At 43.7% G+C, this 1,153,433-nt stretch overlaps 13 protein-coding genes, 2 long non-coding RNA genes and 1 pseudogene across 42 annotated transcripts; 8 read left to right on the top strand and 8 right to left on the bottom strand.

Moving 5' to 3' along the window:
• The first annotated feature begins 17,956 nt into the window (after nt 1–17,956).
• Nucleotides 17,957–212,617, top strand: LOC127468440 (NADH-ubiquinone oxidoreductase chain 2-like; annotated as a pseudogene).
• On the bottom strand, nt 100,583–101,572 carry LOC127468452 (uncharacterized). Its single transcript, XR_007903572.1, has 2 exons — nt 100,906–101,572; nt 100,583–100,847 (listed from the first exon to the last, which is right to left on the bottom strand). It is a non-coding gene; the product is annotated as an uncharacterized LOC127468452 (long non-coding RNA).
• On the bottom strand, nt 113,839–119,504 carry GPR35 (G protein-coupled receptor 35). Its single transcript, XM_051781596.1, has 2 exons — nt 118,646–119,504; nt 113,839–117,060 (listed from the first exon to the last, which is right to left on the bottom strand). Exon 2 carries the CDS (start codon nt 117,046–117,048, stop codon nt 116,110–116,112), a length of 939 nt encoding a protein of 312 aa, XP_051637556.1. The 5' UTR covers nt 117,049–117,060; nt 118,646–119,504; the 3' UTR covers nt 113,839–116,109.
• ST6GAL1 (ST6 beta-galactoside alpha-2,6-sialyltransferase 1) lies at nt 163,782–204,564 on the bottom strand. Of its 11 annotated transcripts, none has more exons than XM_051781583.1 (8): nt 204,416–204,564; nt 193,769–193,927; nt 179,361–179,488; nt 177,589–178,258; nt 174,175–174,272; nt 168,838–168,939; nt 167,441–167,615; nt 163,782–165,252 (listed from the first exon to the last, which is right to left on the bottom strand). In XM_051781583.1, the coding sequence occupies exons 3-8, from the start codon at nt 179,373–179,375 to the stop codon at nt 165,011–165,013; spliced, it is 1,302 nt and encodes a 433-aa protein (XP_051637543.1). In that variant the 5' UTR covers nt 179,376–179,488; nt 193,769–193,927; nt 204,416–204,564; the 3' UTR covers nt 163,782–165,010. The 11 variants fall into 11 exon arrangements, with proteins under 11 accessions (XP_051637543.1, XP_051637541.1, XP_051637546.1 ...); XM_051781581.1 differs by having other exon boundaries at nt 204,373–204,488; XM_051781586.1 differs by lacking the exon at nt 204,416–204,564 and adding an exon at nt 204,346–204,364.
• A 16,547-nt stretch (nt 212,618–229,164) lies between the features above and the next one.
• Nucleotides 229,165–235,394, top strand: ADIPOQ (adiponectin, C1Q and collagen domain containing). The gene is made up of 3 exons (XM_051781597.1): nt 229,165–229,533; nt 232,946–233,165; nt 233,595–235,394. The coding sequence occupies exons 2-3, from the start codon at nt 232,955–232,957 to the stop codon at nt 234,119–234,121; spliced, it is 738 nt and encodes a 245-aa protein (XP_051637557.1). The 5' UTR covers nt 229,165–229,533; nt 232,946–232,954; the 3' UTR covers nt 234,122–235,394.
• Nucleotides 235,395–241,751: 6,357 nt separating this feature from the next.
• COPS9 (COP9 signalosome subunit 9) lies at nt 241,752–244,305 on the bottom strand. Its single transcript, XM_051781602.1, has 3 exons — nt 244,162–244,305; nt 244,018–244,090; nt 241,752–242,063 (listed from the first exon to the last, which is right to left on the bottom strand). The coding sequence occupies exons 1-3, from the start codon at nt 244,222–244,224 to the stop codon at nt 242,026–242,028; spliced, it is 174 nt and encodes a 57-aa protein (XP_051637562.1). The 5' UTR covers nt 244,225–244,305; the 3' UTR covers nt 241,752–242,025.
• On the top strand, nt 244,297–268,038 carry LOC127468447 (uncharacterized). Of its 2 annotated transcripts, none has more exons than XR_007903567.1 (3): nt 244,297–244,381; nt 246,215–250,523; nt 267,757–268,038. It is a non-coding gene; the product is annotated as an uncharacterized LOC127468447 (long non-coding RNA). The 2 variants fall into 2 exon arrangements; XR_007903566.1 differs by lacking the exon at nt 267,757–268,038 and adding an exon at nt 256,625–257,120 and having other exon boundaries at nt 246,215–246,368.
• On the bottom strand, nt 244,977–296,050 carry OTOS (otospiralin). Of its 3 annotated transcripts, none has more exons than XM_051781598.1 (4): nt 295,956–296,050; nt 247,613–247,703; nt 247,249–247,275; nt 244,977–245,161 (listed from the first exon to the last, which is right to left on the bottom strand). In XM_051781598.1, the coding sequence occupies exons 1-4, from the start codon at nt 295,989–295,991 to the stop codon at nt 244,977–244,979; spliced, it is 339 nt and encodes a 112-aa protein (XP_051637558.1). In that variant the 5' UTR covers nt 295,992–296,050. The 3 variants fall into 3 exon arrangements, with proteins under 3 accessions (XP_051637558.1, XP_051637559.1, XP_051637561.1); XM_051781599.1 differs by lacking the exon at nt 295,956–296,050 and adding an exon at nt 263,813–263,897; XM_051781601.1 differs by lacking the exon at nt 295,956–296,050 and adding an exon at nt 248,002–248,034.
• On the top strand, nt 289,469–696,638 carry LOC127468434 (glypican-5-like). Of its 5 annotated transcripts, none has more exons than XM_051781578.1 (9): nt 289,469–289,739; nt 358,476–358,637; nt 412,109–412,803; nt 450,136–450,266; nt 454,864–454,923; nt 456,199–456,324; nt 540,208–540,328; nt 596,347–596,497; nt 688,305–696,638. In XM_051781578.1, the coding sequence occupies exons 2-9, from the start codon at nt 358,529–358,531 to the stop codon at nt 688,502–688,504; spliced, it is 1,593 nt and encodes a 530-aa protein (XP_051637538.1). In that variant the 5' UTR covers nt 289,469–289,739; nt 358,476–358,528; the 3' UTR covers nt 688,505–696,638. The 5 variants fall into 5 exon arrangements, with proteins under 5 accessions (XP_051637538.1, XP_051637536.1, XP_051637534.1 ...); XM_051781576.1 differs by lacking the exon at nt 289,469–289,739 and adding an exon at nt 289,787–289,875; XM_051781574.1 differs by lacking the exon at nt 289,469–289,739 and adding an exon at nt 334,502–334,698.
• A 104,749-nt stretch (nt 696,639–801,387) lies between these two features.
• On the top strand, nt 801,388–1,004,436 carry GPC1 (glypican 1). 2 transcript variants are annotated; one of them, XM_051781579.1, is made up of 10 exons: nt 801,388–801,925; nt 901,485–901,643; nt 905,451–905,495; nt 975,576–975,967; nt 991,587–991,752; nt 993,812–993,942; nt 996,917–997,036; nt 997,768–997,901; nt 998,981–999,156; nt 999,642–1,004,436. In XM_051781579.1, the coding sequence occupies exons 1-10, from the start codon at nt 801,769–801,771 to the stop codon at nt 999,860–999,862; spliced, it is 1,701 nt and encodes a 566-aa protein (XP_051637539.1). In that variant the 5' UTR covers nt 801,388–801,768; the 3' UTR covers nt 999,863–1,004,436. The 2 variants fall into 2 exon arrangements, with proteins under 2 accessions (XP_051637539.1, XP_051637540.1); XM_051781580.1 differs by lacking the exon at nt 905,451–905,495 and having other exon boundaries at nt 801,390–801,925.
• Nucleotides 1,004,437–1,005,949: 1,513 nt separating this feature from the next.
• Nucleotides 1,005,950–1,007,611, top strand: DUSP28 (dual specificity phosphatase 28). The gene is made up of 2 exons (XM_051781567.1): nt 1,005,950–1,006,480; nt 1,007,367–1,007,611. Exons 1-2 carry the CDS (start codon nt 1,006,133–1,006,135, stop codon nt 1,007,499–1,007,501), a joined length of 483 nt encoding a protein of 160 aa, XP_051637527.1. The 5' UTR covers nt 1,005,950–1,006,132; the 3' UTR covers nt 1,007,502–1,007,611.
• A 1,648-nt stretch (nt 1,007,612–1,009,259) lies between these two features.
• LOC127468425 (claudin-15-like) lies at nt 1,009,260–1,023,486 on the bottom strand. Of its 2 annotated transcripts, XM_051781559.1 has the most exons (6): nt 1,023,208–1,023,486; nt 1,022,559–1,022,834; nt 1,014,008–1,014,172; nt 1,013,777–1,013,858; nt 1,011,012–1,011,122; nt 1,009,260–1,009,684 (listed from the first exon to the last, which is right to left on the bottom strand). In XM_051781559.1, the coding sequence occupies exons 2-6, from the start codon at nt 1,022,776–1,022,778 to the stop codon at nt 1,009,585–1,009,587; spliced, it is 678 nt and encodes a 225-aa protein (XP_051637519.1). In that variant the 5' UTR covers nt 1,022,779–1,022,834; nt 1,023,208–1,023,486; the 3' UTR covers nt 1,009,260–1,009,584. The 2 variants fall into 2 exon arrangements, with proteins under 2 accessions (XP_051637519.1, XP_051637521.1); XM_051781561.1 differs by lacking the exons at nt 1,022,559–1,022,834; nt 1,023,208–1,023,486 and adding an exon at nt 1,018,076–1,018,392.
• A 3,951-nt stretch (nt 1,023,487–1,027,437) lies between these two features.
• Nucleotides 1,027,438–1,040,507, top strand: PARL (presenilin associated rhomboid like). Its single transcript, XM_051781556.1, has 10 exons — nt 1,027,438–1,027,497; nt 1,027,636–1,027,834; nt 1,028,523–1,028,663; nt 1,031,156–1,031,204; nt 1,033,167–1,033,262; nt 1,034,599–1,034,748; nt 1,035,072–1,035,142; nt 1,036,457–1,036,558; nt 1,038,310–1,038,407; nt 1,040,121–1,040,507. Exons 1-10 carry the CDS (start codon nt 1,027,451–1,027,453, stop codon nt 1,040,236–1,040,238), a joined length of 1,071 nt encoding a protein of 356 aa, XP_051637516.1. The 5' UTR covers nt 1,027,438–1,027,450; the 3' UTR covers nt 1,040,239–1,040,507.
• Nucleotides 1,040,508–1,044,532: 4,025 nt separating this feature from the next.
• On the top strand, nt 1,044,533–1,061,474 carry MAP6D1 (MAP6 domain containing 1). The gene is made up of 3 exons (XM_051781558.1): nt 1,044,533–1,045,934; nt 1,056,577–1,056,694; nt 1,059,359–1,061,474. The coding sequence occupies exons 1-3, from the start codon at nt 1,045,426–1,045,428 to the stop codon at nt 1,059,434–1,059,436; spliced, it is 705 nt and encodes a 234-aa protein (XP_051637518.1). The 5' UTR covers nt 1,044,533–1,045,425; the 3' UTR covers nt 1,059,437–1,061,474.
• A 3,053-nt stretch (nt 1,061,475–1,064,527) lies between these two features.
• Nucleotides 1,064,528–1,113,017, bottom strand: YEATS2 (YEATS domain containing 2). 3 transcript variants are annotated; one of them, XR_007903562.1, is made up of 32 exons: nt 1,112,961–1,113,017; nt 1,112,072–1,112,184; nt 1,108,968–1,109,065; nt 1,108,771–1,108,863; nt 1,105,531–1,105,773; nt 1,103,242–1,103,357; nt 1,101,856–1,102,017; nt 1,100,084–1,100,195; nt 1,098,643–1,098,687; nt 1,097,442–1,097,628; nt 1,095,552–1,095,791; nt 1,093,544–1,093,702; nt 1,091,137–1,091,240; nt 1,088,534–1,088,641; nt 1,087,167–1,087,337; nt 1,085,724–1,085,982; nt 1,084,790–1,084,951; nt 1,083,460–1,083,575; nt 1,082,983–1,083,138; nt 1,082,088–1,082,261; nt 1,081,112–1,081,310; nt 1,078,396–1,078,527; nt 1,078,053–1,078,151; nt 1,076,923–1,077,034; nt 1,075,634–1,075,707; nt 1,074,529–1,074,608; nt 1,073,420–1,073,621; nt 1,071,941–1,072,167; nt 1,070,738–1,070,812; nt 1,069,258–1,069,331; nt 1,067,885–1,068,191; nt 1,064,528–1,067,003 (listed from the first exon to the last, which is right to left on the bottom strand). XR_007903562.1 is itself a non-coding variant. In XM_051781540.1 (32 exons), exons 2-31 carry the CDS (start codon nt 1,112,169–1,112,171, stop codon nt 1,068,083–1,068,085), a joined length of 4,188 nt encoding a protein of 1,395 aa, XP_051637500.1. In that variant the 5' UTR covers nt 1,112,172–1,112,184; nt 1,112,961–1,113,017; the 3' UTR covers nt 1,064,528–1,067,003; nt 1,068,054–1,068,082. The 3 variants fall into 3 exon arrangements, 2 of the variants coding, with proteins under 2 accessions (XP_051637500.1, XP_051637499.1); XM_051781540.1 differs by having other exon boundaries at nt 1,068,054–1,068,191; XM_051781539.1 differs by having other exon boundaries at nt 1,064,528–1,068,191.
• A 2,197-nt stretch (nt 1,113,018–1,115,214) lies between these two features.
• On the bottom strand, nt 1,115,215–1,149,083 carry KLHL24 (kelch like family member 24). Of its 7 annotated transcripts, none has more exons than XM_051781548.1 (9): nt 1,148,987–1,149,083; nt 1,148,785–1,148,886; nt 1,145,365–1,145,458; nt 1,130,457–1,131,444; nt 1,125,404–1,125,588; nt 1,124,309–1,124,427; nt 1,123,061–1,123,249; nt 1,122,441–1,122,629; nt 1,115,215–1,121,294 (listed from the first exon to the last, which is right to left on the bottom strand). In XM_051781548.1, the coding sequence occupies exons 4-9, from the start codon at nt 1,131,374–1,131,376 to the stop codon at nt 1,121,094–1,121,096; spliced, it is 1,803 nt and encodes a 600-aa protein (XP_051637508.1). In that variant the 5' UTR covers nt 1,131,377–1,131,444; nt 1,145,365–1,145,458; nt 1,148,785–1,148,886; nt 1,148,987–1,149,083; the 3' UTR covers nt 1,115,215–1,121,093. The 7 variants fall into 7 exon arrangements, with proteins under 7 accessions (XP_051637508.1, XP_051637510.1, XP_051637514.1 ...); XM_051781550.1 differs by having other exon boundaries at nt 1,148,785–1,148,883; XM_051781554.1 differs by lacking the exon at nt 1,145,365–1,145,458.
• Between the last annotated feature and the right edge of the window lie 4,350 nt (nt 1,149,084–1,153,433).

Genomic DNA, 1,153,433 nt, shown 5'->3' with positions numbered 1-1,153,433 from the left:
GTGCTGTTGCAAAGCAGTGTTGAGCTTCACATTGGGTGACTTGGCAGCTTCCTCTGCATCACCCATGCACCCTGGGTTTCTTTGAAAAGTACTTTTCACTCCAAATATGACACCACATTAGCCTGTAGGACATCCTGTCCCCAAATGGATAACTGTAAATATGAATAATAAAAAAGTGACCCCCTCCATTATTCAAGAAAAGCTTGTATCTCTGTACTAAAAGCATCCAAGGGTCACGTCCCCCAGTTTTCTATCTGACAAGGGTTTGGAGGGGCTGCTTTGTGCAGGGAACCCTTTGGGGGCCCCTTGCACATGGGTAGGGCTGCACTCTGGGGGTGTGGGGCTTTGGTTCTTTGGTTGCCAGGGGCCACTGTGAGTCACTGAGCCGGGGTGGGGACAATGGGCAGGGCTGGCTGGGACAGGCTGTGGCACCTGTGACATAAAAGGGAAGTGTCCCTGTGGGACAGCTCTGCAGGGCCCATCAGGGGATGCTGCCCAGTGCAGCCTGTGCTGTGGGGAGCACGCACACAGGGAGAGGCTGGGTCGGACGAGGGCCCAACCCCTGGCAGGAGCGCCTTGGGCAGGCCCCGGTGCTGCTGCTGGGGCAGGGGGTGAGGCCTTGCCACCTGCCAGCTGCCTGGGCCCCTGTCCTTGCTGTGCCACATCCCCGAGGCTCCATCCCCGCTCCCCCAGCGCCAGCTCCCTCCTTCCCAGCCCCAACCAAGCCCTTCTCTGTGTCCTCCTGCAGGCCATGGCTTTCACAACATTCCTTTTGGTGCTTGTGCAAAGCATCATCCAGTTCCTGCAGGCGGTCAGGGAGGGGCTGCACAAGACTCAGTGAGCTTGGAGGTCTTTTCCAAGCTGAAGGACTCTTGGATTCTGTGATTGTGTGCTGGATTCAGCTGGGTCCATGTTAGCAGCATTAGTTTGCTCCCAAAGTTTCCTTGCTGTCAGCTCTCGTGGCCTAAGGCTTGAGCTCCTTTAACTCCTTGTGCTGAGCTACTGATGGGAAACGAGAGGCCTCTGCGAGCAGATTCCTGGTGTTCCCTGTAGAACAGTGAGGGAGAAGGTGTAGTCAAGTGGGAAGAGGAGTACTGTTTGTGTGTGGCCTCCTATGTAGCCTTGGCGCCTTTGAGGGGCTTGAAGGAGAAAAGAGCTTTGTTAAAGTGAGAAGTGAAATAGTGTGTTGGCTGTGGGAATGGGAAGAGAAGAGGAACGGAGAATGGGAAGGGAAAGAGGAATGGAAAGACATCTGCTGATGCTGTCGTTTGTTATGTTTGCATGTAGCAGGGTGTGGTGGAAGAAAAAACCAATTGGGAAAGATATGTGGCATGGAGAAGCATCTATGGGAACTAGATGGACTTTTATACACTGGACCATTCATCCACCGGACTGACAGTTGTTCCCCAGTTTTACCCCAGTTTATTGCTGTATTGTCATGGAGTTTTATGTACCCCAGTTTACTGTTGAATTTTTATGAAGTTTGTTATACCTCCATATTGTTCCCCTTTCTCCCTCAGATTTTCCCGCCCAAAGTTGTTTGTCACCCTGTCCTCCCCTGCTTTCCCACTCCTCTGCCACTGATTGGCTACAGTTTGCTGCAGTGCAAAGAGAGCTCCCATTGGCCCTTTCTCCTGGGGACTCCGAAGTTCCACCCGCCTTTTCCCTGTCTCCCTATCACACTTTTCCCTGAGTTGTCAGTTCCATGCTCCTCCCCAGTTCAGAATCCTCCCCTCAGACTTACCTTATTTAAAACCCTTTTGTCCCTGAATAAAGTGGCATTGCTGCACGAACCCTCGACTGTGCCAAGAACCGTTATTGCAGTGCTCGGTCCCATTTCCCATCCCCCCGGACCATGGCAAGTGGCGCCCAACGTGGGGCACAGTTGAGGACTCTCATATTGAGAGAACTCCTGTGTCCTCACCTGGGTTCAGGTGACGCCAGGAGAGGCGATCGTCCCCGCCGGTCCTCCTCAGCAGAGCAGACGACTGTGGGCTCAGCGGTAGCTGCACGGGTCGACGCACCAGACAGTGAACTGCTGAGGACATTCCTCACCCTACCCTAACACCCACAGCCCGGCAGAACACCAAAGGGAGGACTTTCCATCAAGAGACTGTTGTTGAGACCCGACTAACATCAACATGGGACTCACACTCTCAACCTCCCAAAAATTTGTATACAGGTGCCTAAAAGACTTTGTAATAGAACACAGTCAACCCTTAGATAAAAAATTGGCAAAATCACTTGCCAGATGGCTCGACCGCAAGGGTCACCAGCTTGCCGAGGACACCAGCGTAGAGCAGTGGCAAGCCATAGGCTACAGCCTCTGGTGGGACAGCGATAGGGGGGACCGTATAGCTAAAGAGGCGCTCATCGCATGGAGGTTAGTTCTGATGGTGCTACAGCACCAGATGATGAACAAGAATATCAGCCTCCCCAAGACAGACACTGAGCGGACAGAGACGGACACTGAGCAGACAGACACACAAGATGGCGGGAGGGGGAAGAAACCATCGCGCCGAATTCAAAATGGCGTCGAGGAGGAGGGACCCAGGGACCACGTGGAGAAAAGGTGGGAAGGGACACCGCGGGAAAAATCAGTGCAGGAAAGGAGGATGCGAGCTCCCTTAGCACCACCCTCCAGGCCGCCTCCGCCTCCACCTGATTGCATCAGAGATCCCTCCCCCGGCATGCCCACGAGCACACCCACTTCCTCCAGCCCCGCCTCTTCCCCGGATACATCACCTTCAAGGGGTGGAAGGGTGGCAAAGGACAGGGTCAAGGCGAAGGTCAGGGCCTCCTTCCGGCAAGATGGCTGCGCCCATAGGCCTCACACCACCGAGGCCTACCCCGCCTACCGCCACCCTGAACCGGACATAGACTTAATGCAGCACTCCCCTGAATGGCAGCTTAAGCTACCAGATATCTGGAGAGCCTTCAGGGAGGAGGCTGCTAGCGCTAAAGACACTGAATTCCTAAAAGCATTTCCCATCTATGTAGAGGAAGGAAGGGCCCCAGAGTGGCTGTAGGGAATTGGCTATAGAACACGGCTTGCCTAGGTCATGGGAACATCTTAGATAGGGAGGTTACAGTGCCCTTGTACACTGTTAGCTGGCTGGTAAACAGGACATTGTGATTAGCAAAACAAAAAGCAACTGAGTACCACCTGTGTCAACAAAGAAATGAGTAAGAGGTGAGATCAACATTTAAGCAGAACCAATAATGAGCTTAGCTTTTGCAATATGTATGAACTAATTATAAAGCGTATATTAAGCTGTTAGCAATGATCAATAAACGAAGCTTGCTGATTCTCATATTGAGCGTCTCATTCTTCCCTCGTCACGACAAATGGCGCCCGAACAGGGACTAAGTTGAATCTGCGGTCCTCGACGCTTGAACAGGGGGTAAGTTAAATCTGCATCCCCCAGGGGCTAAGTTAAATCTGTATGCCCCAAGGGATTAAGTTGAATCTGTGGTCACCGAAACCTGAACAGGGGGTAAGTTAAATCTGCATCCCCCAGGGGCTAAGTTAAATCTGTATGCTCCAAGGGACTAAGTTGAATCTGCGGTCCCCGAAACCTGAACAGGGGGTAAGTTAAATCTGCATCCCCCGAAGCCACAGTCTGACGCAGTAGCCGGTCGGTCCTGAAGCAGCACAAGAGGCGAAAGAGCTGGACTCCACGCCCCAGGAGACCTTACAGAAGGGTCCTGGCCGACAACACCGCCGACGTCTTGTAAAAGGCTGCAACAGCGCGCTGAAGATTTATAGGTATGGAAAGACAAGTGGTGCTTTTATTACCCCAGTGCTTTTTAGAAAAGCGGGGACTTAAGGTTATAGCTTTGAAAAAAGAATTACCAAGATTGCTTACGACGAGGGTTGCTAAAAGTTGTTTTGTGGACCCTAATACAGTTTTTGATGAAAGAGAATGGAGACGTTATGAGGTTAAGTTGTGGGAGGTTGACGCGGAGACAGAGCTCAATGTAACATGACAGAAGTGGAGAAACTGCCAGGCCAACCAGACAAGATGCCTGGACAGGTGAGCCACCGAGAACAAAAGGGATCTAATGTTGCATCTATATGGAAGTCTATCCTGCTTAAAAAAGGAAGAAAAATTAGACGAACTGGCTTTGCGGCAGATGCTGCTTTCATGTAAGGGCCAGGGATATGAAGCAAACACTGTAACTGCCTTTACTATCTCTACTTGGAAAGAACTTAGTGATAAGCTCTTTACTGCTGCCTCTAAGGGAGAAAAAGTTGCTGCTTCCCTCCTTACAACTTGGCGATTGTTATCTGGAATAGTAAAAGGCATTAGAGCACAGTATGAGGACATTAGAATGCTACTAGATACCATCATACAGAGAAATCGTGTAAAAAGGGAGTCGAGCGGAGTTGAAGGGAGACGGAGCGGGACAAGAAATCACGGATCGGAGCCGGGGACAACCGAGCGGCCCCGTCAACATGAACGCGGTGCTAGCATCTCGGCAGTGCATATCCAGGACGATCGGAGATGACAGCTGCAGTGTGAAAGTACTGCTGATGGACCAGAGATGAACTTTATGAGCACTACGACTGAGTTCCACCTTAAGACATTTCCAGCTTTTCATCTGAACTGTACTGCGGGACTGCGCTGCGCGTTTGTGGCTGTGTTCACGGCGCTGTGTGCTTATGCCGCCGTGCTGAGTGAACCCGTGCTGGCGCTGGGTCTGTCCGCCTGTGGCGGGTGTCTACGGGGCGGCGCTGGGCAGCGGAGCAGTGGCGGTGGTCGCGGCGCCTGTGCGGAGTGGTGCGCCCACGCGCGTGCACACCGGCGGCTCCGGGTGCGGCGAGCAGCGGGGGGACTCTGTGTCCCCCGCACTGCTGACAGCCATGGTCCTGGGGGGTGTGCGTTCCCCTTCCCTTCTTTGCAGCGAGTGTTTTTTCCCTGGTGCCGCTCCTCTTCCTAGAGTTAATGATGGTAGCAAAAGCCTTGAGGGGTGCAGCTGGAGGAGGGGGAAAGCTGTTTCTCCTTTTCCCCATTAGACCAATCACCCCCTCTCTGAAACTGTTTGCAGCTGTTCTCTCCCTCTCCTATGTTTTTGTCTTTCCTTAAGCAGACTCTGTGATTAAGTTCCTTCTGCTGATTTTCTTTGGGTGAGCCCGGTCCCTCCTTCCCCTCCTTCGTCCTTCGGCAATGAGGGGCGGGGGGGAGGCAAAGACGGTAAAACACAGAAAAAAGGGAAAAGAGAAAAAACAACTTAAAATTAACAATATCCCAACTTATAAATCAGATAAGATTGCATTGTTTTTACAGCAATAGGTGTTACGCATGCAGCGTGCTCATGGCATTCTCAAATGTTTTCTTCAAAAACAGAAAGGGAGACTGACGAAAAATCCTTTGAAGCAAGATTAGAAATAATGCAACATCCGTGCTTAGCCTTTTGCATATTACAGAAGGTTATTAAGAATTTCCTATAGCTTGCTATTTCGCATCTCTTACATGAAATTTGGCTGTTTCCCCCAGGGGCAGGGTGCAGGTAGAAGATTTGGAGACGGAACGATGAGACAGAAGGGGACATAGTCTTGCCCCCTGCAAAAGTAGTTTTATTGCCTTTATGACAGAATATCATTGCTCTATGAGAAGGGTTGAAGATTTCCAAGATAATATTCTGTTCTTTCTTGCTGTATCTGTCTTTTACATAGAGAGTTATGCAGGATTTGCAGATTGCTGATGACGGCTATGCCATAAATTTCCTTTGAATTATGAAACTGATAAGAAGCGCACAGCCAATGACTACTTGAAAATGGGTGTGATTGAGGAGCATGTTTGAGGTGGCCACCTGAATGTGGTGTGAAAGAGAAAAGCTACATGAATGTGTGACTGTGTAAACTTAAAAATACCTTCTGCCGGTGTTAAGATTTTAGAGATGTGTAACATGATTCTGTTGAACCATAGTGAATCCTTATTCTGAATGGTATATGAATTCTTCAAATTCCCACCGTGAGTGATGAGGTTTTAGTTATTTCTAGACTAGCCCTGTCCGGCTAGCTGTATGATCTGAACTGAAGTTAAATAAGAAGTTCTTACAAAAATTTAATATTCTATTACAACCTTGTATGAAATTTATGCAAGTTAAGTCTCAGGTGGAGTTTTTCCACTGCTGTTGTTCCTTAGCTGTGTAAGCTGCGCAGGAGACCACTAGTTTTAGAGCAAGTAAAAATCATAAGCCAGCAAACATTAGTGCAGACTGCAAGGTTGGCAGAGCCCGAAACAAAATACACCACTATGCATCCAGGTGCCCGGGAACCATTCTTACAATTCGTGGAAAAGCTGCAAGATCTGTAGAGAAACAAGTTTTGTGACAGATACAGAAGTTGCTAGTTACATAACTAGCTAGAGATAATGCAGGTTTGTGCGAGGGTGAGGTCCTCAGACCATCAAATAATTGCATTTGCATCTGCTATGGCAGTAGTGAGAGTCGTTTTGAGCTTTTCTGTGTTTTCCAGGATTTAAATCAGGAGTTGTCGATGTTGCTGCCTTGTTTGCTCAGCTCGTTGCAGGGGCAGACTGTCAAGGCCATCCTGCGTGCCTTCTCAAAAACATCTGTAGTGTTGTGGATAGTGTGTCTTCAGGCCTCCTGGCTGGAGGCCAGAGCAGACCAATTATGTTGATCAGTGTGACCAGAGCTGAAATGTTGTTTTAAAGAATCCTTATATATTGTCTTCAAAACCCCTCCCGTGCAACAGCTGGTAGCAATATTAATTGTAAAACGGCTAGTCTCTCCTCCTTAAAACATGCCCTACCCATTGTAGCTGTGTTCTCAGCAAAATAGCCTCACTAATTGTGATTAATCCTTGTTTTATACCAGATGTATTGCTTGCATAATTTGACTAGTGAATGTTTAGGGTTGTACGAAGGCAACCTGTATTCTTTGTGATGCTCAAAGCTTGCTGTTAATTGTCCAAACAAACAAACAAACAAACTTCTATAGTCATTCCAAGAGTTAAGGTTGTGATATTAGGAGGTACTGCTTGGTTAGAACATACAGATCCTGTGTGACTTAAACAATGGCTCCTACCTACAGAACAGCTGTTGGCCCTGCAACAGCTTGTCAGAAGGCAGTTTGATTCTGATTACATTGAACCATCTCGGAATCCTTTAATTACCCCTGTGTTTGTGATAAAGAAAAAATCTATGAAATGAAAACCTTTGCATGATCTCAGACAGGTTGGTGCAATCATGGTTAGTAAGCATTGGCTTACTGACCCCTTCTGTGCTTTCTGCTGAATAACCCATTGTTATTATTGATTTGACAGGTTATCTTCTCACAATCCAGTTAGATCCCAGTGATAGAGAAAAAATGTGCATTTTTAGTTTCATCTATTATTCGTGCAGAACCTTATGAGTGTTATCCATAGAAAACCCTCTCCCATAGAATGAAAGGCTTTTCTATAATTTGTCAGTGGTTTATGTTTCCAATGCAATTTTCTGACTGTCTTTGTTGTCATTATATAGATGATATTTCTGCTAGCTGTAACCACTGAGGATTAGCTGGGTGTGTTGGACGCTGAAAGCAGAAAGAGTCTACAATTCTTTGGCCTAGTAGTTGCTCCTGACACGGTGCAGTGAAAAGTACCCTGGAAATATTTAGGGTTCATGTACACAAAAAGCAGTCATTTCTCAACCAGTTATGCCAAGTCTTAATTTTCAAGTGTTGTTTGTACTCTAAAGAACTCCTTTGCAGAGGATTGTTCCAGCAAGTTTCCTATGCTTCGATCCAGTGCAGTTTCATAGTTTTTTACCTCTTTTACAGTTTTGAGAAAAACACGCTGTGCTTGGCCAAAAGCCTCCTTTAAGCTGATGGTCTTGTGGTCCCTGTGGGAGCTGGGGGCGGAGCGCAGCGTGCAGGTGTGGACCTTGTCCTTCTCACAGTAGCATTCCAGCAGTTTACTGTACTGGGGGATTTTCTCTCAGCCAAAACCTGGGCACCACAGAGCCCCACCAGGACTTAGTTTTTTCTGAGTGTTCTTTGTGCTATGCTTACTCAGGTGGGTTTGGCACAGGGAGACCTTGCAGGTCAGGCAAGTCTTCATGGCTGAACGGAGGCCTGTGGGGTAAAGGCAGAGTGGGCATTGGGAAGGGCCCTGCTGGCATATTTCTGTTCCTTCTGTATGCATGCACTCCTTGCAGAAGCTGTGACTGCACCCCAGAGACAGAGGGTTCCTGTAAATGTCCAGGCAGATGGGGCATGTCAGTTCGTCCTTCAGCCTGGCCTCAGCACCCACCTGTTGCCTGAGCTTCGTGACAGGGCTGAGAGCAAGGAGGAGGGCACTGGTGAGAAACTGAGAGCACAGCATACAGAAGCCTTCAGATGTCGATTTAGCTTAATTCATTCTATTGCTCTCTCAGTTGTTGTCTCTTGTCTGGATTGTCGTCGTGCTTGTACTGTCTATTTTAGTACTAACCCTCGAGGTCTTACTCTGGTAAAAGATCCCCAAGAGTTAGATTTAATGGGATCACTGTATATACATAACACAAGTGGTAATGGGACTCAAACCTGTTTTATGTTGAGATTATTTCAATCTAGATTAAGTGTTTATCAAAACCACGACTTGTCCAGCTGGCACAAACTGCCTAGCCTGTACACAAAAGAACTGTAGAGCCTGAGTGAAACAGTAGAACACACAAAGAAAGTAACAGTAACAACTAGTCCTATAGACTTGTGGCTTCAATCTATTTTTGGTTCTATGTCTGAATGGGTTTTAAGTTTTGTTAAAGAAAAACCTACGATGGTTGTTGACAATTGTTGTAATTTTAGTAATAGTTCATATTGCTTTTTCTTGTATTGTTAAATGTGTAAGTGCTATAACAGAGAAAACATTATTAGCCCAGAATAAAAAAACGGGGGTATTTGTAGGGAATTGGCTATAGAACACGGTTTGCCTAGGCTGTGGGAACATCTTAGTGAGGTTACAGTGCCCTTGTACCCTGTTAACTGGCTGGTAAACAGGACATTGTGATTAGCAAAACAAAAAGCAACTGAGTACCACCTGTGTCAACAAAGAAATGAGGAAGAGGTGAGATCAACATTTAAGCAGAACCAATAATGAGCTTAGCTTTTGCAATATGTATGAACTAATTATAAAGCATATATTAAGCTGTTAGCAATGATCAATAAACGAAGCTTGCTGATTCTCATATTGAGCGTCTCATTCTTCCCTCGTCACGACAAGTGGCGACCAATATTGTACCCCATGCTAAAAGATATGAAAAAGGCCATTGTCGAGTATGGGTTGGGGGCACCCTTCACCATCGAATTGCTAGAATCCTTCTTCCTGGCCTATAAGCTGATACGTTACAACATAAGAGCAGTGATAGGAGGACTCTTTACAACTGTACAGTCCTCAGTATTTGAGGCAGAATGGAAAAAATTAATCACTGCATATGTCAATGACAAAATGGAAAGAAGGGGAATCCCAATTCAGCAGGCAATAGACATGCTCTATGGGGAGGGGAACTATTCGAGTAGGGGGGATCAAGCTCGAATTGACCCCAAATTTTTAGAAGCGACTAAAGAATTGGCATTAGAGGCTGTGAAAAGGGTGACAGATGCCTATGTGCAGACGCCTTCTTTCACACTTATTAACCAAGGCCCAAAAGAACCTTTTGTAGAATTCATAACCAGGCTAAAAGAGGCAATCAGCAGGCAGGTCCACCAAAAAGAGAGCCCGGAAATTTTATTCAATAAATTGGTTATCAAAAAGGCGAATGAGGACTGTCAGAAAGCTTTGAAGATCCCTCCCTACTCGAAATGATAGACGCATGTAAAAATATAGGTTCCAATTCCCATAAAGCGCGTCTATTGGCTGCCACTTTCATGGGTCCCCAATCATGTTTCAATTGTGGTGAAAAGGGACACTTCAAAAAACATTGTCCTAAGTTAGTCCCCGAACCAAATTTGCCTAAGACCCTATGTTGGAGGTGTGGGAAGGGCCACCATTGGTCTTCTAGTTGTAGGTCAATGACCAATATCAATGGTGAGCCCCTTCCCCCCAGGAGGTCCCCAGAGCTGAGGAAAAGGGTAACCTTCCAATCTTTGCCCGATCTTTGCCCTTGCTCCTGTGAACATCAGGGAAACGGGGAGCAGAGCGCCCAGGGGGGCGCGACGACACAAATAACCCCTGCTCTCCGCTCCATCCTGCGCCCAACACCGCGCCCAGCTACCCCATTACCCAAGAGCCTCCGACAGACCTCATTCCCGTTCAGTGTGATCCTTTAAATTCAGCAGACCCTATCTCAGTTAAAAACCAGTGTGTTCCCCTAAATTGGATAATCCTTTCCGTTACTCACCCATCTACTCACCTAAGCTCCTATGAGCAGGCCAGGGTTAGACCATCTGCCCCGGTCGATCCAGATAAGACTTACCTGATGATATCGCACTTTTCAGCAGTGGCTAAGGGAATAATTGTAGTGCCTACTCTCCTGACGAGACTGACGAACACAAATATAGCTATATGCCTAACTGTGCATCTCCCTCCCATGCAGCTGGAGGACCGCTTCCCCGTGGCGAAGATGGTCTCCACCGACGAGCTGCTCTGTGTGGTGTCCCCAGATGAGGAGCGGAGGGAGGGATCACTGAGGGAGGTCCACTGGACAACCTTGGTGAAGACCTCTCACCCTCTTCTAACATGTCTCATCTACTTTTCTCAACCTAGGCACCCTCAGAAAGTCAAGGTGGAAGGGTTACTCGACATGGGGGCGGATGTCACCATAATTGCCTCCAAGGACTGGCCGTACGGCTGACCAGCCCAGACCACTAACATCAGAGTCAGCGGTGTAGGGGGATCGCAGTACCCCATCAGGAGTAAAGAGGTAAAGAAGAACTCCGAAGTTCCACCCACCTTTTCCCTGTCTCCCTATCACACTTTTCCCTGAGTTGTCAGTCCCATGCTCCTCCCCAGTTCAGAATCCTCCCCTCAGACTTTAAACCCCTTATTTAAACCCCTGTTGTCCCTGAATAAAGTGGCATTGCTGCACGAACCCTCAACTGTGCCAAGAACCGTTATTGCAGCGCTCGGTCCTATTTCCCATCCCCCTGGACCGTGGCAGCAGGGAGATTGCCAAAACTGAAACCAGTACACAGTTGAAAGCTGAACAAAACAACATTTATTCCAAAGAAAGTAGCAAACAAAATGAGAAACCGAGAGACAGAAAAGAGAAGGGAAACAAGCCCCCAAGACAACCCCCCATTCACTCAAGTGTTACTTACCAGGTTGTCTTACCGACCCCAGAATGCTTAGAATTCCCCATAGCAGAAGCTGCATCCTCATTATCCTCAATGAGTCAATTTTCATTAATGTGAGGAAAGCTGAGAGACTGTAGAAACATCAGTTGAACTTCAAAGTCTCCTGGTTTCTGTCTCTCCTCAGACTTAGAATCAGGGTTAGGGTAAGGGTTAGGGTTAGGTTTAGGGTTGGGGTTAGGGTTTAGGGTTAGGGTTAGGGTTAGGGTTAGGGTTTTTTTAGGGTTAGGGAACCGGGTTTGCGCATAGCTTGCAGTCTCTTTTTTAGGGTTAGTGTTGCTATGCGCAAACCCGATTCCCTGACCCTAATCCTAAAAAAGTGAATGCAAACTATGTGCAAACCCTGTTCCCTAACCTTAACCTTAAAAAAGAGACTGCAAGCTATGCACAAAACCAGTTCCCTAACCCTAACTTTAAAAAAGAGACTGCAAGCTACTAGGGTTAGGGTTAGGGTTAGGGTAAGGGTTAGGGTTGGGGTTAGGGTTTAGGGTTAGGGTTAGGGTTAGGGTTAGGGTTAAGGTTAGGGTTAGGGTAAGGGTTAGGGGTTAGGGTTGGGGTTAGGGTTAGGGTTAGGGTTAGGGTTAGGGTTAGGGTTAGGGTTAGGGTTAGGGTTAGGGTTAAGGTTAGGGTTAGGGTAAGGGTTAGGGGTTAGGGTTGGGGTTAGGGTTAGGGTTAGTCAGAATCTGTCTCAATGCGCGATCTAACTATCGTGGGTTTACCCCATTCCAGGAACGCAAACCGTAAACCCTAAAACCTAAACCCTAACCCTTGCTAACCTTAACCCTAACCCTAACCCTAACATCTCATAGCAGAGGGAGGGAGGGACCTGATTCCTCATCAGATATATCAACAGTCAAAAGTCTGTAAGCTCAACTCTTGCCTTTTCAGGGTTTCACACCGTCAGCACTGGAGGGAGGGAGGGGCCCGACTGCTCATCAGAGGTATCATGCAAGTCAAAAGCCTGAAAAGTCTCCTAGAATGCATAAATCATTAACCATTTCAGTCTCTGACAATTGGTCCACACAGTGACTGCAAGGTATGCCCAAAGCCTGTTCCCTAACCTTAGAAGAGAGACTGCAACCCTCAAGATGTTGGAGGCTCGAGGCATGGTCTGTGACACTAATCATGGCTATAACTCATAACTTCTTGGAGTATGGGGACTTCCCTCCTTCACCCCCGGCAGATCAAAGTCACCACTTCAACTGACAGACATGGAAGCATCGCTGGACCCCACGGGCAGTGACTATATACATCTGTCCACTCTCAGCTTTTCTTTCTCTTACTCTCCCTTGCTCTTATCCTGCCTTTCTTTCCCCTATGCATTTTCTTTCCCCCCCCCAAAGGTTATCTCTGTGTGTAGCAGTACGTTCGGATACATGTCCGGAATAAAGACAAGTGCCAAAAATACTCAAGCACACAAAATATCTTTTATTACAGTGAGAATAATAATAATAGTAATAAACTTAGCAAGAGGAATAAAAAACTAAAAAAGGATACAAAGCAACTATCTTATTGGGTGGCATTAAAACAAATACTACGAACAGCATTTAATACAGTATTAACTCGTGAAAAGGGATACCAAAAACAAAAAAGGATCTTAGTAAAAGGGGAAACTAAAGGAAAAATAGTATAAACATAAAAGGAGAATTAAAGGAACACTAAAAGGATATTAAAAAAGTTTGTTCTCTCAGTTGCTTCCTATCAAAAAACTGTGCTTACCCACACAGACAGGCCAGGGCTGTCAGGATCTGCAGCAGCTGGTCGGTACCCATGCTTAGCGGGCGTCCCCGCGGAGCAACACAGTCTCGGTGGTAGGATGAGTATCGCTCAACTCAGCAGCTCCGACACCCCATTTTTATCAGCTCCACATTACACTACGTAGGGCCAGTACGCAGTATAAGGTGATGCCTGAATGGCAGCCAAAAACCACCTGATCATTACCTCATGGCAGCAGTCTGCGCATGCCCTACTTGTAGGGCAAGGGGCGAGCGACCCCTGCCCACATAATCTTCCTCCCATCATCATCTTTCTCACCCCTATGGATGACCTCTACCATTGTGTTTCAAGGGTAGATGTATCTATCTTGCAATATGTAGAAAAACCAAGGAAAAACTCAGCTCTGATAATAGGGGATATCAGACTGACTTGCTAAAAGCACAATGGACCTTACAATTAGCTTGTGCCATGAAGTTACATTGTACCATACTCTAGCTGGTTTCACATCCTAATATGATTCCGTTCTCACACCTCTATGCTCCATTGATCATCTAATTCAAAAGTACCCCCCTTACATACCACCGCGTGATCAATGGTAGCATGAGGGTGATAACGAACTACTCGAAATTGTAATGCATTTAGCTTGGTGTTTATCATTTGACGTACGCATGTTAGTATACAGGGAATCATACACAATATGCATGTTATTATACATCCAACTATTGACAAACCTATTAACGCTTTTCGTAACCAGGGCCATCCCCATTTCCAATCACCAAAGAGGTTCCATTCATCATGAACATGTAATTGTTGAGTAAGGGTTTTTAATTTCTGGATGCTAGCATGAACAGATTCAGAATGATCACTTAAATTCATGCAGCACATGCCCTCAAAATCTTGACAGCCATGTCCCTGGGCTAACAACAAAAAAAAAAATCAATAGCAGCTCTATTTTGTAAACTTGCATGTCTAACAGAGTCTACATCTGTGAGCAATGCACTCAAAGCAGCAGAAGTAGCATTAGCTTCTTTAGCCAACCAGCATCCTAGTTTATTTAGAGAAACCAAAGCATGAGCAGTCCCTATCTGAGATATTACACTAGCAGTTATTCTTTCAGCCTTATTCCAAAACTCTACATCAGAGTTACAGTCTGGAATAAATCGCCGCGTGCTACGTCTGCGTCTTCTTAGTTTAGGCAAGGTTACACTGCGAGGATGAAAAAAGGTTAATCGTCCAAAGGTACAAGGGCCTCCTACAGCCTTTCCCGGAATACCTTTCCATGCTCTTTGTCCACAAATGAGAAACAGATCATTTGGGAGACCTATCACATCGGATCCAGGAATAAATCGTTTTTGCAGAGTCTCATTTCACCAAGCTGATGCGTTCTGGTATATATCTCTAAGAAGAAATGTCAACTCCTGGATATGTGCAGTTTGCTAACATGGTCTCATTATATAGAGTTCCCCACCAGTAGTTATCAATGGGTACTCCAACCAGACAGGTGCGAAAAGGACTCGTGGGAGTTACCATGGACACACATATCATGTCCATCTTCGTCACGTTGGCCAGGGTGGTCCACACATTGACATCTAAAACAGAAGTCAGCAAAGAAACAAAGTATAACTGATATCTTTCTGGAAGGTACAGTTGGGTCTGGAAAAGGCCCTGCTGCTCTGCACCCTCAGGGGAGAAACCAGCTCCTGGGGGCTGTTGGATTCCATCCCACCGCGTGGTCCGTGGTTGGACCATGACACTGGTGAATGACTCGAACAGTGTATTGATGAAGTGTCATTTCTAAAAATGTAAACAACATAACAACTGAGTAACAGTGAAAATACAGACAATAATATAATCATGTCCATCCCCAGTGAGGAGATCTAAGTGGATTACAGTGATCATTTACTTGGAGTCAACAGTACTTGAGATAATCTTTTCCCGGTTGGCAGACCTAGTCTCCAAGTTTGGACAGGTGAACAGGTGTGTCCAATCGTATGGACTCGGACAACGCAATGAATCTCAGGAATTTCTGCAAAATATAAAGTCTAGTACAACAGAACTTCTCATTTCAGAATTTTATAGTCTGGATTCATCTTTTATAGTATGAAGTGGTTGACTGCCAGTCACACGTTTATAGGTCTGTTAGGAGCTATCACAGGCTACATTTTCTAGCATAGAATACCTCACGACCAGGAGTGTGAAATCACTCCTAAAAGGCGGATTTAGCAGTAAAACAGGATAATAATGCCTCCTTTAAGCTGGCTCTGAAGCACGTACATACCGCCCGTCACCCTCCTCACAAGCTAGGATTAATTTTATTTATAATAAACCCCTAAGCTAGAGATGAGGCAAGTCGTAACAAGGTAAGTGTACTGGAAGGTGCACTTAGTCTACCAAGACGTAGCTATAACTAAAGCATTCAGCTTACACCTGAAAGATATCTGTTCCATATCAGATCGCCTTGAAGCCTAACTCTAGCTCTTCTACCAGATTACATAGAAACTAAGTTAATACTACCCATTAAATCAAAACATTCTCTCACTCAACCTAGTATAGGCAATAGAAAGGTAAACTCAAGACGCAATAGAGATCATTTACCGTAAGGGAAGAATGAAATAGTAATGACAAACCAAGCAATAAATAGCAAAGACCAACCCTTGTACCTTTTGCATCATGATTTAGCGAGAACTACCCAAGCAAAACGCCAATTTAAGCTTGCTTCCCCGAAACCCAAGCCAGCTACTTACGAGCAGCTATCTACTGAGCAAACCCGTCTCTGTTGCAAAAGAGTGGGAAGACTCGTTAGTAGTGGTGAAAAGCCAATCGAGCTGGGTGATAGCTGGTTCCCTATGAAATGAATCTTAGTTCCCTCTTAATTCACCTCCCAGGACTACACTCAACCCACATGAAGCGAATTAAGGGCTATTTAAAGGAGGTACAGCTTCTTTAAAAAAGAATACACTCTCCCCTAGCGGATAAATTTAATTACAACTTAATTGTGGGCCTTCAAGCAGCCACCATTAAAGAATGCGTCAAAGCTCCTCACCTAAAAAAATCTAAACTTCCTCATGACTCCCTCTTCCCCAAGAGGCCAACTTATATTAAATAAGAGAATTTATGCTAAAATAAGTAACTAGGGATCCCCTCTATGGCGCAAGCTTACATTACAACATTATTAACAATCCACAGGATATTTTTTAACCTTAACAAGACCTTATACCCAAAACTCTGTTAACCCACCTATGGAGCGCCCCCAAAGACGATTAAAATCTGTAAAAGGAACTAGGCAAATCCAAGGCCCGACTGTTTACCAGCAACATAGCCTTTAGCAAACCAAGTATTAAAGGTGAAGCCTGCCCAGTGACAATTCATTCAACGGTCGCGGTATCCTAACCGTGCAAAGGTAGCGCAATCAATTGTCCCATAAATCGGGACTTGTACGAATGGCTTAACGAGGTCTTAGCTGTCTCCTACAGATAATCAGTGAAATTGATCTTCCCGTGCAAAAGCAGGAATAACCCCATAAGACAAGAAGACCCTGTGGAACTTTAAAATCTGCTACCACTCCCATAAACAATACTCACCCACAGGGCCTACTCCCCCGGGATTTTGCTGGTGTGCATTTTTGGGTTGGGGCGACCTTGGAGACAAACTTAACCTCCAAATATCAGACAATCCATCTTAACCAAGAACTACCCATCAACGTGCTAATAGTAACCAGACCCAATATAATTGACTAATGAACCTAGCTACCCCAGGGATAACAGCGCAATCTCCTTCAAGAGCCCACATCGACAAGGAGGTTTACGACCTCGATGTTGGATCAGGACATCCTAGTGGTGCAACTGCTACCAAGGGTTCGTTTGTTCAACGATTAACAGTCCTACGTGATCTGAGTTCAGACCGGAGTAATCCAGGTCGGTTTCTATCTATGTTACAACTCCTTCTAGTACGAAAGGATTGAAGAAGCAAGGCCTATGCCACAAGCACACCTTCGCACCCAGTAATGAACCCAACTAAATTACTAAGAGCTCCACCATAACCCCCTCCTAGAAAAGGACCGCTAGCGTGGCAGAGCTTGGCAAATGCAGAAGGCTTAAGCCCTTTACCCAGAGGTTCAAATCCTCTCCCTAGCTCCAACACAAACCACATGACAATTCACTTAACCCTCACTTACTTTATTATATCAATATCCTATGCTCTCTCCATCCTCATCGCCGTAGCATTTCTTACCCTAGTTGAACATAAGATTCTAAGTTATATGCAAGCCCGAAAAGGGCCTAATATTGTAGGACCATTTGGCCTCTTACAACCTATAGCAGATGGAGTAAAGCTATTCATTAAAGAACCAATTCGTCCATCAACTTCATCCCCTTACTTATTTATATCTACTCCTATCTTAGCCCTTCTCCTAGCAATTACAATCTGAACACCACTTCCCCTACCCTTTCCCCTTACTGACCTAAACCTTGGCATACTCTTCCTTCTAGCTCTATCTAGCTTGGCAGTCTACTCAATTCTATGATCAGGGTGAGCCTCTAACTCAAAATATGCCTTCATCGGCGCCCTCCGAGCAGTCGCACAAACTATCTCTTACGAAGTTACCCTAGCCATTATTCTCCTATCCGTAATTATCCTTAGTGGTAACTACACCCTCAATACCCTAGCTACAACTCAAGAACCTCTCTACCTCATTTTCTCCTCCTGGCCCTTAGCAATAATATGATATATCTCCACTCTTACCGAAACAAACCGCGCTCCATTTGACCTGACAGAAGGAGAATCTGAACTAGTCTCAGGGTTCAACGTAGAATATGCTGCAGGGCCATTCGCCTTGTTTTGTCTTGCCGAATATGCTAATATTATACTAATAAATGCACTCACAACCATTCTATTCCTAAACCCCAGCTCACTTAATCTCCCTCAAGAACTCATTCCCCCTACTTTAGCTACAAAAACCTTCCTCCTTTCCGCAGGATTCTTATGAATCCGCGCCTCTTACCCTCGATTCTGATATGATCAACTCATACATTTGCTTTGAAAAAACTTCTTACCCCTAACATAAGCCTTATGCCTATGGCATACCAGCCTTCCTATCTCCTATGCAGGCCTACCCCCCTACCTAAGACACTCAAGGAAATGTGCCTGAATCCAAAAGGGTTACTATGATAAAGTAAACATAGAGGTATACCAATCCTCTCATTTCCTAATTTTAGAAAAGTAGGAATCGAACCTACACTAAAGGAACCAAAATCCTCTATACTCCCTCTATATTATTTTCTAGTAAGGTCAGCTAATTAAGCTATCGGACCCATACCCCAAAAATGAAGGTTTAACTCCTTCCCTTACTAATGAATCCCCAAGCTAAACTAATCTCCACAATAAGCTTACTCCTAGGAACCTCAATCACAATTTCGAGTAACCACTGAATAATAGCATGAGTCGGCTTAGAAATTAACACTTTAGCTATTCTTCCATTAATCTCTAAAAGCCACCATCCACGAGCCATTGAAGCCTCTACTAAATACTTTCTAACTCAAGCAGCCGCATCTACGCTACTTTTATTCTCCAGCATGACCAATGCATGATTCTCTGGCCAATGGGACATCACCCAACTAACCCACCCCATATCATGTATACTACTAACTGTTGCAATTTCAATTAAACTAGGCTTAGTCCCATTTCATTTCTGATTTCCAGAAGTTCTTCAAGGCTCAACTATAACAACATGCCTCCTACTAGCCACAGTCATATAATTTCCACCAACCACACTATTCTACCTAACATCCCCCTCACTCAACCCAGCTCTCCTATCTTCGATAGCTATTGCTTCCGCAGCCCTAGGTGGCTGAATAGGACTTAACCAAACCCAAACTCGCAAAATTTTAGCTTTCTCATCTATCGCACACCTAGGATGAATAACTATTATTCTCAACTATAACCCCAATCTGACTTTAATTACGTTCTATCTATATACTGTAACAACTTCCGCCATCTTCTTCATCCTTAACACAACCAATACCCTAAAACTATCCACTGTTATATCCACATGAACCAAAATTCCATCACTGACCACAATCCTTATGCTCACTCTCCTCTCCCTTGCAGGTCTTCCTCCCCTAACGGGATTCCTACCCAAATGGTTAATTATTCAAGAGTTCACAAAACAAGAACTAACAGTAGTAGCCAAAGCTATTACCCTACTCTCTTTACTTGGACTTTTCTTCTACCTACAACTGGCCTACTGTGCAACCATCACACTACCCCCAAACTTCACTAACTACATAAAACAATGACAAACTAACAAACCAACTAACACCCTAACCACAACCTTTACCTCCTTATCAATTATACTCCTACCACTATCTCCCATAGTACTCGCAATCCCTTAGAAACTTAGGTTATTTAAACCAAAGGCCTTCAAAGCCTTAAACAAGGGCTAATCCCTCTTAGTTTCTGTTAAGGTACACAGGATACTAACCTGCATCTCCTGAATGCAACTCAGATGCTTTAATTAAGCTAGAACCTCCCCCTAGACAGATGGGCTTTGATCCCATAAAATTTTAGTTAACAGCTAAATGCCCCAACCAACAGGCTTCTGTCTACTAGATCCTGGCGCATGTTTAATGCACATCAATGAGCTTGCAACTCAACATGAACTTCACTACAGAATCGATAAGAAGAGGAATCAAACCTCTGTAAAAAGGACTACAGCCTAACGCTTCTACACTCAGCCATCTTACCTATGACTTTCATCAACCGTTGACTATTTTCCACTAACCACAAAGATATCGGCACACTTTACCTTATTTTTGGCGCATGAGTTGGTATAATCGGCACAGCCCTTAGTCTCCTCATTCGAGCAGAACTAGGACAGCCAGGCCCCCTTTTAGGCGATGACCAAATTTACAATGTAATCGTCACCGCACATACCTTTGTTATAATTTTCTTTATAGTAATGCCTATTATAATCGGAGGGTTTGGTAACTGATTAGTACCATTAATAATTGGTGCCCCCGACATAGCATTTCCACGAATAAATAACATGAGCTTCTGACTACTTCCTCCATCCTTCCTACTTCTTCTAGCATCTTCTACAGTAGAAGCCGGGACCGGAACAGGATGAACAGTATACCCACCCCTAGCCGGAAATCTAGCCCACGCCGGTGCATCAGTAGACCTTGCCATCATCTCCCTTCACCTGGCAGGTGTCTCATCCATCCTTGGGGCAATCAACTTTATCACCACAGCAGTCAATATAAAACCACCTGCTCTCTCACAATACCAAACCCCTCTATTCGTTTGATCCGTCCTAATTACTGCAGTTCTACTTCTCCTCTCCCTATCAGTCCTCGCTGCTGGCATTACAATGCTTCTAACAGATCGAAACCTAAACACTACATTCTTTGACCCCGCAGGAGGCGGAGACCCAATTTTATATCAACACTTATTCTGATTTTTTGGCCATCCAGAAGTCTACATCCTTATCCTACCAGGATTCGGAATTATTTCCCATGTTGTAGCCTACTACGTCGGTAAAAAAGAACCCTTTGGCTACATAGGCATAGTCTGAGCCATATTATCCATTGGTTTCTTGGGCTTTATCGTATGAGCTCACCACATATTTACAGTTGGAATGGACGTAGATACCCGAGCTTACTTCACATCCGCCACCATAATTATTGCAATCCCCACTGGCATTAAAGTCTTCAGCTGACTAGCAACCCTACACGGTGGAACAATCAAATGAGACCCGCCCATACTATGAGCCCTAGGCTTTATTTTCCTCTTCACCATTGGTGGACTAACAGGCATCGTTCTTGCCAACTCCTCCCTAGACATCGCCCTGCACGACACCTACTACGTAGTTGCACATTTCCACTATGTATTATCTATGGGGGCAGTATTCGCCATTTTAGCTGGCTTCACACATTGATTCCCACTGTTCACTGGCTACACCCTTCACTCTACATGAGCTAAAGCCCACTTTGGAGTAATATTCTTTGGGCTCAACCTAACATTCTTCCCACAACATTTCCTAGGCCTAGCTGCTATACCACGACGATACTCAGACTACCCAGATGCTTATACCCTATGAAACACCCTATCCTCCATCGGCTCCCTCATCTCCATAGTAGCTGGAATTATACTAATGTTCATTATCTGAGAAGCCTTCGCATCCAAACGGAAAGTAGTGCAACCAGAACTTACCTCCACAAACATTGAATGAATTCACGGCTGCCCTCCTCCCTACCATACCTTTGAAGAACCAGCTTTTGTCCAAGTACAAGAAAGGAAGGAATCGAACCCTCATAAGCTGGTTTCAAGCCAACCGCATCAAACCACTCATGCTTCTTTCTTATGGGTTGTTAGTAAAATCATTACATAGTCTTGTCAAGACTAAATCACAGGTGAAAACCCAGTACATCCTATCCCAACTCCATGGCCAACCACTCTCAATTTGGTTTTCAAGACGCTTCATCCCCTATTATAGAAGAACTTATTGAATTTCACGACCACGCCCTAATAGTCACACTAGCCATTTGTAGCCTAGTCCTGTATTTACTAGCTCTTATACTTATAGAAAAACTATCCTCCAACACCGTCGACGCACAAGAAGTAGAACTTGTCTGAACAATCTTACCTGCCATTGTCCTAATTATACTAGCCCTCCCATCCCTTCAAATCCACTACATGATAGACGAAATCGATGAACCTGACCTCACCCTCAAAGCTATTGGCCATCAATGATACTGATCCTACGAATATACAGACTTTAAAGATTTATCTTTTGACTCTTACATACTACCAACTATGGATCTACCACTCGGTCATTTCCGCCTCCTAGAAGTTGATAACCGCATCGTCATTCCAATAGAATCCCCGATTCGAATTATTGTCACAGCTGATGACGTTCTCCACTCCTGAGCTGTTCCTAGCCTTGGTGTAAAAACCGATGCAATTCCAGGACGACTGAACCAAACTTCCTTTATCACAACCCGTCCTGGAATCTTCTACGGTCAGTGCTCAGAAATCTGTGGAGCCAACCACAGCTTCATACTTATCGTAGTAGAATCAGCCCCTCTAACACACTTTGAAAACTGATCTTCACTTCTAACATCCTAATCATTCAGAAACTATGAAGCAGCACTAGCCTTTTAAGCTAGAGAAAGAGGATTATTCACCCTCCTTAATGACATGCCCCAACTAAACCCCGCACCTTGACTTTTTATCATACTAACTTCATGATTCACTTTTTCTCTTATCCTTCAACCTAAACTCTTACTATTTACCCCAACTAACTCACCCTCCAACAAAACACTACCCACTATAAAAACCCATTCCTGAAACTGACCATGAACCTAAGCTTCTTTGATCAATTCATAAGACCAACCCTCCTTGGAATCCCCCTTATCCTCATCTCGCTGTTATTCCCAACCCTATTACTTCCTTCTCCTGGCAATCGATGAGTTACAAATCGTCTTTCAACTCTTCAACTCTGATTTCTCCATTTAATCACAAAACAACTAATAACCCCATTAAACAAAAAAGGCCATAAATGAGCCCTAATCCTATCATCACTCATAATTATACTTCTAACAATTAACCTATTAGGCCTCCTACCTTACACATTCACACCTACTACCCAACTATCAATAAACCTAGCCCTCGCCTTCCCTCTATGACTTGCCACCCTGCTAACAGGCCTACGAAACCAACCTTCAGCTTCCCTTGGACACCTCCTACCAGAAGGCACCCCAACACCTCTAATTCCTGCCCTCATCATAATTGAAACAACAAGCCTTCTCATTCGCCCTTTAGCCTTAGGAGTTCGCCTCACAGCCGACCTCACAGCAGGACACCTGCTCATCCAACTCATTTCAACAGCCACTACCGTCCTCCTTCCCATTATACCTACCGTGTCCCTTCTAACTAGAACAATTCTACTCCTCTTAACAATTCTAGAAGTGGCCGTGGCAATAATCCAAGCGTATGTCTTTGTACTTCTTCTAAGCCTTTACTTACAAGAAAACATTTAACCCTTAATGACACACCAAGCCCACTCATTTCACATAGTAGACCCAAGCCCTTGACCCATTTTTGGAGCAGCAGCCGCCCTCCTCACTACCTCTGGGTTAGCCATATGATTTCACCACAACTCTATCCAACTCTTACTCCTAGGCCTACTCTCTATAATCCTAGTGATACTCCAATGATGACGTGACATCGTACGAGAAAGCACATTCCAAGACCACCATACCCCTACAGTCCAAAAGGGCTTACGTTACGGAATAATTTTATTTTTTACATCCAAAGCATTCTTCTTCCTAGGATTCTTCTGAGCATTCTTCCACTCCAGCTTAGTCCCCACTCCAGAACTCGGAGGACAATGACCTCCTATAGGAATCAAACCTCTCAATCCAATAGAAGTCCCCCTACTAAACACTGCTATCCTCCTAGCCTCAGCAGTCACTGTCACAGGAGCACATCACAGCATTACAGAGGGCAATCGGAACCAAGCTACCCAAGCCCTACTTATAACCGTCCTATTAGGATTCTACTTTACAGGACTTCAAGTAATAGAATATTATGAAGCTCCATTCTCAATTGTCGACGGAGTCTATGGATCAACCTTTTTCGTCGCCACAGGATTTCATGGTCTCCACGTAATCATTGGATCCTCCTTCCTCTTGATTTGCCTCCTCCGCCTCGTAAAATTCCACTTCACATCCAACCACCACTTTGGCTTTGAAGCAGTGGCCTGATACTGACCTTTTGTTGACATTATCTGACTGTTCCTCTACATAACAATCTATTGATGAGGATCTTGCCCTTCTAGTATATTAATTACAATTGACTTCCAATCTCTAAAATCTGGATCAAAACCAGAGAAAGGCAATTAACATCATCCTCTTTATATTCACTAAACCTTTGATTAGCTCAAATAAATCCAGATTCAGAAAAATTATCCCCATACAAATGTGGCTTTGACCCACTGGGCTCTGCCCGCCTCCCATTTTCAATCCGATTCTTCCTTGTCGCAATCTTATTCCTCTTGTTCGACCTAGAAATTGCCCTCCTGCTGCCCCTCCCATGGGCTACTCAACTCCTCTCCCCCCTCACTACCTTAACATGAACCTCCACAGTCATTCTCCTCCTCGCACTAGGGCTAATTTATGAATGAATTCAAGGGGGCTTAGAATGAGCAGAATAACTTCAGAAAGTTAGTCTAGCAAAGACAGTTGATTTCGGCTCAACAAACCACAGTCCTACCCTGTGACTTTCTCAATGACCTTTCTGCATTTAAGCTTCTACTCTGCCTTCACCCTAAGTAGTCTAGGACTAGCCTTTCACCAAATACACCTAATTTCTGCCCTGCTATGCTTAGAAAGTATAATACTATCAATATACATTGCCCTCTCCATATGACCTATTCAAACCCAAACAACATCCCCCACCTTAATGCCCATTCTTATGTTAGCATTCTCAGCCTGTGAAGCAGGCGTCGGTCTAGCAGTCCTAGTAGCTTCCACCCGAACTCACGGATCAGATCATTTACACAATCTAAACCTTCTACAATGTTAAAAATTATTCTCCCCACAGTCATATTACTCCCCATGACCCTCTTATCTCCTCCAAAATTCCTATGACTCAATGTCACCTCGCACAGCCTCTTAATTGCAACCGCTAGCTTACAATGACTTCCTTCAACCTATTACCCTAGCAAAAACCTATCACCATAACTTGGAACTGATCAAATTTCATCCCCCTTATTAGTTCTATCTTGTTGACTTCTACCTCTTATAATCCTGGCAAGCCAAAATCACCTTCAACAAGTACCTCCCACACGAAAATATATTTTTACCATAACCATAATCCTCACCCAACCATTCATTATCTTGGCCTTCTCAGCCTTAGAACTGATATTATTTTATATCGCATTCGAAGCTACCCTAATCCCTACCCTAATTCTAATCACACGATGGGGTAGCCAACCAGAACGTTTAAGTGCTGGAATCTACCTCTTATTTTAGACACTAATTAGTTCTCTTCCCCTATTAGTAGTGATCCTCTATCTTCACACCCAAACAGGAACTATACACATCACTATAATAAAACTTTCACACTCATCTCTTACAAACTCCTGAACAGGCCTCATATCAAGTCTAGCCCTATTGCTCGCTTTCATAGTGAAAGCTCCCCTTTACGGACTACACCTGTGACTCCCAAAAGCCCACATAGAGGCACCAATCGCAGGATCCATACTCCTAGCTGCGCTCCTCCTCAAACTTGGGGGATACAGCATTATGCGTACCTCAATAATTACAAACTCCCTATTAGACTACCTCTACTACCCATTTTTAACCCTAGCCTTATGAGGGGCACTAATGACAAGCTCCATCTGCCTACGCCAAATCGACCTTAAGTCATTAATCGCCTACTCCTCAGTAAGCCACATAGGTCTAGTCATTGCCGCAACAATAATCCAAACCCACTGATCCTTTTCAGGGGCCATAATCCTAATGATTTCACATGGACTCACCTCTTCCATACTATTTTGCCTAGCTAATACAAACTATGAACGCATACATAGTCGTACTCTCCTTCTAACACGAGGCCTACAACCCCTTTTACCTCTAACAGGAATCTGATGGCTCCTAGCCAACCTAACAAACATAGCCCTTCCTCCTACCACTAACCTGATAGCTGAATTAACTATCATAATTGCACTCTTCAACTGATCCACCTTCACCATTATCCTAACCGGAGCCGCAACTCTACTAACTGCAGCCTATACCCTCTACATACTCCTTATAACCCAACGAGGTCCAACTCCAACCTATATTACAACCACCCAAAATTCAAATACACGAGAACATCTCCTTATAACACTTCATATCCTACCCTCCCTCCTCCTCATCCTAAAACCAGAGCTAATCTCAGGAATTCCCACATGCAAGCATAGTTTTAAACCAAACATTAGACTGTGATCCTAAAAATAGAAGTTAAACTCTTCTTGCCTGCCGAGGGGAGGTTTAACCAACAAGAACTGCTAACTCTTGCATCTGAGCCTAAGACCTCAGCCCCCTTACTTTTAAAGGATAATAGCAATCCACTGGTCTTAGGAGCCATTCATCTTGGTGCAAGTCCAAGTAAAAGCAATGGACTTCCCATTAATCCTCAACACCTCTATAATCTTGACCCTGGCTACCCTCTCTATACCCATCCTACTCCCCCTCCTATCCAAAAACTACCTCAACTCTCCAACAACCATCATACACACTGTTAAAACTTCCTTCATAGTTAGTTTAATTCCCATAATCTTCTCCATCTACTTAAATATGGAAAATACCACTTTCTATTGAGAATGAAAATTTATTGCGAACTTCAAAATCCCTTTTAGCCTTAAAATAGACCAATACTCCTTAACGTTTTTTCCTATTGCACTATTTGTAACATGATCTATTCTTCAATTTACAACATGATATATAGCCTCAGAACCCCACACCACAAAATTCTCTCTTTACCTTCTAATCTTTCTCATTGCAATACTCATCTTAATCATCGCTAATAACATATTCCTCTTATTTATCGGCTGAGAGGGAGTCGGAATTATATCCTTCCTCCTGATTGGATGGTGACACGGTCGAGTAGAACCCAACACCGCTGCACTTCAAGCCGTACTTTACAACCGTATTGAGGATATTGGACTAATCCTCTGCATAGCATGACTAGCATCCTCAATAAACACTGGAGAAATTCAACAGCAATCCTCCCCAAACCAAATATCCCTTCTCCCTCTCTTAAGGCTCATCCTAGCCGCCACAGGTAAATCCGCCCAATTTGGCCTGCATCCATGACTCCCAGCAGCTATAGAAGGACCAACCCCTGTATCTGCCCTACTCCATTCCAGCACAATAGTAGTTGCCGGAATCTTTCTACTTATTCGCACTCACCACATATTATGTAACAACCAAATTGCCCTAACTATGTGCCTTTGTATAGGTGCCCTATCCACCCTATTTGCCGCTACATGCGCTCTTACCCAAAACGACATCAAAAAAATTATTGCTTTCTCTGCATCCAGCCAACTAGGACTAATAATAGTCACTATTGGCCTAAATCTACCTCAGCTAGCCTTCCTACACATCTCTACGCATGCATTCTTTAAAACCATACTCTTCCTTTGCTCTGGGTCTATCATTCACAGCCTTAACGGTGAACAAGACATGCGAAAAATAGGAGGATTACAGAAACTACTCCCTACAACTACCTCATGCCTGACAATCGGAAATTTAGCTCTCATAGGAACACCATTTTTAGCAGGGTTTTACTCAAAAGATCTCATTATCGAAAGTCTTAACACCTCCTATCTAAACACCTGAGCACTCCTCCTAACCCTCGTAGCTACAGCTTTTACTGCAACTTACAGCCTACGTATAGCCCTACTAGTACAAACTGACTACACCCGGATTCCCTCCATTACTCCCATCAATGAAAACAACCCAGCAGTCACAAACCAAATTACTCGCCTTGCTCTCGGAAGTATTATAGCTGGTCTATTAATTACCTCTTATATCTCCCCTACAAAAACCCCTCCTATAACCATACCACTGGTCACAAAAACCACTGCTATCATTATTACAACATTAGGCATCATTCTGGCATTAGAACTATCAAAACTCACATATACCTTCTCTGTCCCCAAACAAAATATCACTATAAACTTCTCCAGCACTCTAGGATATTTTAACCCCCTTATACACCACCTCAGCTCTACTAAACTCCTAAACAACGGCCAGAACATTGCATCCCATTTAATCGACCTATCCTGATATAAAAAATTAGGCCCAGAAGGACTAGCGACCCTTCAACTCAAAGTATCCAAAATCTCAACTACTCTACACTCCGGACTAATCAAAACCTATCTAGGATCCTTCGCTCTATCTATCTTAATTATAATCTTATTTACACAGAACTAAGAATTAATGGCCCCTAACTTACGAAAACATCACCCCCTTCTAAAAATAATCAACAATTCTTTAATTGACCTCCCAACACCACCAAACATTTCCGCCTGATGAAACTTTGGATCTCTTCTTGGCATCTTCCTAACAATCCAAATCACCACTGGCCTCCTACTAGCAATACATTATACAGCGGATATCACCCTGGCATTCACGTCCGACGCCCATACATGCCAAAATGTTCAATTCGGCTGACTAATCCGAAACCTCCATGCAAACGGCGCCTCCTTCTTCTTCATATGCATTTACCTACACATTGGACGAGGATTCTACTATGGTTCCTACCTATATAAAGAAACCTGAAACACAAGAGTTATTCTCCTCTTAACTCTAATAGCAACTGCCTTCGTAGGATATGTCCTCCCATGAGGCCAAATATCATTCTGAGGCGCTACAGTAATTACTAACCTATTCTCAGCAATTCCTTACATTGGCCAAACACTTGTAGAATGAGCTTGAGGAGGATTCTCAGTTGACAACCCTACACTTATCCGGTTCTTTGCCCTCCACTTCCTCCTCCCATTCTTAATTGCAGGTCTCACCCTCATCCACTTAACTTTCTTACACGAAACAGGCTCAAACAACCCCCTAGGTATTTATTCAGACTGCGACAAAATCCCATTCCACCCCTATTTCTCAATAAAAGATATTCTAGGCCTTTTGTTCCTCCTCGTTCCTCTAATAACACTTGCCATATTCTCACCCAACCTCTTAGGAGATCCAGAAAATTTTACACCTGCAAACCCATTAGTAACACCTCCCCACATTAAACCTGAGTGGTACTTCCTATTTGCATATGCCATCCTACGATCAATCCCCAACAAATTAGGAGGAGTCCTAGCCCTAGCCGCCTCCGTCTTAATTCTATTTCTAGCCCCATTCCTCCACATATCAAAGCAACGAACTATAACCTTCCGACCTCTCTCCCAACTTCTATTCTGAATCCTAGTAACAAATCTTTTAATCCTTACATGAATCGGTAGCCAACCAGTCGAACAACTCGCCTCAACTACCTACTTCACAATCATTCTCATCTTATTCCCCATTACTAGTCTCCTAGAAAATAAGATACTCAACCTCTAACCACTCTAATAGTTTATAAAAAACGTTGGTCTTGTAAACCAAAGACTGAAGGCCGCCCCTTCTTAGAGTTTTCCAAAAAATATCCAAGCACCCCCCAACTTTCCAATCAACACGTACATCAAGGGGAGGGGTCCCCCCCTCCCCCCATACCCTACGGTATGTATTACTTTGCATAGCATCCTCCACCACATTAGACATAACATGCATGTAGGAAAATCTGACATACTATTATTGCAAAAACCATCCAAATTTCCATACTATCTCCCATACAATCCAAAACTTGTCATTCACAGATCTAGGTACATTCCCACACAAGGACATAACATGTCATGTTCTAGGAATAATCCCGCCAAACAAACTAAAACCTAAAACTGCTAATTTTCGCATAAAATCCTTCTCAATACGAGGAACGTCACAGAACCTAAAATCCATGGTCCATGGACCACTCACCACTTAACCTTGCTCTATGTACCAACCAAGAAGTGCTGGGTTATTTATTAGTCGTACTCCTCATGAGAAACCAGCAACCCGGCGTTAGTAATGTTTATCATGTCCAGCTTCAGGTGTATTCTTTCCCTTTCCACCAATAACCCACTCTCATAACTTGTTCTTTGTCTCCTCTGGTTCCTCGGTCAGGGCCATAACTTGCTTAATTTTCCTAAACTTGCGCTCCGTTACTAATGGTTGCGGATGCTCGACCAACCTGGACCTCGTGATCGCGGCATTTTCTCTCTTCTAAACTTTTGGGGTTTTTTTTTGGGGTAGATCTCAATAAGCCCTTCAGAGTGCTCCGCCAGGGGGTTCCCATATATGGTTGACATGTACCCCTTATGGTCGGCGAGCGGTTTCAAGTGTTATTCGGTCTCATACTGTTGCACTGATGCACTGTCACGTGCTGTTGGCTTGGTTTTTCCATTACGTCTCTCATCAAGTTGCAATTTAATTAATGCACCCTAGACATATTTTTTGTCGTCAATTTCACAAAAAATTACAAAAATTTTGTCATTTTTTGCAATGATCTAGGGAAATTCCCTCTATTCATCATTAATTTTTGTTTTTAAATTTTTTAACAAAAATTTCAAATTTTACAAACTTTCCATTCCCCTAATTTTCCAATTAAGAGATTTGCATCATCAGTTTGTTAAATTTTTTTAACACACTTTAATCTACCCCATCATTTCCTTTCATCATTCATTTGTTCATTTGTTTGTTTACACTTTAATCTACCCCATCATTTCCTTTCATCATTCATTTGTTCATTTGTTTGTTTACACTTTAATCTACCCCAGCATTTCCTTTCATCATTCATTTGTTCATTTGTTTGTTTACACTTTAATCTACCCCAGCATTTCCTTTCATCATTCATTTGTTCATTTGTTTGTTTACACTTTAATCTACCCCATCATTTCCTTTCACCCTCTTACCTCCCCAATTAATCGCCCCCACTACTCTAACTAATATTCCACCCACATACACCTTTAACAGTTGGTCCCAAACTTTTTTCCAACCCTTCAGAAAAAAAGGAATCAAACCTTTATCACCAACTCCCAAAGCTGGCATTTTCATTAAACTATTCTCTGAACCACACCTCCTTAAACCGCCCGAATTGCCCCACGAGACAACCCTCGTACACGTTCTAGCACAACAAACAACATCAGCAACAGACCCCAGCCCGCAATTAAAAATTGTCCCACCCCCCAAGAATAAAACATAGCCGCTCCCTCAAAATCCAACCAAATAGATAAAACACCCCCACTATCCACCGTGTTTATCCCCAACCACTCTAACTCAGCCCTATAATAAACACCCCACCCCCCAACACTAAAACTAACCCAGCACCATACCCAACAACCTGCCAGTCCCCTCAAGTCTCAGGAAATGGATCTGCTGCCAATGAAACCGAATACACAAAAACCACTAACATCCCACCTAAATATACCAGAAATAACACTAGTGATACAAAAGACACCCCCAAACTCATTAACCATCCACACCCTACAATAGACGCCAACACTAACCCCACTACTGCATAGTATGGAGAAGGATTGGAAGCAACTGCTAGTCCTCCCAAAATAAAACTAACACTTAAAAATAGTATAAAGTACGTCATAACAATTCCTGCTTGGCCTCTATCCAAGACCTTTGGCCTGAAAAACCATCGTTGTAATTTCAACTACAAGAACATAAAACCTTAACAAACCCACCCACAACACTACAATCCTGCCCCTTTCTACTCTTCTAACTTCTCAACAACACATTTTTGTTATCCACTAGAACTACTTCTCCAACCACTAAACAAATCCTAAATCAATGTTAACTATTACTACAACTAAAACAAGCCCCAATAATAATCACTATGCCTAAAACAGCCTTAGTCCTTGTAGCTTACAATAAAGCATAACACTGAAGATGTTAAGACGGCTATTACACATACCCAAGGACAAAAAAGACTTAGTCCTAACCTTACAGTTAGTTCTTGCCAAATATATACATGCAAGTATCCGCATCCCAGTGAAAATGCCCTCAGCACCTTAAAAAGACAGCAGGAGCAGGCATCAGGCACACCACTCCAATTGTAGCCCAAAACGCCTTGCCTAGCCACACCCCCACGGGTTTTCAGCAGTAATTAATATTAAGCAATAAGTGTAAACTTGACTTAGTTAAAGCATCTTACCAGGGGTGGTAAATCTTGTGCCAGCCACCGCGGTCACACAAGAAACCCAAATTAACTTTATACAGCGTAAAGAGTGGTCTTTCATTATCACTTCAACTAAGACTGAAATGTAACCAAGCTGTTATAAGCACAAGATGCATCCAATACTCCCATAGAAATGATCTTAGCTTCATGATCAACAAAACTCCACGAAAGCCAGGACACAAACTGGGATTAGATACCCCACTATGCCTGGCCCTAAATCCCGATGCTTTCACCACTTAAGCATCCGCCTGAGAACTACGAGCACAAACGCTGAAAACTCTAAGGACTTGGCGGTGCTCCAAACCCACCTAGAGGAGCCTGTTCTATAACCGATAACCCACGATACACCCAACCATCCCTTGCCAAATCAGCCTATATACCGCCGTCGTCAGCCCACCCCTAAACTGAGGGTTTAACAGTGGGCACAACAGCAACATCCCACTAATAAGACAGGTCAAGGTATAGCTCATGAGATGGTAGAAATGGGCTACATTTTCTAGCATAGAATATCTCACGACCAGGAGTGTGAAATCACTCCTAAAAGGCGGATTTAGCAGTAAAGCAGGATAATAATGCCTCCTTTAAGCTGGCTCTGAAGCACGTACATACCGCCCATCACCCTCCTCCCAAGCTAGGATTAATTTTATTTATAATAAACCCCTAAGCTAGAGATGAGGCAAGTCATAACAAGGTAAGTGTACTGGAAGGTGCACTTAGTCTACCAAGACGTAGCTATAACTAAAGCATTCAGCTTACACCTGAAAGATATCTGTTCCATATCAGATCGCCTTGAAGCCTAACTCTAGCTCTTCTACCAGATTACATAGAAACTAAGTTAATACTACCCATTAAATCAAAACATTCTCTCACTCAACCTAGTATAGGCGATAGAAAGGTAAACTCAAGACGCAATAGAGATCATGTACCGTAAGGGAAGAATGAAATAGTAATGACAAACCAAGCAATAAATAGCAAAGACCAACCCTTGTACCTTTTGCATCATGATTTAGCGAGAACTACCCAAGCAAAACGCCAATTTAAGCTTGTTTCCCCGAAACCCAAGCCAGCTACTTACGAGCAGCTATCTACTGAGCAAACCCGTCTCTGTTGCAAAAGAGTGGGAAGACTCGTTAGTAGTGGTGAAAAGCCAATCGAGCTGGGTGATAGCTGGTTGCCTATGAAATGAATCTTAGTTCCCTCTTAATTCACCTCCCAGGACTACACTCAACCCACATGAAGCGAATTAAGGGCTATTTAAAGGAGGTACAGCTCCTTTAAAAAAGAATACACTCTCCCCTAGCGGATAAATTTAATTACAGCTTAATTGTGGGCCTTCAAGCAGCCACCATTAAAGAATGCCTCAAAGCTCCTCACCTAAAAAAATCTAAACTTCCTCATGACTCCCTCTTCCCCAAGAGGCCAACTTATATTAAATAAGAGAATTTATGCTAAAATAAGTAACTAGGGATCCCCTCTATGGCGCAAGCTTACATTACAACATTATTAACAATCCACAGGATATTTTTTAACCTTAACAAGACCTTATACCCAAAACTCTGTTAACCCACCTATGGAGCGCCCCCAAAGACGATTAAAATCTGTAAAAGGAACTAGGCAAATCCAAGGCCCGACTGTTTACCAGCAACATAGCCTTTAGCAAACCAAGTATTAAAGGTGAAGCCTGCCCAGTGACAATTCATTCAACGGTCGCGGTATCCTAACCGTGCAAAGGTAGCGCAATCAATTGTCCCATAAATCGGGACTTGTATGAATGGCTTAACGAGGTCTTAGCTGTCTCCTACAGATAATCAGTGAAATTGATCTTCCCGTGCAAAAGCAGGAATAACCCCATAAGACAAGAAGACCCTGTGGAACTTTAAAATCTGCTACCACTCCCATAAACAATACTCACCCACAGGGCCTACTCCCCCGGGATTTTGCTGGTGTGCATTTTTGGGTTGGGGTGACCTTGGAGACAAACTTAACCTCCAAATATCAGACAATCCATCTTAACCAAGAACTATCCATCAACGTGCTAATAGTAACCAGACCCAATATAATTGATTAATGAACCTAGCTACCCCAGGGATAACAGCGCAATCTCCTTCAAGAGCCCACATCGACAAGGAGGTTTACGACCTCGATGTTGGATCAGGACATCCTAGTGGTGCAACCGCTACCAAGGGTTCGTTTGTTCAACGATTAACAGTCCTACGTGATCTGAGTTCAGACCGGAGTAATCCAGGTCGGTTTCTATCTATGTTACAACTCCTTCTAGTACGAAAGGATCGAAGAAGTAAGGCCTATGCCACAAGCACGCCTTCGCACCCAGTAATGAACCCAACTAAATTACTAAGAGCTCCACCATAACCCCCTCCTAGAAAAGGACCGCTAGCGTGGCAGAGCTTGGCAAATGCAGAAGGCTTAAGCCCTTTACCCAGAGGTTCAAATCCTCTCCCTAGCTCCAACACAAACCACATGACAATTCACTTAACCCTCACTTACTTTATTATATCAATATCCTATGCTCTCTCCATCCTCATCGCCGTAGCATTTCTTACCCTAGTTGAACGTAAGATTCTAAGTTATATGCAAGCCCGAAAAGGGCCTAATATTGTAGGACCATTTGGCCTCTTACAACCTATAGCAGATGGAGTAAAGCTATTCATTAAAGAACCAATTCGTCCATCAACTTCATCCCCTTACTTATTTATATCTACTCCTATCTTAGCCCTTCTCCTAGCAATTACAATCTGAACACCACTTCCCCTACCCTTTCCCCTTACTGACCTAAACCTTGGCATACTCTTCCTTCTAGCTCTATCTAGCTTGGCAGTCTACTCAATTCTATGATCAGGGTGAGCCTCTAACTCAAAATATGCCTTCATCGGCGCCCTCCGAGCAGTCGCACAAACTATCTCTTACGAAGTTACCCTAGCCATTATTCTCCTATCCGTAATTATCCTTAGTGGTAACTACACCCTCAATACCCTAGCTACAACTCAAGAACCTCTCTACCTCATTTTCTCCTCCTGGCCCTTAGCAATAATATGATATATCTCCACTCTTGCCGAAACAAACCGTGCTCCATTTGACCTGACAGAAGGAGAATCTGAACTAGTCTCAGGGTTCAACGTAGAATATGCTGCAGGGCCATTCGCCTTGTTTTGTCTTGCCGAATATGCTAATATTATACTAATAAATGCACTCACAACCATTCTATTCCTAAACCCCAGCTCACTTAATCTCCCTCAAGAACTCATTCCCCCTACTTTAGCTACAAAAACCTTCCTCCTTTCCGCAGGATTCTTATGAATCCGCGCCTCTTACCCTCGATTCTGATATGATCAACTCATACATTTGCTTTGAAAAAACTTCTTACCCCTAACATTAGCCTTATGCCTATGGCATACCAGCCTTCCTATCTCCTATGCAGGCCTACCCCCCTACCTAAGACACTCAAGGAAATGTGCCTGAATCCAAAAGGGTTACTATGATAAAGTAAACATAGAGGTATACCAATCCTCTCATTTCCTAATTTTAGAAAAGTAGGAATCGCACCTACACTAAAGGAATCAAAATCCTCTATATTCCCTCTATATTATTTTCTAGTAAGGTCAGCTAATTAAGCTATCGGGCCTATACCCCGAAAATGATGGTTTACCTATACCTTAAACCCCAAACCGTAAACCCTAAAACCTAAACCCTAACCCTTGCTAACCTTAACCCTAACCCTAACATCTCATAGCAGAGGGAGGGAGGGGCCTGATTCCTCATCAGATATATCAACAGTCAAAAGCCTGTAAGCTCAACTCTTGCCTTTTCAGGGCTTCACACCGTCAGTACTGGAGGGAGGGAGGGGCCCGACTGCTCATCAGAGGTATCATGCAAGTCAAAAACCTGAAAAGTCTCCTAGAATGCATAAATCATTAACCATTTCAGTCTCCGACAACTGGTCCACACAGTAACTGCAAGCTATGCCCAAAGCTCCTAACCTTAGAAGAGAGACTGCAACCCTCGAGATGTTGGAGGCTCGAGGCATGGTCCGTGACACTAATCATGGCTATAACTCATAACTTCTTGGAGTATGGGGACTTCCCTCCTTCACCCCCGGCAGATCAAGGCCACCACTTCAACTGACAGACATGGAAGCATCGCTGGACCCCGTGGGCGGTGACTATATACATCTGTCCACCCTCAGCTTTTCTTTCTCTTACTCTCCCTTGCTCTTATCCTGCCTTTCTCTCCCCTATGCATTTTCTTTCCCCCCCCCAAAGGTTATCTCTGTGTCACATTGTGGTATGACAGCACCCAAACTGCTAGCATGCCTGTTGATACAGAATTGTTAAAATAAACCTTGCCAGTATATGTTTTCAGACACCGATTATTTAGTGTCGTTTCACTTTAATCCACCCCAAGGGAATAATTAATAAAAACCTGAGTTACCCCCTCTCCCCTTTTCCTGGGGCGGGTTGTAACACCAATCCGTCAATCCGCCCAGTAGGCGGAGTCAGTGACGCAGAACAATCAACACGGACTCTACCTCTTGACTCCACCCAGTGGGCGGGGCCAGTGCTCTATAGAAGCAGAGTACCTACCGGACGGCGGTGGGTATTCTGCCAGACACGCAACAGAACAGCAAGAGCAAAAGCAGAGACCCAAGAGAAAAAGCAAAAGATTCTGACAGCGGTGGGCACTGAATCGGGCTTATAGCCCGAGAGGGGTTTACCGGGCACCACTGCGCTTCTGGAATGGGGTAAACCCGCGATAGTTAGATCGCGCATTGGACAGATTCTGACTAACCCTAACCATAACCCCAACCCTAACCCCTAACCCTTATCCTAACCCTAACCTTAACCCTAACCCGAACCCTAACCCGAACCCTAACCCTAACACTAAACCCTAACCCCAACCCTAACCCTTACCCTAACCCTAACCCTAACCCTAGTAGCTTGCAGTCTCTTTTTTAAAGTTAGGGTTAGGGAACTGGTTTTGTGCATAGCTTGCAGTCTCTTTTTTAAGGTTAAGGTTAGGGAACAGGGTTTGCACATAGCCTGCATTCGCTTTTTTAGGATTAGGGTCAGGGAATCGGGTTTGTGCATAGCTTGCCGTCTCTTTTTTAAGGTTAGGTTCAGAGAAAAGGGTTTGCGTATAGCTTGCAGTCTCTTTTTTAAGGTTAGGGTTAGGTAACAGGGTTTGCGCATAACTTGCAGTCTCGTTTTTAGGGTTTGGGTTAGGGAAAAGGGTTTGCGCATAGCTTGCGTTCTCACTTTTAAGGTTAGGGTTAGGGAAAAAGGTTTGCGCATAGCTTGCAGTCTCTTGGTTAGGGTTAGGGTTAGGGAACAGGGTTTGCGCATAGCTTCCAGTCTCTCTTTTAATGTTGGGGTTAGGGGACAGTGCTCTATAGAAGCAGAGTACATACTGGACGGCAGTGGGTATTCTGCCAGACACGCAACAGAACAACAACAGCAAAAGCAGAGACCCAAGAGAAAAAGCAAAAGATTCTGACAGCGGTGGGCAATGAATCGGGCTTATAGCCTGAGAGGGGCTTATTGGGCACCGCTGCGTGTCCAGAATGGGCTAAACCCGCAATTGTTAGATCACGCACTGAGACAAATTCTTCCTAACCCTAACCCTTACCCATACCCCTAACCCTAACCCTAACCCTAACCCTAACAGTAACCCTGTCTTTTGCTAACCCTAAACCTAACCCTAACCCTAACTTTTGCTAACTCTAACCCTAACCCTAAATTTCCTAACCCTAACCCTAACCCTTTCTAACCCTAACCCTAACTCAAAACCTAACCCTAACCCTAACCCTAACCCCTGACCCTAACCCTAACCCTAACCCTAACACTAAACCCTAAACCAAAAGGAAACTTCCTTTGCTATGCCTAATGGGCGGAGTCAGTGTTGATTGGTGTTACAACCCGCCCCAGGAAAAGGGGAGAGGGGGTAACTCAGGTTTTTATTAATAATTCCCTTGGGGTGGATTAAAGTGAAACGACACTAAATAATCGGTGTCTGAAAACATATACTGGCAAGGTTTATTTTAACAATTCTGTATCAACAGGCATGCTAGCAGTTTGGGAGTTGGGCTATCAGTTGGGAGGCATGGCTGAAAACAGGAAACAACAGCCCTAATTCCCAGGAAAGAAAGCCCGGAAGCTTTGGCTTTGTGGTGCAGTTGGTGGGCCACACTGGGCACTCCATGGGCAGGCAGCAAGAGTTTTCTGGATCTGGGAGTCAATCTGGGGGCCTCGGAGTGTTTGAGGGGAAGTTGGGAGTGTCCTGTGGGACCAGGATGGGATTTGAGGGCTCCTGGAGGGGCTGGGACGGGTGTATACTGCAGGCATTGTCTAGTATTGATGGGGGTAATCAGTGAGCTGACTGTTTCATAATCATCCAAATTTTAACATACAATATGATTATTAGAATAAAAAGCAAAAAGGTAATATCAACAAAACAGTAACAGGGTGAAGCTCTTGGTTGAAGACTGGTTTCTTCTTTTTCTCCAGTGATTTTAATTCTTTTTCATCTGGGTTTTAATCCCATCTTTGGCATTTTGCTGCGAACATTTTGTCCCCATATCCATTGGAAATTGTATTAACTGTTGATGAGAACAAAGTGGAATCCCAAGGTATGTGATATATTGATAGGATTTCACTGGTTGGCTTTTAATTTGTCCAGGTTTATCGCCATAATGCTTCTGCTCTTTAACCACTTGAATGAATTGAGTTGTTTTCTGGGTCGGGTTCTCTTTTTGAGTCCAAGGTTTTTTAGTGGATTCAGTATCAGGCACAAAGGAAATTGAGGGAGGTAAAGAATAATCTTCCCTTTGTTCATTATCACAGGGATCACTCAGTCTATTTTCATTAATGTGAGGAAAGCTGGGAGACTCTAGAAACATCAGTTGAACTTCAAATTCTCCTTGTTTCTTTCTCTCCTGAGACTTAGAATCAGGGTTCTCTGTGGTTTCCCAAGTCTCAATGCCAGGGTAAGACACTGGTTTATGAAGTTGCCTGACCAAACCAGGAGCCTGTTTTTTTAGCAACAGTTTTCTCTCTGCACTCTGGCGCAACAAGACTTTGAAGGTGGTCAACCTCAGTTTGAAGCAGCTCATTTTTAGCAACAAGTTTATCCGATTATTCTCCTGTTTCCCTCTCAAAGGCTAACGATGACTTCAGCACCACATTTTCTGATTTCAAAACAGTAGATTCAACATCAGAAATCCATTCATGACTTCCCTGTCAGCACTCCATCCAAATGTCTGTGCTCTCACTTTGACCTGAGAGAAACCTCAGGCAGGTGGAAAAGGGCAGATAAAGAAAAAACAGATGGGTCCCGCAGAAGTGATGCTGCTTCTGTCAAAAGCAGAGCAGAGACCGAAAGCACTTTAGGAAGTTGCTTACAGAAGCACTTGTGCATTCCAAGTTACAACTCAGGAGTCTCAGTGACTTGTCCAACATGAGAGTTTCTTTTCCATTTCTCAACCCCCAGATTCCTCAGGAGTAGGAAACTGGAAACACTGACTGAGAAAAGCTCCATTCCTTCCTAATAATTGTGCTTTGCCCTTCCCATTTGACAGTGCTCTTGGAAATGTGCTGCTGTGATCTGGATCTGGGAGCAGCCCTGACCTCCCAGAGCACTCATCCAATGGCAGGAAGACCCCACCTGGCTCCTGCTGGGGTTCTTGCCACCACGACCCAGTATGGGTCAATGGAATGGGGAGCAGGGCGGTGGGACCAGTAAGGACCAGTTAAGGGGGTTGGGGGCACTTCAGCATCTCCATCAAGGTCAGACCAGTACAGAGCAGCATAGACCAGTATAGATCGGTATAGACCAGTATAAACCAGTATGGACCAGTATAGACCAATATGGGTCACTGGAATGGGGAATGGGGCAGTGGGACCGATAAGGACCAGTTAAGGGGCTTGGGGGCACTTCAGCATCTCCATCAAGGTCAGACCATTATAGACCAGTATAGACCAGTGTAGACCAGTATAGACCAGTATAGACCAGTATAGACCAATAAAAAACCAGTACGGACCAGTATGGACCAGTACAGGTCACTAGAACAGCGAGCAGGGTGGTAGGACCAGTAAGGACCAGTTAAGGGGGTTGGGGGCACTTCAGCATCTCCATCAAGGTCAGACCAGTACAGACCGGTACAAACCAGTATGGACCAGTATAGACCAGTATAAACCAGGGTAGAGCAGTATAAACCGACATAAACCAGTACGGGTCACTGAAACAGGGAATGGGGTGGTGGGATCAGTAAGGACCAGTTAAGGGGGTTGGGGGCGCTTCAGCATCTCCATCAAGGTCAGACCAGTACAGACCAGTATAAACCAGTATAGACCAGTATGGACTGGTATAGAACGGTATAGACCAGTATAAACCAGTACAGACCGGTACAGGTCATTGGAATGGGGAATGGGGCAGTGGGACCAGTAAGGACCAGTTAAGGGGGTTGGGGGCACTTCAGCATCTCCATCAAGGTCAGACCAGTACAGACCAGTATAAACCAGGGTAGAGCAGTATAAACCAGTATAAACCAGTACGGGTCCCTGGAACGGGGAATGGGGTGGTGGGACCAGTAAGAACCAGTTAAGGGGGTTGGGGGCACTTCAGCATCTCCATCAAGGTCAGGTCAGTATAAACCAGTATAGACCAGTATGGACCAGTATAAACCGGTATAAACCAGTATGGACCAGTACAGGTGACTGGAACGGGGAATGGGGCGGTGGGACCAGTAAGGACCAGTTAAGGGGGTTGGGGGCACTTCAGCATCTCCGTCAACGTCAGACCAGTACAGACCAGTATAGACCAGTATAGACCAGTATAGATTAGTATAAACCAGTATGGACCAGTATAGACCAATATAAACCAGTACGGGTCACTGGAACACGGAATGGGGTGGTGGGACCAGTAAGGACCAGTTAAGGGGGTTGGGAGCACTTCAGCATCTCCATCAAGGTCAGACCAGTACAGACCAGTATAAACCAGGATAGACCAGTATAAACCAGTATGGACCAGTACGGCTCACTGGAACGCGGAATGGGGTGGTGGGACCAGTAAGGACCAGTTAAGGCAGAACTCAGCTGGGACTTAGTGGTTTGGGGGTGGGCGTGTCCCTTCTTTAGGTGGGCGTGGTCTCTTCCTGGTGGGCGTGTCCCATCCCAAGGTGGTCATAGCCTCTGCAAGTGGGCGTGTCTTTTGCATCCTCTCCCCCTCCCTGAACTGGGAGCTCAACTGGGACTTACTGGGTTTTGGGTGGGCGTGTCCCCTCCCAATGATGGACCCACTTTCAGCCCTTCCCCCCACCTTTAAGGGTCCCCCCAAAGCCCCTTCCCCCCCTTCCTGCACCTCCCCAACCCTCAGGGTCCCTCCTGTCCCTCCCCCACCCTCAGGGTCCCTTCCTTCCCCTCCCCCCAGTGAACCTGCTACCCCTCCCCCACTCTCAGGAGCCCTCCCTGCCCCTCCCCCACCTTCAGGGGCCCTCAGGAACCCTCCCCCTCCCCCCAGTGAACCTGCTACCCCTCCCCCACTCTCAGGAGCCCTCCCTGCCCCTCTCCCACCTTCAGGGGCCCTCTGGAACCCTCCCCCTCCCCCCAGTGAACCTGCTACCCCTCCCCCACTCTCAGGAGCCCTCCCTGCCCCTCCCCCACCTTCAGGGGCCCTCAGGACCCTTCCCCCAACCTCAGAGACTCTCCTGCCCCTCCCCCACCCTCGGGGAACTTCCTACCCTTCCCCCACCCTCAGGGACCCTCAGGGCCCCTCCTTCACTTTCGGGGTCCCTACCTGCCCCTCCCCAACCCTCAGGACCCTCCTGCCCCTCCCCCCACCTCGGGGTCGCTCCTGCCCCTCCCCCACCCTCAGGGACCCGCCTACCCCTCCCCCACCCTCAGGGACGGTCCTGCCCTTCCCCCACCCTCAGGGTACCTCCTGCCCTTCCCCCATGCTCAAGGACCATCCTGCTCCATCCCCACCCTCAGTGTTCCCTCCTTCCCCTCCCCCCCCCACTGGGGCCGTTACTGATCCCTTACTGGTCTGTACTGGGAAGGGAGAGGGGAGGGGCCTCCCCCTCAAGGCCCCTCCCCCCAGTGACGTCACCGGGTCCCAAAAATAGCCCCGGGGGCCCAAACTGGAGGGGGGACCTGGAGCCGCTCCCAGTGTGACCAGTTCAGGTACTGGGAGGGACTGGGAGGGAACTGGGAGGGACTGGGAGGGGGCAGGGCTTGCCCCCCTCTCCCCCCTCCGTGTCCTTGGGGTGACCTTGGGGAGGGAGGGGGATGGGCCGCTCCCAGTGGCTCCCAGTAGCTCCCAGTAACCCCAGTAATGCCTCCGGTATCTCCAGCGACCCCCCCAGTAACCCCAGTGACCCCCCCAGTAGCTCCTAGTAGCTCCCAGTAACCCCAGTGTCTATCCCAGTAGCTCCCAGTAACTCCCAGTAACCCTAGTGTCCATCCCAGTAACTCCCAGTAACCCCAGTGTCCACCCCAGTAGCTCCCAGTAACTCCCAGTAAGCCCCCCAGTAGCTCCCAGTAACTCCCAGTAACCCCAGTGACCCCCCCAGTAGCTCCCAGTAACTCCAGTGTCCATCCCAGTAACCCCAGTGACCCCCCCAGTAGCTTCCAGTAGCTCCCAGTAACTCCCAGTGTCCCCCCCAGTGCCTCCCAGTATGTCCCAGTTTAACCCAGTTCCCCCCCCCGTGGGCCCTGGGCCGGGTGGGGGAGGGGCGGGCTCACATTTCCATGGCAACATCCCTTTCCCTCTGGCCCAGTTTCTCCCAGTTCCTCCCAGTTTAACCCAGTTTTTCCCCATTTTTCCCCATTTTTCCACATTTCCCCCCATTTTCCCCATTTTTCCCAGATTTTCCCCCATTTTTCCACATTTTCCTGAATTTTTCCCCATTTCCCCCCCATTTTCCAGATTTTTCCCAATTTTCGTACATTTTCCCAGATTTTTTCCCATTTTTCCCCCCATTTTCCCAGATTTTTCCCCATTTTTTCCACATTTTTCCCACATTTTCACACATTTTCCCAGATTTTGCTCCAGATTTTCCCAGACTTTTTTTCCCATTTTTTCCACATTTTCCCCGATTTTTTCTCACATTTTTCCCAGATTTCCCCAGATTTTTTCCCCCATTTTCCTGGATTTTTCCCAGAATTTCCCATATTTTCCCCATTTTTCCAAAATTTTTTTTATCTTTCCCCATTTTTCCCCATTTCCTGGATTTTCTCCCATTTTTTCCACATTTTCCCAGATTTTTCCTCATTTTCCCAGATTTTTCCTCATTTTTCCCAGATTTTCCCAGATTTTTCCCCATTTTTCCCAGATTTTCCCAAGATTTTTTCCCATTTTTTTAAATCTTTCCCCATTTTTCCCCATTTTCTGGGATTTTTTCCCATTTTTCTCCATTCCCCCCATTTTCCCCAGAATTTCCAGCATTTCCCCCCCAGTTTGTCCCCATTTTCCTAGATTTCTCCCAGATTTTCCCAGATTTTTCCCTATTTTTTCCCCATTTTCCCAGACTTTTCCCAGATTTTTCCTCCACTTTTCCCAGAATTTCCCACATTTTCCCAGATTTTTCCCACATTTTCTCAGATTTTTCTCCAGATTTTCTTCCAGATTTTCCCAGATTTTCCCACATTTTCCCAGATTTCCCCCCATTTTTTTGATTTTTACCGATTTTTCCCCATTTTTCCGGATTTTTTTTCCCATTTTTTCCCATTTTCACACATTTTTCCTCATTTCCCCCCATTTTCACGGATTTCTCCTCATTTCCCCCATTTTCCCACAGTTTTTCCCAATTTTTTCACATTTTCCCAGATTTTTCCCCATTTTCCCCATTTTCCCCAGATTTTTCCCCGTTTCGCCCCCATTTTCTCGGATTTTTCCACATTTTCCCACATTTTCCCAAATTTTTTCCCACATTTTCCCAGATTTTCTCCCTATTTCCCCAGATTTTTCCTCATTTTTCCCATTTTTTCCCAGATTTTTTCCCAATTATTTTCCCCATTTTCCCGGATTTCCCCCCTTTTTTTCCCACATTTCCCCAGATTTTTTCCCAATTTCCCCCCATTTTCCATGATTTTTCCCACATTTTTTCCACATTTTCCCAGATTTTTCCTCATTTTCCCCCATTTTCCCCAGACTTCTCCCCATTTTTCTCAGATTTTTTTCCCCATATTTCCAGATTTTCCCAGAATATTCCCCATTTTCCCCCCATTTTTTCCCTATTTTCCCAGATTTTCTCCCATTTTCCCCAGAATTTCCCAGGTTTTTTCCAAAATTTCCCCCATTTTCCCAGTTTTTTCCCAATTTTTCCCCATTTTCCCGGATTTTTTCTCGATTTCCCCCCATTTTCCCAGATTTTCCCCCCATTTTTCCCACATTTTCCCAGATTTTCACACATTTTTCCCCATTTTCCCCCTTTTTTTCCTCATTTTTCCATATTTTCCCATATTTTTCCCCATTTTCCCCAGAATTTCCCACATTTTCCCCCATTTTTCCCCATTTCCCCGGATTTTTCTCACATTTTTCCCAGAATTTTCCGCAATTTCCCCATTTTTCCCACATTTTCACAGATTTTTCTCCAGATTTTCCCCACATTTTTCCCCCATTTCCCCACATTTTCTTGGATTTTTGGGTCCCCAGTTTTCCAAATTTTCCAAATTTCCCAAATTTCCCCAGTGGGAAAAAATGGGGGGAAAAAACAGGAATTTTGGGGAAAATGGGGAAAAATTGGGGAAAAAAGTGGGAAATTTGGTGAACACGAATGAAAAATTGGGAAAAATGGGGGGAAATTTGAGAAAAAAGTGGGAAATTTGGGGGAAATTGATAAAAATGGGGAAAAATGGGGGGAAATTTAGGAAAACTGGGGGAAAATCCAGGAAAATGTGGAAAAACAGGGGAAATTTTGGGGGAAAAGTCAGAAATTTGGGGAAATGAGGGATTTTGAGGGGAAATGGAGGGAAAACAGGGAAAAAAGTAAGAAATTTGGAGAAAAGGGGTGAAAAATCAGGAAAAATGGGGGATAATTGGGAAAAATTAGGGGAAATTTAGGGAAAAATTGGGAAAAAATGGCGGAATTTGGGGAAAATGGGGAAATTTGGGAAAAATGGAGTGAATTGAGAAAAAAATGGGGGAATTTGGGTAAAATTGGATAAAAAATTGGGGAAAGTTGGGAAAAATGGGGGGAAATTTGGGGAAAATGGGAAAAAATGGGGGAAATTTGGGAACAATGGAAGGAATTTGGAAAAAAAATGGGGAAAAATTGAGAAAAATGGGGAAATTTGGGAAAAATGAGGGAAATGGGGGGAAAATTGGGGAAAGAGTGAGAAATTTGGGAGAAATGGATGAAAAATTGGGAAAAATGAGGGGAAATTTGGGAAAAACTTGGGTGTCCCCACCAGGTTCGGCCCCGCCATGGCCCCGATAGCCCCGGGATCAGGTGAGACCCCCTACCCCATGCCCTGACCCCTCCCCCTCCACGAGGTCACTGCCCTGACCCCCCGAGTCCAGGCTGTGACCCCTCCCCCACCCCGTGGCCCCTCCAACACTTTATGGCCCCTTCCCCATTCTGTGGCCCCTACCCCATTCTGTAGCCCCTACCCCACTCTGTGACCCCTCTCCCACTTCATGGCCCCTCCCCCACTCTCTGACCCCTCCCCCACTCTATGGCCCCTCATCCACTTTATGGCCCCTCCCCCACTCTCAGACCCTTCCCCCACTTTATGGCCCCTCCCCCACTCTGTGGCTCCTCCCCCACTCTGTGACCCCTCCCCCATTCTGTGACCCCTCTCCCACTCTGTGGCCCCTCCCCCACTTTACGGCCTCTCCCCCACTCGGTGACCCCTCCCCCACCGACAGCTTCTCCCTGCAGAGAGAACAGCCAACACACTATTTCACTTCTCACTTTAACAAAGCTCTTTTCTCCTTCAAGCCCCTCAAAGGCACCAAGGCCACATAGGAGGCCACACACAAACAGTACTCCTCTTCCCACTTGACTACACCTTCTCCCTCACTGTTCTACAGGGAACACCAGGAATCTGCTCGCAGAGGCCTCTCGTTTCCCAGCAGTAGCTCAGCACAAGGAGTTAAAGGAGCTCAAGCCTTAGGCCACAAGAGCTGACAGCAAGGAAACTTTGGGAGCAAACTAATGCTGCTAACACGGACCCAGCTGAATCCAGCACACAATCACAGAATCCAAGAGTCCTTCAGCTTGGAAAAGACCTCCAAGCTCACTGAGTCTTGTGCAGCCCCTCCCCGACCGCCTGCAGGGAGGGGATGATGCTTTGCACAAGCACCAAAAGGAATGTTGTGAAAGCCATGGCCTGCAGGAGGACACAGAGAAGGGCTTGGTTGGGGCTGGGAAGGAGGGAGCTGGCGCTGGGGGAGCGGGGATGGAGCCTCGGGGATGTGGCACAGCAAGGACAGGGGCCCAGGCAGCTGGCAGGCGGCAAGGCCTCACCCCCTGCCCCAGCAGCAGCACCGGGGCCTGCCCAAGGCACTCCTGCCAGGGGCTGGGCCCTGCAGGCAGGGGCAGAACCCTGGGGCGACCTTGCTGCCCTGGCCCTAGTCCGGCCCAGCCTCTCCCTGTGTGCGTGCTCCCCACAGCACAGGCTGCACTGGGCAGCATCCCCTGATGGGCCCTGCAGAGCTGCCCCACGCGGACACTTCCCTTTTATGTCACAGGTGCCACAGCCTGTCCCAGCCAGCCCTGCCCATTGTCCCCACCCCGGCTCAGTGACTCATAGTGGCCCCTGGCAACCAAAGAACCAAAGCCCCACACCCCCAGAGTGCAGCCCTACCCATGTGCAAGGGGCCCCCAAAGGGTTCCCTGCACAAAGCAGCCCCTCCAAACCCTTGTCAGATAGAAAACTGGGGGACGTGACCCTTGGATGCTTTTAGTACAGAGATACAAGCTTTTCTTGAATAATGGAGGGGGTCACTTTTTTATTATTCATATTTACAGTTATCCATTTGGGGACAGGATGTCCTACAGGCTAATGTGGTGTCACATTTGGAGTGAAAAGGACTTTTCAAAGAAACCCAGGGTGCATGGGTGATGCAGAGGAAGCTGCCAAGTCACCCAATGTGAAGCTCAACACTGCTTTGCAACAGCACTGCCCTTTCACACACATCTTTGGCAAAGACAAAGATGTCAGGCTTTAGTTTCTAAATCAGTAACACTTGACAAGACCTCTTTATGAACTGACAGCAAGAGAACTTAGGAGCAGCTTAGGGTTGGCAAGTGTAGGAGCCAAGAAGAGAAGGGCTGATGGGTATGTCGTGATTACTGACAGCTGGATGGTCATGGAGCCGACCAAGGACTACCAGACACAAAAGACATCACCTGCTGGACTTGGCCCAAACACCAGCCCCCTCCTCTCCCTTCTCAACCACTCAACCACAGCCTGCACACACCCACACCTGCCAGGGCCAACTGGCTGTTTCTCTTCTCTTTTCTGCCTGGGGGCGAAGGAAGAAGGACAGGAAGGGCATTTGCTTTCGGGCCAGAGGGAAGGGGAAGGAGATCCCCCCAAATCCATCCCTGGCAGGATAGGGGCTGGAGGAGACATTGGGGGACCCCCAAGAATATTTTCGAGGGGAAGAAAGGATGGGGGCACCCACAGGGGGTTGGGGGGGGGGAGGGACCCAGGAATCTCGTGGTGGGACACTGGGGAGTTCCCAGTAGTTTCTTGGGGGGGTGGACCCCCAGCAGTCCGGGGTGGAAAAATGGACTGAGGAATCCGCCGTAAAGGGTCGGTGACACCCAAACGACTCTAGGAGGGGGTCGGGAGGGACCCCGGAGTCCTGAAGAGTGTTTGGGGGTCCACAGGAGGGAGTCTGGGGGTCTGAGGTGGTCCCAGGAGATTTTCAAGGGTTAAGGGGATGCACAGGAGATTTGGGGGAGGAGGGGGAAAGGCGGAGGGTCCTCAGGAGTCTTGGGGGGGATCTGGGCAGTTCCCGAGAGTCTTGGGGGAGATTCAGAGAGGTCACCAGGAGCCCCCGGACCCCCTGAACTCACCCCACACCACCATGGCCTCGTTGGGGCCGCACGTGAAAAACAGGGTGGCGGGGGGAGACCCTGGGGCCGGGATCGATCGGGACCAATCGGGTTCAATCCCGATCCTCCCCTCCCCCGCCATCACCACCCCGCTCCCGGCAGCCCCCGCGGAAGTTTCGACGTTCTATCGGATGACTCACCGGCACAAGGACAGGGGCCCAGCAGAATTTGGCAATGACGTCATTCCAGCAGAGCCGTTCTATTGGCTGCGACCCACGAGGGAGCCCCAAAACCTCTTCATGGCTTGGGGGGGAAGGACAGCCGGCACGACCGGGAACAGGGGTGCAGAGGGTGTTCAAGTGCCCAGGAAAGGGGCAAAAAACTTTCCCCTCTCCCTCCCAGTGCCCCCTCAGCCCATCCTAGTGTCTCCCCTCTCCCCCCAGCCCATCCCGGTCTCTCCCCTGCTCTCCCAGTGCCCCTGTCCATCGAGGTCCCAGCCCGGCCCTGCCCCCTGCTCTGCTCCGGCCTGGATTTCTCCCCTGCAGGGGCAGCTGAGGTGGCTCCAGGGCGGGCGGGAGCTTCCGGGGCAGGGGGTGGCTCCTGACATGCTGCTGGAACCGCCCCTGCCTGGGCGGGCCCGTCAGCCTGGGGCACCTCCTCACCCGAGCCTGGGGGACGGGCCGGCAACTGGGAGGGGCTTTGGGAAGGAATGGGGAGGCTGAGAAGGGGTTGGAGGTCGAGGGGGTAAGTGGGAAGGTTTTTGGGGGAGTTTGGGGGTTTGGGAGGGAGGTTGGGGAGATTGGGGCAGCTGTGAGGGGTTTTGGGGAATCGTCAGGGATGTGGGAAGGAACTGGGAGAGAGTTTGGGGGCATACTCAAGGGGAAGGGGGCAACTAGGAGAGGGTTTGAAAGGTCCTGGGAGGGCTGGAGGTAACTGGGAGGGGTTTGGGGGCATCTTGTGGGTTTTTGTGGGTCTGGGAGGCAGTCTGGGGACCTCGGAGGGTTTAAGGGGAAGTTGGGAGTGTCCGGTGGGACCGGGATGGGATTTGAGGGTTCCTGGAGGGGCTGGGAGGGCTTTATGCCTTTATACTGCGGGCATTGTCTAGTATTGATGGGGGTAATCCGTGAACTGACTGTTTCATAATCATCCAAATTTTAACAAGACTTTGAAGGTGGTCAACCTCAGTTTGAAGCAGCTCATTTTTAGCAACAAATTTATCCGATTTTTCTCCTGTTTCCCTCTCAAAGGCTAACGATGACTTCAACACCACATTTTCTGATTTCAAAACAGTAGACTCAACATCAGAAATCCATTCATGACTTCCCTGTCACCACTCCATCCGAATGTCTGTGCACTCACTGTGGCCTGAGAGAAACCTGCCTGTTTGCAGCGCACTGACTGGGCAACTTTTCTTTTTGCAGGTGGAAAAGGGCAGATAAGAAAAAACAGATGGGTCCAGCAGAAGTGATGCTGCTTCTGTCAAAAGCAGAGCAGAGGCCGAAAGCACTTAAGGAAGTTGCTTACAGAAGCACTTGTGCATTCCAAGTTCCAGCTCAGGAGTCTCAGTGACTTGTCCAACATGGGAGCTCCTTTTCCATTTCTCAACCCCCAGATTCCTCAGGAGTAGGAAACTGAAAACACTGACTCAGAAAAGCTCCATTCCTTCCTAATAATTGTGCTTTGTCCTTCCCATTTGACAGTGCTCTTGGAAATGTGCTGGTGTGATCTGGATCTGGGAACAGCCCTGACCTCCCAGAGCCCTGACCTCCCACACCTCATCCAACGGCAGGAAGAACCTGCCTGGCTCCTGCTGGGGTTCTCACCACCCACCGACAGCTTCTCCCTGCAGAGGGGTGGGCAACTACCCAGGCAGGATGAGACCTGACCCCAGCAGGCAGCAAAGTCCCTGCCCTGGCACAAAGAACCCCGGAGCACAGGGACCCTGCTCTGCAGGACAGCCCCGGGCATCCCTGGCTGCACCCCCACCTTCCCACCCCGCAGCCATCCCTGGGAGAAGGAGCCCACCTGTGCTGTCCCTCTGACGGTGCTGCAGGGAAGGCCTGCCCTGGAGAACATCCTCCTCCGGCGCAACAGAGAAACTGGGAGAGTCCTGACAGATGTGCAAGGCTGTGGGATGTGGTAGCTTTAGGAGATTCCTCCAGGAACACAAGCGACATTGCCCTGCACCTGTAGACTCTCTCTGCAGAGGAGTGTGAAGTTGTGTCCCCAAGTTGTGTCTCAGTTGAACACCTCCCATCTTTCTGCTGCCTTTAACCTCCCTTTGCCTTTCTTCTCTTCTCTCGTGCCTACAGGCAGTGCCCTCAGCCCTGCTGGGCTGTGCAGAGGAGCTGCTCCTGGGTAGAGCTGTCTCTCTGCAGTGCTGCCCACTTGCCAGGATTTCCCTGTGTGCCAGGAGCCCGGCCCAGCTGAGCAGCACAGCAAGAGCCAACGGCAGCCCTTTCTCTGCCCCTCTGAGTTCCCCGAATGTGTCCCCTGGGGCTCCAGGGGAACCTGCTGTGGAACAGACTGAAGGAAACAATGATGTTCCCTCTTCTCACCTCTTCAGTAACACTTCTTTCCAGCAGTGACACTTCTTTCCAGCAGTGACATTTCTCCTCTTAGAAAATTACCAGGGTATGATGATCACCTTTTCTAGTTTCATCATTACACAGGACACCAGGAGGGTGACAGCAAAGGATCTGGTAACTCCCTGGTACAGTGGGGGTTTTCCTGGAGTCACACAGAGAAATGTGTCAGGGCTCTGAGAGGTGTCCAACCCTGAGCTGGACTGATGCACACACGGGGGTGTTCAGAGACACGAGTCCTTCCCTGGCACACACACAGGCAGTTCATTGCAGCAGGGGTAGTGTCTCCCTGGGCTCCTGCTACCACTCCCAGAGCCTGGAGCCACCTCAGCCCTGTAATGCTCCCACCCTGCCCACTCCTACACTTCAGATGAACATTGGGGTTTTCTAGTCACTGGAACTGCCCAGACCAACCCCTCCCTGGTCCCCCCATCTCCCTGCCCCGCCCCAGCCCAGTAGAACAGCACAGTCGTTTCTGGTCCTGCAGCAAGAAAGGGAGGCAATAGAGGACAGGGACAGTGACTGCATGTCTGGACTGCTCAGGAGATCATCAGCTCAGGCGGCAGCTCCTGCAGCCCCAGGGCCAGACCCGCTTCCCAGTGGCCCAGGCAGCTGCTGCCACGTGGGCACAAGCTCTGCTGCCCAGGAGGGTCCTGTAGTGAAGGGCTTTGCAGATGGCCACGTAGTGGTCATAGGACATGATGGTGAGGGCAAGCTCCACTGTGATCAAGAAGAAAAGCAAAAAACACCTGTGCAGCTCATCCTGAGTAGGACATGCCCCTGGTGTTCCAGAGGGAATTGGCCATGACTTTGGGGAGAGTGGTGCAGATGCAGCCCGGGTGTGTGAGGGAGAGGTGGAGCAGGAAGAAGTCCCTGGGGGGTGTGCAGGTGGTGGTGGCAGGCTACGGCACTGAGGATGAGGTCATTGCCCAGGAGGGCAGCCAGGGAGATGCCCAGGAAGAAGCAGAAGTGCAAGAGCTGCAGCCAGGAGGAGGAAGTGGGGGATGGAGCTGCTGTTGGACATGAGCTTCCTCCGGGCATCAGGAAATGTCCAAGGAGGAAAAGGCAGTGAAAACTTTGGGACAGGTTTCCTAGATCAAACCCATGAATTCCTCTGAGCATCTACCCTCATCCCAAGTATCTGCAGTCACACATATATAGATTCTGGACTGTAGAAGACAGGCTTAGCATGACTTTAAGATGATTTCTTCTCAATTTTTTGATTTATTTTTCTACTGCCAGGTCTGAGAGGGGCATCGTGGAACCAAAGGAACCCTGAGACATTTCAGAATCCCACATGCGTTGGGTCTGTCTGAGCTGGAGTTCATTTTCTCACTGCAGGCGTCACAGTGCTGTGCTTTGCATTGGGAGCTACAAAGGGGTTAATCACACCAGTGCTTTGGTAACTGCTGAACAGGGCTGGTGCAGCATCTTCGTTCCCTGAATCGGGGGCAAGATCATGGGAGGCGATACAGACAGGTCAGTTGAGCCAAATGGACCAAAGGGACATTGCAGAATATATGGCGTCAGCTCAGCTACAAGAGCTCAGGAAAGGAACAGGAAAGGGGGAAAATCCATTTTTTTACAATACATGCCTTCTGAGCGGCTTCTCTGTGTGGTGAAGCACTGCTTCCCATGAAGTGGCCAGGTATGGCTGCTGACAGGAAGTAGAGAGAAAATCTTTTTATTTTCCTCTTCACTTATGCATGCGCAAACTTTGGCTTTTGCTTTAGTAAAGTGCCTGATCTCAAGGTAGAAATAATTTTCCATCTTATTCTGTCTCTTCTGTCTGGCTGGGAAGGGCAGCAATAGAGCAGCTTGGTGGGCACCTAGCATCCAGGTAAGGTCAACCCACTGCAACATTGCAGGGTCTCATGGAACCAAAGGACTGCTGGGAGACTGGGGGAACTCACGGAATCAAGTGGCCGTCGTGGCACTGCCCTGCATCATAGAAGCAAATGTTCCCTGGGAAACTACAGAAACCAGGGACTTAAGGGACATCATTGGGATGTGCGGGATCTCATGGAATTAAACAAACCGTGGGATATCTTTGGAACTTCATGGAATCAAAGGGATAAAACAAAAGAATTAAACCCCATGACCAGAAACCATTGGATCGAACATTTCTTTAATATGCCAGCTGGGGATTCATGGGGGTACTCTGCCATGCATGAATCAAAGAATCAGTATAAATTTCGGAGTATAAATACAGTGATACTTGAAAGACCCTCCCCCCACAAGCAGTCCAAAATTCTCTTATGATTTTAGGGTCAAATCGCCTCTTGGATTTTATTCGTGGAGCAAGACTGCCATCTAGCGTCCATTTCTTCTGGGAGGGGCAGTCCTTTTCACAGAGTGGTCTTCTCCCTTAGCAGGCCTCGTAGCGTCTCTGATTGATCTATCCGACCCCTAACCCCTAAACTAAGTGCTTTAGGACCAGCTAAGACTTGTCTTAGAACTTCCCATTTGCTTAAACAATGTATAATTGACTTTCTTCTTAACAGAACAATCTCTTATTAAACAAGTTTTCTGAGGCCTGTAAGCTAATTTCTTGAAGATGGGCATATGATACACTCTCTATTAGTTTCCATGTATCATCTACATTCTCTCTCCTACAACTAATTGTAGTCTTAAAAGAAAAGAAAAGACTGCTACCATGCCAAGAAAGTAAACCCCTTTGTTGATTAGGATTTTTATCTAAGAAAAACTTCTGATTTACGAAGCCATTAAGGATGGAGATCCTCTCTCATTTCAGTATCATTGTGACAATATGGGGCCTCACATAACATATGGAACACAGAACATTGCACATTCCCAAGCAATCAAGGGGCCATTGTAACACTCCAGGGCCTCCTGGAAGACGGAGGCCCCGCAGAGAGACCTCAAATCAGAGGTTTGGGCAGTCCTCAACCAGAGGAAGTTCAACAAGGGGAAGTGCCAGATTCTGTCCCTGTGATGGGGCAACCCCTAATGTCCGGACAGACTGGGAATGATATTCTGCTTAGCAGCGCTGGAAAATGGCCTCTGGGGTCCTGGTGGATGGCCAGTTGGCCAAGAGTCAGTGGTGCTCTGGCGGGGGCTCACTGCTCGGTCACAGAAGGGTTTTCAGACACACGAGTCCTTCGCTTGCACACAGACACAGACAGTTCATGGTAGCAGGGGCAGTATCTCCTGGGGTTCCTGCCGCCACACCAGGAACCTGGATGCACATAAGCCCTTGTGGGATGCCACTTGCTCTGCCACTATCTGAGATGCCCCACCGCCTGAGAGATGAAAACGCGGAGCTCTGTCCAAGCGAAGCACATCCCAGAGCTGCACGCATGGGCTTTACCAGGATTTAGAACCGTAAATGCAATGTGACACCGAGACACTCTTTGTCCCACATAACTTCAAGGTCTCCCCAGGAGGTTGATGGCAATTGTTCTTGCTCAGGGTCATCTCCCCACACCAACAGCAGGTGTGTGCTCAAGACTTGTCTGTGCAATGCAAACAGATACACGCTGTCTAGTTCTTCCGGTCTCTCCAAGGAAGGCAAAAGAATCTCTGTGTGCCAGGTGAGAAGCCAGTGCTGGAAGTTGTGGTTCGATTGTGAGTGCCAAGAGCGGATGGCAGGTCTGTGATGAATGCCCTGAGGAGATGACCTGGGTTTTCCAGTGCACATGGCAATAGATCATACCCTGCTTGGTGGTCATTTATGTCCTACGGAGGTGAGAGAGATGGGAAAGAGAATGAAATTTTTGAATGTGCCTCTGAGTGCCCCTCAACCTGCTGCAAATGTGCAGATTCCAGTACATCCAGTTCAGGTGTGAGAGGCTGTTCCCTGGTCCTCTGAGCAAGAAGAGCTGGACGAGGGACACAGCAGAACTCGCTTTTTGAGACTGCATCTCCATGAATCCCAAAGCAAGTGCGAGGGGTTATGCCACGTCCGAGTTTTCTCAGGGGAAGGTGTTTCTCCCATGCACTCCCTCCCCGTGGCACTGGTACCACAGCCCCCGACAAAACCACAAGTGGTCTTTGTCCCTAGCAAAAGTGCTCCTGCTGCTAGCAGGGATGTTCCACGGGAAAGGCCAGGAGAGGTTGAGCCCGGAGGGCACTGAGCCCGGAGGGATGTTCTGCCACTCGTACCCCTCGACCATTCTCGCAAGCGCTTGCCCTGGAGGACAATTCAGGAGTCTCCACGTGCCAAAAGAGAGATGCGAGGGAAGAGACGATGGCGGTGTAAGAAGCACATGGCCTGTCAATCTGAAGATCCTCGATACCAAACACCACCCCTGCCACCCAGCCCGGCCCCGCCGGTTACACGGTGCAGAGCACGGACCGCCGCCGCACTGCCGCCGCTGTCACCTGGCCTCCGCCTCCAGCCAGCACCCGAGGAGAACCCGAGAGGCGACAGCACCTGTCCCAGCCCCGGGGCGTATTTGTCGGAGGAGGACAGGGGAGGAGGGAGAGGAAGGCAGAGGAGGCGGAGAGGAGGAGACCCGCCAGGAGCAGAGAGTCGGGGCTAGCGGGAGCAGTGGGGCGCCGGGAACCGATCGGCGGCTGCGGCGCTGTCGGGGAGCGGGGCTGGTGGCGCTGACCGCGGTTTTGATCTGTGCGCAGGGTTGCTGGCCAGAGACTGTAGAGGCCGGGGTAGCCCCCTGGGGTGGACGTGCATATTCCTCGATGTTGCCCTCCTGTCTGGTAGGTTCTTCACAAAGCTCTTCTCCCGAACTATCTTCCCAGCCCTCCCTCCCTCTGGTCCATAAAGTATTCCCTGGGAACACTCATCGCTTTTTTCTTTGTCGGGTCGTTATTCTTTCCTTGCTTTACTCTCTGTCCTTCAGTGAATTCGTGCAGTCTGTCCTTCCCCTTTCCTACTTTTCAGCCTCTCTTCGCTTGGCTTAATCCCGCAGCTTTCCATTCTTCAGTGACTTCACCAATCCACTTCTCTTTTCCGCTCACCTCTCTCCAGCAAATATTAATGGACATTTCAACTACAACACACCTTTATATCCTCTTAAAATTCTTCTCCGTATCGGTTTGACTGCTGCTGTGCCCTTTGTTTTGGGAAAAAACATCCAGTGCAAAAACACTTCGGACAGCTTTTTTCATCTCTCTGCCAGTGTCTACAGGTAGAGACACTGCCAGGTGCAGCAGGTAGAGACCACGGAGAACAGTGAAATCACCATGTCCTCACACGCCAACATACGAAACGGTGATTTTATCCATTCCTACCGGCAGCTCCCGGGTCACAGCCCCGAGTTCCTCGTACGCGCTGCTAAATGGTCCAGAGAGCTGCGGGTGCCCACGGGGTGGCTGTGGGTGACGGGTGATGGTCTTTCCACCGTCCTCTGGTTCTCCGGGCACCGTCATGGAGACGAGTTGCGTATTAGCGCTTCTATTGAAACAGTGTTTTCAACCAGAGAGAACAGGCTTGAGTACCTGGGTACCAAGTGACGTAAAAAGCACAGCGCAGCGCAAGAGGTACCAGTGCTAGAACACTGAATTTACCCCTGGCCTATCAAATCGTCATCTCACTAAACTTAATAATGCGTCAGATTCTGCTTCCAGGCTGCCTCTCGCACGACCTCCAGTTTTCTCCAGTCTGCCCAAATAGTTAGAGCTCTCTGTTTTCAGGACAACCATATATATTTCAGGTGTTCCCTAGTCTTCTTAGCAGGAGAAGAGACACAACTGGGATCTCATGACGGAGACTGTATCTCCATTGGTCCAAAGCGGGAGGGAGATGCCATGCCGTGATTTCTCATGGGCAGGTGCTTCACCCATGCACTATTTCGGCGTAGAACTGGTGCCACAGCCCAAGTCTAAAACTAAGGTGCTATTTGTCTCCAGCAGAAATGCTCCTGCTGACAACTCCGCTCCCCACAGACGTCGATCTTTCTCCCGGTGTATCACAACCCCCGTAAGCCATGGCCCACTGCAAACAGAGACATTTGAATATGTTGCCAGCCGGGGAAAACTGGAAGTCGTACCAGAGGCAGCCTGCAGGTTGAAAGGGATGCATTAATAAAGATAGTGAGATGAGAGTTTGATAGACCTGGGGAAGCTTTGGAATGATCTCCTGATTTTCTTTAGAAAAGGAGAAATGTGTGACTGCAGAGAGAGCCGTGATGTCTTTTGGTGGCAGCGTGTGGAGGAGAGGACAGACGGAGAGGGATAGCGAAGCTGAAGTGGCGAGCAGAGAGAGAGAAGGAGGTCTGAGCTTTCTCTTCTTTCCCTCTTTATTTCTTTAGAGATGTAAGATCGCCTGGAGTGAACACATGAAAGACAGTAAGTACATGATCTGCAGCGATGTTTCTCTATTCAGTTGTATTCCCCCACGGGACATGAAAATGCAGTTGAATATTTCCTGGGAGGAAAAAAATGCATTTATGAAAAGCTGGGATATAGAGAGGAGGTGTACCAGGCAGAAAGTGACGACGAGGTAGCCAAAATTCATGCTGAGACAAACCTGCCTGTTTACCGAGAGTGTCAGAAATCTCCACCCTGTGCCGAGAGAAGAGAGCTGCCAGAAACGAATCTCTTAGAGGGGGAGCAAAGGAAGCAGGAGGGTCGAGAAATGGACTGTACTTTCAGTACCTCAATTGCTCTCTTTGGGTTTCTCCCTCCCCAAGCAGCAGCCCGGATTGTTCCCCCAGCCGATGGCATTCTGAGCATTGCCTGGCTCTTGGGTCTCACTCATGGGCAGAGATTGTTCCCGGTCAGCTCGCAGTGCAGTCCTCCCCTCCCCAGTTGCAATCGCCTGCTCTGCTGCACACCCACTGATGTGCTTTTGGGAGCTCCGGGCTTCTTCCCTTCTGCACCTTTCACATCTTCCCGTGCTGTCCTCAGCTCTCTGGGCTGCTTGCAGCTTCCTCGGGGAACACGTGTCTCTTCCGTTTCTGTGGCTTTTCCCCTGTCCTTCTTCATCTGCCTGGGAAGAATGCCTCTCTCCCAGCTCCCTGGGAAAGGGAGATGAGCCCTGCTGGGCAGTAGCCCAGTGTCTCTAGATTTGCCTTTCTCTTCTGCGAAAACGCAAAGTCTGAGAGGAACGTGACTCCAGCAGGGCTGCTGGATATCCCAGCTCCAGCGATGGCAGGAAAGCATATGCCCTAGGGAATATACTGAGGGATGAGCAGGGAAGAGGATGAAGACCCTGACGCACATGCAGGGAGCACATGGGGCAACTGGCAGAGTGCTGCTTGCGAGTGGTGGGGCTAGGATAGCCCTGGCCCACCCAGGGCAGTTGAAGGTCTGGGGGCTTGGCAGATGGAGACTCTTAAACCCAGCCCCTTCCCTAAACCAAGTCCAGAGGGATACCAGGCACCCATCACACCACAGGTAACAGAAGTTTTTACATGTTTCCCAGGTGGAAGAGCATTATCGAGTTCACTCTCCTTATGGTTGTGTGCTCCTGAAAATTTTTTACCATCTTAAGTATCAGAGAAGAGATAACATATTTAGAGGAAGCTGAGAATTCTGCATTTTTACTGAGAGGCTAATGAAGGAGGGTCCTGGAACCATCCTTCCTGAGGCCACGGCCACACGGCTGGAGGTCTCTCTTTTCTTACTGCTTTGCTTTCTTCTCTCACCACCTCTAACGCTTGCTTTGGCTTGGTTGCACCTCGCTCCTTCGCACTGTCTGCCTTCACAGCTTCTTCAGAACACTTCCGAGATGTAGTGTTCAGATCCTTGACGAGTGACACTCCAAATCTTGCGGACTCTTACTCTCTGTCTTTTCCACACTCCACGCAATGCAAGAACCCCGCCTCCTATCCAAAGAGAAAGATCTTCATGAACCAGAGAATCGCGGCTCCTGCCTGGAGTGGATCAGAGTAACCAGGAGAGGATGCCTCAAGAGAAGCTGACTGCAGGATGCCCAGATTTGGGCTCTCCGGTGCTGTATAAATCACTTTGCACTCAGGTATTCTGTCGCAAGGCTGTGCTCTGTGTAGGAATGAAGAAGCGGAGGAGACACGTGTTCCCCGAGGAAGCTGCAAGCAGACCAGAGAGCTGAGGACAGCATGGGAAGATGTGAAAGGTGCAGAAGGGTAGAAGCCCGGAGCTCCCAAAAGTACATCTGTGGGTGTGTAGCAGAGCAGGTGATTGCAACTGGGGAGGGGAGGACTGCTCTGCGAGCTGACCGGGAACAATCTCTGCCCATGAGTGAGACCCCAGAGCCAGGTAATGCTCAGAATGCCATCGGCTGGGGGAACAATCCGGGCTGCTGCTTGGGGAGGGAGAAACCCAAAGAGAGCAATTGAGGTACTGAAAGTACAGTTCATTTCTCGACCCTCCTGCTTCCTTTGCTCCCCCTCTAAGAGATTCGTTTCTGGCAGCTCTCTTCTCTCGGCACAGGGTGGAGATTTTTGAACTCTCAACAAACAGGCATGTTCGTCTCAGCATGAATTTTGGCTACCTCGTCGTCACTTTCTGCCTGGTACACCTCCTCTCTATATCCCAGCTTTTCATAAATGCATTTTTTTCCTCCCAGGAAATATTCAACTGCATTTTCATGTCCCGTGGGGGAATACAACTGAATAGAGAAACATCGCTGCAGATCATGTACTTACTGTCTTTCATGTGTTCACTCCAGGCGATCTTACATCTCTAAAGAAATAAAGAGGGAAAGAAGAGAAAGCTCAGACCTCCTTCTCTCTCTCTGCTCGCCACTTCAGCTTCGCTATCCCTCTCCGTCTGTCCTCTCCTCCACACGCTGCCACCAAAAGACATCACGGCTCTCTCTGCAGTCACACATTTCTCCTTTTCTAAAGAAAATCAGGAGATCATTCCAAAGTTGCTCCAGGTCTACAAAACTCTCATCTCACTAACTTTATTAATGCATCCCTTTCAACCTGCAGGCTGCCTCTGGTACGACTTCCAGTTTTCCCCGGCTGGCAACATATTCAAATGTCTCTGTTTGCAGTGGGCCATGGCTTACGGGGGTTGTGATACACCGGGAGAAAGATCGACGTCTGTGGGGAGCGGAGTTTTCAGCAGGAGCATTTCTGCTGGAGACAAATAGCACCTTAGTTTTAGACTTGGGCTGTGGCACCAGTTCTACGCCGAAGCAGTGCAAGGGTGAAGCACCTGCCCATGAGAAATCACGGCATGGCATCTCCCTCCCGCTTTGGACCAATGGAGATACAGTCTCCGTCATGAGATCCCAGTTGTGTCACTTCTCCTGCTAAGAAGACTAGGGAACACCTGAAATATGTATGCTGGTCCTGAAAACAGAGAGCTCTAACTATTTGGGCAGCCTGGAGAAAACTGGAGGTCGTGCGAGAGGCAGCCTGGAAGCAGAATCTGACGCATTATTAAGTTTAGTGAGATGAGGACTTGATAGGCCAGGGGTAAATTCAGTGTTCTAGCACTGGTACCTCTTGCGCTGCGCTGTGCTTTTTACGTCACTTGGTACCCAGGTACTCAAGCCTGTTCTCTCTGGTTGAAAACCCTGTTTCAATAGAAGCGCTAATACGCAACTCGTCTCCATGACGGTGCCCGGAGAACCAGAGGACGGTGGAAAGACCATCACCCGTCACCCACAGCCACCCCGTGGGCACCCGCAGCTCTCTGGACCATTTAGCAGCGCGTACGAGGAGCTCGGGGCTGTGACCCGGGAGCTGCCGGTAGGAATGGATAAAATCACCGTTTCGTATGTTGGCGTGTGAGGACATGGTGATTTCTCTGTTCTCCGTGGTCTCTACCTGCTGCACCTGGCAGTGTCTCTACCTGCAGACACTGGCAGAGAGATGAAAAAAGCTGTCCGAAGTGTTTTTGCACTGGATGTTTTTTCCCAAAACAAAGGGCACAGCAGCAGTCAAACCGATACGGAGAAGAATTTTAAGAGGATATAAAGGTGTGTTGTAGTTGAAATGTCCATTAATATTTGCTGGAGAGAGGTGAGCGGAAAAGAGAAGTGGATTGGTGAAGTCACTGAAGAATGGAAAGCTGCGGGATTAAGCCAAGCGAAGAGAGGCTGAAAAGTAGGAAAGGGGAAGGACAGACTGCACGAATTCACTGAAGGACAGAGAGTAAAGCAAGGAAAGAATAACGACCCGACAAAGAAAAAAGCGATGAGTGTTCCCAGGGAATACTTTATGGACCAGAGGGAGGGAGGGCTGGGAAGATAGTTCGGGAGAAGAGCTTTGTGACGAACCGACCAGACAGGAGGGCAACATCGAGGAATATGCACGTCCACCCCAGGGGGCTACCCCGGCCTCTACAGTCTCCGGCAAGCAACCCTGCGCACAGATCAAAACCGCGGTCAGCGCCACCAGCCCCGCTCCCCGACAGCGCCGCAGCAGCCGATCGGTTCCCGGCGCCCCGCTGCCCCCACCAGCCCCGACTCTCTGCTCCTGGCGGTCCACCTCCTCTCCACCTCCGCTGCCTTCCTCTCCCTCCTCCCCTGTCCTCCTCCGACAAATCCGCCCCGGGGCTGGGACAGGTGCCGTCGCCTCTCAGGCTCTCCTCGGGTGCCGGCTGGAGGCGGAGGCCAGGCGACAGCGGCGGCAGTGCTCTGCACCGTGTAACCGGCGGGGCCGGGCTGGGTGGCAGGGGTGGTGTTTGGTATCGAGGATCTTCAGATTGACAGGCCATGTGCTTCTTACACCGCCATCGTCTCTTCCCTCGCATCTCTCTTTTGGCACGTGGAGACTCCTGAATTGTCCTCCAGGGCAAGCGCTTGCGAGAATGGTCGAGGGGTACGAGTGGCAGAACATCCCTCCGGGCTCAGTGCCCTCCGGGCTCAACCTCTCCTGGCCTTTCCCGTGGAACATCCCTGCTAGCAGCAGGAGCACTTTTGCTAGGGACAAAGACCACTTGTGGTTTTGTCGGGGGCTGTGGTACCAGTGCCACGGGGAGGGAGTGCATGGGAGAAACACCTTCCCCTGAGAAAACTCGGATGTGGCATAACCTCTCTCACTTGCTTTGGGATTCGTGGAGATGCAGTCTCAAAAAGCGAGTTCTGCTGTGTCCCTCGTCCAGCTCTTCTTGCTCAGAGGACCAGGGATCAGTCTCTCACACCTGAACTGGATGTACTGGAATCTGCACATTTGCAGCAGGTTGAGGGGCACTCAGAGGCACATTCAAAAATTTCATTCTCTTTCCCATCTCTCTCACCTCCGTAGGACATAAATGACCACCAAAGCAGGGTGTGATCTATTGCCATGTGCACTGGAAAACCCAGGCCATCTCCTCAGGGCATTCATCACAGACCTACCATCCCCTCTTGGCACTCACAATAGAACCACAACTTCCAGCACTGGCTTCTCACCCGGCACACAGAGATTCTTTTGCCTTCCTTGGAGAGACCGGAAGAACTAGACAGCGCGTATCTGTTTGCATTGCACAGACAAGTCTTGAGTACACACCTGCTGTTGGTGTGGGGAGATGACCCTGAGCAAGAACAATTGCCATCAACCTCCTGGGGAGACCTTGAAGTTATGTGGGACAAAGAGTGTCTCGGTGTCACATTGCATTTACGGTTCTAAATCCTGGCAAAACCCATGCGTGCAGCTCTGGGATGTGCTTCGCTTGGACAGAGCTCCGCGTTTCCATCTCTCAGGCGGTGGGGTATCTCAGATAGTGGCAGAGCAGGTGGCACCCCACAAGGGCTTAGGTGCATCCAGGCTCCTGGCGTGGCAGCAGGAACCTCAGGAGATACTGCCCCTGCTGCCATGAACTGTCTGTGTCTGTGTGCAAGCAAAGGACTCGTGTGTCTGAAAACCCTCCTGTGACCGAGTAGTGAGCCCCCGCCAGGGCACCACTGACTCTTGGCCAACTGGCCATCCACCAGGACCCCAGAGGCCATTTTCCAGCGCTGCTATGCAGAATATCATTCCCAGTCTGTCCGGACATTCGGGGTTGCCCCATCACAGGGACAGAATCTGGCACTTCTCCTTGTTGAACTTCCTCTGGTTGAGGACTGCCCAAACCTCTGATTTGAGGTCTCTCTGCGGGGCCTCCGTCTTCCAGGAGGCCCTGGAGTGTTACAATGGCCCCTTGATTGCTTGGGAATGTGCAGTGTTCTGTGTTCCATGTGTTCCATGAGGCCCCATATTGTCACAATGGCACTAAAATGAGAGAGGATCTCCATCCTTAATGGCTTCGTAAATCAGAAGTTTTTCTTAGATAAAAATCCTAATCAACAAAGGGGTTTGCTTTCTTGGCATGGTAGCAGTCTTTTCTTTTAAGACTACAATTAGTTGTAGGAGACAGAATGTAGATGACACATGGAAACTAATAGAGAGTGTATCATATGCCCATCTTCAAGAAATTAGCTTACAGGCCTCAGAAAACTTGTTTAATAAGAGATTGTTCTGTTAAGAAGAAAGTCAATTATACATTGTTTAAGCAAATGGGAAGTTCTAAGACACGTCTTAGCTGGTCCTAAAGCATTTAGTATAGGGGTTAGGGGTCGGATAGATCAATCAGAGACGCTACGAGGCCTGCTAAGGGAGAAGACCACTCTGTGAAAAGGACTGCCCCTCCCAGAAGAAATGGACGCTAGATGGCAGTCTTGCTCCACGAATAAAATCCAAGAGGCTATTTGACCCTAAAATCATAAGAGAATTTTGGACTGCTTGTGAAGGGGAGGGTCTTTCAAGTATCACTGTATTTATACTCCGAAATTTATACTGATTCTTTGATTCATGCATGGCAGAGTACCCCCATGAATCCCCAGCTGGCATATTAAAGAAATGTTCGATCCAATGGTTTCTGGTCATGGGGTTTAATTCTTTTGTTTTATCCCTTTGATTCCAATCCCTTTGATTCCATGAAGTTCCAAAGATATCCCACGGTTTGTTTAATTCCATGAGGTCCCGCACATCCCAATGATGTCCCTTAAGCCCCTGGTTTCTGTAGTTTCCCAGGGAACATTTGTTTCTATGATGCAGGGCAGTGCCACGACGGCCACTTGATTCCGTGAGTTCCCCCAGTCTCCCAGCAGTCCTTTGGTTCCATGAGACCCTGCAATGTTGCAGTGGGTTGACCTTACCTGGATGCCAGGTGCCCACCAAGCTGCTCTATTGCTGCCCTTCCCAGCCAGACAGAAGAGACAGAATAAGATGGAAAATTATTTCTACCTTGAGATCAGGCACTTTACTAAAGCAAAAGCCAAAGTTTGCGCATGCATAAGTGAAGAGGAAAATAAAAAGATTTTCTCTCTACTTCCTGTCAGCAACCATACCTGGCCACTTCATGGGAAGCAGGGCTTCACCACACAGAGAAGCCGCTCAGAAGGCATGTATTGTAAAAAAATGGATTTTCCCCCTTTCCTGTTCCTTTCCTGAGCTCTTGTAGCTGAGCTGACGCCATATATTCTGCAATGTCCCTTTGGTCCATTTGGCTCAACTGACCTGTCTGTATCGCCTCCCATGATCTTGCCCCCGATTCAGGGGACAAAGATGCTGCACCAACCCTGCTCAGCAGTTGCCAAAGCACTGGTGTGATTAACCCCTTTGTAGCTCCCAATGCAAAGCACAACACTGTGACGCCTGCAGTGAGAAAATGAACTCCAGCTCAGACAGACCCAAGACACGTGGGATTCTGAAATGTCTCAGGGTTCGTTTGGTTCCACGATGCCCCTCTCAGACCTGGTAGTAGAAAAATAAATCAAAAAATTGGGAAGAAATCATCTTAAAGTCATGCTAAGCCTGTCTTCTACAGTCCAGAATCTATATATGTGTGACTGCAGATACTTGGGATGAGGGTAGATGCTCAGAGGAATTCATGGGTTTGATCTAGGAAACCTGTCCCAAAGTTTTCACTGCCTTTTCCTCCTTGGACATTTCCTGATGCCCGGAGGAAGCTCATGTCCAACAGCAGCTCCATCCCCCACTTCCTCCTCCTGGCTGCAGCTCTTGCACTTCTGCTTCTTCCTGGGCATCTCCCTGGCTGCCCTCCTGGGCAATGACCTCATCCTCAGTGCCGTAGCCTGCACACCCCCCAGGGACTTCTTCCTGCTCCACCTCTCCCTCACACACCCGGGCTGCATCTGCACCACTCTCCCCAAAGACATGACCAATTCCCTCTGGAACACCAGGGGCATGTCCTACTCAGGATGAGCTGCACAGGTGTTTTTTGCTTTTCTTCTTGATCACAGAGGAGCTTGCCCTTCTCACCATCATGTCCTATGACCACTACGTGGCCATCTGCAAAGCCCTTCACTACAGGACCCTCCTGGGCAGCAGAGCTTGTGCCCACGTGGCAGCAGCTGCCTGGGCCACTGGGAAGTGGGTCTGGCCCTGGGGCTGCAGGAGCTGCCGCCTGAGCTGATGATCTCCTGAGCAGTCCAGACATGCAGTCACTGTCCCTGTCCTCTATTGCCTCCCTTTCTTGCTGCAGGACCAGAAACGACTGTGCTGCTCTGCTGGGCTGGGGCGGGGCAGGGAGATGGGGGGACCAGGGAGGGGCTGGTCTGGGCAGTTCCAGTGACTAGAAAACCCCAATGTTCATCAGAAGTGTAGGAGTGGGCAGGGTGGGAGCATTACAGGGCTGAGGTGGCTCCAGGCTCTGGGAGTGGTAGCAGGAGCCCAGGGAGACACTGCCCCTGCTGCAATGAACTGCCTGTGTGTGTGCCAGGGAAGGACTCGTGTCTCTGAACACCCCCGGGTGTGCATCAGTCCAGCTCAGGGTTGGACACCTCTCAGAGCCCTGACACATTTCTCTGTGTGACTCCAGGAAAACCCCCGCTGTGCCAGGGAGTTACCAGATCCTTTGCTGTCACCCTCCTGGTGTCCTGTGTAATGATGAAACTAGAAAAGGTGATCATCATACCCTGGTAATTTTCTAAGAGGAGAAATGTCACTGCTGGAAAGAAGTGTCACTGCTGGAAAGAAGTGTCACTGAAGAGGTGAGAAGAGGGAACATCATTGTTTCCTTCAGTCTGTTCCACAGCAGGTTCCCCTGGAGCCCCAGGGACACCTGCGGGGAACCCAGAGGGGCAGAGAAAGGGCTGCCTTTGGCTCTTGCTGTGCTGCTCAGCTGGGCCGGGCTCCTGGCACACAGGGAAATCCTGGCAAGTGGGCAACACTGCAGAGAGACAGCTCTACCCAGGAGCAGCTCCTCTGCACAGCCCAGCAGGGCCGAGGGCACTGCCTGAAGGTACGAGAGAAGAGAAGAAAGGCAAAGGGAGGTTAAAGGTAGCGGAAAGATGGGAGGTGTTCAGCTGAGACACAACTTGGGGACACAACTTCACACTCCTCTGCAGAGTGAGTCTACAGGTGCAGGGCAATGTCGCTTGTGTTCCTGGAGGAATCTCCTAAAGCTACCACGTCCCACAGCCTTGCACATCTGTTAGGACTCTCCCAGTTTCTCTGTTGCACAGGAGGAGGATGTTCTCCAGGGCAGACCTTCCCTGCAGCACCGTCAGAGGGACAGCACAGGTGGGCTCCTTCTCCCAGGGATGGCTGCGGGGTGGGAAGGTGGGGGTGCAGCCAGGGATGCCCGGGGCTGCCCTGCAGAGCAGGGTCCCTGTGCTCCGGGGTTCTTTGTGCCAGGGCAGGGACTTTGCTGCCTGCTGGGGTCAGGTCTCATCCTGCCTGGGTAGTTGCCCACCCCTCTGCAGGGAGAAGCTGTCGGTGGGTGGTGAGAACCCCAGCAGGAGCCAGGCAGGTTCTTCCTGCCGTTGGATGAGGTGTGTGTGGTCAGGGCTGTGGGAGGTCAGGGCTGCTCCCAGATCCAGATCACACCAGCACATTTCCAAGAGCACTGTCAAATGGGAAGGACAAAGCACAATTATTAGGAAGGAATGGAGCTTTTCTGAGTCAGTGTTTTCAGTTTCCTACTCCTGAGGAATCTGGGGGTTGAGAAATGGAAAAGGAGCTCCCATGTTGGACAAGTCACTGAGACTCCTGAGCTGGAACTTGGAATGCACAAGTGCTTCTGTAAGCAACTTCCTAAAGTGCTTTCGGTCTCTGCTCTGCTTTTGACAGAAGCAGCATCACTTCTGCTGGACCCCTCTGTTTTTTCTTATCTGCCCTTTTCCACCTGCAAAAGGAAAAGTTGCCCAGTCAGTGCGCTGCAAACAGGCAGGTTTCTCTCAGGCCACAGTGAGTGCACAGACATTCGGATGGAGTGGTGACAGGGAAGTCATGAATGGATTTCTGATGTTGAGTCTACTGTTTTGAAATCAGAAAATGTGGTGTTGAAGTCATCGTTAGCCTTTGAGAGGGAAACAGGAGAAAAATCGGATAAATTTGTTGCTAAAAATGAGCTGCTTCAAACCGAGGTTGACCAACTTCAAAGTCTTGTTAAAATTTGGATGATTATGAAACAGTCAACTCACGGATTACCTCCATCAATACTAGACAATGCCTGCAGTATAAAGGCATAAAGCCCTCCCAGCCCCTCCAGGAACCCTCAAATCCCATCCCGGTCCCACAGGACACTCCCAACTTCCCCTTAAACCCTCTGAGGCCCCCAAACTGCCTCCTAGACCCACAAAAGCCCACAAGATGCCCCCAAACCCCTCCCAATTACCTCCAGCCCTCCCAGGACCTTTCAAACCCTCTCCTAGTTGCCCCCTTCCCCTTGAGTATGCCCCCAAACTCTCTCCCAGTTCCTTCCCACATCCCCGACGATTCCCCAAAACCCCTCACAGCTGCCCCAATCTCCCCAACCTCCCTCCCAAACCCCCAAACTCCCCCAAACACCTTCCCAGTTACCCCCTCGACCTCCAACCCCTTCTCAGCCTCCCCATTCCTTCCCAAAGCCCCTCCCAGTTGCCGGCCCGTCCCCCAGGCTCGGGTGAGGAGGTGCCCCAGGCTGACGGGCCCGCCCAGACAGGGGCGGTTCCAGCAGCATGTCAGGAGCCACCCCCTGCCCCGAAAGCTCCCGCCCGCCCTGGAGCCACCTCAGCTGCCCCTGCAGGGGAGAAATCCAGGCCGGAGTAGAGCAGGGGGCAGGGCCGGGCTGGGACCTCGATGGACGGGGGCACTGGGAGAGCAGGGGAGAGACCGGGATGGGCTGAGAGGGCACTGGGAGAGAGAGGGGAGACACTGGGATGGGCTGAGGGGGCACTGGGAGGGAGAGGGGAAAGTTTTTTGCCCCTTTCCTGGGCACTTGAACACCCTCTGCACCCCCGTTCCCGGCCGTGCCGGCTGTCCTTCCCCCCCAAGCCATGAACAGGTTTTGGGGCTCCCTCGTGGGTCGCAGCCAATAGAACGGCTCTGCTGGAATGACGTCATTGCCAAATTCTGCTGGGCCCCTGTCCTTGTGCCGGTGAGTCACCAAATAGAACGTCGAAACTTCCGCGGGGGCTGCCGGGAGCGGGGCGGTGATGGCGGGGGAGGGGAGGATCGGGATTGAACCCGATTGGTCCCGATCGATCCCGGCCCCAGGGTCTCCCCCCGCCGCGCTGTTTTTCACGTGCGGCCCCAATGAGGCCATGGTGGTGTGGGGTGAGTTCAGGGGGTCCGGGGGCTCCTGGTGACCCCTCTGAATCTCCCCCAAGACTCTCGGGAACCGCCCAGATCCCCCCCAAGACTCCTGGGGACCCTCCTCCCCCAAATCTCCTGTGCATCCCCTTAACCCTTGAAAATCTCCTGGGACCACCTCAGACCCCCAGACTCCCTCCTGGGGACCCCCAAACACTCTTCAGGACTCCAGGGCCCCTCCCGACCCCCTCCTAGAGTCTTTTGGGTGTCACCAACCCTTTATGGCGGATTCCTCGGTCTATTTTTCCACCCCGGACTGCTGGGGTTCCACCCCGCCAAGAAACTACTGGGAACTCCCCAGTGTCCCACCACGAGATTCCTGGGTCCCTCCCCCCCCAACCCCCTGTGGGTGCCCCCATCCTTTCTTCCCCTCGAAAATATTCTTAGGGGTCCCCCAATGTCTCCTCCAGCCCCCATCCTGCCAGGGATGGATTTGGGGGATCTCCTTCCCCTTCCCTCTGGCCCGAAGGCAAATGCCCTCCCTGTCCTTCTTCCTTCACCCCCAGGCAGAAAAGAAACAACCAGTTGGCCCTGGCAGGTGTGGGTGTGTGCAGGCTGTGGTTGAGTGATTGAGAAGGAAGAGGAGGGGGCTGGTGTTTGGGCCAAGTCCAGCAGGTGATGTCTTTTGTGTCTGGCAGTCCTTGGTCGGCTCCACGACCATCCAGCTGTCAGTGTTCATGACATACCCATCAGCCCTTCTCTTCTTGGCTCCTACACTTGCCAACCCTAAGCTGCTCCTAAGTTCTCTTGCTGTCAGTTCATAAAGAGGTCTTGTCAAGTGTTACTGATTTAGAAACTAAAGCCTGACATCTTTGCCTTTGCCAAAGATGTGTGTAAAAGGGCAGTGCTGTTGCAAAGCAGTGTTGAGCTTCACATTGGGTGACTTGGCAGCTTCCTCTGCATCACCCATGCACCCTGGGTTTCTTTGAAAAGTACTTTTCACTCCAAATGTGACACCACATTAGCCTGTAGGACATCCTGTCCCCAAATGGATAACTGTAAATATGAATAATAAAAAAGTGACCCCCTCCATTATTCAAGAAAAGCTTGTATCTCTGTACTAAAAGCATCCAAGGGTCACGTCCCCCAGTTTTCTATCTGACAAGGGTTTGGAGGGGCTGCTTTGTGCAGGGAACCCTTTGGGGGCCCCTTGCACATGGGTAGGGCTGCACTCTGGGGGTGTGGGGCTTTGGTTCTTTGGTTGCCAGGGACCACTGTGAGTCACTGAGCCGGGGTGGGGACAATGGGCAGGGCTGGCTGGGACAGGTTGTGGCACCTGTGACATAAAAGGGAAGTGTCCGCGTGGGGCAGCTCTGCAGGGCCCATCAGGGGATGCTGCCCAGTGCAGCCTGTGCTGTGGGGAGCACGCACACAGGGAGAGGCTGGGCCGGACGAGGGTCAGGGCAGCAAGGTCGCCCCAGGGAGTGGGTTCTGCCCCTGCCTGCAGGGCCCAACCCCTGGCAGGAGCGCCTTGGGCAGGGCCCGGTGCTGCTGCTGGGGCAGGGGGTGAGGCCTTGCCACCTGCCAGCTGCCTGGGCCCCTGTCCTTGCTGTGCCACATCCCCGAGGCTCCATCCCCGCTCCCCTAGCGCCAGCTCCCTCCTTCCCAGCCCCAACCAAGCCCTTCTCTGTGTCCTCCTGCAGGCCATGGCTTTCACAACATTCCTTTTGGTGCTTGTGCAAAGCATCATCCAGTCCCTGCAGGCGGTCGGGGAGGGGCTGCACAAGACTCAGTGAGCTTGGAGGTCTTTTCCAAGCTGAAGGACTCTTGGATTCTGTGATTGTGTGCTGGATTCAGCTGGGTCCATGTTAGCAGCATTAGTTTGCTCCCAAAGTTTCCTTGCTGTCAGCTCTTGTGGCCTAAGGCTTGAGCTCCTTTAACTCCTTGTGCTGAGCTACTGATGGGAAACGAGAGGCAGATTCCTGGTGTTCCCTTTAGAACAGTGAGGGAGAAGGTGTAGTCAAGTGGGAAGAGGAGTACTGTTTGTGTGTGGCCTCCTATGTGGCCTTGGTGCCTTTGAGGGGCTTGAAGGAGAAAAGAGCTTTGTTAAAGTGAGAAGTGAAATAGTGTGTTGGCTGTGGGAATGAGAAGGGAAGAGGAACGGAGAATGGGAAGGGAAAGAGGAATGGAAAGACATCTGCTGATGCTGTCGTTTGTTATGTTTGCATGTAACAGGGTGTGGTGGAAGAAAAAACCAATTGGGAAAGATATGTTGCATGGAGAAGCATCCATGGGAACTAGATGGACTTTTATACACTGGACTATTCATCCACCGGACTGACAGTTGTTCCCCAGTTTTACCCCAGTTTATTGCTGTATTGTCATGAAGTTTTATGTACCCCAGTTTACTGTTGAATTTTTATGAAGTTTGTTATACCTCCATATTGTTCCCCTTTCTCCCTCAGATTTTCCTGCCCAAAGTTGTTTGTCACCCTGTCCTCCCCTGCTTTCCCGCTCCTCTGCCACTGATTGGCTACAGTTTGCTGCAGTGCAAAGAGAGTTCCCATTGGCCCTTTCTCCTGGAGACTCCGAAGTTCCACCCGCCTTTTCCCTGTCTCCCTATCACACTTTTCCCTGAGTTGTCAGTTCAATGCTCCTCCCCAGTTCAGAATCCTCCCCTCAGACTTACCTTATTTAAACCCCAGTTGTCCCTGAATAAAGTGGCATTGCTGCACGAACCCTCGACTGTGCCAAGAACCGTTATTGCAGTGCTCGGTCCCATTTCTCATCCCCCTGGACCATGGTAAGTGGCGCCCAACGTGGGGCACAGTTGAGGACTCTCATATTGAGAGAACTCCTGTGTCCTCACCTGGGTTCAGGCGATGCCAGGAGAGGCGATCGTCCCTGCCGGTCCTCCTCAGCAGAGCGGACGGCTGTGGGCTCAGCGGTAGCTGCACGGGTCGACGCACCAGACAGGTGAACTGCTGAGGACATTCCTCACCCTACCCTAACACCCACAGCCTGGCAGAACACCAAAGGGAGGACTTTCCATCAAGAGACTGTTGTTGAGACCCGACTAACATCAACATGGGACTCACACTCTCAACCTCCCAAAAATTTGTATACAGGCGCCTAAAAGACTTTGTAATAGAACACGGTCACCCCTTAGATAAAAAATTGGCAAAATCACTCGCCAGATGGCTCGACCACAAGGGTCACCAGCTTGCCAAGGACACCAGCGTAGAGCAGTGGCAAGCCATAGGCTACAGTCTCTGGCGGGACAGCGATAAGGGGGACCGTATAGCTAAAGAGGCGCTCATCGCATGGAGGTTAGTTCTGATGGTGCTACAGCACCAAATGATGAACAAGAATATCAGCCTCCCCAAGACAGACACTGAGCGGACAGAGAGGGACACTGAGCAGACAGAGACAGTCACTGAGCAGACAGACACACAAGATGGCGGGAGGGGGAAGAAACCATCATGCCAAATTCAAAATGGCATCGAGGAGGAGGGACCCAGGGACCACGCGGAGAAAAGGCGGGAAGGGACACCGCGGGAAAAATCAGCACAGGAAAGGAGGAGGCGGGCTCCCTTAGCTCCACCCTCCAGGCCGCCTCTGCCTCCACCTGATTGCATCAGAGATCCCTCCCCCGGCATGCCCACGAGCACACCCACTTCCTCCAGCCCTGCCTCTTCCCCGGATACATCACCTTCAAGGGGCGGAAGGGTGGCAAAGGACAGGGTCAAGGCGAAGGTCAGGGCCTCCTTCCGGCAAGATGGCTGCGCCCATAGGCCTCACACCACCGAGGCCTACCCTGCCTGCCGCCACCCTGAACCGGACATAGACTTAATGCAGCACTCCCCTGAATGGCAGCTTAAGCTACCAGATGTCTGGAGAGCCTTCAGGGAGGAGGCTGCTAGCGCTAAAGACACTGAATTCCCAAAAGCATTTCCCATCTATGTAGAGGAAGGAAGGGCCCCAGAGTGGCTGTAGGGAATTGGCTATAGAACACGGCTTGCCTAGGCCGTGGGAACATCTTAGATAGCGAGGTTACAGTGCCCTTGTACCCTGTTAGCTGGCTGGTAAACAGGACATTGTGATTAGCAAAACAAAAAGCAACTGAGTACCACCTGTGTCAACAAAGAAATGAGTAAGAGGTGAGATCAACATTTAAGCAGAACCAATAATGAGTTTAGCTTTTGCAATATGTATGAACTAATTATAAAGCATATATTAAGCTGTTAGCAATGATCAATAAACGAAGCTTGCTGATTCTCATATTGAGCGTCTCATTCTTCCCTCGTCACGACAAGTGGCGACCAATATCGTACCCCATGCTAAAAGATATGAAAAAGGTCATCGTCGAGTATGGGTTGGGGGCACCCTTCACCATCGAGTTGCTAGAATCCTTCTTCCTGGCCTATAAGCTGATACGTTACAACATAAGAGCAGTGATAGGAGGACTCTTTACAACAGTACAGTCCTCAGTATTTGAGGCAGAATGGAAAAAATTAATCACTGCATATGTCAATGACAAAATGGAAAGAAGGGGAATCCCAATTCAGCAGGCAATAGACATGCTCTATGGGGAGGGGAACTATTCGAGTAGGGGGGATCAAGCTCGAATTGACCCCAAATTTTTAGAAGCGACTAAAGAATTGGCATTAGAGGTCGTGAAAAGGGTGACAGATGCCTATGTGCAGACGCCTTCTTTCACACTTATTAACCAAGGCCCAAAAGAACCTTTTGTAGAATTCATAACCAGGCTAAAAGAGGCAATCAACAGGCAGGTCCATCAAAAAGAGAGCCAGGAAATTTTATTCAATAAATTGGTTATCAAAAAGGCGAATGAGGACTGTCAGAAAGCTTTGAAGACGTTAAAGGATCCCTCCCTACTCGAAATGATAGACGCTTGTAAAAATATAGGTTCCAATTCCCATAAAGCACGTCAATTGGCTGCCACTTTCATGGGTCCCCAATCATGTTTCAATTGTGGTGAAAAGGGACACTTCAAAAAACATTGTCCTAAGTTAGTCCCCGAACCAAATTTGCCTATGTCGGAGGTGTGGGAAGGGCCGCCATTGGTCTTCTAGTTGTAGGTCAATGACCAATATCAATGGTGAGCCCCTTCCCCCCAGGAGGTCCCCAGAGCTGAGGAAAAGGGTAACCTTCCAATCTTTGCCCGATCTTCGCCCTTGCTCCTGTGAACATCAGGGAAACGGGGAGCAGAGCGCCCAGGGGGGCGCGACGACACAAATAACCCCTGCTCTCCGCTCCATCCTGCGCCCAACACTGCGCACAGCTACCCCATTACCCAAGAGCCTCCGACAGACCTCATTCCCGTTCAGTGTGATCCTTTAAATTCAGCAGACCCTATCTCAGTTAAAAACCAGTGTGTTCCCCTAAATTGGATAATCCTTTCTGTTACTCACCAGTCTACTCACCTAAGCTCCTATGAGCAGACCAGGGTTAGACCATCTGCCCCGGTCGATCCAGATAAGACTTACCTGATGATATCGCACTTTTCAGCAGTGGCTAAGGGAATAATTGTAGTGCCTACTCTCCTGACGGGACTGACGAACACAAATATAGCTATATGCCTAACTGTGCATCTCCCTCCCGTGCAGTTGGAGGACCGCTTCCCTGTGGCGAAGATGGTCTCCACCGACGAGCTGCTCTGTGTGGTGTCCCCAGATGAGGAGCGGAGGGAGGGATCACTGAGGGAAGTCCACTGGACAAGAAAGTAGCAAACAAAATGAGAAACCGAGAGACAGAAAAGAGAAGGGAAACAAGCCCCCAAGACAACCTCCCATTCACTCAAGTGTTACTTACCAGGTTGTCTTACCGACCCCAGAATGTTTAGAATTCCCCATAGCAGAAGCTGCATCCTCATTATCCTCAATAAGCCAATTTTCATTAATGTGAGGAAAGCTGAGAGACTGTAGAAACATCAGTTGAACTTCAAAGTCTCCTGGTTTCTGTCTCTCCTCAGACTCAGAATCAGGGTTAGGGTTAGGGTTAGGGTTTGGGTTAGGTTTAGGGTAGCGGTTAGGGTTTAGGGTTAGGGTTAGGGTCAGGGTTAGGGGTTTTTTTAGGGTTAGGGAACCGGGTATGCGCATAGCTTGCAGTCTCTTTTTTAGGGTTAGTGTTGCTATGCGCAAACACGATTCCCTGACCCTAATCCTAAAAAAGTGAATGCAAGTTATGTGCAAACCCTGTTCCCTAACCTTAACCTTAAAAAAGAGACTGCAAGCTATGCACAAAACCAGTTCCCTAACCCTAACTTTAAAAAAGAGACTGCAAACTACTAGGGTTAGGGTTAGGGTTAGGGTAAGGGTTAGGGTTGGGGTTAGGGTTTAGGGTTAGGGTTAGGGTTAGGGTTAGGGATAGGGTTAGGGTTAAGGTTTGGGTTAGGGTAAGGGTTAGGGGTTAGGGTTGGGGTTAGGGTTAGTCAGAATCTGTCTCAATGCGCGATCAAACTATCGTGGGTTTACCCCATTCCAGGAACGCAAACCGTAAACCCTAAAACCTAAACCCTAACCCTTGCTAACCTTAACCCTAACCCTAACCCTAACATCTCATAGCAGAGGGAGGGAGGGGCCTGATTCCTCATCAGATATATCAACAGTCAAAAGCCTGTAAGCTCAGCTCTTGCCTTTTCAGGGCTTCACACCGTCAACACTGGAGGGAGGGAGGGGCCCGACTGCTCATCAGAGGTATCATGCAAGTCAAAAGCCTGAAAAGTCTCCTAGAATGCATAAATCATTAACCATTTCAGTCTCTGACAATTGGTCCACACAGTAACTGCAAGCTATGCCGAAAGCCTGTTCCCTAACCTTAGAAGAGAGACTGCAACCCTCGAGATGTTGGAGGCTCAAGGCATGGTCCGTGACACTAATCATGGCTATAACTCATAACTTCTTGGAGTATGGGGACTTCCCTCCTTCACCCCCGGCAGATCAAGGCCACCACTTCAACTGACAGACATGGAAGCATCGCTGGACCCCGTGGGTGGTGACTATATACATCTGTTCACTCTCAGCTTTTCTTTCTCTTACTCTCCCTTGCTCTTATCCTGCCTTTCTCTCCCCTATGCCTTTTCTTTCCCCCCCCCAAAGGTTATCTCTGTGTCACATTGTGGTATGACAGCACCCAAACTGCTAGCATGCCTGTTGATACAGAATTGTTAAAATAAACCTTGCCAGTATATGTTTTCAGACACCGATTATTTAGTGTCGTTTCACTTTAATCCACCCCAAGGGAATTATTAATAAAAACCGGAGTTACCCCCTCTCCCCTTTTCCTGGGGCGGGTTGTAACACCAATCAGCACTGACTCCGCCCAGTAGGCGGAGCCAGTGACGCAGAACAATCAACACGGACTCCACCTCTTGACTCCACCCAGTGGGCGGGGCCAGTGCTCTATAGAAGCAGAGCACATACTGGACGGCGGTGGGTATTCTGCTAGACAGGCAACAGAACAGCAACAGCAAAAGCAGAGACCGAAGTGAAAAAGTAAAAGATTCTGACAGCGGTGGGCACTGAATCGGGCTTATAGCCCGAGAGGGGTTTACTGGGCACCACTGCATTCCTGGAATGGGGTAAACCCGCGATAGTTAGATCGCACATTGAGACGGATTCTGACTAACCCTAACCCTAACCCCAACCCTAACCCCTAACCCTTACCCTAACCCTAACCTTTACCCTAAACCGAACCCTAACCCTAACCCTATCCCTAACCCTAACCCTAACCCTAACCCTAACCCTAAAACCTAACCCTAACCCTAACCCTAACCCTAACCCTAACCCTAACCCTAGTAGCTTGCAGTCTCTTTTTTAAAGTTAGGGTTAGGGAACTGGTTTTGTGCATAGCTTGCAGTCTCTTTTTTAAGGTTAAGGTTAGGGAACAGGGTTTGCATATAGCCTGCATTCGCTTTTTTAGGATTAGGGTCAGGGAATCGGGTTTGCGCATAGCTTGCAGTCTCTTTTTTAAGGTTAGGTTCAGAGAAAAGGCTTTGCGTATAACTTGCAGTCTCTTTTTTAAGGTTATGGTTAGGGAAGAGGGTTTGCGGATAGTTTGCAGTCTCTTTTTTAAGGTTAGGGTTAGGGAAGAGGGTTTGTGCATAACTTGCAGTCTCATTTTTAGGGTTAGGGTTAGGGAAAAGGGTTTGCGCATAGCTTGCATTCTCATTTTTAAGGTTAGGGTTAGGGAAAAAGGTTTGCGCATAGCTTGCAGTCTCTTGGTTAGGGTTAGGGTTAGGGAAAAAGGTTTGCGCATAGCTTGCAGTCTCTTGGTTAGGGTTAGGGTTAGGGAACAGGGTTTGCGCATAGCTTCCAGTCTCTCTTTTAATGTTGGGGTTAGGGGACAGTGCTCTATAGAAGAAGAGTACATACTGGACGGTGGTGGGTATTCTGCCAGACACGCAACAGAACAGCAACAGCAAAAGCAGAGACCCAAGAGAAAAAGCAAAAGATTCTGACAGCGGTGGGCACTGAATGGGGCTTATAGCCTGAGAGGGGCTTATTGGGCACCGCTGCGTGTCCGGAATGGGCTAAAACCGCGATTGTTAGATTGCGCACTGAGACAAATTCTTCCTAAACCTAACCCTTACCCATAACCCTAACCCTAACCCTAACCCTAACCCTGTCTTTTGCTAACCCTAAACCTAACCCTAACCCTAAAACTAACCCTAAACCCTAAACCCTAACCCTAACCCTAACCCTGACCCTAACCCTAACCCTAACTCTAAAACCTAACCCCAACCCTAACCCTAACCCTAACCCTAACCCTAACCCTAGTAGCTTGCAGTCTCTTTTTTAAAGTTAGGGTTAGGGAACTGGTTTTGTGCATAGCTTGCAGTCTCTTTTTTAAGGTTAATGTTAGGCAACAGGCTTTGCGCATAGCCTACATTCTCTTTTTTAGGATTAGGGTCAGGGAATCGGGTTTGCGCATAGCTTGCAGTCTCTTTGTTAAGGTTAGGTTCAGAGAAAAGGGTTTGTGTATAGCTTGCAGTCTCTTTTTTAAGGTTATGGTTAGGGAAGAGGGTTTGCGCATAACTTGCAGTCTCCTTTTTAAGGTTTGGGTTAGGGAAGAGGGTTTGCACATAACTTGCAGTCTCGTTTTTAGGGTTAGGGTTAGGGAAAAGGGTTTGCGCATAGCTTGCATTCTCACTTTTAAGGTTAGGGTTAGGGAAAAAGGTTTGCGCATAGCTTGCAGTCTCTTGGTTAGGGTTAGGGTTAGGGAACAAGGTTTGCGCATAGCTTCCAGTCTCTCTTTTAATGTTGGGGTTAGGGGACAGTGCTCTATAGAAGCAGAGTACATACTGGACGGCGGTGGGTATTCTGCCAGACACGCAACAGAACAGCAACAGCAAAAGCAGAGACCCAAGAGAAAAAGCAAAAGATTCTGACAGCGGTGGGCAGTGAATCGGGCTTATAGCCTGAGAGGGGCTTATTGGGCACCGCTGCGTGTCCGGAATGGGCTAAAACCGCGATTGTTAGATTGCGTACTGAGACAAATTCTTCCTAACCCTAACCCTTACCCATAACCCTAACCCTAACCCTAACCCTAACCCTGTCTTTTGCTAACCCTAAACCTAACCCTAACCCTAACCCGAACTTTTGCTAACCCTAACCCTAAATTTCCTAACCCTAACCCTAACCCTAAATCAAAGCCTAACCCTAACCCTAACCCCAACCCTAACCCTAACCCTAACCCTAACCCTAACCCTAACCCTAACCCCAACCCTAACCCTAACCCTAACCCTAAACCCTAACCCTAACCCTAAACCATAAACCCTAACCCTAACCCTAACCCTAACCCAAACCCTAACCCTAACCCTAAACCCTAACCCCAACCCTAACCCTTACCCTAACCCTAACCCTAACCCTAGTAGCTTGCAGTCTCTTTTTTAAAGTTAGGGTTAGGGAACTGGTTTTGTGCATAGCTTGCAGTCTCTTTTTTAAGGTTAAGGTTAGGGAACAGGGTTTGCATATAGCCTGCATTCTCTTTTTTAGGATTAGGGTCAGGGAATCGGGTTTGCGCATAGCTTGCAGTCTCTTTTTTAAGGTTAGGTTCAGAGAAAAGGCTTTGTGTATAGCTTGCAGTCTCTTTTTTAAGGTTATGGTTAGGGAACAGGGTTTGCACATAGCTTCCAGTCTCTCTTTTAATGTTGGGGTTAGGGGACAGTGCTCTATAGAAGCAGAGTACATACCTGACGGCGGTGGGTATTCTGCCAGACACGCAACAGAACAGCAACAACAATGGCAGACACCCAAGAGAAAAAGCAAAAGATTCTGACAGCGGTGGGCAGTGAATCAGGCGTATAGCCTGAGAGGGGCTTATTGGGCACCGCTGCGTGACCGGAATGGGCTAAAACAGCGATTGTTAGATCGCGCACTGAGACAAATTCTTCCTAACCCTAACCCTTACCCATAACCCTAACCCTAACCATAACCCTAACCCTAACCCTAACCCTAACCCTGTCTTTTGCTAACCCTAAACTTAACCCTAACCCTAACCCTAACTTTTGCTAACCCTAACCCTAAATTTCCTTACCCTAACCCTAACACTTTCTAACCCTAACCCTAACTCAAAACCTAACCCTAACCCTAACCCTTACCCTAACCCTAACCCTAAACCCTAACCCGAACCCTAACCCCTAACCCAAACCCTAACCCTAACCTGAACCCTAACCCTAACCTGAACCCGAACCCAAACCCGAACCCGAACCCGAACCCGAACCCTAACCCCTAACCCAAACCCTAACCCTAACCGGAACCCGAACCCGAACCTGAACCCTAACCCGAACCCGAACCCGAACCGGAACCCAAACCCGAACCCTAACCCGAACCCTAACCCGAACCCGAACCCGAACCTGAACCCTAACCCTAACCCTAACCCTAACCCTAACCCAAACCCTAACCCTAACCCTAACCCTAACCCGAAGTCTGGGCAGTGTTGAGATGTCCACGCGGACATCAGTCGCCCTTCCTGCTGACATATGTGGTTCCTTGGCCCCTTTTTGCCATACCACGGCCACCATGAGGAAATGCCACTGCTGCCACCGACCCCTGCACACCATCCGGCCCAGCCCCTTAAAGTCTCATGTCCCCTGTGTCCCTGCACCCCCCTCAAGAGCAGGATTTTGGTGCCAACACCCTCAAAAGGCAGTTCCCTTCCATGGGAGTAGGAATGTGACAAGACTTTGGATTCTTTGGGTCAATCAAGGTCAGTGGTGTGGGCTGGCACAGCCTACAGCACCCAAGCAGGCACAGGAGCTTGTAGGACCACAATTTCAGGTGAGCAAACTGGCAGGCAGAGGGCCAGAGGAACAGAGGAAGAGGGAAACAGCAGCTCCCCCAGCAGCAGCAGCAGCAAGATGCCACACTGGGCACCCCATAAATATCCTGGTAGCTGGTATGAAATGTGTAACAGGGTTTAATTAAAGCCTAGGTGAGGTCTGAAAACCCATCGGCTGGTTTGCCAGTCTTTACCTTCTTCTTCGGGAGGATAAGGCCTTGCTGTGTGGCAGTGCTTTTCTATAAAAGGGACATGTTTAATTAAGGTCATTTTTCTATAACACTTTTTATATTGAAGGACCCTCTTTCTTGCTAAAAATAGATCATCGTGTTTTAAAAAACATGGTTAGTTTTGATTAAAGCAACCTCCCTCCAGTAGGTTTTCACTTAAAGCAGCTTGACTCCTGTAGTGTGCTTCTTGCACTTTTTCAACCAAGTAGATCGTGTTTTGCAGCCTTTAGTTCAGCTTTTGCAGCATTTTAATTAAGCCAGATCACCTAAGGCACCTCAACCTTTGTTCTGTATCTTTTTGGGCAGGGGCAGCTCAAAACCGTGCCGGTGGTTTTGAGAGGGAGCTGGAGCTGTGTACGCATTTTTAGGGGTCTCCTGTCCCACGCCACCCCCACACCCTCCTGCTGCCTGAACGCTGCCCTCAGGCAGCTGCTGGAAGCGGGGCTGCCCTGCTCCTCCCTCTTCTGTGGTGTCACCTGAGTCACCCTCACAAAGGGACTCTCACACCCACCACGATGCAAAGGGGCTCAGAGAGGGTTCCTTCCTGCTGCCCCCGAGCAGGGAACACTCTGGTGTCCCAGCAGCAGCTCCTGCCCCCCTGCAAGCCCTGGGTCTCTGTAGCGGCAGTGCCCAGTGCTCGTGAGCCCAACCCTCCTCCCTCCCCCGTATTAGGAACAGTCGGTGTTCCTGCAGAGTTTGTAGTGCAGTCACAGTTCACAGGAAGAAGTGACAAGTTCCCGGTTGCTCAGTTGTCAGTCACAGAGACACAGTTTGCCCTGAGACAGGGGCACCAACCAGCAGCACAGAAGGATCCTGTGACCATGTCCTGCAGTCCGAAGTGCTGTGGCCTCTGTCTTGAACCATGTCAGTGACCTTCAGGACCACCTAATAAGCCCATAACGGGGGACATACAGGAGGTGTGTCGGGAAGCCTGTAACCCCCAAGCATCCCAGCCCATGGAGAAACGGGGAGGGACCAGTGCTCGGGGCAAAGGGGATAAAAGAGGTTGATGCCTCCACTGAGTTGATGGATCTCACTGAGATTTTTTCAGTGACCGCTCCCTTTTATTCAAATAAAAGTTTATTTTTTTAGTTAGCTTCTCTGTCTCCTGGCTATTTATGTGTTTCCCAATACCTGGAATTTTTGAAAGAAAGTAAAGGGAAAGCGAAAGGGAAAGGGAAAGGGAAAGGGAAAGGGAAAGGGAAAGGGAAAGGGAAAGGGAAAGGGAAAGGGAAAGGGAAAGGGAAAGGGGGAACAGAAATTCAGGGTTCTGGAGGTGCTGCTCTGACTTGGTAGCTGTTCTTTCATAACTTTCTAGAAGTGGGTCAAAGGCTGGACAGCTTCCTCTGTATCATGCATGCAGCCTGGATTTCTTTGCAAAATACTTCCTCCAAATAGAACACAACAGTACTTTTAGGACATCCATTCCCCAAATGGATAACTCAGAACATTAAGAATAAAAAATTACACCCCCCCAGTAGTCAAGATAAGCTTGTACTTATTTCCTAAAAGTATCCCTGTGTGGTGCCCCCCCATTTTCTATCTGGTAAGAGTTTGGAGGGGGTGCTTTGTCAAGGGAAACCCTGGAGGCCCATTGCACACGGGTGGCGCTGCAGTGTGGGGGGGTGGGGCTTTGATTCTTTGGTTGCCAGGGACCACTCCTGGGCAGAGAGGATCGTTCAGGAGCTCACAAAGGAGGTGTTCCCATGGGGAGCTCTGCAGGGTCCCAGCAGCAAATGCCCCAGTGAGGCCTGTGCTGTGGGGGAGTGTGCAGGGGGAGGACACTGGGCCAGTCCAGGTGAAACAGGAGGCTAAGCCCAAAAGAGTTAACTAAGAAATTTGGGCCTGCAAACAATTTACCAACATCCAAAATGATCTGTGCTCGTTCTGTTCTACTTACTGGACCAAAGCTTCAGAGAATAGTACAAGAACACGTAATAGGCCTAGAAGCAACACATTAGAAATATAACAGGATCAGGTAGACATTTGAATAGGAGAAATAGGCTTGGAGCCAGGGCTTTTTCCAAGCTTCAGTGAGCGAGTCAAGAACAATGGAAAAGAAGAAGGGTCAAGCTGAGGAAGATGAGTTGAAGCCCCTTGCCCCATGGAGGAAGATAGGAACTACCCTCCGAAATGGGGAACCAAGAGAAGCACAACCCCAAGCCCTGCCTGAGCTCCACCTATACTCTGCCTATTATTAATATGCATTGATACATGTCGTAATCACTTGAATATGCATTTAATCACATCTGAAAATTGTATAAAAGTGTTGATTTTCTGAGGAGCCGGTGAGCAAGTTTGTCCAGTGGGAGCTGGTTTGCTCCCAACGTTGAATAAACAAATACCTTGCTGCTTAAAGATAAAAAAGTCTCTGAGCAGTTTCTTGGACCGATTTTTCGGATTCACAGGGTCGGGGTAGAAAGGTTGCCCCAGGGAGGGAGTTCTGACCCTGCAGGGCCAGTCCCAGCTGCCTGGGCCCCTGCCTTTGCAGGACCACATCCCTGAGGCTCCCGTCCCCACTGCCCCAAAGCAGTGTCAGCTCCCTGTGTGCCAGCCCCCGGCAAGGCCCTGTATGCATGTGCCCTGCAGGCCTTGGCTTTGGCAGGAGTCTTTCTGGGAGTTGTGCAAAAGGTGGTGAGTGCAGGGGGAGTGAGTGGGCTCCTGGTGGTTTGAAGGGGAGGGGAGCTTTGACCACATGGTTTTTCTCCCTACAGTGCCAAACAGCATCTCTGAATTCTTCCTATGTCACCTGACCTTGCTTCCACTGGGCACACACCTTCCTTTTTTGCCTTATCTCCAAGACAAGATCCCTGCTCAACCAAGCCGCCTTCTGTCTCACCTGCTTGACTTCCAACATTTGGGAATTGCTGCTCCTGTGCCCTTAGGAGGTGATGTTTGAGAAGTGACCAGCAGTGATGGCCCCCAGCACCTGCAAAAGCATTTTCCCAGAGGACCTTCCTTCCTAATTCCCCGAGCAGCCTGAAGTCTGCTCTCCTCATGGCCAGAGCTGAGGTTTTGCTGGCACTTTTTCTCCTGTTAACAGAGATTTTTAACTTGATCACTTTGAGGTCACTGTGGCCAAGATGGTCCCAATCTCCACTTTGCTCACAAGATCCTCTCTGTGGACAAGCAGTAGATCAAGGAGGGCATCTTTCCAAGTCAGTTCCTCTAGGACCTGTTCCATAAAGTTGTCATCCAGGTTTTTTAAGGAATCTTCTGGCCTGGGTTGTATCATTTGTGTGATGCTCCCAATTAATTTCTGGCAAGTTGAAGTCCCCCATGAGGACAAGGGCAGTTGACTTGGAAGTGTCCTTTAGCTCCTCAAAGAATAATCCATCGGTATCATTGTCCTGGCTAGGAGGTCTAGAGGAGACTCCCATGGTGATATTGGCATTATTTGTTTGCCCCAAGGCCCCCTCACTACCCCCAAAAAATGGGACTGGGAAGAACTTGGAAGCTTTACTGGGGTCACTGGGAGCAGCTGGGCAGGGGCAAAGAGACAACGGGGAGGGGGGGACACATGATGCCCCCCAAAATCATCAGGGGGACAGGGGCTGTCCAGTCTGGGCCTGAGGCCATGGGGAGGGACTGTGGCCACCACTGGCTCAGGATCTCTGGGCAGAGAGAAAAGGGGGTGACACCAGGGTTGGGGAGTCCCCCAGGGGGCACACACACTCCAGGGAGAGGAGGACATGACCCCTGGGGACCCTCCTCACATTCTGGTGCAGGTAGAAGCTGAGTCCCAGTGCCAGGAAGACGAAGTCCAACACAAAGCCCCCGACCCCCGTCAGCATCTTGCCGTGGGTGGTGTCCAGAAGCATGTCTGGGGCCCGGGGGGGTCAGGAGCCCCCAAAACATCTCACAGAGGCCCCCAAGACCTCCTAAATTTCATCCTAGTCACCCCCAGCCCACCCAGGACTCCTGAAACCTCTTTCAAGTCCCTACCCACTTCCCCTAGGAATCTCCAAACCCCCTCCTAGCCCCTCCAGGACCATCCAACCACACTCCCTGTTGTCCCCGGTCCCCTGAGGAGTCCCCAAACCCTCCCCCAGTCCCCTCTCGGACTGCCCAGGAGCCCCCAAATCCCTTTCTCATCCTCCCCATTTGCTCAAATCACACCCCTAGTCCCCCTCCTGGCTCCCCTCAGCTCCCTCCCAGGTACCCCCAAGACCCACAAACTCCCTTTCAGTTGCCTCCAGGATCCCCAAAGTCTGTACCAGTTGCCCCAAACCTCCCCCAAGCCCCTTCTCAGTTACCCCCAGGACCCCCATCTGCGGCTCAGCTTTGGGGTCCTGCAAGATCCAAACATCCCCAACCGCCCCCCAGGAAAAAACCAAACAGACACCCCCAAGATATTTGCGGCGAACTCCCCCTCCCCGGTCACCTACGTGATGCGGGGCGGGGGGGGGGTGGGTGATGCTCTTCCTCTTCCTCTTCCTCTTCCTCTTCCTCTTCCTCTTCCTCTTCCTCTTCCTCTTCCTCTTCCTCTTCCTCTTCCTCTTCCTCTTCCTCTTCCTCTTCCTCTTCCTCTTCTTCTTCCTCTTCTTCCTCTTCCTCTTCCTCTTCCTCTTCCTCCAGCTCCTCCTCCTGTTCGTTCCGCCCGGGCGAGGCGGTCTCGGGTGAGCAGTGGGGGGGACACGATGGGAAAGAGGGGAGAGGGGGAAAAGAGCGGGTGAGACCCCCAAACTGAGCAAGAAAGGGGGTGGGTTGTCCCCAGAGGGAGCTGGGGGGCAGTCGGGGTTTGGGGGAACGATGGGAAGGGGGTGGGAGAGGGGGAATAAGGGGAGGTGGGACGGCGGGAAAGGGGTTCCACTGGGGCCCCTCCGTGTCTCCATCCCCTGGGCCCTGGAGAGGGGGGAGCCTGGAGAGAGGAGACCCCCGAGCCCCCTGTCTCGAGCCAGGGGTCGGGGCCGTGCTGTTCATTCTGAATTCCCGTCAGGCTGAACAAAGACCCGCTCCCGTGTCAGGAGCTCTTGTGTTTTCTTGTCCCCAACACTTCCAGGAGCTCCCCCCGCATTCCCAAAGTCCTGCCGGGTGCTGGCTCACAAGGCCCAGCACAGCCCCCCAATCCCCGCCGTGCCCCACAAAGTTCGGTGCGGGGGTGGGATAGAACAGGAGAGCCGGGCTGGGCCTGGGTAGAGGCCGGGAAGGGAACAAAGAATGGCCCCGGGGCTTGGATCCCGCTTTGGTGCTGCCGCAGGACTGGGCCAGAGCTGGGAAACAGGACCGGGAAAGAGAGAAGAGAAAGAGGGAAGAGGCAGAGGAAAGAGAGAGAACAACGAAAGCGAGGGGACCCGATCCACTCCCTTTTCTCGTTAAACAGACTTCTGGGGCGTTTTGTTCCCTTGGGCACATCCGGCCCTTCCCCAGGGAGTGAGTCGGGTGGGCTGAGCCTGTCTCAAGGTGGAGCAGGGAGTTCATAGAACCAGAGAATGGGCTGAGTTGGGAGGGTCAGGATCATTGAGTGCAACTCCTGGCCCTGCACAGGACACACAAAGAATCCCACCCTGTGCCCGAGAGCATTGTCCAAATGCTTCTTGAGCTCAGACAGGCCTGGTGCTGTGACCACTTCCCCGGGAAACCTAGTCCAGTGCTCAGTCACCCTCTGGGGGAAAAAACCTTTTCCTAACATCCCACCTAAACCTCCCTGACTCAGTTCCAGCTGTAGAGTCCTGCCACTAGTCACAAGAGTGAAGAGATCAGTACCTGCCACTCCACTGCCCCTCAGGAGGATGTTGAAGACCCCACTGAGGTCTGACCTCAGTCTCCTTTTCTCCAGGCTGAACAAACCAAGTGCCCTCAGCCGCTCCTCATAAGGCCTTCCCTCCAGATCCTTCCCCATCCTCATGGCCTCCTTTGGACGCTCTGTTATGGCTTCATGTCTTTTTTATATTGTGGTGCCCCAAAGTGCCTCAGAACTTGAGGTGAGGCCGCCCCAGTGCAGAGCAGGACAATCCCCTCCTTGGCCTTGTTGGCAACGCTGGGCCTGTTGCCCCTCAGGACAGGGTTGGCCCTCCTGACTGCCAGGGCACTGCTGACTCATGGCCAACTGGTCACCAACCAGGACCCCCAGGGCCCTTTCCTGCAACTGTTCTCCAGCCTCTTGTTCCCAGTCTAGACACACAGCCAGAGTTGCCTGGAGGAGGAGGAGGAGGAGGAGCAAGTGGAGAAAGAATGCAGCAGGAGGAGAAGTAGTGGGAGGAAGAGCAGGGATAGCAGAGGAAAAGGAGCAGGAAGAGCAGGAAGGTTGCTGTTCTGCTGCTGACTGTATCCGCAGCGCCCCCATCCCTGGGAGCATCGCCCTTCCCTCCTGCATCCCAAAAGTGACTGGGGAGGGGGAGCTCACCCCAAATGTCTTGGGGGATTTCTGGGGGTTTTTTGAGGGAGACGTTTGGACCTTTGAAGACTCCAAAATGAGCCGCAAATGCCCCTTGGGGGGGATATTGAGGTTCCCAATAGGTGTTTTTTGAGGGTCCCCAAAAACCTGCCGGCAGAGTCCCGGCAGTGGGCAGGAGGATGCATGTTCCCCCCCACAGTGGGTGTTGGTGTTCCTGGGTCAGGAACACCATTGGAGGATCCATGTTGGATGATCCATGGTGACTCACATTGGGCAGAGACCTGGTGGGTAAAGACCTGTTGACCAACGTTTCTGGTGACCCATGTTCCTTGTAACCCACTGTGGTAGTGCTTTACCCCCTCCCCCAGGCCTCGCTATGATCTGAGACATGCTCGTTAGGCCTCGGCCTTGATGAACAGCCCCTGGGCTGAGCTGCTTTTGAGCTGCTCAGAAACACTGTCTGCTCATAGGAACTGATGCTGTCTAATGAGCTCCTGCTTTTCTTAACCAACGGCCTTGGAAACTTGTTTTTCTTGCCCAAAGAACAACCCAAGTAGAATCGTATTTTTGTTCTCCAACTTTCAGAGAAAGTCTCTAACCTGAACTGGGACCAGGATGGACAGTTCTTGTGCCTTAAAGCCCCCTCTGCGCGGGTCCCATAACCAGCGGTGCTGATTGAGACCCTTTGAGCTCTCTGAGGCCACAGCAGCTGCGACAGCAACCTCCCTTTGCTTGGGCCTCTCAGAGCCCCCAGCTCTCCCATTTGCTGCACTCAGAGGATCCTGACCGACAGCAGATCCGGGGCTGATCCCTCTCACTCCTCGAAGCTCAGCCGTTCTTCTGAGAATGTGCAATGGCATCCCAAGGGAGGATTTTCCTGAATCCCAAGGGAATTGTTCCCAGGTACCTTGTCCAGACTCTTTCTGTCTGTGTGAGTGTGAATCTGCCATAACAAATGTCCCGGGAACACTGCTCTCCTGGATTCTTCAGCACTTTGGATTTGTAAGTCGGTCAGGCCTGTGAGTTACTGTTATGGTGTCGTAAATTCTATATGAATGCTTTGCTAAATTATTTGACTTCAGTTATCAGTTAAGTGCTGTTAAGTTAAGTGCTGTTGGGCCTCTAGGCATAAACTGTTGATCAAGTTCAGGCTCAGTTTAGCATGGTGGCAGCTGCGACAGGGGCCTGACCCTGCCCGGGACGGTGATGCCACCTGCCTGCTCCAAACTGGGCTGGACTGGTGCTCCCAGTGCTGTGTGGGCCAGGGTCGCTTTTGGGGACCCCCCCGGCACTGCCCAACTGCTTTTGGGGTGTCAGTACCTGCCCAGCGCTGGGGATGGGCTGTGTGGGAGGAGTTGGGGCCGGACTGGTGGTGCTGGGAACCCCCCCGGCTGCAGGCAAGGGGAACTCGGGGGAGCAGGAAGGGGAGAGACAGTGGGAAAGCAGGAGGAAAGAGCGAGTGGGACACCCAAACCAAGTGGGACAGGGGTGCGACAACCCAAACCAAGATCAGTGATGGCTGGGGATTGTGGACAATTGGAAAGGGGGATAAGAGAGAGGAAAAGATGGGGCTTTGGACAATCAAAATGAGCTGAGAGGGGCTAGGTCACCAAATCCAAGCAAGGTGAGGGGGGATACCAAGCTACTGGGGGAGCTGGGGATTGTGAGGATGATGAGGAAGGGGTGAGACAGTGAGGAAAAGTTGGAAGAGCAGGCACAGGTGTCCCATGGGGGTCCTGTAGCAGGATGCTCTGCCTGGAATGGGGTAAAACAACTCCAGCAAGGCCCTGTTTGAAAAGCCCTCAGTGGGAAATTAAGAAGGCTGGGGAGGAGGTTGTCATGTTGTTTTGGGGACTGAACAAAGCTGAAACCAGCCTGACTCATCAATCCCTAGGTTAAACATCCTGAGAGTGAGAGAATATTTGGCAGACCTTGTAAAATATCTGGATATAAAGGAATAAACAAGTGACACCACTGAGAACTTCTCCACAGCTACTGAGCTGGCATAGCCTGGACACACCTGACTGACAGTCCAGCACTTTATACTAGAAAAGTTCAGTCCCAAATTTTAAAGGTAGGGTCTTCTGACATATCCCTTCTTGGGATTGTGTGTGGAGATTCCTGCCTGGAGTGGGGACACCCCTCAAAGTCACTCCTCAAGGCTAAGCCAAAGAGATTTGCCTAAGGTCTTTGGTCTGGCTGAGTGACATCAATCTCTACTTAATAATTGGTTTTGGTTAAATGCAATTGCTTTAGTACAGTTGCTTCAATATTGCTTCCTAGTGCACTATATTACAACAATTGTTATAGCTGCTATACTGGGTAGTAAATAATTCTGATTAAGATATTTTTACTTAATCATTATAATAATAAATCCTATATATATTTATATAAATATACCTGGTTTGTAGTCCAGATCCCTGGGACATCACCGTGGAAACCCTGTCACTGCATGGGACATCACAGCTCTTTAGCAGCATAGACACCTCTGTTGTCACTGTGAAGCCTCTGTGAGTGCTGTGGTAAATTGGCTCCATCACAATTTCCTGTTGCTCCTGATGACAACCATCACTAGGACATGTTGCTCATGCATGGCCCGTGGCAGCTCCATGGAGATGCAACCACCCTGGGGTGGTTGCCATGGGAACAAACTGAGTCCTGTAGCCAGAGTCTGTTGCTATGGCAGCGATTTACGATCCTATACCGCTTGTCAGTTACCACAACACCCATCAGTGGACCCCTTCCTAAGTGTGGTGCCATGGCAACCAAGATTTGGACCAGTTGTGATAGTTGTTTGCTGTGGAAACCTGCATTAGGGCACATTGCTATGGGCTTGTGCCATGGAATTCTGGGTCTGTGACGTTTCTGTGGCAGCTTGCGTCAGCTGTCCCAGCAATCATCATAGAAACCCATTGCCAGAGACTGTTGTCATGGCCACTTGCACTGAGACCTGTTGCTAAGTCTGGTTGCCATGGCAACCATCAAAAAGACCCATTGCTATGTCGGTTGCTATGACAACCTGCGGGGAGACCGTTGCTGCAGTTTCCATGGCAACCATTAATAAATCTATTGCCAGGGACCTCACTCCTGGGCACTTCCATGAGTTGTTTGCCATGGAAACCATCCCACAATCTTATTGAAAGGTTGGTTGCCATGGCAAGCAATATAAGAATCCATTGCTAAGGTTGGTTGTCATGGTAACCATCCCAATGCCCTGTTGCTGGGGCAGGGGCACAGCACTGACCCTGTGAGACCTTGTGCTGGGGAATGGGCATTGGGAGATGGTTTGGGCTTGGAGGGAGTAAGTTTCCTTCCAGGGGGCTTCTCTGGGACTGGACTGGGAACAGGGGGGAAAATTCTGGGAGGTTTTTGTTTCTGCCCAGAGCCAAGGCCTTTCCTGCTCCTCATCCTGTCCTGCCAGCAAAGGGAGCTGGAGGTGCACCAGGAGTTGGGAGGGGGTACAGCCAGGACAGGTGACCCCAACTGACCCCAGCAATGTCCCAGACCATGTGGCATCACTGTCAGGTGTGGGAAAGGAGGGCAGACTGGGGAAGGAGGGAACACTGGGAGCGATGGTGTTTGTGTCCCAAAGTCACCATTCCCTGAGGTGGAGCCCTGCTCCCGTGGGGAAGCTGAACACTCTCCTGCCTGTGGGAAGCAGGGAGGGAGTTCCTGATTTTTGCTGCTCCCATGGAACTGTCTGTGCCTCAGCCCAGGAGTTTAGTCCCTTTTGCTCTCTGGGTTGTACCCTGTCCAGCAGGTGCTCAGATGTCACCACAATTAGCGATGGAACCCGGTGTGAGGGGCAGTGCTGGAGAAACAGACTCAGAGAGACATCGGTAGGGATTGTTGCCATAGCAACCAGCACTTGGACTATCAGTCCATTGCCAGGGACTCTTGCCATGGCAACCAGAACCATTCCTCGTGACCTAGGGCTGTTGCCATGGCAACCATCCCTCAGTCCATTGCCAGGGACTGTTTCCATGAACACCTGCACTGAGACCAATGGCCGGGCCAGTTGCCATGACAACCACCATACAGGTCCATTACTATGGTTGGTTTCTATGGAAACCATCTGATGACCCATAGCTATGGCAGTTGCTGTGGCAACATTCCCATGAGTTGGTTGCTGTGGTCAGAAACAATCACAGTCCAGTTACTGGAGTTGGGTTACCGTGGGAACATTCACTGAGATTGGTGGCTATAGCTGGCATAGTTAAACGTGGCAACTATGCCATGGCATAGTTAAAACCCATTACTGGGGACTGCTTCCATGGAGATGTGAACTGAAACCCTTTGATATGATCAGTTGGCACGGTAACCATTAGAAGACTTTTTGCTGGAAACTGGTTCCATGAACAATTAAACAGAGACCCATTGCTATGGCAGTGGTCTCCATGGCAACCAGCAAATGACCCATCACGATGGTGGTTTGCCATGGTAACTTCCTCCAGTTCTAGTTGCTGAGGACTTTTGTTATGGAGACTTCCGCTGGGTCCAATTACAAGGGGTGGTTGCCATGGCAACCTGCACAAAGACCCAGGGCTTGTGTTGGGTGGCAAGGCAACCTGCACTGACTTTCTTGATGCAAACTGGTTACCATGGCAACTGTCATAAAGCCCCATTACAAAATCTTGATGCTATCACAGCTTCCTCGTCCATGTGTTGCTATGGTTGGTTGCCATGGCAACCATCATCAAACCCTTTGCTACAGCCCATTGCCATGGACAATGCCACTGAGATTCATTGCGAAGGTCAGTTACCATGGCAACCATCCTAAATTCTCATTGTTAAGGTCAATTACCATGGCAACCATCCTAAATTCCCATTGCTAAGGTCAGTTACTGCAGCGTCCTGCTTACAGAGAAGGGGGTGGAGTTTAGTGCAGTGTGGGGATGACCAGGTATTTATTCCACATCCATGTCATCGCTGGGAATGTGGTTTGGGCAGGAAAAGCCAGGGCTCTGGACACAAAGTGCCCCATCCTGCTTTGCTCTCTCTGGTGGAGGGACTGTCAGCACCAGACCTGTGCTTCCTGTCCTCTGCCCCACTGGTTCCCCCTCCCACTTTCTCCAGAGCATGACAACGGACCTCTGATGCTGAAAGGGACAGAGAGGATAAACATAATCGACAACAGTGCTGAACCAACAGCTCCTGTGGGGAAGCTGCCAGCAGGGATGGAGTGGTGACAAGGTGATCCCCCCTCAGACTGAGCTTCTCAAGCGAGAGAAAAGGAGGCCTGCACAGGACTGCGCCTCAAATAGCGGCTGTGTGGCACTACCAGGATGGCCCAGCTCCTTGGTTTGTCCTTGTTTTCGTTGTTTTCAGGCTGAGGGGATGGGAAATGTTAGCCTTGGCACATTGCTGTGTTAGCTCCCTGAGCACATTGCCTTAATTTCCCAAATACCACTTGGCACAGCATGCGGGAGCTCCCCCACCACATTGCCTTTGTCTGGGGACACTACGCAGACACATCCCACGAGGAGCACCTGCCATCTTGTTTGTGTGCCCAGTGGTGAATACCTTTTGGGGGTGAAACACTTTTTTTTTTATATACTTTTGCTCTTAATATTGCTGTTCTTACTGTGCGTGTCTTATGCCATTGCTGTGTGCTTTCAGAAAATTGTTATCTGAACCCAGAGTCTCTCCTTTTTTGTCCATCCCTTACCAAAAGGAGTGGGAGAAGGGGAGTGGATTTTAATTTCCTGCTGATGTTAAAACCAGCACACCTGTCATGCACCAGCCTCAGGAAAGATGGAATAATGCAGTGGACTGGTAAAGAGGAGACTGAGAGTAGTGGGTGGTGGGACTTAAAAACATTGGGATCCACATTTAGCAAAGGCCACCTGATCACTCAACTCTGGGGGATCTGCCTATTGAGCTGGCTCTGCCAGCCAAAACTTTTATGTACCATACAAAGGGATAAAGTTCCTGCAGTGCACATTAAAAACATGTTGGGGAAAACAGTCTGGGTTATTCCTGCCTCAGGCAAAGGCAAACCCACCCATGGGATTGATATTGTTCAAGGACATGGGTCCACATGGTGGATATTTCAGGAGGATAGGAAATGCGGTGTTTGCCTCAAGAGGATTTGATTTTGGGTGAGAATAGCCAATGCATAAAATTATATAATGTTAATAAGACTATGCATTCTCACTTCCAGTGAGCCAGTCCCAGCCAAGCCCTTCTCTGTGTCCTCCTGCAGGCCATGGCTTTCACAATATTCCTTTTGGTGCTTGTGCAAAGCATCATCCAGTCCCTGCAGGCAGTCAGGGAGGGGCTGCATAAGATTCAATGAGCTTGGAGGTCTTTTCCAAGCTGAAGGACTCTTGGATTCTGTGATTGTGTGCTGGATTCAGCTGGGTCCGTGTTAGCAGCATTAGTTTGCTCCCAAAGTTTCCTCGCTGTCAGGTCTTGTGGCCTAAGGCTTGAGCTTCTTTTAGCTCCTTGTACTGAGCTGCTGATGGGAAACGAGAGGCCTCTGCGAGCAGATTCCTGGTGTTCCCTGTAGAACAGTGAGGGAGAAGGTGTAGTCAAGTGGGAAGAGGAGTACTGTTTGTGTGTGGCCTCCTATGTGGCCTTGGTGCCTTTGAGGGGCTTGAAGGAGAAAAGAGCTTTGTTAAAGTGAGAAGTGAAATAGTGTGTTGGCTGTGGGAATGGGAAGAGAAGAGGAACGGGGAATGGGAAGGGAAAGAGGAATGGAAAGGCATCTGCTGATGCTGTCATTTGTTAGTTATGTCTGCGTGTAGCAGGGAGACTGCCAAAACTGAAACCAGTACACAGTTGAAAGCTGAACAAAACAACATTTATTCCAAAGAAAGTAGCAAACAAAATGAGAAACCGAGAGACAGAAAAAAGAAGGGAAACAAGCCCCCAAGACAACCCCCCATTCACTCAAGTGTTACTTACCAGGTTGTCTTACCGACCCCAGAATGCTTAGAATTCCCCATAGCAGAAGCTGCATCCTCATTATCCTCAATAAGCCAATTTTCATTAATGTGAGGAAAGCTGGGAGACTGTAGAAACATCAGTTGAACTTCAAAGTCTCCTGTTCTTTCTCTCCTCAGACTTAGAACCAGGGTTCTCCCCTGTTTCAGCCCTGCCTCCCAACTGCCAGCCTGACTCCCAAAATTGCATAAAAACAAAGATTCCTCCCACACCAAAGGTGCCAGCACAGAAAGCTCTTGCTGCCCATGGAGTCTCCCGGCTGAAAAACCAACTGAACCACCAAGGCAAAGCTTCCAGTCTTTCTGTCCTGGGGGTAACGGCTGTTGTTTCCTGTTTTCAGACCTGCCTCTTAGCTGCCAGCCCTATTCCCAAAATTGCAAATGGATGAAGATTCCTCCCAGAACAAAGGAGCCAGCACAGAAAACTGTTGCTGCTCATGGAGTGCCAAGCCTGGCCAACCAACTGCAGCACAAAGCCAAAGCTTCCAGTCTTTCTTCCCTGGGGATAAGGGCTGTTGTTTCCTGTTTTCAGCCCTGCCTCCCACCTCCCAGACAGACTCCCAAAGTTACATACAAAGATTCGTCCCAGAGCAAAGAGGCCACGACAGAAAGCTCTTTCTGCCAACGGAGTCTCCAGGCTGACAAAGCAACTGAACCACCAAACCTTCCAGGCTTTCTGTCTTGGGGATAAGGGCTGTTGTTTCTTGTTTTCAGACGTCCCTCACAGCTGCCAGCCCTATACCCAAAATTGCATACGGATGAAGATTCCTCCTAGAACCAAGGTGCCAACACAGAAAACTCCTGCTGTTCATGGAGTGCAAAGCCTGGCCCACCAAGTGCACCACAACGTGAAAGCTTCCAGACTTTCTTTCCTGGGAATGAGGGCTGTTGTTTCCTTGTTTCAGCCCTGCCTCCCAACTGCCAGGCCGACTCCCAAAATTGCATACAAACAAATATTCCTCCCACATCAAAGATGACAGCACAGAAAGATCTTGCTGCCCATGGAGTGCCTAGGCTGACAACACCAAGTGCACCACAAAGCCAAAGCTTCCAGGCTTTCTTTCCTGGGGATAAGGGCTGTTGTTTCCTGTTTTCAGACCTGCCTCCCAACTGCCAACCCAACTCCCAAAATTGCATACAAACAAATATTCCTCCCACACCAAAGGTGCCAGCACAGAAAGTTCCTGCTGTTCATGGAGTGCCGAGCCTGGTGCACCAACTGCACCACAAAGCCAAAGTTTCCAGTCTTTCTGTCTTGGGGATAAGGGCTGTTGTTTCCTGTTTTCAGCCCTGACTTCCAACTGACAACCTGACTCCCAAAATTGCATACGGATGAAAATTCCTCCCAGAACAAAGGCGCCAGCACAGAAAGCTCTTGCTGCCCATAGAGTGCCCAGCCTGACCCACCAACTGCACCACAAAGCCAAAGTTTCCATTCTTTCTTTCCTGGGGTAAGGGCTGTTGTTTCCTGTTTTTTACCATGCTTTCAAAATGACAGCCCTACTCCAAGAATTGCATACAAACAATGATACCTCAGAGACCAAACTTTCCAGTACAGACTGCTCTTGCTGCTAATGGAGTGCCAAGCCTAACCCACCAACTGCACCACAAAACCAAAGCTTCCAGTCTTTATTTCCTGGCGATAAGGGCTGTTGTTGCCTGTTTTCAGACATACCTCCCAAATGCCAGCCCGACTCCCAAAATTGCATACAAAGATTCCTCCCACAGCAAAGATGCCAACACAGAAAGCTCTTGGTGCCCATGGAATCTCCAGACTTACAAACCAACTGAAACACAGAGCCAAAGCTTCCAGGCTTTCTTTCCTGGGGATAAGGGCTGTTATTTCCTGTTTTCAGCCCTGCCTCCCAACCGTCAGCCCTATTCCCAAAATTGCATACAAACACAGATTCTTCCCACACCAAAGGTATCAGCACAGAAAGCTCTTGCTGCTCACGGAGTTCCCAGGCTGGTCCACCAACTGCACCACAAAGTCAAAGCTTCCAGTCTTTCCTTTCTGGTATAATGGGTATTGTTTCATTTTTCAGATCTGCCTCCCATCTGACAGCCTGACTTCCAAAATTATATACGGACGAAGATTCCTCTCACACCAAAGATGCCAGCACAGAAAGCTCTGGCTGATCATGGAGTGCCTACCCTGGCACACCAACTGCACCACAAACCCAAGGCTTCCAGTTTTTTTTCCTGGGTAAAATGCTATTGATTTCTGTTTTCTGACCTACCTCCTAACTGCCAGCCCGATTCCCGAGTAGTGCAGCACTCTTGGCACTATGTGCACAGCAAGAGCTTTCTGGGCGGGCCCCTTTGGTCTGGGAGGAATCTTGGTCCGTATTCACTTTTTGCCTCCCATGGCCGATTTAGGAACGGGGTTCCTGCCCACGAATGACTGCCCTTCCAGCCAGGAAAAAAGCCCTGACCCTCTTTCTCTCACCTTCTGTTGGTGCAGCACTCTCGGCACTACGTGCGCAGCAAGATCTTTCTCGGCGGACACCTTTGAGGATAAATCAGATTTTGTCTGCAGCTCATAAAGGCAGTGTTTACAAAGAGGCTGGCATAAAAGACACTCAGATTTCTACAATCTCTTACAGATACATTGGCTGATAAGTCAGCGGCTTCTAAACATTAACACGAAAACTGAAGTGAAACTGTCTGATTGCATGAAGTAAGTGAACCATTTTTGGTGTCCAAGACTGGGAGACAGATGTGGCAACCACAGAGGAAAACACAGCACCTGCCCCAGTGGCAGAACTGACATGGCATTGCTGAACCACTGGGATACAGTCATTTTTAGATGGAATTTATGGAGCAACTAACATACAGCCCTTGTCCTAGCGCTCTTGGGCTTTCAGGCACACAGGTTCTTGGCTGCACTGTGGTTACAGTGGCTGCCCTGTAGCTGTTCCCTGTCAGCCTGTTGTCACCTCGCACTGAAAAAGCCAGTCTCTGCATGCATACCACTCCCCTGAGGAGCAGCTGAGCCCACTGGGCTGCACATACCAACTACATCCTATCCCCCATATAATACCATGGAAATACCCATGGTATTTCCCAAGGTGGTGTGCCAGGGGTCCCCACACTCATGGAAGAGGCATGATAAGAGGCACTGGTGTGAAACTGCAGCAAGGGATGAAGAACCCCCTGAATGGAACATGTAGCTGCAAAACAGTGATGCGTAACAACCTCCTGTGAAAGCAGGAGGAAGTCAGGCCTCCTGTGCTCAGCTGAGGACTGACCCTGTGTTTGCAAGCTGGAGCCATGGCTAGAGGTGAGACAGCACACCCTAGAGCACTGAGCAGAGCACACTGCCACACTGGTGTGGGGAGAATTTCAAAGCCATTACCTGCTTCCTGTGAGGCCGTTAGCTGGGTTTGTTTAGACCAGAGAAATCTTGCAGGGTAAATGCAGAGAAGGGGATCTGTGGGTGCCACAGGTGTTGGTGCAGGACACAGTTGTCCCGGAGCCCGCTGTGACAGTTCAGCAGCGTTGAAATTCATCAATGAACTCTAGTGCACTAAAAGTTCTTCCTTGTTAACTTTCAGGCTGACGGAGTCTGGTGATCTCTGCTGTTCCACTTCTCAGAAGGTCAATGCTTCAGCGTCAGTTTTTCCACACAAAGTGCCCTCCCCTTCATCCCCTCACAAAAACCAGCAATATGACCCCGATCATATTTTATAGAAATTTGATTGAATTTTGGTGTCTCACCATGACTGGGAAAAGGCAATGCCTTGCAGAGCTCGGATTACTATGTCAGCAAATAGCCAGGAAAAGTTACCTGCTAGTTTGGTGTAGGCAATTGCCAGGATTACAAAGCCTGGAAAGAACAGCTTTAGAAATGGGTCCATTACAGCGACGGCTTCCTGGGATCGAGCGAGGAAGTAAAACAACAACTACTTGCGTTTTCTATTGCATGAGTTCTCCCTGAGTTGTGTAATTTCTCCAACCCACAAAGCCCCATTAGGAACCATATTGTCTCCCCTTCCCGATCATGGACTCCGCCCCTGCATAAGCAGGATAGGCTGTCTCACCCGCCTCTGTCCAGTCCCTGGTTCTGTTACTGGAACACGGTCCTGCTGTATCTCCCATTGGTCAGTAGAGCCCTCAAGCCACTCCCTTCCCCCTGGACCTTGACCCAATCACGTCCCTTCTTCTTGCCCTCCCCCTGAGCCAATATAAACTGCAGGAGTGTCAAAATAAAGGTCTTTTTGCCTTGGGACACAGAGAGGAAATTTAGTCACTCTCTCCTCCTGCCGAAGGGGGACCACGCGACTGAGTTGTTCTCCGAGGAACCTCCAGCGGAGAGTCCACAATCAAGATCTGTTAATTGGTACCCAACAGCAAGAACCACACGAAATTTTCTACCATGTAGAGGATTTTCAGGGATCTCTGGGCTCACATGACAAAGCAACCGTGGCTTCTCGCTCAAACAGAATCCCGCAAATCAGCATGGGATTACGACCTATTGATTAGGTAGGCCTGCAGATGCATAGTTTCTGGAACTCTATTTTTTCACATTCATGGAGGTTCTATCTTCAGAGCGGGAGCGTGACACTTACAAATGCTTGAAAGGTCTTATTTATTTGTATGAACACCTCTTAGATAAGGACTCTTTAAAAACACTGATTAAGTGGATTTCAAAACACAACTGCGCACTACCCAGCCCCATATCATACCAGGAATGGGACATATTAGGGTGTGAATTATGGAGCGCTATACAGACAAATGACTCTTTAGCATCCCAGGCAGCAATCACCTGGTGGTTAATATTAAGCATGTTAAAAAAAAATGAGATTGTACAATCTGTGATTTGGGAGGAGGGAGCGGTGCGGCATCCAGATCGCGGCACAACTGTGGCCATGGGAACGGATTCCAGATGGGAAAATGTTTCCTCTGTATCTCCATCTTGCACACATCACGAGATGCCTGGCTCACCCTCCTGGACTCGAAAGAGTGACGACCGCATGGCTGTGTTGCGGCCTGCAGCCACCTCTCCACCGCCTCCCTGTCCCAGGATGGCCTTATGGCCACACCTCCCCCCATGATCCCCTTCCACCGCCCCCCCCCCACCAAAATGGTGGCAACCACATGGTTGTACCCCCACCCCCACCCCCCACCACCCCCCCCGACCAATTTTAGCCATGATCTAGTGGACGCTTCATTTCCCCCTCTCCCCCTGCCCTCCAACCCCCTTCCCCCCTCTCCCCCTCTTCCACCCCCACTCACCTCTATCCCCCTGCCCCCAACGCACACATGTACCACCTACCAAAACCCCACTTCCCACAACAACTCCGCTTATCCCACCACGCCAGTAACTGGCGCTGTAACCCCTTCAGTACCACCACTCTGTGGATGTACTTGTTCCTCCATAGCAATAGATGGCGCTTGTCCCCCACAAGGCCCACCACTGCCCCATAACCCAATTATTTCCACCTCCCTGTCCCTGCATACATGCCAATATGTCTGTAGTTATAGTCCTGGTTTCTCCGGAGCCAGTGCCCAGAGAAGCAGATGGTCTTACATAAAGGAACAAGCATCGACAGCTGATGATTTGAATTTAGTTAAAGCATTTCCTGTATTTTACCATCCCAAAAATTGTCCTGTCTGGGAACCTATCCCCTCCCAGTTCTTAAGGATACGAAAAAAGCTATTACTGAATACAGGCTAAACTCATCTTATGTAATAAGGGTACTAAATTCACTTTTTGCTGCGTACACGTTTACTCCAAATGACATAAAAGAATTAGTAAGCACTTTTTTCACTAACATGCAGGCAACACTTTTCCTAGACGAATGGCAAGCTTGCATTCGGCAACATGCCCAGCGAGCCTTTGCAACCACAGGGACCCCAGTTCTGGAGTCCTTTAATAGTCTCATGGAATGGGACACTATATTTCCAATGAGGCCCAAACCAAGGTTCCTATGAATGAATTAGACACTTCAAAAAATCTAGCCTTCCAAACTATTCAAGCCATCACTTAGGCAGCCAAACCTACACCTTCATATACACAAGTACAACAAAAACCAACAGAACCATTCATAGACTTTGCAGAGAGGCTAAAGACAGCTATTGCAAAACAAGTCAAACACCCAGAAGCTCAAGATGCACTATTTTTAAGACTGGCTGTAGAGCAATCTAATGATGATTGCCAACAAGTACTAAGAACTCTTAAAGATCCCACTCCAATGGACATGGTTAAAGCATGTCGTAATGTGGGATCTGGAAACTATAACAAATCTCTCCTGGCTGAGGTCTTGGTGGTGCAGAAAGAGGATATGTGCCACCATTCCAAACAACCTGGACATTTTAAAAAAGATTGCCCTCAGCTAAAAACAAGACCGCCAGCTTGTGTCCCTGCACTGGGTGAGTGAGTGTAGGTCGCTCTTCAACAGAGACGGCAGCCCACTCTCACCTAGGGATGCATCAAAGCTGGCTTCGATGCCAGGAAATGGACGGTCGAGCGCCAGGGCCAGTGCTATGACACAAAATGCCCCACAAGCCAACCACACTCAGCTGCTCCCCTCGATCCCGGACGGACAACCAGAGCAGGTATCCCTAGGGTGGAGCTGGCATCTCCCCACCAACTCACCATAAACAATGACAGCTACCAGATAGTCCTCTTGAGGCCAACAATGGAATTACCATTACCTGCTGGACAGTATATTCTAGCAGGAACTGCTTCATCCAGTGCTACTGCCACGACAGCACAATCAGGAGAAAAGGCTCGACACATCAAAAAACACTTCATGTCTGCCATATCAATCCTTGGCATCCCGAAAACTGTGAAAACAGACAATGGCCCAGCCTACACGTCTCAATCATTAAAAGAATTTTTTAATATGTGGGGAATTACACATGTCACAGGGATCCTCCCCTCCCCAACTGCTCAAGCTATAGTAGAACATGCCCACCAAACACCAAAAAACATGTTAACCAAACAACAAAACACAACTATTGGACTCACACCCCAAGAGAAATTAAACAAGGCCTTGTACGTCATCAACTTCCTAAATATGTTAGAACAAGACACCTCACCCATAGAAAGACACTTCAATTCACACTGGAATCAAGTCCATACTGATGCCAGGGTTATTTATAAAGATGTGATAACAGGTGAATGAGTTGGCCCTGTTCCCCTTACCACCTGGGGAAGGCGGCATGCTTGTGTTTCCACAGGTTCCGGTCCCAAGTGGGTTCCATCTCGTCTGGTGAAATTACACAACAGCGACAAAGCACCATCATGATCTCCATCATCCTCGCCATCCTAAGCCATCCTGTCATCTCATCGAATCAGCCTTCTCCTACAAATCCTCCCCTTCCAGATTGGGTAGCTACAAACCCTGGAAACATGTGGACTTATTAGCTAAGTCTTTAAATGTTAATTCCTTGTGCCTTTCCGTCTCAGACGCCTCAAACCCATTAAAAACGTTTGGTCACAGTTCCCTGGTCCCCTCAAAAATGGACAGGATTTCAAAATCAATATTTCCCTCAGTACAATGATCCAGAAAAAAATATAAACCAAATTGTGTCCTGCTTCCCACAACCCCCAAGGACCGAGACAAATACACAATATTTAGATGATTACAAATTTTAGATACTCTCCCCTCAGCCCACTGTTTCTATTTCAATATAAAAACAGAGGGAAAAGGTGAAAATCAGTTTAATGTAACATCCAATGGAGCCTATTCTAACTTTGAATTCTGGGGCAAAAAAAAATTGAACCTCCCCCATTACCCTCTGCCCTCCCCAAGGGGATGTTCTTTTCTGTGGACTTTGGGTATGGAAATCAATTCCTAAAGGAGCGGTTGGGGGACCTTGCACGTTAGGTCAATTATCACTCTATAATCCCGCAAAGATAATCCATTCCTTAGTGTCTCAGTCTGAAGAGACTAGACTGTTTGCTAAAGAGGATGAGTTGTGAGGTAGACCCAACTCCTCTCTCTCTGCAATTGTAATGTCAAATTAAGGGGCTTTACTCGAGGAAAATGTGGAAAAAACCAGAAGAAATAACAACCCTTTATTAAGAAATATATGAATGTTGGCAAAAAAAGAAAAAAAACCAGTAACACAAAACAAAACAACACCAGCAACAACAACCACAACAACAAGTCTAAAAGAATACTGCTCTGTCCTTTAGCACAGTCCTAATTGCGGTCGGCAGGGGGCGCTGTAGGACCCCTGGAGCTGCAGGACCTGCAGTACCTGGTCACGGTCGGCAGGGGGCGCTGTTGGGCCGCTGAGGCTGTAGGACCTGCAGTACCCGGTCACGGTCGGCAGGGGACGCTGTAGGACCGCTGGAGCTGCAGGACCTGCAGTACCTGGTCATGGTCGGCAGGGGGCGCTGTTGGGCCGCTGGAGTTGTAGGGCCTGCAGTACCTGGTCATGGTCGGCAGGGGGCGCTGTTGGGCCGCTGGAGTTGTAGGGCCTGCAGTACCTGGTCATGGTCGGCAGGGGGCGCTGTTGGGCCGCTGGAGCTGCAGGACCTGCAGTACCCGGTCACGGTCGGCAGGGGGCACTGTGGGCTCCGTCAGTCCCCCGCGGGAAGAGGGGGCCGGAGAGAGCGGTCCCGGACCGCGTGGGGAAACCGAGGAGATGGAGGGTCCTCGCCTCCGTGAGGACAAAAAGGAAGGCAGGCAGCACACTCCTACGGGAACTCACCACTGTCTCGAGTGGCGAGGACTCACTGCAGTCTCAGGCGGTGGTGTCTCAAAAACTCCTCCTCCTCTCCCGCGGACAAGCAAAACTCTCCGATGAAACACAGCAGCTCCGGCGGGCGGGACAGTCAGGCAGGTCGAAGCCAGCAGGACAAGAGGTTGAACTCCCCAGAATTAACAGCCAAAAAACAAGCTAGACCTCCGGTCCCCCTCCCCAACAAAATGCCTGTCTGCACCCCGGGAGCCAGCCACAGCACTCTGCCTCTCACCTTTCCCACCAGCGCCCAGACCCCCCCCCTCCCCCACCACCTCTCCTCTTTCTCCAAATAGCCCATTACCCTAGGTTGGCTACATCTTTTGTAATGCTAATGACCTCCCTTCCCCCTGCTCACTCCGTTTCTTTCCCTTGGAGTGAGGGCAGGGGAAGAAAAATTGCCCTGATTTCCTAATCTATAACACTTAGCCATTAGCCCCCCTAAAACAATCACAAAACCTGACATCACCATCTACTCTGAGAAACTGGACTCACCTGCAGTCCAGCAATTTAAAAGAAGCAGAAAACCATTCACAAACACAGGCCCTCAACAAGCCCCTCACCCCCTGGCTCAGCAACATCCCCTTTTTAAATCTCAAGATTTGCAACAATTCACTGAAAGTTGCGACTCCGTGTCCAAGGCACGAGGGACATGCCAGGGCAGAGAAGCCCAAAGGAGCACTGCAAATTCTAAGTGGCTGTTTCTACCCCACATACCACCTAAAACTGTGTAGACTGCTAATGAGATGTTTGCAAAGCTTGTCATTAAAGGCAGAGGATGACTGCAGGAACTGGACGGAAGGGATCCTACCATCATCTACATTCCAGCCACGAAGGACAATTTGGATTGGATGCTGGCTGAGGACGCAGGATTCCAAGCTGCCTTGGCAAGTTTTGACGGTGACATTTCAATCCATCTCCCTAAACACAGATAGTGGGCAGAAATCAGTAATTTACCTTTAAAAGCCACTACCAGATGCAAAAATGAACCAGTAAAAGGCCTCACGGTCTTCATAGATGCATCTGGAAAAAACATGAAAGACTGCAATGACTTGAGTAAATCCTGCCACAGAACAGTGGGAACGAGAAGTACAGACCATGAAACAAACTTCTGTACAGGTTCTGGAACTGACTGCCATTCATATTGCCTTGGGGAAATTTTCTGAACAACTTTTTAATGTTGTAACTAATTCCTGTTATACTGTAAGGTTAATCCCCCATTTTGAGAGTTAGTTTCTTCGAGATATTGTTAACCCTCACCTGTTGTTTGAAATGCGTTCTGCTTGGTTTCTTGTGATTCATAGAAGGTTTGATTTCTATATAATACACACAAAATCACATGCTAACATGCCAGGGCCAATGACTGACAGAAACTGAGATACACATCCACAAAACATAACTGCCACAGCATCCACTGAATAAAACACCAAAAGTGTAAAACACACTGGTTTAGTTGCTTAGCAACCTCTGGTATCCCAAAGCAGATTAACACTAATAATAAATCAACTCCACTTCCTATCAAATAGGAAAATTCTCACGTCACAGGCATTTCCACACTAACCCATAAGACAGGCAATTATTGAAAGAGCACATCACACACTGAAACACATGTTCAATGAACAACAAAAAAGGGGGAGAATCTGTATAGCCTGCAAGAACATCTGTAAAAAGCTATGTATGTTATCAATTTTTTAAATTGTGACAGCACTGAAAAGAGTAAGTATGAAAGGCAACATAGACCTCAGGCGTCCAACTCTCCCAAACCACCAGTCATGGTAAAAGATTTGATTTCAGGACAGTGGACATGATCCCTAGATTTTGTGACTTGGGGGGGAGGCTATGCCTGTGTGGCTGCAGGAAAAGAACTTAAGTAGATTCCTTCCAGGTGTGTCAAACCCTATTTAGGTACACAATCCAGCAGCAAGAACCAGAGTAACGCAGAAGTTTTAAAAGAGTTATGTTTATGTTTCAGGTTTTAGGTTTACATTAAGGGACAACCAATGTGGTAAAAAGTAGTCTGTAAAAAATCTGTGAATGTGTGTGAGATGAATGAATGGTGGCCGCCGATGAATGAGAAGAGTGAATGAATAAAGAGAGTTGTTTGACTGGACAAATATTAAAACACAAAACACCTGACAAAATAACATTATCCCTGCCACAAGGTCATTTTAAGAAAATTTAGTTTTGCTAAGCTTATCCTACTTCTTAAATACAGTTGAACTTCCCAGTTATTTAAAAACCCTCAGATTAATAAAGGTTATAAGTTTATATATGGTTGGGCTAAGGCCTTTAGGTTAATAAAGTTATTTCTCCAAGTTGCACTACCCTTTAGGAATATAAGAAGGTTTTATAAAGTTTACCATAGAGGTATAGGAGACCAAGCAAGCGATGTGCTGGGTCATTGCAAGCTTTGGTAGTTTACAATGTACTCTTCTGATTGTTTGCACTATTGTTATTACACTGTTTTCCTGACCTTCTTAAATAATTGAGGGGGGGGTGATGTAGGAGGTGTGTCCAAGGCATGAGGGATGTGCTGGGGCAGAGAAGCCCAAAGGAGCATGCATCTAAATGGATAACCCTACTGGTTAAGAAAGTCACATGATATCAGGGTATAAAGGGAAGCGCCGAATTTGAAATAAAGCTCTTTGTTTCACCACCTCACGAGGAGCGTGTATTTTCCTTATTATATAAGGACCCGTGCCCCTACATCCGACCTCCACTTTTGGTCCCATAGCAAGAATCTCTGGGGAGGCATAATAATTCCAGCCATTGGCACAACACATGCCTTAGATCTGCTCACGAAAATGGGATGTTGGTTAGCCAAGGAGGGTAATGCAACTAGTGCAGCACTAGAAGACCTGTTACTAGATTCCCAACAGTGATGGTTTCACTCTAGGCCTAGTTCCTTCCTGGTTACAAGCTGGTCTTCAGGAAGGCCTAGAGTGAAACCATCACACCAACAGATTAAGAAAGTCACTTTAGAGAATAGAGCAGACATTCATTTTTCTACTGCTAGTTAATGGACATGGCTGCAATGAATTTGAGGGGTTGTGCTGTCTAAATTTCTCCGACCACTCTCAATCCATCCACTCCCACATAAACGAACTCCATTCCCTCATTCAATAAATCCTAAAGTCTGATGAAGTTATTTGGGACAATATGTTTGATTGGCTTTCTTTGAAGGGACTCTCACAGCCCCTGAAAAAATTTCTATTATTTTTACTTTTAGGCCTGTTTGTGCTAGCAATCCTTCTTTGCCTTCTTCCGTGTATAGCCAAATGTTTCCAGGGTCTTGTAATGCACAATGCTGTGCAAGTTTACATTTCATTAGTAAATAAAAATGGAGTAATTTTAGGCGAACACCAGGATTACGAATCCTGGAAAGAACAGCTTTAGAAATGGGTCCATTACAGCAACGGCTTCCTGGGATCAAGTAAAGCAGAAAAACAACAACTACTTGTGTTTTCTATTGTACAGATTCTCCCTGAGTTGTGTAATTTTCTTGACCCACGCAGCCCCATTAGGAACCATATTGTCTCCTCTTCCCGATCGTGGACTCCGCCCCTCAAGATCCCCATATGGGCCATCCACTTAAGAGCTGGACTCGATGATCCCGTGTGGGACCTTTCCAACCCAGAATATTCTGCGGTTCTGTGAAGTGCTGTTTCACACACTTCTATTGTGTTTGTCAAGGCGATCACTAGCAGTATAGACCATGAGCAGTCATAATCAAGCCTAGAGAAGCTGTCCAGTGTGATGCTTCCCATCCACACCTTGGTGCTGTGGTCACCAGATGAGGGTCTCCCTTCAGCCCAGTGAGGTTGCAAGAGACAGGCAAGCCATGCACCAATCACAAAACAGCTACCTGTGATCAGGAGGTTCACCAGGATATGTCAAAGCAAATTCAACACCAGCTACCAGAAGCCAAAACTAGGAAAAAGTGTTACCTATGGAGAACTTACATATCTCGTGGTGAGGCTCTTGAGTCTCTGATTGCTGGACACCACTACATCAGGTTCCCCATGCTTCTCTTCTCTCCACCTCATCTCCCCATCAGCCACATTCTTAGGCTGCCTCCTTCCATCCAGTCACAGGTTTTATCAACCCTGCCCTGGACCAGTGATGATCCTTGGTATTTTGTTCTCTCTCTGCAGTTCTTAAGCTGTCTCAGCCCTGCAAGTGCTGTCACCGTGTGGCACAGCGCAAGTGACACTTGTGCTGTGCTCTCCCTTCCTTGCTAGCAGGGTCTACAGCACCACCAAGTGCCTGTACAGAGAGCACTGCTGTTCACAGTGTGCCCTAAAGGGCCTTTTAATGACTCTGCCTACTACATTGTGCCTGGAAAAAATTATTTTCTTCATGAAAGTACCCAGTGGGGCAAAATATCCCCATAAGGGAATATTTCCCCACTTTTGTTTTGCTTTTCTATTTGTTCCCTAACATCCAGTATTTTAGATGTGTTGTGAAACTGCACTTTTTTTGCACCTGAGCATAGTAGCTCTGTCACTGGCAAGAGCCTTCCCTTTCGCCCCCAGGCCTGGGAAAACGACTGTGTTTGGTGGTTTCTACCCCAGTTCTATTCTGACTGACTTTGTCTGGTTGCTGCTGTGAGATTTCATTCCTTTAAATTTTTGGACTTCTCTGGTTCCTCATCCATAATGGAAGTTGTGATAATCAGGTGGTTTTCAGGGCACATCTGAACAATTGTTTTGTTTTTATCAGCAGCAGTACTGGGTGATCTCACTTCTTTGCTTTCAAGTTCTAGGTAGCTTTTCAAATCTAAAGGAATAATTTGCTATGATCTGTTTGATCTTTACACTTTTTGTTCTACATGATTGATCATTTTTCCTTCCCTTCTGTGCAAGTTTCGAGCTGGCTTCCCGCCAAGTCCCCGAAACTCGACAACAAGGACCCGCCTCCCAGAGAGGGAAAAGAAAAAAAACCAAGCAGCCAAAGTTATAGCAAATATATATATATATATATATATATATATATAACATATGAGACAGATACACAAAAGGAGAATACCACACACCAGGAGGAGTGGGGGGGGAAGGGGAAGGGAGAAGGACAAAAAGGGGCAAGGACCGAACAAGCCAAACCAACCAACCGAAGGCAAACTAGCAAAAATCTCACCACTTCCCTTCGAACAGGCAGGATGGCTAGACACGGCCCAAGGCTCTCCCCTCACACGTGGCAGATAACGGTAGTCACTGTAGGCCTCGGCTCCAGATAAACCAGACCAGAACAGGGACCCGCCGTTCTCGAACCTCGCCGGAAAGGAAGAGAGCGAGATGCCTCCCGCTGGTTTTATTTATACCTCAAGTTACGTAAAGGAATAGCATGGAATACTTCTGTGATCACTTTTCTAGTTCCTTCCTGGTTACAAGTTGGTCTCCAGGAAGGCCTAGAGTGAAACCACCACATTCTCCACCCCTTATTCCATACTATTTCTTTACGTAACACCTATGTCTCACGTTCGCCTACATCCCGCATATATATATACACATATGCATATATATATATATATATAGTTCTTGTTGGTCTCTTGGTACAGTTGTCTCGTCGTTGGAAAATCAATACCAATGTCAGTTCAGTCCAGATCTTTGGTCTCCTCAGTCACAATTACAGTTCTGATTTATGGCTGTTTCATCACTGGACTGTCTCATCACCGGATACCAGCATCAGCTTAGTTCAGGTCTCTCTCTCATCTGGTGACTGGCTTCCTGTAAAAACACAACTCAGGACATACAATTAGTTTTTCCCCAAGGCTAAATTTCCTTGAGGCACACACTGGATGACTCCATCCTTCCTCATTACCCACCACGTATGTCCTGGCCCTTGAGCAAAGACAATCCCACGAATGGGTTTGTCTTGGCCTGAGGCAGGGGTAACCCAAACAGCTTTCCCTAGCATTCCCCTCAAATGGATTGCTGGAACTTTATCTCCATCAACAATGTGAAGGAATTCTGCCTGTGCAGGGCCAGCTCGATTGACTGAACCCCTGGTGTTAACTAGCCAGGTAACCTTGGCTAAGTTTTTGTCCCAGTTTTTATAAGTTCCTTCACCTAATGACTTTAGAGTGGTCTTCAATAGTCCGTTATATCTCTCAACCTTCCCAGCAGCTGGTGCATGATAAGGAATGTGGTACACCCATTCGATATCATGTTCCCTCGCCCAAGTGGTGACTAATTCATTTTTGAAATGAGTCCCGTTGTCTGACTCAATACGTTCTGGGGTCCCGTGTCTCCACAGGACTTGCTTTTCAAGGCCCAGAATGGTATTCCGGGCCGTTGCGTGGGGCACTGAAAAAGTCTCTAACCATCCCGTTGTTGCTTCCACCATGGTAAGTACATAGCACTTACCTTGGCGGGTCTGTGGCAGTTTGATATAATCAACCTGCCATGCCTCTCCATACTTATACTTATCCCATCGTCCACCATACCACAGGGGCTTCAGTCTTTTCGCCTGCTTAATAGCGGCACAAGTCTCACAATCATGGATAACTTCAGAAATGATATCCATGGTTAAATCCACCCCTCGGTCTCGTGCCCATCTGTGGGTGGCATCTCGGCCTTGATGACCGGAAGCATCATGGGCCCATCGAGCCAGAAACAGCTCTCCCTTCTGCTGCCAGTCTAGGTCTACTTGTGACACCCCTATCTGTGCAGCTCAGTCCGCTTCTCTGTTGTTATTATGTTCTTCATTAGCTCGCTTCTTGGACACATGGGCATCTACATGGTGAACTCTCACATTCAGACTCTTCGCTCTGGCAGTGATGTCCTGCCACAAGTCAGCAGCCCAGATGGGTTTTCCTCCACACTTCCAGTTCATCTTCTTCCATCGGTCTAACCATCCCCATAGAGCATTGGCTATCATCCACGAGTCTGTGTAGAGGTAGAGTCTCGGCCAACCTTCTCGTTCAGCAATGTCCAGGGCCAATTGGATGGCTTTGAGTTCCACAAATTGACTCGACTCGCCTTGACCCTCAGCGGCTTCTGCCACTTGTCGGGTGGGATTCCAAACGGCTGCTTTCCACTTCCGGTTCCTTCCTACAATTCGGCAAGAACCATCAGTGAAAAGGGCATAACGCCTTTCTTCATCTGGCAGCTGATCAAATGGCGGAGCTTCTTCGGCTCGGCTCACTGGTTCTTCTTCTTCTGCCAGACTGAAGTTCCCACCTTCAGGCCAATTGGTTATGATTTCCAGAATGCCAGGGCGATTCAAGTTCCCAATTCGGACACGTTGCGTAATCAAAGCCATCCACTTGCTCCACGTGGCATCGGTGGCATGATGCGTAGGGGGCACCTTCCCTTTGAACATCCAGCTCAAGACTGGTAATCGGGGTGCCAGGAAGAGCTGTGCTTCAATACCAATTACCTCTGAAGCTGCTCGTATACCTTCATACGCCGCTAAGATTTCCTTTTCCACAGGGGTGTAATTGGCCTCAGAACCTCTGTAGCTTCGGCTCCAGAAACCCAGTGGTCGCCCTCGCGTCTCGCCAGGCACCTTTTGCCAGAGGCTCCAGGAGGGACCTTTATCTCCAGCTGCAGAGTGGAGCACATTCTTTACATCTGGTCCCGTTCTAACTGGTCCAAGAGCCACGGCATGTGCAATTTCTTGCTTGATCTGCCTGAAAGCTTGTTGTTGCTCAGGACCCCACTGGAAATTGTTCTTTTTAAGGGTCACAAAGTAAAGAGGGCTCACAATCTGACTGTATTCTGGGATATGCATCCTCCAGAAACCTATTGTTCCCAGAAAAGCTTGGGTTTCTTTCTTGTTTGTGGGGGGAGTCACTGCTACAATCTTGTTGATTATGTCTGTTGGTATCTGGCGTCGTCCATCTTGCCATTTCACCCCTAGGAATTGGATCTCTCGGGCAGGTCCCTTGACTTTGCTCTTCTTGATAGCGAAACCGGCCTCGAGGAGAATCTGGATGATCGTCTGTCCTTTTTTGAAAACTTCTTCTGCTGTATCCCCCCATACAATGATGTCATCGATGTACTGGATGTGTTCGGGAGCCTTACCCTTCTCTAGTGTGACCTGGATCAGTCCATGACAGATGGTTGGACTGTGTTTCCACCCCTGGGGCAGTCGATTCCAGGTGTATTGAACGCCCCTCCAGGTGAAAGCAAACTGTGGCCTGCACTCTGCCGCTAAAGGAATGGAGAAAAACGCGTTGGCTATGTCGATGGTGGCGTACCACTTTACTGTCTTGGACTCCAACTCATATTGGAGCTCCAACATGTCTGGTACGGCAGCACTCAACGGTGGCGTAACTTCATTTAAGCCACGATAGTCCACAGTCAGTCTCCATTCGCCATCGGATTTATGCACAGGCCAGATGGGGCTGTTGAAGGGTGAATGGGTTCTGCTGACCACCCCTTGGCTCTCCAACTTTCGGATCATTTTGTGGATAGGGATCACAGCATCTCGGTTTGTCCGATACTGTTGTCTGTGTACAGTTGTTGTGGCTATTGGCACTTCTTGATCTTTAACTCGCAGTAATCCTACAATGGAAGGGTCTTCTGAAAGGCCAGGAAGGGCAGACAATTGCTTGGACTCCTCTTCAATCACCGTGGCTATACCAAAAGCCCACCGGTACCCTTTCGGGTCCTTGAAGTATCCTCTTCTTAGGTAGTCCATACCAAGGATGCAAGGGGCTTCTGGCCCCGTCACAATGGGACGCTTTTCCCATTGGTCTCCCGTCAAGCTCATGTCCGCCTCTACTACTGACAATTCTTGAGACCCTCCTGTCACTCCAGAAATAGTAACAGTCTCGGTACTCTTATACTCCGAAGGCATTACAGTACACTGGGCTCCAGTATCTATCAAGGCCTGGTATCTCTGAGGATCCGATGTGCCAGGCCATTGGACCCACACAGCCCAGTAAACCGGGTTATCTTCTTGGTCCCTCTCCTTCTCCTGGCAGAAGGCAGGGCCCCTCTACTGGTCTTGATCAGAGCATTCGTCGTCAGACTTTGACTTTGACTTCTTAGACTTTTTGCCGTTGTCGAAGTGGACCTCCATCTTCTCGTGTTTCGGCGATCGCAGTTTCTCTTCTAAGAAATCTCCATCTACTACATAGACAACTTTCTTGTCAGTCTTCTTTCGCTTCAGTTCCCTCACTCTAGCTTCAAGCTTAGAAGTGGGTTCACCATCCCACTTCTTCATGTTTTCTCCTTTACTACGAAGGTATGCCCATAGTTGGTTACGTGACCCACGCTTAGAGGTCTCTTTCCTTCGACGTGTGAATGACAGGGATCGTGAGCAAGATCGAGACCAGGATCGAGGTCTAGGCCGAGGTCGTCTTTGTCGGTCCCACCGTGATCTTCCCATTGGCCTTTCTTGGTAATCTCTATACCTTCTGTCCTCTCTGTCTCTAAGGTCTTCCTCATATCTGAAATATTCATAATCTCTCTCCGTTCTTTCCCTATCGTAGGTGCGTCGGTACAGGGGATTGAAGGAGTCTTCCATATTTTCCTCTATGGTTCTTATCCAAGCACACATAGTGTCCACGCTTGGTTCCTCCATCTTTGGATTATATATGGGTATCAAGCAGGAAATATATGGTTTAGGGGCACCTTGAATTACCTTTTTCCACATTGGTTGCGTGCAGGGAACATTCTCAGGAACTTGAATGTCATAATAATCTGGATCAGAATAGATGATCTCCAGCATGGCCAATTCCCGTAGGTATTGGATGCCTTCTTCCGCAGTCCTCCACCTTCTTGAAGAACTCTTCAGGGAGTCCTTAAATGGGTATTTCACTCTCACCGCGTGGAGGATTCGGAGCCAAAGACTGGACGCCATTTTCTCCCTCCCCATTTCTTGCTCTATCACAGGGTCTTGAGTAATGGATCCCAACTGTCGTGCTTCATCACCTTCAATTACATGACTATCAGCTCCCTTGTCCCAGCATCGCACCATCCAGGTGAGGACTTCTTCACCAGGCAAGCGCATATAATCTCTCCGTAAATCTCGAAGCTCTCTTGTGGTCAGTGATTGTGTAATTTCGCTTTCTAGCATTATTTCTTGTCCATCTCTCCCACGTAGAATCTTTTCCACCTCTCTCTTTACTCTTCCACTCCTACGTGGGACTGCTCCCACTTCCTCCCTATATCTCTCATGTGGAGGTGGAGACTGGGCATGCCGTGGGGATAAGTTTCTATATTGTTCACGCCGTGGAGATGGTTTCCTATGCCGTTCATACCGTGGGGATGGACTCCTACGCCGTTCACGCCGCGGAGATGGACTTCTATGTCGTTCATACCGTGGAGATGGACTTCTATGCCATTCACGCCATGGGGATGGACTCCTGCGCCGTTCGCGATACCCCGCGGGTGGAGGTAGTGAGTAATCTTTCGCGTGCTGAGATAAGGGCCTCCTCCTCCAATCATTCACACCTCCAAGAGAAGGTTGGGTCTGGACGGGTAGGGATAATTCCCCCTCCAATTGAGGGGGATGCTTTGGCTCCTTCTTTGCATCTTTTGTAACACTGAATGTGTAGTCAGGATATAAATCATCAAGCGACAATATACCACCGGCCGTTTGTACTGTTGCTTTCTTTTCTCTTGATGTTGTTCTGTATTCCTTTGGGTGTGCCCCTAGTTCTTTTGGACGTGCTCCTTCCCGTGTAGCCGTTTCTTCCTCTCTGGTAGCTGCTTCTTCTCTTCCAATTGCTCCTTCCTCAGTCACAACCACTACTTCCTCTCTCGCAGTCGCGCCTTCATCACTTGCTGTTGCTCCTTCTCCCATTGCTGCCGCTCCTTCGTCCACTACGTCTTGAGTGAATTGGATAGGTTCTTCTGTTCCTTCTTCTTCTTCTTCTTCTTCTTCTTCTTCTCTTTCTTCTGTGCGTTCTGGTTGGGGAGATGGGTCTGTAAGTTCCTTGATCTCTCTTACCCACGTCTTCTTCTTCTTCATAGGGGCAATGATGACCTTCCGGTTCTTAGCTTGAGTCCCGGTTCTAGTGGGCTTAGTAGAAATGGCATTGACTTCAAGTTGTGTTTGGACCCCAGCTTCTGTGGACCTAATAGGGACATCACTGGTTTCAAGTGGCGTGGTTTGGGTTTCTGTGTCGACCTTAACCCTTTGAAGGTGGTCTATGGCAGCTCAATAAGCATTAACCAGGCCCTAGCACAAAGCGGAGAATTGCATATTCGGATCTTTGTAGGAAAAACACCCTTCTGCCAAACAGTGGGCCATCTCACCAGAATCAAACATTTGTTCTGGTGTGAACTCCCAATTAATGGGGGATGACACATGTCCTACTAATCTACCGAAATCTCCCCAAGCTCCATGCCACCCGGGGACTGGCCTGTCTGCAGCCCTTTCCAAAGTTCCAGCGAGTCCCTTTGAGGTGTGATCTTTCCTACAAGAGGGAAGGCAACGGAACTCCATTCTTCCAAGTTTAAGGGGCACTTCCAGTACCTTTATCAATGACAGTACTGTTGCAATAAGATTTATATAGTAATTAGAGCCGATTTTAACCATGGGGATCTCCTTTACCAAACCTTCGATGTCAAAATTGAAGGATGGAAGCAATTCGTTCCATCCATCCTCAAGGTCTGGACGTCTCCCTAGAGGGTAGCCTAACACAGGTGTAAAGATGGCTAGAATTATAAGACAAATTAATGAAATAGCCATTGTTTTTTGTTATTATTTCTTCTTGATCCCAAAACAAACCTTTGTTTATATAAACAAAGTTTCCTTGGCTGCTTTCCCAGACTCTGGCAGTGTTCCCAGACCTGTTCCCAAAACAATAGATTGGTTTGCAAAACAACACCGAGCTTGACTGTCTTCCTGGAAAAATGTTTATCAAAACAAGCCAAACTTAACCAAAATATCCCACTTCTGACACCAAAAATGTTGTGCAAGTTTCGAGCTGGCTTCCCGCCAAGTCCCCGAAACTCGACAACAAGGACCCGCCTCCCAGAGAGGGAAAAGAAAAAAAAAAAAACCAAGCAGCCAAAGCTATAGCAAATATATATATATATATATATATTACATATGAGACAGATACACAAAAGGAGAATACCACACACCAGGAGGAGTGGGGGGGGAAGGGGAAGGGAGAAGGACAAAAAGGGGCAAGGACCGAACAAGTCAAACCAGCCAACCGAAGGCAAACTAGCAAAAATCTCACCACTTCCCTTCGAACAGGCAGGATGGCTAGACACAGCCCAAGGCTCTCCCCTCACGCATGGCAGATAACGGTAGTCACTGTAGGCCTCGGCTCCAGATAAACCAGACCAAAACAGGGACCCGCCGTTCTCGAACCTCGCCGGAAAGGAAGAGAGCGAGATCCCTCCCGCTGGCTTTATTTATACCTCAAGTTACGTAAAGGAATAGCATGGAATACTTCTGTGATCACTTTTCTAGTTCCTTCCTGGTTACAAGTTGGTCTCCAGGAAGACCTAGAGTGAAACCACCACACCTTCTAAACTCTACCTGATGTCCTGCTTGAGACTGTTTACCAGCCAAAGAAAGGCCTTCTGATGAGGTTTTTCTGTACCCTGGTACAGATTGCTGACAGACAGCTTTGATGGGCTCCTGCCTCCTTTGCAGGGAAGATCTCCGTCTCCCCTGCCTCCCAGAGACTGTGTCATGCTGGTTCCAGTTGAAGTGCACCGTTCTTCTGGCAAAGTGCGAGATGTACTAGTACCATTTTCACACATGGGAGGGGGGCCATTTGACAATGTTACCCTGCAGCATTAGGGTTCTACAGAACCTCTGCCCCACGTGGGTTTTTTTCTTGGCTTTCTCTTTCAAGATGTGACGCTGCAACATCAGATCTTCACCAAAACAGAACTACAGGGTAGGCAGTAGAATATGTCATTCATATTTTTAGCATGGACAGCCTGTGAAATGGCAGTGTTAGGGTAACTGCATCAATCTCACACAATTATAAGTCCTGCTTCTTGGGACTGTTTCCCCTTTCCTTCTCAGACCTGTATGGAGCTGAGCCAGAGCAGATAACGTGCCGGCAGGGCTCTCTATGCTATAGCCCTCTCCACACTCCTGCAGCACCAACACTGAAGGGACTGGCTCTGTGGCTCTATGAAAGACACAAGGGAGGGCATGGCAAAGTTTCCCAGCTGCCTGTCACTGCTTCAGTGCTTGTGGAATCCCCTGGACACTACCAGGCAGTGCTGGCAATCGGAACAGCTCTGCTGCACCAAGGAAACAAAATCACAGAGACACACCTCCAAAACCTGAAAGCAGCATCCAACTAACTCACTAAACTCCCCAGTATGTGTCCTTCAGCCCCATGGAGCTCTGGGGACAACCGACGTTTCAGGCCAGACCAAATGCCAACAAACAGCAAAATCCTCTCTTATGCCAGTCTCTGCCTTCCCTGCGCAGGAAGGTCAAAAATTCTAGTTCTGATGGTTACTCATTCACATAAAAGCAAGATCCTGAATTGCTTTGTAGGCTTTTCCTTGTGGGTTTGAGTTTTTTTTCTCAAGCCTAAATTTTGACTGCAATTTCAATTTGGTCATTTGAACTTGAAGCAACAGTTACCATCTTTTTCTTTTAAGGGGCAGGACAGTTATATCTTGCTGAAATGTTAGCAAAATGCAGTGGTTCAGCCCTGTTGCTTGGAGCTGCTGAAGGACTATGGCTGCTACATCATCATTTGCCAGACTCTTGTGCTAGAAAACAGAAAATATTTGTGGATAACCATGTCATTTTCCTCACAGATTGCTATTCCAGTGCTGTGTGGTTGCAGGCAGTTTGTTGTGGCCCAGGAATTGATAACTCATCTGTTACATTTATGGGAGCACTCAGGGAGCTGAAGTTTTGTTCGGACTGAAGGAGGATCTAAGAAACCCATCATGAACTTGACATATAAGCAAGATAAAAATTTTTATCCAAGGTAGAACATACCTCTTCAGGGAATCAGAAAGTTCCTTGCTCATTTTTGGGCTGCACTGTTAAAGAACCTTTTGTGAGGCAGCTCTTATACTGCAGTAACTAAGTCTTCTCTCACAATCTCCAGTATAATTTGGCACTAATAATATTCCTGTGCATAATGGTAATAAATGAATAGTGACTTTAAAAGGCAGAATGATGGCCAAACAATGTGCAACGATTAAATTTGTCACATACACACAAAGCCCTTTATCTCTGCTTGCAGGGAAACACCAGTAATGCCAGAGCATTAATACACCAAAGATGAAAATTGTAACATAAATTATCAGCTGAATGACCTGAGTAGGTTCATTCATTTTTATGCCACAGTTGCTCACTGCAGCTTCCATCTTGTTGGGCCACCTGCCAAAGTATTGCCACAAAGCAGATAGATCTAACTTTGGGTGGGGGATAATTTCTGTGATGGGACTAGTAATTTCCTATGTTTTTTGGACAATGTCTGGACAAAGGTTTCAGACTGTTGTTTTTAGGAAGAGAAAGACGACAGTCTTCTGTAGGGGAAATAATTGTTAATTTTCACTTAGAAAGTTAATGGTCTCTAGGTTTAAATGAGCAGTACATGGGTTTGCAGTCCATGGAGGAAATTTTTGAGAGGTTTATTATTCAGAAGATATTGAAAGTGAGGGACCATGAAGCCAATCAAAATCACTAGGGGGTGCCTGAAGCTGCCATACAATGAGAGAAGACTATAATCAGAGCTGAAGTCAAGTCACTGAGGACAGAAGGGCAAAATTCAAGTTAATATCAGACCCTTTGGTGGGAGCTGCTCTGTTTTGCAGGTATGCCTATACCTACAATAATTGCACATACTGTAGGTGGTTCAATACCCTCTGCCTCAAAACTTCAGCAGCAGAGTGACACTTAACATCTCGTGCACTGCACCTTGTTCATGCAATGACTTGACCTCTGGGTGGCTGTGACTCTTGCCTTTCTTTTGTCTTGGACCTCATACAGGTGGGGAACATAGAAGAAAATTCTGGAAATTCCTTGGCTGCAAAATAATAGCAAAATGCATCCAAACAGCAGTTAGAATTTGCTAAGCATGCAGAGATCTTAATAGAGGTGTTAACTGCTGACACCAGAGAAGAAGCTCCAGTAACATCCACTACGAACCGCACGAGCAGTGTAATGTAGAAAGGGGAGAAACATACAGTGAACACACACAAATTCACAGAAACAATGTGCACTGCCTTCTGGATTAATTTTGTCTCATGGGGGCTTGTGGCCATGTTCTTTTTGAGACATCTGATGATTTGTACTGAGCAAAAAATCACAATACCTAAGGGAATAAAATATCCAAAGATATTAGCGAATAAAGAAAAATAGCTAGGGTCAAGAGATCGACTCTGAAAGCAGAATCTTTCCCACCTACTCTGAAATTTTGGATGGACCTTGGAATAAATTATGAGCATTATCCAAAGAAAGCCACAGATAGAAGCTGATTTCAGTGGGGATCGAAAAGCCTTTGCTTTTAGAGGGAACTTGATTGCAATGTATCGATCAATTGCAATCAAGGTGATAATAAAGATGCTCATAGGCATATTTGTAAAATAGATGTTGTCTATGGCAACACACAGCTGGTCTATGGGATGGTTGTACTTGTTAAAATATATCACAAAAGGCAGGGAACAGAGCAGGAAACTATCCGCTACGATGAGGTTGATCATGTACACCTTGGTCTCAGTCCACCCCTTGAGTTTGCAGCAGAAGACCCAGAAGGCAATTGCGTTCAGTGGGATCCCCAAAGCGAGCACTGGGACGTAGACAATCATCTTAAGTAGCGCGATGCCACCCTGCAGCGCGTTATTTTCAGTGCTGTTGTTCATGCTGAGCCGTCTCTGCAAGGGAAGAGTGCAGGCATGAGGCTGAGCTCTGGACGGGTTCAGTGGCTCATCAGCACCGTCAGACCCTCAGCCATCAAAGTTACACTGTCACTCGCTGCCAGATAACAAAAACACATAGACAACCCTCTTGCAGCTATTGAGTGGTTAAGCCTGCCTCTCCTTCCCTCCAGGCCTCACTAACAGCCAAGAGTCTGCAAAGCAGAAGGATAATTTTTGTTGTCCCTTACCTTTGTTGCTGCTGTAGTTATCAGAGAACCACTGCCTTTAGGGCAGCCCACAGCAGAGCTGGGCAACATTCCCCTTTTGCCCTCCGAGACCCTTGCTTTGATACTGGAGCCAACCCATAGGTTTGCTCTGGGTCGTGCCAGGCCTGAGAACCTCCTCAGGATTTGAACCCTTCCAGCCATGGGGTAGCTCAGGTGGCTTTACTCCCAGGGGCAGTGGGAACACAGCTGAAGGCTGGGCAGTGAGTGCCTGCTGTGAGCAGGTTGCCCCCAGGCTTGAATCCACTCCTTTCTCTGCAGGGTGCAGGGGAGGAACAGCTCAGCGAGGGCACCCCCAGCCCAAGCAGATAACAGGTCTCAAAAGAAAGAAGGGGAAGTGAGAACATGTGTCTTATCTCCACCTTCAAAGGTAGGAAGCCAAATTCTGCTAGAGCAGAAAACACAAATCTGCAAACTTAGACTATCTTCTAGTACTCCTTTAAATATTTCAGGGCATCCACTACCAGCAAGGAGGATAAATCAGATTTTGTCTGCAGCTCATAAAGGCAGTATTTACAAAGAGGCTGGCATAAAAGACACTCAGATTTCTACAATCTCTTACAGATACATTGGCTGATAAGTCAGCGGCTTCTAAACATTAACACGAAAACTGAAGTGAAACTGTCTGATTGCATGAAGTAAGTGAACCATTTTTGGTGTCCAAGACTGGGAGACAGATGTGGCAACCACAGAGGAAAACACAGCACCTGCCCCAGTGGCAGAACTGACATGGCATTGCTGAACCACTGGGATACAGTCATTTTTAGATGGAATTTATGGAGCAACTAACATACAGCCCTTGTCCTAGCGCTCTTGGGCTTTCAGGCACACAGGTTCTTGGCTGCACTGTGGTTACAGTGGCTGCCCTGTAGCTGTTCCCTGTCAGCCTGTTGTCACCTCGCACTGAAAAAGCCACTCTCTGCATGCATACCACTCCCCTGAGGAGCAGCTGAGCCCACTGGGCTGCACATACCAACTACATCCTATCCCCCATATAATACCATGGAAATACCCATGGTATTTCCCAAGGTGGTGTGCCAGGGGTCCCCACACTCATGGAAGAGGCATGATAAGAGGCACTGGTGTGAAACTGCAGCAAGGGATGAAGAACCCCCTGAATGGAACATGTAGCTGCAAAACAGTGATGCGTAACAACCTCCTGTGAAAGCAGGAGGAAGTCAGGCCTCCTGTGCTCAGCTGAGGACTGACCCTGTGTTTGCAAGCTGGAGCCATGGCTAGAGGTGAGACAGCACACCCTAGAGCACTGAGCAGAGCACACTGCCACACTGGTGTGGGGAGAATTTCAAAGCCATTACCTGCTTCCTGTGAGGCCGTTAGCTGGGTTTGTTTAGTCCAGAGAAATCTTGCAGGGTAAATGCAGAGAAGGGGATCTGTGGGTGCCACAGGTGTTGGTGCAGGACACAGTTGTCCCGGAGCCCGCTGTGACAGTTCAGCAGCGTTGAAATTCATCAATGAACTCTAGTGCACTAAAAGTTCTTCCTTGTTAACTTTCAGGCTGACGGAGTCTGGTGATCTCTGCTGTTCCACTTCTCAGAAGGTCAATGCTTCAGCGTCAGTTTTTCCACACAAAGTGCCCTCCCCTTCATCCCCTCACAAAAACAGCATTAAAATTTAATATTTTCAGTTATGGGAAAACAATTTCTGAAGTAAAATCCATAATGGTTGGAAATTGCCCTTCTGGCAGCAGAAGGTTCCCCAAGGAGCCCAGCAGCCTGTGCAGGGTCTGCTGCGGTGGCAGAGCGTGCCCCAGGCAGGCAGCACTGCGTGGTCAATGACTTTCCTGAGGGCTCCCAGCACTGCTTGTGCACCCTGTGACATCGAGCCCAGGGCACAGGGACCCAGCCTGCTGCTACTTGGTGACTTTACAAGAAAGATGATGGATGCTATGGGCTTGCTTGACTTCTCTACCTCAGGCAGGGGGATAACACTCTCTCAGCATCACTGGGAGCCTATACAAAGACGGTTGAGATCTTGCCACAGTCATATTTTATAGAAATTTGAATGGATTTTTCTGTCCACTGGCTACAGCAGTTGCAGTCCCACCTGTGTGAGCCAGCTGACAGGCTCTGTCTACTTCACGATCTGGAGATCACGGTCTCAAAGGTGACAGCAGCAGATGGACCATCAGCTCTGGGCTCAGATGTGTAAGGCAGATGTAGGTCACAAAGGAAGATGCATAAATGGGCAGGAAACACTCCTCCATGCTGTCTCCTGGAATGCTCTGAGAAGTGCTGGTGCAGAGCTCAGGGGCATTTTGGGTATTTTTCAGTATTTAGAAAGAAAAAAAGCCCAATTCTTGGAGCCTTTGTATAACATATAGAGAGATAATGCACTCCCTATCTCCCCTGACTCTCCCAGGCTGCTGATTCACAGAAAAATGCATTTCTTGGATGGAAATGTCAGGCGTGTCCATGTGGGCAGCCTGTGGAAACCCAGACCCAGATGAGTTCAAGTGGGGGGATGATCCTCTGACCTTAAGGTACAGGTGGGAGGGGGAACCATCCTGGTGTCTAAACATAAAACCAGAGAATAGCAATGCATGGGTGGCAAATATCTAGGCAGCGATAAAAGGGCTTCCCCATGGGTGGGAGCAACAGCCCCTCAGGGATTGCTGCTCTAAAGAAGTGTCTCTGTGCCAAGGCTCAGTGGTGCAGCGAGAGGGGAGCCAGCAGGAAGACTCAGCTCTAAAATCTGGACTTTGTGCCTTTATGCACCAGACAATACTTGCTTTCCCCCTGTCTTCCTTCACCCTTGTTTGACCTGTGCAGTTGAAGAGGAAGGATTGTCTGATGGCGTGGTGTTACGTGCAACAATGCAGTGGAAACAATTAAAGCACAGTGCTTTTCCTCCAGGTGAGGAACACATCCTACATCTTACGTCTTTTCATCTTTTGCCTTGTAATCCCTTTTGTTATCTTGGTTTATTCATATGGGAAGCTGCCCTTTTCTGTAAGGGAGGAAAATCGATTCCTCATCTGCATTTTTACTTTGACCCCAAACCAAGTAGAAAGCAGTAATTACCATTTTCCCCATTTAAACTCCTCTGACTGTCAGATATGCTGCCGTCCTTGGAAACTGGATCTCCTGTGACTGTCTTGTTGACATGCTCCAGTCTACCAGGACTTTAAAAGTCACATTCAAGTATAAACAGATGGAGTAACCTAGCTTCTTTTGGTCCTGGTTGGTCTCCTTCACGTCCTGTTCTGCCCACTGTCCCGACTTGCCTCGCATTTCTTCGGAGTAACCGGTACCACCTGCAGAGAAACTTTGGAGGGGTAAAACTGCTCTTCCCCCTCCTCCTCTTCCTCCTCCTTCTCCCTGCCTGTGGCATTATACAACCATTGAGGGGGAAGGTGAGTTCCAGCCAGAGCCAGTCTTTGACGGCATGAGTCCACAGGAGGAATCACCCTTTCCCCTTCTACCTTCCCCTCGGGTGTTCAGCTGCCTCCCGCAGCAGAGGTGAGCAACTGCAGCCTCCACAATCCGGAGCCCAACAGCACCCGCTGGTGACCGTGAGTCAGGCACTGCAGCCCCTGCCTCCCGGCCCCAACTGCGTTGAGTTATCACTGCGCTGAAAGGCAAAAAATACTTAATTGTTTTTGGTGGAAGTTGTGTTACAGGATTATTGTTTGTTATTGTTGTGTTACTTATATATATACATATATTCTTTGGTAAAGAGCTAGTCTTTTATTTTCTACACCTTTTCAACTGGAGCCTCTTAATTTTGAAGTTATAATTACTTCTGAGGAGCATGTTTTTTCTCATATCCTGCCCTCCCTAACAAACATTTCTGTCTTGGTGAACTGAGACACGCATAAAAAGTTGATTTAGGGCTCAGGAGAGCTCCTTTCTCAGAAAGGAAGCAGCATTTTTCTGCATTTTGTGCAAAGTCTGTGCATGTGATGTGTTATATTGGATGTGTGACCCTGCAGGACAGGCCTCCTGAGCCTCAGCACGTGGGGGAAGAGCCCATTTTGAGGTTTAGTCCACACCACTGCCATCATACCTTGCTTGCCAATACCTGTGTCTGGATCCAAGTTATCTTTCCATGAAGGGGGATTTTCCATGAAGAGGGAAAGTCAAAACTGGACGATACTGTGGAGGCACCTGGGCTCGTTTGGGAAACCAGAAGTGAGGTGCAGGGGCAGGAACCTCTATCTAGCATTCTGCCCTGGCCCAGGCAGCCCCCCCATTGCTATTCCCGTTGCTTACCCAGGCTGGTTTTCCTGTTGTCCAGGTTCCCCCATGGCAGCAAGGTACAGAAGCCGCAAAACCCCCAGTGTGTGTAAGAGGGAGGGGAAAAAATGAACAAAATATGCTTCGCATGCCAGCTAAATATTTAAGGATTGGACAACAGATATTTGTATTTCTAGTGAATACCAAATTATAGGCACCGCTCGGTAAGCCTTTAATCGTACTTTCAGTCCCTGTGATGAATAGATCCCTGTAGCTGAGATTATCTGCACCACTTACAGGAGTAAATTTGTACTGGGAGATCAGGATGTTTGCTTTCACCAAGGCATGAAAAGTTATATCCTTTCCCTTGGCATTTGTATTTTCATGCTCCGATTTCTGACCCGATTGCCACCACAGGAGATATGCAGGGATGCTTAAACTCTAGGAAATCAGTCTAGGCTCTCTCATTCTCCTGTGCTGCTTACAAGCAGCTGACAGATTCCACTCTCTTGCTTCGAGATCACAGTTTCCTTAAACCTAAAGAAAAATGTGAACACTAAGAGAGGATCCATTTTTTCCCCCTGTGGTGGGGGGAAACAGTTTTCCCCCTGCAGTTATAAAATGGTAAAACCCCAGGGTGGGGTGACCCTGGAAGTTTTGAAGTTTTACCCAATGAGCGCTTCTGCAAAATATAAACGTATCACACTCAGAACGGAAGAGAAGGTAGTTGTAGTTTGGTGGTAGAAGGGGTAGCCATGTTCTGAGGCCACGAGGAAGGGGTTCGGAGCCCCTTGGGGCCTCTGGGGGCCCCCCAGCCCCAGTTGGGGGGGGCTGCAGGGACTTGAACAGCATAAGGCTGGACTAAGTACCTGTAGCTGAAAGCTAAAGAAGTTTTCTCCACTGTGAGTGAGCAGAGACAGAGCAACAGCAGCGTCCAGAGATTGTGGCTGAGAGCCAGCAGAAGATAAGCAGCAGAAACAGCATGCAGCTGAGCAAGGAAGACACTGAGTTGTCTGAGAGAGCCAAGAGAGAGAGAGAGCAGCAGAGAGAAAGGAAGTTGGGGTAAGAACTGAAATAAAAACCCCAAACTCCTTTTGTGACCTTTCCTAGGTGGAAAGGATGGACTCCTACTGAATGGAAGTCCTAAAACTGCATCAGCACCACAGAGAGGAGCTAAAAAACTCAGAGGAAGAATGCAGAGGGGGTGACCTTGGCCCCCCCTGCTGCTTGAGACAGAGCACAGAGCTCTGTAGGGAACTTGAATGCCCTGAAGATAAGGACTGTCTCAAAGACCCCTGCGCTTCGTGATATGACGTGGTGATAGCGCCCTTTGTCCTGGGAAACACAGCCCACGGAAGAAGACCCTCGTTTGAAGATGAGTGGCCGAGGGGCTTGGATACCCCTCGTGTGTACTGGCAGAGATCCAGCTGCTACATGAGAAGAAGAGCGAAACAGATAGACCTGCTGCCTATGAGACATTGCTACTCTGAGAGTGAAAAGGGTCTTTCCTTCTTCCCTCCTGGACTTTTATTTGGAGGGGAGAAGAGATTTGATCCATTGTAAATACTTACATCATGGTAGAGATAGCTAAGATTGTATATAATGTATTGTAGTATTTATTTGTACAGTCATTGTAATATATATTCCCTTTCCCCCATTTTGAGTCTCGTGTGGTTGTCTGGAAAACCCATCTCACATTGGCTTGAGATGTGGGAGGAGGCTTGGACTAGGGAACTGGGTTTTGGGGCTCTCAAACCATGACACCCCCACATCTCATTTCAGGCTGGCAGGAAATGGCCAGAGGGAAGGGTTGCTCCAAGCCATTTCAAATGAATACCAGAGGACCTGGAACATATTACAGTGTTGACACCAAATCTGAATTCTGAAATCTGAAAACAACCTTTAGGAAATGTAGGTATTAAGGTTTCCAAACACATTGATCTTTTCTCATTTCTGAGAAGTCTTTCTACTTTGATACTGGTTTCATAACTACCCTATAATGGGATGCGCAGTGCCAACACAAAAGCAAAGGCTGCTGCTCTCCTGGGGGGAGGTAAAAGCTCGATGCATTTGTGTGCTGGAAAACATCTGGGTTAAAGGGTTCTTTTGTCGCAGGTTCCTGCATGGGAGCTTCACCACAGTGCCCCAGTGGAATGCCCCAGTGGGCTTTGCCTCCCATGTCCAGTCCCATTCCTGAAAGGGAGCTGGAAGCTGAAACCTGCTGAGTGGGGTTTGGTACAGAGAGCCTGGATGCTTTATAATGGCCTTGGTTTCATTAGTAGAGCCTCGAGAGCATGGTACTTCCCCTTCAGTTGAGTGTGTTGCTCCAGAGGAGTGCACAGGACGTCACTCATGCTACATGCCATACCAGGGAAGCTGTAATCCCTCAGCTCAGATCACTGTAGAAGAATGACAGTAGAGGTTATGAAGGTTTAGAAATGACAGAAATTAAATAAAGTCTGAGAGACCATTGGCAACCAGGCTGAGCTAGCTGTGAGAAGCAGATAAGCAAATCCAGGCAACACCTCTTATTCTGCAGAGCCCAGCGGCCTCTGAGGCAGGGTTAGAGGCTGTCAGGTTCAGGGTGAAGCATACAGGCAGCTGCTTGCAGCAGGGCAAAACCTCTGGGACACCAAGCTGGGTGGTGCAGGAAGGCTGGCTGCATCCTCCATCCAAAGGCCTGTGGCTAGTTTGAAAACTCAGTCGTGTCCATGATATTACTTCTGCAAAACTATTTTAGTCAGAAACAGCGCACATGGACAAGACTCTAAAAGACAACTTCAGTGATGCAAACAATTAATGGGCTACAAAAAACCCAAGAATTTGTGACTTATTCTAGTTCAAGTGCTTGATAGCCAGTGTCAAGCTCACCCTGAGTTCATGGATCTCTTGAAGAATCAAGAGCTCTTCATGACCATTCCTATGTTTCAGCAGTGTGCACAGCTCAAGGTGTGGGGCATAAAAATGCCCAGTACATACCTGCTTGGGTAAATCATCTGGTCAAACATGGTCTTCATCCCAAATCTCTGCAGGAAATAGCCATCTCACTGACAGTAACACAAGCAGTGATTCCCCATTACATCCATGAAACCTGCAGGACACAACCATTCTGTTGCCAAGTTTTGGAATAGCACGTGAAAACTTGAAAATGCTCACCAGATACAGATAAATCATTTTGTGAGCACAGGGGTTAGAAAGTCATTAGTTAGAGTTCTTGACAAGCTTGGCTGAGTACTCTCACATGACTTGTCAGAATGCAAATATAATGCATTCCAACTTTTGTGTCACTATATAACAGTTTTGTTGGGATTTTTTTTCCTTAATTCATGGTCAGGTTACTCTTCTATCATCTCCTTTTCAAATGAATCTGAAGTCCTGCCTTCAAATTGTTGACCAGTGTTCACCCCTAGTCGATTAGTGCAAAAGCTCAATTGTTTGCTTTCAGACTCCTGCCCTCTGTTGAGTTACATCAGTGTAAATCTACAATAAGCAGTAATTACAGACAAGGCAGGAAAAGTCAACACCTCAGCAAGGTTTCCATCAGCACTCTGCCCCCTTGGTCCCTCAAGCGTTATGGAAAGGGAAAAAAGTGCAGGGAGGCATTTACTGTGTTACATATTAATTTCATCATGTCACTTAGCAAGTCTCGCAGTTTTTAACATTGGGAAATAGCTTCATACAGCTTGGGCTGAGGAAACTAGGGGAAAACAGCACTGTTTTCCAGCAATACCCTTCCACAAGCAGGAAGAGGAAAGGGTAATTACAGTGGTCTTTCAGCATTCATCCTGAATGCTGCTAGAGTGCTTAGCCAAAGTAAGCTGAGACTGAACTAGGCATTTGAGACAAACACATTCACAAAGACAGGGAGCATGACAGTTTAAGCACTGAAACACCTCATGTGCCAGATGAGAGAAACTGGTCTTGAGACCACTGAGCCCAGAGGAGAACACAGAAACCCTGCAGGCCAAGGTATCGAAGAGGGCAGTCACCTTTAGAAACGGGATCAGTCCCACCCACGCACAGGATTAACCAAAGAATTGGCTTTCTTTTCCTCCTTTGAACTCAATCCCAGTGAAAATGTATTTCCCCACTCGAACTGTAGTAGGAGTTTCGCCCATTTGACATGCTCGACTTGGTTCATCATTCGAGCTTCTCGTATTTAGTTCATCTCAGATACAGGTTCCCCAGCAGAAACTGCTGCTTCTTGGAGCAGAGGGAAAAGTCTTCCCTCAGCAGCAATAGCTGTGGGGAGTGGAAGATCTGAAATCTAAGCGACCACAAAGCACATGCAAGGAGGGCCACAGCCCATGTGCTGGCCCTGAAGCAACAGGCAACACTTCCCCCCACTCAGGGTTACTGCTAATCCCTGGAGCATTTACTTTGCTGAAGGGCACAGTGACTGTCCTCAGCTTCTCCAAAGAGCTGGAGAGGAGATACTTTGCTGTTGGACAAATCCCGTGGTACATGTATGCGACAGTGGAGCAAAATTTGACCTGGTAAATATATTAAGGATTTTTCTAGTTGAAAACAAAGCAGTTGTGATATTTTTTTCTCGAAGCTCAACTATTTTCCCACAGGTGTTTCCCAAATGAAGTGGAGTGTTCAGGCATATGCAGTAAGGGAAGAAGTGTCTCTCAGAGCACCCTCCTGCCAGAAAACAGCAGAGAGCAGCCGTGCTTCATGGGCTGAACTCCACTGCCCTTCTGCCCAGGGACCATATTCTCCTCCTCCACTGGCTCTTCTTGGTACTCTGCTGCCTACTACAGATAACATTAGAGAAGATTTCCCCTTCCACTCTCAGTGAGAAGAACATACCATCACCAGAGTCATTACCAATTAAAGCATCAATGAAAGATGCAGAAGGAGGGGAACCAAACCAGTGTGAATGTCAGCAGTGCTGAAGTGCTTTAATAGTCATTCTCACTGACAGATGAGTTATGCAGATTAAGAACTCCAAAGGACTTCCTCTCACTGTAACATTTCCTGCTTTACACGGTAAGCCCCCCAAGCCTGGAACCACACCAGCACTGTGAACAGAGAACTCAGCTGGAGAAGGATGAGGCAATGCTTACAACCCAGCCAGCTCCCAGCAGCACTGCATCGTGCCTGCGCTCTCTAACAGCTTTTGCAAACAACAACCAGGATGAATTAGTTAAATATTCTGATATTTGAAATTAAAAATTAACCCATTTTAGTGATTATAGCACTCTATGTTTATAACAACAAGTGAGAAAATAATTTAGATTGAAATCTTAAATCTTAATCTTGAATCACATGGTCCACCCTTGTGAGGACAGAGTTGGGTATGAGAGGATACTGTGAGCACTTCAAAGGCATATCTGAGCTACAGAGTTCTCTCTCTTGCACAGAACAACTATTATTCATTTTTCATCTTCCAAGCCCTCTCAGAAATGAAAAGTTGGAAATTGATTTCTTCTTCTCTGTCCTCTCACCTCCTTATAAGCTTTGGCAAAAGTTTGTGTTAACACTGGAAACTGCAGCTTCCAGAAAGTCCCCAGTAATTGCAGAGCCAGGTCCTCCACCTGCACAGGTCCCAACGTGGGCTCTGAGGTCTGATCTCCTGCCAGTGGGACATGGCCCCAGACACCTTCCCTTGGTTACACCCAGCTGCAAGTGCTTCTCGCAAAATTTCCATAGTATCATTCTTGTTAATACACTTAGCATGGGAGGTTTTCCACAGCCTTCATTTATGGGGAAAAAAAAGAGATGATTTGCAGAGGCAAATCTTCCCCAGACTCCTGGACAGCACCAGGAGCACAGCCCAAGGGTCAGAAGTTTTGTTTGGACCCACCAAAAGCGAGCTGCTGGTGTCACAGCAAGAAGGGACAGGCAAACTTGAGATATTTTGGTGTAAACCTGACTAATTAAGTTATATGAACTTAAGTTTGAGATTGAAGTTTATGCATAAGCATCAGATTTGGAGCACAAGACTTTTTGCACATCAGGAATGGTTACAATTGTCATCTGGATACCTTTGCCTGTAGTACAGTCAACTGAGGTGGAAACCTCCACAGCACTTCAAAAGCAATGAGATGCTCAGAGCAGCCCAAACTGTGCCTGAGTAACAGAGGGAGAAAAAGGTAAAATAGCATAGGAAAAAGGTAGAGAAAAAGGAAATATTTGGCTGGGAAAACAGATAATTTATGTGGACTGTTATCAAGCTCCTATAATAAAAATTTATTCATCTGACTGAAGATTTCTTTGTATTTTCACGTGCCTTCAGAAGAGAGGGGGGCCTTTCACAGCTGCTTAATTTACAGACATTCGCTCTTGATTCTCTACTTGGGCAAGAAGTGGGAACAGGGCAGTGTAGGTGAGCCCAGAAACCCTGAGCAGAGAAAGCAGAACAGCTCCTAAGTGAAGTCAAACTCGAGGCTCCACTCCCTCAGGCTTACATCTCTGCTGCAAAAGAAGCATGGAATTCTGGTACAAATTACTGAGCAGTTTGAGGCAAAAGCAATTTCTTACAGATGTTTTGTTCCTCCTTGTGCATAAGGTGCTCCATTGTCAACAAAAATACACTTAGTTCCAGGCAAGACACCAAGCACCAGCAACGCCGTGGTCATGGAAGCAATATGCAACTGCTACTGCGAGGGTCTCCACAGCCTTCCGCCAGCAGACAAGCTTGCTTCCATCCTGGAAATCCTGAGGAAGGATTCCCAGCCCTGAGAATAATTGTGGGGGTTTGGCCCTTGAAACTAAGTTTCCATCTCTGCTCCCCACCAGTAGATCGGTTTTCTGGGTGTGCAGCCGGAGCTCACCTACCATTGCAGAAAAATTTGCTGTATTTTCTGTGAATTCAGAGGAGTGATAACCCTTTTCATTTCACATCTTCTACAAGAAATCATCAAGTCCCCTCTCCCTATCTCCCAGAACTACCATGAAAAAATACATGCATAGGAAAATCAGGGGGTGGCTTTATAATTGTCCTCTTGCATATAGGAAAGATCTGGACCCAACCAGCCAGGACCGTGCTTAGTTGGTGTTGCACAAGAGACACTGGAAAGGGTTTGTCTTAGATTTAGGTTGTTCTTATCAGTGACAGTGCTAAGCCTCTTGACATGTTAACTTACCAGATCTAGTGCAGGTAAGCAGCACACAGCAAAATCTGGGAGGCAGGAGTTTCCAAGTGACAATCCAGCAATGTTGCTGCTTTCTGCCTCAAGTCATTTTAAGTCCCGTCTCCAGGTCTGCTCTTCCCCGTCTCTCCCTGTGCTGTACTGCAGACTGATTGTCTGGGTTCAAGGCTGTTACATCAGTGTAAAATCTGTTCTGTGGAGTAAAAGCCCAAGGTCTGCCAGGAGTAGAGCACTCCTCACATGGACAAGCATTAAAATGGACATATAATACAGAGCTGGCAACTTGCTGTTGCCACTCACTGTTTTTTTCATGGCAAGGCACAGAATGGATGAGATTTTTAAGAAAGCCTATGCATTGTTGTCAATGCAGGTACCATGTTTCTAGCTTTCAGAATTGCAGTGAGAAGCTTTTAAGTATAATTCAGAGGCCCAAATATTAGGAGGGCAAGAAAAACTTCCTTAAAAATAAAATCTAACTTGTTCTTGCAACATTTCTGCATGGAATCATCAGCCTTTAATTTCCTTGATAAACATCTGTATTTCCTCTCCAAGCAAAACCTTTTCTTTTTATTATTAGGAGAGACCATGAAATAATGTTAAGCCAGGACTGTATGACTGCCCACTGTCTCTAAGCTTCAAGGAAATTCTCAGTGATCATAGCATCATCGAATGGGTTGGAAGGCATGTTAAAGATAATCAAGTTTGAACCCCAGAGGGTCGAAGGTTTCCCCTGAAGCATCCAACATACTCACTGCAAACCCTCTATCTATGTTTATCAATTCCTAGAAGTAGGGCACACACTAATGTGCAGGGACCAGGAGGAATTTTCACATCCGCTTTAGAAGAAATTGGATTGAACTTTAATGTACAGGCAATGGAATTTAATGGCAAGTTCATTAGGTTATACTCTGGTTCTCCTGCATATATTCAAGTAACAGCAGTCATGAATTTGCCAGGGCAGAGTGTAACTGGGTATACCTGGCAGCTTTTGGGTTCTTTTGTGATGAACAAGCTGAAGGTGTTCAGCTGCTGCTACAGCTCAGGGGAGTCTGTGCTGCCCAGTTTGTCCCTGCTTTGTTCACACCAGCCAAGGGCTCAGCTGGTGGGCTCAGGCTGGTACATACCCAATTTGGTTGAGTATTTTTTTCCCTCTCTCTGCCTAATTCATGTATTTCTCAAGGATCATCTTCCTAGGCCCATGAAAGTTCTCCAGTGTCAGTTTTCCAAGCTCTAAATTCTAGGGTGGTTTCACAAAAAAAAAGAAGGAAAACATCATCAGTCACTCAGCTGAGATTCTCAGATAATCCTGGAGATTCAGGAATTCATGGCTAAACCTCCCAGGTGGCCATGGGAATATTCATCTGTGCTCTCTAGTCCTGGATACTACAGAGTAATTTCCACATCCATTGCTTAAAACATATATTTTACCTTCCTAGCAATGTGACCACTCTGTTATTTCTGCACAGTGTTAACAATATCAACCAGGAATTTGTTGTGTCCACAGTGACCTCTCTTTAAACCTGTCTTTACTGCTTGTTGCGTTAGCTGCTCGTCCGTGTTCTTCTCATGTCCATGACATCCAAAGCCATGCCACACAAACACTATTTGTGATCATCTGTGCTACTACACTAGGAGGATGCTAAGTTCCCAATTATGGTCAATGAAATAAAAAAAGAAGGCAAATTAATCACTTCTGCAGGATGAATCACCATATAGAGGTGCTTTTCTGCAGTAGAAACCATAAAGTAACTTAGCTAGTACATAATACATCTCAGCACAGGGTCTGTCCTTCACCTGTGTTCATGGCCATCTGCACCATGGATCCCGTCTAATAGCAGAAGATAATACACAGCACAGACACATGATGGTTTAGAATGTCCCAGGAAGAGGCAAACAGACAGCATCCAGGAAGCCCCTGAAATCATGGGTTGAATTGAGAGAGTGCATATTCCACAGAAATGCCTTTATAATGAATGGGATTAAATACAGCACTGTCCACCATGTTTGGCATCTTTATGTTTGCGTTTCAGCTGAGTTTGATCTGGAAAGGGCAAAGCAGTGTTACAGTAAGCTCCCGGATGAAAAGGACAGCTCATGTGCAGAGTGAGTGCACACTAACATTTCCAGTACATTAATCCTCTTCCTGCTTGCATCAGTTGTCGTGAAATGTGACTCCAGCACACTGGGAAACCATCTTTTCACTACCCACAACTGTTCCTAGCACCAGCCTTTACTGCCTGCCCACGGCAGGGATGGGACGCTGAACAGAGCCAGGAGTCGAGACCTTAACTGGATGTGGGGGATGGTTGCAGATATTTTTTGTGGGTGTTTTCTATATCAAAACGTACAGAAATAGTGAGATTTGTTAAAAAAATAGCTTGCACAGCAGATTGATGTTTAGATTTTTGACCAAACCAGAAGCAAAGGGTGCTGTACATCAGGTCAGTGCACTAGCAGGGTAAGTAACTCTGCTAAATTCCTGTGTCAGTGTTGCTGCTTTTAGCCCTAAGCCAGGAACACCCTGGGCTGACTTTCCAGCCTCCATGGGTCAGCAACTACAGACGAACCACATGTGCTAGACTTGGCTTAATTACTATCCTCTGGAAGTTATTAAGCAAAATTAAAATAAAAGCTCGCAGCACCACTTATCAGCATGACACAACTCTTTGCTTTGCCCTCCTACAGAAGCTGATCCAATGGCAAGTCTGGATGCAGTTGTGTGGCATATCTGAGTCACCATCTGCTGCTTCTATGCAGCAATGTTTCAAGGTTGCTGAATTTGGTTTTGGAAAAGTTTTCTGCATGTGCCTCAAATATGAATATCTTGAGTTTCCTTTACTGAGCAGGGGAGCTTTGTAATTGAAAGCAAAAATGCTTCAAGGAGAATTGCAAAAGTGGGAGGATATTCAAGCTTTCTGGCCTCGTAGGATGAAAATAATAATTTCCTGCTGCTGGCAAGGATATTCAAACCTTTCCTTGCTTACCCGTGAAGCCATTCCCTAGCAGCAGCAGTCTGAAAACTGCAAGCTTTTCTCTTTTTTTAGGAAAGGATAAAATAATTCAGAAGTATGGAGACCTGGTACAGGTTTGCCTGAGGAAGGAGCATTGCACAGGTAGAACACACACCATCAGAAGTACCCCACTGACTTTATGTAAGTGTTCAACCCACTGACCAAAAGCAGCTGTTTCTCCCCATTTAAGCTCTGTGCCAGGCTGCAACAGGATATAAAGAAAGACCTGTGCAGACTGCACCAGCTCCCTGTGACCTGTGCCCAGCTCAAGGCTATTAAATGGAAATCCCTCCACAATCCTCCTCCCATGCCCAGCCTCAGATCAGGCTGATTTGGATGTGGGAAGCATTTGGTAAACATTTGTCTTTTCTGACCTTATCTGAAGGAAGAGGTTGTTGGTTTGACTCTTCTAAAATTGATAAAAATCCATAGAAAAAAAAAGGAGCTTTGGCTTTTCTCCTCAGGGACTTGAGGAACATGTGCAAGTCATCACCCACCCCCCAACCTAGGTGCCTCCTGACGTGGGGAGGCAGACAAGAGAGTCTCAGAATGGCACAAAGAAACTGGGATTTGTGTGGAGATAAAGGACTCTGGTAGCCAGCTGCTGATGCCTTTCAGTGCCGCTTCTTGGGAGCTTAAAAACTAAGTGCATGTGATGCAAAATGCAGCCTGTATTTCATCTCCATTCCTGTACACATCTGCCCCCATCCAGCTGCTTCAGTTTCATCACACATCCTGAGCATCTGGTAAAGTTTTATACCAAGATGTGGCAGACTTTCAATGAATCCACACACAGGGGAGGTGCCATACAGAATTCTTATAGACTCCATGAAATACAATATAACCAGATGAATTTGAGCTATCTGTCTAAGATGTCTGTGAATAAATCTGAGCTACTTATGCCAGTGCTGGCTCTGAGTGAAATACTCACTTCTCACTAATGGAAATATTTTGATTATTTTCCTAGTGGCAAATACCACTTTCTTTTTTTTTTAAATCACAGACAAGTATCATAAAAGATTTCACTTGCACATTAACAGGATATTTATAAAGTACTTGGTATTTGAGTTCCTTCAGCAGGCAATTACAGATATATTCTATTTTTTGAACAGTTTTGGTTACGTTTTTAAATTAGTCTCAAGGTGACTTCCAACACACTAATACATCCCGACGGATTTCCCATAAAACTGCTTGTAATAATTAGTTCCTCACACTTACTGCAGCACTTTGCAGTGCAGGCATTACACAGCAGTCAGTGAAAGGTCTGATTTTCAAAACACACTTAAAACTAGAAAAAAAGGGTGAGGCATAGGTCAGCAGCATTTATATACAATATGATTTACTGACAAGCACGCGTGAGCCCCAAGTCCAGGGAAGGAGCCTGTTGTAAATCAGTTTAACTCAACTGCTCACTTGACCAGTGGATTCAGAGGAAGAAGTTCTCTCAAAGCCTTCTTTTTCATGTTCTCACCTGTCTCCTGCCCTGCCCCAGTGCCCTCTGGGTACAGGGCATTTCATTCTTGGCTAGGGGCATTAGTCCTGGCAGGACTCAGACCAGCAGTCCTTTCGGGAACACTGGGATCACCTGTCCCCCAGGGCCAGTTAAACCAGGGCAGACTCCTTCTACTTCCCTCCTGCTCAAGATACTCCCATTAAATGCTGTGATTTAGAAAAGCTGGAAAAGTCTATTCTAGATGAAGACCACTATTCCTAGTCCTATTCCAACTGTTAGGTACACACTCTGGTTATATCACATACCGTGCTGGGCGGCTCCTCTCCAGCCAGAACTTTCAGATGACACTCTCAACCCTGTCCTTAGTGTGGCCACTCCAGGAGCCCCCATACACCGCCAGTACACCTCCATGTTCCTAGTACAAGCTGTGCTAATGGCATAACCGTGCCTCTCTCCCACCCAGGTGAGCGGCATCAACAGAGGTTGTGATGCTGGTTTGCTTTCTCCTCTGCTGGTTGCTCTATGCAGCTGTGGCACTTACAGCTACGTCTGGGAAACCTGGGCTCATCACCCCCGCAGCTAGCATCATCCCATCCATCCCGGCCAAGAGCACCACAGTCTACAGCCCCATCCATCATCTACATACCTCTGAACAAACAGGTGAGTAAAATGTTACCCTTCTGTTTACTCAGATTCAATGTGGGCAAGGAGCAAAGAAACAGCGAGGGGAAATAACGAGTGTACCTGTGACATAGCTGAAATCCATGAGAGGGAAGCACTGAGAAAGGGCTCCAACAAGTCTGCCCTTTTGGAAGTTGAATGATCAACTACCCACATGTCCAAATAGAAAGTGATAGGTCTGCCCTTTAAATTTCCTAATTCGACAAACAGCAAGTTAAATGTGGAGGTCAAGAAATCTGTCTTCTGGTACCACAAACAGTGAAGGCACCAGAAACGGTCTGAAGTTTACTCAGATATGTGAAGTCTTTTAAGGACGTAAGCCCTTGCTGCCATAAGCTGTGCCCCAGCACAACCCATTGCCCATAGTAACTCCTTTGCAGCAGCTTTCTCTTCCCTGATTTACTCTTTTAACCCCACTCAAATACTTCAGTCACTCTTCTGTCCTGCTCTGCCCCTCCTAAGAGCTGGTGGGAGCCACAGGCAGCAAGGATCTGTCTGAAAGCGCTGCCAAAGGAGCTGACCCTACAACAGGGGACAGCACACAACAGACAGGAGCTGAGATAGCCCTTTGCACAAGGACAGAGAATAAAAGTGAGGATGAAGATAGATCTACAGAGCACAAGCAGAGAATATCAGAGCCTCAGAACACCAGAGTTCAGTCCCTCAGTCACCCATTCCCTCAGCCCACTTGCTCAGGCATTTCTCATTGACCTTTGCAATTTTGCTGTTATACCAGATAGCTAATTTTTTTCTCTGAGTCCACTTGAAATGATTTTCGGAAGCTGTAAGGAAGCACAGATAGTAAATTTCTCACTCCCTCTTGAAAAAAACTGATGATGGTAAAGATTGATTTTAGTCTGGCAGTAACTATGGGTGTTTTTACTGGGACATGGGAAATTCCCAGGGAGTAAAAGTTTCCATGACACCATGAATCAGCTCCACACCATCCATCAGATCCACTCACTGTCTCTAACAGTACATTGCCTTCTCTACTCGTGCTCAGGATCCCGCACGTCTTCCCTGCAATATGAGTACTTCTTTTCCTTCTCCTTTATTATTTAGCTTTGAAATAAATTCTCTTGTGAAACTGCCTGGAACGTTAAAGAGCTACTGACACCCTATACCAAAGGAAAAGCCTCCAAACACACCAACAACACACAAAGGATAACTCAGCCTGACTTCAAGTATGTTCAACCCTGGTTAAATCAAGGGAGGCAGTTTAAAAGTTACAGGCTAATCTTAACGTGTGCACGGGCTAGAAAGATCACTCCAAAAGGACACAGACTGTGTGGAGGAATTTTCTACAGATAATTATTAAGTAATCTTTTTACTAAATATACTGAGAGGCAGCAGGGAGACACAAAGTAAACTGAGTTTATCCATGTCAAACTCCTTAAGTTTACCATAAACTTCTACTATTAGTGTTACATACACACTTCAGTTTCTTTGTGGGTTTTTTTGTGATTTTTTTTTTTTTAATTACACTTGGTTTCCAATGCTCAGTATTTTAGCAGCAATCAGTGCTCAGGTTCCTATATTCTAAAACAATTCTGTGTCCAGGCTCCCCCCGCCCGCCCCACTTTGATAAATGTTCAGAAATCTCTAATCAGGATGGATTAAATCCAAGAACAGACCAGATGAAATAACATTCACATGGAGCAAATGCCTCCAGGCAAGGACTAGGTGAAGGTTAAACAGATTAAAGAGACTCTCAAGCTGTAACAGAAATTTACTGGGGATTAAGCAACTACAAAAAGGTGGCTGGGAACAGCCTTACCCACCCACATGAACTTGACCACAAGGGCAGGAGAGGAAGTAAAAACCAGAAAATAGACAGTACTCCTCACAAGTTTTCAAGCTGCTTAATAATTCAATGCTCAGTGGTTTGAGGCTGATGAAAAAGTTATGATTATTTTTAATACAAATGAAGTTTTAATCCTGACAAAATTTTGGTTCCCATTTAAAAAAAAAGATGAAGCCTGTCTTATAAAAACTGAAACGAATAAAATTCCTGCTAACTTTTTGTTCTCTCTGTGCACGTGACAGTTTTACAGGTGCTTTTTAGTGCTTCTGAGATGCAACAAATCCACCTGGAATTCCTCCAAGTCCTTGCCCAGGTCCTGCCATGCCTTGCAGCAGGCACAGGGTGACACTGGCTGCATAACAACCGCCCTGGCTGGGCAACCCGTGGCTGAAAGTCTGGACCATGCTGGGAACCCATGCCCACATCTGGGAGACACCTTGGCAGCTGGAGTCAGAGTTTTGCCAAATAACCTCAGTTTGTAGCTTTGCTGCTAATGAAGAACTGCCTCTCTGCTTCTTCAGAGGCTGGTTTTACCAATAAGCCACTGCCCAGTTTATCAAATACTCTCTTCCTTAATCAAATACCAGGAGTTTCGGAAGAAAAAAATCTACAGATGACTCTAGAAAAAGGTTAAAAAAGGAAACAACAAAACCCACATTCTAAAGACTTTCTGCCAAAATGCAACCAAACAAAAACAAAAACAAAAACAAAACAAAACCACTCACAAAAAAACCCCTGAGATCCAGAGCACTGTAGAACAGCTCCAAGAAACAACCTGCATGAGAAGAAGGGTGGCAAACAGGTTCTCCCGTAGGGAATGATCCAACTTGCAGATGGTCTCTCTCTGGTTTGGATTGTGCTGTTCCTTAAAAGTCTCATGTCACTTTTCAATACAAACCTGAATAGATTATGAAGAACTGCAGTTACAAATCAAAGTTCTACTTAAGTTTAAAGTCCTTTGAAACATACAAAGGAGAGAAACTGCAGCTGAAGCTTAAGAAAACAAATATTTTAGGGACCTTTTTTTTTTTTAATTATTAGCTTAAAAAGTTATTGCACCAAAGAATTCTTCACACACCCAGTGAAGAATCAACTCTCTGAATACACAGAACTCAGCTGTGTAAAGGCCTTGTCTCTGGAAATCTGCCAGTTTGTAAGCATTAGGAAAAAGCAAGAGTCATTCCAGCCCTTCCTAGAAGTGTGGTTATAGGGGTATTTGTCAAGACAAAAGGAGCAGGCCAGTCACCACAGGCTGCTGCACTGAGCAGTAGCAAGAAGTGTGGTTTTACCCAGAACAGTCACAGCTGACACCATCAGGAAAGCTGGTTGGAGACCTTCTACAGGATTTTCCTCCTGGACCATCTTTGGGAAGGAAAGTGGCAGATGGTGTCTCTACAAACAGAGCAGCGTTGAGAGTCTCAGAAGTACAGCTGGAGGAAAAATGAAAACCAAGCAAACGTGGAACGACCTTGTCCCTCATTAACTCTGAGCACAATTCCAATATTTTGACAATGTTTTCATCCAAAATTGGAAGGAAAACACGAAATAGCATCATTCTGTGGAGAATTACTTTTCAAATTCCAAACTACCTGGAAATGCCATTTTTTATAGGAGTTTCACACTGAAGCATATCCACACTCCTGCCAGCCATGCCAACACAGCTGTCAAAAACTGGTATCACAGTGCTCTAATTACCCTGTATAAGCCAACATGGGTCTGGGTGAGTGAGCAGTGCGGGAGAAAAATTGGATTTTTGATCACTGCATGGGTTGGATCCATTTCAAGTCACCCATGTTAGATCTTCCCTATACCTATGCACATAAGTTTGATTCTATGAGTCACATTTGCTGAGGACTTCAGCACTGCAACTGCCCAGGAGTGAGGATGCAGAAATCTGCTGCAATTCTGGAAGCAGAAACATCTAACCCCAGATCAGACCACTGACATCCTTAAAACCGAGTATGGCATTTAAGAGAGAGCAGTACTGAGAAATGAGTCCCCATTATCAGCAGGTTCCCTGAGCAGCCCATGCTGGATGTCTCCAAAAAGCCCCTGAGGATGATGCATCCCCACTTCCTTCAATGAGCAACCCCAGTGCACTCCAATCAATCAAAAGTCATTCATGTTCAAAGATCTACACCTTTGGTTTTTCCACCAAACACTGAAGCCCTTTGGGTGCCCTTGCACGGGAAGGAGATATTCACCAGCAGCAGGGCTGGCACAACGTGGCACAGTTATGTCCTTTAGCCTGTTTTCCACCTCCATCTCCTCACCACCAGGGAGCACTCTGTGCACAACACCGCCAGAGTCCCCGTTCCAAATGGATATTTTTGATTTTTGTGTGATCACAATCTGTCTTTTCATTCCGGGGATGTAGGTTTATTTTTATTTTGCAATTTTTTAACAAAAGCCTCCTCGTACTCACACATTACTGTCGGGTCGCTGTCTTTATATGATAAAGAATGCTATACGCTCTTTGTGAGATGGAAATCAAAGAGGTTTTATTTGAATCTCGCACTCCCTTTTATCCCCTAAACACATGTGACCTTAGAACCAATGGGGTTGTCTGTCCCTGTGCATGTCCCTTGGTTCCCCTGTCCCTGGGACACGCCTCCTACACATTACTGCACAACTTCTTTCTATTTTTTTTAAACCCTAAGCCACAGTTGTAGTAATTATCTAAATAACAGCAGATGTTTTAAAATATAGAAGCTGAACCCATGAATTGAGGCTTTTACTGAGGTTCTAGTAATGAATGAAATCAAAGCAATGGATGCATTTACAGCTAAGGAGTACAAATATTATTCCCAACACACATTTTTAAGGGGTCGTTTGTTATTTTCAGATTAGGAAGCACAGAAGGAATTTTTCAGTTTGTCTTTTCCCTTGATACTATCTCTACATTAACAATAACTTTGCAACTCTGTGACTGGTGATTTTCATATATGCAAGAATCTGTTCTGTCTTAGAGCATACAAATCTGATTTTGGCACGTGTCTTTGAGGTGATAAATAGTTTGTGGCTTGTGATACATATTTATGTTTTCAACACAAATTTCTAGTTTCTGTTCCAATAACCCTGTGACCTGTGGCAAACATTACCTGCAAATCTGCTCCAGAAAGCAGCTTGTAAGTGCTCTAATGCTATTTGGAACCATGCAGAATGTTATAGCTATAAATAACAAATATTTTCATTCAGTACCTTGCCAGCCTTATTTCCTATGTGCAAGCCAACCAGTTTGGCCTCTCCAGGCTTTCACAGCTTTTTGGCACAGGACTTGAGGCTGGATTTCACAGTAGCAATAGTAGCAGGAATCGTAACTTGTGAAACCAGATTGCCACCACTCAGCGTACTCCAGAAGGATAACTTGTAAAATATTATAGGCCAAATGGGTTTCTAACCCTTCCTAAACATTTGAGGGGCTTTAGTTTGTTTTCCCAGACAGAGACTTCGGCAAAGCTTAGGCAAAAAAAATTCCCATTGCTTGGTGCAGAAACAACAGCAACAAAAATCCACTTTCAGAAAGGATTCAGCTTTCTCTGTCTTACTCATTCTCAGAGGGAACTTGCCGTGCACCACTTTTTGCCTGTTGCCTCCTGTCCCATTGCTGGGCACCCCCGAGAAGAGCCTGGTCCATCCCCTGACCCCTTCCTGCAAACACTGACAAACATGGATGTTGTCCCCTCTCAGTGTCTCTTCTCAAGCCTGAACAGGCCCAGCTGCCTCAGCCTTTCCCCAGGGGGTGGAAACCCCTGGAAGTTTTGAAGTTCTGCCCAATGGGTGCTCCTGCAAAAATGTAAACATATCACAAGCTCACCGGAAGAGATGAGCTGTAGTTTTGGTTGTTGGGAGAGGTGGCCATGTTGTAGAGCCACGAGGAAGGGGCTCTGAGCCCCTTGGGCCCTCTGGGGCCTCCCAGCCCCTGGCTGGGGGGAAGCTGCAGGGACCTGGAACAGCATAAAGCTGGGCTAGGTGCCTGTAGTTATGCCAGGAGATGTTTTCTCCATGGGCGCAGAGCAGCAGCCGGCACTGACCAGAGAAACGGTGGCTGAGAGCCAGGAGAGATAACACCTGAACTGAAGGAGCAGCAGAAGCAACATGCAGCACCAGAGAAAGGACTCCTGGAAGGAGAGCCGGGAAAAAAGAGAGCCAGCAGCTGAGAGACAGAGTTCTGGGGGTAAGACTGTACCAGCCCCCCAAAACTCCTTTGAGACCCTCTTGGAGAAGAGGGAGATGGACTCCTATTAAGGAGAAGAGTTTTAGACATGCAGCACTGGAGTGAGAGAGGAGCTGAGAAGCTCAGAGTGTCCCATAGCTGGACCTGGACGGCCAGGTGGAATGCGGGGGGAGTTGACCTTGGCTCCCCCCTCGCACTGCTGCCACGGTGGCAGCCTGAGAGACAGGGCACAGAGGCCCTGCAAGGAACTGAGTCTCCTGGAGATACCAGACCGTCACGAAGACCCCCCTGTGTCTTCGTGATATGACGTGGTGATACGACCTTGTCTGGGGTTACGAAGCCCACGGAAGACCCCTCGGTTGTGAGGCGATGGGGCCAAGAGAGGCTTGAATACCTCCCTCGTGAGTGCTGGCAGAAAGTCAGCTATCAGCTGCTGCATGTGGAGAAGACAGACAGACTGCTGCCTCAGAAGATGCTGCTGCTTAAGGACTGGAAGGGATCTGTCCTTCTTTCCCTCCTGGACTTTTATTTGGAGGGGAGAAGAGATCTGATCCATTGTAAATACTATATGTCATGGTAGAGATAGTTTGTGATCATGTGTATAATGTGATATGGTATTTATTTGTACAGTCATTGTAATGTATTCCCTTTCCCCCACTTTGAGTCTGGTGTGTTTTGTCTGGAAAAACCCATCTCACATTAGGTTGAGATGTGGGAGGGGGGAATGGAGCTAGGGGATTGGATTTTGGGGCTATCTCAAACCATGACATAAATGGTAGCAGAGGATGTTTGCAAACCATCGGGGGAAAGAGATAAGAGCCATGAGGCTTGTGGTAACTGAAAGAGTTTTCCAGACAAAACACAGACTGTACCATTGTAGTGAAGGTAAGGCTAGAGTAATGTAAGTTAAGTATTAAGAGTAGAGTTAAGTTTGTGATGATGCTTCATTGATGTGTACTAGAGAGATTTTGGTTATATTTTAGTCTATTGAAGATTGCATGTTGATTAGAGTTTTTTTCAGTTGTTGTGATATGTTGACATTTTCGCAGGAGCGAGGGGTGGAGTGTTGTCGTGGTTTGAATTTTGTGTTCCCCCAGGGGCTAAGAAAAGTGGTAGACCCCAATGGGTGGAAACCCATGGAAATTTTGGAGTTCTGTCCAATGGGCGCTTCTGCAAAAATGTCAACATTCCACAAGCTCACCGGAAGAGATGAGTTGTAGTTTTGGTTGTTGGGAGAGGTGGCCATGTTGTAGAGCCACGAGGAAGGGGCTCTGAGCCCCTTGGGCCCTCTGGGGCCTCCCAGCCCCTGGCTGGGGGCTGCAGGGACCTGGAACAGCATAAAGCTGGGCTAGGTGCCTGTAGTTATGCCGGGAGATGTTTTCTCCATGGGTGCAGAGCAGCAGCCGGCACTGACCAGAGAAACGGTGGCAGAGAGCCAGGAGAGATAACACCTGAACTGAAGGAGCAGCAGAAGCAACATGCAGCACCAGAGAAAGGACTCCTGGAAGGAGAGCCGGGAAAAAAGAGAGCCAGCAGCTGAGAGACAGAGTTCTGGGGGTAAGACTGTACCAGCCCCCCAAAACTCCTTTGAGACCCTCTTGGAGAAGAGGGAGATGGACTCCTATTAAGGAGAAGAGTTTTAGACATGCAGCACTGGAGTGAGAGAGGAGTTGAGAAGCTCAGAATGTCCCATAGCTGGACCTGGACGGCCAGATGGAATGCGGGGAGAGTTGACCTTGGCTCCCCCCTTGCACTGCTGCCATGGTGGCAGCCTGAGAGACAGGGCACAGAGGCCCTGCAAGGAACTGAGTCTCCTGGAGATACCAGACCGTCACGAAGACCCCCCTGTGTCTTCGTGATATGACGTGGTGATACGACCTTGTCTGGGGTTACGAAGCCCACGGAAGACCCCTCGGTTGGAGGCGATGGGGCCGAGAGAGGTTTGAATACCTCCCTCGTGAGTGCTGGCAGAAAGCCAGCTATCAGCTGCTGCATGTGGAGAAGACAGACAGACTGCTGCCTCAGAAGATGCTGCTGCTTAAGGACTGGAAGGGATCTGTCCTTCTTTCCCTCCTGGACTTTTATTTGGAGGGGAGAAGAGATCTGACCCATTGTAAATACTATATGTCATGGTAGAGATAGTTGTGATCGTGTGTATAATGTGATATGGTATTTATTTGTACAGTCATTGTAATATATTCCCTTTCCCCCACTTTGAGTCTGGTGTGTTTTGTCTGGAAAAACCCATCTCACATTAGGTTGAGATGTGGGAGGGGGGAATGGAGCTAGGGGATTGGATTTTGGGGCTATCTCAAACCATGACACCTTGTCACAGAGATGCTCCAGTACCTTCATCATCTTTGTCACCCTCCTCTAGATCTGCTCCAGGAGCTCCATATCTCTTGTCCTGAGGAACCCAGAACAGGGCACAGCACTCCAGATGTGCCTCACAGGGCTGGGCAGAGGGGCAGGATCACCTCCCTGACCTGCTGGCAATGCTCTTCCAAATGCACCCCAGGACCCCTTTGTCCTTCTTGTCCCCCTGGGCACTGCTGGCTCATGGACAGCTTGTTGTCCACCAGGACCCCCAGCTCCTCACACAGCTGCTCTCCAGTGGGTCACCCCCAGCCTGTGCTGGTGCCAGGTGTTATTCTCCGCCAGGGGCAGGACTGCGCACTTGCCTTTGTTGAATTTCACACAGTTGTTCTCTGCCCCTCTCTCCAGCCTGTCAAGGTCCCCCTGAAGGGCTGCCCAGCACTCTGGGTTATGTCAAAGTGTTCACACACAGCTAAATCACAGCCCTCACATGATGTCCGATACATGGCACCAGAGAGACAGTGACTGTGCTTCACTTACACTGCCAATAGTTGCATTTGGGATCCTTGGACAATTTACTGGAAAATATGACCGAGGTGATATCAATTTTATAAAAAACACCAAAAAAAATCCAATAAAAACTACAACCAACCCTACCTCCCCCTAAAAACCACAAGCAAACGGACACAAAATCAACCAATGAACCAAAACCAGATTCCAATTAACACCTCCAAAGTGAGGGGGAATATTCTTTCCCTTGAAAAGGAGGTTGTGATGCACTGAAATGTCAGTAATATCTTAAACATTGTCAAAATCATAGAAAGACTTTTTGTCAAAGTGCAAGAAACAACAGCCTGTGGTCACTGAGGCACCCCCGTCTCCCAGTGCCTCCCAACTGGAGTTTGGACTGTGGCTGGGGGCTTGAGACAAGACTATCGTCTAATCATCTCAAGTCTGAGGAGAAGTAAACAAGGTCAAGGAAAGAAGAATGTATCTGTGTTAAGAACCAGCCCTAGGTGGGCTCAGGGGGTGGTGGGGGAGAAGGGTTTCGGGCGTGTGATGGTGAAATCTCTCCACACCAAACTAAATAAATAACCCCCTGCCCCTCCTCCCCACCCCTGAGAAGACCAGGTAAACACAGGACATTCATGTGAGAGGCAGCTGAGAAGGGCTCATAAACCACGAAAGACCCCCAGAGAGCCCCCCCTAATCCATTCCTGAGGCCTCCCATCACCAGAAGGCTGAAGGTGATCCAAGTGAGGCAACAAATCTGTTGCAAGAGACTGCCAAGTTTCCCACCCAAAAGGGAGGTACCGGGCATCTCCTGAACATGTATTAATCCATTGGACTCTATGTTTTTTGGGAAACCCTCACCACCAAGAAGACCAGAAGAGCCAGACCAATGGGATGCCACCCGGGTTACACGGAGTGGTGATACTTTTTTCTATTTTAATCTCTCTCTGTTACTTTCTTTCTTCTACCCCCACTTGCTCCTTTCCCTTATTTCCTTCTATCTCTCTGTCTCACATTTACCATTAAATAAAACCCATGCTATTGACTTTGGGATTTGGTCTCTTTGTACCTTAATTTGGGGAGACGCATTTCTAATGATTTTAATAACTGGTTACAGAGGTACAGCTCCCATTTTTTTCAATGAGTGTACAGCCCTATGCTTTCTGATATTTATAAGCAGTTCATAATTTCATTTCATTTCAGTAAGTAGATCTGCTGTCTGTAATGTTTTCCATTAAACAAGACGATCATTTCATAACTATTTACCTGGATTTTTTTCTAAACAAAGAACTGTAGCAGTGTAACCAGCAGTATCGTGGGGTGTTATGCAAGCAGTCAAGCCTTCCCTTACCTGCTCTTCAACATCTTCAACATCTGAAAAAAGTGGTTACGCCGTTTTTCAAACTTTATTTTTTTTGTGATAAGGAAAAGCTATCTAGCTTTGAATGTAGGCATTTCATTGCATGCAGAACCAATCCCTAGTAAACCCCTGAGATATCCCAAGAGAGACTTTGCCTAGTTTTCAGATGCAAATCCAAGAATTGGGTTGAGTCAAGCAAAACTGATTCAAGAAAGGAAATTAATATTAAACACTTCCAAGTAGCTCCATTTCCTTTAGGGATCTCCCTTCTTAGCATCAAGCAGGAGCAATAACGGATAATTACAGCAGGGTTTACAGCACCATGTTCACAGAGGCCCATGAGGGAGCCTTGCACTGACCCTTGGGACACATCAGATGGCACCCCCTAAGGCACAGACCACCTTGTACTTATTAGAGAAAGAGCTTTAATACTCTCTTCTTTCATATCTGGATTGTGTTGGCCCCATTTCAGGAAGAAATACGGTGCCTGAGCAAAAGTCTCTTCAGTCAATGGGAGTTTCCTCACCACTGTGAGAGGGCTTGCTTCAGGCACCATGGCCTGAAACTTAATTTTAAGCAAATCGGTTCTGTCACCCTCTCCCTCACTTTGAATTAAACATAAATACCAGCTTAGCTTTAGAAGACCTAAGTCCCAGATTAGAAGCAGAACAAGCACAAGTCCTGTAGGAGAAGGAGGATGACCTGCAGGAGATGCAGAGAGGTAACTCTCAAGGAAATTTGGTTATAGTGGCCACATGAGAGAGGGGACAGCCAGCACTCATTCTTGAGTTATCCTGCAGAGTTTTGGGCAATAAGCAGCAAGCCAGGCTTGTAGACATGGCAGCACCCAGAAAGGTAGGAAGCTGACATACACATTATTTTTATATAGCAAGTGCCAGGGGAGAACTAAATTTATGATGATTAACATTCACTGCAGTTGCTATAGTGACGGATTTTGTCTTCTGCGTGGGCTAGATGGCTATTTTCTCCTCCAGACCTTAGAGAATATTGTCCCCAAAAAGCATCACTCTTAGGTCACACAGCTGACAGCTGAAATAACACCCAGTCCCTTGAAAATTTTTTAAAATTTATTGGGTTTTCCTATCAAACTATAAGTTTGATAGCAGATGGACAAATTACAGCAGGATGACACCAGCCCTTTAACCAGCCCATAAAGTGTTCTGCAGCATTTTCTGTTTTGGCAACCAGAGCATAGAGAATATATGAGGCAGCCCCAAGACATCTGAACACCAGCAAGTCCTGCTTTTAGGGCCAGCTGGACTTGCAGTCCAAGGTCAACTTTTACACAGCACCTTTTTTTTTTTTTTCCCCCACAACTTTCCTTGCAGAAAGCATTTTATTAGGTCTTCTTAGCAGCAGAGAGGAGGCAGCATCAAATGCTCTTTCTCTATCCACAGTACTTGCACGTGATATGCCTTTAAAATACATTACTAGTTTTAAGCACTTTACCAGAAAGCTGGGAGGACATGCTCAGACGTGCGAACCCCACTTCTTGTGTAAAGTATAAGTTATCAGTTGTGATTTAAACATAAAAGAAACATTTTAGCAGCAGTGTTGGGACTGCTGGTGAAATTTGTCACTGAGAGCCTTTCCAATTACAAGTGAAGCAGAGGGTGTCTTGTAGGCAGTTTGTAATTACAGTGATGGCGTTAATTGTAACATACAATGTATATTCCTCAGAAGGGAGGAAGGCTGTTTCCAGCAGGAGAAAAAGTAATATCAATGCAGTTTTAGGTTATGAAAGTCCTTTACTTAAAAGCTGCTTGGGAGAGAAGTGCCATGTTAGAGGGCATCGGGGCCTTAGGACCTGCCCACACAGGGACACAGGGAAATCGACTGGAGTTAGCTAAGGGATGTGGATTTAAAGTGAATGGGTTGATCTGCATTAAGTTGCTTTGATTCTGAGTTAGGGTCTTTATTTCACTTTCAGATGTAATTAAGTCAAAATAAATTACAGTCAAGCAAGGCTATTTGAAATCCAAGTCCACAGGAGAGTGTTCAACCAATTTAAGCAATCTGCTTTAGAAAAGTTAATTCAGATCAACTTTCCATATCCTCACACAGCCAAAAGTCCTCCAAAGGGCAAACACTGGGCTGTCAGCAGAGTCAGTCCCTGCCCTGCTAATGCCAGGATCTGGCCCTGAACATCTACTTTTTAATCTGCAAGATGCAGCACATGTCAAAGGGCACATATCCATCATGGATGTCTGCTCTTGCCAGCCCTTTCCCATGCTTCCCATTGTATTTATTTGGTTTTGTTACTCAACAGAGGCAGGGCTGTGCCAACAAGGTGCCTGGAAGCAGGACTGCTGTGAGTAGAGAGGGCTGGGCTGAGTAGGGCAAGCTTTTGCCCCCACACCTCTGCCCTGGCTTGAGTACCACATACCCCCACCCCACAGCTGCATCAGACATCCTGACACTGCCACAGGGTGGGAGGAGCCTCCCAGCCCCTGGAGATACCCCAGAGTGTTTATGAGGCACCACCACAGATTTGTTAATGGCCTCTGTACAAGACAGCATGGTCCAGCTGCAGGCCCGCAGCGCTCCAAGCCACAGCTGTAGCCAAGGATGAAAACAAAGCCAAAGATCTTAACGAGCTCACAGGATGCGCAGAGCTACATCCTAATAGCAGCACTTTTGCCATGTCACATTTGATGCTGCTAAAAGGCAAGATTCCTCATTGCTCTCAGTCCCACAGCAGCCAGCATCACACATCATAGACATGTTTTCATCAAATAAATCAAAGCCTTGCAAAATACCTCCCACGGATGAGATTTAAAAGCCTGGAGTGCTTTTGAAGGCAAAGATGTTGAAAAAAATTCCACTGATGAGGGTTCATGCAAGTGTCACCCTTATCAACTAAATCTAGTAAAAATGCAGTAAGTGCCAGCTACAAATACTTCTAGCAGTAGCTGCTGTGATCCAAGAAGAAAAACATCCTTTCAAAGGAGACACAGGAGGAATGAATACAGAGGATCTTATTCCACTTGCTCTAAATTATCAGCTGACACTCTTTACACAGCTCAAAGTGGGTGAACAATGGAGCAAGAATTTCAGTATCTATTAAAAGAAAGATGGAAAATAAGAGGATTAAAGTCAAAGTGCACACAACCCTATTTCATCACAAGAACTGTAAATAGATTTATACAAGCATTATATGACCAATTACCTGCCTTTGCTTTCATGATCTGCCTGGGCTTGGTAATTCATTCACATCAAATTGGAATTTGAGGAAACAAGAAGGGAGAAGATCTTATCCTGCACATCTACGTAACCCAAATACAGTTGGTAATTTGAGGCATTCCTGCACAAGGCCTTCTATGGAGAAGACTATTTGTTTCTTTGTCCTTATTTCTGCCCGCCCCTGGAACTGTGCGGGGTGTTGGGCAGGCCATGGTGGTCCTCGGACTGGCGGGAGGGCAGGCAGGACAGCCCTGCATGAAGTGTCGCAGGTAAGCGGTGCGTGGGAAGATATGAGGTAACACGGTGGGGGGAGGATAAGGTCAGGGTGGATAACGGGTTCTTCTGGGGGGTTGGGGGTCTCGGCCAGGCTATGGCCATGAGAGGTACTCAAGCCCCAGGTGGGTACTGGGGCAGGAACGGTTTGGTTTCGGCTCACCTGTGGTTACTGTCCAGGTTCGGTATGTTCTGGATACATTTGTTGCGTCCTGAAAGGGTAGTCAGGATAAAGGGATGTTCCTGAGTATTTCCCTGGGATTGAATATAGATGAGTGGCAGAAAAGTAAGGAGTGAAAGGCTTGCCCTAACCGTTTTAATGGGAAAGAAGCCTGTGTACCCCTATGCGGTTGCGAGCTATGCTGGCGATGGTAGGGTTGCCCATGCCAGACAGGTCAAAACTGCAGGGTCAGATACAATATATCCTTGGGCAGGATGAGCTCGTTAGCCTTCTGGCAGTCATCCTAGGAAATGGACAACTCTAATCCCAAACCCCGGCAGATGGAGCTTGCTTAGCCCTGTAAGGCCATCCATCTAAGAGAAGGTCACTCTAATTAAACCTACATCCTGAGGACCTTGCTGTCACCATCCAAGTTTGCTTGGCCCTGGCAGATGAACCTTAGGATTAAAGGGTGGGTTCAGTTCTGCGCATACTGCCTCTCACCTAAAAAATCCACTGCGCAGGCTCGAAGGCCTTACCCACATTCACAAAGCCCTGTAACGATGGGCAAGGGTCGAAATGGCAGGTGAAAGATGCACTGGGAGCCGCAGACCCAACCCTGCATGCAGGCGGTTCAGGGTATTGGTCATTAGAGACTGACTGGAGATGACAGTCTCTTTGGGCAGCACCCTGAACAACCAAGCAGCCTTTTCAAGGGCAGCACTGCTTGCTCCACTCAGAGAGGGGCCTAGAAAAGATGACCTAACCACAGCTCGTCTCTTCCTTCACCTGGTTGGTTAACCGCGGCCAACGGGCATCTTCTTCCAATGCGGTCGCACAAAGATCAACAGACAAAGGCATTCACCTGCCTCCAAAGGTGTACCCAAATTAACTCTAGCATGCTGGAACAACAGAACCATGTTTGATTCTGCAGATAGTGGACATTCTGAGCATTGCTCTGCCCCAATTGCCCACGAACTATCATGTCTCAACATTGACATAGCTGCTCTCAGTGAAGTTCACCTCAATGAGGAAGGCAGCCTTAGAGAACATGGTGCCGGTTATACACTCTTTTGGTCAGGTAAGTCCAGAACCAAAAGGCATCTCTCAAGAGCTGGCTTCATGATTAAAAACTCTATCGTTCCTAAACTCAAAAATCTGCCAACAGGTCATTCTGACCGCATTATCTCCCTACACCTTTCACTACACAACAAGCAATACGTTGTCCTCTTTAGTATGTATGCCCCAACTCTCCAAGCTGACCCTGCTGAAAAAGAAAAATTCTACACCAACCTGCGCCGCCTTACCCAAAAGGTGCCTGCAGATGATAAGATCATTATTCTTGGTGATTTCAATGCCAGAGTAGGAAAGAATTTTGAAGCCTGGAAAGGAATATTAGGCAAGCATGGTGTTGGAAACTGCAACGATAATTGTCGACTTCTGCTAGAATTCTGTGCAGAGCAATGGCTCCCCATCACTAATACTATCTTTCAGCAGAAAAATAGTCTGAAGACAACCTGGATGCATCCCAGATCTAAGCATTGGCACCTCATTGATTATGTCTTGGTGCAACGGAGAGATGTCCACAATGTCCACCATACCCGCGTGATGCCCAGTGCAGAATGCCAAACAGACCATCGGCTTGTGCGCTGTAAACTCAACTTCAATCTCAAATTCAAACCTAAAAGGGGCAGTATCCCAAGGAGAAGACTCCAAATTAACAATCTCCAATCAGCCACAGTGAGAGACAGATTCCAGGCAAATATTCAAACTAGGCTCGAAAACCATTCCATAGATTCTACAGATGCCTCTCCTGAAACACTTTGGCACCATATTAAAAACAGCATCCTGCAATCCTCTGAAGAATCCTTAGGGTTCTCCTTCAAGAAGAACAAGGACTGGTTTGATGAAAACAATCAAGAGATCCAGGAATTGTTGAGGAAGAAGAGAACCGCCCACAAGCACACCTTGCACTGCCATCCTGTCACACAAGAAAAACAGCCTTTTGTCTTGCATGCAGCAAGCTCCAGCAGAAACTCCGTGACATCCAGAACAAGTGGTGGATCAATCTAGCTGAGAAAACTCAATTATGCACAGATACGGGTGATCACAGAGGATTCTATGAGGCCCTGAAAACAGCATATGGGCCTACATACCAGGTCCAAAGCCCTCTACTCAGTGCAGATGGTCAAATGCTTCTGACAGATAAAACCTCTATTCTGAATCGATGGTCTCTTTTCAGTACCAGCCGCGTAGTCCAAGACTCAGCTATTCAGTCCATCACACAACAACTGGTGAAGTATGAATTGGATACTGCCCCCGCTTTAGGAGAAACTCTTAAGGCCATACAGAAGGTGAAAACTGTCAAGGCAGCTGGGGTTGATGGAATTCCTCCTGAAGTCTGGAAACATGGGGGCCTTGCACTCCATGCTAAATATCACGAGCTTGTGGTGCGCTGTTGGGAACTAGGTGAACTACCATTGGACCTTCATGACGCAGTCATCATCACTTTGTATAAGAAGAAAGGAATTAAATCAGACTGCTTAAATTACTGTTGTATTACTCTGCTCTCCATTGCTGGCAAAATCCTGGCCAGAATACTCTTGAACAAACTAATACCCGCTTTAGCAGAAGGAATTCTACATGAAAGCCAATGTGGTTTCAGAGCCAACAGGAGTACCACAGACATGGTATTTGTTCTCAGACAACTGCAAGAGAAGTGTAGGGACCAGAACAAAGGTCTCTATGTAACCTTTGTTGACCTCACCAAGGCTTTCGATACTGTGAGCAGAAAAGGTCTGTGGCAGATTTTGGAACGTTTAGGTTGTCCCCCCAAGTTCCTTAAAATGATCATCTCACTCCATGAGGATCAGCATGGCCAGGTCAGATATGGCAATGCACTTTGTGAGCCCTTTCTAATAACCAGTGGTGTGAAACAAGGCTGCGTTCTTGCACCAACCCTATTCACAGTCTTTTTCAGCAGGATGCTCCAAAGGGCCATGGCAGACCTCGAGGATCAGGACGGTATCTACATTCGATACTGTACTGATGGAAGCCTATTTAACTTAAGGCGACTGAAGGCCCACACCAAGACCTTAAATCATCTTGTCCAGGAGCTGCTTTATGCTGATGATGCCACCCTTGTGGCCCCACACAGAAGCAGCTCTGCAGCGTTTAACATCCTGCTTCGCAGACGCTGCTGAGCTCTTTGGGAAGTCAGCTTAAAGAAGACTGAAGTTCTCTATCAACCTGCACCTCAGGAAGTCTTCCATCATCGCCATATCACAAACTGGCGAATCAGAGCTTAAATCAGTCCCGCAGTTTAATTACCTGGGTGGCCTCATCTCCTCAGATGGTAAGATTGATGGAGAGAGAGACAACAGGTTAGCAAAGGCATACAGTGCCTACAGAAAGCTTCATAAAAGAGTTTAGCAAAACAAATACCTGAAGAAAAGTACAAAGATCAGTGTTTACAAAGCCACAGTGCTGTCTACTCTTTCATATGGATCTGAATCATGGGTCATCTACGGCCACCACCTGCGTCTCCTGGAACGCTTCCATCAGCACTGCCTTCATACAATCCTAAACATCCACTGGTCAGATTATGTGACCAATACATCTGTTCTAGAACAAGCAGCAATCACAAGCATTGAGGCCATGTTGCTGAGAACACAGCTGCACTGGGCAGGGCACGTCTCAAGGGTGAAGGACCACCACCTCCCTAAGATCCTGCTTTATGGTGAACTTGCCACCAGCTGCCGCATGAGAGGAGCCCCGAAGAAAAGATACAAGGACTGCCTGAAACAACATCTCAGCCTCAGCCATATTGATCTTCATCACTGGTCTACTCTGGCCTCCAGTCGGAGGTCTGGAGACACACCATCTATAACGCTGCTGATGCCTTTGAGAACGCACGCAGGATCACTCTTGAGGAGAAAAGACAACGCAGAAAGAATCGTACCTTGCAGAATTTACCACCTAAGGAGTCTTTCTGCTGTACCTTTTGCAACCAGACATGCCTGTCTCGTATTGGCCTTTTTAGCCACCAGTGCGCTTGTGACAAACGTGGGTAGAGACCTTTCCCTAATCTTCGTTCACGAAGCCCAGCCATGATGATGATGATGACGATGATGATTTCTGCTCATTGCTGCTTATTCTCACAACTGCAGAGGTGTTTGCTCCCAGTATGAAACCTCTTCTTGTGCACTACCAAGCAGAAGAGCTCCAAAAACCATGAATCCAGTCAGGCTGCAAGTTTTTTAGCATAGCAGGAACCAGGGAGGAAACGACTGTGTATAGAGTCAGTCAGGTGTGAAAACTGACTTCCCCAAAATAAGTTGTCCTTGGTCTGTGAGGATGTATGTGGCCTCCTCCTAACTTTTTAGGAGCATGCCAGCTGCAGAAGAGGAAATAACCCCGTAGCCTTGTTTTCAAAAGGTACAGATTTTGGGGTACTGGAGACTCTCTGTATCTTTGACCCCAGCCCCACACACATACATGCAGGTACAAGCCTTCACTTGAAAGCTTTTTAGTAGTTCCCTCAACATCAGTGTGGTCAGTCTGCGTTCAGAGGCTGCATTAAGTCTGCAGGATTCACCCTGTTTAGCGAGCTGTACATCTGAATATAAAAAATGAAGACTTGAGTTCCTGGTCAGTCTGCCTGAGTGAAGTTCTCAGGCTTGCTCTACAGAAAAAGTCCCTCTGGGCCTTTGTAGAGGCAACCAGCCTATAAACAGCCCAATGAGAACTTCCTAAAGTTTAAAATTAGCATGAACGACACTGACATCTCAAATATCTTGGCAGAAAGTTTCACAAGCTTTTTCTGTGGAAGACCAACAGTAACCTCTCCACATTCACTCCCCACAGAGCCCTTCCATCCCCTGGGGGTCTGCATTTCCAGCAGACCCTGCCGTAGCACCAACACCACCAGCACTGTACTTGGACTCAAACAAGATGCCCAACTCATTTGTAAACATGAGGTACCAAGGTCCAAGTGACCCCTTGGATACAGGGAACAGAAGGTACTCTCTAGTCACATCAGAGTGATGGGGGCAAAACCCCCAACATCAGTCAGGGTTCTCATCTCAAAAGGGCTATCTTACAAGTGAAATACAAATCAGGGAGAAGAAGACAGAAAAGAAAAAGCCAAGATAACTGACTTATAAATAAATAAAAAAAAGGCTCCCTTCAATCCAAAATGATGATGATAATAGAACAAAAATATGTTTATGGAACAAAGGAAGATTGATTAGCAACAGTAAGAGCTTCACTCAATCTTATTTCTACGTTTTTAATATCATTTGCCTAAAAACCCCCACCACTTTCCATTAAAAAACAAAAAATGACTCACTAGTAAATCAAGGAGAATAACATTAATAAGACAGGTTTTCAGTGCCAAAGTATCTACAGCTGAGTCTGTAACTACTAATGAAACCAGAAGCCCTGGCTTCTGATTTGGTGTCAGGACCCAGCTGAGAGACATCAGTGACTCCCTGCTCCCCAAGAGGGGCACTTGCCCCTCACTCCGTCACTGGCTGAGACCCCATACCACAGCACTGTGCTGCACACAACTGCCTGATGCAGATAGGAGCATCAGGGCTGCTCGTCACTGCACAAATTTCTGAGCCCCTCCCAGCAGGAAATGCCTCCATCTCCTAAACTTTCCATCTGACACAAAAGTAGAGGAGAGATTTACCCCCACGCTACATCAGAAAGTTGCTCATTAACCTGGAAGTTCATAGACTTTTCTAGCTGCATTTCCAAGAAAAGAGAAGGGATGTTTATTTTAGCTGTACTTCTCTGAAATCACTTTCAGATAAGAATAAAGTAATTAAGAGAAGGGGAACAGAGGAAATCTGCACATCAGATATCAACTTACCAACTCATGAGAGTTCTCTGCCTTGGCAGACAATCCCAAAGCAAATGCCATTTCCCATGCTTCAGGCATATGATTTTCCCACAGGCTTCTTCAGGACAACTGGCTCTGTTACTCCAACAGGGATTCATAGCAGTCAGCTCAAGGTCTGAGATACAGACACTGCAGATTTCATTGTGGTCAAAACAGATAAAAGCGTTTTAGCCATTTTTCCCACCTATATCTTTGAGGAATACTTTCAACAGCTTTCTCTATTTTGAATAACATAAACAGCCAAGTATATGCATTTTTTTTTTCCAAAACCAGGGAAGAGTGATTGCAAGCCACCCAGATAACCAGGCACTTCTTTTGCAAGTTTGTGGTTGTTCTGCAAACTGGAGCACTAGATGCCTTTGGCAATGCACATCCTCTCCTGAACAGGTTAGCAGGGAGAAAGCTGAGGCCAATTTAAAAGCTGGTGCCCTAGGAGCCGGGAGGGGAGGTGAGGGGGAGAACACATGTGGGCACCACAGCCCTGGGGAGCTCCCCTGCACCTGGGTGTTTGTCCCATTTGCACACTGTAAAGCTCCTTGGAATAAATCAGTCATCAAACTTCCCTGGATTGTCTCCCCAAACATTCAGAGTGTTTCAATACATCTCTCAGGAAGCTGAACCCCAAATATACACCAAAGACATGTTCCTTCTTTCCTTCAGCAAGTTTCAGTCTGAGACTGGTGCATTTCCCATAGCTGCTCTGGATAAATTAATAAGTTGGGTAAATTAATGTGTAATTGGAAGAGTGACTCAGAGCTGAACAGAAACTTTCGGCCCTGAGAGGATAAATGTTAATAACTTTGGCTTCAAGAAAATTATAATTAGAAAAAAAAACTTGCAAGAAGGGAAAAGTGACGTGCACATATTGAAATAGTCGACATAAAATGGCATTTTTCTTCCTAATTTATTAAAAATAAACAGGAACATGAGACTCCCGACCCTGTACAACAGAGTATCTCCCATATGCTCAAAGCAAGGAAAAGGGAACTCCCCTGCCCTGAGAACCTGCTGGCATCTGGAACCACTGCCCTATCTCTCTGCCTCGAGGGGAGAAGGGGATGGGGGGGCCCAGGGACAGCACCTTCCCAGCTGCACTCCCTTCTCCTGTGGAAGCCCCCAGGAAAACATGGAGGAACCCATGGTCCAGCTCATCCACAGTGCATTCCCACTCCTCAGTTGACTCCACATACATCAAGGTATTCAGGGGCACAAGTATCTCAGTGTTTTAACTGAAACCTGTGAACTGGGGACAGGACACTCCCCAAACACATACAGCTGCTGTTCTGAGGAGATGCTAAATTACTTCACAAGAGCAAACCACCAGGCTCCAGGATTTTTCTCGAACAGCTCAAGTGACTCTCATTTTTAAATGCTCAATCCCTTAGCTTTGTAATAAGAAAGTTGAAACTGTGCAAGTTTTTACAACACATCCTAAAGGCTGTTTTAATTTAAATATGTATTTTTAAATACTATTTTTGTTTGTCTGTGGGAAGTATCTATTTGCACTTCGGGAAAAGGCTCTGGTTTTATCGCATTTAGGCATTTTTTTTTTGGAGTTCTTTTCTTCCACCCAGAAACCTGAAAGTATCAGATAACAAATCTTGAGAGAGAAACTGAGCAGCAGCTGTGGTAACAGGCATTAGAAAGCTGGTTTTAGACTACACTAGTGGCTTTAATTACTTCAAATACTACAAAACTCAGCAGCCAAAGAGTGGCAGGGAAGGCACTGGCCAATCTACAATAATCTGAATGCATCAGAAGCACTGACCTTGGGAACTCAATCAAGGGAGGCAATATTCATTAAATAGCAGTTGAATGAAAGAAACTAATTTTCATTTACAGATGGCCTTTAGCTTGTGTGAAGATCCCCACTGATTACACCTGCTCACATTCTGAAGCATGTGCAAATATTTCCACTACTCAAATTCCAGCCTGAGCTTCGTCCTCATAATGGATTTTGCTGCACTGTTAGAAGTACTGAATACTGTAGAAAAGTACTTGAAGAATTCCATCCTCTCCCAAAACAGGAGAAAAAGAAGCTAGACACAGCAAAAGTGGAATGTGTTGTGCATTGACAAAAGACTGCCATAAAATACAGAGAATCTCAGCCCATGGCAGCCCTCCAGCTCGTGGGCCTGCATGTGGCACATTGGCAGTGATCTGTTACCAAGGCAGATCAATGACCTTTCCCAGGCTTCAAAATTAGGCTATCAGCAAGCATCAGAGCAGCAAGTGTCACAAGTGTAATACAGAAGTGCAATCTGGCCACATATTGCACTACTATGGGAAAACCTGCACTGCAGGAAGCACATACAACAGCAAAACCCTTCAGACCCCAAAAGGTATCACAGAATTGTAGAATGGTTTGGGTTGGAAGGGACAATAAAGATTATCTACTTTCAACCCCCTTGCCACTGGCAGGGACACATTCCATTTTTCCCACTTCCAATTTTCCCAAGCCAGGGATGCCCCTCGCTGCTATTCTTGCTTAAAATACCACTGCTTTGCTCTGTAGCTTTTTGTTTCTTCCCCTTATGCCTGTACATATACACACACACACACACATACCTTTCTCATATGGCAGTAAAAGCCAGGAATTCCCAAGAGCACAAAACCAACTTCTTAAAATCCCACTGAGCAGCATAATTCATTAATTCTCACTGAAGTGAGAAGCAACACTGCATATCAGCACAAAATCCCTTCCTGCAGCCTCCTCACATCAATCACACAAGGGGAGATTGATTCTCCAGTTTCTGCTCCAGGCAAGGACCTGTTCAGGTTTACAAATGGAAAGTTTCCATAGCACTACAGGATTTCTTATGAGTGCCTGTGTATTTGCTTGAGTAAAGGACCTTAAAATATTAATACTGCAGCAAAATCACCTTGACTCAGGACGTTCCTGCCTGCCAAGTGGGACTCAGTGCCAAGCTATGAAGGTGCATGTCAAGTACTTTGCCTATTAGATATACAGCTGATAAGACGGGTTTGGGGCTTTTGTTTTGCTTGTTATAAAAAATTTCCTGAAACTGATTTCACAGCTCTTCCCACTCTCACCGAACATGCCATTTTCTGGTTACTTTTCCAGATGATCATTAAGCTTTTGTTACTGTTTGACCAATGAACAAATGCCAAGTGTTGCTCATGGTGGAATAATCACCTTCTGACTTTATAGGAAGAGCTGTTTTTAAGAGCTTTGGAAAAACCATCCTCAGTTCTGCCAGATCACTATCTTCATGAATCAAAGCAATAGGTACATTAGCAAATAAATATATAATACATTTTTAACTGGAAGGCAGTTAAGCAAGTGATGAGGGGGACTCTCCAAAGGGCATTTTGAGCATGCAAATTCCTAACAGCTCCTGAGAGTCCTGGGCACCAGTCAGAGTGATATCACCCACTCTTCCTGCTTTCCCAAGCACTGCAATTCTCAGCCTTGTACTGAGCAGTCACTGCAGGCTCAGCCCTCCTTGGAAGAAAAATATAAAGTGTTTCTGGCATTTGCTGATCCATAGAAGAGCTTTGAAGTGCAACTTCATCACAACCTCAAGCTAGACACTCACCTGTACCCAAGGGCTTTGGGGAGTTTGGAGGGATTAAGCTCATGGAGAGGGATGGCTTTGCAGTACAGGGTTTTTGTAACAAAATACTGACAGCTGTATCCACCCCTGTATGGTTTGTAACAGAGATAAAAAAATCTGCCCTTCTAGTTTCCTTATGCTGAAAGCGGTGTGGTGCACAGCTCCCACATATACGCACTTTTCATCACTGGTTCCTCTTCCTTAATACTTGAAAATCGATTTACAGCTGCACCCATCACCTCACCCTTTAATGACCTTCTAGCTGCATTACGACCTCAGCTTCATCTGCTTCAGCAAACCACAAGGCTGAACTTTTTTGTATTCATTTATTTATTTTTCTTCGAGTAATTCCCCTGTGAATTCCCCTCACAGTTATAGCTGGGCACAGGGGGGAATTTAAGGCCTCAGCTTGCAGAGGGGTGTGCTGGCAAATTACGCTTTGGAAAAACAGAGACTTCAGGTAACGGGATTGGCTCAGCTGCTATTAATCTGTGTATCAGCTTTTCCAAAGATGCTTACATTGGAAGATTAGTGAATAAAGCATCCATGTAACGCTGAAGCTACAGAACACAGCTTTACAGAAACCATCTGCTCCCAGGATTGGATGGATTGGTGATGAGACTAGAGCACTGCATAAACACAGGTTTCATAAAGAAAGACACAACCTTCACTGCCCCTTTCCAACTCTCCAGAGACCTTCGAGGGTGGGGGAAGGTGTAGTGGGTTGAAACACAGCTCCTCCATGGTGCAGGCATCCCCAGGTTCCTGTGTGGCCATTGACACACTCGAAGTGACAGGGGTCAGACAGGAAGGGGACTACCAGGGGGAAACACAAGCTTTGTTTTAATATTAATAGCTATTTAAGAGAACTGAAAATTAATTGAGCTTAAAGTTATTTCCTGTACTGTCCATTTTATGGCAGTGACAAAACCAGTTGATTTCTTGACATACCACTTCCTTGTTTGCTCATGCCACCAGGGATACTCATTTGCTATTTTTTTCATTCTCTGCCACATATGACAATGCTGCATTATAGCACCATCATTATATTTAATTATTAACTAAAAGTGTGAAATTAAAACAGAGTAAACCAGAATTCCTTCAGGTTTGGTTGTCTACAGGAAGGAGGGCATCAGGAGGCCAGGGACTGGCATGCAGAGCTGGATGAAACTTTCAGTATGAAACCTGGAGCAGCACAGCTTCACCAAAGCCCAGCTTCCAGCTGCAGGTGTCCCACCCACACTCACTTATTCTGCCCTCATTTTCTTTATACCTATCGAGAACTGAGATCTGGAGAGACCTCCTTGCTTCCTTGTAGGACACAGCCAGGGAGGAGATGGTTTTATTGCTCTGTCACCAAGGGAATGTTTTTGAGTCCCATATTCATGAGAAGAGAAACCCCGAGGTTAGCAGTGCTGTAACACAGGTTGTTTGGAGCATCCATAGAGTCACCTCCACCCCAGTGTCCCAGCAGGACGTGGGTAGGATCAATGAGAAGCCAATCCAACAATGACTGTGTGGGCTCGGTTTATGAACACATGCCCATTTTACGGCTCTTTGCTGGCACCCCTCACCAGAATCTGCAGTCAGATCATGGCAAGCAAAGCAGCCACTCCCAGATGAAGCTGGGAGTGTCACCTCCACTCGGTGGCAGGACCAGAAGAGTCCAGACCAGGAGGTACTGTGTCTATCCCCAGGGCACAGGGACACTTCAGACCTCCATATGAGCTCAGCAGGGAAGCTCAGAGGCAACAGCTCACCTAAGAGGTGAGCTCTAAGTCAGCTCAAGCTCTCTCAGAGCTCAACCTTGAAAGCTTATTGAGCAAGACGACAATAGTCTGAAAATCATGGGGCAGAAACAGCACTCCACAATCCTGGCACCTCCAGAGTGTTCAAAGACCTGCACAGCTGGAGACAAGCTGGACACAGAGAGCTCAGACCTGCTGCCAGGATACACAATTTACCCACACAATTACCCCAGGCCATTCAAAGGCAAGAATGCCAAATCGTTATCATGTTGTCCCAGTCACTCACTGATCTTCCTACACAAACAGTGCCTAAAACTAGAAGTGGGGGAAAAAACTAAAAAGAGACCGGAAGTCATATTTATGCAAATTAGAACTTTTACTCATTAAAAATAAGAAAAGAGTTTCTCTAAACTATTGGTCACAATTAGCCTTGTCAGGCTCAAATTATCTGCCACGACAGTCCTACTTCAACAAGATTGAGTTGCTTCTCATCCAAACTGCTTTGAGCATCTCAGTCCTAACAAATAAACAAGATTTCTTTGTAATTTCCTTTAAATTCTTCAGCTTCAGTCCCAGTTCCCACAACCCATACAAATAACCTTGAACCAGCAGCTGGTACAAGACATCATCTTCTAAATTCTCTAGAAAACTCCGTTCCCCCAGCAACAAACTGCTTTGCACTCTGTCCCAGGCACAGGAGGTCCAGCCTTAACTGTTTGCTCAGCCTCCTTCCTAAATTCAAGTGCAAATGCCCCCTCACACATATTTTCTTAAGAAATGTGGGTCTTTAATATATCTTTGGTAAACCAAGAGAGAATCAAATAAGATAATGTCTGTGAAGATACCTGAGAAAACTATAGGCAACTGAGAGGGGAAACAGATTCTCAGTTCATGAAAATGATTTACAGCTTCCTTGAAGGTACGATATTTCATTGATTTATCTCAGTTAAAGATCAGGTTCTGTTTTTTAGAAGTGTTTTAAGTGGTAATGCAGTTATTCAGCATTTCTGAATGGGTGTGAATCACTCAGCCAAGCAGGAGAAAGCCAAGGAAGTTCCCCCTCCATATACTTGTTAAGATTAGTGTTTATGTAACACTTCAGGCACGATAAATTACAGTTATTTTGTAATATATAAAGCACATACTGAGCATGTAACTCAATTTTCCTATTTTTATGCTGCTGGGTGTATCCAAAACTGGCTTTTAATGAAATACAGCCTACTTTCACACATATTTTATTTTATTCCGGGAAAGGAAACGAGTGCTACAAATGCTGGTACCGCTTTCACCATCCAGGGCCCTGCATTTCATTTTAGTCTTTAACTCAGTTTTTCCACATTTTGACAGGTTGGGTTTATAGACCTGAAATGGCCCAAGGCATTTCAGCATCACTGGAGTAGTACAAGGTAAGCACCCGTGGAGGGCTCTGTGTGAATTACTGAGGCTTGGAACAGGTGATAACACATAGCAGAGCCATTCTGGAGCAGGATTAGCAAAAGCTTGGCTGATTTAATCACCTTCTTAGAAGAACCCTCCTTCTGAGGGTCTCCTGTACAGAGGTTTTAGAATTCCTTGAAACTGTAAACTACTCATCCCCATGCTAAAATTTTAACTTTTTCTGACGTGTAGAATGGCCATCAGTGCCTGCTGAAGACGGGTTTGTCACAGGTTTGAATTGGCGTTGGCTCATGGAAGCACCTCGCCATTGCTTTTGTAAAGGATACCAGGGCCAGAGAGGAAGAACACTGCAAGATACTGCATGAATGGAAATAAAGACATTCCAAGTTGGTTTTGTTCCAATAAGGACAGCTTTCCATGTACACTGACCTCCAAAACCAGCAGCACATCCAGAGCTGGCACAGAGACAGCAAGCCAAGCTCCCTGGGAAGTGTCTGTTCTGCTCAAAGAGGTCTCCCTCCTGCCAGAAGTTACTCCAAACCAAACTGCTTTCAGTTCACTCCCTCCACTCCTGCCCTTCTCTGGCTTTCAGAGGATTATTTAGAATAAAGTGCACTAGACATACACTTTTTCAAACCATCTCCAAGGTCAGATTTTCCTTGTTCATCTTCCATTCTGCTTTGCAAACATCCCTGTATCTTCCCAAAACATAGGAATTTTTTTTTTTCAAATGCTCATTGCTGAAATCCCCAAATCAGTTTTCTTCATTGTACACTGTACACTGAAATTAATGGTAGAGTGCTAAGCTTCAAGTTTGACTCGCCTGTCAAAAGAATGCAATTAAGATTAAATTCTCCCTGGATCACACATGAAGTTGCAAGCTGAGTTTAGGCCAGCGAGCACATACAAACTCATGCAAAACTTGGAGACACAAACATCCTCGGGTTGTGTCCTGGAGGATAAGTAGCAGCAGGAGCCACTTACCTACAGAGGGAAGTATTTCACAGGACTTCGATGGACGATGAGGGGTTCCAAAGCTGGCTCCCACAAGGGCTACTTCCTTTCTCAGTGGAGATGCTGTGAGGGTGCTGTCTGGCACAATCCCCTGAAAGAAGCCCTCCATACCCACCTCCAGAACTGCAGACAAGTTGTGCATGGCATGAGCTGTGTGCTACCAATTCCAAGAGACATCAGATCTCCCTCCATTGCGTTACCAGGATGACCAGTCATGGTTCTGTGTGTTGAAGCCATTTTCCATACCTTTCACAAGACAAGACTGCTGAACAGCTCACTGAGTTTAGGTCAAAAAGAGAAGCAGCTATTTGCAGACAGAGACATTTACAACTTTACCTTCATCTGCACTTTAAAGACAAGCTAGAAGCAAGAACGTCCTCTTCCTTGAAAGTTCTGTCTTCGAAAGGGAGTACTGATCTGTAGCTCCTTCTTGAAACCTGGAGTGAGGCACAAAGCCAGCTGGGTCCCAGCTTGCTCCCAGCATTCTCCAGGGAGCTCATGAGCTCCAGGTGATCCCTTGCTGAGTACAGTCACTGCAGGCAGCCCCCTTCCCAGGACGCCAGGTAACATATCCACACCTCCACAAGATCTTCCTCACTTTCATCTCTTCTATAAATGCACAGGGATATGAACTAAGATGTATATGGCCATGCACACAAATTATCTGCTCCAGCATGAAGCCTGATGCTTCCACACTGTGCTTTGTATCATCACCTGAAGCAAGTAATGCAGTTTCCCTGCCAGGCTGGTACGATTCACAAGTGAAAACAAGCACCTACAGTGCTGGGCAAGAGTGTCAGACTTCACAGTATAGAGCAGAGAATGAGCCATCTTACTGTTCCTACACCTTCAGTTGGGTGCATGCACAAAACCAAAGGAATGTGTGGCTGGGGCAGCTTGTGTTTCTCTCCAGGAAGTGCCAGCATGTATTTTTTTAACTATCACTTGATACACTGGTTGTCAGATCTAGTTCTCACTCACCCACTCCATTCTTCTTAGGGAGGTGAGGACAGGCGTGTTGACTCAGGTGGGAACAGCTTGAATTTCTGGGACTTTTCTCCCCTTGTCTTTAGTGAAAGCAAACCATAAAAACCCACAGGCCCCTTTGTTAGCCCAGACAATGAAAAATCTCCTTTAAAGACAATGAAGTCCAGTGTTCCTCTGTCGGTAACATATTTTCATTGCTTTAAATCACCCAATTATTTCCTCATCCAACCACGACCCCCTGGCAGCAGCACTTGCCTCGTCTGGTCTCTGCTCACCAGAAAACCTCTCCCCACCCATGTTCCTGGCTCTCTAAAAAGGCAAAGTGGAAAAAACAGTTTCCAGCTGGAAATGTTTTCCACCCTTCTCATATAATTACGGAGAATTTTTCCTAGTTCTTAGCCCTTCAGCAGGTAACTGGAAAGGGCAGTGTTGCCCTCTTCCTGTTTTCTACATGGAGAGAGTTGTTCACTCTGCAAGTGGTTAGGCTGCAGGAGGGATGAGGCTTTTGTTACAGTCTAGCTGTTACTGCCCACTAACTTACACCTGGCTCTTCTAAATACCAGACTTGCCATCACTTGCAATTTATATTAGATTGGGATCTAGGCAGCCAAAAAGAGGGGAAAAAAAGATGGTTAAAACTGGCTTATTTTAAGCTCTGTCATAATTCCTTAAAAGTGTGTTTAGACTGTAAGTGAATCACACACTGGATGTAGCTAAAACTGTTACCACCACATTTGAAATTCCATGCCCAGTGCAAGACTATTGCCATAAATAACAGAGGGTTCTGAGAGACCCTGGAGAGCCTGTCTGACATTTTGTCTTCTTGCAGGAGCCCTGTAGAGGAGCAGGTGGTTTGGGGATCCCCAGGTGACCAGCGGGCAGATTGTTCTGGCTTCCCAGAAGCTACGTGCTATCCATCAGTTCCACAGCCCGAGCCGAAGAGGGTGGCTGGGCTGATCTCCCCAGGGTGGATGCTCAGGGAAAATAACATGGTGGGAAATGTCAAATGAGACAATGTAGGAAGAGAGTCTAAAGGTATTCAAGTCTCAACTAAACACATACTAAGAAGGCAAATTGCTGTGGCAGACACTCCCTTGATCCAAAGGCCAGAGTTAGGACTGTTAGAAACTAACAGTGGTGATGGGGAGAGGTTGCTGCAGCTCTCCCAAAAAAACCCTTATGGCTTTTCCCCCATAAGCTCTCTCCTCTCACAGGGAAAAGGAATGTTTAACAAGACACAACTGCCTTCACAGCATTCCTGCCCTAGCACTCCTGAGTAGTAGTGCCAGGACCTGAACTTTTTTCCCTACATATATGCCATACAATTTGTTAAGCACTGACAGACCCAATGCATCCCAAGAGATGGGGGTGCAGAGAGCCAGGCTCTGAGCTGAAGGAACAGCTCTGCAGTGGCCCTCTCACCAGCAGGGCAAGAGCCATGGGCTCATTGGAATGAGTAGGGGAGCAGCTCCCTCCCAGTTCTGCCTGCACTGGTGCAAGGCTAGTGCAAATCCCCAGGGTCATGGAGCAAAGATATTTACACCGGTTTCACCAAGGCAAAAACAGGCCAATGACTTCACAGGATTTATTCAAAACAGGAGAAGAAAAAGCTTTCTTTACAGACCTGATGAAACACACCAGTACAGGAGACAGGGAAGGTGTTCTCACCAACATACAAGAGATTGCACAGCTACTACTTCCATCATGCTGCCACAGGAGTCCCCTGGAGCAGGAAAAAGCTGCCCTTCTCAGTTCTGCCTGTTTCAGCATGAGAAGCAGAGCACACTCTCCCTCCTCACACCTCATGAAGCATGGAAGTAGTAAATCTGCTCCCCACCTACTCAGAAAAGCACACAGCAGCTGAGAGATTCCTTCTGGTAGCTTGCAGAAGACTGGAACTCATCTAGAAGCAGCTCTGTGGTATTTGTTACTGGGGACAGGAAGTAATTTGCCAACAATTGCAAAGGTACAGCAGCAGACAGCTGGAAAGAGGTACTGACTTCCAGTGAGCTCTCCCATGTGTGCCTTGGAGCATCTTCCCCAAAACATTTCTAAAATAAGGGTTCTTCTGTACCAAGCCCAACACTGTACTGGAGAAGTAATTGTTCACTAAAATTTATTTTAAATTATTTTTTAAAAAGTAACAAGATTTAAAAGTCTTGTAAGAATCACTGAATTGTGAATTGCCTCCCTCTTCCTTGGCCAAAAATGTCACCTGAGTGGTTTTAGAAGTCTTACAATTCAGAAGGAAGTTGTCAAGGTAATTTTACAAACTATTTATAAAATGAAATATTTTGGACAAGGAATTTAGCTTATCAGTACACAGCTTGACAGCACTTCCATAGATCAGTCCTGCTCTGAAGAGCTCCTAGGACTATGGGAACAAATTTTAAATTATTTCTCTTGTTTCCCAATGGACCAGGGTTTTGGCTGTCATAACCCTTTTTAAGCAAACCAAACTGTAGTCACCATTTGATCCCAACTTGTGCAATCTCTGCTCAGAAAGCCTCTCCTGCACCTCCCCCACACCATCATGGGCTGAGAGGCAGACAGAGGTATCCACCCACTGCATGAGCCTGGCTCCACTGGGAGTGAATTTATTGCAGTGACTCATGCAGATATAGTGTGGATGTACCACAGTGAGTTAACACCACCTCACAGAGCTGGTCAACAAAGTCCTAAGAGCAAGCGCTGCTACATGGAAGAGCTGTCAAAACACACCAGTGCTTAGACCTAACAAATCTGACAACCCTGATTTAAAAAGTGCTTTGACAGTCAAGGAAAACTAAACACCAATCCATTAGCAACGCACTTTTCGGAAGCCGGGTAGGGTGGCTTTCCCATGAGTATAGATGTCCTCATCTGTGCCCTGGTTCATGTGCTTCACCAGGTTCTTCTCGAAGAGCAGAGGGTGGTAAGCTCCCATGGTGCAGGCGTGGTCGTGAAACTTCTGGTAGTAGTGGCAAATGTCCGTCTGCCGCTTGGAAGGGAGGAATTCGTACACGTCCACCTCATCACAGAGCGTCATCATGATCACAATGCCTGGGGAAGGATGGAAGGCAGACAGCCCACATCAGCCCAGAGAACCAATTAAACACTCGAGCAAGACAGGCAGGCAGCAAGGAGCATCCAGCTCCAAGGGGAAGGGTTTCCTTTTGGGACATTCAGAGTAGAGGGGGAGCAAACAAATCTGGTCAGATCAGGGATGTCTTCTGAAGCTCTCCCTTGCGAAGTGTGCGATCGATGTGATCACAGCGGATTGTTTACAGTGACAGACCTGCTAAAAGGCCAATTTTTAAGAGTGCTACCATTCTCAATGACCTTCATGGAAACTTGGGTGTCTGCCAAGCATGCACTACACTTAGCTGCTTGAATAAGCAGGGATGAGATTTTCATCTTTTCCCCACCTGCCTCCAGGGAATGCAGGGAATATGAATGGTGGTGGGATATGCTCAGGGAGACCTCAGCAGCCTCTGCTCCTCAGGGTCCCCGCAGCAGAGCGGTGCTGCCCTCCTGTGTCTTCTGACAGGCACAGGAACTACTCGAGGACATCACACTGGGCACAGCCTGAAGACTTTTCGGCCAGATCAGACGTAAGCCATAGCTGCTGGCTACTTTTCTTCGAAGTGCAAGAATATACCAGGGAATCACAACCAGTGTACAACATCACAGAAATTCACGCAGTATCTGAGATATCAAGGACTCTGCACGATCAGAGGAACACGGATTGCAAGACATTAAAAGAACCCATATGTGAAACCACTCATTTACCTAAGGCACATTTTAAACACATTTTCAACCACTTTTTCAAATTACAACTTTCAATCACACTTAGACCTTTCAGAGAAGCTAGAGTTGGAAACTAGAACTCATCTATGCCCCCGAATTTGGCGAGGTGATTTGCTTTACAAAGCAGGTAACTTGGCCCCAAGTTAAGCCACAGAGAAATTGCCTGGTGTGGCCTGGTGCCTGCTAACAATTTTGTTGCTGAAGTCATCAATTATGCTGTTACACAGTTATTCTGCACATATCCCAGCAATCATTTAATAGCTGCTGGACCTGGCAAAAATATGAAGTGACTCTGTTTACACAGAGACAGAAAGGTGCCTCTGCCCCAGCAGTGATGGGAGCAGAGACAGGAGCAGACAAAGGGTGGAAGCACAGCAGTTGGACATTCCATGGCAAACAAGACTATAGGTCTTGTGTGATTTCAAATACACGTGAGCTTTCCCAGAGGTTCACTCCTTTTTATTCATCTGGTCATGAGATCTGCTTTCCACTAAGTAGGAAAACCTTTGCAACAGCAGAATGTAAAATGAGCTCCTTCGCTGAGAGACAGAATTTAGTGTAGAGAAGCAAGATTCAAGATGGGAACAGTTCCAGGCATGGAGAAAAGCATACAGCAATTGGCAGGACTTTCATATGGACTTTACTGTTATTATGTGGTTTCACTGTATTCATGCTACACAGTGCACAACTGCACATGCCCAGGCTTCCTCCTCCCCGTTTTGCCTGTGCCCTGTTCTGATTTGCTCCCCCATTTGTCTGTCTGATAGCCCACCCGATGTTCTGCCTCCTTTCCCTGGCGGGACGGTTAAGAATGGGGCACACGCCTGAATAAACAAGTCTGCTTGCACCCTTCCTCGTGTGCTGTCCCCTCTTCCCTTCGGACCCGCAACAATTTAGCATGCTGACAAGCAAGAAGTTAGCATGCTGCATAAGGGGGAACATCACTGAACTTTTCAGGGCAACTGTTTAGTCTGACCATCCCCAGCCCCTCAAGAAATCATTTATATATATATATATATTATATATATAAAGGATGAACAGGCTAGCACTCAGAATTCATCTGCAGTAACCAGAGTTATTTGCCTGACAAGATCTGAGCCTGCAGGAACCATATCCTTCCTCTCACACCCCGTGGGAACTGCTCTGGCACTAGAAGCTAGAAATCCTAGAGATCATCCCAATGTTGCAATCTGCCCTCCTGTTTCCATGTGGAACTGGGCTATGTTTGTAACTGCTGTTTCAGAGGAGTGCTGCAAACCACTTACTGTAGTGCAACTGCGCTGCTACTTTAAAGACAGGAAGCTTAAATTTTGGCATAAGACAAACACTGTAAAAACAACTCTGATAAGCACCATAGATTTGTAGTTGTCTTTGTAAAAAGGTATCCTGGAGAGTTCCTGCCTGCAAACTGAATCAGAAGTTTAGAGGGTGATTATCTTACCAAGCATTCCTGATGACGGTGGATTAGGCTGAATATGCTCCAGGGAATTCTCCTGCAGAATGTCCCAGAGTTGCCACTGCATTTTTGGATTCAGGATATAGAAGGGCTGCTCTGGATGTGTTCTACGATACGCCTTATAGCTTTCAAAAAAGTTGTAGTCTGGTTTTCTGTACCACTGCAAAACAGAAACAAGAAGTCAGACTATTTCTGGCCCGTTTTCCTGTAACCAACAGGAAACAAGGATGAGTGAACCTGCTGATGCTGGGTAAAAGGTCCTGCTACACCTGCACACCCTGAGCTGCAACCCTTGGGTCACTGCGGTGACTTGACTCAGTGAACAGAGCAGGGAAAAAGCAAATCTCAGTGAAGGACCATTAAATGAGATCAGCATCTTGTATAATTTCCTTCTGTACCTCCCAATAGCAGATGATATTGAGAACTCTGCCTTAAATGTTACAGACCCCAATCCTTCTCAGTGTTGCAGTACAAAGCATCCTATTCTGCAGGCAAGTGTTCTCAGCACAGCCTCCCAAACCAGGCAGAGCTGATTTGCATCCTAAATCTTCTCCTTTCAGTAAAAACACTTAGGAATGGTTTATGGGGTTTTTCTAAATCATTTTGAGATTTTTTTTTCCCACGCTACAAATATCCCATCCTGGTTTTACTGACTCTTAAACATGCTGTACATACCCCCTTATGCCACCTGGAGCCGTGAGACTAGACACAGGAATAAACATCAGTGACAAAACAGGAAATGCAGTCCAGAGAAAGGAAGGCAAAGACCTTTCAGTTACAGATAGAGCTCTAAATAAGAGTAAAGAATGGACTGTTCACTTCTACCTGCTTTGACCACGAGTCTCCAAAGCTCATCACTTATCAAATAATGCTCTTTTGTACTCAAAATCAAAAGTGAGTGCTAGAGGGATTGCAACACCCACTCATGACAGCCTTGCTGACACAGAGAGGAGACATTTGCTAAGATCTTCAGAGGGTTTCCTAATCCATTCATAATGCATCAAGCATATCTCATGTCTCACTGGTGCTCGAAATATCCAAGCATCAACCAGCAGCAAATCTTAGAGTAACTGTCAGAAAGAACAGATCATCCTCTAACTGCTGCAGCCACCAGTGATCTCTTCCCTGTGGCATTAGTCCATGGGAAAGTAGAGGTTACACTTGGCCTGATGCCCTTCACAGGGATCAGGAACAGGCAAGTGTTTTCATAGGAGCACTCATGCATGGGGTGTTCTCAGAAGTACACACAGATACATCCACAATAAAGAGGTAAAAAACAACGGCCTTCAAAGGAGTGACTGCCCATGTTAGCAGGAAGTGGGTTAACCGAGGCACTTCAAAGTATATGAATCTGATTTTATTTACAGAAAACTCAGCCTTACCTCATGAATTTCTGCATGATAAGGTGCTGGATCCCAGACAATTAAAATTCCAGTGTTATATAGCGCTTCCCTCAGGAACTGCTTCTCTTCAACAGTGACAAGCTTGAATAACAACAACAAAAGCAATGATATACAGTATGTTGTCAGAATGAGTGGGCAGCCAAGCAGTAAAAGACACCTGAAAACAGTCACAGCCACGCCACTGTTGGTTACTGAGCATTCCCCACTGTGTGCAAAAAAAAAAAAAAAAAAAAAAAAAAAGGCCTGCAGGTGGGTGGTTTCTTCTGAGCAGCAGGAACTCCAACAGCCAGGGCTCAGCTGTGAGACCACCAGTGGAGGAGATGAGAGACCATGGCACCCCTGTCCAACCCAGCCTCACACCAAGCTCTCTATGCTTCTCCAGAGCAGGGGAGTCCAACTTAGGCAAAGGAGGTTTGAATCTTCTGAGAGCAACAATGAGAAGGCAATCTTCAAACAGAGAAGTTCTCTCTATACCCTGGACACAACAACTGTTTGGTACACCTGAGGGTAACCCAGGTCTGCAGCACAAAGCAAACAATCAGAATTAAACAATTCATCTCCTGTCCTTCCCACCCAAAGCCATCATCTGTACAGGCACAGCTTGTAAACAATGTAATCATAAATCATAATCACAGAAATCAGCTTCCATTTGTCCTGATTTTCTCCACAGACCTAATTATGAGCCAGCCAATTAGTCCTTGAGCATCCTGGCTGCCCCAGCAGCCTGCCTAGCTGTCCCCGTAACCAGAGCAAAAGGACACGCCAGCTAGCCCAGATATGATTTATTTCAAAAGCAAAAAGGGTTTCCTCGCATCTGTTCATAACTCTGCAGGATTAAAGCTTGGCCTTGACCACGTGTGCTGCCCGGCTTCCTTTCCTTACAGCAGCTAAAATATCTAGGCCGCTTGTGAGCTGGAGCGTGCAATGCTGCAGGTGTGAACATCTGCCTGCAGCCTGTGGACACCAGAGGCAAGGAGGGGCACAGAGGTTGGTACCAGCCATCCCCTCAGCTGGGTACGAGCGGGATGGAGCACTGCAACCGGACAGTGATAGGGCAAGGAACACGGACACTTCATTTTCATTCCATTGTTTCTATTTAAAGGTTAGAAATTTTTCAGGAACTTCTCTGATGCAGCACCCACAAAAGGAGGGTTTGAGAGACTGAGTATCAGAGAAAGCAAGGGTCAGCCAAGCAAAGCCATGTGAGTTGGCAGAGACACAGAACGAGCTGCAATAGGCACAAAAGCAAAGGGATAAGAAACCAGGTGGGGAGCACCTCCACAGCCACAAGCTGTTTGCTGTGTCCTTCCTCACACCCCATGGCTGGGTCTTGGCACTACTTGTTAACTCTTGGTCACTTAACCCGTTTGCTGGGGAAATCTGGTTCCCCAGATACTTTAGTGCCTATTTGTTGTGTTTAATACTGATAGTGACTGATTCTTTCTAAGTAGTTAAATTCATTTAAATTGCTACATTATTTACTTGTCTTGCCCATATTTTTGATCCTAATTAGTTAACTGATCTACTGATTTCCTAGTTAATTTGTTCTTCAGCCAGTTCACAGTTTAAGCAGTATCTTGCTAATACAGCCCCTACTCTCTTGGTACATTTATTGACGATATCACAATGATTTCCTTCTTTCCGGCTTCCACAGTCAATGTCCTGTAATCTAAACACGATCCCCTTTCCCATCGCAATCTTCCCCCATTCCACCGATGTGTTCTATGCTTTCTCTTCCTCCCTGCAGACTCATTAGTGCCAGTAACAGCACAGGCAGCCAAAGAAGAGTGCTCTCTATGACAGCGAGAAGTCAGTCCAGGAGAACTGTAAACAAGAACTGGGAGGAACGAGGAACTCTGGTCCTTGGTCAGCTCTGCAGGAAAGAGCTGTGTCCTCCACAGTGACATTGGCACTCCCCTCGCACACACTTCAGCCCTTGTTTTTGCAAGATGTGCTGCTTTCCCAGGGCAAATCGATGCCTTGTGTAAGACTGCAGGAAAACAAGCCATGAAAGGCAGCACCGCTGATGAACCAGTCAAGGTCTAAGAAAAAAAGCAAGGCAATGTTGAATAAATTCTTTATTTAAAACAACTCCAAACTTGTGGACCTACAAGCTTATCCTCAGATCTGGGGATCGCAACTGTCTCCCCCTCCTGCCAGTATCAAATCTATTAACCTTTCCCTATCTGCACAGATGTAGAAGATACCCCACTCTACTGTTATAACCATCCACCCTCAGATATGTAATGCAAATTACAGAAAAATACCCTAAAATAATTACTAAGCAACTTAGGGCCCCTGGCCATGCGTGCCAAAGGGATGCTACTCAATACAGGCTAGTTCTGACAGATTAGATTCAGGAAATCCCATTTCCTTCCTTTTGGGAAAGGATTGATCGATCGATAGTAAGAGCCAAAATAAAAGCAGCCAAGCCACAATCTCATCCCTTTTCCCAGAAAGGCCAAGAAATAACATAAGAAAAGCCAATCCCAGAACAAGAACAAACTACAGCTTCTCCAGCCACTATGTGATGCCTGCAGGAGCTCTGGGCAAGGCCCAGTAAGCTGAAAACAGAATGTGATCAGGCAACCCCACTCACAAGAAAGTTTAAATGATGTCACCAAGACTAGAACAGCACTGAACAGCACTAAAAGTGCGAATAAACACATCAGAAAATCAGGCTTTCAATCCGGTGATCCCTGAAGATAACAGGGACTGCAATTAGAGATGCTCAGTTCATAAAGCCCAGATGAGAGGCTCCTGCACTACTCATATCTTTTGCCCTGGTCAGCAGCCAGATCTACGCTGCATTTTGAGTTAACTTTCACCTCTAAAAACTGCAACAATATTGTTCTCCCTGTAACTGAATTTTTCTAAGCTAGTGCCTCCACTCAGAGGGAATGTCACCCATGACTGCAGGCTGATCCACATGGAGAACAGAAATACTATAATGCCATGGCTATAACTACACTTGGTCCAAAGTAAGAGACTGCACATGAAGAGTCATATTAAGCTGTACAACTACACAGATCCCCTCCTCCCTGTGCTGATAATTCTGATATCCCACAGCTCATGTACATGTTTTCTCTTCTTATCACTGTCAGCTTGGCAATGACCACAACCTCTAGGGAAAGTTTGCTTAAGTGATAACACCTATCTGACATTCGTATAAAAATACACACAGAAAGGAAAGATAAAAAAAAAAAAAGAGATGTCAAACAGGGCATAAGGAGGATGTGAGCAGCCAGATATGTCTTCTAAACCCGACTGGTTCAGGAAGGACAAACTGTCCCACATCTAACTGGGGATGTTAACACAAGGGCATCAAGATGCAGCAAGCAGCAGCACAGAGCACACCAGGAAGTGGAGAAGCAAGATCCAAGAGCAGAAAGAGGTGGCAACAGCATTCACAAGAGAAGCAAGAACAAAAAAGACATACAAAATGAACTAAGCAAACACACCAGCTGCATGTCTTGCCTTTGGAACAGATGGCCAAGTTCCTGCTGCTGTTTTGAGAAACTTCAAACCTCATTACACAGCAGCTCCCATGGACTCCTCACACAGGAGCAGATGAGAAACCTTCCAGCCTAAAAATCTTACCTTTGGGGTAAGGAAAAAAAAACCTGCCTTTTTGGTTCTGGATTACAAAGTCCCTCATCTCTCCCTCTCCCAGCCCCTCAGTCTTCATGTGCCTAGAACCTCCTCCTCCTCTTGCAGGGTGAGGAGGTGCTGCAGTGCCACAGCAGGTCTTTTACCAATGAGTACTGGCCTGTTCGGCATTTTACTGCCTCATTCCATTACCTCACCAACACACACTACTGTGACTTTGTTTTCCCTCTGCATGTCTACACCTGAAAATTTCTCCCCCCAAAAGGGGCAAACATGAAGGGTAACAGCTGTATGGAAGAAGGGTGCAAACACACTGAGATGTACCTACAGCAGCAAGGGTCTCCCTCTGCTCGTGCATGGGCCAATACACTGCTAGACACGCTCCTAACCCTGGAGAGTCTGCTTCACAGACTACTGACAGCCAAAGGCAACCAGGAGAGGGACAGCCTCATACCTAGAAAGAGCTCTCACAGAGTCAGGGAAAATGTCATCATCATGGCCAGTCTTCGCGAACGAAGATTTGGGAAAGGTCTCTACCCACATTTGTTACAAGCGCGCTGGAGATACAGGGCTTTGCAAATGTGGGTAAGGCCTTCGAGTCTGCGCAATGGATTTTTTAGGTGAGACACAGTGTGTGCTGAACTGAGCCCACCCTTTAATCCTAAGGTGGCAGCGAGGTCCTCAGGACGTAGGTTTGTTTAGGGTGACCTTCTCTTAGATGGATGGCCTTACAGGGCTGATGAGCTCCATCTGCCCAGGTTTAGAGTTGTCCTTCTCTTCTCTTCTCTTCTCTGTGTTCCAGGGCTCCCCTCTCATCTCCCACGATGGCACTGTCCGCACAGGCGAAGCTCCCATTCTCTCGCTCCTTTCCGCGCCCAGGGCCGGGCCCCAGCGCCTGGGGCCGGGCCGTGCCGCCGCGCATGCGCCCGGGGCCAGCCGGGCCCGCACCGCAGGGAAAATGTAACTCCATAAGCAATGCCTTGCAATTAAAGCATTTTCTGCCATGCTCTGCAGTGAAATCCCGGACCCTCCGACTCACCCACCAGAGCCCATCCCTCTCTTGGCTGTGCACAGACTACAGCTTTAAAGGTGTGTCCTCTGCCAAATGTCTTCAGCCATTTAGCAGCACTGGTTAATGTGTTATCTACAGAATCTGTGGCATTGCTAGGCAGTAAAGAAACACTTATTTTATTAAAAGCCAAATAAACTCCCTTCATTCTTCATACCCATCTCTGGGGCAAGCACAACTCCTCTCTCGGCAGACCTCTCTCTGCTGAGCTGCATTAGGTGAGCTGTGGTGCTGCTCCTGCCCCTTGCTTTGAAGGCAGAGCAGCAGCTTGTAGCTGGCCTTCCTGTGCTAACACAGAGGCTTCAAGCCAAGACAAAACCCAAATTACCTTGTGCCTGCTGAAAATTGCAAGCAGGATACTACAGGTTCCCTAGCATGAGCTAGGGTCACTCCAGTCACCTCAGATTTACCAACTGTCCCCCATTTCCAAGGGGAAACATTCCCATCTTAAAGCTTTCTGCTAGGGCCACGAGGAATCAGAGGGATGGCCCTGTTCCCCCAACTTCTTTTTAAAGACCTCCCAGCAGCAGATGAGCCCAGAAGTCCCCTGGATGCTGCTAGTTCAGCCTGCTGCTCAGCTCCCAGACAATGCAGCTCTGTCGTGCTTGGCCCATTGGGCACATGTTGTTCAGACTCACCTGGGAATTGACAAGACGGATTGTTGTCTTCTGCCCCACGTCATCTTGAAAGCCCTTGATGGGAGCCCCATTGAACCGCAAGACAGCATCGTGGCTGTCTGAAAGCGAAACACAGTGAAAACCTGTGAGCTAGCAACTGGTTTTTGAGTGACAGAGACACATAACATGTTATGCACCTGTACTTCTAATACAATCTGCCTAGTCCCTGGTTTTCCATGTAACAACTGGAAGTAGCGAGCCAGATTCTTTGGAGGAAGCTGTGGCTCAAACTTCATGATCAATATACTTTAAAAACCCCCACTTTTTAAAAGTACAACCCACTGGCAGGCTGAGAGCACAATTCCAGCATTTGCTCTGCATGGAGGAGTACAGTATCTCCCTCCCTCTGCTTCCTTCCACTTTACCAGGAGACAGACTATTAATTTATCACGTGGCTGGCTGCATACTAAGGAAATGGAAAGTAATGGCAAGCCAGCAACCTCTCTTGCAGACTGGAGGTTGACCGGCCCGAGAAATCTGTATAACAGCCACAGTGGAAAGTGAAGCTGACCTTAGCCTGCCAGCACACCTCCCACATTACAGAAATAAATCCACTGCTGTGCATTTAAACAGGCGTAGCTTGTTACACGCCTTGGGATTCACTGCATTTTCCTCTGCTGGCATCATCTCTTAAGATAGCACAGCATTCCTTCAGCACCCTCCTCTGCCTTGGCACAGCTCCTGTAACACCACGGAGCAAGGCTGCTGTGGCATGGAGGGTGCTCCTGCCCATCACCCTGACTTCTCCATGCCTCGTGGTTGGATTTGGATAGGAAATCTTTCACATTAGAGAAGCAGGACCAACTCCCCTGCCTTCACACTGAGGTCACATGACCACAGCTCACAGCACCTGCAGTCAGAGTCCCTGGGGAATTGCCAAGTTCCCAGGCAGGGCAGAAGGGCTCACCTGGTCCAGAACCAGGTCTTTTTGAGATCATTTTCTTGAAAATAGGGGGGTTTTCATAAGCAATGCTGGAGGATCAGCAATTACTGTCAGCAAAGACTAGTTTCTCAGCTTCTTTATTCTCAAGAAGTGGATCTTTAAGAGCCCTTCCAAAGCAACACCCAAAACTGTGAAAGGTGATGTTCCAGGAAAAAAACATATCCATGCTGAGAAGTGCCTCTGTAGTTACCACGACAGACCCATAACTCCATGTCCTACCTTGCATCAATGCAATACAGGTTGTAATTTCCCCCTATAACTTCAGCCAGACACTAAGCATTATTCTGCCCTGAGTTCACATTTTAAAAGTGTGTTTGGTGACAGCTCAGGCAGAGTAGCTGGCTGTCTCCAGGTGGTTGTGCTACACGTGGTATCTCTCATATCAGATTTTTCAGTGGCATCTTATAACCTCCAGTAACACCAAGAGCCCAGTAAGACACAAGCCAGTTGTTTACAAGCTTCTCCCTGTTCTACTCTGCCAGCCTTCCTTACAGTGACTAATTGCTCATTTGATATCTTAATGTGCTTACACAGAACACATAGTTCCTGGAATAATAACTCAGCAATCCATTGTGCTCATCTACGCAAATGCTTAATTTTAAGCCTGTAAGATTTAGTACCTTTTTGACAACTTCCTCCAATAAACCCATGACTTTTCCTACATGGAAATAAATCCAGCCAAAACTGTGAAAAAACCTTACATAAATACTCTGAATGCTCCTGAATCCTTAACATTCACCCTGCCCAGCTCAAGGCTGCAAGTGCCCCAAACTCTGCAGAAGCCCTTGCAGAGACGACCAAGCACAAAGGTGACCCAGGCGTGAGGAACACAAGGCAGGAACACCAGCAGGGGTTAATGGATTTGCCTCAAGCAGTACTCAGTGACCTCCCCAGCATCCATTCCTTGTGATCTGGAACAAGCCAGTGCTTCAGCTCTGAGACAGGCTCAGGGACAGGCTGTAGGAACAATGAAATGGCTTTGCACATCTGACGTCCGCTCAGCTGTGCCACAGCCAGAGCACTTGGCTGCTCTGGCACTGAATCCAGCACTGTATTGACTGCACCTCAACACTCCATAAACATCACACTCACATCCTCAGAGGGTCTCCCCACAGGGGAGTAAGCAGTTCTATCAGTATCCTGGAGCCTAATAGAGACACCTTTGGACTCTGTGTCCCAGCTGTGCTGGGGAGGGTGTTCACTGCATTAATAGCATTTTAACACACTTCCAGTTGTCCAGCCTTCCTCTAGCTCCTTTCCACCTGTTCTTTGAAGCACAGACAAGTTTGAGGGAGAACTTCTGAGCAAGTACCAGAACAAAACACTGTCTCTCGCATGAGCATCCAGAGACTATGATTGCCAAGTTGTCCGTGAAAAATGCATTAAAATCTACCCACCTACTTGTTTCAGAAGTGCAGCTTAGTGCAGGCCAAAGGAATCTGATTCAACAGAAAACTTACGAATACACCAAAGCCTGCAAACAATTTCCACTTGAGAGAAAACTCCCAGGCTTTAAAACTTCTCCTTCAGCGAAGCAACAGTTCTGCAAAGTGAGAATCTTAACTGAGCTTCAAACAAAAAATAACAAAGCAAGCTTAGGGAACTGCAGGCACAATACCCCAAGGTGAAGGCTGAAGACCTGGTTTCCCCTTCATGCTGCTTTTGTAAAGACCAAAAATGCTTTGGTATCAAAACATGCTTCTTTATAATCCACAGTACAAGACCAATGATTCAGCATTTATTAATGCATTAACTTCAGATAAATACGATCAGATAAGACTGCAAAGCGTCACCAAACTTTGCCTAAAGAGATAAAACAAAGCCCTGTAAAGTCTTCTTGGCCATTCAAATTCAGCCACTGTCTTATGGCTCAGAATACAGTAGTGCCACCTTTGTAAAGCCTTGAGCAGAATTATAGCATCCTTGAGGCTGGAAGTGACCTCTGAAGACTGTCTGTACCCAGCCCCTCAGCTCAACACACACTGCTCAGGGCTGTGTCCAGTGGTTTTTTTTCCCCTTTGGTGTTTTCTTTTATTTCTTCTCTGACAAAATTTTTCTCGATGAAAGTTTTTCTGACCATTGACTGTTCAATGAGCATTACTCAACCCACTCCAAATCCTCTCAAAAAACTAACACTTGTGGAACCAAGACCTCTCTCTGGTATCCAGTACTAGTGCTATCCTCTAGTCATGCCAACACAATCATGGAAATTGAAAGGACTAGCTAGAATAGAACTACCTATTATTCCCATCTCCTAGGCTGAAATGTTAACTGACTTTAGAAGAAGTTGAAGGACAATATTTCAACTTATTCTAAACATCTTTTGACCACAACAGAGATTTATTGGTAAGAGCATGACAGTAGCTTACTTCTATTCAGCATAATTTATAAAACAACGATATTTGGCTTTATGCTAACAGAAAGATACCAACCTATCTCTTGTCCCAGATGAGATGATTTCAGAGACCCAGCTGAGGACACGACAGCACAGCGACCCAGGTGGCCCACTGTTTCACTGAGGCTCTTCCCTGGTAGGTATTGCTGCCATTCAGAGGTACCAAAAGGACCATCTGACCCCTGTATCATGGTCACATTGACCCTGTCCCGCAGCTGGCACAGCAGCTTCTCCGGGCTGAGCTTAGCAGTGTTCCTCTTCCCACTGTAAGTCACATTGTACTTGTTCATGGCCAGGTAGTTTTTTCTGACCTTCTGCAGCCTGGGGATGAGATTTTTGGATGAACTGTCCTTATCCCATACCTTCACAGAGGTTGCTGCTTTCTTGGACTTTTCCGCTGTTTCAGAGATGCTGCCTTTTGGTTTGTTTTGGGTACCAAGCCATGTTTTGGATACCTGACCCAACTCGCTGGCTGCTTCACGGAAGAGGCCTTGTGATTTAACAGTGTTCCATTTTTCTGAACTCCTGTGACCCTGCAAATCATCGTTCTCAATCTTGAAAGGATTGTAGTAGCTTCTTCTTGTCTCTCTCCACAGGCAAACTGTCAGTGCTACCAGTATCACCACAAGAACACACATTAATTTTTTCAACACATTGATGTGAACCATAGTGTACGGTGCATCCAAATGGTCCACTGGAAGCTGGTCCTGCAAAAAGGAACGCAGCTCAGTCAGGGCTGCATATATATAAAGTCATAAATATCAGTGTGCAAGCAACAGGAGGGGAGAGGGACAACAAAGTAATTCTAAAATTTCAAGCTGTTTAAAGATCTCATTTCAAAGTCCACCACCTCAAACACCAAAAAGAAAGACCTGAGCTGGCTATCAGCCATCACATGCTATGTAATGGTGATCTGAGGCCACTGCCCCTCAAACCTTTTTTCTATTCCCTACCACAAGTGACAGCCAACGTTAACACCACCAGTATTATACTAGCAATGGGGTAAGTCTCCACTTTGCCTTCCTTCATCTTTCGTCCCTGCCAATCAATAGCCAAATTACACCAAATGAATTTCCAGAAATGAGTTTTTTACTCGACCATAAGCTTGAACGCTAATAAACACATAATAAAGCATATAACTGGGAAAAAAAAAAGTCTGTGAGTTCATGAGCCCCAGGAGCTTCACCAGCCTGGTACTCACACATTTGGTAACTTCACAGGGAACTGCTGCAAGCCTCTGGTGGGCTGAGTGCACTTCCCAACATCAAACCTTACTAAACAGCTGATGGGAGCCAATGAAGCCCCAGTAAGGTTTGAGGCATGTTTGGGCTCATAAACACGCTTCGATAAACATTACTCCAGCAAAGTTACTTCTGGAGGAAGCAGAACCAGACTTTGTTGTACAGCACTGCCTTTCCTCTTCTGTGTTGCCTCGCTCTAGCAGACACCTCCAGCTCCCACCATAAAAGGGGGAATCCAACAGGAGGACTGCCCAAAAGGTAGCTCAACCCAGGCAGTACAAGGGGTGGGTGTACAAAACATGCTGAGGCATAAACACCTCATGAGCAGCACACAGGACCAGAGAAGGCAGGAGAGCAGGTGCTCATTTCCCTACGTGGCTGCCTCCAGCATGCATCCAAAAACATGGGAGCAGCACAGAGGCACAAGGTCCTCAGGAGACAAACACATGCAAGTCACCACTGCCATCCCAGAGAGGCAAGGGCGGCAACTTCCTCACTGAGCAACCTGCTGAAAGCAAACAGTGCTACACCGTCCTGTTGAGATGCTACTGAGCTACCACCACAGTACCCGTGGAAAAAGCATCAGCTTTCCAACTCAAGTCATTTTTGGCTCTTGGCAGATTTTCTTCTGAAGGCTTAAGCAGAATATCCCAAAACACGACAGTTCTGTGGTGCACTGAAGAGTTCAAGAAACACCTGCAGAAAAAGAGGAAAAAAAGAAAACCTGTTAAGGAAGAGCCTCAAATTTCTAGGGGTGAGCAAGTGTTTCCTCAGATAAGCCCTGTGGTCCCAAAAAAAGCTCTTACCAAGGCCTGGAAGGGCCAGCAGCAAACACATTAACACCACATAAGCCTTTTGTCCACTCAAAATGGACATCCTGCTCTCAGCTAAAGTAGGAACCAGTTCACAGACTGCCTGCTCTATGGTCCCAACCAGACCAACAGCCTTCTCCCGTGGAAAAGACTCTGAGCAGGGGATACACCCATAATACATTGAAGGAAATAACTTGATTAATGTAGTGAACAGGGGAAAAGAAAGATGAAGCTAACTCTTCCCAGAGGAACATTCTACTGCCTATTTTTGAGCAATTCATGCACTCTTGCAGAGAAGACCCTGCTTTTCTGGAGCAAGACGTATGAAAGTTGCTTTATAACATGTATCTTAATCCACACGTCTTCACAAAATAGATAAATCTATTTTAGACTACCAAGGAAATGCAGCAAGAGAAAGGAAGATTTCACAGTATTACAGAAAACAAGAAGTAGCTTGCTTTTGCAGGAACTCTGAGTCAGTACAATGCCACATAAGCTAAATTACAAACACTATCCTTCACAGACTAAATACTAAATTATTAAAGCATCCTAATGTTGACTATTTATATTTTAACTTTATTAAGGAACTCAAATTTTTTTTTTATAGAGCACTCCACAGTGAAAAAGCAAACATTGTTCTACCTCCAGTTCTTAAACAACAACAACAAAAAGATCCAAGAAACATAAGTAATTCTAGCTTTTGTTGAAGTTATTTCCGCTGCCCTGACACGCTGTATAACTCCTCATTTGTCTGAGTACAAATGTGCTAGAAAGGCACGCTGAAGCCTTTTTGGCCAGTATGTTTCAGATGCAGAGGTCCAGCAGTCTGAGGAAGGGGGAAATCAGGAGGGGATGCAGGACATCCTTGTGCTCTCTTCTGCAAGGACTTAGCATGAGGTTCTCCACACTGTTTGTGGTTCCTCTCCTGCCATGGGCTCTGCAAGACACTCTCAGCCCTGCCTCCCGCCGCCATGCCCTCCACAGCTGGGGACCCTGGAGGGCCAGCTCACTCGGGGTCTGCCCGGTGCCATCCAGAACAGAAGGCACACAAAGGCAGGGACTGCAAAAGCCACTGGCTAATAGGGAAAGCACCACTGAGTCACCCTCATGCTCTCAGAGGTTCTGCAGGCGAACTACATGCACACAGCAACATTTCCCAATGAGACATACACGGAAATAGAGCTGTCCAGTGTCAGCTTAGTACAAGACCCTGAGATGCCTCCCTCATGCAGCCCCCAGCCTCTATCTGGTGAGGCTTCCAGGAAACTCAACCCAGAGCTTCTGTGCAGGTAGGACAGAGCATCAACACTGTAGAAGGTGCTCAGGTGCCTACCACCCTGCAGAGTGGAGCTCTCTCTGCTCCACGCCCTGGAGGGCTCTGCCCTGCTTTGGACTTCACAAACCTCTCTCGACGGATTTCCAGGTGGAGGTGACAGCAGGCACAACTCAGCAACCGTCAGCTTTGGCTTCCTACATTAGAATCATCTAGAAAGGTGACGGGTTCATCGCAGTGAAACAACCTCACAGCTCACTGCAAGTTCCTGCTGGGACACTCCTCCCGCGGTTGCACAGGACAGGATGCCCAAGTCCCAATATCTCCTCTCCTTCCTGGGCCACACAGAGGAACCTGGAAAGCTCACCTTTGAGTCACTCTGTACAGGATGATCCCTGCCTCTGATGACTGTGTGCTGCTGCAATGTGAACTTTGACGTATTGTTTGCTTTGATTTGCAAGCTGGCAAAGGAGGGTCTGCAAGCAAGTACACAGCAGAGCCACAACATTTCCTTCTGTTCCCCATGGATTCAGTTTAATTATTACTACTACTTCACATGATATGGTTTTATTTTATTGGCACAAGCAGTGCTCTAACATCAGGTCCCTTTCAAGCATTCCGCCACTAAAGGTCTTCTGTGGAGAGGGAAGGCACCTGCTCTTCCAGACAAAGCAGGATAGCCCACAAGTGGTGCTCTCTTTCCACACCTTTAGATAAGCCACTTGTGTGCAGTTGTGTATGGCAGCAGTCAGTACAAAGGTGCTTTTGTGGAGGTGATGGAAGCTTATCACCTACACAAAGCACAAAGTGTCAGCTATGAGTACAAGGAAAGAAAGGACAAAAAAAATTCCCCAGACCTATAAAAAAACCTTAAACAAATTGCTGCCTTTTTGAAACCCAGAGCCTGATGCAGCAATGTCACAGCAGAGAACACTCCGCAATCCCCATTTCACAGCAGATTTACCCTAAAAATGCTAACAGAACTGTCTTTATCTCATAAACAAAAGGTTTATCAAGCCTTACCTATCTCCTATTGTGTCCAACAGCAGACACACAGAGAAACCACGACTATGGAACAAAGGTATGAATATATTTCTCTTCCAGTATATGCGCACAGCTTCCCAAAAGTTGTGTCATCAGCTGTACCGATGCCCATCCTCTGCACATTTGTTTAATTAGTTCTTGAAAGCACTCATATTTCCCAAACAGCCCGAGGCAATGACCTCTGCAATGGTACAAAGTGCAGACACAACCCCTCCTCTCTCCACCTCACACCAGAAAACCCAATCCCACTGACGGGAAACTCCTGCCTTCATTTTCCACACATCCTTCATGGTTGCACCACCTCTGCTAACACCCTCCATTGCCCACTCGTGGCTTTTTCAGACTGAATCCCACTTGTTCCAATCCCTCCTTGAGCAGCAGTTTTTCCATACCTTGGACTCTCTCGGTCAACTTCCCCAGAAGAACTAGCAGGACATGACCATCCCTCAAGGCAGGGACACCAGGACACCCCCGCTGGACATGCTCTCTGGACCACATGGTCCAGCCACAACACAACAACAGGGCTGCTTTGTTCTCCCTTGGAAACTTCCTCCCCTTCCATTTCCCTTCCTGACCACTCCTGAGCCCTCGTCTCTATGCTGTCGCTGTCGGCAATGACTTCAGGATATTTTGCAAGCAGCAGTGACTCACAGAGTTGTCCCTGGTGCAGGATAGAGGGGAGGAGTAAACACAACTAAAGAGCATTATCTTATCCCTGCTGGCACAGGCTTCCTTTGCTGCTGTGCTGCCCAGCCACCCAGGATCAAGACCCCTCTGCAGCTGCTCCGTGTTTTGCCCGGTCCCAGCAGCCTCAAGGAGACAAAGTCAGCCAAACCTGTATCCCTACCCTTCCCTCCTCTCCTCTGCAGATCCATTACCACTGCTCAACAGTGGGGATCTCAGAGAAAATCTCTTGGGGACTTCTGTGATGTTGTGAAAATTGACCACTTGCTTTCCAACCTTCTAAGGCAGTCACTAATCAAGGACAGGGACTTTCTCATCCCACAACAGCTTATAGTGTTTTTTTTACTGAGGCTCTTGGTGAGCAATCACACCAAAACCTTGAATTTTCAAGACTTCCCTCTCTCCATGCTCACCAACTTCTGAAAATGAGAGAAGAGGAAACAGGCAGATAGATTTGAAATGCAACTTCTGCAAACAGATGACACCTCTTCATTAATTCTTAAAATATTTTACAGGTGTTAGTTATTATGATTACTGGTCTGAAGTAATGAATCCCACCAGAGTCTTTCTGAAATGCAATCACGTCCAATAAAACCTTTAATTTAAGCAATGATTTGAGATACCCCTGGGGATGGGCATATGCAGCAATCACATCTACCTGGTCTACTGCACCTCTCCTTGGTCCTGTCATTCGTACATCAGCATCATTTACATGCAGTTTCCATGTGTCTGATCTATGCACAAAAGCTTTTTACTTTAGCAAGTTGTTCCTCAACCTTTTTTTAGATAACGTGATAATGATTTCATATTTAAACTTAGAGCACTTGCGTTTCTTTCCAGATTTCCTTCATTTATGCATTTCCATCTGTACCCACAACTGTGCCATGCCTGAACAAGAAGAAAGTTTTGCCCCTAGCTTTTACTGGTGTATTTTTGAATGTTTTTATGCTCTCCTATATGAACATTTTATACTTCAACTACACCTTTACATTGTTTTTGTACATTCTCAGTGCTAACCCTTTCCTTCATCCAGCACCCTCTGTACAGCACCTCTGAAAAGAGCAGTGGCTGGTAGCAGAGGCTGAATTAGTTTCCATAAAAGTGTGTGGAAAAGAGGGAAGACATGGAGGTGTAGGGCAGGAATTGCTCTGTTCAAAATAAAATAACATACTCAAAGAAACTGAAGAAGGGAAAAAAATCTGAATTCAAAAAGTAACCTCAGAACCACATCTGCTCTTGAAATTCCCTATTCCTGTCCTGGGGAAAAATATATATATCAAGCTCTTTTACAGTATTAAACAAATTACAATCATGCCATTTTGCAGATGAAGAACCTATGAGAGGTGAGGATGCATTTGTCCAAGCTAAAGGTCTGTCCCTCTGCAGCAGAGTTTCAGATCTGTCCCTCTACAGCAGAGTTTCAGATCTCTCTGATACCTTATTTAGCCCAGACAGTTAATTCAACTGTGTGTATCACGATTTTGTAAATATATAAGCAGGGAAGGCTTGCTTTTTGGTGTTTTGTTTTTTTTTTTTCCAAAACATCACTGTGCTGTGAAAATAAAACATCTGTTGAGCCATACATTTAAGTATTTCCAACGCCAACAAATAGAACAAAAAAAAAAAAGTGAAAAATGAGAAAATTTTACATAGAGAAGGGAAAAGGGAAGGGAACAAAATCATTTTAAGTGAGAAACATGGTTAAATTTCAGACGATGCGTTAAGGAGCTATACAAGTCACTCATAATCAAATAAATCATTCCATTAGTCCTGCCTGCATTAAAAATTTCTGCATGTGCCAGAGAAAATATGCTGCTGTCACAGCTGAAAAAAATCCTCCAGGAGAAGAGAAGAGCCAGATTCTGGGGAGAGGCACGGGGGAAAGTTTAAGCGTGTGCTTCATTTTGGTTTTACATGTCAACAAACACTGGTATTTAATATAAGGCAGAAGCCTTAAATTCTAGCTGTGTCAGCCCTTTATTCCCCCTGTTTTTTAGGTCCTGTGTTGGTTTTTGCTGCCCTAATTACGAGGCAGCAGCTTTGCTTTCACTCCCTGCAAAGGTTCCACCAGGCACCTGCAGAACCACAGTCACCATGAGCCATCAAGAACCAAGGCAAGAGGTGACCCACACTACTGTGGCTTCCCACCTCCAGCTCCCACCATCCCAGATGGCTGCACAGCTCTGGCCCGGGACCAGCACACACCAGGGCACAGCCTGAAATCAGCTTTAATAAACCACCTGACATAAACCAGTATGAAAAATTCAGGGCACCTGAACTAGGCAACCTGTGCCCTGAGGATGTGCCAACAGTTATGGCTGCAGTGAGAAGCATCACAGGTGCCAGCAGCACCCACAGGGCTGAGACACAGCTTTCCCAGGAAGGGAGCCTCTGTTTGCTCTTGTGCTCAGGCCCAGACCAGAAGCAGACACAAACACACACATGCAAGGAGAGCTTCAACACTGACATACCAAGAGAGGAAGAGAGATCCACTGAAGAGTGTTTACAGCACAGCCATGCTGCTCTGATAGGTGATGACTGTCAAAGGGACAGTCCTCCTTAGCCTACTTGTTCAGAGACTGGCAGCCACAGAGGGACAACCTCCAGTTTTGACACATGTATCACGGTATCACCCCTCACTCCAACATTGTCAAGAGAGCAGTGAACACCAAAAAGTGTGTCTTCTCCCTCTGCAAAGCCACAGGCTCTAACCATCGACCTGGGTCAGCAGTACCAGTCCGTGACCCTGCTGGCTAAGGGAGAAACGGGCTACTGCAGGGTCCTTTGCAGGTGCACCAAGATGGAAGGACAGTTTAAACTCTTAGGACAGGATAAAATAATTATCAAGGCATGCCATGGTGGAGAACACCACATACTGTTCCTTGCTTGGTGGCTTACTTGCTCAGAGGGACAGCACGTTTATGAACTCTGTAACAGGACCAAGCTCTCAGCTGGTGGGAACAGCACTTCTCCTTTACAAAACCCCACAGCCTGCTGAATTTTCCATGTTACCAATAATGGACACAAAGGAGACCTCATCTGCATGGGGTGTCTGCATGCCCCAGGCCAGCCTTGGGCTCTTGTAGCACGATCTCACCTGGATGCAGCTAGCTGGCCACCAGGGGAGCTCTCAGAGTGCAGCTCAACACAGAAGCTGCTTCCAGATGGGCACATGCCCACATAAGCCTTGCTCAGCAAGGCACTTTGAGACTACTGCTGGCAACAAACCTTTTCCATTTCTAAAGTCGCCAGTTCCACGTTCCATCGAAGAAACAGAAAGAAAGCACATCTTAGCATGCATGAACAGCACCAATTCCCAAATGCACTGCTTTTCCTCCCATACCCAGACCCCTGTGTGTCAGGACTTTACAAGTGAGTTTTTTGTTATCAGTCAACTTTACCACAACCATTCCCATGCTGAAGCTAACAGTAAAAATCCCCCTACCCTACTCCACCCCAACTTTAAAGACCAGGATGTGTTCACTCATCTATGACTATTTACTTTACATGGAACATTACACCTTCAAATCAAACAAATCGCTTTTTTCTCCCCTCCAAGCCTGTGTTTCTCTACAAGGTTTATCTTTCAAAATGAAAGGGGAGCGCTTCGTTATCTGAAATTAACAGCATGTGGCAGGTCAACATTTAATGCCTCTGCAAATATCCTTGCATGCCAAGACATGTAATCGGTATTCCATGGCCCCAGGACAATAAATACACTGTGTGCCAGCTGCAGCCACACCACCCCTCAGGATAATATTTCTCTGACACCAGCCCTTTGCAGGTGGGCACGATGTCTTTCTGTTTCAAGGACAACGCAGTAACTTTACAACTTGAAGAGGATTCTAATTCAATTTAACTTAAGACCTATAGCCTTTCACTAAGTGAAATAAACTTGCAGAAGTGTCCATCTATCATTCCTGGTTTTCAGTCCAACAGCACTACCAAGATTTGCTTTTCTCTATGTACCCAGAGCTCATGAGCTCAACAGCAGCCCTCCACCACATCAACTTCACTGGAGGAAACAATTAAGGTGGGAATTCTGGCTGTTGACTTCAGAAAGCACTATTCGAACTATTTACCCTATGTTAACCAAAACACTTCCCGCATTACATTTAAAAGAAATCAGTTTTCACTAAGAAATCTGTATTTTATAATGTAAGAGACACACAGATGTCAAGACTGTTCATCAAAAAAATATCAGATGCTGGAAAAAAAAAAGGCAAGTCCTGATGGCAATAAAGAGAGTACTAGAAAGGACACCCACTAGAGCCCATCAAACCAAATGACTACCAGAGAAATTGTAAGAACAATCATGTAACAAGCACTTCAATAACTTATTTGGCAAAAATCAAAGTAGTTCCCTTCTATGAAAGGAACTTGAGGCACGGAAGACAAATGGAAACATCAAAATGAGGGTTAACTATTTTGTCTCTGATAGAAAAGGAGGCAGAAAAAAAATGTGCTACAATAGTCAGACGTTTTTCCGTAAATAAAAACCACTTGCTTGCAGTCTCCCTAGCCACGGTGTTAGGAAAGCTAAATTGATATCACTTTTACCACACATCATCAGTTCCACTGGTTAAACCAAGACTGAAACGACCAGAGGAAAGCCAGGTGTAACCCAGCACAAGTTGTCAAGAAAGCCCTCAGTGTCAGGCTGCAGCAGAGCAGCTGAGGTAGCAGATATGCAGAATCAATATCCCCCAAAGTCCTGGATATTGTTAATTGTTGAAGCAGCAGGCAGGTTCCCAAAGTCAGAATATTTGCAGTAGCAGATGTCAAATATGTGCTTTGCCAAGGCACGTCAGCGAGTCACATCCTCGTGCAGGGAGCTCTCAGCATGGCTTGAGTTCAGAGAGGAATAACAGCAAGTGCTGCTCTGTTTTTCAAACACAGGTCTGACTGATTCATCCGGTAACACTATCTCCTTGTAGCAGCATTTCAAATACATCTGCTGTCAATAAGCCCACATGTATGTTGGTAGAGAAGTGACGTTGCCTAAATACAATTCAATTTTATGAATCACAGACGATATGTATAGCATAATTTCATAAATTGTAGACAAAATGCATAGCATAGCCATTTCTGGACACCTAGATATATTCAAAGACATTTAAAGAGATTAAGACACTCCTCTCCCCCCAAAGTTTTACATATGTATTTATAAAAACAGAAAACATTAATGAAACTTTCCTGATAAAGCCTTCATTTGAAACCTCCTTCCCATTTTCTTCCCTCAGCATCTACCCAAATGCTTAGGAAAGGGAAAGTAGGTTCAGTAGTACCTCCTACCCAAACCCAAGACTATGTCCTCTGCTTAAGGATCCAGCATGGAGAACACTTGGCAGGAGCAAAGGGGTGCCTCTCAAACTAGTTGCAATGACCAACTCTTTGGTGGGATGCAGGACTGGCACAGCCTAGCAACCACCTCCAGCTGTAAGCTCCCAAACACAGCATGCCATGCATTTTGCAGCTCCACAGTGCCAGGTACAACCTAACCAAAGAATTCCCTTTTTCTTCCCCCCTTACACACGCTGGCAGCATCCCAGTGATGGATCAGTGTGGCTATGGGCATGGCATTAATTGATCAGAAGTGAAACAAATCTACACAATTGCTGGAGGGAAGTAAACACCAAGCTTGAAACACAGTCAGGTTCAGAGACACCAATAAAGGCCATTTTAGTGTCTGCCTATGTGATATCTCCAGCTCCCAGTGGTTTTAGTCTCCTTTCTTCTCCATCAGAAAACCAGACATAAAGCCTGGAAAGCACTACCTATCTCCTGTCCCCAAACACGTCACTCACTTCCTACGGTCGGCACTTCAGAAACAAGTCTGGCAGCAGAGCTTGCAGATGACAACTGGATGGATCCCTTGTGGATCTGAGCCACACCTCCACCCACCCCTTGAAGCAGGCAGCTTTCTGTCCTCTGGTATTTAAGCACACAGAAACTCCACGCACATGGGAATTTGTGTTTCCTCTATGAAGGATGCCATTTTGCCATCCCTATGGCACTGCCTTACAGGAGGAACTTAGTCCCTACTCACAGCAGCAATGGCTCCTGAAATCCGCAGGACTTTGCTTTCCCAGGGTGTCACTAATGGTGGCCCGTCTTCCCTGGGTCTGTGTAGTGCCAGGGGAGAAGCACAGCCACAGTCCCCTTGCGTTTGCCTGTGCCTGACACACCTGTGGGAGGGCTCCAGAGGTGCAGCCAGCACAGGCTGAGCACATGAGCCTGGCACCATCACAAGGGCCAAGCAGTTGAGTGTGCAGAGAGCTCCACATGGTGCCCAGCCAGGGACATGAAACGCAGGACAGGGTGGCTGAGAAAGCAGGGAAAAAGGGAGACTACCAGTGAATCTCAGCACAAATGTGTTTTTCATCAAAGCCAGGTAACAACTTGCAGCATGGAGAGAGAGATTTAGACAGATAATTCTAACAAAAACATAAGGTACTCCCTAAAGCAGCAAAGGAGGCCCCAGACGTTTTTGCATCTCCTCCACTCAACATCGGCTCTCATACTGCTTCTAGCACAAAATGTTTCTGCAGTCTTTCTCTGAGCCTCCCAGAGCAAGGCAAGATTCTTGTCTTCCCCCACAACCAGACAGCACTTGGCTGGATGAAGGGATGAGATATGGGAGGAGGAATGAGATATGAGGGATGGGAGGAAGATGTTATTGCCCAGAGCTGGACTCTTGCACACGAGCACATAAAGTTCTTCCTGGGCACTCACTGCCACCTGGCCACAAAGACACCACACTTCCTCTTTCATTAAGAGAACTGCCCCCAAACACAGAAGTCAGGCATCTGTCATGCCTAGGATGGATGGCTTGGAAAGGGAAGGGAAGCTCAAAAAAGCACATGTAAAAAAATCAAGGGGGTGGGAGGGAGCGTTCCTTGTGAATTCCGTTGGAGTTGTGCTGCTGAGAAATGCAGTAACCCAAGTAGCTGGTTAGACCATTCTTGGAAAGTTTCTTTTTGTTGATTTTCACCTGACTCCAACCCCCTTTGATCAGACATTGCTTCCGAGCAGGGATGGAAACATGGTATGCATGTAGGTGACCAGCAGGTCAACTTTGAAGGTGCAAACCTGACCTAAACTACATCACTTAATCAGATTTATGCTGCACTGCTCTTCCTCGGGATCATTCTGAAGTCCAGCCAATTCTTTTATCTAACATCTCAACAACCCAGACACAGGTCAAAGAGTTCCAGTGGGGCTTCTCCCACCCCCAAAGAAGGAAACTGCACCACAGCATCAAACACTTGACATTAAGTTGAAAAATATTTACCAGGAGAAGTTACAGAATACTGCAAAACTTGTCTGTAAGCTGAGGCCGTGCAGCAAACACTACCTACAGTCATCTCTTACAACAACACACCTCAATGTACCACACAAGTACAAGTGCCAAAACCATCCACATCCCAGCAGCAGCATCCTGTGCAGACAAAGAACCCGTAGAAATCCAGCTGAGATGTTCCACATGCACAGTGGTGGCTGCCAGCTGCTGGGGGTGACTCACAGAACACCTTGGGAGGACACCATGCCCTACTGCATGAAAGCAAGAGCAAGAGACTCCCTACAGCAGTGGTCTCACATGCCACAAATCTCACACAGTGCTCAAGGCTGCGAGGGTGATCTCATGCCACCTCTTCTTGCTGCTCAACATCCCATTCAAGCTCAAAGCGGAAACGCACGGGGCTTGAAATTCACTGAACTTTAAATAAGGCTGACTTTTGATCTGGCTCAGACAAGCTTTAGATGAAAAGTTATTCATTCATTTTATTTAAACAAATCTGCCTACCTTTACTCCAGCACACTTCAAAGGGACAAGTTTTTAAGTAGTTCATTTGGAAATGCCATCAAAGTCTCATGGGAGCTGATCCTAGATGATCCTTCATCTCCTTTTTCCTTCCTCTTCCTGCCAAAAGGATCCCTTTGAATCCTTTGGTACAGCAACGTAGCTCTCTCCTCTCCACAAGCTCCCCTCCAGGTTCTCAGGATGGGAGCTTGGCTGCTACTACACCGTGTTTTAACCTCGCACAGGCATCTGAAGGTACAAAGTCCTGGATATCTTTTGACAGGAGGAACACAATTTTTTTTCCTTCCTCATGCCATCATACCAGTATCCCCTGAGGCTAAACTAGCAGAGAACCTCCAAGCCCAGGGTGTGGCGGTTAGAATATCTCCTCTCACATAGGAGGAACCACAACATTCCAGTATGAAAGCAAAGAAAAACAGCAGGGAAGCCTAGCAGAGTTGTCTGAAACTATTTTGTTTGTGGTTTTTTGTTTTGTTTTGGGGGAGGGGGCGCGTGTGTGTGTTTTGTTTGTTTGGGTTTTGTTTGGGATGCACAGTGCCATGTGGAGCAGGGGAGGAGGGTTGGAGGTGGATATACACGCTACCTGTTAGAAACCAGGTGCATTCCTGGTGTGTCTGCATCTCTAGGACTCTCCTCTTCCTCCTAGGAAATCCCCCCTAAGGCCCTTCACATCCTTTCCAGCACCTGCATTGCACAAGGCGGGTACCCTAGTTTCTGTGGCCTTTCCCCAACAGGAAAGTATGCAGGAAGCTGCTTTCCTGCCATAGTGAGATTCCACCTCCAGCCCTCCTCCCACGCTCCACAAGCCTTTCTTCTTTGGAAGTCCTTTCCTTATGAGCATTTTTGGATCCGAGTTGGGGGGAAAAGCTGACCACTGTATGCAGTGCCTGTCCTGAGCTCATGTCCTCTACTCACCATGGTGTTTCAGAGCTAATGCAGGAGTCCCACAAAATGCTTCAAGTGCAAAGCAATGTCTGAGAACAGTGCCTTCTGCCACAGCAAGGACTTCATGCATGTAAAAGAGTAGAAGTCATGAGTATATAGGAACAGGCTGCCAGAGTGACCACAGAGCCATACGCACCAACAGCCAGCTCCTGATAGAGAAGCTGCCCCAAACTGCTGGCAGTAGTGGGGCCATCTCTAAAGTACACACAAAACTGCAGCAAAAACAAGCAGATGGGTTAGCACTGCACTTCAGCACAAGCACACAGAATTAACTGCTCTTACACAGTACGATTACGTCTGCGTCATCCTGTTATTGTGAAAGAAAACTGTATTTTAGTACGTGGTCGAAGGTTTTGCTGATCACACTCCACTGGTCTGGACACCCACCTTGGGAAGCCACTGCTAAACTTGGACTCGACACACTGAAGCTCATCTCCTCCACCTTCAACCACCCAGACCCAACACATAACATCCTCTTTTCCAACAGGTAGGCTCTGCCCCCTTCTAAAGGGGGAGAGGGTCAGAGGCTCCCACACAGCCACAGGGAGCACTGGGACATGAAGGGGGGTGCGTACCAATTTTTGGTTTTACTTCCCTATTTCAGATGTACCCAAAGGAGGAAAGAGAAAAGTCCCTCTTCTGTTTAAATTATTAACATATAACAGCATAACTGCGGACAAGAGGGTTAGGCAGACAGAGAGGTACAGATATTACAGATCAAATGTATCACTTTGCTGGTTTTCAAATATCCAACTCCCACAGCAGCCTTGGCATATTGCAAGCCACACCTAACCAGGCTGCCTAGTCTGAAACTGTACTTAGTAACAGGGAGCTGGGTTTGTTGTTCAGGAGGAAGACTTCCGAGTGTTTCGAAAGGGGCTAGAGATTTCATTCTGGCACAAATAGAAGGTGACTCTTCAGTGTTACCAATGCACATTAAGAGAAGGATATCTCTGCACTAAAAGTGAATCTGAGTTTGAAAGGTTTGGTCTTGGATTTCAGAGGAACAAGGAAGAAAAACAGAACTAAAAAAAAAACCCCCTTGTTTCCCAAGAACAACAACAAATGAGAAGTTTTGCAGGGGCTGAGCTCCATGGCTGACCTGCTTCTTTAACCTCTATTCTACACCCAAATCCTACCTAACTAGAAGTCAAGTTGTCTCCAGCTTTCATGTCTTCCCCATGAAAAGAACAACTGCCAGAGATGCCCAAGGCAACGTGCCACATTTTTTCTTTTCCACTCACCCACCTCCCACGGTGTGTTCCCACTCCTGCCAGTGCTCCCCAGGCTCCATACAGCTCTGTCTTGATCTCTGTGCAAATTTTTGCTGCTCTCTGCCCTCTTTAGGGATGGAAATCCAGCAGCCTCCAAGCAAGCAGGCTGCTGGAGCTCCACCACCCCTGCCCAAGCGTTTCAGTTTGCAATGCTAAAGGTAACACAACACTGGGAGGGACAAGTGTTCCTCAGCCAGAAAGGAAGAAAGGGTGGTACATGTTCCATATTAAAGATTCAGGTTTTAAGCAGAGGAGAGGAGATTAGCATGTTTCCAGCAGAAGAGAAAGTGGGGAGCAACAGCTGGCACTCCTCATGCCAGCAATTTAAGGATCTAGAGAAGCAGCTATACAACAAGGTCCTCCCAAGCCTTCTTCACACATGAAAACAGGTATAAACCCAACACTTACATTTGCAGTTGCCTCTAAAAATGCTCCCTACCAAGTGAGCTTTCCCGTGCGTGAGAGAAAAGCGGGGTCCCAGCATCAGCACCTTCCTCAGTCACTGCAATGGCTCACATGACCCAACCTTTTGAACTAGCTCATCATTTCTGAGGGCAGCTCCAAAGCCTTGCAGTGCTGGGATAAGGGGCAGGATGCCAGCGGGGAAGGGTGACAGACAGGGATAGAGGCATCACCACCAAAAGCACTTCAGACATGAGGTCAGCCCTGAAAGTAGGCAGCTAATTACTCTAACCCAGAACCACAGGCAATATCCCCAGAGGGTTTCTATGGAAAGCCCTTACCAAAAGGAGCCCCAATACACATCTTATATTCATTTTACGCAAGGCAGAATAAATACTGGATCTCAGACACTTATCTCTGGCACACTACCAATATGTCTCAGCTTCTACAAGGGCTCCCACAAGTAGCAGAACAAATCTTTTATTTTGCTTTAAAAGAGAAATATAGGATAGTTGCAAAGGGAATAGCAGAGAACTCTTCTCATTTTCTTTACCACCCTCCCAACTCTGCAAGCAATATGAGACAGCCCTACTGCCAACAGCAGTGCCTCTGAACGTACATGGCCTTGTCACGCCAACAGCAGTCCTGCTCCTGCTGCACGCATGTGGAAGTGAAAAAAGGGACATTGAAAAGAAAAAGAAGAGCCGTGGTCATCACCTTCATCTCCAGGTTCCCTTGCTGCCCACAGCAGTTCCTTGTCATTCCCTTCCAGGCAGCAGTAGGTTGCCAGGTAAGATCTGTAGGAGGTGCCACCACAGGAAGCACATCCGTGCAATTCTTCATGCTCTCATGTCCCTCTTAATCGAATTCTCTAGCCTAGGAAAGAAATCAAGATGTTAGACAGCTACATCAGACTGATCAGAAATCACCGGACAGGAGACTACAACCACCAGCCAGGATCACACAGCAAATAGGCAGCAACACAGAAATACTAGAGCAAATACTGCTGTGCCCACACCACAGGCAACGGTATCCTGGGTAAGATCAACAATCTCTTTAGAGCTGCCAACGCCTCTAAACATAACTTGGGCTTGAGTAAAACAGCACACAGAGCCTTGTTTTGAAGGCGAAATCTGCTGGTGAACACCTGCTGTCTGCAGAACTTCCCACAGTCTAAAGCCAGGAGCCAGGGTCAGGGAGAGCTGGTAATATTGAGATCAGGGCAGAACAACTCACCCTTAGTGCTGGGGCTATGAGTCCCTAAGGAGTTCTGAGCAATGCAACCTGTACAAACACATGTGCAAAGACCCTCTTGAGGATCCCTCTCCCACTGAACCATCCCTAGCAAAAACCACTGCCTACCCTGACACAATAGAGCAGTGATGCACTGCATTTAACTGATGACCCTTGCTGGAAACACAAAAGAGCCTTTACAGAGTTTATATTTCTAACCTCTCCCCTAATTCTAAAAGAAATGCAGTGTAACTGCAGCATGTGTCCTAAAACCCTCTTAAGTAAGACATTAATCACAAGACTGTTTAGCAAGTGAGAGCACACAGTCCGCTCAGAAAAAGCTGCCTCCCATAATTATCCTGCCTTGGGCAAGTTTCCAGTGTATGTGCCTGGCCCGGCATATGTTTCACCTGAGTCCAGCAGCTCAGGTTTCTGCTCTCAGCAGGGAACCCAAACACACACAGCTTAGGAAGAGGTCCCAGTATGTCCGTAACTCAAATTAATGCCAGCGTGAACCATCCAAGGACCCTAATGCATTGCAGTACACCATGGCAGGGGAGGGAAAGCAGTAGCATGAAGGAAGACGATCTGTGCAAATTATGGCTAATCCAGTCTCTCACTCAGCAGCAGTCTCACCCAGGCATCATCCCAGCAGGATCTTTTTCCACAACTACCAAATTAGCAGAAGTTTCTCACTGCTTTCCTTGGAAAAGATATTACAAAGACCAGTATTTTCACTTCAAATACATCTCGCTCGAGACAAATTCAACTTCCTTGATCCTCCTCCCCAAACCAGAGTTGAAGAATTGCTCATTTTTCCAGTGAGTAACACCAAAGTAGCTTCTACACAGGCTTTTTTTAAGGGGGTAGTTTTTGCAGCTTATCTGCTCTGAACCATTACACCTACTTTTTGACACAAACACACAGCTAATAATCTCCTGGTAACCAGCTATAAAACAAATTGCATTAGAACTACTGATAACACCAACAGCTAAATTCAGTTTTCAGAAAGATAACAAGCGCAACTACAGAGAAGAGGCAGAATGTATCTGGATATTTGGAGAGGGGTTTGGGTTTTTTGGTTGTTTTGTGGCTGGTTTTTTTTTCCTCCTGGAGTTTGCCTTCATGAAACATAAAAGAAAGCAAGCCAAGGATGTGGGAGGGCTAAGAAATGCTCAAGGACCAGAAAGACTGAAAGCTCTCTAGGAGATGGCAGCTTAGGAATCTGGCAAGAACTGAAATGGGCTAGAAGGAGCAATACTGGAAGAAAGAGCAGGTTTCTTGGAGCTTATGGCTAGACAGGAATTTAACTGAAGAAAATGTTTTAAAACAACTTCAAGACTGTGACACCATTAAAACATGCAACAGCCTGTGGGGCAATCTCAGGTGGGGAAAAGCAGGACATGATAACCTTCACTCCCAGCCTGAGTGTTTTCACTTCAGAAAAACAGGCAGTGATGGACAAATCCAGCCACAGAACCCTGCCCACCAGCACAGCCTGTGCTTACCAAAACCCTGGCAGGTGGCCTCCTCAGGGCAACCGTGGTGGCTCATGCTCTCCAAAAGTCATTACCACCACCATCCCAAAGTCCCCAGCACCAGCTGGCCCAGAACAGCACATGCTAGGGCTGCATGACTAGGGGACACGGGGGCTGGCAACATGCTCACAGCTGCTCCCTCCACTTATGGAAACCCTGTGCAGTGTTCAATCGCACCTCAGGTTTGTTTTCTTTCAGATTAGGGAGTTGTGGCAACCAGGGGAGATCCGCATGGGTAGGAGCTAGGAAGAAAGACCTGAGATCTCCTGGCAGCAGTGACCGGTTTCACCAGCTCCGCCGCCGATCAGACACAGACGAGGCGCTGAGCAGGCCACGCGCTGCCCGATGAGGGTCCTGACAGATGGGGAGGGCTGAGGCTCAGCCTAAACCCTGCAGAAGCAGAGCTAAGCCATGAGCAGAAGGGGTTGGGACAGAGCCCTTTCCTGCCCCGCAGGCTCCAAGGCAGCCACCCCACTGCTCAGCCTGTGGTGCATGCATGGCAGGCCATGACGGTCATGCCTGAGGGCACTTCACAGACGTGAAATGCAGGCAACAATTAGGTGAAAAATTAAGCATTTCAAACATCACCTGCAGGGCTTGACATGCCGTCCTCACCCAGTGTAAAATCTCAGCTCAGATGCTGCAAAGGAATAGTTGGGAGAAGAAGTAATTTCTGCAATACCTCAAAAATGTGAAACTTCCAGAGTGTTGTCTGCATGGACAGATGGGAAGAATCAAGCCAAATTAACGTCAGGAATTAATTTTAAAAGTATGAGTTAACACGCATGAATGACCTTGGTACACCCCCACATCTGTAGCCATGGTAAGCTTAAATTTCCTTCATTCCTATTCACTTCCAGCATGAACTAAACTGATTTTGATTAGGAGTGTCCACACTGAAACTTCACATCACTTCTGACATCAAATTTTACAACTAATCTTTAATGAACCTTTCTGAATTTTTCTCCTTAGATTGCAAACATACGATCCTCTATTTACCTAATTAAACAATCCATCCATGAATATCTAATAAAATAGTTACTCAGTTGCACTCCCTTAATAACTAGGAACACTTCTCAACCTTAGAGCACATAGTTCAACTGAAAGATATGGGTGTTTTGCGAAGTGATTTACAAAGTGAGAAGTTTCCAAAACTGAGAGTGGGAAAGCAGAGGTGAGCTACACCACACTGGAAAATTTCCAGGTGCAGATTTGAAGGAGTTTCCCTTTGTTTTTAAAATCATACTTCTAACCACACTTGAAATTGCTGAACCACATCCACAGGGCTTAAAATAATTCCCAGTCCACACCCACGCTATTATATATAAAAGAATAAAATAGAAGACAGAATTAGTGACTGCTCTGAAAGCCAGCAGATAGATCCAAAGAAAATTAGATTCTTTCCATGCAGCTTTCCCTCCTTTCTGCACTTTTCAGACCCCTCTGTTAAAGCAGGCCATGGTTCATGCACACATCACACGGAGCCACTGCTCAGTGCCAAATATACAGCACCTTTTCAGACTCCTCCATCTATAGGTGAGCTGCTCAGCCTGCAAGATTCAAGACGGCTGTCCTTTAAGCACAGGTTAAATTAAATTCGAAGAGCCTGAAAATGCCAATGATCCCTCACTTTGTAGGATGAGCAGAAAGCCTGACTAACCCATCACACAAGGCATTCCTGAATTAAAGTGGCCTTCCAGCGCTGCTCTTCTTTCCTCTCCAGCTGGGCACTCCCACGTCTCTCAAAATACCCTTTCATGTCACAGGCACAAGCAACACCTATTTCTATCAATCCCATTTTTGCCTTTGGGAATCCCCCTGCCTCCAATACTAAAACACATCCAGGGGACTATTTCATCTCTGCTCCCGACTCCTTCAACCTGAATCCCATCTCTGTTCCACTAAAATCTGCCCCTGCAGCATTTGTTGGAGATCCCTTCCATGATGCCTTTTGTTCAGAAAGGTGAAAGGCAGCTCCTTAGGCAGAGTTACAAACTCCACAAAATACCAAGCTCTGGAAGGACTTTGTTAAGATACAACCCGTCGCTCTTTTATGATCTTCCCAGGAAAGCTCTATTCTTTCATGAACATACCCATTTGTGAAAAGTGAATTTCAAGACTGCAGGAACAGCTGTTAATAGGAAACAGGCTTCATATTCACAGACACCGTTATCTGGATGAGAGCAAAATCCATCCAGCACCTTCTCGACTCTCATAAAACATACATATTTCATGTCAGGCTCACCTGTGCAACACCAGCCCAGAGAAACCAGAACATAACATTTCCATTTCTGCAACATTTCTGCTAATGTACCTCACAAAGTGCCTAACGCCCTGATAATTATTTACACAGAATCTCTGCTGGACAAATAAGAGCTGGGTGAAGAACTAATACAAATTTATATAAAAAAATATAAACAACATAAAAAATATATAGCTCCAGAGAATCATTCTAGAATGGTTTAGGTTGGAAGGGATCTCAAAGATCATCTTCTTCCAACCCCCTGCCATGGGCAGGGACACCTTCCACTAGACCAGGCTGCTCCAAGTCCCATCTGAGCTGGCCTTAAACACTTCCAGGGATGGGGCAGCAACAGCTTCTCTGGGCAACCTGTGGCAGGGCCTCACCATCCTCATAGGAAAGAATGTTTCCCTAATATCCCATCTAAATCTACTCTCAGTTTGAAGCCATTCCCCCTTGTCCTGTCACTCCAGGCCCTTGTTAAAGAAAAAAAAAGGCCCTCTCCACCTTTCTTGCAGGCTCCCTTCAGGTACTGGAAGGCTGCAATTAGGTCACCCCAAATCTTTTTCTTCTCCAAGTGAACAATCCCAATCCTCTCAGTCTTTCCTCATAGCAGAGCTGCTCCATCCCTCTAATCATTTTGGTGGCCTCCTCTGGACGTGCTCCAACAGGTCCATGTCCTTCCTGTGCTAGGGACCCCAGAGCTGGAAGCAGCACTGCATGTGGGGTCTCACACAAGCAATGGTGAGATTACCTTTATCCCAGCTATTACAATCTTGTATGTCTAAATTTCTAATTTCTTTAAGACCCCTTGCAAGCACAAAGGATGGCAGGATTACAGGCAGGTCATCAGGATAATCAAGAATTTACACAGTTATTCTCCACCTCTGTACCAAAGTAATGTTATGTATGTATGGATGTAGTTAAGTTATGCAGAACTAAACCTTTGGGGAAAGAGAAGAAAACCCTAAACTCAAACAAATAAATAAACATTAAACAACCCAACTTATATAACAAAGGATCACGCTCAAATTTTCAGTCTTGCTAGGCAATGCAACTCAGCATGAAGGTTGAGCAATAAAGAGATTTTTTTATTTATTTATTTATTTTAAATGCAAACTAATTGCTTTTGAGGTGCTCTGTGCCTCAGCTGCTGTGTTCAGAAGGCACAGAGCTTGCACACTTTCCTGAGGATTCTGCATTACAAACAAACGTAGGGGTGGGAAAAAAAAAGTCATTACTCTGGTACTGCCCATTAAATGTTATTCCAAGGTAAAAAGCAGGTCCTTGAGATGAGCATGAGGAAACCAGGACTACAGATTTCTTTTAGTTCCCAGGAGATCCATTTTAGAAAGCAGCTATCATTGCTGCATAACTGCCATGGAAATTTTTATTGTCATCCCATCCCAGTGAGCATCACCACACTCTCCCCACAGACTCGGGACTCCGTTGGCACACACAGGTTATCTGCAGAAAATCCAGTGAACGAAGTCAGGTTGATTGGAACACCTTTGATTTCCTAATCAGCCAAGTGCTGCACCACAAAGACAAAGGCAAGCTGTAATGCATATTAATAAATTAATCCCTGCTGTCAGCAACTGCTATTTTTCTGCAAAATTTTACAGTTGAAAATCCAAACTGCTGCAGCCATCCTAAGAGGATGGATGCAACACTGATGAGGGGAGCATTAGCTTGTTTCCCTCACCCCCAGGAATCCCAAGCACAAGCCAGGACTTCGTGACGAACACTTCTGCCAGTGCCACGGGACCTGCTGAACAGCTCAGTATGCACAACACAGCCAGCCAGACTGGCATCCTGTGCTGAATGCTTCGGGTTCTCCACTTCCTCCAGCAGCACCGAGGTTTGCACCAGCACCAGCTTCCCTCACTTCATTTGCAGTAGCTGCCAGTTCCCGGGGGGAACACAGATCAGGAGCACAGAAGAATGTCAGCACAGTCTGGCACACAGCTCTCTTCTGCGTGTACCAATGCACCATTCCCAGGCAAAGGAGTCTGGGGCACAGGAGACAATACACAAAAGCAAAGGCCTCCCTGCACTTCAGCATCCTGCTGGTAAACGGGGGGATATTCTGTGCAGTGTTTCCATTTTAAATAAAGGTCTCGCAAACAGACCTTTTTTTAGCTATTACAGAAAAAGAAACAGCCAGATGCTATGTTGCAGCTTTCTGCACAACCTCTGCCTGAGAACGGACATTGTGGTAACTTGTGAGCAACAGACCACAAGGAAATATTTAAGAACATCTGATGACTTGCTGGGAGAGCTGAAAGTTCAGAGACACTCCAAGCCAAGTATCTCAGGCAGCTTCCAAATGCTGCAGAGGGACCAGCAAACCCAAGCTAAGCAGAGGCACCACTTGGAACCTGCTGAGACAAAACCAGAGGACAGACTTCCTCTGCTCTGGTTTCACAAATCCCCATTCTGGTTTCACAGACAAGCTCCTGGACCATGTGCAGTCTACTGGTACGTGCTGGGAAGCACAAGTACACCAGAACAGGCACTTCTTGTTGCTTCCCAGCATTCTTCAAACCAAGGGATCTATCCTGCAGAGCTGAAATCATGACAGGTAGGAATGGGTTTAAGTGCTGCCTTAAAACAACCGAGTCACTCTTTTGCAGACCTAGTTCTGGATTCTCCTTTTTATCATCGTTCAGCTCCTCACTCTGGAATCAGTAGGAAAACTCATCTGTAAGTGGAACAAGCAGATGTGCATTAACATCAATATCATCAGTGACTCGCAGGGAGCGGTTTTACGGAAGAAGCTTTGGGTTTACATCTCATTTAAGGCTGAGCTTGCAGCACATACTTCAGAAAGGTAATAAAACTTCTTTTTTACCTATAAGCAAGTGGCTCAAATATGTAAGTTTTTCCAAGGTTTTTAATCACACAAGTGATAACAATGATCTCTGTTGGCTAGACATCTAAGAGCACCTTATACTGAAAGCATCTTATTTCATCTTCTAGCTTTTTCATCAGCACAATTATAATAAAAAGAACATTCAAAGGGACCACTTATATTTCACACTTCATTGACAAGTTACCAGTCAAGCAGCGCAGACTTCAAGCACATCTGAAGTCACCAGAAATTTTAGTAAATCTCTACATAATCTCAATGAAAATGTTCTTCAAACACAAAGATCTCCAGAAGCTGGGCCACCTTACACTCAGAAACAAAGCCCATTCTTGCTGAAGCAGTTATAGTGAAAGCTGGAATATGTAGGTCAGCAATCTAAGAAGGGCTATGGTTAAGACAAAGTATCAGATTGATTCATAATGCTCTTTGATTGCTAATCCTGTGCATAATTGTGATTTACATCACGCTACCAAAATCTGAGAGCTATGGAAAAGATTTGTGCACTTTTTAGAAGATCATCAAGACAATTCTGTCTGATCTTTCACTGTGAAATTTATGAGTGTTGAGTAGAGAACAGGAAAACGACATTTTCACCAAGAGCTGTGTGCACCGCTGAGCACAAAGGGAGGAGGACCATTACTCAGTGGCATCATTCCTGCCCTTCCCAAAGCTGCCAATGCAACAGATCAAGGGTGTCAGGAGAAGCACTGGACATCAAAGAACTTGAGTTCGAATACCTCCTCCACGTCAGTCAGCCAGCAAGCAAAGGACAGGACAACCTGACATGGATTTGGGCCAGCACCCATTACCATCCTCCAGTTCTTACAGCCTGGAGCAAGACAGGAGCTAGGTGAGATATGTGCTGCTAAGTGCCTGTGGTTAAAGGCGCCAGTACGGGCAGTGCCATGGACACACTCCCTCCAGCACAGGGTTGCCCTTCAGTGTCCCTCCGTCCTCCAACAGAGGCCAGCAGGGACATAAACCTCTGAATATACAGTAATCTGCTTCTGCAGCAGTTTCTCTTGCACCACTGTCTCAAGGACAGAGTTAAGATACGGAACATTACAAGGTGCATTTGCTTTGCCCTTCATTAGACCACCCCTGTCCACCTCATACTGGCACCTCTAATTCCTCCCACGCATTTCCCATTTCTGCAGGAGATGACACTGCCAGCAGTCACTGCAAACCAAGGTTTAAGTACTTGCCTATTTTGTCCCTAGAAAACTAGGTCTCTGAGAACGACGATACACCTTCATTTCCACTGTTTGGTTTTAACAAAATTAGAGTATTTGCAAACAAACAGTAGCCACCAGAGCAAGCAACTTGCTCATCAGAGATTCATCAACACCTTTGTGTCAAGGAATTAGGTAGAGATGATCACATATTTCTCCTGTTTTCTGAAACCTCACATTTGCTGCCAGCAGAAGACACATACACGCCCAGCTGAGCACTGCAGCTCCAGTGGTTACACGGCAGCTCACTGCACTGGGGGTCCATCTCCATTTTCAGGCAAGTCACCTCTTTTGTCAGAGGCACACATTTTGGCACTAAATGAAGGAAAGAAAGCCAGCAAATAGATTTATGTGGAACCAAGCTGCACTCCTGCATAGCTGTCCTGTCCCCAACACTGACAGCAGCTGTGCCAGAGGTCCCCCAGCACAACACCTCAGCACTGCGAAGCTGCTTGTCTCTGCAGCACCATCACCAAACCAACTCATTTGCTAAACCATAAGGAAATAGATGATTTACCTGGACTCAGCACCTCCATCACCTCCAGAGCAGCAGCTTGTGCCACAGCAAGGAGAGCAGTTGCCCAGAGCAAAGGAGCCCGGGAGACAGGCTGTCTGTTCTCAGAGGTCCCCAGGTCTGCTGACTTCAACCCCTCAAGCCCTCACCCTCCAACATTAAGAACTGCAGCTCATAAGGAAAGTTTGCCTCATTAGACACTGTTGGCCTCTGTCCCAGGGGCCTTCTGGGGAAGATTTTTCCTGGTAATATTCTTCCTCCTAAGGAACAGTTAGCATCATTCCTATCTATATGAACTCCTCACTTATTTAAAGCTTCACCTAAACCTTCCCTGACACAGTGATGAAGCACAAGGGATGTGTGTTTGTTACCTTGTCCTGGACCCCAGCAGATGAGGGCAACTCTCCAAGATGCACAGCAAAGCTCAATAAAATAAATGGTTTAGCAGCAAAACCCAAGGACAGAAAGCTGTCCCTTTTCCCCTCAGGAACACACCTGCCCCATTCTGCTGGGGTCTCCTTCCACAGACTCCTCTCTGAAAGCAGGAGGATGATGTAGGCTTAAATCACTGTCCTCCATACATTTAAGGTTATCCCAGCTCAGAAAAATGATTCCACAATCCTTTGTGTGAGGAGCATTATAAAATCCCGCTAGGTTAGCTACCAGTCTTTAGGCAAGTGCAGTATTGTAAGCATGCCACTAAAGGAGGAGCTGCACGTAGCAAGTTAGATTCATTCCTCACATATTAACAGGCAGCTCTGGTTTCTCACTCCCTCACAGCCAAGAAAATGTCCTGCTAGATCCAGCTGCCCCACGATGGCACCTTTCCGCTCTCAGATATTTGTTTTGACACTGTCCATCGTTAGATCCAGTTGCAGCAAGCGGATATGGAAACAGCAAAGAGCAGCAGCAGTTCCCACTCCTTCAGCCCCTGCTCCCCTTCTACCGCCCTGATTTACCGGGGGCTCATAAACACAGCAACAGAGATTTGCCCTGAAACAAAAGCCTAGAGCACGGCAGAAGACACGCGTTATTCACTCTCTCTGCAGCCTGACCTGCTGTGCGCTATTAAAAACGAATGCAGCTACTTCTAAAATTACTCAGAGCGTGTATCCCTTGCTACAACTCGCAGGTCCGTGCGGGCTGACCCAGGCCAGCAAGGATCTGTCAAAATTTAGGCGATGGTAAGCACAAGCCGGAGGGAAGGCAGGGGCCGCGATCTGCCTTATCCCCCGCCCATCCTCTCTCCCTCAGTGGCGGAACCGCGCGGGCTCCGCGCTCACCACCGACTTTTGTGCTGGCAAAGCCCCGCCGAGCGGGGAGAGAAGCTGGGGCAGGGGGGACGGGGAGCCAGGGCAGCCACGGCAGCACACGTCTGTCGCTTCGAAGTTTATATTGATGGGGTTATAGGGATAAATAATAATAAGAATTAATAAAGTTACGAGTTGGCGCTCGTCCGCCGGGCGCCGCTCCCCGGAGCCCACCCACCCGCGCGGGTCCGCCTCACGCCGAAGCCGAAACCCCTGAGGGCGGCGGGGCCGGGCTGGGCGCGGCCCTTCCCGCCCTCCCACGGCACCTGCGACCACGCCGGCCCCTCAGGCAATGCCTCTGTCACCGCCGACCCGCCGCCGCTCACCGCCAGCCCGGCCCCGCCGCCGCTCACCGCCAGCCCGGCCCCGCCGCCGCTCACCGCCAGCCCGGCCCCGCCGCCCCTCAGCCGGTCCCTCACTCACCGCCGCCGCCCGCCTTTGTTGCCGCCGCGGCCAAGGCATTTAAGGCGCTGAGGTGGGGGGGCGGGGGCCGCCGCTCGGGGGAGGTGCCGCCGCCAGCCCGGCTAGCTAGGCGGGTACGGGGCATCCTCCGCACCCGCGCCGTCCTCCCACCACGGCAGAGCTGCGGAGAGGAGGAGCGGTGCCTCTGACCGGCCGCCCCCAGTACAGCCCAGCCCAGCCCAGCACAGCCCAGCCCAGCACAGCCCGGGCACCCCTTTAGCCCGGGCAGCGGTGACACCAGGCTGGGGAGGGTCTCGCTCGGTGCCGCACGTGTCCCCACGCTCCGCAGCACCCTCGGGTGGGAGCCCCACCGCTGGCCCTGCCCACCGGCCTCGGGGATCTCGCTCTGGAAAGGCGCAAAAAGCGATCGTCCCCTGTTACTGGCACGGGCAGAGCTGCCATCCAGCTCCATCACTACGGACTCATTTTGAATAGACACTGCAGATACGTCAATACTTCATTAGCGAGTCGCAGGCAGCCTCCCCCAGCACCTATTTTAGGGCCGCCCCGGGAGAGCCCTCTGGCCTACGGCTCTCTTGGGTCCGCCGAGGGATGGCCGTGGCATGGAAAACGGGGCACACGGGTACTGGCTGGTTTAAAATTGCCTCAGCCTTTAACTACTTTCAGCCTCTTCCCTGTCAAACGTACAAGCGTGAGCAGGGATCTGTGCGTGCAATACATTTTGCCAAACTGTGTATTTGTCAGCGTCCCGGAAAAGTAACCTGATTATTGTGATCATAAAAGCTTGAACTCTGGGTCCTGGCCATGCAAGCCAAAAACAAAGGTCCTGCTTAAATCAGCACCAGTCCCCATTGTGGGCAATCAGGGCTGCAGGAGATGGTACATTGTACCTATCCTGGCTGCTGCACTTCCACTGCTCAACTGGAAAGAGCAAGCAAACTGTTTCTGAGGTGTATCCATGTTTTTCACCTTGAAAGGTGTCAGCATCTGGTCTGGGGTTATATCCTTCAAGTTTGTGTCCAAAATCAGCATCTCACTGTGCATTATTCCCACCTTGCCTGGAGACGATGTTCTGCTGCACAACGTACCTCTGCTCCCACTGGACAAAGCAAAATCTTCCCAAGGGCTTTCCAACAGCAGAGAAGATGAAATATCTGCAAGGACAGGTAAAGTTTTTCTAGATAAACCCTCAGGAAAGAAATAGCCCACAGTGCTGTTGCAGAATGCAGGTTCACACTGTAACTCCATCCTTTCCCCAGGTACTCCCGTTAAGGCTGGTACCAGTCTGAACCAGGCTCTGGGGGGGTAAAATCGAAGGGGGAGACACGGCTTTCATGTGTGATGCAGCCAATTCCTGGTTGGAGAGGGCTGCATCCAGGAGAGAAGCTGGATAAGGAGCTCTCTGCAAGCAGTTTGATGCACTGCCTGGGAGAATCAGGGGAGCAGATTCTTGATGCTTGCCTGGACCAGGCTGGAGCACAGGGCTTGGTCCTGGACAAGTTTACATACAGCACCCTGTGCACTTCCGGCCCCTTGGCTGAGAGCACTGTTGTTGGAGCATGAGCACCGGAGCTGAGGTTTCACAGCAGGCAGACACTTTCCTGCACAGGCAAAGTCATTTAGGGTACTTCCTGGCCTTTCTAAGCTGGTTAAACTTTACATATATGCTGAACCCAAAGGCAGATGAGTGTCTGCAGCTTCTTTGAGTAGGGATCTAAGTGAGACAGGCAGCTGGCCAGCCCACATTTACCACTAAGTGGGGTATGTTTATGTGGATGTTTGCTCGGAAAGGTTTTAGCCTGGGCCAAGATCCTTCACTGAGCATCTTCCCAGTCCTTTTGCACTTAGATTGTGTGGAGGTAGGTACATGCTGTCCGTGCAAGGAGATGCACAAAAGCTTCCTGCCCTTCCCTTCGGGGGCTTCAGGTTGGGAACACTGGAGTGTTCCCCTTTCTGCCTCCCCCTCCACCCACTCCTCTTTCGCAGAAGTCCCCTTCTTGCTGGTCCTTGGCTCCATCTCAGGTTCCTTCTGGGCTGCACTGCTTGCAGGATGGATCATAACAAGTTCACCTGCCTGGATAGTACAGAAATCTCCAAACTACTGTAAGCAGTTCCCCTCCCCTCCTGACACTGTTCATCCCTCCCTTCTTTCTGTACCAAGGTTTCAGACCATGACGGTGCCAGAGGAAGGACCACACATGGCAGAAGGAAACCTTCCCCTACCTTTGGAAATGCTCATAAAATCTACAGATAACTGAAAACAGTCTGCTGGAGTCCAGGAGCCTCTGGGGGGTGGGGGGGGAACCTCACCCACTCACCTTGCCATGCCCCCGGGGAAGCAGCAGAGGAGACCACAGGGGAAGCAAGGGAGAGCATCCAAATTCCGGAGAGATATGCTGAGCTGTGCTGGCTTTTTCAGGCTGATGACTCCTACCTTCCAGCAGAGCTTCTTTATGGAGAACAAAGCTGGCATCAGCATCTTCATCCAAGCCATTTTTTCCTATGCTGCAGAAGAACTAGCAGTTCAGGGAAAAGTGCTGGGAGTCATCGTCATTGTTCTCTATTCGTCACTCTGAAGAGATGAGCAGACTCAGAAGAGAAACAGGATAAAAAGGTGGCTGTTGTCCTAGTGTGCTCTTGTCCTGTATAAACCACATCTCAATCCAGTTCAGGGATTCTTGTACCCCCTCAGCGTTGGCAGCTGCTGCTGGATGTCCCAGTGTTACTGATTCTCCAGATTCTCCAGTGTCCAGTGCCCTCAGTGGGTTTGGTGGAAAGCAGCAGGCACATCTGGGTGCTGGCTGAGAGCTTTGCCCCCAGGGCCATATGCATGTGACTTCTAGTCATGACTGAATCAGTGGGAAGGGGGCACAATTACCTGTGCATTGCTAGAAACCTCCCAGATGAGCACTCAGCTGCTCAATGAAGTAATTAATATTTATGCTTCATGCCTGCTAATATTAGAAGTTCGGGAACGGTAGATAATGCTTTTATGGGGCTGTTAAAAAGAATCTTCCTCAAAGACTCCTTTACTGAGAGGCCTATAAAGGTGGGTTTGAGTGTCTTTTACATGAAAAAATATTTTGTCACATCTTCAATCCCTTAATTCCTTGCTTAAAGCTCTAATAGCTTTATGATAAAAAGTTGCCACCTTCTCAACTGCTTGACCTGATTGTCCTTGAACTGCAGGAAAACCACACATGCTTGGGCAGAGCAGTTGCAGGGAAGTCCCACCATGCTTGGGATGTGCAGTGGCAGAAATTTTCTCCTGAAGCTTCTGGCTTCAGCACAGTGAAACCAGCTAACAAAAAATATTGAAACTAATCTCAAAAAGCCACATTGTCCGTCCTTGCTGCCAAAACCTGCATTCTTGACAGAGGTTTGTCTAACGTGGTCCTAAAAACATCTATTGGTGGAGACATGCCAACCTGTGTCTTTTCCAGTGCTTATTTATCTTGCAGTTGGAAAGCTTTTCTCAATGTCTTTTCAAAAATATTATTGCAATTTTCCCCTATTCCCAGTGGGAGATCAATTTACTGCCTTACTCTGTGGTAGTCTTTTATACTCTTAAAGGCTTAACTCATCTCCCTAGTCCTCCTTCCACTGGATTAACCAATGCTAGTTCACTCCGCCTGTCCTCACAGGTCACATTTTCAAGTTCTCCAGTCTTCCTTGCTGCCCATCTCCAGTTCCTCTCCAGTCAGGCTTTATCTTTTGACACCTGTCCTGAAGCCTGCCCTGGCTTGAGCAGAGGGAAAGGGTTGGATGGGATGTAAAAGTGCCCTTCTGTCTGCATTCTCCATTTCACTTCCTTTGCTCACAGGGGTGTTGTTGGCAGCTTGTGTTTAGCCTGCTATGGTCTGAACTGACCAAGGATTTTTTGGGATGACCAGTGCCCAGCCAGCCCCTGGCCAGGATTCCGAGGCAGCAGCAGCAGCCAGACCCCTGCTCAGAGAGGGATGCTGAGCAGAGAGGAGCATGATGCCACTCAGCCTCCTTGCCCTCCTGCACACGTTTCTTCTCCTGGCCCATTTAGGAGCGTTGGATTCTTGCACAGGCAGGATAAGTCTTGTTTTCCTAATTCCCATGGCTGCACTTTCCAGACAAAAGTGAAGAAAAACAGGAGTTAGACCACGGTGTTTCTTCCCTTGGCCAGCTGCAGTCTCCTGGGGCTGAGCGAGGCCACCAGAGCCTGTGATTCATTATGCCTATGCTGCATTTCTCTCTTTTGTTGGGACACTGCTATTCAATAAAAATGTGATGCATTTGACTATGGCAGAAACGGCAGACTCCAGGCAGCAAAAGCAACCAGAAAGGAGGATGTGTAATCCCTGCTGGCACACACGCAGTGTATACACACAGCAACAATTAGGCAGGTTCAGTTGTCTCAGATCACAGTCTCAGATGTTATAAATGCAAGTCCACACACAGCCCAAGCTAAAACAGGCAGATCCCATTTTTTTTTCCTGGAAAATTCTGTGTCACTGAGTTGTCTCCTATAGAAGAAAGCAAAATCTCACTCTGATCCGGGAATTATCTGTCTGCGAATGGGTAGCACAAATCCCAGCAGCCTGTGGGCCAGGCTTTCTTCTGCAATTCTACTGCACAAGCACAGAGTTTAGGGTGGCACAGCAGCCTCTGAACTTGCATCCTCCCTTCATCTGTCAGAGGAGGGAGAGGGGGCCAGAGGCTGAGCTGGGACGTGGTTCACCAGGGATGCACCTTTTTGTCTGCTCAGCTCCCTGTCAGAGCAGCCCAGGTTCCCCTTTGTGCTCAACAGCAGGAGCCAAAGCTTGAGGGGAAAGTTAAATACATGTCAGTTTAAATACACGGCATGTATTAAATGCAGCAGTCACTCCTCCCTCTGCCCAGACACCTCATGTACCAGGGCTTGGCAGGGTGCTGGATTCACTGCACGATCCAGCCCCTAACCAGCAGTCTGAGCAGAGCCCATCACAGCAAGTCACATAAGTGGGGTTTTCTCCCATGTAGTTTTGGTCACAGTGACTGACCACACTTGTCCTCTGCCTCCAGGGGCCTGTGCCATGGCCTGGGTGCAGCACAACCCCACATACACTGTCTTATAACCTCACTGGGCTGTGGTTATAATTTCCCAGCAATCTTGTAGGCACAGCAGTGGGGCAGAACGGCATAGGCAAAGACACAGGTAACCCAGCCCTGTTCATCTCCCACCTCCTCCCAGGCTGGCACAGGAGGAGGTTGCTCCAAAGCCAGACCGTGATGCACAGCAACATGCCAATGAGAAAAATCACACCACTCCCTTTGGTGTTATGTTCCAGCCAAGCTAAAAATAAACTGCAGGTAGCATTTTCTTTGTTTTCTTCACACAGTGGAGAAGATTCAAGTCTGAACAATTAAGACCTAAAATGATTCCTGCAATCAGCATCCTAACATGATTATGTACACTGCTGGTGTCTTCAGCTTTTTCGTTCATGAGTATAAAGTGAGGAAGAAAATAGCATTGAGCGCTATTTAGGTAAGAGAAAAATTCACATACTTTTAAGCTTAGCAGAATCAGATTACAAGTGACATTTTTCCCCTCACCTCTGCACGTTATCATGATCATGGTTAAAAAACTGTTAAGTTAGCCTTTCTATGAAAGAAGAGAACTTCAGCGGGAGAACTTGAGGCCCTTGCCGTTGCTACAGAACCCGCTGTCCCCCAAAAACAATTTTTAGACTAGTTAAGTTCAAGTGTAATCAAAACATCTTTAAATTACTTCTTGCACAAAGCAATAAAGCAATATCATAAGTGTGGAATAAAGTCCAGTGCTACTGACCCTGTGAGCCATAAACCTACAAAGGCAGCGGCAGGAGGCAATCAGGATTTACCGTGTGAAGCTGTTTGAGTAGAAAGGGACTGGGAGTAGTGGTAATTTCTCCCAAACTCATTTTCTGGAGGTGAGGTGTACTGCAGCCCCATCAGTGCTCTGGAGGAGGGGGATGTCTTCTTTGGAGCACAATCAACAGTTTGGGAGGTCAAGAGATGAGCAAGAGAAATTTCCTTGGACAAGAGTAGAGTTCCCCGGCCCAGACTCATGGGCAAGAGGAGACTCCTTGCAGAATCTGTGTTATTTCTCACAGATGCTTGTTTTTTCAGGCTGGCAGGAAGAGTGCAATTGCCTGCAGCCACTACACGGTGAGTGTTCATTCCTGTGGGTCAGCAGAGGTCAGTGGCCATCCTTTAAAGATTTCCTGCCTGCAGAAGAGCTGCCCTTCCCTCTGCACACATGGGAGTGTAGCCATCAGACCCAAGACATGGCTGTCAGCAGTCCCCAGTCAGACTTTGGTTGAAGATAGCCCCAAAACTTTGTTTTTGTCGTGGTAATCCAGACTCTGGATATCTTTGGATTACCTCTCTGGCTCAGCTCCAAGAGCAGCAGTTTGCTTCTGTGCAAAATCAGCCCAAATCTGCCTGACTTTGCACTGAAGCAAGTGAAGAGCTTTCACAGGCTCTGCTCTACCACAGTGTGGGGTCTCTTAAGTGTTTGTGTTTTGGCTTTTTTTTTTTTTTTTTTTTGGAGAGGGGAGGAGGCAGCAGCCTTCTCTGTGGAGGTAAATTGCACAGCCCTGAAGCAGTAACACACCAAACCCTGTGCTTCTCCTCTCTGTACTATAAAACCACCACAGGTCAAACATAAAAGCACATCTGACATGGTCACAGTGCCCTGAAGTTTTGCAGCGTCTCTATTTTCTTGCCCAGAGAAATATTCTGAGCCAAAAGTTGCTTATACAGGAGTGTTATAATTTTGTCCTCTTGTCCTCCATGAAATGCAAACAAACCACATGGCTCAAAAATCAAATGAGCTTGATCTGGGGCTGGCTGGCTTTCTATAGCAATTAGACTGTGGGCAATAAACCATTTCATTACAAGGCACTCCAAGGTCAGACCCCGAAGAAAAGATCTGACACTTTGGTCAGCACCTGCCCTTAGTGGTAACATAATGTTTTAATGAAAACCAAGAACTCCAACATGAAAACCACTCATTTTGAAGTTTTTCTATTGATGAATTTTAATGAAAATATTTGTCTTAAAGTTGTTAGGGAAAAAAATACAAAACACACATCAAAAAACTTAGTTAATGGAAAAATAAAGTCAAGGAAACATTTTAAAGTAGTTCTCATCGGGACAAACTCCTCAGAGTCCTGAACAAAGAAATGCAACATCTCCTACTGAAGGAACAGTGTGTCCAGACTCTCTTCTTCTTACTCTATCTGGTGTATGTATGTGCAGAGTTGAAGAATGTGCAGAGTTGAACTCAACCCAGTAAGTCTAAGAAATCTTTAAAGATACATCAAAACTCAGAACAGGCTGAACAGAAAAAAGTGGCCTTGGCAGAAACCATTTTTAGTTTCATCTGGAACACAGAGTGTTTTTTGTACTCATCATGCGATCCCAGTGTATGCAAGGAGTGCTTTGGGTTGGACTAGGGATTTTTGGTTCTGCTTATGAGAGGGCATCACCTCTCCACGTTTCTTGTCCATGGCAAAGAGACACAGGGATGATGGGCCTTGCGCAGGCTCCACACTTCTGCAGGGTGTTCTCATCTAATCGATAGAGTTGTCTGACTGAAATTAAAGCAGAGCTGAAATTAAAGGATGTATTAGACAAGGTTTAAGAAAAGAAATTATTGCTTACCTTCCTTTTTAGTGAACTCATGATAAGCCAGCTGATGTCCAACTATATGCTGTTCCTGCCTGCTTCTACAAACTCTGTGTTACCCTTCGACCCCTTCTTTCCTTTAAATCCAGAATGGTGCTTTGAATTGATGAAACTGTAAAATTCCTTCCTGAAGTAATTAGCTACTTGATGTTGGGCAATGCTGTGCTGGAAAGGGCATGGCTTTCCACTGTCCCTAGCAGGGAAGCAGCAGAATATTTTTGCCACGTGTCATTGACATTACAAGTTTGCAATTTCCCCTTGGTCCTCCTGGGTATAGTTTTATTATCGTATCTGTACCTACATCCTTACCATGCTTTACACCTTGAGATCCTGAACTGATCTGCCAACTAAGTACCTGCATTTTAAGTCACAAATGTGGAAGTTCAGGGACAGATTTTACAGCCCTTACACTGTTGATCCTGTGTCCGAGACACTCCACCACAGTCCCACCATGATGTTGCTCAACACAGCAACATGTCACAGATTCTACATTTTTAAGATTTCCAGAGAACTGGTTGGGGTAGTGAGCAGTATTTGGTCACTCCTTTTATGATGGTTCATTGGAAAGTCAAGGTTTTTTTCTTTCTCATTCTTGAGCCTGCTATTAAGAGGATTTTAAGATCAACAAATAAAATTCTTTCATGTTCAGTCTTGATGTTGGTTTCCTGAAGAAGTGCAAGAAGAGGTTGTTGTATAAGGGTGCTGGAAATGCTGATGACAGCATGTCCTGAGCCCATGCTACACATGAGACAACAACAACTGTGGATCCTTGTTTGAGAAAATCCAGTAGGGGAGGCAAGGTATTCAATAAGATGCAGCTGTCTGGCATGCTGGATTTTTAATCTGTGTCCAAATTAGGACTAAGAAGAGCTCACTCAGCATCTACTTCAGCAGCACCTGGAAAGCCACTTTCCAGGAACACTGATGCTTGTGATACTTGGCTGCAGTTGTAGCATCACAGCAAATTTACTCCAAATGAGCCCTGGTGTGACAAACTGGGGACTGGGACTGAGCCAATGCTCACCCTGAGCCCTGCAGCCTCGTGTTCTAATAAAATATCTGGAATTTCTTCTACTACAAGCATAGCATAGAGGTTGTCAGGACAGCTTGTCAATCCATTACTGTGCTTTAACATCAAGATGCACTTTCTTGGGGTTGATTTCTGAAACACTCAAAGAGGAAAAGTCTGTTGTCGCTTCGGTGACTGGCAACCGCATGACTCCCACATCTTTGACCACTCCCTGTGTCTGCAGTCATGCTGCTGCCCCAGGCTCGTAAGAAGAAGGACACCCAAGCCCACCAACACCCACCTCTCCTGCTGCCTGCGTGGAGCCAATTAGGAGTGCAAGACAAACAGCAGTGGATTTACACAAGGCAGCAGCACCCCCAAGCCGATGGCTGTTCCTTTTCAGCCTCTTCCCAGGAGCAGATGGAATGCAGCATTTGCCTCAGTACCATTTCAGCACCACAGCATCACCAGCCGGTTTGGTACTGCACTGCTTGGGTCGGTGCCCTAGGAGCAGCCAGGCCCTGCTGTTCTCTTACACCAGCAAGAACAGGCTCCTCTCTGCTGCCCCTCCTGCCCACTGCTCCCGGAAGACTCCCCAGCATTGCCACTTGTGAAAAGGATAATTTAAGTTTTCTCTCTTTAAAATTCACAGCATTGCATGCTTTTTAGAGCAATAGTTGTCCTTCACTATGCATCCCATGGACTCGCTCAGTAGCACTAGTTACTGTATGACTGCTGGTTTCTCAGAAAAAAAATTGGGAAAGAGAAGGTGACAAAAGCAGAAATAAAAGAGAAAAGCAGCCTATCCAGACAGAATTTTAACCCCCCTATCAGAGGTGTGGCTCCACTAATGCTGTGCATTTGGTGCAGCACAGGCTCAGGAGATACCCAGGACTTCCTTTTGAAACATCAGCAGATTAACTAATCAAAGTTATCAAAATAAAATATTTGAACTCTAAGTTATACTGGTTACATCTCTGGGTCAGGATCCGAAAAAACTTTTTCTTTTCCCACTGTCTTGCAAAGTGCAGGCTCTGATGGCTGGGCTGTCTGTGCCTCAGCCCTTCCACATCCTTCGTGCTTCCCTTCTTCCCGAGGAGGGTGAGGAGATGCTGCAGAGGAGGATGGGAAGGGGATTGGCTGCAGCCACAGTTGTTCTGGCACCAGGAAGGACGCTTGTACAGGAGGATTCAAGGGGTCAGAGAAGAGGTCTGGCACTGGCTGCAGGAGAGAGCTGTGGAATGCTGCTGATGGCAAACCCTGCTCTGCAGGATGCACACTAGCACCAGAGCACTTATGGTAAAGCACAGTATCCCTAAAAGCACCAGAATTACTCTGGAGACCCACAGTCCACTGGAAACCATGCATCTGAGGCCAGAGATAAGTAATGTTTATATTTCTGAAGGAAAACATACACAGGATTCTTCTCTGACCTTGAGATTCCAGATGAATACGGAGTCAGGGCAAATAAAGATGTCACTGGTTCATAACCTATGTACAGGAATTTCCAGAGAATTATTTACACTGACTCTGGTATATCTACCTGTGGGAAAATACAGTTACAAGCAAAGCATTTGGGATGAAGTCCTGCAGTCCTCCTTCCTCCTAAACACACCCTGCCTGTGCTATTTGCTTTAGAAGTGTTTAAATGAAGGTGGGTGGAGGCCTCCCAAGCATCCACACAGCATTGTCTTAGCTGGTGGCCCTTAACACTTCTCTGTTTTTGTACACAATGCCCAAAAAACTCAAGTACAACTTTCCATTTAGTACTGATGTGCTGGAGAAACAAAATCCTGGATATTCTCCTAGTGTGGTAGCAAAGGCAGGAGGGCAGAGCGCTGGTGTGACCAGTTCAGGTGCAAAGCTGCCTGTGCTTACAGGGAGGCTTTTCTGAGCTGCCTTATTCATGGCTGGTGTGGGGACGTGTTCAAATTGCCTGATACAAAGAGATCTCCAGCCCACAGCCTTGACTGTCCCTTGGCATGGAGAGTTGTTTTCAAAGCACAGCCTGGATGCCACCCACCTGCCCTCCTACAGGGCACAACTACCTGTCTGCAGATGGCCATGCCTGCAAAGCAGCTGCACACCTTGGTTTGAAGCACCAACCCTTGGCTCTTCATCCCTCACTTGCAGCTGCCAGCTCAGCTCTGCTGGACCTGTTGCAGGGCAGGGGGAGGAAGGCAGTTCCTCACGTAGTGGATGCACCTCCTCAGACAGAGGAGGGACCACCTGATTAAGAAGGTTTAAACATAATGTGGAAAATCAAACAAAAATACCGTCTCCTCTTGGCACTGACTTAAAACTATTGTGTCCTCAGCTCACTGAGCACCACAGGAGCATCCCACCCTGCACACTTCCTGGTGATTGCTGCTGCTGCTTTCACTGTAATTCTTCCTTGAAAATTAAAGAGAGATTCTTCTAACGTTGAGGAAAATGGCAAACATTTTCCATTCCCTGCTCATTTCCTACTTCACTTCCCTTTCCAGTCACTGAAGCATGAATGGTGTATCAGAGGAACTTCAGCCTGTTCTTAAAACAGTCTCCATCTCATCCACTGCTTTCTGCAACACTGACCCCAGTTACTGTCACCTTAATATTTCATAGTACTAACAATAACCCTACTGCTCTACCATCCTTTGGATGTGTAGGATCATATTTCTTCACCGTTGCTCTACCTATTTTCTTTCACAAGTTTTTGGTGCTGCCTGCGTGGCTCACGCTTTCTTGATATATTTTATTTTTAATGCCATGTCGATTTTCTCTTTCATGCATTTAACAACCTTGTCCCTATAGGTATTACAGCAGCCTTCTCTACTTTCTTTTACCATATTTCCCACTTCTTCTAACAAGGAACCTTTCAGGCTCCTTGCACTGTCTTGCAAGGTGCCTCTCTCATATCTCCAACACTTGAGCTCTTCTTTTATTTGCTCACTGTTAGATTCTCAGTTGCTTGTGGCTCGATCCTATCTCCATGCCATATAGCCTTTCCACATGTTGTTTTCATGCCTGCCTCCTGACCACCCCCATCAGCTGTGAATGTAGCTTTCTGAAGCATTTCTGGACCTTCAGGCTCCTTGGCTCTGCCCTATTCACCACGCAGCCTCTTGCCCACACTCTCCCTGCCAGCCTGGCTTCACTCCTTGCTCTTGGCCCATCTCAACCTCAGAACATCCTGTTTCCATTTAGTCATGGGCAGACACAAAATTTCTGTCAATGACAGAGGCCAAATCCCTCTCTGGTGGGAAGCAGTGACTCTCCAGGCTCAGGCACAGGTGTGAGCACCGTCATGGCCAGCTCAGAAGCTCGGCATCCTCCAAGCCCATCCTCCCCACAGTTGTACAGCTGATGCAGAGGTGCACATGATTCAGGCCAAGTCCTCTCCTCCTGCTTGTGAGGGCAGGATGGCAGCAAAGGCAGCACATCCTTTCCAAGGGACTTGCATGGAGACAGCCCCAAGGCAGGGGAAGATAGAGATGGCATAGATCCCATGTCAGCCCTCACCCCCGTGGCTGTGGTCCCTTTAAGAGCTGTGCAGCAGTTCTTCCAGAGCTGGGGACTGCCATTCCAAGGATGATCTCCTGCTAGCGAGATGGCTTGTGGCTCCAAAAGGAGGAGGGAGGAGAGCAGTGGTATGGATCCACATGCTGCAAGATATGTCAGACCATGCAGTGCTCAGCAAACAGATGCTCCCCATCAACTCTCCCAGGATGTCTGCACAAGCATAGGGTCCCCAGGGACAAGGTTTCCCCTCTACAGGTAGTGCTGTGATTAACTTTCTAATTAAAGGAGAGGGGCAGAAGATGTGCCCTTGCAGCCTGCCCAGCTAAGAACACAGAACACAGACCTCCCCTGTCTTGCACTGTTCATCACCTTTTGCTTAGAATTCTAAGTGTCATCAACTCTATTTGCTTAGAATTTCCCCATGCCAGAGAAGAAATGTTGCTTCTCAACACTTAATGAGATGAAAGCTCAGACCATGCCTTGCTACTTCAGTCTCCAAGGGTATCCTTAAGGGTGGCCTTCCACCTGCAAGGCCAGCAATCCCTCTGCAGGAGTGGTTTCACCTTCTGGGTGCACAACATCCACTCCCTTGATGCTGGCATACTGATGTGTGCTGGCCCCAGCCCAGGCTCTGCCCCTCAACATTTTTGTCAATGCACATGAAACTTTGTTCACAGTAACTGTCCTCTCCACCTGTTCTGGAGCTTTATCCTTCCATCTGTTTCTGTACAGACAAGACACCAACTGCAAATCCACAAACCCCACAGCTCTAAACGGGAGCTACCCCTGGTGTCCCTCAGCCCACATCTCTTCTTTTCCAAGACACAACTTCAGAATCAGATGGGACTGGGAGTCTCTTATGTAAGGGTGTGTGAAGGGGAAGCTGTGTATTGAGAAAAGATCTCACAGAAATGAGGTTCACAAGGGAAGACGATTTCTGCATTACCTACAATAAACAGGAAGCAAAGACTCACTGTTAGGTAAGAACAGCAAATAACTCTTACCTTTTCTCAATAGCCAACTGAGCTCTAAAAAAGGGTTTGGCCTCTTACCATTTCCTGTTTCCATGGTGGCAGGGTGCATCCCCCGCTGACTTCTCACAGCAGATTCAGCCCCTGGTTTACTGCAGGGAGTGGTGGAGCCAAATGTACCCAAGTGGAAGATGTGTGCTCACCAGTCTGTGCCATGCAGCAGAGGGATGAGCACCAGAGCCCCCTCCACGTGTCTGGCTGGAAAGAGCGAGCTGGCCTGGACAGAACCTTCCTTGAAAGAGAAATCAAGCTTTTCCAAGTCTTCTTTGAATGTGTTGGCAAAGGGCCACCTGCAGCCACTGGTCCCATTCCCTCATGTATGAGTGTTTTTACTCACAGGAGCCCAGAGGCAGGGCCAGGGTTAGCAGAGATCCGTACATACGTAGGAGGAGGCTGTGGTTTTCAGTCCCATCTGCAAGGGGTTTGTATTGCAAATTCCAGAAGGCTCCAACTGAAAGGTGGTTTGGGTTTAGAGCAGCTGTTGTTATTTCAGCGGCAGCAACCTGAGAGAAACATGCAAATCTTTCCCTACATTTTATTAGTGACTCATCCTAATCACGCTGCAAAGTCCTTCCCAGTGACCATGATGCTGCAGGGGACAAAAGGAGCGGCTGTAAACATAGGAGATGGAAACAGGTGGAGAAAGCAGGTATGGAATGTGGTAGAGAGTAGCTGTAAAATCTACTCTCTACCTCAGCTTCCCCAAAATACTTGTGACAGTTGAAAAAGATTCAAGCAAAAATTTCAGTTTTTCAAGGAGGCAAATGGCACCTGAAAGAGAAGAGGAATAAAAGCCACATTTTTTTATTTAATATATCTACATCAGAGGCAGGAGGTCTGTGCAAAAGGTAAGTGGAGAACAGTAAGCAGGTTATTGTAGTGTGCTACATAGATTTTGAAGATATTGAATTCATAGATTAAACTTTGAAAAATGTTGGATTTAAGAGAAACAAAAGGAGCAGGAATCTTGCGAAGAAGCTTTTATACACAGCACAAATACAGCCAGATTATGTGTTCTCTTCTGGAGGTCAGGGTATAATGGGCTCAGAAATTTAAAATGGAGGAAGAGATTGCCAGAATATTCCTCCTCAAATATAGAAACCCAGAGCTGGAATGGGGCAACATCCACAGGTTGTGAAGGAGTGGGGCTGCAAGGCTGAGTGGGAAAGCAGAGCAATATCGGAGCAGACCAGCACGGAAACCACAGGAACATGCCAGAGAGGGCAGAAATAGGAGCTCTGGGGAAATGCTTCTTGCAAAATCCACACTGAGCAAAAAGGCAGGAGATGGTCATAAGGAGCACAGAGATGGTGGGAGTAAAGAGAGGCCAGGACAGAGCTGCCATGAGTGCAAAGTGCCCAGACATAACCTGAGGGAATAGTTAAAGGAGTCATCTCAAAGAAAAGTGAGAGACACAATAGAATAGGTTCCTTTTCTATGGAAAATCAAAGGATGACATCCCTTGCCTGTGTTCAGAGCTAAATAAGTATTCAGAACAGACATTTCCCCATGCTTAGAATAAGAGGTTATATTTGGTGGTGGGGCTTTTCCACACTGGGGGCTTCAGCTGACTTCCTCCAGGGGCAAGAACAACCAGTCTCACCCCAGCTCATCACTCCACACTCTTAGGAAAGCATTGCCTTAGGAAACAGCCATTTGGACTGCAACCTGTGCCTCAGTCCATGCACACAGGGTGACAAGGGACACCATGAGCCTTGGGGCTCGTACGAGTAATATACTGAAGTGCCGATAAGCAATAAAAGAAACACAAGCAACACAAAAAAACTTCATGAGGCTTCTGAAAGACTGCTTCTGGTGAAATACTGCTTCTAGTTTTAAACCCAACAGCAGCATCTTAACAACCTTCTTAGAGAAAAGAGAAACTGGGCAGGGACTACAGGTGAATTCCCATCCATTGCAAGGGGTCAGCAATAGGCCTCCACCTTCAAAACCAGACTCACTGGGAACAGAAAGTTTCGCCATGAAATGCAGCATCCCCAGTCTCTGTGCTGCAACTGTTCACTCTCTGGCTTCCCTGGGTAAAATAAAACGGGGGGAGGTACAAGGGACAACCTTGGGAAAGCCCATCCCCAGTTAAGGAGCAAGAGAGGCTGTGGAGGAGCTGGTAGCCCAGAGAGGATGGAGTTGAGCAATAATGAAACCAAACCACAGCAAAGGCTTCTGTGCTCTGCAGGTGACTCACCAACTGACTGGGGCAGCTGCTGAACCGCTGGGTTTCACAGCCCACTCTGTAAAGGAAACAGCAGGAGGGTTTCTGTACCTGAGTCTGGGTCACCACACAGCAGCCTTGGGATGCACTGATGGAGAGAGGAGCTGCAGCTGAATCAGGTTCCCACTGACACTCCTTTACCACCTCTTGTCACCAGCACTTCTTTACCCACCTATAGTAAATCTCATCATGCATAAGTCTGTCATTAGCCATAAGGGTTAATTTGTGCTGCCCTCTGACTCTAGCAGTGGAAAATACAATTCCAGTGCTGCCAGGCTCATGTCCTGCTCAGGACTGACTGCAAATAACAACCTGAATGTGCAGAAGGTGGGGAAAACCCAAATGCCGGCTGAGCAGTGTCAGAAATAGAGGAGTAACAAATTGTTGAGAGAAGCTGGGTAAAGTAATGAGGAAAGGGAAAGAAGAATATTTCTTCTTTCATGGCAACATGGCCAATGCTCCTCTTTGATAAGCATGTAGGAAACCTCCCTGCAGGTGATAGAGCTGCTCTGGGAAGCAGGAGAGCCAAGGTTTGGACCCATACAGCCAAGGAGACCCCTGTGTCCCAGGTGAGGTGGCAGGGGTCTGTTGCAAGAAGAGAGCCACTGTGGTTAATTTAATTGTACTTATTCTACATCAAAAAGCAGGTAATCTTAGTCTCGGAGAAATGCTTCAGCAGCATCCCTGGGGCTACATTTTATCTCCATCTCAGAGTGTCAGAAACATTCTGCATTTTGGAGTCATTGCAGTGCAGCCAGAGCATGCTGTCCCAGAGGGAAAGGCTGGTATAATGCCTTGCACTCACAAACTGGAAAATGCTATCAAGGTAGCAAATGCTTTGTCAGGATGGTGGCAGGGTCTGCTGGGGAAATGTCATAACATTTTTAATTAAAACACGAAGACGCTCCGTGAACAGCGGTCACCAGGGGATGCACGCAGAGATGCTGCTTTCCTGCTTCTCAGAAACAAATACAAAAAATGACCAGACATGAAGTCAATTATTTTCAGAGGTATCAGAAAAGGCACTACGCACCAAGGGGACAGTGGGAGATGCACAGAGCCCAGAAACAAAAGCGATACAGTGAAAGATGATAGAGCCATTGAGCACAAAAGCACCCAGATTATCTCCAGCACACATGCTGGCACTTGCAGGCTCATCATAAACCTCAACAGTAGAGCTGTGAGCAATTATTTCTGGTTCAGCTGGATACAAATATTTGCAAAGAGCAAGCCAAGAGACAACAAACAGACAAGCCATGGGGCTCAGGGGCCAGATTCTTCCCCATGTCTCTCCGTGCCCCCAGAAACCCAGCAGGGACAGCGATGGCACTGGCATAGTCTGCCCATGCTGGTGGCCACTTGGGTGAGTGAGACCTTTGTTTTTGGAAGGCAGGTCAGTACTGCACAGCCATGTAGTGCAGGTGACGTCTGTGACCACGTGCCACCAGCGGTCCCCTCCAAAGACACCAATGGGAAGTTTGCTTAAGGGTTTTCCAGCCAAGAGCAAGTGGGATGAAAAGGGCCTGGGGTCAGCAGGCACCAGTGCTCTGCCCTGCCTTGGGAGAATGAGGCAATGCCACAGGTACTCATTCCTGCCTCCAGTCTGCAGCCTTGATCCAGCACAGGAGTGGCTTGTGCCACAATAGGAATTAAATTACACTTTTTAGCTGAATCACTTGCCCACTTGCAGTCCCAGATGGCAGGTCCTGGGGTGTTTCCCAGGAAGAATACCTATATCATACCTCATTTTGATTCTCTGAATTTCCTTAATCTTTCCTCTTTGCCTGCGGGGAAGAAAAAGTCCCTTTCTCATTCCTCTCCTGTCAAAGAGACTCTCTCTGATGTCCCTTTCTCCATCTGTGAGCCAAGCAGAGCCTCATGGATGCAGGCACATAAAAGGTAAAAAACTAAAGTACTGGGGAGAATTTTCTGCTAGGTGAATATGCGTAGCTGCCTGGAAAAAGAAAGAAACAGCTTAGATCCTTTTTGTTTTCTCTCCTTGATATTCAGAGAACCTCTGTGTCATCTGAGCAGAAACACAGCAGGGAACTGTTTCTTGCTTTGCCAAAGCAATGAGAAGGAATAGTCTCTGTTAAAGACACCACACTCATAGGGATTATAAATACAAAAGGAGACAAAATTATCCAGTTGAACTCAATCCACAGAAAACACTGCAGCGAGGAGCAGGAGGAAGGGGAGTGCCTGGCTGTGGGCAACAGGCCAGGCATGGACATATGAATCACATTAAAATCCTATAAAGGAGCACCAGAAAATGTGTTTTATATAGAAGTGCTTTCACTCTCACCTGCCTATCTCTACAGCTGTTGCTGGAGGAGCCTCCAATGGTGCCAAGGTGGCAGGATCTGAGACCAGCACACCAGGGCACCCTGAGGCTCACAGTCAGGGTACCCATCCTGCCAGGGGAGGCAGCCATGGGGGCATGGCAGGAGCAGGAGACTGTGTGCAATTGCAAGAGAGTTCAGGACACCTGGTTTGCGTGTGGGTTTGGTATCCGGGGCCCAGTCCCACAGGATTTCTATGTGGGCATGGAAGCTGTCGCAAGCCCAGATGAGTAGCATTAAGGGTCTCATGGCTGCTGCGTGCCCAGAGTGAAGAGTCCCTGGCATCCAGCCATGACTGAGCACCAACTCAAGGGCAACAACACAAACCAACGTGTAACAACACAAAACATGTTTTCCACGTGTATTTGTAAAGGTTTTTTAAAACATCAGGTCATAGCAGAAAGGAATGTTTCCTCTGCCCAGGCCAAGCTGCAAGTATGGAGGAGCAAGTTCTCACTGGGGCTGCTGACACAGCCCACTACAGTGAGCACAACGCTTGGAACACATCACATCCACTCCTCCGAAGTTCCTCAGCACGTCTGCTGTGACAGAGTGTTGAGGCCCCCAGTCTGCTCCCAGGCTGCCAGATCTGCCTCTCCACTGTCACGTTCACCTCCTGGCAGCCTCAAGGAAAGGTGCTGCAGCCACTTGGGCTGGGAATAAGAGCTGCTGGGTCAGCCAGCTGCTGCCTGCACTGCCAGACATGCTTTCCAAAAAAAAGGTGCTTTCCAAAGCCAGAAACATATTCAATGTTATGATGGCTTAGTGAACTGGCATTGTTTTTCGTATGAAGAGAGGCAAAGTCTGCAGTGGAAGCAAAGTCATTTGATTCCAGAAAAAAACCATCCCAATTTACTGCTAAAACCAGTCACAGTTTGGCTGCTCCAGTCAGGAGAACAAGCACTTATAAATGAATAATTGAAGACATCATAAGCCTTTATTAGCCCTACAGCAAACATAAATGCCTTCTGCACAGCACTAAGAAATGCCCTATCAAAAGTGTCACAGATGTGTGGTTTCCCAAAGAGCACTTTGGGATAATTTATACAGTGAAACTCCCAAAAAACCCACAGAGTAATAATTTTTTATCAGATTTATAGTTTCTTGGTGTAATATGCATCACTCAGATTGCGCAATGATATTTCATTTTATAGACAATATAAGATTCCTTATGCCTTTAACCAATCACAGCCTTGCTTCTAAGTGATTAGATTTTGAAAACGATGGGAAGAAACAAGCAAAAACTGTTGCCCCTTAGCACCTCCCTGGTGTTGTCAAACAAAGATCATTGAATTTGAACACAGACCCTCTGGAAGGCAGGCAGGGACTGGTTGCCTGAGCTGAGAACACAGTGACTCAGTCTCATTGGCAGCTGAATGACAGTCTGAGAGAGTCCTGCACTGGGAAAAGAGCTCCAAACTCCAGCGGGCCAGTGCCAAACCCACCCCTTGCCCTAATGTTGCATCCATCATGCTGCGAAAAGCAGGGAGTCAGCTAATGCACGGCAGAGGTTACCAGGGCCAGTGGCTCTGGATCAATACCTTAGTGGATGGAAAAACCATTACGGCCAAAAATTATTCTTGTGAATTTGCATAATGTAAAGAACAGTGTGATAGGAGGGCGTTATCTCCCCCAGGGGCTCCTGTCACCCCAGTGGTGGTGTGGCCATGAATAGGCTGTCACCAGGCAGTGCTTCCAAACACAGCAGATGAGGGCTGTGGTTTATGGAGCCACGAGGAGACCTGCCTGTGCCATGCCTGCCTGGGGCTCCATTCGGGAGGAGACCAAGTGTGCACCAGCATCCCACACACCTGCCTGTGGTGAGAGCAACTGTCCTGTATTTTCAATGGGGGATAAAAGGGATGGAGGGAGAGAGAGGGAAAGAAAATCCCTTTGTGAGGAGTCCTAAATCCCAACTGGCTTCTGTGGGGAGAGCTGGGGGTACCCTGAAACCCCAGCAACAGGAGCCCCAGCATCCCATGGCCCCTTACTGCCTGCACGGGGCCCCAGCATGGGGCCACCAACCCAGCCCCAGGCACTGCTAAACCACTCAGGGTTTTGGGGCTCCACATGCCCCCCTTTTCCATCAGACCCATCAAACACTCCTGGTTTGTGCAGCTCCCTCAGACACTCCAGCAACACCGCTACCCCAAATCAAGAGTAGTGGGTAGAGAGACTGAAAGAAAAAACATGTCCAGTGATGGGGAGTGGTGACCAGGGAAAATGGTGCCATTTCTGTTCCTCAGCAACCAAAAGTGATGAAAAATAGGGGACTGGGGGGGACAGGCTGAGGTAGACTGGGAAGACCATGGTAGTTGCACTGGGATTACCTCCATCACGTTGCACAAATGTCGTAAAGCCCCAGACAAACCCCACAATTCTCCTCTTCCGTTTTGTTTCCAGCTGGCTGGGGTCATGGTTCCCACCTTACTGCCCACCCAGCGGTAGGGAAAAGGGCGTGGCTGCCCCCAGAGGATCCTACTGCTCTCCCCGAGGGCGGGGGCTCTTCGGGGGTGTCCCCGGATCGGCAGCGCTTGGCCGGCCGTGCGGAGCCAGGGTGGTGAGCACCATCTATTGTCCAAGCGGTGGAGGGGCTGGCTGGGATACATCCTCTGAGCGAAGGAAACCGTGCTTTTCCTTGCCTGAATGACTCAGAAATGCTCTCCTAATAAATAATTTCTCTACTTCGTAAAACTGTGTTCTCGATGAACGCAAGTACGCTTCGGGGGGCTGCGCGGTTATCAGCTGCTAGCTCTCCTTCCTTGCCTGTGCTGAGCTGCTCATTTTAATGGGCGTGTGGAAATCTCATTAAATACCTCATTAACAGCTCAGCCGGTGGAGCTGAGCTGAAGGGGAGAGCAAGGCAGAGGTGCACTCTCAAGTGCCTCGTCGGAAAGATGCGATCACTGTTGGGGAGTGAAATCTGGGGAGGCCATTTCGGCAGGGGATGTTACAAGGGAGTGCTGTGCATACCAGATCAATGAGGTTGTTATTCTGCTCCCTGCCCTGTTTCTTCCCAGCCCAGAATGAGCCCCAAAACAAGGCCAAATTGTGCTGAAAGCAGACAGTACCTGGCTCAGCTGCAGGCTGGCATGGAAGCAGAGGGGAGGTGGATGCAGTCGTGCATAACCCCCTCCCCAGGGCTTTGGCTGCCTTTCCCTGGCCTGCCTGGGGAGGCAAAAGCAGCATCCTGAACTTGCAGTGCAGAAACAAGTGCCCTGGGAACAGCTATAACATTAATAAAAGGAGCTTTGAGCAGTATTTACAGGGCTCGGTTTCCTGGACAAATGTATCTCAATGTCCCTTTCGGCATGAGAAACCCTGCTGCGCCAAGATCCCTCGCCAGGAACCAAGCGCGGATCCCCTGAGGCCAGGGAAGTTTATTTGCAGTTACCAAGAAGAGAAATACGCTGTTGCTCAAGCCTGGCAAGGAGCTGTTCTGTCCAAGCTGCCCATCACAGGGAAGAAAAGAGCCCATTTGTCTGTGTGAAATGGGCCGAGAAATCGGTAACCCCAGTGCCGAGCAGCCAGCTGGATCCGTGGAGCACAGCCAGAGTATGGCGGTGGGTCCCATGGTCCTGCAACCAGGGCCAGGGTTCCCCAAGACCACCAAGTGGGGTGTGTCCCCTTGTCCCTGCTGGCTTCTGGTGGACACAAAATGCTGGCTCAGCATCCCCACCATGTCATGCACCCAGAGGCCTCCTGTCTGCCACCACCTGACCCACATTACCGTCACCTTGGGTGAGCAGCCCCCTGTGTACAGCCCAGCTGGGCTTCTACATGGCCCCAAAAAGCCACTGTCCCCTCCTGTAGGCTGATTCTGCCTGCACTGCACCCACACAGCTGGCCTTGGCCATTGCTGCCAGGTCTGCCTGTCCCTGCACCTAAGCTGCCTCACTGCACTCCTGTAGGAGAATCTAATGGGAACATCACAATCCACAAGTTTGTAGCAGGAAAGGCTGCTCTGCTTTGCTGTGCTGATGACCCCTGTGCCTCCCTTCCATCACCATGGGGACATGAATGGCCACAGCAGCCCAAAGCCATGCTGCACAAGGTGCATCCACCAGCACAGCGGATCCCACAGGAGCCAGGCTGATGGAGAAGGGGCTGAGCAGCCCCCAAGGGCACAATGGACCAGGCTGACATACTCCAGCCTGCTGCAGGAGCTGGAGTTAATGGAGCTCCTCTACTCCATTAATAATTAGCCACTAGAGGGAAGTACAAGGCTGTACAGGGAATGGTTTGGGCACACGGCAGTGCATTGCGTGGGATCACGGGCAATTGCAGTTTGTGATATGAGGCCTTACGGGCAGCAGCACCTGTTCTAAAGGCCATTTTACTGCTTTTTGTTTGGAGTTGGCCCCTCAGCACTCACCACTGTCTTGCACCCAGTGCAGGTGCCCATGTGGCAATGGCAGGGATGGGCACAGGGTCTGTCTGGGTATACGAGTGGACTTGGTTGGAGCTGACTGCAGTGCCCTGGGATGGAGCCAGCAGCGCCCTTGGCATGGAGGCTGCGGACCCTGGCATGGAGGCTGCAGTCCCTCTAGGGCGCACAGGCTCAGACAGCACCAGAATAGCCCAGAGCAGCAGGCCAGCCACACTGCTGGACAGCATACACAGCTCTTGCTGTTTTTAGCAAAGTGGGGAATGTGTGTTGTTTCTGGGACATGCGGTATCCAGGGCCAGAGGAAAGACAAGGGAGTGGCCTGGTGTCCCGGGGGGACAGTGAATCAGAGCACAGCAACGGACAGATCCCAGAGGAGGAGCCCCAGCTCTGGGGCTGGAGAGGGGAACAGCCATTTTGGGAAGGGACAACCAGTGGGACAAAGGTTCCCACGGACTCTGCTCCACAGTGGTGCTGGCTTGACCCTGCTGGGGGAGGACAGTGGTGGGCAGCTGAGGGCTCCTGCCCCAGCCCCATGGCATGGATCCTGTGAACAGGGCCAGGTTGGCCTGGGCAGCCACCAACCTTCTGCCAAGGCAGCCATCTCAACCTCCCTGCGACCAAAGCAGCTTTCTACCCCTCAAACAACACCAGCAGGGATTGGGACTGCACTGATGGAGCACAGCTGATAATGAGCCTCCTGCTCTACTTTATTCCTGTTTATAGAGGGCTAAATATAACTTCGTGCTTATTTTTAATTCTTAGTGAAAGCTGTGAGCCACAATCCATCAAGTCAGTTTTGTGTTTTTCATATGGACTGGCTTGCATCAGATCCAAGTGAGAAAACACATCTAGGCCCAGCACAAGGTCTGTAGCCAAGTGAGGTTCGGGCAGTCCCACACCAGAGAGCTGGTGACCACAGGGCAAAGCAGAGAAGGTATTGCAGGACTTGTGGGCAGCAGCTTTCTCTGTGCCAAAACACTCCCCGGTCCCCACCAGAGCTGCTGCCCCTGGGCAATGCCCACAGCTGTGGGCACTGCTGGGCCAGCCCACATTTGGTGGCAGGTATTGCTTGTCACCAGGCGGAGCCAAAGGCATTTTAAATGTTTTCCTATCACACAGCCAGAAAGCAGGTCCCTGGATTTTACAGTATTTCCCTCTGCAGCAGGAACAGGAGCCAGCATCAATCTGCAAACCAAGTGAGTAACACAAAAAACCGCAAGCAAGTGTGCCAGAGCTTGTATCAACTGGTTGTACCCCCTGAGATAAACTTCCACTCCTCTTCTGGGAGCCAGGGATAACATTTGGAAAGCTGTTTGATGGACCACTGAAAGGTTTATCACTGTGGTATTTCCCCGGCAACTGAATTGAAAGACCATTTGGTAATTTTAGCACTACCTGTTAAACACATCAGGTCCAATTCTCAAATCCTAGCAGCCTAACAAATACCCCAATCATACATTTTGGAGTTCAAGCTGAGAGCTGGCAGGGAAACCAGCCTTGTCTTGCTCACGCCCAGGGCAGGGGCAGCTGAAAACCTCTTGCTCTACTGCAAAAACAGTTCCAGTTTCAGTTCCGTGATCCTGCTCCTCCATTCATTGCTCAAGAGACTTCAACAGAAACATTGGCATCACACACACGCCAATGCACACATAGGTCTAGAAAATCACATTTATAACAAAACAGATCCAACTAGATCACTGTCATATTTTACTGGGGTTGCATGACAGATTGTTTTAAGTCTCAACATTGCATGGAAGAACCATCATCCGACAAAAAATAAAAATATTCTTCAAATGCTGGACTAAGGGCTTGACCAAAACAAGGCAGGCAATATGCAGTTATCCTGTGGCTCCTCCCTTTGGCACCTTCTTCTCAGGCTTAAAAATTTACCCTTGCTGACTCCTAGCTCTATATATGAGAAATTATTTATATGCTCATGTATACATCTTTTTAGTCCCTCCAAATAGCCAGGTCTCTAAAATAACTCAGCAATTCAGAATACTGCCCTGCTGACATTCACTTGGATGACTTTCCCCTCTCAACAAGGACACCAGCTCCCAATGCCCAGTTGCAACAACACACATCACACTAATTTTTCCTGGTCTGGTTTTGGGAGCCCAGGTTTGCTAAGGTCCCACCGAGCTAACCTTGAAGTGCCTTGGAGCAGCTGCAGAGGAAAGCCTCTGCTCACCGAGGTTCAACCTCCATTTTGGAAGGAGACAGGCACAGGGAAAAAGGGACCTTGTTTTCACCTAAAGCCAAAAAGCAAGATAGGCGGAAAGCCATCCATGGGGCTGAAATTACTCCAGTTATTTACAATAGCTCTGGCACATATCTGGCTGCCTTAAGAAGAAACCCTCCCCCAGTGCTGCCTTTCCCCTCAGGCAGCTTTGCCCTTCTTTGGTGTGGCAGCAGCCTCCAGGCAGGAATAGTTCTTGCAGTTAAAAAGGGAAGCCAGAGCTTGTCAAACAATAATACACTTATGAACACATTGAAAAATCCCATGTGAGTGCATTACTGCAAGGCTGGAGACACACTTTCTCCATCAGCTGCTAACAACATTTCCAATCTGCAGAGAGCAACAGGCTGAGCTGGACAAGCCCAGTCCTGGTCAAGCAGGCGTTCCCTGTCACACAGGCTTTCCAGCAAACCACTGCTCTTTCAGTTCCTATCCAGTTCCCAAACCTATCTTTTCCCTCTAAGGCTATCTTCACAAGCTATCCCAGTGGATTATACAAGTGGTCCAAAACTTAAGTGATGTCCAGGAAAAATTAATGGGAAAACCCAAGTTTTAGGTCAGCATGCGCAATGACAAATGGAAAATGCGGTGTCTGAGCTGACATCTTCCTGTGCCCTTAGGGATAGCGATGCGATAGCCAGACCTCATTCTCCAAAGAGACTGCAGCAAGCCAACTAGGACTCAAGGCAGCTGGTAAGAATGATTATTTTTTTCCTCTTACTAGATTCAGGATTTTCTCTTCTTTTGGGCTAAATAAAACAGACAGACTTTCTGTTCGCAAGAAGTTTCCTTTCTTAGGGTTATTCTCAGAATAGCTGGGGGAATATTTTAAACCAAGAATAGCTGATCTCCATTAGATTCATACTCCCCTTTTTGGAAACACTATTTAGAGAACAAAACTCCTAAATCAAAAAGTAGTCAGGAACAACAGTGAAAAACCAGATGGCTATAACAGCAAGTACTGCATGGGCACCTTTCAATTCACCTCTTTCCTCAAAGACTCCAGTAAAGATTGGGTTTGCCTCAAATATCCCCAAGTTGTATCAATTCCTCACCAGAAACTTGCACTACCCAGATTTAAAGTCTGAACCGCCTGGAGCAAATCACCACTGGAACATCAGCAAAATCTATGCTATGAGTAATTACAAAAAGAAAAAAGCTTGACAGTCAAAGCCCTGGTTAATACCCTTTGAGGAAAATGCTGTAGTGGGAAAACAGATGGATTTTTGGTTCTATTTTGCACAGAAAGGTGTGGATTTTTTGAGTATACAATATTTATATAGTGTTATCTGAAATTTAAATTCTGAATCATGATCTGAATCATATAGCACTTAGGAATGGCATTGTTCTTATGGATGATACTCTGGTTTCTGCTGATAAATGAATAAGCTTCATATAATGTATATGAGCTTTTGATATAGCAGCTGCCAAGGGAATTACTGAAAGCCACCAAGAGTACTGAGTTCATCTATTCCTAGTCCAAAAGGTACCAGTGACATTCAAATACAGCAGATTATTTCATGTTACACTGATGAGCATCAGATGGAAAACCAAAAAGAAATGGGTAAGACAGAGCAAAAGGATGTCACACCTAAACCAGAGTCCGAACTAAGAGCTCACAGACACAGCTTAAGACTTTCCCTTTTTAAGATATGCCAGAGAATTACTCGGCTTCTCAAACAAGCAAACCACCTGTGCTTGAGTCAAACTGTAGCAAAAGTAGTAGTTCTATCTTTCTATCTGGAGCAAGCTGGCTGGGCAGCTGCCAGAAAAGCTCCCTGTAGCCCTGCTTTGGGCTCCTCAAACCTGCACTGCTTGCGACTTTATATGAGAGGTTTATTTGGCACCAACAGAAGACCTGGCACACCGCTAAAATCGTAATGATATTTGGGTTCTAGGAAGCTTACAAGAAAGCAGAACTAACCCCATCGCCCAAAAAACACAATTTTGAGGCAGATTTTTCTGGATCGCTACCATGTTTTAATGCAGTTAGATGTCCCCAGACAGCCTGTGCTGATTTTGGAAGGGTACATGAGCCAGCGAGGACCTGGAAAGGGGGGACAAGGGTCCCTCTGCTTAGTGCCAACCACTGGGGCATGGCAAAGGGGCTGTGTCACAGTGTGCCCAATATACACACCCTTGCTTGCCAACCCAAGCCACTTTCAGGATTTATAGACATCTGTTTCCCTGGTCCCCCCTGGTTCATGGACAATCAGTACATCCTTTGCTGTGAAGGGGCATTTCGGTTCCCAAAGTACAGGGACACAGAAACACTGCCTAAGGCTCAGGCTGTGGTTGCTGGACCCCACAGCACCCTCAGCCCCAAAACTGCCCTTGAGCCAGGGCACCAGCCCCATCACAGGGTGTTGTGTGGCTGCTGGATTGCTGGAGCCTGGCCGGGAGGGCAGGGGTTTGGGGGTACCCTGATTTTAGGCACTGCCCACCAAAGTAATTAAACACAGCTTTGAAGTGTTCTTCAAAGCCCCCTAAAAATCCTGCAAAAAACTGAAATCACAGCAACCTCTTTGTTACTGTAGTATTTTAACCCCAGCTGGCAACTGAACTCCACACAGCTGTTCACACCCCATCCACAGCAGGATGGGGGAAAGAGAATTGCAATGGTAAAAGTCAGAACACTCATGGGTTGAGATAAGAACAGTGTAATAACTGAAATAAAATAGTAACAATAACAATAGTAAGTTGCAATGAAAGAGAAAATAGTAGAGAGAGAGAAATAAAACCCAAGAAAGACAAGCGTTGCAAATGAAAACAGTTGCTCACCACCGACCAACTGATGCCTGGACAGTCCCTGAGCAGCAGCCCCAGGCCAACCTCATCCATGGTTTACAGCTGAGCATATGAAGATGCCATAAGGTATGGTATGGTATGGAATATCCCTCAGGTCAGTTGGGGTCAGCTGTCCCAGCTGTGTCCCCTGCCAACTCTTTGTGCACCCCCAGACTTCTTGCTGGTGGGGTGGGGTGAGGAGCAGAAAAAGCCTTGACACTGTGCAAGTGCTGCTCAGCAATAACAAAAACATCCCTGTTATCAACCCTGTGTTCAGCACAAATCCAAAACACAGCCCGTACTAGCTACTACAAAGAAAACTAATTCTACCCCAGCTAAACTCAGCCCATTTCTTAAGTTTTCTTTGAAGCAATTACACGAGAACTAATAAGACATTATTTAAAATATGACATTTAAATAGCTTGCCTAGGAAAAATCAACCCTGCAAAGGAATTGCTCCAAGATATTATTTTTCTTGGAAATTACAGAGCTAAGGAACTCTAATGGCCATGGTATTCTTCACTTTTCATTGCCTGTTATGCCACTTACAATGCTCCTAACAGGATACCTTTATTGTTCCAAAAGGAACTGGGGATCAGTTTCACACAACAGTGATCATTTTAAAATATCTGTGTCCTAACTGAACTGGCCTGACTCAAAGCCCACCAAGGTCCCGCTGATTTCTGGGAGCCGGACTGGCTGTAGGATGTCACCATCGACCTGGTTTTGGGCAGCCACACTAATTGCTCAGACCAGCAAAGCAACTAGATTAAAGAGAAATACAACACTACACTGTCTAAATACTACACACATTGTCTTGCACTAATCAAAATATGTAATTCGGGTGGAAAACAAACCAGAATCACAATTTCATATGGTGGCTCAGAGGAGCTAGAAAGCCTGGCTATGGTTTCTGTTCACATTAGGTAGAGCCAGGTCAGCAGTTTATAGCAGGAGTCAGGGTGTATCGTGGCTAATTGAGCAGAGATCAGCCATAGATAACTCTGGCATCTGCTGTGCTCGGTCCTGAAACATCTGTCCTGTGCAAAGAGCCTGTGAGTGCTGGAGGAGTAACTGCTGTTTGCTCCTCTCCACACTCCTCTCCACAGTGTGGCCCATCCCAGCTTGGCTTATGGAGCTCACACCAGCACCACGCTGGATGCAGAGGGGCCCTTCGGGCGAACAGAACTGCTTTTCTTCAGATGTGCTGACTCAAACTTTAGTCTTCTGTGCCTCTGCATTATTCAGGAGGGAGGTTTTGTTCACTTTTTTCCCCCCTATTAATCTTTAAAGTTAACAAAGTGACTCTCTGCATCAGGAACCAACAATGAGGGGCCCAGCAGGCATCTTGCTGTGCTCATTGCTGCTGATGGCCCCCTATTGCACAGAGGTGGCTGCCCAGGACGACCAGCCTGACCCCAAAATGCCATGTGCCAAGTGGATGGGAGGAGCACCTGGCTACCCTGGCCACAACGGGCTCCCTGGTCGGGATGGGAAAGATGGAAAAGACGGACTAAAGGGAGAAAAAGGAGATGCAGGTTGGTGAGAAACAGGTAGTACATTGGTGCTGGAGTCCATGGGCAGCCCCAGTCCCAACAGGTTTTATGTCTGGGGGGTCAATGCCTGACTGTTGTCCAGATGACTTTTGAGTATCTCCTGGGATGGAGATTCCATAACCCAAGTCAAAGAGTTTGGTGTGGTGGCTGTTTCCCCAATTAGTGATGTTTTTTTCAGATGCTTGCTCTCAGCAGCTCTGCATATAGCCGGGGGAGAGGAGGGGGAGGGGTAGTGAGCAGGCTTTTCACTCACTGACTCCGCTCCTGGGGGCTGTTGAGGTCATTGAGCCTTTCCTCAGCTCTGTGCTGCAGAGCAGATCCTCATGCCACAGCCCCCTCTGCATTTTGGGACGGTGGGTAGCAGCCACCAACACTGCAAACACAACTCCCAATCCCCACTCTGTCCCCCAGGTGCAGCAGGTCCTATAGGTGCGCCAGGCGCGACAGGACCCCCAGGGATGATGGGACCTCCTGGAGCTCCTGGATTCACGGGACTGAAGGGGGAGAAGGGTGAAGGTGCTTTTGTCCACCGCTCTGCCTTCAGCGTAGGGCTGACAGAGCGACCCCCTGCCCCCAACATCCCCATCCGCTTCAGCAAGATCTTCTACAACGAGCAGGGCCACTACGACGTCAGCACTGGCAAGTTCCTCTGCAATGTCCCCGGCACCTACTACTTCGCGTACCACCTCACGGTCTACCTGGCAGATGTCAAGGTCAGTCTCTACAAGAAGGGCAAGGCCGTGATCTTCACCTACGACCAGTTCCAGAACAACAATGTTGACCAAGCAAGTGGCTCTGTCTTGCTGCACCTCAGCTCCGGGGATGAGGTCTGGCTTCAGGTGTATGGGAACGGGAACAACAACGGCGTCTACGCTGACAATGTCAACGATTCTACTTTCATGGGCTTCCTCCTGTACCCCGACATGGATGACTATTAATGTAGGGGGTGCTGCACAAAAAAGGGTGAAGCGGCTTAGTCCCGGACGGAGTCCTGGGGCACTGGCACTATAGCTATAATGTATCTACCATAAAATTGTCTTTTGCAGGAGCAACGATTGCCAAGGGTGGACCCTATCTCCTATGAGTACTTCCATGGGACCAAGGGCTCACTCCTACCTCTGCTCTTGTTCTCCTTGTGGAAAGCTCAGCCCAAAGTCAGACGCCTCTCCTGCCATATAATGAAAAAGTAACTCTCAATATGCCTTAATCTTTTTCTAAATTTAAAGTGAAAAGAGAAAAATTGATTAAATATGACATTTTAAATTTCCCTTTTTTTAACCACTTAAATCCATCTAAAGCAATGGGGAATATTTTAGCCAGCATTTTAAAATTTGAGTAGAAGAGGGAGAAAACTATTCACAAAATCAGAGTGCTCTTGTTTTCATCTGGAACATATGGCTCCATTTTTTCCATTGTAACTCCCTGTATTATTAGGCCCTTTGACTTCCACCCATGGTTTGTTGTCTCCCTTCTTTAGCCTAGATCTTTGAATGTATACAGATTATTAACTTCCATTGATTTTAATCCTTTGATTTTCCTTTTATGTTTACCCCTGTCATTATCTCTAATACAGATAGCAGGCTGGTTTAGGGTAGGAATCTTGTGATTTATCTGAAAAGCCTTATGAACACGGTGAGGCCACACAGAAGCGGCCCATTGACCACATAGCTTTGGGGTCCCAAGGCAATCACAGATATGTTGGCCACACAGATCCTGTCCCACCTACCTTCTGAATAGCTCCCGAGTGCACTCAGAAGTTGAGATCGATAACTGTGTTTCTACTTTTCCATGCTCTAAGTGTGCCATAACCAATGGTTTGCTCTGCACAGAGCTTCAGGTGGTGATGAAGCCTCCCATGTGGAGTGGGCTCCTGGGATGAAACCCCAGGACCTGCCCCAGCTCTGGGCAAGCTTACTTTAACAGCAGAGGACTATTAACGCTGGAATTAGTAGCAATCCCATCAAACTGCTCTCCTAGGAGCTTGCCTGACTTTTAGCTAAAAGAGGATTTGATGGTTTCTCAGATACATTCAAAGCAGACTCCTACTACTAAGCTTCAGAACAAGCTAACACCAGTCAGAGGTAATGCATTTATACAAGCACATAACAGCATTAAGAGCTTCAACTGAAATTATTTCCCATAGCAGCATTTTCCACACTCCAGTGAATTACCACACTGCAAATAAAAAATAAAAAATTTTCTAAATGACAATGTTCCCACGTTTTTGTGTGTGTCATTGGGAAGGACTTGAAGAAAGGGATACACTCCTGGCCTCACCAGGCAGCCCAGGAAAATATTTTTTTTTTTCCAGCAAGGTGAGGGCACCCTGGGCTGGTACACACAGGGACACCCCCCTTTTTCTTTCCCAAGAAACGCTCCACACTCTAAATTTCATCAAGGCTTCAGCATCTCACCACCTTACACTGTATTGTCTCCTTTTTGGATAAGATGAGCTCTGGTTTACAGACTGTTTCCCCAAACCCAATGTGCCTGAATCCACCTTGAGTGGCCATCCAAAGCAAGGGCCTCAGCTGGCCCCAGAAGCTTCAAGTACATTAGATTTAGCAAGGGTGAAACTGTTGCTCAGTGTGGTCATGCTGAATTCAGAGAGCTGGGAAAAACCCTGCTCCTATTGTGGGAATTAATGGGAAGGGAACAAGGCAAAGGGAAAAAACAAAACAAAAATACTAATCCATAAACAAAAGGAGATTTAAAAATGTGGCATTTGCTGGATTAAATGGCATAAGAGGCCATTGAAAGGAGCATGTCAGAGCTTTTACACTATTTTCAAACATTTTCAGATGGATCTTCAGAAAGCAGGGAAAATTGCAACAGCCAGAGTGCTAAGAGACATTTGGGATAAACACTAGGAGGCAATCCTAGTTTAAAGACTACTTCCCGAGGAGGAGCCAAAACAAATTACTCTTTTCTTTGCCGCCATGCAGTGGGAGCAAACATGCTTACAGCTTTATCCTGTATGCCAGAACTCAGAGGCTGAGACCTTGGGAGAAGTTTTAAAGCCATTAAGGCATCACTGTTCCATGTACTGACTGCCCCCCTTCTCACAAACGCACATGCTGAACTGCAGCTTCACCAGGACACTCACTCCAGGGTGTGAGTGCCAAAGCCACCTTCCTCCCAGCTCCAACAGGGATGCTCCTTCGTTGCTCATGCATATCCCACCCAGGCACCTCAAAACACAGCTGGAGCAGCCCAGGCAGCAGGCTGTGAATGAGACAGGCCCCAGCTACATGGAAACAAGGGGTCAAAGCCCTCCCTTTTGGGTTTGGAACTGGTTTATGAAGTCTTTTACCTCAAATCTCTGTAAGATTCTTGCTCAGATGAGACACATGCCTTCCTAGCAAGCACCAAATCTCAGTTTAAGTCTCCACCCACCCAGAAAACTACTTTGCATCCCAGGAGCAGCAATCAGCTCCCTCCCAGCTCTCCTCTAAGGGAAATGCTCCCAGCAGAGGTTCAGCCCATCAGCCAAGCAAGCACAGTCATGGGGCAGGGCATGGAGAGAAGGACCTCCTTCTCAGCAAACATATCTCTGCCCCTCTGCAGCCAGGGTCAAGGCCTGAAGCTGCCCTTAGCACCACTGTTCCTGCCTCTTGAGGCTGTTCAACCCCTGCAGGGCTCTGCATGGGGGTCTCAACCAGTCAAAACATGCTGACAAGCTTCAGGAGCAGCACCTGAACGTGGCCAGCAATTACCCCACCAGGCTGCAGGACCCTGGGCAGCCCTTTAAGGCCAGGAGCTGCCACATTCCTGCATGTGGGATGGCTATCAAACCTCCACTTCCCCAGCTCTGCTATGTCAGGGGCACACAGCCAGGCTGACTGTGGGCAGGGAGCTGCAGGCCACCACACTAGCTTTGTGCTGCTTTTAGGGGAGAGCTGCAAATAGGGTTTGGGAGGGTAATGAGGTCCTGGGGGATGAGCTCAGAGGAGTTCCTAATGAATCCAGCCTTTTTCCATTACAGAGTTGGAGTGGTTTTCCTCTCCCTCCATGTTTCATAAACCCGTGGGAGGGGAAAACCTGGCCAACACAGGCACATCTCCAAGGCCTGGGCTTGGCTCCCAAGGATCACACAATTGTTTAAACACACAATTATCTTGTAACAAAAGAGCCAAGAATGACACTGACATGCTGAGAGGGCACAGAATCACCTGCTCTCCAACAAATTTAAATGTTTTAGTTTGTGTTTTCTTAATCAATCCTGCCAGTGGATGCCTAGTACAAAGTTATGTCTTACTATTTACTGCCTCTCTAACTGTGGCAGGTTTAAATGCTTCTAAAGGTTTTTCCCTTTAGAAGCTAATGTACTCTTAGAGGCAGAAAGCAAGAACACTCCCCAATGAAAGATTTAAGTCACTGCACTAACACTTAGGGAGAAATAACATGGAAAGCTGAAGGCAGCTGGAGAGACTGGCCAATCTCATCTAGCAGGGAAACCATCTGTAAAAGCATCCATAGCCCTTTCAAACACAATTATAGGCTGGTCCTAATTGCGCCTCAACTCTATGTAATCACTTGTGCCAGTAATTAATTGGAATACAAATAGCAGCTGCACTAAACCATGAAGAGCTACAAGAAAAAGATAAATTGCTTGCAAGACTTGTATTTGTGAAGCATAAACTCACTAGAACCTTTTTGTCATGGAAGCAGGCAGAGGGATTAGGATCAAGTCCTACATTTAGCTAATCAGCCATTATATTTCCATGCAGGAAATGCCATCAGATTTAAAGCCTACCCTTTGAAATACTCTGGAGGGAAGCAATCATGAGCATCCCCAGGCTGCCACGTTTCTCTGATATTTGTACTAGGTGTAAGTACCTGATAATTTACAGTCCCATGTCACTGAGTTTCTTCATCAAACGCACCCTCAACTCATCGTTAGACGCATCCCAGGAGACCAGCCCAGCATAACACCACTGCTCTTTGAGAACAGTGGCCTTTCATGCAGGTGCAGTTCGTTACTCTCCAGTCCAAGGGGAAGGAAAGGTTTATTCCCAATGAAATGGAAGCATTAAATATCAACATCCATTTCTTCCTGTGTGGATTCCCACCCTCAAGGCAATCTGTGGGACCTCTCCCATAAAGCAGGACAGGTTTATGGAGCGGCATCAGGGAAGGAGGCAGGGAGGAGATCCCCCTTGAATCCCCTCTCTAAATCCCCTCCAGAGTTAGGCAGGGAAGGTCAGGGGGTATGAACGAAGATTATGCAAGACTTTTTTCATAAGTAAGAAAGCAGCATTCACCAAAAATGTCCTGTTTGTGAATTTTAAAACCTTTAAGAGACATGGCTCCTCTCTCCCTCTGGTCTGAACTCCCTGTAGTAGCTCAAGAAAAAGGTTATTATTTGGGTCATGATTGTCATCCTGCTCTTGGCAAAGAACAACTGGAGCAAATATAAAAGGTAAACTAAAAAAAAAATAAACCTGAAAGTAAGAGCATAGAAGCCAATGCTTGTGCTCAAAGTACCCCCTGCTGCCAAGGACTGAGTTGCATTGTGCTAGTGCTTTTCGAAAATATCTCTGATGTGACACTGGCATTCCAGCCCCATCACTAACAGGGACTTCAGAGAACAGGGCTGCACTGTCATCTGCCCAGCATGTTCTCATGTGCTGAACAACTGCACATTGAGAGCAGGAAGATGCCTGCCAGCTTCCCAACACCCTGGGGAAGCAGGAAGGACTCCATTTATTCATCTAAATCAATTCCTTCTTTATCAAGAAAAATACCTTCCACTCCAATTATTGAAATAAAATATTAAAAGCAAAACTTTTAATTCCCTGGAAGTAAATGAAGCAGAAAACCACCAAGGAAAACCCACTACTGCCATATTAGGTTTGAGCTTGCCTGTTCCTGCTCACATTAGGAGCAGTAGCAGTTGGCTCTATAACCTGAACGCCAAATCAGAAGAGGCACTGCAGAAATATTACGCACAGATGACAACCGGTTTCCTTTAGCATGGCAACTTCCTCTCCCTCACAATGACTGGATTATTTTCAGCTCAAATCAGATCACGCGTTCTTATTTCCAAGGACTATACTGGGACAGTTTGCAGTTCCCTGCAAACAGAGCCTTAACCTGGTGAGAGCATTGAAGGGAACAGGCTGACATTTAAGTGTTTTGAAGCTATTCCTTTCCATCTGTGCTGCATCACTGGTTACACCCCTTCTAAGGCCTTTCAGCACTTGGGCCTGCCAAGTCTCAGGCGGAAGCTCAGCTTTACAGATTGCCAGCTGTCCCACTGGTCACTGGGACAGTTCATAAATCTATTCAGATTGGAACCTTTATCTGGATATTGAAATACCAAGCTAGACCCAGCAGCTTATAAAGTAACACACATCAGTCCAAATGGGTGCAGATGATTGCTGCTGGAAGAGGCTTGTTTCCTCAGAAACACCTATTACAAGAGGTGTCAATCTCCACAGAAGATGCAGGAATCAAAGCTCGATAAATTAATTGGCCAAGGTAGTCAAATGCCCTTTACATAAATTTTTATTAGAGATTTTGACATCTTGTGATTATTTCCTGACAACAGGCTGATTGCCCACAGACTAATTAGACCAAAAGTCTTGACAAAAGATAACACAGAAACAATGTGAAGCTGAAGGGCATTTTGTTCTCATATAATACCATCCCAGAATGGACCCAAACAAATGACAGTTCCTGATGAAAGTTTCACACACTGACAGTTCTCTTTAGAGAGATGAAGCTAAACACACCCCCTCACTTAGTCTCACTGTGGATGAGAACTTCATACTCCAGACAGCTACAACATACATACCTTCAATACCATCCCATCCCAACCCTGAAGAATGTTCCTTTCATAGTACTGCCAGCATACTATTTATGCTGCTTTTTAACATGGAACAGAGTTTCTGGAAGGCTTCACAAAAAGGTGTGTTAGCTATACCTACCTTAAATGGAGAGCTGTATCCTACCAGGATGGAAACTCTGGCTGGTCCCATGAGCATTATTTGCCCTCTATCCAGTTCTGTAAAGGTTCCATGTTTTGATCAAGTGAGATGACATATCAAAACTAGAACTACTCACCATGAGCACCTTCAAACCCATGTTCACTGAGGTTTTGGACATGTCTAAAAAGAGAACACCACCCATACTGAAGAGCAACTGTTCAACATGAGTTCGTATGACAGAATATACTCCTCTTGCTGGGACCAAACACAGGGTTCAAGTTTCTTACAACTTAAGGAAAGCAAATGAAAAACCAAAAAGTATGTACAAAACACGGACAAGGAAATATTCCAAAAACAAGATGACCATCTTAAGGAATCAGGAAAAGTAGCTAAAGAGCAGAGTTGCTTCTTAGATCTTATGTCATAATTTGCTCCTGCCTAGAACGCAGCCTCTATTTACAGGCACCAACTTTGAAAACCTGGCTTGGAGAAAGCACAGCACCAAAGCTAGAGACGACAGCCCAAACACACTTGCCACCTCTCAAACTGTTTTACCTTGGTTTCAATGAGAAAAGCTGGAAATGCCAAGCTCTAAGCAAAGCAAGCACTAAAAGGGAAAGGAAACTGCCTGAATGAGGCTGTTCCTTCAGGGACACATGGCAGCATCAGACACGAAGCAGAGTGTCAGAAATGCTGATTTAATGTTCACTGCATGATGAAACACAGGCTGCTCAGAAATCAACAGGAGCACAATAAAAAGACATCTAAATCCTACTAGGTTTATCGTGCTTACGTTTTTAAGCTTAGCGGTCAGCATAGACACTGTAAAATTTAAGATTTCATTTTTTAAGCAAAGCAAAGAAAAAAATGTGAAAGAAGTAGGAGAGGAGAGAGCTTCAGTTCACGTGAATTTAATCAGGTGTTCACAGAAAGATCAGTCACAGTATCAGTTTTGTGATCAATTTATGGAATACACATTGTATTTGAGATTAGACAGGATACACTCTTGCTCGGAAATAATTTGCTAAAAACTCACCTGTTCCTTTCATTCTGAGATTCCCTTTGGTCACTGAAGGGTGAAAATGAAACATTTCTAAAAACATTCTGAAAACTTGTGTCAAAATCTGAACTAATATGTCAACAGCTTAATTCATATACACTTACCTCTGAGTACAAACGACTGCACTACCTGCTGCAGGAGAAAAGAATCCTAAATTATTTTCTTTCTATAAGGTACAATTTCAGGAATTAAATTATATTTTTAAATCCAAGCATTCCCATGGTCCAGGGTCAGAACACTTCTCTGCTTAAAATATCAAGGTGAAATTACTTTTGGTTTCTGTGCTTCCTAAATTAAAAGTGAAGTACTGATGTCTTGAAACAGAAGACCACTTACACTGCTCTTAGTGTGACCAACAAATGAACTGGACTATTCAGAACAAGCAACCATCTTATCCCAAGATAATCCTTTATTGTAGGACAAACAAAACTTTACTAGGCAGCAATGTGCCCTGCCACGTATCTTTTATATAATATCCAAAAGTAACAGTGAATTATTTAAAAAATAGAATTAAAAAATCATTCTCTAAGGGAGCTCAGAACACAGCAATATCTACTTTCAAAGTATAACCCAGAGTGAAGGAGAGGTTTTTTTAGCATTTTATTCAATAAGGACATCGGCAAATAAAATTTCCACAGAAATCTACGCACAGCTTCCTAGAAATAACATTCCACAATTCCCTCCTTAGTTATCTTTAACCATCTGGTTTTCATATTCCCCGAGCAGCTTATTCAGGTTTCTCCCCCGGCTTGTGATTTTCCCATTTTGATTACTTTAATAAATAATGGACACCACAGGTGATCCTAGAGAAAAATCCACATCTCAGCACTGCATAGCTGGACAACCAAGTTCACTGGATGTCATCATCATCGAAGAGATCTTCAAAATCTAGTAAGAAAAATAAGACAAGGTAAAATTACCCTTAAAAGTTTCAACTGTTAGAAATGCACATACTCAAGTAGAGTACTTCATTATTAAAAACAGAAATAAAGATGAATTAAGTGAATGAGAGTTACTGCACCATCTATTACTGGAAATGTAATCAGGGTGGAAAGAGACAGCAAAGGCAGGCAAACCCATGGACATGTTCTCTGTCACGCACAGTTAAACTGCCCCACTTGTACAATACAAGCTGTGCAATCAAACTCATGAAAGCTAAGTTTAAAAGAAGGGGCTTTTATAACGGCATTAAGTAGCCATCACAGAGAGGATCAAGCAAGATTCCCTGAGCCCAGAACAAAGCACGTGCTAGCTTTATGCATGCAGCAAGTCTCAGATGTAAACAGTCCTGCAGAATCCTGGCTTTAGGTCACAGCATCCAGGCAAATCTCTAAATGCTGCAGACTGACATTCTCAAGTGGGATTTGCTGTTAAAAGTCCCTTCCTTAAAAACATTTCATTGCTTTGAAGGTGCTAATAACATTTCTCTCTCTGAACTCATTTCAGACTAGTGAAATGTGGCTGGCTACATTTCATCTTTGGAAAGTGCTCTTAACTACTCAGCTTTGTATCTTCTTTGTATATTGAGCATAAACTAACAACAGAACTGAATACAAGCCCTTATTCTTACAGAAGGCAGTCTACGTGCCATACAATAAACTGAGGATTAATCCTCATTTAGAAGAGTCCTAAAATACCAATGGAATATAATACCATGATGGTAGAACTTTACGGAAATACCTGCTCCTGAATATGCTGGCTCCAACACAGAGCTAGCTCCTTCACCACTCCTGAGAGTATAACTGAAAATTCCTTTTTCTCCTGCATTCTAAATGTTGAGAACCACGAGAAACCTACTTTATTTTGGAATTAATACCAGTTTGTGATATTAACACCACTACAGCAACCAGATTTAATAATGTATCTGAAACTCCCTGTTGGAATGTCTAAACATACTTCTTGAGAAGAAGCATAGAAAAAGCCTTTGTAATCAAGTGCAGTGTTCTATATTCTACCACTAAGTGGCCTGATATGTAGCTCTTTCCTCTCAAAGCAGCTGTCTATACTTATATCTAGGCTGAGAGAATTGGAATTGTTCAGCCTGGAGAAGAGAAGGCTTTGGGGTGACCTAATTGGACCTTTCCAGTACCTGAGGGGAGCTTATGGCAAAGAAGCAGAGAGACTATTTACAAGGGCTTGGAATGACAGGACAAGGGGGAATGGCTTCAAACTGACAGAGAGTAGGTTCAGATTGGATATTAGGGGAAAATTCTCCACTGTGAGGGTGGTGAGGCCCTGGCACAGGTTGCCCAGAGAAGCTGTGGCTGCCCCATCCCTGGAGGCGTTCAAGGCAAGGTTGGACGGGGCTCTGAGCAACCTGGGATAGCAGAAGGGGGGATGGAACTTGATGATCTTTAAGATTCTTTCCAACCCAAACCATCTTATGATTCTATACGCATACAGCTCACTTTCAAATGCAGAAACTGCATTAAAAACAGTGGTTTATTTTCCATGGGACACATATGCACACGTACTTTAAGAGATTAATGAACTACCTATGTAATGCCCAGACACAATTTTTTGAAGTCCATTCCACGTTTTTGTATCTATTTGCACATAAGTTACTATTTGCATATAAGTTACTTGTTATGCAAACAGATAAAGGTATTTTTCCTTGTGGTGATCAATACCAAAACTTCCACGAGAGGAAAACCACGCATTTTACCGCTCCCGCCTGCATTATTTAACACTGAAGCGCTCTTACACCGCTCACCAGAGATGTAGTTAGTGAGTTTAGCGGCCACCAGGCACCGAAGATATGAGATCAGCGACAAGCGAGGTTTGCTGCGACACTCCTCAACCCCCCCGCCCAGCCGGCGGCGGTCCTTGAAGAAGTCCTTACCATTGAAGAAGTCGGCGTGCACAGCTTTCTCGTTGGCGGCCAGGTCCATCAGCAGCCCCGTGCTTCCCCCTGCCTGGGAAAGCAGCCGCTGAGCGCCCCCGCACCACGGCGGCACGGCGACGGCTCCCCCTGCTCACCCCTCACCTCGTCCAGATCCACGTACGGCCCGGCTCCCTCGGGAAACATCTCGTCCACCGCCGGCTTCATGGCGGCCCCTCTGCGCCGTCACTTCCGCGGGCAAGGAGGAACCGCCTCTCATGGCCGCCCTGTGGGCGGGGGCGCCGCCGTTGCCATGGCGAGGAGGGAAATGACGGCCACCATTCTGCTCACCCCGCCCTCCCCCTGTGGCGGGCCAAGGCTTGAGGTGAGGCACTGCCCTGCAGAGGGTGCGGCTGTGGTTTAAACTGGTGGTCCTTGCAGCCCCAGAATGGGCGGACTGGCCAGATAATTCCTGTACATACACGACTCCTGTACTCTCAGAGAGTGGTTTCCTGAGTCAACGCTGTGAGCATCATGGGTAAAGAAAGCTCCCAAAACTGTGCAGCAGAATGGAGGAGTTTATTGTTTTCACGCGAAAGGATAAATTGTAAAAAATTCAAAGCATGAAACGCTGCGTGCGACTTCAGTGAGTATCACTAAGTGGCTGAGGCCAGCCCAGCTGCATTTATTATCACCTCTAAGTTGTAGAAAAGAGACTAATTTAAAGCATGAAATTCTGTGCATGGCTGTGGTATCACAAAGTGGCTGAGGGCAGCCCAGGTGCGTTCACTGGCAGGTATTCGCTCTAACACCTTGGCACCCATAAATTGTAAAAAGGAAACTAATTTGAAGCATGAAACGCCGTGTGTGACTGCAGTGAGCATCACGAGGCGGCTGAGGGCAGCCTAGGTATGTTTACTGTCAGACAGGTATTCACCCAAACACCTCAGCACTGGCTCTAGCAAAGCCGAGTGAGGCACTTAGCGCTCGTGGTCAGGCACGTGGTAGCCAAGGTGGCTCCCAAAAGGGAACTGGGCAAAAAAAGCTCTGGCCATTTCATTGATCCTGTTGTAGGCTCCCAAGGTCCGGAAATATTCCACGTAGGACCAGAAATCGTTGGATGAGAAAGGCCAGTATGGCAAGGCTACAGCTTCCTGGTACAGATCTTAAAAAAAAAAAACCAAAATAAAATGTTGCAGATTACTGTAATACAAAGCATTTTTGTTGAAAGCTTGGTCCTGGGAGCCAATATGGTTTGGGGTTGTGGGTTTCCTAATGGGGCTTATGGGCTCCTCTGGCAGGAGAGAGGCAGGGAGAGCCTTCGACCCCTCTCCATCCCTCACTCTGTAGAAGATGAAGCCAGTATTCCCTGCTCCTGATGCACTAGTGTGACAGAGCGGGACAAGATGGAGAGGAGCAATGAAGGCACACCATCCACATCTAGGGCAATTCAAGAATTCATCAGGCTGATTTAATTGCTAGAAGGCTGCTGATTATTTAAAGGCAAAGAGTGGTTGCAATTGAAAGCCATTTTTTCTCACTCCACACAATTTGCTTTGCCCAATATAAAAATATAAGGAATAAGGCACCATCACCTATACTCTGACCCTGCAGCTGCCCACTCTGCCCACAGAGCTCCCCAGGACTGAGGCCATACTTCCCTGACATTGCCTGGGACTGCAGTTGTCCTCTTCTCAGAGGGCTGTAGGAAACAGGCTAAGGGAAGGGAAAGGAAAGGTTTTGCCGCCTGGAAGACAGCTGTTGTATTTGTGCCTGCTCTAGGAATATCAGAAAAAGTGGTATACTCATTGAAACGGTTTCAAATTCAGCAGGAAAACAAAGTCAGTTCTGAAAATACAGAAGCTGACCACCCTTGGGCCCAAATCTGGGCAAACACAGAAGCATATATAACATATAAACACTAGCTGAGACCACATAGTTACAAATGTCTTTCTGTGCAGCAAAGCTAAATCTAGTATTTTGTTTTGATTTAAAACCTATTTATATGAATGGGAGCCATTCCACTCAGCTTGGGACCAGGGTCTTTAGTAGGAATTAAGAGCCTTCAACAATCCTGTTGTCAGAGCTTAATTTTATGGAGTAAAGTTTGCAGTGTGCAGGCCCAGATGGCACATAACCAAACAAATGAACCAGTGAAATGCTGTCTGCAGAGGAGAACTCACTGTTAATACCAGCTGACCTTAGATTCACTTTGCAGGCTGCTGCTTGGCCTAGTGTGAAAGAAAACCATAATTGCTGGTAATGAGAGCAACAGAACACTGCCTGAAGAGGGTTGTATTTTCACATTGACACACGCTCCTCTGACCGTCTCAGAAGGTTGCTGCAGAAGTATTTGCTGTGCACAAACGCAGGTGATACATTCAAAATATTTTAGAGCTATGAAGAAATAGATTGGGGCATAGGGGGACAGGTTTGAATTATAACTTAATATTAGACCTTATTCTGTATTTCTGCAGTTCATATCTGTTATAATACTCTGCGTATTTGTATCTGTGCACTGGACATGCTGCTGGCTGTCCTGCTGATTAACTTAGATGTACACCAGCAATAGCAGTACCTGATTACTGTAGATACTTCTTTGCAATTTTGTTTCCAGACAGAATTCTGTCTGAAAAGCCAAAGAGAGGTTAACTGATAGAATCATCAGCAAGCCAGTGTAAACATCATTAGGGTGTTGAGGGTTTTTTATTTAATCAAAGGCAAACACTAATCCAATGGACTAATCACATGAAGCAACATGAACCACAGGGTAGCTTTGCTAAGGGATTTAGTCCAACATTTCTGTAATTGGATTTGTGGCAATTTGTAAATTTTAAGCTTTATGTTGTGGAGGCCAGTATCTCTTGCCAGTAACCAGATGCACATATAGTATTACTGTTCAGGACAGACAAAATCCTCAGATGTCTGATACACTTACAAGTCTGGTGCTTTCCAGTTATGATTTTGTACAACAGAATTAGTGACTTGACCATAGTCCCTTTTCATTTTAAGACTTTTAGTATATTAGCTCTATTATTAGACACTAATATTTCAGCTTTTAATAAATTTTAAAGACATTTCTAAAAGTTCACTTTTTTTTCTCCACCAGAACTAGATGAAAGCACTTCCACAGCCCATTGAGGTTAGTGAGCGTTCCTGCCAAAGTCACTGCTAGGCATCAGGTCTGGGAGTTACAAATTACTCTCCTAATTATTAGTGATACAAAGCAAATAAAAATACATTAGGAATTACCATCTCCATCCTGGATGGATCGGGCATCTGTGAATAAAGAGGAAAACGCATTAGTACCAGCTTGTGCACAGAAAGACTTTCTGTTAATAAAAGGTTTCCTGTGTAGCCAGAAGATAACAGGGGTCAGGGTTAATGCCCATATAGGACCCTCTACTTAGCCAAAGGATTTTTGTTTCTTGAACAGTAGAATAAGAAATTCCCCATTTGCAGTCACTCAGTGCTACAAACCAAATACTTATAAGTAACAGCCAGAACAGTTATGATTAATACACAAGTGATACTAAATAGAGGATATTGTATTCATAACAAAATATTTCTGGCTACTTGAAAACATAAACAAGGATAAATTCAGCAGTAATCTTACCTGTTAGCATGTTCATCAGCATGCAGAAGAAAAATAAGCCAGTAAATGTCATCGTTTCTGCAAGATAATGCTCGTGTTTCTGAAAAGTAATCTGTACAATTGAGGATTATTACAATACATTAATAATCATGCAAAGTCAATTATTCCTTCTTTAATAGAAGAATGCATTCCAAAATAAAGTCTAATTATCAATTCAGGCATAACAAGATCCAATTACATTTCCTTACAGCTTCTGAACTGCAACACAGAGACCGGCAATCCTGAAGCATGTATTAATATTTTGCCTTAAGATGGCATAAATCCAAAAGGCTCCTCTGAACTGACATGAAATTAAGTGTCTTTAGAAATGTTTTATTTTGTGGTTAATTTACTTTCACTTTAGAAATTACCTTTCTCTTCTTTTCTTCTTCTTGCAGTAGTAAAGATATGGAGCTCTGTGTCAGCTAGGAAACACCAAAAGGATTTCTACTGCTGTAAAATAGCAGTGCTCAGTAAGGAAGGGTAGGGGGAAAACGTCACTGATTTTCTGCACCAATCTGGTTTTGTTGCCTTCAGGTATTTTAACTGCTCCAATTTGCATTATATTTCAGCACTGTCCATGGAAGAGACAGTGGACAGTTTCTGCAAGGAAATCAGAATCAACTTTGGCGATAACACTTTTGCTTTTTGAAGGCAGACGGAGAAAATCCAGAGGCAAATTCACTGATTGCTACCATTGCTGCCCTCTGGATTTTCTTTCTCTATAAAAATAGATTTTCAAAAACCTTATTTGAGCAAATTACTAAAAGGATATGGAATTCCCTCTCCAGCTGAGTCACAAACCCCACAAGTGCTTGACACTGCTTTATGTTCTTACTTGGAATCCTTAAAACCTGGACCTTAAAGTGTACACAGGCACCAAGTGCCCACTAAAATCCATTGGGTTATGCTAAGTAAAGCAGGAGGTCCCCAGTGACCTCAGTCATGCTGGTGGTGCAGGTGCTTTCAGAGGGTCATTAAGGTGCATTGAAATGCATTTTCACATTAAACTGAATTCCTGGAAAGATTCCTCTGCCAACACCAGCTTTGGGCTCCAGCATATGCAGGTTGCTGAATGGATCCAGTGCTTTCAGAAGCCTGGAGGGGAGAGAGAGTTTGGAGAACACTCAGCTGACATGGACATCTTGATTGATTTTCTTTTATCATAAAACTCCTGATGGCAGTGGGTGGGGTCAAGGGCCTAAGGTGTAGCAGAATGTGTCCTGTGAGTCATGGGAAATGTGGGGATTTCTGTGCTCCTCGAAGACGTGGCTGTTGAGGTCATCTTGCCAAACCAGGCAGCTATTTCCAGAGGGCTCCTCTGCTGAGTGGAGCTACTGAAACACCAGTGCAGAGCTCACTGTGCACGTTCCTGCTGCAAGGTCTGATCTTACAGTTGCTGGTCTGAGCTGTGCCCTCTCACTAGGCATTTTCAGTTGCCTTTATGATCTACAAAATCATTCTGTCTCAGTTCTAGACACCTGCATTTCCTAACTCTGTGTGTGTGTTGATGTTGGTGCTCTTGCTGTATCACATCCACCCATCTGCCACAGGAGTACAGAGAAAGTCTCCATACTCACAAAGTCCTGGAGGGGAGAGATCCAGGTGAATGGCCTTGCAGGAGGCCCCAGCTTTGCTGGAGTTTGTTCCTGTCTATGCGCAGAGTTAGGTAGTTCTGCCAAGAATTATTTCAGGATGTTCTGAGCAAGGGAAAAAAGGGTGCTTTGTAGCACACTAGGCTGTGCCAACTCTTGTGGAGGCTGAAAAGAAAAATATTATGAAGGCAGAATCTATTCCATCTTTGAAAGGCTTTAATCCTCTTGGTGAATATTTCCTAAGCCTGTAGGAAGGGTCCCTACATCAGCCAAGTTCTGCTGGCACCTTTGCCCCACTCCCCTGGATTGTGGCACTTCCCTTGCTTAGTGGAGTCCTGTGGTGCAGATGTACCCAAGTTCACCCACCAGCACTGCCTGCAGAGCCAAACTTTCCCTTTCGCTGCCTAGTCCGTATATCCTCTTCCAATAAACAATCAGAAGAACTGAGGTGTACTAATATACACAGAAAACAGTCATCAGCTGTAACTGAATAATTACCATGAAGCTCCTTCTGTACATATCTATCAGTAGCTTTTGGTTTTGGCAGTTGATAAGCAGGAGGAGTTCCAAGTGGGAGGTGAGATAACATATTCTGGATGATGACAAAGGAGAATAATGACGTTTCTGCTGCAGCCACATCCTGCAGCTCTACCCTCACGATATTAATAGTGCTGTAGGGGAATGACAAAGTCCCAGAAGTTATCGGACTCAGGGTCACTCTCGTCAAAACATGATTTGCTACAGCACTGGATTATCATGGGAGGATTCACGTAGCTATTGAGGTTCATGCTGACATACACCTTTACACCTATCTCCTTTACACCTTCCTGTTCTGTCCTTTGAAGCTTGGAGTTGCCCATTCCAGAACTAGGAGGCTCACCCATCTGACATTGTGTGACAGTCTTTTAACAATTACACACGTACAATTGAATTAAAATCCAAGTTTTCCAGTTGCTAGTGCACATATTGGAGATGAAAATAAATTCCCAGTGTTTCCATGTGTAGTGGTTTGGATCTTGTTTTCCCCCAGAGGCTAAGGAAAGTGGTAGACCCCAAGGGGTGGAAACCCCTGGAAGTTTTGAAGTTCTGCCCAATGGGCGCTCCTGCAAAAATGTCAACATCCCACAAGCTCACCAGAAGAGATGAGCTGTAGTTTTGGTGGTTGAGGAGAGGTGGCCATGTTGTAGAGCCACGAGGAAGGGGCTCTGAGCCCCTTGGGCCCTCTGGGGCCCCCCAGCCCCTGGCTGGGGGGGACTGCAGAGACTTGGAACAGTGTTAGACTGGACTAAGTGTCTGTAGTAAGCCGGGAGATGTTTTCTCCATGGGCACAGAGCAGCAGCCAGCACTGACCAGAGAAACGGTGGCAGAGAGCCAGGACAGATAAGGACCTGAACCGGAGGAGTAGCAGGAACAACATGCAGCACCGCAGAGAAGACTCCTGGAAGAAGAGCCGAGGAAAAGAGAGAGAGCCAGCAGCTGAGAGACAGAGTTCTGGGGGTAAGACCGATACCAGATCCCCCAAAACTCCCTTGAGGCCCCTCTTGGAGAAGAGGGACATGGACTCCTATTTTGGAGAAGAGTTTTAGACATGCAGCACCGGAGAGAGAGAGAGAGAGGAGCTAAGAAGCTCAAAAGACATCCCGGAGCTGGACCAGGACAGCCAGATGGAATGCAGGGGGAGTTGACCTTGGCTCCCCCCCCCCCTCGCACTGCTGCCACAGTGGCAGCCTGAGAGACAGGGCACAGAGGCCCTGCAAGGAACTGAGTCTCCTGGAGATACCAGACCGTCACAAAGACCCCCCTGTGTCTTCGTAATATGACCGTGGTGAAACGACCTTGTCTGGGGTTACGAAGCCCACGGAAGACCCCTCGGTTGGAGGCGATGGGGCCGAGGGAGCCTGGATACCTCCCTCGGGAGTGCTGGCAGAAAGCCAGCCACAGCTGCTGCATGCATGAGAAGAAGAAACCTGCTGCCTTAGAAGATGCTGCTGCTTAAGGACTGGAAGGGATCTGTCCTTCTTTCCCTCCTGGACTTTTATTTGGAGGGGAGAAGAGATCTGACCCATTGTAAATACTATATGTCATGGTAGAGATAGTTGTGATCGTGTGTGTAATGTGTTATAGTATTTATTTGTATAGTCATTGTAATATATTCCCTTTCCCCCACTTTGAGTCTGGCGTGTTTTGTCTGAAAAAAACCCATCTCACATTAGGTTGAGATGTGGGAGGGGGAATGGAGCTAGGGAATTAGATTTTGGGGCTATCTCAAACCATGACACCATGCTAAAGTAGGTCTAGGAAATTATAAAAAGAGGGATGAGAATTAGCAATGAGAACAGTTGCATCAGGGGATACAATCTCTTCTATCTGCAGTAGATACTACAGCATGTAAGAGTGCTGAGAGAGTCCAGTGTTTTAATTTCTATTCATTTTGGAAACAAGTTCACCGTTCTACTTTTTTTTCAAAGCACTTATTTTTGCTGGCAGCAAGTTCTTCAGGTGCCAGACTCTAATGTTTGCATGGAGTTTTTTAGATAAGGGTTTTGATTCATAAAAGCTTTGCTACATGAGAGAAGGGGCTGATGGTTTATCCTACCCACCTATCCCAGGAGGATCCATGATCAATCTGTACTTTTTGTAGATGGCTCTCAAAGTCAAAAAATACTACACAGAGTTGTGTCAGGGACATAAATCAATCAGAGCACAGAGGACATTCCCTTGGAAATAAGGGAATGCAGTTTGGGCAGCACAGTTGTTTGTGTGACTTGGTGGGTATTGGCGTCACAGACAGGATCTCCCTTGAAGCAAAACTGTTTATTCCAAAACATGATAATTGCTAATTTTTATGATCAATCATTCTGTGATAAGACAATTAGAGTAAGGTACCTTCCTTCCTTTCTTTTTTTTGACTTTATGACTGTGTGACTTAAGGACTTTTGACTTTACAAGTTATTTTTCAGGGTTTTTTCGTTTTGTTTTGTTTTTGAAGTTAATGCGCACATTGTAACTTAGTGCTTTCTGGGGAGAAAGGGGTGAAATTTTGGAAATTAACTTTTACAAGGGGCCCCCCAGATAAGCTCACTCTGGTTTTGCTGTAACGTAACTTTTAAGAGGGGCTCTCTGGAGAAGATCGATCCAAACTTGTATGGTAACTTTTTAAGAGGTAACTCTCCAGAGGAAGGAGCGAGACTTTGGGAAATTTGCTGTAACTTTTAAGAGGGGCTCTCTGGAGAAGATCACTCCGAATTTGTGGTAACATGGAACATAATGTGCAAGCGCTTACTAATCTATTAGATGAATTTGGTGCCAGGCCATCTCTTCCGGGAATGGAATGGGAACAAGATAATTGGTGTAATATTCAAGCAATTGTTGATTGAATCTCTACCCTGCGGGCAGGGGCGAGAAAAGGTAAAGGAAAACCTATCATTTGTTCAATATTAGATGCAGCTGTAATAACTGCAATTAACAACAAAGAACAGCAGCAAAAAGCTGTTAACTTAAAGTGGTTAACTCACTGCAAAAATTGGTTAAGTCTTTGCAGATGCCGTTGGAGGAACAAGCGGCTACTGCCACTGTCCTCCAGGAAGAGATAAGGAATGAAAGGGCTACAGCCCATGTGCTTTGAGAGGAGCTGTATGCAAGATTAATGAGAGAAGGAAAAAGGGAGTCAGAACTGGAGTCATCTAAAGAAATATACCCTCTCTCTGACTTAAAACCTTTGCGTGATCAAGTGGAAAAGCTGTCGGTGTCTCTCCATCCTCTAATTAAAACAGAATACACATATGAGGGCTCGGATGATGATACACCTCAAATAACTACAAAAGAAGTCCCTTATACAGCAACTGAATTAGCTAAATTAAAAAAGGAATACAGCAGAACTCCTAAAGAGTCTGAGAATGAGTATGTTTGGAGAGTCTCTCTTACTGGGGGTGACCAAATTTTGTTATCAGAAAAAGAGGCTGAAGGATTTTGGGGAGCCGGAGTTTTCCTGACCACAGGAGATAACCCTGCACCTTGGTTCCTTACCCAAAGAGCAGCCTATTGGGCTGGAGGACTCAACCCTTTAGAAAGGGGAGATCCTCTGGCTATAGTGGGAAATGTTAATCAGATTGTAGAAAGTGTTCAAAAGGCTGCTTGTTTACAAATGATGTATGATAGGGAATTAACACCAAGACGTGAATCCCCTATGATGCTTCCTGTAGACCCTGAAAGAACGATTCCCCTTATCAGGGGACTCCCTGAGGCTATGAAGCCCTTTGGCACTCAGCTAAAAGGACAAGTAGAAAGCCTCACCAAAGGGGAAAGAACTGCAGCCACTTTAAAAGCAGCTTTAACCCCAGTTGTCACCGTGGAGAAAATAAGATGTGGACCTGGGGATAAGTGGCACAGGAATTAATGAATTATGGAAGAAAATATGGTCCAGTACCCTCAGTTACTACTGATACTAAATCAGTACTTTTGCACAGAATGCAAAAGTACTCCAGCAAGACTCAGAAAGGTAACGTTATCCTCTGGACAAGAAGGACCCACTAACACTGGGGGATACAGGGAAAAAAGGAATGCCCTGTGGATTGTGGGCTTGCAAAAAGGAATCCCAAAGTCCCTAATGGATGGCCAACCCACAGATAAATTAGAGATATTAATTCAAGAATGGCCAGTAAAGGAGGAATCCCTGAAAGCTGTCCCTGCTACAACCCCTGCCCTGGAGGGGTCACAGCAAGGGGAGGTGACAGGAAACTCCTCTCTTCATCCTTAGTAGGTAAGCTGGGGGATGAAGGCTGGTTTTACATTAGACAGCTTACCAAAAATTCCAAAGGAGATTTGTTGACAACCTTTCCTGTCGGTCCCCGCAGAACTCCTGTAACTTTTTTGATAGACACTGGCGCTCAGGTATCTGCCCTGAAAATTGAAGATGCATCTGCATGTGGAATCACTCCCTCACGTAAAGGCATATTTGTTGCGGATGCTTTCGGGAACATACAACCCCAGATAACAGCAAAGGTAAGATGCTGGTTACCAAGGGGGGAGAAAGCAGTTGAAACCCTAATGATTTTGGGTAAACTTCCTACCAATTTACTGGGACTAGACCTCCTGAAGGGAAGGTCTTGGACTGATGAGGAAGGAAACATATGGGCTTTTGGAAAAGAAATCCCACATCTGTGTTTACGAAGTCCTGCCCCTGCTCTTCCTCCCTCCCTAGTAACCAATGTCAAACCTTACCCCTTACCCTTGGGAGCAAAGGAAGGAATCACTCCAGTTATTGGAGATTTAAAAGAAAAAGGAATAGTGATTGCAACACATTCTCCTTATAATTCCCCTCTGTGGCTTGTCCGTAAGCCAAATGGTAATTGGAGGCTAACGGTAGACTACTGCTGTCTCAATGCAAATACGGGACCCCTTACTGCAGCAGTCCCAAATATAGCTGAGTTAATAGCAACCATCCAAGAACAAGCCCATCAAATCATGGCCACTATTGACATCAAAAATATGTTTTTTATGGTTCCCCTGCAGGAACAAGATCAAGAACGCTTTGCTTTCACATGGGAGAGCCAGCAATACACTTTTACCCATCTCCCACAAGGATTTAAACATTCACCCACTCTAGCACATCATGCACTGGCACAGGAACTGTCACTCATTCCTCCTGCACCAGGAGTAAAAGTGTACCAATATATTGATGACATTTTAGTAGCAGGAAATGAGATTGCGCCTGTGCAAACAACCCAAACAGACATTATCAGGCATCTGGAGTCCCTGGACTTACATATCCCTCCTGAAAAGGTACAACCTCCTTCACAAGAAGTAAAATTCCTGGGAATTTGGTGGAAGGGAGGAATGGTTTGTATTCCCCCAGACACACTTACCTGCCTAGACCAACTTAAAACACAAGAGAATAAAAAAGATTTGCAGCATGCTTTAGGCCTGCTGATTTTTTGGAGAAAACACATCCCTGATTTTTCAATAATTGCACGGCCCTTACATGATTTATTGTGGAAAAAAGCAAGGTGGGATTGGACCCCCCTTCACGATGAAGCCCTACAACTCCTGATTTTTGAGGCCAACACATACCACTCATTAGGCCCCATACATCCTACCAATCCAGTACAAATTGAGTGGGGATTTGCAACCTCCAGACTGTCCATACACTTATGGCAGAAAGGACCTGATGGTCCCACCAGGCCTATAGGGTTTTATTCATGCAGTTTCAAAGATGCTGAAAAACGATATTCTATCTGGAAAAAAAGGCTTATTTGTGGTGAGTATTGCTTTTCCTGAAACAGAAAAAATTGTCCATCAGCAACCTCTAATTTTAAGGGGACCCTTCAAGGTCATCAAGCCTTTTTTGACAGGAACCCCATCCCCTGACGGGGTGGCCCAGCGAGCTACTGTTCGGAAATGGTATGCTCAAATTGAAGATTATTGCACCATTTTTCAGGTAACAGAGGGAGCTCGCAAAAATCTTCCCTGACAAGATGAGGTAACTTTAAATAGCATAGTTGATTCTCCACCTTCTGTGATTGAAGCAGCACCCCCATACTCAGAACAATTGCAGAATGTGTGGTTTACTGATGCCTCAGCTAAACGGGAAGGTAAAGTTTGGAAATATCATGCTGTAGCTTTACAGGTACATAAGGAGACAAAATAATAACTGAAGGAGAAGACAGTGCACAGGTAGGAGAATTAGTAGCAGTTTGGAGTGTATTTAATCATGAAGCCAAAACCTCTGACTCTGTATATGTCTACACTGATTCTTTTGCTGTGTTCAAAGGGTGTACTGAGTGGCTCCCCTTCTGGGACAAAAATGACTGGGAAGTGAATAGAGTCCCTGTTTGGCAAAAAGAGAAATGGCAAGAAATTCTTGCTATAGCAAAGAAAGGGAATTTTTTAGTCAGGTGGGTAGCCTCTCATCAAGAAAATGAAACTCCCGCTAGCCGCTGGAACAACAAAGTAGATGAACTGGCCAGATTAGCCCCTCTAAGTGTAAAAACTCCCGCAGAGAACTGGGACAGATTGTTAGAGTGGTTACATTTAAAGAGACAGCACACAGGAGCACAAGACCTATACAGAGAAGCAGGAAGCAGGGGGTGGCCAGTAACTCGAGAGATGTGCCGCACCTGTATATCCTCATGTGAACAGTGCAGAACCCAACTTGAGCGTCATCCTTTAGAACAACCCCCGTTACATATCAGAGACAGAAAAGGGCTGTGGGACACATGGCAGATAGACTATACTGGACCCTTTTGAAAGTCTGAAGGAAAACAGTATGTGTTAGTGGGAGTGGAAGTCAGGTCAGGATTAGTGCAAGCAGAAGCTTTCCCTCAAGCAACCAGTACAAACACTCTAGAAGCTCTTAAAATGTGGTTCAGTTTTTTCCCAAAACCTGTATCTATCCAATCAGATAACGGGTCACACTTCACAGCTGCCATCGTCCAGGAGTGGGCCAAGGAAGAAGGAATCCAGTGGATATTTCACACACCATATTATCCACAAGAAAATGGCATAGTGGAAAGAACAAATGGCCTGCTTAAACGATTTCTAAAACCTCAGAAATCCAACTGGACTGAGCAACTATGGGATGCTGTAAAAATGGTGAATGATAGATGGGGAGTAAATGGTTGTCCCAGACTCACAGCTTTTTATCCACAGCCTCCCTCTCTGATACCAGAAACATCAAAACATGAGAGTAATCAGAAACCCTCTCACCTTCCTGGACAACCTGTATTAGTGGAACTACCTTCTGTAGGAGCTGTACCAATGGTACTCACCACTCCCTTGAACATATACACCTGGAAAGCAAAAGATGGTTATGGCAAAGAACACAAAATAAGCTCTCAGTGGATTGTTCCTACATTTTAAGATTGGGCCCTAAAAGGGGCCAGACAGATCTTTTTCTTTCTTTTACAGGTAACTGCCCAACGGAGAACTGTGAATGAATAATCTCAGATTTGGACTATGGTTCAGTTTACTGGTAACTGTAGTTATAATTTGTAAGTTATGTTTGTATGGTTACTTACCTTGTACATGTGCTCAGCAGAACAGACTTTTAAAAGTGAAAATCAAAGGAACCTTGCCTGGGAACTAGTCAAAGGGTTTGCAAAAATATGGAATCATACTGATCAGGGTCTATGTGTAACTTTACCAGAGTCTGCTGAACAAGGATTGCAATTTTTTATGATACCTTTGAATTTATCCTTTGTTTTTAACATGGCTAGTGTGACAGCCCCATTGCCCCACCCAAAAAGTGGACCAACAAGACCAACGGAACCCAAATACTCTGGAAAGATATTCCTATAGTACATGGCCTTTACCAAACTTACACCCCATCTCCTAATATGACTCAAGACTGGATGTCACGCACCAAATATTGTAAAACAGTACAATATAACCAAAGGTAAATATAACCATCTTATCTCCAACTGAATCCCCTCACCCATCTATTACATCAAGTAAAGGTGAATTTAAACCTGGAATGATAACCTTTGAGAAATATAATGCTAGACAACCCTGCCTTATTTACACATGGGATCCACTCTTTGACCCATTATACTCACCAGATGTATACGAAAGTAAAACATGCCACAGTTTTTAGTCCTTCCTGGTGTATACAACTTCCTAACGTAACAAATATAACTCCAGTTAACCAGAAAAACTTAATGTGGGCATGGTCTGTACAAGCATTTTTTGAATCCAAATTTACAGAACCCAAATTTACCGTGCCTCAGGTAGAAGACAGTCTCTTATTCAATTGCTCAAAGGTTATAACATGCAAAGAAGGACCAGGAGATCCTCCAGAAACATGGTTTTCACTCAGAACTAGAACTTTGATAAGAGATATGTGTACTTGTTGGAGATACCCTTCTAAAGGCTGGAGAAATCAGGATGAATCCTGTAACTCGACCTACAAATATCTTCTTAATCCCTGTGGAGTTCCCTATACCCATTACCCAATCCACGGTACTCCAATAAATACTAAACCAAAAATCACCATCCTTGATCATGCAGACAATACTGACTGTAAAACTGCAAAATATATAGCCCCTCTGGGAATGGCTTGGGGATGCTCTGATGGAAAGTTTTATTCACATCTGTCATTAGAGCGGCATGCTAGACTTAGGTGTAGTCCTGGAATTCCCTCTCTCTGCCCCAGACGTGTCTTTACTTTTACTAAAGGGTCTAAAGAACGTCATCATCACAGTGTTATTCCCTCTCCAAAATCAACACAAAGGCCAGAATGGGCAATTAAAGGAGTTGATTTTCCAGATTATTACACCACCTGGCAAAAAGCATCCCTTTTTCTTGAGAATTTCTTTACCCCCTATGTCACCTTAAAAAGACACCAATTTGTATTAGAAGATATTACCTGGCAATTAAGTGTTTTAAGCAATTGGACACAACATGCATTTGGGGAATTAAACACTCAAGTCCCAGCAAACTACTAAAATGACATTGCAAAACAGATTAGCATTAGATATGTTACTGTTAAAAGAACAAGGTGTTTGTGGAATGTTAAATTTATCAGAAACTGAATGCTGTGTAACAATTTATAATGCTTCAACCTCCATTGAGGAGGCACGAACAACAATGAAAGAAATAAGTAACCACACTAGAAATTTGTTTTATGCAATGCAACCGCAAGAAGTGTTAGATGGAACATGGGTTACCAACATCCTAGAGTCTTTTGGACTCACTGGATGGGGAAAATGGATAGCACAAATTGGAATAGCAATTGTCATTGGAATTTTGTTCCTAATTACTGGCATTGGCTTAGTTAAATGCATGATAGACCGCTTGCTTGTTTCTTTCTCCCCCTCTGTTCGCTATATTCGTATTACCACTACTGAAGAAAACTACCTTGATGTGCCAAGAAACAATGTCGAACCACGGGGTGGTGTGTAACAGACAGATAACATACAAATGCCAAAAATTATGTTTCGCCATTGTTTCTGCCTGTCAAAAACTTCCTACCAAAAATTCTCTGTCAGTTTCCCACCAGAAGTCCTCACCAGAATTTTCCCACTGGAGTTTTCCTGCCAAAAGATCCTGGTATTGTTCATGATTATCATATCTCTGCGAACATCTGAACAGGGCTATGTGCCAAGAAACCACACACAACCTCCTCGGAACACTATAAAAGATGAGGAAAAGTTTGGGAAAAGCGGGGAAAGAGGAGTGGGAGAGAGAATTAGCTATAGCAGCTAAGGATCTCTCCTCCACCTCACCCTCATCTTTTCTTCTGCCACCGTAAGCTGCCTGCCATCACCAGAGACTGGACCTCTGCCATCTTGAAGTGGACTGAGACCCACCGTACCACCCACGTGAGTTTCTCCACCCTGACCATATTTCTGAGGGCCAAGAGGTGCAGGTCGAGACCTCCACACAGCCTGGGACACAGCCCGGTGTGAGCGGCGGCAAGGCCCACAGCCTGGCTGCATTCCAGAGAACTAAGACGCCCTGCAGCTAAAGAGATAACATCGAAAGCGGCAGAGACCAGAGGAAAAAAAAAAGGCAAAAAACTGCTTCTCTCTCTCTCTCCCCCCCACCCTACAGACCAGCTCGGATGAAAAGGTAGTTTTGGTGGTATCTTTTCTCTGCTTCTAAAAGTAATCTTAGCATTTTCCAACCTTTTCTTATTTTTTCCTCTTTCTCTTTGCATCTCTTAGCTATTAATTAAAAACCAGTTTTGGTATCAACAGATAACTTGTATGAGTTTTAATTTTGCTCAAGGGAATATTCGAATCTAAAAACTCTTTCTGCAGTATTTAAGCAGATCATAACAATGGGGAAAACTCCTGGAGCTGCCAGCCCTGCTAGTCTGCCTTCAGGTGGGACCTTGCTAATGGGCTGTTTTACCCAAAGCCAACCCCTGTGGAGCAATTCAGCCTTCCTTATTGATTAACTAGAAGCAAAGATAAAGGAATACATAAAAGCAAGTTTATGGATGCCTTTGTTTTCCCAATAGCTATATTAGACTGCTATTGCACACACACACAGAGAAAAATCTGTAATCCTCCAGCCACTGAAAAAAACCCACGTAAGTGGTTTTAAAAAACCAGAATCTTTCCCATTTAATCAATAGGCAAAAGCACATCCATGCAGAGCACTGTAAGAACATATTTAAAAACTAAATAGCACTTACAGCTGCACCTGAAGTGCTTTGCCCTTGGGCTGAGCGGACAAAATGTTCTCTGCAGGGCTGCAACACTTTTGTACATCAGAAACAACCAATGACACTGATATATAGATCATCACTAGAAATACAAATGTTTGATTACTTCTTCCAGCAATGTGGTCCAAATAATACAGGTCAAAAAGAGATTCCCAGGACTATATGGTTTGCTCAGACAGGTGTGAATTGCCCTAGATATTCCAGGTATTCACAGCTTCATTTTCTTTCCTGTGAGCTTTGCTTCACTTTTCATGAATACAGAAGCTCCAAAAATGTTTGATGATGCTGCATTAGCCAGGGTAGTAAAGCCCAGGGCAGACAAGGAGAATTCAGGTAAGGATCTCACAGTACCAAGCAGCTGAATAACAAAACGGCCAATAAAGTACCTGGGTGAATACCTCCAACTTTAGAGGCATGTGGTATCCGACCCTTCTGACTCAGAAAATAGATTTGGAGCTATGAAAGATAGTTCTGACCAAGCAGTGCTGCACTTTTGCTCTGTATCTTACTCTCCCCTCAGATATCCTCTGCTGCTGGGCCAGGTGAGCTCCCAGGCTGGCCCTGTCGTTGTTCTTACAGTCAGTTTTACTGAAAATATTATATATTTCCAGTTCCTGTGAACAGATAGCTTTCCTGCCAGCAACTGGCTTGATCATCTTGATAATAATAGCCCCTGGAAGCAATTGAAAGGAGACACAGCAAATAGATTTGGATAGTTACAAAATAATTAACAACACAACTGTAATGTAATTAGACATAGCACAGTTCAAATGAACCACTTTCAGATGTATTAGAGGCAACTGTGAAGGTAAGATCTACAAACCTGAGTTAAGGAGTAGCTCTGCACTTAAGTAAATCACACTTAAGAGCCAATAAGAAAGTGCATCTGTTCATACTTATTTCAACTTATCATTTTAACCTCTATGTGAAGAAGGGTTATGTTTGTAGATGCAGATGAGCTTCCAGGGGTTCGCAGTGCTATATTGCAGCAGCAGGTAGTGAAAGCAAAGGAAGGGAGCAGTTCCACTAGTCCTGCTGGACTAGTGCAGCTTGGCTCCCAATGAGACATTCCTGCCAAGTATCCCAGTAATACCCTGGTGTCCTCACCTCCTGCAAGGGGCTCTCAGCTGTTCTCCACTGTCCCTTTCCCTCCCAGGGCAGTGCTGCCAGCTCCAAGCACCATGTTTGGCTTTCCCAAGGGTCTGTGCAAGGCTGCTGGAACACAGGAGGCTGGTAACCCTGCTTACTAGTCAAGCAGCGGCTGCTGAGCAAGCAAAGAACAGCTGCAGGTTGATTTCTCCCCTCTTATCACCCCTGATACCAACAGATTTTCTCCACTGTCCATCTGCAAATTGTCATATGAATGACAGGAAACTCACATCCACGCTACCACCAAAGTAGGTGATTTACTAACATTTCAAACTGGTTTTGCTATAGACAAAATGGAGTATTAGATCCAAGAAGTCCACTTGGTTTCCTACATCTTGTTTCCTCAGGAGACAGAGCTGGCAATTCCTGTTAGCACCACAGAAGGTGCATGGCAATGGGGAGCATTTGCTTCCAAGCAATTTGGCTGCAGGGAGAATGGGAGGCAGCAGCACCTGTTTTCTAGTAGCAGAGCATCCAGGACTTGTCCTCTCCCTTCCTGCACCCACATTAGACCTAAGCTTGTCCAAGGCATCTTTTTAAATAAATTGGTCAGTTCTTTGTTTTAGCCTTACTTAGCTATTCAGCACAGTCATAGATGACTGAACTCCACGGGGAATCTAACAAATTGATCCCTGATTCACAGCTCTTAAGAGAGGATATATTTTTCCCACTGCCATTATGATTAGATGTATCATAGCAATAACTTCCACCATTTTGAAATATACTCACAATAAGTTGCTTTTCAGATTGATTGAATGCTCAAGCTACACTTAAGCTATTAAGCCATCAGCATCTGTTTATTGTTTTCATTTCACAGAGAGGTTTCTTTAAATAAAAGTGCATTAAATATTTGTTACCAAAGTTAAAACTTTATCAGGATGAATAGAAGCTTCTTTACAGCCAGAGTCTCTTATTCCCTTTGATTCATATGCCAAGGCTACTTAAATATTACCAGTTATACCTGTCCACGAGCAGCTCTGCCCTAGGGACAATAAGACTGATTAAGCAAGATTAATGAGGAGATAGGCTCGAGTACAAAAAAATCCGTCATGGAAATGTGAGTTGCTAGTGTATTTGATAGCAGCAATAAATGAGACCTGTTGGGGCAGTATTATTGTAGCAGTTGCCAGATCAAAAGCCACATATGAAGGGAGCGAAGGCTGCACAGTGCTCTGCCATGCTGGAAGTGACCTGGCTACCCAGAAGCACGGCATTAGCCCATCCAGCTGTCAAGAGATTGCTTCAGCTGCAGATGGGGAAGTCTACACTTAAAAAGAGACTTCTGCCAAGGAAGTAGCTTCCGTCAGGTTCAGTATATTGATCTGGGTGGTGTGACTGAAGAGGGCACTCACCCTGTATGCTCAATGCTGGAGGTACTGCTCAGCACTACCAGCAGCACCTGTATCTCACCGCCCCTCAGCCTTCTAGCATTTGGCAGAACAAGCTCAACGTGTAAGAGTTTAACAAGTGCATTGATTCACTAGGAGGAACAGCTGAGGAGCAGGAAGGATTTGGGAACTCTCATCTTCTGTGTCTCCTGTGTTCCCTCAAGGTTAGCAAACCCAAGAAGGGTCACACATCTGTCAGGAAAAAAATCATTCTGTTTCTCAGTCTTACAAAGTTTGCTGTTTTAAAGAGTGACAGGGTGAGGACTATCAATCACATCATGCCAAAATGAAGCAGCAGTTACCTTCTATTCCAGCTTTTCTGGGTAACAGCAATCACTGCTAATAGTGCAGTTGGAGGTGGAGAACAAACCCTGCACAGCTCTTGAAGCTTAGAAGTTATAGTTACTCAGGTTACACAATGTCTTATACATTGGAGGCAGAGCTTAGCCTTACAGTTTGCCTATTTAAAAGCATTATTTATTCTGATCAGGCATTTAGCCTTCTAAGCTAGTAGCCTTTCCAAGTTGTACAAGCTACTTTGCAGAGAGGGTATTTAAGGCTCTAATTTGGACTGATGTACTAAACTCCAATTGAAAGAGATGGAACCTAGTACAAAAGGTGACCAAGTAGGATAAATTAATCTTTAAAACAGCTTTGTTGACACTCAACTTCCTTGAGACATACAGTTAAACACAGGGTAAGCAGCTCTTGGCTGCATTTATTGCTATGCAGCTTATAATTTGATGATCATACCCCAAAGCCCCTGTTCGACACGACTTCGCACCTGAACTTGACTGACAGCTCAGACTTAATATTCAGTTTAATGCCACTTTTGTCAGCATTGACTGAAGTTAAATCGTACGCATGGCCAAGGCAGCCTTACCGGGGTCCTGGCACAGACCTTCATTTCATCCCTGCGGAGTCACACAGCCCGCACGAAGTCGGGAGAGCTGTAGCCGGGGGCGATGGAGACTGGCGGGTGGGACCAAGCCCGGCCCAGGGCTCTGCGCGGGGCTCCGGCTCCCTCTCCCGTCCTCGGCCCGGGATCTCTGCTCTGCAGACACAGAGTCTGCTCACACGGGCACGCGTTCAGACTTTTCTCTGATTTAGCATTTTGCTGGCCACCACGCTTGCAGTTTGAATAAAATCAGGGTAAAACTTTAGCTGCATCAGATCAGCAGAAACCAGGGCCAAAATCACAAAGGTGATAACCCCATCTCAGCAGAATGCGTTTGTGATTGAAGGATATATCACAACTTCTTCCTATACAAAAGGAAATCAGGAAAATTTTACATCTCTTTTGCAAATAGCATTCACCTTTATGGCAACAAGAGGAGGAAAACCCAGTGCCACATTCCCAAGCCCTCTGCTCCCTCCGGTTAGGCTCCTTCTGCCGTTATAGGGAGGCAGCACTAAGCACTAAGTGACTCACCTCGGGCTGCTACAGATTAAGGTCTCAAGTATACAAGCAGGAACTACAGAGCAGGAACAGACATACCTCCAGGAGAGCTAAAGATTAGCAATCCCACAACAGAGACTAGGATTTATAGCCCTGGACTGAGTTTAAATGGTTCCTAGGACCATGGGTAGGGATGTGGGTGAAGGCTCCAGGTGAAGCTGCTCCAGCACCTTTAGAGTATATCAGTGCCCCCAGGCCCCGAGTAATGTGTTTGTCTGTTAAAGAGAAAAGAAACAAACTACTGACATTTTGCTAAAGGAGGTAATAGGTGAGTTAGGAGAAGAAGGATAAGGACAATCCCCCTGGCAAAACCCCAAAGCATCCCTTAGCAAACACAGATTCAGCTCCTTGTATTGGTAATATGTTTCCATGTGATCTTGGAAAATGATGAAGGTACTTACATGTTTTTTGGTACATTTAATCTAAAATCGCACTCCTATCTATCTTTAAACTCTTTAAAACATGCTAAACTTTAAATTTGCCTTGACTTGTGGCTTATACTGTTGGTGGGAGTTTAGGACAAGAATAAAGACTAAAAATGCTGCCTGGGGACCGAATCAAGGTGATTTCTCTGTGTGGCCCAACCTTTGCTGTCTCTGATACCTGCTGTGAGTTTTCCAAGGCAAATGTCTGTGAACTGCACTAGAAGACAAAGGTTACAAAGTACTGCAGCTGCCAGGCGTGTGGGGGCTTGTTTTACCCAGCTGGGCAGCACTTGGGACAGTTTCTAGAAAGTGGGCAGGCACTGTCAGGTGGTGCTGGGAGAAAAAGGCAGGCGTTTTTCCTTTAATGCTTGATTCTTGCCAGTGCTCTGATTTTCCTAGTCTGAGCAACATATGGGATGGCAGTGCATGCCAAACCTCCCTTCTCATGGGCACTGTCTTACCCATTTTTGTGCAAAGCAGCTGTTGCCCAAAGCTCTGCTCTCCTTTTCCTTCAGCAAGGGACGGTCCCTGATAAAGGTGACTCCTGTACGAGCACATGTGAAGCACAGCTGTCATGCATGAGTGTTTTAGGTTGCTCAAAGAGTCACTAGCAAAGGTATCAGCAAAAGCAGGTTTAATATTAAAGTGAAGGCACAAGAGACTTTGTTGGTAAGGTTCACTCTACTGCTTACTAGATGGTTAAAGCATACAGAGAAAAATTGGACTAAAACCTAAACTCAATCAATCTGAAACCAAAATCAACAAAAAATTATCTGCCTGGAGGCTGGGAATGGGAAAAGGGTAAGGATACAAAGGAATAAGCAAGACCCTCCCATTGAGTAAGAAGGTTCAGAGTGGACCCCCTTGCCAAACTTAGCTCCAGACTTGACCAACAATTTAGGCCTAAAGGTTTTAACAGTACTTAACAAGACCTTATTTAAACAATTTAACAAAAGATTCATGCAGGATTTACTGGAGCACAACAGTCACTCATTCCTAGGCCTAATTTACTTACCAATCTCATGGCTGGGCTTCGCGAACGAAGATTTGGGAAGGCTCTATCCACAATTGTTACAAGCACGCTGGTGACTTATGAGGCCAATACGAGACAGACATATTCGATTGCAAAAGGCACAGCAGAAAGACTCCTTAGATGGTGTATTCTGCAAGACACGGTTCTTTCTGCGTTGCCTTTTCTCCTCGATAGTGATCCTGTGTGTGTTCTCAAAGGAGACAGCTGCGTTATAGATGGGGTGTCTCCAGGTCTTTCGATTGGAGGCCAGAGTAGACCAGTTATGTTGATCAATATGGCCAAGGCTGAGATGATGTTTCAGGCAGTCCTTGTATCTCCTCTTCGGGGCTCCTCTCATGTGGCAGCCGGTGGCAAGTTCACCATAAAGCAAGATCTTAGGGAGGCGGTGGTTGGTCCTTCATCCTGGAGACATGCCCTGCCCAGTGCAGCTGTGTTCTCAGCAACATGGCCTCAATGCTTGTGACTGCTGCTTGTTCTAGAACAGATGGATTGGTCACATAATCTGACCAGTGGATGTTTAGGATTGTATGAAGGCAGTGTTGATGGAGACGCAGGTGGTGGCTGTAGATGACCCATGATTCGGAACCATATAAGAGAGTAGACAGCACAATGGCTCTGTAAACACTGATCTTTGTACTTTTCTTCAAGTGTTTATTACGCCAAACTCTTTTATGAAGCTTTCCAAAAGCACTATATGCCTTTGCTAACCTGTTGTCTATCTCTCCGTCAATCTTACCATCTGAGGAGATGAGGCTCCCTAGGTAATTAAACTGCTTGACTGATTTGAGTTCTGATTGGCCAATGGTGATGTGGGGATGATGGAAGACTTCCTGAGGTGCAGGTTGATGGAGAACCTCTGTCTTCTTTAAGCTGACTTCCAGCCCAAAGAGCTCAGCAGCCTCAGCAAAGCAGGATGTTAAACGCTGCAGAGCTGCTTCTGTGTGAGCAACAAGGGCGGCGTCATCAGCATAAAGCAGCTCCCGGACAAGGTGGTTTAAGGTCTTAGTGTGGGCCTTCAGTCACCTTAGGTTGAAAGGGCTTCCATCAGTACGATATCGAGTCCTGATCCTCGAGATCTGCCGTGGCCCTTTGGAGCATCATGCTAAAGAAGACTGTGAATAGGGTAGGAGCGAGAACGCAGCCTTGTTTTACACCATTCTTAATTAAAAAGGACTCAGAAAGTGCATTGCCATATCTGACTTGACCGTGTTGATCCTCGTGGAGTGAGATGATCATTTTAAGGAACTTGGGGGGACATCCTAAACGTTCCAAAATCTGCCACAGACCTTTTCTGCTCACAGTATCGAAAGCCTTGGTGAGGTCGACAAAGGTTACATAAAGACCTTTGTTCTGTTCCCTACACTTCTCTTGCAGTTGTCTGAGAATGAACACCATGTCTGTGGTGCTCCTGTTGGCTCTGAAACCACACTGACTTTCAGGAAGGATTCCTTCTGCTATAGCGGGTATTAGTGTGTTCAAGAGTATTCTGGCCAGGATTTTGCCAGCAATGGAGAGCAGAGTAATACCACGGTAGTTTGAGCAGTCAGATTTAATACCTTTCTTATTATTACCAATCTAAAGTACTTAAGAATCCAGCAGAGCAACATTCATCATTGTCGTGGTTTGAATCTTGTTTTCCCCCAGAGGCTAAGAAAAGTGGTAGACCCCAAGGGGTGGAAACCCCTGGAAGTTTTGAAGCTCTGTCCAATGGGCGCTCCTGCAAAAATGTCAACATCCCACAAGCTCACCGGAAGAGATGAGTTGTAGTTTGGTTGTTGGGAGAGGTGGCCATGTTGTAGAGCCACGAGGAAGGGGCTCTGAGCCCCTTGGGCCCTCTGGGGCCCTCCCAGCCCCTGGCTGGGGGGCTGTGGGGACCTGGAACAGCATAAAGCTGGGCTAGGTGCCTGTAGTTATGCCAGGAGATGTTTTCTCCATGGGCGCAGAGCAGCAGCTGGCACTGACCAGAGAAACGGTGGCAGAGAGCCAGGAGAGATAACACCTGAACTGAAGGAGCAGCAGAAGCAACATGCAGCACCAGAGAAAGGACTCCTGAAAGGAGAGCTGGGAGAAAGAGAGCCAGCAGCCTGAGAGACAGAGTTCTGGGGGTAAGACTGTACCAGCCCCCAAACTCCTTTGAGATCCCTCTGAGAAAAGGAGGGACATGGACTCCTATTAAGGAGAAGAGTTTTAGACATGCAGCACTGGTGAGAGAGAGGAGCTGAGAAGCTCAGAGCGTCCCGGAGCTGGACCGGGACGGCCAGAGGAATGCGGGGGGAGTTGACCTTGGCTCCCCCCTTGCACTGCTGCCACGGTGGCAGCCTGAGGCAGGGCACAGAGGCCCTGCAAGAGATACCAGACCGTCACGAAGACCCCCCTGTCTTCGTGATATGACGTGGTGATACGACCTTGTCTGGGGTTACGAAGCCCACGGAAGACCCCTCGGTTGTGAGGCGATGGGGCCGAGAGAGAGGCTTGAATACCTCCCTCGTGAGTGCTGGCAGAAAGCCAGCTATCAGCTGCTGCATGTGGAGAAGACAGACAGACTGCTGCCTCAGAAGATGCTGCTGCTTAAGGACTGGAAGGGATCTGTCCTTCTTTCCCTCCTGGACTTTTTATTTGGAGGGGAGAAGAGATCTGATCATTGTAAATACATATGTCATGGTAGAGATAGTTTGTGATCATGTGTATAATGTGATATGGTATTTATTTGTACAGTCATTGTAATATATTCCCTTTCCCCCACTTTGAGTCTGGTGTGTTTTGTCTGGAAAAACCCATCTCACATTAGGTTGAGATGTGGGAGGGGGGAATGGAGCTAGGGGATTGGATTTTGGGACTATCTCAAACCATGACAATCATACATTTGCTAGAGCATATTCACCCTCACACACATACACACCTGAGCCAGCCTTGGCCTCACATGGGGCATTCACTGACACTCCTGTGCTCCCCTCAGTAGCACCCCAAAATGCGGACTGCTAACAAGTGGTGATTACTGCTTTTGCAGGCTGGCCATGCCCAAGATCCAGAAGAAAGAGGGCCATCAGGGCAAAACAAAAAAGGGATAGGGGGAACCCATTTCTCACCCTGCTTAACAAATGGGGCCATCTGTCAAGTGATGTATCTGTTAGGTTTGTTTCCTGATTTCCAGCCCAAGGCCTGGGCTCCTCTGTAAACTGTGTGCTTCCCACTGTTTCTACATCCCTGCCAGTGTCTCTGCTCCTTTCACCACTTCCAGCCTGGGGCAAGGCTGTCCACCAGCAGGTATTGCAAAGATTACCCTAACCCACAAACTTATCTTTTTCAGCATAACCAACCTGCTACATTAGTTTCTGACTCCTGCTGAACAACCTGCTGGAATACTCCATCCTTTGTATGAAATGTCCCAGCTCACTGCTCAGCCTTCCTTTTGCTTAGCCCAAGGGCAAAGATCTTTTGTTTTCCTCTCCAGTCCCCAGTGTCCTTCCTCCCCTCATTATCGAAAACACATGTATGAGAGATAAGTCTCATCACCTCCTCACTGCCTGAGCCAGCACAATTCCTAATCCCTCTCAAACTGCCGGGGGAGCCAGAGCCTGACACACATAATCCACTCCTGAACTCTCCAGAACACTTCAGACATGATTAACTATCCCCACCTCCCTCCCTCAGCACACCTCCCTCCCTCAGCCCTCCACTCAGTCGGAACAGCCAAAGCTGCTCCACAGACCACTCCAACTGCTGTCCCTTTGACATCATCTCATACATGTGAGCCCACCCTCGTGTCAGTGCTTTTTGCCTTTGCTTTGAGTCAGGCCCACCTCTCTCCCTTTTTCTTGTTCTCACGTGCTTCTTAATGCTTTTATCATCAGGCTCATGCCCATTTTCATCTGCGTGAAACAGGAGGACCCAGCCATGCAGACTGTAAATCCTTCAACATTAAGCATTTTTCACTCTGTGTGTTAGCTCATTTGCATGTTTTTTTTCTTCCCATCTGGAAGAGGCACAGCTGTTATTTTTATATCAACTCTGAGGCAGCTAATATTTTAAATATTGCTTATTAAAAAAGAAAAGGCGAGCGAGGGTACATCAAACCTACAGAGGCTCATGGGGTTACATTTTAAAGTTTACATACATCTCCATATGTAAACATTGGCCTCTTTGATACAGCTCTGCCTTTTTTCTGAAGGCTGCAAGATGTTCTAGAGATATAAAGGGCTCAGCCTCCATGGGGCTGCCTCTGACATTGCTCAGCACAGCATTTGGCGAGTTGGCTCACAGAACCTGGCCAGAATCATATTCTCCCAGTGCTTGGCTGGACTGGGACCAGAGAGCCCAGTGGGTGTGAGGGTGGAGCTGTAATTAATTCAGGCTCACACTGCCCCTTGGAGGAAGAGATGGCTATGAGAGCTGTTCAAAATGGGGAAATACCACTCTCTGGAAATTGTGTTATTGGAATGTTATTATTTTTTTTGCTAAGGGCAAAGCAAATGCATGAATGTAGGCTTTACATAAAAGAAAAGCCTTGTTTAAAGCTTTAAAGTAGAAATTATTTAAATGTGTTCCCCCTCCTTCCCATTCCTTGCCTTCTTCTCTTCATTCTTATCAAAAGATTAAAAAGAAACAATGGAGGTTGTTACAATGGAAATGAACAAGATTCAGTGTAAAACCCTTAACCATTCTTATCTGTTCTGAAGCTGTAAAAGTAAGCTAAGATTTTGTCAACTTATGATCCTTTTCAGGACCTTTATGGAAAATGAAGAGGAAGGACAGAGAGCAGGTGAGACCTTTCTGAGAGCACACAAGTGCATAAGACTGGTGGCAGCAAGGGGGAAATGCCCAGGCTCACAGACACAGGGGTGAGATGGGCACAGAATTGGGAGACAATGCAACTGCCACAGTGGGGACTCAGATTCTTCCCACTGCAGTGCGGCCAAAAATCCTCATTTCTTCTGGAAACAGGACCACAGTGATCTAAAGCCAGGCAGAAAAGGTGTGGAGTACTTAGCTCTGGGTTACAGGACAGGCAACAGCTATTTCTGACAACCCTGCAAAGCAGGTAAGCTAAACACACATTTGCATGCCTGACTGCCCAGGGATGGGACAGTTGAATGTTTTAGTTTAGGATATGCTTTAATGAATCATGGCTTCTGCCAGGATTTAAGCCAGAACTTTATATCTCCACTGTCTTCACCCTGCATGACATCAGGTAACTTGTCTGGATGATTGGTTTTAAGCCTTCCAACAACTCCATTCATTTCAGCTGGATTCCTCCTGCGTGCCAGCCCTTTGCAGTCAGCTGTGCCAAGCTCCAGCTAGGAAGGTTGGTAAAGATGGCACTAAGAAGGAAAAAACAAAATTCAAATGAGACCCAGGAGAGCCAGGCTCTATTTTGAGTTCTATGACAGCTTTGCTGGGTAACCACAGGCATTTCATGCTATTGCTCCTGGCATTCGGTCTGCATCAGTGCATGTGCTGCAACATCATGAGCACAGCAGAAGAGCCAGGAATTATTATTAATAATGCAAGGCAAGGACAGAGCCAGCAGGAACCCAGGATGGGTGGGATGACTCTAGTCCTCACTCTGGTGTGGAGAGATGGTAGATTTGACATTCTGTGCCAACCTGCAGCAACTACATAAGATTATTTTTAAGGTACTTTCATGTTGCTTTAGGGTCAAGGGTTGATGGTGTGCGGAGAGGATCTTCTCTAAAGTTCTGCAAGGGCAAGGGAAAGCAACCATGAACGTGATAAAAGACCAGAGAAGGATTAAGCCCCTTGCTGGCTTCAAACATAAATGCATCCTTATAAAAATAAGGCCATTTCCTTGTAACTGGAGTGTGCAGGAAGTTTGTTTTTATAAGTAGAAAACAGAACCTATTCTTAATGAGTAACACTTGTCCATGGCCAAACATCTTGTCAACAATGGTAATTCTTTCGAGCTCCTTGGTGCTTGTGACATCCCGAAAGAATTATCTTCTAAGAAATATGATCAAAAAGCCCATAAACCCCAAACAAGGAATTTACTGGACAAGATTTTAAGAGGAGGAAATAAGAAAAAAATGAAAGCACAGTTAAAAAAGAAACCTACCATAAATGCTGCTGAGCCATAGCAGCAAAAAGTGCTGTACTGATGCTGACATCACTTAGGGAAGGCTGGGAAAACTTTCCCGACAGGAGTGCATATGCCTTTCATTATCTGTTTCAGTCATTGAAGAAGACTAAACACCCCAGTGATGGCTTCCGTTCTCCTGATGCTGACAGGACCAAATTTGGAAAATGTGGAAAAACCAGTCTGAATGTGTGTCTTGTGCCAAAGCCAGAAAGGAACAGTCAGAGCTTCTGGGCACCTTTAGGAGCTGTAGCTTTTCATCCTGAAAAGTTGCATGCTCTAAATTCCAAGTACAAGCAGGACCTTAAGGCAAAGAAGGGGTGCAGGGCAGAAGCCCTGGTCTGTGCTGTCATCCCTGCACTCTTCATTCCCTTGGGGAATTACTCAGCCCTTTTGCTGTGCCACCTGAGTAATGCACATGTGCAGGGCAGAGAACATTCATAGCTCTTTGTCTGCATGAGTGATGTAAATCACAGGGCATTTTCTGAGGCCTGTGATTTCATGGGTGCTGGCTATAGACCAAAAATAAGAATGTTGTCATCACAAACATGGGTGAAATTGGTGATGGGCAGAGTTCTTTCAGAAATCATTTATATGATTGATTCTCAAGATTCAACCTTTTGCTCTGCTATTCTCATAGAAACTCATTTTCAGACCTTAACTCTGCATAAAATCTGCAGAAAAAAAGGTAATCTTTGATGCCAAACAAGTGGTTGTGTAGAAGTCTCAAGTTTGCTGCCAACGTATAACCAGTTACATTCAGGGACTGTGGACTCAGGACTTAGCACCTTCTTATTTCTATTACTCCCTCCTGTCTCATTCCCTGGAAAGACAGACAGAAAACCTGATCATACTGCAGCCCAAAGATTGGCCATTAACTTTGCCAAGGCCAGGATTTCATCTACTGTACGGGTCCAGTGCTTAATTCCATATGTGTGCAACCTGGCCAGTGCTCCAAGGTACACTTTTATCCACAGAAGTATCACCAGTGCCATGCTTGTTTGCTGAAGGAATTTAAATTAACTCCATAATGCAATTCAGGGAGGGAAAGGTAATACAGGTTGAAGGTTGCGGCAACTTGATTCAGTTCAGCTGCAAAAATGACAGATGACCCCATCTGACTTGGAACTCTATGAAAAGTACAGTTCCTGGTGTATCACACTGAAACAGCCTCATTATTATTGCATGAGCTAGCTGGCCACAGTGTCACCGTGGATAAACAAACATGGGAAAATCATTGTGACCGCTTCTCAGAATCTTACGCTGCAAAGCATTTGTGAATGTAAATAGTGAGGGTGGGAAAACCTCAAAGACTCTGACCCTTATTTCCAAGATCTGGTATCTTGTGAGACTTGCTTACATAGTGAGAAATTTGAAACCTTGACAACTTGGCTTCAAAAGTACTTTTTTAATATACATCATTTTCCTGTTCCTGAGTAGGAGAGAGACAAGCCTCTTCTCCAACACACAGTTCAGGATAAAAAAGCACCTCTGTAACCACGGGAAAATGTAGACCAAAATGCTGCTTTGATTTAAATAGTAATAACTGTAATATTAAAATATAGAATAGGCATTTCTGTCTTTAGTCATCTCCCTGGACCTAGGTTGGGGCTTATTCTTCTCAGTGTATTTATGCAAAACTTATACTGATTTCCCTGGTTTCACCTAAATTGTTTCATTTAGCTTCTCTTTCTTTATATCTTTATGCTACGTGTTCTTATTCAACTGCTTTGGTGTGTAAAAAAATATATATCCTTGAGTACAAATCAAATCTTTCACAGCTTTGGTTCTTAAAAAAAACTGAGAGCAACAGAAAGTTATACACTTCATCAGCAGCTGGCTATTTGCCCCAGACCTCACCGAATTTGGAGCATGTGTCTGTCAGAGACAATGACAAGTCTGTCAGAAGGCAGCAAGAAGATGGAAGACAGGAAGTACAAAAATGGACTTCCTGGACTTTCTGCAAATCATCATGACTTGACAAAAGCTGTGTCAGCATGAGTTTACTATTTTGCACCCAATCCTGATGTATTTATACATGAAGACACCAATAGTAGACTGACATGTGTATGGCCTGATATATGTGTACATGAAAGTACTAATAGTAGGTTGATGTGTATGGCCTGATGTATGTTTACATGAAAGGCACCAATAGTAAGTTGACATGTGTGTTGTGTGAAAAGTATAAATGTCTGCAACCTGTTGCAATAAAGATCTCTTCCAGCCTTCTTGCTATCCTGTCCCTGCTTTGGAAGGAGATTTGTAGTGGTTTGAACCAGGTTTTCCCCCTGAAGCTAAGAAAATGGTAAAACCCCAGGGGGTGGTGACCCCTGGAAGTTTTGAAGTTTTGTCCAATGGGCGCTTCTGCGAAATGTAAACATACCACAAGCAAACGGAAGAGAAAGTTAGTTGTAGTTTGGTTGTAGAAGTGGTAGCCATGTTCTGAGGCCACGAGGAGCAGAGGGCAGGAGCCCCCTGGGGGCTTTGGCCCCCCAGCCCCCAGCGGGGGCCTGCGGGGACCTGGAACAGCATAAAGCTGGGCTAGGTGCCTGCAGTTGAGAGCTAAGGAAGTTTTCTCCACCGTGAGGGAGCAGAGACAGCAGCGGCAGAAGCAGCGTCCAGAAGCGATGGCAGAGAGCCAAAAAGATAAGAAGCGGCAGAGGCATTACAGCCAAGCAGAAGAGACACAGTGTTGTCCGAAAAAGAAGCTAGCAGCAGCCGAAAGAGAGAACTGAGTTCTACAGAGAGGAAGTTTGGGGGTAAGAACTGCAAAACTCCCCTAAACTTTCTTTGAGATCCCTCCAAAGGGGAGGGTGTGGACTCTTACTGATTAGAAGTCCTAAATGGAGTAAAGGAGCTAAGAAGCTCGGTTGTCCTCAAAGCTTAGCCAGGACGGTGTGTAGGAGGTTGACCTTGGAGCCCTCCCTTGCTGCAAGCTACAAAGAAGCTCGCAGCCATCTTGAGGCAGGGCACAGAAGCTCTGCAAGGGGCTTGAGTCTCCTGGAGATACCAGACCGTCACGAAGACCCCCTGTGCTCGTGATATGACCGTGTTGGAACGACCTTTGTCTGGGGTGAACGTAGCCCACGGAAGACCCCTTTGCCTGTGTCAAGGGGCCAAGAGAGGCTTGGAGGCCTCCCTAGTGAGTGCTGGCAGAAATCCAGCCATCAGCTGCTGCATGAGAAAAGGACAGATGACTGCTGCCTTAGAGACATTCTGCTCTGAAGAAGGGATCTGTCCTTCTTCCCTCCTGGACTTTTATTTGGAGGGAAGAAGAGATCTGATCCATTGTAAATACTTATGTCATGGTAGAGATAGTTGAGATCGTGTGTATAATGTATTATAATATTTATTTGTATAGTCATTGTAATATATTCCCTTTCCCCCACTTTGAGTCTGGTGTTTTGTCTGGAAAAAAATCATCCCACATTAGGTTGAGATGTGAGAGGGGGCTTAGACTAAGGAATTAGATTTTTGGAGATCTCAAACCATGACAAGATTCTATGTCGCTTGGGCTGTCTCAATTTAACAGCGACATGTGTCCACGTGGTAGGACCCTCCTGGAAAGGATACTTGACTGGGATGTAGCAGGGACATGCTCTGTGTGTCTCTCTTCTTAGGAAAGGCACTTCTTTTACTGTGGTCTGTCATCATAGCAAGTAACATGTGCCACAGTCACAGATCCCAATCTTGAGACACATTTTGCAAGTTGCCAAAATGTGCTGCATTTCATTGATTTCCACTGACAGTCCTAGTTGTGCCCTACCTATGTGGGAAACTTGAAGGTCTTATCTGTAGGAAAGCATTTCTTCTCAGGTGTGATCTAATTCTTGAGAAAGGAGGAAAAGAAAGAAAGAAAGCTAATAAGATTTTTAGACACATCAAAAATTAAATCAATAGAAATATTCACAATTATTTAGTCTTTGCAGAATTGAGGCCATTTAGGGAGATGCACTTCTGGTCATTTCTTCTGATCTGCTGTGGATTTTGCTGTGATATGGAGAAGTAATTTAGAGACTCTTCCAGATGGCTGAAGGCTGTTCATTAAAGAAGACAGCTAGCATGTAAATATATAGCTACAGTCCTCTCCAGCTTCCAGACCTACGGCACTCCTATGGGATGAGCCGGGGAGGGAAATGGGAGCTCTACAGCACCATAATGCTGAACAGCTGTGACCAGAGCCTGTAACTATCAAACCGCGTTGAGAAAGTGGTCAGGTATGGTCTATCACCCAAGCTGTTCCCCTGCTCAGGAATGTTTTGTTGATGACAATATTCAGGGATAAATTGAGCCCATACGGGAGAATAGCTGCGCACATACCTTTATTGTTCACCCTGTATGTGCTTTGGGTATGAATGAGCATCCAACAGCTCAGGAAAGATCAGGTAGAGCAGGTGCTGTTTCATGTTGCTCCAGCATTATATGATGTGTTACCTTAATTATATCATACACAGCAATCCATGTCGGCAACGTGTTTTAAATACAAGCAGGAGGCACGAAGCTTGAGTTTCCTCTCATACACACTGGCTCCACACTAGTATTGCTTCATTGTTCCCAGTGTAAATCCACACAGCAGGAATGAGACTGGAGAACAATTATATTCACCAGATGCATACTTCTTTTGTACCCTTTCTCCTTGATGCATGTCAGGCAACCAGCTTTTGCCCAGAGCCTCAGGAAATGCCCCTTTTCCAAAGCGGACCATGGTGGCAAAGGTAAGCACGCAGCAGGGTGCCAGAGAAGACACTTGGAGTTTCTGTTCTGCTTCAGGGAGGCAAATGTGGGGACAGATGGCATTAAACTTGCTGCTTTGATGATGGCAAAGAGGAGTCGGGAACAGCAAAGCCCCTTGTGAACCTCTGCCTGCAGCTGTCAGCCCCAGGAGGGAGTATTTCCACCTTCTGCAAGATTTAACCTTGTGTTGCTGCAGGGTTATTCATATCCCTGTGGCTGCCAGGTATCCTCTGCCCTGAGGACACTTTTTAAAGGGTCACAGCCTTGCCTTTCTGTTCACCCACCTTTCCAGAATGTGGTGGGTGTCCGGAACTTCCTCACTGGGCTCACCATGCCCAACATTTGCTCTCGCTGAACTCAAGCTAGTGGTGAAATATTTTCCTCTTCCACTGTGACCAACAGTGGACAACAACTGTGACCCAGTTCCCATAAATGCAGTTAAAGAATTAATCTATGATTTTGGCTCCACTGACACAGCAAGAATATCAAGATGCCAAATAGATTGTCTGAAACCTGTTAATTTTGCATAATCTCAAAGTGACACATTTTTCTGTACGGGTATCTCGGGAATACATGTTTCTGCAAGAAAGTGGCTAAGCATTTCTGTCCTCTGCTATGTTAATCACAACCAACTGGTATCCGAATAACACAGCAAATCCACACAGGATAAAGCTGGTGTACAAGAATTTGAATTTGGCTGACCTGGAAATATCTCAGTCATGGATTTCACAAGCTGCATTGTCAAAATAGGGCACAGATAATTGTGGCTCAGACTAAAGGGCAAGGGGGACAGGAAACCATGAGATGGTGAACATGAAAGTAAGTAGCCTTCTGTCATGAGAACAGCCCCAGGGCTGCTCTCTGGTAACCTCCTGCTCCCTGGCCCCCAGCCTACCCTAACTGGGGCTTAAGAAGTCCTGAGGGCAGCCCTTTCCTGCCCTGAGCAGAGCAAACCCTGTGGCACACCCCTCTAGCCTCTGGCACTGGAGGTGAGTCCTGCAGGACGCATGGTTGGGCACCCTCAGAGTGAGTGGGAAGCATGAAGCTGTGTGAGCTGTGGGGGTCTGTGCAGCCCCACTGCTCACAGGGGACCAGGACACTGATACCCCCCTCCCTCCTCCACAGCACAGCACAACTGACAACACTGAGCTTATTTTGGTGATCTGTCTTGCCTCCTTCCCCCACAGCAGGCTGAGAACTGAGGCATGTGGGGCCATTTCTGTCAGGTCCTGGATCACACTAAACCATGGGTCTGCTCAAGGCAGTGAACCCCTCTCCCTGGTCCTGTTTTGGGACGGTTAATACCTTTGTTTTTCCTTTACTAAGGCCTCACTGAGAACCTGGCTAAGGGGCAGGTGTTACTTCAGGTTCAGCTGCCTCAGGTGTCTCTCATTTACTAACTCTAATGGCTTCCTCAGGGTTGCTGGGAACACAAGCCCTTAAAAGCAAGAGCAGGACAAAAAGGTCTGTCTCTGCTTCTGGAGTCTTTGCTATGCTGTGCGAGTACTGTGGAGAGGGTTTCCTGAAAGAGAAAGCTTTTGATCCCTGAAGGGCCAGAAGCTTTAACTCTTCCTGTCTTATGGCTTTGATCCTTAGGTATCTGGGATACAGACAGGTATCTGGTTTTAGTAGAACGAGCAGAAGGAAAGAAGAGATTTATTTGTTATTTGGGAGTGGTTTAAGGAGGAATGTTTCTGGGAGTTTCAGAGCTTTCTGCTGGTTTTGTTTTGTTTGTTTGTTTGTTTTAAAACAAAAAAGAAGAGAGATGAATATTGCTCCTGTTTGTGGTAACTTCTGCCTCTGCTTTGCAGGAGAGTTATACTGCTAAACCCATGAGATTACTCATTAATAACCATATGACTAACCTGAAGAGGTGATTCCCTTCAATACTTTCAGAGCAGCTGACTCCAGTTCCTGATGGAGAAAGCTGCCTGAGAGGAGCTGGAGCCAGGGAGGTTGGAAGGAGAGACCGAAATGGACAGTTAGCATAGGTGTACATGTAAGTTTGCAGTCCTGGGAAAGCCCAGTGTTTTAGCCAGATACTCATAACACACTGTTCCACAGAGTTAACTGATGGACACTTTCAATTTAAAATTCTATGGTTAGATTAATGAAGCTTGTGACTGTGAAAATTTATTTCTTCTAAGAGGTTGACAAAGTAGTCTTTTTAAGGTCATTTGCCTTCAACCAGGGGTGAAATAAAAGTGTAATCGATAGATTGAGGCTATAATTTTGGTTGCAAGGTAAAACAAAGGTTTATTAATGCTAACAAGCAAAAGCGGCCAGCCGGGTGACCGGGGAGACCCTTGCTCCACCACAGTCTGCAAAATGGGGAACCGAAACGGCAACAATTATACCCTTTGTTGACACCACCCCCCAAAGTCATGTTCATAGTCCATTGGTGGGAGGTTCGCGGGCTGCTCCCTGCTTGGTTCCTCTTTCGCGGCAGATCTGTGGTTGGCTCCTCCGTTCGCGGGCATCTGCCTTTGCTGAGGGGCTTCCACCAATGATTTTAAAGTCATTAGTCCCTATGAGGCCGTGGTCCTGGAATTTTCCATCGGAAGATGTCATCTAATCATAGGACTCCTCGTGGCTTGCCCCTCTATATTAGTCCATATCAATATGCCTGTAATCAAACAACTCCAAAAATACTGAGTCACTCTGCGTTGTGTTCTACAGCATACAAACTTGTGGTTAGACATTTCATAATCAGTCAACTCATGACCCTTAACAATGTGGTTAGTAAAATACAGCAACTTTATTAACCCCTTTGAGCAGCAAATTTCCTGGGTTTACTTATAACAAAAAGTATAAAGGAAAACTTGTGGATGAAGAAGGGAAGATGAGAGTAGAGAAACTTCAACCAGGCACTAGACCTTTTTGGAGACAAACACTTTTGTGAAGAAATTATGTTTGTTGTGAATTGTGTACTAAAATGATTGCAGGTATTTTGTAGGTCTAAGGGTGGAAAGTATATGCATGTTTAATATTCCTTGCAGAACTGAGTGCTGTTGGTCCAATGGACACTCGACTGTAGTCAGGCATCTGTGTAGCTGTTGGCAGCACCATGTGAACAGTCAGGGTCGCTTTTTGTGAGGGTCATTAACTCTGGATTTTCTCTAAAAGACTACATCTGGGTCTATGGAAATGCACTATTGCTTTAAGCATCTCTAATGAAAGATAAGGGGTGTGTTTACAATTAAATTATACTTGTGAGAGTTTTTGCAGTTGATGACTTTCAATGCTTGACACCTTTTTGTTTAGATATATGACAGTTAATAAAAACCTCATGTACCACCTACTTGCATTCCAGCCTGGCTTCATTTCTAGGGTGTGAAAGGGCTCCTTTAGAAGTTGTTAAATTGAGGGACCTAAGTATACAAACAAATATTTTTTTGTAGGGACTAATTGAGTGACTCTTACTGCAGAAGTCTGCAATAAAAACATGGGAGGTCTGGCACTTTGTGTTCCTAGATTTTGGCAGGAATTATCATTCCAATATTTTAACCCTTCATCAAGCTGTGGCCTCTGCAGCTTCCCTGTGTTTAATAGATATTATTTAATAAGTGTCTCCTGCTGTGCTCATCCGGGTGGGTGGCCCTAAAGCACATGGGGATGGCTGGTATCTGAGAAAGAGTCAGCCTCCTCTGTTGGGGTCTCTGGGATGGCAGTCCCCCTGACAGAGAGTGCCACAGCACAGCCACTCAGTGTGCTGGGGCTGGTCGTGGCCACACTTCTCATCCCTCAGCAAGAATGTTCTATTTGCCCTTTCATCACAAGGTGTGGCTTAATTTATATCTTCCATTTTTTTCCTTAAGTTCCCTTGGTGAGTGATCTGGTGCACTGAGGGGAGGGAGAGCCTCAGGCTTGGAGAAAGCTTCCCAGGCAGAACTCTGTATTTGAATGCACCGAGGCTTTCTCAATTTTTTTGTTGTTATTATGCATATTCTGACCTAGAGGGATGGGATTTAGATGTTTCTTTAAACCCTTTATTTCAGATCTCTGCTTGGGGATCTGCCAGCCAAGCAGGGAAGCGAAGTCTCTGCTCCCCCACACCCCAGGGTAGCTCAGCTGTGCAGAATGAGTCCTGCCATGCTGCTGCTTTGTAGCCCACTGTATTCCCCAAACAGGCATTTCTCAGGGAAACTGTGGGATGTAAGGAAAGCCAGCTGTTCAGGCCAAAGGAAAGGTGCACAAGTGGAGAGTGTGACTGGGGGAGCAAGGGCTGGCGACTTGCTGTGTTTGCCCCTGTTTCATTCCAGCCTGTTTAGCTGGAGAACTGATAAAAGTTCTGTGTAAGCCCTCTCAGCAATAACAACATCTCTATATTATCAATCTTGTGTTCAGTGCAAATCCAAAACATAGGCTCACACCAGCCACTGTGAAGAAAATTACCCCAGCTGAAACCAGCACAAGTGCATTGGTCTTAGGAAGAGAAAAAAATGACCTGACAAGGGACTAGTTAATTCACCAAGCACAAAGGACTGAGTCCGGATTATAAAACACAAATTAGAAATGGAGAACTCCCCAAAAGCTTGTCCTGTGTACAATTCCCTGTTGCATCACTCCTTCTCTTGTCTCTGGCAGGCTCCTCGGGAACAGGTGTATTTTCCCTGAGGCATCCTGGCAGGGCAGTGTAGTCTTGGGGGCCCAAATTGTAATGTCTGGGGCTGAGAAGAAGGTAGGTCTGGAAAGAGAAATGCTGCTAAAGCAATTGAGTGAGGTGGCTGTAATGTTTTAAGCTCCCATGTTCGCTGTCTGCTGTCTTCTGTTTGCACAGCACTTGCCTGGAGGGATCCCAGGCTGAGTCCCTGGAGATGATGGTGATGCCTGGAGTCAGAATTCAGCCTGAGGAAAAGAAGCAGCAGCTCTGTGCATGGAGGATCCTGGTCTGTGTCCTCTGTACTAAGAGAGAGCTTTGGAGGAGGAGGAGGTACAGATAAATACTGGGCATAAAGCATGCATTGGAGTATTTTTCTATAAATTTAATGTCTGGTAGCTGATTTAGGTGTGGAATAAGCTCTTTGCAGCTTTCAGGTAGCTCTGTGTAACTGGGGTTGAAGTGGTTTACATGGCTATTATTTTTATATTATTATCAGTGCCTCCACCCAGCAAGGTCAGTCAGTTAACTGTGGGTTTCTTGCTAACTTTGAAATCACTGTGTTTATCCTTATGACTTTTTATTCTTGAAACATTTGAAGAAAATTTTATGCTAGGGATCTAGATTAATAATCCTCTTTCCCAAAGTATGCAAGAGCTCTCTTAAACTTTTGACTTGCAGTGAAGTTTTGCCTATGACTGCTCGTGTTAGTTTGGAATATAAGCTAGAAAATCCAGCTGGGGAGCTAATGTGTAGTTAATGTCTATATAATAAATACTGAAGGGACTAGTAAGTAGGCCAATTCTAAAATTCTGCTAGTTAAAAAATAAAGAGTGTGTTAAATTGACTTCTCTTTATAGACAGGAGGCAAAGCACTTTGATGTAAACACTAACACCATGTATCTGTGAGCTGTTCCTGTGTCTTCTTGCCTAGGATTTTGCAGGATATGGATCAAGTGCTCATGCACAAATATCAGTGAAACTGTAATGCTCTATATATTAATCTTCTATACAGGCTTCCAAACAGAGAATGATTGTCTGGGGTAACATGTACATTTTCTATGTTTTTAGCATTTAATTGGGATAAATTGTCCAACAGTTTTTTAAAGTAACTTCAGAGAAAATTTTCTATGTGTTGGGGACCTTAGTTGCATTACTTGTTGGTTGAGAAGGAGTTCTAGAGTAATTGAAAGGCTTGTTTCTAATCAGAAGTGTTTCACAAGAGTATTTCGATTTCCTTTTAATGAGACTAGGAAGCTTGTAACTAAAGTTAAACTGTGTTCCTCTGGGAAGCAGGAAGCTTTTGTTTCCCCCAAAATGTTAATTTAAGGAAATCTATACCAAGAAAAGAGTAAAAAAATAGTTATTCTGTCAGTACCTTATTCTTATCTGATATAAAATCATATTTTCTAATGTATGGTTTAACTGGCTGCCACACAGTCCTGAAAATACACTGAAATATCCTGACTGTCACGATCTAGCCAGGATTTATCAGGTCGTGTGGCTGTTGGTGCCAGGAGAGGGCACCAGACATCAGTGACAGCGCCCGTGCTCGGTGCCCTGCTCTGTCACTGCAGGGGAGCCACTGGTCCTGGGTGCTTGCACAGGTAAGGGATAACCTGCCCTGCTGCAACAGCTTTTTGTGGGGAGGGACTCAGTGTGTCCAGGAAGTGCTTGTGCTTATGCATTATGTTAAAGTTACAATACCTGAGATTTGGCGAATGTTATTTATGTGAATTTTGGGAACCAGTATTTGTATGTGAAAGGATGATATGAGTCTGAGGCTTTCAAAGGAATGTAAAGAAATTAGAAGAGCTTTGGCTGTCGAGGGGGAGCTGTGTTCCGTAATCCCTTGTTGAAATCCAGGCCAGTGAATGAGCGTGGTGATGTGCATGTGAAACTTCATCCATGCTTAGAACCAGCACCTGGGAAAGTGGAGGAATCCCTAGAGGATGGATAAAGGTGACCCTGGATATATCCCTGTAGAGCCTGGCCTGGGAAGATCCCTACCAGGAGCAGGGTGTCCACTGCCACTGCAGTGCATTCCTGCCTTCCTTTCCCTCCTCTGTCCTGGGGCTGCCCTTTGTCTCTTGCTTTGCCTTATTAAAGGTATATGGGAGCTTGGTGGACTTTTCCTGTAATCCAGTCAATGATGTTTTGAATAAAATGGAGTATGCCTTTAGAATTCTGTGGGTAATTAAACTATAATTTTGATCCTCTAGTAATGGAAAATAAATACCTACAGAGACATGTCAGAGTGGAGGCTTAATTATTCTATCTAGAGAATACTTACAGCTGACTTTTCCCCCCACCCTCTTTAGAAACATATTAAAAATATTTAGGCTGAAATGCAGAATTTTACTGCCTCTAGTTTCCTCTAATTCTTTGGAATGAACTATTAGCTCCTATTATTGCCTACTCCTGTATTCCTCAGAAGCATTAACTAACTGAATGTATCAGGATTTCATAACATGGTAATCATCCATTTTCTAATGTACTCTGATCCTGTGCCTTTATGGATTCTTTGACTCTCCTGACTTTCCTGGAAATTGAGGATAACCAGCTCTTCTAAGAGCTGGCCTCACACATAATTTGCATGCTGAAATTGGTATTTGTATTAAATTACAAAAAAGGCAGTCTTGGTGAGACCTCTAAAAGTTCCTGTACCATGAGCAGAGCTCTGAGTCAGCTGCAGGACCGAGATTTGACTTTAAGAGCTGATGTAAAAATATGTAAAAATGTATTTATGTAGACCCTCTTATTCAGAGTGTTATAACTGTAAAACTGATTGTCAACTGCCAAAATTTCTTTTTGGACAAGTTTTTCTATTTTTAAATATTTAGCTTCTAGTTTCTCCCAGCACCTGAATCTGGGCTGAGCAGAGTGGCTACAGAGCTTCATTCTCCTGTCCTCAGTAACACTATCATTTGTCTCCTTGAAGTAGTGGCACAACATCTGTTAATGCATTTTTGTAATGGTTTTGGTACCAGCAGGATTAATCTGATAGTCTTTACTTTGCTTTTGTCCAAATTAGGCAAAGGAGTTTCATGCTGTTGGATAATTATTCCCAAAACAAGGGGTAAATATCAGGCTTAGTTCTTATTCTTGAAAGAACTGAGGCAACCGAAAGGAAATTCCACCCCACAATCTCTGATTTTCCAATCTTTGGAGCCAAAAGCAATGGCATCATTGCCCCAGCCCTTGCTGTGAGAATCTCTCTGTCTGAAGTAAAGGTCTATGCACTTGCCTTTCATCTTGATATATTTGAGCTGTCCCTGTTTTCTGTCTTTAAACTAACAGGTACCCCCCTACCAGAGTCCCTGTCTTGTCCCCTCCCCGCCTCTTCCATGACCTGGAATTTGTGCAGCAGCTTCAGCTACCCGAGGCTGAGCAACAGCACTTGGCATGAGTCTTCTTGCATGGAACTAATAAAATTGTCCTGGCCACAAGTTGTGTGAAATACTGCAGAGCACCTGCAGAATGGAATTAAGATACCCCTCCTGAATTGTGGTTCTCCAATTAATCTTTACACTGGGCACGTACATCAATGGCACATAGTTCATACATGGTGACAGCAGTGCTAAGAAATGATAAGAAAATTAGGACTGAAGCTGGACTGAATTTTTAAAAAGGCATAAAGCCAGGCATGAATATTTACTTGTTTTCTTTTGTATTGTACCTGACCTTCACCCAGGTTTTGGATGCCTCCATGAGACTTGAAATCATCTTGTCAAACCCAAACCTCAGTTTTTTACTGAGTGTTTGAGAAGGATTTTTGTTCCCTGTCACTTGTTTCAATTTTCTGAAACAGTTCCTCGTTTCTTTCATACCATTTCCCTGGCCTTTATTAGCCACAAGATCCTAAAGGCATCAAATGCTAATCCTGACTCTGGCCTCAGAGTAGTAGGCTCAGATGGTAGCAGGGCTAAAGCACTGCAGGAGATGGAAATATTTGGTACTGCTGGCTCTGGGAGTCTTGACTGCAGTGTAAAACCAGCAGTGAGGGGAGAACTGTGGCGTTTACTGGATATTAATATTGATGGATACGTGACTGCAAAGGCATGCTGTCAGTGCTCAGCAAAGGCTTGGCACTCCCTGCTCAGAGTGCCAAAATTAAGAATCATTGACCTGTCTGTTTTCCTTACTGCAGATATCAGGCAAGGTATCCAGTATGGGTAAGGATGACAACTGGGCACGCTGCTGCAAAGGAGACGTTCCTCCCTGGAGTGACACCCCTATTCAGTGTCTCACTGAGGCAGATATCCTAGAACGAGCAACCCCACTCGTAAGTGTAAGGTAGATTTTGCTGCCCAGCCCATGTGCTGCTGAAGGACTGGTGCACAGCTTTAGCTGATCTGCTGTGCAGAGCAAGTTTTTTCCTTACTTTTGGGTAGGTTTTAACCTGAAATATTTGAAGTGATTACCTTATACAGAGTGATACTTCAGGATTGCCTCTTCAGTTCTCCCTCTGGAGAGAAGGAGTGCCTTCCCTGTTTGTGTTTCCAGATTATCTGAGCTCACCTGACATACCCAGTTCTATTGCTGTTTTAGAGGGTACAGGTTGAGAATGAGTTCATTATCCCACTCCTTAACCTTCTTGCAGCAGCAAACCATGGCATTGTCAGTAGAGAGCATGGCAGGTTCTTGTAGGTTAACAGCCTGAGCACACAGGGAAAATGTGACACTTGTGCTCATGGATACCAGATCAAAATAGTACCACTGAACTAAAAAGGTTGAGGGTCTAGTCCCAGTGCAGCTGACTGCAGGTTTAGCATGAAATGATGTTGTGCCTTCTGCATGTTAGTTTTTGAAGAACATGCTTAACTCATTGGGGTTTGTCTATCCTTTTAAGTAAACTTTGTACTCTCAAGCTTTGTGGCAGAATTCATTCTTCAGTGATTTCACAAAAGCTTCATTGTTAATATGGCCATATGTTGTCTGATTATCCAGCTGCCTATGTAACTCCCACATGTTTTCTCCCAGCCTGGTTGCTTATTTACTGTTCCCTCTGCTAGGCTAATGATGCCACCTTAATGGCCCTATTCATCTTTTTTTCCCTCCACAAGCGTCACTGTTCCTGTTCTCACTTTTTATGTGACATGCCCCATTAAGTTGTTGCCTTTGCCATCAAAATCCTTTCTCAAACATTTGGGTTCTTCCAATACTACTGAGTCCATTTTCCCTATTTGTGCACTTGTACATGATCATCTCACTCCATGAGGATCAACATGGCCAAGTCAGTTATGGCATTGTACTTTCTGAACCCTTTCTAATAACTAATGGTGTGAAACAAGGCTGTGTTCTCGCACCAACCCTATTCACAATCTTTTTCAGCAGGATGCTCCAAAGGGCCACGGCAGACCTTGATGATCAGGAGGGTATCTACATTCGATATCGTACTGATGGAAGCCCTTTCAACCTAAGGCGACTGAAGGCCCATACTAAGACCCTGAACCACCTTGTCCAGGAGCTGCTTTATGCTGATGATGCCGCCCTTGTTGCTCACACAGAAGCAGCTCTGCAGCGTTTAACATCCTGCTTCGCAGATGCTGCTGAACTCTTTGGGCTGGAAGTCAGTTTAAAGAAAACAGAAGTTTTCTATCAACCAGCACCTCAGGAAGTCTTCCATCATCCCCACATCACCATTGGCTAATCAGTGCTCAAATCAGTCCAGCAGTTTAATTACCTAGGCAGCCTCATCTCCTTGGATGGTAAGATTGACGGGGAGATAGACAACAGGTTAGCAAAGGCATACAGTGCCTTTGGAAAACTCCATAAAAGAGTATGGTGTAATAAACACTTGAAGAAAAGTACAAAGATCAGTGTTTACAGAGCCATAGTGCTGACTACTCTCTTATATGGATCTCAATCATGGGTCATCTACTACCACCACCTGCAACTCCTAGAACACTTCCATCAACGCTGCCTTCATACAATCCTAAACATCCACTGGTCAGATTATGTGACCAATCCATCTGTTCTAGAACAAGCAGCAGTCACAAGCATTGAGGCCATGTTGCTGAGAACACAGCTGCACTGGGCAGGGCATGTCTCCAGGATGAAGGACCACCATCTCCCTAAGATCTTGCTTTATGGTGAACTTGCCACCGGCTGCCGCAAGAGAGGAGCCCCGAAGAAAAGATACAAGGACTGCCTGAAACATCATCTCAGCCTTGGCCATATTGATCAACATAACTGGTCTACTCTGGCCTCCAGCTGGGAGGTCTGGAGACACACCATCTATAACACTGCTGTTTCCTTTGAGAACACAGCAGGATCACCCTTGAGGAGAAAAGACAACGCAGAAAGAATCGTACCTTGCAGAATTTACCACCTAAGGAGTCTTTCTGCTGTGCCTTTTGCAACCGGACATGCCTGTCTCGTATTGGCCTTTTTAGCCACCAGTGCGCTTGTGACAAACGTGGGTAGAGACCTTTCCCTAATCTTCGTTCACAAAGCCCAGCCATGATGATGACAGATGAGATGGCATATGTTGAATCATGACAAGGTGTCATTTAGAGGCACAAGAAGTGACTCCTGCTTTTGGCTGTCCACAGCAGCGCTGTTCCTAGGCTTGCATTCTTACTAAGGGCTTCCTCTCAGTTTGCCTGTTTCATGTACTGCAAAGACTGTGTTTGACCTTGTCTGATGTACTGTGGCACTGCTCCTGTGCTCCCTAGCACAGAAACAGCCCTGGGAAGAACCAGGGTCACTGATTTCAATGGCTTGTGTCCCTAGAGTGCAAGTGGTGTAAAGTAACTGCAGAGCACTAGCACTTCTGTTGCACAGTTTGGTGTCAGTCTCCTGTTTTGACAACAGGAAGTTGAAACTGGAGGTTTTGATAGAGTGAGGAAAAGGTGGGGAATGGCTGGTAAAAAGAGAACCTTGCAGTGCTGGTGGTTGATATATCTCATGATGCTTCACAGGTACTTGGGAATTTTACCTTTATTGCAAACTCCCCAGGGGAAGCTGTGGCTGAGTTAAATTAACATCCTCGAGCACTGTCTTGGTTAACCAGTGCCCATGTTTTGCCTTGTCTGTATGTGATTGTCATTGACCCACTGCTTCTGAGTGCCAGGAGGGCTCTTCCTCCTCTGTTAGTGCAGGGTGAGTTATTGGGCAGCTGCCACCCAGGAGTAGCTGTCTGAGGGCAGAGTCATGGTGAGTGGCAACTGAGGCTGTTTTCAGATAAATATTGTCTGCACTCTCACTTTTGTCCTTGAGAAACTGACTGGGAAGCCACTTTTTTCTGCAGTTGGTTGAAAATCACATCAAACAAATAAATGTGCTTAGTGCTATCCTGGGGAGAGGAAAGTCAATTAGGCAGCACTAAAATAAATGTGGAATACTTTGACCAATCTGGCATGAAACAAGAACTACCTAAGGTATGTCTGAGTGTGTCTTGTGAGTAGTGTTACAGCAACACACAGCGCTAGAGACATTGGCATTCGAGGTGGAGATGGACAGGCTAATGCTGGAGTCTGTGCTCATCCAAAGGCAGATTCCAGGTCCAACACAGTGGAGGCTGCTTTGCCAGTCCAGTTCAGACAGCAGTCCTACAGTGTGCATGCAGGCTGTCTGCAGGCTTGGTGTAAGAGCATTTTAAGTATGTTGCCCTTGGTTTTAGTTTCATGGATAATTTTAGAAAGCATATGCCTGGGTCTCTAATTTCCAAATTACTGCTGCTGTTTCCATGTCAGATGGTATCTGTTCTTTCCTGACAAAACTTTCTCATCATCACCACTGACACTCAACTTTTGCTCCAATGTTGCTTCTTTTAGTTCCTGGGAAAAGTTGCAGAGCTTGCTCTGCTGGCTGATGTGCCAGTGGGCAGGGAGGTGGCAGTGGGAGCAGAGGCACTTCTGTGCGTTTGTTGCTTTTTTTGCCTATTGTTATGGAATGGCAATATCCATGCTTCAGCACAGGATACTAAGGGGTTGTTGGGAATGTCAAAAGTGCCGAGTTCAAATGCAGAAATTTACGAGTGCGGTTTTAGATGTGTAGTAGGCAAACACAAGCTGAGATAATGGTTCTTGACTTCAGTTGCTCGCAGTCCATGTGCAGATGTTAATTTGAGTTCACCCTTTCAGCCCCACTTCTATCTTAGTGCTACCATCACCTTTGTTTCCATAGCAACTGGAACGGGGTGGGGGGTGGGGTGTGTGCATACAGCCAAACGGCCCCCAGGTGACAGTTTGGGGCCCTGGGGTGCCCCGTCAGCCAGCAGTGGGCCCGCCTGGGAAGTGCTGTTTTTTCATGCTGCAGGGGTTTAAAGAAGCTACTTTAAACCTGATTTTCTGCATAGTCAGAGATGGAGCTGGAATCACAGAATATTCTGAGTTGAAAGAGACCCACGGGGATCATCAGGTGCAACTCTGAAGTGAATGACCCATGTAGGGATCAAACCCACATCCTTGGTGGTATTAGCACCATGCTCTAACCCACTGAGCTAATCTCTGGACCTTCAGGTAAAGTGGTCTAGTGCCCCTTCTAAATGTCATCAGAATGCAAGTACCATGGACTAAAATTTTCCAGTTGGCATATCTGCATTAAGCTGGATGTTTTTGGGAAGCTTCAGCAAGAATGGTGCATGTATTTATACAGGTACTGTTTTATTAACTTTTCTTTATAAAGGTGTAAGACTACTGAGCTGTGGACTAAAACAGGATGTTTTGGTTTAATGGGGTGGCCTCTGCTCCTGTAGGGAAGCACCATCCGAACCTGACCAAGTGAGAGGTCTTTACATGCTCTCCAGTCTTGCAGACAGAATTGACTTGGTTTGGTAGCTGCCTCCCAGTTCATCCTGGCAATGCGCGGGCTTAGTTCCAAGGGTACATAACCATTTCCCCAGAAATGTGTTTTCCCACATCCTTTTCAGTGGCCAAATGACATCCAGGAGCTCTAGAGGATGAGTGTGGCTGATCTGCAGAAAGGATAAAAGCTAAATGGAGAGATGGGAAAAGAAAACTAGGAGTGAAGAGTCTCATGACTTGGATATTTGTATATCCATTATCTTTCAGTCGGTTCACAGAGTCCTAAACATCATCTTAAGCCAGGTTTGATGATGTGTTGTTCTATGTCAAGAACCAAATATCACATCAAGAGGTTTGAAAGCTGGTGTTAGCTGGCTGAGATGAAGCTCTGGAGTGCATTATCTTAGGTGCAGAATCTGTTTTCTATACACAGAGTAAAAGCACCTCATATCCCTGTTTTATTGTAAAAATAATTTGTTTGAAGTGCTTGGATGCAAGAGCTGAGCACTGCAAGAGGCTGTAAAGAAATAATTTTCTTTAGTGCATGCTTTGAGCAGTGTGCAGTAAAGAGGAGCACGGGGTAAGTACAGGTCACAACAGATGTAATGTAATATTGTCATTTATTCTGTGTCTTAAATGAGACAGGGAACTTCTGGGGAAAAGTAAGATGTGATCATGTAATTAGACTGTATCATCAAACAGGCTTTTCAGGAAGCAATACAAAAGCTCAATGGATCTCTGAACTATTGGACACGTGGCTTTGAAACCTTGCTAAAGTGTTTTTAATATAGATAGGTGTGGTGTAATACCTCGGACTGAAATAGCCCTGGGTGCTAGGATTGACCTTTTCATTGCTTGTTCATCATCTCTGCGCCAATTAAATGTGTTATTTCTATAGGAAGATTAAAATAGAGTGAAGAAGCAATTTCCAGAAGGATTTTGAGCACTCTTTGATGGGGACTTCAGTGCTTCTGAAAAATATCTTAATGTAAATAGTTTTCTCCTCTTTGCAAATACCATGATGTTTTGGCATTGTGGGGCAGTAACCTATACTGCACTAATTTAAGAACCAGATGTAAGCCCAGACTCATACAAAAGTTTGCTGGAAACCTCTTTTGTGTAGTGTGTTGTGGTCAGATGTGTGAAGAAAAGCTGTGGAATGTGGGATATGCCATCATGGGCTGTGCTGTTCAGCTCTGCTGATTAAAAGAGGGTTTATGGATATTTTGTGGCTGAGCACTCTGCCTGTGCACCGATTATGGATGTTGTAGGAATGTTTTGAGATGGAGCAGAAGGAAGGGGTGGGCTGAGTTGAGAAAATGGGGTCACAGGAATGTCTAGTGTACAATACATAGCAATGGGTCCCTCCTTGGGGAAGAAAGGATTGTCAGTTGAGGACTGCATCTTTAGCAACAGCTCCAAGGGAAGGAGCTGTTTTCAGTGTGTCTTTCCTTAAATAGTCACTATGGTTTGAGGTTGAAAGAAGATTGTTGCAAGATGAAGTTTCCCCCTTGATTTTTTTTTTTAACTTTAAAAGTATATTGAAAATAGGCTTTAAAAATACCTAGTGTCTACATGTGTGTGCACACCCCCTCCTCCTCCACTTGATTGTTACAGGGAAAAGCTCCAGGTTTTGCAAAGAAATAACACCAGAGCTGACAATGCTTTCATTGCAAGATGCTCATTATTTTCAGTGTTTTCACCTGGTCCCTTTGAAATTGTATGTCACGGTCTAATGCAGGTCTCATTCTCATAGTGTGTCCACCACTTCCAGATAGTCCCCACTCTTTCCATACCTTTATCTCCCTGCTGTTCTTGAGCCATAATTAGCATCCTGTAATGCACAGTAATGGGATGAGTCATATCACCTGCTCTTCAGTGCTCAATGACACCATCCCTCAGGGCTATGTTTCCAGTTTGCTTTTCTCCAAGTTCTCCAAACTGCTGCTGTGTTACCTTGAAATAATTGTCTGATTGTAAATGAGGCTACAGTGGTGTAGGTGAAGGTTAATTTAATTTTGTGAAAGACTGGAAAGCAAAATTATGACAAGCAAACAGACCTGGTGGTTCTTGTATAGCTTTACAGTGCCTTACACCTGCAAGGGAGGTAAGGGGCAGGGGTGCTGCCAGCCCAGCTCTTCTCCCTCATCCAGTCCTGTTGAGGGCAAGGGAGACTCCAGCCTCTTACAGGCTGCCCAGGGAAGTGCTGGAATCACCATCTCTGGAAGTATTTAAAAGGCATGTAGATGTGGTGCTTAGGGAACAGGGTTTAGTCCATGGTTTAGGATTGGTAGTACTGGGTTGGACTTGATGACCTTAAAGGTCTTTTCTAGCCTACATGGTTATATGATTCTACCTGAGTGAGGACAACAGGACTCAACTGATGAGCTTTTCTGTTATACAGGCTTGCACTTCTCTAGATCCTAGATTTGTGATAACAGATTTGCTACACAAAGAAGTGGATCTGTTTGCAATTCAATTTGGGTTTACTAAGACAGTCTTGTATAAGCTCATTCTGGCTTTATGTGGCTATAAATGATGCTTGGCGTTGTAGCTGGCACAGGAAGGACATTGCAGCAGAAAAGATGTAACGTTTTTTCTGCCAAGACATGATTTTTGGGAAAAACAGCAGGAACAGAACATTCGGCAGCCCTTAATTGTGACTTTAAAAAGTGCAGATGTTGGGAAGTGCTTTTGGAGCAATGTTTTTGTAATAGTTCTGCACAGTATGAGCTGCATCTGAACTACTGAAGGCTTTGTGAGTTTGTTTTGTAATCTAGATTCAGTTCTGCATCTTTTACTGCCACCAACTAGATTTTTATGTCGGTTTGACACATTTGAAAGTCTTTCAGGCCTCCGTGTCGTCTGACCTCCAAAACTGAGTGTTGTGTGCATAGACCTGACCGAAACATCTCACAAGGCTGGGTTGTCCTCTTCTGTGAAAGTTATCTTGGATTCTCCCCAGCTGTGAAACCTGGGGAATGAGAGAAGAATAGAGGAACCCTTACCCCCCGGTTCCTTTTTCCTGGGTGAAAAGGCTGGAAAGGGCTTCCTGGAGCTTTGCAGTTGGTTCAAAGGTTTTTCCCAGCTGAGGCTCTGCACAGGCACCTGGGTTTTCAGTGGAAGTAGAGGTGTTGTCAGACCTGCTGATCGTGTCCTTCATGAAGTGCATAAGGGAAGCTGCTGTGGCCATCAGGGTTACCTCGGCCACCCATGAAGTTTTGTGGCTGGAAGGGTCTGCAGGTGCTAAACCAGCACAAGCCCCCAAGAGTTCAGTGTCCTCTCCTAAGGTCCCAGTGCAGTAAGTCTCCAGCAAGACTGAACTAGAAGATGGAATTGCAGGAATATGTGATATAAGAGACTAGAGCTGGAGCCTACAGGCTTTAGCATTTACTGGCTAAGAATGTTGCTGGCTGTTTGAGGGAAGGCCACTGACAACACCATTTTTTGTGCTCATTTTCTATGCTGCTACTAATATTTGAAGTTCTGGAATTCAAAACTCAATTTTCCCTTGGTATGAAATTGTCTAGGTGGTGTGAAGCTGACCACAGAAATCCAGTGCATCAACAGAAAGAGAGGTTTCTTTTTTTTTTCAACGTAATGCATATTTACCAGTCAGCATGTCTGGCAGGCTTTTAGCAGTAAATATCACTTGAAACCAACTGCTAGAATCCCTGGCTGTACTAACAGAAAGGAATGAATGGAAAAGGGAACTCACATTCGAAATCCTTCCAGAGTAAGTTATTAAAAATAACAAAGTTGGAGTAGGACTGGGAACAGGCTTATCAGCACCTGGAGAATGATGAATTTCATGATTGCTAAAAGCTGTTTGTTCTGTTGTAATTAATGTTAGTATCTGGCACATGCTGACCTTGGAAGCGGTCAGTGGTCCCAATAAATGCTTATTGGGAGGAAGCTGACTCAGTTCTTTGGATGTATAAACCTGGGAATCTCAGCCCTGAATAGTTTTGACAGCTATCATATGCTACCTTCTCTGACTTTACTCCCCATTGTCTTGTTTTTCTTCCTTCTGTCAACCTCAGATATGGAAATTTTTGTGCAGAAATGGTAACAGATAATTTCTACAGTTTTTCTATGGAAAAATCACAGATCCTATTGGAGAGAAGAAAAGTCTTACTGAAGGACTGGCTGGGAGACAGGTCTTGAGTTCAGCCCTGGGCTCAGCTAAGGGCTTTGTGAGTAATCTAGAGGCAAATTGGTTAATCTGTCTGTTCCCCACCTACAAGCTCAGGCTAATAATGCCTCCTCTAGACGCACAGCATCAGGGATCTGGAGGCCTTGATTTTAACTTGGAAAGCCACTGTATTTCTACAGGAAAAGCAGCAAGACAAGACTAACAGATGGAGCACATTGTTTCTCAGAGTTTGACAGGGCAAAGCTTTAGTCCATTTGGAGGACAGGAGGAATGAAGGCAAGAGCAAATGCACTCACATAATCTCCTTTTTTAGCTCTGCTCAATTGGGGCATCAACTGTATCTGCTTAACCTCTGCAGCTGAGGGCTCCTGCTTGAGATCAGGCAAGTCCTGCTGTTTTATCACAGAGGAGTTCTTTAAAGTTGCTCTTGTGTCTGTGTGTCAAGGCGATTACACTGCAGTGCATCCAGCTGAGATAGACTTCAGGGGCCAAAAAAGTATGGCAATAACTACTTTAATAATGCCTGTATCTGGTCTTGACTAGTATGTGCTCCAGTTACTGCTCAGTGTCCTGCAGCTTCAGCATCTCAGTAAGCTGGAGCCAACCTGGCCCCTGCCTCAAAAAGTCAGATGTAAACTTTTTAGGTACATAATTCCCAAGCTTAAAAGCTTAGTTTTAGGCTGTGACTTATTGCACTGCCTCGCTGTGCAACAGAATGGAAGGAGTCCTGCCCCAGGACTCTTGGGTGCTTGTGGTAGTTTGGCTTAGGCCTTCCTTGGTGACCAGTTTGTAACCAAGGAAGGGTCCAGATGTACCCAGTATTCCCTACAATTTTTACGTAAACCAGACTATAAGAAGAAAGGAGGAGAGGCTTTCGCTCTCTTCTTTCCTTCCGGCGGCTTGGAGGTGCAGGTTCCCTGCTGTCGGGTCTGCCGTGTTGGGAGCGAGGCCTGGTTAGGCCTTGCTGACCTTGGGAGACAGAGGTTGCCGGCGATCGTTCCAGAGCGACTCTTGGTTGTCCCAAGGAGAGTAGTGAGATATTTCTTCGCTAATTCTTTTAGTTGTTTAGATATTGGGCCACTAATAGGGATATATATATTTTATTTTGGTTTTGTTCCTTTTCCCTTCCCCCTTCCCTTTCCCTTGTGAAATTGTATATATTTCAATATTATAACTGTAAAAAGTGTAAATATATTTATATATATTTATATATATATATCACTTTAGCTGTCTCTCTGTCGTTTCGGGTTTTCTTAGTTGTTTTTCTCCCTCTTCTCCCTGAGATTTGGGGGGGGGACGACACATGACTTCTTGCGGTAAGGTTTGGAGACTTGGCAGGGAGCCAGCTTCAAACCATATCAGTGCTATACCATCTGTGCTTCCCGTAGGTTAGTGATGCAGCATATGATTATACATTTATATTTTGATAGTGTTAAAGACCCACATGTTTAGTGTTCTTTAGTGCTTGGTGCTGTATAAATGTATTGAAAGTGATGATCTCTGCATAAAAAGCTCTTAGTCTCAAGACAAGTCAAAATGAGAATAAAACAGGCAAAAAAACCAAATTAGATGACTGGGAGAAAAAATTATGGAAACTTTGTTACTTAGTTGAGATTAATAACTGCCATATATTTGGAAATGACACAGGTTTCCAACCTCCCCCCTCCCTTAAAAATAGTCTTCCCATAGCAAAACAATAACAAGTATTTGATCTAATCTGCTGCTGCTGTGGATTAGACATGTCTGCAGTGCAAGACTAAACAATCTATACTTACCAAAGGAAGCTTTAAATGAGCTCCTTTGGAGGTCATTCACAAGCAGGTGAGGACATACTGTGGGCTGCAGATGGCTCTCAGCTTCTAGAGTGATATGTGGGGTTTCTGGGGTGAGCCTTGTGCTGCTGTGAGGTGCAGCACAGGCAAAGCAGGCACTGCTTTCTCTCCTCCTCCTGCACTGGGAGCAGAACCTGGCCCAAAACAGTGATAAAACATCCATCCCAGCACAGATGGGCTGTTGCGCAGCAGCCTTGGGGCAAAGGGATTTTGGAGTGGAGGGGCTAAAGAGGTGCTTCTGAGATAGCAGAGAGGGTGTTTCTACTGCAAAGACGATTGGAGAGGAAATTTGGGACATGCAAATATTGAGGGGGGAACTGGAAAAGCACTGAGATGAGTTGAGGATGGAGGCTTGAGCTTTCCTTGATACTGTATGTAGGGGGTGTCACTGTCAGTATTTGGAAAGGGACACAGCAGCCCTGTGGCTTTCCTAAGGAGAACCAGATCCTCCTAATGCTTCCTTGCGCTGGAATATGTGGGAGGTTGGGCACTGCTACTGAGTTTTTCAGGGTTGTGCTTGCTTGTGAAATTTAATAGCAAGACTCCTCCTAGTTAAGATAAAAGTGTGTGTCGGTGAGAACCACTTTAATCCTTGTGTCTCTTAGTTCTCAGATTGTCTGTGCTTCCTTTGTAGCAATTGACACTCATTATGTCACAAGTGCAAATTGCCACAACATGTTTTCTGAAGTTTGATGTAATGAGAAAAGAATTCAGATAACATCAATACCTCATCATTTTGCACCGATTGTTAGTGGGAACCAACAAAATCAGATACAGCTTTTCTGTATTAAGTGTACAAACAATCCATGGGATCAAAACCACTGACTTCAGTCGTGTCAGATTTCATGATTAAGTCCATGTTTCTGGGACAGAAAGTGAACACAGCTGAGAATTTTTGGAAAGCTCTCTCTTCTAAAGGGGCAGTGCTGCAGTGTGGGGTGTCTAAATGGCCCTGAACAAGGTGGGGTATTTTTCTGGTTTGGGAAGGGTTGTAGTGTGGTGGGCACTGCCTTGGTGAACCCCTTCTGTTAGACCGCTGCTTCTCTGCATTTGAGTTTGAGTGTTTCCCCACCCTGTTTCATAGGGAGTTGTGTACTAGGAATTTTTTGAGACCTGATCTTGTCTGCGGGGGGTCAGTACATTCCCTGGAAGATATTTACCCACAGTGGCTGGGGAGCACATTCTCCAAACACAGACACGGAAAAGCATGTGGAGGGCAGCTCTGGCTGGGAGCAACGGGCCCAAGGTCTGCAGGGATTCTTTTGGGAATTGTGGGAATCACTTCTGCAGGGATCTCCTGCTAACAGCCCTAACACACTGTGTATGGAAAACGTGTTGGTAAGGGAAACCTCTTCCAGTACAAGATATTGCTCAGTTTGAAAGAACTAAAATAAAACCAATGCATTTTATTTTAGTAATAGTCCTATGTAATACTAACAGGAGTCACGAGATGGGGCTATTTTAGCTAAATCTCCCCAGTCCTGTGTCCTTGGCTGTTTGGGCAGTTAGATGGGAAATCCCCGTGTCCGTGAGGATGAGCTTGGCTGGAAGGTGAGCCCAGCACCTGTGGGGTGTGTGTACCGGTATCTGGGCAATCCATTGTTCATTTGTGCAGATGCAGCTCTGACAGAGGCTTTCCTCCATGCAAAAGCCCAAAACGGTGAGTCTAAGCTCGAGACAGGGGTTTTCCTTCTCTCTTGCTGCCCCTTTGCACAATGAGCCTCAGGACAGAATTTCATCCTTATTCTTGTGTGTAGGGCAGGTGAGTTTTCCTAGTGGAAGTCTTCTGATTCATTTGGCAGAGATTCCTCTCCACACAGCCAGGAAAGGGGTTAAAAGCACATTCAGTTTGGTGTTCAACATCATTTAACAGTCACATCTTCTCTTTAAAATGTAGCTTTAAATAAATCCTCATTCTTCTACACTGCATGTTGCTAGATGCAAACAAGCAGAACTTTCTCCCCAGGTACTGTGTGCCTCTAAAAAAAGGCTGAAATGAGAGATTTCTGTGACCTGAAACACCTAATTTAGGCTCTGAGGGACTCTGCCATCCAATAATCTCTTTGCTCCAGAGCTCAGAAATAATTTTTTTTTAAATTGCATTAAAATAGCAGATGTTAAAAACATGCAGTTTAAGGCTCCCCTCCCCATTCCCAAAGGCACAGAATAATAGATAACATTAATATGACATCTGAGTCTGTGCCTTTGTGCAACTGAACATCTCATGGTATCTGGAATAAGTGATGATAAAGAAACCAAATTGAATGTGGCTAGGAAGATTTTGGCTGCATCTGCAATTCATCTCCCGATTTCTTTTTCATTATGAGGGAAGAAACACAGTGAGTGCTGTAACAAGCACCAAGCACTACAGGTTGGATTTAGCCCTAGTGTAAACTCGAATGGATCCTCTGTGGGCAGAGGAGTTGCACGCTGAGAATGTCCCAGGTCCCTGTTATATGTAGATTAACAGCCAATTATGCTAATTGCATTCCTAGTTGAAGCACAGAGTCGGCCAGTGCTGTTTGTCACTGAGTATCAGTTCATTGAAACAAAAGAAATGTGTGATGTCTGTGGGGTGTGTGCAGAGATTTTTAGAGGATACTCATAAATTGCAAACACTCCCATGATGTTCTTTGCCTTGCACAGGGAATGAGCTAACACAGAGCCTGCTGCAGGATTGATGGCCAGGAATAGTAGATGTCAAGATATTAGCAGAGCTGCTGTGGCTTTTTACATATGTGCGTGTAAATAAGTCCTTTACAACACAGTGCTTCCAAAACAAGTTGGAGTGACCTTGTAGCTTTGGGTTGTCTTGAAGAATGGTCAATCCATGTGAGTTGGGCAGCCACAATTTGTCCTCTGTGTATAAAAAGCAGAAGAGGAGGACAAGGCTGTCTCTAAAATTCCCTGAATGTAAAATGCTATGTAGAAGGGAGGTTTGGGTGAGAAGAAATGCTGAACTGAAAACAGGAGGAGACTGGAAACTAGATAGCTTGCTCTCTTGGCTTATAGCTTGGGACACGGGAATTCCAGGCTTCTGTCGTGGGCATGAGTCATACTTAAGTATGTGTGGTTACAGCAAAAAAAAAAATGCAGACGGCTGCAGAAAATAATGTTTATACAACGCTCACTTAGAAATGTGTTCTTTGCAGTTGTTACATTACTTGAAGCATGAAGGCCTGAGAAACCTGTACGTTCTTCAGGGTTTGTTCCCAAATATGTGTTGATGGGTCCAGGTAAATCCAGGGTCTGGGGGGTTTTTGCAGTTGTCTGCACTTACAGGAAGCTTGATTGCTGCACTTTTGAGGGAAAGATCACAGGGAAAACCAGATTCCTCCTGTTATGCTAATCCAATCCCACTGAAGCCAGTACAATCATGCCAATGTAAATAAAGGAAGAATTCAACATGTGGTTCTTTACAGTGCATCTCAGGACCCAGTATGTGGTGAAATATGGGTGTGTTGTATGGATGCAGGTATGCCAGTTGTATACCAGCATCCAGTGTACTGCTGCTTTTGTGTTGTAGCACCCACGAGCTTCCTGAAACACGTTACTTAGTGTGTTTGGAATAGCGGTTAGGGTTACCCCAGTAACTCAGAAGTACAGGATTTTCACTCTACTAATCTACTTTTCCTCTTAGAATATTAATAAATAAAATGTTGTGTTACTATAACATTGAAGCACTAAATGTTTTCTGAAGTTTTTCTCTGACTTAATTGCACTGTCAAGGGTAAAATTTCTATCTATCATAGAAATTCTCCTAAGAAACCTATTTTAATCATTCTTTGCCAAATACAAGCACATTTATCCACAGCTGCTATGATAACTCCTAAATGAAAGTAGAGCTGACACATTTGTCCTGGGAATCTGGGCTGTTCTTTTTGGATGCATGCTAAGGATCAGATGTGTAACATCTGTTTGCTTTATGGTTTTTTTTTTAAAGGGGCTTTTCAGTGAAGTAATGCACAGTTAATCTTTTAGAGTAACTCTGTCATTATGAAGTTGAATGTCCTACATTGCAGGGAGAGGTTTCATCTCTCAGCTGAGGGAAGGGCAAGGAAGGAATGAAGGCAGCATTGGTGACTCAAAAGAGAACTGGCTGATGACATGTGCTCAGTGGCTGCCTGCTGTGATTCACAGCATGGAGACCATGTAGACACTGTCATCTGAGTTTAGGTTTTATAGCCATACAATTCTACAGTGCTTGCACTGGCTTGGTTAAGAAGATTGAGTTTTATGAGGCACATTATAAGGCCAAATGCTTGATGTTTTGGGTGTGTCATGCCTTTAGAAGTGAAGGTGCAGCTTTCAGGTGCAGCTGCAGCAAAAGGATGTGTTTTTTCAGTGGGGAAGCAAAGGCACAGCCATGCTTTGGAGGGTGAGAGCCTTGGGATGGAAATGCTGCTGCTGTAATGTGGTAGTGTACAATAAAGAAATCAACCAAGTGCAGGTTTTCCCTAGAAGTTATATTCAGGTTGAGTGATTAATTTTGAAATTTGATTCCTTTTCTCTCTATAAACAATAGTGTATTCTTTGTGGGGTTTGGCTGTAGTCACTGAAGTGTCCAAAACCTGAACAGCACAAACTCCTTGTCTCTTAAGGTGCTTATCCTTCAGAAATTGTTTGGGTAGATGTTTTGGTGCAATGCGTGTGGAAAATATAAAGATGAGGTGCTCTATAGATTGCTCCTTTGTAGTAGGGCACAGTCCTGATGGACTGGCACTGGTATAATCAAAGGGCAGCTAATTCTGCAGCTTAACCCACCCTATGCTTTAGTATGAAATGAAGAGTAGTAGTGGCCTTAAATTCACTTTTGGGATACCGATGTAGATCTGCTCTGATCTCTGCATCATATAAACCTGAGGAAGCTAAATACTGTGTTGCATTACCCTTTAAAATTAGGGTGAAGATAATTCATGTTGAAGTGCTCAAAAAATGGTTGTCAAATGATACTCACTAAAATATGAACTATCTTACCAGTTGCTGCTTTTTAATATAGTAACCATGAGAATTATTCATGGCCACCTAGGTTAACCTGGCACAAAATACTGCATGTCCGCACAGAGAAAAATTCCACTACTTGTTCCTCTACAGTGTAAAAGATTTTAAATTACATGTCCTCAGTGTTATATATATAGACTGTAGCTAAGAAGTTATTTCAGTCCTTTAGTAGTCTAGTTGTACAGAAAGCTATAGCTATACAGTGAATTAAATGCAAAAAAAGATCTTTGTGAATGTGACAGTAAAATAACAGTTATTGAGTACGTGGGTCAAGAAATGAAAATATTCAGGTTTTTGTAGTGGCAGTTCTCTGCATGGTAGTTTATATATCAAGGCTGCCCCTGAGATGGGTCTGCTGTGCTGTAATTAGGACTGTAACAGAAGGGCTGCTCAATAAAGAAGGTAATTTAGGTAGCTCATACAAAAGGTGGGAGGAAGGAAGCAAAATAACCTTGTTTTGCAAATAAGCTCCCTGAATTGAGCAAGGATATCATAGCATAAAAACAAGGGTCTGAGCTGTTCCCTGTTCCTTCCTTACTGAGGCAGCAATGCTGGAGCCAGATTCCAAGCGCTCATCTCCCAGGGACATTTTCAGATGAAGCTCTGAGGGAAGTTCTCTCTGTGGCTTTAGCTAGAAATAGGAATAAATGTAGTGAATGATATGGTGCTGACTTTATTTTTTTATCTGCAATAGCAACTTGGTTTCGGCTCCTGTAACCTCTTCCCTGATACACTGTAGGGAATGATTCAGAAACTTGACCACTACTTCTGTAGCAATTGCAATAAATCTCATATGTAGCTTCAAAGGGTGCCCTTCAAGGGCAACAAACCAACCCTGATGCTAAAGCCACATCGCCCCACGTAACCAGGAGAGGTTGCAGGCCAGGAATTAATTGTTTTAAATCACTCACAATTTCTCCAAACTGGACAGAGGCTGAAGTGCTTTTATGAAGCTTCCTGCTGAGCAATGGGGGGACATACAGCACATGTTCCTCCACCTCTTTAGGGGCCTTTGAAATTGGCAGAGGGGTATGAACATGCATGTCAGGCTGGATAGCTCTGACACTTAGTATATCTGAAAGTTTCTCTCTTTTTTTCCTAACCCCAGAGCATGTCTCACTGATGGTCAGTGCCTTGATCTGTACAGCCTTGGTTGTCTGAGGCTCCATGTGTGAAACACATAATACAGCACTAGGCAAGCCCTGAGGATACTCCCAACAGCAGTTTTTAAAGCCACGTGTAAAGAAACTATTGACAAGAGTTAACTATGAAAAAGAATCTAAACAAATAAGGAAGTTTCAGTCTTACAGTTACCTACAAATATTTCATTCTGCTTTATCCTATACTCACTATCAGCCAATGGACTGAGAAGGGGAGAATATCAGACATTAGCTATATAAGGTTTCCAGAAATAATAAGATGACTAAAGTAAGCATTTTTTCACTCAAATCTTATTGAAATATGTCCTAATTGGCCCTGTGTGCAGGCTAAATTTTCTGATGGTTTTATTGCCAATTATTTATGCAGTGAGTAGGGCAAAATGTTCTTAGGAAACTATAATGTTCTCTAGCCTTTTTGTAGGCTTGCATTCTTGCCTCTTTGGGATTTTTCTCCTTGCTCCTAGAAACTGGACGCATTTTCTGAGGCATCCAGCACAGGTCTGAAAAACTGAAGCCAGACTCCCCTAAGGAAAATTCCCACCCAGAGTTAGTCCAGCTGCACTTGCTCTAGAAACCCATCAGGATACTGTTCTTCTTAGGAAGGCAGGACAACATTGCTAAGGATATTTTCAATCCTTAAAAAAAGATTTACTGTGGCTTCAGTAAGCAAGCACATGGTTACAGCATGGTTACATTTGTCTTAAGGCAAACTGAAGTAGAGGGGATTCTGCAAGTATAAAACCAAGAAATATAAAACCTATTTCTTCTATGAGAGGTAAAAAGAGAGTGAGTAACTTATAAATTACCAGACAAAGAATAGCTTACAAATTCCAGGGGATCTGGAATGAAGTGAAAGCTAAATAACTATAAATGCAGAAGCCATTGAGTTGTACATCCAGTGAGGAACTTGTCTTTGTATCAAATTATTGTGTGCTTCATATGACAGCTACCCAATGGCATTAACCTTTAGTATGTTAATAATCTCCTTTGATCTATGGGAGTTTTAAACTATCAGGAATGTGTTCCATAACAGGTAGATTGGCATCCCCACAGGAATGACAAAATATCATTTTAGAAGCAGTTCAATATTTTTTTTTGTTTCTTTATCAGTGTTGCCAGGGCACCAGGAGAACTTGCAGAAGAACCAACCTTCGAAAGACCATTAATATTTGAGTTCAGAGAACCTTTTCTTGTTTCCTGCCTGCATGTAGGTGTCTGTTCTGCTCTAGCACCTAAGAACCTGCTGCTGCTGAGTGGTTAACAAATGCACTCACCCAAAAAATACACTTAGTGAAGGTGGGTTTTGTATTCATATGTCCACTCAACTTCAGTCTTCAAATGTTAGATGTCAAATCTTACGTGGTACCTATAGCAGTCTGAACTTCCACAGTTGTGTTCTGGAGAGCTGCTGGAGCCCCGAGCTTGAAGGCAAGGTTGTGCTGTGACTCCTGGACTCCTTTTGGCTGTAAATCCTCAAAAGCCAGGGGAGTTACCCCTTCAGAGACATCTGCAACTAGGTTGCAAATACACTGAAGAAAGTGGATTTGCATAGAGTAAGTGAATAGACTTGTCCTTTGTGTGATTTGATGAACTCAACATCAGTTTCTGAATTATGCTGGAGTCTTTAACAAACAGGAGCAATCTGGAATGGTTGTGAACCTTTCTGTGAGATGATGTTGCTAAGCTGTAAGCACAGCACACAAACACCAAGCTGCTCTGCAAGCCCAGTGCTTTACAGATAATAAGTTTACCAAGAAAGGCTGATGCACTGCAGCTGCCTCCACTTTTGACTCTTAGCTCTTCACTATTGTTTTGGTCTCTATTCTGATGGAGGCGCTTCCCTAATTTTATGCCCTTCTTGCTACACACTTACCAGCAGTTATCCAACCCTTATTTTACCATCTACTCCTCTAGTACTGGAGGATGCTGTTTAAACTCATGTTAGAGGTCGGATGTACCACCAGGAGAATCCAAGGATTTTGATATGTCAGAGGGAAGTATCTTCTGTCCTGAAATGATAAATAGGTGTGTTGTAGTTTCTTAGCTTAAAGATCTGACTCAGGCTTGGCTGTCTCACAGGATAACAGCCTCCTAAACCAGGATCCCCCTGACTCAGGTGCTCTCTGTAAGCTGGATCTGTTTCAGCTCTTCTGATTCCTTTGGTACAGCAACAGGCTCTCAATATTTGAGATAAGTTTTCAAAATGCAACTCAGACATGGTCCTTTGAGGTTTTTAATAGCGTGGCTTTTACTGGCCAGTCTTCTGAGATGAAAATACTGCAGGAGTTTCCCTTCAATTCTGTGGAGGATGTGTGCCAAAGTTAGTGAGCAATTTTCTCTTGATACTCTTTTAAAACCAATATTATTTATCAGTAATGGTGTTAAACATTCACCTGATGGTGACAGTATCTACTGTGTGGAAAGCGTCTTAGACCTGTTATGAGACTGTGCATTCATTTTGAAGTAAATTATCACCATTAAAACACTTGGAAAGGCAGGAGAGTGTGTGGTGGAACCCTGTTCTTCATAAACATTGTATAAGTTCAATGACACTTCAAAATGAAATGAAAATTACTATGAGGAGTTTCTTAAAGGAAACCTGAAGGATTTTGAGGGTTCCACAGAGAACACTATTTACTTCCAGTTGGATAGCTTTGCTTTAAACCTACCTGGATGATACCAGAAAAAGGGAGTTGTAGATACACCTCAACAGCTGGGCCTGGGAATGAGATGGCTTGTGCACACTTTGAGAAGTGAGACCATAAAACTGAACCCTTGGAGGCCTCTCAGCTCTAGCAATGGCTTGTTGGAGGTCCCAAGTTCTGCTCTCAGCAGCTGTATTGTAGTTCCTTGGCATATCTAGTGCCCTGGTGCCAAGTTTGTCCTTTGGCCTCATGGTGATATGAGAGTCATGGCTCTGGCCATGCCCCTTGGAATGACAAGCCCTGGTGTTACTCTGGGCTTGCACCAGGCAATCCCAATGTTGATCTACTGCACAATTAGGAAAACGCTTTCCCAGTAGTTGCTCCGGTGAAACTTGAAAGGAGAGTTGTGACTAGAAATATGCTTTTAAAGAGATGAGGAAATTCTAATTCAATTGGATGGTTCCCAATATTGAAAAACAAGGTACAGACCCCCATAGGACTGGATTTTTATTCAGAATTGGTTTTTAAGTATTTGGAGCAAGCTGCCTAATGTAAATATCAATTTCTGTGGAGTGAATAAATTGTATCAGTATGAGGGAGAATCTGAGACAATATTCTGCTGCATGCTGAGCTACTGCTTAATGCATCTGTTCTGTTTTCAGGTTATTGCTAGGTTTTCTCTACGTGCTCTAAAAAGCAAGAAATTCTGCTGACAAAAGACTGTTGTTCCCTATGTAACATCACAGGAAAAGCTGGCAAATAAACCTTGTGCCAGTCCATTCAATGCAATGAGTTGGGCAGCTCTGTTTATTGAGCAAAAGTTATAAGCAAAATTGACTTCTCCATAATTTTTTCCTTCTGTTTAATTTCTAAGTTCAACAGATGCATTTCCTTTAAATATGAAAGTTACCAGATGATAAAATCCTAGTTAAACTCTGAGGAGGTTTTTTATTTTTAGTGTTTGCTTCCTCTAGATCAGTGAAAACAGCACAAACGAGATTATGTATAACATCCTCCAATATGTTCATCATCCTTATTCCCCCTCAATGGGAGTTGCTTCCTGTCATTTAGTTCAAAGACATATATAACAGCTCCTCACAGCATTCCTTTTAATAATGAGTTGCCAAATTGTTGCAGGCAGTAGGCGTGTTGAAGTTTCACTCATTGTGAATATTCTCCACCATTACTTTTTGACCTTATTTATGTTTTCATTAATCAGCTAAATCAAATGCTAGACTTGCTCAATAAAATAACTGCAGCAAGGCTCCTGCCCTGCTTTTTGTTGATCTTTACTTCAGCCTGAGCTGGTCCAGGCTCCATGACAATAGACACAAGACTTTGTGCTCTGAAGAGCAAGTTACCTGTCTTGCATCTGATTTCCTGCTTTGTTGTTGTTCCATCTTGTTTGATGAGTACTAAAGGTTAATTTAAACTGCTAAATTTAGGAATTTTTTTTCCCAGTAACTTTATTACTAATTTACATCTCATCACGTTAACCTGAATGTGTTGGTGTGGTATCTCCATAAGATTGTAGCTGGTCCTGCTTCACCTCTGAGCTGGAGGGGTCAGCTCTGGTGTCAGCTCCTGACCTGATTATGGAGACTGCAAATAAAATGCCTGCGAGCATCGATGTGAGGGTGGTGGTGGCACAGACACCTTCTCATCAGGAGCTGAACTGAGATCACTGCCTCATTTCCCAGAGGTGGCCAAAGAGCCATCACAAGACAGTTCAAATTTAATTCGGAAAGAGAATTAGAACCCTATTGGGTGTTCTGTGAACTTCCCAGTGTATCCCAGTTAATAACTGTTGTTCCAATGAGACCCAGATCAGGGGGAACAACTGTCAGTGTCCTCTTTCCTAGCTGAGAGTAACTAAATATTTTTCTTTCAGTTTGTTGTTGACAGTGGACAAGAGGGGCAGTGTCTGAGCTTCAGTAAAGATCTAGAGAGTTGAGTACATGATTGCCCACCTACAGAGTTGCATATTTTGGTTCCTATGTAAGCATCTGATGAAATGCCTATAACAAGCACAAAGCTAGGTTTCTGCTGATATATTGTAGTAATCTTCCATATGGGTTTTAACTGTTACTTCATCTGCAAAGATATTTATTTAATGTTTTTCCTTTAAGATTTCTTTCTTTTAGTAATTAAGCATATGCAAAGTAGAAAAGCCAAAAAAAACACCCAACAACCAAACAAAACACACAAATACTCAGAATCTCTAAGCATGATTCTCTTCGGGTTATCTCTAACCTGTCCTTGACAGGCCTCTGTCTTATTTGGTCATTAAAACTGAGATCTGAAAGTTCAATTTTTAAGGTAGAGCTTGATTCTGATTTCTTACTTGCTTGCCTTAGGATGAATCTGGATTCTTAACAAAGGAACTAGGTGTCTGCAGATGGCAATCCCAGTGAGATCAGTCAAGTGTGTCATCTTGCTGATGCTTCAACCTAAAAACTGAGCGGATGATGAAAACTGGAAGCTGTTTTTGGAGCAGATGAGCAGCATAGAAGCATGAGTCATCTTTGCCACGGCAGGGTGTTATAGGGAAATTGCATTAAAACAGGTTTTGGGAGAAAATGGTTATTTTAGAAAATGCATGGGAACCAGTGATCAGTTTAGTATCAATATTACAAAGGATTGAGCAGGCAGGGCGTGTATAGGCAGTTTATCATTCCAAGGTATGAATGTGTGAAGAAGCCACATGTCACAATGTTAGCACTGCCGATTTTATTTCTTGCCTTTTTCTGGGATGGAAGTGGTTACCTGCTCCATCCTTGTGCTGACAATGTTTCTAACCATTTGTTCATTATGTGCCTATTTAGTCTCCACTAATGGTTTGGTTTGTCTTCAAATAATCCTTCTGTATCCATTAGCAAGTTATTCTCCCTATTTATATTTTGAGTAGTATGTTACTCTGTTTTGTCCCATTAGTTAGCTGATGACTTTGAGCCAACACATGTAAGGGGGAAGACAAATAAACAGATTGGTAAAGTCACTGGAGCAGCTAAATGTGGGTAAATTCCTACCAGGGATTTGCACATCTTAACAAAGGAGGCTGTTTTTCATTGAGGTAAATGTTAACTCATTCATGTGGCTTTTGTAAAATCCATTTAGTGTTTACCTGTGTATTTAAGTCCTTTAAATACCCTTGCTTGATCTTTGTAGTTCCTAAATGTATACATTTTACTTCCACGTCAAGAAGCAATCTGTTAAGCCTTTCGGTATAATGTATATATATATGTATGTATATATGTATATATATATGTGTATATATATATATATATATACACACATATATACACACAAACATATACACGTGTATATATATTGAGCCCAGACCTCAGTTATTGCTACTCATACACTGAGTTCATGGCTGTCAGCTGTTTATCCTTCATGTGTCCATGCATGCAGATTCCAGATCTCAGTTTTTATATACAAAAAACCCTTTGTGTATATAAGCAGACATAGAGAAAGCCTTACCTTTGGATTACATCTGTGTCAAGCTGAGTTTGACCATGACTTGGGGCAAGAAAGATTCTGGGAGTTTTATTGATAGCATGTAAACATTACTGTTTCCTTGATCTATGTGGAATATAGATGTTGACAAATATAAGTTAGATTGTGGCATTTGAACTGGATTAAGTGTTTTTGTTCTTTGTCAAATGTGTAGTTTCATTTTTGACTCATAAGAAACAGGCAGTTCATCTCTCTGTAGCCCATGTAGCCTTAGTCTTGTTTGAGATAAAAGAAATTGCCATTTTTTTCCATCTTCTGTCTCATTGATTGTAATGGAATTTCACCCCAAATTAATGTCTAAAATTTTGGAATAGTTTTGTTTTCTTAAATTGGTCCACTGAATTTCTGGAAAATTTAAACCACTTCTACTGTGGGAGCCAGCAAAACTATGAATCCATGTGGTAACATTCAGATGGAGATCACTGACATGATCTCATCCTGCATGTAACTTTTGATGTTTGGATGTCAGCAAGGATGAGCAGAAGAACTCATTCAGTATCAGAAAAGTTACCCTTCTTCTTGCTGCGGGTTTTTGTAGTGTGAAGAATCCTTCAGCTCCTTCTTTTCCCAGTAAAAATCATGTGTCTCAAAAGCTAAAAGTGAATAATGCCAAGCCTGTTCAGAAGCCATCAGCTCATCCTGATATCAGTTGGCACAGCCTGTGCCTGATAATATGCCTAGGACTCATCAGCTGTGACATCTCGCTCCAGGAGTATTTTGTCTGATTAGTCACATGAAAGGGAATTTATGAATACAGGACAAGGCTGGTGAAGGGACTGGAGCATAAGTCCTATGGGGAGAGGCTGAGGGAGCTGGGGTTGTTTAGCCTGGAGAAGAGGAGGCTCAGAGGTGACCTCATCACCGTCTATAACTACCTGAAGGGAAGTTCTAGCCAGGTGGGGGTTGGTCTCTTCTCTCAGGCACTCAGCAATAGGACAATGGGGCACGGGCTTAAGCTCCGCCAGGGGAAATTTAAGTTGGATATCAGGAGAAAATTCTTTACAGAGAGAGTAATCAGGCATTGGAATGGGCTGCCCAGAGAGGTGGTGGATTCACCATCCCTGGAGATTTTTAAACGCAGATTGGACGTGGCACTGAGTGCCATGATCTAGTAAATGGACTGGATTTGGACCAAGGGTTGGACTCGATGATCTCGGAGGTCTTTTCCAACCCAATCGATTTTATGATTCTATGACAAATAGTGCATTGTTTTTCTGTTCATACTCAGTCTTACAGGACTGATTATTGCTACTTTTAAAAGGCCTACTTGAAGGACTCTACTTGGTAGTGTGCTGTGCATCCAGAGATGAGCTTTGTTGGAAGTCAAATCAGCCAGGATTGGCAGACAAGTACAACAAAATTCTTCTTGCTAATTGAATGGCACTTTACTGCTTCCCTTATCCTCCTCCCCTGATCTGAGACCTCTATTGGTGGTTCTTAGTCTCTTCGCTCATTCTTCAGCTGTTTTTGAGGTCATGGTAGTCCCAAGTGATTTATCCTGTTAGTCATTTCATGGATTTGCCATGATTCCTTGTGTGCTCAGTGCATGTGTAGGTACACACAGTCTGATTTCTGTATTAGCTGTTCACTGCTGTGGTTGCAGTCTGAGCAGTTATCTGTGTTGCTTGTTGTTTTTTAATTCTAGTTTTTGTTTTGTGAACTTCAGAAATAAAAGGATTAGGTGGTATGTGTATCTGACTCTCCAGGCTGACTTGCTACAGGGGGGTGCAGGACACATTCCCGGAAGTTGGCACTCGAGGCTGTGCATGTATCACAGAACTGCTATCTGGATGTTAAAGGCCTGTTTAACATCCTTAAGGCACTGTCTTCTCATTCTGAGTGTGTGGTGTCCATCACTTCTGGAAGAGATGGAATAAGAGGCCCTTTTCTCACAGGTGATCCTGCCAGAGCTGCACTGGTTTTCAGCTGGGTCATGTCCGTGCTGTGTGCTTGGAGACCTTCCCCTGGCACCTGGTACAGCTCCACTCTGCTCAGGCTGAGGACCTAACCCCTGCTTTTATCAACTGCCAAACTGCTAGAGCATATCTGGTAGCTGTTACGGATGAATCCCTCTCACTTCTTCCTTTGGTTGTTAAACTTTATTTACATTAGTACTACAGGGAGAGTGATGAGACAAAGGTCATGGTATACCTTTGTATCTTGTCCCCTGAAGATCAGATTAATTTGTTGTGTCCCCCACCCTCCACAAACTGTACAATTTAAAGCTGGTTTGTGCTGTCAGCAGCTAATTAATGTTATCTTCCACTGAGACTAGCAGCAACCCATCTGGGTTGCAGACCATGTAACTCTGTAGCTGAAGTATTGGAAAACTTTACAGGTAGCTTTACAAAGCTGCTTTCTATCTGTCTGGTAAAGAAATTGAGAGTACTAGTGTTGCCAGAGAGAGGTTCCATTGCAATGTCTTTAAACTTCAACAGGTAGCAAAATGAAGTGTGTTGAGTGATCAGTAACAGTCCTTATCTATTCATATGGCTACAGAGTTAGTGAGCAGCTTTTGAAGTTTAGGCTCTTCACACCAAGCTCCTGAAGTCAGCACAAAGTGGCTCTGACTCCCTATTCCCCCCTTACATGCTTGCATAAACCAGGAGACTGAAACTCTTGGATACTGAGCCATCCCCTGCTGCTTTTTGAGATGGGAAGTTGTCAGTGTCATGGAGTACAACCCTCCTGCTGTTGTGGCTACATCTCAGGTATGTGCTCCCAGCCTAGTTCTAAACCCAGCTTGTTCAGACCAACTGTGATGCTAAGAGCTCAGAGGAAGCTCCCCATGCAGGCTTTTACCAGGTTCTGGCATGAGCACCAGAGTGTTTGGACCAGGTGCTGTATTTCTACTGCCAGCCATGTCCAGTCAAGTTACTTAAAGCTCACCCTGCCTTTGCAGCTTTGAGTTCTTGCTCAGCACCAGACATATGGGACACAGTCAGACCCTAAAGCACAGAGCCATCCCATTTCCCTGTGTTCGGTGGTGTGCTATAACCGAGTGAGCCCTTAGCCATGCATCAGATGCCATAACATTCACCAGTGCTCAGAATATGAGTGCAGCAAGGTATCACAATGTGATTTAAAAAAAAAAAAGGACAAAACAAGCTTTAAACAATCCTTGCTTCATTTGAAATATTAAAGTATTCCTTTATCTACTGATTGTGTATTCTTTATCTGAAAGCAGCCTATGCAAGGTATGATCTGGAACTGCTCTTGAGAGAGGAAACATATCTGGGTTTTGGGGCAGTGAGAGTTGAGCCCATTTAACAATCCTGTCACCTTTTGCAACCAAATCTAAGATAATTCCGTTTTAAGTATAGGTTATGCTGATAGAAAAACCAAGTTGGCTAGCATCTGGCTCTAATCTGGACCTTAAATATTTCCCCTCTTTGGTTTACTTCCACTTTACCAGTTCAGCAGACTGAACCAAAAGCAGTGCAATTTTAGGCAGCTGCAGCATGTTTCTTAGGAGGTGTGGAGTGACACTGGTGAGGACTGGAATACTGGCAGATCAAAATTAAGAAATAGCAGCCAGGCAAAATGCTGTGTGGGGCGTGGTGGTGAAAATTTTAGTTTACACCTTTTACTTCTTCTCTGCAAGTGAATAGTTAAAGCCTGCAGAATTGAGACCAAGCCTTGAGACCCATTGCATTACTGTTCTCCAGAAGAGCATAGTGGCAGTGTTTTAACATTGTGTGTGCTGATTTCTGCCACACTTGCAAGCAAATCACTTAGTGCATAGGAGCATACAGCAAAGTGACCACCTAAAGTCTGCAGGTCAGAGCACAGTTCTCTGGCAGCTCACTTAGGAAGCCTATTTCACATTAAATGCAGATGGCCTTAGGTGATGTTAAATGTCAGCATGGTCCTTGCTGGGAGTGGTCACTGTTACATGAAGGCAACTCCCAGTTCTGCTGGATTATTCTGAAGCTCAACAGACTTTCTTACAGTGTTCCTGGGTGTATGGACATCACGGTTTTGAGCAACTGCTTTTGAATGAATTGTTTCACCCGTTAAACCCAACTTCACAAGCCTTTCTCACTTTGAGATTAGCCTGGAAAAGGCTTGACCTCCATCACAGGATACAAGGACAGAGGACTCTCTGGGATTTTTATTACTGTGTTTGTGCCCTGTCCTAAAAGCTGCACACCCACAGGGAGATGAAAACCACCAGCACTGCTGCTCTGGGCATCCCAAGGGGCTTTTTTGGAAACATCTCTAAGTGGAATTGAGACCTATGGAAAGTCCACTCTCTTAATCAAGGGGACATGAAACAAGTACTGTACTATACAGAGAAACAATTCAAGTTGTTTTTTCAGACAATCTCATAGAATGCCCCCTTGCTATATAAATGGACCCTCTTCTTCCCTTTTCATCTGTTTTGCTGTATTCTAATATAAAGCATTAATTTGAAAAGAAATGGATGGTATTTCACTCCTTCATTTGCATTGGAGTACCAGGGCTGAACATCTTTCTCGCAATGGATAATATACAGTAACTCAAACCGTAACACAGAATGTGGGGTCTAAAAATAGGTGGGTGGAGGTATTTTATTCCTATTTTATAAATGACCATAGAGGCCCAGAGAAATCTTCATGTCAGTGTGATGGTCTGTAGCATAACTGAAAGGCAAAAGGAACTTTAACCTCTCCCTGCTCCTAAAGGTTTCAAGTACTTTATACTTAATATTAGATACACACAGGAGATGTTTAGATATGAGTGACTGTCTTTGCAGATGCTGTCACTGTGAAACATGCTGTGAGCTCTGTCTGGTGCATTTCTCCAGGTACAGGTCAATTGGGATAATGTGGGAGCAGTTCAGCCCTAGAATCAAGTTTGTACTCAGGCTGCTGATACCATATTTTTTCCTTACAATAGGAAAGGAGGATGGAGTTCCCTAGGGCATGGTGTCCAACACTTCCTGTATGAACCAATTTTAGATCATAAAACATTTTTTTTGTTTAAATTAATCGTTAGGACTAATAGTCCCATTAGAGTGACTAACCAATTCTCTGCATTTTGGCAGAAGGGGGGGTTGTTTTTAGCCTTTCTTGTACAGCTGCAGACTTTCTAGAAGCTGCTTGTGTGGGGTATCTTGTTGCTGCTTATCTTGTGGATGCTGATGATGATCTCAGATCAGTTCAGAGCCCCTTTGTGTTAGACACCGTATCCTGAGGAACAGAGCTTGTGCTGCAAAGCCTGGTGAGAAAGGAGCAGGGTGATAAGAACTGTTATCTGTCAATCCCATTTCACAAACAGACAAGAATTCCACCAAGACTAAAGGTAGTGATGCCTTATGATGACACAAGCAGAAAAAGAGCTGGCTTTCTATAATAACTAAAACTCCTATTAAGGTCTGTATAGATTTGATGTAAAAGATTTAAACTTAAAACTTTTAATTTGTTATGTCATAGGGGAAGGTAGTCTTCTGCCCTTATCTGCTTATTTATTATCTCTATAAAATAGGCCCTCGAGTCTGCTGCTGTGCCACAAACTGAGTGCAGATCTCATGTATTCCAGGCTTGGGTGTTAGTTTTGGTACTTCAGTTTGAGTCTGGGCAGGTGAGACTGTACTGTTCTTCAGCTGAAATAGTTAACAGTGACTGCTAATGGTGATTAAGTGATGAATTAGAGAACTTCCTACCAAATAACTAAAAAAAAAAAAGAGCAGGCTTTTCTTAGATTTTATTGTAAGGCTCTTGTTGAGGCCATATTGTACAAGTTGTTCATTTAGGATCTTCCCAGGATGAATTTTTGGATCAGTTTTACCTCTTCTGAGCCACAGTTGGACTATGTTGACACTGCCTCTCCAGAGACTCCTCAATTAACCAAATGTATTTCTTTATTTTGGTTTTAAGCTACTGATTTTTTGGTGCTGAAATGACTTGCAGCTGCTTTGCCTCCTTTCAGAAAACTATTGTGTACTGCCTTCCCTTGTGCCATCATTCTAGTGGAGGAAATATTTAAACCGATGAGATGCGTTTCATTATGCACCTGTAGTATTTTTACACTTACCACTTTTTGTTGTGGCCCAACACAGGGGAAGGCTTGGAGTCTTAAATTCTTATTTGATGGGACAAGCTGTATCCCTTCCTTTTGGCTTCAGGCCCTTATTCTGCACTGTGGTTTTCGAGCACATCAACTAAGTAGCCATTTTAAGAACCCTCCAGTTACCACAGACTTAAGCCATCTGTCTTTGCTAGCCCTACTCCTTCATCCTCTACTTCTACCTATGTTCATCCTAATTTTTCTAGTGGAAGGCAGAAGGTAACACAAGTGTGCTGAAAGCTGTACCTGCCTTTCTGACAATTCTCCTTTGCTCTGCCCACTCCTTTGTCCTTTTGCTTAAAAGATCAGACTCCAATAGTAAATAAAGACCAAGGTATCTTGCTAATTCTTTGCTATCTGCATGTATTGGGGAGATTTTTCCAAGGGTTGTTACTTGGCTTCCTATGTGATTTTTTCCCCCCCGCCCCCACGGTGAGCCTTAGATCAGCTGTTCATGGGTGACTTTCAGCCCACAAAAACAGTGTGGTGAGCACAATGTACCCTGCCTGACTTTCAGCTCATATTTTTGCCCTCCCCACTGTGACACACGCATCTCATTCTTGTTCAAAGAACATTTTGCACTTAAGATGAAAATAAGTGAAATGGCAATGGCAGAGTGCCCAAACTTGCTGTTTGTGTTTTTTGTGCAATAACAGCACACAGTTGCATTCTGGAGTCTGATGGGAACAACAGCAAGGCTCTGTACAGGAGAAATGCATGTTGTTAAGTGATCAAAGAGGAAAGAAACTGATTATGTAAACCTGGAACAAAAATAAAGAGGATGCTTTTTATTGCAAGGTCAAAGTAATTAAATGCTCAGTTAGAACAGTCTTTGTCATTCACTTAAGTAATAGCTGTTCACTCACTCATCTTCAGTGTCCTCTCTGTCTGCTGCTTTAAGGTGATTTATGAGCCATGAGGCATCTCTTGATCTAAAACATTTCTAAAGAAAGTGATTGTTGCCAAGTCTTTCACCCACAGGTACTTCCAGCTGCCCTGAGAACACCTTGATTGCTTCACTCCTGGAACGTCAAAAGCTGTGGGGTTAGAAGCCCTGATGTGGGCCCCATTCACAAATGGTGACATGCAGGAGTCCCCTGCACGTTCAGGAGTTCGTCTCGGGAGCCATGCCTTGAAAAAACAGGGAAGCAAAATCTAAATGACAAAATGCTGTTGCTGAGCTGAGAGTGCTGTGCAGAGCTGTCCCAGGGACATGGTGAGGTTGTGTTCCATCCCCTTGGCGTGTCAGGCGCGGTGCTGAGGGCAGTGGCAAGCCTGCTGCCATTCCTCTAGACAACAGCTGCCTTCCTCATGGGATGTGGGCTTTCCTCTCTGACTGAGGCCTACAGTGGGCAAAGGCCTATCCCGAAGCAGGGACTGAATTCAACTGAGGAGAATATTACTAGAAATGGGTGGGGCACCTGCATTTCTAACGTGTGTACAGAAACACGGGCAGCCTTCACCTACCATTGCAGTGTAAGGAACTGAACTTGTCAGGGGACAATGGACAATTATCCATCCCTCTGTCCAAAAGTCTTTTCAACTGCTACTTCCCTTTGACAGGAACAGATTATTTCCTTCTTGTTTCTGGAAGACTGGCATGAGCCTGTGGAGAAATTCAATGAAACGGTTTTGAGTTTGTAAGGGACTGGCCTTTACCAATAAGCTTAGAGACTGACCTATACAGAGATGGGTGCTATCTTCAGAGCTCTCTAAATAAATGAGAACTGACTTCACAGAGTAATTTAGATGGAGGAGCCTGGGGAGACAGACTGGTCCAAATCCAGGTGCAGAGTATTCTGAACATGCTAGCTCAGGTTTCTTCAGGGGCACCCATTCTGCAGTCTTTCTAGGATGTGGGGTGATTGCATCTTTGACTCAGTTTATTTCTACCAGTGTTTCTGGTGATTCAAAAATTAAGTACCAAGAACTTCAAACGCAGTCTCACTTTCAAAGTTCAAAATTTAAAAAAAACCAACCAAACAAAAAACTTCTGTTAAATACTTACATCTTTGTATTATTTCCTAAAGTCTTAATCAGAAAATAAGTGGGTTTGAACTGAAGAAACTTCAGATTCTGGTTTCTTCTGCAACCAAAACAATTTGCTAAGATTAGCAAAATGCTTTCACCAAACCACGTTAGCATTTTTTAGGAAAAGTTTAATCATTCAGAAGTAAAAACCCTCTTACCCCACTATAATCCTCTTCAGCGTTTATCTTGAACTTCATGAGAATCTTGCTACATGAAGTAGCAGTAAATCTGAGTTGCTTTTATCTTACATGACAAAACCAAACCACTGTCTTAAAACTCCAATGCAATGATCTTCTACCAATCTACCTTTCAACATCTTTCTATTCAAAAGGATATGCTCTGAAAAACTCTTCTTTGGGGCCTTTAGCAATTCCATGTGTTAATTTACTTGAGTTTGACTTCTAGCTTATTTTTCCTTTGAAGTTATACCTTTGATTTTTATTTTTTTTCTCCTCCTCTTTAAGTGTGATCACATTCCTGTCACTTCAGACACTTTCATGAAATTTCTGCTCTTGATGGCAAAGAGGAAGCTGTCAAAACTCCAGAAATATGACTCTGGGAAATTTGTGTTTAATGGAGTTCTTTAGTTTGTCTGATATCCTACTGCTCTTTGACAGGATACCTCTGGCTTTGCACATTAAGAAGCTTTGGTGGTAATAGTGATAAAGAATGGTTTTATCCCTTTTGTAGAGATGAACTGGCCTGAGTTTTCCTGGCACGCTCTAATTCTCCCGAGGGCATTACAGTAATCCTCACATTTGTCACTTGTCTGTACTATAGTAGCCTCCTTGCAGGGACTCTGATTCCATTGTGCAGAGTGGTTTTCATGCAGAGGTAATGAATACACAGCTATTCAGCTGGAGATCAGCATAAGCAGGAGACATAACAGGTGGCCCAGAGTTTGATATGAGTATGATGCTGATGAGCTGCATTTCCATCCCACTGTAACTAGTGGAAACTACCTTGATATCATGCAAAGAAAGTGGCCTTGAAAGTTGTTTTCTGACTTAAGTCTTGCTCAAGGAAGAATTTCTCTGATTAAGTTGGGTTGCAGGTGGTGAAAGGAGGGACAGGGACCATGTTCATCGCTGCCCTGAGTTCTGTGCTTTCCTTTAGTTAGATTAGAGCAGAGAATGTAATGGGTATTAGTTTCCTGTACTTCCTTGCTTGCTGCTAATCCTGTAGTCTCTGTCTCTGATTGAACACAGGCTGTATCTCTGCTGCACAGAGCCCTCTGATTATCTCAACTTGGAGCAATGTGTGGTCCCAGGTTTGTGAGCAAAGCTGGCAGGGATGACCCGGTGCGGGAGGTGCTTTGTCTGCTCCTGTCCTTATTCCTTTAACATGGAGCTGTTGCAGGCAGCAGCACCGTGACAGAATGGTCTTCCTAGTGAAGACCAGCTTAATCTGGCCCTTGGATCTTTAAGGGCTGTAAGGACTTGACAAAAAAAAAAAAGTGTAAATAAGTATATGGGTGACTGCAGTTCACTTTGCCCTGGAAGCAAACTTTGCACACAAATCACAGTGACATGGATTCCTGGAACTCGCTGCCTTGTGCTTGGTGGTTTCATTGTTGGCTCCCTAAAGAACTCCTGGACCTTGGAAGGGTTTGCCCAGGGCAGGAGTGTACAGGAGATCCCTGTCCTTCCCTACACTGACCTCTGGGCTGGATCCTCTTTGAGGCCAAGGACGTTTTACTCTCATCAAAGGCTGCTTAGCCTCTGGCAGTGGGGCAGGCAGGCAGGGGCTCTCCTGCATAGGGAATGCACAGGGCAGCAGGTGGCTTCAGCAGGACGAGGGCTCCACAGCTTAGGTGGATGAAGGCCAGGTTGTGCAGAGACACTCAGGGGATATTTCCACAGCCTCACTTTGTTTGTAGTGAGGAGGGGGCGTTCACAGAAGCATTCCAGCTCCGTGCTGGTTTATAACAACTCTGGTGCTAAAAATTAATTGCTTGAGCCTGTATGCTAAATCTTAGCCTGAAGCTCATTTTTGCAGCCAAGTTATAAATCTTGAAAGTAAGGATTTGTAATAAAAACACTGGTACAATCTTGAAGCCCAACAGTGCTAGTGGCAGTTGCTGCTGTGGTGTAGTTTGAAAAAAAAATAGTGTGTGGAATAGCTTGTGTTAATTACTCTTAAACCTGTTAGTGTGTTATGCCTGGCAAACCCTGAGAAGCTCAGCTTTCTGTGACAGGAATGGTGTTTAGTTTGGGTTTACTTTTTTTATAAAATCCAAACAAAGAAAAGATTAGACACTTTAATGATTTCATGGTTTAAAATCTCTGTGCTAGAAACAACCTAATTAAATTCCTGACATCATCAGGTTTGTTAGTAAATAGTAACCATGGATACGGTGGAGACTTGCATCTCATTACATTCAGCATAGGGTTTCAATACAAGAGCCATTGGATGTGGTGTGGAAATGGAAAAACAAAGGGGAAAGTATGGGACACATTTTTTATTTTTCTCCTGTTGATCCCGAACACAGTGGAAAAAGATCTGTAATTAATTAGCAGGGCTTTAATGTAGGGTAGTAGGCCACAGGTTTTCTCTAGTGAATGTAGTAAGTGGCAGCATATTGTACAAGACAGAGGAGACAAATATATAAAACCTACTCAAACTGCAGGAAATCAGTCATTGTACAGTGTAGTTAAAGCAAGCACATATTTGACACTGACTTATGATGGTGTTTGTGTATGTCTCTATCCCAGGAAAAATGCAATCCAGGTGAATAATCATTTACTACACCTGCCTTAATGTGATTTAATAAAAAAAAAATCCAGATTCAGTTAGGTAAGTGGTGACAACGCTGCCTGTTGAAGCAAGGGTGAATTAGCATGCAGACAGCAAACATGGGCAGAAGGGAAACAGACTTTCTTATAAAGGAACTGATTAGAATTACTCAATGCCACTCTTTCTTTAACAGGAGATGTACTAGTTAGCACTTCATTTCAATACAAACAACAAACAAATAATGTTCAGTTACCAGGGTTTGGCATAAAACTGGTGTCTTCAAAGAAAGTGAGGCTGAATCAATGCAATTAGAACAGATTTTGCTTTGGACTTGTGAATAAATTGGTGCAATGTGTCTGAAAGCCACTGTGCAGCATATTTGTCCACTCTGCAGTCCCCAGTTCTGCAGCTGAGGGGATTTATGCTCAGCCTTGCAAGTAACAGTAGCAGTGTCAATGCCAGTAACAGAGTCCTCAATGAGCACATATGCAGGTGTCTGTCAGATTTTAATTTTTATGTTAATAAATGAGCTCGTGTTATCATCAAAGGTGCACTACAGATTGATTTTTAGCAAAGCTTCAAATATACGTGACAATCAGACGGAAAAATAACAGTACAGACTCATTCAGATAATGCTGACTCACTGTCCATCAGTAGCAAAAGGGAGATTTTCTTTAAAAACAGCAGCACGGAGCTGATTATCTCTTCCTTGCCAGTTTTCCTCATGGATTTGTCGGTAAGGTTCAGCTGGAGTTGCAGAGGGACGTACCCTCCTTCCTTAGGACAAGATGAACACTGCGCAGCTTTCTGTTAAATGGCAGTGCCTCTTTCCAGGAAAATGGGATGATCTGTAGATTGTGTGACTTGGTAAAGAAATTCCCATGACTTTTAATGGGAAGGGTCAGAGGCTGCACAGTGATTCCTTGCACACAACCCAGGCTTCAAAAGACTGTTTAAGTTTCTCCCGTAGTGTGGGATTCCTGTACTAGAGAATGGAGTCCAAGTGCACTCCATGAGCAAGGATGTTTTAGGAATCTTTGGAAGTATAACATTTTTAATATTAAAAAGGGTTTTCAGAAACCTTACTTAGAAGTGTTTTAACTGTCAGTGAATGGAAGAAAAAGGCAAAAAGGAAAAAAAATTAGTTTGTAGCTTTGACAGGGAAGTAAGTTAGGGGATAAAGGGGCCTGCAGTGGAAGCTGCTATCAATCAGAGTGTGCCTAGTATGTAATTCTACTCTGGAGACCTCTTAGATGTGGAACTTTGTGCAATAAATCCATTCCTAGAACATGTTTATTCCTTTGTTACATTTGTGGGAAGCAGAGATTTCACTACATTTTCTGTACAGTGATGCATAAAATCCATATTTATAATCTTGCTGTATGTATTTTACATGTTTCAGCATCAGTATATTAGTTTGTTATATGGATTTGTTCTTTGCAGCCAGGCCCTCTTTTAATGAGAAATTTCAGAATCCTTGGCAAAATTATGAGAAGTATTCAGTAATTCTTTTTTCTGATTTATTTGTATATGATGTGTTTTATGTCATCTTGGTGCACACAAAAGGACTTACTAAATCTAATGGGGAAATGACATAATTATACTGCTATCCTAAAGCATTATTAAGCAAATTTCATTTGAAATTAATAGTCAATACTTGAGAACTGTCTTTTTATTAGCAGAGATTCTGTCCTATTTCTAACACAAGTTGACTATATCAGAATGCCTTTCATCAACCAATTGGAATAACTCTTCTGAACAGAGGTGGCTTTCCTTACGTATCATTTTCAGTTCATTGGCTACAGTTTTTTGTCATTTGGAGAGAGCGTTTGGCTTTAAAAAGGAAAATTTATTTTGTTTTACCTACAAAAAAGGTAAAAAAACCCAAATAGAAGCCAGTGATGTTCTCTAAATGGGAGATGCTCAAGAATTCAAGCATAGCATCCAGCTAGAGATACTGATACTTAGGCTTTTTAAAATGGGGAAAAATCTGCTTTCTTGTTAAATTACTAAATAGCAGTAAAATACCACATTTAAACTGTGAGGTTTGTGGTACTAACAGCTTTTGCTCTGGTCCAGTTCTGCTTTTGTTGGGATAGACTCTCTTATTCAGCTGGCAGTGCACTGGATTGATGGCTGAGGCCAGACCTGTTGCTGCAGGGAGAAATTACCCTCCTAAAATAACCTGATCCCAGTGATGAGGTGAATCAGGAAGGGTTGAGGGGTAAATGCATCCTCCAGTTGCTGCCATAACTGAATGAGGATTGTGGTCCTTAGAAGATCCAAGGTTTTACAGCTTGATTTTTTTTTCCTCCCTATGAAATACTTTGAACTGGCTTTACCTTTAATAGTAAGTTTTATGTTTCTATTTGAAGTTTTACCTCCCTGTGGAGCTTTGTCTCAACTTGCTGAAATCTTACAATTCATGTGACATTCTTACCCTTTTTCAGGTGGAATTCTAAATTAGCGACAGTGCCTTTTTCTGCAGGGTGCTTCCTAACAGAGCAAGGCTCCATCTGAAGAGGGCAATTCCCTGAAAGCCAGGAGCAGCCCTTGTGTGCCCCTTTTCTGTCAGCTAATTGCAATTCCACAGATGCCTGGCTGCTGCAGAGACCTCCAAACCCTCTGTGCTCTACCAAAGCAGGGTTGTTTGTTTTTTTTTCTCACAGTTGGACAGTAATAAGGACGAGAGCTTGTTCCGTTGGCTCTGGCAGTTCCAGTGAACTCTGCTGTCCTTGTGCCAGGGGAAATGGGAATGCAGATTTATGATGGTATAGCAAGGGGCAGGCACAGAAGGGAGTCATTTGTATGATTTCTCTGCTGCAGTGAACAGCTGTGGAAGTCCTGATTGCAAATTTCTGTGCATGTTCATCTTTCTCTTGTTATGAAACAAGTACTGGGAGGAGAGTCTTTCTAGCAAAGAAATAAAATGAGGAAAAATGATTTAGTGCAGGCAGCTTGGCATAAAAAATACTTTTGTCCAGGAAAAAGTGCTGCTTTCATGCCTATTTTCTCATGGATGAGCTGAGGTATCAACAGAACTGAATTTTCCTATTAAAAGATGTGCTTCTGTTAAAAGAACTTGGAGTGGGCATGATGGCAACTCACTAGATTTTTAGCCTGGGGATTAAAAAGTACATTTAGATTTTTCACAAGTTCCTAGGAAGGGACTCGGGAGCCTGAACTGATCAGACAGGAGGACCTTAAATGCCTAGAAAGAGCATGTCTGCCATGAATTAGAGTTAGCAGGGTGGATTATCTCCCATTCCTGTTTCCAGCAAGGTGTTTCCCTTGAGAATGTTTTCTGAATAGTTTTTCTGGGCTGCTCTGATTCTTCATCTCTCCTATTTCCTATCACTGTTCTCCTTTCCTCAGAACCACTGGTGCTGAGGGAAAAAAAAAGAGCAAGTGCCCCACTGATGAGGAACTGAAGGGGTAAACCCTTCTGGCCACAAGCTTGACATGATATTGAAAATAGTGGGAAAAATTAGACAGAAAAAGAATTTGTCGAGTTCTTGTAGCCAGTTGTGAGAAAGGTTTTCTGTAGAAGATTGTTGCATTAGGAGGAGAGTCTCTTTAAGTGCAATAGCAATCCCTGATATATTTTATTGCTACCAGATGCTCCTGGATCCTGCCAAGTTGGGCAGGTTTCCCTCCTCTGTCACCTCTGTGTAAGCATCTGCTCTCGGCTCTTCTGAATAAATTTAGCGAATGAAGAAAGAAGCCCATAGGAGAATTCCTGGTGGTGGAGTGTGGCATAAATGGAAAGAACACTGACCCTAGTAACAACAGGTCAACAAAAAGAGGAAAAAACCCTTGGGTTCCATTCTCCTGGAGTTCAGAGTTCATTCCTGTAAGGTAGGTTGGATACCTTGGAGGTGAGGCTGTCTCAACTTGTGTGCTGAGCTATGAGAGATCACAACAGACTTGCAAAAAAGATGTTTTGTTGTCACAGCTCACCTGTGGATCCCTGTGTGCACAGTGGTAGGAATTTGGATCAGTTAATTAGATAATTAATTACTGCCTGGCTAAGGCAGGCCAGACCCACTGCAGAGCCACCTCACTTTTGAGGAATTGCATCAGCTTTTTACCTTTGTTCCTTTGGGAAGAGGGGGTGGGAACTGACCCAAGGAGAAATCCCAACTGGCTTAGGGATATAAGTGTCAAAGGTAGATTATCCAAAATGTTGGCCCTAAGACAAAGATGACAGCAGTTGTCTTTATTCAGGAGGAAATGGAATGGAACAGCCTGCATGAGTCATACATTTTTAGCACATCAGCTATCAATCTATTGCTAGAAAATGTACAAACTACATAAGATTTTGTTTAAGTAAAGGCATATTTGAAAGCTCTGGCAATGAAAGAGCCAACACACTGGACTGTACTTGATGTTACTGCTCTCCAAGCACCTCACAGTTCTTATTTAGTTCTTCCTTGTGTTTGTTTTCTGAATTTTTTCTCTTTTAGATGTTAGTAAGAAACATTATCTGAACATCAGAAAAGAGATGCTCAGTGCTGCCTGATAGGATCAAAGAGAGCCAGCTGGTAATTTCAATGGCTTAGATCTGTTTTCCCTATCTCACCACCTCTAAAAGGGTCCCCTTTCTGTGCTTATCTTGATTGGAACCCTGCTGTGTACAAAGTGTCCAGATACTTGCAACTCATTAGAGCCTCTTCCCCTCCTTTGGTGACAAACCACTTTCTGTGTAGCTTCTGTATCATGTGTCCCTCTGTCCTGTCAGTCACAGGTAGCTAAAATCTCATTCTGTGATCACCATTTCCGGGTAAAACTTCTTGAGTACTGATGTGAGTTGGTGAGTATGGCATGGATAACGGAGAAAGGAGGGAACTGATTGTATCAAACAGCCTGGAAAATTCATGTAACAAAACAAATCCAAAAGGAAAGATTCATTTTGGGTAGCAAAACGTTCCTAGTTAAAACTTGGATCAAACTTTTGCCTTTAACTAGTATCCTTTGTTGAGTCATTATTTTTGTGTCATTTTAAATCCAAATTGCCTGCCCACATTAGATGATACAAAGGAAGTTAGAAAAGATTGATTTCACACTGTAAACTTAACCTTTTTTTAAACACAAACCATGCAGAGTCATAGCTGGATGATCAGAATCAAAGAATCAAAGATTCAAAGAATCTGTTTCAAAGAATATTGCAAAACCAAAGGATCATGCTGAATCATTGTAAATAATTCTAATATTAAAAGTTCTGCACACAGAAAATGACACGCAACATAAAAAAAACTAATCATATACCAGCAGGAGTATTGTGGAAGATTTTCAAAGGTCCATTAGTCAACTAAGGCAACTCTCCTGTTTATTCCCACTTTGATAATATCCCCAAACTGCAAGATGTGTTAGGTCAATTATTGTCTTGCAAGAGGCAAGTTAAGGTGGACATTGCTGCAGACCAGCTGGCTGGGAACTCTTCAGTGTGAGGCACTTTTGCTAGAATAGTTAAATTGTTCTCCATGATCACATACTTATCAAAAAACAATATATGAAGAATAAGTTCAGAATATTCATTGTTGGCAAAAACCGTATGTAAAGGCTGATTAATAGTGGTTCTATACAACCTTATGCTTCTTGCATCCGGTGCAGATATCAGTGTGTAAAATCTGTCAGAGAGGGAATGGGATGGATTTGTAATGGTCTCTGAAAGGTCTTCAACTCCATGAGCCAGTTAATGGATTGCACACAGCCATATGCAGCATTTCCATTTCTTACGGCTATAATGGAATAATGGTTTTCATTTAATAATCAGCCCAAGTATAATTCAATACAAAGACATATTATATTCCATTATATTTGTGGCAGCAAATGAAGCATGCCACACCTTAAGTGGAGCTAAAAAAATACCCCATTAGTACTGTTTTCCCTCATGAAAAGGCTTGCTACATCTTTAAGTGCAAATTCTAGTTGTGAGTACACACTAAGTCCTAGTATCTAGTTTATTGATGACTTTTAAGGCTTTGTTTTGAACATATCTATTCCTATAATTCATAATTTAAAGGGCTAAATTCTTGCATGCTGACTTCAGTCAGTGAGGAGAGCTGTGGCTAAGACGTTGCTTGGTGGAAGGTATATAAACTCTATTAAAAAAAATATTGTCACTCTCAGTTTCAGGCTGAGATCCTCCTGGGTTTGCAGCTGGAACTGCTGCCTCGGAGGGCAAAGATTCTGTAGATCTTTCCCCACGGATCAGTCTGAAAACAGAGCAGAAAGTGGGTGTCATCCTTTTGAGTTAGAGCATGGCATGAACCCTTGTCTCTGGATGGTCAGAGATGACTCATGTACAGGAGCACCAGGCCACAGCAGACCTGTTCCAAAGCTCACTGGGGTCACAGGAGCTTTGCACTGGCTTTGAAGAATTTTAGATTGCATGCATACAGTTGCCACTCAGTAGAAAATCGTGATTCATTCAACTCCCAACTGTGTGAAGAACTTGAGGACAACAGGTGTCATGTGTCAGGGCCCACATTTGTTCCTGATTTACTTTGCAGGGCAGAAACTCACTTATGACCAGCCCTGGACTTGGTTTTGAAGGAAGAAAATGAGCTGTGTAGAATAGGTAGTGCTATCACCACTGAGTAATCTGTACTTCAAAGTCAAACAAAGCTTTCCTGTTACCTTGTGAATCATGGGTGGGATTTATCCTGAGTTTTGTCTCTAAAAATTGCCTGTAAGAAATCTCAGCAGTCAGTGAGAATAGATGGCTCAGAACTCGGCTATGGCTCTAGGGACCATCACAAATCTCAGGATGTCTCCTAAGCATAATCTCAGATGATGCTCTGATTTAGCAGAAAGTCGCATATAAACGTGTGTCGCCAGCAGCCTCTATTGGCGTCAGATGCAGAGAGAGTACATTATTCCAGCAAATGTCAGCATTAATTTATACTTGCTCAGGCCTCATCTGCTTTTTCCTGCACTCTCTTGGAGAGGAGAGATTAGAGTCATGTGCATGAAAAATTTGGTGTCTAGCAGATGAAGCCAGGAATCGCCCGGAATCCTGGAGAAGGGTGTGTGCTGAGGGAGGGATGGCAGCAGGCTGACCCCCAAGCAGAGGGTTTGTGTCATTGCTCGTTACACCCTCTGTTAATGAAAGCACCATGAAAGTCATGTCATTAAGCTGCAGTGATGCCTCCCCAGAGGAGCTGCAATTTAAACTGCTGATCTGCTGGCAAGAACCACTAATACAGACCTGTTGCAACAGGGAAAAAATTTTACTTTGCCAAGAGTAGTTCCCATAGCTGGAGTTAAAGGGGTCAAATATCCCTGTTTCGCTTATGTGAAGGATTGCAGCAATTGCTGTACTACTCATGAGCAAAACCAACTGGGAAAAGTTTGCACTTACATACGAGGTTTAGCTGAGCTGTTGCGTTCACATTCTCTCACTTTGAAAAGCACTTTTCAGCTCCAGGATTACTCATTGTATTAGATCTATAAGTCACTTTATGGTGTAAGACAAAACAGCAAAAGATGACTTTCAATATTCAAACAAAAGAAACCAGTTGTTAAATATAGTTCTTAAAAAATGCAGTGGTATGTGTAGAATGTATCAGACATTCAAATACAGCCCAGTGTGCTTACTTTTTGTTTTTCTGATTCTATGTCACACTTGCTCGGTTTGCAAAGGGGTTGAGTATTTGCCGTGATGACGATCATGCAGGAGAAGTTAGGCAAGTGACTTGCCCAATTCCACCATTTCCAGCTCCTGTTCTGAGAGACACCTCTCCAAGTCCACTTGCAGTGAATGTACTGGGCAGCTGTTGAACCAGAGAGAAACCGTGAAACTTGCTTCCAGCACTGTGGAACATGGAAGCTTTTCGTAGTTTTCTTGAAGTGTAGATTTCTACTTTGGAATTCTCCTATTGGAGTGCTCCTCAGCACTGAAATCTTTAGCAAAAGTGTTTGTATAGAACTGACAACAGTGAATGCCAATTAGAAAAAGTTGTTTTCAACATGTATTTTTTATGAATAGCATATTTTAACCACATGTGTTTCGGACTACACAGGCAAACTTCCCAGGCATATTTCAGCAGTGACTTGAGCCTGTTCTGCTAATGCTTATCCAGTCTCCAGGCTATCAAGCTGCTGTTGCCCTTCATAATGGAGTGGACTAGGAGTATAGTGTGAATCAAACATCTGGAAGTTGAGCTTGGTGACACGTGGTGCTTTTTTCATGTCTGTCAGTGTGTACATCTCTCCACTGCAGATTTTACTAATAAATGATGGTCTGTCTCCATGCTAGCAATTTTAACACAGTCTTCCCCTGCAGCCCCTCATATACCCAGTGGGTCTCTAGGCAGGTTGTGGATGACTTGTGCTGAGTGGCTTTGCAGAGGTTCCTGCCCAAGAGCGCAGGGCAAGCTGATGACAAGTTGGCTGTCTCATCTGACCACCACCTGCCCTGTGGAGCTGGGCTTGAATAGGATTCTTGGCACTTGGGATGGGATGGGCAGGATTTGACTTCAGGGAGCAAGGCAAGTTTGCAGGTGTTAAATAACTTTTAAGGCATGTTCTTAGGCTGGAAAACATAAATATACAGGAGCTGGTCCTCTATAATATGTTTTCTACAGCAACAAAAGTTTCCTTCAGGGCTCATTCCAGCTCCCTACTGGTTGTTGGTGCTTATGATGCTGTGTGCTGACTGGAAGACGCTTTGGTCAAGGGCAGGTACTTCACACAGGTGTATTGTTGGGTTTCTTGATATAACTCCTACTACCAAACTGTAAGGAAAAGAGTGATACCATGGCAAAGGCTTCCTGTGGAAGCCTCCATTACCACCACCATCAGGCTCTGCAGGTGTGATGCCACAAGGCTGACAGCAGTCCTAGAAATTCTGTCCTAGCACCATTTGCAGATGTCAGATGGGGAAAGTTCAATGAGTTGAAGTGAGCAGGTGATGTGAACCTGCCATGCTGTACGTGAGCTTGGTGGCAAGCAGCCTGCTTTTGTCATAGTTGCAGAAAGGGCTGTGCTTTTTCACTAGACTCGACCTGTGGCATGCTGAAAATCCAGAGCCCTCTCTTCCTCCTCAGTTTCTTGTGCTCCTTCCAGAAATAATCCCGGCCTGCTACTGCAGTCCCACAGTCCCTCATGCTGGGAGGCAGCTGCAGAAACTTGTGCCTGGCTACCTTTGCTCTTATTTAACCCTAGGTTCACACCCTTCATACCCTCCCCCTGAAGGGAGGGGGTGCTACCATGTTATGTGATCCAACATGTGGAGACTTACACTCTGGACACACAGAAAGTTGAAAAGGTCTGCACATATGCTAGTGGTGTGAGGGAGTAGCAGCACTGTTTTCTGGCTGTATGTGTTCTCATTAAAGAGATTTACTTTGCACCCATACGGTAAAGATATCAAATACTGTTGTACCAGAGCAATGGTGCTGAGCTATAAAGTTTTGCTACAAAACTGAGCACATAAACAAGTAATCTGAGGACAGAAAGTGGTGGCTGGTGGGAACAGTAATATGAGATGCCAGAGGAGTTCATTCATTTTGATAAACTAGTTGATATTCTAGGATGCTTTCTGCCACATTGATAAAGTGTCAATCTTATGATGAACTTTGCTACTGATGACCTTTCATGTAAAGTTGCAGGGCAGAAAGAAAAGATAAACAACTTGAACAACACAATTAAGGCAAACAGAATTCAGTCAGTGAGAGACATCAGTGTTAAGTAAATCATCCCATGGAAACAGAGCTATTTGGAAATGCAGTGGCATCGCTTACAGTACAGTGGGCAATTAGTTTTAATTAACTTCAAATTCTGACACATAGTTAAAAATCATCTTTTGAGTGCCTAACTAGACAAATGACAGTTGGGGCATTATGTTCTGCAAGAAAAAGCTATTACAAGTATTATAATGATGTTATTAACACTTCTATTATAAATATTATGTGATCTTTTTAATTTTTTATGAACTGTACTTTTGGAAGATGATCTTGTTCCATACCATAAGCCTTTGAATAAGGGCACTGTTTTCAAAGAAAAGATTGAATTTCTAGAAGCTGTTTTGAATTCATTAACAATGTCCACTGAACATCTTGTGACTTTTACCAGCCAGGGAGGAAACAGCCAGGAGTTCTTGTCAGATTATCAGAAATTAAAGGCAGGTTTTGATGTGTATTTTAAGGTTAAATCTGGCACTTTAAATGTGACATATGTTTGTCACTGTGGAAGCCCCAGGTACACACATTTTGTGGGAGGTAAGGGGGTGGGTGCTCTGCATTACAGCTGCTCAGTGGGGCATGTGTGCCCCAGCCTGAGTCCACGCATCCCTCTGCCCTGTGTGTCCATCCAGCTGGACCATTCTGGAGAGCAAAAAATTACTTCCTATATATGTTCTTTTAGCAGTGTATTATAATCCTTAGCACTGTGAGTTTGATGCTGGTGTTTGTGGGACCAGCTTGGTGTTTGCTGTGGTATGGCTCTCCTGTTGTTGGGGGGAGCAGCTTCTGAAAGATGCTCAGTAAGTTACTGGCTTCTTTTATATGAAACTTATTTCCATTATTGGTGTTTTGAAGTATGTGAAACTAGAGCTAGATTCTTCTGCTTACATTATGCAACCTTTGCTCCTTGAGTAATCTCCTTGATTTCCCTTGTGCTGTGTGTGGCAGCTTTTCACATGAGTAAGTTCAGAGCCTACTTGCTTGTCCCAGTTTAAATTAATTTGTATGCTGAGCCATGCAGGTAAGGGCAAAGAGTATATTCATCTTCTCAGCTGCTTGGTGACCAGGACGCTTGAGGAAGAATTCAAACAGAAAGAGCTGGTGCTACTGAGATGGGAAAACTGTTATCATGCAGTCACCTCCACAGCGTGTTCGTCTTGGATCATGGCAGTTACCAGCCCTGGGAGGTGCTGTTTTATTGAGTCATTAAAATCTGTGCCTTTTCCTCTGTTACATCTTCACCAAGATACTAATTTCTCAGGGCTATATTTTTTATGACCAAGAAAAAAGCTGCTCCTCTGGGAATTAGACTGATGTTCTCAGCTCTGTCAGAGAACATGCACAGCAGTCTCTGGGTAGCAGGGTGGGACTTGGAGCTGAGATCTGGAGAGGGAGAACGCTGATATGCTGCACACGGTGCAATTTCTAAATAAGCATGGTGGATCTGATGTCTGCCATGGGAGACAAGTCATTGGGCTGAAGGATTTTTGGCCTGAACCAAAATAATTGCTCTCACACTTAAAACGAAACACTAGAAAATTATGAAAAAGTAGAATTCTGTTCAGCATTGTCTGTAGAATGTTTTCTCTTAACTAGTGGCTGTCCTGACTTGCTGTATTGTCATATCAATTGTATTTCTTTCACAGATTTTCGGCTGGTTGGTGGCCTAATGATGTTTTTAAAAATGAGTTTTATGGTAGAGTTAACAGCTGTGCTTTTCAGGCATGATTTTTTTTTTTCTTTCAGAAAAAATATGACAGGCACTTGTAAACTGTACATTTGGTAAAGTGAAAAATATCCATGAAACAATGAGCCAGCAGAGGAATACTGCATTCTGATCACCAAAAAGGTCTGCACATATTTTTTCCATGTGGAGTACATGCAATGCAGGAAACAGTTCATGATATGGCAGAATGCTCGTTCTCCTTCTGCTCAGTACTTGGAGTGTATGAGAAGAGAACAAAAAGGAATCTCTAAACAAAAAAGAGAATGATAGGTTTCTACTAGTAATTTTTATTTTAGTTTCCTAGTGCTCATCACTTAACATGATGAGGAAATTGAGTAAAATTACCAGAAATTATTTTCAAGCAGTGCTTTTTAGTCTCGGCATATTTATGAATATTTCATGCATGATTTTTTTTACTATTTAAGATCTATATTTAAAATTTCATACTCAGCTTTAAAGTTTGCTCTGACTTGAAATATAGTAGTCTTTAGAAAATAGGTTTAACTTTCTTAAAAGAAGAAAAAACCGAAAATTATAAAAACCTGAAAAAAGAAACTTGTCTTAATTACAGAGAGAGGATTTTGCATTTCTTTTGAAGCTGATTAAGTTGTTTTTTAAATGAAAACCAGCATGTGTTTTGGGCTCATTCCAGTGACTTAGTGGACAGAAGTAAAATTAAGGAACCTGTTTGAGTTCCTCAGGTGCTTCAGTAAAACGTGAACCTTAGAAAATCAGACCTCTAAAGATAAAATAAGGTTTTAAAGACTAGATTACTGGCTTTCCTGGCCTGGCTGAGACATACACAGCCCATTACGTCTCACTGGTGGAAAATCCAGCGTTGGAGATGAGCTTATCTTAAACATAAGGGAATTAGTCCAGCTTCCATTTAAATCACTGGCAAAGCTCTGGCTATATTCAACAAGGGAATGGCTGAGGTATCAGGAACACAAAACCCTGTTTCTAGGCCTGATCCTAGTTTTTCTTATATGCCCAAAGCTCATGCTGAGTATTGTGGTCACTTTAGCAGGATTAAGACCGAGCAGATTGTTTGAGCAGATTTATATTGCTATACATTGTAAGAAGTACTGATACAGTTCTCAGTGATGTACAATTAATAAATACGCATGTTATAATACAAGACACCTGTTGACAAAGTGAGATTGTTCCAATCAAATTGCTCAAGTGTGATAGAATGTCACGTACAATAATTAGCTGAATAGCTCTTCTGTTATCTGCAGCCCTCTTCCAGCAGAGCACTTGGGCATGTGTTTGCCATGAAGCACCTGACTACCTCCATAAAGTCAGTCTGACTGCCCTGCTGTATGTGGAGCATGTGTTTTGGAGAAATAAGGCCTAAATTAATTGGAGTCCACTCTATTATGCCTGTGGTGTGTGTTCTCAGTCCTTTGGGAAGTCAGTCACGTCCAAATGTGACACTTTGGTTTCATCATCACTTCATAGGGAGAAACACCTGCAGTGCCTGTCACTTTACACTGGGTGGGTTTCAGTAGCAATCTTGCACACTCATGGGTGCCAGAAGGTTATATTTGTCACCAAAGCAGTGCCAGGAGAGAGGTGTGATGGTTCAGTGTCAGCCCAGAGATGCAGGGAGGCCAGTGGTTACCTGTGGGTTGTGAGTGTGCATGTGAACACCTGGGGCTGCTGATGGTGGTAATGACTATCTCCTTGCTATGGATGTAATCAGTGACAAAAACATACACCTGAACAGTGTGTGGAAGGTCAACATTTTTTTGCAGAAGGGAAAAAAATTAAACTCCAGCCCAAAAAAATGTAACGTGTCACCTTTATTTAATGCTTCTATAGTTATCACAAAACAACAAGAAATATAAATATTATGTATTGAAGTAACCAGTATTAAATGTATGGGTGTTACAATTCACCGACATGGTTTTTACTGAATTTAGGCATGTGGATAACTCAGGTTCCTTGGCTGGATTTTGAGGAGAGGAGGGGAGCTGAAGATGGTAACATAATGGACTGTCCTCTACTAATGATCTGAGGACCAATTAAAAAGTAAAATAATTGTCACATGACTTAAAAAGCCAGGTGAGGAAAAGAACACCCATCATGTAAAGATGAGGCATTAAAATAAACCATGCTAGAAAATAATTAGCCATTTGAGATTTGAACTTGCCACCCACTGAAAACAATGGCAAGAATCCCACTGAATTAAATGCCTCGAGCCCTTGCACGGGACTCATTTGATGATATTAATAGAATAACCTATACGCCAAATAATGCTGTTATTTTTCAAGTAAATTATTCATCAGATCAATCACCCTGCCATTTCTTTTTTGGCAGAGCTCCCACTGAAGTCAATCGGAGGATTGTCTGAATTAAAGTCTTTTAGGACTGGGCCCAAGGTTATGCAAAATGCTACTGGGGGCAACTTATTTATCTTCCTTGTGTACATAAACCCACATGCTGGACAATAGTTTGTCAGCCAGGGTACTGTGCCTTATGATGCTAATTGTTCTTTCACCGATGCTGATTATTCACACATCTCTCTTTAATCTACCTGTTGCCCCCTCGATTTGATCCTGTATACGTGTGTATGTAACTTAAAGCTTGGTGGCTGTATAACCCATATTAAGCTGACAGCAAAGTTAACCTGTATTGATGTCCATGGCCATCAGCCCTTTGGGTGCGCTGTCTTGTCCTGTGGTGTCCTGGGCTGGTTTGTTCTTCCAGTTTGGGTTTTTTTAGTCTACAAGTTAAATGTTCTGAATCAAATTGCTTCTTCTTCAAAAAACTGAGAGTTATCTCTTATTGTCTTGATAAAATACAAACAAATCGTTTAAAGGATTTGCACTTCCAGCTATTAAAATACAACTTGGGCAACTTCAGCACTGAGCTCAGCCTCTCATTACTACCTATGGGAATGTATAATGGTTAAATTAGCTGCAGGTGGGCTCCCCCGTTGTTCCAGAAGCACATTAGAAGCATCTTGAAGGTTGCAAGTAACCTTAAAGAAATCGCACATAATGGCTTCAAACAATAGTCATTCTTGTAGCTCCTAACGTGCTCCATATGCCTGAAAGGTACTGTGCAAATGAGGCTCTTTGTGGGAGACCGCTTGGGTTTGGCTTCTCTGGAAATGGAGTGTTTGTGTGAAATGGAAGATATTCATGGGCGTTGAGGGTAGTTCTGTTCTCAAACATGTGGTAGAGCAGCTGATACCGAAGCTTGCTTAGGGCGGTGAAAAGATCGCAGACCAGCTCTCTGATGGTGACAGTGGCTGCTCTCAAGGTGGTGTCATCCCCAGGAGGGGGCTATGTCCCCCAGACCATATAGGATAGATCTGCCGCTGGCTTTTGTCCAAATGAACAATTTATATCCGCAGATGGTATAGAGAGATATGCATCCTGGTGTAAAGTCTTTGCTGGGACTGCTGGCTGGAGTTAACACTTGTCTAGAGAAGACCCTTCCATGTCATCTGCTAGGAATTTCGGAATGGAAGCAAACCGTGCACCCTGCAGCGCTCAGGAGGTTTATACCTACTGCTCTGTCTGCTTCTGTACCTGTTGTTACCAACGACCACGGGCTGCGAGCGCGCCTCTCCCTTGGTGCTGATCTTCCTTCTTTGGGGACTCTTTCCACTGACCTCGGTTCGCTCCCTTGGTCTGCGTGGCCCGCAGGGACCGCACCGCTGCTCTTGGAGAACTTCCGTGTCGGTGTCCCGCGGGGCCGGGCAGCAGCTTCCCCCGAGGCGTGTCACGGGAGCTGTGCCAGGGCTCTCTCCCCTCTCTCCCTCCTCTCCAGCCGCGATCGGGGGGCGGTGGCGCCCCTCGGACCCTGCGGGGAGGGGAGGGGAGGGGAGGGGAGGGGAGGGGCGGGCGGCGGCGGCCGCTCCCGCCGAGGAGGAGCGCGGGCGGCGGGCAGGGCAGCGCTGCCGCCGCCGGGACCGGCACCGGGACCCGGCCCGCGGCCGTGTGCCGGGCTGCGAGATGGCCGCCGGCGCCGTCCTAGGGCTGTGGCTGCTGGCGGCGGCGGGGCTGTGCGGCGGGGCGGCGGCGGGCAGGTCCCCCAGCTGCCACGAAGTGCGGACGGCGTTCCAGCTGCGGCAGATCGGGCCCCTCAAGCTGGTCCCCGACGTGCCCACGGCCGGTCAGTACCGACACACCTGCGGGGGGCTGCTCCGCGAGCGGAGGGGATGCGGGGGGCTCGGGGCTCTGCCGCTGCCAGCGGCCGGTGCGCCCCCGGTGCCTCCATCCAGCCCGGCTTTGCTGCCGGCGCGGGGAGCGGAGCGCGTTTGGAACGTTGCTTGCTAAAACAACTAAAAGATTTTGTAGGAAGAGCAGACCGGGATGACTCCTGCCGTTTTACACTGTGGAGGTGCTGCTTGTCGGTCTCCACCGTAAGCGCGGTCTGTCTTACCCGCGTGTTTCAGACCTGTGCGGTCCCTTTGCTGAGTACCTGCCGCAGAGGATTCTTCGCGGGAAGGATCTCTGTCGTGGAACGCAAATCGGTAGCCGAGTCTTTAGGGAAGGCTTGTTTTACTGCTCAGATGTGGGGTCCTCGAGCGGGTGGTGAATACTCTCTAAATTCTAATTTGGAAGAGTTATCCTGCAGATGAATTCGGGAGCGCTGTCATAAAGAGAGGCAGGAGTGACACCTTGGAAGGACACAGCCAAAAGAACTTTGGTTTTGCTTAGTTAAGCCGCAAGTCTGCAGCACTTTGGAAAGTTGATGAGCGGAGCGGTGTTCCCTTTTGCCTTTTCACAGCTCCTGAACAAAGCCTGGCAGCACTGAAAGGGGAAAGTAACACACAGATAATAAGAACAGAGTATTTTTTTTTGCATACTCTACAACTACTCTGTAAAATTCATGGCAAGGGGATAAATTGCTTTATAGTATAAAAACGTGATTAAATTCGTGAATGACAATATCTGTCTAGATAATGGAGTTGCATCGCTCACTTTTACGTGTTTTCCAACCTAAACGATTCAGTGAGTCTGTTTGAAGAAAATGTTTACAGGAATCGGAATAAGAAAGCAGAAACTATCAATCTCATGGCACAGTCTCTAGCTGCCTTATGCCAACAGATGTGTGACAGTATAAGTTTCAGTTTGGGTTGTTGCCTTTTTTTTTTTTTTTTCTTTTTGGTGTGTGTGTGTTTGTTTGTTTGAGCAGTTCAATTCAAAGCCTGCAGAGTTTGTTGAAAAGACTTCTTATCTTAGATGAGTTTTGGATATGTTTTCTGGCATGGGTTTCTGTCCTGGAGATTAAATTTGATAGGCCATTGGGCTGATCTCTTAGGGCTGTGAATGACTGTATAGTGCTGGTGATCTTCACTTTGCATGAAGTAGCTGAGATGACACATAGGTGTAGAGTTATCCTTGGGTAAGGAATCATTTGTCATTTTGTGGCAAGAAGAGATCTGCAGGAATGGCATTTTGAAACTCGGTGCTACTGTTCTGTGCTGATAGAGGCATGAGGTCACGTTTGTCTTGGAGAGCTAAAAAAGAGGAAAAATGAGGCTTTTCATCCATTTCGATGAAAGCTTAACCCTCTCTCCTGAGCTCTTTCTGGAAAAAGTTCCTCAAACTTTAAATTGATTCTTTTACATTTTCTGTGAAACTCTGCTGCTATAGATGAAACTTTGAGAAAATTCTGCATTTGCAGAAGGTCAAGGTGTAGATGCAGTGATACTTCAGAGAATCCTGGAATGATTTGAGATGGAAGGGACCTCGGAGATCACCTAGTTCTAACTCCCTTGCTGTGGAGGGTTCTTTCATTGTTTTCTTGTGTCGTATTGAACTTTCCTGTTGAATAACAAGCTCTTTGAAAATAATCTGCATGAGAGAGGGTAATGTGCTTTTAAATTTTAGCTCATAAAGGTTTCTTTTGAAGAGGAGTGGAGCAGAGCTGCAGAAAAGTGGTGCATATTGATCTTCCCTGTTTCTTGAGTATTACTCAGCTCCACCAAAGCTTTTGTGCTTTAATGATGATAGCTTGCCAGGCAGTTATGTGTCCTGTGCTCTCTTTTAACGAGATACTGAAGTGTTTTCCAGTGTTTTCATCTGGCAGCTATTACTAGTGAATATATCTTAATACAACCTACCCTTCACACGTTTCTCTCTCACACTGAGGCTCGTTTTATTATGAATTTTAGCAATACACAAATGTTGAAGTGTGTCCACTGAAGACCTCAAATGTCAGTTAAAGCAGAAGAGGGAAAGAGTGATGGGCAGGTGGGGGTGACACTGGAGAGCAGCATGTTCCCACTCAGGCCAGACCTTCACTGCACTGGGGTGCTCCTCAGTCCTCAGTACCTGCATGTTGGTTTTGAATTATTTTCTCTAAAGAGTGAAACTTTTGCAGTCCTGATTTTTTATGAGATATTTTCAATCACAGGAGCGTTGAAAACCCTTGACTAATCTCAAGGTACTATTTGCAGGCTAATACAACAAATCTGACAGAGGTTTAAGTCTTAATGATTACTGAGTTCTTATAACCTTTGGGAGAACTGGCGGCTCAGTTGAGGAGAGAGGCCCAACTCAGTGCTGGGAGAGGGATCAGCATACAGACTGTCAGGTGTATGTTTTCTCTCGTCTCTTATGGGTGGTGCCCATTTCATCTGTAATAAAATTAACTCTAGATACTTGGGAGAGTTTGTAGCCTATACCCTCTTGTGGTGTATTAGTTGTGGTCGCGGTGCTGAAGATGCATGCTGATGGATCTAGGATATGATAATGGATCCTGGATACAAGCCTTATGGGGACTGGTGGACTGGAAGCTGCTTCCCTGTGTTCGCCTGGTCTGCAGCAGGTCTCTGGGATTGCTGAGTGGATGGGAGAGGGGTGTCAGCAGTATGTACAGTGAGATGTGGCTTTGGGCAGGAGCTCCCAGCCTCTTGTATAAAATGTAGTGGCAAGGGAAGGAAGAAGACTCCTGAGGAAAAAGCGCTTTTCTTTTTGAGGTGCAATGTGACTCTTGCAGCAACCTTTCTGGAAATTGTCACCACCTTAGAGGTGTCCAGGAGTCTTTTTTTAAATTTCTCTTCCACAGTTTCCCCCCAAAGACATGAGATTTTTGTGCTTTGGATTCTAGTCTGTTATTGAGGGCAGGGTTAAGGAAGAAGTGTTTGGACATGGGATGGATAAGAGGCCCAAACAGGTATTTTTGAGCAGCAGATCTTCTTGGTCTGTCTCTAACACTTCCTCCTGTACTAGAGGAGTCAGTGCTCTTGTCTGGTACCCCACTTTTCTGGAACAACAGGAATGCTTCAAGGGTAATTTGCTGCAAGTAATAACAGACAGGTTGGTCAGGTAAGGCTACTACTGCCTTGGCTGTGATCCACAGGAAAGGATTTTTTTGTGTCTTCCCCCAGACTGGAAAATGAGGTAATGTGTTTCTGGACTTGTACTTTGATTATCACAGACTGAGCCGGGATGTTTTTGTAGGAGCTCCTTGGTTAGCAGTTTGATGAGAGAGAATTCTATGCTGTCTCCAAGGGTGAACGGCTGTGTTAATCCTGCCAAGGGCCTAAGCCTTTGGTTCCAGGGAGTCTGGATACCTCAGACTTGATGTGTGCTGCTACGTGTGGTATCGCTCCCAGACACGGGGCCGCCTCAGCGATGCCCTGTGAGCCCTGGGTTGTGTTACAGCATTCCCTGCACGCTGGCATGGGCTCCCTGTGAAGTTCCGGTTATTCAGAGGCTGCTCTGTGGCATGGAGCACGGTGGTGCCTGCCTGGCACTGCTTTCCAAGTTCTCAGGAGGAAAACTGAATGAACCCAACTGGAGTCTGTGACTTGTCTGCATTCAGGCAGTGAATTGGAGCAGAACCAGAATAAAAGTCCTCTTGTGATTCCTTTGGTAACCGTGTGACCACGAGAACATCCTACCCATTTATATATGCTCAGTTCTCTCTCTGACTGATTGACTAGTGTATGAGCATGCAAAAAAACCCAAGTCTGTAAATGTATGATAAGAGAGAAGAATTGGGCTGATTTCTGGGAAGCAGAGAAAATATTTGTCACTTGTGAAAGAATTCTAGGAACTCTTTACCTTCTAAATAATCATCTTGTGGAGAACTACCAAAGGGATGATTAGCTTTATCTTGCTGCTCTGCTGCTTTACAAAGAGCACAGATTCCCAGGTTGTGTGCAGGGATGCACTTCTGAAGGGGAGATTTTGTCCTGTTAAAAGCTGCTTTATTATCCTCTGTCATCCTGCACCTTAAATCAGCAGGAGTGTTCATTACCACATGTGTGTGCTGAACATCCCGTGGCAGAGCTGGACATGCATTAACAATTTATACATTAAAACTGTTTTACTTTCTGCGTAGTGACAGGAAAGTCCAAGATTCCTACCAGAAGCTCCTTGATGCATGTGGTACATGTGTTAGACTGGATCTCATTTCATCTCAGCCTGTGGCAAAGCTCCCCATCTATGTTGAGAAAGGAGCATGCCACACGTTATTTTGTTGTTTTTCTCTTAACACTCAGCTTTTTATTTCTATCTTGTTGATGAGAACTCTGTAGGTCCCCTGCTAAAGGTGCGGTAATGAAACGCATTTTGCTCCCAGCAGCATTCTGTCAAAAGCCACTGCTGAGTCTGGTGTGCGCCAGATGTGACATGTACTGGCTTTATTGGCTCTGGGAGGTCTTTGCCCCATCAGAGTGAGATGCTAAAATCCTGTTGTGTGAACTGCAGTTCATACTTGTGTGTCCTGTTCACCTACCGTACGTGGCTGTGTGGGACTACCTTCAGTAGGGTGGATGAAAGGTGCATCTGGGAGCAAAGATTGCTGGGTGAGCACAGGTGTGTTAATGCTTAGAAACTGCGTAGGGTGCTTAAGATTTTTAAAAAAGGCACAAAAAATAATCTTGTTTCTATGAGGTTTCTGTTTCTTTTAGGCAATCTTGAGTGTAATACAAGTTTGAAATGTCCTTGGCGTTACTTAGTATTTATTTATTTATGAACACACAGGCTTCTTGTTGGTTTACAGCACAGACTACCTGTTGGAGGGATGGACTGGTCCAGTGTAAGATGGATTCTATTCCCATCTTTGTCACTCTCTGCATAGCCAAGGCCAGTTGTGCCTCAGTTTCCCTGTCTACAGGCTGTATCATGGTGTGTTAGTGTGAGCTCTTTCATTGCTGAAAAGCTGCTATTAAAGGGTCGTAGACTGCAGCCAGAAAAAACATCAGTGAGTCCCATCTTGTTTCTTCAGGCTGACTTTCACTTAATTCTTTATGTGAGGAAAAAGGCTAGAAGTCACCTTGGTTTCTGAACCTGAAAGCTGTCCTTCCTTCACTTCTCTCATCCAACCTCTGAGCAGTCAGGGGGTGTGTATTCTGTACTTGCTGTGATAGGTGTTCTGAGTAGAAGAAAAGCTATGCTTTTGCAGCCTGCAACCTCTGGAGAAAGGTTCCTTGCTTCATTAATCTTTTCAGGATTTTTTAGCGCTCTTCAGGCTCAGACAGAAGTGTTAACCTAAGGCTGGTGATGGCTGTGGATGCAGGCAAGACTTCTGCCAGCAGTGATATCTTTTTTTTCCCTTCTTTTGCTGTGTCTTAAATTTCTGTTTGACGCAGGACCAGCTGCCCACTCGGTAATGCCTCCTGGGAGTCATCTATAGGCAAAAAAATCTGTTTAAACTTATTTAGTGCCTCATAAAGATGGAATTGCTGTTCCACTTCCAGGTGGAAACCTGCAGTTTTCATATCTATGAGCCCCAAAAAGCATTGTCCTCGGTGACTTACATGAACATTTGGTCCAGGTGAGAAGATGACTGGCTTAGTTACTCAGATCAACCTTTCCTGTAAGTGTCTTGGGAAGGAATCCAAGAGTCAGCAGAGAACCTGCTCTCCCCCAGCGCACAGTCTTGTTGTCAAACTGAGTCACGGGAAAGAGCCAAGTATTCCTACAACTCGTATGGTCAACTTATTCTTTCAAAAATCTCTGCTGAAAAGACTGTATGGTGATTTTTTTTTTTTAATAGTTAGCTTGAGGCCTGGTGATTCTGGTGTTGAACTGGATCTCAGGATGGAGAACAAGCTTAGTCAGAAATGACCCATCCTTAAAATACTGGTGGCTCTCAAGAGCTGCCTCTATAGCATGTTATGTGCCACGGAAGTTTTGCTGTCGAATTGTTAATCAGAAATTAATATAAAAATAATGCCCCCCACCCCAGTATGTTGCAGGCATGATAATGGCTGTATAAATCAATAAAGTAAATACGTCAAAATAAGTAAAAGCTTTTGTAAGGATTAATCATGAAAATTGGCATAACCTGAGGATCTGTAAAAAGCAAAAATATGTGCAAAATGCACCCTGGGCAGTGAAAGGGTTTTGCTTTTAAATGATATAAAACTAGAGCTAGAGTTCCAAGTATTGTAAAGTCTTTGTAATTGAATCTCTCTTCTATGAAAGCATAAAATGACATGATAAAAAGCCATATGTTTAATAATACTTCAAATACATACTCATCACTTAGGAGTTTAGAGCACAGCTACTGCTTTTAGGGGAAAATAAGAATTTTGATGGATCAGAATCAATTTGCAAACAGCAGCCAGGCCTGCAACAACATTTATACTTAGTGTATCAATTGGTTGATTTGAATTAGGTATCAGTATTTGATATGATAAACTCATGCTGATATCTCTAAAGATATATTTAAAGGTATTTGTTTTGTCCACATTAAAGTAACTACTGAGTAACATCAGTGGATGAAATAAGGCACCTCACTAATATTTAATGATTTATATTAAAGATAAAATTGTATGGGGAGGCAAGCCTTTTTCTGCATTCTACAGAGAAGATGTAATATTTTAAGGCAGTATATTATTTGATGGAAAAACATAAAATACTTGTATCTTCTTCAGATTGGATCCACAGAATTAACCTGAGCCTCAAGCTAAGAACTGGGTCCACAGGATTACGTAGCACAGACTTAGGAGAAGAAGGTTTTTCCCTCTTTCTGTGTCCTTCATGACCCAGGGTGGTCTGTAGATCCAAAGTGTGCTGGTCTGGAAAGGGAACTGACCTGTGTTGTGTGTGGAGCAAAGGTAGTAGGACTGTGTGCCGAGCTGTTCCGTCCATTAGAAAGGTAACAGGTGTCCAGAATACTTTTTTATGGCTGTGTTTTGTCCCTTACAAGAGCTAAATATTTTTTGTAGCAATGCTGACACGTGCACTGAGCCCTTTGTGTCTGAACTGCTTTATCAAGGCTGGTCCTTAGGACCACCCTCTATAGAAGAATGTAATGACAATATTTATCTCCCTATTTTAGGATGTCAGATGAAAGTCAAGCAAGTGAGAAGACTTTGCCAATTCCATAGTGAGTCCTGTAGTTTAGTGGCATCTGATGGCGGGTAAAGCAGTGCAGCTCAGCAGGGTGACACCCAAAGGACCCCCGTGGATTGAAGGTGGTCTCACCTCTACAAGGTGCTGCAGCCATGCCAAAGGCTTGTCCTGGCAGCCTTGCCAGATGAATTGTATCGTGCTTGATACAAGCCTTGGGGCTCTGTGCCTCGTACAGCTATGAGGAGCTCAGCACTACTACACAAATGATTTATGATGGAGCAACCACCACCTTGCCTCGTATTATGGATACGCACTGTGCGTGTACTTCCATGAGAATAAATCTGTCCATTTTACTCTTTTCAGTCCATTTTACTCTTTTCAGTACATCAGTTTTAAAGGATGGTTATTAATTACCTTCCTAATGTATTCATACATGCATGATTAATGTCTGAAGTTTTTACTTATGAAATTTCAAGGCACTAGCTGGAAGAATACAGAAGGAATTTAAGACAATGGAAGAATTTTAAATATAACAGGCAATACTGTTAGATTTATTTTGTGGACTGAAAAATCTCAGGGAAGTATCATTGATATGTATCCTCAGGTTCTCTTTTGCATTTTGATAGCTAAAATATAGGAATAAAGAACAACTGTAGCCAGGCAATTGCACAGGAATTTCAGAGTTGTAGAGGATATAAAATTATTCCCCTAGAAGTTGTCTTTCTACTCTTTTCTTTTGGAATTTATTTTTTAGCCTACTTTATATGATTCTGTGCCATATTCTGCCTTTCTCTGTTCTTACTGAGTTTCTGTTAATACTGATGGCCAGCATATATATGCATTTGAAATATGTATATATAGATTTTTTGGTCTTCTGACAATTCTGCTTGCTTCCTGGGGTCATGGTCTTTCCCTTTGCAGAGTTCTTCCATCACATGGTTGTTGTGACAGCTATTCTGGAGGGATATCCTTCTCCAAGGAGCTTGTTTTCACAAAGAGCCCCTACTCTGCTATGCACTCCACTGTCACTGCCATGTCCTTTAAAAACAAATGGGAAACAAATTTCAGAGAGCTATGTTGGAACCTGAGGATATCAGATAGGTCAGGGTAGCTTTGTTTGGCAGCTGGTTAAATTGGGTAGTTGGGCACATCCCTAGATGTTAGTGGTTAAATGTATTCATTGTTCCAACAAGGCCCCTATTCATAAGGGGACTATTCTGTGCTCGTTATGCATGCATAATTCCCATTAATGCTACTGGGGGTTAAGGGTGGATAGTGAGGGGGGAAAACCAAGCTGATGTTTATACATCCATGTTTGCACTCAGAGAAGAGGTTTTGTAACACACCAGGAATTGATGGTGTTTTCACAGGTCCCTTAACTTTAAATCTCCACTTTAAGGAGAGAATGGGCATGAAAGGTGACATTTGCATAACTGCCTTGCACACCATACTTTGTCAATGATTAGAAATATTACTCCAGTGCTATTATTGGAGAAGCTTTTGAAAGTAATTAAGTGCTTGGAAATTCCAGGTTCTTATTTGAATATCAAAATAATGACTCCGAATCTTTAACTTATGGCAAAAAGTTTTTGCAAACCTTTGACTCACATTAATCGAGGTGACAAGATTTTGTGATTTATTGTACAATATGGGTGTTTTCCATAGAAAACCTTCAGATTAAGGTTTCTCACTCTTAGGTGCACATCAAAGTCATGTAAAAACCATAAGGAAGCTAAGCATTTCCTAAGAAAGCCTTTCAAGTTCCAGAAAGTGCTTGAACTACTGAGGGTTTTGAAGTCTTCTAATCTCTGACATGGGTGACGTACTAGGCTAGCACTTTTTTGTTTTGTCACAAATCATCCATGCACATAGTGCAAAGGGACCCTGACAAAGTCATTTTACTTTTGAAAAGGACTGCTTTTTTCCCCTACTATTATGTCTCCCATTCACATCTACATGTTTGCTTCCACTTTGTTCAGGTCTAAGTAGTAGGGCATTTGCATAGTCTTCCCTTTGTTCTTGGTAAATATGGAGTAAAATGAGCAAGATCCGTGCTTTGAAATTAAGGCTGTACTCTTGAGAGATCTTAAGGGCCAAATCCTCACAAAAGGTACAGCAACTTAGTGCCAAAGGAGCTGCTGTCCAGGAACAGCTTGCCTTGGGTGTTTGTACTAGGAAATGTGAATAAAGGGAGAGTAATCTGTTGAAAACTGGATGTAATTAGGAAAAGTACACTGCTGAGAGCTGCTGAAAGATTAGAATAATAGAAAATAGTGCTGACATAGACCTGAAGTGATCATTTGGTCCAGTCTTGCTACTTGCAGACCAGAATAAACTGTGTTTAAATCAGGGATAGAAGATCACAGCCTTTTTAGGCTATTTGTTCCAGTGCTTAATTACCTTACTGCTTGGGTTTTTTCCTAATACAAAATTTAATTATTCCCTGCCAAAGTACAGGCCTTTTGCTTCTTATCCTGTTCTCAGGACATTCCTCTTTGCGGGAACACTGGTATGTGACAACTGCTCTGGTTTGTTCTGCTCTGAAACAGCGCTCTGTGCATTTGCACTAGGGACAGACAGAGCAATAAGCTTTTTGCGTGTGAGTCTAGCCTTGATTTGGGACATGCGCACCTGGAATGAACAATGTGAATTCCAGATGTGGCGACTCATTAAGCATCATGATTTGATTTGGTGTTTGAGCCCCAAGAATGTTTCATCCTCCTTTATAAGTTTCAGTATTGTGAAGAAGGAGCAAACTGTGTGGGGATATCAAATTCTTTGGACAGTAAAGCAAAATAACTAAGTTGCAGATTTGCCATGTAACGGTGGAGGGGAGTGTGCAGAAAAAGCAGTTTTCAAGTGACCAAACTTTCAACAGCAGTTGAGTTGCAAGGCTGCCAATGGGAAAACTGCAGTGTTGCAGCAAGGCAACGTGGAGATACGTGGAGACATGAGGTTTAGGTGGGGCATATGCTCCTAACTTAAGTATCCACCTTAGATTTTGCTGGCAGTAGTTCCCTGTCTTGCCGGTGTATAGGCCAGAAGATGGAAATTAGGCTACTGTAAACAGAGGAAGATGACTAAAGTTTTAAGTCTTGCAAACAGAAATGGGATGATTTTGAAAGCAAGCCTGAGGATCTCCAGTTATCCAGGTTAAGACTAGATCTGACCCTTAACCCTCTATTTTTCAGTGCTTCACTGTTTTGGGGTGTTCATTCTTGAGCGATGTTGCATTGTTACTGATATAGGAAATTGCTTTGTGGCTGAAGAAACAAGGCTCCAAGAGATCAGGGTTGTGTAAGGTTGTGTCTCCATGTGGATTTGGTCTTGCCTCCAGCATGCTGCAGATAGCTGTAATCCTGTGCTATGCTGCCAGCAGTGCAGCCATACCTAGTGTGATGCTGTGCCTCAATTCAGATAATTCTCTCCTGCTTCCAGGTCAGCACGTGCATCTTGCCACTCCAAAGCACTGTGTCTGTCTGCAGAATGCTGGGTGATTGTGCTCTACATGGCTTGTCCTGGGAGCCTCTCAGAGGATGAAATCATAGAATGGTTCTGGTTGGAAGGGACCTTGAAAGATCATCTGGTTCCAACCCCCTTCCATGGATAGGGATGCCACCCACTAGACCAGGTTGCTCCAAGCGCTGCCTAGCCTGGCCTTGAACACTTTCAGGGATGGGGCATTCACAGCTTCTCTGGGCAACCTGTGCCAGGGCCTCACCACCCTCACAGTAAAGAATTTATTCGTAGTGTCCAATCTTAACCTACTCTCTGTCAGTTTGAGGGCATTCCCCCTTGTCCTGTCATTCCAGGCCCTTGTAAATAGTTTGTCACCGTCTTTCTTGCAGGCTCCCTTCAGGTACTGGAAGTCATCCAAAATCCTTATCTTCTCCAGGCTGAACAATCCCAATTCTCTCAGCCATTCCTCATAGCAAGAAGTGCTCCATCCCTGTTAATCAGATATCAAACCCTTATGTCCTGTGTTCCCACCTCGTTGTTCTTCCATAAGGAAACACAAAAAAATGGGAACTGGAAAGCTGGAGTGATGATTTTAGAAGGAACAGGGGCTTACTAAGTAATACTTGGGGAACAGCACACAGGGTCTTATATGGTTGCCCTTTGACGGAGGTCAAAATATTCCCTCCTTGCAAATCACAAGAAGATGCGCTTTTTCAGAAGTGCAGGACAGTTATCTTCTCTTTTTACATGGGCAGTTAAAAGGAGAGGTGTAATGAGTCCGAGGGCAAGAAAACAAAGAATATGTAGAAAAGCCACTGCCTTCCCAAAACAGAGTAGGGCTTTTAACAAAAGAAATTGGAACCATTGCTCTCGGAGAAAGGCTTTCAAATTTCTGCTCAGAGAAGGCTTGGCTTTAGTCTCTTAATTTTAGTTAACTTTGGGAAAAATATATCTGTTACTATTCACAACAGCCCAAAGTTGTATTTGGCTAAAGCACTGCATTTTCAGTTTCAAGCTGCAGTAATCAAATTTACTCTTCCTAACCTGGTTTGCTCTGGGTATGTCAGGAAATACAAACATTCACCCTCCTCTAAAAGCAGATGTGGTTTGGCTGTACCTGGTTCTGATCTAAAGCTCACTGGGAGCTTCCCCGTTGCTGGTGACAGACTTGCTGTGCTCTGTGGCCTTCTCTGATAACAATAAACCCCAGCTGGGATGAAAAGTGGCTATGTCATTTGCTGGCAGGGCTGTTGGCTTAGGTTTGGAAAGTCTATTCTAGAGCTACTATCACAGGTGCCAAAACATTAGCTGAGCAGCAAGGACTGAATAGGGCTGGCTTGTGTCAGTTTGGCTGCTGCTGTGTCTCTGGTGGCTGCCACCCCCAGCCCAACTTCCTTTCTCACTGCCTGCCTCTGGCTTTTCCAAGCGTGGATTGAGTGTAGCCAGTGCTGCCTGACAGTGTGTAGAGCTAGCCTCAGACAGCTCCGTGGCACGGTGGGCTGCTCTGGACAGCTTGAATGGGGAGCTCTAAACCTTCAGTAATGCTGGTGATTTTGAATGGAATAGCACAAGCAAGAAGGGAAGGATAATCTGTTCAGTGTGCTGTGAAGGAAGCCTTGTTTGAGTGATGTAAGGGAAGAAACATGATTTCTTAATTTATATAACAGGTGCATAGGATCAAAAGCAGGCCCTGGGAGAACATTGAACATGCACATAGCAAAGGGCAGGCTCCACTAGAAATTGCTTACAGGCTAAGCAAACTAATGAAAGGTGTCGTCTTCTTTTCCATGGGGGAAACAAAGTGTGGAGCCCAAGGGACCTGCCTTAGGTCAAACATACATTGTAGTATTGCCAAGTGGTAGGAACCTATCAAAGGTTTCCACACTGGTTTTCAAAAGTTGTTTGTCTGTGGTCCCAACCTAAAGGCTTTTAAGACATCTTCCTGCCTCTCCTCAGTCTTTGGGAAGCTGCATCTGTTTCAGAATCCATTATCCTGGCTCAAGATGTCCCAGAAAGATACAGGCTTTCCTGCTAAACACACTACTGGGGTCCAGGAGGAAGTGGTGGAATGCCATATGTGGTGAGCTCGGCTGCTTTCCAGCTTGGGGGTATGGCTGGTACCCAGAAGTCGGGTGAGATTTCATTGTGGACTGTCATTAATCCTGCAGTTCTTCATTCCTCATTGCTACCTTCATCTGCTCCTGATACCGCCAGGACGTTCTGCATGGTCTAGGCAGACAGAACAGAGCAAAGCCAAAACAAATGAGGAAGGGCAGAAGGCCAGGCCCATCCTGGCTTCAGAAGAACCATGTGCTTAAGTGGAAATATTGTCGTGGCCCTCAATTTCATGGGGGCTATATTAGCTTGCTAATAGACCCTTGCTGCTTTTTGGACCACTGATTGTTGTCACGAACTCTGTGATATGTGTGGAGTTTGAACTGTTTGAGCTTCCATTGATTTTCATTGAATGTCTGCAGCTAAAAATCCCAAGTACTTGTCTGAAATCAAATGCAAGTTACTCTAAGCTCATTGAAGTGCTTCTTTATAATTCTTTGTAGGTGCATTTTTCTGTTAATTTTGACTTTTTCAGGAGGGGCAAGTTTTCTGGGGTTTCCTGGCTGTGAATCCTGTTCCATGATTCACTTGAGAGTTTGACCCAAAGCCCTTTGAGTTCAGAGCTGTGTTAATCTCAAACTATTAAATCCACTGTAGTGGGTCGACCCTGGCCAGGTACCAGGTACCCACTAAAGCCGCTCTCTCACTCTCCCTCTGCAGCTGGACAGAGGAGAGAGAAAAAAACGAGCTAAGAATTCATGCATAGAGGTAAGAGCTGGGAGAGGTAAGTGACTGATTACCTTCATGGGCAAAATAAGACTCAAAGTGGGGATAGTACTTATTAGTGGCAGGATAAGAGCCAAAGAGTGAGAAATAAAACAGTCTTAAAAAATACCTTCCCCCCACCCCTCCTTCCTTCCATGTTTTCCCTCCTCCCCCCCAGCAGTGCAGGAGGATGGGGAATGGGGGTTACAGTCAGTTTTTGTTTCTGCTGCTGCTGCTCAGAGAGAGGAGTCCTTCCCTTGCTCCTATGGGGTCCCTCCCACGGGAGACAGTCCTTGATGGACCTCTCCAGTGTGAGTCCATCCCTCGGGCAGCAGCTCTTCCCAAACTGCTGTCCCATGGGTCACTCCTCCATGAGGTGCAGTCCTTCATGAATGAGCTATACCAGCGTGGGCACCCCACAGGGGCCACGAGTCCTACCTGGGAAAAACCTGCTCCAGCCTGGGCTTCCCTCTCCACAGGCGGCAGGTCTCCAGCAGGACCCTGCTCCATCTTGAGCCTCCCCCAGGGTCACAGCCTCCTTCAGATATCCATATGCTCCAGCATGGGAGCCTCCATGGGCTGCAGGTGGGTCTTTGCACCCCGATGCTCCCCTATGGGCTGCAGGGGCACAGCTGCCCCGCCCTGCTCTGCACCACGGGCCACAGGGGCCTCAGCTCTGGTGCCTGGAGCACGTCCTGCCCCTCTTTCTGCAGTGACCTTGGTGTCTACGTTGTTCTCACTCTCCTTTTCCCTGGCTGGAATTTTCTTCTGCGCAACAATCTTCTGTTCTTAAATATGTTATCACAGAGACGTTACTATTGCCCCTGATGGGCTCAGCCTTGGCCAGCAGCCAGAAGTTGTCCTAGAGCCGGCTGGCTCCATGGGACAGGGGAAGCTTCTAGCAGCTTCTAACAGAAGCCATCCCCGTAACCCCCCCCCGCTACCAAAACACAGCCACAGAAACCCACTACCTCCCCACAGAAGCCCAAAGCACAGCAGAGTGTTGTGTCTTTAACTGTACTTGTATTTTGTGTGACTTGATGCTACTGGGTGTCTCCCTTGACATCAGGAGTTGCTGAACCAAGCCCTCTGATACTACTTCCCTCGCCTCTTTCCTGCCCTGTGGAGCATTATTTTGCACATAGTGGTCCGGTATGGAAGAACTGATCTGAACTTAAAATCTAGATTTTTCTCAGACCATCAAAAACAGCCTACTGGTGCCTTGTAAGCAACCTGTGGGGCTGTCAGCTGGTTCTTCTGCATGGTCACAGTGAACGAGTGTTCCTCTCCAGTTGCTATCATCTGTGTTTGGCTCTTTCCTCTCTTGCCTGCTGTGTGTTGCCTTCCAATGCCTGTGGCTCCAATTCGTGGCAACAAACTCCAGTTTTGCATGAGTGTCCCTGCTCCTGACAGTGCCATTGTCTGCATAAGGAACCAAAGAAAGGGAGCACGATGCAGAGACCTTGTGATACTGTAGTCTTGCTGCAGCCTGTTTTAATTAATTACTGTGTCATGGATGATGAAGTTCAAGAATTGGCCCTAGTGAGGGGTGTCTTGTCTAGTCATCAGTTGCTTAGTTTTGGTTCTGCTCTGTAAATGATTGGTCTTCCTTTTGTGTAAATGGCAGCAAGAGCACATTGTGCTTTTCTTAAAATTCTTGCTTATATCATCCAGGTTTTTATAGTTTTCCTCTTTCTTCTCCCTAAAAATAAAAAAAATTATGGAAGTGGGAATGAATCCTAAAGAAATTCGTTCAAATACTAGTGAAAACTCTGGAGAAAGTAGCTGTTTCTCATTCTCAAGTCATGCACAAGAGTGAAGTTATACGCAGGCTTACTGGACAAACTGATTGAAAGCGTTTGGGATTTGGGCTGTAAAATTAATACTTAAGCAAGACTTATATGTATTTTTAAAAGCAAAAGCGTGTTGTCTGAGCACTTGGTTTCACGTATTGCTTTCAAGTGAAATGGCAAAAATGGAAGCATTCAAATCTTGGGGGGGGAAGGGAGTGTTGGGGAATTATTATTCTTCACTTCTCCAGTACTCTTCTTTCAATTTCACTTTCTGAGGCTGTGACCCAAATATCTAATGGTCCCTTGGTTCCTTTAGATTTATCTTTGCTTTTGTTTCTTCTTCCCGTCTAACCTTCTTAGAGATTTTTATGTTGACAGAAAAAATAAAATAGAAGAAATACAATTGATCACGAACCTATCAATATATTTGAAATCTTCTGTGCTCTGCCACCTTATATAGATATTACCACAGCAGCTAAAGCATATTAGGAACTAGTTCATATTAGAAAGTAATCTGTCAATGGTAAAAAACAGTTGTGAACATCTGAATTATCTTTCAGCTTTGCAGTTGAGATGAATGAGGTGATTCGCACCTTTTATAAAGCTATTTTATGTCATCTCCCTGTAGGGCTAGATGGACAGCCTAGTATTGATTTGCATTCAGGTGGTGTGTTTTTTCTAACTGTACGGGGCTACAAACCTACTTCTTTCATTTAAAAGCAACTTCAGTTTTGTTGCAAAGTGCTCCATACCTGTCTTCCTGTTTAGGCTTTCCACCTCCTGTGGTTTCTGTGTTCTTTAGTCAGATCACCCTACAAGGCAGAGTTCTGTGGCAGTGAAATGCTGTCCCCACTGGAGAGCAGAAATGCAGCTGTTAGTTTATCGGATGATATGGAGCAGGAAGATTCACTAGACTCATCTAGTATGTATGATTTTTTTTTGTTGGCGGGGGTGAAAAAATGGATAGGATTTACTGCTGGCAATGCGATGAGACATAATGAAAGATGAATCATAGACTCTAAATTAATGAAAGTTCTAGTAATTTTTCTCTCACCTCTGTATTGCAATTATACATGTTGTCCCAGGAAAACGGAGGAAGGACTTGGCATTACAGTAAATGTAGAAACCCCTTTGATGTAGACCCACTGACCTATATCAGTCTAGATTGTTTTAAAATGTACTTTATGTGCATCGTGTTTTTATATCAACTTCAGGCAAAAAAAAAAGTATGGATCCTCAAGAGTGTGAATCTCTTGAATCTGCATGTCCTGTGCAGTTAGGAAGCTCTGTAGCAGTCAGTCTTGCTGTCTCCCACATTCAAAGGATCTCACTTAGCAATGGGCTCATGTGAAGTAATTTAATTTAATCAGCATTAAAGAATTTCTCACCCCTCTGTAGAAGTGCAAGCCCTGGAGGAAGTGACCACTGTGCAGTCCTCTGGCCGTGGCAGGTAGTGCTTGCCCTGCACAGCAGCTGGCACTTACCAAGCTGTCTCTCTCCTCAGCTACTCAGCCTCTTAAATTAATGGTTTGGGCTGAAATTCTGTAAGGTGGGTTTCATGCCTTCTGCTACCAAAATTCCTCTCTTTCTGAGATCGGGGCTGACTGGGGGGAAGACCCGAGGGGGAGGTAGTGAACTGTGGGAGATGAATCACCCTTTCTTTGTTCCTTCCAGAGAGTATTTAGGAGCAGTGGTACTGTGGCCATTCGGCATTGACACCAAAGGTGCATCTCCCAGCAAACTCCTGAAAAAGCATTGGAAAGTCTTGAATTGTGAACCTTGTCTGAGGAGGGTGAGAAGTGTGGAGAGGGACTCAGAGGAGGAAAGAGAGGACCTGGTTACAGTTTTTGAGGTTTCAGCAAGTTAAAGGGACGTCTGTTTTAGGGCAGTCTGTTTTAATGTCACTTGGGCCCAGGCATGAGGCAGGTTCAGTGGGGCACAAGCCAAGGTAAAAAAAGCTAATAGGCATGCAGTACCCTATGGGGTAGGGCAGAAGGTGGCTTGGAAACCAGGCCAAAAAACAGAATACAAGAGCGATGAGAACCAGGCAAGCAGCAGAGGGAAATGGGAAAAACTCAGACAAAATGAACTTAGCAACAGGCCTAACAATACTGAATTGTGCAGATGCTGCTCTTAAGAGCTGTATATTTTGGAGAGTTCCTGCTCTGGAAGCTGATCAGGGCCAGTGCCTGATAGTCTCCAGTTGCCCTGCAAGCTGTGGCACTTGCTGATGCTGCCAACTCTCTGGAGTCATGACATCTAGTGCTTCTTACTGTCCCCTTTCCTGTCCCATTCAGGATTTCCACCCACCTTAAATTGGCTGGTGTAATTGCAGTGCAATCAAATGGTCCTCCCATTTTGTGGGGTTTTATTATTTTTTTTTTTTTTTTTTTTAGGTCTACTCAGGCACTCTTAGGCTAATGCAAGCTATTTGATTTAACAGAGTTGAAAGTAGCTACACACGCTAGTAGTTACATTAGCATGTTATCTAAGTGGTGCTTGATAACACTGGAGGTGTTTGTCTTTTATCCTTGATTGTTTCAACTGGAATAGCACATCTGGTCATGGCCTTAGTTATGCTTTGGTGTATTTCAGAAGAACAGTGAGAATGTAAAGTCCAGTGGTCAAGTTAAAAAGTGTCTCTGTTGATGTACATTATGCAACAAGGGATCAGGGAAAGGAAATTTTCATGGCTTGTGTTTTCCAAACTGCACTTGTAATTTGCTGTGCTGGATATAGGCACGTTGACAAGCTGCATATAGACAGATGGGACACATTCAGGCTCTGCTTTGGTATTTTGTCAGCTTTTTGCTTCAAAGGGTCTTTTTAACATGCTGTTTGTCTATGTAATCTTTATATTAAAGCTGACAGTAGGATTATTTTAACAAAATAGAGGAAAGAGTTGGAAACAGATTGGAAGGTTCTTTCTGAATAGTCAGAAAATGTGAGTTGGGTGGGCCTGGCCACAGATTACCTGAGGCAGGAGGAACAGACATCTTCATTTGACTTGGAAAGGGTCTCTACTTCCTGGAGCTTACCTGGATGTTACTGCTTGCCCAAGGAGCAGAAGGTTTTTTGGGTTAGTTGCTATTTTATGTCCTAGAGCCATTTGCAGCTGTGCAGTGGTCACTGTTGCATTGGCTTGTTGGTTTTTCAGGTAGTTCCTGGCACACACTACTTCAAGCATAATAACTACCATACTTAAAACATTGACAAATCAAATAGTAGCTGTTTGACTATGCACACTTTGAGCTTGATGGGTTTAATGTGCTCTTTGTGTCGTTCTAGTTGGAAACATTTTATTAGTTGCAGGAGGACTGGGCTGTGGTGTAAGGCTGTGCTCCCTTCTGGGTGAGGATGGCTTGTGTTTGTGGATGAGTTTTGTGATCTCGATCTTGCAGGTGAAGGTGATGATGGTTTTAGCACTGCTGGAGCATGAGAACTGTGTAGGAAAAGAACCTCACAAACTTGTGGCAGTGTACAGTGGTTGGATTCCCTTTCCCTGATGTGGCTCTGTGGGCTCTGCTCATGCATCAAGTAGTTGCAGGGCTGAAAACTGCTTCCTTTTTCATTTGGTTTGGCCTTCTCCCCTGAATTAGTCTGCATTTAATTGCTGAATTTTCCTCTAGCTGAGGCAGCAGCTACACCAGACAGATGAGTCTCAAGAAGGATGAAGCGTTGGCTCCTGTTCAGCTGGGCCAGATACAATATAAGGGACCTTTGGCACCCTCCTCTCTGTTACTAAGGCATAATCCATCTTGGAGTCTTTGAGGACATTTGTACAATGTTAAAATCTTTGGCTTTGGACTAAAGCTTTGTTTAGAAGTAGCATTGAAATGTTTGCCCAAATACAAAGGAATAAAAACTGTCAGAAGATAGATTACACTGAGCTCACCTTCTGATCGTGCCCAGGACTGTTCTGTGCAGTGCAAGTTAAAGGCTCAGCTTGTTTGGAAAAAAAGAAAAAATCGAAATCATCCTGTCTTTGAAAAAGTTAATGCAGGTAGATCAATTACTGTGTGATTACTTGTTGTTCTGGTTTCAGAGTGTGGCTTTTGCAGTGTGTACAGTAGTTTAAAGACAGAACTGTTAAACTGCACGGTCAGCCAACAAAATAAATATATATTCAGCTTTTGGAAGAACTTAATTTTGCTTGCTAAACAGGCCTCTCTGCTTTTAGGAAATTATACTGATTGAGTTAGCTTTAATGGCTGAAGTCTTAGATTTTATCGGTACCAGAGTTCCGACTGAAGCCCAGAACATTTTGATTTAAAATAAAAAAGTCTCCAAGCAACACACAACAAAATAAACCACAGCTGATTTCAGTAGACCTGGCCAGCTGGAGATCAAGTAAAGATGTGTACTTTTTTGTGCATTTGGCACCTTAAGTGATTTATAATTTTGACAGGGAGGTGTCTGAAGGTGATACCTTTGGCATGTATTAAATGCTTTGGTGTTGCAGAGGAGTTTTCAACAGGGATCATTGTTTCTTTCCAAAATACTCATTCTTTAGACTCAAGTAGTACATTTTTTTTTCTGCTGTTCTGAATGTGACTTTGTTTTTCAAAGTGGAGCAAGATATTTTATCCTGGTTTTTATAATAACAGTAAGGATTTAAAGTCTGTAGTTTTTCTCACTTTAAAAAATAAGGTGAGCCACAGTTTTAACCACCACTCAAGGGAAAAAGACTTGAATGGAAAAATAATGTACATAATAAGCAGAGTAATCCTTCCATCTGATCTGAAGCAGAAAACTAATTTGTTTTAGGAAAGCTATAAACCTTTTGGAATTGAAGCCCAGGCATGTACAGGTGAAAGTGTTCTGCTCTGTCAGTAAGTTAATGCATAAGAAAATAGAATACAGAGAGGGGTGTCTTGGGATGCAGGTGCTTCACATCTGTGGCATAAAGTTAAGAGTCCTAGCAGAGGGCTCCCATGATGGTCAGGGCTGGAACATGAGGGAATAGAGAGCTAGGTTTGTTCAGTTGAAGGGAAGATTAAGGGAGGTCATACTGCTGTCTTCAGCTGCCTTTTGGCAGAAAATAGAGAAAGTGGAGTCAGATTCTTGCAGGCACACGGTGATACACTGAGAAGCAACAGACACGAGTTGGAACATGGGAAGTTATCTTTAGATAGGATTTTTTAATTCACTTATTTTACCATGAGAGTAGTAGTAACTTTTTTTTTTCTCTGGGGGTACTTGAAACTTGGCTGGATGAATCCCTTGTGTAGGGCTTCATCCTACATAAAAAACCCCTGCTTTAAAGGGTTGAACTAGAGGTTCCTCCAAACTAAATCATGAGTTAGGAAACGAGAGGCAGCTTGGGAAAAGCAGGTAAGAAAGTCCTAGAGGGAAATTAGCAGAATCTATCACTGAAATGATGCTCTTGGTAACTTTTCTTCCCTCTTTCACAAATGGTGCTTTTTCTCTGGTGTAAAGAATGACTTTGTTCCTAAACTTGAAGAGGAGTTTGCCCTTAGGGTTGTCTCCCTTTTGCTGATATGCAGAGCACATATGAGCAGGGGTGTTGCCACAGCACTGTGGGGTGCTCAGTCCCTCGGTCACTGCTGGGTCACTGTGTCCCTCCCCTCTTTTTCTCCTCTTGGAGAGGGTATTCTTTATTAAGATGAAAGAGATGAGATAAACTAAAATTAGTATCAGAGCTATTAAAGACATTAAGACATTACTAATGAGTTCTAATTTAATCTCAGCACCCAGGCATGTATAGTACTGAAAACTTTTATTAGGTTTCTATAATTGTGTTAAAAGTGATACCCTCAGGCTAGTTCTGAAGCCAGTGAAAGTGTCAAGCTGTGCATGACAGCACTGACCCGACAGTACTGTGAGGGGAGGGGAGTTTGCTTTCAGTGCTCTGTGTTTTACATCAGGCTCCTTAACTGTCAGGGGCTTAGTGCTGTTTCTATTTAGGAGTGGCTTCTGTATCATTTTGGCTCTGGACCAAGGAAACCTAATCTTCAGGCTCATCGGAGGAGATAGCTGGGCGGGGAATCCCAGGAGTGCAGTTCCAGCCGAGATATCTGTATTCTTAAAGCTTTCTGGAGGAGACGCGGGTTCCTGAGGTTCAAATGGGAGCACCAGGCACAGCACTGATAGCCAGGGAGAGCTTCCTGGCCAGGGCCAGCACACAGTCAGCATGGAGCACTAGATATTTCAGACCTTTTTGATACAAGTCTGAGCTTTGCAAAAGCCTTCCAAACAAAAAATTCAGAGGGCTGCTGAGTAAGGAGAAGTGCTCTGAGTATCAGCAGCCTGGCACTGCGGATGCCAAATAACATTTACAACCCCTCTGCTTGGACACCTGATTGTGCACTGAGTTGCTCAGCAGCCTGTACTATAATTTCACACATGCTTTGTGGTGCCAACTCAGAGAAGTGGTCCTTCCCCAGCCCCCAGTTCCTTGTGACAGAACAAACGTGTTAGGGGGTGAACTGGATCAGGGAACCCGCCCAAGTTAAAATTAGCCTGGCCAAGAAGCTAATTTCAACCTCGGGCAGCTTCTCTGGCAGGCAGGAACAGAGGAGTGTGCCCAGCTGGTGACAAGTGCAGCCTTCCTGCTGCTGCTTTTGGCAGCCTGCTGGTTCCTACCAGGGCACAATGGTCTTAACTTGGGCTTTCAGCGGGGTCTGGGACTGCAGATCTGACTGGGGAGACATGTTGTTTCCCATTTTTGAGATTAGACTGAAGCGTAAAACAAATCCACCTCCAAAATGGTATCCTGGGTTAGCTCAGTCTGTGACAACTTTGATGTTTGTTTGTAAACTGGTACAAAAATGTGGTTAATTCAGATATTTCCCTTTGCTTTTGACCTTTTTGACACAAATTAGCCTCACTTTTAAATGAGAGTTGCTATAAACTGGAAACAACATTTTCAAGTTGAATGAGATGTTTCAGCCAGCTTGGTGTTTTTATTTTTTTTCCTGACAAGGGAGATTTACTGAACTTCTCCCTGTGGGTTTGGTCTCAGTTAGCTGCTGATAACCTGGAGCTGGCTCTGAGCAGTGCCTGGTCGTTTGGGTGATTCTACAGATTTTTCAGTCTGCATCCTCTTGTTTTCAATCCTTGTCAGTTCTGTGTGGAGCATTGCCATGTGTTAACCTGCAAGGCTAGGTGTGAGGGTTAGTGCAGTGTGATTGTTCATTTATGTTTCTATCTCGGGGCTTGGCCTGAGTGCTCTGCAGTGGCCTGAGTGAGAAATGCTGAGGAGGAATTATGGCCTTTTTGAGAACTGGGGCTGTTTCCATCTGGGAAGGGGACTGCTAGTGGTGTTAACAGTGGTTTAGAAGCAGAGAGGGTGCAGAGAGGTGGCAGTGTGGGCACAGGCCAGCTCCAGACCAGGCGCAGGGAGGGTGCTGGTGTCTCAGCACTGCTTTGGGTCCAACCCAGCTGGGCTGTGCCACCCTGTGCTGTTGGGCATTAAAATGGCCCCTAAAGCCATTGGTGGGGTGGGAGGGGGAGCTTGGCCCTCTGTGTGGCACTGGCTTTCCTTGGAAAGGCTTCTCCTTAAAGCCTGAGAGATGGGTTGGAGGTGGACACCTGCAACCCCGTTCCCTCAGGACCACCATTTCTGCCTCAAAGTGGAGGGAAGGAAGTGCCTGACACTGTCGTGAGACTTCCTGCTGGGATGTTCCTGCTCCACTGAGAAATTGCAGTGGAAATATCTGCTTTTTAATATCGTGTGACTGTTTTGGCTCTGGTATTTTCTGTGTGCCTCTAGTTTATTTAATAGTCTCTTGCTTTCTTTCATCCCCTTCTTAAAACATGTGTTTGTGAAGCACCAGAATATACTCATCTGCAGTCTGTACCGGATCCTTTCTGGCACCTATAAATCCTATGGTGTAGAACAGATAGACCCTAAATGTCCATTCACAACTCTGTGTGATGTGGGTTTCCTAATTAAGGGTACTAAACTTAATGAAACATGTACAAAGATGGAATTATTTTTAAAAAAATAAAAACATCCTATAAAAATCAAGTTTTTTAATTGACTTTCAACTTCCTCTGTAGTTGCAAGGTGGGAGTGATTTCAATGCCTTTACAATTTTTTTGGGGTTTTTTTGGTGAGCTGCTTAGGAGTTCAAAGATTTGTTTTTTTTTTCAGCTGGTTCCCCTAGTGTAAGAGGTGAGTAGGTGATTCCTCACGGCACTGTGGGGGTGAGTATTGGATCCTAATTTGAGGCACGGTTATCACCCACATGTTCAAGTTTTGATACCTTTAGCACAAGGTGTACAGTGGAAATGTATCGTCAATAATTCTGTTGTCCTTGACTTTGACTGTGCTCAGATGCTTTTTCTGCCCAGTGCTCTTAACAGTGTAAAATAACTTACTAACTGATAATGTGATGTTACCCAAATTTAGATGAAATGGTCATAAATTTATGTTCTCGTGACAGCAACTGAGTTTCACAACGTCATTCCTTGCGGGTTTGGTTTTGTTTCAGAATCTAAAACATGGTAGTTCTGACATTAAGAAGCATTGTTTTTATGGCGTAGGTTTAAAAGGTTTTCTAACTGCTGTGTTTTTCTTGTTTGCTTTAAGAGTCAGATTTACAGATCTGTCAGCACAGGGCGCCAACGTGTTGCACCAAAAAAATGGAAGAAAGCTACCAGGCCGCTGTTCGGAGAGAGAGGACTCAAAGTATTCAGGCACTGAACTTCGAACTTAAGTACATGATTGTTGGTCATATCACAGCTTTTCAAGGTAGGAACTTTTGAGTAGTTTGTAGCAGTATTCTCTGCAATACAAAGGAAAAACTCTTACCTTTTATTTTTCATTCCTCTGGTATCGCATGCTGTAGACAATGTTATATGGTTGACTTGCTTGTTCTTTGTGCTTTTGGAGAAAGGTAATGGCACTTAGTCTAGACTGATATTTCAAGCATCTGCCTAAATCTAATCAGGAATAGATTTAAACTTAGACCTTGTTCCTAGGCTTGGCATGGATTTTTTTTTAATGGCATTTTCAAGTGTCATTTTGGTGCCTGATGGCTGTACTTTTTTTTATCTTCCCTTGTGTTTTGCCAAATCATTTACAGGTGTAGAACATTAAATGAAGATGCATTTGCTTGTTGATGCTGAAGAGTAAGTGCTCGAACTGATGTGTCAAATGAGAGCACAGCTCTTGCTTCATGTCAAAATGCTTTACTACTACCTTGCTCTAACACGGTCACGTCAGACTATGGAGTTTCTTCCTACAGGTGGTTATTGTATTGTTACAAGGAGGAAGACGCTTGGGTAGGACTGTGCACTGTAGTGTTGAGCTCTGGAGACTTTTCTCCAGAAGGGCATTTAGATATAGGTTGTGACATATGTAAACATATGAGAGCTGAGTGATTAAATCAGTCATTGACTGGTGAATCCAGTTTACTGACTTCTGTGGGCCTAAGAATGTGCTAAATTTTGACTTGCTGCTTTGCTGTGTTTAGTGCTGAGTGCCCTGATGGAATAGGCTTTGAAAACAAACCAGTAGTTATTAAAATACAAAGTGTTGAGGCCTGTATGATTAAGCCTGTTGTTACAACGCAGGTTTTATTAAGTAGCAGCTCTTTTTGTCTAGTTTCTTCCATTTGAGTGAAAATACTAGAAGTAAAAGGTGTGATTGACAGTTAAGAAGAGATAGCATATTGTCTAAAATTGACAATAAATGATGATGAAAATCTGAAAGAGACATGCAGGGGCAAGATAAAATTTTTCTTCTGCTTTTGGTTTTTTTTACCTCTTTTTTATTTTCTGTTTTGGACAAATGAGTGAGAAATGGCATTTTGGTTTATTTTACAATTAATTTTTGAAAATGTTTAATATTCCCCGTGATTAAAAAATTGGTTTGGAGGGCACTTCAGAGGAGCACGGTAGTGAAAGAGTGGCAGTAGGCATTGTTAAATGCTGGTTATTCATTCAAGCAATCTTTCAGTATTATGATTGAATAAAGATAAGGTCAGAATAGATTAACCTACCAGCCCCTTTAGGTCAAGCCAGTGGCTTTATTGTCCATTGCTGATGAAGCCTTTTGATGGAATGAAAGACGTAGTTAGACATTTCACACAGTTTAAATTTACAAGCATTCTCTGGAAGTGGGTGAATAGGTTGTTTGTTGTAACTTGCTATGGCTGGCCTTCTGTCTACATTAGGTGGGAACACTTGAAAAATTTAACTTTGCTCTCTTGCATCGGGAGCTGCTTTTGTTCTTTGGTTTTGTCTCAGGTGTCAGTGAAAAGCCTCTCTCTTTATCTTGTGCTGGATAAACATTCTGTTGCTAAGAGTGGTGCTGTGCGAGACATTTACTGAGAAGGAAGATCTTTGCATGGAATTAACTCTGTCCTTTTGGAGTGTTTTCGTTTGTTGCTATTTTGAATGATAAAGCGAGTGTGCCAACAGCACACTTTACAGTCCGAGAAAAGAACATCCTGATTTTAGAAGCTTTCAGACACCTTTCAGATTTCATGTTCCTTGCAGCAGAGAGAACTGACTCAGACATGCTAAAAAATAGTGTTTACTTGTACAGTTTTCATGCACAATTTATTTTTATATACAGAATTTTTAGTACTCTTAGTGTAGTCTAAGCAAAGCAGTAGAGTTAGCCTTGCTGCCGACCGCTGAGGAAAAGAAGTGTTAACTAATTTTTATGCACTTAAAGCAGACAATACCATTAATATTATACTTCTACTGATGAAATAATTCTTAAGAGTACTGTGGTATAATAAATGGATTTTCAGCTGTCCAGCTCTGAGAACATAGTGGTGGGAATTAAATTTCAGGGGGAAGAGATCAACTTTTTTGGAAGGGGGGACACCCAGAGAGAATGTTTTTTGTTTTCTTTTTGAGTTCTTATTTCCTTCTGTGCTTTGAGAAAAGTAAAAAGGCACTTCTGAGGACCTACAAATGCCAAAAGTATCAATAATAAAAACCTTTCTCGTGTGAGTAGGAGTTTTGATATGAGTTGGGTTAAATATTGCCTCTGCACTGCCTCAGTGCTGTAGTTGGCTGTGGATATTTTGGTCTTCAAGAAATGTTGTTTTGGTTTTTCTTCTTGCAATTGAAAATGTTGTTTAAGTAGCTTTGCCACAGCTGAAATAAGACAATTTTCACAGATTTAGATGTGCAAAATAATTAGTCTAAGACTTGATTAAGTGTGCCACAGCTGTGGGCAGGCTTGTTGTATTTGGGCTAGTGCCCAATCCATACATATGGACAGCTTTAGCACTATGGTTCAACCTCACTGTTTCTCCCCATTTAAACTTTTCAATATTAGCAAGCCAGTCTTTGCCTGAACACTTAATAAATCAAGCTTCTGCTGGGTGTGTTTTGCTGGAATGCCTGTCTCCAGTGCTGTTGCTGATACATCTCATTTGAGTAGGAGGAGGCACATTGGCATGGGCTGCCAAATGCCCTCCCCATTTGTCACAGGACAGGAAGAAGGGAGAGAGACAGGAATGAAATGGCCAGCTGGCTGCTTAGGAATTCATCGCAATCAGCTCTGGTGAAATCATACAGCGTCACAAAATCTTTGGTGCTTGGCATGTTGAATGTAACCAGGCCCCTGGGGGAGGGTTTCATGGAAAGCTACTGGATTTACTTTCTCTTCATGTTTTGGTCCATGGTGTAGCCTAAAAGCCATAGCCATGGTAAGTCACTCAACAGATGTGTGATTCTCTGCTCCAAATGGAGTCACAGGCAAGGTGGAGTAAGTGCAGGAGGTGTGCAAGTGCTCCAGACTGTAACAGGAGCAGTGTGCCTGTTGTAAGGATCCCGGCATGTCACCCTCTGGCTCTACACAGGGGCCTTTGTTTGGATGCATTTTGGACCCAGTCAGTCTGTCCCATCCAAAGATGTGCCTGCCTTTCTGTCTTTCTCCTGTGGCTGCAGCCTGAAAGGCCCAGGAGGCCTGTTTAAATGGATGACAAATGGGATGCTTTCATTTTTTAAGTGGTTTCCCCTTCAATAACCCGAAGATTCTCCTTTAAACTTACTACTTTTTGCCCCAATATTTTTTGAAGCTTGCACATAATCAAATGCATTGTTTTAGATTTATGTCTTTGTGGTGATGCGACATATTACTTGGCACAGCCATCCTTCTGCTAACCCTGCCCCCCCCAATTCCCTTATGCAGTCCCTGCACTCCTTGGGGCACTTCCAAGTAAGGCAACTAATTCATTGTTAGTGGATTAGAAGTGCTGTGGGTGTGCAGGCTGAAAGTTGCTGTCAGAAGAGGTATTAATGGTCTGACATGAAGGCTTTGTAGGGAGCAGACAACAGAGAGAACCTGGCCTCCCTTTTCTGTGTCCTTTATGTGGTGCTAACAGGTGCCCCTAAGGGACCCACAGATAGCTTGTCTCTGCTCCTGTCATCTTATGCTGAAGCTAATTTGAGGTAATGAGAATCCAGATACTGGTAATTTATTTGTTCTGCTGATGGTCTCTGCAGAGGGACAGAACAAGGTACTTTTAAATGTACATCACTTTTCAGTCACCAAATTAGCAGCTGTCAGAGATAGTGGTGAAAAACTTTGAGCTCAGGAGTTCAAAAAAATTACTGTTCTTTGCACTTGTTTTTTACTGCAAGGAACAGGAATTGTTCACTCAGCCTCTTAAGAGAAAGCTTTCATGAATGAAAATAGGTTGGTCATAAAACACATAAAACAAGACCATAGGTCATAAAACAAGACCATAGGTTGGTCTTGTTTCTCTGAAATAACATTCACTTGACCTTAATGAAGGTGGTGGGACCAGGTGTTCTCATGTCCTCACAGCTATAGGAGGGAAGCTTTGTAGCACTGTTCCTCTCGCTCCAAACCCAAGGGATTTGACAAAGCTGTGCTTACCTTCTGCTTTCTATGGAATGGGGAATGATAGTTGGGAAAGCACCTTGTTGCAGTTTCTAATAGCTGGAGTTGCCCTGACAATGTGGTGCTTGCACATTGTTTTGGCCTGATCCAATAAGGCAACTGGGAAGGACACGAATGATATGGAGAGGGCAGTTAGTTGTAGCAGGGATGGAACCCAGGACTGCTGGTTGTCAGTAAATGCCTGGAAGTTAATGCCCAGTTGATCCATAAAGTCCTTAAGCGCAAAGTTTTTCGTATAACATCCTGCATGGGGAGTGGGAATGACTGTCTGGTTTCTGTGGGTCTTGGGATGGATAACATTAGTGAGCCCAGTAATGAACTGCCCTGAACTTTCCGAGAAATAAGTAATATAGTACACTGGCACTCAGAGCTATGCAGAGTCAAATACAGTCTCCATTTTCATTTGACTCAGTTGCAGTGTTGCTCATACTTACTTTTACTGAATTTAGGAATATCAGCTTAGAATAGGGGTGGCTGGTTAATGGTGTTGAAGTGCTATGACATTTACAAAACAAAGACTTGGCTGAAGAAGCACACTCTGGTTTGAAGTAAATTACTATATGAAGTGTAGTCACAATGCTGGAGATGGATGCAGTCCAAAATCCACTAGCTATTTAAAAAGCAAAGCCAACCATTGCCATCAGAAACCTGCCAACCCTCACCACCAGTGCTTCTGGTTTCTGTTATTTACTGCTGGATTATAGAAATGCAGAAGTGTTGTTTTTTAAATAGTTTTTTGTAATCCCCTACTACTTGGTCATTTATTCAGCCAAATTGTTACCCACCCCTTTCCACTTGTCTAACCCTGCTGAGCAGAGTTTTGTACTCTGCTGACCTTAGCTCTGAAAGTTGGCTGGGATGTAGAATTTGGTTTGGGCTCAGTGCAAAAATGATTTCCTGCAGAGAGAGAGGCTCCATTAGAGTATTTCTGTTCCCCTCCTGTATGCTGTTCACTCCTATTCCAGTGCACCAGTGAATCAGCACTTTACAGGATACTTTTTGTCTTTAGACCGTGAGCACTTGGGAGAGGACTTGAGTGAGGCTGTATTGGTGCTGGGCATAGGGGAAGTGAGCCACGGGAGGGAAATGTCTTCGCTAAAGTGGCACATCGTAGCATGGCAAGAGCCAAGAATGCAACTTAGATTATCTTTGTGACCTCTTCTGTTCCCTCACAAAAGTATTTGTGATTTCTAGAGACCTTTGAGGGGAAGGGCATTTTGTCTGGTTGTAGTCTCCTGAGGTGTTTGCTGCAAGAGTGAGAGATACTTGTTTTGTCCTTGATCTTGGCACGGTTGGGCTACTTTGCCCTGACTGTGGACCAGGTGAGTGTTTCAGAGCAGTGCAGTGTGAGGAAGGAGTGTTCTGCACCAACTCTTAGGGGATAAGATTCCTTCTTTGTATTCTGGTGCTACCAGAAAGTTCATAAATGCAGAGTGCTCAGTATGCCACTTTGGAGGAAGGAATTCCCCTGATTTGCTATCCACTGTAAAACAGTTTGTGGTGGGTAGAGGTAATGAAGGATGAACTGTGGGGTAAGGGAGGCAGAGTCCTTTAGGAATAAGTGTCCTGTGTAACCAAGACACTGCAGTGCTGTAGTGATGAAGCATTACCCTTCAGATAGTGGTCTGGTTCTGCCATCCAGGTTTTATCCTCTGTTGGTGCTGTTGTGTCAGGAACTGCCCTGTATTCCCTGTGCTGCAAACAGGGCCACCTGATCCAGTCGTAGCCAGTAAATGATCAAGGAAATCCATCAGAAATATGAACATGCTTCCCTCTTGCCCTGCTGTTCCCCAGAGACTGATAATTCCACAGTTTCCCGAGTTAGGTTGAGTTGCACCCATTATCCAGTCTGTTGTTGGCCCCACTATCCATTAATTCCTCTTCCCACAGGTTATCTTTTGGCTACCACAAAAAAATTGGCAATGCTGACCACATGTTGACAATTAGGCGGCTTCCTTTAAACATACTGCCTTCTAATTCTACTGTCTGACTTGATTCTGAAGTTTTTTCATTTAAAAGTGTAGTTATTGTCTCTTTTATATGCCAGTTATGGTTTCAGAGCCCAGGGCTTCAGTCTTTGTCTGCATGTGGGGTGAGGGAAGAGAATGTTAAATGCTTCCCTCTCATTGTCCTTTTCTCAGCAAAATAAAAAGTTTACAATGTGCTATTCCCTAATGCTCACACCTTTTATCTTCTGAATGTGCAAAATTACAAGAAAATCTTGCTGGTGTGCTGGGGACTGTGAGTAAATATTAACATTACATTGTGAATGGTGATTATTGAACTCTGTCTCTAAACATTTCAAATGGTGTGAAGTTCTGGTTTGTTTTTTTTTTTTTGTTTTTGTTTTTTTTTTTTTGCTGAAAGGCTACCTGTGATGCTTTGGAATCATACCTTTTCAGAAGTTGTGTGTATGCTTTTGTCAAGATTCTAGATTCAGATTGATGTTTTCAAGCTGTACATTACAAAAGAATTAATGTGTTTCTTACGTGGTGACTTATTCCATTTTTCTCAGAAATTGGAATCAGAGTGGTTGATCTGTTATCCATTAATAATTTGAGAAATTTGCTTCATTTCTGTGTACATACAAGCTGAAAATTAAACGTGGAAAAAAACCAAATAAAGCTTCAACTTTAAAATTTTTCTGTAGTGCATATTAAACATAGAATGAGCTTGTGCAGACGTTTTATTCCAGCCTCTCATGTCCCCTAAGACTGCGTGCCTCTAGATTTTTCCCATACTGTTTCATCTCCCATAGTATGCTGTGAAAAGCAAATATCCAGTGTTCCTTTTTCACTGTTTTCTCTGTTTTTTTCAAGGTTACCTGAATCTTGCTGAAAAGATAATTTCCCTAATCAAACTACTGATAACATTCTTTGTTTCCTTGATGGTGCTACCCTCCTGCATCTGAAGCATGCCTTTCATCTTGTATTTTCCAGTGTAGCCCATGCTGCTGGTCACCTGTGATTCATGATTTATTTAAATGTCAGGTACCATCACAGGCCAGCACTGCAGTCTTTTCACTTACTATTAAAATTCAGATGGGTATGTTTTTGATTTTTTTCCCATGCTGTCTTTCATGTTAGAGACTGGTGAGTTGAGAATATGCTCCGTGCCTTCATTGTCTTCCTTTAAATGCCATTCTTAAAGCTGTCTTTAAGGTCATGATAAGCAAAATGCTTATGAAAAGTCAACCCAGAATATACTGAATCTCCTGCCTCTTGCACTGACTGGGTTTCTCATGCTCGTGCCCCTTTCTGTCCTTCCTCCCTGTGTGTGTGAATCCATCAGCTGTTGTCTGCCTTCCCTTTTATTGGCAGCCTTGAGACAGGCACCAGGATTTATTTGGGATCTCTGCAGCACCTGTGATCCCAGAGTTCATTAGCATCCCTAAGTGCTATAGTAATGTTGAACTTGATAACTTGTGTTTCTAATTGCATTAATGTATCCCCCGACTGTGCCTTGTCCTTTGGGCAGCTTGTTAGGAAGAAAGAATTATTAGTCTTTAAAAGAACATAGGAAAAATCAGAGGGATCAATACTGGAGGAAATTAGAAAATTCTGATGCCTTTATGCTTTCAAAATAGCAAATTCAAGTGGAAAAATTAATGAAAACTTAGGTAGAACTTGTAGTTGTAACTATGGAATGAAAATCATTGTCTTGCGAACTGTTTCTAGTAACAAAGATCATGTCCACAGAACTCTTTGAAGGATAACTAAAGCTAGTGACTGTATTGTTAAACATAGGATATATCAAGTCTTATTTATTGCACTGGAATGACCTTATATCCAGTGGCAACCAGCAGTTGTACTTGGGAGTAGTTCACTGTGAGGAGTTCCAGCATGTTATGGGCAGGTTTGATTTATGGAATAGTGTGCAGTTGTTTCTCAGGAATGCATATGCAGAACAGTGCTTGTGGATAACTGTATCATATTGCCAGAAACGTATACTGGAAATGTTTATATACTTAGGAGTATCGAAGTTTTTGGCTGGTTACTAGAATTGCAGTGCGTTGACTGCTAAGCAAAAGTGTTACATTGTTTAGGTATCTTTGTAACATTAAATTTTACTAAATACAGATTTTACAGAACTGTTTGGCCCAAGGCTTTGGAAGAACACTATAATGGGAAGTGGTGAGAGAAATATACCTTAAATGCATTTAAAAGGAAACAGCAAATCATCTTCGATAAGATATCATCCAAATATCAAGATTTATAATCATCCTATAGACTTGGTTCCTGAACTTGTCTGGCTGTGGCTGCCATTTGATGCCTAGAATGTCAGCAATTTGGGGAAGGGACAGTCCCTTCATTATCTCTTTATAGCTATTGTTCAGGCGATGTGGGTTGGGTATATTGGTGCTAGAATAAGAAATCTAATGTATATACACACACATCATGTGACTATGAGTTTGATTATTTGCTGTCCCTCTGTCCATATTTCACCTGTTGGTGGTTGTAATTGCCTTTTCTTCTTCTTTGTTCCTCCCAATACCTTGTCAGGCTGTTGACTGTATCTCCATAATATAAAAGCACAGTGGAAAAAAAAAATAAGAACCTGCAAAAGCAAAGTGAGCAAATGAGTCCAGGGGCTTGTCTACCTTGGGAGACTGAAGCACAATTCCTGTTGTGACAGCAACTTCTTAGAGACAGTGTTTCTGGTATCTCTTTTAGTGTCCTTTTTTCTGGAGTTACACACTTTATTCACAACCATGTTGTGAAATTTCTGTGGCCTCCTTCCTGCAGGCGAGAAGGTGGGTGGTTTTCTCCCTCTATTTCACTTTTATTATGGCACTTCTGCCGTTTGTGTGACATTTCCATGCAGATATCGTTGCCGCTCAGTCTCTAATTACAGCAAGTCCCTCAAACCAGTGATTCTGCTGCTGGCTGTGTGAGTACTTCAGTAAGAATAAAGTTGTTCTCAGTGCAGCCAAGTCCAAGTTCCCACTTGCTTAAGTCAGTCTGACATTTTGGAAAAAAAAAAGTGGGTGAAATCCTGAGAAACAATGTGTTCTGACAGATGTTTGAATGGGAGTGTAAGTGTATGAAGATCCTGCACAAAACTTTTTTGAAATAAAAAGACCACCGACTGTCAGTTTGGGGGTATTTCAGTGATAATTCAGCTTTTAATTACATATCCTTTTCTCCCAAAGATGATCAGCTGTTTAAAATTACTTTTGTTTTTTTATTAGTCCTTTTCTTGTGAGTTTGGAAACAGGAAAGGCATCCTTGTAGGCCATTTCTAGATGCAAAGTTTTAGATGTTCTTTGAACAAACTTCTCTTGGTAATATTGAAGCTGTTGGGCAATTCAGTAAAAATATGGAAAAAACATTGTAGAGAACTGAGTGCAAAAGGACTGATTTGCAGGAAATTCTTCATTCTCAATTTTGCATTTTCAGGCTTCAAAAAGAAAATGACTGTGTGAGACTGCAAGGTTAAGAAAGCAGAATCTCAAAGCAAGTATGTTCAGGGGAAAGCAGTAGATGCCAGCCTTAGATGCATGCCCCAGTGAGGGTAGTGTGGCATTTCAGTTTGCAGTGTGCTCTCTTCTGCCAGCTGTAGACTTTCAATGGATGAAAATTGTACTCAGAAAATTAAAACTTTCTTTCTCAGGTTTACAGGTATACACTTTCATTTTTATTTTCCCTTAATTTAGGAGGCAAGTATAGAATAGCTTAGATTAATTCGTTTTTTTTCTAGAAAAATAATTTATCTGTTATACAGATATATTTTTTTTTTACTCTTAGAGCAGTTTGTATATGTGCTTTTTAGTAATTCTGTGTAACATAATGCATTATTGATCTAAACTGTTACGTGTGTATAGTTGTAGAAAAAGAGGATGAAGTTTTCTTTTCTCCCAGTTTTTAACAAAAAATGACTTACTGCTGTTGTGTGGTATTTTATTTATGGGCTGGGACTTCCCTGTGCTGTCTATAAAACTCTGAGACACAGTGCCAGTCCCAGGAAGATTAGGGCTACTGTAACAGGAGAGACAGGAATGCAGACGGAGGGTGTATAAAAGCAGTAGGATCATGGTTTTCTCTGTAAGAGATGGCAGTCTGAGTGTTTACAAGCACACTTGTCACATTGGGATTTTTAGATCAGATTTCAGAATTTGGATTTGATCTCAGTTCCTAATTTGCTTGGTGCTCTAGAGTGTCATGGCTTTCCTGGTCATCCATCAGTTGAGGGCGTTGTGGCTGGTAGGCGTTGAGGCTACTTTAGTTTAAAAAGAGGTGTACTTGATTTTAAGTGAGTTTATTCTTATGAGCATTCACCCTCAGGCAGAATGTTTTCAAAACTTTAGAGTTGTACCAAAGTTGGAGGTAGGGAAATTAAAACTGGTGGTGTGTTTGAGCCCCTCACAGCACAAATAGGTGAACACATAGATCAGTCCTTTTTCACTTCTTTGTTACTTCAGTTTTTCCCCTGTTGTCCTTGATGCTTTTCCCTTAGGTATGTCTCTCGGGGAGGAGAGGAGGAAGTGTATGTGCACAGCAGGGAGTGGTGCCTCATGGAGCGTTGGCCCTGTATTTACTGATTACTTTAGTTTAGGATCATTGATTTGGAGTTGGACAGTTGTACATCAGAACAGCTGAACCACTCCTTGTGCCTCTCCATGGCATGACTGTCAGAGCTGCTGTGAAGCAGAACTGGGACCAGTCCTGTGTGCAGCAGGGTGGTGAGGGAGACTGGAGTTTGTAAGGATGCAGGAACGTGCAAGTAGACTGCTGCGCTATAACCATGGAGAGGTATTTGCTCAAATCCATGGCATGTGAACATGATTCTCAGTAAAATTTACTCTTCCACGTGACTTAAGTTGAAATGGCTTTTCATCTGTCCTCAAAAGTATCTATGAAATACGTGCAATATATAAGATTCGAAGCTGATGTGGATTCCTCGTCCTGTGCCTTCTTCATGGATGTCTGTTAGGACTGCATTTCTCCACTGGGCCATGTAGGGGGAGTGTAAGTATTTTAAAGTGTAGCTATTGGATCATACCTTTTGTTTGCTGTTTTTTTGGAGAGTTGGGGCTTACTTAATGAAGTACTGAATCTGTAATTGTCACCATCCTTGCAGAAAGCTTAAGACATTTTCTCTAAACTCAGGTAGTTTAGTTTTAGGAATTAGGAAGGTTTGTATGGGTATAGATAAAATCTGCTGCATTAATTTCTTATCCATGTTAGTGGGGAAATGATTAGTGCTGTTACTCATCAGCTTCATATTGACTCTCTAACTGTTCTTCAAACATTATGTGAAGGAACTCTTTCCTTTGGTATGAATCTGAATGAAAGCAATGTAAGAACAGGACTTGAAAGTAAGGAATTTATGGGTCATGTCTTCCGTACATACTCTCAAGTCTTTTCCTCAGTCTTGCAGGCCTGTTCACAGCAACCAAAGGGTGATTTTTGTCAGATAGTGGAGGATCCAACAGCTTTGTCCAGCTGAGGATAACTACATCTGCTCCAAATCTTTTGTCAGGAAGGGAGAGGTTTGAGATTGGCTCTCTTTTTCATGTATTAAGACTTTTGCCTTTGATGTGCCATGCTAAAATTAGGATCTCTGCAGATGTTTACGTTTGGAATGTAAGTATTGATGCAAACCTTAGTGGATTCTTATTAAAAAGGAGAGTTTTAACAGTTTTTTTCACTTTTTGCTGTGACTGTTTTGCAAATGTGTGATTTTTTTTTCTGGTTTGTGCTGTCCAATGCTTGGGAGAGCTTCCTTTAGTTTTTCTTAGATTGCCATGGGAAAGAGTATGTTTGTAGGTGATGTAATAATTTCTTTACCCTTTGTTACTGCTTTTGTTAGGTTTCATAATATTTACTGTAAATAGAAGGCTGTGAACATGAATAGAGGCTTTTCATAGCAATAAATGGTATGTATCTGCTACCAGGATTTTAGAGGTGCATATGTAGAAACACGGAGCTTTTAGATCTCTTTTATTTTTTCCCCCTTTAGTTGTGTTCTGAGAAGGCCCCTTTCAAGTATCTGCATTTTCCATATGTGACCAGTGGTTCCTGGAATGCCTGAAGCCCTGTGCCCCACTGCACCTCGTGTAGAAGTTGCTGCTCCAGAAACCACTCCTCGTTCCTTCTCTCTATGACCAGGCTTAGTTTGCCCCAGCCCAGCTGCAGAGTCCTGTGTGACTGGATCCATGGAGCAGTGCTCATACCGCTGGATAAGCAGTAATTTTGGGTGGATAAAGAGCATTCTGAGAAATACAACTGACCAGACTGAAACCAGTTATCTGAGCTAGAACGTTTCTGCATGCATTTAATCACTTCCTCATGTGTTATTTCCTGCTCTTTTCTCTTAGCAGTTTTGGCCCGGGTGGTTGTGTGAAAGTCACAACAGAAAATGTGGTCTAACATCTCTGGAAAACTTTTCTTCTGTTTCTACCCATTCACATTCCTCTAAGGAAACATTTTGGCATGTGGCAAAGAGCTGCTTTTTTGTTTTGTTCTGTGGACTAGAAGTTAAAAATCTGGGCTGTTTTTTGTCTGACTCAACAGGGAATGATCCCAATGCCAGTCATGTAGGTATGCAATTAACATTAAATGTGAAATGTTTTATCTTAAAAGCAAAGAGGCGTAGGTCTCTGAAATACACTTAACAAACTTCTAAATCTGAGGCACACCTTGTTGCATGGCACATGGGGTGAAAAGAGGCTGTTGGGATTTGGCAGGCTCACCTCCTGCATCCTTTCTTCTTCCCTAACATGGTGGAAAAGGAGCATTATGGAAGTTGTAAACATGCAGTGTAAAACACACTGGGGACAAAAGAATGGCCCACAAAATTGGGGATAGTTTTAAATGTACACATATAACAAACACATTTATGAAATATATTTCATTTTTTTACTGTGTTAAACTTTATGCTCTGGAAATATTAATTTCCTCGAATGTAGTCATCTGTAAAACAATGCTCAGAAAATGTAGAAACCCACCAAATTTATTGCCAAAAGAAAAAAAAGTTCTAGGGTTACTAGCAAAAGAATGTGAAATTAAAGAAACAGTGGACCCACCTGCAGGAGGGTGAATCCTTTTAGGCCAGACTACTTTGCTGTTGATTTTTTTGATTAGTTATGAATGTATCAGTCTTCATGTGTGTAACTAATTTCAGTGCTGTTGGGAATAATGAATGAGTGTGTCTGTGCATTGGAAGTAAAGTGAATTTTAGTGACTCAGAAGTGCTTGCTCGAGAAGTTCCTCCTGAAGCTGTTGCTGTCCTGGAGTGACTGTAAGGATTTATATCCTGTTAAGATGACAGTTTTCAGGCATCCAGGCTGTCTCTGGGTATCCAGTTACTGGTCAGTGATGGCAGGTGCTGATAGGTGGATATACTGCCAGTAACTCCTACCAAGGTGAATATTGTTTTTTTACCTGAAAACATAGGAATGAGAAAGTCTTCTGTGATTTAAGTTTATTTATGTGGTCTTTGCGAAACAATGAAGAATTCATCTTGGCTTTGGTCCAAAAGGAGTTAAAAACCCTGATAATCTTTTCACTGATTTAACCGAGCTTGGACGCTGGCTCCATAGGTAGAATGAAACTAAAGCTTTTAAATTATAATGCTAAAGAAAAAGGGAGGCTTCTGTTTCCCGAGTGAAGATTACTTTGTGGGATGTGCCATGGAATATCTTATTAAGTGGCAAACGAGGGAACCGCAGTGGGTTTAATAATGCAATTTACAGAGTCCAGCAGAGGAACTAAATGTATAAAGAACCAAAATCCACTGTAGTAAATTTTTGTTGAAAACAAAATTATTCTTATGATGTTTTAGCTGAATATAGCAGCAAAAATACTCTTTCACCACTACCCCTGTCCAAATTCTAAGACTGGTTATCACAGGCACCTATCTTACTCTTGCTGCTTCTGTATGTGGTAGTAAAATTTGTAAAAGCCGGAGGAAGAGGAGCAATACTTTGATATTCAAATGTGCAGAGTAAATTCTGCAAAGCATATGAGAAGGTGATATGCCATTATAGTTCAGAAGAAAAGTGGGCTATGTTTTGGTCAGAGCCCTTCAGAGTTCTGTGGCTGAAGAACTTGTGTGTCCAAAAGACTTTTTTTTTCTCCTTTAACTGTATTAATTCATCTAATAACAGATGCCATCCTTCCCTATAAATCTTTCATTTTTCAATATCCTCAGTCTACCATCCTTACAGCAAAGCTATTACTGTTCAACACCAAATCTATTTTGAGACATTTATGGCTGTTGCGCAGTAACACACCTGACATCCAGCTAATCCAGCTGAGCACAACAGCTCAGGAACCCTCTTGGAGTTCTGGGACTGCATCAAGTGAGTCTGAGAGCTGTGGGCACTGCTTTAAGGTGGAAGAAGAGGCAGTTTATTTGCAGCCTGTCCTGCTGGTTGGGAGCTCTGGCATGTGGATGCTGAGGTTCAGTCCTTCACTTTTCTGCAGACTTTCCCTGGTGCCATGTGCAAGGGGCATTTGAGAGCTCAAAACTGCCTTTTCTTCTGGGTGTACCATTAACTTCAGAGTGGAGTAGGTTTTTTTGATTAGTCAAGTGCACTTGAGTTGGAGAATAGGAGATGTCATTGCAGTGGTTTAAATCAGAATTTGTTTTAATTTTTTGCTGTGTGATCCATATACTTTCTAATGGAATGCGAGGTTTGTCATCTCTCTTTTTTTTAAAGTATTTAAAAATCCCTCCCTTTTTTTTCCTTAAGTATGTTTGTTATGTTTGAGCAACAAGTTTAACCTCAACGATGATATTGCTATTGCAAAAATACCTAAGAATTCAAAGACAAATAAGACATGTAGAAAAAACTATATGAACTGTGTCCCTGCACACCTACCCACTGTATGCTTAGAAATAATGTGCTGACGAACAGGAATGGCACAGCTTCAAGGAAAATGCAAAGAACTGATGAAGGTTTCTAAGATTTCTTAGTTATCTCTCTCTGCCTGAAAACTGATTGTTCTCTTGGCTACTTGAAGGTGGAGTAACTTGAGTGAAGGCTTTGGAGTTACACCAGGTATGACTGGTATAAATTACAGCAGCATGAGACCCACAGTGATTTATCTTATGATGGCAGAGACAAATCTTATCTGAAGATTCCTGATTCTGTAGAGGATGAAATGTTCATTTTCCTGTCATCACTCAAGGCAATAGATAGTTTTATCTGATTTTATAATCTGTCTGAACAGAGCAGTTTTGATGGTATAAACATTATTTAAGGGTGTGCTTTCTTGTATTTCTGAAGCCATTATCAAGGTCTATTCCTCAAGCAGGCATCTTTTCTGTAGGCCTGCTTTTGATCTTATTTTATGACTGATGGGTTTTATAGCAAGTTTTAGTGAGTTTTTATTTCAAGATCAATAAAACTGAAATACTAAAAGCAAAAAACAGGCTTCCAGCCCACCCACTCTGCCCACCACACACTCAGTGACACACCTTTCAGGACTGCTGTCACATCAAGTGCCACCAGAACACGTGCTTGGTTTTGTGGTGCAGCGCGAGGTCCTGGTTAAGCAGGGATCAGAATGGAGCTGTCCTGGCCTTGGCATGTTGCTTAAAATGTGTGTTGTAAGATTACAGGCCTGGCAGGATGGAAGCATGGTAAAACACTGATGTGCATTTCTTTAAAAAAGTAACAAAAAGTCATGCTATCCAGCACATCAAAATTCTGAAGACTTTGGATACCCTTGAAGTGGATAAGGCTGCTAGATAAGGAGAGGATTAGGGATGCAGTTCCCTCTGTTAGTGTAGTATCCAAGACTTTCCCTGTGTGAAGTGTTGGGAAGCCCAGGGCTATGGACAGGCCACAAAAGAGGCTGGAATAACTTTTTAATGTCCCTTTAAAGAAAAGAATGGATGTGATATTGCTGCATCACCATGATTTCCTTCCTGTCCAGACTGAAGATCACTACATGATATAAAAGCAGGATGAGTTTCTGAAGATAACACCCCTCCTCCTGGTGGAGATGCTTTCTGCATTGGCACTGTCCTGGATAGTGTCTCTCAGAGGACTTGAAGCTCTTCCAGAGCATTAAAACAACGTTCCTTCCTGGGGGGCAGCTGCACAGTTGCGTCTACTGTATGTTGGCTCTAGTTGTAAGCCCTCCTTTTCTTTAGTGAATATCCCCATGTTTTTATTTTATGCAGCAGGGAAACCACCTTAAAGCCAGCACTGACCTTAGCACAGTAAATTGTCCTGTTTTATTTTCATCCTCCATTCAGTGCTGTCCAGGCATGTGCTGGAACGGTGAGTGGCAAGGGTGCTTGGCTGATTGTTCCCTCTCTGTGGTGCCTTGTGTCTCATCTTCACAATATGCTGTGGTCTCACAGCCCCATTTTGCTCTTGGTGTTCTGAGAGCATTCCCAGTTATCCAGTTTTCTGTGTAACCCTTTGGGAATGTAATCACAGCTGGGGTGGTCCTGGGCTGGACTCAGCCCTTGCAGGGGTGCAGGATACTCCACTCAGTGTCTGCAGCAGGCAGGTCAGCTTGGGGTCTTCTAGCTAAGGAGAAAGTGCGTGCACAGCAGAGTGTGTCTGAGGAACAATCTAAACACTGAATATATTGTTGTTCTGTCGAGTAAATTTCTTGATGCCTTGGAGCAACTCTTCTCCCTCATCTTCCTTCCGTTCCAGGTGGCTCACTGACTCTACGGTCAGGTTCAGCCCTGGGTTCATGTGTTTTAAAGTCAGACACATGCTGAGGTTCTTTACTGGCTTGGGACCAAAGAACTCAATGTTCCATAGATAAACCATTTGGATGATATGAGTTTCAACAGCCTGAGGGCTCTTGGGTGAAGTAACTCAAAATCTATTTATACACTAACCTTTGAATTTCTCAGATTCACATGCATGATAATTTGTTTGAATAAAAAATTGGATATAAAAATGAAATTAAACCTTTATGATGACCTTTAGAGTAATTTGGACACATTCTCATCTTGGCTTGCAATTTAAAACTGATGCAGTTACTGATCCATGGTGTGGGTAATGAAACTTTATCTGAAACTGTTTTAATATTTGTGTTGAGCTGTAAATGAGAAAATGCTTTTTCTTGTTAGTATTTGGATGCTATTTCTGGGGTGGTTTTTTGGTATGTTTTCAGTGTAGCTTACAAGCATAAAGAGCTGTGGATGTGTTCATTCTTCTAGTTTCAATTTTGGATTCCATTTAGATTTCATCTTTGGATTTATCTCGGGCTGTGCTGCCTCCAAGGAGGAGGAGGATCTTGACATTTTAGTTATTAAAGTGTTTTACTCTTCAGTTTTTAAAAATAATTATGCATATATAATTAAATATTATGCATATATGATTAAATATGCATATTGTGTGAAACAAAGTTCCAAATGTTTTTCATCCCACTTTGTTTTGAAAACCATTTGATGTTGTTCGGTTAAACTGTATTAAAGCATGGATCTACATCTGGTGTATTAGAGGTGGCAATTGTAGAGAAGTAACGTGAACATCCTTTACAGTGGAAAGCCATGTGAGAGCTTCAGCTGTGTGGTTTTTAACCAAGTTTGATTCAGGTTGGCCTGTCTTAATTATGCCTTTTTTTTTTTTAACCTTGTAACACAGAACAAGTCTCGGAATTTATATCAGAAATATTCTGAGTTAGGACAGTGTGCAGTCAACACAAAATTATAGATCAAATTCAAATATACGGCAGGGTCACTACCAAACCATTCCTGGAAAAATTAACAAAAAAAAAAGTGGGAGAATCACTTGTTCTGCTTAAAATCTGTTTTAAAAATATAAATAATAATTCTCACGTACACCAACAAATCTGAACCCGTGTAGTCTGTTGACGAAAAAGAGTGTACCTTGGGATTTCTTTTTGTTTACACAAGATCTCCACATGCAACATCTGGGCTCTTAAAGCCCAAACAATGACCTTGTGCTGGAAAAATACACTGTGATGAGGCACATTGTGTGATGTGGACACCACTGCTTATAAGTTGAGGACCAGAATTTATCAAAACTCTGTGTCTATGTCTTTGGCTGGTGCCAGGGAGGATTAAAGAAAAAGAAAAAGCACTCATCCTATTTTTTCATGGAAAATGAAATAGTTTTCGATCAGCATTCCTGAAGTGTGGCATTTCTTTCCAAAAGAGCCCATTCAGTATATCCGAGGGCCTCTGAGAGTTCCCTGTTGACTCTGTGTGGGATTAGAGTGTTTCTATTTGCAAGTCATCAACTTGATTCAAATCAGAACCAGACTGAATCTTAACTCAGGGAATGTTCCTGAACATCTCTGAATAAATGGATCTGTTTTACCCCAGAACAGAACCAGCGTGCTTTGCAGTTACATCTCCAGTCCGAGGACTCCTATTGATAATGTCAGAATTATTAAAGTCAGCTTAATAAAGCTCAAAATCCCACCTAGGTCAGCACTAACAGCACTTGGAGGTTCACTGCATGTTTGAATCGAAATGCTGCCGTTGGGGTATCAAAAGACATGTGCTCAGTGCCTTGTTACTAAGAAAACCCAGCCCAAAACATCTATATTGATGCACATGTGAGAGTTTAAATGCATATGTCAACATCTCAAACTGACCTTGGATAGTTTCTCATTTTTAGGCAGCAGAATTTCCTGATGAAAAATAATACTTATTGCATATTTTCCCACCCATGTTATTTATTAAATCCATATTGAACGTGTTTGCCTGCAGAATAAAATGATCTTGGCTATTCAGCATAACAATGAGCTATTATACAGAAATTTTAAAGAAAAAGGAAAAAAAAAGAAGCTACTTCTAATAAAAAAAGCCAGATGCTGACTTCATGTATTCTGGGGAAAGAAACCCCATGTAAATTCAATGCTCCTCGTTGATTCCCCCTAGTGAAATTATATCTAGTGTTTTGATCCAATGCAATTTTTAATACACTAACATCTCTTGGCTCGAGAGGCTCCTTACTCTTTCCAGACCAGTAAATCTCTGACTCTGCAGCACTAGGTTGGTTTTAGTGCTTTTGGCAGTGTGATAACTCATGTTGCCTATTGATGATTTCTTTGGATTTTTTAGTACATTCTGACATATTCTGTTCATTCAGTACATCTTCTCATAAAAGAAAGCCATGTTTTCTTTTGTTGTCATAAATTTTGAAGTATATTTTTAAATAAAACTATTTTAACTGTTTAGGTGCTGGTGAAAAAGAGAAAGTAAGTCAAGCAATAAGATAACTATTATAGTACTATTAATTTCCAGGGCTCTAAATACAGATATGACAAGTGTGTGTTATAGCCTTGATTTAAATCTGTCAGCAGAGACCTTGTATAGTAGTTGTAGGCTTTGATTCTCCAAACACACAGTTCTCTGGAAGGCAAAGTGAAGAGCACACAGGTAAGACCTCAAGAACAAGATTTAGCAACGTGTCTGTTCCTGTTGTTGTCTACTCAAGCCCCAGTTTTCAGTTAAAACTTTTTCTTCTCTAGCCTGGATGAAGTGACTGGTTGGCAGTGGGTAGTGTCAGATTTCACACTTCTTTTCTATAGGGTGTCTTGAAATAAAGGTGACAAGGTCGCTAAAGGAATGCTCAGAAAGAAATACACTCAGAAATGCTCAGTGGAATGTTTTTAGAGCTTTACCTCTCCCAGATTTTCCACGTGCCATGTCAGTAGTGTGCATCTTTAGCGTAGGTCTTCCAGGTCAAATTCCATGGTAGGGAAAAGTTGAGCTTTAGAGTAGCAGAGAAGTTTTTGGCTGCCTGTTTTCAGTTATGTGTGCAGAGGCTGGGGAGTGCCCCAAGTGCAGTTGGAATCACGTAGAGCACCCCACATTTATTGCATTTGCGAGTGGCTGTTCACAGCAACATTGTGGGACAGTGACTTTTGGGAGAGAGGAAGGATTGCTTGACACTTTGAGTCTGCAGGGGGGAGGAAAAAGAGAAAATCCCAAATCTCCCTAGTGAAACTTTAGATAAAAAAGATGAAATTGTGTTTCTGATGGTGAAGTTAGTGGTAGGTGAGATCTTTTAAAAGAAGAAAAAGTTGCTCAGCAAAGAGGGGCTTGGACTCTGGGAATTTGAGGGCATTTTAGTATGTAGAAGATGGGAAGGATTTTTCTACTGCAAATGTAGAGGATTGTGAAGCAAAAAAAAAAGAAAAGCTGGAAAGATTCAATATGTGTGTTAATGATGTCCCTGAAGAGGAAGTCGGCAGTAATCCCATTCTCCTCATTCAGAAACTTCTTATTTGAGAGTTGGAGCTTCCTGTCAAGGAGTTTTTGGAGGGAAGGTGCTGACTTCTGAAGTAGGGGTTTTTGATAAGAGTCTAAAGGATTTAGGCTCTTCACATTTGATAGAAGCAGCTTAATTAGTGCTCTCATAGTCTGATGAATACTCCACCTTGATTTCAAGTGAGATAATTCAAGTTCATCCTTAAAAGATCAGTTCTGTGCATATGGAGGAGAGAGAATATTGTCAGGAGCTGATGTTTGTGGCTGGCATTGCAGTGCAACCCAGAGGTAACACACAAGCCCAAGATGTCCTGAACAGTCAGCCCTGGTTCCTTGAACCAGGATTTTCTAGTGAATCTTTGTCACTACAAAATCTTTACTTGACTTTGATTTGCCTACTGGTATTATCATACAGTCAGGACTGCAGTACTGTTTTTGTCGATCTTGCTTTTTTTGCTTTCCTTTTAGGAGGGCTTAGTGCTTCCTACACGGAAAAAGGAAATCAAGTGCTCCTGCTGACCTCATGACTCTAAAAAGGGGTAATTCATATTGGAAAATGGGGATTTTTTTAAAATTCTTGTGTATAACAGTTATGTTGTGGCAGTAAATGCCACAAGCTGCCAGTAAGGCCAAATGTGTGTCATGATTCAAGGATTATGTGTATTCTGTGTATCTTGCAGAGCATGATTTATAAAGGACAGTACTTCTCTTAAAGAGAGTTCATTTTTCAACAGAATTCTTCTTGTTTCTCTAAAACTCAGACGTGTACAGTGCTGGTAAATGGACCAGCACTCCCCTGCACTGTGACCATTTTCCCTGTTCCCAGCCTTCCATATTTCTGTTTTAATAGCCTATAGAAACTGAACTGTTCTTCACTTTACCCATCACTTACTTTATGCAGTGAATCACTCAAAGCAGCAAAACTGAAAAGTAATGAGCCATTCAGATGATTTTTGCTGAAATTAAGACTTCACTACTGTGCTATTAATTTCTTGTGATAGTAAGTTGAATGATAAGAACAATGAACTTAAGAACAGAGTGTCCAGAGAAGGGCAGCAGAGCTGGTGAAGGGTCTGGAGCACCAGTCTGATGAGGAGCGGCTCAGGGAACTGGGGGGCCTCAGCCTGGAGAAAGGAGAGTGAGGGAGGGGGGATCTTATCACACTGTTCAACCGCCTGGAAAGGAGGATGTAGCCAGGTGGAGGTTGCTCTGTTCTCCCAAGTAACAAGTGATAGGACAAGAGCAAACAGCCTTAAATTATGCCTGGGGAGGTTTAGATTGAACGTGAGGAAAAATTTCTCCACTGAAAGGATGGTCAGGCTTTGGAACAGGCTGCCCAGGGAAGTGCTGCAGTCACCATCCCTGGAGGGATTGAAAAGGTGAGTAGATAAGGCACTTGGAGGACCATGGCTTAGTGGTGGACTTGGCAGCGCTGGGAAACAGTTGGACTCAGTGGTCTTGGAGGTCATTTCCAACCTCAACAGTTCTGTGATTCTAGGATGTTAAAGAAAAAGCTAAAAGCTTCAGGTGCACATGTAGAAGCTAAAGCAATGTATTACCCTTCACAGCAGGAAAATGTAGCTGGCTTCCTGCAGGACAAAGGGAGCAGCCTTTTTTTTGATAAGCTTTGAACATTTTGGAAGAGCAAGCTGGACTTTTGGCCTTACATAATTGTGTATAGCAAATATATTTGAGGAAATTCATGAAGACACTGATGAAAATAACTGTCTCTTCATATGAAAGCAGGATTTGTATAGTGAGCAAAAGCATCTGATACTAGAGGTGGCTGGCTGTTACATATTGCATATTTGGGAAGCTGTTGTTAAAAATCACGTCTTGTGACCAAATCCCATATAGTGCTGATCAGGTGCAGAGATTTGACAGGGAAGATCTGTCCTGTGTGGTAATTCTGGTAGCCTTAAAGGATAAATAGGTTTTTTATATAAATAAATATACATCTAAAGGAAAATATAAAACGGGCTGTAGGTGAATACAGAGGCTGACCCCATTACTAATGAAGTTCATGTATTTTCTGCCTGGTTCACTCATACAGAGCCTGCTCTTCCTACCTTGGGAAGTGTGCTTTCATATTAATCAGAAATTTCAAACCCAGGGAATAAAGCCTAAGAGAGAAGATTGACTTAGTAATTATGCAGTTGGAACTCTTTATTGCTCCACAGAGCTGGATTTTGAGAGAGCGTTCCTGCAGATGCCAGGGCTGCAACTACACTGAAGGAAAAGATGAAAGTTCACATTTTCACTTGTCAGTAGGGTCGACTTTAAAGTAATTTGTCCTTCCCAAGACGTGTCCTGGCTCAGAGAATTGGCAGTATTCTACAATGCCAGACAAGGAAGGGAGTTTTGGTATGAGAGCAGTTCTGAGTGTACAGAGTGTCAGACACAGAGTCCTGCCTTATTTTCATAATAGTGTAAGGGAGTTATAAGTACTATGAATAAGCAGTGTTTGCTTTCAGCTTTTTGTAAAACGTGGTGACTTTTTGAATACTCAGTGTTCTATGTGTGCAGTTAATGAAAGGAAAACAATCTTCTTTTCCTTTACGGAAGAGATTATTTGACTGCTTTGGATGCTAGGGATGTGTCTTAGTGACCAGAAGTCTGTTCCTTTGTGCGTTCTGACCCTGGATGGCTGAAACTTGGAGTTCTTTCTGCAGAAGTTATAATAACACTCCTGTAGTTGAATTAAAGGCAAAACCTTCATGAAGTGGTGTAAGTCCTGGAAAGAGAAGAGCTTTTTCCTCCAGCACTGTAGGCTTTATTGGTTATTTGTCCCCCTGGTAGGCTTTCCAAACCCCTATTTTGTATTTGTGGAATTGTGAAAAGCATTCTTTGTTCTTAATTTAGTCTTGCTCTGACATCAACTACAGTCCAGTCATAGGAGGATATGTAATACCATTCCCTGAAGACCGAAAAAGTGTACAGTGAAAACAGATCATCTCTTTCATTGTGAAAATGAGGAAATCCCTTGACATAGAAACATGGGGAATGAGTCTTTTTCTAGTTATTAGGAGCCAAGAGGATGGGTAATCAAATTGCATTTAGTTCTTAAACATGGTACTCTGAAATAAGTGAAATATTAACTATGCTCTAGTGTTCAAACAACAGGGAGCAAGTTGAGCATTGCTAAGCTCAGTGAATTCAGTGGCATGAACTAAATATTTGAGCGTTTGTGGCATTTTGGCCTTTGGATAGCCATCAGAATCTTTAACATCACTAGGGAAGTCTGACCTTGTCATTTCTCTTCAGAAAGCTTGAAAGTGGAATATCTGATATAATATGTTCCCATACGTAACATTTACTATTAAAATGTTTGTTTAATGTAGTTGATACTTGTGACCAAAGAGCAAACTTTTTTGTTTGAACAGAATATATTTGGCAGAAAGGTAGCTTTTGTGGTAAGTAGGGGTTTGTTCCACAGGTGAGCAATATATGAAATATGCACAGGTTTTGATAAATGTGTCCAAGTAATCCAGTTTCTTTGAGATGCTAAGAGAAACAAAGGTGTAAAAGCAAACTCTTAAATGTTTATTACAAAATATTTCCAGTTTCAGTAAAGTAGCTTTAATTTATTGGATAGAATGCATGTCTCTGAGAATTTTCAGTGGAATTGACACATTGATTTAGTGTTTGAAAAGAGAACACAAGGTGGCTACTTAGCATTGCCTTTTTAGGAAACAGGAGCACCGCCCTGGTGCCATCCTGGAAGCAATAGCATGGAGCAGGTATAGTGAGTATCTATGTGTGCTTTAATGAAATCATTCCAGGAGTGGTTTTGTGATTGCTGCAGGTGTGTAATTAATGAAGAGTTCCAATCTATTTTTACAGGATTTATTTAATCTTTCATATGCAGGAAGTAGAGATGGTGAAGTGCTGTGTTTTCTCCTGTTACAGTAACTTAGGCCCTGCTGTTGCCCACTCTTGCTGGGTGTGATTATGTATGCACGGTGTGTAGATCTTTTGATCTCTACTGAGCTCCTTGTAAAGAATGGGAACAAATTTTTTTTCAGAATCAGGTCTGTATTTGCATAGGTAATGCAAAGACTGAAATAGCACGAGGGTTAAAGGAGTTACATTGAAATATGGATGCAATGGCCAGCAGCCGGTCCTTTTATAATCTGAGTCATACCAACTTCTTTGAAATAGTCTGCAGTTGGCTGATAGTTTTTCTCCTCTTCTTTTGCGAGATAAATTACTTCCTTGTTGGAAGCACAGGTGTCTCGATACTAGTTATTAGAGGAACCATTGATACAGCATCACACTGCATGGTACTTACACAAATTCACATTTATTCTAGCTTTGTGATATTAATACTCTGTGTTGTAAATTTAAGAGCTACTGCTCTGTTTTGTTTTGCAGAACAAGCTGCAAAAAACCTTGGGCTAGTTTAGTTTAAGGTAAGGTTGAGGGTGAGTGATTTGGTCTCAGTATTTATTGAAAATGAGACTGAAATGCATTTTTAAATGAACACATACATGTGTTTGATATTGTTGAGGTGATACAAGTGCAGACCTAAACCACAGAAAACCAAACTTATTCTGTACCCATGTCGAGATGATACAGTCCTTGATTTATTAGTGGTAAAATATTGATGTTGAAATTTTTTTTATGCACGTCAGCTGAGCAGGCAGGAATTTACTGTGCTTAGCAGGGTGAGATGTCTCACCTGGTACCTTTTAAAGTGTGAGGCTGAGATCTTTCGTTTCTCCTGTACAAATACAGACCAGATAAACAGCACTTGAAGGGTTTTACCATTTTAGGATGACTTGGCAGGCTTTGTGAAATGGCAAAGTGCCATTCCCTGCTTCTGTAGCTGCAACAGAAGGCAACGGAATTGATGATGTTTGTGCAGGTGAGCAAGGTCAGGCCCATAGGAGAGGGGACACAGTCCAGGTGTAATCACCTGGGATGCTAGCAGGGCCTGCATTGGTGCTCCTCCTCCAAATTCTGAATTATAACCAAAGCCAGAGCTGCAAAAGTGGGATATGGCTGATGGCAACAAGACAGGGGTTAGCACTTTATGGGGAGGGGGGGAGGACATGTTCTCCTTAATTAATGCAAGAAATCATTGCATTAATACGAATTAATACCTGTGTGGTTTGAACCACATGTTCTTGGTCTTTTTTTCTTCTTTATGGACTGCTCCCTATTAATCTGTTCAGAAACAGCCCGTGAAGGAATCCTGAAACAGGTATCACAGGCCTGCACACAGCAGGTGTGTCATAAATTAAATAAGCCACAGTTATATTTTCCAAGGTAAGCTTAAATCCTAAAATGAATACTGGTACTGGGAAAGAACCTAGGCTTTTGGGGCTGTAATGTTAACTCTTCCCTTGCCATGTGCCTCTCAAAGGATTGCATTGTTGCGGGAAATGTTGCAAGAATTCCCAACTAGAAATCATACCATATTGTAAATGGATTTATTAGCCCAGGATGCATTTCCATTATGGAAGTGGGGTGTAAATACAGGTATGAAACCGAGGTCAGAAAAGGAGAAAAAAATAAAAATAAAAAAGGAGACAGGCGTACATCTGCATCAGTGTAGAGAGAGGAACTGATTTACAGGAATCTTAAACTGGAGGCTGTCTGCAGTCAGCAGTTTGTCCTTTGTTCCTCATCCTTGCTGGTCATTGTCACACAGTCTTCTCTCATGTGTAGTGGTAGCAGGAGGACCCAACCTCCATCATGGCTGGGAGGAGGACCCAACCTCCACACCCCCTTAAAATAACCGACTTAAAATTTTAAAGGAATCATTTCATGGGAAGTCATTGAGGAACTAGGAGAGCATTTAGACATGGTCAATGAGACTAAAGAATTGCTTCAGGCAGGAAGTCGTGGTGGGTACTTTCAAGAAAAAGCTGTAGGAAAAAGAAATCAAGATGTCTTAGTCAAAATCACCTTTGCTAAATACTGCAGGACTTGGTGACAAGTATGAATTAAGATTAAAGTAGATAGTATTGAAATGAATTCCAACTTTTGTAATAGAAAGATAGCTTTAGAGGAAAGATATCTGCAGAAAGGCTTGGATTTAATCTCTAGTATATTCTTTGAATAATTGTGGTTTACGTAGGGTAATGCACTCAGGTAAAATATCTGAACAATCCAATGTGGTGTAAATTTTTACTTGAATTTTGTGCAGAAGTTTTGTATAAAAACAAATGTATTCGCCAAATGTTAACATCTATGCAGATATGGCATGGGCTAAAAGCAATGACAGAAGATTTCCAGGTCCTGAAAGACCAAATAATTCATCACGTGCTTAATCTAAAGAGTATTTCCACTGGTTTCCAGGAGATCATCTGCATTCTCAAAACTAAGAACAAGTTTAAAGAATTTGGCCCAAGCTAAAGCAAAAATTATGAGAAACAATTTGTTACTCTTCAGACTTGGTTTCTTTTTCCTTTAAATTATGCACTGCAAGTTGTACATGCAGCTTGTTTAAGGGAGACTTAAGTACTTACAGTAGCTCAACAGGGAATGGTTGTATACATATGGGTTTGATAAATGGGCATGAACTAATAAACATACTTTCCTAAGTATCTGTTCTTCATAATATTTTTCTGTGAGAATTAGACCATATTATGACTGAAGTTCAAACACTCAAGGGATTCCCAGAAAAACAAACATTACTTCCTCTTCCAAATCTTCTCATCACAGTATTGTTTTCCAACATTACGTTGTGTTCCAGCACAGCAGATGTTTAACAAAAGCACTGAAAGTGTTATTCTTCACTAGTGATACTTTGCAAACAACAAAGTCCATTTACAAGGTGTTGTCTTAAACTGTTTAATCGAGTACAAATCAACAAACAGGAGAATGTGTCTAGTATCCAGGACTTTTTGGGTAAAATTCAGCCTTTCAGAAAGACTTCTGTAGAAGTATTACATACTTTTAATAGTATGTAAAAGAACTTCAGATGAGAGGAGGCCTGAAAGCAGTGCACACTGAATTTCAGGCTGTGGTTCCTTTCTGGTTGAGCCCGTAGCACCCTCAAAGGGAGCATTGTTTGCCTCATAATCCCCTGTCTGTTGGTTCTTGTCACTGTGGTGCCGCCTCCATCATCTTGCACAGATGTTTATGCCCATGTGTTGTGAACCTCTTACTGAACTGGCAGAACAAGTGATTCTCCTTGAGCTGCACCAGGACCTTGATAGTTTTGCTGTGCACTTTGGCTGTGGCCTTGGACTCCTCAAAGGGAAGCAGAGCAGTATCATGAAGGCCTGGTGTAGATGTGCAGGGCGCTAGAGTCAGGAGTTTACTCAGGTCCAAGCACGTGGAATTATCATCAACCCAACGAGTGTCCCCTCAGAAGGCTGAGATACCGTGGCTGGTGTCTCTGTACACACACTGTACTGTGCTGTGTGCTGAATTCTGTGCCCAAAGCCTTCATCTGCTGAGGTGGAACAGTTTCAACCAATTTCTCTAATTACTTCTCTAACATTTAGTTGAGTTCCAGATTTGACCTACATGAGGTTTCTTTCTAAGAAGGTTTGTGCTCATAAAATCTTCATGTGTCTAATAAAAGGCAAACCAGGAGCCTCAGGAATGTTATTGCTGTGACCACAAGGCAGATTCTCGTGCAAAGCTCCCATCCAACAGCCCTCACTTAGTTTGGAGCCAGCATTCTTTTCTGAAATACTCAACGTGATCACAAAAGGCAGGATACACCAAGAAGGCTAGTAGGATTTGCAGCCTGTGGTGTTTAGGAGTTTCCTAAATCAATACAATGGTTATTAAAATTTAACTTAGATGTCAAAACGTATCTTCAAAATGCGTTTTCATTTCAAATTTACAAATATGTCCAATGACATTTTCCTCAGTGTTTAGAAAATACAATTTTTTTCTCCAGATAATACTGAAGTAATTATTTTTAAAAGCACAAGACTGAATGCCACTTTAATGCTGATAACTTTACCCCAGTTACTGTGTATTCACATGAAACATACACACTTTTAGGTGTAGAGGTGAGCAAAATACGTGCTTTTTAACACTTTTAGGATCAGGGCCTCAATTCTGAATATTGTCATCTTTGATTATTCCAGGTGGTAAAAAGGTAAGTTTATAACCCACATAGGACAGCTTATTCAAAACACTTGTACTTTAGGTTGGGAGAACATCCACTGAGGATATAATGGAGAGAAGAAAGGTCAGTGACACTGTTGCCTGCAGTTCAGAGATCTCTCAGCTTGTGCTGACCTGATAAAGTAAGTCTGGCAGCACAGTGACAAAATAAATGCAGCTGTATTGCTTCCAGACATGAACTGTCTCGTGCAGAGTTAACTTGGGTGTCATTCTACTCTTCGCACAAGGAAACTGCAACCCTGAAAAGCCACCAAAGGATGATTGAATACGGATTTTTTTTTTCCCCCCTCTGTAGAAGCTTAAAAGCTTTATAGAGGTACCTCATCAGCAGCAACAGGATGAAATATGTTAGTTTTTTTGTAACAGTTGACCTTGATTTGCCAGCCCATCAGTTTTCTAATTAGTTTTTTGCAAAACTTCAAAATAATTTAAAGCAATAATTTAAAATTATAGAAGTATCAATTGATTGAATTCAGCAGTTTAAGTTACTTGATGTTAAGTATTCTGTTCAGATGAGGGTGTGCAGCCACTTGAACTACAGCATTTGTTTGCAGAGTGCCTTGATTCCCATGGAGTGCATTACATTTTCCTTTCAACCAGCCTGCAGAGCCTGGGATGGTGCACAGGGGCAGGATGGAATGGGAACCTGCACTCCCACGGTGGGGGAAGTGTGGAACTGCAGCTTCCAACGTGTACCATCAGCTGCAATCATCAGTACACACTGTTATGCAGGACCATCATTGTTTCTTTCATCAAGAATATTTTTAAGTCATGACTTATCCATACCTTTTGTGGGACAAATAAATGCCTGAATTCTTTCAGTTTAATATCTACACTGACAAGAATTTAGTTCATTTTAGGTCTTTGCTTTTTGTAGTAGATGTCTGACAAGGTTATGTCATGTATTTATGGATTAAATTTGGTGCTGTCTTCCTTATTTTACCCCCAGTAAGAAAATGTGCTCTGGTTTTGGCAGTGCTTTCTGTCCTGTGTTTTCATCCTCTTCTCTTCTCTGTGAATCTCCTTTGTTGTTTTCCCTCTTATTTCTGTCCTTGTGACAACTCCAACTCGGCCTATACATCATGAGCCTCCAGTCCTGTGTGTTACAGACAGATGGTTCTGTTAATGGTTCTGATGCTCCAGCACTGTCACAGGCTTCAGCACTGCTGCTGCAGACCATGGGAAGGAGCATAAAATCTGTCGTGTCTTCAAACCTTTGTGTCAACCTGTTGTGTAGATGTGGTAGTCGAGTGTTCTTCACAGCATTTGCAAGGTTGTTCTTTATCGCCATGAAGGAGTGATGTATAAATGGTTAGATATTGGAAAATTAAGATTACGGCACACCAGCCATTTTCACAGGAAGCATATTCTTCTGCAAGAAGCACAGATTTCAATGAACTGTCTGAGATCATTGTGGAATTAGGGTCTTTAATCAATGCATATCTTATTTCTATTTAAGATATTATTTGGTGTGAAGTCCTTGCCCACAACCTGCTTGACATACCCTGTGAACTTGGTATGTGCTTTGATCCTCCTTTCGAACCCCTGTCTGCAGAGATGCGTGTCCTGGTAACGTTCTTGCCTACAAAATGAATTCCATTATGCTGGTTTTCAGTTCAGATAAATACTCGATATTAGCAGTGCCACTGACTGGTCCTGCAGTGTCCCGTGCCTCATGTCACGTTGTCAGATGTGATAATGTGAGTGTTCAGTGAGGAGCCTGGGATGAGCAGTGTCACAGTGGGAAAAGATCATGTAATTGCTCATAGGGATGAGATCACTGCATGACATGGGTTTATAGCCCACAAAGACATTCTTTCAAACAGACCATCTGCTGTGTTTCCTAAATTGTGGGTTTTGGCAGCTTCCTGACATTTAGGGGGGTGCAGGACACAGGGATGTGACAACAGCAACAATAAAACCAAGACATAGTGTGTGCATAGTGAGGGAAACAATGTTGAATTCAGTAATTGTTTTTCCTGATTCAGCACTGAGGTGTGCAGATGAGCAGTGTGAGTCATGGCCAGCGTTGCCTGAGTTGGAGGAGGTGGTAGGCAAGAGGACTGGTAAATGGTGCCCAGAAAATATCCAGTTGTTCCATACCAGCCCAGTGGACCACCCCCTCATCAGTGCTGCCAGGCAGATCTACTACCACTGAGACACCTTTCTATGAATTATAATCTCATCATTTTTGTCCCCAATGCGGCTGAATTAATTGTGCGTTATTGATTGATGTAATTAGCTTAATGAGGCATCTGGTTTTGTTTGTATTGTAGTTCAGACACAGTATACATGAAAAATATTTTTCAACTGGGCATGCGTCCAGTACATGTTATTTAACTTTCTCATCTTTCAAAATCTCCCCTTTGTCCATCTAAGAACTACTATTTTTCTGTCTTCAAAACTTTTATTTACAACCTGCCTCAAGTGTTTGCTAAATTGGGGTCTTTATTACTACTAATGCTGATCTTCTGTTGCAAGCCCCAAGTCGCATTTTTAACCCTTTTTCAATCTATCAACATGCAGCTCTCTGGACATTTGTGAATGAAACATTTTTATTAAGTAGCTTATAAGAAGAGTTGTAGAACCCTTTAGGTAACTTGTTAAAGATTTGCTGTGCTTGTCAGTGTGATGGGAGAGAGTGATATGATGCTGAGAAATGCTTGAGGAGGAAATTAAAGGTTTATTGTTACGTGGATCTGTTAGAAATGGGTCATGCAGAGGTCTAAGATCTATTTGGAATGACTTTTTGAAGCACTCTGACTAAGGTGGTTGTGATTTTTTTTAATAATGAATACTTCTTTCAGTTTTTCACCCCATTAAGGAGTATATGATCTATGCTAGAAACAGATAAACTGTATTAACACAGTACTGAGATTGCCCAGATAAATTCTGGCAAACTCAAGAAATAGAAACAGTAATGAGTTCCAGAACATGAATTTGTCAGTATTTCATGTCATCTGGACTGTGTTTCATCAGCTTTACAACAGGAATGTATCGTGCTGTACCTCAGATCTTTACATTCCTGTTGCTTACCTGGAGCTGGATGGATCTACATAGCCCTAATCTCATTGCTATTTAAATATGCTTCTCTGGCATAATCCAACTGTTTAGATGTTTATTTTTCATATTGGGGTGGGATTGATCCTGCGGGACTCAGTTTTGGGAAGGCTGCCAGATGCACTGTCACAAAACAGGTTATTAATCTGAGAAGGGAATTAGCAAAAGAAGTGAATTCTACAGTAGAGTTTTTGTTAAGGTGGAACTGACCCTAAAAAGGTCCCAGTCCCAAAGTGTGCATGTTTGTAGTGCAGTCCCAAGGAGCCGGGAAGGGGGTTTCACACCAGCTCTGATGGCTGTAGGGCAGATGTCACTGCAGTGGGCTGTGAACTGGATAAAAGACTTGCCTCACACAGGGCTGGGCAGTTTGGGACGGAGCCACGTGCTGAAGAGGCTGGAATCCTGGAGTTCGGGTGCACAGTTCCAGCTGGATTCTGAATTACAGCTTTGGAAGTTTAGGATAATGATGCTACCAGGCAGCCAAGCAGTTGTCCTAATTGAGTCTGGCTCCCATTAATTTACTGAGGACAAGACTTTGTGAAAAGTCAAGTCTATATGGGAAGTTTTTGAAGTCTAAATGTGAAGTTTTTGAAAAAGGGCCTAAGAGAATTAAGTGCCTGGTTCCATTAGTTAACTTTTAAATAATCCCAACAGAAATGCCTGGACAGCTCTCTTTTCTTAAATTCTCCTGAAGACTTTGAATTCAGCTGCATCTGTTCAAAGGGTTTGCAGCTCCTTTCTCTTGGCACTTACTTTACACACAACGAAGTCTTCAAGTTTGTTGTAGTCAAAACATCTGCTTTGATATCAGGAAATAAAACGCTTTTGCTATTTTATGCATTTGTACGACTGAAAGCAAGTCAAAATGCCAGTGAATGAATAAATGGTGACAAGCCTCTTCCCAACAGGGAGAGCAGAGTGATAGGGTCAGGGTGAAATGTGGAGGGAATCTCATTGCCACACTGATAATGCAAGGTAAGAAAAGGAAAAAATCTAATTCCTAGACTGAAAACAGTGAAGTTAGAGAAGGATTGTATTTGATGTGCTTCATTAAGTGAGAGGAAGAAAGCAAGACACAAGTGTAAATACGGAATTAAAATGAAAATTTATCCAGTGTGTTAATAAGTTCTTGCATCCCCCCATCCAGTGTTGCCAGCTAACTTTTGTTTCCAGTTTATAGAATCCTTTTCAGTTACCACACGGTTTGTGTCAGCTGAGTGAACTTCGGTCACTAATGCTCCCTGTGTTCCTGCTTGTTGCTCCATAGTGGACACCGAGGGAGCAGACAGGCCAGTGCAGGGACCATGTCATTCCCTTTTCCAGCTCAGTCAGCCTCACCTGTGCAAACTGTTGCCATGTCCACTTCCAGCTTAATTGTCTAATGAGATGAATTCCGTTTGCTTCTCACCAGACTTGTCACGTATAACTTTGTGACACAACTTCAGACAAAACAGTGTGGACCTGGTTGAGGGAATTCACTTCAGGAGTCACCTGCAGTGTATGTGGATTGTTTTATTGATGGGTTGTTCCTCCCAGTACTCATAAGCAGGTCAGCTACAGACGGGAGGAAGGTCCTTTTCTTCTTCATGGGTTTTTTGGGGTTAAAGACCTCCTGGAATTGGAGAAACCATGTGGCCTGAGGTACTGCCCAGCAAATACCAGTAGGTAATGTGAGGATGTCCACTGTACAGTTTTAAAAATCTATAGCTGGGAGAGATGATTAATTGTAGTTGGTCTTCCTTTCTCAGAGATGTTTTGATGCAAAATTAAAGTCAGCATACATTGTCAAGGCTCTTCCACCAGAACCATTATTGTTTTCCATAGTGACATTCTAGCACTCTTCCATGGAGGACCAAAGAGGAAATGAGTGTTTTGTGCCAAAGAATTATCTCCTGTAAAATGCTGTGTTTACTCACCAGATTGCTTTTTTGGTTTCATAATAAAATTCTAAAACCATTCAAAGCCTTAAAGTAAAACAGATTGTAAAGGGGAAAAGAAAGGGTGGAACACTTGAAATAAATATGGTGGTATAAGAACACTATATACATCCAATTGGATTAGTCCAACTAATTCAGTAGTGATTAGAAAAGATTATACATTTGTTTGGACCCATTCATGGATTAACCTGGTCAGTTGAGGCTGATCAAATTAGACATCATTCTTCTAGTCGGGCCTTTGGTTACATAACAGATGGCCAATATTCACCTTAATTAGAACATAGCCTTTTAGTAACCATTTTAAAGTATGGCATCTGGGCTTCCTCTAACAGAAAACCATGAAAATGATAGATGACGTACGTTTTTTAGATATTAGTGAAATCTGTATGTACTTCCATGAGAACTGAAGTTCTTTTGTGGGAGGTGCTTTAGTGTTATTTTCCTTCTTTCTTTTTTTTTTCGAGGGTGCTGAGAAGGCATTCTCACTCCCTGGTTTTCTCTAGTTCTCTAGTGTGAAAAACACACCAGTTAATGAAATATTAATACTTCAGTTTAAAGTGCTTGGAAATCTTAGTACTTCAGGACACGTTTTTTAGTCTTTTGGGTTATAAGACTGCAGGTTTTTTGACTGGTTAACCCGTCAAAATATTTAGTTTCCCTCAAACCCAAGGTACCTTTAAAATATATATGTTTCTATATGATTTAAACAAATGAAGCAAGCTAAAAAGTATGTTTTATCTTTGACAAATGAATATGGTGATGTTGCTGCCTTCTTGTAGTTTTGCAAAGATAATTTCTCTAATGGGGCCAGCAGTTGGACTCGATCTTGATGGTTCTCTTCTGACTCAGCATATTTTATGATTCTATGATTTTCATCATAGCTTAAAAACACGTTAAAAAGAAAGTATTAAAGAAGTCCTGCATTTGTGTGCCTATTCAACAGCAAGTAACTCCTAGTAGTACCAATAAGCATTGTGTGCATCCAGGGCCCAGTTTTTATTTTCATGACAGTGAATTGACATCCTGGGGCCAATTCTTTAAGTCATAACTTTTTTAGGCAATTGTTATTCACACGAGCTTGACTAATTTCAGTTGGGAATGAATGACTGGCTGTGCATTAAGTAAAAACTGGCTGAGCACCACTGGGATTAAACTCCTGGGATTAGTAGAAGCTTGTAAATGGCAGTTGTGTCTCATTAACTTGGTAATTTTTAAGCTTTTCTCACTCCTGACAATTCTCTAGTGCAGGTGTAGATTTCTGAATAGTGAACTTGAAGGCATCTGATAATAGACTTTTTCTTATTTAGGCTTTTTGGACTCCTGAAGCTGGTTCATCGATTCTCCTCTCTTGCCCTCAGTCAAGTTTTCTGTGGCTCTGAAGAAACTGCTGCTGTAGCCAGATGTGTCTGGGGAATTTTGGATTGTGCTGTTTTAAGAGGTAGAAATCCCACCACGTTCTTGGAACGTGTTTTTTGTGCAGGAGAGGTTTACTTTCCTCTTGTGTCTCAGATTTTCTGCAAGAGAGCAGGGGACAGGCTGGGGGACAGCAGTTTAATACAGTGTCTGTTGCTGGTGTAATCTGACAACTGCATCATTAGGGCCATCCAGAAATCTTGGCCCATTTCTAGTCAAAATTTATTAGTCTGGGGGCTTTGCTGGCTGTCTCCTGCATTGTGTGGAGTTTGCATGTGCCTTACCCCTTCTCCAGGGGAACTTTGCCATGAATGTAGTCCCTGTGTCAGTGCCTCTTCTATACAAAATAAACCAATTGGGTTTAGGGTGATGTAAGCCAGGCTGATTTCACTCAAGTAGGTGTATGTTTCTGAGATTCACGAGAGGGAGTGTGGAACTACAACTTTAGAGTCCTTAATTTGTGGTTTGAATAGTCAATGCTTTAAACCTGCCAGGTGGCACACAGAAAGCCAACTATTTTCACCAAGGAATTTCAACTTACATATATATAAATATATATACTTTTCTGGCATCTTTCAGACTGGCTCAGTGACTTTGAACCCATCATTTAATTTGTACAGAGAGATGCTTATTGAGAACGTCTTAGGTTAGAGGTAGGTGAAGTAAAAGCAAACATCCCATAACCAGTGTGCACTATCCTGCCTGGGGCCTTGTCGTTGGTCTGTAGGAAAGGAGAGGCTTGGAGCTTTGAGCAGGTGATGTGCAAGTTCCCTGGTGACACAGGACCGGATACAGGACTGGATCCATTTACTGAACACAGGTACCATGGGACAGCAGGCAGTGCCACCCCTGTGTTTGGAATTTTTGCTATTTGGGTGGCAGGCTTTGTGTAGAAGAAAGTAGTTTCCAGAAATGGAAAAGTGTATGGAAGGAGATTAATTGTGTTAAGGTTTTTTGTCAAAATATCATTTCAATGAACAGCAGCGTTTGAATCAACATGTGAAAGTGTTGTTTTCTGCTGGAGATGTTTATAAATGTGTTTGCAAAGCCCAAATAACTTCTGTTGAAAGCTTATGAACTGCTTTGAGCTTTAATTATCATTGAGGAGGCAGAGCATGTTAGGGAGAAATTAAAATAAGTGAACAAAAGCCAACACCAACGCTCAGGTTTCTGAGGGGAAAAAATTAACAGGGTTTTTAAAACAGGCCCAGTTTCACTTGGGAGAGGGGGCAGAGGAGCTGAATCTTTTGTTGCTCCTACTTCATCAGCTAAGGTGAAGTACCACATCTGTGTAGTGACTTCTGATTTCCATTTTTCATTTTCTGCTTTCCTTCCTACTTGCATCTCAAGTGCTGAAGAGGAAATTAAATCCTGAGATTGAAGTAATAACTGAACAACACTGCTTTTGTACAGGAGAGACTATATGACCATAGGGAAAAGAACCTTAATTGAAGCGATGCTGTTTCTAGATTTCTCTGTGATACCTCTGATGAATCTTTCATCTTTCACATTTTGTTTTACTCTTTGTTATGCTTTTGTGGCAGCAGGTTAATTGATAGCCTGTCAGTAGAAAAATATCTCACCTGTCAGGAAGCTGGTGGTAGGGGACTAAGGCTGCATTAAAAATAAAGGAAAGCTCAGAGTACTGCCCACTGAAAGAAATGGGATGTTTTTTGTAGTGAGGAAATTGGTCTGTAATTTTAACTTCGGTTTTTCAGGTTAGTTGAAATGGGAAGCAAGTCCCAGGTGCTTCTAGTACTCTGGGCTGGGATGTATGCCAGCCTCTCAGGACGTGGGAAGTTTTTTTAAAGTTATATTTGTCATTTACATGCAAACTTTTAAGATCTCAGTGGCAAATCTTACCCAGAAATGTTAATAAGTAGTATTTCCAGAGATACTGCAGTTTTCTGAACCTAGAACTCTTAGAGAGTTTTGCTATTTGAACTTTTGCACAAATAAATATAGCTAAAACAACCCACTGTTTATCCCTGTGATAGGGACAGACTTGATAGATGCCACTGCTATATTTGATTGAGGTCCCAATATTACTTGCTACCGTAATTGCTTCAGTTAGCTAAGACTGGATCTGGTTTATGTAGGTTTCAATTTCAATGTGCAAGTTGTCTCATACTCACAGTACAGATTTACAGTTTAAGTTCAACATGGCTTTTATAGAGGTGGGAGAACATAATGACCAACATTCTTGGGATCCCCTCTTGATTACTAGAACAACGTAAACATTGTTTAAATGTATGGCTGTGATTAAGTATAGAAATTAAAATCTTAGTTTAGGCATAGTAGCTACTTAAGCACACCACAGCCTGTCACTGCAAATGGGAATAGCAAAATTTGAGAAAAGGAGCTGAAAGGCAAATGAATCCATATGCTTAAACACAAAGTTCAGGAGGTTATTTGAGCAAAAGAAATAGCTGTCAGAAACTGGAAATCCAACACTAGGCAATGCTAGAGACGGGGGCACAGCCTAGAGTGGGCATTGTGAAAAGGGAACTGAAGGCCCAGAAATGGAATTTGAAGAGCAAAGAATCAAAGACATAAAAACAAACAATAAGAAATTCTTGTGGTGTATTAAAGCCAGGAAAGACTGTGAGAGATTGGGCAGGTCTCCTGGGCATGTTATTCCATACCCTGGGGCTGTCAACTGCAGGTCTTCATACAGCTGATGGTAACTATTCCTTGCTATCAGACCTGGGATTAGATCCATCTCTGTTTCTTCCTGTGTGGCGGTTCCTTCATGTCCCAAAAGTCCATGCCATCCCATCCCAGTTAACCACAAGATCCATAAATAATTTCTGAGTGTTCCCTGGATATTTCTGTGATATTTAAGCAGCTTTCAGCAAACTCAAATGTCAGATTTTGAGGACCAGTGGGTATACATTTTTGCATTCCTCCAGGGCCCACTGTAATATCAGGCCTAGGAAGATGTAGATGGATGTTTGTCTTGGCCAGCATAACAGACTGCTTGGCTTTTGTATGGTATCTGTGAGGTGTGATCACGACTGGGAAATGAATTCTCAGAAACTGAGCATTATATTTAGAATGTTTCTGAACGTGCTTTAAGAACCAGCATTGCCTAAAGTATATTAAACAAATTAAAATTTTGTAATGCTTGTAAATACTGATTTAATCTGCTCAGAATCAGTTCCAGGGCTTCCTTTGCCATGCTGAGCCCTCTGCTTCCTTCAATATGTTGAAATTCCCCAAGCTGCAGATCTCCTGTACCTTTTCTTTGAAGAATAGATTGAAAACCAGTCCTCAAGTTTTATGTCTTCTAAACTTGGAAACCCCTTCAACCTGATGCCCCTTTTATTTTAATGGTTTGTGTCTCTTGCACTGTGTGTGTTTGGTGGGTTGTCTCTGGCTGTGCCTCCCTAAATTACAGTGCAGGGTTTTCAGCATCACTGAGTTTCCATTTCAGGGATGCTTTGAATTGGGAAACTCTTGGTTCTTACAGAGCTTCCCTACATTAGGATGAGGGGGGAAAAATGCATCATGATACTTCTACAAGATGGGACGATTTTTGGTCAAGGCACAATATTGGCTCAAAGCTGCGCCAGGTAAGGTTTAGACTGGGCATTAGGAACCATTTCTTTACCAAGAGGGTGGTCAGACCCTGGAACAGGCTTCCTCCAGGGGGTGATTGATGCCCCAAGGCTGTCATTGATTGAGGCATGTGGACAATGCCCTAACCAAGATGCTTTAATCTGATCAGCCCTGAATGGATCAGGCAGTCAGACTAGATGTGGTTATTGCAGCTCCCTTCCCACTGAAACAGTCCCTTCTGTTCACAGGGAGCTGGTCCATAACATTTCCCAGGATAGATTAATCAAGTCAACATTTTTTTTCCCAGTCTTATGAGGAGTTTCATTATACAAGATTGATCTGGAAGACAAGAGAAAACTCTTCCACAATTTGACCTTTGTGGAACAAGAAGGCAGGAGATTTGTCAAAAGGAACTGAAATGGCCTTACAGAATTCAAATGATTTTGTGAAGTTTAAGGCCCTGTTCCACAAATCCGCTTTCTTGGCAGAAAACTTAAGTGAGCACTGAAGTTCTGTGGGGATTTTGTGGATGAAGAACAGTATTGCAGAACTAAGATAAACCTCCTATATGCCCAAGTGCTTTTTTGAACTGGGTTTGAAATGCAGAAATGTGTTTTTTCCTTCAGGGCTCAGAATTTCTTCTGTGTTATCTGTTCCCCTCTCATTTGCAGTCTACCAGTCATTTTCCTACTTTGGTTGGGTGGTGGTTCTCTTCCTCTCTCGGTTTCTTTCAGTGCTTCTGAAGGGCTTGATCCCATTACAGGGTTATACAGATAAAGTTTCACGTCAAAGGGTCTTTCTTAAAATAAGCAGTCAGTTCTAGGGCTTCAGAGAGTAGAACTTACCCAGTGGGAGGTGTCTATTATAATAAATTTAAAGAGACAGAAAAAAGGTGGAGAATTTACTTGCTTATGAAAGTGGCTGAATCTTGAACTTTCTCCTGAAACAAAACCAACAAAATTGCTGTCAGAATATTTCATGGTGATTCTCCCCTCACCCTCCCCTTTTTAAAACTTCATCTTTACTTTTTTATTCTGACTGGGCTAGAAATGTAATACCTAAATGGGTAGGGTACAAAAATTGATTTATTTTTATTGATTTCATGTGACCTTGAAATGAAGATAAGCATTTTAAGAGAGAAATTCTTCACAAACTTTGCCTTTTAGTTAAGAGTCTGTTTACTCCCTCTATTATGTTAAGTGTTCTTAATATAATACGAATGATACAAATTTAGGACAGCACTCAGTGATTAAAGTCGGCTGAGTTTGTAGGATAGATGAACAAATGACCATGGTGTGGAGCTCTCTGTTGAGAATTAAACTTTCTGTCTTCTGAGAGAATAAAAGCAGCTGACTGGCTTTGGTGTGTTAAAAAAATGTGCTGTTAAAAAGCCAGGACTGTCATGAGACTCCCTCTTGCCTAAGAAAGACTCCTGTCTTGGCTGGAGCTTGTTAGAGCTCATGATACCATTTGTGTAGATCATAGTTTTGGTGCTTTAGTTCTGAATACTTGTTTGATGAACTTCCTGTAAAGCTCCCTGGAAAGGGGAGCCCTGAATTGGAATTCAGGAGAGCACTGCATTATATTGCTACAGTCAATCTCAGTGTGCCTCATTTGTGTTGGAATTCTGCTGGAGCAGAATGGCTAATTTACTTTCATTAGAGTTTGATTTATCTGCAAGTTTTATTTTTCATTAAGTTGCGGAGTAAAAGATTGCACAACTTTTACCAGAACTGTAAAAGCTGCTTGTATATAAGGGGTTTTAACAATTGCTTATTAAAACTTCAGTGTGACAGATGTGATGGATGCTTTGACCCTCAATTCCAAGTATAATATTTCTGCAATTGAGTTCTAATGACCCACGTAATTTAACAAAAAAAAGTAAGTATATGTTGTAATTCGTGAAATACCCTTAACCAGTAGAGAAAACAATACAGTCATAACATGACATGAGAAGGTAGGAGAAGAAAGCTAATGCATTCCCACAAAAATCTACTCCTAACTCTGTCACAGTGCATCCAGGGGTCCTGAGGGAACTGGCACATGTAGTGGCTAAGCCAGTGTCCATCATATTGGAGAAGTCATGGCAGTCTGGTTGAAGTTCCTGCTGACTGGAAAAGGAGAAACACAACCCTCATTTTCAAAATGGAAAAAAAGGAAGACCCAAGGAACTACAGGCCAGTCAGTCTCACCTCAAAGTCAGGGGATGAATAAGCAAGGACGGGATTGCAACCATACAACTTTATGAATTTAAGCAAATTCTGGGATCTTGTGAACCCTGCTCATCTCAGAAGGTGTCTGGATATGTGTGGGAATGTTGAACTACAGTGTCAGGGTGACTTTATTTTGATCAAGGACTGTGCAACTTTCTGCACATAAGAAATTTCATTGCTTTGGCCTTTGATCTTCATTGGTGCAACAGAGGCTCGTCCTGCAAAATCTCTGTAATCAATGTGATTGGAAAAAACTTACCTTTGGATATTTTCTAAGGCAGGAATTTCAGGAGAAAAATCGGTGTTTTGATTTATTAGTGCTAATGGGTTTCGTGTGCTTTCCCTTAGGAATACCTAGAGCTATTTCTCCACAAACATCTGGTTAGCTATCAAATCACCAACATATGTTCTTCTGCCAGTGCTGACCCATGTGTTGAACACATGCCAGTCACTTTATTTGAAGGAATTTGGGGGATAAATTGAGGAGAAACTCTTCACCATAAAAACATATGTGTTCTATTTTTATAGGATTATTTAAATATTGATTGCCCTTTAATTTTTTCCATTCAGTGAGGCTTTGTAAGCATGTGAAATTTTTTAAAACAACACCTAGAATATTTTCCTAAATTTCCAGTGATTTCAATTCTGTCTCGGTGGAAGTCAGTCATGAAAGTCTTTTCCACTATTTTTCTTCAGTAAGCTTGGTGGAATTCTTTGTTCTGACTGGAACGAAAGTCCGTGAACAAGGTCAGATTCTTCAAGCAAACATGTCCTTTCAATTACCTTATGCCATTAGGATATCAATTATGTTTGCAAAATAATCTACAAGAGGACACAGCCAAAAATAGATGCTGCAGGAAAGGGTTTTGTTTTTTAAGCATTGCTTGCCTGTGTCTTTTCTCCGAGGCCAGTTCCTCTGCCTTTAATTTTAGGTGACTGTGTGCTTCTCAGTGCGCTGCTGAAGAGCGCAGTGGCCCTCACCCTGTTAGCCACACATGGCCCAGTGGCCTGCAGCTGGTCTAGGGAGCAGTGCTGAGGAGTGTTTTCAGCTCAGATTTGGGTGAGGATACTGCATCTGTTGCTAGTTTTTGGGGATGGGAGTTGCCCAAGGGTCTGAAACACGAAAGCCAGCGAGTTAAATTATTTGCAGAAGATGACTTGTATGACAGTCTCTGCACTGATCTTAGCTATGGAACTTCCACGTGTTCTTTTGTTTTGTTAAGGCTTCCCTATGTGTAGGGAGAAGGCTGGGTAAAGTCAGTACTGGGAAGGAAGTTGATGCTGCTCAATCCGAAATCAGAAGAAACGGCCGGTAGGTTTTGTGGCCTGTGCTTTTGAACAAATGGGAAGTCCACAGTGGTTGTGTGTGGGCTGCCACGTGGTGTCTGACTGCCCTGGTGAGTCCTGGTCCTTTTCCCTCCTGCAGCTGAGGGCTGGAGGTTCTGCCCACACACAGGAGCACAGTACTCGAGCCACCTGACACTTCTGGGTTAGAGAGTCTTTCTTCACTGTGGAACACACAGGACTGCATTACTGCTGGTCTCTACAAAAGACAATTTTCTTTGTTTTGCAGTTGTCGATATATAGAGATTTAATCTAGATTTTTAAAACTCTTTCTTTTTTAGTCTTATTTGTGACCTGAGCTCTTTAATGGAACTTGGACATAATTTCTTGTATTTCTGTTAGTACCTCAACAAAAGAAGAAAAAAACTACCTTGAAAAACAAATCATCTCCCTCATGTATTTCATCTTTATTAAACTAATCCTTTCTCTTGTAGCTGTTTTTCTCTTAGATTTTTAGAAACAGGTCGTAATAGACCACCTAACTATTTCAGCTGGAAATCATGAAATAGTTCATGACCTTATGAAACAAACATATTAGTTTTCCTACTACCAGTTGAACTCCTTAATCAGAGGGTTGAGAAAATTCTCTCTAGAGACTCCTCTCTGGTTGCTTTTCTGTTAATGAAAAGATTCCCAAAAGAATGAAAAGACTTTTACGTCTTCCTGCTTTCTCCTGATTAACTCAGAAGAGAAATTTTTGGTTCTTATTTCTTAACTAGTGCAAGTTTTGTACTTTCCTTTCTCGATAACACTTAATACATCAGAGATACAAATAAACACCTCAATTTCTTCTATGGCTCTCAAAGTTACTGGCGACTTTGAAGTGTGTTTCTGCCAGGAAACACAAACATGCAGTGCAGTGACGTACCAGAGACAGATTTGGGAGTGTATTTGGTACTCTGGTCACATCTGGATTCTAAAGAAAGGTTTTGTATTTGATACTTCTCTGTAGGTAACATTCCAGTGCTCAGTGCCTCCGGGATCATCGGTGCCACTGTGCAAGTCAGGCAACAGAGAGGAGTCTGTAGTGCTTTTGGAGGGCCTGGCTGCCTGCTCTCCAAGCCCAATTGTGTCAGTGTGCAGCACGTTTGAGTTCCAAGAGACCACCAGTGTTAAATGCCCTCTCTTTCTCTAGCGATGGCACCTGTTCCTCTCTGCTATTAGTACCTGGCACTGTGTGTAGCTGGCACAGCTTTTACTTTCTCTGTGGCTTTCATTCGCAGTGACGCTGCAGAAGCAATTTTTGACCTTTCTTTACCTGTTTATTTTTTGAATAGTGCCTTTCTTCAAGCAATGTAAACCAGCAATCTCTCTACATAGCCACATTTCACTTGTACATTAGCTGTGTCCTCACCCATAATCCCATTTTGGATTTTCTGGCAGTAGTCCGCCTGCTTGCTCTTGAATATTTGTATGTGTATGTCCTATACATGTTGTCATTTGAATGTTGTCCTCACCTTTACCTAGGCATAGGATCCAGTTAAGAGGATTTTCTGCTCCATGTAGACCCAGAGCATTTGGAGTGCCTTGATAAATGATATGTTGCCTCAGGTGCTCAAGCCAGCCCATAGGGCAGTCGTGGGTGGGCCGGGATTCTTCCATAAATCTGGTTTAGTTCTGGAAACTACACTATGTACACTAAATAGCTCATTCCGAAAGTCCTTGTGATTAAAGTAGTTTGGCAAATCCAAAGAGGAATGATACCCAGTCTGTGGGAAGAGATTACCTGAAAGCCTTAATCCTAGAGATTTCAATAAGGGCATTATTGTCACTTATCCAAGAGCCCCATGCTGGCATTTGTAGTGCAATGATTCATAGCACTGAGAAATGGCTTGCACACGTGGAAAAATAATTGCCATGGAACCCCAGAAAGAAGGAGGTAATTGTTTTGCACTGTTTCCCAGTGACAGTAGCATTTTTGGGTACCCGGGCTTGATATATATTGCCATCAGGAGCAGTTTTCCCCTCCAGCTCACCCCAGAAGCAGCTGTGCCCTAATGGTACCTGGAACTCCATCTTTCACTGGGTACTCTGATAACAACCGTGTTGTGGCAGTTTGAGCCACATTAGAAATCCAAAATCTAATTTCCAGGCTTTCCCCCCACCCCTTCCCACAATTTATCTCAACATCAGAGAGAAACTTTCAGGCCAGAGGCTTCTATAGGGGAAGGGGAAATATATACATTTATTTACACAAATAAATATACTGTACAAACTAAAAGCAACTATATATATATATTTACATTTCTGTCAGTTCTTTTAAGTCCCTCCCTTTAACTTTAGACCAGGAAGAGCTTTTCAAGGCTGTTGGGTAACCAGTCTCTCTCTCGTGGGAGTGTTCTGGGTCCGAACGGTCCCCCCTCACCAAGCTCCAGCTGTTTGTTGCAGTCTTTCTGCTCACGAAGTCCAAGAATGTAGCTTTGAGTCCTTGCTCCTCGGTCTACTGTGTGATCTCTCCCTCTCGATCTCATACCTCAGTTCGTAGGCTGCTGCAGTGTAGTTCAGCTTATCAAGCATCCTCCGAGTCAGTTTTCGGTTGCCCCCGGTCAGCTTCGGCAGGCAACTCCCAGGAGCTCTTGGCTGTCTCCGAATTCGCCTGGGATTCTTCTCCCGAGCGCTGAGCCTCCTCCTCCGGCCCGTCTCTTGGCTCAGCCCCAATGCTGAGCTTCTCCTCCACTTCACAGCGGAGGGAAGTAAAAAGCCCCCCTCCACAGCTTTAACTGCAGAAAGGAGGGGGGAGAGGGCTTGGCTGCAAAGCCTACCTCTCTTCTCTTACCTCAGGTGCTGCGAATTTCTTCCTTCACAGCACACACTCCAAATGCTGTCTCTTAACTCTGGTCTAGGCAGAGCTGGGGGGCCACAGGGCTCCCCTTCCGCACCCGAAGGGGGAAAGAAGGAGCCCAGCCACCCCCTGGCCTTCTCCACCTACCCGCAGCAGACACCAACAGCAAAACACCAAGACTGCCAACAGCTTCCGGTGCTGTGATATGTGATTTTGAGCAGAAGCGAACAACACGGACGGTGACTGGCTCTCCAGGGAACACTGCCCTGGCACCCAATCACCTCTGAGCCCCCCAGCCTCTCGGGAGGGGGACCAATTTCAAACTATGACAACTTTGTGAGTTTTGAGAAATTACAGTTCCTGTTCAATAACCAAATTGTTGTGTTTTGAGAATTGGAACAAAAAGTTTGCAAGATTTTGGCACTGGAGGTTCTGCTCAAAGGAACTGCAGCCAGAGGTACCAAGTATCTATTCTGAAGAGACTAAACTGAGGGCAGGCCATGTTTTAGAACCAGAATACATCCTTAGGTTTTTAGGCCATGGGTCTCACTGTGTCTTTGTAACAGTATTCAAATATGTCAAAAAAACCCCACACCCTGCCCCCAGCAAGACCCTTACTTGAAAAGAAACTGGGGGTTTACCTCATCCCCCAGCGTTGATTTTTAAGACAATATTGTTCAAGCTGTTGTTTATTTTTACTGGAAAGCTTTTTTATTTTCTAAGGAAAAATGGTGTCTTTCATTTCACTTGAACATCTTTGCAACAGCACATAGGGTTTTAGCCTGAAAAATAAAACCAGATGCTTTTTTTAATATGGCAAAAACTTTGTTCATTAGAATAGTTAGATCGGACCTAATTTAAGCAACGTGGACTGTCCCTGGGGGTCTGTCTGGAATAGAATGTTGACGGTTACAGAGTTGTCATTCAAAGCTGTTTTGCAAGTGCTTTGTACTGTAATCCATCCTGGGAATTGCGTGCTGCTTGCTGTAGCTTCCAGTCATCACTATCCATGTTAGTGACTGATCAAATAACTGTGATAACATTGTTTCTGCTCCTACTCTAATGACTATTAAACCTCTGAAGAACTTCAGTGATGAGCCCGATTACCTACAGATACACAACTGCTGTGGCTTTTTCTTTTGTATTTCTGTAGATTGTGAGAACTGTTATTATAAATAATTTGTCCTTGGAAAACAAATGAAGGGTATAACAATGTCATTGAAGCACAGCTGTAGTTCTTCCTTAAGTTATCTTGGCCCAATTCCTGTTAAAACTGTGAATTGATATTATTAAGTAATGGCTGACAGTTTTGAACTTGGCAGATATTAATTATACGAATCATCTTTTGGAGTTCTGATGGAAGGGGAACGAGACTGATAGCCACAGCTTTTATAACACATCCAGCCACAGTCCTCAGGACTTTTACTGCTCTTCTGGATCATCTTACTCCAGTGATGGGAGGTGTCCATACTTCTACTGCACAAATATTCCAAAGAACTACTTGCTTTGTTTATCTGTCAGTGGAAGCCTGGTGGTGTCATGAAAGGTAAATACCACATCTGGTCTCCAGCTTTCTGCTGGCCAACTGATTTAGTTTTACTTGAGACTGCTCACTTTAGAAAAGAGTAAGTAATTGTACCCTGTAATTATAGTGTGTAAAATAATGTGCAACTGTACTGAAATGGAGCATACAGAAATAATAAATAACTAAATTTAATTACCAGCTCATTCATTGTATTCACAAAAGAGCCTGAAGATGAAATATGTAGTGAACAGGTCAAAGTCAAGCCAGCAAACTGTAACTGATTCTGTGAAGCATAACAATTGTTTTCTATGAACTCTTCTATGTAGTGTTTTCTTTAAAAAGGGCTGTTATGGTTTGGGACAGCAGAGTGCAGAGCTGTGTGTTTTTAATCAATAGTTTCGCAGCTTGTTGCAACTTTGTTAAGTGTTGCTGGTTTGTAAATGATAAAGCCAAGGCTGCTAAGTCTGAAAAATGTGTGCAGTGTGGTTACTACTTCCAGCAGTTTGGATATATTCCCCAACACAGTCTACAGAAACCATTATTTGAGACTTCATGGCAAACTGACCAGAGCAGAGCAAAAGATTATTTCTTGCTGGCCCATTCTGTTGTTATTAAGGTATTTCCTAGGCTTGTGCATCTACTGCCTTTTCCCCTTTGCCTCACTAGCCTCTGAAGCAGGTGAAGATAAGCAGCCTGTTTAGACTTGATCTTATTTCTATTACTGATGCTTCCAGAATCAAACATCAAAATAACCCAAAGTTAATGGTTTCAGTGTTCATTACTCTCACCAAAACGAGCTGCATTTTTCTTCCCCTTCTCCCTGTATGAGATTGTATACTAAAGAAGCTGTTTAAGCCTAAAAAAAGAAATAATAATAATAATAATAATAATAATAATAATAATAATAATAATAATAATAAAGTGTCCTGTGTGACTGTGTGATTGAGCAAAGGGTGTGGGTTTGCTGGCTGGGGCTGCAGTCTGAGGAGATGGTTGTTTCCTGTAGAATTGCACAGCTATGCCAAGGCTCACAGAGTAGGTTTGTCATATCAAACAACAAGCAAGACATAAATTTCATACCAAGATAGCAGTTTTCAGATGGTACTTAATGGTGTTGGTTCCTCTTGCTACTGTTGGAAGTCAGTCTTCTTTGGAAACGGGTCTGCTGCTCTGCCCCTCACATTGCACAGGCTTTCTCCTGTCCAGTGTTACCCGTGGCAAACCACTGTCTCAGCTCCCAGCACAGGAGGAGAGGCCAGGTGTTCTTATTCTCTGAGGTCTCACTTCTAGAATTTTTTTAAACCCTTACAACTTGTCAGAAGTTTCCTAAAGTTTAGAAATAGGCTTGAATTACACTTGGAATTGAGCAAAGGGTTAAAGGATGAAGGTATTAGCCCGTAAATAATCCTACTTATGGATTTCTGGATCATCAGTTATGTCCATAGCTGGTGGGTATAGACAGAGGAGGCACAGACTTCCTTTCAACTTGAGCAGAAGTTTCTATCAACATTTGGTACATACAGTATCCAAGGTACATGCTGAGATATTTATCAGATGTTGTCAATGTAAACAAACTCATGAGGAGATGAAGTATAGACCTTACCCCAATGCACAGTAATGGAAAGATGCCTTTTTTTCCTGTGTGATTCAGAAGAACTGATGAGCTGTAAAGCCATTGTACCCTCTCCTTGCTGTCAGGGTGAGCAAATTCAAACTGCCTTTCCCCCCCCCTTTCCAAAACTGACTTTACTTTCTTGCTTCTTGATCTGTTTTGCACCCTGCCTTGATAAGAGCAGCTACAGGAAGTGAGTAGAAAGCAAGAGATGCTTCTGCTTGGCCAGATTCTGAGCACTGTCAGGTTTTTCTCTGGCCCAAAATAGTTTTGAGGCAAGCTTGCAACGTTTCCTGAAAGTGGTGGTGGTGTGTCAGCTGTGATGTGTGGTTATCATACTCCCATCAGACTGCTGATAGTTTTATTAACATGTTATTTCTCATCAGTTTCATCAAGAGTGGCTGTGTTTATGTATAGGAAGACTGTCATGCTAAAAACAGTAAGGGCCAGGGAAAAGTAGGGTGTTAATGAAGAGCTTGGCCCCACTTTGAGCAGAAGGATAAAGAGGATAAGAAGGAAATTTCCAAGCATTGGAAGTTTTGCTACTAGTGAAATGCCACAAAGGAAGCTATTCTTCAACAAACTGTATCTTTCATTCATCCGGTAACTCTCTAATAAATGCAAGATGTTGAAGGGAAAGGAGCCAAATATTAGTGTGGTCCTAAGAGAGCAAGCAAATAATGGAGCTACTTAAATTTCTCATTCTTCTTTTGTGATTACACTCAATGTACACAGATGTTATTTCTGTATAGATTCTGTATAGATAGTTTTGTGAGTATTGTTAAAACTTTTCAGTACGGTTTATAATATAATGATTTTTTTTTTTTTAAGGAATTTGTGGATTTTTTTAAATTTAAGCCCAGCAGGCTGTCAATTATTGCAGAGTGTAAGGAAACATTAATGCAGTGGAGGGCTGCTGCATTATCAGGGTGGTCTTACCAGGTCAGCTCTGTGGGCAAGGTGGCAGCTTTGAGCTGCACCCAGAAGCAAGATGACAGTGACAGTAACTTCCCTGTCACCCAGGCCTGGTGTGGTTTGCACTGAGTTTTAGGACTTTGGTAATTGAAGATGTGGGGTTCCAAACATGAGATCTGCTCTCTCTCAGCCTCAGCTGATGTGGGGCAGAAATGGTTCTCTGTGCACAGAGGTCTCTGGTGTTTAGGTTGACTTGGTTTTGGGAAAATGGTTTCCATGCTAAATATTCCTGTGTTGGACCTGTGGAAAGAAAAGAATGTGGGTTTGAACAGATTCATAATCCAGCGAGTTGAAAGTTGCTTAACCTTGCCTAATGCTCTCCATCTGAACCCTACAGCTGCTTGCAGAACATGGATCTCAATGGCTTGTGAAGGGCTTGTATGAGGGAGGGAAGCAAATGAACTTTCTCCATGCATGGCTATATTATATCAATCCAGATTTTCTTGGAAAACTTCTATCCAAGTGTGTTCCCTGAGACCACATCTGCTACCTGCCATGCACTGTGAGAAAACCAGGTTTTATGAGATGAAGGCAGTCCTGAATGCAGGCTCTGGTGCTGCCACGTGTGTCAACTCGCTGTTCAGCAGATCTTCTCTTCAAGTCTCTTCTTGAGGTTATGTTGCTGTTTGTCCAGGAGCCTAGCAAAATAAACAGCTCCTTGGAATACACTCTGAGAGATTTTTGTGGCTGAAAGAGTGGCAAATTGATGCATGGCATCTTTGATTCTCGTTCTGAGGATAAGGCTGCAGGAGAAGAAGTGGTGGCCTGGACACAAACTCAGAGAGCCCTTGCATCAGACTGGACTCACATGGAGGTGACAGCAATTTAAAAGCACAGGCAGCTATTCCTGCTGAAGGAAGGTAAAGTAAGTCAGTGGATGTAGTGTTTATGTGATGTGAGGAATGAGTCACAGCTATAGTGCCTGTACTGCTACTTAAAATCTACTTGTTCTTCCACAAATAGACCTCCGGGTGGTGAAAAAATAGAGGAGATATTTGGAAAATGCTGGTACACCAGCACTGGGCAGAGTGATACCTAACCTCCTCCATCTGTTTCTCCCTGTAGCACTATTCTTTAGCAGAAACACTAAAATTCTGCAGCTTTTTGTGACATGCAATGCGTTTAAATCAGGATTAAATCCCACTGAAGTCAGCGGTGTTACACTGATGCAAAAGCTGGTGTGAGGTAAGTCAGGAATCCTTTGTGATTTTTATTGCATCAGGCATATGAAGTGTAGCTGGTGGCTGGCTGAAGAGAAGGACAACATCTTGTGTGTCAGGATGGCTGTATTTTTGTCAGAAGGGAGCTAGTGCTCCCAACCAAGCTGTGCTATGCTCAGGGTGAATAAACAGGAATGCTGTACATGCAAAGCAGCATTTTCCAATCTGTGTGTGCTAGACTGAGCATAATGCAATTTTTAGTGTACGTGAGAGGTAGGACCCAGGCTGGAGGTCCAACATGAGAACTGGTTGGCTGCTTGGCCTGGCAGGCCCTGTGCTGCTGCTGGAGCAACAAACCCAGCGCGGCATCTCCTCAGAACAGGGCTCCTCTCCAGAAACTCATTCCGTAACCCCAGCGGTGCAATGGGAAGTTTCCAGAGGTGAGCTGTGTTTGGTCAGCTGTGTTTTGAGTTGTCCAGGCACATCAGTGGTGGCATCTAGTGTTTGGTGAGCGCATGATAAATGGTTTCAACAAAATTCTCCCCGTGGAAGGTGATGTTGCCTGACTTTCATTAAAGAGTTACCAGTGTGTGAGTTCAAAATCTGAATCTGGCTGTTGTTTCACTTTCCCTGTAGTCTTAAATCAAAAAGGAGTTTCTGAGGAACGTGAGAACAAACCTTATTCTCCATATTCCTATTTATTTTAATACTAGTGGAAGGCAGAAATATACGTAACGTCTTCATCAAGCGTTGGGTTATTTTGATTAAGGCTTATTTCTGCTCAGAATCAATATATTTGCAATTTATTCAGTGCTACTGGGGAGCTTGTGTCAGGGGCAGTGAAAGATGATCAAATTATTCTCTCAGTGTATCTTTAGGCTTAGAAATCAGCTTTTTGTGAGTTCCTAACTGTTTACTGTATTTGACTGCACAGATGAGCAGCTGATCTTGTAGACAGTGGTAAATCTTCCTTGAGATTTAGAAACTTTACACAAAGTGCCATACAAGGTGCACTAAAAGCACGTAATTAATCACTATAGCAGCTGCCTGCTCTGTACAGCCAGAATGCAAACTGTCCATTGTTGCCAAGCCATTTGACCGTGTGATGCCCCATTATTTCTAATTTAAAGGTCTAAGAACAGTAATTTGATGGTCTCAGACATCTCTTAATGCCTTAACAATGAAAAAAGACCTGTATATTTCCTTCTGGAACATCACTGACTGCAGTCGTGAGTCATTTTTGTGTCTCAGCAATGGTGATAAGGAGGCAAACGATACCTTACGGGTGTTTGCAGCATATCTACAATCACCAGCAATATTTTTGGGCTGTATTTTTAGCATTAGGGCTCTTTTTGCAGGAGGAATGAAGCTACATACCATTACAGTTTCCCCTTATACAATGAAAAATTACATTCCTACTTGTCTCAGAATAACACAGAATTTCATTTAATTGAATATAGGATTTTCATGGTCAAGAGGCTTGAAAATAAAATGCAGCATGATTTCTAGTCTACAACCAGTATCCCAGGAATCTGCTGAGGTCTGTTTTCTTGGGATGTATGTTGTCATTGGTTGTTTTATTCTCATCTTTTGCTGGGGCTGTCATTTCTCAGGAAAATAAGGGTACTTGCATATTCATAAATGAATTTTATTTAGTTTTCAGGAAAGGAGAGTGATGTCTGCAGTTCTGCCTTTGTGGATGTGGAAGGTAAAGGAACAGCACAGGACTGTTGGCATTGTAGATGACAGTCCCTACTCCCATAATTTAATGATAAGCTGTAAGGGATTGTGTGTAGGGAGGAAACTTAAACCACTGTTTTCATGTTTTAAATATTTCTTTTGAGTTTTTTGTATGATAAAAATTACGTTTAGTTTTCCTCTAGAAATAAAAATACACACAGAGGTGATGTGACAAAGAGAAAAACTTCTAATAGTGTGCGGTAGCACAGAACAACCTGCTCTACAGTTTGTGTCAGGATTTCCATCATAAATCTAATTTTCAGAATTGTTACCAGCTATAAAAGTGCTTCAGACTGAAACTTGGCAAGGTGTTTCTCTGCCCAAGAATAAACTGTCATCTTTTTCAACTGAAGTGTATGTGGATTCTTAATTTCTAGGATTTTATAAGCACTTCCAGAGTATTAGTTGCTGTAATACTAGTGGGAATATTGAAGTGATTTTTCTGGCAGAAGAATGCAGTGCGCGTGTGCAAAATACTGATGATTTAATATACAATGAGATATGCTGTAATATCTGTTAAGTTAAACCACACTTTGTGGTAAAAGGGACTGTAATGCTTATCATACCAAGCGAGTAAGTTGTTCAGGGAGATGTCATAGGGGAAGGCACCGAGCAGGCTTTGCTGCAGAACTTTGCCAGCATGTGCTAATCTTGACTTACATTATTGTATCTGCTCCTCTGTTGGGCTGATCTGTGAGTGACTTGGGTTTGTGCTGCAGTGCAGTGAATCACATGGTGATGTTCGTATGAATGTAGAGTAGGATTAGACCAAAAACCCCATTATCTGGCCAGTCCTCAGGAGGTATAATGTGACAGGTCTCCTGCCTTGACTGGAACTACTTGCCACCCAGAGGAGTGCAAGAATGATTTATGCCAGAGGCTTTTTGTTGGAGAGCTTCCAAAGAAAGCAGTGGGAATGGTGTGGATTGCTATCTTCTGTGTCATTAAAAATAATCTGGGGAACTGATCGCTTCCTTACCCTGTCCATGGATTGTAGTGCCCCAGTCAGTGGTTTGAGTGTATAATATTTGCCATGTGCATTTTGAAATGTGTTAACTGTGGAACTTCTTAAACATTATTTTTTTCTTCACTTTTGAAAATGGTATGGTTAAAGGAGGTAGGATTTTTCTGACGTTATTATTTCTTTTTTGGTTTTGGGTCACAGCAGACTTGATGTCAAGTCCTGCCCAACCACTGGCTGGTCTCCAGACCTGGCCAGTGTTAAGGGGGAGAGAATTTATTTACACAGCGTTTTTCCTTCATCCTGGAGTTGTACTTTGCAAGAAGTGCCTCTCAAGCCACATACTCACAGAACTGTGAAACAAAAGCTTCAGCTTCTTTTTGTATTCATTTATGTCACAATCTCTCATTGAGCTAAAGGGATATTTTGGAAATATACCCAGTTGAATGCCCAAATGCAATGTCAGTTCCAAAAGCTTGTGCTCACAGGAGTCTGTGTGAGTCCTTCCTTGACTATCAAGTTTGGGTCAGGGTCTAGCTAGGGAGAAGAGAGTCATCTTTTTTAAAGAAAATAATTGTGTGTTACGTGTTACCTTTATTTATTATGCACAGGTATTATTTAGGTGTCTTTCTAATCACGTTACTGGTGAAAACTGTATTACTGTAATCATATTGCAGATTCCATGTAACTGTTGGTGTTCCTGTTCAGGACAGTGTTAGTCCTGTGACTGAGATTGTGCCTGCTGTTAACCTCTAATTCTTTCTCTCCTCTGCCCCTGTTTTAGAGGCCTTTGAGTCTTTGCTTCGCTTTGCTGAAAACCGCACAAGCTCCCTGTTTGAGACAGCTTACAGACCCATGGCAAGAGAAGCAGCAGAGCCTGTTAAGGAGCTTTTTACAGACATCTCTCTCTACATTCTGGGCGCAGAGACTACAGTGGAAAGTGCAGTATTGCGGTTCTTTGACAGTCTCTTTCCTCTGGTGTATAGTCGGCTAATAAACCCAGGAATTACAGATCTATCAGAGGACTATACAGAGTGTCTGCGTCTCACAAGGCAAGACATAAATCCTTTTGGACACTATTCTAAAAACATGGTTACAGAGCTGTCAAAATCTCTTTGGGCCAGTCGGATGCTCAGCCAGGCCCTGAGCCTGGGCATTGAAGTGATAAATACTACTGAACACGCGGCTCTGATGAAGGAGTGCAGCAGAGCCCTGGTGAAGATGCAGTACTGCCCACACTGCCAGGGCCTGACGCTCATCAGACCCTGCGTCGGCTACTGTCTGAATGTAATGAGGGGCTGCCTGGCCAGCGTGTCAGAGCTGGATGCACAATGGAGGGAGTACATCTCCACGCTGGAATATCTCACTAATGAAATGGCTACCTCGCATGATCTGGAAATTGCACTGTCGGGAATGTGGAACTCCATCAATGAAGCCATCCTTCACGCACAGCTCAATGGGCCACAGCTCTCCGCCACAGTAAGTACTCTCTGATTATTTGCTACTCCCATTTATCAGTTTCCTTATTTGGTGGATAAACATTTAAAGGAGTTGGTGTTGTCTTTGCATCAATTTTTAGTCTTCAACTAGATCTTTGTTTGGTAGTACATGAGAACATTACAGGCAATTATCATGGGGTTCAGTAGGGTCTGCTCTGAAATGAGAGGGTTGGGGGGGAGTTTGTTTCTTGAGAAGCAACACTGTAAAGCATGGAGCTCTGCCTTGGCTGCACAGTTTTCTAAGCAAAAATTTGGGGTCTGTTATACTTGATAACGAGTAAGTGTTTCCCTGGCATGTGGGGACATTCTTCAGGAATTGCTCTAAGGGTCTAGAAAAGCAAGTTTCTAAATAAAAGCAAAGAAATTAACTTTCACAGATTTACAGTCCCTTTACTTTTGTGTTGACTGAGACATCAGGAAGGTAGTACAGGTCTATAATAAGTACACCCATCCTACAGAAGCTGGGAAAAGAGCATGAAAAAATTCAAACTTAGTTGACAGCCTTTATGTAAGTAAAGGATAAAAATGCACTTAAAGCAGATCCACATAAATAATTGCAGCATATGACGGGCAGGTGTTCTCTCAAGGTGTTGAAGATTAGACCAGAAATGACTGAAATAACTAATGATGCAGCTGACTACATCTGGTATGAAGTTCAACACAACTGTCAATGGAAAAAAAAAAATGTAGCAGTGTGGCCTTAAGCAGGGTAAAGACTAATCTTAGAAATGCAGATGGGTTTGCCTGTCTTGGAAATAAAGGAATTCTTGCAGAAAACAAATAAGAAGAAAATGCACAAATCAAAAAATTTAATTACTGTGCAGAACTCTGGTCATCATATTCACATAAGAGAAAAAACAGTCTAGAAGGTCTACAGAAAGAGGCTGTGGCAGAGGGTATTCTAAACTAGGGAAGTGTTTTTATAGGGGAAGAATGCTTGTGTGCTTGCAACCTTCCAAGATCCCTAATATTGCAGCTGTCTACTGTAGAACACTTGACTGAGCCCAGAGATTTATGATCAGTACGATATGTAGATTATAAAAAACCCCAAGCACTTCCAGTAATCTGATAAAATTTCACTGGATATTGCTCTGTTTATGTTGCTTCAGTTGTCCTTTCCTTTTCATGAATGACACTCGTGTCCGCTGGTTTATCTGACATCCAGGGATAAATACAAAAAATTTCTAAGAAAAGATTTTTCCAGGTTCTTGAATAGTGCACAGCAGGCATTGGAGCCTGCTTGCATTGCAGGTCTTCATGGTGATAATGTCTAGTAGTGTCACCATGTATCTGTTAGGGCAGTGTAAAACTTGGAACATGTAATGAACAGTGTTCAGGCATCTGCCCTTATTTTCACTTGTAAGTTGTTTTTATATGAGTCTAGAGAGGAACTAAAAATCAGAGTACATTATTACTGTATATTGACTTTTTATGACTATAGATGGATATCTCATATCATTCCACAGCTTCATTGCTGATTACACAGGAGTAATTAGGAATCAAGTTCAGCTTTCTGACTACTAGCAGCAAAAGTGGTCTGACATATTTGTTGTGATATCTGATGCTAAAGCATAACTCTGCATTGCATTTGTCAGCCTCATAGTTCACATGCACTTGTTTAGCTTACTGAGGGGTAAAATTCGTAATCCAGGTGAATATTGGATAATGGTGGATGAACTCAACGAGTGTATTGCTTTCAGGTGACTTGGAAGTAGAATTCTCTCTGAAGCATCTTTCAGGCTCAGGATTCTCTTTAATGATGATTCAATTAATTTTATTTGGGACTTTTTCCATTCCCTAGCAGTATGTTTAAACATTTTCCTTCTTTCATTCAGAATGAATTCAGAATGCGCTGTTGTGTTTGAAACTTCATTAATTCTTTTTTCCCCAAAATTATCTTTTATCTTGTCTCACTGGTGAGATCTCCATGAGCAAAATACGTGTTGTTTTAGGGACTGCTCAGTAGGATGGCAAAGATGTTTTCTGTTTTACGATAAAAACTGTGCCAGTGTGCGTTACCCTCAGCCCTTTCAATTGTCAGCAGGGTAAGATTGTATTTGGAACATAGAGCATGTTTCACTATTTGAACAAGCATTAATCTGATACTGATTTAAAGTTTTCCTGATTAGTTACAGAGGATAAACATTATTTAGAAAATTGAGCCTAATTAAGCTGTATTTCCCTCTCTGAAGAAACGGAAAAGAGTCCTCAGCTTCAGGATTTCCAGCTGGAGATGGCTTCTCAGAATCCAGGCTTGGACTCTCAGTGACACTGGGGCCATTTGATTTGTATTTCCTGCTTGTTTCACTTATAGGATTATTTTTTTTCCCCTAGAAAAGATAATTTCTCTTTTCCCTTCAAAAATATGTGGAGATCTTTCTCGATCCATGCAGTGTGCTCTTCAGCTTCTGCAAAAGTGGAGATGTTTAACTTACATACAATTTCCATTACAAATACTGTAATTGATTTCATTCAATTATAAATAATCTATGGAAAACTCATCCAGGAAAGCAGAGCACTCTTAGTAATTTTCATTTATCCTGAGGCAGCCTAATTAATGTACCTGCCCTTTTAGGAAACATTTTACATTTTTAATAGACAGTATGGCTAAAAATTAGGGTTCTTTTTTTGTCTTGCTTCCTGCCTGGATGATAATGAAAGTTAGATTATGTTTTCTTTAAAATGGAGAAGGGGTGAAACAAACCAATAAAGCACTTAGGGTACTTTGCTCAAATGAGGTGCAGTCAATTGATATTAAATTTAAAAATAAAAATCCTATTTGTATGAAGAGTGCATAACTTCAGGAGACTGGCCTCTGCTGATCTCGTCCATTACAGCCAGGAGAATTGCCTGATTTGCTGGGATAGCATCTGTGAAAGGTCACCTTTAAGATATTGGTAATCTCTCCTCAGATTTCTGTGGAATGTGCTGTGCCATTTGTTCAATGATGCTGGCTGGTCTCCAGCTTACTTAACCTAATGTGGGCCAGTCCCGCTCTGCAGCATCAGCAATCACTGTCATCACTGCTTTCTGCTTGGGCTGCTCAATCGTATTGTCTTATTGGTAGAAGCCCTTCCTTATCATTTTGAGACTTTTTCTCTTGCTTTTTCTTTTTGTGCCTTTGTGTGGTCTCATTTTTCATGTGCTCAGTCTACCCTCTTGCTGTACAAACTCCATACATCCTTCTGGATTCTATTTTTAAATTTTACTTTCTATTCAAAGTGAAAGTAAAATACCCTCAACTAAAAATGTGAGGAAGAGGAGAGGCAGTTCTGCCGTGGATGTGGCCACTGGCACTTCAGGCAGGTAGATCACCAGGCAGAGTAACAAATGCTGTCTGTGCCCACACTCCCAGGTCCCAGTGAGGTGTTCTAGTTGCTTGTGTAGGGCTAGTGAGGGCTTGGCTTTCAGCCCATCTCGAGAGGGACAGGGGTCATGTATGGGGACAGATACGGGAAATGGAGGTAGGGAAGATTTCTGTTGGATCAGAAATGGTTGGAATCTGACCAGTCTCACTAACTGTAGGTCTGCACCTCCAGTAATACATGGCACATATCCCAGTGCTTTCAGTTTTGGGCTTCAGTGAGGCTTGGTCATCTTTCTCCCACAGTGGCGCTGCTTCCTACTCTGGATCCAGCAGGCACCAATGATCTATGGGATGGGTTTCCTGCTGGACAGGTGGGCACTCACGAGTCAGTGCCCTGCTCAGATTTCCTTTAGCTTTGACAGTTCGTGGTTACACAGAGATTCACCTCTCCTATCTGTGGAACAGAATATACATCAGAGGAGTGTTCTGAGGTTTGATAGCAAAAGGATGATTCTTTCACTTCCTAGATTATCTAAGCATCTGAGATGCATTTGCTCACACAGGTGAGCAAATGACCCTGCGTCCTCTCTGGCACTGGGGACTTGTTCCTTGTCCCACAGTGTGCTCTGTGCTGTGCAGGTGGCTGACAGGGATTGTGTGTATTGCTGTGCTTGGGTGGTGCTTCAGCAGCCAGCTGTGGGAGCTGCCAGCCCTGGGATTGGGTGCTGTTATCCATGTCTTAATCCCAAGGGCAGTGAGGCCATTGGCAAATACCTCTGTGCGTTGGGGTTCCATTTGTCAAGGGTAAAGCAGAGACAAGATTTTCAAAGAAACAACATTTTATGGTCTGAATTTCCCATCAGCTGTATAGAACTTGAACACTTAATTACTCTTTCTTTTAAACACACTTCCCAGGTATTGCCACAACTTCTGCTCCTCATGTGGCTTCTTGTGGAACTTGCCTGCCCTCCCACATGGTGGAAAATGCAAAGGGATGTGTATTAGCAGAAATATTTAGGATGTGGGAAGGTGTGTGTTTCTCTCTGTTCTTGCTGCAAGAAGTTCATAAGCATAAAGTACTTATCTTGTTACTAATGTTATAGTGGCTGAAAAAGCATTAAATGAAGAGAATGTAAAAAGCCACAGACCTGATATTTTTAGAATGACCAACTGTTATACAAGAGCAAAGTCCAACATATTGTGTTTCATGATTATAGGAGTAATAAAAGCAAAAGCTAATAAAAGACTTAATAGGGATTATAAAACCAAGATATGATCAGAGATTAAGCATTAGGAGGAAGCAGAAAGATCTGCCTTGAGGCAGTTAATTTCTTGGAGACAACCTTACAAGTTAATGTGATAAGAGTGATGTAAAAAAGTGATAGAAGAATAAACTTTGGGAAGAGGAGCAGATAGAGGCAGGAGAAATACAAGAAGGGAGGGGTGTTTAAGATGCAAGATGCTTGGATTTGTAGGAGTGTCAGGAAATAGTGATTGTGAGAGAAAAAATCTGATGAAAATCAGTGACAGTCTTTCCATCGATTGTGAAGACATGGAGGAGAAGGATGGATAATACTGAGATCCACTAAATACCATTTGTATTTTAAAGGGAACTGGTTTAAGGTTGTAATGAAAGAGACTCTCTGATGCCTGTTTTTGGCAGATCATCTGAGTATTGTTTCTTAAAAATCTGTGTGGTTCAGAAGAAATGCAAGAAAGGGTTGGGAAGGTGAAAGCTTGTTGCAGGGACTGTTGACCTTGCTGACAAAGAAAACACAGACAAAGGAGTGGGGCTTTCCATGTCTGTCCAACCATTTCTGCCATGATTCTTTGCAATGAGGGATGTCATCCATCAGTCTCCTCCCATCAGTGGTTTTAGAAATTTGGTTCCTGTTGCAAAGCAGGTAGTCAGAAAATGCCCAACAATCCCACTGTCTTAAAAATTTTCCTCCCTGAAGGCATTTTAAAATGCATTTCTCTCATTGTTTGATACATCACTGGTAATGTTTTGATTCAGAAATTGCTCTTGCTGACCCTTGTAAGGTGCTTTGCACTGGCTAAAGTGGTTCTTTTTCAGATGAATTCAGGGAAGGCCTATAGGCACAGAGATACCTGAGCCACTTAACCTGAAGGTGGAGAATGCTGGGAGAGCTGGAGAGCTGAGAAGCAATGAGAAGTGCAAGACAGGAACAGAAGCACTGAGAGAATGTCTAATATTTGATTCTTGCAGTAATTTTATTAAATAGTTGTATTCTGGTGTCATATCTTGAAAAACAAATGGAGGAGGTTCTGTGATTTGTTCAGTAATGTTCAACAAAAAGTCAGGGATATAGGTGTAGAAAGAAATGAGGATTATTTTTAATTTTTGGCCATTCTTAGTACAGTACTCAAACAGCACCTCATTTTTAGAGGTAGATTTTAGTGTTCTTTGCAGGCACATATGATGCAGCCTCTGCACATACCTTCAGCCAACTGGATGTTGCAAGGATTTGTTTAATGTTGCATTTAACCAGAACAGATGATCCCTGCTAGAAATCAGCATATAATACCTTTGGATTGAACAAGCAAACTGCATAGATATTTTCTAGGTTCAGTTTAAAGATGGAAGGGGGCATCTGCCTGTGAAAGAACATACTTGGTGTGTCCTGGAATGCCTGTGTTACTGTGGTGGGCTCGAGCCAGAATTTATAGGGGACGGGCCTTTTGGGGAAAACAAATATGAAATTCTTACTGTAAGTTTTCTGATAAAAATTCAGCAGTGGATGGAAGGCTTACAGAAAATAATTTAGGTGGTCTTAAATTATTAGTAATGGAGAAGGAAAAAAAAAATCCTGAAAAATAAAAAACTGAGGATCTGTTAAAATGGTCACCTTTAGGTAAATAACAGCTTAGAGAAAAGAATGCCAAATTTGCAGCAGCAGGAGATTGATGTGCAATAACCCTACAAATTTGAAGAGGAAATGGCAGTAGTGTGAACAAAATAACTTTGTGCTGAGTGACTTCACAGCAACAAAGAGTTTCTGCCAGTCAGTAATGAACTGCTTGATTAATGACATTGAATGGTATCATAAAACACTCCTGGAGACTTTGGAGAACACTCAGAACTGAACTCAGGTCCTTCTGTCCTGCAAGTTTTCCAATTCAAATTATTGATAGCAGCTGTCAATAAGTATAAAAACTGTAGTTAGTAGAGATTAAAGCAATATATTCAATTCCTTGCGGTTAGATTGCTGAAAATAACTGTAAAAACGGACAGGGAAAGTTACGCTTGTGAAATATTTACACTGGAAATGCTATTTTAAATGACATTTTGCTTTTTCTAAGTGCTTAGCAGCAAACCTCCTCTGAAAACAGAAAGTGGAGAAAACTTCAGCTCCGATGAGGTTTCTGTCTAAGATGTCAGAGCAGCCCTGTTGAAGCTGGTCTGATGTAGCAGCAGAGGTGATGCTGAGTGACACAATCACTCACGTTGAAGGCATGTCCTTGTACATTTTGTTCTTGGGAACCGAAGTTACATGAATGTACATAAGGTTCAAATCCCTTGGGAATCCAGGGACAGAAGGAGACCTTTTAGGAACGGGGAGAATTGCACTGAAGGCACACCTTCTAACGTAATGACTCATTTCTGTGTGAAAGGTAAAAGAATGGCTTTCACAGGGGTGTAAAACATGTAAAAATAGGTCTACATTAAAATTTTAATTTATTTCTCTTGGGCTTTATACTCATTAAGATGCTGCTCTCATGGTCAGTCAGGAGTGAATTTTTAAAAAGGAGAAGTGGAGCTATGTATCTGAAATCAACTGAATTTCATGGAGTATGAGCATCTAATTCTTGTAGTCAGCTTTATAAGTCTTACCACGTGCTATTTGCTTGACTTAAAAGCATTTTGACACTTGAGTACTGTAGAAGTATTTCTGGAAATAATCATCTAAATTGTTTAATGTATTTGCCTCATTTCCATCTGTTACAAAAGTCCTCTGGAGAATTAGAGCTCATGTAGTCTTGAACAGCTCTTCAAGGGGATCCAAGGAGCTTTCTGGCCCTTGTTGGTTGATGACAGTTCTCCTCCATGCAGGTGTTTGATACCTCAGAGTAGCCTGATTTCCTGACGTTAAGGATCATCTCATCTGCAGCGATGGAACTGCTTGAAATTTAGTATTTATGTCAATATGAAGTAAGTTAAATTGAAATACATATTTCCAAAAACCTAAATTATTATCAGTTGGAGCAGGAATAAAAACCATCACATCATTACAATTGAGTTGGCCTAAGATATTTACTGGGTATTATCCAGCTGTCATGTTGTTTGACTAAACATGTGTGTAAGAAGTTGATTTTACAGAAATTGTATGGCCTTAAGTTTGCTTTTGCAGAAGCGATGATTTATTTGGATGTCTCTTCATACCCAAAGGCCATCACAAGTCCCATCTTGCCTGCTGACTTGCTGATACTGCTTAACCACACTGTTAACAAGTCATAAATCTGTAGTGAGATAAAAAGCTCTTTTCTGCCTGACGGAGCAGTATTCAAGTTCTACTTCCCATTCCCTGGATCTTGTATTTTGTGTAAACATGTAACCTAAAGGGTTTATGTTAAACATGGATATCAATGGAATTGATGGATATACCTTTTTACCTGCTTTTGATCCAAGACCAGTTTGGATTGTGATTAACCATTTGTGGTTAATTACTGTGATTAAGGTTTTGGGAATGACAGTGACTTGGGGCTGCTGCCTTTTGACAAAGGCTTCTATCTTTGAGATACAATCAAGCTATAGTTGTTTGGCCTAATCTTACTGCTAAACCATTTGTGGAAAATGTGTCAGGTATTTGTATATGTTCGTGTGGTCCTAGAAATGCTGTCAAGTGTTTTCAGGAGATGTGCATGCAGATTGGTTCAAAACAGATGATATTCCACATGATTAAGGTGTTTCTGCTGTGTTGCCCAGGCCTATCCTAATGTATGGTATAGGGCCAGCAAGTTACCCAAATGTGGAGAGTAAGGATAGCAGGTTAAATATAAACCCAAGAAACAGTAACCTGCTTTCAGAGAAAGAGGCCTAAACAGTGTTGTAAAAAATGAATTTTAAAAAAAATCATTCCCTTTGCATTATGGCTACCATCTGCATTTAGGGAAAATAACTCAGGTGTGATAGATTTCTGAAAGGTAGATGTTATTACTTCATTGTTGTTTTCTTTAATGTTAAAAACAGTGATACCCCATTGATGTTAATTCTAAAAACATGCCTAGAAGGGCATGGTTGATGAAGCAGGTGTTTTTGGCCAGGGCAGGGGTGTTAAGCCTGTCCCCTCTGATGTTCAGTGCTATGAAGACTAACACGAGTGTTCACAAGCACATAAGCACATGTGCACATGTTGACATAGGCAGCCCAGTGCTTTTCTTCATGCCTTCAAATGAAACTACATCTGTTTTAGGGTGTGGATAACCAGCTTAGTTCTAAAAGTTTAGTTCATGTAGCAGGTATTTTTATTTAGTAAGAATGAGCTTATTATTTCTGCTGTTGATTTGAGTTTAGTTTTTCTCAGAAGGCTGTTATTGGCAGGATATAGGCCACTTTTTCTCAAAACAGCTGCTTTGCTTCATTTTGTTTGTCAAACTGAGGCTCTGGAATTTTTCAGCACCTTAGAATTCCTGGAGGATTACGTCCTGGGAGCTCTAACACCAAGTGTAATTAAAATAATAATGAAAAGTAAACCGCAAAGTTGTAACCTGTGTAAAATACGGTGAGAATGATGCTCATTTTCACCCCGAAGTTGAAAATGCTGAAGTATATCCTCAGTTGCAATGTCTGTGTCCTGTTTGACTTTGGCTCAACGCTGTGTAAGTAGGAGGATGTGCCCATGGCAGGATATGAGCTACAGAGTACAAGGCCTGTCAAAGCCATAATCATAAAGCTGCCAAGAGACACAGCCGTAATTTCCCAAACCCAGGGCTGTCACTGAGCACTCTCTATCTTTCTTGGAATACGATTCTGGTGTCAGCGCTTCACCATTATTAGAGTTGAAAGATGAAGGACATCAATATGGTAAAAGTCCAGGATTTTGCTTGAAGCAAAGCAATGAATGGTTGGGATAATATTTATGGAAATGATGATGCTCAAGATCACAGATGATGTGTGCTTAGTGTTTCAGCAAGTTGTGTACACTTTATTAATCGTTTCCACTTCTTTCTTTTTTATTCTGTGCACTTATTGTAAGTCTCCCCAGATTGCGGAAGTTGTCTGCTGAAATCGAGTGTTTTCTATTGCAAAATCCATTTAAACTACAAAAGAGAAATTAGATGTGCAGGTTTTTTTCATGAACCTGACTTTCTGTATTGTGGTTTGTTAAATATGATAGATTTTGTAGCTGCAGTGCTTTAGAATTTTGGCACTTGTGTTTGTTGTGGTTAATTTTTGGTCTTATAAATTAACAAGGCATCAAACAATGAAGTTGGAGTGTTGCTGGGTTAGGTCTAGTCCCTGGTAAAAAATGCAGCTCCAGCATATTGGCAGCTCTGCTGCTTGTTATTCATTGTAAGGCATCTGGCTATGGGAGTGTTAGATGTTTGACAGCATTGAATAGATTCCAGTCAGCCATACAAACTACCTCCAGTGAAGTGGAAAGGACCATAAAATTGTTTTAGCAACAGCTAATTCTCCTGAGTCTTTTAAGGCTTTTTTCCCCTTATTTTTTCTTTAACCATTTCCTTGCCAGTAGAGGATTTGCCAATTTAAGCAGTAAATGTTCTCAGAGTGATTTTATTTTTTAAGATTAGTTAGGAGAGCTCTTCACTGATTTTGCACTTAGCATAGTTTAGATTTTGAGGAAAAAATAACATCCAAAATATATATTGTACCTTTCTTTGAATATAAAAACTGAACTATAAAGAGACTTACAGCACTGTTTTATTTTCTATAAATAAATTCCAGTTTTGTTTTTATCAGCAAGGCATTTGGATGCTAATCTCTTGATTTGTAGGTATTTTGTTTGATGTCCCTGTTCACCTTTTATATGCTGCAGTGCCACGCAAGCTTAGTGCTGCAGGGTGCTTTTACAAACAGCTCGAGGACTTGTCTTTCAATGTCCAGCTGAAGATGTGTGTTAAATGCTATCTTTCCTTTGAATTCCTTTGAATTTTTTTTTTCTCCTAAGTAGCTTAGTCGGTGGATTCAGTGTATGAAAGAACATAAAAATGTGTCCATTACCTGTCAAATATTTTATAAGAGCTAGTTGCTTCATAATGTGCTGTGGTTCAGTCATGAACTGTAGTCATGTCCGAGAGACACAGTAACAGTAGCTTTGGAGTAAGCTTTTGATATACCAGAGGAAGATGGAGAATGAGGAGCTCCTCATTCTCCTCATTACAGCTTCATTGAAGGGACTTACAGGCACTTGGGTGAAATGTTAAGTTTGTCCTTTTGTCTTAGTGCAAGTCTTCAACCTGCTGACAGTAGATGGGCAGTGAGATTAGAGTGAAAAGCTGGTGGCCTCTCTTGTCACCTGCTGCCCCAAAAGAGGCTGCATCTTGCCAAGACCTCTGTCTTGTACACAGGGAAAAATTACATATTTCGTCCAACTGAGTACCGACTTCTCTTTTCCTCTCCTGTTTCCCAGTAATTATTCAGTTAGGTTAATGTTACCTGGAAAAATTGAGAAAAAATTGTCATTACCAGCATTTGTAGCCGGGAGATTTGAACTACAGGGAGGACTGTTCCCTGCTCAGACCAGCTGAGACCAGCTGCCCTGTGAGGCCTAATCGGCTGATCAGGGGGTCCAGCCAAGGTCATTGCCAGGAGATTTAAACTGCTCCAGGGAGCACAAGCAACCAACAGTGGGCAAACAGGGATGTGGCATGGCAGCTCACACAGGAAGGGCACAGCCACCCACGCTCCCAGCTCTCTCTGGTGGGTTATGAGGTACGTGTGTGGCTGTGGGTATTTTTAGTTTTTATTTTTTTGCCCCCTGTAACTCCACTAGACCCAGCCAGTGGTTTCCAAACGAGTGAAAGCCGTTGCTGCTGCTGTCAGGGGGAGTGTGCTAACCCAGGCAGAACCCCCAGGAAGGACACAGCTGTCCAGATCACTGGCTGCTCAGAGTGTCTGAGCCTGGAGTCAGTACCAGAGGAGTGCGAGAGACGCCCGCATATGATGCGAGCAGGTTGGATGATTTGCTGTGCTTAGTGGCAGAGCTCAAGGAAGAAGCGGAGAGGCTAAAGAAGAATTAGGGAGAGTGAAAGGGAAATACACTGGTGTGTATTTTTGACCCCAAAAGAAGTCCAGCAGGAGATGGTGAAGCCCTGCCCCTCCTGCCATCAGGCAAATAGAGCAAACCAAGTAGATGGGAGGGAATGGAAACAGATCCCTGACTGAAGAGGTAAAAGAATCCCCTCCCGACCCCCATCACCTCCTGTGGTTCCCTTAAAGAACAGATATGAGGCCCTGGACCCAGAGAGTCAGGCAGAGGGTAGTCAAGAAGAGGATCTGTCTGGAGGGTCTCCTGGTTCCACCCCATCTACTAGACGGATTGAAACCACAGCTATAAAGAAAAAAAGAGGGGTAGTTGTAGTAGGGGACTCCCTTCTGAGGGGAGCTAAAGGCCCTATATGCCGACCGGACCCATCCCACAGGGAGGTCTTCTGCCTTCCCAGGGCCTGGGTGAGGGATATTAGTAGGAGGCTCCCTGAGCTAATCCAGCCCTCTGGTTATTATCCACTGCTGGTGGTCCAGGCTGGCAGTGATGACATTAATGAAAGAGGTACCAGGCTAATTAAAAAGGACTTCAAGGCACTGGGTCGATCAGTTAATGGCTCAGGAGCACAGGTGGTGTTCGCCTCAGTTCTTGCAGTAGCAGGGATTAATGAGGAGAGGAGTAGGAAAACCTGTCTTATTAATAGGTGGCTAAAGAATTGGTGCCACTGGTGGAATTTTGGTGTTTTTGACCATGGGGCAAATTCTATGGTACCCAGCCTGCTGGAGTCAGATGGGCTTCATTTATCTAGCAAGGGCAGAAGGACTCTAGCCCAAAAGTTGTCAGGGCTGATCAGAAGGGCTTTAAACTAGGTTTGAACGGAGAAGGGGTTGAAATCAGGGTTTAAACCAGGCTCTCTAGAGATGAGCTTAAGGGTGGAAAGCCTGAGTTAGAAGTGAATTGAGCAGCCCAGCTGAAGTGCATGTACACCAATGCACGTAGTCTGGGTAACAAACAAGGAGCTGGAAGTCATCGTGCAGCAGGAAAGCTATGACATGGTCGCCATCATGGAAATGTGGTGGGATGACTTGCATGACTGGAGTGCTACCATGGGTGCCTACAAGCTCTTCAGAAGGGACAGGCAAGGTAGGAGAGGTGGAGAGGTAGCTCTATATGTTAGAGAGTCTCTTGACTCTGTAGAACTCCAAGTCAGTAACGATAAGGTTGAGTGCCTGTGGATCAGAATCAGGGAGAAGGCCAACAAGGCTGACATCCTGGTGGGAGTCTGTTACAGACCACCCAACCAGGGTGATGAGGGTGATGACTTTTTCTACAAGCATCTGGCAGATGTCTCAAAATTGCCAGCCCTTGTTCCTGTGGGCAACTTTAACCTGCCGGATATCTGTTGGGAACTCAACACAGCAGAGAAGAGGCAGTCTAGGACATTCCTAGAGTGTAGAGAGGATAATTTCCTGCTCCAGCTGGTAAATGAGCCTACCAGGGAGGGAGCCCCGCTAGACCTTCTGTTCACAAACAGAGAGGGGCTGGTGGGAGATGTGGTGGTCAGAGGCCATCTGGGGCACAGTGACTATGAGTTTTCAATACTCAGGGATGCAGAGAGGGCCATCAATAAAACTTCTACCCTGGACTTCCACAGGGCAGATTTCGGCCTATTCAGAAGCTCTGCTAGGGGAGGTTCAGGTTGGATACTAGGAAGAAAGTTTTTATAGAGAGAGTAATCAGACATTGGAATGGGCTGCTCAGGGAGGTGGTGGATTCACCGTCCCTGGAGGTTTTTGAGACTGGATGTGGCACTTAGTGCCATGGTCTAGTAACCACGGCGGTGTAGGATCAAGGGTTGGACTTGATGATCTCGGAGGTCTTTTACAACCTGGTTGATTCTATGATTTGATCTTACAGTAAAAATACCAGCTATGCTAGGAAGGCATTGGGCAGGAGCATCAGCACATGGCGCTCGACTGGATCAGGGCTGGAATGATCAGGTTGCGTGGAGAGATGTAGAGCACAGCTTGGAAACAGGAGCTTGGTGACTCATGGTGTGTGTGCCCTTCTTCTGTGGTAGATGAGGTGAAAGGCCCTGGTGATTTTGTTGTTATTCTTTAGGCTTTTGTTAATTGTAATGAAGCTTTACTTATTTATTTTCTTCTATTCCATCTACGCAAAATCTTCACTGATTTTTTTTCTCTAGTCTTCCTATGTCTGTATGAACCAGAGAATTCAATGCAGTCTGTAAGGAGAAATGGAACTATAAATCCTAGTTACTGAATTTTTTGTGCCTGTGTTTATAGGATATGACCTGCCTTTTCCTTTAAAGACTTGAGGCCTAGAGAGAGAGCTGTGGGCCTTTTAAGGCCCTTGTGTGCAGAGCCAAAGGCTTCCTGCAGCCACAGGACCAAGCAGAGCAAACAGGCATCTGCCCTGACTAGCAGATCTCCTTTCTTTTAAGGGGATTCTGCTCAGAGTAAAATTTGGCATTTATATAGAAGGAAAAACACACAAATTTGTTGTCTGTGATCTCAAGCAATGTCTGGGCTACCTCAAGTGTTGGCTTATGTCACTAACTGGAGATGCCATAAAATACCTGATTTGTCAAGTTGAGACAGGGCCTGGGCATTTTGACAGTTGTGTTACATCTGAGCAGTCACTGGGACAACTTCCAAAGCTTATTTTTTACAATGCGAAGAACCTCTGTCCTCCTTATCTGAAGTGTGTATTGGTGCCTCTAGTATCTGTTTCTTTGCAAACGTGCTCTATTCTACACTATCTCCTGTGGTCGTTTTCTGGGAGATCAAACAGTTTTAATCCTCTCTAATAAAACTGTGTTGCTTTTATTACAAACCCATAGCTCATGTGCTTGTGAGCCATGGCAACGTGAATCCTCATTTTCCCAGAGATGGGCCTTGTTGTTGCAGAGTTCCCTAGAAGGCATTTACTACTGGAAATATTAATAAGGAGTGGAGGATACAGGAAAAAGAAGAAAATATAGTAATTTCTAAGCTGTGTGTATCAAGTCTCTGCTTTGTTCTGTATGCTCAGAGTGGAATCAGGAGTGCAGTCTGAAAGATGAGCACAGGGCCCTTGTGTATTGGACACACAGAAGGCAATAGGAAATTTGATGTAAGGGAATAGGATTGAGGAGCAGACGTCTGTCTGGATACTAAAAGGAGATTGAGGTATTTCTGTCCATTGCTCTGTGCCCTTACAGAAGGATAACTGTTTGCTCACATGGTGCCACAGTAGAAGTATTCAAAGATGTGCTCATACTTGTTTAAAAGGTCCATTGGCTCTTTTCAAGGAGACACCTATACTTTGTCCCTTGTTTTCTTTCTTTGTCAATACTTCTTGTTAAAAATTTCACTTAGTGAGATGGTTTGTTTTGACTCACTGCTATACTTGATATATGGAGTTTACCCTTAGTTGCCATTCCCAATATGCTCATTATATTGTTTTACGTGCTTTTCCACCCTTTTCCCCCTAATCTAGTGTGACACTGCTGCCTTCTGTGGAGGCAAAAGGAAATAATCCTCTTGTACTCTGTGTGAGCCCTGGCTGTCACACCTATATGTGGCACTAGAGCAGGGACTTGCAGAGCTCGATGGATTTTTACCTTTTCAATTTTACCTACCAAAAGTTGGAACTCTTCTGCCAACAGCAGAATGGACAACACAAACATTTCTGATCAAGCCACAAAGAACAGGCCTTGGGGATGGCCGGAACTGTCTGGAACCGGCTGTGTTTGTCACAGGGCAGCCCCTGCTCTCAGAGAGACCCCTGTCACACCCCAACTCCCCTCACAGAGACACCCCCCCGGCTCCCCCCTCCTCTCACAGAGACCCTCCTCACACCCTCCACTCTCCTAGAGACCCCCTCCTCACACCCTCCCCTCACAGAGACACTCCCACCACCCTCCTCCCCTCACAGAGATCCCTCATGGCCCCTCATCCCCTCACCCCCTCACAGAGACCCTACATGACCCCTTCTCCCCTCACGGAGACCCCCCCATGGCCCCTCGTCCCCTCACAGAGATACCTCCACCACCCTTCTCCCCTCACAGAGACCCCCCCATGGCCCCTTCTCCCCTCACAGAGACACCCCCCGCCCACTGCCAGCTCTGGGCACAGACAGCTGGCGTGGGCAGGAACGTGGAGGAAAAGAGCTCAGACTGAAGAAGTTAAATGAGGTAAATTCTCAGGAATAGCATACTGTGTCTGGGCAAAGCCCTGATTTCTGGCAGAAATTCATCATTTACATTTCTGAATTGATGGGCGTTGGCAGAAGGGGAAAGGGGCACGTCCAGAGAACTGAAACAGTGATTTTGAGGTAATGGAGAAAAATACGACACTATTCACGGTTAAGGTGGGACAAGTGGTGGCTTGGAGAGAGTCTGATTTGTATGGGAAGAAATAAAAAAGAGGGAAAAAAAAGGGCTAACCCAATAGAAGGAGTTGTAGAAGAATATGAAGGCAAAGCAATGGAAAAGGTATCTAAGAAATTGAGACAAAAGATATGGAAAAGAGCTAGGAAAACAATAACCGGGGGGGGGGGGGGGGAACGTATTTGAAGATTCAAAGAACTAGAATGTGTTTAAGAGGGAATAAATGATAACAATTTTTACTGAGTGTAGGCAGGTATTAACATATGGCCTGGACTGGCTGGTCTTACAAGCCACAGAGCAATGCAAGCTGGTTTCATGTGGGTTATTCTGAGAAAACAGATTTAATACAACAGGGGTGTCACGAGCCGGGTCCAGCAGCAGCATGGCTATGTTTACAGTTCTCCTCAACCAGGCTTAGCAACTTAAATGATGTCATACAAACACAGTTGTGCAAATTTATCAAAGCAGAGCAATACTCTGTTTTCTGTTGGTGTGGTTGCCAGTGGTTTCCCTTCGTGCTGCAGTGCTGGGTTTTCACAGTAAGGCTGCAGACGTTCCACTTGATGGGTTTGCCGTGAACCCTGTGGGAGGTAGGTGTCACATCAGCTACCTCTCAGGGCATATGGACTCAGCTGGAGAAGTCTCTCTTTTCAGTGGTTGTATTCTGGTTATTGGCCTCCTTCTTTGGTCAGCTTGGGGTGTTGGTAGGGTTTTATCAACATCAGTATTGTTTCTCCTCCCCTTAGACAGCCCTCTTTGGTTAATCCTGTTATTTCAAACTAGTTTTAGCAATATTTTGCCTATGTTAGAGGAGGCTTGGATGGATTACTCTGGCTGTGAGTTCTCCAGAGCAGTTAGCCTAACCCTCTCATATGTGCACTTCCCTGTTGCTGATAGCTAAGGGAGGGACCAGAGCATATGAATGACAGCACACATCCTGTCACACCCACACAGCACCAAATCTGCAGGGCTTTTGTTCAGTTCTCTTGCCCCACTTGGTTATGCCCTGCTTCTTCTCCCTTTGTGTGTTTTCCAAAAAAGCACTTTGTGTTTTTTGTGAGGTATGTGATGTATTACTCTGTGAACTTTAATCATTAAGTATATATAATCTATACTTTTCCTGTTCTCTAAGTTTACCTGGGATATGCCCTCAGTTCTGAGGTTTCATCCTTGATGGAATTAAGAAGTCAGCTTCTTGCAGGAACAGGACAGGAATCTTCTCCATTGATAGGCTGAATTTTAGTATGAACTCAATTCTTCATGACAGTTATTTTAATTGACATTTATCACTGAATGAAATCTTTTTTAAAGAATGGATTGTTCATCATAGTTAACTATGAAAATGTATAATCAGTCCATGATTTTATTTTGAGACTACATTTAGTGACCCAGGATTTCAAAGCCTACGTCTCTGTTAATCTCCAAAACTTTAATCTGATAGTACAGAAATTTGTGACAGTGCTGTGAAGAGCTCCATGTGTCCCTGTTGTGGGCCAGATCCCAGTGAGTAAAGTCCTCCAAGCTTCTGCACTGCTATGCCGGTTTGTGTCAGCTGAGGGCTTGATTTTTGCAGTGCATCTTCACGTGCTTTCAGCTCCTTGAACTATTATATCCAAATTGCAAGTGCCTGGATTAAGCGTGAAAAAACACACATAGCAAGGTTTGCCTGGGAAAGAATCTGCTGGTTTCCCAGCCCTGCTGACCTACTGCAGAAATTACTGGTACATCACAATCAGACTGTCAGGATTGGCTAAATATTTGGATGTATATACCAAACCTGTATATGTTCAGTGATATTCAGAAATAAACGTGTCCTCATCTGAATTTTGTCCCTTGCAGCTTTTTGCAGAAACAAAAACCAAACTGCTTTCTGCTCACAGTTGTCTTGGTAAGTTTGTATTGTCACAGGTTTTGGTATGTAAAAAACTGGCAACAAACTTAAGGGAGGTTGTTGCTTTCGAGCTTTTAATTCAAGATTCATCTTGTATATAAAATATGCTTCAGGTCAGTGTCTGCAGTGGGGTCTGTGCTGGGAGTAAAAATGCCAGACCTATTTTATCAGTTTGCTGTTGCTGAAGCAGGAGAGACTCCCTATGTGCCCATCTCTGATCATTTACTGTTTCTGATACCTACTAGAACTCTTGGATAACTTAACTTTTTTGTTGCCTGTGTATACTTTCTGGTAGATTCAGTCACAGATATCTGGCATTTGGCATCGGGTGTACAGAGTTTAACAAAGTTACACAGAATTTTCAGCATAGATACCATTGTAGCTTCCTTTATATTTGGTTGGGGAGCTCACCTGGCAATCTTGAGACTCAGATTCTGTTCCCCTGGAATTCATTATCAGCAAGGGCAGTACGTTGGATCATTGTTCCCCTTCCCCATTTGGGTGTTAGATAACACTGGTGTGGTTGTGTGTACTGGAGCCAGAGACTGAGCAAGCTCGTGTTGTCAAGAGGTAAAAGCCCTTCACCTGCTTTTCCACTATGGATTGCTGTGCAGAAGAACTATCTTACAAGGAACCACGAACAGTCCCTTGTAAGATCTGTACTCCATGACATCTTCATCTGAGTCTCATAAGCCCCAGGCTCTCAGTAACACGCTAATAATATGTCCAGAATTTTGCTTCAGGAGGAGACCAAGGTCACACTTCCCTCCTGCCAGGAGACAGTGGATACATTTCCCTTTAGATCAATTCCAGGATACTCAAACTTTGGCATTATTATAGATCTAGTCTGGGACATTTTGGATTCCCCAACATGGAAAACATCTATGTCCACATGCAGATGTAAAAACTGCAACTGAATGTTTTGCCTACATAGCTTTACCTGACAGTCGGGGTGACACCAAAAGCCTCCAACAGACAGGTGAATAATGGAAATACCAAATACTCTGCAAATCAGGCACAAAATATATCAGAAACCCTGATGGTGTAGAAGTCCTAAGGACCTAGGGGCAGCTGTATTTGTCTACCAGAGTCACAAGACTATCCACTTGGTTTCTCATTTTTTTTTCTCTCATTCATTATGAATAGTCAAATTTCAGTAGAGAGAATTAAGGCTAGGCAGGGTAGTAAAACAAGTTTTACAGTGACAGCAGATACAGAATTGTGTAGAAAGATAGCCTTGAGAGGATAAATGTCTAGCGAGACATGAGGCAATACTAGTGTCAAAATCACATTCGCTCCTCCCATGAGATGCCTAGGAGGGTATGATAAAAAATTGCGATCCAAGTAAAAAACCAGCCAACTAACAACAACAACAATTTTACTTTTGTGTTTTTTTGTAGCGTCTGGTTTACTTTCTGCACTAATATTAGTGCACTTTAAATATTAGCTTGTCGCTGCAAGGTCTAGGTGGATCCCATTTCCCTTGGGCATATTGTCTGCTTGTAAAATGTTTTATGAAAGGTTAGGGAAAGAACAAGAAAGTTTTTGCCTCACTGATTTTCTGCCAGACCTCATGACCGCTTTTGCTTCATAGCATCTTCTGAATGTTCCTGAGTCAAGCCGTAAGACAATAAATTCTTCTCCATAATTCCCCCCCCCATTCCTTAAATTATGAGGAAAATTGCTCCGCGAAAGTACACTTGGTATAACAGCAAAAGGGAAACACAAAGTTTTTAAAATTTGCTGGGATTTTACAGTGTTCAAAAACTGTGCAGCCTTGAAGGGTGTGAGATAGAGCCAGTTTCTCTCTTCCACACCTGCCCTCCTGGGTTTCCTGTCTCCAGCTGTGTTGTCCCCACCCATTGCTACCAGTTGGGGAAGGTGGGACAGTGTTGTAGAGAAGGCTTTCCAAAAAAGTTCCTGCACCTAAACTTTCTTGCTTTGTTTTTTGAAGCTTAAAAGTGTAGGGTTATTTTAGGATCATTCCTCAGCAACACATTGGTTGTGATTAGAAAAATAATCTCTCTTTTTGAGTGATTTGAAAGTGCTTTTGCATAAGCATTTGCTTCTGAAGTGTTTTTCCAAGTACTCCCTTGTTTCCCTTTTTCTTTCATCTTAGAGTTTTGGATTTTTAAAATATAAAGAGTAAAAATATACTGAAAGCATAAACTATCCAATGCTGTGTTACTTGTACTTGGCAGGATTTTCATTTGTTTTTTTCATCTACATATTGTCTGTTTTTTTCACACATTGAATGGGAGAGCCCTTCCTTCACTTATCCCTGTGGTGCTTTGCTTGTCCCTTGGAGAGTTAGGGACTAGTAAAGTGAGCATACTTTATAGCTGCTTTTTCAATATAAAGTGCCTTCAATGTGTATGGTAATCAGACCACTGTACTTTAGGTTAACCCTTCACCCCTCGCTGAGCTCAATCCTGAAAAATAAACAAAACTCAGGGAAAAGAGGTTTACTTGGCAGAAAGATTGAGCTAAAATTATGGATATAAAAACATAGGGCTTAGTTCTGCAAGAAGCTGAGCATGCTGGCCCCAGTCCCATAAAGCACTTGAGCACAAGCTTCATTTTCAAGCGAGTAGCAGACTGACTGACAGCTGGAAAGGCTGAACTCTTAATCCTTGACCCTGCATGTGGAGCTGGACTCGAGTTGCTCACGCAGTTGTGCCACAGCCAGGGTTGCTCCTCCAGTGCCCAGGTGGGATGGCAGGTCCCAGGTGATGGCTCTGGGGTTTCTGGGAATGGCAGACCCCTCTGGGCACCTGGGGAGGTGACAGGTTGTGCTGCCACACAGGCCTGGAGAGCTCCAAAATCTCCCTTGCCAGGTGGAGGAAGGAAATTGTGTGGAAATGGTCCCTTACACCAGACAAGAAGTCTCCTCCACCCAGGAAATTCCCAGCTGTCCTGTGAGGCTTTTGTGCTCAGTCTGGCCTCTTTGCTGAGCTCAGCCCTTGTGTGGAATCACTCACACACGAGGGGTGCTATCCAGGAGGAACAGACATGTCCTATCACAGGGGCTCCTTTTCCAGGGGACAGGGAGTAAGTAGAGGGCTGGTCTGTCAGTCAGCTGTCAGGCATTGTGGCATTTTCATGATGAATTAGGCTCTGTAGATGCTTTGTGGCTTGGCTAACAAAGAGATTCTTCTTTTCTTTACCAGATTCTCTAATGCTGCATTCCCTACAGAACATGATTTTACCAAGATAATTTTTTGATACTTGGAAAATGTGATACACAGCACTGAAAGAAAAAGAGAAACCATGTACATGTTTAATATTATCATGTACCTTTTTTTTTTTTTTGGTTTAAGATTATGGTGAGGATGATACATCACCAGTGTCTGCTTAATAACGTTTTCTAATTCTGTATGCTTACTGGTTTATGTGCTTTTCCTTCAGAGACTATGGGTTATGTTTGTGCGTTGCGGGTACTTGTATGTATGTTTTACGGTTTTATATGCATTTATGATGTTTAGTGAACAAACCAAAATTTTTTTCTCTGTAGTATGAGTTACAGATACTTATTCCTTAAGAAATATTTCTTTTCCATAAAGGGAAATGGGTACTGTAGTCATCAATCTTTCTTTGATTTCCTTAGTGTGTTTATAAGTATCTCTAGTGCTGATTGTTATTATGATTTTTTTTTCTTTCTGTAACTGATTTACTGTCTGAATCTTGCTATTCTGTTGGTATTGGCAAGTAATGGAAATCAGTCTTCTGGTCTGTAATTTTGGGTCCCTGGTATAAGTTAGTGTTGCAGAGATGACATTCCTTTTATTTTTGCACTGACCAGCATTCGCAAAGTGGAGGTGACAAAGTTAAGGCCACACATTTCTGTCCTCTACAAAAAGCACTGGTTGGCTTTCCATAAAAAGATGAAACTTTCTTATTTAGAACCGTCTTGGAAGTGAACTATCTAAAAGACACCAAGGCGTGAAAAGTATATTTTTTTTTGAGGTGGCTACTGATGGCAGAATGTTGCAAAGAAAATAAGTGGAACAAAAGGTTAGTTCTGATTCGATAGACACGGCTGGCATTGCAAGCAGATTTACCTCCCACACCGCATAGCAATGAGGAGGGAGCTTGGTGAGAAAGTTCAAACTGCAGAAGATTATCCTTTCACAAATAAATTCTTTTAACAGGCCCCTGTTGAAAATGGTAAGATTATAGCTCTGAAGAAGTGCTTATGCCACTTACAGTTTTTGAAAACTCATAAAATCTTTTTGAGTAAAAGTAACAAACTTTTCATCCTTTAAATAAGATATACATTTTCTGTCAGAAACAGGCCTGCTACTTGTGAATTACTTAGGCACCTAATACTCTTTAGAGGAAAAAAAATACTGAGATTCACATAGTACAATATTCCCTTTTGTTACTGTGCTTTTTGGGTAACTGAAAGTTTCTTCAGCTTCCAAGTCAGAGTATCTAGCACATTTTTATGTTTCATCTCATTTGCTTGTTTTGAGTGTGCAGTTTGCGTTCTTTTGACACAAAGCATTTAGTTACAGTGCTATCCACATTCAAAATTATGGACTGGGAATATCCAAATACAGCTTGTCACAGGAACTTGTTTGATAGTCTAAATACAGCAGCTCTCTAAATACACTGACCATAGGCAAGATGATATTCACAGAGTTTACTACAAAATTGACATGTAAAATACTTGATTGATTGAAGTTATTTTTTAATTCTATAGTTATCATCTGTTTCAAACATCTTCTAAGCAAAACAGTAGGTCTTTAGTGTGACAGTGATGCCCAAAGTGTCTGTATTGAATTTAAGTACTAAAATTGGAAATTGATGCAGTGTTATTTACAACTATTAAACTTAAATTAGGTCCCAGTTCTTCTCCAAATAATGAATCAAGAGTGAAGTCTGGTGAACTCCAATTGTATGAACTGTGGTGAACATGTTTCCTGGGATATTTTGATGATGTGACATCAAACATATGTGTAACTGATTAGTTTGATGTTTATGTGACTTTTATAAATTTGCTTTTTGCAAACTAGATGTTCTGTCCATTTGTTTGAAGTGATTGAACTTTTTTTGAATGATAAGATATTTTAAAAGAAAACAAACCCGTCTTATATTTAAAACTCAAAACTAAAAATTTTCGTGTTCTGCAAGTTTTTATCCTTTTTTTGTTAAGAAAAACAGAAAAATATTGCTAAGAAAACATGCTGGAATGGCTGCTATTGTGCTCTTCCACATTTTCTTACTGGAAATTGGCTTGCCCACTGCTTTAATCCAATTTGCAATCTCTCAGCTCCAAAGTCAGATTCTTGACAACCTTGGCATTACTTAGAGTTTATTTAGTAAGTATATTCTGATACTGAAATGTAAAATGTCCATTATAAACTATTGAAAAACATAAAAAAATTATGGAAAAGGTAGGATTTGCAGTGGCATTTCAGCTGAGCTGGAAAATCTCCATGTGAAAGCAAAGGGTGGAGGGGGAGCTTGGTAAAATGTGTCTACCTTCACTGGGAGTGAGCTCTGATATTTGCTCCATGAAGGTTATGGTGTCTGTGGTAAAAGCATATGCTGTCCTGCACTTCTGAAAAACTGAATCTTCTTGGGAGTTGCAAGAAGGGAATATTTTGACCTCCGTCAAAGGGCAACCATATAAGACCCTGCGTCCTGTTCCTCAAATATTACTTAGCAAACCCCTGTTCCTTCTAAAATCATCACTCCAGTCTTCCAGTTCCTACTTTTCTGTGTTTCCTTATGGAAGAACAACGAGGCAGGAACACAAGACATAAGGGTTTGAGGTATGATCAAAGTCATGGAGCACCTCTCCTGTGAGGAAACACTGAGAGAACTGGGATTGTTCAGCTGGAGAATAGAAGGCTTCGGGGTGACTTGGCTGCAGCCTTCTAGTACCTGAAGGAAGCCTGCACAAAAGATGGAGAGGAACTATTACAAGGGCTTGGAGTGACAGGACAAGGAGGAATGGCTTCAAACTGACAGAGGGGCAGGTTTAGATTGGATATTAGGGAAAAATTCTTTCCTGTGGGGATGATGAGGCCCTGGCACAGGTTGCCCATAGAAGCTGTGAATGCCCCATCCCTGGAGGTGTTCAAGGCCAAGCTGGATGGGGCTCTGAGCAACCTGGTCTAGTGGAAGGTGTCTCTGTACATGGTGGGGGGTTAAAACAAGATGGTCTTTAAGGTCCCTTCCAACCCAAACCATCCTGTGATTCCATGGCACTTGCAGAGTCAGACCTTGTGCAGTCGGGCAGTTTGAGGCCAGTGGAGTCCCTTCAATAAGTTAAGGTGTCTGAAGGGAAGAACAGGGAGTGAAATGAATGCTTAATGGGTCAGAAAAGAGTCAATCTGGAATTCTGGAGTTGTATCAATCCCAACTCATCCTCTTGTGGCCAAGTTAGGTGAAGACGCTGGCATTTTGAGGAAGCAGACAGCTGTCAGAGCCTGATGCTTATGAGCAAATAAAGCTCCATTTTTTCTCTCATTCCCTATGTGCCATGGCTGTCATGGCATGCATAAGTTGGTTACATGTAACCCTTGAGAATTATGCCTTGCAGAAAATAATGAAAGCTTATCTTTGTGCTGGGAGGCATAATAGTAGTGTAGCGTGTGAATTGTGTTGGGGTTTGTTTTTTCTTTTTCCTCTGGCATGCATAAAACTATTCCATTAAAATCTTTTTTTGCTTTGTCCATTTAACTGCATTTCAGATTTATGGGTAGATTAAAAAAATTATCTTTCTGGTGTTTAGGTATGGTAATATTGCCTTATTTTGGCAACAGTTATAGGCCTTGAGATTTTAGACTAAAGAAAACATCTGTCTTTTCACTCTTCGGAGTTTTCTGAGTCATGCAGATGCTACAAGGAGGTTAAAAAAAGTGAGAAACATTCTCATAGGAATGACTTTTTTTAGGACCTAGGTTATTTTTTAAGATCTCCAGGTTTTAAAGCTAAGTGAATATGTGACAGACACACTGAAATTATTTGCTTAGGTTTTTGCTGTCATCCTACCCAGTACAAAAGGAAGTATGCATATACATGGTTTACAGGCTTTGATATCTACAAAAACATGGCAAGTATGAAAGGTTTTCCAATTCACAGTGCTGCAGAACGTGCTACATTTTGTATCCCTCTTGTATTTCCACAGATTCTTGCAGAATTGGGAATAGGAGGTCAGATTTCCAAATAAATGGTATTTTGAAGTTTATTTGATTAGGACATTTCCACTGTGACATGGATACCTTTTGTTTGGTAATTCAGTCACAAGTGGAAGCGAATTCTATACCTCTTAAGTTTGCCCTCTGGCTTACTGTGCTGGAATAGTCTTTTTCATATGTATCAGTAACCCAAGTAATTCCTGCTCCTGTGTCGTTCTCCTGTATTGTTCCCCTGTTTCTCAAGCAGTCTAAATATTTTTTTAATTGGATAATTATTTCTTCATATATGAAATTCTACTTAGAAATCCGTCTTGTTTTGTTCTTTAGATTAACTCTTAGGAAAATTAATTAGCAGTCTGCCATTTTTCCATGTGAATGGGCTTTGAGAGTTGCCAGCACAGCAGTGGGATGAACTTCATGAACCTCAGTGATGCCTGTGTATCTCTTAGCTCTGTTGCACGTAGAATTGCAGCTACCACAGTGAATAAATTTATTTGGTGGTATAATCCCTCTCTGATGGAAATAGCAGTGGTTCTGAGTTGTTAGATAAACATCTATAAAATTAGATTGGCTTAACTGAATGCCAGCAGTAGCTACTGTACTTTGCTTCGTACTGGAGTTGAATTTACAGAATGCCGGTGAAGTTTTAAAATCTAAATAATATAGCCAAAAGTGGCACATGTTCAAATGAAGAATTTGGTCATGCATGTTTTCCAGCAGCTGTTTTTATTTTAGGTTTAATTTAAAATACATTCAGCTTAATTCCATGTTCAGAATCATCAAAGCCTACCAAAAATCCTCAGATTTTGTTTCACAGAGATCTGAGCAATTGTATGTTTATTACTTTCATATTTTACATTTCTGGGGTTTCTTATTCTACCCAAGGGCATGGTCTAACTCAAAGATTAATAGGAATCAGCATGCTTTTTCATTTACCCTTTTTCATTATTACAGACATTCTATATCAAGACCTGTTTTAGAAACAAGCCAGTTTTACTTTTTTAACCTCCCATTTGTTTTATTAGCTTGCTGAGGTTTTAATTTTTTTATTTTTAAATGGTTATAAAAAGAAAGGGACTTTGGTCCTGATTCCCATTCATGCTGTTGCCTTTCTAAAAAGTTTTGTCATACTAAAGTTGTTTGTATGAATCTTTTCAGCAGCTGATAAGAGCAGCAGAAAGGCCGCAGTACAAATGAGAGGAGCCCTTTGTGTCTGTTTTTTCTTAGGAGATTGTTGTACCCTTGGGACCGCTGTCCTTGGCACGTACTTTACCCACCCCAGCAGGCACTGAAGTCTCACTGTATTTCCCATTAAGTGTTCTGTGCCGTAAGGTAGTTCACAGTAGAAGTGGCCACACAGACAACTTTATGTAAAGGCAGTAAAAAATGTAGGCTACATAGCACCGCCCTCCCATCCCAAATGATATTTTTTACATTAAAGAATCTCAACCCAAGACGTCTGGGACTTAGATTTCAGGAGTCACTTAAACATCTAGAATTCAGGAAAGGGTTTTCTCTCCATCATTGTTCAGTCCTCTTTCTCTGTCTCATTATAGTAATGAGTTTTGTCACATCAGTCCCTCCCTATCAGAAAAAAGTGGGACTAACAATTTTTAATAATAATATTTGCTTAGGTAAACAAATAGCAGTCTCCTGCTGTTTGCTGATGGTTGATAAACCGTGGCTGAAGGACCAGTCAGCTGTTCCCATAGTCTAGTTTTTATTACATTTATTCTGTGTACATAGTAAATAATGAAAATAACCACGTTTATGGGACACTCAAGATGCTTTCAGCATCATAACCAGTTCCAATTAGCTCAGAACCAGGGCAAACTGGGCCTCAAGTATACAAGATTTTACAACTAAGATATTTTCCTATATCTCATCATGTTACCTTGTAAGAGTCTAAAATTGAAAACAAAATTGTAACTTTGTGTGGTAATGAATTGATCCCAGGTACAGATATATATTCCCTAGCTTTAATTTCTTTTCTGCAACCAGAATACTTTTATTCTCACTGGCCTACCATGCTCTTGCTTCAAGAACTTGCTCTGAAACAAGACCTTCAGTTCTATCCCAGTAGTTGCTGAAAATTGAGCATTTGGCAGATTTATTGACTAAATCTGGGAGTATGTGCCCCAGAATCTACAAAATCAAAACCTTGCTGGATTCTTTTAAGTAAATATTATAGTGTGCCTACTTAAAGAGGTCAAAGGAAGAAAGCTGAGTGAGCTCTGGGCATCAAGATATAAGAATGAAAATAGCTGCTCTCTCTCCTGTTTCGCATTAAACATCTGCAGATGACTGTTTAGAGGGATGAAGATGCTGTGAAGAAAAAGGCAAGGCTGGGCCTTCCCAAAACTGTCTGTTCACAGGAAAGTTCCCTAAGAAATGGAAATTGCTGTTAGAACTGTGTGAGCTGAGTGCTGCTGGGGGAGGCTGTGATGAGGTTCCACTGGGGAATGAACATAGAACCTCCTGGCAAGGGCAGGTGGAGGAAGGGGCTGGTGCATCTGCCTGGGAGTGCCGACTCACCAGCTCCGACTGCAGAGCAGGGAACAGGGGTGGGGGTTCAGGCCAAGCAACCTAAACACTAAATTATTTTTTCCTTTTCCTTTGTTTACATTGTTGTGGGCTGGCTTTTTGAGGGCAGTGTCTCCTGGCACATGCATTGAAAAGACCAGTGGCTGAATTTACCTTCGGTTTGAGCCAGTAGTGCTGCTTTCTTGTGGCTGGAGAAAAAGGGAACATAAATTCTTCTCTAGTGCACTGTAGGAAGTAAAGAAATAGGTTTTATTAATGAAAAACTCGGCTACGTGTTTTGAAAAGCAGATGAGCACAGACCGTATAGTTCAAATCAGCTGCTTCCAGTTCCTATTTTGGGCAGGTAAAACAGTTAGTGAATGAAACAACTTTGCATATTCAGTGCAGTTTAATTACAGGCTTAAACAATAAGTTGGGTTGCATTGATGAATGCCAACTCCTGTTGCTGTGCTGGGCTGCTGGGTGGTCTTGGACATCACTGGATGCAACATGCCTGAATTGTTTGCACATTCGGGTCTGCAGAAGCAGCCTTGGATCCACTCGGATGTTGTGAGACCATGCTCTGGAGACTTGAAGCACAGTTCTTCAAATCCACAAGTTATAGGTAGGCAAGTAAGTGCACTTAAACATGAGGCACTTTGCCAAAGCTTTTGAACCCAGAATGTGATTTAATTGTCAAAGAAGTAGATTGGTTGTCAGGAGTTGGTCAGTTCTAAACCTGGCCTATGTGTTTTTTCCTCAGATTTGTTAATCTCTTTGCCTTCGCCTCCTTGTTGGAGAAATGGGGATAAAAATACAGAGTTACTGCCAGCTGTGAGGTGAGGGCTGTAGATGGGAAAGGTGCAGTGTTGATAAATGCCTTTCAGGACTGTAGCTGGAAGTGAGCAGAGTACTTCCCAGAACCATAGTGGTCTCATCAAACATGTGATTGTCCTATGAATCCTGTGCTATACTGTCTGTTTGCTGGTAAGTAGGCAAGTTTTGACAGGGAACCTATACTGTGCTTTTTGATAGTTGTTTTTTTTTTCATTATTATTCCTGAGCTATCTGAATTTGTGTTAATTTCCCTCCTAAAATTCAAATTTCTTTTTCTTTCCTTTTGAAGTGCTTAGAATGTGTGTTGAAATATAGCAGTTTGACTACACCGAATTCCCATTGGTCTTGGGAGTTCTCTTGCCTCTGATTTTTATCTGGTATTTTAGCATAAGGGCTTAAGCCCTCAGTGTGCCATAAGGAAGGGAAGCCCTGAGTGCCTTCTAGAGGTGGGAGACAAAAATATTGAATCTTAATTTTCTATTGTTGACTTCAACAGGTGTGAGATGAGTCTTTGGTAAAGTACTTAAACACCGAAGAAAGCACAGAGGTTTATAGACACCTGTGTATCTGTTGTTTTCTCCTGCTTTGGGTGCTTGCTTGGTTTGAATCCCTCTCTGGGATGTCTTCTGCTGTGATTCAGGATCCACATGTCCAGCAGGAACATCCAGACTTTAAATTCCCTACTCTTAAATCTTTTGGGCAGGAGGATGGTGTTGTTTACCCTTTGGTGACTTACTGGAAGCCACCAAGGAAACAAAACCAGTGAATTCCTAGAATTATGGATTGGATGAGGTTGGGAGAGACTTTAGAGCATCATCTAGTCAATCCCTCTGCTCAAACAGGGTCACCTAATGCACAGAACTTGGCACAGTATTCTTGGTATGATCTTGCCAATGCTGATTAGAAGGGAAGATCATAACTTGTCCTAATATAGTCCAGGATATCATTAGCTTTCACCTGTTGGCATGATGCTGGCTCAATTAAAATTTTCTGATACCCAACGCTGTGCCCTTTTGGGATGTGTTTTCCGTGCAAATTCAAGTTCTGTGCTGAGAATCCTGTTTTTCTGTCAGCTTTCTGTGTGCACTCAGTGGGCTGTAAAGTTCCACATGTGTTCACTGTGCTGCTTTTTATGTGATATGATGCCTGATGTGCTGCTTTACTGCATGGTTACTAAAGCATGATTGATTCTTGCCAGCACTACTGGCATGAATTCAGCCTATTGTCAGAACTGGTAACCCAGATTGGGTCAGTAACTGGCACAAGGTGAATAGTTTGGTGAAATGAGCACAGTCATGGTTGTTGAGGTGACTGTGGACCTCACTGTTGTCTATACCTCATGTCTCTTGCCTGAGTTTGTTGGTCTCCAAGTCAAGTAAAACTTCACATTGTAAAAGGAGACTTATTTTGAATTATGATGTATTTTTTTAAAGTTAGAATGTTAAGTTTTCACTCCCCTCCAGCTCAAAAACATCTTGTCCCATTTCCTTCATATTTTTGGGATTATTTCTTTGAGATTGTACACGAAGTTGGAGAAATCTTAAGTTGAAGGAAGGGCTATTTTTTGTTTGCTCTTGTTGCAGAACTTCATCAGGAATGGGTCAGAGAAGTACATGAATGGATCTCAGAAATTTCAGTGTGACATCAGTGAGGAAATAATTTCTAGGCTTGCAAATAATGGCAAGGTTCCTTGGCTAGACATGGAATGGCTTCAAGGGAATCCTTCTGTTGGTTTTGTTTTTAAAAAGCATGGATCAGAAATAAAGTTTGGAATTAAAAAGACCTGACAACCATAAACGAGGAGTTATGTTTTGGATGCTGTTATAAGCATCTTTATTCCTTGTTTGCAGCTCTGTTTTCATGCTGTTCCTCCTCCTTAACACCAGTCTGCCATAATGGTACCACCTCTGCACTTGAGCACAGCTACGATGAATCCTGCAGAGCAGGCAGTCTAATAAGACAGCTTTTTTGGGACTGTGTTTCCTTTATTTATCAATTGGCCCTTGACTCTTAAGTTGACAACAGGGCACACATACTAGGAAATAAATTGTGCTTAATGTCTTGCTAGAAAGGTCTCTGTCCTGGTGGAATTTGAAGGTACAGTCCTAAAGGTCTGATCTGCAATTTGGACTTAAGCTTGCAGATGTACTGTCTTCTCTACTTTCAACTGCAGAAATGCTTAACCTCTAAAATTGCATGACTGATTTAATGGTCTTGAGTAGATCCACATGAATCAAACACTGCAGTAAGTGCTCAAAGCACCCTTGCTTTCACCCCATATAGATGGTCAGAGTCTGCCTGTGACACGTTTGCAAACCAAAAGCCTGGTGGTGCAAGTGAGGCCCAGTTGAAGTGATGATTCAGGTCCCAGGAGAGGCTGTGGGTTTTCACTCCATGCAGGGTCCCAGCCTCCTTTGGGTGGTGAACCTACCTACCTGAGGCCCTGAGGTAAAGGGGCAGGAAAAAGTGGCTGGTTTGGTACCCACTATAAGCAAAACACCTCTACTGCATTACAAGTGATTTCCTTAGTAGACAGGAAAGAAGTCAGAGAATTTGCTTATAAATGTAATGTACTTGTCCCAATGGGGAAAATGTCTTCTAGATACTTTAAACAAGGTGGCTGCTGCTAATTGTACTACATAATATTGCTACAGATCTTGGATAGTTACTCAGGTCTTCAGCGCAAAATGAGCCTGAGTAGCCTGGCTGGCTCCTCATAGTGACACTTGGCCTGCAAGGGCCAAGGAGTGTCCCTGTGGGTCCTGCCAGTGGAGGGGGCGATGCCAGCCCTTGGTGCTGGGAGGGACAGCTGGTGATGGTGGCGGTGCCACCACTGCAGTGAGAACCAGGCTGTGCCAGGGAGTTCTGCCATCAGGGATCGCTGCAGCAGGGTGGTCCACTCTGTGCAGCACTGGCAGACTAGGGGAGCCCTGAAAGGAGAGGAGTGTTTTCCTTTTAATAAATATATGTGTGTGAATATATATATGTGTTTGTCAGATGTGTGATCTTTGCTACTTTTTGTACTTGGTTATTGAACCTTGGTAGAACAAACTGTGAAGGGTTTTTCTTAGTTGCATTTTAAGCTTGCAGTGATAAAAGAAATTCCAGTAATATTTTGATAATTGCTTTCTCTTAAGAATGTGTATGAATAATAAACACATCACAGGCAATACCATTTCGATATACTGTAATTAATTTGAGAAGTGATCAAAAGGAGATTTAAATAAAATCTTTTAATTGATATTTCTTCTTATGTTATCTTTAAAGTTACCTAATTTTTCTGAGAGCTCTTAAAGTAGCTCACTTGGATTGATTCCCAATGGAATTTTCTTTTCATTCTTGATTATTGTAATTAATTATAAAATTGAGCTTAACCTTTCTAGGTTGTCAATATCTAGGGACAAATGTAACAAAGGCCAGGAAAGATTATTCCTGAATCTTGGGGAGTTTGTGGAGGAGGGGAGCTGTCATTTGACCTGTCAGGTGCTGTTGATATTTTGTTTTGGGTTTATAAATAATTTCCATTTCTCTTTTCAGCTGGGTAAATATATATACAATTTGAACATAAATATCTTGAAAAATCCTAACAAAATAGACAAAGATATTGACTTATATATGCTTAAAATACTTTAGATGTGGAGATTAGCTGCAAATAGTTTGATATCCTGACCAGTGTATGCAATTTTAAAAGCTAGTGAGAGCTGAAAATATCATTGTAATTTGTGGTGAAAATTTGTTAGATATAAGCTGTGTAAAATTATTGAAATGCCTGAGATCATGTAAGGTATTTCTTTATTTTAGGTTTCTCCAGAAATCCTCAACTACTCTCCCTGTGACAAAACCCTGTGTGTGTGCATTCAGAGGCAGATTTGTGGCATGCCCAGGACAGGTTATCTAACCCTTCTTTCTTAATGGCTCTTTCATAAGGCCCCAAATTCTCATTTCTCATTATTTGCATTTATAATATGGGAGAAGGCCTTATAGAATTTGTAGCTCTGCACAATTTGACCACTCCGCGTGCCCAGTGCTGGTGCCTGAAAGGATGGAAAAGATGTCTCTTCTGCCACAGACAGAAGACAAAAAGATAAAAAACAATGTGGATTTCCTCATGCCCAAAACTTCCTAACAAAGCACTTACTTTCCCCTTTCAAAAACTAATTTCAGGGCTGTTTGCAGAATCCTACTGCTGCTCCACTTTTGGAACACTCATCTTTCTCAGTATATCTAGTAGCCTGGAAACCTGACCTAATTAGTTAAAAAGGAGGAAAGACGAATTGTGGAATAGATGAACAGAATTTTTAAGTAACACTTTTCATAAGGGCATGCAGGAGTACTTCTTGGCTTTGTAATTCATCAGCTTCGGGCCTTAGAAATATGTAAGAGGAAGTTGATTGCAGCTGTGTAAGTTATTCTATAACTTCTGTAACTCCTGTGCTTGCAACCTGTCCCTTTTTGACTCGAAGCTTGTGTGAGCTGGCATCACTAAAGAGTAACAGGAGCCCAGTTGCTTCATAAAAATGTCATAAAAATAGGTATCTTAATCTCTTTGTATGTGTGCATTATTTTTCAGCGTATGCCTGTAGTTTCTTGTTGTTTGCTCAGAATGCGAGCTCTTGCTTTTACAGGACTGTTTGATTTCTGGCACATTTGTATCTTGATTCCAAAACTCTACTTCAAAATATTACTGTAATTCAAATCACTTCATTACCACCTAGGTATTTCCAAAAGTGGCAGACAGCACTCAGAGCCTTATTTTTTATGGATTTAAATTCTGTGGCTGAATTCTTTGATGTCTAAGTGTCAAGTTCGACAGGAGTTTTTTCTGACCCTGAGGAATTCATAATACTGCTCTCCTTGGAGGAATCTCTAATATCTAGTAAGGGTCAACTTCTCTAACTGCCAGTTTTCAAAAGATTTATAGGAAATTAATTTACATTAAACTATTCAGTAAGTCCAAGATGAGAGAGAGGAGAATGCTCCCCTCCCAAGTAAAAGCCAACATATTCCTGTAGGAAAGTGAACTAGTAATCCCAGAGTTTGTTTATGTATTGCTGAACTCTGTTACCAGCAAAATGCTGGTAATAGGAAACATATTCCATAAGAGAGAGAATATTTAAACTAGGGCAAAATTGGAGGTTATTTGCTCTCTTCTAGTGATCTTACTCTGTCTTTATTGCCTCTTCATTGAGGGCAAGATTTTGTTCAATAAAATATAGAGTGGCAATGAGAAATGAGGCCTAGTTTGTATTTATCTAATGTGCTCTTACTAATCTCTTGAGCGTTGGAAATGAGCATTTTGCAGCAATATTCTCAACTTTTGTTGATGGCTTTGTGAACATAAAATGTTCGGTTTCTTGTGCCATCAGTAATCAAGTGATGAGGGTATGTCCGACGCAGAGGATGTGAGATCTCCTGGTGAACATGCAAGTCTGAAAACTCCCACCTGATTTCCCTATAACTCAGTGATTTTGCTTCCCTCACTTCAAGCTCGGCAGTTGGAACCAGCAAAATGCAGTTCTGGTTGAAAATGCCTGTGTAGCAGGTGTGGTGTGGGTACAGCTGAGCTGGAGTTGGGGCTGAAGGGGATCGTTTGTCAAAGCTGTTCACCCCACACCGGGTTAAAGATCAGGGGAGCAGAAGTCTGCAGGAAAACTTGTCAGCATTTTGATAACTCAAAGCCCAGTCACTAGAAAAATCTTATATTTTAAAATACTAACCTTCCCATTACGAAATCAATGAAAATTACTGTTTTAAACTAGTGAAAAGGTCTCCTGCTTTGGAGAGCTAAGATTCGCTTGGTATCCAGAAGGGCATGACATTTTTCCTGTGTTTGATTGTATTTGGTATATTAAATATGACCTCAGTGTTTAAGGTTAGTTGAGCTGTAATAGTTCAGAAAGATTTGGAGTGAGAATTTTTCAATTTGTTTTGTTAAGCCTCTGTAATAATTGTAAATAGTCATTCTTTCAAATAACAAATAGTAAGAGGTCAGATAATCCATATATATATATGACTCCATATTTCATTACCAATGAAAGTTCACGGCAGAAAAAATGTAGCTATGGTTAGGTGGATATTTCAGAGAAATCATTGGTGTATAAGTAAAAAAAGCTTTAATGGGAAGAAAAATGTATGGAATTATGAAACATGATTGATAATTCAGAAGACAACAAGGTATGAGCAGTTTTTAGCTGTAGATGTTCCCTGTTAGAAGACAGACTTGCTTAAATATCGTGGAGGAAACAAGAGGGATGATCTTAGTTGTGTTTTTTATTGATGAGGGATGGTTTTCTGGCAGTTTGTAGATTGGCAGACTTATTTTTAAGTTTAAAAATCACAGAAATGGACTCAGTCATTGTTTACATTAATTCCTGATTATTCTGAGTACTAGAACTTGAATTCAGCAATGGAGCTTAAAAATTTCAGTTACCATTTTTAGCAGCACTATTTTTCCTCTGGGTGGTGAGACTTGATTGATGAACTCCGAGTTAAACTGATAGTGCAGTTTTCTGGTGCCCTTAGGATGGGAGGGAAAAACTCTCTGTGTTCCCTACTGTTGTTAAAACACAGGTAATTTGTGGCAGTAGATTCCAGATGTTGCAGTTCCAGAAAGTACCTTTTTTTTTTTATGGCATGCCTTATGCTTTTCAATTTACACAACATTAACTCATTTTTCATAAATGTCCTAGCTGGAAGTTTAAGATGGTTTTCTGTACCTAAGTGTTCTCATTCGTACCATCGACTTTGTGACTGCCAAAATGAGCTAATAAAATTCAGCCTTTTCTGTTGTTTTATTTTGCAGAAAAATACTCAGTTTGGTGAGTTGTGAAAATTAATCTACATGAAAAAAAATATTTAAACAGTCAGATTTCTGTTTAATTAATTCAAAATCTGCAGCCTGGGGCTGTGGGAACTGCCCAGCCCCTGCGGCCCTGGAGGGACCAGCCTGGGGAGCTGAACTGAGAAGAGGGGCACTGCAAGGCCTGTGTGACAAAAAAGCATGAATGCTATTTGTCTTTTCATTTATCAAATTATTTTTAATAAGGAGTAGGACTAGTTAAATTTTTCCATGGAGAAATTTTTTTCTTTAAAATGCTGTGGTTTTGTTTGATATGCAGGAAACTGTTATTACTGCTTAAAAGGAAAACCATAGGTTTGGCATGTAAAATACTGAGACCTGTGCAATTTAAAAAGTAATTTTATTTATGTAGTATCAAAATACAAATCAAAACAAAATTAGTGTTTTCATTTGGATGTTTTAACTTCACAACAGAAATGATGACTTGAATATCTTTGAAACTTCTCTCAGGAAAAACAAAAAACCTGGGAGTTCTTTATCACTTACGTGTATGAGAACCGCATTGCTTTCCCAAACCACTCTGGTGTTGGTTGGTTAAAACTGTCATAAGTCCACAGTGACAAGGTTTGAAGTGTATGTAGTTTGAAGACATGAACTTCAGTGACATAATGTAATCTACAGTGGGAATTTGGGTCTGTGTGCTGTAGGAGACCTGGGAAGCCTGAGGCATAGGGGAGAAAGCCTCCTGTGCAGGAATGTGGTCCAGCTGTGTTATACCCTCTGTCCAGCTCTAAAGGGTTCAAAAGGCTTTTTTGTTTAATATTTTCATTTGCATAGAGTGTGGGTTTTTTTCTTCTCAGAAGTTCAGAAGGGACTGAAGTAGACTATTTTATTTCACAGAGTTGTATTTTAAACCAGTGCTGTGCTAGTCCCTGGTGAGACCAGAACAATATACACAATGCGTGGTGTTGAGTGAGGCATCTGGCTGCTGGAGATATGTCAGGATTAATCCAGTATGTTCCCATTCAGTTGCTACAGTTTTAGGTTCTTCTCAGCATATTATACTGGACCAGGCTATAACTCATACAGCATTGACTGTCATGCCCATACCGCTTCCAACTTTTCACATTCCATTGGCCTGTTTTTTTGGAGGAAGATGCCTTAGCTTTACATAGCAGTAGTTTTCCTGGAGGAAACTAGCTAAGGCAGAGAAAATTGTCCTGTACTTGTGCTGACATATGTATCATAGTGGTGCAGAGGGACTGAGAAAATTATTTGAAGTCGTCTGTGGTCTGAAATGTTCAGCAGATGGGCAGCTGTGACTCAGTAAGGGTTTTAGAGATGCAGGAGAGTGCACAGATCAGCAAGAATCCATTTTGCCCTGGTTATAATGGAAAACTGAAGAACGGATACCAAATACAGGGTTATGTGGGATGATGGATTCTGTGTGATTCAGGTCTCTGGTAGTACCATGCCCACAGAAGGATTTCCATTGTTGTCTTTTCATGTTTGCTTGAGGATTTAAGTGTAGGTGAAAACATTACAGACCACTCATGTGTGGCTTAGAAAGGGAAGACAGTCATCCCGCTACTGTCACTTAAAGCTGTTACAGCAAATAAATATGTCTGGATGCATGAGCAAGTGTCAGATCCACCGTATCCTTTATCCAGTGCATAAAGGATAGACATAGGTTTGCTTTCTGCTGGACTAGTATTAAATCCCTAATGAGGGGCTTCAGGAAGGGCAATGAGGGCAAATGGCAGAGTGATGTTACAATATCTGGTTAAAGGCTGGAAGAATTGCTTGTCTTCTGATTACAGGCCACTTCAAATATAAGATAGACTCTCTATATATGGGGCAGATGTCCCACCAAAATCCTTGTAGCTTCAAACTCCAGGTGTGTTTCTAAATAAATAAATAGAAGTTTGGTTTGCCAACACTTCCATCAGTCACTACTCCAGCCTGTTTCCAAGTGTCCTATATCCAGTAGCCACTACAAATCCATGACTGATGACTGTCTGGTGTCTTGTTATTTGGTGGTTCTTGTGCAGGGAACTAGTTTCCAGGTCTCCTGGAAAGAAAAATCCTTTCTATCCTTTCTTTCTCTCACCCAGACAACTTCTCTTGCAATAACATAGACCATAAGAAACAAGGAGACTTTTGGGCAATTGTAAATCAGCCTCTCCATTCACACCCCATTTTCCCTTCCTTTCATACAGGTTGATAAAGTGTGTGGGCAGCCCAGACAACAAGAAGGGAACTTGTCCTCAGCCAATATAGTGCCAGTGAAGGAAGTGACTGAAGCCCAGACGTTCGTGATGGCTCATGCCAGCCTGAACAATAAAAGAAGGTAACCCTGAGCTACAGTTGCTTTGAAACAAACTCTCTGCCTCCCAATTTGTGCTATTGGTTCCTTGCACTGTAATTTTCAAACCAGAGCCATGGCTCTGTCACCTTGTCTGTGTGTGCTCTCCAGCCATTGCCATCATGGATATTCATAGGGATGATTTTGTGGTGTTATATTGTGGGTCTCTCCAAGAAAAGCTTTTTACAGGCCAGACTTGATATCGTCGCTTAACACCAAGGTGTTCATTATTTCGAGAAACTTTCAGTGAAAGTTTCTCTTCACCAAAGTCCGAGGAAACCAATTTCTGCCGTTGAGTCTAAAGTACTTAAAATACAACTGCCCAGATCTTTAGGGACTTGAGCTTATCCAGGGACAGAAGTGTGAGGGAAGAAGGAGTGAAAGGAAAGATTCACTGCCCTGACATCAAATCAGTCCAGTCGGTCCCTGATTTCACTGTACTGGGGAGGAGTAGTAAGATCCCTTGGAATGTCCTTGATTTGGTACATAGCAGAGAAAGAACTGGAGCATTTGTTTGGACTTGTTGTGTCCGTCTTGGTTTCTGTTGAGACAGTAGACAGCTGAACTACAGACACTGGCCCAGGCAAGAGTATCCCTGCTCTCAGATCTCCTAAGTTTTTCTTTCACTTTACCTCATGTAGCTCCTGAATTGGTTTTCTGTAAATTGTAAGTGGAAAGGGAGGGATGACTTTGCAATCTCACTCATGATACATGAGTGGATAGCAGAGCTAACTGTCATAAAATCAAAGTGACCTCTTTCTGGCTAACATATTGTCCTCTGTAACAGCAGTATTGAGCTGGAACAGCTTCAGCCAAGTGAGTGGAATCCTGCTGGGCTTACACCTCTATCCAGGAACAGTGTCTAATCTACCCAGGGAGTCCATGTGTATCTCTGTATGTTGGATAAATGGATGACAGACAGCAATATTAAAATTTCCATTGCCTGGATTCTCGACTTTGAGTTGTGAAGATGAGATTTTTATCCATTTCTACTTTAATTCTCATCTTAGCTCGCATGAATGGAACAAACACTGCTTTAAAAGATAAAAGTAATAGAAGCAGGGCAAGTTTTTTGTGTGATAGTGGTAATTTTATCCCTCTGTAATTTAAAACCAAAACCTAACAGTTTATGCTACTGGTTGGAGCTAATCAATTTTTACCAAGCAAATCAGAGAAAAGAGCATTAAAGAAATGATATCAATCAATTCAGCAGTAACAATCCGAGGAACAGTTGTAGTACAATTTATAAGGCAGACTTTTAAAAACACAGAGCCCTAGACCATCTTCTGTGTAGCTCATGGACTTCACTGGGACTTGAACACTAGCAACCAAAAAGGCAGAATTGCCAACCTATCAACAGGTGACCTTTATGTCTTTCATGGCATGACAGCCATTCTTTCTCACCTGAGGATCTGCTCCCTCCCCTTCCCAACCATATAGAATTATTTGGATAGTGACCTTTTAAACTGTAAGACTTGTAAATGGAAAAGAAAATAAACTAATGCGCTGTAAATTAGACAATTTTCCAAAATTGGTCTGCACACTGAAAATTAATTTATCAAAAAAAATCTAAACTAAGGCCATGCTTACATAATTAGCATGAAAAATTGCTGAAATACAGTGTTGATAGGTATTGTGGGGAGCCTGTGCACTGAAAATGAATGATGGAACCATGCCATAAATAGTGAGAAGTGGAAAAATTGAAAATATTCTCCACAACATCCTATAAAACACATGGCCTGAAGCTTGTACTTTGCTTCTTGGAAACAATTGTGAAACCATAAATAGAGTGAAAGATGCAGTGATTGGCAGCATCACTGTGTTGTTCATTCTCTATCATTTAATCACATATGATATCAATAAAAAGCAATTTAAGGTAATAAAATATTATAATACATGGGTGAAGTCATTCCTGCAGTGGGTTATGTAGAATGCACTTAGAGTGACAGAGAACTGATATGGGGGACCAGATTATGAGAGTAATTACGTGAATCTTTTTAGATGCTATTGTTTGTGCTGATTTTAAGAAATGAAGAGCAATAATGTCAGCTGTCTTTCAGTTGAGGTACAAGGTCACACAGGGAACTGGTTCTGCTGAATCTGTCTGTCAGTCTATATAATAGACATCCCTCCAAATGATCCTTAATTCAAGGGGAATATGGAACATGACTCCAGCCTTTTAAAAAAAGGAAAGAAAAAAAGAAGGAATGAGCCAGCACTCTCCAAATAGACACAAAAGCCGTGGCTCGTGCCCTTAATGTGTCAAAATGTTCCTGAACTCAAAAGAGAACTCAACTGGTTGGCATGTCTGTGGGAGAAACCAGAGTCATGTAGCTTCTCATCTCCCCTACAGAACCCAGTGCCAGACAGCTTATACCTATAGATGGATATTTGCTCCAAAGCTAATGAGTCTTTGCCAGGCCAGTTACGAAATCCAACTCCTTTTCCAAAGAATTTGAGAAGCCTGGTTTCAGCAGCTCAGCAGAGCCAGGGCTGCTCATGCAGCTGAGAAGTGAGATTGTTCAATGGCATCTCTTGGCCTGATGTCATTCCTGGGGGAAGGTGTTTGGGGTCTGGCTGCAGCCAGCCCTCCTCACCCTCTGCTGTCTGCACACGGAGGTCCTGCATAGTCCCTGAGGGCACAGACCAACTGGATCCTCTTTTGCAGTAGTTGAACCCTTTTCTTCTCCTCTTACTCTTGTGGGTTCCTGGAACATTTCCCATCTCTCTTTATTTTATTCTGCATTCCATTCCTACATATTTTTTTGTTACGCATCACTAAGTGTCAGGGACAATAGTGAAAGAAGGTGAAACTTGAATAAATGTTGCATGGTCTTGTTGGAAACCTTTTCCTCTGATTAACCTGGAAAGCATCAAATTGATTGTAATTATTTTTTTTGCATTACACAATGGTATTCAGGGATTAAGTGAAACTGGCAGTGTTACTGCTGCAGTCATTTTTTAATGTGGAGGTTACTATAACATGTAATAGAGATGACAAGAAAATTGAAACCATATGATGGTACAGGGAATGTAAATGGCATGTACAGAATCTCAGTGAGTAAATTGGAATGTTATTGCTGAGTTCAGCACAAAGAACTGTTCTGGTCAGGGTCCAGTCTCCTAGCAAAGTTGAATACCTGCCTTTTAGCGTCTCTGCTCCATGAAGCATTTCAAACCACTAAACACAGACTGGTTACAAAGCTGTATATATAATAGGTTACATTTAATGAAGAACTGTAATTCATTAGGTCCCTAGTTGGAGGAAGCAAGCTTTGTAATTGTGTTTTGCTGTGAATTTACAGATCTTTTATACGTCTTAAAATAAACAACTTAGGAGTTTCTTTGGGAATATTTGAAGTCGATGGTATCTATTTTATTTAAAATTAAGTATCTATTGGGTCAGACATCACATGATTTTATTAAAGTTTGAGTAATAAAGTGCTAGTACAAAACAGATTAATAATGTCAGATGCACATTAATGTCTGGCCCAGGCAGAGGTTTCAGCTGGCCCAGATTTTCCCTGTTACCAAATCTCATTTTGTTTTATGAGTGCCTGTGTTGGAATCGCTACCTCAGTGATGGAATGTGCCACTCACCTGATGATCAGGGCAGGTCCCTCCTCTCCTGTGGCCACCCCTGCTATGAGCTCTCAGAAAGCGTGAGGGCAAAGCTGCATCCTCTGGGTGTCCTGAGGCTGCTGAAAGTGGTCACTCTGTTCAGTAAGAGTGAAGTGGGTTCGGTGTGGAACTAGTTTGGAGGCACTCGTTGCTCCAGCTCTGGCCATTGCGTTACACAGGAGAGCACAGGTGTGAGAGCAGGCTGAGCTATCAAACCATCTCAGTGGAAAATTACATCATGATGTAAATGCTGGATGCAATGTCTAATGTTAATTAAGGGACCTCAGTTTATTGGTGCCACAAAATACTTTTACACGAAATAATTGCCTGGGTTATTTCCACAGTTCTTCCTCCAGTATAACCCTGAAGCCTGTATCTCCTGTTTTGCAAAGCTGGGTGTTTGTAAATGGCAGATCTGACCAGAAGAGAACAGCAAAAAAATATCTGTACTTACACATTTATTAACAGGCAGTAAATTGCTTGTCGTATCAGAACGTGAATGCTACTCTTTTATGTCTCTCTTCCCTTGGTTTTCATTCTAAACTGCCATTATTTTCTTGTACAACTCCATGTATTTGCAGTTCTTCCGTTTGGTATCAGTTATGGTTAATTTAAGTACTGCTGAATTTATTTTCAGCATTCTGCTGTGTGCTCTGCATTTGTAATTGTGCTTGTATTTGAAAATGATGGGGACAAAAAATCTTGGTTGCAATTTCCCCCCCCTCCCCAATATTGCATTGACATTTTTGATGGTATCTATATTTTGGAAAATCTCATGACAGTTTTTCTCCTTATTTATTTTCTTTTATTATCCTGTGCATGTGCTTGATGACTTTTCTTTCAAATAATTTTTACTTTTCTCTTTTGTTTCTCATATCTTTTCCTCATTTGCCTGAATTCCTGCTTCTCCCCTACTCCCCAACTCTCCTGATTGATGCTAATTCTCCCCGGCCTATTCCAGTTCTCTGCCTCTGAAAGCTTCAAAGAATGACAAATCAAGAAGTTTGAAAAAAATCTCTCGGTAAGAATGAAAACAAGGTGACATCCTTTGTTGTCTCTCCAGTTAGCTCATCTCCAGCTGTAACCTAGACGTTGGCACACTTTTGATTGCTGCTTTTATACTGTGGGGTGCTGGGAAACTGTACATTTTCTACCCTACTGAGTTTAGTTTTACACTCAGGAAAAGTAAATATTTTTGCTCAGAAAGATTGAGAGTTGGACACAGAATTCTCTGTTTGCTAAGATGCTACTTTGAAATGTCAGAGCCTCACTCTGCTGAGAATGCAAAGGAGTTAAAACTTCTTGGGGTGAGCTGGGTAAGACAAGCTTTAGACTGTCAAAAGGTGCTGTTTTTCTCCTTCAAAGAAAACGCCAGTTTAGCACCCATAAAATCTTTAGCATCTGTGTTGCCTTTCAGAACTGATTCTCTCAGGCTGTTCTGTCAAGTAAGCAGCCTTCGGGCTGGGCCTGGCTTTCCTGCGTTAATACTTAGAGCTTGTATTTGTAAGTTGGTAGTCAAGAGGTTGAAATGCTGATTCCCTCATCATAAGCCCAAAAATTCCTGCTTTTTTCTTTGCTTAAAATAACAGCTTTCCTGCTCTGTTATTTTCTTTGGAACGTGTAACAGTTAATTTATCTAGACCAGGATTTCATCCCACAAGATAAATGGGATGGTTGAACACTTGAAAAAGTATAAAGATAGCTTTGGGGAGAGAAGACCACTGCCTAAACCGCGTAGGGATAGATATTTAGCAGTGGACTTCGACGTTGTTTAAAACACTTGTTGCTCCTAAAGGAATGATAAATCCTGACTGGTTTTGTGCCAAGCTTCATCCAGCCATCACCCCAGGCACGTCTTCAGTGCAGTGTCCCCTTATGGCCTGCCAGGCTGAAACATTGGGAACCAAAATGAGTCCTTTGGCCTTCCCAGTGGGAAGCAGATAGCTCTGTGATAGCTCAGTTTGTGTCCTGCATCTTGTTCTCCCTATCTTTAAGGTCTCATACCAAACAGGAGCTTCTAAAGCGATGGAGGAGGGTAATTTCTCATTCTGAAATACTCTCAATTGAGATGGGTTAACAGAATGTGTTAAAACCACCCTTTGTGTGCGTAATTATGCCTGTTAACACTGGACTAAATCAGATTGGATGATAAATAGGGGTAGAAATACACTAGAAATAGAAATCCATTCAGGTTACTTAAATTCTAAAGTCTTAACCTTGTGGAGGGTTTAGATGACAGGGGCTTAAATGCTGAGTTTCCTGTTGTGTTGTTAAATATGTTCCTCCTGCGTTACAGAGAGTTCATCAGTTACATGAAGCGATCCCGCACCTTTTATGCCTCTATAGCAGAACGTCTGTGTGATGGAGACCTGGTCATGAGAGACAGCTCAACCTGCTGGAATGGAGAGGATGTTGTGGAAAGGTAAAGTTACAAGTTAAAGTTTGCTGTAATTATGGAAAAAGAGACTTCGTATCCTTCTGATGGTTCAGCAGCAACATTCTACTTTGGCAGCTAATTTTTTTCCCCCCTCTGTTTTTTATCAGGGTCTTTGCCATCACCCTTTGGACTCTAAACTGGAATATACACTTTCTTTCCATGAGCTAAACTTCTTGCTGTCTTGCTTTTACTCTGTATAACATGAGGCAACATCACCCTGAGGAGAGAACAAGATGTTTTAAGCACAACTATATCTTTATTATCATTGTCAAAGTATATATCAGTTTTTGCAGTGAGCGCTTGTTGAAAGTGTACCAGTGAATGTTCTCCAAAAACTTCTTTTTGTCAAAAAAGGAGATGTTCCATGGGATTGTTGTTGGTTTTCATGTTTCTTTTTGAAATGTGTTTTGTGGTCGGTAGCAGTTATAAAAGGTGCAGTTCTAGCATTCTGTGTTCTTACTTAAAAACAATTGCCATGCTCGTAAATTGTTTTGTAGGAAATTACAGAATAATTCCAGTATGGAACAGAGAGAGATGTGACAATTATGTCTGTCCTATTAAAGGGAGTTCTGACTCCCACACAGCTCTGCTTAGTTTTCTCATGTGTAAATAACTTCAGCTTAATTACATCTGAGGTATTTGAAGATAAATGCATGTCTAACACATCCAAAGATAACTTTTAAGTTTAATGTTTCACTGTATATTGTCATTATAAATTATTTGTAAAGCATATGTTTGAAGATTTTGGCAACAATGTAGTATTCTAAATATTTACATGATTGTAATACTGATGGAAGTTTTTACTGTAAAAGTAGTGGAGAGGAAACAGGAGGAATATCAGTATTTCCACTTCAGAATGCCTTTTGGTGACGTTGGTGATGTGTTGCTGGATCCAGAGTTAACTTTTAGAACAAACAGATTTCTGGCCAAAAGAAAAACAAGAAAAGCCAAGCAAGCAAAAATAAACATTTTCTGTGTCAACTCTCTGAACGAAAAAGTTAATAAAATGTTACATTTAATTTTTATCCTACTTTGTTAAAAAAACCAAACAAGCCACTTAAATTCCTGATATACATGTTTTAGAAAGGCATTAAGGGGAAAGCTGTTGTTATTGTCCTTTGCCCATCTGTAACTTTTCCCAGAGTTGGAAACATGTGGAAAAGATTCAGGTTTGAAAGCGACAGGAAGGCTAGGAAAAGTAGCAGGGAAAAGGCTAACAAGATTCATCATATTTTGAATTAAAAAGCAAAAACAAAGGAAAGAAAAACACCAACAAACAATCTACCCCCAAAGATGACAGCAGCAAAAAATCCAACCCCACCACCAAACTCTAAATGTCTGTCATTAACACATTAAATAGGCTAAATGGAAAATAAAAGGTTAGATTCATGTTTTAAATCAGAAATATATAAAATACCATATAATAATATATAAATATTATACACTTATATACTCTCTTACAGTATTGACTGCCTTAAAAGGAGGAGACTTTCTGGGCAGCCTGCACTGCCAGCAGTGCTACACAGGGCTCCTGCTTGCTGGCACAGACAGGGCTCCTGCTTGCTGGCAGACTTTGCTCCTTTCATCATCTGTTTTATAGGCTGGACCTGTCACAGTTCTCCCCGCATGGGACATAAACCTGTCCTGGTGATGCCTGAAGATGCATTTCTCTTTGCTCTTTCTCCTTTCCCAGGACACCAGAGCATTAAATATCAGCAGTAGTAAACAACTGAGCTCAAAATAGAGCCTTATTATTAACTGTGTAGCAGAAAATAGATCACCCCAGTTAATTTGGTGGATCTCCTGTGAACCTGAGTTTAAGGTTGCTCAGGCTGTGGAGCTGGTAAAAGCTGCAGTTCCTGTTTCCTTGATACTTCTTGCATTTCAAAATGCTGTTTGAAAGCTGAGCATTATATATGCTGTGTGCTGATTGGCACACAAGCTCTTTAGGAAAAACAAACTTGACCTTCAAAACCAAATTGACACACAAATGCAGCCTGAAGCAAAATGAAATGAGGATCCTGCATTCAATTAGTAGAGAGGGCACCTGAGTCTGTGAGAGGGTCTGATAAACAGAATTGGGCCTTTTTATTTTATTATAGTTCTTTGGATTGGGTTTTATTGTGTTTAAATCATTGCACAAAAATTTTGAGCTGCCAGTTAAATACATCATAAAAAGAGTCAGGTTTCCACTGGCTTGAGAATATGCTTCTGGCCTGCTCTTCAGATGAACAGGAAAACATGCCTTTGCTAGGAATCCTCTAGTGTCAGTTCAGGACAACATTAGAATTACTTGCACCAGGAGTACTGCCTTTCTCTTCATTGCTCTTTTGAGCAAGTTTGTTCTTGGAGCAAGACTTGATGTAAGAAAGAGTCTGTCAGGAGAATGAATAGTCTTGGTATACAAAAATGCTCAGAGAAAATGAGGATGGAGCAGTAGAACTGGAAAACTACTTTGAAAAGTGAAGCAAGCTTGGAGAAATTTCTGTGCTGGAACCTTTTTTTCCTGCCAGTGATGATTGTCTCAATACCATATCAGGAGAGGAGACTGCAGGGGAAGTTGATGGCGTTAACCATTATGTGCTGCCAGCACTAGACACCATTCATCTGAGAAATCTAGAAGGCCTAAAGGGTTAAATTTTTCATCGTGATACCGTATTTTCTTTAGGACTGCTCTAACATTAGAGGCTGGGAAGATGGGAAACTTGAAGACATCATTGTCTTTTTAGCAAAATAAGGGTTTTGTAAAGGTGTGGATGGTAAACTTGGTATATGACAGTAAAATCTATAGAAACTATAAGCAGATGAACACGGTAGGGAAATGAATCTAAATGTCGAGAGCCTTTAGAAGGTGATAATGAGCATGTAGACAGGTAGATTGTGGTGTTCTGCTTGAATTTCTGATAGATATTTCATATCCTTCACAAGAGACTGGTAGAATAGATGGTCATGGCGTGGTGTTCATGATACAGGCATGTGGTGTCTGCAGTTCTGCTGTGCCCTAGGCTTGGAAAGATAGAGCACAACCACAAATGTACAGAAGGAGAAACGAGGAGGAGGATCAGGGGCATGAACTGCATCCTGTATGTGTAATGGCAAGCACTCCAGCCTGGTACAGAAAAGATAGAAGAGGAATATGTGGCCCATAAAAATCATGTGTGCTGTGGAGATGCCCAGTAGGGATCTCCTGTTTGTTCTCTCTTTCATTACAAGAACATGGGACATTGTTAATTAGTGACAGCTTGAAAGCAGAAGTAGATATTCCTTTGCTAAACTTCTGGTTAAGCTGTGAAACTTCTTGCCTCAGGATGTTTGGATGTTCAAAAAAAATGGATGAATTAACGAGCAAATTCAGCCCATAGAATAACAAGTTGTATAACTAACTGTCTGGACAGATATGAGGCAGCAAGGTGCCACATCCGTATCTCTCTCTCTAAGGCAAAAAGGCAAAAGATTTCCTCTAGTCACTCTTAGCCACTTGCTCCCATGACCTTCTCTTCTGTAGAGACTGAACTGCAGGAGCCTTCTTCTCCTCAGTAATATCTCTTCACCTAAATGAAATGCTGGCGTTGAATGAGTTTCTCCATTCTGCCTGGCCACAGTAGCCAAACAGGATTTGCTGTCTCAGCCTTATAAATGGCAGATTAGTACAATACAGCATCCAAGGACTTTCCCCAAAGCTCATATGGAGATTTTCTGTTGTACACAAAACGTGAATTTCCCTTTAGAACTCCTTTTTAATGAAATTTGGATTTTTGTGAAGTCCTAGTTGGACTAGAGCATCCTTCTCAGAGTCTGCTCTTTCTCCTGCTGGAAAAGGCAGAAGGAGATTTGGACTCACTGGCAAGCTTTTTGGGTGTGTCTCTCTACAACAAATGGGCAATCCTGATTTGGAAATAGCACTTTCAGGGATCAGGGGGTTGTGAGTACTAATTAAAGTTAGATAATCATTCAGTCTTTCCATCTCTGCCTGCCTACTTGTCTCTTGTAGTTTCTCTTTCCAGAGGGATGAAACAAATAATAAACAGACGGTGATCTGCACGTGGAAGAGTTACGATATGATAAGTGTAGCCATGGTAGCCAACTCTGGGCACTGCTCACTCTCTCCCACTCTTTGGCCAGGGCTGTGCCATTAGTTCTCATGAAGAGGCTGATTGCAATCTGAAGACTATCAACTGCAGTGCCACTGCTTGGGCTTTGGGGCTGGAGCGTGGAAGTTGCTCGGGAATGTTTGGTAACCTCAGCACTTGAGGTGTTAGTGGCAGCCTCCTCCTTGGTGTATCTGGACCTTACCCTGAAGCAGCAGTGATGGTGCAGCACTGCTCTGCATTTCCTGAGCTCTGCTAAAGGTGCATTCTCAGGGCAGCTGCAGAAGATTTGTTCTCCAGTTATTGTCACGTAAATGGTCATATGCCTTCAGCAAGACTGTTCAGGACTCCTGTCACAAGCAATGTGTCAGGATCTCAGGATTTTTGAAAGTTGAGGAGTCTGCCTGTTGGAGTGCAGCTGGCTGGGTGTGGGGACTGTTCCACAGAGGAACACACACTAAAATCTCCTCTGTCACCCCTACAGGAAGTGTTGTCATTTTATAAATTGAAATTTAGAGGCTGACAGATGCTACTGAGAATTCTGAGAGTGCTGCTGCCATTTCAAATATCCTTTTAAGCAATGAGTACTCGCAGTTACTTTGATCTACTCTAAAATGCACACCATTGCTACTGTGGTGTTGCAGGAAGCAAAAACCAGCTTGAGTATTGGAGTAGCTAAATGTAAGCTGGTAATGAAGAAGAAAGTGAAGTGGTAGGTGCTTGGGATCACTGCAATAAAACCCTATTTGTTCAGGTGCTGTAACGTGCTTTTAGGCTGCGTCTCCAGTGCACAATAGGCACTGATCTTCAGAGAAAGGGATTCCGTGCTGATATCCCAATGCCGCACTTATCTGTGCTTGTTACCTGGGAGAAAGGCCTGCCCCCCACCTTACCACAAACTCCTTTCAGGTGGTTGTAGAGAGTGATAAGGTCTCCCTGGAACCTCCTTTTCTCCAGGCTAAACAACCCCAGCTCCCTCAGCTGCTCCTCATCCGACTCCTGCTCTGGGGATTTTCCTGGGGACTGCACACCTCTGTCATCCTTGACGTGCATCCTTAGTTTCATTAAGAAAGAATCTGGTTCTGGGATGGCTCTGCAATATAAACTGGAATGTGAGAAATGGTGACACTCACTTTTAATTGAAAAGTATAAACCTGATGCTAACATGCTAATGTCGACACACTCTGTGGTCACCTGAATACTTTCATTTGAAGTTTGGGATCTGAAACTTCAACTGCTTCAAGTAGTAAGCACTTAAAGGCTGTAATTCATGTGTATATAAAGAAGGTTGTTAAAAAATTTTACCAGTGACAATTTTGGTAGCACACTGCCCTTTAACAGTGAGGTGCTGTAGTGCTTCAGAGCTCTCAGACTGGGCTGGCTCACAGGTTTGCTGAGGAATTCTGAGCCAGCTGCTCGTGCTGGATGTTTTGACACCCAGTGAGATCCCAGCAGGTGTGGCTGCAGATCCTAACCCAAATCCAGGCTCTTGCTGCTTCTGCTGCTGTCTTTGCTGTTTACAAAAAGCCCCAACTCTCTTTAGAACAGGGTCAACCTTCAAGTTGACTATGAAAAGGAAAGCTTTCAAAAGTTTGGCAAATTCTTCCTCGGAAGAAGCAAATCTGAATCATGGCCACGCTGTGCAGCAACTTTAGACAACTTTTCTGAGGGAAGGATCACGACATTTTAGATCAGTGAGACATTTCACAAGTTACAGTTGCACTGCAGATACGTGGTTTGTTTCAGGAGTTATTGCTGCTCCTGTGGAATGGGTTCAGAGTTTCTGTAGGATTAGGAGGTTAAAAAAAAGTATGTTTTTCTTTATGTTTATATTTTTCAGAGTGATAGGATTGCCATCTGCTTCAGAGATTTTTCTTTCTCCAGGCTTCTCTTCATATCACTTGATTATTTTTTGCACCTTAAGCCAGAGTAAGATCAATTTACAGGACTTTGGGCAAGCCAGTAGTGGCAGAGTACTTTTGTAAACTTGTGAGTTGTACGTGTGAAATGAAGAGCAGATTTACTAGGTTGCACATGTTGATGTTGAAATGCGCCAACAAATCTAAAACAATTCTGCATCTTGTTGTATTTTTAGCAGTCTGAATTCAAACACCAGCTTGAGGATCCACCACAGGTTTTGATGGAATGAATCTTTGGCAAAACAGAGCCCCTGCAGTGTTGGTTGTGGGCTGCTGATCTGTACTGTGGCTGTGTGAAATGGCTAAGTGAGGGCATGAAGAAATTGTGTCAAGAAGAAATGAATGTCGCTGGGATTTTTTTTGTTTGTTTTTTGTTTGCCATAGTCATCAAAATATTCTGAAAGTAAGTGAAATGCTGCCTTAAATCCTGGTGGTTATTCAGTGTTTCATCATGTTCTGACTAGACGTAATTCAGAAATATTTCAGTAATATTTCTCAGACCACTCTTTCCTCCTTGAAAATAAAAGGGTGTGTTCCTGAAAAAAACAGAATTAGGAAGTCCATGTGTAAAAGAGCAATGACTTACTTCAGACCAAAATAACTATTTTGTTAATTGGGGTTGGATTAGATGATCTCTGGATGTCCCTTCCAACCCTAACAATTCTGTACTTGTATTAAAATGGGTTATCTGTTAAGTCTGTGCTATTCCACGAAAGTTTAAAGCTGTTTCTAAAGTTTTCCATCCACCACAGAAAGTAGCAGTTTTAGATTATAAATTAGAGGACAAATAAACCTGAAAAGCTTATTCCCCTTCCGGTTTTTGCATGTACAACTCCATTTTGAACACTGAGCCACCTGTTTCTGCGGTCAGGTCCTTATTGTTTGATTTCTCAGAATACTTTTGAGAAAAGCAATCTTCTGTACTTGATTTTTTTTTTTCAGGTAAGACAAGTGCTGAAATATAGTTACAAATGTGACTGAGTTGTGTCCTCATGACTTTGAAGCCTTGGCTGTTCTGCAACCCAGTTTCACCATCTTGAGTATTCAATTTTTAAAACTGAAAAACACAATGAAATTTTCTTCCTGTTGCTGAAAATCCACAGCGTCAGGAGAACTATGAACTTATGACCGTATGCAAAATGTTTTCAAATATGAAAAACTGGAAAAGGAGAGAAAGAGAGGAGGAATTATTCTCCCTGTTGTTAGGGTGGTTCTTTCCTCAGCTAAAGCAAATAAAGAATTTTTGGACACTTCCCTGATTGGTCCCATCAAATTTCTGTGAACTAACATAATTATTTTTAGTCTTAACTAAATATTTGTTCATATATGTAATATCTATAAACAGGAATTAGAATTAGCATTACAAATAACAGCTTTAAGTGTGCTTTAAACCACTGTATTATTTGTTTTTTGTTGTTTTTCTGTCTGCCCTGTTTCTCATCTGTCCCACTTAATGATTGTTGAGCTATAGCCATACCTAACTTTGATCCTACATAGGAATGTTGGATCAGAAGATCAAACTTAGCTTTATTTGGATTGAGGAAAGAAAAACCTTTGTGAAAATCAGTTTAGGGAGTTTTGTCTTTGCTGCCTCTCAATTTCAAGAGGATTCCGAAATCCTGAGTTTCCAAATGAAATGGTCTTTCTGTTAATGCCAGTGAGCTTGATCTGAAATATTCTTCATGGTGGTAGAAGGAGAAAAATTCTACTGGTCAGAAACAGCATTCCATTGCACAGGTACAGATCCCGTCATCATTTCAGGTGGATCTTTTCAGATGTGTGTGGGTGGATTTTATGTGGAATGGTCACAGACTTTGCAGTTGGTATGGCATAAACATTTGAGATGTGGTAAAACCTTTATTCTGATTTCTCCAAATCTGCCATGGTTTTGTAGTGCTGCGAGGAGTTAAGAGGGAGTAAATCCATGGTCCTGTCACTGAATTGTACAGGTTTCACATGGAATACCCTGATTTGGTGGGGGGTAGAGGAGGAGATTATTTTACAGCAGCTGCTTTTCCAGTTGGAGGCACTTTCTCAGGAAGCTTCAAGTGTAACATTTTAGGGTTAAAAGCCTGCATGGAAAAGTGGTTTTTAAACCAGGTTACTAGGAACAGAAGAGAAGGATGTTTTGTAACACCCAGTAGGAGCTCACACTTTTTTTCCTTCCTTCTCTCCTTAACTTGTTTTTCTTGGAACTTTGCATGAAGTGGAGGGATTAGGGGACACCTGTCCACAGGCTTGAACAGATCATGTCACTGTTGTTAGACTCTAAGGGCCTGTGCAAGCTGGCTTAGGAAGGAAGTGCCAAATCACGGTGACTTCCTTTTTGCAAAATGTTTTCTCTTAGAGGCTTTCAGTTTTTATGAATTTAGCACTTTCATTGTCCTCTTTCTCATGTCCTTAGGCTTTAGCAAGCAGCCCTTTGGATATGGAAAACAGAGATAATCATTCAGCCTTAGCATGCTTAAAAAGTGTTTAACTTCTGTTGTTCTTGTGCCATCAGTCTAAGCAATTTCTAGAGGTACACTCATTACTGTAAGTTGCAAATTACTATCCATATTTTTTTCCTGGATTTTGCAGTTTTTAGGGTGTTTTCTAGGACTTACGTTTTTTTGTTGGAGTTAGTTGGGTTTGGGGTTTTTTTTGTCCGTTTTCTTTGGTTGTTTTTTAAATTTTAAATCCCGTGGGATAAACCAAATACACGCTGTCAGAAGTGACCATTTAAGACATAAATTTGCCTGAGTTTACCCTTCTGAATGATGCAGAGCTCTGACAGGCTTTGAATGTCAGATTTTGTCCTTCTCTCAGGATGCTTGAGGGTGAGGGCTAAAGTTCATTGCCATGAAAGCATGTAAATGTTAATAAAGCTGCTAATTACCTCCTGCAATGGTCTCTTCCCTGCTTTTGAAGGCAAATCAATTAACAGCAGCAAAGGGTAGCACTGGGTCCTTCTCTCCAGTTCACTTTTCTCAAATGGGATAATAAATCCTGTGGGTTTTGTCATTGAAAATTAGACATTTTGCAGAAGTGAAGACAGAGGGGTTTCATAGAAACTCTTAACCTTTCTGTTACAAAGATACACACTCGATCTGTTCTGCAAAATATGTTCATGAATTTGGTCAGATTCAGATGGGACAGTGCGAGGCCACGGTGCATGAAGGGAAGAGGGGGAACCGTGGGGGAATCAGTCAGGAAGTGTAGGTAGGGGGTATGTGGAGGTCAGCTGTGTGTGAGAAGAGGGGAGGAAATGGGAGTAGTCCAGAGAGGCTGGAAAGAACAGCTGAGGCTGCTGAGCTGACTGGAGAAATCTTTGCTGAGATACCCTGGTCTAGAGCTCCTGGCATCGGTCAGTAAAGCCTGAGCCCTGCCACAAAGATCAGCAGCACAGAGGCTTTATTCACTTCTATGGAATACTCTGGATTTCTGCTTGATTGATGTGAAGGAAGTTTCTGGAATTAGAGCTTTGGGATTGGTCATAAAGAAGGATGGGAAAGCCAATATGTTTTATGTGTCGATTCTATTCTCCCCTGCTTTATTTGGGCACATTTTCAAATTGCAGTGTAATACCTGAAACTCTTGAAGGCCACATTTACAGCAAACTAACAAGCACCAGTGCTTGGCAGATTCTTGTAATAGTTGTGAGGTGCATTGAGACACACAGCAACCTGCATTATTTTGCTTTTACAAGCTGAGAGACTTCACCGATGATGAAAAGAAGCAATGATATTTTGAACACAGAGTGTGATGCACATAATGAGATTAGAACTGTTCTTATCCCCAATTAGTAACCTGTAGTACTTAGTTAAAAATATGTATGCTGTAAGTAGTTCCACCACAAAGGGCTGTAGTAGGTTTTAAAAGATGCTCACAGAGGAAAATCTATTTAACTAGGAAAACATAGCAATATAAAGAAATGAATGCCTCAGTAGGGATATAATATCTGTCCTTCTTATTTCTAATAGGAATAAATGGAATTTTAGTTCAATTTTAGAGAGGATTTCTTAAAAGAAATGTCAGGCAACTTTCAGTTAGGAAAAGAAAATTTGGTCTAAGTGAATTGGTAATATATGCTGAAAGTGCAGCTTTTTGATAGCATTTCACCAGTACTGTCAAACAGAAAAAGAATTGGTTAGTATTGGATGTTCTGTGTGTACATGACCCATGTGAAGTGATTTGTTATGAAAAGGAAGCACACAAATTCAACCAAGAAGCTCTGAGTTATTAAATGCCAGATAATAATGCCTAGATGGCTTTTCTCCTCCAGGTTCAGAGAGGGCAGCACAGTAACCTGATACTAATTGAAGGAATTACTATGTAGTGCCAGAAAGGATGTCATGGATATACCTCCCAGGGGGTTATGGGAATATACAGATGTACAAAGGAATGTCTTCTGTGGTGATTTGAAATCAGTGCCACGTAGGATCCTGTGGCTACATTACTCTTCTGCTTCTAGTTCTGCCTCTATGAAAAAAAACATGAGCTGTTTAATCTACAGTGACGTGGGAGAGTGGAGAAGACTCATGTTACAGTGCCATTAAAGAATTAGCAGAGAGCCCCTTGTCCCTATTTGTTTGATGACAGTCTTACTCTAACTAAAACAGAGTGGGGAAAAATGGCATTGGAAAATCTGCTCCCTTGTTGTAAAACTGTTCCTAACGAGGCTCAGTGCTCTAAACATTTTTGAACACGCGGACAGCAGGAAGTGGCGACTGTCTTGAAAGCTGTTACCCATCACTACACTTCTCAACTGTTTAAAGTGTTACAGTTTACTGTTGGTTACCACAGTAGTTATTTTTCTCCAGGGACTGGAAAGATATATTTACTTTTTCAGGCAAAGACCATTTCTAATATTGCATGGGACAAAGCTGTCAGGCACAAGCTTTCAGCCTCAATTTTCTGTTCAGTCAAAAGGGTCCCTATTACACCTTGGGCCCATTTGCAAGGCTATGTTAAAGAACCAGGATACAGAGCTGAAAAGTAAGTGGTCATGAAATACCTTATGTGTCCCATAACTACCTGTGAGCTTTCCTCTGCTCGGGGAAACCTGTCAAGATCAAAGAGAATACGTCCCACAGCTGCTGGGCTGTGTAGCGAGACCTGATACCTTTGGAATTCCAGACAGAAGTTTTTTAAATAAAATTCATTGTCCATAAAGAACCTTCCCAGCTCGGATGCTGCAGCCAGTTGGGGCAGGTTTGAGTTCATTTTGTGACTGCAGTGGGTGGGAGCAGCAAACTCTAAAGTGCAGGCTGGATCAAAGCCATGTTCTTGAGAACAGATATCATTTTATGCACCACATATACAACCTTTCTCCTTGTGCTACAGAAGGAACTTTTACAAGTGTACATCATGAATCTGAGTGGCCAGCATATGTGCCCATGTACATCTGCTGCATTGTATTAAAGCTTCTTCTTGTGGCACTTCAGTGCATTTGTGTAAGGATTTTCTGTTAAGTAATAGAATCTAACTAAATGAGGAAAGAGTTATTTGCTCCCGAATTGCATGACTTCTGAAAATTATTGTTCGGGTTTGCAAATATGAATTGAGTTTCCATTGCTCAGGAAAGATTTATTAGTTTGGTCAGAAACATAAGAAATTTTGTACAGTTTTGAGCAGAAATCATGTTTTCTGGTGAGGCTTTCTGTCAAGAATAAGACTCTTTAAATGTCTTTCCTCCCCACTACAAATTTTAAAAAGGTCAAGACATGTCTTCAGTATGACCCACATTGGAAAAAGGGTATGAAGGAAAGTGGCAGAAGTCTGTGATGTTTGTACATGATACCTAACTCATGGATACCTGTGTCAGACCACCTGGCTGGATGTTATCTGCACTGATCTTTGTAATTTAAACTGATCAGTCTGTCTGCTCAAGAGCTTTACTTTTGTTGTTGTTGAGGTTTTTTGTTTTGTGGGGGATGATCAAGGAAAGACAATTTTAAGGATTTCAGTCCTGGAAACTACTAATAGATTGATCTCAGTGTAGTACATTTCATTAAATATAATTATGTGCCAGCTATTGGGAGACAATTTAACACCAAAAAGGAGCAAGGTGTTGAATTATCCAGCATCAGCTAAAGATGAGAAGCTAATGTGGATCAGGAGGCAAGTTTTCTGTGAAGGCACAGGAAGAGAAAGGCAGTAACAAGTGTCGACATTTTTCTCGCTTCTCTTGGGCTGGACTACTGAGGAGTTTGGTGCTTGTTGTACATGAACTCCTGGTGGCAGCAGGATATCCTGATGCTCAGACTGCATTTGGGGTCACTTGAGGGACTCTGACAGCTCCACTAAATCCTTTACAGTTCACCCTTGAAGAAGACCAGAGAAGCTACTTCCAATATTTTGGTGGTTCTCTTCAGAGATTTTCTTTCTGCCTTTTTTTTTTTTTTAAATTGCATTTTGGCTTATGTTTCTGTGTAAAGTATAGTTAAAAATCATACTGATGTGGTGAACACAGTTCTCTGGATTGACTTATGTTGACCCCATGCCCACTGCCGATAAAGTGTGACTTGCTTGTTGGAAACAGTCCTTCTTTTGTGAAATCATACCCTCATCTTACTTGCAGTGGTAGACTTTCTTCTTAGTTATTTGTTACTGTAATATGTCCAGGCAATTTAAATTGATGGCTTAGGCCAGTATTTGAAAAATATTTTTGTAAATACAAATGGAGATTTGACCTGTGAAGATCTCTTTTTTAAGATTGCCACATTAAACGTTTCCTCTCAGGTTGAGGGAACTGAATACAAATAATTAATACTCAATTTCAGAGTTTCTTGCAGGACACATGTGGATTTGTTGTCTACTCCATGATTTTACTCCTTTTGATTTAAATACTCCATGGTGCAGGACTTTGAGCAGAGTACCTGGAAGAATAAATCATGTCATACAGTCAGAAGCTTGCTCCAGTGGGACAGTGTTTTGCAGATACTATGTAATGGGGACTAACTTGTTACTAGCAGAGTATCTCTTCTATTGTGGCAAGTTTGGAATATTCTTTTTTGAAGAGTAATAAGGAGTGATAGGCAGGTACTCTTTCTTTTGTATGCTTTTTTTTTCCTATTTATTTTCTTTAGAAGAAGGAAAGAACAGCCCTTATTTAGTCAGAAAGCTGAAACTTTCCAATTAAAATACTGCTGTAATAGTATGGTAGTGTTCCAATCATTGAAACTCTTCTAACATAAACAATCCAGACATGGTTAAATTCTATGGAAAACATCCAAGGTAAAGTTTATTTTCTTGTACACACTTCAACATAGTGACTTTATACCCATTCCTATTAGGGAAGGTCATGGTCCAAGTCCTATTGAAGAGGTAGAAAGTCTTATCTGATCCTTCGGTCTCTCTTAACCAGTGATTCTTTCAGTAGGGAAGTAAAATTCATTTTCTTTCATTTGCAATTGGTATGCAATACAGTAATATCAACAAGAAAGAGAAAATCCCATCTTAGCCCAGAGATATTGGACTGAAAAAGTATTCTTCAGAATATCAGTTAAATGAGACATCAGTAAGAATGTTTTTGATATTGGTATGCCTAATCCTTTCCTCCTGAAACTATAGGTAGACGTGTGGTCCTTTTGTCTGTGGGATGAAAAGGAATACCGTAGGATGTTAGAATTTTGGCATTTTTCAGAACATTGAATGCCCGTGCTGCCCCAGAGCACATTGCTGTGCTGCACCATTTAATAGAGGCGTCTAAATTTCCACCAATCCCTACAAAGTCTTACTATCACTTTGTATTACCAGGATGGGTGTATTTGAAAGAATTTGCTCTACAGATTGTTTTGTGTAACTGTTAAAATGTGAAGTCTTGATGAGTGTGAGAAAAACACCAGCAGGTGTACATAAAAATCTTTTGGACATTATTTCAAGGAGAAATTGAACACTTAAAAGTAATGGTGTATTAAAAAAAAAATCAGTTGGAAGTGAATTTTCTGATTTTCCTTTACTAGTCCTGTGTCCCAGCAGTGATGAAAACAGCATCTATAGATCGTCTGCGAATAAGCAGGTCAATGTTAAAAAAAACCCCATGCATTAAATTCTCTGGACTTTGAAGCAGGCCTTTAGGAACCCATCATTGTTTCAACAGAGCCGATCAAGTTAAATAATAAACTTTACATTTTTCAAACAGAAGTGAATACTTTAAGGAAGGTGTTGCTGTGATAAAACCTGTAGTTGCTTAAATGAAAATCTTTCGGTGGAAATGTAAAAAAATCTCTACTTAACAGCTAAGCAGTCAGCCTGCTTGGTTTGTTCCCTCTGAAGATGTAATTCCCCAGCCCTCCTCTCGTCTTGGTGCCTTGTTCAGACGTTCAATTATCTGTCAGTCACAACAGACAATACTGTTTCTCTCCCAGTTTACTGTGCTGATATCCCAGAGTCTTTCTGTGTGTACTTGTGGTACTGATGCTGCATCCAGGGTGATTCCAGACCTCAAGTCATCTCGTGGAGGGCAGCAGAATTGCTCTGTGTGGGCAATGTGCTTCCTGTCAAGCTAAATTAGATGTATGCTGAACTAAATATACTTGACAGTTTGATCCAGGTTTTGCTGTGCTAGAACAATCTTGCTGGAACTTATCATTAGGTAAATGAGGCTTCCTGTTGGTTTTATTTGTATTACAGGTACTTCGTATCTGAGGGGTGGGTGAGCAGTCTGTTCTTGCTGCTCTCCAAACCTGAATGTCACAGGACACAAAGTAATCTCCCTTTCTCTGGTTTGCATTCCTTGTTTAGACTTAGGGTAGATGCTGCCAGAATATCTTTGGTCTAGGGTAATGTGTGTGTGATTTAACATGTCCAATAGCAGCCAACTTCTTAGAGAAATAGCAAGGTGAGGTAGAATCCAAAATTTGAGCTGGAGTCAGGGACAGGCATTTTCTTTTATTGAGCTGGTTTTCTCTGGAAAGATGTTGATTCATCAAAATCAGAGGAAAAAAAAAGTAATCTGGATTCTAACTTGGAAGGCTGAAGAGTCTCCCAGATTGCCAAGAAGCCTGTTCTGCTGGAGGTTGATTGTCACTCTTCTGCTGAACTTGCTCTGTGGATGAGGAATAGAACATTTACCATGTTAGTGAAAGGAGCAGAGCTGGTGTGGAGCTCTGTAGTTGGGCATCAACCACAGTGGGATTAGCTCGGGCATAAATCTCAGCTTTAATAAGTGAGGATGTAGAGTGGACTGACATTATTGTCCTCTGTGAAAGGTTTTGTGTTTTCTCCGCAAAGAACTAGTAAACTTCTGAAATGCTGATATTCCTTGCAAAATAAACCCCACATTGCTGCCTAATTCTAGCTCTGCAATGAAACAAATAGCACAGTTATCTGAGCATGTTTGTTGACTCCAGTAGTGTTCAGAGCCATGTCTTGTGGTTAGAGGCAGATTTGCCTAGATCAGATGAGTAGACACAAAGGCAGCTTGACAAATGTTAAATATCATTTAGTAGTAGTTTAATTTATACATTCTTTATCCCACAAGCTCTTCATATTATTGATATAAACCCATCTTTCTGGCACTGTTCCTGCCTGGTGTGTACTTTCACTGACCTCCCTTGTGATGCTGCTTAGAACAGATGATCTCTTCTGTGCTGAGAGTTGGCAGTTTACACAGCCACAGAAAGAACCTGGTGGATTTATGGGAATAAAGAAAATATGAGCTCTGATGATAGTTTTGCCTGGCTCAGCTGATGTGTTGAACCTGCGTCTCCCCTGTTCTGTCCAGCCAGTATGTTGCCAGCTAAGCTGAGTGGAGAACCGTGATTACATTTTCAGACAAAGTATTTTCTCACCCAAGGTGCTACAAGAGACCTTGACCAAATAAGATCTATTAATGATGCAGTAATTTTTTTGCATTGACCATCTCATAAACAGAAATGTAACCCAACTTCTCAGTGATTGCTGCAAATATTTCTGGCTCATGTCTGCATTACTCAGAAAATAATAATACAAATAATATTTGTGTTATTAATATATATTTATAAAATAAATACTGATATTTTATTAATCTATTGAATATTACTAAATAAATTTATAATATATATGAATGTTTTTTAAATTATACCCAGCATTTAAAAGCATTCTCAACAGCATTTGTGCTATATACTCTATTCAAATTATTTTTTGCAAATGTGACATCTTTCTCAGTTCTCTACTGCACTTAATTTCTCCTTGACCTGGATTTGTGTTTCTTTATGTCTTTGCTTTTGCTTAGTTAAGAAATCATTCTGTTTTCAGAAGTGTTCCTGGCAGCCCTACTCACTCGAGCTTTGATTTGATCAGAGAAAGGGGAACGTGGGGTCTGCAAATATCTTGGTGTCTTTATTGGCAGTGCTTATTGTAGAAGCATTTGAAATGCTCCTGAAAGCTGTGCTGGTGCTGGAAAAGCAAATCTGAGCAGGATGAAAAAAGCTGGCTTTGAAAACCAACAACCCCCCAACTGTCTTATTTTCTAGACCATAAGGCACAACATGAGCTTTACTGAGTATGCAACAATTCTTGAGACTGTTCATAAATTTACTTCATTCTTTGAACAGAATGTTGTCGAATAATTATCTGTAGAAGAGTTTATTGCTTTGTAAACTCACCTGACATGAATGTTGTCCTTTAATTAAAATACAGAAAATGTAAACATTGAAGTGCATGCTTGATAAATGCAAAAAATCAGAAGTATTTTTTTAGCATTATGAAAATGAGTCCAATATTGAGGATAGTTTAGGAGGCTCTGATGAACTTCACTAACTGAAGAGACAAAAATGTTGATGAAGGCCCATCTCTGACTCACCTGTGATTTCTTACTTATTGCAATAATGTAATTTCAAAGCTTACTTTTAAATAAAAAATGAGTATTTGAGAGTGAGTTGTTAAAACTGGGGACTGAACAGAGGAGTTAGTTTTGCCTTTCAACTCATGATATCCTTGGATGAATTAGCTTTACAGTGAGTAATATAATCTGGCTGTGGCCTGGAACATGACCTCATGATTTTCCCATGGTCATTGTCCAGATAATAATTAAGTTGTTTATACACACATTTATTTACATGTAATGTTTATCTATAAATATTCAGTAATTATTTCTGTTCATACCCAGGACTTGGCAGTTTACTTCCACTGAAGAATTTGGGGTATGATTTGAACAATATGTTTGTGGGAACTTGATGTAAAAAAGGCATATAATCACTTATGTTTTTAATAAATATACTATTTCCACATATAGAAAATTTAAAACAAGTTATGTATTTCTTGCCCAGCTGTGGGAGTTCTTTCAAATAACTTGTATTAAACTTCTTGGGACAAACAAAGTGTTTGTAAGTTAACTTAAAAAATACAAATCTGCATTCAGTGTTAACTTCTAACCTTTGCAGGCTCTTTGTCTAAAATCAGAATTTCACCTGGTGAACTTCAGGAACATATAGGCAAACTTGAGTTTTGAGAATCAGGATAAGCAGGCTTATTCTAAGGAAATGCATTTAAAATGTTATCCCAGAATAGTAAAGAAATTCGGTGTATGTGTTGGTATGTTGAGCACATATCAGGAAATTCAATTTCACTATGGAAAACCAGTAGACCTTGTAATGTCTTAAAAGTCTGTGATTCAGTCGTGATAGTGGACTCTTCATTACCTAATTGGAAAATGCCTTGGTTAAAGCAAGATAATAAATGATACACTGCTGCAAAAACACCTGGGGCCAAACCAGAAATTCCTGCTGTTTTATTTTCCATTTTTGCAGAGGTAGGGCGGTCGAGCACAACTAGTGGGATGTAGCACACTGCCATGGTTACTCCAGCATTTTTTCATATCCCCTCAACCTCTTACCAGTGTGAGGGAGAGGGAATGCCACCAAAACCTCCAACAGATTCAGAAGTAAAAGAAAGGAGCAACTGGAGCTACTCCAGTCACATATTCTATTTTGCTGTGTTTGCAATGCCTGGAATACAAAACTGTGAGGCATACTTGAAGCTCTTTTAATTTTAATAGAACTGTGCCATTTTAAACCAGAGACAGAATTGATCCATAATATTTGATTGCTTCTTATAGCCGCGTCCCTGGGATAAGACTGCTGCGTGGGAAGGCTTGGGTGGCTGCACAACCTCGGAACGTGCTCAAAACAAAGAGAGGAATGGACACTTATGTGTACTGTTACCCATGGCAGAGATAATTTTATTAAATATAAGCAGATATTCAAGCACATCCGTTTCCCTGGCATGGCTGGTTCCCCCTGGGTATGCTCAGACACCTTGTCTGGGGTTTTATTTAAAGTAGACTCAGGTGATTGTCTGGGTGAGTTTATTTGCAGCTGGACTGGAAGGAGAAGCAGATTGAGGTCTTTTCTGTGTGGTGGCAGACAGCTCACTCGAAACGTTTGAGTGGGTGTTACAAACCTTGCTATTGTAGAAAGAGCTTAACTACAGGGAAAAGAGGATAAAGGGAAAGTTGTGATTCAGGTGATCCTGTGGCAAATTGAGACAGTGAAGATCATAGACAACAGCAAATCCTTTGCTGTCCTATAGTGTGACTCTGCCCAGCAGCCTGTCGGAACATCTCCGTGGTTTGGGTGTGAGGACTCAGTTCCAGAAATCCCTCTGAGGGTTTGCTAGGCCATGTTGTCCACTTTATGGTGTCCTTGGAAGCATGGTTCAAATGTGCAAAAAAAGATCTGAATCTGACCCTACATCTGTGGAAAACAGAGGGCATGTGTCAGAGCGTGATCTTGCCCCAAAAACCCTGAGTTCAGAATGGCAGCCAGGAAGTCAAGTGGTAGGGAACCTGAAGGAGGTTTTGATACCTTCTGAAGTCATGTTTTGCCACTGATGTTTTGGGATTAAGAAACTGAGTCCTGTTCTTACTGCCAAGTGTATGAGATCTGCTGGGACTCTACAAAGACATGAACTATGTTAGTGAACCATGTTGTTGCTGTCGTTGGTGTCAAACAGGCAGATTTGGAGCAAAACAGACCTTTCAGAGGACAAAGAATACCCTTATGATTAGGAATGTTTGCTTCCTAGTGCAGTAGTTCCAAAAGCACAGCCCTCCTGAAACACTGAGTTGCAACAATCCATGCTACAGGTACAGCAAAGTGCTCTCTTACCTGCAGGAATGAATTGTTCTGGTAATGAAAGTCTTTGCACAGACTAATCTTTCTAAGCTTCCTGCATCAGCTCAGTTTCAGTTTTGTGTGACTCCCGATGATCTCTGATGGCTTTGGGGAAGGGAACTGCTTCCCATCCTGCCCTAGGAGGTGCCTGTCAGGAATAGGGTAAGGGTGCATTTCAAGTGAAAATGCAGATGGCTCTGCATTCCTTTGGGAAACCACCGTGTTGCTGTTGGTCCCCACCCCAGCTCCTCCTGAACCCCTTCCAGCTGAGGATTGAGCTACGAGCATTCCTGAGAGAAGGATTATGGGAAAAGTGTTTATGCCTGGTGTGCTCAAAGTGTATCCCCTGTACTGGTGACATGCTGGGTGTCACTGCCTGGCCCCCTCCGGCCGGTGCTGCCTTGGCATTGCTAGTGCTGGAGTTGGGGAGTTAAAAACAGAGACTTCTCTAATGGAAGTCAGTTTTAAAACTTCTGCTGTACTAATTTAAAGTGTGTGGAACTAGTGTAGTTTTTACTGATCAAAACCATGGGAAAATGCTTTCTGGCTTATTCTGTGGGGCTAGTCTGTCTCATATTTTTCTTCCTGAAGATAAAGGACTACTCAAGTTTGGGTTTTTTTTTTTTTGTTTGTTTGTTTTTTTACGTTCAGTAAGTAGGCTCTTGCAATGGAGAATTCAGATTTAATTACAAACTGCACTGGGCTATTAGCTGTGTTTTAATCCCTTCCATTTTAATTCTTGGAAATTAATTTAATAATGTATTCTCTTGAGTTTCTCTGTTATTCTTTGGTCATCAATGAGTCCTATCTAGAAAGCCTTTCCAATAGATTTCAAAATATAATAGTGTGCTTTAAAATGCCAGGTGAAGGGCTATGTACTAAATGTCTTCTACAAAACCCTCCTGATTTAAATAGCTGGCATGATTCTGTTAAAGACTTAGTTCACAGCAGGAAACCTTAGGAAAAATAATTCCTCTGTAGTTGAAATGTAAACTTTTTAAGCTCAAATATTGGGCTATTAAGGTGGTAGGATAGATGTTCAAGTGTTGTGCAGATTAGCACGTATCATAGAATCGTTGAATGCTTTGGATTGGAAGGGATCTTAAAGATAACTTGTTCCAACCCCCCTGCCATGGGCAGGGACACCTTCCACTATCCCAGGCTGCTCCAAGCCCCGTCCAACCTGGCCTTGGACACTTCCAGGGATGGGGCAGCCACAGCTTCTCTGGGCAACCTGTGACAGGGCCTCACTACCCTCATGGGGAAGAATTTCCTCCTATTATCTAATCAATATCAATAAACATATTCTAGAATAGAGATTGCTTTGTATTGTATCTGTATTTTCACTATTGCTTTTGGACCTGGTAAGATTGGGAACACCAGCTGTGGGGGATTTAAAGTCAACTTGTTCTCTGGGTTTGGTGCTGTGCTCTTGCTGTAATGGCTGCCACTGGCCAAAGTGAGATTAGCTGCCCTGATGGCTGAGCGTGTGTGGAAAAGTTGCCCCCCCAAAACATTTATATTTTACATGGAGAAACCAAGATAAAGTGATTTCCCAGAGACAAATAACCAGCACAGTGTTTTAACCAAAGTCATGCTGAATGTCTGCAGCAAAACTGGCTAAAGAACATCTCTCTGCTTATTCCTTCTCTGTTGCCTTGGCTTAGTTTTTTGTTATTCGCTGGGCAATGTAGCAAAAAGTTGAGTATCATCTAACATTCAGTACTTATAATTTTAATTTTAAAGTATATTTGGGTAACTGCCCGTGAAAGTTTTCATCAGAATGTGTGTGTGGTGAGATGGAATGGGCTGGAGACAGAGTGACTGGAGAAACTACTGTGTGTTTTTTGATGGCTCTGACCCAAAGTCTAGAGAAAGTGATGCTAAGCTTCTCTCAGCCCCCACTGGATCATGTTGCTTGGTGTGGAAGCCATGTCACAAGTCACGTCCATCAACTTACTGCCCAAGGGCCCAAAATGTGTCACCTATCACATGATGATTTGCATAGGTTATGAGAAGAAATTTGAAACAAAGACATAAAAACGTGAAGAATTTAGCAATGTTATTGAAAAAAGGTAGAAAAGAAAGTTATGAAAGGATCTGTTTGTATTTTCTTGCTTAACACAGAGGCAGTTCCTCCAAAAGATGATAACCTTTAGCCTGTGTAAGTGGAAAGGTGCTGCATCTTTCTCTGCCACCGGAGGGCTTGGGTTATGAAATTATTGTTCCTAGTTCTTTGCTGATCCTCAAAACAGTTGGAAAACTCCCAGACTCTCCCTAAGTGGCCTTGCTCACAACATTCCGTTACCATACGGTTTCTTTCTCTCAGGTGGTTGTTGACTGTGGTGTCACTTATATGTCCCACCAGGACTGCCAGAAAGAAAACTGCAGCTGCTCCAGTGCCGAAAAACACTCGGAGCAGCTGTTTGAGCTGACCCTGGTTCAGCCTTGGGCAACGCTGCTTTCACAAGCCCTGGAGTGCACAAGCAGGCAGGTATGCTTGGTAACATTTGGATTTCTTGGCCGCCATTCCACTTGTTTCTTTTAAAGGTTCTGGGGAGCACAAGCAGCAGCGACAGCTTGGGTGAACAGCCTGCAGCATGAGTTGTCCAGTGTAATACTAATGCTCAAATACCTCATGAAATTCCCACAGCCTTGAAAGTTATCCACAGAAATTAAGATCACATAGAAAACTTACAGAAAGTATTCTGCAATTGTAAGATAATGGTGGTAAATAATAGTAGGTGAACACTTACAAAGTCTCTTTGCAACCATTGGAATTCACGTGCTGTTGGGTGTTATTTGAGTTGAAGCAGGGAGTTAAATGCTTTATAGCCTTTCATAACTTGTGGTGGAATTAGCACTGAGTCCAGCTGACATACCAAGAAGTTAAATGTGAATTGAATTAAGTTGAATAGATATAAAGACTAAGAAAAAAAATAGAAACTGGTGAAATGCATTTTTTTTTACATATATATTGAATACATGTATCAGAATTAGGAGAGTTCTTTGGAAAATGAACTATCTTGAGAATTCCAAGTGCATTGATTTAGTCAGTTTTATGGAATGGCCACACATAGAGGTTTGGCAAAGGACCTAAACCATCCTATTGCCTACAAAGAACTGCTGATTGCAAGCAGACTTGAAGCATAATGAAGTTCCTTTCTAATGGGAAGATGTTTCTGAGTTGCATCCTCACAGACTGATGTGAATTATTTACAGAGTTAATAGAAGGTCTCTATATAAGGGTGTCTGTTAGGTAATAGGATTTGGTCCAGCTTAAAAATAAAACTGTATTCAGTTTTTAAAATGACAGCTTGTGCGTGTGTGGTTTCTAGGTATTTACAGAAAACTCTATGTGTAAATCAATGCTTTTTAGTTAATCAAATTGCTCACATTGTATTCATAACATTTTTTCAGCTTTTCTGTGTGGCAGAATTAATAGCTATTAAGTAGAAGTTGTTCCTCCAAGTAACAGTATGTGTGTCAATAATGAAAGATGATGCCAGCAGTACATTCATACAGGATAAAGCATTTCAAGTAGTTCAGGTAACTGATTATAAGATGGAGTGGGAGTGTGCAATTTCTTTGTTAGCTTTTAATAATGGAAGCAGAACTTTTATTTTGGGATGCTGATATACCCTGCTATTGAACTTGAAGGGCCTGGCTCTCTGCAAGTTTTCTCTTTATGACAGACACAAGGCAAGGCTGTTCAAAGCACTGCGCCCATGACTTGAGCATTGACTTGAGCTTAAACCTGTGCTAAGGCTGGCTCCAAACTAAACCAGCGTGATAATCTAAATCTATCCACTGGTCTGAGGGTGCAGCCTGACAGCTTTGCTGATATAATGGTTACCTGCCACCAAAACAAAGGAAATATCACGCCCCTCCTGCACCTGCCTGTAGCTTCCTGCCCTCTTCCACCTTTGTTTCTGATTTATTAGTTCTGTGGTTGCACAATGAGTTGGTTCAGATCAAGTGGGAAATGAGGGGAGCAAGGGAGGCAGTGGGAGGGCCTGCAGGAGGGAGGACCATATTTTCTGGCTGCAGGTAGGTGTTGGATCAGGTAGGTTATGTCACAGCACGCAACATGGCCCTGCAAGCAGTTGTGTTGATACAACTGGGGGAAAGCACAGGCAAGAACAAATAGTTTCCAAAAGGAATAGGATGGACAGTGGCTCCTTAAACTGACATTGTTGCCGGAAAATGTGGTTGTGGAAGTACAGTCTGTAAAGACCTTATGAGGAGCTTTTAGAAGCTAATGGATCATTCTGGCAGTTAGAGATTGACTTGTTTTAAATTTCCCTCTTTAAGATTGCCTGAGGGATGTGTAGTATCTCAGGACATAACAGTTTAGGCAATGTCACCTGTAAAGGAAGATCCCAAGGGTGCCATGCTTGGTTTTATTGTTTATAACAGTGTGCAAGCAGAAACACTCGGAGTGTTGCTCTGTTCTGAGACATAATCATCTTGTGCCAGGCCCAGTGTGCCCCTCTGCTTGGAGGGGCCTGTGCTGTGTGTTTAATCTGCAGGTGTGTATGGGAGGTCATTTGTGTGTCCACGGGACATTCTTGTGTCTCGAAAACGTTCATCAGTGAATTGGGTGTAAATACATGTACACTCAGGATGTCAGGTGAGTGGAGAAAAAGAGAAGATGGCCAAGAAGGCCTGAAGAGTCGGGTAATTTCATGTAAGCGTCAAACCTTACTGTGTCTCATATTACAAATCTTCAGTTTGTAAAAAAAATTCATTAGAATTTAGTTTCATTACCTTATTTACAGTAAGATGTATTCAGTAGCAGTGAGGTTTCAACACAAGCTTGATGTGATGTAAACATGCAGATTTTGGGGAAGGGTGTCTTAAGGATAATGTTCCTGTCATACAGTTTTTTGGGACCCACCGTCCATCGGAGTCTCTGTCACTTTAGCTGCTGCAGCATCTGCATCAGTGGAGCTGCACCATCTCGTACCAGCAACAAATGGGAGTGGTTTTAGTATGTGACTGCTGTTATGTAGTAGCTGTTTGTTTCAACAGATGTTGTTTTAGTTCCTTGCCTACCAAGTATTCAAAAATTTGTACTTCACTACAAACTAATGCCATAGATTGCTACATTTCAATAACTAGGCATGAAATGGTTCAGAAATCAAACTCAAGGCTCCAGATTTTTATTTTAGCTTATTTTCCTTTCTCTGTTGAAAAAATGATATAATGAAAGCTTTTTCTTTGCAATTCATTCTTCATAAACCTTTGAGTCAGGGTTCTAAATCTGTGTCTTCCCTTTCTCAGCCCTCCCACCATGCACACAGGACTGAACAAAGGTGCTAGAAGAGTTTTTACTCTGCTATAATTAACTGAACAATTCAGCAGTGTACTTGTGAATGCCTGTTGGCTGGCAGTGCTTGTCTGGGCTCCTGTTTACTCCAGTAGTGAGCTTTGGGGAAGCTTAAATTTGTTCTAAACAGCAGCAACTTTATGTTTCCTGCAGCTTATGGGAATGGTGTTGAATTGCTCAAGTTTTGTCAGGTGTGGAGCCCAGATTGTGCAGGTTGGTCCTGAGCTCCAGATGAAAGTCCTTTCTGCAGTGGAACCATTAGGGCTTTAAACAACAGGTGAAGGCAGTAGTCAGGTTCTTGGCTGGGCTGAAATAGTTATCTTCTGGGTGAAAGGATATGTCTGACAGAGTACTAGTGTTTACTGGTTTGATTTCTGAAGGTCTGATCTTAAAAGGCTTTATCCTCAACAGTTTTTCACTGTTGTTTTCTTAACCAGCGTTGGATTCTGCAGCCACCTCAGTCTGCTTTTTCATTATCCCCTTTTTTCATCCTGCCATATTTATTTTGTGAAATATGATGAAAATGCTGTGTGATCTCTCTCCAGAGATAAGTTGGTGCAGAAAACCAAAAGGAAAATAAACAAACAGCCCTGAAGGTCTCTTGATAGATTGATAACATGTCATTACTGCTGTTTTCCTCTATTTAAAGATGAGTCTGTTTTATCCGATGGAACAAACTGCAAGTGTCAGGGCCGGCACATTAGGTAAAAACTTGGCTCAAAAATAGAATTCAAACACACCATTCAAGATCTGTAGTAAAAAATTGTCTGTGTCTAATTTGTTAGTGGTTGTCAACACATATGCCTAAGCATATGCGCATGTGAATACACATAACTGATCTTAAGGCTGCTGAATGCAGTAGTTACAGATGTGCTGTAATTAATAGGAGGACAGTGCTGGACACAGCTGGGGACACGGGGCTGTGGTCAGTGGAAAGCAAACGAACTGTTCACACGCAGTGCGTGGGAACAAAGCAGGGAGGGTTGTGAATCACTGGTGTTACGTGGAGGTGGTTATAGAGCAGAACCATGGCAGAGCAGCCAACGCTGTTCAGGGAAGTTGAAATTGTAAAGCTGTTAGGAAGGCATTGTACATTGGAGCTCCAGTCACCTGGAATGAAGCTTGGGGATGTGTAGATAAAGTTGGTGATGCTTCTCTGTGCAGGGTATGCAAGAGAAGATAGTACAGGGAAGCATTTATGGACACAGGGCAAACGTGTGACTGAGAAAACCAGCAGTTCAGGGAGGAAAGAGCGGGGAGAGCCTGTGTCATGAAAGGCAGCAGAAAGAGTGTGGCTTAGTTAACAGAATGAAGGCACTGAGGGGCTATGATTGCTCTCTTTAAGTACCTTGACATAGAGGGATAAGTTATTTAAGTGGAAAAGATTGTTGGCAAAGGCATGTTCATTCATGGCTGGGCTTCACGAACGAAGATTCAGGAAAGGTCTCTACCCACGTTTGTCACAAGCGCACTGGTGGCTAAAAAGGCATGTCTGATTGCAAAAGGTACAGCAGAAAGACTCCTTAGGTGGTAAATAATGCAAGGTACGATTCTTTCTGCGTTGCCTTTTCTCCTCAAGGGTGATCCTGCTGCGTTCTCAAAGGAAACAGCAGTGTTATAGATGGTGTGTCGCCAGACCTTCCGATTGGAGGCCAGAGTAGACCAGTTATGGTGATCAATATGGCCAAGGCTGAGATGTTGTTTCAGGCAGTCCTTGTATCTCCTCTTCGGGGCTCCTCTCTTGCGGCAGCTGGTGGCAAGTTCACCATAAAGCAAGATCTTAGGGAGATGGTGGTCCTTCACCCTTGAGACGTGCCCTGCCCAGCGCAGCTGTGTTCTCAGCAACATGGCCTCAATGCTTGTGATTACTGCTTGTTCTAGAACAGATGTATTGGTCACATAATCTGACCAGTGGATGTTTAGGATTGTATGAAGGCAGCGTTGATGGAAGCGTTCCAGGAGACGCAGGTGGTGGCGGTAGATGACCCATGATTCAGATCCATATGAGAGAGTAGACAGCACTATGGCTCTGTAAACACTGATCTTGAAGGCATGTAAGTGGGTGTAAACTGCATAGTGGTAAATTTAGTCTGGGAATTAGATGTCAGTCCATTGGAGAACCAAGCTGCTGGAACAGTTTATCAGGAGGAGTAGTGATGGACAACTAACCCATACTGTTTTAACATGAACTGCTTTAAGCACAAATAAAGCTTTGACCTGATGGCTCAGGAGTTCAGCTTCAGTCCTGTGTCCTAGAAGGAGTATGGAGGAGAGAAAGAGGCCAGCTGCATTTCAAGGCTGGATATAGGAGAGCAGAGATTTCTGAGTTCCTGTGGTGGAATGAAAGTCCTGATCTCATCCACTCCACTGGTTTCATGTACAGGGAAGGTTTAGATCCTGGATAGGGAGGAAGGATGTAAAGCAAAACCTACTGGAATCTCATTGGCATTACCATAGAGTCTTATAGGAATCTAATAACCAAGAAATTTTCACAGGAGGATTTTTAGCCCCAACTCTACTGTGCTTGGGTTAATTCTCTGTTTATTACTGCTTCAGCAACTCCGTGTGGTTAATTGGACCTCATGGTCTTTCATTTTTTCCCTTGCTCAAAGGACCATAAAGCTTAAAATTTCTGTAGATTCTTGTGCTGCAGGAAATCTATAGTTGCTCCTATTTAGTGTTTCCCGTCCCAGCAAGGGCCCCTAAATCTCACCTTTTGCTCCCAGCTCTTACCCTGTGCTGCTGGAAGCCATTGAAAAAGATACACCTTCTTTCCCTTAGCACAGATTTACTTCCTGTGGGAACTGCTGCCTGTAGATCACAAATAGCTTGTTAAAATGATCAATGGTTTTCCTCATTGAAATGAAAATCTGGTTATAGGATGAAGTGTGACTTTGTCAGATTTACTATGGTGATAACCCACAGAAGATGGTTAAGAGATGGTTGCACCAATTCGTTTTCCTTTATAGCACAACCTTGTGGAAGTTAACAGTTACCATGGTTTCACATTGCTTAACATTAGTTCCCCTGGGCAAAAAGAAAAACCACAACAACTTGTCTTGGGTTTTTTCATAGTGAATGAGGTATTGTTGTGTAAACTGAAATCCAAACAGATAAAGAAATTTGAATTTAAAAGGAATTTCAATAAAGTATTGAAGAAAGGGAAGGAAGAAACATGTCAGCTTACTGAAACAACCTAACTTGGAGGTCACTGAGGAATCTGAACTTCAGTAAATTCCTTAGAGCAGAACAGGTGCATTTGCAATGACAGGGCTCTACCACCTGGAAGCTCTCAGGTGGACCTCACTGCTTGAGATGGCTCCTGACCGAGTTATGATAGAAGAGGGGAAATCAGTGTCGAGGTAAATTACTCAATTGGAACAACAGTTTGATGTCTTCATTGGGTATTTTTCCTACAAGGAAATAGCTGTTCTATCTCCTGCAGAAAAAATTATTATTTACACAGCTTAAATGAAAAGGGCAAAAACAAACTAGAAGAATGATTTATCTGGGAAGGAAACACTTGTTTATTCTGTTGTAATTGCACTGCATGGTTTGAAAACATTCTGTACCTCCCATTTGTTGTGCTGGCTGGTAACGAGCCCCTTCGCTTTCGTAGAGACCTGGGGGTGTTCTCAGTTTCTCAAGCCCATCCCTCCCCTTCCACCTGCTCCTGAGTGTGCTGCTGCCTAGACTGTTTGACAGTCCCCAGGGCCTTTGCTTAAGGTGGGGGAGGGGGAATGGAGGCATTAACAGTCTCTCTCTCCATATAATTTATCAGATCTGACAAAATGCATTTCCACCGATCCTCTCCCTGGGGGCTCTCGGTGTGTGTGTCTGCAGAGATCTGATGAGATCAGTCACTCACCATTAAGCCAAGGGACAGTAAAACCCCCACCCTTCTGTACTGCCTTTTTCCATGCCTGCCTTTTTCCCATAAGACATTTCTGACAGTGTAGATCTTGGGGCTGGGCATCAAGGAGCCCTAAGCTAATAAATGTTTGCAACCACTTGGAATTAATGCCTTCTAATTGATCTGCTGTTATCAAAAGATGAATTGCACTACTGAGTCGGGTTTGAAATAGTGATGTAAACCTTTAGACTGTTTTTAGGTAGATTAGATTTGTATAATCATTAGGGTGAAAGGTGCAATTTTAAAAAAGAAAAATCCTTTTTATATGGAAAACTTGGTGTAGGCACTGTGTGCTATATATTTGAGATATAACAGAATCTGCAAAAATTAGTTCAGTGTTTCAGTAACACCAGGTGGACTAATTATGAGAGGATACTTACTGAAAGTCAACCTTGTAATCTATTTATAGATTTATTCTCTTGGGTTTTTGGTACATCATCTTAATATGCTAATTACTAATTCAAATTAAAGAGTTGCCTAAAGCACACTAGAAATCGTATCACTCTGTTTGCTTGTCCTTTTTTTCCCCCCCTCTAGTTTTTATAAGAAGATAGGCTACAGGGAGTTATGGTGGTAGATGAAACAAGTATATACACAGCAGCTGGCTACAGGTCTGTTAAATACCGATTGGTTCATGATTATAGTTGTAGGTAGTAGAAATCAGCATTATTATTAGTAGACATGCACACAAACACTTGTGTGTTGTAATACCTGGCTCTGTGTGTTGGAAATGGTGTATATGTGATAGCAGTGCACAGGAGAGGCTGGAGCTTTGTGTCTTTTGCAGAGAACCCTGAACTGGGAGAGAATGGGATATTTGACTTCTTTGCTCCCCTCTGCGTCCTAGGGCTTTCTCATCAGGTAGTAGTTTTTGAGCCTGAAGTTAGACTTTTAGGAGAAAAGTAGAAATATCACTGAAAAAAAAATCCAGTTTTTATTTTGTTTTAACCACTGGAATTGCTGTTGAGGGTTAAAAGCGCTGTAAAAAAGCAAAACACAATACAGGTATGCATATACAGGGATAGCTGGCTTGTAAAATAACCCTGTGCGCTGCCATTGAGAGAGACTGGTGTTAGCAGAGGAGGTAAAGTGAGCAAGTCTAACTGCTGTTGTTCAGCTGAGGTGTGTTCAGTACACTTTCCCCTTTCATGGTTGCAGAGCCTGCAGTTCTCTGCAACAACCTAAACCCTGTCAGCCTGGGCACGGCTGGGACACAAGTGGTATCTGCTTACGCACTGCAAATACAATGGTATTTCTGGGTGTGACTAGTTTGAGAGGATTATTTCCAGGTATATGATCCCAGCTTGCAGCAGTCTGTGGCTGAGGTAAGTTCTGAGTCTTTGGGTTTTAGCTCATAGTGGCCTTTGGTACATTTGATGTGTTAGGAATTCCTTACCTCTTTAGTCTCTGTGTGGTCATAGTGGTACCAATATATGCGATATAACCAAGTATATTCCTGTTTTAACCCTGATATCTAATTTAATTTAATGTCCTGTTCCTCCGCAATCACCCTGAGACTTGTGTAAAAAACAAATTTTGTCCTTTTGCAGACCATTCATGATTTTATTGACTTTAATCATACCACCCACTGCTGTCTAGTTCCCACATTAAAGAGCCTTAATGTATTTAGACTGTCCTAGTATTCCAGCTAGCCCACATCTTCATAGTATTTATTGCCATTTTTGTACCTCTCTGTACTCCAGCTGTATCCTTTTTGAGGTGGGATAACCGGAACTCCATGGAGCCTCCAAGACACGGGCTTAAGATGGCTTTATAGTGGTAAAAAAATGATTGTTATATGGGGGGCAAAAAAAAAGGGGGGGGAGAAGAAATCTAACATCATATCTGCCCTTTCTGGCAGTGGCTGAAGAGGGAGCTGATGTTCCCAAACTGACCATAACAACTCTCTGCTCTGTCTCCTGAGTGGCAGTGGCCTATTGTTTGCCCACCAGTGTGTAGGTATTTAGAACAGCTTTATTCTGGCTACGTTTGCTGATGTTGAACTTAATCCTTCAGTTCTGTTGTCCAGTCACTCAGTGTCATGAAATCCTCCCACATACTCTTCGAGGACAGATGTGATTTTCCCCACACTGAACAATTTTGTATCATTAGTAAATTCTGTTACATCACTGGAGCTTAAATCTAAACATGTTCTTGAGCTGCTTCTGAAGAGGAAGTCAGAGTCACACTTTGGGTGTCATATTTCTCCCATATTCTTTTGCAAGAATAATTTACTCTGAAATTGGTAAATTTGAGAATGGGGAAGTTTTGCTGGTTTTTATGGTTACAAAATGGTGTCAGAGCCAGTGTCCCCAATCTGAACTGAAGACTGAGAGGGCAGTCATCAGTGGAGAGAGATGACTCAAGAACTTGTTGCCTGACTCAGAAAAACTTTCATGCATATTTTTTCATAACTGACTTAACAAAAAGCCAGAAGAGCAGCCAACAAATTGCTTTTAATGCTTTCAGTCTTCTGAGAAGTTCTGATTCCTTCCATTCCTCAAGGAATTCTGTGTTGACAGCTTGGTTGACTTCCTTTTCTTAGTTTACTTGACTTTGTTTAGATTCATATTTCCACTCTGTCTTGGTGGACAGGCACACAAACACATGTACATGCACAAATACCTCTCCTGTTCCAGCAGATCGGTTGTCTTTGGGAAAATCATAAAGTTCTCTCCTTATTACTGGCTCTTACTACAGCTTGTAAAAGGCCCAGCCATGCTGCTTATAAGACAGACTCAATCCATTTAGTCCCCTGTGCAGTTACAGACGTCTCAAGCTTACTGGACTTCCATCTCTGGCAGAGGTTTTGTACTCTGTACAGGGCAGCTTCAGTACAGAATCTACCATCATCCTTTTGAGCTTTTAGGTGGGGTTGTAACCTGAAAAATTGTCTGTCTTAGCCGGAAAAGGGAGAAGTATTTCCTATCTACATCTCTTAAAGATTGACTTAATCTTTCTCGTATTGCAATAATTGTAAGAGTATCATAACAGCACTGATCATTTGGAATCTATGACAGACCTCAGCATATTTACCCACAGGCATTGGAGGGGACACAAACAACTGCCTTGAAAAGAACTGAATTTAAAGCAATGCTTTGTTAAATCTGTACTTCAAAAGTAGGTATACATCCTCCCACCTCACTTTTTTTTCCCTCCTTCGGAGAACTGTAAAATACAGCACTCAGTGTTTCCAAAGCTGAATTCTCTTAAAATTTAATTGAGGAAACTGTGATCCTATAAAAAAAAAAACAAACCACCTTACTTGGTCATTAAAACCAAATTTTATACATCTGCAAAGCGCTGTTCATTTCTTGTGCTACACAAAATTAGCACATCGGCTGAATGGATAAGATAATAAGAGATGACACAATCTGCCAGTTATATTTATACTGTACTGCTTGTATCAAATATAAAGAAAAGAAAAACCAACACAAAACATGTAGAAACATGACAAATGCAAAAGTAATAGACCATTAAATTTACCCGAACTGCATTTGTTACTGGAATCTGTTCTGGTACAGATCAGATTTCCCAGCAAATAGAGTCCCAGGGATAGTCTTTCTGCATCCCACTCCCTGGAAGTTACGGCTTTTTGGACATAAATCTCTTCACGTGACCCACCCAACAGGTGGATGATGAATACGAGGCACTCAAAATAAATACATTATCATGAGATGTAGATAGTTTATTTATGTTTTGTGCCACCTTTTTGCTTGTAGGATTTGTTAATAATTTTGAAAGCAGTTCAGCTGAATGGAGTGAACGTGTCAAAGTGTCTGCATGATGGTTATCTGGCATTGCTCTAAAGAGGGAGGTGTGTTCTCTTTTACTAACAGAGACTGTAGTGAAAATAGCAATAAACTTTCTAAAAGAAAAGCCATGTGTCACTGGAAGGATAGATCGTGAGAGAAAAAAGCAGATAAGACTCTCAGTTTCGTGCCTCTGCTGGGGCTGGATGGATCACAGCCCATCAGCTTTTGGCACCATTCACAGTATAATAGCAGTGATAGATATTTCATGCACAAGTTTAATGCCATTATAGATAAGCTCCCAGTATTCATCAGCTACTCAGGCACAGAGCTTCCTGTGCTTGTACCTGCCAAAGTCTCCTGACCCAAACTAGACACAGACAAGCATCCCAGAGAATAGCAGTGAAGTATTATCATTGCAGAGAAAATGTAAAGTTAATGCTGTTTCTCCACAGAAAATGAGCAAACAACAAAAGGAGAATGATGGCATGACTGGTTCTGATGTCTGTAGTTCCAAGTTTAGAGGTACTTGAAGCAATAAGGGAGTCAGATTCAATGAAAGTATGATTCATAGCATGTTTTTGAATGAAAATGGTCTTTATGCTTCTGTCCTGTCACTGGTAGGCCATTTGGGACTGAAAAGATCTCTTATTTTCCTGGTTTTGCCACTGACCTAACTATCACCTTAGTCAGATCGCTTAATTCCCATATCTGTCTCTCATCTTCAAAGCTTGACCTGCAGGAAATTTTTTCCCCACTACATGTTTATACTGTGCTTTATAAGGTACTGCCGTGATTCTTGATAACATCTGCTCATTGCACAAGTGATGCATTGCTGCTGTTAGGTCTGGCAATAACACTTATGGGGGAGCATTATCTAAAAATCCCCACTTCCAAACTGAAACAGTGTCATCGAGCTGCTTTAGAACACTGTTATTTGCTCTGAGTGCTGTTTGTAGTTTCAAAGTCAATGATTCATAAGACTTCAGTATAAATCTCCTGAGATGCCTTTGCTGTTATATTATTGCATCCTTGTGAGGTTCAGAAATTTTATGTGTATTAAAACCTTTTCTGTTAGGGGTGTAGAATTCAAGTAAATGGAATAGTAGTTTTAGGAACTGGTGACAGAATTTAGATTTCCCTACACCTCCATGTAGGATCAGGGACTTATGTCTGATCTTAAGACTGAAATTTAACAAAACATCATTACCATCAGTTTCCCTTGCTCCAGCCTGTGATTCTTCTGGAGAAATTTATGCCTTCACACTATGTCTGCAAATACCTTTTGTGTCAACACACAAGAAAAAAGGTCATTATATTGTCAGAATTGTTGTGCATCAAAACAGGCTTCATAGAAGATAGGATGCTCAGGTTTCAGCTGGGATTCAGCTGAGTGATTTTCAAGAGCCCTGCTGCTCCTTTGCTGCTCTCCAAACACTGACGGGGGACGAGGAGCCAGCATGGAGTAATTAAACTTCTGAGAGTGCTTTAGGAAAAGCTCTGAATGCTGGGCATGCTGGAACACGGGAACAGCTCAGAAAGGTGTGTGCCGTTCTCTTCTGCAGGAGTTCTTTTCCTTTCATTTCAATAGGATCCTGTACAGGGTAAGTGAGGCAAAAAGTATTGCATCTGCAGTTTTCTGAAAGGTTGATTAAGTTGGGCTTGTGGCTACCAAGATTTCCAGAGAGTAATGGAAGTGGACGGTCTCACAGCAACCCCCTAGAATGAGTCTGTCCGTGTGGGAATCTTTCAGCAATAGAAAAGTTGTTCCTTTTCTTCTTGCTGTGGTAGTTGGACACACATTTATGGGTGAAACATGGGTTTAGTTTAAAAGAGTAGACAGAATACTGCAAATGGCATCAAGTGTCACAAGAAGTTTAATCTGACAGCATTGTCCAGGAGCTGGTGTATGAGAGGTGAAATGGCATTCTACTGAAAGCAGATTTTGAAAAAAGTTTGCATGTATCTGTGAAAAGTTATGGAAAATGAAATAGTTTCTAAAATAATCGGAACTTCTCCTTCCATAAAATATTTTTCCAGTATCGTATGCTTCTAAATGCAAAAGCTCTTACTGCGCTGGCAGCATCCCTACCCACAAAGGCTGGTGTTTCACATGCTCTGGCTTCTCACCCTGCAGCTGGCGGTGCAGAGAGAGCACTGCTCCCCCTGAAAGGCTTGCTCTTACTTAGCAATGTACTAATGTTATTTATAGACCTCAGGAGTCCTTGGAGATAAGTGATTATATTTCATCCCTTTTTTATGAAGAATGAACCTCGAACTTTCAAAGAAATCCAATGCTAAGCATTTTCTCTGGCAGGAATGGCTGATGCTAACCCTACTCTTGGCAGTAAGGGGTGTGCAGCCTTGGGCAAATCCCTTAACTTCTGGGAATATCAGTTTCTCACTAAAATGGGAGGTTATGTTTGTCTTAGAGATGCACTTTGAAGCATAACCAAATAGTCTTGATTCAATTCTAATTAAATGCAACACATGATTAAGACCAGTGAAGTGACTGGCCTAAGATAGAACATATAGAAGTTTCTGGTCCACCATATGCTTTTAATCCATACTAGCACTTTTTCTTGGATTGAGGCAGTACTGCACTGAAAGAAGACTGCTGTCATTGAACAAACAACATCAGATTTTTAATAAAATCTGTCTTGGAGGGGAAAAAAAAATCAAAAGAAATGGCAATTTCTGTGGCCTAAGAAATTCCTGATAGGAATTGTCAAAATGAGCTACAGACTGTTTTGTAAGATTGTTTTCATTAGATTCGGGCCGATGGCAGCATCTTATTGGATACCCTGTCTGGAAAGGGATCAAATGAACTCCAACTCCCATCTTCCCAACAGACAAAAAATCCAGATTTCCTAGAGCAGACAGGTGTTTTAACTGACCCTCAGAAGAAGCAGGTCTTGGCATTTCTTTAACCTGAGTATGAGTTTACAAATAGAAACTTTGTTCATTTTTCCAGTTAGTAAGTTTAGCTCAGGGAAGATGTATATGCTAATACAAAATGTTTCCTGTCATTATGAGAAGGCAGTGGGACAACATATCTCACTTTTGACCAACTTTAGTTGTTTAAAAAGCAAAACAAACAAAAAACCTCCCCAACAAACCAAACCAAAGAACAACAACAAAAGAAGTGTGTGGGAGTTCTACAGATATTGAAAAAACTTGGATATTTTATTTTTAATTATAACCTGGTGTTTTATTATTGCTTGTGACTATAGTAGGGTTAAGCTTTTTAATAAAAGTATGCTTCAGGCCAAATTGTATTTTATCAAAAATCTTTTATGCATTATATTAGGCACTAATGATATGCCAGATCCAAAAGGGAAATAACTCTTCTTGTACTTCAGGAGTGAAGTGAGATCTGATGGGAAAGGCTGACAGATTTCTTTTCTCCTGGTGAGAATTTCTGTGGGCTGCACCAACGAAAAGGGAAACTGGAGATTCAAAATGGTATTTCAGGTATTTTTCATGTGCCGTACAGTTAGACTAGGCCTTAATATAATTTACAAATCTGCTGTGTATTTAAGAAAAAAAAGTACCTTTTTTTAAGGTTTCTTGTTTCATAAAACGTTTACCCACGCTACTTTTGTATTGTCTTTGTTTCCTTTTTCTTTTTCCTCTTTTCCAAATTTCCCTTCTTTCGTCAGAATCCACTATGCTCTTTGCTTCCAGTCTGTGTAAAAGTTGTCATCTGGTGGAGAACATATCCTTTCAACATGTATTGTCAATATTGGTTAATATTGTTATTGTTTTCAGGAACATCTTAGGGCCACTTGCACCAGAATCAAGTATCCTTTCAGTAAACTTTTGCATCAATTTACATTTTCCGTCTTGCTTATGCTAAAAAATGCCAGATAAGGAAAGAGAAATTAGAAGAAATACTGCTAGAAATGTTTGACCTCTGCAATTACTTTACAGTTTTTCTTTTTACATTATTTGTCTTTTTTTCCTCAAAGTCTTGTGTGTTTATAAACCACAGATTTAGAGTCTTTATTTCAGACCATCCACTCAGGGAATGAAGGCATTGCCTCATGTTAGCAGTCTCATTCAAGAGTGACCTGCAGGCCTTGAAGAGAAAGACTTACTGAAAATTACCATTTATGTTTAATCTGTGAAGTTTTGCAAATCTTGTGGAATAATGCTTTCAAAGATGAGTAAAATTTAGAGGATGATGATGTTTTTGTAGATATTCCCTAAGCAGTGGAATCAGTTGAATTAAGTTATAAGAAATTAGTTACTTGATCAGCTTTAATGAGAACAGTTTTTCATTACAGCCTGTTTTACCTCAAGGCTCTTATATACAGAGTTCTGCAATCTTGAGTTGCAAACTGCATTCTAATACTAAATTCCAAAGCAAAAACCGTCTTCAGTCGCTTTTTAATTAAAATTTCTGGCATTTTCTGTTGATAACGTTACAAGTTCCAGAGGCAAACAGAAACATACTTTACACTTGAAGACTTGTGTAACAGATTAATAAAAGGACTACTGAAAACTCCCGGGAAAGAGTTGGAAGCTGAATCTGCTTCTCTTCACTTGCGTGGAATCAACTCTGCTCCACAAAATGCCAACCACACCTGTGGGTCAATTCCCTGGATTCCTAAGCATACGGTGTTCTAAAAAATCACCTGACAGGGCTTGACACTAAACCCTTTGTTCAGAATTTTCCTACAAGCCCATGCAGTTCTGTACCAATGCTTAATCTGGTCAGAAGCAGTTCCTGAACTTGCTCTGCACTGCTGAACGCAAATACTCGTTGTATCTTTTGGGTACAGGGAGTTGTTTTTATTGCTTCCACAAAGGTGTGGAGTTGGGCGTTGCACTTCTTGTGATGTTTGTGTGTGAGAAGAGGGGCTGAGGGCAGTGGGAAATAACCATATCCCCAGTCCCCCCTAACAGAAGTACTCATGGTAAAGCTCTGTGTTACGGCAGTCAGTCAGTAGGTTAGTGTTCTTCTCAGTCTCAGAAATAGGTCACAAACTCAGGAAGACTGAAGGAAAGCATAGCCTTCTCTCACTGCAACTGAAATGTTGGATAAATCTTTGTAACATAGTGTTGTATTTGCTTTCTAGATTTCACCAGTAAGAATTACTGAGCCCTCACAGCCTAAAGTTTATTTTCCATGGCCCAAAACAAGAACTGGTGTAAATCAAGGTTGCACTGCTCACTTCGGAACAGCGATGTAGATATATTTGTTTGGAAAGATGACCTCATTAGCCCAGCTGAGCAGAGGTCAGGTGCCACAAAGATTGAAATCAAGACCAGGATTTTTCAGTGGGAACTTCTAAGTTAGCTTTTCTTTAAGAACGTTGGAACTTTAAAGCCTGACTGTACGGACCTTTCTGGGGTAGGCAATGTGTTCTGGGTCATGTTTGGGAAGTCAGAAAAATCTGTCCCGTCGTATCCAACTCATATTTTTAATACCATTCAGGGATATTGGACTTTAGGGTGTGAAGGGTTTAGGAGGGGAAGCTTCGTTTGTTTTTTTCCAGAGAATTTATCAAGGAGACTTTACTAATGCTTGCCCACTTTTTGGCCATGGTCAAGAGTGACCTAGAGCAAAAACAATATCTGTCTTTTTGTTGGGGATAGACCACAATTTATTTGAAAAGTTGTTTACTTTTCTTAAAAATTCAGCAGTTAAAGGCTTGTAATGACTGAGGGGTCAGAACTAGATTTTTAAGGTCCCTTCCAGCCCCAAACCATGCTGTGATTCTATTTTAGAATTCTATTTTAGAGGTGAGTTGGTGAGGACCTAGTGCTTTTGTAGTTTGTTCTATTTATCATCATCTCCTACAGTGTCTATATAAACAACATGTCTACTGTAGCAGTGGTACTCAGCTGGCAGTGTGGATTCCAGCTCTGTGGAGGAGCAGACCCTGGGCCATGCTCTGTTCCACTGATCCCTGCCTTTCTGTGGCACAGGCACAGCAGGAGCAGATGATCTCTGTTCCCTGGGCTACCAGGATGTCACCTGTCTGGGCAGCCCCCTGTCCATGCTTTGGGACAACCCAGTGTGACAGCACCAGGTAGGGCAGAGGAGGAGAGGCCCATGGGCAACATGGAGGCACCCATTATCTCCTCACTGTCTCTGCACCGAGTCACCAACTTTTCCAGTTCAACCTTTTCCACGCTGATTTCTTGGCAAACAGTCTCTGTGCCATGTTGACTCAAATCAGATTCTTTTTATTTTGTTGCTCCCCCTTGGTGTATGAAAAGTACTGTCAGCAGTGGTGTTTAGGGACATGGTTTAGTCCCTAGTGGAGTTTGTGTTGGGTTAACGGTTCGACTTGATGATCTTTGGGGTCTTTTCCAACCTAAATATTTCTCTGATTCTCTGGGTTTGGTTTTTAGGTGGAATAACTGATGCACAGCTATGGAGAATGAGTTACTGGCGGGACATCAGAGAAGCCAGAACAGGCATCAGGCACAGTGCAGAAAGGACTGACCTCACCCTTTGCATTTCCTTGAATTCCTCATGAGCTCAGGAAATGTGGTAAATGGGAATTTCAGTAAGGTAGCCAAGTAGTACAAAAGAAAACAAACTGCACCACCAGCGCCTTTGCCCACCTGACCACAAAGTCCATAGGGGTTAAAGCCCTTCTCCCTCAGAGCTCCCAAACAGCACGCAACCTTGGATGGAAACAGCACAAGTTTGAGACATTCTTTGTGTTCATTACTTGCAGAGTCAGCCACCCTTGTGGAAGCCCTTTAGCAAGATTTAAGCATCGCTGTGACCCTTCCACAAGGCTCTCTGGAGGAAATCTACCCTCCCTGTTACCTAACCGTTCATAAGTAATTGTTGGTTAACCAGGAATTTTACCCCACACTTCACGTTTGGGAACAGATTGGAAACTGCTATGTCCATAATAGGAGGGAGAGGCTCAGAGCTTTATGGAATGCATGGTAATAAAAAGCAAAGCAATTGTCACATGCATTTTGGCTTGAGTCATGACAAGAAGCAGATGTGTGGCATGCCTTTTTCTTCCCTTGCGTGTGTGCCAAATGGCGCAAAATTCTGAAATGTTTTCTGCTTTTTGTCGCAATTTAATCTTCTCCTGAATAAACTGAACACGGCAGTGAGTCTATCCAGAGCATCTGCACGGTTTGACATTTCGGTGACTTTTCAGAAAGTGCATGATTTACATTTATTTTGGAGGAAAGTAGGGGAAGGATTATATTCCTCTTGTGTTGAAAAGATAAGTATGTTTTCAGGATAGAAAAGCATAAAAAGCATAGTCGCTGTTTACAAGTAAGGACTCTGCATTTTAACAGCTCAGAGACCAGCGAACTCTCTTGTTCAAGTCAGAACTTTTTATTTTTGTGTGTTTAGATGTGCATATGTCTGCTCAAAAATACAGGCATTCTTAAATACAGTTTAATCTAGTGACTCCAGTATCACTTGCAGACATATGTGCATATACATGTGGATGGTAACAGGGCTGTCTGTAGGATGTTCTTCCTGATAAGTGTATTGCCAGGTTGTGTTGTTTTGCAGATACGTTACTGGGAGTGCAGATTTCCCCTGCTGTATAAATGTGTTACCCTGGTCTGAGCCTTCCTGAACTCTTGTATTCTGTGGTAGCGAGTTCTACAAGCTGTTGGTGTATGGTGAAGAAGTGCATTTCCTTTCCAGTCTAATCCTGTCACAGAGAAACAGATTATGGGGCTTGTTCTCCTGCCAAATCCTGGACAGCCCTTTTGCAGAGTCAAATGATCACGAGGTCAGCTCTCAGTTCTTAGAAAACTTAGCAGATAGTCCACAATCTAGACAACTGAGTCCATTAAATGAGAGAACTTCCTTTTAACCGTATAAAACTGGGTAATAAACTCTCTTGTAATAATTTTCAAGATGCCTCTTTTGAGATAGTTGTATATTTTAAATATCCAAAACAGACTTGTAAAATGGCTGTAAAGCTGCAAAACGTTTCTGAGCTTGAACCACATTTCAAAAGAGAACAGCCTTTCTACAAACTCAGTGTGTGTAATTGCCACTGTTTTCAATGTGTCTCTTAGTTTGCTAGGCAGTAAAAGTAAACTGTAGTTCTCACTCTCCTCTGGCTTCAGTGATTGCTTGAGATTCCAAAAGCAGTGCAGAGATCAACATAGCTTTTTCTATGCACGGGTGTGAGCAAATGCAGTTAAAAAGGGAAGATCTCAAAAGCAGGAGGAAAATAAATGTCCCTAGGTATTGTAATGCTGGGCTGGGAGTGGCCCGGCTGAAAGATGCTCGTAAAGAAAGGTTACCAGAATTCTTCATCCTTTTAACCTTTCTCTCCATGAGCCTTTATTGATAACAGCAATAATATAACCAGATGGATTTCAGTCATGTGAGAAGGGCTCCTTAACACTGGGTAAAGCCACAGAAGGGGGTGAATGATAGCACAAACAGCAGATGAATCTTTTTAAGAACTATTCTAAATGCTGTTCGTCCCAGCACACCTGGAAGTGTTAGATTTGTCTTTAACCATTGCTGGGATGTGTCTCAACCGCTCACGTAACTCTGAGAGATGTTGAAGAATCCTTAACATATGTTAATGTTCTTAATGCTCGTTTTTAGTAAGATTAGTGATTTGAAGCTTTTCTACTGAAAACCATAAAATAGAATTTCAAGTAGATGTCTTGTTTTAATCAAATTACCAAGCTAAACAAAAGTTTCAGCGACTCCAGTAGCATTAAATTCTGTTTTGCTGGGAGATGGAGGCATTTTGTGACAGTTCCATGTGGACACTAGAGTTGGTTTCCTCTTTTGAGTTCATTAATACGTGTTTTAACTGTAGTTCTTTTTCTGGTCTAAGTGACTGAATTCTTCAGACAATTCACGAGAAGAAATGGAAAAAACCCCAAACCACACCACCACTTCAAGCCATTTTATATTGTGAAATACTGTCTTCTTGCTGTCGTATCCTATCTTCCACAAATAATTTCACATTCCAAGAAAATGAGGATCACGAGCAGGATTTGCTGCAAACGGAATAATCAGTTATATTATCAGTTACATACATCAATATATCCTATTTCTGAGGAGAGCAGAGATGCAAGTTTAGGAGTAGCTGAATGGTTCCATTTGAGCAGAGTAAAGGTGAGCCAGGTGACATTGTATGGCAGTGGGGACCTAGCTGCATCTTTTAATTGCTCGTAGCCAGGCTTTTTTCTGTTGACATTTTATATTTTTTTTTAAAAAAAGGATGAATTTTTGCAGGTATAACCAAATACCACTGAAATTCTTAATATAGTGCACTCAAACATGATCTCCTGGTCAGATGAGAAATCCTTTAGGAATAACAAAATAAACTAAGCAGTTATTTAAAGGAAGCACAAGCTTTGTTAATTGAATTCCCTACAGAAACGGTAATAGGAATTTCTTACTCCTTGTTCACAGCAATAGTGAAATTATAGCTTGTTTGGTGAGAACCTGTAAGAATAATTGTCTGAAAAAATCCCATTGGAAAGGAGAAGATTATACATTAGTCCTGTGCTTCTGAGCTCTGCAGCAGCTCAGCAATCCCACCAGAGTCACCAGGGCTGAGAGAGATGTGGGGATTTGGCAGGCAGCAATATTTCTCACCGATTCAGGATGTGTGTTTACTGTTAAGTATTCAAACCTGAATTGTGTGAATGTGCTGCCCTAAAACAAGAAACCATTTGCTGATAGAAGATGTTTGGGAGGGTAGTTACAAAGTTTAGATTGCTTTTCTCCACCTTATTACCACCACACATCTTGCTGTTTAATGTTGTTAAACATGAGTTTGGTTGTTGTTTTTTTTCCCCCTGCAGGATGTGCACAATTGCAGTGTTTTTTCCCAGGGGACTGAAAATGCCACTTCTGAAAAAAAATCAAAGCCCTAAACCTAAGAACAGTTTAAAACTTGATGAATAAGAGCAATCTTATTCAGAGGTTTTTGCAGAAGGGGCAAGTGCTGACCTGAATTCCAGACCTGAATGCTGACCATGCCTTCCCTCTCTTCCCTCCAGTGAGATGGATGTACCCGCTGAACTCCTGTGACAGTCTAGGGAATGTTCTGTGTGGAACTAGTCACCCTCCAGTCTGTCTGACAAGGAGGGAGAAGACAGTGCAAAGTACCTCTCAAAAATCCTTCCACTTTTATCCCAAATACCTTTAATTCTTCACCTGAAAAGCTTCTTTAAAAAATAAGTTACCTACATACTGAACAACATTTCCTTCTTAACTAGATACCAGTTTTACATAAAAATAAAGGGCTGCTGTCAGCAAGCAGTCAGCTAGGTAAATACACAGTATGAGGTGGTAGCCACTAAATACATTTCTTGCAAAAGTTCTTCCTGCAGCTAGTAGGAATAGGCATGTTATCATTATTTCCTAAGTTTGTTCTCATTTGCCTTGTTCTCAGTGTGAACTGTTTCAGAATTTCTGTCTCAAGTCTCCATCATTTAACAGCTTTGGATGTTTAAGAATAATCCCTAATTAAATCAACACAATTGCCCATCTTTCCCATGGAAAAAGTCATGTGCTGCATTTTTCCTGTGCCCTTGGAGTTAGTGCTTTTTGTTTCCCTGCTTACACATAAAGTCTTCTCCCTCACCTCCCTGACACTCACATGAAACAGAGAGTGCTGTCAAAGATGGCCAGCACTTACTGAGTCACGTTTGTTAAGTATTCCAGGAGAGCAGCTCACTTCAAATGGAGCCTTCGAAGCTTGGTCCCCCAGTTGGTTGGATTAATGCTGAATCAGAAATCCCACGGTGCTGTGGAAAATACAGGCGATCCCCTTAACAAAGCTCCTATCTGACACATTGGCAAGCAAGCTCTTATTTCTGCTTCTTGATACACATTCCACTTCTCTCTCACAGGAATAGGAGGCTAATATCTTGTCAGGGTTTTGATTTATGATTAATTGCTGAAGGACCAAATTTTCTGCAGTACCATAAGATTTGGGAGTGGAAGTATAAATTACTGCATTGTTTTCTTTGACACAAATAGCTGCTTTGGCTTCAGGGAGTTTTATCTTGCCGTGTTTAAGTCTCTTAATGATACTAGCAGGTACTTTTTCTTTCAGAAGATTTATTATTTTCCAGTGAAGAAAGGGATGACAAAAGTATTAAAAAACTCCCAAGACAAACACAAACCTCTCTGCTCTGTTTGCTCTGGGGCTTCCTACTTTTTTTTTCCCTCATAAGTCTGGAGATCCATGTGGAACTGTTGCTGAAGCAGCTGTACTGTTGCAGTTTTGCACACAAGTTACCTTTAAAATTATCTGCAGTATTTCGTTTTGTTTGTCTCTTTATTTGATGATTCTGTTTGTTTTTTTAAGACAAGCATCCTTTAATGGCCAGAACATTATTTTTCTCTCTGTCATACATCAGAAGAAGAAATAACAGTGAGACTGTGCCTTAGGAGGAGAAGTGTCCTAAAACTTCTGGGCATAAATTTCACATTCCTGTTTCCCTCGTGTCTGTTAAGTAACATTTTCCTCTGTCTTGACAGTTTGAACTGTGTTTGTCAGGGTTTTACAGCCTTAGAAACACTAACAGGCAGTCCACAAAGGCACGAACAGGTAGATAACTGGTGGTGACACTGACAGAGGTGACAAGTGAGCATCTGTGTCACTTTGCCTATTGACACTGGGCTACAAGGAGTTGTGGCAATTAAAAAGTAAGAACAACATTGAAGAATTAAAACTCTTTTGACAGCTCTCTGAGGGTACACGTGTGCATGGCACGATGTGCTGGAAAAAAGGTACTGAGGGGCTTTTACCAAATGGGAAGATTAATCCAATTCATTCTACCTGATGGAACAGCATCATTTTGATAAACTAATTAGCAGCGACAGACTCAGTCCTTGGGGAGATGCTTAACCAAGTCCTGGCTCATTTCTTTGAGTCAGCCCCAGAAAGTGTTTGGCTGTCAGCTCCATCCTGACTGCTGCCAGTCAGCAGATTTCCTTCCAATAAATTAATTCCAGGCACACCGTGTTGGCTTGGCTGTTCTCTTTCAGGCTCAGTGTTGCATCAGACTTTGAATAAAAAATACTTACAGCTTTACACAGACATCTTTGCTACCTCTCAGGTCCACTGCACTGTTGTTTCAGCTGGCATGCAGTGCATCCCTTACAAGACTTTTCCCACATACTTGCAAACTCTTGACCATTTTGGCATTCCTGCAGGATTCTTCATTAACTGGTCTTTTATGAGGAGGGAGGAATTTAATGTATAAGATTTTTCTTGTTTAAAAAAAAAAGAAAATAACTGTAAGGAAACTAAAAATTCCTTAAAATGTTGACGTGACAGAAGTTAGATATCACTTTTATTGATCATATGTTTACTTTCCTGTGTAACTCTCCATTTGACATGTGGCTTGAAATGTGAATTTACACAGAATTCCGTATTTGGAAAGGCTAAGGTTAATTTTGCTTACGGAAAGGGTGTTTGATTTTTTGGCTTTCCTCATAGTTCTGAAAGAAGAACCTTAAATAGCTTCGAGTTATAGGGAGGCAGGGACAGGGGTATTCTTTGCACCAACAATACAGAAGCAGTTCTTCCTCACTGTATTTCAGCCTTCGGAGAACTCCTGGCAAGACAAAGTGCCAGACAATGACTTTTCTCCCATTCTCACCTTCTCTCTTGTTGTCCTTTCTCTGACACTGCCAGGTACCAGTGGTGACTTGGAGCAGCTCCTGGTTCCCTGCAAGCGCTCTTGGCCAAAGCCAGTCCTGGGGGTGACAATTTGTCACTAAGACCAGGGAAGAAATGACAGCAAGGCTGAAGTAGGCAGTAGAGGTGTCAGTCTGTCTCCTCCCCTGAAAATATGCCTGAGATAAAGGAGAGGAAAGGCAAACATTTCGGGGTTCTTTTCCATAGAATTGCCTGTAACTGGGAATCTTTCCAGGATGAAAGAGCTTTTTTTTAAAAAAAAAAAAGACCCTAAACCAGTTTGTACCCCAAACATGAGACTTCTGAGGGGCAAATGGGAAGACGTCCACAGTTGTCACTCTGTCTGTGTCTCCTAGTGTGCAATGAAGGACTTCCATCGTTGAAGGAGTGCTGTTGGGAGCACTCTGACCCACTGGCACAACTTGCTCTAGAGTAATAGCCCACACTAAGTGCTCTGTGGTTGTAAGGAAGAAAATGTGTGTGGGTTTTTAAGGAGTTTGTAGAAAGAAGTAATGAAAGATTGCTGTCCCTTAAGGCCAGTAACACTCCTGTGCAGCCCACAGGGGAATTTCACCCACAGAAAATGGTTTTCATATGATGTAGAGAAAAGATGACAGAAAAATTTCCCAGTCTTGCAGAATTGGCTGAAGTGCCCGAGTTATATTGTCCCATCTTCCCAGGCTGTTTGATGATTCTTTTTCATTAAATAATAGCAGATAGTGCCCTTCAGGCAAATCTAGTAAGTGAAAGCAATAACGGGTTAGCAGCCACCAATATCAGCAAAATAAGGTTGCACACCAGCGTTCCTCAGCCCAGTATATATATATATATATATGCACACATCCCTTGGCTCAAACCCTTAGTTTGAAATAACTGCTTCCCTGCCCCACCATGCAATGCAAGCTCTCCACACCACAGCCCCTTGAAAACGGATATGAGAACATTTCCCAAAGCACCACTTAATGAGCTGTAAAAATGGTTTTTATTTACCAAATCCCAGCAACCCAACCACAGCCTGAGCAATATAACCAACTCCCTGCTCCCTAGAGCTTTGAAGTTTATACTGTGCATAGGAGATAGGTTTTTGAGAGCGAATTCCTCACTCTGCTCTCTCGGGACTGCATTTCCCCCCTTTTCCACACACATGCCCAAGTAGCTGTGCTGTCTCTGGTGGGCCCTGGCACACTGGAGAGAGCAGGCTTTTCCTCCCTAAGTGTGGCTCTGCTGTGTGATTGCTGCTGTGATCCCTACTCTTCAGTAGCCCTGATTCCTGAAGGACATTAATGAGAAAGGTTTCTATTACGTGCATGCTTTGTCTGTACCAGATACAGCAGTGCTGAGAGAGGAATGCCAGGCATTTTTAGGTCAGTGTGAGTTTTGGTTCTCAAAGAGCTCAGTTCTTGTCCCAGTTGCACCAGTGGTGATTAAAAATACCTGCTCTGAAGTTCACGAGACACTTTTTCAACTGCTATAAAGTGATGTCTCCACTGGCAGGCACCAATTCATGCTGGTTTATACCCCCTAACAAGTTGGTAGAAAGACTGAGTCTCTTCAGATGAAAACTGAGTCAGGTCCTGAAGTTTTAAAATGGATCATCTCATTCCAAGTATGCAGGCTTCTAGTCAGCAGTGAATCCAGTGAAGGCTCTGCATTGTGCTTCCATGAAGAAAATTATCGGGGAAGCAATGAGAGTCTCATAGCACTGTCTTGGATACTCCTTCCTCTGGGAGTAGTGTTGCTGCCTGTAACCATGGGAAAAGTGTAGATCCTGAAAATAAGTGAGGATGCCATATTGTGAGAATAATATATTTTCTGCTTGTAATTTAGGTTGGAAAAGCCGCTGCTAATCCTTCTGAAAGTTGCTTACCATGGGTAGAATTGAAGAAAATAGGTTGGCAGAGGACCCAAAGAAATCAGTTCACTGTTTCTAGAAGCATTTAAGGCTACTCAGTACAGTATTTTTGCTATACTGTACTCAATACAATAATTTTGCTAAAATTACTTACTGTCAAGAACTTTTCTGATCTTTACCTCCAACTTCTATAAACATCTATTGGAAAGAGTCTGAGACTTTTTTTGGATACTTTGAGTGTTTTATAGTGCATATCCCTTTTCTATCTGTGTTGTATTCCACCAGGAACATCAAGGTAGGAGAAATAATATATGTCGTATCATTTAATTATGTAAGTCCTGATGGAGGTATCATCTGTATTTCATGTATCTGACCTTTGGGTCAAATCACATTGCATTGTACCGGTAGTGGTGCTGGGCTGTCTATCCCTCACAGTTGTCATCAGCTGCAGTCACATTGTTAAATGACAAAATAGTGCAGAAGCCAGATTGATAACATATTCTTTAGCTCTTTACTTCTTTCTCTCCCTTAGTATACGTATTTATGCCTTAGTTGTTTTTGTAAAATATTTTGGAATGCTGGTCCTCTTGGATAAAAAATATTCAAATTTGTCATCCTATGTTGAAGTTGTGCCACTGATGCAGTATGTATGCCAAATTCAAATATATGTTTTTCCATGAAATCTTAATTAACCTAGCTCATACTAAAATTCAAGATACTTTTTTGCCCAGCCACTTCTCTTGTAGTGAACAGGCCAAGCTGATTTAATACAATCAGTATATGACATTGCTTGAAAAGAAATTATTTTACAGTGAAGCAATAATGCTGAGAAAGCTTGCAGCACTTTTGGCCAAGATCCTCCTAGAAGGGAAAGAAAAGAACCCAGATCATTGTTAGGTTGGAAAGAGTTCATTTTATAGTGACATATAAAAGGATTAAGACAGAAATGACTTTCTAATATAGTATTCCTTGGGATGTGTGCAGTTGCTTGTTCACTTCTTGTATTTGCTTTTACAGTTTGCAGCTCCCTCTGAACTGCTAAACTTGTAATTGTCCACATCTCCTTTCTCTGGATTGCAGCATGTTGTTCACCTAGGGCCCGATGGTGACACCCAGCAGGGTGTGTGAGCATGGAGCTGGGTGGGGCTGGGGATGGAAATGCTGTGTCTGTGGAGAGAAAATAAAAAGGAGAGGGTGGGGAAGAGGTGGTGTAGGGTAATAACTGCCCTGAGTCAAAGGAGTTCAGAAATTTTGATCCAACTTGAGTTTCTTCCTTATGTGAATAAGAAGAAGGGTTTGGTAAGAGTGATGTTTAAATTATAGTGTCGATCTGAGGAGATGAGCTACAATTCCTACTCACAAATATGACTTAGCCTCCCTTTGCCTCAATTTTTTATCAGTTGAACATGAATAACAGTGCCTTTTTTCTCACCTTTGATCTCTGTTACCATCTAAACCATTTCAGGACAAATGGTCAAAATGAAGTTGAAAAAATTTCAATGGGAACCAGCTCTGGGGGCGGCACCCACAATTTCTGCTCTGCTATCCTGGTAAGTGGTCCCTTCTGGCAGGAGAGGTGCAGGCTGGTCAGCAGGGAACACATGCTCGTCTCTACCCTTGCTGGTTTATTTTGTAGAGATGCTTCCAGTTCCTCCAGAGTTAAACAACTTTTCTATTGTCAGGACTGGGTAGTAGAGGATTTTCTTCTCAGAATTGTCTTTGAGGTATTTACTTCTCCATGTCCCCTGAGACAGCCCACAGCCCATAAACTTGCTCCAGTAATTCATGCTCCTTTTCAGGAATGCTAAATGTAAGTTGTTAACCCTGTTCAGGGGACTTTTCTCAGAACAAAGCCCTGTCTCCTTCCTAAAGACTGAATTAGCAGCTCTGGCCCTATCTGGAGGTGCTTATTTTACCCCCTTTCTCTCCCTCTGCCTTGCCACTTGTTAATTTTCGTCCTGTGCATTTTACTGGTTTAGATGGCTTGTGATGGTTTGAACTCTGCCAACGCCGTCAGCGTCTGTTTTCAAACACTGACTCCAACACCCTTGCTTTGGGAAGGGGCAGTACTGAATCCACCCAGGAGGATTATACTGAATCCACTGAGGAGACACCCGAGGACTGTATTGAATCCACTCAGGAGACACTGTGGTGTTTGGCATCTCCTGTCAAGCTCATCCTCTGCCCTTCATTTGTGCTCCAGCAAAATCCTGCGAACACTTTGCATTTGCATCACCACTGGTGTCCATCTCTGTGCTGTAGGTTAATATCTCATGTCAGGGAGGAAAGGAATGTTAAAATTCCTTCCGGTCTGTTTCTAAAGTCTTGCAATGACTTTCCATATGGAACTTCAGTACAAATTTCAAACAATATTATTAATTCTTGGGGCAAAGGAAGGAAGAAGTTAACTCCCAGTTACCTGCAGTAGCAAAAAATCTGCACAAGGTGCAACCACAATTTTTTAATTACACGTTTGCCTCCCTGTGGAGAAGCATAAATGATTACACATAGTACAGGGTGATGGAATGGGACCTTGGATGTGGCTGGAATAACTGAGATATAACTTAGCTACATGACTTCATCTGTTACTTAAAGCCCAGAATTCACTGGTGCCAGTTCAGAAGTTCATAACTTGGGTGGCTGGGAAAGATGGGGTATTTGGATATTGTGGTGAAGGCAGATTGAGTCCACTTGACCAGGATCACTCCCCAAAAGCTGTAGCCCTTTCAGAGGGCCCCCACTCCTCTTGCTTTCCCACAAAAATAGTGCTGTTCCTCAGCTGGTTCAAAGCTGATAAACTCTTACAGTCTGTGATACTGTGATCATTTATTCCAGTTCAGCAGCTCGCCCACCATTTTCCCTCCCAAACCCATAAATGTTTTCTCACCATCATCCTGATTTTCTCCTTTTCTTTAATATATTATCCTCTTGTCCAAGAGCAACCCTGGTTTTCTCATTCTTCAGTGGACAGGGAAAAAACCTTTGGCAGAACTTGCCGTTAGCTTTTTCCTCTGCCTCTTACTTCCATTTTGTTTGAGAGCCTGGTTGTTCTGTCATGTCCTATACTTGAGATGGTGATTTGCTAAATAATATAGCAGTTTCTTGGCATTAGCATTCCATACACCCTCATGTTGGGAATTCCATCTTCTTACTGGTTTTCTCTTATGAAATCCCTTTTCATTGATAAGTACAAGCAAATACGCTCATTTAACATCATTTGTCAAGCCTGAGAAAAGCTAAAAATGTCCTTGTGTTGATACAGCTTTGACCACAAAGGTGTTGTGCTGTCCTTGCTGTTTAAGAGTAAATCAGATATTCAAGTTTCACATACTGTTTCTTGACCTGGCTTGAAGGGACTATAATATTTAATCAAAAATTTCAGAGGGAGAAATCTTAACACAGTCTCACAATTATTAAATATTTGGGACAAATATGCTTTTAAAAGTATGAACAGAACTAGCCAGGCATGTAGAAGGATCCCAGACTGAGTTGGGTTTTTTCCTGCAGCTAAGCATTGTTATAAAAATAAGCTTTTTTATCTTCTTTTTATTGGCACTTTTTCCTGCAGAAATGAGGTGTCTGCAGTCACACAGTATTCTCCTGTCTGTCTGCTCTTAACTTCTCATTTCTTGAATAACTTCAGTGAAATTAGAACTAGTCTTAACCCATTTGATGAAAAGGAAGAAGTCTCAACAATATTAGCTCTACAACTCCTGCAAGAATAGGAGGCAGAGAGAAACCACTTTTCCATTCAGTGAAAAACTGTGAGATGAGTTCAGCTTTATTAAACATGAAAAAATCGCCAAGGGAAAGGCTTCATTAATTCTGTTGCTCCCAGCACAACCTGTGTATGTAGCAAGAACACCTTCTGAGATATTTAGTCATAATGTTCATAACTGGAGTGTGAGGCAACAAGTGGCAAGGCTGTTACAGTCAATCTGTCTGGATTGCAGTGTCTGGAGTCCAGAAGTTCCTGACGTGCACTGAGAATGTGGCCTTTGATTTCCAGCTGGGACGAGGCACAAGGGCAGTGATCAGCCAGCCCTTGAGCAGCTCTCTAGCTCCTCCTGCTTGCTCTGCGCTCCAGGCTGGAAGGTCAGTGGCAGTGAGGGGAGATCATGTGCTGGACCTTGTCTAGGGGTAGTACAGGTGGTCTTCTCTTCCCCCGAACAGCAGAGGAACCGATTTGGATCCTGACTCATAAACCCCTGGGTGGAAGGGGAGATTTCTTACTGCTGGTTACGTGTCTGTGTCCATGCACTGTTGGAGGTGTCAGGATTGTTAGCAGAGGTAGGAGCAGGAGGCTTCATTGCTTGTTCACTTTTGTGGGAATGCTGCCTTCCTGTGTCTTTTACACTCACCTGAGTCAGCATATTAACAGCCTGGGGCACTTGACTTTCTTAGTCAGAAAAATTAGTTACGGGAACTGAACTCTCTTCAGTCTTTCACATTTATGCTCCCTTAAAAGGTCTGTATAGGGGATTGGCAGACACACTCAGCATGGGAAAAGAGCTTCATCTTAGTTTTCTAGTTACTTATTGTTTCCCTCTGCTTATGTACATAAAACAAAACCATTCTTAACTGCTAACGGTACAGAGAAGAGGTGCTTGGATGAAGCAGTAAATTTGAGGCCAACTTACAGTGTTTTCTGATTAGTTTTTTCAAGGCATGTAGCTTTTAAGGTTGAGATACAGACGTTTAAATAGTGTCAGCTTTAAGTATTACTGATGGTTTTGGAAATTCTACCCTAAATTGTTGAAAGGGAGGAAACAGACAATAGAAAAGTGATTCCTATGAAGAATTCATGTATAAACCTATTTCCTTGATTTTGGTTAAATACCCTAAACAACATTTTGCCTAATGCATGAGAGATCACTTGCTTGCATGAGAGATCACTTTCAGTTGACAGCCCTTTGCAATTCATTATCTAAAAAGTATCTTTTTATAGGACCTTTCTATGGAAAAATAAGCTCCTAATGGTAAGGGACTCTCAGTTTCTCACCAGTCATGTGAGTTCAGGGAAATCAGCATTTGCAGTGGCTTTATTGCCTGACAGTTCCAAGTCCAGTCCAGAACATGTTGTCAGTTTATATTCTCTGTGAGGAAGTAGGAGAGGTGGCATTTGGGCTCTGACTCCAGCCACTAGCAAAGCTGTGAGAGTTTTGTTCCTTTTTACAGTTTTCTCCTTTGGGTGTAGCATCCTTCATGGTGCAAGAAAAGGAGGGTAAAATCTTGCTGTCTTGAACATCATAGAACTGAGTTCATTTTATTATGTACATTTAAAAGGCAAGGAAGGGTTTAGCTCAGCATTAGAAATTCTGTTTCGATAGAAAGGTGATATTTGCACACTCAAATAAATAAATTACTACCTAATGTTCCATTGTGCTTAATATTTTTCTCTTAAGGACTCCATTGGGTGACAGTGCTGGATTGAATTATGTAGCAGACTGTCTAAGCTGTCCTGCCTCCTACTATTTTTATGTTGTTTTGTCTTTTTGCTTTTAATTCCTAGGAATTGCAGGGTATTCTTTTCATGCCTAAAGGGACAAACTTTTACACTGTGTACAACCAACTTTCTTCTTGAGTCATTACATACTGTTCCTAAAGTTCACCCCATCACATAATTGTAGGCAAAGCCAAGACCCAGGGGAGCTGTTTCCTCCTTTCTGGAATGAGACTGCTTTTGATTCACCAGGGATCTCCCACGTAGCCTTTTCTTTTTCAGCCTCATTCCTTCTGACTGGGTTTTGACCGGAGCTAACAGTTTTGAAGCACACCATTCTCTAAGTGTAATCAAGATTCATGTAATTGGTGGTTTGATTTTCCTGTGTATCACGCCCTAAAGAATTATATTCCCTTTTAGTAGCACTTGGGTTTTCCAGATTACTTTTTGAGCTGCACGGATAACATCAGAATGAAGGCAGCACTATTGTTCTGGTTCCTGGGGTGCCATTGTAAAAACTTTTTTTCCTAAAACCTCCTTCTGCCAAAATATATTATAGATGTAGGGATGAAATCAAACTGCAAGAATCATGAGTGTTTTATTGACCATAAATATGTGCAACTCTGGGGTGTGACTGGTTTTCCATTTATTTTACCAGTAAGTAGGTACATCGAGGTATTTTAAAATGAGTGTCATTAGGTCTTCAAGAAAGATTAACTATGCAAAAACTAACTTATATGTCTTAGCATGTAGCAAATAACTAGTAAACTGAGAGCTTCTAGGTGTGTGCCTAATTAGTTTTGAGGGTTAGACCTGGACAGTGCCACTGGGCTTTTCTCAGATTCATGACGAAGGAACTTGCTCCCCACAAACCTACACAGGAATGAGATTTTTAGTGGAGATATTTCCTGGGTCTCTGGAAAAACCTTCAAGGCTCCAGGGTCTGTGCATGCTGTTCTCCACTCCCTAGGAGGAGGAGGTGGCCGGTGACTTCAGGCCATGCTGCCTCCTGCAGCCCTTGCTGGAGCTCTCCTTGTGACAAAGAGCTGGGGCCATCATGGAGAGAAGCTTTCCATGGACGGGACTGGGAGGGGACACAGCTCTTGTCCTCATTTGTCTCCTTCATCTCATCCATCTCAACCAACAGGAGTACCTTAAGGAAGTTTGGTGCTCTATTCCATTTTGAGTTGTCTGGCAGCAGTTCTGTGGTGATGTGTTCAGTGAGCTGGCACAGTTGTGCGGGTTCATTTGGGCAGAACTACTGGAATCTTGTCACGCTTTCAAAAAGACCATTTTCATGTGCTACCTGTCCTCAGCTCATCCTGAGAGCACTGATGGGGACCTGCAGAGCTGGTCAGAAGGTATCTGCTAGGAGTGCCCTTTCTGCCTACGGTGTCCTTCAAAAATCCATTGGATTTAATTTCCTTGGTTAGGACGCCTGGGGTTTGTCCGCTATAACCAATTTCTTTGACTAACCACATCTGGTCAAAGCAGCATGCACAATGTTTATGTGGCTATGGCAAGTTCACCCTGGTTCTAAGATTTTCAGAAATTTTTTCATTTATGAGCAAAAAGAATACTCAAAATTCTTTTGCTAGCACTTCTGTGGAATGGCTTTTGTTTAGGTTACCTTAATAGACACTCAGACACTGTATGCCAAGAATCAGCTTTTAACACGAGCCAGACTTGTTCTTTGGCAGCCTTATTTATTTACAGATCCATCCTAAAACTTGTTATGTCGTCCTTGGAGAATTCATTTCTGAAGGTAGCAGAAAAAGGTCTGTAAGATTTAATGACTTTGTGAGGAAGTGTTCATTTCCACGGCGAGACTTGGCCTCAAGTGATCCTACAGAGGCTCTGTTCGCAGGCTGAGAATGCTTGACTCGATTTCTTTTGCAGATTCCAGAAGTTATCACTGATGTTTGATACTGTGTCAGACTACCCCAATGACAAGAAGGTATTAATACATTTTCTCCCTGAAACAGTCTGGAATGACAAGAATCTGCAGTGTGTTTTCTGGTCCCTCTGATACCCAGGTCTAGATTAAGACCTATCACAGAGGCTGAGCTGTAACTCTTCTGAGTACAATAAATACAGCACTGGCAGACAGCCAACATTCATAAACCATGGAGTGTGTTTCCTCATAAATAACATTAATATTTTGAAATACTACCACCTTCTGGCAGTGAGAGGAGAGGATATTCAAACCATTTCTGGATGAAAACCATTACAGAGCCTCATGTTATGAGAAGATGCACTTTCTGGTGTTAACTTCGAATTTTACATTCCATTTAGAATCATAGACTAATTTGAGTTGGAAGGGGGGACCCACTAGGATCATCAAAGTCCAACTCCTGGCCCTCCATGGGACACCCCCAAGAGTCACCCAATGTGCCTGAAAGTGTTGTCCAAACGCTCCTTGAACTTTGTCAGGCTTGGTGCTGTGACCACTGCCCTGGGGAGCCTGTTCCAGTGCCCAGCCACCCTCTGGGGGAAGAACCTTTCCCTGACATCTAACCTAAAACTCTCCTGAGATTATTTTCTGCAGGAGCTTTGTTCCAAGGACTTTTTAACATGGATTTCCAATGTGTTCCTGTCAGGGAAAGTGTGTGCTTGTTCTGCTTCATTTTCCATCTTAGTCATTTCTTTTAACAGGTGCCCTCAGTCCTCGCTAGCGTCATTGGGAAGAGGTATTCCTTCCATGCCCCCCTTTTTCCATTGCCCTCTCGAATGTTTGTATAGAATTGTTGTACATACAAGGTGAATCAAGCGTTAACAGGATATCATCCTACTAATTATATTCACAGTTGAAGCCAACATTGATGGTTTAAATGCTGATAAGCTTCCCTGAGATGCATCCTGTGTGTGTCTGACCTCAGAGTCTCAATCAAGGATATTGCATTTGCTTACAGTGAAGAAGTTAATGGGGTGATGTTCCCCTTGTGCAAAGACTCCATCCCATCCACTGGATTCCTTTCTGGGCCTGTGCAGGGGCTTTGAGACAGACATAAGGCTCTTCTTCCTCCCACAAGGGCCTGTAGGGATCAGCTGTGCCCTCTGAGCCCTGACAGAGCTGGACCTCTCTGCTCTCGGAGACAGTGGAAGAAATTCTTTCTCCTTGGTTGTTTATTTCAGTCCGAAATACAAAAGTGTTAGATTATCAACTCTCAGCAAAGAGGAGAATTTCTGTCTCAGCTTTCTGATTCCATCACCAAAGAGAAGTCCACTTACTGGATTCACATAAAAATTCACAGCTGGCAGTTCTTGTTTCATGGGGGAAAATTGATATGCGTTATATATTTGTTTGGACTTGAGGGTTTCTTTTGTGGTGTATAACAATAAAAGAAGTTGTATTCATATATTGCTGCTTTGGACAGCCTTACAGAAATATATGTTCATTCTTTGACCAGGCATCTCTGTAAATAATCAATTTGCAAATAAATTTTAATTTTTTTACGCTGAACAAGAAGGCAGACACTGGCAAGCTCTGTACTTCATAGGTACAAGTTGCAGGGCTCTGCTCAGAAGACTGCAAGTTGGATGTCATCTGAATCTGTACAAAGGGGCTTGAAATACAGAGGCAACCTTATAGAATGGCCATGGTAAAGCTGAAAGGAGAATTCAAGTGTCCTGACAGTGGTCTGCCTGCAGTGGCTCATTCTCATTGTAATATAATCTGATAGCACAGTAATTTAGCTGCTTTGAACATTGTGATAACTTGTTTATTTCGTTTTACCTAACAGTGAATATCACCGTTGTCTTCCTCAGCTTAAAAAAACTTAGATATTTGCATCACTTTTCCATGCCACTGAGGTATAAAGATGGTTAATATTTTCTCAGAAAGAGATTGAATAATGACATTTCAATGTTGTGATTATGCTGACTCTGTGAAAGGTGCAGATTCCTATGTAGGTAATTACCAAAAAAAAAGTGTACTCTAGGAAACTAATTATCTTTATTCCTATCTGACAGTGATTAATTTATAGCTGAACAGATGCTACGCAGTGTTAAACTGCAGTAAATTCTATCTTGAGCTGATAGGCCCAGCAAAGGAGACAAACAGAAAGTAAGTGTAGTAAAAGAGAAATTCAATCCCACTTGAAGTCTAATGGATGTGAATTGGAGAGTCACATGGGAAGTAAGCTGGGAGTTGGGCTGAGAAGGCAGCCCAGAAATTGGGATCCTTGAGCAAACCTGGCTGCCTGAATGGCACAAAGACTGATCGCTCTCCTGGGCACTGAGGCTTTGTCAGCTCTCTGGATTTCTTGTTCTGAATTTTGAATGCCATGGTGTGCAAGTACTGCAGTCATATCAATAGGGCCAAGAAAAGAGTTATTCCCTTAAGCTCTCCATGTCTTAGAACATATCTCTTTTAACTTTCCAAGTCCAGAAGGAGAGGAGGAGTGGAATATAACATTTCCCCACTTCACAGTTTTTCCTTTTTCTTCCTTTCCTAGTGGAAGATACAATGGAGTAGAAACCTCCCCACTCTTTTAGCGACTCTTTGACTGGACTTGTATTCTCAACTTCCTTACACAGACGTGGCTCAAATTCACAAGATTATTTAAATTTTAGCTTGTAATTGCGAATTTCGGGAAGGAATATTATCGATGTCCCACCAAGTCTTTCCATTTATAAGAGCATACCTTTAGAAGGGGCACCTGTAGATCTGTTGTCCTCAACTGGTGATTTCAGTAGAATTTCACATGGCAGAGGGAGAAGTCAAAGCAATGTAGATTCTTAGGCTGTGACCCCTTGCAGTCACCTGACTGTATCAGTAATCTGTGTTATTCAGTTGGATTATGCCCAGGTGGTGAGACTGTGTGTTGAGATGTGTGGCTGAGCGGGACCTGTAAGGACAGTGGTTAATCATGTAAATTAAAAAAGGCAATCTGGGATTGTAATTAATGAAGATGTTATGAACAATCAGAGGAAGTTTTTTTGAGCAGTTATTGTTCTTTGCTAGTGATTATTTATACAGTCTGGGAGGGCAGATGCTGCAGGTGTTCCTGGTGCAAAACTGTCCTGATCTGCCAGTCTGCACAAGGGCAGTGTGGACCAGAAAGGAAATGGAGAAGTGATTTTTCAGGAAAATAAGGTAGGATGAGAGGGCAACTGGTTCATTCCAGGGGGTAACCCTGGAAGAAGCCAAAGCTGTTCTGGGTCATAGAGAGCAAGTGCAATCAAATTTAAAATGGCACCAAAATGCTCCTTGCTGACTTCAGTAGGAACATGTCTCAAACTGAGCTCCCTCGTGGTCATTCTCATTTGCTTTTGTTGCATCGGGCTTTGAGACCCAGTGGAGACAAGGCTGTGTTTTATCTGCTTGGAGCCCAGAGCTCGTTAGAAAGGGGACTGCACACGTCAGGAACCGAGGAGAAGGAGACAAAGGAACGCGCTGTGAGATGGCTCCATTTACTGTGCTGGGATAAAGGCATTATTATATGGACTAATTTGATGGGCAGAGCCTGCTACTCCTGGGGACCTGTCTGCAATAGAGCAAAGGTCCAAAATGTATACACAATCGCTCTGTTATGTAAATCAGCTAAACTGCTGGGAGAAAGGTTGTAGCTCTGAGACGGGGGCAGGTGAAGGAGGGGGTTGTTGCCCATGGGGACTTACCCTGGCAGAGAGAGAGAGAGAGAGAGAAAAGAGATGACAGGTCGTTTGTTGTCTGCAGCTCATGAAGGGACTGGCTGTGAGATGGGGAAATATAATATGCCCTTTAGAACCACTATATATAAATTGAGTCTGATTTATTGTTTTTTTTTTTAATGTCCAGCAGAGTTATGAATTTTAGTTTGAAGGCTTGTATTTTAGAACTGTTTTTGAAGATCCCTCATAAGGGATGAGAGGTCAGAGATGCACTGGTTGGTTGTGAATTATATTTTCCCATGGGTATCTGGGGTTTGCTGTCTGTTATTAAGAATCTGAGTGAGCTCATTTTGGTGAGGAGTGTTTGTTTAGTTGCTAAGAGAGCATTTAATAGACTAAATATAATATACTACATGCAGAATACATGTCCAAGATCCAGAGAATTTAATGATGTTACTGTGGGGCATTTAGTATGGTGGTTTCCTGCTAAACTTGATGAGTTAAGCAAAATTGGGGGGTATGCTTGAGAGTTCAATGGAAATTTCTTCAGTGGAAAAGCTCCTTTTAGAATAGCCTGAAATTGTTTAATGATTGTTGCATAGGTTACAACCTAAGGGTCATTCTTTATTTGATCTGCCTTTTGTGTTAAAACTGGCCTGTTTGCATTTTTTTGTTTTACACAGCCAGGAAATGTGGGAGCAAGTGGCAATTCAGTGTTGAGAGGAAAACTGAAATATAATTGTAAAAATTCTCCACATTCACCCATAACGCTCTCCTCCTTTTTTAATAAAACCTTGTCTCTGCCCCTGGGACAAAGGAGAGGCTTATTCTTCTTTTGATAGATTGCTTTTTAGGGTTTGTCCATATGTGAGATTGCATTATTGCGCCAGCAGACCAGTTACTAGCAGTACTCCACTTAATCACTGCCTGCAATTATCAGCAGATACCACAAAAAGTAACAGTCCAGAGGAGCTCATAAAAGGGTCAAGAACAATAGGAGAGAAGGCTGAAGAAAATGAATAAGTGAAAGCAAAAAATTCCATTTAGTATCAATTTCCTAGTGAACTCCGTCCTTTTGTCCACTGTTTCTGTAACTTTTGGGGCAGTTGGTGTTATATCTGGTTTTCGCATTGCCTACTGGAGGGCAGCAGGACACAAAGCACAGAGTGACACACCCTGAGGCACCCCACCCTGCCCTCCCTCAGCAGCGTGTGTGCGGGCACCCAGGACTGTTTGCTGGGTGATCTCTGTGCTCATGTCGCTGAGCTGTGCAGGGTCACTAAAGTCTGCCAGCCCTGTCTGACAGTGTGCAGTGGGATCTTTGCTGGTAATAACAGAACAGAGTTTTGTGGGGAGAGGTGTCTGAGTGGGAGCATCCCCTGCACTGGACAGGTGCAGGCAGGGTGCCCACCTGCACTGTTCATCCATGCAGTTTGGGTAGGGTTCATTGTTTTGGGACAGCTGTACCACAGTTGCTGTTGAAACTCATATTATGATACAGAAAGGTGGCACAGTCACTGTTGATACATTCCACAGCCAGTGATTTGATGCAGGGTTGGTGCCATTTTCCTTTTCAGTCTTGAAGGAATACAGTGCAATGAAAGGTAGAAATGTGTAGATGCATTAAAAATGTCTAAAAGCACCTGCTCTGTAACTAAAAATATGAAATGAGGGATAGTATGCAAATGTGAAGGTAAGCTATTAGACTTAGTGTGGAGAGGTACGATGTCTGCCCAGTTTGAGGTTTAATGATAATTTTCATTACTTTCCCCAAATGCACCATGAAAGCCTTTTGCATTGTGCTGAGAATATATTTCTTACACAATACTTCTGGTAGTTATTCCTGCCAGCCAAGGATTTATAATCAGGCTTTGAAAACTGTATTCTCTAAAGAAAGAATAATAAAAAAGATTTTTCTATCTACTCTATTGCTAGTGCATGGTAGTGAAGCTGTGTAGTCTAATCCAAAGAGCTGACAGAATAAAAGAGAGACAACAGTAGATTAACTTTGATATTTTATAACTCTTTACATGTTTATCTCCCAGAAACACACACTCTCAAGCTGAAGTTTCACAAGTTTAATTTCAGTCTGCGTGCCCAGGTCATCTAATGGTCAGCCTTTTGCTGTGCTCTGCTTAGAAAGTGGGGGGCACTTGATAATGTTTTTCTTTTTTTTTTAATTAAAAACCTCTAAATGTTTGAAAACTAACAGACATTTTCAACAGAAGAGATAAACATGCTCCCAAAATGGTAGCTCTTTTTAATTCACAGATGTGCAAGCTCAATCAACAACAACAATAAAACCAAAAAAAATTCCCAGTCTGGAGATTTTCATGAGGAGGTTTTTGGGGTTTGTTTTTCATTTGCCATTGAATGAAAGAGAAGATAGAAAATTTTAAAAAATTATTTTATGTAATTTTATTTTTCTCTGACTTTGCAAGCACTTTTATTTCTATTTTCTTTTTCTTCTCTACTTTGCTATGGAAAATGAAGAAGGAAAAGAATTCTTTTAAAAATACGTAAAAAGTCTTAATTTTCAAGATATATCCTCCTGATCTTTTATGACTATAAATAGTGATTGATACACTCCTGTTGTGAATAGTAGCTGTGGGAAGAGCGGTGGCAGATGTAGAGGGGAGCTCATACATTCTTCCTTAGGAAGGAAGGTTAAAGGAGCAAGAGGAGGGAGGAGTATGCTGGTTATGCTTAAATATTTAAATCTGCACACTTATCAGATTTCTTGAATCTTGCAGCTGTGGGGACATCACCTGACTACTTCTGCATTGTCTTACTTCCAGGGCTGACCATGTCACCCAAGCCACGGTGGTGCTCAGGAATTAGAGGTTAAGTTGTCCTGATCCTTACTGGAAATGGTGTGTGGGAACAAAGAAACATTCACATTTCAGGTGGTAGTTTCTCACACTGAGGACCAGAGTGCATTCATCCCAGAGAAAGAAGTAGGGAGAATGGTAACATCAGTCTGGTTTAGCCAAGTGTCCTTCTAATATCAATGCAAGTCTTGCCCTTGGGGTTTTTACAATAGCAGAGTTAGGCTAAAATTAAATTATTTGGGAAAAAAAGCAGCAAATTCATTTTACAAGACAAAGGGAAACAGCAGTTTCATTTGCAGTAGATGTGGTCCTAACAGAAGTTGCTTAGATTTGCTGAGGGTGTGAAGGGTGAATGGAAGGGTACCCGACTCCTGTGAATACAAGGCAACCTTTGGTTGCCAAGGATAGTGCTTGGTTTTGCCCTGTTGCTTTGTTTCTCTCCATGAAATGTGTCACCACAGGCACAGTCTGTGCGCAGCTTAGGCTTGAAGAAAAAATACACCTGTAATTGTTGGAGGTTAAAGCCACAGTCTGACCAGGTGCTGATGCCTCTCCATGGCCCCCTGTGGCAGCAGTTGCACAGCCCATGTGGACAAATGTCTGTAAAGACACAAAAATGGATTTACTGCTCAAGGACTGCTCGGAAAACCTGGGAGTAAAAGCTCATGATGTATCACTGTTCCAGAATCAGTGAATGGGATTGCTCAGGTGAGTGATGAGCAGTTAGTTTGATAATTGCAGTTCTGAAGGGTCATGTGGGACCTAAATAATAAAGAACCTAAAGGTGGTAACATAGTTCCAGGGAATATTGGTTTATGAGCAGAGGATCTTATCAGACAATCTCAATGCTGGATTTTTCTTGACATTCACAAAAGTTTGATACAGTTAACTCTGGTAACAAACCTAGATTTCTCTAAGGCATTTGACATAGGGCCAGGTAACATTCTGAGTAAAACCATGTGTGATTATTAAATCAGCATTGCCCATATCCACGGGATTAAGACTGCCTGAAAGATCACAAAAACATGTGCTCGTTGCATGGGGATCTGCATCCAGCCCCGTGCAAATCAGTACCTGTGTCTGGGAAAAAAATACAAAATCATTATCATAAAAAATTATGGAGAAATTAGAGACAGTATTAAAACAAAACAAACAAAACCAAAACCCAAACAAACAAAAAACCCCACCCCACTCAAAAACCTACGAGGATATTTGAAGGCTATTCATATTTTGTGAATTGTCTACCTGTTTAGCATGCAGTAGAGAATTCTGGAAGAGGTGTGTGACTGATAAAAATTGCAGACTTTTTTATAAATACAAGCACTGCCCTAAAGGAGCTGATTTTCCTAATATTGTTTTATCTACTGAGAAAGAAAATGGGCTGTGTTTCCATTGCACCTGTCTCAGGTCTATCCAGGAGTCAGGTTTTACCAGCAATGGGTGCACAGCTTTTATTTTACACATATCTATCTACTGGAAGACCAGAATTTGTCACTTAAAGTGTGTTTCTAATCTCAGAAATTCCCATATAGCAGACTCCTCTGACTGAGGGGTTATGCTGTGCAGGGTACCACGAGATCTGTTTTCTCTGTGGACATCAGTGGTGTGTTCACATCAGCCTCACAGGCACAGCTCCCAGCTGGGACTTGTTTCTGAGATTCCCAGGCAGTAACACCAGTGTGGATGCAGGGAAGGCAATCTGAGCCTTCCTGGACTTGCAGAACCTGGGGGGGTGTGAAGGATTAAAAAACACAGCCTGCTCTTACAGTCCACACGTTTACAAACCTCATGTGTCAACTTGTTGCCTTTATACTGGGATCCCTTGCTCCAGAAACCAGAGCAGGAGAGTGGACATCAGCCATCAATCCCAGGAAGAGCAGGTTTACAGCAGCCCTGTGCAGAGCTGTGCTTGAAGGCCCAGAAAAACAACAGTCAGGACACAGACTTCTAATGAACACATATTCTTTCGTATTTCAATATAAATGCAATTTCTAAATATTTCAAAATATCTCATTTTTTAAAGTTTACAAAGCATGGCAAAGTACCCGTCAGGCAGTGTCTTCTAACCCACACCCTCAAACACAAATGTAAATGACAGCTATTAAAATACTCCAAAGAATCTTCAGCCCCCTGGTCCTGTCCTGCTCTCATCAAATCTAATTCCTATTTGGTTTTAAGGAGAGCAGCGTTTCAGCTTGATATAATCTCTGGTGCAAGGAAAGTTTAATATACATTTTAAGATGTATTTTATATGTGCATTAGTTTGGTTTTTAAGCAGTGTCACTTTTAGGAGAGTTCTATTTGTATGTGGTTTATAAGCCAAACTCAGTTAACAGCTACAGATTTTCCTTATGAGAATGATATTTCTATTTCAAACAGGGAACTTCGCTTGAAGAAACACTTCCCTATTGTTGAAATTGATGATTGCCATTCTCGGAGTGCTCAGGTGTCAGCATTAGTTACCCACAGTGTAGTGGAACTAATGTAACCAAACTGTATTTTCCTTACCAATTCATAGATGAGCTATTACTTTGGAATAAAAGAATAAATCTGGAGCGAGGGGTTAGAATGGCTGGCCTCAAACACTGTCCTTGAGGCAGTCTCATTTGTTGTCTACATAGCTATTGCCTGTGGTGTTCTTTGTCTTCAAAACATTAGGCTGAGGCTAGAGGTGACACTTGCTTTTTCAGAGACCATTTTTCCAGTGCACTACATGCTTCAGGTTATGTGGATTCAGGGAAAAAGCAATATTGATGAAAAATGTCACAAACTGTGTTTTGGTCAAAATGAAGGAATCTGTGAAGACAATTAATCTGGATCCTACACTTTGCATGTAACATGTTGTCATGGTTTGAGAACCCCAAAAATCCAATTCCCTAGTCCAAGCCCCCTCCCACATCTCAACCCAATGTGAGATGGTTTTTTCCAGACAACCACACGAGACTCAAAATGGGGGAAAGGGAATATATATTACAATAACTGTACAAATAAATACTACAATACATTATATACAATCTTAGCTATCTCTACCATGATGTAAGTATTTACAATGGATCAAATCTCTTCTCCCCTCCAAATAAAAGTCCAGGAGGGAAGAAGGAAAGATCCTTTTCACTCTTAGAGCAGCAATATCTCTAAGGCAGCAGGCATCTATCCTCTTCTCATGTAGCAGCTGGATCTCTGCCAGTACACACGAGGGGTATCCAAGCCCCTCGGCCACTCATCTTCAAACGAGGGTCTTCTTCCGTGGGCTGTGTTTCCCAGGACAAAGGGCGCTATCACCACGTCATATCACGAAGCGCAGGGGTCTTTGAGACAGTCCTTATCTTCAGGGCATTCAAGTTCCCTACAGAGCCCTGTGCTCTGTCTCAAGCAGCAGGGAGAGGCCAAGGTCACCCTCTGCATTCTTCCTCTGAGCTTTTTAGCTCCTCTCTGCGGTGCTGCTGCAGTTTTAGGACTTCCATTCAGTAGGAGTCCATCCTTTCCACCTAGGAAAGGTCACAAAAGGAGTTTGGGGTTTTTATTTCAGTTCTTACCCCAACTTCCTCTCTCTCTGCTGCTCTCTCTCTCTCTTGGCTCTCTCAGACAACTCAGTGTCTTCCTTGCTCAGCTGCATGCTGTTTCTGCTGCTTATCTTCTGCTGGCTCTCAGCCACAATCTCTGGACGCTGCTGTTGCTCTGTCTCTGCTCACTCACGGTGGAGAAAACTTCTTTAGCTTTCAGCTACAGGTACTTAGTCCAGCCTTATGCTGTTCAAGTCCCTGCAGCCCCCCCAAGCGGGGCTGGGGGGCCCCCAGAGGCCCCAAGGGGCTCCGAACCCCTTCCTCGTGGCCTCAGAACATGGCTACCCCTTCTACCACCAAACTACAACTACCTTCTCTTCCGTTCTGAGTGTGATACGTTTATATTTTGCAGAAGCGCTCATTGGGTAAAACTTCAAAACTTCCAGGGTCACCCCACCCTGGGGTTTTACCATTTTATAACTGCAGGGGGAAAACTGTTTCCCCCCACCACACATGTATCACATTCATTAAGCTGCAGCTGCATTTTGACGTGTCAGCAACATTAAGAAATATTAATACTTTTGTGAGCTGAGCACGAGTACAAACCTCTTGTTCTTACATACCTTTAGTCTTTTTTCCAGTCAGGTGCTGCACTACATTGATATAGAGGTATTAACCACTCGTGAGGGGTTAACACATTCTTGGATCCACTCATGCAAAATTCCGTGCCACCCGAGCCGGTAAAGGAAAACCCCATTGCTCAGTTCGTAATTTAGTTGTGCGGCACAAGGGGGAGCTCAAGGTTCAAATTGCTGCTGAATATTCATAGACTGTACGGAACATCCCTAGCCAGGTTCTGTTTTAAATTGTTCAGTGCTTTAGACTTAACTATAAAATTATGATTTCAGGAACGTAATAGTTTAATTGCTGGTTTAATGGAACCAAAGCTCCTTGCTTTTTTTCAGTAGAATCCATGCAAACTGGGGTTTTCCTTTCTGCTGAGTTAATACACAGTAATTCACAAAGAGTTGCTTTTTTTTTAAACCTGCTCAGCTCTAACAATGTCATGCAGAGAGTCACTCTCCCGGCTGAAGGCAGTTTTAGAACTTTGGAAATTGTGTAGGAGCAATGACTCCACAAGCTGTAGATGAACTTCAGCAGTAATATTGTTCCTCTTAGCTTGTGATAGAAGTGTTGGTACTAATCACTCTTCAGCAATACATGTGCTGTTGTTACTTGAAATTACATTGAAGTGGAAGTGCAGTTGCTGCCGGTTACCTGTTACGATTGGCACGTCAAATGAGCACAGGGAAGTGACAGAAAATTACTGCATTGGCTTTTAAACTGGAACTGGGAAGTGTTGAGCTTCTTTCCTACCAAAAATCAGAATTTAGTAGGTATGTAATTATCAGTATGAGTCTGCTTCACTCACTCACAGTATGTTGAAGTGACAGCAGCATGTTTGCAGTGCTGTCTGTGTGATGACTGTAGGAATGTCACAGGCATCTAGGGGGACAGACCAGCTCCCATCCCTGGCCCTCTCAGGGTACCTTGGGCACTTTGGGAATGGTATTGGTGCTCTGTCGTAAAACCTAGCACTGGCTTTTGCTTGGATGTTGCCAAGCTTAAAGATTTATTTGGAATCGTAAATTTCTGCTTGCTTGCTTTGTAGGGAAATGCACTAATACACTCCTTTTATATAAAAATATAAAATATAAAATCCTGCCATGGACAGGAGTTTGATAGTTAATTACAGCCATAGGTGTAACTTCAGTTACCAAGTGCTCTGGATCTCCCTTTGGTGGCTGAGTATGACTCCTAGAAGACACGTCAGCCCTCTCAATCCTTGGGTCAGCCTCATGACATCTCTTGTTGGGTAAGAAGTTCCCTCTGTGTCTTGTTTTTGGGAAGGCCAGTGAAAAGTACACCAGCTTAACTATAGTGTAAATGACAATATATCTCTGGGAGGAAAGGTGGAGACAAGATGTAAACTTCAGTAACCCAATTTAATGCTTGAGGCTACAAGCTGGCATCCTGGCTCAGAAAAATTCCTTTTGTTAGCTCTACAGTGAAAACTTTTCTTTTTTCCCTCGTGGAAGTGTTAGAAGTTAGGTAATTGTCAGAAACAGGAATTCAGGGCTAAATGTGCTGGTGAGCTGATCTCTGGCAATTCCAACATGCCTCCTGCAGTTGGGAGAGATTACAAATGAGATAGATTAGAGCTGCTGGAGACTAACCAAGTAAAGTTGCAGGAATAATTTAGGCAACAACTCTCCTTTCCCCCTGCCCCTGAAAATCACAGAGTGAGTAAGGGTTTGCTTAATTCTATATTGGATTTAACTGTGCCATTGCATTTCCAGTTTCTTTTATATTCAAGGGCTAACTGAAGAAATTCTGAGATATCTGTAGAAGGAGCAATGAATATATGATTTACCTTCTCTTTGTAAAAATAAAACCTGAGGACAGTTTATGGCATGCTGGGCTCTAATTTTCATTAAATAATGAGGATGCTAGTTTTTCATTTCCACTCCCACCAGCATACAGCTGTGTGAGTAATCATTGCCTCTTACTGAAGGTACAGCATCTTACTGAAGGTACTGCATTTGTACTTTCTTGTGAGCCCAGGTGCCTTCTCGGGGGGCCATGCTGCCACAGGATCCTTGCATGGCCAGGACTTTGCCTGGAGCTGTATTTACATGTCAGCCTGTTGTGCTGGCTGCCTCTGGTCACTACTGTGACTGGTTTGAAGAAAGCAGAGAGTAGGTTTTCAGCAAGACAAGCGGAGACAGGTTTTATTAATAAAATATTTGCTCTGCTTTAAAAAAAAAAAAAGGCACTTGCATGGAGCAGGTGCAGAAATGTAGAGATGGTGTGGTCTCCAGGAGCTGCTTTGGGGCAGGTCTCAAATCCTGTCAGCTTCTTGCTGTGTCTTACAGCCACCAAACACTCTGAGATACTGTCCCTGCTGTGCCATCCATGTGTGTGACAGGCATTGCTGTTTTCCTGCCGGGAAAACTACTTTTACTACCACCACTAGGAGCTGCTTCTTCCATTTCCATTGCTTTCAAAGTTTTTTTTCAGTAGTGACAAGCAGTGGCCTAACAGCCCCACAAACCTGGGGGCCTGTGAAACAGAGGCAAGTGGAGCTGACACTGCACTGTGCTGGAGGGATTCTGTCACTGTGACCAGTATTAGCTGTGTCATTGCAGGGTTGTCGGAGGTTCCAGCCATCCCGCTGTGCCCAGGTTTGCAATCAGATAGGAATGATATAGGAGTTATGCTGCTTTGTGTGGGACAGGTAAAGTAGGAGGGAGTTATGCAATGGCTTTCAGTTGTTTTCTTAAACTAGTTATTTTCTTGTCAGTCTCTTTTCTCCTGTGATTGATTCACAGAATTTTTAGACAAGGTGTAAGAGGTGAACAAGACATGGGATTCTCATTCCCTCCCCATGTGCTGAGTGAAGTAACGAACCAGTGTGGAAAATGTGCAGACATGCACACTGCCTCCTCAGCAAGGCAGTCCTGCAACAGCTTCTGCAACTGCTTCTCCAGTTGCCTCTTGTGCCTGTGCTGAACTGGCTGTTGGAGGGATGGCTTGTGGTACCTGGCAGGGCTTTGACTGGAGCATTCAGCAGAGATTATGGACTGCTCCTAAAAGCAGCCTGTTCTCCCTGGCTTTGTTGTGTTAGAGGTGAGAATGATACCTCCCAGAAACACAGTGCAGACCCCTCTGCCTGGTTCCTCATTAAACTGTACTATGAGCCATGGGCACCATAACATCATCTTACAGCTTCTGTGCGTGGCATCTCCATCAATAGCATTTACTTGTTGATTGTAAGAATGGATTTTATATCTCTCTTTACCTGCTTACTGACAAAGGCCCTACAGTGTGTGTGGTTCAGCTTTAAATCCAGGAGTATTCCCTATGGATTTGTGCATATGCAAGACCAAATGTTTTCGTGACTAAACTTTCAAGCCTGCAGTCCAGTCCACTAGTGTGGGAACCCACTCCTGCAAAACTAGGAGGGTTTGTGAAGGAGAAAGTGTGTCAGCTGGGAAAGCAGTCCCTGGCACTGAGGGGGCTGAAAACATGGTTGCACATGGGCAAGAAATGCAGTTCATAGTCTGCTCGGAGTTCAGAGTTCCTGTTGATGAATCCTGTGTGATAGCTTGGGCAGCTGCATCCTCAGGGTGTGACCACCCTGTTGTGCTCTCACAAGTGGCTCTTACTTCCGTTTCGCCAAGTTGCAGACTTATCCCTTGTAGAGCAGTGGCATTAAACCATTTGATCCCGTGACAGATTTGGCCTGGGCTGAGCTAATCATCCAGTAATTTGTAATAGTTTTATGTCTTACCTTTTCATGGGGATCATATATTGCTCTCTTCAAGATGAAAACTAGTAAAACACTGATTAAATGTTTTTTTCCCCAAGCAATTTGCTGTGTTTCCACCATTTGCCAGGGGGAGAGCTGTCGTTAGAGTTTCTGAGATGCTTTTTCAAAATAGATGAGAGATCATTATTGCTGAGCAGAACTGTCTACGTGGAGGCAAGTTGTTTCTGATAGTATTTACTCTCATGCCAAGGCGAGATCCAAACAGAAGCTTGTAAGTATATGTAAAACTAGACAGATACTTTGAAACAGTTTGTACACCTCAGGGATTAATAGACTCTTAGTTTATACACTAAAATAGAAAACTAGGAGAAATAATTTACATTTGGCCAAATTGATCTCGAATTTTTTTGGTTAATTTTTTTGCATTCATAGAAGGAGGTGCCTCATCTGAAATGGAAGCAATGAAGTACTCCCTCACTCCCCACATCTTTTTTGATTCATTTTAATCTCATTTGAAAACCTGTTCTCATTAATTGTTTGTTAAATGTAATCTCAGAGAGTAGAGAATTGACATGTTTAATAAAAGTCTGCAGAAAATACTTAGCCATTCCTGATAGGAAATACTTAATTGCAATTGTGTAAAATGAGAACTTGGTTTTTAGCTTTTCTACCCAGTTACTTTGGTGAAAGATTTTCTGTGCACTGGTAGGACATTACAGTCAATGCTTCATCCTTCTCTTGCTCCTCTCGTCTTTTCCAGTATTTAAAGCCAGTGGAGTTGTGCATAAAGTAATTTCTCCTCTCCAAATCACTGTGAAAAGGATTCAGAAATCTTTTTTTCTTCAGATTTTAAGTCAGTCTTTAACTGGTGAAAACCTTTCAATTAATGATGTAAGATTCTTTAGCCACTCTCTAAGTGGAGTATTTTTGTGTTTGCTATCACATCACAGGGACACACAGGGATACACACATGGACACATCCTCCCCTGTGCTGGCTACCATTCAGGTCCTCATGTTATGCTTGGCCTGGAAGGCTGAAGAGGTCCTGAGAAAGAGCTCAAGGAAGGATATGTATCCTTGGCTTGTGCTGCACTGCTGTGAATGGTACTGGAGTGACCAGGTTGGTTCTGACTTGTTACGGGAAAGAGGATGGGGTCTGTGCCTGTTCAGGGAGCAGTGTGGGACTCTGTCCCTTGTGCTGGAGCCAGAGCAGGAGTCAGGCTGCAGAAGCCCCTGGGTTCCTGTGTGTCCCTTCCCTTCACGGTATTCATCGTGCAGAGTCACAATACAAGTCTGTCTGTGCCAGCTGATCAGCAGAGGAGGTGTCAGAGATGACTGTCTCTGCTCCATCTCCCTCTGCAGGAACCAGGGTCTGGGCTAGTACCACCAGAGGTGGTGTTCAAAAGGGACACCTTCCTAGGGGTCAGCCCCACTGGTGCCATGGCAACCCAACACCATCTCCATCACCTCCTTCTGCTCAGCCCTGTCTCTGTAAGCTGATGCCATAGTTAAGGGAACTCAATAACGTGAAGGTGACCAGCAGCTCTTTTATCTGGTCAAAGGTGCCATCCTCACCAGCAGTCAGCCTGTCTGGAACTTCCTAAATAAGGGGGAAGACACTTGGTGAAGAATTTGAGTCCATCACCTCAGAATGAGCAATTGCCCATCACCATGTGATGTGCATCGTCCTTGTGCTGTGCTTAGCATTTTACTCAAAAGAGGAATTAAGTATCCAACAGCATTAGCTGTGTAGACTTGCAAAGTTTTTCCACGTGCTGAAAACCATCTGTAATACTTGTGAGCTGTTTCTAGTGACTAATGCCTGTTTCATTTGCCATCAGTCATAGTAGCACCATCCCAACCCGCCCCTTGCTGAAGTTCCTCAGGATACCTCAAAGATGAATGATGCTATAGACAACTGAAGCCTATTCAGATCCTATTGTAAATGTTGAAATGTCACAAGCTTTCTTTTTCTTTCTTTACATCCTTACATCATTTATTCTTCATCTGTTATTTGTTTTTTCCTTGGTCCTTGCGGTTAATCATCACGGTATTTTTAGCACACAGATAACAAGTGGTGCTTTGTAGCTGATAGTTGTGCCACAACAAACTGCCTGGTATTCTCTCATTCTTTTTGTCTTGTGTTCAAAATGACTTTCTTTCTCTGTGTTCTTAAATACTGTACATATCTTAAAAAGAAAAAGAAAAAAAAGAGACTTCCTGTCTATTTTTTCCCCTTTTTTTTTTTTAGCAGAAAAACAAAACCAGTCCTCTTGTCTTTTTTTTTTTTTTTCCTAATATTTGTAGGCCTTTTCTTATGCCTGAACAGGTACATATTTCCCATGCTGAGGGATGTCAGCTTCACTGTGTGTGGTGAGCAGAAGCTCTTTGCATCTCAGGAAGGACTTGAAAAAGCAAACAGGTCAGGGCAGCTATTGAGCTTGAGGAAAGAGCTCTCTATCTGCTTGGCCCATGGCAACCACTTGAAACTATCAGCTCCATTTTTAACCGGGGATGGTCACACTCAAACTCTCAAGTACTTTGTGTTGCACCTTATGTCCACAGAAAGGATAATGAGCTGCTGGATAGGTCCTGACCTCCGTCCCTTACTGTGGGAAGCGCTTGTGCTGTGCAGTGAAGTGCCCATGGTGTTCTCTGGGAGCAACCATGAAAAGGCAGCTTGTTCACTCCCCCAGCGGGTGAGTGAGGATTCCTCAGGCCTTACCCGTGCCAACCCATCCATGGGTATGTGCTGACCATGAGCTGGTGTCTCCTTGTGCCTGGAGTGCAGTAATGGAGACTGCATCTTGATCCTTACAGCATGCCAAGAGGGCTGAGAAGAGATTCCAAGTGCAGCTTTGCACCTGAAGGCAAGGATTCCAGCCGTGTAATGGGTGACAGACCAGTTGGATCAGTATGCCTTTATCTGGGAGGGTGGAAGAGGCACCTGTTTATTCTTGTTGCTCTAAACCAGAGGACCCAGCAGGATGTAGTGGGTGGGTGGTCCTGGGAGAGCAACATTTGGTTCCTTCCAAGTATGAGCTTAAGTTTTTTTGGTTCAGATGATAAATAGGAATTGGATGGGACAGGGTTCTTTTAGGATCCCTGCTTGACGCACCATAACTTCATCCCCTAAATATAAACTGAGAATAGTAGAATGTTATTACTAAACAGATTATTTGTGATTATACTTATATGCAAAAAAAGTCATGTCAGCATGGGCTTTCTGTAGACAAGGGCTGCAGGAGAGTCCCCGCCATCACTGTAGCATCAGTCCCTCTGTTGTGTTTAGCACAGTGTCCTGTTAGGCTTGGGTTTTTTTCCATGTTACATTATTCAACAGGTTTATTTTTCTGGTTTCAGGTGTCTATAACTTCTAGGTAAAAAGTAAAAAATAAAAGTTTGTGGGTGTACTACATTATATGTGTGATGGGAATATCGTTTGAGTTTACCTGTCTTTAGTGAGTCTCATGATCTGCTTCATGTTTGCTTACTTGGGGATTTTATGGGGAGTGTTTTTATTTTGTCTGTATCTATCACAGAGGTGTTAAATCTCTTGCAGGGGTGTAAGGGAAGGGAATCTGCGCAACAGAAATCCAAACTGTAGAGGAAACGTGCCACTAACTTGCAAATATGTCAGAAGTGGCTGTTCTTCCCATTTGCTATCATCCAGCTTAGAAATAGCTATCAAAAATAAGATTATGCTTCCCATGATTGAAGTAGGTTTCTACAGGGCAGAAGTCTCTGTGACACTTAGATTTTTAAGAGGAGAACATTTGCAGCAGGGGAAAAGGGATTCCCTGTCTTTATTTTTCTTCTTCGATTTTCTTCTGCACAATATGTGTGGCATGTGCATTTGTGTCTAATATGTGTTTCCCTCTAACAATTTTGTCCTTGATGTTTTTAATAGTGCAGAGAACTTGTGTGAATTTGTGTTGTTATTTGTCTCTGGGGCAGCAAAGTATGAAATGATGAACTCGGGATTGTGACCTTACTGCAAAATCAAGCAGGAGAGAAACTAAATTGTGGAAAGAAACAATTTTAACCAGATGTAAATCTCCAGCAGTATTAGCAGAAAAATTGAACAGTATTGGGCAAGTAAATTGATTTTTGTATAAATAGCTCCATTTTGAATTTGTGATGATGGGAAAATCTTTCTACATTTGACCTCTCCTCTAGTGCAGTTATTTTTGTGAGAAGTACCAAACACTCGAGCAAGGGAAACAATGCTTTGTATTTAAAGACAAAAACATGAACAGAGGCTGTGCAGTTTCCCACCTTACTCTTGAGCTCTTCAACCTTGACCTGGGTAAAGTGCAGAGACTTGGGCAAGTGCAGAGACATTTTTACCTCCATAACTAGACCATACTGCCCTTTACTATTACTAACATTTTCTGCAGTGTTTTCAGGAGCAATAATAGCAATTATTTTTGCTAGATACTGAACTACTGCATCAAATATTTAGTTAGATAAAAGCTAGAACAAATGAAAAGTGTCACATGCCTAAACTGCTTCCAAACCATGAAGCTGGCACTGAAGATGTCTGTGTTCAGCACATACCCATGTGGTGCTGGTTGGCAGAGGCTGTGGTGTGTCCGTGAGGAATTCCAGCAGTGAGAGTGCCTCCAGGATAATGGTGACTCAGCTAAGCCAGATCCAGTGCCTGCAGCCATCAAGCAGTGACACGGGATATGCTGAGTGCATTTTGGCTGTTGGTGTTTTCCATTTGGGGAACAATAAACATTCATTGTCCTGATCTGTGCCAGTTCGCGAGTTGCAAAAGGGAGGAGTTGGATGAAATGCATGTGTCTGCTGGTGAGCTGGAGAGGTAGCTCATAGCTTCTGTAATAAAATACTGCTTCCTCTATAAGGAATAAAACTTGTGTGCTTTGGAATGATGAATTCGGCTGTCTTGATGGTGGAAAAGATTAAGCAAAAAACTCTGAGTCAGGAGATTTGGAAGTTTTAGTGTCTGATCTCTTTGTATACAGCAGTAAGGCCTATTTACTTTTTACTTATATAAAATTTAGAGTCATTTTCTTACTGATGAAGTTTTTAACCTGGAAATAAGAATAAATTAGAACTTTGTACCTTGCACTCCTGCAGCCAAGAAAGGGTCAATAACTCTTTCATGTGTGGCTAAAGGACTAAACACCTGCTGTAAGATATTAAGACCTGGGCAGAAGTGGAGGCACTGAAACAGATACGAATTGCAGTGAATAGCCCTGCACAAAGATATTGGGAAAACTGTATAAGGGACTGAAATCCAATGTATGTGCATTAGTGCACGTTTAGAATCCATAATAGTCTGAGGCATCCCTAAGGAGCCAGAGTAGCCAGGGGAAGTGAGAGTGGTTCAGAAAGTGCAAATCTCAGCTGCTTTATGCTTGAACCTGGAAGAGGGAATGAGCCTGGTCTATCCAAATGCCTCCTTGGCATAAAATAGGAAGGAAGGCTGGGATCACGTTGGCATAATCAGCAGGGTAGATGAAAGGCTGTGGAAACAAGCCTGGGGATCACAGCTGTGGAAAGTACCAAAAATGGAGACAAGAAACTTGGAATGGCAGCAGGAGCAGTGCCGCTGCACAGTGGTCCTGCTGTGCTGTGAGACTCCAGCAGCGTGCCAGTGCACACCCGAGGCTGTGGGGTGGGAGCTGCAGGATGAGTGGGAACGGCTCGCTGCTCAAACCAGGGGGATTAGGCAAAGGCTGTTTGAGGGCGCAGTTCAGTCCCCGAGTTGAGTTCATACAGAGCTGCAGTGCATGTGTTCATTATTGACAGCTGTTCTTTAATCTTCCATGTGTACCTAAGTGCATTTGGAGAAACTGGCTTCTGAGGAGAGATGGGGTTTTGACCTCTTAGTATTAATGTATTTTTGTTTTGTTTTGCTTTGCTTTTAATGAGCCACGGGCAGGGTCTTCTCCCTGTGGCATATGCTGAATAGTGTGCAAATTAAGATATTCCCTGTTTTGCTTCATAAAAATTTCTATGCTAGGATCACAGAATATCCTTTTGCATATCTATGGTCATCTGTCAAGACTAACTGTTAAGTATCTGCAATCAGGGCTTCCAGAAAGACAACTGGATTCTTACTACCTTGGCCTGCCAGAAGTCCTATGAACCACATGCTGTGAGCCCTTGCTTGATGCTCGTTCTCTCTCCACTGATGAGAGGTTTATTGCCAGTCTCCTTTTATTTTTTTTCTAAGAGTTCAAGTCCTCTCCTCTCCTGGGACTGTGTTTTCTTTTCTGCTGAGTCAGTCCTGTTTTCCACTAGTGTCTTCCATCTGGCAGTCATCTGTTGCCCTTTGTTTTCCACAGCCCTCAGAACAGTGCGAGCTGCCAGTCTCCGAGAGATGCAGAATCAGATTCTCCATCAGGATTTAGCTTGGCTATGTTCTGTTTGTGCTTGAAGAAGGCTCTCCCCTGACCTGAGAGTTACTGAGGAAAAGGCGTTTCCTATTAGCTTTTCTTTTCCCTTAGGAATGGCCACAGATGCTACTTTGATAAGAATACACTGTTTATTGTTCTATTTTCTGTTTCTGGAATCCTTTTAATGGGGAATAGTCTTTATGCTGCCAGTTCCCAGTTAGGTTATCAGCTTTTGGGTTTGTACCATTTTCATTGCTCATTATATTCAGTTTGATGGGTTTAGAGGTACCATTTGTGTGTTCTTCAGAGTTTTTTTCACTTGAAATTAAAGAGCTTTCCTATCTGATGGTATTCTAGGCAAGTACTTTCTTTCCCTTGACATAATAAAGATTGTCCAATTAACGTCTACAAATTTCTTTGGTGCTTTCAGTGTGCCTTGAAGGTAGTATTAATTTTTCATGTACCCGGGAGAAGAATGAAAGCTGTTTCACCAGCAGCCTGTAATAACTTCTTTTACAACACTTTTCAAGCATTTTGCAGTATCCCGTGAAGCTCTGGTCAGTACATTTTCAGCATGATTTTGGACAAACTGATGAACTCATCTTTTTTGATGCTGATATCTCTTACGTGCTCATTCCTTCACCGAGTTGCTTTTCACTTTGATTTTCAGGATGCTCATGGGGTGTCATCATCCAGTCACTTGAAACCTTCTGGTAACTTGGTTTTATACCTGCAGTCTTAAAATTGTCTTTATAATTTAGATTGCAGGGGGTCTTTTTTAGCCCTGTAGAAGTGGAGAAAGACCATTATAAATGCTGTCTGGCTTTATGATTTTCCTTTTCTAAGTATCACATTAGCACACTGTATTTGCCTCATCGTTTTCCATAATTGCTAATAAACAAGATTATTTGTGAAACTTCCACGGAAGCCCATTAGAATAGTTCTGACTGAGACAGAATTCACATAGTGTCAGTTCTGCTTCACAAAATCTTCAGAGCATCTAAACTCTTTACGTGCCAGACTTGAGCTTTCTTGTAGTCCGTTGGCACTTATTTAATCATTTCAAAAGGGACTCTTTACATAGGTGGTTTAAAAAAGATAAATCTTTCTCTTGGAGAATATTGCAGCAGTTGTGCTCAGCTGATAATTTAGAATTCATGGAATTGTTTTTCTTTGTGCGTAAAGAAGTATCCAGATTTTACCCTGGTGTGACTCCACCTACTCCAGTAGAATTGGTCCTGCTGTAAACTGGCATATAAGACATGATTCTTTCCTTAAAAATACAAAATGCTGCACTGTTTTTCAGGTTTCCCAAGAAGTTATGTGACTCTCACCAGTCACACCAAAGGCTGCAGCCCTGCATGCAAGGGCTTGGAAACATCTGCAGCCTTCAGGATTTCCTGACACGTGCCCTTGCCCAGTGTCTGTTGAGGGTATTACTTGTTAGTTCACCTGTCTCAGATGTTCTTACTGCAGTTCTGCCATGAGTAGAGGCCTGACTGAAACCTTTCCTATAAACAAGGAATAGACCCATTCGAGTGAGTGGAGCAAATAGCAAAGTGACCTAATGGATCAGGCTACTAAATAAATGCTACAGTCATGAAATCCTCCATGATTTCATTCTATGAAGCACTCACACACTGATTCTTTAAGTTGGGTAGATGAAAAGAAGCTGAATTATAAGACAAAAGCAAAATCTGCAAACCGCGGCAGTTTTTTCTTTCATGGCTGTTGATTATCTGACAGTAAATTTATCAAGGTGCAGTTCCTTTATTCTTTTCTTTTTTTTTAAATAAAGTGTTTATTGTGACATTTTAGTGAAGGTGCATTTAGTTCCTAGAGAGTGGTACTGGTCATGGATTGATCGTTCCTTTCTTGGCGACCTCTCAGCCTTGTGATGCTCAATGACTGTAACACAGGTTTGCCAGGCTGGTACAGAAATGACAAAACGTGTGATGCAAGACATTTTTTGGATTGACAGGAAGCTGAACATGAGCCAGAGTGTGCCCAGGTGGCCAAGAAGGCCAATGGCGTCCTGGCCTGTATCAAGAACAGTGTGGCAGCAGGACCAGGGAAGTGATTCTTCCCCTGCACTCGGTGCTGGTGAGGCCACCCCTGGAGTGCTGTGTCCAGTTCTGGGCCCCTCAGTTCAGGAAGGACATGGAGGGGCTGGAGCAGGTCCAGAGAAGAGCAACGAGGCTGGGGAAGGGACTGGAGCACAAGTGCTGTGAGGAGAGGCTGAGGGAGCTGGGGGGGCTCAGCCTGGAAAAGAGGAGGCTCAGGGGAGACCTCCTCACTCTCTACAACTCCCTGACAGGAGGTTGTAGCCATGTGGGAGTTGGTCTCTTTTCCCAGGCAACTCTCAGCAAGACAAGAGGGCTGGGTCTTAAGCTGTGCCAGGGGAGGTGTAGGTTAGATATTAAGAAGAAATTCTTTCCAGAGAGGGTAATCAGCCATTGGAATGGGCTGCCCAGGGAAGTGGTGGATTCTCTGTCCTTGAAGGTTTTTAAGATAAGACTGGATGTGGCATCAGTGCCATGGGCTGGGAACCACAGCGGGGTTGTATCAAGGTTGGACTTGATGATCTCGGAGGTCCCTTCCAACCCAGCTGATTCTGTGATTCTATGATTTCTGTGAGCAGGGCTGTTGTGGGAGTCGCTCAGAGATGAAGCACAACCTGTCTGTTGGTCAGTTCTAATGACAGGGGTCGGGAGGAGGTGGAGGGAGTCCCCCACCGCCACTGTCATCATGTGGAGCAGCTCAGGGACAGCTGAGTCTAAAGGCAATCCTGTGCTGGCTGGCTCTTCTTCATGGAGAGTCATGTTTAAGCATCAACAACACTTCAGGAAAATGGCATTTTCTTCCTTGAAGTTAGTGACAAGCAACTGTGATGACCAGGGAAGGGATATGCAGCTGCCATGTGTTCTGCTTGTTCTTTCTGTTCTGTGAAGAAGTGGGCAGAGGGGTTAATCAGATCAAAGCCAGTAATCCTAATGAATTATGTCAAAATCTGTCACTTCTCTTAATAGTTGGTGCACACTTCTGTTTTCCTTGAAAATCCTGACCCTGTAGGTCAGAGGGTCACATGCTCCAAAGGACTGCATCTAAAAACCACAAGGGAAGTGTCCAAAAATTATTAATTTGGAGACACCACAGGCTGCTGTAGATTAGCAGTGGATTCACATAATTGAATTTCAGGCAAACTATTCCAGCCTAAGGGTCAAATTATGAATAAATATAAGACAAAACACACTATCTGGTGAACCATGCCTAACTTAACTGAATTAGTTGTTCAGTGGATCTCAAGACCAGTTAAGTAGCTTATTCATATTTCTCATTGCTTCTTCCTAAATGGCACATTCAAAGCTCTTCCCTCTCCCCTCTCACCTTTTAACATCTGAGTCATTAAGTGGTGGTGGGTGGTGTCTGCCCTGACAGGGTGCTGAGGATATTGCTGAAATAACCAGGTTATTGCAGAATTCCCTTAGCAAATGGGAGCCTATGGCCAGTGCCTTACTGTCAAACATAGGGGACTGAAAAGTCCTCATTGTAGTTCTCTGCAGTTATTATTTGCACAGTGCCATCTCATTCCAGGTGGGTTTACAGGCAACGTGTATCTCTGGGGTAGTTTCCTGTTTAAGTTATGCACTAAGATGAAAGAAGCAGAGCTGGATGTCAGTTGATTGCTGTAAAGTCGTTTCGTTGCAACACTTTCATGATTTTGCTATAAAAACAGTGGCTTACTCTAGACTTCTCTGGCTTTAGCAGGCTGGGGGACAACTGCTGATTTTTGGAAGGGTGAGAAAGTGTATATTTTCTTTTAGGTGGTCCAGTCTGCAATTTTTTCGTGTGTTCTTCTGTTGGGGGGAGATGGGTTGTTTTTCTTACGGAACAGTTTATGCATTTGTACAGAAAATACAAGACAGTCATGTTTTTATAACACCAAAGAGATAAATGGTGATTTGTGACTTTTAGAGTCTCAGTCATAAAGACTTTTCAACTTGCCAGTATGTTTCAGAAAGGTGTTGCTGTTTTAACCCCTGTTGATCACAGTGGAATTATTCAATCAATACCATCAAAAAAGATGAAAAAGTGCATAACAGAAATTATTTCTGCTTCAAAATTGTTGCCTTGATGATGTGTAGAGTGTAATTATATTTTCCTAAAAGTGTGGTGTCCTAGTTAGGACAGCTGAGATCAGTTCATCATGGTGGGTGTAACCCAAAACTGTATTCTATAGCCTTCCATGTCATTTCCCAGAAACTAGACTATTGTTGTCAATAGACTATTCGCACCCTCTGCCCATAGAGCCTGACTCCTCAGGCTATAAACTAGGTGTTAAGAGGCCTGTGAGATAGAAGGATGTTTCTGTCCTCACACCCTTTGTGGAACTCCCCACCCTGAGGGGAGCACTGAACATTCCTGCCTGAACTGGAGGATATATAATCTTGGAGTTTTGGAACATTTTTCAACCCACTCGTGGGATCCAGAGGACGGCTGCAGCTCATCGCTCTCAACCAGACTTAGACCACCACTGGACTGCGATCACCAGTTCTGGCCAGACTGCAGCAGCTCTCCCACCAGCAGGTTCTTCCCCTCTCCCTTTACTTTGGACTCAAACAGGGCCCAAGGAACACCACTTTGTTCAGGCCCCAGGGCACTGGGTTATACATTTGGGTTTTTGTGGGTTGAGACCAATTGTTTGTTTGTATTATTGTACTTACTGTATTATTTTAATAAATTGTTATTCTGATTTATAATCTCTCCTTTGAGTTGAGTTCATCCCCCTGCTGGTTAACTTTTAAACCAGTACATGTGGTCAACAAATTAGAAACGTTTCAGCAAATATATATTTAGTTTTGTAACCAGTGCATTTTATTCTTATTCTCCATGTGTGGCAACTCTCAAGGTTGTATGACAGAATATTTCATCAAAAGCAGTTTCTGTCCCATGGAGATGTTTACGGCAGTTCCTGGATTCTGCTGAAGTAAATATGAGGCTCAGATTTTCTGACTTGCCATGTGATGTTTGTCCTGTTTATTCCAGTTAAATAAGAATTTTGATGCCTCTTGTGCAATTGTGTTGGGCCAAATATTCAAGTGGAGAAAAGAAAACTAAAATTTAGAGAACTGCAATTCAGATGGAGTTTGGGTTCCGGGAATCCTGAATTTCCAATGCAGTTAATTCTGAAATGCTCAGTGCACGTGGCCAAGCATTTGGAATGTGGTGAGGTCCATAATCCCCCTGGTGAGTGGGTGTGCTGGAGCTGACTTATTCAGGAAAGGGGCAGGCCATTAGACACAGGGACACAGCTCAGGGTAACAGCGCTCTGAGGAATATGGAACAGTGGAAATAGTCTCCCAGCTGGAAGTTGATGGATAATACTTGGAAAAGCTGCCTGCAGTATCCTGACTGATACGATCTCCTGCAGGGAAGAGGGAACAGAGAAGGAAGTGGTGTGAAAACAGCACCCTGTCCCTTGGGCTTTTGTGACTAGGTATCGCCGCTGGTTACATCTATGCCTAATGCAGCTCCTGCAGTGGTTTGCCTGGAATTCCAAGTTATTTCTATTTTGTATATTGTTTGTTTTTAAATTATTGAACTATCTAGAAAGCCCTATTTGTCTTTGAGGGAAACCTGTACCTTGATATGTTTTCATATTAGGAATTAAAAGGAACACATTTCAGAACACAAAAGAAGATCATCAGGCTTTATTTCAAAATGGGTGTTTAGATTCAAATAATATATCTTTATTTATATAGAATATGAAAATGTGTGCCTTCAGTTGAAATGCAATGCTATGTGAAAACAGCATTTCACTTTTTACCTTTAAAACCTCTGAGAAGCTCTGCTAGCTGAGATCTAGAATAATTGATACTGTTCTTCTGAAATACTGAAAAATTGGGTTTGGGAGGTTGGTTTGTTTTTTTATAATTTACTTTTTGCTTTTTAAGATATCGTAGCTTAGCCCAATCAGTCAGTGGAATAACATTGGCCTGAGGCTTGAGGTCTGGATGAAAATTCTGTCTGCACATGCTGTTCTTTGGGAACCAGTGTAACAGTTACTTTCAGGATTGCTCCAGTGACAATATTTTAATACAACTTTCCAGGCCATTCCTGCTGACATTTCTGGGTTTAGTTTGAATAAAGTACTAGAGCTTTAACCAGAGTTAACAATTCTATACTACAATATTTCAGTTAAATTGCAGGTTATTAAATAAAGCAAGCCAATTTCTGATCTTACCTAATGTACATTTCCAGTAATTCAGGATCTGATGTCAACAAGAAAAATGGTTTAGATAGTGCAAAGAAGTAAAGTAATCAGATTATCTTTCAGGAAATGTATAGTGTTTATTTCAAAGCATTTTAGCGTGATACAGAGCTACTAGAAGGATTTTCAATTTACAGGGTGGGATTTGGGTCAGAGGGACATAATGTTTGTTTGTGGTGCAGTCTTTGGTTCTTGACTGGGATGGACTGGGGGAATTGCTCCCTTCTCTCTGGCAGTGCAGTTGTCCTGCAGTTATCTGTTCTGTCTCCTCCTCGAGAGGTGTAACCCATCTTCAGTGAACTCCCCATCTGAGTCTTTCCAGGCTCGAGTTTGGTCTAGCACTGATCTCTCGGTGAGAACACACAGGACAAGCACAGCTTGTTACAGGTGGTCACGGGAAAACCCAAGAGCTGGTTTTGTTGGTTTCTGCATATAAGTCTTTTGCCTCTCTTTCCATCAGCTGTTTACCCTACTCATTGGGCAGCTCACATCTATTTCCCCACAGCTCTCCAGTTGGCTTTGTGAGAATTTCCAGCTGTGCAGGTCATGTTCTAGACTAGAGCTGGGCCAGTTCTGGCTTGCTGGAACCTGACCTTAGCAGTTAGTTGTAGTCATTGGTGACTGCCACAGTGCAGCCATACTAGACCAAGGAGATAAAGGAACTGATGCAGAATTCACACAGCTCATGCATGCGGACTCTGACTTATGAAATATAAGTAATCCATGTTATGAATCAAACTGCAAGCAGTCCAGGCAACAGAAATATCTGTGCATAATGTATGCATATCTCTAGAGCTTCAAGGAGTGAGTCCTTAAACACGTGAAACTTCAGGGATTCTAGTGTCCCCTGTGCCTCCATGGACTGTAAACTCATTCATACCAAATGGTCCTATTTTCCTGATAATGATGTGTGTAAAAGTGTGTATTTAGCAACAGCAATATATATGAGTTGGTTGAGATGGACTTTCCCCATTTTGGGTCCCTGTGAATAAAGCTAAAGCTAAATATAACAACAGCAGTGTTGTTATATCGTCCAAATGAATTGAGGTGGATTGATGTGATCCATACCACTCTTGACTTGAAAATAATACTTTAGCTGGGTTCTTCCTGGGGACATCAGTCCAGCTCTCTGAGTCTGCTTTTAAGATCTGAACTCAGCCATTATTTTGGACATGCCATTGCATCATGAAAGTTTATACTTCCAGATCAGTTACACAGCAAGAAAAATTAGAACATTGCCTTAAAAGACTCAATGGACAAAAAAATACAAACTCACTGAAAAAAGTTTTCCTGAATGTTTGTCCTTTAAAAACTATCTGGCTATTAGGGCAAAACATGATTTTTTTGTCAATTCTTTGTTCTAAACAATTTTTTCTTTTTTTTTTTTTTTTTCCCCTGAGAAGTGACATTTGTTGAAGAAAGTGGACCATTCTTAGTCCTTTCTCTTCCTAAGTCACACCTTTAACAGCAGGGTACTACAGTGTGCTTTCCCAGCAGTTTGCATAGATTTGTTGTTCATCTTAAATGAAATTAAGATAGGACAAATATATCCAGAGAGCTAGGTCCCCCCCAACTCTTTCTATTGTCTTTCTCTAGTAGAATTTGGGCATTTTTTTCCATTTTGAAGTGCTGTCCTCAGCTTCAGCACCTATTGGTTTACAGTGAAGGTTTCACTGATAGGAGAATATCTGGGATATCGAAGTGTGTAGGTCTGATCAAAGAGAAATATGTAGCATGATGTTTCTCTCGATGTTTCAGTCCAAAGGAGCAGAGCCAATTACTACCTCACTTATAGAGATGCCAACTTGGGATCCTCCCATGCGAGTGTGTGAGTCTGGGAGAGTTTGGTTTGGGAACAGTCACTTTCTGATCCTTAACTGGTCATGCAGACATCCCTGATCCACTTTGTGACAAATAGGTGCCGAACTCAGTGGTTCATACAACCCTTCAAAGCATGACTTGCCGGAAGAAGGTTGCGCTGTAGCTCTCTGGGACTTGCAGTCTTGTGAGGGGGGGTCAAACCCAAGTCATACACAAACAGATAAACGCTGAAGCTGGCATGCAGGAATTTGGATACTTCCAGGAAGCACTGGATTCAGCAAACATGTGCTGATGAATTTACCTCCTCAACTGAAATCTGATTTATAAAGTCTCAAAGACTGTTTACAGGCATGTAGAGAAGTAGAGACCAAATGTGCACAGCCCTGGAATTTTCCCCATGAGAGTACATGGGTGGAGCCCTATCTCAGTTAGGTTTGAGAATACCCTGTGGTGTGTTCCAGAAAAGACTGTCAGAAACTGTTCAGTCAACAGTTGTGGGTGACAGGAGTGGGTTAGACAACAGCTGCTATTCCTCAGGTAAAGCAGGACTTGGTTAAAGACAATTCCTGTGTGTGGGGGCTATTGAGTTCTGATGCAGACAAGGCACAGGGAGAAGCTCTGGTAGAGCAGCAGGTGCTGCTTTGCAGTATCTCCAGACAGTTTGGTGATAAACGACTGGCCCAGCAAGAGGAGTCGAATCTCACACTTTGAGTATGAATGTTTTTGAAGTGAGACTGCTGTTTCGCTAGGTTTTTCCTTCTTCTCAAGATGTTGAATTTCTGACCAAAATTCTCCAAGTTTCTGCAATAATGAAAGAATTTTTGGAAAATATCAGTTGCATGGAAGAACTTGAGAATGTTGGTTATGAATGAAATGAAATGAACCTCTGTGTGGCTTATGAAATTTCTGTTGGTTCATGACTTGAATTGTTTGAAGTGATGAATGATACTGCAAGAAACTATGACTTATTCTGGCTGGAATATTTAAAAATATAAATATTTTATTACAAATTTTTATTCCCATTTACAAGATATTTGTTTTTTGCAAACCCTGTTTAATAAGATTTTTGATTCCAATGGACATGGTTCCAGTTACCGATGTTTTATTTTTTTTCTGTTTTACAGTTATACCAGTAGAGTTGTTTCCAATGGACTGAAGGCACAAATTAATAATCCAGAACTGAAAGTCAGAGGATTGGACCCACTCATCAGTAATTTAATTGACAAACTTCAGCACTTTAATCAAGTAAGTAATTTTCCAAGATAAAAGCATTTTATCACACAACTGCAGGTAAAATTACTACATGGTACAGCTCATCATTTACGTTTCCCAGGATCCGAGATCTGAAGTACCCATGGAGTGGGCTTGTACTAAAGGCAGCAGAATATTCTGTTGTGCCACCTGGGTTATGAACTCTGATGAGGCAGAATTATTTCTCTGGGAGTTGCTCTGTAGGTATTGATTACCTGGAATTAATCCTGGAGTCCACAGTGGCAGGGGCACAGAGGAACTCCCGTGCCCCATGGTTCACATGAATTGTGACTACGGACAGGTCATGTGGGTGCCTTTAGGAGTCGTGTGATATTCCTGAGTTGGAGGACCATCTCCTTGTTTGTGCAGCTTCCTGCTTTCCAGTGGTGTAGATGAAAAGAGAACAAAACCAAAATGAATCTATAAGGGTGTGACAGCCGACTGTACAGAATGCTGAAGTCAGGACAGAAGGTGCTCCAGCATGAATTAACCTTGTGCCTTTGAAAGCATTTCTTTGACAGGCCTTTCCCTCAGCCCAAAGGAAAGATAACCTACCAGCGGGTTTGTCAGAAACGTGATTAACCCACGTCTGCCTCTGTCATCTCTTTGAATCTCTCAGATGCACTTGCATTCCTGGTGCATCCGCCGTCTTTCAAAGCTGAATGTGTGATACTCCCGCCTCAGCACACCTCTTTGTGAGCTCTTACAGCAGTGCCAGCCCAAATGAGCTGGAGCTAACAGATTTAACAGAGATTGATTTTCATTTAGAGCGGGCATGTTTTCTTGTCAACTTGGAATAATGCTTACAGCAGTGCATTCTCAGGCAGAGGTGTTTGCACATTAGTCTGCTCGTAATCTTTCACCATTAAAGAGTGATGGAGCATGGGGATATAAATAGTAGGAAACCACTGCAAAATCAAAGTCCACCTTTGTGAGTGGGGTGTGCAGGAAGAAAAATAATCTGTGCAGGTGAAACAGGAGAAGAAGTTGCTTAGTCAGGATGTGGGAGGTTATGAAGACTGTGGCTGTGACTGCGAGTCATGGTTTCATCTCTTACTTGCTCCTGCAAAAGTACAACTCTCCTTTACTTCTCATCAGTAAATCATCAGTAAATCCATAATCTAACCAGTAATTAATGGGTTTTTTATATCTTACTTGGCTCTCATGTTCTTTTCCTGTTCTGTAGGCTGCAGTTTAGGAATTCTTTGTATTAAACTGATTTAACTCACCATGGGGGATTACAACTACCAGTCTGGTGTGGTACTTAATATTACAGTGAAATAGGCATTATGTGGTCAGATTGATGAAAAGGATAATTCATTATTTATCTACTTTTGCATGTTATAAAGTAGAGTGTTAATTTACTTTATAAATATTAGATATATCCATCTGTGTAATAGTCTTCTATAAACACTGACAGTAGGAAATAGTTAGAAATAGATTAAATTAAAAGTAGCCATGTATTGGAAATTCTGTTTCTTTGCTGTAGAAAAATAAAACTCTGCATAGTCTCATAATGATCTGCATACCAATTTTCCTAAGTTATGTACATTTAAAAAACGGCTTCAAAGAGCACTTTTTAACCAGAAGAATAAAATCCATTTCTTGGCTCTTTTTGTAAGTTGGAAGTGTTGCTTCCTGGTACTTCTAACTCTGTTTCAGGAGAATATCATCCTTAAGTAAATATAACTCCCATCAGATTGAGGTGCTTAGCAATAATGGATTCCAAGGGTGATGGATTAAACAGAATACTGATTAGTGCCCTAAGATGCTTCATTCTTAAGTACTTGCAATAATATAAATTCCTTTGATCGTAATTTTAGTAAGATTTCTTTAGAGATCAAAGCATCAAAGAAGTGGCTAAATATCTAAGACTTTCACATGTGACATCAAACATGTGTAGCTGTTTTCTGCTTCTTGAATTTTCATTTCAGTTGTGATATTATTATACAAATAAAAACTGACACTGAAAAGCTGATTAAATCAGGAGTTTAAAGTGTCATCGATAGTGTGTGTAGTCTGTAGAGTTATACAGAATCCCATTACTTATTTTATGGGCAAATTGATTTTTTTCATCAAAGTATTTTTTTTGAGGCAATGTGCAAGGTGGAATTTGAGCAATGATAAAATGTTATCTTTGTATCTTCTCAAGTGCTTCACAATTGCGACACCATTTTAAGCAGTACTTGCACGCTGTGTACACAGAACCAATCCCAGAGAGGTGGGAAGCCTGGAGAACAAGAAACAAAGCAATGCACATCATAGGTGATTTGGTGTGTCTAGGCCCCAGTAGTCTTCTATCTCTTAAGTATTATTTCTAAACTCCCCAGAAGAAAGCATGTTCTTGGATAAGAGAAAGGTGTGCTGAGATTTTTAAAGGATTAACATTTCTGTCTCAACAAAATGAGCTCCCGTCGTGCTGCATCTATCCCTCAGGGAGCCTGGACCTGTTGGCTTTCAATCTCTCTCTCTCTCTCTTTCTCTCTCTCTCTCTCTCTCTCTCTCTCTCGATATGTGTTTTGCAAAGGTACATGTTTTTGAAAATGGGAACAACCTGCTGCTAGATCAGATTGTTGAGGCTGTGGAATGCTGTCAACGTTCAAACCCGCAGGATTCATTTTTTTTAAAGATGATAGCGCAGCCATTCTTAACAATTTCTGGAGCAAATCTAATTGTTGCTGTCTTTGATAGATCCTCTTCCACCTTCTTCTTCCACTGCTGTATCCCAGCTCTTCCCTATCCCTCACAGCCAGAGATGCAGCCTCCTTCCCCCGTGCCGGCAGTGCAGATTGTGGACACAGTGGCGCAGAGCAGCAGGGCCGGAGGGGCTGGAGATAACAGGGGACTCTGGCCACTGTGAGCAGGGCTGGCTTGTCACTGGCCATGCAGAAGGAGCAAAGTATTCACTCATTGAAATCCAAACCTGACAGTCTTTGGTGTACAGCAACCCTTTCTTTGTTAGTTCTGTATTATGACTTGCCCACCAATGTAAAAGGCCGATAACTTCAATCACCCTAAATCCCATGGACATGGACAACACTCTTGTGTTACTGTTCTAGTTGGTGCATCCCCGCTCCAACACATTACAGTTAATCTGTATGCAAGGCCTCTTCCATTTCTGCGTGTCACTTAGGCTGACGTGCCAGTTTATTGGAGATTATAGCAGCTCCTCTTTTTTTCATCTGGGGCTTAAATCCTCACCACATAGTTGTTGTCTTTTTTAAAAAAATGATTATTCAAATAGCAGGCTATTTTATAACCACTTGGCAAAGTCAAAAGTAAAGTGAAATTTAGGAAATATTGTTCAACAATTACTGTGATTTGCATCCCTGGCAGATAAGGTAGTTGAAGGGTTTATTAAAGCTGCTGATCCACATATCACTAGAATTACCAAGCTGCAATTTACAGTAACTTTCAGTAATGCAAAAACAGATCAAGTGAAGTCTCAGGTTGATTTTGGAAAAGTAGCAGTTAGAAATAACATCTTCTGCTCTCTCTTTTCTGTGAATAGGGCAGATGTGAACTGCAGCTGATAATAAACACATAATCCCCCGTTGCACCTTTTTTGAGTACTGCTTCTTGTCACATAATCGCATTTAAATATGTTTTTATGGTTTTCTTCAGCATAATGCTCTCCAGAGTTCAAACACAAGTGGTTCTGAGGCCAGGCTTAAAAATCCTAAAGGATCAATTACACTGAAAAGAAATGAGAATGCTGGGAAAAGTGGAAAAGCGGTGACTGTAACTTTATTAGCAGGGATGCATCAATCTGCTCAAAGGATTATAATATAATAAGTATTATACAAGTTCAACGTATTTGTCTTTTGTCAACCTAAATCTAATCTAGACAGATTTTGTGAATCAGTGTGTTTTGCTGTTGTCAGAGATGAATGCTTAGGGGCATGGCTGTAGTTCAAGAAAACAGTGCAGTTAGCCTAGTCCATAAAATGAGAGTAATATCAAAGCAAATCTTGCTGAATCTGGATTCACATATTTTATTTTTTTTCCCCACCAAAGTCTCATGGATCTGCCAACTAAACTGAGAAATGCATGTAACTTAATTCCTTGCAGATTTGTACACAGAGGATGTGTACCACAGGTTCAAAGCAACAGCACTGAGATGTTTCATACCAGTAATATGAGCCAGCTATAATTTAATCTCAAATGTGAATTTAGTTGAATTAGACAATAGAGAATAATAAAATAAATAATTTAAGTACTACTTAATTTAAAAGTGTGGGTTTTTTACACATCTAAAAAATTTATTAGATTATAGAGTTTTTATTTGGGATTTAAGTGGAGACAAGTTGGTTTGATTTTCATCCAAAGTCACAGCTGACTTGGACAAACATTCAAAATTTTCTGTTCTTCATTTCATCCAATGAAAACATGGAAGGAAAGGCAGTCATTTGAGACTGTTGCTACATTACTTCTAGTCCCTGGGATTTAAGCAGCCCCAAAAGGGTTAGAAGTAACATTGCTTACCCCCACTTGTCACTCTTACAAAACAGAGCACCTTTCCTGGCACAGCCATATGTCTGGATTTCAAAAACAGGTCCCTTTTTTCTATCCAAAGCACGTAGAGACTGGACATTTCTTCGGGATTTAAGGTGTTCCATATTGCTTCTGGAAATGTGAAGCAAGAATCAGAAAGTCCTAAAGATACTCATTCTCTCTTCAGTGGCTAACCACACAGCCTGTGTGTAATTTAAGGCATTAGTGTAATGTTGATGCACAGGTTAATAGAAGATGGCTCAGGGAAGGGATCAAAGCCCAGTCCTGACTGTGCAGTGTGTGCCGTGTGCTGACAGTCTGTGCACAGGTAGGACACTTCCAGGGCTCTCTGGATTCACTGCAGGCAAACTGTGTACAGGCCTCCAGAAGGGGAAGGGCTGTGTCCCCTGCATAGCCCAGGGCACACCATCACACCCTGCTGAAGGTGCCCAGGGGAAGGGGCTGTGTCCCCTGCACAGCCCAGGGCACACCAACATACCCTGCTGAAGGTGCTGTCCTGCTGACCCCGACACTGGTTTTACCTTTCACAAGGGATGTAGGACCCACATCACTGCTCAGCTGGTGAAGGTGAGCCCTAACACCACAGAGACTGTTAGTTCTTCAGTGCAGGTTTTGAATAGTCTGGATCAGAGAAGCCTTAAAGATTAATCTTGCCTCAGCTTGTCTGCAGCTCAAGTGCAAGGCAGATTTTCATTGAAGCAAACACTTCTGCAACTGTGATGGTCCTTTTTGAATTCGCATCATTATGAAGGCAGTAACAGCCCTCACCACCTTCAACTCCCAATGCAAACAGCAGTAATAATTGAATTAACACCATGGTTGTAGGCTGATTAATGAATAGCAGTAAGAAACGCATATACATCAGGAAAATAAAGATAGAATTAATGAAACCTGAAACAATTACATTTAAATTCTTATAATGCCAGGAAAGAACAAATGAACTTTTTGTTGTTGTTTGGTTTTTTTTTTTTATTTCCTGCTCTGCTGTATAAAGAGTGTTCACCCCTATAGTCACATAAACTGTCATTTCAGATTACTTCATCAGTTACAGAGTTTGTTTCTCATCCTGTTTTATTTTCCAAAATGTTTGTCCTTATTAGACTCATGGGCTGTTTTTCTTCTCCCCTGCTAAGTCAGACATGTCTTTGCTTCCATATACAGGTACTCAGCTCCGATATAAGTTATGATCTTTTTCATAATCCATATGCAATGAAACAATTTATCCCATTACTTGAAACAATCCAATTTACTCAAAAGACTAAGCATAATCTTACTCTGTGTGGCCTCCTGTACGGTTTTCTATTGCTTAGGAAATATATATATATAAACACACACATACATGTAATGCACGTTGTATAAAAGTTTTGGAGACATCAGATTTCCTCATATCTGTGATCAAAGCAAGAAAAGATAAATAAATGCTGCCAGCCTGGGAAGAAGAACCAAAGATCTAGTGGCAGTGTAGCTCTCTTGTCATCTTTGGGTCCATTGCATTTGCTTTTGTAGCATATTTTCATATTGACTTGTCAATTAAAGTTGACAAAATGCATCTGCTCTGTATTAGGAGATTCTTTTGTTACTGAGAAAAAATCTAAATCACTGGGAAATGCTTCTCTCAATACAGGCTGTAGCTCTCAGGCAGTTAAACAGGCTGTAGCTGCTGATTGCTTAGGAGCATTTATCTGTCACAGCTTCCATTAGGAGGAGAATTCACAAGAAATAAATCAAATAGCAGGTTGGGGTATCTGAAGTTGGTCAAAATCCTATTCTGGTCTTAGGTTTCAGCAAACTGCTATTGGTTTGGGACCAGTAGTTTGTGCCCCTTCCCTGCTTCTGATTTAGCAATCCCAGGTGGGGCTGCTGGAGTAAGGAGCTTGCAGGGGAAGGAGCAGGGACAGGCTTAGGGCTGTGGACAGCTCAGCTGGGCTCCTGTTGGGAAATACATGGGAGTGGCCATAAAGGAAGAACTCCCTCAGGTTCCCTCTGTCTGAACACCTTGAGTGGAGGATGGAAAAGCAGAGCAGTAATTCGGTCGCTGGGCTGTTCATCTGGACATGTGGATCTCCTCGCTCAGGGCTGGGCAGCTCCACTCACTGGGCTGTGTGCAGTGGATTTCTTCTATCAAATGCCCTTATGTTTAAAAAAGGAGTTTGGAAGCTCTAGCCTTGGTTCAGCTGTGGCATTAAAACCCCTGTCAAACATGGAAGTTGGTCTATGAATCAGAATAGGAAAGCTCTTTCTAGTCCAGCCCCACTGAAACATCATCTCTGGAACATTGTTTTATGGAGAGCATATGTTAATGTTGTAATGTACTGCTAATTAAGGTATATATCATCCCTGCCTGAAATCACTGTACTTGGCTGGCCTGAGGTCTGCGGGTTGTTTGTTTGGTTTTGTTAAATATGGTGAGTTTAGATAGAATTAAATAATTTTAATTAGAATTGATAAATTACCTTTTAGCACTAAAACCAGCATCACAATTTCAATAGAACCAGTAATCATGTGAAATACTGGCTCCACTAAAGTAAAATTTAGCATTTTAAAATAAGACAAATCTAAATCTCAGTGTAAATCCAGCATATCTTATTATATGCTAGCAAATATATAATGCTAAAATCATCTTTTATTATTCATATGTTGTGGCTCAGAGTATGCTGTGCTATTTGTCTTGCAAGCCTTCTCAAAAATTATTTGCCCAGATGGGACATCTTATGTGTTTTGTTTTGCTCAAAAAGTAGTCTTAATAAATGGAAATCACATATTGAGTCACAATAGTGACTTATGCCAAGTCGGGCGGGTCAGGGGGGAGCTACTGTTTCAATCCAGAACTGAGCCAAAGGATTTCACACACAGGAAAACATAGTTTGAAAAGAAGAGCCTTACTTTAAAAAAAAAAAAAAAAAAATCAGCGTGGCGTCTGGCCTTTGGCTTGAGTGCCCAGTTCTGGTTGCAGCTGATGAGTAAAACCTGAGCTGACACTCACAGCTGAGCTGAAAAGTGTTTTGGATCCTCTGGTGTAATAAATGGCTGCAGGTGAGGGGAGAGTCAGGCTGTGGAGGGATCTGCTTTGATCTGACCAGTGGAAGGTGGGAGGGGAATACAAGGGTTGGTGTGAGCACCTGAGGCCGGGAGCATGAGGTACTTGGGGATATCTGTGGAGAGCTGGTCAGGCCTGGGAGTGTGGGATTGCTACCCAGGGCATGGAGGCAGCAAAAGGGAAACTTTGCTACCACTAATGGAAATACTGTGGTTTCTCTCCACCTCAGGAGCAATGCATCACTGATAACTGCTCTCATTGTGGTGTAGAGTGCTAACCAAAATGTGTGCTGTCTTATTTTCCAGCAACTTTTAGAAATTGTTACTGTTCTTGATGAGCAATGGCCCTTCATTAGCCTATCTGTTTGGATGGTAGTTGAGTTTTTTACAGATAGAAAGCAGTCATCTTTAAATTAAGGTTGTCAAACTGAAATTATAAATTCTCTTTTATGTAAATATATCTTTTCTTCTTTTAACCCGTGAACTTTTTGTGATCACTCTAGTAATTGCAAGTCATGTATGTTGCTTAAGTAATTATCATTAGAAGTGTGATTATAGTATTTACTTTTGATCTAATTCCTGAGGTACAATAATGTGGTTATTTTTGGAGGTGGTAAATTTAGCAAAATAGGAAAGGAAAGCAGAGGTTTATGGGGCTGATCATTGTTTTCTTTAGGGTAGAGTAAAGGTCTTCACACGATTGATCATTGGCCAAAGGCAAGAAAAGGGTCATTTTCCTCTCTTTCTATTCCACTACTGAAGGGAGGAGACAGAAAAAACAATGTAAGTGAATAAAACTAAAGGCTACCTAAATCTCAGACTTCGTCTTTAAAGCTCAAGTGGAGCTGTACTGCTGGTGACGAGTGGATTAATGCTGCTGAGGTATTCAGCCACTTCCCAGCTAAAGCAAACAACTTGGTTCCAGCAGTAATTTGGGTCGTGTTGTAGCACAAGTTGATGAAACGGTCCTGGACTGCAGAAGCTCCACATCAGGTGTCCCTCTTAGAGGTTTCCCTTACCTAGAGGCCTGATGTACCTGCCCAGTTCCAGCACCAGTTCCTGTTCATGCTCACTGCACAGCCCAGCAGAGCAGCCAGGTCATCGACAGCACCTGCAGCCCTCAGGGTTGGGCTGCTTTACCAGTTCCTTTGTGACAGCTTAGTGTGAGATGGTTCCTATGGTTCATACTGGTCTGCCAAGGCAAGCTGCCTTTGAGTGTATCTCCTCAGTGTAACTGCAGTGTGCAGAGAAGCTAAAACCTCTGAGTGAGTTTGGTGCCATGTATTTGTGTGGTCAGTCTTGTACTTTTGGGAGAGCAAAATAAAGAGCTAATGGTAGATGTAAGGTTGTCTGAACTTCCTGGTTTCACTGTATAGTCTCTAAAGGGGAAAACAGCCCCATGAGCAAGCAGCAGAGAAATACTTCATCTATACTGCTCTTCTATCAGTGTCCATTCGCTTACACTGTGAAGTTTAGAAAGCAAGTCTGAATACTGGAGACAGGCCATGTCAGGAATAGCTTTTCTCTTCTACTTAGGGAAACACTGACAAGTAATTAGTGAATAGGAAAGAGTAAGGAAACAATCCTCTTCTTTCAGGCAGAACCACTACTGTGAAATAGCATTATTTGTCCATTTAAAGAAATTTGGTCTTCCAATAGACCTGTTTTGCTTGTGACACTGTCTTAAGACTGTTTTGGTGTTGTACATACTACCTGTAAAAGTTCAAGTGTATTACATCTCACACATCCTTGAGCCATGCTGAGAGTAGTTCACCAAACCGCAAAGAGATCCTAGGATATCAGACTCTTATTTTCCTTATCTCCTTGTGAGTTCTTCTGCCGAGTTGGAATCAAATAAGCAAGATTTGTGTAGGTGTAGGTGTGTCAACCTAATTGGTAAAATCACACAAATGCCACTTTAACGCGATCATTGATTGTCGCTACCGCTCTTCTGTCAAAAGCTTGCTATGGTTCTGGAATGGCCACAGACCTCCTTGGCCTTGCTTTCAGCATGTTTCCCAAAGAATGGGGCATCTCAGTGTTCTGGGGGCTGAGCAGGGTGGCTTGCCAGGCTCTCTCAGTGTAGGAAGGTGCCCTCCTGCCCTCTGCCCCACAAGCAGGCCTGGGAGGCTTCTGCCATCCTGACACCAAGACATCTCTCCCTTCTTTAAAGCGCAGCTATTCCCGCTTCTCCAGGAAACGCTTCTCCGTTAGTAGCATTAATTCTATGTGACTGATGGCCTGTTTTCTCCATTACAAAAGCTCAATCCTGTACATTCATGTCTCTTATCAGAATTCCCATGATGAACTTCCCATCAGATACTGAAAACTGAGTCTTACCTGCCTGCTTGCTGACACAAACTGCAAGAGAACCATCTAGTAGGGAGAATCACTTTTATTTGTAACTGTTTCTTAATTTTTATCTTCTTACTTTTGTATCAAGACTTGGCGATTTGCAAAGAACATGAGTTCAGCTAACATGAAAAGTTTATTAGGAATTTTACAAACCCTACAGCACTCTAATTTTCACTGTCTGTTACTTTTATGAGTATATAGCTAGTCTTTAATTTCCTTACCTTTATACTAGCCTTTCTTACCCATATTGAAATGTTTTGTTTCTGAAAATCAGCCTCGTTTAAGTCGATTTTACAATAATTAAGTTAGTTGTATTATTTAAAGGCACCATGAACTGAGTGTAATAGCTGATTTCATTGTATTGCAGACAGTCTGTGCAGTTGGCTCCTAACTCAATTCAGTCTGGTGCAGGTATGGGGGCAGTATGTGGGCTTAAGAGGAAAACATAACAAGGAATGGAAAGGAATTTTTTTGGTGATAGGAATGGCATAGGGCATAGTTTCCCATAAACATTGTTCTATCTGGATTGTTAGGGATGGTAACAATCAAGTAAAATTGTATCAGTAATAGGTTGAATGCACCAGCATGCAGTAAGGAACCAAACTCCACATCAAAGCCAAAGAAGATGAACTGAGTGTCAGGGAAACACACAGGGCCTTCATCTTTAAGGAACGTTAAAATTCACTTTCAAATGGTGATGTCCTGCAAGCCTGTCATTCTGACACTTGATCTACATGGACTGTCCCCAACAGGAGCGGGAGTTGCTTATGGATATGCAGCACCTGAAAGCAAATAGCCATGGCCCAGACCTGAGCATTGGGCAGTGCTTGGAGCAGGCAGCGCAGCGTCTGGCAGATGAGCCCTTGGTGTTTGTGGAAATGCTCGTTCAATGGCTGTTCTCACAGCTACAGGACAGTGGGATCAGCAAGACTTGAGCTTCCCAAGAAACTGGTGTGTCCTGCCATCCACAAAGGAAAAGTGGGGGCTTCCTGAAGTAACAGGTTTTCCTGGCCCTGCCAGAACTCCAAGGGCATGGAAGCTCTGTCTGCCCAAGTGGTGTGTGCTCTTACACAGTGACTAGTCACAGAATCACAGAATATTCTGAGTTGGAAGAGACCTACAACAACCATTGAAGTCCAACTGCACAGGACAGCTCCAAGAATAACGCCATGATAAGCAGCCCCAGCTGTGACATGGCAAGTGATGTGGTGTCAGCTCAGCACAGACTGACAACCATTTCTGAAGTACAGTATGAACCAGACTCTCCCCACTGTGCCCTTTGAGGATGATACTTGAGAGGTGATACCCAATGGCGTCCCTCAGGCAGGAGGTAAAACACTGAGAGAGATAATGATAGGGAAACACTGTGCATTTGTGTCTGAGATGCAAACTCAGACACAGTTGAGTTCTGACCTTCCTCAGCCTTCTCTAGAAGTCCAGGTCGAAACCAGCATTGTATGTGCTGGTTTACGTAGTGCTTAAATGACAAAATGCAGAGAACCCCACAGAGCACTAATGATAATGGCTGTCATAAGTAATAGTCAATTGAGATTAAAGATTTTTTCAAAATACATTAGAAATAAGACTATTTTTAGAGGCATATGTTCTAATTCTGATTCTTCTATCATCTTCTACCAACATTTAGTAGAGTAAAAAAATTACCAGAGAGTAATAAATAATTTGAGGTTATAAGGGACAATCTGGAGACAATTCGGCTCAACCTTCTGTTTAAAGCAGGGCCTTAGATTAGGTTATCCAGGGCCCTGTAAAACCAGGTCCTGCATAATTCCAGTGAGGGAGATTCCATCTCTTCTCTGGTGCCCCTCTGCTTTGTGTTTGTTTGCTTGCTTATCTTTATGAAAATAAGTATACTAGTCTTAAATGCCTTACTTCTTCCTGTTTATTGTGTTCTCAAGGTTCAGCGTGAATTCAAGGACAATAGATCTTGGATGCAGAATAGGCACTTTATACCTTTATACACTGAAATATGTTTAGTGTATAAAGCAGGAGCAGTTATATAATATCTTGACAGTGGGATACCTGAAAGTTCCTTCTTTCTATAGGAAAACATTCAAAGGAAATGACAACCAAAGCAAACAGTATGTCTCCATATCTTGCACAAAGCAGATTCCTGTTGTGACTCCAGCCTGCCGGGATTACCACCAGTGAGGTGAACATAAATAAATGGAGAACACTGGTTAAGCATCAGCCACCTCCTTTACAGAGCACAGAATTTGCATACACTGACTGGCTGGGAGAAAATTTACTGTGCACATGATGCTGGGGAGAGCCCTAGGGTATTACAGTGAGGAATCATTTGCTCATTACTGTGCTTTTGAAGAGCAGTGAGGTGCCTGTAAGAGTCCGTGAGCCTCGGCTCTGCTGCGTTTGCAAACGAATCCGACTCCTGGGCACAGATGGGACTTACACCTTTAATTGTGATTTCATGACAGAAAATGCCACTTATAAATTTGAGCTCTGTAGTCCTGAAAACATTCACGCCCTCAGTTTCTAGGCCCTAACCACCTCAGGCTTTGGCTAGCTGCAGTGTCTTGCATTGCAAATATGATTTATTAACTATGCACTGTTTAGTGACACCTACAATCTATCCTGCTTCCTGGGACTGTATGCATTTTAAATGAGATAATACATTCATTTCACTTGCCTTTTTCATGCATCTGAAATGAGCCTGTGCCTCAGTGGGAGTGGGTCTATTTGGGGCTGAGTATTCCCAGTCCCAGATGTCATGGGATGAACTTGTCATTATGCAGAACAGTCACCCAGGAGAGCACCGATTCCTTTCAGAAAGGGGTAGCCTTGGTGTTGCCTGAACACTGATAGCAGAGTGAGAAGTGAGAGGCAGTGAATAAGGCAGTGCCACTTCACATGTAAAAATTGCACACGTTCCTCACTGTTTCCTCAGGCTGGCTTTTGAGCTGTGCAGAACAGCAAGTTCACTGTGGAGGGAAGTCATCCTTTGGAGAATCTGTTGTCACATAGATCTCATGTAAGTGCTTCCCCCCACCCCAAAGATTTGAGAGTTGCCAGTAGTCAGCAGGCATGAGGCTCTCACAAACAAGTGCAGAGCATACCTGCTGTGTTGCAAGGCCAAAACTGGGTTCTCTGCCTCTTACAGCAACTGAGAGCTCACAAGAAGTTAAAGTAGAAACATTGGTGAGTGTTTACAAAGGGTAATACTGGTCCAGGAAAGCAAACAAGATATATCCATGTATAACCATGCTCAAGCCCAGAATCAGTCTTTACTTGTGTCTCTAACATAAATAATTCCACTGGGTATTCACACTGTGTGTAATTACAATTATATGGATACATGAGTGAAGGCCATGCTCAAAAGTAAGAGAGATGCAGTGCCTGGTGTAACCTCCTGAGGTTAAGCTCTGTGTAATCGTTGGAGAAGCAGACTCTCTCTGAGAGAGTAAGTCAGAATCTCGACAGGGAGGCTTTTACTCCAGCACCCTTCTCCATTAACAATAAAAGGAATCTATGAAGGGTCTTCTAGCAAGGCTCACAGTAACCTTTGCCAGTCCATTCTCAGTTAGCCCCCTCAGTTTTCTCCTCACCAGAAGCTCTGGTTCAGCAGGGCACTTGAACACACAGGCCGCTCTGCCGTTCTGTGTCGCTGCATGTGAAGAAGTCTTGGCTTTAGTGATGTCTTAGTGGCGGGTGTGTCCCTGCACAGGTGTCTGTGTAGTGGTGTGCACACTACAGCACACCCAGGCACCCCCAAAGAGACAGGGGTAACAGGCTTGAATTGTTTTAAAGCAACCACATGTCCTCAGTCTTACACAGTTCAGTCACATCTGAACATAAATTTATGTTGGCCTCTACATGCTTTTAATGCGTGTAACTGCAAAAAAAAGTAACCAGTGTTCACCTTCTGTTGTTTCCAACATTCAGAAAAGAGGGTGTCTAGTTCTAATTTATTAATAATTCTGATATAGAAGATATTTTTTCTATGCAGTGAGGATTTTTGCACAGTTATGAAAGTACATCTAATAACTAATTCAAGTGATAATCAAATCTGAATACAGCTTTTAATAGCTAGAAGCAAATAACTAGAATGTAGCCTGCTGATAGGAAGCATGTAGTGTTTTGAAAGCTGCCATATGTCCAGATACATATAATTAGCCTTGCAAAAGAATCAGAAAGTGCTCAGCCTCATCTCAGGGCTTAGTCTTGTTTGCTTTCACTACCTATAAGAGGAGCCTCTCACAGCAGAGTTTTTCAAAATGACATGTTCATGGGAGTGAACTGACAGACAAACAATGCCATTATTGGATAATATAATGAAATATGACTTGTGCTTCACTGCAGTAAAGTGACGCTGAGCCATATTTGATGTGGCATTTGAAATAAGAGAATCTAATAATATTAAATGGATTTCCGAAGGACAAATGGAAAGCTTGAGATTTGTCTCCCTTGGGCCTTGTAATTGGGGCTGGATGAAGTCATAAAGAGAGGGGAGGGGGCCAGGGGCCGCACCAGCTGCAGGCACTTTGAACCCCTGGATGAAGCTGACCATTTGTGCCAGCCACTGGAATAAAAGTTTAATATTAAAGAGCTGTGTTGCGTGAAGTTCTAGTCTCAAGGGTAATTCTGAGTCATGCAGCACGATACAGAGGCTCTAACTGAGGTGTGTAAAATTAATCACTTTGAGTATTAAAGTTCAATTTTGGACTTCATTTAGAGTGTTTATGAACCATATGAAGCGATATTATACTTTCTCATTATAAAGATTATTTCAGTTATTGGTTAAAATACTTCTTGAGATTTTTTTTTCATCTAACTTTGCTAATCACTTCCAAGCACTTGTTAAACTACAAATTGCACACCAGTCACCAGACATGTAGAATACTTTTTGTGTTGGTAATATGATATATTAACTAATAATCCAAACAAAATATAATAAATTGCTACTTAATTCTGAGACAGTCAAGCAAAACTAAATTTATTGCATTATTTTGAAAGCGTGAATAATTTCTTTTTGAAATAATTAGTTTCTGGTTAGCTCCTAAGTGTAATGGTAAAAGCCAGAAAGTCATGAGTGCCAATTCAGGAAATGTGATTAGCTGGTCATAAAGTGTCTCAGTTCACTGGCAAAGGAAAAATGCTTTACAATTTCAAAGGTAGCAAAAGTAAGAAAAGAAAAATACTAAAGAGAATGAAGGAGAAATGATGACATTTAAAACTAAAGAAGAGAAGCTGGAGGTGTAATGTAAAACCTGTGACAGGCAGGGCCAGAGACAGTAAGAAAGTGCCTTATTTTGCATGTTAAGGTGCACTATTAGATAGCAGGTAGTTAATAAGGAGGCAAAAAGTAGCTCTGTGCAACATTCTAGTAAATGTTGTGAAATCTTTGTTCTTTGAGGGAGACAAAGCTTTCCTGCCTGTCTGCTTATCAACCTGTTCCTCCAGCAGCGTTTGAAAGGGATCAAGTTCGACCACATTTCCACAACCAGTTTTGTCCGTGCAGGAAGTTTCTCCCCTTGCCCATTCCTCCTATTTCAAGATGTTTTGGACTACACTGACATGTTAGCATATGGCAGCTTGATTCCTGGGAAAAGATTCTTGGAAGAAATGCCTGAGCACATAAACAGGGGCAAAGGATGCCGGGCATCGTGTTCTGCCTGGGTGTTGCCCCCACGCAGAGTTTCAGCTGTGGCCTTGTGCAGTTTTGATTAAGCCAGCTCAGTTTTGTTTGTGGATGCCTTCTTTTTTTTTTTTTTAATCAGTTCAGGCAGGGAAAAACTTGAATGGCTGTAATCTGGGTTGAGCTAAAACAGCTTGATATGAACTGTCAAGTTGGAGTTGAACTGGTGAGCAGGAGTTAACATGTGCAATCGCTGTGCAGCTGCTGTTAGACTGGTGGCAGTTGCAGAGAGATCATGTGATCAAATGCATTAGTTTCCTCTGGCTGGTACACAGAGAGAGAACAAGATCACTTGCTGGAGCCTCAAGTCCAAGGAAATTTTGGTCTGTGGAGAATGCCTGAGGAGATTGGTTACATCCTAGGGAAGATTTTAGCCACCTTTTTTATGGCGGATTGGGAAGCAGTCTAAAAAGAGCAAGTCTGGTCTGGTGTCTATTAACATTATGGTCTGGGTCCCAGAGAATGTCCCCAGCACAATCTAGCTGTGGAGTAAAAATGGCTGTGGACAGACTGTAGAGGATGGGATAAAGCACCAGCTCTCTCCTACTCTCATTTTTTCCCCTGTCGCTTCCTTCTCAATCCCTGCTGTAAATGAAACATTTAATTTTGACTGTGGTAAGTGGGTGACAGGAGCGGGGTGGAGCAGAAGCCCCACCCTGAAGCATGTGTGAAGCAGGCCATATGCCTGTGGGGGTGTGGGCGAGTGTGTGGACATGCTTCTCCAGGGAAGATTCAAGTGGGATGAAAGTGCAGTTTGTGGAGGATGCAGTTTTCGGATGTGGTAATTCACCGCAAACCCCAGAAATGAGGTCAATCTCAGCATCATTCCATAAGCTGTTTCTCAGAACCCCTCTGTTCTGGTTGTATCGGCCATTCAAAGTGGTCAATAATAAAAGTTTAGGCAAGCTGAAACCTTGGGGTCTGTCAGAGGGAAGAGCAGCAAATGGGAGGTTTAGCAAATTCATGGTTAGTCCCTGGCCTCTGCCTTGGATTCAGATTAAACCCTTGACAGTCACAGCTACAAGTATGTGACAGTTATATTGCTTCAGTTAAATCAGTCCAATTTCTTCTACCATTTTGTAAGCCCCATAAGGGAGGTGGGAGAAAGCCAGGTAATCTGGCTCCTGAAGAGAAAGATGGCATTGATTTCTTAAAGAACACAAAATCCTGAGAATTCAAAGACACTATTTTCACTTTCTAGTCCAGGACTAAACAGAAAATAGCAACATGAGGCCTGGAAACATGATACTGAGAAATAATTTTGTCTTTTTCCTACCAGTCCCTCCCTCACCCCAAAATACTCTTTAGTATCTGTAAATCCACAGGGCTTGGTGGCAGTTCAGTCTGTGATTTTAGGGTTCTGTTCCTTACTTTGGCCTTATACGAAGTTTTAGATGTGACAGAAATCAGATGAAGTTTCTACAAAAGCTTGAACAGGCTTCCATCATATGTGGACTTCGGTAACTTTTGGAAAGCTGTCAACTGCAATTTACTTTGTTGGCATCTGTGTATGTGTGTATGTGAATACATATAATTTTGAGCATTACAAGTTGGAAACAGCAGAATCCCAAGCTGATTGATCAGTCGGATGCTCACGTGCCACTGAAAACTTTGTCAGTAGATGTAGTTACGTGTGGCTGTCACATTGGCGTGGTTTTGTCTTCCTTTGTCTCTGAAAGAAGACAAGTTGATGACTCTCCACAAAGTACCTCTTTCTGGCATCTGCTATGCTTAGTTCCCACCCAGAGGGTTCACTCTTGGGCAGCAGTGTCTCCCATCATGACTCCTCCAGGCCTGCTGCATTTCCACGTTTGGTACTGGCTCCTTTGAAGGCATGTTGTCCCTTCCACCGTCGCTCTGCTCGTCTTCACATGTAGTTTGTAATAATTTTTATTTCAAATTCTAGGCAAGACAACATCCTCTCTTGGGGATTTCTAAGTTCCCCGAGTGTCACTTTTTGGAGACAAAAGTCTTCACTGCATCCAGTGGACTTGCTCAGGGTTGTCAGGATATTATTGTAGCTCCAGACTAAGGCAGTGGTCAAAACTGTCTGTTTTGGGTTTTAGATTAAAACACGACTTCCCAATCTTAGTTTGCCAAGGTTGTCTGAACCTACATCTGTAGGAGACGTTGTACATGGCTGTGGCAGACAGGAGGTCTTGGCTCAAAGCTACCCTTTGCACAGAGCAACTCCCCCACATCTCCTCCAAAGCAGCCGCTGACGACTGGGTGTGTCTTTGTGTATACTGTTTCATTAAATAGACCCACTGCAAGTGCTCTGCACATCCCTCTGTAAAGACCCAGCTTAACTGGCCTTATGACATTTTGATACAGGGTAGTGGTATTTCAATCTAAAAGCCAGAATTTATTTTGTTGGGTGTTTTGCAATGCCAAGTTTCTAAATGCTTTTGTGAGTTAAAATTTACCCTTGCAAAGTATGACCTTTACAAGGGTGCAGATCTGAAAAGGATTTTCTGTCCTTGAGATCTATCTCTTTCAGGACTCTTGGGACTTTTTTAGACACTTATTGTTCTGGATTCTTTTAATTAAAAAAGTGTGGAGGCTACCCATTAATTCCCTGCTATTCTCTGTTGGCCTGCCCTATTCAATATCCATTGTGCAGTAAGATTGTACTATTTAAATTCGTGTCTATGCAGCATCCCTTGAACTGGTTCCTCTCCAAAAATGAGAATTATTTGGCTAATTTTCTGTGGTGTCTTTAAATAGAGGCATCTTGCAGGTCATTATTTTCTCTGAATGGGAAGGTTCCCTTCTGTCTCTCCTCTGTAATGGTATATCTTTAGGCAAATGAGTGGCTTTCAGGCTAAAGGGTTGGGTGATTGGGTTGGTTTGGTTTTTTTTTCCTCTCAACATTGCCAAAAATGTGGAATTGCCGTTGCTTTTAGAAAACAGATGATCTTTTATAGTTGCAAGTTCTTTGTATTCTTTTAATAACAATTGAAAAACCTAGAAAGGGGGGAAATGATTGCAACAGAAATAAAAGGGAAAGTTCACTGGTCAAAACGCTGCTCCCACGGCATTTCCATGTACCAGAAGCTTGAGAGTTTTTAGAAGCCAGGGTGTAGGCCACAGAAATCTTTGCAGCAGATGCCCAGACTGAAGCAGAGTGTTGGGGAACTTCCTTTCACTCTTTGACGTGCTTTGTAAGGCTTGGGTGAAGCCTGAGAGCAGCACAGACTGCAGTTTGTGCGCTCCATGGCCCTGGCTTTCAGGGACGGGGTAGGTCGGCACACTCAGCTGTCAGGGAGGGAACAGGTCGGGACATAGCTCAGCTTGTCCTCCCAGAAACTTCTGAACCTGCCAGTCATTTCAACCACTGTTTAAGCTTTAAAAAAAAAAGTAATTGAGACCATACAAGTTCCAGGAGGTGCATGTTTGGAGAGCGAGACCCTGCTCAGTGCCCTGCTGACAGAAAGACTGCAGGGTGGGACTGTGTTTTAAATCCCAGAGTCCACAGTAAGGGGAAGGAATGAGAAGGAGGACTTCTCATGGCTCAGCTGTGAGAATAGCTTCAGTCGGGTCTCATGCTTCATTGCAGGTGAGATTAGCCAGCCACAAACCCAAAGCCAGACGTAATCAGGCAAAATTCTTCTTCCCACAGAACGTCTCATTCCATTTATGCCTGTGTATTCAGTTTTGCTTTCCCTGTCACACTCAGCAGTTTGGTGAATAAAACTGTAGATAAACTTTCCTATTTTCCAGGCTAGAGAGTGAGAACAGTTAAACTTATTGTCAAATAAGTAAATTCTATGTTCCTGTGCTTATCCTTTCTAACCACTGCTTTCTGCTGTCTCTTCTAGTGGACTGTAAATTGATCTGCAACCCAAAACATAGGAGATTTATGTGTTGGTTTTGTATTTGCATAGCTAACATAATAATGAATAAGAATTGTTAAGAGCTTCATTGAAAGAAAAAAGTTATTTCTGTATTTTTCAGAGCAGAATTTGAGTTCCTTGCGTAGTCATCATCATGGCTGGGCTTTGCGAATGAAGATTTGGGAAGGGCTCTACCCACGTTTGTTGCAAGTGCGTTGGTGGCTGAAAAGGCCAAGATAGGCATGTCCGGTTGCAAAAGGCACAGCAGAAAGACTCCTTAGGTGGTAAATTCTGCAAGGTACGATTCTTTCTGCGTTGCCTTTTCTCCTCAAGGGTGATCCTGCGTGCTTTCTCAAAAGCATCAGCAGCGTTATAGATGGGGTGTCTCCAGGTCTTTCGATTGGAGGCCAGAGTAGACCAGTGATGAAGATCAATATGGCTGAGGCTGAGATGTTGTTTCAGGCAGTCCTTGTATCTTCTCTTCGGGGCTCCTCTCTTGCGGCAGCTGGTGGCAAGTTCACCATAAAGCAAGATCTTAGGGAGGGGGTGGTTGGTCCTTCATCCTGGAGACGTGCCCTGCCCAGTGCAGCTGTGTTCTCAGCAACATGACCTCAATGCTTGTGACTGCTGCTTGTTCTAGAACAGATGTATTGGTCACATAATCTGACCAGTGGATGTTTAGGATTGTATGAAGGCAGTGCTGATGGAAGCGTTCCAGGAGACGCAGGTGGTGGCAGTAGATGACCCATGATTCAGATCCATATGAAAGAGTAGACAGCACTGTGGCTCTGTAAACACTGATCTTTGTACTTTTCTTCAGGTGTTTGTTTTGCCAAAGTCTTTTATGAAGCTTTCTGAAGGCACTGTATGCCTTTGCTAACCTGTTGTCTATCTCCCCGTCAATCTTACCATCCGAGGAGATGAGGCTACCAAGGTAATTAAACTGCTGGACTGATTTGAGTTCTGATTGGCCAATGGTGATGTGGGGATGATGGAAGACTTCCTGAGGTGCAGGTTGATGGAGAACTTCTGTGTTCTTTAGACTGACTTCCAGCCCAAAGAACTCAGCAGCCTCAGCAAAGCAGGATGTTAAACGCTGCAGAGCTGCTTCTGTGTGAGCAACAAGGGCGGCATCATCAGCATAAAGCAGCTCCCGGACAAGGTGGTTTAAGGTCTTAGTGTGGGCCTTCAGTCACCTTAGGTTGAAAAGGCTTCCATCAGTACGATATCAAATGTAGATACCATCCTGATCCTCGAGGTCTGCCGTGGCCCTTTGGAGCATCCTGCTGAAAAAGACTGTGAATAGGGTTGGAGTGAGAACGCTGCCTTGTTTCACTCCATTCTTTATTAGAAAGGGCTCAGAAAGTGCATTGCCATATCTGACCTGGCCGTGCTGATCCTCATGGGGTGAGATGATCATTTTGAGGAACTTGGGGGGACAACCTAAACGTTCCAAAATCTGCCACAGACCTTTTCTGCTCACAGTATCGAAAGCCTTGGTGAGGTCAACAAAGGTTACATAGAGACCTTTGTTCTGTTCCCTACACTTCTCTTGCAGTTGTCTGAGAACAAATACCATGTTTCTGGTACTCCTGTTGGGTCTGAAAGCACACTGACCTTCAGGTAGAATTTCTTTAGCTATAGCAGGTATTAGTCTGTTCAAGAGTATTCTTGCCAGGATTTTGCCTGCAATGGAGAGTAGAATAATACCACGGTAATTTGAGCAGTCTGATTTAATACCTTTCTTCTTATACAATGTGATGATGACTGCATCACGAAGGTCTGAGGGTAGTTCACCTAGTTCCCAACAGCGCACCACAAACTCGTGAAATTTGGTATGGAGTGTGAGGCCCCCATGTTTCTCTGATCTTGGACCTTTGTGTGGTAATGGCTGCATGCTGAAAGTTAATGTAGTTTCAGAAAGGCCTTGCTGTGCTGAGAAATGCACATTCCCAGTGCTTCCAAAAAATCTGAATTAACAACTCAGGAGGAACTCTCACCTGTATGTCATCTTTAAGTTTCCATGCTTTACTGTGGATTGTTCATTTTATTGAACACATCACTAGACCATCAATTATAATATTGTGTAATTGAGGGGTGATATCATACATTTGACAGCTGTCAGTCACGTTTTGTGTTTTTTGGACTGAATGACTCTAAATTATTAATGTTTCAGATGCAACAGAGCCTCTAATGCTTCATATGCAAGAGAGCTTTGTTAGAAAACTCTCAAAAACATAACTTCCATATAGACCAACAGCGTGGCCATAATTAGCAGTGCCAAATTATTACTGTACACACTGCAAATGTGCTTCATAAAGCCAATCCCATGTAAGTGCAGTTCCCAAAAGCTGAGGTGTTCAGACAGGGGAAAAAAACCCCACCAAATAGCCCAACAGAAATCCCCTGAGTTACATTTGGGATAGTACAGCTGTGAGCTTCTGCTCAAGAAGCAGTTATTGTAGCCTTTAAATCTTGGGGCGATTTATGCTGCCCTGAGTTGCAACAGTTTTGAAGAAGGCCAAGATAAGGAGAAGGGAAAGGTGTCTGAAGCAGCCTTCAAAGTCTAACCAGACATTCCTGAGCGTTTTGCCAGTCAGAAGATGATTCAGTAAGTTCACGTATCTGTTATTTGGATAACCATCCTCCTAAACACTGATTTGAAAATAGAAACCTATTCTCTCCATGGGGGTTTTGTTTGTCACTGCACAGAGCCAGAGAGAGCCTGTGGTGAGTAAAGCCAGTGCTGAAGTTGTCCAAAGACACAGCTCTTTCCATTTGATTCACTGACCCTCCAGTCCTCATTGCAGGCTGGCTCCAAATTAGAGGGGACTGTAGAGAAGCTGTGCTTGGGGTTTGGTGATGGGGCATATCCACATCCAGAGCTGAGAAGCTGTGCTGGGCTCTGAGGAGACTCTGTCACCATTTGAAGTGAGTCACTGCTTGCTTTCTGAGGTGTCCTTAACATAGGAGTCTGGCAGATATCCATGAAGTCAGTAAAATAACTAACAGAACTGTGCTCAGGGCTAAATTAGGAATAAGATCAGGGCATGAGAACAATTCTGGTTCTAAAAAACAGCTCAAAAAGTGCCTCCTTCTTACATAACTAATAAGAGACATCAAGATATCCATTGTAATCACAATTTCATTGGGAGCTGTATGTATATGATATATATGACATATTCCTTCTTAACATGATGTATTGAAAAATTCAGAGTTCACGAAAAGCACGCTCTGATTTTCTTGTACAGTTTTTTTTCAACATCCTCTGGGTGCTAAAATAGAGACTTAGGACATGTGGATGCTAAAGCTCCAAACCAAATGCTGGTAGTTTGAACTCCTTTGGGTTTAGAATTACATTTCTTTAGCAAAGAGTTGTTTTCAGTCATGCTGAAAGTCAGAGCCACATATTTGAGCAGAAGAAAGAAGAAAATTCAAGCCTGTTGTAATTACATTTTGGGTGTTGCTGACATTTGACAAGTTTGCCTATTGCAGATTAATGGCAAAGGTAAAGAGTCAGAGAAGAGCAGATGAAACAGGGATAGAAAACTGCCTCACAAAAGAAGGCAAAAGGTTACTGATAAAAAAAAAAAAGAAGAAAATAAAGAACCAAAAAACCTATTCAAGTGGGGGAAAAGCTCTAACTTTTGATGAATGAACTGCCAAAGTTTCAGGAGTTCATGTTGCTGAACATGCCCGGGTTGGGAATGCACGTAGGAGCTCTCCATTGTGTTTGCACCTACAGCCCTCTTAGAAATCTAGTGAAAACAAGTTTCCTCATCATATTTCGATACCTAGCAGTAATCCAGCAGCAGGAATCACTAAGGGAGCAATGGGAACATTATGTTACCTGGGTGCATGTGTCTGGTCCTTCCAAGATTTTCAGCTTGTGTCACATTTTTGGGGATCATTTGGCACTTACCAGTGAAACAGGTCTTTTCAGGATGCATTGGTATTGAAGCTTTATAATTAAACCTGCTTCACAGAATATATTAATTGTTTGTTCTAGGAAAAGGAAATGCTTGAGAGAAATATATAGTTCTGTTACAAATGGGGGTTCCTTCCTTTTTTTTGATAGCTATTGTTTTATTTATCACACAGTGCCCAGGCTTTGCACAGATTATTGACTGCCAGCTCCCATTCCCATGTGGAAGTGGAAGGGCCTGTGTGTGTAAAGGTCCTGAAGTCTCTGTCCATGTCCCACAGAGAGGAGAAAAGTCACAGAAATAGTGTTTTCCTCCAGCACTGTGTTCTGTGGGAGAAGGGTGAGGGTGGCCTGACTCAAGAACTCCCTCTTCCTACTGTTTATTTCTCAAGACAGACACATGTCCTACATTGAAGTATATAAAGTACTTTCAAATCTATTGTATGGAAGGTGTATAAACTGGTAGGAAAAGAGAGGAAAAGGAAATACAAAGCCTCAGTTGAAGCAGTTTCACACTTCAAAGTTTGTGCTGTCAAGTGGTAAGTACTGTTAAATGTAAGCAAAGCAGACTCTGTAATTATAATTTTGCTAATCTAGACAGAAATAGTTGATCCCAGTCCCTGAGAAAGGCTAAATAGATTATTAGTCAGATTTCTCATCACCACAACTTATTATTATTATTATTATTATTATTATTATTATTATTATTATTATTGTTATTATTGTTATTATTATTAAAAATATTCCATAGCAGCTGGCTGAGGCAGAGCTTATAAGAGACCAGTCACTAGCAGGGGGATCAAATAAATCTGGGGATTCAGTATCTTGACTTCTTTCTTAAAAAGGTCCATTTATTTTATCACAAGCACATCTCAGCGTTCCGCTTGAGGAAGGCAGCCTTGCAGGAATTGGGAAAGTCAAGTGGAAGCAAAGGAGGATTATGTGGCAGAGTTTTCAGAGTGGACATAGAAGACAAATGAGAACTGTGTTTTAATTTCCATCTTGGAGACAAACCCGTGGTGTTCCCAAGGACGTGTCTCTTCTTCACGGGATTTCCTATTCGGTAACAAACAGTCCCTTCCTGGGGTGTTATTGGGGTGAGTGGTCATGGAAGACCCACTGTTGCCCAGAGGGAGAGCTGGAGATGCCCAGATTGTCCTGCTGGTGTGGTTGGTCAGAGCACCAGCTGTCAGACATGAGCAGCAGCTGGGGATTGACTGCAGGACTCCTTCATGCCACAACTCAGGATCTCCCACCATGTTTGCATTAGGCTGAACGTGGAGTGAGTATAAACCAGTGGCATCCTCAGCTCTCCTGGGAGCAAGGAACACCACATGGAGGCAATGGAAGTATAACTTCCTTTCTTCCTCTGGGATGCTGGGGACAAGACTTCTAGTGTTCATGGGCAGAATATTATAGCAACAAAGCAGCAGAGGTTTGTAAGGCTGCATCCTGAGACATACTGAAAGTGAAACCAGATTTCATGAGAGTTTGAGTGTCTCTGTTCAGGCTAAATGGGATTTTTTCTAAAATTTATCAAGAGCTCATCAAATACATATCCCTTCAGCATAACTGGAGGCTTTTGAAAGTTGGACAAAAAAACATAAGCAAAAAAGTCCAGAGTAAATAGAGAATTAAGGATCATCATTTTTCACAGGGGTATCATTAGATCCGTTGTTGGAAATGCAACTGAAGTAGAGGGATAATAGGTTCATTGGAAAGGCAGCTGCCTTTATTTCTGGGTTAGAAAGCAATAGTGGACATTGTGATGGATGAGGAACAGTGGACTGGGAAATGAGAGGACATACGTTTCACAGAAATCACCTTTTCTTTGCCAAAATTTCTGACCTTGTAAAATTCTAAGCTACTTTCCTTGCAAACTGGGGATTAGACTAATTACAACTTTCTAATTCACAGTACACTGTGATATCCCCTGGACTATTTGGGGGAGGGGAATTGTTTAGTGTCTTTTAGTATTTCATATTCCTGTTGTTTTAAAATGTTTCTTTTTAAGAAAATTTACTTTGAAATACAGATTATTGAGAGAATAATGTCCTCTGAGCATTAGGCAAATTTATCTCCAGTTCAAGATATTTCCCCATCTCAGTTTTCTCTTAATAAGTTAATCAGCATTTAAAGGGTTTTTTTTAAATGGTACAAATAGAGCGCTGTACAATGGCTATTCTGTGTACACAACATATATTTAGCAATAGAATATATATTTAAAAGGACACACTGAGGTTCTTCTGCACTGTCTATACCTGAACAAACTGAAACCGAAGGGTATCTGTCAGCGTGGATAATGTACTGGGAAGATGGTGGTAATTAATGGTTGTGGCAAGAAACATCCTAAGCTGAAGAATTTAAGTAAAAACATTATGATCTCCCTTTTTTTGTTCTAGGCAGATAGGAAGTAGAAATAAACAAATGATATATTTGAAATGCTGTTCAAAGCTATTTCTTTTGTACAATGTCTGTCTATCAGGCAAAATCATCTCATAATGCTTTGGACTATGGGAGTATATGTTAGCAAATAAATTTTGTTAGCATCAGGAAGATATTATCTAGACAAATTCATTATCTAGACAAATATAAATGATGCTTGATGTTAACTAAATTCATTATTATACAGAATCTGTTCTTTAAAATTGATTTACTTTTATAAACTAGTTTTTTCTTAACTAGCTTCAGGAGAGGCAGTAAGGGATTTATAGAATGTTTTTGTATGTTCTGAGCACTTTACCTTGGTGTATAGAACAATACCTACCCCAGGTGAGTGAGCTCAGCCTTCAGTGAGGTGTCCAGCCTTCCTTGGTGCTACGTCAGCTGCCCCTCTGGGTTTGGTTTGGTTTGCAGAGGAGGAGCAGGAGCTCCCTGGATCCCTGTCAGGGATCTGAGTGACCTGATGGCTGACCTGCAGTGCATCACAATTCTGTGTAAGGCCTGTGATGTATCTTTGCATGGGGACCTTGGGCCAATTGACAGCTCTCCCAGGGTCGGAGGTTAATTCCAGCTGAAAGTCCTTTGCTTTTCCAGAGGTTATAGTGTAGCAAAGAAATTGGTGCTTTCCCTTTCTTACTACCTTAAAGCAAGGCCGCTTCCATCCTGATGGATCCTGTGTGGGGAAGCTCAGCTTTGTGCAGCTGTACCTGGACAGACAGATCCTGCTTCACACAGGAGGCACTGCTGAAGCTGTTCCTGGTTGCAGTGGAGGAAACACAGAGCCTGGAATTTCATACCACTTTAAAACAAACACACTGCAATTGATAAGGCAACATTTAGGATATTTTAGCTGACTGATTAAATTGCAATGTAAAGCAAAGTGGGCAGTACTTAGACTGATTTACCCTTCACCAGCAGAGCCCATTAATTTGTGTTGGATCCAAGGTGTAATGGCTGTGGTGAACCTACTGAAGGAGATTTTATCATCTTGTGCTGTTTAGTGTTGTCACTCTCCTTGTTTACAGCAAAACCTGAGTTACTTAAGATTTGAATTAAATGTAACAGCAGTTGAAGCATGAACTTAGCAGCTGTATTTACAAGTATTGCACCTTCACAGGCTTCAATTGTGATTGTGTTTTTTTAGGTACCCTAATAAAACAAGAGCCAAGGCAAATCTCGCTGGAAGGAAATGCAAAGCAAAGCTGATCTATATGTTCTTGCTTAGGCGGTTTCTAATGACTATGTCAGATACCTCTATCTAAAGTAATTGCATATCCCATCTAAAATAGCTATACAAAGAGGCACTGCTCACTGGTTCTGTTGTTTTCTAGGCCTGGTTAGGAGGAGGGTGCTTCATGCCATTCTTTTCAGCAAAGGACTTAAAATAGTCTTAATTTTCATCAGTGGCTAGTGGTGGGATGTAGCATCTGCTTAGCAGATGCTGAAGTGCTTCAGTGCTAATTCATTGCCTCATCCAAATACCCCTAGAAACCTATTTGGATTTTCAAGGACATTTGATCCTAGGTGTATTATCTAAAAACAAAATGTAAGCCAGATATAATAGGGTTAAAAGAGGTTGGTGATGGAAAAGAATACCATGTGGAGGGGTTTTTAAGTTAAAATCATGACCAATAAAATTAAGCATACTCACAGAAGTTAGCAGAGTTTCCCTCCATTGCTTAAAATTGTGTTGCTAAACCCTTCCTAATCTTGTAAAATTCCTAACAAGGCACAAATGTTTAATAGGAGCAAGCAGGTTTTTCTACAAGCATTTAATCTGGTTATAGTTTTTTACTAGTGCTTTGTAATGTTTTCAGCACTTTCAGCCTTTCAGCTTGTCTGCAGAGGACCCACAACAAAGTTCATCTTCTGCTGAACTCACTGAGTGACTTACTGGCTGCTTCTTAAAAAACTGTAATCAGCAGCTTTTTTTCTAAGAAACGTTTCATGTTTCAAATAAATCAGTGCCTGAAACAAGCTCTGCTAACTCTCAGGCATGCTTTCTTCATGTCAGCAAGGATTGGCTGTGGTTTGCATTGCTTTGAACTTTGATAAAATTGTGTGTGGCATTTATCATTCTTCCATCAGAGTCAAGTTACTTTTTAATCTAGATTTTTAATATTACTTAAATGTTAAGATCCATCTAAATAATGTCAATTATTTCATCTGTAAAACAGTAAAGAAAATTTTCTTGTGTCTATCTCATATTAATGTTATGAAGTTCGTTTTAGTAATATTTGTAATAAATTTTTAACTTGGAGTCACTTTAGATGTTTTCATCTAATCTTTTTGATGAGGAGATACAGGAATACTGTTAAAGGCTGATTTTAGTCCTTTTTAGTGTCCATGGGATCCTTCTATGGTTAGGGTAGAGGAAGAGATAATCTAGGAGAGATTCAGAACCCTTTGAGTTAGGTTCCTTCTTTGGTATCTCCCTGTGAGGAAGGAGCTGCTCTGTTCCTTGGCTGCACCAGCATCTTCATCTTCCTGAGCATCTCCTGTCTTACGTGCTTGTAGAGCACCCAAACAAAGACTCTAATCCTCACTGAGGCATTTAGAATCATTAAGTATTAAACCATCTTAAAAATGTAAAAGCCATACCAGTTGTGATATATTAAGACAAAGGGGGAAACATCTTTTTCCATGTGCCAAAAAAGGCATGTAGAGTGCCTGTATGAGATAGGGGAGCAACATACTGGACCACAAGGTGTATCGGAGCAAACAACATTCCCACCCATTTCTGTGCACTGCTTTGATTCTGATGGGAGCAATTGGTTTGATTGGTTCTTAGGACCTAAAATTGTGCTTCATGTGAGCAGATTCTGGTTTCAGTTGTTCAGAATGGGGCACTTCTTCAAAACAGCCAGATTAAAAAAATAATATAGTGTGGTAATGCTACCATGTTACAGTTAAATAAATCAGCCTGAATGCTTCTCCTATAGAAGTCTGTTGTGATGTAAGAGTGGAATATTATTTATAAAGAACAGTCCTAATATGCCATAGCATGCCTTATATAGTAGTTTTAATAGGTACTGTTATTGAGATACTGTGTTGTTTTGTGACAGTAAACCTCTCTGAAACTATCCAGAGTCAATTTTACATTTTGAGAATAAACCCATTCCTGTTATTGCAGCTGAGAGTGCTCTGTTTTAAACCCCGCTTAAACAGAACTCCTGTGACCCACCTGCAACAAATAGTGTCTGCTTCCATACATGAGTATGGATTTGGGCAGCTGAAGCAGGATGTAGGTGCTTTATTTAGGTCACCAGTCAAAGTCTCATGGAATATATTTAATATTTTGTACTGTGCACTGTTAGAGCCTATGCAGTTCGCAGTGGACAGGGTTTCAAACAGAATATAGATTGTTATAATTTTGTTATAATTTTGCAAATGCTGGATTGAAGTGTTGGTAAACTGTAACCCAGTGGGTTCATTGTAGCCCCAGCTGGACATCTGTTCCCATGGTGGAGCTGCCATCCAGGCTGCCCCTGCAGCTAGTGTTAGGGAAGGGGAATGGGTGCAGAGGGGCACTGGCAGTGCCTGGAGAAAGCTTCGACAGTACCTACCCAGTGCTGTGGTCTGACCCAGCTATTGATAGGTGTTCTTGAGATTCAGGAGCTCAAAGAGGTGAAAACTTAAAAAATTAATAATTTGGTTTGTGAGAACAGACTTCCATAACTGTCTCATGATTCAGATTGGAATTAGGAAGTCATCACTTTGGAGGCTGGATTAGTGTGGTGTATCAGAAATGCCCCCTCAGTTTTCCTTTCTCTGTCACAATTCCAGTGCTGAATTGTCAAGTAGCTTTTTTTTCTTCCCTCCCAGGGCTGCATGCATTTAAAAAAATACTGAACACCAATTAATTTGTCTAATTTACATGAAAAAGTGCAGAAGATGTGTTTTTTTCATAATTAACTATATTTTGCAATTCATTAAAATTCTGCAGCCCTTCACATAATGGAACCCTATTCATTACATGGGAGATAAGTGCTTAATTCCAAAAGGGGCAGACGGAGAAGGAAGAAAGGAAGTGGAGGAGGGCAAGATTAGCATTTTCTATATTAGCTGTGCATATTCATGAGGGAAAATGAAGTCCTGCCAATTCATGTTGTCTTTAAGTTTATTTTGTGGGAGTATTCACAACACTTACCTCAACAAATGGTTCATGTGACTTTTTCCTGGTTCTAACTGAGCAGGAACATGGTGACAGGCTTTTCAGTGAACCCAAAGTACACGTCACATATGAAGAGCAGACAGAGGTTGTGTGTCAGGGCATGGCCTGCTCCCCGGGGCTCTTTTTCCATGTGGTACCACCATTCAGAGGAAACAAGAACAGCTTGGGAGCCTGGAACCTCCCAATGAACTCCAGACCCCTCAAGGTACTGCGGAATTATTAGCTATTTTGGAAACTTCCTTTTCTTTATAGTGCAACAAGCTACAAGAAAGCCATCTATGCAATTTTTTCACTGTAGTTATTTGTTAATAATTTATTCTTTCCTCTGCAAGGCCAGACCAATCGTAGGCAACACTGTATGTTATGCGCAAAGAAAAGGCCCTCTTGGGCACATGCATGGGGTGGGGGGTCCCCAGTAGGGAGGAGAGCCTGGCACCTTACGGTGGTCTACCTCTGTGTCGTGGGGAATCTCACCCAGCACTGCTAAACCGCTGTGTTTCAGTCCAAACACATTGGACTCCTGTTTTCCTTAGGTCTTTGCAGACAGTAGGGCCATCTCTGCTGGAAATCTTTGGGGTTTTTCCCTCTCCTGGTGCAGGCTGTCCCTCAGCCCCTCTGCAGCAAGGTGTCCTTCCCAGGACACTGCAAGTGCACTCCCCTGGATTTAAAGTTTCCTTCCAGGGGTAAGCAGGAACTGGGGCAGACAAACACAAGAGTTGAACCACTGTCCCTAACAACCTGTATCTCTACTTTACTTCTGCTTGCATAACAAATTAGTAAATTTAGATGCAATAATAAGTGCTTACTCCTTTTTTTTTCACTGCCCTTACCATGGTCTTTGGGATTAGATCAGCTCACCATGCAGCTTGGGGCTTTTTCATTTTACAGCACCGTCATCTACTTTCTCTCACAGCCAGCAGCTGGGTGAGCCCTGACAGCTGGCCAGGAGAAAAGTTTGCCCAGAATTTTGCTCTTCCTGTATATCCTGGCTCTACCTCTGTCTCAGATTTCCCATTAAAGAATTTTTTGAATTTTTCTTTTATAAATTAGCTCTGTTGTCAGATAAGCCTCCAGCGTGCGCATCAGTTTGTTGTATTCCCCTTTGGACTGGGATGTTGCTTCTTACCACCGAGTTGGCAGGATGGTTTTCCTCACCCTTGCAGGCCTATCTCAGGTGATGTTGAGCATCTACTCTGCTGTCCCAGTGTCTTCAGAAAAGTTTATAAGCAGAACATGATTAAATGATAAACTGAGATATGGATAATATTTAATAAAAACAATGTAGCAGTTTACATACTTTGCACAATTTCTATCTGTTCTTTGAAAGAAAGTATCAGTTCAAAAGTCCAAGCGATAGGAAAGACAGAAAACAGTTGTTTTAATGACAGGGCTGATGACATTAATCGGCATTAACTTAAAGCCACACTGCACAAAATGCTAACTAATATCTAATGCTGGAGTTCCAATACTGGACTGAGTCTCCAAAAATTGTCTTAATGACTCACTTCTGAAATTTTTTGCAGCATATTTAGCTAACATTTTACATTTCAGGATATGTTAATCTGCAAATCAGGGGTCTTTTTCATTCATTATTTCGTTGTGCGTTTATATCTGTGTATTTACCTATGTGTGTATATATATAGCTGTGGAGACGATGGCTGGAATAATGGGGAGATGAAAGGAAGAGGGAAAACTGGAGAGGGGAAATGAAACCCAGAAAGCTTCAACCAGGTGTAAATGGCAAAGTATTTATATCCCTTCAGCTGGCTTTGGTGCAGGGGGAGTCTTGAAATCTGGCGGGGGAGAGGGAGTTCCTTTTGACCAAGTCACACCGTTTACTTTGGCTGCTCCATTCATTTCCCCTCACATCTGTTTTATTTCATCTGGAGATCAGGAGGAGAGCCAGTGCTATAGACACAACTTTGGGAGCCACTGATTTGATTGAGTTCTCCTTTTGTTTTGTTACCCTGCATCTAAGGTTTCTGAATGCCAAAACTTGAAGGAGTAACATAAAAAAAGAAATAAAATTTTAAACAATTCTGCTTTTCCTAGAAGCTTACAAGTTCAGACTATCACCCCAAAATAAATCATAAAGCTGCTTATTACCACCTACCCCACAACTTGTGCAGGCACAATCACACCCAGTTAAGAGGAGCACAGGCCTTTGCCACTAATACAAAGTGCTGCAATTCAAAACATCCCTGGGGGCTTCTGGGTTCAGAAGGATCAATACATAACTAGGAAGGAGCCTGATCTACAAAGTTATGATCTGAAATTAGAAGTTTCCTAAGGAGCAGTAGTGCATGGCAAGCACAGTAATGAGAAGCAGGAGGCTGTAGCCTGCTCTCAGTCCCAGCAGCAGCTGGGGCTGCCGGGCTTTCTCTGGGAAACACACCAAGCCAACGGACCTGCTGGCATCGCCCTGTGTCCCACTGCATCACTGCCCAGCCCTGGGCAGTCTCTGCCAGGAGGGAGTGTGAGAAATGTGTCACTGTGCTCTGACTCCCTGAGCTGTCAGCAGTGCTCACAGAGCTCTGAAGCCTCCCTGACTCACGCTGGTGATACCAGCTGGGTCCAGTACAGCATGTCCTGAACGGCTTGTGTAGGTTGCTCCCACCTTGTGCAGATTGCTCAGAGCAGGCTGGCTGGCTCACTTGATACATGTGTTGGTGCTGCTTTTCCTGCAAGTAGTGTATATTGCTGGGTTGATTTTGTCCTTTTTTTTTCCTAATAATTTGGGGGGGGGGGTTTTGGTTGGTGGTTTTGGTTTTGGTTTCCGTTGTTTTTGTTTTATGATGCACAAACCTTTGGGATGTAATTCCTAAACTGAAAATTTAGAGAGAATGTGAACAGTGGTGGTGTGGTCCTGGATGTCAGCATTCTTCTTTAACTTGTGCTCGCTCAGCTGGCTAATGAGTGGAGTTCCCTATAAGCATTCTGAAAATCAAATTAGCCGGTCAGTTTTGGTTGGAAGCACTGTAATGAGAATGACAGAATTTTGCATTTCAGAAAATTAGGTTCAGTCTTACCACCACTGCTGTGCTGGGACAAGTTACCTGCTTTCTGGCTCTCAGGTCCCTTATCTAACGGGTGCATTATCAGGAAAAACCTCACAGGAATCAGTGAGAGGTGAAGCCACTGCAGTGGTGGAGCTGTGCCATCACCTGAGACAGGCTGTAATACCAGTCATGTTTTGAACACCTAAACTACAGGACACACTAACAGAGAAACAGCATTCCCTTTGCTTTGAGGCAGTTATTTCCTCTCATTTTAGAGCAAATTTATTCTCTCACTGAATATACCCAGTTATTCTTCTCAGGAATAAGGGACGGTATGGGGGACAGACAAAGCCCAGACACTTCCTCCTGCTGCTCCAGTGCCTTCCTTTGCTAGTTGACTGGCAGTAGAGAATACCAAAAAGGTGATTCCCCCATCTCTGCAGGACAACTAGGCAAAACAGAGTGACAAAGAAAAGGCCTTTACTTTCTTTTACTCCTTAAACAACCCAAGAAAAGTCATGACCCCTGAACCCTGTGGAGCTGGAAGCCACAGCTAAGTATTAGGTGAAGATGAACTTAAGAGAAGTAATCCATCTTCAAATAACACCATGGCTTCCAGCAGCGGGAGCAGCTCTGCCATCAGGATCGTAGGTCTAAACTTCCAGAGACTGCACTTTGTTCTGCTAAACCAAAGGCTGAATGTTTGGAGCACTCAGAACAGAGAGAACACATAGGCAGGAAGAGCCAAGCGTATGAAGAAGATGAAGATATGTCTTCTGCTTCCTACTGGGGAGAGGCCAGAGTGACCTGCAGAGAGGAGGGGTGGCTGCCAGTAAAAGCAATGAGGTAGCAGGGGTGAATCTTCCCAAGAACGGGCTAGGGGAGCATCCTCAGATCCAGGCTGTGTTGCAGGTCCTGTTCATTTCCCAGAGCGCAGGGAGGGAGATCTGTTTGGTGCTCCCTGGTTAGCTTGATCATGAAATTTTAAATGTATATTGACTTGGATTAAGGAGTGCATCAAGATTTATTGAGCTAAGAGTTAAATACTGACTGAGGCAAAACCAAGCTAATACTTGCTCCAGGGGACCATTTGACCACTGTAACATTTGGTACATGTATTGCTGTGTCTGTTTTGTGTATCTTCAGTTAAGTGTCCGAAGAACATTTTAAAGGCAGAAGTTACATATATATTTTATATGTAAAAAGGAAGGACTTGTAAAGGAAAAAAGGAGTCAGGGGGTAGGACAAACATCGCAGTTAGAAGAAATACAGCAGTCAGTAGTGTGGAAAAAAGTCACAAATGTGAAAATAGTGAGCACAGAAAGAGACCCTTATAACCATCTCTTCTAAGCTGGAGAATCTCCAAGAAACTTTTAGCTTCTGTGTGGGACAGAACAGTGCTCACACCAGATTTCAAGATCTCAGATGATACATCCTTTGGGGATACACCTGCTGTCCCACTGGAGATCACTGCAATGGCCACAGAGTGTGGTGTGTGGAGGAAACCAGGGAGCACAAGGGAGAAGCCAGGATTTCATTGATGCCTTGTCAAGCACTGCTAGTTATGCTAGATTGAGAAGATTGTGGCAGAACTTCCATAGCAGCAAAGAGCTAGACTGATCTTCCCTACATGGTATGGATGTTGAGCTTATCCTTCTAGTAAATTAGAACATTATTAGGAGAATGATGACATGTGTTTCTATTTAGTTTTCATTCCGTTCCCAGCTAGGGTAATTGCATGTCCCTGGAAACATTTTAAAACGCTGTTTGAAAAGAAACAAGTATTTTTTATTTCAATTGGTTTTTCCAGGGATTTAATATTGCTAATGAGCGTGAGATCCTCCAAAGTTCCACATAAGAAGCTCACATGCAGCTCATATATGGATACTTATGAATATTTATTTTTAGAGAGAGTGCGTCCTTCATTAGGTCCTATATGGTATTACATAGCTCACCTTGTCTTAGATGCTGAATTCAAGGGTCCCTGTTCTGTCAGATTTGTTTAATATCTTGATGATTTATAATACAGATACTCTTATAGCAGAATGGTTTGGGTTGAAAGGGACCTTAAAGATCATCTCATTCTTCATTTGGGGTTTTATTGTTTGCTAGAGATTTTTGTTGTTCTGTTTGTTGCAGCTTCACTGAAGTATTCTGTTCAGGTCGGTGTCCAGGTGACATCTTTATCTGCCACAATTAACATGTATTATTTTTAGAAAAAAAGTTAAATTTATGGTGTTCTAATGTAGATATCACGGAATTTTACCTAAAAAAAATGCAGTTGTGACCATGGATCTGCGTTTCTAGTCCTGACTGCTTAGTATGCATTAAGGTCACACGCCAATATTTTGTTAAATTTAAACACTCTTATTGCCTGTCCAAAAATGTAAGATAACTTTTGTGCTGATAAATGTGGTTTATATTAGTGACAACAAATGACTCCCATTTAGCTCACATCGCAAATGTGAAACTGCTGTACCTTTTACAGCAGTATCTCTGTAGGAAGAGGGTGTCAGCATTTCCATTCCAGCCTCCCTCAGAATTCAACTGTAAAATCTCATTCAAAGCAGGAGCTAAATGGACCAGGTGTTAACACAATTTGAGGGGGTTACTCCTCATCAGCTGTTCCATTTTAGCAGAGCAGCTTTTTGCATGAAAAAATGCAAAAAAAATTCATTTCTGCAGACAGTGATAAAAACAACAGCTGCTTCTTGTAAGCTTTCCAAAGCCACTGCACAGGCCTCCTGAAGTCACCAAGCACTAATGTCCATCTGTAGCCTGATTTCACCCATCTGACCCTTTGGGTGGGTTTCTTTTCAATGTCTGGCTTGTTTTGGAGGAACTTTTTGTGGTGATGTGGGGGTTACTCAATTCTGACTCCGAGGGATGAAGAGAGCAGAAGGCCTTTGCTTCACGTGCTTTCTCCTACTACCTGATCTCATCTTCTCCCGTGACTCCCACATGCTCTGCTCTCGTATCTTTGAGACTGGCCACCTGCATAGGCGGGGCGAGGGGTTGTGCCTCCCAAAATGTGTGCTGGGCAGAAGAGTTAAGGAGTGTTAGCTGGGTGGGAAGAGGCAGGTTCGCGAAGGATTGCTGCTCCTAGCCCTGCTGTAGGGTGCTGTAGGTGCCTTGGATTTATCCCAAAGAGAGGTAGCTTATACATACCGAGGGCTTAGGACCCCAAGTTCAGAGGCATCTGCTTGTCTTCAAAGATCTTAGAAAAATTTTGCTCTGGCGATTTTGAATCCTTGCTCATTCTGCATGCATGGTTCAGGTTGTATGTGTTCCCAAGTGCTTTGCTGCTGCAACAAGTTTGTCTGTAGCATAATTTTGTACACTCTCTAGGGCAGGAAACCTCATTTCCTTTGCTTCTTGCAGCTTTGTGCATATTTATGGATAAACAGTTAATGATTCATGAAGATGAGCCACTTTGCTTCTTTTGAAAATATTATTACCTGTTTTGATAATGAAGATAACCCAATAAACTATATTTCATGTTGAAAGAAAGAGAATTCCTTCTGCTGCCATCCCTTTTTCTCAGGTGTGTTCAGTAATTGCAATTGGGAAGAATTTGCCTGGGGAAGATTTCCCATAAATCTAATTAAAATAGGCTTGTATCTTTTTTTGAAGCAGTAATTCAACAGTGCACGTAGCATAAGCACCATACGTCAGATAGCATGAAGTTTAAGATGGAAAAGAAAGCCGAGCAGCAGAAATGAAACCCCTTAATGTCTCTTGGAAAAGGCATCATCTTACAGGACAGTGAAGTAAGTGGACAGTTTGCAGGATAATTGCAAATTGGTGCAGTAAGCTCTGAGATGTAGAAATGCTCCTCTCAGCACCCATTGATCCAACCTAAAAGTGCTCGTTCTCAGCGCAATTAAGTCATAAACTTGACTGTACTCTGCATGTTTGAACCTGCCTTCCACTTGTCCCTGGCTGACAGCACACAGGTGCAGAGCAGCTGAGTATTGAAAAATTCGTAACCACTTATCCCATTACCTCTGCTGTTCCATGGAGTCCTTAGCAAGGAGGTATTTTCTACAAGGAGAAGGAAGAAAGCTTTCAGTCTTGCTTTAATACCATATTTTGCACTTAGTATTGAAGTCTGACAGATGAGTGCTGATTTAGAATTCCTTTCCACTTCCTGCCACAGCTTGCTCCATAAATCAGATGGATAGGACCTCAAATGGGATAAAGAGAAACATGAGTCAGAAGTCACATAATGATAGGCAATGGGGGAATAAGCATCACCAAATCTAGTGCTCATTTTTAATGTTTAGTTACATTATAATGGAGTCTTGTGGAAATAAAAAATCATATTAATATTCAGTTAGCGGCTATGAAAGATGTCTCTTTAACTGTGTCGTAGTTAAAATTTTACTGGCAAGATACAATCAGTGTAAAACTTAGTGAGTGGCTGAACTTTCCCAGCAGTTTAAGTAACGACAAACCATAACCAAGAGGATGCTGAACAGTCTTAAATGAAGAGTGTGCTGGTTCTACTTAAGAAATAATTTAGTAGCTCAGAGGCTTAGAGTTAGCTTCAAAAAATAGTCAATGCTTTCAGGCCCAAATTTCACACTCCCTGATAGAGCAGTCCTCTGGAAAATACAGAATTAAAAGAAATGGTTGTTGCTGTATATAGAGATTATCCTGAACAAAACATGCAATTCAGCAAAACATTGAATGGATATCTTTGCTCTGGAATAGGTTGGCTTTAAGAACTCTGAAAGAATTATCATTCTTTATTAAATGATTCCTTCAGATTTTTTTTTTTTGCAAGAATCACTCTAAAAATACTTTTTTATCATATGGGGCACCATCAGGTTTGTAGATGTGTAGAGATAGATCCTCTCAGTGAAACAGTGTAGCTGAATTCATATCAGAAAAGGAGGAGTTGCACTAAGTCTTGCTTCCATCTTAATCTATCACTTCAGAAAGAATGAAGCCCCACATTTTTATGTCAGAGTGAGTCAAATGGAGAATCGACTAAATTGATGGAATGTTTTGTGCTTTACTTGCCTTGCTGAGAGACATCACAATCACCTTTCCCAGGGTGGGGTTGGCACTGGTGACACTGCTGAAATAACACCACCTCACTACTAAAATTCCTGTTTATTAGTTGAGATGCAAGGAAGGAAATCAGCCATGTGTATATGCAGGGGGTTAAAATTGTAAAAATATGCACAAAAGAGGCAGGGGTGAGTAATTCAACATCTTTGCATAACAGCCTTGCATGAAGTGAATATCCCTCCAGCTCTGGAATCCAGTGCTTTGGTTTTCTTGGATCAGGGCATTGGTTTCTTGATGCTACGCAACTACAGCGTAACTACTGCTCTGTGTAGCCAAAAATATCAAGATCAGTGCCTAAAAATAAAATTTCTTGTGATTGAATAGATTAATTAATAATAAGGAAAGAGGAAAGCAACAAGAAGGTAACGCATATCAAAAATATTAAATCTTCTCAATTGGTTGAGGAGTGTTGCATGGTAATTGGCATAACTATACACAATGTGATAATTATGTGCTTTCTCTTCCACTCTCTCTCTCTTTCATTCATCACATTTTTGCCTGTTCAGGCTTCAAATAAATAAGTGTAATAAAAAAGCTAAGGCAGATCCCTAAAAACTGAATAAGCCTTTCAGATTCACAAAAGCTTGAAGTGGTGGAATTTTTTCCCATGAAAGAGCTAAACATTAAGATCATGAACAAATCATTTTGTCTAACTAGTGTGAGCTTCAAGCACACAGCTGCATGCATCCAGGGAAGTGACATATCTTCAAAGACTATAGCCAGCCTGAGTGATGAAAATCAGCCTGCCAGCCTGCACACATTTACATGAGTGCTTACACTATCAGTCAGGCATTTCCTCTTTGCCCGTGGTTTTATTTAATGGGAACTATCAAGGATTACAAATGGACAGTTTTCTTTGCATTTCCTCCCAGCTCCCAACTGTGTTCTCTGTGAGCAGGACTTGGGCACATCCAAGGCACTCTCTTGGTCCCAGTGTGTGCTGACACCTCCTTAGTGGGGGCTCTTGGCAAGGTCAGCAGGATCAAATATGAAGCCATGAGGCTTAAAGCCTGTAAAGAACCCTGTAGGAGGAACATGGTGTGTTCGGGACGCGGATATCCACATGCTGGTGGCAGTGGGTGCTGCTCCCGCAGACTGTCCCTGGTGTGGGTACATCCAGCTGGCCTTGCATCCCAGCCCACCTGGAGCTTTGTGCTGGGCCACACCTGCCCACTTGGAGTAGTGTCCCCGTGGAGGTGAAGGGATGCAGCAGTACAGTGTGACAGACACAGGTGCACATATTCACCTGTAGGATTCAGAGAGCCGTATTATTCAGAAAACTTATCAGAGATGTCAGACTCCAACCTGCAGTGCCCTTGTGCTCTTCAGCTCTGCCCAGTGTGTCAAGTCCATCCTGGTCTTAAGAGTCCCACAGTGGAAAGGGCAGACCTGATTGCTGGGAGAGCAGTAGGTTAATGAGGGGGAAGAGACACCCCAGCCACAGGCTCCTAAAATCCTGCTGTCATCCATCTCTCTGGAGACCTGCTGAGCTCCCTAGCCCCCAGCCAGAGCCCCCTGAAGCTCTGTTACACCTCCTGGTCTATCTCGTGTCCCACAACACTCACCACCGTGCTACAATTTAGCTCCTGCTGCTGGACACAAGGTTTGAGTGAAGTGCTTTGCCCTTTGTCACTGGGAGTTCACTTTGCCTGAAGGAACAAGGAGCAGTGTCAGGTTTGTGGCACTGCGAGGTGCAGGATACTGGGCTGGATGAACTTCTGTCTCAAGTTGTATGGCCATTTTTATGGCATGCTGATCATTTTGATTCTGAGCCAGGTATCCAGCAGTTCACTCTGGCTCTGAGGACTTGTAGCACATTATCATACACTTTGAAATTCGTGCAGGGAATACATATTGCAAGTATAAATCAAGAGGTGACAATTCTCTTTTGAAAGGTCATGTTGTGTGGGGCTGTGCTTTGTGTTCAATAAGCCTCTAGCTCGAAAATTTGGGATGTTTATTATTTTATGAAGAGCAGATGTTGTTTATTTCCTTTTTGTGCTCGACACCTCCAAGATTCAAAATATTTTTTTTGTTCTCTACTTGGAACCAAAACCTAGTCCTGCCAAGGTGCCTTGCACTGCCAGATAGTGTGGGGGCTTGTCGAGGTATTTTGCAGGTGTGCCTGTGTAATTCCATGTTTCCTTGATTCAGCCTTTCCTTCTGCAGTAGCACAGGGGGCAAAGAGTGCCTTGTAAACCTTGATGTGAATGGGTACAGCATACAAGGGCCTGGACTGCGGTGCTAGAGGTGGACTGGGCCATCACCAAGGTTAGCTGGCATGGTCCTGGGCTGGTGGGAAGGAAGGGGAGAAGAGAGGAAATTTTGGGACATGGGCAAGAGGTCCAGTGAATTTCTCTGAATTGCAGGACATGGTACCTGTAAGAGAAAAGGAAACAAATCCTCTTCTCTATGCCAGAGACATGCTGGACCTGCACAAAGTGCAGGAATTCTGCTGCTGTCGCATGCCTGGGGGTCAGAAGCCACTGATGTCCTGCAGCACTCAAAGGATTAATGCTGCCAACTCCTGTTCCACAGGAGCAAAGATTAATGCTGCAATAAGAAAGCAAATGCTTGTGTAGGTAATTCAGTGAGCCATAACGTGTCTTTTGCCTTGTGTTATTTTCCCCTGAGAGCATTTCCTCCTTAACGTTGGCTTTTTTGTTTCCTGATTAACTCTCTTACCTGTCCGTTCTATACGACTGCAGCATGTTTTTAGACAAGTATGCACAGTGCGTTTCAGAATTGCTTAAGAGCTTGACTAAATCCTCCAAGAGCTGTGCACAGCCAGTGAAATAATCTGCTTAATTGCCCAAATAAATAAAGCAGAAGTTTGGTTTTAAGATTAAGAACGTAAATGATAGGAAATAGTAGATGTCTGTCTCTTTTTAGTGGATTCTTGCTTCTCCCCCAGCTGTCTGTGCACGATATTCGCTATAGCGCAGCTCAGATTCCAAGTTCATGTCATCCAGTTTAATCATTAGGCCTTACCTAGAGGGCAGCAGTGTCGCTGCCTAGTGAGATGGCTTTAAAGCTTGCTAGTGAGGAATGACAGTGGGATTTGTTACCACATTTTATTGGTTGGGTCTTCATTTCTCAGTTGCTTCCAAGACTGTAGTGTCCACAATTGTAACCATGAGAACATCATCTGAGAATACTACTGTCTTCACCCATCTAAACTTGCCCGGCATATCATTAAGGATCTTGGCCTTTGGTTTCCTGCTTGAGGGTAGGAGTCTCTCTTGAGGGTGAAAGCTTCAATTTTGTCAAAACTACTGACAGTGGAGAACTGTGGACGGCAGAGACAAATGTGTAATGCTTTGTCCACCTAATGATATTCAAGCTTTGTGGAACTGTTTGCTGAAAATGAGGTGGAACATTAACTGACATATTGCTGTGGTGTTAACCAGCCTGACATTCCTGGTTGATTAAAGGGTTAGAAAAACCATATTAGTTGTGAGCCAGAATGGAAATGTGTTTCCCAAATGTTAACAAGAATCCCAGAAGGAAGTTACGAGGATTCCAGCATATGTAGACAGTAAGTTGTGCTCCTTTACGTTTTTATAGATACGTCATTTTGCATACAGAATAATCTTTTTCACATGCAGGCCTCTGTCTGTGGTATTAATTTATTCTGGAGAAATAGGAGCTAAGAAGGAAACCATGCTGGAATGTGTTGCTAGAAAACATCGGTTGCCTTTGATGGAAAGAACAGAGTTAAACATAATGTGCTAAACTGTGAGAAACAAATCTGACGTCTCAATAGAGGAGTGAATGGTTTCCATTAAGCTTGCTAAATCTGTCTTTCTCAGAATACCCAATATAACCTCATACACTCTTGATTTTAACAGACTTTATTATACTCCACCTCAACTACATAAATATAAAGCTGAAATATCTAAAATATTTAACAGATGTGGAACAGTAGAGAGGGACCTCTACAACATACAGCATGGGATTGGTCCAAATTAAATAGTGATCATGGACTATTAAATATTAAATGCCATTCTGGAGGTAGATCATTATTCCTCACCTTACATTGGCAGTTCTGGCACTTAAACAAGAAACTAAAAATTTCTTGACTAATATGATCTGAGAAAATGTGTAGCCTGAGAGTGTTTTGCTTCTGATCTTGCAAGCTGCACTAACTTCCAAAGAGTTAAACGAGATTAATTCATGCTCCCAGTATCAGGAACACCACAGTTTAGAAGACAATATACAAGGGAGTTATACTACAAAAAAAGTTAACAAAGGCAGCAACTGCAGATCAGCACCCCAAGTACTTCCACTCTTTCATAGCTGAATAAAAGGACTTGCAGTAGATGTGAGAAGCAGAGTGGAGTGTTGAAGGCTTTGCAGGCAGGGAGAGGAGGTAGAATAAAGTGTCTGTGTGAGATCAGGTAAAGGGGAAGAAATAACCCCAGAGTGGTGTGAGGGGGGAATAGAGACACGAGCCTGGGAAAGCTCAGCAGAGATAGGGTGCGTGTCTGAGGAGAAGCCCTAAGGTGTATATCAATGATGTATATTACTCATGGAAGGGTGTGGGAGAAGTATAATAGGGAGAAGGGAGATTTCCTGAAAATTATAACAAAATATGGTTGCTTCAGTCAGTTACCCCTTCCTTACAAACAGTAAGGCCAAGTGACCTGGTCTGCTCTGCACGGGCCATTTATTTTAAGTGTTAGATTACTGCAGAGATAACACAGGTATGATTTATTATTAATAAAAAATAAATATCTATGAAAGTTTTCTGCTCCAAAGGTAGTTCCATCTGTGTTGTGAGATAAATTCTCATTTTAGATAGAATACTAACAAGAATCAGAGGGAGTAATCAATTATTGCTGCATATTCCACTGTATCAAGATCATGTAGAGGCATCTTAAAGATGGGAACTTTTGAAAGAGGCCACTAATGTAAAACATCCACTGTAGATCCAAAGAAAGAATATATAAAACATATGGACATAGCCCATAGGAACACAGGTTTTCTGGAGGTAATAAACTGCCTTTTTCTAGAAACTATTAGACTAGAAAATCTGTTGAAAGAAAACTCCCGGGCTCCTGGCGCAGGCACAGAAGAGAGATAAACAAAACATAATAATAAAATAGCAAAACACCACCTTATGATGTTTTAACAACTGTTGTCATAGCTTTTTTCATTCTTTTGTTAGTATTCTTTCATTTCTCATTCTTAAAAATTTAAATATCAGTGGCTCTAATGCCTGGCGGAAGACAAAACATTTCTTCGTTATAAGATAAAGAATGGCTCATCAGCAAAACACACACCATGCTGAACATCTTCACAAAGAGATCTGAGAGGCACAACAGATTGTGACAATTAAAAAGTCTCTCAAGCCCTTCAAAACACAGATACCTCAGCTGTTGTGCTTCATATTAATCCAAGCCTCCTTGAAGACAAAATTTGACAAGAAGGTCCTTTATTATGGTTCCACATTGCCATCTCTTTTAACAAAACCAGCTGAAGAGAACAAGAATTAGGATACCATCTATTTAAATAGTCACAGTAAGATTTGCAATATGTGTTGTTGTGATATAACTTACCTGGAGAATAATGAGTCAGGGGGGTGAGAGGAAACACGATGTATAAAAATGGGCACAATTAAACACCATTCCCTGTATTAAAATTGCACTTATTGTCTGATGTATACACACACTGCACTGGGGACAAGGTGAGATCAGACTCAAAAGAAAAACCCAGCATAGAAAAGAAAACAGTAAAAAAACACCTACCATTTGTACAGCAATAAAAGAACCAAAAGCAGGGAGATATCCTTTTAATTATTATGATGAATCATGTTTATTAAGGGGCCAACTAAGAACAGCCCTCTGTGCGGGTAGTAAATCCAAAAGAGTAGGCAGTCCCTTCAGAACTTGCAGTCATACAGGAGCCCACGGAAAGCTGTGGGGAAGGTGACATAGAGCTCAGCAGAGCTGATGGAGGTAGATCTAAATGTGATTTTCACAGTGGCTTTTTGCCCACTTTCCTACATAAACAGCCTTGTAGCACCGCTGTCTCTGCGTACCTGTGTGTGCTGGTGACCATGTTCATCCCTGTGACAGCACGGGGAGGACTTGAGGCTGAAGAGGGGAATTTTTTTGAGATGACCTTTACTGAAATCGGTGAACAGACTTTAATTTCGCAGTCATTCAGGACGTCACAGTAATGGGTATGAATAGCTCTACCCTGCCCCACAGCTTACGCACCAGCCAGAGAGGGAGCATTAGTGCTGCTGAGCCTTTCCAGCTGCCTTAGATTTCCCACCGGGTGTGTGCCCCCGCAGTTGTAATCACAGCCTATCACTGCAAGTCCTACCTGCCTGACAGTAAGAAGCATGGCCTTGGCTTTGAAGTTAAACTAAAGATAGATTCCTTCTTTTTCATGCCTAATTAGGATCAGATGACCAAATACACAGTGGAGTTCTTGCTGTACTTCATGTTATGTTTCAGCAGCTAAATATAGTAGAAATACTTAAAAGACCCAGACCAAACAACTCCCCTAGATATAGCAGTCATGATGTGGGTTCTTTAGGGACTCCTGTTCCTTTCCAGCTCACTTACAGCCAGCATTGGTGTGTGTGGCTGCTGCCGGAGCAGCCAGCACTCAGGGCTCAGCACAGCCATGTCTAAGCCCTAGGGAGGGAGAGGAAGCCACAATGCCAGAAGGGTAAGTGCTTCATAGTCTCTTCATGCCATCTCTGCCTTGTATTTCGTGATTCGTGGTTAGGAGAACGCCCAAGGCAAAATCAAGGCTATGTAATGTGATTGCTCAGGCGTTGGATGAGAAGACAAGGGCACAGGAGTCTGCCTTTTTTTGCTTGGCTCATCCTTTGTCATCCCAAATAATCATACCTCCCAGAGCTGCGTGTGAGAACCCGTATGGGGTTGGATACACAGGGAGAGAGGCTGTTCTGAGCTGCTGTGGAAGTGAGACATGCCACAACTTGTTCTTCGCTGCCGTGGTAGTGCCTCATCAAGAAAGAATGCTGATGGGTGCAGTGTGTGCTGTCAGTTCTAAAATCCTTCCCTCTCACCCTTAGCTTATTGTTTTAAAGCAACAGCTTATCCATGTGTGTGTTTACTGGTACTTGCTGCTGTCTCAGGCCACGATTAAGTGAGAACAAAGCATGACATGGGTACAAAATGCCAGCACTTAGTACTAATCGTAGCTCACTCACAGGAGACCAGAGCCAGCAGTGAGCCAGGGCAGGCAGCCCACATGGGATGCTTTACAAGCAGAATATGCGCTTTCCTGGATACGTCTTAGTGGTCCCTGAGTAACATGCCTGTCCATGAAAATGCCTGAGCTTTTCCAGTCCACATTGCTCCTCTAGAGCGCTGTATTGCTGACAAGCTCATCTAGGAGTTCCTGGATGGTGGGGAAACTTACTGATGGTCAGTGGGGTTGATTCCTTCTTGTTTCCCCTGAATCCCTGCATAAAGGAAGATTTACAGTGGTACAAAAGCTGTGAGAGAGCAGAATGAAAGAGCAGGCAAGCCTCATTCTTCAGAAGTCTAAGGCAGGGAAGAGAAACAGGGGAGGTGATTGAATGGTCCTTGCAGGTCTTCAGTGTAAATCTGTTGGGCAGAGCTGCTGGAGTCCAGGAGGGACTGGCCTCCAGTGGAAGAACAGCTTCCACATGTAAAATTTAATAATATATTCAAGCTGAAGTGACCAAGAATCCTCATGCTCAGCTGAATGGATGATCATATTTAGGCAGGAAAGAGGATGCTGTTCCATGAGAAGGCAAAAACAAGAGGCATGGGTCACAAGCAAGCAATGAAGAGGAACTGGCAAGAAGGATTAAATACAAATGAAATGGGGAACTTCTTGCTGAGAAGGGGGAAAACAGTAACAGTAGAATGTTTTGTTTTACACTGATTCTCTTATAGTGGTAGCACTCAGATTATTTTGCTGGGTGTTCACGTATTCCAGACTAGGTCTTTACAATAACAGAAGCCAGCTCCAGTCCAGAGCCCTCTCCTGTCTTTATTAGAGCTGACATCTTTTCTTTGCTCTTTTTGAACACTACTTGAAATTTAGGTAAGGTCTACAGAGCTGTACAAGAGTAGAATCTAGTTTAAACCCACCATTGGAGAAAATAGGATGATTGTTTTAATTAAATAAAAAATTAAATTCTTGGTGATGTGAAGAATGGAATGGAGAAACTTCAGAAATCTCAGAAGATATTTCAGTGAAAATTATTCTAATAGATTAAGAGGGAACTTTGTCACTTATAGAGAATACATTCGGAAATAAGTGTAAAATGTAAAACATCAGGATAAATGACTGTTGCATGTATGTGCTGAAATGGCTTAAATGAACTCTGCAGTAAAGTGCTGGTAGCACAAGTGTAGAGCCCTGTTCTGAACATTCCTGTCCTCTCCCTGGAAATATCAGTGTGAATTTATATAGTGTGAATGAGAAAGAAAGACATTTCAAAGCCATTTTACATCTCTGGTAAATGTGGGCCAGTTCCCAGCTCTGAATTATAGGGATATACAGCACAGGAGAATGTGGTTATCAATTTCCCTTGTGCACCACAAGAGAGCTTTTGATCTTTGTGATCGTATTATCTTGTTAGTGGCTCTCAAGAAGGCAGTAAGAGCAGATGATAGTCCAGGAAAACCTATGCAATGACCTTTTTCCACTTACTGTGCCTGTTCCGAGCCTGAACAGAATTTAAACCTTTGAAGGGGAAGAGCAAACCTGCTGTCAGACAAAGAACTCCTGCTCTCCAGAAATTTTACTGGTGATCTGCCAAGGACAGTTGATTGTTTGCCGTTATGTTGCATTTTAACCTGGTTTCGTAAACAAACACAGCTTATCTAATGTGCTCTGCTGTGTCCCTGTCTCTCAGCCTTGCCACTCCCTCTGCACCTTTTTTACCCTTTAGCCATTTTTAATCAAATTTAACAGATCCCAAGTTCAGTGAGGAGCGAGACTCAGTGATAAAAATACATTATTGTGAACTCAATCTTTGTGACGGCAGAGAACCCTCCATGGAAGCCACCAATGAAAAGAAAAGCCATAGGAAAAGCCACAGGAAAAAAGCTTCAGTGGCAGCTGCTGCTTGCAGAAGTATCTTTTCTTCTTTCTTCTTCCCTTTCTAAATAAAAGTGACTTAGCAAAAGCATTCAGTCATGTCCTCAGATGTTACTGTGAAACCATTGGAGTGCAACATCTGGAAAGAGTGTCTTTTATTCTGTCAGACTCATGCAACATGAAGTGCATTTGTCTGTTCTGTTACACCACCACACTTTCCCAAATGAGAAAAGTCTTGGCTGGCCCTTCATGTGGAATAAACTGGAGCAGCTCCGCAGAGTTCAGTTTGCTGATTCATAGCAGCATAGGCTCCAATCCTTTTTTCCCTCTCTTTCTTTTCCTGTGTATGTGGCACCTTCTAAATGATGCAACATATTTAGAAATGTGATATTCAAGATTTCAGAGAAGTCTGGTAGCTTCTGAGACAGTAGGATTATTTTTATATGTGGGTTTGGGTTGCAGTGTTATTAAAGCTAGTTAGCTTGTGTAGGGAATAATTGGTGATTTAGCTCCCAACACTGGTACATGTTAAATGGATGACAAACACCATTATCCATCTTCTTACCATATTTTCTGTAACTTTATTTCATATTGTGTTTTAGTGCAGAGGAGACTAAGCAGATCACTGCTTCTGTCATGTTTTAACATGAAACATCAAATCCAAAGCCTGGGTCTGTTAAGCACTACCAAGTAATGAGAGACTTTGATTGTTCTCAAGTCTTTCCAATGAAATGTCAAACTTTTCATTCTATGAAAATGATGTTCACCAACATAGAGCTTGGAAACAGATAATTATCCAAGAACATGAAACAGAATTAACATGCACTGGAGCATGTCATGAACATTTCCCTCAGCAAATAACAAAGGTAATTGCTGTCTGAGTACAGAGCAAGGAGAAAGGTTGGCTCTGTTCCTTAGATAATTCAGATTGGCCACTGTTTACTCACTTAACCCATAAAAACATGCAGCCTATCAGAAGGGTGCCATTCCAGGGCTGATGGAGTGTGACCAGCCTCCTGATCGCCGGCACTTCTCATTTCACACTTCCCAAGTCTGATCAGGCAGAAGTCCTTGGCTATTATTAGACATCTACACCCTGATGAGTCAGAGCTCTGAGTTAAAGAGCACATTTGTAAACCACATTAAGCCCCAGTAATAATTAATACATTTTTTGAGCCACATTTTGACTTCAGGCACAATTAAGAGGCTTCATTCTTAGCCTAGAAGAAAGAATGGAAATAATTTACTATGTGGACACAATTTTCCCATATAGAAATCAAAGAAGCAAGGGAAAAAACCCCCACTCCTAATGGCTAATGGAGGTGGTTCTGGTTTGTGATTTTGATTTTACGAATCAATTTTCTAATATTAGAAACTAGTGGAGTGTAGAGATACAGGATGGTAGTCTGGAAGAGACCTCTTGAATACCACATATAGCTCATTGACATCACAGGCAACTCTACTCCCGGATTGATTCAGGCAGGTCCTGCAGATGCAGCCATCCACCAGTCAGACATGCACACTCTCAGCAACCCTGACCCACAAATGAACTATTTTGACGGGTCAAAGGTCTTTTGTAAGCAACTCTTGCCTATTCTTCACCAATAATTATGTTTATGTTACAGTTTTATTACAATTTATTACAATTGTTTATCTTTTTTTTTTTTTTTTACTTTAAGAAGATACAAAAAGTCTTCATGTAACACAACAGGTTTTTTAGCCATATGCTCTATTTTCAAACTACATATCCTGCAATTTTATTTTTGGAAAGACTGCACTATGCTGTCTAAAGGTGAAGTTCCTGCCTGTGGCAGGGACTAACCCAGGGTCTGTGTCTAAGTTAGACCCACTAGATGCCAGACCAGATGCTCAATAGTGCATCACATAATACCAAAAAGTTACAGCCCAACACCAAGACAAGACATCAAGGAGAGGTGTCTGTTTGCTTCCTTGCCCCAGCTGGCTTACTGAATCTAAATCAGATTTTCTTAATTGTCTTTAAACATCTGTTGTGCTTGGTTAAAGCACATTATTAACTAGAATAAGTCTTTTTTTTTTTTTTTTTAATTTGTGCTCACTTTACATCATTCACAGTTAATACTTTTTGGGTGACAGTTTACCCAAGCTGTTACTGTGAAGTGATAAGATTCTGGGGGTGCACATTCTTGTTGCTTCTTCACAGAATAATCAGTAAATATGAGAATGTATGTAGCTTGTGTAATTTAATTCAGTGAACATTAAGCTGCTCCTGGTGCTGGCACTCTTCTAATAAGCAGCTGAAAAACAGAAACCATAAACATCAAAAGCAGATGCATTAATGCCACAGTATAATAAGGTGAATCTCTAAAAACCATCTTAGATCCCTGCTGAAATAATTCTGTTACATTTGTAATCAGCCAAGAGAGAAATAAATGCTTTTAGCTTCTCTGCTGTGCAGTGTGGATCTGCATTGGATGATCCAGGAAATCAGAGGAAACAGCCAAATTAGGGGAAGGACATAGAGGAGAAATCAAAAGTATTCAAAGATAAGTGAAAGTGTGGATTCTTTAGGTATCCGTTGTGTGATCTGGCAATAAAATTATACGGAGGAGGGTAATGAGTCAATCTGCATAAACCAGGAGAACAAAAACTAATCACAGGTAGAGACAGACATATGCAAATACAAAGCCTCAGGGACAGAGGATTGGAAAGTGTGTGTGGAGAAGTTAGGGCTATAAAATTAGGAGGGGCACATGTATAGAAAAGAAAGAAATTGTTGCAAGAAACTTCCACTGAAATCGTAAGAAGCTAAATCCATTGTAGGAATACAGATGCTGTTTCTGAAAGCAGTAATTTAGTGATTTAATGGGAATAAAAGCAAGTAAAAACAAATAAAAACACCAACTCCCTCAGCTCTTTGACTTGAAAAAGATGGATAAAGTCAGAAAGCAAGTTCTAACCTTCTCAAAAGATGTACAGCTCGTACTGAAGATGCTCAGAAACACAGTGGGAGGGTTGGTCAAATTTAAGATACTTTGAACAAAAGACTTCTAGAATAAAGCAGAAGATTAAAAACAACATGTACCTTTGCAACATAACCTCAACCAGAAATTGTTCTGCATCACCTTTGGAACTTACCTTCGACTAGAAACTGGTGCAGTTGATCCAAAAGATGTCTCCACGGGCAGCTGCAATGTCACAAACAAATACAGAGCACAGTTAACAGAGCTGGGAGGGTTGTTGTAGGGTTATTCTAGGCGTGGGCCATTTCATGTATGAGAGTGCTTCAGGCAACCTGAGCAACCTGATGGGAGAACAAACAAAAAAACCTGACACCCCCCCCCCCCAGAAAAATGGAAAAAGAACTTTGAAATTGCTGTGTGAAAATTGCTCAAGTGAAAATACACTGGGGCAGAGGATGAAAGGGGGGTGTCAGTCCCTACTTCTTGGGCTCACATAGTCCAAGACTTGTGTTTCCATGTACTTGAGGAGAGCCTTCCCCCTTCGGTTTATATATATATACAAACACACATATTTATATTTATTTTTAAAGAGAGAGAGAGAGAGAGAGAGAGAGAGAGAGAGAGAGAGAGAGAGAGAGAGAGAGACCAGGAGCATTGGCATAGGCAATAAATACAAATATCAGTATGAGTAAATGTGAGGTGCTTAGGCCAGAGCCAAAAACACAGAACAAAGGAATCTACCAGTGTTGATCGAGTTCCCAAGTTGAAAAAGTCTAGTCAGGAGGGACATGAATAAAATTCTGACCCCACTGTCAATCTGTAACCATGTCACATAAATTATGTATAGCTGTTCAGTTAAATTATTGTAATATGTACAGGTGACTTGTAAAGCAGGATGTGTCATGCAAAGGTTATTGTAAGGATCTGAATAAACACAGCAGAAGGAAGGCTGGGGATGTTGGTTGCTGCAGAAGATTGGATATCTGTTTCCTTCAGCTAAATAAAAGGATTTAGGAACTGGGTGCTGCTACCTCCTGGAGTTGCACTACTTCCTGAAGAAACTAGAAGGGAATAATATGTCAGGCTTTTTTTTATGATTTCTGTGAAATAGAGACCAAGGAAAAAACAAACCAAAGGGAATGTCTGACAAAATTGAAGCTAAATAAGTTTATTTTCCTTATTTATGCTGTAATATATGAACACCAGATAACCATGAGAAGAAGAAGCAAAAGCAACTGCCAGATGCTTTTAAAAAGGAGGTAAGAGCATATGTGGAGGAAAATTAACCATAAACATTATCTCAAAGGAGAGATCCCACTTGGAATAAGCATATATATATGGCAGTTATGTCTAAAATTTGTTATGTTGCTATTGTTTTGTGAAATGACAGAACATCTGCTCAGTCACAAGGCACCAGTAAAAGGCAGCTTTATGCCTAAGGCAGTATGTCAGTTCCTAACAAAAAATGTATATAAGAGGCCAGAAACAAAGGCACATTGTCTTTTCCAGTTGTAGTCATTTCTGACCTAATAATGGTTTAGAAAGGATTTTTTATTTTTATTTTTGAAAAAATGAATGGAAGGATTGAGTCATTTATGACTCTTTTCAAGATTAGTCTTTGTGCATTATTTGTTCATAAGCTGGCAAAACACTTTGTCTCTGCAGATCATATTTATGTCACTAAAGCCCTTTTAAAAAGGCAGCTACTTGTAAGTACCTTGAGAAAAGATCATTCTGAGCTTAGATTTTCTAAATGCAGCCTATAAACGGCCATTTCTTAATCAAAGTGGAAACACCAGCAAGTGATACATGTGCTCACGTGATGAGTGGACACAAGGCAAATTTCACCTCATAGCTGCCTTTTCAGAGAGGAAAAGCATTCATAATCAATCATGTTGAAAACTTAATTAACAAATCCCTTGGGAGCAATGATTATATGGAATTTGTCTCTGAATATTCCAAGCACACAACTTTTAAGTGGCTTCATTTAAAAAGAGTATTCTCTTAGATTTTCATTGTTATGTTTACTAGCCTGAGAAATCTGAAACTGTGGTGCAAAATATAATTTTAAAACCTATTTTCTGATGAAATGAGGTTATTATCCGCAGTTTGAAGTCATCCTCTCAGATACACACGACCCTTCAGAAAATAGACTGATCAATGAAATGGGTAAAAATTGGCACTTTTAAAGAATGGTTTTCATGGAGGGAAACAGATATTATATTGTTAACGTGTGGCAGTGTTCAACTGGAACGTGCCTTCATGAGAATGAATATATATTCTAACACATGCGAGGTCAGAGTGAGAATTAGGGTTAAATTTACTGTCGAAAGCTCAGGGGTTGTGTGTCACAGACTCTTTGAAGCCTCTGAAGTCTGAAGGACTCTGTCATGTGACTGGGAATGCGTGTGCTACATCATCAACTATTAATAGGAGAGATAGACAGGAGCCACTCTCATATGAATTCTCTCTTTTCCAGAAGACCTTATGTCAGCAGAACTTTTTTTTCTTTTTAATGTCACTTAAGGTTGGGACCTTTGCTGGAATAAATAAAATGCATGTGGAGAGTTTTCTGTATCTGACTCAGAGCTAAATAGTGATATGTGATTTTTACCTTTCAGCTGAGCCAGATATTAAAGATTTCTCACAGAAACACTGTATATAGTTTCTCAGAAACGCTTTAGAGGTTTATGAACCTGATACAAAGCCTCTTGCAGCTGGGAAAATTCATGATTTGAGTTGTTTTTCAGTTGGGCTGTACAAATCTTATTGATCTATTTATACAACTTTTTCAAGAGGAAAAAAATTACCTTTTACTTGTGGCAAAAACTTGAGACTTAATTTTTAAGCTGTTAAGATTCCAGTATACCCTGGAGTCTTAGGCAGCAGATACCTTCTGCTTTGTGAAGGTAAAGACACAAGCTCCAGTGCTCAGACTGAAATTCATTGCAATTATTTAACCAAGGCATCAATTCTCATCATCAAAACACAGTGCTCCCAGGCTGGAGCTGTTGTGCAGTGTTGCCAGAGATGGGTAGATGGCATTATGCATCAGCAGGGGGGTATAAGTCAGCAAAATAAGGTTTTTTAAGGGTGGCTTTTAAGCAATGATAGAAATGCCACGACTGACTCCAGTCTCTGCTCTCCAGTGTTAAATATGAGCAAGGGACTGTCGTTCTCTCTGTAGCCATCTGTGGGCAAGCAGAAAGCTTTAGTGATTGGTGACAGCAGCCTGGAGAATTGTTCAGGGTTTTTAATTTGGCTGTCTCTGAAGATGACTTGAACCTTCAGATGATCTCCAGTTCCCTACCCACAGCCATCTTGGGGACCTGTAGAGTAAAAAATGAAGGTTAATGGCTTCTGTAACGATATCCTAGTCCATCCTGATGCAATCTGTGGTATTTTGGTGCAGTCTCAGACTTTTTGAGAAAGGTTTCTGTTATTCTGTGAAAAAAGGAGATGGAGACATGCTGTTGTAAGCTTTGCTATCACAATAAAACAATGGTCTTACTAAAATACTGTGGTGGTAGCCAAAGGACAAGTGTTCCTTCAGAATGTGGAAAAGAGAAAGATGCTGGATCACAAGTCACTATGAAATGGTGACATTCCGTTCTTAGCAGAGCTGCATGGTGTGTCTGGAGCTCCTCACTAAAGTGGCTGCACTGTATCAGTGCAGAAGGTTGGGCTCTGGTCCATCATTCCAGGTAAATGGCAGCCACAGGACAGAAAAGTTGTTGGTAGAGGTTGGGAAAGGGTATAGAAGGTGAAAAGGGTTGGTAGCCTGTACCTGAGTTGATGTTCAGTGATGATATGGTGATACTGAACTTGTACATAAGGGCTCTGTGTAATTTGGTGGAAGTCTCTGCTAATAGGCCAAAAAAGAGGTGGGTGCACCTTCAGTAATCCAGGGAAGATGCAGATCTGAGCTACAACTCATCTCTTGCTGCAGTGGAGGCACTAAGAACCCAGAAGCATATGAACTGCTGCAGTGCACCATGTGGGAAAGCTCAGCTTCCTTTTTGGAGGTGGTGCCCATTTGGTTCAAGTATTACTTGTTTGGAGCAGGAGTCAGGATTTGAGCCACGGGCAATGAATGAAATCAAATTTTTGAAAAGAAAGAGTATCTTAACAGGGAGTAAACACTCCTGCTCTGACTTACAAGCAGTCATTAAAAACCTTTATTAAATTTTGTGTCCATTCTGTTTGCCACTTAACCATTTCTTTTCATTCTGAAGACTTATAACTAAGAATGAATGAGTCTTTTCTAATACAGTCAAGACGTAATAAATCTGTGAAAGAACTGAGCTATCTTTCTCCCTCATAGGGAAATTTTTCCAATTGTTTAACAAAATGTTGGTTTGTATTGCCATGGCATCAGTCGTTAGGCTGTGAATAACAAGGCTCGGCATTAGGCAACTTGTTTATGAAAAACAGCCATGCAGTAAAATTAGAGAGTCTCCACTAGAGTCCCCACCCTCTCCTCCCACTGCACTATGGGAAGCTATTTGTGTCTTCAGAATGAGCAAACAGATCTCTTCAGTGAAAGGGTGAAAAATTTCTTGAGTTCTGGCATATAGAAGTTGGTATCTGTTGTTCCACAGAACAGGATCTTTGTTGCACTGATCCAAGCATTTGTCAGCCCAGAGTGGAGGATGGCAGCTCACAGCATCTGAAGAAGGAAACTATCACACAAAACTTCCCACTGCAGAGAAACTGCTGCATCTATCATCATCCTTTCAGCCCGGTTAATAAAGTTGTATTAGCCCTGTGCTCCAGTTCCTCCCACAGCTCTCAGCCTTTTCCATGTGAAATGTGTTTGAATCTTCAAAGTAGCTACATTTCCAAATATGTTTTGCTCAGTACCAAGAACAATCAGTCCTCCAAGATGAAGCAGATCACAAAGCCTGCAATGTATCTGCAATACTTTGGGAGGAAGATCCTTATGATGAAGGTTATTGGATAGATCCAGAATCTGACAGCAGTACAGAGTCTTTGAGAATCAGTACAAAGTCTTTGCATTTGGTCGGTGCTCCTCAGCTGTGGGGGAAAGGTTCAGGTTTCTCTTGAATCCTCCTTGCCTGATAAATATTTGCCTTATAACAGAATTTATTAGTCTAAGGCAGTTACTTTTTTTCTTCTCAAATACTGCTGCTCTTGATGTGCTCTCCACAGGCTAGATTTAGATTCACTGCCAGTGTAACGGGATTTTTCATCTTTTGGAACTACCAGTGAACTGAAAAAATCATTTATTCCCACAGTGCTAATAATTCATGGTGACAGCAGGAGAAAGAGTTATCTAAAGATCAAAAAGCTGAGTTTGGGGAGTAAGGGTGTTGTTAGAGCAAGTGTGACCTAGTATGATCCATTTAGATTTATTCTAGAAAAGGTTTTCTTATTCTGTGCTCAGTCCTAGAAATATATTTCAAGTGGCATTTAAAGAACAACTTGCAGTTGGTACAGGCATCTTAAATGGCACCATCTTAAAAGTCATATCCAGGAGCCAAGGTGTCCAAGTGACCAAGTCCATCATGAAAAGTAGCAAATGCTTTCAACTCTTCAAAGGTTGTAAAGTATATTGTGGTGTTCAACTGTAAAAAAACCCTCAAAATATGTCCTAGGACAGCTGGCACATTGTACCATCATTAACCAATGATCTCCCAACTATGGTTTCCAAGAGGAAAAGCTGTAGGAACAGCACTCCCTGTGATGATAGTGGTAGATGTGATGTTTTCAGTTAAAAGCTTGATGATAAGTGCCCCTGGTCATCTGTGGTGAAGAATATTTGATGGTATAGTCTGCTGTTCCAAAATATTTGGATGTCATTGCTGAGAAGAACCTCCAACTGGAGGACCTGTTCTTGAAAGCGAGTGAGAAAGTGAGAAGTGCTTGTTGCTTTATGAACCAGATGGTGACCAGAGGTGGGAGCTGTGTAAATACTCTGACCATTGTTGGTTTGTTTCTTCTTCTGTTTTCAGCTGGATGCTGAGAAGGCCAAATTGAAACTGGAAAGATGGGCTTCCCGAGACGCTGGCAGTGGGGGAGGAAAAAGTGGAGAGGTGGAGTCGAGCGGAGATTGTGATGATGAGGATGGTTGTCAAGGATCCGGGGACAGGATTCCCACAGCAGGTAAACACCGTTTCTGTTAGTGCTTGCAGAGCTTGGGAATTCAGAAATGTCTCAATTAGACGGACAGAGCTCAGACTTATCCTGCTTGAATTACTGTCAAAATCCTACTAAATTCAAAGGATTTAAATCTTAATCTGTGAAGAGCTGCAGTAAAAATAGAATGATACAGACAGTAACCCAATATAATTTAACACTTTGCATGCAGATAAAAGACTTAAATTTAGAATGAATAATATCTGCAATGAAACCTAGATCACAGAAATACTGAAGAGCCTTCCTAGATATTGTGGGCTCTTCAAATAAATAGAAAATTGACGTCCTTATGGAGTGCACTAAGTGTTAACATAAATATTTATTTATTGCATAATGATGCTGAAGGATGATCCGAACAGAGTTGACTGAAAGTCTACGTTCTTGAAAAAACACATGAAATACTGTGGGATTTTCTTTCTAGTGGTTAAGTGACATTTCTTGGTAGTCTCAGATATGCATTCTGCAATATTTATTCATTGAATTACTTGGATAATATGTCATCAAGTGTAGAATCAGCATCAGAATCTAACTCAACTTCCACCAACATACTGCCAATATAATATGCAGTTAAATCCTTTTAGTAACTCAGTAAAGTGTTTCCGAATAATATTATTGGTTTCTCCTATCTGTAAATTCTGATTCATTTTAGCTCATCAAAATGTAACTGCTTTAATTGCCATAGTGTCTGTCAATATAATGTGGATTGGATGTGCAAGTAGATGAAATACAGGTGTAAGAGTGTTGAAAAGCAATGGTTATTGAGATAGCTGAAACTCAGGTAAGTTTTAAACTGCTGCTGAGATAAACAAAGGCCTTTTCCTTGTCCCTCTACCACAGAGTGGAGGGGAGGAAAGATATCCCATACTCAGGTAAGATTTGCAGACATGCAGTGATTAGCCTGTAGTCAAGACTTCAGTTGTTCCTCCTGTGAGTATTTGCTCAGGGAAACAAAGCTTAAATGTGTACTTTGAAACATGTGCAAACTGTTACAGCTAATTTGCAGCACCAGCTTATAACTACTTGAATTTTAATTTGTGTGGATGGCATTATGATCAGAGTACATGAGGTACCATTATGTGGGGACAGTGTTTTTAAAAATGGTTAAGTAATTGCAACTAACAGATCAAGTAGAGGTTTTCATCATCTGCTCACCAATATTTTTGAGCAGAAGAACTGTGACACAATGTTATTTTAAAACTATTTACTCAACTTTTTTATTTGTAGTGTATTACATCCATAAGCAATGAAAAGATTGCTAGATGTTTTAGGCCTTGGGGATTTGGAGGGATAAATACTTTAATATGCTTTCCTCTCTATATGGAGTAATACAAACCAAAGCCAGGTGCTACCTACTCTTCACTGAACAATCAGTCTGTTAATACAGTGTTCTGGGAGGATGTGTGTGCATGCTTACAGGGACTATGGCAGAGTTCAGGCATTCAAAAATAAAAACTTGAACACTTTGAAGACTTGACTTTCAGCTGGCTTTAATAATGGAAAGCTACTTAATGTCTCTTTTGCCCCTTTATTGCAATCTATTTAATTAAAATACTTTATGCTGATATCATCCTGGATTTAAAAGAATTATATCTCCAAAACTAGCTGTTTCAGAATTTAGCAGGGTGTATATCCAATTAAAAAGGTAATTACAATAAATTTTAGAAAATGGTATTGATTCATAACAGAAGAATAAGTATTTCATTGTGTGACAATAGTAATGCTGTATCATAATTAGCTTTAAAATATTGTACTGTACACAAGCCATTAGCAGTAAATCTCTTTTGAATATCTGGATACAATTAAAAGATAAAATGCAGTAATCTCATTATAGAGCTGCTTTGCTTTAATAGAATGTTAAAGAATAACAAACATCAGATTAGTTGAATTTCCTCCTGCTGCATGTCTGTTAGATGGTGTTTGCAATTGTTCAGCCTGTGAACTTCTATTTCCTAAACCTAAAACCCGTCAAGTACGTCTAACCATTATTTTGTGGAAGTGGAACATGACAACATTGCCTATTCCCTGCTTGCCTGAAACACAGAGTGAATTGAGATACGAATGAAGCTAAAGTTAAATCCCAAATCAATCCCAAATCCCCTGATTTGAAGCTTGGTGATGTCAGTGGGAATATCCTTACTGACTACAGCAGGTATGAGTGAGACACAAACAAGGGCTCTAAAATGCCACCGAGCTCATCAGGACATGTTTAGCATGCAGTCATGCAGCAGAACAAAAGGAATAAAAGCAGAGCAGTCGTGCTTTTAACAACAGGTCCATGAAAAACAGAAGACAGAGGAAAGGATTTCAATGTCAACGGGTAAAATGCTGAATTTAAAATGTAATAAAAATTCACTACATCTGTCACTAATTTGAAACCTACATGAAAATTATATTTACCACTTAAGAGCATTGCAAAAGACTCAGATTGCTTTTAGTTTTTGAAAACCTACTGAATACTCATTTCTTTCCAACTCCCAGAATAAAAATTACCTTTTCTTTACCAATAAATTGCCAGGAGTTTTGTCAATATCTGGGTTTCCATTGTCTAAGTGTTTCTGCTTGTAACTATTAGTAAAGCTCTCCCCAGACAGGATATGTTGCTGTCCCCCACTGGGCTTTTCCAAGCTGGTAACAGAGGGCCAGGCTTCTTGGTTTTAGATTCCAGTATGTCCTGGGTAGGTAAACACGTAAGTGATTCTGTGCATGCCGATTCCAGCCAGGTCACTGTTCATATCCTTTTCCCTGGTTTTTGGGTTTGGTGGTTGTTTGGTTGGGGATTGCCATCTCTATATGTCAGCTTATCCTGCATTGGATAGTACGATCCTGTCCTTTTGTTTGTCACCTCCTAGTCCTTGAGAATCATGCCTGCATAGCAGTTAATAATTTTATTTTAAATCTTTAATTAAGATACAGTATTTAGTGCTGTTTTTTTTATTTATCTCTTTGTTACAAATAAGTGTTTGCTTGATTGTTATCTAAAAAGATCACTTCTTCAATCAGAATGGGCTTAATTATCATGTGGGTTTATCCAAATGATTTTACGAGATAAATTCTCAGGAAACCGGCATTCTTTTCGAAAGCTGTGTATGGTTTAAGATACTTTAAAATGTCATATTCTCACAGGCCCTACCGGTTACCACAAGTATCTCTTCTTGGGGAAAGCTGTGGGAACAGCAGTTTCTCAAGCAGGCCCATATTTATTTTTTGGCAAGGACCAACTTTTTAATGACAACATCTGTGAATCATCTTTGAACAAAGCTTTGTTAGGAGAGATTTAAGAAGAGGAAAGTAAGCCATATAAATCTTGCGTGTGGATGGGGAAATTGCTCTGTGGTTTGCACTCTGCAGTGCTGCAGGTTTCTAGGCAGAAGGGCAAAGCAGCATCCTGTGCTGAGCCTTGCTGAACACAGAGTGCTCCCAGAACCACAGACTGACATGGAGCTGGTCACAGGATGAGCCCAGTGATGGAACTGCTCCTTCATAAGCCCTGAAAATGAAGGTGGTGGCAATGTGGCAAAGAGCAGGGATTGTTATTGCCCTGCAGGATTGAGCCATGGAAATGTTTGCTTAGGAGAGGTATGAGTGCCCTGCTGTTCATGAAAAGAGAACAGCAGCAGATTCACACTGTGTCCTGTCCATGCTGTTCAGGGAAAAGGAAAATGTTTTTGACTGTTCTGTGAAAAGGCGGAAGGAAGTTATTGCAGGGGATTTCCAATTCCCAGCTGTGCTGCACAGCTGTGAGTTGTCATGTGGCCCCACCCAAGAAGTGACAACCAACATTAGAGCTCTGTTCAGGGAAATCATCAGGTGATTAGCCACTCAACAAAGATGGAGGAAATGTTCAGACCACAGGTAGGAACCTGCATTTCGTGCCAGCGCAAGTGCCCTTTGTAGAGCTCTGGGCTGAGTGGTAGTTGTGGAGCACTGTGGTTAGGAAAGCTTGTGCTGATACCCCCTCTAGCCATGGGTCTGTATGCACACCTGTCTGTGCATGGAGGACACAGGCATTCCTGGGCCTCCTCACCGGCATGGATACTGCACTGTACATGCAGCCATGTGTTTCACTAGCCAGTGTGGGACAGAAATTAATCCAAGCTTCTGTCTAGAGGAGACTGATACAACATCCTGCAAAGTACTAGGAATGTAGCTAGTGCTGGACTAAAGATGTTCTCTTGCTGGCAGGGCAAGCAAACAGCACAGATTAAGGAAAACGTGGTTTAACCTACCCTTGGGTCCTCCGGCACTGAACAGAACAGACAAACCCAAATGTCAGGTGTACATGGACTGCAGTCTTTGCACCAGATTCACCCACCTGAGGTTAGAGTCTCTATATGGGTCAAAAAGCTCAGCGTGTCCTCACGTAGGACATGTGTTAACCCCAAACCTGACGTGCCTTGCAACTTTAGGTCATTGGAAAATGGAGACATTGGTCTTACCTTCCCCCAGCTCGCTGCCTGCTCCATGCAGAGATGGGCTTTTGCTTTGTCCCCATCCCAAAAGCAGTGGGTTTCCATGGAATAACAAGAAGTGCCCTTAAGCACAGCAGATTTTATACAATACTTTAAAATCGTGTCTCTTGGTGCAGGATTCAGTAAGCAAACACATCCTGTGGCATCTCAGCCAGGCTTTGAACTTCCTGATTCTGGCTGTCTCAGTTGAACATCCTGCTTATTGTCACAGTTCAGTGCCTGAGTGGGAATCTATAACAAATCCACTTAGCATATTCAGATGTCAAGAACCCCCGGCTTTCTTCTTAGCTGGGTAGGCACTCCCCAGCTTCAGTCCATCTTTCTGCTCTAGACAGAGTGTCTGAAGAGATTGCCCTGGTTATAGATTCTTTTTTTCAGGGCTTATGAGAAGGATGGGTTTTTTGCCCCAAAATACCTTTACAAGTGCAGAAAAGTAGATTTTCTTTTTTCTTATTGTCTTATGTCTGACTTGTATCTGCTCTCAACAGCTATGGAAAGTTAATGTATTTTTCTGACTTATGAATGTTTCTGGCTTATGAATGTTTTCATTATCAGTTTTTTCCTTTTGAGTATCAAGATTCTTTTACGCTTTATTATGTTATCATTCTCCCAGCTTGTCTTTCTTCTCTTGGCATCAATATTACTGTATGACCTGTCATTTTAATCATACTTATTTCCATTCAACATGTCACAGGATGCACTTACACTTGTATTTATCCAAATATGCAATTGTACTGCTGCTGATTTTGTAATTATTAGTACAAAACATCAATATTCTGAGATCATAATATCTGCTGGCAGTCAGCCATGCTCATCAACTTCTCATCACCGCACATCCTCATAGATGATCCTGGCTCACAGAAATACTGCATTTTCAGTGTCTTCTATCTTTCTGCCTAGAGTAACCTCTCCATCATGCCTCCTCCTGATCCCATTGCCTCACAAAGCCATCTTTCTACAACCTTTGTTGCTCAAGACATTTTATCTGACACTGTTTTCAGAGAGCCTACAAATTCCTAGATTGCCCTTAGTGTAAATGCCTCCTTCTATCCACAAAACAGTAACAGGTTAAACTCTTATGTAAGTCTGATTTTAAAGAAAACTCAGGGGTGGTAGGTAAAGACGAGCCTCTGTCAAGAGGACCATAAGCAAACCCTGCCAGGGCCTTCAGCACATGGTGGGGGAAGCAGGTGGTAATTCCACAACTGCAGATTTCTGGCTTCGGCTTCTCTTGTAGGATAGAGTTTGGGAAGAAACATGGGAGCAGAGAAAACCAAAGAAACCTGAATAACCAGGAGGAAAAGTACAGATTTTGATTATTTATTTGAACTTGGTGAGATCTGATCCTGAGATGAGTTACTTTGATCTGGTAGTGGTGTCCCACTGTTCCCTCCTGGGTACACTTTGCTAAGAGTTTCTGTAGGTGACAGTGACATTTCCTGCAGGCTCCGCTCTGTGCAAATGGGATCAGAGGGCAGCTGAGAGGGGCCTCTGAGAAGAGGGTGGGAAGAGAAAGTGTTGCAAGGGGAGGGAAGAAAAGAGAGAGAGAAAGAAAGAGGTTTCCCACCCTCCCTATCCCTGAGTAAATATTTTTATAATCTGCCAACACAGGGATAAGGTATTCCGTGTCATTTAGTGTTCTTCATTACACAGTATAATTCCAACGAAAATGCATAGGAGAAGAATCATGGAACCATTCCTCATCCTTCCTCAACCTCAGTGTTTACATGACAGTTTGAGGTGTAAAGGAATGGGATTTCAGTTCCTTCAGATTCTCACTCCTAGACCTGAGGTGAGAGAGTTCCCAGTACCACCAGTGCTCCCGCTCAGATTCATTCAAGACAGAAGTTGTACAAATGACAGATAAACACATCCCCTGTCGGATTGTCTCTTAATGCTGGTCAGAACAGTAGCTGGAGGAATAACAGTCCTTGTACCAGCTCTGTGACTCTCTAAACAGCTTTGGTACTATCTTTGGTGCCTTCAAAGAGGTAAGATGGTAACTGAGGAGTTGCAATTTTACCATTTCACCAGAGAAATGTAAATTGCAAGACATTTTTGACCATTTTAGCACCTTTTAGACAAAATTAAAAGGTAAAGTGTTTTAGTTGCTTAGGGTATAAAGTCTTCCAATGCGTGTTCTGTAGGAGGAAATTAAACATTGGAGAGATCGAGATAAAGACATTTGGGGCTTAAGTGTTTGCAGTAGTTCTGTATGAGGAGTCATCAGAGACTGCATTGGAGATCACTGAAGGGTAATACGCTTTTACCAACATTCTATTAAAAAATATTACGAATAATCTCTGTCCCTTGAACACACTTATTACAGCAGAGCAATTTTCACTGCCTTTGTCAGCAATATTTTATCTAGTTACTTTTCACAGGAGCAACTACATGTGTACATATATTTCTGAGATGTGTTTTGAAAACAGCCCTAAACTGAAAAGCCACCCATCTCCTCATTTTCCAATGAATTCCCACTCACCAGCATTTCTCACAGGTTTTAATAAAATGAACTTTTTATAAACAAAACTTTCCCAAAGCTGAATGGTCCCAAAGAGGAACAACGTAGTCAAACCACCAAGAGCATGAAGCAACTTGTATTTGATGGCTAAAATATGAGAAAGACAAGCTTCCAAGAAAAATTGCCTTACTAAATACATGAAGCAGAACATACTTCTTGATTCAGGCTATAAGGGCAGGCTGCAGGTTGATAGTTTGACCCCACACTTGTAGTACTTTCTTCTGTGAATGCTATTGTCAAGGATCATGTTGGCACCCAGAGTTCAGAGGCCAAGGTAAATGGGGAGTAAAACTGATCCTTCACAAGTAACTCTCATGAGCTGTGTGATTTAGATCCTTCTGACAAGAAATTCACTTAAGAGGTGTAATATCTCTGTCATGCCAAGCAGTGATAGGATAAATGAGAAAGTTAAGGCAATTTGCCCCCAAAACACCATAAAGGCAAAATTAATTAAGAGGAGTTAAAAATGAAAAGTCCTTCAAATTGCTCCAAAATAGATAATTCATAGAACTTAATGGAAGCTCCCTTTAAAATAGGAATGCCATTAGACTGTAAGTTATTTAAACAATCCTGCAAGTCTAAGGAAAACACTCACCTTTGAGTTACTCTTTGTGCCACACAAGGTAACACTGGCCTGGCCAGAGCTGAGTGACAGTGATGTTGGTCCCTGATCCATGTGCTGCACCAGGTGGCACCTCTGCCACTCTGCCTCCTCCATGGAGCCCTCAGCTGCTCTCCAGTGAGAGCAGGAGAGTGAGAAGCAGAGCACAGTGAATCACTGTGCCATTTACACCCCACGCTGCTTGGAAGCATTAGCCGTGCTCCACTGTTTTAGGATTTTAGTCCTATCCGGGGAAGCACTGTGAGAAGCAACATGTTTGCACATGGGGATGTCTAGAGGAAAAAGCCCCACACATTTCTCCAAGGAAGTAAGATAGTAAAAGCAAACCCTGGACCTCGTTTCTTCCAAAGGTAAATTATTCCAGGTTAATTCAGACAAGGTTATGAATTACTGAAACCTTAAAGGCTTTAAGAAACCCTCTGTCATCTCTCATTGCACACAAGTGAAAGGCAGGTGGTGCAGCTGTTTGACAGTGGAAATACAGCTGAAAGGCACTGACAAAGGAAAAGGCAGTTTCTGTTTCTCCCTGCTGCCACCTTCCTTTGTTTTATGGTTCATAAGGAAAGCTTGAGCAGTCGCTGTTGTTTTAGAGGAGGAAAAGAACTGCTCTGGTTTGTTTTCCCTCCCTCTCTCTCTTGAACCAATGTTTCCTGGGGACATTTTGTCTTTACTTTTGGAAAGAAACTGCCTTCAGTACACCAGGTACACATTTTGAGGTTTTTTATTCCTTGAGTGTCCATTTTAAGGTAAAATAATACCTCTTAAAAGAGTGCTGTTGTGCCTGAAGCCAACAGGTATGCCATCACAATGTCTCAGCTGAGAAATTTAGGATCAAAACAGTACCCTAAAAGAAAGCACAGTTTAGTTTTACAGTAACAGAGAGCACAGCACAACTGCTCTGTACTCTGTACACGATTTACTACAGAAAGAACAGAACTTCAGGCTGAAATATGTGACATATCAACAGGATCAAGAATTTATAGGACTGGATCTGGCTTCCTTGAGAACAAGGTACTTACAATAACTTAAACCAGCACGTCCTTAAATACCTTCCCTGAAAAGAGTTCAAAGATTAGGCACATTATTCCTCTGCAGGTGATTTTGCATCTGCTTTGTCCCACAGGGTCTCCTGTCCATGGGTTTTTAAGCGTGTTTATTTCTGTCCTTCAATCCTGAAAGCAGTTGAGTAATATTTCCCTGAAATTACTGTCCAGGATGGACAGGAGAGCTGACACGTTTCAGAGGCATTTTAGGGTGTGTCAGGCTGTAATGCCATCTGCTAGGTACGAAGTCAGGAACTGGATATACCTTGCAAGAGAGCCAAGTTAGAAACCTTTTTGGTTTTATATGATGTACCGGAGTGTGGTGCCTGAATCTGTACAAACAGGATGAAGTCTCTAAATTATGGATTACTAAGGGTCATCATCATAGTTCTCAGTGATGGAAAAGTCAGCTGGACATAGGATCCTACAACACCTCTTCTAACACTGTTGTTAAACTGGTTTCCTCCATTTGCCTCCATTAATTGCCCCTCATGTTTAATTGTATCAGAAGCTTTTATTTTTCTGACTTACATTGTATACCTAGTTCAGGCTCCTGAATATCACAATCAGAAAACGTTTTCCTTCCTTGTCTTCCTGTCTTTTAGGATTTAGACAGATTTTCTAACATTCTTTAGGCTGTCTTCTTTAATCAGTTTCTCAAACCCTGTACTGTGCTTGTTCTTCTCTGAATGTCTAATAGTTTGTCAAGCCAAATTTGAATTACTTATGAGATAAAATACCATAAGGAACCAACCAAAGTTTGAATATGACAAAATGGTATTTTGAAATTTAGAAAATGTTTTGTTGTTTGGTTTTTTTTTTCTCTCTTGAGGTATCTGGTGTCACATTAGAGTTTGTTCAACTTCTAAATAAACACTTCTGTCAAGTTTGCAGATTAGTCTTCATTTCAGCAAGATTTAAGTCCATTTCCTACTTTAGAGCTTTCTGGAATGATGCACATTCTTGGTGTAGGTATGATTTGCACAAGCAAACTCACCTTGCACCAGTGACCCGCGTGGGTAGCTGCATTCCCCAAAAGGGGTGAGACACATTTGGCTGGTGCCATTTAGAAGAAATGTAATCAGCATTTTGGAAGAGGTGAAAGTAGTAACTGCATATTCTGATGAGCAAACATCTACTTTTGAATAAGCAGACAGTACAATTTCTGGCACTGTGGGAATCATAAACTCTCATCTGAGGTCCAGATGAAGCAGGAATGTTAAACAGTGATAACCCAGGTAGCACATGAGGGTAAAAGCTACTGTTTCAAACTTTATTCAGTTTAGTTGTAAAAATCATTGAACATTCTCAAAGTCACAATTTTAGCCCATTTACCATAGAGTAGCCTTCCAAAGTTGGTAGTTAATTCACAAAGATAAGCAGGACTAGATCAGTATGGGCATGAAAAACCCAAACTGAAAAACCCTTGGACTCCCTAGAAAGTGGGTATGCTGAAACCAACTGATGAAACTGTTATTTGCCCAGAGGACCTCAGAAATTCTCAGCTTTCAAAACTATTTGCTATTCATCTCAAATTAAAGAGATTAAAGAGAATTTGCTATTGCAGTATTGCAACTGCCTAGTAATAAATCATCATCTGATATTTATAGCCCAAATTAAGACTGGTGACTCAGACACACTGCTGACCATTTAGTAGTGAACTCCTAATAATCCAGTCTGGAAACAGCATGGAAAGGGATAGCTGTCTAATGTGAAGTCAGACAAGTAATTTCCTATTTAAAATTTGATTAGATAAAATCTTTTGAACATGTGCTTGTAAAGCAACAGCCTGTTTAAATATGTATAGTGCTGCAACACACACAGAACGCGTTACGACAGCCAGCACAAAGAACATTTGCAGTAACCTGAACGTGCAGGGGGAAGCACAGCACCCTGGGCTAAACTGGATCAGAATAAATCTCTTACACGATGGAAAAACATTAGAGCTGATGGGGGAAAAGCAGTTTTCGTCCTGTTAAAAAGCCACAAGCGTGTTTTTATTTTGAAAAAGTATCCTTTTCCAAAGCGGAAACATTTGGTAATGTGCAATTGGAAGAACATTAATTTGAGGGGGTGTTTTTGTAGGTTTTGAATACAAAAGGAAAAATACAGATTCAGGCTGGAATATTTTGCCCCCTGTAAATAATATATAGTTTTTAAAGCCATCTAGTAAGCTTGATATATTCAGCCAGAAAGTTCTTCTGGATTTAAAGGCATTATATTCTAAAATTCATGAGAAAGAATAAAGGCCAGTAAAACCAAGATGGGGGAGTTTGGCTTAATCCTGACCCAGTAATCATCACTGGGGATTTTGCCTTTGACTTAATGAGACAACAGTTTGAGCCAACACACCGTTTGATTGTGCTGCCCTCCTCCCTCCTGTACAGGCTGGTATCCCTAAGGCTGCCTGCAAAATACTGCCCAGGATGCCCTGCAGCGATGAGCCTGGCCCCTGCCAAAGCACAGAAATTACATAGGTTCAGGTTAAGGAACAGTGACACTGGCTTTTTCTCATACCCCAATTCATATAACTTACAGAGGCCATGGCAGCATTTCTAATCAGCTATTGATGATTAAGCATTCTCTCAAAACTGAGATACAGTCCCAGAAATGGGATGCAGTCCCACTGTAAGTTCAAGCAGAGAATCCAATTACAACAGTTTAGTACAGTTGCAGCCAAGCTGGAACATTTTATCACCCATTATAGAAAGTACTTGCAGAATTGTCCTGAGAATTGAAATATTCATGTTATATTCACACATTATAAAAAATTACTGTTTTTGAAAGTGACCAACTATTCGTGTTCACTGGAAGTTAATTTCTCTCTTCATGCAGCTCTTCAGTTTTTATTAAAGCCATAGGGACTTTTTTCCTTTTTTTTTTTGAGTCTGTGGCGTGAGAAACATCCAAGTGTTCCAGGTGGTCTGGTAAATACCTGCTGCACTTGTGTTCATTCCATGGACCTTAGGTGGGGGATTTCTCTTGGAAGTTCCTTGCCTTATCCTTGCCTGCCAGGCTCTCCTTCAGCACTGTCTGTGTGGGATCACCACTGTCCTTGTGGAATTAATTACAGCCCTCCAAGTGATGAACTGGACCATGAAACCAGCAAGGCACTGCCCGGGTTTTGGTTTTCCAAAGCTGAAGAAAAGCCTCAACAGAGGCTCCAAGTCATGAGTCTTACAATCACATTCAGCTCGTATTTGGAGGCTTTTCTTGTAGTTGCAGCAATTCTTTGATTGGCAATATCATATTTTTATGTGTAGAATGTGAGGTTTTCATAGAGTTTCCTGGTCAGGTCCCTTGGTGCTTAGAGGGGATTCCTACACTGGTAAGCAGCATCCAAGTGTGACTCTCTCTCCTGTTCCCAAGGAATCTGTTGGATATGCAGTCCTACCCAGTTGGGTAGGAAGATACTGGCTGTCTCCAGGCTGTTTCAAGGCTTTGACTCCTGTGACATAAACTCCACATGGATATCATGAGCTGAAAAGAACTTAAATCAAAAAAAACCCCTACTATAATCATATTCTAGAGTCTTGTGTCATGTTAACAAGTCCCTGAGAGCTTGTCAGTAACTGAAAAATATGCATGACACTAATGGGGACAGAGCAGTGGTTTAGCATCTTACCCAAAAGCATCACTGGGAAATGCCCAGTGGGAGTTTCCCCATTAATCCAAAAAACCCCAAGTTATCACTGTCCATCCATGAGATGATAAACCCACAACCCTTTTGATTTCACACAGAAGCCTGGGTACTGTCAGCTGAACTTCCTGCTTTGAAATCCGTTCGCATACTCTTTGTCAAGTACATTTGAATAATCTGTGTCACAACAAAAATTGGAAGTGTGTTGTATCAAAGAAGATTTGAAATTAATTTTTTAAACTGCAGATAAATCATAAATCTGTTTTTGCAAACTATGAGAATACATTGCAAACTTTAAAGAAGTCTGCTCAAAGAAGCAAATACACAACCACAGAAAATATTTTTCTATCTGTATAAATACATTGAAACCCTGTCAACCTGCAGAATACATCAAAAGAAGGTTTTGTAAGAAATAAGCAAATTATAAATTCCTACAGTGCCAGTTTTCTTGCACAGATTATGCAAATGTGTGCTTCAAGTAAAGTTGCATTTTATTAAAAATGTAACTCATGATAAGATAGATGTAACATTTGAATAGCAATTTAGAATTTATATTATTCTTGCCTTATAAAATAATATTGAAAAAGTGAATTGAGCTAACACGAGTGTGTTCAATATGCATGAAATCTCTCTTTAGTCCTTAAAGTGCAGAGCAGATAGAGAGTGGCCATTTCCCAGTGCTGTAATTACTGTGTCACCGTCTGTGAAGCATTTATGTGAAGTACAGTACTTCTGACTAACCATGAACAAACTCTGCATCTTGTTAAAAGTCAAATCATTATTTTCAAATTCTTTACGTTCTGCTGATACTGGAATGCGATGTAATCCATCACTACTTATATTTTATATAATCAAACACAATCCCTTTCTTCTCTATGCATTCCTTTTAGACACACCTATGGATTATACATACTGTCTTAATAATGTAATTTTTTAAAAGCAGCAGACTGTTATAAAACAGAAGCTCTTCTTTATTTGTTCCCTCATGCTACAAAGAAGGCTTGAACACTGGCACAAGTGTGTCTTTACTTAAGGGTTCTTTCTCTTTTTTTGCAGATATGTGCATTGATTTTGGTTGGAGATAACTTTTCTGTTTGCTGTGTTCCCCCAAAAGAGCCTTAAGGCTAAGTCCTTGCAATGATACTGGTCACAGCTGCTAGGTAAATGCTAGCAAATTTAGAAGGTAAATAGTCAAAACTCCCTCCTTAGCGAGCATTCAGGTTCTCTGCTCTTTTCATTTCACCCACGCATCGCGCATCTCGTTGATTTTTGAGATTCGGGATGTGGTCATAAATTGCCTTCTGAGACAGAAGGCTTTCCCATGGCAGCCTCCCCTTTGGGAATGGGCTCCTGCAGGGCCAGGCCATGGATCCATGCCCTGTTCTGAGATCAAGGCACATCTGGGTGTGGATGTTGTAGGCAGCGACTGGGCAGCTGCGCCAGCAATGCATGTGCCAGTAAGTGCTGGGACAGGCGGCTTGCAAGGTCAGAGATCCAGGGCATGCAGGAGCTCCCTCTCCCTGTGCCCTGTTTCAGTACAGTCACGTTGGTGTGGCAATGGGGATCCCCAGCTGGTTGTTCTTGGCTCTCAGCAAGGTTTCAGAACCGCCTGAGCCGCGCTGAGCCCCAGCAGTGTCTGTGTGAGGGGAGCATGGCAGAGCAGCCTCACAGCCACCTGCCCTGGCATGGCAACCTGGTGCTCCCAAAACAAGCAGCTCTGGAATCTCTTCTCTCCTGTGCTCTCAAGAAGTCGTGGTTATCATAAATGTGTTGTGCCCAGACTGTATTAACACCGCTGCCTCAGAACGTAAGGCTTTTGTTCTTGGAAAGTGTTGAGATATTATGAGCTTAAGGAGATTTGTCCAGAAAAGAATTTAGAGAAAATTGCCTAGCATTAATGCCTTAAAATGCCCATCATGAAATGCATGACTGCAAAATTCTCAGGCAAGATGCGGTAATGTAATAATTGATGCATCTGTGGGAAAATCACACCTTTTACTTGAAAGTACTATATTAATACTGCTTTAAAATTCTCCATTAAGCTTAGGTAGTGCACAGTGCTAAGGAAAACTAGTTGTTACAGGCTGTAGATAAATTTATTTTGATTATTGCCTTATCTTAAGTGAATACTTCTTAGGAAAAATACACAAACATGATGAAATTAAATGACTCCAGATTATTAATACAGTGCCCCAAGACTACTATTTTGTTTGGCTTATTTTTAACATATTTGTTAGAGCTGGAGACTTGAATACTATAATTCATCAAAACAAAGTATCATTTCAGAATGGACAACAGGAATAATTTCCCGGAAATCCAAATTGTGCCTGTAAACTAATAAAGCCTCTATATGAGAATTGGTCAGATACTTTTAATATTAGTTAGCTGCTAAAGCAGCTGTCTGTACAGTAAATCAGCTACATGGTTGCAGTCATCTTTTTTCCAGTTCAGTCTAATAGCTTGTACAATAATGTTGGGAGTAAATCTCAAGAAGTGGTGAGATGCATGTGGTTAGGGCTTCCTTGGGGGCTTCACTTGTGACAGTTCCTTGAGGAAGAAAACTAATTTGATCTATTGGCTAGAACCAGATGTGTGAGCATGTGTGTATTAGTGGCATTGAGAACTGTTACAGTTTGAATACTGGCTGAGATGATCAAGGTTTAAGATTAGGAAGTGTGTATATTTCTGTTTAATTAAATAAATCACCTTTGAGCTGACTATAAGAGTTTCAGATTAGCTCTATAGAGTAGCTGGAGGTACTGAACACCTATGACATTTTTTAGATCACAGGGTAGTTCTAATGCCATCCCCAAGGAATGGCACAAAAGGGTTCTGTTCTCTCCAGCACCAGATAAATGTGGAGCCCCTAACCCTGTGATCCTTCCAAAATAACATTCTCATTCTGCTGTCAAGTAATAAGAAACCTGTGGAGAACTCCCACAGACATTGTTTCTCATAACGTCTCGTGGAAATTGCTGAGAAATACCAATAATGAGAAAAAATTATGCTAAGTTCTCTTCTCTTTCGAAGAATCTTCCCTGAATCTTCCCTTTACTACAATCAGCCAAAAAATTCCAGACTATTAGTATGCCAGTATGTTAATAGAGCTCCCCAGGATCTGTCATCTTAGTTAACATCAGCTAAGTACCTGCCTTTAGTGTTTTCATCTTTTGAATATGTATGAAAAATTTCAGACAAGTTTTCAATATACTGGTATATTAGACAAAAAAAATTAATTTCTGTATGTAATGAAGAATGTACATTGGTACTATGTACTCTATTAAAATAAAATTATCTTCAACTTTAAATAATATTTATTTTTAAATTTAAAACAGGTCACCTTTGAAGATGAACAGGCATGGCCCCTTGCCAAAAGAGCAATCAGATTTTCTGCTGCAGAATATATAGAAAATCATAACAAACTTAATTACCTGTACCACTGCTGAAGGCCCTTCATATCTTAGCACTCTTGAGATTCAGCAGATTGTATCACATCTTCCTGATTAGCAATTCTGACTGAGAAATGAAACATTCTGATTTACTGAAATTTAAAAAAAGGAAGATTCAATTTTTAAAGAAGACAATCTGTGAACAGCCTCAATTTTAATGTATAATGGCTTACGAGAAATGTTTAAATCTCAGTGTATTTTTTTGAACTACATTAATTGTTTGTGCCATGTGAATAGTTTTCATTTTCTCAAATCTCATATCTTCAACCTTTCTTAGAGGTCAGTACCTCAGCCTGAGGGGTTTCTTTAATTATTGTTATTTCTTTTCAGATTTTTCTCACAAAAAACTTAGTACAATGATCCATGTTCACAATTTCTAGATACCAAGAATCCATGCGGTATTCAAAATCTCTTATGTTTGTCTGAAATTATTGAGCACTTCTGTCATATAAGTATGTCTTAAGATCTCAGAAGTATCAAATGTGATTTTTTCTCTGAGGGACTTTAGAGGAAACTCAGATGCTGGAGCAGGTTACCTTGGTAGGAAGATCCTCCTGGTCGGAGCAAGGGAAGGAGTCAGGACAGCATTTGTTACAGAGTGCATGAGCATGGGGAATAGCTGAGCATTTCAGAGGGAAAGGCTCTTTTTGTGGCTGTGAAATCTAAATCCATATTTTGCTTTTTGTTCTTTATTAACATTCCCTTGGTATTGCTTATGGGTAAAAAGTTAAATACTAATTTTCTGGCACTATCTCAGAAGCTGTCAGTGCCTTAGGATTCAATTATTGGCATTTTTTTTATAGGCAGAAAAGAATGTATTCAGCAGGGGCTCAGGGTGGGGATAAAATCACCCGTGTCCCCTCACCGCTCACACAGCTCTGGTAGTTCTCAGAATCACGTGTCCCTGCTCAGTGTTTTCTCAGCCCCCTTCGTGATCCTTCTCTGAGCTCCTGGTTTCTCTGAGCTCCTGGTTTCGTCATGCTGCAGCTCTACTTATAGCACGTGTTGCCTTTTCTCTGGCCATGCCCAGGCTTGTGCTCCATGTCTTGGCTGGCACCTGCTTTCCTTAAAACTTTCTTTCCTGGAAGTGCTGCGCCCTGATCACACGTAGCACCACAGCTGAGCACAGTAACTCCATTTGAGCCTAATTCTCTACTGATTCTTTGCAACCCTTCAGTGCCAATCAGAAATATCTTTACAACATCCCCCAGACACCATCCTCTCTCTTAGGTTCAAAGATTCCAGTTTCTACAGCCTGGCAGCATGTAATCACCCTCCCCTGCAGTTTCAGCTCTGCCAGTTCAGCCCCGTCAGACTCCAGCTGCAGCCAAACTTGTCAAGGCCAAACGTGATCAGGGCAGGAGCACTGAACTCCTCTGGACTTTGGCTTGCTAATAGGAATGGTACTGAGGGGTATTTTCTTTATGTGATAGTGATTTTGGATGAGATGAGAAGAGAAACGACATCTCAGTGTGGAGAGAGCACATGGTATTGAGCTTACCACGGTGCAGTGCCTGTGCGTAGCTTGTAGAGAAGCAAGGGCAGTGCTTGGGGGTTTGCCTTCCTGAGGCTTTTACACAGGGAAAAGCTACAGCAAGTACTTGGGTCTCTCTCATTTACAGTTAGGGCTATTTGTATGCTTAATTATAGCTTTTCTGTGGGATCTAGAGCAGATAAGAACAAGCTGTGTTCCTTCTGAGCTTTCTTTTGCATCACACCAGATTTTCACAGTGTTTCTGTCCCTTGCAGTGAAAGCATCACAGGTAATTTTCCCTTCTGTCTGTGCCTGTGTAGCTCCCTGCTCTGGTGAGCTATTGTATGCCTGAGGCTGGTTCTCCTGCCACTTATTCTGATGGGAGAGGTGATGAATGGGGAGAGAGGGGGGTTTTGTTGGTTCTAAGGAAGCAGTCAGACTCTGGCACTCTGAGGCAAGTCCTACACTTGGCCTGCTACCCAAGGTGATGTGGTATCTGGTGATGTCACACCAGAAATCAGACTATCCTTCCAAATCACCTGCTTTTCTAATCAGATGGAATTCTAAGGAGAGCATTTTACAACCTCTCATTAAGCTGCAGTTCTGGCCCCAGCTCTGACTGTGGCAGCCCTTCTGTTGGGTGCACTTGTGCTCACACATATGTTCATGGACACACACGCCAACCATTCTGAATGTTTGCATCACATGGGATCCCATTTAATATCCTCCTTTTACTTGTCTTCACTGCGTGCTTACCATCTGAACTAATGTCTGTTTGCTTTCCCAGCTGCATGTTACAGACTCAGATTACTCTAATTTTAAAAAATCAACACTTCTTTAATTAAAAGTAATTTCCAAACTGTCACTGGAGTGCCAGATGCAACAACTGGAATCATCCTGTCCCTCATTTCTTTTCTTCTCTCCTCTCTAAAAACACCGAACACCAACCAAGAAGAAAATTAGCAATAATAAGCCTATGAAGAAAAGAAAGAGCCAAAGAAAAGCAGCATTTACTGGTATGTCAGCCCTACAGAATGAGCTGCAGTATATCAACCCACCTTAAAAAACTGAACCCAGAACTCCTCCCTGCTTCATTTGCCATTGTATTCATAAGTAACATATTTATTGCTTTTTATTATTTGAAGTTGTATTTTTAATGTTGAGAAAACTATCATAAAACATATGGCAATACTTAAACATTGCTATGGAAGTGAAAAATTGACTTTTCCATAAAAATATATTCTCTTGTGGAATTATGGCCCTAGTGTGCTCTAAGGTGTGCTTCTTGGATAGTGTGCTAATGTTATACCTGGATGTATTGTCTGCAGGCACTGGACACAATTCTCTGGGTGTGCAGAAATTAGATAAGGAATAATTCTTTTGTATAATAGCATCCTTTGTGCAATGCAATAAAATTAATTGAGCTTCTCTCCAAAGAGCTTGTCTTCTGCCCTAGCATTAGACTGTACTTCTCCTGCATTTTACTTGGGCAACAAATATTTTCTTACTTCCCTCTGTTAGAAAGTCCAGCATGGGTAATTTACAGAGCAGCTCTGATTCTGGAGTCAGCCCATAACTCCGTGTATATTTTTGCAACATGTGGCACTTGGGTTAAGTTGAAGAGGAAGAAATAAATGTGCCCCAAAGCAGGCTAATCTGTGCCTCGTGTGGTGAGAGAGTGGTTATCCTGCCTGTGTCAGGGTACATCGTGGAGCACTGCTCAGAAGGTAGAACCCTCGTCCTCAGGAGAGCTCCTGTACAAAACTTGGGTTATTTACAGTGTTGCTGACCTGTAATTCAAATACCTCATTATTCATGAGACTGGGTCTGCATCTTTCTAAATATAAATTACCATTTAGCCTTTTCTTTTGGGGGGATTCATGACTGCAGGTGAGGCCTGATTGAAAAGAGAAGAATCTTTGCTACTTACTGCAACCTGAAAAGCTCATTTTCCAGTCCCGGAAATTGGATTCACCTTTCCCCTGTTTGCAGAAAATATCTTTAAACCCTTGCTGGCATGGCTTTTGCTAGAGGAGTGTTTAGCCATACGGTCTGTCTCTAGTGCTCTAGCCATCAAAACTTTTTAAAACAAATCTGTCTCATGGTTTTCCATCAGAGACATTACCGTGGATAACTCTTCATGGTGAATCACTGTCTTCTAATGCTTCTCACAGGCGGAACATGTGACATTGGACCATTCCTACATATATTTCCTACTAAGACATTTCAGTCTCAGTTTCCAGTTGCATGTATTTACTGGCATAATCACAAAACAGAGGGAGTGAGCGGCCACATACTGAATAGTGTAGCAGCTCCTCTTCTGCTTTACTGTTCACTTTTAATATACACAGCTGCAGAACGGTTTTGCCCTGGGCTTTCACATTGTTTTCCAAGTCTCAGGTTGACTTTTGGTATCTCACACTCTGCCCTTATACTCCTTGGTCACTAGAATCTACTTAACCATCCCCTTTTCCATTCTTTGCAAATGTTCCACTTATTTTAGATGTTCAGCTGGGGTGATCTTTTTTATCTTTTTTGTCTTGGTGCTGCTAGAGGCTCTCAAGTGACACCAGTCTGTGCAAGAGCCATGAACATTTCAGGTGAATTCTGTGCTGTTAAACCCACCCTGGAAGGTACTTGCAGCTCACGCTTCTGGGTGTTTAAAACACAGAACCTCATTTTTGTTTTTTAAGCTTCTTAGTTCCAGGTGGCACCAACAACCCTTACTTAACTGAAGCAGCCTCACCTGGGAACCCACTCCCTCATCCTCCCCTGTGGGACCAGGAGCCCCATTTAAGCTCCAGCCTGGGGGCTTAGTAGTGGTTTGAGCTGTGCTATAGGTGGATCTGTTTCTGGGGTGTTAGCTGAATGCTTTGGCTTTCCTGGTTTTCAATTGGAGCCTTTGGGGCTTTGGATATGACCTGCTGCTGTCACCACCCTGCTCTGCTTCCCTGGCTCTGTTGCTGCGGGACCATACTGTGAGGTGAGTCCCTGCTTCTCTGAGACTGCCAAGAGGGGAGGAAGCGTAAGAGGTTTGCACTTATTCTGAAAACATTCCTGCTTCTCAGAAGTGTGCAATAATGAGGAAATACAACATAATATTTAGAGTTTTGCGGAGGAGAGAACCTTGAGGTCCCTTTAATAGAAACAGGTAAGAACACTGTAAAGGGGGGGCCTGGGGAAAGGGCCTGTTTTGCTCACACAGAACACTTATTTTGGTAATGTCTGAATGTGCTGGTACAGCTTTGACTCTTCTGATGTTTTATAACTATAGTTATCCTGAGCTTTGAGATGAAAGGTCACTTTGAACAAAGTGGGTTTGAGCATTGTGTTTGTGGTTTTTTAAGGCAAAAAAACCCCTTATCAAAGTGCTTGTGGCCAGTGCTACCTTCAATCAGTTGAGTTTCACTTTGCCTCTCAGCTGGCTGAGACTGAGCCTCAGCTATTCTGCTTTCAGCCTTTGTGAGCTCTCTATGCCTGTGGCATGTTCTTTCATCACAATGGATTTCTGTGGAGATGTACCTTGCTCACGCAGGGCTTCCCATCAATCCAACCATTCTCCTGGCGTAAGCTTAAGAGGAGCTGAGCGCTTCATGGGCCATGTACATGTAGTGTAGCTGACAGTAAACAATGACAACCTCTCAGCACCTCAAACCAGCAGATATTGTCAGTCTTTTCTCCATTATGTCTGAAAAGTTCTTGGATTCATGTTCCACATAGTGTAAAACACCGTGCCTGGTGCAGCTCAGGAGCCTGTCACAGTCTTTTTTCTTTTTGAATGCCCAAAGTTCAAAAAGGAGCGTTTTGGCAGCCTGGCTCTCGCAGGATTTATTGAGTGGGTGATCATGTCATTGCAGCTGTGGGTGAGCAGTGTAGGTGTTCTACAAAAGGTTTAGTGTACCAAGGAAGAACTGTGTAGCTCTAAGTGTGGTTCAGAAGGTGGGAAGTTGCTGGGGTGTTTCAAAGGTGAGGGCAAACTGAAGTGTACTTGACTTCCCTAAATCTGCACTTGTGTACTGGATGGCCACAAGTCCTTTCTAATATTTTTGGTATTTCCTTCCAAACAAACACAATTTTGTAGTACTTGGATAGGGATCTCTAGCCCACCTACTTGCACAGTATCAATCACAGCTGTATTGGAGCTCTTAAACCTTTCATCTTTTTTTTTTTTTTTCCCTCACTATGCCCCCTTGTTTTCTTAATTTTACAGCTGGAGAACTGGCATAGGCCACCAATGGGAAATAGCCCAGCCCATTCCACATGAGTTATGTTTTGCATTGGTTTTAAGTGAGACTCTTTAAAATATAATTTAAAGCTTTATTGTTCCTTGATTAATATGCTGCTCTGTTTCTAGTATAATGCTCCATTATCCATACTGTTCCTCAGCTATTTTACAAATATTTCTATGCTGTATTTATTTTGGCAACTGCTGCTAGATGTTGACTATATGAATTCTTTCCAACTTTTTAAAAGCCATGTTGCTGTTCTGTCCAGAAAATGCATCTGTGCCAGGATATCGTGACATGGGGAGCTGCACTGTCACCTGGGAGCACAGGCCTCTGCCTCCCCCAGCATGCCAGGCTGAGGTGATGGGGAGCAGAAGGGGGGGGTCACAGCAGGATTTATATTTGCTCTGCCATCTCCCAGCACCAGGATTGGCAACAGAGCCAGGGTCTCCTGATCCCTGGCTGCCACCTCACTGTGCTGCTGGTCACTGAAAGTTTCTTATGAGGGGAGAGCAGCACAGGAGGAAAGCTCATAAAGGGAGCAGAATGACCTGCTGTACCCACTTCAGAGTCTGATAGATGATGAAGGCTGAAACAAGCAGAAAAGATGACCCAGGGATGGAAGTGTGTGTCTGTGCTGTGAAGCTCCAGGTGGAGAGGAACCTCTGTGGAAGAAGTATGAGGTGTGACCCATCCTGCCATGCCCACCTCTGCACAGCATTCATGGGGTTAAAGGATTCAGAAATCCAAAGAAGCAGCAGGAGAGTGTTGCATTTGCAGTGTTGTGTGAATACATGTGCATTAGTTTGAATTCTGCAAAATAAACTTCCATGGAAATATGTGGTTTGGACCAAGTTTTTGAGTGATGTTCACTGGCAATGCTCACAACAACCGGATACAAATCTGGTCCAGACCTTTTAGTTCAAGGTATATATTAGATGTATGACTCCATGCTTCTGAAGCTTTTGGGGAAACAACTGGTTTGTGTTGTATTCTGTGGCTTGCATAATCTTGTCTGGTGTTCTGTGTGCCGGCTGTGTGTCAGGAGTTTGAGCCTCATTTGTGCTCTGTGAAGGATAGTTTCCCTCTGGAAAAGGGAAGGGGAAAACAAACAAGCAGCGACTTAACTTCTGTAGATTTTGGGGTTTTTTCTTCTTCTGTAGACCTTTTCCTCTGAGCTTCAAGACAAAGCATCTATCATGACTGCTTTCTTTCAGATCTAGGCATAGAAAAAATGTCTGGAAAATCTGAAATATGGAGCTACTGCAAGTATTGATGCCCTTCACAAGCTCCAACACCTTTTAAATAACCTGTCTAGAGCCAATGGGAAATTTGAGGCTGCCAGACAAAACAAATGGGACAAAAACAATGGTGTCCCTTCCAGGCATCTTCCACTTTTGGTGGTTCAAAAGCATAAGCTGGCCATGAAGAACTGTTAGCTTGTCCCACTGATCCCACGGCTCTCTGACTCATTAAGGGCTTCATTCCTTGCCATGTTTCTCCCTTCCAGCTGCTTTAGGTAGCAGTCAGAACTTAGAGTAAAGGAAGAAGTTGTCTGCTGCAGTGAGTTCATTTGGAACAGGCTTTTCCACTGGGGGTAATATTAGAAATTATGGTTTGGTTATTGCCAATTAACAAACTAGTCATGCTTCTGGTAGTGGGGATTAGAAGTCTTTATTCTGCATCATCATTTGAGACCTTTATATTGCTGACAGGCTGTGGCATAGAGGGCCAGACAGCCTATTTGAGTGCTGCAAAGCACTTCCACATTAAGAGATCGTTGTGCTGTTGAAGTCAGGTGTGTAAAATAAATTATCTAAGGTTTTGCAAGTCATAATTCAGTGAGCAAATACCATAACTCTCATTTTATTAGAGCAAGGGACTGATTAATAGATAGTGTACAACATGTCTGAAGGAACTGGAAGCATCTCAACAGAAATGTAGATTCCACATACAAATGCACAGACCACAGTAGCTCAGGGTTAAGGGTGTGGCCCCTGTAGGTAACTGCAGATGCTGAAATCCACCATGATTTTAGGATTTAAGCCTGTCCGTGTCCCCTTTGAGTTTTATATTGTAACTAATTTTGGGGTTTGTCTAAGTTAAGCTAATGTTAATAAACACCAATTTGTTCCTTTCCTGCAGTGGTTTAAAAAACAAAAACCACAATACAAAATCAACCTGAAGTAATCTTATCTTTGGCTTGGTGTGTTGTAAGCAATGTTACTTTACTTAAGGGTCCTTTAAAGAACAGCTTAAACAAGTCACCATTTCCTTTATATATGCTTTCCAATTATATTATACAGATTTTTCTTTTTTTTACCCATCACTGTTTTGTTGTTGTTTAGGAGGAAATCTTTAAAAAAACATGTTTAAACAGGTTGTGGTCGAAGTTCTGGCATTGACATGAGCCCCACATGAGACATGGCATGTACTTACAGAGCTCTTGGAGCTGTGCGGGGGGCTGAGCTCTGCCCTGGTCAGACACCCAAGACCGTGCCTTCCCTTGGGCTGCACGGGGGGAAATCATTCACTGCTTTTGTTGGGAGGGAAGTGGATGTCCCAGAATAGTAGAGGAGTTGCCTTCAAGTAATTTGTGATACACTGTGCCTTTCTCCCATCCTCTCTGGCCCCCCTGAATTAGCCTATGGCACGGGGTCTTACTTGTAGAGGGTACTTCATCCAGAGCAGAAGCATTTATGTGCAGGCCTGTGTAAATTAATTATTTACTTTGGGGGGTTGGAACTAGATGACCTTTAAAGGTTCCGTCCAAGCCAAACTGGTCTATGATTCCATGACCTTGAGAGGGGGTGAGCAGAGGAAGCTGGAGTGATTCCTAACACCTGGATGGCAAGGATTTGTGCTTTTCCCTTCCTTCAACTTAGTAGCTGTCAGAGCTCCTGAGATCTGAGCAAAGAAAAAGGATGCCCAGCCATTTTTTCAGTGTACTTCTATTTGCATACACTGCACATTTTCAAAATTAAGTGCATTCATTTGCAATGTTTCTGTTCCTTAATTAGGTTTACCGATTGCTAAGGTGAAGAAATGTGGTCTTTGGTTTTGAGGATAGTTTATGAAAACAGCCTGTGCAATACATCTTTTAGCCTAGAGGCTGGTCCATGGCATTTCTTGCAGGACTCAGCTGCTCCAAAGGACCAGGGGTAAACTGTAATATCTGTTATTTCCTCCAGATATTGGACAACTTCTGGCATATGAAGGAAGGTTCTTATTTTCTTACTGTGATAATTAGCTGATATCAGAGAGCTCTGGAGATAATGTGAGAGTGTTGTATATGCCTGTCTATTGTTGTTGTCTTTTTTCACTCAAACCAACTCTATGATGCCAGTTCTTAAACATACATCTGTTTTAAGCATCAGTAAAAACTCAGTGTGGAGACTCAGTTTAAGAACTAATAATTTTATCAGATATGAATAAATGTTATTGTTTTGGGAAGGTACTATATTAGCAAAGCTAGTAGCCTCTGAAGCTACTTGTGCTGGTTACTATTTTGGGACTTTGATCAGTTTATTTTAAGCATCTGTGGATATGTTACGAGTTCTTCAGCTTCCTTCTAAAGTACATTTGTCCTCTTGGCTTATGGTGTGGATTCTTTTTCTGGGGATTCTATCAGCTTGGGAATGTAAGTGACTTTATGATGGATGCTGTGGCCAGGGTTTGAACACACAACTCATCAGGGCCTGTTTCCTTATCACTGGCAGTAAATGAGGCTGCTCTTCCCCTCCTCTCTGGGTGCTCACTGGCAGTCCTGGGTGCTGAGAGCAGGCAGGGATTGCTGATGTGTCCCAGCCTTGGTCTGCAGCCCGTTTTCCAACCCAGACTAGACAGACAGCTCTGCTGATTCAGAAGAAACATTTAACGTCAGAAAACCTGAGGGGAAAAAAACTGGTCTCAAAGCACAAATCGAATGGACTTCGGTGCAAGTTCAGAAATGGAAGCTTGGTCTTGCTCTTTTGAATTCCTAAATGTAGAACCTTCAGGACACCTTTAGGATAGGATGGTTAGTACCAGCCTTGTTAGAAACTGATATTTCCCATTACCATCAGGATGTAATGATGCCACAATAACAGTGTAGATGGAATGCCACAGTGAGATGCTTGTGTACTCTGAGCCACAGTGTCCAAAATGTGGTGGCCTGGTCCTCAGACCCTTTGCCAACAGCCCAGGGAGAGCTGGCTTCAGGTTGGGGGCTGAATTTGCCCTCCCAGAAGTGTGAGTGAAACAAGTGACTTCTCTGTTTGATACTCTGCAGTTGCTAGGAGGCTTGTGGTTTCCATTGTGAAGGAGAAGGTCTAGGAACCTGCAAATGGTGTATCTTCAGCCAGGTTCTCTGTTAAATTGGTGCTACCCTTTTGGAGTAAACTATTCCAGTACATCTAAAAAAAAAAACACCAAACACCCAACCAAACAACAACAACAACAAAAAAAAACCACCAAAACCAAAGAAACCACTTTGTAATTGTCAAGAAATTAAAAAGTATTGTCTCAGAGCAAGCTGCTGAGTAGCCATCTGGGTTGACCTTTCAGTGCCAGAGCCATTTTCATCCTATGAATGAGTTCTTGTTTTTTATGATGCATCTTCTGTTCATTAGGGACAGTATGTGTTTCTGACTGTGACTTTTGTGCCACTGGCAATTAAACTACCAAAGATACTTTCAGTTGGGTTGGAAATCCTTGTCTGTAGTGCTGGAAGAAAGGGTGTAGAAGCCCTGGCAGTGCTGTGGGGTCAGTTACTGAGGCTGTGCCCAGGGTTTAGGTGGAAAGGGAAGCAGGAGGTGTTGTTTGACCTCACTGAACGTGAACTGCCAGAACACCTTGCTTCTACTTGGAGATAGACATCTGTGGTCCCCTTGAGGGGGATAATCTGCAGGGGCAATTTACTCCTTTATAGAAGAAATTACCCCAAGGCAGTGTCTCCTGCCCCACTCAGAGCAATGCAGGGCAGCCCTGCTGAGGGCTGCTTTGCTCCCTGATGATAAGGGAAGCAATGCCTCTCTCCAACTGGGAAATAGAGAACCTATTGACTTTATTTGCTCATTGCTGGGAGAGGATTGAAATCTATCCTGCAGGGTAACTTGGCTATGTTCTGAACAAAGCCAGATAAACAAATAGTACTTCTGTTTTTACGAGACATGCCCAAAGGAGAGAGGAAAACTATGCTGTGTAGGAATGATTTTGAGGCTGATACAGGTTACTGTTGGAAGGAGATTATTCCAGTGTATTGACCAGAGGTGAAACCACATCTCATTCTACCAGTGCTTAAATTTTGAGGGCTGGAAAGGGGTTTGACAGAAACAGGTTATATCTCCATGGTGACCATGATACTTTCCTTGTTTAGTTCTTTGTACCAAAGAAATTCAGTTATCACCTAAGAAAGCATTTGGTCTTATTAGCTTAGTTCTATTAGCTGAAATTACATATTATGATGCATCTTGGTCCGAGTCCTGTTTGCAAGGCATTAAGTTGCTTCCTATAATTCAACTCAGCAGCTGTTACCAGGCAAAAGGCACTCAGTATCAAGGCTGTTATTGCCAAGGATACTTGATGTGTATTTTTAAGCTAGTAGGAAAGAACAATTGCTGTGATGCTCCGTAGTGAGTCAGATTTTCTTTGTGGTGAGTTTTCGGTCTGCAAACCATGTCAGGAAGAATCAAATGTGACTGCGCCCTCAGTTCCCAGTGTAAAGTGCTGGAGTCAGCACCTCAGTCCTGGGGCTGCTTCTAGGCCTCATGAGTGATAATATGACCTTGAAAATAGGCAACAAGTACAGATTGATGCAGTGCTGCCTGCCTGAGCCAGTGGGCACACAGGGGCAGTCCTAGCAGTCGGAGCCCTTCCATCTATCTTGGAGGCTGCCTGGGGTACAGACACACAGACACCTGTTAGTGTTCCCCTTCTCTCATGCAAAGTAGCTCTATCATTGCTGAGGAAGGAGTCTGTGCATCCTCAGATCTGACTGTAAGGCCAAGGCAGTAAGCTGTGCTGGCACAGCCCTTTGAATCAGGCAAGGGCCTGTGTATGCAGGCTGATTTAATGCAGATTGACACCCTTACTCAGCGAAGTGTTATGGCACAAAGGTGGATATAGGGCAGATTTCAGAAATAGCATCTCCTTTTTGCAGTCTGTTTTGTGAATTGTGGAAAAAGCCTCTCAGTTTTGTCACAATTGGTGTCTTTTCTAATAATTTAAAAGGTTGAATTACTTACATGTGGGGCTAAAATAGCTCCAAGTGCATTTTTATTGCCTGGCTCTGGAGCTGCCATTTACAGGTTTAACAGCCCTGATGCTTTTAAATACTAGGAGATGAAGTGTATGTAGTAGTGTTTGAAAATGATATATGCCTTGTTGTTTGGACACAAGTACAGTCCTGTTCTGTTTTCTACGGAATATTTTTCTTTTGCAGACCCTAATTTGTTTTAAATATCCTCCAATATCACAGTAAATATTGAGAGGCTTTGAATGTGTAAAAAATGCTGTTCTATAAATCTTACTATTAAGAAAATTAAACTACTCATGTACAACCATCTACTCCAGATATACCAGATTTGTGGTCTATTTTAACATCAACTTAGTTTTCCACTTTTTGTAAAGTTTAACAGTATTTTTACTTTTCTTTCCCCTTCTGCCTGCTTTTTTTAAAGTATTTAGGGAAATAGTGCACTGGAGGAGCAGAAATCTCCAGGATATTCTTCATGTAGGAAAACAGAAGAGATGCTAAAAGTACCACCATATGATATTTTCTTTAATTATTAAAAAAAAGGAAAGATTGACATTCACAGACTACTTAACTACTTTATATTCATAAATGCCAGAGTACTTCAGTGGAGATAAGGGTGATAATCTCCCTTCTGTAGATAAGGAGAGTGAGGCACAGTGGCTTTCAGTTCACCCAACCTAATTGTACAGGCAAGAGATGTCCCAGATCCCTCCATCTGCATCCCCCCTTGCTGGGCTACATCCTGCTTTTCTTGCAGGCTTGCGGTTCCCACCCAACAGCACAAGGGCTGTGGACAAGAGGGTTTGGCCTTTCTGACTCCAGCATGAAGTGGCTGCTGCAGACTGTACTCACAAAAACACACAGCCTGGACTTTAAGCAAGTGCTAGCGATTTATTTTTTTTTTTTTAAATATATTTAAAGCCATTTACTGGTCTCCTGCATGTAGCTCCTTTAAATTCCATACTCTTCCTTTTAGAGACAGAGCTTGTTTAAATGTTTTTAGGCTTTAACTGACCCCCATAAAACTAGTGAATAAGCAAAACCCTGAAAGTCAAAATCAAAACCTTCCTGTATCAAATGTTCTCTGATGCCTCAGGAGTGGTGTCCTGTGTACTTACCTTCTGTTGAGTGGCACCTGGACCAGGTTCTCCCATATTCAGGGTGCCATTTCTTACAGTGTTTAAAAAAAAAAACAAAACAAAAAAACCAACAAAACAAAACAAACAAACAAACCCCACACTTTGCATAAAACACTGAATTTATTCAAAATTATTATTTTTGGAAGATGTGAACGGCATCCTGCATCTATAGTGCCGGGCTTTCAAGAAGCATTGTCCATTTGCCTCTTCATCCAAGTGTGCTATGTTTAGTTCCTGAAAATATTTTTATAGGTCCCTGATTCAGTGTTGACTTGAGGGTTTTTCATGAAAAAGTGTCATAAAACTGTGAAATTAGCACTGCACATATCCTAACTAAAGCTGAGCCTGACACTACACTATTCTGTATAAGGAAGGAGGATTATATCAGAAGCAAGATTTTTTTTTTCTTGTATTGCAAATAGTCGTCTGTACTGAGCTGATGTGCTAATCTTTCTTCTCTATAGTGTAACTCCCAGAGTATTCTAGTCTTTCCCATTTCCAGCAAAACCTTAATCATGATGTATTTTGCTTTTCTGTTAGCCATTAGGTGCATAATTGTTCTTCCTTAAGTCATATTGAATTATCCTGCTGATTACCTGCTGCAGCAGATTGTCTGGATCATCTTGCACTTTACCCACCATGAGTAGTCTGCACCAAGTGTCCCTTCTCTGCAACCCTGAAAGGGGAGGTGTATGTGGATTCTTCCAGACTGGTACATTGAAACTTTTTTAGATTGCCAGTCACTTATTCAAACTCAATTTTTTTAATGGCTCCACTTTAGTTTTTTTATTCTCACTCTTGAAGTCGTGTATTCTTAATGATTGCACAGCTAAACCCCTAGAATTTACTTCTGCACTGCACAGCTGACAGAGGATGCTCTGCCAGGGAGGTGTTTGGGTGCACAGGGAACAAGCTCTTTGAGACTGCCGTGCAATTGTTACTATCTTGTGGCCTTTTTTTAGTGCCTTGTCTGCTCTCTTGCCTGACCCACTGGTTGAGAAACAGTATCCTGGACAGTTCAGACAATGAGGAAACAGAATTTCTTAAGTTTATTGAGCCTCAGGGCATGTCCCATTTGACACTTTTTTTTCCGTGAGCTTTTGCTGCTTGTTATGAAGAGAGCCTTTGATCATGAATGCATCAAATAATCCTCGTAAAGAAGTCAGAGGACCCTGAAAAACCTTCAGTGGATCTGGTGTAGCCCCCTTGCCAGTTATTTTCCCTTTACTCCTTTACATTTGGCCAAGGACTGGCTTGCTCTCTGTTTGCATTTGGTCACTGCCATATCAGATAAGCATTTGAAAGGTGGTTCAGTTGTTAAAGCATCGCCTATCGCCTTCCACCATTAGTCTTTGTTCATACATTGATTTTCCCTGTGCTTCATCCGTGTTCATACATTCTTTTTCCCTGTGGTTCATCCCTGATGTTTAGCTACTCTTGGGGGGTTAGCGAGGCTTTAGGTACAAATGTGTTGTTTTGAAACCAAAGCATGGTAGGATCAGCACACAGTTCCTCAGGTAGGTGAGCCGTGGTGCCACAGTACCTGCTTGCATCTTCTACTCCTGTGCAGGCTGTAGGTCATGGGCTGAATTAAGAGATCACATTCATGCCTTAAGTGAGGAAAGATAAAACAATTCACAAGGGGCAGAGCCCACGTGGTGAATGCTTTACTTATATGCTACCAGTGGCGAGCCGAGCAGAACGGATTGGGATTCCTTTCTGCCTTACAGTTCAAAATCTTACTGTGGCTGTTACTGAGCAGTGAGGCAGCTCAGAGATTACAAGCTGAGGCAACTTCATGCCTGGTGTAAGGTTGAGATGTGGGAGGGGGGCTTAGACTAGGGAATTAGATTTTTTGAAGCTCTCAAACCATGACATGCTGCCTCTGCTGATTGCAGTCAAGTTGCACCAGCTTGTGCTATCATGGAGTTCATTTTTCTTCACTAATTTTCACCATTTTTTGAAACAACATTTATGAGGATCTTTCCCAACACCTGTTACCCTTTCACTGCCCCCTCCTTCCTTGCACTAACCACTATTTTTAAAACCCTTTCTTCCTCTTCAAGACTTGGTCTGTAAGTAAGCCCCCCAAAAGCCAAGCTGTCTCACAGTTAGCTCAGCCTGTCTTGTGCAGAGTGTGTGGAATTACACCATGACTGAGCCACTGCTGGATTTGACCACAAATGTTTTGGGGTTTGGTAGAGTTGATGGGGGCTTCAGGATTTATTCTTGTCAGCTTTCCCATAAACAACCAGACATCAGAGGTCCCAGAACCATTTGGTCTCCCAGCTCTTGACAGAGAAGGATGCCTGGGATCCCTCTGCCTGGGATCCAGAATGCTGCTCCTTTTCCCCACACCTTGCAGGCCTCTCACTGCCTCAGGTTCCCACTTGGCTGTCTCTGAAACCTTCCTCTCCCTAGAAAAGATCGCAGCTCCACAGCCGTGATTGACGTGTGTGTCACGTTCTTGCCTTGGGACTTTCAGGTGATACAAACTGCCTGAGCAAGCACTTCTTTTTGTATCACATGGGACTTGTTCATTGTCTTTTTATAAACTTTTTCTAGCATTACATGGATGGAAAAACATACAGTTTGAATTCCTTATTCTGATAAAACGGTCTGTGGGTTTGTGTGTGTTGCTGCAGTTCAGAGAGTAAACCTGAGGAACCAGGCAGACAGGAAGATGCTCGTGCTGAGATCCTACATTAGGCACCCAGGTTAGCTACAGGGGCTGCATTCTGTTCTAATCTCAGAATTTCAGTCTGTGCAAGTGACAGCTGTGGTTGTAACACCCTGGAAAAGCAGGATGTAACCTGGAAGTGAAGCACCACTCTTCTCTCACTTAGGTGATGTAGGCTGACTGTGACTGAAGAACAGCAGACTTTGTTTTCTGTTCTGGAGGAAGTGTAAAAGCTGACTTGCTTTCCTTACCTGGTTCCTGCTTCAGTTAATTCTGTGTTCTGTAGTAGTATATTTAGAGTCAGGGATGCCTTAGAAAATGCTTGTTCATCAGTGTGAGGTGCTTTGAAAGTTTAATAGAGAACAGAGATTGGGAGACAATCTATGGTGCTATAAAAATACAATCACAAAAGTTGTTACAAGGATGTAATGAACACAGATATTTCTTTCTTTCAGTTATTAGTAGAAAGGTTTAGACTTATACTTTTGTGCTTTTGCAAGCCACAGGCACTGTGTTCTCAGCCTAAAGAATGTTTTCATACTTCTACCACCTCTAATTCGTCCATGGCTGAAAAACACCTAATGAAGGAAAAATGATGAGGGGGGAGGAAATGTGACTGAGATGAGCTCAGTGCTCGTGTTAAGTCATTGTGGGCTAAAGCAGCTGCTCTCACTGCTTCCTTTCCTGCAGTCAAACAAGGCTTTGCAAAGGGGGCAGCAAGATATTTTCTGAGTAGCAGCTGCTGAGACCTGTTATGGAGTCCCTGTTGGGATCATAAGTCCCTGCCAGTCCTGATCCTGAGGTGGCTGATCTTAATTCCATAGTTTAATTTCAAAAGTTTTAACCACGAGGAAAATCAAGTGCTCTTCACTTGAGTTTCACCCAAATCCTCCTCCTTGTAGGAGCTGCTCTTAGGTAGCAGTTAGAAAGGCTCCAAGCCTGACTCTCACTCAGCTCCTCTCCTAGGTGCAATGTGGGCACTGAAAACCATTTTTCAAAGTCCAGGAGTGCTAGTCCTGCACAGGGATACTTGTGGTCCAGGACTGCTAATTCCTTTGGTTTGTCTGTGCTGTGTATGTTTTCTGGGGAGGGACTCCTCAACTCCTGTGGTTCTTAGGCTGTGCTGGGCAGGGAAGGGTTTGGCACTTGCTGTGAGGAGCCAGGGTTTGGGAGCATCCTCAGAGCTCCATGGCTGAGCTGGTTCTGCGTGCTCAGAGATGATATGCTCCAGAAACTGTTATGAATCCTTCGTGAACCATGGAATGCTTTCCATACTCAGTAAAATAATTTTGGTTTATATGATTTGTTTTAGAAAATGTCAATGGCTTCCCATGGAAACCCATGCAGCCTGTCTGTCTGTAACCCCACCAGGCAGTTCATGCCATGGTCAGGCTGCCAGAGGAATAGCAGGACACTGGGATCACAGACAGGACTGTGCAGGGAGCTTCTTTTAGCTGTCAGCAACATCACCATGATCAGGGGTTTCTGTATGTTGAGAACAGTGAAATCCATTAATGCACTATGTGAAGGTTATTTATGGATTCACTGTTTATGGTGGATGTGCTTTGAGAACAGGGAAAGGTTGTGTTTAGTGTTGAGAACATTCTATTTATAATTTAAATTTCTTGCTAAAGGTTTGTGCCCAACTCTATGAGAATCATGAACATCAATTCCTTTACATGAGAAGCAGTTTTCCATCTCTTTGCCTCATGTATTAATAAAGTCAAATTTTTGCCTATTTCTCTAGTATTAAATTCCTTTCTTTGCAACAGGAAATTCATCCATATTCTAAAATATTCTAAAAATACTTAAGTAGTTTTATTCTGTTATTTTAGTAGATAAGATTGCTTCCTAACAGCAAGAATTCAAGCAGTAGCCCAGCTTAGAGTAGGTTGCCCTCATAAATTATATCCTCCTAGGAGGAGAGAAAATCAGAATAGCTTTAGCTAGGGAAAAGGCTAATAATGTCGCTAACCTCATGATTTCAAGTATGGAAATTGTCTTGCAATGTGAAATTCATTATGTTAAACATTCATGATACTGTTGAACTGTTTAATGAAAAACAGCATAATTGATTTTCCATAATGAGCCATCTACCAAAAATATTTAGGGGCCATCTAAAGAATTTTTTGAAGCACAATACCGCATGCTATTGAAATAAGGAACTTAACCTTAGAAAGACTTTTTTAAAAAAAACATTTAGGAAAATTTGCTGATATTGCAAGTAAATGTGTCACTGTGGAAAGTAAAACTGGATGAGTTAAATAGGCAGCTCTCTGAATTTCAAACTTTATATCAGAAGCTGGAATACTCCCCCCCAGTCAAAATAAGTGTTATTTGAATTAAAATCACATTTTAGTGTTTATTGATGATTTCATTTACAGCATGTACTGGTGCAGTCCCTGGTGTGTTTATGGATGAGATGTCCATGAAGTGGATCAGTGTCCATGTGATGGATCACCGTACAAGGGGCTCAGCCTTGTGTCACTCGTACCAATTAGGGTGTATGCTGGCAAAAGGAGCCATTAGTGTGTGTGCTGTGATCCACATGGGGCTGGAGATACCCAAAATTCTCACCTGTGTGCTGGGAACAGGGATGTACTGTGGTGAACCTGAGGAAAGGAGACCTTCAAGAAAAAGCTTTTTTAGTGATGCTCTATCCTGTTTGTCAGTCTGGAAGAAGATAAGATAAACAGTGGGGGGGAAAAAAGCACTTGGATGCCCCATACCAGTTTCTGCTTTAAACTGTGTTTTAGAGCTGCTATTAATAACACTGCTGCACACCCAGGGGTTCCCTGTGTCCAGATTGAACTATCTCCCTCCTGTCTCCATGAAACTACACCTAAATTTGGGTCCTTATTCCCAAACCAGTTCTTAATTACAAAACTTACTGGAAAGGTTTAGCACCCAAACCATATGAAGGGCAGGAACTTGGAGACCTCTTGGAATGAGAGTCATCGTTACCTTGACCCAACACGCTGTGCACAGAAGCAGGAAGCTTTTCCTGCCCTGCAGAGCACGTAAAGTGCATCCCCAGAATGCAGAGGGACTGTAATAAGGCTAGCAGACTTCTGAAGAGCTTTTTAGTGTACATTAAGACGCTTTATAGGCATTTAGGTCTGCCATTTGATATGGATGAATAATCCTGTAGTAGTCATTAGTACAGGAAGGGCTCAGGCCAGAGATGATGGCCCTCTGACACCTCAGTCCTGTGGTGGGCAAGATCTGCCTCCAGTGGGGTGGAATCTCACTACCTGAGGCTACTTTAAAAATTTGTACATTAATACTCCTGTTCATTGATTCATTTTGGAAGTGTTATACTAAATACCTCTATAATGCAGTGGATAATGTTATAGATTAGGAAATCAGGGAAATTTTTCTTCCCCTGCCCCACTCCAAGAGAAAAAAACGGAGGGGGGGGGGGTTGGGGGGGAGGGAGGTAGGTCATTAGCATTACAAAGGACGTAGCCTGCCTAGGTTAATGGGCCATTTGGGGAGACAAGAGAGGGAGGCAGGGGCTGGTTCTGTTCGGAGGGGTGAAGGGCAGACTGTGTTGTTGGCTCCCTGGGTGCAGACAGGCATTTTGGGGAGGGGGACCGGAGGTATAGTTTTCTTTTGGCTGTTCATCCTGGTCAGCTCGACTTCTCATCCTGCTGGCTTCGACCTGCCTGACTGTCCCGCCCGCCGGAGCTGCTGTGTTTCATCGGAGAGTTTTGCTTGCCCGCAGGAGAGGAGGGGGAGTTTTTGAGACACCACCACCTGAGACTGCAGTGAGTCCTCGCCACTCGAGACAGCAGTGAGTTCCCGTGGGAGTGTGCTGCCTGCCTTCCTTTTGTCCCCACGGAGGGAAGGACCCCCCTCATCTCCTTCTCGGCTTCCCGCGCGGTCCGGGCCGAGGCTCTGCAGGCCCTGCAGCCTCAGCGGCCCTACAGCGCCCCTACAGCGCCCCCTGCAGGCCACAGTTAGGACTCTGCCAAAGGACAGAGAAGTATTCATTTAGACTTTTTTGTTGTTGTTTTTTGTTACTGTTTTTGCCAACATACATATATCTTTTAATAAAGGGTTGTTATTTCTTCTGGTTTTCCACATTTTCCTCGAGTAAAACCCCTTAATTTGACATTACAATTGCAGAGAGAGAAAGGAGTTTGGTCTACCTCATAACTCATCCTCTTTAGCAAACAGTCCAGTCTCATCAGACTGCGACAGTTTGTTTCCTTGTGTTTCATTCATCTACCAAATTCTATGTTTTATTGCTGCTGAAGTTAGCTGAAAGTCAATCTTTATGTGTATCTTTGGACCAAGTTCCTTGAACTCTGTCACTGGCCAGCTAATGTCTGGAAAAAGTTACAGAAAGGCTACTTGAAGCCCCTTCAAATAACTTCAGGTGTTGTTCCAGTAATCTCCAAAGTTGTGTTGCCCATTCAGGCTGGCTTCCCTCACTGGCATGCTGCAACCCTGTCATTCTACTCTATAGGAGGATAAAAGAGGATTTCAGGAAAATCATGTTTCTGAAGGAAATTCTCGGCATACCAGCTACTGGTACTCTCCAATGCTGAGTTTTATGCAACCTTATTCAACAGTGGCCTTGTGATTATACTAAAATAAAATGTTCTGTTTAAATTGTTTCGTCTATGAAATAGTTCACAACTGAAAGTCCTTGGGGGGAAAATGAGCGTGTAATTTTCTCGCTATTTTAAACCATGTAAGCACCAAGAAAAATAGTATGATTCATTTATTTTGGAGTATGTTGATTAACTAGCAATTAAAGCTTTATAGTATTTTCTTTCTAGAGCAACAAAGGCCAGTTTAATGCTTTTACTTTGGTTTCGGCTCATTGGACTGGCTTCATACCTGGTACAGACAGATTAGTGCTCTGAAAGCATATGAAGTACTTGCATGCAGCTGAACATGGCCCACTTAGCTCAGAAATATGATGGATCTTCACAGAAGGAACTTTCATTCATTCACAGCATCTGGTTCCATTACATTCAGCCCAATCAAGCCATGAAATTGAAATTAAATGGGTTTTGATGGTGGTGGTAATAGAAGGATGAAAGTGAGGTGGGGAGAAGGGAAATATGTGCATGGCAGAAGAGACTCTAAGCGAGGACAAGCTGTGTAAAGTGCCTTTAAATTTTCACATAAATGATTGCATACGTGGGAAGATGAACTTTTGGAACTATTTGATTTATTCAAAGTGCATTTCACCTGCTCTTTAGAATCTAGTTTGTGTCTGTGTAACACAGCAGTGTAGCATAACCCCTTCCTGCAGGGGCTCTGATGCTTTCCTCCCTCTGGTGGGTTACACAGGAACACCCCTCACCCTGCAGCAGCCCCTCCACAACCCCTCTGTACTGCAAATCCTTTTGCTGCCCAGCGTTCTTCCGGTTTGTGGATGCAAGTACTGCTGCTGTTGCCTTCCTCAGCAGTCCAGGGGTAGCAGTGTGGGAGGAAGGGCTAGAGGGGGAGCAGGCAGCAGGAGATGAGTGGGCTGGGCTGGGCAGGAGGATGGAGGGATGGCAAAATGGAGAGAGCAGGAGGAAGAGATGAATAAAGAATATGGGCATTATGCAGAACCAGAATAGAGTCAGCACTGGGAAACAGGCTGTGGTTTCTGGCCTAAGGGCTCTGTCAACTCCTGTGTTGTGTGAGCAGGGGGAAGATGGGTGTTGCGTGTGGTGGCTGAGAAGCATCAGGTGATAATGGGGCTTTCTTCTTTAAGGTCTGTGGTGATCTCTGCACTCAGTGAAAAACTTGGTGCAGCTTCTAAGACTCTATATTTCTGCCACCATTACAGTAATCTCCATTCACTGTGCAGCCATGACTTCCCAATGAATTGTCTGCAGCAGGGCACGTACCTGTGCAAAGTACCATAAGCACTGTATAGCATAATACACATAATATGTCAAGCATTATGTAATGTATTTGTTTTGTAGTGTATACATACTACACAGTTACATACACAACATCCATTTTTAAGTGTCGGGGTTTGAAAGGCAGAAAGTATACCCAGCTTCCTGGGCAGTTGGCACTGAGCACCTCAGGGCAATGGCATGTTCTCAGTGATGCTGCAGACCAGCCTAGGGCAGCTTTGAGTCATGTGGAAAGAGAAGCTCTGCTCAGATGCACCTGTGCCAACCTCTTATACCAGATAAGTGCTGGGCAGTGTAGTCAGATTGTTTCCCAGGCTGAGCCGCTGAGTGTGCAGGAGGATTGGACTCTGCTTAGGAGAACAGGGGTAGGCTGAAGGCCATGGAAACACCACTCAGCTTACAGGTGTGGTTGCAGTTTGTGCTCTGCACAAGCTGTCATAGCCCTGCTTGCCATCTCGGTGCCACAGTTTTCCATCAGTAAAATGGTGATGTCCTGTGTCTGAGGGCTCATTTTCAAGATCACAGTCCTGACAGCACAGGACCAGGCTCAGTGCTGGTGTCAGTCAGGCAGCTGAAGGCTGGGGTTGTACAGCCTGCCCAGGGTATCTGGGAGAGATGGGGCTGAGAGAAAGAAGCAAGTCTGGAGGCTTCTCCCTCTTCTGAGGCTGAGACTGCAAAGAACAAGTGCTTCATTTGGTTTCTCTAAATACCTCATTGCCTCTAATGAGAAACTGCATTTTCCCAGCAGTTTCCCTGGTTCTGAACCGAACCATGTGCAGCTGTTGAGTATCCTGTTTATGCTCAGTCACCAAATCAGTCACCTCTACAGATTTATCTTTTTTCTGTACAGTTTCACTGTAGCGTTTTTAACTGGATTCTGAATGTTCTTGTGTAGGGGAAGGCTTTATTAAACATTAATCCATCTGGGCTTACAAGTACCCACCTCTGGGGCTGGCTGGTGGGCTCATGCCGTGCAGCTCTCAAGGAAGCTGGCTCCCACTTGTTCTCCTCTGCACCAGGGGCTGGGGTGCTCCCTTAAAACCTGGATACTCCTTTTATTCCCTTCTTCAAGCACTGTGGAAGCAAAATATAGGAAGTGTTGGATATTCTACCCCATGTGTGCTACTTTCTTGGTGAGTCGGGACTTTATTGAATATTTCAATAAGTATAATAAATGATGAAGAGGTGTCAAGGCAGGACTGGATGCCACTGTTTCTGCAGCGTGTTGAGTTTCTCTCTATGACAACAGTATGTTGTTGTTTCAGGGGATTGTTGTTTTTGGTTTTGTTACCTTTTTCTTGATGATATTAGAGAACATCACTTATTTTTCTAGATTAGTGGGTAAGATCTCATGCAAATTGTTCCTGAAAACAGCTTGCTTTCCTTGTCCAGGAGCAGCGTGCCTTTTCACACCTATACATAGCCTTCTCATAAACATGGACAGTTCCTAAAACCAGTGTCTTCTGTTTACACAGCCAAGTCTGCCAGAAACCAGTCCTGAGAAAGCAATTTCATTCACCACCACATTTCTCCAGCCTTACTATTTTTGGAGGTGTTTTCAAAGGCAAATGCAGAGAAAGCAGCAGCTGTTTCAGTCACACACATTAAAATCAACTTAGCCAGGGAATGAATTTTACGACACATCACTTTTACTGTCATACCTGAAATGAGTGATTTAGATTACTGTAATTTAAATCAAAATATTGCAGATTTCGTTCAGGAAAAGAAAAGTAGGTGAGACTTAAATGAGAAATAAATTGGGATTGAAACTTGAGACTTTGTTTACTGATGCTAATTTTCAAAATAACATAGTTCATCTTGTTGTACATGTTACACAGCCTAATCCTCTGAGGCACAGTTTGCTGTACCAGTGTCGTGTCACTAGGCTGGTCCTGACAGGGACCTTGGCACCTTCCTGAGCTGATGGTTGATGTGCCAGGGTGGATCCTGTGTGACTGCAGCCTGCCCTGATGTGTGTGTAACGAAACAGGCCTTTTCTCATGTGAGAAAATACCCACGGAATTGCTAAAAGAGAATAGCACAGAGAACAGGTCAACTAATAAGACTGAGGATGAGTGGGGAGGCAGGAGCATTCTGTGTATGAATGACATCTCGTCATAAAACCAGTGGGGGCAAGGTGTGCTGCTTTGCAGGCATTCTTGTCCAGAAGGCTCCCTGGGAGGGGGCACCTCCTTGCTCTTGATGGAAGGAAAATGTCCCCTTCTCCTGTCCATGCTGAGCCAGCAGCAGACTCTTCCCAGCACCACCTTCACTTGGCAGACATGGTGCTGGCAGATCTGCTGTGAGGGCTGTGTGGGTTCACAGCAGCTGAGGGGCTCTGCATGGCTGCCCACTGCCTCACCAGCAGCTGGGTTTAAGCTTCTCGTTGTTTCAAAGCATGTTGCTGTGAGTGGCAAACTGCCCAGTCATTCCCTAGACCTCCCACCTGCAAGATACACAGGAGCACAGGGAACAGCCTGAGCCCCATTCAGATGTGAAACCCCAAATCCTAAGAACTAACCTGACACCATATCTCCCAGTGAGTTACGTGCAACAGTGTTGTGCTAACTTGTGTTTTTATTTATGGGTTTTAACAAATAATGTTCCAGCAAAGTTGCGTAAGTTGTCCAGCATACTGTATTTATCCCCAATCAGAGGATATTTTGAAAGAAAGTCATATCAAGTAAAGCTTGTGACAGGCTGCATGGATCTGAGGGGAGCTGAAAGGGCCCAGGGCAGGTGAGTGCTGTAGCTGCCAGACTGTGTTGTGAGAGTGGGAACCAGGTGTGTGGGAAAGTCAAGAATCAGATCCGCTTCTTGTTTTTTCTCCACTGCTCTATTCCTTCTGTGTTCGCTCGTGTTGTATCAAGAAGCCACCTTGGAGTTTTTTTGGGCATCAGAATTATGGGATGAGGTTTTTTTCTCTTCATGTGTACGTTTGATGATGGCTAGAGTGAAGGTTTTTTTATGAGATGGGACACTGTCAGTCTCTCTTTCTAGGTCTGCTCACACTGACAAATGAGGCTGAAGTTCCCTGAATGATTCCAGAGGGAAGAACCTGAGTGTCCTAAAGTTTAGGGTAACTTAGGGCTTTTCTGTGTACAGAAATGAACCAGGTACCTGCAGATAAGTTATGTGGATACTCTATTCCTGATCAGAAGGGAACTTCTAAATAACCGTCTTTGTCAAGAAGGCAGCCTTTGGGAAAGATTTTCTGGCACAGCTGTCTGAGGATTCTTTAGCCATCAGGTTGGTGTTCATAACTGAGCTCTTCACTACAGTGGGTCTTGAGTCACCTCTGAGCTGGAGCAGGTCCAGTTCTGTGAAGCAGTAGGGAATTTTAAAGAACCCACAGGCAATCTCTTGCTTTTGGACACTTAAAGCTGTCTTGATAGCTTGAGCAGTTACAGATTATTATACATAAAACACACTAGCCTGTCCACCTGTTAAGTATCTTCCCTGATTCACCAAAATGTTGGAATATTTTTCTCAGTCATATACAAGTCATGTACTTATGCTGGAAGGCAACAGGTGATATAAATCATTGCAGTGCTTGGTTCTTTGTTTAGAAGAAAAGAATGAGTATCTCTTAAGTACCTTCTCATTTTAATGTGATGTAGCTTGAATTGTGAACACATTTTTAGAAAGAAAAAACAGGACTTGATTTGGGGTCTCCAGGCTGGAAAATGTAAATCTCTTGCATTGTCTGAAGAAGAATCAAAAGCCAAGGTTTTGTAGAAACAGGTACACAGTTGTCCTGGGTGGTTGTTGCAGGTCAGTTGGTTTGGTATCTGAATGCCAGATCTTTCCTTGTGCCTAAGCCATGTGCATTTGCAGCTTCCTTTCAGAAGATGCCATCATAGGTGCATGTGCTGTTCACTGACTCTTGATGTGCACAAGTAATGGATGAGAAAAAATATTTCAGTAATCATTTGGGAGTGGTAGGAAGGGAACAGAAAAGTGCGAAGACTCATCTTTTCCCAGCTGTGAAGTTTAATTGTAGTCCTTTTTCCCTTCTGGCTCCATCCCGGATGCTACACTAACGTAAAAAGGAGGAAGAGGAGGAGGAGCTGGTTGATATGTCTTCCCTGTGAAGAGGGGCAGAGTGGGCTCATGTTGAACCCTGTGTTGTAGGTCTTAAAGACACCTTAATCCCTACTTGGTATATGTGGAGGAAAAGACTTATCTGTTAGGATATAAAAGGGATAAAGACTTTTGCAAAGTAATTAAGCTGGGCATGAGGCTACCTGGGTGGAAAGGAAATAAAGCAGCTGCCACACTTACCTGGGACAAGCCCCAGGTACAATGTGTGAGGCATGATCCAGCATCTGTGTCAGTGGTGCTGCTCCTGCCAACACTGACACAGCTCTGCCTGTTTCTGTGGAAAGACAGGAATCTTTGCTTCCAAACTGAACATCTCTGTGTTTCATTGAAGAAGATACATCACATCAAAATAAGCTGAAGATTATCTTAAACCAGTAGATAGGGATTTCGAAACAAAACCCCTCAGAAGTGGGATGGAACCTCTGAGTGTCTGTGCAACTTTAAATGCACCGCAGTCAAAAGTGCCTCTGGGTGCCCTGAGCTCTGAAGAATATCATTAGAAGGAAAGTAAAAGGGATCATTGCTTGAAAAGGAAATTCGACGGTGGCACAAACCCTTCATAATTTCAAATATGAAGTCTCTTCTGGGAGAACAGTAACTCAGGGATCCTGAAAGATCAACGAGGCTTTTGTGGACTTGGGGGGTTTCTATGTGGTTTTCTGTTGGTTTTGTTGGGGGTTTTTTTAGGAGAAAAAAAAAAAAAGCTCTATGCTTCATCCTTTTCTGTAACCCAGAGGTGATTAGAGAGCTCCTCTGAAGTATCAAACTGCTATCCTGAGATGGTAGAAAAGATGTGAATAACCATATTTTAGAAAAAAATCTTTGAGCTTTGCCAAAAAAAAAAAAAAAAAAGGAGGAATAGTAAGGACAAATCGGCCAGAGAACAAATGTGTGCAAGAAAGTTTTATCACCTGTGATAAAAGCTGGATCCTCTGGTCTCTGAAAATAAATAAATAAAAAAAAGTACATTTAATCATTCCCTGGAAGTGAGATCCCTGCTGTAACAATTAATTCATAAAGCTGCCAGAGACTCCCAGGCCTGTGGGAGCCTGGCTGGCATCCGTGATTAATGCTGACTGCAGGTGTGGGCGAGGATTCCACAGAACCAGCCGTAGGGGAAGCAGCACAAATTACTTAACTCAGCCCAAGTGGGCTTAGTCAGAGCACCCTACGAACAGGTAACAAGAGGGAAACTGTAATTTAACAGCAATTCAACAGCAACTATCAAAAGCCTATCGGGGTGGGCTTTGCAACAGCAGAGGAAAGGCATTAAGTAGGAGGAAGGGCCTTCCCCATGTTATAGGGCTAAAGTGACTGGGAGAAGTCATGCGTTGATGCAGAGGGAATGAGCCAGACCTGCTATGCTGTCCTGTCCTGGGCGGCTGCAACTGGGGGGAACAGAAGAGCTGCTCCTCTGCTCTCGTTTTCTCTTTACAAGTCTCCCCTCGAAGAGCCAGTAGTATCAGGAAGCTCAGGAGGTAACTCAGTGGCTCTGTGGCTGCACTCAGTAACCCCAGCTTGGAGAGACCTGGCTGGAGTCTGGCCGGGTGGGATCAGTGCCGTGTGTGCAGCACGTGGCTCTAGGAGTAGCTTTCCCACCAGGAGAAGGGAGGGTGGGCAGGGGAGTCTGGTCAAGATCACCATCTCCTTAGAAGGGAACCAGAAGTACTGTTTACTGAGGAAAACAGACATTTTCTGATGTAATTGTGGTATAACTAGACTAGGGGGAGGTTTTTTCTTTGGTGACTTTTATAAACATATGTACCTGTGCTGTCTGTCTTGGACAGTTTGGTTTTCTTTTACCTTAATGTGGATTATTGTTACTTAAGATTAGATGGATGAAACAAACTAGTTTTTATTTGATGTGGCAAGTCTATAAACTACGATTTTTTTCAATTTAAGAAGTTTAGCAAGTGCTTCAACTCCCCAGCACATCCAAGGGGATACATCCCATGCTATCCAAAGGATAACACCAGCAGGGATTCCCATGTAAGCTGTGCAGATCAGGTGGGATGCCAGTACCACTGGGGTAGGGGGAGGAGAAATACCATTTAGTGACTGCTTGTGGCACTGAAGTCTCCCTGACTTACAGGAAGGTGCTGGGCTCCATGTGCCAGCCCCCAGACTCCCAGGGGCGTGTTCCACAGTTAGGTACACAATTCCTCCCTAAAATGTTACTGCACTCAGTTACATTGCTGGGTGACAGCATCATCCTGGACAGTGCCACCCTCAGTGCTACGAGGCACTCTTCAGTAACAGGACATAAACCAACAAAAGCCAGATTTGCTGGTGTGCAAAGCAGAGCTAGAGAAACTTTTTAGTGCTCCCAGCTGGAAGGGCCCTGATAAGGGAGCACAAGTCCTGGCTTGGGGGCTCTGCTGAGTGTTTCTGTTCTTTCAGGTCAATGGTGTGTGGTTTGCATTACGCTGTGTGTGGGGAAGACCACCATGGCTCAGGAAGGTGTCTGGCAGCTCTGCAGGCACAGCCCCTCCTGGCCCTTCGTGTTGGCCAGAAGACACAGGGCCCTGGCTTTCTTGTGGTGAGGCTGTGTGGAGCTCAGGAGGAGTATTTGCCTGGCTGGGGAGCCTGGCACAGGAGGAGGTCCTATGTGGAGTAGAGGGAGGCCACTGAATTGTAACATTGAGCTGCTGAGAGAAGCATGGTCAGAACCTGGAAAGAGAAGCACAGTCAGTCACTAAATTGTCTGAAAATGTCACAAGGAGTTAGAAAGTGCCAGTTCCTGAGGGGTGCAGAATGAGTTGCTAGGAATTTTAGGTTCAAGTTAGGTTTGTGGCGTGGCTGCTAGAATTCCCACACTGATGTGTACCTCCCTTTCCCTTGTTACTCAAAGGTTTTAATTTCACTATATTGACTGCTAGAAGATGTCTTCTTTCAAAATTGCTACCCCAGGTCAGCACAGACTCAGGCTGTGCAGCTCCCCAGGGAGTGAAGTCTTATTTTTGAAGACTTGAAGTGTTTCTGGATTCCCTGTGCAGGGCTCAGCAGCACAGGGCAGGTGTTTGAGGGTGAAAGGCAAGGTCCCCAGCACTCCATGACCTATGTGAGGAGGTCTGGTAGGGTTTGGTATGTATTGTTTGCATGTAGTTTTCTTTAATTCAAACACTAAGTAATTTGAGACCATCTAGCATTCCAAACTGATACAGATCTGGTTTTGTGTTGGCATAAAACAAAATTAGGTGTAGTTTTGTGTTTAATACATATTTTAAATGTACTGTGATAATGGACCACTATACTTTTCAGCCAGTCTAACCTGAAGAGAATTAGAGAGTTTATACTGAAATGAGAGGAGCGCTCAGTTTTGGTAAATTTTTCTTAAAGCATCAGCAAAATAAAGGGGCTGATTTCTAATGAAGCTCTTTGTGTGCCTCTGAATTCATGACAGCTAAAACAATTCTGTTAGCTTGCAGATTAGATAAGAATTGTAAAAATGAAATAAAATGTCATCTAGGTAAATGATCGACTACCACAGATGCTGAAAAACAATCACGAGTAGAAATGGCCTAGACACCAGGTAATTAAATTATGATGACAGATGATAGTTTAATAAGGTGATTGTATGAAGACTTGGTAGGCCTGCAGTCCTGAGTGCTTCTAGCAGCACTGGCTGGCACATTTGGAGCATGGCAGCACAGAGGATTTGGAATGAGATGTCCATCTGATGACCGTCAGTTTTGCAGGGAGAACTGTGTCATTTGCTTCCCATAATACTGTCTGTACCTGTTAGGTGGCTTCTTCATTTTATATAGGTTTGGTTGTTTTACAACCCTTGGAAATATATATTTGAACCCAACAGTTTTATCTCTCCTTTTAATAGATTAAAATGCCAGTGCATAACAATTAAGAACAAGTCCTGTAAGTACTGAGCATGTTCAGATCTGATTCTCAGCATTTGTGACAGTTGGCAGAGTAACACAGGCTGATCAAAAGAAATCCCATGAAATTGGAGGAAGTGATGGATTTGCTGTGTCCTAAGCAGCACTGAGTTCTCACACTGTGTCACCTTTCCTCTGAGTTAGGTGAGCTTGCACTCAAGAAGAGGAAGAAGCAGTTGCTGGCCTCCAGGCAGACAGAAGTGTTTTCTCTCCCGACAGAGGTATTTGGGTTTAGAGGACCAGATCATCTGTTAGAGGTTCTGTAGAACCACTGACAGCAGTGCATGAGATACTTGACAACCTAGACCAGTGGGTGCGATCAGATTAGAGGTAGAAGGTGCCCTGATGTCATTGTGCTGTTAAGTGTTTCCTGATGTTCTGAGGATGGGTCTCAGAGAACAGGTGACAGGGCAAAAGGGAGAAACTTGGTCTTACAATGCAACCCTGAACCCATAATGATCAGGGTTTTTTTCTTGGAGAAAAGCCAAGCTTTTAAAAAACAAACAAAATCCCCTTTATTTAGGAGTCTTATATTTTTTTTCTTTGTGTTTATGAAACAGCACATGTTCTGAGAGGCAGTCTGGGTGGTTGGAGGCAGCTCTAGGAAATCACTCTGCACTAGGCCTAGCACAGGAGTTGCACTTGCAGCATCTCAGGACATAAATCACTCTCTAAGGAACCAGTTCAGTTTTAAAAGACCTTCGTTTCCCATTGGATTGCACACCAAGACAGGACAGGTTGTAGCAGAGGCTGCTCTACTGCTATAAATCAAGCATCAGAGTGGTTTGGGGTTCACAGTTGCTCTCCTGTCCACTTAGTGAAAGATTAGGATGAGTTAGAGACATCTTAGAAATTGTAAGTCATGGTACAACACAGCTTCACTGCTGAACTCTGCTTTCCCAGGAGAACTTATTCGGATTGTGCTGTTGCCTCTCTTGATCAGAATTTAGTAGATGTAACTATACAATCTTGAACATGAATGTAATTGTTGAAACCAGTGGAAAACCTCTCTATTAAATGGCAGAATAATTGTTACTGATTTTCATGAACTATATTGATTTGAGTGTAGGACATATTAGTTGGTCTCTCTAACACTTTGTAGTGTTAAAATTCATCAATACCCATAAATGCCAATATGTAACAGCAGGTGCTCCTGTGATTTAGTAAATCATTATAATCTCTATTTAGTAAATCAGTTGCTATCACTGTTAATGTTTAATTTGTAAGTTAGTGCATCACCCAGCAGTACAGGAGAGATGAGGCTGCAAACACATTTTCTGTAAATATGATATAAATACCGCGACTCCTGCTATTCAGTGCAGCCCATATGTTAGCTGTTGATAACTATGATTTTTCTATAAATACAGCATTGTACCCTGACCTTTAAAAGGATGAGATGTAAAATTGAGAAATTTTTACAGAAATTGATAAATATCTTTTGAAAGAAAGTGAAAAGAATCTGAATTTAGGCTAGAGCAAGGCAAATGGTTATTAAAGATAAGTATGTGCTTCTCTTAAAGAGTTCTTAGGAATCAACCTGGGTTAAATAGGAAAATCTGGTCTTGAGCACATCTTTGTTCAGGAGCAATATTTCTCCTGACATGAGCAAAAATGCTAAGTCTTGATTTGGGTGGGTTTGGATGGTATTCTAAGATCTCCCAAGTATATGATAGTGTTGCCATCCCAAGGTAAGATCATAAACCCTGTGAAGATACCTGTCTTCACCAGAAGTGTCTCCCAGAGTGATAACAGAATCATAGAATCAACCAGGTTGGAAAAGACCTCTGAGATCGAGTCCAACCCATGACCCAAACCACCCTGTCAACTAGAGCATGGCACTAAGTGCCACATCCACTCTCTTCTTAAATACCTCCAGGGATGGCAACTCCACCAGCTCCCTGGGCAGTCCATTCCAATATCTGATCAACTCTGCAGCCCATCCTTCTTCACAGGCACCTCTGCCTGCTGGGCCCTGCACTGCCAGGGGGAACTTCGGGGTGAAGTTCACCCACCTGGTAAACTGTTTGCAACCCAGGAGCCCTGACTTTGGGTGACTCAGTTGGGTGCTTGGTCTGGTGATGTTTTTTGGGGGGGTTAGGGTGTGTTTACCCAAGGCTAGGGTAGAAATAAGTGTTGTTTTAACAATGTTCTGCGAAACATATTTTGTGAATCATAAGGGGAGTAAAATCATTTGACAGACATTGAATCACTGAAGAAGCAACCAAAATTCAGTTTTAAGAGAGAAGTCAAGGGCTGCCAGAACTTCTGTTCAGGTCCAAACCGACTGCCTCATCATTGCTATCCACATTTCTATAAATATTTAGGGTGTCTGAGGTGTAAATAAGCTTTTTTACTAGCCACTGCCCAACCTTGGGGCTTTCCACAGAGGGAAGTTCATATCCATTAGTCTTCAGTACAATTTCATTGCAATTTCTGTCATCATAAACCTCCTCCTCCCCTACCCATGAAGAATCTGCCCAGTATTTGTTCTGTGCAATAGATGGCATGGAAAATAGGCTGGAGTATCTAAATATTTTATTATTAGTTATTTGCGAGTACTGTCAACTTAATCCAGAGGAGCTTGTTTAAGGTCTTTTCGTTGCTTTTTTTGTTTGGTTGGTTTTTTTATGCTGGGGTGTAAAAGAAATCATGTATTTGCCAGAATGTGTCTCCTGAGCACATATCCTCTTTGCAGTTTTCTCTCTGGTTACATCCAGAGGTGAGAGGTGCTTCAGCCTTGCTGTTCTCACTGTTGGACTACACAAGACACTGGCAGCTTCTCTTGGACTGAAGGTTCCCCAAGCTCTCTTCTGCTGAGCCTTTGATTTGTTGTGACAACATCATCTTGTCTGCGTGATTTGTCCTTTTCTCCCAATTGTAAACCCTTGCAAAGGAAGGATTTATGCAAAGGAAGCTACTTCAGCAATGAACCCTCCACCAGGCTGGGAGGTGCTCTCCCATTTGGATTGAGAACTCCCACCTAAAATTGCTTTTCCTCCCTTTCAAGAGGGTGTCTCCATGTATGTCTGGCAATAGGAGGAATGCCAGCCTGGCATCCTGTCTCTACTGAGTGGGAGTGACTTGGGTTCATCCCAAAGAAATTCCCTTACCTTTCTCTCCATTCTCTGTCCCTCACAGCTGCTTCTCCCAGAGAACTATTATAATAAATATTAATAAAATATTCCTGTCATTTTGCCAGTTAGCTACTTGGGTTGCCCGATATTGAAGCATTTTACTAAGATTAAACAATACTCAACTGGAATTAAAAATACCTTCCTCAGGTTAAGGTCTTATCATTGTAGAATCAAAAGGAAGGCTGAATTGTCTTATTCTGATTGATTCAGTTAAAAACACCTCTTTTCAGTATGCCTCCTGCTAAGTAAGCCTGCTGATATAACTACATGAAACTCTACTGAGGTGGGAGAGTGGAAATCTCCTGTTTCATTTGCTGCTTTTTCTGCCCTTAAGGCAGAATTCACAACATACAATATGGATATGCTGGTTCCAGTGACATGTTTTATACCACTATCCAATCTGGCTACAATTTTAATATAAGCATCACATTAGCAAGTGTTTCATCTCCCTAAAATATCTCCTCAGTTTTTTTAAATATAGTTTCTTAAAGCTTTCATGACAGTTCACTTATGTATTATTTCTTCTTTCCCCATTCTTTCCACCTTCTGCCATCTTCACCAGCTTGGCAACATTTCCTCAGCCCTTTGGTGACCGAGTTTTCTCTCACTGGTACGAAATTATAGCTCAGTCTGTTTTCTTCCAATCCACAGGAGGCAGGAAGGAACCTCACATATCATGATTAAGTGACATTTAGCACATCGGGTATAATAGGTTTCAGCCCTTTTTGAGCAGGCACTGGTAGATTTAAGAAGTCAACACAGTAGGAAGTGTCTTACCCACAGTAGTCTGCCTACTCAGAAGCAGCAAGTTGGACTTTATTTAATCTATATTTCCTTTAAAGTGACAGGGTTGGTAAATGGGATGCTCGTTTGCATCTCTATTTCTGGATATCCTCTTGCTGTATCTGCTCTGTGGCACACTGCTGATCTGGGTAACTGGGATTGCAGGGATAATGTTATTACTGGCAACTTGCAAGTCTCTAAGGAACTGCTGTGGGTTGTGCTTTCAGGAGACCCTTAACAATTCCTCCTGCACCCTGGAGGCACCAATCAATACCTGACTTGCTCTTGCTGGTATCATCTGCACAGGATATTGGCAGCATCTCATGCAGCAGGTGCTCATTAAGAACACACAAGCTTTCCCTGCTCAGACCTCCATTCTCACAGCATTTTGTGCTCTGCATAATTCCTGGTGCTTAATGTTTTCCAGGAGAGCAAATGGGATCGTAGAACCAGGGCAATGTGCTTGTGTAAACTCACCCTGGGGACCTGGCTATCAGCTAACTCCACCTCATGTAATGGAGCTGTGTGTGTGACTTATTGTTCATGTGCTTATGTGTATGTAGCCCTTTTTAGAGATAAAATGTGCAACAGTGAAGCTGTTCCAAGGGTGCAACATCAGGGAATACAAGATAATGGATGAAGGAGGATGGACTGGGAGAGATTTGAGATGTGGGTTAGGGGAGGAAAGGAAGGGAACGGGATCAAAATCTTACTGTGTTTAACAATTTTCATAGCAGTCATATCCCCAAACAAGTCAGGCCACATGCTGCTCTTAATTATACTGGTTTCAGGCAACAGAGAACAACTGATGAACTCTTGCAGTGACAACTCGTGTAGTTAAAGGATTAGAACAATTGAAGGAGTGTGAAAGAGACATCTCCAAGTTGCACATTGAATGGCAGAGGGGCACGTGGATACCTTCCCATGGGGCAGCACATGCGGGTGACAAAGGGTCACTGCTGGCAGCAGCATGAGAGCAGGAGGCACGTGAGAAGGCAGAAACAATTGATGAGAGGCAGAAGGATTTCCTTTGACAGGCATCACTGCAGCCCATTTACATTGTGAGTGTAACAGTACAAAATGTTCAGAAATGTTTTTCATGACTTGCACTGCTTTTGGTGACAATCCCTTTGGTATTGGGAATTGCATATCCCAGTGGGTCCGTGTGCTTCATGTTGGAATAAAAAACTATAAGCTTTATGAGTCAGGCATAAACTTGGCTTTATTAGGCCTTTCCTTCCAGTATCTGCCATGTTTGAAGTTGTTTGAAGGCCAGAGGAAGTACTGAACTGTAGGAAGTTTAAAATGCTACTCAGGATGATTAACATGTTCAAACATGTCTACCAGGTCACATTTGATTCTGATAAAGTATATTTTCTTTAGTTAAGGTGAGTGATATGGATTCCTTAGTATATACACCATTTTTTCTTTATTTACCTATACTCCTCCCAAATTTTAGTAGCAGTAATAATTTATTTGCATATGGACCATGGATGAAAGTGTTGGAAAATATTTGGAAACTAGTAACAATTCATTAGCAAGCCCCATTAGAAATCTGTTTTAATGATGGCAAGCCAACACTTAATTTTTTTCAGTTGACTTGTTATAATGTGTTCTTAACCAGAGTATTATGCTGCACTAAATCATACCCCATATAAAAACTTACTACAATGATGATTATCAATCAAACATGGACTTGTTATGGAGTAAAAACAGGGGATTTCCTTTCTTTTTGTTTTGTTATTGGCAAGACTATTTTCCATAAGAATATTAACTGACATTAGTTGTGTTTACCTACTTCAAAGCTTCATCCCATGCCTTACTTGCAGTCTTTCAGGTTGTTTGCAGCATAAAAGTAACACTTGTCCTCATGATCAAACTTGTGTCCAAGAGCTGATGCCATGCTGTGCTGCAAGAAGGATGGGGTGCATAGGTTATTAATGTCAAAGCAAGTCTTTATTTGCTGTGGAAAATACAAGTGTTTCATCCTCTCTGCCATTATCACAAGAAGTAAGAGATCCCTCAACTGAAGCTCACTGCCTTCCATGTTTCTCTCACAATCTCTGCTGTCTCCTTTGGTTGCTGTATCGACAGCATCTTCTGCTCTGTGTTGTCTTTCTTCCAAAGTGGGAAACAAAATACAAGAACAGTGAAAAAACAATCTGTGACTTGTACCTTAAGCAATTAAATACTGTCAAATATGTTTTACATGTTGTATTGCCCCTGACACTGATTCAGGATCAGCAGCTCCTCTGGGTCTTTCAGGCTCCCCGTGTGCTGCCTCTGCCTGGGCTGAGTGTGGTGCATCATCCTGCCATTCTCAGACCCTGCCTTTGGTGACAGTTTCCTTAGTTAGATCTCCAGGGTGGCAGAGCTGAGACAAAGTTTTGGGAGTCCCTGCTCCAACAAAGCATGTAGTGACCTGGGCATGTTTCCATGTTTGTTTTCCTAACAGGAGCAAGACATGAAGAGTAAAAAGATTTTGAAGAGGTAGTCTGTGTTAGTGCCTCCCCGTTTACTCCTGTCCCATTCCTCCCTTTCCATTATTTCCACAAAACTCTGCATGTGCACGTGTGATCAAGTCTGAGGAACCGATCTGCAGTGAAAACTTGTCAGTTCTCCAATCCTGCTTATCATAATGGCACACAGGCAGGCACACTGGGATGAGTGGGAATTGTCCGTGGGGATGCAGGGCACAGAGAACACTCAGACTGGCTTTGTCCTCAGGGACAACTCTTCCAAATCTGTCAACTTTACCCATGAGGCTGTGGCCTTTTGGGAGGCCACCACTTTGGCTGTGTGGCGGTGCCTTTAGTTGTGGCAGGTTTGGGGGTGGGTTTCAAGGCTGTACATTGGGTAGCAGTATAAAATAAGGATGTGAATACTAGTTTTGACGTATCTTAAAGACTTTGTGAAAACAAGCTCTCATGCGTGTGCTGGTTTAAAGGTAAACCAGCAGGGGAAATGAACTCAACTCAAAAGAGAGATTATAAGTCAGAATAACAATTTAATAAAATAATACAATAAGTACGATTATACAGACAAACAATTGGTTTTAACCCACAAAACCCAAATATATAACCCAGCACCCTGGGGCATGAACAGAGTGGTGTTCTTTGGCCCCCTGAGTCCAAAGGAAAAAGAGAGGGGAAAACCTGTTGGTGAGAGTGCTGTTGCAGCCTGGTCAAGAGTGGTGATTGCAGTCTGGTTGAAAAATGGTGTTTGCAGTTTGGTTGAGAGTGGTGATCTGCAGTCTTCCTCTGGATCCCACGAGTGGTTAAAAAGGTCCCAAGACTCCAAGATTATATGTCTTCCAGTTCAGGCAGGAATGCTCAGTACCTCCCTCAGGGCAGGGGGTTCCCTAATGGGTGTGAGGACAAGAGCAACTCTTATCTCACAGGCCTCTTAGCACCTAGTTTATAGCCTGAGGAGTCAGGCTCTATGTGCAAATGGTGTAAATGGTCTATTGATAACAGTTTGTGGGCAATGGCATGGAAGGCTATAGAATACACAGTTTTGGGTTACACCCATCCAGTGATGAACTGGTCTGAGCTGTCCTAACTAGGACAATGCGTTTTTCCTTTGTTTACTAATCAATAGATGCTTCTTTGGCTTACAGTTATTTCCAGTCCTAGCCTTAAGTGGTCACAGGTCACTAACCTTTGGTCATGCTGTGGAGCTCAGCTGTGTGCCCAAGTGTCTACAAATGCTAGGACCCGATCTATGTGGGTTCGGTAGCACTGACAATAGGAGTTATCCGTATTTGATTGATTTTTGGGTGGGTTTTTCCTAAAATGTTGACTATTGCTAGTTTTGATTTTCCTTGAGAGCTGTTTCAGGTAATCTTTCCAGGATTAGCGTGTCTAAAACTACTCATGACTTCTGTTAGTGCTGGGGCACTGGTAGTAATGTTGATGGGCAGGTGATATTGCTAATAGTGCTCACACCCTTCAGCTCCATCCCAGTTACTAGCATCACATCTTACGCTTTTGGCTAATGCCTTATGAAAGTCATCTGCCTCAGGGAAAAGGTATTCATGCTTTTTTTTCTGTCACAGATCCGGAGTCAAGCAAAGTTGCACTTGTGTTTCAGGAACTTAATGTACAGCATCAGGGCTCAAGAAGTCTAAAAAAAAAAGTGTCTCTGTCTTCAGACCTTGATCCAGCTGCTTTTTCATGAGAAGGGTGTTTAGTCAGTGGAATTTTTACATGAAAGGTCCCCAAAGCATTGCCTGTGAAATCCCTTATGTTTCATATGTACACATTAAAGACTTATTCTCACTGCCCATTTTCAAAGTGACAGAGTAGGTTTAGATTAGGTATTAGGAAAAAAATATTCCCTGTGAGGGTGGTGAGGCCCTGGCACAGGTTACCTGGAAGTGCTGTGGATGCCCCATCCCTGGAAGTGTTCAAGGCCAGGTTTGGATGGAGGTCTGAACAACCACGGCAGGGGGGCTGGAACAAGATGGTCTTTAGGGTCTCTTCCATCCCAGGACATTCTGTGATTTCAGGAAAGCAGCTCTCCCTAGACATTCCAGGTAGGCAGTGAATGGTGGGACAATCACCATTCCTAAAAGCAATTCAGAGCTCCTGAGTTAGGCCCTGGCCTCAAATTACCATGTGGAGGCACCTCTAGAGCTATACAAGGCACTTAATTAAACTGACCTCTTGATGCATCTCTGACCCCTAATGCTGTAAATATTTCATGATGCAGGTATCCCTTCTCTGGAGGTTTAGTTACACTGAAATCATCAAAACTGATACTTGTAAGTGGTGACTTACTTGTAAGTGGATATTACAGAATGGGATCCCAGATTTGAGTGAGGAACTGTAGAGCCAGTTCGGTGCAGGTAGGAGCGGGCTAATTTACGTTAGGAAAGCAGGGAGTTTTCCATCTTCTATTTCTAATACTAAATGAAGACAGGATAGAATATGCAAAGCAGAAAACACATCCTTGGTAAAAAACTATTAAGTGTAAATCGCAATATTCTATGCCTCTAGATATTAGTGGGACTAATTTGAAAGGGAGAAGGGGAAACTGCTAATTTAAATAAAATTTTGAAAAGAGCAATCAGTGTTTGATCTTCTATTAAATATTTTGCCACTTGTGCTGGAGAAACAGTTGGTAGTTTTTCAAGTAGAAAGTTGCTACTTTGCAGAGGGAAACACATTTGACTGTGAAATGTACAGAAATTGTGACAGGAGCAGTCCTGGTGGGAGCTGGGGTGAAACCTGAGCTTCAGTCTAGCATGATTAACAAAGTAGTTTATTTTTCCTATGTGTATATACAGTTATTTTTTTGTCGTTCTGTTTCAAAGCTTTGTTTGTGTTTCCAAATGGGGTAGAGTGTAACTAGTGCAGAAGGATGGAAATGACCTCTGATTGCACCTTATCCTGTTGGTTTATATTCCGGAGCAGCAGTGAGTAACCTGTTAATACAGTGTATTTCACACCTCATTGCTGGCCACATTAAAAGTTTTTATCCTAATTCCTCAGTAAATATTAATGTACAGTATTCACTAGTATCTGTCTATTTCATTTACTTTCCCTATTCTTCTTTGTAATTCCTTTTATTCCCTCTATCCTCTGATGATTGTAACCAAAGCTAAATCCAGTTGTTTTAATGATCAGTTTTTATTAGTGCTCCAGGCAAACGGCACTGCAGAGATATGGCATTGGGGCCCCATATTACTGTGCCTCTACAGAAATGATTAATTTAACATTTTTACATATTGCAAGAATTAAAAACATAATAGATCAGCAGAAGTTTGTTATACTAAGTGTATGTATGTAACCTATTAGCCATTCTGTTTGTTTTAGCTGTGCGGTATTTGTCAATGAAAATCATCATTCGTGGTCATTATCCAAAGGCTGCTAGGGCTGATGTGCAAGTTGCTCTGTTAGTTTTGTAAGCTGACTGATCTCCGGTGCTCCCACATGAGACTGACAACAAAGAAATAAACCCAGAATTCACAGAGACTTCAGCTGAGCTAAGATTGCAGTGTTTGGATTTTCTTAATAATGACAGTTAATTTTTTTCAGTGTGTATAAAAGCCCCAATATGCACATGAAATGGTGTGTATGTGGCTACTTGTTTCCCAGATCTCTGCTGCCAAGTGTATTGTGGACAAAACCATTTGGACAAGTGGCTTCGAATGTCATTACTGTCACTGCAGAATGCAGGAGCTGTTGTCCTGGATCACAGCATTAGACAAACACTGAGTAAAAAACTGATCCCTGACCCAACAAAAAACCCCCCAAAAACACCAACCCAAAAGTTTTTGCTCTAGTTCAGCTACTCCTGTTTCATCAAACAGTGCTGGCAGCAGGAGAGGCAGAGGATGAGAGCTTGTCCGTGGCACCAGCACTCTTGGCAGCAACCTGAACCCTCCTGGGGCTCAGCTGTGCCCTGGGCAAGACGTGGCATCATGGGCCACTGATTTTGTTCTGAGGGAATTATTTTGGCAGAGACTGGTCATTCAGTTAAAATAATCAGTGGTGGATTGAATAAATATGTTGTATCTGACATGAATAAACACAGAGCCATTCCCTGAGTCCCAGAAACAGTTAACTGAGCCAAGGCAGGACTTGGTCACTGTCCCACCAGCCTGCCTCGAACAGGAGTGTGGCTGGGAGGGGGGATTCCCAGCAGGCAGAGCAGCAGGAGTGATACTGATGTTCTTGATACTCTTATCATCCCAAGGAGGGCAAACAAAACACTTGAATTGGTTTGCAGTTCCAAAATATTTCACAAACACCAGACGGCGGGAATGTTTCAGTGCTTCTGAAAGGTCCCAAATCCCATTGCCAAGAGGGAGGCTGGGCGGCTGGTGCAGCCTGAGCAGTGGGACAGCTTGGCTGCTGCCTCACTGGCACTGGCACAGGCCCAGGCTGGCAGCAGGGCAGCCGTTCGCCTGCCTCGCCAAGGGCTGGCTTTGAGGGTTTCACTGGTATCTGCACATTCTCTTGACTTGGCTGTTCCTTACAAACCCCTTTTGTTTGGCAGTGTTTGACAGGCCCTTCTCTCATGCGCTCACTGCTCTTGGCTGCTGCAAATAGTAGCTTGTCACAGGCAGAGGGGCTTTTCCAAGGGGCAGGGATTTGGGCCCTGCCTGATCGTGTTTTTTGAGTGGCTCATGTTGAAGGTTTGTTCTTTGAAGGTTCAGTCTTGACCAGCAGAAGTAGTGAGGAAACAGAGTGCTCCCCTGGGTCAGCAGGTGCTGTGGGATGGAGCAGTGGGAAGGAAGGAGGAAAGGAGACGGAGGAGCCCGGGGCAATCAGGGGGAGAGGACCTGGGCTCTGCCAGCCACAGTCTGAGTTGAGCCATGTGAAAAAGCCACTGGCTTTTGGCAAGTGGAAGGGGAAAAAATGACTGGGTCAGGGTGTTAGATCTTTATAGAAGCCCCTGGGGGGCCCCTGCAGCCACCCCTGGGGTCAGTGCAGTTCGTAAAACCTGGAGGGAAGCTGAGGGTAAGTGCAGGGTTACTGTTCTCCAGCACAGTGAGAGAGAAGCCGGGGTACCTCTGCTCATTGGAAAGGGCTGGAAATGATCAGAAATGAGAGACCTTCTTGGGAAATTGGAAATGCTGATGAAGGACAGCAAGGCATTGAAAGGCACATGCTGTGAAAGGGGTCTGACTGGCAGCCCCTCTGCTGTGAACGACTCTGCCCTATCATGTCCTCATAGCATTTTGGGGACCAGTGGAGGCCTGTGGGTGTGCCCAGAACGGGGAAGGAGGAATGGGGCAGCCAGAGGAGACCAGCTCCCAGGACATCTACTGCTTTTCCTCCCTTTCTCTTCCCCTCTCCTTTTTTTGCCTGTAACACTGAGCTAATCCAGGTGAAAGCTGCCAGGAACTTTCTTCCATAAGTCTGAAAGACCAACCAGGGAACCTGAAATTCTGCTCTCCAGGTCTGAGGGGGGCAGCTCAAAAGAGAACAGCTGAAAGGGGCGGATGAGGAAACACAGTCAAGCTGAGATTGGAGCAACCTGTGCTGTGACCCTGGGACCAAGTAGGGCTTGGGCAAGCTGAACTCCAGAGCTGCTGTTCAACAGGACAAATAAAGGAAACACAAAATGGGAGCAGGTGTTGATAGAGCTGTGAGCATGTATACTGTAATTACATATAGGTTTGTACTATTAAGGGCACTAATATAAATTCTTGCAAATAAAGCTGAAGAAACAAATGAAATGAAAAAGGTTGTTTCTGGCATAAAAAGACTTCAGTTTTACTCAAAGAAGGAAGCAAATGAAGCTTTTCAGTACTGTTTTGTACTCAAAAGGAATAGGTTTTGGAGAAGCAAGTGAGCTAGAAGCAACATGTATGACATGGAGGCTTTTCTTATTGAATCAAACAAGATTGGTTGATTGTTGCAAAGAGAGGATATGAAAAATCAAAAAACTAATAAAAATTACCTTTTATTCTAGGTTCTTTTCAGCTTGGGAGTTGGCCCAGATTTCACTTTGTGGTATAGCATATCTTTTAAAGAAGCATCCATTTATAATTTTAAAATATTGGGAATTCCTTCAGTGGTTCATTCATCTATTATTAAAAGTGTGTGACTTCTGCCAGCCTAAATTTGTCTGGTTTCACGTTCTGCCTCTGATACTGTTGCACCTTTGTTAGGATGAAAAGCCTTCTCTTATCAGTTTCCCTTTCCCCAAGTAAGTATTTACATAGTGATCAGACATGCCTTAACCTTCTCTTTGATAAACTAAATAAATTGAACTCCTTGAGACTGTCCCTGTAAGATATTTTCCCATTCCTTTATGAGTCTTTCAACTTACAGCCATACTGAATTTATCAAGTTAACTCCTCACATGTGAACGCCAATGCTGAAGGTGGGGTTTTGCTGGCAGTAGTAGCAACAGCTGTAGTGGTACTACAACTTATTTGGTTTTCCCCTGCTCTATGCCCAAACCACTGTGGTACTTTCAGCCATAAAGCTGCTTTACGAGCTAGTACTTGCCAGGATGCTTTAGCCAGGCTGGAGGCTTTCTCCCTGCCTGGGTGTGACTGGCTCTGTTTACCTGCTGCAAGGCTCCTCAGGTGATCCAGCACACAGGGTGTGGCACGGTGTTTCCCCAATGTTTACTCCATGCTATTTATCACATAAATGTTGGTGCAGACAGTTCTCACTGTGCTGGTCACCGGCTGGACCATTAACCAAAAGAGTAGGGGTTTACCAGTGTTGCTGTGCAAGTAGCTCTCCTATTATATCAAAAGATTCTGTTCTAGCATAAATAGGCTTCAGTTTTACTCGAAGAAGGGTTTGCTCTGTCAGCAGTTTCTAAAGACTTTATTCTTCGTGATACTTTGTAGCTGTCCAGAAAGGCTTTGCACGGGAACAGGCAGAGCTGCTTGAATAATCCGTATGCACTGACCATGCCATGCATGTTGTGGGAATTCCTAGCCACCTGCATTATAAAAATCCTTTCTGCAGTCAAAGACCAGAAGAGATTACATTTGTTTGTTTGGGGGCTTTTTTTGCTGCTGATTTGTCTTTCCTTTGTGGGATCAGAGTCTGGGAAGGCGGGAGGGGTCTGGGGTTGGAGGGTCTGCGTTAAAAGGTAATTATTTTTGTAACAGAATTAAGACCTGAAATACACTGAACCGATTTCTAATACAAACAGGATCAGCATTAGCTCTTAAAGGATTGCTATTATCGTTTCAGGACTGCAATATGATTTAAACTGTAATAGATATTGATTTCTATATTAGTGTTCTTGCTCCTTGTATTGCATTTCTGCTGCCATCTGCTAAAATAGGAATGGCATTTTTCACTTTATTGACTGGACAATGAGTTGGAATACTGTATTCCTGTATGCTCTGGATCACCAAGATGACTACATGCTTACAGGGAAAAGGAAGGTTGGCACAAGTCTGCTGCTGGGACATTTGTATTTTAGAGTTACAGGTACCAATTAGTATGTGTATATAAAAAAAAACCAAACAAACAAAAAACAAACCAGTTAAAAGGCTTCTAAGTCGCTCATGGAAAGGCAGAAGTTTACTCTAAAGAGCACCACAGCCGCTCCACGGGGCACTTTTTTTAAAAGAGAAGTCATTCCTGCAGTGTGCTGTGCTGGTGGTCTAAAGCAGCATGGGCAGGATTTCCCAGGCCATTGGGTTCGTCCGAGTTGAGCTCCCACAAAAGCAGCGGAAGCTGTGCCCGGGTAACAAGTGCCATTTGTGCTTATTCTGGCACAGACAAGTTCTTTGTTGCCGGTGTCCCATGGCCCTTAAAGAAGGGCTGCCCCAGTCCCTCTTCCCTCTAACTCTCTGGAGCGCAGTGCAGGCAGGGTGGCCACTGCCCCTTGCTGCACACACAGGGGTGTCCACTGCTGCTGCACAGAGTATTGGTGAAAGTGTTGGTAGTGAGGTGCTCCAAGGGTGAACTTCATTATAGAATTCTGTTCAAAATTGGAATATTCTGAAATTAAGTTGCCTCTTGATTATGACTTTTCCCAGAAAACTGATATTGCCTAATGATAGAGAACGGTATTAAGCGGTACTTAATTAGCATAAATTAGGTTTAATGGGAACAAATTCTGCTAGTGCCAAGTAGTTAAGAGGTGTTTTATAGAACTGAAATTCTGAGAGTTTGTCTTATGCTATCTGAAGGTGCCAACTAAATGTAAAGGTCTGTGTTCTCCAGGGCATTCAAGGGGCCTCTGTCAAGTGTGCAGCTGAAGTTCAATCTTAATTCTGAGAGAACTGGCCAAATTGTTCAAGTTCATGAAGCAAACTTGTGTTAGGAGTCTTTTTATTAACTATATATATATTTTTAAAGTAAACTTAGAAATTTATGTCAAACTTTAGAATTGGAATATCAGGGTAGTTTAATTTTGTCAGAGATCTGACAAAAAAATCTTGCAGATGTATAACTGACAATTCCCTTGGTGTATTCTTGGTGAAACCCAGTTTCTAGCCATCTCTATTCTAAGGACTTTCTAGGACTCCTGTATTGTGAGAGATTTTATTTCAGATTTTTTCCCCTTAGCCACTCTTAAACAGAAATCAGAGCATGTGTCACAAGCCTGAATTGAAGACAATAAGTTTTCCAGCTTCTGTCTGCATTTTCTGATCTCTGAAGGCTCAGTTTCTCAATCTTCAGTTACATTATTGCATGTAGTTAATTTTAAGTGTGAAACATCAGTTTTGCCTAGTTAGTGAGACACACTGTGTTCCTCCTCACCAAACACAGTAGGCAGTGCTTCCTAAGTGCCTGGTGACAGGAACTTGAAGTTTTGAGAAAGGTACCCACTGTACTGGTGTGCCCAACCACCATGGACATGTCAGGCTGGTGTTACTGACCCCACACAGGAATGAGGAACAGAGGTGGAGGAATGAATTGCAGAAAAAAAGGGAGCATTCCAAAAATATCAGTCATGGAAAGTGTAGAATAAAGCAAATTAATTTAAATAATACATATTTTGCATATAAGAAACAAGAAGTGGTCTGGGTTTTAGTTGCGTTGGCTTTTGTGGTTTTGTTTGGACTTTTTCAGGGTTTTTTTTCATCTAAGAAAGAAAAAAATCTTTGTCTTAAAGCTCTTACAGTTTCTAGACTGTTAAGAAAGGGTAGGGAGAGGCCAGCCTACCAGCACCACACCTTGCCCTTTGTGTTAGGAGTTATGCTGGAAGGAAGGAAGGGTGTCTCTGCATCTGTAGGTGGGAACTTGAGTGTGAGCATGAGTTCAGTGCCAGGAGAGCACAGCCCCAGGCAGACCCAGGGTATCATCTAATAAACAACATAAACCCACAGGATTACAAAGAGGGAATGTGGTTTTACTTAATTTGTCACTGTGTTTTTGGGCAGACTGGGTCTAAACTTGACCTCCTTAAAGCACCCTGATCTATTCCCTGGTCAGCTCTAACCAAGGAGGTTTGAGTTCATTTTGCCACTTCTGCCTTTTTTTTCTTGTCCTTTCTCTGTCTTGACTTAGACTGAAAGCTTTAGTGTACCAACCCTGAACTTTCCTCCCCTTCCATGAGGCTGGATGCAGCAGTCTGCTGGCATTACCACAGTCCCTCTGGCATTCTCAGAATAAATCCCCTATTTGTTCTTCAGAATAGGAGCAGGTTTTTTCAGTCTGGTTTGTAAAGCACATAAGCTTAATGCTGTTTTAGCCCAGGACTCAGCCTTCTAGCTACTATTAAAGGTCTGCTTTGAGCTCTGTGTAAGTAACTAACTTGCCCATGTTTACTGCGAAAGCTTCTAATTTATAGGCAAATAGGTTAATAAATTCATACTTGGATTTTTAAGCAATTAATTCAAGTCAAGCACAAAGGGAGTGCATGGCAGACAGCTGAACTCTACGTGTATTTTTGCACCTCGTGCTGAACGTTCTCCAAATGAGGGTTGTCTGCAGCTGCTGCTTGGGAACAGAGGAGTTTATTACTCAAACAGAGTGGGCTCTGGCCCTGTGCTTCGTGTTTGGGTGTGTGAACAGTGAGCCACAGGGCCTGGGGCAAAGGGGTGGATTTTAATCCTCTATGTTTTGGACCATGTCATAGTCTAACTAAGTGCAGCTCCCCAGTTTCCCGAGGGTCCACAGCGAACAGCTCCACTTCTCCGAACCATGGCAATATCTCTTTAGACCCCTTATGGGGGACTAATGAGAATTCTTAGAAAACAGATATTACCATTGCATTTTGGCATAAATCCTTACAGTCCGAAGACATTTGCCTTTCTCTAATAAAAGAGGACCTCACAGTCCTCCTCTGCATTTATTCTCCCAGAGTACCTGTGCCTCCCATATACAGTCTAGGAATGGAGAGACAGAGAAAATGTGTCATTTTTTCCAAGGCTACAGGGAAACCTTTCAGGGACAGGGGATGGAATCCACCTCCTGGGAATTCTTGGAGTCTCTGCCCTGCATTATGGCTGGTCACTGTTGCTGTGTCACTGGCAGAGTAGCATGGGGGAAGGAGAGCTGCTGCTCAAGGGTAGCTCCTGTTCAGTAGCTGCTGCTGAAACAGAGCCTGTGGTTGGGAATGTTTATCATCCTGCTCATAATGAAACCATTACACTGCAGTCACAACTCTGAATTGCAGCTAATAGATTTTCATTTTGTTTTCTCAGTTAAGTCATATTTGATAAATGCAGAAATGTGTAGGGAGCAGCTTATCTCAAGTAGACAGTTTCTCTTTAAATGGGTGGCTTGAATGTGCTTTGCATGAGGATTTTTGGAAAGGAAAAAAAGGATTCTGCAGTAAATCTTTACAAATATTGAGTAGCAAACCCAAGAGAATCCACTTCCTGAGTACAAGTCTTCTACCTTTTAGGGATCTGTTGACTTGCTGCTGTTGAAGATAAAGATTATTTTCTTTGTGTGTATGTGTACTTGTATATTTGTGTGTGCACACAAAAATTTTATAGTATTGGATATGTAATTCTGTGCAATGTGTTCTGTGTGGTCTAACAGATTGGCTTTAATGAATCTTACTTGAATTCTGTTATAGGAAAAACCCAAAATTCCATTATCTGCTTCAAATCAGACAAATGCATAAGGATGTAGTTTTTGCTTAGTTTATTATCTTTTCCTCTTATTTTGAATTTAAATTGAACAGACTAGTTTGCACAAAACCTAACAGTACTCTGGGAAATGACAGCACCAGCATGTGATGTATCCTTGCACTGGGCTGTCCTGTTCAGACTTACCCTGGAAAAGTTCTCAGCACAAAGTTCCTTGACATATATTATACAGGGATTTTTAAATCCTAACTCGAAAGGTTCTTAGTGGAATTAAGGCAGCATTCTCTGAAATATGGAAGCAAAGCTGGTCTCCCAGTGCTATCCTGAGGAACTCTGTCAGCATTTTCAAACTTCTAGGCCAAAATGCAAGCATGCAAATCTGTGTTTGAGCCAAATTTTCAAAGGCGTTTTCTAGCTGCAGATGGGATTTTTGAGAGTACCCAAGCAAATCCGCAGCAGACTTTTTGCAGCAATGATAAAAATCACAAAGAAAAATCCTTCCCCTGGACCTTTCAGATACCATTCATTTCTGAGATGCTGAGCATCAGGTCTTGGGAGTGAGCTTGGCACTATGGTGGGATGCAGCCCAGCCACAAGCCCCCTTCCTGCAGCATCGTTCCCAGGGTGGGCAAGTGGCAGGTTCCAAATCAGGCCTGTTTGTCTGCCCTGGCCCCATGCCCAGCTCTGGCTGCATAAGGCAAGTCTCTGAATGCTGTTCACTGGATCAAAAGGCTGAAGTATTTCTGTCACAGCCACCCCTCCTTGGCAACAGTTGCCCGATTGTTGGCAATGCTCTCATCCCCCCTTATCTGTTTGCCCCCCTCCACTTTTGTCCCCTCTGTTTGCCTTCTAGGTCTTTTCCTCTCACCCCAGTGCTGCCCCATGTGCTTTCCTAGGATTTTCTTTCTCAGCTCATTCTTCTGCTCCTGGTTCCTTTGCTGGAGTTCTGTCAACCGTGGTTCCTGCTGCTGGAGATGAGTTTGGAAAGCACATCTCTCCTTTATCTGGACTTTGGGCTTCCTGTGCCTTCACCCATGTGCCACATCTGTGTTCTGTTCAGCTTCTCCTTTGCCCTGTTCCCACAGCACAGGCTATATATGCAGGTCTGCTGCTTTTGGTCTGGCCCTCCCCACTTACTGACTGCCACAGGACCTGCATCCCTAGCCCCAGGCTGTCTTCTCCAGCTGACCTTCACCCCAGCCCAGCTTAGACATATAAAACAAAATTAGCCAGTATCACATATTTCGATAAATAAGGCAACCAGCAGATCACATAAACTGCGAGCTGTGCACCTACAGTAATATGACCTCAGACCCATTAAAGTCACATACTTTGGTCTGGTTTAGGATTTGTATATAAATGTTGTACACAGAGACTTTATTACACCTTAGCAAAGCAAAATGTGGTCTTGGATTTCCATGGTTCAGGAGTTATTGGTCTGAATGCAGTAGGTGGATTAAGAAGAAGGAATTAGAAGTTTGAAACCATGTTTGTTGAAACTCCTGATGAATTACACAAAGTCAGTCTGTTTATCAGAGCACTGTCATCTTTGTAAGACTAAATGATAGGAGAAATACACTCAATGAAGAATCCCAACATCAAGAAAAAATTGATTCATTTACTAAACTGTTCTTCCAAGTGTTTTACTGGAGCAAGACACACAAAGTCGACCTTTGGAGGACATGGCTGTGAACTTGAGAGAACTTGTACTTCCCTGAGAGCTTCCAGAATGACAGGCTATTACTTCACACTACAGTACTGTTAAGGGGAAAAGAGCACGTTTTAAGTTCAAGTAAATAGTATGAACGTTGTGGTGAATGTTTTCGGCAGATTCTTCAACTAAAGTTACATTTCTCTCTGTGATGATAAAAGTAAACAACAGTCACACTGTCTGAGCCGTATGGTTTCTTCACCTCAAACTGCCAGCATGGGCTTGCAAAAGGGCCCTGTTTCCCCAGGCAGCTTGTTGAGTCAGCTGCTGAGTCTGTGCCAGATTTGTGTCTGAACTCTGAACCACTGCTTTAGTTCATAGAATAGAATCATAGAATCAGCACTAGGGCACCAGAGACCAGCAATGAGGAGTGAGGTGTTAGAGATGTTCTGTTGGCATGCCAAAAATCTATGGGCCCGATCCTGACAGGTACCAAGACACTGCTTGCCTTACTGGTCATGGAGGCAGATGCCTTTAGGGACTATTTGCTCCCCACATATCCTGGAATACACGTGGAAGCATCAGGAACATCAGGGTATGCTGTTTAGCCACTTTGAGAAATGTGCTGTGCTGGTCTAAGGTTTTGTTACTCCCACAGTCACGTCCAACCCATCACGTGTGTGTGCACAGTGGTGTCCAAGGTCAGAGTGACAGAGAACAACCATCTCGTAGGTCAAAAGGGAGAGAAAGGTTGGCTGTGTGAAAAGAAAGCATGCTGAAATCCTAGGAAGTATATATTCACATCCCAGAAAATCCTAAAGTCTTTGGCTCAAAGCTAAGTGGCAAGAGTCCTTCCACTAAAGCCACTAAAACTGGCTTGAAACATATAAAAGGTAATTCAGCTTAAAACTGTCCAATTTTTCTTTTCCTTTCCTCATATAACATAGACACTAACATTTGTAAGGAGTGTAATTAAATGCTCTTTATTTCTGTGTAGCAGTTCTTCTTGTGCACACAGGTAGTTGTGACTGAAATATTGTTTTGCCCTTTCAGTGAAATTTAAGCTTTCTTCATACGTCTCCATTTTTTTTTTTAATTCTTTTGTTTCATTAGGAAGCACTTAACAAGAATTCCAGACCTATCCACTTCCTGAGGATGACATAAGTGCTTGTGTCTTTCAGTGTTCTCTGTCATCAGCAAAACAAAATTAAACGTGTCTGAGACAGTTATTTATTTCCTTGGATTTAAGTAAAATACCCCTGTCCAGTGAAACCTTCCTTTTTTACTTATACAAGTACCTCTAGCACTCAAAGGTGGGTATCTGAGCCCAGAACAACCTGTTCAGTGCTCTGGTTTTCCATGAGGATCACCTTTCTGCTGTTGTTACTTCCACCAGCTATGTAAGGAAATCTAGGCACTAAGGGTCAGTTACTCTGTGGCTTCCTTCTTAGACTGGATCTCTTGGATCTTTTCCTCAGCTTCCATACAGAGGCATCTTCCAAGTTCCATCTGCACCAGGAAATTTAAAACACCTATTTTCACTCCCAACCTCATAACTCTAGACTGAAACAGCCTCTCATGTGCTTAGCCCCTTTCTCCTCACACGAGCCTTTCAAGCAGTGTTGGTGGCCATCCATGTCACTGTGCAAGAGAGCCAGAGGTGCAGCCACCTCCCCAGGGGAACTGTGGAGCTGCAACCCAGCTGTGAAGGCCAGGACTGCAAGGTGGTCCTGGCCCCGAGAGGAGGGCAGCCCTCACTGGAGCGTGGACTGTGTCACTCCTGTCACCGTGGGCTGGCTCCACACTTGAAAGCCACAGAGAGGCTGCTTGCCCACTTACTTCCTTACCAGTCAGGCAGTCACAGTAAGATGTTGTGTGGGAGACTGGTTGTATGATGGTTACTTGTTTAGATGTCTGCAGTGAGAGAAAGACAAAGGTGGGACAAAGCTCTGTGTTGCTCACAGTGTGACTGTGTGTGGGGACATCCCCAACGCCACCACTGCAGGTGGGTGTCCTAGTTAGAACAGCTGGGACCAGTTCATCACTGGATGGGTGTAACCCAAAACTGTGTATTCTATAGCTTTCCATGCCATTTCCCACAAACTGTTATCAATAGAACATTTACACCATCTGCACATAGAGCCTGACTCCTCAGGCTATAAACTGGGTGTTAAGAGGCCTGTGAGATAAGAGGATGCTCCTCACACCCATTGTGGAACTCCCCGCCCTGAGGGAGGTACTGGGCATTCCTGCCTGAACTGGAGGATAGATAATCTTGGAGTCTTGGGACTTTTTTAACCGCTCGTGGGATCCAGAGGAAGACTGCAGATCACCACTCAACCAGACTGAGACCACCACTCTCGACCGGACTGCAATCACCACTCTTGACCAGACTGCAATCACCACTCTTGACCAGGCTGCAACAGCACTCTCACCAACAGGTTTTCCCTTCTCCTTTTACTTTGGACTCAGGGGGCCCAACAAACACCACTCTGTTCATGCCCCAGGGTGCTGGGTTATATATTTGGGTTTTGTGGGTTAAAACCAATTGTTTGTCTGTATAATCGTACTTATTGTATTATTTTATTAAATTGTTATTCTGATTTATAATCTCTCTTTTGAGTTGGGTTCATTTCCCCTGCCAGTTTACCTTTAAACCAGCACAGTGGGTAACCTGCTTGTGTATCTGAATGGCTCTCCAATACTGGGACAAGCTGTCAGGAAATTACAGTTGACTTGGTAGAAGCTGATTCATGGCAAGTATGTCCTAAAATGACCAGACTGTCCCTATTCAGCAACGTGTTGAAGTGTATCTCTTTGATGTTAATAGAAGTATTGACTTGAGGTGTTTAATGCAGTAAGAATTTTAATTAAAATATCTTTCTTTCAGTAATGTGGCCTAGATAAAATCAAACTCTAGGACAACTTCAGTAAAGAAATGTTTCCCACAACATTTGTAAATACGTACTGGAATTATTTTTTTAGTGCAGATGAGACCCTTAATTTATTTTCTTGTTTTCACTACAGTAGCGAATCTCTGTAAAATGAATTTTGGAAGAGTTTCCTATTGCCTTAGTTCATTTATTCAAGTTTATCATCACTTTGATGTCTTTTTCAACAAAGGATCAAATTCATGAGATTTCTTGGTATATTGATGAATGTTTGCTTTCAGTTAGAAAGTAATTATTCCAGAGATAAGGCTTCTCAGCTAACAGGTCTATTTGCATATAGTAAATATGCTGCAACAATGTTTTCCTGTTGATACTAACTATATTTTAAAAAAACAAAAGTTGTTCCCAAATGTCCTTGAGGTTTATGATATTGCTAGAAAATGAGATTTTTCTCACAAGTTTGACACAAGCATTAAAGAATCACATCTCCCTACATATGGAATTACCTTGAACAAAAAAGATACAGAATTTATCCCCTATTATTAGAGAAAACTTTGATCAAGTGCTAACATGAAAAATTTGAAGGGAGGTGTAGTAAGACGCTGATCAGTTATCACCACATACCAAGAATCTCTCCTGTGCTTTTTCTGTGTTTTAAGGAGGAAAAGGAATGCAACTTAAATTTGTTCATAGAAACCTTTCAGTGTCAGTTCCTCAGGATTAATCAGATTTTCTAGATGGTGTCTGTAACTCTGGAGCTACCCCTGGCTGAACCAGCGTCTCTGCCATACTTGTCTTGCTCCCCACAATCCACAACACTTGGATGTGGGCTGCTGCCAGATGCTAGTGAGACCCAGCATGTCTCCCGTAGTCTCGTTTGAAATGTCCACCACATCAGTTGGAGCAGTTTGGACTTGGTTTCACTGATGCTGTGTAGTCACTTTGTAAAGCAGAGCAATGGTTACTGGATCACTGCAGTGGGATCCATCCAGGCCACCAAACTCCGTCTCCACACAGTCCTGCTGAGAGGGCCTGGAGAGGAGTGTTCCCTCAGATGTGCCTTCAGGTGTTTGACGTTCAGTTTGAAATAGCTCTGGTGATATGCAAGGCTGATTTCCTTAGTAGTTGGCAGGAGATGCTTGTTAAGGATATAATTTCCTTTGGGGATATGCTTTGCTTTGAAGTCTGATTTTCTAGGGAAGTGTTTGGGGGACAATAGCTGTTTCTAGGGACAGTAGGTTTGCGGTCCTTTTGCATGCGTTATGTGGCCTTGGTGACAAGTCCATGCTGGGTGACAGCTTCCTTCTATCAGAGGTGTCATTTTTGTAAGGAAGCCTACCATGCAACACCCATTAGGACATCCTTCACAGCCTGGCTTTTCTGTGCTTCCCAGACAACACTGGGAAGCATCACCCAGAGATGCTGCTGTCCCAGTTTACAGGATTTCTTTTCCTACCACCTCTGGGCCCAAAGACTAGGAAGAGTAAGGCCAGAGTGCTCCCCTTCAAGGGTAATTACAGTTAAATCACAGCACTAATAGTAAAAAGGAAGGGAGGGAGTGGTGAGACTTGGCAGCTGCACCAGCAGTCCCCTTACCTGGTTCATGCTCAGCTTGCAGTGCTCCTGTGGTGTGTGGAATTGTCCAGGGTGCCAGTTCCCTCTTGGGGGTCAAACAAGCAGCGTTCCCCTCACCAGCAGTGAGTGTTCTGCTGCAGCAGTTACAGATCACATCCCATTAGTCCCTGAGCTCTGGGGACCTTGCTATTTCAATGCCAAAGTGAGTTATTGTGTCCTATCAAATGGAAAGGGATGTATGAACTACCAGGAAGGAAACCATTTGATGTCAAGTCAAACTACTGATCAGTTCACTTCTAATGAATGCACGTCATCCAGCCAAGGTTGCTCTAGAGGGAGATGACAGATTCAGGACAAAGTATAATCCCTGCTATCAAATGGTAATTATGAGAGCAAATACCTGTCTGTATTCATTTTAAGTTAGATGCTGAGCAGGTAATGCCACTGTGCAAATGTTGCCCAGGGAATGCAGAGAACTGCAGGATCTTGTCTTTCCTTAGAGGCAATAGAACCAAGAGGTGCTCTGTCTGCTTTTACAAGTGTGTTCATTCCTGAGCTGGACCAAGATGCAAATTTTATAGAGATAAATAAGCAGTAGAGGTTTGAAATGTGGTTGGTTTGAGGATTTTATGCCTGGTGGCACATCCCCACAGGAAGCTGAAACCCACCCATGTTTGTCTGTGGGACAAACCATCATGCTGGGGCATAGCCCAGGGTTCTTGTCGGGAGTATTTTGGTATCTGCAGTTCTCCACCCCATTGTCCCTGTTCTTTTCCTGCTTGGCACCCCAGGGTGTATTTCAAGAAGGATTAACTGTGTTGGAGCTTTGTACTGGCGGATTCTGAAGGTTTATTTCCCCACAGGGACTCTTTTGGGCTGATGTAGTGACTACTTCGGGGGGGAGGGTAGGGAGGAGAAACTCCTTTCAAATCTCTTTTATTTTTGAGATTCTGTTAAAGGACCAGGCTCCTTCCTCTGTGCTCTCCTTTGTGCTCAAGCATAACACAATGTGATACCTATCAGACTGCATAGAGAAGTTGCTGTGTATGAGCAAAATGTGCCCTCAGCTTTCCTCTCAACAATGTTTTTAACTTGGAGCGCGTCACAGGCCCTTACTTCTTCCCAGATTATTCCAGGCAGCTCTCCAGTATAAATAAGTAATTCATATTTTGAGATGCCAGAAGTATCTAGGTAAAGATTTTTCCATCAAGCTTCTCCTTTGATTTAGGCATTATTACACATTCTTTTCTCCTCTCTTTTGTTTGCTTCAGCAAATGAAGTCACCTAGGAGGAAATAAGCAGAAGATTATCAAGGGATGGGATTGGGTACCATGTGAAGTTCTGTAATTCCTTTGCTTTTGGAGTGAAAAGAAGCATTTTACCATTCTATACAGGGTGCAGCCATCAAAATCCTTCTCCCTGTTGTGATGGAGCCCAAACAGTGCTTGCTGTGAGGTGTATTTGCTATTTGTCTGCCAGATGAGAGTCTCAAGGGCACTTTATCAGATGTGGCCTGGGGGGATTGAGTGCACTGTGGGCAAGACCATGGCTTGGCAGGAGGGGAGGGAGGCCAGGCAGCAAAGCCTTGCCTCCCACCAGCACCCTCCTCACAGGTTCATATCTGAGTATACAACCAACCACAAACTGCTTCCTTTTTTGCCTCCTGCACGGAGAGGGGTGAGCAACCACTTGTTCTAAGTATTCAACCTTGGTGTGGCACCCACTCTTTTTAATGCTAGTTGTGAGGTGAGTGATTACCTTGGCTAACAAACCCAGCTGCCAAATAAACTAGAGCAAAGCAGACAGCAGTAATACACTGATTTGTTAATTTGATTTACATTAGAACAGGTTTATAATGACCATAAATGATTATTTTTACAAGAGGTACATAAACAAGTAAAATTGAAATTACTGCTCTGCATGCTACTGCACATTCCTAATGCTGCATTTCTATGTGTACAAATGAATTCCTTCACTTCCACTGGCTGATTACTGCCAGAAAGAACCTGTGGCTGCACAGAATGGCAGTCCCTCTTGTAGTGTGTGTATTTGGGGAAGCCCATTCCATTCACTTCCACAGAATGGGGATATGGATGAGAGATTTGGATTTATACAGCTTCCCTCTAAATCTTAACCACCCTTTGTCTTTTAAAACACATGGTAGTTAACATTTTTGTGCATTAATCAGAGTCAGACCATATGTTCTCTCCTGTTTTGGATGCAAGGCATGTGCAGAGGTTTTACATGCCAGTAGTCCATGAATGTCCCTTGTTGCCAGGACCTTGCACTCCACTAGAGCTCCCTACACAGGTATACAATGCCTGATAAAGGCTGAGCTCAGTTACTACATAGGTGTTATTGTGACTTACTGCCAGGCTGTACCCCCTCTGTCGGAGAACTTGCGCTGTTCCCTTTAGCACCCAAAAATGTTTGGAGAAAACAGGAAAAATACCACTTTGATTAGGGGAAGCAGTCAAGATGTGCAGAAAGCCAGAAATGTCAGAGAAAAGGCAAATTGCTTAAAGATACCTGAGGAAAGAATCTTCATTTTCCTTCCAGAAACTTGCAGTGAGTGTTTTATGCCCTCAGCATCTCTCTTGGAAAGTATCCATGATTTCATGCAGGCAAAAGATGAAACAACTGAGATATGAAGAGACTGGGAGAGCAGCAAAGCCAGAGGCTGACAGCTAGACTGGGTCTGTACCACACATGACAACGGGAGAGGCCCTTTCTGCCTGTTCTGGCTTAAAAATGTCAACACTGTCACTATACCAGTGTTGCTGCAGTGGAAGCAACCCTTCAGCTCTGAGCACGAGCACATCTTCTGTCATCTTTAGTTCTTCCTTTATCCAGCACAATTCTAACCCAAGTGTCATAGTTGAAGGTTCAGTTGTGCTTCTGGTTGCTTTAGGTGTGTGAGAGCAGATGAGAACATTCCAACTGTGAAGAGCACAAAGCCCTTTGGAGAGTGTTAGGTCCAAATCTCTCCATTCTCTTGTCTCTCCCAGAATCCACTCCAGAATTATTAACATGTGATAATCAGTTATGGATGTTGTTTCCATTTCATAGTGATATTTACAGCCAAGTGTAGCCCACCCTTCATGTCATATCCAGTGTGCCTACTCCCTGTGACTGAGCTGGCTGTTGATTCATGATGGCTGGGAAGGGGGGATTTGATAGCTCAGCATAGGCCAAGGCAAAACCAGGTAAATGAGTATTGGTCAGTAAGGAAACAGGAACAAAGATAAAGACAGCAGTAAGATTAGACATGTACCAAATGGCTTCAAAATGTTATTTGAATTGTATACTTGGTCAAGCGTGATGTTATCTCTACATAGCAGTTCAGTGTATTTCAAGGATAATAATCCAGCAATGTAGAAAGTGGGCCAAAAAGCCTGTCTCAGCCTTTGCAGGCAAGGTTTGGTGTGTGTGCTGCATGGTGATCTCCAGGTGCTGAGGCATTTGTTGTCATTGGGTAACTTTATTCTTTTAGAGGCAGGTTGAATGGCTTTGTAACTTCTCATAGGGGCTGAGAATGTCTGAATTAAATAGATGTTTGTAGCAAGTCTATCAAATTGTGCTTCAGAAACCTGGTACTGTTTGTTTCCACTGTAGGAAAATACAAACACACACATCCACACTCCCCTTTATCAGGCCTTCACTGTAACCTGTATCACATCCCGTGTGAAACTTCTAGGAGACTGCATAATTTGGGGAAGGCTATTTCATCTTTCACTGTTCCGTGTGTGTTTGCTGACAGCCTTCTCCACTGTAACACTGCCTTTGATACTTCCAGCTTGTACTTTACTGCACCTCGCAAGCAGAAGCTGTTGTGTACTTCTATCATTGCATCTGATTATTACTGTTTATTTTTTCCTGTTCCAAATATTCCTGATTTTCACTATTCCAGGAGCCCCAGTGTTAGATCAGGACAATCAGATATCGTGGGCTAAGAATCACGAGCTACATGCTTGAAAGCCAGCTTATTATTACCTGCAGTTTTGTTTTGGTTTTTGTTTTTTGGTTTTTTTTTTTTTATTTGGAGATACAGTAAATTACCTTTTAGTAAATGTCCAGACTGGGAATGAAATGACATCTGGCTGAATTAGTTTCTGAACTGAAGGATGGAAGTGTAGTGCTGACTCTGAGGGCCATTGCAGGTTTCTCCTGTGGCCACCACCTGGATCACTTTGGTCCCTTCATGTCTTCATCTCATCTGAAAAATGAGAATCATACTTCCTAGGAGTGCTGCCACATTTATTGTTTATAGTATCTGTTAAGACCATGGAACAAAAGACTTTTTAGGAATGTAAAAAGTTACTCCTTCTATTGATTTTTCTGGAATTAGTGTTAAGACAATAATGCTTTGATTTAAGAACTGCCAGAGTCCCTTGTTACCTGCTTTATGGGGTCAGAACACTTGGCAGCTACAGAAATGGTTTTCCATTTGCCCAGGTCTCTTTAACACGTGTTTTGTAGGGGCAAGTAACTGTATTCATTTCAGCTTATGTTGTCTTGGGTCTTTCTTCAGGCCAAACTGAAACACTCCTGTTCACAATGAGTAGTACCACACTCCATAGAAAGTCTCATTGATTTCAAAAAGGCTTCCACTGATATGTTGTACTATTCATTGTTAAGTAAAGGAATAAATATCACAGTCTGTCTCTGTACAGTGAGAGGAACAGAAACTGGAGGATGGGTAGTGGGAATTACAGAGACAAGGAAACCCTTCATTTAAAAAAGATGCAAAGAAAATGTGATTCATCTGAATGTCTTAACTCTAAAGAAAAGCTTTCACTGGCAAACGATAGATATAGTATAGAGACTGGCTGTAGTAAAACAATTTATAAAACTCATTCCAAATACGAATATAAATTATTTGGCTGCTGTATCATAAATTTTACCTAAACAGTGGAAATTCAACTGAAGTATGACTTTAACCACTAAAGAATTCCAGGATGTAAAGGATACGGTGTTTCTTGGAGTGAGGCTGAGGTTTGTTTGGGTTTTGGTGCATTCATTTTTCTGTCACATTTTACATGCAGCTCTTCAAGAAGTTATGTAGTACACTACCAGCCCAGCTTCCGAGCTATTGAAAATACGGGTTTAATTCTGTGGGGTTAAAGGCTGCATAAGGGCACAAAACCACCTGAGTCAGAAGTGTTTTCTACCTGTAAATGTTTGTGTATCTGCTGGCATTCTGTCTCCCTGCCCCTGTGGGGGTCTGTTGTTGTGCTGGCACTGCAGAGCATCAGAGTGCTGAGCTGGGGGCATTACACAGTACTCAAAGGGTGTTTTCCCCTCTGTACCTTGCTGTCCAAACCAAAGAGAAGCTTTTAATGGTTGGAAGTGGGAGCAAGCTTACACAGAGCTGCTTCACCAGTGCCTTGACCTTAAAGTAGCCATTCAGAGCTGTGCAAGACTAGACCCAATTCTCCTGTACACACAGTGGTGAGCAGGGCTTCGCATCAGGTTGGCAGATATAACTGCAGTAGGATGCAAAGAAGCGGGAGAGGGCCCCCAAGCTGCATATGCAGTGTGCTTTCTATGTCAAGAACCAGGCAGTTTATAAAAGAAAAATAAACTCGTGCCATGCTGGTTTAGACCAAAATACAGGTCGTACTGGGAAGGTGCAGAAAGCAGCTGTACCTTTTCTCCCGTCCTGGTGCCATCCCCACACTCTGTTTCACAATCTCCCTTTTACTCCACACACAAGCAAAGCTGCTGCCACCCCCAGCTGTGGTTGAGTGCTGACACTGCTGTGTGTGCAGCTACAGCGTGTGTGTGAGGATGTGTACTGGGGGCAGGATGGTTTCTCCAAGGAAAACTGTCCCGGATTCTGACCTTCCCAGAAAAAATGGTGTTTGTTCACCGCTGGATCAGCTGCTGTGGAGTGCCCTGTTAGGAGACACGGTGGGAGACTACTTAGGCATGGTGTAGCTGCTCCATTGCTTGGGTGAGGAATGGTAGCAAAAACTTATAACCTGTGGTCCCTGGTCCTGTTACTGCACTGCAGTTGGATTTTCTTGGAGATGCATTTCAAGGTCTTGATTTCAGTGGGAACTACAGATACTTGGTTTGTCTGAAAACAAGACAAATTACTTAGACACACCCTTGGAAAAGCATTTGGCTGATGTTTGCAATTATCTATTTCCTTATATTTTTACTCTAGAGCTGTGAAGTAAGTTGATGAAAGTTCAGCAACCAAAATCTCATGCATGCTTTATTATTTTCATTACTGCAGCACCCAGATTCCTCAATTAAAGCAGTCATGTTTGTAATTTGAAGGGAGTCTTTCCTTTTCAATAGGTAAGCGAAAGGCCGCTAAAGAATTTTTAAGCAGACTACCTCTTCCTACTCAGCTTTCATTTAAAGCAGACTGTCTCATAAAAAAGAAGAATTAAAGCACTGGTAATTTTCAAATGGGCATGTAAATCAGACTTTTAGTCATGTTTCTGATTCTGCTGTCTTGGAGTTTTCCTGGATAGGAGGTAAAGCAGAGAATAGCCTTCCAATAAAAACACCAAGCTTAATCAGTCCCTTTGAGCCAAGCTCAACTCTGTTATATCAAATTCAGTCCAGTTACAATTCATTTTTCCCTGGCACAACGCTTTATTAACAGTATTGGAAACAAACCTCAAATGATCCATATTTTCATAGAATCATAGAATAGCTAGTGTTGGAAGGGACCTCTGTAAAGGTCATCTAGTCCAAGCTCCTGTCCCAGAGCTTAGGGACACAATTTCGTGGTGGACTTTGAAGTACTGGGTTAGCAGTTGGACTTCATGATGTTAAAGGTCTTTTCCATCCTAAACAATTCTGTGACTCTTGTCCAGAAAATAATTTATTTTTTCTCTTCTTAGCGGGTTAGAGAGCAAGGTTTCATTGCATTTAATTAAAAAGAAATCAGAAAAAGAAATGTCTTGAGGAAACCTAAGAAGTGAAAAATAAGTAAAAATCAGGCTCCTGGCTTTAAGAAAAATCAGTAGCTCTTGGGCTTCTGAGGTCTTATGGCTATCACCTCCCTCTCAGGTTACAAATGTACAGGGTAAGGTGTTCAGCAAGTAAAACCCCAGCAGCAGAGCCTCTAAATGTCACACACTCAAGGTGCCAGTGACGCACAGTACATCCAGCCACACGCCCGGTTTATTCCTCACTGAGGAATTCGGGAGCTGGGCCTTTCAAGTCTCCCTTTTTGGCATTTATCCAAGAGTACTGAGGCTTTGAAAAGCAGGATTGTTCTGAAAGGGGGATGGCAGTTCCAAGCAGCCATTTGCCATGGCATTGCGCATCCATCATCTCCCTGTAATACTTGAGTACGTGTATGCTCACATGACAGACAGTGCTCTTTTCACGAGCTGAGCGGCTGGAATGGGTGCCAGAGAATTAGGAGGAACTGGCCAGCCTTCAAGATTTCTTCACAAGGACTTCTTAATCAGCTCCCATGCCTCTGTACTCTCATGTCTGTGTGTCTGGTAATTTGCTGTACTTTACGTACACTCTGTTCATCATACAGATTGGCTTTTTACTTTCTGCAGCAATTCCTCTCACTTTGCCAACACCTTGCCATTTACAGCTTTAATGCCTATCGATAGCACTTCATCAGCAATAGCTGCCAGTGTATATTCCTTTTACAAGATGTTCACCCTCGGTTTTTATAGATAGTTACAAATTTAGTCACAGACTGATTGAATACTTTGTTTTTGTTTGCTTTTCACATGGAGTAGAGTCATCAAAATGAGTAGATCATCAGAAGACTGAAAACAGTGATGAAGAAGCTTCTCTAGTGTGGATTAGTGTACCAAGCCTGAGTCAGCTCTGCCAAAACCGTTCCAGTGGGCATAGTCTGGTTTTTAATACCTTCACTGAGAGACTTTTACAGCTTCCCATAGACAACTGCCTGTGTAGCCCTAATAGTGGCCCTCATTCCAATGCCAACACGCAGTCCCTAATTTGGTTTTCCTCTTCCCCTGGTAATCTTCACTCCCCAGACTCAGCCACAGGAACCTGAGCAATTGTCTTGTTAGCAAAGCCAAGGCAGAGAAAGTATTTCATACCTCAGGCTTTGTAGTGTCCTCTGCCACCCTGAATCATTTATCACTGGGTACCTGTTTTTCACTTCCACTGATGATGAACTGTTATTGTGGCCCTTCACGTCCCTGCCCCTTTCAGTGCAAATGGAGGTTTTGTTCTCTTGATTGTCACCCTGTGCTCCATCCCACCATCCTGTGCCTCTCCTTTTCCTGTCTGGCTAAACAGAGGACACCTGACTGAGCTGTGTGTGGCCACCTCTTCTCCTGCCTGTCCATGCTCTGCCACACTAGTTGGAGGCAGTTTGGTAAAATTTTTTCTTTCTGACAGATGTCAATTTTAAGCAAAAACTATCCCCAAAAAGTATCGCTGTGTAAGTGGTTAGTGTTAGTAAAGTCCAGATCAAACCTCAGTTTGGTTTCAAACTCACCTTGGTGTAAGTCATAAGTCAAGCAGTTTGATTCTGATTTTTTTAACAGAAACTGGTGGAAATGTGGGGTGGGAGAAGAAATGTACACAAACAAGGATTGGTATTCTACAGGAGAACTATGATTTTAGACTTTCATTAGAGTTGCATAGACTTGCGTGACCGCTGTCACTCCACAGTGATTTTTTTTTTCATTTACTATCAATGGCAGAACTAAACTGCCTTTTGATATTCAGTGAGGTGCAACAATTTGTTGCAGAAAAACAGATATGAGATTGTATCTTCTCCTGCCTTTTCTTCTCCCAAGCCATAGCTAGAAAATAAATGCTCTGCGTGTTGCTAGGTCTCATCTCACAATATCTCTGCCGTGTCAGAACTTAGGGGTTCTTGTGGCTGGGTTACATATCACAGGAGTAGCTCTGTTTCCTGTTACAACAGCCTGTCTTGTCTTGCTTTGAAGATGTCAGTAGCCTGTATTGCTTGAGTGTTCCAGGTCAGTGAGAGTGGGATGTAGTTTAGTGCATATCTCAGCACATATCGGTTGGAGAAGATTCAGTGAAATGATTAGTTCTATCTCTTCTAATTACTTTGAATTTGTAACTAAAGGGCTATAAATCTGTGGGGTTTCTAGTTTAAGATTCGATTGCAACCTTATAAGTGGCTGGTAGCTTGGTAACTGTTCTAGATACCAGTAAATGTTGGGGTTTAATTGAATAAAAAATGTCCACTGTTGTTCTTTGCTGTCCTTTAATTATCAAAGTTTATATCTTCACATTATTGATTTGACAGTAGTGCATGAATGCCCCAGTCAAGATCATGACTTTGGCTACTGTAGGTTCACTGAAGTTGCTGTCCATGTCCTGAAAAGCCTACACGGGCCAGTAAAGAAAACTGAATGGATGCAAATTGTCTTCTGAGCTCCCTGGTCTTTTATGGTTCATGGCTCAGAGAATGCTACTCACCAGCAGTGATTAGAAAGACTCTTCCATTCACCTTGCACAGTCTGTGCCAGTCTGGGAAGCTGTTACCTCTGCTTTGTAACACACCAGTCTTTGTGAACTTTGCTTCAGATCTCTAATCTATCCTTAAATTAGGTGTTTTTCCCTGGCTAGCACAGTATGCAGTGCTTTCTCCATCAGCTGGCTTCAATTATGTGATCCTTACATGCTATCTCTCAATAAATGTTCTTTGAAGTTATAAAGTAGAAAGGTGCCCTTCGTAAGCTGCTTTGATTCAGCTACTTCAAGCAGGAGGAACGCTGTTGAGGTATAAAGGTTAATTTTACCCATCTCAAGTTCAACAAGAATTTAATGAAGTCCAACAGATGTTGAGTTTACTACTCCTGAAAACCTAGTTTCTCCAAGTTGTTTACCCAGGTAGATAGTCTATGATGTTTTCTTTTCCAGCAGATGATATATTACTTGGCCTAGATTCTTTTGAGACCAATCCAAAATGCTTAGTATGCTCTAAAAAAAAAAAAAAATGAAAAAGTAATCTAACTGCTTGTCCTGTTTTCAGTTGGAATAGAGTTAATTTTCTTCCTAGTAGCTGGTACAGTGCTGTGGTTTAAATTTAGTATGAGAATAACGTTGATAACACACTAGTGTTTTAGTTGCTGTTAAACAGAGCTTACACTGAGTCAAGGACTTCTGTTTCCCATGCTCTGCCGGTGACAAAGTGCACAAGGAGCTGGGGGGGAGCATGGATGGGACACCTGAACTGTCCAGAGGGATATTCCATCCCATAGAACCCAAGCCCAGTATATAAACTCAGTGAGTTACCACAAGGTGCCAGTCACTGCTCGGGGACGGGCTGGGCACTCACCAGCAGGTGGGGAACAACTATGTTATGCATCACTTGTTTCTCTCCTTTTCATTACAATTATTATTCTTAGTATTAGCATATTTTATTTTGTTTCAATCATTGAACTGTTCTTCTTTCCACCTGTGAGATTTACTTCTTTTTTCCCTGATTCTCCTCCCACAGAGGTAGGGAGAGGGGGAGTGCACCAGTAGCTGTGTAGTACTTAGTTGCCAACTGGGATTAAACCACGACACTCTTTGATCTAATTCCTGAGTGGAAGTCCCGAGGAATCAGCCTATACCTACTGTGTCAAGCTTGTGGTCAAGCCCAACGTCCTGTTTGTCTATGCTGGTTATGTTTTGGCTTTGACCCAGCTTTCACCCAGGGCCAGGAACAGGATTGCAGGGATGGAGAACCAGGACTCAAACCCTTCCCCCCACAGAAGGATGAGCCACATGGCTTCATGCAGACATGTGGATGTTTGGCAGGTGTTAATTAATATACAAAGTCTTAATTAAAAAGAAAAACCCATTATAATCCCAAATGAACAAAGTGCACATCTGAATTCCAAATGGGATCTTTTGAAGCACTGCTGTAATAGTAAATTGAAGGATCTCTTATAACCTGTGGTGTCAGTGGTATGTGGCTTAAGTAGATTATAACACAGTTGACTTTTACTGCAAAAGTCTGTCATGCCAAGGTAGAATCTGCATGCAGTGTAAGGTTTGCTAGGCCTAAACATCCACAGGCAGTCCCTGAGCACAGGTTCACATCCGAGATCTTAATTGTCTCCAAACATCAGGCAACTAATCTGCATTTTGAAGAATCTCTAAATGGATATTTACATAATTTATGTTTTACAAAGACCACTGATGTATATTTGCATAATAGACTGCAGCAGTGTCAACAGATCCATTGCAGCCCATGGTGTCAGCTCTCGTGAACTTCCAGTGGGCTTTTTTCCTATTGGAGCCCTTGTGACAGAAAGAAACAGCAATAACTGATGAATCGCAGAGTGGACAGAGTGCCTGTCAAAGCTTCTTTGGCTGGCTGTAAACACATGGAAATCAAGCTGCATGCTCAGTCACCTCAGAAGTGTTCTGTATATGTTCATTCCAATTCTGTGAAGAAACAGCAGAGATGGTCCTTCCTGGTCATTCAAGTCCATTCAGTTCTCTGGTCTGGAGTCCCCCATTGTTCTCCACTCGCTTTCAGCACTGCTGCTTTCACGCTCTCCAGCTTTCTCCTCCTCAAAAACAAATACATTTTCTTACCACCACTCAGCCCCTCAGTGTGATCTGGTGGATCTGTGCTGCAGGTGCCTGTAGAAGGGCCTTGAGCTTTGTCACTAGTGTCACCTGGGCAGTCAAGCTTAGCACATCAGTGCTTTAGAGAGAAGCCGGTTAAAAGCTGCAGACCTTTGAGTTCTAGTGCAGGGTTCATCACTCTCGAATGGTGTTTTTAACATTCTCATGATGAAGTTAATACCTCAAGGGGTTTTTATCTCATGTGTGGCTAATGGCAGAAGTTTTTTTTTCCTCATGGCTAAGTAGGAGAACCCTGGCCAATGTCAAGTTGAGTTACCCTGCGAAAGGGGGAACATTTGTAGCCCTCAGTCTGTAATGTTAGTAGACTAGCTAAATTCACTCTGGTGCTTTTGATGTAGGTGACTCCGTGAAAACTGAAGGGAGCAGTTCATACCCTCCCAAAACAGAACTGGGGAATGGAATCATTGCCAGCTCCAAACAGGAATTTCCTTCCTTTAATTTTCTCCTGAACGCTGATGGGATGTAGCCTTATGCATAAGCTAATAATGGCTGGTGCTTCGTTTTGTAAGACATTTTATTAGGAAAGTTTATTTTTTTCCCCTCTGGTTGTATGTCTCCTTTCCATTTGTGTTGATTTGGTATTTGTTATCCTGCTGAACATGATAAGGGTTCATCAGTTTCTCTGCATGCTACTAATAAGATAATGCTTTTAAGCCGTTCAGTGTTTTCACATGAGACATGTTCCTCTTGCTGCAGATACTCGGCAGAGTGATGGCTCTAATCATCCTCTCTGTCAATAGCTGTCAGCTGTGATAGAGCTGGGTTCTGGCTGGCTGGATAAACCAGCAGTGGGAAATAGCGGATGTGCTGAAGAGTTGCCAAAGTAGAGCAGCAGAAAAGACTAATTTAAACTTCCCATGCCAGAGCTGAAGCAACCTAATGCTGTGATGTTTTTCTCTAACTACTCTTGATATTCAGTCTAAAATGATTAATCCAGGATAATATCTTGCCACAGATTCTTTTCATTTCAATTCTGACTAAAATGAAATACTGGAAAGATTCAACAAACAAATGTTTCCTACTGATTGATCTAAGGACCAGAACTATCCTTTGGCATTATAACTAAACCTTTTTTGTTATTAGATTAAAAGAAATTAGGTGATGTCTATATTTAAGTTATTTCAATGTTTAATCTGTAGTTAAACATCAGTTATTATTATATTCTATTAGAATCTTGTCATGGTTTGAGAACCCTAAAATCCAATTCTCTAGTCCAAGCCCCCTCCCACATCTCAACCCAGTGAGATGGGTTTTCCAGACACCACACAAGACTCAAATGGGGGAAAGGGAATATATATCACAGTGACTGTACAAATAAATACTACAATACATTATATACAATCTTACCTATCTCTACCATGACATAAGTATTTACAATGGATCAAATCTCTTCTCCCCTCCAAATAAAAGTCCAGGAGGGAAGAAGGAAAAGATCCCTTTCCACTCTCAGAGCAGCAGTGTCTCTAAGGCAGCAGGTTCTCTTCTTCTATGCAACAGCTGTAACTGGATTGTTGTAGCTGGATCTCTTTTCAGTACACACAAGGGGGTCTCCTTTCACCCCTCTCGGCCCTTCGACTCCAAGCGAAGGTCTCACCCGTGGACTGCCAGCAGGGACAAAACTCGCTTCACCACGGGCATATCACGAAGTGCAGGGGCATCTTCGTGAAAGTCCCTTCCTCAGGGGATTTAACTCTGAATCAGAATGTCTCGGGTAGCTTTCAGTTGATAGTCTTTGCCTCAAGAGTTCTACCAGAGCTCCTGTGCTCTGTCTCAAAACTGCCAGCCTGGCAGCAGCGGAGGGGGGGGCAAGGTCACCCCCTTCGCATTCCGTCTGACCATCCTGTCTGGCTCCAGGACGTCTTTGAGCTTTTCAGCTCCTCTCTCTCCGGTGCTGCATGTTGCATTTTAGGACTTCCATCCAGTAGGAGTCCACCACCCCAAATTAAGAGGGGTCTCAAAAGGGTTTTGGGGGGTCTGGTTCAGTTCTTACCCCCAAAACTCTGTTTAGAGCTTAGTCCTGCTCTCTCTTCATTAGACATCTATGTGTCTTCTTGACTGCATGTTTGTTGCTGCTTCTTCAGTTATCTCTTGGCTCTTAGCCACAATCTCTGGACGCTGCTTCTGCTGCTGCTCTGTCTCTGCTCACTCAAAGTGGAGAAAACTCCTTCAGCTTTCTAGCTACAGGCACTTAGCTCAGTCTAACACTGTTCCAAGTCCCTGCAGCCCCCCCGCTGGGGGCTGGGGGAGCCCAGCCTCCAGTGGGGCTGCTGCTGTTTCTCCTCGTGGCTCCTACACTTGGCTGCTTCTTCTAACAACCACTACAACTAACCTTCTCTTCCGTTCTGCTTGTGATATGTTTATATTTTGCAGAAGCGCTCATTGGCTAAAACCTCAAAACTTCAAGGGTCACCACCCCCTGGGGTTTTACCATTTTATAACTTCAGAGGGAAAAACTGTTTCCCCCCACCACAATCTCTTTCTGAAATTTTTAGTATAACGTTCTGTCTCTGCTCAAGATATAACAGAAATACAAGGAACATTTTAAATCCTCACTGTTGCCGTTGGGTTCTGGTGACTTCAGAATCTTGCAGCAGGAGTCTTGTCTGCACAAGTTCCTTAGGGAGCAATGGGAATAACTGGAAGAATTTGACCAGCTTTTAAAGAATAAGGAAGGATGAGAGCAGCATTTTTGCAGGGTGAAAAGAACATTTCAGACGTCTCTTAGAGATGCTTGTGATTATTTTTCTGTACCTACCATGCTGGAGGTTGATGCCATGTTTGTGGTTATTCCACTCGGGGATTTGCTGGAGCTGCCCACAGTGCATGTGTTGAATGCCCCCTGCCTTGCTTCAAAGGCAGCTGAGCTACAAGGGCTCTGCCCTGAGTCACAGCTCTTAGGTGGAAGGGCAGCTGTGCTGTGGTTTATTTTCTCCTTCTCACTCCCTATGGATATGACATCTGTTTATGCTAAAATGTGAGAGGGTGGCTTCCTAAGCAGTGAGCAGTCCATCTTCCTGCCCCTTGGGGAGGTATGAAGAGACCTCATGCAGTGGGACAGAGCAGTTTCTGTTGTCTCTTCTCTTTTACCTGGCACCCTGTTACTTAATTTGAGTCATTCTTTCCAGTGTGTTTTGGGCCAGTTTGCTGCCAGGGTAAACCCAGGTAGTTAGAGCAGAGCCTGCTTCAGTCTGAGAAACACCTGTCCCTGTGTACCTTCTCTGATGGACAGGGCATGAGAGACCTGGGTTCAAGCACCCTCTCAAAATCACCTGCAGGAAGGATCTGAGCCTAGACCATCAACTCTCATGGGTGCACAGTTTAACTGCTGCCCCAGCTGGCAGATACCTCTCTGCTCCCTTACCATTTGGTGTGATCCCACAAGCCTGATCTGGCCAAGAAAGAGCAGACCTGCAGGCTATCCTCCGCCTCCACCACACACCCCAGGGCTTGTGTGTGCAGTGAGCTGCAGAAACAATCACATTGGAGGGCTTTTGGAGATGGAGACCAAAAGATCTAGGGAATCATTACGCCCCTAGGGCTGGGCAGCAGCTGAATGGGAACTCTGAGAATCTCAGTGGTGCATAAACACCCAGTTTGGGCAGCTAGCCTGGCACATGGAAGCCTAAACTTCCCTGGGGATTGGTGCTGCCAGTGCACAGGTTGTAACCTACTCAGGCCTGACCTTACTCTTAAGCTTTATGATGTCTTCCTGTGGCATGAAGAAACTGTACAAGCTTCTTGGATATGACCTGGGAAGTTTTCAGTACTGCTTTTCAGTTCTAGGCCTGAGGGCTGAGAGACATGTGCCCAATTTGAAGGAGATGGGTAGTAGTATTTATTTTTGGCAGATGAAGTGCAAATCCTTGCTGTAAGTTGAACTGACACTACTGCTGCTATAACATCATTTTCAGGCCTTTCACAAAATGGAGCTTTGTCTGTTTAGAGCTGCAGAGCTAAATTAAAATCCTCATTACAAATGTCAATTGCAAATACAATTAGCAGTTAATGAAAATGCTGGATATTTGAAACACAGAAATTTTTAAGCAAGAGAAGGTGCAGTTTCCCCTTAGGGAAAAGAGTGCCAACAGCACATGCTCCTTTTCTTCTCGAGAAATTAAGGAGTGTCTGGGGAAGAGGAGTTGGGATGGCTTCAAATGTTTTCATACTCCCTTCCAAAATAAGTTTATAGTTTCCCCATATACAATTTAATTAAGTCTTCGATTTGACCTTTGTATTGAGCAATGAAATTTAACTGGGAAAGATGTGGGTTGGAGAGCACAAACAAAGCACGCCCCACGTCAGCCAGTATAAGAACTGTTTCTGTAACCAAAACTAATGAGATCACCAGGACAAAAGCAACAACCAAAGCATTTTCAATTATTACTAATATTTTTCTTCCTTGAGCCAGTTTATATTTTTCTTAATTACAACTTTGAGCCGTGGCGTGATATTTAGCAGATGCCTTCAGCACTTGGCGTGCTGATCATTTACACACTGCAAACTGGCAGGGGCACCTAATCTTTGAAGTCTAGAGCACACATTCATCTTTAACCATAAAGGTCAGCCCTGCATTCCTCACATCCCCCCAAACTCCCATTAAGTTTAATAGGAGTTTTGAGCATGTCAGGCATGTGATATCAGGATCGCTCTCAGTCTTCATGATATTACTAGTGAGGCATGTACAGAATTTCTAAACTTAAATAATTAATTGCAGCACACGGTGGTGGCAGAACGCAGTCACAGAGCTTTTTAGTTGTTTCTTTTATTACAAGAAAGTTACAATGAATGTTGAACAGATTTACTGGGAACATCATGTTTTACAGATACTTCCATGCTGTGTTTCAGGATATCATATCAGCTGTGCTGCACTATGTACGAGGTATCTGGCAAACTAAACAAGCTTAAACATTGCAACCACAAACATGTGCCTAGGACTAGACTAAAAACAGATGTTTCCAGGAAATGTAAAAGATGTTTGGCATGTTTTAAGCTTATACTTTCAGCTTGTCTGCATTTGAATAAGTCCTGTATTAGTGTAAACAAAATGACAAAATCTTTTCTTGCAAATGACTGATTCATTAATGGAAGTACTGCTGAATCACACAAGGTTTGTTAGGTTATTTCTTCCCAAGGAAAAGATGAATTGTTTTATGTTGACATTTACCGTGGCAGGAGCTGAGGCAGTTATATGTGCAGGTTTACTTTTTAGCCCTCAGAACTAATGCAGTTTTATTGTGGCTCCTGAAAATCATGCAGCGTTTGCTATGGCAGCTCTGTATCGAAAGACAAACACATACAGTGACAGGTTTCCTTAGAGTATGTCCTGTTCTCTGTATAAATGTATATATTGCATTCAAGTGCATATAGAGCAAAAGATTGTTTGATAATGGGGGAAGGAGCTGCTTTTTCGTGTAAGTTTGGCTTCTAGGTACCTGAAATCTCAAATTGTCTCACAGTTGTTCCTGCTTTTATTATTGCTTTTTTTTTCCTTTGTTGCATATGACTTTAGTTCTGAAAGTTCCAACCAATGTTATTTCTTGAAGAGAGTGGGTGTGGTTCTTCTCAGGATGAAGAATTTGCATCCAAAATGCACAAAAAATGCAGGAAATAAAGTAGTTCTCACACTGGTCGACAGGAGAGGTAATCTGCCAGAGATCACACAGAGTTTAATGCAGAATTAAAATCTGGACCTAGATAATCCTAGTCCCAATTTATGACTCTCCCCTCAAGGCCAACTTCACTCACTCGCTCCTTAAAAAGAGAAACAGAAAGATCTTCAGAACACATCAGTTGACCCCAATAATCTTGTCCCCCAGCTCTTCTGGAGAGGCTGACCTGAACCTAATGCCACTCAGGAGTTAAGTGGGGAGGGTGACCTATGCAGTTGGTATTTCTTCCATTTTCTGATTAAATGGTTTTTTTCCTCCTAACACCAAGTTTCCGTAAGAAGGTGTGTGGGGAAAAGGCTTCTATGGACACCATATTCTCAGGCTGAAATAGAAAATGGTAGAACAGTACATACATGGGAGACTGCAGAGCTGTTCATTATTTCCTTCTGCTAACTCCAAAAGGGATATATTACACCCACTTTTTACTGACTGGTATTATATAGTGGACAATAACAGACTCCAGAATTTGGAGAATTGTATCACAAGTTATCACACCTCAGGAGTTCTCACATTCCCGTTTCCATTTCTCTGCTGCAGCTGTAACTGGAAATAATTGGTGCTGGTCTTAATGTCAGGATAATGGATTATCTGGAAATTGTTGGTACGTTTTATGGCGACAGCATTGTTTTGTTTCAGAGCTTCTTCCTTTGAATATGTAAAAGTAATTTCAGCTTTTGCTACCAGGGGTGATAAAAAGCTAATAATAACACTGCAGCATCTACTGTAATTGAAGAGCCTGTTCCACCAAGTTGCACCTAGCTTTAATTCTCTTATGAAGCTGTCAGCCAAACCCAAGCCTGTGATCGAAGGGAAATTTATCAAGCAACTGAGTTCCAGTGTGGAGAGAACTGCAGGTGCTGACCAGTTCACTTTAGACCTGCATTATGAGTATCATTACAACCATGATTAGGCATTCAAGACCAAGGCATTAATTTGCTATCGTAGATGCTGACATTCTGTCTTTTCAAAGCATGGTGTTTGCATGAAAGTCTAGGAAGAAATAGACAGGCCTGACTTGATGTAATTAATGTGGGAAAGCAGAAATAAACAGTCTCCCCTTCTTTCGTCTCCCCAAATAGCTGGGTTGGAAGTTCTCCCTAGCAGCTCGTGGTGTAAAACTGATGGAAACGTGTTCAGAATCCCCACTTTGATATGGGCATGGTGGATTGATGAGCATGGATTTGCTGCTGTCAGTGCACCACTCCATTAGAAACCAGGCTGCTGTAATTAACATTTACAAGACTAGTCTGGCAGACCTCTCTGGTTTGTTTTTATTCAGCATCCCCTGGCAGGGGCTGTACACTTTTCTGGTAAGAAGGTCTGTAGCCTTAGATGGATGCAGGCAGCACAGCTGTTGGTCAGTGACAATGGCAGTGGTGGAGGAGCAAGTACTGGGGCCCCAGCAGGTTCTTCTCCAGGCACTGGTGCCTTGGCACTGCTCTACAAAGCAGGGTCTGCCAGAGACCCTCTGCTCGGTGTGACGGGGAGGGCAACAAGGGCTGGATCTTAAGGGTGCTGGGACAGCTCAAATACAGGTTTCTCCAAAACTGATCCCGCTTCCTCGGTGGGAGATCAGCCAATTCACCTGCCCTTCCCTTCCTGCTCTTTTCCTTTGCTCCACAAGTACTTTCTCTGTCTGCAGCAGGGAGTCCTTGCATTTATGCTTCATCACAATGGAGACAGTGCTGGGCATGTCTCAGGAGATGAGGAGGGTCCAGTGGCACTGGCAGATCTTTGCAGGGAAAGGCTCCCTCACACTGATTGTTTACAGTCCCAGAGAAAGGGCTGAACTCAAGTCAGGTCAAGAGAAGGACAACAATGGAAAGAGGTTTCTGTTAAGTAGCTGAATTTGGTCATCCCTTGGCAGGACCATCAGAAACATAAATAGTTTAAAGCAGACCTTGCTGATACTGTTCTTTAGAGAGCAACAGTATGCAAGTACACCAAGAAATAATTACATATTTGATAATTCCTAGCAGTAGCAAACTGCAAATCATTTGGCCTAGGAGGGGGGAGCTAACAGCTGAGGTGTCAATATGACTTGAACTTGTGTCAGATAACCTGGTAATAATCTAAAAAATAATCATGTTGTTTCACCCCTGTAGCATTACTGGCTAAGATTAAGGTGTGCTTTAATGTAGGACTCAACAAATGCATTTGAAAGGCATGCTCAGCCCTCACTATAGGGGAGGTTTCCTGTTCCTAAATTAGATGACAGTGACAGTTTTGATCTCCCTTTCATCCTAAGCTGGCCTCTCTGAGGAATGGTATTGATCCATGTAAGTATTTATGAGTAGTTTAGTGCTGTCAGAACAGCACATGCATTACTGGGTAGCAATCTGTGGTTAGATCTTTGAGGTGAAGATAATCCTGAATGCTCTAAACAGTGGGGTCAAGTAATTTTTATTATGTGCTTTGTTTATACTGTCAAGATATTAGTTTAACAGCAGTTAACACAGATGAAAGTTCAGCTGAGGAAGTGGACTCAATCCCCTGGACTAGCTGAGCTGTTGTTCCCTGTGCTCAGAGTAATCACGGGGCCTGGAGGAACTCTGACTCAACAGACTTTGTCCTCAGCAAGAGCCCCAAAAGGCTGCTTTGGCAGTCAGCTGCCTTCACTAAGTATCCTTTTTGGCAGGATTTGAATATTCGCACTGGGAGCCTGGATGAGGAACAGCACAGTAGCTACTGCAGTGGCTGTGTCACCATCACATTGCAGTGATAAATAAACAGCATAGAATAATATTCATCTGCCAGCATCCAAAAGGCCATCACATGTGTCAGCCTGAGGTTAGCTGGCGCCTTCAGAGATTTTAACCACTCCATTTCTGGGAAGGAGAGAGGGACTGATGGTGAAAGGAAGTTTCTAGCTATGGAGAAAGCTTCTAATTGGGAACCATAAAGCCTTTAAAATGCAGAAAGTAAATACTAGAACAAACCAAAGCTGTGGGATTTGGCTGGTTGTTTTTATGAAGTCATACTCTCTGGGCTGCATTCATGAGTGCTGAACATCTGGGGTTCGCTTTGTTGAGACTGGAGTTTCATTTCTGTGCTAGTCGTCACACTGACACTTTATTTTTTCCCAGCATGATCACTATTTTTTGCCTTCTGAATGTCAGCAGTAGACTGAACTTTACCTATATCTGACTCAGAAAAAGATTTAAGGGGAAAAACTCATTTAACTCAGAGTTTCTCAGCCAAAATCCTGGAGTGAGTAAGCAACAGGAACTCTGAGGAAACTGGAATTCTTTACACTGCTAAAATTTGGGCCTTAAAAAATAAATATAGGATTGAAAAAGATTTTGACTAGAAGTTGGGCTATTTTTATTTAGTTTTAAGAAAGGAGAAAACAGAACATTTTAAATAAAATTCCAGGTTTGCACAATTAGATGCCAGATTAGAATTGGCCATGAATAGCATCGGAAGATACTCTGCTGTGAAGACAGAGAGAGAATTCAGAATGTGGTCCTTTCCCTGGAAAAGATAAAGGCAGAGTTTTCTAATGTATTATTTAACACTTGTTATGCAGTGCATTAAGCAGTCACTGAGAGGAAAGCTTTTAAAAACCAACAACCTCTCTGATAGCATTAAATCTTACCTTAGATTTTTTGTTAAGTCAATAGTAAGAAAATAAACAAATTAATACATTTCAGTCTGCCCGATTTATAGATGCCAATCAAGTTACAATGCTGGACATGGCCAGCCCAAAGAGGGGAATAGATTTACCTGAGTGAGGTCTTAATTTAATCAGCTGGCCCCAGAGAGCTGAAGTCAGCAGGCTAGGATGATATAAGAGGCAGCAGAGAAATAACACCTTTACTGCAGTTGCAAAGGAGAATGACAGTGATGGAAAGGACTCTAGGCAGTGTCAGAACACACCTATTTCCATGATTTATTCTTAATTTACTTTAATGACAGTCTGAAGGTTGTCCATTTTTCTTTAAATGTCCTCAGAATACTGATATTTTCTAAACATTTGGAGCATGGTTTTTCCTCCCCCTCCTTTCTGTTAGCTCCATTGCAGGTTGGAATCAAAGAGGAGCTAGGGACACGTTTTGCCATAAGGAATTTGGAGTGCACTGTTAGACTACCCTTTTTTCACTGTATCCCTTGCCAACCAGTGTCCCTTCCCTGCAGTCCCTCTTGAGTGAGGTCTAGGAGTCACACATTCCTCTGGGATTAATGTTGATATTATGATAAAATGGAGGAATCCATTGCATTTCTTTTGCAATTTATTCTGGCAGAAGGACAATGTGTGCTTTCCCAATACAATAGCTCATTTTTATTATCAAGTGAATTTATTGATGGTTGTTCAGAACTAGTGACATGCAGACAATGATCTCAGATTGCATTTGCATTTCTGGAGTACTTTCCATCTTTCCAATTTCTGCCAGGAGCTTGCTTCTGTGATTCAGGGTTTTTATTTTAAGATTGGACTGTTTTTTCATCTGCATTACAAATCTGTGCCTTTTGCTTTCTTGTGTATGTGCACTGCTTTCATTAGTATCAGAAATCCTTTAAGCTTGGACTTGAACATTTATTGTTAATTATAAATTCTTCCAGGTAGGCATTTGTTTTTTACCAAAAACTCAGGTGTGTTTTTACAAACTGACTGTAAAATCATCATCCCTTCAGCAGATGATATAGTGGGTTTTTTTCATTCTCCACAATGCCAGTGAGAGGGTTCAAGGGCAATATGATCTCGGTAATACTTGCAAATAGCTTGGGAATGTTTAGATAACTGGAGACTAATCCTTTTGTCATTAAAAAAAAAAAATCCATGTTTTTACAATAAAGAACTACTCCTACTTTCTTCTGAATCCAGTCTTTTATATAAAAATGGGTGGAATTGCCCCAAAATGCATCTGGAAGGGGACTTACAAAAAGGAGGGGGAGCAACTTTTTACACGGGCAGATAGGGCAAGGCGTAATGATTTGAAACAAAAAGAGGAAATATTAGTTTAGATCCTAGGAAGAAGTTCTTTACTCAGAGGGTGCTGAGGCACCCTAATAGGTTGCCCAGAGAAGCTGTGGCTGCCTCATCCCTGTAAGTGTTCCAAGGCAACGTTGGATGGGGCTCAGAGCAACCTGGGATAGCAGTTGGCACCTCTGCCCGTGGCAGGGTGTTGGAACTAGATCTTTAAGGTCCCGTCCAACCCAAACCATTCTATGATTCTGTTAAGTCCATATGCTTTCCAGTCTCCTCCGGCACCATCTCACCAGCTTGGCGGTTGCTTCACTGGGATCTGTTACTAAACCACTCAGTTGTAACATGGTGTTTTAAAGCATGAGACAGTTCCCATCCCAGGTGAAACCGAAGGTACTTTTTGTGAGAGAAGGTCAGGCTCTGAGAGCAGCCACTGCAATGCAGAATACCTGTTATTCTGCTCAGTGTCTGTGAGTAGCCAAGTAGAGCCGGGCGGTCAGAAAAGACTTGTTGAGCAGAGCGGTGGGTGCTGAGGACAGAGGAGCCACACTGGGTCCAAATGCAACATTAGTGCAAGTGCCCCATCACTCTCTATACACATTTCAGTTGTTCAGAGTGAGTATACAACACGTTCCAGCAACAGAACTTAAAACCCCTGTTTAAAAGATTTGTGATTAATCTTACATTTACTTTTGTGTTTTCAGATATACTCAAGGACAAGAAAACCCATCCAGAGAACAGAAACGAACCAAAACCAACTGTGAAAAAGATTGACACCACAACCACCAGAAGCACTGTCAAGTCATCCTCCAAACACAGTGTAAATGGAAGTGGGAGCAGCCCAGCCCTGAGCCCCTCCCTTGTTTTAGCAGCACTGGCAGTTCTGTGGCGTTGTCTGCTGTAGCTGTGTTGCCTTGCAGCCATTGTGCTACTGCTTCTGTTCACTGTCATTTATACCTGCAGCCTTACCCAACAGAAAACAAAACTAAATGGTTCTCTAGTTTATGTGGTATGTTAGAATAAATATGAAATGCTGTGCTGGAGTTGGCAGATACCAAATGTCATCACTTACAATATCTGGAGATAGCCTTTGGCAAAGCCCACCCACGATACAGAGGGGATGGTGACAAGGATCTGAGTAGCTTAAGTTATGGAGTAGAAGTAATGGAAAACACAGAAACTATGTATGGGTGTGTTACTGCTTTTATCGATTTCATTTGCTAGAATTTGACTGGCTGGTTTTGTTTGTTTAATTTTTCTGATAAGTTATATGAATGGTCAGTCTTCAAATTCAAGCCAATCCATACTTTATGTTTTCAGTGAACAGCTAACAAGCTGTGTCTACAGTTCATAGAATGTTAAGGGGTTGGAATGGACCTTAAAGATCATCTAGTCCCAATACCCCTGCTATGAGCAGCAACATCTCCCACTAGAGCAGGTGAAGTACTCTCTACCGGCTTGATGAAATTCCTGAGTGATCAAGAAGTTCAAAGCATGTTTGAAACTTCTTTTCACTCTTACTATTTAGATTGTAGGAAGCAACATAAAAGTGTATGGTGTGTCTAATATATCAGTATAGTTGCCTTAATTATGGAAACAAATAGAACCACTTTGTTTACTGAGGGATATAGATAGGGAGTTTCCCTGCCCCACAGAATGTCATTAACAAATGCTTAAGCGTATGTTCAAGGCTTATTGGATGAATGTCCAGCAAAGGGAAACATAAATAAACATAATAATGTTTTATCCACTTGAATGCAGCTCTGTACAGAGGGAAAAAAAAGGTAATTCAGTTCAAACTTACTTTGCCTATATGATGTTACATACCAACTCAAGTTTTCCATAAAGATCCCAGCGATATAAATTATTGGGAACTCCCATTAGACTCTAACTAGATTTTGTGCAGTATGGGTCCCTGAAGTCAACTGTTTCATAAACTGTGTATTATTTAATTACATTTAATGTTTAAAATTTTGTATCACGTTAGGTGTAAATGTAAAACACACTGAAATCTAGAACATTCTCTGTTTTGCCTCATCTTGATTGCTACCTTAGAAAATGTCAAATGTGCATTATTATATTACAAGGCTTTGTTTTTTAATCAATGATACATTGATGTGTTTTAAGTTTTCGGATGAAAAAGTACTGTAATAACTTCTAATGAGTTAAGAGTTAATGTGTGTTTTCCAACAACTGTTTACAGTGCCATTGAATATATGTATACAAACACAACTGTTGAATACAGTGATTAATATGATAAATATATGAAACATTCGAATTGTTACTACATTTCATATCTATTACAACAGTTTAATGGCCATTTTCATGTTGCAGACTATTATTATGTACAGTTTTGTAAGATTTGATGTAAAACACTTGCCTTCATTTTTTTGTAAAACATCTCTTCGATACTTGGAGTTACACAGTCACTGACGTTACTCAAAAGAAGAACCCTGTATCTTACTAACCAGCTTCAGGCTTTTTATTGACAACTTTGATTATAAAAGCCTGACTTAAAGAAGGTGCCGTGTGCCAGTGCTGCTGCTGGATGTTATTACAAAGTGGCAATAATTCACAATAAGCATACAATAAATGAACAAAGGCTCGCTACACTTTGTTTTCAGACAGTATTAGTGAACTTGTCTAGTTACATTTGCAAAGGTGGGGCTTGAGTCCGATTTCTAATTTGGGCTCTTAGATCATATTTGCCAATGTAAAGGTATGATCAGAACCGTGGACACACCCAGCTGAGAAAGCAGTGTCTCTAAAGCGGCAGCAGCTAAGTTTTCTAAAAGATAATTGCATTTTAATGTTGAAACAAGTAGATAAAATGGAAAAGGTACTTACATTAACATGAAGTATTTTGTATTTTAATTCTAATTTTTCAAAATGATAAGGATATTACTATCTCTAATCAGGGCTTCCCAGTCAGATCAGTGAAAGTTAGTTTTCCCAAAAGTACTGAAATGGCTGTCCTGTGTTTTCCAGGGTTTGTGAGCTGCACCAGTCCATGGAACCATAATTAAAAATGCTGCTTCTTGTATTCATTTTCAGTACCCTTTGGAAAAGTGCTGTGGTACCTGAGGAGGTGTGCAAGTTGTGTCATTTGTACAGTGACAGAACTCTGTAATGCCTTGCAGTCCTAAAGGGTGTGTTGTGATGGCTGTTGTTGGAGAGGCTGCCCTGTGTGTACACACAGAGATGTACTTCTCAGGTGCTGACACCACCTGCTCCTGGGGTAACACCAACCACTGTGGTTTCACTGGAGCAATTCATGTCTGATGCTTGTGAACCTGACTCCTAATTTAGTGTTCTCACACTTGAGATGCTCAGTCACCATTCAAACAGGTGCACCCACATTTGCACACTGTCAGGATTCCTATGGACAGAGGTTTCGGGGCTGGGCTCTGATCCTGCCAGATTTCAGCTGTGAAGCTTAGAGTTTTCAGTTTTTCTCACCTTCAGAGAGGGAACTTGAATACCCAGAGTTAAGTGTCTTTCTGAGGTGTGTTCTGTGAAAGATTTTCAGTGGTGATCCCACTCGTGTTCAGCTGCAGCAGAGGCAGCTGCAGAAACCCTGCAGGAGTCATGGATGGAATAACTCACCCAAGGGATTATTTGTTGCTGCTAAAGGTCATAATCTTGCCAAACAGAAACCTCTGAAAAATCAAGTGTTTGAATTTGGAAGTTGGCTGGCAAGTATTTGTATGATGTAGCACTCACCTCTCAAGCTAAACAAGAGAACCCTTTTAAAGTTTCTGTAACAAAACAGAACAGGTTCAGACCTTGGGATGAGAGAGAATCAACTCATTTCTTTGGATTCAACCAATGTTTTAATAGACACAAATTGTTGCAGAATGAGGAAAGAGGACTCCACATCAATTAATACATTTCACACTAATACATTTTACACTGTAAGAAGAGTACTGGTCAAACCAGCATGAAATATGTGTATCAAAAGTGGCGCAGTTTTTAAGGGCAATGCAGTGTATTTCTACTAATGGTTTATAATTTTTTTCCCCAGGATCAGTTGCATTTACATATTTAAAATGAATGTTTTCCATCAAACAAGACATCTATATCAGGAAAAGCAAAACCAACTGTCTGTGTCAGATAAAGGACATCCTTTTCAGATGAATAAGATACCTGGTTTACAAAACCTTATTTTGTTATCCAGAACACTGTAATTATGATGCAATTACAAAGGTCTAAATTCAAAGTACTTTTCAACTTGTCTATGTAATCTCAGTGTCAAAGAAGGTACCAGTCTAAGAGCATTGCTGTAGCCTTGCCTAACAGTTATGAGTTGTATTTTTGATTGTTTATTGTTTTGCTGTGACTTCCTTTTAATATTTTGCTGTGCCCGCATTTGTGAATGCCAGCGTTGGACGGTAACTGCTGTCATACACTTGTGAGTAAAATCAATCTGCAATTTTCTGTTGATAGCGATGGAGGCTTCTTACCAGATCAGACGAAACTACTGTAGTGTCAGTTCTTAGTGTTTCACTGCTCCTGGGGCTCTGTGTTACACCAGGTTCCTGTAAGAGGTTCAGGAGGTCTGTGTGTCACTAGTCCCCTTCCTGGCTGTGGAAGTGTGAGGGAAGAGTGAATCTGGGTGCTCAGAGATGTGGGTGGCTGCAGGGGCCAGTGCATGGCCACGTCCAGCTGCCCTCTCGGAGGCCCTGAGACAGGTGTTCTCAGCTGATTTCAGGTGGCTCTTACACCTCTCCAAATCAGCTCATGGAGACTGGCCAGGCAAAGAGCAACACAGAATCTAGAGCTTGCACTTTCAGGCAACTCCACAGACATCTGCTAGGAACTGGACTGGATTTTGCAATTTAGATGCTTTACACAGTCTGGCCTCTCATTTTCAACCTTGCATTTTTTTCTGCCTTGCACATTGCCAGTGTTATGCTCTGTTTTCTGGCGCACCAGGTACTTTGTCATTGCATGAGGAACTGTGATTCTGATCTTGCAGTAATGAGCCTTTTGAGGTGCAAATGTCTGTCAGAGCTTGATAAGAGCAACACAAGTAATACTGTCCAGCTGCATTGGCTTCAGAGGCTCTGTGTATGGGAATCTGCCTGTGAGATTCACATCTCTCTGATCTCTTAAATCAGATCTGTATTTAATGTATCCCTATTTCCTTTTGATACCAAGACTGCGATGTGTATCATAATTTTAAATTTGACTCTCTAATCCTGAGTCTTCTCAATATTGTCCTAATGATTGTTGTGCACAGACTTGATTTTAATGGTAATTGAGCCTTTTTGCCCAGATTCGCTGAGCTATTCTTATTCAGTATTGCACACTATTAGTGTCAAGCAAGATGTGTTCAAGTGAAAGGGGATGAAACACATCCTACTGAGTAGGACAAAAATCCAGAAAGTTCCTATGTTCCTGAATTGGACTCTTCACATTAAACAAAATTTGAGGTTTAAGCTGAAATTACAGTTGAAATTTCCTAACTTGCATGGTGTCAGTGGGATTTCAACCTTTTATTGAAAATCAATAAGTAGTCTACCCATTTTTTTTTAAGTGGGAATTAATTGATAGAGATGTTTTCCCCATGTCTCTGGACATGGGTAGACTCAACTCTGTAGAAGTAGGACACATTCTCTGTCCTGCACATTGACCATCACAGTACCATAAGTGCTTAGTGTTACGACTGGCCAAACATCTGAGGCAGTTGTTTTCATTTTATAGCATTTCACTGCTCTAGTGCTTCTTGCAATGGCATATGGCCTGTGTGTTAATGAAAACTGAAACGTCTTAGAGTCAATGTCATTATTGCTCAGACGTGCTAGTCAAAAAGAACACAAGAAGGTCTTCTTCCCATTTCCTCAGAAGTCTAGAATTATTCCCAATACTGAATTCTCTTCTTGTTTCCACTGTCACTCTCTAGATAACTACAATTGAATTGTATTAAATATTAAGCCACCAAAAATAAATGCTAGCCAAGAGATTGTAATAAATAGACAATAAACTCAGAAAAGGATCCTACATTTAAAAATTGGTAATTCTCATTATCAACACTAGATTGATTTCCCCCCATGGAAATCATGTCATACCCCTTTGAGAGAAGGGCACATCAAAGAGAGGCCACTCATGCTTTCATGATGTGCATGAAGTACTTCATTAAATACCCTCTAACAACGACGTTGGTCTTTTTTTTTCCATGCACAAAATATTAATACTACCTTGCAAAATTATGCTGTTTGCACTTAATCATTTCAATTAATCTTTAGTAAATTACCCAGTACTTTGTAATTATATTTGCAGCTAATTTAGTGCCATCTTAAAATAATTCGTTGCATAATATAAGCAATTAACATTTATTCAGGGTTTTTTTCTGTTGCAGGGGGACATATAAATTATTCTCATTGGCCTTTCTGTACACCTAATTAGCACCTGTTTGAATTATTCTACAGGCTATGGACACTTCATCTGAAAAATGAATGCATTGCTAGTTTTGTGAACTCCTTGTAAATACACAGTTGTAAAAATTCCTTTTCAGGGGAAGTGTGTTTTCATACATCTTCTGGGTTTATGAGCTAAGCTAGGCTTTTAGGCTATTGCACCTAGAGTAGTTACTGACATTTTTAATACAGTTAAAATAAAAGTAGTCTGATACCTCTTTCCCATAATTAAGTACAATATCCCAGATTTGTAGCCTGTTTTATTCAGTGATGAGAAAGGAAAGCAATGAGACTTCAAGAATATAGATCTTAGTGTAACTTTCACATTTCTATAAATGCATATACAGTTCTACTAATCAGGTTATCAGAAGCATTGCTGTGCTGGAATGTTGAGGGTGCTGTATTAAACTTGTGGAAATTAAACTAGATTGCTTCAATCTGTAAGTTTCTGTAAGTGAATCTGTAAGCAAGCTCCTCAGTAAGTGGTAATTTTCTATTTAAGTGCACAGAATATCGAGGAAGATGATTTGATCTTTCTAAAAAGGAGAACTGAAAATAACTCTCAAACAATAATGCCAATATAAAATATTTACAACCTCCACACATATTAGATTGGGAAATCAAAATAAGAGACTTTTCTTAGGGTATAAAATGTTGCAGCAGATCCTCAGCTCCTGCGAATCAGTGTTAGCTCCTTTGTTTTCAGCTCAATGAGGAACATTTACCACAGCATATTATCTAGCCCAAGAATGCAAATTTCTGCCCATCTTTTTCCAGATGCAGAAAAATCAGGTGTACCTGCAGTGATTACAAAATTTTCATTGCAGTTTTACATTGCCCCAGCCACTGATCAGGTGGTATTGTTACACCTGAAAAGCAAACCTGTGACACATGGGATGCCTTAAGTCTTCTGGCATTTTCCCTTTCCAGGGGCACAGCAGGGCCCTTCTCCAGAAGCAGCTGGTTCCACACCTTGTAACAGGGACTACAAGGAGATGTTCATTCTGCGAGTATCTCCTAGGGTAGAAATTCTTTCGTAGAGGAGGTTTGCTGATACAGATCAGGCCTTGAGGCAGATCAAGTCTGATTTTTCTGCTTCATGATAAGATATAGAATCCAGGTCTTAAACTGGCCTCAGAAACTAAGAGAGACTCAGTTGAAAGAACTGATTGTGGCTTTGATGTTTTTAGAGGAGCTTACAGAGCAAGCAGCTGTGTTCTGCCTCGGAGCCTGTGTATCTTTGGGTTCAGTTCCACGTCAAATTACCTGTGAGTTTCCAGATTAGCAAAAGGACAATTTGTGAGTTACTGTAGCCTGATATTCTATAGAGAAGAAATAAAATTTCCTCCTGAGCAGAAACAAACAGTATTTTATATTATGCTAAATATCCAACTTGGAAGGAAACCAAAGGGGGATGTTGGGCCTCACAAAGACACAGAATCCCCTTAGCGGGGTTGGTTTTGGTGCCTGTGTAAGAGTTTGCCTGCTTGTCATGAAAGAGCATGTCTACTCCTTAGCTCTTTTTGGGGACTTGAGAAAAGCTACAGTTTGTAGTTCACAGATGACAAATCATTTACAGGCAAAAGTTGTGGACAAGTGCCCAAAGCAGTGAAGAAAGCAGTAAGACATTCGGTGGGGGTCTCATTGAAAAATGAGAAAGTGCATTTAATTCACATATTTGAGCTTTTGCATTAGGTATGAACAATAGAGTTGAAACCTACTCCCAAAACAGTGCAGTTGCATATGGGATCAGCCTAATAGAGCAACAATACTACAGAAAATGTTTATTGGATCCCTCTAATATGGAGCCATATTAGAATAAAAATGGAAGGTAGTATACTTAACCTTGCATAAAACAACCTCTTACTGTACTTTGGTATCAGAACAAATACAGTATGAATGTTTACAGTGCACTGGGATAGAAATTCTAGTAAAATATCTGCTTTGCCATTTAGCTTTTTAAATAACTAGTTTATGGCCTCCTAGTCTGTTTTAGTTCATTTTATTTTACAGGAAATACTAGGCTGCTCCATTTGTATCTTACATTAGTTGCATCTTGGGTATTTTAAGTTGCAAAATAGATTGGTTTTGCCCTAAGCTGTACACAAGCTCTAACACATATTTCTATTTCCCAAGCACATGCTTTATTTGCAGTATATCTGCTTATATTTTTATTGAATAAATTTGTCAATTTTCTTCAGTTTGTTTTCAGCATTGGATACAATAAAGGCAATTTTAAAAAACCAGTCTGAAAACAGTGTCTTAGAAGAAGAACAAGGCTACACTGAAAAGCTAAACAGCCTGTTTTGTAAAAGACTGTGATTGGGAATAAAAACAAGTAATCCACAGCAGGAAATTAATTATTGTCATCTGTTAAAATTTTTCTTTTTTTTCTGAATGTTTTCCATCATCTGTGATGTAAGTTACAAAGCCTGTGAAATCTTAATCTGGTCAGATGATGCTTTGAATAAAGAGTGCAGACTTTGAGAACTGCTGAGGAACTTGTAATATTTTGGTCATAGTCTGGCAAAAAAAAAAAAGGTCTGTTTCTGCAGCTTGTAACTACTGTCTTGCTCTCCTTTTCTTTCTTGCAATTAACACAGTGAGATGTAAAATGCCTATCTGCTCTCCTGGGAGCTCTTAATATCACTGAAGAGATGCAATGCTTGTAGCAGTCTCCTGGGTAAAGGCCAGCACACCACCCTCAACAGGTGGGACTTTTTCACTGAACTTCCATTCCTACATAGACAATCAGATTCAAGTTCTCCATTGACTAAGGTCTTGCAATAACTGTGCCATATTAAAAGCCTCTCCCCTGATTTTGATTGGGAGCACAGTACTTCTCTGTCTTCTTATAGGCCAGTGTACTAGCAAAAGGAAACTCCCTGCTGTTAGCTTAGTATGCTCATCACTTGTTAGTTAGAACTTTGTGGTTTTTCTTCTTTTGGTGTTTTTTTGTCAAATGCTGATTATTTTGGTTGTGCTTCTATCTAAAGTAACTCAGGAGAGACCTTTGCTCTTATAAGCATTTCCTGAAGCTGATTTTCATGAGCTTCTCTTCACTGCTCTGTCAAAACAGCTGTTTTTTTCCTGCTTAGAAGTTGGTGGGAAAGACATTTACTGGTTTTTCTTTTTTTATTTCTTGTTTTGGTGGTACTTAGGAGCAACTCTTACAGTATTCTCAAATGGTTTGAATGAAAATTATAGGACAGACCACTGAACCACAATAGTAAAATGAACAAATTGTTCTTTTATTATGTTTACGTGATTCTGTACCTGCTATCTACCTACCTACTTTTTTCTTACTCATTTTTTTTTTCTATTGGCATGATGGTTTGAGCGTTGCCTCCTAAAGCATCCGTGATTCCAGCTTTCTTTGATTTTTTTTCAAAATGCTTCCTCTTTGAGATCTGGGAATTGCATACAGCTCATTTCACCATCTATGGAGAGTACTTTTTGCTCATATATTCGTTTTTGACCCACCTCCAAAGATAATAGCCAACAGCTCTTCTGTGTCGATGCTAAAGGAATGCTTGTTCTCTGAAGTGCTGCCTCATAAAAGCCTTTTAAGTTTAAGGATTTCACATTCATCCTCTAATTAAGCAGGTGCGTAAATCTGCAAAGCTGCTTCATTCTGAAATCCAACCTGCCTCCACTTCAAAGGATGTTGTTTCTTTTCTCAAAGATGTTTTAAAAGTGCTTCTTCGATGCCTCAGATTTGTAGGGTTATTTAAAGGCTTTGCCTCTCACCTGATCCAGTACGTATTTTCCAAAAATACAAAGAATACATCAGATCTGATGAGATGCCCCAAGGACGTCCATTATTAGCTGGAGTTCATATCTCTGACTGAAGATCAATTGCATTGAGCAACCAGGCCTTCTGCAGCCAAGTGACACTAGTGTTTGCAACTGTATAGGATCCATTCGATGGTACTCCCATCAGAAATCTAAATCTTTCCTCATTTGGTTTTTGTTGGTGGTGTTGGTTAGTTGGTTTTGGTTACAAGCAGTATGTCAGTTTGGCTCTGAAACGCATCTAGAATTTGTTGTACCCAAACCCAGAGTAAAAATTAGTGGATTTAGCCTAGCTTGTCCCAGGGATTCCAATATGGTGCAGCTCCAAGTACAACTGACTTACCAGAGTGATGTCTTGCCTTATGATACTGAGAGAGGCACTGTGACTTTAGTGTGGGAAATCTTCCTACACTTCAGCTTTACATCTGAAAATAAAATGTCTTTTTTTGGTAAGTCATTATTGACTCCAGGACCCAACATAAACTATAACCATCCTAAAAGAGCAAACTGAAAATACTCCTGCTTGTGTAAGAAAAACAGGGTTTATTTGCATTTATTATGGCCAAGGAGGCTCAGAGTTAACTTTAGAAGAAACAAGGAATTCTAAAAGCAACAGAAACCCATGTCCTACAGCTACAGGTTTATGTCCTACAACCACAGATTACTACTTTCCCATCTTGCATGTTTTCAAGAAAATGACATATGAATGGAATTTGACAGAGCAAGCAGGAGGAGATTACACCAGATGTGTGAGCCCTATTCACTCACAGTGGTTACTCAGCATTTACTCAAGGATTTTGGCTCTGCAGTCATTGATCCAAAAAAAAAAAAAAAAAAAAAAAAACAAAGAGAAGACAGAGAACCTGAAAATACCCAGAGAACCTGGAAACCTCCAGAGAAGAAGGCAAACTCAATCCTTAGGGTTGGCTCCTGTAGTTCCACAGGCATTGTTCTCTCTCATCCCTGTCAACCACAGGGCCCCATGTTTTTCCCCAGGGTCCATAGTGGGTCCTAAATCACGCAGCCATTCCCCTTTTTAAGGTACGTGCAGACAATGTTATGGATTCTCCACAGGTAGACCATGGGTCATGAAGGCAGGGGGAAGAGTTTACGTTGACCTTCCTCTACCCAGGAGCAAGAAGGGATGAATTAAGCCTCAAGCCCTTCTGTTTCAGAGCTATCCTTTCAAAAAAGGCTTTTTTTTTCATATGACCCATTATTTGTTATCCAGGCAAGTGCTGGGGCAGGAGGCTGCTCCCTTATCCTATTGCACAAACTGTTATTGTGATGGCCCTCTGTTTTCTCAGCCACAAGTGAGCAGACTTTTCTGGCTGCAAAATCAGTATCTTTCATTACTGACTAACTTGGTCTGCAGAACTAGAAAGTATTCTAGTCCTACTGGGTCTAAAATGTGGGTATTCTCAAATCCTTCAGGAATTAGAAACTGCTGAGAGTGGAAGTGGTTTTGCTTTGCCCTGAAAAGCATCCATGGTACACACACACCTGGTATGCACTGCTCTGTTTCTCTGATGAGGTCACCACTTAGCACTTGTCTTTCCTTTCTCAGTTCCACCTTAAATTTCATGTAAAGTTCTTGAGACACATGTAGTGCATCAATTTCCTCAGGGCATTTCTTTAATTTAAGGAAAGGTGCAGAGACTCCAATTAACCTCAGATGAAGGGACCCATAGTTCATTGTCTGTCTGGGAAAATGAACCTCAGGGAACAGTACTCTTAACATTGCAGGCACATGTCAGAACCACGATCAGAAGTCATGTTTTTGGCTCCTACTCTGGCATGTGATCTATTAGAACAGTGTGAACAAATAAGTTCATTAACCTCCCAGAGCCTTAATTTTTTTTTTCTTGCAAAGAAGAAATTATGTTTCCTATGGGTGAAATCTAAAAAAAAATCAACACAAGAATGTCAGCATGTGCTAACTCACTACGCAGTGGTAACTACCCTGATCTTTTCTTACAGGGAGAACAGGAATACTTAGAGGTAAATACACTGGTAAATAGTGACTTTCTGATGTTACTCACAAGATGATGCTACTCACAGGGTTATGTTCTTACCCACAGATATGCAAGTAACTAAGAGCAGCAGCTTGTTTTGTCTGAACAGTCGAAAGCACAAGACTGATATTTGCACATGAGCTAACAGGAATATGATTCCTCCTGTTTGATGCTCCTTGCTGCCTCCTGATTACTCATCCTTGGGCAAAACAGAACCTAGGAATGTGCTTCATCCTTGCCAAAAGACATGGCAGCACATGGAACAGTATCAAGATTCAAACTTATGAAAAATCCAGCTATCAGTGCCACCTGCTTTGTCCCAGTAAGCAGCTATGTCCAAAACTGAGATCCCCCAAACTATTTTACTAATACTGGAGTAAAAGGTAGCCCCAGAATGATGTAGGACACACTTATAGGGCCATTCTCCCTTTACCTTTTTTCCATGCCGTCAGCAGGGAGCTCTCTCCAGCCCTCCTATTACTCAGCAGTCAGCTCTGCCTCAGAAATTAAGTTTGTCTTCCGGATGGACAGAGCAGCAGGCGTCTTTTAGTGTAATCTCTTTCCATATATAGACAACTAACTGTGCAGAAACACCTGTGTGCACCTGCAAGTTTCTTCAGGTCCTTAAAGGTTTTATGAGAAAACCTGGTTCATCTAAGAGACTCCAGAGAGTTGGCTCACTCACAAGGAAAATGTATTTCCTTGCCACTAAAAAAAACCAGGAATCTCTGTCCCAGTGAAAGAGCTAATTAGACACACCTGAGCCTTCCATGGCTTAGGCATTCCCTGGGTGTTCATTTCTGGGCATGGCTCTTGCTCCTTGGACAACAGAGGGCTGTGGGTTCTCACAGAGGGTAAGACGAGACAGTAATGCTCACTGTTGGCCAGAATTTACACAGCCAAAATAGGAATCCACTGTGGAACATTTCATACTGGCCAGCTACAGTGGACACTCACCTGCGGATACCTAAGCTTGTAGTCCCCAACATATCTGGGACTTGCAGTAGGGAAAAATAAAGACAGAATATTTTTGTTAGCATTTCCAGGGAGCCAGACTGGGACATGAGGCCACAGAAAAGGGGCTGAGTTACAGACTCTGGGTTAGATATAAGAGGGTTTAATTCATCATTTACCGAGAACAAAGCAAGGCAGTGATTTAATAATTGATTTAAGGTACTTCACTTTAATGATAGTATAAGACTACTTTGTGTTGTCATATGAGCAAAGGTCAGTGAACTGTCAGTCCTCATTATTTGGGCAGATGTTCTTTTGTGAACTCCCAAACGACTTCATGTTACATGGAAATGAGTACATGTCTTAGGTGGTTATCTTCAAAAATCAATGAGCATAAAGTTTCCAAAGAAGGCAAATCAGTAAATGGAAGGAATCGTAATTAAAGAGATGAAAAAAAAATTAAGAGCAAAAAAAAAGAAAAAAGCATTACTCAAGCATTCCCATGAGAGAAGAGTTAAAGAGTTAAGCATTACAATTCCTGCATGGATTGGTGGCTCATCTCAGTCTAAAATAACTTATCCCAGAAAAGAAAATAGAAAAGACCAAGGGTATGTGGAAAGTATAAAAAACATACAAACCCATAAAGGAGACTAATGGAGTCAGTCATGCATGAGATATATTTCATCTACCTTCGGGATTTAACTTTATGCTCTGAATTTGCTGTGACAATGGATTCAGGGTCCCCAAATAAGTATACATCCTTGTTCCACCCTGTGCAGTGCACATTCAGATCTCACAACTTTTTCCTGAACCCTTGCCAAACCCCAGCCTGGTTTTGATACCCTTTTTTGCTCTGTACACATTTCCATTTCCATTTATCATCTTGAACTGCCCACCGTCATGCTCCTAGATCCAAGCTGTCTTCCAGAAAGTAATTTTTTTTATTCTTATATTCCTAGTTAGAAAAACAGCAGATATTCATTAACCTTTTGCATACTGTTTACTAATCATCGTATCTTTATAATAGCCTCTCATTAAAATAATCACTCTAGATCTCTTTTTCAGTTCTCTTCCAAGAAGAGTTTCCCTTCTGTCTCTTATCAGTATTTAGCACCTGTCTTTGAACTCTGCTATCTGTTCTACCTTTTCTTTTCCTTTCCTTAAAGGAGGTCTAGAAATAAATCCAATCAGTCAGGAGGGAGAGCACCACCAACTTTTGATAACAGTCTTCATCCAGGCTTTTAAACAGGGTCCTAGATTATGCACAGCAAGTGTAAGGCAAGTGACATGAGGTCACAGTTACAGAGCAAAAAAATTCTCAGATTCTACTTCTGTTATTGTTACCTTATGTTATTACATATGAAGGAAAATTTACGACCTGTCAGGAAAATTCACGATACGTGGAAAAATCTGAATTAAATTCTTTGTCTGTTACTGAAGGGTAAATATTTTCTCTTAAGACTACTGGGCGTTGGGTTTGCTCCTGTTTTAGGCTTCACCTTTTCTGTCCTACTTTCCTGGCAGTACAAATTATACAGGAGAATAAATTTATTGTTCCACTCAAAAGGCAGTTGTGAATACAATTAACTCATGAGCTGAGGTCGAGGCTTAGGTTTTTCTTTAACCGATGTTTAATTGTATAAAGAACATTTGAAAATTACCTGTGCTTTCAGCAGACACTGTCCATGGGAAAGTGAAACATGGTACCTGTTGAAGCGTATGGGCTTTGTCCATGATGACTAATTGATCAATGAAAAAAACAGATTGTGCAATCCTCCAGTTAACGAGTAAGTACTTTTTTCCCTGTCTGGGACCTAATGAGAGACGGATCCCCAAGAGTCATCCACTAAGGAAGAAACTAGCAGTGTATATATAGTACAATGATGTGAATTCAATACCCACCCAATTTATTTTAAAATACTTCTGTGCACATCCTTTGAAGATACGCTCTGGAAGAAATTCTTTTGTAATCTGCCATATTCCACTGGGGTTGGCAAACATATGTGTGTGCAGCGGGGGAGAAGAGGAGGGGGATTTATTTTATCAGATTTTCTCTAGTGAGGTTTAACCTCCCTTAGAATCTTTCAGCTTGTCATCTTCTCCTAATGGCTTCCCTCAGACATTTGGCTTAGATATTTAATTCAAGCAATTTATACTGAGGTTATTCTAATGCCAGATAGCTGGACCAAACCTACTTCTGTAGAAGGTAGATATATGTATCCAAACCCCTTTATTCTTCCTTCTCCTCTTCCTCCAGATGCACTAATCAACAGTCAGCAGCAATGTGAAAAGTAAATTGTTTTATGTTTTACTCCTTCAGTAAACCCTCTGCTTTCCTACCAAAGGCAGAGATAATCCCTGTAAAGAGGTAAAAAAACCCAGAAACTGTTGCATCGATTTATTCCCACATAGGAATAAAATAGTTTATTTGGAAATAAGTTATTGGACAGTTGTATCATGTGGCATTTTCTTTCTTCTAAAAGAAGACAGGACATGATGAGAGAGAGGACATAGAGGGACAAGATACCTAAGACAGTGAGCAATGGCAAAAGGATTTGAGAAAGGAAAAAACATACAGGAGCTGAGGAAACATATAAGGTGAGCTGAGGAAACAGAAGAAGAAAATGATAGTGGAAAAATACCTAGTAAACTGTCTGATTTCCAGGACTAGGCTTGCTGAACTCTTTTCACACAAAATCTCACAAAAACATCAATAAAGTCTGGAATACTTAAAAGGTACTTAAATAGAGCAGATGTACAGACCCTCTGGGAGCTTCACAGCAGTATGGTCTAAGTCTGCTATATATAAAGACATATTTAGAGAGTTTGGCCTGTCTGAGTGACTGTCAAGTGGAGAAGAAAGAGGTTGGTTTTAATTATAGTTTGGGGCTTAAATATAGATTAGAAAATGGACTGGCTTTGCCCCAGCCTTCAAAAACATTGCCTGTTCCTAACACATAGGTACCCAGATAGGACCTTCCATGTGTTTTCACCTGCTTCTCATGGGTTCAGGAAAGGAAGGCTTTCCCTCCTGGAGCCAGGCCACACGTGGAGGCCATTGCAAGTGTTGTCACTGCATGGTGGCCAACCCCAGGGGACAGGGGCTGGACAGTGCCCAGGTATGTGGCATCGTACATAAAAGAGTTGTAGAGCACTGTTGGGCATGCACTGTTCCAGCTTCAAACCTAACATGAGGAAAGTTCTTGTGTTCTTGTCAATCTATAGAGGAAATGCTAAATCTCTGTTATACTGCATCTTCTCTAATTTCTGAGACCTTTGTCATCCTTTGCTGTCAGTACTTTCTCCTTTGAAATAAGAGATCCACAGTGGTATGTGCTGTGCCTATTCACAGACAGTCCCTTCCTAAAGATGATAAATTCCAAGTAAAAGATGTTTCTGGTTGTGTGTATCTGAGCATTTTTAAACTAATGATCAGAAAGTTGAAGAGAATTTAGAGAGCAATAACCAAAAGCGACACAAGCATGAAATATGTAAGGAAACTTTCAGTCAAGACAGACTTTTAAAAGACCTTAATAAAAGCTAGAGCTGTGTTGTCATAGTTCAGACAATAAATGAGAAGGAATGACTAAATAAGAGTCTACAAATCCCAAGGACAATGCCTGTTTATGGCAATTCACAGAATATATGTTTGGATCTGTATTCATCCCTACTCGTTGGTTATTGATTTGAACTTGAGCAAGACAGAAGAATTAGAATAATTTCATTTCAGACATCCCACAAAACTGTGGAATGCCAACATTCTTCAGTTTGTACCTTGTTTGCAGGTCTCCCTGTTTCCATCTCCTGTTTCTCCTCTCCCTTGCAGACATACAGTAAAGAAAATTAATTAGAGACTTTTCTGCAAAGTTATCTTGAATTTTTGAGAGTTAAAGGCAAATTTACTCCTCTATATACATCTAAATAATGTTCGCTCTCTAGTCCTCTCTCTCATCATTAAAACTTACTTTGTCAGTTCTTTTTAAAATTAGTCTTAGCAACTCACCAATGCATTTTTCAACCGTGGTATAAATACAATTGACTTCTAGTAGGAATGGCATCTGGTGAAAGGCTACAGAGGCAAACCTAGATCCAAAACCAGAATAAAATCCTAACTAGTTGGCTGCTCTGTTAATGCATAACCAGATTCCCTAGCTCCAGTGACTTTGCCAGTACACCATGCTCACTATATAATGTTTTAAATCCATCCCCAAATGCTTCATTCACACTATTTGACATTCCAAGTACCACTCCTCCCACCCATCTGTCTGACACCTGAATTGCCAAATGCCTTTCTTTAGCTGGGTCTTTGAGAAGTTGATGCAAAAAGAGATGCAAGGTGGCTCTCACCGAAGTCCCACACAGAGCCCAGAGGCACTGTGCTGGAGGAGTAAAACCCCCAGAACTCTCCAGCCAACAACACTAAGTTTGATTCAGTGGAACCAGTGCTGCTATCTCTAGCAGGTCTGGAGACCTCCAAGCTACATGAAATTCTTTCACCACAGCTAAGTGTCCCTTTCTAACTTTGAAACAGGCTTTAATATATGCACTTTTTTAAATTATATATTGCCCATGATTTTCCCCATACTTTCAGCTTCCTTGGAAAATAAAAACTCTTTGTAGTAATTTGAAATTAAATTAAAAATAAAATGGCTTTATTCACCCAGCAGGTGGTCAGTGGGCCACCAATACCAATAGTTGTTTTCCCAGCCCTTGTGCAAGTAATGAGTGGTCCAGTTACTCCAGTTCTCAGGTCTAGTGGCTCATCAGCAATTAGTTCAAGAGTATCAGAAATGGTACATTGAGCCAGTCCTTAAATCATCCATTGCTTTGTTGCTAGCTTCATATGGATTCCAAAATAAGACAAAACTGACCTTGTGTTGATGCTTAAGTTTTGCCACTGAGCTTAGAGAGAAACTGATAGATCAGTTTTTCAAGATGTTGTGTGACTAACTTGGAAATACAGGCATGGTCTGGTAGGGGGGAGGTTCTACATTCTTAACTTTTTATTGATTCTGTTTGTCAGTGCAAGCACTATTTAAGCAAGAAACTATTCCTCTAGGGCCCTCAACTTAATACACTTATTGTAGCCTCCTTATCCTGTTAAAATGAAGAGAATCGGATTGCTCTGGGTTGAACAGCTGCTTGAAGTCAATCTTTGTCCACTGTTAAGGGAAACAATGTTAGTGAAGAGAAGCAGAAGGCAGCATATCAAAATGATATCCCCAAAGCATTTCCTACAGATGTCTTGAGAGTTCATGGGATATTATGAAGCGCACAAGACATCTGGTCACATTTTTATAATCTCATCAGTGTATATAGAAAAATCTTCTCTCTGTTTACCTCTACTTGTCAAGAGCCACGGAAAGGCTTATATTTTCTTTTATGTGCTTATTATCTTATTGCGATGTGAACATTACTGATTCTTAACTATCCAAATCAGCTTAATGTGTCATTAAGTCACCAACTTCTTTCACTCTAACATCTGACTCTCCTGTTTATTTATAGCTCTTCATTGAATCACTTTGTAAAACAGGAGGTTTGGGGCTATTTTTATACTATGTTATGGGGCATGTTGTCTTTCATCTGCAAGTGCTGTGAAATCACTCTTTCCTGCTCAAGAGTACTATTGTACTTTTGTTCAGTGTTAATGACACTTCAGTGTGGTTTGTGGAAACACTTCTCCCCTGGAAGGAGAATGCTAAAGGACTGGTTCTGCAGGCACCACTGCAGCTTCTAAAATCTCAGAGTGATGAACTGCTCCTGGTGCCCTCCTCCTACAGGTTAGCATGGGCTGCCCAACCACGTTCACCCAATACTGTGGAATCCCAATTAGACCAAGAACATGTTGCAGAGCCTAATTTTGATGAACCAACAGGCTTTATTTACTGCGATTTGTCATCTTGACCTAGTTTGATGTGGCCATTTCTTTCCTAAGCATTAATTAAAGTGGAAAAAATAGAAAAATATTCTGGGTTTTGTTTTGCCCATAGGACAGCATATTCTACACCGTTGCAACATTTAACTACGTTTTTTGATCCAAGACTTTTTGTTTGAATTGTCAATATATTGGACAATTTATTTCATTTTCACATGACAGTATTTTTCAAGACCGCATAAGCCGTGTTCTTATCCATGAGGAGTGTTTTTGTTGCCTGCCTTTCACTACCTGTTTTGACAGAGATCTGTACAAAGTGTTTTAATTTCTCTGCATAACTAGTTGAATCTATTTTTTTTTCTTCGATCTTCCACTTATAGACCTAGCCTAGACCCATATGCAATATCCAGTCTCCATCCTCTTCCATCTCTGTCAAGAAAACAAGTTGTTTCTTTGAAGATTGTCTTTGGAAAATGACATGGTATTGCAAGTCCATTCTTACTAACACTATTTGCTGTAGTCTGAGGGGGTTTGTCTAAGAAAGGACTAATTTTCTTCTACCTAAACCCTGCATAAGTAAACAAAAGTAAAACAAAAAAATCTACTGAATGAAAGTAGATAAGTACTAGCTGTACCATTAGATTAAAATGTCAGACCTGCCTCGTGCTTTTCCACTTGCTAGGTCATACGCACAAAATAAAATAACCTACATCTTTACAGAGCAAAATTACTCTCCCTTCCCACCCCAGATTTTGAACAGACAGAACTTCCAGTGTGTTGTATACTTCCTAAGGGAACAGAGGAATTGGATCTACTTGTACTGGAGGTCACTCCTTTGGAGATAAGGACACAGCGCCTCTCTCAAACTCTGCTAGTGGAGCTGAAGTGGCAGTGCACTGATTTCAGGGATTGGTCCCAACCTGGCCTATTGGGTGCTGCCAGGTGGTCTGTCACACTTTTCCTGTAGGAGAGAGCAAGCTCTGCTTGAGTATTCACTGCAGCAGGAGCTGCGAGGAACCTGCCCCAGTTCAGTAAAGGGCATCAAACTGATGATACCTCAATAAAGGCATGAGAGTGGATTCAGTACTCAGGATCTGCAAGATCCTGCCAGATGCATCTCTGCCTTTCAGCAGCATCCAGAACCTCTGGATCAGGCAGTCGCAACCTACTTGGCCCAGGACTCTGCACCACTTTTTTTGGCAGCAGCCTGTAGAGGATCTTAGCTGATGGTGGCTGTTTGGAGAACAGGGTTCTTCTGCAAGAGGCTTGTTTGGAGTATGAGAATAGACACTAATGGGAGTTGAAGTGTTGCTTGCAGAAGGAGGAGTGTTTGGCCACAGCTCGTGAGAAGTGTGAGAAACCACTGAAGTGAACTGGAGGGGAGAAAAGAAATCAAGCGTAAATAGTGTTCACCCCAGTGTTGTACTGGAGTTTAATCTCACAAGAACTTGCAATTTAGTTCTAGGCAGTTCTGTGAAAAAGCTTGGTTTAGCATCCTGAAAATTCAGATACTTTGGTCTGTCTTTGTAGACTTAATGCACCTATTGTGCCTTGAATATTGCAGGAATAATGGAGTTCTTTAGCCTGGAGAAAAAGAGGCTCAGGTGGGACCTTATTCCTCTCTATAACCACCTGAAAGGAGGTTGTGGTGCAGTGGGGATGGGGTGTGTTGCTTTCTTCTCCCAAGTGTCAAGACAAGAGGAAAATGGCCTCGGGTTGCTCCAAGAGAGTTTTAGATTGGATATTAGGAAAAATGTCTTCACACAAAGGGTGGTCAAGCATTGGAACAGGCTGCCCAGGGCAGTGGTAGAGTCACCATCCCTGGAGGGATTTAAAAGACATGTAGTTGTGTCACTTAGGGACATGGTTTAGGGTTGAACACAGTGGTGCTGATTTAATGGTTGGACTGGATTATTTTAGAGGTCTTTTCCAACTTCAGAGATTATGACTCTGTGAAGATCTAAAGTCAAGCTGAGTTTAGAGCATATTTTTTTTCCATCCTATCACACAAAGTTAAAACAGCCAAATGACGCAGCTTTTCTCCCAATAGTGAGCAAGGCATTTGTTGCTAAGATATCTACAGCTGTGCTACCCTAGAAATGTCTCTCCTCCGCAGTGCATTGGCTCTGTTGCCAGCCCTGCAGCTGGCACCCTAGACACATAATTGCAATGGTGTTAGAGATGAGGCTGGAGTAGGTGCTGTGTTCCGGTTAAAGTGAAATTCCTAAATGTCCGGTGGTGATTGGTTCGTGCTATCCAGGGTGAGGACACTTTGCTCCATTTCTCCACAGCTGATGATGGCACCATCTGCAAAGCATTTTGTTACTAAATGAAAAATAATGGCCTGTTCTGTCACAGTGGGACTTCATTATTGCATTTTCTCTTGTCTGTATGTATGCCTTTATGTTCTTTGCAAAGGTATAGTGACCTAGTTTTGAGCCCAGTGTGGTGCCTTGTGGGGATCAGTGTCTGTTCCTGGAAGGAGGTACACTGGAGCCAGCCCAAGTGGAGCTATTGATATTAGGCTTATGCTGTGTGTGTGTTTTGCCTCCTGGGTTTTCATGTCAGTACTTGAAAACTGTGTTGTGCTGGAGGGATGCCATCTGCAACTCCTGAAAGAGCAACTAATGAATGTGCCAGTTCCTTCCTGAAGTGGTGCAAGAGCACTGGTCCCACCTGCATAAACAGAGCCTGGGCTCATGTGCAGCTCCTACTGTGGAAAATGGGTCTCTCCACCTGCTGGGGCCTGGCCTGGATGACTTCTGGGAAACATGTCAGTTTTCAGGTTCTGGATGCTTTATTTTTCCAAGGCTAACACACCCTCACAACTCACAAGTTACATATTTGTCAGTGTGAGAAGGCAATAAATTTCTCTAACTTACCTGCAGCAAGAATAGTAATGCATTGACATGAGGTGTGAAATCATAGTGGAGTGCTTTTATTGACACTCACCCTAGAGCTAAATTACATTTTTCCTGGATTTCAAATGGAGCAATTTTAATCTTGTTCTGATTTGATAGAACAGTCTGTTTTCAGTTCCTTGAAATGGGTTTTTCCAGCCCTCTTCTTTTTTTTTTCAACCTGCTCTCTGCTTAGCTAATAGATTGAACTTAGCACTAGTAGGGAGCTTGGCCTGAAAAAGCAGGAGAGAGAAGGGAATCCAGTGCTTCACTGAAAAATTAATGGATAGCAGCTCTGTCACATTTTAAGAGATCAGATAATTGTATCCTTGCAAGAGGTGACCTGCAGGTGAATTTGCTTAGTTCTGTTTCCTTGTGGGCAAGGAACCACAGGGGAGAGCTCCATTATAGGCAGAGGATGTTTACTCAAGAACTAATTAAATGGCTTTTTGGACACCCCATTTTTCTATTAAAAGGTTCAAGCTTTCCTTAAAAACAAAGGGGAAAATCCAAGTAGCCTTTAAATGCCAGTTTTTGGTTGCTAAAGCATTCTTTTTTTTTTTTCCTCCAATGCATCATATACATATTCTTAAACAAGAAGCCTTAAAATAGTTCAGCATTACCTTGTTATGTCGTTGTGGGCAGTATTTTTTTTTAATGTTAGTATGTTCTAAATATTACCTCTCGTGTCAACCCCATTAAAAAAAATTTCTTTTCAGATGTACCCTTTCTCACATCTCCTGCAGACCAAAGTCACCTGTTGCTTCTGACCCACACTTGCTGGATCATGGCTTGGTGCTGGATGCTTTTGGTTCCTTAGTGGGGTGCTTCCCATGGAGCTGAATGATGAATTTCCTGCCCAGCAGAAGCACTAGAGATTCCCATACCCCTTCTATCTAAAAAGTTTCACAGACGTCAGGCTGGGAATAGAGCTGTGCTTTGTTCCCCCTGTGCTGTTCAGTCATCCAGTGTGTTTTTCTGGTTGAAGTGTTTTTAAGGCCCATTGAGGGCTTCTGTGGCCATGTTATGTAAAAGAGCTTTAAAGAGCAATCTGCTTCTCTCACTGGAAATTCTCCCCAACCCCCACACACACAGGCGCCGATTTTGTGGCCATAGTGATCCCACCTTCAGAAAGGGGAATACAGAAAAGTGCTAAAGTTAAAAACATGGGCAATACGTTTTAAAGCTCTCTGGGAGAATAACCTTGTCAATCCCCTCTTCTCATTATCTCCTAGATGTTGCTTTTGTTTCTTCTGCTAAGGTGTATTTGGGGGACCAAGTGTGAAGTGGAGTTTCTGGGCACTCCAGTGCTGATCTGATGGTGCCCTTAGCAGGAGTGTATGAGGTGACTCCATGCCCTGACCCTATTTTTGCTGTGCTTGGTGTGTTGTTATGAGTGGTGCCGCTGCAGCTTCAGCAGTATCTCGTGGTGGTTTTTTCCCAACCCTTTGTGCTGTGCAGAGTTGCCATATACTGTGAAGAAGGTGCTGTCTTCCCACGTGAGATACCTGCATTTCAGTGGCTCCCCTCTGGAAAGAGGTTGGAGTGATCCTGTGATGAATTGGATGATTAAACACAAAGATGGCATAAATTGGCAGCCACAGCTTGGGAGCTTTTGTGATTTTCGTATGTGTGTGTGGGAAGAATGGGATGACATATCTAAGTCATCGCTTTCAGGAAAATTTGGCTGCAGGATGACTTCATTTGGTTGGAGGTGTAGGCAGGGAGGCAGCATATGTGAAAATCTTACTTTTTTTTTCCCCCTCTCTTCTTATTTCTGGCATACAAACAGGGGAAGTCAGTATAAGAATGACTGAGTGCCTCTAATTTCTGCTATCTGATTTGATATCTTCTTTACTGATAGTGGAGAAATATATTATTTTCTGCTCTATAAAATACCATCTAATGTGTATATTTAAAGCAGTGACTAGGTAGTTCTCTGCAGTCTCTCATTTTGATGTGCCCCATCAATTTACTGGTCTGTTGTCTCTGGTGTAGCCTAACACAAACTATCTGGTTCATGGGTAGTTTTAAGTAGTAAAGTTTGGTAAAATCCTTATTTTGACTATTTTGTTTGCTTCTGTGCCTAACTTCTGACAAGGGACTTTGGGACCTTGTCCCTTCATGGTGTCTGACCCTGGAATAGAAAGGACTTCTAATACAGATTTGCAAACCTAAAGTTCGTGTTCTGAAGGACTCCTCTCTGAACCAAAGGGGATTTTTTGTATCCTATGGGAGAGCAAACACTTTGTTTCTTGCTGCCTTGCTAGTGCTGGGGGACTCAAGGACTCAGATCAAGTGCAGGTGCTGTGTAGGGGCTGTTGAGAGATTTGGGACATTCAGTCATTCACTGGAGAAGGCTCTGAACAATGAGGTGGTTTGACTAGAGAGCTGGAGAAGATGATCTGTTCTGAGAGATCCAGTCTGGATCTAGAGTTGGATCCTGCTGAGTGAGGGAAGTTGTGCCTGTATGAGGTGCTGTGGTAGACAGGGAGGTCTGCAAGACTGGTCTGCTCCTGAAGGGTCCAGTCTAGCAGGGAGGGCTATCCATTGCAAAGAGCGTAATTCTGATTCTGCAGCTCCTGTGATGAGAGCTATGGATGTTGTAACTGCTACTGGTGACTTCATTTTAATCCATTGCCACTATCTCCTCTGTTCAAATGCTGGCAAACTCAACTATACTGCTGACCTGTGGCAATTGCTGTTTCATGATCTTTTTTTCAGTGGATATAATTGCTAGTTCCATCCTACACTTTCAGAAATCATTTTAGTGTAACTAAGGCAGTGATTCTGCCTCTTAAAAATGACAGAGGGTTGTCCCAGCCATCATTAGGCTTAAAAACACAGTGCTGCTAAACGATCAGTTGTGATTGTGCAAGGAGATTTCACCTTCCCTGGGTGTAGTGATGTATAAAATGGGAAGAGAGCAAAGTTTATCATCATTTTATTAATTCTGTTAGTGAATTTCATCTGCCTGCAAAGGTGTCTTCTGCTGTTAATCACTAGGTCATTAACCTTAACAGTATGTCTTAGTATGCAGTCTGCTTGAGCAAAATATGTCAGTACATCTCTAAACTCAGCAGAACTCCACAACCTGCTGACATTTAGTGAGGAGACATCGTATTTTGAAGAGCAGGTAGAAAGTGTGTAAAAGTGATTGTGGATGTAGGAGTACTGGGTCTCTTGTGGTGAGCACAATTAATTTAATCTGAAACATCTTGAGGAAAATGAATGCAGGCAAGTTCAGATCCATTATCAGACCAAAAAAAAAAAATCAGAAAAATCTTGCATCTCTCTGAGCAATCTGTGTGCACTGTAATGTCAAGCTGTGCATGAGAATGTTACCACAAAGGAAGGTACTATGCTCTAATTAGCGGTCACAAAAGTGAAATACCAAGGTGTTATTTTGGTGACTAAGAGCCAGACATATACAGATTGTGATACAGGAATGTTATGTAGATGTGCTGTACTCTGAGAGGTGCTTTTTCCCAGGAGGATATTGGTTACTATTAAGCACTCACCACATGGAATTGTACTCCTTATTTTTGTAGGGTTCATACAAATTAAGCTTGAAATGGCTTTAAATGCAGTGCTATTTCTGTAGGTGTATATCACAAGTACAGTTGGATGGGAACTTTCCAAGAATGTGGGGTTCGGGTTTTTTTTTCCCCTTTAGGAGAGGGAATTTGCTGGAAAATGTCAGTTATGTCAAATCCAAAATGAGGAAACCTGGCTGTTTGACAACATACTGGTGACACATTTGTGAGTTTCTAATAGAGAGCTCTGTGGCTTCTTGCTACCTTGTTGATGCTGTGGAGCTGAAGGACTCCGTTCAAGTGCAGGTTCCAGGTGTGGTCTGTTGAAAGGTTTGGGACCTCAGGCCTTCTGGGCTCTCAGATATGGGGTCTAGAAATTAGAATCTTTGGGCCCCTTGGCTTCAGCGTGAGATGACTTCCTGTAATCTCCTTGGCAGAGAGCTGCCAGGTTTTGTCCTTCTACTCTATCTATGTAGGGTCCCACTGATGACTTTCAAGGACTTTTTCTGAAGTCCCTCAGAGTAAGAAAAAAGGCAGAAAATTCTCCAGAGCTGAGAGCAATCTATTTCATTCAGAAAAAAACTCCCAGTGTTTTGGCTTCTCTAATTTATTTTTTTTTCTTCTTCCCCAATGTCCTTAGTTCTGGATACTTATAATTCTTTTCTTGTTCTAATTCAGAACAAAGCTTTCACCAAACACCAGAATTTCCCATAGGAAAGAAATCTTGTTTTTCAAGCCTATGTACAATGTCTTTGGATTTGATCTCTATGGGGATGGTGCTTGCAAAGGACATAGTAAGGCTTCAGTGGGCCACTAACTGGGCCTTTGCTTTTTAAGAACCATTTCTGGATCCACTGTTGAGATAAATTGGAAACAGTGTTCCTGCTTTGGCTTAACTCCCTCAGAGCACACTAGAGCAATCATTATAGCTGCATCCTGTTACCCTTTCAGATGTATTTCCTAATGCATGTGTTAGCCTCATTAGACTTCGTTATTCCATCATGGGGATGTCTCATATTTTACTTGATTATTTTTCTATTAATCTATTTCTAGAATTAGACTTCCTACAGAAAAAAATGAAACACAGAACACAGAGTAAATCCTTTCATCACATTATAGCCTGTCTAGCTGATTTCCCATTGCCTGCCAGGGCTAGTATTTAATGATTTTATATGTTGTCCTGGGCTGAGCTGACAGCAAACCTTTCGCTAAGGCTTTACATAAAAGGCGCTGGGGCAGTATTTCTTCTGCAGTGAAATGGAGCAGTTGTCTCTTCTCTCTCTGCCAGATACTTGTTCTGTTTTGCCTGGTCTGCGCAGATCTGGACTGTATTATTTATGCTGGATTCACAGTATTCTTGTCACAGGACTGGGTGCTAAACAGACCTGACATTTGGGAAGGAGGAGCAAAGAGGAAACTGCCCTATCCACTTTATTACTTATTTCCTCACTAAATTTTAAAATTGGAAAACTAAATAGATTTTGCAACACTTGTTATCAAGATCAACAATATCAGTTTTTCAAACTACATATACTTTGTGCAACAGAATATGCTAATGTTTTCAAATATTAATGTCCTGCTTTTACTTGGCCAGTAATCTAAGAGGTCTGTTCTAGAACAAGCAGCAGTCACAAGCATTGAGGTCATGTTGCTGAGAACACAGCTGTGCTGGGCAGGGCACGTCTCCAGGATGAAGGACCAACCACCGCCTCCCGAAGGTCCTGCTTTATGGTGAACTTGCCACCGGCTGCCGCAAGAGAGGAGCCCCGAAGAGGAGATACAAGGACTGCCTGAAACAACATCTCAGCCTTGGCCATATCGATCACTATAACTGGTCTACTCTGGCCTCCAGTCGGAGGTCTGGAGACACACCATCTATAACGGAGCTGTCTCCTTTGAGAACACACGCAGGATCACTCTCGAGGAGAAAAGGCAACGCAGAAAGAACCGTGTTCTGCAGAATACACCATCTAAGGAGTCTTTCTGCTGTGCCTTTTGCAATCGGATATGTCTGTCTCGTATTGGCCTCATAAGTCACCAGCGTGCCTGTAACAATTGTGGATAGAGCCTTCCCAAATCTTCGTTCGCGAAGCCCAGCCATGAATCTAAGAGGTAAACAGATAAAACATCAGTCATATTCACTAAGGAGGACTGTTTAGGGCAATTGATGCTTTAGTGTATATGAGGGGTCTGAAATTACCAGTGATTACAATGTGTTTCAAGGGCTCCTAATCCATGTAATCCAGAGGAAAAGGCAGAACTACAGAACCAAAATTCACTCACTGAACATTTGTTTAACTTCTAGTTCATAGTGCTGAAAAATAAGGTCTTCCTTTTGGAAAGGTTTTTGAGTTGAAGACTCTGGAAGCATTGTCTGATTTAGACTTGTGCAAAAATGAATGAAACTGTTCAACCAAACTCATTGAGCTCCAACCCCTGATTAGGGACCACAGCAAAACATGGGTCTGTGCAGGGGCAATACTAGTGCGGCATCTTAGCAGCAGTGCTGGTTGACACTGGGAATTTCCCTCAGGTGGACAAATTCTTGATACGAGCAAGATAAAAAAACTATCCTGATATCTGCTGAGTGCAATTGACAGCATAACTAGAAATAGGCTTGGTTGTTTTGATCTAATACCTGAGGCAGGAGGAGATGGCACTAAGGAATGTCATCTTTCAGATCAGCTAGGGCCATCTCGCACATCAGAGCCAGCTAATGCATTTGTTGACCTTTTGAGGGGTTTGGAGTAGGTGCATGTGTGAAAACTGGTGTAGTTTGATCCATGCTCAGCAAAGGAAAAAACACTGAAATAGATGCTGATAAGCTCTACTAACAGCTCTAAAGCATCAGTGTCAGACATACTCAGCTGAGTGTAACAGGCTTCAAGACACGAACCCCCTGGAAAGCCAGGTACTGAGCACAGTTCAGTGCTGACAGGCTTGCAAAATCCTTCTGCCTTGGGAAAAATGAGAAGGCTGCCAGCACAGTAGTTTCCTGGGAGACTTCTGTTGCTGACATCCACTTCTTCAGAGGCTAAACCTTCATGTAAATGGAAGAACTAACTTTTCAGTCTGTGCAAAGAAACCCTTCTGAGCATGAATGTTGGCAACTGCTTGACAGGATACAAACAGTTTCTAAATCTGCCTCAGTTCAGCAGCAAAATGAGTGGAGAGGTTTCAGTAGCCACTTGTGCAGGTTTATTTTGAAGCACTCTACAGAGGCAGGCATAGCATGGGCTGCTCAAGTTCCTTTTCTTCCCTGGAAACACACATGGGGTTTGTACTGCACTCTTTGCAGCAGCAGGACCTAGAAGGCTTGGTGTTGGTAGCCCTGGATCTTTTCAGGCTTCTCCCAAGGACTCGAGAGGGAAATACCTCTCCAGGATCAGGCCACATGATCCAGTGGTTTTGCTGTGCTAAGTGAGCAGGCTTAAGGAGTGTGGAATATCTGCTTATTGAGGGCAGGCTCCAGAACAGATCTAGAAAAAAAGTTTGGGAGCACAGCGCTCTTCAGATCAAGAATGGTTAGAGGCTGTGCAGGTGATGCATGACCCCTACTTCTCCCAGAGAAAATTGGGGAATCATGTCTAATTCCTTTGAATAAATCTTCACTCCAAATGTTATAATGATTCACTGAGCACATGGAGCTGAGAGAATACTCTGGCACTAGTGAAATGTCATACGTTGATAATGCATGTCTATTGTGTGTCAGGAGCAGAAAAAAGTAAAATAAGAAAAGTACTGAAATTATTAAAAATAAATTGTGTGATCATGTGATGCAATGTCTGTTCGGAACTGTAACTTACTGTCTGCTTTTCTCCCTTTATGCTTTCCTCCTATTGCTTTGCAAATTTTGCTGATGAAGGGAACCATGCGTTGCTCTCTCCAAGTCCTTAAAAACACAGACGTTTCTTCCAGGTGGCATGTGGATTTTTACTTTCTTCACGGCATGACTATCAATCATGACACATTTTCCTCCACAACTGTGTGTCCACAGCCCTCCATCCCTCTTCAGTTCAGAGTCACTTGCTGTGCTAAAGTACCAGCCTTTCATTTATACTCTTGCTAACCATTCTGCCCAGCAGTAGGAGGATTATAATAATTTATCATTTTTAAACTCAGTAGGGGTGTATTTGACTTTTAGTCATTCACAACATGCATCAGAGGGGGATGAAATGAAACATTAGCAGTGCAGGTTTTCTCTACTCTCTGAACCCTCTGAACCACTGGGAACAATGGGAATGAGCTCTTGCTGGGTGTGGATTGTTTAGCTAGCACAAGAGCATTATTTCATAGAACACAAGACCTTAATGTACAAGGTAGCTCATTTCTTCCATCTCAAAAGCAGCAGGTGGGTGTTTGCCCTGTGGTTATTTCCCTTTGTCTTTTGCGGTGTTTTGAGGGGGCTTAGCAGATGATTCAGCACTGTGTGAGAGTGAGGGGTTTTAACAAACACACCTCCTAAGGCCTTGTCCTTTGTTGGTGTCTCAGGATTCATCATGACAGAGGTGTGTGTTCCCTGTGTGCTGTCTGTGTGGCTGGTACCACTCTCCTGTGCTCAGCAGTGGTGCTGAGAGGGAGCTGTCCTCCCACAGGCCTGGCCTTGTGAGCTTTTGAGCCACTGTCCTGAGCGACTCTACTTGTTGAGTGTTCCCTCATCCAGCAAAGTGATTTGGTCACAAAACAATCACATTGGTCACAAAAACAGTCTAGGAAGAGCTCATAACCCTTTGCATATCTTGCTCCTGAGGTGCAGCATCAGGAAATGTTCATGAGGCAGTTTAATGGTATTGCTTATTAAAGCAACTGCAGCATATGCTGTAAAACCTGACAAAAGCACAACAGTGAAATAACAGCGGTTATTAACAGATTGGTTCATGCTTTTTGAAAGGTTTATTAGAGTGCTGTTTAAAAAAAGAAGTCATAACTTACAGAAACCTGAAAAATGTTTTTCTGGGTTCAGGTGTTTAGCACTCTCTTATGAACTACACAAGTAGCACAGGTTGTCAGTCTGCTGCTGCTGTGGTAAGCTTGCTGAATCATGATTTTCTGTTACTACTGATATAATACAATCTGTAACTGGAGTTTCACAAAGAAGTATAAGGAACTTACTAGCAAGGATAGGCTTTCCTTTCTCCTTCCCTTGCCAGCAGGTCACTCTGGATGGGCTCTGTGTTGGAAATGGACAGCTATGGCAACACCAACACAACACTTCCTGTTCTTCCTGTTCAGCCTCTGCTACCAATCTCTGGCTCTTTTAGAGACAGTAATTGGCACACAAAATTTCTTACGCAACAAAGAGAAAACAGCCCAGTGTTGAAAGGAAGACACAAGGAAGAACTTCCTCACAAGAAATCCTCTGTGCTGTTAATATGTTGATATGTTATATTTCATTTCTAGACAGTTTACTGGATATTGTGTCTCTCACCATCTGATGTGGTGAGAAAACAGGCACAAGCCCCCTTCCCTTCATTGGTATTAGTTATTGCATTGGTATTCAGAGACAGGTATGGCCAATGAACCCCAAAGGTGTGTATTTCTTTAACTCCGGAAGTAGATGCTTCACTTTCCTTCCTAATGTGTGTTTATGTTGCTTTCCAGGTTGTTGTAGTAACATTGTTGCAGTCATTTATGAGCAGTGGTGGTGTAACTGAGGCAGGTCTATATGGAGAGGAAATGCTTAGAAATCTATAGCTGTGAACGTTGAACAAAGATGATAATAGGCCCTACTGCCATTTTACAGGGCTGGACATAGATGGAAAGGGAGTCAAATTGGCACTGGAAGACATGTGTCGTCATTCCCATTTATGTGCTTGGTGATTTCTCTTCAGTCTTCATCTCTAGACGTGTGAGCAAAAGGCACTGACATAAGTTTGGTTAATGCTGAAGCTCGCAAGCTGATCTAAAATTGACTTTATCATATACTTAATTTCCAGAAATTAATGGTCTGGTATTTGCATCTTCACATATTAATCCTTAAAGCACCCAAAAGTAATAATGACTGATAAGACACATAAAAGGAGCCTTTCCTTCATTCTGTTGTCTTTGACAGTCATTTTTCATTCTTTGGTTACACATGTGTATTTTGAGCTTCAGGAAGTGTGCAATCCATGTGGCTTTGCCAGATGGGAACTTCATAGTCAAGATGGTGAAGATATGGACAAGTGCAAGAATTAAGTGGGCTGAATGTGAGGCAACAGTAGGTTATGCTGAAGGGGGGGAGGAGTAAATGTTAGAGAAGTTTTACAAATGGACTGGTCTTGTTTAATGTATTTGTAAATGGCATGGGTAGGTGAGAGTACACATATAAAATTCTTCAAAAATTTAGAAGATTGAAATATACAGGAAAAGCAGGAGAATTCTCAGGACTGAACTAAAAAAGTGAGCAGTAATTCCACAGAGCATGGCACAAGTCTGTGCTGCTAGAGACCAGAAATAAGTTTCTTATATGCTGTTGGAGCTCTACATTTGAAAAAGAAGAAAAAGGAGAAGCAAGGTATAAATATATTCATTGATCAGAAGATGACTGTCACTATAAGGGAGATGAATGTGGACCTAAAATATCAGGCAATATTTTCCTACTGGAGATAAGGCTGTGTGCAAGGTCCTCTGTTAACTTCATCTTAAACAGTGTGAGTATTTTACTCACACTTGTGTTCAGAAAGGACTTATTCACACTGAAAAGGTACAGGAAAAGGCTACAACAATATTAGAGGTGTGAAAAAACCTGTCTTATAAGTGGAGACTAAGCAGACTTAGCTGGTTTACTTTGGCAAGATAATTATTCTCCAAGTATATGCTGTGGGGTAACATCAGAGGCTGGGTGCAGAACCAGTTCCATAAAACCCAAAAAGCAGGATCTGATGACTGATGTCTAGAACTTGGAGGAAAAACCTAGAAGTAGTAGTTGTGTAGGCAGGGTAATAGCAAAAAGTGTAAATGAGGGAGCCTGATCAGTTTGTGAGAAGATTTAGTGATGGGGTCAGATGCTGCAGCCCAATACTTCCAATCTTGATACTGTTAGAGGCCAGGGGAAGCTCATGGATTTATTTTTAAGTGACTTGAAACTACTGAGTTGTCAGCTAGTCCTGTAGGCCCTTGAGTTCCTGAGAAGTGTGTGAAATAAAGTTCCATGCTTCGTAGTAAAGTCAGAATGGCTTTTAATCAGATTGCTTTTGGCTGTTACCAAAGACCCACATGCTCAGATTTAATGTAAAATTCTCTTGCACTGTGGTTAATAGTTGGATCATCTTCTAAAGTCAGTTAGTATAATTACTCTGATTTCAGTGGAGTTCCGCTGATTTTGAACAGCCCAGTAGTTTGGAATTACTGAATTTTATATTAAGTCAAAGAAAATAATGTAGCTGGGGTTCCCTGTGCTATCTGGAGGATTATAGTAAAGAGTGTTTAAAAAAAGTTCCTATCAACCTGTCATCATGGAACTTTGTGATATATAGAGATCACTTGAAAACCTTTAGAACTCTGGGATTTTAAATTGTCTTACTTGTACTAGGAGCCTGTTGGCAAGAATCACAGCATCACAAAAGTCTAGAAAGCAGTAAACTAGATGGGGAAGGGACAGATTGCGTAGATCACATCTAACTTCTTACTTGCCACTGTGTACTCTGTGTTCAAGGAAAAAAATTGTTTTGGAAAAAGGTAGTCTTCAGTTTGATAGTCCATAATGCACCTTTCAAATCTAGGGTCTTCAGATTTGAAGATCATGAAAGATTTGAAAAGATCTTTCAGATCTTCAGACAGTCTTCTAGGAAAATAAATCCAGGAGAATCTAATCTGAACTAAAGTGTTCAGGTTTAACACCGAACCAGGATCACACAGAATCACAGAAACATGGGATTTGGAAGGGACCTCTATAAAGTAGGTTGTTCAGGACAACATCTCGTTGGGTCTTCAGTATTTTAGAGGATAGAGACTCCATAAACAACTTGCTTCAGGATTTGACCATTCTCACAGTAGAAGTAGCGCTGGGGTTTTTTTCTCATGTTTAATAGAGTTTTGTCTATTCAGTTTGTGCCCACTACTATTTCTGCTTTCACTGGGCACCCCTGAGAAACATCTGGTTCATATTCTTTATTTTCTTCCATCAGATGTTTATACAAAGAGGAAAAATCCCCTGAGCCTTCCCTATTCTGGGGTCAACAGTCCCAACTCCTTCAAGCTTTTCCTTACCTGACATGCTTCAGTCCCTCAGTCATCTTTTTGACCCTTCCCTGGGCTTGCTATTTCCCAGGGATCGAGGTGAGGCTGACTGGCCTGTAGATCCCTGGATTCTCTTCCTTACCATTTTTGAAGATAAAAGGAAAATTTACTCAGAAAAATCCCCTGGTCACTATGACCTTTCAGGGGTAATTGAGAGTGGCTTTGCACTGTCATTGGCCAGCTCCCTCTGTGCTTGAGTGCATTCCATCAGGCCCTATGGACTTGGATGTGTACTGTTTGTTTAAATGCTTCCTAGGATGCCATCTTGTCATGTAAGAAAAGCTGCCTTTCATCTTGCATGCAGCAAGCTCCAACAGAAACTCCGTGACATCCAGAACAAGTGGTGGATCAATCTAGCTGAGAAAACTCAATTATGTGCAGATAAGGGTGATCACAGAGGATTCTATGAGGCCCTGAAAACAGCATATGGGCCTACATACCAGGTCCAAAGCCCTCTACTCAGTGCAGATGGTCAAATGCTTCTGACAGATAAAACCTCCATTCTGAATCGATGGTCTGAACACTTTCAGACTCTTTTCAGTACCAGCCGCGTAGTCCAAGACTCAGCTATTCAGTCCATCACACAACAACTGGTGAAGAATGGATTGGATACTGCCCCCACTTTAGGAGAAACTCTTAAGGCCATACAGCAGGTGAAAATTGGTAAGGCAGCTGGGGTTGATGAAATTCCACCCAAAGTCTGGAAACATGGGGGCCTTACTCTCCATGCTAAATTTCACGAGTTTGTGGTGTGCTGTTGGGAACTAGGCAAACTACCCTCAGACCTTTGTGATTCAGTCATTTTCACCTTGTATGAGAAGAAAGAAGTTAAATCAGACTGCTCAAATTACCATGGTATTATTCTGCTCTCCATTGCTGGCAAAATCCTGGCAAGAATACTCTTGAACAGACTAATACCTGCTATAGCAGAAGGAATTCTACCTGAAAGCCAAGTGGTTTCAGAGCCAACAGGAGTACCAGAAACATGGTATTTATTCTCAGACAACTGCAAGAGAAGTGTAGGGAACAGAACAAAGGTCTCTATGTAACCTCTGTCGACCTCACCAAGGCTTTCGATACTGTGAGCAGAAAAGGTCTGTGGCAGATTTTGGAACGTTTAGGTTGTCCCCCCAAATTCCTTAAAATGATCATCTCACTCCATGAGGATCAGCACGGCCGGGTCAGATATGGTAACACACTTTCTGAGCCCTTTTTAATTAAGAATGGTGTGAAACAAGGCTGCGTTCTCGCTCCTACCCTATTCACAGTCTTTTTCAGCAGGATGCTCCAAAGGGCCACGGCAGATCTCGAGGATCAGGGCGGGATCTACATTCGATACCGTACTGATGGAAGCTTTTTCAACCTAAGGCGACTGAAGGCCCACACCAAGACCTTAAACCATCTTGTCCAGGAGCTGCTTTGTGCTGATGATGCCACCCCTGTTGCCCATACAGAAGCAGCTCTGCAGCGTTTGACATCCTGCTTTGCTGAGGCTGCTGAGCTCTTTGGGCTGGAAGTCAGCTTAAAGAAGACAGAGGTTCTCCATCAACCTGCACCTCAGGAAGTCTTCCATCATCCCCATATCACCATTGGCCAATCAGAGCTCAAATCAGTCAAGCAGTTTAATTACCTGTGTGGCCTCATCTCCTCAGATGGTAAGATTGACGGAGAGATAGACAACAGGTTAGCAAAGGCATACAGTGCTTCATAAAAGAGTTTGGCAAAATAAACACTTGAAGAAAAGTACCAAGATCAGTGTTTACAGAGCCATTGTGCTGTCTACTCTCTTATATGGTTCCGAATCATGGGTCATCTACTGCCACCACCTGCAACTCCTAGAACACTTCCATCAACGCTGCCTTCATACAATCCTAAACATCCACTGGTCAGATTATGTGACCAATACATCTGTTCTAGAACAAGCAGCAATCACAAGCATTGAGGTCATGTTGCTGAGAACACAGCTGCACTGGGCAGGGCATGTCTCCAGGATGAAGGACCACCACCTCCCTAAGATCTTGCTTTATGGTGAACTTGCCACCGGCTGCCGCATGAGAGGAGCCCCGAAGAAAAGATACAAGGACTGCCTGAAACAACATCTCAGCCTTGGCCATATTGATCACCATAACTGGTCTACTCTGGCCTCCAGCTGGGAGGTCTGGAGACACACCATCTATAACGCTGCTGATGCCTTTGAGAACGCACACAGGATCACTCTTGAGGAGAAAAGACAACGCAGAAAGAATCGTACCTTGCAGAATTTACCACCTAAGGAGTCTTTCCTGCTGTGTCTTTTGCAACCAGACATGTCTCTCTTATTGGCCTTTTTAGCCACCAGTGCGCTTGTAACAAATGTGGGTAGAGCCCTCCCCAGATCTTCGTTCACGAAGCCCAGCCGTGATGATCCTAGGCAGCTTCCACGCTACAGAGCATAAATCTCCTTTTCAGCAGTAACAAAATCGAGGAAAGCATCAAGTAAGCTGCTGTCTTTGCAGTGAGTTGACCTCACAGCAGGCTTTCTCCAGACCTGTGCTGAGTGCTTGTAGGGTGTGTTGTTCAGCAGTAGGCAGAAAGCCTTAGCACCTTTGCACAAGGAAATTTCCAACACAAACCAGTCATAAGTTGCTTAGTGCCCATACACTGAACAGTTTTGCAGCTATGTTTGAGAAATTATAAAAGGAACTTATCAGTTGAGCTAGAAACATGATGAATAAAGGAATAGAACAACATGAAAGCAAACCACTAAATGGATTATTTTCTCATGTACGCTTATATCAGTTTAAATATATATTATCAACATGCTGTCTGACATAGACACCAACTGAATTTTCCTTCATCAAACATGTTTCCTTCAGGAGTCTTTCAATGCCACTTTATATTTTCTAATATCTTTCATTGTTTTAATCCCTGCTGTATCTTGAGATGAAATCCAGTACTTTTACAGACTTTGTTTAAGGCAACCCTTTGAGAATGCCAGCTGCAGCCTCACAGCTTGGCAGACTTTGACCTCACATGACTCTTTTTCCTCTGCAACTTCTTCTCCTTTCTATATCACATTTTGATGCTGAGATCTCTGCATGTCTGCTCTGTTTTTCTATTGCTTGATTCAGCATGTATATTTTTTTGGATCAATATTTGAAACCACCCTGTCAGACAGCTGACTTGCATGCCTTGTAACAGCACTGAATGATCAGAAAGAGTCTCTGAAAAGGCAAATAAATAAATTAACTTTTATAGGTTTGGGAGAGTGGTTCTTGGTATGACTCACTGCTTGTTCTAACCACGAATTCTGACTCACTGTGTAGAGTAGCATGGAAAAGTTATGATAGAAATAGCAGAAAATCTCTAGCAGTCATACCTAAGGCCCTATATGGTGATTCCTGGCATCTGGAGTTCACTCATCCCACAGTGAGTACAACAGATTGTTATTTTTGGAAGCCCTAGTCTCCAGTAAGTCAGTATCTGATATATTTTCTCCCCTGGCCTTTGTGTACAGGGGTTTCAGTAGGGTCAGGCTGTGAACCTGAGGTGGTCAGGATCTCTCTTGTGATGCCTTTTGAGTGGATGTGGGGGCTACAGCAGGTGAGGAGGTGATTTTGGGACTGCTATTTAACACCCAGGATTCTTGAAGCATGAGGTTCTCCTTTAGCTTCTGCCACACACCTTTGTCCTCTCAGACCACCAGTCAGGCCTTGTCCCATTGGCAAACCAAAACAAACAGTGCAAGCCAGTTCACTAATACTAACAATAAGGATAAAAGAAGGAAGAAAACATTCTACCTCCATTTTAAGTGTTAGTACCCTTCTGTAAGCTTAGGAATGCCTATGTGTACTTTTGTGCTTCTTTCTCTTGCACCTTGTGGTTTGTAGCTCGCTGCTCCACCAATATAAGCCAGCAGGATAACTTTAGGCTTTTACTACTCTGGTGGAAATAAATGTGTACAAATGAATTTTCACTGATACTTTGCCCCAGTCTGAGCTCTCTAGTTTTGCTCTAGAGGGTGCACTGATTACCTTGACTTCTCTTTCATACATTATTGCACTGGGCTTAGTCTGCATCCTTATGCTAACTAAACAATCCCCGTTTTTGAGGAGATGCTCCCAATACTTTAATAACCAGTTTGTCAGCTGTGTTCATTGTAATGTGACACTGCAAGCAAACACTAAGCAGCTTGGGGGGTTGACCACAGGAGCAATTAGCTCTGAAGTGACTCTCTGCTATAGGCAAGCACTTCATTAAGTATTTATGAAACTGAAATGTTTCTGTTAATAAAATGAAACTGTAGTTCTCAGGGAAAGATTGATATGTAAGTGCTTTCCCTCCTTTATCATTTAATGCATTCACTGACTGGTTATGTCTCTGGGATAAAAAATAAAAGAAGATAAAAATAAGAAATAGAAGCAGCTGCTTTGAACTCAGCGATACCTCATAGGAGAAGAACAAGCAGGAATTGCCACTCCAGTGTCTCAACCTCTGTCCAGTGAGATGTGATCCCATGAGTATACCAGTTCTGTGAACTCAGCTGCAGCGTGGGCTTGTGCTCTTGTGCGAGGAAGGCTGTGCAGCAGCTGCCAGTCAGCATCCTATACTGATAAAACCGTGCATCTCACAGCACAGCTGGTCCTGGAAGCTGCAGCCACCACTTAATAGGCAAGGCACAGAATTTCCATTAAAAGTCAAATAGTTATATGCTGCTGACAGAGGGAGGAGAAAGCATGTAACAAATCAAATTGCCTCTGGATTAATACTGAGATATTGGGGTCACTTCGTGACTATACTTAGTGTAGAACAAGTGCTTTTTCATATGAACATAAGCAATAGAAGGCATCTAAAGGCTGGGGCTATGAGCAGACCCTATGTTATGATGAAGTATGGCAGTCAAGGTGGTGAGAGCAGCCAAGGGGCATAAGGCACAGCTCAGGAGTTTAAATACAGACCAGCAGAGAAGGAGATACGAACTCAGGGAGTGAGTGGTTCACCAAGACCTGGGGGACTGGGACCTTCCCTAGTGGAACAAGTTACCTGTTTCCTGCACTAATTAAAAGCACTGCTGCCTCACCTGGAGGAAGAGAGAATGTCCTTTTCTCTCTTCAAAGGCTGAATTTCTCTATGTCAATTCTCCTAATGGAGCCTGGCTGGGAGCCTGCCATGGCTGTGGCAGTAAGTGCTCAGCCTGTCAGGAAGCAAGACTGGTTTGTACAAAACCATAATGGCATGAGCTAATTTTAAGCTAAATGATCTCAAACAAAGCAGTGGTACACTCCAACAGCCTCCACCTTCCTCCTGCTTCTGTAGAATTAGAACCAGATGAATCTGTGGCTCTATGATCAGCCAGCCTTGATCAGGGGCTGGACTTCTTGTACTCAACAGGCCTTTTGACTTCAATGTGACTATTGCACAGCTCCACTCTTAGGTGGGGAGCTGGGTGACTTTAACTTCATTTTTACTGTAATCTGTAGGAGTGTTTGTCCTTCACCTGAATGGAAGAAGGGCCTAGTATCACTTTAGTCTTCTTAATTAATGGCAGGGTAGCCACACATCCAGGGAAAAAAATTACAGTCCAAGTGGTTACACCAGTAAAATACCATATGGGTACGTTTATCCTTTTATGAAGTTTATCAATCCAAACATGAGCTAGAAAGAAGTATTTCACATAGAAGAATGTCACCAGTTAGTCCAGGATCGTTTCAGTTATCTGATATACCTACAAATATTTCCTTAAGGAAAAGAGTAGTGCCCAAGGAAGAAAACTGGATTCAATATTAGTACGTTTTTTATTTAAATTATATAGTTTGATAAATATTTCCAACATTCCCTAAAACAACAAAACTATAAAAAGTACTGATTGTAAAGCAGAGGTCTTAAAAGTCAATGAAAATTATTTCTTCTAACAATAAGCAAGTAAATGAAATGAGAATTCAGCCTGCATTGTGTTTTCTCCTTTTAGCTTTAGCTAAATACAGACAGAAGTTCAGTTCCCTATTTATTTGCAAACACTGCATAATAAACATAAATGTACTGCTGTTAAGAATAATAATTTAATGGTAATGATTCTGAAAAGTAAGCAGGGGAATAAAAGAAGCATCTGAAGGAAAGGGATAGGTAATTACACAAAGCAAGGAGATGAGATGGTAGATAAGTACCTAAGAAAACTATTCAGTAAAGGTGATTAAAAATAAAGGAATATAAACTGTACATTATATGCTAGAACAGAAAATAGAGGAAGTACTGATAATAATGAGCCATGAAAGATGAATCTGAACTTCAAGGGTTAAGGATTGAAATGTAGCTGTCTCACAGTCCACTCTTCTCAAAAGAACATTACAGCTGAGAACACTGACCACAAATAAAAGCAGAGCAAGCACAGAGGTTTTGCTCTCCATATCTGGTGCAGGGCACTTGGCTCTGCTGACAAGCTCCAGCTCTCCCAGCTACTCCCTCCCACCTACCTTTTGTGTTACGGCCTCACAGGAGCTCCACTGTCTGCTGTTCACTGATGCTTAGCCATGGTTTTTCACTCATGACCCATTTCCTGCTATGCAGTTGGCCAAGAAGATTTTCATCTCCTCTTGGATGGGCTCCCAGTAAATGGAAATTTAAGAGATGCCACCTGGATCAACACATCTAGGCTAAAAATACAAGGCTTTTGCATATCCGTGAAAGAGGATGGTTCTCAAGCTGACAATTGCAAGACATTAAAAGTCTCAATGGATCAGCACGAGGGAAGGAAGGTTCCTAACAGGCGGTGACCAGTAGATTACATGAATTATCATGATTTTGAGTAAATTTTTGCTCCTACTCCGCTCTGTACCACTTTTTCCATTGCTTTTGATGGAATGACCTTATTTCTGTTTTCCAGGCCTATAACTGGACAAATACAAATAAATACATAGAGGTATTCACAGGAAAAAAAGTGCACAGAGCGTTCAAATCTTAGATAAAAAATCTTAATTAATTTTATTAGTAACCATAAAGTAAAATATTCTGAAAGTTTAATTTTTATGCCTTTTTGTGGTCAGCAATAAAAACTGGATTACTTTCCATTTGGAAGTAGTGAGATTGGGGCACTACAGTTTGTAATATTATTCCTGCTGAGAACCAGTTCCCTTATAATCAATTGCTACAGAGATGATGCTGAGGAACAACAGGTTTAGTATTGCCAGTGAATGCCTCTGATTGAAGGAAGTTTTAATCAGAAATTACATCTTGGAAAGGAACAGTAAAATTGCAGAAGTTCAGCTTTTCCCTGGAAGAAGCTCCGACAGGAAGCCAACTCCTTGGGTGTATTGCTGTTGTGAGCCGTTACAGCAATTGCCAGATTTTTTCTCCTCAGGAAGGAATGTCTGTGCAAACTGAGCAGCATCCAGATGTTGTCAGATACACAGAGGTGCAGAGAGCAAACAAATGGAAAGTAGAGCCATACAGTGGCATTGTTTCACGAGGGAAAAAAAAGTCTATTTTTTGCTACTGCTAATGACAGTAACTCATTTTTTCTCAGACTTGATTCCTCTGGGCCTTCTTCCCTGGCTATCTCTCTGCTGTACGTGCCTTTCTTTTCAATTTTTTTGGCAGTCAAAAGATTCTGACCAACCATCTTTTTATTTAATAATCACCTTTGAGTATCCCAAGCACCCCAATAGGGAACAACTGAAAAGTCATAAGCACTCAGATGAAGGGTTCCCTGTGAAGTATCAAGTAAAAGGTCAAAAGATTAGGCCTCTTGAAAGCCACTAGTTGCTTTGGAAGGCTCACGCTGCAGGGCATTGGTTTCCACCTGTGGAGTGGTTAAGAGCACTGTGATATTTATTTAATATTTGTAGAGGGTAAAGTAGTATGTTTAAACTATACTTTTCACAACTGAATGAATACTTTCCCCTACGACAGTGCAAACTTGACTTTTGTTTAAGATTAATGGCAAGGATGCCTTGAGTGGTTTAATACCACTTCAATTTAGCTCCACCAACCAACCTTTATTGTTATTACTTTAACATTTCTAACTGGTCGTCACCTGTACTCCTTAAGCATGTCATGGTAATGAAAATTTAGTTGATTTAGCGAATAACTGAGTTGATTTAATTATCTTAGGTAAATAATATTATATGCTAATGTAAGTTAACTTATTTCTTTTTAATCTCTTAGAACCCTATATGCTGCAATCAGATTCTTTAAATATTTACTGAAGTGCTTAGATGTAATAAATCTGATAGAATTATTCTGGAGTGACATAAAGCTAGTGCCAGCATAAGTTCCTTCTCTGAGCATTCATGGAAAAGATGGGTAAAACGTTCCTGCTATGCTAGAGATGGAGGTAAAGTGATTTTTGAGGCATTCCCAGGCTCTCATTCATACTCATGGTAATTCATGGGCTGAAGCTGCCTTTGTATTTGCCTGGCCAGGGAAATGGTTCCTGCTGCAGTTGGCCTCCCTTCTTCCCACCAATATTCCCACAGCTCCCCTTGGGCAGAAAGGAAAGTGGGAGCAAGGGAAACTGGCTGAGGAGAGGGAAAAGTGGTTGGTGATGCAACGGTGGTAGCAGGAGGAGGTCACAGAATGCAGTGGGACAGCGTGTGTGGTGAGGATTTCCTTTGGGAACACGATGCTTGGAGTCGAAGCAGAAGCTCAGCATCACTTCTGGCTCTGCTGCTCCAGCGACTGTCCTGACTTCCACAAACATGACACAACAGTGTGTGTCTCCAACCACGTGCTCTATATGTGAGTCTTGTTGCATCTTGCTCCATTTCATTCCTGTTAACATTTATAAAGAAAATTAAATATTTACTGCTTTAATACATGCAGGCCTTGGGAGTCTCATAAAAATTCTCTATTGATTCAGTTCTATCCTAACCTGTTCTATAAAACTGCTCTAAAGATCCATAAAGTTGCTAATTCCAGGGAAGCTCGTATAAGTCTGTGTCTGCCTTTTATAGCATTTTGAATATAGTCATTGAAGCTGCCCGGGTGTTTTGTTAGGCAGAGCTGTGTGTTCCTGGATGTGTCCTGATGCAGACTGTGCATTGTGTCTTAAAAGTCAATAAAAATTACTCAGATACAGCTTGAGCCTCCATTTAGAGCAAAACTGAGGGACACTGGACAAGATTTGAACATGCAGAGTAAGGTGCTGAAGGAGGAGTTGTTCTGAAATTCAGGCCATTTCAAGTCGGTATTTAGGTGAGCATCAAGCCTGTTTAAAATGCCCATCCAGTTCTGTGGGATGAATATTTGAAAATTTGACTCAACATCCACAGATAGCTCGTAGAACAGTTTCAAAGTTACTAGATTATGTTCATAGGTTGTAGTGAGAGTATTCTTAGAACTAGCAAATCTTGTATGAATGTATTTAATGGCTCAGGTCAGTAGCAGATTTTCAAATATGACATTTGAAGCGTCCCTTTTCTCAAAAATGGGTAAAAACATTTAGATGCCTTGTAGTCTCCATAACAATGCTACCCTTTTTCTTTCTTTCTTTTAATGCTGAGATGTCTGTACTCTTTACACTAGTAAAAGGATAAATCTGATCTACTGTCTACCCTAAGTGTTGAGTAATTGGTTAACCTCACTGAACAGAGAATATTAATAGCAGTCTGAGTACATGCCTGTCTAAATATATCACCGAATACTTATTTCATCAACTTAATAGAACTTATAAATGCTAAAAATAATTACAATTCCTATAATAAATAAAACTACTGGAAAGTAGGACTGGAGATGAGAAACCATTAAAATCAAGACATAACATTCTTGCACAATATTTAGAAGAAGTCCCAAAGGCAATACTTACATCACTAAATTTTTTGCGTACTTTCGTAGTTTGCTAAATGCAGGAAAAACCCCACACTGGAGAACATCTGCAGGATGTGAGCCATCCCTAACTGCTGAGAAAGGACTGATATGAACAGTACTTGTGGAGTGGTTAGCTTGTTCAGTATTTGTGTCCACAGAAATCCTATCACACTTGGATGTCAGAGTTGGTTGAATATCCTACAGATAACTCATTTTCAGGCCTGAGTTCTGAAAAATGTGCAGCACGTGATAAAAGAAGTTAGAAAAATACTCTGTAATCTCCTGCTTCTGAGGCAAAAGGGAATTCTTTACCATACATTAAGTGGCCATTCCCAGGCACTAAGCAGTTACAGAGATAAGCCCATGTGCATTGCTTACAGCTTAGCACTGTAATGATTGCTTATTGATATTTATATCACACTTTAAAGCATCAAGGTTCTTCACATTATTTACAATACATATACCTCCACAGCTACATCCTCCAATCATTTTCAGAGATAAGTAGATGCACTGTGGAAACCAAACCTGCTTTCACGTTCGTGTGCAGGGAAATCAGATTTGTAATTCCCTACTTTGGAGGCCTCACAGCCAATTCACACCAGCAGTTCTTTATAGCTGCCATATATCCTATTCTTGGAGGTGGCTTATTTTTAATTTCTTCAGAGCTGAGCTAGGCAGATTTTGGGCAAGTGTAGCCTGTGTTCAGATTTTGAAAACGTTTGCCAGAAGCATAAGACAGAACAACCTCCTGCATGGAGAGTCCTGGGAAGACATGAGCTTGGCTGGCCGGGGTGGGAAGTTAGAACATGGCAGTGAATGCTGGAAGGATATCAGAGCTTGGATGAAGGACAGCAGAGGCCACAAAATCAATAGTCAAGTCAGCATAAGCAGAACATCTGGGTCCCCAGCAGGCCTTCTGGCCCTGAGGTAGGGAGTGAGGAGTCTGGCTGGGTATAGATGGAGTCAAAAAGAGTGAAGAAATTAAAGTAGAGGGGCATTGTGATGGTGACAGAGCCAGATGGGAAGGTGTTTGGGAGAGAGGGGAGCGGGAGATGTGGGACAGAAGAGGAGCTCAGGTGTGTGGGATGTGAGAAGCCTTGGGGTAGACACCTGAAAGTCTTCATAAATTTTGACAAAAAGAATGGAGGGGGACTTGGGCTGGGGTAGATTTGGGACAAGAGCTCAGGGAACAGTTCTGTAGTGGGAGAGCAGAGGAGCTGCAGGGCTTGGAGACAAGCTCCTGGTGTGAGAGGTCTGGGTGCTGTGAAGCGCTGTGGGGCATGAGGGTCGTAGGTAACACAAAACTGCTCCATCTGGCTTGGGAGCAGTCACGGTTCTCCCACCCATTCCCCATGCTGCCTTCCCTGCCTGACCATGGGCAGAGCGTGTTAATTCCAGGCCTAGAGTCTGCCTTTGGGTTAAATTGTGCTATTTCAACATTCAGGCTTTTGTTTGAATTTAGGGGCTATTCATATACATAGGCCTGTCAGCTTAATATGTAGCCCTTTACATCCACATTTCATTTTCTCTGAACAATAGAGAATGCTGAGTTAATTCACCTTAGCCCTTGGTTGCCTAAAGCTTTCAGGTACAGTATAAAAACAACAGCATAAATAGAGCTTTACTTCTACTAGGGAATTGCAGGCTGAATTTATAAAATGGTGATGAGAACTGGAAATCTTTCTCTTTTATATCAGTGAGAAGATGTGCCTTTTCAATCCAGGAAGCATATATTTTGAGTTGAGGGAGACAAAAACAAATATTAAAAAAACCCACCTTCTTAGACATAAAGAAAACACAAAGCAATTCTCTTTGTAACCTCCTACATATAAAACACCTGACATGAAACATTGAATGGCAGCTAGAAGACAAGGTATGCAGAAAAATGAATTAATTTTCTCTTCTTCTACCTGTCACTTCAGACTGTTGATTCAAAATCTGGCCCCAGATCAGAGGTTGGGTCAGAGAGGGGCTTTGGTGCCACTGAGCTGATGCACTCCAAGATGAAGAGTCCTCTGCCTGGGTGCTGAAGCTGTCTCTCAGCACTTGCAGACATGCATTGTTTTGACAGGTTTGGGGGTAGGTAGGCACTTATCTCACATTTAATCCTTGCCAGGCTTCACAAACTAAGAGTCTGTCTTCCTTTTCTCAAAGGATCTCGAGCCTCAGAGCAAATCTAGTGATTTGGTCTCAGCACCAAATACAGCTGACAAAAAGGTTATACTTTCTTCCCTGCTATCCAGCAATTAAGCAGTCAAGGCATTTGCTTAGGATGCAGAAGGCCTGGACTCGGTTATTGCTTTTGTTGTGCCACGTGCATTTGTAAGTTTGGGCTATCCTGGCCTGTGTGAGGACTCTCATGTCCTCCTACTCAAGCTGTTCCACTTTGCCTGACATAATTAAATATTAATTGGGCCAGACCAAGAGAGTAAATGATTTTTTACAGTCTGGCAACTAGGCCACTCACCCAGGAGAAGAAAATCTCAAGTCTTAGTGCTCATATTTTACAACTAGAAGCATAAAGCTATATTTAAGAATGTGAATGTTAGGTTTATTTTTTTAAAACATATAGATGTTGCTTCTTTGAACTCCACTATACTAAGCCTTTTTGAGGACCAATCCACCTTACTTGGATTCCTAATGTAAGGATGTATGCGTTGAAGCTTATGGCCACATTAAAAAACAAAAACAAAAACAAAACCCAACCAACCAAAACCAACAAAAAACCTCCAACAAAATAAGCAAATGAAAAACACCTTACACCTTTCAGCTGACTTTGAAGAATCTGAGAACAGAGGTCAGCTCAGTCTGATGCTGCAGGAGATGATTCACTTTGGAATTTTTTCAAGAAAATATAGTGAGTTGCTATAAATCATTGCCTTAATTGCCCAGTTTGAAACAAGAGGGCTGCTATTTCTGGAAGCCTCATTGAGAGCACTTATGTTTCCAGACAAACCTTTTCTTTCATAAATTCCAACAAATAAAAAAAAAAATTACAGGTTTTTATAATATTCAAACCTCCATTTCCAGTATAAGTAACTGTCTGATGGATTAAGGTGTGTGTTTGTGCCAGGCGTGGGTAGAGCTTAACCCACAGGCTGCAGAACACACAAACGCCTTGTCCTGGTGAGACACCACAGCTGACACTGGAGCTGTGCTTGAGAGAGGTTTGTAACACCTGTGAATTCCTTCTGCCTTGTCTCCCATGCGTGTGTGATGGAGCAGTGTGTGCCAGCACAGGTAGCTGTGGTGTCCAGGTTTATTACGGTTCAGCCACACTTTTGATTCTGGCAAGTTGCAAGCAAAAACTTTAGCTTTGCAGAGTCTGGGAACCACAGGCAGACACAGTGAGCACTGACACAACTGGGAGAAGCAGAGAGGCCCTGCAGAGAGACCTCAACAGATCAGAGTGCTGGGCAATCCCCAAACATAGGACGTTCAATACAGGGAAGTGCCAGATTCTGCACCTGGGGTGGGGCAACCCCGGATGTATGGACTGGGGAATGAGGTGCAGGAAAACAGCGCCAGGAAAGGGCCCTGGGGGTCCTAGTCGATGGCAAGTTGAATATGAGTCAACAGTGCCCTGGCAGCCAGGAGGGCCAACCCTGTCCTGGGAGGCAACAGGCACAGCATCACTGGCCGGGCCAGGGAGGGGATTGTCCCGCTCTGCTCTGCCCTGGGTTGGCCTCAACTACCACTGCCTCAATTTTTGGGTACCACAGTATAAGAAAGATATTAAGCTGTTAGAGAGTGTCCAAAGGAGGGCAACGAAGATGGTGAACGGCCTTGATTTGAAGCCGTGTAAGGAGCAGCTGAAGACACTTGGTGTGTTCAGCTGGAGAAGAGGAGACCGAGGGGAAACCTCGTTGCAGTTACAACTTCTTTGTGAGGGAAAGAGGAGGAGCAGGTCCTGATCTCTGCTCTGTGGTGACCAGTGACAGGACCCAAGGGAATGGTCTGACATTGTGTCAGGGGAGGTTGAGGTTGGATATTATAGAGGTTCTTCACCCAGAGGATGGTTGGGCACTGAACAAGTTCCCCAGCAAAGTGATCGTTGCACCAAGGCTGAAAGAGCTCAAGGAGCATTTGGACAATACTCTCAGGGACATGGTGTGACTCTTGGGAGTGGTCCTGTGCAGGGCCAGGAGCTGGACTCGATAGTCCTTGTGGGTCCCTTCCAACTCAGCATATTCTATGATTCTGTGAACACTTCACATCCTTATTATATCAGTGTCATACAGCATGAGGCAACACCATCACCTCTTTCAGTGACTCAGGAGTGTGAAGCTGTTAGAGGACACTGGCCCAGATGGAGAACAGGCAGAGGAAGAGAGGCTGCCTCGCATGCAGGGACCTCCACCTTCCTGGTGGGGGAGGAGGTGCTCTGGGCACCTGGAAATCTACATGTAATTTAAATTCAGGGAACAAAAGAGTAACTGGCCCTGTATGGGGCTCCCAAACATCCTGTTCTGGGACTGACCAGCCAATGGGGACTTTTCATAGTTTAAATAATTGAACCAGCAATGCTGAATAATAAATGATATTAAACATTTCATAAAATTTAATTATTAAACATTTTTTTTTTCAAACTTTCAATATCTTTTATCTGCAAAGCATTTATATTCACTGGTTTCCTCTAAAAACACAATATCACTGAAAAACACTTTTAACTCAAATGAAATACATAAGAACATAGCTCCTCTAGTTATTCTAGATGCTTACAGTATGTGAAAGTGGATAATATTTTTATGAAATTAGGTGCTACAATGTCTGTCTCATTGAAATAAAAAACTGGGATCCTTGAAAGGGAGGGCATCTTGTTCTTCCTTCTCAGAAATTAACTGGTGTCATACACAGTTTCTAGGCTTCCTCAAGCATGCTGTGAATGTAGCATGTGCTTCATATTTTGCTTGATACAAATCTGATAGTAAAAGTAATGCTTAGCCCAAGTTATTCTTAGCATTTCAGAAATGTATAGACCAGAATCAAATGAGATGTTAATTTTATGATTTCTCTCTTTAATAAACTGTCCTGTATTTAGTAGAATTAGGGAAGGCCTTTGCAGATGGACACAATTCCATGTCCAGTTTTTTTTCTTTTGCTACAGAGGTTCTTCATTAAAGATTCACAAGATACACCTGAATAATTTACATTGCCTTAATTCACTGGGCACAATAGTTAAGGTAAAAAAGACCACAGTCATTCAGTCAACAGAAAGAATATGTTCCAGAAAAAGACCTTTATTAGAGCCACTCTCTTTGAATAGCAGACTCTGTGTGTGTGTATCTACATTTTAATGTTGGCTCTTACTTGTCTGTGCTCTGTAGGTGGTTTCCCATTTTAAGATGCTAGATTGATAGTGGAATTATTTACTGTTTAATAAACTCTGGGCCATTTCCACTCAAGTCAGTGGAAAAAGAGTCTTTGGTATTTTACATCCTTGCTTCCTGTTAAAGCAAAGGGCCACAGAGGAATGTACTCCTGACCCTGAAGAAGAGAAGCTTTACATTTTCTCAGCGATTCTCATGGTGATTCACAGCAATGCAGAGTACTTAATACAATATGGCTTTCAGACAGTCATATAATAAAATATATAGTGCATACACTTTAGCTCTATAAACATAGGTCGCTGCCTCGTGGGAACTTCCATGATTTAAGTCTGTGAAAATACTGATGTGTATTGTAGATCCGACATAGCCCTTACTAAGACATTCTACAGAGAACAGTCCCCATCTACAGAGGTGAAAAACCTAAATAGTGAGATTATCCATAAAGTTGCATCCAAATGGGGGAAGACAGTTTTCAAATCCCATAAGAAACCTCACTGGATGGTTTACTAATGTCACAGTAATAGTGTCCGTACATGCATGCTCAGCCAGTGACTTCTCTGCAAATCTGATCATCAAAATGCTGCCTGTTGCAAAAAAAAAAAAAAAAGGAAGGAAAAAACCCGGCAGAGAGCAATGCTGAAACCTGAAACTTTGCTTTTGAGACCTTAAAATTTAAACTTTATGATGCCTAATTGTTTTCCAAGGTTACCAGTATGGAAATAAGACTGGGAACTTCTGTTAATGGTAAAGTATTGTGATTTTCCTACAAAGTACATACTGTAATGTGGTAGTCCAGGTGCTTCCAGGTGCAATCATGACTACAAAGTATATTTGTCAAAGTTAATATTTGATACTCAGTGCAAAAACAGTGGCTTCCACAATCTATTTAAAACCAGAAAAATTATTCAATAAATGCTTTGACAGACAGCAGTATCTGTGCAGATGGGCCTTGTAATCTTCATTGAAGTACAGGGGAGTATGTTGACATTTTCCAAAAAAGAGTGATAATATATTTTGCCTAAGATATGACCTTCTAAATGACAGTATAGCAAGCTTGTTATTGGTGCAAGAGTTTTCTTGTCCACATCTTACTGCTGATATGTGAATATATCCAGATGCAAAATCAACGCAGGAACAGGTTTCCTTCTAGCAAAATTCCAATGTTATTGTGAATAGATCTACAGAAAATATTAAACATTGAATGAAGGCTAAATCCTGTTTATATTATGTTCAAGTGTTATCTCTCAGATAAGCAAACCTTTTTAAAAATATCCTTTGTTGATTCCATCAGAATAATTATAGAAGAAAGCAATAACAATTACATTGTAATTTCTCTGAAAAGTAATAACCCAGAACTTTGTCCAACATCTAAATTAGATTATTCAAGAAATTGCAAATGAATTAAAGTTAGCCTTTCAGACTTCCTACTGTGAAAGTCTGAAACCAAAAATTTCTCTTTTGTAAGTCACTCATGCTTTAAAGGCGTTTCTGCTTTTCCAGAAAATGAACCTCAAATTCTTCATCACATCAGATGTGGAACTGAATCAGCTAAAATAGCTGTGTTTGAGGTTCTTTTTTTTGGTGGGAGGGGAGGGGGTTCTCCTAGTATGTAATTTCAATGTCAACATCTTTTTCAAGGAAACACACAGTGGCTGAAATTGTTATTTTCTGTTGACTCATGTAAAATATTCATCTGTAAAAGGGAAGGTCCAGGCTGATGCCTTCACACCTCAATAACTATAATTGTGATGCTTAGGGCTGAATCCACACAGGGCTTAAACCCCTTCAGCCTATGGGCAGCAGCAGCAGCAAACGATGTGCCTCTGCTCCTCGAGAGACGCTGGCAGGAGGATTTGGATGCAAAGGACTGCCTTGTACCAAATAAAGTGATAGAGTTGGCCAGTGGGTGAGTCATGCAGCCTGGTCTTCCACAGGATATCACAGCTGGATTTAGAGGAGTCTACTGTGAATGTAGCCATGGGAAATGCCAAATCCAGGAGCATTTGCTGGACAGGGGCTGCCCCTTGAATGGCTGCAGGTGAGCGTTTTGCCACCTCCCCACTATTGCTCCTGCTGAGCCACCACGTCCCTGCTGGCACTGCTCGTCTGTTCCCAAATGAGGCATCCTGCTCTTCAAAACTGCTGAGGATCCATAAATAATTACTCATCACAGTGGGAGTTGTGGGATAAGTGGTCTGGAAAATGAAGTGGTGTGTCTCTCCACTTGAAGTAGTATCTCAGGAACTAGTTTTGAAATGCTTGTCTGAAATCCTTTTCTTTCTCCTTGAATGTGTCTGAACCGCTCATCAATTTAGGAACTTCTGATTCAGATGATCAGTGTCCTGACAACAATCCTACTCAGAGTACAGTGTAAATCCTCCACTGGACTGCTCCTCGGGCAGGAAGTAGAGGAATGCGATGGAATAAAGGCAGTCCATAGGAACACCGTGGGTGCTTTATTCGCAATTCTCCAAAGGGAACAGTCCCTTGTCAATCCGCTTGCCTTCCCAGCAGTCTGCTGCTGGATCGACAGCCTGTCAGAGGACATCTCAAAGCAGACAGACACACTTACAGCAGTGACCACAGGCCTCAGTGAGTCTGGCTGGTGTTCCTAGGGTTTTCCCACTCCTGACTGTAAGACTGGGATTTTGAAAACTGGCACCAAGGCATGACTTTGGAAAACCCTTCTGAGTGTGCTGATCAGTGATGTGTTTGGAGTTTCTTCAATTCAAATCTCTTTCTGTTGTAAAATTTAGCATTTATTTAAATAGGAGAATTACCTTTTTTCCAATGACATTTTGTCTGTGTGTTTTAATGCAGTGGGAATTCTGAGCTCCTGTGAGCTGTAGGCCTGTGTCTTGTGCTTTCTGCAGCAATTTATGTTTGCTGTTGCTGGAATTTCTTGTTTCTACAGGCGAAGAGTTGATCTTCCTTCCATTCACCCACCAACCAAGCAAAGTCTCATCCATCCATTAGCAGCAAAGAATACAATTTCTCCCACTTCCTGGCTTTTCTGGCAGCTGCAGAGAAATGACTGTCCCACTAACAGTCCCTCTGTTCCAGAGATTAGTGCTTTAAGCATGTGAAAACAGTATTTCTCAATTTATTTTGACAGTTTTATTTGTCAAGTTTACAGAAAGCTTAACCAAGTCATGCTGTGACACCCCTTCCAAAATCATCTTTAACCAGTTCTAGTGAAGAAGCTGGGATTTGCTCACCACCTATAGTGTTCTTTCTCCCCACACATCCTTGCTGGTATTTTGCCCTTCCACTCACCTAACACCAAGCACACTGTAGATTAAATATATTTTTTTTTATTTCTTTCTTCTGTGATACAACTATCTTATTGCATTAGAAAAAAGATTAACTACTACTATATCTGACTGCAGCACAATTATATAGCACCAGAGGTGACTTAGGTAGGCAAGGAAATGTTAGAAAGTTCTCCTTCATAACATTTAAACCTAATTTTTTCATGCTTAAGGGACAGAGACAAATGGACCTTAACCAAAAATAAATTCTGGAGCATGGAAGAAAGTTTTTACCAAAGGATTGTGAGCTTTGGGGCAGCTCCCAGCAGGACTAATGAGGGGATCTAATTGTCAAGTGGAAAGACATCACTTCATGAAGCTCACTGTATCACGTGGCTGTCTGCAGGAGTGGGGTAGACATGGTGATGCTCAGGGATGATGGCAGTTGTGTCTCTGTCATTGGACAGGTACTGTGACAACAACCTCTAAAAGCCACATTGCTTGATGGTTTCCTTGCTTAATGCTGAGGAAAGTTTGTGGGGAGGTGAAAAGGTGACTGATTGCAGCTTCCCCTGTGGATTCCTGTGTGTGTTCGGGCTTGTCTGGGAAGACAACAGGTGTGCCTTGAAAGTTACACTTGCCAGTAGTGCTTTTAGAAAGCAAAATCCAAACCCTTTGGAAATCGGTTGTATCCTTTATGTAAACACCCAGGAGCTCTGTTCAAACCTGTCAGAAAGCTAGAAACATCCTGAGGGGAAAGGGTAGCAGAAGGGAAGCACTGAGGACTACAGCTAAGAGCACAGCAAGTGATGCCCCATGCTCCTGTGCATCAGCTCCCCGGAGTACATGATGCCGATCCCCCACAGTGTTGAGGGATGAGCAGTGACAGTCTGAGGAATGAGATGTCTTCCTGAGGCAGCAGAAAAATCAGGCCCTGTGCATAAATACTAATGCACAGGGCCTCCCCAAAACAGGGCAGGCAAAGCAGCAAGGGGTTTCCTACAGGGAGTAATGCTGTGCGGAGATGAGATGGAGCGGGTCATTAGCAGTGTCTCTGTCATATATAATAACAAAAAGCATTCACAAACATTCCATTAAAATGAATTTAATGGCTGGATTTAAGCCGTTATTCCAGAAGTTAAATGCCAGTTACCAATGTGTTAAAATGCACAATCAGCACTGCATAAATAAATACATCTGTTGGTTCAATCTGTAACTATAGAAATGCTGTGCACTCAGTAGAATTGTGCTGGGGGGCCCTGGCTTTCAACTACTATTGCAAGAGTTGTCATCTATCACATTTTCTTGTCATGTTCATACTTTTGCTATTGTTCACTGGTTAAGAAGGAAGGCCTTTTTTGTTTTCTGAGCAACTCTGGGAATTAGGGAAATGGAGAAAGTAGGAGCCAAAATTGTAGTGTTGTAGGTGTTAAACATTGTAAGGCTAAGACAACAAATCTCTGGGTTTTTCAGTTTGAGAAGTTAATTTAGACTCTATAATTTTGATTTTAAAAGGAAAGCAAGACCATTTGGAGTCATTGTGGAGCCCACTGCAGGCTACAAGGCTTTGCAGGAATTCCTTCATGTTTGCTGATACTGCAGAAACGACCTCAGTAGACCAGCTGTCACATCTGTCCAGTCTGGCATCTTGTCTGCAAGAGGGGCTGACACTGTGTGTGTCAGAAGATACATGTGCTATACTTCTTTGTTAAAAATGTTTAATTTTCGAAATATAGAAACATGAAGCTACAATGATGTTCTGAGGGTGTTGTCAAACAGAAGTGAATTTTTAAAGAGAAAACATCAAAATTTTTATGGAATATTTTATGACAAAAAGCCAATTTAAGAAAGCACTTCAATGAATAAGTACTTCTTAATAATGACCTGAACTCCATAAACAATGTTAAAGCTGCCAATATTCTTGGGACAGTGCTGAGAAGTCCACCCTGCTTGTTTGTCTCTTACATTAGCCACACATTTTTCCAAGATTTCGTTCCTCCTTTAGGATGTAAAATTTATTATGGAGTGAAATCACTGTGAAACAGTACATTATAAAAACTCTAATTAATTACTTCCTGTTACTTGTTGACCTTGCAGGTTTCTCATTGACTCTGAACTAACCAGTAGGCACAAAACTCTTCTGTTGATTCAAGATGCTGTAACATCTTGACATGGATGAAACTTAACCTGGTGAGCTCCTCTTGGGTCAGGAAATGGTCCAGCTTTTAATAAATTGTGGGAAAAAAACAACCAGGAAATGAGTGACTTGAAGTGTATCATATAAAATATTAAAGAAATGCAAGGCCAACTTAGCAAATGTTTTCCCCTCAATGGCTGAGTGCTGTGTCTCTAGCTGAGACACTTTCCTCGAGGAGCCTCCTGAGACCATCCATGGTGCCACTGCTAAGGCTGGGGTCCCACTTCAGTGATGGGAATCATCCCCTCTCTCCCCTTCCCACCACCACTGCCAATGGGCTGCTGACCATACTGGGGAATTAGGCTCTGAGTAACACCCAAGAAACCTGAGCTGACTATTGTCAGTACCTGTGCCATGTGGGAGTTCCATCTCCCACGTTCGCTGTGTCCAGGGAAGGAATGTTGTTTGTCTGGGGGCCCTACACCCCAAAGACAAAGCTGTCCCAGAAAGCAGTTGGAAATGTTCAGAAATAGGCCCAGCTGGGGGGGGGAACTACAAGAAGAAAGGGCTTGAGTGATGTCTACCTATTGCAAAGTAGATAATTAAGTTTTTAAAGCATATTAGTGCAAGAACTCTACCAGAAATAGGTACAAGAAGAGTGAGTTATCACATTTTATGGGTCCAGGAAAAAATGAGGTCACTCAACCCTTTTGGCTCTGTGAGCCCCTTCATCTCATCTTTCAGCTGTACTGGTTGTGGTCTGTTTGTTACCATGCTTATTTAACTATTTGCATATGATTGAAATGAATTTGAAATGGGCTGCAGACATAAGGTATTGTTACACATTAGCCTTTGACGCCAACAGACAGCGTATTTGACATGCAGATACACTTCATGGGCTCTAATCTGACTCATTTTCTGTATTTTAATTCTTAGATGGCAGAAGATCTTATGGAGGTCACTTCAGCCTCTGAGCATTGCCTATTAGATGGGGACAGGAGGGAGGATAACATAAACAGTGTTCAACTGTATGTGAAAAGGTCATTTAGAGAAACAGAGTCAAAGGCTTCATCTGAAGTGAAGAATTGTTCTATCACAGAGTTTTTAACAGAAAGAGCATAAATGGGCATCCCAGTCAACCAAGCTGGAGAACCCAGGTGGTCACCTTACCTGCACTCGTTCCCCTGGGAGAAGTGTGGCCCTGAGCTGCAGCCACTGACACCACCCTCCATCACAGGGCTGGTGCTTCCCACTCCACAGCCAGCTTTCCAGCCCTGGACCCCTGGGGTGCTGTGAGCAGGTAACATGGGAGAGGGGAATGTGTCTGTGTGTTATGCCCAGCCACTCCTGAGGTGTGTGCCTGAGAGCAGCCTGTCGGGGAGCTGGGAATGAAGATTTTGATCATGTGTAGTTCCAAAGGGCCTTGTAATTGATTGTGAGCCAGGCTGCGAGAGCATCCCAAATCCAATTCCAGTTACTGCACTGTGCCCACCTAAATCCCCCTCGACATGTTATTTGGATATTGTGCCACCTTATAGATTGTCCATAAACTGCCAGGCAGGGCTCCTTTGTGCTGCTAAATTATTGCTGTGCTGTTACACAGAAACTGCCCAGGCACTGCCTGTGCACAGCAATATAGAATTTTATACAGAGTTTGTTTTTTAACAAGAGAGGTTGTCTATGCTTTTATGATCGTGTATGGGTGCCAGGTCTGGGCACCTTCATTAATTTTACTCTGTCTTCTACTGAAGGTACCATATATTGTGTTTATTGGTTGTCCATCGTGATTGATTGTGACTGTTACTTGAAGAGATGTAGATTTTATTTTTTTTTTTTTAATTCTGTGCAAGTCTTCATCCAAGAGCAGATTAGTTCTGAAGAACAGGTGTGCTGGAAGTGAATCACTTGAATTTTAGGCGATTGGGAAATGGTACTTTATTGTGAGAGCTCTTCCCTGTCTCTTCTCATCACCACCTTGGCAACGTGCTTCTATTTGAGGGCTTGTCAGCATCACAACAAATTTATATCCTCATGTCTTTCTCCAGACCAGTTTCTTTCCAGTTACTGATATTGATCTGATAAGTGCTGAGAAGAAATTGAGTGCTATTACAGTAGATAGTGACGGGTTGCTTTTAAATCTTTTGTCCTGTCACAGATGAGGAAGATTTCACCAAAGTAAATACCATGTCATCAGATTTATAGATAGAGATGATATATTATATATTATGTTATTATAATTGGTTGTGGCTAATCAACAAAAGCTGCCATATAGACTTTAATCTAGGCCACAAAAGAAAAGACCTTATCTGGCAAGAAGAAAACAAGCACATTCCTCAGAATTTCCTTGAGAAAGCAAGAGACCAAATGAACAGCTTTAATAAAATTCAATATTATTCCTTTGGTTTATTCAAGACTTTGCAAATTACTACCCAGGCTTAATGGCATTCACTGACATTATGACAACAGGGGATGCTCCACAGACAGAAATGGGAATTAGAAGTATGCAAGGTTAACTGAAATGATGCTGCTAGTAATAAGCCACTGGAACTAGCCTGTCACTCACCCTCTCCTTCTGCTTCTGGATCCCGATTAACCTGTCAGTTGTTCATATGCTTCTTCCATCAGCTTCAGTAAGAGGAAGGTGTGAAAGAAGATGAACAAGATGGTCATATATTTAAATCAAATATACTAAATACTGTAAATATAGGGTGTGACATGTCCTAGATTATGTCTATGTCATGATATATCATTTTACTGCCAAAGGATATGAGATGATATAGGCTAATGCAATGTGAAGTGACACAGCCTAACTACAAGTGCCTTTTGATGCAGAAAAATACATTTAAAGAGCAATGTGATGAATCCATGGTGTGCAATGACTTTTCAACAGGATATCCAGCCTGTTTGTGCTCAGAGTTGTGAAGTTGTTGGACTCTCTCCTACTTTGGATTTCCTGAGGCTTTCTGTTCCATGACCACTAGTCTGTCTTATGGCTGGAAGCTGGTGCTTCATCTCACTGGTGTTTGACAGGGGGACATGTTTCAACTGAGTGCCAGAAGCCACTTGTGATCTATTGCCATAATTAAGGTTGGATATACAGACTTTTTCCTGTGCAATTTTTTTCTTTCCTTGTTTTCTCAAGCACTTGAAAAAATGACAGTAGCTAATGTTTGCTGGGGGGGTCATTCCCACTCTTTCCTCCCAGAAATGTGATTATCTGTCTTCCTTCTGTGCACCCCTTACATGTTTTCTTTCCATCCCATAACTGCAAGCAGCTGCATTTTCCAAAATGCAGCAGTGGAAACAGAGCAGAAGGGAGCTGAAACAGTTTTGCATGTGGATGTAGAGGCCTTCTCACAAAGCACTTTTAGAAATACGTAGGACCACACACACAAAAAAAGAGTAGAAGAGTCCACAGGAAAATCTGAATGGTTTAACAGCAGCAAAAACCACCCAAATTGTCATGTGCCAGGCTATTTTCTTGGTCTCGTACTTGGGGAGGAGATCTGCACATTCTGCAGATGTCCTGTCATGTCATGTCTCTCTTGGGCAGCCATAGTAACTTAAAGGAAAAAGACCATAGTGACATGTCCCAAAACAAACTTAAGCAAGTTCTCTACAGCCAAGTGAAAGTGGAGTTCCAACTGGGTTTTCCTTCTGTGTATTTCAGGCTAAGAGCTAGAACAAGGCTCCCCATCACATACAAAATGGTGAAGTGTTTGGGCAACTTGGCAAAAACTCAAGAGAGCAGATGAATTAATTGTATTTTTTTTTGTGAAGTTTTGAGATCATTGTACAAAGTTCTGGATTTGAGGCAAGTCAGTGTGGCTAATAAGGAAGTCTTAAGAGAGTCTTGAGCTCTGGCATTTTTCTAGGTGCTACCATTCAGATAGCTTGGAAGAGGAATATCAGTGGTACATGCTAACTGTGAGATGTAAAAGAGTCCTATAGCTCCGCTGCAACTGTATTCTCTCAAAACATGTAAGTTTACATCCAGGAAATTTAAAATTGTCAGCACATGTTTTCAAAATGAATAGGAGCAAGCACAGACTGACTACCTAAATATACATTGTTTTCTGGTAGTTCTCAATCAGCTGCTGTGAAGTTTTCATGCAGTTTCTGTTAGTCATGCGAGTGCTGGTACATACTGACTGTGACCTAGGCCAGAACAATAATGTGTAAGGAATCATATGGTGAAAGTCAACAGTAATTGTGTTGTGAAATTGTGTCACAGGGCTGGAGATGCTGGACACTGCTCTGTACACCTCATCCTACCTCTGCCTCCTGTGCTTAGGCCTGACACAGTGCAGAATCCCAGACAAAGCCCTGCTTTTCCAGAACCTCTCAGAAAGGATTATGCAGAGCTAAATAAACATCAGTGCTGGTTTGGTGTAAACTGACTGTAGGTGGAAGAAAGGAACTGTCAGGAATCAGTCTAGGGGTGCCAGGGAACATGCTGTAGCTGGAACACATCTGGGTGTCTCAAGTTGAAGCCTGACTATGTTCAGGCTTGAAGCAGAGCCAGTGGGAGCTGCAAGACTGAGCTGACTCTGAGAGTGCTCCTGAGGTGTCCTTGCATCACTGTGGTGAGCAGAGAGCTGCCAACAGCACTGATCTGAGCCTGGAAACTGAAGATATGTAGCTGTGTGTACCAGTTTATCAAGGGAAAAGTGGAGACTGCCATTACAGGCAGGGCTTTGCCTTTCCTCCTTCAAATGTCTTTGGGTTTATCTATCACTGACCTGTAGGAAATGGGAGGTAATGAAGTCTTGGGGATATTTTCATCACAGGCCAGGTTTGTCAGGATTTTCAGGATTTTCATTTCCAGTGGTGTCCAGGAGAGTACTCCTGCCTGCTGTAGTGTGGGAGCATCCTGCAGCTCCCCACTGAACGGGCGGCGGGGATGTGGTGCAGGTCTTTGGCCAACAGTGGAGGGAGCTGAGTGGCCACAGGGGCTGGTCCTGCAGACTCCCTTAGTTTGGGTACCAAGAAGCTGTAGTTTGAGCTGATTTGTGTAATGGGCTTTTTGCCTGTGATTGCTGCTTCTAAGATGTTAAATTAAGTCTTTTTTCATACCACCGATGTGACAGTGATACTGCCCTTCCATTTTTCTCTCTGTCCAATACTTCCCAAATTACTACTGGGGTTTGCCTAAATCTGTGGCTTATGTAGGAAAGGAGGTGTTTGAGTATGTCTTTTGGTGGATTTACTGTCATTTACTTACACAGTTCCTTGTTGCTGTAGACATCAACAGCACTGATCTGTACATGCACTGTTGAGTAAGAAAGGTATGGCTGTTTCCAAGTCTCCACAAATGCTGCATTAGCCAATTCCTACTGGAGGGTAGTTTTGGTTGGAGTCAGGGAGCAGGTAAGTCTCTTTGAACTCATTCGTTAAGCAGGAACTCCAACTGAAGTTTGAGGAAAGGGTATAGTGTCCCTAAATTATTAATTCTGCTCGAGTAGGGAAAATTTATGTGCTGCTCGTGACTTTAAAAAAAGAAGTGTCTCCTTGGCTAACGGTGCACTTTAACAAGGTGGAGCCTCGCCACTGTTGGCCTGAAAATGGGAGCAAGTTTCCTTCACACCTGACTCTTCCTTTAAATTTTGTTCTTAAACTCTCACTTCATTAACATGCAGTTAATCATTTGGCAATTAATTTAGCAGACATCTGTTGTTTTGCATATTTTGTAATGTAATAACAGTTGCAGCCATTGGAAGATAGCATTTGCCAATGAGTCTGAGATAATATGATGGAGTCAGTTCATTCCAGGCACAAAACAAACAGAGACTGCACTTTCATCCTTGAGAGGAACCTTTCAAGTGCATCCAAGAATTCCACAGGGCAAATGCCAAGTCTATGCATCTGTGTCTCCAAGCTGTATTCTGACTTTCTTCCATTTCTTTTTGCCTCTAGGGATCCACTAGCCACAGTATGTCTGAACTGATCACTTACCCCCAGAATCATCTGTGTTTTGGATATCTTTGATATCTTCGGCTCATCCCTCACAGCAACATCTGAGGCAAGACTCTAATTAAGGACTGTTGTCTCTTCTCTTGGAGGTTAGTATTCTTGTACTTCCATGGCCTCTGCTTTGAGACTCCCTGACTAATGTCAAGGACTGAGCAAATTACTCAGAGCTTCTTGTCAGCGATGTTCCTTTTCAAAAGTTTAATTAGCAGAGAATAACGCAGTTTGAAATAAATGTAGCCAACCCAAAAGCCAGCTCCTGTGAAGGGCTTTGCTTGTTAGCACTAAGGCTCTTATGACTATATCTCTTTTTGAATGGTGCAAGCTTAAGACAAGTTGGAGAACTCCACAATCAATGAGTCCCAAAACTACTTTTACACACACCTGCAGACAAGCTAAAAATATAGAACATCTGTTATGTGTATATGTATATATAAAATGAGTTTTTTTTATTTTTCCTTGAGTGCTGCTATGTGGGCTAAAGCAACAAACTGTTGCTAGTGTACTTTAGAACTAAATCAGTCCAAAATCTAATTAATTCTTTGATTGTGGAGACTTACATGCCATTCTGCAGGAGTCTGGAACAGGGACTTCATTATTATCTTGTGATGCTGCAGAAATTATTGTTTGAATCACTTCAAGTGTTCACAAACCTTAGTGAAGCTGGTAGGAAAAATTTTTAAAATAGATAAAAGAAAGTGCTTCTTTATGCAGTGGATGATGAACTTCTGGATCTTGTGGCCATAGATGTTCATATGAGCAGATGCAAAAAGAGAGTAGACATTCATGGACCAAAAGCCTATAAATGGATACCAGGAGGACTGAGCGATACACCCTATAACATCCTTGATACAACAGCTTTGGGGGAATGAAAAGTAAATGGAGAGCAGAGAGTGACTAGGTTGAAAGGCTCTCTCTAAATAGTTTATCCTGTTGCTACTGAGTCAGGATCTTGAGTCCGATGAAGCATCAGTCTGAGCCAGGAAACAGTTCCTAAACCCTCATGTCGTTCATGTGACTTGTACTTGAGCAGTGCAGGTAGTCAGGTTCAGCCTTGGCTCTAGAGGTCCAGTCCTTATCAAATCTACAATCAGAAGTAGCCCCTCCCTGGAGCCCTCTTGCTGACACCAGGAGCACAGGCTGTTTCAGAACACAGCTGAGATGGATTGGCCAGTCTGTAGGGAAAATGGTTACCCTGACTTTTCCAAAGAAGCTATACTTTATCATGCAAATCACAAGGATCATTTCTCACCAAGCCTCTTACTTTCAGAGGTAATTTATCTCTAGCCATTTCCATTAGTTCATTGTCCTTCCCCAGCACTGTCCTTTGGCTCAGTTGCTTGGCTTCAGTGTGAGGTGAGATGGATCTGAGTGGCATTTGGCTAACATGCTCTGAAATACTCAGCTCATCTGAAAGTCTCTGCAAAGTACTAGCTATTTCTACAACCACCTTTTTTTGGAATTAACAGGACAAATCAAGGGCAGTAAAAGCCTAAGGAAAGGGCTCTATTTCCCTTCTGTAGAGACAACACATGGAATTTACAAGACCCACATACTGGATTTCATTTCCCCTCTTGAATCCCTGCAGTGCTGCAAAATACTGCTTGCTTTGAATGGAAATTTTCTTTTTGCATTCCGATCGCTTCATACTGCACATTCTGTGATATCCATCTCTGCTGTCTGTTTTCACAGAGCTTATGCAGTCAGAAATCTCTGTTTGGGGTCAGATCATCAGCTGACAGACACGTGCTGCTCAGGCTCCAGTGAAGCTATATTGACATTCTTTGGCTGAAAAGAGCTGGGACAGTATCTCTGAGAACACAATGTAAAGTGCTCCATATTTCTTTTGCTGGTTCAATGCTTGGAAGAAATCCAGCAAAAAAACAATGTGAATTAAAAATGGAAGCTACTTCCCCAGCCCTCTCTGCATGCTAGCTTAGTGATCACATGAATTAACTGGGCATGCCTTTCGCTTAGTACAATGCAAACATCTCCCCATGTGCAACTTGGTGTTAAAATGTGAAAAACCAGTGTTGGTCTAGCCTTCTTATGTCACCCTGTCACCATAGCTGAATGTACCTTATCAGAGAGAGCACCTTTTATGAGAATGTGCCCCAATAAAACTCTCACAGGTTTCAGTTTCTCCCATTAGCTTGCACTGCTCACTGATTGCATTGATTTCATCATTTGTCAGGTGCAGATCGAAGGCATCTCAGCACATCTAATACACAATGCAGACCCTTAAGAAGTGCGAAAGAAAAACCAGCCAGTTCATACACAAACTCAGTGTAATAAACCTAAGAATCTAGCACAAAAGCAAAGCCAGTAACTGTCAGAGAAACCACTTGGGTAGTAAAAGGTATTTTAGAAAGTACTGCTCCTAAAGCCTATTTAGGCACAAAGCATTCTTGTCACACTTTGCAACAGCTGTTATTAAAAACTACTTGAGGGTAAATGTGTTTTCTGGTATTTATCAGTGGGTCATTAACCTTAACAATATCAACATTTCAATTGTCAGCAAGATTAAAAAAGCCCATTATAGCAAAATGAGTACATTCTATGTAGAGATATTGGAGTGCTGATGAATTACTAGTTCTATTCAGATACAGCCTTCAATAAGGTACAGCCTTCAGTGTAGTGAGAAACAGAGGATGAATTACTTGTTGTGTGAAATAAAATGCTGAAGAGTTAGAAGCAAACCAAATGAGAAGGTCTAGCACGTGGAAGGACTTAAAGGTTTTCTCCACAAGACAAAGAATATGCATAAGCTTTTAGTTTTTGTAGGTGATGGCAGTAATGATGATGCAAAACTGAGTAATGAAGTCTGTGGATTCAGGCCCTTATTTATACACAGAGGGGAGAAGGAGTCCAGGCGGGAAACATGCTGATTCCACTCACAGGACCACACAGAGGGCAGCAGAAATGAAAGAGAAGACCTGCCAAGCAACACTGCACTCTATCTACCTGGTCCCTTGTTCATGTGATTCCAGAGGAAGATAACCCAAGGACCAGCTAGGCCTCTAAATTTTGGTGTTGGAGCATGCAGAATCTAGGGCCCATGTGGCAGGAATTGCTAATTGTTACCTGGTAATGCAGTGGAGATCTAACGTGCTGAAACCTGATGTATAGAGAGCCACGGTCACAAAACTCATCTCAGAGGAACAGTCACATCCAGTGCCGGGTGAATGCAATGGAACAGAAAGCTCGGGGGGGAGCAGGCTCTGAGGGAAAAGAGGCAGTTGGGATAAGAAAGGTAAAGGCTCACTGAATATTTTCATGTTATACTGAGATAGAAGGGGGACTTGACCCTTGCAGTAACAGGATCTTTGCCATCCTCTCAGTGGCAGAGTTTAGTTAGAAGGGAAGCCTTAGGAATGAGCTCTTTCCGGCATCACAGGCCACATCTCCACTTGCCACTTGCTTTTGCCAAGAGGCCTCCCGTGTGAGGGACTCTGCAGGATGCAGAGGCACCAAATGCTTGTGCACTGCAAGGTAAGAAGGACCAGGAAACAAAGGTCATGCTGGCACCCCGGGCCCCCTGACTGCCTTGTTCACTACTGCAGTTTTTAAGTTATAACAGTAAAGCTATAACAGGAGCCTTTGAGAAAGATTTTTTGTTGCTCCCTTTTCCCTCTGCTGGTTATTTTTCTAAGTGTGTGTGCACATGAGAATATTCTTAGGGGTTCATTTATTCCTGTCAGATAACTTTCATTACTGTAATAAAACTCGACTGTGTGACGACTTTTATTTCTGGATTCTGACTTGTCATGCTTTTCCGAGGTTTTCCTCTGACCTCTAGAATGTAAAAGGTTGGGGAGTGACATATTTGTGAATGTTTTAGAAATACTGGAATTCAAAAAGCCTGGCAGTTCCTGTCTGGTAGATCTAATTTCAAGCTCTAGTAAGACCATGGAATGAAACTGCAGGTTAGCCCAGAAGGCAGCACTAGGAGAAGGTTGATGCTCTTTAAAGCAAAACATCAATGCAGAGATGACCAGGAAGGTCAGCCACACCTGACAACTACAGATCCTCCAAAACAGATGAAGATTTGACACCCAGCAGCCTCCTCTTCCTTTTTATATTTTCCTTCAGTCTTCTGGCAATGTAGGCACCCAGTTCCTTCTGCAACAGCAGAGACAGACTTGCTCTGTTAAGGAAACTCTGGGGACAGAGACAGGCTGGTACCAAGTTCTGTTCTTGTAAAGCAAGGGCTGAAATACTTATTTTTGTGTTTCCCAAATGAAAACAAAAGCATATGCCAACCCTCTGCAAGGTGTCCTGCAGAAGTGTAGTAAGTCTGATGCTTTTTGAACAGTTACTGTGCAGGATTTGCTCTACCGTAATCTGGGTACGCATTCTGTTCTGTTAATCTGTTCAACACATTCCTGGTGGTTCTGTGAGTCCCAGGAAAGGAGTGTGCATACATGCACATGGCTCTTGTGTGGGCTCTCTATGTGCCATCCAGCCAGCTGGAGTTATATCTCTGACCAAGCTTCTGCTCCCACTCCAGCCATGCCTGCAAACCTCAAACAAGTAGCCAGTGCTCAGAGGGAATGCACAAAAGTGTCCCTACATACAGTGATGCCCGCTTCTCCTTTCCTGTTCTACTCCTGCCACAGGACCTTGTTGGAAAGTGGAACTGATCTCTCCTTTTCAAATAGAAGAGGTTTCCATATGAAACTGCTCAGGTATCCTGAACAGCACCCACTGCAGAATCATAAACACTTGCTTTATACTGGGCTGTAAGAATGAAACCTGACCTGAAAACTGGGTTGTTGTGAATTAAGAAGACTTGGATTGATATTAATGTGGTTTCTGTTGAAGTCTTAGAGATAAAATTTAATTTTGAAATGTTTTGGAATTTATAAGTGTCTTTTGGTTGCTAACTAGCAGAAGGGTAAGAAGCAATTAGAAATAAAAGCAGGAGGTTGATGCAGATGATATCCTGTGGAAATTATCATGTTCATATGAGATCCATTCTTGCCTAATATTTTCCGTAAATCTGAAAGAGCACTTGATGGCATGTGAAAGCAGATGTGATGGCAGAGTGGACTTGATATGGATGCTGCTCAGGATGAAGGAAAGGTAGAGCAGAAAGGATAGGTACTAGAAATATGACCTAGATGATGCTGAATAAGAATCTGCTTGGAAAAAAAAAACATGGAGGGCATCTAGTAGGAAATATAACTCCAGACCCAGAGATTTAGTGGCACGGAGGAAAATAGATGTGCAGTCCAAAAATTATACTGGACAGTAAGTGAATTTGTAGTGCAATGCAGAGTGGCAGGTAGAAAGGTCAGGGAATTGTCAGCTCTGGAAGCACGGATGACATGTCATCAGAGCACGGAGGCAATAGCCTTTCTCCATGTGTGCCCAGGAGGAAGAATGGTAGCTGTAGGAATGTTACTAGGAGAAAGTGTAGGCAACTGAGAGTAATGCCAAAGATAGGAACAATTAATGGGATAGAAATATATTTTCATAGGTAAAGAATAAAGATAGAAAAATGGTATGTGGCTTTCGCACTAATTTTCAAACAGTAAAGAGAACTGTTTATTAAACTGTCCTGCCCTACACCTTTGTAATTACAAGATAATGTCTGGAGCTTCTACATATCCGTAGTCTCCAAAAAGTCGTGGCATCAATGCCAGCACCTGCTGTAAATGAAGCTGGAGGAGACAACACTTTAGGTTAAGGGATGGTCGGCCAAATTTCGCTCTCTTCACATCTCTGCACTTCAACTAAGGTAAATAAATTTGCCCAAGGAGGTATTAAATGAACCATTCTGATTTATGACAGACCAAACCCTTGATGAAGGCACCATTCACAACAATTAAAAAGACTGAGCAATTAACAGTATGTATAATTGAGAGTGTAGTGTCTGATTGATTTATATATAAATGCATCATTATCTGTCAAAACATTTATTGTTAGCAATACAATATTCACAGCATAGCATTGATAGTGTTCTGCAAAGGACCTGCTATTCAAGCGGTGGCCGTTTGTCACCTGGCAAGATCCACTGAATCATATCCCATTGAATACTTTGAAAGTATTGTTCAACATCCTCCACAATGTCTGAATATTCATTGTCAAATACTCCACTAGCTTTCTCTTTGCACATCTTGAGTTACTGAAATTAGACTACTTAACTTAATGACTGCGGATCTACCAAATGGCAATGACTGAGAGGAGCAGATACATGCAAATGTGAGCACTCTGAACAGTTTCTGGAAACAAAACCTATTTTAAGGAATACATTTAACAAGTGTCTTGGGAAAAGTCATCTTCTCGGATTTCTCTTGCTATTTTTGGTTGACTTGAAGCAGAGAGGAAGAAATACAAGAACGAAAGACAATCGTGAGGTGTGAAACCAAGTTTCTCCGTATGTTTTATAAATATTTGATATTACCCTCTGCCTGAACGGAGCTTTGTTTGGGGGAATCAGGCAGCAGATGTTTGGCTTTACCTGATAGCTACTTTGGCAGCACATTTTACTTCCCTGTTTTGTGTGACATGGTGCTGAAGCCATATTTTGTATTTATAGGCCAGACCCAAAAGCTGCAGAAGTGACAGGAAGACTCGCGTTGACACAGTTGGCTCTGGACCAGGTTCAGCCTCACTGTTTCTCCAAGCAAGGAAGAGACAAATGCTGTTTTTTGCCATGTGACTATTAGATGAAAAATGCTGCTTCTCATCTTAATCATCTTTCAAATAGCAGAGAGCCATCCCTCTCCTAGTATCATATTTCTATATTAAGACTAAAAACTTAGGAAAGGTTTGAACCTACATCTGTATGTTTTCAAAGTAAACATGGATATCTGATCATTTGAACTAGAATGTAGTTTCTGCAGCAGGTACTAAAATATTTGTATTACTTTTGCATTCTGCTTTTGGACTAATATTGTTTTAAGTACTCTGTGTTCATAACGGAGATGGTCGTTCTTGCAAACAGCCATGTAGTGCCAAAGAACATTTCTTAGTGCTATTTGTTAGTGTCTGCTGGCTAGTTAAGCACCACTGCAGATGTAAGATAGCCTGAATTTGCTAGAACTTAGCCTCCAGAAATAAATCCCTGCTGTAAACAAAACTGGGCAAAAATACTGTTGCTCGCATTGAGCTATAAGCTATAAGCGGCAGAGAGAGGAGAGATTTCAATAGCACAGGTGCAGAGTGGAAGCACTGTTTCATCAATGTTAAATACCTTGGAACAGGAATTGTCATTTGACAGCAATGACCTTACCTGTCCTGCAAACACACCTGTGTGCCATACTGTACCCTGGCAAAAGACAAAAATTCCTGAGCACTTCTGTAGCCATTCCTCCTGGAGTCTTAGCCTGCTTATGGTCTTGTGTGGGTTGTAACTTTAAAAGGAAGAGCTGGCAGCAAATGAGCCAGAGTCACTTGCAGGTTTTTTTCCTCAGAAAGCCTTCTGACCTTGAAAAGCCTTAAAGCTGCATTCCCTATGAAAAATAACTTCTACTTAGTGCTGAGCACGTGTATTGTTGCACAGACAAATAGACAAATAACAATGTGAGTACATGCCTTGATCATTTATCCTCCTCGGAGGGCCATAAACCATGAGTAAATGCAACAAAAGCAGAAGATTAATAGTGGCTGCATAATGCTTTGCATTTTTCATAACGATTCTCTACAGATAGAATCAGTAAGTGTCACTAATTGGTAGGCACTTGTTCTGCAAGGGGGCCCGATCCTCCCTCTGGTAGCGTTGGAGGCCAGTCCCTGGCTCTGGTGTGGGGAGAGCAGGAGCAGGCTCCTGAGGAACTGCAAGGTCTGCACTTTTACAGATGCTGTTAAGTCAGGCAAAGGCTGTGTGCAATGCAGAGAAAACCCCGGGAGCCTGCACAGCCTGTCTGGGCAGGGGCAGTTGTTGCAAACCCACTGGTGGCTACTCAGGCTGGAGGAGAAATAGAAGCTTGGCCACAAGCCAGCTGCTGAATTTAACATGTATTCAGCTGAGTGACTGACTGGCATAATAATATCATCCTGCAGCATCCCGCTGATTTCCTTCAGATCTTGTTGGCTTGTTGTCTGCCCCTGATCCTTGTCCCCTGTGGATGCAGGACTGCTGCGTGGGAAACTGCTGGAAAGACTACCTACCCAGTGTTGTCCAAACATTGTCCAAAGTAGCAAGTTCATGCAGCAATACTGAGTGTTGTGGAGGCCTGTACAGGTCCAGGAAAAACGCCTTCATCAAACTTTTATCAAATTTGCTCTGTTGCTTAAATTGATTTTTTTTTTTAAGTCTTACATAAAGAATGAGAGCATATTGTGTCTATTCTAATGCTCTAACTCTGAAATTACAGATCTGCATACATCCAGTATTATGCCAAGTAGAGGTACCCAAGCTTCCTCCCTGGAACAGTGCTGTTTGGGCAGGAAGCTCTGCCAATGCAGCTGTGCTGCTCCCAGTGCCCAGGCAGATTTGACTCTTTATGTGCAGTCTGGGTGTAGTGTATGGGCTCAGAGAGTGACCATAAAACTAGTGCTCCGAGAGGGGAGCTGGTACCACACCCAGCGCTGCAGAGTCCTCTGTCAGACCTCCCACACTGAGATGATGATGGGCCCGAAAGCCATGAACTCTGGTTTGGGCTGGCCACTTGACTTTTGAAATTGCCACACATACGTTGCACGGCTGCTCCTGTTGCCAGCTCTCTGAAATGTAAAAGCCAATTATTTGGGCTCTGCAGCCAGAATTTCCCCAAGTGAACTCAGAGAAAGTTATCTCACACAGATTTATCTAAAAAGCTGCCTAGTGGTGGGGACCTTTTCCATTTCCCCAAATCCAGAATACCCACATCCCTGCTCACATTCTCCATAACATTTAGTATCTCCTTGTGCAATTTCAGGGATCTGCCCTGCTCCAGTCTGAGAATGCCACTGGAATGGTGTGTCCTCTGCAAAAGGGAGGATGTGGAACAGATGGAGACACAGAGGGAGGGCATATGCAGCTTCCCAACCTCTTTCTGTCAGCACCTCTCTTAAGGAAATGGACTTTATCCCTTTGTCTTCTCCCCACTCCTAGTTAAAAGCAGCTCTGTGTCCTATAGAGACCTCGATTGTCCTTCCCGAGGAGGCAGGAAAATAGGAAGAGCAGCTTGTTAAGCAAGGTAAGGCTCAGAGGAATGTCACTCCACAAATGGCTCTGGCAGAGGACAAGCCCATTAGGGAAAAGCTGTCAGTGCTTAAAGTGCCTCTGCTGACCAGTCATGTGCTCTTTTAGTTGTTTTTTTACCTATTGCTAATCCTCTTCATCTCTCCCTTTTCCTGGCTATTTACTGGCTATCTGTGCAGTGTCTTGAACACAATATGGCTTCAGTCTGGCTTCTTGGCACTGCTGTAACAGAGGTATTTCTGTTACTAAAAGCAGTCAAATAAAATCCAGCAGGATTGGGATGTGAACATTTGTGGTCAGTCTCAAAACCCAAACCAAAGTAGCAGCTTTGTTCTTTTCAGGCAGATCATCAATTAGGGCCAAAATTGGTAACATGTCAGTATGACTTACAGATTCCAGGCTGCTTTTTAAAAAGCATCCAAGATACATAGACCATTACTTGACATGATATAGATATGCGTACAACATTTACCCTGCAATTATTGAGATGCTTCTGAACCCTCCGGGATGTTTAACTTCAGAGCTCCTTCATTTTACTATTTATTCAGTGGTGGCCACAAACAAACCCCTATTCCTTATGTGAGGCAAAGATTTCTAAGGAAAGAATGTAGAATATCACGAAGTCCTATCCACTTAAGTTAAGGAAAGCCATTGCCTGAATGGGAATGACCTGAGCATTCATTCCTAAACTGTGCCATCAGGTACTTTCGGGGTAATCGGAGGTTATCGCCTCCAGAAAAAGTGCATCTGAAAAGAGAGACTGGCTGCCAGACAGGCATCTCTAAAGGGAAAGGAGCTTCTCTGCTGCAAACCAAGGAACATATGCTCTTCCCTCCATGCATCAGTGTACGGTAATGAAAAGGAGCAGGGCTTTTAGCAGAGCTATCCTGGCACACCAAACATACATTTGATGTTCAGTGGCCTAACATGAGTTAAAGGGAAGTGCATGGATGGGAAACATCTAAAAAGGTGTCAAATGAGGCCACCAATGCACTATGGATCAGAGCTTGAGTATACTGCCTGAAAAAATAAATTCCCTGCAGAAACCCTGTTCCCTTTTTATTCAATGTCTCGTATTCTGTTATTTACTGGTGCTCTCTATAATTTGCACCACTGCATGTTAGGACTTGCTGGAAACAAAAGGAGAGCTTGAGAGAGCAGATTTCAACTAGAATGTCATATCCAGGCAAGTTTCCTTGATATGAACTTTTCAAAATTTCTGGGCTTGGATGTTCCACTGATTTACCTTGGGAATGGTTTACTAGTACCGATGTACCCACTGCAGATCCAGGGAGATCTTTCCTCCTCTTGTTGCTTTTTAAAACTGTACCTCTGTGAGCTGACAGCTGCATCTCTACAGTTAAAATAATCTTTTGCCAATGGATTTTCTGTACACTTTCTGAAAATCCCTGCCTAGAAACGTGGATCTGTAAGAAGGGAATATCTGAATCTTCCTCTAGGCATAAGCACAGTAGGCTCTTTTCTAGGTAACATGTAGTCGGGGTCAGGGAAACAGCTAATATCCCATGGTTTTAATTTGCTATATGTCAAAGCTCTGGAGAGTCAAGGTGGCTGCTGCTGTCATTGATGGAAAAGAATTTCAGACATTGCAGGGTGAAAAATCAGAAATGATAGCTGATAGGTAAACAAGTCCTCAAAACTATGTGAACCAGAACATGGATGTGGTAACTCACTGGAAATCAGTAATCGACCTGAAAGAGTCGGTTGGGCTTGCTAATGCAATTGGAATCAAGTTGGTAGGACTGGCAGGAGGATTTGCCTTCTGAGGGTTTGTTTTCATTGCTGCATGATAAACTGCACCTGGAGCAGGAAAGGGTTTTGTCTGGCAATGAGGAGAATGGGTCACACCTGAGAACTCTGGCTTAAATTTATGGCTGGGATGGCAGTGCTTTGTAACAGACCAACATGAAGGGGTGGTGTGGGGCTGTGGTTCTAGGTCCCCAGGAATTCAGGGTGAATCTTTACTGCAATCTGTCTTTATTTGCCTCAGAGAAATGTGATTTTTACTAGCAGTATCATAGGGATTTTTGTGGCAAAGTGTGCACTGTACTATGAAGGTGTTGTCAGCCTTCAAAAAGCCCTTGTCTGAAGAGGGCTTTTTGAAAGTGGTTGTTTGGGGTTTTTTTTACATCTCTAATTAAAACATGGCTAAAAGTAAATTTCTAGAAGTAAAAGTAGGATTAAAACTTAGTTAGATTTTATGAAGTAATTAGAATGGCATTCATAAAGCCTGTGGCCAGATCAAAAATGCAGTTTTATCCAAAGCACATCTGCTGTATCTTTTCTTATTAAAGCACTTTGACCTTCTACTGTGAACAACAGAAGGTTTGGCAGGTGATATTATGTGCTCTAACCACAAAAAAGTAGGAGAGAGTTGTAATAACCCTGGAGTTCATGGAATTTTGCTTCCAGAGAGTTTGTTATGATTTTCACTTGTCTCTATGAAAACTTTGCACTAAGGGCAGATTTTATGTGAGCTCAGAGAGAAAACAACCTGAATGGTCATGTATGCATATCCCTTCCTTCCATGGCTAAGCTGGGCTCAGGCTTGTCCTAAACTTACCTGTTTTTATGTGTTTACCTCTTTTATCTAGTCAGACATAAAAAAATCTTATGTGCTTGAAGACTTGTTTTATTTTTTCCTATCAAAGAGACTACATTTTTCCACTAACTTTGCCTTGTTAAGATCCTCCCTAAAATAACACAGTGGCTGTGAGCACAGTTATTTCATGCTATCTGCAAGTTGGCCAAAGCCAGCTTTATGTTGTTCCTGAATGATGCCATAGGTTGTGCCTGTGGCTCCTGTCTTTGCAATACCATCCCAGAATACAATTCCCTGGAGAAGGTGGAAGTTGATCACCTTGCTCTGTGAGAGCAGGAGCTGGAAGAGCACCAGCTGTATTAGATGGTAGAAAAGCTCCTGTGAATTTTCTTTGAAGCCTGTGAAGAAGGTGGGTGGTGGGGTTGCTTCCAGCTGTCTCTAACAGAGAGATGTTTGTGCTGACTTTCCTCTCTGCCACTTTCTGACACGTAGACTAACCATGGACAAAACTAGAAATCCTCACGTTAGAAAATTAAATACCTCCAGTAAAGCATAGAAAAATTTTGTGGAGACAGGTCTTCAGGAGACTGAAGAACAAGCTCAGGAGAGATTCTTGAGCAGGAGAATAGTCAGAGGTGAGGTAGACTGTACCCTGGCACAGGGGGTGGGACTCTTTCCTCCTCTGTTCTCTCTGTGTGTTGTCAGCACAGTCACAATTATGCAGGTACGGCTTCTAATCTTTCCCTTATAGTTCAAACCTTTACTAATAAGAACTCTCCACTCTGTGGACATCTCTGAAAACTCCATTTGCAACATCTTACAGAGACTATCTAAAAAGAATAAAAAGCAATCATGGAAAATCAGATCTTTGATAGAATATTTCCAGTTGGAAACCCAGGACTGTAAGCCACATCTGAAGAAAATACGGATGGCTTCCAAAAGAAAACATGTATTTTATTTTCTTTCTTCAAAGATAAGATATTGAACTAAATATGATGCTATATAGTGTGGTATTAAGTCATTGCAATCAGGAAAACCTACTGATTTTCTTTCTCTTGTATTTTCTATGCAAAGGTTCTTCTAAGAGAGCTTTGCTTGGCAGCTTTGCTTTTCATGGAAATGGGGTGTGGTGACACTACAGAATTTCCTTGTCTTTTCCAAGTATTTATCTGACCCAGGGAGTCAAGTGCAGGTCTTAGACAAAAACACATACCCACCCTTGTCAAGCCATGAAGGGATGGAGCCCAGCTGTGTATGGGGGGTTGCTTCTGCTGCAGAGTCCTTCACTGAAGGAAAGGGAGAGAGATTGCTAATGCTCAAGGGCTTCAAAGATAACAAAAAAACTGGTTTTCTTTAAAACAGTTGAGTCTGATTTGGTTCCCATTATATTTTCATTCACACCCTATGCTGCAGGAGATGGCATGTCTTGCACTCACACTTAAGCAAAGACCTTGCTGCTCTGTATAGAAATGCCTTGAGAGGGGTCTCACACAAAGCTGTACTCACCTGAAACATGAAGATGTTCTCAGTGTCCTGCAGGTAGAGATGGCCAAAGCATGCCTTTCCAGGCCTTTGCCTGAACTAAGGAAACAGGTTCAACCTGCAGTGAAATCTGTTGTTAGTTGTGCTGTGGGACTGCTGGGGGATGATGACTTTTACTCCTGTTACAACAGTGGGCAATCAGAGGGACTAAGGATGTTTCAGCATGGGGGTGGTGTTTTGTTTTCTTTTTTTTATTTTTCCGTCATTTGCTTGATTCTTCTTGTAGTCCAATCTCCTGTTGCCTTTCCTTGAGAAACGTCTGAAGCAGTTCTGGTGGGGGTTTTTTGTAGTTACAGAATCAAGCAGAGTGGGACCTCCTCCATTGCTGGTGTTTGTAGGAGCCAGGGTCACACAGATATCTGTGCTGCACAGAGATGTCTCTGCTGTGCAGGCTGGTGCTGTGTCAGCTCCTGAAAGCAGCCACCATGCCAGTACAGCCTTGTGCTCAGGTCAGCTGCTCAGTGTATTTTCAGGTGCTGTCAGGTTGTGTATGAGCAGGAACACCACTGGGCAGTGCCCTGGTGTGTGGTGGTGCCAATTCCCCAAAGCTCTGCTCATGTATAGTGGTTACCTCTTAAAGGATACCAGTTAAGCAGAAGCATCAGTGCTCGGCAACTTTGCTGCTCTGAGGAATCTCATCTGACGATGGGATGAGCAAACACATTTTCAAAAGTTCTTGTAAATGAAACAGCCTGCTGGAGAACTTAAAATTCAGGTCCTTGTATTTAAAAGAAAACTTTTTCATTATATTCTCCTACAGTCAAGAGAGTTAAATTAGTCTCCACCATTCTCTCTGCCTTCCAAGCTCTTTGGGATTGGAGAGGGAAGGACAGAAACTACTTGAAACAGACACTAATGGCACCAAAACGTGATAGAGCTGACTCTGTTTGAATCCTTTTTGAAGTCCTTCAGGTCATTGGGATGGCTTTCCACCATCTTCAGTCAGATCTAGCTGTAAGCACTGTTTGGAAAACACCCCGATCTATAATTTAGGCACCACCACAAAGGATGTATCAAAGCAAAATAGGAGGAGGGCCGTCCTTTTTCCAGAAGTGATTTCATATGTGTTTCATTACCATAAACCATCAGGGAAAGAGGAAAATATGACTCCAATACGAAGTGCATTCAAAACACATCATGAGTCTTTGTTAACGGGTGACCACAGGGGTATTGATTAGTGTCTGATTTGTTTTGCTGTTGTAGCAATGCTTTTCTGTGCTGCCCTGAACACAAGTTTTTTCTATTTTACTTTTTTTTTTTTAATTATAGAATCATTCCAGGCAAAGAGTCCTGAGTTATTAACATCTAAGATAGGGAATTCACCATGATTGTTCTTATTTCTTTGCTAAAGCATTATCTTATGAGTTCCTTTATTTCTATCAATACATATGTCTGTCTTTGGAAGAGGATACAGTACCTCATTTTTTTAATAACATAATAATGATAATTTTTGTTTGCAAATGGAGTATACAAAGGTATAAACTGACTTGGCATCTTTCCCTGGCTTCCTCAAAGAAATTACAGCTATAACATTTATATAGCAAAATGACAAGGACTAGACATCACTCTTTTGAGATTACCATATTCTTCCAACAGCAAGAATTTCCCTGAATTTATTTTCATTGTATGTGTTGTGGCAGGTGCATAGGTGTGAAACAAATAAATAATATGAAAGAAACCTTCCGCAGAGAGAGAGAGAATATGTTCTGAGATGGTTATCTCGGAAAAAGTGAAAACTCCTGCACGGTCTCTTCAACTGCTGAATAAACCCAGCTTCAGAACATCATGGAACCTGTTAATCTCTCATTTTGTTTATGCTTTAATCAAAAACTTTCATTGCATGTTCAGAGGTAATATCTTATGTAGCAGTGATGCTGAATCTACAGCACTACATGTTAAATCATTCATACAGGTTTAGAGATAGTTACCTCTAAATGACAGTCTGGGTTTATTAAGGCTTTGTTTAGTGTCTGGAAGCAGCCCAGGGTGAAGGTAGTTTGTTTTGCCAGCAGCAGTGTCATTAGCGTACAATCTGTTGGAAAATGCTTTGCTCTTCAAAAATAAACTCCAGCATACAGTTGTGGTGAAGTGGACCCGCATGATTTGTATGCATTCAAAGCTGTTCTCTTGATTATTGATTAAGGCACTGTTCTGTGAAAGTCAAGTATTCAAGAAAGCACAGTTGTGGTTGCAGGGTTTCTTTCATTGGAGAAATACTATGGATTTTTTTCCTCAAATTTACAAAGATGAAAGTGAGGCAGAACTTGCTGACAGGGTTTTCATGGGGATCTACAGAATTGGATGAGATACGTGGTTGTGTAAAAGCCAGAGAGAAACAGAAGGCCTTTTTAAAGGTGTTAAAAACTCAGCCCTTGCTGAGTGCTTGCAGTTTTAGCAAACATGTCTGAGCTGGCCTGCAGAAAATGCATTTCCACCTCAGAGTGAAAATACCACCAAGAACCCAGGCACAGGCTGAGGTTCTCATCCCAGCCAGGGCCTGAATAGGAAATGAGAAAGCATAAAGTGCTGATGACACTGCTGAGGAGCATAGTCCAGGCATGTTTTCCGCTGTAAATGACTTTTCTGGATGCCCTTGCTGTGGGCAGAGATGCAGGCCTGCTGCTGACCCCAGTCTCTTCCTGCAGCACTCTGTGTTTCAGACCCACTGCACACAGAGGCTCCTGCGGCTGTTGTCATGGGCTGCTGCAAACACTCACCCTTCTGAAAATGAGCAGCTCAGTTTTACTACTGGTCTGTATGCCAAGTGATCCGAAGTCTTGGAAAAAATGAAGTGGATTTCATTTTTTTCATTCACTCTCTTTGTTTCTCTGTGCAACTGGAAAGGAAGGGAACCTTATGAAAGCCAATGTTTCTCATTTTTGGGATGTCAAAGATTACTTCTAAAAGTAATTGCAAAGGGTATTTCACGTCTTTGCCTAAAAATTTATTATTCTATCTCTTCTTGCTTTTTTAAACTGTCAAATACACGTCATGGCATGGACCAAGATAAAATATATTAGTTCTTTTTTTGCCAAAGCTTCTTATTTTTTTAAATAAGTGCAAGTTTTGTTTCTACTTAATTGGTAAATAACCAGTCTACTGAGGCTTCAAATAATCAGCCAGAAGCACCCTAAAACTCCTTACCTCGTCTTTCAGCAAGGTCTAATCTACTCATATGAACAAGCTATCTGGAGTTACGTGGTTTTCAGCCAGTAGGAAGGTCTCTCCTCATCTCCAGTGGATACAGAAGCAGTGACTGGAGAGGACTGAGGGGACTCGACAGGGTCTACTGTGTCTCAGAAACATTGTGTTCCTCAGAGGGAAGTGTTTCTGTTGTTTGTCTTGCCAGGGAAGTGTATTTATTTAGTGAACCATGCCAAACCCTCAATGTCTTGCATGAATAGCAAACAAACAGACTAACATCAGCAGACACTGGGAAATGGGAGATGACAACCAGCCAGGCTCTTTAGTGGTACACAACGAAGATGGGGCGCTTGTGTAACCTTAGCACGTGAGCCCAGCATTATTCCACTGCGCAGTGGACTTCCTGGTCACTGCACAGAGCTCCCCACACGTTGTTTATCCTTTCCCTTGCCCATGAATAGGATTGTCTTGTAATCAGTGACAGACTCAGGGATGGTTTTCTGTCTCTTGATCTCAGGGGGGAACCATGATGGAAGGAGAGGAGTGCACATCATTTCTAGCTTTAGGCAGATGATGATTAAGCTGGATGGCTAAAATAAGATCCAACCCAGGCATACTGTTGACAGCACTCAGGGAAAATTCCCAGGGATAGATTCCAGCTAACCCTGGTGCAGCCTGCCCACCATAACTGCAAGTCTCACTGTTGGCAGCTCAAGATGTGTGCACTGAGCTCTCCTGTCTCCTTCGTTTTTCCCCAGATGTTTATTTTAAATAGCCCTTTCCTCTTATACACATCTGGTTCCACATGTTCCCGTGTTAAAGTCAACATAAGGTTCCAAATAAATCCCTGATGCAACTGTGACAGCTTCATTGAACTTAGTGGCAACTGCTCTGAGCTACAGAGGGTGGTGACTTCATTGGAAACTACAGCAGGAGGAGGAAACTGGGATGGAAAAAGGAGGTCTGGTTTTGAATTCCTCTCGTTGCAGGCTTAGGGCATAAGTATCCAGAGATCCCAAGGACAGTTAATCCAGATTAATTTCTGATGCGTATTACTTCAAATGCAGGAACCTAAACTTTGGAAATTAAGCTCCCTAATGCATTGTGACAGTTCAGTTTTGTTTTTTTAAGAAGTGTTTAGGCGATGTGTTTAATGTACTTTAACTGCTCAATGGAGCCCCCATATCCTTGTCTACTATGGGCTCTCAAGTTGGTATAAAACCTTAGAAACAATGTAGTATTTACATACACCTTATACATGATGTTACTGTCACCGTGGGCTAAGCATAGAAAAATGTGCTTGTTTTGTTTAGGCATGATTTTTATTCATAGGATATGTGGATTTTTTTTCCAGGTGCTGCTCTTCCCTGAGCTTACAGTTGTTGAATTTCAAATATTGGCAATTGATGACAGAGCCTTTAATTTTTCTTCAAGGTCAATCTGTGCTCTTTCACTTGGGAAATCCCTGAAAAGAGTTTTAGGGCTATAATCTCCAAAGATGAAAATCCATGGGTTTTAATGGAGTTGTGTCAGCAGGGAACTTGCTTGTTAGATTTGGCAGAGCAATGGAGACAGCCTGATGGCAGTAGCTTCTGTTGTTGTCCCTGCAGAGAGGAATGAGGACATGGATAATCCTCTTCAAAAAGGATTGGACTCTCTCTGGATTCCCCACACAGAATTTCAGAATGAGTTTCATGCTGCATCTGTATTTCTCTGCAGGAAAAAAAAAAAGTAGCTTAAGTCTAGATAACCGAAGTCAGTTAAAAATATATATTCACACACACAATCACAGTTTGGGATGCAGGAACAGAACCCATGAGTAGGAAATCAGGTATCAGCAGTAATGTGCTATTACATGGAACATGCGGGGCAGAACACTATCTTGGCTTTCCCATGAGGAGGAGAAACGTGGAGTGTTGGGCTTCTGTTTTAGGAGCCCAACAGGCAACACTCTCCTGTGTCTTGTGTGCTTTGGTGTTGGAACATAGTTCATCTGTAGGCTGTGACTTACAGAGTGGCCTGTTGTCCAGTGCAGGACACCAGTCATGGCCCGTTAGAGCAGCACCCTTGGTAATGAGGGCTCCATGCTGCCCCTCATGACAGTGGGCTTTCTGCTGCTGCATCCAGGCTGCCTCTGGTTCCCACTTGGGTCATTTAAAATGGCATGGGCATATTTACACTGTCCTGCAGCACTGATACATCCTCACGCTCCTGGTCCTTATAAATGTGGGGTTTGCACACTGGGATTGATCAAAACCTTGGGATCCTGTGTCAAAGAATTGTTCTGTGTCCTCGCTGCAGAAACTGTAGATCAGAAATAGCACTACAAATATCTGTTGTTCTGCTTTAACACTGGCAGGTTTTTACAACCTTCTGAATACCTATGTCCTCCTCTTGTGGGGAATACAGTGGACTTTGTATCTCTTTATTAAGTACTTTAGTCAGTAGTTTTATTTCATACAGTCCAGTTTAATGTATCTCCATACATATATGTCAGTTCCTACCTGTAGGAACCCAAATATGTGTTTTGCATGTTGTTTACATATAGACATATGTACATAAAATCATGCATGCATCTTGCATGGAGAGTTTGTGCATATCTGTACTGTGGGTGTATTTGCCTGTATAAAAATATTGAAAAAGTAAATTAGAATATATTTTTGTATAGTTTTTTTTCTGTAATACTGATAGGTTCTAAGAAGGATACACCCTGCCAAAATTACCTCACAAGATGTCTAGAAAAGATGGTCTTTTAAACATCTTAAAAGTTCCATGATATTTGCAGAAAAACCAAATGAAGTGGTGACCTCACAGCAACACCAATGATCCAGAAAGCAGGAGGTATAAGGTATAATTTCCAATGCTGTAAGTTAATATGTGTACAATCCCACATGCTTTCCATGTACGTATGTGCCTACACTCCTCCAAACTTCATCCTGAAAACTCAGCCATGGCTGCGTGGAGCTTCTCCATCTTCAGCTTTCTTCTGAATACTGAGAGGATCTAAATGACTTTGTCTATGTTAATTGAAATAAATTACATTTTTCCTCAGGCCTTAGATGGCTTTAGTGAACTGACATCGCTTCCTCTATGAGGGACAGGGCAAAAGAGCAAACAATGTTTGCATCATGTTCATGTGAACTAACTTCAGCTGCTGTACAATGCCATGAAACCTCTCAAACCCAGTAACCCCAACCTCTATTAACCTTTCATGCAACCAGAAACAGAAAGGTGCAGCAAAACAGCAACTGCAACCCGAGGGCATGACAAGTGGCTTTATGTGACAGAAAGGAGCTAGGTTCAGTAATGCTTCTGCTGCTGTATCCTCGAAATTACTTGTGCCAAATATATTTTCATTAATGTTTATTTAAAAAAAAAATCCAGAAATAAAAAAAAAAAAAAAAAATTTTGGCTTTTCAAAAAGCTACCTTTGCTTCTCCTTTCTATCCCAACTGAAAAATATTGACTTGCTTCAGTCAGAGGCTGGAAGTTGTGCATGTTTATTGCTTCATTTTCTGATAAGCTAAATCTGCTAATGGTCAGTAACACTGGGAGAAAATTAAACACTACTTCTGTGAAAAATATAAACTCTAGCCACTGACTGTATTAGCAAACACTGAATGACAATAGGCTCCTGTATTAAAGCATCAATTAAGCTTGCTGTAATGAGTGCTTGTTGCAAATCAGGACCACAGTCTTGTAATAGAAAAGTACATGAGGATATTTTTAATGCACTAATAAAGTTATGTCTTAAATTAAAAGACATATTTGCAGAAATTTGCTTTTACAGGAATAACTAAGTGCGAAGTAAGTTCAAATGAGTGTGTTCAAGAGGAAAGGAGGCTTTTGTATGAACTGTCCAACAAAATTCATCTAAAAATTTTGTATTTGTTGAGTTCCTGAATGACTGTCAGAGAGTAGAGTGTGGAGAGCACTGAAATGAAACCTTCCCATAAGGAGGAAGGAGGGGAAAACAGATGCCCATTTGACTAGAAGCGTGAAAAGTGTGTACAGGGGGTCAAAGACTGTCAGGACAGAGAAGAAGATGAGATGCCTGGTCTGCCAAGACACACCACCTGTCTGAAGTGGCAGAACAGATTGTAAAGCACTGGTGGAGGGGGGAAAAGACATGCTAATACTTATTACATTAAACAAAGAGTGTGGTGGAAGGAGCCACTAACAGGGAAGTCAAATGACTGGGGGAGGGCAGGTGGAGTGTTTGACAGCAATTTTTTTTGTTCAGCTTAACAGAGACAGAGAGCTTTGCACAGAGGCAGTGCTGCTGCGCTCAGAGGGCTGAGTCACAGCTCAGCAGTGGCCCAAACTGCACAGGTCCACCAGCAACCGTGTGAACGTGATCATTCAAAGACCCTGGTTCAGCATCCTGCAAAATGTGTTTTGTGTTCTCTGTCTTCAGACTTTGGTTCAAGCATTCAAGCTCTAGGTGTTTGGAAGGCCCCAGTTTCTCTTGATGGGTATGGTGAGTCTCTCGAGCTGGTCTGTGTTTACATTACATTCAGGAGTACGGATCCAAAGCAGATTTACTTTTTAGTCCATGTGCTAAAAAGTGCAGAGCATCTGGTTGGTAGCTGAGCAGCCTTGCTGGGCTGGTGTAGAGACCTGCCTCCAACGTGAGCTCTGCTAGGCAGGAGGAAGGGCAAGTTCCAGCCAGGTCTCCACTGCCGAGGAACCATCAACCATCTGCTACACAAACCACACTGGCAACACTTCTTGGGGACAGGGACAGAAGTTTAGGGATATTGCTTCTCCTTTTCTTGTTTAAATGTATCAGTGAGTCTGGTAATTTATGTTGTACAGTGAAGATCTTGGATTGTACGTTCTCGAAAGGTTCTTTATCTGAAATCCCTAGTACTCAGTCTTTACTCTGACTCCACTTTAACTACCTTGGCTGACTGACTGAGGAACTAGCTAACAGCCAGGATGAACTTCATGTCTGTTTAAATGCTTGTGGCTTTGGTGTATAATGTAATATGATGCTGTCCCCTGGGACATCGTGGGAAAATGTAAAAACCAATTCCATACGCATGTTTGCAATATTAGAAAGGCAGCTTGATCAGGTTGGGCAGGCTTGGATTCTTTTTATGGTAGGACAAGTAAAACAAGATTATGTTTCTCAGACTCTCTGGATTAAGAATTTCTTTCACATGAGTAAATATTTATAGAAGTTATATTTAATGGTTTCTTCACTGTAGAAGGATAGTTTATTTTATTTTTTAATGAGGATTCTACAAACTGAGACAGCTTGGTAGACCCAACTTTTTCCTCATTTAACCATGTATACCAGGGTAAACAAAAAAAAAAAATAATCCAAAATCAACTTCAGTTCTGGCATTCTCAATTGCCTAATTAAAGGTTTATAGGGATCTTTAGGTAGATGTGTTTAATTACACACCTGACTTTTGCTATATACAGTAAACCGACATGTTCCTTGTATGCAACAGAAAATACTTTCCCAGAAGTTACCCAGAAAAGGCCAACTTCTATTTTGCTGTTCTTACAAAAAGGATGATATTCCAGTGCTTCTTTCACCAGGTTGTTAGTGATAGTGGAAAATGTGACTGCAGGCACCTGAACTGTAGAGTGACTAAAGGTGGTGCCAGAGAGGCATGTCGCAGCCTGTGTCCCTGCAAAGACACCAACTGTGGCTCTGGTCCCAAAGCCCTTATGGTGCCTCTCAGAGTCCCCTCCACAGGAGGATCTCAGTCAGAGCCTCACATTCTTCCTATGTGTCAGGAATCAGTTTGCAGAACAGTGTGATCTTGAACCTGCAAGATATTCTGGAACTGCAAGAGGTGAACAAGCACATGGACCCTGTCTCAGGGAAAGCATGAAGAAAAGTAGCATGTGGAGGAAATACAGCTGAGTTTGAGCTGCGCTCTTTCAGAGTGATCAAGAATAAGTCACAAGATCCTCAGACATTAATTTCACTATTTATGACTAGAGAAGTAAAACATTTCTCTGGAGACAAGGAAGTAAAAGCAATTCTCAGTGCCCTGGGCATGGGACCATTTTGGGCCCGAAAAGCTTTAAGAGGTTCCTCTTCATTCAGTCCCAGTTACTTCTGCCTATCTGAACACAAACTTCTGCAGCCTCTTCCCAGGCTTCTTGTTCCTGAAACAAAGTCATTTCCATTTAGAGCCCTCCAAGCCCCATCCACTATAAGCTTTTCTTTGACCTGCTGAGTGTGGACAGTTTCCCCAGAGCACACTGTCCTGCCCACCCTCCCTTTACCAGACATGGCCAACAATTAAGCCAATTAAGCTATATGCAGAATTAAGTCTATAGGGCCAGATTCACAAAGGGACTCTGGTGTTTGAAATGGGAATTAAGCTGATTATCAGCATATCGCTCTCATTATACGGTCTTTGAAACTTTCATAGCCTTGTGCTTGTGCACATTTCCTCTCGGAAAGTTCCTGTGTGCTCAGAGAGGGAACAGAATTCCCTTTATGCTGCCCCCTCAGTGAGAACTGCCCCAGGGCGAGTTGTGGGCTGGGGGTAGCCAGCCCCCACCTCTCCCATGGTGTCCTCAGGATCCATGAAAAGCACTCTTCCCCACATCCTTGCAATAGGCTCTCCTTGCTCCGTGTCTTAGGAGAGCCTGTTTGAACCATCTTGTTTCACACCTTTATGTACATAGTCATCGGGGGACAAAGGACATTTCTATTGGGAGAGCCTCACAGAGCTTTTCTTTCATGTGTGACAGATGCTTTCAGAATACATTTGAGGGAATCTGCATAATTGATACACAACACCAGTGCCCCAACCTGAATGACTTAAAGTCTATTTTCATCTCGTGTAGTTCAGAAGCAGCCAGTTCAGAAGCAGTAGAATTTGTAAGGCTCCATTAAGATGTGAAGGTCTTCAGGCTCTCTAGCAATGGGGACCGTGTAAATACCTGAGGACAAATACCCCGGGTTTCATTAGCAAGATAAAATCCTCAGGGTGAAACATGGGAAATCAAATGCAATAAGGAAGTGATTGTGAACAGGTTATGCATAATGTCAGCCACAGCAGGCTGAGGAGTAATGAAAGCAGGGGAAAATGATGAGCTCTAAACTGCAACGATTGCCCTGTGAGCCTTGACTGCTGCAAGACATTTCCTTCCCCTGTCAGTCCTAGAAAGGCTTAGCAAGCTTTTTAATAAAAAGCCAACATGGAAATTTTTTTGACAAGGTACACAGTTCAAAGTGTTGTTTCTGTCAGCAGCATGTTGTACTACCCCTCCCTCTTCAGATTTTCATTTTCATCCAGGCATAAAGGCTCATCCCAAAATGAGAACTCAGGTGGATTAGTTTCCTCTCATTGAACAGAAGGTATTTGAATTGCCCAGGCTGTGAGCTTGATGATTCTGGTCAAGCCTTTTGGAGAAGCTATAAGTTTCCCAAGGATGAGAGTTAGATAAACATTTGTTTCATTTTAAAGACATTTTGCAGACCATTACTTTGCTTATTAATGGTTCTTCCTTTCTTTCTCTGATTTTTCTCATTCCCTAAACTCTGTGATTTACTAGAGTGCCCATGCCTTGGTTCCCAGGGTATGTGGGACTGCAGCCCTTATGGGCTAGTGGAGTTCTGCTTGGGGTCCCCTGCAGGGCCTGGCCTTCCTGAGGGTCCCTGTAATAAAGACTTCAGCAACGTTCAGTAGAGTTTGAGTGTTCTGAAAGTAATACATCTGGAGCTATACAATACTCGCTTCAAATAAAGTGGGTTTATCCCATGTTCAGCTCCCTGAGTCACCATAAATCATTGGATGAGTTGCTCTCTTGTCACCATGCTCCATTTAAATTAAGGATAAAGTGTAGTATTTCTTCACCTGCCAGGAACACTGGCTTTGCACTTAGTTTCTCCAACCTTCCTGTTCACTTTCTGGTGTCTCTGCATGAATGGCTTTTGCTGAGAACCCTTGAGAGATGGGCTGCAAGACCACCTGGGTTGGATCCAGTGTGGCAGGTCCCAAGTTCTTGGATGCTTCATGGCAGTGCAGCTATTGTACCTGTAAAGTATCAGTGTGGTGAGCAGGGCCAGTCTCAAAGACAGCATTTGTTCCCTTTCCTTCTCTAGTTTCAATAATGTTTCTGAAGTCATGGTTACTCTTCTGTTCCAGTTCTCTGTGTGATGACAGAGCAAAGACATCTCACAGAGACAGCGCAGAAAAGCTTGGCAGAGTATGGAAATCACATAAAAAATGATCATTATCAGTAAACATGAATAAGCTATTGGCACCATTCAGCCTAACATTATAATTGCTACAAATCATTTTGAGACACATTTATGTTTAGTGGCCAGTAAGAGTGAGAAACTTGTAATTTAGTTCTGACAGACACACTAGGAAGTGCCTCTTTACAAAGTGCCTCAGTACACAGAACTCTGCATTACTTGCAGACACTATTGACTGAGAAAGCAGTGTCATAGACTTTGTATGGCTACTTCAAGAAGCCAGGTAGGTTTTGTACAAGTGAACCCAATGTGAACCAATTGCAACCAGAATGCAGCCAACAAAGGAAATGGGAAGCCTGAGCTCTGAGTTTCAGGTCTTCATCTTATTCTTCCCATTGGTGAAGAGACTCAAGCCCCTCTTCCTCTTCCAACCCAACCCATTCTGTGATTCCCCACAAATGGGCAGGGTGTGCTAAACTCCTACAAGCAAACTTGTGCAGCTCCAGGACAGGCTTCTCCAGTTGTTCTGAAACTTCCCAGCCCCCTATCTAGTGGGGTGGCACACTCCAGGAGTTTGGCAGTGCCCCCTTGAGTGACAAATTTGCATTTCCCTGAAGGAGCACAGTGGTGCTATTCTATCTGTAGGTTACTAGAGAATCAGCTTTATTGCTTGCTACAGGAACATACATTTGGAATAAAGAGACTAAGTTACAAAGGAAAGAAACTACACAGCATGTTATCAAAGTTAATACTGAATAAGAGAGGTTCTCTTTAACTTCTGCAGACTTTCACTTGCTTATGAGCAAGCTGTTTAGCTCTTTGAACCTAGTCCAGGCTTAATGTGTCCTGGAGAATTCTTGAAGGAATGTCTTTTCTACTCTTGTTTGAAGTCGGGTCTGTGCTACCCAGGCCACAAGATTATTTGCTCTTGTCATTAAACCAAATGGAAAAATCCAGCTTTATTTTCTTTCCCATTCATAATTCTTGTGTTTGGAAAGTTAAGACATCATATGACCATGAAGATGTTTGGGTCCTTTTGTCTCCTTCCCTGACATTTTGATGACTGTGCCTATTTCTGTTCTTTCTCTAGATTAAACATTGCCTTCATCATTGTGCTCTTTCTTGTTCATTATGGAGCCTTAAGACATAGTAGCAATATTTTATACATCTTGTATCACAACACTTTATAATTCTACCTGCATTTTAACAAGAGAGGTAAAATTTACTACTGGCAATCTGTAGAGTTCAAAAACACTATTTGGACATGAAGGAATTAAAAAATGGAGATGCAACACCTCTTATAATTTTGAAAAGATTGCATTTAGAGTCACTGTGGCGTGTAGTATATAGGAAAATGTGTTACTTTGGCTAGGAAACACTGCACCTGCATAATTCTTTGTTCAAATCTCCTGCAATATTAGTCTAGGTCCTTGTATTACAAAAAAATTTCACTGTGATTAAATGGAATTAGTGGATGATACATCACTTAATGCAGAAGTAATAATATGACTTCCCTCATTAGTGCAGGACTGCTATAGTTTCTTAATTGATTTTAATCGGCATTTAATTAGAAAATGTGATTCCCCTGTGGCTAGTTCATATTTTACACTATTCTAAGGTAGACTAATTTCTTTTCTACAAGTGGCATCCCAATTTCAGGTTAGGAAAAATATGAAATCTTTTATTTGGCTTGTGACCTTTGCGGCTCTCTCTGTACATCACAGACTTGGGCTGCTTATCAACCCTAAGCCTCTAAAGGTCACCATCACCGGTCTCAGGAAAGAATCCCTTTTTCTATCTCTGGAGTAGAGTTTCCTAGTGTTGAAGTACCTCACAGGCTGTTGTACTTGTACAGCAGGTATTCAAGTATTTCTTGGGGAAATAATGCAAGGACTCCGTGTTCAGAACTTGTGGGAAGATACGGACAAAAGTTTTATCATCTCTGTAAGGCTGAAAATACCCGTGAGTCCATATATTGAAAGGGTGGCGAAAGGTGCTCAATGTAATACTCTATTGTTTCAGCTCCAGAAGGAATGTCTTGAAATAGAGAGGGAGAATATCCTGCTCTTTGAATGAATAGCATAAAGAAATCCCTGTGCTAGCATGATATGAAAGTTTTATCACATTCTGGATTTTCAATTGTGCTGTATTAAACCATATTAATATTTGGTTTTTCTAGGGCAGTCGAAAATCATTGGTAATGATGAATTTTTCATTTACACTAGTGCCAAATGATCAGCCTTAGTGCTCCTAGGTCAGTCAATCATTCCACTCTAGTGGAACATTTCTGCCTTTAAGGCAAATGAAACTTTTTTCTCTCTGTCTCAAGTGTAGATAACTTATGGGACAAACTCACTAATAGCTTATCGTGTGTGCAATGGCTGCTGCCCTATGATCCATCAACATACCCAAAATGAAAAGTGATTTCCCCAGAGACTCAGGGTAGAGCTGCTCATAGGTTTTTTTTGTGTACCTGAATGTAGATTCTCTATTAAGCAGCCAGATGAAGCGGAGTCTCTCTAACCAGCCATGTTGTGACTTGCTAAGAAGGAAAAAAACCCCTAGAGTCTGATCCAAACATGGGTATAATATACGGATATCTTGATTCCAAGGACATTCAGAACAGTAATCCTTCCCACAATTGGAACAACATGAGCTCATGCTGAAGCAAAATTGTATTTAAACAAAATGATCTCCAAAAACATTAACCCTAATAGTCCATTTTGTAATAGAAACCTACAGGGTTATTGCCCAAATTGTGTTTTTGCTGTGAGTTATGTATGGTGTAGATTTCTTAACAGTCATTTGCCTCAGTACAGCAAAGAAGGCAGGTGTGGCTACCCTTAAACCCTGCTTACAACATCACTTCCAAACAAAAGCATCTGACCCTTTGGTTTCTGGCTTTGTTTGGCACAGAATTGTAACTGCAGGGATTTCTCAGTGACGTTCACTCATTTTGTCTTTCTTTTAATACTGCTGCTCTGAGATTGGTGGTATATTGAAACTTGAGTAATTACATCTGCCTGCATGGTGTATTTAGCCTTACAACACAATATTCCTTTCTTTGCTTTATGTCTTTTATTATTGCCTGTTTTCTGAAGCCTTTGAATTTAGCTCAGACTGTAAGGTTGAAAGCTGTTGATTTCTGAAAGGTAAAAATGAACAAACAACAACTCCTCCAAAGCTCACTAAATCAACATATTTGTTTGCAAACCAGCACTAACAAAAAGGTTGCTGAGGAGACCTCTGCTTCTTTCTGCTTCATATCCTTGCTTTGTGCTGCTTGCCTATCCTGCTTTCCCTCTTTTAATTTCTTTTTTAATAATGTGTCTTTGTTTCTTCTCTCCCACCTGCATTTTTCATCTGCCTTCTGTATTTGTCTCCTGTACCTCCTTCAAGTTTTCTTCCCGAGGAACCTTCCATCCTGAAGAGAGCATTGTTTGAGAGAATGTCTCCCAGTAAAATACCAACAGACCAGGTTCTTAGGTGCCCTGTAATGGTGGAAATCAGACACAGTGAGCAGGATTCACCAGAAACTGTATTATTTTTCTACTGGCATTTTACTTTTGTTCTAACCCACTTAGGCTGGCAGGAATAATTCCAGTGCAAGGCATGATGTGAACAGTAGTCGGATCTCAATCTGGTTTACTGAGGAAATACTGTAAATCCACTCCAACAGGTTGGTTGTTTTGGACTTTAGCACAGACTTTTCACACCATTTTTTATGATGGTTCAATGAGTGAGGTGCCCAAATCTGAGGTCATGTAATCTCCAGTTGTTCTTATTGGTGTCTGGACAAGTAGTTTTCACTTTGCATCTGTGTTATTGGTTATGTCTGGACATCTTTAGGCATTTGAAAGCACTTTAGCACTGGTCTAATTAAGCTCGTACTAGGGGCAATGGTAGAACTGCTGTTGACCTCACAGGAAAGAAGTTTGACAAATGCCAAGTGGTTTTGAAAAGCCCAGTGAAGTGCTCTACAGTTGTCCTGCTATTCTGGAGCAGGAATGAATAGGGATGTTAAGAGTGCTGCTTAATGGCCCTTCTCAGGCTGCTCCTGCAGTGGTGGCTCTTGCTTTTGCCAAAGCCAGTGGGGAGAGTGAGCGTTACACAGGAGCTGCTCTACGAGAACTACCCCTGCTCAAGCTCAGATTCTACTTAACACGGTATATTTAAGATTTATTTTTAAAGGCTCTTATAAATATAGTTTTGTGGTACACGTGTCTGAGGCGAAGTTAGAACCTCACATCAGTCGCGTGCTGTTCTGCAGCAAAGACAAACACGCATGAGAAGCATATGGGAAGTTGAATAAAAATGCAGTGCCTGAATCTGCTCTAGAGACAAACTTGTGAAGTGGCCTTTCCCCATGTTTCGTGAAAATGAGAATCTCTTACTAGCCCAAAGTGGAAAAATGCGTTATGTTTGTATGTAATAAAATGTGTTGTCTTTGAAAAATCTATTTATAGGCCTTGTCAATGGCAGCTGTTCAGCCTAGTGTCTCACTGCTACCTGCCAATTTTCTCTTTATGCTTCTATTAACTGGAGCTTTGGGATTCACAGTTTATTCTAATTCATTCTTAATGATAGAAAGTCAAAGTCTCTTGTGTCAGTACTTGTGAGATATGCTGAAGCACTGCAGTCAAACTTCGTATGGAGAGGGATTTTTTTTTTTTTATTTCTCTATACTTCTGGATGATTTTTATACATTCAGAGTATCAGGATCACAACTGGTGTCAGAACAGAATGTGTCAGTAAGAATGAAGTTTTGCAATCTGCATTGTTTTAAAGGACTTTGATCCTGTCCATCCATGAATAATTTCTTGGTCTCAGGGATATTCCTTTAGTCTTTTAGACAGGGGCTAAGTAAAGGTTGCTGTCACTTTTACTGAGGCAAACCTGTGTATTTCTGAGATGTGATTCTGTTAAAGGGTTATGTGAGTGCTATCTCAGAGATGTTGTTTAGCAGTGTAGGGAAACGCTTGCTTTTGTAATGCAGATTTTTAAGCAGAGTTACTTGTCACTTCTCCTTTCATTGGCAGTAGAGACACTGATGGGAAGTCTGTGAGAAAGTTTAGCACACTTAAAGCAGGCAGAACAAGATCATGTGGGTCAGGTAAAACATTATTTCTGAAATACCATTTTCCATTATATGTCTCAGTAGCAAGTGCTGCTGCTGTTCTGTGTGTGAGGGGGTAGAGGTGTCTGCAAATTTGTGATATTTAGTTGATCTATTCCAACAAACTTGGCCTCATTTCCTCCACACAGACAGCAAGTCAAAGGAAGATGTATTTAGCAAGAGGCATCCTACTGAAGTTAAAATTAAAAGCTATAAAAAGAGCTGACACTTTGAGTTAGGCAGAAGAAACAATCCTTTATTGTCCCAATGAGGTTGAAGCATGACAGAAATGAAGGCTCAGTATGAATGAGTTAATAACAAAATCTAGTGCCTTGCCATGTTCTTAGAGCTGTTCAAGGGTGTTGAAGGAGAAAATGTAGTCTCCGGTCATATCATGATATTACTGGGTGCAATATGCACTGGTGTCCAAGGGAATTGTGCTGTTTGTGCCAGGATTGAATTGAAAACTTCATGGTTGTTTGTTTGTTTGTTTGTTTTTTTCTTCATTGCTTGGATGTGCAGATAAATGCAGTAACAGAAGACTGTCAGAAAATTAACAGAAAAATTATCAGTGGATATCAAGACTACAGCATTTCTCCTATCCTGATTGTATTACCCTTGAGCAGCCAGAAAAGCTATAAAAGAAAACAAATTTTCTACTGTACCAAAACTGACTGCTTTAATTTCTACTTTCATTTAGAGATAGATATTTGAGAAGTAATAAATATTCCTAAGCTGTACAAAACCACCACTTCAGTTAACCCCAAAAGAAGAGAAAGAACAATAGGTGAAAATGCAGTGGACTCAAACAGAGAAATTAAACTGATGTCCTGGAAAAATAGACACAGATCAGGAAATCCTCTCACTGATGGGTACCCAGAAAGCACCGATGCATAACAGGGTCAACTATTCCTTTATGAACTCCCCCCCTCCTTTTTTAACCTGAATTTTAGAAGTTCTCTGCATGAGATTATTTTTCTTCTTTCTCTGTGCTGAGGGTCTTTGTAGAAGTGCAGTAAAAACACAGAAAGGAAATAGAGAGTCTGCTGAGGACAAGTGACCTAATTTATGGCTTTATGTCCCAAGTCTCACCAGAATGTCCAAGGATAACATCAGCTAGCTCTCTCACAGTTACTAATTATGAAAAAGCTTGGCAGGGCGGCCTGAATCTTTTTATTAGACCAAGTAATATGGCTGTGGGGAAAAAGGGAAATATCTGGAATAAATAAGATCTTCTACCAGTTCATTAAAAATATATGATTTGGATTGTTGGAAGATGCAACAACCCTGGGCTTCCTGACAAGCCCTTGCTGGTTACCACACTAACCTTCCAACTACCACTAACGTATGTACAGCAGTTTTGGATAATTTATTTGTTCATGTCCTAAGATGCAGGGCCTTGAATGGACAGGGTGGGTACCTGATAATTTTGGGGAACATGTGGTGAACTTTGAGACAATTTGGAGCGTGTTTGTCAGAGTTGCTGGAATTAGATCAGCATATGCTGCTTGAGGAGCTGGCCAGTACACAGATGTGGGGGAGAAATAAGGGAAAGGTACAAGTGCGAGTTAAGAAGCTGTTGTGAAAATCACTAGTTACATAATTTAAAGAAACGACTATCTGAGGAGGGGGAGAAGAGAAGGCAATATGGCCTTTTCAATGCAAAAGAAAACTCTGAATCAATGCTGAAAAAAACAAATGGCAAGGTCATTACATTGACAATGAATAATAGAGCAGCTAAGAAAGGCAATTGTGTGCTTCCATTCTTAAGAAAGCCATTTCTTCTGGCAACCAACCATCCCAACCAGAGACTAGAGTCTTATTAGAGTAGGAAATGAGTTGTTCTGCTGACTTCATGCGTGTAGTGAATTGGCTGCAGAACTTCTACAACAAAGTTCTTTTCAAACAAGTAGCAAATTGCAGATGAGATTCGTTAATATGCCTCACGGCACTCAGCTGTGTTAGTACATGCCAGAATGTGCACAACATATGGAGTTTAGGTATAGATTTAAACGTGTTAAATTTGACTCTCAGATTGATTATGTTAGTGTTAGACAAATATTATCTGAAAGGACACAAACACAGTAGTTATCAAAATAAAGCACCAAGCAGAAAGATGGATGTAGCGTGCCCAGGCTTAGCTGATTGCTGTACTGAACTTTATCAGGACACTGAAGCTGCACTGGTTTCTTACTTGTGTGAAGTGATTGTACTGTGTGATGGCAGCAAAGTCCCACAGATCTGATTGCAAAGATTAGTGAAAGGCTCAGTGTTATTAAACCTCTGTCATTCTTCCTCTGTTTTCCACAGACACAAAAGAAGTATATTTTGAGATATAATAAGAAGAGACAAAACTTCTGTTTTCCTGTGCAGGGAAGGCACGGGATATGCCATAACTCTCGGTGTAAGGAGAGCACCTGCTGAGAGAACTAACAATAGGCCATTCACTAAAAAAGCACCAGTAATTAATCCTGGAGTTATACGGGGTTGTAGGCTAGTTAGAGGCCTGGTGTAAATGAGTATAGTCTAATGGTACCCTAATTTACACCCCGGTTCTATGGCATTTAAAGCTATTTGCAGTATAAGCATTAGTTTTTATAATTTGTTCTGCCAGAGGAGAGATTCTCTTCTATATTGCATTGTGTAGGTACTGGTTTCAGCATTTGCTGGGAGAAGAAAAGTCAGGTCAGCTTGTCTAGTTGGGAACTGTTGTTCTATTGAAAGTAACTGCAGTTTTCATGATAAAATGTTGTATGTATTATATTAAATTTATTCCTATACTCTTGTATTGACCAATCGTGTAATTAAGGGATATACCAAGGATTTCTACTGTAGAAACCAACCACCTATCCTGAAGACTTTAATATAGCTGTAAAAGTTGATTATATGTTAGAGTGTGAGTGTAAAGATCTTGGAGAAAGAGCTCTTTAGTGCACATAAAGACATCTCTATATAATGGCTTATAAACATCTTCCCTCAAAACCTGACAATATTGAAGGGAGATGATGAAGAGCTACTCAAAAATCCATTTAACTGATAAGCTGAATGCTCCTAATAAGCCAGTTTCAGGTATCACAGTGAAATAAGTGAAAACACAATCTGAAGCAAGAGTCTGAGCCGTAAGAAATCCTGCCCTTTCAGGACAGTTTTTACTCAAAGTGTGTTCTTTAGACCTCGTTTCATGGTGATAATGTCAGCTCTTGAGGTACCCACAGTTGGCACCTGCTGCCAGTCTCTCAGTGCCAGGTACAGCAGGAGTAGGAGCCAATCCCATCAGTCACTGCGGGGTTCTTCTTAAATATGGCAGAGCTCAGTTTAATTTCTGTACAGGAGCTGCACCTGCTGCCTGTGGGACAAAAAGCCTGGCCTAGCAGGCTGCAGTGCTGAGAGTCTGTCTGCCTGCAGAGGTTGGATCTAAGCTTGCTGTACTGCAAAGGACAGTGCTGAGTGTGAGTGAGCTCACGCCTGGGCATGGCTGCTGCTCAGGCACTGTGGGAGATTTAATGAGATCCACAGGGAGAATGAGCCCAGTCATGCCCACACAGTCCAAGGGCAAGTGCAGCTAAACCAAGGCTCTGGAGCTGCCAGAGAACTTCACCATGCATTTCTTTCCTGCCTTGAGCTTTCACTAACTCAGGACCTCTGTGTTGCACTCCATCTCATGCAGGACTGATGTCCAAAGTCCTACAGCACTGCAGATTATACACCAGGGCTGCTCTCATCTCTTTGCAGTGTTCTCTGGTATTCTTCCAGTACACCCTTTGCGCCCTTAGAATGGGTATGGGGAGTGGAGGGGGGGTGACCCCATGAGACAGGGGTTACAGCTTCCACAGGGAGCTGTGGAAGGACTTTCCCTCTGACTACCCCAGTGGGAAACTGTACTGAGTTTCTCTGGACTGGAAGTTGCTCTTTGCCTTTCACACAGAAACCTCTTTACTTTTCAGTGTATCCTTTAGAGATTTTTGGCAGTGGTTTATTCAGTAACCAAAATTTTCTGCTTACCAATTCAGTTTCAGAACAGGAACAGAAAACCAAACAGAGGGTGCAGATGAGAACAGCAGCTGAACAGGGCAGGGTGAGCCTCAAGTGAATGACAGTTCCTAAGCAAATGCTCTACATTTCTTAAACTTTTGGATTTTTGCTATTCTGGCACAGGCTGTCTAGAAATAGCAGTGCCTGGGATCAGCTCTCCTGCAGCAGTGGGTTATGTGGCAGAGAGGAGCCCTTCTGCAGGGAGGGGCAGCTGTGAGCACTCTGCAACAGCCCAGCTGCCTGTGGCTCTGTCCATACCCAGCTCACTGGGGGGATCTGAGTTCAGGGGGTGTTGTGTGTGAGCCCAGGGAGCCCTGGAAGCTGCAAGATCAGAGCCCAAGTTTACATGTGCCATAACCAGGCTTTGTTTTCAAAATAAGAGGCTCTGGCCACAAGGCTGAGCTCTGTGCTCACCTGAGTTTGGAACTGCCTGTTACTCTCAAGTCCTGCATTATTCTCTTCTCGCTTCTGCCTCTCTAAGGGCAGGCCTTCAGGGCTTAATTTGTATATATGGTTGACATAATTATGCATGTAAATTAGACATGCTCTTTTAACTTCACATATCTGACTACCCCATTAAAGAGATTTAAGGGCACCTCTGGTCAGTGAAGGTGACTTAAAACTAACTTCTTTCATATCATGTGAGTATACTTTGTTTCAGCTGGGTCCTGACCAGCAGAAACCATTCCAGGTTTGTTCTCAGCTCATGTCTGATGGTTCCCTTAGGGCCATAATATTTATATATATAAGTGTATATATTCATATCCATATCTATATATAAACTCATTTTTAATCTAGGTTCATTTAGATAAAATAAAGCATTTCAAATATTTAGAAGAGAAAGGAAAGGACAAGTTGCTTTCTTGTGAGGAGAACTGAGTCTTCCTTGAAGACTGAGCACTTTGATAATTTTCTGCAGCAGTTATCTTCAGCACCAGATTTTGGCAGAACATGATTGAATTAGGGCCTGAGGGTACAAATTCCATTTCAGGAGTATGCTGGAAGAAGGAGTCTGCCAGCATAAAGACAGAGACAGTATCTGCAGTGTAAAAATTTGGAACAGACGGCATAGGGTCGGGAGAAGGAGGGGCATCATGACTGGAGAGGGAGCAGCAGACAGAAAGCCTCGGCCAAAGCCCCCTTTTGAAGTCTGTGGCAGAGCCAGACCAGGCCCAGGCACCTCAGTACAGGTGAGGGAGGCTGCAGGCAGTGGTGTGCACTTCATTCCCCTGGTAGGAAACACCCTGTACAGGCTAAGGGTAAGATGGACTTTTCTGATCCTAGCCCAGTATTTCCACAAAATCCTTTCCTGTCCCTGTACATTTTTAAAAAATATTACTTTATTTTAGTCTATCTTTGGGATTAGAGCATTGGCACTAAGTGCAAATGAGTATTTTCTCCCATGTGCTTGAAGACCACCCAATCAAAAACAGGACCAGAGAAGCTGGTGTTATGCCCAAGTTTAACTTAATCCACCACTGAACTTCAGCTACTTGCATTGCACCTCTTTTGTTGGTTTTAATCATTGTGTCACATTATTGTTTGAAGCTGGCAGCATTATATTTAATCAAGAGCATTTGCTTAATTCATTTTCAGTTTCTGCAGTGCATGTGTCTGATAGGGTAAGAACCAGTCACAAATGGCATCAGTGATAGTGAGTGGCCCAACTCCTCATACCCAGAGCAGCAAAGTTAAGCCTTATAAAAAACCTGGAGCAAACTCCAGGAGAGGAAAACATCCAATTGGATGGAATTACCTATAAATCCCAGGGGCAAGGGCTCCCTGTAGTACAGTGTGGGGCTCCAGAACAAACCCACTGTGCAGACATTAGAAAGGGAAGAAGGGGACAGAACAGCTGATCGTTTTAAGTAACTGAAGGACTTTTTGAAAAACAATTATTAAATTTAGTTAAGTAAATTAAATATGAAACTTATTGTGTCTATATAGAAGCAGTAAAAAAAAAAAATCAGTGCACTGCTTTGCACTGGTTTCTCTTTAAGGCAGGGTAAGCATCTTGCTTTAAGGACGTGCGTTGTGGGGAACTGCAAACTGAATCCAGTTCTTCAGGCCCTGTGACTGCCAACTCCAGTGAACCTGCTGGACTGCAGGAGTTGGATGTCTGCTGAGCAAACTGGGGAGGAGAATGAACAAGTATTAACCTTTTCCTCAGGGGTCAGAGCACAATCAAAATGCCCTTCCACAGAAAGTAACAGAATGAGATTAATTTTACATGCTACAGCTATGATTGTCCAAGTGTTATAGGGAAGGCAGGATAAATTCAGGCAGACAGGGTTTCATTAATTGAGGGAATTTCCTGGCTAATTTACAGGTGTTCAGGGACCTGACCAATTTCAATTTGAATAATAGCTGATGACAGAGTTCAATATGCACCAGCATTCTATTTAAACAGAGGGGAGAAATTTGTTTTGGGCTGGGGCTTCTTAATTAGTATTCCCCAAATATGGCATCATTTTGCTATGCCCAGCTAGCACTATTTCCTTGTCAGATTTAAACTTAAAATCAATGCCTTCAGCTTTGCTCTATGTAAAAGATTTAAAAAAAAACAAGCTAAAGACACAAAACTTGGGTTATATCTGGTTATTGATTTAAGTTTTAATCTGAATTAAATGGGGGAAAAAACCAGAAAAACTCTCAGATACTTTTAAAATTCTTCCTTTGATAATTAGACTCTTATTTCAAGTTTCATTTGGTTAATGGACAACTATCTTGGCCATAAATTACACTTTCTATGGTGCTATGTTTTATACCCACCTGAATACCAACAGTCATCCCCTACTCACTCTATCAGTAAGAGGGAAACAACAAAAGAGAGGATGACCAGAAGCCATGGAAGACAATTCTATTACCAGCTCTGGTCTTCCAGTTATTCACTGTAACTTGAAATTACTTGCTAAGTTTCGAAATTTCAGCTAAAATTTTTAACTGTAGGGTTTTTAGCCTATTTAGAAAGAAATAATCTCAAGCCCTCTGGGCGGTCAGTTAATATTTAATGCTGTTGTACTCTGACGTCAAGATTTCATGAGTAGGTAACAAAGAAATGTGTTTAGCTCACAAATTCCTTGAAGCACAGCACAGAGTGGAATGCACACCTCTAATAGTGGGTTAATTCAGCTGTTTTCTATGTCACTTTTCAGTTAATACAAAACATACCTGCCTAAGGTAACAGTGGCACTGAGCCTCCTGCAGTCCCTAGTGCCTGACAAAGGTAGCTCTGGTCCTGCACAAATACTGGTCTGTGCAAATACTTAGAGGAAGAAAGACCCTGTCTCTGGGATGTTTGCAGTCTCCTAGATGTTACTTACTGACTTTGTAGGTCTCTGTAATAAGCTTTAAGTAGAGGGAGTTGCTTTAAATGTGTAGCATCTCACTTAAAACCAGGCTTAACCTTCAGTATGATACTGCCCGGCGGAGCGATCTATCTGTTAATCACTTAGATTCCCTGCTGCCTGTTTTCCATCCATTTCCATCTCTCTGTTCTGGCTTCTCCTGGTTGTAGGAGGAATATAATATTTCTCACTGCCTGTCCCAAAATCTTGGCACAAATATTCCTCAGAGTTTGGGGCTCAGCATATACCAACCTTTAGAAGTAAACTTGTGCTAACAGCAGTCTTACTCCTAACAATCAGAGCAGCAGTAAAATGAGACAGCCCCAAATGTCAGATTAATGACAGATAACCACTATGCAACCCAATGCAAACTAGTTCCTGAGAATAACTCCTGTTGTCTGTCCCATAGTTTAAGAAACTGTTAGGCTCAGACAGCTCCTGTGAATGGCATTTCTCCATCTCCCGGCAAAGCGTGCACACTCATGCCCAGTTCTCATAGATTGCATCACAGACAGTATCTGTGACTGGGGAAGACAGTTTCTGTGAGGCTGAGTAGTTCCCACGGTTCTTCCCCAGACAAATAATCTTGGCATTTGTGAAATATTAAGTTTGTAGAGAATAGTGACTTCTTTCTTGTTCAAGAAATAGCGTTGAGCTCTCCTATGTTATTTTATCAGTGTTCATTTTCACAAAAGGCTAATAATCTCGTTTCTTTCCTTGTCTCCATTGTGAAGTGCATTTGCACCTTCTTTAATCTTTTCAAGATAAGCAAGCCAGCCAGAGGCTAAATAATTACTGACAGCTGCTAGGTACTGTCTGTCCTATTAGATGTGTTAATCAAATTTTGTAAATGTGTAGAAACTTCAGCATTAGCAGAACAAGGTAACTCGGTGGGTTTTTTCATCAGATTTACCCAGAACAGTGTATTCTGCAAATATTTTCTACCCAGTCTCTCAGAATCACAGTTTGAGTTGGAAGGGACATTAAAGTCATCTAGTTCCAACCCCTCTGCCATGGGAAGAGTTACTCAGAGCCCTATCCAACCTTGCTCACACCACTGCTCTGGAGCTTCTAGTGTCCCCTTGGTCGTCCCCCCTGTCATCTGTAAACTCTCCTGTGGGTCCTGCAGCACAGGAGTGGAACCCAGAATGGCTCCATCTGCAAAAGTGAGAATGACATATCCCTTTATTCGTGCAGCATCTCCCAGTACAGTAAGTGTAAAATTAGATTTTGGATGTAGGACACAGGAGAGATTAATATTATGGGTTCTGGCCAGAAAAATGTACTCTAGGCAGATGTGGTCTAATGGATTTAGTAGAAGCATGCTGTGCATGTGTAGGTACATCACCAGGCCAAGTCCCTTGTGCTGTAACTGCTGCTTTCAAAAGCTAATGAGACAAAAATGTTAATTTCATGACCCATCTCCTGGAGTCCTGACAGAGCCCCCTCTCCCTTGGGATTTGGGCGTGAACTGAGATTTAAGGTCAGGCTGCTGTGGAAGCCTTACAGTATGTTGGGCTGGAGTAGGGAAGAACAAAGACAGTTCTTGCAGGGGGTGGCTACTATTTATATGTAGTGACAAAAATAGGTCCTCTCTGCATTTGTCCCAATGTCCCCAGGCACATAGAGCACAAAGAGTCTGGGCCCTGAGCTGTCTCTATAGTATAGATTCCTCTGCAGGGAGGGAGCTGCCCCAAGGAGTCCCCTAGCCCTATTCCTCTGACAGCCCAGTGTGCCATGGGACAGGCATTGGGATCTCGTGGCCAAAGTCTCAAACCATTCCCAGCACACTAATGATCCTCCAATGGGCCATCAAAGCTGATATTCTGCTGTCTCTGCCTGGTCCCTCATTACCATCAAATTGTCAGATTTCCTCAGACCCACCGGCCTTCCTCAAAGTCTAGCCCCTCGTGTATCTGTTGCTCTGGCTTCAGGAAATAAGAGCGAGCCTAATGTCTATCAAATAATCCCAGCAAAACTGAGATTCCTCTGAGTAATGGGTCTAAACTAGTTATATCTCTGTAACAGAGATCATAAAAAGGAGTAAAACCAAAATACCTGTTTATTCCTACTTCTTCTGAAAGAACATTGAGTGTCAAAGCAGATCCTTACTTCATCTGAAAGAACGTTGAGTGTCAAAGCAGATCTCAGAGTCAAAACCTGGTCACTGCCACTTGTTCCACTGTCACTTGTCAGTTTTTAGCTGTTCTGCATTATCTCTGTGCCTCACTGTGTCAGTTTTGCTGTGCTCCTTGTCATCTTCCCAATAATGGCAATGGGCGCACAGGAATCAGAGATGGAATAAATTGAGAAGGAGTGATTGGAAAAGCATGAAGGCCTTTGGAGCTCCAGAGTACTGAAAACCCAAAAAAGAATTAAAGACACATTTTAGACATGCAGTTAAAAACTGCACAAGCTCTGAGACAGCAAGAATGGTTCTGAATTATAGCAAAAAGTGAAGAATCTGCAAATATTGTCAAACAAAAATTAAAGATCGGGGATGGTGCTAAACTCCATCAAAAGGAAGCCAGAAGAGGCACAAATGATGGTAATCAAACTGAAAAACATATTGTAAGTTTTTCGTCTCCTGCTCGGGTTAGTGCTAGAGCCTGCCCTAGTACTAACTGGCGTCCATGGCTGCTGGACGCCATGAAGTTTTGCAGAATAACTGCTGTGTGTGTGTTTGGCAGTGATTCTGGAGACATGGACCTAAAAAATTTTGGGAAGCCAACGAGTGTTGACTACACAATTTAAACACATACTAAGCTCATACTACAACTGTTCTGAAGGTTCAATAGCCAGTCTCTGCTGCATCCATATCCTGTGTGGATCAGCCACAGTTCAGGCATCACTCCCAGTAAATGGAGTGATTTGGAGTACATATTAAAAGAGGGAAAAGTTAAAAGACTTCTACCTACTCAAAAGAAGTAGCCATTGTTTTCAGAACAAAAAAGTCTCATGCACTTGACAAGACAGTCATGGTTATTCAGTGTATTCCCTGTCAGAAGAGGAACATCTTGGGGCAGAAGCAATTTTGTAGCCCGCTATCCTACACAGCTCTGGCCACTGCACTGGAAGAGTCTGGCACTAATCTCCCAGCATCTGTTAGAACCACTGTATTTTTAGATGTATGTCTGCTGGGGATTCCAAGACTTCAAGAAATGGAAGTTATAATACATCCCTGAATGGGCTGCTCTCATATCTACTTCCCTGGTGGTTAAAAAGGGAGGTATCTCATCTCATCTGAATTGCTGCCATTCAGAGGTTTTTGTTAGCCTGTATCTCTCAGGTAATGAAGATCCTTCTTTGCTTTGAGGAATTCCCTCTCCACACACACACTTAGCACTGAACTCACTCTTTAACAGCCTTGGGGATCTATAATGCTTGCCTCATGCTTTTCACTGTAGGATTCTTTTCTTCCCAATTACTTATCATTTTGCCAAACTGGAACCATTAGGTTGACTTTTCCAGTCAGGGTTATTTTCTTGCCAAGGTAAACCTTACTGCTTATAGCTTTTTTTTTTTTTGTAAGTTTCAGCCAAAATGATCCAGTATGTGCACAAATAAGGAGAGGGAAGCACATCTTTTAGGTTATTTGTTTGTTTTTAATGGTAAAAAAACCCCAAAACCACAGAGTCTGGATGAGCATTTGGAAAGGGGTATCTTTTTTTGTGGAAATAAATATTGTGATGCTTTCAAGTGCTCTGATACCGTCTTGCCATTAAAAAAAAAAAAATTAAAAAATGAATTGTTCTGCTTTCATAGCTGGGCTTGTTGAAAGTACAGCAAACAAGGCAGTATTTGAGGCCTTGCTGGGAAGAACAAGGTTAAACTAGAATGTTGAATAACACTGCAATGCATATGCCCTGTCCATTTTACACCCCAGCTGAAGCAGATGGTGACTACACCCAAACATACATAGCTGAAAGCTGTGGCTCAACATATTGCAGAGCTGATAGGTGTAATCATTTTGGCACCCTGATTTTTGTGTATTTCCACTTGACCCTTTAAATGGTGTTGTTTTCATGTTGTATTTTGCATGCAACAACCCATAGGTTCACTTTATTTAGTCTCTGAGTGTCAGGCAGGTTTTCAGCCTTCAAAGCCACAGCTGTAGCTCTTCTACAACCCCCTCGTGTTGCCAGCGTCCTTTCTCTGAAGGATGCTTTGGAGTTCCAGTAATGCTCACACAAACAGTTGCTCTGTAATTGTCATTGTTCCCGTGGTACATTTTATTGGCAAAAATCGAGTGTGTCTGAGGCCTGCTCCCGATGCCAAGAGTTTTTTAAGATGTGCTGAGCACCTCTCCATCTCTCTGAGTTCAGCTGGCATTGACAGCTCCAAGTACCTTGCAAGAGTAAGCACTTGGCATATAGGGCAAGTGAGACAATCAGCATTTTATGCATGTCAGGATGTGATCATGCTTGTTTTAATCCACTCTCCAGTAAGCCTCCTTGCAGAAAAACAGCTCTTGCACTTAATAGGGCCAAGGCCTTCAACCAAATGGCAGCAAGTGTAATTACAGACTGTTTTTGAGAAGGCTCTTTGCGTGAAAGAGTTATCTTTTGCTTTAGCCATGTTTGTAGCCTATTAAAATTTTAGGTGGCTCCAATAAGATTTCCTTTCTTGTTCATGTAAAAATGTGCACTGTCTTTTCATGCAGGTAATTGCTTTATCTAAACACATGGGTTGATCACAGGTTTTGTAAGAGAGGTGCTCTTGGTGCCAGGTTAGTGTCCCAGCATGTGTCCGTGCGTGTGCTAACCTGTGTATGTGCATGGAACAGGATTTTAAGAGTTAGTGGATCACACTGACCACAGGTTGAGCATTACAGTATTTTGGGAACTGTGCCCCTCCATAACAGAGAGGAACAAGGGTTGAGGTCTGTCTGTTAATGGGGCTTCTGGGTGTTTTCTGCTGATGTAACATAAACGATGCAACATTGTTAGAGAAGGAGGAAAGGAATGACCATCTGAAGTGAAAACACGAGGAGTCATGACTATTTTACTCCAAATCATATAGTATGTGCCTAAGACAAGCATGTTATGTAGGACCACCACACAAAAGTGTTACACTGACGTCCCCCACACCATGTCTTTCTGTGGAAGCACTAACAGTGTTAGCAACAGACCCCTGCAAATGGTGAGAAATGTATTGAGTTTAATTCTCCTTGGCACCAGAGACTCATTTGTATTGTCCCACCATGGCAAGGCCGTGCTAGAAACCCTGGCTATGAGTGGAGAACATTCTGTTATTTATCATCTTAAAGTGTGTTCCTCTCTGGAGAAGCAAGGAACGCTTTTAATGATAGATTTTTGGTGATGTGAATGTAAAATACATCACAGTTTCTGGTATCTTTTTAATTTTATGGATGGCACAGCTTAAAACCAGGTACATCAAATAAAATAACTACTGCTGAGAGTGAATAAAAGTTGGCAGGTATGGCAGTTTAAAATAGCCCTATTTTCACCCTAAATATAGCCTGATTTAATTGAAATCTAGTGGTAGCTATGAGACAGCTGCTATATCAAAGACCGGTGACAGCCTGCTGAGGTTAAAAGAATACAGGCTGCCTGTATCTCTGCTGAGATAAAGTGGCATCACAGAGAGCAGAGCAGCAGTTAGATTGATGAAAAGTTAAGTTTTTAAAACACTGATTTGTAAAGCCCTTATGCAGTTTTATTTATAGTTTGTCTCTATCCTCCTAATAAAATAGGTTTCTGCCTGAAAGCAGGAGCGTGATGCAGATCCTCAGTTGCTGTTAGATGCTTTAGCTCACCTGGAAAGGAAGCCACAGATACAGCAAGTCAGTCAAGTGTCCCCTGTGAAATTCTGACAGTGTAGGAGCAATAATGGTAGGATTTCAACTTTTTCCGTGGGACAGTTCCTTACAAATGGGTTTTTCAGCTTTGTGAGGTCAGCCTAAAACCACCACATGGTTTAGGGGAGAACCCTCAGTACTTTAAGGCAAAATCTGACTAACTAAGTGATCTCGTAATTGGTACCCCATTCTAACAGCACGATGTACAGAAAGACCAGAGACTCAACTCTAGGAAGGAGCTGTCTCCATTGGCACACGTGAAAAGTGGACATTTCTCATTATCCCACTGTTTTCAATATTCTCTAATTAACAAGCACTATTTTAATCTCCATGCTTTCTGGTTATTATTATTTTTTCAGCCTCATACAGTCTAAACCCCAGTCTCTCAGACTTATCCTCCCTGGTAGCTATTGCCATTCTTTTTAGTTGCTAGTACTTAATTAATATTTGCCATGTTCTTACTAAGGTAAGTCCATACTTTCTCATTATATGAAATTAAAAGTAGATGAGCTTAGTTCCCAACTAAGAGAAGCTTTATAAAGATATAGGGCACCCCTACATATGGATTTATTTTCTTTTTGATTTTGATTCTCAGGAGAGCCCTTAAGATTTTCTATCAACCCTGTCAATCAAATAAGTTGATGAATCATTGAGTCAGAGCTATGGCAACAAGCAGTCCTGCATAGCAAGTTCTGAAGTGAGTTCCTGACTTGATTATTGCACGCAGACAGAACCTCTTCATGGCTGTGGCTCACTGCTGAAGGAATACAAAACAAGGGAAGTGTGAAAGCTCATTCACCTCAGTTTTTGTGATTGCCCTTAGGAAGACGTGAGCTCAGTTCCCCTCCTGAGCCTCATGCTCCCTGGACTGGATCAGGAGAAGCATTAAAAAGGCAAAACAATCTGCCTACACAGGAGGAAAAGCATCCTAATAGCAGCCCTTCTAGCTGAGTATAGGACAAAACCTGCAGGCAGGGATAGCAGGAGGTTCATGGAGTATGGGAGAAGAGAAAGATAACATATAATGTTACTGGTTTCATCGTGATGGATGAATTAAGTGTTCCTATGAACCTCCCTGGATATCTGTAACTTACGTTCTTTATTGGCATCATTATACGTATGTCATACAAACAAATATCAGATTGGGAAGGGGTACCACACCAAAAGACACTGAGATACCACAGAGGTTTGTTTGTATCATAGGAGGCTCCTGGCACACTGCAGGACAGGACAAAGAGGTAGGAGTCTGTCCTCAGCATCACCCCCCCAGGCATGCAGGAACCCTGGAGCTGAGCTGCTTGATCCTGGGAAACCTGCTGCTGAGGCATCAAAGTGCACAAAGAGCCTCACTGGGAGTCAGCTGAGTTCTTAATGCTGTTGTTTATGTAACTGTAACTTTAAATGGTTTCAGATCACCACATTATAAATTGAGAGTCTGTAAAGTGCACATGAGAATGGGTCAGACCACAGGGCTGTCTCTGGCAGTGGTCACTAACGGAGCTACAGGGAAGAGCATAAACAGTGCTTCCACACGGACCCTCTGAGCTTCCAGCACTGTGCCTCAGGATCTCTCCAGCTGAGAGTGATATCTGGGATTAATAGCTGTGTGAATGTTGATGTTAAGGGGAGTTTGAGAAAAGAAATTCCAGCCATCTCTACTGGATTAACAAAGATAATTTTGCAGTTTTTCTCTGCATTTGACTATCTCCAATTTTGCTTTTCATATACAAAAGCAACAATTAAAAGTATGGCATCAAAACTTGCAAATCTGCATGAACAGGACACAATCAAATCGCATAAATGGAAAAAAAAGGACTTTCTCTTGCAGGCTGTGCTGCATCTCTTGAAGAGAGAAGAGTACATTCATGATGCTACTTTTTGAAGGGAAGGATTTTCATCTCCTTCTCAATACATAGTTTTGAACAGTTCATTTCACAAAACATTAGAAAGGAAAGATTTGGAGAAAATTGTATTTCTCTGCCTTAAAATTGAGTTATGGGTAGGGTGTTTGCCAGCTCATTTTTCTTGTTTGTGTGAAATGGACATTTGTGAGTTGTGGAAAATGAGCAATGGGAGGAGGGAAGAAACTGTCCAAGCCTATGTAAGAAGTTTAGATAGTACACTGGTGTAATTTATAAGGATTTACAGAGATTACTGTGCTTTGATACCCAAGAAGGCCATTGTGGACACACTGCAGGGTGGTTTTGCCTTGTGACCCATCAGATCAATGGCAGCCATCGATGGGTCTGCTTTTGTCTGCCTTGAGGACATGGGAGCAACAGCAGCTATTAAGTGAACAACTCTAAATTCTGATATCAGCATTGGTAATTGAACTTGAGCTATCAGGCTGATGGTGACAGATGCTGGTGACACAGTGTCACTAATAAAGCCTGTAGCATGTATGAGAACAGGATGTCACAGTGGAATGCAGTTTCTTTACAGGCAAGTATTACATGATCTTCTCATGTCAAGAGAGTGAGAGAGAGAGTGTCCTGTTTCTACCAGGTGTGAGTTAGGAAGGACAGGCAGTCAGTGATTGCAAATAGTGCTCTCCTCTGACACTGGGTCATTCTTCCAGGCAGAGAACTCCATGGATATGCTGGTATCCACTACAAGTCCTCACTTGGTTAAGAAAATGCATGCAGTTTCTACTAGTGGAATATGTCCCAAAAGGAAATTCTTCTCACAGCTCAGTAAGTTTTACAGGTGCCTTATACTGGGTTACCTTAGAGTTTATGAACCTTGTTAATGTTACAAAAACAAAGCCAAGAAAGCACAGAGATTAAGCATTTTATTATGAAAATTTGAGAGGACAGCAAGGATAAAATATAGTGCTTCATTGTAGGAGCTAGTCTTTATTTCCTTAAATTCTGAAGACATGAAAGAATAATTTCTTCTCTTATCAATTGCGTGTTCCATTAGGAAACCACTTTGTCTCTTTCATTTTGAGCAGCTGTAGTTATGAAAGCACTCTGTGCTTAATTAGTTTAATAACAAATTCTCATACTAAAGATATATGGATTATATATATTGCATCAGCAAATAGTATTTGTTAGCTGCTGGTGCTGCATTGGAGGGAAGAGAGAACACAGCACATTAGGCCTCTTCGTTTTTGCAAACTCATTTTGACATCCAATATTAACATTTTCAGGCTCCTTTATAAGGGAAAGGATGCTCTGTTTCATTTGCAGACTGAAAGAGTCTCCACTGGACTGTAATTAGTGTTATGTACATCTAATATTGGGAAAAAACTAACGGAGTCCTCTTTTGGGGGGGGGGTGGAGGAGGGGGAAGAACACTTTATAAGCTAGCAGTCATTGAAAGGACACAACGCCAGAAAATCTGGCCCTGATTTTAATCTCAAAGCTGCATCTGTGTTAAAATCCATTGAGGGTGCAAACACCAGTTTAGAGAATACTATGGATGCAAGTTTATTATATTGTAAGATTTTTTGGGGTTACCTTTTCCTTTGGCTCTTATGGAGAAATACTGGGAGACTAGAATAAGGAACAATGTGGATAAAGAAGATTACAACAGCCACAAATAATCCAATATTTCATAATTTAATTTCAAACTCACTAGACTGCAGAGTCCCCACTAGACTGGCGGGAGAATAATCTAAGAAGGGTATTGGCTTGGCAGTGGTAACGTCAGAACTTAAAGAGGGCTGGCAGATTTCTAAAAGTAAATGTGTATCCTTCCGTCTCCCTCTCTTTCTCAACTCAATATAGATTAAAGTGACCTCTGGAGATAAACTCTACTGAATGCCCCCCCCCCCCCCCCGAGCAGTCCTTCTGTGTAGTTTTTATTTGTACAGTATGTGAAAGAAGAGTTCAGATTAAATTCCTGGCCTTTCAGAAAAGTTTGTCTGTTCCTTAAAAAAAAAGGAAACAAAAAGAAAAAAGGCTATTTTATTTTAAACCCGAAGCCTCTTTCATAGTCCCATGATCTCATAAGTTCTTTGGCTGGCCTGTGACCTTTCAACCCTGCACTACATGTTTCTTTTCTAAATTAGCCAGTGTTGAGACATCAGTGGAGGAATATAAATGTTATTATAAAAGGCATCATTCTCTCCCAAAAATGTCAGTGTGAGTGAGTCACTGCACCTAACTGCTTAGCTTTTGTAAGGCAGCAAGGAAGATTTGAAAATCTGATCCAGGGTCCCTCAGTCCACCAACTTCTACTTAAAATGCTTTAAAAAGCTGTGTCTCTGGCATCTGCTACAATAGAGGCAAAGGAACTAAGCTTTGCTCCTTTAACCACAGAAGACAAGTCTTCCCTAAGACAAAACTATATAGGTGGTGTAAAAATACATAGCTATTGCAAACAATTTATTTTGAAGGCTATGCTCAAAAGTAGCCCTGTAAAAACAAACCAACCAACAAACCAAAAACCCTGTAAGAAAGAACTCAGTGCCCTGGTGAGTTCTATCATTTCTAACACTCGGTGTCTTTACATCTCCTTGTGTTCATGCTCTCTGGTTTCTAGCAGGTTGAGGAAATGAAATCAGATTAAGAGCTCTATTTTTAATCTTAAGGAGATGGGTTTGTGTTGTCTGGCATCTTGAAAAAAACAACACTAGATGCTTATGCAGTACTGGCCAAAGAAAGAATAACTAGAGAGGCAGTAACATTACATGAGAATGTTGGATTTTAAGGGTGCTTAATCCTCAACCAGGAAAAAATGCTGGACCTACACTATCTTCTGAGGGCTCGATCTTGGAGCACCTTCAAAGTTATGTAGGCAAAGCATATGCATGCACTGTCTTTGTGTTGCAAAATGCATCAATCTTAAAATGAAAAAGCTGGCCCAAATCTATTCCAGCTGTAACTCTGCTCATGTACAGTTAGATCAGAAGTGAAGCTGGCACATGTCAGAAAATGTGTGTCACCTGCTAATTATCTTAACTAACTGTGCAGAGAGAAAGGAACAGGAAGAACACATTTCCAAACTCCAAGTCAGGTTTTCTCCCCCACGTGTGGAAGACTGCCCACCATTTGCTGTTAGCTGCCCTGCCAGGTACCTGGTGATAACCCTGGCTTACCTGCTCCTCTGGCTGACACTTGCTCGGTGCTGGGGATTTTCTTGAGCCACAGACATAGCCTGGAGTGGGAGAGCCTCTGCTCCCAACTGGAGGTGTTGGGTGCTTTTAAGTACAGCACTGTTGGTGTTTCCTCACAGTCGGTTTCTCTAGAAAAACAGGTTATGTTGTCCCTAACTGAACGTGGGGGGGGGGGAATAAACACTTGAGCAGAATGCAAGATAATTGTATTAATTCGTCTAAGTGCTTTAGTCTGTAGTGTTTAATGTAGCAACAGCTGAGGATAAAGTGCCAGCTGAGAAGTTCCATTAGGGATGCCAGATGCCTGTATTGCAACTCCACACGTTTCTTGCTTCATGGCTGTAACTTCTTCCTCCTGCAGAAGTCTGGGATGACTGTCCCACTTCTATTTGCCTCAGAGCAATGCTCAGGAACACACTGTTGGAGCTGGTATTCATCGGAACAGAGTGTGTTCCTGATGATGTCTTTCTTAGGTCAATGCCAGAGACTGAAGACAGCGAGAATGAGGGAAGGTTTTTACTTGAAAAATCCCTTTCAAAAACATTCAGCTGCAGAATATAACCTCTTGAATTATAAGAGGAAGTTGTCTGATTGCAACTTTTGCAGGAAGTGGGACAAATTATCTATACATCACTGCAGGGGCATGCTAAAAAGACACATTTCTAAATCAGTAATTTTGGGGCCAATTCTGAGTAATTTCATACTATCAAGCTAAGCTCTGCTTATCAAACATAAACCAGATTCAAGTGCTGTGTCCATATTCTTTGTTCATGGCTGCATATGTTTTGGAGACCTGGGACTGGAAAAAGCTTAATTGAAAGTGTCCAGAAAAGATGAAATGTACTTCCTGGGGCAGACCCAATTAGCAGCAGTTTCTCTAACAACTTTATGGCATTTATTTATTTTTTGGCCTTTAAGACTTCTTTCTACTGGGAAATCTCTGACTCAGATATAACACAAGTACAGTCCTGCAGGGTGGAGTCATTTGTAGGAGGTCATTAGAGCAATACATTCCTTTAAATTGCTGCTGTAAAATTGAGTTATTCAATTCAAAATACAGCACAGAGTGGCAATTACCTGCATTAGCCAGATTCTCTGTCTGAAATTACTTAGTTGTTCCTAATCTTCCTCTGCAGAGTACTAGCCACACATGGGGAAATGAAGCATTGGTCTGTCCCACCCAAGGGTCGAACAGCAGGTTGGCCCAGCTCAAGTGTACCCTGCTACACTTGTCCTCAGTCCAGCACCTCTCCCTCTGTTCCTCAGCAGCCAGGATTGTGATTGTCCTTGCCCTGGGGCCTGAATCTGGCTCGCTCAAGAACTTGGAAGGATCCCCAGCTCTGTGCATCTATTAAACAATGTTCCTGATTAATTAATCTGGACACACAAATCCCAACAAGTCTTAGTATTTCAGGAAGGCAAATGGCATCTTACAAAGTCAACTGAGATCAAGCTGGATTTGGCAGTTGTACATAGATGTTCCAAGAGTTCAGAGGAACTGATTTGATATTTTTGGTGATCAAAACAACCAGACATGTGCTGCTTGCGCATGTCAGAAAGGCTTTATGGGGGAATGTGTGCAGACGGGAAGAGGAGATGCCAGATTTCTAATGAAGGAAGAGCCAGCAAAGAAGTAAATAGCTGTACATAGTGAGGTGTAATTGAGTAAATCCTCTGAATAACTTAATTATATTTGATTCAGCGAAACACATGTCCAGCTTCTGCTGAACACCAACCCGGGGGGGGGGGGCAGGGAGCAGTGGAAGGGCTTTCTTGAATCCTGTAGGAGACAGCTATTGCAGGGAATAAAGGACATGGGCAGAAAAGGTACTGAGATAATCCTACTTTGATGAAGATTTTTAATCTAAAGGTGCCAGATTTGTTGATGTTGCCACAGAATCAAATGTATCATAAAACTGGCTAGGGGGAATGGGCCAAGGGCTTCATTACACATATCGGTGGTGAGAGCAAGGAAGCAAAGACAACTTAGGCTTTGCCCATCTCTTTCCCTCCCCACTTCCAGACAGTATGAACTCTGTACTCGATGCATAGGGAAGAAAGCAGAAACACCACTGAATTCAAGTGGGAATGTTCAATTCTTTTATGTGGCATCAAAGATACAATGCAATTTGATAAGGTTATCTGGGGTTTTTCCTGTTCTGGTTTTCCTGTCAGACTGCAGGTTGCTGTAACTCAGCATAGGTCCATTTTGGAATCAGCTGGAGGTCTAGTCAGTGTAATTGCCTTGCTGCCTGTACAATTCTTGACTTGCATCAAGATGAAAAAGAGATGCAATGTCCACTGCATTGTGACACTTTTAGAAAGTGCTGAAAAACAAGATATCCCTGTGAAAGTTGAGGTTGTAGAAAGCCTCTGTTCACCTCTTGTTTTTAAATGGTAGATTTCCCCACTTGTGCCAGATGATTTGGCTCTTCTTCATTATTCTCACTTCATAATGCCTGGATCAGCTTTTCAGTGGGCAGTGCTTTTTGTCGGGACTGTCAAGAGATGATCTCCAGAGCGAGATGGATTTTCTGTCTTCCTGTGGCTATCTTGCTTGGCTGGCTGTTTGCTTTTCTCCTCCTCTGCATTTTGTCTACTCATCTTTGTGTTTTATTGTGCTTTTTCTTATCTTCCTCAGTTCTAGTTCTTTCTGCCTGTTTTTTGGACAATGTTTTTTTTTACTTTTTGCCAAGCTCCATTCTCTTAGCTGAGAATGTTCAGAAACTGGATCTGATCCTCAGATACGCACAAATTTATAATGGATGCCAAAAATGCATTTTCATCATGACACTTTGAGGATGTTTATTTCAATTTACTTGAAATGGACCTGGTCAAATCCTGCATGTGCATACAAACTTAACAGCAAAATAGATGTACCTCATCATTTAAGATTTGTTTGCACAGGACTGGATCCTGTATATACTTGCAAAAAGCTTCTCTGTTGAAGAGCTGATATAAGCTCAGGTTTATTTTTAATTTGTCTACTTATAAGCTTCTCATTCTGATAGTATGCGAGCATCTTCCAGCCCGGTTGATTCTATGATTCTATCTCACAGGCAGGTGGTTAGGTAAGAAGCACTCTTATCCCTATTTAGGAGATAAGTGATCTGCTGATGGTCACTTAATCACAGAGGTTCGCAGCAGAGCTTGTTCTTCATTTGTAGCTCCTGAAAAGTGCTTGGGAGCTGGCAGTCTGATCTGTGCTGGCAGTTGGTAGCCTAGTGTGTCACTGGGGGAACTGCCGAGTGCACGTGAACACACAGAGTGTGTGCTGTGGTCTCTCAGGATTTTATCAGGAATGACATGACTTTAGTCCCTGCTGCTGGCACTGTTGTCACCCAGTTTGGGGAAGTGAGATGTATATGAAGAAGGGAAATATTTTGGCCTGTGAAATGATCCATAGCTCAGGGGATGGTTCCAAGGCCAAAACCCAAGGGTTTCAGTCCCAAATCTTTCCCTGCCAGCAGATAGTATTTCAGTGCACTTCAGCAGCTGTATGAGTGTAGAGGGCTTTGTGCTGAAACCCTGGGGTGCAGCCATAGCTCTCAGACAGCTTCCCCAAGGTCACTTTAGGCAGAGCTGAAAGCAAGCCCTCAATATACAACAGCGGCAAGTATCCAACCCCAGGCTTTGAGAAGAAAAAGAGAAAATGAAAACGTACTGCCTTGGTCCCCTATGTCATCCACCCTGAGTCATTCTGTAGCACCAGACCAGATAAAAGGTTTATGACTCTGCCTTTCTTCTCTATCAAGTACTTTGTCTCTTTGGAGGTTGCATTCCTGGAGCTCATTCCCCTCAACAGACCCAAATGAGACTGTTGTTAATTGTGTGTCTTTAAGCATTTGATTTTCCCTTTGATTTTCCAAAAGGAGGAACCGAGATCCTAGTGTTTCTCTAGTCATGGCAATATATGTACAGTTTCCTCTGCTGGTTCTTTTCTGCTGTTATTGTGGCTGGACATAGGTCTTCAAGTGATGTTTACAAAGCCAGAGGTGAGGAAAGGGTTATGACTATAAAATTAGAAAAAATCCCCAGGAGTAATGGCTGAAATAACCTTGTGCCACATAATACTTAGTAACCTCCTATGTGTGCAGTACTTTTGCATTTACAAAAGAGTTCCCATTTGAAAACAGGGTAGGTCAAGCTTTGCATGATCCATGGCAGATATTTTCCCCACATATTTCAAGGAACAAGACCTATTTTCAGATTCCAGAAAGCTCACAAAGCAAGCTCCAGGCTGAGGTGTACCAAGTTTTTGGGATTCTGTAAGCCTTGGGTTTCTAAACCGTACATCACTGAGAGATGCAGCAAGAGGCCAAAAGGTAAAATGTCATCTCTGAAAGAACTGAGATCTGGAGTGTATTGGGGTGTATCTGACTCATAGCTTTTAACTTGTGGTGGTAACGATGTGTCACCTTTGTCATGATCTTCATTACAAAATTCTGCCTGCCTTTGCGGTTAGATCCTCTTAATCTGCTTTGTCGTATCTCATAGATGAATCTAATTAGGAAGATTTAATAGGAAATCATTAGGCGATTTCATAGGAAACCAACAACTTTCCTCATCCCTACTGCCACTCCCTGGGGCTCCTACTTTGCTGTCACTTACTTCTCTCTTACTCATTCCCCAGGAGAACAAGCAGTTCTGAAGCAGTGAGATGAGCAATGCCTGTTTTCCACATATTTTTACATGTCTGAGTGCCGAGTCCAAAAAGTACGATCTCTGATAAATTTTGGGGGTTGGGGGGGCACAGTGATGGGGTTTCCACTGCCTTGTAAAATGTAAGCTCATCCAAATGCTTCAGCTGGGGCATGGGCAGATTCCCTCTCCTTTTTCCACAGAAAACAAATGCTCTCAGTAGTGATCTTTGCATCCTCTGTCTGTTTTGAAACGTGTTAGATGCTGGCCAAAAGCCTGCAAGCTCATTTGGGGAAAGCACGCGGGCATTGTCTTGACACACACAGGTGATCACAGATTCCTCAGTTCTGTGGGAAGCAGTTTAAAACACGGCTGGTAGAGCTGCAGAGCACCAGTTTCAAGAGCTGACAGGCTGCTGTAGGAACTAAACTCCAAAGCTGAGAACGTGTCGTTGAAAATCGCCTCTCTTTCCGCATCTGCTCTTAAAGGGGCACTTTTAGCCTCCCCAGGACCTTGCTGGGACTCTCAGGCTCTCAGCTGAGATGCTTTCTACTCGCCGGTCTGGCAAAGTGTGGTATAATTTGAGTCTTCTATACGGCTGTTTTCCCACCACGTTGAGGGACTCGGAGTCCTCAGGTCGACCACTCGGACCACGCCACAGACAAAGATGGGTTTGATGCGCGTTGTCACCGCGTCCTTCCCGAAGGACGGCGTGCGGCCCCTCGAGTGCTGCCAGTGCTCTGGGGCTGGCGTGAGCCCAGCCCTGCCCTGCCCGGGGAGGGTTCGGGATGCTCCTCGCCCCGGTCCGGCGGCTGCAGGCGCTGCGTAGCGCCCGCAGGCGGGGGCGCGGGGCGGGGCGGGGGCTGCGCCCCGCGCGGGATTGGCGCGGGGCCGTGTGATGCCACGTCCGGCGGGGGAAGCCCTGCCTCGCTCGGAGCCGCCCCGCCGCCCGCTCCGCGCGCAGGTGGAGCGGTGCCGGCACAGCCCAGCCCAGCCCAGCCCGGCCCCGCCGCGGGTGCAGCCCCGCAGCCCGCCCCGCGCCCCGCCCCGCCGCGCTCCGCCCGGCCCGGCGGCGCCGCAGCATCGCGGCGGGACTGCCCGGGGATGCAGCCGCGCTAAGAACAAAAGCCCTCTGCGCGCTCACGCTCCGGGGCTTTGAAGCGGCGCGGCCGAACTTGGATCTCTGCCCCCTCCGCCCGAGCCGCGGCGGCGTCCCGGGCTGAACTCGCCGGCGCCTTCCCCTCGCGCCTCGGGCAGCCGGGGCTCCCCTGCTCGCCGCCCTCGCCCGCCGTCCCGCCGGGGCTGCTCGCGGAGGGGGCCGCACCCTGCGCCCCCCCGGCCGCCTCCCCGCCGCGGGACCTTGGCTTTGCCCTTCGCACGGCAGGTGGCGGGGCCAGCGGAGAAGGATGCGTGTCTTTCCGTGGGGATTTTGGCTGCTGTGTGTCGCCTCCGCCCCGGCTCGCGGTGACAGCGGCAGCAAGGCGAGGAGCTGCGCCGAGGTCCGGCAGCTGTATGGGGCCAAGGGCTTCAGCCTCAGCGGCGTGCCCCAGGCCGAGATCTCCGGTGAGTGCCGCGGAGGAGTGTGCGGGGGGCGGCCGAAGGCGCCGTGCCCCCGGCCGGGGCAGCCCACGGGGGGATCCCCGCACGGCTCGGGGTGCCGCGGGGCGGGGGTGCGCTCCCGCCCGCCGCTGGAGTTTGTCTCGCGTCGTGGGCGGCGAGAAGTCGGACCCGAGAGGTTTCCCCGAGGGGCGGGCTCCCCTCACCCCTTGCAGCACCCCCGGGCTGGAAAGGGTCTCTTCGCGGTGCTGGCTATGCGAGCGGAGCTGTGAGAGGGGGTGGTCGCAGCAAGTGTTCAGTGGTTGTTCTCTCTTTTTTCTCATTGTCTCGTTGCTTCTGTTTTGAGTACAATTGAAACGGTTCCGGGGTTTTGGTTCAGAAATGGGGATAATCAGACTGAAATGGGTTTTGGTGTCGGAGCTGGAAAATGCCACAAGGTTATGAGAGAGGAATTGATTTCTTTTAATCTTCTTCTGGATAGGGAACAAACGTATAAATGGTACTTGTCACTTGATAAAAATGAAGCAGGACTAAAATGACAGAGGAAAATCGTGCAACATACCTCAGTGTGTCTTCTTGCCTTCGGTCTGGCTTTGGACAAATCTTGATTTCCTCCTCTTTGCAGAAACCAATGAAATAGTAAAGAATATTGAATATCTGGTTTGTGGGTTTGGGTGGGTTTTTTTCTTTTTTTTTTTTTTTTTTTTTTTTCTTGAAAGCTTGGGGAAAATATGCTGATGTATTGTAGTTTTTTTAAAAAATTCTCATCTAAGTTTTGATACACCAACTTGTGACCCATATCCGAGAGGTTTCTCCTCACTTGTGGGAGCTTCCTCCTTCAGACAAAGCATAAAACATGCAGGCGTACGTGCCAGAGCCAACCTACAGGGACACCCCAGTAAAACAGCAGTTTGTAGTGCACATCTAAGCTTACAGAATGCCTTATGTTGAATATTTCATTGGGTAGTTTTTCAGAGAAACCAATTTGTTATCTGACCTGTGAATGGAAAAGGCTGATGCATATACATGTCTCATCAATTTGAACAAATTAATACTTTCTTTGTCAAGTTACAAGTGAGAGTAAATTTCCAAAGTAAAACGAGCACTCCTTGAAGTTTAAACAGTGGCAAGTTTCAAAACAATTTGAACATCGCTATTAATAGAATAGTAATTCAGTTGAGCAAGAAAGTGGCTTTTTATAAATTTGCATCTAATTATTACAAACATGAATACATTAGCAGTTCCTGTTTCAAGTGGAAAATTCTTGGAAGACAAAATGTTTACAAACACTGGTGAAGTGGCTGCAGCGTTGTACACAGGGATAGTACTACAGGGGCAGTCACTGAGGCTCGCAGGAGCTGTGGTTACAAGTATCACGTATCGTTACAAGTATCGCATATCACAGGTTAGCAGAGAGCGAAACATCTTGTGTCTGCACGTTGTTAAGGTTCACAAAGTGACAGGACGCAGATTTCTGGGATCCAGGAGTTTTGTTTCCTGCTGTTTGTTGCTATGAGCGTATACGCTGGCAGTCTCAAGCAACAGCAGTTAAAATTGTAGGTATCCAACTGGGCACCTCTGGCTGTTACTGTAAACAGGGAAACTGTAGATAAATGCTGTGAAAACTTGAGGAATACCGCATGGAAAGTAATATGAAGAAGTGCTTGGGGGGAAGAAGGATCCACACATAAACCTGCTGCTGATACTATAGCCAGGTATTTAAAACAGCTAACAGACTGAATGATTTTCATTGGTAATTACTGTGCGTTCATCCTGACTGATATGTAGTCAGGGACACGCTTTTCTGTTGCTGTAGTACTTACCCAGTGCAGTTAAAACATCAGTGTACATAGATACCAACTTCAGAAATGTCCTGATAAAGTAGTGTTGTCTATCATGTGGACTTTTTAGCAGTTGTGCAGGTTGGTGCAGAGGTTGGTGCCAGTTTTGCTGTCTCCAAAAAAGAAGAGTCTCAACACCCTCCTGCAGTATACCCATGTGTAATAAGTGCAGAATTGTACAGTTTATAATTCCACATTTTGTCCAAATAGTCATTGCTTCAATGGCTATTGGTTTCAATGGCATTACTTCAACTTGATGACCGTGGGGGTTGTCATCTGCATGGAGCCTTGTCAGGTTATGCCTGCCTGACACCTGTGAGTGCAAACACATGGACACAGGTGAGGTTGGGGTGGGTGTCTTCTGACATATCTCAAGTGAAAGGACGAGAGGAAATGGCCTTAAGTTGCACCAGGGGAGGTTCAGATTAGATACTGGAAAAAAAATTTCACTGAAAGAGTAGTCAGGCATTGGAATAAGTTGCCCAGGGAGGTGGTGGAATCGCCATCTTTGGAAGTGTTCAAGAGGCATCTGGATGTGGTACTTGGGGGTACGGATAAGAGGGGGTTATGGTGGTGCTGGGTTGATGATTGGACTACATGATGTTGAAGGTCTCCTCCAACCTTGATGATTCTGTGATAAAACAACTTTTGGCTAAGCTAAGAGATGCTAATGAAGTCGATTCAGTGTTGTCTCCAGTTGGACCTATGCAGAGGTTTCCTGTTGGTGGCCCTCTCCATGTTGTCAGAGAGGCCCAAGAGCTACCCCATGAACCATGTTTTTACCTTATTTCTGAGCTCTCTGGAGACAAAAGCCCTTCACTTGCTCCTTCTCCAAAGTGACTTAGCTGTTCCTTCTTTCCATTGCTTGCCCTGAAGCAAAGGGGAACACTCATGTCTTAGCCCCACGGCCTTGCCCCCAAAGCAGTGCTGCCACACTCGGCTGACCTTGCTCATGTCTGCTCTGAACTGGCCCCAGGCACTGCTTGGTGTGTGGCTGTCACACCAGCCTGGCACCAGGAGCCAAACCGTGGACTGCCTGCATCCCCAGAGCATGACTGCAAAAGGAGTTCAGTGACCTCCCACGATGCAGGCTCTGACTCAGGCTGACATGGCTGTGTTTGTGTTGGTTTTAGAACACTTACTGCACACTTTACACCTTCTAATCTGTATTCTTTGTTATGATTTTAAAGGATTATGAATAATCTAAAGTCTGCACAGCTCACCAGAAGGTTGTCCCTGCTTCTGGCTGTACGGATGAGTTGAAGAAGCCGTCACACAGTTATAAGCTGGCTAATAGAAAAGCATCTGATTCAGGGGTAGACTCTTGGTTTACCAGATTTCTCATGAACCACCTAGACAGGGTTTCCTGGTTTTTTGCTAATGCTGTGCGATGCCTTTAATGTGTCTAAGACTTTAAATGTGTCAGGTGCTGTTATTAAGTGTGTTTAGGGAATACACAAGGTGTTATATCTCAGTACTTTGAAGTCAATGGCAAAACTCCCAAACATGAAAGCAGCGTCTGCTCGTTTTAGCAATCCTGACAGACAACCATGCACCAGAGACCTGGGTGAAGATCTGCCTAGAAGAAAGTTTCTGGTGCTTGGGAGAAAGTCCCCTGCTCCTTGAGTTTGGGAAAGTTACAGCACTTGCTTCTATAAGATGTACAAACTTTAGCAAAGTTTTCCTGTGTGTTGGAGAATGTTCCTGCTCTCTGGCTGGATGACCCACACCCCCTTTCTGTGATTGCTACAAAATGTGGGAAACCAGTTTGACAACTTCCAGTTATTCTCTTTCCTGTTGAGTCTTCTGGAGGTGGCAAGCCTCCATTCTTATTGTCTGACATTCTTGCTACCCAGACACCATCACCCTATTGCTGGTCTCCTGCTCTGGTGACTGAGGGAGAGAGATGTCTCCTCTAGGTGTGCTTCTTAGTGCCTGTGATAAGGGCTAGTCATCTTAGGTTCACAGTAGCATTTGTGATAGAAGAGAGTGACCGTACACCAAGAAATATTGTGTTTTGGGGAGGATATCCAGCTTTCTCTGACTTCATGGAGGGTGTCTTTGGATTACTGATGTTGAATGGGTGACTGCTCCCCAGCAGAGATAGTTCTCCCATGGACTGGAGAAGACTTGAGAGTTGTGATTTGATGTGGATGTGCTTGGCCCTTGCTCACTGTTTGGGCTGGACTTCTGCTTTGGCTTGTTTATTCCTGAGATTAATCCTTCCTAGACTTGGCTTGCTGCTAAGTTGAGCTTGTTGACACAGGCAATGGGTGCAATGCAGTGAAAGAAGAGGAGGGTACAGAAAAAAGCCAGGTGGACTTTGCCAGGCTATACTGCTGGCCATCTAGTCACACATCTCACTTGGATCCTTCCCTGGCTCTTTAGCTGGAAGGAATCAGAACAATTTTTTAATCTTTTAGTCCTTTAGGCTGTATAATTAGTTTTTGTAATGAAAACCTTGGCAAGTGTATGTGTTGGAGCCATTTGGAGAAGTGTTATCTAAGTAGAGAACAGGTCTGGTGACAGGATGGGACTTGACGAGGCTCTCAGAGTATGAAGGGGGTAATGGAACCCCATCTTGGGGGCATTTCAGCTGCAGGAAATTGCGAAGTGGGGCAAACCTGCATCTGTGGCATGGAACATAAAATCTGGGGCTCCACCACTCCCCAGGAAAGATCTTTATCCTTCATTGAAAAGGGACACACTGTTGATCCAGCACTTTTTGAGGTGGTTGTTACATTTGGGTTGTAGTTACTCAAGGCAGAGAGATTTCTCAAGGTTAGCTGCTCCATGGTGAACTCTCAGATGAAATATCAACCCATTTATGCAAATGAATTTGTTAGGGACAAATCGTAATGGCCTTTGTAGCCTGCTGGGTTTAGAGTGATATTTCTGATGGGGCAAAACACAGGGAATTGTGCCTTTTCCTCCATCTGGCAAGTGTTTTGGTGTGAATGTCAGAGGAGGCCATGCCTGAACTATGTATCTCTCTTTCTGTTTGACTTAAAATATACATAGAAATTTGCATACTTTACACTTTGTGATGCTGTGTTGATTTTTGACTGCACAATGTGTGCGTACCGAACAATTATGGAAATTGGATTTATGGAGAAAAATGGGCTCCCTCTAGTGGTTCACCCTGGCGCCCTCACATTCCCGCGCCCACTGGAGCATGGCAGGGATCTGGAAGGCTTTGTGCTGAGATCCTGAGAGTTTTGTGGTGCTGACATTATTTTTAGGAGAATCTGCCTTTCTGTCACTGTGATATGGATGACTAAGCTCTCACCACATAATTGTCCTTATCAGCTGTGTCTGACAAAACTATGTCAACAGCTTCTTTTGTTGATGAAGCAAAAGCCTGATATTTCTTTTTCAAAAAAATTTGCATGGATTTATATCTGGAAACACCCACCAGCACCACTGTGTGAAACTGCAGAGCTCACCTCATCTCTCATTTTCCTGTTCTTGCCCTGTAAATGCCCTGTTTTGTTTAAGAACATGTAAGAACACATGTCAGTCAAACTCTGAGTTCACCGGATGGGTTTGGTAGATGTGTGGGTTTTGGCAGCGACTGTGAAACAGTTGGTTTAATGTTCTATTGCTTTCAGTACAATTGTCTGACATTGAGGGGACTGGACAGATATATATTCCTCTGGGTGATTTCAATAATTAAGCATGCTTTGACTTAGCCAAAGGCATGGAGGGAACTGCTAACTTGGTTGTCAAAAATGTGTATTTAAAGACAGAGATTTTATTTACCTCATAGGTGACAACAAAGATGACTGAAAACAGAGGCCCTGGAGCACCTGCCCACAAGCAGCAGCTGAGCCCAGGCTCTGTGCCCTGCCCACGACTGCCCACTGGGCTGGGTACAGGAGTCGAGTATCATCTATTTTTATGGAAGCATCAAATTGCATTAGGCACAGTATGGCAAGAGAAAGCAGGATAAAAGGATTGCCCCAGCCTCAGAGAGCTGATGGTCTGAGGGATATCCTGACCCTGCTGTCTGCAGTAGTCTCAGCACTGTGTGACTAGGGCCAGTGCTGCAGTTTAGGTCTCCTGGCAGCAGCTTGTGTGTTCCTGTCACTTGTCTTGCGGGACTGTGGAATTGAGGAGCAGGGTAGGTGGGAGGGTGATTGGCAGGTGTCACTGGTATAAGGAAAAATATTGTATCTGCTTCCAGCATTCAGCTGGAAATACCGACTGGGAATTTCAGGGGAAGACCAGGGAAGTAGACATCTCAATTCTGTGGAAATCCACAGGCTTCCTTGGAGAAAACAGCTTTCATTTCAGTTTGCTGCCCAGGGCCCCGCTGAACACATATTTCTCTAAATTGGTTTCTTTCTTTGCCCCATAGGGTGTTTCGGTGTATGTGTAGTAGGCAGGTAGCCTCACAGAGGGGGTAATGTCAAACAGCAGGCTGCTCTGGCACAGTCGGCCCTGCTGGCTCTGCCAAACTTCTGTGACAGGGCATGTGTTCCCTCCAAACGAGATTGCTTGCTGTCCCACAGGTAGCTTCCAAGATGGTATTTGCACGTGTTGCTCCTGCTCAGAGGAGCAGTAGGAAAAGCCCCCACAGAGAGTTGCCCTCAGCGAGGTGTCCTGTCCCACAGTGGTGTCTCCTGGTGGAAGCACAGCCTGCACTCTGTGTGCTGGGCAGCCGCTGCAGCAGTAGCAGGGCTGGGCTCTGACTGCCTCGGGTACAGGCAGAGGCCTCCCGGGTCCCCTGGAATGGTCTGCCCTGCAAACATAGAGCATTTGCTTAGTTGAATGCTCAGAAAGGAGCTGGATGTGCTACTTCTGGTTGCATGACAGAAAGGTCACCTTCAAGTGCCCTCCTCAGCTTTAATGTGCCCCTTCTGAACTTGCCATGTACATTGAACCTTTCTGAAGATCTTAAATTACTCCTGCTTTCCACCTATATAAGTCCAGCCAGAGTTGAGCCATCTTTTCCAATGCTGCTCCAAATACTGACTCTCAGGCACAGCTGTGAGAAGGAGGGAGAGGTACAGTGGGCAGTTTGTGGGGTAGACACACCACCTTGCTTGGGTGTTGGCCTGGAACAAGTCCATAAGAGTATCTTAATTTTTAAATTTCTCTGGTAAAAAGTCACATTGTTGTTTTGCTGTCTGTGAAAGGAGGGTTGACAATGTCTTAGTGATGGCTGTGAGGGTAACTCTGCCCCATCGTGATGGGGAGAGACCTAGGGAAGGGAGATCCTAAAGCTTGCAGGAACCCTTGTAGCAGTTGCTTGAAGATTATTTCATCATGTTTTGTAGTTTCATTGCACAAGGTTGCTGTAGCTGCCAATGCATTAAGAATATTTCCCCTCAAAGTTACAAAAAATAAATAAAATTCAAAACTCAATGAAAGCAGAAAATTTCCTTTATTCCCCGTTACCGTGAAGGACAGATCACCCTCTCCTCTGATGTCTATATAGCCTGACATTTTGTTGCTCAGAATATGTTTTATCCGTCACAGGTGAAACCTGTCTTTAAGTAACATTTGATTCCCAGGGAATCGGGTTACCTCCGTTGCCAGATTGTTCTGCAAAAAATAGTGAAGCTTTAGACTGCAGACACTTAAAATGCTTGTCTGAACGTGACAGAGCTCCGAGCCTGGTCAGTCACTTCTGCCCAGTAACGTGTTCCTGTTTTACTTGGAATTCTTCAGATACGAAAAACTTTTCTTTTTTCAAGTTTGAATAAGCAGAGTGCTGTGACAGTTTTTCACAATGCTCTTGCTCCAACTTTTAGATAATACATTAATCACAATTGTATTGACTGTACAGAGATTATAAAACTAATTTGATTTTTCTGGTGCCTTTTCGTATACTGCAGCATGAATCAGAAGCACAGAATTACCCAGCTGTTACAGACTCCTGTGCTAGCAACATGAGTAAAACCAGTTTTTCAATTGCCATGCATTCTTCTGGAGTATTAAAAAAAAAAAAAAAGAAAGAAAAAACCAAACAACAAAAGAAGTTTTGCTGTGGTTTCAGGGAGCAACATGATAGTACTTATGCAGACAGTCAATCTTTTATATGACTAAAATGCAAATACTCTATGACAAATAGTTTTGCCTTGCAAAAAATTGCTATTTTATAGGATTGTAAAACTGTACTGTATAATTTAGTTGGAGTATTTCCACTAATTTTACCCAAGTCTCTTACTTTTTAGCTGGAGCAGACAGGCATATTTCTAAAATATGAGTATTTTAGAAGTTCTTTTAGTTGTAATTTTTGTTCATAAATAAAAATATAATAAAAGCACTGTCAGAAATTAGGATTAATTTTCCATTTTTAAAAATAAATATACTTCAGTCTCTTCTGCTCTCAGTTCATGTTGTTGCATTACAGTTGTTGCAGTGATTTGGTTGTATAATTGATCCTGGAGTGAGGGCCAAGCACAGCATAAAGTAACTTCTGTGTGAGGGCTGCTGTATTAGCATCTCTTGTCTATTCCTGCCGTCTTCCCAGATAAGCTGCATGGTGGAAATTGGGTGCTGTAATTACCATGGGTCTGGCAGGAGGGAGGTCTGGTCCTAGTCCCCATCTGGGTATAGATTTTCACCATGAAGCTGGAAAAGCCACTTCACTTTTCTTTTTCCAGCAGTCTCCTCTGCCATAAACACTAAATTGGACGAGAGAGCTGGAATAACTCATGGGAAGTTTGGTTTATTAAACTCTAGTCCCTACATGTAAGAGAGCAGTGGTCTTGTCTCCTGATGCAGTTGCTTGCTGTGCACAGCTGCTTGAGTTTAAAACAGTTGTATAACCAGTTTGGATTTTTACAAACATCTGTTTGGCTTTGTGACAGAATACCAAACAAGCCCTGCAAAAAAGCCCCTCTTTCCCCCCTTTCATTTGTGGGAGGTCTCAGAGAGGCTTCCATGTTGAGAGAGGAGGAGGAGGTGGCAGCTGGTATTTTTATTAGAGAGGCTCTCTGAGGCCAAAGCATAGCTGAGGGACTCATCTGCTGTGAATTTGAGGGAGGGCTGCACAACAGTGGGAACCCATGGGTAGAAGTCCCATGGACTCTGCCACAGGCTCCCCATCCTATCTGATGGTGGTGGGATGTAGCAATGCCCCAGCTGCTTGTGTGTTGTGGATTGGTGTGAAAGAGAGATTGGGAAGTGCCTGTGGAGGTCAGAGAAGTGTTCCAGGCTGCCTTTTGCAAGTAGTGGGCTTGGCAGTGCTGGGTTAATGGTCAGACTGGATGATCTTAGAGATCCTTTCCAACCTCAATGATTCTATGACTTGTGGCAGGTCTATTCAGTGCCCAAAATACAAATTTTTGCAGGGGCATGGTGGCTGTGTGCTGGTCCTGTCGTGGGTGAGAGCCTGTGCACCTGGCCTGTGCTCACACACCTCTCATGCAACTGGCCAAGGCATCTCTTGCATGTGATGCAATACCTGCACTTTGATGTAGCTCTTGCAGTGTGTAAGGAATCACTGGTATGGGTTTAAATGTAACCATAAATGGAACCAGGGCTCCATTGCTCTACTTTCAGAGTTGGTATAAAAGTGCCATTGGCATCCAGAGTAACTTCGTGTTTGAAAAGGATAGAGCATACAGCTGTCTTTTTGAAAAGCTGTCTGCTGCTGTTGGGCAATTTATGGCCAAGAAACTGGAAGCAACTCGTGAGTTTTATGTATTTTTGTATATGTCTGTGTGTGCCCATGATGTGGTGGTAGCTCTGGAATGGGAATTTTGCCAAGCTCTGGGAGATGTAGACTGGGCCATTATTGGCTTCAGCTGGAGGAGGGAATGTGGTCTCTTAGACCTGCTTCTTTCAGTGCTGCTGGCTGAGTCCCACCTGTGGAGGAGCTGCTCCCATGGCAGCTTGTTTGTGCTGCTGTCCCAGTGGGATGAGAGTTCCCTGCTTGAGTTCAGATACGCAGCAACCTCTCAGGATGAAGGTGAGCAGTTGCGTACGGAGCCATGCTTGCTTCTGACACCTGCTTGGTTTGTCCTATCTGGACAACAGCGTGGAGAACAGCTTGTTTTGCCATAACCAGGTGTCCTGCACCTGTTTAGTTGTGCGATCACTAAAGCCCCAAATATCTCCATGCCAAGCAGATGCCTTCCATATCAGGAGGGATGCCTGGTGCAGAGTGGACTGATTGTGCTGCTCCATAGGGACTATACCTTCAGGGGAAACCTAAAAGAAATGTTGATAGCACTTCTGCAGAACTAATTAATACGAAATTTTTATTGGTAAATATTCACAGGTGCCAGCAAATATAAATAAGCAAAGCTTAGGCTGTGACTTTGTTCTTGTTAAAATAAACAGAGAGCAAACACCTTCTGACAGGGAGTACATTTCAGTTGTAAACCAGGAGAGAAAGCCACTGTGTTTAAATGCGGTATCACTTCTCCCCTTATCCTGGATCAGCTGTCTGGGGCCTTGAGTTTATTTAGTAACACTGCTGCCACTGTTTATGTTGCATTGAAGAGATCTCCTATCACAGCTGTAAATTAAATATTTTTCACTGTTAGCAATACACTGAGTGACAGGTTTTAGGACTGAAATTCCTAAATGTGTCTGCTGATGTATGTGTGTCCAGCAACACGGAGTCTTGTGTCATCCTGCTATCACTGATATATTTTGAGCATCTTACATCACTCAGGCTGATTTGGTTATCCTTTTTGTCAGCTAGAGAGAAAGACATGTGAAATGTCCCTTTCCAGTGTCCTTTATGGGAGCAGTGGTTACTCTTGGGGCCCAGTGGGCCTGCATATGCTGAGACCTCTGCAACAGCAAGTGGTGTGCCAAAACAATGTTGCTGTGTTGTTTTGTAAACTGAAGGCTGCAGGGTTTGTGTAGTTAACATACATAAAAATACAATAACTGATCTAAAAAAATTATTTCCATGCTCTATCTGGAAAAAAAAAAAAAGTGTGAAGTGCCTTATAGCCTTCTTTTTGGTGACTGTGAGACTGCATCTGGAGCATGATATCCAATTTCAGGCTGCCTGTAAAGGAATGGTACAGCTATACTGGAGCAAGTCTGGCTTGTCCAGTAAGTAAAGTGTAGAAGAAAGAAGGCTTGATGAGATCCCAGTGCTGTCTGCAGCTACTTAACGTGTGGGAATAGAGAAAACAGATAGACTTGTGTGCATGGGGGCAGTATAGCAGGTGGCAGACCCAAGCTGGAACTGGGGAAATTCTCATTTCATACATGGAAAGACTTTTTCCAACCTGAGTGATTGAACACTGGCACAGGAGCCCAAAGAGGTATTGTGATTTCCATCTCCACCCTTGAAGATATTCAGAGTTTGAGCAGATGAGGCCTTGGGGCATCTGCTCTAGTTTGTCCTGCTTTGAATGAGATGTTGGACTGGATGGCTGCAAAAGACCTTTGGGCTGAAATTATTCTGTGCAATACTGTAATTGTACCACACGCAGACAAATCAGGTGTTTGTGTAGGGTTTTTGTTAATGAAGGTCCTCCGAAGAGGAGTGGGTGAAAGGAAATCCTTCCAGTACTGGCATGCAATGTTTGCATTTTTTGAACTTATTTATTAGTTTATGAAATATGACATCCAGTCAAATCAAAGAGGAGCAGCAATGTTCTCCTACATGAGTAGGAAGCTGTGGTGGTGCTCCAGAGATCCCAGTTCAATTTTCTGCTCTGGCACATGTGTCTGGCATGACCTTGGGCAAGTTGCTTAATCTATCTGTATCTCCAATCCCCATTTGTGCATTACTGTCTTTAAATTATAATATCTTGTTTTTATAATTTGTCTTTGAGTTATAAAGTCTTGGAGTACTGAGTCTCGCTATTGCTCTGAATTTCACTATACAGTACTTAGCACAATGGGACCATAAATCTTCATCAGTCCCATGATACATGAATAATAAACAGTTACAGCATAATTTAGGGCCACACTTTGCCTCTGATCTCACGATGCATAAAGACAGAGGGTTTTTGTTGATTAAAATGCTATGCTGTTCGGCCTAACGAAGATACATGGGCCTTACCGAACAGAGTTTTACGAGCCTGTTGTTGGCTCTTCTGGTTTGTTGGGGTTTTATTTTGTTTCATCATTACTCATTGATTGCAGGTATCTAAGCAATTTGCTTGACAGATCAGGGAATAATAAATTCCTTTAATCTATGTCTCTTTCAGTTTAATTATTGTTAACTCATTACTTGGTGTTTAGTTCAATGGATAATGAACTCTGTTCACTGTGTGGCGGAACGGAGTTGGACTACAGAGACAAAACTGGCTTCTCTAGTTCTTTTTAAGGTACAAACCAAAACTGCAGAGTCACAGAGTGTTTAACTCCAGGTTAGATGGAAGGTTACCAGCAGGCGTACCATGGTTACCTTTGCAGGCTTGAATGTAGGTTAACATTATTTCAGATGGTTCCATGTCTGGCACTGCATTACATTTGTTGCTTTATTTTTAGACAGTTAAGAAACTGGTAACTATTATGTAGGCAGCTATTTCTGTCTTGATTACAAGACAGTGTCTAATAAGTCGTATGTAGTACAATCCTAATTACTGCAGACAGACTTTACATTTGTGACTGTGGTAATACTGTTAGGCTACTTCCTGCAGAGTTTTGTAGGGTGTTCAGACCTTCTCATTTTGGCTACAACTGGGGGAATAAATCTTTCATTCACTCAAGGGTGCTATGGTCTCTCATTGCCATGCTACTGGGTTCTGGGTTCTGTTTGGACATAACCCACTTCTCTTGTTTCTTCATCCTGAAATTTTTGTCATCTTTTTGTCACTGAAGACTGTGAACCCTACATGGCAGGTGTTGGCCATCACTCCATGTTGTGCCAGCGGCAGTTCTGTGGTGGAGCTGAGGAGGCCGTTACGAACCCTGGAGAGCTCACACGGCTCAGGGTCACCCATATCACTTCCTTCTACATCAGCAGCTTGGTTCAGCCCTGAAGCCAACATCCACTGTGCCCCAACTAACACAAACTGAAAGAAACCTGTGTGTTTTTAACACTTTGGTTATGTATCTTAAGTTTCCTTCCTGAGGCTGAGGAAAGCTAGACACCAGGAGTTAGGGGACACTGACACACCAGGGAGGGGAGCAGGGCCTGTGGAGTCACTCTAAAAATGACCAGCAAGTCGTTCATCTGTTGCTACCTGCTTTTACACCCCAGCAGGCTGGCTTCACTCGTGCCTCCCTCTGTTCTGCAGCTATTCACACAGGAATCAGAGAGTAAAAATACTACCAAGACTTCAATCTTTCCACCAAGGCTATGGCTCTGGAGCAGAGCAAGAAGCCTGCAAACACAGGTGCCCTTGGTAGAAATATAACTTTCCTGTTAGGGTGTCATCAGCTTTTTCAGCTAGAAAAGTAAAGAGAGTAGGGATTTTGGTGAGAAACCATGCTGAATGGCTTCGAAGGGTTTGGCAACATGTCACAGAAAGCCCGAGAATGGCTATATGTCAAAGATCACTGTTGAAATGTTTATTTTGGGCTTGCTACTGTATTCTGCTCAGTCATCAGAAGAGGTTCATAGCACTTGTACTGTCTGATCCTTTTCAGCACGAATTTAATGCAAAATAAACAAAGGTAAAACTTGGGTGCCCGGGAATACTAAACTGCTGCTCTGGAGATATTTCTCCTCTTCTGGGGAAGGAGTTGTTCTTTGCACAGTGTCCCCACAAAAGCCCCTTAATATGAATGACATTACTCACATTTGCAGAAAGAGAAAATGGCACTTGCCAAATCTGCAAATCACAATTGTGTTTCTGTAAACTTTGGCAGTTACATGGCTTCTGGTAAAGCTAATGGAGGCAAACTGCTTTTAATTTAAAATCCTCCCTGCAGAAAAAAAAAAATAGCTGGCAGTTGAGGGATTCGGTAGTGTCCTTGTGTGAAACTTCTTTCCTTATTTTCTATGGTTTGCTTTAGCCAAGGAGAAACTGTTAATTAAAAAATGTTCCTAATGTAGCCAAATATGCAGGAATGTACTTATGTTACAACTACCTGTACCAGTTCTGCAGTAAATCACTTCTTTGTTTTCATTTGATGAGCAATTCTAATTAACCAAATAAAGGTACTGCTTACCTCGCACTTAACTCAGCATGTTTGCTGCTTCTTAGATGATTGAGGGACTGAGGATGGCAGGTTTTGTTTAGATGAGTCTTTTGGATTCAGCAAGGCTGAGGTGGTCAAGCGGCACGAGGAGGGATAACGCCCAGAGGAGGACTCTGCCTGTGGAGCAGTTCCTGCTGGCAGGGCAGGCAGGCAGGGAACACTGAAGGCCACAGGTTCTCCCAAAAGGCTTGCTCTGGGTCTGTGCCTCCTGTGGGCACAGGGTAGGGAGATGGGAGAGAGGGAAGACAGCATTGTTTAGACCACATTTGGATGCAGTTTCTTTGAAGGCATTTTTCCTTAGTTCGGAAGGTACTGGACCAAATCATGGATCCAGTCAGCATAGTTTGATGCTTTGCATAACAGTAAATAGTCTGTGCTTGGAGAAGAGTGTGACGAAAGTGTCTGTGTCAGACAAGTACATGTAGAATGATGCTGATGTAGTCCTGCAGCAGAATAATCTAGAAATTATCCAAATGCCCGTGTGTTGTGGTCACTTGCTTCAGCCCTGCCCTGAATCCTTTGCAGCAGTTCAGAGGAGCTGCAGGCAGGAGCTACACTAGGGTATTCTGCTGTACAGAGCTAAGAACATCTCTGGAGCTGTAGAATGGGGGAGCTGGGCAGAAGACATTGGAAGTCTTCCTAGCAAGTACAAATTGATAAGACTGCCTGGTCACCAACTGTGGTGCTCCAAGTGCAGTCTTTTCACAGGTCCCATTTGACAGAGCACCGTCAGCTGCAGCCAGGCTGACAGCATCTGGCACAATAAAAATTATTTCTTTTCTTTTTTATTTTTTAAAGCATATAGAGAATTTTCTCTAGCTTTAGGAAAATCAAAGTAAAATCTACTGTAGAGTTGTCTTGAACTCATCCATAACTAGGGTAAGCATTTACAGTGCCAAATGATGAAAGCATTTTACGCTTTATTGGATTGTAGTAACTTCTTCAGCACTGCATTTCATGTATGCAGGAAGGAGGAGTTTGGCTTGTTTCAGAAATATTTCACAGTGATTTGAAACTTATTTGTTCTTACCTCTTCACACTTAACACTTGTTTTGAAAGGGGAGCTAATGGAAGTGCTGATCCAACCTGAGACAGATATCACTGCCTTTTGCTGTAATATAAAGAGTTATTATAAGCCAGTAGCTGGAGCAATATTATTCTGCCTGAAATTTGAGTGTCCAGCAGGAGTCCTGACTGCTCTGTTGGTGCTCGTGGAGCAGCAGCTGGTACAGGGGGCTATAGCTCCAGCAGGCCTTCAAAGAGCTGAGAAGTTGGGCACAACCTTTCAGGGCTGCCCAAGCAGTGTGGTTTGCTCAGCAGCGTTGACTGCCTGCTCCTAAGGCTGCACCAGAGGGACAAAAATCTGGTCTCATTGCTTCCTCCAGGAGGATTTATCTTGGAATTTTGAAACTTAACCTTCTGCTCCTTCCCTAAATTTAAATCCATAGCTTCTGACTGAAGACAGAACCATATGTCAGTGAAGCACTGGGGCACAGCCACCCTCTCTATGTTTATCATCTATTGTTGCATTAGCAGTTTGCTGTAGAAACAGCATGGCAAGAGGTGTTGTATGGGACATGCACCTGGGCTGCCAGAGTGCTGCCCTGTTAGGGGGCATGCAATGAGCCTCCTCTGTGCTTGGAGAATGAGCACTGGGAGTGGTGGAAAGATGCTTGGTGTCTAATCCAAAGGTCACCTGAGGTAATCCAAAAGCATCATGCACTTCTGTGGAAGTGCCATGGATGTGTTTCCAGAAGCAGTCATGGTCTTTAAGCCTTGCTACACAAAGGAAATCACTTAAACAGGAAGCTCACCACGCCAGCAGAGCCTTCTGGAGACTGCAGGCCAGCTGCATCTTCCCTGGTGATCTTGTGGTGGGGGCAAATGATATAACAGATGGAGAAAATATATTCTTCTGATTAGTGGTTGATGGGCTCCTCCTAAGCAGAGAAGGTCTGTTCTTTTAATTAATTAGCTGGTTAATATGTTTGTGCAGTGGCATGCCCAACTAATGTGTAGTTACTATGAATACACATACAAATGGCAGTAATGGATGCAGATGGCCGTAATTACCAATGTTGGTTTCTGCAGTAATCACACATGCAACACACCAAGTTGGTTTAAAAATTGACATGTATTGGGTGATTTGTTTCCCTTCCCCACTGTGTGTGAATGTGCTTGTGTGGCTGTTCTCTGTACACCCTAGGCTTGCTGCTAGGCTGACCCACTGAGCTGAGACAAGGCTTTAAATTGTGCACAAAGAACTCAAGCAAGGTGAAGATGACTCTAACTTAGGTTTTCTCTGCAGTGTCCTACACCCAGTGCTTTGAACTATGTATTTTGCCTGATGACAGTGCAGAAGCAGGGCTCTAGGGCTGCTGAGGGCTTCATATACCTATATCTGGTGTGTAGTTGGCTTCCATAGAGGCAGCTGGTTCTCACTCTGGCAGCCAGGCCTAGGAGTAGTGTGTCAGGGGCTTGGGTGCCCTGCAGCTGCCTTAAAGAAATGTCTGATGAGGCCACCTCATGAGCTGACTCATCCTGCAGCCTGTGTCTGACCTTACCAACAGAAAATGATATTTAGGAACAGTGTGTGTGGCTGTGCCTCCTTTCTGAAGTCTCTCACTTTGTATTCCCAAACACTCACAGCTTCTCAGGAGGGTATATCAGGGGTACATCCCTGCTTAGTCCTTTACAGACCTTTTGCCCACTAATCTATGTAATTTCTTTTCAAACCTGCTGAATAGGGTCTGCACCCCCAAAATTCCCATGGCACTAAGCTCCGTCAGTTCATCTCCCACTATGTAAAGAAGCAGTTTTGTCTGGTTTGAACTGGTGAGGTCCTTGAACTTGCACAGCTGTTCTTCACTCAGATCATCTGGCCAGATAAATCCATAAAAGGGCTTTTATTAATAAACCTAATACTAAGGAGGAGCTGTATACAATTCAAGCCAATTCAAGGTTCGGGGAAGCAATTGCACCTTTTTTTTCCATGAGGGATGCCTAGAGTAAGGGAACAATATCAGATAGTTGTAGTAGTGCAGCTTTAGAAGGGAAATTGAGCTGCTTGGAGTGACTTGAGGACCCGGGAGATCCTGCAGTGGGTGCTGCCAAAACCTTTTTTTGCATGCACGCTGAGTAGTGCTTACTGGAATGGGATGATGGGCTCCCTTCAAGCCGAGTGGCTGAGGAGCTGCTTATCCATGAAGCTGAGTTCTAGTTTAGGAAATGGCAAAGACAATTTAGGGGAAGCATGCATCAGAAAGCGTTTCTGAGATTGCTGAGCACTGCTCCAGGTATAAGTGCCGAGCACCATCTGCTCTGGGATTGCTCAGCACGGAGAAGAAAAAACTCTGGAAGCTGCTGCCGCTCTGTGCAGTGCAGATCCAGAGGGAAGCGCCCACAAGGGAGAACTGCTAGCTGTGCCCTTCACCCCAGGGGTGCTTCTGCTCCAGAAGTGGGGTGGGTGGGTATACCTGCCTCGCACACTGCTCTGGGGAGTGGGCTCTGTGAGAGTGAAAGGCCTGTGGATAATTCGTGTGCCTGCACTTCTTTGTGGAGTGGCATTAATCTTTGCATCAGGAGACTGCTGCTTTGTCTCCCAGCGTTAACCTTGAAGACTCATGATGGCAGTTAAAAAGCTGGGGGTAACAAAGGGAAGTTTAAAGAAGCCTTATAAGAGAAATTCATGTCATGGAGTGAATAATCTGAAGGCTCTGTGAGTGTAATGGAGAGCCAAGCTCAGGCTGATGACTCTAACGTAGTCAAGTAGTGCAGAAAATAACTGTAAGTACTTCCAAATCCTATGGCCATCCTTTTCTTTCTACAGCAAAAACATCTCTCTTGTGATCAGTTTTTTTCAGGCTTTTTGTCTTTCTCTTAGCAGGTATGGTCCCAGTTAAATATTTACTTTTCAACTAACATTTTTGCTATCTGGTGCATTTGTTTTGGGACACAAGGTCTTGTTCTTTTGAAACTTGTTTTGTTAGGCTGCTGGGTAAAGCCTTCCTTTTTTGACAGCCTTTTTACTTGTTCTTTAAAACTCTTCTTTGATGTGAGCTCAGAAACACAGATATTATTCTTTTATCACTTTCCCCTGTCAGTTTAAAACCAGTTATGAGTACCACAAACTATTAAAAACAATCTAAGCTAACCTCTCAAGTGACAGATACTCAGGGCCTATCTCTTATTTTCAGGCATCTGTATAGAGCAGACTTTAGTTCTGAGGAAATGAGAAAGAATGCTGCTTGGTAAAGAAACATGATTGTAGCAGCTCAAAAAACTGTTTTGTGAAATTCATCTGGAAAAAGGCAGAGCTGTGGGATGTCCCACAGAGTTTAATATACCAAGAAACTAACTATCCTTGCAGTCATGCCTATCCTCATCTTCTGTTTCCTACGCTAATGTAGTTGATCCTTTGTTGATAACTCGGTTACCTGAGTTCATTCCTTCTTCATCAAGAAGGAATATCAGTCTCGCAGGTTAATATGGAGTTGGAAAGGTCAGCTGGGTCATGAAGAGTAGTCCTCTAATACCTAATGCAACCCGACGCATTAAGGTCTGATGAATCACCTCCATGTGTCCCCAGGTACCACTGCCCTTGAAGTGCTGCAAAGGCCAGTAGTGAGGAGATGAGACAACTGCTGTTGTCTCAGTGTGGGCTTTGCTTTGTTTTGTTTTAATCTATCTACTTCATTATGTGCCTGAATTAGAGTGTACTCTGAAGATCTAACCACTTGTTTTTAGAGCCTTATGGGAATACTTTTGAAAGTGTGGCCCTTGGCCTCCAAACATTTTTGATTATAAACTCACACACACCAGACCAGACCAAAAGCATCACTGGGGTCTCAGTACATGTTACAAAAGGAACTGTAGAGAAGAGCTCCCCAAGCTTTTTATTGTCCTTTATGAGACAGCAACTTTAGGCTTCTCTGAACAGCCCATCTTTTCCACCCCATGGGGCAGAGGTGTATGTTGGTATGAACTAAGTGAGGTTTTATCACTTGTCTTGTGCAGTAATGGTGCTGCTATGGGGTTTTGCAAATACCTGCCATTCTGGAGGCAGGTCTTTTCCTGGAGTGCAGTGTGCTGGCAACCCCTCCTCACACACTCCAGACAGCATCTCTGGTGCAGTCACCTGCTTACACTCTGACTTCAGCTCCTCTATGTAATCCAGCCAGGAAACTTGTGGGCACAGGTTATCCCACTCAGGTCAGGACAGGCTGTCTGCAGTGGATCCTTAGTGCAATGGGAGTCAGGTGAGAGTAGGAGAATTAAAGGATTCTTGGCATCTATGAAACTTAATAAAATAAATCATCTGTTTCCAGACTTCTGTCTGTCAGAAGCAGCTGTGTCTGCCAGGTCCTGAAGCTGTCAAACTAGTAATGAGAACTGGTAGAAATATCTTGGAGTGGAGGACAAGAGGGCCAAGCATAGCATTGGCAAAAGGAAACCAGTTGTTAAAACTGCTAGGAGAAAACCTAGATATCGCCTTAATAATTTTTCTCGCTTCTGGAGCCAACTCTGACAAGGTAGTGCAAGGCACTGGTGGGAGACAAGAAAAACAGAACCCACCATCACTTTCTTTTAGGTAGCTGAAATAATTAAAAACTGCCTTACCTTCACCTTTTTTAACACTGTCATAATTTAAACTAAAAAAGAGGTTTTTTCCAATATGTAATTATTTTCAAATAAATATGATTTTTTATTTTTAGCTGGTGGTGCACAATTATCTGGCATTGCACAGAGGTCCCTGATGTGCTGGGAAAGCCACGTTTCTCTAATTTGCTGCTCAGAGGTACCACTGTAGCTGTGAACAGCAGCAGCAGGGCTGAACTTGGCTGGTTCAGGGCTCTGACAGGCCAAAATAGTGTCTTTTAACTCTATCAGATTGAGTTTCCCAGATCCAGACTTTCAATAAGTGGGATTTGTAACTTTGCCCTCAGAAGATCTGCCAAGATCTTTTGCTCCTGCTTTTTTGGTCTGAATTAGTCGCTTCCTTATGGGCAATTTCCTCATATTCCTTTTCCACAGCTCGATAGTCCTTCAGACATCTGCAAAAGCTGGAGGGTTTGTTTGCAGTAATGTAAGGATTTGAGTCACCAAATCCCACAGAACCCTTTATCTCTTTTACTGAAATAGAGGATGCTTTATAAGACCACTTCTCCATCTCTGAGCCTGTGTCATCCCTGGATGGCAGATAACGCTTTCTGATGGTTTGCCCATGCTCCCTTCTTCCCACTTGGTTCCTGTAGCCAGATTTTGCAAAGCTCTTGGCACCCAGAACCTCGCAGGAGGAATGGGACTCTCCCAGCAGCATTGCTGGATGAGGCTGCAGAACTGGGAGTGATGGGGCTGTGCAGCTCTGGATCGCTGTTGCTGAAGCTTTCCCCAGTGGCCTGTGTTTCTCTCAGCTGCTGTTCTCAGCTGCTGGTGGACACAGACAGCTGCTGTTGTCTCAGTGTGGGCTTTGCTTTGTTTTGTTTTAATCTATCTACTTCATTATGTGCCTGAATTAGAGTGTACTCTTTGAAGATCTAACCACTTGTTTTTAGAGCCTTATGGGAATACTTTTGAAAGTGTGGCCCTTGGCCTCCAAACATTTTTGATTATAAACTCACACCAGATTGGGAAATGAGGTGTGTCTGCATGGTTTTTCTCCCTCCTCCCTTGCATTTAGCTGAGCATCAGGATATCTGGCATTCGCTGCACCAGAGCCTTATCTATAATTCATAAAGAAGAGCTTGTCCAGCCTGGGAGTTAACAACAGTACCTTTTAAAAAGTGCTGCTGAGATGCAACCTGTCCTAGGTCCTGACTTCTGCTGAAGCTCTCAGGGCTTGTCTGTCACCACTGTAGCCTCTGCTTTCACTTTTTATGTAAACATCAGCCTCTTGCAAAGAAACAAGAAGTCAAGACAAATTGGAGCTGCTTCCTGCATGTCCAGATCACAGGTTACAGCTTCCCAAGCCAGTCATCTGTCTGGGTTCCTCTCCTTTCAGCAGCATTTGATAAGGCCCCATGAGGGCTGCCCATGGTGTGCAAGGACAGTCTGTAAAGACCTTTCATCAGGATTGACAAGATGAAAATTTGACTTGTCACACAGAGGGTGCTGAGGCTTATTAAACTTAGTCATGAGGGAGGATATGCACCAGTGGTTCCAGAGCCAGAAATCTCTGCATCAGAGACACACAGCCAGGGTTTACAACTTCCCTGAGCTGAGCACAACCTCAGTCTTTGTGTTGCTGGTGCATCCTCTGTCAGCCAGCAAGGCTTAGGCCGGGCAGAAGCTTCAGTGCTAAGAACAAATGGGGAAAAGTAACTGGGCTGAAGACTCAGGGCTTCTCAGCTGGCCAAACAGCAGGTGCTGCTGGCACACAAAGGATTTTAAGAGTAGAATTTTCAAGCTTCCTTTAAGCTTCTTGTAGAGCTAAACCACTGGGCTGGGAACAAGTGCTTTTGCAATCCCAGTCCAACAGACACCGGTGTCCATTCACTTGGACCTAACTTACAGCCCACTACTGATCTTGCTTTCTCATCCACTGACACCCCCAAGTCTATCTTCTCAGGACTGCTCTCAATCCATTCTCCTCCCAGCCTCTTCCAGGTAGGAGGCCATGGAAAGGGAAGGAATGTGAAATCTTGACCAAATGAAAACTGCTCTTTACAAACTACCCTGCCCTGTTGCATGGAGAAGAGGCAGCCTGTGCATTTGGGTCTGTGCTATGGGAGGCAGAGGAACATGGACCAGAGGCTTCTGACAGCAGAGACCTGGTTGTTAATTTGGATCGAGGTCTCACCAGAGCAAACTATCTGTGTTTTGGGTGCATGTGTGAGTATCCCAAGTGCATTTCCTCTGCCCTGTTCAATGACAGAGGGAAAACAAAAGTTGTCCCTGTTTGGTACATATGTCTGCCAGTGTGGGCCCCCATTTGATCAGGCCTTTGTGGTTTGCAGCACTTGGCAGCTGCACTGCTGCTCCTCTCTTGGATGGGATGGAACCATTGACAGGAATTTCTCTTGTCTTGGGAGAGCCACAGCAGTTGCTGATGGTCATTTCCTTTCTGCACTGCTTGGCTCTGTGGCACACACCTGCACTGCTGTAGGGGCAGCAGGCTGAAAATTGGGTTGAAGCTGGGCTTTGTGTACATTCATGGTGCACTTACAGAGCCAGACCTCAGCGATGGGAGGAGGAGAGCTGACGAGAAGGGATAATCCATTAGAGCAAACATCTGTGTGGCTCAGCAGTCCATGTCTCTGACAGATACCAAATGGAGATGTTTGAGGAAGAGAGAATGACCAGAGTTGAGAATACTGCGATCATTTGCCCCAGGATGCTCCTGCCTTGAGAGGTCTGTATCTATGGGTATTAACAGCCTTTTTGGACTTTCTCTTTAGGACTGTGAAATGAAGAACACATAGGGTATTAAGGGAGTTTCAAGCACCTTTTCTATACTGCATCAGGACAGAGAGACATAGCACATGATTTCCTGCACAAATTCTTTCCTCCTGTCAAAGAGTAATGAGATGAAGGGGTCTGCCCATCTCAAATATCAGATCCCATTTTGTCAAATGAGGTGCAGGAAATAGCAGTGTGGTTCGTGCACTCTTCTTCAATTTCAAGTCTCCTGAATTTCATTCCTTTTAAGAGATAAATTTGCTCAGCTATTTCTGTGTGGCAGATGCTGTGGGGTGGGTGCTGGCTGCCCCCAGCCTGACAGGACTGGGGCACTGCAATTACAACTGGCAGAAGGAATCCTCAGACTCGGGAGAGTCTGTGTTCATGGTTTTTAAGGGACATCATCATGTGCCTTCTCACTTAAATGGAAAGCGTTAAATGGCCTTCTGCAGCCTAGAGGGGGAAATAAGGATAGTCTCCTCAGGGTACTTCTGCCACATGCTGACTTGCCTGACTTTTTTGCAATTCACATTTATTTCATTGAGGAAGTAGTCTGCCTGATATGCTGTCATTTTGCCCCATTGCTTGCAATGGCAATTTTTTTCATCCACTTTCTGCTATTGAGACTCCAGTTTCTTGGAATTATTCCTTGTCTAATGACTTCCATTGCTAATTTAGTTCTAAGTGATCCCTGGACAGCCACAACCATAAATGCATGTAGGTGGCTGGGCTATTTGTCAGGGCTCTGCTCTAGGAGATGCTTAGTTTCTGTGCTTTTATGAAGTATTTTAAATAGCTATCTGTTTTATGTCTGCATTGTAAAGCAATCCTGAAGTTTTTCTCATTTTTAAGTCTAAACTTGTTGATTTCTATTACCAGTTCCAATTTTCTGGCCTGCTTAAAATATTCCCACAGGGACATACTGGGCTCCTAGGGCAGAACTGGTTGTGCCCTGGGTGCTGTTCAACCACATGGACATGTCCGTTTGGATCTGAGTGAGAAGCATCCCCCTCCCTTGCTCTCCTGACTGGCACAGCCATGGTGGCAGGCTGGTGTCTTAGCCCTCCAGACAGCCCTGGGAAGCCTGGTGAAGACTTGCCCCTCAGTTATGCCGTTTTCACTTTATGGCCCCCACCACGTGCATAACTTTCAGTATCTGTCATCATTATGCAGTTGAGTTGGCTAAGTGTTTCCTTGCTGGAGGTTTTGCATGGATCTGGGCTGCCTGTCTTTAATAGTTTAGCAAAACATGAAGAAACTCTTCAGGGAAGCAATTTCACAATTAAGCATTTAGGAGATGGGCACCATCCAGAGCTAACAATTTTATCTGGAGACATTTATGCAGTGTTTTGCAGACTTAATAGGACCTCTGTTCCCACAGGTCATAAAAAATATCTGCTGTCTTCTGCCTTGATAAGGTATTTATTTCTTCCTATTCCTCCAGGTCCTGAATCAGAGAAAAGTGTGTTTCTAGTGACCAGCAGGAAGGATGAACCATTCATAGCTGGGGAAATAAGGTCCCACCTCACTTACCTAGGCATGCTATGGGATGCAATTGCACCATGGAAGGAAGGAACTCATTTGTTATACCTTTAAAACTACCATCATGAGTTAAATGATATTTTCCGCTTTATCACTGCCATTGCTTCTTTGCCATATTGGAAACTCAGCACGTTGGGGCATATGAATGTTTTATATATGCATATATATATATCTCCTCATCAACTTTTCCATCTGTGAAGCATATCCTAAGAGAATTCAGAACGGCCGCTCAAATAAAGTAACAGCACAGCATTTGCTGTTTAGTGGTGGAGGAAATCAAGTTGCTATGAAGTAGAATGATTTGCTCAGGGCTGCTTTGAGAACTCAGTATTCAGAATTACATTTCCTTTTTTCCTTGATTTTCATTAATATGGTTTCACTCTTTATTCTCAAGAACAAGTGACACAGGGTGGTCAAAGATAAGTGATTGATTCAGCCCAGGCTAAGAATAAAATGAGACTATATTTGTTATATAGATAAAAATGTGATTCATCTCTCCTCTTCCTTTCCTCCTCCAGTTCAGCTTTAGGCTTGCTTTTAGTCTTGTTTTTCTGAGGCCAGCAGCATGGTTCTTGCTGGCTATATCACCCTATACCAGGGAGGAAGGATTTGCTGACTGAATTCAGCTGTTCCGAAGCTGGAGACCCAGGAAAGGCTGACTAGGCCAACAAGGCCAAAATGCTCAGGGGTGCTATAAGGAGCATGAACGGATAAAACCTGAGCTACAAACCACCATGCCACAATGTTATAAAACAGACATTGCACAGTTATGAGGGTGCTAATTCATGTTAGGTGAGAACTGACTCCTTCATGGTTTAGCATGAAACTTGTGTTTTGAGTCCTTGGTCCAGAGCATGAGTAGATATAATGATTTTTTTACTGGCAATATCATCTGAATCGGTGTTGTGTCTCTGGTCCCTTTGCATGGTTGGTGTGAGGACAGGAGGGGAGTCAGGACAGTGGGCTGGAAGGGAAGGTTGCAGGTGAAGGTTTGTATTTCCCATTGGCACTGTATAGTGTGGGGCACACATTAAAACTGCAGTGTGAAGCCTGGCTGTCAGCCTGCCAGTGGCCTACTGCCTGAGTGAAAGACAAATTACGTGCTTCTGCTCCTTCAGGAGAGGTGGCTTTGTACAAGGCTTGCTGTTCTCTGTCTGCAGTGAATTGTTGGGAACAGTAGTAAAAACTGCATGTGCAGCCTATAGAGAAAGGAGGGGACAAAGGTCCTTGTCAGCCTCACAAAATCCTCATTGCAGTTACCCTCAAACTCCAGACAAAGAGATAATACACCACATTTTCCTAGAACATGAGAAAAGCAGATCTTATATCAACACAAATACTCAATTTGCCATGTATCTTAATGGGATAATACCATTTTTTTAAAACAAGCAAACACAAAACTCTGTGTTTCCATGTGTTCATATATCCGCTATAATGTTTTGCAAATGGACCTCTAGGGTGGCATCCTGATGGGAAAACATCTGCTTTTATACATGGGCCTCTCATGGTGATAACTGTATAAAATACGTGGGGTAGAAGGTTCTTCTGGTAATGGGGGAAGTTCTAAAGCCTATAGGAGACAAACTGTTGGGTGTTGCAGGGGAATGACTTGTGGGTGTAAACTGAAGCATCGATATAAAAACCCCATAGATTTTAAAGCCAGAAAGATTGTCTCCATTTCAAACTGTGAATTGTCCCCCCTTTGGGAGCTGAAAAAAGTTTCAAAGTATAGTGGGCAGTGAATTTTTATTAATAACCTCACCAGGTGGTTTGTTTAAAAAACCAAAATAAATAACCCTTACCAATTATTATGAAAGAAAACAAGATAAAAATAAAAATCAATGAAGTTGAGTGGTTGTATGTACTTTCTCTTTCTTACTCGAGTGCTGATTGTGAAATTTTACTTGTTGTTTCAGCCTTCAGCAGGTTTTATGAAGACAGGTGAGCCATGAGGCAAATCAAGCTTTCAGAAAGTGTGATAAACTCTGCCTTTTTTAATCACCCTCTATAGCTCCAGGTGTAAAATTTAGTCAGAATACAGTTTGTAGGTTCAGGGACTAAGTAATCATTTTTCCAGAGCTATAGAGCAAGCCCAAGAGAGCTGTTAGACATCCTAAAATAAATAAATATTGAGCTCAGGGGAGAGATGAGTATGTAATTACCTGAGGTCTGGCTTTTGTGCCCTCTCAGAAAGTTAATTTAAACTTTGGATAGCTGAAAGCTCTCTGCAAGAGGTAGCACCAGAACGTTGCTGCTGGTGAATTTGTTTGGTGTGGCATTTTTATCTGTCTGCTTTCCAACTGAAATCCATGCAGATGAAGAAATGGCATGGTTTGGAGGGGAGGCATTTGTGGGATGTAACTAATAGCTGGAACCATGACTGACAGGAAGGAGAAGGAGGATAAAGGGGCTGGTTCTGCATAGCTTTCCACAACTTCAGCATTTCTGTTTGCACAGCAGTTTTTGATTGGTTGGTTGGTTGGTTTTTTGCTTGTTTTTGTTTGGTGCTGATCTAAATCTTATGCTTGGGAAAAGATGAACACGTGATAGCTGGGGAGAGTCAAACTTCAAACATATTCAGTTAAAGGGAAGTGAATGGCATGATATGGGTACTGAGCATAGAAACAAAAATACTTGTCAGAGATGAACTGTGGGGTCAGGCCTTGGGAGACTTGCTTTACCCAGTTACTCTTTACACTGTCTTATATCATTGTGAGCTCTCTTACTTTGGGAATCCCATGTGCTGCAGTGGGTTTGCCCTCTTCTCAAATTCGGCAGCACATAGGGAGGTCACGAAGACCACTGCATGTTTATTTTCAGTCCCTTTGCTTTTAAAGATCTGGGTTCAGATGTATTTGGCAATGTACAAACTGATTTGTCAGAAATCTTATCAAACTCAGCAGAAGTCAACCCGGAGCTGAAGATCTGAGTAGAGAATTCAGTATTGGATTTTCTTCTTCTTGCTGTTTTAACTACCTTCACTGTACCTGTGGATGGTCCTGGCATGCACAGGGGCCACGTCATGTTCTTTGGTTGCTCCTTCCACTTCTGTTCATCCTTCCAGTCTTCTTATATTTTGTCTACTTGAGGCAAGTAGCAGCTGTATCTTTGGCCCAGTGTGGAGGAGGTGGCAGTTTCTGTATATTGGACGTATAAATACTTCTGATCACTTCCCTAAACATTACAGCAAGCTATGAGTAACTGATGTCATGACTCATTACTGCTGCAGCTTTTGAAGCTGTGCCTAGGTCTCCAAATCACGTAACACAGCAGACCTTGGCTGTAACAGGAATTACTGCAGCTCACAAGCAATGTCCTTGGGGCAGGGAGCCACAGTTGTCCTCAGTGCCTTTGGCATAGGAGCAGTGGGATTTGGGTTTATACTGGAGCTCCTAGATCTTAGGCCAGTAATAATAATACACCAAATCTTTCTTGGTAGTGCTCCATCCTCTCCCATTCTGGGGGAAGGGGATGTACACACACACAGCCGAGCGCTGTGTGGACAGCCAGCTGGGATGGCTGTCAGGAAGAAGACGATGTCCCCCACGGCCATCAAGAACTGTGCACCTGGTGCTGTGGCTTAGGAAAACTGCAGGATTTCTTGTGATATTTAAGTACAATGGGTGAGCATTAGGTCATTCTTCAAATGTACCATATACAGTGATGCATATGGAGCTTCGCCAGGCTGATGCTATTAGCTCATGCTAATCTCATTTATCTTTTGGACAGCAGAGCCTGGCAATCCTACACTACTTTTAGAATCCCAACATTCAGGAATGTTGCACGAGATTTGCCCATTATTTTTTCTTTAAGCTACTCAAGTTTGGAGGTTTTCCAGAGGTGTTCTTGTAATTTTGGATGTGAATGTTCTGTACCAACAAAAGAGAAAAGGACAGTGAACCTGCCTTTCTCTTTCAGCTACTGAAACGAGTGGCAGCAGTCCAGTACCTCAGCAATGATACTCAGAGGAGGATGTTATTTTTACCTTTTTGTATTTACAGAATTGCCTTGGCTTTCGGAGGAGGTAGCTAAGTCATTGTAAGTAAGGACCTCAGATCCGAACTCTACTTCTTGTAACTATGTCCTGGGCCATTTTTGGGTGATTACTCATGAGGTTTGTCTCTTTTAGTGCCTTTCATTGCTAATGGAGCTACATGAACACCAGTTACAGTGAGTTTTAATTATAGGCTTGAACACATCCCAAATCACAGAAAAATATCAGAAAAAAACTTGGTAAACCTCTGAATCTCAACAGGACTGTGCAACAAAACTGCTGCGATAGCTCATTTTGCATTTTTATAATGCAGTAAATCATCTGAAAACAAAACCAGAAGAGGTGTTTGTGCTGTAAAGATACTTCTCTTGCAGCTGTTTGGTAGAGCTGGTTGCTGTGGTGCTAGAAGATCTTGCTGTGAACTTGGAGGAATAGCTCCACAAATGCACATGGTTCCATATTGCTGTCTCCCTAGTTTCAACCACATAACCTTGAGTGGGATTTTGGCACCTAAATTCCAAACACACCCAAGAAAATCTGGTCTTAGAGCATTAGTTACTAAATTAGCTGTTCTGCTCCATATGTGAATGTTCAGGACTGAAGAAGCTGAAGTGCATATTTAGAGATGCTCCTGGCCCTGGTTGGGGTGTAGCTGTTAGAATCTGGCCTGGATGTTCAGATTTTTAAGACGTTGATCCTGCAGCCTCATAATGCTCTTGGACCTTTCTGCATATGTCCCTTGTTTTTATAAGTGGGGATTTGGAAAGAGGTCTTAAATTGGGTGTTAGACTTCACTACTGCCTCTTTCACCTGAAAAACAGCACCAAATGAAATTCAAGTTGCCAGTACTGAGTTGCATAAAGCCTTCATTTTAAAATGCACTTCTCCCACAAGGCACTGAACTTTAAAACACTGTACGCAGACACAGATACAAAGTATGAGAGGTTATAAGTCTAGACATAATCACTTGTCATGGTTTGAGAGCCTCAAAATCCAATTCCCTAGTCTAAGCCCCCTCTCACATCTCAACCCAATGTGAGATGGGTTTTCCAGACAACCACATGAGACTCAAATTGGGGGAAAGGGAATATATTACAATGACTGTACAAATAAATATTATAATACATCATACACATAATCTTAGCTATCTCTACCATTTATAATGGATCAGATCTCTTCTCCCCTCCAAATAAAAGTCCAGGGGGGAAGAAGGAAAGATCCCTTCTTCAGAGCAGCAATGTCTCTAAGGCAGCAGGTTTATCTGTTTCGCTCTTCTTCTCCTGCAGCAGCTGGATCTCTGCCAGTACACACGAGGGGTATCCAAGCCCCTTGGCCACCCATCTTCAAATGAGAGTCTTCCTCCGTGGGCTGCGTAGCAGGGACAAAACTCGCTTCACCACGGTCAGATCACGAAGTGCAGGGGCATCTTCGTGAAAGTCCCTTCCTCAGGGGGTTCACCCCTGAGTCAGAACATCTTGGGCAGCTTTCAGTTGAAAGCCTTTGCCTCAGGAGTTCTACCAGAGCTCCTGTGCTCTGTCTCAGGCTGCCAGCTTGGCAGCAGCAGCGAGGGGGGCCAAGGTCACCCCCTCCACATTCCATCTGGCCATCCCAGTCCAGCTTCAGGACGCCTGAGCTTCTCAGCTCCTCTCTCTCCGGTGCTGCAGCACTCCAAGACTCCTCTCCTTAAATAGGAGTCCATCTCCTCCTCCTCTCTAGGAGGTCTCAGAGGGGTTTGGGGTTCTATTCCAGTTCTTACCCCATCTTCCTCTCTCTCTGCTGCTCTCTCTCTCTCTCTCGGCTCTCTCTTCAGACAACTCGGTGTCATCCTTGGCTGCATACTGTTGCTTTCTTATCTTTTGGCTCTTATCCACAGTCTCTGGACACTGCTTCTGCTGTTGCTCTGTCTCTGCTCACTCATGGTGAAGAAAACTTCTTTAGCTTTGAGCCACAGGTACTTAGCCCAGCATTACGCTGTTCCAAGTCCCTGCAGCCCTCCCCAGCCAGAGGCTGGGGGGCCCCCAGAGGCCTCAAGGGGCTCCAAGCCCCTTCCAAGTGGCCTCAGAACATGGCTATCCCTTCTACCACCAAACTACAACTACCTTCTCTTCCGTTTGCTTGTGGTATGTTTATATTTCACAGAAGCGCTTATTGGTTAAAACTTCAAAACTTCCAGGGTCACCACCCCCTGGGGTTTTACCATTTTATAACTTCAGGGGGAAAAACTGTTTCCCCCCACCATACATACATAACCATGTAGAAATAAGGGCAGCTCAAAATGTGTTCCTCCACAGTATGTACTCTTTGTGACTGTTCAGTATTGTTTCTGCTTCAGTTACAATGAAATCTCTCTAGGGAAGAGACAGTGTCTTCTGCATTTCCACTGCAGAAAGCACACCATTGTGGTCTATAAATAATAATGGTTTATATTGTGTTTGCCTTTAACATTTCCATTCCCTTGTAAATAAATAACTCTATTGCTGTCTTTGCAGTATTCTTTATATTAAGCAAAGGGAGAAATAGCATTATTTAAAGAAAGGTAAATTGCAGCATAAGGGTATATTATATTTAGTATGGAAGACCACTACAGTCTTCTGTTTCTGGTTTCTAATGAAGGCAGACTAGATTTAAAACTAGTGATTGATGGTTAATAGAAAACTATTGCAGAAATCCTGTGGTTAAAGTATACAGTTTGCATACATCTTTCTGGACACTTTCCAGATTTTCATTTTAGAAGGCAGTATTACTTCTCTGTAATTTATTTTTCCTGGCATCCTTCATTAGAACATAACAAGGTGCTTTGCAGCAAATATCACTCTAGTTCATGACCAGTATGAAAGCATGCTAGAAGTGCAGCAAATACACGACTTCAGCTCCAGAGGCAGTGGTAACTGCACCAGGTGCCAATACAGATACATGGTGATGCAGTGCACAGACAAACTGCTTTTTCTTCTTTTGTTATCACCATCTTCATGGCCGTCTAGAACAAAGTCACCTGACTTTGCATGGGAGTTCCCCCTGCTGTTCAGTAATCTTTGTGGGCTACTGCATATATGGTGAATTCCAAGTCTGTAAGGCCTTCCTTTCAAATATCCAGGATGAATATGAAAGCAAATGGCTGAATGATGAGTTGCATTTCCAGGCTTCTCCAGGGCCTTGGGAGTTGAAGAAGACTCACAATTGATATATCTGTTGAGCTTTGAAAATTTTTTGAGTTTGACCTAATGATGGTACACCCTGTATGGGGAATACTTGAAATACTGAGAAAGTATTAGCTCATTTCCTTTTGCAGTAATGCTGGAGGTGGATGGCCAAAATATGCTTTTGCATGTAGAATTTCTGCCTTATCAGAGAAGGTGAAACTGCAGGATGGTCTTGGCAGTCAGAGTGGGACTTTGGAAAGCTGATCTGGAGCTCGTGGGACTTAAGGCAGTTCCTGCAAAATGTCATACACTGCACAAAGAGGTATTCCCAGGGCCAACTTCAGGTGTTTTACGCAGGCCAGCCTGTGCTTGAATGGTCTTGCTCTCCAGGTTCTGATTTGTCTCCATCACTTATGTAAGGAGATTAGCCTCCTAAAAGAGCCTTAAAATTTGTCAGAGTAAATATTTATGTGAGTATCTTCACCCTGCCCTTAATGTGTAATGCTTTCGCTTGGGTTTACGTTCTTACTTGTGAGAATGAGGAGTACCATGGAAATCTATTCTCATTAAGTTCCTGCATATGTTCTGTATAACGTGGCTTGCACAGTAATTTAGGTGCAAATTTGGACTCACAGGCATATAGGCTTTTGAAATCCTGAAATTGCTGCATTTCCACCCACATAGAGCAGTCTAAACCCCCCTTGGTTTGGAGAAGGCTCCTTGAGGTATTTATCCAGAGGCTCCATGTAGCAGCATATAAAAAGTTTTCTTGTTATTTACCTCCGGTCTGACCTCTAAAGACCCTTATTCCATTTTCCAGAAAACAACTTATTCATTGTTGATAAAGAAGCACAGCTCCCCAGTTGCTGAGGCTGCACAGGGGAGTCCTTTTGCTGAGTACTCTGGTGTGGCTGGAGCCACTAAACAGACTTGGAGTTAAACAGACTGACTGTCTTGCTCTAAAATACCTATCCAAATGTACTCTTTCTTTCCAACCAAGAGCAGTCTCTCCTCACTGGTTGTATGTTATATCCACTAGCATTAATGGCAGCTGGAAAGCAGCAGTGAGATATTTTACTTTGAATTCTTGGAACAAATGTTGGGAATTAGTGCTTGCAGCTCATAAATAAAATAGTTTTATTTTATATGCAACACTATTCATTGGATCAAATGTCTTAAAAACATGTGAAAAAGGTAACTGGTGGCACATACCAAGCTTTCTGGGGGAAATTTCCATTAAGATGAATGACCACATCAAAATCATAGAGGAAGAAAAAAAACCAGGAGAGCTAAGAAGTGACAAGAAAGAGGTTTTTGAAGAAAGTTTGGAAGCAGTTGGAGGATTGATGTGGCTGACAGATAAGAGAGCTGTTCCAGGCAGCAGAAGTAGGCAAGGGGGGATGCAATGTTATGAATAATCTTAAAATAATCTGAAGGGGACAGCAAAAGGAGTAGTGAGAGTTGAACTGGGATAGTAAGTTGTGCTTTGCATTGAAAACAGTGACCCAACTTCCACTGGGCAAACGGGAGCTTCCTGCATGTGTCTAGAAGCTGATTTGTCAGCTACCACTGATGACAGATCAGTGGGGGAGAAAATATTGCAAAGTACAGAATTCTGCTCTGATACTTGTTTTTCTGCATTGTTAAAACTGCGTGGATGGAGAAGAGCTGGTGGCCTTTCAAAGGACACCTCTGTTTCAGAGTAGTCTCACTGCTAGTCATTACTTGACTGTATGCAGCTGTGATAGTAGCACATGTACAATAATAGTAGAGATCAAGTTCAAATCTGGCAGCGAGGATAAAGGAAACAACTGCTCTTTCTCTTCCAATCCATAAGCTGGGCAGCAATGAAAAAAACCCCCAAGTGTCAGACACAAACCAAGCAGGTTGTGCGTTGTTTCTTTTATTTCCTTCCCTTAGGTGTGGCTAACTCCCAGTTTCAAGTATCCAAATGCAGCTTCTGATGCACAGGATGGTATTTTCTTGATGCTATAAAACTTGTAGTGAACTATTAAACTGCAGCAGCATATCATCCCTGAGCTGCCCACACAGCAGTGTTGGGTGAAGTGACCTGGAAAGAGAACATGTATTTTATCTTGTTAAATTCATAAAACACTGAGATGTTTTTTTGAGAGCTGAAGTGCTACATAAGTGCAGGGTCTGATTATTTTGGGAAAGATGCTGTGACAAGTGTTCCTGATGTGTATTAGATCACCTGAGGGCAAAGTGGACTTCTTAAGGGAAAAGAGTATGTGCAGGAGACCTTGGAGTTGGTGCTGTGGGCAAAGGTCGTACTTTAAAACACCTGAAACGCTTGAACTGATGATTGTGCTAAATGAACTGCTAACTCTTGCTGATGCAGGTGCACAGCTGCTCCCAGGAAACAAGTTTGCTCCCTGCAGAAGACAATAGTACTTCATTTAGTTCTTTTCCCTTCTGACACTCTCCCCTCCATCCAGTGCTTAGATGAATTGGAGTGACTGACAGGTAAACATGCAGTGTGTTTGTTATTTTTGTATATCGTTTCCTATCCTTTCTTCCTGGTTGGTTGCAGCTGGATGTAACGTGAGTGAAATTCTGCCTTAGCAAATTGGATCACCCTGCCTTCTGCTGGGTTTGCCAAGCTGTTGTAGCCGTGTTTGTGCTTGTGTGATAATGCAACAGGGTGGCAGCTCTTGTGCTTTACCTGAAATCAGGTTTTAGACAGACTCTTTTTCTCCTCAGTGGCACCTTTTATTCACTTCAGTGCTGGGGTTTTTTTGGATTAGGCCTTTCATTAACACAGAGAATATTTTGTCTTTAAAGGTGTTGTGCAACTGGCAGGAACAGAAGGGCACCACCAGCTAGGAAAGGAAAAGATAAGCATTTTTTGGCTCAGTGAATTGTACCTAGAAGCCTTTCAGAAAATTGCCCTAATTTCTTTCTAACACCCCAACCACTGCCTTTCATGCTGACACGTAGCCTGAAACAGAGGTGAACAGTACCAGATGGTGGCTTGTATTACTAATAATTGTATTACAACAGCACTTGGTGGCCTGGTTCAGAGTGGTGCTGCATGTGGCTCTGCTGTGTCAAAGAAGGCAGCCCAGGCCTCACCTGCTCAGCAGAGGAGGGGGGTAAGGATGACAAGGGACACAGAAATGTCAAGGTGTGACTTGCCCCAAGTCATTGGCGGGACTGGGAACAGAAATCAGTTCTCATAAAGCTCAACAGAGACAACAGATAGGTGATAGCACTTTTGGCACTTAATCCCAGTGTAGTGCACTGGTTTATAGGTTTATAAGGTGACTAACCAGTTTGATCCTCTTTAAAGTTTCGATATCTTTAATCTCAGTGTCTGTGAGTTTATGGGGAAAGCTGGGAATGGAACAGGGAAGTGACAGTCTCTTGAATTTGTCCTAATCCCACAGGTTACAGTAAATCAGTGATGGAAGCATATTGCCTATCACAGTGCCATGCATGACTGATCAGCTCTGTCTTTCAAATGCTATTAACTTCAGGCTGGTTAATCTATATTCCTGTATGTTGAACACAAAGCAGTGCTGGCTGAGGGATTAGGGGAGAATTAAGTATTTGTTCTCTAATCCTGAATGTTTATAAATCAGTATTAATTACTTAAGGTGCTTTTAGAGAGTTTACATCCTGGTTTTTATAATAATTTCATGATCCATCTGGCTAATAAAAATACTTAATTGCAGGAGAAAAAATAAAATCTGTTGCTGTGAAGTGTAAGCATGCAGATCCTTTGCTTAATGGGAACTAATCGCTGTTATTATGGATTCTGATAAGTTAAAATTAATAGTGGGGGTAGCCACATCCCACATCACTGTCTGTAAACATGCTGCATTGATTCAGCCCAGTCTGTAGGAGAGAAGAAAGCTGAACCCCGGCCAGTGGAGCCCCTCCTGTTTCTAAGAATAAATTTATTTCTGTGATGCATTTAAGGGTGTATGGGGTTTTTGGGGGTGGCATTTGGGGCTGGGGTGGGTTTGGATTTTTTGGGGGGAGAGGAGCTGATTGATAAGCATAGAGATACCGATGGGAAATGAGCATCCTGCAGGGTTTGTCCCTGGGCTGGCAGTGGCATTTCAAGCACAAGGCTGTAGTGCAGCAATGCTGAGAAACCGAGGGGGGGGGGGGTGAAGAGGGGGGCAAACAAAGACGGACGTTGTCTTCAAAGGATCATCTTTCCACTGATAAGAACAATGGTCTCAAAGCAGAGAAAAGGGGGTTTGACTGCAGCAGGAAATCTTGCACTAAGCATTAGCAGGGCTATTGATTGCCCCAGATTCAGCATTTAATCCTTCCTTTAATCACAAATCAATTCCACTGTGTTGTTGAGGTTTTTAAACTTTTCAGCCAAATGCTTCAGATTTCAGAAGAATGGTGTATCCTGTGCAGGGCTCTGGGGACCTGAAGTCCACCAGCATGCTGACATTGCTACCACTTTGTGGCAACAAAATAAATAAATATTTGGGGCACGCCCATGTCTCTGGCCCTGCCCCAGCAGATGAACCTCAGGATTAAAGGGTGGGCTCAGTTCAGCACACACTGTGTCTCACCTAAAAAATCCACTGTGCAGGCTCAAAGGGTAATGACCTTTCCCAAATCTTTGCTCTCGAAGACTGGCCATACGTAAATCTGACTGGAAGAGCATTATACAAAGAGAGAACTGAAGCTCAAGCTTTCTCAATTGGATGACATTTTTTAAAATTGTTTTTTAAGTTTAGCTAAATTTTTTTCTTGAACTCTTGGAGTTGCTCAGTGGGACAGTGAGATTGAGCCCCCTCCCTGGCATCTGCATGCCATCCTTGGAGGGAGGGCGTATTGCCCTCGTTGACAATAGCACATTATTCTCAAGCACTGCTGAGTTAAGAGTTCCCCACTGTAGTACCCCCCCCCCCCCAAATTTTACACTGCTTCATGCCATCATGTTGATGTTTATGCCTCATCTATTTGGTGAATAATTTATCACCTGCTTTTAATATCTCTGTCTAGTCTCTGACACCACAGTAGCAGGTGTCTTGTTTACTGGGCAAACAGTGGTGTTCTTGGCAAAATTACATTGGAGCATAACACATCAGTGGAAGGAGAGAGTTACAGATGGGTTGGGGGGACTTCCCCAGATGACTTTTTTTAACTGGTGGCACAGCTGAAATTTGGACTGCTGTCCCTCAGTTTTAAAGCAAGATCCTAGCTGATGGTCCACATTCTCTGAGAATTACAGGCCTTACTTGGGGCTGCAGTATTTTAGTTTATTTAGTTTACTTCTTTTCTGGCTTAATTTTAAACTTTATCATCTCTGTCTTGTATCAGGCTATGAAATGTCAGTTTTGACATCACTGAACATGTCCCAGCATTTTCTTGTTTTCCACTTTTCTGACAACTGTATCTGGACTTGCCATATCACTGTGGCTGGCATGGGGGACACCTCACTATAGTACATCCAAGTTGGATGTGAGTTTGTTTGTACATGGGGAGGTTGTTTTGTAGTTGGTGTGGGATTTTTTTCTGTTTTGTTGGGGTGTTTGTATCCGACAATTTTTTATTTTTTTTTTTACGTACTAATGCTCCCATTAGCTGTTGATTACTCAAATCCAGAACCCCTGAGAAGGTGATTCTTTTAGTATCTAACACTAAGTCAGGTTCAACAGGACTCTTGGTCATGGCTGTAATTAGTTTTATACTGAATGTTCCTGCCAGCACAGCTCACCTGACCAGGATAATTTTAAGAAATACCAGATTGACCCTAAATATTCTCTCATAGGTCAAGGCTTTCCATTCATTAATGGTTTGTCCTCTTCCTCCTGAGCTTCCTCCAGTATTGCTTTGATATTGGAAAGCTCTCTGAAGGAGAAAGTGGGCTCTGAGGGCAGGCTGTCCCTGACACAAGAATAAACACACACCACGGTAAAAAGAAACTATCTTTAGCAATTAACAAAGGAAAGAATGTGAAAGGTGATGAATGGTGGAAGGTATGAAAGGCTGGTTTTCAGCTGTTGAATTACTCTGCTAGCATGTGGTGCTGTGAGAGAAGCAATGTGATATATGAAAATAAAAACATTGACTGAGCTGGAGACTTCATTTCTGAAGCAGAAAGCTAAGGGTGCCAAATCCTGTTAAATTTTAATGAGATTTTAGATACAACTCCTTGTGTGTCACTGCTTGAAAAACAACACTTGAGACTGATAACAGCAGAGAGCCTGTGAGTTAACACCTGCAGCCCAGCGTGTGGCTCTCAGAGCTGAAATATGGGCCACTCTGGAAGGCACTTTGGTCAGGGGGCTGGGGTGGTAGGAAGCAATTCCTTTGCCTGAGCCATCAAAACTGCTGTGCAGTTGCTTTTTCTGCCTCTGAGCTTTGTGAGCTTACAGGGCATGTGGGGCCTGTCATCACAAGAAGGGCAGGACTGGCAGAGTTGGTGTCCTTCCTCAGCCACCTCTTTCTCCCAGCCCTCTGTTTCCTGGATGCTCTGGAGCAAAGTGGGAGGCAGGCATGGAACTCTAGTTGTATGTAAACAGAAGAGTGAAACTTTGGGGTGTTTTTACTACTGTAATCATAGCTTGGCCAATAGGTAATATTTGATGTTTTTGTCTCGTTTGTGGGAGGTGGAGAGGTGTGATCATACCTTCTTTTCCTTTTTGGGCATGTTTTCTTAACAGGATACTATTTTTGCACCAGGCCCACCTCTCTTTCTGGTGGTTGCAAGAAGTGAAGTGTTCCTCCAGCCTTCAGGTATAACAAGTAGCGTGATAAGAACGACATCATCATTCACCTGGATGAGATTTGTGAAAACACCTCTATTTTTAATAGGTTTTGCAAGCAAGCTTTCATGAGGGCTGAGAGGAAGGAGAAGGGGGATAAGAAAGCTAAACTATCTCAAAACATGACTTTAAAGGCTTTAGAGTACCAATACTTGTTAATTCCTTTGGCATGTATTAGAATAATATTAATCCTGATAAACTGAATTGGTATTAGTTCAGATGTCAGAAGCACTTCTACAGGCATTCAGCTGTAATTTAGCATCAATTAACTAGAACATTATTTAAAAGTGTTATTTTAATACATTAAATTTCCCAGCGTGTCCTCAGGCAGTTGCTAGAGCTTCTATGAACTTCTCCTATCACTCTCCATTTTTCTTTCTAGCTGTAGCTCCTGCTCGCCTTTATTTGACAGTGTGTGCTTCCCACAGCCACAGAATTCCTCAGGGTGGTTGGCAGGGTGGTCTCGTGCTGCTTAACCTAATTTAGTTGCAGGAAGCTGCTGCAAGGGACAGTCCTGCCTCTTTCCACACCCCTTCCTGGTATTATTTTTCCTTCTTTGTTGACAGCTAACACTTCCAGAGGTAAGGTTTTTAAACTTAGAGAGCAATTTTTTGACAATTTTGTGACCTTGAAAATATCCTCTAGACCACGTAGCTGTTGATCAGTGCAGTGCCATTCTACAGGCTGTGTAGCCAGCACCCGGGAATGTGGGATTTGTTCCTGTCCCTGCTCACAGCAGTGTGGAGATGCTCATTGGAATGCTGGCAGCTCTGTAGCTGTCTGAGCACCTTGCTGTAAGGGACTGTGTGGCTTTTGTCACAGTGCTGTGACAAAAGAGCTGCTTGTTCAGAAGCTGCCAGGGGAATGCCTGTGCCTCCAACTGCAAAACAGACATGGTGATTGCTCATTTTATCTCTCTGTTCTTGGGGAATGCCCTGAAAACAGCTTCTGCCTCCAAAGATTGACTCTTATGATGTAGGTGGAAAATGCCCAGTACAGCAAAGCATTTCTACAGTAATTCTATAGCGCAAATCAAGGAGTCTGATACCGGAAAGTGGAACAACCTTTTCCCCTGTATAACGTGTATGAGGTGCCCTGTGGTCAGTCGCTGCTGTGGATGAGGAGTAGTCCACTGTTTTGCATGGAGGAGTTTGGGAAGTGTTAGTAGGTGTTTTCATCTCAAGAAGAAATACCTGCTGCCTTGCTCTTTCCCCACAGGGTGTAAGGGCTCTACCAGCTGATGTGTGGGGGAGCGGGGGCTGGGATGTGCTGCAGAGGACAAAGAGCCCTGCAGGCGCCTGCCCTGGCACTTGGGTCTGTTTTCATGGGCTTCCCAAGGAGCCTGAAGAACAACTCCTGCTGCCTCTGGCAGCTCCCACCCAGTGAGCTGCATTTCAGCTCACGTGCAGCATGTCAAGACAGGCAACATTCCCATTTGTAAAACGTGCTATTAACAAATGCTTTCTTTAGCCTCTGCCTCCAGTTTGCTATTCCCGTTCACTCCCTGTCGAAGACAAATTTGTGTGTCCTCTGCCAATGACCTTAAGGGTCTACATTAGTGCCTGCAGGAGGCAGGGAAATGGCTCTGTGGAAGCAGCAGTCTTTGGGTCTGGCTCTTCCTCATAGGGACAAACCTCTGTTTCACTTGTCTGTAGCAGTGTTTCTACTTGCATTGTTCATGATACAGAGACACTTATTTGAGACTTGAAGAGTTTTATAGTATCTCTTCCCTCAGCTTTATGATCATTGCAGTCTTCTGTGCTCCCTCTGGGTCTGCCAGCCAAAGGCCAGAAGCAGGGCTAGGCTGGCAGGGGAGGTAATACCTCCTGTTAAAACCAGCTGATAAGCTGGGACAATGTAGGTCCTAGCCCTTTCTTTAGATAGAAAGCAGGAGCTCCTCCAACACCCTCAGTGTTTCTACAGTTACTACAGTAAGCAGTTTTTCTGCAGACCAGCAGAGGCTTGAGTGTGAGCAGATCCTGCCAAATCATCAAATTCAAAATTACTGAAGCATATGGCAATCGCTACCAAAATCTCCTGAGTTCATAGAACCACCAAAGTCACTGAATTCAGACATATCCTGTACTGCAATATATTGTAGTTTTTGTACCAGATGCTTTTGAGAGACTGGAGTGGATTTTAGCAAAACTGAAGAACTCTGAAGTCACTTGTAGAGCATGGAAATACCCATTTGCTAATCAAACATCACCAAACATCCACACTATCTTAATCCGAATAAACCTCACAGGAGACCAATGAAACAAATCTGTAAAGGAAAATTTATAACTCCACTAAGTCTCTGAGTTTTAGTTGCAGTAAAGATGATGGGGTTCATATCACAATAGGATTTTCCCCCCACACTCCCCAGTTTCCTCCTTCATCCTGGATATACTGGTAGTAATTGTGGGTCTCCCTCTTCCTCCTTCTCCTGTTCCACAAGCACTTTTCTCTTAAACTAGATCAGAGTAAGTAGCATTCTTAATCTGTACTTAGCTTAATTTATGGCTTCAGTTTCAGACCGTAAGAAAGACCTGTGACTGTGAAGTTCATCATTTTCCATCAGTCTGATAATGTACCTCTCCCTACGGTGTATTCCTGCATTTAGTTATGTTTCACTTAGGGCCAGTGTTATGATTTTTTTATGCTATATTTTTTTCCTTTTAAGCAATCAGAATTCTTTAAAGTATTTTGCAAGTCTCCTTTAACAAAGTAGATATGATTGGTATGTCTTGGTATTTTTGTTCACTTTTTCCCCTCTGTCTGTCCCTGTACAAGAACATCAGTTCTGTTGGACACTGGTTAACCTCAGGGCTGTTCATCAGGCTGGGACTTTGATTTGCCATCTGGCTCATGCATTTGACTGTGCTTTCTGCACAGTGATGTGGCCTCAGATGCCTTAAAAATGATGGCCTTTTGCGTTGTTTTGCCTGGAAATCTAATTAGTTTTTTACTGATTAAACCGCTGTGTGCAATCTAATGTGTTTTCTTTATGCACTTCTCCTTGGCTTTCATGCAAGCTTCTGTGATGTGTTTGCTGAAGTATTTTAGGTTTCTTTTTGTAGCCCATCAGTGTCCCCTGTCAGTTTTGTCAAACCTCCATCTTCCTGCTCTTGGACTTGCGTAGTCAGACCAAGCTGACATCACACCTTGTGAAGATTTCACCTCAGTAAGAACAGTCATTACCTTTCATCTTTTGTCTTTATGAAGATCAAAGAGCTGCAAGTCCCAGCAAGTGAGGTTTGGTTCAAGGTTCCCATAAAGCCAAATTGGCAAGTCCGGTTGGCTTTCCTTTGCACATTGTATCAGGAATCTTCTTGGCCATCCAACCTGAGCAGCCACTGCTGTTTGGCTGAGTCCTTTGGACTCAGCTGCTTGTGGGCTTCTTGCCGGTGCCTGTAGGTCCTAGGGCAGGAGCTGCCAGTATAACTTCTGCTTTCTGAGGATAGAAAATTCGTATAGTGAAACCCTGGGAGCTGACATTAGTGCTGAGATCCCCTGTGACAGCCACTACGTGGACTGTAGCCATTGGTTATGGCTTTCAGAAATCCTGAAGTAGCTCAAGTGATCAAGAGGTCAAATCGTGGCATTTAAGAGGGCAGCTTGTGTGAGAAAATCAGTGTCTTATATAAATATGTCACTACCTAAGGCATGGGGTGCAGAATTAAGGGATTTCCTAGTTTTATTGTTTGAAAGCGGAATTGATCTTTTGTTCAATTTGTGATAGTGTAGTCAGTTGAGATGCTATTTATTTATTTTGACATTGGACACAGGCTATGCTGCAATACTCCCTGGAGACATTCAGCTGTCTCTTTTGTTCTACTCAGGTTTGGATATTGCTGTCACCGTGGTTTCTGAGTACCTTCCGACCACGTGTTAAGAAATATGATTTAACATATGTCTCATTTAATGTCTTCTCTGGTCCTTTGGGATGAAACAGGTTTGGATATATTTTGCTAGTTAAGCTTTTTTTTTTAATTTCTCATTTTTAATGAGCTACAGATGTTGCCATTTAAGGCAGTAAAATTTGACCAGGTGCCTCAACAATGTCAGCCTTTGCTGTGCATTTGGAGAATTGCTATTCCTAAGAGTTCATCCCAAAGCATGCTGAATATCCACAACTCCTTAACTTCAAGAAGAAGCAGTGGGTGCTTGACAGCTCTCAAATTCAGTACCCAAACTTTACACCACCCCACAGCCAATTCGATGAGATGCTTTCATTATGCAACATGCATGGTATGTAAAACTCTTGTTTTTCTAAGGGTTTGTTGCAGTTCATTGAGATGAAACCAGCTGTGAATTTGTACCTTTGAAAGACCCGTGAGGATGTCTATTCTATAAATCAAACCTAGTAGAGTTGTACTTTCCTTGTTTTGTAAACAGTGCTGTAACAAGGACTGCAGCTTGAAAATGCTTGGGAAGAGGAGGTGTGTTGTGATCCTGTGCGTCTCAGTTCAGTTGTATGCCTATATTGTCTTATTTACAACAGCCCAACAGCTTTCAAAGTTCAATTGTTAGAGCTTTTGCAAACAGAAATAGGCATAAACTCTGCCCAGCCCAGTCAATGATGTTTTCCCTCAGCCTTTTGTAGTAGAGATTGCAGAGTCCGAAGTTATGTTTCAACTGCTTACACTGTAATGTCAGGGGAGATGATATCAGGAGAAAATAATCTCTTACTGATAAAATTTGCTGCCTCATTAATACTCAGTTTGAAATAGATGATTACAGGGAACTGTGCAGGTCTCAGCTTTGTGTTTGGGTATGCCTGTAATCAGATGTCTTTGTTGAGGGTGAGATCTTGAGTGGGTGCAGATTGCTCCACCTCTTGTTGGCTATTGCAGTATGGTGGGTTGCAACTTCTTAATTTAAATAGGATCACTGAGCTGTTGGCTATCTGTGGTTATTCTTGCACCAGCTGAGTGTAATCCTTGTTACAGAGCCAATATCACTGCCATGTCTTCTCTCAAAGCACCCCTGGACATGCATTGTCACTTACTGAGGAAATACGTGATGGTTTCCCCAGGTCACTCACAGTCAGCTGCTGGCAGGGTGGGCAGCCAGGAGGGGGGCTGTGGGGAGGGAGAGCTGCCAGAGGGAGCAGCACGGACTTGCAGGGTGCTGGGATGAAAGTGTGTGGGGGTGTTCAGGCAAGGCTCTTAGTTAAGGATTTGCTTGGTGTTGCTGAAGAAAGGAGAAGGGGATTTGATGAGAAACAAGCAGGGTAGGACAACACCAACAATGATGGCCAGATGCAATACAGTGATGGGGAGTCAATTTATGTCTTGGTTATGATGCAAAGTTTTGAATGTTTTCTCTGGGCTGTGTAGCTATGTAAACAGACTGTAAGGTTTCTCTAGAGGCAGCTTAGTTCCAGTGTGTGTTTGGTGCTTACTCATGGAACGCATCAGGAAGATGCTGAATTTCAATCAGTCGCGATGACTTTCCTTTTGATTTGTGAACTAGATTGGGGTCATGATGTAAAGGTCTTGAAGATGACAGCTGATACTTAGAGGGGTCTGGATGGCCACTAGATCTGCACCTACTGGAGTACTTCTCTGAGCCCATCACTTACTGACACAGAATTTAACTGAAAACTGAGCTGTGGGGTGGAGAAATGCTCTTCACTCACTTCACAGAAATGAAGCACAGACAAGACTCTGTAGGGGAAGGTTTTATAATTAAATAGCTGGGACTTAGCTCCTGCTGTCATTACATAAATTAGCTTATGTTTTGAACATCTCAAATGACTTGCAGCTAGTAGGTAGAAATCCCTTCCCTGGAGCTTGGACTTGTACCTTTTTGTCCTTAAGGTATCTCTTTAACTGCATTAGTACATCAGCTAAACAGATACTATCTGTGGGACTGTGCAGCCACAGAGAGCTCTGCCTTTTCTTCTCTTCAGGGGTCTGGGAGAGCTCACCAGTGTAGGAACTGCAGTGGCTTTACGTTTATGGCAAAAATTCCTCTCTGCACAGCCTAGAAGTGGATTCAGAAACACTTGCAGTAAAAATGGAAGTGCAGGAGGGAGGAGAGTGACTAATTAATTATCCATGTGCCTGGGAGACCAGCACTAACACAAAGCTGTCCCAGACATGGGAGGAACTTGCAGCACCTCCTCGGAGACGGTTGGTACCAGTTTCCCATGGTCCCACCAGTGCTGTTGGCTGTGCACGTGTTGGAGTGCTGCAGAAGCTGTGCATTCCACATCAAATCATTCAGTCAGATTATCTTGGCTTGCTTTCTTTTCAATCAGTGTGTTTTAATGGCTCGAACGTGGATGCCTCCTGTTTGAGACGATTTACAATGTGTACGCCACAAGTTGGTTCAGTTTAGTATTGTTGGATACGGATATGCTGAAGGAGGCTGTGTCTTTATTTTTTCAAAGAATGTGCTTGAGAGCATGGACTTCTACCAGTTTGATTGTTTATTGTTTTTTCTCCTCCCTTTTGGTTTGGATTTCTGATTTAGATGATATAAAAAGATATCACCTCAGATATAATTAAAATATGTTTTGTTTTGGAGAGGTCATGAAGTGCTGTTTCCTAATGTGGCAGTACTGTTATTAGGCAAAATTCCTGTTGCAGGTGCCTTGTTAAGGAGGTCCTCCTTGTCAGAGAAAAGAGTAGTCAGGAAAAGTTATTGGGTTTTACATAAAGCGGCAATATCCATGTTCCTGGAGGCTGGCAGAGCACAAGGCACACAGAGCAGTCCAGATTTATATATGTGCTTCTCTGTGACCCTGATAGCCTTGTCCCAGCCATGCTGTGGCTGGGATCTGAGCGGGAAATTCTTGCACTCTGCTCTATACATAGATCCCAGCACTGATAAATTATGAGGTTTCATCACAGGCCTGATGATAGAGAGCATTTCGTTGCCAAGAGTGGGGCCTTGTGAGAAGTTTGACTCCAATTAAAAAACACAACTTCACACAATAGAAAACATTACCTCTTCATGATAAAGAGATAAAAGATACAACCCAAAGCACTGAACTCTGGAAGGCATGTACAAAAGGTATGTATAAACCATACAGTGTTTTGTTGTTTGGGTTGTTTTTCAGTAATTTTTAAAGATCTTGTGGTTGAGTGCTCTAGTTGTTTTCAGGGTCTTAAAGGGGTGCTTTGTTTTTTAAGTTTTGGGTTTTTTTCTTGGGACCAGCCTTTCTGAAACACCTGACTATGTAAAGACAGCTCTTTGTGCTCTCTACTGGACTCGTTCCAGGAAAACAGCCAAGGAATGAACAGAGCTAAGCGGGAGGACAGATTCAGGCTTTGGTTCAGGTGTGCTTTGCCTCCTGCCCCACTTGGGGACATGGTTTAGTAGTGAACATGGTGGTGCTGGGTTAACAGGTGGAGTTGATAACCATAGAGGTCTTTTCCAACATTGATGATTCTATGAATCTGTGTCAGATGCTGATGCTGTAGTGCCTGAGAAGTGACGTGTCAGTGTGATGGGGACACTGTCCCTTCAAGCACAAATGTGTCACCATGGCCACTGAACTATGCAGGCACGTGGCCATCATCCTGCCTTAGAGGAACCCACCCAGTGGGGTGGCGGGCAGCTGGTCCAAGCTGTTTGTACTCACGTCTGTTAGTCCTGCCTGATTTTCTGCAAGATCTAATATGAAACAGAGCAGTTTGGTGTCCTTTCGAAGAATTGGCTAAAAACATTCCCCTATGGCATCTCTTGTTGATTGTCTCTATTTACTGAATAGAGAAATTCTCATTATACTCCTTTGGTTTTGATCACTGCAATCAAATGAGGATAATTTTAAAAAGAAAGAGCAGTATTATGCGCTGCTGAACAAATAATGAAAGACTACTAGATGGGAATAATGGGTGGTAGGAGAGAGAAATTTTTGAAAAAAACTGGATTCAGGAACTAAGTAGATTTAATGAAAGCTATCTTTCAGAACTCTCTGACTCAGCTTTAAATAAGTCTTCATCTGGCATGTGAAGTAAGCAAGAATGTAAAAGCCCATATAGAAATTGGACTTTCAGATTTTGTGCCTAGATGTGACATTCTTCCTTCATTCATCCAGACTTCCCTTTATTTCTGTGTGATCTTACTGTGAACGCTGCTGAAGTGGGATCTGCCCACACAGCATATTGCAGCTTCATTGCTGAAGGCAGTATCAGCATCCATCCACTTTCATATCTGAATTTGGTTGGAGGGTGGGGGAATCCCTTCCCTTTTGGATAGCAGATGTCAGTCTCCTACTCTCCCACAGCTCCCAGAAGTGAACTCTGCCTGACTCCTGTTGGAGCATAACATGAAGAAAAGGATCTCCCTTGCAAGCACAGGATGATAAATAAATGTAAGACCTTAAACAAACTCCCTTGAACAGCATTAGCCAGATCTCTGCTTGCCGGGTAACAAATGCCAGATCAGGTTTCCCTGTCTTGTCTCATGTTTTACACTCAGTTACAACACCTTTGAAATAAGTGCTTTGGTCAAGAGCAGCTCACGCTTCTGTCTTCAGCTGAAGAATTCCTGTGGCTCTGAGCAGGATTTGTCAGAGTATGTTCAGGGCACAGATGATGGAAACCACTGTCCTTACTGATCCAGACCTAAGGAGTGGGGGGACGACTTAGAGCAGTTAGTAGTGCAGTGTAGGGGGGGCTGTATAAGGGCCTGGAAGCTGAGAGATGGGGATCAAGGATGTAGTGGAGGCCTTTTTCAAGTGCTTTGCTTCAAATTACCTTCCTTCCTGGGTACCTGGAACCCACGGGACACTACTGGGATAGCAGTGGGTTTTAAACTGCTGCTGGTTGCTGAGGTGCATGTGCTCTCTTGGGGAGTGGGTTGTACTTTGGGAAGGAGGACAACCTCTGTAAATGAGGGGAGAGAGCAAGCTGCAGGCCAGGATAAATATTTGAGTACTGGCCACCTGCCTCACCTGTCATCTTCCCCTGCAGCCTGGCTGATCCCAGCGCTGGGCCAGTGCCTCCCTCTTGCCACAGGGACTGCAAGTACCTCTTGACACCACTCCTGGAGCCAGCAGTCCAGAGCAAAACCCCTGTTCCCAATGATGGGTCTGTCTAAGAGATGGCCCTCCATGGGGTTCTGTGGGAAGGGCGGGGGTGATGGGAGCAGCTGGGAGCAGACGTGCAGCCTCTGCAGGCAGCAGTGACCACCAGGACACGGGTGGAGAAGTCCTTTGATGCACTGTAACAGAAATGTGTCTCAGCACTGGCTGTGGCAGGACCTTTGCCCAGCTGCCTTTGGGCACAGGGGATTCCCTGGGATTGATGTGCCAGGCTGCAACAGCCCTCATGCGCTGCCATTGACTGTGAGTGCCAGGTAGGTGTGGCATGGCCATGAGGTGTAACGGGTTGTAGTCCCTGATGGGTCTGTTGGCAGTTTGGGAACCACTGGCTTGTTTGATAATCTCACCTCCCCCCAGAGACAGCTGACTTTGGAAAGGAGAGCAGACACTGAGAGTTGTGGTGGCCCCAGTGGCACGTGCAGCCCAGAGCTCGCGCCAGGGCAGTGAACTTATGATGGGTGCTGACCTCCAACATTTCAAGAGAACAGAAACTTCTGAATTAGCTGTTGCTGTCATGGCTTTGCTCAGAACATCATGCTACAGTCCCACAAGCTTAATTTTGGTTTTGACCATTCATAAAGGGTTGCCACAGTCTGTGTCTGGAACACCAGAGTGTTTGTGCTCACTGCTGTTGTGGTGATTGTGGGTGGCAGGGGTGCTGGGGTCTCCTCACTGACCCTCACTCAGCCCTTCTGGAGAGCTGGGATCCCCCTGGCCCTGTTCATGGCCTGAATCTGGCACTGGTGAGATGCCTGGAGCAGAGCTGAGCTGAGGCACCGCCTGGTTCTGCCTCACCTATTGTGTCAGATTCAATTTGCTCACCCTTGTGCTTTCCGCCAAAGCCAGACGACACTGTGCCTTCTTTGTGCAGGTCTGTCAGGAAAAGGTCCCCTCCTCTGTGGGAGAGAAAAGGGGTTTATGCTCTTTTGTCGATGGGCTAATGCAGCCTGATGAAAAGAGCCATGTCCCCACTGCCCTGTGGGAGCACTGCCCAGCACAGGCTCTGAGGGCTTCCAAGTCTCCTGCACTTGCCCTCAGAAAAACCCTATCAGCATTTTGGGAGACTCATTAATGCTCCACCAGCCTTGCTGTGGTTTATAAGCTGTTTTGTGGGTGCAAAATTGCAGATGGCCACATATTACAACTATGCCAGGAATCGTGAAGTGTTTTCTGGAATCGCCTCTGGCTCCAGCATTGAATGGAAAACCCTCAAAGTGCTGTGGGCTAGTTCAAAGAGACAGGGTTCAGCATGTGGCAGACAGGCATCACTCCCCAGTGGGCCGCTCACATGAGGACCTCTCTGGCCCAGGCAGATTTGCCCCTTCCCTCCCAAGGGGCTGGCTGCATCTTAGAAGACAAACTGTCTGCCCTGCAAAATCAAAAGGAAAAGGCAGAATTCATACCTGCAGGGTTTAGGGGTGAGGTTGGGTTTCCCGCCGCCCTTGTAAAAAATCATGCCCCGAAGTGGTGAAGTTCTGCATTTGCTGGGTTAAATTACCTGTGATCTTAAAGACTTGAAGTTTTAAAAATTAAATTCTAGCAGCAGTTGATGTGGCAGATGTAGTCTCTTCAAATAAGAGATGATGAAAAGTAAAGAAGGATGAATAGATTATTGTTTTTATTAAAGATATTATGGAGGAATAAATTCTTCTCATGAACAGGCTTTCTTAGCTTATTCCCATCCTCTCAATAAATCATTGCCACAGTGTCAGTTAATATTGTTTGGGGATCTTGCTCAGGAATGTTTTAGATTGGAAGAAAGAAATTCGTATCACAAAACAAATGGTGTCTGTGATCACCATAAAGGTTACTGTAGTTTACAGAAAGTAAAATATTTACCATCTGATTCACATAATAGGTAAGATAAAGACTGAATGCTAAGGTGGGGAGAATAGCCCGAGGGCACAAGCCACTCCTACCAATACCAGCCAGGATTAATGAATGGCTTTCACTCCTACTCGGTTTTCTTTGCTTTGTACTTGAAAGTCTTTGCTGCAGTAACTTCAGACTGTAATTAGATTGACTGGAAAACTGAATTATGTGCAAAGAACTGCTCAGATCACAATTGAGGTGCATGAGCTTTATTTGTCCACCCTAAGCATATGCCACCTTCAACAAGCAGCAAAATATTTCCAGTATTTAATGAAATAAAAGAAAGACACGTCTTAGGAAGTTGGGTATAAAGACACAACAGTATTAGTCTGGAGAAGGAAGGAGTGTCGTGGCTTCTTCAGCATGACAATCTTGAATGGCTTTGACAAGAGTACTTGAGTGGCAGCATCATTCAAAGAATAGTGTTTAACCTACCTGAAGTTGGAGCACTTGCCATGGGATGAATAGAGTTCATTGAACATTGTTCTTTGAACTTAATTAAGCATCAGAAACCCCACTTTCTAGGCTTGTAAGAACAGAGGTTTTGATGATCATCTCGGTTTTTCCTTTTAATGTGTGTATTTTTTATCTTTTATATTTGATTAAATGCTCTCATAGTTTTAGTGCAGAGTGTGATAGTGCTGGTAGACAAATGTGTAGAGTCTGAGCAGCTCTGGCACTGTCATTAAAGGTATCTGATGTTGCTCAGCAGCTCAGGAAGGTGTACCCATAATGCAAATGTTCTGGAAACTTGGGAGATACCTCTAAGCATCAAACCTTAGTGCTGAAGAACCACAGGCTCTGGGGAAAGGAATGGAGTTTGAGGTAACTGAACTGAATATCCGGAGCAGTCCATCCTGCAAGCCACACTCCCTAGGGAAGCTTTGCCCACAAGTAATCCAATTTCAGTTTGAAATGAGCTTGAGTCAGCTGCAGAGCTGTAGTTTGCCCTGGCTTTTCTCTGGCAGCAAACAGGAGGGGGCCCACCAGCCTTTTAAGCCCATACTGCACATTCCCCATTCTGCCAGCACTACAACTAACTAGTAGAAGTGAGAAATTATTTACTGAAAAAAAACTTTTTTGTGGGGTAAGTTGTCAAAGGGAAAGCTGAAAAATAGGTTTTATCCGTTGTTTGCTGTGTGGTGGGATAACACGGAGGCAGGTCCTGGTGCTGATCCTCTACAGTGTCTTTCTGTCGGCAGCACTGTAATGCCAGCACAACTGTGGACTTGGGCTGAGGCCTCTGACAAGATCTGAAAAATAAGGGCAAGAATTTTACAACTGAATAAAATGTGAAGTCTATAAATTTAACAGGCCTTGCATTTTGAATTACAATGGAATAAATTTTCCTCTTAAAAGGAGAAATTGTCTCACTTGTGACTTTCTTCAGTGTTTTACAAGGTTATGAAGGAAACTTCTAAGCATGTTTTGGCAGTTCACGTTCTGTGGTCTCTATTCAGAAGATATTTTTTCATTTCCCTCTACAGTTAAGTTTCTCTTGGGGCACCTCCCCTGGCTAACTCTTTGTGTTAAGCAGCTAGAAGGTTGGCAGCATCCTTAAAACTTCAAATGCATTTGGAGCAAAGGCTTGTGTTAGGACATATGAGTGCGATCAGATGTGAAACCAAGTTTGACTGACTTCTCTTGAGATCTGCTTACCTTCAGTTTCAATGAGACAAGTTGTCCCCTGAAGAATTTCTCTTGCATGTTCGGATGAGGTACCTGCAGGAGGAAGAATTAGTTTGGTAGTTGGAAGCCTGAGGTTAGCAGACATATCATATGTCACTGTGATTTTTTTTTTTTTTTTTAATAAAATGAGGGTGGAATGCAGGATCAAAATTGTCTCATGTCCTTTAACTTTGAAGTTAATGCTTTATTTTTGGCTGCCATCACAAGTGCCCTTGTAATGAACTAACTGGTGGTGATGCTGGCAAGCATCCCCAACCAAAGGCAGTGTTAGCACTCTGTCCAAACTGGGGTCCAGGGAACCCAAGGTATATGGAACTGTGGCTCCCTAATGCAAATGTGCAACCTGGCCTTTGGGGCAACACAAAGACAGTACGTTCTGTAGGCATTGTGGATGTCTGTACTGAAGAAGGTGACAATGATGGTGTGTTTTGTAGTCCAGTAAGCACCGGCCACTCCTGTCCTCCAATGAGGAGGAGCAGGACATTGAATGCAGAGCAAGTGCACGGTTTTGGGAGCTACCACCTCTGGTGAGCCTCCCCACAGCACAGTTATGAATAACCGCATTCACTTCTGCTGCTCGTGGGCTTGGTATTTCTTATTCTCTTTTGGTCTGAGTTCAAATATCAAAGGTCAACATAAGTTCGTGTTACTATTTTACCACAGAAGTGTTATATGGTTATTGAAAAATAAGAAGAAATACAGAGGAATAAGGTTCTTTTTAATACCTGGTTTCCTTTAAGGAGGCATCATTTGTTCTCAGAATGTCTCTGGTGAGTCTACAGCAATAGTCTTGGTCAGTATGCTCTTACCCACTTCTGTAAATCTAGTCACTGTGCTTGCTAAGCTTTCCCACAATGTTAGTTTTTAGGGTTTGATTGATTTAACTCCTTTCCCTCTCCCTCTTCCTCTCTCTCTCCCTCCCCTCTCCTTTTCCTTTCTTTTTTCTTTTCTGCCTTGCTTGCACTGTCACTCCTCTCTGTGGTAAAGCAGAAATGGTGAAACTCTCATACAGCTCTGGTAATAAATTTTTAGTCTCTTATGAACTGCAGCAAAGTCAAAGGAATTAAATGTTGAGAGCAAACACCTGTTTTCTCAGGAGGCAGTAATAATTTGCTCCGTCCTCTAAGTCCTGTGCCATTGGGTGCCTGTAGAAATACTGGACTATTATGCCTATGTAATGTGATGAGTGTTAAAGGTTGAAAGAGAGTATCCATAGGTTTCTGGCTGGCCCTCAGCCACAAAATCTGCTTCACTTAAAGACACTCCACCCCTTTCCCCACCCAGGTGTGTTAGGAAGCCTCAGTCCCTTGCCTAAACATGAGTGTCGTTTTGTGGTTTCTTTTGAGAGTACACTGCAAAGAGGAGTAATTGTGCAGAGAAGGGCTAAGCTCAAGTAGTAAAGTCCTTGTAGAGGAATGAGCTGAGTGCTTCCTCTTAGTTCACCACCTGACACTGTGGACCTGAGCTGTGACTGGGGTTTTCTGACAACAATTAGTCAAGCCTTTCCCATAAACAACTGAAATAGTGCAGGAGACTTGATGAAAACAGAATGGAATAATAGTCAATGGGGAAAAACAGCAAAGGCCAAGAAATGAAAGGGGCACTAGAGGAGTGCTGAAGAGAACAGGAAAGATATGAGAAGAACAAGAGAAAATGAGGGCAGGATTAAAAGGAATGAAGAGATGGGTAAGGACAGAAGTAGGAGAGGAGAAAAAGGTGTGAGCAGGAAAGTGTAAGAGTAAAACTATTGAAAGAATAGCAGAGGGATGGGCAGAGACCTTACTCCATGTGTACTCAATGTGTGATGCTGTACAAGTAACATACCTAATGAGGCAGGCAGGCAAGTTGTGGCTTCCTGCAGGTATGTGCTGGTTCACAGCAGTGCCCATGGGTGAGACCCTCGAGCCTGCCTCAGCAGATAATGTGCTTTGTGGGAGCAGATCAGCACACAAACCAAATATCTGTGCTGTGAGTGTTTTGAGGGCTTTTAGCACCATCTGTTTCTGACCTGTATCAGGATCCTGCCAGCACTGGGTGCACTTCTGGGGTCCTTCAGTGCACATCTCTGTTTAGTCTCAGGTGAAAGGAATCCCCTTCCTGTGCTGTGTGACTGCCATAACCTCATGATATAAAGCACAGTGGGTGGGGATGATGGGTAGATCATCTCTGAAAGCTGTTCTCCTTAGTTCAATTGGACTAAGCAACTGGAATTAAGTCTGCAAGTGTTGGATTTAGCTTCATTTACATACATCAGTAAATGGGGGGCAGACTTTAGGACCCTGAGTGTGCTGAGCTGACATACTGTTTGGCACTCACACCACTGTGCTAATGCAGGGTAGGTGGGGTTTCTCCATTGCAGGATCAAGGACCTGCTCTAGGAAGAGGTAAGTTAGGGACAGTGCTAAACGCCGAGCACCAGATATGACTGAGTAATGTGTAGATTAAATGTGCTTGCCCACAGCCTGGTGACTGAGCATGTAGATACAGGCTCAGAAGGTTCCAGTGTGGATTAGAGCCTCTCATATTAGATCTGAAATACCAATCCAAAATCAGCTCTCTTCAAGCTGGTGGACATTTAGCAGCTGTTCATATGCATGCACTATTGCAGGCTGCATGAGTCTGCTTCTCTCTGTCACTCAAACCCAACAAAACCAAAAGTAAAGAAAGAATTCAGGCTTTGACTAATACCAGCTTAGTCAGGTGAGGGAAGCTGGTCTAAAAGTGGTGGACAGGTCTTTGGAAAATTACTTTCTTAATATTTGTAATGTGGCAGCATGTAAAGGTCCCAGTCACATATGCTTTATAAGGTTTATTTTTTCCCAAAGTGTTGGGGCTACATAATTCTAGAGCTCCTGGACCACTACTTTGGGAATGGATTTGTGTACAGCTACCCCCAAACATCTCCAGATGCGTTGCCCAGTCCCCCATGCATCAGTTTGACACAGGCTTATCTTAGGAAATAAATGTTTGAAAACAAATAAACAAATAACACTGTTGTGTAAAAAAATCTCTGGAAGAAAGGTTTGGTTTTGTTTCTGTGGGTGTGAGCCAGGGATCAGAGGCAATAATATTCCCTATTATTTAACAGTATTAATTTTAAGAATTTCCCCAGTTCAGCTTGGTTTCTAGTCCTTAAAGGTCACTGCTGTTATTTTTCCACAGGGTTTTTTGCATTATTATGAGCAAGAAGCTAAGGGCCAATATCATGTGTTGGGTTTGTCCAGGCCTCTGCCAAACTCATTTCCTGTCCTGGTCATGACTTTCTTTTTTTTTGAAGCTTATTGCAAGTCAGGTCACACAGTCCTGTCTCGTTTCTTTCTGATGGGCCAGAATAAATCTCTCCCAGACTGAGAGGTATAATGACTGCACCCAGCTCACTCATCACCTCTGCCTGATGAGTTCAGTAGTCATGCAGGACAGCAGATCTCCAGTGCATATTGGATATTTGCTTCCTAGGTTCCCAGTGTGTTGATAGTAAGAGGCTGCATTTAAAACTGCCCTCTCAAACTTCGTGTCCCCTTTCCCGTCCAAGTGCCCTTCTCCTGGGTTTCTGAGCCTCTGCCGGGTGTGAGGTGTTTGCTTAGCCAGTGGTTTGGCTGTTTATGCCAAGTACAGAGTGTCTGTGTGTACATGTGTGTATGTAGGAAAAGCACCTCCAGACTATTGACTGGCACTTCTGTGAGCCCCACTCTGCTCTTACCAATGCTCCCCTGCAATTGTGGAATGCGTGGAGGGTGAATTGGAGTCATCTCCAGGCGAGGAGATATAAAGCAGTAGAAGACCCACCTCACCTTGCACCAATTGGCCTTCACAGTGACTGACTTTATGGAGGGTCAGGGAGCAAATGGACAAGGTGATTACATATTTCACAGGCTTCAGAGCCAGGAATGACATCCGAAGACCTGCAGGCCATATTGATTTGGAGCAAGTCAGTGCTGTCTTTTTAGCCTTGCTCCATCCCAGCTCTAACTAGCTGTCTGCTAGCATTGCTTTGGGGACACTATTGTGTTTCTAACATCTCAGCACTTCACTGCCCTGGTGCTCAGTCTAAATTTACTACTGCTGGTTGTTTTCATTGTATTTTGCTTCCTTATAAGACCTGCTATCCTTCTGCGCTGTTCTTGCCTTTCCTGTGAGCCAGCCCAGTTTCCATCTGGGATGTGCTGTAAGAAGGCAGCTCATGAGGTCTTGTCTGTGTTTTATGGATCACTCTTTCAGCACTGGTTTGATGAGTTGTGATGTTGGAGCCTGAAACCTGACAAGAGTTTGCTCTGATTAGGTGGCATTATGGCACGAGGTACCACACTGAGCAGGGATGAGCTAGTGAAGATACACTACTACCCTTGCTGCATTTCTGCCTTTAATAAATAGTATAGGGGCTGTTCACTGACAGCAATTTCGTGTTGTGCTGTGTGATAGATTGCAAACCACTCTGCTGGTGTCTCCCCTATTTATATAGGGCAAAGCAAACTGCTAAGAGCACTCTTTGATTGTTATGGTTCTGCAAATGAGCCTGTGAGGGAGTGCTACATCCCGTAATTGCTGGCATTTAGGTACCACCGTCTTTTTCTCATCAGACTCACTGGCAGGCACAGCTTTAGTCAAAGCCTTCCTACCTTGACAGCTCTCTGCTCTATCCCTTGGAGAGGGAATATTCTTCAGCCATCAGCACAATCCTGCTGTCATGCTAAGGAGCATCAAGCCCATAACACAGCTGAAACTCCAGGAATTGTGCTTGGTTCCTGGCAAAATGCATCAAAAGGGAGGGAGACATTTATCTTGCTTTTTTCTATGGGTGTCTAAATATATATATATATATATATACACTCAAAATACCAGTGTAAGGGACTCTTTTCCCTAGCTAAAATCTACCCCCCTCTGGTCTGACATTCAAGAAGATGTGCATTGCATCACTTGAATAGAAAAGTGCAGCTTGTGTTCAGGCACTCCAGACTGGTTTGAATCAGAACCAGACTGTTTTGACCACAAGTTTTGCAGGCTGTTCATCTGGGCCCAGTAAGAGCTGTGATTTATTGACCTTGCTCCAGTTCCTAGCGGAGAGCCTCCCAGATCACAGAAGTGCCCAGCTGGAGGTGTTACTGGGAGCCTCAGATGGGAAGTCTAGGAGTGGATAAACCTGGAGACTCAGAGGCTTCTGGGCATCAGAAGCAGTCTCTTTGGATCAAGTTAAAGCAGAGCAGTGCAGAGAGTTCTGATTTGACACTGCTTATGGTTTGTGTGTAACATGCTAATGTGCTGCAAGTATAGATTTAAGGAAAAGATATTTTTAAAAGCAGTGACTACCATGTCAAATTGCACTATTCAAAACCTTTATTTTATTCCCAATATCATTCATCTCTCCTGCAGTTTTCTCAAGCAGGGCTCGTGCCAGCCTTCGGTAACCTGAGTCAGACTCCCATCTGGAGGTCCTTCCTAAGCCTAGCACTGGGCAGGGGAGATTGTGTTTTACATTCCCCCTTTGACTGGACACTGGAGGCTCTGTAGCAGCTCGTGAGTGCCAGCTCATTCCAGGAGAGGGGCTGCTGAAGCTAAATTTATTTTATCATTCTCTCAGTGGTGGAGTATTTTGCAGTCAAAAATTAGTTGTTTGGACTTTCCCTCCTTCTGTAAATTCCTCTATGGTCAGCTTTCCCATGTTGGGTAGCCAGCCTTATTTTCCAGACATGCATATAACAAATGGCCATCTCCTGAGGGGCTGGAGCTTGGTGCTCCCAGCACTCCCAGCAGCAGGGACTTGGGGGCACAGGGACAGTCTTTTAGTGCAGTGGGACTTTGCACGGAAAGTGTCCATGATGCCACACAGAGATTGGAGGAAAAGCGGCCCAGCCCTTTCCGCTTCATCTTTTTATCATCAGCAAAACTAATTCCAGACTCCCAATAGAGAAGTCTCAATCCTTTGTTCATCCTTCCCTTTTATTATTTTTTTAAGCAAATCTTAAGACACATGCAGGCACCCACACAGATGCACAGAGTTAGATTTCAAGTCCTAACAGGAAATGTGTAATCTGCTTGAAGATTAAAGTGCCAAGTGCTTCTCTTAAGATTGGGAACCTGACACGGATGTGATTATGAATTAGAGATTGCTTTGTGGTATCAGTGGGGAGAAAAAAAAGAATGTGAAACTTGAAGGGTATAGACTTGTTGAGTTCTGCAACCATCTTCAAACAGATATAGGGAGCCTGGAGGTTTTGGATGTTAAGGGGATATATGGAAGTTAAGCCAGAGTGTTATAAGAACATATTTTTCACTTTTGTTAAGCTCTTGCGATAGGAGAAAAATACTAATTTTTGAGAAAATGTTGCTGAGTAGATGTCTGAACATGTGTCCTCAACACTGAAGGTTAAAGGTGTACTATGTAAGTTTTCAGAGAGAAATTCCTTACTGCTTTTCTTGGGGGGAAAAATGAACCATTCCTACCCCTCAGAGCAGGGGTAGAAAGAGGTCTCCATCCTACTACAGGCAGAACTGCTGCTTTTTGAGGAACAGAGTGCAGTGCCTGCCAGATTATCCCAAGTTTACCCCTACTGCCAGAAGAAATTAAAAATAAACCATGTCAAAAAGCACTCCAGCAGAGTAAAAGTTTTGTACCTGGCTTACAAAACTGGAAGCAAAGAAGCAAAGTGGAGAGACAGCAGATTAAGGTGCTCTCTGTAGTGACAGCTCTTCTCATCACTTCTGGATGCTGATCCCCAAAGCTGGATGATTGCCCAACTGCCAGTACGACTGGAGCCCATGTTCTGCCACTGAATGTGGTTTTCCAGAGTAAGCAGCTCTCCAAGCTTACTGGCACTGTTTCCTAACTATACCCTTAGTTCACAAAAAGTGTACAAATATCTTAAAAGTAACCCCTTTAAATTTTCTCCCTTACTATTACTCAGATTAATGAAAAAATATACTTGGCTTTACAGTTTAGAAAAATGAAGTAGTTGTTGGTTTTCCTGAGACCAAAGCTAACTTTGGACTGCAGAGTCATTTCCCAGCTTTTCCTGTTGCCTTGAGAGCTGGATTCCCTTGCTGTGTAAATAGGCCATCAGTGCTCCTCTGAAGTGCATCACCTTTGCCAGGCTGCCTGTGATCTATATTAATAATTTCACAGAATCCTAGAATGGTTGAGATTAAGAGGAATCTCTGGAGGTATGTTGTCGAACCCCACTTCTCAAGCAGGAACACCTAGAGTGTTCAGACAGCACCTCTTGTGTTTGGGTTTGTGCCCACTGCCTCTTGTCCTGCGCCTGGGTGCCTCTGAGAAGAGCCTGGTTCTGTCTTCTTTGCACCTTCCCCTCAGGTGTTCGTACACGCTGGTGAGATCCCCCCAGGCCTCTCCTCCTCCAGCAGCAATGCCATGAGCCTGACTGCATCCTCCTTCCTGCCACCTAAGTAGACTCGAGTGGGCTTGATCGTCTTACTAATATCTGGATGAATTGGACCAAAACCTAACCTGATGCAATAGAATTCTGTTGTGTGGGAGAAGGGCCACAGAAAAGGGAAGAAAAAGTCCTCCTTTGTTTTTAGGTTGGATTCAGGTCTGGTCAAGAAAGCCTGGGGCTGAAAGGCCTGAGAGAATCCCTGCTTATATCGATGCTTTTGTACACCAGAGGCTTTTGCGCCCTTGCAGTCAGCTGTAGGGCTCTGGGGTAGTGCTCTTCCTTTTAACTAGGATGTTGCAGAAGCCCTTTTCTGCTGATCACCTACCCTTGCTGCAACACCTGCCCACCTACCCCTGGCTGTTTGGGCACTCAGTGAATGCAGGTGCGTGCCTAACACGAGCACACCTGTGTGTGTGTGTGTGTGTGTGTGTGTGTGTGTGTGTGTGTGTGTGAGAGCAGGCACCAGAGGTACATGCTGACCCTCCACATCCTGCTTATCACAGCCTCTGTTGTTTTATCTCGTGACACGTGTATCGCCTGTGCATTATCTTAGTGGGATTCTGTTTCTCTGAAGTGCTGTCAGGCTGTTCTGTGTACGAAGGGTAACAGACTGTGCTCTCCCTGCTCGGCCGTGTTGGACATCGCAGCGCGAACGTGCTCAGGCAGGAGCAAGGGTTCTGTCCAGGCTGCTCTGCTGAGCAGCAGCAAGGGGTAAACTGCTGGAGTCAGTGCCTGCTGGCAAAGCAGAGCTGCTCTGTTCCCTGGCTCTGGGGTACCTTTGAGAAGGAAATGTTACCCAATCAGACATAAGCAGAAGAGGTATTTTGTCTTCTCTCTTCCATGCACAATCCATAGTCTGATCTCTGCGCTCCCTCGTGTGCTCTTACATGAGGAGTTTCTGGGACTACCTGTATTAAGGGGGTGAGAATGGGTAAGCAGTCAGTGGGTGAGGTATGAGGGTATATAGTACTGTAGTAATGCAGAGTCACTTACTTGGAGAGTGGCTACATTTGAAGTTACTTTAGAAAATAATTTCCAAATAGCCAAGAAGTTACAATACTGCTTTTTTTTTTCTTTTGGCTTTCTAAATCTGAACACTTGTGCAAGCCTCAAAGTCTCTGCCACTGAATTGACTAGCAGTACTGCTATGAGCTCTGCATACAAATTGAGTACTAATTTTAATTAAAAACAAACAAACAAAAAAAAAAGGGAAGGTTAAAAGAATTAGGATATCTGTTTCTGAAAGAGGAAATGTATGATGAAAGGTTACAGGACAGTTTCTCTTGGTTTCCCAAAAGAATTAAGATTGGCTGTTTATCTGCAAGGAAGGAGTCACAGAAATAACAGTTAACTAAGGAATCGGGTTCTGAGCCAGGAAGGGCACACAGGGTTTGGCACTTGTGCTCCTCACACAGTGACAGACTCTGTGTTGCACCGTGGCTGTTGGCAGTGGCAGGAGACCAGCCCGTGCATGAGCTGGAGCTGCCAGAAGGCAGGAGCAAGGGAGTGCTTTGGGGGTCCCTCACACCCCTCTGGGCAGGTGATTCCTTTGGCTCTGGGGACTTTGCCTTTGTGATAGCACTGGGCTCAGCACGGCAGGGAAATGCCTCCTTGGAATGACAAGGATAGCCCCCAGATAAGTGCATGTCCCTGGGATGCTCTTCTAGAGCAGTTTGCCTACCGTGAACTTCACTTAGGAGCCTTCTTTCTCTTGGGTCATCCACACTGCCTTGCTTTATTTTGCACTTGTGGGTTTTGCCTTCCCTCATAGCCCCATTGCATTCTTGCCCACTTTCACCCAGCTTCCCCTGTAACCTGGAGCAATCCCAAGCAATACCAGGCACAGGTGGCTCTGGACTACATGACCCAACCCAGGTTCATTGGGCCCATTCCTGGCCAGGCTGATGCCAGCCAGGCATCCTTGTCTGATGGATCACCTGGAGATGGTCTGGGTGATGGGCAGGAATCCTTGACAGGATCAGGGTCTTGCCCTTGGGCACCCTCCTTCAGGTCCCAGAGGCCTGAAACCCAGCCCTGCTGTACTGCCTGGCTCAGGGACAGTGAGGCACCAACCACAGTCATAGCCTCCCTGGATACCAGGGGAGATCCAGCTGCTGATTCTGTCCTCTCCTCCCGCTTCCCTTTGGCATCAGCTGGGAAGAGCCAACTTTCTCACTTGCTCAAGAGAAGCTTTAAATTGGTGACTGATGTTTGTATTATTGCAGCAGCTCCCTTCCCCTGGGATGTTCCACTATTTATTCTCATAAGGGCAGGATGAACCCAGTCAGCCCCAATAATAGAAATGTCAGAGGCTGCTGAGGATTTGCTGAGATAAATGCTTATTGGAATTTTAACATGGCAGGAAGCATCAATTTTGATAGTAATTTCCTTTGTGGAAGAGCTTCCTTGATTTTTTCTTATTCAGGTACAATTTTGTACCATCTAGGCTCCTTTATATCAAGAGTTTGAAATGTAGAATTTTTAAAAAATATATTAAAAAACTTTATTAATATTGTAACGTGCCGATATGAGTTTGCTGAAGCTGAGCTCCAAGGAATAGCTGCTATCATGACTGGGTTTTTTTCTGTTTCTTTTTTTAATTTATGAGAGTATTTATATACAGAAGCAACAGCATAAATAATTACTGGTATTTCCAAAAAATATTTAAGGAAAACAAGAAATGTGTCATACTTCACGTTTTTCTACCTTGATTATATATGTAAGAAAACTGTTGTATTAAAACATTCTGCTGTTGTAAACCTGCAACATTTGTTCTTTACTTAGATGCCCTCTGCAAGGTGGGAAGGGAGGTGACTTCTGAGATTTTTTTTTTAATTCTTTCTCGTGGTTTGGTTTGTTTGGGTTTGGTTTTTTTTTTTTTTTTGAGAGACAGAATCTGTTCATAAATATAAATCCCAATATCACAGCTCCCTTGCAAAGTAAAGTCATCCTAGCACTTGTTATTTTATCAGCTTACATATTTGGAAAGCGAGTACACAAAGTTTTGATGGTAATTTGTGATCTTGGAGCAACTGGAGAAGCAGACAAGGAGACAGAGTTTCTGCCAGGGCGGAAAAAAGCCGATAAAGATGAAAGAAAACTGATCTCCCTAGACTGGTATGTACTAGTAAGCTCGGCTTAAGGCCAAAGTTGGTATCAAAGTATCACACTTCAGGACTAAGCCCACGAGAGAGATTTTTCGGATAGCTCTATCAGCTTTCACTGGGTTATTTTTAGGGACCTTCTGTCTTGATGCAGAGAGGCTCAGGAGTTCCTTCTCTAAGTAAATGTGCCAGGCAAGGCCAACTGGGCTCTAGCTTTTCATTGTCTTCTCAAAGGACAACTGTGGGATTTTTTTCTTGGTCAGGCTGCTTTGTAGGTAACTTTACTGTACAGGAACAGCCTCACCCCTTGGCAGAAGATTTCCAGAGGAATGCTGGAATTTTTTTTCTTGTCTCTGTGATTTTTTAATTTTGATTGTTTTTTGTTTTAAGTATTTGGTCACAGCTGTGGAAATGGTTTTGTTAAACAGCTGGGGCACAGACCCCACGGCATATGCTGTGTAATGCTGCATGTGCAACCAGTTGTGGAGCTTTTGTGGAAACTTCTTGATCCCTGTGAGCACTGAAGAAAAACAGGATCAGTTTTGACTCTCTCTGCTATATGCTAAATCTCCTACTGCTGCTTGCTTTTATTGCGTGGTTTCACTCAGGGTCTGTGATGTCCCTGATGTGTGGGGAGTTGATGGTGGCAGCATTTTCATATTGCCTTGCTTGTCTTTGCAATGAATCCTGGGGAGCTGAGCAGTCATCCATGTCCAGTGATCACAAGCATTTCAGTACCATCCTTCTTCCACTGAGATAATGGTCTCATTCCCCCGCCCGGGATGATTCTTTGCTGATGTGCCGGCATCGATTTTTAGCTGCCATGGGATGTACATCCTCCCCCAGGGCTGTGCTGGACTGATGCACCTGTTGATGGAAGGAGGGCTCAGAAGGTGCTCCCTGTTCGCAGAGGTCACCGCCTGCCTTGGCTTTGTCCACAGAAGGACAGCAAGCCCTCAGGAGCTTGCTGCTGCTTTCTGAGCCCACTGCTGGAGTGCCTTGCATCAAACCTCTGGCCTGCTGTGCTACCACTGGCATCCTCAAGGTCTCCATCACCATGTGCCTGACCCTTGTCCCCATTCCTGCTTTCCCAGTTGAGCAGAGAATGCCCACAGATGGCATCTCAGCATTTGTGCCACAACCTTCCATGCTAAATGAGGCTAATTTGTTCTGTGCTTTACCACTCAGTCTGGGTGCTTGCTTGGATATGAAGGTTAAATTGTATTAGCAAAGGGTTGATTTTTCATAGGCTTGCCAGGGAGACGTCCTAATTGTTCGGTTGGGGATTTTCCTGCACCTCTCTCCACGCAAGCACACGTTAATCAAGTACCCACTTGAACATAAGAAGTGCCTTCATTAAGAGGGCTGGCATTTCAGAGATGCCCTTTGCTTAATTCCAGTTGTCTGCTTAATTAGACATTTGAGAGTGTCGTTAATTGATTGATGAACAATTAAAACAGCTCCAGCTTCTCTCCTGACTAAGATGCATTCAGCATCTAACCCTTCTTGTCTTCCCTCTGGGAATTTGCTCTGCATTGGTTAGCTGTTACCATGCTTGTTTTGGTCTGTAGCTCTAGAAACATAACACAAACACATTAGAGGTGTCTCTAAATAAACACACATTAAATGTTCTGGGCTTCTCATGCACTCAGAGCCACAGTTACACCCTGGGTAAAGAAAGCTGGAATGGGAAAAAGCAAAAGCTGCAGAAGCCAGGGATTTCTTCCCTCAGATCTTGCATTTGCAGTTCCACATTATATTTTATAATTAGACTGAGGGTCATGGGGCATTGCGACAGTCATGCCAACCATAAATTGCCCTTTATCAAAACAGGGGAAAAAAAAATCGGAGCGAGCATGTATTAATTAACTCTGGTTCAGGCTATCTGTGACTGTCAGCCTCACCCCGGTTTCTGTTGCTGGGCATATTGTAATAACCTTTCTCATTTAATGTTTAGAATCCCTGAGGGATCTGGCAATTTGGAGACATTTAACAGATGAAGAGGTGGCATTAAAGGGAATGTCTTGGAGGGCAGCATGCACAGTGTGTGTGCAGTGCCTGGTCTCCATCCTGCCTCGAGAGCAGTGCGGAGCGGGGCGCGGGGGCCAGCGACGCTGCGGCAGATGCCGGCGTGTGCGGGCAGGTTGTGGCTGGCTGCCCCAGGAGGAGCACGTGCAGAGGGATCAAAGTACCCCGGGCAACACAGGAAAAAAGCCTCAATTAAAATTAAGATTAGATAACAGAGAGAGCAGCTGCTCTGAAGTGTGCTCTTCACAGCAGCCTTGGGGGCATTTATTCCTTCCTTCTCCCACACAGCTTTGTAACAGAGCACTTTGCTGTGGAACGAACCCAGCTGGAAGGCTCATGGTGTTTTTCTGGAGGAAGCAGTGGGCTCCTTGCCAAGCTCTGAGGAACCTCTTGGCTTCTTTGGGTCCTTTCTGCTCCCACTTGTAACTCCAACGTGGAGCCACGATATCCCCACCTGCAGAGGAGTGAACTGGACATGTCTGAAGGGCAGGGGTCTTGCAGAAGCAACAAGAGATGCCATGTCCTGCAGGAGCACATGGGACACTCGGCTGTGAGTGGTCAGGAGAAACCACACCACTCCCTTTGCCTTCTCCTCAGCACACCTTGGTGGTGCATCTTACTTCCAAGGCAAAAACATGCTCTATCTAGTGGGCAGGACACATGATGTACATACTCCTTTGTTGCCCTCACTGTGCTCAGGCCCCAGGTTTGCAGAAGATTCTGCTGTTGTGATTTAAGGACAAAGGAACAGATGCCTTGTGTGTTTGCTGCTGCTCTGCCATCATATGGAGGGGAGCAGTGACTCAGGTGGACATAGGTCCTAAGTCTTGGGCAAATGCAGCACACATTTCTTGGAGAAAGCTCAGCAGCTGAAGAGCAGCAGACACAGCTGAAGGGCTGGGCTGGTGTTGGGAAAAGGGGCAGTTTTCTTCCCTGTAGCTCTGCATATTTTTATCACTGTCTTTCATATGGAAACAGCATTTGCAGTTTTCCTCAAAGCTTTGCTTCTGCAGCATTCAGACAGCCCCAGCACGCCTCTGGCTCTGCTCCCCAGCAGATTAGAGGTTCTTCCACCCCTGACAGTAGTGTGAGACTAAGTGAACTGTTTGTTCTCTTTTCTTCCAGCAGTGAAAGCAGTCAGCCATTGTTTGTGTTATTGCCTTTATCTCGGTTTTTGTGCAAATTTGATGTGCTTTCCTACTGCAGGATATGTCACATGAGGCAGCTATCAGTTTGGGAATATCTATTAGTTTTGGACAGAGCTTGTAAGTGGTTAGAAAACCATTGCCTCTGCCTTATTCTGTGACCCTGTGGCTTCGAGGGGGTGTGTTCCCTGTTCCCTAGAACCTAAGTTTTGGTTTAATTGCTTTCTTTTCTACAGTGATTCTTAGCAATTTGTTAAACCTGCCTGCATGATGCTAAAAGGTGAAATGGGTGGTAGGAGACATGATTAAAACATTATGCAAGATCAGAATATGTTTTAACAAATTTCCTTGTTCTGCCAGGTGTGATTTAAGTTGCTTTTAAGTGGAAAATAAATACATCTGCCATGCTGGAGAAAAATCTCTCAAATAGCACAATGTTCTTGTTAAAGGGAGGAAGAGCATGCTCTCAGTGGTCATAAATGTGATGTTACAGTGTGAGCTTGTCTCTATAAGGTAAGAAGAGCTGTGACATTTAGAGGTGTTAATTGAAAAGCACAACAGAAGATAAGAAAATAAAACTGCTGTCTCTCCACCTTTTCCGGCTACTGGGAGCTGACAGACGCAGAGCACTGCATACAAGGCTAATGGTGCTCGGATCTCTGCTTTGAGTGCCTCCCTGGCTGCTTTGATTGCCCTCCTGGCACTCTCCAGGAGGTAAAGCTTTCACCACAGGCGTGCTCAGCAGTGTGCTATAAGGTTAGTTATGCTTGGTGGATAACGTGCCCTGCCGTACAGGGGGTGGGTGAAATCAGGTGGATGGGGAGCTGCCTGTTTGTCATTGAGATAAATGAATATGAAGTTCATGCCTGAAGTATTGTTCATCCTTAGGGCTCATTAAATCATTCATTTTTCATTGAGGTCTCAAGAGGTCTGCAGTTGGATTTGGAACCTGGTTTTAAGGAGCAGTAATTTCCACTTCTTCCTGCCAGGTTAACTCCACCACAGGCACAGCCATAGCATCATTACCTGATTTTCTTTCCTGTTCCTGGTTTTGTCAGACCATCCAAGACTGAAAGTGTACTGGTTTTTGGGGGGTTGAGGCACTGAAGATGGAACTGATGCAGACTGTGGATGATGTAGTGCTGAGCCTGATGAACATTCTCTGAAAGGACTGATGGATATTTGTATTGTTCAAAATATCCTATCAGAATTCCCTTCTCATAGTACTGATATTATTGTAAAACAGTTAAAATGTGTTTTAGCTTTATATAAATTCTTGAAGATCTTGATTATTCTGGTTTTCTGATATTTCCAGTATTTTTTTTCCCAGAGGGGTGACTAGGAGTGTCACCATTGCTGCTGGCACTAACATAGCAAGGCCAGGGTTTGAGTTTGGAAGATGAGCAAAGTCAAAAGTTCAGAATCCCATTCCTTTATTACTTGAATCTTTTCTTAACACTGCACTGAAAGAGCTTGCAGTAGCCTTGACATAATGAGTGTGTATTCAAACAGATGAACCTAAACATGGCTAATTCAACCCCAATTTAGGTATTTTTCTTGATTTCAGAAAGGTAGGCTACTCAACAGCTTCCAGAAATGTGTATAACTCTGGTTTTAGACTTTGGCACTCAAAAATCTTCATCATTCATTTCTGAAGCTCCGAGGACCCTGAAGAGGACTGCATTTGGGGAATTAACTTTGTGTGAACTACCAGGAATTTTTGTTTGCTCTTTCCATGTGTAAAATGACGCATGTGTAAAATGCTAATGCTGGAACACCATTTCTGTGCCTGTATTTCCAAAATCTTCTGAGATAGGGAGAGCCTTCTGTCAGTGCAAAGCTGCCGTGGGAACAGCCCTTCCTGTGGCCCTTCAGAACAGTCCCCTGAAACACGTGTGAATGACTGTAATGTTTAATTCATACTGAAGTCGAAGTAAATCTCCTTCAGACGAACAGTGCTGAAACCAGTTTTGAAGGAACTCAAGTGCTTCCCAGATGGACAGATTTGCCCCTATGTTCTGTGGAGTTTTGCAAATGGGGTGCTTGATAAGGTACTGAGTTACCAGATGTACTGGTGGGAGGTAGTAGCTTGCTTCTACTATGAGATTTTCTTATACAAAAAGATGTTGATGTTGATCTGGTACCACCTTTCTTTGTCAACAGATGGTCTTCAGTGCCCATCTAGGAAGATCACAACTATCACAGTAGATATAATTTTGATCTAATTATATGATACCACTTTGTACCACGGTGGAAAGCTTAGTTGTTGGCTTATTACAAACTCAAATTGCAGGGTGTAGTGCAGCAGCAATAGCGCTAACAGGGTCAGCAAGGGCTACTTTAGAACAGTTTCATTTATTTGGGTTTATAAAGTGGCTTATGTGAAAGTAAGGAACAGTTTTGCAAAGCAGTTGTCGTAGATTAAATACCAGATTCTCCAAACATCTGTTGCAAAATCCCTGTTAAAGTCTCTTTCCATTCCACGGGGAAAGACTGAGGAAAAAAAAAAAAAAAAGTAGATCTTTCAGAGTAAGCTAAAGGAAATTGGTTGCAGACTAAGGAGGAAGGGAGTTGAGGTTCCCAGGAATGCGTCCTCTCATTTTTGCTATGGTGAGCTGGAAAATTCCTGCTGCCACAGATATGAATGGGCAGAAAACAAACCTATTAAGCACATGCATCTTTGAGAAGAAAATAATTTAGCTAACCTTTATATAGATGAGGAATGTCTACTTTATTAAGTCAGACACCTGCCCTCACACATACTCCAGGTGAAACCAAGGTGCTCAGTTGTGCAGGTGTTGTTGGAGAGGCCCTGGAAAAAGCCTTGGAAAGGTGTTTGGGATGCTCAGACCAGGGCTCAGCCCGTGCATCACTGGTTTATGCTGACATGTACCCTTTTCTTGCAGTTTAACTGCACAGTTGAATCAGCAGTCCTCATTCAGCCTTTTAATGGTTGTACTTGCTCTTTCATTCCTCAATTTTCTGAGAATATAGCAATAAAACCAATTATTATTTGAACTCAAATGGACAGGCAGTATGTACAGTGCATGCCAAGTGCAGGCAGGGTGGTGCAGCCCAGCCAACTGCTGGAGAGACACGACACATCTAAATGTTCTAAAGTATCTCCTTGGTTTAACCCCTATGTCCTAGAGTACTTTAGAAATTTAATGAATAGCATTAGTCTAGTAAACTGGTCCAGATAGTTTCTTTCTCCAGCTTCCAGCTTTTAATCATAGTCTGTTTTCACATTAATAAAAGAGCGAGTTATGTAAGTAATTTCACTAATATTAGCCCCAGGCTTCTCACTGCTGAGAGTTTTGTGGTACAGAGTTATTCTCTGAATCCCAAAGCTATGTGTAATTGTACAATACACAATTCAGCTCACCATATACACTTCATATAATTGAGAAAATTTACTTAATTTTATCCACTATTAAACCAAGCTTTAAATGAGAAATGAAACTAATTAATAGTGGACAATTCCTCCTGACTCTAATGAACTCTGTTTATGTTTTCTTGGTATCAAGCAGGGTTTATTGGAACAATAAATATGGAACAATAAATATGTCTGAGCAGCCAGCCATTTGTCAGTGTAATCAAGGACAGATGTAATTAAAAGGTAGAGCTGACTGACCAAATAAAGTTAAAAACCCAAACAAACACACATTCACATGTTCTTGGAGATCTCTGGTAGGTGTCAGGTCATGCCCCGCTTCTTTTAATGGAAGGGAGAGATTGTGCATGGCAGGAGGAAGTGGTGCCAGTAGCCCCAGAACCAGCTCTTGCCTTGGGCTGGTGCTGGGCAGTGGTGCAGGGTCATGAACCCACTGCAACCTTCCTAGAGCTGGTGTTTGGGGCTTTACCTCTCTGGCAGAAGAGGCTCCTGCTCTAGGCTGCTGAGGTTTTGGGTTTGGCGTTGTAGATGAGCTGTTGCTCCCCAAGCAGTGCTGTATCCGTGCTCATGTCCAGTGTTTATCTCCATGACCATTTATATCTCTCCTAGCTTTCTGGAATTGTTGTTTTGTTGTTTTACCCAACTAAATATGCCCAATCCTTCTCATCCTGCAGAATCTCCTCCTGGGCAGAAGTCTAGCCAAAAGTAAGAATGGGTGTGTTCTTGGACTTAGGATTCAGTAGATACAATTCCTGTAGATATCACTGTGAGTCAGATCATGCCCACCCATTCCTCTGCCAAAAGTCACTACAATCCATTGACATAAGGAGAGCAAAGTATTAGGTGTCCCTTGACCCTTTGAGGTTATAGGGGCCTAGAGCTCATAGTTCGATCATAACTGGAGCCTCAAGGCATCTTCTGTATGGTGGAGAGACCAATTGAGGGGAAAATGAGTCTGGTTCTTCAAATGCTTGCTCTGCTTTTAACCCACCTTTGGAAAGCCATCATTATGTGATGTTGTTGTTGCCAGATGGATCACACAGGCATCCTGTACAACACTTTCTATATCAAACATATCTTCTATCTCTAACAGCTGCTCAGATCAACATCTGACTTTGCCTTAGACCATTTCTGCAGTTTGGTAGAAATGGAGTTTATCACACAGGCTGCATGTGAGTCGCAACCCCCTTTGCTTGCAGTGAGCAGCACAATTCCTTGTAAGGCCCTTTCTCTGTGAACCTGGTCTGCTGTTGCCGTTGGAAGGCACAGTTGGCTTCTCCGTGTGTCTCCCCACGTGTAAGTGAGGCTGGTGCCTGGGGTGTGCTGAGCCTGGGCACTGCCCTCAGCTCTCCATTCTTTGTGGAGACTCAGCAAGGGATAGCAGAGTTTTATGTGAACCTCTTGAGTCCTAGGCTGGGCAGATGCTTGCCCTCATGCAAACCATGACACCTCTGGGTGAGTGAATGAGTGGTGAATACTCAAAGTTCTTATTGCTTACTTAAACAATTTAATTAAAGTATCATTTAAAATACATGTCAGTGTTGATCTGCAGTCTATTTCTGACTGCTGGGGTGAAGAGTGCTCAGTTTCTTTTACTGTAACAGTAAGCAAATAAAAAGGGTGGTTGTTTACGGTCTGAAAAGTTTTTCCCAATAAATTAATTTCCTGCACTTCATTAACTCTGACCGGTTACCAAGGGGGCACTGGGAACCTTCTCTGTAGAATATGTTTTAATTTTGCACTCCTGGCCATGACAAGAGAATTTACCTCTCAGTTAGGAACTGATGTAACAAGATAGTGGAATTGATATCTTTGGCTGAAATATGTTCAGAACAGATTCACTGTTAAGAAAACCCTTCAGTAATTCAGTGCTTGTTATTAAAGCAGTAAGAAGTTTAAACAAGATTTCAAATCTATATTTGACCTTTCATTTACCTCAGCAAGGCAGAGCTGAATTAGCATTGTGCATCTAAATAGAGATTTTGATTTCCAGAATGATGTGTGAGCTTTGATATCATTCTCCAATTTCACAAGCCATATTGTAGAAATGAGAAATGTGTTTTTTTTCCAGTCTGCCTGTTTGTGGAGTAAATGTTCATGACACATTTCCCCCTCTTTTATGGGCTTTTACTTGTGAATGCTAGATCTGATCCCAAGCTCCATGACTGTACTCACTTGGCATATAAATTGGGATTTATTATAGAGTTTAACTCTTCCAAATGATTGTGGGGTCAGAGGTGACTCGTGCTTTATGGTGTGGTCTCAAGCACAGAATGTTGTGATGTTTTAGTCCTGGTAGGAGGGTTTATGGTATGAGCTTCCTGTAGTAACACAGTGTTTAGGAGAAAAATAATTTTGTGCATCCTGGTGGCTCTAAACAAGAAAAAGGGCTTTGCTGAGTACTATGTACGTTTCTGCCTTAAATCTTTGGTACCCCAATATGGCCTTTAAAATACATGACATTTGGAGTGCTGTGGAGAGAGCTGTCCAGGCAGGATGGCCACTTCATTTGCTCTTCAGAGGCAATCTCAGCAGGTCCAAGGGGAACTGCAATAAGTTGAAGAATAACTTCTTTCTTCTTTATTCGTCAAGGCAGCCTAGTGTTACTCCAGGCATAAACCTTTCATAAGAAAATGGAGTATAGCTCAGTCTCAGCCCTCTGGCGCACAGATCCAGGAGGTCATAAGAGAGGGTTCTCTGCACTGGACTTCCTCTACTGCACAAAAATACAGGTTGTTTCCACCAGTCTAAAGTGCATGGGACAAGACATTACAGGTGGGTCTCAGGTTATGGGATCTATATGTCTCCTGACATATTTGTGCAAGACAGGAGAGTGAGTGAAAACTCCTGTGGGTTTTCCCTCTTTTTCTCCAACTTTTCTTTTTTCTATTGTTTGGGGGGGGGCAGGCTTTGTTACACTTCTGAAGCCAATTTGGGTCACAATCACACACAGAGAAAACATTTGCACTTTCTAACTCGCAGATGTGTGATTCCTCTTTGTTCACGTGCAGGCAGTTCTTTAGGTAAGGACCCTCCAAAAATTTTTCTTGACATAGCAAGAGGTCCTCGCTAGAATGAGGAGACAAGGCGTGAATTTTCTCTAATACATACTGGAAAAATCATGGTACTGAATCAGAGCCTTTGTGCTGTTCTGAGCTGCGATTTCCAAAGCAGTTAAAAGTGTGAGTGATGTGCCTCTAGGTGCCCGTTAGCTGGACAGCTGACTCCTTTCAGTACCTCTGCAAGGCCAAGCAATAATCTCCACACAGTACACTAACTGTAGAATATTTTGGGCATATTTCAGTCCCATCGTTCTGCCTTTCCCTCTACTTTGGCTTTCGTGTTCCTCTTGTTCCTCATCTCCTGCTCTCATTCCTCATTTGCTCTTACCTGTTGGTTTATTCAGGTTTTTTTGTGGCACTCTAAAGTTGGATGCATTGGAGCAATACTTGTCCCCCATAGTGGTTTTCAAACCATGCCCCTGACAGTTCTGTAAGTGAGGAAAGAAATATAATCTGGCTTGGTGCACACATCTACATGCTTATTTTGTTGAGCTGATTTGTGATAACTTTTTTTTGACCAGGGATAGGAGAACTGATAGAAGAGAGCTAGAGGTGGCCTTTGCAGAGGATTTATCATCAGAATTTAAGTGCAGCGATAAGAGTCCTGCTTCTCTCTTCATAATTCTTCAGTTTAATTTGCCATCCTTGTGGATTGACTGAGCTTGTGTTTAAGAACTCGGGGGGATGTGAATGTTTATGTTGTCAAGCTCAGAAAGGTTTTAAAATTACTTTCCCAAGAAAATCCCTTAAATATCAGGAACAGAAAACCCCACAAGGAAGATCAGTTTTTTATGATTACTGCAGCTTATTTGGGTCAATGAAGAATGTCTGCTTTTATTCTGAGAAACTGTGACATTAAGGGATTTTTAAGTTCCTTGTGATATGTGAGGAACACTCAGAAGGCTCTCAGAACTTTTTTTATTATTCTAAAGTTGTTTTATGTTGTGCTTGGTCTTTATATGGAACACCAGAACTGTCAATGCTTCAAGCTCTAATTGAGTCGAAGGCAGTTACTGGGCTCAGCAGGGGAAATAGTACTTTACAGGTGGTCACATTAAATGATCCAGTGGCCCCCTTCTGGTCATAAAAATGTAGGATTTTTTTCCCATTATCCTCAAATGTAAAATATGCACTGAGCTCTTTGTTAGCCTTTAAATCAAGCTACAGAAGGTGCTGAAAGCAAACCCAGAGTTTTATACCAGATTATGATGAGTACGAAGGGAATGAAAACAGGAAGCAAAGCATGTCTAAAATAAGGCAGTGTCCAGCCCAGGAGAGCTAAATCAGTGTGATATAGCGTCAGAATATAATACAAAGCATAGCAAACTGTTTTAGGCATTGCAGGGCCTTCTGTTTGCTGTACTGCTCTAATGTTCTGCGTGACACTCACAGGAAGGGTCTGCACAAGGTGCTGTCAGAACCCGGTAAACCCAGGACATCAGAAAGCCTCCTCCACTACTAGGACGACTTGTTACCTCAGCTGTTCAACTCTTGTATGGTGTCACCAGCAGAACTCTCTCTGCACACTGAGTTACATGCCCAGGAGAGCAGGACCTGCCCTACAGCTCACAGGGCTTCTCATGGTCCCCAGCGCCACTTGTGCCACAGGCACCCCATCCCAGAAACTGCCATCGTGAGCAAGTTCTAGTGGTGAGGACTGCAGCCAACAGCTCTGAGGGTTGAGGACTTTGTCAAAAGCACCTAGAGCAGGAGGACTCCCTTTAGCTCTTATTTGATACAAGTGAGTGCAGCGGTACTGGGAGTCAGCAGGGGTTGGTTGCTGTGCCACAGGGAGGTTGGGAGTCTTGGGGTTCATCCTACTCACTGGGTCCATTGACCCTCCTTAAGTAAGAGGGGGGCTTTGGTTTATGGGGCTGGCAGCATAAAGCCTTCTATGGGGCATAGAGTTGCATTAGGTTTAAAGGTCAGTTGTGGGTTTGAGGAGATATTTGGTGAAGGTGAAGTGCATCCATAGTGGGGTGTGTGTGGAGACTGCACTCTGTGAGCCCAAACGGCGAACATCGGTGAGAGAAAAAGCAGTCACTGAGGTAATTTAAGCCAGATGTGATTTAGCAACAGCAACAAAAAGATGTGAAACTACATATACCAGATTGTTGTTAGCTCCCAGCTATAGTAAGGACTGACTTGATACATCTTCCATTGCTCTGAACAGAGACATCACTCAGATTTCCTGGCTTTTTGTTCCCCATGAATTTTTTGGAAAGCTTGTTTTCTGTTCTGTGCAGCTTATACACTGGGTAAGAAAATGTAATCCTCTTTTCTTATTACATCATTATTTTACTGGAGGCTGTGAGGTATGTCCAAACATGTGTGTAACGAGCAGGGCACTGTGATGGCACCACTGAGTGCCCCTGGAGGGGGTTTAGTTCTTGGTGGCACGGAGTGGTTTCCTTCTGGACTTGCTTCCTATCACAATTGGCACAGCTGGTATTTCTGCTGAAACTGAGAGGTTTCTTTGCTACTTTGAAGTAGCCACTGAAATAGTGCTGACTGCAATCCAAGGTGTGAGCAGAATGAGACTTCACTGGTGGTTTGGCCTGCGGACAATGGGGACAGGTCACAGCTGTTTACATCTGGATTGCTGTTGAACTGTAACAGGTCCCTAGTGGTGCAGATGGCAGAAGGTCAGTCTTTTGCAATTGTTGTGGTGGGTAATAATTTTGCCTTCTCCTCCCGTAATAACCTCTCCATTCAAGAAACTGAAAGGTGTGTTTAATCTGCTGTTAGAAACCCTTTGCAGGCATTAGGTCTGTTTTGGCAAACACTCCACTTTAAATATAATGGCATTACCTTGAAGGCTCTGCCCTGATGCAAGACAACACACAGATATTTCAGGCAGCTTTTAGAAACTGGGAGGGGAGGCAGGAGGAGAAAATGCTGCAGAATTGTTTGATGTGATGATCAAAAGATAAACTAGAATCAAATTAAACCCCAAGGGTTTGTACAACCTTGCTTATGTTTTATGCAAACCCTCCTGTACCAAAGGAAATAAAATACCATTGCCTTTCAAGGCAGATAGAGCACAAATGATGAGCAATTTTTCCCTGTTTTATTCCACTACTTATGTCGTCATTTTACATTTTTTCCTTACCTGTACCACTTCATTTCTGATCATTAGGAATAAGGTACTTGCTATTCATTCTACCCCTTTGAGTCAGGAACACGGGCTCTTTGGGTAGTTTAAATTGGCATAGCAGTTGGTCTCTGTGCTGATTTACAACACATGAAACTCTGGCTCATGGTATCCCCTGTACTGGGCACTGTGAGCTTTCCACTCTCTCTCACATGAGAGAGACATGCCAGAAATCTGGCAGGCCACTTAATAAAGCCTTGTACAGTAGTTTTACTCTCTTGCTCTGAAATGTGTTCAGCACTAATATAACCTGCCCTCTCCCTCCCAAAACTGAACAGCACAAACAGGATTAGATGAAGATCCACTAAGTGGATTCCTCATCTTGTTGCAACACCTGGCGCTCTCTGAGGTTTCCCCCAATGTAAAAGGTGGTTCACTTTCTGTGAAGTCCCAGACCTGGAGTGAGCCATGAAAATTCCTTTCTTTTCCTACCTCTGGACTTCACAGCTTGCAGGGTATGTGTGTTTGATGGGGCATGAGGCTGGGTTTGCATGTCAGCTTTGTGGATGTGGGTCCCTTCCACTGCAGAATATTCTGTGATACTGCAGCAGAGATGACAAATTTTCCTCATCACTTCTCTTGTGCTGGCTGGAGAAATGGAGCAGTTTGCCTCTTGGCTTCTCATCAAAGGGCCGAAGGTGCACAGTGGGCAGGCAAGGAAGCATTCATTTCATTCCCTGAAATCAAATGGGACTTCAAGAAGTGGACTCTGTCAAAGACACAGACCAAATCTCAAAATATATCCAGGTATTTTCTCAAATTAAACCTCTCAAATGTTCTAGGTCACACAGAAGAAAACATGTAAGAAACAGCTTGTCTCAGGTATGAACAAGCCCCAAAATATCTTAGAGCAAAACCTGCCAGAGCTGCTGGCAAACATGAGGCCTTCTGTAAAGCAGCTCAAGCTACAGCACAGTCCTCCCCTCTTCTCTGGTCTGTAGAAGCAATCAGGAGAACAGGAGAGAGTTCTGAACTGTGGGACCAATTCTATCAAGGGGTTTTGACTTTGCTTTCTTCCGATCCTGCAATTCTTGAGCCAGCAGAGCTCCCCAGGGCGTTGGTAGGTACCATATCTGCTGGCAGGTTTGCATCTGTGAGCACAGATGCTTGTTTGGCCTCAGCTGGACTAAAATCACTCTTTCTCCCCATCCCATGTCGGGCCCGGCAGTGTTGTTCAGCAGCAGCAGGGGCTGTTTCAGGGGGCACGTTAATGCTGGCTGCCCTGTGCTTCCATCGTGTTTGCTTTCTAGTGAAGTGTTTATCTGTGGAAGTGAAATGACGAAATTGGCCTGTGCCAGGAGAGCCATGCTGAGTTTACAGGATGGTTTCTGTCTCAAGCTAGATTTCCAGTGAGTCTGCTTGACTTGTGTTTCCAAATAGCAGGAGTCAGTGTTTTCCTTAGACAAAGGACAATGTCAGTCAGTCACTGCTTCAAATTTCTGGTTCTTTATCTTATCATGAAAGAGTGCAAGATGGTTTTAAGAAGGTAGCTATTGCCATAACTACTATAATCGTGTTACTTGCTTGGCTGTATTCCTGGTTTTTTGTCTTTTGGGAGCTGGCTAAGGAAATACTAAGAAAGCTGCTTGTGGTTGGATCCACAAAATGACAATGCACTGGGTACAGAGGGCAGGGTTCTGAGGCACCATCTCATTTTTCATGATACCATGTTTACCTCCTCTTTACTGAAGCCAGGGCACCCTGTGTTTGAGAACACCTCTGTGCTTGCCCTGGGTGTTGCACCCACCTAGGATATTCCCCACCCTGCCAGTGGAATGCAGCAATACCCTTCAACACTTGGCTATTGTGGGCTCAGCTGAAGCTGCCATGGCTGGGTGGGTGTGGTGTACGTGGGAGGTTAAACATGGACAGTGGTTTGTAACCCAGTGCAACAACATGGGATGCAGGACACAGCCCTCCCCTGGGCTGTCAGTGCCGTGTGTCCCTGGGCTGGGATGCTGTGGGGACACACAGAAGCGCATGCTTTGCTACAGCACTTCCCCTCTGAGCATCTGAGTTTGTCGAGTGTATTTAAAAGAAAACATTAGATGAATGAAAACTGATGAGGGATGCAAGGCACTGAAACTGCTTGAGACTGTCAACTTTAAACCATTTTTTATCTTTAAATTGCATTTTTTTTATCTTTTAAATTCTTACTGTCATGGCAATATATGTACAGATGGTGATGATATGGAAATGCTGACATTCACAGAACCTTTTTCTATCACAAAACTTCTGTATGAAGATGGAGGTTTGAGATTCTGGAGCTGGATATACTCTGTTTTCCTGGCCTGTGCAGATGGCCCTTCCTGCTACACGGCTGTCAGTCATAGCACAGGGACAGACAAAGAACAGCCTGGTGGTTACAGGGCAAATAAGAGATGCAGTTGTAGTTACAGTTTCTAGCTCTGTTGCAGACTTGCTGCATAAACTCAGGCACATCAGTGCTGCTTCTGCATAGAGCTTCCTTCACCTGCCCTTTTCCTGTAATGTCCAGTGAGGCTGTAACTTCTTTGGTGTGTGGAAAAACCTTCTCTAGAGCTAAGAAAGTAGTTCTGTACATCCACACAAGCATGCAGCCAGAACCCATATTAGGTTGATGGCTGCTGGCAGTAACTGCAAATGAAGAGTGAGCACTTGCCCATCTGCTTTCCCTCAAAGGACCTGCCTCTAACAAGCACCCTGGAGCAAGTCTCACAAGGACAGGCAGTAGCCCAGCCCCTTTCAAACCAACTCACACCTATTCCTTGTCCCTCCAATACACGCAAGGAGTTCAAAAGCTCTTCCTTGGCAGTAGCTTGGAGGAGGCTTGCTCAGACGAGCCCTTGTGTGGAAGTCTGTGACAGCAGAACATGAAGCAGTGCAGTCCCTGTGTTTGAGCAGCCCTTACAGCAGCCAATTCATCGGATCAGAACTACATCCACTAATCACAGGCTGTTGCTTTTGTTACTGTAATTGAAGGCTGGATTCAGTCCTCACATCTAACCCACTCACCTGACTATCCTTGACTATCACCATTATTTAAAAAAGTAGTAAAAGTCTTATCAATCCAGGTGTTCCCTGAAGCAAATACAGCAATGAATTTTTAAAACAACAATAAACACACACAGCTGATGGGGCCAGACTTCCCATTCCCACTGACTCTCTGCTGACCTTCCTTCTAAGCTGAGACACACATGTATGGTGTCCACTAGGTCAATCTGCTTATTCTCTGGAAGGGGCAGGATATTGATATGTACAAGAATCGTGCTCTTGTAGCCTTCAGTAATCTGTTAGCTCACAGGAGTGGTGCAGACAGGCGTAGCACAGGGAAGGCATGATGGAAACCAGGGCTTGGGAGTCTGCTTACCAGTAATGAATAGAAAGAAGGCAAACCAAGATGGAAACCAGTGTGGGAGTCCATGGCAGAGCTCAGGCTTCTTGGGAGGAAGTTGGGGAGTTTTGCTGTAGTGTAAGTGGTGTGCCAGCTGCCAATCTGCTGCTTCTGGGTAGAAGGTGCAAAGGAAGGTGTGCTTGATGAGGAATTGAGTTTTATTTGAAGAACTGTGTATCCTTCATGCAGGAGGAGTAGGGTGCAGAAGTTGCCAAAGAGCAGGAAGACACCATAATCTTTCCTTTTGTTTGACAGTGTGTTATATTTCAATTGATGTTAACCAGTAGTTTCGGGACGTAAAAAATTCACTTCTCAGATGCTATTTTCCAAATGGTGAAGCACACGGTGGCTTTAGTGAAGTATTTAATGGTCAGGAGTAATCACAATTATCTGTTGTCCTCTTTGGGAGGGGTAAATACAGAGTACAAGACCTGCAGTTTAGCCAGGGTCATGTGTCCTGTCTAAACTACGATGAGATACTAAGATCAGTGAGATACTGGTAGCATGCAGTCCCTCAGAATGCCATTGGCTGTATTGAAAAAGGAATGCTTTCCCAAGGAAAAGCAGTGTAGCAAGGATTCAGCTTTGCCATCAGTGTTTGTGAACTGTGGGATAGTTGCTGATTTCAAGCTGGGCTGTCAGGCTTACTGGTTGCAAAAAGCAGCAGGATGTGGCACTCATACAGCTGGATTTAGGTTGGAAACATTTAGCCTTCTATAACCAAGCCTGTGTTACTCGGCTGCCTGCTGCGTCTTCTCTGCTGTTGGGTTGTAATGGAGTTTGACAAGGATTTTTCCCTCTGGAAAACTTGGAAGAACTAGGCTTCCTTGCACATTCATAGAGATCGTTTAGTGACACCAGTACCGGGGCCCTGGTGGAGTTGAAACGGTGAATGAGTAACAGCCTGTAAGTAACTTCGGTGGTGCGGCCTTTGCAGGGAACTCTTCTGTGATTTATTTGAAACAAAAATAATTTGTAAGTTGTGATTCGTTGAAACAGTTGATCCTGAAGAACAACTGTGCTCTGAAAAATGACTGTGCACAATAGATGTGCAAGTAGGTTGTATTAAGAGTCTGTTTTACTGAAGTTACAGCCAAAATAAGCAAGTGTTGGTGTTAACGCTGGACATGTGTTGACCCCTCTGCAGCTGTGAGTATGAACTGGTTTCGTTGCTCTTCTTGCATGTTCAACAAAAGGTCCACCTGAGGAATGGTGAGAGTGCACTAAGCCTGCTGAATCTTTTGTTTAATAATTAGTATTTATTTGAGTTACTGGGGAGAAGTTTCCCAAACTGTGCCTGGATTCTCCAGATCCAGGGCCAATTTGCAAGATACCAATTAGGGAAACAATATGCCTGTCAGCTGCATGTATACAAACATACATGCATACATGTACATACACATCTCCTCCCCTGAGGCACTGCAGTAATAAGACTACAGTGCCTGGAATCACTGTGAAGGAGCTCTGCCCCAGTTGCTTCTCACCTGCTGTGCATGTGAAGCAGAAATCAGTGGGACAAAATAAGCATAAGGCTGCAAATGGCAGGTAAAACAGCTGGTAAGGAAGGCAGTGTCAGAGGTGTACTCAGCACAGATGAACCCTGTTCACACTTGGAAATTGGGGAATGCAAATGACAGCTTTCACAGAGCTGGGGGAGCGACTGGAGACTGGGAATTCAGCAGGCCGGCTGTCTCACTCCTTGCCACTTGAGTGGTTTGGATGAAGAATGGAGACACAAAGGCTTAGCTGCATGGCCATTTCAGCTGATAGGGACTGTGAAATCACCCTCGCTGTGGTCAGCAGGGGCGACAAGGAGAGGCTGAAAGCAGGGAGGAGGAAGAGTTGGTTCTGGAGCTTTCTTCGTTGCCATTGCAGTGAATCAAAAAGGTGCTTTGTAAAAGTTCCTAGCGGGTACTCTCAGGCACAGCTGCATGTGCTGCTGGACAGGAACTGACAGGCAGATCATCTGAGCAGAATCCATTTTCCTCACTAATCCAGTGGAAAGAGGTGGTGGGGGAGGCAATGTCTTTGGAAGAAAGGGATATGTTTGCTCTGCAGTGTCTGTCCTGGGCTGAATGCTCAGAGTTACATCTGATCTTGCAAGCCCTGTCCAGACCTTGGATGGGAGGTGTAAAAGAAATTCCAAATATTGTGGGCACATAATAAGGAGTCTCGGGGGAAGAACTAGACCACAGAAATGAAGTCAAAAGATTGCATATTAGGTGCTGTGGCTTCTGCAGATGGGTGGTAGGAAACCTTAGTTGGTTTAGACAGGGTTTTTCAGGCACTTCTGTGCTCTTGCTCTTGGGTTGTTGACAGTATAACTATATTAAAATTCCAATTACTGACTTAAATGCTCTCTTTACATGTAAAGTAAATTCCTTACTTTACAGACAAAGGAGAGAACCCTTGTCCATTGGATATCTGCTCTCAAGAGTTGTTCTGCAAGAGAAATCTAAACAGCAAATAGCTGTTTAACTATCCCTTCTGCATCCTATTGCATATTTTCTCAAAAGGTAATTTAGAAGAAACCATGAATATCTTTTACTGCCAGTGGTAGATATCTTGAAAACAATCTGGGTTCAGGAGACAGCCTGCTTCTGTAATGTCAAGAGTACTGGATTTATGACTACTTAAACCAAGCTTGTTCTAGCTGTGTGCTATTGTACTGCATGTGCACTATCTTTGCAATGTGTTGTAATACCTACTGTAGCGTATGATTGTCTACTGCATATTAAAATACTAAACAATAGCATAAAATTAATACCCAACACATCTGGACTCCTTTGAAGAAAGTTTCAGTCTTGCCCAAATGACACAGAAAAGCTACTGGAAGCTTGCAGCATCCTCCCTGGGTGGAATGGGAAGCGTGAGGGAGGGTGGGGAGGGAAGCACACTTTGGCTGGCTGGATTTGTCTCCGTGTGGTGGGTGATCGCTTTCTTTAATCCCGCAGCTTGGCATTCTCACCCCCTGAGCAACTCTGGCTGCTCAGCTCACTGCCATGTGATTTGGGCACAGCAGCATCCTTATAAACCTACTACTGTCCTTAAAGATACCACTTAGCTCCCTGGTGTTTTCAAAAAGGCTTCATGTGGTGATTTTGCTCCCATCTCAGAGCAACATCTGCCATTCTGAATAAATACAAAACCAAAGCCCTTGCTCACCCCAGAAGCTGTGGCACCCTTGGATGTGCAGCACCAGAGATGTGCAGCTCCCAGCGCCAGGTCTGTCCCCCCTCTCTGGTGCAGACTGCTCTGGTGTGTCCTGGCCTCCAGGCATAGCATGAAGTGCATTGCAACCCCCTTCACACTCAATGAAGGTACGTTTTTACCTCATCAGAGGGACTCAAGTTCTGGACTCAAAAGAGATGCTTCCTGCTGTGCTCTGACATGTGAGGGAGCCAGGGAAGTTCCCCTTCAGGGAGCTCACATCCCTTGGGGTTTTGGAGAGGCACAGTGGAGTCGCTTGCTGTGGAGAGCAGACAGCTGGAGACCCAGGTAAGCTGCACTGTGGCACTGCTTTGTTCTGTGTAGGCAGCTCCTGGTGCCACAGGCTCCTGTCAGCCGGCTAATGTGTTGGAGGCAGACCTGTCAGAAGCCCTGTGATGCTCTGCTGAGCCCCCTCCCCAGGGATCTCCCCTTTGTTTCATCCCCGTTGTGCACTGCTCTCAGCCTCCCACATCTGCTCTGCCACCAAGGGAGGAGGCAGCTGCCCAGGCTCCATGGACAGAACGAATTCACTAACTCCTGTACCATGCCAGGAACCTGAGAGGTGACAGGGTGGGAGCCCGAGTCTCACTGCTGCAGGACCTGCAGCTGGCATGAGGAGTGACTTCATATTCAAAATGTTCTTCTCCTTTGGGTACCTCATTATGTTCAACAGAAAGAAAATTTTAAAAGAAATCCATCTGGATTCAAAGCGTTGGAAACATGGAAAAAAGGATGCGGAAAGATGGCTGCTTCTGAGTAGCACATGCTCTCTATTTGCTACCAGATTTTAATAGTTGCTTCCATTGCTTTAACTTGTTCAGTTGGCTGCAACAAGAGATTGTATTTTGGAAGGCAAGTTTCAGTGCTTTTTTGAGAACTAGACCTTGAAATAACAAAACATTCTTGAAAATATTAATCAGATGATTTTAATAGTTCAACACCCTGGGCAGTAATGGCTGGAGTGGACAGGAAGATTTCCAGACTGAGAGCTTCCCTTATGAGTCACCTGCCCTGACCTCAAGAGCCATGTTTAAGAACTGCCGTGTTTCAGGGCCACTCATCTGCTGGTTTGTAGCAGTAACTACTTAGCATCCTGAATCCAGACAGTACCAGTTTTCACAGATCCAGCTTCCCAGTCTTGAGCATGCTCTGGAAGCGAGGGACAGCAGCCACTGCTTCCCAGTGGGACACATCCCTCCCACAGGAGAGGCAAGAAACTTTGGGCAAAGCGAAGAGCAGCCCAGATGGGCTCCTGGCAGCGTGGTCCCCACCTGGGGCTTTGTGGTGGCCTGGCCCCATTGTGTGAATGTGAGCAAAGGCTTGTCTGGGTCCGGCTTTCACCTATCGATCCCTCTGCAGCTAACACTGAACCAAATTTGCAATGACTGGAAAACACAAGGGATAAGTACATGAGCTGAAAAGGCTGAGTGTTATTCAGGCCCTGGGGGAGAAAATATCAGTGACCAGTGGGAGATATAAACACCAGATACTGCTTAATTTACTGGCACAGAGCTTCATGGACTGGGAGCTGAACCAAAAGCAAAACTGTGGCTGTGCTGTTGGGAAAGACAAGGGTTATAAGCTCTTGTAAGAGCCTCCCACAATCTTACTTTCATCAGTTAGGATAAAGAAAATATACAGCCTAGCTGACAGCAACTCTTTACTGCTCTGGGAAACAAATAGCGATCGCAAGTGGGAATGACAGGCAGACCAGAAATGTGCTTTCCAGGGCTGAATAGACCTGTTAAGCAGCATCTGAAGGGCTTGAGCAGAGGTGATTAAAGAAGATGCTATCTCCCAACCCTAGCAGACTACAAAAGGTGTATTTTCAGTGGCTAAATCCTGAAACAATTACGGCCTAGAGCATAGTCAGGTAATTTCTTATCTTTCTGATGGCCTGCTGGCAAAATCTGTTTTCTTAAATGAGGTTTGTAATGTCTAATACTTCCAAGGGAAGATGGTATTGCCGCTACAATGTGTGTGGTAGTGAGGATCAAAATAAACATAGCAGGCATTGCTAAAAGTGTGTAGGCTTATAATTAATATCCCATTCCTCAGGGAAGTGATATTTTCATTTCGGTTGCGGAAGGACTTGTTGCTTGTTATGCAGGAACGCTGAGGGTTGTGCCTGCTCCACATTCCCCCTGTGCTTCCTCAGCACAGGCAGATTTGACTTTTGCCTCTGAATTGATGGGCTTGTTTCTGCTGAGTTCTCTAGAGCTACTCCCGTGGAGGGGAAGTCACTGCCCCAAGGCACATGTGCCTGTGTCTGTGTGGAAGTGTGAAGTGTGTGGATGGGTGGGTGCTGACACCCAACCCAAGGCAGTGGTAGGTTTCGATGGGTGAGCTGTTTCTCGGGACATGATGGGGTTTTTCTCATCCTTGCCCTTGACCATTTTTCTGTACATGTGCAAGATGGACACAGTGACAAAGTCCTTTACTGGCACCATTCCTCTCACCTGAGAAGATGGTGAGCAGGTGCGAGTAGGCAGCATATGCTTCAGGGGGCTTCCCTGAGCCTACCCGTGCCTGAGGGCACATAACATTGCTGAGCCTCCAGCAGAAAATGAGAGAAACAATGAGAGAAACAGTGCCTTTGCTTCGGTGGTTCTGTGGAGATAAGCACAAATTATTAAGCCTTAGTGCAACGCGCATTTTCAGTAAAGCTGTTCTTTTAAATGTTTCTTTTTCTAAGGTCCTGAGAGCTTTCTTAAGAAGAGTTTGTTTTCTTTTTAAAAAGAAACACCATCCATTTTGCCATGCAGAGGCAATGAATCCATGGTATTGCAGTTGATGGGGTTTATTTCTTCCTACTAAACAAGCTACCTCAGCATTGCATTCAGGTGGTTAAAATTCCTCTTGTGTTTTTGTTAGACTGCTTATCTATGAGATGGTGAAAAAGGACAGATGATGGCAAAGAAATGTGAATGTGTGAAATCAAAGAAGAGAGAATAACAGACTGCTGAGAAGAGGAAAGGCTGACTGAATGACACAGGTCACTCTAATGCAGAGGTTTTCCAGTAGCAACAGGTCTCAGGAGTTTATCTGGTAGGTGGTAAAGCCACAATGGACTGATCTTCTGGGGAGCCCTCCTGTACAACCTGTACCATAGGATCACTATGCATTTTAGGGAAAATGTATCTACATTTCTTTCCTACTCTCCATTTGGTCAGACTAATATATGAGCATATATTTTTCCAAAGACGACAGAGATCCATTAGAATTGGAATAGTGTTGTGGGTTTCTTGGTGTTTTGTTCTGGTTTTTTGTGGGTTTTTTTTTTTAATTAAGCATCTAGGGAAGAAGGAAGGAGTAGGATATTTCAAAATGGCAACTGTCCTAAAAAGTACAGTACTTCTGCTGCATTGCAGGCTGATCCATTTGGCTTCTCTGAATACAAATCAGCAATGAAAGTGGAATTTACTTGGAATGAAAGTAGATAATATGAGTAAGGGACACACTGAAAGTTGTCCATGTTAGACTGTGATGAGGCTTTGAGATAATTTTCCTGTCCTGAATCTATTTTACTGTTCTTGTTTTCACGTGAAATCTTGGTAGCTTTGAATTGCCTCAGGAAGTATACACTGATTGTTCTTGTGACTCTTGGACTCCTTTACTGAAATATCATGTGTCAGGCCAAAAAAAACCAAACCCTAAGTCCATCTAGAAGTTCACATCTCCTGGCAGGCAAAAGCATGAAACTGGAGTACTTTCAGGACTTGTGAAGGAAGCTCGTCTTTGCCAGTGTCTTTAATTACAGAGTCTAAAGGTCATAGCTAGGAACTAGTTGGCTGTTTGACACAGAGTATATGAAATCTGCCTTGGTGGAACTGTTGGTTCAGGCCAGTAGTGTCTGTAAAGCATCTGAGTTGCAGCATGCTTCACTTCTGAGAAGAAGCACTTTGTTCTAGCTCCTGACACCAGGGCAGTCACTGTATAGTGATTGTGATTAAAGTAACGGGCCCTGTGTTTGGACAAACCTCTCTCTGCTGCTCAGAAGAGGGTTGATGGATACAAAAGCTCTTCCCAATTTGACTAACCTGCTGTTAAGCCCACAGGTGGGTTACAAGAGTTGAAAGCACTGAGGGTCCAGTCCCTCTGTCTTTGAAGCCAGCCAGAGTTTTGACATCAGCTTCAATGGGAGCAGTTTTGTGAGCAACAACCCGAAGCTACAGCAAGTGCTTTGCATCATATTGAAAAGGAGCTGGATTTCTAACACAGCTCCTCTACAAGATCTGATCCATTCCCATTTGTTCCCTGTCAGATGCTGCTTCTGAAATCAGTAGTTCAGTGTCTCTACTGGCTTAAGCCAACTGCTGATCAAAGTGCAGGTTTTGTTATTTGTGTGCCCTAATAAATATCTTAAGGCAGATGCAGAACTCTGTAAGCAGAGGGAGGAGCCAGTTTTCAGTGGAAGGTTATGCTGGGATAGAATCAGTGATGCTTCCTTTGTGTCCTCAGTAAACCAGGTGATTGCAATGTGCTTCAAGAGAAATGGGGACTTTGAGGAAATCCAAGATTTTGGCTCACAGGAGCTGTGGAGTTTGGAGCATGGCTGCTGCACTGCCACTTCAGCACTGCTCACTTACTCAGCAGAAATGTGGGGAACCACTGGGTCAGAGTGAAAGGGGCCAAAGAAGAGGAAGAAGAAGGAGTGAGTGGGTAATCTGCGTCACTGAGAACAGACTGGGAAGGAACGAGATGAGATGACAGTCAAGCTGCTGGTCTGCCACGTGGTCATCTCCTTCCTGCAGTAGTGCAGTATGGTCCACAGCTAATGAGCCCTGTGTGAGGATATGTAGAATTACGTGTTCATCATCTGTTGATTACAGGAGACCAGTCACATACCTTTCATAAATGTAACAGGGAAGTCTCGTGGTCAAATTTCAGAGAAAAGACACGTGGAAGACAGTGAGTTTGTTTTATGAAAGGGTTAAGTTCTGTATGCCAAGGGAATGAGGGCTGAGGAGACTAAGCAGGCCAGTCATACTCCGAAAGGAGGGAGGAGGATATTTCATGCAGGGGAGAGGTATCCACAGCTGTCTTCCTGCTTGAGCAAGGCCGAGTGATGGGCATCACAAATCCTGGGTGGCTTTCAGCAGGAACAGGACAAACATCCTCTGCTGATGGTTGGAATTTGAAGTAAATCAAAAGTAGACAGTGTGTGAAGTGTATTAATTAAGGGAGTTTCAGCTGTCATAGGGAATGAGGATGCAATTAAACATGCAAATCTTGTTGTATCTTATTTCTAATGCTGGGTAGGTACAGTTGCCTGTCACTCTCACACACTGATGGATATGTTGTCCTAATTCTCAGATGAGGTGCAAGAACCTGATACCATTGCCTAACACCCCAGCCAGCAAGATGTACAGGTCATAACATCCTGGGAAATGGAGAATGAAAAAGTGATCTGAGACCACGTACCCTCAGCAGATACAGCAAATAGGAGTTGCTCAATGAAGTCTATTTAGAGCTGTTTGCCCAGCCTGTTCCCATGAGATTTCCACTTGGATTTTCTCCAGTGCAGGTGCACTGAGGCTCACTGTGAATGGCATTCAAGCTGTGTGAGCACATATGGTGGGGGAGCAGCAGTCCCTCAGCAGTACCCTGGGTAAACCTGAAGGCTAGAGCATGACATGCTTATAAACACCAAAACCAACAGAGTTGCACGGTTTACTTCTATTTGCTCAGAGGAACAAATCCTCTCCACTTCCCTACCAAACTGGTCAGCAGTTAGATGGTGGGAGACAAGCAACCTGCATACAAGTGTGATTGCTCTGCAGAACAGAGTCTTCTGCTCTGGAAGACTGCTTCTCTGTGGGTACCTGGTTTTATGTGAGTAGCTCAGAAACAGGCCAAAATGTGGGCAGGGCCAGGGGAAACAAGGTGCAAGGCATTACTGAAAATCACACTGATCACAGTGATAGTCAGTGCCTTTTACTTACCGGTCAGACTGGTATTAAATTTTTCCTATCAGCTTGCAAAAAGAGAAAGTGTTTTTGCATTGCATTCATGACTTAGGTGAATAGTGGCCAGACTGGTAAATGTGTAGAGGTAGTATATCACATCTTTAAGAGTGCCAAGAACATTTCCCACTGGGAAATTCCATTCAATCTGGAAGTGGAGTCGACTTCCAGACTTGATAAAACATCCTGGGGATGGTCCCTTGCTAAGACAAGAAAGAAAAATGTGGTGACAGTACTGTTGTGCTGTGATGCACAAAGAATGTGATTATTCAAAAGCAAAAGCATCTCAGTGAGCTCAGAGAACAGAGGGATCAAAAGGAGAACTTGCTGCTTTGATTGGGGCCCTGGGTTTAGACTGAGTTAAGTACCTGGGACCTGATGTATGAAATGCACTTTGAAGCACTATGGATTTTTCCAGAAGGGAATAACATACTTGGATGCACAGTATTGGGAGAACTAAATTCAGATTTTAAAAGTTGCATGTTTTACTGACTGGGCCATGATGTCTTTTCAGGTGGGTGCAGAAGATTGCATGCTTACATGCAGGAGAAAAGTGGTGAAGGAAAAAACTGTGCAGTTTGCATTTAATGTGAATCTGCCGCTTCTTAGCAACACTCAAGCAAAAAAGGCCCAATAACCAAAATGTTGAGAACAGACCTCTTTTAAGTCATGAAATTGCAGAGCTTTTCCTTCACCCATCTTTATGCGTGTAGCTGAGTGCTTAATTAATGACAGTTTCTCTAAGGTATTCCCTAATCATAACCATATTCTGTGGAGACCAGTTACAGCATCTGTATCATCTCTTACTCTGTGAACATGTTATGTCAGGTTAATAATGGTTGCAGTGGGAAAGTGATCCAGCCCTCTGAAGCCTGGATCTTGCTAACAGTCCTGTAAATGATTGAAGATACATGATTAATCTGAGTTCATTTGCCTCTTAATTTCTAACTACTACCTTGAAAAGCAGATTCAAGCAGGGTATGTAGAAATTCTGCTTTGTACTGTTTTTAAGACATGGCAGGAATTCAAGTCATCTTCTCTGCAACATAAATACTGTACTTACCACAATTCGTAGCAGAGATAAGTACTTTCACTCTAAAAGAAGAATTTATCTTCTATGGTTTTCACAAATGATTGTGGTCAGTGTGGTGGGGGATCTGCTTTCCTCCCCTTCACAATAGCTGGTGTTGCTGTTCTAGTCCTCTGAAGAATACACTGGAATTGCAGGGAGCTTGGTGGTAGCTACCTCCAGGAATTCCGTGTGGTACCTTGCAAGCACTCTTATCCTTGTCACACTGCCAGGCTGTCTGAGGGGAAGCTCATTAGTGCTGGGGTGGGGAGCTCCAAGGAGGGCATGAACATTACAAGGTGTTAGAAGCTCAGAGGTGGCCAGTTTCCTGTATGCCAGGATCAAGGTCCAGGAAAATGGGATTTGAAGCAAGGTGATGTTAAACGGTGGCATCTGTTTCACTAGAAAATCAAATTGCCTGGATAAACTAGTCTGTTCTTTAGAAACTGTGCACTGAAGATATTGATATGAACACTCGGACCATTCACTGCGATCCAGTTCCAGACTGAGCCTTGCAAGTCTTCAAGCTCACAGTTTTACACTGCTTTTTTCAAGCTGAGTAACTGTTGACTCACTCTGAGCTGGGACTGCACTTAAAGCAGTTCCTTGTGACCTGTGCTGCTTGTGGCATGCAGTGACAACCAGGCATAGAGGCCAGAGGCTGCTGTACCTTGCTGGAGTGTGGTCCCTATGTGTGAAAGCAAATCTCATTCATACCCAGGGATGCTGAACCTCTAGGATGCTTCAGCCAAAGCTGGTTGGAAAAGAGCAGATGCATTCCTCTGATGTTCTTACAAATGCAAACAGCAGCCTGTTTCTCTTGAGTAGCTGAAAATGTTGTGAAAGGAACTATTTAATATTGTCTGGGATAAAATATCTCATCGAGATGTTTCTCCCATCCCTTTCCCTTCTTTATGATTCTTCTTAGTGGTCCCCACCATGCCTTTGTGCATCCTGAAATGTGAGCCCTAATGGAAGTGTCAGGTAGGCAGGGAGCAAAGAGGCGGGCGAGCATAGGGCTGAGTCCAGCAGAAAGTAATCTCTTATAATCCCTGGAAAATGTTATTTCAAAGCAAAAAGATGTAAAGAAATCTAACAGCTCTATCCCATGAAATGTAAACTCATCTTCAGCATTAGATGGATATGCAGGGTTTACTTGGAATGTGAAGGCTCCTTAATGCACAGCAGTTAACACCACAGATATTAATGCTTATGAATAACATCCAAAGGAAAGTTGAGTAGTAATTGTTGTGGGAATCACAACTTCAATTTTTTAAGACTTCTGTTAAATTGATAGGTTGGTCCCTTTAACCACACAGAGACATACCCGGAAAAACCAAAAATCAGAGCACACACAGAAGTGTTTTTTGTTTCTTCTGTAAATACTGCTACAACCTTGAAAGTAAGAGGGGAATAGAAGGTGAGGGGAAGAAAAAAAGATCTTTAAATGGTTTAAAAAAAAATAATCCTTGCTCTAAAATTTCTACTGCCAAACTTCATCACAGACTAATTCCTTGCAGCTGAGCTGCAAACCTCTATGAAAATAGGGGTTTACAGTGGAAACACTGACTAACGATAGCTGTGCAGTCCCATGAATAATGACGCTCTAATTATGCCTTCTGATTTACCAAGACCTGCTTTCTCTGTAGCTCATGAGCTTTTCCTGGTTGCTGGTTTGGGGAGCAGGGTCTTTTTTTTTCTTGACTGTGGTTTGCTTCTCTTTGTTCGTATTATGTTGGCACATAGTTTTTAAAAAGCTTTTCCCTGAAGGGAGCTGGGCAGACAGCTATGATTAGGTATGAAATGATTGGTTGAGCTGTTTGTCAAAGTTATAAATAGGATACCACACAAACCCAACACTAATCTCGCTGAAAGACAGATACTGGCAACATTTCTTAGTCATCTGTTCCTGACGCTCAGGGGAGAACAGCTACACTTCCATTAAGTTTTCAAACAGAAGTTGCCTAAAATAAATTCCTCTGGTAAAATTTTGGGCATATGCACTATGAACCATGTTGAGATCTAGCAGGGCGTTGGAGTTTCAAATGTTCATCGCAGTTTAAACTGGGTCCTCTGGATCACCCCTCTGTGCGGGGGTGAAAGGCGATGGTTTGATGTTTGTGGAAGCCAAGATCTGTTCATGAAACGGTTGTGGCAGGACCAGACTGGTGTTTGCATCTCCTCATACCCGGGATTAATTTTAAGGGCAGAAGAGGAGGTCCCTATGGATATCCTTTGCATCTTTAGGCAGCTTTCTGTAATCTGCTTTTGGAAGATCAGATGGAGGCATAAAAAGAGGAACAATGGTGCAGGTTTTACCTACGTGCTTCTGCAACCAGAAGGGAAAGGCAGCATATTGAATTCCTTCTGCTGCAGATCACTCACACACAGCAGCCAAAGGCTTCAGCAGACTCCAGCCTGGATGCTGATACTCATCCGCCCAAGTTCTGCATCAGCTGCCGAACTGGAAGTCTGTAATTTCATGTTCCCACAAGATGACCCCATACTTGCCATTTGCTTCCGTGGTCCCTCAAATTGTAGGAAGGGGCTCCACAGCTCAGCAGTTCTGCTGCTGGCCAAAACACTCCTGAGACAAATAAAGCAAAGCAGTAGCTGAAGAAGAACCATGGATTTCTAGGGCTGAAAAAAACTTCAAGTTGCAAAGTGAAAAAACCCACAGCAACAAGAACTTGCCCCTCCAATCCTGCACCTTCCCACATCCCTGCCAACACATACAGCAAAGAGTTTTAGAGGAGATATAAGCACTCCCAATTTATGGCACAAGTCAACAACTCTGCATAGGTAAAGTTGTTTAAATTTTTATAAAAATCTAAAAAAGGATGATCTTGAATTTGTGGGGTTCAGACAATTTGTTACATGCATATTTTTAATTTTGATAAGTGTACACACATTTATGGAATTTGTGATTAAGAAGTGTCATTAAATTTAAGGTTTAGATATTTAGGCGTAGGCATTTTGCTTTTGCAAACTCTCAGAATCAGATTCAGACCCAAAAACTTAGTGTGTTTAATAACTATTTAAAGACAAGTTTTTTTGCAAGCTCAGGAGTCATTTTCATTTTTCCCAGCAGACAGAGTGGTTTAGGTTTTTTTAGTTTGTTTATTTTCCCTTTTTGCTAGAGAGCAAGACCCTTCTTTGGATGCAGACATCCTCCTGCAGGATTGGAATGAGCCGCCCCCACACTCCTTGGTGCTCCCAGCAGTGTCTGTAGCTGTGCTCAGCAGGAGGAGGCAGCCCACAGTCCTCACCTGGGTGAGCTGGCAACCAGGAGTGCAGCTCATCAAGGTGGGCAGCTGTGGCAGGCCCCTGGGCACCATGCCCAGCCTCCTGCTCTGTTGTGGTACATCCTTGCAGGAGCCCTGAGTTGAGCATGTGGCTGAAACCCAGAAAGATGATTTTTATGGTTTTCACACCAGCATCTACTGCTTGAGCAGCTTTGCTGGGGTTGAAAGGAAAGGTTCTCTAATTGCTGACTTCTCCATGAGAGGTTAATCCAGGTTTGTTTCTTGCATTGGGAACTGGCATTGGGACTGGCCACAAGCACTCCCTGTTCTTGACCAATAGTTTTACAAGCTTGCTGAAGCTCTTTAGTCTCTTTATCCCAAACTAGACCCAAGTGCAGTACCACCATTTTCCTTGCAGAGCTTCAGCAGAGAAACTGGAAAAGGCTTTTGGTTTTGTCCAAACCCTTCCTCAAGTTCCTGACATGGATTATATGAATTATTGCCCCAAAGTTGTTTTTTTTTTTTTTTTTAATGGAGCCTTCACCTCTTTAAACATCCTAGTGCTATCTGCATCTTTAGTCCTCAGTTTACTGCCCAGATTCCTTTTCCAGTCTGATCCTTCTGGCAGCAAGCTGTCAGGACACAAGGAAGAGCTGACAGTTTCTCCAGTAGATTTTTTTTCTGAGAAGTTGGAAAAAAAAGGTTCTGCTTAATGAATTGCTTTTCTTCTTATGTAATAACATATTTATGTTGTTATGGAGCCTGCAATGAAGCTGCATCTGATAAGAGTGATAGGTTTCCAGTTTGATATTATTTTAGATTGCAACAAACTGAGGATAAAAAGACTCTTTGTTCCAAGAAGAAAAAACATCTGGTGAGAAGCTGATGTGCTCGGGACAACTCTGAAAGAGGTTAATAGTGATGGATTACGACACAGAACTTCAATACGTCCCCACAAGTGTTATGAGAAGAGACAAGATAATTCTTCCCTTGTCTAAGATTCATTTTAAGAGTTTTCTGTTTTTCAGAGAAGGGGAGAGGAAAGAGTGTACGCAGTGTTACACCCTGTGTGTTTGTCCATTATCCTTGCAACTGGTCTAGTCTGAACTGAAGGCTTCTTTCAGGATTAATTTATTTGGAGAGTGTTAATTGTAGACCATGTCCTGGCTCCCAATTGATGCCTTTAACAAGGCTCTTTTCCTGGAGCAGACCTGCTCAGGAGCTCCCCTGCGGTGGGTTTGGTGCCTAGGAGCGTTGGATTCGGTGTGTTCAGTGAGTTCTGTTAGCTAGAGGTCCTTCATTGCTTGTGGTACGTGTGGATTTGGCCCTCGTTCTTTCATTCCTCTCTCAACCGCTGAAAAAGATATTTTCTGTTGCAAATTGTAAAGCATTTCCTACTTTGTCCTTAAACACAGGCTTGGATTGCTGCACCCTGTGCTGATTCCTGCTGTGTGTGCACAGCTTAGATTCAGCAGCTTAGTCAGGCCCATGTAGCTAAGGACAGATCCAGGTCCTGAGAGAAACTTGGGGAGCGGAGTGATGGGAAGGGGTGTTCTGTTTCATTCAGAAAGACGGTCCTAAAACCCAAAGGAGCAATGCGTGGGTGAAGTGCTTTCATGCAGAGCTTTCCAGTAAGAATCATGTCTGTTGTCAGCACTTGTGACATTTTCTCTGTTCCCTTCCTCTGGGCAGTTTGCCACTGTAACATACACAGATGACATTAGGATTTTCAGACTGTCATTTCTGAAGGCACTCTTATCTACTCTGTACTTACTATTTTTCCAGGACATGGAGGTGGCTCTTTCTCCTCTGTTAATTAACTTTTTTTGCCCATGTTTGCCTGCCTTATAAATTCCTTTGACATCAGGGTCTAGGATTAAACAAATTGATACCACACTTCCAGTGTGAGCTTGACACTGAGCTGACAGCCTCAGAGCCTGAAGTATTTTGACACACGAACAGAGCAAACACAGAGGAAATTGCTGTTCAGACTCCTTCGCACCCTCCCGCCTGGTTCCCTGGGATCCAGACTTGAGTGGCCTATGTTGGTGAGAACTGGGGCAGTCCCAAAGCTCTCCCACTCATCAGGGGGTTTCTGCTCTGAGGATGCCAGTTGTGGCATTTCTCAGAAGTACCTGTATTTATTCACTGTGTCAGGTTTTCATTGTAATGCAATTACAGAACAGCGCTAACCTGGTAGGGAGCCAACTCCATGCAGTAGCCAGATTAAGTTGTCTTATTTGGTTAACAGTATTTTTATAGTTTATTAAATCCTGGTAGGAGTAGAAAGATAAGGAGTGGAAAGAATAAATCTTTTGGATTATCTGCTCCTGGTTGTTCACTTCTGTTGGTATAATCCTGGTCTGAATGATGAGCTGTGGGAACAAGCATTTAATGTTTTGCTATTGTCTCATCTTAAACACGTGCATTGCTTTAACAGAATAAGCATATTCTCCAGCTATTTTTTCCAGTTTGCTGTTTTTATCACTGATGTGGAGCGTCGTGCTTGTTTTCTTTATCTGGAACAAAAACGTTAGTTCATCTCAGATAGCACAAGCTATTTGATCAGCCCTCAGATGGTAAGGCATTATAAAAGCTGCTGACATGGGACAAATTCAAACCTGTGGTGTGCAGCTTAAAAAGCCTTCATGCCCTTGTTATCAGTCCCCTGAGATACCCAGCGGCCAAGAGAGATAGGAGTTGATTATGCTAGCCAAATCCCTCTCATCTTACTGAGGCCGGGAGGCAGTAAGGATGTGCATGGGATCATGGGTGTGGATGCAGGAGGTGAGACAGTGCCTGCCTCTTCCCCACAGTTCTGCACATGTCTGAGCTGTGACACTGCTCTGTTCTGGCCTTGGGCAGGGTGAGATTAACCTGGGTCTTGCCACTTAGCACTGAGGTCCATGAGTGGTTCCTTCAGGGCACTGGTGAAGCAGACAGCTTCCTTCTGGCTGTCCTCTTGCTCCTGCTGAATTAGCTCCAAGTCCAGCACATCTGAGACATCCCGAGTTCATGGCAGGGCTGGTTCCCGGCTACACCCTACCCACCTCTGCTTCTCATCCTGAGAGAGCTTCTGTGTATGGAAGTGCAGGAAAATCAGGACTTCACATGAGCACAGCCCTTCCTCATGACATACTCCGCCCCTGGTCTCTGGGCCAGCCCACAGCCCTGCCCCACCATGCAGATCCTCAACTCGTGGTATCACCAAGACCACGGAGAACACAGTCCAGTGCATTTGGATCACAATGTAAATGTTTGCTGTACAATACTTGATATTCAGGCCTGCCATGACTTCCTTGGCATTGTGTGCAAACATAAGCCAAAAAGGACGATACTCTTAATATATAATCATAAAATAGAAGATATCGTATTTTGCTGACAGCTGACTGCAGATCAAAGAAACAGGCTGCACAGCTAACATCTGCCTTTGCAATATGGCAAAATAACTGATTTGCTCTCTCCTTAATAGAGCAGTCTGGTCTCTGGTTCAGTTTGATGTTAGCAGCTACTACAGGAGACCACCTGCATGCCTGGACACCTTACATGAGTATTACAGGGCATAGGTGTTTGGAAGCGGCTTGCCAGCTGATGTTTCTCAGTGTATCTAGAATGAAAATGGCATGAAGAGCTCTTCCTAGGATGGTCAGTCAGGACTGTCTCCTAGACTGAATATTTTTTGGGTATGCCTGTTTCCTCTTAGGAGTTATCTGACTGGGATTCAAGGTAGCATTGCGGTATTAGTGCTGGCTGTGCTGTCAATTACTTATCAGCACGTGCTAAATCGTGTTTTCTTTACAGATATATATTTCAATAGAGATAGGGACAGGAACATCTGAAGCAGGAAAAGCTGGAAGGCATAGGGAAGGGGATTTACTTTCATTGTGCTACCTCTTGGAAAGGTATTTTTAACATCTGTACCACCTCCAGGCTCATTTTGCATCAGCTGCAGACATTCTGACATGGTTAAAAAAAAAAAAAGAGGAATAGGAAGAAAACCCATGGTCTAAATTATGCTGGTTAGTCCTCAGTTCCCAGCTGTGATGCTCATTAGCCTAGGTGGGATTTAGGTGTGAAGAGGGAGAGGCCAACAGACGGTCGTGCCTACAAGGGACAGTAGGAGCGGAGTGGAGTTCCTCGGCTGCCAGGTGCTCTCAGGCTAATTGGCTGCACTTGGCCGGGGACTGTGTCCTCGTGTCTCTGCCATGCCTGGTAGGGGCATCTCAGCAGTGTGGCACTTCTGCAAGCCTGATTACCTGAGACATGTCCGCCCAGAAACCCTCAAAGAGGGAGTTTGGGCTGGAGCTGTCCTGGCATCTGGGGCTGAACTGAGGCTAGGAGCATGAGGTGAGTTGTTGGAGCAGTTTGGAGAGTGAGTGGGAGGAGGGTTACAAATATGAGGGAAGAATTATGACGGATTTATCACAGCCTGAAATAAATTAACCTCTGGGAGGAATGATTTTGTAATAATTTGCATTTAGATACTCTGACACATCCAAATAACCCCAAACCTTCTGCAAACATTGTAATTAATTCAATCTCCAACATCCTGTGAGAGGGATAGAAATAGCACTATTTACATGGTTAAAGGAACCATGGACTCTTCTCTCAGTATTGCATTTCACACCCCTGGGACTGCCCTTCTGTCTTGTTTTTGTGGCTACGGAGCCTCGTGGTGGGGTGAAATGCAGCAGCAGTGAACATCTGGAGCGCTTTTCTGAACACAGTGAGCTGAGATCCTGCTACTCTGGTATGTTCTACCACACAGCCCATGTCAGGTAGGCCCAGGGATGAGGGGAGCCCACGTGGGCTGGGGCAGCGAGGCCAGGGCACACAGGGGAAGAAGCAGGGAGCTTGAGCCCTGTCTCACAAGCTCATGGTAGTGGTGGCTGCAGGCAGGGCTATTCCCTCTGCAGGGACACTGCCATGTAACAGCCTGGCTCCATCCCCAAGTGGGAAGTGGTCAAGTGATTTAATATTCAGCACTCTCAAGTGCAGTAATGAATTTGATAGCCCAAATGATCTGCTAACCCAGCCAGCTGAGAGGATATTTGAAGGACAATCCAAGCCCATAGCCAGTCAATGTGATATTTTCTCATCCTTGATCTCCTGCCTATTCCTTTCCACTCCAGGGCAGTTAATCATAAATGAGGTATTTGTTTGATGCTGTTTTCATGCATGCTTTACCCTGTTTCTGTTTCCAAGGGACCATGAAGTCAGTGGGTTACATCCCACCCCAGCTTCAGCAGCCTTTGCAGGAGAGCTGGCTTTTCCAGGGAGACCCATATTGAACCACACGTTGTGACTGTCAAAAGCTTGGGCAAGCTGATAGGTTTTGGAAAGGAAATCGAGCATCTCAAAGTGCATCCTCTTTTACTTACAAATGTGTCTTAAATCCAGAGTGCTTAGGGCAGCTGGTGTTAGGTGAGCCATCAAGTGCACCTTGTGCACCTCCATGTTCCACTGCCAGACCTGCTCAGCTGCGAGGTTGCAAGTCAAGGGCTGGGGAGAGATGGTTGGTTTTCAGTTACAGACCCATGGGGTGGTGTAAATCTCTTTGGGCCTGACACAGAGTTGGCCGGAGTTGCTGGGAGTGTATCCATTATCTTCAAGGAGATTTGAGCAGCCATCTCTTTGCTGTCAGTTTGGCTTCTGCTGTGCCTGTTTGCTTTCTGTAAAACTCTTCCAGGGGCTGGGAGCATGAGCTCTCCAGCAAGTGATGAACAACAGGCCAGCTGTATGCAGGTAGAATTTCTGTGACGCAGCAGCAGAGAGAGAACACACACTGTATCCTCGTAAAACACCTCTGACTCTCCATAGGTTTTTACCGATAGTCTTCTGCCAAGGAAACCCAGAGATATTTATAGTGCAGCTTCAGCAGTGATATAATGGTAAGTTGGCAAACAAAAGCACTTTGAAATATAAGGAGAAAAAAAAAATATGGTCTGTAGTGCATTTATTTTGGAGTCAATAGAAAAAGGTTAAATAATAATAGTGAATGTTTCCAGGGTGGGGCAGGTTAAAAAGCACAGAAAGCAAAGCATGTTCACATTGCTATAGGACTGTTCTGTGTGCACAGAGTTTGAATTACAGAGACAAATAAGAAAAACTTTGCTTCCCACTGAGATAGAGTGAAGTGGTGCTGAGTACCACACAAACACCTGCAGAAAGTGAAGATAAATGCTGCTTCAAAAGGGATTGAACCGCTCTGAGTGGTTGAAAAAATTCTATATTCAATTCACAAAGTTAATTGTGCAAAATTAAGTGATTTTAGCTACAGATGTGACTTTTCTCTTGCTTTCTGCCCTTTTTTTCCCTGTCCCTTTCCCCTCGGTCCCGCAGTGCTGGCTGGCTGGCGGTGACTCGAGACTCTGCTCACACAGCAAGGTGTTGGGCTGGTGCCATCCTGCTGAAACACGCTCTGCCTTGTCTAGGGTGGAAGCGCAGGGGGTTCTGTCTGGGCATGTCACATTTTAATTAATGCCTCGCACTGCTGCTGCTCCTCAGTATCCGTCAGGGAGCTCAGGCAAAGCACAGGGCTCTGCCTCACTGTCCTCTCCTCCTGGGGGCAATCCCCACACTTTCCCCCTTCCTTGCTTTCTAAAGCCTGTGCAGGAAATGCACCTGACAGGCAGCTTTGATGAACATGTCAGTGTCTCCTTTGTGGGGATGTTCATGTTTGCTCTTCCAGTTTCAGGCAGGAGACCTGCTGGCTGCAGGCCAGGAGATGGGAGATTCTCCAAGTTCCCACTGCTTTGTTTCAGTTTCCCAAAAGAGGGTATCTGTAAAGAGCTGTCTGAGGCTTCAGCCCTGGTGGCTAATGGTGCACAGAGGAATGGTAGGAGTGCTCATACCTTTGGGTTCTATTGAAAGCAAGGGCTCTACACAGGACCTGGACCTCAACAGCAAAATTCACCAGTGACTGAGGTGGTAAAGGCACTTTTGGGAACCATTGGGATCCCTTGGGATCCACTTCCTTGTTGATCGGCTTCTCAAAGAGGCACTGAAAAGGCCTCTCTCTGTCCTGAAGGCACTGAAGGCCTCATGGAACGGAGGCATCCCACAGTAAAACTGCTGTCCACAAAACTCCTGTCCTTGCCAGAAATCCTGTGGCAGCAGAAATTGGATGGAAAGGGCTGTACAAGAAGAAAGTTTTTAATTTGCTGTGACATGAATCAAAGGCTTGTCTTGTCAGAAAATTACAGCTCCCTTTTCCTGCCTGTCTGTCACACGTCAGCAGGCCTCACGCTGCAGAGATAAACGCAGCTTTACAGAAAGGAGCCCAGGGAATGATTTGGAACAATCTAGTTCATGAGGGAAGGAGAGGCTTAGGCAAGCACTGGAACTGAACTTGCATTTGGTATGGCAGGCACTGAGCCACATGATGTTTATATTTGACTCTTATATTTGAGTTTTTATATGGAAGCAAGTTGCTGCTTTTACTGTTGCTCTAGTGGTGTGGCGCCTGGGCACTTGTGGGGACAGGGAGTGTGTCCCATGGGAGATGGCAGCCCATGGAACACACTGCCCCCAACACTCCTTTCAGATGGAAGCACAACACAAGGCTTATGACGACAGTTATTCTCCTGCAAAAGCTGGTGAGCAGCAATTCCAATCACATTAGACAGGAAGACTGCTCTGGGGGTGCAGATGCCCACAATAACCTGTTTTCCAAGGGCAGGCTCACACCATGCCCTGCAGAGGTTGCTCCAGGGCTCATCTGTGATGAGGGATCCAAGGGCCAGCAAAATGCAAACTCATCCTGAATGGCTTCTGCCTAAAATACATCAACTATAGAGCACTCCTGTCAGAATTGCTCCTAGGCTGCTGATGACATGGCTTTCACAAAGGTAGGACACATGCCCAGTTTCAGAGACCCTTTACCATCCGTTTGCTAAGGACTTTATGCTGGAAATACCTAAAGGCTTTAATGGGAAACTATTCAGCATCTGAAGCTGTAGAGACACTTAGATAAAACATGATTTTTAAGATATTTAGACTCATCTATGACATTAAGACAGCAGTCTTGTAGAAGTGCCAGCAAAATCATTGGCAATACCAATCAAATTATATTAAACATGGTAACTACTTGGTAATTGGTTTGTCTCAATGCATGCTTGGAACAAGGGGATTTTTATTCTTAAAAAAAAATAAATGTTTGATTTCATTCAAATGAATTATTGTTGCTGGGTAGGGAGAAATGTAGGGTGTGTTTGCAGGTGGATATGTCTTTGTAAGGACTCATAAGAACTTTAGCAATTGTTTTTACAATGTCGCTGACTCTGCCTATGCCAATGCTTGCTTCTTCACAGTAAAAAAATTGCAAAGGGCTGGAGGAACTCCATACTGGGGAATTTTTCAATTTGGCTGACGAGTACTCTTACCTTTTCTGTCCTTCCTATAGCAAAGGGTATATTCAGTGATTGTCATAGCAACCTTTTTTAGGGTGGTGTCGACTCTTTCTGGGAGATAAACTTTTCATTGAAAATTTCAATTTGTGTGGAGGGGAATTAGTCACCCAAATTCCTGGCATTCAGTATGTCTCTGTCTTTTGAAAACTTCTCATTAGTCTCACCTCTCTGGTTATGGAAATGCCTTCCCAGGATAGGTTTGGGAGGGCAGGGAGCACCCAACTTTGGAGTTGGGTGTTTTTCCTTGACAAAGCAGTTTCAAACAGCTGTTCTAATATACATGTTAAGTCTAATGGGGACAGCTAGTATGTCATTTAATCAGACTTCCATGTTTTCTAGGATTCTAGGCAGAGCTGGATTCTAGGACAGACTTTGAGCAGGAGACACATATATTTCCCTTCTCCTTGCCCCTTGTATGAATTTTCTCTCCTTTGCTTTTCCTTCCCTCACAGTCAGCAGTGAGAAAATTTGTGCCTGCCTTGACACCAACCACTATATTAAAGCAGGATAACTGAAATAAGAGGGTAAATTTGACACAAAAACCTGATGCAGATCCAGATTACCAGGCAGCTGGATATTTTTAAGCTGATATTGTCTGGGGTGAAATCCTTCCTGTTCCAGACCTGACCATTAAACTACATTTTCTCTCATTTTAGGGGAGCACCTGCGAATCTGCCCACAAGGCTATACCTGCTGCACCAGTGAGATGGAGGAGAACTTTGCAAACAAAAGCCGAAGTGAATTTGAAGCCATGATGAAAGAGGCTGGTCGCTCTGTGCAGGCAACACTCACAGCACAGCACAGGAGCTTTGACAGTAAGTAAAAACTGCTCAAGATCCAGTCACTGCTTAGTTTTCCAAGCACTGTTCGAGTTAGGAGTTTGTGTTTGACACGCTTTTCTCTGTGTCTTGCTCGACGGTTTGTGTGAAGTGTTGATCTTCAATAGGAATTGTGCCTCTTGGCAGTGTTTTTGTAAGACCAAGCCATTTTGAGAACTCCATTTCAGAGCAGCCACTGAAGGAGGCTTGCAGGCCAAGGTATACCTTGGCACCGAGACAGCTTTTACAAGCACAGTGTAATCGGGTCCTACCACAGCAGTGTAACATTTAAGGCAGTGATGTAAAAGCTGGCACTGTATCCTGAGGTGTAAGTTGGACAATATGGTAAAGGTGTCTGGATAGCTCTTGGTAGGTGGGGAAACATGGATTTTTCCTATCTTTTCCATGTGGATTGCAAATGAAAAGGAGGCTAGTTCACATTAGGTGCTTATAGCTGTCAGCTTCATACAAACACCAGACAATGTTGTAGAGTAGGGAAGGTCTTGGAGACTGTGATGCATGAGATGTTGTGGACAAACATTCTCTCCAAAGTGTAGTATCCCTCCGAACGTACTAAGCAAAGGCTAAGGATGGCTCTCTTATTTTATTGTTCCCTCAGGAATGCATTTTGCAGTACACTGTGAGCCTCGAGGTCTGAAGGCCACTGGAAATAAATGGTTTACTGGCAAAATTGAGATGACCTATAATTCAGAAACTGTGCCCATTATCAGATTTTGAAGAAGGTCAGACATTTAGAATCACGGTCCACCTAACTTTATCAACAGTCATCATATGGAGTTATCATGAAAAGAATAGGAGTTGGGGAAAGAAGCTGTAATAGCCAGAAAGGTGGAACTGGAAATTCAAGCAGTAAATAATAGATCTAAAGAAATAAGCCTGACCTTCAGGGAGCTGATAACCAAGATGAAGTGCTTTTACACTAAATAGAAAGAAAAGGTAGTGCATCTCTGCAAAAGGCATTGTGACTGTGTGGCCAAGGTTGACCAGAGCAAAGGCATTCTTTTATAAGCTCAAAATTAATTGATTTTCACCTGCCTTAAAAGGTGATAATCAGGATTTTTCAAAGAGACTTACAATGCTGATTGCTCAGACTGGTGCCTGAATGGGACCTGACATAGCTGCTGCTGAGCTCACTCACTGACCTCTGGAATCCAGACCTTCGCAGGGGTTAATGCAGAACATCCTCCAGCCTTGGCACCTTCTCCCTCTGCTGCCTATTGCAGCACTGGCTGGTATATCTGCTCTTTATTTTTGCCACAGACACTCAATAGAACATAGTTCTACATCTGTCATGTAAGAGAGTGCAAAACTTGATGGAGCTTTGAGGATTATATTGACGGGCAGAAATTGCCTAGTGAAGAACTGGTGTAGTCTGAGTGTGATGTTTCACTGGATTAATAATAACAACAGCAATAAGAATAATACTAAGCAAAACTAAGCATATGAAAGGGGGATGCTTGTGTTGAGCTGCCAGTTAGAGCTGTAAAGGCATTCCTTTGTTTTTATTCTCAAGCATTTTACAAAAAGAGAGCTTTATTTCAGTGGTGCATACCCAAGTTTCTTCCAAGGATCAAACGAAGTAAGTGTTCAACAAGCCAAGTATTATTTTAACAGACCATAATGCACAAATCATTGGTGTTTTGCAGTGGGAATAACCTCACTTGAGCCCACAAGGCCGGGAAGATGTCTCCTGCTCCCATTATACCTTTTAGTTTGCTTAACTATCCTTGCGATCAATATAGAGTTTATAATTTATGCAAAATATGATTAAAAAAAATCATCATATTGTGTCTCAGTTTCAAGCATGGCTTTACCTGTAAGTAGAAGTAGTATTTTTTCTTTAGCTACTGCATAAATGGTGTAAAATTGAGGGAGTTCTGGTGTCTATTGCCTTTGCCATTCCAGGGCAATGGAATCACCTCATCTCCTGAAACAATGCCATGGAAAGCCCTCTAGCTTCCAGTAAATGTTATTAATCTCACAGTTAACAAGACTTTTTGCAGGTATTGCTGTTTAGAGCTGTTCAATAAAGGAGTTTTTTAATGTCAGATTGATGATTTCTAGTCTTGCTGGCACCAGATGCCTGGGTGTGCTGGATTTCCTTAATAGCAGCTTAGAGTACAGGTTTTAGGGTTGCAGAGGTATCAATGCACAGCTTGTCTTCACATTAGTGATTTTGTTTGGTATTAAGAGGATGGGGAGAGGCTCCATTGGATAGGTATGTCCTACCCTTTCTCATAGTATTTGCAGCCTGGAGATTAGATTATTCATGTATTCTCTGCTAGCAGGTGTGGCACATTGAACTTTAGGCCTGGAGCTGTCTTATTTTTGGATTCATCACAACAAATCTTGCTTCTGTAATCTCTCTGCTGATCGTGGCAATAGTCTCTACTTGTAAATTGCCCTGAAGCTCCAGATAGAAAATAACAAGGCTACAGTAATCTGCCTCTGAAGTCATGTTCTCCATTCAACATTTTGCTTTAGAGAATAATTCATCCTTGCAGGCTGTGGTCTGTAAAACCTTAAATTGTCAGAGTGCCTCTGCTCTGAACTACAGCTTTCTCCCATTGCAAGGAATTAGTCTGTTGTTTCAGTCTCACTGACTGTTTTGGGGGCAAACACTTTGTGGCCAAGAGAGGAGTGTTTTTTATCTCATACCAAGTATTTTTAGCGAAAATACACGTGTGAAATACAGATGGCATGTGATAGGTATGGCCATCGATTCAAAGTGAGATATGTGGAATGGGATCCTACAATCTGAGTGCTCTCTCTGCACAACAGAGGACACATGCCTTCTGGGGTACCCTTCCTCCAGGATCTACCAGGGCTAAATTTAAAGTCTAACAGGCTACAATATTGCTTACCTGCTTACTTGTGTATTTGGGGTTTTTTTTATATTACTGTAGTTAGCAGGATTTGAGGACATCCATGTTAAGCTACACATGTGGTGATCAGCTTGATCTTAACCTTTCACCTGCAAAGGTAGCATTTTGCTCTACAACTGATTGGTTTTAATTCAAAAAAGAAAAGAAAGAACCAAAAGCAGAGACCATGAGTGATAGGAGCATATGCTTTTGATAAGTCAGTGCTAGGGAGGACACTGAGGTCAGAATAGCGGTATTTCATTAGCAGGACTATAGGCATAAATTCTGTGTTAATTCTGATGTCTCAGAGGGCTCTTGATCAGGCAGGGAGGGGGATGTAGTTACCTGGGAGCACAGTCTGTAGCAGGGACCTGCTAGAGGCTTCTGGGTTGGTTTTGGTCGGCATTTATTTGCCTGGAAAATTGTACATACCCCATACTTTAAAAGAAAAATGTGAGTAATAAAAAGGGAAACAAGATTGGGAGTCTAGGAGGGAGCTGAGAGACTGTCTCTGTTGAGATTGATACTAAAATATCGTTTTAAAGATGTTCCCTACATTAATTGCAGGATGTGCTTCTTTTCCAACTGGTGTCATGTCAGTAGACAGGAAATTTTTGGTATCTGTTATTGTGAAGTTAAACACTTTGACAAGGAGCTCTGTCCAAGGATTTGTTCAGGACATGGATGCAAGCTGCCTGTGCCCCCTCTGCTGGCTGCAGAACAGGCTCTAACCAGAACAGGGCTCTTGAATTGTGCTGAGAGCAAGTTATAAACATTGCATAGGTCTGGGGGAGATTCCTTGGGAAAATGAGCTTTGTTTTACATATCACACAGCTGTATGTCAGTGTTGCACAAAGTCACGAGACTTTGGAACTCGTGCCCTTTCCCATGAAACTTGTACCTCCATAATCTGTTGCAGAGATGAGCCTGGAAAAAAACTTCTGGACTGTGTGGGAGAGCCTGGGTAAGTGATTTGTGATGGCTGGTCAGAGCAGTCATGTTCCAAGGCTGTGCAGCCTGGGATGGCAGCAGGAGCTGGGGCTGCATGGCTGGCAAAGAGAAATGGTGCTTGGAGTGACAGTGAGGGGCTGCAAGCAGCAAGGAACAAGGCTGTTTTTCTAATCTTGGTGAAAGCTCACTTGTTGAGTGTCTAATCCTTGTCTGTCTCTCTCTTTTCTCCCTTTTTCCTCACTTAAATAACTTTTTAATAATACCGCAATGTTGTGCCAATCTTTCCTTTTGGTGCACTTAGCAAGCAGTCCCTGTGTGACTGCTGACCTTTAGCTGAGAGCCAGGAAATCTGTCCTTTCAGAATTGGTTCATGTTTTCAGGAAATATCAACAAGCCGAACCAAAAACCTTGGCTTTTAGTCCACACTGCACAGTCTAAAAATGATATGTAGCTCTCATAAATTCTGTGTTTTTTAAGATGTGGCAATTAAATGCAGATTAAAAATTATGTGTTTTATAGCTGGCTGCTCATTGGAAAGCTGATGTCATGTAAAAGCTTTCATAATGTCCAGTGTTGGTAGCTGGAAACTGCATATGCTGAAACACAGACCATGCGGATAATTAACAGTATTTGAGAGTTAGTTTCAGACAGTTACATATTTCTTATGAAGATGAATCATTGTTTTAAATGTTACAAGGTAGGGAATGTCCTAGAAGCTGTTACACACTGATGGTTAAAATTTTAGAAATTTCCAAAGGTCCCTCGTTTAAAGTTCAACCAAATGTGTCCTTGTCAGAGGTTGCAGCCCCTAGAAGGACTGTGTGAGAGAAAGACATATATACATATTTTTATTTACATCCACATATACTGTGGATGCTTAGGGAAGCTGATCAGGAGGTTGTGGAGTAAGCCCAGCAGGCAGAGCTCTGTCCTACACTGATGACTTTAAACCTGGACTACAAAATCCAGACTTGAATCTAAATTTTGCAGGTATTTCCTTAGTTTCATGATGATAACATGAACCAAGCCCTGCTGATCTGCAATTTTAGGGTATCTGAACTTGGTGGTCCATGGACCAAAAGATGTGTTCTGAGAGATGTGGGACTTCACTGTGCACCAAATGATTGACAGAAAACCAAAGCATTGGTTATCTGAGCCACAGAGGCTGCAGTGCCTGTGTCCCCAAATGTGTTGCCCCAGCACCAGTGCTCCTCACTTCCAGTGTCCTGCTGCACTACTCTCAGCTGTTAGTGTTTCTCGGGGGCATGGTTTGGGTTTGGTAAGGTGCTGTCTAAAAGATGCTGTTTATGTAGAAACAGGAAAGAAGGGACTGGTTATACCTCAAAATATGGAAATGCTGTGTTTAGAAATTAATTCCTTTGTTTCAGAGGTTGTGGAAGGGAGCAGTTCTGGAGTCACCAGTGTTGCTCCAGCAGTCCCAGCCTGCTCTCCGTGAGCTGGCTGCCTCCTGCTGTCCCTGGCATTGGCACTGGCTGCTCCCTGGGGCCAAGCGTTTGAGTTCGGACCTCAAATGTATTGCTTTTCATCCAGAAACCCCTAATTAGTCAGGAGCACTCTTTTTTGTGGTTACTCCCCACACTGGAGCTCTGCCCTTGAAATTGTGGTATGTAGCCTCGGTGGCCTTGGCCACGGGCTCAGCGCTGTGGGAGAGCACTGACCTCTGGCGCATCTTCAGGCAGATGGGAGGCACCAGGGGGTTCCAGCACCCCATGGGGCAGCAGGCTCAGCTGCCCCTCTGGGTATAGGACATCAGGATGATTTACATGGCTCACCTGATGTTTGCCTTTCCAAACATCAGTCTTGCATTGGCCTTCTGCTGTCTCCTAACCGAACATCTACTGTGAAACAGTGCCTGTGCACTGGGCATTTTTTCCAAATGGATAGATGGCCCTAGAACACTTCAGTCCCGAAACAAAAAGCTAGTAGGGTCAGGGAAACTGAGGTAGAGGGGGGAAATAAGGGCAAGAAGATATTTGAGAAAAGCAGGAAGCTTTGTGATCTTTTTTCCTAGTGAGATGACAAAGGAACAGGAGGCAAAGAAACATGGGAGCCAATTGCTTTTGTTAACTGAATGTTCGTCACCTGCACTGCATTTCTCTGACATGCCAGAGATAACCTTTTTGGCAAAACTGCGCTACTTGAAGCACCGTTAGTTGTTTTGTGCCCCTCATGCGCAGCGCTTGGGCAGAATCATTCAGAAGCAGCCCATTTGTCCCACAGCTTTACCTCTGGGATGCATTATCAAAAGTACTTACAAAAGAGGCCATCAAAGATGATTCCTTTGGCTCCCATGGACTTCCTTCCCTTAGGGTTGGTTTGGGGGTAATATAGAGAGAGAGAGAGAACCTCCTTGAACCTGAAATGAAAAAGCAGAGTCAAGGACAGAGAAACAAAGAAGATGGGTTCCCTTGGAGACCTCCATAGGAGGAAGGCAGCAAACACCCATGCTTGCTTTGTTTCTTGTTTCTCATGAGGAAGCACCTTAAGAAAACCCCAGCACGAGGCAGGATTGATGCTATTTGGGCTGTGTGGCACCCCCCACCACAATCATGGTCTGAAGAAAGAAGGTGCTTTCATGTGTGGTGCTGAGCATCTGGTTTGGTATTTATGGGTTCCTGGAATGGGGTGTGGTGTCTGCTGAGGCACATTCCTGGGCTTAGCAAGATTAATCCTGACAGGTAGCTGCCTCAGGGAAGCAAACACTTAGGCTCACCTGTAACAGTTCCAGCACCTGGAGTTTTCTCTCCCCTTACAACCACTTCTCTTCACATTTAATCTACCAGTCTCTGCTCTGTGCTGCAGGGTATATTGCAATGTACATGCAACGCTTTGCTTAACAGATGCCATAGGCATGATATTCTCTTTTTGTTTCAAAGAAAGAACAAAACATTGCAGTGGCTGTGATGGGAGTAGTGCACTGGGGTGCCTCCTGCAAGGGCCTGCACACCTCAAGAGACAAGCTGCTTCATCCCTGCAGAAGTCAGATTAGGTAAAAAAGGTACACCAGGCATCTCACTTTCAGCAGCTGTCACCATGTTTTGTCACACACTCAAGAAAAGCTGCCTCTGAGTGCTCAGAGAACAGTGAAATGTGCATCTGCTTGGGGACATAAAAGAAAGCACCTGCTCTTCCAAGATATGGGATGACACAGGCATATTTTCTAAGAAGTTAGTGATGTCCAGATAGTCATTTCAGAAGAAAGTGTTGGCAGAGTTTATTTTGACATTCAGGACACTTTGCATGAATCTCTTTGAAAATGTCTGATTTCATGGAGTAAGCAGCCAAACTTTTATCAGAAGCACTGGCTGCTGCCTTCAGTGGCTGCAAAGCCTCATACCCAGGTGGCTGGATGGAGGTCAGAGGAGAGAATGGGAGAGGAACAGCTGAGGTTTTTCTGCATGGCTCTGCAGAAGAGCCTATGTCTCGAACCACCTTATGCTCAGCCATCTTCCAGCTGGTTTACTGGTTTCCACATGAAGCAGTTTTCACCCTTAAGCTCTCTGATGCTCAGTGTTTTTCCTAAGAAGAAAATGCTAGGATTTCCTGGGCTGTCTTATTGCAAAGAAATGTAGGTGCTCTGAATCAGCTCTTGAGGTGGTAATTTCCCCTCAGCTTGGTGTTTGCCAAGAACCCCATCTCTGTTCCAAGTCAGGTGCTGTGGTAATTTGGGAGCCTTAAGGGCTCCAGCAGCAAGGTGCTGTCCTTGCTTACAGATCAGCATACACAATGAGCTGGAAAATATGCTACTGAAATATGTGGCGTGTCCGGACATAGGAGCTTGGGTTATTTTGAGTACTGTAATATTTCTGTTCTCGTTTAGCTGATAGAAGTACTTTGTTCTCTCTCACCAGAAATGCTCACAGCAAACTGTTGATTCTCCTTTATTAGTTTTTGGCATTGAAGTAGCACATCCATGGGGCCAAGAAGCTTCTTCTTACTGTAATGCACTGCAGGGTGTCCTGGCTGTCTGAGCTGGACCTGTGATCCAAGGACTTTGTTTGAAAACAAAAATAAACAATCAGACAAAAACCCGGTTTGGGGGAGTGGACTGTGGAGGGAAAAGATGAGTGGAAGATCATACAATATGTTTGTGCTAGAGGTGGGAACAGAGCTCAAGTCCCTTGGCTTTGGGTAAAGTGCAGGAGTACCACAAGTCCTTCTAGTTCATAAAACACAGTGATTCTCTTCTGGTAAAACAGCAGAAGATATCATGTCATTCCATGTCTTCCAGCGGTTTATCAACCAAGACCTTTCCATACAGGGGGTTCTCAGCACCCTCAGCCTAAGAGGGAATAGGCACTGGCTTAATGCTCCTTGGGTCATTGGTACGTGTGGTTTTTTGTGTAAGGCCCTTTCCAAAGTGGAAGTAATGATCAAAGTCACAAGGAAGGTCTGCAAACAACTTGTGTAAATAGGGGCAAGGGTATATAAGAGTTTTCTGGTGTTGGGTAACTTGTGTGATTGGAGGATCTGCTCTGACTTTCAGAGTGTAGTATGAGTACCAGCAGTACCAGTGGGAGCTTGAAGGTGCCTATGGAAAATCGGCTGAGAATTGATCTGTCTACAGGGAGACTCAAAGATAATCCCTTTCTGTGGTAGAAAGAGGCTGAATACCTTCGCTGATGAACATTTCACCTTTGTATTTGCTATAGCTGCTTAAGGACATTTCACTTCTCCCCCCCTTTCCTATTCTCCTTTAACTTCCTCCCTTCAGACCAATACAGCTTCTTGCATTTAAAAGCACAGTTAACATGGTGTAATGTGTGCAAAGCTTTTTCCAGTGCCTCACTTCCTGTCCAGGCAGTGTTGGGGTATTTAATTTTATTTCTTCTATTTTCTGAAATAAGCCAGGCTAGAGGGGGGAAAAAACCCTCATTTTACCCAGCAGTTCACACCTACTTCTAAAGAAATCGGGTACTCTTAAATCATTCTCATTAAACCTGCAGATTTGGCCAAGACACCAATGAGCTGAGTTTGTTTCACTGTAAAAAGAAATAGAAATCAGAAAACCCAGCTTCCATGGGGCCTGATTTTGCAAAATGTGAGTGCAGCATCACATGCTTTGAGACATTGAAGCCAGGGGTAGGATAGACAATGAATTTTACTTCAGCTCCAAGTAAAATTACTGGGATCTTTAGGAGAGGACATATAAAAAAGATCATGTCATTGAGGCTTTTAAAGATTTCTCTTTAGTAATAACTCCTTCTAATCCGCTGCTATCTCAGTAGGATCTACGATTTGCAGGAAGTTGTTCCACACTGCTCAGTAATGATTCCTGCTGACCAAGGGGGTAACATCAGCACATGCTTCACCCCAAGGCCAGCACAAGAGCACCCTGTGCAAGAGCCCCAGCAGAAAAGCAGTGAGGCTGTTCATTAGCAGAGAAAATAAATTAGGATTCATTTTTTCCCTCTGAAGCACCTTTTTGTTGATTACCAGCTTTATTTTTGCATGTAATGCTGGAACTCTTGTTTCCATTTGTCACAGTTGCATCTCCAAGAGGATTACATACATTTCTGCATTGTTTGCTACACCTGCTACATATTTTTCAAAGCAGTACAGTCCAAGAGTGTGAATTCATTGAAACTCAGTGGCTTGGAGATGCTAATTAAGGGGGAGGGTCAAATATATAAAGAAACCTATATATGTATGTGCGTATGTAATTCAGATGAAATGGGGCAAGTCCCAGTTTCAGGAATTGCTGTGTTCTTTACGGATGTTGTTGGGAATGAGTATTATAGTATATTTCCAAGTCAAGAGGTAACAAGCTTGTTAAATTGACTTGGGAATGCCACGAATATCTAGTTAGATGTGAATGCTGAATTGTGGGTCTCCAGCTGTTCCTAAACAAAAAGGAAGCTCCAAAGGGAGGAGAAATCAGATACAAAAAAGAGGAGTACCGGGGAATTTGATCTTATGGTTTTTCATTTCCAGTAGTGTTTTGCAAGAAATGCAACTGGTGGTGACTGTTTCTGCCCCGCAGGTTCCCAGCTGTGTGGCAGTGATAAAATAAATAAACAAACCAAACACCCTCAACCTCCTTCCCCAAAAACCGGAGACAGCTGTGAGCTGGGGATCAGCCTGTGGGTTAATCAAGGGGAAATAATGTTTGTAACAATTTAAGATAAATATCAGCTTTTAGTGCACTGGAGATAACTGAGCAGCTTCCTACAGCCCCAGCAGAAGGGCAATTCCCTTGTAAAATGCAACCTCTGTTTTAATGCTGCTAAGAATGAATAGATTAGTCCTCAAGGAGTAATGAATGCCAATAAAAGTATTGTGTGGCAGCATGTAGTAAACTTGTCGTGAAGGAAACGGCTGGAATTTACTTTTCTAAGAGCAGCATTTTGGCTTTCTTCTGCTGCACCCATCCATGCCTGTGGCTCTACTCCTACCCTTCTGGGCACTGGGAGAGGCAAGGGCTTAGGTGGAAATAGCCAAGAATAGTTTGTTGGCTTTGTGCTTTGTTTGTGACACCTGAGGCCAAAGTGGAAAACCCTGTTTGTCTTGGTTCACTGTAAATAAGGACTTGTCTGTGTCTTTGCTCTCCAATTTTGGCTCACAGGTAGAGAGGCAGGGTTCCTCCTCCTCCAACACTGACTGCTTTGGGTGGCATCAAGAGGCAGGAGCATGGACTGATCCTCATCCTTCACACTTGGAAGTGAACAGGAAGTCTGTGCAGTTGGCTTTACCCATACAGCCAGTATTTTTCATGTCAGTATGCATTTGCTGCAACTCAGAATAATCACGACTGTTTCATACCTGAGTTTTGTTCATTTTGAGGAGCTATGTGAAAGGAACATAATTGTTCTTGTTTCTGCAGAATTTGGCATCCTCTATTAACCAGTTTTCAGTCAAGTTAGAAATGACCTGGCTGAGCTAAGCCAACCCAGCTTTCCTTTCGTCCCCTTGCCATGTAGAGCTCACTGCAGGTCATGGTGAAGGCCATCCCACAAGAGCATTTGCCTTCTTGGTGGTGCCTGACCTGTCACCATCAGTGACTGGTGTACAGTTCAGCTTCTGTTTGACCATGCATGAAAAAGATAAGAAACGCTAAATATTTTCATGTTGGAAAAGCAAGAAGGTGAAAGACTAGAACTGAGATTTCTTGTGCAGTTTTAATTTGTGCCTCCCTCTCTGACACAAATAAATTATTGATATTCATTCTTCAGTGATGTGATACTACACTTTTTTTTTTTCTCACAGACCCTTGCTTCTTGCAGGGCACATGATAGATGATGTCTGCTGAATCATCACCATTTGTTGGGTAGTGTGGAGCATAATTTACTGTACACCAGCCAAATCCTGCACTCAGTACACAATTATTAATTTCCTCATAGACTAATTAAAGATTGTATCATAAAGCATGTGCATCAGGGAGCTGAATTAAAGTTTCACCAGCAACTTGAATTTTCTCCATTCCCTAAATATGAGGATGTTTGGCCTTACGATTTAAGACAGTCTTGACTGCAGTCTTTAAAATCTGACATAAGGCCCCACTTGCACCAGGAGGTGCCACCCTGGCTCCTTCCTCACCATCACTGCCCATTCCAGCGTGCCAGGGCCTGGCAGCTCCTCAAGGGAAAAGTGAAGCAAAGGCAGATAGCTGGTCCTGTAGCAATTCCTCAAAATTAAAGCAGATCCCCATCATGGAGGATTGGTGTAAGATGAGTCAGGTAAGTTTGCTGTGAGGTGTGTAATGACACTGTGAGCTTTTCAGTCTGCTCATCAGAAATTTGCATCAAGTATGATTAGTTAAGTGAAATCTTTGAAGACCTCTTTATTTGATTACCCCTTTTTTGTTGTTGTCTTGAGGAGAAAATTACATATTTAGACAGGAAAAGCTTTAGAGAGGGGTGATCTCTTTATTATATGTTTCTTCAGTGTTTGGCACAGTGTGGTTGAGAGCTTCCAGCACTATAATAACAGTTATAATAAATGTGCATTGCCAGGGAAATTGTATTTCAAACATCACAGGTGAACTGATACAGACTCAAACTGTTACCTAAGAGAAAGATAGCTTTTCTTTGTTGTTGCCTTTAAACTGTGATAAGCATTTCTGTTGGAGAAGGAACAAGGGCTTTTTTGCATTTTTAAAGTTAATGCACAGAAAGTCTTCAGTTGATTAGCAGAGGTCCTGCGTAGGATGGCTGTTGCATTACTAAGAGTTTAAGTGAGCTATAAATATATTTTATGCCCAAGTTCAAAGGACCATGAAATATAATTAAAAGATTCTGGGCACTGCATACATAGGAAATAAACGTTTGACCTTTTGTACCTTTGGTCACCGGTAAGCAATTGCTCTCCGTGCTTCCTGCCTGCATTACTTACTGTTTTGGCTTAAATACAAGATTCAAATGCCTACTGAGAATGCTGAATGAACATTCACAATTCTGTAGTTCTTCTGTCTGGATTCTTCTCTTCTCTAGAAGGTGCAGTGCAAAATGCCAAGCTATTAGGAAGCTAACAATTACCTTTAATTATGCAGACCAACTTTGGCTGTCAATGAGAAAGAGATTTGGAGTCTATTGTTATTTCCTTTTCTTTCTGAAAACAAAACAAGAAATGCTAATCAAGATATTTTATGCAGCTGAAGCACAGTGTGTCTGAAGCAGCTCTGTTTTATTCCTAGCCAAGGGAAACATCATATATGTATCATACGGACGTAGGATCTGCCTGTGGATTAACATCCCTGAAGATTTACTAGGAAGCTGACTCACTGAAGAGCCTTTTCTGTAAAACTGAGCCAAGTTTTGACACTGAATAAGTTGATGTAACTGGGTTAGGACATAGCCCAGTGATTTTCAGGTTTGCACTGGGGAATATAGCTGTGACAGACAATCATTCTGAAAGAAACTCAGAAAATTAAATATGCAGTAACAAATATAAATTCTCTCGGGGCCAAAAAAAATAGAATAAGCCCTTATCTGCTATGTGTAAAACAGGGAAAGAAACCCTTGGCCAGCAGAGCTAACAGAAATGAGTTACAGTTATTTGAGTCTGTAGTCACTGATGGGCTCAGTCCTTGCCATGCAGTAGCTGCATGGCACAGTCTTCTCTGAGCTCTTTGGGAGCACTCTCTTGGCTTGTTCTGCGTGCTGGTGGAGTGCCTGGGTGGGCTCAGAGCTGGGAACCCTTCAGTCAGCAATACTGAGATCAGTAATGCTCCTGGAGGAGCTGGCAGTCTCCACGGCAGCAGTTTGGGACACTTTTGCTGGAGGTCTTCACAGCAGACTGTCAAAGGGCAAGGAGGATGTAGCCAGAATGCAACATGAAAGGCTTGCACTCACTTTACAAAGCTGCAATCACCACCCAGATAACAGGTGCCTCAGGGAGTGTGTCCGGGTGAGCCGAGGGTGGAATATGAATCACCCCGAGAAATCAACTCCTCAAACCCAACTCCTGCGTGAACAGCAATAGCAGAAATACAGCTGTGGGTGTAGAGGTCTTTTTTAGAGCAGAGGTAGGCATTGTGGCAAAACTCACTAAAGAAGGGATCTGCGTAAGGCCGTTAAGTGACTGTGGTGCCGGATGATCCTGGTTGCTCCTGCTCTAGGTTCTTTATGGGAGCTGGTGGGGCACAGGGATGAGGAGGAGGTGCAGGCCTCATGCTGCACTGAAGGGCATGACCAAGCATCCCTGGGGGATCGATCTCTGACTGCTCCCTGCAACAGGCAGAGATTAGCACCAACAAAAAGGGGCTGTTGATACAAACTGGCCTTTCCTCACAGCAGCTCTTTCCCTGGTATCTCTGCTCTTCATTCCTAAATGAATAGACGTGCTCATAGTCCCATGGCCCTTCTTATGGAGTGTAAAGCTTCCCTTCATTTTACATAAACACAGCAGATAGGAAGGATCTGATACAGAGGCTGTTGGAATTGCTGGAGAGGCACTTGCATGGCCACCGCAGTGGATACTGTGTGGATAAGGTGAAAAACCACCTTGAGATGTAGGTGCGAAAAATCTGAAAAGGCTGAGTTTTAACAGGCCACCCTTCCTGAACATCAAGGCTGAGAATTTTGCTTCTGTGTGCACTCCACATTTGCAGATCAGAGGGAATCTCTGTGGAAGGTGACTCTCCTTTGAAGATGGGGGTAGCTTAACACCAGGAGAATATATAAATAATGGGTGAGCAATAACACTTGCAGACCCTGCACTCAGACTCCTCAAAGGCATATTCCTGAGCACACGGGGGAGATGTGGCTGGGAGAAAACAACCTGATCAGTAGCAGTCCCGTTTGGGCATCTGGAGGATAGATTGGGGTATAGAGGTAAAGAGGGAAAAGGGATATTTCTTGCAACATGAAAATCACATTCAAAGGAGTGATATACAGAACTCTGTCAGCAGGCACAGTTTAGGTTTGGTCTTTTTCCATTAAAAAAAAAATTATGATGATTAATTTTCATTAAGAAGACTATAAAAATTGGAATCTGTGCTGTCGTAAAACTTGCAGGTCTCTATGGTGGAATGTATTTTAAAAAGGCAGGCGTTTGAGATAGTGGGCAATACCTGTGCAAACCACAGACCACAGTATGTACAAAATACTTCCCAGTCATACCTGAGTGATGGGTCACAGTGCCTCAACTGAGCACTTCCACCCCAGTAATTGGACTGTTTGGTATTTGTTGTGTTCTGCACCAGGAGCTTCCCAAGCAAACCAGAAAGCAAGCAGCCACCAACAGCAGACTTAAATCTCTGCAGGTCTCTTCTGCAGTCATAGCACCACAGTAAATCTTGCTAATTATTTCACTAGAGTTTTGTCCTCTTAGTATGTATACCCAGACATTCATCTAGAGTTGCAGGTTTAGGGTATTTTATAGCAGTCTTAAAGTGAAAATAGAGTACATATTCTCCATAATTCTAGAGAGTCACAATGAACTGAAACAATTTGGAACCTGAAATCGTATACAGAGAGTTCTTTTTCTTCTGATAATAGAAATTTACTGTGTCAAGCTAAGCTGATAAAATACTCTATTTCAGATTGCTGCAAACAGGCAATTTGAGCAAGGAAGCAGTTGTACTTTGAACTCCTATTAGGAATAAAATTAGTTTTCAACACTGACAGATTAGCAAAACTAGTATCCAAGGAACAATTTGTAATTTATTATGTAGGGGAATTGCTGATCTTCTGAATGAGACCTGTGTTCCTACTCTGAGGGACTAGCATCATGGCCATGCTAGCATGTTAACATCTGAGACAAAGTGAACAGTGCAAGCTCCAAAACACTATATAATCCTTTATAGAGGGAGTTCTCATCTTCATCCCTAAAGGAGTTCTCAACTTCATCTGTCCCACCCTCAACACACATGCAAACATGGTGGTTGTGTTTCTTAGCCCAATACAGATCCACTGTTTTTAACATCCTAGAGTACTTCAAGTTAATATAAAAATCCAGCTAACAGTCTCAAGACACTTTTCACACATGGGCTAAGTAATAAAATATTAATTTGAGACTGGAACTAGATAGTATGTTTTTTCTCAGCTTCCACTTTAGGGAATTTAAGTGGTCAATTTCCAGACAAAATTCCGTACCTTTAAAGTAACGAGCATCAAAGACTGTTTTTAAGATGCTGAAAGACATTGAAAATGTTCAGGTAGTTAGATTTGGATGATTTAATACTTGGCTTAATTTAAATCCTGGAAAGATTGAACTAATGCATATCTTAAAAGGTAATTGCTTTGAGCAAGTGGAAAATACCGTATCTTCTTTATTGCCTGTGGCAATTAGGATGGAACAGTATTTTGGGCTTACTGTGGACTGCTAGTGACCAGGGAGGAAAAAAATCACATGTTCCTGTGGTTGCAGTGAGAAAAAAAATATCTCTTTGTGCTGTCCTGATGGATATTTGGCCATTAAAGGTCACAGTGCCATTGCACCAGGCCTGGGTGCTCACGGTGACCCACCCGAGGCAAGAGGTTCAGGGTAGCTGCGTGTGTGACCACCCAAAGGTGCCTGTATAAAGCCCAGCTTTGACACAGTGAGGTTTTGTTTCGTTATGAAATTGTGTACTGTTACCTTGTTTAACACTGGTTTGCTATTTGCTTTTGGGAAGTTTGACGTTGGAAATAGATATCCGTGTGTTCATAGGCAGAGCGTGTTTAGACAAATTCCCAAGTGTGGAGGACAGGAGCTATACTGCTCCTGTAGTGCCATTTGGGCAGGTCACTGGTGTGTTTTATATGTCTTTTGCTCAGAATTGGGCAGGGAACTGGTAGAGGACCCCAGGAATGATGGAAATTTCCATTCCAAGTGTCTGTGCTGGTAAGGGGGGGGGGGTGTGCAGGCACCGCACGTCTGCCCAGCCCTTGCCTCATCTTGCTTCACAGAAACAACTGCAGAAGAACCGGTGCTTCTGCAGAACAAAGTCAGGTGCAAAGGGCAATAAAAGTCTTTTTGCTGCTCTGTAGGGAAAGAAGTCAGGAGTGTTGAGCTAAATAAGAGATTTGGTAGCTACTCTGGCAGTTTTACACAGAGCCTTTTGAGAGAAAACCGAGCTGAGGTAAAGCAGAGTACACCAAAGTGCTTGCAGCTAGTGTATGCCAACAGTATTTAAAGCTTTTCCATTATGCATAGACAGAAGAGAATAAGGATGTGACTTTTACCTTCTCTAATACCTTCATCCTTGAGTAACATAAGACTAAATCAAAACAGAAAAGCTGGTCCAGAAATGAGCCCCCCAGGCTAGGAGTGATACTCTTAAGAGGGGTGCCCTTCATTTCAGATGTCCTCTATGATTTTAGGGACATAGTGGAGGCTCTGAGCCAGAAAAGCCATGGGGCAGTTAATCTCATTTATCTCAGTGGCAGGCCCCTAAATATCTCTGATCTGAGCCTGAGACTGTAATAGGACTTTCCCAGCTCCCACAGGTATTACGAAGATAGATGGACTAAGGAGGTGCTCACATCCTTGAGTAACAACAACCATGTAAGTACCTTGAATGCACTTTATTATGCATGGAAGGAGTAGGAAAGATGACATTATGTGTTGAAAACACATGGCTATGAGTGCTATTAAAGAGGAGCAGTTGAGAATTAAGCAATAACCAGGAGAAATGCATGTTAAGAAGCATTTTTGTAGACATGTCTTTGCCTCATGTTTCTTCCCTCTCATTTCTCTTTATTCCAAAATGAAATAAGTGACTTTCTTTTCAGAAAGCCCTGAACCCAGAAATTAGACTAAAAACTTGCCTACACATAATGAGGGAGATGCTAAAGTACATCATTGTAACTCTGAGAGGTAATTTCCAGAGCTAGATGGTCCCACATTTGTAAAGTTCATCTGTCAAAGCCGTTCACTTACTGCACTTCCCAGGATTGTCTGGGTTACTGGAACTTTACAGCACAGAAATATTGGTTATACTCTGCTTAATTTCAGGGCAGCGTAACAGAGCTGATGTACTCACCGGTGTCATTGCTTGCTGCTCTGCACTCCGCCCAAAATCAATGGACATTTGAAGGAGGCTCAGGATGGCCCAAGACAGGCACAGTAATGACAATTAAAAGCCATTTCCTAGGTTTTGAAGTGCATGCAGTGATGGTATTTCTAAATGGACTTCACTCAACATAAGCATGCTGGGAAGATGAAATTGCAAATTGCTATGAAATACAGCTTTCTATATTCCTAACTTTTAAAGGATATATTGGGTTAAAAGGCTGACAAATTTACACATTAGGAAGGAAACTGTACACAGTCAGGCCTCTTTATGTAGCAGTGCTTGATGGGACACTTTTCTATCTTGCTTCCATGTGCTCTGAGAAACAATACAATGAAGAAGACATTAAATTTCCAGTTAATTCTGGAAACAAAACGGGCACTTTAATATTTTCATGTATATTCACTTTTGGTGGCTCTTCAGCCTGATGTAAATTATAAAGAATACTATCATACTGTAGCGTTATAAAATGGAGTTTTATGCAAAGATTTGCAAAGCTTCCACAGCACAGACTATATAGACTTTTTCTTAATAGATGCAGAAATCAAGCCACAGTGAAGGTGTCAAAAAATAGCCCTTGAAATATTTCCTCTTCCAGCTTGGAAAGTAATAACATTTCTACTGCTGCTAAGCCCAAGCCTGGCAAATATTTTTCTGTCATTAAAATAAGCATTTCCCAATGCTATTTCCTTCCTGTCACACTGAGTATTGGGCTATAATTCTCCCCACTGCTGCTTTTCTTTGTGAGCGGGTGGAGGAGTCTAGACGGGACGTGGTTTTGAAGGCACGCTCTTAGCCCTTGAGTCCTGGAAGTGTGTAGGTTTGCTATGGGTAGTTTGGTGGTGGTATCTCTTTTGCTGCTCATTTGAGGTTGTATATCTTTGCTTTTGCAAACAGGCCCTTGGAACCGGTGGGAGTAGTTGTGTGCTTGAGGCAAACAAGATTTGACCTTAAAATAACATAATAGCAAATATACAGGCTCAAATTGATGGCTTGGTGGATGGAAGTACCGAGAAGTACCTGCAGCAATTAGTTGCTCATGGATTAGAAATTTCATGCTCTGCAACCCTCATTGTAATCCCATTTATTTTTTCACATATTTCAGAAGAGGTACCATTTAGTTTACATTAGCATGAATGATGAGTGCTAATCTGAGATGACAGAGCAATTTAAAGCTGGCAGTAAGTTGCTGAGGTAATATCTAAATTATGAAATGTCTCATTTGTTAGGAGAGGTGAAGATGACGAGCTTTACTGCCCCCTCTCTCAAACTGGTGTTATGCCAAGGCTGTAGAGCTGGCTTCAGTTCAGATTAGAGTCAAGGTCCAAATATCACCTTCTTCACAGTACCTTAGCAAGGTGGGTGTAGAAACTAGGTGCTGTATATATGTCAGCAAAAATCTAACGAAAAATGTTAACAGGGACTTGACCCTCTCTTTTCCTAGAGACAGATAAGATAATTTAGGGTGATCCAAGAAAACTGGGCCTCTTAAGCTAGGTGGTGTGCTCCCTATCTTCAGAGAAAAGGACTGACAGCTGTCCTTCTTGAAAGCACAAGTGCCACTGTGGCACAGCTAGCATAATTCAGATTTTTAGGAGGATGTGCAACTTTTTTCATTACAGGCTCCACTAAATGATCTTGGCCAGAAATACATGACCAGATGGCAGTAGAGCTGCTTTCCCTATAAGATTACAAAGTGCCACTGTTCACAATCTCAGCATCTGAGAGATTATAAATTACTGGCACAACCAGTGACTGCTTTTTCAAGCTCATTTCCTTGATGTGTGTGGAGTATTTAGGTTTTTCATTATAATATCTTCAACTTAAATATGTCAGGTTTTATTAGTTCTCTGGTTTAGCTCTCAAAACCCCCTCTTTGTTGTGAAATTAGTGTGATGTTGCATCCTCATCTTTTAGTCTTCTTGTGCTGACTGCCTTCATCTGTTGGCATCTTTGCCATCTTCACTGACTGCAGGATGCACTTCTGACCTGTGTATTGACTTCAGGGAGTATGTTTAGACTTCTGCCAACTGAGAAACATGCTGTGATGTTCCTGCATGACAGGTATGTCACTGAAGAGGTAGAAGTGCTTTTCTTGCTGTTTTATTCTGGCCTTTGTCCATCTTGGGCATGAGGATATCCTGCCAGAGAATAGCAACCTGTTCTGGAGCCAGGAGGTGTGCAAGTGGGATTGGGAATGTGCCTGAACAGAGAGTGATGAGAGGAAGAGATGATCACTAATACTGGGCAAGAGGTGGCAGCAATAGGGAATGAACCTTGTTGGATAGTATTTTTCAGATTGTCTTTTGAGTATCAGCTGTTATTTTAGTAGACAGTTCTATCAAATTAGCCCAATCTATCCACATAAACCTGCTTTATAAGACCATGACAGGCAAGGATGAAAACACTGTATTGTAGCCTCCTGGCTCTGTCCATTTTTTGAAAGTCAGCTCCAGAAGCATAATATGATCCCAGAGAATCAGACAAAGAAGCTCATGGGGGTGAGTGAAGGAGGATTTATGGGTGTAACCTGTACTTTGGAGGGATGCCCACTGACCCTCTGTGCTTCCAGTGGCATACCAAATGACACTGAGATTTTCTATGGTGGGTGGCGCAATTAATTTGTCTTACAGGTTTAAGAGCATCAGTATTTTGCAAATTGGAAGTCTGAAAATATCTGCCTCTGTTGGAATCCTTTGAAATGGAAATGAAAAACACTGCATTTGATGGCCCACTAACCTTTGTTAAGTACAGAGCTCACTAAGTCTAAAGAAAATGGTTTTAGAGAACCAGAAATAAGTTACTTATTAAGCATTCCAAAGAATGTTTTTCAGATACGTATTAAAAGATGTCTTCTATCTATATACACATTTATTTATTGCCTGTATTTTCTCTGCACCATAACTCTGCTTGAACAGTGCAGCTGGGCATAAATCTCATTTTTAGGAGCACTGCTCATGTTATGTTTCTTGACTTTCTATAATAACAAGAAATGGGATACTTTGAGGTAATCCAAACAAAGAGGTGTGCAATGTAATAACATCTAGAGGAGTTACAAAGGGATCATTAAAGCTAGAGGACCTAATGACTGAAGCCTGATGGTCATTGTGATATGAAGGTCACCTGAGTTGGAAATTAGTTGCAGTGGCCAAAATACTCATTTGAGCTCCAGAGCAAGGAACAAAGATCACAGTGTGAAAGAGGATCATCTTGGCCAGCATTCAAGAGAAGGTACTGTTCTGTCTGGCCAGGGCTTCTCCTCAACTCATCTGATACCAAAGGAAGAACAGACTGGGTGGAGGAACAGTTTATCAAAGAGGGGTGAGAACAGGCTCCAGAGCTTGCCTAGACCAGAACCAGGGTGGGCAGAGATGTTGTAGATGGGGGCGTGAGGGTCTGTTCAGAGATGGATCCAGGAAATGGGCAAGAGTGACTCCAGAATTAGAGCCACAGCCAACTAAGTAGGTACTGCAGGCTTTATCACTATTGCAGCATTACTATATTACTGTTGTTATTAATATTATTGCTGTTTGTAACTATTTATTGTTAGTGTTGTTGTTATTAATGTTATTTATTGTTATTTATTGCTATGAGCATTGCTGTGCAGTAACACACTGGTTTGTGTAACTGGGCGTTAAGGGAGTGCCAGATTCTGGAGGGCATCTGGCCCAAGTCTTCACCCATGCTGTGTGTGACCTAAGGCAGATCCTAAGCAGAAAGAAAAGCAACCTTTAAATTTGCAAACAGTGATTAATTCTAGATGTATTTGAACTGATTATGGAGGGAGAAGGAATCAAAGCTGGGATTAGAGGCTTAGCAAGCATGAGCACATCCTTGGGCAGCTACTGCTCTCTTATAACTCTCTTGCACTTAGATGTCACTGTGCTGGTATTATGGCATTGTCCCAGGTAACCTGCAGAAGTCCCAGTGGCTGCACCCAATGAAAAAAGCATCTTGGTGTTCCTGGCTTCCTGATGCTCTCTCATCATATCCTGCTGGAGCCAGACTTGTTTCCTAATAAGCTTTTGTAATAATACATTTTATTATCCTCAGCATGTCAGGTTGATTTTCACCTGCTGTTGAATGTGAAGGATTGCAGTTTTGTGCACAGGTGAAATTTCAAAGGCTCAAAAAGTTCCTTGACAAGGTAATACTCTTTGGCTGTGCCTGTAGCTCACAGGCCTGCTGTATCTTTGCAGTAATATTTATTGCATTGCATTTAGAGCTGATCTCTCCAGTAGTAACCTGGAAAGGTTGTGGCCTCTTTCTCCTGGACTCTCAGTGCCTCTTTCTATTCCACTGCTGAGGTACAGGCATCTCACCAGCATGGGCAAGGTCTGTCTTCAGGACATACCTTGGAGCAGCTCGTGTTAGTGGCTGTGCTGCCTGGCCAGGGCCATGTGGTTACTGTGTCAGAAAGCTCACAAACCACTCTTTAGAGGAACATTGGGCAGCCTGGGCACATGGGCATTAATTTTTTCCCAACCCAAGATTTGTTAGGGTATAGCAGTTTCCAGGCTTTGTTTGCCTTCTACCCTCGTTGTAAGGAAATAATTGTCACACTGGTCTTTGTTCTTTGTGAGTAGCTCTTTATCAGAAAAGTATTAACAAAAACTTACTAAAAGAAGTTTACTTTATCAGGTACTTGCCAATTAATGTTCTGTGTTTATGTATTCTTACATTTAAAGAATATTAGCACTCAGTGTTTCTTGAACTGTGCAATATCTCTCTGAAGTTGGCCTGAACATTTTAAAACATTACTTAAATAGGATCAAGAATCTTGAAAATAAGATTTCTTGTAAACTTTGTATTGTTGCCTCTCATACCCTTGCATGTCTGTTTTTCAAGCAGCATTTTATAATCTGCACTAAGCCTTGAAGGATGCTTAGTTGTTATCGTTTGACTTAATATAATGTAAAAATGGCTAGCAATAAATCCAATCATTTCCATGTAGAGGAAAGGTAGGATTGGACTGGTGGAACTGGTTTACCTCACTCAGGGGAAAAACCAATAAACCAAATATATTTGTTCAACTCCAAGATATCCACCTTAATTTGGTGCAAGGGTGAAATTAAAAAGCACAAGCCTATATTTTGAAGTACAGTACAACAGTAGTGGGAACCATGTCTTGTATTTCTGAGATTGGGAAAGGCAGAGAGGAGTGGGATTTGATGTGATTAATACTGTACCAGGGATGGGGAAAGTTGAAAGGAAGACAGAGCTGTCTCCTGAAGGCTGTTGATCTCTGCTCTGGGCTCCTGGCCAGACTAACTGTCCGCTGAAATGACTGTAATTTCCTGAATTATACAGAGCCAAACTTCCATTTTTGAAAAGGACAAATTGGGCCATAGGAGAATCACTTGTCTTTACAGCTCATGACAAAGTGCTCCCGACTTAGAGGTTGGCCTCACCTTTCCTTGATTTTATAGAGCTCTTATTGGCAAGTACTAGTCTTGTTATGGTTTAATCAATATTAATCTCAGTTGGAAGGATACTTCTGGTTGCTAATTGAGATCAGGTTCAATTCCATCTCGTCATATTTGCTGTATAATTATTAGATGCTTTACATCATGTCAAAAGAGCCCTGGCTAATAGCATCAGTATGACATTCCCATATGCTGGCACAATGTATAGCACACCAAAAGCTTTCGTGAACTTGTTGCTGTCTCTGCAGGGTATAATTCCCTGAAGTTCTCCAGGCTGTGGAAAGGTTCACAAAACCTAGTGGCAGCTTTCCTGTTTCGGTTCAGCACAAGTTGATACTCTCTCATTTGTAGTTTAGTTCTTCTAAACACTTAAACTTGACAATATGGCTGGATATTTCTGGTATGTGTTAAGTACATTACATCCCTTTCTGCATATTTCCCTTGAAATGAGGAAGAATTTGCTATAGGAGAAAAGATCAGTGACAAATAGCACCTCTAAAAGGCACTGACCAGCTGTGTGCACAGCACATGCAGCAGAGATCACCCACGCTGCCCTTACCCAATCCCAACTGACCATCTGTGGATCACAGGCAATTTTATTGTGCACAGGTGCTATGAAAGAATTGTGGTCTATCTCAGGAACATCTGCTCCCCAGGCTGCACACCCGGCTGTGGGCTCCTGCCCCGCTGTGTGTTTTGCTCCCCTGTCCCTATCCCATCCCAGCTCTGGCATCGTGGCATTCCTTGGGAGTGCTGCCTTGTGTGGATGGTTCAAACCCCCACACTCACTGTGGGAATTGGGAACATGCAGCAAAAGTGGCTGTGCTGGCAGGGCCTGGGTACCCACCAGGCAGCTGCAGAAAGCCCACGCTGGAATGGCTGTTCACAGGAAAACTGCTCACTCTGTAGCTTTGTTTCTTTGTGACGTGGTTTGCTTGAAAATATAACACTAAACCTATTAAGCTCCTGTTCCTGGCACCAGTCTCTGATATTAGTGGAACCACTTCAGCCTCAGAGATCAGGACCAGGTCTGGGAACAGGACATGGGCTGGAAGGAATGGGAGGGCTGTGTCCACGTTGGGTTGGATGCCCTTGAATGAAGTGTGCAATGTTCCCATAGGAAAGAGAGCTGGGGGAAAACATAGCTGTTCCCTCTGTTCTTGCTTGTTGTCCCACACTGAGAGTGAATGATCTTTTACAGGTTAAAAAAAATGGAAGCAAACATCAGTGCACCGAATGGTTTCAGCGAAAATTGGAAGGTTTTGACAAGAGTGTGATTTATGTGTTCCCCTCTTTGGCACAACTGCCTAACTGTGGTTCTGTCAAATGCCAAATCTGGCCTGTGCCTGGCAGGTTGGCTCTAGCCAAAATGTCCGAGACTGACCCAAAAAAGGAGTGGTGTTTCTCATGTGTGCAGAGTTGGATACAGCTTCAGGTCTGGGACAGACTCTGGATGTGATGGGTGAAACAGGGTGTGAGTGCCAGCTGAGCAGCAGCTGGGGCAGCTCTCAGGTGGGAGGGCACTGCCTGGGTGCCATGGGCAGCAGTGCTGACATCAGGACTGGGTTTGGTGTTCAAAGAGCTCCTGGAGAACCTCACTGTGGAGCAAACTGGCCGCAGTCTTGGGAATGCACAAGTGTATTTTTAGAGCTGTATATTGCAACATGTGCAAATTTATTAGAGCTTGTTAATTAAAATTACTGTGGTGAATGCTTGTTACTATATCTGACCAGAAAACTTGCACAGACAGTTGAAAGAAAAACCACCAAACCCAATGTTAGAAAAATGCAGGTTAGTTCCTAAACTGAGGTATCTAAAAATAGTCACACTGCAAATAAATTTAGGCCTTTATGTGGTGCAATTGCTGCTTTGTCCTGCCTTTCATTTTATGGGTTTCTTTAAAGATTTGCTGGTTTCTTTTTGGTCATATATATTTTTTATTCATATGACCAGAATCCATTTTTATTTCCGTGATATTGATCCAGATGTACAGCACACAGCATTGATTTCTGCTTGTATGTTATACATACACATAACCAATGGCATCCACCTCTGGGAACAGTGAGAACCTGGCCAACTGTGGTCTGTAGAAGGATGGAAGTGATTTTCTAGGATTAATAAGGGCTACAGACTGTAGGGTAGGATTTAGCTTACCAGTGTGCAGTATTGTGAGAATATCACAACCAATAAATAGATCCACGTGAAAAATAAAAGAGGGTGAAAAATCTAAAATTTGAAGAATAAGAAAAAGAATGTAAATGGGATAAGAGTATTGGGACAAAGAAATGGCATTGCAGAAGCAGCGTGGAAAACTAAAGAGGGTATAAAGAGGCCAAAGGATCCTCCCTGCAGCATCCTCCCAGCCCACAAGTGTTTCTGTGGTTTTGGCTCTTTCCCATAGCAGGGCATGTTGGAGTTTTTAAAATGTGATCCAGACCCCATCACTCAGGCATGACCAAGGACCAGACTAAGGGCAAGGGAGAGATTTATTTGCATAGCTGAGCTGGACTCATCCTTCCTGTGGTGAGGATTTCAGCTGTAGCTTGTAGAGCAACTCAGGCTGATTTTACCCTCACAGTTATTGAGTATGACTTAGTCCTCTTTACCTGGTTGTTGTCACCACTCTTTTTTTCTGTGAAAAGAGCTGTTTGGAGACAATTCCCCGTGTTAAGTTGGTTTGGCAGACTGCATGCAAGTTACCATCTTCCTTTACTTCTTTACAAGTCAAACCTCAGGTCAGGCAGGGCACTGGCATCAGGCTGGTAGAGCTGCAGCTGCTCATTTATCTTCTTAAGAATTTGTACTGCATTCACAGTTTTTTTGGTCTGAAATTTTTCCAGTGTTTTATGGGTTACTAAAAGTAACTATAAAAGCTACAGCAGTTTTAGCACTCACAGATACTGAGTAGCTGAAGGTTTGGGGTTTTTTAAATGTGCTATTCCAGTCGTTACTGTTTTACTGCTTGAATGAGAAATTTGGTCATCATCCTGTGATAACACTGCATTCATCTGAATTTTTTCTAAATAGTGAGCAAATATAATTATTCTCCCCCTTGTATTATTCTTTGCAAGTCTGACAATTCTGCAGAGGAATAGCTTCATGTAATTGTAAAGGCTCTTTGCAGTGTCCTCTTAGTTTATTCTTAATATTCTTCCCCTTGTCCTTTCTGCTTCTGGCTCTAGATTCCCCTCCTTGCTTTTCTCCATCTGAGCTGTAGACTATTCTTCAGAGGGTCTGTAGAAAGACCACTTTGAGACACCTGTTCTGTTCAGGTTATGTTCTTCTTCTACAGGAAGTCCATAGTAATTATTATTTTTAATAATCAACCATATAGAACAGACATAAAAGGAAATTTCTCACTATGAGCTTCAAGAAGGACTGGTGAAGATGGTTTTCTGAGCCTTCTCCTATGCCTGGGTAATGTTGCATTTTGACACTGACTTTTAAGTCTGTTCTGTCAGAGGTTTCTGGTTAGGGAGTGCAGAGACGTGATGCTGACAGACTGCATCACACACTGTGCGTGGCACTCCTTGAAAACGCCTCCAAAAGACAACGTCCCGGGGCCAGCCCTCCTGCCTGACGGGGGGAAAGGCTGCCTGTGCCCTGTGGAAAGCCCCTGGTACTTGAACAGCAAGAAGGGAGGTGCCCCTTTGCTTTTAAGGCATGCATTAAATATTAAGCAAGGTCTTACTGTTCCGCGGTGTCAGAAGTTAAGACAAGCCCTAACCGAAGTCTCCAGAACCGCATGACCGCAGAACTTGAGAGAGGTAAGGCTGTAAATAACGTCTCTGTGGTGAAGCTCCGTGTGAGGAGTTGGGTAGGGAGGTGCTGGCGAGCACAGGTGGTCCTTTGCAAGTGTTTGTCCTGAAGCATTGGGACTTTTTGAATGAAAATATGAGAAGTTTTTGTGTCTGAAAAGATGTGGAGTGTAGACTTGTCCTGCAGCTATGAGGTGTTTAAAAATCCCTATTTCTTACAGTACCCAGACTGATGCCAGACATTTCATAACACGGAGGTAATGCCTTACTGCCTTCCCTGGAAGAATGTGCATCAGCAGTATGGGAAAACAGACTGAATGCAAGAGATACAATGAGTATCTGTCAAACAACCTGGTAGCTCACTAGAGCTCTACATAGACATGTACGCAGTAGGGAATATGTTTCTGAAGAAATAAAATGACTTGCAGAGCAATGGGAGAGGGAGGAGAAGAGGGTGGAGGAAGGGAGCGGTGGGGGAAGAAAGCACGAGACGACTGTGAGAGGAACAAACATCACTTTGAGGATGATGTGCTTTATGCCTTTTGTGGAGTTTTCTACATTGCCTTCAGGCAGTTCAGGATGTGCAAGAGAAATCAGGAGATCAGAAGTGGTTGGATAAAAGTCTGTGCTCATCCTCCTTCATCATTAAGCACACTCTCCTTGTTGGAGATGAAAAACAAACATTGGGTGGGCAACCTGCTGTTTACACATCTGGTGGATCTGCTCACATAGGGCTCTTCTTGCAGCCAAGGGAAAGGCTTTTTTGTGACTTCTTTTTGAGGCTTCTTGTTATTTTCACAGAAAGGATAAATGTGCAATCTAAGTAGGGCTGAGCAAATGACTTGGGAGCATGGGCCTGGAAAAGCTGGATCTCTGGGATGGCAGATGGCTGTGACAGCAGCACAGGGTTTCTGGAGACCAATGCAGATCAGACCTGAAGCAGGCAGGAGCTGTGGGTGCTGCAGGCAGCCCTGTGCCTGTGTGGAGAGGCTGGGAGAGCAGGCAGCACCCTGCCCATGCAGTGAGCCATTCTGGGGTGCAGCGCAGAGCTTCACAGTGGGGCATTTCCAGCATCACTGGATGCCTGTGTGCCCCATCCTGGGGATGTGCTGTGCCTTGAGGCAAACAGGAGTGGTGTCACAGTACAACTGGTGGGCTTTAGAAGTGAGATAGTTTCATATTGTTGTATTTCAGCACGTGGACGCGATCCCTGTGTGATGGTGTGTTCGTTGGAGCTTGCTGTGTGCCAGGCACACAGCCTGTGTTTTCTCAGGTGTCCTGTGTGAGTGCTCCACCAGTGGGTAGGACACATGTGCTATAAATACACCCTAAAATTTAGAGCTGCTTATCAAAAAGGATTGATGAAAAAAGTTCAGATGTAAGCAGTGTTCCCTTTGGCTGTGTCAGCATTGTTTCAGTGCTCCATGGGCTGGAGAGTCTATGTTATTACTGAGTATTAGCGTTCCATAGCAACCTTTCATTGTCAGATGGATTTTCAGTCTTTATTTGCTGTTTGGTTCATGTTCCCTGTTGATGCCCTTCATTCATCATGTTGTCTTTCGAAGAAGAAATCCCAATATTACATTTATTTTCAGAGTTGAAAAAAAATCACTAATAGCTGGAGATGCAATGCTGATTGCATTTTCTAGTCCCGGGAGAGACCAGATAGCTGGGCATGAGGAACCTTTCCTGGCACGGGGCTGGATGGGCCAAGCCTGGTGCAAGCATCCTGCAACCCCTCGGCATTCCATGGGTGCCCAGCAGGCACAGCACAGGGCTTGTTTGTCAGAAGTGTTGCCATTAGCTGCCCACTTGGGAAGTAAGCAGCTTGAAGCCTGTAAACACTGCTTTTTGGTGGTCATTTGACATTTGTGAATTTATGGAATGTAACGGTGAACACGGGGAAAAACCAGCATCAGCTTTCTATAAACATATTTTCAGTCTTTTCAGCTGCAAATTGAACATTACAAATTTAATTGCAAATTGAACATTTGGACAAACCCCACAGTGTTGTTCTTTAGAACTGGTGCCTGGAGCTGTGGGTCGTTTCCATCCTTGCTGGCTGGGCTGCCTGCTGGGGCTGCAAGGCGGGAGCAGGGAGCATCCTCAGGGATGTGCTTTGACCCAAATCCCACAGACGGGATCGTGGACATGAGGAAAGTGAACCATGGGTCCCTCTCACAGTCTGTCCAAACTGAAATATCTTGGGTTCAGTCCCTCCTTGAAAAATGGCACTTTTGGCAAAATGCTTTTCTCAAAAACATTTTCCCAGCAGTACTAGTTTCTGTAGAAAATGTTTACCACCCTTTCCTCCTTCAAAGCAATACTTGTTATTTAATAGAGGGTAATGGTCACACCAGCCCCAGGCAACATAGCCACAGACTGTCTTTAATAGCAATATTTAGTTGTGTTCTCTTAGTTATAAACTAAATAATTTCTCTTTGTTATGATAATGATTAACAATATGACAAATTTCAATTATGACAGCAAATCGTTACAGTATATTAAGATAAAATCAAGCTAAAATGTGTTATAAATAAGAATCCATAACTTATCAGAATTGCATGAGGGATACATTATTGGATTTTTCCCTTAGTCCCATGGCATTTTATTAAATGTCTTTTTGCTTTTGAAAACTTAAAACTTTTGAAACTTCACATTGCTTTCATTTTCACGAATAAATTCAAGATGTCCATATTAGTTTAACCTGAAATGAATTTGGTCTATTGCTGAAACTGAAATTCCCCTGTGAACATGTCAGTGGATTAGATATATGTTGGTTATATTCTTCTATGATTAAGTTTTTATTGATTTTTTTTAAAGTCAGTTAATGTATGTTACTCCTCCCTGCCCACCTATATTCTGCTGTACTGCCCTTGACATGTCAAAAAGGATGATATGTATTTAATTTACTTGGTTTCCTAAAGTTATTAATCGTTATTTAATATCCTTGAAGGTATGCTAATTTGTGCTCTAAAATAGATGGTGTTTCGTACAGCAGGATTCAGTGCTGCTAATCTGCAGAAAAGATGTTGTAACCCATTCTTTCCTTGCCCACTTTCTAAAGTACAGCCAAGAGTAGGCGTTTCTTTTTTTCTTGTGCTGTTGCTGTAGCCTCTGTGGTGGTGCTGCACCAGGAGAAGAGATGGGGATGTTTGTGACCGTGGGGCAGTGGGGGGCTGTGGGTATGTGTCCTCCAGTCAGGTTTGGTCTGTGCTAGGAGGGGATTTGAAACACTGGGCAGCGTTCATCTCAGTAGAAAGAATTCCCATTTTTGTACAGAACTATTAAAGTAAGCAATGGTCACACTTTTGGGAGGGGAAAAAAATGAATGTTACTATTATATTTTGTTGCTGAGGTGCTGAAATCCAGACCAGCAGAAGCTGGATCAAGTATAGAAGATTTTGAAAGAGTGACCCATCACAGTCCTGCTTACTTAAACACAAGAAATACCATAAGGATTCAGATGTTTCTCCATGTTTGATTTAGATAATCCCTATTTGTCTCCACTGGCTGAAATTATTTTCTTCCCAAGCACGTAAAATAGCTAAATTATTTTTATCCATCGTGTCATGACTCACTAGCAAGACTTTTCTGCTTTTTTACATCCCCACCCAGCAAGACTCTCCACTTTGCTCCAGTACAGAGCCAAACAAAAAGGCTTTAATCATAATAGGGTCACACCTTGCATTTTCCAAAAGTCAAACAGCTGCACATCTGTCCTAGCTCTTTGTGTCACACAGAGTGAGCCCACACCCTCAGAACATGGGTCATTTTTTGGCTTTGGTGGTGTTTTTTGGGGAGGGTGATTTGGGTTTTTTTCCCCTAGAGGATGATGTCAGAAACTCCATAATTACTTGAGCAGATCAGTGATCCTAATCATCTTCATCACATTAAAGGATTTAGAGGGAGGGAGACTGTGTCCAAAAGTACAGTGAAATCCATTTGGCTAGAAAGAACAACTATTAGAAATGCAGATATTGTTTTCCTATGATTTGAAGGTCATTTTCACACTGCATGGAGATTTTCAAATGCATCCACGTATAATGTGTCGCCTGTTAGCATTCTGCTGTTGTAACTTCATATTGATTGTCCTCTGCAAAGATTTTTAATAACAACAGTAACATAAATTCATTTAATGTGAATAGAGGCTAATTAAGAACAAATGTGTTGGTCATGTTAGGAAGTTATTTATCACTAATTATGTACCCTTCATCTCTGACTTGCCATATATACTCTTGTCCAAGCTGACACTCTAAAAAAGCCCTACCTGTAGGTATGTGGGCTGCCTTTCCTGCCAGGCAGCCAGGCCCTGCTGAGGAGGAGGAGGAGGAGGAGGAAGAGGGCAGCGGCTGTGGCTGGGACAGCCCAGCCCCTGGGTGGGAGCGGGATCATTTGCCAGAGGAATCTGGCTCTGCTGGGAGAGCTGGGGAAACTCCAATTCAAACAAAAAACCCTTTTGCAAACTTTCACATACTTTGTCCCTGTAAAACCTCTGGAAAATGTGCACAAATGTGCCTCAGCCCATTGTGAATACTACCAAGTGATACCCCAGAGTGGCTGAGTTTTGAAATCATTACACTTCAGCCATTTTCTCTCTGAGTCCTTTGCACGACTGAGAAAGAGGGGTTCATTTGCAACAGGGTGATGCAGAAGAGAATTTTAAGTGTCTTCACTCAGGCATTTGTCTTAGTGTTAACATTTCCCTGTGCATCAAGAGATACTGTTTGACAAAACCTGCTGAGGAGCTCTGGCATTGGGCAGTTAAGGGGTGGATGGAAGCTCCCAACAGTACCATGTGCAGGCAGGACCAACCATGGTCCGCTGTGACATGGAAACAGGGCAGCAGTGCATGTTTACATGGGACACTGCTTCACACCAGTGTAGTGTTCCCCACCTTCTCACAGCTCAGGCTGTGGGTATCGTGCAGAAGCCTGGAATACACAGTCTAAATCCAAGCAGTAGCTCTTACTTTTCCTTTCCCTTGGAAAGGCTCCTGTGCCAGTATAGCTTGCCCTGAAAGGAGCAGTTATCTCCTGAAGGAGTGTTGCTCCTCCTTCACCTCTGACTGAGCTATGGAAAAGCCCCAAAACTTTCTCAGAACCTTTAATCCAACTCAGGGAACTGAAACTCTCTCCTGTTGCTGCAGAGACTAGCAGTCCTTGGAGTTTATGATACAAAGCAACAGTTATTATCTGCAGTTTGTGATAAAGCTCGTAAAATTAAAAGAGCCTATGAAAATCATTAGTTTCCTTCAAAGAAAAGGTTGGTACCTAAGAAGAATCATTAATTAAATACTTGACTAGTGTTTCCTTGCCTGTAACATGCCTAACCATCCCATATCACAAATTATTTACTTAAACCAGATTTTCTAAGGGAATAAAATCCATTGTTTAGCTTTTCTTATTAATGCTTTTGTTCTTGAGAGACGATGTGTTATTACACATGCCTTTCATGATCAACTTCCATATATTTGCTTAGAGTGGAGAGATTGTATTTTCTGTTGAAGATGCGGTTTATCCTAATCTCTGTCCTAACTGCTCTAGGATTTCCCATTGCAATGGTGTGGTGGGGGAAAAAAGTTTTCCCCTGGAGTTAAAAAAAAATGGTAACCCCCAAGGGGGTGGTTTCCCTTGGGGTTGAGCCAATGAGCGCTCCTGCAAAATATAAACATATCACACCAAACTAGAAAAGAAGGAAGATGTTGTAGTTGTTGTTGGAGAGAAGTGACCATGTTGTAGAGCCAGGAGGAGAAGGGGCAGGAGCCCCTCTGGGGGGCCACGGCCCCCCAGCCCCTGGCCGGGGTTACAGAAACTCGGAAACAGTGTTAAACTGGACTGAGGTCTGTAACTGAGAAGCTGGGAGTTTTTCTCCACTGAGAGTGGGCAGCAGGAGAAGAAAAGCGGCAGCAGAGCAGCAGTGGACGGCGAACAGTAGCAGAGAGCCAGAAGGAGATAAGATGCAGCAAAAACAAGTATGCAACTAAGCAGAGAGACAGATGTCTAATGGAGAGAGAGAGAGAGAGAACTAAGCTCTACAGAGACAGAGTTTTGGGAATGAACTGAAACAAACCCCCCAAACCCCTCTGAGACCTTCTAGACAGGAAGAGGAGATGGACTCCTGTTTGAGAGGAGTGCAGCATGCACCAGAGAGAGGAGCTAAGAAGCTCAAGACGTCCTGGAGCTGGACCGGGATGGCCAGACGAAATGTGGAGGGGGTGACCTTACCCCCTCCCCCCCCACTGCTGCTGCCAAGCTGGCAGCCTGAGACAGAGCAGAGGAGCTCTGATAGAACTCTTGAGGCAAAGGCTTTCAACTGAAAGCTGCCCGAGACGTTCTGACTCAGGGGTGAATCCCCTGAGGAAAGGGACCGTCATGAAGATGCCCCTGCACTTCGTGATATGACGTGGTGACACGAGCTTGTCCCTGATATCACAGTCCATAGAAGAGAGGGGGGAGAGGAGACCCCCTTGTGTGTAATGGAAGGAGATCCAGCTACAACAGTCCAGCTACTGCTGCTGCATGGAAGAAGAGAGGCTGCTGCTCTGACAGTGGAAAGGATCTTTCCTTCTCCCTTCTGGACTTTTATTGGATAAATACTGATTTATCATATGAGAGATAGTTAAGATTATGTATATGATGTATTGTAATATTTATTTGTACAGTGATTGTAATATAATTCCCTTTCTCCCCATATTGAGTCTTGTGTAGTGTCTGGAAAACCCATCTCACACTAGGTTGAGATGTGGGAGGGGGGCTTGGACTCGAGAATTGGATTTTAGGGGTCTCAAACCAGGACAAATGGGAAGGTATTGCATTTCATGTTGGGGAAAGCACCCCCGGCAGGCTCAGGAGCTGAGAGGAGCTGGCTTACCAAATGGATTCTTGAGCCTTTCCCACCACAGCTGCATTGATAAGAAATTAAGTTTGGGTTTAACAACACTGTTCTGTTTTCAAGGGATGATATGTAGTCACTGGTGCAATAACAGAGTGATACCATATTGTCCAGTGAAATCCCTTAGCAACTGATTTGATATTTGCAGGAAAACAGTTGGATGGTGGAAGCCAAAGCTGCTGAATGAGTGACAGTGCCCCAGCTTGCGAAACTCTTCCCTGTGGACTGTTTTGCGCATTGGATCCTCAGAGCTTCTGGAAGGGTTTCAGAAATGATCATTCAATGGTACCTGTAGATAACAAAATGATATATTTTTTTTTAACTAACATTTGTTTAGTGCTTGAAGCTTGGCTGGCAGCTGCTTCTAGCATTTGAAGCGGCCCAGAGCTCACATTTCAATGACATGGAGTGGACAGGGCTGATCACTGGAGACTTGTACAGTGAAAAGCTCAGGTCTGGGAGAAGTGTTCAGTGTCCGCCGCTGACATTTGCCATAACAAAGAAGCCCTGTTCTATCATAATAGCCCAGAAGACCATAATAATTTTGCTCTCATGCTCATGCTGCTGTTGTTTTGGGTTTCTCTCTGTACTCTTCATGGCTCAGGGGGGAGGGTTAATTTTTTTTCCTTTAGTGGAGGTTACAAGGGGGGCAGCAAATTTCACATGAATCCACTGGGACCTCAGCAACTGGCCATGTTTTAGCAGGCTGTTAAGATTTATTGCACAAACCATTCTGAAAGTTATGAAGAGATTTGCCATGCATTTCAGTGGCAGAGGAGCTGTGGGAACGGAAAGGTTAGTATTTAGCACTAAATGACTCCCATAAAAAATGAACAGTTTTCTCCAAGTAGATGAGAGCTTCTGCACTGGCTGAAGGTATTCAAGGTGTTCATCACCTCATGTTGTAACAAGCAAGTTTATTTGTGATGGGAGCCCAGCTGGGGTCAAACAAACTTAACAAACAGGAGAGCTGAGCTGGAGGAGAAGAGATCCTGAAGTCAGCAGCTGAGGCAGCTAGAGGGGCACAAGCATTTTTGAGTATACTTTACATTAAATTTAGTTCTTTTGGGAGGTTTTGCCCTCAGAAATGTTCAAGAATGGTGCCAAAAATGTGATACATAAATCCTACCTTTCACCATGAACTTTCTTCCTTGTCTTCCCTGTCATCTTCTGTATTAGTGCTGTCAGCACTTCTGCTTTCCTTGCCCTCCAGTTTGTTTTCTTTCTGGCCTACTCATCTTTATCTCTTCTCCTCTCCTAAGCTTTCTTAGTGCTTGTCACTCTTTTTTTTTCCTGTGTCGTTTCAACCCAAGAACATGATATAATTTTGCTTTACCTGATTTCTCTGTGTTGATGTCTGGCTGAGGCAACTGTCAGTAATCCCCTTCTATCACAGTGTTCAAACTGTTGGATACAGCAACCAGGTTTCAGTTTTGTATTTCTAAGTTTATATTCTGTCCAGTCACTTGGACTTTGAGCTCTTTCCTTATCTACTCCTTCTGCAAATGCATATTCCCCGTTATTATGGACTTACTTGCAGTGTTGCGATCTGGAATCCAGGAGGAAAAGTAATAAATAAAAATAGGTCAAACATGAGTATTTAACTATAAAAGTGAGAGTAGAAAAGACACATAAAACTTGAAAACTGGCGGTTTTTAAATGCTTTATTTTTGTGCTTATCTCTATAAGAGACTGTAATTTGTCTCAGATGTGCCTGTTTTGATACTAGAATTTGATGGGGATTTTAATAGCATGATCCTATAGACACCTGAACTTTGACAAAAACGAAGGTTTTGATCTTATTATCAGACTAGCATAATAAAGGAGATTAGTTCTCTTTCCAAACCACATCTTGCTAGACTGTAGAAGTGTTTGGGCACATTCAGCATTCAGGCTTTTTAATCAGTTGTCCATGACTGCATCTTCTTTAAAAACACACTGCAAGAGTCATCTTGAGGAATTATTAGTTTACTTTTAATGCACATGGAAGGAAAAACCAACCAACAGATAATATTTTTATGAGATTTGTTTATTTGGTTTTTTGTATTTGCCTCTGAATTTGTAGGATGTTATTGAACGTTTTTGCTGTTTTTCAACAGTCTGACGTTTTCTACCAACTCTTTAGCAGCTTAGGTTGGCAAAGGTATTGGACATCAGCAAATCTAAGCTGAAGATTTGCCCTCTGATCTAAGCAGTTCCATACAGCTACAAAAATTCCTGCTCCACACATATGGGGAGAAGGCATATTTTTAGTCTTGTCCAGCTGAATACCAGCTGCTTTGATTTTGCTCCAACTTTGCAAAAGCAGAAAAGGTTGAATGATGAAGCAGAAATAAAGCAAGGCAGGAAGGTTTGGTCAACCAGAAATACCTCAGGCATACTCTCTGTTTTGTCTCTCCCATGGCCTTTGAAGAGTCTGTGCTGTTGCATGGATGTTCAGACAGGGGAATTAACCTGTGCTGCCCCTGGCAAAAAAGCTGTGCGTGTGCCTTCTGCCCTTGTCACGCTGCCCAAAGCAGGCAGCCACACCACTCATGCTGTTGAGAAAGCACAGAGAGGTGGAAAAATGGCATGAAAGAAGTCCTCTGAGGTCTCCTTTCACAGAGATTCCATTTTCTCAAGAGGGAGAGAGGATCAGTGTTTCTCTGTGTGCATTTCCATGGGCCCATCCTCAGTGGCTGGTCTCTCAGAGGATCAGGGGAAAGTTGGGCCATTCCTGTCATGGCCATTGATGCTGGCATGGTCTTAGCTAGATAGGGCTTGCCAACCATGGCAACCGTCAGGCAGTTTGATGAGCCCGAAATGGCCTTGTGCATGCTTATCTGTACTGAGGTCCTCACTCTCTCTCTGCTCCTAAATTTTTATAGGCATGTTAGGAACAATTGGAATGTAAGCTTCTGTTTTGGGAAACATGCTTCCCCCTTAACTATAGTTCCAGGATCCCAAATTTATCAAGACATTTGTCCTTGTAACCTTGTCTATTTGTAGCCTTGCTTTCATTTACACTTTCAGGACTTAAATTTGCAAACCACCCCCAGTATTAACTGCTTCTGCCAAGCCTCGTATGCTCTCGGAAGATTCCTGTTTGTTTCCACTCAGCCTTTGTGAGTCCTTGACATATTCTCACCCCCAAGGCTACTCTTCAGCTCACACTGTAGTTGATGGTGAACTCCTCCTTTCTCCTACTGGCACCACCTCCTTTCAAAACCCTCATCATTGAAGTCACATTGCTCTTTGTGCAGGGAGCGAGGGCTTTTCAGGTTGCCACGGCATCAATAATGCGCCTGAAGCTGAGCAGATGGAGCAGGGCTGTTTGTGCAAATAAAAGCGGCATGTCCAGAAAACAGCAATTTGCAAGAGCTTACACTGTGTTCTGGTGAGTCTCACTTTGATGGAAGGACAATTATAAGAGGCATTTTTCCCATTGCAGAGGAGAAGGGGATTCCTGCAGCAGCCCAAGCATGGTCCCCAGGTGGGTTCTGCATTCACATTACACTGTGTTTGAGGCTTTATGGTTGAGGTGACATCACCAGATGACTGTGATTCCTCTGTGCTTGCTTGTTGAGGGAGGTAGACTTGGAGAAGGATCTGTCTAAAAACAGGCTGAGCATCAGAAATGAGAAGTGCAGTCCCAAATGCTGTGTATAGATAGCACTGAATCTGCTCGGTGAGTAGCATCTACACAGGTAAAATACTGAGAGAATTTTGACACAAGTCAGAGTGTTTCACTACCCTGTTGTCATTGAAAGCTGCTTCTGTGGGGATAAGAGCACAGGTGTGTCAGAGACCAGGGAAATACTGCCCACCATGCAGCCTGCATCTGGAAGGGCCAGTCCATCATGGGAAGAGCTGCCAAGAGTTTTTACTTTGCTGTTCTCCCTCTGCAGAGCGGTACAATGGTTTAACAAGTTAAGCCTCTGCTGAAAGTTGCATTTTTTAATTGTTTGTTGTTTTTAAACATCACATTTCTACATTAGCTTTCAACTTAAAACCAGTTTTTTTAGTTGAATGTCCTGTTGAGCTGGAGAGAGGAGCAGAGAAAAGCTGTTGCTTGCACAGAACATCTTAGATTGACCCGGCCACTCGCATTCCCATCTCTGCAGTGACTAAAGCCTGTGCTGCACTGGGAACCAGACATAGTACCGAGCTGTCTCAGTAGCAGAGGGGTCTTTACAGGAGTTTCATGTGGCTCCCTGGGGCAGGGCTGTCAGAGGAGGGAGCTGGCTCATCACAGGGAATCTGGCAGCAGGGCATGGGGGGCACCATGACCAGCTCCCATGGGGAAATGTGGAGAGCCTGCACACTTGCTGGGTTCCACGTATTTAGCCAAGTGTTCCTTCTTCACTTCCATTCCTTAGAGGGCTTTTCTTGGCACTTCTGTCCATCCCTCTCTAAAGATACTGGGTCACTTGGGGAAAAATCCCAGTTTCAAGACCAGCCCCAATGAAGGCAAATTATTCTTGGCTGTTTAAGAAATAACATGGATTTTGGTTAGAAGCACTGTTCCCTGGAGCTTTTTTTTTTTCTGAAAATAAAAATAATATCTTTCTGCTAAAGGTAGCAGTGCATGTTTCCAGGAGAAATATAGGGCTGATGTGTTTGTTCATTTTTTTAGAAAGTAAAGCCGCATATTTAAAAACCTGAATAACCTCCTCATAGGAGCCAAGACTTCAGTGAGGTGACTCCAGGTTTTAAAGAAAAGGGCAGTGCAGCTGCCTGAAACAAGAAGGGGTCTCGTGGCTGAAGACCTGGTTATTTTTGGTACTAGCTGTTCCTTTCCATCGTGGGGGGTGTTTTCAGACATTGCTGCAGTTTGCCGTAGTTGGCACAGCGTGGATGGGTCAGGCCTTTCCCCTGGCTCAGGAAAAGCAGGTTGGGGTGCACTTCCTGGGCTCACAGCCAGCCAGGGCTGGGGTCCCCTGCACCGCTCCCTGGGGCTGCAGTTGGGTGGTGGGAGCAAAGCCAGGCCGGGGTCCAGGCACTTTATCCTGGACAGGCACGGCCACGTGGATCCCCACTGCTCCACCACGCATGGGATGTGTGTGGTTAAAACAGAACAGGTCATATGAAAGGTGGTCTGAGGGGCCAAATAAGTGCTTACGGAGCAAAGGAAAATTGTTCCAACTGGGAGGGGAAGGGAGAAAAAAACCTGCACAGACATTACTTTCCCTACGGGGCTGCCAGTCACCAGCCCTTTCTGCAGGGGGAAATACTGTGCCTTTGGAAAGGGATTTGAATGATTAAATTACTAGTTAGTGAGATCCTATGGGACCTGGTAACACTGCCTAGCATAAAAATTGTCTTGTTGAGAGATTTTTATTTTTGCCCTGTTGGAATTTTTTCCTTTGACATGTCACATCCAGCTGCTTCTCCAGATGGAGGCAAGGGAGCAGTTGCCAACGCCCCCTGGGACCAGGAGAGGGATGGGAATGATTATGCAGGAGCCACTATAGTGCAGCTGTTCAGCTGCAGGCATGAGGGACTTGGGCTCCCTGGAGCTGCTAGGCTGCTCAGCCTCAGCTCCCACTGTCATCCCCGCACGCTCTGAGGCCCCACCGGATGGCAAGGCTGGTCACTCAGCAGCTGGACACCTGGCTTGTGGCCCCTCGGAAAGCCTGTTTGCCGAGCTCCAGCTGGGAGGCTGGTATTTTTAGAGGCACAGTATCTTTGCTGGCTCTCCTGGGTTATTCTGTATTCCAGCTGATCTTAGGAAGAAAAATGAAAAAAATAAGGAAACTATGAAGTTCTAGAGAACTTTCCCAGATGCTGCTCATGTTTTCCATAGTATGACTTCTGATGTCATACTATGTAGGGAAGTCAGTAGGATTCAATCTGTCTGGGGAGCAGAGGGGTATTTTATCTAGAATGTTTTCTGTTGTTTTAATTTCCCATCAGGGACCCCAGCATGGCACACAGGGTCCAGCAGGCATTGGCAAGCCTCCCTTGCTCATCCAGAGCTATTTGGGCATGGTCAGTGTGCCAAGATAGTGCAGTTCCCCTTCAACTTGATCCTGTTTCATCCTTATGGTTCCCAAAGGGCTAACTTCAAGGCGAAACTTCCTCAGAGTTTCCTATCAGTTTTTACCTGTCTAATCTGGTAAAGGCTTGCATTTCAAAGGATGATAATAACCTTTCTACCACAGAACATTGATACACAGTTATATCATGCTCTATGTATCCAAGCTGGTTAACACTCTTATCATTCTCAGCACCTTCTGAGAACAGGACCTCCATCCCCGAGACGCTTTCAGAGGCAGAAGAGGTTCCACTCAAAATTCTGCCTTTGCATCTGGGTACGTGAATTTTGTACTGAAATCCAAGACACAGAGAAAGGGGTGAGGGCAAGACAAAGCTTGCAGTGATCATCCAATCTTCAAAGCCAATAGGCTTTCCTTTTGCATTCCTGATAAGGATGCTGGAGGACACAGAGCTGCTGAGCAGCAGGGTTATCTGAAAGTTACTGGGGGAAGAGCTCAGGTGTTAGGATCAGTCTTGCAACCTTTCTCACACTGAATAGTTTTTATTCATTTGTGTCTCCCCTTACATTCTGTAGGCTGAAGATGGCTTCAGCTGGAGACAAGCTTAATTACAGAGAGGCACCTGAAGCCTTTAGGACTGTGACGAAATTACTTGCTATTTCCAGATCTCTTTCCCTGGCAATATTTTCCCTTTGACTTTGATTCCATATTCTGCACCACATCAAATTTTGCTTGTCCAGACTTTACAGGTGCCTCTCCCCTTTGATTTAGCTTGATTGCAAATCAAACATGTCTCTGGTTTCTGCTTGCAATGCTTTCCTATGAATTTAGGCCCAGCCTAGCCTGGATTTCTCCTCTCTGGCACTGCAGGCAGGAGGTTAAGGACACATGAAAACCTGTCCTCACTCTGTTTCAGGCTGCCACATTTTTAGTGTATCTTGTCTCCTCCGTTGACGTAGTAGTAGATTCTTTTCAGGTCACTTTGATTCATCTTCCAGCATTGCACCATCTGAATAAAGTTATGGAAACCGTTCCTGGGGTACGACACAAGATTCTCATTTGCCGGGAATCAGCTGAAACCCACGGAGATCTGCCAAGCTGCACTCAGCCGGGGGACCTGGCTCTGAGGCTGGAATTGCATGAGAAGGGTGGAATGTGGCAAATGTATGTGGATATGGACACAGATGGTACTAAAAGCTCAAAACTTCCTTTAGCCAAAGGCACTTGACAAACAGGACAGCTTTGCTCAGCCTATCTCGTAATATTTATGTGTTCTACATATGTGAGATGTTCCAAACTTTCATCTCCAAATAGCAGGAACAGAATGAGTAGCGCTGCCAGCCGAAGGAAAATTAAAGTAAATCCCCAAAGAAGTGATTTATAGGATGTAAATCACTTACAATAATGAATTTAATCCTGTCAAACAAGTTCTTCATTATAATAACTTAACAGGCATCTGTTGATTTTTATATCAGATCATAAATGCAGTCTCTGCAGTTTTATAAAAGCATTTGTTTACAAATGGTGTTAGAAACTGTTTGACAGAGTAAGTCTCATCTTCTAAACGAAGGGCAGATCTCTGCATTCTTTTTAAATTTGGAAGTATCAAGAGCTTGTGAGCCTGCCCTCTCTGCCTGCCTGTGACGTGAGCCAAGCAGGCTCTGTAAGCAGTGTCTCTCGTGCTGTGACTGTAACCAGTGCACATGTAATCAGATTGTACAACTTCATGTGCAGCAGCTCAGCGAGCACAGACCCGTCCAACCGACCCCAGCAAAGGGGGATGTCTGTGTGTGGTGGGCAAATAAGTAATTAGAATGCTGAAAGCTACAATTAGAAGTTAGATATTTATTTAGCAGGATTTGCTGTGATGTGCTAATCCCTTTCTTAGTACAGAAGAATATTTATTTTCTTCTGTACTTAGTGTCTAGCTTTGAAGTTGTTCAATAACATCTGCTGGTGACCACAGAAGATGTTATAATTCTGGTACATGAATTGCAGCTTAGGCTTCATCTGAGGCTCTGTTAGAGGCCCTGGGTCTCTGTCAGTTCTCTGGTTCAAATCAACTCTTTTCCCTCTGAAGACCCCAGCCCTTAAGGCACTGGATAAAGATCTCTTGTTTTTGTACTACACTAATTAGTTATTTTAATGAGGGTTTAATTACCTGCCTGCCTAAAACACTGTTTACAGTGTCAAGGGAAAACTTTAAGTAAAGAGAAGGAAAAACAATTTAAACAATATAAAAGCCCATCCCCAGTTCCTAATCAAACTAAGCACAAGCAAGTTTTGAGAGTTAGGAATGGTCTGGTTCCCGTATGGCTGTTGTGTCGGCTTATCTTCATCAGGATGCAGAAACAGATCTCAAAAGAGCGAGTAGGAACACAAATATAAACAACATAAGGAAAGCAACGTGGATGTGCTTGGATAAATAGGCAACAAGCAGTGATTTTTCTGCCTATTTCTCTGAACTCAAAGTTCTGAATAAGGTTTCTGTGCAAACGAGGAAGCCGGGTGTGGAATTTTAGTGGAACCTGAAGTCACAGCTCGGGGTTCCATCTGCCTCTGAGGTGTGTTCCCCATCACCAAATTTCATCATCAGTCTCAAGAGCATTAATGATTTATTTGTTCGATATTTTTTAACCTTGATTTTTGATTCAGCAGTTCCTCTTGCATATCCCCTCCTTTTGTACTCTCTCCTATATTTGTCTGTTTATAAAGTTAGTAAAAGGTGACATTTTGAGTATTAATGTTTGTGTATATTCACATTCATCGTATGATAATGGACAGCATTCAGGATGTGCTGGATGTGATCCAAAATCCTGCTGAAGTCAGTAGGCTTTCAATTAGACCCTGAGCTGTGAATGTGGTCTGCCTTTTCACAGAAAATGCTGAGTAGCTGACTGTAGCTTGTTTCATTCAACATGTTATACTTTCTTCTATAGCTGTTGAATTTCTTTCCTTTTTTGACATGCATGAAGGACCTTCATTGTGATTTGGTTAATATTTCCTTCTGCTGCCTGGAAGTAAGTGCAAATACAATTGGAGTGTGTTCAGCAGAGTAGACGTGAAGCAGCATTTGGCTTCACATGTGGAGTTTGTTCATTACTCAGGGCAGGCTGAACATTTTCCTTCAGCTTTTTCTTTCTGTGCTGCAATTACAAATCAAATTTTACTGAAAAAAATAACGTTACCTTGAGAGTTTGTGTCATGTTGAGGGAAGTATCTATAATCTGCTGTTAACTTAAATGGATTCTGCCACGAATACAGAATTTATTTAAAGTTGATATGTAACAAACTGATTTGTCTTGACAGACTGACTTGTATAGCAGCTCATCATCCAAGTGGTTATAAAAAACTGTATTGAACCATTGAGAATGGAAAATGTTGGCTTAAGTAAAGTCTCAAATCCCAAAACATCTCTAAAAAATTAAAATATCTGAGTTGACATGGGAAGATTCGCATGCACAGAAGTGTTCCTGAGGTTTAGACCTCACTGATCATCTGTTATACTCCCAGGAAGCTTTTTTAAATGTTTAGGTATAATTAGTTTTCTCAACTGGGTACAGGGAGTGAATTCCAAAGAGAAGTCTGATGCACAAGCTGAATTATATTAAATACCAGGCAAAGTAATTTTAATAGAAGCAACCAAGAAGTGTTGTTCCCTACTGTGCAGCCCTTGGTGTTCAGTGTGGACAGTGTTCCTCTGGCAAGGGAAAAAATTCCAGGTTTCCTGCTGACAGAAGGAAAAATACTAACTGTTGCTGTAGGCAAGTTGCCATCACACATTATTTCTTATGAAACATGTTTTTTGTGGTTTGATTTTTGAGTCATGACATTTTTAAGGAGAATGGAGGGTGTGACAGGGTAGCAGGATGGGTAGTTTGTATGAGGCTCACCATCACACTGCCAGGCTCCACGCCAGCTTGTTGGGTTCTGTTTCTTACCTGTCACTTGCCTATGGCTCATGAATCACTTGCTTTAAGAGGTATTTTATAAATCCCCCACAACAGGTGTCTAAAGCTAGATTCAAGTATAATAGGGGTTTATTTGGGTTTGGTTTTACTCTAATTGGTTTTTCTCAGTAGCTTTAGGTTTAGCAAGCCCCTTAATTATGCATCATCACCTGGAGGCTCTTCTAAAGGTTACCACAATGCTTTAGTCATGGCTTTGTATGTAACGTATGCATTATGTATGTAACCAGCCCCAATTCCTGGCTCTTAAGCCCAAATACTTTGGTTACTTATCTCTTTGCATATAGTGTATGTGTGTGTATATAGTAAACCAAGCAGTATGATATATATCAAGTTTAAAAAAGAAGAAACAGCATCAAAAGCATGTACCAAGTTGGGAAATATGACTCAGAATTAAATACTGATATGGCTACAACTTTCTGTATATGCACAAACCTCACTGAACATTACCAGAAGGCCAGCACCGGGGCTGTAATCTTACCAGTGCTGAAAGACTCACCTTGGCCAACCTACACTTGCAGCTCTGTATGTAAGGGATGTCTGCATAGGTTCTCAGTCATTATCTTTTTTTTCCCCTTCACCGAGCACCTTTTATTCCTGGCTCCCCAGTTTTTGCTTTGCATAGGTGGTTAAGGTAGGGATGTCAAAAGCATCAAGTTGTGTTCTTGGGAGGCAGGTCAAGGAGGGGGGCTGGCGGCAGCGGGACGTGCTGCGGGCTGCGTGAGCTGAGCACGCGTTCCACGTGCACGGTCACAGACGGGGAGGCTGGAGATCCCAGGGAGGCTGTGTCAGGTCATGGATAAATTATTGAAGATACATAAAACAATAGCTGAAATTAACATTTTGCTGTTTTCAAAGGTCACTTTCAGTTGTTCTTTCTTAACTTTGTGTGCTTTGCTGGGTTGTGAAATGTAGGGTAAGTAGGTATGAAAGGGCAGCGCTTGGGAAACCTTTTTGGTGTTGGTAGCCAAGATTTTGCCAGCTCGTTACAGGGTTGTGTATTGTATATTCAGTAACCTGCCTGAAGTGAAAAAGATACACAGGAATTTTGCTGTCCGCATTTAGCTACTGCTATCTCTGCTTTTGTTTGCTGGATCTGAAAGTCAGCCCTAAAAAAGCTTTTTGTACAGTTTAGTCCACTACTTGTCTTCTGAAACTGGTACTACTTGCCTTCTGTCTTTCTGTAGTAGTGACCTAGTAAGAAAGAGCCAAAAAAAGAGAAGAGTTACTAAAAAAGTTACATTGCATTTCCTAATGCTTTGCAACAGGCTTCCACCAACTGAAGGTCCAGAAACCTAAACCAAGCCTGTGTGATGTGTGAACTGACTGCTAATAATGCTGTATCGGTGAGGTGGCAATTTCCATGACTTATCCAATGTTCTGTGGAAAAAAACTGTAGCTGAGTGTTAAAATTGAATAAAGGTACCTTTAAACAGTAAAGAAATTAATTCCAGCACTGTTGCCCAATTATCAGAGTTATTCTCATTGGCTCTAAATTTACATTTCCCTTGACAAAAACATGCACAGGTAACAGATGAAAATGTCTGATTTGCTGTTTTGGATACAGTACCAATTAATTACAGAAAATCCTACTATTTCAGACCTGCCTGCCGTGAGAGGAGAAAAGGATGTTCTTATTTTGATTTGCTGTTATTTAGGAGGTTTCAAAAGGGAATGGCCCTTCATTTTTCATGTTCTGTTCAGGTTGGCCGCTGGTACTGGAGTGTACAAATGTTGTATAGGAGCCCATTTTGCCCCTACACAGAAACTGAAAAATCACTGCTTTGCCATACCCTGATAATCATGTACTGCCATGGCACCCTCTCTCTCACAGGCTCCTGGTGCTCTGGTACCTTCTGGAACTAGCCCAGCACCACCTTTTAATCCTTTGTAGGGAGTATTCAGAGCTTAGGAACTTGCCTCTCTGGGGCTCTCAGGAAGCACAGTACTGGGCACAGCCACTTAAAATCCACATTAATGTACAGGGTGCTGTGTACCTGTTTGCTGGGGAGAAGGCAAAGTGTGTTCACTGCTCTCCGTGCCTGCCGACAGAACCTCACTGAAAGCCCAGTCCTGTAAGAGGATGCCCCAGAGTTGGGCAGGGTGAGCCTGATGTGCCATCAGCAGCTGCAGACAGAAAAGACTGGTACTGTTTGAGGGGTTTGGCTTAATGGAAAAGGGCACAGATTGGATGCCACCATCAGTGAGACTGGAATATGTGTGTCAGCCTTTTCAGCAAAACAGCCCTTGGCAGCTTCCCCGGTTGGAATGTGATTCAGCTACTCATGATGCTTAAAGGTGGTAAATACTCAGTAATAAGCAAATGGGAGTTAATTTCTTAGAGGGACTCAGTTTGGGTTGGCAAATCTCTGTTGCTTCTAAATGGCTAAATCTCTTTTTTTAAAGTCAGGCAGTAATTTGGGTTGGTTTCAGCTGAAAGTTGGTATTTCTGCGGGCAAGGGATGAGCCCAGGTTTCGGAATTACATGTTGCAGCCTACCACTAGCTATCAGTGTGGCTAAGAAGGGCCTGGAAAATTTCTTTCACTGGGCTCCAGAGGGACTTGCCAAAAAGCCACACTTTTCAGACAAAACACTGAGTATTACATCAGTTCGAAGGCATGCCAGGCTGAAACCTCCAGCACAAACAGGCTGACTTAAGCATGGCAAGGTATCGGGTTACACTGGGATCACAGAGCTGTCATCAGCTGTGGCAGACTGAGGCACTGGGAATGCTTCTGTAATGACCACGGGCACCAGTGCTCTCGGGCCTTAGAGAGAACAGGAGCTTGTTTGGGAGGGCAGAGAGCTATTGAAGAGGTGTAGGGTGAAAAGATACATTTCTGCATTTCTTGGCACCCTTTGCTGAGGGGATGAGGTTTTTTTTTTTTTAATTCTTGGTGCCATTTGCAAAAAAAAAACCAAAAAACCGACAAGGACATGGTTTTTAAAATATAATTAATAAATTAAATATCCTTCCAGAGAAAGTAAATATAGTTGAGTAAACATTCACTCAGGTGCTGAGAGACTCTACCAACAGGACTGAAAAAGTGCCAATACAGAGGAATACGGATACAGGACCTATCGAAGCTTCAATTCAGATTTAGTAGGTGCTATATAATTATGGGACAAGGAGACAGTCCTGAGCCCTAAAGGCCCTAATAGCAAATGTTCATCTGAAAGACAGGCAGCAATCACAGCATCAGTGATATTAAAACATACACTGATATGTTTTAAAAAGTTCATCCCATGCATGAGAGGAATTACGTGGGTACCTGTGCAAAACATGCCTTCCCTTGGTTCCTCCTGGATGCCTGAGTGCTTCAGACAGGATTGCTTCAGAGTACACTTGTGACCCTCACCTTTACCACTGGTGTCTGAAATATTCCACTGTACCCTAAAGACAGGGACACTCCATGCTTTCTGCTGAACTCCTGGACAAACATTTCCCCTGGAGCTGCCCCTATACAATGTGTTTCGGTGAACTTGGTTGGGAGGTTCAGCTCTAAGGTTCCTGCTCATGTTATACTCAGTTTGCTAGCAGGCAAGCTGGGTGGCAAAATCAGTTTGAGGTAAACTAAGGTATGTGTTATAGCACCCAGGAAGATCAACTGCTGAAACATAGTTTTGAGAGGAACAATGGAGTCTCATTTTTCATATACCCTTCTGGAAGGTACGTATTATCAAAATGCAAGTTATGGTGCTTCTTGTGATGCAGCTGATGAAATTTAGCTGTCTTGAAAAGTCTTGGTCAGCCTGGATGGCCCACAGGCACTTCTGGAGTCAAGGTTTCTCCAGCTGTGGAAGCATCACACAAGTGGGGACATAGGCATTGTTGTTAAAAGCTTCTTCTCAGAGGTGCTGTATGTTCTAGAATCTGGAAGAGTCCATGAGACAGGCTGGGTCTGAAAGACTTGTGTGGGAGGATGAGCATAATATAACGCTCCAAAAGAGCTTCCATTACAGCTTTAGAGGGGAGTGTAGCAGCTCTAACGGTTCCTCTTCCTGCACAGCCTTGAGCATTCAAACTCACGTTATCAGTACAGCAGGGAGGACTGGTTGCAAGCCTGATCCAGAAGATCCTTGCTCTTTATGAAACATGCCACAGGACCTCCATGTCAGCTTCTACAGGAAGGAGATACATGGAGGCAAACCTATTTATCGGGGACATGATGCTTCTCCTTTCCAACAGCTACTGAGCCCTGTGGGGTTTGGTTTACAGGAACTAGTGTTCTCTGAAGCTTTTCTTCTCTGAGCAGCATTGCAATGTTTTTGTGATGCATCAATGTTATCTGTGGAAATGCAATTTATTACTACCATCAACTTTTGAAGAAACAGGAGGTTTGTTAAGAAAATGGAGTGGAGCTATTAAACTGATGAGCAATCTGCTTTACCAAAGTGATGTAAAATCCTTATCAGCAGCTTGTGGTGAGCTCCTGTACCATATGGCAGCACTCAGGAGAACAAGTGCATTGACTGGACTCCATCAAAACCCCAAGAAGGTAGTTGCTCGTCTTCCTGCCTTAATGACTAGTTATGTTCTACAACGTGAAGCACTGGTGTCCAACATGCGTTGGGTGACCCTGCACTCTGGTGTCACTGGTTTTCAGGAGGAGCAGGAGGCTGCAGAGGTGGAGCTGGTAAGGCAAAGCTGAAATCCCTCAAGTCAGACCAAGTCAGACCATTTTCTCTATGGGTCTGGCAGATTTCACTTCCATGGCAGAGATGCTCCCTGGGTTTGTGCTCCATGGGTTTGTTTGCAACTGTGTGTCTTTGCCATTTTTACCAAATGGAAGAGAGGGTCTTGGGGTGTGACTCAGCAGACTGCGCTTCTTGAGTTGCACTGAAGTTATTCATAGGTGGGGGTGATTAATAATAAAACTGAGAGTTTTCTGACTTAGTGGACTGTGCTGAAATATTCTTCAGTATTGCAGAAGCAGTTTGTTGAATGATGTTAACCACACTTTGCTGGTTCTGTTGCAGAGGAGGAAACCCCTTTGAGTAGAAAAAGGGTTACTTTATAGGGTTGTGAATACTCCCCAGGAACACTGGCTGCAGATTGAGTAGAGGACAAGGAATGCCAAGCATAGGGGCATGAAAGTCATGTATTTTTAACTCAATCAGTTAGTGCAAAGTCTGGGATGGAGGAACTGTTTGGGTTTTGTGAAAGAGTAACTCTCATTTGAATTTCAACTCTGGATGAATTCACACTCTTTTACTGAACTGCCTGCTGGCTTTTGGCACTGTGCCCTCAGGATCTCTGCATATGTTTATGTGATTAATAGTTTGAATTTGACTCTAGCTATTGCTGAGTTGAAGCACAGTAACACAAAGACTAGCAATAAAATATTGTTGAGCCTCTTTAAAGATCACATAGCAGGCCCTCAGATACGGAATCAGGTTTCCTAAGATATGGGTGTACGTATGTAAATTCTCTCTTTTTATTTCTATAAAAAGTTTTCATGTGATTTAGGCAAAACCTTGGCTCGGGGGTAAAGTACCTTACTTGGTAATGCTGGAGATCGTATGCCAGCTGCACAGTTTCTAACATGTTCGCACTGGTCAGACTCAAAGCTTCCAGCTCGTTTCTTCAGGGTTAAGTTTTTTGAAGTGTTCTCATCTTCCCCACCAAGCTCCCCCAGGGCAAGTAATATTTTGCAGTATGTGGGAATTGGAGTGATATGTCTTTAGCCAAGTTGTTAGCTCTATTGTTTGTATGCATTGGATTGCCTAGGAAACCATAATAATCTTGTTAAAATAAAGATTTAATCTTTCTGTGGTGTTGGGGCTAGTTCAAAAGTCATGCTAATACTGGCGGCTCATTAGAGCACATTAATTTAGGCTGTCTCACTTTGTGGGGAGAAGGATGAGTGCCAGCACCCCACGGCCCTGCCCTGCTGAGCTGGGCACCAGCTGCCCATGGCAGCCCCACAGTCGCTGTGGTACAGCAGAGCTGGGCACCAGGGCAGACCATCTGCAGCCTTGTGCAGATGGAGAGAACCCTGCAGAGAGCCCTGGGTTCGCATCTCTCTTTCAGGACTGGCCAAACTAAGTTTGTGCAGTGGCAGCTCCCAAAGACACAAAGCCAGCTGCAGCAGTCGCCAGCTCACAGCTGCCTCTCTAAAATCTTCTGTGCCCAGAAGGATTGGAAGTGGAAACCCCAAGGAGGTAGTTGCTCATTTTCTTGCCTAATGACTAATTATGTTGTATTGCAATGTGAGGCATTGGTGTACAGCATGCCATGGGGTCCACTCAACTTGTCCAAGTGGCTGGGGCTGGTATGGCCAGACCCACCTTCCACTGCTCAGGATGCTGACAGACTGTAGGTGGCTGTTCCTCCTCTCTTGGTCATAGCTGTTAATTTTGGATTGCATCAGGTCATTTGTACATATGTAGTTAAGAAATAAAACCAAAGCGTTGACCTCTGTTGACATCCAGCAGCTCCTTCAAACAGCTCCATCCTCCCTTCTCTTCCCTGGTTCTTAATTTGCACTTTAAAGAGCGGGCTGCTGCTCAGAAGGCAACTGAGTTGCTGATGGAATAAAACCTGTCCCAGTTTGAAGATAATCAACAAAGTTGGTCCATGAAACAATTTTTAAGATATGAACAAGATCAAAGCATTATCAGATGTGGACACCAACAGACTAGGCTTTGATAATTTAATCTACCAAATTACCAATTTTAGGGCATTTGATTTATTATTTCTGCAAATTAGGGGCCAGATGCTGCTGCGCTTTCTTAGTTTTTAATCTCTTAAAAATAGAAACGATTACTACAGGAGGAATGTGCTGCTCAGGCAGACTGATGCTGGTTAACCCTTTCTTTAAAGCTCTTTAATTGCAGTTTGCTGTGCCTTTCTGTGATAATATAACCGTGTGCTCAGTGTGGTAGTTCCATAGAGGTGAGCCCATGGGAGCTGCCTGGTGCAGTAGTAAAGTCATCGTGGTCTTGGCAACTTCTTCCTTTGGTTTATACTCTTCTGTCTCATATTTTTCTGCTCTTACTTCTGCTCTCAGCCCAAGTGTGTCCATCCTGCATTTTCACAGTCTTTTCATTTCAGCCTCTCTCTGTTGCCTTCAGTGCATCTCCTCATCCTCCTGTCTGGTCTCATGTCTACCTCCTGCTCCTACTTTTCCCACCTCCAAGGAAATCTGTATCCACTGCCCCATACTCTCCTGCCTGAGAGGAATGAGCAAGGTTTGTGTCTGTGGTGCAGTGGGTTGAAGGAGGAAGAGGAGTTGTGTGGGCTGGTGGGTGGGATCACTGCAGCCTTGGGAAGAGGGGCTGTGAGAACAGTGCTGAGGGAACCAGCCGGGGTGTCAATAACCATCTCCACCCAGGTCTTCAGGGCATCCTCCAACGTGGTGGGAGGCACTGCGTGGACTGGTGCCTCTGCAGTATTCTCTGGAGAAAAGATAATGAATCTGGCACTGCTAAAGGCTGTTCACTTTATGCCTCTGGGTGGAGGAGGCTGGATTATGTGATGGGCAAGTCTGTGTTTATGTATTTCTGATGGGATTAAAGAGCCGGGGTTTGACCTGGACGCTTCCAATGCTTTGGGCTGTTTGAAAAACCTCGCCTGGGGAAGGGAGGTGTCTTCAAGTGGCTGAGAGTTTTCTGTTATGTAAAATAATACAGAATAAGCTCTTGTGTTATAAGTATGTTTTATTGTCTATATTTGTTACGCCTAAATTAATTCAGCATGTTTTCAGGCCAAGAGAGCCTAGCTGAGCCCTGCCAGAAGTCAGCAGCAAATTTGGTAGTAGATACATTCTTTTCTTTCAGCAATGAAAACACATTAAAGATCAGGAGGAACAACCTCCAGAGGAGAAATTTCATCCTGGAAGGGAGACTTGGAAAAATTTCTAACTGTGGGGCAGAGAGCCTGGGAGAAACACATCTCCTGCTGCTGCTCTGCTCCCTTCCCAGTCTCCTGGAAGCTGGTGTTAAAACACTTTTTCCTCTTCTGCTGACAAGTACTTATTATGTCCTGATTCTTGGTGAGGGAAAGTTTGGAAGTGAGCATTTTTGTTTCCCATTATCAGTGCAGGCCTTTCCCCAACTACACAGTACCCGGCACCCCCCTACCAGGTAATCTGTTTGGGATTTCACCCCATGCAAGCACTGCTATCAGGTGGTGACAGGCCAGTGTGTCACCATGCAGGTGTGACCTTGCAGAAGGACAGGCACCAGCACACTGATTTGTTGCACCAGCTCAGACAGAAAAAGGGAATTACTGCATCCTGCAGCATTGCAGCGGACACCAACCTCTGAGCAGTGCTGTTTTAACAGTGGATATGGCCCAACATGCAGCCTCCTGCCATAAACCCAAGGCAAGTGGTGTGTTTTTCCGGGAAGTAAAGCATTCCTGCAGCAAGTATATCAGCAGGGATCCCCTGGCCTCCTTTATCTTCAGCTATTTTGGACTCAGTGATCTCAGAGGTCTTTTCCAACCTTAAAGATTCTATGATCTGCTCTTTTCATCTGTCTTCCAATTATCAGAGGGCAGAACCAGGGAGATATCACTGGGTAAATGTGATCCACTTTCCTCTTAGCAGGAACAAGACGAACCTAGAACAAAGCACTTGTTCAGCACAACACCTCTGTCCTTACATCACTGAAGAGTGTCACTGAGCTGGTGCCTCTGTTTGTACCAGCCATTCCATTTGCCCACCATCACTGCGAGCAGAATGGCACGAGGACTTTATTCAACCACATCACCATAATTGGCAGCGAGGGATTCTGGGTTTTTGGGGGGTTGTTTGGTTTTTTTAATTTAAAAAACCCCAGATAGTTGATAGGCCTTTAGAGTCAGTCTTACCCATTTGTCAAACACACATAAAAATAACAACCCTGCTGGTTTTTGAGACCTCAAGGGAGCTGCCTGAGCTAAAGCCCAGCACAATGGAAGGTAACACCGATGGAATGCCTGACAGGGTTTCACAATGTGAAGACCAAATGATTAACCACCCCAGCTAATCATCACTGGGCTCTGGCAGCCTGTGGCTAAATGCCAAGCTGCTGGGTTTTATATAGGAGGAGCTGCAAACTGTATATGGGCTGATGAGGGAGCTCTGCTGCAATATCATCCCTTGGTGGGGTGGGAAAATGTATGGCCCGTTCCTTCATGGTGGTAAGAAGAAGGAAAGCCCAGACATACCAGCTCAATTAGCATTCAGTTTTCTGTATATCCACAGCAGTAAATTAACCAGAGATGAAGGCCTGAATAAGTTTGGGGTTTGCATCAGGGTCCTCTCTCACAGCTGTCATGCTGCAGGAAGATTCCCTTTGCTCATGCCTGGAGGGGCAGCCACTGCTGGAATGGCTGGAGTAGCCATGGGACCCTTCATCACCATGATTTAGTGACTGGTTACAAGAGGGAATGCCACATTCTGCTGCAGTGGCAGTGCTGCAGGTAGCATGTAAAAGACTACAATTAGCTGGCATGGGGGTTGAGCATGTGATTTATAGTCCCCTTAATAATAACCATTTATTTGTTACTGCAATATATCAACAGGGCTGCAATCCATCAGGTGGATACCGGAGGTGAAATTATAGATTATGGGTGTGGAGAAAACTGGAAAAGGAGGAAGGAATGATTTGTAAAACCTTCTGATCTTACATGTATACAAATTTTCCTGGAGGCAGTTTGGTGTCTATTATTTGATGTAGCAAGCAGCAATATACCCTTTGAGACACTGGGGACCTCTCACCTTTCATGCTTGCCACTGAAAAGCTTTTCCTCATGTTGCTGAGGTTGGAGATACAAAGCCACACCATGCACAGCCCCTTGAGCAGCAGGGGAGTTGATGTTTGATGGTGGAGGCAGGTGGAGGTGCAGCACTGCCTGGGGCTCAGCAAGATGAACCCTGGCGAACAGAGCTGCCGTGATCCCAGGTGCCCCTGCCCAGCCACAGGCAGTTCCCAACCCCAAGGCAGTTTCACCCTGCCAGTTATTTCCAGGTGAGCGATGAGTCTGGTGCCAGGGTTTGGAGACTGATCTGGGGCACTGCAAGTAGGGGAGCAGAATGTGAGGGGGGAGTGTGAGGCTCCCAGGGGATCTCTGCTTGTACCCGCTGCTGGCACTGCTGCCAAGAGAGCATTGCTGATGACCATGCCCTTCTTTCCTGGGCACAGTCTCACCAGCAGCTGTGACACACTCTTGGCTAACACGAGGGCACAGCCACAGCACAGGCCCTTTGTGTCGGGACTTGTTTGCTCTGCAGTAGCTGCAAGTTGTGTTTCAGGCACAAGCAGAACTGCAAAACCCCCGAGCACAGAGCTTGTCACCTGCCTGGGTCGGGGGCCATGGCAGGGCACGGTCTGGCCCCTGGTTTTCCCCTTCTCATTACAGCAGCGTGGAGACTGGGTGCTCTGTCAGCAGCAGCACAGAACAGTTCAAGTCAACACTACTAAAAATTACCATTTGAAAAACCACTTCTGAATTTGTCTGAAATGACATAGAGAATGTTTACAAGTGCTTTTTGTGTTAAACCAATAGCTGAATACACAGGCTGGCATTTCCAATATTCCCCCCAAATAACCCACACATACCCCACCGTAGCCATGATACTGAAAAAGCACAAAACCCATGACAGGCAAAGGCAAAACAAAAGCAAAATACAAATGAAGACCCCAGTCCTACAAAGTTCAGTTCTCACAACTAGTTTAACTGATGTGACCTCTCCCAGTGACTCCTGTAAGACAACCAACATGCTGCAAATTAAGCACAGGCACAGATGTTGTTCCTGAAAACATCTATTTGTGGAACACATTATTTATAATAGGAAATGGCATCTATTTCAATTTAAGAAAAGCTATATATGCACAAGCAAGGATAATGGGTGTTTTATAGTCTAAACTGGAGTGGGTCTCGAGGTGAGCTCCCCATGTGGCTCTGCAGACCCAGCCTCCCTGCTCCTTGCCTTGAGGATGCTCAGTCTGTCAATCTATTGCCAAGTCTATCACTCTGGTAGTTTTAGTGGGAGCATTTTTTGCGTCACCAAGCCCTAGATCCACCTTCTGCAGTTTATGAAATCTTTTAAATGTAGAAGTAGAAATCCTGTGTGATAATCCTGAAATTCTTTTAGGAGTTAATGGCACCCAGTTGAGCCCTCTAAGACTGAAACAGCAAAGAGGAGAGACTAAAACTGTGCCAATATGCGAAGAGAAGTTTCCTATTTTAAATTCTAAAAGGATTTAAGGTCTTGGAATCCAGTGGTTTTAGCTGGAGCCCTCTGCATGCTTTCCTGACCTCAACTAGAGATCGTGTTAACTCCTGAAGTTGCAGAAGTCCGTGAGTCTTAATATTAAATATTGCAACACTTCTGATTGCAAGCTGCCAGGAGCTGCCATGCAGCTTATGAGCCACAGGAGGGGAAGGCTTTTGTCTTAGCCATAAAATCATTATTTTTCCCTCCCTCACAGAAAATTTGGATGTAAATGCAGTATTCATACACAGACACTGCCAGCACCCTCTGTGGCCCTTGGGACAGAGCAAGGGCTGTGAGATTTAACCCCTTGGCTTTGTTTTTTACTATTGTGCTGATGAATTAATAGGTTACGAGAAGAAAAACCTTTAAGAAAAATATGAGTTCTGTTTTGAAAAGCCGTGGTTGTGTGTGCATTGTTTAAATCAATAGCTTTTTCTTACTAATGAAAGCACAATGAAGTAACCGTAAAACTCAGTATTGTGATGAATTGATATTTTTCATATCAAAACAAATGGAAATCTCAAAGGCTAATTGGATTAAATTGAAGAAGCCAATATTACAGCATTTTTATTTACCTTTATGTGTGGAAATTCAGTGTCATCTAATTTTTGCAACTTTTTTGTGCAATTTCATGTTTGTTGAAACCAGCACTTTCCAATCTTCTTCTTCCCCTGGGATAACCCAGTGTTAAAACCCTAAAACTCACATAATTTTTCAGTAAAAGCAATTACTGGTTTTGCTTTGTTTGCGGTGGAGATCAGCAGTACTTGATAGCCTATCTAAATTATCACAGATTCGATTTTTATGTAGTGTGAAATTATTGGAGAATCAAACTCTCCACCGTGGTAGATGACTCAAGATTGTAATAAATACTCTGGATGTACAATTGTACTATGTGTTCTTCATCCCTTCCTCTCATCTGCCAAACACTTCCTCAGGAAACAGTCAGCAAATGTGCCCCCCACATTCCCCAGCACTCCCTCTGTTGCCCAGAGAGCACTTGCAGGCAGGAGCAGAAGGAGCTGGGGTTTGATGGGTCCTTGGTGGCAGTTTCTGAGCAATAAAAAGCGGGTTTGTGTTGGAATAAGACCTTTGAAGTGAGACGACCTGTGGTGGTGTGCACTCTTATCTATGCAATAAATACATGATTTTTATATTCAGTGACACATGGTTACTTAAAGGCCTCTGAATTGCTGAGGAAAACTAGTTTAATTGAAGTCAAACATAAAAATACAAGACAGAACCAAATAGAAAGCAATTCAGTATATTCAGCTGATCTTACTCTGGCAAGAGGTTTATTTTTAACTTATGATTATGGATTTTTATAGTGTCACATCAACATAAAGGGCTTTTCTTCACAGTGAGAGCGAACAGAGGAAGTCCAAGTAAATGAGATCCAGTGTCCTCCAAGGAGGCAGTGGTAAACATGTTCTCAAAGATGGAAAAGTTCAAATATAAACTAACTATGCTTGCTGTGGCAAGAGAAAAGAATACATTGATTGTGTTTGAGAAGACAGCTGGTTGAAAATCAAAATCAGTATCGTTATTATCGTTATTCCCAAAGTCTGCCACAGTGATATTTCAGAAACCCATTCAAACCTTGGCACAGACAGACAAAAATAAATCTGATAGAGCTAACTCGGTTTAAAGTCAGACAGCAGAAGCCCTTTAGATACGTCAGGGCCTCAGTAGGAAAAGAAAAAAGGTGAGGGGGAAAAGGAAGGGGAGCGTTTAGGGGAGAGGGTTCCACAAAACCTAATAATAATGACACCGGCTGTGGTTGTTCAAGTGAAACACCCAGGCAGGCAGGGTGGGATTCTCCCTGCCTGACTGCCACAGGAAGCCCATGGAGCCACTCCACTGTCTGTGCCTGGGCGTCCTCAGGAGCTTCAGATAAAATCAGTACAGAGGCATGAGTCCTGTGATTCAAGCTACACTTGTGTTCCAGCTAATTGTCATCCTGTTAATGAACATCAAATAACTTTGCTTTTAATAACAATACTTTTAGCATCACGGTCCAACTGTTAGCCTGAGTAAACCTTTAAAACAGCCTATTTTAAGAGGATTAGAAAAAGGAGTGCTGTTAGATCACACCAAGTGATAAAAATGCCAGGGGCTAAAACATTAATTAGACTTACTTAAAGCTTTCAGTAACACAACTGAAGTAAGTTCCGAAGTGCACACTCTGCTTTTGATAGTGGGTGTGTTCTTTCAAGTGGTCTCATCTAGTCATATAGCCCTTGTATCCAGAGGCAGAGGAGCAGGGAGGAAGGGTATGGCTTTCTCTGGTTAAAACTGAACTTGCATTTTTCTCTCCCCCTTGAAACACAGCCTGTTGTGGTGGCTGAACAAAGCTGAAAATTCAGTAGATGTTCCTTTCCCTTCCACAGTCAGCAGGGAAGTCTAACACTAGTTGGGTTTGTACTAGGGTCTAACTGCTTTAGCAGAGAAGAGTCCACACCTGATCACTGAGATGTGTGTTGGTGTCTGATCAAGGGCCCATGAGAGACCAACTGCCCCATACTCTGTGCAGAGGAACTTCGCAGCTCGGCATTCCATTCACAGGCAAATGCAGGTGATTTTTGTTCCCAACCACTTTTATTCAGGTGCTTTCCTGTGCAATTTGCTGAATTAGAAATGTGTCAGTAAGGGTGTAACGAGTCCTGCCCAGCCTCCAAGGGTGGCTGTTAGACATGAGAAAGTAGTGCTACATAATTTAAAAAGAAAAAAAAAATCATCATTAATATGTTCTGCTTTAATATTGCTACCGATCAGTTCACTCTAAGGCAGTGCTTTAAGGAAACAGCTTTTGCTTTCTCATTTGTTGAGGATAAATTGATACAGTAGTTCCCAGAGCCATTTATTCAATAGATCTCTTATAAATAAGTTGCAGCTATTTGGCTTCTTGTTCAGACTCATTTTAGCTTCTTGTTCAGACTCATTTTAGCTTCTGGACATGCAGCTCCTCCATTCTGCCAATATTTTATGACCAGCTTTTCTTATTATTATTTTTTAACATATTGTGCAAATGGTTCCACGAGCACTAGAACTAATGAAATCTGTTTTTCTAGGGCTTTGTGTTTCATGCACAATTGACTTTCATGTCAAAGAAGGTGTAGGATCCCACTGAAGCTGTTCCTGGACTCAGTACATTTATGCTGGCTGTCCCCTCCATGTGTTCCCTAGGAGTCAGTAAGCCAAAGGCTTGCTGAGCCTTTCCCATGCAGACAGAAGTTCTTCACTCAGAGGGCGGTGAGGCCCTGGCACAGGTTGCCCAGAGAAGTTGTGGGTACCCCATCCCCGGCAGTGTTCAAGGCCAGGTTGGATGGGGCACTAAGCAACCTGGTCTAGTAGGTGACATCCCTGCCCCTGGAGGGAGCTGGAACTAGGGGATCTTTAAGGTCCCTTCCAACCCAAACCATTCTATGATTTTATGATCCATGACAGAATGCTGAGGGTCCCTCTCTTCTACCTGGCCTGTGCTTCCTCATTTCACAAGACTGGTAGGAGCTGTGTTCCTTCCATCTCATTCACTCTCTTTGATACTCTTGGTTTGAATCCACCAGCACATTCAGCCCCGTCCTAGAGGATGGACCAACATAGATAGGAAATGCTGCTCTTTTTTTCCCTTTCTTTTTCACTTGTTCAATCCGCTTGCACAGATTTCCCTGTGCACGTGACTCTTTCCCTCATTTCAGAGACATTACAGACACATTACATGCTGTGAGACTATGTGAGACTGCAGACAAAAAAACCTCACCAAGGAGCATCAACACCTCTGTCACAAACTGAACAGCTGCAAAGACCTTAAATGACTTGCCTGTTTTCAGCACTACAAAACATCAGTGGTTTGTATCACTGTAGGACACTGATTAAAATAATTGAAGCAGGAGCAAGCTTCTAAGTGCCAGGGGTTTCCTTCCCCAAGCATTTGTAATGAAGGGCAGGGAGGTGATCCCAGGATCGTAACATGTTAATTTAATTAAAGGAAGGGAGACTGAAGGCTGAGACCTTCATGTGTCTTATCTAAGCATGTTCCACTGAAAAGAGACATCTCTGCATGACTAACAGAACTACCATGAGGTGCTGAAGGAGAACTTGGGCAGATGGATCCTGCAGAGCAACTCCTCTGTTGGTTATGCAAGTGAATGATAATGGCAAAAGATCAAGGCTATAGTGTCAAATGCTTCAAAGGGTGAAGGTTTGGTTATCCGTCATGTGAATTGTACGTGTGGGGTGTCTCCTGGCTTTGACTCATTGATAATGGCACACAAATGCCACCCCTTCCTTAGTCCTTATCCTTTTCTGTGTGCAGGATCCAGAGCTGTAAGCCCTGGAACATATCTGAGGGACACAGGGAGCTCTGAATGAAGCGAGATTGCCCTTCACCTTGCTAATGAAGAGTTGAACTACTTTTTCTCTCTTGAAAGAGACTATAGAGCGGCATAAACAGAAAGTTGCCAAGCATGTAGCTGAAATCAGAATTAAAAGTATAGGAAATCAGCTCCATAAGCTGTCGATTACGTGCAGCATATTATGTTCAGTGGCATTAATAGGGATTTCAGAAAAGGTAGTGTGAGCGCATACCCAGTCCTCCTCCAGGGCCCCTCCAGTTGCCCACTTCCACATCCATGGTGTTTTAGGGCTGGGAGTTACTCTTCAGCTCCCCCAAACACTGGTAAAGATCATTCAGTTTGCTTTCTCCTATTTAAACTGCACAGAGCAGTACTTATGTCCTTTTGAAAAGCTCACACAACCCAAAAATGGTTTCTCCAAGACACAGACTGGCTCACATGGAGGATATGCTCTGAGGAATGTACATCACTGCTAGTATTTTTTCCTGAGCACACCAGGAATTTTTATGGCTGTTTTACAGTCCACAAGTTAAAAGCAGAGTTCAGCTGAAACAGCTGGGTGGGCCATTGATCTGAACCCAGATGGAGCGTCCTGAGGGAATCAAAGGCAAATTGTTGAATTATCCACCACCACAACAGGCGTGGAAAAGTCAATATGTAGGATGGGCTCTCCTTAGCAGCGAGCCCTAATAAAAGCACTGCTCAGGTTGTAATGTTATCCATTGCCTCTGCCCAGGGCTGATGCTAAGCTGCATTTATTATTATTACTGTTGCAATGATAGTATAAGATATCTTTGTAGGTTTCCGTGGATTCGTTTACATGCAGAGGAGACGTTTGGGTCTCACTCACCAGAGTGTTTGTAAAGAAAAAGCTGGATCTGTGTCACCTGCACAAGCTGCCTGTTTCTGAGCTGGGTTATAACATGGTCTGCTTCACCCAGTCTGAGCTCCTGTTCAGAAAGCATGTCTGCACATCATCATCTAGTGCTCTATCACGGGGCTTTTCATTAACAGGAGGTACGTAAGTTGCTATCCTAATTAAGTTAATCACTGAGCTTCTGGGTTATGGAAGATCTCTGGAGATACATTTAGGCACCACAAGGTCACAGAAGGGCATTTGCAGCATGAAGAGGGTCCTGGTTAAGGGGGACAGTGCCAGAAAGAGGAGCTTGGCCAGGTCCCAGGTCCTGGTTATAGGAGGCTTTGGGGTGCCTCATCCCCGATGAGCCGAGCAGGACCCAGCAGTGGCTCTGGGCTGGGTTTGGTGGGTCTGTGTTCCGAGTCCGGTGATTGGTATCTTAACTTCCTTTTCCCAGAGAATAAAATTCGCTCTGATTCTTTCCTCAGTCTTGATTGTATCCCAGGTCAGTTAGGGTAATGGCAATTAATGAGGGTCACCCTGGTGTATGGAGGCAGTGCCAAAGTTATTTTTTGTGCCTTCTGCCCCGTGAATGTTTTGTGATTCCTCTGCTACCCTGGATGTCTTGTTCATTTTGTTTCATGTCCACCAGTGGACTTTCTTTTTTCTGATTGGATAATCTTCTGCATTTACTTTACTTTTCAACATCCAGGACATTTTGTAGCAGGAGTGGGGTTTTCCATAACTTGGCTATTTGAAATAGTGTTTCCTTTTGTCTGTTCTAAATCTTCTGCCAGATCTGAGATTATTTTGAATGGCCTCAAGCGTTTGTGATGAGAGAAAAAGGTGAATGACAGCTGCTTGTCAACCTCTCTGTGCATCCTCATAAATGCATATTGAATGTACTAAATGCATTAAATTATCAAGCTGTTTAATGAGGATTTCAATCTACATTCATGGGAAGACATTTTAAGAAGGTCAGAATTTATTACAGAATTGGCCCCAAGTCCAATGTACTTGGAATAAAAATCTGACAGGAAGAAAAAGGAAAGTTTTGTGTTGGGTAAGTGATTCAAGCACATGCCTTTAACAAGTATCCATTTCTCCCATCCTTCAAACTTGGACTGGACCCAGAGATGCTTCAACAGCAGCAGAAGCCCCATCTCATGCAGGAGGAGTGTGCCAGCATCTCAGGGTAACAAAAGCCTTTTTTTAGTTGTTTTAAATGAATTTTTAAAGAGAAGGAGCACATGTAGTTTCCCCTCTGTTTTTCCTAAGCGTAGCTGCACTCAGAGAGCAGTTACCATTCCAGTTCTCAGCTCCTATTTTCTTTAACATGCATTTTTGATCTCCCTTCCGTAAGCATGATGACAGCCAGGGGCAGATGCAGATGTGCTCAGTCACTGATGTATCCAGCTGAGAGTCTTGAGAAGCACAAGGCACCCAAGCAGGTTGCCTTTTAAGGTTTTATAATGCTGACAAATTCAAAGGTGATTTATGTTTGATTCATATAAATTATAAATACTTTTATTATACGTACATCTTAAAATTGAATTAGTGAGGATAGGAGATGAGAGACATTTCTCAGCTTCTTGCACACACTTTCCTAAGCCTCCAGATGAGGGTCAGATGAAGTTTAAATGTCCATAAGTAGCGTGGAGGTGACTGCCAGTCAGTCCTGGCTGAGGGAAGCACACTCAACTGGCAGGGGTGGAAGATCCCAGCAGATATTAGTTTCTGTTTTGCTTCACTTTGGCCCCTAAATAAGGGCTATATTGTGTTCAGGGTAGTTTAGGTTTGCAGTGCTGGCACAGGGTGAAGATGCCACACAGGCCAGTGCTGATGTCCTGTCTGTCCTGTCCCTGTGGAATGGTGGTGGAGGGTGCAGGATAGTCCCTAGCCATGTATTTGTAGATTGCTGCTGCATTATGCACCACTGTCAGGTGTAGCCTATGTGGCTATCCATGGGGATTTAGCCAAATTGTTGGACTGGGAAGATTCCCTCAATGTGTCTCATCTAAAAACAGTGTTGGTGAACAGCAGAGGGACGGGGGGTTTCAAGCCATAGTTAGGATGGAACAGCAGCTTCCTCCATCAGGCAACTTCCCAAAGCAAATAGATTTTGTGGCAGATTTTACATGCTGGTCACAGTCATGATGTGATTTTACTTTAAAGACTTCTACAAAAATAATAAATCAAGCCAGTAACATGTAACATGTGTATAGTCCACAAACAAACATAAGTATGTTTATGCCCGTTAGAAAATATATTCAGACATAATCGAAAAAGGCCCAAGTATTGGACAAGGTCTTTTACTCTTTTCAATCTCTATAAAGTGCAGCAAAATCAGCTAGTGGTAATTCAGTAGTAGGACAGCTATAGCTTAGGCGTCCCATAGGTTGTGGTGTCTCAGTGTTTCGACTCATTCTAGTTTTGAACTGATCCTCTTCATAAAGCTTTCAACACCAAGTCAAGGATCAGAACACTTGACCTCCCAGTCTGGTGCCATGTTTGCATCCATCCATTCAGAAGTCTTTCTATGTTTGGTTTTCGGTGGTCTAACGTTTACCTCTTCGTGTAGAGCCAGCACTACCTGGGGGGGTCACAGGTGGGCTCCAGCCAAGCAACGCTCCCAAGCTCAGAGAATCCAGTGTTTTTATCCCAGCGTGGCTATAAGCAAGTATATGTTTAGCAACCTTTGAAAGAAACAACAAACAAAACTTTAAAGAAAAAAATTGGGGGTAAACTAAGTTTGAATCTCTCTTTAGAACTGCTTTATAAGTTACTTTGTCTTTTAAAGCAGCAGGAGTCAAATGATGCTCAGGATTTTTGAAAATCCAGCTTTATCTAAATTTTTATCTTTGGACAAGTTGAAAAGTTAGTAGTGTTTAACAGAACAGATGCTGTCAGGTGAGACAGGAACTAAAATTTGCCACTGGAATTATTTTTGTAGTATGTACCAGGGAACATGGATTCCTTTTCCTTAACTATTGCTAAAATTTGCTTCTTTTGAAGCAGGCAACTGGGAAAAGAAGTACCATGTGGTTATTCCTACGATAATTCCCATGCATTGAAGTGCTGAGGGAGTGCTGTGTTACCCACCATCTTTCTGACTGTTTCTAAAGGTGTGTTGTAATGTCTTAATATTAGAGTAGCTGTATATAACATATCCATATTTCAACTATATTAAAATAGCAATTGATTTTAATTTGCCTATTATTCCAGTCACAGATATGCATGTTATTGTCTGTGTGTCCGTTCTTTCCACTCCCAGCTGTCAGAGACACATATGTGCTGCATACCTCAGGTTGGATATTAACACTAACTGTCTTCACTCATCTTTACCTGCTTCTCCTTTTCATACTGGTTCCATGGGCAGGAATGTCATAAGCAAAATATTTTTACAAAGAGACAAGTTATTTTCTGATGGCGTTAAAGGACAGAAAGCTAGAGATTAAGAGCTTTATACAGACTTAGATACTCCTGCAGTAATAACAGGGGAACTTTGCCAGTCTGGAATATTATCCCCCCAGCTGTTAATTTTTATCCTCCTTGTTCCTTTGGGAAAACCCATGTGTCAGATACTCAAGATGCTTAGATATCCAAGGACCATGTGTCTTAGATACTCTATACTGCAAAAATGCAGTGGCAAGCATAGATACAAATGATCCAATTAACCCAATGAAAAATAGTTTGTCTAGAGGCTGTTTTGAGCAGAGGGCAGGACTAAGGAAGAAGATAAAAAGCCATCGTCAGTTCTGTCCCACTGACACAGCTTTTGCAAACTCAAGGAAGGAGTTTTAGTCTTTAAAACTATGCAGTGTGGATGCTCAAGTATGTAAGTCCCTCTTTGAACACAGAGGGTGTCAAAAATAGACACAAATCATGGGGTTGTTTGCTTTTTTTTTTTTTGCAGACAATGAAATGCATTTACTTCTAAAGAGATAATCATTCACTGATGTTTTTCTCAATTAAAATAAGGCTGCAAAGAGCCTGACTTAGTGAGAGATTGGTTCATGGTATATTTTGTAAGTAAGGAAGAAGTTGGAATATGTTTATTGAAAGCTATAAAGGCTTCATTATTTTCAGCTCTCGGCAGTGTGGGTCGGAGACAAGGAAAGGACCTTCATGTTGAACTCGGGCAGGTCAATGCACAAACTGGGAGCTGCCTGGTGCTTGCTGAGAGGGGTGGAGAGTCAAACTCAACCTCAATGAGTCTGATCAGGATGGTATTGCTGGAAATGTGACAACCTCCACAGGCATGGCCTGAGTGGATCCATTGCTTGTCTCATTCATGCCTTGTCTCTGCAGTTTGTCACCAGCCCAGTAGATGGACATGCAGCCAAGGCTTTAGGGGGTTACCTTGGCCCTCTCCTGTTCATCTGCAGATAGGAGAGCACATTTCTGCGTAAACAGCTGTTCACATCAGCTGGAGGAAAGGAACACTTTTCTTTCTGGAGTGAAAAATACCTCTGCTGCACAGGTGTGTACTGCGCATTTATCCAGGGTGTTTATTGCACCTTTTGGGTTCCCTGGTGGTCTAGTGGTTAGGATGTGGCACTCTCACCGCCACGGCCCAGGTTCGATTCCCAGTCAGGGAACTTCTCCGGGCAGATGGAGCTCGTCAGCCCTGTAAGGCCATCCATCTAAGAGAAGGTCACTCTAAGCAAACCTACGACCTGAGGACCTCGCTGCCACCGTCCAAGCTCGCTCGGCCCCGGCAGATGAACCTTAGGATTAAAGGGTGGGCTCAGTTCAGCACACACTGTGTCTCACCTAAAAAATCCATTGCGCAGACTCGAAGGCCTTACCCACATTTGCAAAGCCCTGTATCTCCAGCGCGCTTGTAACAAATGTGGGTAGAGACCTTTCCCAAATCTTCGTTCGCAAAGACTGGCCATGATATTGCACCTTTTAAAACTGCCAACAACCCTCAATATTGTAAGATACTTCTGAATTTATTTTACTCTTTGAGAAGTGGAGCCCTTCAGGTCTTACTGAATAAACCTGGAAAGGAACAAACAGTACTGGCAATTAATACTACCGCCTTTCGTGTTCCCGTCAGTGATAGCTGTGGTGCTTATTGGTTTGCCTTTAAATGCAGCCTTTCTTAAAGGGAAAAAATTCATCTCACGAAATTTCATTTATCCAAAAGTTCAGCCTACTCTAGCTCAGTTATCCCAACTCCTACTACAGTGAGAGATGAGTGGCTCTAAAGAGCTCAGCTCATGCTAAAGAGAGAGGTGCCTTCTCCTTCTCAAGTGAGGACTGAGCTGCCAGATCAGACTTGACTCCCACTTGATGAATCCCGCCCACACATCTTCCCAGTCTTTATCTCACAGAGAGGTTGTGCTGAAATCTGTTTGATAAGAGCCTGCTGGGGCAATATTTGCAGTTCATCATTTGCTGCAAGTCTGTGGTTGTAGCACAGATATATTTAGAAGGTGATTGAAATCCCTTGCCAGCTCAGATCCAGGGAAAACACACAGGGAAAATAATCTAAAGATTCGCATCTCTTGTGTTTGTTTATCCCACCCTGGATGCAAACAGAGCAAATCCACTACACAGCTCTTCGTTCTCTGCCAGGCAGGCTGGAGGTGTACAGGGAACAGGGTTGGAATTTGATGGATGCTGAAGTAACATGTGAAAAATCTGGCCTTGGTGCAGCCTGTCTTTCAGTCTCACACACGGACACAGAGCCACAGTCACATACAGGCTTTGGGTATTTCCAGGCATGCGTGTGCCTGTGCACCACTGGAGCCCATTTGACCTTGTCATTGCCACACAAACCTTGGCACACGTTAGTAGCCAACTCCTGCTCAGTCGTTCCACCTTCGGAGCACGGCTGCACACACAGCTTGGGTGTGCTCCCGCATGTGCAGCCGGAGCGGCTGCCGGGCCTCTCTCACCCTGAGCACCTGCCCCTGGCGTTGCACTGCAGTTCCTAACGTGGAAATTCCAAGCCTAAACAATAGAGGAGCTACCAGGCAACTGGCTTGGATGTCAGCTGTGGTGTATGTTGTGTTGGGGCATTTAATATGCCGAGATCTGTGAGGGTGTTATGTGACGCCTGGATTCCCTTTCTGAGCAGGTGTGGGCCACTTGCTCCAGCTCCCTCCTCGCTCTCTTGCTGCCAGGCAGGAGGAAATATCACAGTGGGCTCATCCTAGGGGGAATGCTGACTCCTATTAATGCTGCAGCCTGTGCACAGGCTTCGCTTCTACGTCCTGCCACTCATACGGACGATTTTGTCTCCTTTGTTCCCCAGCCCCAAGTGACTCTTGTCTTTGCAGACTTCTGTGAACTTGAGTTCAGGGGTGTCAGATCTGTTTCTGAGGGACATCAAGAAGGTAATACTGATACATCAGGATCATCAAAGCCTAAAGTGGTTTCTTCACTAGCCGTGTTTTGGAGAGAGCTGGGGCTGGGGAGCGTCTTGGTGCTGTGCTTGTGACACTCAGGCTTGCTGCTGTCACCTTGGGTGACACCCTGTTGGACCCCAGTGAGCACGATGCTCATCAGGAGGACAAGCAGAATATCCAGCTCCCCACTGTTCTTTGAGTGAGGGTCACCTCTTCCCTCTGGGAAGTTTCCTGCCAGGGAACATCTTCCTCCACTCCCTTATTTTGATAGCTGGATCCAGTCCTGCTTGACTTAGATAAAAGCAAACTATCTTAGAAAACTGTAGAAACAGAAGAGGGGAAATGTGCAGAAGAAAAAATAGGTGCAAATAATTACACCTCTCTGCCTCTCAAAACAGTGTCAAATGAAAATATTGTCCAAATCCTGGCAGAAGAAGTACAGTTTATTTGGAGTGACTGGAGGTGCTTCCTCCTGGGGCCTCTCACTAGCAGAGTCATGCTCCAAAACAGATTTTCATGCAACAGCCACTTTCTTTTGCAGGAAAATGTTTTTGTTTTCTCAAAACCTTTCTTTTTCCCTAACACGAGAAGCAAGCTGTCTGCTGTCTGCAGTTAAAGGTAGGCCGACTTCTGCTCCTACCCAAAGACAGCTATTGTAGAGATTCAGTCAAACCCTCTATAGCTGCCTGCTTTCACTGTTGTTCCTGGTGTGTCAGTTCTATCAACTAATCCATCTCAGGAAGCTTCAAAGATATTTGCATCTATGCCTTGAGTAGTTAATTAAGCTGAAGGAGATGAAATTAGTAAAGAAATTATTAGGTGAATTAGCTAAGGGGGCAGCAGCAGTACATTGTGTAGAAAGAAGAGCTCCTAGGCTGGAGGGAGGTCCCAGTTGTGGTTCTCAACACAGGCCTAGATCCCATCCTGGTTAACAGCCCCATTAAAAACTGGCACCAATGATGGGAAATGCATTCATGAGATTGATTGGTAACACAGTGCTGGGAAAAGTTGTCACTATTGAAGAGGATAGTGGATAACCATGATAACCAAAATAATAGAAATAGGGTGTAATTCAATATTCCACGGTGAGGCCTACAGCTGGGGATTAATTGGTTGGAAACAGCAAAGGGGAGAATTGGGGATGTAGCAGTTGGTGGTAGAAAGCCTGTGAAATGCTAATGTGATGCATTCTCAAAAAAGACAAGTGTAGTTCTTGCAGTATTCACAGTGTTATTGCTAGTGAAGAAAAGGAGATGTTGTTTGTAGTTCTGACTACCCACAGTTAAAGAAAGTTAATGCCAAGCAGAAGAGGTGAAGAGAAGAGCCAGTGGAGCAATCCAGAGGACTGGAGAGTCTGTCAGGTGTAAGGAGGGGAAAGTACCTTTGTGTAGCAAGGCAGCACGGATGCTGAGAAAGTGTGGGACTTGGTGTATTAATGTCTTGGAGAGTGAACACTAGGAAATAAAAACAACAATTGAAACTATAGACCATATTAGCAAAGACCAAGTGAATAAAGAATGAACTTAGACCAGAAATTGAGAAAAGGAGTCCACCCATCAGAGGAGGTGCTCTGGACCAGCCTTCCAACAGGAATGAGGGCAAAATCTCAAACTGCTGTTATGCTGGTCACTGAGCAGGTTTAGGAGAGTACTTGTTTCACTGGCCCACAACATCTCTTCAGTCCTGTGTTCCCATGCAGTTCTCAGCACACAGTCCCAGGACACAGTGTGCAGAGAAGATATCAGTCAAGTGGCTCTTTGGAGAAAATCCTAAACATTTTGAAGTTGTACTACCTAAAGGCATCATAATTCTAACATCCTGGCACACTCATCACATCGTTCATCCTTTGGCTTCTAGATAAAAGCCAATTTTATCTCCATTTGTTTGGGCTTTTTCCTTGCAGTCTTAATCTTAGTTTTCCTGATGCCTTTAGATCACAGCCACTGAAGAGGGGGGTGTTGGGAGAGATGTTGTAGATGGGAGTGATGCAGAATACAGCAGGGAGGGACTGTGTTCTCCAGGGTGTTCCAGGACTGGGGAAGCAGCTACACTAGAGCAGCAGTTTCACAGGAGTGTGGAGCTGTGAGGAGAGAGGTGATCCTTTAGGAAAATGCCATCAGGATTGCAGCATGCAGGGCTATCTGCACATGGAGCTTAAGTCAGTCTCTCTGTGGGTATTTCCTGAGGCAGCACTCAGCTAAGGTATGAACCAGATTATGTCACTGCTGTTGGATTGGTATCAGCTCTTCAGAACAGCCATGGGTAGTACTTAAATTAGGAATGAGTAATAACAATTTTATAAATAAAATATCATCATACTTGCCGAAGTGAATAAAATAGACATGAATGTATTAGATTTGGATTTTAATGGCTTAAATCTGTTGCTGAATTATTCCTTCTAATAGTAGATTGACTGCAAGAACACCATTAGAACCAACTGGAGAAGCAAATTGGTATTGAGAAGTGCAGCAGTGTATTAAATGGGAACTCAGCCTAGGAAAATACTGAGCCTCAGACCAACAGGTCTGGCACTGAGAGGGAGCTCTGCTCTAGCAGACATCCCCATCCTATTTCTTTCTTTGCTTTTACTGAGGTTCAGGACACCATAGAAACAGCTAATTTTCCTCTCCTGTTCTTTAGTTCAGCCTTCTTGAAACATGATAACGGTGTTAGTGGTGAGCATATTTCCCTCAGCCTTCCTATTATGACTGAATTCCAGATGTAGGTAGAGGTGGTTGCCCAAGGTCTTCATCAAATCCAGTCATCCAATGCTAAACCTGCCTTTAGGACCATATTCATTCTTAACATCGGATTTTGGAATTAATGGCATCATCTGAGCCATGTGTTTTCCTCCCTCATCTCTTTCCAGTTGTGTGTCAGACTTTTTGTGCTGCAGTTTTCTGCCTAAGGTTTTAATAATATTCACATCGAAAGTAATTCAGTCACCTTTCTCCATCTCTCCTATTTCTTCTAGCATGCCTCTCAGATTTGATGTGTTTTGAAGCCTCCTCTGCTGCATGCCTAAGGAGCATTTGGGTGTTCTTCCTTCAGTGACCTCTTCATTCCCTCCTACATCCATTCCCGTTCCATCGTTATATTAGTTGAAGAAGCCCCAGTGTGTTCCAGATGTTGAGTAATCAAATGGTATCAAAGAGCTTGGATAAAGTACTTGGGGGTGGAGGGAGTGATAAAGGAGAAACTCAAAACTTTCCATCTTCAGAGAGAAACTGCGAGTCCCTGCTGTGCTGTTCACAGCTTCCCAATTTGAATCCAGAGTTGTGAAAACGTGGAAACTGTGAAAATATGAGCTGCGAACACTGGGAAGCTGTGAAGCGGGGGAATGGGTAGGGACTTACAATCTCTCTTGAATGCAAAGGTTATAGATTCTGGTTGAAAACTTAATTCTCTGAAAATTTTTTGCCACTACAACAGCAAGAGAAACAGCGGCCAAGGTGGCAGAATTGTCTTGGTTGTAAAAACCTTTCATGTCTTTGCTTATAACTTTCTGTCATTTTTGTATTTGAGGCAGACTTTTTCAGACCTAGCTTCTGCCAAATTGCCTTTGAGCAAAACTGGTTGTCTTGTTTCTGAGCCTGGAAGTGAGAGGCAATAACAATAATAATAAAAAAACAACAGACTGCCATTTCATTTTATTTTTCTTTTGAATACTTTGCAGCAACGGGGTGAAAGGTGGTGTTTCTTGTAGAGGTGGCCTTCGCTGAGGAGCTGTGCCTTGCATTTGCCCAGAGAAAATTGAGTTTGATTTGTCTGAAGTACTGGTGTTAGAAAGTCACCTCCTGGGTGTTGTGAATCCCTTAGCCAGCAATGATGAGGAAGGAAGGACTCACCTGTTCAATGGCTCCTGGAGAAAACTTTTTGAAAATGGGGAAGCCCAGTCATGGATTTAGCAGGTGACTCACAGGAAGGTATCTCTGGCTAGAACTGTCAAATTCCTGAGGCTGGCAGAGGCCAAGAATATGTCTAGTTCTTCAACAGAGGTGCACACAAAATCTGTAACTTTTTGTTGTGACTCGGAGTGGAAACAGATGCATCCTTTCAGAGGGAAGATGGCCTCTGCAGAGCCTCCTCAACTGTCTGTGTACCTACTCCCAGGGACAGGAGTGCAGGGAAGGCTCCTGGAGCCAGAAGTGCTTTACAGCTGCAGCACTGGCTCCTCGTGAGCCCTTTCCCTCCATCCCTGCCATTCCTGAGGCTGATGAAACCACATGCTACAGTGCATGAATGCAGTCACAGGTTGAGCCTGGCATGGAGAACGTGGTGTCAGCAGAGCTCAGGAGCCTTGTGGATGTGTCCAGGGTGTGACCTGGGTGAAACTGCCTCCATGTGCTTGTGCCCTGCCTGAGCTAAGCTCTCTAATCAAGAGAGCTCTGGGAGCCAGGGCAGACCCGGCAGTGGTGGACCAAAATACATCCAAATGGACTTGCCAAGTGGTCATTGTAACTTCTGATAGAAACAGTGGGACAGCTGTATTATTAGAGACTTCTGACCAGGTTACCTGACCACCCACCATGGCTACAGATGATGGGGTGCTTCCCTCAGATAAATAAATCCTTCTACCTGAAATCAAGGTAGAAGGGCAGATGTGTGAACTGTGCTTCAGCAAGTTGTTTATCCCAAGGCCCTGCATATCCTTTATCTATGACACGTCTGAACACGTTAAAAGTTTGGATATCAGCAGGCAGGGAGTGTTAAGGAGAAGATGCAGTGTTAGTTGGAGATCTTGGCTAATATTGTGCCGAGGACCAGGGCAGTTGGCACAAGCTTCTGTGCATCCTTCTTGACAAACCTTACTTCTTAGTGCCTTCTATTGCTGCAAAATGGGCATTTAAATTCCCTGCCAGCTCAGCCATTCATCACAAACACATTTAGACTTAATTGGTAATTAATTTTCCCTAGCTAGTGTAGATTTTTTTTCCTCAGTGTGTGAGATCTAGAAGAACTTTCTGAGAACCAGCCACAAACGAGTTGTCTGTAATTGGTCTTCTCCGACTTGGGGGAGAAGTAACAGTTCATCAGCCCTTAATTAGCTTGGACTTTTTTGAGAGCAGTCTCCAGTTTTTTGACAGGAAAATATACATCTTGTTTCTCCTGTAGCTATACAAAGAAGTAATTTTACCTTGAATTGACAAATTGGACTGTGTTGGTGTTTTCTTCCTTGTGATGGTGAGTGCAAAGCTGCATGTTGTACCTGGATTGCAGAGCAATTTGTTCAGTTAGTGTCTCTTGTCACAGAGAAGAGACCACTCATTATACAAGAAAGAGAGTTTGAGCTCAGTTTAATTAAATCGTGAATGGGCATCCAGCAGTGTTTGGAGTAATACAGAGCAGCTTTTATACACCTCATCAACATCAGAGAAACTTTGTATTTTTTGTTTGTTGGAGGTGAGTGCCAATTTTTGTTCATCATACAGGTAGGAAGGCTGTGGCAACCGAAATGAAGCCGCCTCAGATTAGTCAGGTTGGGAAAAGTATCCTGCCGGGACAAACTATCAGCCTGGCAGTCATCTGCTTGGCTTGTGAGCCCCTAGGGAGATGCTGCAGGGGAGGGTGCCCATGCAAAAAGATAAGGTGGCACTGCAGCAGGATGAGCCCTGAGTCAGCTTACAGCAGTGCCAGAGCAAATCATCCTCTTGTAGCTCTCACCTGTTGGTGGAGTAGCCAGAACCTCCCAGGAGTGGGTGCACACAGCTGCTGTGCTGGACACAGAGCATGGCTCTCAGAGTTAGGGTCTGTGCAGAGGCCAGTGGGTCAGGGTTACCAGGATAAGTCCTGTGTGTGTGCCAGGAATGCTTGCCAAGATTGTCCTGCCTTGAGAGAGAGGTCCTCTCTGGCAGTTGGGGTGGGGAAGTGGGAGTTGGGACCCAGGCAGAGAGCAGGGCTCAAGTCACCCTTTTGAGGGTGACTTTTGAGATTGCAGAGGAGAGGCTTTGATAAGCTGTGTTAGGATGGCACATGCTGCAGCATCTCTTCTTATTAAACTGAAGTCTTCAGCAAAGCACTTGTTGATGAGATCAGCTTTTGACTTTTTTCTGGGAAGAACCCCCCATTACAAGGTCATTTTATAGGTGGCTTAGGTGCCCTGACAACCTGGTGTCTGCAGGGAGAAATCCAGTTTCAATAGGAAAGGTGTAGAAATACATTCAGAGCAGTCATTTGAGAGATGGAAGGATCCCAGTACAAATGTTTGGAGATATAAACTGCCAACCTGATCAGGTTGAATAAGAATAAATTTCTTCCAAAAGTACACTTGAAAACCAATTTTTATTCAACATTTTAGATAACATATTTTTATTTTCTGCAGAAGTGATTGAACTGGACTTTTGCTAAGACCTAATTTACTCGCAGTCTTTTAAAAGCACTTAAATCAAATTTTAAAGTATTAAGGAGCGCACAATTGTGGCTGGAGGAGGCCAGGCTATTAATACTTAATTAAAATAGTCTTTGTTAAAATAGTACAAGAAGTTTTGGTATTAGCAACCTGTGGTGAAGATGCAAAGGGTCTTTTCACTGGTTGATCCACTTATTGAGTTTCAGCTTCAAATCTGAGAAGCCAATGAGAGATTATTACTGTAGGAAAGCTTGTATGGTGCTTCCAGTCCCTGAATATAAACAAGACGATAGAACTGTAGTTCTACAATTTTAGAGATCTTTAATTGTAGTCAGCGCCATTCCCTAAAAAAGCACTTTGTTTAATAAAGCTTTGTACAGGCAATATGAATTTTTCAGAAGCTTTTTTTCTTTCCTTATATGCCTAGCACAGTGGAGTTAATTTATACATGCTGTTTGATTTTAATTGAGTAACAGTTTCTCTTCAGCTAGAGCTTATCATGCATCACCAAAAAAAATAATAGTAATTTAGATTTAGAGAATAGTATAATCAGGTTTGCTTCAAAAAGGCCTTAAAAATACAAATGTAATTGAAATGAAAATTATTATTTAAATTATTTTGCTTCTCACTGACTTAAATGATGATTAAAGTTGCTCACGTAAATCAATAAATTGAATCAGGCCAGTTCTGCTATGAGTTCCCCACTGTGCATTCTCAGCCTGAAGGTAGCTGGCAGTTGAAATACCTAAAGATGTTATTAAGGGAGGAGTCAAATCTGTCATCGTTACCCTGCTGTACGTACAAGAGAGTTACATTTCTGTCACATCTATGGCTGTTGAACTTAGGCTGTAAAACCATTTAGTTATTTTTACCGAAACAAAAGCAGGATGCACATCCAAGAAAGCAAATGGGATAAGAGTCTCAGACATGATTATGTTGGCCTCAGTTCACAAACCCTTGGGTACAGCCCTGTCTTGAAATCCACAGAAAGACATGCCTGTTCCTGCCGCAGCTCCTGGGACTGGCACGTGCTTTGCAGGCTGTGCCTCAGAGCCCGGCTGGCTGGGTGGCTCTGAGAAGGGTTGGGGCCCTTGGTGGTGGCAGCCCTGCTTCATCTCACCAGGGCTGCGGAAATGACATGTGGCAAGTTGTGGTATGCGTTAAGCAGTGCCAGTTGTGAAGAAAACCTATGAGTAGTACTGTGACACCTTCTGCACCCAGAGAGACTCAGGTTTGGTTCTAGGTGAGGCTGACAGACCCTCAGGCCCTGACCATGGTTCTCTGGCACTGTGGGGTTCCTCCCTCAATCTTCTCAGCTAAGTCTCAAGTCTGAGAGAGGGGTAAGGTCGGTTGGAGGAAAAGCTCTACTAGGGCCCTTCTCTTTTCTCAGGGTATTCAGTTATGCTGCCAAATGACACAGCCTGTTGGATTCCAGCTTCTCTGGAATACATCACCTCTCCTTTTTCTTGTTTTTCAGGTTATTTCCAGGATTTGTTGAACAAGTCAGAAAAGGCCCTTTATGATGCTTTTCCAAGCATGTATGGAGAATTGTACACTCAAAATATGAAGGTCTTCAAGGACTTGTACAACGAGCTGCGCCGCTATTACCGCAGCTCCAACATCAACTTGGAAGAGGCCCTCAATGAGTTCTGGACACGCTTGCTGGAGCGGCTCTTCAAGCTGATGAATCCCCAGTACCACATCACAGATGAGTACCTGGACTGCATGGTGAAACACGCAGAGCAACACAAACCCTTTGGGGAAGTTCCCAGGGACCTGAAGGTGAAGGCAACCCGAGCCTTCATCGCAGCACGTTCCTACGCACAGGGCTTTCTGGTGGGCAGCGACGTGGTCAAAAAGGTGTCTCAGGTATGCTGGGGTTCTCCCTTCTCCTCCACCCTCAGATTGGCAGGAGCTAATCAACAACTGTCGTTGGGGAGGGGGGTTATTTCCCCTTACGTTTTCATTAAAAAGCAGGCAGGTACTTTTCAGTTTTATAAAACAAACTGCTTGAGGGTCACCCCTGCAGTGGAAGGGAGCAGCAAGCCTGGACTTCTACAAGCACTGAAAGCAGCACTGAGGCAGCAAGGTATAACTCACCACAAACCAGTCTTTACCTGATTTTAACCTGTGTAGCAGAGTGCCAAGGAGATGTCAGTTGCCCAGGCTGTAAAGCCATTCCATTGCTTGCCTAGATTCCTTGTGCTTCCCTGACAGGGAAGTGCTGTGCCTCTAAATCACTCTGCCTTGTTTTCCTCCTTGATGGTGATAATGCTGCACCATTGGTGGATTGCCACAAGTATGCTGGGAATACAGACAGAGGGATGTGTTTCAGCAGTCAGTGGTGGGACTGCTGTGTCTGTTTACGTAGCTGTGTCTACTTGTACAGGTTCTGTGTACAGAGAAGAGGGAGTTTTTAAAGTGCATAGGGATCTTCAGGGATGAAAGGTGCTATATAAATGTAAATTAACATGACTAAATCCAGGGTTCCAGAAGGAAGGAAGTTGTCTGTATTCTTTGCTGCAGAAGCAGCCTTTCGGAGCCAGAAGAAAGTGATTGTCCTGAAACAAGATATTCAGGCTTTTCAAACAGGTATCAAGGAGAAAATCCATACTGCAAAAATGGCTTGCATAAGTGCACGTGGAGATGGGAATCAGCAGGTATGACAATCAGGGTGTGATTAAACTGTGAATGTAAAAATACAGGATCACAATTCATTTTCTCAGAAGGTAATGCGTGGTAATGCATAGCAGAGGACGGTACCACAATGCAGCAAATCCAGACTTTGATCTCTGGAAGAAACATTAATGTGGTAACAGTGACAAATGCTTTAATTTATCAATGTGGGACTATAAAACTGTTCAGCTACCCAAAAGTCTTTGTACATCTCATTAACATCACACTCTCCTGACACTTAAGGCAGATAAAAGAGGAGAATGATGTAATTTCAGGAGGACAAAAGTAAAATACTTTTCATAAATCCTCTGAATGGCAGAGATTTCAAACTCTATGGGCATGATCCTGCCTGTAGCTGAGATTGGTGGGTGAAGGTTGGCAGGGCAACTGCAGGCTTCTGACCCATTGGATTTTGATTCCACTCCCCCCTTTCTGAATTCTCCTTCTCTTGGGGATCACTCATCAAACAGGATGTGGGGAACATGACGAGTCACAGATCCTCCTTTTCCCTCAGCCTTTCCCTAGCCCATTCCTTCAGGATGGAGGGTCTTTCAGGAGGGTCCCAACCATTCCTGTCTCACAGAAGCCCTCCATGGGATTGCAGTTAGCCTGGTGTCTTGCTGTTGTAGCACAGTCTGCATGAACTGAGTAGGGAAACCTCAGCACAGCCTCCCTGAGAGCCGATTTTGTAATGAGGACCAAAACTGGCCCATTTCTCCTGTCTTCAGGCCCTGTACTTTAGGCAAGAAGGGGTGAGAGTGCTAAGGAGAGAAATCCATTTTACGGATGCCCTGGTAGCCCTCAGCTATGTCTCACACAAAAGGCCTGGTTTACCCAATTTCCTTTATTAGTTGTGGATTTACACTTGTGTCAAATGGATATGAAGTGCTGGACTCAACCCACAACTGGTGCCCTGGTTTTAGTAATTTTTCATGTTGCTTTATACTTACAATGTTAGAAGAAAGTGTATAAGACTTTTATTAAGGTCAAAAAATGGGGTTTGACTTTCCTGTCAGCTGGTAGCAGTAGTCTTTAAAACTGGCTCTTTGAGCTGAAATTTCATGTGGAGCACTGGTGAGTGTTTCAGTCAGGAAGTCTGAGAAAGCCAGGACACTTAGAAAAAAATTACCTAGCTTTGGACTTCAGAAAAAATCAGATTGCTTTAGTTTTATTTATTTGCAAATCCCAGAAAAACTGTGGATTTCTAATAAAACCCTCCTGGTTTCAGCTTCTCGGATACTTCCAGTTCAGTGTGTCAGTATATCCCCTATATCCTGTTGCTGTTTCAGGTCCTTGTGCAGAGTCAGCATTACTGGGCACTCTAGAGGAGGACTGATGCTGTTTGCCAGATTTCATGGCTGTCTTAAAGTGGGGAAGAGTCTGCCCTGATTGAGCTACCGGCATGGATTTCAGGAGATTTCTTTAATCCCTGCTATGCCTCCACTGTGCCCAAGGGGTGTTTCATCCCCAGCCTTCAGCTGCTCCGATCTCAGAGGAAGCCATTGCTTCAGGCAGCCCTTGGCCAGTGGCTAGTAGTCATACAGGAATAGGAACAGGGGCCATGTGGTGGGAGCAGGCCCTCTGTGTCCTGCTGGGCATAAATAGTTTGAGGGCAGACGGGGAGAAAATGGCAAAACCGTTTTTCATCTTTACTGCCATCCAAACTTTCAAAGCAAAGTCACCCTGACAGACTGCGGGCTCTGACACCGAGTTCTAAAACTTTTGATGCCGTGGCTGCTGCCACAGACCTGCCCCAGCACTGACAGCAGTGGGATGGGACCCGGGGCACACACGTGGTTGGTGTGGCTCTCACAGCCCAGGTGGCCTGGCAGGGCTGGCACCTGCCCTGGCACACAGTGAGGGGTTGCCATGGCCACGCCTGGGTGGGGATGTTGGGGCAGCACCTCTGTGTTCACGTGCAGGTTCTGTGTTTCTGTAGCTGTGCTTTCAGCACAAAGTGCAGGTTTTCATTTAAGCTGCACAATGCCAAGTGCATTTTTCATCGCCTGCACGAAGTAGAAGATACCCAAACAGCAGCAGCCACAAAGTCCCTAGTGATGGTCACTCGGAGAAGGGGCTTCCCCAGGGATGCCACCTTGTGCTGCTTGCCAGGGCAAGAGGAAAGAAATATCCCAGTTCTGTTTAGGATCCTGTTTGTTGGCTGTGAGGTTGGCAGGCGCCCAAAACCAGCATTTGCTCCAACTCCAAGCATCATGTGAACAGGAGAAGGCCTTGTGCTGAGAGACTTGCTGCCTGCCAGCTGCTGCTCAGAGATCCACACTGGTGCAAGCAGATGCCGTGTTCACCAGCGAGAACGTGCCCCTGGGAAATACGTGGTGGGGGTGAACTGAAATACTGGGGAGGGGAGGAAAACTGAGCTGATAGAAATGGCAGGGACTGAGGATGACCCCTTAAAAAACAAAACCAGAAAATCCTCAGGGAGGTGCAACATGATAAACAGGAATGTCCTGGCTGGTTTTGTTTCATATCACATTGCAATACTGCTGAGGCATCTAAGCCTTAGGCCAGGACTGCTGCACGTGGTGCTGTGGGGACCAGGTAGCAGAGGTGACCCTGTCTGCACCAGGATGCCCCAAAAGGGCAGTGAGACTGTGCAGGGTCCTTGCAGCCATGCCCATGCTGCACTGGTGGGACAGGGAGGAGAGCTGCCCTGGGCATGGCAAAGAATGTCCAGAGTCCCAAAACTCCCCTCGCAGTCCTGACAACCTGTGAATGTTGCAGGAAAGTGCAGAAAGAGTAAAGAAGTATGTTCTAATTCCAAAGGCAGGGAGAGGAAGTAATTTGAAATTAATTTTGCTCGTCAGTCAGAAAATTATTTATTATGACAATCTTTGCTGGGTCTTCACTGGTTCTTGTTTCTAAATTTTAAGTTTCCCCAAGGGAGTGGAGATTGATGTGAAGCAACACTAGCTATGCAATCAAGAAATACTTACTCAAATAATCAATTTTAATAGTTGTTTGCATTTTCTTTTCTCAGGAGATGTTCTTAAGTCTGATTCTTATTTGAGTTTGAAACAAAATATAATGATTTTCTTTGTAAGTTTTTTCACTAAATCTTGTATTTCCTTTTACCAGTTAAAGTTGTCTATCAGTACATTTATATTTAAGAAGTCCTGTATCTCACAATACGTTTCAGCCTTATTTTTTAAACTTTTATGTTAGAATAAGGTAAGTGGCAGCTTTCCTATTTACCATATGAGTAATTTTTAAACACATGGTGGGTCAAGCTGCATTTGGATTGGAACTGAATTCCAATTAAAAAGGCCCCAAAATAGAATTTTTTAAAATGTTTTTAATGGCTAAGTGAATGTGCTGAACACATATGGAAAATAATGTTTATCTAAACATGCTTTGCATTTCCAACAAGTCAATAACATAATAAAGACAGTATGGTCGTTCCTGGTCCTCATGTCCTCCAAGATTGCAGCCATTTTTCATACCCAGTTTTTTCCACAGCTTGAAACGACGTAGTTGACTTCTGTCTTTCAGCTTCCAGTTCCTTTTCAGTGAAGTAGTAAGATTGATCTTACTGAATAAAATGAAGAATGTAATCTTTTTCCCACACTTAGGAAACCACTGTGCTAAAACATCTCAAGTGAACACTCCTGTCCCATGTGCTCAGTGGCACATCTCCATCCTTTCAGTGACTGATCTTTTTTCAGAGCATCAGCAGCAAGTACATAAAACCATAAATAACATTTTATTTCATTTAAAGGATTTCACTTTTGTAGTAAAAATAAGCATTCATCTAAATTGACCTTCTCTTGATGCTTAAAAGACAGTATTAGTGCTTGTAAATAGATGTTATGAGAATGTTGTTCCATGGCACTGTTGAGTGGCGGGAATACCCTCATATCCCCATGTTTATTTCCTTTTTACTGGGTGTTATCCCACCTCTTGCTTTGGAGCTGTCCAGTTTTTGCATGGCGGAGGTGTGTGTTCTTGTGTCCTGCAGAATCTCTATGTGGGGCACAAGCAGTGGGGAGCAGCAGGTCCCAAAGGTGCTGGTGTCACCAACAGGGATTGAGGTGGGAAGGAGCTCACCACACCCAGATACAAACAGAACTGCTGGAGCAGGCTGGGATTTTTCCTTGGTTTTGCTTTCTGTCGTAGCAAACCACTGGTGAGGTTTTCCAAAATTGAGCTGGTCAGTGCCTGTGTAAAAGTTTGTGCTTCTGCAGACCCAGAAGCAATTCAGGGTTCAAAATGCCATAAGCACCCTTTGTAGGACTGGCTGTACTCAGGAGGAGGATGAAGAGGACTGAAGTCCTGGGGTTGAGAACACTGCAGTACTTCAGACACGGCTGTCTGTGAACACCATCTGAGGCTGCAGGCTGAAATAAGCTCTTGCACCTTCAGGGACTGGTTTCTGCAGCAACTCCTGTGCTGCCTCCCTTTTGCCAATGCAGCCTCTGGCACAGCTGCCAGACCTGCCCTCGACTGGGCAACCAGGGGGCTGGGACCTTCCCTTCCTTCCCAAGGGCAGCGTCACCTCTACTGCAGTGCCTTGTTCTCTTGCCCAGCTGTCTCTGGCAGCTTGTATGTGGGATTGTATGGTTTAAAACAGTTTAGTTCTAAGTTCCTATCAGCCCAATTCCCTCTGCAAACCCAGGAGCTTCATATCCCTTTCCCTGAACGGCTGTGCTCCCTGGGTCACCAGCCTGCCATTAGCTGCCTTCTTGCTTTAAACTGCTTGGTGCAGCAGCTCCCACAGCTCCACACACACCACTGCTCCTTTCCAGCACTGCTGCATGTAAAGCTAGGGAGGGAATTTTGCAATAACGTTGGAATTTGTTTGGACAGATTCAAATCAAGCTGGATGGGGAACATGCAATCTTGAACACATTCTTATGTATTTCACATATTACTTTTCAGTATTTCTATCCTTTATTACGTTTCAATCACAATCCTTCAGGGATAAAAACCCATAGGTGTTCTGAATAGAACAGAAATAATGCAGGCAAGCAGATATATGTCTCCTATATTTACCTGGTGGTTAAAGTCAATTGAATCTACTTTTCAAAGGATTGAAAATTGTACCAGCTGGAAATAACTGAGTCAGATGAACAGAGCAGGGAGTGTATGGAATAGGCAGGTGTTGGCTTGCAGAATTTTCCTCCAGATTGAGAGGACATGACAGCAGTTTGTCTATCCACATAAATCTTCCTCATTTTAGTATCTGAACTAGACAGGAATCCAAAGACGTAGATCCTCTCAGTTAGCTGCAGGTGCTGCCTCTAGAGCCATCGCCATGGCCCTCTTGAAGTGCCCTCACTGCTGGCTGTGGAGGGAGACAAGGGACAACGCTGCTCCCTATTTTGCTGCCCCAGGTTGCTTGGACTCCCCCAGCCTTCATGTTTTTTATGTCTTTTTCCTGAGTCTGCAGAATGGCCATTTGGCTTCTGGGCAGCAGGGCTGGGCCCAGGCAGTCTTTCTGCCCTCAGCTTAACAGTGGCACTAGTGTGCTGGAGTGTGAACGGCACATGTTTGGCATCACTCTCCATCCTGTGTGTTCCTGCCCCTGTGCTGAGCTGAACGCAGTAAGGTGAAAGTGAGAGGGTCTCTGAACTGTGATGAGGTCATCTGTGCCCTACCACTGCCATCAGGCCCCAGCACAGCCACCCCCCAGCACACTCTGCCTGTGCCCTGCTTGCTTCTGATCCCTGACAGGGGTTTGGGAACATGGATCTTGAATGATAGGTTTGGTGAGGCCTAAAACTCATGGTGCTCCAAGGACTCGTGGCTGTGCATTTATGGAAGGAAGATGCAAAATAATGACTGAAGTGATTATACAATTCATTAGACTTTGAAAGAATCATATTTCTGTCAGCCCTGCAGCTGTTTCTTTTAGAGTTTTACTCTGAAAAATTGGAAAGCTTGGTTCATTTAACACACGTCAAGGTGCTAATTACATCAGGGCTGGCATAAACATGCACAAGGCAGCTGCTGACCATGTGGTGGAGAGAGCAGAATGTGCTCCCCACACCAACTCTCACTGCACCACTGAGGGCTGGGCACACCTGCAGCTCCCGCTCCTTTCACCAGAGAGACTGGGCGCTGACTGCCCAGTGCGTGGAACAGCCTGATTTCCACACACGTGGAGATGCAAAGAACATCACAGTCTTTCTGGTTTTTATAGTAATATTTGAGGGTCCTTCCGTGGGGATGATGTAAAAGTGAAATGTTTCCCAATGTGAAATTGCCACATTGCAGATAGCCCCGATCACAGAGCCAGACAGCTCCCCTGTGAAACACAAAACTGTCCTCTGGGTGCTGGTCTTGTGCTAAAGGAGAGCAAGGCTGGCTTTCCAAGCTCGTTCCTGGGCTGTCAGTCATCCCGTGGGAAGCTCGGCAGTGCTCCTCACTGCCCACCTGGCAGGATCTGCTCCTCTGCTTAGCCTTTTTTTGTAGCTGCTGTTCTTCATACTGACAACTGTATCCCAACAGAGGGATTTGGGGTAATTGGAGTGGCTTTGAATACCCACCTGCATTTCCCAGCACACACAGCCTGATCTGTGGCTTGAAGAGCTGACCTGTTGTCCCTTAAACACTTTCCGAGAAAAGGTTTTTCACAGCTGGCAGAAAACCTTACTTTATTTCTCTCACCTGCCTTTAAAATTCACATGAGAAGGTAAGTGAGGACACCACAAATTCCTCGGTTGCAGCTGCCCATGGGGTGCATTGAGCCCCAAACCTGGGGAGCTCTCCAGCTGCTCTCTCAGCTGCTTTCTGCTGGCTTCAAAGCACCCCTTGGTTTGGAAACCTAAGTTGCCTCATGTGACTGGGTTTAACTGATACTTCTGGAGGTTAGAATGGCCATTCAGACAGCAAGGCCTTCTGCCTGGGAAAATATACCTGGCAGTTAGTGCAGGCACATTTTGACAGATATCTGATGTCTGGAGGTATTTTGTGTTCACACCTACCAACTCCACGTCACACCAAAAGCGCAGCCAGGTGCTGCATGACCCAGTGCCCACACGCTGGGTCTGCCCTGCTCCTCAGAGACTAGAGCCAGGAAGGGGCTGGGAGAGCAGGGACATGGTCCAGCATGGGAAACACCAACTCTACCCCACAGAGAGCTCCCTGCAAATCACCTCATACTCCCTTGGGCAAAATTTTTAGAGGGAATAAAGCCCACAAAACAGCACTTCCACCAACAGTGTTAGGCACTAGCTCAGGCTTCTCACCCCATCAGCTGACCTGCCCATGTCCCCATGACAATCCAAGTGGGTTGACAACACTTCCAGCAGCCTCTAGTTTTCACCCAAGCCTCCCTCTCCATCCCTGAATCTCTCCCCTCTACCTAACCCTGCTTCCTCTGGGAAGCAGGGCACAGATGGCTCACAGCAGCCTGGGGATAATGTGCAAGGGGGGTAGGAAAAATACCATCAAGAGTTCAGCTTATTTTATTGGTGTTAAATGCCTTTCAGATGTACTTAAAGGCCCCTGAAGGCCAAAGAGTCCCATCACATTGCAGCAAGGCTGCAAGTTCTCATTTGCTTTTAAGCCAGGCTTCAAAAGGAGAAAGGATTTGGGGTTGGATGATTTTTTTTTTCATTTTTTTTTTCTTTCCCTTGTTTGAAGCCAGCACTTCAAAAGCAGCATCTGCAGCTTGGCTGCAGGTTCTGGGTGCCGGAGGAGCTGGCCACCTCCTGATGGGAGCAGGAGGAGACCCGCCACCAGCCCCAGGAAGAGTCTCACCCCCTTGAAGCCATCCAGAGCCGGTGGCATAGCCTAACCACGCACTGTGCTGCTGTGGTAGGAGCTCGGTACTGCCACTGTTGAAATGATTGTCCTGTGGCTTCCTAAAGCTCAACCTTCCTCTGGAAGCTGGGAGGGGTAAGGAGAAGCAGTGCTTGATCAAAAACACCACGTAACTCCTGGATGTGACATGTGGAACTTGTGCTGGCACTAGTGCCTCTTTGGCTGCAGTTCCCTGAGGCCTTCTTCTCTGCATCCTACACTTGGGTCTTTCCAGCCACCTTTTCAGGAAATAATTGACTTGGATAAAGAAATGTTTTTTGGAGTAAGGAGGACGTAGCAGCTTTTAGCTGAGTGCTAATGAAAACTCAATAACACATAAGACTCATATCATTGCTTCCATGATCTGTTTGTGCCCTGATATTGCTCAGGGGGTTTCAGAGGCTTTGAATTTTTTCCCAAGCAGTAGGCATTAGGGTAATGGCAGAAAATGTGTCTCCTCTTTGCCCCTCTCTGTTCTTCTGTGTGACCTGTCAATTGACATCCCATGTCAGAAGGGTAAAAAACCCTCCACTGTTCCATATTCAGTGAGGTCCAGGGTCAGGAGGAATTACACTGTTCTTTGCACCAACTCTTACGCTGTAAAGAGGTCTACAAATCAGTGGGTGCTGTTTGGAAAATCAGCATGTAACCTGGGTAGGAGCTTTAGTGGGAGAAAGAACAGATTGTGGTGGGGCTGAGGGAAAAGGGTTCCATGGCTTTAGAAGGTGTGCTCTTGTTACCTGTGAGCATGCGTAGGTGTGCAAAGATGGATAACTTGGGTTGAACATGCAAATCAAAAGTTTGATTTGCTCTTTAAAGGTGCAGAAGGATAAGAAGGCTTTTTCCTCTAGAAAAGTCTAGCCTGTTTCAACCAAAGTGCTGCCTTGCTGCTGTGTGTCCTACAGAGACTAAAGCCCTCCCAAGAGCTGTCTGCACTCAGGTGTCTCTGGTCCATCAAATGCTCGTGCAGTGGTGTCTTGTGTTTGAGCTGAGTGCTTTCCCCATCTAGAAGTAGTTTCTCTTCCCTATGTTTTTGCTTCAGAAAATGTATAGCTGTTCCAAAGTTATGTTTAGGTCCTATGAAGAATAACTTAACTCTCCTTAAGCGCGCAGGGAGAGAGTAGGTTGTCATCCTCAAGCCTCCTGTGTTTCTGTGATTCTCTGCTTGGAAAGCAAATAAAGTACAGGGCAGAAGCTTTTTTTTTTTTGTTAGGAGCCTTTCACACTGAATGTTTTCTAAATTGGCTGGGGAGTGGCAAGGAACCCAGCTAGCGACTAATCCCCCAGCCCATCCACTCAGCAAATGGCTTGTGAAAGTCATTCATTTTACTGTAATTGATTTAAACGTTGCTCAGGAGGAGGAAAAAATTAAGGAAACCGATGCCACTTAGAATAGAGAATTATGTGTTCTCAATGTTCTGTCCTGTTATCTCCACACGTGCCCGTTCTCCTCTGGTTACTGAGCAAACACTGTGCCGAGGAGTCACACGGCAAAGCCCAGCTCAAAATTCCTGTGAGCAAGCTCCAGTGCTGGCCAGGACATGAGACAGGAGAGTCTGTAAAGGTCCTTGGCTCTAGCAAAGCATTTCCTTCCTGCCACGGTCCGAAAGGGGAGGATGGGACCATGGCACAGCACGGGTACGGGACACAAGGGTGGGATGCAGGTAGAATGCTCTAGACACAAGGGTGGGATGCAGGTAGAATGCTCTATTCACATGTGCACCCGATCTTTTATCAGCTCGGGAAGGGAAAGGGCCAGACCATAGGGCGGAGCATGAGACAGACAAGTGGGGGGACAAACCAGGATAGGGACACGGGCAAATGAGGGAGGAAGGTGGGAAGAACTGGGGAGAGAAGAGGCGAATGGACGCTGTCCCCTCTCTGCAGTTTCTCCAGCCAATTGGCAGAGAAACAGAGGAGCAGGGAGGTGAACGGGCCGGGACATGCCCGGGAAATACAAATTCTGGGGAAGCATACAATGTGTATACATAATAACTGTAAAGTCTGTAGCATAAAGTCCTTTCAATCACTGTACATCTTTTTCCACTTCTGAGATTTTCTCCATTCTGATTCCTGGTCCTTCACACCCTCCAGCAATTCACATCTGGTTGGGGGGCTCCATCAACAAAGCATGGGCACATCAGGCTTTGGAGAATCGCCGTGGAAAAGCACAGAGCTCGGCCCTGGCTACAAGCACAGTCGTGGGGTAATACCTGATGACAACCTCCTTGAAATGTCAGTGCTTATGGTGGAACAGGGCTTTTTATAAGGCAGCCACCTGTTCCCCTTGCATTACCTCATTGTTACTACTGTATTTCCAACTGTAAAGTAGTTTTAATTAAAGTGATTTACTGCTTAATATGATTTGTCCCCTATTTTGGGTATATCTTAGAAGATAGTATTTTTTCCTTATCACTTCATCACTGGCTGTACTTTAAAGGACTGTACCCATGGATGTCACTGGGGTCAGAATTGAGTATGTGGATTTTAACTGAGCAATGACATAGGATCAATGTATTTTTAAGCTGAGCTTAGCTTTGTTTTGCATTTTTATTTATACCTCTGACAAGTGAATGAGTTCCCTGGCTCCAAGCCATACCTCTCAATAATGATTTTTTTTTCCATATTCTTTGGAAATGGCTTCTCCAATGTATTATGCCTGTTCTCTTGACATCTTAATGCAGTTTCTAGGTCACTGAGCTAAGAAAAGACTACAGGTGCCACTAAAGTGTCCTTAAAGGAGAACCAGCCACAGGCCAGGCCAGGTTGATGGTACTTAGAGAAATCAATTATTGTCATGTACTATCTTCATGCTGTGCCAGATCAGTTAAAGATGAATCAATTATGTCAGGTTTCACTCCATCTGCAGGAGTTTTCATGCTCCTGCCCTCAGGCCACCTGTGGTGAATGGAGGACGTTGCTTATTGATCAATCAGTTACTGCAGTTCTGCACTGGGAAACTGGGGTGCTCTCCAGCTGGCACCCGTTAGCTGTTGGGCAGGGGTTCTTTTGAAGACTGAAAGGTGAAAGCAAAAACCACTAGGAAGTCAAGATATCTCAGTGTGCAGGTGGAGGTCAATCTGGACCTCCTGCCAGCCTGGAGAAACTGCCTCACTCCCACTGTGCAGGCATTTCTCTGGAGGGAGCTGGCATGGAGGGAAGGTGCATGGTCCCTCATATCCAACCCAAGGAGCTCTTCTCCCCAGTGCCACTGCTGGAGCTGGTTGTGCCCTACAGGTGAGCAGGCAGGGGATCTGCAGCACTCTCCTGCTTGTGTTACTGTATCCGTACCCTGGGAGGGAAGAGCAGCCCCTCCTAACAGGGGCTGGTATTCCCCTGAGTGGACACAGCATTCATGAAAAAAACCTGGAAGCTAACTTCAGCAAACTAATCCATGAGGACTAAGAGATATTTGAAGGGCTCTGTTCCTTAATATGCTGCAAGTCCCTCAAAGGGATGGTGCAGGATCAGGGTTGGGAGGGGCTCTGGGAGCCCCAAGCCCTCACCCCCTTGTGCCCTGTGTGGAGCAGTAGTCCATGGGCTGGGTGGAACGATAAGAAACTGAGCTCCGGCCAAGCAAAACACGGAGAAAATACTCTGTGAGATTCCTCTTCCTGCTCTCTAATCCCTCTGTTCTTGGTTCACCTCTGCAGCCTCCCTGTGCCAAAGGAGTGCTTCTGCCAACAGGAGAGGTTGGAGTATTCTCCGGGGAAAGGGAATGAAGCCTGGTGTCATGCACCTACAAAAAATTAATAGTTATCCTTTCTGCCAAGAGATTAAGTTGAACAGTTGGCACCTGCCAGATTCAGCAGAGTATCAGCTGATTATGGATGTTTCACCTGCTTGTCTTCAGAGGAGAGGCTGTGGGGCAGGGCGCAGGGGCCTGCTGTGAGGCAGTGGGGCACTGCACTGTCCTCCAGGAGAAAAAGCCACCGTGTAAGAGTGACAGGCTGCCAGTGCACACACACCTCCCTCTGACGTCCAGAAATGTTCCTTGCTGAGGTGCAGAAGCAGGTTTTTTTTCCCCCCAGACTCTCAGGAGCTGAGCCTGAGCCTCAGGCACCGTTGTTGCCTGCACCCACTGCCCCAAGACAGTGGCAGCAACCCACCGTAGCTGCCTGGGCACCGGTGTGGTGGTGGGTGGTGTGGCTGGTGACAGGCAGTGTGGCTGGCTGACAGCCGAGGAGAGGTTGGAGGGAGGTGGGCCGCAGGACAGAAGGCAGCTGTCTGCACCGTGGGGAGCCTTGGCAGCTGCCCACTCGCCCGCCATGCCAGAGGGCAGATGGAGTGGGTGGGCACCAAGGAGCAGGCGCTCGTGGCCGCTGCCCTTCTGCAGCTCTGAGGGGTGGCCGGGCACGGGTGGCCCTGCATGGTCACTCTTCAGTGGGAGAGTGAGTGCCGAGCTCAGGGTGTGAAGGTCCTTTTTGACACACACAAAGTAAATGCAGAGGCCAGAATGAATTCTGCAAGCAACAGTACTTGTGAAATGCCCACTGGGCCTGTCACAAGCTTCACTGAAATATGGCTTGCTGTGGTCACCCCTGTGTAGCTCCAGTGCAGGGCTGGGTTTAAACCATACTTTAAGCATCTTGGAGATGCTTTTCTGAGCCAAAATATGTCTCTTGCCTCTCTCAGTGTACCCCACAGGTTCTGGCAGGGTGTCAGTAGCTTTGTGTCCTTCCTGCTGGTGGCTGTCCTCTCTGCCCCAGGGGGCTGGCCTGCACTGCCTCAGGGCAGCTTCCTGCAGGCAATGCTGCACTCCTGTTTTCCACCCAGAGCCCCTCATCTCCCTGCGCTCCAAAAGGCTGTGCAGTGTGACCATGGAGGTATGTAGGTGCAGACAGTGATCTGTCCCCATCAGTGCTGTGGAAAGTGGCTCACCCAAGCGACTCACCTGTGCTGCCGGTGCTAGGCTGTGCAGCTGGTCTGTGGGGTGGGAGGTTACAGTGCTCCAGGGCCATGGCTGGATATGGGATGAGCAGTGATGGGCTGTGCCAGTAAAACACAGGGACAAAGTTGTGTTCAGGCCTGCACAGGCTGTGTGATTGTGTTGGAGTGTCACTGTCAAATCCATGTACGTCAATGCCCTGCCCGGGGAAGGGGAGGTCACAGCTCCTTTCCCAGCTGGATCCCTTGCTTTTTGTGTGAATGATCTGGATTTGAAAGGTCTGCACCTACAGCCTGTGCTCTTACCTGTTGCCTTTCAGTCACTATTCAGCCATGATTATTTAAACCCTGAGACGTTTGCCTGTCCCTCTGCTTTGTTGCATCCCCTCTGAGATCGCTGAGGCAGGAAGCGCAGTGGCTTCACCGCTTCTCCCGTGGATGAAGCTTGTGGCAGCCATGCGGTGCAGCGGGATGGAGCCTCCATCTCCTGGTGACTGAGCCGCATGGCAGCTGGGCACTGGGACCTGCCTGTGGGAGTTGTCTCAGGAAGGAGCCGGAAAGCTGGTCCAGGAAGCCAAGGAAAGCTTTGATGTGTGAGGGGTCCCTGCCAGGCTCAACCCCTCTGGCCACAGTGGGACACAGTGTTTATCCAGAGTCATCTCAGGGCCTGCTTCTGGCTGAAGCAGGCTCTGTTTGGGTTCTCTCTCTGAATCCTAGAAATTTTTGTCCTCATCGTGTAAAAGGTTCTCACGAGGTTATTTTAAAGCATTGCTGCCCGATGAAGCCTCAGCACCATCCAGCATCAGTTTTTCTGAGGCTTACTGCAAGTGGGGTACTACTGTGCAGTTTCAGTAGAGGGGAAGCTTAGGGATTTTCTCTTGCAACTCAGCAGGTTCACACTATCCCAAAGGTACCTCAGAACTGGATACGTTCAAAGTATTTTTCCCAAATAATAAAGAGATCAGGGCAGTTTTCAGCATTGCAGCTGCAGCTCAAAGCTCAGGGATTTTTCCATGTCAAGATTTGATCCTTTCATCACTTTTCTCCCCTCTGAGCTCCTTGTGAGTGTCAAGTACCTGGAACCAAGGGAGACTTGCATGCAGACACTCATTTTTATTTTTGTAAATGGTTTTAAAAGGTTGACAAGGGAATTGCAAATGGATCTGAGCAAAGATGGAAAAAGACCACAAAGGAGAAGACACTTTAGCAACAAGACAGGGGAGGCATGGAGCTCTGCCAGCATCTCTGCAGGGTCTGCCAGGTTGTTATTCACCCCTCAGCGCACTGACAGCCCCTTGCCCACAGCAGTTGGAGGGGGATGCTGTCCCATGGCTGATGGTCTGGGGGGATGTGCTGCAGAGGCTGTGGCCGTGCTTCCTGGGCTCTGCACCTGCACTGGCTCTGTGCTTGAGGGACCAAGGCTGTTTAATTAAAGGTGGCAAAGTCACCTCCCAAGTCAGCTCTGCACAGCACCGGCTGCACGTGCAGTGCCTGTGAGCTGCTGGCATGGCGTGTGTTGGCCCATGTCACCGCCTGCCTGCGGCTCCTCGAGTGCTTGCAGAGAGCAACCACTTCCACTGTCAAGTGCTCTCAATTGCCCTTATTTTCAGAATTGTGCAAGCCTTCCCCCAGTACCATTCTCCTTTCCAAAAATTCCATCTGGGAACTTTCTGTGTCCAGGGCCCCACTGTGCATCCCCCCAGGAAGCCGGAGATGCAGTTTGTGGTGGGATGCCTGTGTCCACAGGGTAGTGGCAACAAACCCTTCCTGCAGAAGGGGCATGGTGGTGCACTGATTGCAGAGGCTCCAGGGTTCAAGGTTACAGCTGGTGGGCAGCTTGGGCTGTCCTTGTGGCCACCAGACCAGGCTGGAAACGGGGTGCTGGTGCTCACATAAAGGTTTTTCCTGGAAGGCTTGGTTCAAACGCAGCCTGAGGAACTGGCTGCCTTGAAGGTCTTGTCCCTCCAACAGGAGTAACACCTGAGGAAAGATGAGGGGAAGGAATGGCAATGAGAGGGGAAGTGGCTTTCCCAGGGCCGCACACTTGGGAAGCTGTGCTGCCTTTCAGAGCACACCAAGCTCCTTCACCCCAGGCAAGGGGGAGTTCATCCACATGCCCCCTGACCAGCCTGTGTGCCTGACTCTGATCTATCTCCCCCAGGTGTCCCTGAGCCATGAGTGCACTCGTGCCGTCATGAAGCTGATGTACTGCCCGCACTGCCGGGGCATGTCCAGCGTGAGGCCCTGCAACAACTACTGCCTGAACGTTGTGAAGGGCTGCCTGGCCAACCAGGCAGACCTGAACACCGAGTGGAAGTACCTGATGGGTAAGATGGCCTTGCTCTGCTGCAGCACAGCTGTCTCTCACGGCAACCTTTGAACTCACTGAGGCAGTGTTTGGTAAGGAAAGACAGGAGGGTTGGAGGCTCAGTGGAGGTTGTTTGCAGTTGTAAAGCTCTCACTCCTCCTTGTGCCCACAGAGCATCACGCAGCAAGCTCCTCTTTCTCTCTCAGGCTCTACATATGGAGTGCTTTGAGACCTGAGGGAGCTTTGGTGTTCGTCTGTGCTCATGCAAGGCAGGCACCAGAGGAAGAACTTTGGGCTTGGCCAAAGAACTTCGGGCTTGGCCTTTTCCCTTACCTTGGCACCCACTGCCTGGCCAGCAAGGCTGCCAGCTCACTGCCCAGCTGCAGCCCAGCAGGCTGGCTCATGGTTGGTGCGTGCTGGTGTTAGCAATAAAAATCCCGATGGAGTTCAAGGAGTGTCCCCTGCCTCTCAAGGGACATTGCAAAATAGATCTGGAACTGCAGCAACCAAGGCCAGGGCACTGCCCACTGAGGTGCAGCTGCCACCTCGTTCTGGGACTAAGGAACTGTGGCTAATTGGAAGTGCTCAGCATGAGAGCAACTGGGAGGCTGCTGTGAAGAAGGAGGAGGAATATTCCCTCCCCCAAGGGTTTAACCAGGACTTCAGTGTGCTTTAGCCTTTCTGACCAGAGCCAGCCAACCATTCCCTGTCACTGCTCTCCAGGCAGGATGGCTGCACATCTCCAGAAAGGTCACTATACAGCTCTCCCTGACTGACAAGAAAGCAATTCCATGTGCATTTTGTACTTACTGTGGCTCCCTCTTCCCAAGAGACATCATTGTCAAGGGGTGATGGTGAGGAGGAAATTGGAGTTTCTTTCAAATTGCTGTTGTACATTTCAGTGTCAGAGGTCACAATTTGATCAAGGACAGGAGCAAAATGTGGAATCAAAGGCAGCAGTTCACAGTGTTATCCATCCTTCACCCCTCTCCAGGCCCTTTTGTGTAGGCAGGGAGGATTTTGTTACACTAAACACAGAATTACTCTTTCAATTTGACAAATTAGGGCAGGTCAAATTAAGGGAGATTTTTACAGTAAGTGGTTCAAATATAACTTATTAGTAATTTTTGGGTCCAGCCTTTGATTGAAACGTCTGTATCCCAACATTAGTGCCTCTGCAGGCTAAAATTATCTGAAATATAATCTCAAAGATGACACCACTATCCCTGAGTGGCAGCAGAGTTAAACTGCAAGCTCTTCAATGTTGCAGGAGATGTTATTTCCCAGAATACAAAAAAAGTCACCCCTTGCATATAGACTGACCTTGCTTCAGCCCCAACTGGAGTGTTGAGAAGCATCTCTGGAGGTAAACAGAGCCTGGTAATTCTTTATAAGCCAAGCACAGTCCCAAAGCAGCCATCCAGGCAGTAACTTCCAGGCCAGGCAGGAGTGGCTGGACATCAAGAGGACAATCCTCCAAGAGGAGCTGAGAGCAAGAGGCACCCCTCAGTCACTCCCTGTCCTGTTTACCAGTTAGTTGTGGGCATTATGGTCTGCTTCTCTGCTGTTATAGACTGATATTTTCCTTGTTGGTCACTGTCGTCCTTCCAGAGGTGAGAGTGAGAAGAATTAACTCATTTTTTCACTCCACTGCTACAGAAGCTATTGCCCACACCCAGTACCCTTGGCACTTCATTGGCCTCGTTTGTCCCACCTTTTGCTGGCTGCAGTGCTTTGCTGAAGACATGCAGTGAATTAGGAGAGGGTGGAACAAGTATTGCTGTGTGTTTCTTAATACTCCTGCACCAGTTTTCTGGTTTTCCTTTCTGTGTCACCCCAGGAAATGCTGATCACTTTGGATGAATACAGGTTGCATTTACCATTTGCAGGAGGCGGCCTCTGTTCCTCTGCCACAGAGTGTGGCTTAAGTAAGGAAAAGGAGAACCTGTGCAGTAGTGAAAATGGGGAGATGTCTCCCAGCCAGCCTGCTGAGGGGCTGGCAGCTTTTCCCACCCAGCATGAGGGTGATCTTTACCTTGGTTTGTACAGAGTGATGATGAGATGCCTTATTTCCCCAGATTCCCTGATCGTGGTGGCTGATCGGATCGACGGACCCTACAATGTGGACACTGTAATAGGGACCATTCACATGAGGATTGCTGAAGCTATTTCCAACTTGCAAGAAAACAAAGATTCCATCACAGCCAAGGTAAGAGCATGTGCCTGGGCCTGGCTGAGGACACATCATGTGTAACTGCCAGGACCAAATGCTTTTTGTGGTGACTATTCGACTGAGTTGAAGGACATAAGAGTGAAAGAGAGCGAACGTCCTCTCTTCTAATGATAGGAAACCACCCACCTTAGGCAAAAACCTTCTCCAGTGTTTCCAAATATTACTCCCTAACACATCCAGCCAGCCTCCTTTGGGTACAGGCACAGGAGGTGGGACTGCATATGCAGTGACTGGGAGAGGCAGGGTGGCACTTGCTGTCAGGGGCCTCTGTGTCTGAAGAGTCCTGAGATCTTTTGGCTGAGCTGAGGTGTTTACAGCAAGTGCACAGTCCCCAGTGACAGAAGGCCGCTGCTTTAACCTGCCTCAGGGGGATGTTCTGCTGTGGCAACACTGGGCTATCAGGTTGTATCGTGGGACAGAGTTGCAATCTGACAGTCCAGAGTACAAAACAGACTCTCATGAGGCTCACCTGTCTTCCAAGAAGTATATATCATGAAGCTGTCTTCTATTTTTGGTATATTTATCCACTTAACCACAATCACCTCTGTAGCTACAGATAAGAGAAGCTTTGGGAACAAAAGCAGCCCTCCAGGGCTTCTGCCTTTTGTCCAGACACTCCCCAGGTCCTGCAGCTATCCCACAGTTAGGGCAGAGATGCAGACGAAAGGAGCGGGACTGGTCCTAACTGGGTTTTGGAGAAGGGATGGGCTACAAGTATTGCTTGGCAAGCAGGAATTCACTGGCACACATCAAAGCACTAACAGCAGCATGCAAACAAGTACTGGTTTAGGTTTCTTTCCTGACATGAAAGGCCATATTCTTTCTTGTAAGATGAGACTGAGGCTGTCCTCATAAAAGCAAATCCATGGTGTGGGAAAACATGGCATCATTCACAAGAAAGATGTTTCCAAGGGGAAAATAGTCTAATTGGTGCTCAACTGGAGCAACCAAACATGTTTGATAAGCTCCTCAGTGTGACCTGGTGACCACTTTTTGCTGGTAGCACTGTTTTGAGCACGGCAAAGCCATCAGGTGAAAGATGTTGTTGTCACATGAGCTTGAGACTGTCTCAGAGCAGTCCTGGGGGTCTTCTCTGTCAGGACCTAGGGCAGCAGGCTCGAGCCGCAGTTGAGGGCTTCAAACATGGCCTGGGCCATGGGCACTGTCTGCTAGTTGTGAGAAGAGCCAGAAGTGGCCCTTGAACCCGGTGACACCTTCAGTCATGGGTTTTCCTGGGATCTGGGAAAAAACTGGAAAGAAAAACTTTTGGTACTGGGCCCTGTGTTCACAGCACCACAGAGCCCTCTCTCTGCCTCCTCCTCTTGCTCCCTGTGGCTCTCTCATGGATTTCAGGCAGCAGGAGCGATCAGAGGCAGCAAACACCTATTTGCTCTCATCGCGCGGGAGACTATTGATCACCTCAGTCTGCAGGAGACATGTTTTGTCCAGCAGTAACTTGTGTTGCTCACCTGAAGCCCTTGGGATGGCAAGAGGATCACCTTAGTACCACGCTGTGCTGGAGCTGCTACAGGAGCCACTGTCCTGGACACCACCCCAGGCTTTTACCTCCTGCAAGAGTTGTCTGCTGCCAACAGCAGTAGTAGGCCCACAAGATACAACAGTGAAACCAAATTGGTTTTATTTTGTTAGAACCAAGTTGAAAATGTTCCACGTGCAGTTTTCAGGGCAGGATTTTGCACAGAGCAAAGGAGACAGATGAACAAATTGGCTTAGTGCTGAACTGCTGGAGTCATCAGATCTGTCTAGTTCAACAGGACAGAGCACCCCAGGAGAGGCCTTTGGAGGCTGAATGTCCCTCAGACACACCAACAAGCCCCATTGTCACTGAAAGGACACTTGCCTAGGTTAGGACTTTGCTGATGGCTGTCAGAATCCACTCACCAGCACATTCAGCGGGTGGCACGAGCTGTGTCAGCAGTGCTCCTGCCTGCGGTCCTGACTCCTCTGCTGTAAGGGGACACCAGGCAAAGTCACATTTGTCAATAGTTTCTGACAGTACCCTGGTAGCCACAACAAGCTTGGAGCCCTCTTTTCAGATCAGATGGCTTTCTTTGTAAAGGCTGGTGTTTTCTGACTCAGACTGACAGTTCAAAGTCCCTCCTGGCCTCTGATGCTTTGTTCAGCCTGGCTGGCTGAGCAGTCCTGCCACCAGTGAGGCTCAGCTGCGCAGCACCTGGTGATCTGCAACAGAGGTGTCACTGCCTGGACAGGTCATGCAGAGACTGGGAGAAACAGGTGCTTCCAGGACATCTTTCATCTCATCCTAGAGGCCAAGTCTGAGGATTTGTACCTTCAACATGCTTCTTCTGACCTCTGGCTACAAAGCCCACCTGGGCAGGTAGTTAGGATGGTAGGAGGTACCCAAAGATAGGGGATAAATCAGTTCCATTGCCTGATTTGCCCCTGAAACATCCAACCTGATGGTTTGTGGCACATCCGCTGTCTTTGCACTGCCCTGCTCAGAGGGCATTAATTTCCCAAGTGCGGGCGCTGATTGTAGGAGTCATGGGGATAGTCCCACCTCTGCTGTTGTCCAAATCAATGAAGCTCCCATGCTCTGCAATCATAAAGCCCACATCACTAGTGTAACAAGTGTGATCAACTCCCACCTTGTTCTTCCCAAGATTTTATTTTCCAATCATAAGAAGAACAGATAAAATTGCTATAAATAATTTAATATGAACATTGATGACTCATCCAAAAACATGCGTTAGAGCTGAGCATTTTGCTTGATAGGGTAACCAAAACAAGTTACAATGTGCTGAAAACACATCTGGCACCAGAAACCAAGCCAGAGTCTCTGAGATCTTGCAGGTAGGAAAGATAAATATACTTAAAAACAGGAAAAAACCACCCATAACTCTAGAGTGTTAAATAGTTAAAGAAATAGCATCAAAACATGGGATAGAGAGTTTGATTTGTTTTTCAGGTATTCCAAGGCTGTGGAAATCCCAAAATCAGCACAAAAGGCTCCATCAGCGAGGACAAGAAAAGACGGGGAAAAGTCACATTGGAGGCCAAATCCTCTGCACAAGCACTGGAGATGCTGGTGAGTTTGTCTCCAGAGCTCCCTTCTGCCAGTGACCAGGACAGGAGTGCTGGTGTGTGATGTCCCCTGGGAGGAGATCACTCCCCTGTGGGTCCTGCAGGTCAGGTCAGACCACCCAGGCTGCTCAATCACGAGTTTGAAGCTGAGATCATCCAGTGAGGGTGTGAGCTAAGCACACCTGATCTTCTTACCTCTGCACAGGGTGGGGTCTATGTTGTTGATAACCAATTTCCCAGGGATTTGGGGCCACACTTATTTGGAGAGGCTCCTATCCATTGGTGTAGTTCAGCCTCAGTCCAGCCTGGATACTGGGGCCGGAGGTCCTTCTTCATGCAGATTTTGGGTTCTGTGGATGGTAAGCTATGGGATTTGCCATGGTCCCACAGGTGAGAGGCTCCTCACTTGCAGACACCCATCTGTCCCACCCAGCAGAGCCCTGCTGGCTCTCACCAAGGAGCTTCTAAGCATTTCCCTCATGGCCCAGAAGATGGTCTCCTCCTGGTTAATCTTGTGGTACCAGAACAGTCCTTGGCATGTAACCTTCAGCCTTGGGTGCTTGAGTTGACAGTTGGTCTTTAGGGGAAGGCTGATGACACATCCTTGTTTTCATAAAAACAGACTTTGTGATGGTAAAACAAACAAACAAAAAAAATAGGCAGAATCCTTGTCCTTTCCTCAGGCCTGGGGTGCCCCAGAGGTCTCCTGGCCCTGAGCATCCCCTTTGCTTACAGGTTTTAGATGCCAAAGGGAATCTGACAGCTCTCAAGACGTACTGGATCACCCTGCCCAGCAGCCTGTGCAGCAAAAAAGTAATGGCCAGCTCAGCATCAGATGACAAGTGTTGGAACGGGATGACCAAGGGCAGGTATGGAGTGGGCCGAGGTGCCAGGATAGCACCATTCTGGAGTGAGAGGGAGGGTTTGATAAAAGGCACTTACACATCATCACAGCCAGCCCCACTTGTTTAGAGTGAGCAGTCTGTCCCTGTCCATAGAAGTGCTGTGTTTCCTGAAAAACTGGTACCTGGGAATGTCAGGCCTGGTGCCATTTTGCTGTGTGTCAGAGGCTTAAGCACTGAAATGCATTTGCCATGAAATAACTGTGTAATTTTCTACTACTGAAGCAGTTTTGCAATTCCACATGCACTCAGAAGGCAGCAGAGCTGGATTTAGCTCACAGACTCCAGAGCTGCTGCGGAGAATTGCATACGTGTCTCTCTATCCACGCCTGCTCCGAAATGCTGTTTCCTCATGAGAAAAGGCACCCAGGTGACATCAAACAGCTGCAGAAACAGTTCCCACCCTGGCTGAGGTTAAAGGATGTCTGAAAGGAGATGGGCAACTGCTGGACCTGCATCTTTCTCCACTTCTCTCCATGAACTTTCTGGGCTGGGCTCTGCCAGCCCAGACCCAACACCTTTAGCTCTGCCAACAGGGTCACAGATCTGCAGGAGGGCCAGGGTTAGCTTGACAGTTCCCAGATAACTGAAGCTTTCCTGGGGGCCTGTCTGGTAGAACTGGGCTGAGTGTCAATCCCCACAGGTTTAACCAGGCAAGGATGAAGATGCTCCTCAGCCTCCCAGAGATTTTCCACAGGGGAGTATCACTGTGGGTCCATGGGTGCCAGCCTGAGAGCAACCCCTCAGCCTTTCCTGCAGGAAATCCCTCCCTAAGCCGGGATGCTGCAAGGCCATCAGCCACCTCCTGCAAGCTGAGGTGGCCTCAGGATGAGCCCGAGGCTCTGCTGGGGTCTGGCCGTGGCAGCATGGCTTTGGCCATCTGTGGCTGCCTCTCAGCAAACACCACCCTACAGAGGACGTTCCACAACCCACTGACTGCAGCTTCTCTTGGACTCATAGAGGCTGGATTGTCACCGGTGTCTGTGACAGGGACAGGTGAGGTGAGCTGAGAGGGAATCATCTAAACCTGTCTTCTTCCTTCCCAGTTACCTGCCTGAAGTGATGGGGGATGGCTTAGCTAACCAGATCAACAACCCAGAGGTGGAGGTGGACATCACCAAGCCAGACATGACCATCCGCCAGCAAATCATGCAGCTAAAGATCATGACAAACCGGCTGGGCAACGCCAATATCGGGAATGATGTGGATTTCCAAGACACGAGTGAGTGTAGCAGAACGGGAGAGGTCCCCGCAGGCGAGAGGGGCTGAGCACAGTCCTGCAGCCTCCACAACTGTCCATGCAGACCCTGCTCTTGGGCCCGGGGGGCAGAGAAGGGGCTGTGGCAACCTGGCTTTTGGCTTGGAGCAGCTGAGGGGCTGCTCAAGTGCAGCCAACTTGCTATGGGGTGGCTGGAGGCTGTGCTGCTCCCAGTGCCTTACTGAAACCTGAGGAGCTCTCTCCAGTGCCAACCCAGCCCTCTTTAAGGGGCTCCTGTCTGCTCCATAGGTTTCCAGCTGCTGCAGCAGCGGGTGGTTAAAGTCAGCTGGAGGTCAGATATGGGCTTGTGTCCCACAGTGGGGGATGCAGAATGCAGAGAGGAGGAGGTGGCCGGGGCAGGGCTGGTGGGCAGAGCTCCCTGGGGTTGCAGGGACGTGTCCCAGGGTAAGAAGGCAGTCGGGACTCAGCCCGTGTTTGTCTCTGTGCAGGTGACGACATGAGCGGCTCCGGGAGCGGGGACAGCTGTCCTGACGATGTCTGCGGCAAAAGACTTTCTAAGAGCCCCAGCACCAGGCAGCCAGAAACACACGCTATTCCTAAGCAGTCTGGACACGGCGTCAATGGGGCCAGCAGCAGATCTTTGCCTTCTGCCTCCCTCCTCCTCCTCCTCTTGGTGGCTGTCATCGCCCCACAGCACTTGTGGCGGTAACTCACTGGCACAGCCAGGAAACAGACTGCGGCTGAGGGCTTCACTTTGCCAAAACCAACCAACCAACCAACAACCAAAGGACATATTTAATTTACCTTGGCAAAAAAAAAAATAAAAAACCAACAAAACAACACAACAGGAAAACGAAAAGAGGGAGGAGAAAAAGGTTTCAAAAGGTTTCAGTTGTTTGCTATTTCTGGCAGTGCTTGAGCTGTTTTCTTCTTTCTTGGTCTTCCCCAATGCTGGGCCCTTCTTTCTGTACCTCATTGTTTTACTTTTGTTATTGCCACAAACTGGCTTTTGGGGCCGAAACAAGCCTTTGCAGAGAGGGCTCTGGGGGATCTTGGCCAACCCCTACAAGGGCAGCTCTCCTGCTGCCTCCAGTGGAATATGCAATTGCCCTGACCTTGTTCCCCAGACAGTGGCCGGAGCGGTGCTGCCGACAGCGCGATGGTGCCACGGGGCAAAGCCGGCTCCTCCCGCGGAGAGACTGGGATCCTCAGCGCCGCTTACGTGCTGCATTCAGGGGCTCTTTCCGGTTCTTTGTGCTTCCTAAGTGGGCAGAGATGGCCCTTCACTTCCAGCAGCGTATGTAGGAGCACAAGCAGGTCTGGTGGGTTGAACTGACATAGTTTGTCAGTGGCTGTTGGACCCAAAAACGCAGAACTCCCTTTTTTTTTGGAAAGGTCACAAGTGGGTTTCTTGACTAGAGCTCGTAGCTGGTGACAATTTGAAATGTAGGTCTCCTACATCTAAATGACTGGGAATGAGTGTTAGGGGTTGGGGTTTGGGGTACTTTTTCTTTGCATGCTAGTTGGAAAGCCATTTTTTACCCAAGTAACAATGGTCCAATTTCTACCTGCAGTGCAGTACCATGGTAGGTAACAGAGAGATGAAAATATGCACAGTGAGATTCTCTGTGTGACAGACAGTTGTGCTGCCTCCTCCTTCTCTAGCCTCAGCCATGAACAGGAATCCATTTGTTTTTTCTTGGTAATAAGAAAGACCAGAGGCTTTTTACTAACTGGAGCTTTGGGACTGGTTGCGGCCTCCAGGCAGCTGTCTTAGGGCAGAGAGGGGCCAGTGGTGATCAGCACTGGACAGTGTCCCTACCCAGGGGGCTGCCTCAAAGCAGCACCTACCAGAGGGGATGTGAGTATGGGATACATTTTGTTTGTTTTCCTTCAGTGTTTGTTTTAGTTGCATTGTAGGTTTTTAATGAATTTCCCTGTTGCTTCCCCATCATCCAACACACCTCCTCTAACCACTGCAGGGATGGGCTGAGACAGTGGGTCAGGCACCCACTGGCAGCTCTGTTTTGGCTCAGGGGAGGGCCAGGCTCACCCTTTGCTGCCCCGTCCCAGCACACACCAGCCTCTGGGTCACACAGGCTGCTGCCCTAACCCCAAAATGCCTGGTGGGGTGGGCTCTGTGCCAGGTTTGGAGACTGGAGGTGGTGGGTGAACGATATAAATGTCCCCACGTAGCTGTAGGAGTGTCTGTGCGTGTAGCGCTGTGCTTTGGGGCTTCCAGAGGCTTCTGTGCCTGACGGGCAGCCAGTGTTGCTGGAGGCATAGGTTTAGCAGATGTTAGATCCAACACAGTCACTGTGACTGGTTGGGCCAAGAGCACACCCAGGGATTGGGTTTGAGTTTCAGTTGTGTTTGTACTGAGGCAAGGGGGAGGGCAGAGCTGGGTCTGTCTCCTGCTTTACTGGTCTGCACAGCATCTGAGCATTTCTCCTCTGCCCTGCTAGAGGAGACATGCCTTTGGCCTGAGCAAACATAATGGAGTTTGGGTTTGCCCATTTCCTAAGAAGAGGGGAAAAAAACATTTTAAACATTAGCAGTTTCTAGAATGTGCAATTTAAGGGGAGATGAGAACACAAGGAAGGTAATGCCAAAAGCACTGGGGCCCAGTGATGGCACTGAAGGTGCCTCAAACTAGGCAGAGATTTTAGGCCAGCTTTGACTGGCCTCTCCAAGTCTCTGTGACTAGTGTCACTGACTGGGCATCCTTTCTGCCTTGTCCTCTCCTTCTTGTAAGGTAAAATCTTACCTGATCTTGTAGGGTGTCCGAAATGACTGCCAGAATGCTGGACATTGGCTGAAGGACAGACAATGCCACTAGACTGATCAGAACCCTGGAGAGAATAAATGCAAGTCATGGATTTGTACAGGTTTATTTACTTCTAGACGTATGACAAGTTCACATGACTTTACTGCTCTGAAGAACAGTAACTTTTTTTTGAATTTTTTTTTAACTAGAATTGCCGATACAAATTTAACCTCCAGTTGCAGAAATCCCCACAACCAGTCCTGCAGAAACTTTACATCCAAAGCAAAATTAAGAGGAGGGAGGGGACATCAAACCATTGTACCCTCTTCAAAACGTGGTTCAGTTGGAGTTCTAACATATGGATGCTGAAGTCAGTCTAACATATGGATGCAGAATGAGACCTGAAAGGAAAGTCCCTGTCACTTCCATTTCTGTGCAGTTAGTGTTTACTATCCACCTTTTTACCCTCAAAAGCTTCTTATGGACCCCTTCACACCCTAAGTGTAAAGCCAGGAATTTACTGATTGTCCACTTAATCTTTTAACAATTTAATAACCCAAACTAGTGGTTCTGTTACAAGAATAAAACCTGATAGTCCCAATTAATACAGTAAAACCTCAAAGAAACTGTTAAACCAGTTACGCAGGAGAAGCCCTTCCTGATGTCTTCCCTCCAAGGCTGGGTTGAGCTCCCACTTCCACATCCCTCCAGGCCCTGAGGGTGACCCCTTCTATCCTCAGGGAGCCGAGCTGGGATGAGACCAGCAGGCAGGCGAGGGCAGTGCCAGGGGCTCAGCCCCTCTTTGCCAGGAGGGACATGATGGTGGTGGTGACACTTCCTCCCTCCTTGACCCTGGGCCCCCTTGGATTTATTTTTCTACCTTTTCACACAGTCCGTCTGCACTCCTGCTTTTTGTTGGTTCCTGGTCATTCAGTTTTTCTATTCTCTTTGTTGCCCTGAAGTGGTTTCCCTGAGCTGCTGCCATTAAATGACCTGGGGCTGCATTTGACCATGGCATCTTCCCCAGGGAGCCCACTGGCCGAGTCCCCCAGGATATCAACTCAATATCACTCTAAACTAAAGCAAACCTAAAGCAAACCATAGTTACTGATGACTAAACAACCACTGGTGTGGCTCAACAAGCTGAAATCAGCCCAGGTCCAGACAAGCCCCAAACCTGTACTCAGGCTGGCACAGAGCCTGCAGCCTTTCAGTGCTTATAAATGACATTTCCTGGTCTATGACCTGCTTGAAAATGCTGTGACACACCTCCCTAGCCCCTGGCTGGTGGCTGCTTGGGTTGGCTAGATGATGGGAGCCCTGGGGAACAGGTCTGTCTGGGGAGAAACATCTGCTCTGATGCTATCGAGATAGTGATTTGTGGTGTTCTGGTGTGAAAAGGCCTCATGCTTGACAGGGGTAGTGCTCTAGGAAAAAATATTAACAAAAACAACGTCCCTGGGAAGGGGAGAACCAGAAATAGTGGATTTCCAAGTGTCTCTGTCTTTCAGCCTGCTCTTTGTGCCATAACATGTATGTTTTAACTAAGGGCAAGGGTCTCAAAAGGCTTTGAGAGCACAGCTACTTCTCATTTACAAATGACAAGCTGCCTGTTGTTTTCTGGTGGGCTTGGTAGGGGCTAAGGTATAGCAGAATATCTGAAGTCCATCTTTGCTTTAAACATGCATTTCTACCTGCAGAAGTAAGAATTATTTCACTTATCGGCATAGCTAGACAGTTATCTATTTCTTTCTGTTACCAAGGTACTTGTAACTCTCTTGCACTGTTTATCTAAAGTTGAAATATGTTCTTTGAATCCTTGTATAAATAAAAAGGCTGGAGACAAACCTAGATAACAGGGCAGTTATTTCTTCTCCATTTAAGCTGAGTTGGGCATTTTCTGTCTTTTTCCCGCATTAAAGCACAGATAAAGGGCAGGTCTGAGCCATGAAATGGTGTTTCAGCCACAAGTTTCTAATGGGCTGATGCCAGTGTTGGCAGCAGAGGTTTGCCTGCATCCAACCCCATATCTTCCAGAGGAGCAGCTGCTGGGTTGGATGTATAGATGTGTGTTTGTGGGAACAAGGTGAGCCTGGCTTGAGTCATCAAAGCAAGGATGCTAAATGTTCTCTTTTTCATGTAGAAGCACAGAAAGAAGTGGTATAACAGTATAAGGAACCAGAAATGCCCTTGATATTGATCATTACAAAGTATTGTGGTAATTACAGCCATGGCCTTACACCGGTGCAGCTGTTGGCAGGGCTCACAGCAAGCAAAGAAGTGATGTGAATGTTTGATCTCAAGCATGTGCTTGATACTGAACTGGTGCATCAGAAAGGTTTGTGCTTCAGCTCTGTCCTTTCCAGTAGTGGTTAAATACAGCTGTCAAGGTAACGCATCAGAAGCTGCTCGTGAAGTGTCTAAGAAAGACTTGGTAACTGGAAACTACTAGAAGTGTATCTTTCTTCCTGGAAGCAAATACCACCTAAATTTAATAAACTGAGTGATACCCTTGAGCGAGTAGGCATTTCTTTAGGTTCCTGTCCTGCAGTTACAGCTATTTGCACCACATGCACACATTCATATAAATACAGACAAGTGCAGAAATGTAGGTCTTCTTGGAGAAGTTGTTTGCACACCAGTTGCTTCCTTTGCCTCCTCTGTGTCTAATGATGATCTTAAATAATATCCACTTATAGCTGTGTGTGTATTAAAGTTGTCTGAAAACATTGCTGCAATTTGTGATGCCACTGTGTTTGCAGCGATGCCGCAGTGTGTTTGCAGATTCACTGCTAAGAGCTTGCAGGAGGTGTAGGATGTGATACAACCTCAGTTCCCACTTCCCTGCAGCCACACAGCCCTGCTTGCCTGGGAAGGAAAGGCTTCAGAGGCTCTAACAACAGCTTGGTACCTACAGGGAGCTCACCAAGACGATGGGGGCAGACACTTTACAGGTGCATGGAAAAGGATGAGACACAGCCAGTATAACTGGGGCTGTTTGCACCAAACCCCAGCTGGCAGTGGCACGAAGACCAGAAGTCCCCCAGCAAAATTTGGACTGAGGCATCAGACCTTTTCTAGTCAGAGGATGAGGCTTTTACCCTGCAGTTTGACCATCATCTTGCAGAGCTGGCAACTGTCTTCACTGCCAGAAGGTGGCATTTGCATTTACCTTATAAATCACTCTCCATGTAAGGATAAGTGCCCTGTCCCTATTTCCTGCTCTGCACAGGGAGGTGATACAGGGCAGGCTGGTGGGAAGGGACAACCTTTCTGGCATGAATGACCATTCTTAAGTCAACTGCAGGCAGGTAGCAAGTAAACATCTGTAGCCTCAGAGTGAGGAAGCACAGGTGTGGCCACAGTGACATGGTGCTTATGTGACAGAAATGCTGCCCTGGGATGGGGGTACCCAGGGAAGACCTGCACACCAGTGCAGGAACTCATAAACCAGTAAGTCATCAGATTTGTCCTATTAGTCTGTGCTCTGCTGCTGTGATAGTCCAGGTTCATTTTTGTGCCAGCAACAAATATTGGTCACATGCTCCTGTTTCACCAGAAAGCAGAGGGGTGAAGCAGCTCAGCCACATGTTCAATGCTCCGGGAAGTGGATGGTACCAGCGATCAGCCCTGTGGCGCTGGCTGATGTGGCATTCACCTGGCCGGGCCATTGGCCCCATCCCCACCCTGGCCCGCACAGCTCTAACCCACGTGTACACTCCAGTGTAAGATACTCTTGCTCTGGCACCACACCAGCAATTCTACGGAAGTCCAGAGAAATTAGTGCTATGCTATCCAGCCAGCCTAGTAAATAATTTTCTGGGCACTCAAAAGATGCTTTTGTTGTATGTGAGGGGCCCCAAGATGCTCTGGAGGAGCTCACATCGATATTGCATCCCTGCACCAACAGCACTGACCGCAGCAGCCTTCCCGTGCAGAACACAGGGGGGAAGCAGCTGCTGTAGGGGTGGGGACTGTAAAATCCATCTAGTTCTCAAGTGAGCTGTGGGCTCTGAAAGCGTTTTAGCCTTCCAAACGCAGCTCTCGAGATGCAGCCGGCACTAGGACCTGCCTGGAGCCTCTACGCCCCAGCCTGTACAGAACGGATAGCACAGCCCGGCCCGCCGGCTGCGGGCGGCACAGCCGCGCTGCCGCCGAGGAGCCCCCGCACCCCGACCCCCGGCGCGGAGGGGCCGGGACCCTGGGTTGCCGATGCTCCAGCTCTGCAAGGTCACGGCCTCCCTGTTCCTCGGCACGGCCAGGGCAGCCTGCGACGAGGAGCTGCTGTCGCGGGAGGGGGTCACCTTCTGCATCAATGTCACCAGGCAGCAGCCGTTCCCCGGCCTCCCGCGGGTGCGCGGAATTCGCGTGCCCGTGTTCGACGACCCGGCCGAGGACCTGTACCGGTACTTCGAGCCGTGCGGCGCCGCGATCGAGGAGGCCGTGCGGGGCGGGGGGAAGTGCCTGGTGTACTGCAAGAACGGCCGCAGCCGGTCGGCTGCCATTTGCACGGCTTATCTGATGAGACACCGGCAGCTCCCGCTCAAGGACGCGTTTGAGGTAACCTGCTTATGCCCAGATTTATATTTAGACACCTTCTGGGGAAGAAATGCAAGGCTCGTTCTGAGTAATGATCAATTATTTTGGGCTCTCACCCGCCCATTAGCAGTTATACAGATATTCAACATTTTGAATAAATGTTCCCCTCCAAGTTTTTTCACCTCTAGCTTGGACAAATGACCTTTCAGTGTGAGGTTTCTGGGACAAAATAATTACAGATGCAAATAGGCTTTGAGCACCAGTAGCAAACATGCAAAGCTGGTTGTTTAGTGACCATTTTTCTCTGTCAGTTGCATAGTCACAGTAAGTGACAATAAAGACAGAGACAAATGAGTGGCTGCAGGAGTTGTTTTGCAGGATTTGCTCCTTCACCTATGTGACAGCTCCACACAGCAAAGAAACATCCTGTTAAGCCTGCTCAATGGCCAGGGACTAGCTGTGAGCAGTAGCATCTCAGCTTTCCTGGGAAGCCCATCCGATACAAACTACTTGGATTCTATGGGCCTTTAGTCTTCACCCGTTTGGCAGGTGTATGACTGAAGTCTTTAGATAACCATTTTGCTCACATTAGACAGTGTGCAGAGAGTGACCAGTTTCACGCTATCTTAAACATGAGCAGTGTCAGCACACTTTGTAAGAGACATTCGCATTTCCAGCAAATTCAACAGCTCCTTCTCATGTCTCAGCCATGAATCCCTTCTGTAACAGGGACCACATGCCAAGTCATAGCAAGCACAGAGTGAGGTCAGCTCACCAAAATAGCTGTTCGTTATTCTGTGGTCAAATCAAAACCAAAGTAAATCTAAGGTCTAAGGAAAAAAATCCATTTACAGGACGCTCACAAATGCAGGACACCTTGCTTCTACCACTCTCTCCTGTTCCCTAGGCTGTGAAGACTGCCAGACCTGTAGCAGAACCCAACGCAGGATTTTGGTCTCAGCTGCAGAGATATGAAGAAGATTTGCAGATACTAAAGCAGTCAGGTCCACTGAGCAAAGGACTTAAAACTAGCAAAGTGTGAAGATGCTTTAAACAGAGTGAAGTTTCTACAGATCTAAAAAAAAAAAAAAAAAAAAAAAAAGGAAAAAAAATCCCTTCCTGAATCACCTCTACATAAAATGCCTGATGGTTCATTAGATTCATTCAGCGCATTTCTGTTGAAGGTGCATGGAAACGGGGTGGATAAGCAGGGAGAAACAACAAAAACAGAAAATGGTTGGAAGGACTGTAAACAAAGCAGAGGAAGGCACAGGGAGAAACAACAAAAACAGAAAATGGTTGGAAGGACTGTAAACAAAGCAGAGGAAGGCATGGAATCTTCAGCAGTTATTTTCCCCTGAATGACACTGAATACGATAACGATGTACTGAATGAGTGAAGGAGTTACCACACAGCAGTTTTGGTTGTTAATTAAATTTCCCAGTGATGCCACTGGAAGACCTGATGCCAGACTAAGGAAGTTCTGAATTCCTGTCTCACCTGCTGGATATTAAGTCATAATTCATGTTCATGAGCTGACACAACTTTTGGTTGGAAACCAACACTGGTTGATGCTTAGTCTGCCATTTTCCTTCCGTTCAACTAGACCAAAGCACCTTCATAAAATTACCTAAAAATCCAGAGGACAGAATGTACAGATGATGGCAAGGAGTTCAGCTCCCAGCATGCAAGTTAAGTGCCTTTTCAGCTTTTGAAATTATTCTCTAAAACACCAAAGGAATGATTTAAAAAACAACAGTTCATAGTGGGGGGAAGAAGATGACACTGGCAATTTAGAAGTAATCCTCACTCTTTTTAGCTTTACTTACTAAGTCTAACAAGATCTGCCAGTGCTCAACACATGCCTTAATGTGCCAGTTTACAAGTCAGTTGTACCTGCATCCAAGCAACATGGCTAAATCTGCTAAGACTGCTTGCTGGTTGCTCTCTGAAATTATCTATTGGGACATCAAGAAAACTGCATGAAACTTCTAAATCAGACTATTATATGTTTATCATAAGACATCAGAACTAGAGATAAACACCAAGGTATTTTGTCAAACTGTGTGAATACATCTGTAATTTAAAAGGGACAAGTTATGAAACCTATGAACCTGCAGGGTGAAATTCCATTTCATGTTGCTTAAAGCATAAATATAAAATAAAATTAGCTTATCACCATCTGTCTGAGTGCTCACACAAGGCAAACGTATGCTCCCAGCAGTGGAGTAGTTTAAGGCAGAAATTCTAATGATGGAACAATGACAGAGAATAAAGCCTCTGGGGAATTGCACGAATTAGACAACTCAGATGCAGTAGAAGTTCCCAAAGTTAAAGATTGCTCAAAGTTAAAATAGGATTATTTTAAAAGCTGAAAACATAGAAATAAAAATAAAAAATTCAGGCTATTGTTTTCTTAGTTACCACAAGGCGTTTTCACACCAGATGCTTTCTCCACTCCCAGCTGTGTTTGGTTCATTCCATATCATTTATTTTTGGTATCTGCATTACAACCATGAAATTTGTTGCACATCTGCAGATTTGAAGGTGAGTGGTTGCTAGAGAATTTATTGTAGCTTTTATAAACCTTGACTATCATACATAATAAGAATTGCAGTAATACATCAGATCCTTATTAATTGCCAAGATACCACTCATCAAAAAATCTGTTCCAGTCAATCCATGGAATAAAGTTTATTTCCTGTCAAAAAGCTAAAGCTGCTAAACAAAAGTAGGAAGCTAAACATTAATGAAAACACAATACGTTTTTAACTGTGAGGCACATGCACTCGCAGTCAAACACAGCTCTCAGTTCCACATGTTTGAGTCAGCTGAAATGGAAACTGTTGCTCTCAAGTGTCAGCACATACTGCGCTCTGGTTAAATTTTACCAGCCTTGTCAGCACGAAGAAAACCTTCTTGTGGCAGGATTTCACTTCACATCTTCTGTAGAAAGCTATTTACATCTGAAAACCATTCCTATTTACATTGGAAAGCACTCCTCCTCCTGTACTGCTCCAAATTAAGGGATAAGATTGCAACTTGGAACCGGAACCCTGGAAGTAGTTCACTTCTTTATTTGAGTTCATAACCTACTAATGTTACAGGTGATGCAAAATGGAAGTTTAGACATACTCCTTGTTGCTTATGATCGTCTCAGTGTTCCTGGAATACATGTGTGGCTGAGGAGCTGCCTGGCCTGCTGAATATCCGTATTTGTTCGTTCTGTAAAGTAAGGAAAAAAAAGATACAAATAAGAAGTATTAGACACATGTTCATAGTTTAGATACTTAGGAAGTTACTCATTTAGGTCTATATCAAACCCCTCGATAGCACACTCTTCACAAAGGTGCAGAAACTAGCTGTCTATTGTTCTCATCGGTCTGGTAGCTAAGTGGAAAGACAAGGGCTCCCTTACAGGCAGCACAGCCATCTCTCTCATAACCAACACCACACTCTGGATTCCTAATTCACCTGTGCTCTTCCTCAAGGCATTTCAGTCAAGGTCTTAAAGCAGAAGAGAACCTAGCCCTCAATGCCCTTGTGCAAGCTCCAGGTTTTAATACAGGAATCAAGATGATGAGAAAAAAACAAGTAACTTCAGCCAATCCCTTCAGCTGTCATTCGTCATGTTGAACTTCTATTTCATATGTCTGTTCTACCTGATTTTCAGGACATTTCAGGACATCCGGTACTTTGTATTAAAATACGGTGAACAAGATCTAAAGTCCAATGTGGCTGATGAAATATTACCATAAAACTGAAATGGTTTCAGATTAGGCAGTGGAGTATCAGAGGAGCGCTCACTTACTATGTGTTTTGACATAATCTTCAAAGATTAAATATAGCAGCAGTGAGCATGCTTCCTCCTTCCATGTTATCAGCCTCTCAAGCTTAGCCAGTACAACCTCCAAGCCATTTGAGTTCTTCTGAGTAGACATGAACCTTTGCTATTTTTGCAATCTCATCCCTCTTCTTCAGAAAGGGACCTTCTGTTTGTGTCAATAATTTAAGATTGAAAAAAAGTCCAGGGAAGATTAAATATTGAGGCCAGAAGTCTCAGCTTTTCTGCTGAGACTTTTCTGCAACAAGACATTTCCATAAAGAACAAGAAAAAAACCCCATGTTTCTAATGATCAGTTGGATGTGCTTTGGGAAGGAAATGCCATTACACTTTCTACAAATTAAATGATGGTTGAATATTTTAATCACAGTGAGTATTGTAGAGAAACTGGATTAAAATACACTATATTCTTTGAAATACTTTTGCCAATAGACAGTTCACTCTTTCACTGCACATTTTCACTTAGAAATATAAGCAGTACCCAGAAATACCAAACACAAGTTATAGGGACTACTGATGGTGAAGTATCAACAAGTATACTGTGCAAGTGTTTGGTGTAGCATCCCCTGCCATCACAAGTCTGTGACAGCCCATAGTACTGCTGTACTGTATATGGCTACATATTTATACAAGAGGGTGAGAGAGAGAGAGGGAGAAAAGTGCACAGTAATTTACAGCTACTGTTTCGACTGACAAACCCAAGATTACCTGTAATTCTGTTTTTCCTTCCCTTTGCATGAACAGGTCAGTAAGATCCCACCAAGGATATAAAGAATAGAACCAGTCCAGCCTAAGTATAGAGCTTCTCCCAGTTCATACCTGAAACATGAAAGATTTTATGGAAACAGCTTATAACAGGATCACAAAGCCATTATTTTAGGCTGAGCCATAAGGTTCACAAATCATGCAAAGAAACAAATTCTAGTCCGCATAGAAATCAGCCAACTGAAAGTACATCAGCAGAGAACAGAGAATAGACCTGGCTTCGTGTCTGCTCAGTAAAACTCTTACTTGTATATTTAAGTGCTCTGCTAAACTAGTGATAGTACAGAAAGCGTGAAGCTACATTAAGATAAGTAGCAATAAATAATTGCATATATTTAACAAATTGTTGATAATAAATAATAATAACATACCTTCTGTGCCATCCACAACACTTATTTTTCCCTTTTATTGGCTGTGCCACTGAAGCAATTTTGTGAAACGGAATGAATCAGACCTTACTGTCTGTCCTGAGAAAAGGCTAACCATAGGAATCAGTTTTCTATGGGCATGATGCTAGGTGACCTACAAGTAGCTGTTTGTATAGGGCTAGTTTTCAAACTTAGGTATCCTAAAGAATATTTGGCACCCTCTGTGGTTGTATGGCTGAAATCCATGTATGAGTGTCCCAGGGTGAAAAAGAATAGTTCCCCATTTTGCTGTGCAAAACTATACCTTTCAGGAAACCCCCCAGTCCAGTCCAAAAAATTAATTAATAATGAATTTGTCCCAAAGACTAGACACACGTGAGTCTGGAAGAGTCTGGCAGGAGTTTCACAAAAAGAGGAAAACAAGTTTTGTATTTGAAGACTATAGGCACAATACACCTGTACCTCTGTAGTCTGAGGTACCCACTATAAGGGTAAAATAAGTGTTATGAACTGTATTGAAAGTACACTACAACCGGAGATTTGTGTTTTCTTTCCACTTGTAAACACAAAATCATCATTTAAAAGTGTTGAAGCTTCTGACTCCAGAGTTCATTGCTAACAGGAGGGCTTCGGAGGTTCACAGACGTTCCCTGCTCTCCATGTTCTCATTGCACGTTGGAGCTGCAAGGTCTCCACTGGTTTAGGTGCTTTCTAAACACACGGTGGGGAGATAGTCACTATCTCAAAAAAAAAAAGCAGTGCAAGCTGCTGAAGGAATACAGGAACAGCCAGGGAGCGTTGCCCAGTGTCTGAAATAGTCTCTGCTCACCAGTAAACTACAGACAGGAATGCTGTAGATGCCATCCCCAAGGAAAGTATATAGAAGGGATCTGCAGGAGAACTTAGGTTGCCTTCACAACTGTATGAGAAACTCCCCTAAGAATTAGCAGAGGTTAACTTCACTAGTTTGCTGAAGTCAGACAAAAAAAAATGCTATCTGAAAAACTGGATTTCCCAGTCTCTTAAGAGTGAAGATTAATACTGGCCTGCAATTGAATTTAGCTGTCTCTCAGAGTCCATGTCTGGCTTTACCAGTGACCAAAGTTAATTCACCAAGAACCGCTCAGAGAATCAATAGCTTAAACATGAAGTTTGGATATTAAAAAAAAAGATTTCTTCAGCTACTGAATGCAAACAATCTGGTAACTGATTAACAGTCATTGATGTTGAAGCCCAAAAGCTATAGCAGATAACTATAAAACTCACTAACTATCCCACTAACTGAAATTCCTTATCAACATTTTTTTTTCAGTTCCCTAATGTATTTATTACCCTTCATATAGTTCTCTGAAGAGGATATAAAACAACAAGTAAGTGCACAAGTGCAATTTCTTTGTAAGTGCTTCATTGAAAACACCGGGAAAACTGACAAACAACTAAAGCAATTGCTTAAAGTACTTTGATTCATCACAAAGCACTTCACCTCTGACTTTTCTGAACTGATTCCCAGGTGGAAAATTACAAAACACTTCAAATATGATCCTAGCAACTAGAGATTTATAGTTTACTGATCTATGAATTATATACTAGACAGAGGTACTAACAAATTATAGAGGTCTCATGTTCCACAGTATGTTTCCATCTCCTTTTCCCCTTCTCTGAAGGAGAGGACTGGTGACCTCTACCCTTGTTCCTTTACAAGGGCACCTTGATAAAGTGCCATAAGCTGCCATTTGGTTTTGACAACCATTGCTTTTACATCAGACAAGAGTAAGGGCTTTTATACCTTGAAACTTGTTTGTGTGCAACTGTACTAGCTGACAGTCCCCCAAATTTTGCCTCATTTTATTCATAAGGCAAACAAATGTTGAGACAATACATAGACAAGCAGTACATTTCTCTGCAGGTCACCATTACACAGCTCAAGCTGCTTTCTGGACAGTTTTCCCATGCTTGTATATGTGAGGCAATTTATCCTAGCCATATCTAGAATTTTGTACCTCTTTTGGTCTAAATGCTGAAGAAAATTAGGACTTGTACCTTTTTTTCTTTGTCTTGAGATGTGCACTTAATTGAGTCTCAAAAGAAAATGTAAACATAGTACAAAACCCGCATGGATGTGGGGTTAATATTCCTCACGTTTACTAACTCTTCCAGAAGACAACTCTCCTCTCTCCCCACCAACATCTCTGAGGTAAAAAGATTCCCCGAAGACAATTTTTTTCCTCCTGCAAGACTGTATAATGGTATCCATCCAGGTTCTGAGACTCTGGAGCAGCTGGGATTAGTGCAAGTTTCTAACACATGATGGAGTTTGGTACGACAGATCCATTAACTTACTTGGTTCCAGCATACAGTGGGTCAAAAAACTGAGCAGTAATGATTGCAGCATACCAAGAAACAGCCACCATGGAGCAGAGACCTACACGAAAAAGTTTAAAAAGCACACAGGTGAGTGATTCCTTTAATGGTTGTACCAGCTTTAAACTAAGAACAAGTTAATTTCATTTAATCTGGCTGTGAAAGCAACACAAAGTACTGATAGCATTCTCATTTCAGCCTTGATATTACCTCCTAAAATGAAAAGAAATCCTCCTGTGACAGCAAACTTCATTTTTCCATCCTCATCGCTCAACCCAATGTTTGTGCACTTCAAACCAAAGAGTGAGACTACTGTAGCTAGGAATCCCAGAAGGATGGAAGTAATCATCAAGGCACGGCATGCCTGAATATGAGCTAACACAGAAAAAGAGAAAACAAATCAGGATCTATACAAAAATGACATTGATCTTGTGCTGAAAAAGTAAAAATGATTAGAAGGACTGACAAAATCAACAGGTGCAGTAATAAAATAAGTGAATCTTGTCCAACTTTGTCATATGGTTCATAGAAGCCTCCAAACCTGAGCGCGTTCAGCCTTCAAGTAAATCAGATTTCAGCAGTTGAACTAGCCAAGGTGTGTGGGGCTCAGGCATTACAGAGGAACTGGAAAAATGTACCAGTTTTGCTGCTTCCAGGGAGAGATAGGAAAGAATGTGCTTGAGTTAGCAGTTCACTTCAAACTCTGAATCAGTGTAACAAACAGGAGGCAAGTGGGTCCAAGAGCTGTAGCACTCCTCTCCTCCCTAAGACATACTCCTGTGGAGAGCTTACAGCTCCCGTGGGCACGTTAGGGAATTTGGTATGCTGACAAGTCTGTATTGCTTAAGGTCACAGTCTTCACATTTAGGTATCAATTGCACAAAAACCTAGACAAGATTATTAATCAGCCTAAGAAGAAAGATCAAACAGAGACTTCGGTCTCCTCTAAAATGGCATTGTGCACTTGGCAGGTTCCAGCTCGAGTGGCATTTCGGCACCTTTGTTGTGAGATAAACATGCCAAGCGTCACCAATCTGGCAGGTCACAACTGCTAACTTTGTTGGACTTGATGATCTTAAAGTTCTTTTCCAACCTAAATGACTCTAAAATTCTAACCACACATCAGAAGGATCAGAACTGGACTGCAACTGGACACTGGCTTTGTTGATGCCAACATTCCTCTTGCTCCCTGATCACCTCCCCAGTCTTCCATGATAACCTGCTGGCCAGGTCTGTAGCAGAGTGAGCCCGTAACTCTCCAAACAACAAAAATCAAAGAGAGAAACAGGAGGCAAAGTGATATTCACACACTGACTCAGTGGGCTGTATTGCCTAATGTGGCTTAAGAGTATTGACCCTGCAAGCTTGAGAGTTATCAAAAATAGTAATAAGCAGTCGTGAAATAAATTAAAGGATATTAAAGGATAAAATCACTTGAGAAATTAATGCTTCATTAAGCACTAATTTTAAAAATTTTATGGAAAAAATACAGAGAGTAAAAAAAGTGAAAATACCTCTCAAAATACCATTAATGCCTCAAAGTTTTTGCCTGCAGAAGGTACTGTTAGGACAAGCACTCAACAATGCTGCTTTCTAGTTTGGGGTCTTACACCACGGCACCAGGAATCACCCATAGCAGGGTCCAACAACTTACATTTCAGGTCCTGCAGTGTTAGATGGGACTCCCCATCTTTCCAGGACACACAAGCATATCCTCAGGCTAACTGCTTGCAAGCCAATGGCTGTATTATTTTAACAGTAGAAATTTCATACCATTGTACTACAATACAATAACCTCAACAGCCTTAACTGAGGGCCTTGCTTCACAGTTAAGAAAGCTCAATTTGTTGTTGTGTTTATTTTTAAAATTAGCTTATTCGACAAGATACAAAGGCAGTTCATTTTATTAGTCAGTACTGATTGTAAGAGATTATGCCCAAAACCTATCATTGGAAGAAACAATTATGGAACATGAAAAAGAAGAAAGAAAAAAAAAAAAGAGTATGAAAAGCATTTGGCAAACAGATCTATCAAATGTTTGACTTAGTTGTGACTAGATAGATAGTGCTAGCTAGACAGAGTAGCCAGTCATGGTTTCAATCGTACAATATTGCTTTTAAAAAGATCCTCACTTCAAATGTTTGTGAGTTAGACTAATGGCTTACTGAACTCAAAAGTGTTAAATCTGTCTAAAAGAACCAAGTCTGATATTTTCCATATATAAATGAAAAATCAGAGGTATTCCACATAGCTCAGTTGCCAATAAGGAAACCTCCGTGGAAAATCTTTATGATCCTTTTGATGAGAGGTAACAAAGACACTTTTGTTTTTTCTCTTCCCCTCCCACCAATCCCTGACATCTTAGCAACAGTTTCGGCTAAGTTTTAAACAGCAACTTGAACCACGCCTAAACTGATAATGATAATTTTTAGTCTGCCTTTGCTCACATCTGCCAGTACTATAGACATTTCTTAGAAGTCCCACTGTTTACTCGGTCCTCATTATTACCAAGCCCATTTTCTTCCTCTTTCCTGCTTTGCCCAGCTGTCCTTTTCCACTTTTAACACAATTCAGTGTCTTCTAACTTCTTTTTTTCAGTTTTCCTTTCTAAAAATGTTTTTTCTCTACAATTTTGCAAGTTGTTTTTCCCTTTCCCCTGCCTATGTCCCTCAAATACACTGCTGTCTTCTCAACCACAGAACCGATCTCCTTTTCAATAGATCAAATTCACTTCAGGGCCTGGCCCAGTCATTTACGTTCTGTCTGGCCCCATTTATTTTTTCCTTCCTGCTGACTCCATGTTGTTATCTGCAGTTCTTTAGGAGCCCTCCTGTTGCTTTGCCTTTTGTTCTCTTCGGCTTTAGCACATCGCGATGCTCTTTTCTGACCCCCGCCAGTTTCTTTGAAAGCCACTTTTTCCTGGGCAGCTCCATGATGCTGCCCTGCAGCCCCACTGCCCACATCTGCACACCCTCTCAGAGGCAGCACCTCATGTCAATCCATCACTGACAAGATGCCGCCTGCAGTCAGTGGCAAACCAGCCCTTGAACTGTTTTTTACAAGAACCAAATAAAATCCCAGAATCATTAAGGCTGGCAAAGACCTCTGGGATCCTGGAGCCCAGCTGTTCACCCAGCACCGCCAGCGCACACTGACAGAAACGCTCTGCAGAGGATAATGTCCCATGGATATGATCCGGCTATTACTTACTCTAAGAAGTTTAAAAAGGGTTATGTGCCTCTTAATACACACATGTACTGTAAAAGCAGTTGTTAGATAAGACTGAAAAATGAAAATAATAGATTATTGCCTAAATACTGTACACAGACAGCTTCAGAGAATTGCTATGCTAGTGTCAGAGCTGGTCAACAACATCCCTTTATTTCAGACTGAGAGAGAAAGTGAATTAATACCTCATTCCCACTAATCCTATAGTACACATTCTTCAGATTAGGAGTATCCTCCTACCTATTTAGTTTAACCACCTCCCAGGGTATATTCAACTAGAAAGAAGGCATTTTTATTCTGGATAAGTATCTACATACTGAATTATTCAAGATTAATAAAAAATAGCTTCACTATCTATAAACATGCTTACTATCCACAGAATATTGCCTTAGTGGGACATTTGAGGACAATCCACAATTCTGCTGAAGACTGATACAGAGGACAGGAACCAGCAGATTTAAATTTCTTGATATTTAGAACCACATCCCAAAAGACATTAGTTAACAAGCCCTGACAGGTATATTAATTTATAACATATACTCCTTGTATAACTTATAACGTTATAATATGTATAACATATACTTACTGTATTTCTTGGATTGCCTACAATTTTCAGTCTCAATGCACAAAACCCACTACCACTTCTCAGCTGTAAATAGTATTTCCTGCTATATGAAAAAACTCCAGCTGCAGTACATTAGCTATGAAGTATTTCAAAAGAAGGCCTATACAATAATTCAAAATAAATAAACAATTAAAAAATGTCTCCTACTAATTCCTCCCACAAGATGCTAGAGAAGAGATTACACCATACTTAAAATGCCTATTAAAATAAACGCTTGATCAACCGACTTCATTTGCCGTATTTTATAGCCTCTCCTAAAATGCCTGACACATTCTGCTGCTTAAGAGATTTTTATTACTTCAACCCACAAAGTCCTTCTTGGTCAGTTATTTTCAAGCACTACCAGATCACCAAAACAAAAGCCATAGTCCTTTTTGCCAATAAACTTTTAAGCAATATGAACAAGGCTGCGCAAAGTCACATACCAGGCAGTTTAAGCAAAGAGTCAAATTCCTTGCAGTTGGATACTCCAGTGCTGTCTTCTACACAGCTCTTCCACAGGTTTTCATAGAACGTAGACGTTGTGATCACACTACCATGTATACTGGAGACTTTCCAGTAATTATTTGGCAAAGTAGCTCCAATAACTGCCAACCCACCCAAGCACAAGAGAAGACCAACAATTTCCAAGGCAGCAGTCATGCTTGTGAGTAGTAACAGTTAAGTATCCTTATAATTAGATTACAACCAAGTGAAGCCTTTCAGAAGCCTCCTTGGTGTTTTATCTCTGCGTTTCACTCCAAAATGAGTCTACCTTTGCTCTTTGCTCAACCCCAGAGATAAGGCTTGCTGGGCATGACAATAAGAAGTGGGAGCAGTTCATAATAAAGATATTAGCGTGTAAAAAAAAATGACAATATTAATTCTTTTTCTAATAGGAAGTGAAAAATGAGCCTCTTCTTTTTCTCAGCCTAGAAAGTCCAGTCAGTATATCTACAAAATACCTAATAAGAGTGACAGTATGCGGCAAATATTTTATTTTCTCTGAAGTCAACTAGATTTTACACTAGATTAAAATTGTTTGTAATTTTATTATTGATCTCAAAAAACTTTACTGTGTTATTTGCTTGAGGACTCAAACATAGAAAAGCTTGAGAACAGAAGCTTTATTCTGTTGCTAGAAAATTTAGCACATTTTTTTGAGTTATGGTCATAAGTAATCTGTAACAATAGTACTGCCAGCTTCCTTCAGGAAGGTTAAGTTTGTGGATAAGTGGTTTCCATTAATATTTTACTGTCTATTGATCTATAGTTAAATACATTCAGTCTTAAAAATAGTGCCATTTACACTGTACAATTGTACAATGCATTACACTGTAATAATGTACATGTCATGGAAATTAAATATAAGGAAATGAAGGAGCGAGTGTGAGAGACCTATCTCAAAAGGAATAAAATGATGAAGAAAAACAGCTATAGGAAAAATAATACATATCAGCCAATTGTATCTGCTTGCTAGAATATCTTAGTATTAAAAAAAAAAGCTATTCTAGGCAAACAAGATGTTAAACTTGGTTTAGTTGCTACTGCTCTCAGCTAGACAGAATCATAGACACAATTCACATCACCACTAATGTTAATACTTTAAGGTATCCAAACAAGGTTAACCATCTCTTGCAGTGATAACCTGCTCTTATCTCCAGGAAATGGAGTCAGAGTTTCTTCATAAAATAATTCTGCTATGATGCAACATGGTAACAGATTCACAGCATTTACATAAGCACTACTAGAAAGATTAGCCTTTGAGAGAGTCACAACTTGCCCATAACAGGTATTTGGTTTTTTTTCAAAATTCACTGTCCACTTTGAACTGATGCCGTAGGTTGGTAAGTTCAGCTGCAAAAGGATATTACGGTGCCACTGTGACTTTTTTGCTCCCTTGGCAACCTAGAGGATCATTGCCACTGATTTAAACAAGACTATATCTGGCAGCACAAATCCTGTGATCCTGTGCAGGTCTGAACTTGCAATCTTTTAAGGAAACCAGATAGTGTGCGGTAAGAATTTGTCTTCTTGGGTGACTGTTACAAAATTCTCTTCTTCTGCTAAGTCACTGCAATTTGAAAAATGATGGTATAGTAAAATGAACACACTGTACCAGTACCCTGGAGTATGTTCATCCCATTAAAAGCCCTTCAAGAGTTTCAAATTAATTTATCCATACACTGGCGACTATGCTGATGACCTCAGCGATCACTTCTGCTGACAGTGCTTTCAAAGCTGAGATTAGTTGGGATCTTGAATCAAGTGTCACCAGATGTTATACTGCTGCCAGTGATAAAAATAAAAAATTGAAGAATATAGTGTTAAAAAAAATCTCTTCCTAATTAAGAATCTATTTCAATAAGCAGTCATAAAGCACACATATAAACAGAAAAGATTATACTGCATATTACAATGCATGAGCTTTTCTTATAGGGCACCAGGAATTTTACTCATTCCCTTCAGGAAGTCACCCTTCAATGTGTTAAAGAACATAGGGCAATTCTTCGCTAAATTTCATAAACTGTGGTTTGGTGAGCAATGGGCAGAACAGCCAGTGCTACTCTGCAGGAGGCTCTGGATCAGCAGCAAACAAGAGTTGGTGCTGACAGCTTCACATCCACACCTTCCACAGCTTGGGAGTTTGCCTTCGGGCTCGCTCTAACCCGGTCAGGTGAACTGAATGCTGTCAATGGCTGAATTTTGGAACTGCGCTCCTGGAGCACGTTCCCCTGCTTTGCCTCATCCACAAGGAAACCAATTTGCATGTTCCAAGACCACAAACCAGACCAGGTGCAGTAAATGGAAAATTCATTATAAAAGTGCACTCCTAAGTAAAATGCTTACATAGACATGCCAAGGTATGACCATATACGATCATAGCAACATATGACCAAGGAGAGAAATTGCTCCTAATCCCTCTGGTATTATCCCAACAGAGCACATTTGTGTGTAATATGGTTGAGAGAGAGCTTACAGGCAGAAATAGTAGTTTTTTTAATCAGATTACCCAATACAACTGGGGAAAAAGTACTGACAATATGAAAAACCTGAGTGCTTGATCAACATGAGCTGCACCTCACTTTCAAGACCCAGGAATGCTGACTGAGCACAGCAAGCAGAGAAACAGCCCTGCAACAGATGACAATTACTCCGCAAGCACCACATGATGTGCCTTGGCATGAGGAACCTGTGCTGATTTTAGGGGACATGCAGTTCTTTGAATAGTTGAAGATGATCCACTGACCCCTGCCAAGCAGGGGTCCAGTCTTCCAATTATGGAGGCCACTGGAAGGGAGGGAAGAGAATCCCTAGGAGGTGACTGCTGCAGTTCACCAGGAACTCTTCTCTTCCTGGGGAATATTTTCTTTCCATGTTGGGTGTAGTGAAACTTCACTAAAAAAAAAAAAGGAGGCTGTCCTGCATCCCTACATTGACTCCGCTTGTCTCCATAACAGGGCTGTAACAGCTGCTTCTCCCTGTTACACAAGTCAAGGCAGAGCTGCCACACCATCGTAAGCATCCATGCCATCTCACTACGAGAACTGAAGGATTGCTGGCCCCGTCTCATCACTCTAATTTCCATAAATCATACTTAAGTTTCTAAATGAAACTTAGGCATCCTGCTGTTTACATAGAGGAAGCCCTAGAGAGGAGCAGAATGGATACCAAGATTGTATGAAAAGCTGACATTGCCTCTGATGCAATGAGTAGTGTTTTTAAAATCCTTAGAAGTATATGATTAGCCTTCTTTTGAGGCTACAGATTCTGGCCTCATTACAGGATGTTGATACTTATTCTTAAAGTGGCACCATTGATAAGAAGGCAAAAGGCCATCAAAGCCAGGATCCTGTGGAAGAACCACAAATGTGCTGAATCTTGAGAGTTCACTCTTGAGAGTTAAACTCTCAAACTTTAGAGATCTGTCTCAGGCAGCTCTGACTCCAGGAAAGTCCATATCTGTGTCAAGAAAAACAAGGTTCTTAGTCTGTGAGACATGGTATTTTGAAGTTTTGACCACTGTGCATCAAGAATAAATCAGCTGGAAAGAGTCCAGACAAACAGTAATGACAATAATCAGGGATCTATAAAGCAGGGAAGACTGGAAGAAATTATTTCATTAACATCACGCATAAAGTGACTGCACAAAACTGAAAGTTGTAAAGGAATAAACAGAAGATTCTGTTTAAAAGAGAAAGCTTAACAAAATACCAGGCTGCACTGTTAGTATTTCTACACTCACTTTTTTGAGGAAAGATCTTCAGTGTTAGTTCCTCACAGTCCTTTACCGTAAAAATGGTATTTAAAGAAAGATGTCTTTAGAATTTAGAACAATTCAAACAAATACTTTTCAGTCCCTACAGAGACATTTCTTCTCTTTCTAGTTAGAGACAAGCTACCCTGCTAGTATGGTCTACCCTAGAAAACACAAAAGCACCAGTGGCACAGATGTATTTTAATCTAAACCAGCCTCTGGGAAATTCCAGAACAAATACACAGGTTTAGCACAAAGTATCCAACAAGTTCTGGATTATCTATTTGTCTCACACCAAAGCATAAACAAACACCAGTGCTCATTGAACTATGATCTGCTTGTATTTAAGCATTAGGCTGAGTGAAAGAACACTATTTCTTCCAAAACAATTTTAAAAAAAAATCTTAGATTTGTTGTATATCACTTATATCTCTCTGTCAACACAACAGAGATGGCAACAAAGCCACAGCAGTGACTGAGCTGAATTGCAGGTTGAAGGATACAGGTTTCACAGGGGCCCTTTAACCTGTCTGCAGCCACTACAGGATTTGTCCACACCAGACCTTCTGTGACAACTGCACTATGTGCCACTCCACTGCGCTAACATGCTGTCCAGAAACAAGGAACAAAACTACATCCCTGGATTTTATAAACATGCCATGCACACTTACTGTCTGAACTCAACATGTACAGAAATTTCTTGCACTCTACTGATCCAAGAGCAGTTGCTGCACAGTCCATCCAAAGACCTTCAGAAACCCAGTCTGCAGTGACCAGCTCTGTCGCAGTGTCCAAAACTTTCCATCTGTTGGACATGGTAGTAACAAGTAAAGTGGTGAATCCTGCTAAAGTCAGCAGCAATGCACAGATCTGTAGAGAAGATGATGCCATTCTTCCAGCAGAAGTTGTCTTCAAAGAAACCTCCCAAGATTCCTGATATTAGAAACCTGTTGAAACAGTTTATACCCACAGAGTAAATGGAATTACCTTTACATAAGGAGTTACCTACAGGGAACTGTAGAACTGGAATCTAAATCTCATCAAATAATTGGAATACTTAAATATTCTATGACATTGAGTATGTTTTTTAGGAAAACATTTATTACTGCACATGTTTACCACAAAAAAGTACCAACAGAGCAAAACCAGAGGATCTGACTGAGGAATTCTCTACTTTAAATTTGCAATGTTTCATCCGTTCTTTACTTGTTTGCTAACTCAAAATTCTTTTAAAATTGGGACAATCAACTGCAATTATGCATCTCCCAATTACAATACCAATCGATACAAATTTAAAGCAAGATAAATTTTGATACTCACGTCTATGGTCTGCCCGTTTCATCTACCCTCCTATGAGGCACTGGTGTCAGCACTTTGTGAGGACCAGTTTGATCAACCAAGTGGAAGTTTCATACTCTTTAGGACCTTTGCTCCCATTCTAAAAATCAAGGACCCAGGGCCAAAGCTCTGCCTGACTTGCACAAAGCTCTGGCATGGCTTTTCGCTACAGCGAAGTGTCAGCAAAAGGGAAAATTAGAGCAAAATCACCTAAGTTAGTACCAAAGATGCTCAGATTAACCTGGCACCCACTGGCATATAATTTGCTTTGTCAGTGCCACACATCATCAGACCACAAAGCACTACAGAAATAGTACTACAATTTTCACAGTGGTTGTTTCACTTGAAATTTTTTATGCATTTGTTTTAGGTTGCAGCCCACACCATGAAGAAATATGCAGACAGCTACCTTTCCACTGGTTCACATTAACAAATGAAACTGTCTGTGGTTGCAGCCATGCACCCTGACAGGACAGACCTCCCGGCCAAAGGAGGTCTGGCTGCCTGGGACAGCTCTGCAACCACTTTGCTGCTGTTCTTCCTCCTCTCTTTGCCTTCCTCTGCCCCAAGATGCCACTCTCACTCACCCCTTCCTGACCCTGCTGCTACCACACAAACCCCATAGGACTATCCAGCTAACAATTTATTCTGACACCACATCCATCCTCTTTCAACCTGTACTACGGACACCCAACCCTTCAGGACTTGATTGTACCAGCTGTCATGCGCTGTCATGTTTATAGGTGCGAGGTGATGGCACCACTGATAGCAAATATGCTTTGCAACTGTCCAAAGGAGAATGACTATAAACCAAAACCAAATAAATACACAAAGTCCAGAGCATCATCCCTCACAAAGTGCACATATATAACTAAGAGCTGTAATGTGATAAAAACAAGCCCTGGGGGAGCAAAAACATTATTAACATTAAAAACATCTTAACATTAACAACAGCGAAAATGCATGTGGTCTGAACATCAGGCAGGAAGGGTTAACAAAGAAAAATATCTAAGTCACTTAAACAAACAATTTACTTCTGATAAGGTGGTAATTTTTGGAAGCAAAAATGAGTGGTTAACTGAAAAGTTAAAAAATTCTTTTACTTCTTTTTCATTTGTTTACATCAAAAACCAGAGGAAAAACATTGGTTACAACACTGATTTCATTTGCATATGTATATATACATTTCTAATACCAGCACTTTATAGTTTTGAACCTGCTGATCACTCCTTAGTTCAAGTAAATTCTGAGGCTGACCCATGGCCACCAGCATAATCAGAGAGAGATAAAATGCAGATTTGAATACAGTACTAAACCACTTAGAGCAGTTTCCCACCACAGCTCACAAAGGTTTTCTCTGGTCAGAGTCTGACCTTAAGTTGAGAAGGCAAACTCTTTCACTACTACATAGGAAAAGAAAAAAAAAGGCGGAGCAATGTTAATTCGTTTCCTCCCCACTTAAAAAGAATTTGACTTCATGACTTTGCTCCTGAAGTTGTCATAACTTTTTAAGAACCTAATCAGGCTCATAACCACTTGCAATTACAAGATGCAGATCACTTTCACATTGCTATTAACTTTCCCTTCACACAGTGAACTATAGAATAACTTGGGCTGGAAGGGGCCATACTGATGCCAATCTTCTGCTAAAGCACAGCCTCAGTGCTGGATCAGGTCACCCAAGCTTTTCCAGCCAATGGAGTGGCCTCCGGGACTGGAAACTGCACAGCTGCTCTCCCGTGGAGCATGTTCCTCACACCCACGGGGAACTTTTCCTGCTGCAATACGTGACTGCTGCCTCTCGCCCTCTCCATACAAGCTTGAGATAAACCACTGTTTATTCAGCTGCTTGATTTTGGAGGCTCTGCCCTCTGGTCTCTGGCGGCCCAGGCGTGACTGGCATGTACAGCGCTTGGTTGTCCCATGGGTATCTCTATGGCAACACAGATAACCAGGAAGGCACACATAGCTTCTGGAAACCTACAAGTTATTTGCAAAGCAGAAACCTGTTCTCTTTTCTATTTTAATTTCAGCAGGGTGTCGGTGTGGACAGGGGACTGCTCCCTGCCAACACACCTTTCCAGCCCTGCGGAGCTCAGCTGGCATGGAGATGGTGCCAGGAACAGCAGCAGAGTGCCAGAGAGCAGGAGCCCCAGCCAGCAGCAAGGGAACCACAAGGCACCTGGGGCACCTGCTCAAGCATGCATGGGGAATCACAGGATTATAGAATCATCAAGGTTGGAAGAGACCTTTAAGATCTTCCAGTCCAACTGTCCACCCAGTGCTACCACTGTAACCCATAAACCACTAAACCACATCGGCCAGTGCCAGATGCAGACTCCTCTTGAGCACCTCCAGGGGTGACTCCACCACCTCCCTGGGAAACCAATTCCAGTGCCCGACCACCCCAACGGGGAAAAATTTTTTTCTAGTATCTAATCTGAATCTCCTCTGTCTCAGTTTTTGTCCTCTTCACTGCAGGTGCGGCAGAAAAGATGGGTCCTGCCGCACTGCAACCTCCTCTCAGGTGGTCGTAGAGAGCAATGAGGTCACACCTGCACCCCCTCTTCTCAAGACTAAACCAACCCAGCTCCCTTAAGCTGTTCCTCATAATACAAGTTTTCTAGATCTTTCACGAGCCTTGTTGCCCTTCAGTGGACCCACTCCAACACCTCAAACTCCTCTTTAAAGTGATGGGCCAAAAACTGAACGTAGTACTTGAGGTACAGGCTCACCAATGCTGAGTACAGGGGGATGATCACTTCTCTAGTACTGCTGGGTACATTATTATTGATACAGATACAGGGAAGAGCCTGGGAGAAGGCTGTGGGGTGGGAGCAGCTGTCTTGCACCTGATCGGCCTCATGCAACCCTTTGCTGGAGCAGCCCAGTGGGGAGGCAAGGTAAGGCAGGGCGGAGGAGCCAGGTGAGGGAAGGTGGTGAGGTGTGGTGAGATCGTGTGGAACCACACACAGAGCAAGGCAGGGCCAAGGCAGCAGCCCCAACCTCCTCCCTACTTCCTGGGCTGCTGCAGGCAGAGCCCCAGGCTAGGAGGAGGCAGGTTCTGCCTATTCCATAAGGCTTCTAGAGAACAGTATACATTAACTCAGCCCTGCAGAGAGACCTTGATAAATTACAGAGCTGGGCAATCATCAACTGTATGAAGTTAAACAAGGAAAAGTGTCAAATTCTGCACCCGGGATGGGACAATCTGGGTGCCTGAAGACAGACTGGGGAATGAGATGCTGGAAAGCAGTGCCAGGAAAGGGACCTGGGAGTCCTCGTTGATGGCAAGTTGGACATGAGTCAGCAGTGCCCTGGCAGCCAGGAGGGCCAACCATGTCCTGGGGGGCATCAGGCTCAGCATTGCCAGCTGGTTGAGGAAGGCTCTGCTCTGCACTGGCGTGGCCTCACCTTGGATATTATGTGCAGTTTCGGGTGCCACAATACAAGAAAGATATTAAGCTATTACAGTGTCCAAAGAAGGGCAATGAAAATGGTGAAGAGTTTTGAGGGGAAGCCATATGAGGAGCAGCTGAGTGCACTTGACCAGCTCAGCCCGGAGGAGACTGAGGGGAGACCTCACTGCAGTTACAACTTCCTCATGAGGGGAAGAGGAGGGGCAAGCACTGATCTCCTCTCTGTCACAGAACCCGAGGGAATGGCCTGAAGTTGTGTCAGAGGAGGCTGAGGATGGATATTAGAAAAAGGTTTTTCTCCCAGAGGGTGGTTGGGCACTGAACAGGCTCCCCAGGGCAGTTGGCACAGCACCAGGGCTGACAGAGCTCAAGGCGCGTTTGGATGATACTCTGAGGCACAGGGGGTGACTCGTGGGGATGGTTCTGTGCAGGCCCAGGAGTTTGACTCGGTGGTCCTTGCGGGTCCCTTCCAACTCAGGATATTCTGTGATTCTGCGAAATCATGGAGCCCCTGGTTACACAGCGCCAGCGTTTCTCGCCAGGGGGGCCCGGTAGGTGAAGGCGCTGCCACGCTCATCATGGCGGCAGAACCGAGGCCACCCGCCCGACATGGCGGCCGGGGCGGGACGCGCTGCCTCGATCCCGCGGCGCTGCCCGACCGACCCCCCGACCCCCCCACCCCCGACCCCCGTGCAGCGGCCCCGAGGCCGCGGCCGCCTGGCGCGATGCGGTGACCGAGCGGCTCCCCCGCCGTCCATAGGAAGATGTCACCCGGCCGCCCCGGAAGTGCTCGGGGAGGCGCCAACATGGCGTGGCGGTGCTGGGCCCGCGCCGGGGTCCCGCGGCCGCACAGGTACGGCCGGGGCGCGGAGGGAGGGAGGCAGGCAGGCAGGCAGGCAGGCAGGCAGGCAAGGCGAGGCGAGGCAAGGCAAGGCAAGGGAAGGAGCAGCTGGGGCGGGCGGTGCTGACGGTCCGCGTGTTTCCCCCGCAGGCTCGCTGTGCTGCTGCTGCAGCCGCGGCGTGGTTTCCGCCGGGCGCGGCCGCGGCCCGAGGAGCCCCCGGCGACCGCGACCGAGGCGCCGCCCGCCCCGGCGCCCCCGCGCCGCAGCCTCTGCCCGCCGTCGCCCACCGCCGCCGCCGGCCGCCCCTCGCCGCGCCGGCTGGTCAAGCCGCTCCTCTTCGCTGTCGGGGTAAGTGGCTCCTGCGGGGAGCGGGGTCGGCAGGGAGTGTGTTCCGTTTTTCTCAGTGGAATTCTGCTTTCTTGGATTTCGTTTCTCAGTACCTCAAAGTTAGTGCAAGGTTGTTGGGCAAATACTGTGCCGTTACACTGAGATAATACGAAGGAACTTCAGCTAAATCAATGGAAATGTTGTAAAGATATCCCAGTTTCACTCCATTTCAGCGAACTTAAATAATTTAATTTACGCATTTTGTTTGCGAACCTCTTTGATAAAGTATTATCTTGTGACACTTAGCATTTGGTAAACCTGAGGAAATAGCCTCAGGTTGCACCAGGGGAGGCTTAGATTAGATAGTAAGAAAATTTTTCACAGAAAGGGTTGTAAAGCTTTGGAACACGCTGCCCTGGGCAGCAGTTAAATCACCATTCCTGCAAGTTTTCAAAAAACGTGGATATGGCACTTGAGGATATGGTTTAGTGGTAAACATGGTGTTGGTGGTGCTGGCTTGATGGTTGGACTTATGATCTTAAAGGTCTTTTCCATTATCCAGTTTCTATTATCCCTGTCCATCAGTGTTGCTCAGCTCCCATTGCCGTGGGGCTGAGCAGCTGGCACAGTGCATGGTGTTAGCCTGGGATGAGCCCAGCTGGAGCCCCAGGATGGAGCGGTTGTTGAGCCTTTGTCCGGTGTCGCCCAGTTTACAGGCTCGGCCTTCGGGTCCGCTGCCATCTGGCAGTATGAGTCACTCAAGTCGCGGGTCCAGACCTACTTCGAGGAAGCTCGAGCGGACTGGATGGATAAAATGCGGCCGCAGAAGAGAGGTGACTTCAGAAAGCAGGTACACAGCGCCAGGCCCAGGCTGCTCCCACATGGGTGGATTCCTGCAGGAGTGTCAGGCACAGCTGCATCCCTCCTCTGGTGTGAGCGCTGTTTGTGCAACAGATACTTGTCCTCGTTATTCTGCTTTGTAACTGATTCTCAGCAAATTACAGCAGATGCGTTTCCTTACAAGAAAAACTGATAGAATTAGTTCCAGAAAACCGTGACTTACAATATCACTGTGAAAGGTATAGTGAAAAATAGAGAAAAATACTGCCTTCACCCAGAAATGCCCAAAAGGAGTTTGTATATCTAAACTAGGTACCACTTGTTTTTTCACCATAAAAAAACCCAAAACAAACATTCCTGCTATGTCTAAGTGTTCTCAGAAGTGAACATGAACTCCCAAAGAGGACAGAGCTAGCTTAAATTCTGAACCTTAAGCATAAGATTTTTCAATGCTCTGGCTTCTGAAATGCATTTGTATTTTCAGCCTCCAAAATCTGACAAATACGAGTGTTTAGAGGGCTTTTTTACTTTGAGAGCTGACATTTGCATGCCTTGGAGTTTGGACAGCAAGAACAAAATTAGTGCTGTGAGATTTGTTACAAATTTAGTTGGTATCCCAAAAGTATCAATCAATTAGTTTTTGATTAAGTATACATTAAACTAAACTAAACATGCATGTATGCTTTATGTTTGCTTCAGTGTTACCGCTATGAGTTGTGATAGACCAGGCTGGATACTCTGTAAGGTCTGGTTGTCCAAGGGAAGTAGGACTGAGTGTGGAGCTGGAGAAACTCAGGGTCCTGGGCAGGACACAGGAGCTGTGTTTATAATGTATATTGTGCACACTGGTACTGCTTTGGAAATGGGCATGTGGGATAACCCTGGTGGGCAGCTGAGCACCATGTGTCTGCTCACTCATGTCCCTCACAAACCCACAGTGGACTGAGGAAAGAGGAAAGGAGGAAGAATAGCAAGAAAACTAAGGGATAAAGATAAAACAACCACCAAAAAATTGTTCAGTAACTAGAAGACAAGAGAAGAAAAGTGATGTGAAGGTGGTTAGTCACAATCTCCTGTGGAAAGACCAGTGCCCAGCCAGTTGATGAGCAAAATATGCTAAATGTCCTAAAATCCCCTCTTTTGGGGGATTACATTATGTGGTAGGGAATATCTTTTTAGATATCAGTGGGTTAGTTCAGCTCATCTGCTCAATTGTATCCCCTCCCAGCCTATCACTGTCCCCTGTTCTGTCACTGCACAGGCAGAGTGAGAAATGGAAAAGGTCTTCATGTTGTGCAAATACCATTCAGCAAAACCTAAAACATCAGTGTAGTATCAGTACTGTTTTGGTCAAAAATCTAAAACACAGCACCATGTATAAGCTGCTAGAAAGAAAATTAACTCTCGCACCATGCTTTCTTGCTTGGTGTATATGAACTGCAAGTGAGATTATGATCAGCACTTAATATTTTAAATAACTTTGGTTTTATACTTTTATTTTCCTTCAAAACCCAAAGGGGAAGATCTGGTGATTAGCTATCCAAAAAAGAAAACAAAACTGCCCTGTTGTTAATAAGCTTAAACTGCCAATCCCCATCTTCAACGGGTAAGCTCTATTTTTAAGAGTTCAGGATTCTCCCAGTTGCTTCTGAGGGCATCTAATTCTTGTATTTTAGAAAAGTCATGTTTGTTTAGTGTTATTATACTGGAGAACTGATATCTGTATCCTGTGCCAGAGAATTAAAAAGAAATGCAGTGAAGTTGTTACTTTGATATCAAATAGTGAATGCTTTGTTTCTTGCAGCATTATTTCCCCTGCCTCCAACTTGCAGATAATGTTAATGACAACTATCAATATGGTTGGAAGGTCGTTGAGTTATCAACGAAATATTTGTGCAAAATGATTCTGAAAGCTGAGGAGTGGAAAGGGGGGTGCAATTTATCTGTGGGCTGACTGCACTCAAAATAAACTTTTTCAGGGGTTTTAAACTTGGAGGAGGGCTGGGTGAGCTGGACGCAAGGGGGAATGGATTCCACATCTTGTGAGCCACCTCTGCAAAAGTGATCCTGGCACAAAAGTGGAATCTCTCAAAGGTGGGTGGTGTGATGTTAGACAGCATTAGGGTGAGGCTTAGTGGAGGCAGGATTTATGCTAACTTTGGCTAATCTGCTAAAGTAAGCATTATGGGCTAGATCCTTGTTTAATACAAGCAGGGTAAACTTATGAAGTTGTGTCAAAGGATATAAGTCCATTCTTTTTAAAGAAACTCTTCATCCATATTGGGGCATTTTATGAAGAAGAGGGTAGATAACTTTTCTTGAGTAAGGAAATTTCAACTTGAAAAGCCAAAGCAATCAGAAGTAAAAAAGTTTGAAACTGATTTACTTCACAGACTTCAAACAAATGCTTTCTATTCTTAAAAAAGGTACATAACCTTATTGACTGTTTTTGAAATTGCGGATACTTCCCAGTGGCATTGATGTACAACAATTCTGTTTCAGGTTAACAGCTGGTGGAATAGCCTGACTGAGGGTCAGCGGACTGTGACAGGTTTGTGTTAGCTTACAAGTATTAGACATTCACAGGAAGAGAAATATGGCAAACAGGTACAGTATGTTAAAACAGATGGCTTTCATACCACGTTTAGGTTGTTGGGCACAAAACATGTGTAAACTTACACCTGCACATACACTATTTCTGCTACACTTCCTTCTCACCAACTAGTTTTTGTATGCCTTTAAAAAATTCCTGTTGATCTAGGTGAGGGAGTGTTGAGGATTAACTAGAATCCTCCCGCAGCAGCATTTTTCTCAGAAACTGTGAAAAACAGCAAATGCTTTTAGAAGGAATAGGTATATGTATTCCACTGATAGATGAAAATAAAATTTCCTCATAGTTACTTGCTTGCAGCATGTTGTGTAAAAAGTAGCAAAAATTATCCTATGTGCTTTCCTTTGGTATAAAGTAGCTTTGATTGGTTAACCCAGTGCCAGTTGAAATCCCCAAGGTAAATATGATATGTGAAAAGAACTTGATGAGAACTTGATTCAAATCCAGATGAAGTAGCTCTGCTCTATATGCTGTTATGTGTTCTACATTAAGTATTTACGGAATCTATATTAGCAGGTCGTTAGCATAAGGTGCTATTTCTATGTCATTTAACTTTTCTACAGAAGCATTTTGGAAAAAAAATTTCTACCAACTTTACTAAGCCTTGGAAGTGTTGACTCTCAGTTTAAGAATAGGTTGCATAAGTGCTGAATGTTTCAGGCCAGAACCATCTCAAGCCACTCAATTAACAAGTGCTGTCAGGAAGTTTTGTACAATGCTTTGAATCACTTCAACGTGCAAGGCAGGTCCTGACATAGATACTGTGGGGCATTGAAAATTTATACAGTCTCTGTGTCCCTCAACATCAAGTTAATCTAAGGAGCAGTAGAAATTGTAGCTGGTAAAGCCTGAGCCATTCAGATACTTACCCTTGATTGCCATAACAGGGTTGGACTTACTGTACTGAAATTGCTGACAGTTCTGTAACAGTTTGGTTTGGCGTTCAGGGAAAGTATTTCCTCTAATAGAGGAGCATGGTCCAATAGGATGGAGTATTGAAAGAAGAGATTATTGAAATTTTAATTCTAGGATATATGTGTCATAGCTTTTCACAGTCCTTGCATTTTGTTGCAAACTTCAAATGAGTCTAAGTATCTGAGATATACTGTTGTGTAAAGGAATCACAATTATTTTCCCCCTTAGTATTTCTAGCTATTATAAAACATATTAAATACATAACTGCTTGGACAGAAATAGGGAAGGCGCTTTAAACAGAAAATAATAAATTGTCATTATGTTTCTAATAAATTACATTCTTATTTAAAGTAAGTATTCTTATTTAAAATAAAGACTTCAATAACATCTGTGAAGTAAAAAGCTGTGCATTTGCTGTCTCCCAAAGGTGATTATGCCCTAGCAATGCCAGTTCAACTTTCTGTGCTTGATTTCTAAGCAGAATCTTTACAATTCCCTCTCCCAAAAATGGATAGGATGCGTACTGTGTGTTTGTAGGGCTCCCACAGTCTTCTTTCCTTATGCAGTTAAATGAAACTGTGCAGCAGACAGTACCACTGGAGAATAAAAAGCTAGATGAGCAGGAAATGGGACCTCTTAGCTGGCTCCTATTTCGTTGATTCTGCAGTGGAATAGGAGTTTGAAACCATAGCTTGAATGTTCTCAGCACAGATTTTTCTGGACTATTGTGTTCATTACACTATATTAAAACAGTTGCAATTAAATGCCATATTTTCTGAAAGACTTCCACTATGTAAATGTAGCTTTCAGTATTTTTCTTTGCTTTTTCTAAACTCTATGCAAAGTAAGAAGTGTATACTGCTTTTATGGAATTGTGAAGAAAAAGTATAATTCTTGTAGGCTTCCTTTTAAATACTTTTTTACAGTAACCACTACAGTGTGTTACATTCATAATTTGCTTTTATATTTATTTTTCTCTCTTAATAGGTATTATAGCTGCAAATGCCTTTGTATTCTGTTTGTGGAGGCTGCCCGGCATGCGACGGATTATGTTTACATATTTCACCTCAAATCCATCCTCCAGTAAGTGAACAGTAATTTAAGTGATTTTCCTCCGTAGGGATGTAATAGAAGGTCTGATGATACTGCAGAAGCTTCAGGTGGCACATGGCTCACTTGTAGCTCCGTCACCCACAAGCAATCTCAGTCGTGCCCAAACACATCGTTCTGTCTGGGCAGGAGATGGTTTAAGGGGAAAAAACTAGAAGCAATGGATCTGATTTTTTAAGACAAACTTTTGTCTTAAAAAACTGGTGCTTTTCTAAATATTGTAACACCAAAACTGTTGCTTGCTATCCGGCCTTTTCCTGCGTTCAGTGGGATGCAACCCCTACCTGCGTGAAGGTGAAGAGGCACTCCTCCCAGTGATTCGGACCCCAGCTGCTTTGCTGGACAGAGTCCAAATCAAGCCACTCTTTAGGAAGAAGAAAAATAAATTGTATTACATAATGCCATTCAAAAACTAGACTCAAAATGATTAATGTTCAGTGGGAGCAGATAGAACAGTCACAGGCATGTGCGCTTTTGTCCGTAGACAAACGTTAGTCTGTATGTTGTGTATGGGGTCCTTGTTTCAAAGCTTTGAGTCACATTAAAAAAAAACAAACTAAGCACAGACTTTTCTTTCACTGTGAGTGAAATGTATTGAAGAGATTAACTTAGGAAAGCAAGTTATGGTATTTAATAGCAGAACAATTGGTTTTCATTTCTACTGCAAAGAACTAAAAGGATGAGACAAATGTATTTGGAAAGTGCTTCCTGCTATCCTCCTAATTTCTGCTGAAAAGGTGGAATTCAGCTAGTTCCTCTACGGGCTCCAAAGCTAAAGATAGCTGTTATCCAGATCTGAGCATGTCACCCCAAACACTCATGTTTTAAATAATGCTGACCTTAAAACCTGCTAATTGGCTTGTTTGCATTTTCAGGGCTGTTGTTTCAGTGAGGAGAGCTAGTAGCTTTTTGAAAATAAAACTGGTTTTGATTTATGAGTTCATCTCTGTAGCAAGTTAATTTTATATAGCTTTCGCTATATACATATATAAATATATTTTTTTCCTTTTTCAAAGCATAGGACACATGTCATAAGATAAATGTTTTCTATGAAACAATCCCCTGTAGGTAACTAAGACAGTGCAGCTTGCATATCTCTGGGGTGTATGTTCTACCTTTCCAAAGGTGTTGAACGGAATTTGAAATTTGTTCTGTTTCTGGGTTTATATCGTAGCTTGTATTTGAGAATCCAAGCATAATTAGCCCCAGTATGTCTTGATAAATGTCTAGTTTGCATGCAAGTTGACATGTAAGTTGAAGTAAATTAAAGCACTGACTTCTTTATGTTCATTGTTTTTCTCTTTTGTAGAAGCCCTGTGTTCTCCCATGCTGCTCTCTACGTTTAGTCACTTCTCTCTGTTCCACATGGCAGCAAATATGTATGTTTTATGGAGTTTTTCCAGCAGCATTGTCTCTCTTCTGGGATGCGAGCAGTTCATTGCAGTATATCTTTCTGCTGGTAATATATAAAATATATACTTAAAAATATAAATATGTATTCATGCAAGGAAAGAGTGTGCATGGTTAACAGTCGTATGATGACTGATGGCCATTGCTCTATATTAAAAGCAGTACTTCTTTGCTGTTATACAGATTTTTGGTAGATTTAGGATACTGGGCTTCAAAATACCATGATAAAACCATGTCTGTTTTTAATTCATGCTTTGCTACCAAAATACAGACTTACGTAAGTTTTGTGAGAAAAGGTGACAGTTAGTTTGTGCTTTCTGATGCTTGTCTGCATTGCTAGCATTGTTTCCAATAGTAATTTCTCTTTTTTAGGGGTTATCTCCACTTTTGTCAGTTATGTTGCTAAAATGGCCACTGGAAGGTTTGAACCATCCCTTGGAGCTGTAAGTATATTGGAATGTAAGAGACCTTACAGTGATCTCTGAAGCCATTTTGAAAGTCTGCTGTATTTTTTAACCTGCTTAAAAGCCAAGAATATATGGGAGATAATGAAAATTAGGAAGGTTAACCAAAATCAAGTACCCAGGCAAGAACTGGTTCTCCTGTTCATCCAGTATGTTTGATTCTGCTGCAGCAGCCACCCAGAACTAATGCCACTTAATGCTAAGGGTTGTAAATGGGTCCTTAACAGCAGGACCTCTTGTGTCTGAGCAGATCAGTTATGTAACTTATTGTAGAAACAGTATTTCATAATTGTGTATCAGTCTTCTCTAATTGAAAATAGAATACTTTAGAAAGAGATATGTAATCAGACAATCAAACTCAGTGTGTGATCCCAGTGAAAGTTGCAGGGCATACTGTGCAGGAAGGGCAGCACTCCTGCCAAAAATCTCACTGGATGAAAGATGTGAGGCAGGCTGAGGAGCTCTTGTGGTTGCGAGTTCTTTACAAGTGTTTTTAGTAGTAGAACGTTTTGAAACACTTAACTTGCTTTAAGTTTGAGATTAACATAGGCATTTGCTTCTTAACTTACTTTACTAAATAATTTTGATAAAAGCCAAAAGTTGGATTCTCATTTTTCTACTGAAATTAAAAAAAAAATCTGTTTAGCTGTGCAGCAGTTAGAATTTTTAAAAGTACTGTGTATTGTCCCTTTATCTTATGAATAACTATGTCTGGAGCAAGTCACTTTCCCTTAGTCTTACTGATCTGAACTTACTGAAATTGCTACACATTGCATTAGTTTACTGTGTTCAGAATCTTTCCATTGTGATTATTTTATGGATACAAAACCCCATGGTCAATTTAGTACAGTCCAGGGAATTACTTGTTTCATTGACAAAAGATTTTTGTCCCTGTCCATCTGTTATTTTCCTTGATTTTGTACAAGCTTCAGAATTATTCCCTTCGTTTGATTAATCTATGTTAGATTTCCAGGGCTTACTTGGATGAAAGCACATTTACATAAATTGTTATCTTAAAAACAGGGGTGGGGGTGGGTATTTCTTAATTATGTAAGAGCATTTGAGGGATATTTTTTTTCCCAGTACTTATAATTTCAGATATTGAAATGAAATAATGTTGTCTTGGTTTATTTTTATTTTGAACTTTGCTCTGGTGCTTTGTACTTAGAGTATTACCACAGAACTGCATTTGAAAATAAAAGCCCAAAAGGAAAAGGGGTTCACATGCAGGAAAATAAGTTTTCCTTTATGTAACATCTCAGCTTACTTTGATGTCTTTTAATGTATTTACAGTCAGGAGCTATAATGACTGTCCTTGCAGCCGTATGTACAAAGATGCCCGAAGCAAAACTGGCCATCATACTTCTTCCAATGTTCACATTTACAGCAGGAAGCGTAAGTGCCACTGAACTTCAAAGAAATTCTACTCTTTAAATAATTTCCTCATACCTCTCCAATATCTGAGCAGGTGTCCTCTTCATTTGTGTTTCTAAGCTGTTAATTTTATTTTGAAAGAGAGTGCAGGTCATGAAAGTCGTGGGGACTAATCAGAATTGTTGCAGCCTGGAAGTCACTACACCAGTGTGGAGTGAATTTAGAGCTATCCTAAATCCCATCATCCATGGGTCTGTTTCAAATCTGATCCCAAGAGGTGAAAGAAGTTGGGAGGGAGTCAGGTTTGCCTGTCTGAGGAAACCTTGCATCCACATCCTGTTCTTTCTGATGAGTGATATTTTTGGTAGCAGCACTAGTAACAGGCTAATCTAATACTGGCACACTGCCTTTAAAGAAAACCTTCATTTCTCATGGGAGATAACATTCCAGCCCTGGAGGAATATTTGTCTCCTCTTTTAGATATCATCTTTTGATGCTTTTAAGAACACTTGTGGGATTAATAATAGACCACTGAAACTTTCCTTCGTGTGTAGTACTAGGACTCTTTTTTTTGTTTCATTAAGGTTTTTTATGCACATCCACTTCCACATTTAAGGAAAGCTGCTTATGTAGATCTTAACTTGTTTTAATAAGTTAATCATCTTTGGTCCTGTACTTAAAGTTGTTTTACTGCTTAAAGCAGTTAAGCCACATCATTCCAAGATCGTGAAATTTAATACTTTTTGTAAGGGAAACTTACATATTTGAACAAGTGTTCTTAGTTGTAGCCTTTGTGTTTTCCTTGCACTTCTGCTTGAGTGGATGTGGGTTTTTTGCATGCCACCCTTTAATGGTATCTTTCTTAGAAAAGATGGCCAGGGTAGAAATATTGGCAGAGCCACAGAGAGCATTGCCATGATCAAGTACTCATTGCAACAGCAGAGCAAGAGCAATATTGGCTATTGCAGTAGGAATAATTTTAGCCCTTTTATGTAATTGTATGTAACTTTACATACTCCTTTAGCCTACCTTACCTATACTGTAATGGGCTTCTAAAATAAACAAGCCAATGTAGCAATAGAGCTGCTATTCTAATACATATTTTAAAGGAAAGAATTCCTGCCTAAAATAACATTTAATCCTAACATTAAATCTGTTGGTCTTTATGAAATGGACCATCTAGTAAAATTTTGTGTATTGACAGTTATGGTGGCTTATGTCTCCTGAGGATGGTACACCATTGTTCATGTTAACTGTCATCCTGATTTTCTGTCTTCTAACAAACATACCCTTTAGAACTAGAGTGTGATGATCAATTTATGTCAGATAACAGGGTCTGCCCCACATGTTCCATCCACTAGAGGGTTGAGTTTGGGAGGACAGATGCACATAAATCTAAGCTACATCAGAATTAGAGAATGAGAATGCTGCAATTACATGTTTTGTGGTGTCTTTTATAGCATGTACTCTTTCAGGTAACTTCTGTCTTTTTCCTGATCTGAATTTGAAATGTATTTTGTTTGAAAAGGGCGCATTCCTACCCTGCACTATTCTGTAGATGCTCAGGTCTATTTTCACAGCACAGTACAGCTGAGGAATGAGTATGTTGTTTTAAAACAATGTATTTTTTATAGTGATTCATTTGATATAAAATATATATGATGTTTGTTGATCCCAAATACTTGCTCTGTGCCAGAATAGAAAACTGTTATCAGTGGCCATTTTATGTGCTGTGACCGGTCCTGTCCATTCCATGTTCTCTTCCTTTCTAGGCTTTAAAAGCCATAATTGCATTTGACACTGCAGGACTTGCTTTAGGCTGGAGACTTTTTGACCATGCTGCACACCTTGGGGGAGCTCTCTTTGGAATGTAAGTCTGTATTTACTAACTTGTGTTTGTTTTGTATTTAAATCAATCCTGTATTTTTTCCTCTTCACTTCCTATTATTACTGAAGTACAGTGGTTTTTTTTGAAAGTTTTCTTAACTAGCATTGAATACAACTCACTGTTGTTCTTGTAGTGCTATAAAATTCTGTGGAAAATGCTGTTAACAGAGGCTTAGGACTGGAAGAATTGAGCTGAACTGCCTTAGAATCATAGATTACATGTAAGGTTTTCCTGTCACCATAACCTGAGCTGGCTAGCTGTCCAGCTCTTCCCAGAACATTGAAGAGAGTCACAAGGCAGAAAAGATTCTCACGAAACAGCATGGACAAATTAAAATAACTTTAAACAGCTAAGAAAATGCCTTTGTCTCAGTGTTTTTCCTCTAATTGCCAATTTAGAGAGAGCTACAGAGTTAATATAAGCACAGGCCAAATTCCTTTGGGCAGCCTGTACTGCTGTTTTCTCAGTGTTGTTGCGCTGCCTTTGTGTGGACCTTTCCTAATTAGTAAGAACTACTAGAAACAAGTTTGTAGGAAGCAGTTCTGTATTGTTCCATGTTTCAACTACATTGCGAGTTTTTTCCCTTCAACCCAATTGCAGCATTGTCTTAATTGGCACACGATTGCTAAGAGCCTTTCTAAACATGTTAGGTAGGCATTTGAAAAGCCTGCCTGAGATTTCACTAGGCCAGATTTAACGGCAAACCGGTTTGTAGACCAAAGTATTTGCCATGTCTTGGCTTTGGTGTCAGTAAGTTCTGTGCTGCAGTCTCCTCCCCTTCTCTGGCATCACAAGTGAATGAACAATCTGCATTATAATGCAGATTCACATACTGAAAAAGGATGGCAGTTGCAGTAAAAACTATCTTGAGTTGACAAGTCTCTTGCTTTCCTCACCTACACTGTTTTACCTGTTTGTTCTACTCTGTGATCATTTTGGTCACTTTATCCTAAAACAGGGCCTTTATTTAGGGCATGTGTTGAATGGCCAAAGTATTTTTTATATATTGCCTCCCAGACAGTTGTCTGCTTTGGAAAGTGACCAGTTTCCCTGAGAAAAGTGCTTTTGTTGTTCAGGACTCAGGTGTGGAGTCAGGTTTGTGGGAGAACCTTCAACCTATTTCCATGTGGTTGCTTCTCCTCATGCCTCTCCTCTGCACCATAACCTCCCTTATCACTTATGTTGATATTCATATATCAGAATATATAGTTGTCTATGAATATAAATTAAGCTAGAACACTTAGATAGATTAAATCTTCATTTAGATGCTTATAGAAGAAAATGCACTTTGAGTGGAATGTGGCTGTTCATTATGGGGCAGTTGTATTTTTGTAGGAGAAAACCACTTTTATTTGGTGTTGTCAGTAAAGATTAGCACAAGCAACAGAACTGTTTTAACAGTCTCCTAAGTGGAGGTGGTTTTATGTGTCTTTTTAAGAAATCACAAAATCACAAGATTAAAGGCATGAAAAAACTATTCATTCTCAGGACTGAAATAAGCAAGAACACAAAGTAAACTGTTTGGAGTCAAGAGAACAAGTGGCTTACCTGCCACTTTCCAAACATGTTGTTCTTTGTGCCTCAGTTTATCTTGTCTTCTATACCAAGCTTGTACTTGGTTTTAGTGATCAGCCTATTCTTTCTCAGATGCAAAGAAAAGTTGCAGTTAATTTTAACTATTATTTTCTTTCTCAGGTGGTACGTGACTTATGGCCATGAGCTCATATGGAAGAACAGAGAACCACTGGTGAAAGCTTGGCATGAATTGAGGACAAAGAACACAGGAAAGGGAGGAGGTGGAAGATCTAGCTGATTCTAATACTAGAGGTTCTTTGTGCCCAAGTGGTATATTACTTGAAGATGTGGGACTGAATTGGTTTTGAAGGGCTTTTTTGCTACTCCACATTAAGCCTCTGAGGAGCTGAAGTTTCTAATGTAACAAAATTATGTTACAAAAATGCATATCCGTAGAAGATGAACTCTGACGAAGGTGGAACAATAAAGGTTTTTATCCTATTGCTTTCTGAGGTAACAGTCTGCATTACATTTTTAAAGGTATAATAAAACATGTTTTTCAATTAAGTGATGTAAATCTCTGTCCACAAAAAAACCCCTTCAAAATGTAGTACAGCTGGTTAATACTTAGGAAAATAAACTGAGGAAGTTATTGAATCACAAACCCCCCTAATGTCTGCCAGATAACACAAGGTGCTTTCTTAGAAGGCAAGCTTTAGACAAGTTGGACTCAACATAAGGCTAAGGTGGTGAACTTCAGTGGTCTTCATTGTTGGAAGGATTGGATGAGAGGAGCCAAAGGTCTCTTTTGTTCTTAGTCTTGAAATACTCAAAGCAATACTGGATTGTTTGCCAATGTTTATGTACTATTTAATGGTCCGCCTTTTTTTGTTAGCTGTGGCTTATTCAACTAGTGTTTTTCATTTCTATACACTTCCATGGTGCTTTCACATCTTGGATTTTACTATAATGGTATCTTTTTCATAATTATGTGCAGGGGAAGAATGACATACTGTGGTTTTTGATATTCTACCATAAGTTATACTGCTTTCTGGGTTCTTTCACTACATTAATTTGGGGGTGGGGTGAGGGGATGTTCTTTAAGTTGTGCTTTATTGTTAGTTCCATTTAAGGTCCTTCTTCAGATTTTAAAACTGTAACATTTGGTTCAGAATCTGATAGTACTAGAAAATAAGCAGATTCAGCAAAACTAGGTGAAACCAGCAACACCATAGCCATAACAACCATGATCCCTGAGATCAGCAACACCATAACCAGAAGTAACTACTAAAGTAAACGTGAGGGTAGTACCATGACTAATGTTCCTATTTTACAAATAAAAACAAAAACTTGATTTGGGGTATGCTGCTGCTCTGTGCCTGTCCTGCAAGGATAATACTGAAGGCTACAGAATCTTCCCAAATAAAAACTGGTGGGTTCAAGCCCTTAACTCCTCCCTGTAATCAGAGCTAGTCATTCCAGATGGACTGACCTGCCAAAGAACATGCTGCATTTGTAAGAAGCAACTTGTAAGTTTTTTACTTTACAATAATGCCTTGCAGAAAATACATTTCCTGTGGAGATAAAGAATACTTAATGCTAAGTGGTATCAGTTTTAATAAGTGATGGAATAAAAAATTGCTGTAAATGCCCTTATTGTCCCAGGCCAGTGCTTGTCCAATTTTTTTTCTCCCTTGGAAAAATGAGACATTTGAGGATTTGTTACTCTATGTGCCTGTCAACTTAAACACTTAAAAAAAATGAAGGCGCGGGAGTACCTGATACTCCTTTGCTCTGCTCCAAAAATTTTCTGACTTTCATTTTTAATCTGTCACATCCCCCTTTCCTACTTCATTTTGTGATCCTCAGGACTAGTACTCCCGTTTTCAGGGCTTCAGCCACAGTGCAGCCCTGCCTGCCGCAGAGAGAGGGCAGCCGGACACAGCGAGCGCACTGCTCAGCACAGCCGGGGGGGGCCAGCAGTGTCAGAAGATGCACTGAACGGGCTCATCCCACGGGAGCATTTCATGCCAAAGAAGCTCAAAAGCCATAGCTCACAGTATTTCACATGTTGGGTTTATCTATCTATTGTTGTCCTTGCCCACTTCCTTTTATTTTTACCTGCTTTTTCTTCCTTGCGTTACTTCTTGTCCGTTCAACAACTTATCTAGTCCCTTCAACAATTAGGTATTTGCTGAGAGTTTTTCAGAGATCCTAGCTGAAAGCAGGGAGTAATATTGCAGGAAATACAGTGTGTAAGCCCTGAAAGACATTATCTTTTACAAGTCTAGAAGGATAAGCCGAAGTTGCTGTTAAGTTCTTCAACATAGCAGCCAGTACCTCAGAGAAGTCATGCCCCTGTATCGCTACCGAGAGTGAAGAGACTCGTGGTACACCCCCCAAGGCAGTGTGGTGTTGCTGCACCCTTTCAGCTTGCAGAAAGGGACATAAAGCACCTGAAAAATCATCCTGGAACCACCACAGAGGTTTGGAAGTCACCAGCTTTTCAGATGGTGGCTGTGGCTTGAGGGTCTCATGCCTAACCCCTAACCTTAGGTTTAAGAGCATTCACCCTTCAACAACCTGTTCAATGTATCCTCTGTTATAGAAACCCTAGAGGTGTGTAACATATGTAAGGCTGTACAAAAATCTTCATGTGGTTGTGCAGTTGTTTGCACCTGAACCTTTGTGCAGCATTGTCTGGCAAAGGCAAACTGTCTTCTCTGGTCCAAAATTACCTTAAAACTGCAATAGGAAAGTCAACTCTTAAGTCAGTCAGACAAGGAATCATGACAGCTCACTAGACTAAATAAGATACCTTTCTGGCAAGCAAATACCCTTCTTGCAAAATCTGGCATCAGCATGTCAGTATCTCAGTATTTAGTCACACGTTTGAATGACAAATTAGAAGAATGAAAAAAACCCCAAACTAAAACCCCAACCCTAGAAAAAAAAACAACAAAAAGGACCAACCACATGGAAGGCTTTTCAAAGAGATTATTGTGAATAAAAATACAATGTGGTGATTATGCAGACAGTTGGCAGAGACAACAGCTAGTGTTTGTGTAGGAAAACAGCAGTAAGTATAAAGTCATGGTTAGTCATGTAGAGATACAATCCTTCACCTTTTTTCAGTGGCTTTAAAGTCTGCTTTGGCCTTGCCATGTTTAAGGAATATTTTATTTCAGTGATCTGCCCTATTTGGAGTTTCATTTTAGTATTAAAACTAATTTAGAGTTTTCAGCCCCCATTCCTGGCAGCAAGAGCTGTTTTGCTTTCTGATTTGATGGGTTTTCTTTGTCTTACTGTTGCAGTATTCCTCCCCCCTTCCCCCCAGCTTTTAATCATGACAAATCTTCTAAATGCATGCAACTTTTTAATCTCATCCAGCATCTTCTGGTTTTCTTGTCTGTGTTAGCCTTTGTGCCAGTTTCATCCTACAGGCTGTGATGAGCAGCTGCTCCAAGCACTCCCTGGTGCTGTAGGTGGGCTCTGGGACATGCATTGCCAGAGCTGAATTCAGTACTAGGAGGTGGCAGGCCCAGGATGAGCAGAGACATCCGATTTATTCTATCATGTATTTTGTTAAGTCAGGCCTAGGAACAAGGATCAGAGCATCATTTGTACTGTACCACAGATAACATGATAAAGCAGATGTTCTGCTTTCTCCCATGGCTGTAAAGTCTATTTCTCTTTACCAGATATGATTTATTTTAAAAATTACAATGTAGAACAGAGCAGTTCTAAAAAAACAAGAGCAGCAGAAAATTAAGAAATGTCTCCCTGCATATTCCTAAAAGTATGTTTGTGGCTTTTTCAGACAACAAATTAAACACAGCATCCAATAGCCTAAATGGTTTTGTGACAAGAGTTCTGTGTGGGACCAAAATGTTTTTACCTGAAATTTCTGAGTCTCCTTGCCCCAACGAACTTGTGAGGGCGAGGGGGTGGTGATGAAATCAAAGCTGCTAGTAGCATTGACAACTGCCAAAGCAGGTATTTGGGACAACAGGGTCATCTGTGAAGGAATTGCTTCTTATCCTTTGTTGACTGTGTTTCAGAGAGAGGCCAAACACTCAAGGGGGGGTTCTGCCCCAGCCCATACCCACATTTCTAGCCTTTCTCCCTGCCAGAAGCAAGTGCAAATCTGAACTGAGATGCCAATACACTACAGATACAGTACTGCTCAGCTGAAACAAAGCAGTTGATCTTAACCTTCTCAAGTTCCACTGCATAATTATTTTCTTAATAATGCTTCATAGAATAGAATGTTTGGTTTGGGTTGGAAGGGACCTTAAAGATAGTCTAGTTCCAACACCCCCACAATGGGCAGGGAACCTTCCACTAGACCAGGTTGCTCAAAGCCCCATCCAACGCTGAATGTTTCCAGGGATGGAACAGCCAGAGATCTGGGCAACCTGTTGCCAGTGCCTCACCACCCTCACAGGGAAGAATGTCTTCTTGATATCTAATCTAATCTTCCAGTTTAAAGCCATTACACCTATCTTATCAGATAATCACCCGTAACTAGAGTATATGATTTTCTAACAGGAGGGATCTCAGTTTATCTGCATTCTTCACTTCTAAAGCCTTATATTTCATAGTTTGGTGACCCTCTGGGAGATTCAGCTTCCTCTGTAATAACACACTGAATGGGAAACTGGGGAGGAGCATTATGGCCCGTAGCCACTTATTACATAAGACGTAAAATTTCAAAAGCCCGGCTTATCCCCGATGTAATTCCGTCAGTTTCACTGTTTTGTGCCAGGACTGTTTGGTTTTGAACCTGAATGTACAAAAGGAAAGCTGTAATTTGCAGTCTCTGGCAAACAGTAAAGAAGGTGGGTCCTGTATTAGGATACATGGATGCTTGGATTTTGGTCAATAGGAGGTATTTTAAAAGTGAAGTGGTTAAACTGTTAATGTAAATGGAGGGAGGGAGATTAAGAGAGGTGGGGTTTTGCACGCAGCTATTGGAAACTAACACTGCAAGGCTGCTGTTTCTCATCCGGATCACTTATTTTTTAAACGCCAGGTTTCATATACAAACGCTTTCTCTAATCATGAGTGGTGACGATTATACCCCTCGAGGGTATAACTGAGCAGCACCAACCATCTACAGCGGAGCAGCGCTCCTCGCCTGGCCGGAGCCCGTGACTGGGCGCGCTTCGGCGCTGCCGGGCACGGAGCGGCTCCCGAAGCAGCGGCACAGACAGCGGCTCTCGGCGGCGCACGGGCAGAGCGGGTTCCCCGGGGGCGCGGGGTCCGGTCCCGCGTTCCCTCCCCCGCCGCTGCACGGGGCTCCCACCGGCAGCCGGGTCACGTGTGCGGGCCGTAATCCCGGCGAGGGGGTGTCGTTACCGGGGAAGGGGGCGGCGGGAGGAGGGGCTGCCGCCGATGAGGGCTGAAGCCGGGAGCGCGGCCGGCTGCGGGCGCCGGAGCCGCGGGCGTCGCTGCGGGCGAGGCGGGGGCTGCGGCCGCGGCCATGGCCTGGCCCTGCATCAGCCGGGTGTGCTGCCTGGCCCGCTTCTGGAGCCAGCTGGACAAGTCCGACCTCTCTGTGCCGCTCACCATCCACAACTACTCGGACATCGAGGAGCAGGAGGACGGGCCGCCCCAGCGCGGCGGGCCCCCCTCGCGGGGCAGCGCTCGCCCGCCTGCCCCGGCGCGCCGCCCGCGGGATCCCGCCGCCGCCGCCGGGAAGCCGAGCGGCCGCAGGAAGGGCCGGGCGGCCGCCGCCGGAGAGCCCTTCGCGGCGGAGACCCAGTACCGGCAGGACTTCAGAGCGTGGCCCCTCCCGAGGAGGGACGCCTTCCCCTGGGTCAGCGCCAGTAGCGGTGGCGGCGGCGGCGGGAGGGACGGGGCCGCCCCCCAGCCCGCCCCGGGACGCGCCGCCTGCGCCTTGCCCGGCGGCGGCGGGAGAACGGCGATCGACGGCCCCGAGCAGCTCCGGCCGCGCTCGCAGGCGGACGGCGGCCACACCACCTCCTACAGGTAACCGGGCCCGGCGGCCGCCCCGAGCCGGGGCTGCTCCTGCCGCGGGCGGGGACGCTCCTCCGCAGCGCGGGGATGCCGGCGGGCGGAACCGCCACCGAGGGGAGGGGGACGGGGGCTGCCGCCTCGCCGGCGGGCTCAGCCTCTCGCCGAAGCCGCCTTTGCTTTTGGAAGTGCGGTCCTTTAAAGTGTCGCTTGTGCCCCGGGCAGGTGCCTGGCCCCGGCGGCCCCTGTGCGTGCCGGGGCAGCGGGACCGTCCCCGGGCGCGCCGCCGCCCGGGCCGCGCTCGGGGAGAGGAGGAAGCACGCCGGGGGGATCCATGATTGCATCCCTGGCGCAGCAGCGCGCTACCCACCCGCTGCCGGGAGACTCGGCACCTCCGACAGCCAGAGCTGCCTGCCACCCGTCCGTGCCCAACAGCCGCACTGAGCTGCGTTCCCCGAATCCCTCGGTGCCATCATCGCTTTCCCTTTAAAACTCCTGGAATGCGACATTCATGGCGAGCCAAATTACAGCCTTAAAAGATCAGTCAGAGAAGAAGACATTTTCGGGATGTATCCCCTATGTCATCTAATGGGTAATGGAGAAAACTGTCACGAACCACCTGTCCCAGTCTTTAAAAATTACTAAGTGACTTATGTTACCAATGCCTTCCTTTCTCTCTGAACAGCATGACTGATTACAGATGCTTATTTCCTGAAACAAAGTCAGGTGAGATGCACCTAAATTCAACTCTTGTTCTTACTGACTCTCCCCATGGGAGGAGAGGGGATTTCAGCTCCTACAAGGCTGCTGTTGAATATTGTATCAGTTTCATGCTGTTACCACATGCTTCCTCATAATGATATTCGGCAGATTTTAATATACCGATGAGATATATTAATAGAGTAATTATTTTTATTCCAGTAGATTCTCAAGTATTTAGACTCTTATTACCTATTATGTACCTAGGAGACATTTCTCTTCATCACTGCAACTCATTAGATTATGTATCACAGTGGTTTTAAGACAAACTGGGAGCCCTGGGGGATATTGCTTAAACCACTCCTCCTCACACAGGCAGCTGTCCTGCTCCATGTGTGGTGAACATGCAGACTTAGGAAGGATAACTGCAGTGCTTGAATTTGTGCGCTGTTTTCTCCTTTTCCACATCTCCCCGGATAATCACAGAGTGATTATTATTCTTAAGCCAAAACACACTTTGAAAGCAGCACAGGAATTACTTCAGAGAAACCTGCCTAGAACCTAGCAAGGTTCACGTCTCAGAAACACATCTATCTCCACCATTTTGTTGAAGCTTCCCCCTGCTTCTTCAGCCTGACCCCAGAGGAAGGCTGCATTAGCCTGCATTAAAGCTGCAGCTGCCCTACAGCTGTTTGAATGCTCAGCAAAGTCACTTCTCAAACCTTCCTTCCCTCTGACTTCTCTGCTCTTACACTGGGCTCTCAGCTACTGTTATCAAAGAACAAGAAGTTTACAGATCACACGACAAATTACTGGCTGGGACAACATACCAACATGGAAATCAAAACAAGTTTTACAAAAAGTAAGACTTCAAGTTATTTAAGGAACTCCTCACTGCTGAAAGGAGGAGGAGTGCAGGACAAGGATGGAGGCACGAGCCAGGGCAGCCACACCAGAACAAAGTTCTCATGTAAAACCTTTAAGCTGTTTGAATACACAGTACACAACTGATACAGATGGGACTATGTAAATCAGGCCACTTTTGCCTTATTCCAGTAATTCCCATGGTTTCTTTGGATTATCACCTAGTACAACATTGCATTTAAGAAGTCTCTGTACCACTGAGCACACAGGAGTCACAACAAGCAGCAGGAGAAAAGTTCACAATAGCTTCACAGGCTGCAAGATTCTACTTTCATTTATATTTGTCTCTTTTTGTTTTTTAAAGAAAGACTAAGCAGGTACTTGGCAGAGTTACTCATTTTCAGTTACACTTGGGGCACTTGGTTTATATTGGGTAGCTTCAGTCATGGCAAAGCCCCAGGAGCAGTGCCACAGTCTGAATTGGGAAGGGGTGATCACAGCACCCCCACCTTTGGTGAGCTGAGCACTCACAACGACAAGGACATTTCCACTAACACATTACAGTTCATTCCTCTCCTCTTGTTTTATTTTCCAAAGGCAGCATTGCAGTCTGCAAACACTTATCTTCAGGTAGTAGCTGAACAGCACCATTAAGGATTGATCTTCATCTTCCTCTCTGACAAAGACTAGAAGGACCCTCCTTGTTCATTAAACTGTCCCTTGGTGGCCACACACAACTCCACTACGCTCTGGCCACAGGGACCTGCCTCATGTCTTGTAAACTGCACCCACCCACAGGTGAGAAGGCAGAAGGAAAGTCAGATCACCTGTGGTAGAGGCAGAGTAGGGGAGGTTTCTCTAACTAGGGGCAGCTTTGTCCTGAGGAGAAGGTTAGTGAGCCACATTATGTCTTTAGGGAGGGTGGGAAAAGGGAGAGTGTCCTGCAGAGACATGCAGGCAAGGATCTCTGCAGGTAGGTGCTTAGAGAGGAGCAAAGGTATGGAAAACATACACGTTTTTGGTAAGACACTAATTTCCTTGCTAGGGAGAACCTTGGGGAGATTCCTCCTTTTCTGCTGTTGCAGGAGTATCAGCCCATCCCTATAGCCCAGGCCTGAGGACTGGGCTCTCTGTGTGGGGAGCTGTGTCCACCCTCACAAGAAATGGGTGATTTGAGTCCTTTGTGCTCCGGGTGCTTCAGCAGCTTCAGCAGTGTGCCCAGCCAGGTCAGGCACACACCACAAGGCTCTTCCTGGCAGGATCTGCTCCTGCAGTGTGGACACTGCTGGTCAGCAGCCTCCAGCTGTACTGTGTGACTGTGTCAGGTCTCAGCAGCTGGCTGGGCTTGTTTAGTGTGAAAAGAGAGGGCAAGGCAGGGCATTGAACAAGACATGCAGAAAAGTTGGAGTTGATACATGGTCCCCTCCATGCTTTTAATGGCAGTAGTGGTTTTCTTGCTTGACTCTGTAAGATGTTGGGGTTTTCTTTTTTTATGTTCTGTGGTTTGTTTGTTTTGGTTTTTTTTTTAATGCAGGAATTTTGACTGCATGGTTCTACAACAGCCTATTGTGTTTGTTTCTGTGAAGCACCCAAGGGTAGTGGTGAGTCCCCTGTAAAATGCAGCACCATTTGATGTGCTTTTGTGCATAAGTGCTCTGCTCCTGTGAGACTTCATTCTGCATGCTGCTTTTAGTTCAGAAAGAAACTCAGCTGTGTACAAAACTGTCTGTACGTGGTTAAGCCAGTCAGCTTGACCTGGCATTTCCCAGCACAAAACAAACCCATGGGATCAATATCCAAGACCGAGGGCATCTTTCTATGGCCAGGATAAAGGGTAGGGGGTAGTGGAAGAATACCTGTACTGCTGAGGAAGCAAAGACTTTTGATTTTGAAATAATAACTCTGAATAAAAGGTGGAAGGACAGCACAGCTGCTTGGCCTACAAACTATTACCCTATATCCCCAGATCTTTGGGGCAGCTTCCTGATCCCTCCAGTCCCTGGATTTTGGCTGGAGTTCTGCAGGGGCTGAATGAAGTCAAACCCCAAGGGGCTGCATGGTGGGTGCTCAGGCACACAGGCCGAGGCAGATCGATACAAGCTGCACTTGAAAGGCTAAAATGGGATGTGCTCCAACTATGAAAAGATCCCAGGGACTGCTGCAGAGGGTTGCAGTAGATTATACCTTACTGATGCTGGAGGAGGCAGAAGAAAGTGCTGAGTGGCCCCTCTGCACCTTCCCAAATGTTTGTCCTTTGGCATCATGGAAGTGACTTCTCCCTTCAGCAGTAAGTTGCAGGTGCTGTGTACTTTTGGCTTGCACACAATTAATTGTAATACTAGGTCTTGATTGCATTTAGCAGACATTCTAGAAATAGAGAAGTGCTTTACTTAGCTCTCTTAATAGAGGATGAGAGAAGCTGGTGCTGTCAGCAGGTATCTGCAGCTGGCTCTGTTCTCTGGATGTCATTTTCTTACCTTGTTACAAGGCAACAGGGATAAGGCATGACCTCCTTGCCAGGGCTGGTATTGCTGGGAGGAGAACCCTGTTCGATGCTCAGCTACACTATAGGTCGCTTCAGACTTCAGTTTTCCCTTCAGTAACCTGCCAGCTTTTGGAAAGCACTTCAAATGTGTAAAGGAAAACGTTGCACCAGAGTTGCGAGGGATTGTTTTGCCTGTTCTTCCCCCACCCATTGTCTTTGCTTGTATTGGCACTCGGGGAACTGGGAGGATGACTGCAAATTTCTGCACATGTGCACAATGAGCACAGCCTGATCTCTGCAGTTGGGGTTTCCACAGGACAGGTGTTCTGAGCAGGCAGGAGAGTCAAGAGCACCCAACTTGTTCACAGGTGGGAGGCACAGCAGTAAAGCAGACCAAACTGGGCCCCAGAGATCAAGCAATTTTGTTCTGATGAGAAGAAACCTCATAAAGACCTGGGGTAATTAGGGGGAAAGGTGTCTGATGTGCCATTGCTAATGATTTTTTGGAATAGTGGGGTGGAAGATGCCCCAGCAAACTGAATTCCCACCTTCTTGCATGAGAACTCGACATGTGCCATTCACTGTGACCATGGAACAGACATGACCCCACCAGAAGCGACACTGCAGAACGAAGGGGATGACGCTTTTCCCCATAGCTATGGATGCAGTCACAGAACATCTTACTTGGCTGCCTCTCCTATTCATTCGCCTTCAAGTAATGCTTGTGCAGAGAAACAAGGTGACCTGTGGTGACTGCTTCACAATGCAAAGCATCTTATTTCAGCTGTGCAGAAAACAAAGAAAATACCTGTGCTTGTGTTCCGTAATATGGGATCAAAGTACACACCTGAGCCAGCAGGGTTAATAGTACTGCGTATGAGGAGCTCCATCCTTGATCCAGCAAGATCTTTAAATGCATGCTTATCCTCAATAATAACAGTAAAGCTTTTATAATCAAGGCTTACAGTTATCTTTACATTCTTAAGTGTCTTGCTGCTTGGGGAAATTAATACTGAAGCCCCTGATTTTTACGCTATTTAACAAGAAAGCTTACTTGGTGCAGGCATTGGGATGGATCCAGAGGGGCTCACTGTGCACTGCATAGCCTGGGTGGGGAAGGGAGGGCTTGGAGAGGGACAGAGGAATGTGAGGGGAGAGCCAGGTGAGCTGGGAATAGAGGCTCAAGAGAGGGTATCTGTTGTGCAAAGTATGCTGCAGAACTGAAATGGGGAAGATTCAAAGCTGTTGCATAAAGTAGGAGGAACTTCCTCCCCTCAATGTACCCTCAACCTTAGGTTAGAGAAAAAGGGGAAAGAGTGAAAAGTGGGATAATGACAGAAGTCAAGACCCTCAGACCTACCCACACCACCCCCATTCACACAGCTCCAATAAGAGGGAAGCAGCTACCCGTCCTATCAGACCACTGTCAATACTCCTTCCTTAGGCATCTGTTTGTGACCAGAGCACCCTCTTAAAACTCACCCTAAGACAACAGTTTGAGGCTTAAGGTTTTGTTTGGTCCTTTCAGTCCAGTCTTTTGCTGTTGCTTCTTTCCTGTGAGTTATGAGCAGCTCCAAGTACTGCCTGACCTTCCTGCAGGTGAGAGCTGAGACAGGATTCATCCAGGTGTCTTCTGCTTTCCTCCTCTATAATTCCTGTGTGCTGGTCTCTTCCTCTCTGCTATGTCTTTTCCCTACCCCTCTATTTTTAACCTCCATCCGCCTTTTCTTTCCCCCACTTCTGTCCTCATGCTGGGCTCTTTGGCTGGGTAGGAGAATGGGCACAATCTGCTCCTGTGTCCAAGGACTGGAATGGCCTCCAGCACCCCACCAGTGTCTGCCACAGCTCAGAGGAGAAGCAGTTTAATGGCTCAGTTATCCAGGAGGGCTTCTGACTTTGTCCATCACACAGAGCTCTCATCACTGCAACCATGACTCATGACATTTGCAATCCTCCATTTGCCAGGAGATGCCACAGCATCCTCCCTGGCCTAGGGGGGTCTTTGCCAGCAAGCAGACTCAGCCTGTCCTCTGGGAGAGCACCACTGGCCACACAACTCTGCCTGGGCAAACCAGCTCCATGGCCCTGCCAGGAACCTGCAAGGAGCTGTGTCACAAACGGGGAGACGTTTCACCCCACACCTTCTGCCCAAACCCCTTGCACACCAGTCTGGCTTCCCCAACAGACATCTAGAGTAGTGTGTACTTTGAGAAGAAAATAACAGAGACTCCCAAGCTGTGCACACAACTTTCCTCCTGGAGGGAAAACTGGAGAAATGTTCATTGTGCTGTTCAATTCTCACTGGCGTATTGGGTATGAGAAGGAATAAGACACTGAAAGAATGAGCACAGACTAGCTGAGGCAGCGTAGCTTTGATTTATGGTCAGCTATACAGAATGAGCCTTTTTCTCCATTTCTTAAATAAGAAATGGGATTGTAATGCAGCAGCTCAGAACTGCCATGGATAATTAATCATGGAAAGCAAGCTGTGACATAAAGATGAACTACTAAAATGACAACTGTGATGGCATTTGTGCTGTATGATCAGGCAAAGGAATAGTATCAATGCTGAAGATAAATCTGTATGGAAACAGCAGCTCCAGCCTGGTCGGTGTTTCCATTTTCTGCCTTCCCATGCCCACCAGAGGAGTCCTCCATCTCTGTGAAGTTAGAAACGTTTCTAGGTTAGATTTTCACTGGGTCAGTGAAATAAAAAGGATTTTGCAGGCAGCTTTCTCTGCAGGGCCAGAAAACATTTGTGGAGCACATGAAATGGGAAGAGCTGGAGGCAGCAATTAGTCCCAGTCACTACATGGTTTGCAGCACCCAGCAGCTTGAGCTGCAGCAGCACCGTGTCTGGAAAGAACAGAAGGACCAATCCCAAATCCATCATTCCCAAAAAATGCCCTGAAGTTTCCAAGACCACGAGGCAAATCATGGTGGGGCTTCCCCCCTGCCTGGGCTGTTAGCCGGTCTTGCTCACTAGGGGAGGGAGATGGCACCCAGCCACCAGCTCTTGTCAAAGCTGGGCTTCATCGTAACCCTCTGGTAATTTAATAGTCCAGTGCTTTTTTCTGTTTCTAGCCTATACATTAGCTGTATTCCCATGGGGGTTAAACTGTCCCAGCAGGCCACTAGCTTCCCTCTCCACACTGCACAGATCCAAACCTTCCCCTCCAGACACATCCCCCCACAGTATGAAATACATGCCTTTTCTTGGGCTCTGTTAACCAATTTTGAGAAAGAGCAAAGAAACAAATGACAAAGCATTGATTTATATGATGAAAGCAGTTCCATAAGGGGCAACCACCTGCAAAAAGCCACTTCTTAATTCTTCCTAGAGTGAGTCGGAGGTACAGAAACAGCAGTACAATAAAAGCAGCCCTTCCCTTTTGATCCATACTGTTTTAAATCTTGCATGCTACTCAGGAGGCCTTTTTCTTTCACAATCCCAGTGCTTTAGTACTTAGAAGTACCACTGGATCATTTCTATATATGGAGATCAAAAATCTCACCTCTAGGTTGTAGTAGTGGAGGACAAAACAGAACCTAAAGAGAGCCTGGACACTGAGTTATGGCCTAGAGGCTACTTTCCCTCAACTGCAGGTCCTTGCAGACCCAAAGTAACCTGACAACTGCTGCTGTCTAGGGACAGGAAGAGGAGGAGGGGTACAGCAGGAAGGATGAAGATAACCATGTCCAGCAGCAACAGACAGTCTTGCATGTTCATCCCCAGCAGCAGCTGGATGTCGCATCACACAAGGGTACAAGGGAGAAAGAAGACAGTGGCTAATCTTGACATTTGACATCTTAAACTAAGCACATTAAAAACAGGTCATTCCTCGTCCCCAGGCTTAGAGTAGCTCATGCATTTCAACTCCACTCATGATTCCAAGACCGATTTCTAGTCAAGTCACCAAACTGGTATTTTGGCTTATGTTCCTTCTAACTCTTGATTATACAGCTGGAGATGAGAGCCTGTATCCTGCAAGCTGAAGGGCAGAGCAGATTTAGTTAGCTGCATTTTCTGTATCAAAGGTTACAGTATTAATTTCTTGGTTTAAGTACCTCAGCTCCCAGAGGAGATATATTGTCTATGTTGTGCCCAGCCCTTCTCTGTGGCTCAGAGTCCTGGGTTTACCCAGTGGGAAATCCTAAGCCCAGACTGGAAATGCTGCTGTGGGTCTGGGCCGTGGCTATATCTGCCCTCACATTTCTGATTCTGTGGCTGAAGGCAGAGCATTTCCTCAGTGCATGTAGGTGCCTCAAAAATAGTTTTGACTGTTCAGGGTGAGAGGAGAATGGTTTGGCTTCGAGCCAAAATGAGGGTCCTGTGATCCAAAAGGGCTGTGTTTGGGGGTCTGCCAAATCAGCAAATGATCTGCTATAAAGCAGTGAGACAGAGCTGGCTGTACAGACAGGCAGCACAGTCATTCATTGCAAGCTGAGGACACCCTCTATTGCAGCGAGGAGACCAGTCAGCATGAGGTTGAATGGTTAGGAATCAATGCCACCAGCATTCCTGAGGAAATTGGGCTTTATGTGGAGTGGCAGGTTCCAGTTCCTAGAAACTGCTGGGATGTAATTGATGGTTTTGTACCATTTTGCTGGTATTTTGCCCAGTAGCTCTGTGTCCTCCCTCTGGCTGTGCAGCAGAGCAGAGCTCAGATTGAACATTCACACACATCTGGGATTCCCTGCTGAAAGGTTGTCTTCTTGGGGCATCACTCGGCCAAAATCACCTTTTTGCAAAGGTGCTCCCTGACCCTGAGGTGTTGGAGCAGCGGGAACCCCACTACCAGCTCCAGGAGAGCTGCATGGACACTCACCTGCTGCCTGAGCAGGCCCGAACAGCAAGGTGCAGAGAAGGCAGAAGGTGGCTGCTCAGGACAGTGAGAGCAAACTGATTATAAACAAGATTTGCACTGGACATAGAGAGCCCTGACAGAAGCCTGGCTTTGCTTTTGGACAGCAGCTCTTCCACAGAGCAATACCCGCTACTGACTGAGTGGATTTAAGAACTCGCTCCACCCTCACTCAAGCTGACAAACTGCTGTCAGCCCCAGCAGCAGGTTCCTGCTCCTTTCCTTGTGCCTGCAGCTGTACTCATCTATCCTGGCAGGAGGCTGCTGCCAGCAGCTAACTTGGTCAAGAAAGAGATATTTAATTTTTTGGAATTAATTTTGTTAGCATGCTGGTTTCTCACTGGCTTAGATACAGTCCAGGGTTGTACCCTGTATCTACAAATCAGCAAAGAAATGAGGCAGCATTTTAAGGCTGAGTCTATTATTAGAAATAAAACATAAACCAGGCAGTGGTTATATCACTTTGGTGATATACTGAAAGGATCATGTCCAAACTACACATTCTAAAATAATACTACACACTCACGCACCTTAAAATAAGATTTTTAAAAGGGGAATTTGCATCTACTATCAAAATAGCAAATAGCATGCTTGGGAAAAAGGAAAAACAGAAAGGCTGTGATCAAAGCTAAACTGTACTGTGTCTGTTTCCCTAGCCTGGGCACGAAGGACTCAGTCTTACCCCTTGATCTTGTGTATAAGCCGATAGTAAAATGCAGATATTATTGAAGTATGCCAGGGTATGAACATAAAACTGTCACATCTCAGTTAGTCACCTCTCCCTTTGCTACAGAAACTGCCTGTTGGTTGCCAGAGATACGTACACAAACAGAGCAGACTCCTGTCTTCTCCTGAGAGAAATGAGCCAGCTCAGCTGGCTGCTACTGCAGCATTCAGAGAGTCCTAATGGAGAGGCATCAGTGAGGCCTGTCTGTGACAAGGGGTACAGAGAAGTAGGGAAAAGGCTGCAGAAGGGACCTGGCAGCCAAGCTGAGCCAGACCCTGCCGTGCTGTTCTTTGGTGCTCTCGAAACATGGTCTGCCCCTTTCCCAGTGCAGTCTCTGCACCCGTTTCTCTGATGGCACTTGGCTGACTAATCCTCGGAGCAGTGATGCCTTCTCAGACATCACCATGCAGATTTAAAGTACTTCCCCCCGAAGGAAAATCATCTGCAGAAGCATCTGCCAGCTGAGATGGTGTCTCCCTTTGGATGCATTTCAGACTGGGCTGCCACAGCTGTGCAGCGCAGCACACACTGGCAAACCTGGCTCCTGTTGAGAGCCAGAGCCAAGGAAGGGAACACCAGCACACTCTCTCCACATGGGAGGGCCAGGCACCAGACCAAGGGGGTTTACATAGTGGCCAATGAGCTAGACATGTTTTACATTGTAAGTGGTCAATGGGCCTTCTTGCAAAAAGTCTTTTTTGAATTTTTCTTATCCAGGAGGGAAGCACCAAGCACTGCCAGGAGAGAGCACATTTTGCAGGAATAAAAGGAGAGTTAAGTCAGGCCAACCAGTTAGCCCAGTCTGTGCTCTGTTGCACCTTTCATCATAGGCTTTGTGAGAGAGGCAGGCCTCTACACTCAGTACTTCTTTTATTCTCAGTATGCCTTAGCCAAGTTCAATCTTATGAACTGATTACAACCAGCCTTGCCTTCTGGCTTTGCAACCACTCTGAGCAGAAGCACCCAATGGATATATTGTGTTTTATGGGTTCTTCTGTCTTGACAATCTCATTTCAGACAAGAGTATCGCCCATGGACTGGAGCCAAACCATCCAAGCCTATAAAGACAAAACAAGGCTTCATTATGCCAGAAGACCATTTTGTTCAAGAGACAAGCTACAAGGCAGACTTTAAGGTAATTAACAGTTTTTAAAAATCCTAAAGTCAATGAGAGTAAAACCCAAAGTGTACACATCAGGAACTACTCATTTTTTAGCAGTGGTGTGTTTAGCCATGTCCTCACTGACCCCTCTTTCATCACTGCCCATAAGGTAACGTGGCCATCCCTTGTCTTCAGAGATATGTGCTAGACAATGTCATACTGTAACTGGTCATCATTCAACCCATAATTCAATGCCTCAAGTGGATACCTTATGTACAAGGTGTGTGTGTGCCATCCCCTCTCTGTGTGTAAGGTGCAATCAACACTCTGCACACCCTTGGAGTGGTCAGTGTGCACCAGCACTAGGGCTGCAGTGTGAGATTCAGCCTCTGGTACCAGCATCAACCACGGGCACAGGTGTTTGCATGGGAACCTTTGCAGATCCCTGCCTGAGGAACAGCACACACCCAGGCAGGACAAAACTCCCCCGTGCTGGTGGGGGCAGAGGCTGCCCCGACTACCAACACCAAGGAGGACACAGCTGTGGTGAGCAGCCAAGCTGCACAGCTCTTGGGCCTCCGAGACTTCCTTGGGATTTTCCCGTGAGTTTCTACAACCCTCTATACCAGTGAAGATAATTTTCTTGTTCATGAAATACATGTTACTGAAAATCCCCCAAGGAAATGTTCTCTCTGTACTCAGCATTTTCCCTAGCAGGACCCCACCCACTCCCCATCCCCACAAGGAAGGAAAGTGCGCACTGACAAGGCTCTGGTTTAGCTGCTTTTTGCATTAGACCACCAAGAAGAGCAGCACCTCACAGCCAACTGCAGAATTGGTTCAGAGGCTGCACTGAGTGATTCAGAAAGCAGAGATGGGGCCGGGGCTGAACTCCCCAGCCACAGTGTGCTGTACTGTTAGAGGTAATAGCAGCTACTCCAGGGCCACACGTAAAAAGTAAATCTTTGCCTTGGAGGAGACAAGGAAGAAGTGTTTAATCAGCAGACAGTCAAGTGCCTCCTCCGCAGAGGATTGCCAGCACACTGCTGCGACAAGGCACACGATGGGTATATCCAGCTCTGCTGCAAGTGGGACAGTGACCTCAGGCAAAACAGAATTTGCAAACCTCACCAAAATTTCCTCCTTGCTCTAAATAGTCTGGGCTGCTTACCGAGGTGCAGCAATGAGGATAGAGGATATTTAACCCTTAAACCTTGTATTTTAATGCTTGTGAATTTAATTTTTCATTTTGACCCTAGAGGGGTCAAAATACAGTGTCTTCCTATTTAGCAGATAGGATGCAAAGGAGAGGGTCCTAGATGAACCCCTCGGAGTCCCTATCCCAGTTCTCAAGGAAAGGAAAGGAAGACTGGAATCCCAGACACAAACATTTGCCGCCCAGGACACTGCACTCTGGACCACGCAGCAAAGGTCTCGTGTCCTGGAGCCCCAGGGTACAGCCTCTCTCACAGACAGCATGAGAAAAGTGTAGTCAGGAACAAAGATGGTGCCAAAGAGCCACCAGTTCAAAGAGAAGCCAGACTGTCTCTGGTTCACACTTGATCATTTGGACTTTCCCTCTGGCCTGAAAGCCCTGGCTTTGCCAGACATGTGAGAGTCAGGTTTACGTTCTGTCCTGACAGCCTACACAGAGGACTCAGGGGAATGGCTCTCCCCAGCTGCTGAGCTGTGCACAGGCTGTTTGTGACATATCATTTGTTCCTCAGTGTGTCAGATGCATCCCCAGAGGAACGGAAAAATCAGAACAATGAAATAATAACAACCAGATCAATAGCTTTCCCTTTTCCCCTATACTCTCTTTGCCTGTGGTCTTGCTCTTCTTTCTCTGCTTGGATGGTGCCCATCAGCATACCCAGCAGAGCTTTCCACCCTTTCATGTTTTATGGCCAGATTCACCCAGAGTCCTGGGCTGGATGCACATCTATGGCCACTGTTGTTTCAAAACCTTTGGGTTTTCAGCATTAAGGATGACAGAAGCATCCAGGTGTCCTTCATGCTTCAGTACAACCAAAACAGATACTTATTGCATGTAATTATGACTCCACAGACACTAGAGAGAACAACAACTTATCTCTGCCTTTCCTTTCAACATCCTTATCTGAGTCCTTGAAGTTTCACAGCCTGGCATGGCCTGTTCTCCTTTGGGTACTCCAGGTCTGTTCACATCAGACATAGATCATAGCCCCATAAAGCATTACAATGGAACATTTTGATGGAGCCCAGATGGCATTCTCCAAAAGGTTAAGGACCAGACACACACCACTGTAATTCCTCTCACTTAAAATCCAGCACCAGGCCAGCGGTGAATTTGTTGTGATGTTTGTAGAGTATTTGCCAGCAGGGCTTTGTGAAGAGGCAGCTCTTCATCTTGCAGAAGCTGGCTCCAGCCAAGGCCTGCCCAGCCATGGTTATCCCCATCACACCACACACCTCCAGGTCCAAGGGCTGGGTTACAACTACGTCCCTCCTCGTTGGCACAGCATCGCACCTGCCCTTGGGTCACCCTGCACGCCAAGGCCAGTCTCACCGCTGCCCAGCCAAGAGACAACACTTGTTGGGTAGTGGCACGTTACAGGGAGAGCAGATAGATCCTCGCAGCACTCCAGCTCTCTCGGACTCTCTACACAGTTGTACTCTGTGTCACACTAACATTTCTCTCTCCCCTCACCCCACTAGATCCCAGAGGTGAAGACCAGGTTCTCCCCCAACCCTTCTGCTGTTTTCCAAGCGCCGTCGCGGATCCTCAACGTTTGAACCCGGACCCTCCTGGCACCCAGGCAGCTTAAACGCAGCGTTTCTGTTAAGATGTATCACTATGCAATTTTCACGAGGAGTGTTAAGATCAGAGAACCGGTGTTATCAACAGCAGCTCCAGTGATTAATGATATGCACACACACTTTCTGTTAACACAACAAACCACAAAGCGCTTGGTTTAGAACTGGCAAAACACCCTGCGAGGAGTGACCTAGTTTTTCACAGGAGCAGGTTCATTACTATGCCAGCTGGCGTCACATTAGGAGACTGACTTTGGGCAGCAAAGGTAGGATTGCAGGCAATGTCCCTACGCATAGCTACACAGGGTAGGAGGGAAAACAATCACAACAGGACAGATAATTAAAACCCAAACCAGTTTTATTTAGCAACACCCTCTAAGTGGGGCAGAGAAAGACCAGGGAGTAGTCTGGCCCTTTCTTGAGGGGTTTTGGAAGTAGGACCTCAAATGGCATCACCAGAAAGCACAGCTTCACAGGGGCTGGTCTGAACTTCCAGGGTTGTTTTAGAAGCTGGAGGAACCAAACGTCATTAAACTCTAAAATAAATCTGGCACAGGTAGTGTTTTGGGGCTTTCCAGCTGGAAGGCTGGATGTTTCCAAAACTGAAGGGCTGATGCAGGAGCAAGAGGGGGCTGAACTCAAGAGACAGCCCTGATAGCAGGCTGGTTTGTAGAGAAGTACATGGACACAGCCAGGCACCCACCAGGCTCCTCCAGAGGATCTAAGATACTTATGTAATTTGTACAGCTGTTCGGGTGAGTGTAAATATTGTACATGGATTTTACCTACAGCAGTTTGTGATCCTTTAATGAAAAGGACATGCTTACAATTTTAATAAATGTTAACTCTTTGCATATGCAAGGTGGAAAATATTGCCTTGAAATTCCTAGATTATTGCCTGTATATTGGTAATGCTAATGCTAGGAACAACCACAAGCGAATGTTACTTAGAAACTCTTCTTAAAGAAAAATGTAATGTAGAATGTAAGCCATCTGTCATTTCTGAGATAGGCCATTTCAAGTGTCATTGTTCTGAAGCTGATTTTTTTAGACTGCTGCGCATTTAACTTTTGCTGAGGTACACGTGTTTTAAGAAACCATTTTTTTAGCCTTTGTTCATCAAGACTTTACAATTTCTATTAATAAGTTATGCAATATAATTAGTCTATTGCTTATTTAATGGTTTTACTAATTATTTTGGGAAAAAAATTTGAGAAACTTTATGTGTTTGTAACACGTGTGTTGTCTAGAATGAAGGGAAACTATCCTCAGACTTGAATAGGGATCAGATATTCATTCACATGTAATGAAACAGACTTGAACACAGGAGCATTTTTTCTTAAACTTCCTTCTAGCTGAAGCCTAAGGCAAATTTAATGAACTTGGGGATTCTGCAAACACGTATGCATTGCTGATAACTCCCATAAGAACAATTCTTGAACTGTTGGCATGTGGATTGTACTTGGAATACATGCAGACAGCATCTTCTCACTGCATTGTGTGAGAATTTAATGGTGCCATCTCTGTTCGCTGCAGCAGGGCCGAACACAACCACCAGAATATGGAACACCTGCAGTAAGCTGTGTTTGGGTGGGAACAAACACAGGATGGCACTTCCCACAGTCATCCTTGGACCCATAGGAACCTACAGTAATCCCAGTGCTTGCCAAAATAATATTTCAGGAGATTAATTTTTCAGGATATTAATTTGAAACATTCAAACTGTACTAAAAGTTTTGCATGTTAGATGTTTCTAAGAATTTGATCTGCTTGTTTAATCTCTTTATAATGTTTTTAACAGTTTTGTTCAAATAATTTAAGTTCGTTTCAATCCTGGACTTTATTAACAGCAAGGAAAAAAAAAAGAAAAAAAAAAAGGAGAAATTGTCTATTCTCTCTTCTTAATTCACTGTATTTCTTAAAACAAAAACAACCCAGGTTTAAACAAATTGCTAATATAAGCTTGTATTTTATCAAATGGACTGGATTTAATTTAATAAATTAAAATGTATTTTGTCTATTGGTTCTTTCCCAAATTTTTTTTGTTGTAAAGCATAACCCTCAGATAAGTCAACTTTGCAGGACAATTTATCACTGCACGTCTGTGCTGCACACCTGCATGAGCAGGACAGCAGAGCACAGCAGACACCAAGCAAGGTGTTGGGGCGATGCATTCAGAGCCATCAGCAGTCAATTCCTTACTCCTGGAGCTTGCCTGCAGGCACAGCCCCCAGCAAGAACAGCTTCTAAGGCACACTTCAAGCTGCAGCCACTGCTGATCCGAAAGCACAGCTGCTTTCCAAAGGAAGCTGTTGCTCTGCAGAATCCATAGTCACTCAGGGGACTTTTCCCAGACCTTTTCAAAGGGAAAGCAAACTATTCAGCAAGCAGTCCATCACCGTGAGGGGGAAAAGGGGATGAACCAATGACACTAATTTGCTACATTCCCTATGAAATGCACAGAGGGTAGATCAACTCTGATGCAGGTGCCGCGCTCTCAGGATCCCTTTCAGACGTGCCCATAGTGTTCCCTGTTTACAGTTTCACCTCAGTTTCACTCTGCCATCTCACAGAGACCACAGGAATTGAATTTTAACAGATACCATCGCTTTACAGTTACTCCCAATAACATTTCTGTCAGTAAAGATGCTGAAAGTACAACTACCTTCCCCAGGCAGTGGAAGGCCAGCTTTTCTAGCTATGCCTCAGAAGACTTCCAGGAGAAAGCCAAAAGCTCACGAGCTGCTGCCTGGCTCCAACTACATGAGGGGCAAACTGAGGAGGTACTTACCACTGTACGGTCCAGGGTGATGCCATTGGCTGCCAATGTCTGCAGCTCACCTGATTTTGTATGAAAAATGGCCACCTCAGCCAAATTGAAAGATACCAAACTAAGTTCCTCTGAAGAAGGCAAATCCACACGCATTTTGCAGGCTCCAGGGAGTCACTATGCCAGGACTGCTTCCAACGCTGTTCTTACGCTAGTATTTGTCTTCCCAATTGCTTTGGGCCCATGTCCAAGTCCCTCAAGGCTTTCCAACTGTGAATCACACTGCAAACAAGGGTTATTTGACACATAAAAAAATGTCCTTTAAAAGGAAAGTTTTACACCTGAAGCTTTATAATTTACTACCTCTAGGGCGTCACTGAGCCTACTTGTTTCATTTATTCCTCCTGACACCTTGCCTGTTGGGATGCTGAGGGTGAGTTTTACACCAGGCAGCTGTGAATATCTGCACTGCCACATGCTCAGGTCTGTGCAATACTCCACTGCTCGGAACGGTTCTCATTGAAAAGTTCACAAGCAGCATGTTACTGTTTTGCCAGTTTACATAAACAGCACATTTCTCTCTGCATTGCTCTAATTTCTTTGAGGGTGAACAAGGATGTGCAAACCCACGACCTCTGTCTTACTCATACCGATTTCCTCTATCCTGGCCACTGCAATAATTGCGATCCTAAGGATCTACATGGTTTGCCACAGACAGATTGCTAGTGCCATGCATCCCAGAGAGGCTGTGTTTGTTTCCAGAGTAGAGATGGCACAGGTGTGGAAGATCCCTTGTTTCTGGTGGGACAGGCTTTGATGTCACCCAGACCACCTTGAGACCCAAAAGCACCACTTGTGCCTGTGCCAGCTCTGTGTGCAGACAGCTTAATTCCTGAAGTAATGATCCCGCACGTCTGGGCACGCTGCACCAGCCCCCACATCCCAGGATGTGCTCACCTGTGCGAGGGCAGGGAGGGAGGCACTGGGGGGCAGTGCCAAGGGCTCTGCCCACATGGCACAGCCAGCCTTCCTCAGCCCCCTGTGCTAGTTCAGGAGGCACTTCTGTGGGACTGAGCACAAATAAGGAGTTTTGCAGCATTTTCAAAAGACAACAGCGCATTAGTCTGCTCACAAGCACCCACCACTCCTCCCCACAGCCGGGGGAGAACACAGGAGCTTGTTTTCCTTACTTTTTCCCGTTCCTGTCCGTGTCACGTGTTGGTGCCCAGCACTGGCAGCAGGTGGAGGGGAGTCTCTGTGAGAGGAGAGGGGTCTCTGAGAGGGGAGGGCAGAGCTGTGGGGGGTCTCTGAGAGGGGAGGGCAGAGCTGTGGGGGGTCTCTGAGAGGGGAGGGCAGAGCTGTGGGGGGTCTCTGAGAGGGGAGGGCAGAGCTGTGGGGGGTCTCTGAGAGGGGAGGGCAGAGCTGTGGGGGGGTCTCTGTGAGGGGAGGGGGCTGCCCTGTGCCGGACACAGCCGGTTCCTGCCACCCCCGGGCAGCCGAGGGAGCCGAATCCCCGAGAGGAGCCGGCTGAGCCCAGTGCCTGAGGGATGCAGGAGGCAGCAGTCAGGAGTGAAGGACTGAAGAAGTCAATCTCAGGAAAAATGAGCTGGGGGGGGACACACGATGCTTTTTTCAGTTGTTTTTTCTTGTCTTTGCTTCTCACCATCCAGCTCTATTTGGCAATCCATTCAACTAATTTTCCTGAAGTCGAGTCTGTTTTGCCTACGGCAGTAACTGGTACGTGATGTCCCTGTTTTTATCTAGAGACTGCCTTGATCTGAGCAGAACAGTGGTGGAGTCCCATCGGTGGAGGAATTTACCAGATGTGCAGATGTGGCACTTGGGCACACGGTTTTGTGGTGAACGTGGCAGTGCTGGGTTTACTGTTGGACCCGATGGTCTTAGCGGTCTTGTTCAAACTAAATGATTCTCTGGTAAATTATCCTGACCCACAAGCTGCTTCATCTGCTGCAGGGGAGTGAGAGTGGCTGGGTGGGTGTCTGGCAGCTGGCCAACCTCAACCCACCTTGCTTTTCAATCTTCCACATAAACCAATTACTTGCTGTTTAAACAGGCTGCTCTGGAGGATGAAAGATTGGAGCTCAGCTCCTGGCTTCCCTTCCCCCAGCCTCCTAAACCAGGAGTTTTTTAAAATAACTAGGAAAGGGAAAAATTACCTTTTCCTTCAGATCAGTTCCACAACTAGCAATTTTTATCCAGAACTAACTAGGACATTCTGAATACACAGAGCACAAAAGTATCTGCGAATTTGGAGAAACGCTGAGTGACAGGTGACAGTCAAGACAAATTAGAATTGTGCTAGGGCACAGCTAATAAAAGAATTTATTGTAAACATACGTATCTTACACAATTATACAGTATAATACAGATAACATGAAGGATTTAAACACTCAGCATTACAAATAGGGGTAATATTTGTAAAGAGATCTTTAACTTGTATCCAGACTCTTTCAAAAGCCAGAGAAATACACCATAACATTTCAACACACCGAATGTAGCATTCCACAAACACCTGAACAGGTGTGTGAAATTCCACAATCTCTACCTCATCTCCAAGCAATTCCCACAGGAACTTCTCACCAACAAATTTTTCTCCCACCACTATTGAAAATGCAAAGAACTTGTTGCAAACGTTTCCTACCTGTGAAGGACTAAACAAATTTGTCATTTCCTATCTGCTATTTATTTTTCTTCAGCAAACTTTATATACTATTCATATGCATCTCCTAGGAGAATAACCTGTGGTTGCTCAGAAATGTAGCAACAGATCTCCTGTGCAAGAACCCCATTAAGAATGAGGAGTCATTACCTGCCTGCTTCAGAGCCAGGTGCAGGACTCATTCTGAAATTCCATTCCTCACAGACAAGCAGGACACAGGCAAAGAAGCCACAATTTGCAAACAGATGCCCAAAGACAAGCTCCTGCATCCTCAAAAGTTGCTCTGGGCATATCACAATCCCAGAAACTAAGCCCACAAGAGACAGGGGCTGGAAATGTGTGTGTCACAGAATCATAGAATATGCTGAGTTGGAAGGGACCCATCAGGATCATCAAGTCCAACTCCCGGCCCTGTGCAGGACACCCCAAGAGTCATACCATGTGCCTGACAGGCGCTGTCCAAACGCTTCTTGAACTCAGGCAGGCTTGGTGCTGCGACCACTTCCCTGGGGAGTCTGTTCAGTGCCCAACCACCAGGTGAAGAACCTTTTCCTGAGATCCAACTTAATCTTCCCCCAACTCAGCTTCGTGCCATTTCCTTGAGTTCTGTCACTGGTCACAAAAAACATCAATACCTGCCCCTCTGCTTCCCCTCATGAGGATGTTGTAACTGCAATGAGGTTTCCCCTCAGTCTCCTTCAGCCTGAACAAACCAAGTGCCCTCAGCTGCTCCTCATAAGGCTTCTCCTCCAGACCCCTTCACCATTCTCGTGGCTTCCCTTGGACGCTCTCTCATAGCTTAATGTCTTTTTTATATTGTGCTGCCCAAAACTGCATACCCTACTCAAGGTCATTGCAGATCATAGCACAACTGAGTTTGCCCAAAAGGCTGTTCCCACACAACCTGCAGGCTGTCCTGACAGTGACAGATCTTGAAAATGCCCTTCTCTTTTCTTTTGATGCACTAAAAGAAGCACACAGGGATGCCTGTAAGTACAGGGGCTTGGAAATCACTACAGCCTACAAAGCATGGGGCCTGCAGTTCCCCAGCTACTGGGATTCCTCTCTACTCCACACTGAGCTGAAACATAATCACCACTGCTCGACTCCGTCACACTGACCTCTGCTGATAAACTCATGTCAGGGCTAAGCTGTGCCCTTTCCTTTCGCAGGCAATCCTGCACTCAGCTCACCCGAACAAGCCAGGATTAGCTTTTGAATCCAGAGCATCTGTAACGTCCTTCCCAGGGGGCATTTAAGTCCTTCTTTGAATGCTGTTTGGATTTCATCCATTGGTCCCATTTCCTGGATTCAAGGGTCAGGTTTTGCCACTCTTACATTGAAGAGAACTACAGCTCCCTGTTAGCTGTGATGAACTGAGAGGGGCTTTCCTGCAGACCCTAGTTTTATTTATGGAGAAGACAGGCAGGATGCCATCTGAGGTACACAGTGCTTTCTTCAGTTTAACAACTGCATTAAACCTGGGCTACTCTTCTTCAAAGCCTGAAGCCACCCTGAAGCCACGCTTTAACTGAACCATTTTTCACAGTTTGTGCACACTACTGGAGTTACCATCATCTGTCTTCTACCCAAAAAAAGCACCAAAAGATAACATTTTGAAGATTTCTGTTCCTACCCCAGGCCAGGAAAGATAACTGTAGCTTAATGTTTATAAAAGGCTTTGTATTGTCAAAGCACGGCACCAACAAGAGCGAGGCCTCAGTACACCCCTATGAGGTAGGTATCCTGCTCCCCATGATCAGAGATGGGAAAACTGAGGCACAGAGTGATTAAATCAAAGGCCATGCAGCAGATCAGAGACCCAGCTGAGATCAGCACATTGGAGGTTCTGGCTGTTTGACCCATGCTCCACCCACACAACAGCACTGCCACACAAAACAAGCACGCTGAAAGCATGACAGTCCCACAGGAGTCCCACCAGCTTCACACTGGCTTATTCACACTACCAGCAAGCCCCCATGAGGCAGGACAAAGGGGTGGTGGATGTGAGGTGGTCAGGATGTTGTCAGCGAAGCCTTCTCCAGCGAGGTGTTGATAGCCAGGCTGCAGACATGTCTCCCTCACCAGTGATGTTCCTGAGACAGGTAAGTGCTGGGGTTAGTAGCAGAATTTCTTCCTGCAGTCAAGACATCAGAGGATCTCCCCACAAGCAGCAAATCTCTGACTTTTTCGTCCTATCAGGCTTGTAGAACAGAACTTAATCCAAAGTAGTGCTGCTCCCACAGCACTTCAGTCTAAGCTGATCATTAATGAACACTGCCAAAACATTAAGACTTGTACAACACAGCTGGTCACCTGCCCTCCAGCACACTCCAAACCTTCTGACAGCCTGGGGAGGCACTTGCTGGGCAAGCAAAGTGTTTCAGCCAGTCCAAGCCCACAAACACTGAATGCTGTCCTTGCTCCTTCCCTTCCCATGCAGGACAAGTGGTCAGTCAAATCTTCTCAGGCCTGACCGTGGTTTGCTCATCTTGACTGAGAATGTGCCAGTCTACCCTTTCTGAGGTGACTAAGAAAAGCAGCATCTGACACATCCTCTAGAGTGGTAAGGAATTTGGTGAGGTGACACTTAGCTGAGAAAGCTACTGATCAGCCTACCCAGCTGTGTTCTCCGTCACACACATCATGCTCGGGCAGGACTGGCAGAATTTTTGCAGCCATCAGCTTTCTGCTCCCTGACATCCAAACCTACCCCATCCATCCACTCAAATGACCCACCTTTAAAAGCTGCCTTAGACTTTTCTCACACTCAGAGTGCCAAAGCAAGTGCCCTGCCCACTGCATGGAGAAACCAACTCGCATGTAGACTGCATCAAAAAGCATAATTTTTATCTTAAAACCCAGTTCAATCTCATCAATAGAACTGTCTCAGAGGAACCAGGCCTGTGGAGCCTCTCACAGCTAGCAACTCGATGCAAACTGACAATGTTTGTTCAGCCACTGAACACACACTTACCAAGTAAACACTGACATTTAACAACTTGATTTGGAACAGAGCATCATTTTGTTGCATTAAGGTGCATCTTTAATTGGAGGTAACAATCTAGTAGCCCAACGTTATAAATGTATATAAGTGTTCTACAGAAATACTGGATTTGTCAACCCAACTTCAGTCATAAATCCACCTTTCCTGTAGCATCTTCTCTGCTCTATTTCATTGTTCCTCATTTAGTATCTTCATATGTTTGTTTGTGAGGAAGTCAAGAAAGGGAATATTACAGATGGCTTTGTGAATATTCATCACTGTGATCTCTCTTGGAGTCCTGCAGGGAATGCATCAGAGATGCTATTATAATACATAAAAAAGCACGTGTCCATAAAGCAGCAAGCCAATAAAATTTACCAATGTGGGGGGAGGGGGGAATAAAAATATCAATCAAAAAAATTATATGAGAGCAGGTCTTAGAGCAACACGGGAAAAGCATTAAAATGTCACAGCACAAAAAAAGCCACTCTCAAGACTGAGGGAAACCTCTTGGGTACCGAGACAGGAATATCAAGTGCTGAAATATTAATTCTTGACCTTCTATAGCACAGAAGTTGTGTATGTATTTCTACATAACACATACACATACGTTTTATGTATATTGTATAAACATTTACACATTGCATACAAGTGAATATTTAAACTAAGCATTTTCTCATAGTGTTATTTTTTAATCAATTTCAAGCTATCCCAAATCATTCTGCTGAACAGAAATCAAAATGTGGCCTAACCATAAGATATTAGAAAAGATTCTTTACTCTGAGGGTGGTGAGGCAATGGAACAGGTTGCCCAGAGAAAGTTGTGGATTCCCCATCCCTGGAAGTGTTCAAGGCCAGGTTGGATGGGGCTCTGAGTGGGAGGCGTTCCTGCCCATGGCAGGAGTTAGAACGAAATGATCTTTAAAGTCCCTTCCAACCCAAACCATTCTATGATTCTATAAAAATCACTCAATATCTGAGCCAGAGAAGTGTATATCAGTAAAATACAGAGATTATTTAGGTTAAGTTCTGACAGGCCATAGCTAAGTTGTCTACACAGTAACCTGAGATGGACAAGAGTTAGCAGGTCCTTCCAACATGGCTCTGTAGAAACAGGTCATCTGCCTTTGGGTGTGGCAACGCCAGAGAATCCTGCTCCAGTCTTTGATGTTGTTTATGTTTCCATCCTTTGCCACTATGGAGCCAGGAGATGACGAACCCCCTTATAAGGCTTGGATCTTCCCAGAATATAGTCCACAAATTCCCTCACTCTCATGGTCTGAGCCCCACACTGACTAAATGTCTCAAGCCATTCAAGCCCTCAGTGCTGGTGTAAGTGGTCCCACAGAACCAAGCTGCTGTACCTGTTGTGAGGAGCCGTCTGATACGCCACAGCCAGCGCCTGCCGCAGGATATCACTCATGAGCTGTTCAGTGGCCTGCGAGAGGAGACAACATTAGGAGACAGCATTACAAAAAGAGTCAGGAAACTTGCTATTTGCTCGAGTATCAGTGTCAGAGCAGCAGAAATTTTAGCTTACTTCAAACCTCAATCAATCAGCACAGGGCAGCTCAAAATGCCCAAGTGAGTTCTATTATTTAAGACGTGTATATTTAACAAAAAGAAAGAGACCAATAGACACCCAGGGCTTAGACTGTAACTGCCCAGCCTGGTTTCCTTCTGGACCTGCAGAGCAGTAAGTGCACAGCAGGATGGATCCAATGTTCCAGAGCCTGTGTTTCAAAGAGCATTTCAGGGCCCTTCCTCTCACACACCAGAGCTGGTTTTGTACATGGCAGATTGTAGATATTCTCCTGGGAACTGATACATGCTTGCCAACTACTCCTCGTGGTCAAGACACTGCCTCAGAAACCTTCTAGTCTGGGCAGCAAGAAGTCAGCAGGTGTATGCCCAACACTTGGCTTAACCAAGGTTCAGTCAAAAGTAATTAAGGCTCTTGTCTTTCTGTGCTGTGTCAAGACTGGAGCAGAGATTTCTGGGATATTCAGTCAGGAAAACTGGCATAACTCTACAATTGTAATGGAGCAACCTGATGGTTACAATCTGTGTCTACAAATGGATGTATCTCTATCAGAATTTAACTATGCTAAGTAACAGGGAGCACAGCACAGGCATGCACAGGAGTGCATGTGCCACCTGGAACCAATTAGCTTTTTAAAAACTCACCTTCTAATAAGCAGCAGTCTGTAAAAAGAACCCCCAAAATCATCTTTGGCATGAAATACAGCAGAGTGCTGCTAGAAATAATCTGTGTTAGCCTTCAGTCCAAACCCAAGAACTCCAGCTCCATGCTGTTCCAAGCTGGTACAAAACCATTTCTCTGTTCTTCCAAAAGCAATTATGATAGAGGAATGGTTTCTCACACAAGGCAGAATTGTTACTGTCTGCAGGAATTCAGCAGTTTCCCAGCAGAGACAACACAAGCAAAACACCCGAAAAAGTATTTAGGGAAAAATAGCTAACTTTGTATAAAATAATCAAGTCTTACACAACTCTGGCAGATTCACCCCCAGTTATGAAGGGAAGGACAAAGTAAGAGGTATTTTCAAAATTACAGAATGAGTCAGTATCCTAGTGGCAGTGAGAATCTGCAAATCACCGTTCTGTGTCCAAGTCAACAAATCAGTTAGAAAGCTGGAAACACTCACAAAAGTGTATGACTCTTTGGGCAGATTTATACCTGCCCATATGTGTAGAAAGACAGACATCAGACCCTGATCTCCTAATTTGATAAACGCATATTAATAAAAATATTCAATTTTTTTCCTAATTCCCGAGTTAATACAATTACATTTAAGTCCTTATTGTGAAATAATTTCTTACCTTTAAAATCATATCTTCTATTACTGATGCATAAACATTCTTTTGTACCTCAGCAGGTTGAAAAGAAATCCCTATCTATAAAATATGAGAGGAAAAAAAAATTAGTACATCAAATAACACAACTCACGCTGTACTACCAATTTGATGAGATTAACAGGGAAAAAAAATATTACAAAGGGTAGTTAAAAAAGAAGCAGACACTGCAGAACTTCCAAGCAATATAATCTCAGGTTTCATTTAAAAAAAAATCTGGGGAAAATTAGTACAGCCTGCAGAAATGTCTCTAAAAGTCAGAAGAAACAAAAGCAGGTTTTAATGTTTGTTTCAGAAAGTTCACACAAAATCCAGGCTGCGTTGGGTATATTTGGATTGAGAACAGTAGCTCTATTTTAAAACTGTACATATATTCAATCCATCTACTCATCATCTTCCCTGCACCCAACTATGGCAACTGAAACCACTTTGAACAGTACTCCTGGCACAAAAGTTCCACATCAAAAGAGTGTTTCATCCCTCAGTCCCACTCTCATTGTGTCTGTGCCTTTGTCACCTCTGTCGCAAGAGTCTGGATACACTGCAGAGCCAAAGCTTTGTCCCTTGATGTCAGCATGTGAGGTGGAGACAGAGATCCTTTCTTTCTCCCACAGCTGCTGCACGCAAACCGCTCCTGCTGCTCCGTCTCTGCTGGTACAATGGTGAGCACTCTTTCCTACAAGCCAAGCCAGTCTTCTCTCTCTCCTCCCTGCTGCGGTGACAGAACACCTCCCTCTCCCTTTCTTTTGCCCTGATTTGAATGGGAGGAAGCACAATCCAAGCACTCGAGAAGTTTGCTGTGGCCTTATCTTTATCACAACCCCTTCTCAGGAGTTGCTATTAAACAGCACTGGTCCAAGAAACAAGTCCAAATCTTTCACAGGAAAAATTCAGTGCTAGTGCTCCTCATTCCTCATTTATCCTTGCTTTTAGCCTTCCAAGATGATTTTTTTTCTGTACTACGCCTTGCAATACAGCCAGCTGGTACACTTCCCTTTCTCCTGCCAGCAGTGGCAGCTGAGTGTCATGAGTCAGAAGGTCCAATTTTTCCAGGGCATTTATAAAAACTTTCATTAAAAAATCCAGAGATGAAAAAAAGGCAACTAAATAAATGCAAGACCACAATTAGCTTAACAACAGTTCCAATTAGCTTTATGAGTCACTTATTACCTTCTCAGCAGTGTCCCTCACGAACTCCGATGCAGGCAAGGAAGCCATGTAGAACTTAATCTCTTCTTGTTTCTCCTCCTGTTCTTTCTTAATGTTTATTTTTAATGGCTCGCTAAAGTTGAGAATATCTACTTCCTCTTCGTGTTCTGGTTCTTGTTTCAGAAATTGCTGTAGTTCCTCTACTTTTCGGCACAGCTCCTCACCACTGCTGTAAGATGAAGGGCATTCTGAAAAAGAAGCAATCAATTAAACACATGGTAGATTATGAAAAGCTGTTTATAAACAGATGCACACTCAAAACATGGTAAGAAATTAAGGTAATTGCAAGTTATTTTTGTAGTTCCTACCAAGCACAAAGATGCACAGAAATGTAAACAGTCACTGAGAGCGTTCTAATTATATCTTTATGACACTTGTGGTCCTCTCTCCCTCATGTGCTCCTACACCAATCAAGAAGGCTGCATTTCAAACAAAACCAGGCTAATGTCAGTCTCCCAGACTTTCTCACAGAAGCTTTTTGGCAGCTGGCAAACCAGTCTGATGCTCTTCAATTTGCTTGGAGAGGTGAAGTTTCTACTATGCAGGTATCATGCAACACCAAATCATCTTTCACATTCATGATTTTTGAGAAAAAAAATCAGAAGACATTCACAGTGGAACGACAAAAGGGCAACTTCAAAGACAAAGAAAAATCTAGTGATTTAGAAGGTAGATATTAGCCTTCCTTTCCACCTTCAACAACTGCAATGCAGGGCCAGATTTCGCAAAGTGTAATCCATTCCATACACTTCTGTGAAATACCTAAAATCCCTGAATGATCAGAACAGAAAAACATTCAGCTTTGGGAGAGGGATTAGCTGAAGGTGAAACGAGAGAGCTTAACTGTGAAGAATGGATGAAATTAAAGATGTACGTTTAATACATACTAAAATGAACTGTGGAGTCCCAGAGTTATGTCTACTGGAATAATGTAGCAGCTGTAATACAAAGTGGGATGCTTCACATAAGCCAATTCACCTCACTAACCCACACTGAGCTCCACACTGTCACTGCCAGGTTTGGGGTTTTTGTTTTGTAGCTGAACTCATTCATACTGTTTTCACAGTAAGTCTTAACAGAGGTTAAAGCTTGCCCAAGGGCAGAAATGTCATTACTCCCTATGTTTACTTTGTGTATCCATTTATAAAAGATTATATTTGTGGAGCAAGAATCATCTTTCATGAGACTTATCCACTCTGGGCCTCCACAGGACCCAAAGCACAATAAAACCCAAGAGGCCCCAGAAAAACATCAGGACTAACATGGGCAAGGGACAGCCTCACTTGTAGGTCTGCCCTTACAATCTCCAACTTCGGTTATTCTGGAGCAAACCGAGTTCAGAACAAAGCAGCAGCACAGGTGTGCACATACACACAATCTCAAGGCATTTAATAAACAGTGTCTTTGGCAGAAAGGAGCCTCCTGTCCCTCCACACTCACCTGGCTCACTGTCTATCTGTGTCAGCACGTCTTCAATCGAGTCCTCGTCGTTCCGCAAGGTCTCAGGGTCCGGTGGAGTGTAGCCATGGCATCGACACCAGTGCACCACATGCTTTGTTTTCAGAGGGGTAATATTGTGAAACCTGGGATGCCTCTCTACAATTTCCTGTAGGATCTTTCTCACTGTCATTGCTCGCTGCCACTGTGACAAACCGAAGGGAAAGCTCATCACGCTGGCTAAAACATTTAAGGTTAGCCTACAGCCCAGAACAATAATCCAGGTTGCAAGGAGAAAAAAGGAACATGATTTTCTCAGAAGTCAGAATGACTTCTGACAGGTCATTTAAACTTTGCTTTATCATCCAAAGTAAGTCTCAAGAAAAGGGACATGCACTTACAGGGCCCTAGACAAATTTGTCTTGACTTGAAATGTCTCATCTCCCAAGTAACACCTAAGATGGCATAGTGCAAGAAATCCACTAGAGCAAATATGCTTCTTAAAATCTGATTTAACTCTGCAATCATTGGCAACAGCAAAAGATCTAACCAATGTTAACATCTTCCCTGTAAAACCACACAAGATGACAAAGTTATAAAGAAATAGGGAGAAGCATAACCACAATACAAACAGGTCCAGGTTAACTGAAATATTTATCTTTGGTGAACTGACAATCTACTTCAGCACTAGCATTGTTTACAGCAAATCCCTCAATTCTCTTCCTACAGAAAGCAGGCACAATCCCATAAAAAGGCAGACAAAGTTTTATAAAATTCCCATGACTGTAATATGCCACAGAGGAGTGATGAGGATAAAGTTGATAAACAGGACAATTGGCAAAAAATTCGAGTTTTAAAATGTTTCAAAACCATCTGATTTTGAGTAACCCAAAAAATAACCTTCAGAATCCCTTCTGCTTGAGAAAGCCTCTGAACAATAAACAGGATCACTACCTGAACATAAGTCAGTGCCTCTTGCCATAAGGAATGCTGTCATTTAAAAGAACAGACTGATTCAGAAAACAAATCAGCCAACAAGAAGGCAGGCTCCATAATTCAGAAATCTGTCTTGTATTCCTAATGATTGCTTATGAAACACAGGAGAGGATTACCTCGGCTGCCCTCCTCTTCCCAATATTCCAGCTGTAATACTGTTCCACTGAACTGGCACAAAAAGAGCTTACGTCCTCACCTAAAAAACATGAAGTCAAAAACTGAATAAGGTTTTAGTAAGCAAGATGGATTCTGGGTTTGATGTTATTTAGCAGAAAGGAAAGGGAAATGTGTATCATGCTCACAGGCTCAATGACTAACTAATTCTTACAAATACTGTGCTTTCTCCAAGAGGGACTGACACTGTGGTGTTTGGATGCAAAACCAGCATCCGTCTTGGTCATACACAGAAACACCTGTGGCTGTGGGCTGTTCTTCATTCAAAAACTGTATGATGTAGACCTGTAAGTCTGTCTTACTAATCAAAATCTCTTCCTTTGGAAAACTTTTTTTCCCCTCCAAACAAATTACAACGTAAAAATAAAACAAGAGTGAAAAGGTTTTCTGGGAAAAGCATGAGAGCTGTATGTAATGGAAGCTTTACTGTGCCTCCCACTCCTACTCTGCTGCCTGTGCTTGAGAGGGTCTGTCCTACCCAGCCTCTAGGACCATGTGTTCAAAGTGCATTAGTTAGCAGAGAAAGCTGATACATTTTTCAGCTAAGTTCATGAGCAAGAGGTGTGAAATAATAAAGTACCATATACAAATAAAATGTTTCTCTCCAGATCACCACCTATTGTTTAGAAAAAAACAAAACCCCCAATAACAAACACATTACAGTGTTGACCTATGTTATTGTACTTGTAAGCATTCTAAAATCCTGGCATTATATTTAAAAAAATAAAAAAAAAAAAAAAAGAAAAAGCACATCCATTAAGGACAAACCAGGGAAAAGAAGACCTACTTGCAGCCATTATATGAAGAAATACAACCTATTTGTAACCAAAAACCAGATGTAAGTTATTAACGGTTGATAACAACGTATTTGGCTTTACTGGAAGAACCTAATTCTAAGCATCTTTAGAACAACCCCTGGAGAGAGCTCTCTGGGAGGATGGCTTCATTTCATTTCACCTTTTAATAACTTCTGTGGCTACAGAGTATGCAAGGCATTCTGTTGATACACTGAAAATAAGAAGCAAAGTCTTTTCATTTACTGCTTACTTTTTTCAGCAATTAAGGGGACCTTCTTCACTATTGCTGTTAAAAGCTGCTGGATGTTCTCCAAATATTCTATGCTGCAAGGGATAAAAAGAATCACAATGAAGACTGTTGGAAGCAATGAATCAGCTGCAAAATGTTTCAAAATCACTGCATGGTTTAAAGTCTTTAGCCCCAAGGCATCACAAATAGCAGTATGAGGGTAAACTGTTATGCCCCAATCCAGGGAAGGTATTTCAAACAGCCCCTCCTCTTGCCAAAAAGTGTCCACATCTGAAGCTACATTTTCAAGCTGAAGAGCCTGAAGATAGGCTTGGAAGAAATCCCTGCATCAAGTGCAAGCTGCAACACTACTTTAAGGGATAAGATGCACCTACCAGTGCAGGCTGTCCCAGCAGGAACACGGGATACTTCATGGGACACTTCATACTTACAGGAGTTTACTTTACCAGACTTACTCTATTTAACTGTCAGGAGCTGTATTTTCCAACAGCTATTTTTTAACTAAGATAATTTCCAGTGTGTAGTGACTTAAGATTTATTCCTCTCTCCTACACGTACTCTCCATCAGGGTAATGTCTGCAGGGATATGTTGGGATTACAAAACTTTTCAAAACACGGAGACAGGAAAGTCAGCCACTGGAGGAATCAAGAGCAGAAGAAACATCCTACACACTGCAGGAAATACGCAAAGAAAATTCTGAAGACTGAGTTCTGGCAAAAGAAACACTAATAAGCACTTGCAAGAGCATCACAAACAAGGCACCAGATTTCACAGCATCCAGTGAATAAATACTCATTATTATTTAATTCCAATTCTGAAGCAAGGCAGACCTCATGCTAAGTAATTACAGAAGTACATGACCTTAACAAGACCAGAGAGACCAGAAGACAGAGTTCTATTTATTTCAGATGCCCCTTTTTTGACCTGCATGTCACTGGGCAGTTCAACCTTACTAAGGACACACAGTAGCAATGGGAATTATCATCCAGAGGATGATAAAGAGGTTTTAGCAGCTTGTGATTCTAGCAGAGCCCAAACCAACTGCAAATACTCATTTTTTCCCCTTTCGTGAGCCTTACACAGAAATCCATTTACAAAGAAAATATTGCAACACTGTCTGAACCAAATGCCACCCAACAGGTTAGCACTGTTACAGCAGTGTATGGGATAGAAGATTTTATGACGTATTTCTAAGTCAAAAGTAACACACTGTATGCATCCCTAGAACCATCTCCATTCCCCTGGTATTTGAAAGATCAGAAATCCTTATAGAGAAACGAACAATTACTTGATAACGTAATTCCCAAGTTCAGAGTTCTCTTCTGTTTTCACTGCTGCTTGGCTTTCTTGGGTACCCACAGAACTGCAGTTCTGTCCAGTTGAATCAGGCTCCATCTTAACTTCAAAGAAACAGAACACATTTGAAGACAAAAAGTACCAGCCAGCTTGATAAACAGTGTCTTGTGAGACTCCAGGAAGACTAAAGGTCTTACATAACATCACTTTCTTTGTTGTTTGCATCCCGATTGCGAAGCATGAACAAATTTGACCTTCAATTCTCCTGAAAGAGAGCCACCATAACATGTTCCTCCCCCTCCCCCAAATCTCAACATGCTCACATCTCATCCTTTTAAGAAAATCTGCATGACCAATTGCTGCTGTTTTGCATATGACTGCCTGATCTAAACTGAACTGCTGCAAATGTACTTGGCCATTTTGTAAACAAAGAGCTGGATAGAAAGGTACTAAGTTTTAACCAGAAGTGACATCTCAAAGCAATAACTTTTTTGAAGACATCACTGATTCTGACATCTGAACTTTCTCACGTCTGGGACAGAACTCTGGCGAGACAGAAGCAGGAGAGAGACGTCCCCAACCCAGAACATCCAGACAGTCTGGTCATGCTCCTGGGATGGACTGACACAGGACAGTTCTGCATGAACTGGACTCAGCAGTGTCTCAGCTCTGCCCCACGCTTTATTCTGGGAGGTACTGAAAGTACATCTTCCCCCTCTGTGCACACAGACACATGCTGTCTGTATCTAGTACTGCTGGAGAGCAACCTCCAGCACCGCCCACCACAGTCACTGTCTGAGGAACGCAGTCACTGTGACTGAACGCTTGCTGCTCTATGCAGTTCTGCAAATACGGACTGAAACTACAAGTGTTCAAGGTACTCATGGTAGCTTTCTAGGACATCCCCATTTCTCTCCGTACTTGTCTATGCTTTGGCATTTGTTGAGGGGGAAATCAGTGTGATTTCCTAGTCCCCAGGTGCCATTTTAACTTGATTTAAACCCTATTAACAGTGGAAATAAAGGAACCCACAGTCAGAGTCTACTTTCATAGTCAGGCCACTTGCATAAAGCAGCACCAGCTTATTTCTACTACTTATCTTACTGAGAAATTCCTTGTTACCTTTAGTGATGGATACTGTAGAGGGACTAGGGGCAGTCATACTTGCTGCTGTAACAGCTGAAACTGCTGAAACTTTGCTGGTAGAAAGTGACTGTAAAACTGGAGATGAAAAGAAAAACAAGGGGGCAACAAAGAAGAAAAAAAAATCAAATTTCATGCACTTTGACAAATAACCATGTTCAGAAGCAACACAATGTTTTTGCAGCACAAAGTTTAGGGATGAATTCCTTGCTACATTTTCTTCTATCTCTACTTCGGACCATGTGTTCCAACAGTGACCAAGTGCTCTTCTGTGTCAAAGGGGATTTTCAAACACCATCTGTCATCCTCCTCTGCCCTTTACCTTTGTTCATAGGCATGAGTATTGTCTGAACACCTCCAGAAGCTGTGTTTACACCGAGCTGTTTAAGCTGGCTGGGAACTGTCAGAACAGCCTGCTGTGGACTAGACTGATTTGAGTGGATTTTTAGCAACCCTGCAAGAAGAACGGAAGACAAAATGTTAAATAAAACACACCAGTTAGTTTATCTCCAGCTACTTCTCTCCCTTTCTGCTTGAGCCAGGATGGCATGTAAACGAGCACTGCCATCCTCTTAACAAGCCACAGTTCTGTGAACTGTCAGGACAAGTTTTTACTGACACAAATGATGGCTGAAACACTGGAGTGCTGCACCAGTGTGCACAGTATTACATGATGCACAGCACTCTGACAGTTGTAAAGCAAGTCTCCTAATTGCCTAAGGAATCTTAAGCAAAACTGATGTAACACAAACCTTTCCACTGAAGCAGGCTCAGCACAGAGTAAAACACTCTTGTCAGAACCAGACCTTGTGCTCAAGGGTCTGGTAAGCCAGTGAACTACAGCTCTGTTGTACTCACACAGCCACTCCCATGGAGGTGTCCCAGTGTTGCAGCATCCACTGCAGTCAGCAGGGCACAATCAACCGTGTTCCAACAAAGTGACAAGCCCAAGGCTGCTGTGCAGCAAGTCTCATGAAGGATGTACCTGAACTGAGTGTTCTGTGTCTTTCTCTAACATGCACTGAATACATCCACAAGGATGGCTTATCAGGTTAGGAAGTACATTAAAGTGGGGACTGAACTAAATCCCTGATTTAAGTCAAGGCCAAAAGAACAAGTAGAACATCCAGATATTAACAGCATTATCAATGGCAGCACTTGGTAACTGTTGGTGGAAATCAGCACAGCTCCAAGTGGTGCCACAGTCCCAACACCTGTCAGCTCTCTCTCCTCCACAATGTGTCATCTCCTTGTGATGACATCCCAAGCCACTACAGCCAACATTAACTCTGTGATTTGGGTCTATGCCCATCCTTTTTACTGGTAAACCAGCTATTTTCCATGTAATTGTATTCAATCTATAGCTAACTTTTCTTCAGATTGTGGAAGTTCATAGCTTTTTATTTTAAAACATTAACAATAATGGATTCCTCAGCTTCATGATGGCAATTTTATACTCATGTTTTGTTTTGAGATAAAGTTCCTTTCTCTTTATATTTTTTTATTATTGTTTAAGAAACATAGCTGCCTTCCAAGTACTAGATATGCAAGGTCTGGTGAAGATGTCTCCTGGTTTTAAAAGATGCCCAGCACTGGTAAGTTAGGCTTTCACCTCCAGGCAAGAAGACTCACCTGGTATTACCTATTCCTTTGTGTATGACATACTGATGTGTCAGGTTAGATGGCAAGGGACCCAACAGCAAAGCCAGTGACAAGAGACCTTTTGAACTAACTATCAGCCTGATGGGTGAGAGACATTGCTTGTTGCAAAACAAGGGAATATTTGAGATTCTTTTCAAAAAGTTACCTTTAAAAACATCAACGTTCAGAATTTTAACACAGTTTTGTTTGGGGGTTTTGTTTGTTTGTTAATACATTGAAATAACATGTTTTATAGTCACTGGTTCTTCTGCAATTCTTGAAGGAGTTTTTCACGATGAAGTCAGTGCCTCGGGTTACAAAAAAACCTAAACCAAACCCAAATCTAGATAGCATTCTCATACCTAAATGGGAATTTTAATCTGAAAGCTATTTATTAAGGCATATTTCCTACCAAAAAAAAGAAAAAAGACACCCTTGTGGCTTTCTTTGCAAAGAGAAAAATACTCAACTGCTTCTTGCAGGATTGTGTCAGTCTTAGCAGTCTATGCTGTTTATTTTCAAGCTCTGCATAAAACACAGTCATAAAAAAGGAGAACTTTGGAAGACTGAGTACAGACGAAACAAGAAGAGCTGCTTCAAAAAGACACTGTCAGATGAACTCAGTGTCACTTATTTTCTCTTTTCTGTATTTTTACTCCACTTTCACTTCACAAAAAACCATTTCAAGTGAACAGAACATGCCAGCGGGTGAATTAATCTAAATGAAAATCTCCAATTTTAACCCATAACACTCAAACGTGCTGTATTTACTCTCCCTCACACAAAAGATACTGGAATACAATAAAACTGAATAAGGAGAACTGCCCTTCACATAAGGGCAAGTCCATCTTTATTACCTCAAAACATCCCAGATCCAGCCTACTTCACTGTACTTAATGGATTTTGACTTCAAAGCCTTCAGTTCCCTCTAATCAACATCTCTCTCCTTTCCAAGCCAAACAGAGCAGATGCGAAGCCTCAGAGACAAATTCTGCTCATTGCAAGTTCTCTGAGTACAGTGGAGTTCCACTCTCACAAACTAATCAAGTCTGTAGTAGTGCTGGTACCTTGATAGTTTCCACATTCAGTGACACATTGTACTCCTGAACAGGCACAATGCATCGTCTAGTGGCAGTAAAACTAAAATCCCTCTCCAATACCAAAGGGTAACTTGTTCTATTATTTGTAATAGATACAGTCAGTGCCAAAAGGATGCCAAATTAATTAGACATTTAATTGGCTAAGCCAAAAGTTATGCTCGTAAGATGTTTTAGAAAGCATGACTTTACTTTTACACAGTCGTAAATGCAGGTTACTGTATTCTTCCACTTATAGTGAAGACATCTAAAGAACTCACACCTGGATCCTAACTTTCTCTAGGAAAAGAAGTTTAGTACCTGATACTGTAGCTTTTCCCGTCATAGGCGTTGCAGTAGTCATCAAGGAAGCAACACTTACAACAGTGGAAGTCGCAGTCTTATTCACTACTGATGAAGTAGACTGGCTCTGGCTTACACAGATTTGGTGTTGCTGTCCAGATGTCTTTGTTGCAGGAGTTCCAGGAGATGACGAACTGGAACCTGCATTATCTGTTTGCTGCATAAGAGGCAAGGAGGGATAACAAATTCCCTTTCATGTCATAGATGATTCAACAATTAAACACAATGAGGTAATATCTAGAAGCAGCAAAACCAAGTATTCATCTACCATTCACTGAGAAGCAAGAAGTTCTCAAATTCATGTCCAAAAACCCACACACAATGATGGCACATACAGAATGGAGGTTGTGACAGCATGGTGTCAAATCTCCACTTGTTTAATCTTTGCCTCCCCACAGGTAATAGCAGTGGGGAAGCAAAGATTAGGGGCTAATTGAAAGAAGTAGGCTTGGGGAACCATCAGAGGGAATTACTTTGTTTTGCTGTCTCCTCCCCACCCCATGAACTGCAACTCCACTCCAGGTGGACAACCTGCATCAACTGGATACGTGGCTCCATCCACACACAGGAGCATTCACTCCAGGAATACCAATGTTTTGCTTCCCACCTCCCTCTATGCCAAACCACCTCCTTCCAAGGCTGCAGTGCCAAATCTCCCCTGGGGTGGAGAGCAGTGACGTCCTCTGAACACAGCCAGGACCAGGGAGCACAAACTCAGGCTGCTGCTGGCCTCTGAAACCTGTGACAGCACTGTGGAGGAGCTGTGATCTCAGGAGTATTTGTAGTCTGGTTACTACAAATAGGAGCAGACCCACCAGAAAGCTGACTGGGAAGGACACCAACAGTGGAAAAAAGCAGTCCAAGTCCTTTCCTGGGACTGCAGTGGCTGGAGTACAAACACTGCATTACAGAATACTGCAAGGTTGTTTCTCACCTGGGTGACACCATTTGTGGGAAGGGCCACGGCAGGAGCAGCAGTTGTGGTGATAACACCTCCTGATACTCTCAGCACAGTGGTGCCAGGTTTGGAGAGTTGGGATGAGGCAGGTATTGATTTTATAGACCCATCTGATATTTTCACCAGTGATGTCTGTCCACTGGATGAAGCCTTGGAGAAAGAATGCAAAGTAAGGAAAAAAGTCCATTTGTTGAGGTTTTAAATGACTTTAAAAACCAACCCAAAAGGTAAAAACAACAAAACGAAAAAGACAAACGCTTTTTATACTACTAGCAAATATTTTCAAAACACTTTTTGAAAAATCAAATTCTGGCAATAATAGCTGGAACAAAATTGTCACCTCAGAAATCAACTTTATCAAACTGTTGACTTTGCAAATATATGCCTATCAATCTTGAATTTTGGATAATCAATTATAGGTACTCTTGGGGAGTTTGAATTTCATAGGGACTACCTGGCAGTTTTTAGAAAAGGAAAGATAGGTTTTTTTTAAAAAGAGGTACTAAACCCAAAGATTTTTAACAGCTTTAGCAGGTGACCCATTTGTAAGGTTCAAATATTTAGACATTTTTGCACCTGACACTGTTCAGTTTTCCAATTCTATTTCACTAAGAAATCCCAGAGCTCATTTACAAACTAAGCTTACACCGCTTGGAAGCTGACCCCCTCTGAGAAGAGAAAGCAAGTTGGAAATCTGTAGTATGATATGCTTTCCTCATCATAGGACAGCCAGCATCATAATTGTACAAAAAAAGCACATCAAACCAAGCAATTATGAAAGGAAAAGCTCTCAGTGTGTGGCCTGTGGTCCCTATACTTTATCTGACAGAACAGTAACTGGTAAGAAAGAACCACATCATTTGCACATTACCTGTGTAAACAGTGCTGTTTTCTGTCCAGTTATTACTTTTAGGGCTTGTCCTTGTGTGGAAGATGCTCCAACTCCTACAGTGCCCTGAACAACTGATGTTGGAGTGAGCTGCTTCCCAGAACTCTGAGGCGAGGGCTGGCCAACCAGAAAGGTGCCCTGATCCAGAAAATAAGTTAGGGAGGTCAGCACTTTGAAACTCACTTAAGAGTCAACAGAAACACAGGATAAAAGCCTGTGGATATAATGCAACAACATTTCATCTTCTGAAGTAAAGTACTGCTAAATACAGTGGACGCTTCTGCACTACAAGCTGGACACAGCCTTCTTGCTACAGAACACTTTCTGATGGAAGCAGATGGGGAGAAGAGGTAAACAGATCTAGGCACCGTAGTCCAAGAATGTTTTGTGCACTACAGAACCACAGGACATCCACCACTGCAGTCAATGTGCTTTAACTGAAATGCTTATGACACTGACCTGGGGTGTCTGCTTCAGGATGTAGGATGTATAGGTGAGGTGCTGTGACAGGTTACTGCTTGTGCTTTGGGTTCCTCCTCCTCCTCCACTACTTGTAGAAGATCCGGACTGAAGACCTGTAACCAGAGGAAAAGGTTTGACCCTCTGGTAATCAGACAGAGTCAGCTGCTAAAGCATCCCTGTACACACAACACTTGAAAACACTTGGCAAGACATTTGGTGCCACATGTTTTGCAGCCAAGGAACATTACTACCCAGTACAGAACAGTTTAGATGTGCTGCTGTGCTCTTACAGCTCAGCAAACACTATGAACAAAAGGAGCTATGAGGGGAGTAAGGAGGGCTGGTGGGCAAGCAAACTTTATCAAATGAAAATGCTATCCAACAGATAACCAGTCTTTTCATCACTCTTTTGCAGGTTATGAATCTGCAGCAAAAGCCCTAAAAATATTTTGAATCCCACTGGTTTCTTAATTTTACTTTCATTGGTTGTTTCAGTGCAATTTTGTTAACAGAATAATGGATACCAAGCACTAATTTGCAGTGGCACTTTGATATTGCTCTGCCTCCAGAAGGAACAAGCTGAACAGTGACTTTTCTTCAGTCTCTCAGTAAGAAATAAGGGTAAAAAAATACTCATGGCTCTGTCACAAAAATCACAAGTATATGATCTTCCACAATGCCTGTGAGATTTTCAAAGCTGGACTGACCCAGCTGCCTCTCTAAATCTCAAACAAAGAGGCTCTCACCACAAGCCCAAAAATACCTTCAGAAAGAGCATCTGCTTCTTCAGTGACATGTACTCTATTGCTGGGTTGCTGATATACATTACACTGAACAATACTTCAGGGAGGCCAAATCAGAGCCGGGAGCAAAACGTTTACACCCAATCCATCTCTCATCCCAAACCAAGTCTCAAGAATGGCATTGAGGAGAAGGTTCATGACCAATCTTTTCATCTACAGAGTCCAAAGCCTGAAGCTTTCCTTCCCTACAGCAACAGCACATTATAAACAAAGCACTGCCCCTCAGAATGATCTTAGCATGTTTTTCTCCAAGTATTTCACAGAAAGTTTGATTCACAAGCCTATTAACAAAAAAAATGTTTCTGCATTGAGAGCACAGCATGAAAAGCAGTTTCATTGAAAACTAAAGCCACTCGTGAGATCTCAGCCTTAAAAAGCACCTCATATGGGTTGTCGTGCACAAAGAAACCCCATCTCATTACTGACTTCCACAGCAGCAGGATGCTTCATAGCAAAAATGCCAAACATATTAATTATGCAGTGATTACATTATTTAACTCATTAAATTTTCCTGCAAGACTAACTAGAATTATTTGTGGCTCGCAGGATGGCTCCTTGGGGTATCAAAAGCAGTTTTCCTTTCCCAGAAGGATTCTTGCTGTTGGTGGTGAGATACAGCTTGGTGCCTGGTGGTAAGTTTGCCAAGTTGGCCAGGTTGGTGGCTGGTAACTGCAGCGTAGCCATCACTAGAAAGAAAGAACAAAAGAAATAAAACTGCTGCTTGCAGAAAGCAAGAAGCACTGAAATCTGCACAGGATGAAAGTACTCGGAGTGACATGCAGCTAGCCTTCAATAATCCCTACTTAGCTGGCCTAACCTCAGATTAACTCCACTACTGATGCACAGAGAGTTTTTTTAATAGGTCTGGAAAAAAAATCTCTCTGTGTGCAGTGCCACTTATGGCTGCAGGCCAAAGCAGCACAGCCATGGGGTCTACAGGCTTCCTCCAGCCCCAGGCACCACACCTCTCTGACAGTTCAGAGCCCCAGCTGGCGTGCTCAGCTAGAGCCAGCTGTGTGCAGACACAGGCAAGGTGCTTCTGCCCATACTCCTGTACCTGTAAGCACTGTGTTGGACGTGAAAATGCAATAGGGACAGACTGGCTCTTGTTGGATTTATGGGGAGCCCTTTGAGCAGCTAAGGACCATAATGCCAGGCAAAAATGTAAGATCTGGCTCCATGAAAGTCTACCAGGTCTCCAGCACATTCCCCAGCGTATCTATCTGATCTCCACTCACAGAGCACTGCATGTTTTAAAGCACTTGTGCTCCCTCTTCCCTATTACAGATAATAAGTTAACATTTTCTTTAATCTCTGTCAGCCTGAACTTTCCTACAGAGCTCTCTACTCATTTTGAAGTTTTTCAACCACACACAGTTATGTTGCAGTTGAATAAATCATTACAGACCCTCAAAGCCTACCCATCATGAGCTATTAAAAGGAGTAAAATTACTCTACCTGAGCCTTGAGATGTACTTTTCTGAGCACCTGTGGAAGAAACCTGTGCCTTTGTTATAGTCTGCACAGGTTGAGCAACAATTGTCCCTCCACCTCCACTCACGATGGCTTTGGCTACACCTTGAGTCACAACCTGCTTCGAACCAACAGCCTTTGCTACTGAAGAGCCAGACTTTGCCACAAGGATCTGGCCACCACTTATAGCCACCGCTTGTTTCACCGTCGACTGTAATGCAGAACCAACCGGGACACCAACCACCTGCAACAAATAAGGGTGGGATGATGTGCTGCTGGCATGGCAATCCTGGTGCACGACCTCCGTCTCCAGATATTTCAGGACACTTCACACATGTCTGGTCACGTACAGAAGTGCTTCATTCAGAAACAAAATTAAATCGGCAAGAGGCCAATCCCAAGTAAAACGATAAACTCTTATACACAATCAGGATTTCAGAGCACCCACAAAAGATTAAGTTCATTCAAATTACAGGGCACTTCCTTTTTTTCTGATACATAAGGAATGGCTTAGTTCCAGCTGAAGATAAAGCTTGCCTTGGTGAATTACAGAGATGCAGAAATTCAGTTTCAACATGTTCATGGGAACAGATTCCCTGGGAAAAGTAAGGCCTCAAAGCCTTCAAAGTAAGGCCACAAAGTGCTTCAATTTTACCTGTTGACAGTAACTGCAGGGAAACATGAGTTTGCATACCTGCTCAAACAGGCAAATAAGTCAGTAAAAAGGACAATGAACTGTTGCAAATGCAAATGAGTATTTACTTATGCAAATGTGAAAGTTCTGTATGTAATCTTTCATTCTTGGCACATCATTTGACTCTATCCATAATGGAAGCAGGCAGGAATAGAGACAATTTCTGACACATCTGTCATCTTGTCACTGCAGTGAGCCTTCTCAGAAGCTGTGTCACTCCTGACATAGCAGGACTGCACTGGCACGACTCCTACAATAAAACACCTGAGTTGCCTCTCAAGTAGGGCCAATTTCACCTAATGCTAGTTCTGGCTCAGTCTCCACCTTGCTCCCTATTTGTCCTGTTCTCTTGTGTTGCAGGCCTGCATTCCTAGGAAAGAGAACTGACCTCTTCCAAAAAGACCTGGATGAGTTTCAACAAGACCTGATGATGGTAGTCAGCTTTCTGGGCTAACAGTTCTAAAGCACCTCTGCCACACTGTTGCAGTGGGTTGGACAGAAGCGGGAGATGTCCCTGTACACAACAAAATGCAATAGTGCAGGCCCAGCCTGTTCCCTTCCCAAGAACTACATGGAAGTACAATACCAGCCACTCTGTGCACACAGGGAAACCAGTTAACCATGGTGCTGCCAAAAGAAGCAACCCGAACCCCCTGGGAGAAGCACCAAGTGTTGCAATAAAACCACAAGACAGAGAGCTTGCACCACTCCAGAGATGCCCAAGTGCCTCATACCTTAGACTGTACTGTCCCCTCGCCCGTGCTCACAACTGGCTTCTGTGGAGACAAGGCCAGCATGTGGCTGCCCTTGACTGTGACGTACTGTGGCACCGAGGGCTGCGCCGCGCCTGTCCCCGGGACCTGCGGCTGCTGTGGCAGCTCTCCTGGCTCCTGCTTTATTATCACCTGGTAAACAGGAAGAAATAGCAGTAAGAAAAGCAAACACCTTAAACCTGGGACAGCCTGTCGGCAAGGAAGGGCAGGCAACAGTCATGGTTCTCACCACCACGTAGACTCTAACTCAGGGTTGCTCCCAACACACAAGCGTGTGGGGTGGTGTCTGTACTTACAAAGCATCCCACATTTGAGACATGCTCATAGAAATCAGGGAATTGCTAGTAATATTACAACTACTAGTCATACTGACAAGGGACTTGGCCAGACCTGACTTCTTCAGATCCTGCATCTTAGCATGAAACAACATATTAAAGTTTCAAATTTATAAGCAACTTCCTGTTTGGAGCATGTTCTGAACCTGAATTTTTTATTTCTATCCTGCAAAATTACAACTGATATACTAGCTATAGGTATTGTAAATCATTATAGCTGATGTTATTCTCTTGTGTATGTGTTTTATGTTTCTCTGGGATAGGCCCTACATCTAATCTCTAAGGGCAGCAACTGAAATAAGGATGTTTTGTGGGGGGAGGTTTGTGTTAGACTGCTGCAGGTACTGTAACTGGTAGGAAACATTCTTCCACCTTTTACTTGGATCACCTAATATTGCCAGAAACAAGTTTAAATTCTAGAGAGTAGCATTTAAGGAAACATAATCAGAAGTGGCAATGTCTGAGATTTAGAAATCACGGTACCATTTTTTAAGAAGCTTCTGACAGATCTACTACAGTTTAGAAAAGGCAACTCAGAAAGAACCGTGTCTTGCAGAATATACCATCTAAAGAGTCTTTCTGCTGTGCCTTTTGCAATCGGATATGTCTGTCTCGTATTGGCCTCATTAGCCACCAGCGTGCCTGTAACAGGTGTGGATAGAGCCTTCCCAAATCTTCGTTCGTGAAGCCCAGCCATGATAGATCCTACCAAAATAGCTTTTAAAATATCAGCCTCAATACAACAGCAATTCAAAGGAAAAACAGACAAGATGAAAGAGGCAATAAAAGGAAAGATCACAGGTACAGCAGAGTTACAGGGAAAGAAAAGAATACAAGACACATTTCTGAAAGGTGCTAGAGAGCTCTTGTCAGCAAGACACATTGGTTCCAGTAAGTTCTACAGGCACTGGAGTTACATGATCAGTGGCACAAGTCAGGCATGAAATGACACTATTGGGCTCCTTGTCCCACCACAAAAGCCAGGAGAAATACCTTTGTAAAAGCTCCAAGTCCTCCAGTGACCGATTTGGGGCTTTGCACCTTGGAATGACTCCCAATGGGACAAAGGGGTGGCATCGTGGCAAAAAGAGAATCCTCCTGCTGTGAATAAGAAGACATGGTGCAAAAATCAGTGGAATACAAGAAATAAAACAACTGACTGTTAATAAAGGGCAGCATGGACCATATAGGTAGGCCAAATTACCTGTGCAAATCAGATATTTCCAAAATCAGTCAACACTTAAGTAAAAGGAGTCTAATTTACTTAACACAACCTACAAAGCAAATTTTATTTGGAAAGTTACATCTCCAACAGCAGTAACTGTTTCTTACCATATCACACACAGGCAATAGGAATATACTTGTTTTCAGATCAGCTTTTAATATGTTTTATGTAAAATTAAAGTAGGCTTAAGGGGGATCTTTACAATGCATATAAATACCAGATGAGAAGGTATAATGAAGGTCAAGTCAATCAACACTCAGTGGTATCCTGTGAAAGGACTGAGTCAATGGGCACAAACTGAAATACAGGAAATTATAAGAAAAATGTTGTTGTTGTTGATGCTGATCAAACAAAGTAACAGGCTGCCCAGAGAGGTTGTGGACTCTCCAGCCCTGGAGATACTCAAAACTCAACTGGACATGTTCTCAAGCAACCTGCTCTATTTGACACTCCTTTTAGCAGTGGAGTTGGACTGGATGGTGTCCAGAGATCCCTGCCAACCTCAGTCATTCTGTGATTCCATACACAATCTCAGAGAAGGAAGACAGTCAAAGAAGAAACAAGTTATGGAGGGGAAAAATAGTTTCTCAGATGAATTTATGCTCTCCTCTAACTGGAACAATGCAATGGCACGTGGTCTTTCCTGGAAACTACAAAGTTGTATAACTAAATAGAATAAAAAAACCCACAAAAAACCAAAACATTTCCACACTTGCAAAATCATGCACGTGGCATTTCTGGATCTGAGGCTGGTAGAGAAGTCAAATGCCTTAGAGGAAGTTTGTTACAGTACAATTTGTCTCTTTTACAACCAATGTGAACTCCAAAGCCATGGTTTCACAATCATTTGGCCCATCCTTGGGTTGGACCATGATCAGAAATCAAGCCCTCAGACTCCAATCTAATACTCTTGACATCTTCCTTGTACTGACACATGTGGCTGAAAACACATTAGTTTTCAAGCAGATTGGTTGTCTGCTCTGGTTCACCACATCCCCATTTGCTACCAGTTGTGCACAATGGTGAAGACAAGTGCGAAGACAAGGCTAGAGGTATAACCAGTCCTCCCAACAGCAGCTGCATACCAGGCATTTTAGAGTGGATGAAGAAATGCAGCCCTTTAAAGAAACCATAAAATTACAGCTTTTCACCGACCAGAAGACAAACAGGAATGTATTTTGGTTTACAGAAGTATGGTTTTAATGTATTTTTAAAAATATTTAATATTTAAATATATTAATTTTATTTTATTATTTATTTACTATATATAATTTATTAATAGTGTAATTAATTTAAATATTTAAATATATTAAATAAAGGTTTAGACTTTGTCCTGGAAATACAGAATGCAAGTGTTACTAATAACATGCCTACTTTGACTCACTGAAAACCTTTCAGAAAGAACTGTCCCAAATCAGTGAAAAATAAAGACCAATGAATGATTTTCAACACAGTTCAGTGAAATCCACCTGAGCAGACAGGCTTTTAAAAGCTGACTAGCTGGCTGCACACGTAACACTTAAAATGCTACTGCAAACAAACTGCTCCAGACAACAATCGTCTTTTTCCCTAACAGACATAGGAAGAATCTCAGTTCCAAAGGAAAGTGATTTGCTCTCTGCAGGCTGACTGGTAAACCTTCCCCCCCCACATCCTGCATTAATATTGTGGCTTGGAGACAGGGAAACGCTCCTGTTTTCAGCAGCACACCCACCAGCTGCTTTCAGAGCCTTGCTGACGCCACTTCCCTGCCAGAAATATCATTCCTAGCACAAGATGTGGGAGAGATTTTATGTGAGACAGTTCAGCTCTGCACCTTTTGCGCTTTGCAGATCAGAAGAACTGTATTTATCGCTGTTTGTTTACACATCCAAATGTTACTCCACTGTTTACACAAACATTTTTCTGAATGCAGGCAGTTGTAAAACCACTAAATGAGCTATTTTCAGGCTGCTAGGAGCAGCTGCTGAACGAAAGTAATGAACAGAATGAAGGTTTTGAGGTAGGCATCTCTGGTTTAATCACACTCTGTCACTAACTGAGTGAAGAAGATCAAAGTAAGCTAGAGACTTTTTGAAAGGTAAGACATTTTGGGAGCTATGCCCTCCATGGGTTTCTTTGTAGAAAAGCAGAAGAGCAGTGCCTTTAACAGACGTGTAGGCAAGTCTAATTAGAGCTGCATAAAGTGACACTATCATCTTGTATAACCACCATGTTCTCATATGGCTCCATCTGCTAGACACAGTAAACCTTCACATGAAATAACAATCAAAGGAACTTTCCTGAAATGCAGAACTTCTGATGTTAAAAAGCCCTATTTAATAGGAAGCTGGACTTTAAATGGGAAGTACGCACCTAATGACAACATTACCTTGACAGCTGAGGTAACAAAACTGCTCCCATGGGTCTTTGACACAGGAGATCCAGTCCCGTGAGAGGCCTGGCAGACACTGCTCAGTTTGCTGGTTGGGCTCCCTGCGCACCAGGAAATAAAGCAGATGTCAGGTGAGGGCCAGGGAGTGGAGCCACTGCACACATGAAACCTCTTCTAGCAAGAAACACAGCACTGCATTTCGACTGTATTGTCCAGGAGGTACATCAGTGGCAGCTGGCACGGGCACAAAACAAATCCACTACCGCATTTCCACCTGCAGAATCCATGCCCCAGAGAAGGTACTCTCCACCCAGAGCTCTGTGTGATGCAAGTAAAAGGTCAGGCACCCTTCCTGGGTGGCTGAGAATATTGGATACAGGTGCAAATATGTGAAATTAGGGCAGTGAATGAGCCACCAGTTGGAACTTGCTGCTGCAGATGTAAAGTCCTCTGCTGCCCAGAAGCCATCTGAACCTACACTAGCCTTAGACACTGGCATGGAGGAAGGCTTGGAGTGGGAAGGGAAAGGAAGGCCAGAAAAGGAGGGAGACAAAGTGAGGAGTAACAAGCAGAAGGGACAGAGTGAGTAGGATAAAGGAAGAAACAGAAATTAGGAATTTTTTAGGGTCCTCAGTGGAAGACTGCTCTTGCTAAACTGACAGATGGATACATGTGCCACAGCAGTCTCCTGACTCCCAAGATGCATGGGGGTTCAGTAGTAAACTTACCCTGCATTTTCAGAGTGTGTACACCACACTGCAGCTCAGCAGTTTTGTTACTGCTGCTATTGGGTTGGGTTGTTAGTTTTGTTTGTTCGAGAGACACCAAAGTCATGCATTACACTCAAGAAAACAATTATTAGTCTCTCATACAGTTGTACTACAATCTGCATTTAAGTTTAGAAGTAAATGAGCAGCCATTTCTGAAAATACAGGCTTTGGGAAGGCTGGCTTTCAGAGACCATGAAGATCTTGCCCCTCTTTTTAAATATGATCTGCAGCCTAACCAGAAACATCCCAGTGACTTTGTCTGAGAAAAACACAGTCCAGCCTGGCTGCTGCTGCCAAAAAGCCAGTTCCACATATCCTCTTGCTCCCTCACACAGGGTCTAGTGATGAGGCTCTCTGACAAGAAAACTGGCAGGCCAGTCTGTACTTACATTACACTACTGTGGTGGGAAACTGCACCTTTAATGGCACCAAGACCTGTATGTCCAAACCATCTGGTGCATCTACAGACGTTATCCTCCGTGTACAAACCTCTACTGGAAGAGCTCAGAAGTTACCCAAACCATGATAAACCACTTAGGTAGAGTACACAGTCAGGCTGGAGGTAAGGAAACAGAGAAGAAAAAAGGCAGAAACCACCCAGCTAACCAAAAAACCCCAATTAATCAAACCCTATAAGTGAAACAGCTTCAGTATTACCAAGAACACCACAAAACATAATTTAAAAATCCAGTTATGACTATGCTCCCCCTACCAATTTTCTCTGTGATGAAGTTAAAATGAACACGACAGCTACGTTCCCTCAGATAAAGGGTGGAACTTTAAAAAGTAGAATTCTTGCACTTTCCAACCCCACCCAGCAAACAGTTTGTGTTACATGGATGCTGCACTTCCTCACAAGGCTCTGGGCATTCTTCTGAGATGCTGGGAAGCACACACATATACAAACAAGCGTGTTTTAAAATAGCAGTTCCTGGCCAAAAATCACAACAAATAAATGACTTCAGAGGGACCTTTCCTCCAGCCCTGACACAAAGATTATCCATTGACTCCAATGCCCATCACCTGTGTCCTGCAGTTCAGTCCTCCCCCTGACCCCAGGTTTTTGTCACCACTGAGGGAATCCAGTTAGAGGAATCCAAACTGGCTGGAATTGAACCAGATAAAAGCTGAAAGCAGTAACAAACAGTCATGGTGTTCTCCTGGTAAGTGGGGTTTAAGCACTTCAACACACCCACTGCACCCCACACTGGGACCTACAACTGATATGCCAGGCACTGCAAGCTCTCCATGCTTTTTGCCCACCTCCATGATACAGTTGTCACCCAAGCACCTTCGTGCTGTTTCTGTCTAAATCTGTGCCCCACTGTCTACACCACTTTCCCCTCTTTCCTTTTTTCCTGTGAAGAACAGGCTCTCTTTGAAGAGATGTCTGTGATTTTCTATTTGGCCTTACATTGTGCTGTTTCCTAAGGGAAGTTATGCTCAAGTCTGAGATATCCTTAACCATGTCACACAGGCCAGCTGTGCAAACCAACCACACTTTCCTCTTTCTCTGGAGAGTACTCTTCCATCTTCACAAGCTGAAATACTGCTGTTATACCGATCATTTTAAAGAGAGAATAAACTTGAGTGTGTAAGACTGAGCCACTGCCTTCTATGATCACACTACACACCTGTGCTTGTGGCTGCTGCTCCAACCATCTGTCCAGGCTTGTCCACAATAATATACGGATTATTAATGACTGAACTAGCAGAGCCTTGCTTCATGTGCACCGGAGTGGACGTTGGGGTACGAGGTAGCGGAGATGGACTAGGGGTCGATATTGGAGAACCTTAAGAAAAAAAGTCCAATGCTTCTGGCTTGTAAATGTTGTAAGGACATAAAAACACGGCAATAGTAGTACTTTGTAAAACAGCTTAGAAAAGGAACATTTTTTGAGGATGTATTTCCCAGCCTGAGCAAGATCACAGGACTTGGAGAAGGAAAGAAGAGACAGAAGGAAGGGAAAAGTCATCTAAAGCACTGTGGCTCATACCTGCCCTGGATATGATCTGTCTACCAGGACAAGCAGGGTTCCAAGGGAACTTGAGAAGCCATCTGGTCCATTCCTGAATCCCGAGGGACATTACCTACATCAGTCTCACTGCCAAGACCAGTGCACCCAAGGAGATGAAGGAAGAGAGCTGAGCTCTCCTTCCCTTGTGCAGCCCATGGCATTCAGAGCCTTTTGGGAACTGAGCAGTTCATCAGGCAGCCATGAGCACTCTAGTCCCTTCACTGCTCTCACTACAGCAGAAAACTTTGAAATCAAACTGTAAAAACATGCAACTTCTGGGTAACAGCACCAAGAGAGAGAAAAACTAGAGAGGAAAAAAGCTGCATGAAGGGGTAAACAAGAAATACAGAGAAAAGGATAGGCAAGGAAGTGATCAGAGAATAGAGACAGCAGCAAGCACCAAGCTCCAACCACCTAATCTACTTTCTTGGCAGTGATTGACAATTAAAACAGAACATAAATGTTCATCAAATACAATTCCCATGTCTTCTAAACTGTTTTAAAATCTGAAAGGGGTAGCACTTCTCAGCAGACAGCAGAACCTTGGAAAAATATTCAGCAGAGCAACATTTAAATAGCAAAGATCAGGAGACAATAGTCCAAGGATTTTAAGAAAGATAGGATGGCCCCTGCAATTCTTGCTTTCTGGGAAGCCTTGGGAAAAGAGGATCAAGAGAAGAGCTTATAAAGAAAGAAAGCACCACTTGGCATCGGTTCAAATGTAGATCAACCTGAGTACAGTTTTAAGATGTCAAGGAAAAATATTGAAATTTAGTTAAAAAAAAGCAAACAAACCAGACAAACTTTAAGAACATTATCTGGGAGCAGATCATCAGAAATATCACATATGCTGATAACTGGTACTTCGTCTTCTCTACCCTGCAGATCAGAAAATGAAGAGATGCAACAGGTCATCTTTCAGCTTCACAGCAAGTACCGTGGTGACCTGCACATTAATACTGTCTGATGTAAAACATCATCCAGTGGATGGCGTCATGACCAGGCAGGGAAGGGACCACAGGTGAAATGAGCAAAACAGCACCTTGACTGTGTTTGGTTCAGAAGCTGTCACACTGCTCCCTGCAGTCAGCTGGCAATTTAATCCAACACAGTGTGGACTTCTGGAAAACGAAGACCAAAGCTGCTCCACCTCAGGAGATATGGCAAGCACAAGAGGGCTATTTGAGTCTACAAGGTTGAAACTAATTATTTGCCCAATAATCAGGAAAAAAAAAATTCTTGTTAATCCATTCCAGCTTTCTGAAAGCAGGAGGGAGAAGAATGGCTTCTTCCTACATAAAAATACTACACATGGAAGATGTGTCCTTGCCTGGTCCTTTCTGTGGGTAGCAGTCCAGTTCAAGACCATTTATTTCATACTTAGAAGCGCTCAAGAACAGGGAGAGAACAGCTCTCATCCTGCTTTTTATCTGTTGTGAAACATTCCACACTTGTATTTTTTTCCTTGAGCATTCAGAAATGTTTAGCTCCTTATTCTAGCATTTCCTACTGCCTGATGTTCAAAGATTGGCAGGAAATCAGGGGAAGGACACAAAACAAGTCCAACTGGTTCCCTCTCTTTTTTTCCAGGGGAAAGCACTCAGGGAAGTAAACTAACATTCACCTGATACAATCTTGCAACTCATGGTGATAGGCTGGAAGGATTTTCCTGGTGACTCTGCAGGGCTTGGACTCTGACCTTGAGGCACTATTTTACAGCTAGCTGCAATGGGTTGAAAGGCTGAATTTCCATGAGAGCCAAAGGCAACTTTCTGTGTGGCTAACTTGGTGGGAGTCCGTTCTATCGAAGATGGCAGGGAATAAAACGCGGCATGTCTTTCGGTTTCAGCATTCCCAGAGAATCCTGATTAAAACAGGGAAAAGAACAGAAATAGTTCTTAGGCTGACACATCTAATTCCTAACTGTGCTTCTCTACAAAAACAAAACTCAGGTATGACAAACATGTTCTTGAAGGAAGGAAAGAGAAGGAACTGGTGGAAGCGTTGAACCAGGATAAAGTGGGAAAAGGGGATTCCTCCTGTGCAACCCCATTGAACTTGTTGGAACAGAAGAATAAAATGACAGCATGCACAGCCTGTTCAGCTGTGGCCACTTCTTATACATCTTCTTGGAATGACCCTTCCACTGACCAAAAGCTGCTGGTAGTTTCAAGTGTCCTCAGTTAGGGCTCCACAGGACTAAGGCTGGGTCGGACTAAGGCTGGGTCTCCCTCACAGAGAATCTCACAGTGCATATTCCTGGAGTAAGAGCACAAGGAGACCACTTACTGCCTTCTGCGATGAGTTAAGGAATCCACCTTATTTGATGTAGGAGATCAATTAACCTGGAGCTGCTGAGAGAAGCCACTGTGTGTTAGTGTAAGGAGGAGGCAAGTCTCCTTCCTTCGTGTTGGCTGTAGCACTGCTCACCTAAAGGCGCTGCAAGTCCTCCTGCTTGAATAAAAACCCTGTGCATTTAAAATTTGGTTGTGTTTGTCCTTTTTTTGGCCACAAGAAAAAAAAAACATATTTAAACAGCAGACATTCTTGCTGAACTCACACTACCAGTGGCATCATGGCACCTACCAGGAAATACACCATGCAAGGCACCAGCTCACAGCCATTCCTTGAGTACAGGAATGTTGGGATAAATCAATAAAAGCATCAGACCATGCTGCATCTGCCTGTATTTTGAAATATAGAGTTTCTCAAACTAAGGAGTGCAAATTGTAACAGATACTCTCGATTCTAAGTCCTGGTAACCAAGGTCTGTCACGCAAGCCCTGACACCACGTGTTTCAGAAAATAAAGCTAAATTTCAACAGAGGTCCACCTTTTCCTGCTTCACACAAACTACAAATCACAGCAGTGTGCCCAAAGGGCCAGCACCACCTTGTTTCAGGCAATCCAAAGAATCCTAAACCATCAGTTACTGCCCCACCACAATGGGCACTGCATTTCCTGATCTTACACATGAAGGTGAGAATGAGATCCTGACATGCAGAGATGCCATTATCCCCCAAACACACACCACTCTTTTTCCCTTTCTTCAACACTACAGTAACTGCAGCTATGTAGGGATTTTTGGTGCCCCCATAGTCATCTCACCAACACATATAATTGAACACAATACTAGACCAATTTCTTACATGTCTCCAAGACATTCAGAAATCTAAAAACCTCTCTGAAAACAGTCTGCCAAGAAAAAAAAGTGCTATTCAACTACCTTATTTCCAAGTGCATCTGCTGTTGCTCCATATTCACTAATTTTAGCAAAACAGAGCCCGCACAACAAGTCTTAGATTAAAAAAAACCAAAACAAGAAATCCCAAAACTCAAATAACCTGTAACAATTTCTGAATTATATTTCAGAGTACACTGAGGAAATGTTCATCTGGGGTGAGCAAGGAGTAGGTAGCACCAGCAAGCTTTAAGGCATAAGAGCAATAAAGAAGAGATCCAGAAGAGCTGAAGTTCCAAGAACTCACACTTCACTGACACCCATTTGCTTTACCTTTGTCCACAGAAGCATCTGGGCTGGAGTCTCGCAGCTGTTTAATTGGTGAGGAAGCTTTGACTGGTGCTGGAATACTCAATGGTAGTGATAAAGATGTAGGAACATCAGAAAGTTCAGATTCTGAAGACTGGGAGAAGAGATACTCCTCACCAAGGGAATGTCTGTGTAGCTCCACATCCACTACCTTCCAAAAATAGGAGAAAAGACATTAGTATTTGGTGGCTAGGCAAAGATATAAAAAGTGAAAACAACTATGCCTTTTTATTTCTCTTTTTCTTTCCCCCATCTCTGCATAACATTTCCATTCATTTCAAGGACAGTTCCCAAAGGTCCAGCAGCACCTGAGCTAAGACAAAAATCTTGCAACGTTTAATCCTCAGAGTAAAACAGCACATCTCGCAGTCCATGGGGAAATCTGAATAGTGAACACTGATTAGAGCCCAGCTCCAAGCATCCCACTAAGGAAAGGGCTGCATACCCCTGCAGGGACAGGCACAAAACTGCAGCTTGCCTTTTCTGGCTTTTTTGATAAGGTCTTGAGAAACACACCACATGATGTACTCTTCAAAAGTGTTCTTTAATCACAGTAGACATGTCACATTAATGTTTTCTCCACAGACTGAAAAGCTGAAATGCGATTTCACCACAAAAGTTTCCATTTACTACAGTACAACAAGGGGAGAACAATATCAAGACAACTTTGGGAATACAGCAAACTACAGGTTATTAATTCATTTATTTATTTTAAGAGTTCATTTTCCATTAAGGTACTGAGTCCTGTCAGACAGAGAAACTTAGAAGTACTTAGTATACTGCAAAATTTCAGCAGGATAGTTGAGTGATCCCTTTAACTTAAACTCTTTATGTGCGAGCTCTGCAGCACATTAGAATGCAAATCATAACATTTAGTACCAAAAGCTTCAAAAAGAATTAAAAATTAAAACTGCAGTACAAAGTTCTTTCTGAAAGAAGAGCTGAAACAGTCTCCCCTGAACCAGGAAGGGGAAAAAATTATTATTGTCATGAGTAGTGACAAGGTGTCACAATCATTTCATCCAACAAGAGAGCAAAATCTACATTCTAGAAACTGCAAAATCAAATGGGTCTGACTCCTGTGCTTAGTCCTACATGTCTTTTCTTTCTAAACATCCTTCAGGCACTCAAAGCACAACCTCCATCCCACGACCCTCTGACTCACCGTTTCTGCGCCAAGTGTCTGCAGGCCTGTGTATGTCCTGTCCAGCTGGGTAAAACAAAACAATATATTAACCAGGACAAAGCAATATATTAGGTAGAATTTACAACACAAATTGTCTGAAAGGAGTTCAAACTGTGTAAGTTGAGCAGCAGCACATCCAATTTCTTAAGGCCACAGGGTCAGGAATCTGCATGCTGTGTTAAGTGTGCCTCTTCTGCAAAAAGAGTCAACCATGACCCAAAGCCCACACTAAAATAGGAAGGAGCAAAAAAGCTGAAGGAAATGAGATTGTTGAGGAAATTTCAGTCTAAGAGAAGTCCTCAAGCAGTGCCCTTTTTCATTCCTCATCTCAATATAATGAAATAATAATGAGAAAAACTCAGAGATTTAAACTGACCAGCACAAAGGCTATGTTTATAGTTTTTGATTAAATAACTGTTCACACTGAGTATCAGCTGATAAAGAGGCATAACATCCCAGAGGCATCTGTTAAGACACCTACAGAGAGAAGCTGGGTTTGACAGGCTGCCAGCCATAAACAAGGGCTCGGCTCATTCACATCCACTCACAGCAGCCACAGGCTCAGCATGAACAGCAAAGGTTTGCTGATTTGAGCTCTTGTGTGCCAAGGACTGTCTCAGTTTTCTTCTGTAGGCTGGGCCTCCTTCACTGCCCATCACTGTTACCAATTTCTCCCCAGGTTATATCTCCCCAAATATATTTTACTTATCATCTGCATTACATGTCCTTAAGTTGCAGGGGAATATTTTCAACCTCCTCTACTGTCTATATTTGGGGTTGCAACGAGGTATCTACATTAGCATGAAATTCATTAATGGAGGCAGAGTTTAAATAAAACTAATGCTGCTCAAAGAAACAGGAGATTAAACCAGCTCAGGACTTAAGTCTGCTAATGCCAGGGACTACTAATTAAAAGGAAAACAAGAGCAATGGCCTAGTTTTCCAGGACTGCTGCATAGTATAAATCCTACTGAGTGCTGCAGGAGTGAGTGGGTTGGAAAAGAAAGCTCTTTTCAAAAGGAGCACAGACCAAATGAGGAATCTCAGCCCTCCCTGCCCACTCTAACAGGGATAATAACTAGCTGATATGTGCAAGTGCTGAAGGAACAGAACACACACAGCGGTCACTTTACCAACAGAAAGACAGCCCTGCAGCCCTGTCAGGTTTCAGCCAGTGAGAGCAGAATAAAAATCTCAAACTGTAGGGAAAAAAAAGCAGGTAAATGCTTTGCTGCTCTGAGTAGAATTGCCTCCAGCTGCTGCAAGGCTGGGTTCCCTGGCTACTGCATTGAATCCAATATAGCCAAGGTAAGAGGCTTTCCTGGATCTTTTTTCATTCTTCAGCTCAACTGTTCATGTGAAAATAATCAGCAGGACAGTTCATTTAAATACCTTTCTCTAAAGTATTTTGTTCAAATACCTTCAAATTGTGTATGATATCAATCCTCTTGTTCTGGCTATCCTTGAAGTGTATCTGTACTCTCACTGGAAATTCTCCCCAGCCTCTCCTGGTCAGGTGAAATGGAGGTTCTCTGGAAACAAACAGTGATTACATTTTTGATGCAGAAGTGATATAGATTTCATCTCCCTCTTTTTCAGAAAGCCCAAGACTGATTTTCTTGCAGACAACTAAAGCTATCTTCAGGCCTGCTATTCGCCACAAAGAGAATGCAATCACAGCAACGAGAATTTTATGGCTTTGGAAATTAGCTGAAAACATACTTTAACTTTACACAGGGGGACAGGGAAGAAAATGATAAAAAGCTGAGGCATAGGAAACAAGTGTCTTATTTTGAAAAGAATGTTATGTCATATGTTAAATGAAAAATACTCTCTTCAAAAAACCCCAAGCCAGCCCCTAGGGCACAGCTGCAAGGTGAGCTTTCAGTGCAGCATTTTGCAATCACTTCCTTCTGTTCCCTATCGAGCAGAGAGAAGACACATGCTTCATGTAACACCCAGAGAACAACATACAGACAACAAGGAAAAATTAACCACTGTCATTTTCCAAGCTGAAAAAGAGGTGTGCATTTATCTGTAACATTTACTGTTACTTTGTATTTCAGCTTGTTATTGTAAATCCCAAATGTAGTTTTGCAACAAAGCAAAATGGGAGAGGTTTACAGGCTGTTTTTAGTCCAGAACATTAATGTTCACTAAGATGACTGGGACTCTGACACCAGAAATCAATTAACCAGATGGGATTAAACCAGAAGACAAACAGCACTGACATCAGATACTGGAAACTGAGAAAAAAAGTACAAAAAGACAGCAGTCAAGTGTAATTTGGTTACACAGGAAACACAAAGAAGTTTGCTACATCCTGCCATCATAGAATCAGCTGGGTTGGAAAAGATCTCAGAGATCATCACGTCCAACCCTTGATCCAACCCTGCCGTGGTTCCCAGCCCATGGCACTGATGCCACATCCAGTCTCATCTTAAAAACCTCCAGGGATGGAGAATCCACCCCTTCCTGGGCAGCCCATTCCAATGCCTCATTACTCTCTCTGTAAAAAATTTCTTCCTAATATCCAACCTAAACCTCCCCTGGCACAGCTTGAGACCATGCTCTCTTGTCCTACTGCTGGCTGCCTGGGAGAAGAGATCAACCTCCACCCAGCTCCCCCCTCCTGTCAGGGAGTTGTAGAGAGTGAGGAGGTCTCCCCTGAGCCTCCTCTTCTCCAGCTAAACAACCTCAGCTCCCTCAGCCTCTCCTCACAGCACTTGTGCTCCAGACCCTTCCCCAGCCTCGTTGCTCTTCTCTGGACCTGCTCCAGCCCCTCCATTTCCTTCCTGAATTGAGGGGCCCAGAACTGGACACAGCACTCCAGGGGTGGCCTCACCAGTGCTGAGTCCAGGGGGACAATCACTTCCCTGGTCCTGCTGCCACACTGTTCCTGATACAGGCCAGGATGCACAAACCCACAAGAATAACATGAAATGCAACAACTGAATGATTTTTCTCAGAAGGAAATTAAAACAAAACAAACAAACAAAAAATATTGAACATGTTTGGCACATTTTCTACATAAAATGTACTATGTTGCAGTAAGCCAAGTCAAGCCAGAGGTTAAATACAGACATGGAATACTAAACCAGGAAAAGAAGTTGCTAACTTTCCAAGAAACTTGGCACTGTAAGCCTGGCAAGCATAAAGACTGGAATAGTGACTGGAATAATTCCTTTTTACCTCACTTCTACCAGGTCGTTAGGTTTGTAACTGGGATGGAGGAAGAACCAAACTTTCTTGACAAAATGATTTATGCTGGGTTCTCTCCGAGAGCCTCGGACGTACACCATCCATTTATGGGTTGACTGATCATTTTCTTCTCTCTTGTCAGGGGGAATGTACCTGGCAAAGAAAGTAAAAAAACAAACACAAGATAAAAATCCCAAATAGAAAAATACTGCAAAAAGCATTTCAGGAAAGTTTAGGCAAAAAAACTGGGGATGGTAAAATGCCTGTGGGAACCTTGCCCCCGCACAGTTCGCTTGATTGTCCTTACTCTGACAGTTCATCCAGGAGCAGATACAGGTCCCAAAATCTACTCTACTCTTCTAACACATTTACTCTGCTTTAATGCACAATGGCCATATGAAATTCACCTATTTAAACATTTGGCTCTTAATTGGGAAGACTTAATTTTAACATTCTACCACAGCCAGATTCTTTTTCCCATCCTATTCTGAGATATCACAAGCAAAGGCACACCAGAACACATCAACAACTCTGCTATCATAAATACAATTTATACAATAAAAACAATTATTCTTAGGAATTTTTAAGAAACTTCGGAGTCAATACAGGAATTTTTAAGAAACTTTGGAGTCAATACTTAGTTCTGGGTACAGCCTTAGGTAGATTTTCAAGATGCAAGTCTAAGACTAGGCTTTGTCAGCAAACGCCTGATACTTTCTATGCAAAAGACTGACTTGAGTAGTGCCAGGGTGGAGAGTTAAAACCTGGAATTGTCCATAGTTTCCTAAAATTAATGCCTTTCTTCACTAATTTCCTAAAAGTTCAAAAGTTATGTATATTTAGGTGGAAATTTTAATAAATATATAAATAAAATCTGTAAAAATTAATTTATTCAGATTATTCTGGGCTGTCACAATTTTCCTCATTCTAGTCATTTGGTGCATTGGGTTTTTTTTTTCTGTTTAATAAAACCCCCACACTATCCCTAGGGACACACTGAATTAACCAACTAATTCAATTAATCAACACACTGAATTAGGACAACTTGCTTTTCCAAATTTTCATGGGAAAGCTTCAAACTTCTAACTGATCAAAAAAAAGCTGAAATACTTCCCTTGAGAGAAACAGATTTTAAAACCTCCCTATATATACATATATAAATAAAACAACTACTAAAACACCTGATCCTCCCACAGAAAAAAAACAAAAAAACACCTCATGCAGACACCTGAGGAGAGCTGCCTTGGCTACAGTGATTATTTAAGGGCAACACCTTATGTTGTGACAGCCTAGCAATTTTATTTGCCTCCTAATTTTAACCTCCTATTCCATTTAATCCTGAAACAAAGGACCGTCCCTCAGGCTCTGGATACTAACTTGGAAACGTTGCCAACCACAATCGTTTTCTTCACATAAAGCCGTGAAGTTTCATCATTTGACAGTCCAGCATTTCGTTGTCCTGGTTTTTGAGAGCTTGAAACACCCGAACTGTCCTGAGGGTAGGGGAAGAAAAAAAAGGCAAACAAAAACCCAAACATTCCTCTTAAACATCATTTTGTTTGGTGCTAGAAATGTAAGGTGCTGTTAAAAAAAAAAAACAACAGACCTGCATAAATGAAAGACCAACAACAAATCATCCCTAAAAATATTTGAATTGCTATCCAGACACATTTAAGCAACTCAGGCATGGAACAGTGCTATCCTACCTAGCCAGGAGGGCACGGCACAGCTTGACTGAGCGGACATTGTGCGACATCACATGGATCTGAGTCATGATTTCAGCTTGGCTTTCAAAAGCACTACCACTGCACTATCTGAAAGAAACAGGCACTGCTAGAATGGCATCATGTTGGTCACTAATCAGAAAAAAAAAAAAGGTAAATCTCCCACAAGTGGGTGCTGAAAATCTAAATCTTTCTCCTTCCCAGACTCTGCTGCTTTGAGGGACTCTGGTGTTGCTTCATGGTGAAGAGTCAAGGCTGGGCTTGAGACAGCAATTCAACTCCAACTCAGCAGGGACAGCAGCAGCCACACCATGTCACTGACATCCAGGTGAACCTGCAAATCCACCACAATCCTTGGGGCACAATACAACCAGCAACCCTGTAACACAACCCCAGCTATTACTGGGGCCAAGGCCAAGACTCCCTGATATGACAATGATATGACCACCTACAGTGCCAACACAAATGGAACTGCTGTTTGCATGGGAACAAGAGGCTTTTCTACAACTCTCGGATAAAGCAGATGTCTGGAGAATAAGGGACTGCCATCCTCTAGTGACCAACAGAGCTGGAGCTGCAGCTTCCTGGAGCACACTCCACTGTGCTCTCCCCAGACGAGGGTCAGCATGGGGAGCAGTGGATTCACTAGGAACCCTTAGCTCTCCTCTGTCAAGTCAATCATGCCCCAAAGTGGAGCAAGAAGCCATGAAAGCCTGGGATGGCTCCTGCTCCTTAACACTCCCTCAGTCACCTCTGGGCCACAGGCTGCAGGTCGAAGATGTACCAACGTGCTACACCCAAGCAATGGAGCTGCTCCATCAATGCCCTCAGTGCAAGAAACAAGTTCTGTTGCTCTGGTGGTTTACGATGTAGGTGGGTCCACATTCCATAGGGTGTATCTGCCTTCTGGCACAGACCCCAAGCAGGGTTTCAGCAAACTGCAGCCCTGTTATCGGTGGTGTCACACTGTTCAGTGGAGGCAGAATCATTGCCCTTTCTGCCATGTATTACTACAACTTGCTCACCTGCAGAATGCAGCCATATTCACTGAGATATACCCATCCCTTGGGTTAGGGGCTGTACTCGTCTCAGGCCTGACTGCTTAAATGAGGAAAGGAAACGGAAGAGTTTCACCTCACCTAAGGCACATTTCACCTGCAGACAGTGAGTGAGCCTCCTCCATGGAGCCACCTGCAGTCAACAGGTGAAGCATTTGTGTGGCTGCACAGTGAGCCAGCCATAAAGGGAATGGATCCAGGTCAAAAATAACCCAGGAAAGAGCACACAGGAAAAACAACAGAAGGTATGTTTAACCTGGGTCAGTCTGGTACAGTTGAGCAAACAGTGATACTATGATGCAAAACAGCAAGCAGCACCCTAAAGAGAAAACCAACTCAAACTATGCCCCCAGGCTCTACCAGCTCACACTCCCAGGGTGAGCTACTCCACCGGTGTTACTGTTTTCACTACAGGTTGCTGAGGAGGCCAAACCCCTCCACTGGATCAACTGCTCTTGCAGTCCCCATTGGCACCCAGGGTCAGGCACTACTTCCTAAAAACACATCTTGCTCTTCTCTCCAGGCTCTGCCCTCCTGACCTGACTTCCATCCGTACAGCAAAGCCCTTTGCTCAGGCTCTGAAGCACCTCCTAGCCCAGAGGCTACAACCAGAGAGCAGCAGAGCTGTGCTGCCACCACTCTCCCTGTGGCCTGCTGAGCTCACTGCTGGGCAGGGCTGAGTTAAGAGGAGTTACCCACATCACAGACACTTCAGGTGGCCTTACAGCAAAGCCAGGCTGAGGGAGTGGGAGCAAGCGGTTGGAGAGGGCAAGAAACAGATCTTCAGCAAGGTGGGTGAAAACATGAAGAGCTCCTGGTGCCAGCACCGAGTCCACAGAGCACACACCTCCAACAACTCGACCACCACTCGAGTTTTACTTTACCCGGCCAGCATTTCTGCTCTGTCTCTGGTCCAGGCTGTTTGCCAGCCGCTCCTCTGCGTCCAAGTTGCCATTGTCTTTGTCCAGGAGAAAGTCATTGTGCTGAGAGAGCGAGTCGCTCTCGGAGTGGTTGGCAGAGGGAGTGTCTGAGCCCTGGTTAGCTGGAGATGAGGATCTCGAGGGCGATTCCAAGAATTTCTTGATTGAAGGGTGATTAAGAATTGTCGCATCACATGACCTGGTGCCCTGCAGGAAGGAGGCAGATCTGGTCACTATACCTCTGCAGCCCAGATAAAAAAGGAGCTGCACCAGAAAAGAAAAAGTCAATGTATGAAGAAAGAGCAAATATTTAATCAGCTGCCCTGTAGGAAAAACATATGTTGCAGAAGATAAAAGCTTAAAATGGTTCTACACAAACAGCACCACAAATTGAATCTGTTCCCTTAGGCCTTTTGATCTCAGAAACCCATCAGGTTTTGGAAACGAAGGCTGTAGCCTACTCAAATACCTACAATGCCCCTTTGTAAGTAACATCATCTCTTCCCATGCAGACACCTACACTCTCCCACCACACACAGGAAGGCCACAGCTGCCCAGCTCTTGCAGGCAATCAGGGTACTAAGTGCATCAGGCTCTATAGCTTTGATACTCACTGGCCGTCTTGTCAAAACCTGTGAGGCAAACTGCACATATCAGCACCCTGCCTGCTCCCAAGGCTTAACAGAGGATAAATAATAATGTGCTTAGACAAGCTTGCAAACTTTCCTCAAAATGGACATCTTAGAGCTAATCTTAGATCCTCCTAAACCTGCAAGGGGGAGGACAAGGCGGGCAAGTGTTTATATCTCTTTATTTTTCTTCCTTAGTATGACAAAGGCCCTTTTCTTAATTCCTGAATTTGCTTTTAACCTCAGAAGGAAAACACCCATCATTCAAAGCAAGTGTCCCTCAGTCACTTGTCCCAGCCACCAGTCCTCCCTGTCACCTTGGTTTGATGAAACCCCCCTCTGTCAGACAGACAGCCTTGCTCCAGCTCCTGAAGCCAGACACACCAGAGTGGCACTGACAGCTTTTCTGATAGGCAGTACCAGCTGAAAGAGGCTTCTTCCCTGCCCAAACCATCTGGATCAGCCAAGCTGGCACAATTATTCATGGGGAGGGGGCAGGTCACAAAGGAAAACAAATTAAGAAACTAACTTGGGATTTATTTGTTGCTTTGTTTATTATTGGTTTTGTTCTTTTTTTTTTTCTTTTCCTTTGTAGGTTTATTTTTCATCCATGTGAATTCCCTGATCCAAAATTCTGCCAACATGATGGAGGGGGTTGCATGGGGATAGACACCAGCACCACTATGGAGCAGCAGAACTGCCTTCAAGAGGTGGTAGCAGGAGTGGAGTTAAACATTGTCCCATCTTGGCTTTTAAAGGATCATTTGAGAACATTCTTTCCAACTGTCCCTTACACACACAAGTGAAGCAATTACCAACTCTCAGTTACCTGCTTATGAGAGTTATATCCATACATCCAATGGTAGGGAAACACGTCCAAAAAAAACCCAAACCCCAAACCAAACCACTACCAAGACCCTCTTCTTTTGCTTTACCTCTTGTCAAGTAAAGTGACCAACACCTTGTTCAGTAATTTGTGGGAAAACATAATAAACTGTCATCATGAGTCCTCATAAGCCTCAAAACTCAGCAGCACTGGGTTCCAGAATTGTTTTTATTTATGAGAACAGGTCAGGAATTTGCAAATCATCTTCCTAGAAGTTCTGAATGAAAGTACAAAGACTCCCATTCTTCCAGAAGGAGAAACAAGACAATCATTCCCTGCCGAGTCAAACATACACGAGCCACAATTAAAAACAGACAACAAAGAAAACTGAAACCAGCAACAATTTCAAAATGAGAAAGAAGTGATTTAGCCTGCATGCAAATCAGGACTTTCAGAAAAAATTAAAAATGCAATTGAAGATACAGCTATTGTAACCATAATATCATAAATACTACTTAGAAAACTAAATAAAGCTAGGAGGTGCCAGTAAGTTTTGTGAATACTTCAAAACAATTACAAAATGTGTTATTTCTAGCAAGTGTGAAATTCAGCAGGGAAAAAAACAAACACCCTGCATGGCAGAGCAAGGGACAGTACAGCTCTTGTAGACACATGATAGCATTGGATAAAGGCACTTTCAAAGATCAGAACTTAGCTCACATTCTTCAGCTGCCCAGACAAAAATCAAGGGGGGCAGAGGGATCTCCAAGCCTCCCAATGCTTCCACAACTTTTTCCAATGCCTGTTGCTCAACTCAAGTTCATTGAGAGAAAAACAAGCTGAACTTTTTTCTTTTTACCCCACTCCAAGCCCTGCGGAAATCACAATAGGGAAACCAGGATCAGCACTGAGAGCCACTGCTTGGAAGAGAAATTCTTATGGGACTACAGTGAAACTCATGTTTGCAGCACCCATCTGCAACTTCCAAAAATCAACTCAGATCTTTACTGGAAATCAGATCAACTCCCTGAATTGAAAAGATAGTAATGAAATACCTACACTGGTAAGGAACTACATGGCATTTGGGAGCCTGCACAAGTCATGAACATGCTACAATTAGCAGTCATTAAGGGCAGAGTGCTCAGAACTGGGGTTTAACTAAGAAAGTATGAGGTTCTTTTAATCTTATGAATTTTTAATCTCCCTGTAATATCTCCCTGATTTATATCCTGCTCTACTGCTGCCATCAGTCTGTTCATCAACCCTTCAACAGACTGGCTGCCAGGTTAAAGGGAGGATGGTTTCATGGCACTGCCCAACCCTCTAAAAATCTTGAAATCTTAATTTTTTTATTTTTTTTTTTCTTTCTTGAAAAGTTCCAAAACCCATCTGCTTCCACTCTCCTCCTGTGGAATGGGAAAGCATGTTCCCCATTTTTCAGGGCTTTGCAAGGACAAACTGTGCAGTGTCTGACAAGAAAGGTGCTGTCATGCAAAAACCGATGAAAAAAAATGCAGAGTATTTTAGAAACCAGAACCAGGAGATGCTGAATGACTTCTCAACTGCTCCCTGAAGGCTCCTCTTTGCCAAGTTCCTGAGGCCCAGCTGGTGGTGCACAGGTCTCCTCTCCCACTGGCACCCCACTTGCAGTTTGCATTCCCCCATTTTGTTAAATCACATCTCAAAAACAAACATCAGCTGAATAGCAAAAATCCCCCTTAGTCTTATTGTTCCCAGAGTAATCTTTACCTCTCCAGCTTTAAGGAGACTGGCAGATGCATAATAGTTGGCGACGATACAGGCACGCAGCTTGTCCATCATCCTTCTCGCTTCGATCAGGCGCTACCAAAAGAAGAGGTAACATACAGTAAAAATAACCACTGCAGCCATCACCAAACCCCCATACACCAGCATCTTAGGTATTGACAGGAACAAAACCTTTATACCTGATCTATAACTTCGATTTCATGTTCTTTACTCTTCATTTCGACAGCAAACTGTTCTTTTATAATAGTCTCAATCTTCTGCACGGTAACATCTCGAGCTGTAGGAGGCCGCACATGGAAAATAAAGAAGAATGAAGTATTTACACTTCTATTTTTGAGGCTCTATTTGAAAACAGAAAGATCAGAGATCACTATGGAGTGAGAAGTGAAGGGATAATAAGTTCAGCACACACACAGAAAAAGGGAAGGATCATTTTCCTGCAAAAGAAAGTTATTTGCCTTAACAAAAACCACATGTACCCTTAAAAGCTGGCTTATGTAGAGAGCTGTTTTTTCCTTTTTAGGTCTGAGATGACAAATAGCAGAAAATGGGAAGAACAGGACCAGTTTGTTTACTTCTGTCTCAGTGAAGCTGAAGTGAACAGTAAGAGGAAAACTCCAAACTGCTACGGCCAAGTGCAGTTACCGCTGTGATTGCGCAGGAACGAGCGGGAACACCAGGGACGTTTTTCTGCTCTCCTTGGCCAGATTCACATCCAGGAAATTTACACCACATCACGCAGCAATAATGAGGCAAACCCATACTTCAGCACTGGCACAAAGTGCAGCCTCCTCTGGAGTGCCTACAAACCATTTATTACTCATAAAGGAAACTATATTATCAAAAGCTGGTCTATCTCTTACAAAATCCCCTTCCAGCACAGCAGTCAAAAAAATTTAGCCTTTCAGTAGGAGTTTACTGACCTCAGTGGAAAGTATGTAGTTTAAGATTTCAAACTGGGCAAATACCTAACAGCAAATTAGTGGCTAAGAATGAAATTGGCACATTATTGTATTTTTCTAGGACATGTATACATAGGAAGAACTGTTCTTTTCACTCTACACATACCATAGCTTTTAATATTGCCCTTCCTTTGTCACCTCCATTACACCTCAAGGGGGTTCAAACAAGAACTATTTTTATCAACCTCTAAGTAAGAATCTGGTAAAGCAAGAATTAACACTTCTAGAATAAAGCCTGGAAAAGGTGCTCCAGCTTGTGCCAGAAATACAGTGACTCCACTGCAGAGCAGATCAGAGAAAAAGCCTGGGCTTCTCTGGAAAAATTTCATATTGCTTCTACATGGAATAGAATGCAACAGCACCAAGACTTTGGCTTGAGCTTCAGAGCAAGCATGTTTTCCTAAGAGGTATGTATCTGTTTGAAGAGGTTTCTAATATCCCAATAGAAAGAGTAAAGAAATCAAAAGCAAGTCAAAACCTTGCTGGTATGTTCCAGACAGCATACATAACTGTACTGTCTGATAAGGTACCTACAACAGAAGTGAGGCAACTGATACCTCTATATGCAACAGGGGTATCCTAAATATTTTTACTTATTTCCACATACCTATATATATACACTTATATATTCTAGGATCAGCAGTAGTTCAAGCCCACATTAAAACAGAATTACATTGGAATCTGTATGACTAAGGCAAAATTAAAAAGCAGAGGGATATAATTTACCTCCAGCCATGCCTAGGAAATTTACATGTAAGGCTACACTTAAAATAAACCTAAACAGATGAAGTTATGAGATGTATGGTTCAGATGGGGACAACTCCATCTCTTCCCTGAGACATGATGCCATGCCACACCAACATTATGACAATTAAAGCACTTTAGGATTTGTGGTTATATTAGGCTTTTAAGGACACTTTATTTTCGTATTTTGCCCAGCTTGTGTCAACCACAGTCCCTCATTAAGACAGTGTTAGTGAAATTTGTATACATCAGGAATTGAAAGTTGGAGATTTTCCATGAGAGGAAGAAAGAAGCCAATTTGGAGGAATCACCTGAACAGAAAGTTCACTTTGGCAAGGACAGTTTTCCAGGGCCCTAAGACTTTGCCTGCTTGTTATCAAGACTTTCTGAAGAAGTTGCTTCAGAAGCAGATTTAAAATCCCATCTGCAGTCCCTGGGACACTTCAGAACAGAGGGTGATGACTTCTGGCAGCCAGACAGGGCAGGCAGCTGGGAGTGGTGACACGGCCACACACAGCACAGCTGCACTGGGCCCCACTGTGAGGGCCCTTGCCCCACGTGGCAGACAGGACCTGACCAGCAACACATTCACTTCAGAGTTCAGACTCCTCAGACCTGACCAGCTGTACACCATCCTCCAAAACATCACCCACGAAGCCATCATCTGTCCCTCTCCAACTGGCAGCTCCGGCACCCTGCTCTATTCCTGGATCATCTTCAGATCCCACAGCCAGCCTCGGTTTTCTCACCTCCCTGTTCGTCAGCTCTTCCCATCATGATCCTCTCACTAGCTGTGCTATGCCAAAAATCACTGGCCTACTCCCTGTCCCCGGGGCAAGAAGCTCCACTCTCATTTGCCCAGAGAGGACTGCAACCTGTCCCAGGCACTCTGCCAACAGGCTGGTTTCCAAAGCATATCTAATCGTGCCAAATGCAAACCTACTCATCCAGCTACTCTCTCCACTACACTTCTTTGTCCCCATCTCCTTTAGTCAGGTTCCTCTTCCTCCTCTCTTGCATTTTCAAGGCCCCTTCCTTCTCCCTAACTTATCCCTTCTACACTGCTTCTTTCCATTTTATCTGCCTGCTCTTGCAAACATTTGTCATCTTCCAAGAGCCAGTCTGTGTACTGCAGGGTCATGGATTTTTTTTCCCCTCCCCAGCCTGTACTGCAACCTGCACATCCCCCAAAACATAAACAAACTGCCAATCCTTCCAAGAGCAGACTTCAACTGCAAAACAGATATACAGGCTGCAGCACAACTCAGCATGGGAAGGTGCACTGTCAAATACTTCAGCAAGCAGCAGGAACCAAAGTACATGGCTGGGACCTTGGAGTGCTCGTGCTCCAGCTGCTATCACACACCAAAGGCTGCATCCTCACACTTTATTTATGGTTCAGATAGCAGGTAGGGATGACTACACATACGGTACATCTTCATTTGACTACACAGAGGTATCACTACTTGCCTTGCTCAATGTCTGCCCTTTGGCCCCTTAGCTCCTGCCCCAGCCCTTTTCTGAAGGTTTGTGGACAGCATGCACATCCACAGCGTTTCCAACTCCACAGCTCCTACCTGACTGTTCCGCTGCTTTGTGCCGCTTGTTGGGATGTGTGATGGTGATCTCCTCATAGTCAGGGTCCTTCTCTGCGATCACTCTCTTGATCCCAGACATGTTCTCTACTCCACTGACAGGAAAAATAAAAGCATTAGCGTTACCCATAGTGACCTTCTGGGCAAACTTCAACCTCTCACCTCGTGCAGGGAGGCCTGTGGTGCACCCGCAGGAGGGGGGGCAACTCCTTCCCCAGGGGCTGGAGATCATCCCACAGCTGCACAGGGGAGCTGGAACGTTCTGTACAGCCCAGAAGCTTCAAACGCCTCCCGGGCCCTGCGGTTCCCGACAGGCCGGGTGCCCGCATCCTCAGCGGGGCTGCAGCGGTACAGGGCCCCCGTGCCCCGCTGCCCATGAGGGGCAAAGAGACCCTGCTCGGGATCCCGAGACTCCGGGAGAGCCAGGGCTCACTCCGCACAGGCACCCCCGCCGCTGGAAGGGGGAACTCGGGCACCCCAAGCACACGGGGAGAGCCCAGGGTGCCCCAGCACCAGCAGGGCTGCCCCGCTCCCCGCCGCGGGGTCACACACCGGCCGTGCCCCGCCGAGAACCGCCTAACGCGGGCCACGACCCTTCCCGTGAGGGGGCAGTGCGTCCCGCCGGGGTGGGAGGGGCGCGGGGCAGGACCCGCACCCGCGAAGCCGGGCCGAGGCCGCCGCGGGGCACGGTGTGAGTATCAGAGGTGTCCGGGGTGACGGCGGTGGCGGTGCCGCCGCGGGGCGCGGAGGGCGGAGCGCTGCCCGCGGCCAGTCCCACGTGCGGCGGCGCCGCTCCCCTCCCCCGCCGCGCACACAAAGCCGCCGCCGCGGCCGCGCTCCCGCCCCGCGCCGCTCCCGCCCCGCCGCTCACCCGCGCTCCGCCACTGCCCGGCCCCGCCGCCCGCACCGGCCGCCCCCGCCCGCCGCCCCCGCGCCGCCCCGGGCGCTCAGCGCCGGCCCCCGCGGGGCCGTCCCGCCGCCGCCGCCGCCGCCATGAGCGCAGGGCCGAGCACCGCCCTCGCCGCCGGGGCGGGTCCGCGCAGGCGGGCAGCGCGCGGGGGGCGGTGCCGGGCCGTGAGGGGCCGTGAGGGGCCGTGAGGGGCCGTGAGGGGCCGTGAGGGGCCGTGAGGGGCCGTGAGGGGCCGTGAGGGGCCGTGAGGGGCCGCACCTGCCGCCGCGGGCAGGGGCTGCCTCTCGCAGCACCGCGGGGGCAGAGGGCGGCGCGGGGGGCGCGGAGCTACCTCAGGGAAAGGGTCCAGCCGGGCCCGTGGCGCTGTGGGGGCCCGGCCGTGCCGGTCCCGCCGCGGGCGAGAAGTGGGCTGTGGGCAGGGCAAGGCTCGCCCGCGGCACCTCGGGGACCGAGATGGGCGACGCGGCCGCGTTCCTGTGTGGAGAAACGGGTGCAGTGCCCTGATCCGGACTTGCTGCCTGGAAGAACCGTGTCTTAACGCGTAATAGATTTTGGGGAAGACATTTTAACACAGAAGATACTCCACGAAAGGATGATGAGAACGGCACTGAGGTGCTGGAGCGGGTCCAGACAAAGGCGACGGAGATGGTGAAGGGTCTGGAGCACAAGTCCTGTGAGGAGCGGCCGGGGAGCTGAGGGTGTTTAGCCTGGAGAAAAGGAGGCTCAAGGGTGACCTTATCACTCTCTACAACTCCCTGACAGGAAGCTGCAGCCTGGTGGGGGTCGGACTCTGCTCCCAGGCAACATTAGACAGGACAAGGGGACGTAGTCTCAAGCTGCACCGGAGAGGGTTTAGGTTGGACATCAAGAAGAAATTCTTCACATAAAGGGTGATTCGATATTGGAACGGGCTGCCCGGAGAGATGGTGAAAGACTGGATGTGACGCTTAGTGCTCTGGTCTGGTTGACATGGTGGTGTTCAGTCAGGTTGGACTTGACGATCTCAGAGGTCTTTTCCAACCAAAATGATTCTGTGATTATATGATTAGCAAATGAAAAAAAACCAAAACAAACAAACCACTAAAACCAAGAAAGGACGCCTGGGCTGATGAGGTGCAGGATAGCAGCAGCCCACAGCAAATGCCACCTCACAGCCAGGATGGCAGCCCTCACCTGCCCTTAAATAGGCTTCACAAAAACCTTGTACCACACTTACTGCTCACCATACTTCATATTCTCTCAAATCAGAGCTAAAATTGTCCAAATTAGTGCAGTTAATGCCACAGTTTGGTTTTCGCCAGGCTGCAGTACCTGTCAGGTGCAGCTAATGGCATTGATGCTTTTGTCTGGTAGTCTCATGGTTCGTGCAGTGAGCTGTGAACCAGCATAAATTAGTGTCCTGCTCACAGATTTGCAAACTTATTTATGAGGCCACTAATTTGCAAGTACTTGAATGTTCAAGGCTTAGCCCTTAAAATCCTTTTTTTTTCTTATTATAGGACCACTACTAGGCCTCTTTTCAGAACATTTCAATGTTTTAAGGAAGTAAGCAAGATTAAGATTGCACAAAGAGCAAGTTCTGAGACAGATCTAAAATACACATTACATGGAAGAGGAAGCCAGGAGTACAACTAGTATTCCACTAGTATTTGCAAAAAATGTGGTATTAAATCAAATGATTCCTCTCAGTTCAAGTGTAATAGTACCTTTCCATCACAGTCTGACCCGCTTACTCTGCCATCTGGGAGCAGGACCTTGAGATGGCCAAGTAGCTAACTTTAGGAAAATAAACTTTCTATGATTCTTTCCAACCTGTGTTATTGCCAGTCACCTTCCTAGTGTTATGTGACCTCTTCCTGATTTCCCATGCTGGTTTTGCCTTCCAAGTCCACTCACATTCTTTTCTCATCACAGTACCCAGGACAAACCAGATTTCACATGCCACCCATGTTTTTTCAGTTTTCTTTCAAGTTTACTTCTCTACACAGCCTCCAGCTTGCCTTAATTCCCATTGGTAATAAGTTCTGTGTTGAGGACAGAAAGATGAGAAGGGAAAACATGTAGACTGGGAGGCAGAAGAAAGATCAATGGATAGATACTGCACAAGGGGCAGAATCCAACAAGTTAAATGACCCAGAAAAAACAGGAGGGAGGTTCCTCCTTGCTCCACCAAGCCCCACCCTGGAACTTCTCATAAACTAAATAAACCACAGTGCACTATTCAAAAGGCAAATGTTTATTAGGTACACTGAACTTTAAAAAACTTTCAAAGAATTATGCAAGAAATATATTTAAATATAACAGGTGTTATTGCAATTGTGCTACATAAAATCACTTTTCTACTGTCAGCACAATCTGAAGACCTCAATGTTATATGCAAGACACGTTACATTGACTCTGGCACACAGTAAGTGGTCTGAGCTTTCCTGTTCAATCACTTGTGCTGCACCAGGCTGTTCTCCAGGACAAGATCAGCTCTTCGTGGAACTACGGCTTTTATGTTTCAGTAAATAAAGGAACTGGCAAGGAATAACACAAACTGCTGTTTTCCTCAGCAAAAAAGGAAAATCAAAACATGATTTCAGGCGAAGATACAGTATCATATGAGTAACAGTTCAGGAGGTAAACTCTCCTTCCATGGCCAAGTAGCTCCTATTAATCTGACTCCAAATTGCTACAGGTGCACCAAAGGAGAATGACTCATAGGTCCAGCATTTACACAGATGAAATTAGTAATAGTACATTACATTCAAGTCTCTTGATTTGCTTATTGCCATGCTGCACCACATTATTGCTTCATATTTTGTATCTTGAACAAGAGGTTGATGACTTCAGAGAGTTCAGAAATATCATAGAGGCTACTGACTAAAACAAGAAACTGTACATATTAAGGTCAGGAAGTCAAAGAGTAACCTCAGTCCTTTGTCACTGAGGTGTGCTGGAAACAAAAAATAGAAAAAACCAAATACTGATTTCCCTAGATTATATCTGCCATAGCACTGTATAAATGGAAGCACTCTAGGCATATTCTAAACAAGAAGTTTAACTATTGTAATTAAAATGAATGGCAACATTTATTTCTCTTAGAGGGACATCAACAGTCCAGACAGTAAGACCAATCCTAATAAAGGTACAAATAGGGAGAAGTAATCCAAGCTCTTTTTCACAATAGATAAAAATATAGGTGAATTTAAGGCACAGGTCTTTTCAAAATTAACATACATTCTTTTCTTCGAAGCTAAGCATACAAAGTAAGCTATAATTACATTATTAACAAGCTGTACACAGGGCTTTATGTGCCTCACTTATAACAGCACTATCAGAAAACGATCAGAGAATTATTCACACGCAGATGTTCACACACAAATGTGAGCGTAGACTGGATCCCTACAGTAGAAAAAAGCAATGCTCCTGTAATAGTTTACAGTTCTTGGACAGTAACGTTACCAAGGCTGTATACTTTGATGAACTTGTGTAACGTTAGTTAGGGAGGAGAGCAAAGGCAGCGTGCAGAGAACACGAGTCACTTCCTGTCTGGGGGTGGTAGGAGCCTGTTGTGTGGCAATGCTCAGTAGCACTGACATGGTCATGATGAACTGACAGCCACATCCATTTTTTATTAATGCTATCTGAAATAATTCCATACTGAGGAAACTTGTGTGCCAAACATATTAAAAAAACCCCTAAAAAATCACTGCTTGGCTCCCAACCAGACAGCAAATTTCTGCTTAGAAATCTCATCTTACCATTTAGACTCCTTTTCTGAGTATACGTTGCTCAGATTTTTTTAGCCAGGCACAACAAACCTTTTCATTTGTACTTTCTTGTGTGCATGCGACTACATCCAGATGAAAATATTCATTGTGCCTCACAGTGATCACGTCTTCTGAGTTTCTTAAAGCTCTTGGATTGGTTTTTGCCATCTCCTGTGGAAGGAATAAACCCCACACCTACTTGCCTAGTTGGGCAATTCAGAAAGATGATCCTTTGGCTTTTCTGAGCTCTGCCACTGGCAGAGCATAACCGTATCTGCACATCTATTGCTCCAGCTGAGTTCACTGAATGGAGATACAAAATATTTTTACCACCTGAGTTTCTGCATCTGGAATTGCAAACTTGTGAGCATCCAGAACACCTTGGTTTCAGCAAGCCCAGCCACATGTACAAACCCCTCCTGCCACCTCTCTGCTCCAGGGAGTTCCTCTTGTCTCGTCTCTTTGGAGCTGGACAAAGCTCACGGCTCTGCCCCATCGGCCTCGGGCAGGAGGGGAACCTGAAGTCACAGGCAGCGAGCAGGTCTCCTGCTTCTCCTTCTGTCCTTACAGCTCAAGTAAAGAAAAACCAAGATAAACTGAGTATTTCCCTAAGATAATGTGGTGAACTCAACTATTCTGAGGAAGAAGCTGGAACAGACAGCAGTGTCCTTACTCTCAAGCTTCCTCTAAACCTCTGTCAAAGTGAGCATTTCCTCTTCCTACATCATTAGCCTCTCTCAAAAATATGCTGTATTAAAAATATCATTTAAAAAGCTTCAGTAAATTATGATAAGGGTCCATATCAACATGATCTGCATTAACATCTCTGCTTCAGAGAGTACCACAAAGCAATCTTGGATGAGAACTGCATTGGTGCCAATTAAAATAAAAAGTGCACAATCTGGACCCCTGGGTGCTGGAGTGGAAATCACAGTGCCCAATTCCCAAAACGCAGGCACACAGTATAAAATGACTCATCTGATGGAAGAGATTCCACAAATTATGCCTACTTAAGCATTATCAAGGAGGGAGCCTACAAGTACAACTAACGTGATTCCCGGGAACTGTTCCATGCTTGATGGCTGTAAAAGGGGGAAATGCTTCAGCTCAAAGCAGAAGGCTGGAGGCTGCTCTGTACTGCAGTACTGAAATTGGTGATCCAGAACCTTCCAGAACCCTGGCTGAGAGGAAGCATCAACTTTCTTTTCAATTAACATCACATTACTAAGAACAGAACTGGACATCAAAATGGAGAAGAAAAATATTTACTCATTCCTGTTTAGTGAAGACAATGCTTAAAAATTATTTTTTAGGTGTTACTTGGAGATACTTGGGCCCTCTTCCCATGTGTGGTTGGACTGAAGTTACATCTTTGTGCAGGTGCTCTAGAGCTACCAAACCTATCACCATTTATGATGGTGATTATTTTGATTAGAGTACATGGCTTTCATAATTTTCTTTCCTAGCTGAGACAAACCCCTTCCACCTTCCCAGCTTCCTGCTCAAGCCCATAAACTACAAGCAGCTAAATATGCATAATAGTGACACTTTAAATCTTGGAATTCATTTATACCTAAGTGAAATGCATTGGAGAACAGGTGGCTCAGGAATGCAACTTCCAAAATAATGCACCCTTCTAGAAAAATGGTTCATTTTCATTAAACCAAAGTTGAATCGTTCCTTTTCTAGCACATCTAAGAATAATTGTTGTAACAGAGCGGGCCATAAGTGAAAATTATTTACTGAGTTAACAAGCAAGAAGAAAATCTCACTGCCTGTTGTAAGGAAATCATTGCATAAGTAACTGCCATTAAGCAATGCTCCACATCTGTAACTGCTCAGCACCGAATACAGGTTGTCAGGAATTGTAAGCAGAAGTTTTCTTCTGCATCTACATTTCTGCATTTACTGTTCATTAAACACTGTCATTTTCAAAATAATAGGTAACAGTAACAGTACATAAATTGTTAGAAAAGACAACTAAACTATAAAATGCATCTTCAAAACCATAGAAAGCAGTATCTTGTTATTTACAGAGTAGTGCAGTATTATAAACACAGATTAAATGACACTGTTCTACACCTACAGAATAAGGACTGTTAAAAAACAGTTTAGCATGACAATCAACATTACAAGTCTGAATACAAACAGGAAGAAATCAAAGGAGAGTATTTTTCAAATTGCATCTCTAATTAAGTGCTCCTAGAATTTTTGACATTTTCATTTAAAATGATGGCATAAGCTATATACACTGTTAGTATATAGTATCAGTTACTGGGCAATTACCATTGCAATCAACAGACCTTATTCACAGGTACTGAAATTGCTTTTTCAAAGTGTAACTTGGTGAGCAGAAACAGAAGGAATTTAGAAAAGGATTAATTTATCTGACTCATTTGTCTTGCATTACCAAGGGACTTTCTTTTTAGGGCAATGTGGATGTACCTGCTCAGGAACTGACTTCCTGATCAATCACTGATATGCAGAGATTTGTATTCTATCAGTATTCTTATTCAGCATATACAAAGCAGTGTTTGGTATCCAGCCAGAAACTGAAATTTGTGTCCTTTCCTGAGGTTACAAGTCAATGCATCCCAAAGTGCAGCTCCCAGTGCTCTTTAAAAGTCATGACCATGTTACCGAAAACGGTGACTCCCAGTTTGGCACAGCTTCACTGAGGGTCAGAATTTCCATCTCATGAAGAAATACTCTGGGAAAACACATGAGGAAAGTCCAGTGGAACAAACAACGTTCCAGATATGGTGCTTATTTTCACCCTCCGAGCAATCACAGAGACCAGAATCCTGAGGCCAGGGCCGGCTCTGCAGAGATTTTATGGTTTTTCTTCTGCCCTGGCACTGACCAACTTCCTTACTGGCTGCTGTCCTCAGAATTCCTTTAAAAGGCAGTTCCTGAGGTTTTTGGTGATTAACAGGAAATTGGTACAGACAATCCTATTCATTTTCCAACTCTTAAGTGCTATTAAGTTTTTATGAACTCTGTGCCTCAACTGTACAACTGCGTACTGGAAATAAAGAGACCTAGAACAGAAATCTAGAGAAGACTTAAAAAAAAATACCTTTACTGAAAAAAAACCTAAAAAATGGTGGTGTCAAAATACAGGCACTTCCTTGGCTTCAAAATTATCCAAAATATGTCATATGGGAGTCACCTCATATGGCTACATGGACAGGTCCACAGATATTTTTCTGGTGACAGTAGGGACCTTCCCAGAGCTTCTTTATCTGTGGTGAAACAGTTTATATGATAGTTTAACTGTACTGAGTGATTGTCTGAAGAAAGGCCAAGAAATACTTGGTGGATACTCTGCCATCTCTGCAGATGAGATATCCAAAAAAACAATTTATAAGCTGTAGGGCACAACCCAAGTCCCTAACTCTATCCTCAGGTAATTTATAATGTGATTCAGGGAAGTGGAAGAATCCAGAGTCCATCATCTTTTATTTCTTTAATAGAGATACTTTGCAGTGAGCAAAGAGAGAACCCAGTAACCTTCAGCCTTCAGCCATACTCCTCACAAAGGTAAAAACTGGGACTCAAAATTTGCTTCACAGACACATGGCCTACACCCCCCTGGGTTTCCATGTCATGTAGCCTTGTTCTTCTGATGGACATCTATCAACACTATGAATAAGGTCCACAGGGTTAAGGTACCCAATCGTCATGCAGTGTGTTGTGGTGGCTCACAAAACAACCAGTTTCTCCTTCAGAAAAAAGCATCCCTCAAAGACTCTCCTATTTGTCCTATGTAGCTTGTTTTGTTGATGCTTTTTGGGGTTTTAATTCCAAACTATGCATGATCTGACATTAAATCTGCTCGGTTAAGCCAAGTAATCTGCCTGTAGGAATGCTGCCTACAAACTACAATTATTTAAACTTTTTAAATTATAAATAATTATCTTAGATGATTCTTTGGGATCAAAGAATCTATTTTTCCCATTAGCAGAACTGGAAACACCTTGCAGATATTGCTTCTTAGGACAGAGGCACAAAAGCTTGTGAAGGCACTTTCCCCAAAAAGCTTCCAAGATTTTAATTACTAATCACACATAGGGCAAATTTGCTGACCACTAGTACAACATACTGTTACTGCTCTTGTATCAGAGTCCACAGCAGATAGAAATGAACTCTGGTTACTGGGTAGGTTTGGAGACTTGTTTTGTCAGTTAAATGAACCCTTTTTCTAAAGGCACAGGATATAATTTTCATACGACACTTAGGCAGGGAATTCCCACTTCAGGAATCTTTAAAAAGCCTGTCTTGCAGCAGACCACTGGATTCATTCATGCAGTTTTCTTCTTTTTTCAGGAAAAAAAAATTACAGTTTAAAGCCTTTTTCATTATATCTATGAATGGTCACACAGCCATGATACGATACTGGCCTGGGCATGGCTGCTACTCCTGTGATAATGCCCGTTGCAGGGTCATAACAAAGAATAGTGTCTGTGGCTTCACCATTTTCCCGTCTTCCACCAAGGATATAGATTTTTCCATTACACACAGACATGCCACAATTCTCCTGTTTCAAAGAAACACAAAGGAATACATGATTATCTAAAAAGCAAGACCTTGATTCATGCATATCTGCTCCAGTGCAGGAGGGCAGCACTGATTCCTGTTTGTAAACAGGCCTATACTATTTCCTCCTGAAAGGGCCAATGCAGAAAGGACAATAATTAGAGAAAGCAACAACACAATTCTACAAAAAAGACTATTTCAGGTCTAAGCCTTCACTACATAGCTCATACAAGGGATACAATGGAATTCAGCTGAACACTGTACTTACCATTTAAAGATCTGAGATAGGGAAAGGAGGAGAGAACAAAGGTTTTCAGAAGAGGGACCACAGTAGGTACTATTAATGCAAAAAACGGGAACAAGGAGAAGCATCTTAGAGGAGTAACAGATAATGAAGAGGGATGTAAATGGGGAGAGGAATAAAAGGCATGACTAAAAGGAGTGCATAAGAAAAGACTGTGCTATGTCTTACTTGAAACACCGATAGGATTTTATTTCTTCCTTAAAAGCAGGCATGGAAAAAATATTCAATTAAATAGAGAACTCAGATCAAAACAGAGGAACAGAGGGAAGGCCAGGAAAAAGAATGAAGTTCTGTTAAGGTAATATCACAGTAATAACATCAGGAAATGTAACTGATACGTGTATACTTTGCTACCAAGGTTAAATTCTGTGTCCCATATATGGCAGTGACAGAACCCTCACTACTCAAGTCAGAAATTTTCTGTGCTATACAAAGGGGCTTTTTCACACTGTAAAAACAGCCTTCAATATTTGTAGTTACGCTGAAAGGCTTTAATCAATTACAAGGAAATTACTGTCTTCAATCTAAATCAAAACATGCAGCAGAACCTGACAGAGTTAATTTCTATACAACTAAAAATTCATCCATTATACTGTTACCCTGTTCTCCAACAGTAACAGCTCCCAAAGTTTGGACTAGCTAATAGTGATGACCAGCTGAAAAGCTACTGGTATAGAAAATTCTTCTGTGAGGTTTTGAATTACACAGAAGAAGAGGTAAAGCAAGAAAGGAATCAGAAATGCAACTGTATCAGAGTTAAACAAGTGCATACTCATTTCATGCCAAGATGATAATTTCAAAAACTACGTTTCAGCTGTGTGCAGGTCTTCTATTGTTAATTACCTGTCTGCTGAACGTGTTCTGTACATGCATCCAGTAGTCCTCAATGGGATCATAGCAGTAGATGGCTTTGGTGAGCCCACCAGCAACGTAGATCAGGTTGTTTAAGGACACGGCCGTGATACATCTCTTGGCGATGGGGATCGTTGCACGGAGCAACCAAGAATTGGTGTCAGGATCGTAAGACTGAACCTGAAAACAAATACAAGCCTTTCACATTAACAGCCTAACTGAAGTAACAGCCTGGCATGCCCACACAGGTTATACAAGGAGAGACAAAGAAGCAGTGCCTGGTGGGCAACACCTCACCCAGAAAACGAAGTCAATATAAATATAGGTCCATATATCAATGTCTAAACACGCACTTGTATTTGACATTATTTTCTGAACACTCAGGTTTAAGAATTCACAGAACTTGTGAAGCCAGTGACAGTATCCATGAGAAACACCACGGGAACAGCATCTCCCTGAATTAACATTTTCTATTCTGTATTTTTTGTATTATAATAACACCATACTCCCTTCAGCAAAAACAGTTAAAGCGGACCTCTGCAGGATCTGGTTTTAACCCAGCAATGCTGTTGCCTGTGGGCAGAAGATGCAACACAACACAACTCACTGACCTTGTCAGAACAGGTGTTGTCATCAGGCCCACCCCCGATGACAAAGAGTTTGCCCACACAGCTGGTCACAGCCGGGGAGCTCACGGCCTCTTTCAGGGGAGCCACCTCTGTCCAGCGGTTGGAGAACGAGTCGTAACACTCCACACTGCTGAGCCGGTTCTGCCCGTCATATCCCCCAACCACGTACACCTGTGCACAGGGGTGAAAACTGCCATTATTTCTTGGGTAGAGTAAGGGTTACATTTAAATATGAAATTAAATTAATTTAAAGCTAATTTGCTAGGTATGCAAAGGGATACTTTTCTCAGATTTTTAATATATACACAGGAGAAGAAGAATGCAGCCTAAAAACAAAGGGTAAAGACTTCCTGGAGAGTTCCATTCAGTCACATGTGGAATGACACTGCAAACACATGCCAAAGCATAGTATTATTAATACTACGATAGAAACTTCCTGTTTGAATGGCATTTGTTAGAAAAGGCATTTCTCTGCATTTCTCTTTTTTTAGATGACATTCAGCAACAGCAGCAGCAAAAGTCCATCTGAGTTTACCTTTGCTTTTCAGTGTTTTGCTTTTCCCTACTTACTTACAGAAATATTTCCTCATCTCAGTTTGTAAACTCTTTCCTGCCCCTTCTCTCACATTTAAGAAGCAGAACTCATTATTTATGTCTACTTGCTTCTGTTTGCTCAGCTGCAAGTTTCATCTCCACGAAGCCCAAGGGATACCACATGCACATCCTTCCTAAGTTTCACTAACAGAATCCCCACAGGCAGTTGATCCCAATTACCCATTTTATGTTCAGGCATATACACCTTCAAAATACAGCAAATCCTCCTGTTTCCACACTGCATGTGTTCAGTTAATTTCAACATAAAACATTAAATAAAAGATACGACATTCAGAGCAGCACCAATTTCTGTTAATAACTGCAAAACTGTTAGACCTTTGACAGCACTTGTGAAGCACAGGGTAATTCAGATGCTTCTTTGCTTCCCAAAAATTTGCTTCTTGGGAATAAGACACTTCAATGATGAAAAAAAAAATAAATGACTGGGCAGTAAGATGATTTTCACGTCCAGGGGTAGTGTCTGACTGATAAAAAGCCTAATTGTTTGAAATATTAAAGTATTTTTAAAGTATTTGATATGAAATACAAAGTAATACTTAAGTGTTTTCTCTACTGCTTTCTTATCTACATGAAAACATCCCAACTATAAAAACAATTAAAATATACTTCTCTTACTTTACCAAGAAGAACAGCCATTTTATGTCTCCATCTGCCTTTATTTAAGGAAGCAACTCTGATCCAAATGTTAAGTTGAGAGTTATAAATCCAGACATCCCGGCTATTGATTCTTCCACCTTTAAAAACAGAAATATGCCGATTTGAATAATTATTGTATGGGAAATGCTATTAACATGCCCCTCTACAGGGAGCAATGAAAACTTTGTATCACTTTTTGGGTGATATAAGGATCTATCAGTATCTATAAGTTAGACTGAAAAAGTAATTTCCAGTGGACTTCAAACACAAAAGCACACAGTGAGTTATATTCCTTATGTTTGCCTTCCTGACTGACATGCTGAGATCACATTAGATTATTTCTTGAATGCACGTGAATGGCTTTTGCCCATGCTCTGAATTCAGATTTCCTGTAGTGTCACTGCCTGGATGAGACACCCGAAGCCTTATCCCCTGAAGTGCCCTATGGCACATCCCTAACACCCGCTGTTCCTCTGTCCTGTCTGTGCACATCTCCTTTGTTTTACACTCTGTTCAAATGACACAGGTACTACACACCCGAGGAAACAACTTCTTCGGCTGAACTAACTCACAGATCGTGGTGGCTAAACCATCAGCTGCACCCTGGAATTTTCCCTTGCTAAAGGACTGCTGGCAAAAGCCTGCTTGAGATTTTTTGCTTGTATTTTTCCCAGCTGTTGCTGCAAACAGTCTGCTGCTGTATTTTAAAGCAGTGTACTGCATGAGCTGGTCTCTTTAAATACAATTGATGTCCTGGAATCAGCTGTAAAAAACTGCAGATTCATGCCAAACAAAAACTCCAGAAAACACTTTTGTTTACAGTAAGATTGTGCTGGGGCTGGTTTTCACCATTTACATCAGAAAATGACTTTCAGCCGAGCTTCTGGAAGTTCACAGTACAAAGATCTGCCAAACTACTTAAAAAAATCCCAAACAACAAACAAGAAAACAATCCCCAATCAATCATACAATCATAGAACGGCTTGGGTTGGAAGGGACCTTAAAGATCATCTAGTAATGAAAAACAATCAACCAAGAAAAAAAAGAAATCTTAAACTTTTTAGGATTGTTCACCTGAAACAAGAATATCATTCCGTAGAGCACACACGGCATACTCAGACTTGGTAAACTCTGGAAGTTTAGCCAGTGATTTCCACTCTCCTGTTACGGGATCATAGCACTCCGTGTACGGCAAATTAAACCCTCCAACTCGTTCACAGCCTCCAACAACAACTATCACCTCAGAATAACCAGTTGATCTAAAAAAGAGAACACAGAAAACTAAGATGTAGGAGATATTTATTAGTACATGGAGACCAAACAACATCGTCTTCAAAACTGCGTGAAAATCAGAAAATTTACTATTTAGTGTTAACTTCTACAACAAAGAAAAAAAGAAGAGTCATTTAGCAAACAGAGGTTTCACTGTTTCCAGCTGTGTCGCTACACAGCAGGTGTCACTGACAGGTGCCCAGAGTAAGTGGTGGAGTTCCACTGCACAACGTTATATGTAAAAACTGAATAATTAAATAACACAGAAAGCCCTTACTTTAATAGTATTTTTACTTTGTGTACATAGAGAGATCAGAAACCAAGTTCAAGCAGGACCCCCCCGAGTTTTACAAAATCAATATTACTTTACATTGCTTAAATATCCAAAAAGTTTAAAAGCTGAAGGAATATAGTCACCAAAATAAGAGAAAAGAAAGTGGCCTTAGAGCCAGTGCAAAGTAAAGCAAAAAACAAGAGTAGTGACAGGAGGAAACATTAAGGAATGCTGAAATAAAAATTCAAGCCTAAACCAAAAATTAAAACTCAGTGTGAAAAAAAATTAAGCATTAGACAGTCTGCAATGTACACAAGTAGGCCTTTAAATTCTATTCCACACATTCATTTTCCTTCTACTAACCAAATGTTTTTGTATTATACATATTCTACATTCACAGCAATAACAAAACCTCTTATTTATTAATTCACATTTGAATGTAGAGACTCAACCATCTTTGATGTGCAAATCAAACCGTGAGCACCTTTTATTCCTCCTCTCAAATTTCTAATTTCTTGTCAGCATTTGTCAAACTCCTTTCTTTTCAGGGCATTTTTAGATTAAAGCATTTTGCACTGACATATTTATTTCAAGGACTGCTGTCAATTAAGTAAAACTGAATGCAAGATTCATTTTATTTTTGATAAGCCTTTTTGTCGTGTCAAGCTTTGTACGATGATCACAATGTGAACAGACATCTCACAGAACAGACAGTAATACCATTGCTGAGTACTGCAGTCTTCTCTCAAAAACAACAGACTCAGAACCGCCTTTGAGGTAAAAATTGCATGATATCCCCCTAAAGATCCTACTATAAACTTATGCACATATTCACCTATAAATCCCGATGAAGTTTTCCCTGTTTTGAAACACCAGAAACAAAACTAGTTAGCCCTTTTATCTCCTTGTCACCACAGGCTGTAATTTAAATATACCATACATCTTTCTACTCAGAATATTGTCAATAGGAAAAGGCAGTGCTAAATGGTAACATCCTACAAGATGATACAAATGAGATGTGTCTGAGGAGTGGCACTTACGCACCTGAACCAGGCAGAAGAAACTCTCGGCAGCTGCTCAGCTTTGAAGTCAGGCTCGTTCCTGGTTTCTATGTATTTACTGTTACCGGTTTTTGCTTTTTTGAGGAACAACTCTGAAAAGAATCTCTCAAAGGATAAGAGAGGGGAAGTTCCTGTGCCAGCAAAGCATTATTGAGGAAAAGAACTTCCGTAAAAGCAAGACACTCAACTCGTAGTTTGCCACAGAAGCAAGTCCAGATACACCAGCTAATTATGGGTACAAAGAGGTTTGCCTGAGGATTACTTTCTAGATTAGAATCAAGGCCTCCACTCACATACTGAAAAGCTTAGTGTATTTTAAAAATAAATGAACCAAAAATCTTTGCCCAGAGAGAGCTCTTTATGAATTGTTATGATGAAATCTTTCTCTGTAAAGAAAATATTCATTTAGCACAGTATTTCAAATCTACAGAAAACAAAAAAATTTCCCAACATTTTAGAACCTGTATGACCATATTTTTTCTTCAGTTAAGAAATATTTCCTCCATTACATTTTCTTGGAGGAGTCATGCACTGTATACGTTTTATGGTTAGTTCCTAAAATTTCTTTTGCAAATGACAAAGAGCACGTTACTTTAACAAAAAAAAGTAAAACTGTGGTGGAATTACACAAAAACAACATACAGGCAAAGGCTAATTCCAGAAAAGAACTAAGGATATATTTGAGTGGAGGTTAGAAAAACCTGTGACCTCAACCAGTAGCACAGGAAGCCCTCCCTGTAGCCCTCAGAAGAAACAGTGTGAGTAAAATAACAGAGGTGTTAAAACAGGCACTAGAGATTCCAGAAGGCACTGTCCCACCAGGAAGAGGTGCATAAAATAGAAAAGGGGAGGATGGAATATGACCAGCAGTGCCACGTAATTCCATGCGTTCCCAAGAGCAGGTTCCCTGGGGGTCCCAAGTTACACAAGGCGAGAACACCAACCCGCCAGCAAGAGCTGGACAGAACTCTCGTAGTTCAAAGAGATTACATTCCAAATCATGGGAAGTTTGGAAAACAAATTACAGAAAGTCTGGTAAATCACTACTTTTTTCTTCCCCAATGTTAAATCACTTTTGGGTAGTAAATGAAATAGCAGACAATATGTGAAGTGAAATAGAAACCCACGTCTCCTTGGGGGAAAATGAGGGACTACATTAAAGCTTTCTAAAGGCAACCAGAAAGGATGTGTTAAAATGTATAAACACAACAACTTTCAGTTAAAGAGAACACTCACAGGATGGTAACTAGGTAGGCTAAAAGAAGCTTTGATGGAAAAACTCAGAGGTAGATGAAAATCTGAAGACAACTCAAATCACACAGTAGGAAGAGCCTATGTTGTCTTTTGTATGGAAATGTGTTACTGCTCACTGCCTGGTCTCAGCTTGGAGATTTGCTGTGCAACACAACCAGAGGGGACAGGAGAGACTCCAAAGGAGCAGGAGAGACAGCCTCAAGATGTCACTAGTCCATAACTGAAAAGCTCTTTCAGAAAGACCTCACTTGTCAATGATGCCTTAGTGGCAAAGAGCAACGGTTATGCCGTACTTTAACTTCAATTCCCTTCAGGTAACTCTTCACTGGCTTCAGAAAGAAAAAAAAAAAATCAACTTGTTTAAAAAAACAAGTCGAACTCACTTCACCCATAAGTGCATCCAAGCAATCACTATTTATTTCCCAAAGTTTCAACAAAAACACTGGTGTGGGAATTTCTTGTCCTGCAGCCTGTCTCCTTTTGGAAACAGTTTATATAGAAAAGAAATTGGAAGAAGGCAAGAAAGAAGGAAAACAGCTCTCCAGCGACCTGTCCTCTCCTCCCAACCCCCTGCCGAAATGCCCAGAAAAGGTGTGGTGAAAACACAGGAGAAGGGGGACCTGGCAACTGTTTTAAAATATGATCTCTTTTTGCTATAGGCAACAGAAACAAACAGGCAACAGAAACAAATGACAAAGAACTATTCCACGAATGTAATATAGAAAAGGGGAAAAAATTCCTGCTGGGAGGCCAGCCAGTTTTCCTCTTTGTAAATTACTTCTCTTGTTCCTGCCTACTTGAATTCCCAGTGCAGTTTAACAAGCTCAGCAGTAAAACCAACAAAACCCCCTGGCTTCAGAAATCACCTGTATTAGGCAGGGTACTTCATGTGCAAACTGGAGCACTACACTGAGGCTGTTCAAATTCTCAAGCAGATACACACCACGCACTGGCAAAACTGCCGGGTCTGAGTGTATTTGCCTTCTTTAGCTAACTGAGTAATAGACACAGAATAAACATCACACCAAATACACTGCACACTGTCAGAATTCCCATGGTCCCTCCCTCAGGCTTGGACTCAGAAACAACAATTGCACCAGTTTCCAAACTGCCATGACCCAAACACTTCCAAAGACCCTCCACCACAGCACTGTGCAGCTTAGAAAATCTGGCAGCTTCACTGCAAGGAGTTCAGGAGTTTCTTCTCTCATGGCAGGACTGAAGACTGGAAAGCCTCTAATGGGGCAAACATTGCCAAGTATTCTTTTTCCCTCTTAAGGAAGCCTTTAACTGCTGCCAGAAAAATAAAGGTTCCCTGAACAGTCACTGTACAGCAACCACATATGAGTAAGAGCAAGCAAAGAGGAGTAACTCCTAACACAATCTGTCTCGACCAGGTCATTGCATCACCTTAATGCAACATGTGATTTTATAAATACAGTTTAAATTGGGTGGAGTTAACAATAAACTATCGTGTCAACTATCGTTGACATGAGGCTGGGAGAATATTTTTCAGGAAAAAAAGAATCATAACCACCATTGCTCATAAATGCCACTAATGGAGTCTTCCTCATTTCTTTTTGCAACCTCAGTCACCTATTTGTGTAACACATTATTAAGTGGTAGCAATTCTGAATTATTAAAATGTCACAGAATAAACACAAAATACTTCAGGAACTGTTTCATAATTCTTTAAAAATTACAATATTTGGTTTCTTTACAGTTAAGAACCTGTTCTGCTGTCTATTACGAATACATGTACTACTCCATCTGTAAAGTATTTGTGATGCAGCAAGGAAATGCTCTGAATACATAATATCCCCATCCACATCCTTTGTGGTGTGCTGGACACTTACATGACTTTGTTACAAAAAGAAAGGTTGGGAAATGCAATGGTGTACTTGCCACAGCACATGAAGTTCTCTTCAAGACACTGCTATTGTATGAAATACTTTAAGGTCTCCCCTAGCAAACATTAAACTTAAGAAAGTGTTTTACTTGCAAGGTAATATAACTTTACTTACCTGAAGGGTCGTTTATTTCATAGCAATAAAGTGATCTGTGCAGAAAGACTCAACTCACATTTTCAAGACACCTGTGAGCTTCACGGTTTGTGGGGAAGTACTGAAGAGTAAGTGTAGCAGCTCCAGAATGCAAAGTAAAATAATCTGCAAGAGATTTTTCTCTGGGCATATGTATATCAAACATCTGTGCAACAAACTATGTCCTTCTCCTACAGAAAAAAAGAAAAAAAAAAATTCCTCACCTGCGTGGTCTAGTTCTGGGAGACATCATCTCGTTTCCAAGGATATGGTATCGTCTGGCTTCATGCAGGAGCTGATAGCACTCTGGGGAATTCTGGATCAGCTGGTCCACCTCCACAGTCTGAACGAAGTAGTTGGGGTGCAGGAGCGGGAGCCTGACGTGTGTCAGCAGTTCGTGGAGCACCGGCCGGCGCAGCTCCACGGCGCGGTACACCCAGCGCATCACGGCCTCGAACACCATCTCCTCCTTGCTGATCACCAGCTCGTCGCTGCAGATGTAATCAATGAGCTCATCCTTCCCCAGCTCCAAGAACTCTTCATGCTGGGACACATCCTCAAATGTCTGCAGCGCAAAATTCCTGCACTTGGTGAACAGTGTCTTGAGCGAGTGCGTATCTGCGAAGCGCTGGATTCCCAGGCAGTTGCAAGGATCCAGTTGCTCTTCCAGGAACTTGGCGCAGGCGTCACGCAAGACACTGATCTGAAAGAGACTTGATGTTTCAAAGAGATACTGCACGTTCTCTGTGGTGATCTTCACCTTGCCCGTGTACACGTACTGCAGAAAGCAATCCATGGCCTCGGCAAAGATGCCGTTGATCTCCACCAGCATCTCCCGGCTCTCCCGGTGGTCGTTGCAGAACATGGCTCTGAAGTAGCTGCTGCAGGCCGAGAGCACAGCGCGGTGGCAGGGGAACTCCCGGCCCTCCACGCAGATGATCACGTCTGTGAACAGCCGGCTGTCCCGGAACTCATTGAAGATCTGCAGGATGCTTTCCGCGTGGGATGATCCCGAGGAGAAGTCGAAAAACTCAGGGCCTGACAATGACTTTGGGTCCATTTCAAAAACTTTCCGCTTGGTTGCAGGGGAGTCTCGTATCCCGCTCTCCTCTCTATTCAGTCTGCGTCCCAATATTAGTACCATTGTTACATCAGTTGGCTATAGAGTCATTGAGAAAAATTTGCAGAGTTTCTCCTTCTCAGTGCTACGGTCTGAAAAATTAAAACACTTCAGTTTTCAGTCTGGCACAACCTCAGCTTCATCACAAGAATCAGACAAGATACTTGTTTGGTCACTCTAAGAACTGGAGCAATTGTTGACCCTTCCTTGAGGTGACACAATATTACAGGGCAAAGTACCACACCCCCTGCACAGGGCAGTGCAGCACTATCTGCCACACTTTAAATACAAAATATACCCAGAAAACAAGTGTCCTAGATGGCAAGTTCTGCATGTCCCAGCACCACTGGTATTGCATTAATGTTCAAGACAAAACCCTCAAGATCTCAGCTCTAGCAAATCACCTGACTAGGCAGAAGCCAAAGATTTCCTGGATAAAAATCCAGAGCCTGGACTTTTCACTTTTTTCAGAGTAATCCTCATTTCAGCTGGAGCCTGAGTGCTAGCCAAAAAAGGTGTGTGGAGGAAGACTGAAATTCTAAAAATGAAAGTTCAGCTGAGAAATCACCCCATTTTCATAATAAAGTCTATCATAATGAAGTCTTATAATACTGATGTTTAATGCCATTCTGTGATCTCAACAAACAACCTTGGCCATAAGTTTTTACCTGTTCATTCCTAACATCTAAAAATTAGTTCACTGATAATCTACGATTCAATTGCAAAAGAATGTAAACTGCTAGAACACAACACAGAATGAAGAATAAACTACATGTAAAACTACTGGAAATAAGAACCAAGGGGCAACTTGCTGAGAACATGGATATTTTGTTTCCACAGTACTACTAGAAAATAATTACTAGCAAAACTTTTTGCTGAAACACCTTCCAGTTTCAAGTACAAGTGTAAACGTTCCCCCCAATGGGCAAACACAGACTCACATTATCAGAGCACTGAGGTTACAAAAATCAAACACTCAAATGTTAGCATATGCCAGTAAGTTTCTGGGTGAAGAAAATGCAGCTGACTTTGCAGATAGTGCATGTTAGAGGCAGTGAGAACAACCAATCTAGCAGCCACAGGGCCTTTTGCCTCTGCTGAACTTAAAAAATACCTGGATAAACATCCACCAAAACACATTTGAGGCAGCAAGAGGCTGGGCAAGACACCCTCTCAGACCTCACACTGGTACAATTCCGAATGCTTGTGATATGTCTGCAAGGACATGCACTGAATTATTTTACAAGTTTTTTTAAAGGGATTTTCTTCTTTTTGTCTCCCAAAGGTTAAATTCAGTTTCCCTGAATACACAGCCAGGAAACTTCAACTCCTCACAGCAATTTCATTTCCTGATGTGCTTGCATCCTCAGAGCTGCAATTACCCAGTCCCAGACTGGCCACGTCATCACCTAATATAGAACACAATGAATGTGCTTTTTTTAAACGGCCTTTTTACATGGTACCTTTAAAAAGCACCATCTGAACAAACAGCAAGGAAAGAATGTGTGCTGTACCTTTACTCATTGAGAAAACAGGCTGTTATAAGTAAAATCGGCACTAGGCTCAAATATCGTAGTAAAAAGTTTTATTATAGATTTATATAAAAATCAAATAAGCAAAACAGCGCTGGGTGTCTTAGTGAGCTTTCCTTGCTCATCTAAGGCACACTTCAATAATTTTCAGTCTGCCTTTTATAGGTTTGGAGCTGCTTATCTCCTTTAAAATCCCCTCCTTTGTTCATCAGGTTTATCTGCGCAGGCTCTGTTCTTGTTGCCAAGAGGCTTTACGCATGCGTATCTTGTTGCTAGGAGACAAGCTCGGCTCTGTTCACTTCATCCTTTTGATGTAGTCAGCTTTTTCTGCGCATGTGCTGTCTTGCCACTGGAAGAGAGTTCTGTTCTCTTTTTCAGTTCTTTTTCTTCTTACATAACATAACAAAATATCACTAATTATGGTAACATAACATTATGGTTTGTGTGATATATATAAATAATTGTGATTCGTGAAGCAAATGGGTGACTACATTAAAAACAGACTAAATAGATTCTAAAACTTAACTACACCCCCACAATGAAACAAAACAGACCCTCTCAAGGTCAAAAGGCCTAAACCTTCTCACTATCCTAAGGATGAAATATAGTACAACTTTAAGTCTTTAGGCGCCTACTCGTCCAAGAGTACATGAATTAGGACTGGCTGCAGAGATAGCTCTTTTAACCTTAGCTGTAAATATAATGGAACTTTAAATCTTTAGGCGCCTGTTCATCTAAGAATACATGAACTATGACTAGTTGTAGAGATAACTCTCAGCTTCAGTTATGAGAAAACTTCTCATTAAACATTTTGCCAAAAATTCACAGAATATACAGGTATATGATACAATCAATATGCATGAGGTAGTCAAGACAAACACCAAATGAAATTATTATTTGGAACTTATAGAAACTTGGGACTTTGTTTATCGCAACTCGTAATTACAATGTTGCAAATATAATTTGATAAGCAAATTATCTCTCCTTTGGTCTTTATTGGCTATTACAATTTCCCCCTCTTCTATTTATCATTAATTTGCTTATCAAACCTTATTACAGCTTCTCGGGCTGCACTCAAGGTAGGAAATGGTTCAGCTTTAGATGTTTCTTCGCTCGATTCGGAATATGGCTGTCTCATTACCATAAGTTGTACTGTTTCAATCCTACCTTTAACAAAAGTTACAAATTTATTCAAAATACAAGGACCAAATGTCAAAGTAATTAACAACATTATTAGGGGGCCTATTAGGGTAGAAATTAAAGTAGTTAACCAGGGTGATTTGTGAAACCATGATTCAAACCAGTTTTGTTGAGTCTCTCTTTCTCTTTTCCTTTGAAGAATTCCTTCACGTAATTTAGTCATAGATTCACGAACTACCCCTGAATGATCTGCATAAAAGCAACATTCTTCTCCTAATGCAACACATAGCCCCCCTTGTTGTAAGAATAATAAGTCTAATCCTCTCCTATTCTGTAGGACTACTTCAGAAAGTGAAGTAAGAGACTTCTCTAAGTATGATATTGATTTTTCGATTCTCACTAAGTCTTCATCAACTGCTGCTCTTAGAGATGTAATCCCTTTATTTTGTTCAATGAGGGATGCAATTCCTGTTGCCGTTCCCGCCGCTCCCAGCCCAAGGAGCATGGCGATAGTTATGGCAGTAAATGGTTCCCTCTTTTGTATCCTGTGTTTATTATCATCCCATTGGTCAAGAACCAATTCCTTCGAATGATAAAGAATTCGGGGTATTATTGTTATTTGAACACAAAAGTCTTTATTTTCATTAAATATTCGTAAAGACAAGCAGGGAGTGACCCCCGTCTTGGAGCATATCCACCATCCTTCTTTGCTAGGTATAACCCATTTCTTGGTTTTATCAAGTTTCTTGAGGGTATAGCTGCATAAGTTTCTTTTCGTTGGAGGTACATTTCCTATGCACACTCCTTGTCCTCTCACCTGCTGGAGAGTGATTCCTATTTGTTTTTCCCCCCAATTACATTGCGTAGGGTTGCCCTGATTGGATATCGTAACTGAGGTGTTCAGAGCTATCCCCTCATAGAATGGAGGTTTGATGTCATAACACAACCAACAGGAGTTAGTTAAGTTAGAGTCGGTGTGGTTAAGTGTGTTATAGGCCGCTTGCATCAATTTTAACAACGGTTCTGTTTTCTCATGTACCTTAGTGTAGGTTGAGATTCTACTAGAGTCATTAAAACTTACAGTCGGGGCAGTTGAAACTGTGGAGGTGTGTCTTTTTCTACTCTCTTTCTGATTCAAATTATCCTCTTTTCTCTTTATTACTTTATTGGGTCCTACTGCCAGAGGGCGGTGGGTGATTTCTTGTTTTTTTATGAATATTAGCCCTCCCCTGTCTGTGCCAGCTTCCCAGTATCTGATTCCCCAAGTTCTTCCTATCAACCATCCTGGGTCTTCTGGTTGCAGTACCTGGATGGTAATATACTTACAATCGCTATACCTCTTTGATCCTCTAGACAAAACAAATTGTGAAGGTTTACAGCCAGGTGGTCCCCATATTGTCGTTAGATATTTATCTTGAGAATTAGGGGTCCAGGCGGAAGCAATAGTGGCACAGTCCCAGTGTGCACAATAATATTGATCAGGGTAGTTACAATATCCTTTCCCTGGATTAGATGCAGGACAGAGATAATAAGGTTTCAAATTTGAACAATGTGGTACAGGAGCTATTTGACACAGTGTAGCAGAGAAACTGGGAGATCCTACAGTAAGATTAGTCCTAACTGTTTTTAGATCACTCCATCTGTTCAGAGTCCACTTGTACGGCCGATGTGGGCTTTCCCTGCTTGGGGAAAGCTGCCACAAAAATACTACAATCCATATATAATTTCCCATATCTGTTCTCCACTGTATTATTGCTCTGCCTCCTCCGTCTACTCCTTTGCTGGGAGCAACGGGGTTCTATATCTTCTCGGCAGCAGTCAATATTCTTCAGGAGAATATGGGCTCTTGATAGGTTCTTGTGACCTTTTCCTTTATTTCTCTAGATCCATATGTTTTCTAAAAGTTGGTTGGTTGTGAACTCTGTTTTCTAGGCAATTTTAACGGCACACTGTTCTAGAGTTTTGTACCAAAATTAGAAAATATTTTATCATGGACTTCCCAGTTCTCTGGTACCAACTACTCCTATCTACAGAATAACTTATCAATTTCTAAACATTCAGTTTCTCATCAGAAGCAACAAAGAACTCTCGGCAATTCGTACGATGGGTGTCCTGCCTACTGCTGTACAATATCACTCTATACCATATAATGTACATTTACAACTGACCCAGCTCCGGGGTCTTGAAACTGGGTGTTTTATACAGGGTATCTTCTGTGCAGGTCTTTCTGGCAAAGTAATTTCAGTCTCAAGATCACAACAATGAGGAAAAGTTTTACCTTTTTCAGCAATTTGGTATATCCACTTTCCCCAGCCTGGTAGAGGATTAGCCCACTTATCAATGTCTATACCGAACCCTTATTAAGGTTAGGTCTCGAGGTACTTCAGACCAGGAGTATAGGCTGGGCTGGGTCCCAGTCTCGTTCAGGGTTATTCATTTACCAGTCCAGTTTTTCTGAACGTCATTCGGAGATTCCCAGGCTGAGGAGTTACAGTCCATTCAGGAGTGTTGACTGGCCCCTTAACCCGAGATGCGTGAGTCCATCCTCTTTCAGCGGTACGAATGGCTGTATCTGTGGTAAGAAGAACAACAAAGGGTCCTTCCCAACGAGGCGTTAATGAAGACTCTTTCCATGTTTTAATTAATACCCTGTCTCCAGGTTGAATTCTGTGTATTGCCATATCCAACGGGGGTCTCTGAGTTACTAATCCTTTTTTCCTCAATTCCTGTCTCCTTTTCATTAACTCAATTATATATTCCCTCAAGAGGGTATCTTCCACCTTGGGATTTTCAATCGGGATTCCAAAATCATATGGCATCCCATACAGCATTTCAAATGGTGAGATTCCTGTGTCGGTACGTGGTTGGGTCCGTATATATAATAAGGCCAATGGCAAACACTTTACCCAATTCATTTTAGTTTCTATCATTAATTTAGTCAATTGCTTCTTTATTTCTCCATTCATTCTTTCTACTTTACCAGAGCTCTGTGGATGCCAAGGAGTATGGTACTCCCATTTGGTTCCAAAAAGTTCTGTTGTTTCTTTAATTATTTTAGAAGTAAAGTGTGGTCCCCTGTCCGAATCTACTATTGCCACAGCACCATACCTTGGAATAATTTCTTCTAATAAAATCTTAATCACTGTTTTGGCTGTACATCGGGCTACCGGAAAGGCTTCTACAAAGTGGGTGAGATGGTCCACTAACACCAGTAGGTGGCGATACCTGCCTACTTTAGGTAATTCAGTAAAATCTGTCTGTACTTTCTCAAAAGGTCTCTTAGCTATTTCTCGTCCCCCTTGTACTCGTTCTCTCAATTGCCTTTTGTTTACCCTCTGACAGGTTAAACACCCTTCTAAAATTTTCTTTGCTATTCCATAAACTCCCACACAGGCAAACTTGTTTTCAAACTGATCCACTAATGCCTGTATTCCCCAGTGGGTTGTCTCATGTAATTTCTTCATTATTCTCTGAGCAAGCCCTTTTGGAAGTACTTCTCGACCATCTGCTAATAACCATTTATTATTTTCTTCTTTCGCTCCAGATTGCTGCAGTTTCTTTTTCTCTTGATCACTAAAACTTTTCAGGACATTTCTATCTTCTGGTTCTGAACTTGCCATTACTAATAAAGCTGCTTTCTTTGCTTCCTCATCTGCTAAATTGTTGCCCCTAACAGTAGCTTTTAACCCTTTCTGATGCCCTTTAATATGTACTATTGCAATCTGCTTTGGCTTTCTCAAAGCTTTTAAGATTTCTCGTATTAGAGTTTCATGAACAAGTCCTTTACCCTGGGTATTAATCAATCCTCTCTCTTCCCATATCTTGCCGAAGGTGTGAACTACTCCAAATGCATACTTAGAGTCTGTGAAGATAGTGCCTGCTTTTCCATCTAATAATTGTAACGCTCTCAACAGTGCATATAACTCACAAGCTTGGGCTGACCATGTCTTATCTAAGGGTCCAGATTCTCTGACCTGAAAATTTTCTCCATCTATCACTGCATATCCTGACTTTCGATTCCCATTAACCACCCTAGAAGAACCATCGATGTATATTTTCTCTCCCGAACTCAGTTCTTCTTCTTCTAAATCCTCCCTAATCTTTGTTTGAAGATTTATTACCTGTAAACAGTCATGTCCTAGATCTTCTTTAGGTTCTCCATATAAAAATTGAGCTGGATTTTGCACATGTGTCATCTCTAACTCCAGATCCGGGGAGTGCAATAGGATACTTTCATATTTTAATAGTCGACTATCAGTCAACCATTTCTCAGCCCTCTGTTGTAATACTCCTCTTATATTATGGGGAGTAAATACTTTTAATTTTCCTCCAAAAGTCACCTTTATAGCTTCTTCAACTAACAGAGCTGTAGCAACTACACATTGCAAACAGGTGGGCCAACCTCTACTTACTGGATCCAGCAATTTTGAATAGTACCCTACCGGTTTCCTCTGTCCGGCCCAGGTCTGGGTTAGGACTCCATATGCTGTACCATTTTCTGTATTTACAAATAGATAAAAAGGTTTCCGATTGTCTGGCAGACTTAACACAGGTGCATTTACTAAATCCTCCTTCAATTTTTCTAAGTGCTGTTCATCCTCATCACTCCACTTTACTAGCCCCTCCTTGGTTAATTTTTCATACAAAAATTTGACTTTACTACTGTAATTTTCAATCCATTGCCTACAATACCCAAATAGGCCCAGAAGTTGTCTAACCTGTCTTTTGCTCCTGGGTACAGATAGTGACAGAATTCCATTTACTCGATCAGGATCTAATTTCTTATGTCCCTTGCTCAACCAATGTCCTAAATACTTAACTTCTTCCTCTGTAAATTGCAATTTGGACTTTGACACTTTCAAACCTTTTAAACTTAAGAAATTCAGAAGTCTAATGCTTTCATCTCTGACATCTTCTAACTTTTCTCCGGCAACTAACAAATCATCAACATATTGAATCAAAACCGTACCCTGGCGAGGTTCAAAAGACTCTAATAATTGTCCTAAGGCTTGTCCAAACAAATTAGGGGATTCTGTAAATCCCTGAGGTAGAACAGTCCATCTAAGTTGTTGTTTCCTATGTGAGTCAGGATCTTCCCATTCAAAAGCAAAATAGTCTCTACTCTCTTCTTTCAGAGGACAAGTCCAAAATGCATCTTTCAGGTCGATCACACTATACCACTTATGGTCAGGTGAGAGTTGGTTTAGTAAAGTATAAGGATTAGCGACTACAGGGTACCGGGTAATTGTCCGTTTGTTTACTTCCCTTAAATCCTGCACCAGACGATATGATCCGTCAGATTTCCTTACCGGCAAAATGGGAGTATTATGAGGTGACTTACATGGTTCTAATAATCCTTGTGTTAAAAGTCTTTCTATGGTCGGTTTAAGTCCAACTCTTCCTTTATATGGGATGGGATATTGTTTCACTCTTATTGGTTCTTCTGGATTTCGAATTGAGACCTCAAATGGTTTTATATCTAGCTTTCCCACAGAATCAGGAGTAAACCACACCTCAGGATTTATTTTTTTTTCGTCCTCCGCCGTAAGGGCATATATTTGGACTTGTAATTTTTGATCTTTCACTTCTAAATTTATTCCCAATTCTATTATTAAATCTCTCCCTAACAGATTATACTCAGCCTCAGGAACTAATAGAAATGTTCCTAATGCATATTTATTCTGGGCTTCTATTTCCACATCTTTTATGAGGGGCACCTTAAATGGTTCTCCCTTGGCCCCTACAACTTGGATTGTGTCTGAGGAAGTCGTGCAACCCCAAGGTAACTTTTGAACTGTCGATCTTTCTGCCCCTGAATCCACTAGGAACTCAAGTTCTTGTTGCTGGGGACCTATTTTAAGTTTTATCAAGGGCTCTGTATTCTTCTGGGTCCCCAGCAAATAGAGCCCCTGACTCCCCTATTCCTCTTGGTAAATCTGTTCATCTTGCAATCTCTTCCTGCAATTTCTTTTTATGTGTCCTTTCTGCCCACAGTAGTAACACTCTATTTCACTTAAGTCTAACTGCACACGTTCTCTAAAGGGTTCACGTTTATTAGGTCCACAAGGGGTCTTCCGTCTCCGTTCTCTATCCCCTCTTTGTCCTCCTTTTATAGCTGCCACTAAAATTCTTGTCTGCTTCCTCTGCATTTCTTCTTGTCTTTTCTGCCTTTCTTCCTCTCTCTTCTGTAATTTTTCCTGTCTCTCCTCTCGTTCCTTTTGACTCTCTTCCTCCCTCCGCACATATACTTTCTGCGCAATCCTCAACAATTCATCCATTTCCTTACACTGCCAATCATCTATGTCTTCCAGCTTCTTTTTAATATCTGCCCATGCTCCACTCACAAACCGCATCTTAAGCACTTGCTGTCCCATTCCATCACCTGGATCCATACCAGAATAAAGCTGGAAAGTCCTTCTAAGTCTCTCTAACCATTCAGTTGGGCTTTCCTCTTTCCTTTGATATTCACTGAAAGCCTTTGTAACATTCTGCCCTCTAGGGACAGATTCCTTTATCCCCTCGACAATTATTTCTCTCAGATCATTCATATTTCTTCTATGATTTGGCTCATTATGGTTCCAATTAGGGTTTTCTAAAGGCCATTTAACATCTGCAGCTGGACCCTGCCGGTGCCTTTGATCCCAACCTTTCATTCCCGCTTTTCTAATCATTCCCCGTTCTTCCACAGTAAATAATATTCCTAAAATTGACTGTATTTCCTCCCAAGTATATATATTAGGACCTAAAAACTGGTCAAACCTCTCAGCCACTCCCAAAGGATCCTCTAAGAGATTTCCCATCTCTTTCTTAAATGCTCTAACATCTCCTGAATTCAAGGGAACTGATATAAACCCTATCCTATCCCCTTGATTTCTTCCTCCCCCCATTGTAGTCTCTCTTAAGGGGTACAACTGTGACGTGTTCGTGGATAAAGAGACTATTCCTGAAGAACAATGCTCTGTTTGCATGGACTGTGGAGTCATTGGGGATATTATGTTAGGACTCTGTGTTTCAGGAGCTGCTGACTGCTGCGCTTCCTGAGGGGGGGGTGGATAGGGTGTTTGCTGATTTCTCACTCCAGCAGCCACTGACAGGGTGGCTCCCTCAGTTTCAATAGGGGAGAGGGATGATTTTGCTGGAGCTGTGGGAGTGAATACACTCTTGTGATCATTCTGAATTACAGCACCATACGGAGGTGACCCCCTGGGCATAGGCCAAGGCAGGACATATGGGGGGGGTATTTTTTGAAACTCTTTTAGGTCATAAGCCGTCTTCTGTCCTTTCTCTTCACTTAACGGGGAGAGAGAGATTCTAGTATCCACTTCTATCCATAGGCTAGCATACTCACATTCCTCTGCACAAAATGGTCTTTTGCCATTCACATACAAATTCAAAGCCTGACATATCCAATCTTCAAATGAACCATACACCGGCCAAAACAAATAATCCTGTCTGATTTGCTTTCCTCCCCATACTTCCATACAATAATGCACCATCTTCTCCCTCGATTTTCCTTCTCTAGAGGGATAATCATTCCAATACTTGATCATAACTCCTAAAGGACTATCCGGGGGTATAGTTGGTAACCCCACCACAAACTCATTCTCTAGTTTTTTCTTCTCCTGTGGGGTATCTTGCAGCTTCTCCTTATGATCCCCCATTTCACCCCTCCCTTTGGGTTTTTCTTCACTCTTAGGGCTGTCCTGCACTAATTCACAGCCACCCATGGGAGTAGAAGATTTACTTTTCTTCTGTCCCATCTTCCAGAATGCTTTCACACACAAATTCACCTCAGTCGCTTCCCTCCTTTCGTGATTTGTCTCTTCTGGAAATACCAGAACTGCACTACCGGGAGGTCTCAATCACTTGTCCTGCTGGACTTCTCAATCCCTCGCACTCCGGGATTCCCTCCCCACCGAGAGGGGTACGCAAATACTTACCTCTCCTGGATAAGTCTTCATCCAACTCCTCGCTGGACGGTCCCTTCCCAAACCGAGCGGCACCTGGTACTTTTACTCTCTCTTGGAGTAAAACACTTACTCCCCCCGGAGTAAGTCTCCGTTGAACTCTTGTCGAACGGTCCCTCCCGACTGAAGAGGTTTCACTACTCACTTTTTCCTGGAGTTAGTCTTCGCCCGGGCTTATGCATAAGAATTACAGGGAACTGCAGTAATTTTATTTGCTTATTTGCTTTTTCTAAATCTTCTCGGTCGGAATTTCAGAGTCTGTGCTGCGGAACCTCTCCCCAGGACCGTCCAAAAAACAAGGACGGGGGTACCCGTCCCGGGTAGCAGTTCCGCCGCCCAGGAACCCTGATCCGAGTCACGGCACCAAAATTGTTATAAGTAAAATCGGCACTAGGCTCAAATATCGTAGTAAAAAGTTTTATTATAGATTTATATAAAAATCAAATAAGCAAAACAGCGCTGGGTGTCTTAGTGAGCTTTCCTTGCTCATCTAAGGCACACTTCAATAATTTTCAGTCTGCCTTTTATAGGTTTGGAGCTGCTTATCTCCTTTAAAATCCCCTCCTTTGTTCATCAGGTTTATCTGCGCAGGCTCTGTTCTTGTTGCCAAGAGGCTTTACGCATGCGTATCTTGTTGCTAGGAGACAAGCTCGGCTCTGTTCACTTCATCCTTTTGATGTAGTCAGCTTTTTCTGCGCATGTGCTGTCTTGCCACTGGAAGAGAGTTCTGTTCTCTTTTTCAGTTCTTTTTCTTCTTACATAACATAACAAAATATCACTAATTATGGTAACATAACATTATGGTTTGTGTGATATATATAAATAATTGTGATTCGTGAAGCAAATGGGTGACTACATTAAAAACAGACTAAATAGATTCTAAAACTTAACTACACCCCCACAATGAAACAAAACAGACCCTCTCAAGGTCAAAAGGCCTAAACCTTCTCACTATCCTAAGGATGAAATATAGTACAACTTTAAGTCTTTAGGCGCCTACTCGTCCAAGAGTACATGAATTAGGACTGGCTGCAGAGATAGCTCTTTTAACCTTAGCTGTAAATATAATGGAACTTTAAATCTTTAGGCGCCTGTTCATCTAAGAATACATGAACTATGACTAGTTGTAGAGATAACTCTCAGCTTCAGTTATGAGAAAACTTCTCATTAAACATTTTGCCAAAAATTCACAGAATATACAGGTATATGATACAATCAATATGCATGAGGTAGTCAAGACAAACACCAAATGAAATTATTATTTGGAACTTATAGAAACTTGGGACTTTGTTTATCGCAACTCGTAATTACAATGTTGCAAATATAATTTGATAAGCAAATTATCTCTCCTTTGGTCTTTATTGGCTATTACACAGGCTCTAAAAACTATCATTTTCCCTATAAAATTTTTTACACAAATTTACAAGGTAGATTCTTGGTATGGCTCATTCACCCTACAAAATTTTAATTTGACTTAAAATAGGGCCAGTTGTCGTTCTGATGCCCGAAAAACACTGTTGCAATGAGCCTATCTAATAACTGATTGCTTCAGAGAGACTTTAACGAGACATAAATAGACAGTCTGATCTGTAGCTGATACTCTATCCCATGTATTGCACAATGATTTTACTCAGTAGTGACGCAGGCTGGATACAAAACAAAACCAACCACCACCAGCAGCACCTCACCAGCAATGTTGCTAACACCCCTATCCCTTACACTGAATCTCATCTGCAACTAACTGCACACTACTAGCACAAGAAAGTTGGCAGAAACAATGGATCAGCAGCAGAAAAGGGAAATATAACAATGAAAATATGAATATAAACCCTAAAGGCTTGATTCCAGCATCACAGATTTAAATCAGAAGAATTTCACAAAATGGAGCTTTTCCAAAGCAAAGTTAGCCTGAAACCTCAAACAAGACCCTGACCCACTGCATGAAAGGGGAAAACACAGCAACTAAGTAACAAAACCTTCGAGATTAAATCTTTCGCATTATGTGAGAAGTTAAGACTTAAGACAGTACTGTATTATGCAATGGCTAATAAGGGGAAACAAGAGCTCTAGGTTAGGACTGCACATTGAAGGAACCAATGTCTTCTTTATGCTTGGAAGAACACAGAATTAGTGGTCAGTAAACGATTCATTTTTCTTAATGTCCTAATGGTTTAAAGAAATGGGGGAATAAAAAATAATCCACGAAATACAAACTAATCAAGGGGGTAAATATTGTACATTTACAAATAAGACACTAGAAAAGAAATCCACTCCATTGCAGAACTTACTGCCTTTGAACGTACTATCCTTCAATCTCTGTGCAGCTAATCACTTCTGAGGTGGCTTCAGCAAAGCAATTTCACAGGCCTATCAGCAACAGTGTCACATGTTCAGCTCTATCACACATATGTGTGGCCTTCCTGCAAATCTTGCTGTGGCAGTTTTAAAATGTCACCTTGCAGCTGCCTGCCCCAAACTGGGAAAAGCAGAGGGGAACCTGCGCCTGAGGTTGAGCTGGTTAGTGAGCAAAGGGCAAAACGAGGGGAGATATCCTTGTCTGCACCTTCCCTGTATACAGAGGTACCCTACCTGCCTACAGACTCTGCATTATAAAGCACCAATGATTTACAGAATTTAACACTTGGATCTCTTTAACAAGTTTAAACAAAACAAAAAACAAATGCATTTTTCCGAAAGGCAAGTACTGGGAATTATTAGATCAAAAAGAAAAAACAATGCAAAATGTATTGGATTGCTTGTCTGAACAAGGGTCAGCAAGGACAGACCTTAAGTCTGTTAAATCAGAGTCTGCCCATTCAAAAAACTGGAAAGAAAAACACAGATCACACTTCCAGTCAACAGGTTTTAAAAATGCTTTACAAACACAGCCATGGCTCTAACATGGTTGCTACCTGCACATACACATATCTCTGAATTAAGCTGGGTTCACCAGAAGTTCAAGTTCCTTTATTTCTTTTACCTATACTGTCTGTAGGTCTTTCTGTACAAGATGTTCCTCAGAAACAGCCTAAGAGCCCCTTCAGAGGCTGGTAAAAGAGGTCTATAACATGTTTGCCCTGACACCTTCCAGCAGTAAATCCTCCTATGTAAATTACTTTCATGATGCACTAAACTTCTCCTTCCTCCACACAACATCCTCATGTATTTTACCCCTCTCCCTCACCGACAGCTCTGCCAACAGCTGGCAGCTGGTTCTGTGTGTCACAGAGCTCCTCTGCCCCACCAGCAGAACTGACAGAAAGCAACAGAGGAAACACACTGTTGGGGCGAGGCCCTTCGGTAACACCTCATCATCAGCTGTGCCCGAGCCCTGCCCTCAAAGCTCACCCTCGGGGTGTAGTTTCGGCAGTACCTGAGGCTGAGCAGGGGTTGTGCTGCTGCCAGCAGAGGTGGCGTCCAGCCCGTGCCCACCGCTGCTCCCCTGGCGTGGCCGGACCGCTGACCGCCTGTGGAGGGAGAAAAGGAAGCGCTGGGAACTGCCCCGGGAAGGGCAGAGCCACCAGCACAGCCCCAGTGCAGCCGGGCGGCCCTGCAGGGCACGGCTGGGGCCGCCAGACAGGCCGTGTCTGCTGCTCCCGGGTAGTGTCAGAGACAGCACCCCCGAGCTACCACAGCCAAATCCGCAAACAGAAACGGTGTTTTCATTCCCAGGCACGGGACCTGCAACTCAGGTTTGGCCAATCCTAATTATTTCGTGATTTCAGGTAACACGATCTGCAGGCGTGCTTCATCTCAGATGGCTGGTTACCGCAAGAGTCAGAGAAAACAAACTCCAAGTGTATCGACTGCAGCTCACTGGCTAAACCACAACACGTGCTCTTTTTGTTTTTAAAGGAAGAGAAGAAGAAGAAAAAAAAAAAAAAGAGTAACCTCTTCCTCCAGCAAAAAACAAACACATTTATTTTTGTCTTTGAGATATAAAAAAAACCCCAAAGTTGTTAGTTTTAAGCACTTTTTAAAAAAGAAAAATTATTCTTGTTTTACAGGAGAAATTGAGCATTTCCATGTCTAAAATAAAAAGTCTTCAGGAATACCGAGTAACTAGTAAACAAAAATTCACAGTTACCAAACTGATTGACATGGTAAGGGATTAGCTGCACTGTAGAAGTTTTTTATTGTAATGTAAGGCACTATTCTGATTCTAAAAAAGAATGTCAAAATTCAAGAGTAATCCAAGCTAATGACACACAAAACCAAGCCTTAAATGCCCTCTAAAGTCACCCAGCAAAAAAACCAGGAACTGATTTGGACATGAGAGTCATGATTATTAAGTAAAATCAAAACAAAAACATGTGGCGAAAAGGAACACCTTTAAACTGTGCAGAAATCTTCAGCTACCCTTTAGTAAGTGAAGAAGTCCCTGAGAAGGGCACACACCCACTGGAGGGGGAAGAAAGGAGGGGAAAAAAAGCACACTGCGTAGTATTGTTCATGTATGGGGAAGAAACCGTGAGAAGTCACAATCCTTTCCCGATTTTGCTAAAACAAACTAAACCAGAAGCCGAGCCCCGGCCACGGCCCCATCCTGCTGGTGGGTTCATCCAGATGCCCTCACACCCGACCCCGGGCAGTGCCCGCCGGGCAGGAGCGCGGCCCGGGCACGGCTCACCCACGGGGCCAGGAGCGAGCAGGGAGCGCTAGAGAACGGACCTGTCCGCACACAGCCCGGGCGAGCTGCCGAGCGCGGGGGCGTTCTAGCCGCTCCTGCAGGGAACAGCGCGGCCCCGACACCGAGCCCACTGAGGGACCCAGGGGCTGGAGGCGGCGGCACAAAATGGCTCCTCCCGTCCCGCCCTCCAGCTCACCTTCACCCCGGGCCGCCCGGCCCCGCCCTCCCGCGCTCCGGCCAATCGGCGGCCGCGGCCCCGCCTCCCCCCAACCGCCCGGCCAATCGGCGGCCGCGGGGGGCTCCGGGGAGACCCGCGTTACGAAACCTGGCGGGCGGCGCGGGGGCAGCGGCGACCCCCGCCCGCTCCGTCCGAGCGCCGGCACCGGATCGGGCCGGGCGGCACCGCAGCGCCCCGCCCGCCGGGCCCGCTGCGCGTAGGGGGCAACAACCACAACACACGCACAGGGCATACACACAGCCGCCGTCCCGGCGCACCCAACATCCCTTCCCCGCCGTGCCACCGCCGCCCCGCGCTGCCCGCAGAGCCGCGGACGCGCTGCCCCCGCCGCGGCGATAACGGTGCCGTCCGGCCCCGCGCCCCGGCTCCGCGCCCCGGCTGTCCCGCAGCAGCCCCCGCGCCCTCCCCGGGGGCTCCCGGGACCGCCGCCCGAGCCCCGCGCCCCCGTCGCGGCCCCGCACTCACAGCCGGGAGCGCCCCCGCCGCGCTGCACCCGCGGGAGCCGCGGCCGCCGGAGTCGGGTCGGTTCCGCTCGGTGTGAGCGCAGGGTGCGATCCGCAGCGGTGCAGCGATCGGGCCTCTCCGCCGCCGCTCGCGCTGCCAGCGCCGCTCAAAACAAAGGGGCCGGCGGGGCATGTGACCTCCGAGCCACCGCACATGATGTCACCGCGCGGCGCGGCGCTGGGAGCTGTAGTCCCGCCGCCCCGCCCGTGCACGGCGCCGGGAAACGGGGCTCGGTGTCCCGGGAGGAGCCGGGGACAAGCGGCGGGGAGGGGAGAGCCCCGGCGGCAGCGGCAGCTTCTGTCGCTACGAGTTCTTGCCACTGCCTTCCCTTTGCCGGGAGCGGGGGCAGCGCACTCCCGATGTGCCGGGGCCGGGGGGAGCCCATCCCCCGGTGTGTCTGGGGGAGCCCATCCCCCGGTGTGTCTGGGGGAGCGCATCCCGCGGTGTGCCGGGGCCGGGGGGAGCCCATCCCCCGGTGTGTCTGGGGGAGCCCATCCCCCGGTGTGTCTGGGGGAGCGCATCCCGCGGTGTGCCGGGGCCGGGGGGAGCCCATCCCCCGGTGTGTCTGGGGGAGCCCATCCCCCGGTGTGTCTGGGGGAGCGCATCCCGCGGTGTGTCTGGGGGAGCGCATCCCGCGGTGTGTCTGGGGGAGCCCATCCCCCGGTGTGTCTGGGGGAGCGCATCCCGCGGTGTGCCGGGGCCGGGGGCAGCACACACCCCCGGGGTGCGCCCGACCCGACCGGTCCGTGAGCGGGCAGAAGCTTCAGGTGCATCGAAACCAGCGGTGCATTGGGATGGCACCTTCTAGGGTGACAGTCCCGTGTGGCAGCTCCAGGGAGCCCTACCGAATGTCCCCCAACAAGAGCCGTCTCCCAGAACAAAACCAACGCTGGGGCTTGGGGTAGCTCTTCAGACTACAAGACCAAAACCAAAACTATTACATGAAAAAAAAAAAAACCACCAACCAAAAAAAACAAACAAAAAAACCCCAAACCAAAATAGAATCTTTGTCTACCTGCGCTGCACCTTCACCTAATTCCAAATTTCCAGTTGCTCTTCAACAGTAACCCAACATGGAGTGTCCCTGCCGACCACAGAAAGCCAAGGTCAGCTTTAAGCTCCACTGTCACAGCTGGGGGTCGCAGCAGTGGCAGCCACTCAACTGCAAATATAAAAGCAGGACCCTGGTGTCATCACTCTGCAATTTCACGAGCAGGTCTAAGCCTGTCCTGAAGCCCAAATTCACTTCATATCCAAACTATTTGGACACTGGCCCATGCTCCAATACAGGCGATGGAACATGCCTGGGAGTATGGGAATTTATTTTTGCTCTGCCCTTTAGCATAAGCAAACTTGCAAGCCCATAATGCAGAGTGGGAAGGCCAGGGCAGGGACATGCATGCTTAAATTAAGTTCATTACCTGGTACTAAATGAGGCCTTATGCAATGCCGTGGAGCTGACGTGGGCAGGTAACTGGCTGTGTTCTCCTTCCTAGAAGGATGGCCTCCCCCTCTGGCCCCTACTGCCAAGGGAGAGGGAGAAATACAAGTTCTTTTATTAGCTCCCACCTACTTTGCTCTCCTTAATGCTGGATATCAATCCCAGGCATAATATATCTTTACCTTTGGTGAAACTCTCCAATCCTCTGACCGCAGGATATTCTCCTTGGGCCCTTCCCGGGGATCGTACAAAGCCTTGTGCTCTTGGCAGTAGCTGATGGTGCTCTGTCACTGAAACTGTGAGAAGAGCAGTGTGTGCTCAGGACTCCAGGACCGACTCCCTCTGGAGCAAACTAGGCTCAGATTTTCATAGGCTGAACGGGCTCAGCTTTCCCCTGGGGTCAGGTAAATTGGAGCTTTGCAAAACAGTTAGAACTATTAATTAAAAGGCTATGCTCTGAAAACAAAGTGGAAATGTCCACTGATTTTGGTATGTAAATTGTTTTCATAAAGATCTTAAACAATTGAAACCTTCAACCATTTTGCTGTCAAGCTAGAACTCAGAACTGCCTAATAGACTGCATTAGAAGTGAGAATGTTCAGTCCATTTCTCATCCTCTGGCTGGAAAAGCAACAAGGACTCCAAACAACATAAACAGCAAAGAGAAAATCAGCAGCAAATTCACCTTATTGAGTACAGGTGTGTTGCATTAACTTATTTCACCCACTGAATATAGAAAAAGTTAATAACCTAAAGTCTTACTTGCTACAAAGACATTAAATCTAAGAAGTATATGACCTCGGGAAAATGTTTTGCTTAAAATAGATCTCTTATCTGCTATATCCTCTCGTCTGCCGCAGTCCTTTGAGTCTGTAACTCTTGGGGTCAATATGAGTATGCAGAGTTCACTTGAGAAAACATAAGCAAGATTAAAGGAATGAGTCAGAGGAAGGAAAAAATCAAAACAGGATCAAGATACCTCTGAACTGGCTTGAAGGGACAATGTTTACTCTAATAAAAACTGCACGTGGCAAAAATACCTTGTGTGAAGAGGGTAAATGGAGCATTTAAAAAGAAAATACTAATTAAAAATACTCATTGAGCAATCAATCATTTCATAATGTGCTCATGTATGCATGTGGTCACATCCAGGCACTTCCAGTTCTGAAAGCCAACGTCACCGAGGATGTCTGAAATTAAGGATACTTGAGTTGCCACTACATCCTATTGCTCTTCATTCCTCTGCTAGCAGGAGCATTGCCTGTTCTTTCTCAAGCTGCGCCAAGCATTTCTCTCAAAATAAGCAGTTGCTGCCTGAGAAGCTGAAACCGATTATTAAAGATTACTCATTCCTATAAAGCTTCGTTAATACTTTTTTTAACAACGTAAAGTACTTGTAAAGCATTTAGGCCAATGTTTTCCAAAGAGGTCGGTGATTTTGGAGATTTTGAAGGCTTCTTCAGGGCACTGGAAAGGTTAGAACCTAAAATTAGAAGCCTGCGTGAAGGTTTTGGCCTGCGTCCACCAGCGTTCATGTGTTTTTCTGGTGGTGTTGGATTTGAATACCACCCCCTCCAGGCACTTTTCAGACACACTTCAACGATGCAGTGGGCCACCTAAACAGGTCTGTGCATTCCTCCAGATAGAAGCATTAACTATTTTGGGAAGTTGTGTTACCAGTACGCTCCCGAGAACTTTCCTCTGCTGTGGGGAGCGTGGTGGCTCCTTACCATATTTTTCTAAAATTATGGAAAACCCAGAAGGTTTTCAATTAGTTCAGACTCACAGAAAACAAAACCAAAGAAAGTCCAGACTGTTGCTCACGGACACTTACGCTAGCCAGTCTGGGGAAGAGCTCGGAGCTGAATGACGGAAGAGATGAAGGTGAGCAGCAACAACTGGGAGCAGGAAGATGAAGAAGAATATAAAGGAGGAGAGTCCAAGCACCACTTCCCTTATCCTGATCTCAGAGAGAAGAGAGCAACATTAAGCCATGAACAACATTAAAAATCCTGAATGCAACACAGGGATGGTATCACCGGATAAAAGAGAGGTTTTAGACATTTGAGTTAGGACAGATGAGTGCAGACTGACAACTAAAAAGCAACTGAAGCAATGTTATGCAGAGCTGTACAACAAATGGAGCTGAGATGAAACAAATCCTTCAACACCTTTCTATAAAATGTTTTAGTGGACAGAAAGCTTCAAAAAGAAAGAGGTGGTGTTGAGTGACATCACTGCAGAGCCTGATGCAAGTATGCACAAAATGTAATGACAGAAGCCATTCATCAGGAGCACAAATAGTACTGAGCAAAAGGAAAGGTGATGTTAATAGAAATTTGTGAGGAGAAGCAGAAGAGTGAGTTCAGTAACTATTGCAGAATCTGCGTTTTGAGTTTGTCAGGCTGGATTAGAGGATGAAAGTATAGAAAAGTCTCTTTATGTCATAAGGGGGTGATTCTCCCCCTCTGGTCTCATGAGTCCTCACCTGTAGAACCATGTACAGTTCCGGCACCCCCAACATGCTTGTAAATGTTGGAACAAGTCCAGAGGAGGCCATGGAATGGGTAAGGGGATTAGACCACCTCCCCTACAAAGACAGGCTGGAAAGTTGGGGCTATTCAGTTTGAAGAAGAGACGGTGCAGAGGCACTAGCACTGGTTTCCCAGGGAAAGTTGTGGATGCCCCATCCCTGGCAGTGATCAAGGCCAGGTTGGATGGAGCTCTGAGAAACCTGGTCTAGTGGGAGGTGTCCCTGCCCATGGCATGGGGGTTAGAATGAGATGATCTTTAAGGTCCCTTCCAACACAAACCATTCTATGATTGATTCTATGATAAAAGACTTCTTAAAGAAATACAGAGAACACACCAAAATTTGCTAAAATCCTTCTGTGACTCTGAACTCTTTCACCATCATCCTGCCAAAAGTCCTGTGGGTCCCATTGACTTGAGCTGGTCTGCTGGGATAATCAGCAGGTACACCCATTTAGGCAGGAAGCCACTTTTCCGGGACCAGTCCCTTTCAGCCTCTCATCTTCTCATCACCTGTTTCAAATGGCACCTGCACCAGGAAATATCATCTGCAACACAGATTGCTGTGCTGGCACTTGCATAGGAAGGGCCCTGGAAAACCAGTACTCCCTCTCCCCAGACACCACCTACTCATCTTTTCCATTTTCATTACCTCCTGGCTGACTCTGCAGGTCCCCCTTTCCTCTGGACCCTTGCACTGTGTGTCCTAACTCTTCACTCAGGCCAGTAATGCTTCCTTGGGTGTCTGTCTGCAGTGGTGAGACAGGAGGATGAGTGTCCTGCCAGGGGAGTGAAATGGGATGTCCTCCACAGCCAAAAGCTGTTCTCACACCCCTGGGGCTGAGGCTGGTGTTGTCCCCCTACCTGCACACTCAGTGCTCACTCCTGCTCAGCCAGGGAGGCACTAGGATTACAGTGTTACTTCCCTTCTACACAAAAGCCACCTGGTAAAACATCAGTAGCATGTTTACATATTCAGCCCTGCCACTAATATTGCATATCTCCCTGTGCACCCTGGCCCTCACTTAGGTCAACCCGTGTTCATATCCCGTGCAAATCCCCTCTCTTTCCACTCATCCCAGTAGCCATTCACTGCTGTAAGCACCTCAAAACAAGGCCCATGCCAACAGTCCTCTTGTGCAGAAAGTTATGTGTCTAATTTTTTCCACCCAGTATCTCCCATGTTCCAAGTCTGGGAGATGACTATGGGAGTGTAATTGCAAAGCTGGGAAGAATGAACATTGCATCACTGCTGCCATAAACACTGAACTATTTCTTTTTGTACAGCACTCAGAGTATCGAGATCTCATGAAACCAATGCCTAACCAGGGAGACAGAGTCTGCTGGTGTTTGTCTGGTTCTTTTCTTCAGGGAGAAATAAGAAACAAAGAAATAAAAGTTGGTTGAGCTCTTGGTCACATAGGTGACAACTTGAAGGGAGCTAGTCTAGCAGAATGGCAGACAGACACACACAATCACTAACCCAGCAAAAGGGCAGTAAGTACCTACAAGAGCAGTTCCCCAAGCTGATGTGGTGTTATCACCATGTTCCCACCCAGACCTGTAACCTCAAGCCCAACCACAGCTCCACAATCGTTTGCATTAAATATTCTTTCACAACAGCACTTTTTCACACATCCCTATGCCACAGGCCTCCCTCTGCACCACACTGCCTCCGAGCACTCTCCCACAGTACTCCAGCTCTGCCCCTCAGCTACACTTAACAGCTCTCTTCTCAAACCATTTGCCAATGCCAGGACCAATTAATAGCCAGCAGCATTGCAGCTCTTCATCTCCGAGACCTTCAGGCATTTCACAAGTTAAATAAATGCTTTCTCCAACCCAAGTGACCATGAAAAGCTTTGTATGACAGTGAAGTAAACAGGCAGGTTTCAAATAAACACTGGTTTTTGCATGTGCATACCACTCCCCCAGAACAGGGAATCTCAGACTTGCAAAGCTACCAGTGACCTTCCACACTTGCAGATCCCTGCCACCAGCTGCTTCTGGTGCCCCTCTGGCAATAGGCTGAGGGATAGATCCTAAGTTTAGAATTTGGTTAGCTTGGACTAATACTCTTGCTATCCCTAATAGTGA

This window comes from Manacus candei, unplaced genomic scaffold (genome assembly GCF_025592945.1).
Source record: "Manacus candei isolate 608988 ecotype Guabito, Panama unplaced genomic scaffold, ASM2559294v1 h1tg000015l, whole genome shotgun sequence".
NCBI classification, from domain to species: domain Eukaryota; kingdom Metazoa; phylum Chordata; class Aves; order Passeriformes; family Pipridae; genus Manacus; species Manacus candei.
This window is presented reverse-complemented; position numbering and strand designations above follow the sequence as displayed.

Excerpts from the sequence above, each read along its gene's own strand:
- GPR35 (XM_051781596.1), bottom strand. The coding sequence starts at position 117,048 with ATGAACAACAGCACTGAAAATAACGCGCTGCAGGGTGGCATCGCGCTA.
- ST6GAL1 (XM_051781583.1), bottom strand. Across the intron at positions 174,273-177,588 it reads TCATCTGGGACAAGAGATAG|ACAGCCACGATGCTGTCTTG; the intron begins GTTGGTATCTTT and ends TTTCGCTTTCAG. Across the intron at positions 165,253-167,440 it reads ACCGTCATCAGGAATGCTTG|GCATTGTGATCATGATGACG; the intron begins GTAAGATAATCA and ends ATCCTTCCCCAG.
- ADIPOQ (XM_051781597.1), top strand. The coding sequence starts at position 232,955 with ATGAGGGGCCCAGCAGGCATCTTGCTGTGCTCATTGCTGCTGATGGCC. Across the intron at positions 233,166-233,594 it reads GGGAGAAAAAGGAGATGCAG|GTGCAGCAGGTCCTATAGGT; the intron begins GTTGGTGAGAAA and ends TCTGTCCCCCAG.
- COPS9 (XM_051781602.1), bottom strand. The coding sequence starts at position 244,224 with ATGAAGCCGGCGGTGGACGAGATGTTTCCCGAGGGAGCCGGGCCGTAC. Across the intron at positions 244,091-244,161 it reads CGTACGTGGATCTGGACGAG|GCAGGGGGAAGCACGGGGCT; the intron begins GTGAGGGGTGAG and ends CTGCTTTCCCAG. Across the intron at positions 242,064-244,017 it reads GCACGCCGACTTCTTCAATG|ATTTTGAAGATCTCTTCGAT; the intron begins GTAAGGACTTCT and ends TTTTCTTACTAG.
- OTOS (XM_051781598.1), bottom strand. The coding sequence starts at position 295,991 with ATGACCTCCAAAGGAGCTCATTTAAAGCTTCCTTTG. Across the intron at positions 247,276-247,612 it reads GCTGATGAACATGCTAACAG|ATGCCCGATCCATCCAGGAT; the intron begins GTAAGATTACTG and ends CTTTATTCACAG. Across the intron at positions 245,162-247,248 it reads ATCCATCCAGGATGGAGATG|ATCTGTACCAGGAAGCTGTA; the intron begins GTAATTCCTAAT and ends TTTTTTTTTAAG.
- LOC127468434 (XM_051781574.1), top strand. The coding sequence starts at position 334,539 with ATGGCCGCCGGCGCCGTCCTAGGGCTGTGGCTGCTGGCGGCGGCGGGG. Across the intron at positions 456,325-540,207 it reads GGAGAGGATGTTGTGGAAAG|TTATACCAGTAGAGTTGTTT; the intron begins GTAAAGTTACAA and ends TCTGTTTTACAG. Across the intron at positions 540,329-596,346 it reads AACTTCAGCACTTTAATCAA|CTGGATGCTGAGAAGGCCAA; the intron begins GTAAGTAATTTT and ends TTCTGTTTTCAG.
- GPC1 (XM_051781579.1), top strand. The coding sequence starts at position 801,769 with ATGCGTGTCTTTCCGTGGGGATTTTGGCTGCTGTGTGTCGCCTCCGCC. Across the intron at positions 993,943-996,916 it reads AAGATTCCATCACAGCCAAG|GTATTCCAAGGCTGTGGAAA; the intron begins GTAAGAGCATGT and ends TTTGTTTTTCAG. Across the intron at positions 997,037-997,767 it reads CACAAGCACTGGAGATGCTG|GTTTTAGATGCCAAAGGGAA; the intron begins GTGAGTTTGTCT and ends CTTTGCTTACAG.
- DUSP28 (XM_051781567.1), top strand. The coding sequence starts at position 1,006,133 with ATGCTCCAGCTCTGCAAGGTCACGGCCTCCCTGTTCCTCGGCACGGCC. Across the intron at positions 1,006,481-1,007,366 it reads CGCTCAAGGACGCGTTTGAG|GCTGTGAAGACTGCCAGACC; the intron begins GTAACCTGCTTA and ends CCTGTTCCCTAG.
- LOC127468425 (XM_051781559.1), bottom strand. The coding sequence starts at position 1,022,778 with ATGGCATCATCTTCTCTACAGATCTGTGCATTGCTGCTGACTTTAGCA. Across the intron at positions 1,013,859-1,014,007 it reads ATTTCTTTTCATTTTAGGAG|GTCTCTGCTCCATGGTGGCT; the intron begins GTAATATCAAGG and ends TTTTTCGTGTAG. Across the intron at positions 1,009,685-1,011,011 it reads AAGGAAAAACAGAATTACAG|AACGAACAAATACGGATATT; the intron begins GTAATCTTGGGT and ends CTTACTTTACAG.
- PARL (XM_051781556.1), top strand. The coding sequence starts at position 1,027,451 with ATGGCGTGGCGGTGCTGGGCCCGCGCCGGGGTCCCGCGGCCGCACAG. Across the intron at positions 1,027,835-1,028,522 it reads CGCTCCTCTTCGCTGTCGGG|TTTACAGGCTCGGCCTTCGG; the intron begins GTAAGTGGCTCC and ends GGTGTCGCCCAG. Across the intron at positions 1,028,664-1,031,155 it reads GAGGTGACTTCAGAAAGCAG|GTTAACAGCTGGTGGAATAG; the intron begins GTACACAGCGCC and ends ATTCTGTTTCAG.
- MAP6D1 (XM_051781558.1), top strand. The coding sequence starts at position 1,045,426 with ATGGCCTGGCCCTGCATCAGCCGGGTGTGCTGCCTGGCCCGCTTCTGG. Across the intron at positions 1,045,935-1,056,576 it reads GGCCACACCACCTCCTACAG|ACAAGAGTATCGCCCATGGA; the intron begins GTAACCGGGCCC and ends ATCTCATTTCAG. Across the intron at positions 1,056,695-1,059,358 it reads GCTACAAGGCAGACTTTAAG|ATCCCAGAGGTGAAGACCAG; the intron begins GTAATTAACAGT and ends TCACCCCACTAG.
- YEATS2 (XM_051781539.1), bottom strand. The coding sequence starts at position 1,112,171 with ATGTCTGGGATCAAGAGAGTGATCGCAGAGAAGGACCCTGACTATGAG. Across the intron at positions 1,084,952-1,085,723 it reads AAGTACATCTCAAGGCTCAG|TGATGGCTACGCTGCAGTTA; the intron begins GTAGAGTAATTT and ends CTTTCTTTCTAG. Across the intron at positions 1,072,168-1,073,419 it reads ACAGATAGACAGTGAGCCAG|AATGCCCTTCATCTTACAGC; the intron begins GTGAGTGTGGAG and ends CTTCTTTTTCAG.
- KLHL24 (XM_051781548.1), bottom strand. The coding sequence starts at position 1,131,376 with ATGGTACTAATATTGGGACGCAGACTGAATAGAGAGGAGAGCGGGATA. Across the intron at positions 1,125,589-1,130,456 it reads CCCAGAACTAGACCACGCAG|ATCAACTGGTTATTCTGAGG; the intron begins GTGAGGAATTTT and ends TCTCTTTTTTAG. Across the intron at positions 1,123,250-1,124,308 it reads TGGCTGTTCTTCTTGGTAAA|GTGTACGTGGTTGGGGGATA; the intron begins GTAAGAGAAGTA and ends CCCTGTGCACAG.